Here is a 1,153,433-nt window from a genome sequence, read left to right on the forward strand (position 1 = left end):
CAAAGTAAATTTGTAAAGATTTCCATCAAAACCCTACAAGTAGTAAAACAATAGGACACTGAAATACTTGTAAAGAAATATTTTAAACATGCAAAAGAATTCAGAGAGAGATCTTTAAACCAAAATACCAAGTTCTGGTAGTGGGATCAAAGAGAACACCATGAGATGACAAAGAGTATGGCAGATAATAACAAAGAAAACAGAAGATGGGACTGAGATTCTGATCTAGTTTCCCATTCCACCCCTAACCCTAGATCTTAGCTAGGAAAAGATCATTCAACTCATGTTTGTATGGTTTGTTTATAAGTAACGTATTTAAGTTTATATGTTTAATTCAGTTGTTTTAAAAAATATAACCATGTACATTTATCTATACTACACATATTTCATTATTTTAAAATAATTGTATTTATTACAAGTCCCAAATTAAGAATACTGTGTTTATATCCAGAAGAACCCTTTCAGTCATCTGGCAATGGCAGTGGTGTCAGGCATCATCTCACTCCTTCACTAAATGTATCTGAATCCTTACCAAGACCTGGCAGGGAAAGAAGGTTCAGATCATGTCTGAAAGGGGACAGAAGCATGTACATCAATATAAGAAATTTATATTACATTTGATGGCATTATTCATCAAAACACATTAAATTCTTAAGGTTAATATATAAATACACTGACTTTATATATTACAAAATTTCTTTTTTCCCCAGATTAGTACATAAAGATAACAGATACATTTGAATTCAGTGCTTCTGTAATTGTCTATGTTCTTTGCCTGTATCTGTGGTCTGCATGAAAAATGAAAGCTCCTATAGAGTAAGGCTGATGAGAAATTATTTAAAATATTCAATACATCAGCAAGATGTACCATTCACTGTTTTATTTGGCAGTAACTGAAATACATCCATGTGAATTACAGTGTTTATTTTGGCTAAACAGTCAGTGCTATTTTTGTCTGCTACTGTAGTGTTTTACTTTTATACAATTAATGAGCGCAGTCCTTACTAACACATGGTACACCTAACACATGGTTTTCCTCAACTAAACAACCCAGTAACAATATAATCATTAAGAACAAACTAAAGATGTCCTTGTTTCCATTAACTGCAGATTATATAAATTCTTAAGTCTCACATAAAAGATATTTCTAAATCTGATTAATCCAAGCAAAAAACAAAAGCTTTGAATTCAGTCTAATTCTTATAATCACTTGAAATTTACATTCAAAACAATTCCCTAATACATGTTTACATTAAAATATAAGCAAATGAATTAAGAACATAATTTAAAATTTCTGATGTTGAAAGGACCCAGAACAGTACATTAAATGTTATTTTGGCATTTGTATTTTCTGAGCATAAAGAAATAATAAACTAAAGAAACCTTTTAAAATGAAAATAGTTACTCCTTAGGTGATTAAGTAGAAAATGTTACCTCTTAAGGCAAGAAAACATTTGTAAACAGTTTTTATAAAGTCAGTTATTTCAATAAATTAACAGAATCATAATAAATGGATGCAAATAAAACTATTTAAGAAAGAGAAGCAGAAAGTTCTTTGCAGCTGACTAAAACAGTATGGAAAACATGGCTTCTTTTTAAAAGATAATCCCATCTTGACACTTGATAAACATACAGTTAACATAAATAACTAGACTTTTAGTTGAACAAAGAATATAGGGAAACCAAAATAGAAAAGAAAAAAAAAAAGGAAGAAAGAAAGAAATATCAAGTATAAGTCACCTGAAAAATTATCTCCCCCCCCCCGAAAATAGAAGGACTGACTAACTCAAGGCCCTCTTAGAACTTACACAAGGAAGTGAATGGTAGGACTCAAGGTGCCAATGACATTTTTCTGACAGTACCACCATGAGTCAGTGTTAAACAGGGTTTCAACCCTAAAAAGCTCTAGTAATCATTTGTTATTTAACCCAATTTTAAGGCAAATGTAAATTGAGATGTATGTTTTAAGTATTATTCTGCTGTCAGAAATGTTCTTTTTAGGAAGGTATTTCCTTTAAAGGGGGCAGGTTTCTTCCCTTACAATAAAGAGGTTTTTCCTATGATTATTGCCCTGAAACTCTATTTCATTACTCTTATCCCTTTTATCAAAGGCTACAAACAAAGCATCTTGCTAAAGGAGTAGCTACTAAACTGACCAGAAACCAATCAAACCCAAGCACTGAGTTTGATGAACCAACCTCCAGAATATGGACATTTTTTTTTTTAAGTGAAATGTAAAAGGGAAAAATAATGTATTCTGGAAAGTCATTCCTCTTATCTGGTGACATAAAGTCCCCAGAGTTATCTTATGTAGTAGCAGCATCATTAAATAGTGCAATTCCTCAAAACTGATTTCAAATAATAGCTTTCTCAAATAAAAAAGTAATTAAGTTTCTAGCTTTATCTATAAACCACAGCTTACAACATTCATCCCCCACAAAGAGTAAATTAATGTAATCAGTAACTGTCTTGCCTACTTGGTGTGTGTGTATAACGCAAGGCCAGTGGTACCTCAACAACAAGCGAAAAATGTAAATGCTAAATCAAAAGTAAAAATTACATAATAGAATTTTTAGTTTTGATGCTTCTAATGATACTCCTTCATCAATAATAAGAATTATAGCCAATTGTTAAGAATTATGTAAGGAAAGTGAAGGAGCTATATACTCAAAATGTAGTAGAGGAATATTTCATATCAATTTAATGCTATAACCTCTACATTATGGAACACAGTACATGCAAACAGCATAAAAATTCTGAATTTCATATTTTGTAATTAATAGGATATAAATGTGGCACATACATACAGCAATTTAAACCTTAAAAGACTATGCACATACATCAATTTAAAACCTTAAAAGACTATGCTTTTTTTCCACATTTCATTTTCTACTTCATTAATCAGAAACTAGGCACTTTAATCTAAAATGTATTTTTTTAAAAAAATATATTTTAGATCCTTCAGGGTAAACAACTCCTAAAATGAATAAGGCTCACTTTAGGAGCAAAGTCAACAAATACAATCCACTGATATATTGAATCAGCCATTCCCAATAAGTGGTACATGATTTAGACATAAAATTAATGCAACTCTAAAACTATCTAATATACTCTAAAGAACCTTACTCATATGAACAATCCATTTGTTCATACAGTCATCATAAAGAACAGGAAATATACTTCCATACCATTAAAAATATTTTTGTTCTATATTCAAGGGAGAAAAAAAACCTTCTTTAAAACCTCACTAAGATTCAAATATGAATATTTTTAAAATGTGGACATAATATGACAAATTCCCAGTATAAGTACTCTTGGGAATAACTAAAAGCCAGTTTTGTAGAAGAAGAAAGGAAAATGATTTTACTGTATCAAGATTAATACCTTCAGATGCTGAGAGACAATCACAGGAAAACTTTTAATTGCCTGTCTTAGTTAATAATTGTTATCTTTTCAATCAATATTCTTTCAAGACACAGATGCTCTAGTCTATAAAAAGATAAAAGTTTTTTTGGTTTCTCTATTGGAACTTAGAGGACTAGTAGTAACTTATTTTGAAAAGTGCAGTAAATCTAATATAAAGTTGTAAATTGTAGACATCTCAGTGTCAATTCATTTAAATGCTTTATAATGATACTCAGCCATTATAATTTCTCTGATTCAATTACATAAACAAATGCAAACACAATAATGTAAGCAGTATATATTAAACACCATTAGTGCCTGAAGTTTATTACACAAGTAATAAGTAACTTTACAATTAAAAATATCTTTTCAGGCAAAGTTAAATATGTTGACACCAGTTGTAACATATTCTTGCATACATGGGTCATAAAGATCTTGGCTAAGTGTACATTTTCTAGGTGCAAAGCATAAAAACAGAGCTTTTGAGAATGATACTGGACATTTCAGACAGCTTCAAGAAGACAAATCAATTGACTCCCAAGTACTAGCTTCAATTCAAACAGTATTTCTGGAAACAACACAACTTTTCATGACTTAAATTATTACCTAAAGACTATAAAAACCTACTTTGGACACACTACACTGGGATTCAAAGACAGAATGTCTGTGTACATACAGTAGGGTCATCATTCTTTTCTAGATTTTTTTCTCCTCCCTGAGACCAAATGTACCAACTCTGTTGATCTTGTAATATATGGTACAAAATCAATAGTTACCTTAAACTATTTCATAGCATACTCAAATTGCATGGTTCTTACGGTACTTATTGTACTTTGGCTTCCAATAGCCCACTGGACATAACATGGCCATGACTACTTATACAACTACTCGTATGCATCAGTGCATCTGCTCCAACATAGGCTATTAAAAGTTCAGTGCGGCGAATGAGTAACTGCATGAGGTCTTCGGCCAAGGTCTCTATACTTGAATAGCGCACTTTCTCGAAGTCAAAAATGTCTTTGAGAAAGAAAAGAACTTGATTCTGGAAAATGAAGACAAAACAATTTGGCATGTATTAGAATAAAATTACATTAAATCTGAAGAGTAACTAATATTGTAATGAGCATTGAATCAGGAGTCAGAAGATCTGAGTTCCCAGACTACTTCTGTATCTTATTTGAAAAGAGACTTTGAGCAAGTGATTTAAACATTTTGGGGTATCATTTTCCTTTTCTGTAAAATAAAAGGTAACACCACCTGTCCTATTTGCAACTCAGAGCTGATGTGAAGGCCAAAAATTATAATCTATGAGAAATGCCTGTAGACTCTAAAGCACTGTATAAATATAAGAGACTTATTAGTCCTTCTTCAGTAACTGAAGTTTTCAATGTTACCTCTGTACACTGGTATTACTCTAAAACAAAAGAGTAAATTCTTCTCAATAATTGTAAGTCATAATTTTTAAACGTATACTTTTCTGTAAATAAAAAAACTTAGGACACATGAAAAAAATAATTTCAGGTCTCAAATCTTAAATCAGTAGATCTTGAAGGATATTTCATTTCAGTAAGTTAGCACTCACGTTGAAACTCATTTTAAGCAAGTGGTGTACTACCAAGTATTAAGTCTCAGGCTGTTATATCACAATGGGGGAAAAAAGTAATTGCAATGAGTAAAAAAAAAAACCCAGTTTCTGTCCATCAGAAATTAAATGCTAAGAAATATCTAATAAGGCACATTTCAGAGATTTAGTGCATTTATATCTGGAAGCAACCAACCTGTTAAGCCTTCTCATTTTATAGATGAAGAAAAGAAGGACCAAAGAATGATTTGCTCAAAGTCAGACTGCTCATTAATCACAGTCTCAATTCCCAGTCCAAACTTTTTCCACTGAAATACATAACTTCCATTTGGAAGGTATTTTGAATGACAGCAAATAAATATTTCCTAATTTATTTACATAAATTTTGCAGGAATAGCATATAAACATAATAATTTAATTTAAAAAAAAATGAAGGGTATAGTAAAACATCCAAACTTTCAAACATCCAAAACCTTCAAATTCATACTCAATTATGTTTACTTTTATCTGCTCCTTGAAATTCAGCCTAAACTCAAGACAACTAAATAGTGAGACTTTTCCTGACACTCTGCTAAGCATAAAATTCTGCAATGAATTGTAACTTGTTTTTTAGGTAAATTTACATTGCTGACACAGGGGTTCAACTTTAAATTCCCAGGTTATTTCTCACAACTTGGTATTTTATTATTCCTATTACCTTGAACCAGATTTATCTCTAAATTACCACATGTTAATAAAAGACAGACATTGTATGTTTTATAAATTTCAAAAGTGCCTAAGCGTGAAGAACAAACAGTCTAAGAAACAATTTGATTGCAACATGGCACCACCATGTAAGAACATGTATCCATTATAGAAGGAATCGATAAGGTGAATGGACTTGAGTCTATTCTAGAACAAAGCAGCAAATCTATGTAATACTTGTCCACTTTTTTTGCATTTAAATAATGAACTGATGTGGTTTTTATAACTTTACCTCTAAAAAACATTCTTCATAAAAACAAAAACAAGGCAGAATAAAATCACAAATACTTCTTGATTTAGAATACAAATAAATGATTCAATGACTGTATATACCTTAAAGAAGCAACATAAATCATAGAGAGAATTTCTAGGCCCCAGAAAGCCCCAAGCTAGGACAGGGCTGATGTGCTCACAAATGGCATAAAAATGGGCAAAAAATCCATCTGCGATCTGTTGGGAAGGAAAAGAGAATCAAGTTATTTTTAGCTTATTGTCATTTGTTTTCTCTAGCAGAGAAACTGAAATTGCTACCCATCATTTTGTCAGCTCTTTTTGAGGGCAGACCAAGAGTCAATAATGAGTCACCTATGAAGAAAGTTAATAAACTTACAAGTAACCTTTAGAATCACAGAAAGTTTTACATAGATTTCATATCCTAGTCAATAGTTTCAAATGTGCTGAGAAGCATTATTTCTTAAAAGGCATTTTTCACCTCAAAATTATTTCATAAAAAAAGCAATCACAGTGTTATAACCAAGCAATAGGAAGAATGCTATGGTGCTTTTTAGCTGTATGATTTTTAGGATTAAGACTTCCAAGGTTTCATCTCAAGGTTCTGCTCAATCACTTAACTGAATTAACTGAAAAAGACTAAAGTGATTTTTAAATGATTAAAGACAAAATTATTTTTACTAGAATTCTAACCTTTAAAGAACCAGCTATTATTTACACATTTAAATGTGTGATTTCCTCTTCTTGTAATATAGTACAATATACGGTTGTATTTTAGGAAACTAAGTTTATTAATAACTTTTGAATTTCCCTTGTTAAAATAATTTATCCTATGGGATCTGCCATCTAGCATTGACTGGTGATAATTATGCATTAAGATTCTGTTTCTTGGAGGAGTTTTTTTCTATTTTACAATCTCCAAGATAATCTTCTAAACCTTAATTTAAAAAACATTGCAGCAGCAGTTACCATTTAATGAGTACCCACTATATTCCTGACAATGTGCTAAGTTCTCCTTTTATTTAATAAAACATTCCTGCAAAAGTAGGTCATATTAATATCATTTATTATCAGAGGGTTAATAACCTGCTCTAAATCTCAAATAGCTAGTTAGTGAAGGCCAAAAAATTATCAGGGATGCACTGAGGTTATTTTAGTCTAAGATAAGTTCTGCATATGTTAAAATTCCAAATTCCATACAGACTCTAAATGTATTAATGAGTTCAGAGAAGTAAGAAACTAGCGTGGGCTGAAGTAGAAGAGACAAGCTTCACCAGTGACTAATTTGAGCTGAGTTCAATGGTGGGTAAGATTTATTTAGGTAGAGGGGATGGAGTTTGGCATTCCAGGCATGGGAAATAGCTCCCAAGAGGTGAGACATTTATGGTATATGTAGATACAGAAAGAAGCTCGAGGCAGAAGATTTATGCTAAGAAGTAGAAAATAAAGTTAGATATAATAAACATTGTCATTGTTATTATGACAACTACTAGTTATTAAGATCTTTTTTATGTTTGTTTTTAATTTGATATTTAATTAAAGCTTGATTTTTACATTATTGATATTATTTCATTTCATGAGTCAGCAGCCCTATGAAATAGGCATTAACTCCATTTTGCAATGCTCAGTAACTTGCCTACAACCATGCTAGTTAGTGTGAAATCAAACACAAGTCTACAAGTCTCCAAAGTCTGTTCCCTAACTCCTACACCAGTGGTTCTCAAACTCAGAGCACATAATATCATATAGGACTTCTGGAATCATTTTTAATAAGGACCTGGTGAGGATGTTAGGAGAACTGTGCTTTGAAACACTGTACTCGGCAATACTGTCTCAGAGTTATACAGCAGATTGAGAAATACGGATATAATAAAATAAGCAACAGGAAGTTACTACGGCACCTAGGTCCTTGGGCAAATAATAACTATAATATTAGCCAACACTTGCATAGCGTACCTTGCCAGGCACTGTTCTAAGTACTCATATTTATTAAATCATTTAATCCTCAAAGCATCTATGAAGTAGGTACTACTACTATCATCTTTTAACAAATGAAGAAACTGAGGCCTAGAGAGGTTAAGCAACTTGCCCAAAGTCACATGTCTAGTAAGTGGCAGAGAAGGGATTTTACACCAGGCAGTCTCACTCTAGAGTCTAGGCCTTTACCACTAGGAGTGATACAGTAACAGCAGTACGTCAGTGGGTGAGATGGGCTAGAAGTTGTGGAGCAAGGTGGCATGAATGAATTTTCAGTTTTTTTTTTTTTTGGTAGGGGCTCTGAACTAAATAAAGCAGCTATTATTTAATTACTATTAATTATTATTTAAATAATCAAATCATTATTTCTCAGTTGTATTCTGTGAAGTGGAATCTACTATATTAAACCAAGTTTAAAAATCTTAAGTGAATAATGAATCAATGAATGAGTGCGTAAGTGAATATATCTTACGTGAAAAACAAAAAACAGCTGTTTCCAATCCTAAAGTCTCTCCTACTTAGTGGAAATCCCATGCATGGCTTAATACTTGCTCTACTGTACAGTATCAAATGGTAAGGAAGAGGGAGAAGGTAATCAAAAAAGGAGGTCAACCCAAGACCAAAATAAATCACGCATCGAGCCTGGGACAGTCTTTCTTATCAGCTCCATCCCGACATGTGAAGTGACTAGAGGCTTCTTTGACAACATTCTCAAGTTACTTAATGATGCAGTCCAGGGCATAGTGCATTTTACCTTCATTTGTTGCCTTTTCTGTTTCAGCACTGACCAACAACTTGAAGCCACAGCCTAAATATGTGCAGAAGAGAAAACCAAAATTTAAACTTACAACTATATGAACTTTTCCATTTAGAAAAGAGTGATTTTTTTTGGAAATTTAGTTTATGGGACTAAAAACTTTAAGACATTAACTATTAATATGAACTAGCCCAGACTCCTATTGTTTTAAATATTAATGAAAAAGTGTTTGTTTTTTTTTTTGAAGTTAAATACAAAGCCACTGAAGAAAAAATTTGAACCCAGGTACCAAGGAGTTTGGTAATTATAATTCAAATCACAGAGTTCTTAAATTCTGTTCCTAAGGAAAAAAGTGAAAATATCTGTACATAGATGCACAGATACAAATAAATGTTTTATGTGCAACAATGAAAAAGTAATATTTTTTCTTCAAGAATAGTACTGCTGGAAATAGTTTTTAGGCAGAGCTAAACAGTTTTATTCAAATAGCACAACCATAACAACAGGAACAAAAAAGAAATCTGACCCTACTCTTGCATGATTGAACCTTGATCAAGGTTGTTTTGACAAATCAACTACAGAAAAGAAAAACACGTACCTTTTGTGATTAAAATATTCTTTAGTTAAAATTTTTTAAAAAGTGAATTTATCAGAAATGCTTTAAAATTCAATGGTGAGGGAGTTCCAAAATTATCATGCAATAACCAACTGGAACATTTTAAAAAGCAATTGTCAACAGAGATTTGGATAAGAAAAACAGAAGAAACTGAGAACTTCAAAATAAAGACTATAGTTTAAGTATGTTTTATTTTCTTCCATGCCTTTTTCTCCCATAATTTTAAATTATATTTGGAAACATGGATTTCTATTATTTTCTCCCTAAAAATATATATCCATTTTTTACTTTAACTGTTATATTTCAGTTCAGTTATTTAACCATTTTAGGTTACAATTTTTTGTTAGGCCTGAACTAATCTGATGTCTAAGTTTCTTTTGAAACTTGAAGAAATATTGAGTCATCCAGGTCAAGGCTGGGACTGGTGAAAGAGGAGAATTTCATCTGGAAGTGTTTACCATATACAGCCCCAGCATCAAAGGATGAGCTCAGCTACCACAACAGTCATTCTATAGGCAGACGTATATGTATATCTTATTAATCTTCCCAGTTCTGACCATTTTTATCAAATTTAAATGGTTGAGAAAGGTAAACTATCACTTACGGTTTCTTTGAAGGAGGAGTTTAGCCAGCGATTATTTACTACATTCTGTATGGATGTGGGTGGGTTTTCTAAATCTTCAAAGGAATCCATTAATATAAAATCCAGAACAACATCATAAAAATTTAGATTTTTTACCTGCATTATAAGGGTTAAAACAGGAATTATTATTGCATGGAACTGAAATAAAGTCTGAGCCAGGGCTTCATACTTTGTAACAGCAGGGTTTTTTGTTTTTGTTTTTGTTTTAGTTGAATTAGATTATATCACTGACAAAAAGAGAGGAGAGAGAAATATCAAAACAACTCACCACCAGAAACTACAATTCACATGGTACCTGCTCCCTTCTTAGATCCCATCAGGTAAAATTAATCTCCCCATCCTCTCTGCTCTAGGAGTCCTTTGTTCATGCTTGTATTATAGCATCCACAGTGCTCATTCTGCTTTGTTATTCAGTTATCCATGTATCTGCCTATCTTCCCCACTTCTTGTTCTTTCATTCATTCATGCATCTTGTGTTGTACTACATGCTTGTACCAGTTGCTCAGACTTCCACAATAGGCAAACTAGACACTTAAAGTATAGTGGGGAGACTTCCAGGAAGATGGTGGAGTGGGTGAGGTAGACCAGGCTTCTCCTCTGTGATTGAAGCTAGAGAGGGCCCAGAGGACACCTGGAACCATGGTTTTGGGTTGTGAGTGGCCGCAGTGGGACTCCTTGGTGCATGGTGGGGATGTGGACGGAGAGGCGGAGAGACTGCGTCTCAAGGGACGGGGTGAGTTTGTTTGGCCGGGACCGCCTCCCAGGGCCAGCAGTGGCAAGATGGCCACTGGGCAAGAAGTGACCAGCAGATCTCCAATCCTGTGCACCAAGCTTGAAAATTAACTGGGGAGACAATCCTCTACAATCATATACCAGGAGATCCTATGAGGGAACCTGGAAGGCAATGGATGAGTATTGACCACATTTACTTTCATCCCATGGAAGTCCAGGGGGTACATGTGCAAAAAGCAGGGATAGGAGCAGGCACCATACAGAAACACCAGGAGCCCCTCCCACATTCCAGAGGCTTGTGTGTGCATGGCAGGTAGGGAATGGAGTACACTTGAACTGGAGACTGCCATTGAGAAGACTCCCTGTTGGAATGTACAGGGCCCACACCGCATCCCCAGGGCAGGCAATACCCAGTGCGCATGGAGAACTGGTGCACTGATTGGATCACCACCCCAAAGGACCCCACCTAGCACACAGAAGAAGTTTGGGAAAGGCTGGCTTTAGAGGAAGAGGTGGCTCAAGAACACCACTTGCTAGCAGGACAGGGAAAGTACACTCCAGAATGCTGTAGCGCTGCAAAATTATATGTACATGCTAAAGTAATCCTGCATTTCCCAAAATAACCTTATCAAGATGAGCAAATGCCCTAAAGCCAACAGAAAATCATAAGGCACCTGAAGAATCTAGAAGACCTGGACAAACCAAACCAGCAAATTAAAAAGCCAGAAGAGTCACAAAATTTGGAGCAATTAATCAAAGAAGTACAAACAAATCTCCAAAACAACTTCAACAAGATGGCTAAATACATAAAGGACATAAAGAAGACCCCAGAAGAGCATAAAGAAAAATCTGAAAGAGTAAATAAAAAAACAGCAGACCTTATGGAAATAAAAAATACTGTTGACCAAATTAAAAATATTCTAAAGACACACAACAGCCAATTTGAAGAGGCAGAAGAAAGGATAAGTGAACTAGAGGACTGCAATTTAATGTGAACACAGAAAAGAACAAATGGTGAAAAAAATTGAAAAATTTGAAATGGATCTCAGAGAAATGATGGACAACATGAAGCATACAAAATATAAGAATCACTGGTGTCCCAGAAGGAGAAGAGTAAAGGGCTAGGAAGAGTGTTTCACGACATAGTTGGGGAAAACTTCCCAACCCTTCTAAATGACATAAATACGCAAATCAAAGATGCCCAATGAACTCCAACAGAATAAATCCAAATAAACCCACTCTGAAACACACTGATCAGATTATCAAATGCTGAAGAGGAGAAACTTCTGAAAGAAGCAAGAGAGAAGCAATTCACCACATAAAAGGCAAATAACATAAGACTAAGTACTGACTATGCAGCAGGCACCATGGAGGTGAGAAGGTAGTGGTACGACATATTTAAGATTCTGAAAGAAAAAGACTGCCAGTCAATAAATCTTCATCCAGCAAAGCTCTCCTTCAAAATTGAGGGAGAGTTAAAAATTTTCACAAATGAACAAATACTGAGAGAATTTGTTAAAAAGAGACCTGCCCTGCAAGAAATACTAAAGGGAGCTCAACCAGCTGAGAAAAAAGAAAGGAGAGAGAGGCCTGGAGAAGGGCAGAAATGAAGAGTATTCCTAAGGGTAACTTAAAGGGAAAAAGAGAGAAGGGTAAAATAGATCTGACAACTAAAAATCAAAGGATAAGATGGCTGGTTCAAGAAATCCTTTACAGTAATAACTTTGAATGTGAACGGATTAAACTCTCCAATTAAAAGGTATAGAATGGTGAAATGGATTAAAAAGTATGATCTGTCGATATGCTGTTTACAGGAGACACATCTTAGACCCTGCAATACAAAGAGACTGAAAGTGAAAGGATGGAAAGAAATATTGCACACAAGCTGCAACCAAAAGAAAGCAGGGGGAGCTATGCTAATATCAGATAAAATAGACTTTAAGAGAAAAGATGTCATAAGAGACAAAGAAGGAAACTACATATTAATAAAAGGGACAATTCATCAGGAAGAAATAACAATCATAAATGTTTATGTACCCATTCAAGGAGCTCCAAAGTACACAAGACAAACATTGGCTAAACTGAAGGAAGCAATAGATATTTCTACAATAATAGTGGGAGACACCACTCTCTTCCATAGATAGAGCAATTTAGACAAAGGACCAATAAGGAAATTGAGAACCTAAACAATCTGATAAATGAATTAGACTTAACAGACATATATAGATCATTACATCCCAAGGTACCAGGATATATATTATTCTCTAGTGCTCATGGAATGTTCTCCAGGATAGATCATATGCTGGGACACAAAACAAGTCTTAATAAATTTAAAAAGATTGAAATTATTCAAAGAATACTCTCTGACCACAATGGAATGCAACTAGAAATCAACAACCATCAAAGATTTAGAACATTCACAAATACCTGGAGGTTCAACAACACACTCCTAAACAACCAGTAGGTCAAAGCAGAAATTGCAAGAGAATTAGGTAAATATCTAGAGAGGAATAAAAACAAGAACACAACATATCAAAACCTATGGGATGCAGTGAAGTCAGTGCTGAGAGGGAAATTTATAGTTCTAAATGCATACATCAAAAAGCAAGAAAGAGTTAAACCAAAGACATAACTGAACAACTGAGGAGGCTAGAGAATGATCAGCAAACTAACCTAAAGCAAGTAGAAGAAAATAAATAGCAAAGATTAAAGCAGAAATAAATGAGTTGGAGGGAAAAAAAAAAAAGAAAAAAAAACAATAGAGAGAATAAATAAAACCAAAAGTTGGTTCTTTGAGAAGATTAACAAGATTGACAAACCCTTAGCCATACTGACAAGGTCAAAAAGAGAGGAGACCCAGATAAACAGAATCAGAAATGAGAGAGGGATAATTACTACAGAGCCTTAAGAAATAAAAAAAATCGTAAGAGGATACTATGAACAACTTGTATGCCAACAAACTAGGCAATATAGAGGAAATGGACAATTTCCTAGGAACACATGAACAACCTAGACTGACCCAATAAGAAACAGAAGACCTTAACAAATCAATCACAAGCAAAGAGAGCAAATTAGCCATCAAATTAGCCATCAAAAATCTTTTTACAAATAAAAGCCCAAGGCCAGATAGCTTCACAGGGGAATTTTACCAAACTTTCCAAAAAGAATTGACAAAAACAATCCTTGTCAAACTCTTCCAAAAAATTGAAGTAAAAGGAACACTACCTAACTCAATTTATGAAGCTATCACTCTAATACCAGAACCAAATAAAGAGACTACCCCACCTCGATGGTTGCTAACATGACCACAGATATAGGGGACTGGTGGTTTGATGGGTTGAGCCCTCTACCATAGGTTTTACCCTTGGGAAGATGGTTGCTGCAAAGGAGAGGCTAGGCCTCCCTATAATTGTGCCTAAGAGCCTCCTCCTGAATGCCTCTTTGTTGCTCAGATGTGGCCCTCTCTCTCTAGCTAAGCCAACTTGAAAGGTGAAATCACTGCCCTCCCTCCTACGTGGGATCAGACACCCAGGGGAGTGAATCTCCCTGGCAACGTGGAATATGACTCCCAGGGAGGAATGTAGACCTGGCATCGTGGGACAGAGAACATCTTCTTGACCAAAAGGGGGATGTGAAAGGAAATGAAATAAGCTTCAGTAGCAGAGAGATTCCAAAAGGAGCCGAGAGTTCACTCTGGTGGGCACTCTTACGCACACTTTAGACAACCCTTTTTAGGTTCTAAAGAATTGGGGTAGCTGGTAGTGGATACCTGAAACTATCAAACTACAACCCAGAACCCATGAATCTCGAAGACAGTTGTATAAAAATGTAGCTTATGAGGGGTGACAATGGGATTGGGAAAGCCATAAAGACCACACTCCACTTTGTCTAGTTTATGGATGGATGAGTAGAAAAATAGGGGAAGGAAACAAACAGACAAAGGTACCCAGTGTTCTTTTTTACTTCAATTGCTCTTTTTCACTTTAATTATTATTCTTGTTATTTTTGTGTGTGTGCTAATGAAGGTGTCAGGGATTGATTTAGGTGATGAATGTATAACTATGTAATGGTACTGTGAACAATCGAAAGTGCGATTTGTTTTGTATGACTGCGTGGTATGTGAATTATAGGTCAATCTCCCAAATGAATATAGATGCAAAAATTCTCAACAAAATATTTGCAATCAAATTCAAAGGCACATTAAAAGAATTAAACACCACGACTAAGGGGCTCATCTCTGCACGCAACGATGGTTCAACATAAGAAAATCAATCAATACATTACAACACGTTAACAAATCGAAAGGGAAAAATCAAATGATCATCTTGATAGACGCTGTAAAGGCATTTGACAAAATTCAGCATCCCTTTTTGATAAAAACACTTCAGAAGTAGGAACTGAAGGAACCTTTCTCAATGTGATAAAGGGCATATATGAAAAACCCACAGCCAGCATAGTACTCAACGGGGAGAGGCTGAAGGCCTTCCCCCTAAGATTGGGAACGAGACAAGGATGCCCACTGTCACCACTGTTATTCAACATTGTGCTAGAAGTTCTAGCCAAAGCAATCCAGCAAGAGAAAGAAATAAAAGTTATCCAAACTGGAAAGGAAGAAGTGAAACAGGGAGGGAGGGAGTGAGGTAGAAGGAAAAAACAGAAGGCTTTTAAAAAAGCAATTATTTTCATCTGTAGCCCCCATGTATAAAACTGTGGCTGTTATTGTTTTTGACTCTGCCAGAAGAAGGACACTGCCCCATTACCACACAACTGGTTTTACTGTCATTTGTCTAGGACAAGGAAATAGTGGCCTCAACTAACATAAACTTTATGAACAAATAACTAACTTAGGGGAATAAATATAAAAATTTTGAACTCACCCCTCTAGCAGCAAGTTCCATTTCAGTACTATCCCAGTGATCAGTTTGCTCTAAAAAGTAGATCATTTCATCAAAAACATCTTCAAACTTCTTTGGATTCTGTCAAAGAAAACACATTTTAATCATAACTCAATTTTATCAGAGGCTCAGGCTTACAAAGCAAATAAGTTACCCTTTAAGTAAGTTTTTTGGAAATTCTATTAGTAAACTGAATTAAACTATATTTTAAAAAATATGCCAAATTCCAAATAAATCCATTAACCTCTCCCCCATGAGGAGCATGACTCCCAGGGGAATGAATCTCCCTGGCATTGTGGGACATGACTCCCAGGAATGAGCCTGGCCCTGGATGCGAGGGATTGAAAATGCCTACTACACCAAAAGGGGAAAAAAAGAAAGATAATAAGCTGAGGCCACAGGGGCTAAGATCCCAAATAGACTCAAGAGGCTATCCTGGAGGTTTCTTTTATGCAAGCTCCAGCTAGACATCCCAAATGGCCGTAATATGCCATGCCCGTATCAAAAGTAGTCCCCAAATGTCTAGGTCCCTACCTGAGATTCTATAAAAGAGTTACTAAGTTTTCTCTCTCAGAAACTTAAATCCATCAGAGTGTTCCTATGTCAGACAAGTCCTAAAACCCAGAGGCAACAGCCTCTTTAAGAACAACAGTCAGATGCAGCCCCCTTCCCCATACTGTCGACATCCCCTTTCAATATGAACAAGTTAGGGTGCTCACTGCCTAGTTACCCCTGAAGGTGGAGAAAGAGATTGAGAGGAAGGGGTAGCAACAAACAAGATAAGATTTACCAAAGGTCGATGGATACTGAAACTTTATATACATATATAAATACATATATATATATTTATATATATATACATGCTGGGGTGCTGGAATAGCTGGAGAGGTAAATGACATGGTGGAACTGTAACCTATAACATCTTTTGAAATTTGCTCTATAGCTACTCATTGAATTGTGCTTTGAAAGTCTTCACCTTTCTGTATATAGCCTATATTTCATAATAAAGGAAAGAACTGAAACTGCGGAACTGTAACCGTTAACAATTTTCGAAATTACCTATATCATTGTTTATTGAGCTGTTCATTAAAAGTTGTGCCGGTTTGGATGTATTATGCCCCCCAAAACATCATTATCTTTCATGCAATCTTGTGGGGGCAGATGTATTGGTGTTGATTAGGTTGGAACTTTGTGATTGTTTCCATGGAGATGTGACTCATCCAACTGTGAATGATAACTTTGATTAGAGTGTGACCTCTTGATTGAATATTTCCATGGAGGTGTGGCTCCACCCATTCAGTGTGGATCGTTATTGGACCACTGGAGTACTTTAAAATGAGCCACACAGGCCCAGACTCTGCTGCAGCCTAGAAAGGAATGTCCTGGGGGAAAGCCATTTTGAAACCAGAACTCTCGAGCAGACACCAGCCATGTGCCTTCCCAGCTAACAGAGGTTTTCTGGACACCATTGGCCATCCTCCAGCAAAGGTACCCAATTGTTGATGCCTTACCTTGGACACTTTATAGCCTTAAGACTGTAACTGTGTAACCAAATAAACCCCCTTTATAAAAGCCAATCCATTTCTGGTATTTTGACAATGGCAGCATTAGCAAACCAGAACAAAAGTTAACACCTTTCTGTATGTATGTTGTATTTTACAATAATGAAAATGGCTGAAGATGTGGAACTGTGCCCATGATACTCTTTGAAATTTGCTAACTACTTCTTAAATCGTACTCTGAAAATTATCACTGTCATGTATATACGTTTAAGTTCACAATAAAAAAATGTGTTAAAAAAAGAAAACAAACCAAAAAAAAAGCAAAAAAACAAAACATGCCAAATTCATTTTGGTTACTATTTTGTTAAGCAAACATTTTACAGAAGCCATGACTAAGAATGTTAGTAAAATGTCATAAGCAAACTGCTTATTACTCAAATATATATGCCTATTTTGGTTGGTCCTTAAGAGGAAAATTTGATTACAGCAGATACTATGCAATGCATTTTTTGATTCAGTTCTGCTCCTGTTGGAGGAACTCTAGTTCATATCATCAGGTTTATCACCATGAGAAGGCTGAGAAAGCAGCATATGATTTATACTGGGAACTACAAATAGTTCTTCACATTACATTTATTTAGCTCTTCATTTTAAAAATATTTGCTTTCCCATTTATTATTTATAATCATTGTAATGACCCTCAGAGATAGGGTTACATAAATATAACTCTTTCTACAATATAATTGAGGGAATTGAAGTTCAAAGGGATTGAGTCTGAAAATCAGGTAGGCAAATGGCCCAAAGAAGTCCTGCTTGATTTTTTTTTTTCTCATTATTTAGATATATCTTGCATTAAGACAAGTCTTGAAGAGGTTTTGTCATTGCTTCTGCCTCATTCAGTCCCATGAAGATGAGTAAGAAGCAGCTCAAGTCCTATTTTCAGATTTCTGGGAAATTTGGGATCTATTTCCTGGAACCCTCTTACTGGAAATAATTTATGAAACAACTTGTTTCTGTATATGGACTTCATACATAGAAAATAACTCAACCCAAGTAGAAATCAATGTTCTTTGGTTTATTTAGTTTTTATCTGTGAACTTTTGCAACCACCTACAGAAATTTTTTCCTTTATCTTAATTTTTAATCTATTTTAATCTTCATTTTAACTTAAATAACACAGTAAAAAATCTGCCAACAAAACAAGTTTTTACCTTTCGTGCTCTCACAATTAAGGCTGATAAAATTTTCCGTCCACTCTCAGCAAGGAATATCCTGTTGGTTGTTTCTGAAAGAATTACCTGCAAAAATAACCAGTTCCAAACAAAGAAAAGAAGAGACCTATAATTCATTTAAATGGACATCAGTCTTTATAGCACATCTATAGCACATCTGAGCATAGATAACTCTAATAGAGTTCATGTATTATATGTGGTGCTATTTCAGCAGGCAGACCACATAGAAAATCCTAATTTATGAAAATAAAAAGAGGTCTTGAAACTTATAATCAAAAAACATTAAAGAGACAGATAAATCTGAAATAATTATGAACATATTAGAAAGTGTAAAAAAATTTTATATAGCCCCCAAACATAGGCAAACAAAGACATTTTGGTTGGTAAATGCTTATTTCCTATTGGAAAATTAAGGATTTTACAATTGATTCAAATGAAAAATAATCTGGAACACATACTCATTGATAGTAAGAAAAAGGTTTTTTTATTTTAATTAGCTATTTGTAAGCACTTATAGCACCAAAATGTTCTGTTTTGACTAAGAGTGGTGGACCAGGGAGCCATGGGAAAGCACAATGACAAATGAAGGGAAGTAGCAGGGAGGCAAAATAAACTTAGTGGACTTGATAATTGCCATCAGAAATAGGGATAATAAAAAGAAAGCTATTCTGTTTATATGCTGTACACTACAGATAGTGTGAGGGTGGGTATCAGTGGCTGGGTGAAGTCACTTAATGTTTAAAAAATATATACCTGAAAGGCCTGTCGAATACAGTGAAGTTTGGCAAGAAAATCACTGTCTCCTAAGCACTCCAACATTTCAGTTCTATGCAATAAACGGGAGAAAACTGTTAAGCTGTATTTAGGATGAAGCCCACTACAAATGTGGACTCAAGCAAAGTTAACCTTAGGTCCATAAAATAAAATACATGTCTTCTCAACACAGACTAAGTCAGAACATGTGAAAAAATTGTTTTGACTTAGACTTAAAAACATATTTCTTCCTATTATAAACATTTTTAATAAATATCACACAAACATAGCAACACCTTAATATTTTCATAAACATACACAAAACAGAAATGGTACCTAAGAACTCTTGAGTAAATTTTTCCTTCTTCAACTAAATGCATGGCTTCTTCATAAAAAGGACAGTGGCAAAGAGACTCTAGACTGTAGGTATGCCGTATTTCTCTGTGTTCTGCAAGCTAAGAAAACAGTGGGTTTCAATTCTTGATAAAAGAAGAAAAACTATAAAAGATAGAAAACAGAATTTTGCAAACATCAAAACATACTAAATTTATTTAAACCATAAAAATCATTCAGTACAACTTATAGCTAGTAAGAATTGAATTCATTTTATTTCAAAATTCAGTTATAAAAGAGTGTAACTTTAAAATAAGCTTAGTTCATTTTGAATCCAACTATTTAAATCCATAGGGTACACAGAAAATCACTGTCTTACAGCTTACCAACAAGAATAACTGAAAATGAAGCCTTAAAAAAAAGAGGATTTTATCATCCCAAGAACATTAACTCATGATGGCTAACGAAGCAAAACTTTCTACAAAGACAATGAAATAAGTTCAATTCTGTTATTCTAAGGAGCCTTTTCTTATATGTAGCTTTGATTAAACTTTGCATAACTGAAAAACAGCCATGCTTCTCTGGCTTGCATAACAAATCTACAAATAGAATTTCAGTTTTCTGACAGTTCATTAATAAACAAACAAAGAAACAAAAAACTGCAAATATAGTGTAGCCAACCAAGCAAAAAACCATTGGAGTTATTTTATTTTTCAGTACCAGGTGATATATTTAAATGGCACACTGTAGTTTTTTTTTTTAAATAATAGCTTTACTGAGATATAATTCACATACCATAAAAAGTGTACAATTCAGTGGTTTTCAGCATATTCAGAGTTGTGCAATCATCATCACTGTTTAATTTAATTCCAGAACATTTTCATCACAGCAAAAAGAAATCCCCTGCCCATCAGCAGTCACTACCCATTCCCCTTTCCCCTGGGAAACATGAATCTTCTTTCTGTCTCTATGGATTTTCCTATTCTAGAAATTTCAAATAAATGGAATTATACAATGCAGCCTTTCTTGTTTGGCTTCTATCACTTAGCATAATACTTTTGAGGTACATAGCATATATCAATACTTCATTCCTTTTTATGGACGCATTCCATTGTATGACTATATCACATTTTGTTTATCCACTCATCATCTGATGGACATTACAACCATTTCTTCTTTTTAGCTACTATGAATAATTCTGCTATTCTACATTTTAGCTATTATGAAAATTCTGCCATAAACATTTGCATACAGGCTTTTGTGTGGACATATGTTTTCAATTCTCTTGGGTATACATCTAGGAATAGAACTGCAGAGTTATAAGGTACATCTACATTTAGCTTTCTTTAGGCACAGCTGAATAGTTTTTCAAAGCAACTGCACCATTGTGCCTTCCCACCAACAATGAATGAGTTTCTGTTGCTCTACATCTTCACGAGCATTTGGTGTCATCTTTTGGATTTGAGCCATTCTAATAGGTGTGTAGTAGTATCTCATTGCTGTTTTAATTTGCAGTTCCCTAGTGACATCATTTCAAGCATCTCTTCATATGCTTATTTGCTACTTGTATATCTTCTTTGGTGAGGTATCTGCTCAAATCTTTTGCCCATTTTGCAACTGGGTTATTTGTTTTTTACTGTTGAGTTGTAAGAGTTCTTTATATATTCTGGACTCAAGTTCTTTATCAGATATAAGATTCAAAGATATCTTCTCCCATTTTGTTGTCTTTTCACTCTCATGTTGGCCTGCTTTGAAGAACAAAAACTTTTACTTCTCAAAAATCCAACTAATCTATTCATTCCTTTGTCACTTGTGCTTTTGGTATCAAACCTAAAAAACTATTGCCTAATCCAAGATCACAACAATTTACATTTTCTAAGAATTTATAGTTTTAACTCTTACATTTAGTTCTGGAACCCATTTTGAGTTAATTTTTGTATATGGTACGACATAGAGATTCAACTTTACTGCTTCGTATGTGGTTATCCAATTGTCTCAGCACCATTTGTTTTAAAAAAGACTATTATTTCCCTTACTAAACTATCTTAGTATCCTTGTCAAAATCAAATGACCATAAATATAAAGGGCTATTTATAGATTCTCAATTTGATTCCATTGATATGTATGTCTATCTTTACCCTTATGCCAGTACCATACTGTCTTCATTAATGTAACTTTTTACTAAGTTTTGGAAGAAGAAAGTGTGAGTTACTCAATTTGTTCTTTTTTCTTCCCAAGACTGTTTGCCTTTAATCTGGGGGGGGAAAAAAAGGCAGCTGGGATTTTGATAGGGATTGCTTTGAATCTACAGATTAACTTGGGGAGTATTTCCATCTCAACAATATTGAGTCCTCTGATCCATGAACATGGGATTATCCTTCCATTTATTTAGTATTCTATGATTTCTTTCAAGAGTGTCCTGTCATTTTCAGTGTATATGTCTTTCACTTCAAAAATTTATTTCTTTTTATTCTTTTTGATGTTATTGAGATGGAATTATTTTCTTTCATTATCAGACTCATTCATTGCTAGTGTACATAAATACAGTTGATTTTTGTATATTGTATCTTGTAATCTTGATGAATTTATTAGTTCTAACAGTTTTTTAACGGATTCCTTAGGATTTTTTAGTAATTTACAACATCATGCAAAATCATGTCATCGGCAAATAGGGAGAGTTTTACTTCTTCCTTTCTAATGTGGATACCTTTTATTTCTTTTTCTTGCCTATTCACCCTTACTGGAACCTAAAATACAATGTTAAATAGAAAGGGTCAGAGCAGACATCCTTGTCTGGTTCCTGATAATTAAGCACCATTAAGTATGATGTTAACTCTGGATTTTGCATAGATGCCTTTTATCAGGTTGAAGAATTTCCCAGCTCTTCCTACTTTGTTGAGTATTCTAATAAAAAAATGATGTTGTATTTTTCAAATACTTTTTCTGTGTCTAGTGAGATGATGTGGGTTTTGTTCATTAATAATGGTGTATTACATTGATTGATTTTCATATGTCAAACCATTCTACTTTCCCGTGATAACTTCCACTTGGTCATGGTGTATATTTCTTCTTTATATGCAGTTGAGTCTAGTTTGCTAAAATTTTATTGAAGATTTTTACATCTATGTTTACAAGGGATATTGGTCAATAGTTTCCTTTTCTTACAATAACTTCCTCTGGTTTTGTTATCAAGATAATACTGGGGTCATAGTATGAGTAGGAAGTGTTTCCTCCTCTTCAGAAGAGTTTGTGAAGGATGGGTATTAATTCTTTAAACACTTGGTAGACTTCGCTATGAAGCCATCTGGTCCAGGGTTTTCCTTTGTGAGAAGTAATTTGATTACTAATTCAATCTCTTTCATTGACTTATGTCTACTCAGATTTTCTATTTCTTCTTGAGTAAGTTTCAGCAGTTTACGTCTTTCTAGAAATTTGTCTACTTCCTTCAGTTTGTGTCTTTCTAGAAATTTGTCTACTGCATCTGGTTAACTAATTTGTTGGCATATAGCTGTTCACATATGTGCCAGTTTGAATATATTGTGTCCCCCAAATGCCATTATCTTTGATGTAATCTTGTGTGGGCAGACATTATCAGTGTTGATTAGATTGTAGTTCTTTGAGTGTTTCTGTGGAGATGCGCCCCACACAACTGTGGGTGATGACTCTAATTGGATAATTTCCATGGAGTGTTGGCCCGCCCATTGGGTGGGCCTTGATCAGTGGAGCCATATAAATGAGCTGACAGGCAGAGGGAACTCAGTGTAGCTCAGAGTGAACTTTTGAAGAGGAGCTACAGCCAAGAGGGACACTTTGAAGAACGCACAGGAGCTGAGAATAGCTGCAGACAGTTTGAAGACGGCCGTTGAAAGCAGACCTTTTGCTCCGGAGAAGCCAAGAGAGGAAAAATGCCCCAAGAGCAACTAAGAGTGACATTTTTGAGGAACTGCAGCCTAGAGAGGAACGTCCTGGGAGAAAGCCATTTTGAAACCAGAACTTGGAGCAGACACTGACCACGTGCCTTCCCAGCCAACAGAGGTTTTCCGGATGCCATCGGCCATCCTCCAGTGAAGGTACCCAATTGTTGATGCCTTACCTTGGACACTTTATGGCCTTAAGACTGTAACTGAATAACCAAATAAACCCCCTTTTATAAAAGCCAATCCATCTCTGGTGTTTTGCATTCCGGCAAAATTAGCAAACTAGAACAACATATTTCTGTATAATCCTTTTTACTTCTTTAGAGTTGGTAGTTATGGGATCTTTTTTATTCCGTATTTCAGTAAGGTGAATCGTCTCTCTTTTTATCTTGGTCGATTTACCAAAAGGTTTGCCAATTTTGCTCTTTTCAAAGAAGCAACTTTTGGTTTCAGTGATTTTCTCAATTTCATTTATTTATTTATTTATTTATTTATTTATTTATTTATTTCTGTTTGAATCTCCTTTCTGGTTGTTTTGCATTTAGTTTGCTCTTCTTTCTCTATTTTCTTAAAGTGGAAGGTGAGGTTGTTGATTTGAAATCTTTCCTTGTGTTTTAAATGTATGTGTTTATGACTACAAATCTCCAAGTGTTGGTTTACATAAGGTATGTTAAACTATGTTTCTGTTTTCATTTAACTCAAAATATTTTCTAATATCCCTAGTGATTTTTCCTTTGACCCACGGGTTATTTAGGAGTATGATGTTTAATTTCCACATACCTGTGAGTTTCCCAAATTTCCTTCTGTTGTGCATTTCTAATTCCATTCCATTTGTGGTCAGAGAATATATTGGAATGATTTCAATCCTTTTAAATTTATTGAGGCTTGTTTTATGGACTACTGTATGATCTATCTCGGAACTTGTTCCATTTGTATGTAAGAAGAATATGTATTCTGCTGTTGTTGGGCGGAGGATTCTATAGATGTATGCTAGGTCTAATTGCTACAGTGTTGTTCAAATCTCCTACTTCTTTACTGATATCCTGCCTAGATGTTCTGGTCATTATTGAAAGTCAAATACTGAAGTCTCCAACTAGTATTGTTGAATTTACTATTCTCCCTTCAATTCCCTCAGTTTTTGCTTCATGTATTTTTGAGCTCTGTATAAGGTGCATGCATGTTTATAATTGTTATTTCTTCTCAGTTTCACTGGTTTATCATTACAAAATTTCCTTCTTTGTCTATAGTAACAATTTTTGTCTTAAAAGATTATTTTGGGGGGTTCTAGGGAATATGGTAGATTAGGTAACTAAAGGACACACTCCTCCTACAAAAACAGTGGACAAGTAGAAATTGTCTGAATACAGTTCTGGGGCTCCAGAGACCAAGGGAGCAGTGTACAGCATCCAGGAAAGAGCAGGACAGGGAGACTGAGAAACTGCAGCAAAAATTATGAGTGAATAGCTTCCATGGCACTGACCAGTGTCCATCCCCCACCCACAAGGCTTGCCACTGAAACTGCACCAGAAGGAAAGGGGCATAAAGGTCTTCCTCCACAGGAATGGGGGCGGGGCACAGTTGAGTGCTGAATGCGGCTTCTGATCAGTGAGTTTGGACTGCTGGGGTCCCTGCACTCACTGTTTCAACACTGCCGGTAAAGGCTGAAAAAATAAAATCCCCCTTAGGACACCAGAGAAAGGTTTGTGGGTTCTGCTATACAGGCCAGAAAAGTTCACCTTCAGGGAGGCAAAATGAAGGAAAAGAAAAAAAAAAGGCTTTATGGCATCCTTCCTGACCCTCTCCCCTGTGTTCTCTTGAACTGGTCTGTGCCCCCTTTGTGGGTCTTGGCTGTGTGTTCATAAGTTAAACAAGGACAATTCTAAAGATCTAAAATAAGCTGAACCAAGTGTCAAAGAAGATCCTTCACACAAAGTCATCAACAATAAAACCCTTTGCAAGACAGAGAAACAGACCATCAGAGTAAGCACATAAGATAAACAGATGCCTAGACATCAGCAAAAAATTTAAAAGCCACACTAAGAAGCAGGAAAGTATAGCCCAGTCAAAGAATAAATTAAAAAGTCAGAGGAGACACAGAATTTGGAGCAACTAATCAAAGATGTTCAAACAAATCTCCTAAATCAATTAAAGGAGATAAAGGAAAATATGACTTAAGAGATAAAAGACAGTAAAAAGATAATGCGTGACCATAAAGAAAAAATTGAAAGCATACAAAGAAAAATAATAGAACTTATGGGAATAAAAGGCACAATAGATGAGATTAAAAATACACTAGAGGCATACAACAGCAGATTGGAACAAGGAGAAGAAAGGATCAGTGAAATGGAACACAGGACAGTTTTGAATCTCACAGACAGGACAGTTAAAATCTTACAGACAGAAGAACAGAGGGAAAAGAATGGAAAAAATTGAACAGGGTCTCAGGGAACCAAATGACAGCATGCAGCATAAAAACATACATGTCATGGGTGTCCCAGAAGAAGAGAAAGGGGCAGAAAGAATATCTGAGGAAATAACGGCTAACAATTTCCCAACTCTTATGAAAGACATGAATATACATATCAAAGAAGTGCAACATTCTCCAAACAAAATAAATCCTAATAGACCTACTCAAAGACACGTACTAATCAGAAGGTCAAATGTCGAAGATAAAGAGAGAATTCTGAAAGCAGCAGGAGAAAAGCAATTCATCACATACAAGGGACGTTCAATAAGACTAAGTACCAAAGACATGGAGGTGTGAAGGTGCTGGTATGATATTCTTAAAATACTGAGAAAGAGTTCTCTGTCTGGCAAAACTGTCCTTCAGAAATGAGGGAGAGTTTAAAATGTTCACTCATTGTGCTGGTTTGGATATATTATGTCCCTCAGAAAAGCCACGTTCTTTAATGCAATCTTGTGGGACCAGAGTTATTAGTCTTCTGATCAGGACAGGGCTTTTTGATTAGGTTGTTTTCACGGAGATGTGACTCACTCAACTGTGGGTGAAAGCCTCTGTTTAAATTATTTTTATGGAGGTGTGGCCCCTCCCATTCAAGGTGGATCTTAATTAGATCACTGGCTCAGGAAGAGAGACAGGAGCAGGAGCCAACAGAGATGCTTAGGGATGCCTGGAGATGAGGACAGAAGGAAGTTTGGAGATGCTAAGCTAAGAGATAAAGACCAGAGTTTGCCCCAGAGAAGCTAAGAGAGGACCCCAGATGCTTAGAGAGAAACGCTCTGGGAGAAAGAAGCAAGGATGCACAGGAGCTGAGAGAGAAGAACCCAGAGGCATTCTGGAGACTGTCATTTTGAAACACAACCTGGAAGCAAAGGATTAGCAGATGCCAGCCACTTGCCTTCCCAGCTGACAGAGGTGTTCCAGATGCCATTGGCCATTCTTCAGTGAAGATATCCTCTAATAAATGCCTTAGTATAGATACTTTTATGGCGTTAAAACTGTAAATTTATAACCAAATAAATTCCCTTTATAAAAGCCAATTCGTTTTTGATATTTTACATAACAGTAGCTCTAGCAAATCGGAACACATATATACAGAAACTGAGAGAATTTGTTAACAAGAGACCTTGTTAACAAGAAATACTAAAGAGAATTCTGCAAGCTGAAAGGAAATATAGGAGAGAGAGATGTGTGTGGAATAGAGAGTAGAAATGAAGAATATCAGAAAGGGTAAATAAAAGGGTAAAAGGAGAGACAAAAATAAGATATAACATATAAAAGCCAAAGAATAAAATGGTTGACGTTAAGTACTGCATCATTAAATAACAAGTAATAACACTGAATGTTAATGGATTAAACTCTCCAATTGAAAGACAGAGATTGGCAGAATGGATTTAAAAACGATTCATCTACATGCTGTCTACAAGAGACTCACCTTTGACCTAGGGGCAAATAGGTTGAAGATGAATGGCTAGAAAAAGATATTCCACGCAAAGAGTAACCAAAAAAAGAGCTGGGATAGCTATACTAATAGCAGACAAAAATAGACTTTAAATGTTAAATTGTTATAACAGACAAAGAAGGGCATTATATATTAATAAAAGGGGCAATCCACCAAGAAGAAATGACAATCATAAATATTTATGCACCTAACCAGGGAGCCCCAAAATATATGATGCAAACTCTGGCAAAACAGAAGTAAATAATAAACATCTCTACAACAGTAGTTGGAGACTTCAATACAACATTCTCATAATAGATAGAACAACTAAACAGAGGATCCATAAGGAAATGGGGAAACTGAATAATACAAAAAATGAACTAGATCTAACAGACATATACAGAAAATTGCACCCCAAAACAACAGGATATACATTCTTCTCAAGTGCTCATGGATCCTTCTCCAGCATAGACCACAGAGTTGGTCATAAAACAGGTCTTGATAAATTTAGAAAGATTGAAATTATACAAAGCACTTTCTCTGATCATAATGGAATGAAACTGGAAATCAATAACAGGCAGAGAACTGGAAAATTTAAAAATATATGGATTTTAAACAACATACTCAGACAATTAATGAGTTAAAGAAGTAACTGCAAGAGAAATCAGTAAATATCTCAAGATGAATGAAAAAAGAGAATACAACATATCAAAACTTACAGGCTGCAGTGAAGGCAGTGCTAAGAGGGAAATTTATAGTCCTAAACAACTGCATTAAAAGCTAAAAATTAAAATCTTAGACCTAATGGTACAGCTGGAGAAAGAAGAAAAAGAACAGCAAACTAATCCCAAAGCAAGCAGAAGGAAAGAAATAACCAAGATTAGAGTAGAAATAAATGAAATTGAGAATAGAAAAACAATAGAATCAACAAAACCAAAAGTTGGTTCTTTGGAGAAAAAAAAAATTTGACAAACTTTTAGCTAGACTGCCAAAGACCAAAAGAGAGGAGAAGAAAATAAATAAAATCAGAAAAGGGAGGTGTGGGGGACATTACCACTGACACTACAGAAATAAAAAAGATCATAAAAAGATATAATGGAGGAGGATCCAAGATGGTGGATTAGGAGAGATGGGGCAAATTCCTTTCCTGTGAGAAACACCAGATGAAAGACAGAAAGTGCTCCAGAATACCAGCTCCAGGGTTGGACCAGCTGGACAAGGTCTGCTATGTCCACAGTGACGGTGCACTTGTTGAAACTGAGAGTCGACAATCGGAAATGAGTGAGTGAGGCTGCTGAGGAAATGGCAGCCATGCTATGGTGGGGAGAAATGGGGGCCAGCATTTGGAGACGGATTCGTTTAAAAACCCCAAAAGCAGCTGCAGATCCAGCAGTGAGAGCTTGTGCAGTTGAGCACAGTGGGGAGTGCTTTCCAAGCACTCAATATCTGGTATGGATGATAGCCATTTGCATGCCCACAGTTAACTGTCCCAGAGCTGGGAAGGTGGAGGTCCGTGGAAGAGGGAAGTTACCATGTACAGCCAAATTTTCAGCGGGCTGGAAATGCCCCTGCACGATGCCAAGACCCAGAGCTACACTTGTGGATTCCGCTCGCCTGTGATGTCGCACAGTCTTCCCTCTGTGGAGGCCCACAGAGTGCACAGCTTGGTGGCGGGTCCTGCATGGAAAACCCTAGACCAATCCCAGGGACTTGTGGGCCTAAACCAGAGAGACTGTGGGGAGTCTGAGCCGAATGGTTGGACTCCTGCAACAGCTTTAAGTCTCCAGGAACAGCTGAAAGAGTTGAGTTTTAAAGCCACCTTCCCTCCCTAATTGCACAGGGCACAACCCCCACCCTCATTTCTGGCTGTACTAACTGCATATGGAAATTTGGTGCACTGATTGGATCCACATAAAATCCAACCCCTGCTCACTGCATAGATGAAGCTGGGGAGAACTGGCTTGAGGGTAATAGGTGGCTCGGGGGCGTGATCTGCTGGTAAGTTAGGGAAAGTGCACTCCACCAAGCTGTAGCTCTGACAAATTAGATAATTGTTCACATAAGCCTGCATATCCTAAAAGAAACCTATCAAGATAAGCTAATGCCAAGAAGCCAAAAACAACAGAAAATTTTACAGCATATGAAGAAACCAGAAGATATGGATAACCCAAACCCAAACACCCAAATCAAAAAATGAGAGGAGACACAGTACTTGGAGCAATTAATCAAAGAAGTAATCACAAACAACGAGATCATGGAACAGGATATACAGGATACAAAGAAGACCCTAAAAGAGCATAAAGAAGAATTTACAAGAATAAATACAAAAATAGATGACTTTATGGAAATAAAAGAAACTGTTGATGACACTAAAAAGATTCTGGATACACACAGTATTAGATTAGAGGAAGCTGAGGAAACAAAAAGTGAACTGGAAGAGTCCAGGCTGGAAAGTGAAAGCACAAAAGAAGAATGGAGAAAAAATTAAAAAAAATTCTAAGTGGATCTCAGGGATATGATGGACAACATGAAGCACACAAACATAAGAATTACTGGTGTTCCAGAAGGGGAAGACAAGAGTAAAGGTCTAAGAGAAGAATTCAAAGAAATTGTTGAGGAAAACTTCTCAGCCCTTCTAAATAACACAAATATGAAAATCATAGATGTCCAACAAACTCCTAACAGAACAAATCCAAATAAACCCACTCCAAGACATATTCTGATCAGATTGTCAAATGCTGAAGAGGAGCAACTTCTGAAAGCAGCAAGAGAGAAACAATTCATTACATACAAGGGAAACAACATAAGACCAAGTAGTGACTACCAAGCAGCCACCATGGAGGCAAGAAGGCAGTGGTATGACATAACTAAAATCCTGAAAGAGAAGAAATTGCCAACCCAGAATTCTTTATCCAGCAAAGCTCTCCTTCAAATTTGAGGGAGAGCTTAAATTTCTCACAGACAAACAAATGCTGAGAGAATATGGTAACAAGAGATCTGCCCTACTTGAGATACTAAAGGGAGCCCTACCGACAAAGAAAGGAGAGAGAGAGAGATGGAGAAAGGTTCAGTACTAAAAAAATTCACTATGGGTACAATAAAGGACATTAAGAGAGAGAGGGAAAAAATATATCTGACAAACATAAACCAAAGGATAGGATGGCTGATTCAAGAAATGCCTTCATGGTAATAATGTTGAATGTAAATGGATTAAACTTCCCAATTAAAAGATATAGATTGGCAGAATGGATCAAAAAATATGAACCATCAGTATGTCGCATACAGAAGACTCATCTTAGACACAGGGACACAAAGAAATTGAAAGTGAAAGGATGGAAAAAATATTTCATGCAACCTACAGCCAAAAGAAAGCAGAAGTGGCAATATTAATCTCAGATAAAATAGACTTTAAATGCAAGGATGTTATGAGAGACAAAGAAGGCCACTACATACTAATAAAAGGGACAATTCAACAAGAAGAAATAACAATAATAAATGTCTATGAACCCAATCAAGGTGCCCCAAAATACATGAGACAAACATTGGCAAAACTGAAGGAAGCAATAGATATTTCCACACTAATTGTGGGAGACTTCAGTACATCACTCTCTCCCATAGATAGATCAATGAGACAGAGGACCAAAAAGGAAATTAAAACATAAACAATCTGATAAATGAATTTGAATTAACAGACATATATAGAACATTACATCCCAAATCACCAGGATACACATTCTTCTCTAGTGCTCACGGAACTTTCTCCAGAACAGATCATATCCTGGGGCATAAAACAAGCCTCAATAAATTTAAAAAGATTGAAGTTATTCAAAGAACATTCTCTGACCACAATGGAATACAATTAGAAGTCAATAATCATCCGAGACTTAGAAAATTCACAAGTACTTGGTGGTTAAACAACACACTCCTAAACAATCAGTGGGCTAAAGAAGAAATAGCAAGAGAAATTGCCAAATATGTAGAGACGAATGAAAATGAGAACACAACATATCAAAACTTATGGGTTGCAGCAAAGGTGGTAATGAGGGGGAAATTTATAGCTCTGAATGCATACATTAAAAAGGAAGAAAGAGCTAAAACCAAAGAACTAATGGAACAACTGAGGAAGCTAGAAAATGAACAGCAGACTAATCCTAAACCAAGTAGAAGAAAAGAAATAACAAGGATTAAAGCAAAAACAAATGACACAGAGAACAAAAAAACAACAGAGAATAAATAAAACCACAAGTTGGTTCCTTGAGGAGATCAAGATTGACAAGCCCTTAGCGAGACTGACAAAATCAAAAAGAGAGAAGACCCAAATAAACAAAATAATAAATGAGTGAGGGGACATTACTGCAGATCCCGAAGAAATTTAAAAAAATTATAAGAGGATACGATGAACAACTGTAGAGGAAATGGACAATTTCCTGGAAACACATGAAAAACCTAGACTGACCAGAGAAGAAACAGAAGATCTAAACTAACCAACCACAAGCAAAGAGATCCAATCAGTCATCAAAAAACTTCCCACAAATAAATGCCAAGGGTCAGATGGCTTCACAGGGGAATTCTACCAAGCTTTCCAAAAAGAACTGACACCAATCTCACTTAAAATCTTTCAAAACATTGAAGAAAATGGAACACTACCTAACTCATTTTATGAAGCTATCATCACTCTAATACCAAAACCAGGTAAAGAAGCTACAAGAAAGGAAAACTACAGGTCAATCTCCCTAATGAATATACATGGAAAAATTCTCAAAAAAAATACTTGCAAATCAAATCCAAAGACACATTAAAAAATCATACAGCATGACTAAGTGGGGTTCATCCCAGCATGCAAGGATGGTTCAACATAAGAAAATCAATCAATATAATACATCACACTAGCAAATCAAAAGGGAAAAATCAAATGGTCATCTCAATAGATGCTGAAAAAGCATCCTACAAAATCCAGCATCCTTTTTTTATAAACACTTCAAAAGGTAGGAATTAAAGGAAACTTCCTCAAAATGATAAATGGCATATATGAAAAATCCACAGCCAGCATAGTAGTCAATGGCGAGAGACTGAAAGCCTTCCCTCTAAGATTAGGAATGAGACAAGGATGCCCACTGTCACCACTGCTATTCAACATTGTGCTAGAAGTGCTAGCCTGAGCAATATGGCAAGACAAATAAAAGGCATCCAAATTGGAAAGGAAGAAGTAAAACTATCATTATTTGCAGATGATATGCTCTTATATCTGGAAAACCCTGAAAAATCGACAACAGAGCTACTTGAGCTAACAAACAAATTTAGCAAAGTAGCGGGACACAAAATTAAATCACATAAGTCAGTAATGTTCCTATATACTAGAAAAGACCAAACTGAAGAGACACTCAAGGAAAAGATAACATTTTCAATAGCAACTAAAAAATCAAGTACCTAGGAATAAACTTAACCAAGGATATAAAAGACCTATATGTAGAAAACTACATAACTTCACAGAAAGATATAGAAGGGAACCTAAAAAGATGGAAAAATATTCCTTGTTCATAGATAGGAAGGCTAAATGTCATTAAGATGTCAATTCTACCCAAACTCATCTACAGATTCAATGCATTTCCTATCCAAATTCCAATAACCTACTTTGCAGACTTGGAAAACCTAGCTACCAAATTTATTTGGAAGGTGAAGATTCCTCGAATTGCTAAAAACATTCTAAAAATGAAAAACAAAGTGGGAGGACTTACACTCCCTGACTTTGAAGTTTCTTATAAAGCCACAGTAGCCAAAACAGCATGGTACTGGCACAAAGATAGACATATTGATCAATGGAATCAAATTGAGAATTCAGAGATATACCCCCAGATCTAGGTTGACTGATCTTTGATAAGGCCCCCGAAAACACTGAACTGGTACATAACAGTCTTTTCAACAAATGGGGCTGGGAGAGCTGGATATCCATATCCAAAAGAATAAAAGAGGACCCCTACCTCACACCCTACATAAAAAATTAACTCAAAATGGATTAAAGACCTCAATATAAGAGACAGTACGATAAGACTCCTAGAAGATAATGTAGGGAAACATCTTCAAGACTTTGTATTAGGAGGTCACTTCCTAGAGCTTACACCCAAAGCATAAGCAACAGAAGAAAAAACAGATAAATGGGAACTCCTCAAACTTAAAAGCTTCTGTACCTCAAAGGAATCTGTCAAAAAGGTGAAGAGGCAGCCAAGTCAATGGAAAAAACTTTTTGGAAACCATGTATCTGACAAAAGACTGATATCTTGCATATATAAAGAAATCCTACAACTCAACGACAATAGTACAGACAGCCCAATTATAAAATGGACAAAAGATATGAAAAGACAGTTCTCTGAAGGGGAAATACAAATGGCCAAAAACACATGAAAAAATGTTCAGCTTCACTAGATATTATGGAGATGCAAATTAAGACCACAATGAGATATCATCTCACACCAGTTAGATTGGCTGCCATTAAACAAACAGGAAACTACAAATGCTGGAGATGATGTGGAGAAATTGGAATGCTTTTTCATTGTTGGTGGGACTATATAATGGTACAGCCACTCTGGAAGACAGTCTGGCAGTTTCTTAGAAAACTAGATATAAAGTTACTCTTCAATCCAGCAATTGCACTTCTCAGTATATACCCAGAAGATCTGAAAACAGTGACACCAACAGATATCTGCACGCCAATGTTCATAGCTGTAATAGTCACAATTGCCAAGAGATGGAAACAACCGAAATGTTCTTCAACAGATGAGTGGATAGACAAAATGGGTATATACACATGATGGAATAGTACAAGGCAGTAAGAAGGAACGATGTCGTGAAACATATGACAATATGGATGAACCTTGAAGACAATGCTGAGCTACATAAACCAGGCACAAAAAGAGAAATCTTGTATGTTACCACTTATATGAACACTGTGAAAAATGTAAAATAAATGGTTTATATTGTAGAATGTAGGGGACCTAGCGATAGCAAATAGTGAAGGAGGAACAATAATCTAATAAGAACAGATACATTATGGAGGGTAAACTTAATGTTCTGGGAATGCTCAGGAATGACTATGGTTTCTTAATTTCTGGGTGGTATGGTAGGAATAAGTGCTCAGAAATGTAGTTGCTTTAGGTTATTTGTTTTTCTTATTCCTTTGTTGGCTTATAGTCTGTTTATTTTCTTGGGGTAGGGTAGGAATAGGTTGGAAGCAATGCAGTTATTTTAGGTTATTTGTTTTTTCTTATTCCTTTGTTTTGGTTTTGTTTGGCATGTTGGTATTTAAAAATTTTTTTAAATGTTTTGATAAACTTTAAAAAAACATTGTGAAAAAAAGTAAATGAACAATGGGGGGAAGTGGGGAATGGAATGTTTTGGATATTCTTTTTTACTGTAATTTTTATCTTATTTTTTGGAGTAATGAAAATGTTCAAAGATCGATTGTGGTGATCAATGCACAGCTACCAACAACCAACTGAACACCTTGAATGACTGTATGTTATGCAAATATATCTCAATAAAAATGCAATTAAAAAAAGAAGATATTATGAACATTTGTATGCCAACAAATTAGATAACTGAGATAAAACGGACAACTTCCTAAGAACACATGAACAACCTACACAGTCTATAGAAGAAATAGAACACCTACACAAGCCAGTGACAAGCAAAGAGATTGAATTAGTTAATAAAAACCTCCAAACAAAGAAAAGCCTAGGACTAGACAGCTTTACAGGTGAATTCTACTAATCATTCCAGGAAGAATTAATACCAATCCTGCTCAAACTCTTCCAAAACATGAAGAGGAGGGAACACTACTTAACTCATTTTATGAGACAACATCACCCTAATACCGAAGCCAGATAAAGATATTCCAAGAAATGAAAATTACAGACCAATCTCTCTAATGAAAATAGATGCAAAAATCCTCAAAAAAATACTTGCAAATCGAATCCAACAGCACACTGAAAGAATTATACACCATGATCAAGTTGGTTTCATTCCAGGTATGCAAGGGGGTTCAACACAAGAAAATCTGTCAATGTAACACACCACATTAACACATTGAAGGAGAAAACCACATGATCATCTCAATTGACAAAGAAAAGGCATTTGACAAAACTCAATGTCCTTTCTTGATAAAAACACTTCAAAATATAGGAATAGAAGAAAACTTTCTCAACATGATAAAGGGCACTTATGAAAAGCCCACAGCTAACACTGTACTCAATGGTGAAAGACTGAAAGCTTTCCCTCTAAAATCTGGCACAAGGCAAGGAAGCCCACTGTCAACATTGTTATTCAACATTGTGCGAGAAGCTCTTGTCAGAGCAATAAGGTAAGAAAAAGAAATAAAAGGCAACCAAATTGGAAAGGAAGTAGTAATACTTTTACCATTTGCAGATGACATAATCCTATATTTAGAAAGTCCCAAAAAATCTGCAACAAAGCTACTAGAGCTAATCGACAAGATCAGCAAAGTGACAGGATACAAGATCAAGAAACAAAAATCAATAGTGTTTCTATACACTAGTAATGAGCAATATGAGGAGGAAATCAAGAAAAAAATTCTATTTACAATAGCAACGAAAAGAATCAACTATCTAGGAATAAATTTAACCAAATCTGTAAATTACTGCACACAGTAAACTATAAAACACTGCTAAAAGAAATCAGGAGGACCTAAATAAAAGGAAGGATATTCCATGTTCATGGACTGGAAGACTAAATATTGTTAAGATGTCAATCAAAATTCCAACAGTCTACTTTACATAATTGGAAAAGCCAATTATCAAATTTATTTGGAAGGGTAAGGGGCCATGAATAGCCAAAAACATCTTAAAAAAGAACAACGAAGCTGGAGGACTCACACTTCCTGTTTTTAAAGCATATCACAAAACTACAGTGGTCAAAACAGCATGGGACTGGCATAGACATATCGATCAAGCTGAGAGTTCAGAACTAGACCCTCATATCCATGGTCAATTGAGTTTTGACAAGGCTGCCAAATCCATGCAACTAAGACAGAACAGTCTCTTCAACAAATGGTGTTGAGAGAACTAGATATCTATATGCAAAAGAATGAAAGTGGACCCCTATTCCACACCATATACAAAAATTAATTCAAAATAGATTAAAGACCTAAATATAAGACACAGGATCATAAAAATCCTAGAAGAAAGTGTAGGGAAGCATCTTCAAGATCTTATGGTAAATGTTGGCTTCTTAGACCTTACACTAAAGCACAAGTAACGAAAGACAAAATAGAAAAATGGGATACCCTCAAAATTAAAAACTTTTGTACTTCAAAGGCCCTTGTTGAGATGGTAAAAAAGGCAGCATACTCAATGGGAGGAAATATTTGGAAACAGATATCTGTTAAGGGTTTAATATCCAGAGTATATAAAGAAATCCTACAATTCAACAATAAAAAGACAAGCAACCCAATTAAAAAATGGACAGAAGATTTGAATAGACATTTTTCCAAAGCTAAAAAAACTCATGAGGATGAAAAGATGCTCAACATCACTAGCTATTAGAGAAATGCAAACCAAAACAACAAGATACCATCTCACATGTAGTAAAATGGTCACTATTGAAAAAAAACAGGCATTGGAGAGAATAGTGAGAAATAAGAACACTTACTCACAGCCTGTAGGATGTAGAATGGTGCAGCTGCTGTGGAAGACAGTTTTACAGTTCCTCAGGAAGCTAATTATAGAACAGCCATATTATCTAGCAACCCTGCCACTAACTAGGTAGCAGCATTATTCACAACTGACAAAAGATGGAAACAACCCAAGTGCCCATCAACTGATGAATGGATAAACAAAATGTGGTATGTACATACAATGGAATATTATTCAGCTGTAAGAAGTGAAGTATTGATGCATGCAACATGGATGAACCTAGAGGACATTATTCTGAGTGAAATAAGTTAGACACAAAAGGACAAATATTGTATGATGAGCAAACTCATGGAGTTAATATCTAGAATACAGGTTATCAGGAGATGGAATAAGGGCAGAGAATGGGGAACTGATGCTTAATTTGTGCAGAATTTTTAATAAGGTGGATTGTAAATGTTTTGAAATGGATAGAGGTGATAGTAACACATTATCATGAGTGTAATTAATAGCACTGAATTGTGGGTGTGACTGTGATTGAAAAGGGAAGTTTAGGGCCGTGTATGTCACTAGAATTAAAGTTAAAGGATGAAACATGGGACTGTATAACATAGTAAACCCTGTCGTGGACAAAGAATGTGGTTAATAGTACAAATATAAGAACATTCTTCCATGAACTAGAACAAATGTATGTCACTATTACAGGATCTTAATAATAGGGTGGTATATGGGGGAAAATACACCTAATGCAAACTACGGACTATAGTTAACATTAATATTTCAATATTCTCTCATGAACTGTAACAAAGGTACCACACCAAGACTAAGTGAGCATGAGGGAGGACATGAATTGTTTCAAGACAGCACTGAATCCACCAAGTAGACACCATGAGCAAAGCTCACCCACCTGAACTGAAAATATTTATGGACAAGAAGTTATCACTGTAATACATGGTGGCAGACATGTCCAAGGAATATTGCAGAGATTTGATCCCTTTATGAATCTAGTGATAGATGACTACATGCAGATGGAAACCTTGGGCCACAAAATGATGCTGGAATGGTGTTAATATGAGGTAATGGGGGTAATATGAAGAAATAGTATCATCATATTAGGAGCTTTGGGACTAGTATAAACAATGGCTGTGTACAGCAGAGAAATCAATTACTTCCACATTCCCCCTCTCCAAAGGTCTATTTTACTGTTTAAAAATCGGGTTGTGTACTTTCTTCATATTAAAATTTTTTGTTAAATAAACTTCTGTAAAATTTTTTAAAATACAAATAAATGGTGGAATTAAATCCAGGCATATTATTTCAGGGCTTATACTCTTAACCACCAGACTATACCCTCTCTATCAGTCTTATATGTAGATATAATATTGACAGGTATAAATATGTCTAGTAAACCAGCGTCGCAAAAAAGAAAGGTATCTGGAAATGGAAATATCTGACATTATATATTCTCTGCTTTAAGTAACATTTCTTCTCATATTTTAAGAAAAATATATTATGTAAAAGGCAAAATAACTTTTGAAGTTAAAAAATAAAAAAACTAACAGCTTAAAAAATAACTTAGGATGGAAATTCTTTGGGGAATAAATAGTTGCATAGTTTTGTACCACTGTTCAAAACAAATAAGCTCTATGCATATCTACTAATAAAAAAAAAATTTCTAAGAATGAAACCAGAGCTCCAATTAAACTCTCTACATAAAATAATTTATACTAATAAGAAGTGAACAAATCTAGCAATGACAAATTCTAGAGTTCAATTGTGACTTATTGGTCTACATTGCTTATTTGTTGGTTTGGCTGAAATGACCATTTAAATAAGCCTCGTAAAATAGGCCTGCAGTTGTAGAAATACAATCGACGATTTTATACTAGTTAACGTGATCATCAACCCTTTTAAAGAGACAATGGCAACTCAGAAACATTTATTTAAAATCATTAACCTTAAATTTTTTAAAGAAAAAGCAAATGACTAAAATGTTGGTTTAAATTCTCATTTCAGAATACATCTCATAGGAAGAATTTTTTTTGACAAAATTCCCAAAAACTTTTTAAAAGGTTTCTGAAAAAGATTAACATTGCCTAGAGCTAAAATGTTACTTGAGAAACAAAGGTCTGTAATACAGTTTAATGGAAACACTTATAGAAACGTATAATTTACCATGGAAAAAGAGTTAACTCTTCTTTGCTAGCTGAAAATTATAACGTTATTTCTAAATTATTCTTCCTAAAAGGGGCACATTTCAAAAACTCATTTAAAAAAATCATCTTAATATTTTCAAAATTAAAAGTAATAACACATTGGTTTACACCAAAGCATTATCTCACTTTACTAGTTATCTCCCAGATTTCTCAAGTATCATAAAATGACCATGGAAGAAATCAAACATATCAATAAGAGCAGCAGCAACAACAAAAACAGACAAAAGAGATTAAGTCCCAAAGATTAACCAGTGAAAAGCATGTTTGGGAGACGAAGATTTCAAACATCCTATGTTACTTCTCTTGCCCTCCATGAGGTACAAGAGGGACTGCGCCTTATCTTCCCTTTCATGCACTGACTTTGTTGAATGTGAAGTAATATTTTTAATATCTCTAATCCATTAGTCCAGACCAGACCCTCCGAACATCCACTAAAGAAATGTCTGAAGTTCCAAAAACTATTATAAATAGGGTCACGAAACAGGGTAAGTTCCATTTTAATAAGGAAAAATTTTTTTATCATGGTAACATACAGACAACATAACATTTTCCATTCAACTACTTTTAAGCATAAAATTCAGTGGCAGTAGTTACATTCACAATGTTGTATTCCCATCACCCCATCCATTACCAAACTTTCCATCACCCCAAACAGAAATTTCATACTCATTATGCGTTAACTCCCCATTTGCCTCTCCATGCCTGGTAGTCTGTAATCTACATTATTTCATATAAATGAAATTATAAAATATTTTTCCTTCTGTGCCTATCTTATTTCACTTAACATGATGCCTTTGAAATGCATCCATATTATGGCATGTATCAGAACTTCATTCCTTTCTATGGCTGAATAATATTATCTGGAGCATTTTTTACATGTTTATATTTTCCTTTCAAACAAGCCACCTAAATGGCAAGTGGGGCTTACAATTAAAGAAAGGAGGCTGTTATCCATCTGTGTCCCCTCTCTCAGTAACAGAAAATAAATTTAAAAAGGGAATAAACTCATAATAATTACTCTCCAAGAGACACTTCCTCTTGCTGGTACTCATACCCCATGCCACACTGAATCGGGCTAACCTGTGTAGCCAACAGAATACTGCAGAAAATATGGAGTATGATTTCTGAGGCTAGGTCCTAACAGTCATTGTTTCTGTCTTGCTCTCTCTTGGATCACTCCCTCTGAAGGAAGCCAGGTGCCATACTGTGAAGATACTAAAGTAGTCCTATGTAGAAGTCCACATGGTGAAAAACGTAGATCTCCTGACAATCAGCAGCACTAATTTGGCATTCATGTAAGTGAGCGAACTTGGAAACACATCCTCCAATCCCAATCAAGCCTTCAGATGACTGTAGCACCAAGCCAGCCTCTTGACTGCAACTTCACAAAAGACATCAAATTAGAACCATTCAGTGAAGCCACTCCCAGATATCTGATCTACAGAAATGATAAGATAATGTTTCTAGTTCTTTTAAGCCATTAGGTTTTGAGGTAATTTGTTACACAGCAATAGCTAACTAATACAATAGTGTAAAAAATACTAACAGCAGAACAAAGATGCTTAAATTTTGTTTAAAATTTGTTTAAAAATACTAACAGCAGAACAAAGATGCTTAAATTTTAAAAGATGGAAGTGTGGACAGATGACACAGATGAGGAAGCCATAGTCCAGAATAAACCCAGGAGGGGATATAGTTGAGGGGGAAACATTTGCTAAATAGAGCCTCATAGAGCAGCTGGTAGGTATGAGGACAGGATTGAAGAAAAGGAAATGAAAATAGGAAGTTAAATAAAAGTCTGTCTCTAGACTCTACATCCCATTCTACTCCATAGCACTTTTCCTCCATTCCTGAATAGGCAGCTTGGTAGAAAAACAAAATTTTAATCAGGGAACATTTCTTTTTAAAAACTGCTTTAACTGCCTGGGGAGAGTTTAAGTCTCCAGGATGGGAGAAGGGCCTCCCAGGGTAAGGCCTTCTTTTCGTATCCAAGTGTCCCCACCCCCACCACCCTGCATTGCCCCAAAGGGCTATTTCCAGACTACTCATCCCAAAGAAAAGAAAAGCCTGCCAGTCAACATACTTCAAAGAGGTAAAATGGAGCCCAGTTAGCCTTCCTATTCACCTATTCACGGGAGAGACATAGAAACACACTGTAAACCTAACAATGTAACTAAGAAATCAATCAAGTCACCTTTTAAGCTTTCAAATTTAAGAAAAAAACCATCAACACAGGAATGAAAGCCTAAGATAAACAAGCAAAACTGACCCCAGAGGAAATAAGATAATTCAAGAAACAGAAGAGATATAGCCCTCTCTTCTCAGATTATGATTATTCTAAATGTTTATCTTTGTCACTTTGTATATTATTCCTAGTATATTATTTTGGATTGCTACAACCAAGTGCTGTCAAATCAGAGAGCTGGATATAGCAAAAGCTTTCCCAGCTTCCATTTACAGGACGAGTACTAATTGTGAATTATATGAAATATGGTTTTCTCTTTAAAAAGAACTCTACAATTTATATATTAAACACATATGTACACACATTTCAGAATGATGATTTGAAGGAAAACTGAAACTACAGCTAAAAATTAACCTCTGTAATATTAGTTTCTACCTATTGAATGACCATATTTTTTAATTCAATTTTATTGAGATAATAGTCACATACCATACAATCATCTAAAATGTACAATCAGTTGTTCACAGTACCATCATATAATTGTGCATTCACAATCTATTTTTTGAACATTTTCCTTGTACCAGAAAAAGTGAAAATAAGAATAAAACAATAAAAGTAAAAAAGAACACTCAAATCATCCCCCCCACCTACCCTATTTTTCATTTGTTTTTTGTCCCCATTCTTCTACTCATCCATCCATACACTGGATAAAGGGAGTATGATCCACAAGGTTTTCACAATCACACTGTCACCCCTTATAAGCTACATTGCTATACAATCATCTTCAAGAGTTAAGGCTACTGGGTTGCAGTTTGATAGTTTCAGGTGTTTACTTCTAGCTATTCCAAGGCATTAAAACCTAAAAAGGTTATCTATATAGTGCATAAGAATGCCCACCAGAGTGACCTCTTGGCTCCATTTGGAATCTCTCAGCCACTGAAACTTTATTTTGTTTCATTTCGCATCCCCCTTTTGGTCAAGAAAATGTTCTCAATCCCACGATGTCGGGTCCAGATTCATCCCAGGCATCATATCCTGTGTTGCCAGGGAGATTTACATCCCTGAGTGTCAGATCCCACGTAAAGGGGAGGGCAGTGAGTTCACATGCTGAGCTAGTTTAGCTATAGAGAGAGGGGCCACATCTGAGCGACAAAGAGGTATTCAGGGGGAGACTCTTAGGCACAATTATAAGCAGGTTCAGCCTTTCCTTGCAGTAATGAGCTTCATAAGGGCAAGTCCTGTGATAGAGGGCTTGGCACATCAACCGCCAGTCCTCAATGTTTGTGAGAACATAAGCAACAATCCAGATGAGGAAGCCCAACACCTCTGCATTTTCCCCCAGCTTCTCAAGGGGGCCCTGCATATATATTTTTATTCTCTGTCCAAATTACTTTGGGATGTGTCTCTATTTCACACTCACCTATGCAAACCTACCAGGTCTCACTTCCTATTAAAAGTTCCATGTAATTATGGTATTTGAACAAACTGTATGAGTTAAATTGTGCAAGAAATACAGATCTTGCACCAACTAAACATCTTCCCTTAAATGACCATCTCTTTTAACAGATGGGAAAGTTAGGAGAATACAATGTGGCAGTATATTGACATTAAAAAGTCTTTTCAGACCTTGAAAGCATTATGCTAAGTGAAGGAAGCCAAACACAAAAGACCACATATTGTATGATTTCATTTATACGAAATGTCCAGAATAGGAAAATCCATGGAGACAGAAAGTAAATTAATGGTTGCCAAGGGCTGGGGGAGTGACTGCTAATGGATAGAGGGTTTCTTTCTGGGATGACGAAAATGTTTTAAAATTAGATAGTGGTGATGTTTGCACAAGACTGTGAATACAGAAAAACTTTAAAAGAGTTAATGTTATGGCATGTAACTTATAGCTCAATAAAGCTGCTATATATATATATATATATATATATTTTTTTTTTTTTTTTTAAGACTTTTCAGGGAGAAAAAAAAGTCTGTGGTTTCAAACCAATGTTTGGCAAAGCTAATATAGGAAAATTTTGTTAATCTCTTTTACAAATGACTGACCTAGCTTGCAGAAAAGCATATGCCAGAAATTGTCTTAATCTAAACAGGCAAGAAATCTTTCTGGTAATTCTGAATAAAGCTTTCAAGTGATCAAAAACTGTTAAACTTCCCAAAGAGTTCTGAGCTTATTTTCTTAATAACTTTCTTCATTAAAACAATTTTCTCTAATCTAAGTGCATGGCATATAGTAAATACAGTTAGAATTACTAACAAACATTTCTTATAACAGAAAATACTTTATATTGGAACATTCACATTCTAAGATAGCATACATTTATACCTTAGAATCATTTCCAGGATGTTTCTGGATGTACAGCCCTTATAGATACTCACATATTTTGTTTTCCATAATGATTATTTTTTTTAATTACCAAACCTTTCTAATTAAATTAAAAGTGAGTATAATGAACACTAGGCAAAGTATTTTTTAACATTGTTTATTAGAAAGAAATTTTACATATTTTTCCTCACGGGAAAAACGTAAAGCAAATATCAATTTCTTTTCTTATAAACCATCTTGACAGAGAGATAAACATGTCCATATCTAAAAAAGTAAAATGGAAGTGGAAATGGCTTCCCATAGAACAAATGAAATATTCCATTACAAACTTACAAGGGCAAAAATATAAACAATTCAGAAGATGATACTCTAAGTGATGGCTCAAATACACAGATATTGTAAAAAACCAGAGGATGTAAGGTTAAGGATCAGTACTGCTTTCAAAAAAGGTAAAATCAAAGCTTAGGATATAGAATATTAGAATACCTAAAGCTTTCCACACTACCAAATAAATTCACACATCAGTTATGGATACATACTATTTACATGAAAAAAAAATCAGCACCTAATATCCAAAATCTACCTAATATCCAAAATCTACCATTAATCTGCCATTAATATCCAAAATGCTACCATAAATATGAAAGCATTCTAAGATAAAATTGGCCATATGTGACTTTTAAAGCTACTTTAATTAGAAGAAAACTGTAAAAAGATGACCACTTGCAAATATCTTCTTTGGTACAAAGTTTAAATCTCAGTAGAAAACAAATTACCCATAAATTTATAATTCAGTGCTCACCACTGTTTATACATTAATGTATTTACATAGCTAGCCTTATGACTCTATAATTACACAATATGCCACATACGTTTTTCTTTTTTCTTTTTAAAAATTACAATTATATTTGATATAAAGCTTTATATCCTACTCTTTTCACTTAACCTATGTACTTTTCCCATCTCAGTAAAAATGACTAGAATCATGTTAACGCACTTATAATAATACAGGCATACCTTGGAGATCTTGCAGGTTCGGTTCCAGGCCACCACAATAAAGGGAATATTGCAAAAATGCAAGTCACAAATGTTTTGGTTTCCCAGTAAATATAAAAATTATGTTTACACTATACTGTAGTCTATTAGTGTACAATAGCATTATGTCTAAAAAAACAATGTACAAAATTTAATTAAAATGTGACACATAGACACAAAGTGAGCACATGCTACTGGAAAAATGGCACCAACAGACTTGCTAGTCACAGGGTTCCCACAAACCTTCAATTTGTATAAAATGCAATATCTGCGAAGTAAAGCTTAGCACAATAAAACAAGGTATGTTTGTATTAATTTGTTTATGTATCATAACTTGGCCTTAGTCTGTTTCCAGTTTTTCATGATTATTAAATCTCACAGTGAACAGTTTTATATGTAAATCTTTGTATCTGGTCACTTACTTAGAACAAAGATCTAGAAGGATAACTTCTGAGCTAAAAAGTCTGAACATTTTACATCTCTTGATATAAGCTGACAAATGGCTTTCCAAAAAGATACTAATTTATATGCCATAATGTAGGGAATATGAAAGTGCTCCTCCTGAAGAGAGTCTAAGCTCCCGGGGGCAGGAGCTATGTGATATACATCTTTGTATTCCTGGCGTCCATCCCATGGTACAGGCTAAATAAATGACTACTGAGCTGAACTGCAGCACAATGGTAAAACTAGACTCTCCAGCCAAAAAAGAAAATCCTCATTAAGAACATGCAAGTCCTACCTCTGCTGCTGAAGCAAAGGAATCAGTTGATGCGATGCTCAAGGTGTCTCGCAGGCCAATGTCATTCACATTTCCCTTCATGGTGATACCTGTATCTTTATCTCAAAAGTAAAAGGTGAAAAGTTCATAAACTGATAGTCCTTGTAACTGCCATATTTTACATTCTATTGATTTTTTTTTTTAACCTCAGTCTTTATTTAGACTACCGGGATCTAAAAGGAAAACAGCGCAAATTAATGGGATATAATCTGACAAAATTCTCAAAGTCTATTCATTATTTAACTGATTCTGAACACTGCCAAGCAGAAGAGAAAGTACTTTAAAGCAGACGTTCATTTGCAATTTAAAAAGGGATTAAAATGAATTTGGGATTCAAAAGGTTTTCAAATATATAATATTAATAGCTTAAATTGGTATATATAATAACCATTGGATTATCTATCATATCTGTTAAAATCAACATATACCAGAGCTAATTTGCAACAGAGCAATTTAGTTAGAAGTGACCTTACTCAAATTGGAAGAATTGGTTAGGTTCATTTAAATCAGCTGAATTACTAACATCAAATGTTGTTTGGCCAGTCACTTACGGCAATTTGATTGACAAAAACAATTCGAGAAGATACTTATGAATTCTTTAGGCTTTAAGACCTACTCTAAAAAACTGAAAGGACAAAAAAGATCAGATCTAAGTACCTGATGTTTAACTCTGCTTATTTAAGAGTCAAATAAAACTGACCCAGTGATTTTAAAGGGTTGCAAAAATTTAAATAAATTTGGAGACAGTTATCTGGCCACACCAACATAGGCTACCTATTAGCAATACTGAATGTGGGTGTGAATCTCTCCACATATTATTATAAGGAATCTAACTGTTAACATTAAAATTTCAAATAAATACTGTACTTATTTCCATATGGTATTACAATGTAGCAATAATTTGTGTACTTCAGAATTTAACACAAAAATGAAAAAAGCAAAGAACTAATAATATACACAGATTTTTCTTATTTTGATTCTCATATGCTAAAATTATCTGATACTTCACCTTCTTTAAAAAGAAAGCAGAAATCTTTTTGGGTTTTTTATTCATTTGAATTTTCATGACATCATTTTTCCCAAAATAAAGTTCATTACTTTAACCAGAAATCTTCAAGTTCTGTTTAAAATCCCCAAATACCAGAAAACACAGACATTTTGTGACTCTTTACAGGAAGTGCAAAGTTTTAAAAATCCAAACCATTAATTTAGTTAAACTCAAAATTTTGGCAACCAATTATATTACAAGCTCTAAGACAAGCAGCAGAGAATAGGCATAATTGATCCAAGTTTCATTCATTTTAAATATCAAAAATATTTACAATGTAGTATATTTTTTTCCTACTTTATTTTTGGTGAGAGCAGAGTTGACATTTTAACTATTTATCTTCCAAGTTTAAATCATAATTGTTTTCATTTGAAGTTTGCCTCAATCCTTTAAAAATACCCATTTTTCAACTTAAAATCCTTCTACTAATAAATGAGTACCAACATGGCAAAATCTGAGGTTAAATAATTTTATTTTCAAAATACATATTCTATAAGGAAAGAACTGAAACTATGGAACTGTAACCCATAACATTCTTTGAAATTACGTATATAACTACTTGTTAAATTGTACTTTGAAAGTTATCACCTTTCTGCATATATGTTATATTTTACAATAAGGAAATAACTGAAATTATGGAACTGTAACCCAAAACATTCTTTGAAATTTGCTAACTACTTGTTAAATCATACTTTGAAAGTTATCACTGTTATGTATATATGCTAAATTTCACAATTAAAAAAGTATAAAAAAAAGTTCTTTTAAAAATTTATATTTTTCCATTAAGTTCAAGAATAAAACCACATAACTGCTTTACTCTTCTAAATGAACAAAACTGGTATTTTCAGATGCTCAATTATTTGGAAAAATTCCAATAATTCTCTTTTCAGTGCATGTATGATTAAAAAAAATACACATGCACCTTGAGATATTATTTACAAAATTTAATTGGCATTTACAACCTTCAAAGCTTTATCATCATAATTATTTTCCATTCGCAGTATTAATTATGCAAAAAAGAAAACTACAATTTTCATTATACAAAAGTACTTTTAAGGAAGGATTAGATTTATAGTCAATTACGTTAAATCCTGGTTTCATATGTCTTTTGCTATGTTCAGAGTGGAATACAGACATTTATCTTATGTCACTTTACCTTTCAGACACTACCCATGAGCTGTTAAAAGTCTGTTTTACTTCAAACAATCAAGAGTAACCAGTCATTTTATATCATCCAAATCAGTTACCATGGTTGTACTTTATTAAAAAAAAGAAAAAAAAAAAAAACTAACAAAGAAAAACAGCTCAATTTTAAGGAAATGGACAGATTTACTCATTACATCCAACTCTGTAAACCATAGACCATACACTTTTATTTCAGTCATTGCTATGACTCCTGGAATGGCAGCTTAATAATTATGAACAGAAATAATACATCTGTTTTTCAGATAAGCCAATAAAAAGTATAAAGAAAGAATCCTGGGTAATATCCCAAACTAACTGCTTCTCTGCATCCAATTAAAATTGAAACTCTTTTATAAAAGTATCATAAACTCTTGATTGTGATATTGAAAGGAACAGCATGGAAAAAGCAAAAACCAAAGGCTCTATCTTAATCATAATTTTCAGATAATTTTTTAACAAAATTTTTGGAAGACAAAAACGCTGAAACCACAACGAGATATCATTACACACTTACCAGAACAGTAAGTATTGGAAAAATAGCAATTTCTTTGCAAGAATGTATAGCAATAGAAACTCACACACCACTGACAGAAAAGTAAATTAGTGGAACCATCCTGGCGAGTTTGCCGTTATCTACAAAAGTTCACGACTGAATTCTCCATGGCCTAGCAATTCTATCCTTGAGTATGCTGAACAGAAATGCATGCCTATATGCACAAGAATGTTCATAATGGCATTGTTTATAATAGCCCCAAATTGGAAAAAAAAACACTTGTCCATCTACCATTGAGTACAGAAACTGTGGTATAGTCACAAAATGAAAAACTATACTATACAAAGAAAAGGAATGGATTGCAGCTGCATGCAAGAACATGGATGAATCTCTCAATATGATGAGTGAAGAATTTTATGTACAATTTCATTCATATAAAATATAAGAAGTAGGCAAAACTAAACTATAGTGATCAGGGCTACATACTTAGGTGGTAAATTATAAAGAAAAGTCAGGAAATAAATAGCACGAGCATCACTACAGTGGTTGGTTTTGTACGTGATGTCAGAACTACTACTTGGTATATATACCAAGCGTATACCACTCACAATCTTTTTTCTCCTAGCTCATTAACCTTTTATTGTTATTTGATGACCAGTTTAGAATTTTAAGTGGGAATATTTTAGTGGGGATAATCAAATATTTACAGGAAGAAGACATGGAAACTGGGGAAGCTTGCTATTTAATTACGGCAATAAAGGTGTGATAAAATAAATTAAAATGAACATTTATTGGGCACTTACTATTTGCCAGATACCAAGTTACATGCTTTATATTTATGATCTGATTTAAATCTCACAATAATCCTCTGAAGTAGGCACTATTATTTCTCCCATTTTAAACATTAGGAAGCTAAGGCACAGAGGGGTTAAGTAACCACTTCCAACTCTCACAGTTAAGAAATGAGTGGCATGATTCAAATCTGGGTCATTCCACACCAGATTCCAGGCTATGAAACTATGGAGCTGTGGTATCCAATTAGCTACTAGCCACGTGTGTCTACTGAGCACATAAATGGAGCTCATCAGAATTGAGATGTTCTATAAATGTAAAATACACAACGGATTTCGAAGATGTAGTAACAAAAAAACTATATATTTCATAAATAACTTTGCATATAAATTACATGTTAAAATGATATTTTCAATATGCTGTGCTAAAGAAAGTATTATTAGAATTAATTTCACCTATTTCTTTTTACCTTTCTAATATGCCTATTAGAAAATTTAAAATTACATTTGTGGTTCACATTATATTTCTAGTGGACAGTGCTGCTGGAGCATTCCTTTTCCATATCTTATTCACAATCCAAAGAACTTACAAGAAGACTCAGATTCAACTCACATTTTTGAGTGATTACTATGTGTCCAGACATTCTAAATGCTTTCTTTCACAGATATTTTATTTCATTAACATATGTAATTGGTAGGGAGGAATAGCCTAGTGATGTACAACAAATATTTCATTGTAACTAGAACAAAACAAAAACAAAAACAAAACATTTTCTAACCAAAATCCTCAATGACTTTTCTGGTTTCCATAATCTCAGACCACATACCTATCCATTAATATTTTCCATTAGTTACCAAAAGAACTATCAGTTCCAACTGACGGTACATTCACTCTACTCCTACTTGTCATAGAGTAATGCCATGAGTGAAAGCTTGGGCTGTCGAGTCAGTCAGCTGGTATTTGGATCCCAGCTCAGCTACTTACTACTAGGCAAGTTCAGAATAAATTAGATTTCATAGTGTTGCTGTGAGGATGAAATAGGAGATTTGTAGAGACACAGTACTTGTAACATAGTGACTGCTAAATAATTTTTGCTGCTTTATTTTTATTGCTGTATACATTCTTTACTCAAGCCTTTGTTCTTCCTGCCTCCTCTCCAATCTATAACCCTATTTCCTTCTGCTCCCTTAATCCATGTTACTCAGGCAACCCATATTCTTTTTTTTTTTTTTTAATACTCAGCTCAAGTATTATCTACTGCAAGCATCCTCTCTGAAACTGGTTGTTTATATGTGAGGCAGTGTAGAGCAAAGCTGTTAAAACCGTGGGTTCTGGAGCCAGACAGCTTGTGTCCAAACCCTGACTTGGCAACATATAACCTGGGACAAGTTTCTTATCTTCTTGGTGCCTCAGTATTCTCATTTGTAAAATAGAATACAATCTACCTCATTGAGTTGTGTGAGCATTAAATGAGTTATATATGTAAAGTATGCATTCAATAAATGTTAGCTATTAACATTATTATTCAAAATATATTACCATTTAATAAACTATTTCTATTCTTATTTAACTATTGCCTGAATACATAACCTGCTTGCCCAGCTGGACTGAAGCAACTTGAGTGGGAGGAGCGCCTTTTTCCTTTTCCCTTCCCCTTTTCTTTCTTTCCCTCCTTTCCTCTCTTTCTTTTTCTCTCTCTTTCTTTTTCCTGATAGTCCCTATAGTTCTCATTAGAGCATCAAACACATTGTAAATACCTAAATATTTTTTCATATGAACTAAAAACAAAAAACAAACAAAAAAAAATAGTATTATAAACTGACCATCCCCAGATTTTAAATTTCTATTAAAAAAGCCTATTATGTATTTCCCTCTAGGTCATTTTGCCTGTAGTATCTCTTTAACACGTGTCAGAGCCCTGCAAAATTTCTTATGTTTCTAATACCCATCCCTTAAATTAATTAAACTTTTGATTCTCTCTTGTAAACCTGAAATACAAAGCTTAAGCTCCTTAGTGAGTCATCATTAACTTTACATATGCCTAAAAGAAAGCTTTCTACATGATTGAGTGATTAAAAACTGAGAAACAAGATGGCAGTTTAAGAGGTTCCAGGATGCCACATCTGAAGAGAATCTTTGAACTAGCAAAAACTGCCAGAACTATCTTCCTTGAAACTTTGGAAAACAGTTAAAAAGTTGCAGTAACTGGGTGAGTGCTAAATCAAGAAAATACAGCTTTTAAAAATGGTAGGGGAAGGTTGTAGCACTCTTGCTGGTCCCTATCCCAAACCCCCAGTCTCCTGGCACGGTGCAGTGTGGAGCCAGCTTGCGCTCCCAGGGTGGAGCCCTGGCCCTGTTCTGGAGGGAGAAGAGTAACCTCTATGGGCATACTGGAGTGCCAGCATGTCAGTGCCAATCTGTCTGGTGGCAGCCTTCAAGCCTGAACCAGGAAACATATCTTTGTCTCACCTTCCAGGAACTTGTCGTGCAGACAGAAGCAACTTGGAGACAACTAAAGCAGTGTAAGAAAAATTAAATAAAAGTGGACTAGGACAATGGATTACCTGCTTTAGGACATATAATAGAGAACCTGGGATAGGGAGAAAGTCTATTTCATAGGGAGTATAAGGGGCATTTGATTTCCTATAAATGGGGGAACTCCTGAGGCCACAAGCAAGCACAAGCCCAGGAAAAGATTTATGCTCAGAAATAACAGACAGGACCATACACTTCACTTTCACTTCAAAATGATCTTCTTGATAGGAGGACTAAACTCTGAAAGAGAGCACCAGCTAAAACAAAGCCAATTTGCAAAGACTGTGTAAAGTAATTTTACATTGATTTGTTTCTCTTTGATAGTTCACAGCACTCAAGGAGACCTCTTTCATATAACCAGCTTGATACAAACGTAAGGAACAGACAGCTCAAGGACTAAATCCCAGAGTTAACACTTTAAAAAGTACTAAAACATACACTGTGCAACAAAAGATTACAAGATAAAGAAATGAGAAGTGATGGCCCATGAAAAGGAACAAGATAAAACCAGAAATCATCAATTAAAAAGACCAGCCTTTGGACATAAAGACTTCAAAAACATGATCCTCAGTATGCAAAGGAGATAAAGGAGAAAACTAAAGGAAATCAGGAAAACAATGAATGAACAATATGAGAATCTCAATAAAGAGATAGAAATCTAAAAAAGAAACCAAACAGAAATACTGGCACCAAAGGCCACAATAACTAAAATGAAAAACTCTCTAGAGAGTTTCAACAGCAGAATGAAACCGATAGAACAAAGATAAAAAAGAAACCAAACAGAAATACTGGCACCAAAGACCACAATAACTAAAATGAAAAACTCTCTAGAGAGTTTCAACAGCAGAATGAAACTGATAGAACAAAGATTCAGTGAATTCAAAGATAAGAAAATTGAAATGATTCAGGCTGAGGAAAAAAAAAAAAAAAAGAAATAATGAAAAAAAGTGAACTGAGCCTAAGAGACATGTGGGATACCATAAAGTGTACTAATATACGCAGCATAGGAGGCCCAGAATTGAAGAATAAAGAATGGACAGAAGGAATATTTAAAGAAATAATGGCAGAAAACTTCCCCAATTTAACAAAAGACAAGAATATAGACATTTAAGAAGCTCAATGACCCCCAAACAGGATAAACTCAGAGAGAATCACACCCAGAGACATGGTAGTCAAACTTTTGAATGCCAATGACAAGGTTTTGAAAACTGCAAGAGAAAAGCAATGTGTTATGTACTAGAGAGTCCAAATAAGATTAAGTGCCAATCTCTCATCAGAAACCATGCAGGCAAGAAGGTAGTGGCTGTCAACCAAGAATTTTATATCTGGTTAGACTGTCTTTCAAAAATGAAGGGGAGATTAAAGCATTCCCAGATAAACAAAAGCTGAGGGAGTTCATCACCACTAGACCTACCCTACAACCAATGCTAAAAGAAGTTCTTCTGTCTGAAAGGAAAGAACACTAAACAGTGGATCAAAGAAGCTTAAAGAATTAGACTTCCAGTAAAGGTAACCATAAAGGTAACCATATGGATAATTATAAATGCCAGTACTATTGTATTTTTCAGTTTGAAACTCCACTTTTCACTTCTCACAGGCCTAAAATGCAAATGCATAAAAAGTAATTATAAATCTACAGATCTGGACATACAACTTATAAAGATATAATTTGTAACAAGCACAACAAAAAGGTAAGGGTAAAGAAAGGTACAGGAACAGTGTATGTGTAAGCTATTGAAGTTAAATTGGTATCAAATCAAACCTGTTTAGATTTAAGCTCCATGATAACAAAGAAAATATTGGAAAAACAAATACAGAAAGAAATAAGAAGGGACTCAATGGTACAACACAGAAAATCAAATAAATGTTAAAGAAGGCATTGACAGATGAATTGAGGATCAAAAAATGTATAAGACTTACAAAGACCAAACAGCAATGGTAGAAGAAAGAACTGAATTATCAGTAGTTACTTAAAATAAAAATGGATTAACATTCTGGTCAAAAGGCAGAAATTAGCAGAATGGATAAAAAAGCATAAACCTACTATTTGCTGTTTACAAGAGACTCATTTTAAATTCAAAGATACAACTAGGGTGAAAGTGAAGGGATGGAAAAAACATATATGATGGAAGTAGTAGCCAAAAGAGAGTGGATATAGCTATACTAATATCAGATAAAATAAATTTTAAGTCAAAAACTGTTACAAAGGACAAAGAAAGTCACTACATATTAAAAAGGGTTATATGTCAATTTAACAAGAAGTATAAGTACATATCTACATAACGGCACAGCCCCAAAATATATGAAATAAATATTAACAGTCTTGAAAGGAGAAACAGGCAGTTCTACATTAACATTAAAAGACTTCAATATACCACTTTCAAAAACGGATAGAACATCTAGGCAGAAGATCAACAAGGAAATACAAGACTTGAACAATACTCTAAACCAACTATACCTAACAGACATATACAGAACACTTCACCCAACAGCATGATAATACACATTCTTCTTGAGTGTCCTCTCCAGGACAGACCATGTATTAGGTCACAAAACAAGTCTTAATAAATTTTAAAAGACTGAAATCATACAGTGTATCTTCTCAGACCACAATGGAATGAAGCTGGAAATTAATAACAGAGGAGAACTGGAAAATTCACACATACATGGAAATTGAACAATACACTCTTAAACAACCAATGGGTCAAAGAGTAAATCACAGGGGAAATTAGGAAATATCTTCAGGTAAATGAAAAGAGAAACAGAACATACCAAAACTTAAGGGATGCAGCAAAGGCAGTGCTGAAAGGGAAATGTATAGTTCTAAACGCTTATATTACAAAGGAAGAAAAGAATCAGATAATTAACTTCACAAATGCAGGACTGAAAAAAAAAGAGCATACTAAACCCAAAGCAAGCAGAAGGAAGGAAATAAAGATTAGAGCAGATATAAATGATACAGAGAATTAAAAAAAAAAAAGGAGGGAATAAATGGAACCAAAAGTTGGTTTTTTGAAAAATCAATAAATTTGACAAACTTTTAGCTAGACTGACAAATTGCAACAGAAAGTGAAGGCACAGATAACTAAAATTAGAAATGAAAGATGGCCATTACTACTGAAACCACAGAAACAAAAAACATCATGAGAGGATACTATGAACAACTGTATGCTAATAAATTAGATAACCTAGATTAAATGGACAAATTCCTAGAAACACACAAGCTACCTACACTGACAAGAAGAAACAGAAGAACTCAACAAACCAATTACTAGTAAAGAGATTAAATCAGTAATTTAAAGCCTATCAAGAAAGAAAAGCCCAGAACCAGATGGCTCTACAAGGGACTTCTACAAAACTTTCCAAGAAGACTTATCTCCAATTCTGCTCAAACTCTTCCAAAAAAATAGAAGGGGATGGAACACTCCCTAATTCATTCTATGAGGCCAACATCACCCTCACACCAAAGCCAGATAAAGATAAAAACAAGAAAAGAAAACACAGGTCAATATCTCTTATGAATTTAGATGCAAAAGTCCTCAACAAAATACTAGCAAACCAAATCCAAGAGCACATCAGAAGAATTATACACCATGATCAAATGGGATATATCTCAGGTATGAAAGGGGGGTTCAGCACAAGAATATTAGTTAATGTAATGTACCACATTAACAGAATCAAGGGGAAAAAAAACATGATATTTCATTAATTAATGTAACATACCACATTAACAGAATCAAGGGAAAAAAACACAAGATCATTTCAACTGATCCAGAAAAAGCATTAGACAACATCCAGCGCCACTTCTTCATAAAAACACTTAGAACACTAAGAATAGAAGGAAACTTACTCAACACGATAAAGAGCATCTAAAAGCCCACAGTTAACATCCTACTTAATGGTAAAAGACTGAAAGCTTTCCCTCTAAGATCAGGTGCAAGACAAGGATGTCCACTGTTACCACTTTATCCAACATTGTACTGGTGGTTCTAGGCAGAGCAACTAGGCAAGAAAAAGAAACAAAAGACATACAAAATGGAAAGGAAGAAGTAAAACTTTCCCTATTTGCAGATGACACAATCCTATATGTAGAAAATTCCGAAAAATCCATAAAAAGCTACTAGAGCTAACAAATGAATTCAGCAAAGTGGCAGGGTACAAGATCAACACACAGAAATCAGTGGTGGTTCTATACATCAGTAATGAACATCTGAGGAGGAAATCAACAGCAACTAAAAGAATCAAATATTTAGGAATAAATTTTAAAAAGGATGAAAAGGTTGTGTACACAGAAAACTACAAACCATTGCTAAAAGAAAAATAAAAAGACCTTAATAAATGGAAGGACATACTATGTTCATAGATTGGAATACTAAATATTGCTAAGATGTCAACTCTACCCAAAGTGATTTACACATTCAATGTGATCCCAGTCAAAAATAATAGTCTTCTTTGCAGAAATAGAAAAGCTAATCATCAATTTATATGAAAAGGTAAAGGGCCCCATATAGCCAAAACCATGTTGAAAAAGAAGAATGAAGTTACAGGACTCATATTTTCTGATTTTAAAATTTATTACAAAGAATACAATAATCAAAACAGTAAGATAATGGCACAGGACAGATATCTAGAGCAAGGAATCCAAATCAGAGTTCAAAAATAAACCCTCACGTTTATGGCAAACTGATTTTACAATTGTGCCAATTCCACTCAGTGAAGAAAGAATAGCCTCTTCAACAAATGATGTTGGAAAAGCTGAATATCCATATGCAGAAAAATGAAAGTGGACTTACCTCAAACCATATACAAAAATTAACTCAAACTGGATCAAAGACTCATATATAAGGACCAAAGCTATAAAACTCCTAGAAGAAAACATAGGGAGGTATATAGGACCTTGTGTTAAGCAACTGCTTCTTAGACTTTATACCCAAAGCACAAGCAACAAAAGAAAAAATAATTAATGGGACTTCATCAAAATTAAAAACTTTTGTGCATTAAAGGACTTCATCATGAAAGTAAAAAGACAACCTACACAATGGGAGAAAACATTTGGAAACCAACTATCTGATAAGGGTTTAATACCCAGAGTATATATAAAGGAATCCTACAACTCAACAACAAAAAGACAAAGAAGCCAATAAAAAAATGGGCGAAAGACTTGAATAGAAGTTTCTCCATGAAAGATAAGTAAATGGTCAAAAAGCACAAGAAAAGATGCTCAACATCATTAACCACTTGGGAAATGCAAAACAAAACCACAATGAGATCAGACTGTATGTCCACTAAAATGGCCATTAATGAAAAATGGAAAATAACAAATGTTGGAGAGGATGTGGAGAAGTGGAAGCCCTTGTTCATTGTTAGTGGGAATGTAAAATGGTATAGCCTCTGTAGAAGACAGTTTGGCGATTTCTCAGAAAGTTAAGTATAAAATTATCAGATAACCTGGCAATTCCACTTCTAGATATATACCCAAAACAACTGAAAACAAGGACGCAAACAGATATTTGTAAACTGATGTCCACAGTGGCATTATTCACAAATGCCAAAAGATGGAAGCAACCCAAGTGTCCATCAACAAAAGAATGGATAAACAAAATGTGATTTAAACATACAATGAAATATCTATTCACTGTAAGAAGGAATGAAGTTCTGATATATGCAACAATATGGATGAACCCAGAAGACATCAAGTTGAATGAAATAAACCAAATACAAAAGGATAGATACTATACAATTCTACTAATATGAAAGAACTAGAATATGTAAATTCATAGACAGAAAATAGAGCACACGTTACCAGGAATGGGGGCATGGGAATAGGGAGGAATTAATTCACAATGGGACAGAGTTTCTGTTTGGGGTGATGAAAAATTTTGATATGGATGGTGGTGATCATAACACAACACTGTGAATGTGAGTAATCCCATTGAATTATGTATTTGAATATGGTTAAAGAGGGAAACTTCAGGTATAAGTTACTAGAACATAATTTTTTTTCTTTTTCAAAAACAATTTTATCAATTGTCTACCTGTTGAGAACCCAGCATTTAAGCATTGCTTTTTTTTAAATTCAATTTTATTGAGATTGTTCACATACCATACAATCCTCGAAAGTACATAATCAATTGCCCATGATACCATCATACAGTTGTGCATCCATTATTCCAGAAAAGAAATAAAAACAAAAAAGAATGCTCAAATCCTTCCATACCCCTAACCACCCTCCCTCCATTACTGACTCACAGTATATGAAAGAATGTTAAAATACTAGTAACTGTAGTACATAATTTGCAATGGGTATTTTCCCCTATATACCCCTCTATTATTAACTTCTAGTTATAATGTCATACATTTGTTCTAGTTCATGAAAAGAGATTTCTAATATTTGTACAGTTAATCATGGAAATTGTCTACCACAAGATTCACTGTTTTATACATTCCCATCTTTTAACCTCCAACTTTCCTTCTGGTGACATACATGACTCTAAGCGTCTTCTTTCCACCACATTCACACACCATTCAGCACTGTTACTTACTCTCACAATAACATGCTACCATCACCTCTGTCCATTTCCAAACACTTAAGTTCAACCTAGTTAAAGATTCTGTTCATAATAAGCAACTGCTCCCCATTCTTTAGCCTCGTTCTATATCCTGGTAACATATATTTCATATCTACAAGTTTACAAATTATAATTAGTTCATATCAATGAGACTATACAATATTTCTCATGTGTCTGACTTATTTTACTCAATATAGTGCCCTTAAGCTTTCTTCATCAACCAGTTTGTTTTTTTTTAAGATGGTTTAAGATGGTTTTGTTCACCCACCATGCATTCCATCCTAAGTAAACAACCAATGGTCCCCTGTATAATCACCACTATCTATATAAGGACATCTCTGTTTCTTCTACAAAGAAGGAGGAAGAGTCAAAGAAGGTAGAGAGACAAAAGAAAAAGAAAGGAAAAAAACTGACAACTAAAAAGCAACAAAAGGAAAGACAGAACTAAACTAAAGTACAATAAGAGTTAGACAACATCACCAATACCAAGATTCCCATACCTTTCCCTTAAATCCCCTCTTATAGGCATTTAGCTTTGGTATATTGCCTTTGTTACATTAAAGGAAGCATAATACAATGTTTCTGTTAACTACAGTCTCTAGTTTGCATTGATTGTATTTTCCCCCCAATACCTCCCTATTTTTAACACCTTGCAAGGTCAACATTCATTTGTTCTCCCTCATGAAAAAAACATATTTGTACATTTTATCACAATTGTTGAGCACTTTAGGTTTCATTGAGTTATACAGTCCCAGTCTTTATCCCTCCTCTTTCCTTCTGGTGTCCCACATGCTCCTAACCTTCCTCTTTCAACCATACTCACAGTCATACTCACAGTCATCTTTGCTCAATGTACTTACATTGTTGTGCTACCATCACCCAAAATTGTGTTCCAAACCTCTTACTCCTCTCTTTTCCTATCTGTCAGTAGTGTTCCCTTTAGTATTTCTTGTAGAGCAGGAATCTTCTTCACAAACTCTGTCATTGTCTGTTTGCCAGAGAATATTTTAAACTCTTCCTCATATTTGGAGGACAGTTTTGCTGGACATAGGATTCTTGGTTGGCAGTTTTTCTCCTTTGGTATCTTAAATATATCACCACTTCCGTCTTGCCTCCATGGTTTCTACTGAGAAATCTGCACATAGTCTTATCAAGCTTCCTTTGTATATGATGGATCGCTTTTCTCTTGCTGCTTTTAGAGTTCTCTATTGGTCTTTGGCATTTGATAATCTGATTATTAAGTGTCTTGGTGTAGATCTATTCATATTATTCTGTTTGAGGTACACTGTGCTTCTTGGATCTGTAATTTTATGTCTTTAATAAGAGATGGGAAATTTTCATTGATTATTTCCTTTATTATTGCTTCTGCCCCTTTTACCTTCTCTTCTCCTTCTGGGACAACCATGACACGTACATTCATGAACTTCATGTTGTCATTGAATTCCCTGAGATGTTGCTCATATTTTTCATTCTTTTTCCTATCTGTTCTTTTGTGTGTAGAATTTCAGGTATCTTTTTCTCCTGTTCCTGAGTGTTCTCTTCTGCCTCTTGAACTCTGCTGTTGTATGTCTCACTGTGGTTTTCATCTCTTGTGTTGTGCCTTTTATTTCCATAGATTCTGCTAGTAGTTTTTTCAAACTTTCCTTTTCTACCTGATGTTCACTCAGTGTTTTCTTTATATCCTTCATCTCTTTTGTCATATCTTTCCTGAACTCATTGATTTTGTTTTTTATTTGATTTAGCACATTTCTTTGAAAATCTTTAATGATTGTTTCATTAAAGTGAAACAATATCTCAACTGTATCTTAATTGAGGTATATGTTTGTTCCTTTGGGCCAAATCTTCATTTTTCCTAATGTAATTTGTAGGTTTCTGTTGCCTAGGCATCTGGTTTCCTTGGTTATCCCAATCAGATTTTCCCAGACCAGACTGGGTTCAGGTCTCAGAGTGGGGCTATATTCAGAGTCAAGTTTCCCTGAGTGTGTGTCTTAGAAGATTGACAGACTTTCCTGTGAGGCCTCTAGCAGCTGTGCTTTTCTTAACCTGCCGCAGGTAGCACCTGTCAGCCTGTCGTTCCTGACTGCTGTAAAGAGGTGCGGCCCCTTTAATTCTTAGCTTAGGCTGTTTCTGTTTTGACTGTTTTCCCCCAGGCCCTGGGGTCTGAGTTCTCAGGGAAGGGCAGGCCCTTGAGCAGGGCCCCACTTCCTTCCTCTTAGGGAAGATACACCCCCCCCTAGGGAGTTATACTCTGCATTTGAATTACTTCTTTGTCTCTCTGACTCTGTTAACTCCACCCCTGTCTGGGTCAGAGCCCTGTGAACTGAAAATGGCTAAGGCTCTCTACACTGAGCCACTCAGGTTGAGAGAGAGAAAAAGGGAAAGAAAGCTCTCTTTCAGAGCCAGTCCACCCCACCCCAGCCCCAGTTTCACCCATCAGTCAGATAGAGCACCTGGTCTTCTGGGCTCCCTTTCCCAGGACACAGATGTTTTCTGGCTCTCTAAAGTCAATCTCTAAAAGCCTCTGTATTTGTCCTTTATTTTTTTTTAATTAATTTTTTTCCCATCAGCCCCTACTCCTATCCACTGGGAGTGACCTCAGGGTACTTTGCGCTTGTTAGGGGTTTGTCTCTGTTTGAGGCTTGTATTCAGCAGTCCACATTTGTTAATTAAAACCCAAGTTGGACCTGGGCTGAGGTATATTCACTTGCTCCGAGAATGCGGCTTTCTCCCACAGTGAGGTCCTGCAGCTCAGCTTGCTGTGTGGGGAGGGGAGTTCTGGGACGGTTCCTCAGTTTTTACAGATTTTATGCTGTGATCTCAGCCAATACATCCAATCCAGGTTGGTGTACAATGTGTGGACAGCCACAGTTGTCTCCCAGCAGTTAGAACACAAATTTTTAAAGAACAACACAGGACTGTACAAATCAAACAGTGAACCTTAAAATAAACTATGGACTACATGATTAGTATAATGATAATAATATTGTTTCATCAATTGTAGCAAAGGCACACACTAATGCAAAGCGTTAATAATAAGGAAAACTAGTGTATGGGAAGGGTATATGGGAACTCTATTTTATGCATGACTTTTTTGTAATCATGTAACTTCTCTAATAAAAAAATAAGTAAAAAAAAAAATAGAATAAAATGAGAATTGAGCCATAAGATTACCACATGGGCTCTGGTAATCTTTTTTCTAATCTTTTAAATAAGGATGCATAAATCAAAAAAAAAAAATTTTTTTTAACTGTCTCAATCACCCAGAACTTTTAGTAAAACATTCATGTAGAGACATAAACTATATTCTTCTTTGGAACAACACTGAAACTACAATGTTTACTTTTAACTCAAGAATCACATATTTTAGGCCAAAAATCTGACTGGATTCTAGCCTACCTCCTTATTTCACAATCCTAAATCACATATTTTCTTAAGTTTTTTTCCAAAGCAGACGAGGGGGAGGGGGAGGGGAGGAGGAAGAGGAGGAGGAGGAGGAGGAGAAGTAGTAGCAGTAGTAGCAGTAGTGGAGGAAGAAAAAGAAGAAAGAAAGAAGACTAGAGGACTCTCGGCCCCGGAACTTGGCAATTCAGCCCTGTATCTATTTCCTTGGACCAATCCAAGTGGGTTTTCTGTATGTCTCACTTTTGCCATCCCTATTCACATTCTATTTTCTTTCACTTTGATGGCATCAGGTCTATTTTAATCTCAGGAGATTCTAGTGGAGATTCCAAAGATGCCAGTCTTCTTTTAAAATGCAGGCTGTCCACTGTGGATTCTGTCTATGTTTGAGGCTTGTATTCAGCAGCAAGAAGAGGAAACCTGCCAAATGTCTCAATGTCATCTGACTTCCATGTCAGCAGCTAATCTCCAGATGATTTTTGGCAGTTTAAATATGACTTGGAACCTTGTCCTTTTCATGGTTTTGTTAAAAATGGAGAAGCTCCTGCTACTGACAAGACAAGTTATTTTCTAAAGTCTGCTACAATCTGTTTAAAAAATCAAGACTCTAGAAAACTACTGCTACTCTTTGTGTCTTGTATGACTATCTGCCACTTCCATACAGTAGAATACCAAAATATGAAACAACATAATTTTGAAAAGTGAAAGAATTAAGAGAACGGAAATATGACATTTTCCCTCTATGTGTTTTAATATTGAAAAAAGTAACAATGAAATCCACTGAAACAAAAGAAAGGATAACTGATCTGTTCTTGATGAGTTATGAATAGTGAATTGATAATACATGTATCAAAACAGCCTGACATTATGACATGATCCCAAAGGAGACTTCCACAACAGTTGTCTATGGCCTTCCCTATTTATCAAAACTTGTTATATACCATTACTGGACAGTGTAACAACTGTGATTCCTAACTGGGAAATGCAGCTGCCAATGCAAAGCAAGCAACAGAAGGAAAGGAAAAGTGGCTGCTCACACATTCTACATGAGTAACAGCATTTTCTACCTTTTTGGGGGAGAAGAAAGAAATGTCTGGATATTACCCAAAGTGGAAGTTACTAAGGAGCCAGGTTAGGTCTACGGTTGTATAGACTTTACTAGAGCCACTAGGTATGGTTGGTCACTCTGTACGTTACACAAAGAACCCTGGCAAGGGGACAAGCAGGGCCAGAAATCCAGCACATATCCTGGGGCTGCATCTTTCTGGAGGAAGGTGAACCATCTTTATTTTATTCATTTATTTTTAAGCACAACATTGCCCTTTACAAGAGGCTACATTGGCCCAAAGGAGACTCCTTTTCTAAATCACACAAAGGCCCTGTATGGGCTAGTGAAATTCCTGGACTTTGAAATCCAAGCTGATAAATTATATCTTGAATATAAAAGAGACAAAGGCAAACAGCAGGAACTGCCCTTGTTTTGGGGACTCCAACAATTATCGTTATACTGCTTTCATCTCTGAATCTATTTTGACTTGTATATGTAACATCAGTCAGGCTTCATTTTGTGGTATTATTAAACACTTTGAAATTAATTAAGATTATGAGCCTCAATGCATGGGAGGAAATTACCAGGTCAAATTTCTCATTTGTTTTGCGGTCTGCTCTCTATATATTTAGAGGTCTGAGTATACAACTTAAGCCTGAAATTCATGTCATTCCCTAAAAATAAACCGTCTGGGAGTTTATCCTCCAACCACAATGATTCTGCAGGAAAGCAAGAGAACAAGACCTTAGAGCGTCAACTCCTGGCTGTTTGACATACGACTCAAGATATGGGCTGAGGTATTTCCTCTTGCTGCCAAGCTCATTCAGTATTTCTAAATGTTCTGTCTGGCTGCTTGCCAAATAATAAGAATAACGTCTTTCTAGTGGTCAGAGGTCCTGCTTTATAGCTTCTCCTATTCTCTACCAGAGAATTTGTACAGTCAGAACTAGGCTGGAAAATAGCTCTAATTTTCCCTTAAGGGACGTCTCACTGTGTTAATGAAATCCTATACATAGAGAGATGAAAGAAAGGTGGATAAAATATTTAAATTGTACCAGTCACCCTTCCAGAATCTCCTCCAAATGCATAAACCTGATTATAACATCATTCTCAGTGGCGCTCTCTCTTTTTTTTTTTCCCGATCAAAAGGAGTTTTATTGTCCAGCTGTGCACAGGTGGGCTGAAGCCTAAGAAAATGGCGACAGCCCCAAGTCAGTGGCTCTCTTTGCCATTTGCACGCATACACATTGGGTACCCAAGACATATCAAGTGACTAGCAGTTCCCTAAACAAGATCACTTTGCACCTTGCTCCATGTTGTTCCCTCTGTTTGGAAAGCCCTTTCCTCAACCATCTTCCGGATGGACCACCTTTCTTCAAGTGTCACTCCTGTGAAGTCTTCCTGAACCCCCCATGAATAATTATATATTTTTCTTTGGTGCTTCCACAGCACATTATAAATACATTATTATAGCACTCTCTTCACTGTGCTATATAATTTTTAATGCCTATCTCTAAAACTAGACTGCATTGCTTAGAAGCAGGGATGAAATCTTCATTCATGTCTCTTTAGTGTCTTATACCATGTTTCACATATTCTAGGAAGTCAACTGTTTCCTAAGTAAATAATCCAGACCTCAAAATTCTATGAATTTATTCTGTTCAAAAAATAGATTATGGAGAGGCCTAACTAAACACATATCTGAAATATGCAAAACAATTTGCTTTTAAGCTAGAAAAATTCCTGGCTTGTTTTTAAGAGCTAAATTTGTTCCTGCACATCAGTATAAAAGAATCTTAAATTCCTTTGCTTCAGCCAAAAACACATCATTTATCAAACTTACGGCTTCAGAGTTGTCTGCTAATACTGCTATTGCAAATACATACTACTGTTTACGGAAAATACAACCACACAAAACTATGACACTCAATTATTTTTAGATGAAAACTGATTAAAGTGTAGATTAATAAGCTTAAACTTCATTAATGTGAACCATATCAACTAAATAGCGTTCCCAGGAAACAGTAAGCAAGCTTCGTTTGTTGTTCATCAGGTTTATTTTTAAACTGCTATTAAATTTGGCAACTTGGTCCTGCCCAAATAGCTTAACCAAAGTGAATAAAGAATAATCTTATTTACTGAATGTATCATTGTTGAAATAAACTATCCAAGCATGTAATGACACATATCCTGCATGATATGATAATAATAGAAGCCTCCTGAAGTATAAGTCATTCTCTGGTATTAGGTTTTAATGCTGCATTTTACCAACCTCTCATTAGTTGTTGTGACCAACTAAAGTCAAATTTTTACAGTAATAATTCAGAGAAATATTTGTTTAATTTAAAAAATATAAATATATGCTTTTATTATGTAATAGGTATATGTATGAACTTATATATAGCAAATATACATATCATGCATCAAAATAATGACATTCATAAATCTACCATCCACATTCTGCCACTGTTTTTAAAAGTTTGCAAAGTTTACAAAGTTTACCAAGTTAATGTCATCATGCAGAAAAATAGTACTATACATATCTCTTACCTGATACTCATGCTGTTTGGGTCTCCAAATGAATTTCATAGATATTCACATATTTCAGCAGAAAACAGAAGCAGATGACCAAAGAATTAACCAATTAATCCCAAACCAGATCTGCTTACTTTCAAGTTCTTGTCTTAGGCTCTTAAACAGGCTGAGAACATTTCAGTTGTGGGGTATGAGAGAGGATGGAGTTGGGGAGAAGTTAAAATAAGGATCTTCTGTTTTGTAGAGGGGCTAAGGCTCTAAGCCTCAGGAATTGGCTCAGTATTGAGATATATACTAACCACTAATATTTTCTAATTGCTTCATAACAGTAAGTCTTAATTGCCTAATCGGACCACAAAAAAACCTGAAGACAGGGTCCTCAGCCCTTATTTCACCTGAATCTCATCACACATATGACATATAGTAAACAGTTAAGCAAATACTCAAAAATTGATTTCCAGTCTATATTTTATCTAGCAATCTTCATGAGTTTCTCTGTCATTAATGTTCCTTTTTCATACTGGGAGGCTATAGCAATACAGGCAATCTTTAATTCAATGTAAAAGGCCAGCTAACTTGTGGTACTCCTTTTATATGGCTCTCTTTGGAAATAAAAAGACTACAAGAATCTAACCAGAGCCATAAGATGGGGGGTGGGGGATGGGGTGGAGAACAAAACGTGTAAAGATTAGAAAGGAAGAAATAAAAATTAAAATGTTACCATTCACAGATACCATGTGATCTGGACAGAAATTCCAAAAAAAAACCTACAATAAATTATTCATAATAGCACTAATAAGAGTACAGAATGGATGACAATGATATTCAAATGCAAAAAATCAGTATTTTAGATACCAGCAACAAATAACTAGAAAATGTAAATTTTAAAATGACACCATGTAGAAAACTATAAGGGACCTAGGAAGAAAGATATATGAAAGCCTTTATGAAGAAAATCGTAAATCATTATGGAAGACATAAAAGAAGACCTAAATAAATGAAGAACCATACCATGTTCTTAGATGGAAAAATTAACATTATTAAGATGTAAATTCTCCCATAATCTGACCTATAAATGCAATGTAATAATGAAAATCCCAAGAGGGTTTTTCATGAAACTTGACAAACTGTCCCAAATTTCACATGGAATAGAAAAGGGATAAGAATAGCCAAAGGAATTGTGAATAGACTCACCCTGGCAGGTGTCAAGACTTATTATAAAGTTATATAAAGCTACAATAATTAAGACCCTCTTCACCACTGTGAACAGACAGACAAGAAGAACAAAATACAGGGCCCAGAAAAGAACACATATAAGGAAACTTGATATATGACAGAGGGGACATTTCACATAAGAATAAAATAATACATTATTCAACAAGCGGTGCTGAGGCACCTAGTTATACAAATGTTCACTCTCCTGGCAGATTAAAGGCCTAAATATGAAAAGCAAAACTTTAAAACTTTATGAAGAAAATACAGAAGAATTATCTTTATATCTGCTAAACAACATATAGAAAGTACAAATCATAAAGGAAAAAGACAGATAAATGTGGTAACATTAAAATTTAAAGTCTTGGTACAACCAGAAAGCCAGTAAACAAACTGGTATGCGAAGAAGGAACTCTCATACACTGGTGGTGGGAACTCAAATTGGTACAAATACTCTAAAGAGCCATTTGGCAATATCTACTAAAGCAAAAGACCAGCATATTGACAATTCATCAATTTCACTTCTATAGCACTGGTTGTCATTCTTGTGTGTCCATGACCTGAAGTAAGAAATGTAATTTGAAACCCAGTAGTCACATATACATAGATACATAAATGTAATATGAGTTTCATACAACTATATGTATGTGTGTAGTGTGTGTGTATATATATGTATATAAATACATACATATACGTGTATGTAACACCCTGATACATAAGTATGCTTTTTTAAATGCAGACTGCAACTTGCTAAACTGATTCCAACGGGCCATAACCACCAGTTCAAAAAACTGTCCTAGAGGAACACCTATACATGTGCACAAAGAAACACATGCAAGAATGCACACTGCAACAACTTTATATACGTATATACACGTAAATACTGGCTTGTGATACATTCAAAGATAACTATTACCTCTGGAAAAGGAGAGAAACAGAATCAGGAAAACGTGCACAGAGTACTTCAATTCTATCTAAAATAACACAGTTTTTTATTTTAAAAAATCTGAAGCATATATGGCAAAATGTTGGTATCTGACCAACTTTTAAAAATATTTTCCATACTTTTCTTTATCCTTGGGCTTTCGTTTGTAGAAAAGGAAAGAAACACAGGAACTTAAATAAAAACACTAAGAAATCACATATCTATAAAAGGTTGGGAAAGGGGGAAAGAGAGAGAAAGGAGGAAAAGAATCAAAGCACCAGTAGTTTTTGCAATTTTTATGTGGCAAAATAAACTTATTGGTAGCAGTAAGTACATTTAAGACTTAAATGTAAACAGACATCAGCCGTACATTACATTTTCTTCTTATAACCTTTAAAGATGTTAACTTTGGTTAAATTTCCATTTACTAAAAATAAAGCTCTATGTTTAATAATAAACTGAAATTATAACACTAATTTACTTAAACTTATTACAGAAAATCTTAACATCACCAATCTTATTCTATCTACCTACTTATCCACCTATCCATCCACTTATCTATCTGTCTATCATTCACACATTACTTGAAGAGCCCATTAACCTCTTAAACAGAAGTGTAAATGAGAATCCCTGCTGAACTACAACTGAGTCCCAACCCCAAAGTTTCAAAGTCAGTAGATCTGGAGCACACAGCCTGGGAATCCAAGTTGTTTAAAAGCTACAAAGGTGATTCAGATAAACATCTTGTCAGAACTACAGACCTACTGAATATTTATACTATACTCACGCACAGTAGCAGGCGCTGAAAAGAATACAAGAATTAAATATGCCTTCTGCCCACAAAGAGTCTAGAGTCAGGATTAAGAAAGAACTTCTATTCCATCTTCCAGCAAGAGGCTATGTTGGTTTAATACTTTAAGCTGCTCTCTTCACCTTTTCATTTGTTCCTTCCTACAGGAAGAGTACTTTAGCTAAATACTGAGACTGCTGAGAATCTGTGGTGGTGTACCCATTGTAAGCAGGACCTTTTGATAAGGCTACTTCAGTTAAGGTGTGACCCACCTCATTCAGAATGGGACTTAATCCTATTATTGGAGTCCTTTATAAGAGAATGAAATCAGGAATCAAAGAAAGTCAATATTCTTAGCTAAATCTAGAACATATCCTTTTGCAACCCCTTCAGATGACATTTTCTTTGCTAACAAAGAAAAAAAAGTAGATTTATAAAGATTATATTATATTTTTATGACTTTCCAAAATAAATGACTTGAAACACGGCTTAAATGCCTGTTTCAGTAAATACACATTTATAGTATTACTATAATATGAAAAAATAAAATTTATTCACAGAATAAAATGAATATTGTCTGGAGGATATGATTGAACAATATCATTATAAAGCAGTTATGAACATGTGACATTCATCTATATACCTGTAACAGCACAATTTTCAAATAATAGTAGAATAGGCCTCTTTAAACTGCTAGAATATAACTATAAAAATGAACAGATAAAGTGTTGACAGTGTGCCTATGTTAAATGGCATACAGGTGTTATCTCATATTTAATCCTCACAATTCTATGAAATCTATCCTAATATCTTCCCCCATCTTACAGATGAGGAATCTGAGTCTTAAAAAGGTCAAGACTTGCTTAAAGTCTCATAGCTAATAACAGTGGTAGAACCAAAACTTGAACTCATATTTGTTTGAAGCCAAAGTTCATGTTCTTAATCACTAAGCTATATTGTGTATAAATGAAACGATACTGGAACTATTTGGTTGAGCCTTCAAAAATTACAATAACAAAATTACAACTAATTGTAATTTAGCAATTTTCTATAAAACAGAAACTACAAATAAACCTAATACTTTTAGATGATGTTAGCTAGAAGAATTTGCACACTAATGGAAATTTACACTAACACGATTTCAAATCTCTGTCCATAACCTCCACGCTCTTTTCCACTCTGAGTTACAGTAGCAGGTGTACACAAAACCTACCAGAAAAACAGTGTTGACCTAAATTTAACTTCCAGTGCTATGAGCAGCATAGAATGGCATTTATGAGTCACAGGCATTTATGTGGACAAAATGTGCTGCCCTCTAGTGATTTCAACACCCCATATTTAACACTAAACCTTGTGTTAAGTGAATGAGGAGATTTGTTTTTCATTGTTAGAGAATTAATTCAAATCTACATTTCATTTGTTTATGACTACCCAACTCTTATTAATAAGATGAACAGAACAAATAACTTGTTCAAGCCAGAAGTAAACTTTCAGTGTGAAAGAGCTTAGAAATACACCCAATAATGATACACTAATTCAGAATGGTTAAGGAAATGCCAGCATAAAATATGACAAAAAACAAATTAGAGAATACAGAGTAGTTATATCTTATGCAGGGAATGTATTCTTTCAACTACAATTCATTATGTTGAGTGAAATAAGCCATGCACAAAAGGACAAATATTGTATGTTCTCACTTATATGAATAACTAGTATATGCAAGTTTAGGAAGAAAGAAGATTTCAGGGTACAAGGGGTAGGGTTGGGAGCAGGGAATGGAGAGCTAATGCTTAACAGGTACAGGGTTTTATGGGGTGATGGAGAAGTTTTGATAACAGAGGGTGGTGATGTTAGTGCAACATCGTGACTGTAATTAACATCACTGAATTATGTACTTGAAAGTAGTTAAAATGGGAAATGTCATACTGTATATACGTTACCACCATAAAATTTTTTTAAAAGCCAACATAATTCAACCGCTGCCTAATTCAAAGCTATTTTCCAATAGGAATAAACATACAGAGGAACTGAAGTATACATTACAACTGTTGGGCAGTATTTATTCTTTCAAGCATACTTTTATAGCACCGTCAATGACCATAGTGAAATCTGTTTTTAAGTATGTTTTCAAAAACAGAAGTATTGGAGCCATCATAAACATGGCGACGTAAACAACTACTGAAAACTCTCCTGAGATTCAATGAAAACAAAGAACAATTCTGAATTTTTGAAACCCTGGAGGAGGAGATAGACTGGAGAAAGACACTGCAAATGATGAACTGAAGAAAAAGAAGAAATATCAGGTAGGAATCTTCCCTCCCAGAGAAACTAGTCCTCTCCGACCCCCCTCACTCGGTCTCAGTGTAGGAAAGGTACAGAATCAGCAAATTGGACCCCTCCCACCATAGACAAAGACTATGAAATCTCTCACAGCAGTGAGACATACCCCCCCTGTTTGAAGACCTGGGGGACAGGGGAGGACATTTCAAGGCCCAGGTCAATGAGAGACAAAGAGACTGAGAAAATGTGGACAGACAATGTGTTTTCAGCACTGGGTCTGAAAGCCCTCTGCCACCCTGGAGGGAAGCAGCAGGTGGGGACCATTTCCTGGCCTTGGGGATGGCTTGAGTACTATGTCAGCCGAGGGAGTACTTTCCCCACATCGAGCCAAATTTTAGCTGGCAAAGTGAGGGCATAAGAATCCCACAGTTTCACTTGTGTAGATGCAGCCTGAGCTGAGAGGCATAGCAGCTTCCGAGGACAATTAAGTTACTGAACAGCACCATCTGCTGGACCATCCAGAAGGTGCAAGGGAATTGAAACACTTAAAAAGAAGCTTCAGACCCTTTCTTAGGACCACAGGAGCTTGTGTACACGCCCTGTATGGAAACCTGGCTGTTTTGGCTGAGAAATACGGAAGATCCAACTATTAAAGCAGGGCTCTAAAACAAACCTAGGTCTTGCTGGCCAGCAGAAAACACAGCACCACAGGAATCCAGCAGATTTGTATTACCACACACAGTGAACTTGCTGAGGTTCCCAGAGCCTACCTCCCATCCCTGTGATGGTCCATGGTGGGCACCTGATTTTGGGGGGAAGACTGGGGAGGGGGCAGAGCCAATCTGACAACTTGCCAGCAAGAGAAACAAAGAAAAGATAGAGTCAAAGACAACCAACAAGAAAACACAAGGCAAAAGAGAGAAAACAACCTTCAGAATAAACTAATCAAGAGAATCAGATGCCTTGACAGCAAAAAATCACAAGATACACCAGGAAACATGAAGGTATGGCCCAGTCAAAGGAACAAACAAATACCTCAACTGAGATAGAGTTGTTGAAACTAATTACAGATGTTCAAATAAATCTTCTAAATCAAATCAACAAGTTTAAAGAAAATCTGACAAAAGAGATGAAGGAAATAAAGAAGACACTGAATGACCTTAAGGAAGAATTCGGAAGCTTGAAAAAACTAATGGCAGGGCTTACAAGAATGAAAGGCACAATAAAAGAGATGAAAAACACAATGGAGACATACAACAGCAGACTTGAAGAGGCAGAAGAAAAAATTACTGAACTAGAGGACAGGATATCTGAAATCCTATATACAAAAGAACAGAGAGGGAAAAGAATGGGAAAACATAAGCAAAGTTTCAGGGAACTGAATGACAACATAAAGTGCATGAATATACATACATGTTATAGGTGTCTGTTCTAGTTTGCTAATGCTGCAGAATGCACAACACCAGAGATGGATTGGCTTTTATAAAAAGGGGGTTTATTTGGCTACACAGTTACAGGCTTAAGGCCATAAAGTGTCCAAGGTAACACATCAGTAATCGGGTACCTTCACTGGAGGATGGTCAATGGCGTCTGGAAAACCTCTGTTAGCTGGGAAGGCACGTGGCTGGCGTCTGCTCCAAAGTTCTGGTTTCAAAATGGCTTTCTCCCAGGACGTTCCTCTCTAGCAAGCTTGCTCCTCTTCAAAACATCACTCACAGCTGCACTGAGTTCCTTCACTTTGAGTCAGCTCATTTATATGGCTCCACTGATCAAGGCCAACCCTGAATGGGTGGGGCCATGCCTCCATTGGAATAGCTCATCAGAGTCATCACCCAGAGCTGGGTGGGGCACATTCCAAGCAAATCTAATCAGCACCAAAACGTCTGCCTCACAAGACTACATCAAAGATAATGGCGTCTGGGGGACACAATACATTCAAACCGGCACAGTGTCTCAGAAGGAGAAGAGAAGGGAAAAGAGACAGAAAGAATAATAGAATAAATAATCAATGAAAAATTCCCAACCCCTATGAAAGACATAAAATTACAGGTCCAAGAGGCATAGCATACCCCACACAGAATTGAAACAAATAGACCTACTCCAAGACGCTTACTGATCAGATTTTCAAATGTCAAAGACAAAGAAAGAATTCTGAAAGCAGCAAGAGAAAAGCAATCCGTTACATACAAGGGAAGCTCGATAAGATGAAGTGTAGATCTCTCGGTAGAAACCGTGAAGGTGAGAAGGTAGTGGTACAATATATTCAAGATGCAGAAAGGGAAAAACTGCCAACCAAGAATCCTACATCTGGCAAAACTGTCCTTCAAAAATGAGGGACAGTTTAAACTATTTACCGATAAACAGACACTGAGAGAGTTCATGAACAGGAGATCTCCTCTACAAGAAATACTAAAGGAAGTGCTACAGATATAAGAAAAGACAGGAGAGAGAGGTTCGGAGAAGAGTGTGGAAATGAAGATATTAGGAGATAGAAAGTGGATAGAGATCCGGCATTTGATGCTGAAGGAGTACAGAATGTTCAAGAAGATTGACTGTTGTGGCAGTTTGGATATATTATGCCCCCCCAAAAGCTGTGTTTTAATCCAGTTTTGTGGGACATTTGGATTAGGTTGTTTCCATGGAGACGGACTCACCTAACTGTAGTTGATATTTTTGATTATTTCCATGGAGATATGGCCCTGCCCACTCAGCATGGACTTGATCAGTTTACTGAAGTCCGTTAAAAGAGCAGCAGGCAGACTTTTGGAGAGACACTTGCTGATGATTTGAGATGCCTGGAGAAGTTTGAAGATGATAGCCCAGAGTTTGCTCCAGAGAAGCTAAGCGGACAAAATACACCAGAGCAGCTGAGATTTTGAAGAGATGTTTGGGAGCTGACAGAGATGCTCAGAGATACTTGGAATTGCGGACAGAAGGATATTTGGAGATGCCAAGCTAAGGATGCACGGCAGCTGAGAGAGGAGCTGAAACACAAGCTGGAACCAACAGACACCAGCCCATGTGTTCCCAGCTAACAGAGGTTTTCCGGACACCATTGGCCATTCTTCACTGAAGGTATCCTCTTGTTGATGTCTTAATTTGGACACTTTCATGGCTGCAGAACTGTAAATCTGTAACTTAATAAATCCCCTTTATAAAAGCCAATCCAGGTACTTCTGGGAAGACGCCGAAGGTGAGGTGGAACGGGCTTCTCCTTCATGAAAGTAACTAGAAAGGGGCTGGAGGACACGAGGGACCAGTTTCAGGGTGTGACTGGCCATAGAGGGTCCCCTACAGTACATGGAGAGGACACCAACAAAAACAGAAGAGAGATGACAGCTCGTAGAATGTGGTGAGTGTGTTCCCATTGGACCACCTCCCAGCCAGCAGCAACAAAACCAACACCAGCAAGGGAGTAAGGAGTGGCTCTCCACTTCCATGCACTACCTCGACAGTTTGCTGGGGGGTGAGCCTCCAAAGTAAGACAGTGGGGAGCTTCCATGAAGGAACCTGGCAGGCAGCAGTTGCTCTTCCCCTACGGAAGTCTGGGGGATGATACAACAGCAAGAAGCTGGGAAAGAAGAGGCACCATACCACAGATCAGGAACCCCACCCACACCACAGAGACGTGCAGGAACACGGCGGGCAGGGAGCAGGGAGGCAGGACCCACATTCCATCTGCCAGGTGCCGTTGATCAGACTCCCTGCCTACCTGCTAAGGGCCTGCATCACAGCCTCAGGACAGGCATTCCCCCACTGCACATGGAGAATGGGTGCACTGATTGGCTCCCCATCCAGTATGGACTCTGCCCACTGCACAGGAGAAGTTCAGAGAAGACATATTTGAGAGCGCCACCTGCTGGTAGAACTGGGAAAATGCATTCCAGCAAACAAACATATTTAAATGCTCAAATAATTCTGCACTTCTCAAAATAACCCTATCAAGACTAACAAATGCGCTGAAGTCAACAGAAAATTACAAAGCACTTAAAGGGCCTACAAGATATGGACAAACCAAACAACCAAATTAAAAAGCTGCAAGAGACAAAAAATTTGGAGGAATTAATTAAAGAAATACAAACAAATCTCCAAAACAACTTCAACAAGATGGCAAAAGACATAAAGGAAATCAAGAAGACTCTACAACAGCATAAGAAGAATTTGAAAGAGTAAATAAAAAAATAGCATACATAATGGAAATAAAAGACACTGTGGCTCAAATTAAAAATATATAGAGACACACAATAACAGATTTGAAGAGGCAAAGGAAGTGATAAGTGAACTTGAGGACAGAATAAATGTACATGAGCACAGAGACGAACAAATGGGAAAAAAAATCAAAAAACTTGAAATGGATCTCAGAGAAATGATGGACAACATGAAGTGAACAAATGTAAGAATCATTGGTGTCCCAGAAGGAGAAGAGAATGGTAAAGGGATAGGACGTGTTCCAAGACATAGTTCAGGAAGACTTCCTGAACCTTCTAAATGACGTAAATATGCAAATCATAGATGTCCAACAACCTCCCAAGAGAATAAATGCAAATAAACCTACTCCAAGACATACTGATTAGACTGTCAAATGCTAAAGAGGAGAAACTACTGAAAGCAGTTAGAGACAAGCAATTCACCACACACAAGGAAACAACATAAGACTGAGTACTGACTCATCAGCAGGCACAATGAAGGTGAGAAGGCAGGGGCATGGCTTATTTAAGATTCTGACAGAGAAAAACTGTTAGCCAAGCATTCTTTATCTAGCAAAGCTCCTTTTAAAATTGAGGGAGAGTTTAAAATTTTCACAAGCAAACACTAAGAGAATTTACTACCAAGAGACTTGCCCTGCAAGAAATACTAAAGGGAACTCTACCAGTTGAGAAAAAAAGAAAGGAGAAAGAGGTCTGGAGAAGAGCACAGAACTGAAGAGTTATTAGTAAGGCTAACTTAAAGGAAAAAAAAAAGAGAGGGGGGGAAAAATGCATCTAGCAATTAAAAACCAAAGGATAAGAAGGTTGGTTCAAGAACACTCTTCACAATAATAACTTTGAATGTGAATGGATTAAACTCTCTAATTAAAAGATAGAGACAGGGAGAATGGATTAAAAAATATGACCCATTGATATCTTGTTTAAAAGAGACACATCTTAACACCCTATGACATAAAGAGACTGAAACTGAAAGGATGAAAAAATAATATTCTACTCAAACTGCAATCAAAACAAAGTTGGGGTATCTATACCAATACAGGATAAAATAGACTTTAAATGAAAAGAAGTCATAAGACACAAAGAAAGATACTATACATTAATAAAAGGGATAATCCACCAAGAAGAAATAACAATTACTAATGTTTATGCACCCAATCAAGGAGCTCCAAAATACATGAGACAAACAATGGCTAAACTGAACAGAGGCAACAGACACATCTACAGTAATAGGAGACTTCAATAGACCACTTCATTATATAGGACACAACAACTAGACAGAGGACCAATAAGGAAACTGAGAATGCTATATAATTTAACTTGTATGGTCAGTTTATTCAAACACCATAATTATGTGGAAATTAGAGTAGGGAGTGAGAACTGGTTGGTTTGTACAGGTTAGTGTGAAACCCCAATACATGCCAAAGTAATATGGGCAGAGAATGAAAATGTATTTGCAAAGCCCCCTTGAGGGCCTGGGGAAAAAGGTAGAAATATTAAACTTCCCCACCTGGGGAACTATTGATATTCTCACAAGCATTGGGGACTACCAATTTAGAAGGTTGAGCCCTTGAAGTTGGGTCCTGTCCTTAAAAAACTTGTTACTGCAAAGGAGGACCTGGGCCTACTTATAATTGTGTTTAAGAGTCACCCCCAGAGAACTTTTGTTGCTCAAATGTGGCCTCTCTCTCTAAGCTAACTCTGCAAATAAACTCACTGCCCTCCCTGCTACATGAGACATGACTCTCAGGAGTGTAAACTTCACCGGCAATGTGGAACATGACACCCAGGGATGAACCTAGACCTCACATCAAGGAATTGAGAAAGCCTTCTTGACCAAAAGGGGAAGAAAAAGGAAATAAAATAAAGATTTAGTGGCTGACAGATTTCAAATGGAGTTGAGAGGACATTCTAGGGGTTCTCCTACTTCCCAAATATTAAAAGTCTTTCTATTTTAACTCCGTGGTTTAGGAGTGCATTAACTTAGTTCTGTAACAGCCAGGTTGCCAGAACTTCATTTGAAAAATAAACGTCCTTTAATGCTGTATTTTATTTTCTCAGCATCGGTTTTAATGCTGTATTTTATTTTCTCAGCATCAGCTCTAATATTTTTAATATGTGCTCTACTAAGTTAAGAGCAGGAGTAGCACCAGTTTTTGATCTTCTCAGTATCACATTTGATTTAATGACGACTTGGATGAAAATGCTACAGAATTAAAAAAATTTTATATTTAAAAACAAAACTAAAATAACACAATAATCACCACAAACATTTGCAGAAATTCCTATGCCAGTACACAATAGAAGAAATTGAAAATGAACAGCATTTCTGGATACCAGCTGAAGTAGCACCACCATGTGGCAACATACTAGACAGTTTATAATTCAACAGGCCATCAGCTTTGAAACACGCTTTTTTAAAAAAAATTGGGGGGATTTGCATTATCTACATTTTTTAGTATTAAGTATTATTTGTATTATTTCAAATCCACAAAAATTTACTTATTTAAAATTAGTTAACAGTAACCAGACCAGATTTTTAACAGCTATATATAAGCATAATTTAGGAACCATAAAATTTACCCATTTAAAGTGCACAATTCAGTGACTTTTAGTGAATTTATAATTGTGCAAGCATGACACTCCAATGTTAGAACCATAACATACGTTTTAAAAATCCATTTTGGGGAGAACCTAAGACGGCAGCTGGGAGAGACAGGACAAAAAAATACTTCCGTGAAAAATACTAGATAAAAGCCAGAAAATGACCCAGAACACCAGTTCCAGCGATGCATCAGCTGGACAAGGTCTGCTAAATCCACAGGGACCGTGCACATGGTGAAACTGGGAGTCTGCATTCTGAAATGAGTGAGTAAACCAGCTCAATGTCCAGAAGCCACGCTGTAGTGTGGGGAAACCATGGGTTGCCATTTTGAGGTGGACTAGTTCTTTTTTAAAAAATCCAAAAGCGATTACAGATATAGCACCGAGAACCGCACAGTGAAGCATGGCAGGAAAGGGCTGTGCGAACGCCTCAATAGCTGGTGTGGAAGACAGCCTTTCGTGCACCAGCTGCTAACTGTCTCAGAGCGAGGCAGGCAGAGGTGAGCCAAAAGGGGAAAATAACATGCCCCTTACAGCCATCTTCCTGGTGGGCTGGGAATGCTCCTGCCTGGCGCCGGAGCCACAGCCCCGAGCTGCACCAAAAAAGGCAGTGCGATGGGAAGTGTTTCCAGCAACACGCACATGCCACAATATCAGGCGTGGACAGTAGCCTTTCCCACACCCACATCTAATTGCCCCGGAGCTGGGAAGGCGGAGCTGTGCGAAAAGGGGGAAATTAACATGCCCCATATAGCCAACCTTATAGCAGGCTGGGAACACACCTATGTGACCCGACAGCCCAGAACTTCCCTTAAGGAATGGCGCGCACTGGAGATGTAGCACAACCTTCCCTCAGCAGAGGCCCTAGAAGGGCAAGGCTTGGAAGAGGGACTGACTTTGAAGAGGGACCCTCTTGCAAGTCCCAGGGACCATATGCCAATAGCAGGGACTTGTGGGTCAGTGGCAGAAACAATCTGTGGTGAGACTGAAATGAAGGTTCAGACTCTTGCAACAGCCTTTAATCTCCAGGAACACCTGGGAGGTTTGATTATTAAAGATGCCCTCCCTCCCTAACCACTCAGACACGCCCCACATTCAGGGCAGACAGCACCAACAACACACCCAAACTTGGTGCACCAGTTGGACCCCACAAGAATCAGAATCCCACACACCACAAAGACAAAGTTGGGGAGAACTGACTTGAGGGGAATCGGTGACTCACAGACGCCATTGGCTGGTTAGTTAAAGTGTACTCCACCAAACTGTATATCTGACAAATTAGAGATTAGGCTTTGAATAATCCTACATATCCTAAAAGAACCCTATCAAGTAAAGCAAGTGCCAAGAGGCCAAAAACAACAGAAAATTTTAAAGCATATGAAAAAACCAGACGATATGGATAACCCAAACCCAAACACCCAAATCAAAAGATCAGAGGAGACACAGTACTTGGAGCAATTAATCAAAGAACTAAAGACAAACAACAAGAGCATGGCACAGGACATAAAGGACATGAAGAAGACCCTAGAAGAGCATAGAGAAGAAACTGCAAGAGTAAATAAAAAAAATAGAAGATCTTATGGAAATAAAAGAAAATGTTGACTAAATAAAAAAGATTCTGGATACTCATAGCACAAGACTAGAGGAAGCTGAACAATGAATCAGTGACCTTGAGGGACGCAGAATGGAAAAAGAAAGAACAAAAGAAAAAATGAGGAAAAAAATCGAAAAAATCAAAATGGACCTCAGGGATATGATAGATAAAATAAAACTCCAAATTTAAGTCTCATTGGTGTCCCAGAAGGGGAAGAGAAGGGTAAAGGTCTAGAAAGAGTATTCAAAGAAATTGTTGGGGAAAATTTCCCAAACCTTCTACACAATATAAATACACAAAGCATAAATGCCCAGCGAACTCCAAATAGAATAAATCCAAATAAACCCACTCCAAGACATATTCTGATCAGACTCTCAAATACTGAAGAGAAGGAGCAAGTTCTGAAAGCAGCAAGAGAAAAGCAATTCACCACATACAAAGGAAACAACATAAGACTAAGTAGTGACTACTCAGCAGCCACCATGGAGGCGAGAAGGCAGTGGCATGATATATTTAAAATTCTGAGAGAGAAAAATTTCCAACCAAGAATACTTTATCCAGCAAAGCTCTCCTTCAAATTTGAGGGAGAGGTTAAATTTTTCACAGACAAACAAATGCTGAGAGATTTTGCTAATAAAAGACCTGCCCTGCTTCAAATACTAAAGGGAGCCCTACCAACAGAGAAACAAAGAAAGGAGAGAGAGATATAGAGAAAGGTTCAGTACTAAAGAGATTTAATATTGGTTTATTAAAGGACAATAAGAGAGAGAGGGAAAAAATATATCTGACAAACAAACCAAAGGACAGGATGGCTGATTCAAGAAATGCCTCCACAGTAATAACATTCAATGTAAATGGATTAAACTCCCCAATTAAAAGACACATATTGGCGGAATGAATCAAAAAGTATGAACCATCAATATGTTGCATACAAGAGACTCATCTTAGACACAGGGACACAAAGTGAAAGGATGGAAAAAAATATTTCATACAAGCTACAGCCAAAAGAAAGCAGGAGTAGCAATATTAATCTCAGATAAAATAGACTTTAAATGCAAGGATGTTATGAGAGACAAAGAAGGCCACTACATAGTAATAAAAGGGGCAATTCAACAAGAAGAAATAACAATAATAAATGTTTATGCAGCAATCATGGTGCCACAAAATACATGAGACAAACACTGGCAAAAATAAAGGAAGCAATGGATGTTTCCACAGTAATTGTGGGAGACTTCAACACATCACTCTCTCCTATAGATAGATCAACCAGACAGAAGACCAATAAGGAAATTGAAAACCTAAATAATCGGATAAATTAACTTGATTTAACAGACATATATAGAACATTATATCCCAAATCACCAGGATACACATTCTTCTCTAGTGCTCATGGAACTTTCTCCAGAATAGACCATATGCTGGGACATAAAACAAGCCTCAGTAAAGTTAAAAAAATTGAAATTATTCAAAGCACATTCTCTGACCACAATGGAATACAATTAGAAGTCAATAACCATCAGAGACTTAGAAAATTCACAAACACCTGGAGGCTAAACAACACACTCCTAAAATAAATGGTTTGTAATGTAGAATGTAGGGGAACTCGCAATAGACAACAATTGGTGAAGGGGGAACGTTAACCCAATAAGAACAGATAAGCTATCATGGATGAGTTTAATGTTCTGGGAATGCCCAAGAATGACTATGGTTTGTTAATTTCTGGTGGGTGTGGTGGGAACAAGTTCACAGAAATGTTTCTAAATTGGGTTATCTTCTTGGGGTAGAGTAGGAACATGTTGGACTCCTTTGTTATGGTTTGTTTGAAATTTTTTTTTATTGTATGTTTTTAAAATTTTTTTTTTGATATAGTTGATTTAAAAAAAAAGAGAGAGAGAATTAAAGAAAAAAAATGAAAAAAATATGCAGAGCCCCCTTGAAGAGCTGGTGGAGAATGCAAGGGTGTTGGGCTCCCCCACCTCGATGGTTGCCAATATGCTCACAGACATAGGGCACTGGTGGTTTGATGGGCTGAGTCCCTTACCAAAGGACTTGCCCTTGGGAAGACTGGTGCTGCAAAGGAGAGGCTAGGCCTCCCTACAATTGCGCCTAAGAGTCTCCTCGCGAATGCCTCTTTGTTGCTCAGATGTGGCCCTCTCTCTCTAGCTAAGCCAACTTGAAAGGTGAAATCACTGCCCTCTCCCCTACGTGGGATCTGACACCCAGGGGAGTGAATTCCCCTGGCAACGTGGAATATGACTCCCAGGGAGGAATCTAGACCTGGCATCCTGGGATGGAGAATATCTTCTTGACCAAAAGGGGGATGTGAAAGGAAATGAAATAAGTTTCAGTGGCAGAGAGATTCCAAAAGGAGCTGAGAGGTCACTCTGGTGGAGACTCTTACACACAATATAGACAACCCTTTTTAGGTTCTAATGAATTGGAATAGCTAGCAGTAAACATATGAAACTATCAAACTACAACCCAGAACCCATGAATCTTAAAGACAATTGTATAAAAATGTAGCTTATGAGGGGTGACAATGTGATTCGGAAAGCCATAAGGACCACACTTCCCTTTGTCTCATTTATGGATGGATGAATAGAAAAATGGGGCAAGAAAAAAAAAAGGAAAAAAAGGTACCCAGTGTTCTTTTTTACTTTAATTGTTCTTTTTCACTTTAATTTTTGTTCTTATTTTTGTGTGTGTGGTAATGAAAATGTCAAAAATTAATTTTGGTGATGAATGCACAACTATATAATGGTACTGTAAACAATTGAATGTACGCTTTGTTTTGTATGACTGCATGGTATGTGACAATATCTCAATAAATATGAATTAAAAAAATTGATTTTATTATGAGAGATTTCAAATGGAGTCGAGAGGTCACTCTAGAGGGCATTCTTATGCGCTATACAGATATCCCTTTTGAGGTTTTAGTGTACTGGAATAGAAAGAAGGAAATACCTGAAACTGTCGAACTGCAAATTAGTAGCTGTGATTCTTGAAGACGATTGTGCAAATATGTAGCTTACATGGTGAGACGGTGTGATTGTGAAAACCTTGTGGATTGCACTCCCTTTATCAGTATATGGATGGAGATGAGTAGAAAAATGAGGACAAAAACTAAATGAAAAACAGTAGGACTGGGGGGATGGAATGATTTGCTGTTCTTTTTTACTTTTACTTTTTATTCTTATCTTCATTCTTTTTGGAGTAAGGAAAATGTTCAAAAATTGATTGGGGTGATGAATGCACAACTACATGATGGTTCTGTGAACAGGTGATTGTACACCGTGAATGACTGCATGATATGTGAATACATCTGAATAAAACTGAATTTAAAAATCTATTTTATTAAATTCACCTATGTAAAGTAAATGATATAATTCACAAATTCTCACAAATGAAAAGTGCTTTTGGATGCTGCTATTCTTAAAAAAGAGAATAGGTATTTATTGTCAATAAACATCTTTCTATAAAAGAAGGATGCTAAGACTATTTTAAACATGCTAAAAGAATTGTGTGTTCTGAGTGGATTTAAACAGTTGCCTATAATCTTGTCCATAATGTTAATTTAGTAAACTACTCTCCTTAAGATAGTACAAATATAAAATTGAATCCTTGTTTAAATTCTGAATTCCAAATTAGTGAAATAAGATTTGCTGAGACTATACTATATCCAATAAAAACTGATACTGTGACTTCCAAAACAAAAGCAGTTTGCAAGCAAATGAAAACCAGTTATCAATACTTGATGCCAAATACTTACTTGCAAAAAAGCTCAGGATCAGCAATATTTCCAAAGAATGGGAACTGATAATAGGTGCTTCTTCAAAAATATTTTTACATTTCCTAATTTGCCAGTTAAGTAGACAAATACATATATAAATATATCGGCATAATAAAGTATCCCATGATCTCTATATGATAAAGATAAAAAATGTGAATTTATAGCTGAATGAACATGAAAGTGTCTTAATTCTTTGTAACTTAAGGAAAATTTCAAGTGTCACATCTCAGATCTCAGTGGCCCTGTCCACTGAACATTTTTTATTAATGGTTTAATAGAGTAGTGATGGCACTCTCACTAAACTGAAGAGTAATGCACAGTTGAGAAAGATAATTAATAAATTCAATGTCAAATCAAAATCTAAAACCATCTTGACAGTTCAGAACGATAACAACTATATGATGATTCTGTAAACCACTGATTGTACACTTTGGATGATCATCTGGTATGTGAATATATCTCAATAAAATTGCATTTAAAAAAAATGATGCTAGAGTGCTTGCTTCAGCAGCACATATACTAAAATGGGAAACATAAAGAGAAGATTAGCATGCCCCCTGCACAAGGATGGCATACAAATTTGTGAAGCATTCCATATTTTTTATTACAAAGCTACAGTGGTCAAAACAGCATGGTGCTGGCATAAGGACAGATATACTGACCAATGGAATTGAATTGAGTGTTCAGAAATAGACCCTCACATTTATGGACAATTGATCTTTGATAAGGCAGTGAAGCCAAAGCAAGTGGGACAGAGCAGCCTCTTCAATAAATGGGTGTTTGGAGAACTGGCTATCCATTTCCAAAGGAATGAAAGAGGATTCCTATCTCACACCTTATGCAAAAATTAACTCAAAATGGATCAAAGAACTAAACATTAGCTCTAAGACCATAAGACTCTTAGAAGAAAATGTAGGGCAATATCTTAAAGATCTTGTGATAGGAGGTAGTTCCCTAGACCTTTCACCTAAAGCGCAAGCAACCAAAGAAGAAATAGACAAATGGGATCTCCTCAAAATTAAACACTTATGTACATCAAAAGAATTTGTCAGAAGAGTAAAAAGGCAGCCTACAAAATGGGAGACAATATATGGAAACCACATATCAGATAAGGGTTTAATAACCCAAATATATAAAGGGATCCTACAACTCAACAACAGAAAGATAAAAAAAAAAACAATTAAAAATGGGCAAAAGACATGGACAGACACTTTTCTGAAGCAGAAATACAAATGGCTGAAACACATATGAAAAGATACTCAACTTCACTAGCTATTAAGGAAATGCAAATGAAAACCACCATGAGATTTCATCTTATACCTACCAGAATGGCCATTATCCAAATAACGGAAAATTACAAGTGCTGGAGAGGATGTGGAGAAACAGGCACACTTATTCACTATTGGTAGGAATGTAGATTGCTGCAGCCACTCTGGAATATGGTGTAGCAGTTCCTTGGGAAGCTAAGTATAGAATTGCCATATGACCCAGCTATTCCATTACTAGACATATACTCAGAGGAACTGGAAGTTAAGACATGAACAGACATTTGTAAACCAATGTTTATACTGGCATTATTCATGATTGCCAACAGATGGAAACAGCCCAAATGTCCATCAATGGAAGAGTGGATAAAGAAAATGTGGTGTACACATGATGGAATATTACGCAGATGTAAGACAGAAGAAAGTCACGGAACATACAATAACGTGGATGAACCTTGAGGACATTATGTTGAGTGAAGTTTCCCAGAAACAAAAGGACAAATACTATATGGTCTCACTAATATGAACTAACATTAATGAGCAAACTTCGAGAGTTAAAAGCTGAGGACACAGGTTATTCGGAGATAGAAAGAGAGTAGAGATCGGCCATTTTTGTTGCTGTAGGACTACAAAATGTTCAACAGGACTCACAGTATAGATCCAAAAATAGATACCATAATCCTGTGTGATGGTAGCACAATATTGTAAGCACACTGAACAAAGAGGTCTGCTAGTAAAGCTAAAAGAGGAGGGCTAGGGGCATGTATGACACCAGAGGTAAAGATAGACGATAAAGACTGGGACTGTATAACGTCGCGAAAAGAAGCGCGGTCAATGATCATGACTAAATGTACAAATGTAAAAATGTTTTTACATGTGGGAAAACAAACAAAAGTCAACCATGCAAATCCCTTGCATCCCTTGAAAAAGGGATGGTATTGGGGGAAAAATACAATTAAACCAAACTGGAGTCTACGGTCAACAGTAACACTGTAATATGCTTCCATTAAATGTAACAAAGGCAATACACCTAAGCTAACTGTGTATGAGAGGGGGATATAAGGTAGGGATATGGGATTCTTGGTAGTGGTGTAGTTGTCTGACTCTACTACTATATTGTATTGTGTGATATTTTATTTTTCTTTTTATTATCTTTTTTATTATTCTCAAAAAAAATTTTTTTCCGTAGTAATGAATATGCTCAAGTGCTGATTGTGGTGAAAATGCAACACTATACAGTGATACTGTGAACAACTGATTGTACACTGTGGATGGTATGTAAATATATCTCTATAAAATTGTAGGAAAATAAGTGCTGGAGAAAACATGGAGAGAGGGATGGACCTATTTAATGTTGGTGGGGAGGTAGAATGGTGTAGCCTATCTGGAGTACAGTGTGGTGGTTCCACAAGAAACTAAGTATGTGGGTGCCATAAGGTACTGCAACCTCATCACGGGGTATATACTTGGAAGATCTGAGAGCAGGAACATAAATGGATATTAGCATATTGGTGTTTATGGAGGCAATATTCATGATTTGCAATGGGTGGAGGTGGCCTAATGGTACATCGACTGATGAACAGAATGGTGAACTCTGGTGTATGCATACAATGGAATACTGAGCAACAAGGAGGAGTCACGCTGTGAGACATGCAACGAGGTGAATGGATCCTGTGGACAGCATTTTGAGTGAAGTATGCCAGAAACAAAAAGACAAACATTATAATGCCTCACCAATATGGACTAACTATAATGTGTAAACTCAGAATTCAATCTTAGAGCACAGCTTATCAGGGGAACGCTTATTGTAATGGTCCCTAGATTATAAGCTCTTATAGCAGTCATATCTATCCCTGAATTGTAATAGCTATCTCTAGATTCTGAGATGCTGATCCCTGTGTGTATAACCTGGTTGGTCTCTGGAACTTTGCTTATCTGTATGACACCTGAAACTCAGAGCTAGAGCTCAGCGATATGAATGTCAGTATTAGCGCATACAGCAACTCTTTAAAAAGCTGAAAAGGAATCCAAACTTCAATTAGAGATATGAATGAAGCATATCTGGTTAGAACTAAGGCAATTCAGGTAAAGGACGGTACTGACTGTGTTTTAAAAATTCAACTTCTTTGTGAGATCAAGGGAAGAGTTGTTTATTTGGTGCAGGATATGTATTTTCTCCAGCAGACTAAATAATTGGACTTGTACAGTCAGTTTATTCAAATACCATAATTACATATAATTTTGAATAGGAAGTGAGATCTTGTAGGTTTGTACAGGTTAGTGTGAAATAGAGATACATCCCAAAGTAATTTGGGCAGAGAATAAAAATATATATGCAGGGCCCCCCTGAGGAGCTGGGGAAAAATGTGGAAATATTGGACGTCCCACCTGGGTTATTACTGATATTTTCACAACATTGAGGACTGACAATTTGGTATGCTGAGCCTTCAATCTTCGGGCTTCCCTTATGAAGATCATTACTGCAAAGGAGAGGCTAAGCCACTTACAATCGTGCCTAAGAGTCTCCCCTAGAGTACCTCTTTGTTGCTCAGATGTGGCCCTCTCTCTCTAGCTAAGCCAACTCGGCAGGTGAATTCACTGCCCTCCCCCCTACATGGGACCTGACTCCCAGGGGTGTAAATCTCCCTGGCAACACAGGATATGACTCCCGGGGATGAGCCTGGACCCGGCATCATGGGATTGAGAAAATCTTCTTGACCAAAAGGCAGAAGCAAAATGAAACAAAATAAAGTTTCAGAGACAGAGATTTCAAATGGAGTCGAGAGGTCACTCCAGAGGGCATTCTTATGCACTATACAGATATCTCTTTTTAGTTTTCAGTGTATTGGAATAGCTTGAAGTAAATACCTGAAACTATCAAAGTGCAACCCAGTAGCCATGATTCTTGAAGACAATTGTACAACTATGTAGCTTACATGGGATGATGGTGTGAGTGTGAAAACCCTGTGGCTCACACTCCCTTTATTCAGTATATGGAGGGACAAGTAGAAAAATGGGGACAAAAACTAAATGAAAAATAGGGTGAGAGGGGAGGGATGATTTGGGTGTTCTTTTTTACTTTTATTTTTTATTCTTATTTTCATTCTTTCTGGTGTTAGGAAAATTTCAAAAATTGATTGGGGTGATGAATATATAACTACATGATGATACTGTGAACAACTGTTTTACTCTCTGAATGATTGTATGGTATGTGAATATATTTCAATTAAAAAAAATTTTAAAGAAAGTAAGTGAAGGGGGGAGGAAGGGTATGGGATGCTTTGAGTGTTCTCTTTTACTTTCATTTTTATTCTTATTTTCATTTTTATTTTCTGGAGTAATGAAAATATTCAAAAATTGATTGTGGTGTTGAATGCACAACCATATGATGAAACTGTGAACAATTTTGTACACTTTGGATGACTGTATGATATGTGACTATATTTCAATAAAATTATGTAAAAAAAAAAAAAAGAAAGAAAGAAAGAAAAAAGGAAAGAAAACAATAGAGAGAATCAACAAAACCAGAAGTTGGTTCTTTAGAAAAACACTAAACTCGATGCTCCCTTAGCTAGACTAACAAAAAAAAAAAAAAAAAAAAAAAAAAAAAAAAAAAAAGAGCAGATGCAAATAAATAAAATCAGAAATGGGAAAGGGACATAACTACTGACCCCACAGAAGTAAAGAGACAATGAAAGGATACTATGAGCAACTAGATAACTCAGACGAAATGGACAACTTCCTAGAAAAGCATGAATAATAAACATTGATTCGAGAAGAAATAGATGACCTCAACAAACCAATCACAAGCAAAGAGACTCAGTCATCAAAAAGCTGCCAAAAAAGAAAAGTCCAAGACCAGATGACTTCACATGTGAATTATACCAAGCATTCAAGAAAGAATTAGTATCAATCCTGCTAAAACTCTTTAAAAAATTGAAGAGGAGGAAAAGTTCCCTAACTCATTCTATGAAGCCAACATTAGCCTAATACCAAAGTCAGACACGAAACTACAAAAAAAGAAAATTATAGACCAATCTCTTTAATGAATATATAGACACAAAAATCCTCTACAAAATACTTGAAAATTGAATTCAGCAGCACATTAGAAGAATTATACACAGTGACCAAGTAGAATTTACTTCAGGTATGTAAGGCTGGTTCAACACAAGAAAATCAATTAATGTAATACACCACATCAATAAATCAAAACGGAAGAATCACATGATCATCTCAATTGATGCAGAAAAGGACTTCGACAAAATTCAACATCCTTTCTTGATGAAAACATCAAAAGGATAGGAATAGAAGGGACTTTTCTCAATATGATAAAGGCAATATATGAAAAACCCACAGCTAACATCATACTCAATGGGGCAAGACTGAAAGCTTTCCGTCTTAAGATCAGGAGCAAGACAGGGATGCCCACTGTCACCACTGTTATTCAACATTGTGCTGGAAGTTCTAGCTAGAGCAGTTAGCAAGAAAAAGAAATAAAAGGAATCCAAATTGGGGAGTAAGAAGTAAAACTTTCACCGTTTGCAGGTGACATAATCCTACATGTAGAAAATCCAGACAAGTCTATCGCAAAGCTACTAGAGCTAATAAATGAACACAGCAAAGTGGGAAGGTACAAAATCAACACACAAAAATCTGTAGTGCTCCTATACACTAGTAATGCGCAACAAGAGGAGGAAATTGAGAAAAAAATCCATTTACAATAGCAACCAAAAGAATCAAGTTTTTAGGAATAAACTTAACCAAAGCCACAAAAAAAAATTATATAGAAAACTACAAGAAACTGCTAAAAGAAATCAAACAGAACCTAAAAAAATGGAAGAACATAACTGTGTTCATGGATTGGAAGGCTAAATATAGTCAAGACATAAATTCTACCTAATCTGATTTATATATTCAATGTAATACCAGTTAAAGTTCCAACAATTTACTTTGTAGGATTAGAAAAAAACAATAACCAAATATTTGGAAGGTCAGGGTGCCCTGAATAGCCAAAAATATCTTGAGAAAGAGAAATGAGGTGGGAGGTCTCACACTACCTGACTTTCAACCATACTACAAAGCTACAGTGGTCAAAACAGCATGGTACTGGCATAAAGATAGATATACTGACCAATGGAAATAAATTGAGTGTTTAGAAATAGACCCTCTCATCCATGGACAACTGATCTTTGATAAGGCAGTCAAGCCAACCCAACTGGGACAGAGCAGCCTCTTAGATAAATAGTGCTTGGAGAAATGGATATCCATATCCAAAAGGAAGAGGACCACTATATCACAGCTTATATAAAAATTAAGACAAAATGGAACAAACACTTAAACATTCGAGCGAAACATAAAACTCTGAGAAGAAAATGTAGGGAAATATCTCAAAGATCTTGTGATAGGAGGTGCTAGCATGATATAAGATATGACACTGATGCAAAGGGTTAACAATAGAGTGGTATGGAAACACTATCCATTACGTATTAAAGACTATATTTAATAGGAATATCTTACCAACTCTACATTAATACTAGGGATGAATAATTAGCAGCTGATAAGAACTCTGGGATGTATTATGTTATTATAATTGTTTAAAGTTGAGAGTGATGATAATTGTACAACTAAGCAAAGATAATGTAAGAAGCTGATTGTTTATCTTGGAATAGAATATATATAACATGAAATTAGAAACCCACTACTTAATAAATCAAGCCCTTGACTTGAGGCTGGCTACTGTGAAATTTAGGGTTGTATATAGGAGGCTGAGCTCTCTAAGCCCAACTCAGCAAATAAATTCATTAACTTCCCCTTCCCCTCCCCGACAAGGGACATGATTCCCAAGGGAATGAATCTCCCTGGCAACATGGGACATGATTCCCAGGAATGATCCTGGCCCTGGCAGCGAAGGATTGAAAATGCATACTGGACCAAAAGGGGGGAAAAAGAAAGGTAACAAGCTGAGGTCAGAGTGGCTGAGAGATCCCAAATAGAGTCGAGAGACTATCCTGGAGGTTTCTCTTATGCAAGCTCCAGCTAGACCTCCCAAATGGCCACAGTATGCCATGCCTTACCAAAAGTAGTCCCCAAACATCTAGGTCCCTACCTCAGATTCCATAGAAGATTCACTCACTAGTTTTTCTCTTTCAGAAACTTAAATCCCCCAGAGTGTTCCTATACCAGACAAGTCCTAAAACCCAGAGGCAACAGCCTCTTTAAGATCAACAATCAGATGTGGCCCCCTTTCCCATACTGTTGACACCCCCTTTCAATATGAACAAGTTAGGATGCTGACTGCCTACACACCCCTGAAGATGGAGAAAGAGACTACATGAGAAGAAGCGGTAGCCACAAACAAAATAAGAGTTAACAAAGGTCTATGAATGCTTGATTTTTAATTACATATATATACTTTTGAATGCTGGGGTGTTGGAAGGGCTGGAAGGAGGTAAATGACATGAAGGAACTGTAGCCTATAGCTCCATAGCTGCTCGCTGAATTGTGCCTTGAAGGTCTTCACCTTTCTGTACATACTTTGTATTGCATAATAGGGAAGGGACTGAGACTGTGAAACTGTAACTCATAACAATTTTTGAGATTACCTATATAACTGCTTGTTGAGCTGTACATCAAGAGTTGACCTTTCTGCATGTATATTTTATAATAACTGAAGCAGTGGAACTGTGACCTAGACATTCTTTAAAATTTGTTCTCTATTTGTGAAATCGTACATTGAAAGTTATCACTGTTATGTACATATGCTAAAGTTCACAATAAAAAAAAAAAGGAAACCAACAATCCTCCTCACACTAAAAAGACAAATTATTTTTCACTAAAAAAAATATGTAATAAAATTTTGCCTAATTTCACTCTTTGGAGGCATTTACACAAGTCCAGGAAGTAATTTTAATTCCTTGCAAGACTTCACTTAAGAAGTCTTTTCAGGTTCTTTCCTCTTAAAAACAAGAAATAAATTGATGGTATATAATAAGCTACTTACAACAAAAGCTAACCTGCAATTAAATTGTTCCCCTTAAGTATAATTACTTAAAATATTTCAAATGCATGCCATGAGCTATGTCTCCATTTCTGAGGAGGTGTTTCCCCATGCCATTTTCATATTATCATAGATTATCTTCCTCTCTCAACATTTTAACTGGGATTCTTTTACTTAGAACATAGTGAAATTCATAGTGATGAATTTTAAAAACAACATGTCTTTGCCCTGAAAGGACATACCTTGATAACAGGCATGTCACAATCCTACCTACTATAAATACCTGAATTTACATCTTAAGAGTATTAATTTCACTTGAAAAAAATATAACTGTAAGAACAACAACAAAAAAAATACAAAACAGCAAAATATTAATTTTTTTCTCTTGGCTCTTTTCTAAAAAATATGTAACCTAGGAAGACAAAAGACACTTAAGCAAATGACTCTAAGAATAAAAAAGGAAGAAAATCACACATTTCAAATAAACATATTTCATAAAAACCATGTATTTCATAAAAACCACATAAAATATCCATCTTACCAGTATCATTAGCAAGAGAATTAGGATCAGATGCCCCAAGGGTGGCTTCAAATTCCTCTTGGAGACGATATGCTCTTTGCAGCAGAGCTTCAAGTTTATGGATAAATTCAGTACTAATAATATCCTGCAAGGAGAGAAAAAGTACACAAAGCAAATATTAGCTTCTAATGTTAAAGTTCTAAACATTTTTAAAAGCTCTAATCATTAGTAATCCACTACTTAATAAATCAAGCCCTCAACTTGAAACTCGCAATTGTGAAATTAAGGGTTTTAAATGGGAGGCTGAGCCCTTCTATAATTATGCCTAAGAGGCACCTTAAGGGAACCTCTTGTTCAGATATGGCCTTTCTCTCTCTAAGCACAACTCGACAAATAGCCTTCCTCCCCCACCCCAAAGAGGGACATGACTCCCAGGGGAATGAATCTTACTGGCGACTTGGGACATGACTCCCAGGAGTAAGCGTGGCCCTGGCAGTGAAGGACTGAAAATGCCTACTTGACCAAAAGGGGGAAAAAAGAAAGGTAACAAGCTGAAGTCACAGTGGTTGAGAGATCCCAAATAGAGTTGAGAGGCTATCCTGGAGGTTTCTCTTATGCAAGCTCCAGGTAAACCAAATGGCCACAGTATGCTATGCCCTTACCAAAAGTAGTTCCCAAACACCTAGGTCCCTACCTGAGATTCTATAAAGGATTCAAGCACTAAGTTTTATCTTTCAAAAAAAACACTGTTTTTTCTATTTTTAAATGAAAGGCAGGGAACATGAGAAATATAAAAACATAATGTTGGGTGGGGGAAAAGGGAATGTAATGAAGTCAGGAGGCCTGGGTTCTAGCTGTTTCTTTGGCAAAATCATCTCAGTACTCAGGGATTCAATTTCTTTATCAGCAAAATCAAGGAATTGGATTAGATGAGGGTTCTCAAAGTAAGGTTTCTGGACCAGCAGCATCAGTATCATCAGGGAATTTGTTAGAAATGCAGATTCTGAAGACCCTCCTGAAACCTACAGAATCAGAAACCCTAGGGATGGGAACCCTAAAATAGGCATAAACACTCAAGCTTCAGAAACACTGGCCAAGATAATCAATAAGAACCTTTCCAGCTCTAACACTGAATGATTTATAGTGAATAACATGGCATTTAACTAAACCCAAAGTACAGAACAGACTTTTAAAAGTAACTGAACAGAAAAACCCACAATAAGAAATATTCCACATAATCCCAAAGGGGATAAACAGTTCTATTACATGCCACAGAAAGAAAGCACACTGAATCAACATCTAAATATAGTTTGATTCTTCCACTATTATGAAGAGCACTCCCAAATAAATCCCCCTTACATCTACATTTTCTTCAGCAATGGCATCTCCTGCACCCATCTTAATAGAACTACAACTTGCTTCATCTTCAGCCTGTCTATTACGAAAAGTTAGAGCTTGTTCCCATCGACGCAGTGCTTCTTCAAACAACTCCATACCTAAAAATGAAGAAAAGAACATTCGTGAGTAAAACTAATACGAAAATAAAATTATGTGGAGTCTGAAATGTTTTCATACAGTATCACCAAGGGCACAGTCTCATTATGATTTTGACACTAGCAAATAATTTTATACTCACATCATTTCATAGTATAACATTAATTTCCCAATATATACTAGGCCTAAGGTTCCACTCAATCAAAAATCAGAGAGAAAATGACCAATATGTTTTCATTTTTTAAAACTATAATTCAAATGTATATGGTTTAAAATTTTTCTAGAACAATGTCATGAATTCATCAAAATCCAACAATGGCTAATTTTTTTTATATTCATTTCATTGAGATATATTCACATACCACACAGTCATACAAAACAAATCGTACATTCAGTTGTTCACAGTACCATTACATAGTTGTACTTTCATCACCAAAATCAATCCGACACCTTCATTACCACACACACAAAAATAACAATAATAATAAAGTGAAAAAGAGAAATTAAAGTAAAAAAGAACACTGGATGAACAATGGCTAATTTTTATAGTCATACAACTATCTTTCAAAATATCTCCCTAAATTAAAAAGAAAACTGATAGGTAAATAGAAGAACTAGTTCACAAAAAGCTATCAGGCTTATAACAGGTTCTCAAAAGGAGAGAGAATAAAGCTGACAGAAATGATATAGCATAGAAGTCTAAAATGAAGTCTTTTCCATCTTTTTTGCTCCTCTCCCTCTTCCCTCTCAAAAGGTGTCCTAATTTGCTGATTTGGATGGATAAATTGCTGGACCAGAGTTAAAAATCCACAAGACTATCATAAGTACCATAAAAGCTTACAGTCCAAGTAGGAATTCCATAACCCTAACAACAACAAGCTTTGCTGGAGAAATAGTTGAGTGTGTGTCTCTTTTTCCCAAAATAAAATAAAATAATTTAAAAAAGGCTCACCAAAATAATTATACACTTCAAACAAAACCAGAATATTTTAAAACTTTGATTTTTCTAGACACATAAAGGAAAAAGATCTTTAAAAGCATCGGGCAACTCTCTCTCTAGCTAAGCCAACTTGGCAGGTGAAATCACTGCCATTCCCTCTACGTAGGATCAGACACCCAGGGGAGTGAATCTTCCTGGCAACATGGAATATGACTCCTGGGGAGGAATGTAGACCCGGCATCGTGGGATGGAGAACTTCTACTTGACCAAAAGGGGGAAGTAAAAGGAAATAAAATAAGCTTCAGTGGCAGAGAGATTCCAAAAGGAGACTAGAGGTCACTCTTCTAGAGACTCACGCACAATATAGAATAGCTAGCAGTAAATACCTGAAACTATCAAACTACAACCCAGAACCCATGAATCTTGAAGACGATTGTATAAAAATGTAGCTTATGAGGGGTGACAATGTGATTGGGAAAGCCATAAGGACCACACTCCCCTTTGTCTAGTTTATGGATGGATGAGTAGAAAAATGGGGAAAGGAAAAAAACAAACAAAGGCACCCAGTGTTCTTTTTTACTTTAATTGCCTCTTTTCACTTTAATTATTATTCTTGTTATTTTTGTGTGTGTGGTAATGAAGGTGTCAGGGACTGATTTTGGGGATAAATGCACAACCATGTAATAGTACTGTGAACAATCGAATGCACAATTTGTTTTGTATGACTGCATGGTATGTGAATATATCTCAATAAAATGAATTTTAAAAATAAATAAATAAATAAATAAACAAAAATAAAAAAAATAAAAGCATTGGGCAAGTCATTCTCAGAATGTTTTTAAGATGTTGTAATTAAAGAATACGACTCCTTTAAAGTCATGGATATTTTCAATTATCTGGAGAGTCTACTCCCCTAAAAATGAAATGTTCTTTAAATGCCATTTAGGACTTTCCTCCTTGTTTAATTTTCTGTAGCAAAGAATGGCTGCTTAGATCTTCCTCCTCAAAATTTTATGCATTTAAAAGATAATTATATCCATGCTATAAAACAGTTGAACCTTGAAAACAGTATGCTAAGTGAAACAAGTGAGACACAGAAGAACAAAATATTATATGAATTCACTTATTTGAAATATCTAAAATAGGCAAATTCATAGAGACAGAAGGTAGGTTAGCAGTTCCTATGGGTAGGGGAGAGGGAGGAATGGGGAGTTATTATTTAACGGGTACAGAGTTTCTGTTTTGGGTGAAGAAAATGTATTTGGTAATAGATGGTGATGGCTGTAGCACATTACACATGTGACAAGTGCCACTGAATTGTACACATGAAAGTGGCTAAAATGGGAAATTTGTGTTGTATGTATGCTATCACAATGTTTAAAAAATGGATCAGATAAATGAATGAATGAATGAATGCAATGTGGTATCATCGAATGGATCCTGAAATAGAATAAAGACATTAGTGGAAAAACTAGTAAAACCCAAATAAAGTTTGGAGTTTACTTAATAGTAATGTACCAAAGTTGGTTTCTTAATTTTGACAAATGTACCACGGTAACGTCGGACGTTAACATTAGGGGAAACTGGGTGAGTGGTATACAGGAACTCTCTGAACTATCTTTACAACTTTTCTTTAAGTCTAATGTTATTCCCAAATAAAAAGCTTATTTTTAAAAGAGACAATTACAGAGGACTGACGGTTTGGTATGCCAAGTCCTCTATCCTGGGGCTTGCCCTTATGAAGCTCATTACTGCAAAGGAGAGACTAAACCTGCTTATAATTGTGCCTAACAATCTCCCCCTGAGTACCTCTTTATTGCTTAGATGTGGCCCTCTCTCTCTAGCTAGATCAGCTTGGCAGGTGAACTCGCTGCCCTCACCCCTATGTGAGACCTGACTCCCAGGGGTATGAATCTCCCTGGCAACGCAGGATATGACTCCCAGGGATGAATCTGGACCTGGCATCGTGGAATTGAGAACATCTTCTTGACCAAAAGGGTGATGCAAAATGAAACGAAATAAAGTTTCACTGGCTGAGAGATTTCAAATGGAGTCAAGAGGTCACTTTGGTGGACATTCTTACACACTATATAGATAACCATTCTTAGGTTTTAATGCACTGGAATAGCTGGAAGTAAATACCTGAAACTATCAAACTCCAACCCAGTAGCCTGGTACTCTTGAAGACGATAGTATAACAATGTAGCTTACAAGGGGTGACAGTGTGATTGTGAAAGCCTTGTGGATCACACTCCTTTTATCCAGCATATGGATGGATGAGTAGAAGGATGGGGACAAAACGTAAATGAAAAATAGGGTGGGATGGGGGGAATGATTTGGGAGTTCTTTTTTACTTTTATTTTTTATTCTTATTCTTTCTGGTGTAAGGAAAATGCTCAAAAATAGATTGTGGTGATGAATGCACAACCATATGAAGATACTGTGAACAGCTGATTGTACACCATGAATGATTGTATGGTATGTGAATATATCTCAATAAAACTGATTTTTTTTTTTTAAAGACAATTATACCATTACCTACCCTTCTTTCTTCAAGCTAAACAATTCATTCTAATTCCTTCACTCTTTTCTCATATCATCCCTCCTCTGCCATCTGATTATTTTGGCTCAATATACAGAAGAATTATCCAACAGAAGAGTTGTCCTGCAACAAAGGTTGCCTCCTCAGGAAGTATTATATCCCACTTCAGTACAGAACACAGCTCAGACTACTGCACCATCAGTCTTGTAATAGAATGCAAACACATGGCATCCATCTTTTAAAAAAACATTTAGGCCAATCTTGTAAAGGCAATGGAAACAATAGATGGGCTATTAAGACTACGTGATCCACATGGCCCCTACAACCCTAATTCTTTGGTTTTGAGACTCTGTACTTTCTCTAGCTTTACTCTATGTCTCTTAAATTCAAACTTCAAATATATTAACAGAAGAAGTAAGTAGGTTTACTAGACTAGTTAGAGTAATCAGAAGCACAAAGAGCCTAATTCTGGACCTCTGGAAAAGGTGGCAAAAAAAAACTACTCTTACTTCTTTCTCCATGGGCAAGAGTATCTACTGTGTTACTAATGGAGATGGTGGCCTTTAACTATTCTAGAGTGTGGGAATGCATCCAGATGCAAATGATCCTTATGCCAAGTCATCATCCCCTTTATTTCAAACTGTCTGGGGTCACAGTAAGGCATTTTTGATTTGTTTTAGTATACTTTTTCACCAAAAGGAATATAGACTGAAATAGATAGAGAAGAAAAGCGAAAAGCATTTGAATCTTCTGATTGAGCATTAAGTTCATCTGGTTCTTCTTCAGGGCTCCAGAGAGGCTCACTAGCCATGCCCATGTCAACCAAGAGGAATACTGAGATGTGAAACATAGAAGGCCTTCTTTCTATTTAAAATATTTCCTAGATATAGGAAGAATACAAATGACAGATAAAACAGATTGGGTAAGAGTCAACAGATTAGGTTAGAAGGGTGTAGTAGACTGAAGAACGGCCACCCAAAGATTTCAGGTCCTAATCCCTGGAACATGTAAATGTTACCGTACAAGGAAAAAGGATCTTTGCAGATGTAATTAAGTTAAGGATCTTGACCAGGGGAGATTATCTTGGATTATCCAGTAGGCCCTCAATCCAATCACAAGTGTCCTTATAAAAGAGAGACTGAGGGAGATTTGATACACACAGAGTAGGGGATGTGATCACAGATGCAGAGATTGGAGTGATGTGGCCACAAAGCCAAGGAATGCCGGTAGTCAGAGCTAGAAGAGGCAGGGAAGAGATTCTCCTCTAGAGCTTTGGAAGGAGTGTGGCCCTGTGAACACCCTGACTTTGGCCCAGTGAAACTGATGCCAGACTTCTGGCCTCCCAGAACTATGAGAGGAATAAATTCTGTTGTTTTAAGCCACCGTGGTAATTTGTTTACAGTAGCCTCAAGAAACTAATACAGTGGATTAAGTTAAGTAAACTGCATTTAACAGATATAAAAACATTTAAAAACTATACTTGCTTCCCTTTGAATAATTTATGTTTTAGTTTCAAATCAAATGTGAGCACAATATCTTAAAACTGTTATTTTATTCCTACCCATCAAGTATAAGTTCTCAGGAGTGGTCACAGGAATATTAACAAGTTTAATATCATCCTCATCAGCTTTGTCCCAGGAATTAGAGTTGCCGCAAACACAGCTATGACAAGAATTGACACTCTGGACCTAGAATTAAGACCAACAAAAAAAGGTACTTCAAAATCACTCTTGTGATAGTATTTTGTGATCCTTTATATTTACAAGTTATTTATAGAAATCCTATTCCTGTTAAAACCAGCTGTGTAATTTTCATCTGAAGAGATAATTCTGATTATGCTGAAACTTAGGAGTCATATCTAACTCTTCTGAGTCTCTATTTGCTCAAAAATATACAAGAACAATATTTTGAATATAAATCATTTCCATAAAAAATCAAGCAGCTACTTATATAGTTACTGTTTTATTAAGTACTTATAAATTTTGTCCACACCTATTTGATATATCTAGCTTATTTTCCTTTCAGAATTTTTTTATAACATTCTCTGCTAATTGAAGAGCCTCCTCTATCATCTTTCTACATGCCCTTTCCCTGCAAGAGCCACTGGGCCAATCACTTCAATCACTTCATTGCAGCTGACTCCCAAATCTCAAACTCCAGTTCTGTCCTCTTTTGAGAAATCTAGGCTCATATTTTCATCTGCCTATAAGGTGACTCCACTTGGCTCTCCACTGGTATCTCAAACTGACAAGATTAAAAAAAAAAAAAAAAAGTTCAGCCTCTTCCCACAATAAAAACTCTTCCTCCTCCCAACTTCCTTGCCCATAACTTCACAAACCAGAAGTCCTTTATTCCTTTTTTAGTTCTTTTCCCACACCTCTTGTATCCATCCAGTTACCAAGATTTGTGGAACCTGTCCTCTGCTTTCCACTCCTGTTGCCATGACCCTAATTTAGGCACTCATTATCTACTGCTTAAACCACTCCAGCAGATCCCCAGCTGAAAAAGTTTTTGATTGCCCTCATCCCCAGCCCACCTCACCATAGACTGATTTATCTTTCTAAAATACAACTCTGATCATGTTTCAACTCTGATCAAAAGCTTTCTTTTGAAAGCTCCTCATGATCTAGAATAAAGTTGAAAATCTTTAATTTGGCATTCATAGTCCTTTTGATGTATTTCTCCAATCTTTCATCTTCCTTCACTTCTTGATTCATCAAGTATGCTCCAGTGAAACCAAACTATTCACTGTATTCAGGGAATACAATACTTTCCAATCCCTAGGACATCATTTGTGCTCCTCCCTCCCAGGAATGCTTCCAAAATTGAAGTTAGGGTAATTGTTTATAAAATCAATGCAGAGAAAAAATTAATTAATTAATTACATAAAATAATCCAGGCAGAAGTCTGGGTTCACTGCCCTAGCAGAGAAGAGAATTGACTAGGTCAGCTGGTGCCAATACATATAGAGATTTTAAAGACTTGTTACTCACAGTATTATCATGAAACTCCCCTTCTCTTACATCCAAGTCAAGAAAAACAGCTTCCAGTAAAGAAAATTAAGAACACAGGCACTTCTCTGACACAGAGGAGGTCCAGATGACAAAATGGGCATATATCTCACCAGCCTGCTCAGTTTCACAGAGGAGCTGAAAGTCTGTGACCTACCAGAGAATAGGCTTCTAAATACATATTACATTTTTAGGCATTAAAAACTGGGGAAACTTTCAGGAAGATGGCCTCACTCCTCTTCCAAAAACAGCTAGTAAGCAATCAGAAACTCCAAAACAACTCTTCTGGGGCTTCAGAGACCAGAGGAGTTCTGTGCAGCATCCAGGGAAGAGGGAAAAGAAGAGACTGAGAAACTGCAGTGAAGAATTGTGAGTAATTTGCTCAGTAGTGGATCCTAGAACCCGAACCCATCCCCCACACTACAGGCAAGCACCTTTGGGTCAGTCCAGTCCCTGCCTGGAGGGTTGCTGAAGACTGGGAGGGTCAAGGAAGGTCTCCTTCCTACAAAGAAGAGGACACAGCCTAATACTAATCAAGCTACTGGATGGTGAATTTAGATCACTGGGTCCAGCTTCTTTAGCCCATCCCAGACCGTAGATGCCATGCCATGGTTTCAACATGCTCAGAAGCATACCAGGCAGGGGGCTAAAAATACCCTGCCTTCTTAGGCCTCCTGGGAATAGGTTGCTGAAGAGTGCCATCCTCCAGGAAGGCCAGGAAACTGCAGCCTTGGGGAGCTGAAAAAAAATGTTGTTTGAATTCTTTCTTGACCTTCTCCTCAGGGCTCCTGAGAACTAGTCTGCACTCCCTACCTGGGTTCCTGGCCCTTTTTGGCTGGGAAGTACTGACAAACCAAGTGTCAAAGAAGAGCCTTAACACAAACCCAATCAACAACAAAATTCTAGACAAGAGAAACCAACCTTCAGAATAATCTCATCAAGATAATCAGATACCCAGATATCAGCAAAAAATTACAAGCTATACTAAGAAGCAGGAAGATATGGCCCAGTCAAAGGAACAAATTAAAAAGTTGAAGGAGCAAGGTCTCAGGGAATTGAATGACAGCAAGAAGAGCACAAACATACACAACATGGGTGTCCCAGAAGGAGAAGAGAAGGGAAAAGGGGCAGAAAGGAGCAGAAAGAACATTTGAGGAAATAATGGCTGAAAACTTCCCACCTCTCATGAAACACGTAAAATAAATATCCAAAAAGCATAATGTACTCCAAACAGAATAAGTCCTAATAGACCTGCTCTGAAACACACACTAATTAGACTATCAACTGCTAAAGATAAGGAGAGAATTCTGAAGGCAGGAAGAGAAAAGTGATCCATGACATAAAAGGGGATGCTCAATAAGACTAAATGCCAATTTCTCATCAGAAACCATGAAGATAAGAAGGTAGTTGTATGATACATTTAAGATACTGAAAGAAAAAACTGCAAGCCAAGAAGAATTCTTTATCCAGCAAAACTGTCCTTCAAAAATGAGGGAGAGTTTAAAATATTCACAAATATATAGAAGCTGAAAGAATTTGTTAACAAGAGATCTGCCCTATAAGAAATACTAAAGGGAGTTCTGCAGGTGGAAAAGACAGGAGAGTGAGGCTTAGAGGAGGGTGTAGAAATGAAGATTACCAGTAGGACAACTAAAAGGGTAAAAAGAGAGACAAAAATGAGATAAGACATACAAAAACAAAAGTATAAAATTGTTGAAATAAATACTGCCTTAGAGTAGTAACACTGAATGTTAATGAATTAAACACTCTAATCAAAAGACATACACTGGCAGAATGGGTTAAAAAAATATGATCCATCTGTATTCTGCCTACAGGTGATTCATCTTAGACCCAAGGATACAAATAGGTTGAAAATGAAAGGCTGGAAAAAGATATTCTATACAAATAGTAACCAAAAAAAAAAACACCTGGGATGGTTATAATATTATCAGCCAAAAATAGATCTTAAATGCAAAACTGTTAAAAGGGACAAAGAGGGATATTATATGTTAATAAAAGGGGCCATCTACCAAGAAGAAATAACAATCATAAATATTTATGCCTCTAGCCAGGGTGCCCCAAAATACATGGGCAAACTCTGGCAAAAGAGAATAACAGACATCTCTACAATAAAAGTTGGAGACTTCAACATAACACTCTCATCAATAGATAAAACTTCTAGACAGAGATCAATAAGGAAACAGAGAACCTGAATAATATGAAAAATGAACTGGACCTAACAGACATATGCAGAATACTGCATCCCCAAACAGCAAGGTATACATTCTTCAAAAGTGCTCATGGATCATTTTCCAGAGACCACATGTTGGGGCACAAAACAAATCTCAATAAATTTAAAAAGACAGAAATTACACAAAACAACTTTCTCTGTTCATAATGGAATGAAGCTGGAAATCGATAACAGACAGAACTGGAAAACTGACAAATAAATGGAAGCTAAACAACACACTCTTAAACAACCAGTGGGTCAAAGAAGAAAGTATAAGAGAAATCATTAAGTATCTTAAGACAAATGAAAACAAGAACACAGCATATCAAAACTTATGGGATGCAGTGAAGGCAGAGCTGAGAGGGAAACTTACAGCCTTAAATGCTGATATTAAGAAGAAAGGGCTAAAATCAACGACCTGGTGGCACACCTGGAAGAACTAGAAAAAGCACAGCAAACTAATCCCACAGCAAGCAGAAGGAAAGAAAAGCAAAATTAGAGCAGAAATAAATGACACTGAGAACAATAAAAACAACAAAACTGACAAAACCAAAAGTTGGTTCTTTTGAGAAGATCAATAAAATTCACAAACCCTTAACTAGACTGACAAAGAAAAAAAGAGAAGACGCAAATAAAATCAGAAATGAAAGGGGGTCATTACTACCAATCCCACAGAAATAAAACTACCGTAAGAGGATATCATGAACAACTGTATGCCAACAAACTAGACAACTTAGATGAAATGGACAACTTACTAGAAACATACAAACAACCTACACTCACTCCAGAAGAAATAAAAGACCTCAACAAACCAATCACAAATAGAGATAGAAACAGTCATCAAGAACCTCCCAGCAAAGAAAAGCCCAGGACCAGATGGCTCCACAGGTGAGTTCTACCAATATGATTTCTTCTGGGCTGGGCTTCCAATCCTCCACCAGCAGTTCCAGTATCCCAAACACCTAGTCGTGCTTATCCTCTCAGCAAGGGGGTAGAAACTGGAAGGCAGTTTCTGGTCTATTTTCTAAGAAACTTCTGAATTCTATTATCTTTACAAACATAGATGAGAAAATAATTTTGTCAATATTTTTATTAATATTTTTATAAAATGAAAAGAAACTCCTAAAGTAACTTCCAATTAAGGAAGGTGGTTGTGACTGTGTGGTTTGTGGGTTTTTAGTTTTGCATTTTTTTTTGATTAGGGTTTTTTTGTTTGTTTTATTTTTTAAACCTTAAACTTCTTAAGCTGAAACATTCTCAGATATTTGGGAGGCAGGGGAAACATCCTCTTAAACTGGATCCTCATGCTTGCCTTCTGGGGAGGCAACCTGAGCAGGTGAATAATATGTCATTATGCATATGTTACATGCCGACTGCACCCACCTCTTCCCCTCTAACTTGGCCTCTTTGGTGGTTGTGCTTCTTTCCCTTTACTTTGCTACATTTCTATAGTTAAGTTGGTTTTACTTGAATGATTCATGTTTGGGGTCAGAGAACATGAAAAACACCCTTAAGACTTGTTTCAAACTAAAACTAAAAAAAATAAATAAACGAAGTGGCAGATGTTAAAAGAAAAAAAAAAAACTGGGGCAGTTACATATTCCAGTGAAATATAGAAGCAAGGTACAGATCAAAATATGGTGTTCTACAAACACTGTTGTAAAAAAGGGATATACATGATGGTATATACTCTCGGGTAGTACACATAAAGAAAGTGGCAATGGCATTTGTCTCCAAGGTGAACTGAGTGGATTAGGAACATGTTCTTCACTTCATCTTTTTTGTTTTTTGTATCTTCTGAATTTAGTAGCAAATGCATAGCTTACCTATTTTTAAATTAGTTTTTAAACCTATATTATATTTAAATGAATACTGACTTCATTTCTCACTGGTCAATCCATACTATATTAATGCCCCAAAGATGAAGAGGAGGAACCCTACCCTTGGCCTCAGGAAGGCAAACACTTTTACCTAAGCAGGCTCACTGAGTGATTTTTTGTGACCCAGCACAAAGTCAAGGTGAATCTTCCAGCCTTTTGTAGAACATCTAGTTTTGAAGCAATACTTTCATATCAAGACCATTCTCATAAGACACCATAGTTCTACATCATTTAGTTAAAGAAACCTGGAACAAAACTAGCTGATTATTTGGCAAACGAAGAATTTTACAACCAGATATTTTCTTAAGTTTCTTTTTATAGCATTTAAACCAATAGATAACAATAGCTATATAAACCAACTTATAAGGAAAAAATAGTATATTTTTTCTTTACTTACGGAGGCCAAACTCTGTGCAGAACCTGAATATTTACGGAAAATTCCTCCATTGGCATAGTTACAAAACTGAGCTCCTTTGTCTTTGGTGGAACTCAAAGACAATATCAAATTCTGTCTACTAATGGAACAACTTGAACCTGTAAACAAGCATACTAACATTAAAAGTGTCAATAGCTGCAATGCTAAATTTTATGTTACCTGATTATATTAAATGTGACCAAGTTTATATTATATTCACTCAGAAGCCTTCTTATTTTAAAGTACATGTCAAGGAATTGTATAAATTACTAAATATACACCATTAATAAAATCTACATCTCTGTATAGTGTGTAACACTGCTATGATCTGCTTCCGAAATGAAGAGTATAACATTCACGTAATTAATCAGGGCAATATTTGAATAATCTATCATGTAATCAGTATAAAAATATTGGCAACTATGAACATTCAAATTATAAATTTAACAAAATAAGTACTTTTCTGGATCACACCTAAGTCTATCTATATTGCATTATATTATATATGTTTTTTTAATATTTCTCTCTACCTTTCCCATCTACCATTCTCCTAGGGCAGGCACTGTGTGATTCAAATCCTGGCACTTACAAGTTATATGGCCTTGGGCAAGTCACTTAACTTTTCCATATCTCACCTTTCTTTATCTATAAATTTCTTTACCTATAAACATAGGAGTGCAGTCCTAGCTCATAGGATTGCTATAAAAGTTAAATAAAACACTGAATATACAGCACTTAGGCATTACATCTGACACCTAATAAAATCTCAGTGAGTGTCATTAATTGTTGTTGTAACATCCACTGTTCCAGGCAATGAAATAGTAATCCATTAAGTATTTGCTGAAATGAATCACAAAACATGTGATATACTAAATAAAAAACAAATAAATACAGCATGCTCAAGAAATTATTTTTATTGCCACAATTTGGAAACAAAATTTATAAATCCTTAACATGACAGCAGTTCTACTTTTAGAATTTTATATATTAAGGAAATAACCAGAAAAGCACATGAAAAGTTACATGCAAAGCAAGAAACACAAGCATCCTAAAGGGAACAATAGAAGACTGGTTAAATAAATTATGGTATATTTGTACAAATTTAATACTAGGTACATATTTAAAATGATAGCTAAAGACATATTTATTGAACAAAAGACATTCATATACACTGTTAAATATTTTAAAAGCAGGTTACAATACGCATCATTATAATTTTACCTGAAAAATAAAAATCACTTACTTGTACATAATATAAAATTTTATGTCTCAACAGGATACTTAAGTGCAAATATAAATGGATAAATTTATGCTAAAATATTATCATTAGTTAATCAGTAGTGGTAGAATTTCAAGTTACTTTAATTTTTTCTGTTTGCTTATTTGTATTTTCTAATCTTTCTAATATGTATTATTGTGTGTTAAATATTAAGAAGGAAATTTTGGAGACTAAAACACAGAAATCACAGCACTCTAATTATGATTTACAGATAAAATTTCCCTTCTAGACTTAATTCAGCTATTTGCACATACCTTTGTCTGATGCTGCTCTTTTAGTGTATTCAAGTATGAGGTGCTCTGGTTCCCATGGTAATATTTTCCCTTTTTTCTTTCCACGCCTTCTTTTAAAGTGATGGGCCAAAAAAATTACAGAGACAGCACTCACTGCAGTTACCACAAACAACTTTTTAACTCCTGGAGAAAATTTAATCTGGAAAAGATAGTTAGATTGAAAAAAAAAAAAAAACTCTTTTATTTGTTCACTTAAAATAAGGACGTGAGAACTAAGCTTATTCTTAAGCTAACCTATTTCTAAATACTACCAAGAGACTATAATTTCACTCTTCAATGTCAGCTAGCCCAATCTGATTTTTAACAATAAATTAAAATGTGACAATTTATATCTACTCCACTGTAGTTCTCAGTAAACAATATTACCCAAAATCAATGGAAGCACAAAACAATTCAATCCCATTAATATTTTCATGTAATTCGTGCAACTGAATCTTCAGATTGAATTATAGCAATATTTTTAATTACAGAAATGATTAAAGTAAACATTTAAATTGAACAAAATGTTTAAAACTATCTGGAGTTTTGGGCAAGCAAAAGTTTACTCAGCTTCTAAATACTAAGTAAGCCCTTTATTTCATGAATTATTCAACATTTACTCAGCACCTTACAACATACCAGGACTATGCTATGCTTTTAAAATCTTATTACAATTTTATCCAGCAAGCATATATCGAATGATGAGGAATCATTGGGAGTACAAGATGATACACAGATCCTGCTTCCCTCAAACAGTGTGCTAACTAGTTGAAAAGACAGATACATTGACAAATAATTATAGGATAGTGTGATAAATACAGTAACACAAGTATTTACTAAGTACCAACATCAGAGCAAGAGGTAATTAACTTTTTCTTGGAGGACAGACACTATTAATTGCCTAAATTGCAGAGGAACTCTAAAATAAAACTATAGGCTTGGGAGATGTTGAGGGCTGGAAAGAGTGTCATTTTCAATAACAACAACATAAAAAGCCAGACAAACAGCAGCTTCTCAACCTTTCTTGAACCCATCAGAATGCCACAGTCAGAGAGCAACCAACTGGCTCCAAAACTAAGGAGAAAGAGGCATTTGCAGGGAGAGATAAAACACAATCACTGGCTTATAAGTACAAAACACTTGGACAATGATAAGAGCTCAGCCAGCATGACTGACAAATTAGTGGAGACTGAGTGTGAGCTGGTGAGGATGGGTAAGCACCAGGAGCTGCAAATATAAGATAGTCCACACCTTCTCTCAGGTTTTATCTTCACGAATCCTACCAGGCAGGAATTCGCAAAAAAAACTGGGAGAGAGAGAGAACATTGCTGGTGTCCTAAGATGAACACAGGACCAACTCCCACGACTGCCTGAGAACATGACATGGTAAAGGTGCAACTGGGGCAAAGGTCCAGAACTTTTGGCTTTCAGCCATTACACTCCTTAAGGAGAGCCACCTCCTCAGCAGGCAGAGCGGGAGGCTTATATTGCTCAAGGGGGTACAAAATAAAAATCAGAAAACATATGGGCAACACCCTCAACTTTGCTGTGATAACATAAATCTATCTCAGCATCTGCTGAGGGTCAGACCCCAGGAGTACACATGTGATTCCAGTTCCATTCAAGAAGCTTGCTGTGAGCAGGCTATGAGAGAAATTCCGGAGAAATCCTACTACAACGAGAAACAGAATAACCATCTCTAAGGCTCGAGTGACCAAGACCAGCTTTGGGAAGGCATGATCTTGGAATTGAGTCCTGAAGGATGCTTTAACTGGCAGCAAAGGGGGTGAAGGAAGAGAAAAAAAGCCAGCATCACTATCGATAGCAAAGCCAGACAACATTCCTCATTGAAAAATGCAAAAATCCTCAACAAAATATTAGCAAATAGAATCCAACAATATATACAAAAAAATTATATATATGACCTGGGTGGGGAGTGTATCCTAGGAATGCAAATCTGGTTCAACATTGAAAAATAAACAAATTCTATTTACCACATGTAAGAAAGAGTTAAGTTTAGCTTTCACATAAAGTCAACATGGAATAGGGAAAATGGAGACTTGGCGGCAGAACTGGCTTAAACTGGCTCCATGGCAAAGGGAAGGAGAGAGCCCCCGACGTAAGCCCAGAGTTGGCGCTCCCAAAGGCGACTAGTGAGCTCTCTCAGATAGGCTGTACAATTTAAAATCTCAAAGGCAGGCTAGTGAGCCCTCTCGGATAGGCTGCACAATTTAAAATCGCAAAGTGGGGCTAGTTAGCTCTCTCAGATAGGCTGTACCCTCTGGAGTATCCAGCCAATGGAGAAACAGGGGAGGGACTTGCGTGTTAGATTTAAGATATAAATATTGCTATGTTCTTTTGTTCTGTGCGCCTGCCACGTTTCTTTGGTGGTGCGCCCACTCTTGCAAGATCATGAATAAATTCTTTTCTCCTCCACAATTAGGTGAGCGTTTTTAGGTACAGTGCTTGTTTCTAACATCACAATAACAGACTAAAGAAGAAAAACCATAATATCATCCCAATAGATATAAAAAGAGAACTTGAAAATATTCAAAATCCATTCATGATAAAAACTATCAACAATTAGGAACAGAAGGGGAATTTCTCATCCTGATAAAGGGCATTATTAAAAAAACTTAAATGTAATATACTTTATAGTGAAAGACTAAATGCTTTCCCCATAAGATCAGGAAAAATGCAAGGATGTCTTCTCACCAACATATACAAGAAGTAGCAGCCAGTGCATAAAAAGAAGAAATAAAAGGATTATATATTGGAAAGAAAAAAACAAAACAGTCTCTATTCGCAAATGACATGATTGTCTATGTAGAAATCCCAAGGAATCTACAAAAAAGTTCCTAGAACTTGTAGGTGTGTTTAGCAAGGTAACAGGATACAAGTTAGTATACAAAAACCAACTGTATTCCTATATGATAGCAAAGAAAATTAAGAATATGAAACTTATATAGTAGAACCAAGAAAAAGAAAAGAAATACCTAGAGATAAGTCTAACAAAATATGGCCTGGGATCTGCCTGCTAATAACTGCAAAACACTGATGAAAGAAACCCAAGAAGGTAAATGGATTGGAAGATTTCATTTCTCACCAATTAGATCTATAGAAACAACATAATCCTAACCAAAATCCCAGCAAAATTTTTGTAGAGGTTGAAAAGCTAATTTAAAGAAAATTTAAGGAAAGGCACAGCAGCCACAATAGCCAAAACAATTTTGAAAAAGAACAAAGGTGGAGAACTCACACTAGCCAATTTCAAGACTTAACTGTAAAGCTACAATAATCAAGTCAGCATGGTATTGGTAAAAAGAATAGATAAACAGATCAAGCAGCAGAACAGAGGACTCAGAAATAAACCTACATAAATATAGCCAAACTATTGCTGTCAAAGGTGCAAAAGCAAATTCAAGGGAGAAAGAACAGGTTTTTCTGTAAGTGGTGCTAGAACAAAATAAATGCAAAAAATATGGAAAAATTAATCTGGATACATACCTCATACCTTACAAAAAATTAACATCCAATATATTATTGTGTTAAATGTAAAACAAAACTATATAACTTGTAGAAGAAAACACAGGAGAAAATCTGCATGACTTTGGGTTTGGCAAAAAGTTTTGAACTACAACACAAAATCATAATCCGTAAAAGAAAAAACTGACAAATTAAACTTCTCTAAATTAAAAGAATGAGTCACAGAGTCAAAGAAAAAGTTGCAAATCATGTATATCATAAAGGACTTTATGCAGAATATACAAAGAAACCTCAAAACTCAAACACCAACAAAATGTTTAAAATGGGCAAAAGATCCGGATGCACTCTTCACCAAGGAAGATATATAGATGGCAAATAAGCAAATGAAAGATGCTCAATATCATTAGTTGTTGGGTAAATGCTAATACAGTGGTACCTTGGTACATGTCGTTAATTGGTTCTGGGAGGGGAGGAGTGATGAGTACCAAAAACAATGAGTACCAAACAAAATTTTCCCATAAGGAATAATGTAAATAAATTTAATGCATTCCCAGACCAAAGGCAATACACATTTTTAAGGTAATATGTAAAAAATACAGTTGCAGTTCAGGTGTTCTTTCTCTTTTCTGCCTATTTTGGACTAGCACCACAGACTCTGACACAGTCTTTGTCACCTTCACTAAAAACTTATCCAATGAGGACTGCTTCTGTTTTCTTTTCAGAATTCCTCAAAATGTGAAACTGTTTGGTCATTCAATATATTCACATTTCTGCTTGTCAGAGTTTTGTCTGGATGGTACTTCTTCACAAAGTTTCAAACTTCTGCCCATTTTGCACACATTTCCTTTATAAAGGAACTGAGGACATCATCCCTTATCTCCTCCTCACCTGAAGAAATCTCTTCAGCCACCTCTTGTTGCTGCTCCTTCTGCAGTTCCTGCAGAATGCTGCTTTGTTATTGCTTTAACTCCTTTCACAACATCAGCAATTTTTATCAATTCTTTATTCTTAATGATGGTAGAGACCATGTTCTAGGCATACCTATTCCCTAGCAAGATCAGTAATGCAAATACTGCTCTCATATTTGCCTATTATTTCTTTTTTCTGCTCAGTGGTGGTGCAAAGAAATTTTCTTTTCTGCTCAGCACTATCACTGCTCATTTTCTTGGGACCCATGATGAGTAAAAAAGGGCAAAAATACACAAAATGAACACAGAAGCTAAGATAAGACCACAAGGAGATGTGCACAGGGCAAAAACTACTGCATGACTAACGTGTGACCCTTTGTTTTGGCTGGAAAGGGTAGCAAATGACGAGGCAACTGACCCCAACAAGTTCTAGCTTGCGCATTGAGTACCAAACAAACGACAAGTACCGGGACAAAATTTTCACGTAAAAATGCATCAAGTACCAAATTTGACAAGTTTCAAAGCAGTCAAGTACTGAGGTACCACTGTAGAAACCACTTTTAAAAGATTATACTATATGACTCCATTTATAAGACATTCTGGAAAAGGCAAAACCAATGGACAAAAAACAGATCAATGATAGGCAGGGTTGGGAGATGAGGAACTGTCTAAAATACAGGGGCAAAGACTAAAAATAAGGGAGTAAAAGGACATCTCTGGGGTGATGAAACTGCTCTACTTGGTACCTCTGTGATGGATACATGACCCTGTGCATTTGTCAAAACCCACAGAACTGAAGGAAATTAGAGGAAGACAGTAGAGTATGAAGCTCCAGGATTAAGTCTCTATCAGAACAAATACTAAACAGGCAGGAACTGTCTGAAACAACTATTTCAAAACTGCAAATACAGTAGAACAATATACAGCATTGAGGGAAGAGTAGGAAGAAGAGGCTGGTAAATTATGGTAAAGAATTTTACCATAGATTTTACTATAAATTGCTCTCTCCATGCTCCAGTTACTGGCACCCATTCTCCACACTCAGAGCAGGCTTCTGTGGGCCCCAGGCCCTGGCTAGTTCCCTAGATCAGGGTGGCCATGGCCAATTGCTGATCATGGCTTTTGATAGTGAATTCAGACAGCTGAGGGCCCGATCTAAGGGCAGCCATTGTTCCAACCCTGTCCAGACACCTGCGGCTAAGACTAAGAGGCCAAAAACAACAGATAATAATAAAACACATAAAGAAACCAGAAGATATGGATAACCCAAATGCCCAAATTAAAAAACCAGAGGAGACACAGAACTTAGAGGAATAACTCAAAGAAGCACTCACAAACATCAATATCATGGCTCAGGACATAAAGAATATGAAGAAGATCCTAGAAGAGCATAAGGAAAAATTTGCAAGAGTAAATAAAAAAATTGCAGATCTTATGGAAATAAAACAATCTGTTGATCAAATTAAAAAGATTCCTGAAACACATAACACCAGAAGCAGAGAAACGAATTAGTGCACTCGAAGATAGTGTGATGGAAAGTGAAAGCACAAAAGAACGAATGGTGAAAAAATTAAAAAAATTTGAAATAGAGCTCAGGGACATGATGGACAACATGAAGCGCACAGACTGGGTGTTCCAGAAGGGGAAGAGAAGGGTAAAGGACGAGGAAGAGTATTCAAAGAAATTGTTGGGGAAAACTTCTCAACCCTGCTAAACCACATGAATATGCAAATCAAAGATGCCCAATGAATTCCAAATAGAATAAATCCAAATAAACCCACTCCAAGACAAATTCTGACCAGATTGTCCAAAGCTGAAGAGAAGAGGAATTTCTGAAAGCAGCAACAGAGAAGCGATTCACCACATACAAGGGAAACAACATAAGACTAAGTAGGGACTACTCAGTAGGCACCATGGAGGCAAGAAGGCAGTGGCACAACATATTTAAAATTCTGAAAGAGAAACATTGCTAGCCAAGACTACTTTATCCAGTAAAGCTCTGCTTCAAAATTGAGATAGAGCTTAAAATTTTCACAACAAACAAACACTGAGAGAATCTGCCAACAAGAGACTTGCCCTATAAGAAATACTAAAGACAGCTCTACTGGCTGAGAAAAAAAGGAGAGAGGTCTGGACAAAGTCACAGAACAAAGGAGTTTTAGTAAGAGTACCTTAAAGGAAATAAAGAGAGGAGAAAAAATACATCTGACAAATAAAAGCAGAAGGATAAGATGGCTGATTCAAGAACTGCCTTCACAATAATAACATTGTATGTATATGAATTAAACTCCCCAATTAAAAGACATAGATTGGCAAAATGGATTAAAAAATATGAAGCATCAGAGAAGGAGCAAGATGGTGGCATAGAGAGGTGTGGAATTTAGTTAGTCCCCGGGAGCAACTAATAAAACATTTAGGAACAACTAGCAAAAATCTGGAACAACTGCTGGGGGACAACCATGACTGTCCACACATGGTACACCAACCTGGATCGGGTGGAATGGCTGGGATCGCAGCAGGCTGAGCTGCAAGACCTCACTGTGGGAGAAGGCAGCATTCCCAGAGCAAGCAAATACAGCTCAGCCTAGCTCCATCTGGGGTTTGAACTAACAAATGTAGGCTGCTGAATACAACCTACAAACATAGACAAACCACTAACAAGCAGAAAAGTACCCTGATGTCGCAACCAGTGGAGAGGAAGTGCGGCTGACAGGAAAAAAAAAATTAATTTAAAAAAAGAAGGAAAAATACAGAGGCTTTTAAAGACGACTGACCTTAGAGAGCCAGAAAACACCTGTGCCCTGGGAAAGGGAGCACAGAAGACTTGGTGCTCTCTCTGACCAACAGGCAAAACTGGGGGGCCATGGACTGGCTCTGAAAGGGGGCTTTCTTTCCCTTTTTCTCTCTCTCAACCTGAGTGCTCAGTGGAGAGAGCCTCAGCCATTTTCAGTTTGCAGCACTCTGACCCAGACAGGGCTAGAGTTAACAGAGTCAAAGAGACAAATGAGTAATTCAAATGCAGAAGATAAACTCCCTAGGAGGAGTATTTTCCCTAAGAGGGAAAAACAAGAGAAGCGAAGCTGGAGGACTTACACTTCCTGACTTTGAAGCTTACTATAAAGTCACAGTAGTCAAAACAGCATGGTACTGGCACAAAGAGAGGCATATTGATCAATGGAATTGAGTTAAGAATTTGGAAATAGAACCACAGATCTGTGGTGGAGTGATTTTTGATAAGGCCCCCAAATCCACTGAACTGGGACAGAACAGTCTCTTCAACAAATGGGGCTGAGAGAACTCGAAATCCATATCCAAAAGAATGCAAGAGGACCCCTACCTCACACCCTATAAAAAAAATTAACTGAAAGTGGATCAAAGACCTCAATATAGAAGACAGTACCATAAAACTCCTAGAAGATAATGTAGGGAAACATCACCAAGACCTAGTATTAGCAGGTCACTTCTTAGACCTTACACCCAAAGCACAAGCAATGAAAGAAAAAAATACATGGTAACTCCTCAAACTGAAAAGCTTCTGTACCTCAAAGGAATTTGTCAAAAAGGTAAAAAGGCCTCCAACTCAATGGGAAAAACTATTTGGAAACCATGTACCTGATAAGAGACTATCTTGCATATATAAAGAAATCCTACAACTCAATGACAATAGTACGAACAGCCCAATTATAAAATGGGCAAAAGATATGAAAAGACATTTCTCTAAAGAAGAAATACAAATGGCTAAAAAAAAAACACGAAAACATGTTCATCTTCACTAGCTACTAGGGAGACGCAAATCAAGACCACAATGAGGTGTCATCACATACGAATAAGAATGGCTGCCATTAAACAAACAGAAAACTACAAATGCTGGAGAGGATGTAGAGAAATTGGGACTCTTATTCATTGCTGGTGGGACTGTATAATGGCATAGCCACTCTGCAGGACAGTTTGGTGGCTTCTCAGGAAACTAGATATCGAGTTACCCTATGATCCAGCAATCTTACTTCTCAGGGTATACCCAGAAATCTGAAAGCAGTGACATGAACAAATACTTGCATACTGACGTTCATAGCAGCATTGTTCACAATTGCCAAGAGATGGAAACAATCCAAAAGTCCTTCAATAGATAAGTGGATAAACAAAATGTGGTATATACAAACGATGGAATACTATGTGGCAGTAAGATGGAACGAGGTCGTGAAACATATGACAACATGGATGAACCCTGAAGACATAATGCTGAGTGAAGACAGACAGACACAAAAGTAGAGATATTATGTTACCACTAATGTGAACTCTATGAAAAATGTAAAATAAGTGTCTTATAATGTAGAATATAGGGGACCTAGAGATTGTCAGAACCTAGTGAAGGGGGAACAATAATCTAATATGTACAAATGTGACAGTGAGGATGACCTTAATGGCATGGGAATAGTCAGGAGTAACTATGGTTCACTAATGGGATTATAGGTATCAGTGACACACTGAATGTGAACATGTTCATAAATGGTTGTTTAAAGGCACGTAACCCATAGAGTAGCACCACAAACCTAAATAAGTGTTAGCATGATACACTTATAAGGTATGACACTGACGCAGAGGCTTAACAACAAAGTGGCATGAAAAAACTACCCACTATGTATTAAAGACTATATTTAATAGGAATATCCTACCAAGTCTACACTAATAATAGGAATGTATAATTAGCAGCTGATAAGATCTCTGGGATGTATTATGTTATGATAATTATTTAAAGCTAAGAGTGATGATGACTGTACAATTAAGTGAAGATAATGTAAGAAACTGACAGTTTATCTTGGGATAGACTATATATTAAATCAAGTTAGGAACCCAATACTTAATAAATCAAGCTCTTGACTTGAGACTTGCTCTTGTGAAATTTCTGGTTGTAAATAGGTGGCTGAGCCCTCCTTATAATTATGCTTCAGAGACGCCTCCAGGCAACCTCTTTATTGCTCAGATGTAGCCTTTCCCTCTCTAAGCCCAACTCAAGTTCATTAACCTCCCCTGCAAGAAGGGCAGGACTCTCACGGGAATGACTCTCCATGACGACATGCGACATGATTTCCAGTTATGATCTTGGCCCTGGCAGTGAGGGATTGAAAGTGTCTACTTGACCAAAAGGGGGAAAAAAGAAATCTTTTGAGGTCACAGTGGCTTAGAGATTCCAAATAGTGTCGAGAGACTATCCTGGAGGTTTCTCTTATGCAAGCTCCAGCTAGACATGCCCTTACCAAAAGTAGTCCCCAAATACCTAGGTCCCTACCTGATATTCTACAAAACATGCACTCACTAAGTTTTATCTCTCAGAAACTTAAATCCCACGAGAGTGTTCCTATACTAGACAAGTCCTAAAACCCAAAGGCAACAGCCTCTTTAAGATGAACTATCAGATGCACCTCCCTTCCCCATACTGTCGACACCGCCTTTTAATATGAACAAGTTAGGGTGCTCACTGCCTAGACACCCCTGAAGATGGAGAAAGAGTTTAAGTGAGAGGAGGGAGTAGCAAGAAACAAGGTAAAATTGAACAAAGGTCTATGAATACTCAAACTTTATATAATTATATATATAGATATTTGGATGCTGGGGTGTTGGGATGGCTGGAAGGAGATAAATGACATGGTAGAACAGTAGTCTATAGCATCCCTTGGGATTTGCTCTATAGCTGCTCATTGAATTGTGCTTTGAAGGTCTTCACCTTTCTGTACATAACTTGAATTGCATAATAAAGAAAGAATTGAAATTGTGCAACTGTAACCCAAAACAATTTTTGAAATTACCTATATGACTGCTTGTTGAGCTGCACACTGAGATGACACCTCTGTATGCATGTTATATTTTACATTAATGGAAATGGCTGAAGTTGTGGAACTGTGACCAATGACATTCTTTGAGATTTGCTCTCTAACTACTTGTGAAATCGTACTTTGAAAGTTATCACTGTTATGTATATATGTTAAAGTTCACAATAAAAAACATAGGAAAAAAACAGGATCATCAGACACTAGGTGCCTCTTTATGCATGCACTATGAAGCATAAAACATTGCCATTTGCCAAAAATGTTGATGTGAATGTAATCAGGTCTTTAGATCGTACTTCTTGTTCCTGGAACTACATGAGATAGAGGAACAAATTAAATAACAAGGCAAATCTAGGATGTGAGAAAATCGTACAATTCAACCGGCCAGGTCTATTAAAAAATTTAATTTCATGGAAAAAAAAATCTGAGGGAGTTCATCACCACTAAACCGGCTACAGGCAATGCTAAAGGGAGTTCTTCAGACTGAAAGAAAAGGACCCTTGACAGTGGTTCAAAGCAACATAAAGAAATAAGGATCTCCAGTAAAAGTAACCACTTGGGTATTATAAATGCCAGTATTACTGAAAAAAAAATTTTTTTTTTTGGTATGTAACTCCATGTCTTACTTCCTACAAGTGCTAAAGTGCAAATGCATAAAAAGTAATGATTAATCTATGCTTTGGGACATACAATGTACAAAGATAAAATTGGTAACAAGTACAAGAAAAAAAAAGGTAGGGAGACAGAGAAATAGAGAATTAGAGTATATATATGCTATTGAAATCAAATTAATATCAAACTAAATGTGACTGCTATATACTTAGGATGTTAAATTTTAACCCTGTTGTAACCACAAGGAAATAGATGAAAAATATATCCAGATAGAAATGAGAAGGCAACCAATATGGTACAATGCAAAAAAAAAAAAAAAATATATATATATATATATATACACACACATAAATAAAACTAGGCATTAATAGAGGAGCTGAGGGACAAAAAATTTATAAGACTTACAAAGGCTAAATAGCAAAATGGCAGAAGAAAGTCCTGCACTATCAGTAGTGACTTTACATGTAAATGGTTTAAACACTCCCCTCAAAACAAAAAGATTGGCATAATAGATACAAAAGCATGACCCAACTATATGCTGTCTGCAAGAGACTCACCTTAAAAGTCAAAGATACAAGTAGCATGGAAGTGAAGTGATTGGAAAAAATATATACCATGCAAGTAGTAACCAAAAGAGAACTGGGATAGTGATACTAATATCAGATAAAACATACTTGAAGTGAAAAACAGTTACAAGGGACAAAGACCATCATTACATACTGATAAAGGGGACAATTCAAAGAAAACATAATAATTATAAATATATATGCACCTAACAGCACAGGCTCAAAATATATGGAACAAATAATGACAGATATGATGGGAAAAATTAACAGTGTTAATAGCAGGAGATTTTAATACATCACTTTCAGCAATGGATAAAACATCTAGACAGAAGATTAATAAGGAAATACAAGACTTGAACAATACTCCAAACTTACCAGGCCTAACTGACATATGTAGAAGAGCTCAACCAACAAAAACAGAACACTCATGCTTCTCGGGTGCACACGGATCATTCACCGGGAAAGACCATATATTAGGTCACAAAACAAGTCTCAGTAAATTAAAAAAAAAATTGAAATCATACAATTTGCTCTTTGAAAAGATCAATAAAATCAACAAACCTTTAGCTAGACTGACAGAGGAAAAAATAGAGGGGATATAAATATAAAAATGAAAAGGGAGACATTACTACAACCCCATTGAAATAAAAAGGATTACAAAAAGATGTACTGAACAACTGTGTGCTAATAAATTATATAACCTAGACGAATTGGAAAAATTCCTAAAAATACACAAACTACCTACATTGACTCAAGAAGAAACATAAGATCTCAGCAAACCAATTACTAGTAAAGAGACTGAATCAGTAATCAAAAACCTCTGAACAAAGAGAAGCCCAGGATCAGAAGGCTTCAGAGTGGAATTCTACCAAACATTCCAAGAAGACTTGACTCCAATTCTGTGCAAACTCTTCCAAGACAAGAAGAGAAGGGAACACTCCCTAATTCATTCTATGACATCAACATCACCCTCAAACCAAAGAGAGATAAAGATATCACAGGAAAAGAAAACTACAGAACAATATCTCTTATGAATATAGATGCAAAAGCCCTTAATAAAATACTAGCGAACTGAATCCAACAGCATATTAAAAGAATTAAACACCTTGATCAAGTGGGATTTATCCCTGGTATGCAAAGTAGATTCAACATAAGAAAATCATTTAATATAATATATCACATTAGCAGGATGAAGGGAAAAAAACACATAATCAACTCAATTGCTGCAGAAAAGGCATTTAAGAAAATACAAGACACTTCTTAATAAAAACACTTAGAGCACTAGAAATAGAAGGAAACTTCCTCAACATGATAAAAGGTATATATGAAAAGCCCACAGCAAACATCCTACTTAATAGTAAAATACTGAAAGCCTTCCCTCTAACATCAGGAACAAGACAAAGATGCCCACTCTCACCAATGGTATGCAACGTTATACTAGAAGTTCTTGCCAGGCAATGAAGCAAGAAAAAGAAATAAAAGGCATCCAAATTGGAAAGGAAGAAGGAAAACTTGTTCTATTTACAGATGATATGACCCTACATAAAGAAAATCCTGAAAATCTACCACAGAGCTCACAGAACTAATAAATGAATTAAGTAAAAATGGCAGAGTACAAGATAAACATCCCCAAATCAGTAGAGTTTCTATACACAAGCAATGAACAATCAGAACAAGAAATCAAGGAAAACAACTCCAATCACAATAGCAACTAAAAGAATCAAAAATATAGGAATACATCTAACCAAGTATATAAAAGACTTGTATACAGAAAACTACAAAACATTGCTATAAGAAATCCAAAAAGACCTAAATAAATGGAAGGCTATCCTGTGTTCATGGATTGGAAGATTTAATATTAAGATATCAATACCACCTGTGCCAGTTTGAATGTATTACGTCCCCAAAAACGCCATTATCTTTGATGCAATCTTGCGTCGGCGGACATATTAGTGTTGATTAAATTGTAATTCTTTGAGTGTTTCCATGGAGATGCGACTCACCCAATTGTGGGTGATAACTCTGACTGGATGATTTCCATGGAGGTGTGGCCCTGCCCATTCAACGTGGGCCTTGATCAGTTTACTGGAGCACTATACAAGCTCAGACAGAAGGAGCAAGCTTGCTACAGACAAGAGGGAAACTTTGAAGAATGCACAGGAGCTGAGAGAGGAACTGCAGTTTACAGAGACATTTTGGAGATGGACTTTGAAAGCAGACTTTTGTTCCGAAGAAACTGAGAGAGGACAAATGCCCTAAAAGCAACTGAAAGTGACATTCTGGAGAGAAGCTGCAGCCTAGAGAGGAACTTCCTGGGAGAAAGCCATTTGAAACCAGAACTCTGGAGCAGTCGCCAGCCATGTGCCTTCCGAGCTAACAGAGGTTTTCCAGACACTATTGGCCATTCTCCATTGAAGGTACCCGATTGTTGATGACTTACCTTGGACACTTTAAGGCCTTAAGACTGTAACTGTGTAACCAAATAAAAACCCTTTATAAAGGACAATCCATTTCTGTTATTTTGCATCCCCACAGCATTAGCAAACCAGAACACCACCCAAAGCAATTTACAGATTCAATGCAATCCCCATCAAAATTCCAACAACCTTCTTTGCAGAAATGGAAAAGCCAATCATCAAATTCATATGGAAGGGTAAGGAGTCCCAAATAGCTGACGCCATCTTGAAAAAGAAGAATGAAATTAGAGGACCCATACTTCCCAATCTTACAACTTATTATAAAGCCACAGTATTAAAACAGCATGGTGAGAGGTCAAGATCCTATCCAACTTTAAAATCCTATGACTCGGGGCAAGACGGCGGCATAGAGAGGAGTGGAAGCTAAGTAGTCCCCCTGGAACAACTACAAAAAACCAGAAACAACTAGTAAATAATCCAGAATAACTGTGGGGGGACAAACGAGACCATCCACTCATCATACACCAACCTGAATTGGGAGGAATGCCCGAGAACACAGCATAAAATCTGTAAGTAAAACTTGCAAATCCAAGTCGCGAGATACCCCTCCCCCATAGCCCGAGCTGCAAAGCCTCATGGTGCCAGAGAGAAGCTCTCTCCCAGCAAGCGAATATAGCTCAGCTGAGCTCCAACTGGGGTTTTAAGTAGCGAGTGTGAACTGCTCACTACAGGTACACATCCCCAAAAAACAGACAGAGGCTTTGGGTGACGAATGACCTTGGAGAGCTGAAGGGTCACCTTGGACTGGGTCTGAAGGGGACTATCTGTTTCTTTTTCGGCTCAGTGGAGAAAGCCCCGGTCATTTTCAGTTTCCAGGGCTGTGACTCAGAGAAGGGTAGAGACAGCACAAGCAGAGAGAGAGACCACTGAAATGCTAATGACCTCCACCTGGGGGGTCTGTCTTCTCTAGGAGGAAAGGGGTGGGGCCCTTTCCATTCAGAACCAGACCCCAGAGCCTGGGGGAACATGGCCATACCTCCTCACACCAGTCAAGAATTATAGGCTAACAGACATCACCTGCTGGGCAGAAAAGCACAGCAAACTGAGGCATCACAGGGTGGAGCAATTTTCTAAGACACACCCTCAGGGAAACCAGATACTGAATATTTCTTCCCTCTGGGACCTGAGCCTGTTCTGGTCTGGGAAAACCTGATTTGGATAACCAAGGAAACCATGCCTAGACAACAGAAAATTACAACCTACACTAAGAAAAACAAAGTTATGGCCCAGTCAAAGGAACAAACATACACTTCAACTGAGATACAGGAATTTAAACAACTAATGCTAAATCAATTCAAAAAGTTTAGAGAAGATATTGCAAAAGAGATAGAGGCTGTAAAGGAAACACCGGGCATATATACGGCAGAAATCAAAAGTTCAACAAAACAGCTAGTAGAATCTATGGAAATGAAAGGCACAACACAAGAGATGAAAGACACAATGGAAACATACAACAGCAGATCTCAAGAGGCAGAAGAAAACACTCAGGAACTGGAGAACAAAACACCTGAAAGCCTACACACAAAGGAGCAGATGGAGAAAAGAATGAAAAAATATGAGCAACGTCTCTGGGAACTTAAGGATGAAACAAAGTACAATAATGTACGTATCATTGGTGTCCCAGAAGGAGAAGAGAAGGGAAAGGGGGCAGAAGCAATAATAGAGGAAATAATTAATGAAAATTTCCCATCTCTTATGAAAGACATAAAATTACAGATCCAAGAAGCACAGCATACTCCAAACAGAATAGATCTGAATAGGCCTATGCCAAGACACTTAATAATCAGATTATCAAACATCAAAGACAAAGAGAATCTTGAAAGCAGCAAGAGAAAAGCGATCCATTACATACAAAGGAAGCTTAATAAGACTATGTGCGGATCTCTCAGCAGAAACCATGGAAGCAAGAAGGAAGTGGTGTGATATATTTAAGATACTGAAAGAGAAAAACCGCCAACCAAGAATCCTATATCCAGCAAAGCTGTCCTTCAAATATGAGGGAGAGCTCAAAATATTTTCTGACAAACAGCCAATGAGAGACTTTGCGAACAAGACACCTGCCCTACAGGAAATACTAAAGGGAGCACTACAGGGTGATAGAAGACAGGAGTGCATGGTTTGGAACACAATTTTGGGAGATGATAGCACAACAATGTAAGTACACTGGACAAAGGTAACTATGAATACGGTTGAGAGAGGAAGGTGGGGAGCATGTGAGACACCACAAGAAAGGAGGAAAGATAAAGACTGGGACTGTGTAACTTGGTGAAATCTAGAGTATTCAACAATTGTGATAAAATGTACAAACATGTTCTTTTACGAGGGAGAACAAGCAAATGTCAACCTTGCAAGGTGTTAAAAATGGGAAGGCATTGGGGGAGGGATGCAATCAGCATAAACTAGAGACTGTAACTAATAGAATCATTGTATTATGCTTCCTTTAATGTAACAAAGGTGATATACCAAGGTAAATGCAGATAAGAGGGGGGGATAGGGGAGGCATGTTAGACACTTGACATTGGTGGTACTGTCTGATTCTTTATTCTACTTTGATTTAAGGTTATTTTTCCTTTTGCTGCTTCCTAGCTGTCATTTTTTTTCCTCTTTCTTTTGCCTCTCTACCTTCTTTGACTCTCCCTTCTGCCTTGTGGAAGAAATGTAGATGCCCTTATATAGATAGTGGTGAAGGTGGTGAACACATAAATGCATGACCATGCAGAGAACCATCAATTATTTACTTGGGATGGAATGTATGGTGAGTGAACAAAACCATATTTAAAAAAAAATGGGTTGATGACAAAACCTTGAGGGCAATATACTGAGTGAAATAAGCCAGACATATAAGGACAATTATTGCAGGGTCTCACCGACAGGAACTAATTATAATATGCAAACTCATAGACATGAAATATAAGGTACCAAGATATAGGACAAGGCTTAAGAATGGGGAGTGGTTGCTTATGTATGAGCAGAATGTTCAATTAGGATGAACTTAAATGTTTGGAAATGAAAAGGGGTGTTGGTAGCAAGATGTGAGAATAACTAACAGCGCCGAATGGTGTGTGAATGAGGTGGAAAGGGGAAGCTCAAGAGTCATATGTGTCACCAGAAGGAAAGCTGGAGGTCAAAAGATGGGAATGTATAAAACTGAATCCCATGGTGGGCAATGTCCATGATCAACTGTACAAACACTAGAAATCGCTTCCATGAACCAGAACAAATGTATGACAATACAATTAGAAGTTAATAATAGAGGGGCATATAGGGAAGAAATATATACCTATTGCAAACTATATACTACAGTTAGTAGTATTTCAATATTTTTTCATAGACAGTAACAAATGTACTAGACCAACACTATGAGTCAACAATCGAGGGGGGTTGGTTAGGGATAGGGGAGGATTAGAGTTTCCTTTCCTTTTTTTCTTTTTTCATCTTTCACTTTATTTCTTGTTTGGAGTAATGAAAAGTTTCTAAAAATTGAACAAAAATTAAGTGTGATGGATGCACAGCTGTATGAGGGTACCCAGGGGCAAGTGATTGTACACTTTGGATCTTTGGATAATTGTATGGCATCTGAACAATCTCAATAAAAATGAAAAAACAAAAAAAAACAAAAAAAAACAGCATGGTACTGGCACAAGGGCAGACAAATAGACCAAAGGAATAGAATTGAGAGTTCAGAAATCAGCTCTCCGATTTTTGACAAATGGGCAATGACCACTCAATTGGGAAGAACAGTCTCTTCAACAAATGGTGCTGGGAAAAGTGGATCTTCATTTGCAAAAAGGAGGAGGACCTCCTCCCTCTACCATATACAAAAATCAATAAAATGGATCAAACGCCTTAATACAAGAGCCAGAACAATCAAACTCCTAGTAGAAAACATAGGGAAGCATCTTCAGGATCTTGTGTTAGGCAATGGTTTCTTAGACTTTACACCCAAAGCACAAGCAACAAAAGGACCTCATCAAAATTAATTGATGCGACCTCATCAAAATTAAAAACTTATTCCTCAAAAGACTTTATCATGAAAGTAAAATCACAACCTACACAATGGGAGAAAATATTTGGAAACCACATATCCAATAAAGGATTAATACCCAGAATATATAAAGAAACCCCTCAAATTAAGAACAAAAAGACAAACAACCAAATTTAAAAATGGACAAAAGACATTTCTCCAAAGAAGATATACAAATGGCTAGAAAGCACATGAAAAGACACTCAACATCATTAGTCATCAGGGAAATGCAAACCAAAACCACAATGAGATACCATTTCACACCCATCAGAATAGCTACTATTAAAATAATGGAAAATAACAAGTGTTGGAGAGTATGTTGCTGGTGGCAATATAAAATGGTGCAGCTGCTGTGGAAGAGTTTGGAAGTTCCTCAGAGGGAATTATAGAACTACAAAATGACCTGGCAGTCCCACTACTATACCCAAAAGAAATGAAAGCAGGGACATCAATGTTCATAGCAGCATTATTCACAATTGGCAAAAGAAGGGAGCAACCCAAGTGACCATCAAACCATGAATGGATAAATAAAATGTGTTATATACATACAGTGAAATATCATTCAGCAGTAAAAGGGAATGAAGTCCTGACACATGTGACAACATGGATGAAGATACCATGAATGAAATAAGCCAGACACAGAAGGACAAATATTATATGATATCTCTGTTTTGAAACAATTAGAATAAGCAAACTCAGAGAGTCAGAATCTAGAATGTAAATTACCAGGGGATGGGGTGGGGATTGGGAACAGGAAATGAAGGCTTAAAATGTACAAGGTTTCTGTTTGGAGTGAAGGAAATGTTTTGGTAATGGATGACGGTGATGATAGCACAACAGAACTAAAAGATATACCTGAATGTGATTTAAAGGGGAAATGTTACATTGTATATATAGTAACAATAAAAATATTTTTTAAGAATCCATGGCACTCTAGTTAAAGCAATCTATCTAGAACAATCGTAGCTGATTAGATTTTGCTATATGTGATGAGCAGCAAGCCCTTTTCCCCACCTTTCAGGGTGAGTACTGGAGACGTAGTAGTGCAGAAAGGGAAAGTCCAATGACCTGATGAGGGATTTTAGGACTGTAACTGTCTATCAGGCAATGATATGGAAAGTACTTGACTTTCCTCTGGGGAAAAAATAAGTTACAAAATTAGAAGTGATCGGCAGGATTAATATTAGAGACTTTCAAGCCTTGGGTTGGGTTGGCTACATTACTTTTTTTTTTTTTTCCCTCTCCCTTTATTAGAGAGGTTATAGCTGGGTTAATGGCCTACTTTGAGATGACACGGATGTCAGGGTTTCTAATTAGAACTCCATTTCTTTGCCAAACTCTTATCATGCATAAATCCCAACCCTGTGTGCCAGTGTTACACAGGGAACTACAAAAAAAAAAAAAAAAAAAAAAAAAATCCATGAAACTACACTCCACAGTGAACCCTAAGTTAAACCATGGATTTTAATTAATAGAACAATTATAAAAATGTGGTATGATCAATTATAGCAAATGTTCCACACCAATACAAGGTGTTGGTGGTGGGGAGGTAATAAGGGAGTCTTGTAGTTTATGTTCTGTTAACCCACAACTTCTCTAATAAAGGGAGAGGAAAAAAAAAAAAAAGTAATGTAGCCAACCCAACCCAAGGCTTGAAAGTCTCTAATACTAATCCTGCCAATCACTTCTCATTTTGTAACTTATTTTTTCCTCAGAGGAAAGTCAAGTACTTTTCATATCATTGCCTGGTGCACTGGAAACAGACCATCTCAGAATCACAAAGCTCAGAGGGGCTTTTGAGATGATACAGTCCACTTCCTTACCGTCAGACAGAATGAAAACTAGACAAGTGTCCTATTCACTCAACATTAACTGGGCATCAACTTATGGGCCAGACACTAAGGACTGTTTAATGGTAGTCTTCTTCCTCATCTAATGTTCTCTGGAGACAAAGAATAGGCACATATAAGTCTCCTGCTCTAATAACTTTATTTCCCTTTACTCAGCATAAAATTCTTGCTGGAACTAAATTGATCTATCCCCCTAACATAGTACTTACTATACCTTTTTGGGGGGTATAGGGATAGGGTCTCTGTTCCCTGCTATTCTCTTAAGTTCAATAAGGATAGGGACTGTGTCTATATCTTTCTCACCACTTTATATCTTGACTTAAACATAGTTCATGCTTAATAAATATATGTTGAATAAATCTCTCTGATAACTAAAACATACCACATGCAAACTGTAAACTTGGGGAAAGATTCTTAATGCCTCTGAATTCCAGTTTTGTCATCAGTCCAAAGGGTATAATATATTCCTCATACGGTTGTTGTGAAAGAAGATTAACATATGTAAGGTAATGCCTGTCATATAGTAAGCATTCCAAAAAAAGTTATAATTATTTAACCTTCCCTTACAGATTTTAAACTTTTAAATAAACTTTTTTTTTAATTTTTGGAATAATTTTAGATTTACAGAAAATTTGCAATCAGTACCTGATTCTATTAACATGATACATAGGAATAAAACTTAAGAAAACCACAGAGGCAAGAGACTTAATTGAGTATTTTATTTATAGTATGTGCAGGGGATTGAGTCATGTCCCCCACAAAAGGTATACTCAGGTCCCAACCCTGTCCTGTGGGTTGAATCCATTCGTAAATAGGACCTCTGTGCCCAAACTGAATGAGGGTGGGACTTAACCCAATATGGCCGAAGTCCTTATAAGCAAAGGAAATTGGAAATGGGGAAAGAAAAGCCATGGGGAGTAGCCAGAAGCTGGAAATCAGTGAAACCTGGAAGAGAAAGGAGACAACGCCACCATGGGCATTGTCATGTGATGGAAAAGCCAAGGAATCACAAAGATTGCTGGCCAGCCAGAAGATACCAACCTGGGAAGAAACAAGCCTTTTAGCCTCTAAAAACCGTGAGCCTGTTGTTAAGCCAATCCATTGTACGGTATTTGTTTCAGTAGTATGGATTCATTATAAGGAGGAAAAATACTTGAAAATGTATTATTCCTTAAATAAATGATACAGGTAAATAACACAGAAGTAATATTTATCAGAATGCTCTCCAATCCTTACTGTGTACCGAGCACCGTGCTTTTCATTCCTTTCACAGATCACAAAAATTTAGCCTTAAAGAGGTTAACTTGCTCAAGGATCACACAATTCCACAGTGGTGAAGCAGGGATTTAAATACATTTCAAAAGACATGCTTAAATCCATATGTTATGCATCATCTGTTGAAAGTACTTCAGTCTCACTGAAGACATATTTCACTATGCCATTAATTATAACAGAACTGCATTCAACATGGATTAGTAATTTTGAGAAACTGGAGTAATAAAGAATCTCATACATGTCTTTTTTCATGAAAAATCAATGCAATTCTAAAGTTTCAGAAATGTCCAAACAAGAATTATGAGCTTTTCCTACATGGAAAAGCTATTTCTTTGTCCTTTCAAGCTATTCAAAATGTAGGCCCACTCCTTTAGTACAAAGTTCGGTGAAGTTTTTCCATAAAGGCCAGACAGTAAATATTTTCGGCTTTGTGAAACACATGGTCTCTTTTACACCTACTTAACTTGGTTGTTGTAGCACAAAAGCAGCTATAGATGGTACATTAACAAATGAGTGTGGCCATATTCCAACAAAACTTTATTAACAAAAAGATGTGGCATTCTCAATAGCAACTAAAAAAATCAAGTACCTGGGAATAAACCTAATCAAGGATGTAAAAGACCTCTACACAGAAAATTACATAACTTTACTAAAAGAAATAGAAGGGGACCTAAACAGATGGAAAAACATTCTGTGTTCACGGACAGAAGACTAAACACTGTTAAGATGTCAATCCTACCCAAACTATTATCTACAGATTCAATGCAATTCCAATCAAAATTCCAACAACCTGCTTTGTGGAATTGGAAAAGCTAGTTATCAAATTTATTTGGAAGGGAAAGATGCCTCAAATTACTAAAAACATTCTAAAAAAGAAAAACGAACTGGGAGGACTTTATCTTGGGATAGAATATATATTGAGTTGAGTTAGGAACCCACTACTTAATAAATCAAGCTCTTGACCTGAGACTTGCTCTTGTGAAATTTCTGGTGGTAAATAGGAGACTGAGCCCTCCTATAATTATGCCTAAGAGGCAGCTCCAGGCAACCTCTTTGTTGCTCAGATGTGGCCTTTCTCTCTCTAAGCCCAACTTGCACATTAATTAATTAATCTCCCTCCCACCCCTGCCCACGAGGGACATGACCCCCGGAGGAATGAATCTCCCTAGTGTTGTGGGACATGACTCCCAGGAATCAGCCTGAGCCTGGTAGTGAGGGACTGAAAATGCCTACTTGACCAAAAGGGTGGGGAGGGGTGGAGAAAGGTAACAAGCTGAGGTCACAGAGGAGAACAGATCCCACACAGAGTCAAGAGACTATCCTGGAGGTTTCTCTTATGCAAGCTCCAGCTAGACATCTCAATTGGCCACAGCACACCATGCCCTTACCAAAAGTAGTCCCCAAATACCTAGGTCCCTATCTGATAATTCTATAAAAGTGGCACTCACTAAGTTTTATCTCTCAGAAACTTAAATCCACCAGAGTGTTCCCATACCAGACAAGTCCTAAAACCCAGAGGCAATAGCCCCTTTAAGATCACCTATCAGATGTACCCCCCCTTCCCGATACTGTCGACACCCCCTTTTAATATGAACAAGTTAGGTTGCTCACTGCCTAGATACCCCTGAAGATGGAGAAAGAGATTAAATAAGAGGAAAGAGTACAACAAACAAGATTGAACAAAGATTTAAAGATGAATACTGAAATTTTATATAATTATATATATTTTTGGATGCTGGGGTGTTGGAATGGCTGGAGGGAGGTAAATGACATGGTAGAACTGTAGCCTATAGCATCCCTTGGGATTTGCCGTACAGCTGCTCACTGAATTGTGCCTTGAAGGTCTTCACCTTTCTGTATATACCTTGTATTGCATAATAAGGAAAGAACTGAAATTGTGGAACTGTTTAAATTTAACAATTTTTGAAATTACCTATATGACTGCTTGTTGAGCTGCACATCAAGATATGACACCTTCGATATGTATGTTATATTTTACAATAATGGAAATGGCTGAAATTGTGGAACTGTGACCCATGACATTCTTTGAGATTTGCTAACTACTTGTGAAATCGTACATTGAAAGTTATCACTGATATGTATAAATGTTAAAATTCACACACACACACACAAAAAGGAAAATAAAACAAAACAAAAAAAACAGGTGGCAGACTGGATTTGACCTGCAGGCTGCAGTTTGCTGACCCACTTAGTGCATTCCATGGCATGGAATGAGTCTGGGACATTAACTATCATGACTGAGAATAGAGGACATATCCTGATGCTTAGCTGCAATGTTATGTTATTTAACAAAATATTCCATGGAATGTGTTCTTTCTAGGATTGTAAAGCAGGTAGGTAGTATAATTGAGTAAGTATGGGCAAAGGACATGAAACAAATCCACAAAAGAAATATTAAACCGTAATAAAGTATTTTTCTTTAATAATAGTGATTTTGGGGCTATGAATAGGCACTGAAACAGGAATTATTGAATATTACTGGTAAGGGGCAATATAATCTATCTGGAAAGCAATCTAGTAATATGTTAAGAAAAAACTTTAAAATGTTTTTACTTAACACAAATGGCTACTAAACCTATGAAAAGATGCTCAACCTAACTCACAAAAAGAGAAATAAAAATTAAAACTATTCTGAAATACTATTCTCAGGTATCAAATTGGCAAAAATCCCATAAATTTGGAGTGAGAAATGATAATATACCTATGGAGGGTAATTTAGTAATACCTATCAAAATTAAAATGATTTACTCCTTGACCCAGAAATCCAAAGTCTAAAAATTTATCCTACCTGTATGAATTGAAGTATGTCAAACTTATTCACTACAGCACTGTTTGTAACAGCAAAAGATCAAAAATGAACCAAACATTCATATATAGAAACATTATGCAGTTACAAAATATTTCTCAGAAGATCTACATAGATCTACATATATTAATAATGGAATGATCTCCAGGATATATCTTAGAGTGAAAAAAGCAAGAACAGAGGTTGTATGCTACTTTCTATAAGAAAAGGGAGAAAATAAGAATATAACATTGTATATGCTGATATCTGAATAAAGAAATTCTGAAAGATATTCAAGTAATCCAAAGGTTAACAATGGGGGTAGACAGGGATTGGGATAGAGTAAAGTATCTCCATGTGTATATATACATACGCACATGTAGTGTGTATTATGATTTTTGAACAATGTAAATATGTTAGCTATTCACAACATAAATAATAAATAATATTACTTTAGGATTATTGTAAGGATTAAATGAATTTTTAAATGTACCTAATATAAGTGCCTAGCACAATGCCTTACACAAAGTAGGTAATGCTATATTCTATTACTGGTGTTTTAAAATGTCATTCAAACGGTATATGATAAAACTTGACTCAGTATTTTCATTGCTAGGAATATACCCTATTAAAAATCTAAAAATGGGGACAAAGGTTTATGCATAAATAGTGAACTGTGGAAACAACCCCAAAATACAACAATAAAAGAATATTGAATAAACTATGGTACATCTATATTGCTAAAGCCTTTTTAATGACATAGATAAGTACTCAAAATATACAACTTCGTAATCTCAATTTGTCGGGGGATAGCAAGGGTAGGGGGCAGAGAGATATTTGCAGAAATAAAAGACATAAAGAAAGTATAACAAATAAGTTTTTATGAGGGGATTATTGATTTTTATTTTCTCTTTAATTCTTTTCTGTATTTTCAAATTTTATTCAGTAAGTACGTAATCCTGAAAATGGAAAAGAAATAAAGAAAAAGAAAGAGAAAATGGGTTTCAGAATCAGAGAGGCACAAGTTTAAATCCCCTATTAGCTGTACAACTTTAAACAAGTTACCCAAGTTCTTGAAGCCTGCTAATCTGTAAGATGAAAATGGTATCAAATTCCAAGATTTCAAGATTTGTGAGGATTAGAGACATTTTATGTATATATATATAGTACTTCAACAGTGTCTTAAACATGGTGAATACTCAAGTTATTACTATTATTCTAACACATCTTATCTGTGCAATACCCATTCGCAGTTACTTAGAATTATATATTTCATCATCTAAGATACCATTAATTTTAAGATACAAGCAGGTTTTAGAAATGTTGAAATGTGAAAATGTTCATCCTGAATTTTATGAAATTCAGTATATATTTAGTGAACTTAAATGCTACTTTTCACTGGTATCCTCACTTACTACACTGGAGTGCAAATTGCATCAGAAGCAAATATTTAAAATAAAACGATTGCAACAGAGCAAACAGTTCTACTGGAATAACACAATTCACTGAAAAGAATTGTAATGGACTGCGTAAATGCACTTAAGATAGGGAAATTTTTTTGAAGTAACAAAATACCTTTTCAAGATATGAATATGATAACTAAAAAAAGAGAAAGGAAAACCAAGTAAGTTCATAACTACTTTAATAAACATTTGACTAAATCATATAAAAAACTAAATTGAACGATTGCAACAGAGCAAACAGTTCTACTGGAATAACACAATTCACTGAAAAGAATTGTAATGGACTGCGTAAATGCACTTAAGATAGGGAAATTTTTTTGAAGTAACAAAATACCTTTTCAAGATATGAATATGATAACTAAAAAAAGAGAAAGGAAAACCAAGTAAGTTCATAACTACTTTAATAAACATTTGACTAAATCATATAAAAAACTAAATTGAATTTAAATACTAAACACAAAACATGCTGTGTAGCATTTATACCTGAGCAATCAATTTATTCAAGTTTGTGGGGTTTTTTTGTTTGTTTGTTTTGTTTTTTACCTGGAAGAGAGAATAGTACCAAACTAGAGGAAGATCAAACACTCGTAGTGCTGCTGTCTTCAAGGAAAACTGTGATTCATTTACGGTGTCTTCTGACATGACTTCTCTTCTAATCTTCATTAAATGAAACACAGAAATATATCAGCCACAAAGATCTCTGGCTACCTTATCAAATAAGAAATACAAATTTGACACTTGAACTCGATCATCTATTTTTTCAATTAATTAGTCATGATATTACACTTACCTGAAGAGAAAGAATATTATTCTAAACCAAATTTATTTGAACTTAAGTTTTATTTAGTAATCACAAAAGTGCAAAAGAGAAAATGAGCTAGATTTAAACTCTGAGTCAAGGCAGGGCATTTTGCTTAGAACACTACAAGTTCTAGACTCCCTCTTTTCTGGTTAAAAAAGGTTACCACTTTTTAGGTAGTAGTTTAAACTCTACTTCTTCCTACTTATTTCCCTCATAAAAGAACAGGGGGAGAGGTCTGAATGGAATCTGAATGTAATCACAAACTCATGGGACTAAAAAGGAAACAGAGCTCACAGAACTTCAGCACTCAGGGGTTTGTCCTACTGTCCCATCTTAAAGCTCTTCAAAGAAACACCACAGCCACATACATGTGCCATGGTTACTTTTTTGTGTCAAAGTTGGCTTAGTATAACAACCATGTCCAGTTGTTTGGTCAAACATTAGCCTAAATGCTACTGTGAAGGTATTCTGTAGATGTGATTAGCACCCACAATCAGTTGACTTTAAGTAAAATACATTACCACATTATCCTCAATAATGTGGGTGGGCTTCATCAAATAAGTTGAAGACCTTTAAGAGCAAAAATCTGAGGTTTCCTTGGAGAAGAAATTCTGCCTCAAGACTACCACATCAATTCTTGTCTGAGTTTTTGGCCTGCTACCCTCCTCTACACATTTCAGACTCAAGACTGTAAAATCAACTCTAGCCTTAAGTTTCTGTCCTATACATTTCAGACTTACCAGTCTCCACAATCGTGTGAGCCAATTCCTTAAAATAAACCTTTTTACATATAGACACGCACATACATACATACAACATACGAATATTGGTTCTGTTTCTCCAGAGAATCCTGACAGATACACATGCTATATAATTTTGACATTGTTTTAATGCCTGCTAGCTCTATTGAAATTAAAGAGAGAAAAGTCAGATGTCTATGGAGAAGGCAGCTGATACTCAAAGAAAGACTCTTAAGGTAGTAGAAACATGATTGCCCAGGGTCTAGGTCTTCTTTGTAGAGCCAGAAACTCCATTTTATTAGTGTACCCACCCAGTTGGATACACACTAAACAAATTCACATAATATTGATGTATAAGTCAGTTTACAAATTTATGTACTTCTAGTAAGGAAATAAACCATTTAGTGACCAGAATACTTACATATGCTATCAAAGCACACCCTCCCTGAAATAAAAGTTTGTGGGAAACAGAATTAATGTCAAAAAGTTGCCTGGTGGGCATGAAAACAAAGGGTCCTAAAGAATATTTAATATTTCATCCAAGCCAAGAAAAAGCATGGGAACTATCTCTGGTGCACAACAGAGTAGGATTCTCTAACAGCCAGAATGCCTACCAAATTTAACATTACTTTTCCTTGGATAGTGCTATATAAACCATTACCAAATTCTTACACCTTGACTTCTTTTTTTCTAGACTCCACGTTTTTCAGACAAGTATCAAACCCACTGATTAGGTAGCAGTTTCTTTTATTGAAACATTCACCTTGATTATAAGCCTTGAATTATTCCTGAAGTCACATTCTTACAGTAATACTTTGTAGGGTGGGTTATTGCTATTGACCTTTATCTTACTCCTTTTATAAAGATTCTTATTAGTGACACTTTCAGTGTATAAACTTGATCCCCTGCACCTATGTTTTGAATACATCTCATATAATTAGTTCTAATTGCAACAAATTTATTCCAACCAGCAAATCATAAGACATATTATTGAGAAAGACAGAGAAAACAAAGAAACAGCTAAAGGAGTGAGTGGTGGTCCGATGGGGAGTGAGGCCAGGAGTGTCAAGGAGACTGGCAGAGAATGGCTGATTTTCATTGCAAGTCCTTCTGTACTATTTGATGTTTTATAACCACCTGCATGTATTATTTTTTAAAATGCTATACTAAAAAGAAAACAAAAGTATTTATTCTCCCCTACTCCACTCCCAAAATTTACAAAACTTTATTTTGAGAAACATTTTTACTAATTAAGTAGATTCTGGATCATTAAGCCATCTATGGTGCTGCACTAAAAAACAGATATGCTAAGACCAATTCACCTAATGTTCTCCATAATAGAGGATTCCAAATCTTTAAGCAGAAGGGAGAGAAAATACAGTAAAACACTTGAATTTGCAGCAGTGATTCTCTTAAAAGAACTATGAAAAATCTCTTTATTTTTGCATTACAAAACACCTCACCGAGGAAGTGATTCCAAACTTAGGAAAATATTAAGGTTTAATTACATAACTTTAAAAAGCTAGTCATTTTATATTAAACTTTTCCCCCTGAGGAATTCTTGACATTCTCTCAAGCATTAGGGATTCCCAATTTAATAAGTCAAGCCCTTATCTTGGGGCTTGCCCTTATGAAACTTATTCCTACAAAGGAGAAACTAAGCCTACTTATAATGATGCCCAAGAGTCACCCCCAGAGAACCTCTTCTGTTGCTCAGATGTGGCCTTTCTCTCCCAGTCAACTCTGCTAATAAACTCATTACCCTCCCTACTATGTGGAACATGACTCCCAGAGGTGTGTGTCTCCCTGGCAACACGGGACATGACTCCTAGAGATGATCCTGGCCCGGGCATCATGGGATTAAAAATACCTTCTTGTCCAAAAGGGGGTAAAGAAATGAAATAAAAAAGTTTCAATGGCTAAAAGATTTCAAATAGAGTCCAAAGGTCATTCTGGAGGTTATTCTTAGGCATTATACAGACATTCCTTTTTAGTTTCTAGTGTATTAGAATAGCTAGAAGGTAATTCCTGAATCTGCTGAACTGTAATCCAGTAGACTTGATTCTTAATGATGACTGTATAACCATATAGCTTTTATCCCAGGATAAAATGTGTGTGATTGTGAAAACCTTGTGACTGACACTCCCTTTATCCAGTGTATGGGCAGATGAGTAACAAATTAAAGACAAAAAATATATAAATAATGTGGGGTGGTGTAGCGGGTATGGGGAGGGTTTGGGTGTTGGTTTTTATTTCTACTTCTTTATTTTGGAGTAATGAAATTTTTCAACAATTGATTGTGGCAATGATACTATGAGCCATTGATTGAACACTTTGGATGGATTATATGGTGTGTGGATATAGCTCTATAAAACTGCATTTAAAACAGCTAGTCATTTCAGTTGCATAATAAGTATTCAAAATAAACATGAAAGCAATTTCATGATTATTTAAACTTGCAGAGGTGGTTTAAAATATCACCAATAATATTGTATTGTGTAATACCCCTCTCTTCTCTCCATTCCAATCACTGGACAATTAAAAATAATGTCATAAATAGAGTTTGCTTCCTAAGAATCCTAAAATTACACTCTACAGTTTTGATTTTATTATCCAAACAAGAAAATCTGAAATATCAAAAAAAAAAGTTGAATAAAAGCATAAATCTATACAACCAAATTCTGAAAAGATACTTAAATACAGCAAGAAGGCTAAATTGCAATAAAAATATAACAATAATAAAGGTCTGTTCAAGAACAAAATCTCTTGGTGTCCACCCCCGAGAAAAGAGATGAACAACTTGATTCACTGAAGGGACGTCACAATCCTTCCGATGCTAAATTATTATTTGAAAGTACCCTTAAAGGAAGATAATCCTCCACATCGAAAAACCACTCACTGCTCAAAATCACTCGCTTCCACACAGAAACTTGCAACACTCCAGCTGCCAACCTCCAGCAGGATCCCGCCCCCTCCCTCCGCTCACTACTCTACCTGCTTTCCTTTTCTTTACCAAGGCGACTAGAAAGGGAGTCCTTGCCCGCTGCACCTTTCCGACCTTCACTCCGGTTCGGAGCGGCAGAGACCCAGAGGCAAGTGACCCCACCCTGATTCAGCGCTCCCTCCGTCGTGGGGGACTTTCCACTAGCACCCGGAGTCCCAAGATCTAAAGCTGGCACTCCGGGCCCAAGCCCCGCCCAGTGGCCTCGCCCCCCTACACATTCCCCGACGCCGCGACCTCTCGCGTCTCCCACGGCCCGCTCCCTTCGCCTGGTACCTGGCACTGCAGTCTAGGTGCAGCCCGGTCAGCGCCTGCTTCCGTGCCGCAGCCCGGCGAAGAATAGCAAGCAGCCTGGCCGCGGAAGGCGGAGTCCTTCCGGGGTCAGGAGTGGGAAGATGGAGAGAAAGTGACCGGGGCCAGTTAGCCTTTTTGCGTGAGGGGCTACGTATGAAGCAGCTCCCGCCATTTTTGTTTAGGGTAGAGGCTCTTCTCCCGCCCCCTCCCTGACTGGATATATGTTAATCATAGATCAGAGGAGTAGGATCCTTTTACAAAGCTGTTAAGACATAGAAAGATAATGTCTCCCTTTGAGGGAATCTAGGACCATTCTGCCAAAGTGATGAAAACTATGGAGGCACACAGACATGCTCATACAGTCTTAAAAAATATATATTTGTAATACATAAATGTATATATGTATATACATATATTATATACTTTTATATATTTATTTACATATACATATATTATTAAAATGTACATTTATATATGTATACACGTATACATACATTATTAAAATGTACTTTAAAATATATGTATATACATATATATTGACATGTAATGTGATATATATGAATATACATATATTATCAAAATGTACCTTAATAATGTACAAAAAAATATATAAATATATAATTTCAGACCCCTGAAACCCATCCATTGATCCCAGAATAAGGATATCTACCATAGGCCCTCAACCTTCAAACAAATAAATAAGAAGCATTCCAACATGGTATTGATGATGCAGTTATTATTGATTTCATTTCCTCTTTAACTTTTCTCCAGGCTTTCCACTTAATTAGTCAATCAAAGAAGAGTGAATACAGCCAATTATGAGGGGTTAGGCAGGGTTCAAATTTCTCTGCGTTTCCATCAAATACACAGTAAACTAGTAGGGAGAGGGAAGGAAAGTAGGAAACAAAAACAAAAATAAAGAAACAAGATGCTGTTCTATCTGCAGTCCTGAGCCACAGCATTTCCTCAGAACTACAGATTTAAGAAGTCCAATTGCTGAGCATATTTGCACTGAAAAGTAAAAATACTTTTTAAAAGATAGTTAAAACATAAGAGCAAGTGTTACTATTCCTATCTAAGGAACAAGAATGAGCAATCCTTTCTGTTAGCTTTCAAAATTCCCAGTCAAATTCAAAACAGGGAAAATGACAATACCATTGTGAGACATTACTAGATGAATAATAAGAAAAATGCATAGACTGAGATCTTTGTGAAAATACATTTACTCCATTTACTTATAAAGTAAATGGAGTAAATGTAATTTTGTTTATTTCCCCAATCTCAAACATGCTGTCTCCTCCCTATTTCCCACAACTTCTAAACAATATTTGGCCTAATGGGAAGAGCAATAATAATGATGACCATCATTTACAGCAACTTTCCTAAGAGCATTATTTCATTTAATCCCACAATAAACTCCAATAAACTGATATTACACGAAAGTGTGAATTTTGCTCTTTAACAGGAGGATAAAATGTGGCACATTTCATTTATTTTTCTAAACCAAATGTGATTTGCTCCAAGATTCCCTTCTCCTAGGTTGACAGATTAATTTTAGTTGTTATTAGCCTAAATGTAGGCTGCTGTGCTGTTGGCTATAAGTAACAGAAAACTGAATAAATAGTGGCTTAATTCATAAGAACAGGGTATTCCACTGGATGCAGTAGGTGGAAATAAGTCTCATATTTGGACTTGATGTCTTCTGCCACCCTGGGCCAGGAAAAAGAAATTGGGCCTGTATTAACTCTAAAGATCTCTCTCTCCCCATGTAACCAGTGCCCACCAAATAAGGGGGTGGTGTTTTTGGAGCAACACCAGTTGTTCCTACTGTTCGAGGACTGCAGTATTTGCTATGGCCTCCATTAATGAGTTTTGGAGATCTTATATGCATACTATCAAAACAATATTGTGGAGTCAGACTGCCTGAGTGTGAATCCTTTCTCTGTTGTCTACTAAGTGCATGGTCCTGGACAAGGTAGTTAGCCTCCTTTTGCCTCAGTTTCCTCCACTGGGGTGTTATGAAGATAAATGTAATAATATTTGTAAAGCACTAAGATTGTTGTTTAAGCTTTTAATCTAAGTTACTTGAACTGTATTTAATATAATTGGTTTCCACTGTGTTCCTGTGTATTTTATTTTATGCACATAGAAACATTCTGTTTTGAGAAGGGGTTCATATGGCTTTACTGGACTGCTTAAGGAGTACATAGCACAAAAAAAAAGGTTAAGAACTTAGAACGATACTGGCACATATTTATTTCTAAGATAAATGAGATATTAAAAGGGACTTTTCCATGTTTTCTGGCTAAAGCTTCAGACCTGAGAAAAATAGATGCCATGAACCAATTTAAAAAGGGATGCTGACAAAGAAGTTACAATAGTCATTGCCCAGATATCTCTGAAGATTAGACAATGATCAAATGAGAAGGAGAAGTTGTAACTGAGAAGTTAGGATTTAACAAGTGATTGTGACTACTGACTCATTATATAGATATTTCTTTTTAGTTTCTAGTGTATTAGAATAGCCAGGAGAAAATACCTGAAATTGTTGAACTGTAATCCAGTAGCCTTGATCTTTGATAGTGATTGTATAAATATAGTTTTCATCTTGTGACTGTGTGATTGTAAAGTACTTGTGACTGGCACCACCTTTATCCAGTGTATGGTAGATAAGTAATAAAATAAAGACATTCACGAAAAAAAAAAAATAGATTGGGAATATGGGGAAAAATACCCCCACATAAACTATGGACAATAGTTAAGAGTACCACTTTAATAATCTTTCATCAATTGTAACAAATGTGACGACAGTTAAAAAAAATAGTAGAATTACAAAAAAAGTGCTATTTTCAAATGTAATGAATCTTCCCCACCAATGCAAGTGTTGGTGGTGGGGAAGTATATGGGAATCCTGTATTTTTTGCATGATTGTTCTGTAAACCCACAACTTCTCTAATAAAATTTTTTTTTATTAAACAAAAGGAGGAATGGTGAGTATATACTGGTAAATAAGTGGTTAAATCTAAATAAAAACTAAACAAACAAACAAACAAACAAGGGATGCTGGAAGAATGTGAAGCTCATTTAGAAATCCTCAATACTCCCCATGCAATGATAGGGCAGAAGTGGTCAAATAGAATTGGAGAATGAAGATGCTTTAAGAAACCGTTTTCTGGAGTGCTGTGCACTTTCCTTCCCCTCCCCCAGGCGGGTCAGAGAGTACTTATCCCACCTCAAACGAAGTGAAGGGTCTTTAAGAAATCAACTCAGACAGTTTGACCTCTGAGCTGTGGAGTTTATGTAGCCTGAAAATGTCTAAAGACAGTAAGACTGTATTAGTTAGGGTTCTGTAGGGAAACAGAACCAACAAGAGATATCTGTAAATAATATGAGATTTTATAAAGGTGTCTTACGCAACTGTGGGGAGGCATAAGTCCAAATCCTGTAGGGCAGACTGCGAGCTGGTATTCTGCTGAAGGTCTTTGAAGAATTCCCCAAGAGAGGCTGGCTGGCTGAAGTAGAAACAAAACCTCTCCCTTCTGTCTGCCGAACTATCACCTACCGCTTAAAAGCCTTCCATTGTTTAGATTAAAGGTCTCTCATTGTGGAATACACTCCCCTCAGCTGACTGCAGATATAATTAGCCACAGATGCAATTCACACACTGATGATTAAGTCCAGGAAATGTCCTCACAGCAACAGATAGGCCAGTCCTTGCTTGATTGGACAGCTGGGCACCATCACCTGGCCCAGATGACACAAAAACCTAACTATCACAAAGACTGTGCAGAAAGGCCTTTAATGGCCGAGCAGAGAAAGATAGCTGCGGCAGAAGCAGCCTCTACTTGCAGAGCTTTGCAAGAAAAGTTTTATTTTGGATCACATGAATGTCACAGAAGGTAGCCAGGCTTGAATTGTCTTAAAAGGTTTTCAAACCAGGGCTAAGTGGATAGTCTGAATGGTTAGCCACCGATTGCTTTCCTGGTGCCTGGAAATGAAACAGTAAAAAGTCCCCAGCAAGAGGGGCAGTCCTTGAGGAACACATAAAGCAGCCTCCAAGTAGAGAGCCAGTATTAAGAGTGGGCCACACCGCAAAAGGCACCAAAGTCAGATTTTAACCACGCTGGTTGGGTATATCTGATATTTTATTTAGGATATTTAGGATCACTGTTAACTTCATCAGAAACAATATGTGTGTTAGGTTCAGAGCCGTTCAAGAATCCACACAAACGCAGCGAGTCATGGTTTAAGTAGAGAATTTAAGGTTTATTAGAGGAAGAAAGCAGAAGAAAGCGGGTGGGAGCCATCAGAAAAGAAAGAAAGGAAAAAATGGCTCCAGCCCTCTTTCTGAGAGCAGCATTTTTTAAAGGAAAAACCCATGTGGGGAGGGAAGGGTGTTGGGGGAGAAGGGTGCCTGATGAGTGCATCCTGTGCCTCAATTGGGTGGGTATCTGTCAACTTCTAGGCTGATAGGTTGTTAGGATTCTAGCCCGTTATTCTTCTCAGAAAAGCAGCTACATTATCTATCTAGGGAGAGGAGGCCTTTTCAGTTGTTTGTCCTACAGAAATATCTGATCTTGCTTTTACCCGCCTTTTGGGGTTGGGGCACCACTGTGGCAGGGACAGCCTTAAGCAGCCTTCATTCTTTAGTTTAGGGGGTGCCTGTTTTCTGTGAGATAACCTACGGGGCCTCTGGGTTAGAAACTCCTTCTACGTGTTAGTTCCTTTCTTTCTGGGATCTAACAATGTGGCCAATGTATTTCATGAATTGTTGGTGGAATCAGCACTTATCAAGTGAAAATCTTGAGCCTTTCCAAAGAAGTTCAGCCCTCTGAGGGGTGAAAAACAATTCCATCAACTAAGTAAATGAACTCTTTTAGGTAATTCATATCTCTAATTACCTTTTCTATTGACTGCTAAAACCTGGCAGAGAGCCCAGAAATAATTCAGGCCTCCTTTCAAATCTACCCTATGACATAGGGCGTATCATGACATTGATCTTTGTTCTCATCACCCATAAGGTTTGACATGACTGCTTTACAAGTCAGAACTAAGATGACCAAGGCATCCAGACCTGAGAATGAGTATGTTTATATATGTTAACTTAGAACGTCTATTCAGAGTATAATGGTACACACTCATCCAAATATTGCAGATTCTGTTCCTCAAAATGTTAAGCATAAAGTTTCCACATAACCCAGCAATTCTACAACTAGAGTAGAATGAAATAGCCAAGAGAAATGAAAACATAAATCCACACAAAGACTTGTATACAACTGTGCATAGCAGCATTATTCCTAACAGCCGAAAAGTAGAGACAACCCAAATGTCCATCAACCAATGAGCGGATAAATAAAATATATATCCATACAATGAAATATTACTCTATCATAAAAAGGAATGAAATACTGATACATGCTACAACATGGATGAACCTTCAAAACATTATGCTAAGTGAAAGAAACCAGTCACATAAGACCACATATTATATGATTCTTTTTTTAGTTATTAAAAAATTTTTATTGTAGTAAAAGATATACAATATAATGTTTCCCATTTTATATTGTACAATTCTATTCACGTGAAATGTCCAGAATAGGAATGTCTGTAGACACAGAAAGTAGATTAGTATTTGCCTAGAACCAAGAGGATTGGGCATTTTTATGGCAGTGAAACTATTCTGTACGATTCAGTAATGGTGATGTACGACTTGGTGCATTTGTCAAAATCCGTAGAACTCTATATACAAAGAGAGACCCTTAATGTAAACTATGGATGTTAGTTAGTAATAATAGATCAATATTAATTCAACAATTGTAACAAATGTACCACACTAATGCAAGATGTTAATAATAGGGGAATATGGGAACTCTACTTTCTGTGACTTACGTGAACTCTACTTTCTATAAAATAAAACTGCTCTGTAAATAAAGTTTATTATTTTTAAAAATTATTATTGCTGTTTTTTCTATCAAGAATTGAAGCTTTAAAAGATTATGAAAATGGTAAAAGCTGGAGATTTGAGGTCAGAGAGTGATGGGGAGTGTGTGGTCTCACTGCACTGCGTCATCATCATGCTGCACTGCTCAGTTGAGAGGTATTTACATCAAAATGTAAAATAAATAGTAGATAACACCAAAGTTTTTCTAGTAAGAGCTTAGACAAATAAGTTTATTCTAAAGTTACTTTAACATACAGAACAATAAAATTAAACTACCTCAAAATAAGAGTTCATATTTTATGCATTTAGCCATCTTCCAATACATGCCATTTCTAAATTCAATAAAACAAAACAAGCTGCATCCCTAGTCTGTATGTTTAAATAAGGGAAATTTTGAAAAGTAGCAAGATAATTACTATCTCTCCAAGTTAGTAAATGTATCTTATGCTTATTTCATCTATTCACTTTCATTCATCTTTTTCAATGAGAGGTTTAAGGATTTGTTCATTTCCTACATTGTGCCATGTACTGGATTGAATATTGGAAATACTAGGATGTATAAGAAAAATCCCTGCCCACCGTTTGGTTCAGGAGATGAAGAAGTGAACAAAGCATTACAGTGTATAATCCCAATATAATAGCACTGGAGAATATGCTGTAGAATACAAGGGAATGCCCACACTGTTGGGGATGGTTGGAGAAGGCTTCCCCTAGGAGGTGACCCTTGAAAGATGAGTGGAGATCACTTTGAGGAGAAAAGGGAAAAGACAAAAATGTATCCCAGGTGTAAGGAAAGGCAGCACTAAGTAGCAGAGGCACAAAGTTTTGCCTTTCAGGAGAATGGAATGTAGATTAGAATAACTTGAGGACAGAGTGTTTGATTGGATATAGCAAAAGACAAGGTAGGAAAAGTAAGTTAGGGTTGAACTAATGCTGAGAGGGTCTTGGGTGAGGAAAGCAAGGGCCCTAGCGTACACAGTTTAAAGAGGTACACACTGTCAATCTCTGCAACTGCAGGATCCTTAACTTTGCACTCTAGGCACCTTGGTTTCCCCATCCTAGGCTCTTGGTCAGACAAAAGTTTCTTTAGGAGAAGGAAGAGATATTGAAGAGTAAACTGATTGGATTTGTGTTTTAGAAAGAATTGTATTTAGAAGTAAGAAATTGGACTAGAAGAGATGGTGACTGACTCAGAAAGTCACATTAGGCAACTAGAAAAATAATCCAAGTAAAAATGAAAAGATAAGTGTTGGCAAGAATGAAGAGAAATAGGAACCCTTATACATTGCTGGTGGCATGTAAAATAGTGCAGCCTCTGTGGAAATCAGTTTGGTGGTTCCTCAGAAAGTTGAAAATAAAATTACTATATGATTTAGCAACCCATTTCTTGGTATTTATGTAAAAGAACTGAAAGAAAGCAGGGACTCAAACAGATATTTGTACCCCAATATTTAAAGTGTCATTATTCTCAATAGCCAAAAGGTAGAAACAACCCAAGTGCCCATCAATAGATGAATGGATAAACAAAATATGGTGTATACACCCAATGGAATATTATTCAGCCATAAAAGAGAAATGAAGTTCTGATGCATGCTACAACATGGATGAACCTTGAAGACATCATGTTGATTGGAATAAGCCAGACACAAAAAGACAAATATTACATCATCTCTCACATGAAATACCTAGAAGAAGCAAACTTCATAGAGACAGATAGCAAATTATAGGTTACCAGGGGTAGAGTTGGAGGAGAGGGGTAGAAGAGAAAGTTATGGCTTTATAGGTACAGAGTTTCTGCTTGAGGTGATGAAAAAGTTGGGGTAATGGATACAGTGATGGTAGCACTATATTGTAAGCAGAATTAATAATACTGAGTCGTACACTTAAAATTGATTAAAATGGTAAATTTTAAGTTGTATATATGTTACTACAATAAAAAGTTTTTTTAAAAAAAATGAAGAAGATTTGTAGAGAGGAGCCTTCCTAGGTTCCATCCTTCATGTAGTCAATTGACAAGTCTACTGATTTTATCTCCTGAGTAGCTTGCATAGCCATCTCCACTTCCATTGCCATAGTTCAGGCTCTTACCTGGATTCTGCAATGTCTGCCTCTACTCTATCTGTGTCACTGCCATATAAGTAATCTAATTGTAAATCTCAGCATGTTGTTCCTTTTCACACTTCCTTTCTCATCATGTTCTTCATGTTTTCTCTAGAGAGTAAACTTTGCTTAGCCGACAACATCACTCATGATTTCACATCTCTGTCCAGTCTCTCCCTACCCCCTGCTCTCAGTCTCTACTGCGGCAAAACTGAACTCTTTTAGGTCACCAAAGGCCCCATATTCTCTCTTGCTGATGTGCCTTTGCCTATGTTGTTCCCTCTGCCTAAATTGTCCTTCTTCCTCTGGTCCATCAAAAATCTTCTTACACAGCCTTTAAACTAGTATTGGCTATCTATGATATTGGATCTGCCTGACCCTCCTTTTGCCCTTGGAAACTTCCCTTCCATCACATATCCATCACTGGAGCTGTTCTGATCTTCCATGACCCTGGCTGAATGCTCCTGGGCAGACATTTGACCCAGGTGGAGACAGTGAATCCGTTCCTTGGGGTTTTTTAAAACTATAGACCCTGATTTTAGAGAAAACTACAGACCCTGATTTTGGAGAAAACTACAGACCCTGATTTTGGAGAAAACTGTAGCATAGTGTCAAAGAAAAACTTGTACCCAACACTGTTAAACAGGCAAGGATGTCTTTATTCAAAGCTATATGCAATAGGAAATAGAGACCAGGAGACTACTCTGCGTGTGTGCGTGTGTGTGTGTGTGTGTGTGTGTGTGTGTGTGTGAGAGAGAGAGAGAGAGAGAGAGAGAGAGAGAGAGAGAGAGAGAGAGAGAGAGAGAGGGAGATGGAGAGGAAACTTACAATAGTGAAGAGAGAGAGAGCACATGAGGCGTAGGAGCTAATGGAAGAGTACTAGATGGGGAGGTCTAGCAACGGGGTGTGTTGATTGCATGGAGTTATCTCCTAAGTTTACCGTTGAGACAACGAGGAACCTGTTCTGTCTGGATTCTACAAGGGCCTGAATGAGGGAGGTCAGAGATCAAGAGTCAAGGAGAAGCCCAAGACTTAAGGAGAAGTTAAGGACATCTTGGTCGGTAACACAAAAGAAGGCGGATTTCTTAAACTTTTTTGTTTTCCAGGATTGCAGGAGTCAGATAAAATCCAACATTGTTAATGACAAATCCAAGAGGTGAAAGATGAAGAGATCATGAGAGAGTTCTAGTAATATTTGATTCTTTGTTTCTAGTGATCTTTCCTTGGTTTCCAAGAGCCAACTAACACTTTTTTTTTTTTTTTTTTTTTTTTTTTGGCCTAAGACAGAGCATCCCAGCTGGCATGTTCCAGCTGGTTGATGTGCTTCAAGTGGGTTACAGGTGTGTCAAGATAGTGATCCATGCTGAAAACCTCTGATTGCAAACATTCTTGTCTGTTGATGCCAGTGTATTATGATTTTCTGTCTGTACCATAATTTGAAAGAAGTTGTAGAAGCACTGGCCTAAACTAGAGCAGTGGTACTCAACCGGGGGTGATTTTGCATACCCCCACCCCCACCCCAGAAGTATTTGGCAATGTCTAGAGGCATTTTTGTTTGTCATGTGGGAGATGGGGTGAGGTGGGAGGCAGTGGAAGGGAGCTACTGGCCTCTAAGTGTGGAGGACAGGGATGTGGCTAAACATCCTATAGTGCACAGGAAAGCCCCCCATAACAAGGATTATCCAATCTAAAATGTCAATAGTGCCATTTTCTAGAAACCCTGAGTTAGAGTAACCCTAAACTTTACTCTAAGAGCTAACAGATGATAACTGAAACTCTTGGCAGAGGCCCCAAAAGTCAGGGACAAGTGTCCCCACACCCAAATCAAAGATAGTAGACCACCATGGGGGTGGTACTTCTCCATTATCTCAAGCAAAGTCCAAGAGGCTTCAAGAGGACCATTTGGAAATTATAGCACGTAAACCCTAGAATCTTAGAGAAACAATGCTGGTAACTGACACACATTTGAAAAGTCCGAAGTAAAGAGACCAAGGCTTCCTCCAAGCAGAAGATGTATACAGGGCTGATTAGGAATACCCCACACTTCTGAGCAGGATGCATGTGTCCTTGTTGTGGGCCAAATGAGAACTTCTTATAAGAGAACAGAGCTGGGTCATCTTGAGAAAGACTGTCCAGTTGGTTGAGAGGATGCCAACTGAGAGATGGTTCCCTGGAAACCATGGGGCTGAGGTGAATGTTTTAAGAGGGCAGCTAGAAGATACATTGCTAAGTCAAGGGAATGTAGGTAAAGTTTCCCCAGTGATGTACCTACAGGTACATCCCAGAAAGAAAGGGTCGTCTTCAGATCTTAGGTACAACGAGAGGGTGCCAACACCAGGTTAAGACTGTTCCAGTTCGGGAAGATCCTTTCTGTTCCTCACTCTCTTCCCTCTCCCCTTCTCCAAACCTGGAAGGACACAAAATGTAAGCTAGCCAACATAGGAGAGGTTGAACAAGGAGAACGACATGGCAGAGAATTTTTAAACTAGATGAGTCTGGGATTTTTGACATCACACTGGAAAGGATTTTTAATACCTGGTAGGAGAAGGGGGTGTGGGGGGTGGGGTGGGGGAGGACAAACAACCATTTGTTTATTCCTAGAAAATGACTGGATGACTTTTTAAAAAAATACTGTTTTATTGAGATATGTTCACATACCCTACAGTCGTCCACAGTGTACAATCAATTATTCACAGAACCATCATATAGTTATGCATTCATTACCAGAATCAATGTTTGAACATTTTCCTTACTCCAAAAAAAAAAAAAAAAGTAAAAAAAAAACCCACCTAAAACATTCCATCCTCCCCATTCCACCTTATTTTTAATTTAGTTTTTGTCCCCATTTTTCTACTTAATCTGCCCATATCCTGGATAAAGGGAGTGTGAGCCACACGGTTTTCACAATCACAGTCACACCATGTAAGCTACATAGTTATGCAATCGTCTTCAAGAATCAAGGCTACTGGATTGCAGTTCAACAGTTTCAGGTATTTATTTCCCTCTAGCTATTCCAATACACTAAAAACTTAAAAGGGATATCTAAGAATAAGATGCCTTCCAAAGTGACATCTCAACTCCATTTGAACTCTCTCAGTCACTGAAACTTTATTTTGTTTCATTTCACTTCCCCTTTTGGTCAAGAAGATTTTCTCAATCCCACAATGCCAGGCCCAGGCTCATCCCCAGGAGTCATGTCCCATGTTGCCAGGGAAATTTACACCCCTGGGAGTCATGTCCCATGTAGAGGGGAGGGCAGTGAGTTCACCTGCCACATAAGCTTAGAGAGGGAGAGAGGGCCACATCTGAGCAACAGAGAGGTGCTCTGGGGGAGACTCTTGGGCACAATTATAAGTAGGCTTAGCCTCTCCTTTGTGGTAACAAGCTTCCTAAGGACAAGCACCAAGATTGAGGGCTCATCCTACTAAACTGTTAGTCTGCAACGTTTGTGAGAATATCAGTAATAACCCAGATGGAGAAGTCCAACATTTCTGCATTTTTCCCCATTTCCTCAGGGGGGGCCCTGCAAATATATTTTTATTCTCTGCCCAAACTACTTTGGGATGTATCAGGACTTCATCCTAACCTGTACAAACCTAACAGATCTCACCTCCTATTCAAAGTTCTATGTAATTATGGTGTTTGAATAAATTGACCATACCAGTTAAATTATTTAGTGTACTGCAGAAAATATAGATCATGCACAAAATAAACCTCCTTTCCCTTGGTCTCAAACAGAAGGTGAAGTTTTAAAACAGTCAATACTATCCTTTACCCTTTGGCCTGATTTGCCTTCCTCCTAACCAGATCTGTGTCATTCATATCTCTACTTGAAGTCAGAACTGTTTTTCAGCTTTTTAAACAGTTGCTGTATGAGGTAATACTGACATTCATAGCTGCCAAGTTCTAGTTCCGAGATTCAGGTGTCACACAGATAACCAAAATTCCAGAGACCGATCAGATTATACACAAAGAGCTCAGCATGTCAGAATTTGGAGAGAACCATTACAACTCAGAAATAGATGTGACTGCTGTTAGAGCTTACAATCTAGGGAACAAAATCTCAGAGTTTACATATTATAGTTAGTCCATATTAATGAGGCATTATAATGTTTGAATTTTCATTTCTCGGGTACTTCACTCAAAATGCTGTCCTCAAGATCCATTCACCTAATTGCTTGTCTCACAGCTTCATTCCTTCTTGCAGCTGCTCAATATTCTATTGTATGCATACACCACAGTTTCACCATTCTCTTCCTCTGTCAATGTTCTCTTTGGCCACCCCCATCCATTGCAAATTGTGAATACTGCTGCAATAAACACCATTGTGCAACTGTCCATTCATGTCCCCACTCTCAGATCTTCCAAGTATATACCCCATAATGAGGTTGCAGAACCTTATGGCACCCACACACTTAACTTCTTGTGGAACCTCTACACTGTCCTCCAGATAGATTACACCATTCTACTTCCCCACCAACAGTAAATAGGTACATCCCTCTCTTCATGTTTTCTCCAGCATTTGTATCCCTGTTTATATTTTTCCCTGCAATTTTATAGAGACATATTCAAATACCATACAATCATCCACAGTGTATAATTAATTGTTCACAGTATCATCATATAGTTGTGCATTCATCACTACAATCAGCTCTTGAACATATTCATTGCTTCAAAAAATTTTTAAAGAATAATAAAAAAGATAAAACAATTAAAATACCATACAATACAATATAATAATAAGGTCAGACAACAACACCACTACCAAGAATCCCGTTCTCCACCCTTAAATCCCCCTCTTATAGACAGTAGCTTTGTTATATTGCCTTTGTTACATTTATTGGAAGCATATGACAATGTTACTGTTAACCACAGACTCTTATTTGATTTGATTGTATTTTTCCCCAATACCATCCATTTTTCAACACCTTGCAAGATTAACATTCATTTGTTCTCCCACATGTAACAACATTTTTATATTTGTACATTTAGTCACCATCATTGACCCCTCTAGGTTTCAGTCCCAGTTATACAGTCCCAGTCGATCATCTACCTTTCCTTCTGGTGTCATACATGGCCCTATCACTCCTCTTTCAGATTTACTCACAGACATCTTTGTTCAGTGTATTTATAATATTGTGCTACCATCACATGGTATTATGCTATCCATTTCTGGATCTATACAATCAGTCCTGTTGAATATTCTACACAATCTATACAATCAGTCCTGTTGAATATTCAAATGCCCAGTCTCTACCCACTTTCTATCTCCTGATAACCTGTGTTCTCAGGTTTTGACTCTGAAAGTTTGCTCATTAATGTTAGTTCATATTAGTGAGACCATACAGTATTTGTCCTTTTGTTTCTGGCTAACTTTGTTCATCATAACATCCTCAAGGTTCATCCACGTTATATGTTCCATGACTTTGTCTGTCTTACAGCTGCATAATATTTCATTGTGTTTATGTACCACAGTTTGTTTATCCACTGTTCTGTTGATGGACATTTGGGCTGTTTCCATCTCTTGGCAATTGTGAATAATGCCGCTATAAACATTGGTTTACGAATGTCTGTTAGTGTCAGCTTTCAGTTCCTCTGAGTATATACCAATAATTGGAATTGCTGGATCATACGGCAATTCTATACTTAACTTCCTGAGGAACTGCCACACTGCCTTCCAGAGTGGCTGCACCATTCTACATTCCCACCAACAGTGAAAAAGTGTGCCTTTTTCTCCACATCCTCTCTAGCACTTGCAATTTTCTGTTTTTTGGAAAATGGTCATTCTAGTAGGTGTGAGATGATATCTCATTGTGGTTTTGATTTATATTTCCTTAACAGCCAGTGAAGTTGAGCATCTTTTCATATATTTTTGAGCGATTTGTATTTTGTCTTCAAAAAAGTGTTTCCAAATATTGTTTCCCATTGTGTAGGCTGCCTTTTACTTAACTGACAAAGTCCCTTGATGTACAAGTGTTTAATTTTGAGGAGATCGCATTTATCTATTTCTTCATTCATTAATTGCATTTTGGGTGTAAGGTATAGGAAACCACCTCCTATCACAAGATCTTTAAGATATTTCCGTACATTTTCTTCTAAAAATCTTATGATCTTAGCAATAATGTTTAGATCTTTGATCCATTTTGAGTTAATTTTTGTATAAGGTATGAGTTAGGAGTCCTCTTTCATTCTTTTGGCTGTGAATTTCCAGTTCTCCAAACCCCATTTATTGAAGAGGCTGCTCTGTCCTGTTGCCTTGGCTTGACTGCCATATCAAAGATCAATTGTCCATAGATGACAGGGTCTATTTATGACCACTCAATTCAATTCCATTGGTTGGTATATCTATCTTTTTGCCAGTACTGTGCTGTTTTGACTGTTTTAGCTTTGTAGTATGCTTGAAAGCCAGGTAGTGTGAGACCTCTGACTTCATTCCTCTTTCACAAGATATTTTTGGCTATTCGGGGCACTCTTCCCTTCCAAATAAATTTGGTTACTGATTTTTCTATTTCTGCAAAGTAAGTTGTTGGGATTTTAATTGATATTGCATTGAATCTATAAATCAATTTAGGTAGAATTGACATCTTAACTATATTTACTCTTCCAATCCATGAACATGGTATGTTCTTTCATTTTTTTAGGTTCTATTTTATTTCTTTTAGCAGTTTCTTGTAGTTTTCTCTTTATAGGTCTTTTGTGGCCTTGGTTAAGTTTATTACTAAATATTTGATTCTTTGGGTTGCTATTGTAAATGGAATTTTTTCTTGATTTCCTCCTCCTGTTGCTCATTACTTATGTACTGTAACACTACTAATTTTTGCGTGTTGGTCTTTTAGCTTGCCACTTGGCTGTATTCATTGATTAGTGCCAGTAGCTTTGCTGTATATTTTTCTGAATTTTCTACATATAGGATCATGTCATCTGCAAACAGTGAAAATTTTACTTTTTCCTTTCCAATTTGGATGCCTTTTATTTCTTTTTCTTGCCTAATTGCTCTGGCTAGAACTTTCAGCACAATGTTGAATAACAATGGTGACTGGGCATCCTTGTCTTGTTCCTGATCTTAGAGGGAAAGCTTTCAGTCTTTCCCCATTGACTATAATGTTAGCTGTGGGATTTTCATATATTCCCTTTATCATATTAAGAAAGTTCCCTTCTAGTCCTATGATTTGAAGTGTTTTCATCAAGAAAGGATGCTGAATTTTGACAAATGCCTTTTCTGCATCAATCAAGATGATCATGTGGTTCTTCTGCTTTGATTTATTGATGTGGTATATTACATTAATTGGTTTTCTTGTGTTGAACCAGCTTGCATACCTGAAATAAATTCCACTTAGTCATGGTGTATAATTCTTTTAATGTGCTGCTGGATTCAATTTGCGAGTATTTTGTTGAGGATTTTTGCATATATATTAATTAAAGGGATTGGTCGATAATTTTTTTTGTAGTATCTTTATCTGACTTTGGTATTAGGGTGATGTTGGCTTCATAGAATGGGTTAGGTAGCTTTTGCTCCTCTTCAACTTTTTTGAAGAGTTTGAGCAGAATTCGTACAAATTCTTTCTTGAAATCTTGGCATAATTCACATGTGAAGCCAGCTGGTCCTGGGCTTTTCTTTTTTGGGAGCTTTTTGATGACTGACTCAATCTCTTTACTTGTGTTTGGTTTGTTGAAATTGTCTATTTCTTCTTAAATCAATGTTGGTTGTTCATGCTTTTCTAGGAAGATGTCCATTTCGTCTAAGATGTCTAGTTTATTCGAATATAGTTGCTGGTAGTATCCTCTCATTATCACCTTTATTTCTGTGGGGTCAGTAGATATATCCCCTTTCCCATTTCTGATTGTGCTTATTTGCCTCCGCTCTCTCTCTCCCTTTTTTTTTTTGTTAGCCTAAGGGTCCTTTGATTTTCCAAAAGAACCAATTTCAGGTTTTGTTGATTCTATCTACGGTTTCCTGTTATCAATTTCATTTGTTTCTGCTCTAATCTTTATTTCTTGTCTTCTGTTGACTTTCGGGTTCATTTCCTATTCTGGCTCTAGTTCCTCCAGGTGAAAAGTTAATTCCTCAATATTTTCTCTTTCTTCTCTTTTAATATAGGCATCTAGAGCAATAAATTTCACTCTCAGCATCATTTTTGCTGCACCCCATAAGTTCTGATATGTTGTATTTCCATTTTCATTTGCCTCTCAGCTGTTCCACCCATTCCACATTGGTATACAATGTATGCCCAGTCACAGAAGTCCCTGAAATGGCTGTTCCATACAGTTACTGGCTATTTACCAACTGCCCTAGAGGAGTAACTAAATTCCACACCTCACCCTCTGCCATCTTGCTCCACCTTCCTGGATGACTTTTTAATTACTTGAGAGTGACTAGAAAGGCTAATGACCTTGCCTAAGTTTTTTTTTTAATGCAATTTTATTGAGATATATTCACACACAATGCAATCATACAAAGTGTACAGTCAGTTCACAGCATCATCATATAGTTGTGCATTCATCATCACAATCAATCTTTGAACATTTTCATTACTCCAATAAATAAGAATAAAAATGAAAGTAAAAAAGATCGTGCAAAACATCCCATACCCCTCCCCAACCCCTATTGTTCATTTACTTTTTTAAATACAGTTTTATTGATATATATTCACACACCCTACAGTCATCCACAGTGTACAGTTATTCACAGCACCATCATATAGTTGTGTGTTCATCACCAGAATCAATTTTTGAACATTTTCCTTACTCCAAAAAAAATTAAAATAAAAGCAAAAAAGAATACCCAAAACTTTCCATCCCGTCAATCCCACCCTATTCTTCAACTAATTTTTGTCCCCATTTTTCCAGTCATCTGTCCAAACACTGGATAAAGGGAGTGTGAGCCGCAAGGTTTTCACAATCACACAGTCACGCTCTGCATGCTACATAGTTAAGCAATAGTTGTCTTCAAGAACCAAGGTCACTGGGTTGCAGTTCGACAGCTTCAAGTATTTCCCTCTAGCCATTCCAAATACGCTAAAAATTAAAGAGTTATCTATATAGCACATAAGAATACCCTCCAGAGTGTTCCTCTTGACTCCATTTGAAGTCTCTCAGCCACTGAAACTTTATTTTGTTTCATTTCTCTCCCCACTTTTGGTCCAAGAAGATTTTCTCAATCCCACAATGCTGAGTCCAAGGTCATCCCCAGGAGTCATTTCCCACATTGCCAGGGGAATTCACATCCTTGGGAGTCATGTCCCATGTAGGGGGAGGGCAGTGAGTTCACCTTCTGAGTGGGCTTAGAGAGGGGGCCACCTCTGAGAAACAAAGAGGCTGTCTGGGGGAGACTCTTATTGCCTAAGATTTTGACCTAGGGGTAGGGAGGGCTCCTCATAGATTATGAGCGGCAATGAGAAAGAATAAAATTGGTTTCTGCTTGCCCTCTACCAAATCCAGCTTTTTCACTGAATTGGGAACAATTGTTTGGTTGAGTTTCTGCCACTTATATACAAAAACATATTATAAAGCCTCAGTTTAAATCAGGGTTTCTCAAAATTTGACCTAATGACACTTAGGACCTTCTTTCTGTCACATCAACACAAAGAAATGTGACTAACTCCTTCCACCAGTCCCCCACCCCCACCCCAAGGGACATTGCCAAAATTTACCACAGTTGAGGACCAACAGATATTTGAGTCCTTGGATTCTGGGCTCTGGGAATATTGTGAACAAGAAAGATATAGTATGGCTCTTGTTGAGCTTATAGTTCTGGGAAGGAGACAGGCAAAAAATTAAGTATACAAAAAGTCTTAATATAATTAAAATGTGTATAAATTCTCTGAAGAAAACAAACAGGATGCTAAAATGGGAAATAATGGGGTGAAGAGTGTTACATTAAACTTGGAGTGGCTCTTTGAGGAGTTAGCCAAGTGAGTGAGGGATAGGGGTTGGAAGTATCTGATAAAAGTGTATCTAACTAGAGGGAATAGCATTTGAAAAACCTGTCTCAGGAACATGAACATCAAAATGTATGTTTTGTGCTTTGCTATATTTACTTGCCAGTACTCAGTTCAAACATAAGAACATTTGTTTTGATATAACCATTTAATTTTTCCTTCTTCTTGTCCTCCCTCTTTCTAGCCCTCCTTTTCTCAACTTTCCTTTCTTCCCTCCCTTCATTTCTTCTTTTTTTTTTTATCCCCTGAACAACTCCAAGATATACAATTCACATCATATTCTACATGAAAGGCAGCACCCCAGAATCAGTATGGGACTCAGCTAGGTATCTACTCTCCCTGGGAGAGGAGTTGATTGATTGATTTCCCCTTTCTTACAGCCCACCAAGAGATATTGTTTGAAGAGAAATAAAGGAGTAAGTATTCCACATTGAGGATAAAAGGATAGATGTAAACAGCCAAGGATGGGCAGAGAAGGTGAGGATCCATGGGAAGTTAAAAATGGGAGAGGTAGTGGATTGTTTCAGCATGAATCTGTTTCAAGATGACTGGACCTGCTGTTCCATGAGAGGCAGTTGTCTCCCAAAATCCAGGTACAAGCCACACCTCCCTTGAGCAGTCACATCATTTGCCTTCCCTGTGCTGAAAGAACCTGAGAAACACCCCCAGGACAGGTAAACCCAAAGAGGGTTTACCAGGCAGGTGGTAGGGATCTTTGGGTTGAACTTAATCTGCTAGAACACTGTAAGAACAGGGCATTCCTGATATATTTTCAGAGCAGGAATTTCTGGAGAAGTGTCTTTTGTCTATTTTTCTATTTGGTTATCTGTTTTTTCCTTACTGATTGTGGAAAGATAGAGAAGTTATATATGAGCTCTTTATCAGTTATATATATTTCAAGTATCTTTTATTTAGTGGCATGGTTTTCTTCTCTTAATGGTATCTTTTGATACAGATATGAGTTTCTGTAACTCATAATTTTGGGCAGCAAAATTATTTAATGATGGAAACATTGCCAAACTTTTTTTAAAATGCTTTTTCCATTGCAAAGTTTCCTTTCAAAAAATACTTACTTTCTAAAGTTTCAGGGGCTGAGAGATTTCAAATGAAGTCAAAAGGACATTCTGGATGTTATTCTTATGTGTTATATAGATATTCCTTTTTAGTTTTTAGTGTACTAGAATACCTAGAAGGAAATACCTGAAACTGTTGAACTGCAACCCAGTAGCCTTGATTCCTGAAGACTAGTATATAAGTATATGTTGTGACTGTGTGATTATGAAACCTTGTGGCTCATACTTTATCCAGTGTATGGACAGAGGAATAGAAAAATGGGGACAAAAAAGTAAATGAATTAATAGGGGGGGATAGGGTTGGATGGGTTGTTTTAGGTGTTTGTTCCCGGTTTGCTAAAGCTGCCATTATGCAAAATACCAGAAATGGATTGACTTTTATAAAAGGGATTTATTAGGTTACAAATAAGGTCATAAAAGTGTCCATACTAACATACAAACAAGAGGATACTGTCACTGAAGAAAGGCCAATGGCATCCAGAACACCTCTGTCAGCTGGGAAGTCATGTGGCTGATGTCTGCTTGTTCTTTGCTCTTGGGTTGCATTGTAAAATGACTTTCTCCAAAATGTCTCTGGGATTCTGTCTTTTTTAGCTTCTCTCAGCTCTCTGCTTGGTTCTCCTGGAGAATTTCTCTCTAAGCATCTGGGAATCCTCTCTTAGCTTCTCTGGGGCAAACTCTGGGCTTCATCTCTTAGCTTAGCATCTCCAAATGTCTCTTCATCTGCATCTCCAAGCGTCTGGGTCTATGTCATCTTTTAGCTTCTCCCAGGGGCAAACTCTGGATTACATATGTTAGCTTCTGGGTGGGTGGGTCACACCTCCATGGAGATGATTTAATCAAAGGTCTCTCTCACCCACAGTTGGGTGAGTCACATCTCCATGGAAACACTCAATAAAAAGTTTCTACCCAACAAAATTGGATTAAAATATCATGGCTCTTCTGGGGTCCATAACGGTTTCAAACTGGCACAGTGTTATTTTTTACTTTTACTTTTATTTTTATTTTTATTATTATTATTTTTTTCAGAGTAATGAAAATGTTCAAAAATTGTGGTAATGAATGCACAACTATATGATGATACTGTGAACAACTGATTGTACACATTGGATGATTACATGGTATATGACTATATCTCAATAAAATTGCATGAAAAGAAAAAAAATAGCTCAAAAATAGTTTTTCTTACCTTTAAAAACATCACTTTTTTTGAAGCCATAGGTTAAACATATGCATTTAAAAATTTTTGTTGGGTTGCATATGGCTGACAGCCACTTGTCATCACAAGAAAAATCAGCAAATTTAGAAAACTTGTTTTGCTAATAAACCTATAAAACTCTCCTTTAAGTCAAATAGCTCTTGAGTACTTTGTCACAAAACACCAGAGAAAAAATGATTTGCATATCTCTTTACAGAGGAGTACAAATATTTAAAACATTTACATGTTTGATTTTTTGAAATAAAATTAATCACACTGTTGACTTACGTATACTGCAATATTTGAAGTATGCTGAAAATGAAAGGAGGAGTGATAGTACCATGGGCAATCCTTCCAGTTGTGAAACTTTCATTCTTCCTAAAGGAACCCATTTGTAGCACAAATTGAGGCTTTGTTGTCAATCCCTATGCAGAATGCTGGCAAGGCTTAATCTCTTCCCTTTTACAATAAAAATAAATTTAAATTGAAGCTTCAATATTTTCTACCTAATTCTGATGGAGAATGAGGATCTTGAGCAACACTTGAGTTAATGCTCCCCATTTTGGAGTTCAAAAAGTTAAAATTAATCAGACAGATCGAAGCTGACATTGTTTAACAATAATTTTTACTAACTTAAGGGCTTTTAGTGTTCAGTATTCAAAAATCAATTGAATGAATTTTAACAGTTAAAAAATAAGAAGACAAGTCTCGTGATGCTCTAGGCATTAAGCAGATACTAGGGTTTCAATAAATGTTTGATCTTCTCGATTTTGGTTTAGGGGAAACTGGTAGGGATAAATTTCTTTGCAGAAGTTCAAAAGGGAAACACAGGTGCATTTAGAGAATCTAGATCCTAGGAAGTTGGGAGAAGAAAAAGGAGAGGAGGTAATACAGTGCTAAATTTAGATAAATCTAGTATTTCTTTATAAAAGTCGGAAACCTGAGGTCCTTCAGCGACCAGCCTTAATGCAGATTCTGCAGTGCATCCAGACAAGTTCTTAAAAAGGTTTTAGTGTGACTGTATAAGAGGGGGAGAAAACGGATAAAAAAAAAATGCCCAGAGCCTTCAACTGTTCTGCACTTGAAACTCTACCTATACATGTAACTGCCTCTGAATTCCGAGCTGCCAGGACTGATTTCGGTGTCGGTACCTGAGCCGAGCCTCCACGTACGCTACTCCGCCCTCAGGGCGGGCTCTCCGTGTGGCCACGCCCCTCCCCGCCCTCCCGCGACGCCTGAGACGCTTGTGGCGACCGCGGAAGCACCGGAAGGAGCCGCGGCCGCTGCGGGAAGGGGCGGGTTCGGGTGGAGGGGACCCCGCGGACACCGCTGCGGAGCCGCTTTCTGGTCGTCTGGGCGGGACGCCGCTCCTCTCTGAGGCCAGGGGAGGAAAAGAGGGGCTTGCAGAGGTGCGGCCTCAGCCTGGCGGGGCTGACGGGGAAGGCCGTGGCGGTGAGCTCGGCGCTGCTGGGAGGGGCGCGGGGCCGAAGGGCGTCTCGCTCGCCGCTGGGGGCCGGTCTCTTTCTTTTTTGCGCGCGCCGGGTTTGCGGCTGCAGCAGCGGTCTTTTTATCTTGGTCTGGGTGTGATGGTTGGCGCGCAGGCGGGACGGAGGCCTCGGCTCCCCGATGTCCTGTGTTGCTGGGATGAGCCGGGGTCGGCGGAGGACGCGAGTCGGATGTTGGTTTGGGGAAGGATTCCCAGGGGACCCCCCTCTGGGAAGCGAGAGGGGTGAGGCGAGTGCGGGAGAAGGGTTCCACTCCCTGCCTGGTCTCGTCGCCGCCCACCAGGGTCGCTAGCTCCTCTCGGTGGGCTCCGATTTTTGAGCTCGGCTCTTTGGTTCTGGTTTCACTTTGCGGCGCAGTTGGGTTCGCCGTCCCGGGGTGGTCCCAGAGGTCCCGCTGTTCATTGTCATGAACGGGAAAACCTAGGTGTCATCGTCCTTGGAAATTTTTTCTGACCAGTGTTTGATCCTGATTGTTTCAGAGGTTACCCCATCGTCTGACCATCCACACCTTTTGTTTGGGTCAAATTTCCATGGTGTGTGGTTTTCCAGACTTTTACTGTTAGATGTTTTCCAATTCCGAAACGCTGTTCATTTGAATATTTACAGCGTGCAAGCTGAGGTTTTGGACGAGGTTCTTTTAGGTTTCTTATACTCTACCTAACTGTTTTTGGGGTTTACATTCTCCTATTATCAGTGTTAGACCTGGTTGAGTCAGATGGTGAAATCCTGGCAGGAACACAGACTCTAAACTGAGGGTAAATTTTATCGCACGAGTTCTGAGAATTCTTGCTTGATAAATCTATGAATTTGTCTAATAAATTTATTTTTCCTTTAAGAAAATCTGTTTTGAAAAGTAGTGAGGCTGTCCTAGTTCCGTTTCTGTTTGAGACGAGCAATTGTATAATCTGGAAAGTTCTAAGTCAAGTTATAATAGGCTATTTGATTTGAATCTAATATAAATATTGTAAATAAGGGGATTAATACGTATTTTATTGAAAGACAGTGCTAATTTTAAGAAAAAGTAATAAAGATAATAGTTAAGCTATGTTGGGAGCTTTAGTTATTTCATTTACTTCGGCAGCATTGAAAATAAAAGGACAGTACAAAAAATACTACAAGAATAAGATATTTGACCTGCTATGTGTAAGAGGGATAGTCTATTTAAGATTGCTTCCTCTTCTTTTTGGTCTGATTAATGCCAACTTACACTTTTTTCTGTCCATTTTGAATTCTTTATAAATTATAAAGCAAATACAAGCAAATCCTTTTTATATAGCAGAATGGTTTAAGCATGTTCGATTGTACTAAACAGCTTTCAAATACCTGAAATTCAGTTGAGATAATTCTTATATGTGTATTGCTATTAGAATTTTCATCTACCTTTCACATATACAGTCTTATTTGATCTTCTTGCAAGTTCTCTCAGTTAAGTATGGTAAGAAGTAATGTCTTTCCCCATGACAGAAGCATTTTGCAATTGTATAAGGATCAGAATTTCCTTAAAGCCTAAAATCTTGTTGAAGCAGCCTTTGAAATAAAATGAGATTCAGATAGATGAAGATATTGGGGCACTGTGAGCTGTAACATATAAGAGACGCTTGGCTCCTGACAAGAAAATGAAATACATAAAATGGTGAAAGATTTTAGGTAAAAAAAAAATGTTAAATATAATCATTTAAAAAAAAATTAAAAGCTGTATTTCTTTAGTGTTTTAAAAATTTTTTTTAAAGTGTGTGAGATTTCAGAAGCATCTTGATAAGTAGGAATGCTCCAAAGAATCTGAAATGAGTACGCTTGATTTCTTTTAGCTCTCTATAAAGAGCAACATGAGTTATGTACAATATAGTATGTGTATTAATGAGAAAGAATATTTAAGAAACAACATGCGTATCAAAATAAGTGTTCTTTCTAAAAGTTACTTGGAGGGCTAAATAGGTCAGTATTTGTGAGTCCACCAGGACAAGACTGTTTGGGAAACAAAAGGAATGAAACATGGTTTCTGCTGCTGTTGAGGTGCTAAGTTGTGTAGTGTTTTACTGAACTACAGTAAGTGCTTTGTGAAGGTTATAAAATTTCTTAAGGAATTTAAGTGAGGAAGACGCTATTTGTGGTTGGGGTTTGGTGGAGATGGCATTTGAGAGTAGTGAGCTTTTGAAAGTTTTTCCACAGATGAATATTGTAGGACATTTTTTATTTTTTTATAATTCAATTTTATTGAGATATATTCACATACCATGCAGTCATACAAAGTGTACAATCAGTTCACAGTACCACCATATAGTTGTGTATCCATCACCAAAATTAATTTTTGAACATTTCATTATCACACACACAAAAGTAGTAAGAATAAAAATTAAAGTGAAAAAGAACAATTAAAGTAAAAAAGATCACCAGTTTTTTTTTTTTTTTTATTTTTATTTATTTATTTTTTTGCCCCTGTTTTTCTGCTCATCCATCCATACACTGGACAAAGGGGAGTGTGATCCACATGGCTTTCCCAATCACATTGTCACCCCTCATAAACTACATTTTTTTTTTAAATTTTATTTTGAAATAAATTCAAACTTACAGGAACAGTTGCAAAAACAGTACAAAACCCATACACAGAACTCCAGCATACCCTGACCCCCCTCCCCTGATACCCCGATCTACCAACTTTAACATCCTGTCATGCCATTTCTATCTTGCCCTCCCTACCTCCCTCCCTCCCTAGCTATCATCCATGATCTTTTGCTCTGTCTTCTGAATATATGAGAGCAAGCTGCACACATCCTTGAACAAACAATATAGTTCACTTATGAATTTCCCATGAACAAGAACATTCTTTTATGCAATCCTATTAAGCGCAGCTAAGAAGTTCAAGAAATTCAACATTGATTACAAAGCTTACATTCTGTATTTCCTTTTTTTTTTTTTTTTTTTTTTTCCCTCTTATGTCCCTACTGTGTCCCTTTGAGCCTCCTCTCCTCCATCCTCAGATCCCATCCAGGATCATCCTTGGCATTCAGTTGTCATTATCTATTTAGACTTTTTTTTTTTTTTTCCAATTGTGGAAACATATATATAGCCTAAATCTTCCCATTCCATCCCCTCCCTAACATTCCATTAGTGGGATTAATCACATTTAGAATGTTGCAATGCTGTCATCTTCCCACCATCCATTACTAGAAATTTCCTTTCACCCCAAACAGAAACCCTACACTCATTTCTTAACTCCACATTGCCCCTTCCCCCACTTCTTGTAACCCGTTCTCTACTTTTCATCTCTATGATCATATTCTCTGATACTTTCTTTGTGTTTACCGTGGGGCTTAAATTTAACATCTTAAGTCTATAACAATCTTGTTTTTCTTTGATACCAACTTAACTTCAATAGGACACACAAACTATGTTCCTTTACTCCTCCATTCCCCCACCTTTACTAGTACTTGTCAAAAATTACATGTTTTACATTGAGTCCAAAACCACTGATTTATCATTGCAGTTTATCTATTTTAGATCCTGTAGGAAGTAAATAGTGGAGTTACAAATCAAAAATACAGTAGTATTGGTCTTTATATTTACCATATGATCTTTACTGGAAATCTTTATTTCTTCATGTGGTTTCAGTTAATTGTTTAGTGTCCCTTCCTTTTAGCCTGCTCAACTCCCTTTAGCATTTCTTATAGGAGTGATCTACTGGTGATGAAGTCACTCAGCTTTTGATTATCCAGGAATGTTTTCATCTCCCCCTCATTTTTAACCTCCAGGTGTTTGTGAATTTTCTAAGTCTCTGGTGGTTATTGACTTGTATTTGTATTCCATTGTGGTCAGAGAATGTGCTTTGAATAAATTCAATGTTTTTAAATTTATTGAGGCTTGTTTTATGTCCCAGCATATAGTCTATTCTGGAGAAAGATCTGTGATCACTAGAGAAGAATGTGTATCCTCGTGATTTGGGATGTAATGTTCTGTATGTGTCTGTTAAATGTCTCTCTCTCTCTCTCTCTCTCCTTTCTTTGTTTCTCTGTTGGTAGGGCTCTCTTTAGTATCTGAAGTAGGGCAGGTCTTTTATTAGCAAAATCTCTCAGCATTTGTCTGTGAAAAATTTAAGCTCTCCCTCAAATTTGAAGGAGAGTTTTGCTGGATAAAGTATTCTTGGTTGGAAATTTTTCTCTCTGAGAATCTTAAATATGTCATGCCACTGCCTTCTCACTTCCATGGTGGCTGCTGAGTAGTCACTACTTAGTCTTATGTTGTTTCCTTTGTATGTGGTGAATTGCTTTTCTCTTGCTGCTTTCAGAGCTTGCTCCTTCTCTTCAGTATTTGACAGTCTGATCAGAATATGTCTTGGAGTGGGTTTATTTGGATTTATTCTATTTGGAGTTTGCTGGGCATTTATGCTTTGTGTATTTATATTGTGTAGAAGGTTTGGGACGTTTTCTCCAACAATTTCTTTGAATACTCTTTCTAGAACTTTACCCTTCTCTTCCCCTTCTGGGACACCAGTGAGTCTTAAATTTGGACGTTTTATTTTATCCATCATATCCTTGAGATCCATTTCGATTTTTTTGTTTTTTCCCCATTCTTTCTTTTGTTCTTTCATTTTCCATTCTGTGGTCCTCGAGGATGCTGAGTTGTTGTTCAGCTTCCTCTAGTCTTGTACTATGAGTATCCAAAATCTTTTTAATTTGGTCAACAGTTTCTTTTATTTCCATAAGATTGTCTGTTTTTTTTTTTATTTACTCTTGCAAGTTCTTCTTTATTCTCTTCTAGGGTCTTCTTCATGCCCTTTATATCCTGTGTCATGCTCTTCTTCATGTCCTTTATATCCTGTGCCATGCTCTCATTGTTTGTCTTTAGTTCTTTGATTAATTGTTCCAAGTACTGTGTCTCCTCTGATCTTTTGATTTGGGTTTTTGGGTTTGGGTTCTCCATATCGTGTGTTTTTTTCATACGCTTTAAAATTTTCTGTTGTTTTTGGGCTCTTGGGATTTGCTTTACTTGATAGGGTTCTTTCAGAATATGAAAAACACCAACCTCTGATTTTTCAGATCTACAACTTGGTGGTTTACACTTTCTCTAACTGACCAGCAGGTGGTGTCTGTGAGTCACCTGTTCTCCTCAGGTCAGTTCTCCCCAGCTTTGTCTTTGTGGTATGTGGGGGTCTGATTCTTGTGGGGTTCAGTTGGTGCACCAAGTTTGGGTGTGTTGTCGGTGCTTTCCGCCCTGAATGAGGGGCGTGTGTCTGAGTGGTTAGGGAGGCAGGGCAGCTTTAATAATCAAACTTCCCAGGTGTTCTGAGAGTTTAAGGCTGTTGCAAGAGTCTAAGCCTTCATTTCAGTCTTGCCGCAGATTGTCTCTGCTGCTGACCCACAAGTCCTTGGTGTTGGCGTAGGGTCCCTGGGATTTCTGAGAAGGTCCCCTTTCTCAGCCATGCTCTACCAGGACCTCTGCTGAGGGAAGGCCATGCCTCTTTCTTCTTTTGTAATGTATGCATTTAGAGTTCTAAATTTCTCCCTCAATACCACTTTGCCACATCCCATAAGTTTTGATATGTTGTATTCTTATTTTCATTCATCCTTAGATACTCAGCAATTTCTCTTGCAATTTCTTCTTTGATGTACTGATTGTTTAGAAGTATGTTGTTTAACCTGCAGATATTTATGAGTCTTCTAGATTGTTGATGGTTATTGACTTTTATTTGCATTCCATTGTGATTAGAGAATGTGCTTTGAATAATTTCAATCCTTTAAAATTTATTGAGTCTTCTTTTTTGCCTCAGCGTATTATCTATCCTGGAGAAAGTTCCATGAGTGCTAGAGAAGAATGTATATATAGTAATTTGTGATGTAATGCTCTTTGTATGTCTGTTAAGTCCAAATAGTTAATCACATTATCTAGGTTCTCTCTTTCCTTACTGGTCCTCTGTTTGGTTGATCTATCTGTTTGAGAGAGATGTATTGAAATCTCCCACAATTATTGTGGAAACAACTATTGCTTCCTTCAGTTTTGCCAATGTTTGTCACATGTACTTTGGAGTACCTTGATTGGGTGCATAAATATTTATGATTGTTATTTCTTTGTGAATTGTCCCTTTTATTAGTATATAGTGTCCTCCTTTGTGTCTTATGACTCCTTGCATTTAAAGTCTATTTTATCTGAGATTAGTATTGCTACCCCTGCTTTCTTTTGACTGTAACTGGCATGGGATTTTTTTTCCCCATCCTTTCACTTTCAGTTTCTTTGTGTTTCTGAGTCTAAGATGAGTCTTGTAAACAACATATTGATGGTTCATATTGTTTAATGCATTCTGCTAATCTGTATCTTTTAATTGGGACATTTAATCCATTCACATTCACTGTTATTACTGTGAAGGCGGTTCTTGAACCAGCCATCTTATCCTTTGGTTTTATTAGTCAGATGTATATTTTCCCCCTCTCTTATTTTAAGTTACCCTTACTAAAACTCTTCTTTTCTGTGCCCTTCTCTAGACCTCTCTCTCCTTTTGTTTTTTCTTGGCTGGTGAGCTCCCTTTAGTATTTCTTGTAGGGCAAGTCTCCTGTTAACAAATTCTCTCAGCATTTGTTTGTTGGTGAAAATTTTAAGCTCCCCCTCAGTTTTGAAGGAGAGCTTTGCTGGATAAAGAATTCTTGGCTGGCAACTTCTGTCTTTTAGAATTTTAAATATGTCATGCCACTGCCTTCTCGCCTCCATGGTGCCTGCTGAGTAGTCAGTACTTAGTCTTATGTTGTTTCCCTTGTATGTGGTTAATCGCTTCTCTCCTTCTGCTTTTGGAACTTTCTCCCTCACTTCAGCATTTGACAGTCTGATCATAATATGTATCAGACTGGATTTATTTAGATTTATTCTATTTGCAGTTTGTTGTGCAGTTTTGGTTTGCATATCTATGTCATTGAGAAGGTTTGGGAAGTTTCCCCAGCAATGTTTTCAAATACGCTTCCTAGCCCTTTCCTATTCCCCTTCTGGAACATCAGTGATTCTTATATATGTGCGCTTCGTGTTGTCCATCATTTCCCTGAAGTCCATGTCAAATTTTTCTATTTTTTTCACCATTCATTCTTTTTTGCTTTCATTTTCAGTCACACTGTCCTCATGTTCGCCAATTCATTCCTCCTCTTCAAATCTGGTGTTATGTTTCTGAAGTATCTTTCACAGTAGCTTTTTTTCCATAAGATGTGCTATTTTTTAATTTACTCTAGAAAATTCCTCTTTATGCTCTTCTGCGGACTTCTTCATTTCCTTTATATCTTGAGCCATGATACTGATGGTTGTGTTTATTTCTTTGATTAATTGCTCCACGTTCCATGTCTCCTTTGTCTTTTTAATTCAGATGTTTGAGTTATCCATGTTTTCTGGTTTCTTAATTTGCTGTAACATTTTCTGTTGTTTTTGTCCTCTTGGCATTTGCTTATCTTGATAGGGTTCTTTTAAGATATGCAGGCTTATTTGGACATTTATCTGTAGTTTGAGAGAGCTACAACTTGGTGGAGTGCATATTCCCTGACCTCCCAGCAGATGACACTCCCGAGCCACCTTTTACCCTCAAGCCAGTTCTGTGCAATTTCATGTGTGCATTCAATCGGGGACCAAACCATGTGGAGGTCCAATCAGTGCACCAATTTTCTGTGTGCTTTCGGGACTGCCAGCCCTGTGGGTGGGGGGGCGTGTTCTGTGCAGTTTGGTGAGGAATCCACTCCAGGACAGTGGCCCCGGCTAATCCCTGGGATGTGGATGGAGTACTCTGGGGCTGCAGAGCTGCATGTCTCATCTTCCAGGTCAAATGTTACACAGGCTCTCTCTGCATTCGCCCACGAGTTCCTCTGATTGGGGGAGTGCTCCTTGAACTTCCATGCAGCACTCTTGACTATAGGCTGTGCCCAGCGCATGCTTCCTAGGACTAAGTATGGATGCTGTTACAAGCCCGCTGAATCCTAAATTCCCTCAAGGAAGCTCTTGGCTGCGGGGCTGTGAAGGGTTGTCTCCCAGCAAGCTGCAAAGATGGCTGCGCGGGGCGTGGAAAGCTACCCCCTTCTGCGATCGTCTGCTCCAGTGGAAGTCACTGGCACAGGGCCTCTTTGCTGTGGGTCTGTGAAAGGTTATCCCCCATGCCAGGTACTGAGGATGGTGCCTGGGGCGTGGAAGGCTACTCCTCTCTGCATGGTCAGATGGCTCCAGCCACCGGTTCCCTGGTGGCATTCCAGGCCGAACACTTACCTGTCTTAAATCCAGCCTCTCGGTTTCTCCAGGTACACACTCACTGTGGGTGTAGAAGTTCCTCCCCAGCTGGTGGTACCCTGGAACTGCCCTTCTGGAGCACTTTTCTGTCCTTTATCTAGTGTTTTTCACGGAGGAGAATTTTGCTCTCTCGCCTAATCTGCCATCTTGGATTCACCCTCTTATTTTCTAATGTAAGCGATTTAGAGACATAAATTTCCCTCTCAGCATTGCTTTTGCTACATCCCATAAGTTTTCATCAGTTTATTTTCCTTTTCATTTGCCTCAAGATATTTCCTATTGTCTCTTGTGTTTTAGAATACATTGTTTAATTTCTACCTGTTTGTGAATTTTCCATTTCTACCTTTGTCATTGATTTCTAGCTTCATTCTGTTGTGGTCAGAGATGACACATCATATGGTTTCAAGCTTTTTAAATTTGTTGATACTTGTTTTGTGACCTAACATATGGCCTGTGCTAGAGAATGTTCCATGTGAATGTTTCTCCTCTTCAAATCTGGTGTTATGTTTATTCTGTTTTTGTGGGGTGAAGCGTTGCATACATGTCTGGTTTAGAGTATCATTCAAGCCTTCCGTTTCCTTATCAGTCATCTGACTAGATGTTCTATCCATTATTGAAATTTGTGTGCTAAAGTCTCCTACTATAAATGTAGAGCTGTTATTTTTTCCCTTCAAATCTTTTGTTATTTGTTTCATATATTTTGAGGTATTAGGCTCTGCTGTTAGGGGCATACATATTTATAATTGTTAAATCTTGTTGAATTGTCCCTGCTATCAATATATAATGACCTTCTTTGTCCCTTGTAACTGTTTTTCACTTAAAGTCTATTTTATCCAATACTGATATAGCCACCCCAGCTCTCTTTCAGTTACTAGTTGAATGGTATATATTTTTCCTTTCTTTCATTTTCAGCCTAACTGTATCTTTGACTTTAAGTTGAGTCACTTGTAGACATCATATAGTTGGTCATTCTTTTTTATCCATTCTGCTTTTTGCTGCTTTTTGATGGGAGAATTTAATCCATTTACATTTAAAGTCACTAATAATGTAGAAATTTCTTCTCCCATTTTGCTGTTTAGCCTTTGTAAGTCTTATCTCTTTTGTTCCTTAATTCTTCTATTGATGACTACTTTTATATATATTTAATTTTTTTTGTGTTGTACCATATCTAGTGCCTTCTCTTTTCTCTCTGGATGTATTTTTCATGTACTTCCTTTGTGGTTTCTCTGGGGTTAAAATTTAACATCCTAAATGTATAACAACAATATTTGGTTTGAAAACAACTGAACTTCAGTAGCATACACATATATTTTTCTTGACCTGTTCTGTCCCCCTTCTTTTTTGTTTGACCTTATTACCACTTATATCTTGGTGCATTCTGTATACCAAACCATAGATTTATCATTATTTTTTATGCAATCGCATATTAGCACTTGTAGGAAGAAGTGGAGTTACATACCAAAAAATACATTACAATAATACTGGCATTTATAATACCCAAATGGTTATCTTTACTAGAGGCCTTTATTTCTTTATGCTGCTTTGATCTACTGGCTAATATCCTTTTCTTTCAGTCTGAAGAATCCCCTATGGCATTGCTTTTAGCAGAGGTCTAGTGGTGAACTCCCTCATTGTTTATCTTCTGGGAATGTCTTAATTTCGTCCAGATTTTTGCAAGAAAGTCTCACTGGATATAAAATTCTTGATTGGCAGTTGTTTTCTTTCAGCACATTTAGTATTTCAGTCCACTATCGTCTTGCCTCCATGGTTTCTGATGAGAAATTGGCACTTAATCTTCTTGGGACTCCCTTGTACATAACATGTTGCTTTTCTCCTGCAGTTTTCAGAACTCTCTTCTTGTTCTTTGCATTCAATAGTGTGACCAGTGTATGACAGGGTGTCTTTTTCTTCATGTTTATCTTGTTTGATGTTCTCAGGGCTTCTTGGATGTGCATATTCATGTCTTACCCTAAGTTTGGGACATTCTGTGTCATTATTTCTTTGGATATTCCTTCTGCCCCTTTCTCTCTTTTCCTTCTTGCACTCTTATAATGCATATATTTGTGCACATGATGATGATCCATAGTTGTCTTAGGCTGTTTTCACTTTTTGTAATTTTTTTTTTCTCCTCAGACTGATTGATTTCAGTTATCTTGTCTTTGAGTTTACTGATTCTTTGTTTGCCAGCTGCAGTCTGCTGCTGAAACCCTCCTGGGAGTGTTTTAATTCAGTTATTGTGATCTTCGACTCCAGTAGTTTTGTTTGGTTTCTTTTTGAAATTTCTGTCTTTTCTAAGTTTCTCATATTGTTCATTCATTGTTTTCCTAATATTCTTTATTTCTTTCTCTATGTTTTCCTTCATCTCATTGAGCATTTGGAAGATCCTCTTTTAAAGAGGCTTTCTTCGGGATGTCTGTATTTCTAGTCTTTTTCCTTGGGTGTTTTCTGGATTTTTATCCTTTTCCTTCGCATGGAGCATCATTTCTTGTTTCTTTGTTTGTCTTGTACTCTTTTACTGTATACTGTACATTTTAATATTTTAAAATATTAACTCGGGTTTATTCTCTGAGAAGTCTGTTTCTTGATTTTGTAACCAGATAGTGATAAGACAGATTTTCTTGTGCTTCAGTCATCCTATCAGTAAAGCCTGCTCAAGGCTAATTCAGTGTGTAAGGCCCTCCCATATTTTCTGGGCCTGTGTCCTTTCCTGGGCTTGTGCTTGTTACTTGTTTTGGAGTTCCTCTGTTTATGGGAGTTTTGTTGTCCCCTTTGTTTCCTAAGAGACAGACCTCCCTTTCCTGGTTGTTTCACACTGGCAGGCCTTTGCCCCAAACTGTCCACCTCCAGTTTCTTACACTCCTTAGTTTCTTATCCTCCTTTCATTGTCTGAAGCTGTTTTTGCTTTGATGGCAAATTCTGGGAGGAAGGGCACACTGGAGAGGACTTTCCCAGCTGAAACAGGGCCAAGGTTCCACTAAAGGTGTGCAGACTGGCTCCAAAGTGCTCTGGGGAGGAGTCGGGAAGGGTGCCAAGAGCTTCTTCCGTGGCTCTCCAAAGCTGAGCTTTCTTGGCCTAACCACCAAATTCAGCCCTTCATCAAACTGTCCCCACAGCCCTGGCGAAGCTATGTCTTTAACTCTTCTCTGCTCTTACTGGATCAGGTTGAAACAATGGCTGCTGCTGTCTTTGTCCTGGTTGGTTGATACAAGGGCCACCTCAGAACTGGTACCCCAATGATCCTAAGTCAGTCAGTGATTGGCTGTGCTCACCTTTAGTCTTGGGGAAGAGGATTTTTATCTCTCTTCCTTTCACTAGGGAACTAGCCAGGAGCTAAACCCTAGGGCAATCTGCTGCGGGAGTGGGGGTGGGCACTAGTAGCTGCTGCGCAGAATAAGCAAGTTACTCTTCCTTACTGGGATTTATCAGCCTCTTCCTCCTGCTTTTCCTTGGATGCTGTACAGTGTTCTGGCCTCCAGAATTTCAAAATAGTTGTTTCTGACAGTTCCTGCCTGATAAATAGTTGTTTTGGTGGAAGGACTACATCTTGGGACTCCCTACCCTGCCATTTTCCCACTGTCAATGCATACAGATTTTTAAAAATATTTTAATTAAATTCAGTATTATTGAGATATATTCACATACCATACAGTCATCCATGGTGTACAGCTGTTCATAGTATCATCATATAGTTATGCATTCATCACCCCAGTCTATTTTTGAACATTTTCCTTGCACCAGAAAGAATAAGAATAAGAATAAAAAATAAAAGTAAAAAGGAACACCCAAGTCATACTCCCCACATTCCACCTGTTTTTCATTTAGGTTTTGTCCCTATTTTTCTACACATCCATTCATACACTCGGTAAAGGGAGTGCACGCCACAAGGTTTTCATAATCACACTGTCATCTGTTATAAGCTACATTTTTATACAATCATCTTCAAGAGTCAAGGCTGTTGGGTTGGAGTTTGATAGTTTCAGTAACTTCTAGCTATTCCAATACATTAAAACCTAAAAAGGGTTATCTATATAGTGCTTAAGAGTGTCCACCAGAATGACCTCTTGACTCCGTTTGAAATCTCTCAGCTAGTGAAACTTTATTTTGTTTCATTCGCATCCCCCTTTTGGTCAAGAAGATGTTCTCCATCCCATGATGCCAGGTCCAGATTCATCCCTGGGATTCATATCCTGCATTGCCAGGGAGATTTACACCCCTGGGGGTCAGGTCCCATGTAGCGGGGAGGGCAGTTAGTTCACCTGCTGAGTTGGCTTAGCTAGAGAGAGAGGGCCATGTCTGAGCAACAAAGAGGTACTCAGGGGGAGACTCTTAGGCACAGTTATAAGTAGGTTTAGTCTCTCCTTTGTAGTAACGAGCTTCATACAGGCAAGCCCCAAGATAGAGTGCTTGGCATACCAAACCGTCAGTCCTCAGTGTGAGGGCATCAGCAACAATCCAGGTGAGGAAGTCCAACACTTCTGCATTTTCCTCCGGCTTTTCAGGGGGACCTTGCATATTTATTTTTTATTCTCTGCCCAAATTACTTTGGGATGTATTGCTATTTCAGTGTATCCTATACAAAGCTACCATATCTGTTTTCCTATTCAAAGTTCCATGTAATTATGGTGTTTGAACAAACTGACTGTAGAGGTTATACTGCTTAGAAAATATAGATCCTGCAGCAAATAAACATCTCTTCCCTTGGTCTCACATGGAAGTTGAAGTTTTAAAACACAGTCAGTTTCAACCTTTGCCCTTTGACCGATTTGCCCTAGTCTTAACCAGATCTGCTTCATTCATATCTCTAATTGAAGTCAGAACTCTTTTTTTTGACAATTGCTGTATGCACTAATACTGATGTTCATATCTGCCAAGCTCTAGCTCTGAGTTTCGAGTGTTGCACAGATACCCCAACGTTCCAGAGACCGATCAGATTATACACAAAGGGATCAGCATCTCAGAGTTTGGAGACAGCCAATTATAATTCAGGAGTAGATTTGACTGCTGTAACAGCTTACAGTCTAGGGACTATTACAATAAGCATTCCCCTGATAGGCTATGCTCTAAGATTCAGTTCTGAGCTTACACATTATAGTTAGTCCATATTGGTGAGGCACTATAGTGTTTGCCTTTGTTTCTGGCTTACTTCACTCACAATGCTGTCTACAGGAACCATTCGTCTCGTGTGTCTTACAGCTTCTTTCCTTGTAGTTGCGCAGTATTCCATTGTATGCATACACCCCAGTTCAGCATTCTGTTCCTCAGTCAAATACATACAGATTTTTAATGTGGATCTATTGGAGGGGGTAAGAGAGTAAGGGCCAAGAGATTGAACCAAAAAGGCAAATGAGAGACAGATTGGAAAGATTGTCAAACCCTTCCCCAAACGTTAATGAGAAATACAAAATATTAAATTGATTTGAAATTTGATTTCATGGTCTGAACATCTGAGGCATGGTTTACTTAATAGTTTTTTCCACTTTTTATTTATTGTGAACCTTAACATACATACATAACAGTGATGAATTTCAAGGTATGATTTCACGAGTAACTGGAGAGAAAATCTCAAAGAATGTCATGGGTCACAGTTCCACAACTTCAGCCATTTCCATTATTGTAAAATATACATACAGAGAGGTGTCATCTCTTGATGTACAGCTCAACAAGCAGTCATGTAGGTAATTTCAAAAATTGTTATGGGTTGCAGTTCCACAAATTCACTTTTTTTCCTTTTTTTGCAATACAAGGTATATACAGAACGATGAAGACGTTCAAGGCACAGTTCACCTAGCAGCTGTACAGCAAATCCCAAGGGATGCTGTAGGGTACAGTTCTACCATGTCATTTACCTCTTTCCAGCCATTCCAACACTCCAGCATCCAAATATATATATATATAATTATATAAAGTTTGAATAGTCATAGACCTTTGTTCAAACTTATCTTTGTTGCTACTCCTTCTTCTCACTTTCTCTGTTTCTCCATCTTCGAGGGGTGTCTAGGCAGTGACCACCATAACTTGTTCATGTTAAAATGAAGTATCAGCAGTGTGGGGAATGGGGCCACACTGATAGTTGATCTTAAAAAGACTGTTGCCTTTGGGTTTTAGGACTTGTTTGATATAGGAACAGTCTGGTGGATTTAAGTTTCTGGAAGATAAAACTTAGTGAGTGCATCTTTTGTGGACTATCAGGTAGGGAGCTAGGTATTTGGGGACTACTTTAGGTAAGGGTATGGCATGCTGTGGCCAGTTGGGATGTCTAGCTGGAGCTTGCATAAGAGAAATCTCCAGGATAGCCTCTCAGCTCCATTTGGGATCTGTCACCCTGTGACCTCAGCTTGTTACCCCCTGCACCCCCACCCCCTGCTTTTGTCAAGTAGACATTTTCAATCCCTTGCTACTAGGTCCTGGCTCATTCCTGGGAGTCATGTCCCATGATGCCAGGGAGATTCATTCCCCTGGGAGTCATGTCCCTCCTGGGAGCGGGGGAGGAGTTTAATGAACTTATTTGCCAAGCTGGGCTTAGAGAAAGGCCACACCTGAGCAGCAAAGAGGTTGCCTGGAGGCGCCTCTTAAGCGTAATTATAGGAGGGGTCAGCATCCTATTTATGACCCTAAATTTCACAAGAGCAACTCTCAAGTGAAGGACTTGATTTATTAAGTAGTGTGTTCCTAATTTCACTTAATATATATTCTGTCCCAAGATAATGGTCAATTTCTTACATTATCTTCCCTTAGTTGTACAGTCATCATCACTCTAAACTTTAAACAATTAATATTACATAATACATCCCAGAGCTCTTATCGGCTGCTAATTATTCATCCCTAGTATTAGTGTCGAGTTGGTAAGATATTCTTATGAAATACAGTCATTAATATGTAATGTGTATTTTTTCCATACCACTCTGTTGTTAACCCTCTGCAGCAGTGTCATACCTTATAAGTATATCATGCTAACACTTATTTAGGTTGGTGGTGCTATTCTGTGGGTTACTTGCCTTTAGACAACCATTTACGAACATGTTCACCTTCAGTGCATCACTGATAATTTATAATCCCATTAACGAACCATAGTCACTCCTGACCATTCCCATACCATTAAGGTCACCCTCATTATCGCATCTGTACATATTAGATTATTGTTCCCCCTTCACTAGGTTCTGACTTTCTCTAGGTTCCCTATATTCTACATTTTAAGATAATTATTTTACATTTTTTACAGAATTCACAGTAGTAGTAACATACAATATCTCTCCTTTTATGTGTGACTTATTTCACTCAGCATTATGTCTTCAGGGTTCATCCATGTTGTCATATGTTTCATGCCTCGTTCCTTTTTACTGCCACATAGTATTCTAGTATGTGTATATAGCACATCGTGTTTATCCACTCATCTGTTGAGGGACATTTGGATTGTTTCCATCTCTTGGCAATTGTGAACAATTCTGCTGTGACCATCGGTGTGCAAATATCTGTTCATGACACTGCTTTCAGATCTTCTGGGTATATTCTGAAAATTGAAATTGCTGGTTCATAGGGTAACTCAATATCTAGTTTTCTGAGGAACCGCCAAACTGTCTTCTAAAGTGGCTGTACCATTATACAGTCCCACCAGCAATGAATAAAAGTTCCAATTTCTCCATATCTTCTCCAGTATTTGTAGTTTCCTGTTTATTTAATGGCAGCCATTCTAATTGGTGTGAGGTGATATCATTGTGGTCTTGATTTTCATCTCCTCAATAGCTAGTGAAGATAAACATTTTTTTTCATGTGTTTTTTAGTAATTTGTATTTCCTCTTCAGAGAAATGTCTATTCATATCTTTTGTCCATTTTATAATTGGGCTGTTTTTGTTAGTGTCATTGAGTTGTAGCATTTCTTTATATATGCAAGATATCAGTCTTTTATCAGATACATGGTTTCCAAATATTTTTCCCCATTGAGTTGGCTGCCTCTACCTTTTTGATAAATTCCTTTGAGGTACAGAAGGTTTTGATTTTGAGAAGTACCCATTTATCTATTTTTTTTTTTTTTCATTGATTGTGATTTGGGTGTAAGGTCTAAGAAGCGACCTCCTAATACTAGGTCTTGAAGATGTTTCCTTATATTATCTTCTAGGAGTTTTATGGTACTGTCTCTTATATGGAGGTCTTTGATCCACTTTGAGTTAATTTTTGTGTAGGGTGTGAGGTAGGGCTCCTCTTTCATTCTTTTGGATAAGGATATCCACTTTTTCCAGATGCATTTGTTGAAAAGACTGTTCTGTCTCATTTCAGTGGATTTGAGTGCCTTATAAAAAATTTAGTTGACCGTAGATCTGAGAGTCTATTTCCGAACTCTGAATTCGATTCCATTGATCAATATGTCTGTCTTTGTGCGAATACCATACTGTTTTGACTACTGTGGCTTTATAGTAAGCTTCAGAGTCAGGAAGTGTAAGTTTTCCCACTTTTTTTTTTTTTAATATTTTCAGCAATTTGAGGCATCTTTCACTTCCAAATAAATTTGATAACTAGCTTTTCCAATTCCTCAAAGTAGGTTGTTGGAATTTTGATTGGAATTCCATTCAATCTGTAGATCAGTTTGGGTAGGATTAACATCTCAATGATGTTTAGTGTTCCTGCCTGTGAACATGGAATATCTTTCCATCTCTTTAGGTTCTCTTCTATTTCTTTTAGTAACGATATGTACATTTCTGTGTAGAGGTGTTTTACATCCCTGGTTAAGTTTATTCCCAGGTACTTGATTTTTTTAGTTGCTATTGAGAATAGAAGCTTTTCCTTGAGTTACTCTTCAGTTAGGTCATATCTAGTATATAGGAACATTACTGACTTTTGTGCATTAATCTTGTATCCCACCACTTTGCTAAATTTGTTTGTTAGCTCAAGTAGCTCTATCTTCGATTTCTCACAATTTTCCAAATGTAAGATCATACCATCAGCAAATAATGACAGTTTTGCTTCCTTTCCAATTGGATGCTTTTTATTTTTGTCTTGACGATTGCTCTAGCTAGAACTTCTAGCACAGTGTTGAATAATAGTGGTGACAGCGGGCATCCTTGTCTTATTCCTGACCTTAGAGGTAAGGCTTTCAGTCTGTTGCCATTGAATACTATGCTGGCTGTGGGTTTTTCACATATTCCCTTTATCATACTGAGGAAGTTGCCTTCAGTTCCTACCTTTTGAAGTGTTTTTATGAAAAAAAGGATGCTGTGTTTTGCCGAATGCTTTTGCAGCATCTTTTGAGATAATCATATGATGTTTCCCTTTTGATTTGTTAATGTGTTGTATTACATTGATTGATTTTCTTATGTTGGATCACCCTTGCATTCCTGGGATGAACCCCACTTGGTCATGGTGTATGATTTTTGTAATGTGTCTTTCCATTCGATATGCAAGTATTTTATTTAGAGTTTTTGCATCTGTATTCAGTAGGAAAATTGGCCTGTAGTTTTCCTTTCTTGTAGTATTTTATCTGATTTTGGTATTAGAGTGATGTTGGCTTGATAAAATGAGTTAGGTTGTGTTCCAGTTTCTTCAGTTTTTTGAAAGAGTTTAAGTAGGATTGGTGTTAGTTGCTTTTGGAAAGATTGTTAGAATTCCCCTTTGAAGCCATCTGGCTGTGGACTTTTGTTTGTAGGAAGGTTTTTGATAAGTGATTCGATCTCTCTGCTTGTGACTGGTTTGTTGAGGTCTTCTATTCCTTCTCTGGTCAGTCTAGGTTGTTCATGTGTTTCCATGAAATTATCCATTTCCTCTAAATTATGTAGTTTCATGGCATACAGTTTTTAATGGTATCCTCTTACGATTTTTAAAAATTTCTTCAGGATCCACAGTAATAGCCTCTCATTTACTGTTTAGTTTGCTTGGGTCTTCTCTCTTTTTGATTTTGTCAGTCTAGCTAAGGGCTTGTCAATCTTGTTGATCTCCTCAAGGAACCAAGTTGTGGTTTTATTTATTCTCTGTTGTTTTTTTGTCTATATCATTTATTTTTGCTTTAATCTTGTTATTTCTTTTCTTCTGCTTGCTTTAGGATTAGTTTGCTGACCACTGTCTAGCTTCTTCAGTTGTTCCATTAGTTCGTTGATTTTAGCTGTTTCTTCCTCTCTGATTTATGCATTTAGAGCTATAAATTTCTCCCTCAGTACCACCTTCACCTCATCTCATAAGTTTTTGATATGTTGTGTTTTTGTTTTCATTCTTCTCGAGATATTCAACAATTTCTCTTGCAGTTTCTTCTTCGACCCAGTGATTGTTTAGATGTGTGTTGTTTAACCTCCAAATATTTGTGAATGTTCTGGGTCTTTGATGGTTGTTGACTTCTAGTTGTATTCCACTGTGATCAGAGAATGTGCTTTGAATAACTTCAATCTTTTAAAATTCATTGAGGTTTGTTTTATGCCCCAGCACATAATCTATACTGGAGAAATTTCCATGAACACTGGAGAAGAATGTATATCCTGGTGATTTGGGATGTAATGCTCTGTATATGTCTGTTAAATCTAATTCTTCTATCCCATTGTTAAGTTTCTCAGTTTCCTTATTGGTCCTCTTTCTGGTTAATCTATGTATAGGAGAGAGTGATGTATTGAAGTCTCCCACAGTTATTATGGAAACATCTATTGCTTCCTTCAGATTTGCTAGTGTTTGTCACATGTACTTTGGAGCACCTTGATTGGGTGCATAAACATTTATGATTGATATTTCTTCTCGGTGAATTGTCAGTTTTATTAGTATATAATGTCTTTTTTGGCTTTGTGACATTCTTGCATTTACTCTCTATTTTATCTGAAATTGCTATTCCTATCCCTGCTTTCTTTTGGCTGTAGCATGCATGGAATATTTTTTTCCATCCTTTCATTTTCAATTTCTTTGTGTCTCTGAGTGTAAGATGAATCTCTTGTAAGCAACATATTGATGGTTCATATTTTTTAATCCATTCTGCCAGTCTATGTCTTTTAATTGGGGAGTTTAGTCTGTCCACATTCCATGGTATTACTGTGAACGCAGTTCTTGAACAGCCATCCCATCCTTTGGTTTTTATTTGTCAGATGTATTTTTTCCCCTCTCTCTCTTTATTTCCTTTAAGGTACCCTTATCAGACTCTTCAGTTTTTTGCCCTTCTCCATGACTCTCTCCTTTCTTTTTTTTTCTCAGACAGTAGGGCTCCCTTTAGTATTTCTTGTAGTGCAGGTCTCTTGTTAACAAATTATCTCGGTATTTGTTTGTCACTGAAAATTTTAATACTGCGTCAATTTTGAAGGAATGCTTTGCTTGATAGAAAATTCTTGGCTGGCAATTTTTCTCTTTAGTATTTAAAATATATCATACAACTGCCTTCTCACCTCCATGTTGCCTCCTGAGTAGTCACTGCTTAGTCTTATATTTTTTCCTTTGTATGTGGTGAATTGCTTCTCTCTTGCTGGTTTCAGAACTTTCTTCTCTTCAGTATTTGACAATCTGATCAGAATATGTCTCGAAGTGCATTTATTTGGATTTATTCTGTTTGGAGTTTGTTGGGCAACTTTGATTTGTATATGAATGTCATTTAGCAGGGTTGGAAAGTTTTTCCCAACAGTTTCTTTGAATACTCTTCCTAGTCCTTTACCCTTCTCTACCCCTTCTGGAACACAATGATTCCTATATTCGTGCACTTCTTGTTGTCCATCACTTCCCTGAGATCTGTTTCAAATTTTTTTATTTTTTTCTTCATTTCTTTGTGCTTTTACTTTCCATCACACTGTCTTTGATTTTGTCAGTTCATTCCTTTACTTCTTCAAATCTGATATTATGTGTCTCAGGAATCTTTTTTAATTTGAGCAGTAGTATCTTTTATTTTCATAAGATGTGCTATTTTTAAATTTACCCTGGCAAATTCTTCTTTATGCTTTTCTAGCGTCTTCTTCATATCCTTTATATGCTGAGCTATGATATTGACGTTTGTGAGTACTTCTTTAATTACTCCAAGTTCTGTATCTCCTCTGGTTTTTTATTTTGGGCTTTTTGGATTATCCATATCTTCTGGTTTCTCCATATGTTTTATAATTTTCTGTTGTTTTTGGCCTCCTGGCATTGACTTATCTTGATAGGGCTCTTTTATGATATGCAGGCTTATTTGAACATTTACCTTTAGTTTGACAAAGCTACATCTTGGTGCCATGCACTTTCCATGCCCTACCAGCAGATGGTGCTCTGGAGCCACGTTTTACCCTCAAAGCAGTCCTCCCCATCTTTATCTATGCACTGAGTAGAGGTCAAACCATATTGAGGTCCAATCAGTGCACCAGTTTTCTGCATGCACTGGGGACTGTCAGCCATATGGGGGTGGTGGTGGCATGCTCTGTGCATTTTTGTACTGAGTCTGCTTCATGACACAGTGGTCCCAGCTGTTTTGGGGCTGTGAGTGAACTTACCTGGGGCTGCAGACCTGTGTGTCTCACCCTCCAGCTCAGATTTCCTACAGTCCCTCTTTGTTATGGGCCCATGAATCCCTTGGATTGGGGTAGGGCTCCTGACAATTCTGTGGGCACCTCTGCTTCTAGGCTGTGTACACCCGGGCTTCCATGGAAGAAATGTGGGCACCATCACAAGCCCACTGTATCCTGAATTTTCTCAAGGAAGCTCTCAGCTTCAGCGCTGTGAAGGGGTGTCTCCCAGCCTGCTGCAAAGATGGCTGCTCAGGGCATGGCAGCTACCCCCTTCTGCGATTATCTGCCTGCTCCAAAGGCTAGTCCCTGGCATGAGGGCTCTTGGCTGTGGGTCTATGCAGGGTTATCACCCATGCCAGGTACTGAGGAGGGTGCCCAGGGCGTGGAAGGGTACTGCTTACCATGCTTGACTGCAGCTCTGGCTGCCTGTTTTCTGGTGACTTTCTGGGCTGAACACTCATCCGTCTCTGAACACAACCTCTCAGTTTCTCCAAGTCACTGTGTGTGTGTAGAAGTCCCTGTCTAGCCGGTGCAACCCTGGAGCTGCTGTTTTGGAGCACTTTCTGTTCTTTATCTAGTGTTTTTCACGAAGGAGAATTTGCTTTGTCTCTCCTAATCCTCCATCTTGGTTATCCCTGGCTTACTTAATATTATGTAGTAATTAATACTTATAAAATCTTTTCTTTCACTTAACCCCCAAGTATATGTGTATATATGTATGCGCATGCACTTTGCATAGACTACCTGATTCAGTCCTTATGATAAACCCTGTAAGTTAGGTATTCCATTCTGCCGTTCCTTGTATCCTCATGTCTATTTGACTTCAAAGCCCTTGCTCTTATCCATGAGTTGTATTCATATATGTTCAAATCCTATTTCTGCCAATGCTAGCTATGAGAATTCAGTCAAGTTTGCCCCTCTTAATATTATATGCAAATGAAGATAACAATACCTACCTCAGGATTGTTGTAAGGATCGTATGAAATAATGTAGTTCTCAACCTTGGGTGATTTTGTTCCTCAGCCAACGTTTAACCTTGTCTAGAGAGATTGGTTGTCAAAACTTGGTGTGGTAGGAGTGTTGTGACCTCTCATGGGTAAAGCAGGGTTGCTGTTAAGTATACTGCAATGTACAGGACAGTCCCTCGCAATAAACAATTATGTGGCTCAAAGTGACAATAGCATCAAGGTTTAGAAATTGATATAAAATACATAGCATGACAATTGTGGTCTCATTTATATCATTAGTAGGGGCTGCTGTTAGTATGATAATGATATTTGAATATTCTTTCTTTTCAATTCCTATCCCAACCGAAGGTTTAATATTTTCAAAAAATGGATAAAAATTTAAAATTGAATAACTTGATTTTTTTCTTTTTCTCTTAATTATCGCTATAAAAAGTAAAATGGCTGGGATAGGGAAGAAGTAGAGAAAACACAGAGAAGCAAACTTATATTGGCTCATAGTTGTCAGTTCTGATAAAATGTTTATTGAGCATTGAAATTTCCAGCATTCAAATTAACCTTGTTTAGGAAACTCCCCCATGTATGTTTTAACATACCCTTTTGTAGGACAAACTTAAGTACTCTAATATCACTCTTTTAGGTTCCTTTTTAATATGTTAGCATTTTAAAAAAAGTTTTTTCAACTTTTTGGGTCACTTTTCCTATAGGTATTTCCTCATTTTGAAAGCCTTGGGAAACAGGAAAAAATTTATAGCAAAATGTCAGCTTTTCGAAGTCATTGTCCACATTTGGATTCAGTTGGGGAAATAACAAAAGAAGATTTAATGCAGAAATCTCAGGTAAGATATAGATTTTTTTACTTTCTTAACAGATCATATTAATTTTTGTCCTAAATATGCATTTTTAATAAATTGCTACATTACTCTTATATTAATGAATCCCAACTTTAAAAATATATGATATTAGTGAGTTGCATGTGCTGCATCATGTCATTATAATAATAATGTTAAGATGATTTCTTATCATAGGGTACTTGTCAAGATTGTAAAGTTAGAGGACCAAATCTTTGGGCATGTCTAGAGGTATGTATGGTTTTTTTCTCAAAAGTTTGCTAATATAAAAATTTAGATCTGAATAGTAATCAGAAAAAAATTTTGATGTGAAAATGAGTTTCATAGTGAACATATTCTAAAAGATCATATTGATAATCAAAATTAAACATCAGACTTTGGAATGGTTTCAGTTTAGCTTTTGCAAAGTTTTTGGTAAATCCCTCTGAGATGAGTCGTGCTTGCCTTTTATTAGACAAGACATAACTTTTAATTTTGAATTCTTGTTTTGTTTTTTTGTGTCTGATACCTTTGGGTTAAATTAACTGACTACAGAACATAAGTCATAGGAGCTTAATTTTAATGTTTATGCTATTATTATATATTTACATATATTTATGTCATAAAATACCTTATTCTTCTTTCTGTATTATTATAGAATAGATGTTCATACGTTGGCTGTGGTGAATCACAAGTAGATCACAGCACCATACATTCTCAGGTATGCATATAGAAATTTTTAATGTAATTCTTTTTTTAAAAGAGAGCCTGAGGGAAATACAAATAATTCAGGTTATTTTTCAAAATTTTTTGCTGCTTATGTAAGCTGAATTAAAGCTTAGCTTATACTCTGTGAAAGGTAGTGAAGGGAATTTCTAAGAAGAGAAATATTAGATTGAAGTTGTCATTAAGAAAGTACTGATTTAAGCTATATAGAAGTGATAGCTGAAATAGTAAGGTGTTATCCAGGGTAAAGTCAGATACTTGCTGTTTAGGTTTATGACAGGGCTTGACCAACTTAAGTCTTAGCTCAAAAAGCACCTTTTCGTGCAAGTCCCCTTTCTACTTCACCTTTGTTGTTAGACTGTTAAGTTTCTTGAGAATGGATTGTTTTTTTCACATTGATGTCTCTTCAGCATCCAGCTATTTTCAACCAGGGTTCCTCAAGGGAATTAATTAAAACTGAATACCACTAGGCTCTAAGGCATCATTGTATATAATCAATTAATTTTTCTTCAGCACATCCAGTGGTACTAGCTATGTACCATCCTTGGGAGAATTGAGAAAATAGTAACTCAAATCATTTTCTTTAGGGCTTAATTCTCTTACAGAATGCCAGCTGAGAAAGGCTGGACTTTTATCTATCCAAGATCATATATTCACTGTACTATTGCTTGAGTGGTTTTGTGTTTTGACTCATGTCATTTGTATTCTTTTTGCCATTCTGATTTCCTAGAATAGTTACTGTGTTAACGATTATTGTCTTGCATTAATCTTACTTGCTAAATACAAAGTAGAGACCCTTATACTCTTGTGTTTATCTTTGTATAATGAATAGTGGGAAAATGATAATAGAATATCTTTTAGAGTAGGCTTAGATTTTGTTACAATTCATTTACTTTAGGAATTTATCTAAATAATTATTTTTGTTGTGGTTGCTGTTTGTTAGCTCTTTTCTTTTGAGTATGTTGTTATTCATCAAAGGCCAGCAAAACTGACCTTTGCAGTTCTGTGATGTTTTGAAGCATTTTCCTAATATACCTAATTTTGTTTCCCCTTCTTTCTTCCTCCTGAAATTATACAGGAGACAAAGCATTATCTAACTGTGAATCTTACCACTCTTCGAGTATGGTGTTATGCTTGCAGCAAAGAAGTATTTTTGGATAGGAAATTAGGAACTCAGCCTTCATTGCCTCATGTAAGACAGCTCCACCATACACAAGAAAACAGTGTCCAGGTAATCTATAGCCATTTAATGATATATATCACATAATTAATTCCAGTAATAATTTCAGACATTGTCATATAATTGAAATTTAAAAAAAATCTTGCCTAACCTGTACATTCAAGATTTTCTGTAATATGGTTTTTTTCCTCGAAATACTCACACTGGCCTTTGTTCTTGTATAGAGTGATAGATTAGAGTGAGATTGAAGCCCACCTATTTGATGATGGAAAAGCACCCAATGAATTTTTTTTTTTTTTTTTTTTTTTTTTATTTTTTCCTATCATGAGGCTTTATTGCATTCATTGAATTCTGTGGTTTTTCAAATTTGATTAAAAGACAAAGATTTTTATGCATTTCCCATTGCATTTTCAGCAATACAGATTCTTGACTCTCCTGGGACACACAGCTTTTTTAGGTACAGATATTTAGTTTTAGCTATTTTCAGCATGTAACAATGTAAAAAACTTTGTACTAAACAACTATTCTTCAGAGGTGCAATGGAGAGATCTTTAAATGGAAAGAAAATAAGATTTGGAACAGCTTTGAAAAAGAACATTGACAAATAATTGGTTTGATAAAACCTAGGAACGATTAAAATCAAGCAATATAAGGGTCAGAGTCCCTAAAGTCACTTGTAGAATTCTGTGGTCTACGCACTTTTTCCACATCCACTGTAAACTCCTTCTGGGCAAGGATCATTCATCTGTGTATCAAGATTTATTTAAAAAAAAACAAAAACAAAAAACCTTGAAATTAGTTGCATACATTTTGTTATTAAGGACTACTGGGTATGTATTTTTTAACCAGTTTCAGATGTTTTAAGATTTTTTTTCAGAACAGACTTTGTCAAAGACCTACAATATTAACCATCTGTCCTGGATGATTCATATTCAGCTCTCTGAAAGCATGAGAATGGAAGGCATTTATTTAGGTCTTATCTGGCTCAATGACTTTATAATGTTAAGTGAAAATAATGCCACATACAGTTTATTCAAATGTCCTTCCCATTTCATAACCACCCTCCTAAGAAAAAAGTGGTGCTGAATATGAGTAAAGATCTGTTAAACTTTAAAAATCATTAAGTCATTAAATAATGAGTTGGGATATTTCTCTTAATTGTTTATTCTACTAAAGGAATGAACAGTGGCAGATGTGTTTTTGTTTTTGATGTTAGATTTTTGGAATAATTACAACTATGATTTGAGGAACTCACAATTTATAACTGTAGATTTGGCCACCTTCTTCATACCACCTCCTTGAACTCAACATTTAGAGGTAGATGGTATTTTCTTTGAGACTACAGAAACTTACCAACTTAAAGTACTTTTCAATTTCCACACATTTTTTTCATACTTTGGCTTGGGGCAGTAATAAATCATTCAGATTAAGCAGCCTCTTCTTGATGTGTATGAGTAATAAAAATGGCGGTGAAGATAGGTCTGTAATCAAGGAATCATTACATCATTGCCTCCTCATCTTAATTTGAAAACAAGACTGGCCATGGACAAGAGCAATTTGCCATCATATCATTAAAATGTTAACTGGCACGTTCCAACAGAGAACTATCCTAATTTCTATTTCACTAAAAGTTAACTGGTAGCACTGACTTGTTTGGAAAGGAGTATATATATGTTTATATATATTTACCTGTATTTGTGAAACTACTATTAACACTAGTGTATAATACACAAATAGGATATATAGAATACTTTCTCAACTTCTAAACTTTGAAACTGGTTGAAATTCACTGGGAGTCTGCCACCTGAAACCTTTTTACTACTTAATAGCAATTTTGAGTTAGGATCCTTGGAATGACCTTTTCTTTTATGCTGTTTCACTACTTGGTTATATTTTTATTATAAAAAGAAATTAGTCCAGTTCTTTGGTCTCTTTCTCCAGAGTTAAAATTTTAGTCCCTACTTTGTAAAATTTCTTATTACACTACTTAGTTTCACACAATGGACAAATACACAAAGTTTGATATAGCTAATATCTTTTACACATTTGATAAAAATAACTTGTCCTAATTATGAAAGAAAATGAATTTAACAGGCAATAAAATACTGATGACTGTGGACTGTGAAAGTAATAAGATAAATATATATTTGAACTTGTTTTTCATAGATGGTGACCTATTGGTACAAGGGCAAAACCTGCATTAGATGAGTGGCCATAAGCTTCTCCATAAGTTGGTGTCCAATAATAATGTTTTTTAAGTCCATTGGAGACTTCTGCAAGATAAACATGGTCATCTACCACAAACGGTTCCACATCTGTATTGTCTGGTTGTAGATGGCCCATTTGAATTAAGTCTGAATATGCCATACATGTAGCCTCATCAAATTTGTTTCCCCAAACGTAGATGTTAGTGAGTGTGGGATTTGTTTTCATTGATTGTGAAAGTGCAACAAGACCTTCTCCCTCTATGTTGTTGCTAACTACTGACAACACTTTAAGAGTCCTGTTATGTGAAGTAAGACTTTCACTGAGATAGCTTGCTCCTGCATTTTCTATTCTGTTAAAAGAAAGATCTATTATTTCCAGGGTAGTGTTGCTTTTCAGTACATCAGCCAAATACACCATTCCATCACGAGTTATTTTATTGCAGCTGACATCAAGGTAGCGTAGGCTAGTGTTCAGATACAGTGCATCACATAACTGTTTTATACCATAATTTTTTATATCATGCTTACACACATGTAGTTCCACAAGACAGTGGTTTTCTTTTAACATGTGGCCTATATGGACTGTGGACTCTTCCTGTTCGCCGTACAATATAGGACGGTTTAGATTTATTCCTCTAATTGCTTTGTTTTGAGTTAATACTGTAGCAAATGCTATCACGCTTTGCATTCCAAGATCACAGTCTCCCAGATCTAATTTCTCCAAGGATGAATTAACTTGTAGCATTGCAGCAAAAAACATTCCACCTTTATTTTCAATCTTGTTTCCAGTCATTCTTAGGTACTTCAGAGTTGTATTCTTATGTAGCACTTTAGCAATCAATTCTCCACCATCGGGCCCAATATCATTAAACATAAGGTTTAAATAAATGATATTAAGTTGTTTCTCAAGCAGTTTTGCAGCATAGTATGCACCTACATGACTGAGGAGATTATATCTAACATCCAAACCAATAATATATGGATTTTTCTTTAAAATTCTGGAAAGAGTCCAAAAATCTTCACCTGTTACTCTTTGTACTGGCATTAGGCGATTGTTACCAGCAATGTTTAATATGATTCCTTTCTCCAATCGTGCTCTTCGGCCGAGGCCAGGGTCGGAGTGGGGGTTGGAGTGGGGACCCGGGTGGGACCTGGGGCCGGGGAGGGATCCATTTCCTCCCGACAGTGCCACCTGTTCTTTTACCTTGCGGGCCGCGGCGGCGGCATTGCCATGGCGACCCCGCGCGCGTCCCGCACCCGGCCGCCGGCCCCAATGAATTTTAAAGCATTTATTAGAAACTGATTTGAATAATGTTCGTTTTTTCCTGGTAAATCTGATTCTGGAACAGGTGGTAGACCTGCTTTAATAGGGAGAGGCAGTTACTAATGTAATTCCCTTTTCCCTTCCTTTTTTCTCACTCTCTCTCTATCCCATTTGCATTGTGAACATTTTACTGATTTTTTGAGAACCAGATAGAATATAATTAAACTTGACATCTGTCTTTGGTTAAAGATTTTTCTCCTTTTGTATCAAGAGACTATTATAAAACAGGTAGGCTTGCAAAAATCACTTACTTTTCAATATTTCTTAGTCACATAAAAACAGGAAAAAAGAAATGAAGGCATTAGAATGGTTGGCTTCTAACTTATTCTGATCATCATTTGGTTTGTGTGGTTTGATTAACGAACTAGCCAGTTTTTTTTCCAATGTATTTTATAGAAATCACATTGTGTTTCTTTTATTTTTATATTTTTTTTTCACATTGCATTTCTATACATATGTTCCTTGATACCATCTCTGTTAGATTTTTCTGTTGTAGCATTGTGTCAATACTGAGGTAGACGTCTGTGATAATTTGCTTGCCTAACATTATATAATTTAGTGATTAGGTTTTAAGACAAGGTGTATTTGTTGCATTTTTAGTTTCATGGTTGAATAGCTCCTGTTCATAAATCACCATCATTACTGTTTCTCCACCGATAGTTGTTTGGCATTCAGAAATGTACTATAAGCCTATTTTGAAGTCTGCTAATGTGAAAATAATTTTCTTTAACTCATCTTACATTATTATAAAAAATGTGTTGTGCATCACTGACTAAAGAAAAGTAAGTTAAAACTCAGTTATCTATTACCATTCCTGCCAGAAGAAATCATGATTGCAAACTCTAATGAATGTTGAACTGGTAGAATAAGTATACTGATTTTTTCTGATGTCTTGCTAGTTCATTAATCAAACCATACAAGCCAAATGATGATCAGAATAAGTTAACACACATAAAAAGCATGAAATTAATCTCATGCAACTTCTTGATTTTCTCACTGTTGAAGAAATTGCTCGGAAGAAAAAAGTTATTTGTACAAATTTCTTCAGAGGTACAAAATTATTGACTTTTGAACCAGTTCATAACAGCATTGGATTATAAAAAGAGCGAAATATTGGAAACTATTCACATGTCACTAATAAAATATTTTTTAAATGGAAGGTTTTTTAAGGATTTTTTAAAAAACTTCTCTACTGCTTTGAACACTTTGTAAGAAGCATGTACCATCCTTATAAAAACAATTATTTTAAACAAAGCAGGGTTATAGGGCCTACTCAAATGTCCAGCATCTACAGATGCTACAAAAGTAAAGTAAATGTAGAAAGCGGATGGGTATAGTGCATATGTATGCACTTGTAGGGGTGGAATAAGGCTGTAATAAGTTGAAAAACCAAAGAATACATGTTAAATACATGCCACTATTCAGCTTCCTCCTCTAAGTGTTTGTTGCTAAATGAGATCAATGTACTTAGATCATCTGATACTGTAAAAGAACTTGGAAATTCTGATTTTTATTTGAGCTCTCACACTTTTTATAATTTTAGCTCAGATTTTTTTTTTTAAATAGTATGGTCTAGCATTTGGTGTTCCAACAGCCCACCAGTTGCAACCTCTGAATTAAGCCATTTCTGGGAAATTAATTTTGCAATATTATATTACCATTTAAAGTAAGTGAACTATCTAATGAATAAAAGGATGCTAATATGTTTATTTCAGTATGGTAACAAGTATCAGGAAAGAGTGTAGAAATTTACATACAAGTTTGTGTTTTATGTTGAAAAAACTTTTGCCTTTTTTTCCTGTAAGTAAAAATCTGAAAAGACATATGCACTTCGGTCTTTTTAGCTGCAGTGAGATCTCACTGAGTAGGTAGTTGAGTGTAAATTCTGAAAGTCAGTTATAAAATGTGGCTTTATTACTCAAGTACATGTGTTAAGAAAACTAGCATGACATGCTATTACCTAGTATAGATCCTTATTTTTTTGGAAGATAAAAGTAAATTTTACTGTAATTGCTTATTAGATGTAGCAATAAGTACTGCACATTCTTACTTAGGGTTCTACTAATAAAATGACATCTCTTCATTTTTTAGAGTTGTAGATGTTATAGGAGTTGAAATTATATTAGTGTTTTTTTTTTAACCTACGGTTGTGTTCAAGTGTGTTTTTTTTTAATAATCAAGGATTTTAAAATACCCAGTAATACAACGTTAAAAACTCCTCTGGTTGCTGTATTTGATGATCTGGATACAGAAGTGGAAGAAGAAGATGAACTTAAGGCAAGAGGTAAAATAATTCTGCTGTGTAACACTCCTCTTTTGTATGGCACTATTTATTTAGGAAGTTATAATGTGACATTTTCAAAATCTAGAGCTGAAAGGGGCTCTAGAGATGATAATTACAAAAAGGGTAATTCTGAAATTTGGTCTAGTAAAGTTGTATTTGCAAAATAAGCAACTGACGAATTTGGAGAGTGATTTTTGGTTTCTCTGTCATCAATTAAAGCTGAGATCCTAGTCATTCTTTTGCAGTTGAATCTTATGACTAATTTTTGCTTAGCTTGCCTTTTGACATCTGTTTGAACAGTGGTTCTCAAGCTGTTTTTCAGTTCTTACTTGTCAGTGTTGAGCAATGGTGAGGACATATTAGGGAATCTCCTAAGCAGAATTTCCGAGGGACAATATTCATTTGGAAAAGGAGCTAGGAAAATGAATCTGCCTTGTTCCACACCTTCCAACACCATGTTGAGAACCACTGCTTCAGAATTTTCCAAATTATTTTAGGCCCACAATTTCAGTTATGACATAATAATATGATAAAATAGCAGCTTACCTTTTATTTCTTTGTAATCCCTGCAAAACATCCCTTAAATATTCCAGGTTAGACAGTTTCTGGAAATGGCATTTGTATTTATGTATAAATAATTATTTGAAAATAAAGTAAAACTGATATAAATTCTTACGGTAGTAGAGATAATATATAAATACATTTATGTATTAGGGTGTTTTAGCCAACATCATGAAACAACTAGCATGATGTATTGAAAAGAGCATTAAACTGCAGTATGACTTCCTGTGTTTATTGCTAATCAACTGAGGCTTAGTTTCCTTGTTCATAAAGTGAAGAAGGTTATTCCTGGCCAACCTAATAGTGTTGTTTTGAGAATGAGTTGAGAGACTGAATGTGGAAGAGCTATGTTAATGTAAGATCAGAGTTTGAAACTGCAGTGATGATTTACCCTTTAGACATTTCAGTTAATTTTATCAAATACTTATCAACAGTTGTTAATTTGGACATGTTTTACAGAGGTCTAGAAGGTTAAATTTTCTTTGTGTTTTTGTTCTATATCCAAATGGAATTTATAATTTCATTTTTGAAATATCTGATGTTATTTCATCTTTCAATTTAGTAATGGAATGAGGTGAAAAGAATGAATTTGAATATGTGTTGAAGAGATAAAAGTTGTTCAGTGACTTCTGTAATGTATTAGTTTGAATCATATGAAATTGCTCTATTTGGAAAGTGAATAGCTGGCAGTTTCATGTGTTTTAACTTAATAAATAGTGCTTTCAGTGCAATAAATTGAAATGGGGAGGAAAAGGGTAAGTATGTTTCTTGTTTTTCAAAACATGAGTTTTTTGCATTGTCATTAAATTATTTCCTCCTAATAGTTAAACTTGGTTGTAATGAGAAGCATTAAGTCTCAGAATTAGTGTTCTTTAAAAATGTATTCTTAGTTAAATGACAAATTGGAAAGGCTGTACTTCCTCTGTAAATTTCAGAGATTGAATTAATTAATTCCTAAAGTTCTATAGTTAAAAAATTTGGTGATTCTGAGATTCAAAAAAGTCTGACCTCTTTCTGAGTTGACCAAGTTGTGCTACTTTGTATTTCTTTGTGGTCCTTAACATCATTTTAGACCCATAGTATGTACTCACTAAGCATACACAAAATTGAATCATTTTTGCATTTTGACTCTTTTGATTCTTTTTTTGGGGGGGGCTTCTTTTCTTAATAGGCCTTACAGGTTTGAAAAATATTGGAAATACTTGTTATATGAATGCAGCTTTGCAGGCGCTTTCTAACTGGTAAGTGGAGAAATAAATTTTACCATAGATTTGTACAGTTTAGTCACTGTGTAGAAGAGCCATGCTACTCTAATAAGCTTAAGAAAGGGGGGAAGGGGAATAAATAACACATATTAATAGGAAAATGGTTAACAATTCTGTTTATTTCCTCTACCCAGCAGGATCCCATAAATCCCTGTATACTTTTTCCCTCACCTCCCTGAACCCAATTTTTTTTTCACTTTCTGAAATGCCCCCATTTAGAATGTTGTGGATTAACTGAAAGTTTTATGTGAAAATATTCCTTGCAAAATGATTTCCCCTTTCTTCATCTTGACTAACTCCCGAGTTAAAATAGGCAAGTAAGTATCTGGGTTGGGACACAATCCTTTGTTGTTTCAGTGGCATCACTCTATCCATGCATGCGGTTTCCTAGGATTGCTTGTCCTGGCTTAGACTTTAGGTAATTGTATGTCTTTGAGCTAGTTACTTGTTTTTTATATCTAGAAAATGAGGAGCTTAAACTATTTAATTCCTCAAATCAGTTTTAGTTCAGAGATTCTCTGAAAATACTTTATAATATTCTTCATGTGTAAAGTTTTTAATAAAACATTTAGGTTTTTTTAATCATCAGCTTACATGATAGGCGCATTGAGTCTGGACTATGATTCAGAAAACATTGACTGTGGTATATTGCTTTCTACTGGATTGCCTTTTAGAATAGTGGTTGGCAACTAAACATGTATTTCCTGGTTGCTTTCCTGATTACCTTGGTTTAGGATATCCTTTCACCAATCAATCTTCTTCGTCAAAAATCTCATTTTTGTTTAGATATAACCTTCCATAAATGCTTTGTCATGTTCCATAACCTGTGAAATAGATAGAAACCAATATTTATTGAGAGATCAGAGAAGGCCTCTTCTTAGTAGTAACATTTAATTTAAAACTTAAAGAATGAGTATGAATTTAGTTTACTGAAAGGATGGTGAGAACATTCCAGGCAGAATGATCAAAATTGTGAAAACTTTAGGTGGGAAAGAGCATGACACTTTTGAGGAACCAGAAGAAAAACCTGTATGATAAAAGTATATGATGAATGTGGGGGAAAGTGGCATGACATATAGTCTGGGTGATTGATGTAAGCCACATTAAGGATTTAGGTCTCTATTCTCAGTATAATAAGAAACCTTTGAAGTGTTTTTACAATAGAAGTGAAATAATCCAAGCTACATTTTAAAAAGATCACTGTAGACTTTGTGTGGGCAGTATATTAGAAGGAGAAGGGATTGGAATTAAGAAGACCAGTTAGATGGATGTTGTAGTAATTTAGGTAAGAAGTGGTGGTGACTTGCACCAAATAAGGGGTAAAAAAGAGTGGATGAATTGGAAATACGTATTTTTAGGAGACTGACTGGTTGACAGAATATGGGTGTTAATGGATGAGAAAGGGAGAAGGAGGTATAAAGTTTAATAATAATATAAACATACTATGAAAGAACTCTGTAGGTCATTGACTTACACAGATGAGAAAACAGAAACAGGTTACCAGCCTATTAAGTATTAGAGCAAAATTTTGAATCCAAGATTTTATGTTTGTTTTTCCAGATCCTTTGTTCTTGACTACTAAATAGTACTGCTTCCACTAATTTATTTTGCAACTTCTTTGAATTCATTGGAAAAAAATGTGGATGATAAGGTTACATTTGAGATGGCTTAGTGGCTGTCCATCAAATGTGTTCACAGGATGGTAAATTTATTGAAGGCCAGGATTTGGTTCTTTGGCCAGTTAATTTCCTCTTACTGAATAGATCTACAATGGATAGCCAGTACTACTTACTGGTATATAGATGCATGGAGGAAGAGCAGGTTCACTTAAAAGTTAGGTTTTGAGCAAGTTAGGTTTTGAGATGCCATGACAGCTGTCAGTTTGGGCGCTTGATGTAAGTCTGGAGTTCGTATGAGATGTTTGCCTTTATATGAATGTTGCCATTAATGGCGTATACATGAACATTTAAGGTCACCTGGGGAAAATTTAAAGAGGAGAGTAAAAGTCATAGGAAATAGTGAGGAACCATGTTATTTAGAAGTCTGATAGGAGCAAAAAGAGCCAAAAGAGGGAAAAGAGTTGCCAAGGACGTAAGAAAGAAAAGTAGAAGAGTGAATTACAGTAGTCAAAAAAAGGGTTGTTCAAAACTGAGGGGGGTAGTCACCTCTGACAAATGCTACTGAGAGGAAACTGAAGGGTATTAATTGATTTTGGCAACCTAGAGGACTTTGGTGATAATCATGGGGACAAATCTGATTTGAATGTGTTGAGGAACAATAAGAAATCAAGGTGAAGCTGTAAAGGGAAGCAAAGAAATAATAGATACAGGTACAGGTAGATATGTGCTGTCAGTCAGTGTTAAGCTTTAATGAATCCACTCTTTTCTTTTTTTGAAAATTAGTCCACCTTTGACACAGTTTTTTCTTGATTGTGGAGGACTTGCTCGAACAGATAAGAAACCGGCCATTTGTAAAAGTTATCTCAAACTAATGACAGAGCTGTGGCATAAAAGCAGGTATGTACTTAATATATTTGTCTTCTTTATTATACTTTTAAATGAATAAATAGTAAATGATTTGGGTATATTTATAGTGCTAAAAAAGTAGAAGAGGAATAGATTTAAGGAGATCTGGATTCAGTCTTGGCATGTTACATTTGAAGCTGACCATTCAAATGAAGATGTCATAAAAGTTTAGAAGTATCTAGATATAATGTTAAAGTGTTGAAGCTGTTCAGGCTGCTGTGATACAAATTTTTAGAGTTTTAATGCAGAAGTAGGCATTCTCACAGCACTAAAATCAGGCCATAGATATCTAAACCATTTTCTGTTTTGCTATGTATGTTTATTTATTCTAAAGTATAACATTAGGAAAATACTTTGCAGTCTTCTACTAATTTTGTGTTAGAGCTGTTGAGGACATTGCTTTTTAGCATTATTCTTTTCAGTGGTTCATGAAAAAACTGCTAACTGCATCCCTAAAAAAATAATCACCAAAGCTAACTATCTTGATGTTTTTCAACTTCTGCATTGACAACTTCACTTTTAGGCTTATGAAACCTTAGTGATTTCTAATGTGAAAATTTCACTAGTTATTTAAGTTTTAATATACCTATACTCATTAAGTGCCTCGGAATTTCCTTTGAGATATTTGATTACTTAGTAAGGGTAAACATTTTTCTTTTTTTTTAATGATTCAGTTTTATTGAGATATATTCACATAGCATGCAGTCATACAAAGCGTACAGTTATTCACGTTACCACCATATAGTTGTGTGTCTATCACCAAAATTAATTTTTGTACATTTTCATTACCACACACACAAAAGTAGTAAGAATAAAAATTAAAGTGAAAAAGAACAAGTAAAGTAAAAAAGATCACTAGGTGCTTTTTTTTTTTCGCCCCCATTTTTCTAGACAGAGGGGAGTGTGAACCGCATGGCTATCCCAATCACATGGTGCCCCTCATAAACTACATTTTTATACAATCGTCTTCAAGATTCAGGGGTTCTGTGTTGTAGTTTGACAGTTTCAGGTATTTACTGCTAGCTATTCCAATTCATTAGAATCTAAAAAGGATTATCTATATTGTGCATAAGAGTGTCCACCAGAGTGAGCTTTCAGGTCCTTTTGGAATCTCTTAGCCACTGAAACTTATTTCCTTTTGCATTCCCCTTTTGGTCAAGAAGATGTTCTCCATCCCACGATGCCAGGTCCAAATTCCTCCCTGGGAGTCATATTACACGTTGCCAGGGGTATTTACACCCCTGGCTGTCAGATCCCACGTAAGGAGGAGGGCAGTGATTTATTTCATCTGCCAAATTGGCTTAGCTAGAGAGAGAGGGCCACATCTAAGTGACAAAGAGGCATTCAGGAGGAGATACTTAGGCACAATTATAAGCAGGCTTAGCCTCTCCTTTTCAGTAACAGTCTTGCCAAGGGCAAGTCCCGTGGTAGAGGACTCAGCCCATCAAACCACCAGTCCCCTATGTCTGTGAGCACATCAGCAACCATCAAGGTGGCGAAGCCCAGTACCCCTGCATTCTCCCCCAGCAGTGTTCACATTAGTGGTAGCATTTAATATTTCTCTTTTGGTGCCTGGCTTATTTCGCTCAGCATTATGTCTTCAAGGTTCATCCAAGTTGTCATATGTTTCACGACATCGTTCCTTCTTACTGCTGCATAGTATTCCATTGTGTGTATATGCCACATTTTATTTATTCACTCATCTGTTGAAGGACATTTGGGTTGTTTCCATCTCTTGGCAGTTGTGAATAATGCTGCTATGAACATTGGCGTGCAGATATCTGTTTGCGTCACTGCTTTCAGATCTTCCGGGTATATACCGAGAAGTGCAATTGCTGGATTGAAGGGTAACTTTATATCTAGTTTTCCAAGGAACTGCCAGAGTGACTTCCAGAGTGGCTGAACCATTATACAGTCCCACCAACAATGAATAAGAGTTCCAGTTTCTCCACATCCTCTCCAGCATTTGTAGTTTCCTGTTTGTTTAATGGCAGCCATTCTAATTGGTGTGAGATGGTATCTCATTGTAGTCTTAATTTGTATCTCTTTAATAGCTAGTGAAGCTGAAGGTATTTTCATGTGTTTCTTGGCCATTTGTATTTCCCCTTCAGAGAACTGTCCTTTCATATCTTTTGCCCATTTTGTAATTGGGCTGTCTGTACTATTGTCATTGAGTTGTAGGATTTCTTTATGTATGCAAGATATCAGTCTTCTGTCAGATACATGGTTTCCAAAATTTTTTTCCCATTCAGTTGGCTACCTCTTCACCTTTTTGACAGATTCCTTTGAGGTACAGAGACTTCTAAGCTTGAGGAGTTGCCATTTATCTGTTTTTTCCTTTGTTGCTTGTGCTTTGGGTGTAAGGTCTAGGAAGTGACCTCCTAATACAAGGTCTTGAAGATGTTTCCCTACATTATCTTCTAGGAGTTTTATGGTACTGTCTTCTATATTGAGGTCTTTGATCCACTTTGAGTTAATTTTTGTGTAGGGTGTGAGGTAGGGGTCCTCTTTCATTCTTTTGGATATGGATATCCAACTCTCCCAGCCCCATTTGTTAAAAAGACTGTTATGTCCCAGTTAAGTGGCTTTGGTGGCCTTATCAGAGATCAGTTGGCTGTAGATCTGGGGGTCTATCTCCAGATTCTCAATTTGATTCCATTGATCGATATATCTGTATTTGTGCCAGTACCATGCTGTTTTGACTACTGTGGCTTTATAGTAAGCTTCAGAGTCAGGGAGTGTAAGTCCTCCCAATTTGTTTTTCTTTTTTAGAGTGTTTTTAGCAATTCGAGGCATCTTCCTTTTCCAAATGAATTTGATAACTAGCTTTTCCAAGTTTGCAAAGTAGGTTGTTAGAATTTTGATTGGGATTGCATTGACTGTGTAGATTAGTTTGGGTAGAATTGACTTCTTAATGACATTTAGCCTTCCTATCCAGGAACATAGAATATTTTTTATCTTTTGAAGTCCCTTTCTATTTCTTTTAGTAGAGTTATGTAATTTTCTTTGTATGAGTCTTTTACATCTTTGGTTAAGTTTATTCCTAGGTACTTGATTTTTTTAGTTGCTATTGAAAATGATATCTTTTTCTGGAGTGTCTCTTCACTTCATTCATTTCTAGCTTATAGAAGCATCACTGACTTGTGTGCATTAATCTTGTATCCCGCTACTTTGCTAAATTTATTAGCACTAGTAGCTGTATTGTTGATTTCTCAGGGTTTTCCAGATATAAGATCATATCATCTGCAAATAATGACAGTTTTACTTCTTCCTTTCCAGTTTGAATGCCTTTTATTTCTCTGTCTTACCGGATTGCCCTGGCTAGCACTTCTAGCACAATGTTGAATAGCAGTGGTGACAGTGGGCATCCTTGTCTCGTTGCTGATCTTAGAGGAAAGGCTTAGAGTCTCTCACCATTGAGTACTATGCTGGCTGTGGGTTTTTCATATATGCTCTTTATCATATTGAGGAAGTTTCCTTCAATTCCTACCTTCTGAAGTGTTTTTATCGAAAAGTGATGTTGGATTTTGTCAAATGCTTCTTCAGCATCTATTGAGATGACCATTTGATTTTTCTGTTTTGATTTGTTAATGTGCTGTATTACACTGATTGATTTTCTTAGTTGAACCATCCTTGCATGCCTGGAATGAACCCCACTTGATCATGGTGTATGAGTTTTTTTAATGTGTCTTTGGATTCGATTTGCAGGTATTTTGTTGAGAATTCTTGCATTGATATTCATTAGGGAGATTGGCCTCTAGTTTTCCTTTTTTGTAGCATCTTTGCTTGGTTTTGGTATTAGACTGATGTTAGCTTCATAAAATATGTTAGGTAGTCTTCCATTTCCTTCAATGTTTTGAATGAGTTTAAATAAGATTGGTGTCAGTTCTTTTTGGAAAGTTTGGTAGAATTCCCTTGTGAAGCCATCTGGCTCTGGGCATTAATTTGTGGGAAGCTTTTTGATGACTGATTGGATCTCTTTATTTGTGATTGGTTGGTTGAGGTCTTCTGTTTCTTCTCTGGTCAGTCGAGGTTGTTCATATGTTTCCAGGAAATTGTCCATTTCCTCTACATTATCCAGTTTGTTGGCATACCGTTGTTCATAGTATCCTCTTATAATTTTTTTCAATTTCTTCGGGATCCGTAGTAATGTCACCTTTCTCATTCATTATTTTGTTTATATGGGTCTTCTCTCTTTTTGGTTTTGTCAGTCTAGCTAGGGGTTTGTCAATCTGGTTTATATTCTCAAAGAACCAACTCTTAGTGTTATTCTCTCTATTGTTTTTTTGTTCTCTATGTCATTTATTTCTGCTTTAATCCTTGTTATTTCTTTTCTTCTGCTTGATTTAGGGTTGGTTTGTTGTTCATTTTCTAGCTTCTTCAGTTGCTCCATTAGTTTTTTTTTTTTTTTTTTAGCTCTTTCTTCCTTTCTGATGTATGCATTTAGTGCTATAAACTTACCCCTCAGTACTGCTTTTGCTGCATCCCATAGGTATTGATATGTTGTGTTCTCATTTTCATTTGTTTCTATATATTTAGCAATTTCTCTTGCTATTTCTTCTTTAACCCACTGATTGTTTAGGAGCGTGTTGTTTAACCTTCAGGTATTTGTGAACTTTCTAAGTCTCTGATGCTTATTGACTTTTATTTGTATTCCATTGTGGTCAGAGAATGTGCTTTGAATAATTTCAATTTTTTAAAATTTTTTGAGGCTTGTTTTATGTCCCAGCATATGGTCTATTCTGGAGAAAGTTCCGTGAGGACTAGAGAAGAATGTGTATCCTGGTGATTTGGGATGTAGTGTTCGCTATATGTCTTGTTAAATCAAATTCATTTATCAGATTGTTTATGTTTTCATTCTCCTTATTGGTCTTCTGTCTGGTTGATCTATCTATAGGAGAGAATGATGTGTTGAAGTTTCCCATAATTATTGTGGAAAATATCAGTTGCTTCCTTTAGTTTTGCCAGTGTTTGTCTCATGTATTTTGTGGCACCATGATTGGGTGCGTAAACGTTTATGACTGTTATTTCTTCTTGTTGAATTGCCCCTTTTGTTAGTATGTAGTGATCTTCTTTGTCTCTCATAATATCCTTGCATTTAAAGTTTATTTTATCTGAGATTAATATTGCTACATCTGCTTTCTTTTGGCTGTAGCTTGCATGAAATATTTTCTCCCATCCTTTCACTTTCAATTTCTTTGTGTCCCTGTGTCTAAGATGAGTCTCTTGTATGCAGCATACTGATGGTTCATATTTTTTAATCCATTCTGCCAATCTACATCTTTTAATTGGGGAGTTTAATCCATTTACATTCAATGTTATTACTGTGAAGGCATTTCTTGAATCAGCCATCCTATCCTTTGGTTTATGTTTGTCAGATATATTTTTTCCCTCTCTCTGTTAATGTCCTTTAACATAACCATACTGAATCTCTTTAGTACTGAACCTTTCTCTGTATCTCTCTCTCCTTTCTTTGTTTCTCTGTCTGTAGGGCTCTCTTTAGTATCTGAAGTAGGTCAGGTCTTTTATTAGCAAAATTTCTCAGCATTGTTTGTCTGTGAAAAATTTAAGCTCTCCCTCAAATTTGAGGGAGCGCTCTGCTGGATAAAGAATTCTTGGTTGTCAATTTTTCTCTCTCAGAACTTTAAATATGTCATGCCTCCGTGGTGACCTCTGAGTAGTCACTACTTAGTCTTATGTTGTTTCCTTTGTATGTGGTGAATTGCTTTTCTCTTGCTGCTTTCAGAACTTGCTCCTTCTCTTCCGTATTTGACAGTGTGATCAGAATATATATTGGAGTGGGTTTATTTGGATTTATTCTATTTGGAGTTCGCTGGGCATTTATGATTTGTGTATTTATGTTGTGTAGAAGGTTGGAAGTTTTCCCTAACAATTTCTTTGAATGCTCTTATTCTAGGCCTTTACCCTTCTGGGACACCAGTGAGTGTTATATTTGGACGTTTTATTTTATCTATCATATCCCTGAGGTCCATTTTGATTTTTTGATTTTTTTCCGCATTCTTTCTTTTGTTCTTTCATTTTCAGTTTGTCATCCTCCAGGTCGCTGATTGATTTTTCAGCTTCCTCTAGTCTTATAGTATGAAAATCCAGCATCGTTTTAATTTAGTCAACAGTTTCTTTTATTTCCATAAGGTCTTCTCTTTTTATATTTACTCTTGCAGTTTCTTCTTTATGCTCTTCTAGGGTCTTCTTCATGTCCTTTATATCCTGTGTCATGCTCTCTTTGTTTGTCTTTAGTTCTTTGATTAATTGCTCCAAGTACTGCGTCTCCTCTGATCTTTTGATTTGGGTGTTTGGGTTTGGGTTATCCATATCGTCTGGTTTTTTCATATGCTTTAAAATTTTCTGTTGTTTTTGGCCTCTTGGCATTTGCTTAACTTGATAGCGTTCTTTTAGGATATGTAAGCTAATTCATAGACTAACGTCTAATGTGTCAGATCTACAGCTTGGTGGCGTACACTTTCTCTAACTAACTAGCAGGTGGCATCCGCAAGCCACCTATTCCCCTCCAGCCAGTTCTCCACAACTTTGTCTTTGTGGTGTGTGGGATTCTGATTCTTGTGGGAGTCCATTTGGTGCACCAATTTTGGGTGTGTTGTTGGTATTGTCCGCCCTGAATGTGGAGCATGTGTCTGAGTGGTTAGGGAGGGAGGGCGGCTTTAATAAATCAAACCTCCCAGATGTTCATGGAGATTTAAGGCTGTTGCAAGAGTCTAAACCTTCAGTTCAGTCTCACCACAGATTGTCTCTGCCGCAAGATTGACAGATTGTCCACAAGTCCTTGGTATTGGCGTATGGTCCCTGGGATTTCCGAGTGGGACCCTCTTCTGAGCCGTGCCCTCTTAAGGCTTCTGCTGAGGGAAGACTGTGCTACATCACAAGTGCACACCATCCCTCAAGGGAAGTTCTGGGCTGCTGGGCCATGTAGGGGTGTTCCCAGCCTTCTGAAAGGATAGCTGTATGGGGCGTGTTAATTTCCCTCTTTTTGCACAGCTCTGCCTTCCTAGCTCGGACACAATTAGCTGTGGGTGCGCAAAAGGCTATTGCCCACGCCCAGTATTGTGGTGTGTGTGCTTGATGCTGGAAACACTTCCCAACACACTAGGTTTCTTGGCCTGGCATTGGGCTGTGGCACCGGCACCGGGCAGGAGCGTTCCCAGCCCACCAGGAAGATTGCTGTAAGAGGCGTGGTTATTTTCTCCTTTTGGTTCATCTCTTCTTTCTCTCTTGGAGACAATTAGCAGTGGGCGCGCGAAAGGCTGTTGTCCACGCCAGATACTGAGGCGTACCCACAGCCCGTTCCTACCGCGCTTCACTGTGTGGTTCTGGCTGCCGTATCTGCAGCCACTTTTGAATTTTTTAAAAAGTAGTAGTCCGACTCCAAATGCCAACCCACGGTTTCCCCAAACCGCAGCATGGCTGCTGGATATTCAGCAGGCTTACTCACTTGTTTCAGAACACAGACTCCCAGTTTAACCAAGTGCACGGTCCCTGTGGATTTAGCAGACCTTGTCCACCTAGTGCATCGCTGGAACTGGTGTTCTTGGTCACTTTCTGGCTTTTATCTAGTATCTTTCACAGAGGTGTTTTTTTGCACTGTCTCTCCAAACCGCCATCTCCTGGAAGTTGTGAATGTATTTCTTGAGTTAAAAAATTGTTATTACTGTCTTTTCAGTATGCTGGTAAAAGAGAGTGAGTTCAATGAGTTCTTCTCTTGGGATGTGAAAGTAACATTAAAGAGCCAGAATACTCTGTATTTGTCTTTTCTCCCTTCTGGAGAAATTTCTCCCTGTTTTTTTCCCCTAGAAATACTTCTTGTATTAAAAAACAAAATTGTGCTGTTAACTCTTGCAGGGCAGCAAGCTATGTGAAAAACAGAAAACTTTTTTTTCAAATGAAGTGTTGATTAGAGAGAGTGCTTTTGACATAGTTCACTGGTTTGTCATCTGGATTAGTATATAGTACGCAACGGGCAAGGATATAATCCATGAACCAAGCTGCAAAGAGCTCAAGCTAAATAAGGTGGAATGATTCAGTGCTGCCAGAGGCCCTAGCTTACTTTCTGTGTAACTAGCACTTGTCCTTAACTGTTGTGTTTAAGCTTCTTTGCCCTGAAACTTGAAAGTTCATAGTTTTGAAAGTTTATCATACTATAAAAGTATCACAGAACAAAATTTTTTGTTATTTAAGTGTCTGAGTTTTTTATGTATTTGGTTTACTTCTTTTGATTTTGGTTTTAGGGGTATTTTATATCTGGTTTTAAAATTGTATTTATTAGATAGTATACTAAGGTACTTCTTAATTTTGCTGGCATAGGGATTTTATTTTAAAAAATGATAGATGTCTTCTTAAAAGTCATGCAGTGGTGTATGATCATTTAATTGGAGGAGGAGAGCAATAAAATATTGCTTATATGCATATTAACAATGAGATTGTCTGATGAACCTATGAAAAATAATACTGGACATGTCTGAATTATTTTTTGAAACTTAAGCCCTTTTCAATTTATTTAACATTCTGGGTAATTGGTTAATAATTTCTAAAAAACAATTTAAATTGCAAATATGTATTTCTTTAAAAATTGTTTTCTTCCTCAGGCCAGGATCTGTTGTGCCTACTAATTTGTTTCAAGGAATTAAAAGCGTAAATCCAACATTTCGGGGGTATTCCCAGCAGGTTAGTTTTATATTGCCTTTTATTCATAATTTTATTGATCTTTTATAAAGTTGGTAGAAAATGTTATACTGTTTTAAATTAGTCATTTGTATTTCTTCTTTCATAGTTTATTTTACTTGCCCATTTATCTTTTTGGGTCATCATTCTTCATGTCTTTATTTACCAAGAATAGTAATCCTTTATAATATTATTATATATTTTTTTACTTTCTCTTAATTAAAAAAATCTTTTTTAGAGATTTTAAATTTTGTATCTGGGCAAATATGTCCATTTTTCTTCTAGGGCTTTTAAAAGCTTAGAAAAGTTCCGCATCCAGAGATAAGATAAATTTTCACCTATATTCTGTATTTTAGGCCTTCAGTTTTTATAATGAATTTTTGATACATTTGATATATATTTTAGGATTGTAATACAGTATTATCTACATTTATTTTTTTAATAAATAGCTAATTAAAAATTAATTAAAACTGCTAATTAAAAATTCTCTTCCTACCTGATTTTTAAGATTTCTTTCTTTGCTAGTATTTATGCTTTATTAGTTTATAATAGGGTGTGTTTCTGGGTTTTCTAATCTAGTTTGTTGACCTTTGTTTTCCTGAATTAGTACCACTTAGTACCTTTATTGATTGTAGCTTTATATAATATCTTTTAATATTAAAACTTGGTCCTCACACTTTTGTTTTCTTTCTCAAACTATTCCCTGTTCTTTTTTTGGATGCAAATTCCTTGATCTCACCTCAAAGATTCTAATTTGGTAGGTTTGAGTTGGGACCCAGGAATTTGTATTTTTAATAAGCATTCCAGATGGATCAAGGATATTTCTTTGGAGGTACAGTGCAATATTGGATAAACCTTTAATTTAAGCCAAACTTATTAAGTATTTAAATTTAGAACATCTCTGAATTCATGAGGTAAATTCTTCCTTATCCCTTATTCTTCCAGTTTTCAAAAATGGCAGCCTTACTAATAGCTGACCTCCAGATAATCTTCAGTATATTAACATCTTTTGTTTTATTCGCATAACTTTCTAGTACTGAATGCATCCCACCGATGCCATCTACAAAATTGTATTTCCTCATTGTACTATTATGCATTTATAAATCAGTTGATAACCACATTTTGTATATTCCTAAAGTTTTTACATACACATAGTTTTAATGAAGTGGTACTGTCTATGTTACTGATATATTAGGATGCTCAAGAATTCCTTCGATGTTTAATGGATCTGCTTCATGAAGAACTGAAAGAGCAGGTTATGGAAGTAGAGGAAGATACTCAAACTGTAACGACTGAGGAGAGCATGGAAGAAGATAAGAGCCAATCAGATGTAGATTTTCAGTCCTGTGAATCTTGTGGCAGCAGTGATAAAGCAGAAAATGAAAATGGCTCTAGAGGCTTTTCTGAAGATAATAATGAAACAACCATGTTAATTCAGGATGATGAGAACAATTCAGAAATGTCAAAAGATTGGCAAAAAGAAAAGATGTGCAATAAGATTAATAAAGTAAATTCTGAAGGAGAAATAGATAAAAATAGAGACTGTGTGTCTGAAACAGTTGACTTGAACAACCAGGAAACTGTCAAAGTACAAATACATAGCAGAGCTTCAGGTGACAATTTAATAATTTGATCATGAAAATGATAGTGTTTTTTCATTTATAGACATATGGTTATAAGACGATATATTTTTATTTAAGACTAGTATTTCACTATTTTCTGATTTTTGGGGGAGGGCAAAATTAGCATTGGCATGTCACTAAAATGTTCAGAACACATTTCTAGTGTATTTACATGTCAAAATTCACAGTCTATAAGCTGTGTTTAAGCATAATAAAAATAATTAGTAGCTTTAGCTTATATTTTGTGCGGAGTAGATTACAATGTATAGTTCAAATGTAATAATTTGAAAATAATTTATAAGAATGTCTTAATGGTTGTAACTTGGAGGCTTTCTGGTTCATAAAGTTATATTTAGCAATATTGGCCTGTGAATGTGAAGTTAAAATCATAAAATTATAGAACCTGAAGATAAGGAATTTATGGGTCATTTAATTATATAAGAATTCATTCTTTTTAACTAAACATTTCACCTGAATTCCGTTATATACTGTTAAACATTAGTCTAGAAAATTGAGCTCTTCAGAATTTGCCATTTTATTTTAAAAAATTTTGTTTTGTAATCACATTCACTATTTGATTAAAAATGTTGTCAGTGTAGTCACATCAACAACTAAATATTTGGTATGTGTCTTGTTGTGTAGGAAACCAAAATGAACCTATTATGATACCTGTTATGACCAGTTACACCATAGTGCTAGTCAGTGTTCTTCATAAAAGAGCAGGTAGCTAAATGAAAGATAGTTGAACTAAAGTAAGAAACCCTTAAATTAACATTTATTGATATGTAGAAGAATTTTACTGTTTAAGGTAATAATAGAAAATTTAAATATTACAGAATATATCACTGATGTCCATTTGAATGACCTGTCTGCACCACAGACCCTTCCATCAAATGAAGGCATTAATCCACGTTTATCAGCAAGCCCTCCCAAATCAGGCAACTTATGGTCAGGATTTGCACCCACACACAAAAAAGGTAAAAATTTTAATTACTAGAGTTTAGTTACTAGAATTAGTACAGTTTAGTACTAGAGTTCCTTTGCTTTGGGTCTTAATTTAAAATGCTTTTTTGTGATATTTGAGAAGTTAAAATGTTAATTATGAAATATTTGATCCTTTAAAATTGACTTGATAGTACTTTTATAGAACCATCTGTGATTTAAAAAAATGTTTATATACAGGACTTTTTTTTTCTTTAATTTATGTTCAGTAGATTATTTGGTGTAGAGCTCTATGAGTATGAACACTTGTGTAGATACTTATTATCGCCACCCCAAAAAGGATACAGGGTATTCTAATACCCCAAGAAATTCTCTCATGGTGCTCCTTTGTAGTTGGACGCTGCCCCGTCTCTGTTGTGTTTTCAATGTGTTGTTTTGCCTGTTTCAGAATGTCATATAAATAGAATCATACAGTATGTAGTCTTTTGAAATTGGCTTCTTTCCCTTAGCCTCATGCATTTAAGATTCAGTCAGTATTGCATGCCTAAATAGTTTATTCCTTTTTATTGCTGAGTAATATTCTTTTATTGTATGGCTATACAGTTTATTTATCCATTCATACACTGAAGGACATTTGCATTGTTTCCAGTTTGGGTAATTATGAATAATGCTGCTATAAACATTCACATACATGTTTTTGTGTGAACCTTACCTGAGGTAAGGTTCCTGGGTAATATATTAGTTTTATGTTTAATATTTCACAAAAATGCCATACTTTTTTCAAAGTGGCTGTACCATTTTGCATTCCCACCAGCAGTGTATGAGAGTTCCAGTATTAGAAATGTAACACTGTAACACTCCTCGAAGAAGAGGTAGGAGAAAGTCTTGATTTTATGTCAGGCAAGTAGTTCTTAAGCATGACATCAAAAGCATGATCCGTAAAAGAAAAAACTTGATAAATTGGACTTCAAAATTAGCTTTTTCTTGGCAAAGGACACTTTTAGGAGAATGAAAAGATTTGTTAAGAGAATAAAAGGACTGGGAGAGGTTGGTGTTGCCATTGTCCCCAAGGCCACATTCCTGTTGGTGGCAGCCTGTGAGACCTGGCCCCCATTTGCATGCTCGCCCTCTTCACTGGCCCAGTCACTGCATGGGGAGGCTTCCCATGATGTAGCTACCATGGCTTGTGAAAATGAGAAAAGCTCCCAGACAGTGGTGCCTTCAGCAACAGCTGAGATGTGGCTCTGACTGGGAGCAGGAGCCTGTGCGCTACCGTGGGGAGGAAGCAGTGGAGGCAACCTCCTGCCTGGACCCTCACCAGCAGCTCTGCAGGTGTGATATGTGTCTGGCCCAGCACCCGTGGGGTGCTCCTTGGGCCCCTTCTTAAGCTGTTACTTTTGAGGGGTGGTTGTGACCTCACCAAAACGTGTTTTCCACATAAATCATTGTTTGTTATTCTTGCCACAACAGGGATGAACATGTTTGTTTATTCTTAATTTTCTCAAGCATTTACCTAGCATTTATCCAGTGAAACAACTTGGTAACTGTTTCAAGGAAGAAACCAACTGGTTTGGAAATCAGGGACTGAGCAGTTTATGGAAGCCGCGTTTGCAAGTCCCTGCTCAAATTTTTTTTTTTTTCATATTTATTGAGATATATTCACACACCATGCAGTCATACAAAACAAAGTGTACATTCAGTTGTTTACAGTACCATTATATAGTTGTGCATTCATCACCAAAATTAATTTTTGACATTTTCATTACCACACACACAAAAATAATAAGAATAAAAATTAAAGTGAAAAGAACAATTAAAGTAAAAAAGAACACTGGGTGTCTTTTTCTCCTTTTTTTTTTTCTCTTCCCCCATTTTTCTACTCATCCATCTGTAAATGAGACGAAGGGCAGTGGTCCATATGGCTTTCCCAATCACATTGTCACCCCTCATAAGCTACATTTTTATACAATCGTCTTCAAGGTTCATGGGTTCTGGGTTGTAGTTTGATAGTTTCAGGTATTTACTGCTAGCTATTCCAATTTGTTAGAACCTAAAAAGGGTTGTCTATGTTGTGCGTTAAGAGTGCCCACCAGAGTGACCTCTAGTCTCCTTTTGGAATCTCTCTGCCACTGGAGCTTATTTCATTTCCTTTCACATTCCCCTTTTGGTGAAGAAGATGTTCTCCATCCCACGATGCTGGGTCTAGATTCCTCCCTGGGAGTCATATTCCACGTTGCCAGGGGGATTCACTCCCCTGGGTGTCAGATCCCACGTATGGGTTAGGGCAGTGCTTTCACCTGCCAAGTTGGCTTACCTGCTCAAATGTTTTGAAGATTGTTTGCATGTTGTTGTAACTGTCAGTATGCCCAGAATCCTAGCAAAGGAACGTTATGGTCTAATGATGGAACTGAAGTTTTGAGCTTGAAGAACCTGTATTGTCAAACAGTATAGAAGAATTCATGATAGGAGAGAGAGTCAGCAAGAAAAGACTATAAAAGAAATGAAGGAATTCCAGAAATTGAGTTTGCCAGGTATGCCTTTGAGAACCTGGGGGTCCTGAAAAATTAGGGGTATTTCTTCAGAAAGATAATCTCAGGGTGCATTGTTTCTGTCTTATCAATTGATCAGTCCCTGCTGTAATCAAGATGACAAAGTGAGATGCTTCAGGGTTATGTCTCCACCTCAGAAGTTTTGAATAACCAGCAAGAATTAGCAAAAACATCTTTCTCAAAGCTCCAGAAAACAGTTAAAGGACTTCAGTAACAGGGTGAATGCCAGATCAAGAAAAAGGCTACTTAGAAGTGGTAGGATCTTTGGGCGCCCTGGGTGGTCCGTCCCCTACCCCTCACCAGCTCGTCTCAAAGCCAGCCCGCACTCGCAGTGCACAGATCCCTGTTCCTGGTTCTGAAGGGAGCAGAGTAATCTTCGGTACATACTGGGAGCACATACATCTGACCCAGTCTGGTGGTAGCTGTAGGGATTCACTGCCCCAGAACCTCTCCTGCATGTAGAAGGCAGTTCACAGAGCTGTAGGAAAGTAGTCAAGTCATGCTCCCTGGAATAGGAGATTGCTGGCTGTAGGGCATACAGTGCAGTGGCTGGTACTGTGAGGAAACTGTTTCCTAGGGAAGAGGGGACATTTGGAACCATGTATATGGGGGAATTCCTAGGGCCGCACACACATGCCCACAAGAAGAAGCATATGCAGAAAGGGTCAGGGAGGCCCACACACTTTGGCCTGGAGTTTTTTCGAAACTATGGATAAGCCCAAAGAGAGCACTAGCACAGGCCAATCGGCAAAAACTGGGAAAGGTGTTTTTTTTTTTTTTTTTTTTGCCTTTTGTTGTAATTGTTGTCATTAGGTCCTGGCATTCAAGGAAGGCTTTGTCGTAATAATAGCTGGATGCAATCTTAAGGAACAGACACCTCAGAGTCTGTTATCCAGGGATAACACATGAAAATATAAAAATGTCCAGGTTTCAGCAAAAAATTATGATGCATATGAAGAAGCAGGAGGTCCAGGCAAAGGAGAAGATTAAAGCACTAGAAACTGTCAATGAGAAGGAACAGACCCAGGACTTATCAGACAAAGACTTTCAAAATGTGATTCTCCGTATGCTCACAGAACTAAAGGAAAACAAGAACAGAGAGCTAAAGGAAATCAGGAAAAAATCATAGAGGAACACAGAGAATATTAACAGAGGGGTGGAAATTATGAAAAGGAACCAAACAAAACTGAAAACCACAGTAACAGAAATTTAAAAATTCCTTAGAGAGGGGTCCAACAGCAGATTGGAGCCAACAGAAGAAAAAATCAGAGATCTTGAAGGTAAGACCATTGAAATCATTAAGTCTGAGGAATAGAAGAGAGAATATTCAAAGAAATAATGACTGAAAAGTTCCCAAATTTAATGAAAGACTTGAATATGTACATTCAAGATGCTCAATGACAGGATAAACCCAAATAGACCCACTCTGTGGCATATTATTATCAAACTGTCAAATGCCAAAGATAAAGAGAAACTCTGAAAGCTGCAAGAAGCAACCTGTCACATATAGGGAGGCCTCAGTAAGATTTAGTACCAATTTCTCATCAGAAACCATGGAAGCAAGAAGGCAGTGAAATGACATATTTAAAGTGCTGAAGGCAGAAAATTGCCAACCAAGAATTCTATATATGGCAAAATTGTCTTTCAAAAATAAGGGAGACATTAAGACATTCCCAAATAAACAAAAGCTCAGGGAGTTCATCACCGCTAAACCAGCCCTACAAGAGATGCTGAAGAGAGTTCTGCAGTTTGAAAGGAAAGGACAATGAACAATAGATTGAAGCTGCATGAAGATAAAAAAGATTCTCTGGTGAGGGTGATGACATGGGTAAATATAAGTGCCATTATTGTATTTTTGGTTTATAATTCCACTTTTTACTTCTACAGGATTAAGAGGCAAATGTAAAAAATTATATGAAAAATCAGTGGTTTCAGACTCATACTGAATAAACATTTAATTTGTGACAAGAACTGCATAGAGGTGGGCAGATGGAGGGGTCTAGGAACATAATTTGTATATACTATTGAAGTTAAGTTGGTATAAAAGCAAATAAGATTGTTAAAGATATAAGATATTAAATTTAAGCCCCATGTTAACCACAAAGAAAATATCAGAGAATATGCAAGCTCATAGAGACAGAAATTAGAGGACAGGTTGCCAGAGGCAGGACTCGGGGAATAGGGAGCTAATGCCTAATGGATATATGGTTTCTGTTTGGGGAGATGGGAAAATTTGATTAAGGAAAGGTGAGAATACTGCAGTGTGAATGTGATTAATCCCATTGAATGGTATGCTTTGGAGTGGTTGAGATGAGAAAGTTTATGTTATATATATGGTCCCACAATTAAAGAAAGAACAACTAAAGAGAAATGAAAATTAAATGCAGTAGATGATTGTGGATGGGATCTAGCAGAGGGAGGAGAAAAAACTCAAAGGGATGTTATTGGGACATGAAAAAATTGGAATGTAGACTTTAAGCTTCAATGTTAAGTTTCTTGAACTTGATAACTGCACATAAGATGATTACATAAGTGAATACCCTTGTTCTTAGGAAGTGTGCATGACAGTATTAATTGTTCAGGGAGCATGATGTATACAACCTACACTCAAGTGTTCAGAAAGTGGATTAATAAGACAGAATGATATGGCAAATGTTGAAGTTGGTGTATCTTGGTATGTGGTGGGAGTTCTCTGTATGGGGTTTGTATTCTTTTTTGTAACTGTCCTTTAAATTTGAAAGTATTTCAAAATAAAAAAGATATCAATTGTCCCCCCCCCCCAAAAAAAAAAGACTTGGGGAAAATGTTTGCAAATCACATGTCTAACAAAGGACTTGTGTCCATAGTATGTAAAGAACTCTCAAAACTTCATGAACTCTGAAAACTTCATGGTAAAAATGAGCAAACATTTAAACAGAACCATGTAATTTTAAAGCTGTAGATGAGCTCAGAAACCATCTAGTGCCAAGAAAAAGTTTTCAAACTTGTTAAAGTCTCAGAATCCTTTCTTCAAATAAAGCCTTACTTGGAAGCAAAAACAAACAAACAAGTAAAAGGAGAAATACCCTGATTGATGTCAAGATGGGGAGACTGAAGCCCTCCTATTTCATCTTTACTTTTTCCCTACTTCCTAACCTCTTCCAGCCCTCTTCCCTTCCTTGACCTACAGAACATAAACAATCCAGTGATGAGGCCAACTCTTCATTTTACATATGGGTAAAGTGACCTGAATATTGTACTAATTCAGAAGTCTTTTCATTTTGTCATATGTACATATACATGCATCCTAACTCACATGTATACAACTTTGATGGCGGCCAGTGTTCATATATCCTTTTTTTAAAAAATGAGCCTAAGTTTTATCTGATTGGTTTTTCTGGTTTTTAAAAAGTAGTGATCTTGGAGAGGCGGGGCAAGATGGCAAACTGGTGAGCTGTATGTTTTAGTTACTCCTCCAATAAAGTAGGTAGAAAGCCGGGAACTGCGTGGACTGGACACCACAGAGCAATCTGACTTTGGGCATACTTCATACAACACTCATGAAAACGTGGAACTGCTGAGATCAGCGAAATCTGTAAGTTTTTGCGGCCAGGGGACCCGCGCCCCTCCCTGCCAGGCTCAGTCCCGGGGGAGGAGGGGCTGTCAGCTCCAGGAAGGAGAAGGGAGAACTGCAGTGGCTGCTCTTATCGGAAACTCATTCTACTGATACAGACTCCAACCATAGATAGACTGAGACCAGACACCAGAGAATCTGAGAGCAGCCAGCCCAGCAGAAAGGAGACAGGCATAGAAAAAAAACAACATGAAAAACTCCAAAATAAAAGCGGAGGATTTTTGGAGTTCTGGTGAACATAGAAAGGAGAAGGGCCCTGAGGCGCATATGCAAATCCCGAAGAAAAGCTCATCTCTCTGCCCTGTGGACCTTTCCTTAATGGCCCTGGTTGCTTTGTCTCTTAGCATTTCAATAACCCATTAGATCTCCGAGGAGGGCCCTTTTTTTTTTTTTTTTTTTTTTTTTTTTTAATCCTTTTTTCTTTTTCTAAAACAATTACTCTAAGAAGCCCAATACAGAAAGCTTCAAAGACTTACTATTTGGGCAGGTCAAGTCAAGAGCAGAACTAGGAGAGCTCTGAGACAAAACGCAATAATCCAGTGGCTGAGAAAATTCACTAAACACCACAACTTCCCAAGAAAAGGGGGGTGTCCGCCCACAGCCATCATCCTGGTGGACAGGAAACACTCCTGCCCATCGCCAGCCCCATAGCCCAGAACTGCCCCAGACAACCCAGTGTGACGGAAGTGCTTCAAATAACAGGCACACACCACAAAACTGGGTGTGGACATTAGCCTTCCCTGCAACCTCAGCTGATAGTCCCAGAGCTGGGAAGGTAGAGCAGTGTGAATTAACAAAGCCCCATTCAGCCATCATTTCAGCAGACTGGGAGCCTCCCTACACAGCCCACCAGCCCAGAACTGCCCTGGGGGGACGACACTCACCTGTGACATAGCACAGTCATCCCTCAACAGAGGACCCGGCGTGCACGGCCTGGAAGAGGGGCCCACTTGCAAGTCTCAGGAGCCATACGCCAATACCAAGGACTTGTGGGTCAGTGGCAGAGACAAACTGTGGCAGGACTGAACTGAAGGATTAGACTATTGCAGCAGCTTTGAAACTCTAGGATCACCAGGGAGATTAGAGCCACCCCCCCCTCCCTGACTGCCCAGAAACACGCCCCATATACAGGGCAGGCAACACCAACTACACACGCAAGCTTGGTACACCAATTGGACCCCACAAGACTCACTCCCCCACTCACCAAAAAGGCTAAGCAGGGGAGAACTGGCTTGTGGAGAACAGGTGGCTCGTGGACGCCACCTGCTGGTTAGTTAGAGAAAGTGTACTCCATGAAGCTGTAGATCTGATAAATTAGAGATAAGGACTTCAATTGGTCTACAAATCCTAAAAGAACCCTATCAAGTTCAGCAAATGCCACGAGGCCAAAAACAACAGAAAATTATAAAGCATATGAAAAAACCAGACGATATGGATAACCCAAGCCCAAGCACCCAAACCAAAAGACCAGAAGAGACACAGCACCTAGAGCAGCTACTCAAAGAACTAAAGATGAACAATGAGACCATAGTACGGGAGATAAAGGAAATCAAGAAGACCCTAGAAGAGCATAAAGAAGACATTGCAAGACTAAATAAAAAAATGGATGATCTTATGGAAATTAAAGAAACTGTTGACCAAATTAAAAAGATTCTGGACACTCATAGTACAAGACTAGAGGAAGTTGAACAACGAATCAGTGACCTCGAAGATGACAGAATGGATAATGAAAACATAAAGGAAATAATGGGGAAAAAAATTGAAAAAATCGAAATGTACCTCAGGGATATGATAGATAATATGAAACGTCCAAATATAAGACTCATTGGTGTCCCAGAAGGGGAAGAAAAGGGTAAAGGTCTAGGAAGAGTATTCAAAGAAATTGTTGGGGAAAACTTCCCAAATCTTCTAAACAACATAAATACACAAATCATAAATGCTCAGCGAACTCCAAATAGAATAAATCCAAATAAACCCACTCCGAGACATATACTGATCACACTATCAAACACAGAAGAGAAGGAGCAAGTTCTGAAAGCAGCAAGAGAAAAGCAATTCACCACATACAAAGGAAACAGCATAAGACTAAGTAGTGACTACTCAGCAGCCACCATGGAGGCAAGAAGGCAGTGGCACGATATATTTAAAATTCTGAGTGAGAGGAATTTCCAGCCAAGAATACTTTATCCAGCAAAGCTCTCCTTCAAATTTGAGGGAGAGCTTAAATTTTTCACAGACAAAGAAATGCTGAGAGAATTTGCTAACAAGAGACCTGCCCTACTGGAGATACTCAAGGGAGCCCTACAGACAGAGAAACAAAGAAAGGACAGAGAGACTTGGAGAAAGGTTCAGTACTAAAGAGATTCGGTATGGGTACAATAAAGGATATTAATAGACAGAGGGGAAAAATTATGACAAACATAAACCAAAGGATAAGATGGCTGATTCAAGAAATGCCTTCACGGTTATAACGTTGAATGTAAATGGATTAAACTCCCCAATTAAAAGATATAGATTCGCAGAATGGATCAAAAAAAATGAACCATCAATATGTTGCATACAAGAGACCCATCTTAGACACAGGGACACAAAGAAACTGAAAGTGAAAGGATGGAAAAAAATATTTCATGCAAGCTACAGCCAAAAGAAAGCAGGTGTAGCAATATTAATCTCAGATAAAATAGACTTCAAATGCAGGGATGTTTTGAGAGACAAAGAAGGCCACTACGTACTAATAAAAGGGGCAATTCAGCAAGAAGAAATAACAATCGTAAATGTCTATGCACCCAACCAAGGTGCCACAAAATACATGAGAGAAACACTGGCAAAACTAAAGGAAGCAATTGATGTTTCCACAATAATTGTGGGAGACTTCAACACATCACTCTCTCCTATAGATAGATCAACCAGACAGAAGACCAATAAGGAAATGGAAAACCTAAACAATCTGATAAATGAATTAGATTTAACAGACATATACAGGACATTACATCCCAAATCACCAGGATACACATACTTTTCTAGTGCTCATGGAACTTTCTCCAGAATAGATCATATGCTGGGACATAAAACAAGCCTCAATAAATTTAAAAAGATTGAAATTATTCAAAGCACATTCTCTGACCACAGTGGAATACAATTAGAAGTCAATAACCATCAGAGACTTAGAAAATTCACAAATACCTGGAGGTTAAACAACACACTCCTAAACAATCAGTGGGTTAAAGAAGAAATAGCAAGAGAAATTACTAAATATATAGAGACGAATGAAAATGAGAACACAACATACCAAAACCTATGGGATGCAGCAAAAGCAGTGCTAAGGGGGAAATTTATAGCACTAAACGCATATATTAAAAAGGAAGAAAGAGCCAAAATCAAAGAACTAATGGATCAACTGAAGAAGCTAGAAAATGAACAGCAAACCAATCCTAAACCAAGTAGAAGAAAAGAAATAACAAGGATTAAAGCAGAAATAAATGACATAGAGAACAAAAAAACAATAGGATAAATATCACCAAAAGTTGGTTCTTTGAGAAGATTAACAAGATTGACAAGCTCCTAGCTAGACTGACAAAATCAAAAAGAGAGAAGACCCATATAAACAAAATAATGAATGAAAAAGGTGACATAACTGCAGATCCTGAAGAAATTAAAAAAATTATAAGAGGATATTATGAACAACTGTATGGCAACAAACTGGATAATGTAGAGGAAATGGACAATTTCCTGGAAACATATGAACAACCTAGACTGACCAGAGAAGAAATAGAAGACCTCAACCAACCCATCACAAGCAAAGAGATCCAATCAGTCATCAAAAATCTTCCCACAAATAAATGCCCAGGGCCAGATGGCTTCACAGGGGAATTCTACCAAACTTTCCAGAAAGAACTGACACCAATCTTACTCAAACTCTTTCAAAACATTGAAGAAAATGGAACACTACCTAACTCATTTTATGAAGCTAACATCAATCTAATACCAAAACCAGGCAAAGATGTTACAAAAAAGGAAAACTACCAGCCAATCTCCCTAATGAATATAGATGCAAAAATCCTCAACAAAATACTTGCAAATCGAATCCAAAGACACATTAAAAAAATCATACACCATGACCAAGTGGGGTTTATTCCAGGCATGCAAGGATGGTTCAACATAAGAAAATCAATCAATGTATTACAACACATTAACAAGTCAAAAGGGAAAAATCAATTGATCATCTCAATAGATGCTGAAAAAGCATTTGACAAAATCCAACATCCGTTTTTGATAAAAACACTTCAAAAGGTAGGAATTGAGGGAAACTTCCTCAACATGATAAAGAGCATATATGAAAAACCCACAGCCAGCATAGTACTCAATGGTGAGAGACTGAAAGCCTTCCCTCTAAGATCAGGAACAAGACAAGGATGCCCGCTGTCACCACTGTTATTCAACATTGTGCTGGAAGTGCTAGCCAGGGCAGTCCGGCAAGACAAAGAAATAAAAGGCATCCAAATTGGAAAAGAAGTAAAACTGTCATTGTTTGCAGATGATATGATCTTATATCTAGAAAACCCTGAGAAATCGACGATACAGCTACTAGAGCTAATAAACAAATTTGGCAAAGTAGCGGGATACAAGGTTAATGCACATAAGTCAGTAATGTTTCTATATGCTAGAAATGAACAAACTGAAGAGACACTCAGGAAAAAGATACCATTTTCAATAGCAACTAAAAAATTCAAGTACCTAGGAATAAACTTAACCAAAGATGTAAAAGACCTATACAAAGAAAACTACATAACTCTACTAAAAGAAATAGAAGGGGACCTTAAAAGATGGAAAAATATTCCATGTTCATGGATAGGGAGACTAAATGTCATTAAGATGTCAGTTCTACCCAAACTCATCTACAGATTCAATGCAATCCCAATCAAAATTCCAACAACCTACTTTGCAGACTTGGAAAAGCTAGTTATTAAATTTATTTGGAAAGGGAGGATGCCTCGAATTGCTAAAGACACTCTAAAGAAGAAAAACGAAGTGGGAGGACTTACACTCCCTGACTTTGAAGCTTATTATAAAGCCACAGTTGCCAAAACAGCATGGTACTGGCACAAAGATAGACATATAGATCAATGGAATCGAATTGAGAATTCGGAGATAAACCCTCAGATCTATGGCCGACTGATCTTTGATAAGGCCCCCAAAGTCACTGAACTGAGTCATAATGGTCTTTTCAACAAATGGGGCTGGGAGAGTTGGATATCCATATCCAAAGAATGAAAGAGGACCCCTACCTCACCCCCTACACAAAAATTAACTCAAAATGGACCAAAGATCTCAATATAAAAGAAAGTACCATAAAACTCCTAGAAGATAATGTAGGAAAACATCTTCAAGACCTTGTATTAGGTGGCCACTTCCTAGACTTTACACCCAAAGCACAAGGAACAAAAGAGAAAATAGATAAATGGGAACTCCTCAAGCTTAGAAGTTTCTGCACCTCAAAGGAATTTCTCAAAAAGGTAAAGAGGTAGCCAACTCAATGGGAAAAAATTTTGGAAACCATGTATCTGACAAAAGACTGATATCTTGCATATATAAAGAAATCCTACAACTCAATGACAATAGTACAGTCGGCCCAATTATAAAATGGGCAAAAGATATGAAAAGACAGTTCTCTGAAGAGGAAATACAAATGGCCAAGAAACACATGAAAAAATGTTCAGCTTCACTAGCTATTAGAGAGATGCAAATTAAGACCACAATGAGATACCATCTAACACCGGTTAGAATGGCTGCCATTAAACAAACAGGAAACTACAAATGCTGGAGGGGATGTGGAGAAATTGGAACTCTTATTCATTGTTGGTGGGACTGTATAATGGTTCAGCCACTCTGAAAGTCAGTCTGGCAGTTCCTTAGAAAACTAGATATAGAGTTACCATTTGATCCAGCGATTGCACTTCTCGGTATATACCCGGAAGATCGGAAAGCAGTGACACGAACAGATATCTGCACGCCAATGTTCATAGCAGCATTATTCACAATTGCCAAAAGATGGAAACAACCCAAATGGCCTTCAACAGATGAGTGGATAAATAAAACATGGTATATACACACGATGGAATACTACGCAGCAGTAAGAAGGAATGATCTCGTGAAACATATGACAACATGGATGAACCTTGAAGACATAATGCTAAGCGAAATAAGCCAGGCACAAAAAGAGAAATATTATATCCTACCACTAATGTGAACTTTGAAAAATGTAAAACAAATGGCTTATAATGTAGAATGTAGGGGAACTAGCAATAGAGAGCAATTAAGGAAGGGGGAACAATAATCCAAGAAGAACAGATAAGCTATTTAACGTTCTGGGGATGCCCAGGAATGACTATGGTCTGTGAATTTCTGATGGATATAGTAGGAGCAAGTTCACAGAAATGTTGCTATATTAGGTAACTTTCTTGGGGTAAAGTAGGAACATGTTGGAAGTTAAGCAGTTATCTTAGGTTAGTTGTCTTTTTCTTACTCCCTTGTTATGGTCGCTTTGAAATGTTCTTTTATTGTATGTTTGTTTTCTTTTTAACATTTGTTTCATACAGTTGATTTAAAAAAGAAGGGAAAGTTAAAAAAAAAAAAAAGATGTAGTGCCCCCTTGGGGAGCCTGTGGAGAATGCAGGGGTATTCGCCTACCCCACCTCCATGGTTGCTAACATGACCACAGACATAGGGGACTGGTGGTTTGATGGGTTCGGCCCTCTACCACAGGTTTTACCATTGGGAGGACAGTTGCTGCAAGGGAGAGGCTAGGCCTCCCTATGGTTGTGCCTGAGAGCCTCCTCCCGGGTGCCTCTTTGTTGCTCAGATGTGGCCCTGTCTCTCTAGCTAGGCCAACTTGAAAGGTGGGATCACTGCCCTCCCCCCTACGTGGGATCAGACACCCAGGGGAGTGAATCTCCCTGGCAACGTGGAGTGTGACTCCCGGGGAGGAGAGTAGACCTGGCATCGTGGGACGGAGAACATCTTCTTGACCAGGGGGGGGGATGTGAAAGGTAATGGGGTGGGCTTCGATGGCGGAGAGAATCCAAGGGGAGCCGAGAGGTCACTCTGGTGGGCACTCTTACGCACACTTTAGACAACCCTTTTCAGGTTCTAAAGAATTGGGGTAGCTGGTGGTGGATACCTGAAACTATCAAACTACAACCCAGAACTCATGAATCTCGAAGACAGTTGTATAGAAATGTAGCTTATGAGGGGTGACAAGGGGATTGGGAAAACCATAAGGACCACACTCCACTTTGTCTAGTTTATGGATGGATGAGTAGAAAAATAGGGGAAGGAAACAAACAGACAAAGGTACCCAGTGTTCTTTTTTACTTCAATTGCTCTTTTTCACTCTAATTATTATTCTTGTTATTCTTGTGTGTGTGCTAATGAAGGTGTCAGGGATTGATTTGGGTGATGAATGTACAACTATGTAATGGTACTGTGAACAATCGAAAGTACGATTTGTTTTGTATGACTGCGTGGTATACGAATATATCTCAATAAAATGAAGATTTAAAAAAAAAAAAAAAAAAAGACATAATGCTGAGCAAAATAAGCCAGGCACAAAAAGAGAGATATTGTATGTTACCACTAATGTGAATTCTGTGAAAAATGTACAATGTTTTATACTGTAGAATGTAGGGGACCTAGAGATACCAATTAGTGGAGGGGGAATGATAATCTAATAAGAACAGATAAACTGTGGAGGGTAATCTCAATGTTATGGGAATGCTCAGGAATGATTATGGTTTGTAAACTTTCTTGGATATAGTAAGATCATGTTGGAAGCAATTGAGTTATTTTAGGTTTTTTTTTTTCTCTTATTCCTTTGTTTTCTTAGGGGTTGTTAATTTTCTTGGGGTATGGAAGGAACATGTTGGAAGCAATGTAGTTATTTTAGATTATTTGTTTTTCTTACGCCTCTGTTTGGACATGGTTTATTAATTTTCTTGGGGTATGGTAGGAACATATTGGAAGCAAAGTAGTTATTTTAGGTTATTTGTTTTCCTTAATCCATTGCTTTGTTTGAAATGTTGTGGGGTTTTTTTGGTTGTTGTTTGCCTGTTTGTTTTTAATTTTTTGATAAACAAAGTTAAAAAATTGAAAAAAAATCAGTAGAAAAATGGGAGTAAAAACTAAATGACAAATAGGGTGGGATGGGGGGATGGTTTGGGTATTCTCTTTTTCACTTTTATTTTTTATTCTTATTCTGATTCTTTCTGATGTAAGGAAAATGTTCAGAAATAGATTGTGGTGATGAACGCATAACTATATTATCATACTGTGAACAGTTGATTGTATACCATGGATGACTGTATGGTTTGTGAATATATTTCAATAAAACTGAATTAAAAAAAAAAAAAAAAGTAGTGATCTTGAATAATATTTCAAAAATTTCCTCTTGGCATAGTAATTTTACTGTTAAAAAAAATGTTGAAGGACAACATTGTTTTTTTTTTTTAATGTTTACTATACTTGTCTTTAAATCCTAGCTCAATCTGCATCATCTCCAAAGAAAAGAAAACAGCACAAGAAATACAGAAGTGTTATTTCAGACATATTTGATGGAACGATCATTAGTTCAGTGCAGTGTCTGACTTGTGACAGGGTGCGTATGAGGGAATTACAATAATGGAACATTTCTGTCCAATGTGCTTTATTAAAAACCTGGCAAAATGGAGTGAAAAGAAGTTTAGTTTAATAAGTTATAATTCCTTTTCTTTACTACTGATGATTATACATGTGTTTCTTGTGTTTATGTTGATATAAATTGGTTTTAGGAAAAGAACTTGTTTTTTGAAAGTAGTAGCAACATCCTTTTTGAAAGATGGGTCTTAACCCATCATTGGACAGGCCTGCAATAGTAGGAAAAATTAACTCAGTTGTTTATTTAGGTCACACATAAAGGTGAGAAGTTGCTCAGCAGCAAGAATTGTTAAGACATGCATATTCTCCCAAGGCTGATAAAATTAGTATGCTGGGAAATTATTGTTCACAGGCACAAGACTCTGAGTGTGTATCCTACTTTTGGTTACACTTCTGGCTTGTAAATATTTTCCCATTTAGGGCTGGGGCTTATATGATAACGGTAATGACAAGTTCATAGACACTGACAATGGCATAAATCAAAACCATCTTGAGGTTTTAATATCACCTCTAATTTATAATGTTAATATGCATATAGTGCGTATACCCTTTTTAGCTCTTTTCCTGTAAACCCCTGAAAGTTTCTTTGAGCTTTTCTTAAGAATAGTTTTACTTTAGTACAAATTAGTCACACAGCCATATTATCTAAATCCAGATGTTTGAAGACAGGCCTTTTGAAATTAAGTGATATATTGATATCTGTATATAAAATAGCATCTCTCTAAAACAACAAAACAAGACTGAGTTTTCAGTTATCCTGTTAGAATTTTAAGTCAAATCTAATGACTTTCAATAGGGTCATTTTAGTATAGGATATTTTGTTACCAAATGTTTAAATAGACTTGTCCAGAAATGTTTTCAGCTAATTACAGATTTGATGCTAGGTTCTCTCTCTCTCCACCCCCCTCCTCCTCCTTTTTAAAAACACCATGAAAGTCCCATTTCCAAAAGCAGATGAAGTAGTGCTAAAGAATTTGAACCTTGTGCACAGTGGCTGGATTTTGGGCACCTCTCTCTGCTGCAGTATCCTCAACTGTAATGAGGATGCTAGTAGCTACCTCATAGGGTTCATGTGAAGATTAAATAGTAGTGTATCAACCTTTAGAGCAGCACCTGGGACAGAGTGTGTATTGCTGTTAGTATTATGAAAGCAATATGATTTTTTTTTCATTTTTGTTTATATAACTTGCTTTGATCTTTGCAGTCTAAAGTCTATTCTTTTAAATATTTTTGCTGAATTATTTTCATTCCATTTTTGAAACACATAACAATTTTAGGTATCCGTAACTCTCGAGACCTTTCAAGATCTGTCCTTGCCAATTCCTGGCAAGGAAGATCTTGCTAAACTACATTCATCGAGTCATCCAACTTCTATAGTCAAAGCAGGATCATGTGGCGAAGCATATGCTCCACAAGGGTGGATAGCTTTTTTCATGGAATATGTGAAAAGGTATGTATTTTTTTCTTTGTGTTCATTGTTTGTTAAAACTGCTGTTTCTGCTCTACTGGCAGAACACTTCCTTTGTTTTCTATCAATGATATTTCAGGTTTGTTGTCTCATGTGTCCCTAGCTGGTTTTGGGGTCCAGTAGTAACCTTGCAAGATTGTCTTGCTGCCTTCTTCGCCAGAGATGAACTAAAAGGTAAGAAATAGGAAACAGTTCTCATCTATGGCTAGCTTGTTGTGGGTGAATCTAAAGTACTAGTGGGACTAAACAGAAAATATCTTCATAAAAGCTAAATTTTAAGGAAGCTTAAATTCGTAAGTACTTGATATAGTGGTGCAGTGCCAGTATCTACCATAGCACTATGAATATAAGTAAGTCATAAATCATGTAATTAAGGAATTTATACAAATTCCTATAATGCACAATGATATATGTGAAGTATATTAAAGTAGCTCTGGGGATTCAAAGAAGGGAAAGTTCAACACTTTTAATGGACTCATTTATATCTACATTAGATTAGTCTGCAAACCCCTCCATATCATTCAAGGTCCTTTGCTCTATTTGTGTGCCCAACATCTTACATAGAGCGTGGCATATGGCAGGTAGTCAGTAAATTTTGTTGAATCAATAAATTATTTGAGGTGGGCCTTGAAGACTGAGAGGTGTGGAGAGATGGGGGAAAGAATGGTTTAGGCAAGGTGAACATTGTAAAACTGTCTCAATGACAGACTGAAACATTTGAGCCTTGTTTTACTGCACTGAGGATAGCATATGGTAAACCCAAAGAATTTCAGGACTGAAAGAATATAATTTGCTTTTAATTTCAGAAGAATGACTAGGTCTGTTCTGTTTGCAGGTGACAATATGTACAGTTGTGAAAAATGCAAAAAGTAAGTGTCATCAACAATGCTTTTGATTACATGCTTTATATTTTAAATGATATTTTTCTTGGTTATTTGAACAGGCATATGGAGTTAGTTTTCCACTATAGTTTGGAAAAATATAGGCCAGAAAGCTTTCTCTTCATAAAAACAAAAAGATTAATTGTTTTGTAAAACAAAGTTGAGTTAAACTTTCAGAATTTTAATAGGTTCATCTAAGACATCGAAGCATATATTTTGAAGTGTGAAATAAGTGTGACTTCGCATAAAACATTTTCCAAATATTATGAAGGATGTACTAGTTTTTATGATATACATTTTCATTGTATAGGTTATGTTTTGTTGTCTTAAATAAGGCAATGATCATTTTAATGGGGTAGTGAAAGTGACTATATAAAGGGATATAGTTTCAAATCTGCCAAAGTTGAGAAAGGCTTTTTATCCCAACTTTGATGTTACCTGCCCTATGGTGTCCGACTAGAAAGACAAAGTCAGATTTTGATCTTTACTATCTACTATGAGCTTCCTTTTTCTATCTTGTGATCAATTCAGGTTGTTAAGGCTAATTTATTGATAAATCAGAAAAGAAAAGCGATTAGAGACCTTAAGGGGTAACTTTTTCTTTTTTGAGTTGCAGTTGTGCTTATTATTTAGATAGATGTTGTAATTTGTTAATATTTTTTAAATTGAGTTTTATTGAGATATATTTACATTATACAGTCATCATGGTATACAGTCAGCTGTTCACAGTACCATCATATAGTTGTGCATTCATCACCCCAGTCTATTTTTTTGAACATTTTCCTTATACCAGAAAAAAGTAAAAATAAGAATAAAAAATAAGAGTAAAAAAGAACACCCAAACCTACCCCGTCCCACCCTATTTTTCATTTAGTTTTTGTCCCCATTTTTCTACTCATCCATCCATACACTAGATAAAGGGAGTGTGATCCAGAAGGTTTTTACAATCACACTGTCAAGGGATAACTATTTTTGAGGTGGACTGAACTGGAAAAATTTCTCTGTGATTGAAAAATAATGGCCTGCTAATGATACCTGGAGCCTTCATAATAACATAAACTCCTGGATGTTGGCAGTGACCCTTGGGAAACATCGATCTGCAGCTCTTGGTCTTTATGAGAAAAAGAACTGGTATAATGTTTGACTGATAAAGATGAAAAGCAGCCTCGTACTTCCTAGAAAAAAATATGCCTCTATTGAGTATTCTTTGAATTAAAAAGTATTTATTACCAGTTTGTTCTTGAAGCCCTAGCTGGACAGCTGAAGAGGGGAGTTGTCCTGTGAGGGAGATTCCTTTGTTGAAAAAGCAAAGCCAATTATGAAGAATAAGTGAAGATGGAAAAGAAACTTGCATCTACCCCCCAAATCAAAAGTAGCAAGTTGTCAAGTATAAATTAATATTGATTATTAATAGTAACAATTCTCTAAGTTACTTGTTTTCACATTAAAGAATAAGGGTTTTTAATATATTAACTGAACTAACCTATTTTATACAATTGAGATTTTGCTTTACCCAGTTTTACGTGATACCTGGATGTTATAAAAGCTTAGCCAGGCTATAGACAGTAGCACATTTGTTAAAAAAAAATTAATTTGCATAAAAAAATTATACAGCTCCCTAAATTTTCATTATTTATCTTGGCTTAAATTATTTATTGCAATGAGAGATTCCAGTGTTGTGATTGTTAGGTATTTAGCATGTGTTTAAAAATGTATAACATATAATTGACTGATGAACTTTTCTAGTCCGAAGCCTTTGTCTCTGTGTTTTCTAAAAGATGTTCCTGTATATTTAAATATACTAAAGTTTTTGTAGATTAATGTGGGAAACGGATTTACTTAAATTGGTTTTCCATTTTTCCCTCCCTTAGGTTGAGGAATGGAGTAAAGTTCTGTAAAGTACAAAAGTTTCCTGAGGTATAGTCTTTATTATAACTCTATTTATGTTGTGGGAACACAAAGCATTAATGTAACACAATGTAGTAAACTCAAGCATGGTTGAAGAATGATGTAGTTCTAATGCCCAGTTAGTCTGTATTCCTTATTAGGGTTATCCATTTTAGGTTATCGTAATAGCAGGATAACCTTGACACTTAATTCAAAATGAATATTTAATTGACTCCTTTATCTAGCCTACAAAACTAAATGGAATTTTACCTTTATAATTTAATTTTGACTGAATATCCCAATTTCTTGTTTGCAGAATAAAAATCTTTTGAGGTGTTTACTAAGTTGCACTATTTGGAATGCTTTTGGCATTCATTTATAGCAACAAATTAGGGTTTGGTTTTTGTTCTCTTTTAGATTTTGTGCATCCACCTTAAAAGATTCAGACACGAACTGATGTTTTCCACCAAAATCAGTACCCATGTTTCATTTCCGCTAGAAGGCCTGGATCTTCAGCCGTTTCTTGCCAAGGATAGTCCCACTCAAATTGTGACCTATGATCTTCTGTCAGTCATTTGCCATCATGGAACTGCAAGTAGTAAGTATATGGGTTTGACATTAGTTCATAGTTTTTTTTTTAAAGTAAGATATTTGAATTGTTACTTTAAATAAGATCTGAATGACCAAAATAAAAGAATTAAAAATAGATTTTACTGCTGCTTATTAAAAACATGTCAGACAATTTTAGGAAATCTTTAAGATTTTACTATGAAGTTTGGAATACTGGAAATTATATATATATTTAACTGTATTTATCAAAAAATAAACAAAAAACATTTCAAACAAAACAAAGCAAAGGATTGAGAAAAACAACCTAAAATAACTACTTGGCTTACAATAAGTTCCTAACCATACCTACCAAGAAAATTAACAAACCATAATCAAACAAAGGCATAAAAAAACCAAATAACCTAAAATAACTACATTGCTGGAAATTATAATTTGTATGAAGTTAAATAATAAAGACTTTAGCACAATAATTTTCACATTGAGTTATTAAGACTACGTTTTCAGGTCTGAATTGCCGGCCGGTGGGCTCAAGGCCGCACCTCGGTCCCCATGGCACCTGCTTCCAGAGGCCTGTGGCTTGCGCTGGCTCACGATGGGGCTTCTCTCCACGAAGCTCTGGAGCCTCTTCTGTAATCAAAAACACAAAGTAATCATAGTGGGACTGGATAATGCAGGGAAAACTACCGTTCTTTATCAGTTTTTAATGAATGAAGTGGTTCAGACCTCTCCAACCATAGGAAGCAATGTTGAAGAAATGTTGAAGAAATTGTGAAGAACACTCATTTCCTGATGTGGGATATTGGTGGCCAGGAGTCCCTGCGATCCTCATGGAACACGTGTTACTCAAACATGAGTTCATCATTCTTGCTGTTGACAGTATGGACAGGGAGTGACTAGCTATTATAAAAGAATTATTATGTAGAATGCTGGCTCACAAGGATTTATGGAACGCTGCAGTCCTTGTCTTTGCAAGTAAACAGGATATGAAAGGCTGTATAATAGCAGCTGAGATCTCTAAATACCTCACCCTTAGCTCTATCAAGGACGACCACTGGCACATTCAGTCTTGCTGTACCCTGATGGGATAGGGGTTATGCCAAGTTCTTGAGTGGATGAGCTCCCGGATTGGCATGAGATAACTGTCCACTGAGGACAGACTGCTCTGTTTATTCTGTGTGCATGGACACTCTCCCTTGCACTTTTGGCTGCTGAGGCGGCAGCATCTTTAATTTATAACTGCACAAACCTCTGTGAGCGACACTTGATTCAAGTGCAACTGAAATGGAAACATTAAAGAATTTTTAACATTTTTTTAATGCACTACTCTTCAGTTGGATGAGCATAATGTATAACTTTACAGCAACAAATTCCTCTGACTGCTTATTCTAATTATTCAGAGATTGACTCTTGAGAAGTGTTTGTCATGTGTTCAGTGTTTTCTGAAGTATTGTCATGACCCTTTCATTTATTGATCCCAACCCCCATCCCTGATAAATTACTAATTTGATAGAGTCATAGTGGAAATCACCAGGTACTGCTTACAAATTTCTCTAGTTCTACACATTTGCTTCCTCCATAAACCACTTACCTGTTGGACAGAACTTGTAATGGGGGAGAAGCTACATGGAGGGTACACATGAGGAAGACTAAACATCATGAGAATTTGCCTTTAGAGGAGTAACTTCCCCCACAGTATTGCAAATAATGGTATAATTTTACATTGCTGTTCGCATGGAAATTAAGTAGATTATTTATTTATCTGAAAGAATGAAGGTCACTCTTCGGCCCGTGACTAGGGAGCAGAAAGTGCCCCTTTATTCATGTTTGGTCAGAAACTAATCCCAGCTTTGATGATGAATGATGCTGGATAAATACCATGTTAAGAATGTCACATTATTCAAGGCAAACAACTCTATGACATTACTAAAGCATACTAGCGCTAAAATGAAAACAATGCTTGGGATATTATTACTGCTGATTACAAACAACTTTATTATCAGCAGAAACTTCAAAAATCCATTTGCAAGAGGCATCATATCTGTAAATATTGTATTTTGGGCAAGAAATAAATCAGAAATATAAACAGTTTATTTTGTAAATGTTGAAAAATACCTGTGTCTGTAATAACTTTTCTGCCACCAGCAGTATATTTACTTAAAGTACCATGTGGCGTTCCTTAAATCTGTTTGAGGTTTTAGTGTAATAGGCTTGAAAAATTGCCATATTTATAGTTATGCTTCGTGTTGTAAAATCTTTTGCTGGATTAATTAAACTGCAGAGTTTAATTCTAGTTTTTATACTATTATTACTTCAAGATTCTAAGTTAATATACTAACAGCTTATAAATTGAAAAGTATTTAAAAAGAGGTAAAAGTCCTGATCAATCAAAAGTTTATCGAATAGCATTAAGCAGTTCTGTTCTGGTTTGCTAATATTGCCGCATTGCAAAATACCAGAAATGGATTGGCTTTTATAGAGGGGATTTATTTGGTTATAAATTACAGTCTGAAGGCCATGAAAATGTCCAAATTAAGATATCAACACGAGTATACCTTCACCAAAAGAAGGCCAATGGTGTCCAGAAAACCTCTGTTAGCTGAGAAAGCATGTGGCTGGCGTCTGCTGATCCTAGGTTGTGCTCCTGTGCATTCTTCAAAGTGTAGCTCTTTGGCATTCTGTTCTCTCTTAGTTTCTCCAGAGCAGACACTGGGCTAGCATCTCCAAAGTGTCAGTAAAAGTTTGCTTTCAGCGGCCGTCTCCAAAATGTCTCTCTCAACTGCCCTCCAAAATGTCACTCTCAGCTGCTCTGAGGTCCTTCTGTTTGTGAACTCTTTCATAGGACTCCAGTGTTTAAATTAACTTTCAGGGCAGGGCCCACATCTCCATGGAAGGAATTCAATCAAACATTTCACCCACAGTTGATTGAGTCACGTTTCTAGGGAAACAGTCAAAGGATTCCAACCCAATCAACACTAATACGTCTGCCCCCACAAGATTGCATCAAATAACATGGTGTTTTGGGGGACATAATACATCCAAACTGGCACAAGTTTCAAGACAGTTTTCTAATGAAGAAAAATCTAAACATTGCATACCTTAAATTAAGAGAGAAGGACAAGCATAGTAGTTTCAATCCTGCTTTTTTCAGATGTTTGAGTTTGTGATAATGAAAAGGTTAAAAGAGAATAATATTTCATTGTACAGTATTTTTTAATTTGGGTCAAAAATAAGATTCAGTGTTCATAAGAATATCTAAATACCAGTTCAGAGTTGTTGGATTTTAATATTTTAATTTGTATATTGATTTAAATTTTGCTTTGTTTTCAAGGATACTGATTTATCATGTTTAGTCTAATTTAATGTGGTAACATTTTTTGATTTCTGTTTAATGGTAGCACACCTGTGAACTGAAAAATGTCTAGAGTAAAGCTTTCTGGACTTTGGCAACTAATGGTTTGACTTGGTTTTTAAACCTTTTTCTTAGTGATGCAATATAGATAGAGAATAAGGTTTTTTTTTAAAAATGTAATTCATAATCAGTAACATGAGAGGAAAGCAGACATAAATCAGTATGTATGCCTTGTGGGGTGTGGGTGTGGGTGTGGGTGGGGTGGAGGGAAAGTTATGAAAACACTCTTTACCTAAAGCACATTTTCCCTGAAGTTCTATCTTGGTTATGTAGTTTAGCTGTCTGTATAAAGGGTAATTCTCTTAAGTCTTGTTTTGAAACAAAGCATATTCAGTACTTTTATATTCATTCTTACTATGAAATGATTATCTGCCTTCTTATATGTAGTATGATTGCCTGGCTCAGTTTTCCTCAATCAAATTATATGGTTATTTTTTATGTTACCACATCAGCATTATATTGAAAGTGTTTTTACTAGTCAGTTGTATTTTGTCAGACAACTACTATTGTAGACTCAGATTTGCTATTTGATTTTTAAGATACAATTTATTTTGTTTCCTAAATTCTTTTTTAAAAATGTTAGTTTTGCATTAGAAATGATTTATATTAACTCTGCGTTGAAGATGAAATTGGCATGCACCTAGATTTTGTGCCAAAATCTACGTTTGAACGTTGATTGACTGAACATTTTGTAAAACTTCTCCTAGAAAATTTATGTAAGATTTTTTGAAGTATTTGGTAAGTTCTCTTTAGATACCTTCTGTTATACTCATATGAAAGCTAGTTACCCTTTACTTCAAGCAAATGTGCTGACCAACACAGGTAGGTATCCAATACTGAAGTGCTGATTCTGACATTCATTGTAAACCAGTTATACAGTACTCTCAGATGAAAAAGGCAAACTGTAATTGATTATTGTCTTTACTCATATTTTGAGATAAATTCTCAATTTATACTATGCCTGTTCTTTGGAGGTCAGATGATTAGCTGATTTATTACTGATCATATAACTGGCATTTCACCCTCCCCTTCAGCCTTACACATTGCCTCCCAAGGTTTCTCATAAGCAACCTGCCATTTTACCCTCTGGAGATTATTCCACATTTTGTTTTTAGTTTGAGGATAAAGAAATTATATTTTAATGGAAATCTTTTCTTTACCCTGTAAGTTCAAATCTGGCATCTTTCCTAATTTTGAATATGTTATTTTCTTTATCTTTTAACCCCAGCACTCTAATTGATGCTCATTTGAGCACTCTCTTAGTAATTAACAGGCCCTTTTACAAGAGATATTCTTTGTATTTCAAATTGTGAATTATTAATCCCTTAAAGTCTGGAATATGAATATAAACATAATCTGTTAAAAAATTCAAGGTTATAATTTTTGCTTTTTTTTAAAAAAGGCTACATTTTCTGTCTACTTACTTTTCATTACTTGAGTGGTAGTGGTAGGGGAAAAAATATGGGCATAGTTCTTGCTTTATCTTAGGTGCTGTGCTAGACACTAGGGATACAAAAAAAGCAATTTGTCTTAATTCTTGTATACATTTAGTATTGCTGTAATAATTTATGATTTGTTTCCCTTTAATTCAGGTGGACACTATATAGCCTACTGCCGAAACCATTTTAATAACCTCTGGTATGAATTTGATGATCAAAGTGTCACTGAAGTTTCAGAATCTACTGTACAAAATGCAGAAGCTTATGTTCTTTTCTACAGGTAAAGAAGTGTATTTATCTCATGAATAGACTATTCTTACACTTATAAAAGAGCATCTCACTCTGGGGTGATTAGTGACTTGAGACTTTCAGAATGGATTGCAGAGTAAAATTTAGAAGTTGTTTTAGTTTCCTTTTATGATGTGAGTAAAGTAAAAAGTTTTATGCAGAATGACCCTTTCTTAAGAAAATGTTAAAGCAGTTTAGTTAAAGGGCAAGACAGTATATTTTGTTTGGGAAAGATTGGTTTTAATAATAAAAAAAAAGTCACTAGTTAAGTACCAGATTTCTCCTAAAATAGCTAATAAAGGAGGTGTTGCTATAACAGTATATCTTTTGATAGTTTTCAGTGTCTTATTAAAAAGTCCTAGCTACTGAAACAGGAAAACAGATGAACTATTTAGTTTGATCTTATTAACGAACATTTGAATGCCTACTGCATGTGTATGTGAATGTGTCTATGTGTGTATACATGATGTACTGATAGTTATGTGGAAATGAGTGGGTAAGATATAATATCACCACCTAGGGGTGTACAGTATAGTACAGTGGTGAGTGGATACAAAGTGTATTTTTTCTCAAGACCTATTGAGACCATAGTGCTAATGTGCATGCTAAGTCTAAGGAATAGGAAAAATTTATTAACTACTCTAAGTGGAGAAAAATGCATGTTGTATTTAATGAATCATTGTTCTTAATAGGAAGAGCAGTGAAGAGGCACAAAAAGAGAGGCGAAGGATATCAAATTTGTTGAACATAATGGAACCAAGCCTCCTTCAGTTTTATATTTCTCGACAGTGGCTAAATAAATTCAAGACCTTTGCTGAACCTGGCCCCATTTCAAATAATGACTTTCTCTGTATTCATGGAGGTAAGAAAGTCCGTAATGGAAAGTAGTGCTGGGGGTGTGCTAGTAAATAATTTGCACATTAGAAAAGAGCTAAGAATTTACCTCTTCTACTTATTTCCCATTTCCCTATTTACAGTTCAACTTAATGTGTTTAATTCCATATGGTTTCAGAAATTGGCTTTTCTTTCTAATTATAGATAATCTGTGTATTAGCCAGGGTTCTCTAGGGAAACAGAACCAACAGGAGATATCTGTACATATGAGATTTTATAAAAGTGTCTCACTCAACTGTGGGGATGTACTAGTCCAAATTCCCTAGGGCAGGCCATGGGCTGGCAACTCCAGTGAAGGTCTTTGACTCCCCAGGAAAGGCTGGCTGGCTGAAGAAGAAATCAAAGTTCTCTCTTCTCCTTTAGAAGTCTTGAACTGATCGGATTAAATCTAACTGATTGGATTCTCTCATTGTGAAGATACTCCCTTAGTTGATCATAGATGTAATCAGCCTCAAATGCAATCAAATGACTGATGATTTAATAAATCAGCCTTCTGGTTCATTAATCAGCCATGAAATGGCCTTGCAGTAACGGTTAGGCCAGTGCTTGCTTGACCAGATAGCTGGGCACCATCACCTTACCAAATTGATATATATGAACCTAACCATTACAATCTGTAATCTAATTTTTAAATATATATTTACAGAGTACCTGTTCCAAATCCTGAGGATACGGAGACACTATTTTTGTTTTCACTGCTCTAATTTCATAATAGAGAAAGATACTTAGCCAGTTATAATACAGTGAGCTCTTTTTACACACCATTTTTCTCAGCTGATGGGCATTCCTGTGCCAGTGATTTTTGGCTACCAGCTGTTCTGTGGTCCTTACCTTTTTTGTCTATATGAATAGCTAGTTCTCTTTCCTAAGTATGGAAATGTACTTGGAATTTAACAACAAAAGCCTCAAGTAACTATTTGCTAAATACAACTTTTAACTTTGTGATTGGCTATGTTATTGTTTATTCCTGTGGTAAGTAATGCCTTAATGTGAGACTTTAACTAACTTTCATGGTTGAAGACTTGATATTCTCATTAATAATTTTGGTTTGGAATCAGCAGGGATAGAAATATCCTTTACTGGATATAGAAACCTAAATCTTGACATTATTTCTTTATGTGGCTTTATTAGTTGGCTTTATTATTTTCTTATATTGCACTTTTGTAATTAAAATTTTATAATTTTTATTAGGTTTGCAACAGTTTCCAAAATGTGAAATCTAGCTAGTTTCAAAAACAATGATATTATTTACTACTTTTAAAAATTTTTGATATGATTAAAAAAAACAGTAAACATTTTGGTGTCAGTTGTCCTTGTATTAGGTAACCAAATAAACTTACTCTTACATCAAACTTTATCTTTGTATGTTGAAAACAAGGAATTAGAAAATGTCCTGTGATATGACCAATAAATAGGAGTAATATCCACCATTTAATTAACCTGTCCATTTTTCCAGTGGCACCATCATATCCTACTGCTTTTAAGATGTCTTTTTCTTGATTACATGCTCACCCTGTTACCGCAGTCCTTTAATGGTTTTCTGGAGCTCTGAGAAAGATACTTCTGCCAGTTCTTGCTGGTTGTTAAAAACTTATGTGGGGGATGGAGCCCTGAGCATCTTACTCCACCATCTTGATTGGAAGAGGACTCCAGCTGTTGACATAGGATATTCCTGTTCTGAATCCCCACAAAACTTATAATGCCATTTATCTATCTGTCTTTTATTATATGTCATTTCTTATTTAGGGCTTCATTTCTTCTGCTAGCTCATAAGCTCTGTGAAGGAAAGAACTGTTTTTTATTCATAATTTGATTTCCCCAGTACAAATTTAGATTATAAATTGAGGGTTAATAAAGATAAATATTTGAAGGTCTCGGTTAACTGAATTTTCCGTGTAACTGTTTAAAAAAATACGGTTATCTTTAGGAAACATAATCACCAAAGCTTATTTTTCATCCTGTTTTGTTGAGATGTTGAGAATAATGATTGAAAAATGGTAGTGATTAATGAGCTATCAAAAAATGAATTTAACCTTTGCAAGTTATATAAAGGAATTAAAGAATGATACAGACCTGTCTAAAACTTTTTTTAGGTATTCCTCCACGTAAAGCTAGTTATATCGAAGACCTGGTTTTGATGCTGCCTCAGAACATTTGGGATAATCTATATAGCAGGTTTGTTTTTTAAACCAGACAGTATAATATTTCATGCTGTGATGTGAAAGTCAGTGTGAAATTATTTACATGGGGATTATATATTATTATTATTTTTATGTTAATTATTTGATTTATTTAGTCTGCTCAATGGCCCACCTTATCCCACCACTCCCATGCTTGCTGGGGACAACTGAGGCACAATCAAGCATAACATTGAACTTTGCTGCTACTGGGATCCTTGGGTTCAACCTCACAACAAGCTTGCAAAAACTCCACACATATGTACAGTATATAAATAAAATCTAGCTAGGGTTGACATCTGATCCCACAATGCATCAGCTCCATGTACAGTATTTCACGTATTACCTAATAGACATAACAAGAAGATAATATTAACAGCAACCACACTCCTGGATCCCACAACCCCCTAAAAAATAAAACCACCACACATTGCATTAATACTCCAAACCCATTCCCATTTTGTTAAATATAGTGCAGGTTCACGTACTCTTAGAAGGAGGCAAATCTAGTTGTGCGGAGGATATTATTAAATACTTATTAAAGTATATTGTTAAAAAGAATTTTGCATTTCCTAACACTGAAAGTTTTACCTGTTTATACAATCCCAGGATTAAAGTTTCAAATTTTAGTATTTAAAAACATTTTGCATCATAATTTCCTCAATAATTGTGTTTTCCTTACTTGAATATTAAAAATAACTCATTCCATTAAATTTGACTTCAAATATGTGTATAACTAAGATATATATTTTTGCTAATTTTTGAAGGCAACTTGTTTTAGTTTGTTTCATTGTTACTGCTGAAGTATTTTATAGCAGAAATAACTATAAGGGAAATACAGATGCAGCAGGTTAAGCAATAAACCGATATAGTCACTGACCCTCAACAACCTACAGTCAAGACTTATATTGTTATTTGATTTTACATTAGTTTAAGTATGACTGAGAATTTTTTGATGGAGATTTACTTTTAGCTGGAGGTGTAGCTATCGACAGGAAGTTAGAAGCAGATTTCCTAGAGTGTCACTCATCTTCAAGATAATCATAATTTTAATTATTAAATTTTTCATGCTTTAGGTATGGAGGAGGACCAGCTGTCAATCATCTATACATTTGCCACACTTGCCAGATTGAGGTGGAAAAAATTGAAAAAAGAAGAAAATCTGAATTGGAAATGTTTATTCGGGTAAAAAAAAGTGCTGCTTTTCAAATTGTAAAACTGCTCTATGATAAAGATGAACTGATAATTAGCAGAACTGTATTATGTTAAAAATAAATGATTGGATGAAAGACTTGTAATAGATTTTAAGTGTTCTGAGTATATAACAATGAGACTTCAGGAAGTTTATTACAACTATAGTAAGTTAAGTTTTCCCTTTGTGTGTCTTTATCTTTAGGTATTAGCAGTAAATGGCTCTGGGAAGAGATCTCCTTATTTAAATGGTAGATTGTAGATTTCCTTAAGGTAGTGCTGTTTTAAAAGCATCTATCCACACTCTATATTTCCATTGTTTTGTGAAATGTAATATGGTTTTTACCTTTTGGGAGTTAGGGTTAGGGTTAGGGTCAGTTTCTATAGTGTCAGTATATTACGAAGAGTTTTTTGATTGCAGACAACAGAAAGTGTGGCCACAAAATCAACAGGAAGTGCTGATCCACCAAGTTTTACTAGTAGCAAGAAGTAAAGTGCTGCTCTCAGTAACATGGCTCCAACTGTTTACTTACGATCCCAGTTCTCAGGAGCGAATCTAAAGTTGTGGTCATCTGAGAGTCATCTTCATTGATGATCTTACTGAGACTGTAATGAGGTGGGATAATTTTTTAGAAGAAAAGTGGGATTCTTTTTTTAATAAAAGATGGGGAGAAGATACTGAACAGACCAAAATAGATGCTCAGGGCACTACTCTACCTTATGATTAACACTTACACATAGTTGGTTCTCTTCATAGTTTCAGTTTTTTTGTGCCCTTGCCTAAAATAAAGAAACTTTCACATATAAGGGAATACATTTTAGATACAGATATTTTTCAGTTGGACATCATTTTGTTTCTTAAATCCAAGGGAGCAAATTTTAGTTGGATATTAAAAATGGTTTGCTCCATGAAGGTGTAAACCAATGGTTAATGACTGTACCAGTTAGGATTTGGTCAAAAGAAGCTATTCTAAGTATTCTGAGTAGAATAGGATTAATGCTGGGAATGAGAGACTTAATGCAACCTCTGGAAAGACTCAGCAGTAAAGATGACGAAGACTGACTTTCAGGTATTAGGCTTCCATGCTGGAAGTGGGAGTAGGGACAGAAGCCTAGAGTGGGGTTTCAAAGCTCAGGCAAGGTGAAGAAGCTTCTGCATAGTGGTGCAGGACTGATCCATGGTGATGGAACCTTAGCAGGATGAGAAGGAGTACCCACGTTGGCTGCAGATTGTGAGGGGAGGGGCAGTGTATTTCACTGGTGGCAATGGGAGTGGTTCTATATGGGGAATTGATCAAAGAAGTAAATATATTAACAATAATGAAAGCCAAATTACTCATTTTCAGATAAGGGAGTTATAAATATGGAAAGGGAGAAAACAAAAATGAAACCTATGGTATTAGATTAGAGACTGTAGGTAGCTCTGTGAACATGATTTCAATATATACAGATACAGAAATGGAGATGTAAATATGTGTACACACACATATATAGAAACATGTGATATACACATATGTTCCGTAACTGTTCTCTGAAAGGGTCTCAGAGCATTGATAACTCCAGTAGGAATGAGCATACCTTGCTTGCAAATCTTGTCTTCTAAACATCTTTCTCCAATAAAGGAACCAGCCCTTCCTTGGAGAAATGGCTAGTTCCAAGACTAGGACAGGAAAATTACAAGATGAGCCTAGAACATCTTATTGTACCAGAAATTAAAGAAGTGCTTGAAAAATGATGGGGTCATGTCAGAAGTACACAGAAATCAGCTTGAAGGGGCTCAAATTGGCCAAATTTGGGACAAGTTGAGCTTTACAATAATGATAATAACATTACAACCCATTAAAATAAATGATGATGTGTCCATACTGATATAAATAAGTGAATAAATTGAAAGATTGGTGAGGAATGGGATATTTACTTAGTTTCAAATTACTTCCCACAATATACTTATTAATTACAAAAAGAAAAGGGTGACTTTCAGGGGAGAGAAGCCTGGCACCACCTCAATGAAATTATTAAAATGAGCATCATCAGTGGTGGGACAGATCAAAATCATGTGTCAGCGGATAGGATATAATGAAGAGCACAGCATCACTTCCTTATACCCAAAGATGTATAACCTGATTCTGAAATGAGGAAAGTCAGGTAAACCCAAAACAAGGTCCATTTTATAAAGCAACTGACCTGGAATCTTCAAAATTATAAAGATAATGAAAGTCAAGGAAAGACTGAGAAACTGTTCCAGATTAAAAGAAACTGAAGAGACATGAACGTTGCATTCAAGTGATTCTCTGATTAATTCCCGAAAACCTGATAAACTGCTGCTGCAGATCTCAGGACTCAGGTGGATTTATCCTCAGAAGTTACAAGATTCTGCTATTAAAGATGTTTGCTGTCTAAAGCACCAAATGAGGGATTCTTGGATGCTCCAATCCTACCCACACCTGCCAACAGAGAAAAAAGTAGTTTTTCTTTCTCTTGTGCCTTTCATATATTACATATATCTTTGTCAGTAACTAATCTTGAACACTGATGGCAAGAGATACTGGGAAATGTAGGTTTCTTCTCTTTGTAGAAGAGTGTAAGAATGAATGGATATGATATTCATAAACAGATAATCTAGTACAGTCTGCCCCTTTGTCATTCATCTATAGTCATACATCCAAACAACAGTAGCATGACTAGCATGATGCTTCTGCCTAACATGGTGCAACTATGTCATGCACAAATACATTTACCATTTCCCTAAACTAAGCAGACTGAAATAGACTGAGAGATTGATATAATGCCATCAGTCACTAGATTCATTTCTTAATAGTGGTCATCCATGTTTTTAGTTTAGTCAGTGCAGTCACAATTTTTCTTTGATAGCCTGTAATCTAATGAACAAACTACAAGGTTAACCACAAACAACATCTTATATGAAATAGTAGAGGAATGAAAGAAAGGAAAAAAAATAAATTAGTAATACTTATAAATAGGTACACAAGGCAAGGAAGAAAATTTGTTTAGCTTATATTGTTTCTGTACCTGATCACTACCTGTTTTGGTTTGTTAAAGCTGCTGAATGCAATATACCAGAAATGGGTAGGCTTTTACAATGGGGATCTATTAGCTTACAAATTTACAATTCTAAGGCCATGAAAATGTCCAACTTAAGGCATCAACAAGATGATACCTTCCCTGAAGAAAGGCTGCTGGCATTCAGGGTTCCTCTGTCAGATAACAAGGTGTGACAGTCATCTCCTGGTCCTTCACTCACAGGTTTTGTTGCTTTCATCTCATGGTTCAGTGGCTCTCAGCAACTTGGGAGGCTTTTTTTCTAAGCTTCTCTGGGTGTTCTCTTGTCCTTTTCTGCATTTTATTGTTTCATAAAGGACTCCAGTAAAGGATTAAGACCCACCTTGAATTGGGTGGGTCACATCTCAATTGAAACAATCTAATCAAAAAGTTCCATCCACAACAGGTCTGCACCCACAAGAATGGATTAAAAGAATAAGGCCTTTTTGGGGGGGTACATAACAGCTTCAAAGCAGCACACTACCCATTATTTGTTTTGTTTTCAGTCAGTGCCTTAGATGGTTGTGTTTGTGTTTACTTGAGAAAGTAACCCAGACCTTCATTCCTGAAAGGTCTGCACCCTTAGTTGTCTTGCCTGTTAAATTTCTGTAGTCAACTGTTTTCACTGGTTATGGTAGTATTAATGATGCCTATAATGATTTGACTGGTGGCCCCTCCAAAAGATACATACTTATGCCCTAACCACCCAGACCTGTGAACTTTATTTGGTAAAAGGGTCTTTGCAGGTTTAATTAAGTTAAGGGTCTAGAGATGTGATCACCCTAGATTATCTGGGTAGGTCTTAAGTCCAATGACGTATAAGACACACAGAGAAGAGACAATCAGAAGAGAAGACCATGTTAAAGACAGAGGCAGATTGAAGTGATACAGCTATAAAGAATGCCAACAACCATCAAAAGCTGGAAGAGGCAAGGAATGGAATCTCCTCTAGTCCCTCTGGAGGAAGCATGGCCCTGTTGATACATAGATTTAGACTTCTAGCCTCCAGAACTGTGAAAGAATATCTTTTTTTTCAGACACCAAGTTTCAGCAGCCATAGGAAACTATTATAGTATCCTAAAAAATTTCTTGGATTCCAGGCATAATCCTCCTTGTTATGTTTTCTAACTGGGATCAATCATTCCAGCCAATATGGTAACCTCTGTTATGGATTGAATTGTGTCCCCCAAAGAGGGATGTTCAGATCCTAGCCCCAGGTCTTGTTAATGTGATCCTATTTTTTTTTTATCATATTCTTTTACATATATATGTTACGTATAACATATATATGTAAAAGTGATAACTTTCCAACTGCAACTTAACAAGTAGAGAGCAAATTTTCAAAGAATATTATAGGTTACAATTCTCCAGTTGCAGTTATTTCCTTATTATAAAATATACCATATATGCAAAAAGGTAGTATCTTTCAAAGTATGATTTAACAAGTAAGATGTATAGGAAATTTCCAAAGTTATTATGAGTTACAGTACCACAGTTTCAGTTATTTCCTTATTGTGAAATCTAACATATATGCAAAAAGATAAATAACTTTCAAAGTACAATTTAACAAGTAGTTATATAGGAAATTTCCAAAAATGTTATGAGTTACAGTACCATAGTTTCAGTCATTTCCTTATTGTGAAATATAACATATATAGCTTTCAAATTACAATTTAATTTCAAAGGATGCTATGGGTTACAGTTCCACCATTTCAATTCTTTCCTTCTAACTATTCTAATACCCTAGCAACCAAGAAAAAGAAAATTATATAAAGAGTCAGTATTCATAATCCTTTGTTAAACTCCATCTTGTCTGTTGCTACCCCTTCCTCTAGTTTAATCACTTCCCCGATTTTCAGGGATGTCTAGGCAGTGACCACCCTAATTTGTTTATGTAGAAAAGGGATGTCAACATTATGGGAAAAGGGGACGCAACTGGTTGATGTTGTTGAAGAGGCTATTGCCTCTTGGTTTTGGGACTTAGCTGGCAAGGAGCTCTCTGAAGGATTTAAGTTTGGGAAAAATAAACTTACTGAGAGAAACTTTTATTGAATTTCAGACAGGGATCTGGATATTCTTTAAGGTTTTCAGGACTGCTATTGACTTGGACTTGTCATATTGTGGTCAATTGGCATTTCTAGGTGAACTTTGCGTAGAAGTAACCTCCAAGAAAGTCTCTTGACTCTATTTGAATTCTCTTAGCCACTACAACCTTCTTTTGTTGCCTTTCTTGTCCTCCTTTTAGTTACAATGGCATTCTCAATCCCTTGATTGACCCATGTCACCAGGCAGGCTTGTTCATCTTGGGGGTCCTGTCGCATGTCAGGGAGATGGTGATGAATTTATTTGCAGAGGTAGGCTTAGAGAGAGAAAGTCCACATTTGAAAAACAAAAGAGGTTCTTTGTAGGTGACTTCTAGGCATAATGATAGCTGATAGACTGATGTTAGCTTCATAAAATATGTTAGGTAGTCTTCCATTTCCTTCAATGTTTTGAATGAGTTTAAATAAGATTGGTGTCAGTTCTTTTTGGAAAGTTTGGTAGAATTCCCTTGTGAAGCCATCTGGCTCTGGGCATTTATTTGTGGGAAGCTTTTTGATGACTGATTGGATCTCTTTATTTGTGATTGGTTGGTTGAGGTCTTCTGTTTCTTCTCTGAATACTGAGAAGTGGAATTGCTGGATCATAGGATAATTCAATATCTAGTTTTCTGAGAAACCACCAAATTGTCTTCCAGAGTGGCTGTGCCATTATACAATCTCACCAGCAATTAATAAGCATTCCAATTTCTCCACAACTTCTGCAGCATTTATAGTTTCCTGTTTGTTTGATGGCGCCATTCTTACGGTGTGAGATGATATCTCATTGTGGTCTTGATTTATATCTCCCTAATAGCTAGTGAAGATGAACATTTTTTCATGTGTTTTTTAGCCATTTGTGTTTCCTCTTTGGAGAAATGTCTTTTCATATCTTTTTTCCCATTTTATAATTGGGCTGTTTGTACTATTGTCATTGAATGTAGGATTTCTTCATATATGCAAGATACCAGTCTCTTATCAGATACATGGTTTCCAAATATTTTTTCCCATTGAGTTGGCTGCCTCTTCACCTTTTTGACAAATTCTTTTGAAGTATGGAAGCTTTTGATTTTGAGGGATTCCCATTTATCTATTTTTTCTTTTGTTGCTTGTGCTTCGGTGTAAGATCTAAGAAGCTACTTCCTAATACTAGGTCTTGAAGTTGTTTCCCTACATTATCTTCTAGGAGTTTTATGGTACTGTCTCTTACATTGAGGACTTTGATCCACTTTGAGTAAATTTTTGTGTAGGGTGTGATGTAGGGCTCCTCTTTCATTGTTTTGTTTATGGCTATACAAGTCTTGCCCCATTTGTTGAAGAGACTTTTCTGTCCCACTTCAGTGGATTTGGGGGCCTTATCAAAAACCAGTCAACTGTATATCTGGGGGTCTATTTCCAAACTCCCAAGTTCGATTCCATTGATCAATATGCCTGTCTTTGTGCCAGTACCATGCTGTTTTGAACACTGTAGCTTTATAGTAAGCTTCAAAGTCTGGAAGTGTAAGTCCTCCCACTTCATTCTTTTCTTTTAGGATGTTTTTGGCAATTTGAGGCACCTTTCCCTTCCAAATAAATTTGAAAACTAGCTTTTCAAGTCTGCAAATAGGTTGTTAGAATTTTGATTAGAATTGCATTAAATCTGTAGATCCGTTTGGGTAGAACTGACATCTTAACGATGCTTAGCCTTCCTATCCATGAACATCGAGTATCTTTCTATCTATTTAGGTCTCTTTTTATTTCTTTTAGTAAAATAATTTTCTGTGTAGAGGTCTTTTATGTCCTTGGTTAAGTTTATTCCTAGGTACTTCATTTTTTTTTTTAGTTGCTACTGTGAATGGCATTTTTTTTGTTTTTTTTTGATTGCCTCTTAAGTTAGGTCATTACTTAGTGTATAGGAACATTACCAACTTACGTGCATTAATCTTATTTCCCACCACTCTGCTGAGTTTGTTTATTAACTCAGGTAGCTTTATGGTGTAATTCTCAGGATTTTTCTAATAAAAGATCATATCGTCTGCAAATAATGACAGTTTTACTTCTTTCCAATTTTGATAACTTTTATATCTTTGTCTTGGTGAATTGCTCTGGCTAGAACTTCTAGCGCAATGTTGAATAATAGAGGTGACTCACGGCAGGCATCCTTGTCTCATTCCCAATCTTAGGGGCTAGGCTTTCAGCCTCTCACCATTGAGTACTATGCTGGCTGTGGGTTTTTCATATATGCCCTTTATCATATTGAGGAAGGTTCCTTTAATTCCTACCTTTTGAAGTGTTTTTATTAAAAAGGGATGTTGGATTTTGTCGAACACTTTTTCAGCATCTATTGAGATGACCGTTTGATTTTCACTTTTGATTTGTTAATGTGTTGAATTACATTAATTGATTTTCTTATGTTGAACCACCCTTGCATGCCAGGAATGAATGTCATTTTGTCGTGGTGTATATTTCTTTTAATGTGTCTTTGGATTTGATTCGCAAGTATTTTGTTTAGCATCTTTGCATCTATATTCATTATGGAGATTGGCCTGTAGTTTTGTAGTGTCTTTATGTGGTTTTGGTATCAGAATGATGTTAGCTTCATAAAATGCGTTAGGTAGTTGTGCCTGTTTGGATGTATTATGTTCCACAAAATGCTATGTTCTTTAATGCAGTCTTGTGGGGGCAGATGTATTAGTGTTGACTAGGTTGGAATCTTTTGATTGAGTGTTCCATGAAGATGTGAGTCAATCAACTGTGGTTGGAACTTTCTGATGAAATTATTTCCTTGGAGATATGGATCCCACCCATTCAGTGTGGGTCTTGATCTAATCACTGTAGTCCTATAAAGAACTCACAATCAGAAGGAACTTAGAGCAGTTGAGAGAGACATTTTGGAGATGGCCGATGAAAGTAGACTTGCGGACACTTCGGAGATGCTACCCCAGAGTTTGCTCCAGAGAAGGTTAGAGATGACAAAATGCCCCAAAAGCAACATATTGAAGAATGCCCAGGAGCTGAGAGAGGAGCTGCAACACAACCTGGGATCAGCAGACACCAGTCATGTGCCTTCCCAGTTAACAGGTGTTCCAGATGACATCTGCCTTTCCTTGGTGAAGGTACACTTTTGTTGGTGCCTTAATTTGGATATTTCGTGGCCTTAAGACTGTAAATTTCTAACCAATTAAACCCCCTTTATAAATGCCAATCCATTTCTGGTGTTTTGCATAATGGCAGCATTAACAAACCAGAACAGTAGTGTTCTTTTTCTTCAATTTTTTGGAAGAATGAGCAGGAATGCTGTCAGTTTTTTTTGGGAAATGTGGTAAAATTCCCTTGTGAAACCATCTTGCCCTAGGTTTTATTTTAGTAGAATTTTGATGATTGATTGGATCTCTTAGCTTGTGATTTGTTTGTTGAGGTCTCCTATTGTTGGGTCAGCCAAAGTAGTTCATGATGCATTTTGTTGAATGCCTTTTCAGCATCTATTGAGATGATCATTTGATTTTTCCCCTTTGATTTGTTAATGTGTTGTTATTACAGTCATTGATTTTCTTATGTTGAACCATCCTTGCATGCCTGGAGTGAACCCCACTTGGTCATGGTGTATGATTTTTTTTATGTGTCTTTGGATTTGCTTTGCAAGTATTTTTCTGAGAATTTTTGCAGCTGTATTCATGATGAAGATTGGCCTGTAGTTTTCCTTTCTTACAGCATCTTTACCTGGTTTTGGTATTAGAGTGATGTTAGCTTCATAAAATGTGTTAGATAGTGTTCCGTTTTCTTTGATGTTTTGAAAGGGTTTAAGTAAGGTTGGTGTCAGTTCTTTTTGAAAGTTTGGTAGAATTTCCCTGTGAAGCCATCTGGCCCTGGGCATTTGCATCTTTTTGCTTGTGACAGGTTTTTTGAGGTCTTTTATTTTTCTCTGGTCATCCTAGGTTATTCATGTCTTTCCAGGAAATTGTCCATTTTCTCTACATATCTAGTTTGTTGGCGTACAGTTGCTCACAGTATCCTCTCTAATTTCTTTAATTTCTTCGGGATCTGCAGTAATGTCCCCTCTCTCATTTATTATTTTGCTTATTTGGTTCTTCACTCTTCTTGATTTTGTCAGCCTTGCTAGGCGCTTGTCAATCTTGTTGATGTTCTCAAAGAACCACTTTTGGTGTTGTTTATTCTCTCTATTGTTTTTTTATTCTCCATGTCATTAATTTCTGCTTTAAACCTCGTTATTTCTTTTCTTCTACTTGGCTTAGGATTAGTTTGCTCTTCATTTTGTAGCTTCATTCATCTCTAGATTTTTAGCGGTTTCTCTTGCTATTTCTTCTTTAACCCACTGCTTGTCCAGGAGTGTGTTGTTTAATCTCCAGATATTTGTGAATGTTCTAAACCTTTGATGGTTATTGACTTCTAATTGTATTCCATTGTGATCAGAGAATGTGCTTTGAATAATTTAAGGATTTTCATATTTATTGAGGCTTGTTTTATGGCCCAGCATATGATCTATTCTGGAGAAAATTTTGTGAGCACTAGAGAAGAATATGTATCCTGGTGATTTGGGAGGTAATGTTCTATATTTATTAAGTCAAATTCATTTATCACATTGTTTAGGTTTTTAGTTTCCTTATTGGTCCTCTGGCTGGTTGATCTATCTATAGGAAAGAGTGATGTATTGAAGTTTTCCACAATTATTGCGGAAACATCTGTTTCCTTCAGTTTTGCCAATGTTTGTCCCATGTACCTTGGTGCAACTTGATTGGGTGCATAGACAATTATGATTGTTATTTCTTCTTGTTGAATTATCCCTTTTATTAGTATATAGTGACCTTCTTTGTCTCTTTATTATTATATAGTGACCTTCTTTGTCTAAAGGAGGCTCTGCATATTTTTTTCATTGTTTTTATTTTAAATTAATTCTTTTTTTAAAAATTATATCAAAAATAAAAAAATTAAAAAAAAATGCAACTACATTTCAAAAAAAACATAACATAACAAAGAGTAAGAAAAAGACAACTAACCTAAAATAACTATTTTACTTACAACATGTTCCTACTCTACCCCAAGAAAATAACCTAATACAGCAACATTTCTGTGAACTTGTTCCTACCATACCCATCAGAAATTAATAAACCATAGTCATTTCTGGGCATTCCCAGAAAGTAACATTTACCCATGATAGTTTATCTGTTCTTATTGGGTTATCGTTTCCCTTTCATTAATTGCTCTCTATCGCTAGTTCCCCTACATTCTACATTGTAAACCATTTATTTTACATTTTTCATTGTTCACGTTAATGGTAGCATATAGTATTTCTCTTTTTGTGCCTGGCTTTTTTGGTTAACATTCTGTCATGAAGGTTCATCCATGTTGTCATATCTTTCACGACATCGTTCCTTCTTACTGCCGCATAGTATTCCATTGTGTGTATATACCACATTTTATTTATCCACTCATCTTTTGAAGGACATTTGGGTTGTTTCCATCTCTTGGCAATTCTGAATAGTGCTGCTGTGAACATTGGCATGCAGGTATCTGTTCGTGTCACTGCTTTCAGATCTTCCGGGCATATATCGAGAAGTGCAATCACTGAAATCGAAGAGTAACTCGATATCTAGTTTTCTGAGGAACTGCCAGAGTGACTTCCAGAGTGGCTGAACCATTATACAGTCCCACCAACAATGAATAAGAGTTCCAATTTCTCCACATCCCCTCCAGCATTTGTAGTTTCCTGTTTGTTTAATGGCAGCCATTCTAATTGGTGTGAAATGGTATCTCATTGTGGTCTTTAATTGCATCTCTCTAATAGCTAGTGAAGCTGAACATTTTTTGATGTGTTTTTTGGCCATTTGTATTTCCCCTTCAGAGAGCTGTTTTTCATATCTTTTGCCCATTTTGTAATGGGGCCGTCTGTACTATTGTCATTGAGTTGTAGGATTTCCTTATATATGCAAGATATCAGTCTTTTGTCAGATACATGGTTTCCAAAATTTTTTTCCCATTGAATTGGCTGCCTCTTCACCTTTTTGACAAATTCCTTTGAGGTACAGAAACTTCTAAGCTTGAGGAGTTCCTGTTTATCTATTTTTCTTTTGTTGCTTGTGCTTTGGGTGTAAGGTCTAGGAAGTGGCTGCTTAATACAAGGTCTTGAAGATGTTTTCCTACATTATCTTCTAGGAGTTTTATGGTACTGTCTTTTATATTGAGATACTTAATCCACTTTGAGTTAATTTTTGTGTAGGGTGTGAGGCAGGGGTCCTCTTTCATTCTTTTGGAGATGGATATCCAACTGTCCGAGATGGATATCCAACTCTCCCAGCCCCATTTGTTGAAAAGACTGTTACGTCCCAGTTCAGTGGCTTTGGTGGCCTTATCAAAGATCAGTCAGCCGTAGTTCTGGGGGTCTATCTCCGAATTCTCAGTTTGATTCTGTTGATCAATATGTCTGTTTTTGTGCCAGTACCATGCTGTTTTGACTACTGTGGCTTTATAATAAGCTTCAAAGTCAGGGAGTATATGTCCTCCCAATTCATTTTTCTTTTTTAAGAGTGTTTTTAGCAGTTCGAGGCGTCTTCCCTTTCCAAATAAATTTGATAACTAGCTTTTCCAAGTCTGCAAAGTAGGTTGTTGTAGTTTTGATTGGGATTGCATTGACTCTGTAGATGAGTTTGGGAAGAATTGACATCTTAAAGACATTTAGCCTTCCTATCCATGAACATGGAATATTTTTCCATCTTTTAAGGTCCCCTTCTGTTTCTTTTGGTAGAGTTACATAGTTTTCTTTGTATAGGTCTTTTACATCTTTGGTTAAGTTTATTCCTAGGTACTTGATTTTTTTAGTTGCTATTGAAAATGGTATCTTTTTCTTGAGTGTCTCTTCACTTCATTCATTTCTAGCGTATAGAAACATTACTGAGTTAAGTGGATTAATCTTGTCTCCCGCTACTTTGCTAAATTTGTTTATTAGCTCTAGTAGCTGTATTGTCGATTTCTCAGGGTTTTCCAGATATAAGATCATATCATCTGCAAATAATGACAGTTTTACTTCTTCCTTTTCAATTTGAATGCCTTTTATTTCTTTGTCTTGCCGGATTGCCTTGGCTAGCACTTCTGGCACAATGTTGAATAATAGTGGTGACAGCGGGCATCCTTGTCTCATTCCTGATGTTAGAGGGAAGGCTTTCAGTCTCTCCCCATTGAATCTCTGCTGGCTGTGGGTTTTTTATATATGCTCTTTATCATATTGAGGAAGTTTCCTTCAATGCCTACCTTTTGAAGTGTTTTTATGAAAAAGTGATGTTGGATTTTGTTGAACGCTTTTTCAGCATCTACTGAGATGATCATTTGATTTTTCTGTTTTGATTTGTTAATGTGCGGTAATACATTGATTGATTTTCTTATGTTAAACCATCCTTGCATACCTGAAATGAACCCCACTTGTTCATGGTGTACAATTTTTTTAATATGTCTTTGGATTCAATTTGCAAGTCCTTTGTTGAGAATTTTTGCATCTATATGCATTAGGGAGATTGGCCGGTAGTTTTCCTTTTTTGTAGCATCTTTGCCTGGTTTTGGTATTAGATTGATGTTAGCTTCATAAAATGAGTTAGGTAGTGTTCCATTTTCTTCAATGTTTTGAAAGAGTTTGAGTAAGATTGGTGTCAGTTCTTTCTGGAAAGTTTGGTAGAATTCCCCTGTGAAGCCATCTGGCCCTGGGCATTTATTTGTGGGAAGCTTTTTGATGACTGATTGGATCTCTTTGCTTGTGATTGGTTGTTGAGGTCTTCTATTTCTTCTCTGTTCTGTCTAGGTTGTTCATATGTTTCCAGGAAATTGTCCATTTCCTCTGCATTATCCAGTTTGTTGGCATACCTTTGTTCATAGTATCCTCTTACAATTTTTTTCAATTTCTTCAGGATCCACAGTAATGTCACCTTTCTCATTCATTATTTTGTTTATATGGGTCTTCTCTCTTTTGATTTTGTCAGTTTAGCTAGGGGCTTGTCAATCTTGTTGATCTCAAAGAACCAACTTTTGGTGTTGTTTATTCTCTATTGTTTTTTTTGTTCTCTATGTCATTTATTTCTGCTTTAATCCTTGTTATTTCTTTTCTTCTACTTAGTTTAGGATTGGGTTGCTGTTCATTTTCTAGCTTTTTCAGTTGCTCCATTAGTTCTTTGATTTCAGCTCTTTCTTCCTTTTTGATGTATGTGTTTAGTGCTATAAATTTCCCCCTTAGTACCGCTTTTGCTGCATCCTGTAGGTTTTGACATGTTGTGTTCTCATTTTCATTTGTCCCTATATATTTAGCAGTTTCTCTTGCAATTTCTTCTTTAACCCACTGTTTATTTAGGAGCATGTTATTTAACCTCCAGGTATTTGTGACTTTTTTGTCTCTGACAGTCGTTTACTTCTTATTGTATCCCATTGTGGTCAGAGAATGTGCTTCGAATAATTTCAATTTTTTAAAATTTATTGAGGCTTATTTTATGTCCAGCATATGATGTATTCTGTAGAAAGTTCCCGTGAACACTAGAGAAGAATGTGTATCCTGGTGATTTGGGATGTAATGTTCTATATATGTTTACTAAATCCAATTATTTTATCAGATTGTTTAGGTTTTCAGTTTCCTTATTGGTCGTTTGTCTGGTTGATCTATCTATAGGAGAGAGTTATGTGTTGAAGTCTCTCAATTATTGTGGAAACATCCATTGCTTCCTTTAGTTTTGCCAGTGTTTCTCTCATGTATTTTGTGGCACCATGATTGGTGCGTAAACATTTATGATTGTTTTTTCTTCTTGTTGAATTGCCCCTTTTGTTAGTATGTAGTGGCCTTCTTTGTCTTTCATTACATGTTTGCCTTTAAAGTCTATTTTATTTGAGATTAATATTGTTACTCCTGCTTTCTTTTGGCTGTAGCTTGCATGAAATATTTTCTCCCATCCTTTCACTTTCAATTTCTTTGTGTTCTGTGTCTAAGATGAGTCTCTTGTATGCAGCATATTGATATCTTATATTTTTTGATCCATTCTGCCAATCTGTATCTTTTAATTGGGGAGTTTAATCCATTTACATTCAACGTTATAACCGTGAAGGCATTTCTTGAATCAGCCACCCTATCCTTTGGTTTATCTTTGTCAGATATATTTTATCCCTCTCTCTTTTATTGTCCTTTAATGAACCAATATTGAATCTTTTTAGTACTGAACCTTTCTCCATATCTGTGTCTCCTTTCTTTGTTTCTTTGTCGTTAGGGCTTTCTTCAGTATCTGAAGTAGGGCAGGTCGTTTATTGGCAAAATCTCTCAGCATTTGTTTGTTTGTGAAGATTTTAATCTCTCCTTCAAGTTTGAAAAAGAGCTTTCCTGGATAAAGAATTCTTGGCTGGTCATTTTTCTCTATCAGTGTTTTAAATATGTTGTACAACTTCCTTCTCGCCTCCATGGTGGCTGCTGAGTAGTCACTGCTTAGTCATACGTTGTTTCCGTTGTGTGTGGTGAATCACTTCTCTGTTGCTGCTTTCAAAACTTGTTCCTGTTCAGCATTTGACAATGTGATCAGAATATGTCTCGGAGTGGGTTTTTTTGGATTTGTTCTGTTTGGAGTTCATTGGGCATCTATGATTTGCATATTTATGTCATTAAGAAGGTTTGGGAAGTTTTCCCCCAAATTGTCTTTGAATACTTTTCCTAGACCTTTACCCTTCTCTTTCACTTCTGGAACACCTATGATTCTTATATTTTTGTGCTTCATGTTGTCCATCATTTCCCTGAGATCCAGTTCAGAATTTTCCTTTTTTTTCTCCATTCATTCGTCTGTGCTTTCACTCTCCAAAACATTTCCGTCAATTTCGTTTATTCCTTCCTCTACTTCATCTAATCTGCTGCTGTGTGTTTCCAGAATCTTTAAATTTGATCAACAGTTTCTTTTATTTCCATAATCTTTTCTGTTTTTTTCTTTACTCTTGCAAATTCTTCCTTATGCTCTTCTAGCGTCTTCTTGATGTCCTTTATGTCTTGAGCCATGATACTGGTATTTGTGATTACTTCTTTGATTAATTGCTCCAAGGTCTGTATCTACTTTGTTTTTTTGATTTGGGCATTTTGGTTATCCATATCTTGTTTCTTCATTTGCTTTAAAATTTTCTGTTGTTTTTGTCCTCTTGGCATTTGCTTGTCTTGATAGGTTCTTTTAGGATATGCAGGCTTATTTAAATAATTATCTATAACTTGGCAGAGCTGCATCTTGGTGGAATGCATTTTCCCTGACGTACCAGCAGATAGCACTCCCAGGCTACCTGTTACCCTCAAGTCAGTTCTCTCCATCTTTGTATGTGCTGCATGTGGGGTTCTAAACCTTGTGGAGGTCCAATCAGTGCACCAATTTTCCATGTGCAGTTGGGACTGCCAGCCCTGACGGTGGTGGGCATGCCTTATATAGTTAGGTAGGGAATATGGCTTTAAGACCCAGTATTCCCAGCTGTTCCTGGGGCTGCAGCTGGAATACCCTGGGGTTGTAGTATGTTTCTGACTGTTCAGCTCAGATTCCTTACAGTCCCTCTCTGACATGGGCCCACAAGTCCCTGGGATTGGTGTAGGGCTCTTGGCACTTGTGTGTGTCATCCCACCTCTAGGCTGTGCTCTCTGCAGCCTTCCTCGGAGGAGGATTGTGCGCCATCTCAGGCAAGTGGAATCCCTACGGAAGCTCCTGGCTATGATGCTGTGAGGGGGTGTCTCCCAGCCTGCTGCAAAGATGGCTGTAGAGGGTGTGGAAACTACCCTCTTCTGTGGTCCTCTGCTTTCTGCTGTGGCCCATTCCTGTCTTGGGAGCCGTTAGCTGCTGGTGTGTGAAGGGCTACCTCCCATGCTAGATACTGTGCTCAACTGCAGTCCTTGCTGCCGGCTCCCCAGCCGCTTTCTGGATTTTTAAACTAACATGTCTTCAAACACTGTCTCTAGGTCCCACCGTGTTGTGGCTCAGCTGCTGTTTCTCCAGGAGCCTCAAACACTCACATGATTCCAAATGCAGTCTCTTGGGTTTTCCAAGTGCACAGTCACTGTGGATGTTGAAGACTTTGCCCATCCAGTGGAGCCCTGGAACTGCTATTCTGGAGCACTGTCTGTCTTTTATCTAGTGTTTTTCACATAAGAGAATTTTGCTGTCTCTCTCCTAATCTGCTACCTTGGATTCCCACCAATTAATTTTGATAAGACTTTGTACTTACCTATATTGTGATGGAAGTATGTATTTTTGCATTTGGAAAGAACATGTCTTTTGGGGGCCCATGGGGTGGAATGTGCCGGTTTGGATATATTATATCCCCCACAAAAGTCATGATCTTTTGTCCCAGTCTTTTTGGGTAGAACCTCTTTCAGGGTTGGTCTTGATTTGTACACTAGAATATTATAAGAGAGAAGTTAATAGCCAACACAGACCCAGATGCTTGCCAACACTTGTGGATACTTGGAGACATGGATAGAAGTGCATTTGGAGATGCTAAGCTAAGAGATGAAGCCCTGAGTTTGCCTAGAGAAGCTAAGAGAGGAGCCCCAGACACTTAGAGAGAAACGTCGTAGGAAAAAGAAGCAAAGACACAGAAGAGTCAAGAGAGAGGAGGTAAGTTAGACACCCAGAGATGTTTGGAGAAAGTCATGTTGAAACATAACCTGGGAGCAAAGGAACAGTAGACGCCAGTCACATACCTTCCCAGCTGACAGAGGTGTTCTGGATGCCATTGGCTGTTCTTCTGTGAAGGTATCCTCTTGCTGGTGCCTTAGTTTGAACACTTTTATGGCCTTAGAACTGTAAATTTGTAACCTAATAAATCTTCTTTATAAAAGCTAATCCATTTCTGGTATTTTGCGTAACCGCAGCTCTAGCAAACAGGAACAGATACTTTGACCATCTTTTCTGTTAGATATTTTTGTATTGACTTATAAGAATTCTTTATATAAACTGAATTTTAATCCTTAAAAAAAAATTAGCAAAACATTTAAATGGACAGTGCCCTTAAGAGATGTACAAATGACTTTAAGAAAACAAAAGGTGTTCAATATCAGTAGCCATTAAGGAAAAGCAAGTTAAAACCACAGCAAGATAACATTACACACCTCTTAGAGTAGTTAAAATTTCAAAAGATAACAATATCAAGTACTGATGAGGATTGGAGTAGCTGGAACTTTTCATATATTGGTGATGGGAATGCAAAGTGATACATGTGAAATGATAAACAGTTTCGTAATTTCTTTTAAGGTTAAACATATACTTACCATATAAAGCAGCAATCCTACTCCTAGTTATTTACTATATAGAAATGAAAATGTATGTTCACACAAAACCTGTACACAAATGTTTATAGCAACATTGTTCATAATAGCTAAAACTGCAACCAATTTAAATGTCCATCAACTGGAAAATGTATAAAGAAAATGTGTTTTATTCATACAATGTAATAATACTCAGCAGTAAAAAGAATTGGGCTACTTATACATGCCATCAGCATGGGTGAACCTCAAAAACATGATGAGTGAAAGAAGATATAAAAGACTACGTAATGTATGATTCCATTTATGAGAAATTTCTAGCATGGGTAAAACTATAAGGCAAAGTAGATCAGTTGTTATGCCTGGATCTGAGAGCAGACTGGCATAAGGGAACGTTCTGGAATGATAAAAGTGTTCTAATCTGGACTGTGATGATACACACTATGTACTAACAGTGGGTGAATTATACCTTCAAAAAGCAGTTTTTTTTTTTTTTAAATAGGAACCTATGCTTATTCTAAACACTAGGGTTTTTTTATGCTAATCCCTTTTTAAAATAAATCAAGTATGTTAATATAAAAAATAACACTGAAGTACAAGGATGTGTGCCCTTGGTTAACCAGAAAATAAGGTGATTTTCTACAAAATTGAAAGTGGATAGAAAATGACTGTACACAAGTTGCAAGAGTGAAAGTGGCAGTTATCAATGATGACTGTGACATTCCACCCTCTGCGTTGTACAAGGTAGGAAGCTTAAATTTGTCTGCCTGGATAGAGCATCACGTGTTGACACTTAGGTTAGTTAAAGAAGGCATTGTCTGAGATAGCTTGTGATACCTAGACATAATTGCAGTTTCCAAAATTATGCTTTAAAATAAGTAATTAATTCTCAGGAATATCCATAAGGATATTGTATTTTAACAAAATAAACAGAACTCAATAGATTGATTTAATGGCCAAATTCATAGTGCCAGAGAGCAAATTAGTGTGCTCAAAGATCCAGCAAGGAGTGGCTTTGAAAATGAAGCACAGAAGGAAAAACAGATGGAAAGCAGAAAGAAAAGGTTTTACATGTTGAATACATATAGAATCCAATGTTTGTCTAATAGTTCAGAAGAGGAAATAGAGGGAAGGAACTGCGTTAAGAGCCGCAATTAAGAGAAATTTCCCAAAACGAGAGAAAAACACGTCTCTAGTTTAATGGAGTGACTATGCTTAACTAAGTTTCAAAAGTCCCCACCTAGACACATCAGGAAGAAACTTCCTAATACAAAAGATAAAGAGAGCCCTAAAAATGTCCAAACCTTGTAATGCTGAGAATTTAATAGATGTTATAATGCAATATCTGGCAGAATCAGTCTGATCTTATATTTTAGAAACACATTTCCTAAATTCTCTAAGTTGTACCTCATAGACAGTCCTAACTTTCATTCCATGCCTTGAGACAAATATACCTTGATTTCTTTGTTAACCATCAGAGGCAGCCACGGTCCCAGAAAGATCCCATTCTCAAATAACTTACATTTAATAAATATATAGTATATTAGAAGGTGAAAAGTATTGTTGAAGAAGAAAATATTTAACGTGATAAGAGGAATTAGGAATACAGTGATGAGGAAATACGTTAAGTTGTAACTGTAAACAAGGTTGTCAAGACAGGCCTCATTGAGAAGCTGACATTTAAGCGAAGACTTATTAAGGAAGGGCAGTACTCAAAAAAGGGACAGCCAGTGTAAAAGCCTCGAGAGGCCAGAATGTATCTTGTTGGTTCTGGGAATAGCAAAGAGGTCACTGTGACCACACATGGATAAATCAGGAAGAAAGAATATGAAGTCAGAAAGATTAGCAGAGCCGCATGATGAAGAGCTTTCTGGGCTGTTATAAGGATCTTTGACTTTTACTCGAATGAGTTCAGTGTGAACAATTTCAGGGCTTTGATTAGAGGAGTGACATGATCCCACCTTGGTTGTCTTTGTTCACAGGGCATTTAGTTGTCCATTGTAAAATGTTTTTAGAAGTCTAACTGCCTTTCCTCAGTTCTACAAATTTGATAAATTACAAATACCCTTCATTTCCCCGAGGCTTTGTTGTTTGCACCTTGCTTTGTGTACCAGTTCTTCTATCAGTTGGGTTTCTTTAGTTGCAAGTAATAGATAGAAGCACTGGCTAATTTAACAAAAAAAAAATATTGAGAAGAAAAATTGAATAACCAGGTCTCAGGCAGTTCCACAACAAAGGTAGCCCTGGGTATCTAGCTAAAAGTAATGAACATGGGAATGACTCCATTCTAACCGTTAGGTCACTCCACTAACAATTTAAATTTCCAGTAAAATTTTACCTGGTTTTATTCAAATACAGTTCTTTAGTCTTTAGGGATGGAGGAGGCATTGCAAATCTTTAGTGAGTTTAATTTTGAGAGTTTATCCTGTACATATGTGTATATTACCCATGAAATGACATGTACAACATTATTTGTTGTAGTATTGTGTTTATAATAGCAAACCAATGGGGGACTGGTACATCTGTACTGTGGAATACTGTGCAGCCATAAAAACAAATAAGGAAACTGTTGTTTATTGACTGGTAAGGAAATATCTCCAGTATCCTAAATGAATATGAATAAGGTAAATGGAATGGATATGGTGTGTTTAAATAAAGCCTACACATTAGATTTGTTATAAATGTGTGGGGTATTTGTTGCTTTAAGGATTTTGCCTTGACTGTACTCACTTATCCCAACTTTTATGACCTTTTTGTGCATATTTGTTAAATTTTGAGACCTGTCCTAGAATTGTTTATAAGTAGGTGCCATGATATATCCTGGTACTAAGATAATTTACTTAGTTTAGCATCAATATACATATTGCTATTCTACTACATCCCATGCATATGAGGACTCGATCTTTTCAGATGATTAAGTAGAATGATATTGTTCTGCTACAAAATAAGCTCTAGATATCATATGACTGATTTTTTTCCCCTTATAGCTCAACAGAGTATTCCAGGAAGAGGACTCTCCAGCAACTTTTTATTGCATCAGTATGCAGTGGTTTCGAGAATGGGAAAGTTTTGTGAAGGGTAAAGATGGAGGTAAGTGGTTAACTGGAAAGTGAAATTCTTTGCAGATTTTAAAATTTATTTATCCCATAAATATTTATTGAATGAATATATGTGTTTGGGATTACATCAGTGACAAAAGAGAAGATCTTTGCTTCCTCACCCCCTTGCTGATAATATATTCTAGTTTCTATCCTGGTTGTCTTAAACCTTATAAAAAACTTCTTTTAGATTATAGCATATTCATAGCAGGAATAAAAGAACTCAACAAAATTAGTCTCTGATCTTATATTGAAAAGTTAAAAAAATAATTTTTATGGCAATATTTAATAATTTGAAAATGAAATGCTGTTGATATATGAAATTGTTTGCAATAGAGTATACATAGTTTGAACATTCTTTTTATTAAAAAAAAAGCAAACATTATACATGCAAAGGCAAAGGACCACAGAAATACTAAACAGTTAGCCTAACTTTCTGTGGAGGGATTACAGTATTCTTTTTTCCCTTGTGTCTTTTTTCTAGCTTTTGAAATGAACATTTATTGTGCCTTTGTACTCAAAGGAAAAACAAATTAAGTTTTTTAACCTTAAATTAAAAAAGAATATATTTTAACATTTCATTTTAAAATGCTTTTATTGTTTTTAAGTTTAGTAATGACTATTTGAAACAAATTAAGAATTGTGTAATTTCTTTTTAAATTAAAATGAATTGGTCTTGTGTAACATTAAAAGTTCAATTTAACCTATAACTCCCACATGAGTAGTTAAGAAATCATTTCTATTAGACTCTGGATGGTTGTGAGAGAGCTTCTCCCACTGTATTTCCTGGTTCTGTTTTTTTGTTGTTGTTGTTGTTTTTTTTTTTTCTTTTAAAGTAAACTTTTAATTTTAGGTTAGTTTTAAATTTACACAAAAATTGCAAAAGACAGTACAGAGAATTCCCATATATGCCAAATCCAATTTCTCCTATAATTAATATCTTGCATCAGTATAGTATGTTTGTTATAAATAATGAGCCAAGATTGATACATTAGTTTTAACTAAAACCCTTAGTTTATTTAGATTTCTTTTAGTTTTCACCTAATGTCCTTTTTCTAATCCATGATCGCATCCAGGATCCCACATTACATTTAATTGTCATGTCTCCTTAGGCTCATCTTGGCTCTGACAGTTTCTCAGATTTTCCTTATTTTTGATGGCCTTAACAGTTTTGAGGGGTACCTGTCAGGTGTTTTGTAGATTGCCCCTGAATTGGGATTTTTCTGACATTTTTCTTATTAGACAGGGATTTGGGGTTTGGGGGAGGAAAATGACAGCGGTAAAGCACCATTCCCATTGCATCGTATCAAGGGCACATGTTATCAACATGACCATGATGTTGACCTTGGTCCCCTGGCTACTTAGTGCTTGTCAGATTTCTCTACTGTGAAGTTACTTTTTTTTTTTTAATCGTATTTTTTTTTGTGGAATATAACATATATACATAGAATTGATAACTTTCCAAGTGCAATTTAACGAGTAGTTAGCAAATTTTAAAGAATGTTATGGGTTACAGTTCCACAATTTCAGTTATTTCCTTATTGTGAAATATAACATATATGCAAAAAGATAAATAACTTTCAGAGTACAATTTAACAAGTAGTTATATAGGAAATTTCCAAAAATGTTACGAGTTACGATACCATAGTTTCAATTATTTCCTTCTTGTGAAATATAACATATACACAAAAAGTGATAGCTTTCAAATTGCAGTTTAACAAGAAGCTATAGAACAGATTTCAAAGGATGCTATGTGTTAACAGTTCCACAATTTCAATTCTTTCCTTCTAGCTATTCTAATACCCTAGCAACTAAGAAAAAGAAAATCACATAGAGATTCAGTATTCATAACCTTTTGTTAAATTCCATCTTGTCTGTTGCTGCCCCTTCCTCTAGTTTAATCACTTCCCCGATCTTCAGGGATGTCTAGGCAGTAACCACCCTAACTAGTTCATGTTGAAAAGGGGTGTGGACTTTATGAGCCACGGGGACACATCTGGTTGATGTTCTTGAAGAGGCTGTTGCCTCTGGGTTTGGGGACTTAGCTGGCATAGGAATTCTGAAGGATTTATGTCTCTGAAGACTAAACTTACTGAGTGAAACTTTTGTAGAGTCTCAAATAGGAATCCAGGTGTTCGTTAAAGTTTTCAGGACTACTGATGACTTGGGCTTTTATCATATTGTGGTCATTTGGCATATGTAGGTGAAGCTTACATAGGAGACAGCCTCTTGACTATTTGAATTCTCTTAGCCACTGAAAACATATTTTGTAGCCTTTTTTCCCCCTTTTGGTCAAAAAGGCATTCTCAATCCCTCAATGCTACGGTCAGGCTCATTCCTGGAATTCATGTCCCATGTCACCAGGAAGACTTATTTATCTGGGGGTCCTGTCCCACGTTGGGGGGATGGTGATGGATTTATTTGCAGTTAGGCTTAGAAAGAGAAAGTCAACATTTGAGCAACAAAAGAGGTTCTCTGGAGGTGACTCCTAGGCAAATCTAGGTTGCCTTAGTCTCCCTTTACAACCATTAAGTTTCATCTGAGCAAGCCTCAAGATTGAGGTCTTGACTTACAAAGTAAGGGGTTCCTAAGCACACATAGCATATATTCCGGTTTGCTAATGCTGCCATTATGCGAAATACCAGAAATGGATTGGCTTTTATAAAGGGGGTTTATTTGGTTACAAATTTACAGTCTGAAGGCCATGAAAATGTCCAAATTAAGGGATCAACACAAGTATACTGTCACTGAAGGAAAGCCAGTGGCTTCTGGAAAACCTCTGTTAGCTGGGAAGGCACAGGGCTGGTATCTGCTGATCCTGGGTTGTGTTCCAGCTCCTCTCTCAGTTCCTGTGTGTTCTTCAAAATGTTGCTCTTGGGGCTTTTTGTCGTCTGTTAGATTCTCCAGAGCAAAGTGTCAGCAAAAGTCTGCTTTCAATGGCCATCTCCAAAATGTCTCTCTTGGCTGCAGCTGTCAGCTCTTTCTGTCTGTGTGCTTTTATAGGACTCCAGTGACTTAATTAAGACTCACACTGAATGGGCAGGGCCACACCTCCATGGCGATAAACTAATCAAAGGTATTACCCACAGTTGGGTGTGTCACATCTCCATGGAAACAACCTAATCCAAAGATTCCAACCTAAACATCATTAACATGTCTGCCCCCGCAAGATTTCATCAAAGAACATAGCATTTTGGGGGACATAATACATCCAAACTGGCACAGCATATATTTTATCCATGATGATCCATCTATGTCTCACATTATCATTATTTAGTTATACAGTTCTTATCACTCTTCATTTTAAACAATTCTCATGACCCAGAACATCTCATAGCTCTTGTCAGCCCTTAATTATTTGTCCCTAGTATTTGTGTGGTACTGCATGGTATTCCTGTTAGTTATGATCCCTAGTGTGCAATAGGTAGATTTTTCCCATATACCCTTTTGTTTTCAACTCTCTGAGCTAAAGTCATCCTTTTGAAGTATATCATTCAAGCACCTGCCTATATTTGCAATGCTGATCCACTTGTTTGTTGAAGGACGCTTGGATTGTTTCCATCTGTTGGCAGTTGTGAACAACGCTGCTGTGAACATCAGTGTACAAATGTCTGTTCATGTCACTGCTTTCAAATCTTCTGGATATATACTGAGAAGTGGAATTGCCAGATCATAGGGTAAATCAATATCTAGTTTTCTGAGAAACCTCTGGACTGTCTTCCAGAGTGGCTGTACCATTTACAATCCCACCAGCAGTGAATAAGAGTTCCAATTTCTCTACATCCTCTCCAGCATTTATTGTTTCCCATTTGTTTAATGGCAGCCATTCTTATTGGTATGAAATGATATCTCATTGTAGTTTTGATTTGCATTTCACTAATAGCTATTGAAGATGAACATTTTTTTTCCTGTGTTTTTTAGCCATTTATATTTCCTCTTCAGAAAAGTACTTTGTCATCTCTTTTTGTATGACATTGTATAATTGGGTTGTTTGAACTATTGTTGTTGAGTTATAAAATTTCTTTATATGTGCAGGATATTGGTCTCTTATAAGATATGTGGTTTCCAAATATGTCTGTCATTTAGTTGGCTGCCTCTTCACCATTTTAGTGGCGCTTGTCAGCCTGTAACTCCAGACTGGTATAAGGAGGTGTGGCCTGTGGCTCTTTTCCCCCAGGCTCTGGGATCTTGTTCTGAATGGAAGATGGGTAGTAGAGCTCAGCCCCACCTCTTTTCTCTTAGAGAAGATAGATGCCCTAGGGAGAGGTCATTAGCATTTCAATGATCTCTGCCTGTGCTATTTCCACCCTTGTCTGGGTCAGAGCACTGGGAACTGAAACTAGCTGAGGCTTTCTCCACTGAGCCAAAACAGGGACAGAAAGCCCCCTTCCTGGCCAGTCCGCGGCCACCCTCCAGCTCTCCAAGGTCAGTTATCACCAAAAACCTCTCTGTGCTTGTTGGGGATTTGTAGCTTATATCAAGCAGTCCACGTTTGTTAATTAAAACCCCAGTTGGAGTTCAGCTGAGCTGTATTCACTTTCTCTGAGAGAGCTGCTCTCTAGCATCTGGAGTCTTTTGCAGCTCGGGCCGTGTGGGGAGGGGGCTCCATGCTTGAATCCACAGTTTTTACTTACAGATTTTATACTGTGATCTCAGGCATTCTTCCCAATTCAGGTTGATGTATGATGAGTGGGTGGTCATGTTTGTTCCCCTCACAGTTATTCTGGATTATTTACTGGTTGTTCCTGGTTGTTTATTAGTTTCTCCAGGGGGACTAACTAGCTTCCACTCCTCTCAATGCAGCCATGCTCGAGCCTCTCTTCCAGCTTTTTAATTTGTTCGTTTGGCTTGTACATGTTTTCTAGGTTCTTCAAGTGCTTTATGATTTTCTGTTGGTTTGGGGGCATTTGTTTGTCTTGATAAGGTTATTTTTGGGAAATACTGGATTATCTGAAATTTATATATAATTTGGAAGAACTACAGCTTGCTGGAGTGCAGTTTCCCAATCCTATCAGCAGGTGGCTGTCTTGATCCACCTTTTATTCTCAAGCTGGTCTTCCCTGAACTTCTATTCAGTGGCAGAGTCCAAACCTTGTGTTGAACCAGTCAATGCACTAGTTCTCTGTGTGCACAGGGGATTGCCTTCCCTGTGTGTGCATTGTGGGCCCTGTTCAGTTTGGCAGGTTGTCCCCTCAAGACCACCCTCCAGATCAAATGTGTACTGTTCCCTGATTGCTGTGGGCCCATGGGCCTCTGGGGTGTATTAGAGGCTCATGATGCGTCCGTATGGTGCCCTGTCCTATCGCTGGTTCTTCCCACTGCATCGCTCCCACCCAGACTTCTGTGGGGGGCAGAGAAAATGCTGCCTCCTGGGTGCCATCACAGGAGCTCCCGGCTATATGAATGTGGTGGATCACCTCCCTAGCTAACTGCCAGTGTGGGTGGACTGGAGTGGAGATCCGCTGCTTACTACCTTGCTCAGCAGCTGTCTCGCTAGTGCTATGGTCCCAGCCCAGACAAACTCACTCCATCCCTTGAGGCGCTATTCTCTGTGTTTTGTCCACATCCCCTCCACGTACTGTAGGGTTCCCTCTATGCCCAGTTACATGGCAAAACTGCTGTCCTAAATAGGGTGGGACTGGGGTGATGATTTGGGTGTTCTTTTTTATTTTATTTTTTATTCTTCTTCTGATTCTTTCTGGTATATGGAAAATGTTCAAAAATAGATTGTGATGATGAATGCACAGCTATATGATGGTACTCTGAACAGTTGATTGTATACCATGGATGATTGTATGGAATGTGAATATATCTCACTAAAACTAAATATAAAAAAAAACCAAACCTGCTGTCCTGGACATCCTCTGTATGCTTTCTAGTTTCTTGGAGGAAAAGCCTGCCCCACCTCACCCAATCTGCCAGCCATCTGGAAGTCTCTCTGGTTCTGTTTTAGGGGAACTAAGACCCAGAAAGCAAATAGTTCAGGAGAAGACAGTTAAGAATTGATTATAGGGGACAGAAGAAGATGGAGGCATAGAGAGAAGTGGATGTTAGTTAGTCCCCCTGGAGCAACTCAGAAACAACCAGGAACAACTAGTAAATGATCTGGAATAACTGCTGGGGGACAACTGTGACTGTCACATCATGCACCCACCTGGATTGGGAGGAATGTCTGAGATTATAGCATAAAATTTGTGAGTAGAAACTGCAGACCCGAGCCAGGGGCCCCCTCCGACAACAACAGCCCGCACTGTAAAGCCTCGCTGTGACGGAGAGCATCACTCTCTGAACAAGTGAATATACCTCACTCGAACTCCAACTGGGGCTTTAATTGGCAAACATGCACTGCTCAGTGTAAGCTACAAATCCCCAACAAGCAGACAGAGGCTTTTAGTGACGACTAACCTTGAAGATCCAGGGGACTTCTCTGTCCCAGGAGGGGGAGCCCAAAGGACCGGGTGCTAACTCTGGCCGATGGGTGAAACTAGGGGCTGTTGACTGGCCCTGAAAGGGGACTTTCTGTCCCTTTTTCTCTCAACCTGAGCGGTTCAGTGAAGAAAGCCTTAGCCATTTTCAGTTCACAGTGCTCTGATCCAGACAAGGGTGGAGACAGCAGAGCTGGAGAGACAAAGAACTTACTTAAATGCAACAGAAAATTCCCTAGGGGGTGTATCTTCCCTAAGAGGAATGAGGTGGTACCCAGATCTATTACCTGCCTTCCATTCAGAACCAGACCCCAGAGCCTAGGGGAAAACAGCCAAAACAGAAACTAAGGGGGCCACACCTTACACCAGTCAGGAGCGACAGGCTGACAGTCACCACCTGCTGGCCAGGTTAGGAAAAGCAGAGTGGCTTGAGGCCTCACAAGGTGTGTCAATCTTCTAAGACACAAAATCGGGAAACCTGATACTATTTCCCTCTTCTGGGACCTTAGCCCATTCTGGTTTGGGAAAATTTGATTGGGGTAACCAAGGAAACCAAATGCCTAGACAACAGAAAACTACAACCTACTCTAAGAAAAATGAAATTATGGCCCAGTCAGAGGAACAAACTTACACTTCAACTGAGATACAGGAATGGAAACAACTAATGCTAAATCAATTCAAAAAGTTTAGGGAAGATACGGCAAAAAAAAAGGAGGCTATAAAAAAAACACCAGGCGTACATAAGGTAGAAATGGAAAGTTCGTAAAAACAACTGGTAGAATCTATGGAAATGAAAGGCACAACACAAGAGATGAAAGACACAATGGAGACATACAATAGCAGATCTCAAGAGGCAGAAGAAAACACTCAGGAACTTGAGAACAAGACACCTGAAATCCTACACACAAAAGAACAGATAGGGAAAAGAATGGAAAAATAGGAGCAGTGACTCAGGGAATTGAATGACAATGTGAAACACGTGATTGTGCATGTCATGGGTGTCCCAGAAGGAGAAGAGAAGGGGAAAGGGGCAGAAGCAATACTAGAGAAAATAATCAAAGAAGATTTCCCATCACTTACGAAAGACATAAAATTACAGATCCAAGAAGTGCAGTGTACCCCAAACAGAATAGATCTGAACAGGCCTACACCAAGACAGTTAATAATCAGATTATCAAATGTCAAAGACAAGGAGAGAATCCTGAAAGCAGCAATAGAAAAGCTATCCACAACATATAAAGGAAGCTTGATAAGACTATGTGCGCATTGCTTAGCAGAAATCATGGAGGCAAGAAGGAAGTGGTGTGATAATATATAAGATACTGAAAGAGAAAAACCGCCAACAAAGAATCCTGTATCCGGCAAAACTGTCCTTCAAATATGAGGGAGAGTTTAAAATATTCTTTGACCAACCGACAGTGACAGAGTTTGTGAACAAGATACCTGCACCACAGGAAATACTAAAGGGAGCAGTACAGACAAATAGGTAAAGACAGAAATGAGAGGTTTGGAACACAATTTTTGGATGATGGTAGCACAACCATGTAAGTACACTGAACAAAGATGACTGTGAGTGTGGTTGAAAGAGGAAGGTTAGGACCATGTGGGACACCAGAACAAAAGATGAAAGATAGACTGGGACTGTTTAACTCAGTGAAAACTAGAATGCTCAACAATTATGATAAAATGTGCAAACATGTTTTTTTCATGCGGGAGAACAAATGAATGTCAACCTTACAAGGTATTAAAAATAGGGAGATATTGGGGGAGAAATACAATCAAAGCAATCTAGAGACTGTAGTTAACAGAAAGATTTTATTATGCTTCCTTTAATGTAACAAAGGCAATATACCAAAGCTGAATGCATATAAGAGGGGGCCATAAGGGAAGGGTATGGGACTTTTGGCATTGGTGATGTTGTCTGACTCTTTATTCTACTTTAGTTTAATGCTGTCTTTTGTTTTGTTGCTTCCTAGCTATCATGTTTGTTTGTTTGTTTTCTCTTTTTACTTTTTCTTATGTCTCTCTGCCTTCTTTGTCTCTTCTTCCTGCTTTATGGAAGAAGTGGAGGTGTCCTTATATAGATAGTGATGATGGTGGTAAATAAATATGTGACTATACAGGGAATCATCGATTGTTTATTTAGAACAGAATGTTTGGTGTGTGAACAAAACTGTCTTAAAAAAATGGGTTGATTAAGAAACCTTGAGGGCACTACATTGAGTGAAATAAGTTAGACAGATGAGAAACATTGCAGGTTCTCACTGATATGAACTAATTATAATATGTAAACTCATAGACATGAATTATAAATTACCGGGATATACAATGAGGCTAAAGAATGGGGAGTGGTTGCGTATTATGAGCAGAATTTTCAACTAGGTTGAACTTAAATGTCTGGAAATGAACAGAGGTGATGGTAGCACACTGTGAGAATAACTAACATTGCTGAGTGGTGTGTGAATGAGGTGGAAAGGGGAAGCTGAGTCACATATGTCAACAGAAGGAAAATTGGAGGTTAAAAGATGGGAATGAATAAAACAGTGAACCTTGTGGTGGGCAATGTCCGTGATTAACTGTACAAATATTAGGAATCTCTTTCATGAACTAGAACAAATGTATGACACTATAACTAGAAGTTAATAATAGAGGGGCATATAGGGAAAAAATACACCTATTGCAAATTGCATACTACAGTTAGTATTTTAACGTTCGCTGATCAACAGTAACAAATGTGCTATAACAATAATATGAGTTACCAATGGAGGGGGTGGTTAGGGGTATGGGAGGATTTGAGTTTCCTTTTTTTGTCTTTATTTCTTTTCTGGAGTAATGAAAATATTCTAAAAGTTGAAAAAAACATTAATTGTGGTGATGGATGCATAGCTGTATGATGGTACCAGGAGCAATTGATTGTACACTTTGGATCTTTGTATAATTGTATGGTATGTGAACAATCTCAGTAAAAAAAAAAAAGAATTGATTATAATAATCTGGCTAAAACATAATGTGATTATATACTTACAGGAGCAGAATTATGCAATAATTGGTACATAATTATTTCAGGCACAGAATTATGTAATTCTTTGGTGCATTTCTTTGAAAATTATGCATTTTGATAATTTATTTTTTCTTTTGCCTTAGATCCTCCAGGTCCTATTGACAACACTAAAATTGCAGTCTCTAAATGTGGAAATGTGATGCTTAGGCAAGGTAAATTCATATTTTAAGTCTTTACTTGTTATTGATTTTTCACTGTTTCATCAGTAGCCATCTATGGGACTTTTTTACGCAGCTCACAAATGTAATTTATACACAAAGTAGTACAAATAATGGAAAGCAGCCAGTGTTTAATTTTTTCTCAGGAAAGGTTTTAAGGCTGTTGGTGAGAGCTAGGATAAATGATCTCTACCCTTTGAATACAGACTGTAAAGTTGCACCTGAATACAAAATGGAATGGTAGCCTGAAGATTCATGTTCCAAAAGTTCTAAATTATCCCAGAGGATTCATGGTGAGGTAGATTATGAAAGCTTTTGTCATTTTTTTGCCACTATTGTTCTTTAAGCAACATGAATTTAGGGTTGTAAATAATATTCTTTTTCTATATACCCTTAATTTTAGGAGCAGATTCTGGTCAAATTTCTGAAGAAACATGGAATTTTCTACAGTCCATATATGGTGGAGGGCCTGAAGTTATCCTGCGACCTCCAGTTGTTCATGTCGATCCTGACATACTACAGGCAGAAGAAAAGATTGAAGTAGAAACACGGTCTTTGTAATTTAGAGGATACAGAATGTCCTGATGAGAAATCATTTTCATTCCCCTTGACATATACACATGCACAGCATTCCTGAAAGCATGTTTATTTCCTTGATTCTTTATTCCCTCTTACTGGGCATTATGGAAGAATATTTTAAAATGCATAATATACTACAGGTTGGTATATTTAATACTAAGTAATTTACCATAAGATCTTTCATTGTAGTATTTTTGAAAGAGAAGGAACAATTGTGATAAGTTGGTTTGGTAATCAGTAGATTATCCTTGATCTGTGTACTACATGCAAAGCCATGGTATTCTTTGTAGTGTTGTAAATACTTTTGTGTTAAAAACTTTTTTGTTACCCTATACTGTAGGTCTGACCAGTCTTTTCAGTTCTCCGAAAACCTAGTTTAATTGTCTAGTTTTGACAAGGCTTCATATAATAAAGAGCCTATTTTAAATAGTAGTTAGAATTTTGTTAATTTCCTAAAGCTCAGGAAACATTAGGGTGTCACTTCTTTTGCACTGCAGCATATAAACTAGCATATTAAAATTTGCAAAATGTCTTTTCTGAATGTGTCAAGGATGTATTTAGTATGGGTGCAGTTTGTGTTAGTACATACCAGTAACTTATTGCCTCTAATACTGTAAGGTTAAGCTTCAATTCCTGTAATCTTGAATAGTACTCATTAGTATATATATATAAAAAAATAATCCCTTAGAGTTAGTTTTAGGTCACTTTTTATTTTGAGAGCATGAAGTGTGGAATGTCTCAGTGAGATTGTTAATAAAGCTGAAGGCACTTGCAAAAAGATTTTTTAATGAAATGCATAAAATCTTTTTGAATAGTACTGTATGTATCACATCTTTGCTTGATTATGCAATGTCAAAGGTTTTACTATATTCCAAGTATTAGAACATACTGGATTACTTGGGCAGTGTCAGTAGCATTCATGATGGCTTTGTTTTGATTTGGTGCAGCTGCCACCAGTGCTAATTATTCAAATTAGTTCAATAAAAATGATTTTAAAACTTATAACTTGATTGTTGAATTTATATGATAGTAAAAGTGAAGGGTGTAGGCGTCCATATCCCGAGTCCTGGCCTCTCGCCTCACTCCCCAGACAACATGAGCTTCACCACCCGCTCCACCACCTTCTCCACCAACTACCGATCCCTGGGCTCGGTCCAGTTGCCCAGCCACCGGGTCCGGCCGGCCAGCAGCGCGGCCAGCGTCTATGCGGGAGCCGGGGGCTCGGGCTCCCGGATCTCCGTGTCCCGCTCCTCCAGCTCCCGGGGCGGCTGGGGGTCCGGGGGCCTGGCCGGCGGGGTGGCCGGGGGTCTGGCGGGAATGGGGGGCATCCAGGGCGAGAAGGAGACCATGCAAGCCCTCAACGACCGCCTAGCCTCCTACCTGGACAGGGTGAGGAGCCTGGAGACTGAGAATCGGAGACTGGAGGGCAAAATTCGGGAACACCTGGAGAAGAAGGGACCCCAGGTCAGGGACTGGAGCCACTACTTCAAGATCATCGAGGAACTGAGGGCTCAGATCTTTGAGGTTTCTGTGGACAACGCCCGCATCGTTCTGCAGATTGACAATGCCCGGCTGGCTGCAGATGACTTCAGAGTCAAGTACGAGACGGAGCTGGCCATGCGCCAGTCTGTGGAGAGTGACATCCATGGGCTCCGCAAGGTCATTGATGACACCAACGTCACCCGGCTGCAGCTGGAGACGGAGATCGAGGCTCTCAAAGAGGAGCTGCTCTTCATGAAGAAGAACCATGAGGAGGAAGTAAAGGGCCTACAAGCGCAGATTGCCAGCTCTGGGCTGACCGTGGAGGTGGATGCCCCCAAGTCTCAGGACCTCAGCAAGATCATGGCAGACATCCGAGCCCAGTATGACGAGTTGGCTCAGAAGAACCGAGAGGAGCTGGACAAGTACTGGTCTCAGCAGATTGAAGAGAGCACCACAGTGGTCACCTCTCAGTCCGCTGAGATAGGAGCTGCTGAGATGACACTCACGGAGCTGAGACGTACTGTCCAGTCCTTGGAAATTGACCTGGACTCCATGAGGAATCTGAAAGCCAGCCTGGAGAACAGCCTGCGGGAGGTGGAAGCCCGCTATGCCCTGCAGATGGAGCAGCTCAACGGGGTCCTGCTGCACCTGGAATCGGAGCTGGCACAGACCCGGGCAGAGGGGCAGCGCCAGGCCCAGGAGTACGAGGCCCTGCTGAACATCAAGGTCAAGCTGGAGACTGAGATTGCCACCTATCGCCGCCTGCTAGAAGACGGAGAGGACTTCAGTCTCAGCGACGCCCTGGGCTGCAGCAACTCCATGCAAACCATCCACAAGACCACCACCCGCAGGATCGTGGACGGCAAAGTGGTATCTGAGACCAACGACACCCAAGTTCTGAGGCACTGAGGCAGCAGAAGCAGGGTGCCCTCTGGGGAACCGGTGACCAATAAAAACTTCTGCATCTTCAAAAAAAAAAAAAGTGAAGGGTGTAAAGTTTGTTAATATTAATGTCTTCCTGTTACTTCTGAATCAGTAGAATGCAAAATAAATCATTTAGTGCAGTATTTAACATCTTGATATTTAATGAGATAACCAGCCACTTAAGACCTATTTGAATTTTTAAGTAATGTTCCTTATTTTGTAAATTTTGAAATATATTTATATTAGAGAAGTTGTAGGTTTGCAAAAATATCATGCAGAAAATGCAGAATTCCTATATATCCCCCCATACACACCATTTTCCCTATTATTAACGTTTTGCATTAGTGTGGTACCTTTGTTACGTTTGACAAAACATTATTATTATAATTATACTATTAACTATAGTTTGTAGTTTCTATTAAGGTTCGCTATTTGTGTTGTATAGTCCTTTTTTTTTAAAGAAAATTTTATTCTAATAACATATATTCCTAAAATTTCCCTTTTTAACCACATTAAAATATATATTTTGGTAGTGTTAATTACATTCAAAATGTTGCACATCCATACCACCATCCATCACCAAAACTTTTCTATTACCCTTAACAGAATCTCTGGACCAATTAAGCATTAACTCCCCATGCTGTACCCAACCGCCTCCCCTGTCTCTGATAACCCAATTCTAGTTTCTAATTCCTTAAATTTGCTTATTCTAATTATTTCATCAGTGAGGTGATAAAATATTTCTTTTTGTGTATGAATTATTTCACTCAACATCTTCAAGGTTCATCCATGTTGTCACATATATCAGCTCTTAATTCCTTTTTACAACTGAATGATACTTCATTCTATGTCTGTGACACATTTTGTTTATTCATTCATAAATCTAAGGACACTTGGGTTATGTCCATCTTTTCACAGTTGTGAATACAGCTGCTATAAACATCAATGTGCATCTGTCTGTTGAAGTCCCTGCTTTCAACTCCTTTGAGTATATACCTAGAAGTGGGATTGCTGGTTGTTTTGGTTTGTTAACAGCTGCCAAAATGCAGTATATCAGAAATGGGTTGCTTTTACAGTGGGATTTTTATAAGCTTAGAAATTTACAGTTCCAAGGCTGTGAAAATGTCCAAATTAAGGCATTAGCAGGATGATACCTTCTCTGAAGAAAGGCTGCTGGCATCTGGGACACCTGTGTCACATGGGAAGGCACATGGCTGGCATCTGCTCGTCCTTCTCACCCAGATTTCGTTGCTTTCAGCTTCTGGCTTCAGTGGCTTCCTCTCTTAACTCCTCTGGGGGCTTTTTCTTTGTGAGCTTCTCCTAATTTCATCTCTCTTAAATATTTGACTCCAGTAAAAGGATTAGGACCCACCTTGAATGGGCTAAGTTACATCTCAGTTGAAATAACCTAACAAAAGGTCCCACCCACAATAAGTCTGCACCCACAGGAATGCATTAAAAGAACAGGGCCTTTTCTGGAGTACAATTACAGCTTCAAACCACCACACGAGGTCATATGGTAATTCTATACTTAACATTCTGAGGAACTGCTCTTTTCCACAGTGGCTGCATGTGCAGCATATTCCTTCTCACCAATAGTGAAGGAGTGTTCCTCTTTCTCCACATCCTCTACAATACTTGTTATTTTCCATTTAATAGTAGCCATTCTAGTGGGTATTAGATGATACCTCATTGTGGTTTTAATTTGCATTTCCCTGATGGCTAAGACGTTGTATCATCTTTTTATGTTTTTTGGCTATTTGTATATCTTCTTTGGAGAATTATCTATTCACGTCTTTTTTGCCCATTTTTAAAAATAGGTTGTCTTCTGTTGGGTTATGTGATTCCTTTATGTATTCTGAATATTAAACTCTTATTGGATATGTGATTTCCAATATTTTCTCCCATTCTGTAGGTTGTCTTTTTATTTTCATATTGAAGTCCTTTGATGCTCAAAAGTTTTTAATTTTGATGAGGTCCCATTTATCTATTTGTTTCTTTTGTTGCTTGTGCTTCGGGTGTAATGTCCAAGAAACCATTTCCTAACACAGGGTCCTGAAGATGCTTACCTATGTTTTCGTCTAGGAGTTTTATACTTCTGGTTCTTATATTTAGGTCTTTGAGTTGATTTAGGTCTTTTGAGTTGATTTTTGCATATGCTATGAGGGTAAGGGTCCACCTTCATTTTTTTTGCATATGGATATCCGGTTTTCCCAGCACAATTCATTCAAGAGACTATTCTTACCCAACTGAGTGAAGTTGCATCCTTGTTAAAAGTTGGCCATAAATGTGAGGGTTAATTTCTGAGTTCTTAGTTTGATTCCATTGGTCTTTGTGTCTGGCCTTATGCCACTACCACACTGATTTTATTACTGTAGTTTTGTAATAAATTTAAAATTGAGACTTGTGAGTCCTCCAGTTTGTTCTTCTTTTTCAAGATGCTTTTGGCTATTTGGGCCTCCTTACCCTTCTATATAAATTTTTTTTTTCTTTTTTTTTTTATCTTCATTTTATTGAAATATATTCACATATCTATATAAATTTGAGGATTGGCTTTTCCATTTCTGCAAAGAAGTGTGTTGGAATTTTACATTGAATTTAAATTGCTTTGGATAGAATTGACATCTTAACAATATCTAGTGTTGCAGTCTATGAACACAGAAATCCTTCCATTTATTTAGGTCGTCTTTGATTTCTGTTAACAATGTTTTGTAGTTTTCTGTGTATAAGTTCCATACATCCTTGGTTAAATTTATTTCTAGATATTTAATTTTCTTAGTTGCTATTGTAAATGGAATTTTTTTTCTTCATTACCTCTTCAGATTGTTCATTACTAGTATATAGGAACACTACTGATTTTTGTGTGTTGAACTTGTAACCCCCCACAAACACCCCCCATCCCCACCCCCTGCCATTTTGCTGATTGCACTTAACTAGCTCTAGGAGCTTTGCTGTGGATTTTTCAGGATTTTCTGTATATAGAATCATATCATCTGCCTAGTTGCTCTGGCAAGTACTTCCAGTACAATGTTGAGTAATAGTGGTGACAGTGGGCATCCTTTTCTTGTTCCTGACCTTAGAGGGAATGCTTTCAGTCTTTAACTATTCGGTATGATTACCTGTGTGTTTTTTATATATGCCCTTTATCATGCTGAGAAAGTTTCTACACTAGTTTTCTAAGTGTTCTTTTGAGCAGGGGTGCTAGATTTTGCGTAATGCCTTTTTTGGATCAGTTGAAATGATTATCTGTTTTTTTTCCCCCTTGATTCTGTTAATTTGGTGTACTACATTGATTTTCTTGAACCACCCTCTCATACTTGGCATAAATCCCATTTAATCATGGTATATAATTCTCTTGATGTGTTTTTGGATTTGGTTGAGGTATTTGGATTTGGTATTTTGTTGAGGATTTTTGCATCTATATTCATAAGAGATACTGGTCTGTAGTTTTCTTGTGGTATCTTTATCTGGCTTTGGTTTGAGGGTGATGTTGGCCTCATAGAATGAGTTAAAGAGTGTTGTCTCCTCTTCAACTTTTTGGGAGAGTTTGAGCAGCATATGTTTTGACTGTTCTTAGAAATATTTGCTAAAATTCCCCTGTGAAGCCATCTGTTCCTGGGCTTTTCTTTGTTGGGATCTTTTATTTTTTCTTCAGTCAGTATAGGTTGTGTGTTTCTAGGGTTTGTCCGTTTCATCTGGCTATATAATTTGTTAGCATACCATTGTTCGTAGTATCCTTCTGTAGTCCTTTTTTATTTCAATGGGGTTGGTAGTAATGTCCCCCTTATCATTTCTGATTTTAGTTATTTGCATATTTTATTTCCTTGTCAGTCTAGCTAAAGTTGTCAATTTTTTGATCTTTCTAAAGAACCAACTTTTGGTTTTGTTGATTCTATCATTTTTAAATTCTCTAAAATTTTTGTATTTCCTCCCTTCTGCTTGCTTTGCATTTAGTTTCCTCTTTTCTGCATCTTCCAGTTTTTAGGTTAGTTCTCTGATTTGAGAACTTCTTTTTTAAAGTAAGCATTTAGAACTATAAATTTCCCTCTTAGCACTGCCCTTGCTGCATCCCATAAATTTGGGTGTGTTCTGATTTCATTTTCATTCAACTCAAGATATTTTGTAATTTTCCTTACGATTTCTTCTTTCACCCATTGGTGGTTTTATAGTATGTTGTTTGATGTAAAAAGGAATGAAGTTCTTATCCATGTGACAGTATGGATGAACCTTGAGGACAATATGTTGTGTGAAATAAGCCAGATTAAAAAAAGAGCAAATATTGTATGATCTCACTGTTATGAACTGATTATAAGGAAGTTCATAGAGTTAGAATCTAGCATATAGGTTACCAGGTGATAGCTTGGAGCTGGATAGCTTAGGTTGTACAGAGTTCCTATTTAGGGTGATGTTAAAGGTTTGGAAATGGATGGTGGTGATGGTTGGACAATATTGTGAGTGTAATCAACAGCACTGAACTATATAGATGGATATGACTGAAAGAGGAAACTTGAGGATGTGTATATTACTAGAGTAAAAATTAAGACAAAATTTAGTGCTGTACAGCACAGTGAACCCTATTGCAGGTGATGGAGTATAGTTAGTACAAGTATAAGAATGCTCTTTCATGGATTATAACAAATGTATAATAAGGTGGTAATAATAGAGTGGTATATGGGGAAGAATACACCTAATGTAAATAATGGAGCACAGATAGAACTATTTTAATAATCTTTCATCAATTGTAACAAAGGTAACTACTGTTAAAAAAAATACAATTATACAAAAAGTTCTGTCATCAATAGTAACAAACATTCCACACCAATGCAAGGTGTTGGTTGTGGGATGGTGTATGGGTATCTTGTCTTTAATGCATGACTGTTACGTAAACTCACAGTTACTCTTAAAAAAAAAAAAAGTACAGGGTTTAATTTCCACATATTTGTGAGTTTTCCATTTCTCCATCTCTTACTGATTTCTAGCTTCATTCCGTTGTGGTCAGAGGAGATACATTGTATGATTTCATTTGAGATACATTGTATGATTTCAATATTTTTGACCTTATTGAAACGTTTGTGATCTCATATATGGTCTATCCTGGAAAATGATTTGTGTTCACAAGGGAATGATGTGTATTTTGCTGCTGTTGAAGTGTTCTATATATGGCTGATAGAGTTAGCTGGTTTAGAGTATTGTTCAGGTTTTCTATTTCCTTACTGATCTTTTGTTCAGATGTTCTATCCATTATTAAAAGTGGTATATTGAAATCTCCTACTATTAATGTAGAGCTCTCTTTTTCTCCCCTTCAAATCTGTCTGTATTTGCTTCATATATTTTGGGGCTCTGCTGTTAAGTGATATATATTTATACTTTTTATGTCTTCTTGTTGAATTGACCCTTTCATCAGTTCATAATGACCTTCTTTGTCCCTTATAACAGTTTTTTATTTAAAGTCCATTTTTGTGGTATTAGTATAGCTACCCCAGCTTTCTTTCAGTTATCACTGTTATGGTATATTTTTTTCTGGTCTTTTACTGTCAATCTACTTATGTCTCTGAATTTAAGGTGAGTCTCTTGTAAACAGCATATAGTTGGCTCATTTTAAAAAAATCTATTCTGCCAATCTCTGCCTTTTGATAGGAGAGTTTAATCCATTTACATTTAAAGTAACTTAGTAATTCTGTACTTTCTTTTGCCATTTTGCAAATGACCCTTAATTCTTTCATTAATGCATACTTTCTTGTTTATGTTTTTTTTTTGTACTGTACCATTTTGAGTCCTTTCTCATTACTTGCTGAATATATTTTTCATGTATTTTCTTTATGGTTATCATGGGATTAAAACTTATCCTAACTCTATGACAATCATACTTGATTTGATACCAATTTATCTCCAATAGCATACACATACACTGTTTCTCTACCTTTTTACCCCACCTGTTTACTTATTATAAATTATATCTTTGACATTGTCCTAAGTCATCAATCATTATTTTTATGCATTTGAATTTTAGCACCTGTATAAAGAAGTAGAATTATATAACAACAATAAAATGAAATAGTACTATCATTTTAAATTACTCATATGGTTACCTTTACTGGATGTCTTTGTTTCTTTATGCTACTTCTATCTACTGTTTCTCCCCTGTCAGTCTGAAGAACTCCCTTTGTTATTGCTTGTAGGGCAGTTCTAGTGGTAATGAACTCCTTCAGCCTTTGTTTATATGGGAATGTCTTAATCTCTCTCATTTTTGATAGAAAATCTCACCAGGTATAAAATTCTTGGTTGGTAATCTCTCTCATTTTTGATAGAAAATCTCACCAGGTATAAAATTCTTGGTTGGCAATTGTTTTCATTCAACACTTTTAATATTTTGTACCACAGCCTTTTCCTCCTGCTCTTCCCTGGATGCTGCACAATGTTTCACTAGACTCCAGTTTTATTGTAGCTGATACAGACAGTTCCTGTCAGTTCAATAGTTGCTTTGATGGAAGGACTGGTTACTGGAGTTTTCTACCCTTCCATCGTCCCTCAGTACTCTGCAACAGACTAAGTAATTTTCCTGTCTCTAGTCTTGTCCACTTCTAAAGTAGTCTTTAATCATCTTTCAAAATTACTATTCTGATCAAGTCATTCTCCTTTAAAATATTCTAATGGTTCTTTACCTTTTGGGATAATATTCACATTCCTAACATAGTAACTAGCTATAGATACATAGCAGGTGCATAATAGATATAACTGAATAATGAATAAAAGCCCTTCAGTCTTTGGCCTTGGCATACATATCTTGCCTTTCCTTCTGTCTCTCTCTCCTCTTTCTCTCATGCTTGCATGCCTCTGAACTGGACATACCAAATCTGTTACAGTTTCTCATTTGGGTATTAGTATTTCTAAGGGGTGTTTTGGAAATACCTGGGGCTATTTGGTTGCTGCAGTGATTGGGGCCTGCAAATGGCATTTAGCAGGTAGCAGGCCAACGATGCAAGGTATACAGCAATGTGCTTGACAGTCCTGCACAATGCACAGTGTACTGTACAATGTACTGTCCTGGTTGCTCCAACCATAACCTGGGGATTATTCTTACTATTTCTTTTTCCCGCACCCCCACATCAAATCAATCACCAATTCTGAGTCTGCCTCCGGATATATCCTTCCATTTTTCTTTTTTGCCACCATACTGGTCTCAGCTATTATCATCTTTCACTTTTTCCCTGCAATAGTTCCTTAACTGGTCTAAATATATTCATTTTTTGCTCTCATGTTCATTCTCTATTATGCAACTGAGAGAATCTTTTTTAAAATGTAAATCGGATCATATCATTGCCTATACTTAACACCTCTCAATAGGTTCCCTTTTTAGAGTAGGTTTTTAGTGTGAATTTCAAAATCCTTAACATGGCTTGAGGACTTGCTTATAGTTTCTCTTTGATATTCCCATCCTGTCATTCATACAGTTCCTTCAGCTGGGAATAGTCTTTTTTCCCTTTGCAAATCCATATTGTAATTCAAATGCCAACCCTTTATTAAGCCATTTAAAACACTCTGCTCCCACAATACCTTTCTTTTTATATATCTATAAGAAACTTCTGCATTTCAAACTTGGCAAGTTAGTTAACCTCTCTAAGGCCATTTTCTCATCAGAAAAATGTGATTTTTCTCTATCACAAAAATCACAAAAATAGTGTCACAGATTGTGTTCCCAGGAAGCAGACTTTTATATACATGATTATTGTGCAGGAGATTTATAAGGGTATGCTCCTGGGATCATCATCTGTGGGAGGGGGAGAAAGCGAAATTGGATAGAGGGAGAAGTCAAGCTGCCATGCAGTGTCAATGGAATGCCTTAGCTGATCTTACAGGATATTCCGGAGATGGGATTATCTATTAAAATTGTCTCCAAGTTGAAATGAGAGGGCTGGGCTTTTTTTTTTTTTTTTTTTTTTTTTTTTTTAATCCCTGCATTGATCAGTCATTGGATGTGACCTCCTTGAGGTGTGTGACATTGGGTAATGCCAGAAAGGGGCTAACAGCTGATGCTGCCTGTGATCCACTTGACAACTGAGGTATTAAGTCCTTCCTTCCTGAAGAGGTATCTGAGCAGTAGATCTCAGTGCCCACTACAAATAGAATTATAAGATGGTTGGAAGCCCAAAATAGGATAATGTACAAAAAGCAGATAGTATATTGCCTGGCACATAGCACTCAATGAAAGATCACTGTTATGGTTATTATACGCAGAAATTGGCTTTACAAGCATATACAGCAAGTTGGGGAAACCTTGTGTTTGTTTTTGTATCTCTAAGTCTCTGTATAGGGCCTGGCACCAAGTAGGTTCAATAAAGGCTTGTTGAAGAGTTAATCAATACAACAATGTATTTTTGTTTTGAAGATGTTACTTTGAGTTGAACTCTTAGCTAAAACAGATACAAAAAGCCATTTCAATTGTTTAATAACTTTTATTAATAACAAAAAAGACACTTATCCACTTGCCTGAAAAAAAATTCCAAGACATGAAAAGGAATGCAAAAGGCAATGAAGCAGTACTTGGCGTTGCAGAAGAGCTCTAGTTAAAGGCTTCTGCTGCTGGATTTGATATTTTTGGAACAATCTCCAAATTACAAACAGAGGTTTAGTTCAGCTTTTCCACAGCTCAGAAATGGTGAGGTTTTCTATGGTACTATCTATCCAAGGGAAGTGTTTACTTTCATCAGTGTGTGTTGGGCTTTATTTTCCTACATGCTCTATACAGTTGACTGATACATTTGATAGAGTATTTATTGGGTACTGCTTTGTGCCAGTTATGGTTTGAGCCCTGTAGATATAACAATGAGCAAAAGTGACGAAGTCCCAGTCTTTAAGGATCTTACATTCTTGGTGGTGAGGGGACTGACAAATAAATAAGGCCTGGAAGTGATAAGTGTTAGGAAGAAATAAAGCAGGATAAAAGGAGCAAGAGTGGTGGGGTAAGTGTGCTATTTTGGGCAGCCCTGTGATATGGACCTTTGGACCAGGGACCGAAATGTGCATCGAAGGAGTTAACAGATATCTAGGGGAAGTATTCCGGCCAGAGGGAACAGTAAGTGCATAGGCCTGAAGTGGACTGAGCTTGCGTGCTGTAGGAACACCTGGAAAGCCAGAAGCATGAGCAAGCGGCCCTGGGGCTGGAGCAGAGATAGGCAGGAGCGTATATAATATACACTCGGACATCTTTTCCTAGCCTGAGACCACACTGCTAAAAGGAGTCAGAGTTTACAAATACTCTGGAGAGGCCACAAAGCACAGGGTGAATCGGATTTTCCATAGTGGAGCTATGGGCACATCTTTCCTCCATGGGTAGGGCCCAACTAACCTATCATCGGGGATGGACTGGAGTCTGTCCTCAGAAGACCGACCTTCGCCCGGGGGCGAAGGCGGGCTGCAAGGGCTGGCATCCGCGGTCCCCGGCCCGCGGGCCCGGGCACTGCACCGGCCTAGGTTACCAGCAGGCGGTGTAGTGAGCGCGCCTGCAGCTACCGTCGCTCGCCCGTCCCAGCGAAGAGGAGAAAGGAGGGGACCGGAAGAAGCCGCTGGTGCTGCGGGAAGTAGCAGGAGCGGGAGGCGGGGACCCACCTGGAAGCGCCGCAGCGCTGCTGTCGAGCTTCCTGCGGCGACGGCCACCCTACCAAGTGCCGTGGCGGGGGCAGACATCGGCCACGGCGGCAGCGCCTCTTCGACTGGCCTGCAGTGCCCAACCCCGCGCGGAAGGTGAGCTGGCGCTCGGGGCACGTGGCGGGGGCCAAACGCGCGGAAGGAGGAAGGGAGGAGAAGGGGATCAGTTTTGGGACCCGATTTGGAGCTGAGTACACGGAGGGGGTGGGCTAAAGGCAGCGGCGGCGGCGATGGCGAAGCCCCCACGTGGGGCGGGGATGCGCGCGCACGTGTGCACGGGCGAAGGGGGGCGGGGAGGGCTCTTGGGAGGGTGACGGGCGCGCGCTCGTCTGTCCCGGCCCACGTGACGGGCACGCCGAGAATCTGTTTCCACGTGACAGGCCGGGGAGCAGGCTGAAACAGAGGATCCGTTTACTCGTTGGAGGGATTACGATTGTTTGCTGTGTTTCTTCTTGCTTGGGGGAATAGGATAAGAGGTATCCTATTAAGGATAAGACTTCTTGCTTTTTCTGTGTTCTACACTGTCTTCAGTCTGCTAATGAAGCACTTTTAAGTTCCAAAATACTGATTTTCTGAACCGCCATGTTGGCTTCAGAAGAAACTCGCGAGATGCTAGTGGGATTGTATCGCGAGGCCCCTCGACTCTCGCGGGACTTTGTTGGCAGAAGCAGTTGTCCTGGATGGCGGAGCTTTGGGTTCCCGGGGTCTGGGACCCGCAACTCTTTCTACAAGGCAAGTGGTTAGGGAAGGGCCGGCGGCGAGTGCCTCTTGCTACCGGTAGACGTGCTGTGTCAGCTTCCTCTAGTCTTTAAGGGAGTACAGTGACCCCATTGAGGCCACACGGTCTTTCTCCCTACCCCCCTGCGGGCGCTCCGCCACCTGCAGAAGCGTATGTCCCCTCAGCCTGGGTTCCTTCTCCCCTGTACAGTGATAGTTCCACCTCCGTCCCACACACTGCAAGTCCAGAATCCGGCTTGCGCCGACGTGACGATTCCACTGCGTACAATTTCTCTTGCTTTCAAATGTTTATGTCAGTTTTTTTCCCCATGTTGCCTTTTTCTGAAGTATTCCAGACCTGTTAACATTCTTTCGCGTGTTTCTGCTGCAGCACCTTTCTCCATGGGCCGTTCTAGAACGTCTAAAACAGAATGCTTTCCACCTCTTTTCTCTGAGCATCATTTACTTCCATTTATTTAGTCATTGAAACTTCCTCATCCCTGTAACTTACTGTATATTTACTACAACTTTTGACAGTGTTTGGAGGGATCCTTTATCTCTCTGACAATACCTGATGTCAGAATAATATCGTTCTTTTAATCTTTTTGTACGTGCCTGTTAACTCGTAGTTATCAATAGGGTTTTGATTACTACTGCTAATGAGATTGCCATCTTTGATGTTTAGTGGTGGCTATTTTAGGGTGCATATTTAATAATAACGGAATGTTTTAGCTCAAAATTTTACATAGAAACAAAATTACTTCTCTTCATAAACTTAGGTGTTGAATTCATTGTTTCCTTAAATGAGAATGATATTTAAATTTATTTCTCTCTTATTTTCCAATGTCTTATGAAAAATGAGTTTATATTATGCCTTTTTTCATCTTCTGGAGTACGGCTTGGATTTTATTTCGTATTGAGAGTGGGGAGTTAATTACAAAACTAAAGAGGTAATAGGTAATCCATACATAGTAAGTATTGCATACTTAGTTAAAAGGTTCATTTTTTTTGTTTCTATAGATTTTGTTCGTTGTATAGTCTTGTGAAAATATCTTGAGTGATAGCATTATTATTTTTGAGTGAGAGATGCCAGTAGCCTGTGTCTTGTAAGCCACTGTTACAGTACTAATAAATGCCTAAAAATAAAAGAACCAAGTGAAATTGCACAAATGGATATGACATTTTTAGACCACAACAAAATTTAAGTTAGTGCATGCTGGTAGCTTTGTACAAAAAGACTATGTAAAACTGTATAATTAAATAATTTTTATTACTAGAGTTTTATATTTTTATGGTATATATGTATTTTATGTATTTACCTTTGCATTTATGTATTACTTACATATTCTAAAATGTAACCTAAATATGTGTATCAGCATTTTCTAGAGCTTTTAAAGTTTATCAGCTCAATAAAAGTGATAATGGTTCTGACCACACAAATTAGTGAATTCAGCTGGAGACTGGTAGATGTATCAGTAGTTAATAAAGATAAACATACATACACTCAAAAGTTACTAAGCAGCTGTCATTTTGTGATTGTCATTTTTGTATTTTTTTTCCAAAACCTACCAGCAATATCACTTATCAGACCTGTTACATACAAAAAGTGTCTGCTCTTTATGGGTAAAAGTTTGTCTATTGTAATAGTGTAAGTAGGAATGTTAAGAAACAGAAGTCAGTGTTGAGAGGTGTGATGTGGGTAAGAGGAAAAGGGGATTTGGGGATGTGTGGGTTGATGTGGAAATGGGCTTGGAGAAGTTGCAGAGAAAAGAGAGGAATGTAAAAGATTTACAGAATGAAGCAAGAGCCATGGGACCAAAATAGGCTGGTTCATGATGGTGGGTAGGTTAAGTTGACCAGAATTTGGAATCAGTATTTGAGGCAGTTTTTTTTTTCTATTTAAATAATTGTTTTAGACAGTTCTACATTCCACCCCCAAAGTTGCTTGATATCACTAGTTATAAGAGTCAGCAACTTAAGTTGATAAATAATTGAAATTTGGTGACTTCTTTACTTAGGTAAAGCCCTTTCACTAAGTAACTTTTTAAAAAATTGTGGTAACATATATGACACAAAATTTCCCATTTTTAAGTGTTCTCTTCAGTGGTATTAATTACATTTTACAACGTTGTATTACCATCACCACCATCCAATACTAAAACTTTTTTATCATCTAAAACAGAAAATATGCTTATTTATTAAGCAGACACTCCCCATCCCCCATACCTTGCCACTCCCCTAACTGTAATTCACTTTCTATGAATTTTATTTATTCTATGTATGTAAGTGGAATCATAAAATATTTGTCTTTTTGTATCTGGCTTATTTCACTTAACTATTTCAGGGTTCATCCATGTATATGTGTCAGTACTTCATTTCTTTTTTTTTTTTCTTTTTTTTTTTTACAGCTGAATGGTATTCCATCGTATGTATATACTACATTTTGTTTTTCCATTCGTTTGTTGATGGACACTTGAATTGTTTCCACCTTTTGGCTGTTGTGAATAATGCTGCTATGAACATTGGTGTACAGATTTAAGTCTTTGTTTTCAGTTCTCTTGGGTATATACCTAAAAATGGAATTGCTGGGTCATATTTTATGTTTAACTTTTTGTTAAAAAAGTTTTTGTTGAATGCATTATTATTGTTTTAGAAGTAGGAAATGATGAAAATGATGAATGTGTTTGAAGGTCACACTTCTAAGATGGGCTTTGCAAAGGGATCTACAAAGTTTAGCTTGTTATTGGCCTTTAATAGTCCATGTGTGTATTTAATCCATTCAATAGTATGTGTTTCTTACTCTTAAAACTGGGTTTTATAGCTGGTTTTTGGGTAGCGGGTCTTGGGAATTATATGGACCCTTAAATTATTTGAGACATTTGGTAAAAAAAATAATACTGAAAAGTCCAAGGAAGAGGAGAAATGTATCTTATGTGATTTGTGCTTGCTTGAGGAAAACTTAAATAACCAAGAAATTTTATTTTCCTTTTTCTCAGTTATTACTGTCATAGACGTGACCTGTGTGAGAAAATCAACTTCAGCAATCAGAGGAAGTTAGTACCAGTGATAATACAATACTGGTTTGTCCTCAGTTGGACTTTTTCTAAAGGTCTGACAGTGCTAATTTCCATAGACTTATAACTTTATAGATTACACTGTGCAGTAGTTATGCTAAATATTAGTTACATCAGGAATATAAATTTTATTTTCCTTTTCTTCCATCAGTGTCTAAGAGTGATTGTAGTAAACTGCTTGACCAAAAGTATCAATGAAACAGATTTTCAGTTGAGAGAAATGTGTATGGTGCAGGTGCTTTAAAAAAAAACACAACTGTTTTATTTCATATGAAAATTCAGTTTGCAAATATCTATGAAGAATATTTGCGGGAATAAAGACTGATTTTTAAAGTAGTGTTTAGAGGTGGTATATACTGTAGTGCAGTTTGTCTAGTTAATACTGTAGTTAATAATTACTGTAGTTATACTTTATAAAATATTATGAACAAATATTTCCCTACTTCTTAAGTATTGATTTCTAAAACCATGGAAGTATGGACTTTGTTATTTTCTTTGAATTTGTCCTTACCTCTTTTTTTTTCTTTTTAGTCATTGTTTTTAATTTATGTATGTAATTTTTTTGTCTTGTCACAGGCAAATGAATTGAGTAGGCTTCCCTGAAGAGAATTCATTAGGGCCTTGTTTTACGTAATCAGTATGTTCCAAGACCCTTTCCATAAGTTGAAAATCATGCACCATAGCGAGCCCATTATTTAACAAGTATTTCTTATACAAAAATACCTATCACACATTTTATAAATGAATAAGGCAAATAAACACTCTAGTAAAAATAAGTAAACAAAATCATAGAAATAATTTTTAAAACTCTCAGTTCTCTTTCTCTGCCTTTGTGTTTTTTGATTGCTGTTTGTGTATACCTGAATTTGCATTTGTTGAATTGTGTAAAATGAGGTCCTACTGTATCACCTTGTGATTAATCAAACCATGCATTTACTGTTGTTGCTTTTTCTAATTCCAGTGTACTTATAAATTACAGTCAGTAATTCAGTTAACATTTACTGAGTGCTGGTGATGTCAACCATTTGAAACATAGCAGATCTTGGGACATAGAAAGGTCTCCGAGTCTTCAAAATAACTGTGACCAAGTACAATAAATTGATGACCTTTATTCAGAATCTACTGTTACTGAAGTGGGTAACTTCAAAATTTTCAGCCTCAACAGGGGGGTTATCTGCTTTTTTAGCTCACAGATTAGAATCAACAAAGTCCAGCTATTGGAGTTAGGTACAGACAGCTGAAGCATCACCTTATTTCAAAGAAAAAATAACTATTAAAAAGTACATTAACCACAGAAGAATAGTATTTTTAAGGCTGTTATATAGAGATAGTCCTATAATCCTTAACTTCTGAGGGAATTACAATATGGTAGTGCGGTATAGTAGTTGATCTGTCACAAAATGACCTTCATCATAAATGAAATTTTATCCTACATACTATGTTTAAGGAAGTAGGAAATCGGTGTCTTTGGAAAGGATTGGGTTATAAAAGTAAACATTTTCAAACATTTGTTAATGCAATATTTCAGTTTTCTGGAAAATTAAGAGGTCCTTATCTGATGATGCCAAATAAAAATGGTGCTATTGTTTTTAGAATTTCCTTTATTTTATTGCTTTTCTCTACCTATTTATTTTATTTCTCAAGGGATTACCTCCCAAACAAGGCTTTATTAAAATTTAATATGTGATATCATTAATAAAAAACCAATTGCCTAAAGACTGGCAAATTTGCTAATGAAGGTATTTTCAAAGCAGGTCATTAGAAACAGTAAATGATCAGCCCATATGATTCAGTTCTGTAGTCTTGAACCCTGATATTGAGTTTATTCTTAGCCTAAGTAAATGCCCTGAAATGAAAAATGTTTCATTTTGTAGTGGATTTTTTTGCTGCTTTGCTTGCTTTCTCAGTCTCTTTCAATTTGTTAATTTAAACCTTAGGCATTCTTCAGTGATGGAGTGATGGTAGGTAGTATTTGACTCAAGTAATTACAAAGTGTGTGTCTGTGTTTTTTTAATGATTTTAAAGGCTGTTTTGGGGATTGTGAATTTTGTGAATATAACCATTATTAGCATTTTGGTATATTTCTTCCACATTGTAAAAAATATATCTTTGATATACTTTGTAGATTAAACCATACATTTAATTTCATGCCTGCATTTTTACATAATGTTAGGTTACACTTTCCCCATTCTCGTAATGATTCTTCATAACCATCATTATAAATGGTTGTGTAATGTTCCATGTGGTAGATATATTATTCTTCTGTTCTAATTTTTTGCATATATAAATAACTGTGAAAGAACATATTTATCCATAAGATATTTTCTCTATATAGTATTATCTCCTTCTAGTATATTACTGGTAATGACTTCTAGGAACATTTTAGAAGCTCTTAAGACATATTGCCATGGTATTTTTCAAAAAGGATCAATTCATATTGCCCTTGGAGGGCTGTGGTTCTATACCTCATCAACCTTAACTATTATTTACAAAAATTATTGATTGAATAGGGTGTAAAATACTGTATCTTGATATTTCAGAGGTGAAACATTACTTTGTGCTTAATATATTTATTTCTCTTGTGAATTTTTAAAGATAAACAATTTAAAAATTAATATAATCTCTTGATCTTCTAATTTTGTTCTATTCCTGAGCTTGTGAAATTCCTCCTCCAGAAATGTAATAACACTTATAATAGTAATATTACTTTTTCTACTTCTGATCTTATAAAGTTCCCTTTCTCCTGAAACAATAAATAACAATACTGATTAAATACTGGATTTTTTTTGTTTGTTTATTTTTAGTTTTGCTGAGTTAGCTTTAAATAAATTTTTTTTTGCCATGGTTGACATTGGTGTGAAATGAGAATCTAAATTCCAAATCGATAGTTGTCTCAACTCTGTTTATTAAATAATCCTTTATTTTCCCAATGGTTTGTTATGCTTTGTTTTTTACATTTTAAGTGTTTATATTTTATATTGTTTATTTTTATTCCATACCCAAAAAATACTAGCACTGTTTTTTAGATGATTCTTATGGCATAGTTAATATCTTTTGCCCCAGATTGTGTTTCCTTTGTTTTTTTTTTTTTTTAATAATTCAATTTTATTGAGATGTATTCACACACCACAGAGTCACACAAAGCATACTATCACTTGTTCACAGTACCACCACATAGTTGTGTGTCCATCACTAAAATTAACTTTTGAACATTTTCATTACCACACACACAAAAGTAGTAAGAATAAAAATTAAAGTGAAAAAGAACAATTAAAGTAAAAAAGATCACTAGGTGCTTTTGTCTTTTTGTTTTTTTTTTTTTGCCCGTTTTTCTACTCATCCATCCATACACTGGACAAAGGGGAGTGTGAGCCACATGGCTTTCCCAATCACAGTGTTACCCCTCATAAGCTACATTTTTATACAATCTTCTTTAAGATTCAGGGGTTCTGGGTTGTAGTTTGATAATTTCAGGTATTTACTGCTAGCTATTCCAATTCATTAGAACCTAAAAAGGGTTATCTGTGTTATGCTTAAGAGTGCCCATCAGAGTGACCTCTCGGCTCCTTTTGGAATTTCTCTGCCACCGAAGGTTATTTCATTTCCTTTCACATTCCCCTTTTGGTCAAGAAGATTTTCTTCATCCCATGATGCCAGGTCCAGACTCCTCCCTGGGATCCTTTAATTTTTAAAAAAAGTAGTTTTACTGGGATAAAGTCACATACCATCCAAACCATCTAAAGTGTATAGTGTCTTCTAGTATATTCGTCAAGTTGTGCAACAGTCAATTCTAGAACATTTTCACCCAGAAAATTTTTAAGAGCACTTTGTAAATTGAGGATAATAAAGCTCATTCTTTGCAAAACATTGTTTTAGAATTCATTTTCTTGTCAGCCAAAATTTGAATTAGTTTTCCATATCCCAGATTTTAGTATAATTGAATGAAGCAGTTTATCCTTTCTTGAGCTGGGTCAAAATATGAAACTACTTAAGAGTACAATGCTAAAGTTAATAAAGAGAAAAATAACTTTGGTAGATAATTGTGGAATTGGAGAAATTCTCTAAGATTAACAATTTAGGATGTGTGCTTAAGGTATTTCCTTTTATAAACTGTAATGTACAACTTGACATCATATGCCTCTAATATATTGAATGAAAAATGCTAATTAGCATTTCTAGAGCTCAAGTTACAGGGTCACAATACCTTCTTCAAATATTAAGAATGGCACTATAGTGCATTTACGGAAAGTTAATAATGAATAATGCAAGAAATTGCGCATGAGCTTTAGTGAGGACATGCATACCAAGCAGAGCATTTTTAATGAAATTTATTTATGATGGTGTGGGTTTTTTCTTTATGAAATGATTACTCATGATCTTAAAATAATAGAAAAAGAGTTATTTGTACTTACTTGTATTTTTTAACTGATGGCTCTAATGCCATTATTTTATTAAATAATGACTAACATTTTCTGTTCATGGATGGTGTGATTACATTAATTCTAGGAAGAAAAGTTAGATTATGTGTGAGTGAAACCTTCATCTTTGAAGATACATGATGTGCTTGGGGATTACGTTAAGAGAACTGTAAATGAGGAACTTGATGTGATAAAATTTCCTTCTCTCTTGGGCTGGGATAAGATTTAAAGGGATTGGAATGTAATTTGTATCTTCTATTTCTGCCTGAATTCTGCTTCCCCATAACAGGTGGATTGATTTTAAGAAATGTCAGGAAATAGTTACTATTGTATTCTGGCACTGTTTACCCTCTTTCCTAGATATTTTATTTTATTTTATTTTTGGCTAGAAGTTCAAGGAAAATGAGTGTGCAAAATGTTCTTGTACACTTCCCGTTAGGAAGCAGATTTATGTGTGTGTGTCAGTTTTCCTGGCTGCTAAAACAAATACAGTACAATACTATACAATGAATTGTCTCATGGTTTTAGAGGCTAGAAGGCTTGCTTCCTCTGGATGGGTATCTTCTGGCTGGCTTTTCTATCACATTGGAGAGCACATGGCAGCAGTGTCTTCTCTCTCTTTCTGGTTGCTTGCCAGCTCCTGGCTGCTCCCCATAGCTTCTCTTTCTGTGGCCTTCTGTATAGCGCCTCTAGAAATAGAACTAAGAGCCGTTCTGATTCAGTTGGGTCACACCTTAACTGAAATAACCTCATCAAAAGGTCTTATTTATAATGGGTTCACAAAACAGGAATTGATAAAGATTAGAACATGTTTTTCTGGTGTTACATAACTCCAAGCCACCAAAGTTTATTTCATGAATAAAGTGAAATAATGCTTTCTGTTTGCTTGGCTGTATTATAGAGGAAGTTACCAAGATTACTTCTTCTGAAAAAGTGTGTATGTTTGTGAGATTTTTCTGCTAGCCCTTGAGAAAGCTTGTAATACCCCTCTTTATTAACTATACTCTACACCCCCAAACCTGTAATTCTTACTTGAACTGTTTTCCTGTAATGTTTATTTCCTCTTTGCTGTTTTTATTGTTAAATGTAAATATGGTTAAAGCATAATATACAGAAGTCTACAGCTCAGTGAATTTTCACAATGTGAACATACCTGTGTAACTAGTGGAATATTATAAAAACCAAAGAAGCTCCCTTGTGCCCTATTCTGGTCACTAAACTACTACTCCCATAGGGAAACTACTATTTTAATTTCTAGTGCCGTAGTTTAATTCTGTCTGTTTTTGAACCTAGAAACATACAGTATGTATTGCTTTGTGTCTGACTTTTTTGCTTAATCTTATGTTTGTGAGATTGAACCATGTTACTGCATCTTCATCCTGTTTTAATATGACTAACCAGAGAAATCCTAAACTCTATTTAATTTTTATTTGGAGATCTCAGCACTTTGACTTACAAATTTTTTCAGGGCATTCATGTTTTTCAAGAACTCCTAGGAAGGGGACATTAAAGAAGAACATTTTTTGCTTTCAGACTGTGTTGCAGACCCTCTTTGTGTTTTAAAGCTATTTGGGCAAATAGTATACTTTTTTATTTCTGTCATTGGTGGCCTACAGCAGTACTTACCCTTTTTTTCCCTGCTTAAAAAAAAGTGTTTTGAAAGTTTGGTACAGAATTCTTAACTAGAGAAGAATGGTTTTTTGGACTTTGATCTTATGACTTCACAATTTTGTTTTGATTCTTTGAATTCTTCAAGCAGTGATTCCCATTCTTGTTTTTGACACCCTGTGGCATCCTCAGTTATTTCAGATAATGTTGTCAACCGTCCTCCTCCCCAAAATGTCCCAATTTACTTTTTATAAAATGTAATTTTATTGTGATATATTTATACACCATACAGTCCATCCAAAGTATACCACCAGTGGCTCCCAGTATCATCACATAGTTGTGTAGTCATCACCACAATCAGTTTTAGAACATTTTCATTACTTCAGGAAAAAAATGTAATAATAGTAATATAAAAATATAAAAGAAAACCCAAAATATCCCAATTTACTTTTCTTTCTCTGGTAATTTTGTACATCCAGAGTGTACAATCGATTGTTCACCGTATCATCATATTTTCATTACTCCAAAAAAAAAATAAATAAATAAAAGTAAAAAAGAACATTCAAAACAACCCAACCCCCATTATTCATTTACTTTTTTGTCCTTATTTTTCTACTCATCTGTCCATACACTGGATAAAGGGAGTGTGAGCCACAGGTTTTTCTGCAATCACATGGTCACACCGTATATGCTATATAATTATACCCTCGTCTTCAAGAAACAAGGCTACTGGATTGCATTTCAACATTTTCAGGTATTTCCTTCTAGCTATTTTAATACACTAAAAACTAAAAAGGAATATTTATATAGTACGTGAGAATAATGTCCAGAATGACCTTGACTCCATTTGACATCTCTCAGCCACTGAAGATTTACTTTGTTTCATTTCTCTTCCCCCATTGGGTCAAGAAGGCCTTCTAAACCCCATGATGCCAGGTCCAGACTCATCCTGGGAAGTCATGTCCCACGTTGCCAGGGAGATTTACACCCCCTGGAGTCATATCCCATGTAGGGGGGAAGGCAGCAAGTCTACCTGCTAAGTTGGCTTAGGGAAGAGGCCACATCTAAGCCACAAAAGAGGTTCGCTGGGGGTGACTCTTAGGTACAGTTATAAGTAGGATTAGCCTCTCCTTGTGGTAACAGGCTTCATAAGGACAAGCCCCAAGATTGAGGGCTTGGCCTTCTAAATTGGTAGTCCCCAATGCTTGTGAGAATATCAGCAATTCCCCAGGTGGAGAAGTTTAATATTTCCACATTTCCCAGTCCCTCAAGGGGGCATTGCAAATACATTTTTATTCTCTGCCCACATTACTTTAGGATGTATCGGCTTCACATGAACATGTATGAGCCAATCAGATCTCACTCCTTATTCAAGGTTCCATGTAATTATGGTGTTTGAATAAACTGACTGTATAAGTTAAATTATATAGCGTGCTATAGAAAATAAAGATTTTCCACCAAATAAACATCTCTTTCTTTGGTCTCACACAGAAGTTGAAGTTTTAAAACAGTCACTATCATCTTCTACCCTTTAGTCAGATTTACCTTAGTCCTAACCAAGGCCATTTCGTTCTTATCTCTAATTGAAGTCTTATCTCTTTTTCAGCTTCTTTAACATTTGCTGTATGGTGTATCAGTTTACTTTTAAGCTATTTTACTTAAAATATTTATTTTATACTTATGAACAGTATTCAGATTTATAACATCAAATTATAGACTACTAAAAAATTGGGAATCAACTAAGAACCTTACTTAGTATCCCATTTCACGTTTTCTTCAAGTGTAAGTGTAGCTTTCTTATGAGGAATTATGAACTAGTTTTGGATAGTTTGAGTTTATAATTCTTAGGGCCAGAACACTATAAATAGCCTGGAGCTGTTGAAATTATTTTATTCAAGAAATTAAGGTGATCAGGTACCTACACTTCAGACTCTAGTTATTATCATTTATTTGCTGAACTTTTGTGGTAATTAAATGGTATGTGAAGTTTTGGCTTAATTTCTGAAAATGTTTTTTGTTTGGAGATTTTAGATATCTGACATTGGGGGAACATCATGCTGTAGGAGAACACCTTATGAAGAATGAAGGAGAGAATAATTGACTTCTGTTATGGTTATACAGTTACCTATAAATTTGAATAAATGCTATTTGTACTTGGTGAACTAGTCATTTTCTAGTTTGACCTAAGCTACATACATAGGCAGGTAATCTTCCAAACTTGAGCATGCTTCATAATCACTCAGCAAGTGTTACTTGGTTTCACTTTTTGTTTTGTTTTGTTTTAAGCAGATTGTTGGGCCCCACCACTACAGTTTCGGGTTTCGTAGGTTAGGGGACCACACTTTCAGAACTTGTACTAGGATATGATTAAGGTACAGCATTTAAAAAAAAAAAAAATAGAGCACACAGGTGATTTTGTTTTTAATTTAATATGTAATGGTTTCAGTTTATTATGCAGAACACTAGAAGATGGAATATTTTTAAAACATTCTATTTGATTTTTGGGGGAAATTTTTACACATTTTCTACTAGTTTATAAATTTATGAATGTATATTGTCTTTACAAAGTTAATGTGCTAACGCAACTAGATGTGTTGAAATTCTCTCAGCTTATTTGACTTAAGAGTTACATCTCCTTTTTTATTTTTTCAATTTTATTGAGATATATTCACATACCATACAGTCATCCAAAATGTACATCCAGTTCACAGTACCATCATATAGTTGTGCATTCATCACTCCAATCTATTTTTTGAACATTTTTCTTGTACCAGAAAAAGTGAAAATAAGAATAAAAAGTAAAGAAGAACAGCCAAATCGCACCCCGTCCTATTTTTCACTTAGTTTTTTGTCCCCATTTTTCTACTCATCCATCCATACACTGGATAAAGGAAGGGAGTGTGATGATCCATAGGCTTTCACAATCACACCGTCGGCTCTTGTAAGCTACGTTGCTATACAGCCATCTTCAAGAGTCAAGGCTACTGGGTTGCAGTTTGATAGTTTCAGGTATTTACTTCTAGCTATTCCAATGCATTAAAACCTAAAAAGGTTAATCTATATAGTGCATAACAGTGCCCACTAGAGTAACCTCTTGGCTCCACTTGGAAATCTCTCAGCCACTGAAACTTTATTTTGTTTCATTTTGCATTCCCCTTTTGGTCAAGAAGGTGTTCTCAATCCCACGATGTCGGGTCCAGATTCATCCCCAGGAGTCCTTTTCTGCATTCCTGGGGAGATTTACACCCCTGTGAGTCAGATTGCACATAGGGGGGGAGGGCAGTGAGTTCATCTGCTGAGCTGGCTTAGCTAGAGAGAGAGGGCCACATCTGCGCAACAAAGAGGTACTCAGGGAAATTCTTAGGCTCAATTATAAGCAACTTTAGCCTCTCCTTTGCAGTGATGAGCTTCATACGGGCAAGTCCTGTGATAGAGGGCTCAGCACATCAAACTGCTAGGCCTCAATGTGATTGTAATGTACGTCTTAGTTGAGAACCTTTAATCAGTACTCAAAATATGGTCCTAGGAATAGCAGCATAGCATCACTTGGGAACTTGTTAGAAATTTAAATTCTCTCAAACTCTGGGGGTATAACCCAGAAATACGTGTTTTAGACAGCCATCCCCAGGTGATTCTGAGGCTTGCCAAGGTTTGAGAACCACTGCTCTCCCTAGACCCTTGTATCTCAAAAGTGTGGTCCCTTGGCATCTCTCTGGGAGCTTGTTAGACATGCAAGTCGTAGGTATCGCTAGATCTACTGAATCACAGAATCTCATTTTAACTACTGTAGGTGTTGGGAATTGAATCATATTCTCTACAATAGGCATGTTGAAGTCCGAACTGCTGGTCCTGTGGGCATAAAGCCATTTGTAAATAGGACCTTTGACATTGTTATTAAAGTGTGTCAAAACTGAATGAGGATGGACTTTAATACAGTAAGGCTGAAGTCTTTAGAAGCGAAGGAAATTGCACACAGAAATACAGGACACAGGGAGCAGCCAGAAGCTGGAAGTCAATAGAAACAGAAGAGAAAGGAGAAGATGCTACCAGTGGATTGTCATGTGATGGACAAGCCAAGGATGAGGGATTACCAGAAGCCAGCTCCTGAAGGCCACAGTCTTCTGGGAGAAAGCATTTGCTTGCTAATGCCACGACTTCGGACTTCTTCTGGCCCCGAAACCATGAGCCAATAAATTCCTGGTGATTAAGACAACTCATTTAATGGTATTTGCTTTAGCAGGTTAAAACAGTAGATTCCCAAACAGTTCATATGTTTAAAACAGTAGATTCCCAAACAGTTCATATGCCTATTGAAGATTGAGAAGGACTCCTCTAGAAGGTTTTCTAAAAACTTTATTAAAGTTCTGAAAGTAACACTAAAAATCTGTTGAACATTTGTGGTAGGCTAGCCACATGCTGAATACTCTGTTCATTATCATTTATTCCTTAATGAGTTATTTTTCTCGTGCAAATGAGCAAATAGAAATACGGAGGTTAGGTAGTTGGCTCAGTGTCACACAGGTGCCGAATGCAGGAATTTGAGGTGCTGTCTATCATCGGGACCATTTATGTGTGTATATATCCTTGGTCTAGCACGACAGTATGGATTGTATTCTAATGAATGGTTTCTATCATATTTTATAGTGACATTTGAATTTTTTTCAGGTCTTACGCAAGGACTTTTTTTGCTAGAACATTGTTTTAGATATAAAAACAATAAGAACTGGAGGTAGCTGTGATTGAATGCTTGGTCATTAAAAACAAAATTCTTTAAATTTATTCATCTACATGTTATTCATCCAGACTTTGTTTCTATATGCATCTTGTTTTTGCATGTAATTTTACTGAGGCAGCTCTTACTGGTTAGTGCTTGTTCTAGTTTGCTAATGCTGCTGGAATGCAAAACACCAGAGATGGATTGGTTTTTATAAAGGGGGTTTATTTGGTTACACAGTTACAGTCTTAAGGCCGTAGAGTGTCCAAGGTAACACATCAGCAATTGGGTACCTTCACTAGAGGATGGCCAGTGGTGTCCGGAAAACCTCTGTTAGCTGGGAAGGCACATGGCTGGCGTCTGCTCCAAAGTTGTGGTTTCGAAATGGCTTTCTACCAGGATGTTCCTCTCTAGGCTGCAGTTCCTCAGAAATGTTACTCTTAGTTGCACTTGGGGTATTTGTCTTCTCTTGGCTTCTCTGGAGCAAGAGTCTGCTTCCAACGGCCATCTTCAAAATGTCTCTCATCTGCAGCTTCTGTGCTTTCTTCAAAGTGTTCCTCTTGGCTGTAGCTCCTCTTCGAAATGTCACTCTCAGCTGCACTGAGTTCCTTCTGTTTGTCAGCTCATTTATATGGCTCCGCTGATCAAGGCCCACCCTGAATGGGTGGGGCCGTGCCTCCATGGAAATTATCTCATCTGAGTTATCACCTACAGCTGGGTGGGGTGCATTTCCATGCAAACAACCTAATCAAAATGTTCCAACTTAATCCCCACTAATATGTCTGCCCCACAAGATTACATCAAAGAATATGGCTTTTTCTGGGAGACATAATGCATTCAGACCAGCACAGTGCTTCAGATAAAATTTTTCACAGTTGTATCATTTTTAAGTAGTGCAATTCAGTGACTTTTAGGAAATTTACAGTTATGCAACCATCACCACAATCCAAATTTAAGCCATTTCCACATCTCAGAAAGAGCCCTTTTGCCTGTTTTTAGTCATACTCCATTTCCACCCTCAGCCTGTTGTAGGATTTTATCAGTTGACATATTTAGAAGTTCTTTGGTATAGCACCATACTATAGTTTAGTAGTAAAAACTACCTATAACCCTAATCCATAAACCTTTTTTCAACTTTCTTTTAAGAAACTGAGAAAAAAAATTGCTTTTGTTATTTTAACCCTAAATTTCTGTCCATTCAGATCAGCTTACCTGATTGGTAGGATTTAAAGTGAAGTGAATAGTAGTACGTAGGGCTAGGAAAATTCTTCCATTCACTCGATTGGCCAGCTACTCCCAAGCATACAATTTAGTGTGAGTAATCACATTCACATGTTAGTCTACCCTCACCATTGTTTATTACCAAAACTTCCATCACCCCAAACAGAACCTACTCCCATGATGTATTAACTCCTTGCCCCCCCCAACCCCCTCCTGGTTACCTCTACTTTCTGTCTCTGCAATTTTCATTTTTTAGTTATTTCCTATAAATGGAATCGTACACTAACCTTTTGTGTTTGACATATTTCACTCAACATGTTTTCAGGGTCATCCATATAGTGGCATGTATCAGAACTGTAAAGCTCTTTCAGCACAAAAATATCTGAGGAATTTATTTAGCATAGTTTGATACAGTTCTTGGTTTTAATTAGCAGGCTAATTAAACAATGCACTAATAATAAAGATTTTCAGAGCTTTCGATAAACTCGTTTGTTTCCTGGCAGTTTAATCTGTTAAAAGTTGAAGAGAATAGCTCATGTGGAATTCATTGTGATCCACAAGGAAGAACAGTGAGGGACATAAGAAATTAATTATTGAACATCTGTTTTAGGCAGATGGACTCATTTTATAGTCACTTTTGTGGTGCAATTAAAAGAATCAGAGATCTTTTAAATCAGGTAGATTTGGGTTTAAATCCTACCTCTAGAACTTATGAACTCTGTAATTTTAAGCAAATAACTTATCTCTAATCCTTTGTTTTCCTTATTATATCTAGGTACAGTATTTTCTACTTACACGTACAATATATAATGTGGTCAGCATAAAATAGGGGCTCAATAAATGCTATTATTTTATAGGTGTGGAAAGGCTGTTCAGTAAAGTTTGTCACACAGCTAGCATTGGTAAGTACTGTTCTGACTCCAGTGCTTTCCTAATATACTCTGCCTCCCAGTTTGAAATGAAAACGGGGATCAAATGGTTTTGACCGTATCACTTCAGAGTTCATATTAGAAAGGAATTTTTAGGAAAGCAGGTTTCAGAAAGTTCAGAAAAATATTGGTAATGACCACAGGTATTTTAAATGATCAGTAATGATGGAAGGCTCTTAAAAATGAAAACCTGTTATTGAGGGAAGAAAAATGTATGAGATATGTAAAGAAATTATGTGACTTACACAGCAGTTATTGCTAATAATCTCAAAATTTAAAAGCAAGAACATAAAAAGGATACTACATATAACTAATAGTACATACTAATGGTTAATACACAAAGTTCATGTAGAGTAAGACTGTAGGGAAGTTAGAGCTCTGGATGAGTTGAGGTTTGCAAAAAATGTTTAAATACACAAACAGCTAGTTCACCAGAATTCAAAACAAGAGCCATAAGGTAGAAAGAGACGCATTGATTAGGGAGATGACACTTAACTAATGAGAACTACTTGATCCTGTTTTACTTCCTTCTGTATCAAGGAGAATGATTTTATTACTGGAAGGGAAGAGTTTTAAAAAACAAACGAACAACTGAAGCACCTGAAAAGGAAAGTTTATTCAATGATATGTTACATGATGAAAAGCATTTACCTTCATTAAGGAAATTTAGATCTCCAGTTCCAAGGAATCACTTAGAACAGTGAAGTGTGAATGTGACTGTTTTGATGTGTATTGCTTGCTTTGGAGTGTAAAGAAGTCTATTTATAATTTTTGCAATTTGAAAATAATGGGTAGTTCAAATCATAAATTAAAAAACTTGTCTTTAAGTTCAACATACACATTTTATTATTCTATTAATAAACCTAGAAAATTTAATATAGACGAAAAATATTTTCTCTGGTGGTGGGGCTTTGGTTAATATCCTGGTCATTCTAGTTGAACAGATTAAACTTCCCTTAAGACATCCTTCCAAGTAGAATAATAGAACCCGCTTTATAGGGTTGTCCTGGGTTTAACTGCTCTTGTCTCACGGGCTTTGTACTTGTTCTTTCTTTTTAGAGTACTCTTCTCAAATATTTGCAAGGCTTGCCTCCTTACTCCTCAGGTTCAGATATTATCTCTGGTGATATCCCTGAGGAGGAAGTTTCCAAGGGGCATCACTTCATGTGAATGATGCTCCTTGGACCCTCATTCTACCTAAAAATAGCACTTCCTTCCTTCACTTCCCTGGTTTATTTTTCTTTATCACAGTTATCACACCCGATGTTATTTGTCTCTTCTTATTAGAATATAAGATCCACGAAGGTTGGGATTTTAACGTTTTGTCCACTGCTTTAGTTCTCAGAACCTGGAATAATGCCTGGTTCATAGTAGATGCTCAGTGATTGTCAAATGAATGAGTTTGTACTGTAAAGTGCTTGGAACAATAATGTAGCAAAAGGAAAATGCTGTGTACTTAAAATTCTTTTAAATTTAATAAATTAAACTTGTAAATATAGTGAGTTACAAGTTCTTTTGAATATTCCAGTATTGCTTATTAACCAAACCAAATACTCTTAGGCCTTTAAACTAAGAATCAGGAGTGTAAGTCAGTTAATATTTTAAATTTGTAATCATAAATCTAAACTGTCAGATTCTATATTGTTAAAATTCTGTTGAACATTATATGAAACTTTAAGGAAAAATACATAGAACAGTTTTAAACTTAACACAGAAATATTAATATCATGGGCTTGATATACTTAATTTCAATATTTAATTCTAAATCATTTTGGAGATCAGAAAGACACTTATCTAATGAACAGTTTTGCTATTCAAGCAGTTGAGATTTCTGTGACATGGTTTATGGCCACAGTTCAGTTACCATTTCTTGTCAGGCTGTTTATCAGCCAGAGATTTAAGGCTGCACATTGGCTTTGGAAGCTGCCTTTGCCCAGGTGGCTTTTCTCATGGCACAGATGGACACAGTGATCCTTTTGCAAAATTGTCCCTTTGATAACAGTGGGACTCTCAGATGATGCCCTTTGGTTTCTACTGGATTCAAGTTTAAGGCCTTTCGCATCACCATTTGTTTGGAATTCAGGAATCCATTTTCTACCAATCTGGCCAATGCGACAGTTTTAGCTCATTTTAATGAGATGAAGGAACTGAGAGATATTGATAGCTTTTTGTTAGTCTTTGATGACTCAGAAGTGTGCCTAAAGACTAGAAACAGACATAAAGCCTTTATTTTTAAGAAAGAAAGTGGTCGGTTTGAAATCCTTTTCTTAGTTATAGCCTTGGAGGTGAGGTAGAGAAACGTAGGCTAGCTAAGTGGCATTTAAAACATTACATAAAAGGTTGTAAAGTAACCTCTTCTTAAATAATGTTATGAAGGGTTCCATGTCAGACTTTTAGAGAGGTATCTAAAAAGGCCCTATTTTTGCCCCTGTTCCTTTATAAAATATTTTTATTATTTCTTTGGGTAAATACACAGCCGTGCTTATAAGATTTCTGAACAGTACAGTTGGCATGGATAGATGACCAAAGCACCTCTCAAAGTTTTTCCTGTTCTACATATACACCCCAAAGAATTGAAAGCAGGATCTTGAACATATATTTGCACATTGATGTTCATAGCGGCATTATTCACAATGCCAAAAGATGGCTGCAACTTAAGTATCCATCAATCTGTGAATGGATAAACTAAATGTGGTATATACACCCAATGGAATATTATTCAGTCTTAAAAAGGAATGAAGTTCTGATACATGCTAGAACAGAGATGAAACTTGAAGACATCGTGTTGAGTGAAATTAGCCAGAAACGAAAGGGCAAGTATTGTATGAGCTCACTGATATGAAATAATTAGAATAAGCAATCTCATAGAGTCAGAAAACTAGAACATAGATTACCAGGGAATGGGGTGAGAGTAGGGAATAGGGAGTTAATGGTTAAAATGTACAGGGTTTCTATTTGGGATGATGGAAAAGTTTTGGTAATGGATATTGGTGATGGTAGCATAACATTGTGGTTGTAGTTAACAGCACTGAATTACATAGTTGAATGTGATTAAAAAGGAAATTTTAGGTTGTATATATATTAGAAGAAAAATTTTTAAAAATCCTTGGGACTGTATAACACAAACAGGGAAATGTAGGGTAAACCATAGGCTGTAGTTAATAGTACAGTTATAAAAATGTGCTTTTATCGCTTGTAACAACTATATTGTGCTAATGCAAGGTGTTAATAATAGGGTAGTATACGGCAACCCTGTATTTTATGCATGATTTTTCAGTATACCCACAATTTCTCTAGTTAAAAAAAAAAGAAAAACAAAAAAAGTTTTGCATGAAACGACAGGCAAAAAACTAGTGTGAGTTGCTTAAAAGTGTGGAATCGAGATTTTAAAAATTGTATAATCAGAATTCTGTTCAATTTTTTTTTTATTGATTGTATTTTTTTCCCTTGTACCTTCCAATTTGCAACACCTGGCAATGTTGGCCATTCATCTGTTCTCCCTCTTTTAAAAACATTCTTTTATTTGTACATTTAAACACCAACATTGACCACTCTATTTCACTAAGTTATGCAATCCCAGTCTTTATCTTGTCTTTCCTTCTGGTGTCATACATGCCCCTAGCCTTCCTCTTTCAACTGTACTCATACTCATCTTTGTTTAGAGTACTTACAATATTGTGCTACCATCACACAGTATCATGCTGTCCATTTCTGGATCTATACAATCAATCCTGTTTACACTTATGCACTTCTTCAGCATCAAATGCCCAATTTCTCACCTTGTTCTATCTCCTGATAACCTGTATTCTCAACTTTAACTCAGATTTCACTCATCAATGTCAGTTCTTGTTAGTGAGTCCATAGAGTACCTGTCCTTTTGTTTCTGGCTAATTTCAGTCAACATAATGTCTACTGTTCTACCATTTTGATTTTTGGAATTTGTAAGTCATATTTTATTATATTTTCCCTCTCTTTACTCTCGCTGATAGTTTTCATTTCTACTTTCACCTTGGAACCTCTTTTTCCTGTCTTTTCTTACCTGCTTGTAGTGCTCCCTTTACTGTTTCTTGTAGAGCAGGTCGTTTTTTTCACAAACTCTTTCAGTGTCTGTTTGTCTGAAAATATTTTAAACTTTCCCTCATTTTTGAAGGACAGTTTTGCCGGATGTAGAATTCTTGATTGTTGGGTTTTCTCTTTCAGTATCTTAAATATATCATGCCACTGCCTTCTTGCCTCCATGGTTTCTACTGAGAAATATGCACATAGTCTTATCAAGCTTCCTTTATATGTGATGGATTGCTTTTCTCTTGCTGCTTTCAGGATTCTCTCTTTGTCTTTGACATTTGATAATCTGATTATTAAGCATCTTGGAGTAAGTGTTTAGATCTATTCTGTTTGAAGTGGGCTGTGCTTCTTGGATCTGCAATTTTATATCCTTCATAAGAGATGGGAAATTTTCAGTGATTATTTCACCCATTATGTTTTTGCCTCCTTTCCCTTCTCTTCTCCTTCTGGAATACCCATGACACACATATTCATGTGCTTCATGTTGTCATTCAGTTCCTGACACCCTGCTCATATTTTTCCATTCTTTTCCCTATCTGTTCTTTTTTGTGTAGGATTTCAGATGTCCTGTCCTCTAGCTCCTGAATCCTTTCTTCTCCCTCTTCAAATCTGCTGTTGTATGTTTCCGTTGTGTTTTTTGTCTCTTCTGTTGTGCCTTTCATTCCCTTAAGTTCTGCCAATTGGTTTTTCAAACTTTCAAGTTCTTCCTTGTGTTTGCCCAGTGTCTTCTTTATGTCCTTCATCTCTTGCCATATCTTCCCTCACCTCATTGATTTAATTTTTGAATTGATTTAGCATATTTGTTTGAAGATCTTTAATTAGTTGTTTCAACTGCTGTATCTCATTTGAAGTGTAAGTTTCTTTGGGCCATATTTTCATTTTTTTCTAGTGTGAATCATAATTTTTTGTTGTCCAGGCATCTGGTTTCCTTGAATATCCCAATGAGATTTTCCCAGACTAGATGATCCCAGGTCTTAGAAAGAGGGTGTAATCAGTAGCAAGTTTCCATGAGGATCAGAATTCTGTTCAATTTTAAAGCAACTGTACTAAGAGAATAATATTGAACTATACCGTTCCTTCAAGGAGCCTGTATTCAAGTTGAGAATATAGTCACATCAAACTATACAGTTTAAATGATATGATAGGAAAATTAGACACTATGGGAGGAAAGGAGAGAACATTTAATTGTGGTGGATCATTAGGAAAGATTTTAGAAATCATGTGACATTTGGATTGAGCCTTCTGTCTCTATATTTGCTTATTCTAGATATTTCATATAAGTAGAATCATACACTATTTGTCCATGATTGTCTGGTTAATTTCACTTTGCATAACGTTTTCAAGGTTCATCTATGATGTAGCTTATGTCAAAACTTCATTCCTTTCTATGGTTGAATAGCATTCCATTATATGGATATACCACATTTTGTTTATCCATTCATCTGTTGATGGTTAATGGGTTTTATCTACTTTTAGCTATTGCAAATAGTGCTTCTGTTAACATTGGTATACATGTATCTGTTTGAGTTCCTTCCCTTCTTTCAATTCCTTGGGGTATAGACCTAAGAGTAGAATTGCTGGGTCATATGGTAATTCTGTTTAACCATTTGAGGAACTGCCAAATTGCTTTTCATAGCAGCTGCAACATTTTACATTCTCACCAATGATGTATGAGAGTTCCAGTTTTTCCGCATTGTTGCCAGCACTTGTGATTTCCCATTTTCTTTAATAATAACCATCCTAGCGGGTGTGAAATGGTATCTCATTTTGGTTTTGATTTGCACTTTCCTAGTGGCTAATGATTTTGAGTATCTTTTCATGTAATTTATTGGCCATTTGTATATCTTCTTTGAAGAAATGTCTGTTTAAGTCCTTTGGCCATTTTTTCATTGGGTTATCTTGTTGAGTTGTAGGAATTTATATTCTCAGTATTAAAATCTTATCAGATACATTATTTACAAATATTTTCTGCCATTCTGTAGGTTGTATTTTCAGTTTCTTGATAATCTCCTTTGATGCACAAAAGTTTCTAAATCCAATTTATTTTTTCTTTTGTTGCTCATGCTTTGAACATAAAGTCTAAGAATCCATTGCCTAATAACAAGGTCCTGAAGATATTTCTCTGTGTTTTCTTCTAAGAGTTTTATAGCTTCAGCTCTTAGGTTGTTAATTTATTTTGGTTAATTTTTGTATTTGATGTGAGGTAGGGGTCCACTTTCATTCTTTTGCAGTTGGATATCCGTTTTTCCCAGCACCATTTGTTGAAGAGACTATTTTTTCTACATCGAGTAGGCTTGGTACCTATGTAAAAAATCAGTTGGACAGAGATATGTGGCTTTATTTCTAAAATCTCAGTTCTGTTCCATTTGTTTACATGTGTATCCTTATGAAAGTATCACATTGTTTTGATTACTGCAGCTTTGTAGTAAGTTTTAAAATGAGGAAGTGTGAGTCTTCCAACTTTGTACTTCCTTTTCAAGATGGTTTTGGCTTTTCGAGGTCACTTTACATTCCATATGAATTTGATGATTGACTATTCCATTTTTGCCAAAAAAGCTGCTCGAGTTTTGACTGGGATTGCATTATTTTGGGTAGTGTTGGCATCTTAGTAATATTAAGTCTTCCAATTTATGAACATGGGATGTCTTCCATTTATTTCTGTCTTTAATTTCTCTAATTTCTTTCATTTCTGTGGTTTTCAGTGTACAAGTCCTTTACACTGGTTAAATTTACATCCTTGGTTAAATTTATTCCTTGGTATTTTATTTTCTTAGTTACTATTATAAATGGAATTGTTTCCTTGATTTCCTTTTCACATTGTTCATTGCTTTCATACAGAAACACAACCAATTTTTACATGTCTGGCTTGTATCCCTCCACTTCACTGAATTCGTTTATTAGCTCTAGTAGCCTTTCTGTGGATTCTTGGAGATTTTCTGTATATTAGATAATGTAATTGGCAAATAGAGACAACATTATGTCTTCCTTTTCAATTTATTTGCCTTTTATTTCTTTTTCTTGCCTAATACCTCTGTGTAGAACAGTACTATGTTGAGTAACAGTGCTAAAATAGGCATCCTTGTCTTGTTCCTGATACTAGGGGAGAAGCTTTCAGTCTTTCACCATTGAGTATGACATTAGCTATGGATTTTTCATACATACTCTTTATCATGTTGAGGACGTTCATTTGTTTTTGTAGTTTCTGGAGTGTTTTTAATCAAAAAAGAATGCTGAATTTTCTCAAATGGTTTTTCTGCATCAAGATGATCATGTTTTTGCATTGCCCCCCCCCCCCAATCTATTAATTTGGTACATTATTTTAGCTGGTTTTCTCTTGCATTTCTGAGATAAATGCCACTTGGTCCTGATGTTTAATTATTTTAATATGCTGTTGGATTTGGTTTGCAAATTTGGATTTGGATTATTTTGTTGAGGATTTTACAAATTTTTCTATAAGGGATATTGGCCTGTAATTTTCTTTTCTTATGATGTCTTTATCTGGCTTTGGTATTAGGGTAGATTATTATTGACACAATTTCTTTAATAGGTCTATGCCTTTATAGGTTATCTATTTTTCATGTATGAGTTTTGGTAGATTGTGTCTTTCAATGAATTGATCTTTTACATCTAAGCAATCAAATCTGTGGGCATAGAGTTGTTCATACTGTTCCTTTATTATGCTTTTGATGTGCATGAGATCAATAATGATGGCCCTTCTTTCATTTCTGATATTATTTTTTTTTTGACTTTTCATTTTGAAATACTTTTAAACTTGTAGGACAGTTGCAAAAATAATGCAAACCCCATACAGAGAATTCAACATATCTGTATCCCCCCAGATACCCAGATTCACCAATTTTAACCTTTTGCTACATTTGCCATGTCAATTCCTCTATCTGTCTGTCTACCTATTTCTTATAGTGGTTAATTTTGTCTCCTGTTTTTTTCTTGGTTATTCTACCTAGAGGTTCATCACTTTTATTGATCTTTTCAAAGAACCAGCTTTTTTTTTTTAAATTCATATTTATTGAGATATATTCACATACCATGCAGTCATACAAAACGAAGTGTACATTCAGTTGTTTACCAGTACCATTATATAGTTGTGCATTCATCACCAAAATTGATTTTTGAACATTTTCATTACCACACACACAAAACTAATAAGAATAAAAATTAAAGTGAAAAAGAACAATTAAAGTAAAAGAGAACACTGGGTGCCTTTTTTTTTGTCTTTCCCCCATTTTTCTACTCTTCCGTCCATAAACGAGACCAAGGGGAGTGTGGTCCATATGGGTTTCCCAATCACATTGTCACCCTTCATAAGCTACATTTTTATACAATCGTCTTCAAGATTCATGGGTTCTGGGTTGTAGTTTTGATAGTTTCAGGTATCTACTGCTAGCTATTGCAATTCATTAGAACCTAAAAAGGTTGACTATATTGTGCATAAGAGTGCCCACCAGAGTGACCTCTCAGCTCCTTTTGGAATCTGTCTGCCACTGAAGCTTATTTCATTTCCTTTCACATCCCCCTTTTGGTCAAGAAGATGTTCTCCATCCCATGATGCCAGGTCTACATTCGTCCCTGGGAGTCATATTCCACGTTGCCAGGGAGATTCACTCCCCTGGGTGTCTGATCCCATGTAGGGGGGAGGGCAGTGATTTCACCTTTCAAGTTGGCTTAGCTAGAGAGAGAGGGCCACATCTGAGCAACAAAGAGGCATTCGGGAGGAGACTCTTAGGCACAATTATAGGGAGGCCTAGCCTCTCCTTTGCAGCAATAGTCTTCCCAAGGGCAAGTCCTGTGGTAGAGGGCTCAGCCCATCAAACCACCAGTACCCTATGTCTGTGAGCACATCAGCAACCATTGAGGTGTGGAAGCCCAACACCCCTGCATTCTCCACCAGCTACTCAAGGGGGCTCTGCATATTTTTTTCATTTTTTTTTTAATCAACTCTTGTTTTTTAAATCAACAATATCAAAAAAAATTTTTTTTTAAATACAATAAAAAAAAACATTTCAAACAAACCATAACAAGCGAGTCCAACATGTTCCTACTCTACCCCAAGAAAATAACTTAATATAGCAACATTTCTGTGAACTTGAAGAACCAGCTTTTGGTTTTGTTTATGTTTTCTATTGATTTCCCATTTTCAATTTCATTGCTTTCTGCTCTAGTATTTACTGTTTTTCTTTTGGCTTACTTTGGATTTAATTTGTTCTTTTTTTTGTTTCCTAAAACGGAAGCTCAGATTATTGATTTTCCATCTTTCTTCTTCTGTAATATACACATTCAGTGCTATAAATTTCCCTGTAAGCAGTGATTTAGCTGCATCCCACAAACTTTATGTTGTATTTTCATTTTAATTTAGTTCAAAATGCTTTTTAATTTGCCTTGATATTTCTTTGATTTGTCTGTTATGTGTGTTGTTTAATCTCCAGATATTTTGGTTTTTTCCACCTATTGTTCTCTTAGTGATTCTACATTAACTCCTTTATGATCTGAGAGTATGGTTTTAAATTTGTTAAGGTGTGCTTTATAGCCTAGAATGTGGTCTGACTAGGTGAATATTCCAAGGGAGTTTGAGAAAAATGTGTATTCTGTTGTTGTTGGATGAAGTACTCTGTTTTTTTTTTTCTTCCTTAGGCTGTTCTAGTAAATACCGTGAAATATCATGACTTAAACAAAAGGAATTTATTACCTTACAATTTTGAGAAAAAAAAATGTCCCAATCAAGGCATCATTCAAGGCAATGCTTTCTTTCTTTTTTGATGTGTTCTTTCTGAAGACTGACTGCCAGTGATCCTTGGCTCCTCTATCACATGGCAAGGCACATGGTAGCCTCTGCTGGTTTTTCCCTTCTCTTCTGGGTTTTGTTGATTGCAGCTTCTTGCTTTCATGGTTTTTTCTTTCTTTCTGAACTTCATTTTCTTTATAAAGGACTCAGGTAATAGGGTTAGGACCCATCCTGAATGAAGTGAATCATGCCTTAATTGAAGTAAACCTCGTCAAAAAGTCTGACTTACAATGGATTAACTTTAAGAACATGTTTTCCTAGGGTGCCTACAGCTTCAAACCATCACAGTCCACCTTTTGGACCCCAGAAAGACATGTTCTTTCCACATATAAAATACATTCATTCTGTCACAACATCCCAAAAGCTTTAAGTCTTTTCAGTAACAATAGTAAGTACAAAGTCTCATCAGAATCTCTTATGGGTCTGGTCTGTCCTGGGGCACAAGTTTCCTGTCTGTGGACCTGTGAAACCTGTAGAACAAGTTATCTGCTTCTGATAATACAATGGAGGGACAGGCATAGGATAAACATTCCCAGTCCCATTGAGAGAAATTGGAATGAAAAGACGGTCATGTGTGCGAAACAATTCTGAAGCACAGCAGGGCATACTCCATTAGATTTCAAGATCTGAGGGTCATCTGTGGGTTGATGTTTTGTCCTCCCTGCCTGATGGAGTGGCAGCCCCAGCCTCACTCCTTCAAAGTGCTTGTGCAGTGGCCATGCTCTCCCTGAACACTGGGATGAAGGCTTTATTGGGGTGGCAGCCAGACTCTCCCAATCTTCAGGGTTCAGGCTCAACTCTCTTGGAACATCAAGGCGTCAATACACATCCTGGACAAAGGGATGGAAGCCCCACCCTCTCCAAGAGCTGGGCAGACTCACCTTTTCCACATGCTCTCTTGGCCTGAGAAGATGTCTTTGGTCCAGACCTCGGCTTTCATGGTCTTGCTCTTGAAGTGATTTTTCCTTTAATCTGTCCCTTTTCTGTCCTTTTTAGTCCAGGCTCGCAGCAGTTCCGTTCATACAAATCTCACACACACAAAAAAACTTGCCGGTTTTGCCTGTAGCACACAGGTCCAAACTATCAGACAAAAGAACTTTCCATAAATCCTTCCTGGATAACTGCATTTCCAACTCTGATTTCCATGGAAATTGCTGACTGATTTCATGTTCAGTTAAACCCTCACATGGAGTACTCTTCTCTGGGGACTCGCTTTCTGGAAGCTCAGAATTTTCCAACCATCAATTTATGGTTTCTTTTTGCCTAGGAGTTCGATTATCAGCTTATCCCTTTCCTCTTGCATTTTATTCTAAGTTTCAAGGAGAAACCAGGCTGTGCTTTTCACATTTAGCTTGGAAATCTCCTCAGCTAAATATCCAAGTTCATCATTCTCAAATTCTGCCTTATATCTGACATCAGAATACAATTTTGCCAAGTTCTCTGCCACTTGAAATCAACAAGGATCCAATTTCCAAAAACATATTCCTCATTTCCATTTAAGTCCTCATCAAAATTACCTTTAGCATCCATATTTCTACCAACAGTCTTTTCAAAGCAATCTAAGCCTTTTCTGCCCAGTACCTCACAATTTTTCCAGACCCTACCCATTACCGAATTCCAAAACTGTTTATATGTTTTTGGTATTTGCAATAGCAGCTCCCCACTTTCCTAGTACCAAAATCTGTTTTAGGTTTCCTGGGCTACTCCAGCAAATACAATGAAATGGGTTGGTTTAAACAATGAAGATTTATTAACTTATAGTTTTGAGGCCAAGAAAATGTCTTAATCAAGGCATCTTCCAGGCTATGCTTTCTTTCTAAAGACAGGTTGCCAGCAATCCTTGGCTTCTCTGCCACATGTTAGGTCTCTCTCTTTTCTTCCTGGTTTCATTGATTTCAGCTTCTTGCCTTCCTGGCTCTTTTTTTCCCCTCTGAATTTTATTTTCTTTATGAAGGACTCCAGTAATAGGATTAAGCCCCACCCTGAATGAGGTGAGTCATACCTTAACTGAAGTAGCCTCATCAAAAGGTCCTGCTTATAATGGGTTCACACCCAGAGGAATGTATTAACTTTAAGAACATGTTTTCTTGGGGGTGCATATAGCGTCAAACCATCATACTCTATAAATGTCAATTAGATCCCATTGATGGTGCTGTTCAACTCTATCCTTAACTGATTTTCTGCCTGCTGGATCTGTTAGTTATTGATAAGTAAAAGCTTCATCTATTTCTCCTGATGTATCTTGACTTTATTGGTAGGTGCATATGCCATGAAGATTGTTATGTCTCCTTGGAGAATTGATCCCTTTATCATTATGTAATGCCCCTCTTTATCCCTGTTCGCTTTCCTTGCTCTAAAGTCTCCTTTTGAACTTAGTATAACTACTCCAGGTTTCTTCTGATTGATGTTAGTATGGTTTATCTCTCTTTATCCCTTTACTTTTAATCTATCTGTGACTTTATATTTAAAGTGACTTTCTTGTAGACAACATGTAGTTAGGTCTTGTTTTTTAATCCACTCTGACAGTTCCTGCCCTTTAATTGGTGTATTTAAATGTTTACATTTAAAATGTTTTTGATATAGTTGGTTTGCAAGCTACCATATTTGTAACTATTTTCTGTTTATTTCTGTTGTTTTTCATTTCTTTTGTCCATTTTCTTTCCTCCCTTAGCTTATCAATTATAGCACTTTAAAAAACGTTTTTAGTGGTTTCCCTAGAATGTAAAACATACATTTATAACTAATCTTAAGTCCCTTGAACTTCATGGGTAATGCAGATTCCTCTGAGCATTCTAAATTCCTCTCATCTCTTGTAATATTGCTGTCATTCATTTTACTTATCCATAAACTATGGTCACCAGGTACATTGTTGCTATTATTGTTTTGAACAGACTCTTTATCTGTTAGATCAATTAAGACCAAGAAATAGAAAATACTGCATTTTACTCTCATTTTTCCTTCTCTAACTCTCTTCCTTTCTTTATGTAGATCCAAGTTTCCTATCTGTATAATTTTCCTTCTCTCTGAAGAACTTCTTTTAATATTTCTTACAAGCCAGATTTACTGCTTTGTAGGAAATGAAGACTTTGTCTTTATTTTTGAAGGATAATCTTGCTGGATACAAAATTCTAGGTGACTGGTTTTTTTCTTTTCAACACTTCAAATATTTCATTCCAGGCTCTTCTTGCATGTATGGTTACAGGAAAGTAGTCATTTGTGACTTTTATTCTTTTTCCTCTTTAAGTAAACTGTTTATTCTTCCTGGCTTCTTTCAAGATTTTCTCATTGTCTTTAAATTCTTGCAGTTTGAATATGACATGCTATTTGATTATTGATTATCCTACTTGGTATCTGTCATTAATTTTGGAAAATTCTCATTTTTACCTCACATGTTTCTTCTCTTCCTTTCTCTTTTTTTTTCCTCCTGGTATTCCCATTAAGTGTATTTTACACATTGGTAATTCCCACAGTTCTTGTGTGTTCTGTTCTGTCTTTGTCTTTTTTTCTGTTTGTATTTCAGTTTTGAAAGTTTCTAGTAACACATATTCAAGCTCACTAATTCTTTCCTTGACAGTGTCTAGTTTACTGATGAACTCATTGAAAGTATTCTTCATGTCTATTACAATGTTTTTGATTTCAGGCATTTCCTTTAGATTCTTTCTTAGAGATTCCTTCCCTCTGCTGGTTACATTACCCTTGTAATTTTTTGTTAGAAGTGGACAAGATACATTGGATAAAAGGAATGAGGTAAATAGGCCTTTAGTTTTATCTGGCTAGGAATTAGGCTGTATTTATTGTTTACTGTAGCTGTAGGTGTCAGATGCTAAAATTTCTTCTTGTGTTCTTGTTTTTGTCTCCCCTGTTGAGAATTGAAGGACATGGATATCCAGGGCAAATTATTCCAGGCAGATAGTACAGTAAATACGAAGTCTTAACAGTTTTCTATTGCTCTGTGCTTGTAAAAATGTTTTAATACGTTTTTGCAGTAGCATGTGTTATAAATACATGATATACTTAGGCCAGCTAAATAAAATTTTCCTAGGCAGAAGAATTTTGTTAAGATTTAATTATCTTCTATATGTATTTTACATATGTGTGTTTTTTGGATAATAGTTTCCACCTTTTCCCTGTAGAAAAGTTGTTATTTTTTTCCCTCATGATCTACGTTAAGAAAGGTTTTGTTTGCTAAACAAATTATGATAATAGTTCTGATTAGCTTTGAGACAACTAGTGTTAACATATATTATAACTTTCTAGTCAGAAGCCAAGAGAAGAGATATAGGTTGAACTAATGATTACAATTCAAATACATGATTTGCTATGGCAGTTATGGTATTCAGAATATTGGATGGTGTGGGAGGTCCTTTTCTAACACTCTAGGTTCTTAAAGGTGGTTGTGAATCCAGCTTGGAAGTACTATTCTAGAAGCTGCATCAGTGGATTAGTAAACTGATGAAAATTTTCTTTGCTCTTTGAGAGTATGACAGTAAAACTGCAAGAATTAGAGAAATTGCTGTATATTTAATAAGATTCAAGGTATCTACATTTTGGGAGTCTAACTTTGATAGTCTCAAAAGACACTTTTAGAAGGATTCTGTCCTATAAGAGATGAATGGTAAATTATCCTAATTCATTATGAATCCAACTCATGAATCTTCACCTTGATGTCTCCTTTTGATTATTTTGTTTGCTCTTAAGCTGTTTTGTAGTCCTAATTATTCTGGATTGTTGTATTGACCGAAAGTATTGAGAATTCCTCAGATGGAGCATGGCTTTTAGAAAGGGTTAAGTAATCCATTTATTACTTGCTGACTGGCAAAAAAACTGATGTTAAATAACACCCTTTAAATTAAAATCATTGAATAAAATTAAAGGAAATCTAACCTTCTCTCTATAATTAATTTTCAAATTCATAACCACCCTAAATGCAACATAGCAGAACTTGAATTTAAAAGGATTATAACTGTATGACTTGTTTTTAATATTGTAACATACGAATTTAATCATAAAATGATTTGTAAGCATTTTCAAATTCTATCAATGAAATCTATTACATAGAAGAAATAGAGTATTACATATATTTATGCAGCTATGAAAGATTTAGTGAGCACAGCAGCAAGTTCATAAAAGGAAAACATAATTTGTATAAAAATTGAAGAAAGAAGGATCTTTGCATCAGATATGTCACATAGGACTTACTGAATTATGAACACTTGAAGGTTGCCAATACCCATTAAAGATGAATTGTTGTGCAAGCTGAGAATATATCTTGATGATAAGTGCTGAGTACATAATAGATGCTCAGTGTGTCTTGAACTAAATCAACTTTGCCAGTCCAGGAATCATTTCCAAGCTTGTCTATTACAGTAATTAACCAAGCTAGTTTGGACCAAACTGTGATACATAGATGCTTTCTTATCTTGTTTCTTCTTCAAAGTTGATCAGTCATAAAAAGGAATTTTTGAAATTATGAAATTGAAAACTCCAGAGTGTTTTATCTGGCTTTAGGCAGACCTAAATCAAAATGTTTAAATGAAGTCTTTAGGGCTCAGTTTCTGTGCTGGTTTGGATGTATTCTGTCCCCCAAAACACCACTGTCTTTGATGCAGTCTTGTGTGGGCAGGAAACGTATTGGTGTTGATTGGGCTGGAGACTTTTGATTGGATGTTTCCATGGAGATGTGATCACTCAACTGTGGGCGAGATCTTTCATTGGATAATTTCCATGGAGCTGTGGCCCTGCCCATTCAGTGTGGGCCTTGATTAGTTTACCGGAGCTCTGTATAAGCTGAGACAGAAGGAGCGAGCTTGCTACAGCCAACAGAGACACTTTGAAGAATGCATAGGAGCTGAGAGAGGAACTGTAGTTTACAGAGACATTTTGGAGACGGCCTCTGAAAGCAGACTTTTGCTCTGGAGAAGCTAAGAGAGGACAAATGCCCCAAGAGCAACTGAGAGTGACCTTTTGGAGAGAAGCTGAAGCCTAGAGAGGAACGTCTTGGGAGAAAGCCAAGAAATCAGGAGCAGATGCCAGTCACTTGCCTTCCCAGCTAACAGAGGTTTTCCGGACACCATTGGCCATCCTCCAGTGAAGGTACCCAATTACTGATGTGTTACCTTGGACACTTTATGGCCTTAAGACTGTAACTGTGTAACCAAATAAACCCCCTTTTATAAAGGCCAATCCGTTTCTGTTGTTTTGCATTCCAGCAGCATTAGCAGACTAGAACAGCTTCTTTCTGTTGCCTGACCACTGAGAATTTCAGGCTTATTTTTTGCTTCCTGAGAGAGAGAGAGTAGATCTGGTTGTTTGCCTGTCTCAGTAGCCATATAACAAATCTCATGGAGGGACTGGATAGGCCCCACTTGCATCATATGCCAATTTTGTATTTGTGTATATACTTCTACAGGTTGGGTCAGCCATGCTTTAATCAGTGGAATGAGTTCTCTTTTGGAAGGAGGAGAATTCTGTTACCAGAAGAAGGGAAAAGGAATTGTGTGCTGGGCAGATAGAAATTCATTTACTGAGTATACTTCTCCAAATTAGTCACATGTTAGTTTTGCCTGTTCTCAAATTTTCTATAAAGGGAAACATACATTATGTACTTCTTTGTGTCTCTCTTCTTCCGCTAATGTTATATTTGTGAGCATGAAGTGATAGCCTGTTTGTTTTTATTGCTGTGTATTATTTCATTTGGCGAATAATCAATAAATTATATATCTGTACTTTGTTGATGGGCATTTGGAGGTAGTTACAGATAGTGCTGCTATGAACATTCTTGTACATATCTTTCAATGAACATATGTATGCTTTCTCTTAGGTATATACATAGGATTGAAATATTTGGGTCAGAGGATATGCACTTACTGAACTGTAGATATTGCCAAACAGTTTTCCAAAGTGGTTCTATGAATTTACACTCCTGCCAGTAGTATATGCGAGTTCAGTTACTCCACATCTTTGTTAATGCTTTGTTTTATATGTCCTTTCTTGATCTTTGTCATTCTGGTGAATGTAGTGATGTCACATGGTTTTGTTTTCCATTTCCTTGATGACTAATGAAGTAAAGTACTATTTCATATGTTTATTGGTTAATTGAATCTCTCTGTGTGTGGGTGTATGTGTGTAATATCTGGTTATCTTTGCCCATTTAAAAAAGTATTGTGTTGTCTACCTTTTTCTTATTTATTTATAGGGATTTTTAAATATATTTTGGATATGAGTCCTTTGTTGGATGGAAACAAGTACTGCAAACATGTTTTTCCATTTTGTGGGTTGCCTTTTCTTTTTCTTAGTATTATCTTCTTGCTGAACAAAAGTTCTAAATCGTAACAACTTTTTAAATAGTCCTTTTGTGAAGTGTTTAAGAAAATCTTTGCCTACTCCAAGTTCGTGAACAAGTTCTCCTGTTTTTTTCCTAAAAAGATTTTTTTTTAACACCCTTCCCATTTAGTTCCACAGTCTGAATTGATTTTTGTGTATAGTGTGAGATAGTGGTTGTTTTAGTTTCCTGGGCTGCTCAAGCAAATACCAGTGCAATGGTTCGCTTGAACAATGGGATTTTATTAACTTATAATTTTGAGGCTAAAAGAAAGTCCAAATCAAGGCATCATCAAGGTGATGGTGCTTTCTTCCGGAAGACAGAGGCATTCTTAGGCTGCCTGGGGTTCTCAGCTTGTCATATGGCAAGGCACATGGCAGTGTCTCCTGGTCTCTCCCTTCTCTTCAGTGTTCAATTTCTTGCCTTCTGTGACTTTCTCTCTCTGCCTAAATTTCATTCCACTTATAAAGTATTCCAGTAATAGGATTATTACTCATCCTGATTGAGATGGACCATACTTTTCTTAACTAAAATTACCATATCAGTAGGTCCTACTAACACTCACAGGAATGGATTAGACTTAATAGAAGAGGTACATACAGCTTTAAACCACTACAGTGGTCAAGACACATTTTACTTCAAATGGATATTCGGTTGATTTAGTTGACTATTGAAACCACCCCCTCCCCACCCACTGTGCTGTGTCTCATAAATCTGGTGACGTATTTGCTCACACTCGCTTTTGGTTAAAAAAAAAAGTTCTTTTTAAAAATTTAAAAATAATGTCTTGACTAAAACTCAAAGTAACAGTAATTATAGAAGAAAAAATTTTGATCTAAAGACTACTTGATCACATTATATCAGAACACGCTGTTTAATGTGCTTGCTTATCTTAAGTTTATCTGTCTTAGGAGACAAATGATGAGCACTTTCTCTATCTAGTTTTATGTATGCTACCTTGTGTTCAGACCCTACCCCTCTGCACATATAGATGGAAATTCTTTCCTTCTCTGTTATCAAACAGAGGGGAATGACTTTGCAGAAGAAACTTACTGAGTTCAGAAAATTATAAAGCTCTCTTGTTCTCTTTTAAATGATGTTATTTGTTAAACAGGAAAACACTAGAAAACAGTAATAGACTTGTCAAAATATCTTGTCTGCTTCAGTTAGCACTGGGGTGTTCTTACAGGTTACATATAAGTAGCATAAAGTTGTTAATTATATTCTTAAGCAAACCTGTATTTTAACTTGTGGAAGTTGGAGGAAGTCTTAACAAAAATCATCTATCATCTGTTTCTCAGACATACCCATTTTACTGTCTCCTGGAAGGAATTCTTCATTGAAAGTGTTTATATTACATAATGCAGAAAACCACAAAGTCTCATGGATTCAACTCTGGTTTAGGCAGTGAGACCTAAGTTCAAATTCAGTCTCTATTAGTTGTGCAACCATAGTCATTTCTTGAGTCTGTTGCTGTGCGTAGGAAATGAAGATGATGCCTAGCCTGTCTACTTTTGAGGTGACTGTAAAGATGTAATAAGAAAATTGTTTGTTATTATCAAGCATAGTATCAACAGAGTACTAAGGCCTGTGCTCTGCTATGAGCTGTGTAATATTGGGTAGAATAGTTAATATTTTTCTGAGCCTTAGTTTCTTCATAAAATGGGAGTAATAATAGTTCCTATCTCATAGGTTTGCAAGAGTTTTAAATGAGATAATTCATGAAAAATATATAGTGGTATTATAAACAGTCAATAAATGTTAGCAATTATTATATACATTTGTTAATTATATATTATGTACTAGGGATACTTTACATAAATTATTTCATTTAATTCTCTGGACAAATTCTACATTGTAGGAATGCTTCACTCCATTTTATAGATGAGGAATGTGCCCCAGAGTTTAATTGCTCAAGGTCCCATAGCTGATAAGTGGTTTAATTGAGACTGGAACCCAAAACCTTGTGGGTTTTTCATTAAACTAAGATGATTCTCAAATATATGCTCTAGGTGCCTCTGTAAGCAATAACCATATAGCAGATCACCTTTGACTCATATTTATAGAATATTTCAAAGACTGAATTTTGTGCATTTCCACCATTTTCAAATACCTTTTATTCCAATCTTCCTAGTTTCTTTAATTTGCTTAATAGGCCAGAACTTCTACTGCAGAAATAAACAGTCCTATTGATTTATAATTAAGAACAGTTAATGGTTTGTTTACAAACCACTAGATTCCTTGAGTCTGGCTGATTTAGCTAATAGAGAGTGACTTTAGAATTCACTTCTGGAAAGGGAAAAATACTCTGATTTTATTCTCTCTGTAAAGAGCTTATTTAAAGCTAAAGTGCAAAAACAGCAATGGCTTTATCATCAAGTAAACAAACCCAGAAATGAAAAGCTACTTTGCTTAAAATATTTCTGGGTGAATTTTCTCCTGCTAGTGAGTCTGGAGAAATAGAAATAGCTGTTATATTCAAAGGAAAGTTTGGGAACTATGCTCAAGTTTTTGGGTTTTTGTTGGTTTGTTTTTCTTCCAGTTTTAATCCATTTTTTGAACTTGGAAAAACATGGAGACCTTTAAAGTATTCTTAGTCAAAGTATTTCCTACATGACAGCCTTTCATATTTCATTCCATTGCTGTAAAATGAGTAGCATTCAAATGAAGTCTTTCATTTGGTGCTATATATTTATCTTAAAACCATTTTTAAAAGACAGTTGTCATGGAGAGTTTATGTTATTTGAGACCAAAAGATTTTCTACTAATAATTCATCTCTGAAGTTGATTTTGCAAGCCATTGGAAAATAAAATGATTTGTATCATATCTAAGATATGAATTTTCAACAACTTGGAATTTATCTTCCATGTGGAGTTAGACTTAGGTGTTTATGGAAGATAATTTGTTGTTTGTTTGTTGGGGCCATAATAATTACAATTTCCTGGATATTAATCCTTCTTTTATAGCTTCATTGTTTTTGTTGTAACTGAATGTAACCTGTACAGTTCTTTACATTGTATTTTTCTTTGACTAGACTTTTTTTCACATAGCATCAATTGAAAAAAAAAAAAAGTTAAATCATTGCTTTGTTAGTTACCTTTTTTCTTACTACTCCTTAAAATAAATGTTACTTAAATAAAATAAAAATTCATTTATTATTACCTAAAATTATCAGCACTAGAATGAATAGTAAACTTCAAGAAGTGTGGTATTAATGGAATCATCAGTTATAAAATCAACATATATAATTCTGAAATTTATAGCAAAAACTTGGGAAATAGCATCTAATGGTTAATGAGTATAGAATATAGAAAAATTAATAAACTCCATTTATCTTCTTGGATTCATTTGTTTTTATGCTTTTACTTTACCCAATAATCCTTTAATCTAGTAATATGCAATAGAATTATTGAATAACATTTAGAAGGGACAGCCTGATAATTCTTTATAATTTTAAACTTACTTTCATATATGATGTTAAAATATCAATATCATACCACTTCATTGGTTCCAAGTTGTTTTTAATTTTTAAAATTAAAAAAAGAATTTTGCAGACCATTACAATTTTCAGAAAACATTGAGGATCCATATGGGGTTGCCAAGTTGTAATTTTGTTTAAAAAATGAAATGAGAAAATGTACACAACCTACTTTCATAAAATAGGCACTTTTTAACAGCAGAAAAGAGGAGAAACATAAATTCAGAATAAAGGAATCCTTTAAATGGAGTAAATCTAGCTTTATGGAAAAGAAATGGTGTTCTCCTTATTTTGCTAATTTCACTCAAGACCAGTTTTTAGAATCCAGTGGTCTAGAAACAGTTTGATTCTTTGTTACTCTTCAAGGCTTTTTGTCCCATCTCTAATAGTTCTTTGTCAGTTTCTCATATTGTTTCTTCTTTTATATCCTTTTGCATGGACATTGGTTCTTTCTGAGTCAAGAACTTCTTCAGAGTAGAAAAGACTGATTCAGGGTCATCTAGATATACCGTTCTGAATAATGGCTATATCCATTCTGAATAATGGCTGAGATTTCCTGGATTCAGATCCCTGTTTTAATACCAATGAGCTCTGAGACCTTGGCTAACTTGCTCTACTTTTCTATTCACTAAAATAAAAGTACAAACAGAGAGTACCTCCTAAGGTGGTTGTACAGGGTTTTCACATTTTAAATGTTAGCTGATACAGGTCATTTATTCATCAAAGTTAGAGTGCTGAAAATATGCCGTGCCGTGTTTAGTGCTGGGGACATAATGGTTAACATGGTAGACCTGGTGGGTAGACCTGGTGTCTTCTGTCACAGAGCTTTTGGGGGAATGTCAGAAGAGTAGAGAAGTTGTTATGGTAATGTGATCCTGATGGGAGAACCACAAATGACAAGAGAGTATTTAAGAGAATTAACCTTATCCTTAATAAAACTGCCTGGAGAAAGTAATCTAGGTGTGGTTAAAGCACAGTCTTTAGAATCAGGATTTCAGTTTTAGGTATTTCATTACTAGCTCTCTGACCTTTCACAAGTTACTTAACTTTTCAGTGTGCCTCATCAGTAAGCTAGAGATTGCAATAATACCCGTGACGAGTATTAAATTAAATATGAAAGGTTTATGGATAGGATCTTTAAATATTAAGTGCTTAATGCATATTAGCAAACATCATAATATTATTCATAATCATAATGTATCAAATTGAGAAAAAGGTAGAATGGGATTTACTTAGGTGAATACGATGTGAAGGATGGGAAGGAAAGGATATTTGAGGCAGAAAACTTTCCTGGAATAAATCGGGGACAGTGAGACAGAGGCTAGAATATGGAAAATTTGGAGAACTGAAAGTAGTTTGTTTGAGATTGGAGGGAGGTAGCAGATAGGAAACTGAAGAGATTAAGGTAGGGTGAAAATATGGATTTTGTAGTAGAGAATCACCGAAGGGTTTAAGTAAGGGAATGCTGATGTGATTAGATAGGCAGATTGGCACTACAGTGTGGATAATGGATTGGATAGGGGCAAGATTGGATGTAGGAGACAGGATATGAAGTTGTACCAATCTAAACAAAAGTTGATGGTGGTCAGAGAAAAATGGAAATATATTTAGAAAGTAGAAATAAAAGAATATGATAAACTCTCACATTCTCAACAGTATACTCAAGATTGTATTTAAATCCAAATGCCCATTCCCCCAAGGAATAGGAGGAACCAGAGGAAAGCAACAGAAAAGGAAGATGACAAGAAGGGCATTGACACTCTGAGGAAGAATTTTTATGTCAGGAGAACCCACCTTTCAGAGAAAGCAAATTAAGTAACCTTCCTTTTTCTTGTGCTGTGATATCATTAAAGTACACATTATGTAACAGACTCCTCCCCACACCCCCTGCCATCTCCCCTCAAGAAAGAATATGATGAATGATTGTATATGTGTATTTGTTGATGAGGGAATGATTGGGTAACGGGAAAGGGGAATTGAACAGTTCATTCCTTAGGTTTTGGTTTAGACATTAGGGTATTTTGGAGTGTCATTCACTTAGGTATTTCTGAAGGAGGAATGTTTTGGCAATGGTAAATAATACTGCTCTGAACATTGGTGTGCAAAAGTCTGTTCACGTCCCTGCTTTCAGTTGTTTTGAGTATATGTATCATATGGCAGTTCTATACTTAGCTTCTTTAGAAACCACCAGTCTTCCACAGCTGCTGCAACATTCCACATCCCACCATCAGTAAATAAATGTTCCTGTTTCTCTGTAATCTTCTCCAACACTTGCAGTTTTCTGCTTTTTTTTTAGTAGTGACCATTCTAGTGGGTGTGAAATATCTCATGTTTTTAATTTGCATTTCCCTTTTAGCTAGTGATGTTGAATATTTTTTCATGTACTTTTTCACCGTTTGTATATCCTCCTTGGAAAAATGTCTGTTCATAATAGTCTTTTGCCCATTTTTAAATTGGGGTTTTTGTCTTTTTTTATCATTGAGTTATGAGATCTCTTTATTTGGTATATCCTGGATTTATTTATAAACCCTTATCATTTACATTTTCCAAATATTTTCCAAATATTGAGTAGGCTGCTTTTTCACCCTCTTGACAAACTCCTTTGAAACACAAAAGTATTCAGTTTTGAGGAGATCCCATTTATCTATTTTTTCTTTTGTTGCTTGTGCTTTGGGTGTAAAGTAAACTACCTCCTACCACAAAATCTTGCAGATGCTTCCCTACATTTTCTTCTAGTAGTTTTATGGTTCTGGCTTTTGTAATTAGGCCTTTGATCCATTTTTAGTTAGTTTTTAAATAAGGTGTACAATAGGAGTCCTCTTTCTTTCTTTTGGATATGGATATCCAGTTCTCCTGGCACCAGTCATTGAACATAGTGCTCTGTTCCAGTTGGGTGACCTTGGCAGCCCTGTCAAAAATCAGTTGACCGTAGATGTGAGGGTCTATTTCTGAACTTTCAGTTAGATTCCATTGGTCAGTATTTCTATCTTTGTGCCAAATCCATTCAGTTTTTATCATTGTAGCTTTGTAATATGCTTGGAAGTCAGGAAGTGAGTCCTTCAACTTCATTTTTCTTTTTCAAGAAAATGAAGGGCTGTTTGGGGCCCTTTACCCTTCCAAATAAATTTGGTAATTGGCTTTTCCAATTCTGCAAAGTAGGCTGTTGGAATTTTGATTGGGATTGCATTGAATCTGTAAATCAGTTTGGGTAGAGTTAACATCCTAACAATAGTCTTCCAACCCATAAACGTGAAATGCCCTTCTATTTATTAAAGTCTTTGATTTCTGTTAGTAGTGCTTTGTAATTTTTGGGATACAGGTCCTTTACATCCTTGGTTAAGTTTATCCTAGGTATTTGATTCTTTTAATTGCTATTATAAATGGAATTTTTTTTTCCTGGTTTCCTCCTTAGGTTGCTCCTTAGTAGTATGGAAACGCACTGGTTTTTGTGTGTTAATCTTGAATCCTTCCACTTTACCGAACTCATTTATTAGGTCTAGTAGCTTTGTATAGATTTTTCAGGATTTTCTAGGTATAAGGTCAGATCACCTGCAAATAGTGAAAGTTTTACTTCTCCTTTCCAATTTGGATGCCTTTTATTTCTTTTTCTTGCCTAATTACTCTAGCTAGAACTTGTAGTACAGTGTTGAATAGCAGTGGTAACAGTGGGCATTCTTGTCCTGTTCTCGATCTCAACTGGAAAGCTTTCAGTTTTTCACCATTGAGCATGATGTTAGCTGTGGGTTTTTCATATATGCCATTTATCACTTTGAGAAGCTGTCCTTCTATTCTTATCTTGTGAAGTATATTTATCAAGAAAGGATGCTGGATTTTTTCAAATGCCTTTTCTGTGCCAATTGAGATGATCACATGGTTTTTCTCCTTCAGTTTATTAATGTGATATATTACATTAATAGATTTTCTTGTGTTGACTCACCCTTGCATACCTGGGATAAGGCCAACTTGGTCATGGTGTATAATTCTTTTAATGTGATGTAGAATTCGCCTGTGACGCCATCTGGTCCTGGGCTTTTCTGTATTGGGAGGTTTTTGATCAGTGTTTCAATCTCTTGTGTTGGTTTGTTGTCATATCTTATTTTTGTCTTTTTTTACCCTTTTAGTTACCCTTACTGATAATCTTCATTAATACAGTCTCCTCCAAGGCCCCTCTTTCCTGTCCTTTCCTCCAGCCTGCAGGACTCCCTTTAGTATTTCTTATAGGGTAGGTCTCTAACTCTCTCAGCTTCTGCTTATCTGTGAATGTCTTAACCTCTCCCTCATTTTTGAAGGACATTTTTGCCAGATGGCAGTTTTTCTCTTTCAGAATGTCTTAACCTCTCCCTCATTTTTTTTTTTTTTAATCATCATTTTATTGAGATATATTCACATACCACGCAGTCATACAAAACAAATTGTACTTTCGATTGTTTACAGTACCATTACATAGTTGTACATTCATCACCTAAATCAATCCCTGACACCTTCATTAGCACACACACAAAAATAACAAGAATAATAATTAGAGTGAAAAAGAGCAATTGAAGTAAAAAAGAACACTAGGTACCTTTGTCTGTTTGTTTGCTTCCCCTACTTTTCTACACATCGATCCATAAACTAGACAAAGTGGAGTTTGGTCCTTATGGCATTCCCAATCCCACTGTCACCCCTCATAAGCTACATTTTTATACAACTGTCTTCGAGATTCATGGGTTCTGGGTTGTAGTTTAATAGTTTCAGGTATCCACCACCAGCTACCCCAATTCTTTAGAACCTAAAAAAGGTTGTCTAAAGTGTGCGTAAGAGTGCCCACCAGAGTGATCTCTCGGCTCGTTTTGGAATCTCTCTGCCACTGAAGCTTATTTCATTTCCTTTCACATCCCCCTTTTGGTCAAGAAGATGTTCTCCATCCCACGATGCCGGGTCTACATTCCTCCCCGTGAGTCATATTCCACGTTGCCAGGGAGATTCACTTCCCTGGGTGTCTGATCCCACGTAGGGGGGAGGGCAGTGATTTCACCTTTCAAGTTGGCTTAGCCAGAGAGAGAGGGCCATATCTGAGCAACAAAGAGGCATTCAGGAGGAGACTCTTAGGCACAAATACAGGGAGGCCTAGCCTCTCCTTTGCAGCAACCGTCTTCCCAAGGGTAAAACTTATGGTAGAGGGCTCAACCCATCAAACCACCAGTCCCCTATGTCTGTGGTCATGTTAGCAACCATGGAGGTGGGGTAGGCGAATACCCCTGCATTCTCCACAGGCTCCTCAAGGGGGCACTACATCGTTTTTTTTTTTGTTTTTTTTTTTTTTTTCCTTGTTTGTCTTTTTTCTTTTTTTTTTTTTTTTAACTTTCCCTTCTTTTTTCAAATCAACTGTATGAAAAAAAAAGTTAAAAAGAAAACAAACATACAATAAAAGAACATTTCAAAGAGACCATAGCAAGGGAGTAAGAAAAAGACAACTAACCTAAGATAACTGCTTAACTTCCAACATGTTCCTACTTTACCCCAAGAAAGTTACATACTATAGCAACATTTCAGTGAACTTGTTCCTACTACATCCATCAGAAATTAACAGACCATAGTCATTTCTGGGCATCCCCAGAACGTTAAATAGCTTATCTGTTCTTCTTGGATTATTGTTCCCCCTTCCTTAATTGCTCTCTACTGCTAGTTCCCCTACATTCTACATTATAAACCATTTGTTTTACATTTTTCAAAGTTCACATTAGTGGTAGCATATAATATTTCTCTTTTTGTGCCTGGCTTATTTCACTCAGCATTATGTCTTCAAGGTTCATCCATGTTGTCATATGTTTCACCAGATCGTTCCTTCTTACTGCCGCGTAGTATTCCATCGTGTGTATATACCACATTTTATTTATCCACTCATCTGTTGATGGACATTTGGGTTGTTTCCATCTCTTGGCAATTGTGAATAATGCTGCTATGAACGTTGGCGTGCAGATATCTGTTCGTGTCACTGCTTTCCGATCTTCCGGGTATATCCCGAGAAGTGCAATCGCTGGATCGAATGGTAGCTCTATCTCTAGTTTTCTAAGGAACTGCCAGACTGACTTCCAGAGTGGCTGAACCATTATACAGTCCCACCAACAATGAATAAGAGTTCCAATTTCTCCACATCCCCTCCAGCATTTGTAGTTTCCTGTTTGTTTAATGGCAGCCATTCTAACCGGTGTTAGATGGTATCTCATTGTGGTCTTAATTTGCATCTCTCTAATAGCTAGTGAAGCTGAACATTTTTTCATGTGTTTCTTGGCCATTTGTATTTCCTCTTCAGAGAACTGTCTTTTCATATCTTTTGCCCATTTTATAATTGGGCTGTCTGTACTATTGTCATTGAGTTGTAGGATTTCTTTGTATATGCAAGATATCAGTCTTTTGTCAGATACATGGTTTCCAAAAATTTTTTCCCATTGAGTTGGCTGCCTCTTTACCTTTTTGAGAAATTCCTTTGAGGTGCAGAAACTTCTAAGCTTGAGGAGTTCCCATTTATCTATTTTCTCTTTTGTTGCTTGTGCTTTGGGTGTAAAGTCTAGGAAGTGGCCTCCTAATACAAGGTCTTGAAGATGTTTTCCTACATTATCTTCTAGGAGTTTAATGGTACTTTCTTTTATATTGAGATCTTTGGTCCATTTTGAGTTAATTTTTGTGTAGGGGGTGAGGTAGGGGTCCTCTTTCATTCTTTTGGATATGGATATCCAACTCTCCCAGCCCCATTTGTTGAAAAGACCATTATGGCTCAGTTCGGTGACTTTGGGGGCCTTATCAAAGATCAGTCGGCCATAGATCTGAGGGTCTATCTCTGAATTCTCAATTCGATTCCATTGATCTATATGTCTATCTTTGTGCCAGTACCATGCTGTTTTGGCAACTGTGGCTTTATAATAAGCTTCAAAGTCAGGGAGTGTAAGTCCTCCCACTTCGTTTTTCTTTTTTAAAGTGTCTTTAGCAATTCGAGGCATCTTCCCTTTCCAAATAAATTTGATAACTAGCTTTTCCAAGTCTGCAAAGTAGGTTGTTGGAATTTTGATTGGGATTGCATTGAATCTGTAGATGAGTTTGGGTAGAATTGACATCTTAATGACATTTAGCCTTCCTATCCATGAACATGGAATATTTTTCCATCTTTTAAGGTCCCCTTCTATTTCTTTTAGTAGAGTTATGTAGTTTTCTTTGTATAGGTCTTTTACATCTTTGGTTAAGTTTATTCCTAGGTACTTGATTTTTTTAGTTGCTATTGAAAATGGTATCTTTTTCTTGAGTGTCTCTTCAGTTTGTTCATTTCTAGCATATAGAAACATTACTGACTTATGTGCATTAATCTTGTATCCCGCTACTTTGCTAAATTTGTTTATTAGCTCTAGTAGGTGTATCGTTGATTTCTCAGGGTTTTCTAGATATAAGATCATATCATCTGCAAACAATGACAGTTTTACTTCTTCTTTTCCAATTTGGATGCCTTTTATTTCTTTGTCTTGCCGGATTGCCCTGGCTAGCACTTCCAGCACAATGTTGAATAACAGTGGTGACAGCGGGCATCCTTGTCTTGTTCCTGATCTTAGAGGGAAGGCTTTCAGTCTCTCACCATTGAGTACTATGCTGGCTGTGGGTTTTTCATATATGCTCTTTATCATGTTGAGGAAGTTTCCTTCAATTCCTACCTTTTGAAGTGTTTTTATCAAAAAGGGATGTTGGATTTTGTCAAATGCTTTTTCAGCATCTATTGAGATGATCAATTGATTTTTCCCTTTCGAGTTTTTAATGTGTTGTAATACATTGATTGTTTTTCTGATGTTGAACCATCCTTGCATGCCTGGAATGAACCCCACTTGGTCATGGTGTATGATTTTTTTAATGTGTCTTTGGATTCGATTTGCAAGTATTTTGTTGAGGATTTTTGCATCTATATTCATTAGGGAGATTGGCCGGTAGTTTTCCTTTTTTGTAGCATCTTTGCCTGGTTTTGGTATTAGATTGATGTTAGCTTCATAAAATGAGTTAGGTAGTGTTCCATTTTTTTCAATGTTTTGAAAGAGTTTGAGTAAGATTGGTGTCAGTTCTTTCTGGAAAGTTTGGTAGAATTCCCCTGTGAAGCCATCTGGCCCTGGGCATTTATTTGTGGGAAGATTTTGATGACTGATTGGATCTCTTTGCTTGTGATGGGTTGGTTGAGGTCTTCTATTTCTTCTCTGGTCAGTCTAGGTTGTTCATATGTTTCCAGGAAATTGTCCATTTCTTCTACATTATCCAGTTTGTTGCCATACAGTTGTTCATAATATCCTCTTATAATTTTTTTAATTCTTCAGGATCTGCAGTTATGTCACCTTTTTCATTCATTATTTTGTTTATATGGGTCTTCTCTCTTTTTGATTTTGTCAGTCTAGCTAGGGGCTTGTCAATCTTGTTGATCTTCTCAAAGAACCAACTTTTGGTGATATTTATCCTTTCTATTGTTTTTTTGTTCTCTATGTCATTTATTTCTGCTTTAATCCTTGTTATTTCTTTTCTTCTACTTGGTTTAGGATTGGTTTGCTGTTCATTTTCTAGCTTCTTCAGTTGATCCATTAGTTCTTTGATTTTGGCTCTTTCTTCCTTTTTAATATATGCGTTTAGTGCTATAAATTTCCCCCTTAGCACTGCTTTTGCTGCATCCCATAGGTTTTGGTATGTTGTGTTCTCATTTTCATTCGTCTCTATATATTTAGCAATTTCTCTTGCTATTTCTTCTTTAACCCACTGATTGTTTAGGAGTGTGTTGTTTAACCTCCAGGTATTTGTGAATTTTCTAAGTCTCTGATGGTTATTGACTTCTAATTGTATTCCATTGTGGTCAGAGAATGTGCTTTGAATAATTTCAATCTTTTTAAATTTATTGAGGCTTGTTTTATGTCCCAGCATATGATCTATTCTGGAGAAAGTTCCGTGAGCACTAGAAAAGTATGTGTATCCTGGTGATTTGGGATGTAATGTCCTGTAGATGTCTGTTAAATCTAATTCATTTATCAGATTGTTTAGGTTTTCAATTTCCTTATTGGTCTTCTGTCTGGTTGATCTATCTATAGGAGAGAGTGATGTGTTGAAGTCTCCCACAATTATTGTGGAAACATCAATTGCTTCCTTTAGTTTTGCCAATGTTTCTCTCATGTATTTTGTGGCACCTTGATTGGGTGCATAGACATTTACGATTGTTATTTCTTCTTGCTGAATTGCCCCTTTTATTAGTATGTAGTGGCCTTCTTTGTCTCTCAAAACATCCCTGCATTTGAAGTCTATTTTATCTGAGATTAATATTGCTACACCTGCTTTCTTTTGGCTGTAGCTTGCATGAAATATTTTTTTCCATCCTTTCACTTTCAGTTTCTTTGTGTCCCTGTGTCTAAGATGAGTCTCTTGTATGCAACATATTGATGGTTCATTTTTTTTGATCCATTCTGCAAATCTATATCTTTTAATTGGGGAGTTTAATCCATTTACATTCAACGTTAAAACCGTGAAGGCATTTCTTGAATCGGCCATCTTATCCTTTGGATTATGTTTGCCATATTTTTCCCTCTCTCTATTAATATCCTTTATTGTACCCATACCGAATCTCTTTAGTACTGAACCTTTCTCCAAGTCTCTCTGTCCTGTCTTTGTTTCTCTGTCTGTAGGGCTCCCTTTAGTATCTCCAGTAGGGCAGGTCTCTTGTTAGCAAATTCTCTCAGCATTTCTTTGTCTGTGAAAAATTTAAGCTCTCCCTCAAATTTGAAGGAGAGCTTTGCTGGATAAAGTATTCTTGGCTGGAAATTCCTCTCACTCAGAATTTTAAATATATCGTGCCACTGCCTTCTCGCCTCCATGGTGGCTGCTGAGTAGTCACTACTTAGTCTTATGCTGTTTCCTTTGTATGTGGTGAATTGTTTTTCTCTTGCTGCTTTCAGAACTTGCTCCTTCTCTTCTATGTTTGACAGTGTGATCAGTATATGTCTCGGAGTGGGTTTTTTTGGATTTATTCTATTTGGAGTTCGCTGAGCATTTATGATTTGTGTATTTATGTTGTTTAGAAGATTTGGGAAGTTTTCCCCAACAATTTCTTTGAATACTCTTCCTAGACCTTTACCCTTTTCTTCCCCTTCTGGGACACCAATGAGTCTTATATTCGGACGTTTCATATTATCTATCATATCCCTGAGGTCCATTTCGAGTTTTTCAATTTTTTTCCCCATTCTTTCTTTTATGTTTTCATTTTCCATTCTGTCATCTTCCAGGTCACTGATTCGTTGTTCAACTTCCTCTAGTCTTGTACTATGAGTGTCCAGAATCTTTTTAATTTGGTCAACAGTTTCTTTAATTTCCATAAGATCATCCATTTTTTTATTTAGTCTTGCAATGTCTTCTTTATGCTCTTCTAGGGTCTTCTTGATTTCCTTCATATCCCGTACTAGGGTCTCATTGTTCATCTTTAGTTCTTTGAGTAGCTGCTCTAGGTGTGTCTCTTCTGGTCTTTTGATTTGGGTGCTTGGGCTTGGGTTATCCATATCGTCTGGTTTTTTCATATGCTTTATAATTTTCTGTTGTTTTTGGCCTCGTGGCATTTGCTGACCTTGATAGGGTTCTTTTAGGGTTTGTAGACCAGTTGAAGTCCTTATCTCTAATTTATCAGATCTACAGCTTCGTGGAGTACACTTTCTCTAACTAACCAGCAGGTGGCGTCCACGAGCCACCTGTTCTCCACAAGCCAGATCTCCCCTGCTTAGCCTTTTTGGTGAGTGGGGGAGTGAGTCTTGTGGGGCCCAATTGGTGTCCCAAGCTTGCGTGTGTAGTTGGTGTTGCCTGCCCTGTATGTGGGGCGTGTTTCTGGGCAGTCGGGGAGGGGGGGTGGCCCTAACAATCAAATCTCCCTGATGATCCTAGAGTTTTAAAGCTACTGCAATAGTCCAATCCTTCAGTTCAGTCCTGCCACAGTTTGTCTCTGCCACTGACCCACAAGTCCTTGGTATTGGCATATGGCTCCTGAGACTTGCAAGTGGGCCCCTCTTCCAGGCTGTGCACCCCGGGTCCTCTGTTGAGGGATGACTGTGCTATGTCGCAGGTGAGTGCCGTCCCCCCAGGGCAGTTCTGGGCTGCTGGGCTGTGTTGGGAGGCTCCCAGTCTGCTCAAATGATGGCTGAATGGGGCTCTGTTAATTCACACTGCTCCCCCTTCCCAGCTCTGGGACATTCAGCTGAGGTTGCAGGGAAGGCTAATGTCCACGCCCAGTTTTGTGGTGTGTGCCTGTTATTTGAAGCACTTCCGTCACACTGGGTTGTCTGGGGCAGCTCTGGGCTATGGGGCTGACGATGGGCAGGAGTGTTTCCTGTCCACCAGGATGGTGGCTGTGAGCAGACACCCCCCTTTTCTTGGGAAGTTGTGTTGTTTAGTGAATTTTCTCAGCCACTGGATTATTGCCTTTTGTCTCAGAGCTCTCTTAGTTCTGCTCTTGACTTGACGTGCCCAAATTTCAATTCTTTGAAGCTTTCTGTATTGAGCTTCTTAGAGTAATTGTTTTAGAAAAAGCAAAAAGGATTTAAAAAAAAAAAAAAAACGGCCCTCCTCAGAGATCTAATGGGTTATTGAAATGCTAATAGACAAAGCAACCAGGGCCATTAAGGAAAGGTGCCCAGGGCAGAGAGATCAGCCTTGCTTCGGGATTTGCATATGCGCCTCAAGGCCTGATCTCCGCCCTTCCCCTTTCTGTGTTCACCAGAACTCCAAAAATCCTCTGCTTTTATTTTGGAGTTTTTCGTGTTGTTTTTTTTCTATGCCTGTCTCCTCTCTGCTGGGCTGGCTGCTCTCAGAGTCTCTGGTGTCTGGCCTCAGTCTATCTATGGTTGGAGTTTGAATCAGTAGAATGAGTTTCCGGTAAGAGCAGCCACTGCAATTCTCCCTTCTCCTTCCTGGAGCTGACAGCCCCTCCTCCCCCGGGACTGAGCCTGGCAGGGAGGGGCGCGGGTCCCCTGGCCGCAAAAACTTACAGATTTCGCTGATCTCAGCAGTTCCACGTTTTCATGAGTGTTGTATGAAGTATGCCCAAAGACAGATTGCTCTGTGGTGTCCAGTCCACGCAGTTCCTGGCTTTTTACCTACTTTCCTGGAGGAGTAACTAAAACATACAGCTCACCAGTCTGCCATCTTGCCCCGCCCCTCTCTCCCTCATTTTTGAAGGACATTTTTGCCAGATGGCAGTTTTTCTCTTTCAGTATATTAAAAATATACCATTGCCTTCTCACCACCATGGTGAGAAATCGGCACTTAGTCTTACCGGAGATCCTTTGTATCTCTTTTCTCTTGCTGCTTTCTGAACTCTTTATCTTTGGCATTTGACATTCTGATTAGTATGTGTCTTGGAGTAGGTTTATTCAGATTTATTTGGTTTTGGTACATTGAGCTTCTTTGACCAGGATATCAATGCTTTTCATATGGGTTGGGAAGTTCTCAGCCATTATTTCTTCCTTTATTCCTTCTGCCCCTTTTCCCTTCTCTTCTCTTTCTGGAACACCCACGATGAATGTTTTTGCTCTTCTGTTGGCAATCAGTCTCCAGAAATCTTGTTCATTTTTTCCCATTCTTTTCTCTATTTTGTGTGTGTGAATTCAGGTGCTTTGTCTTCCAGCCCACTGATCCTTTCTTCTCCCTGTTCACATCTGCTGTTGTGTGCATCTACTGTATTTTTAATTTCATCTATTCTGCCTTTCATTCCCTTAAGATCTTTTATTTTTCTTTGCATGCTGTCAAATTCTTCTTTATACTCATCTAGTATCTTCTTAATATCCTTTATCTCTTTAGACATATCATTGAATTTGTTTAGGAGATTTGTTTGAACACCTTTGATTAGTTATTCCAGATTCTGTATCTCCTCTGACTTTTTGATTTGCTCCTTTGGGCCATATCTTCCTGTTTGTTAATATGTTTGACTTATTATATTTTGTTAATGTCTGAGCATTGGATTATCTTGGTGAACTTACTGCGAAGGTCAGATTCTCTCTTGTCAGAGCTTTTGTTGTTGAGTGGATTTTTGTTAATGCTTGGTTCATCATTATTACCCAGCCAGGGCTGTGCCAGGGACCCATGAAGGGGGTACACTCCAGCTCCACAGGACCCAAGGGAGAAAGTCAGGTAAAAATGCCTACAAGCCTTTAATTCTACACCCCAAGGGTGCACTTTCTAGGCCTGCCCAGAATATGGTCCTTTCACCCAGAAGCCTGTTAGGTGCCTTTCCTGAGATGTGCGTCCCTTACCTGCCAGCGGATGGTGGTCTTCAGCTACTTATTCCCCTCCGCCTGCAGAAGGCAGACTCTTACCTCCCTGTGGACCCCAGACAATGGCATAACAGCGCTGGACAGGACAAGTTGAAATCAGTGGTGTTCTCAGCAGTCCAAATTCACTGGCTAAAAGCTGGCACAGTGCTAGACCATGTCCCACCCTGTTCTTGGGAGAGTGGACTTCCACTGCCTTTTTAGTCTGGAGCTGCCCATCTGCCAGAGACTAAAAAAGCCCGGACAGTTTCTGTCCCAAGTGGGGGATGGATGCCAGGAGCTGAGGCTGAGTGAGGGTTACTCACATTTTGTTACTGCAGCTTCTCCACAGCTTCTCCATGTCTTCCTCCCACACTTTCCTAGGTGTTGTAGAACACTCCCCTTGATTCCGGAGCCCCGGATCCATTGTTGAAGATAGTTTCTCCCTGACCCCTGGTGGTTTTTCTGGGAGAGAAGAGTCCAGCCTCTCCCTAATTGGCTGTCTTGGATCCAGCTGCCCCTATCATTCTTCATTATATTTTCTTGTTTTGTTTTTGTAACACTTCTCATCTGACATAATTTATGTTTGATTTGTTTATACAAAATGTAAATTGTATGAAAACGGGAACTTTTGTTTGCCTAAAATAATGCCAGGCCTGCAGTTGGTCCCAATTAATGTTTGCTGAATGAGTGAAAACAAGTAACAATATTGGATCATGTCACTTTCCTGCTTAAAATTTTATTCTTCTATTCTCTTTGGTCACATTTATTATTGTACTCTTTTTCCCTTCCCATTTTCATCTTGAGTTCACAGTCACACAGCAGCCAAAATGTCTGTTTAAAATATGTAAGAGTATCTGTTTAAAATGTATATAAATTCTTCAGTAGAATAAAAATCCAAGCAAGATAACATTAAAAATAAATAAATTAAAAAAAATTTTTTGAAGTATGTATTAGTTTTTTAGCTTCTAAAACAACTACCATACAGTGGGTTGACTTAACAACAGGAATTGATTGACTCATGGTTTCAGAGGCTGAGAGGCTTTTTCCCTCCCTGAGTTGGTATCTTCTGTCTGTCAGGCAGTCTTTGGGGTTTCTTGGCTTTTCTCTCACATAGCAGTGAACATGGCAGCGTGTTCTCTTTTCTCTTCCAGGTTCCATTGGCTGACGGTGTCCTGTGGCTCCTTTCTCTGTGGTTTTCTCTAGGGCCTCCAGTAATAGGTTTAAGACCCATCCTGATTCAGTTGGGCCACACCTTAATTGAAGTAACCTCATTAAAAGATCCTGTTTTCAGTGGGCTCACACTCCCAGGAATAGATTAAGAACATGTTTTTCTGATGTTCATAATTGCAAGCCACCAAAAAATTCATAAAAAAATTTAAAAATATCAAATTCCTTCCACATCCCACAATCTGCATATTTTCGCATGTGTCTATTTTAGTGCTTATTTCGTGATGCTTTCCTGCTTGCCCACTGTTGTAGGCTTGTTGACCTTGTTCCACTTCTTCTTATATGCCAAGCCCTTTTCTGTTTCAGGACCTCCTCAAATAAAATTCCTCTTACCTCAAACTTTCTTTTACCTTTATCTTCCATATTCACTCTTAATTTCATTAAATCCTAATAATAATGTTTAATGAATGTTTTCTAGGGACCAGGGAAATGAAGAACAATAAGCCAGGTCCTGGATATAAAATGGTTTTGGTAAACAAAACAAAAGTAAATAGATGAGTATAATAGGCAGTAAATTTTCGCACTTTGCTTCCACGTGAGTCAGTTTAATGGGTGTGGGAAAACTTACTGTTAGGCAGTCAGCTTTTCCCTTGCTTTAAACTAGAGTAGCTCCACTTTCTTCTGTTTCTTTAAAATATAATTTGATTATGTTTTCTTGCCTTAACAAAACATTTTGAAAAATAACACATGGAGTATATTAAGTGGTATGATAAGAAGTATGCATAGGGATCCCTTGGAAACTCATAGCTTCTTGGAGGAGGTACGTATCTGATCTATGACTTGAAGGACAAAATAAATGTTAGCTGAGCAAATAAAGGAAGGTAAAGATGCTTGAAGGTAGAGGTAGTAGTTTTAATCCTTAACTACTCATCAGAGTCATCTTTGGAATTCTTAAAAAATACATACCACCATACTTTATATAATTTATTAAGCTGTGTAATTGATTTGTGCACTTCTCTGTATGTATGTTATTTTCAATAAAAATTTTTAAATAATAAAAATAAAATTTTTAAAATTAGAAAAATAAATTATGGCTAGACCTCTATACTTGGGTTTTTAATTGATTTGGAGTTCATTTTTGTATATGGTGTGAGGTGTAGGGGTCCAGCTTCATTCTTTCTTAAGTAGATATCCAGTTATCCTTGAATTGTATTGTTACTATTGTTGGAATCATCATTTCTTAAAATACCTATAGAATCTATAATGATATCATTCCTCTTTCATTCCTGATATTGGTAATGTGTATTCCTGATCAGTCTTGCTAGAGATTTATTAATTTTATTGATTTTTCTTAAAGAACCATCTTTTGTTTTATTGATTTTTCTCTATTGTTTTTCTATTTTATACTTTATTGATTTTTGCACTCTATTATTTCCTTTCTTTTTTTACTTTGGGTTTCGTTATCCTTCCTTCCTCTAGTTTTTTAGATAGAAGCAGACATTATTGATAGGAGGCCTTTCTTCTTCTCTGATACTGCCATAAATTTCCCTAAGAGTACTGCTTTTGCTGCGTCCTGTAGATTTTAATATGCTGTGTTTTTATTTTCATTTAGTTAAAATAATTTCTGATATCACTTGATTTCTTTGACTCATAGGTTATTTAGAAACATTTACTTCAAGATACTTGGGTATTTCTGAGATTTTTAAAAATTATTGATTTCTAACCTAAGTCCATAGTGGTCACAATTTATATGAATTGAATGCTTTAACTTTATTGATTGTTATTATTTCCAAGTAACTGTTTCCAAAACTAAACTGGTTTTAAGCTGTTAATTGAATCACTTAGATTTGAAGTAGTTAGATTAAAGTGATTATTGTTAAGGTTAGATTTAAATCCACCATCTTGTTTTGATTTTTTTATTTCTCCCATATGCTCTTTGGTACCTTTTCCCTCTTAATCTGTCGTCTTTTAGATTGAGTAATTTTATTTTATCTCCTTTGCTTATTAACTATAATTTTTTGTTTCATTTTTTTCTTTTTAATCATTGCTTTAGAATTTATAGCTTACATTGCACTGTACCTTGAAGTGCTGTTGTACCTCCTGAAATATAGTATAAGAATCTTACTACATTTTGCTTTCTTTATTGCTGATTTTAAGCAATTTGATTACTATCTGCTGTATAGTAGTTCTCTTCGTGTTTCTTTTGCTTGGTTTTATTGAGCCTCTTGGATCTGTGAGTTTATAATTTTCATTCAACTTGGAAAATTTGGGAACATTATTTCTTCAAAAAAAAAATTTTTTTTTTGCTTCTCCCGCAGTCTTTTGGGGACTCCATTACTTATATATGAGACTACTTCACGTTGTTCCACAGCTCATTTATGCTTATTTTTTTCAGTCTTGTTTCTCTCTGTGTTTTATTTCTGTGTCTTCAAGTTTATTGATGTTTTCTTTTGCTGTATCCAAGCTGCTGTTGTTACTCTAAACCAGCATTTTTTTTTTTTTTTTTTAATCTCAGGTATTGTACCTTTCATTGCTAGAAAGTCAGTTTGGGTTTTTTAAAAATGTCTCCCATGTCTCTCCTTAACATGCTCAATCTTCCCTTCTACCCTCTTGGGCATATGGACCACAGTTATCATTACTGATTTAATCCTCTTGTCTAGTAAATTCTTTCACTTACATCATGATACAAGTCTTTTTCTATTGCTTGGTTTTTCTTTTCAATATGAAGTGTATTTTCCTGCTTCTTTGCATTTCTGTTAATTTTTGATTAGATGCCTGGCATTGCCAGGTTTACCTTGTTTAGTGCTGAATGTTTTTGTATTCCTATGAATTTTCTTGAGCTTCATTCTGGGACACAACATAAGTTATTTGGAAACAGTTTTATCATTTGGAGGTTTGCTTTTAGTCTTTATTAGGTGGGACCAGTGCAGCTGTTAGACTAAAGCTCATCTTGCCCACCTACCAAGGCACTATCCTTCTGAGTACTCACTGTACTTGATGTTCTGTGAATTATGAGGTTTTCCACTTTGGTTGGTAGGAATACAAACTATTTATGACCCTGTGTGAACCACAGGCAGTGGTATGCTAGAGCTGACTCATGAGAGCTGATTATTAAAAACATCAAGTGTGTGAGCTGATTTAATTAATAGAATTAAATTATGTAAACTTATAACTAACTCAATTATGTTAAAAACAGGTAATAAATGCCCAAAATTAATCATTTCTTAGTTATTTTATTACATATTGCTATTTTTGGTACACTCATGGTTGTTTTCTGCGTCCATTTGGTAGAAATACTACATAAGGTGCTACATTATATCCCTCTCCAACTTCTCATTCTGTGATATCACATGGTAACTTGAAACTGGCCGTGGTGGACCCACAGCAATTGGTAACCACTGCAAACCAGGAACCATAACAGTCCCCCCATCACCACTGAGTTATAAATTTTCTAGCATACCCTTGACTGGGAGTATCTTTCCCTGCACTCATTTTGGATAGCTCTTTTCCAGCTTTTGGGTCATTTTCTAATGTGCATGCACTTATCAGTATTCAGTTCAAGTTTTGAGGGAGACCTCTGCAGATCATTGGAGATGTCTCTCTATACAGCTCTCTGCTCTCTGGTGCCATGCTTTGGGGACTCTAGCTGCTTTGGCCTTCGCAGACTACTTGCTTCATCTCTTTAATTTAGGGAGATTGCTGAGCTTTGCCTTGGATTGCCCTCCTTACTCTGTGGCCTGGAAATTCTTCAAGCAGTAACTTGGGGCATTTATAGGCTTTCTCTCATTTGTTTGTTCTCTTGCAGTAGTCACTATCCTATCTTGTCTGGTCTCCCATGTCTGAAAAAGTTTTCTTACATTTCACCCAGATTTTTAGTTATTTCAGGTGGGGGCATAAATCTCATCCCTGTTACTCTGTCTTGGCCAGAAGCAGATGTTCCTTGGAAGGATTTTAGGTGGGAGAGTGACATAGTCAAGTATGCATTTACATCACTCTGTAGACCATGCGCTTACAAGGGACAAGACAAAATAGAGGGACTAGTTAAGAGGTGGTTAGGTGAATTCAAATGAGAGATGGTGAAGGCCTAAGGTTGTTCATGGGTGGTGATAGTGGAGATGTGGGGAACAATTTGAAAAATATTTAGGAGGAAGAATCTTTTGGGAGGGTTTTTAAAAGCATGGGTCACGAACCATTTATATCGGAATCACTGGTAGTATTTGATAAAATGAGGATTCTGTGCTCCACCCCAAGTCTATTGAATCTGAATTTCTAAGGATGAGGTTTAGAAATTTGCTATTTAAACAAGTACTTGGGATAATGCTTATAAACACTAAAATTTCAGAAAGACTGATATAGAGCAGTTTTATTTCTAAAGTTTGATCCTCATCTTCAGGGAGCCAGTACTTTGGAATGACCTGAAGTGCTTAATTAAAAATGAAGGTTATGCATCTACTTCCAGGCCTGCTGAATCTGAATTTCCTGGAGGCGAGGGTGGGGGTAGGGGGAGATTTGAATCCAGGAATTTCTTAAATATATGGAAATTTGAGAACCAATAAGCTAGAATACTTTGCAGGTAGGATCTCTTCTGAACTTCCTGATACCCCTGAGAGATAAAAGGAAGGTATTACTGTATCTTCCATTTTACAGCTAAAGAAGATGAAGGTCAGATAGGCAGAGTGGCTTGGTCATGGTCAAACAATTAACTGTTATTTTTAACATTAGGGACGTTGCAGGTTTACAGAAAAATCATGCAGAAAATACAGAGTTCCTTTATATCCCCCCCCCCACACACAGTTTTCCCTAGTAACACTTTGTATTAGTGTGGTACCTTTGTTACAATTGATGAAAGAATATTATTATAATTGTACTGTAAACTATAGTCCACAGTTTATTTTAGTGCTTGTAAAGTCCTGTGGTTTTTTAAAAAATTGTGTTCTAGTAACATATATACAACCTAAAATTTCCCATTTAACCATATTCAAATACATAATTCAGTGGTGTTAATTGTATTCACAACATTGTGCTACCATCGCCTCCATCCATTACCAAAACTTTTCTATCACTCCAAATAGAAATTCTGAAAAATTAAACATTAACTCTGCATTTCCTATCCCACCCAGCCCATGGTAGCCTGTATTCTAGTTTCTGACTCTATATTTGCCCATTCTAATTATTTTATATCACTGATATTATATAGTATTTGTCCTTTTGGTTTATTTCACTCAACATTATGTCTTCAGAGTTCATCCATGTTGTTACATGCATCAGCATGTCCTTCCTTTTTATGGCTGAATAATATGTCATCTTATGTATGTACCACATTTTGTTTATCCATTCATCTGTTGATGGACACTTGGGTTGCTTCCATCTTTTGCCAGTTGTGAATAATGCCACTATGAATATCAATGTGCAAATACCTGTTTGAGTCCCTGTTTTCAGTTCTTTTGAGTATATACTAGAAGTCACATTGCCAGGTCATATGGTAATTCTGTATTTAACTTTCTGAATAACTGCCAAACTATTTTCCACAGCAGCTGCACTATTTTACATTCCCATTAACAATGAACTAGTGTTCCTATTTTTCCATATCTTCTCCAACACTTTTTTTGGTTTGTTTTTTTTTTAATGGTAGCCATCCTAGTGGGTATGAAGTGGTATCCTGTTGTGATTTTGATTTGCATTTCCCTAATAGCAAATGATGTTGAGCATCTTTTCATGTGCTTTTTTGGCCATTTGTATGTCTTTGGAGAAATGTCTATTCAAGTCATTTGGCCATTTTTAAATTGAGTTGTTTGACTTTGTTGTGGGATTTCTTTATATATTCTGGCTATTCAACCCCTGTCTGATATGTGCTTTCCAAATATTTGCTCCCATTCTCTAGGTTGTCCTTTTACTTTTATAATGAAGTCCTCTCATGCAAACAGTTAATGATTGATGGCTGGGAATCACAATTCCATCTCCTCTCACCAAATCTGATGTTCTTTCTACTAAACTTTTCTGCTGGCTATAAAAATAGGCTTATCTCTAAATTCTGTAGAAGGCATCCAAGACGCTGAATGTTTTGATTCAAACAATTTAGTGAGCCAGGTAAATGTTTGTTGGTCACACTTTATATCAAATAAAAATTTGGTTTACCTCTTCATAGCAAGTAACCATGATAAGCTTAATTGTTTAGGAAAAGTGTCTCTGTCTTTGATCATGTCTTAATGCTTTGTACAACTGACTTTGTCTGCCTGTGTTTCTCTTAAAATCATTTAAAGACATGGGTATAGTGAACGTATTTAATATTTTCCCTTATAACAACCAAAGAATGGGGCACCAGATATGAGTTTGTAATATAACCTTTTCTTTGGAATTTTTTCCAAGTTCTTATAAAACACCAAAGAATAATAATGGGTTATGAGTTAGATAGCATTTTGCTTAGACTTCACAGTTCTTTCACTTTTAATGCAAGTTGCATGGCTTATAACTTTGTTATATCACTAGACATGAGAACATTTCCTAGTAAGATGTTCTGTAGTCTTTTGAAGTGATTTTATGTGTGCTATGAATCTAAGATCCTGTAAACTGTTTAACACAGTAGTACCAGTGTTAATCCTGCAAATAGTAGCAAAAGTAATTCTTTTCAGTGAAGATTGGTTTTTGGATTGGATTTTGGAATACTTGAACAGTCAGTGAATTTTATTTGTACTTATAAACAAACAAAGCTCTGTAGCAAGGAATAAGTAGGAAGGCTATAGGAATAGGATTGAAATGTGTGTGGGTTTCTCCAGTTTTGCTTTTTTGTTTTTTGTTTTTTTTTAAGACAAAATAGCAGATTTCAAAAACTTCTGGAATCAAGCTCCTATAATGAAATATTTAAAATGAAAATATTATTGCAGCTTGTCATAACTGAAAGTAGTTTGATCCAGAAAGCATATAGCATTTGTTCAGAGTGCTTAAATTTGAAATGCATAGTGAATGAAATGAACATAATGTATGGACTACAGAGACTTGGCTAGTTTAACTTGCTTGCTTATTAGAGAAGTCATGGCAACCTTTAAATTTTTGAACACTTAGATCTCTGTTAATTTTTTTTTTATGGCATACTTAAGGTCTTTTTTAACATTTGAAAGCAAATATATAGGGAATTGTAGTGTTTGAGGATAGACATCAATGTTTTTAATCACTATCTACCTTATTGTTGATGAAACTTTTCAGTGAAAAGATCTGGCAGGTTGATGACACCAGTAACAATTTTATCCACAAAACGGATATAAGAGTATCTACTTTTTCCATGTAGATTTTTACTCTTTCTTTGTATTATGTAGGAATTTTGAATGGCACATTATGGTGCATCATTTTAGAATATTATTCATAGACTTCTTTCTTTAATGTATATGAATGGCACTCTTTTGTAGTTAATTTTTCCTAAGACTGGTTGAGTTGACCTAAAGTTTATATAATACTTTTGTCATCATGGTGAGCACATGGTGTGTTTCTCAGAGGTTATTCAACAACAATGTCCATGTTTTAAGAAGCTGACTTTTAAGGAATGTTTGCACGGCTACATCTATTTTTTTTTTTCTATTTACTTCCAGCATAACTTACAAATTATTCCTACAGAGGAATAGTCTAGCCAATACAAAAGATTTCTTTAAAAGACTTTGTTTTAAAATCATGTTTAAGGGAAAGTCATTATCTTTTTTATTGCATAAGCATGATAAGTATATTCCCTAAAATTTTTGTAAAACACACAAAAAAGTTCCTTTTCTATTAATGTTTGAGCAATAATGGACTTCTGGAAAATGAGGCATATCTATATCAGTAGTCAGAAAAGGAATCTAAGGAGGTTTCAAATTTGTAAGAATTTTAATTTAGAATTTAATTTTGAAAATTTATATGTAGGACTTTGAGAAGAATTTTAAGAGTGTTAGCAAATCATCTTAGTTTGTTGAAGATTCACATATTTTATAGCTAAATGTAAGGAATTATTTATGAAATTTATTAGCAAAAGGTGTGTGCTGTGTAAGTGTTTAGAAATATATCACTTTTATCCACAAAACTGCAAACAGTAACACATCCATAGTGACTATATTGTGGTTTCCCTTCACAGATATCAAGTTGTGCTAGTACAGCCAAATAAATAATTAATACCTGAAGGCTCAATGTAACATGGACATTTACAGTGATGACAGATAAATGCAGACGCTTGGGAATCAAATACTAGGCGAAACACTTGTAAAAAGGTAAGAAAAAAAATGTAATCTTAATTCAGGCCAAGTGGGCTTCAGTTTGTAGAAGTAATTTACTGGGGTTTCTTTTTCAGTATGTCAGCTTTTAAGAAACACATTTGCAGAATCCTATTTTAATATTGATAGAACTCAGCTCTAAGTAAGAGTTCTGCAAAAATATCAGTTGCAGGTATCCTTGCCTAGTAAATATCGTAATGGATGATGTACCTATAGTGAACTATTACCTAAATAGGGTAGTAAAATGACAGACTAGAACCTGTTAGAGAGCTAGAATGGGTGTTTCCATGTATGCTCAGTGACACATTTTAAGTTTTGGGTCTTCTGTTTGCCTCTATGATTGTCACTGCCACCATATGCTATAAAATGTCATGTTTTGTGATGTCTGTGAAAGGCTTTCAGAATTGGGAATTGTCAGTTGTAGTCTTTGTTAAAAGAAGAGTGAATTTCCAGTCAAGGATTATTTTTGTGGGGTCATGTTTTTACTTCACTCATGCATTCCCCCATCTTAACTTAGACCTAACATTTTTAATGTGGTATTAAATAGGTATGTTTAGACAATTTTCCTACCTTGTGCTCTTTCATGAATATTTAAGGCATTGGGGGAGGTTGTATCTATAGATATTAGATATTAGCCTTGCTCCCCTTTTAGCTAAGACAGTAACCTATTTTTTCTATCTAGTTTACAAAGTATGACCATTGCAGTCTTTACATGCTAATCCTTTACCAAAAATAGTGTCACTTTTAGAATATCTAGTTTTATGTTTATAATAAAGTGATAATTCTGTAGTAAACATCTTGCCAGTCTTTTTCCTTTTGTTCCTCCTTGTTTCCAGATGGGCACTCATTTAGCCAGACTATAAATTCTCTGACAAGCATATAATAAATTATTTAAAAATAAAGCTGTAAGTAACCAGACTAATCAAAGAATGGAATGTAATTAAGTTAATTAAAATTTCTGGTTCACTGGGTACTAATGCTTTATTGTTGTTTTTGTCCTTGTCGAAAATCTATATGCCAAAAATAACAGAAATTTCCTTTTTTATAATTGAGTATTGTAGCACTTTAATAAGCATCAAGGTTATCCTGTAACTATAGAAGACTTGACTGACTGTTCAGTAGGCATAACCTAAATGGTTTTTGTTATTCAGACCAGTTTTGCTTACTTTTCAGTCCAAAATTCTAGTGGGAAGGCCTTTAGAATAAGAGTAAGTGATTCCAGTAATTATGAGATTATGAGAAATCTTATCTAGGGCATCTTTTAGTCACCTTCTCAAAAAAAAAGAAATTATCTTAGAGCAGACTCTAAAAAAGAGCTGTGTCCCAATTAATGTTGAGTTGTTGTAAGGTATTGGAATATATATATATAGCCCTATTTATTTTTTATTTACTTATTTGTTTCTTTTTGTTCATTTATAAAAAACCTATTCCAGTTTCTTGGTGTATCTGAGTCTTATAGTTACCAAGAAGTACCAAAGATATCACTATGAACAGACATTCTGTTATCTGCTACTATTTCCTCTTATTTTAGAAGAGATGAATCTATTAGCATAAGTTAATTTTCTTCCATTCTTTTTTTATTATTATTATTTTATTTTAAAGAAAGGAATTTAGGAAGTTCTAGTATACTCCATGGCTGCAGCTGAGAGTCTGAAACCCTGATGCTTAAGCTCTATTCTAGATGATAGCTCCAACTCTTCAGGATATAAGGAAAAGAGATAATATTTCCACAATGATAGATCTTTGGTTGTACAGGTAAGTCATTCAGTTTTGCAAGTAGTGAAGACAATATAGCTTGATTTTTGGGGGAGGTGGGCAGGGTTCTTGTTATTGTTCTGTACTTCATCCTTTGCGTGGAAAATTGTGTGTAATCTGACTGTATGTTCATAGGAGTATGGAGCTATAGGAAGTGGTTAGGGGATGAAATATTTTCCCACTTATTCCCCAACAGGGAGATGAATGAAGTGGCTGAGTACATTGGAATCTCTAGGGCTTTATACCTAACTTTGATACCCTATGTATTTTTGACTCGAGGAGCATTATGCAATTCCTTGACTTCTGTTTCTCCCCATTTGTCTTTTTAAATGTGTATCCACACTGTTCTATCTGTCTGTCTATCTATCATCTATCGGTCATATGTCTCTCTCTCTCTCTCTTTAAAACACTTTAAATAAAACAGTACATACTACAGTTCCCAGACTTCAAAGAGGCAAATATTAAGAGCTTAAATTGAATTGCACGGATAGGTTCCCAGGGTTTCCTCTTCTACTTTTAATGTTATAGATATGGTGGTAATTGCACAGTTGAAATAATTTGTCTTAAAGGAATTGCACAGCAGCCATAGCCTGAACATTATAAAGTCTTTGGGGTGTCCCTCCCAAATAGTGGGAGATTATAAGTTTTGTGTTCTAGACAAATAGAAGAAGAATTGTGTTGGTACACTTTCCAGTTGCTCTTGTTCTTTCTTCCTTTTGCTTTGGTTTGTCCACATGAATACACAAATAGCTATTGTGACCAATTTCCTAAAAGTTGTTTACTTAATGAAACTAAATATTATGTATCAACTAGAAACTTTGCTGTTAGTAGAGAATTGCCAGCCCTGCAGTTCACAAAATAAACCATAGCACTTGGGTAATTACTGTAGGAATAAAAGATTATGGGTAGTGTCTTTGGAATATCTTTTTGAGATTTCTTTCTCTTAAGTAATGGTAGTGGCTAGATCAGTGCTTCATTTGGTGAGCCTTTTTTGTTTATTATTATTCCTTTCAGTTCTTATTGATGCAGTTATTTATATAAGATCATAGGAGCTGGAAATTTATGATGTGGCACATTGTAGATACTGTTTCAGAGTGTTTCAGAATACCTTCAGATTTGAGGTAAAAGTAGGTTCAAATTTGGGGGAGGAGAGTTGAACAGCAAATAAATGAGTGGTATATGTGGAATTGTAGATTGCATTTGGGGTTTACTTTGAATGGACAGGCTGAAATTTGGTTGACTTGGCCTTCTCCAATAGGACGGAAACTTACAGGAATGGGGAAGAGAGAAAGGGAATCTGTCCAACTCTGTGATCGATCACATTCTCTTCCTTCTGTAGTCTAGAAAGTGCCACCGTTCATTAGTTGGTGGGTAACACATAGAAACCTTCAGTCTAGTTACAAGGTTGGGTTTTACCTACTTGAATATGTTAGCTAATGGTTTCCCTTAATTCTAAAACGGGAGTGATTGAATTTCCAGTTGAAAATGGATGTTTGGGTGCTGGCTAAGGTTTCACCATGTGCCTCCTGTTTAGTTAACCAGTAGGGGTATTTTCTGAGATACATAGTTTATGAATGAGTTCATTTTGTATTCCCTTAGCAACTTAATATTTCGCAGGAATATAATTTTATGCTCCAAACCTCTTCACTGGATTTCTTCAGTAACTCTTGTGTTATGCAGCTAAAATGAGGAAAACACTAGTTTAATCTATAGTACTTTGCCAGACATGATGAAAGAAAGGTGAGATTTAGTTGAGATAATATGGACAATTTTAGTCCCTTTGTGATAATTAAATCTTGCACTCATTTTATCAGATAACTTTAAAAGTTACATACCTTTATTTTTGCCTATTCAAAAGAGAAAAGATATGAAGACGTTAGAATAGAAGAAAAAAATCTGAGGGGAGACTAAAAATTTTAACTCCAATTTTTGTCATTATACCAATTTTTTACTTAAATGTATATGATATGTCAGTTTCAGCTAAGAGATTTTTAGTCTTTTATTGGGTGCTTCCTTAGCCAGATGGATCATGGTTTTGTTTATAATTTTTTTTAATTATTGGAATCAAGTGAAAGACTAAAGTGTATAATAAGAATAGGTCTAATTTGGTTTGAAACTTGATAACTATTATTTTGTTAAAATATTGTCTGCAGTGCTCTAAGGTAGTGTTTCTCAAACTTTAATGTGCATATAAATCACTTGGGAATCTGGGTCAGTAGGTCTGGGGTAGGACCTGATAGTCTGCATTTCTAACAAGCTTCCAGGAGATGCCCAAGGTGCTGATTCTTAGGTCATGCTTTGAGTTGCTAGAGTTGCAGACACCAAAGGGTCCTAAAACAGGTTTCCTTTAAATAAAGCCCAATAGCACAGGACTTGAGAACGCTAAACTTTGGGCTTCATTGTAGTTATCAAATGGAATAAAATCATTTTTAGGGAGCAAAAGAAACAAAAAGAGGTTTAATCCCTCGTGTTAATTAGTGTTTTGATATTTAGTCAGTGGAATGGTAAAGAAATAAAATAGGCCTTCATTATAGCTGTTATATAGTAAGATATATACTTATATGTTCTTTTTATGTAGTTCTGGGTAATAGTGATAGGTTTATTTCATCCAAATTAGTGTCTCTCTAGGAAGTTAATACTGCAAAGCAGAAATTTTGCTTTCATTCATATTGGCATGGAAAGAAAAGGCCTAGTGATGCTTGTTATTGTAATCATTTAAAAAATTTATATTTCCTTAATTGGTATTACATTTTAAAAGTAAAGATTAGCAGATACTTTTTGTGTGTTTATAAAATTTTGCCAGTATTATTTTTGAATCATACATTTAAATTATGAATATAATTAAGGTGTTTAAAAATACTTGGATTTGATTTTGTAAATAGTTTATTTATAAAATAAACCTTTTGTTAGGTTTCTTTTGTATGTTTACATAGGTATTTAAAAATCAGTAATCTTCAAATTTGAGAGCTCCAGATATAGCTACATAAAACAAATAAATTGCTTTTACTCTTTTTCACTTTGATTTTTTGAAACATCATTTGAAGTTTAACTTAAGTTATTTGTAATTAAAAGTAGAAATTTGTTGGAGATTTAGGATTTATTACCTATGAATAAAAATGTATACACTGTTAATTGTTATGACAGGATTTTAGCAGAAAAGAATTATATGTCAGGTCCCTCTAATGAATACCTAAACAGCAAAAGTTTATTGTAAGAATTGTATTTCCAAGTTCTGATCATTGTCCCATACTTGTTCACTTGATTGCTATGGGATTCTCTAGAACAAATAGCAATATCTTAATTCCAGGGCTGGTTTTATTAGTCTTGAAAAGTTTTTTAAAAGTTCTTAATTAGTATGCCATATTCTGAAACAAATGTTTCAGCAAACTTAGCATAATTTTCAGGAGGCAGGAACAGGAAGCCAGTTTCTTTTAATGCTTCTTTTTCATATGCAGTAGCATGTTTCTGTGTCTTCTGTAGTTCTGCATAACCTTTCCACTCTTAGTTACTTTGGTTGAGATGAAGGACAGATTGTGTTTGATTTGATGGGGGAAGGAATAGAATAGCACTTGGAGGGTTACATCAGAGGTAGGCTGTGGGAAGGATGGCAAGAGAAAGGAGGAAATACTGTGAAACTTTGTACCACAGCCATTATTGGCTTGTCTTGCTAACTGTCCTGTACCCCTTTCAGAGTTAAGCAGGGAAGTGACAAAACGTCTTGTGAAAGCTAAACAGAAGAGGAGCTGAGGAATGGAAACTTGAAATGTTAAAAACTCCTTTATTTTGTTTGATGGGAATGACCTTTGGAAAATATCATTCAACTGCTCAGAGAGGGATTTATCCTGATAGATCAATTAGGTCACTTTTCAGTTTCCCTCCCTTTTCTTTCTTTGAAACACCAAGCCTCTATACCAGAAAACCTACTTATCCCTGAAACCACCCATTAAAATTATGCCATGTATCATATACGCAGGAGATAGAAGAAGGAAAGTTATATGTGTCCTCCTGATTTCTTAAATGTAAATCTTTGCTTCTGGGGCTCTTTCCCGTTTCCTTCTATCCTCTTTACAGTACTTCTTTCACTTGCTAATTAGTGGCTACCCTTTTAGAAACTAGGGAGGTGTGGCTTTGCTCTACTTTGTTCTTAGCCAGTACAAGCTAGGATTGTGATTTCTATCCATCTACTTAATTAAAAATAAATAAATAAATAAAAGTCTACTGTAACCAGAGTTTTTTTGGTTGTTACATGGATATGGTCGTCGAAAGATTTGACCTGAAATTCTTGTTGTAAGAGTTTATTAAAAAGCAGAGCCTGCCTTTCTGATTCCCAAGAATGTTTTGTGAGAATGAGAAATAATTGGAATAGTTTTTGTAAGATTGCTGCTATATAAATTCAAGATTATTATTTTGATAACCAAAATGAAATCCCATCTTTGAAATAGATTTTTTTTAGTGCCTATGTATCTGAGAGGCAGATGCACAGTAAGACAGAGTAAGAGGAACATATGTAAGTGTTAGCTATTATCAATATTGGAAATGTAATTATATCATGTAATTTATTAATATTTGGCTATACTTGGATTAAAAAATTATTAGGTTTGTACTTTTGTTTTAGGTATATTAACTATTACCTTTTTCTCATTATTTTGTTTACGTTTTTGAAGGTTTCCCAATGAGTGGATCATGATGACCGTATTGTAGGGACTTGCCATAGTATGGCTGCTTCCCGATCTACTCGTGTTACAAGATCAACAGTGGGGTTAAACGGCTTGGATGAATCTTTTTGTGGTAGAACTTTAAGGAATCGTAGCATTGCTCATCCTGAAGAAATCTCTTCTCATTCTCAAGTACGATCAAGATCACCAAAGAAGAGACCAGAGCCTGTGCAAATTCAGAAAGGAAATAGTAATGGAAGAACCACTGACTTAAAACAGCAAAGTACTCGAGAATCATGGGTAAGCCCTAGGAAAAGAGGACTTTCTTCTTCAGAAAAGGATAACATAGAAAGGCAGGCTATAGAAAATTGTGAGAGAAGGCAAACAGAACCTGTTTCACCAGTTTTAAAAAGAATTAAGCGTTGTCTAAGATCTGAAGCAACAAACAGTTCAGAAGAAGATTCACCTATAAAATTAGACAAGGAGTCAGTAGAACAGAGGAGCACAGTAGTGGACAATGATGCAGATTTTCAAGAGACGAAACGAGCTTGTCGATGTCTTATACTGGATGATGGTGAGAAAGGGGAAATTAAAAAGGTGAATGTCAGTGAGGAAGGGCCACTTAATTCTACAGTAGTTGAAGAAATCACAGGCTATTTGGCTGTCAGTGGTGTTGGTGACAGTGATTCAACTGTTATAAACTGTGATGACAGTCAGCCTGAAGGGAACACTAAACAAAATAGCACTGATTCCTATGTGTTGCAGGAAAAATCAGTAGCTGAAAATGGGGATTTGGATATCCAAACTTCAATGTTCCTTGATAGTAGGAAGGAAGACAGTTATATAGACCATAACGTGCCTTGCACAAATTCAGAAGTGCAGGTCAAATTGGAGGACCACAAAATAGTAACTGCTTGCCTGCCTGCGGAACATGTTAATCAGCTGACTCCTGAGCCAGCTACGGGGCCCTTTTCTGAAATTCAGTCATCTTTAAGGGATTCTGAGGAGGAAGTAGATGTGGTGGGAGATAGCAGTGCCTCAAAAGAACAGTGTAATGAAAACACCAATATCGTCCTGGACACAAATCTTGAAAGTATGCCAGTCTCTGGAGATCCAGAACCACCTTCTCTTCTAGACTGTGTTTCAGCTCAAATGATGTCTTTAACAGAACCTCAAGAACATCGTTATACCCTGAGAACTTCGCCACGAAGGGCGGCCCCTACCAGAGGTAGTCCCACTAAAAAGAGTTCTCCTTGCAGAGAAAATGGACAATATGAGGAGAATAATCTTAGTTCCAATGAAACGAATGCAACTGTTAGTGGTAATATAAGTGAGTCTCATACAAATCCAGATGAAATTTCTCAGAATGAAAAAGGGATATGTTCTGACTCTGAAAATTATGGAAGTGAAGGACTAAGTAAGCCACCCTCAGAGGCAAGACTCAATATTGGACATTTGCCATCTGCCAAAGAGAGTGCCAGTCAGCTCATTATAGAAGAGGAAGATGATGATCCTGATGTTTATTACTTTGAATCAGATCATGTGGCACTGAAACACAACAAAGAGTATGTGTAAATATGGTAACCATGAATTCTGCTTTGTTTATTATTCCCCAAGTTTTCAATATCTTTTCATAAATGTCTACTCATAGCATTTTTATTGAAGCTGAAATTAAGGCTTTAGCTGAAATTTTAGGTTGAACATAATGATTTTCTTAACTCTTAAAAAACTGAAAAAAAAGACTCTAAACTCAATTTTATTACTCTTTATAAAAATATAGTATTTCTAGTTCTGACATTTTACCTGTCTTAATTAGAAAAGACACGTGAAAATAAAATAGTGTTTATGTTTTTTAATACATTTTATAAAATTTGAGTCAATTTATAAAATGGAAACGTCTTTAGTTTTCACGGTACCCTTTGATTTGTAGTTTTAGTTTTATGAAGTGAAATGTCTGTGCCTTCCAGGTAGTGTAAAACAGTGAGAGCTTAGACATCATCCACTTATGGAAAAATCTGGCGTGCTAGAAACCTGCTTTTTATCTGAGTTACTTATATTTAATTTCCAATTAATTTTTTTAATATATAAAAAACATGCTTTATGCATTATCTTTGACTTTTGTGACTTTTACTCAAAGAAATAGATGTCACTGTTAACACTATGATAGTTGTATGTTTAATCAGCATATTAGCAACAGTCTGCTGTATAGCTTTCATAAAGCATTTGACACAACTTTTCCTGATGTTAAATGTAAAGGGAGACAGTATCTTAAAATAATACCAGTTCTTAACCTTTGCCATAAATTTGGGGACTTTAAATAAAGAATTCCGTGTCCATATTTTTCAAAATTTTGCTTAGATTTCCTTTAAAGTATTCTGGGCAGTAACACAAATGAATTGGAGCTATATCTAAGTAATCCAAAAAGGAACTCTAACAAATAGTGCTCATAATAAATATCATGATCAGCAGCAGTAAAAGATAGACTTATATAAATGATCATCCTTTTTCCTACACAACAGCCATTTGAATGAATAATATCACAATCAGATTATATAGACTGCCTAAAAATAATTGGATTTAAGGGTACAATGTATTGTGACAGTTGCCATATACTATGTGTTAGATCAGTATATCAAATCCTGCCTGTGGAGTATAATGTTCTTTTTGCCATTCATTATAGATCATATTTGTATATGGTAATAAGGTGGCCTTTTAGCATAGGACTCTGAAGTTTTTCTTATTTTTCTTGTTTTGAATAGTATTTCAATATTGGGTTTAATAGAGAGATCATTTTACCTGGGCATTTTGTAATGGACTTCTGTGAAAATGTTAGCACTTTCATGAATTTGAAATGGTTGAAGTCCAGTCTGAGATGAAAAACAAGTCATAAATGAACTTTATTTTCAGTTAGAAATAAGTTCAGTTCTAACCATTTGAATACTTAAAAGTAGACTCACAAAAGCAGAGCAAAACTTGGGAATGTTCCCAAAACTCAAGAAATGTGAATTTTTACAAAATGATATTCTGTTAGTTTTATTCTTGCTTTTTGTTGTTTCTTTGGCAAAGAAAATGCTCTGTAAAGGCTTGGCTGGTTATTTTTATTCACAGAAAATGTTATTCCAGTAAGTGATTGTAGTATTGCTGTTTTGTAAGAGCTCTCCTGATTTTGGTTCTCAAGGGTATTGTTCCCTTAAGACAGTTATCTAAAGATAGTGGCATAACATTTAAAGGGTAATCTTCTATATTCATAACCCTTTGAGGATGAGAGCAATATAGTTTCATGGGTTCCTTAGGATATACAGAATCTTTTGGAATTTGGGTGCTGTGTTAGGAAAGTATTCTCAAATTAATGCCACTTTGGACAAAAGATGTCACTCATTCTTACCTTTTTGCCTTTCTCCAAATCTTTTGAAGATAGCAGCCTCTGACACTTCACTTTTAACTTTTTTTTTCCTCTGAAAGGAAGCAGATTGGGAAAAGTGAGATGGAGAGGGAACATTTTTATTAGCCTCTTGTTTAGACATAGCTTAAGGAAATTTGGGAGAGGATATTTGATATGATATCATATGTAATCTCAGCAAAATCACTCTCTCCACCTCTCTCCCACCCCTGCTCCTATGTATTTTGGTCAGAATGGTTGGATATAACGAACCAGATTGGATTTAATGCTGGCTCTTTATCCAAGTTATCATTGTCAAGAATAGCGTCGTAATACTTGTCTAGTGCTTGCAAGGCTCAAGTAAATTTTTGGCAATTTGAAAATGTTAAAAGGCACTTGGGGTAGATGGATTATTTTCCTTCTATATACACACATGTACACATGTGCCACACCAAATATTTTTTCCTCTTTTTTATTCTCCCTCTGTTGGAAGTTATCCAGATAATTAATTGCCTTTTTTTAAGTACATTTTTGTTTTATTGAGATTGTTTACATTCCGTACAATTTTCCGAAGATCCAAAATGTACAATCAGTTGCCCATGGTACCTCATACAGCTGTGCATCCATCACCACAATTAATTTTTTTTCAATTTTTAGAACATTTTCATTACTCCAGAAAAGAAATAAAGAAGGAAAAAAAAAAAAAAAAAAAAAAAGGAAACTTAAATGCTCCCATACCCCAAACCACCCTCCCTCCAATACTGACTCATAGTATCGGTATAGTACATTTATTACTGTTGATGAAACAATGTTAAAATACTAGTGTATATAGTTTGCAATAGGTATACTTTTCTCCCTATATGCCCCTCTATTATTAACTTCTAGTTATAGTATTATACATTTGTTCTAGTTCATGAAAGAGATTTCTAATATTTGTACAGTTAATCACAGACATTGCCCATGGCAGGATTCACTGTTTTATACATTCCCATCTTTTAACCTCTAACTTTCCTTCTGGTGACATATGTGACTCTGAGCTTCCCCTTTCCACCACATTCACGCACCATTCAGCACTGTTAGTTATTCTCACAATGTGCTACCGTCATCTCTGTCCATTTCCGAACATTTAAGTTCAACCTAGTTGAACATTCTGCTCATAGTAAGCAACTGGTCCCCATTGTTTAGCCTCCTTCTATATCCTGGTAACTCATATTTCATGTCTTATGAGTTTACCTATTATAATTAGTTCATATCAGTGAGAACCATATAATGTTTGTCCTTATGTGTCTGATTTATTTCACTCCATATAGTGTCCTCAAGGTTTCTTCATCAATCCATTTTTTTTTAAGATGGTTTTGTTGAGACCCCATACATTCCATCCTAAGTAAACAATCGATAGTTCCTTGTATAGTCACATATTTATGTATTCACCACCCTCACCACTATCTATATAAGGACATCTCCATTTCTTCCACAGAGAAGGAAGAAGAGTCAAAGAAGGTAGAGAGACAAAAGAAAGAGAAAAACAAAACGAAGTATGACATCTAGGAAGCAACAGAAGGAAAGATAGCATTGAACTAATGTAGAATAAAGAGTCAGACAACATCACCAATGCCGAGAGTCCCATACCTCTCCCGTATGTCCCCCTCTTATGTGCATTTAGCTTTGGTATATTATCTTTGTTACATTAAAGGAAGCATAATACAATGTTTCTGTTAATTATAGTCTCTAGTTTGCATTGATTGTATTCTTCCCCCAATACCACCCTGTTTTTAATACCTTGCAAGGTTGACATTTATTTGTTCTCCCTCATGTAAAAACATGTTTGTATGTTTTATCACAATTGTTGAGCACTCTAGGTTTCACTGAGTTACACAGTCCCACATGCTCCTAACCTTCCTCTTTCAACCATACTCACAGTCATCTTTGTTCAGTATGCTTACATTGTTGAGCTACTATCACCCAAAATTGTGTTCCAAACTCTCACTTCTGTCTTTTCCTATCTGTCTGTAGTACCCCCTTTAGTATTTCCTGTAGCCGGGTGTCTTGTTCACAAACTCTGTCATTATGTGTTTCTCGGTTTAAAATATTTTTAAACTCTCCCTCATATTTGAAGGACAGTTTTGCTGGATATAGGATTCTTGGTTGACGGTTTTTCTCTTCCAGTATCTTAAATATATCACACCACTTCCTTCTTGCCTCCATGGTTTCTGCTTAGAAATCCACACATAGTCTTATCAAGCTTCCTTTGTATGTGATGGATTGCTCTTCTCTTGCTGCTTTCAGGATTCTCTCTTTGTCTTTGATGTTTGATAATGTGATTATTAAGTGTCTTGGCATAGGCCTATTGAGATCTATTTTGTTTGGGGTATGCTGTGCTTCTTGGATCTGTAATTTTATGTCTTTCATAAGAGATGGGGAATTTTCATTGATTATTGCTTCTGCCCCTTTTCCCTTCTTTCTTCTGGGACACCCATGACACATACATTCATGCATTTCATGTTGTCATTCATTTCCCTGAGACATTGCCCGTATTTTTCCATTCTTTCCCTATCTGTTCTTTTGTGTGCAGGATTTCAGGTGTCTTGTTCTCCAGTTCCTGAGTGTTTTCTTCTGCCTCTTGAGATCTGCTGCTGTATGTTTCCACTGTGTCTTTCATCTCTGTGTTGCGCCTTTCATTTCCATAGATTCTGCCAGTTGTTTTTCTGAACTTTCTGTTTCTACCTTATATTTGCCCAGTGTTTTCATTATATACTTCATCTCTTTTGTCATATCCTCCCTAAACTTTTGAATTGATTTAGCATTAGTTGTTTCAATTCCTGTATCTACAGTGTAAGTTTGTTCCTTTGACTGGGCCATAACTTCGTTTTTCTTAGAGTAGGTTGTAGTTTTCTGTTGCCTAGGCATCTGGTTTCCTTGGTTACCCGAATCACGTATTTCCAGACTAGAACAGGCTCAGATCTCAGAAGGGGGTAATATTCAGTATCAGGTTAACTGAGGATGTGTCTTAGAGGATTGACACACCTGGTGATGCCTCAAGTCACTGTGCTTTTCCCAACCTGCCCAGCAGATGGCACCTGTCAGTCTGTAGCTCCTGACTGGTGTAAGGAGGTGTGGCCCCCTTAGTCCTTAGTTTCTGTTTTGGCTGTTTTCCCCCAGGCTCTGGGGTGTAGTTTTGAATGTGAGGCCGGTAGTAGGGTTGGGCACCACTTCCTTCCTCTTAGGGAAGATACACCCCTAGGGAGTTTACATTTGCATTTAATAGGCGCTTTGTCTCTCTGACTCTGCTGCCTCCACCCATGTCTGGGTCAGAGCACTGCAAAATGAAAATGTCTGTGGCTTTCTCCAGTGAGCCACCCAGGTTGAGAGAGAGAAAAAGGGACAGAAAGCCCCCTTTCAGGGCCAGTCTACGTTCCCCCCTAGCTTCAGCCACTGGCCAGAGATAGCACCCAGTCCTCTGGGTTCCCCCTCCCAGCACAGAGAAGTCCACTGACATCTTTAAGGTCTGTCACTAAAAGCCTCTGTCTGCTTATTGCGGCTTTGTAGCTTGTATTGAGCAGTCCGTGTTTGTTAATCAAAACCCCAGTTGGAGCTGACTGAGGTATATTCGCTTGTTCCAAGAGTGCTTCTCTCTATCACAGCGAGGTTTTGCAGTTCAGGCTGCCATGGGGGAGGGGCTCTCAGTGCGAGTCCACAGTCTTAACAGATTTTATGCTGTGATCTCAGGCATTCCTCCCAATCCAGGTTGGTGTATGATGTGTGGACAGTCATGTTTGTTCCCCAGCAGTTATTCCAGATTATTTAGTAGTTGTTCCTGGTTTTTATTAGTTGTTCCAGGAGGACTGACTATCTTCCACTCCTCTCTAGGCTGCTACCTTCTTTCCTCTCCAATAACCCAATTAATTGCCTTTTGAAACTGGGGATTGGGTATTGCCCAGCCTGAACTTGAATATTTCCTCCAGAAGGAGATGGATATTTCCTGATATCTAGTTTAAAAAATAGGTTATTAAAAAAAAATACTGAGCAGGCACAGTTCTTTTTCCAGAGCCAGGAGGACACAATTATTCCTCATTCAACTTGAAACTTTCCTCTGAGTTAGCATTGGTTATTTAATCAGCAGCCATCTATCAGCATTCAGTTTATAGTTTATCCATCTTTTTGCAAGGATATCACATATAAGGTCATCTAATCACTTATAAATATTTGAAAAGGTTTTTCTGGGTAGAGTCCTAGCTTTATACCTGATTTAGGGTAAATTACAGGTTATAGTCCAGGGAAAAGAATTTGCAGATGTTCTGGGTACTTACCATTTTGCTTCTATAGATGCCATTTCCTTTCCCCAGCCCATAAGTCCACAGTGTGCTTTTATATATTTGTTTTTCCAAATGGAGAACCCCCAGTGTGAAGGGAACTACAGAGTGTACCTTTTTCTCTAGCAAGGTTCCAGCTGTGGATTATTTTGATAGAAATGCCTTCTCAGAGATTAGGGGAGTTGGGAGGAATGAACACAAATATACTTTACTTCAAAGTTCCCTGATATTCAAGAGTGATAGATTCTGTTAAAGTGGTAGATAATATCTGGTGACTCCCTTTTTGTCCTAAATGTCCTGATTGATTGAAATCATATAATAACTGTGAATTGCCCTTTTTGTTTGGGAATTGATATTTTTCTGTTTTATTTTGAATCAGAAGCACTGAAACTGATTTCTGAGTTGAAATTCTGGTTCTAGGAAGAGCAGGCATGGGAGATTTCAGATCCTGGGTATTATTAATATTCAGAGTTTTTTTTTCCTAAATAAAAAAATGATTATTGGATACAGCATTCAAATGAAAGTGTGGTTTGACTAGCCACCTCTGAATTCTCTCATTATGTAAGAATGTAATAAATTTATGTTTGAAGGGCCTTGGATAGCTTCGTTTAAGAATCTTTGGTATTAATTGTAGCCTTTCAAGAACAGATAGTGGGTAAAAAGTCAAATTTAGAGTTTCTAGATTCTTGAGATCTGCAACGAATAACTCACTGATATTAGATTGCTAATGTTGATTCAGTTTTTAAATTTATAATGAAAGATAGTTATTGCTCATCTGAGAGTATTGATCAGGCAGTTGTCTAGATGAAATTATTTTCAAGCCATATCGAAAAGTATTTACAAGAATTGTAGTTTTAAATTTGGTTCTCTGAAAATGTGATTGATACTAAATAACTACAATAGATCCTTCTCTTGCAACATGCTTATTTAATAGTTGCTGAATCATTTAATATCTCCATCAGTTTTGGAAGGTGCATAGAGAAAATCCTCATCAGTTCTTGTAGATTTCACTTCCTGAGAGTCTACTTTTACTGTTGTACAAAGTAATTTCTTGCAGGGGGCCAGAAAAATCCTAGGGCTAGACTTGAAGTTTTCTTAAAAGCACTTTAAGAGTCATTTTGTCCTGGATAAGATAATATTACATTTTATATTTATATAGTGCTTCATAATTTATGAAGCAATTTCATATGATTTCTCGTTTCTCATTTTCATAACTCAGAAGTAGGTTAGGATAGGTGACATTATACAATCTCCATTTCCAAACTCATAAGTAAGGTTTTTCAGTTATTTATTTAAAGTACCATGATGAATTACTGGTAGAGTTGGGATCAGAACTTCTGTCTTCTAATCTGGGGCACTTGATTACCTTATCCAGTGAGGACTTATTTCTTGTACTTTTGGGTTTTTAAATTGAGACATGGAGCAGACTCTTAATTACACAGTTCAAAAATTTTGTAGCCTGAGTTTAGACGCTGTAACATAGTCATGATTACCTGGTATTATCTGTCAGAGAACCAACATTGTAGGTAAGTAACCTGTTTCATGTATTAAATGAAATACTTTCATATTTATGTTTTAAAGAACATTTTGTGTGTCTGTGAAGAATAACTGCCACATAAAAGCTACAGAAATAAAAACTACAGCTATAACTTGACTTGAAATAGAGGATTTTGATAATTGGAAAAGAATACTCTCTCTTGGGATCTTAGAATGCAATTAGGTATAATAAAGTCAGAAAAACTAGGGAAAACTCATATTCAGTGTGCCTTCTGAACCCATTGGAGTTTGGAACCAACACATTGGAAAGGCTGTGTAATGGTAGCCAGATTGGCCCCAGTGATTTGACACAAAGTTAATGGGAAGAGAGGGGGTAACTAACTTAGGTATGAAATTTTTGGTTGTTTAGGTAGAATAGGCCATTGGCTAATCAAATCATTCAGTAAATTATTTTTTTCCTTTGAATACTGGCATCTTTTATTTCAACTAATGTAGATGATTCCTTAAAGTGATCCTTTGGTGTATATTTGTACCTAAGTATTATTTTACCTTTTTTACTTGATTTAGGATCATCTTTACTAATAGAGGTTATATAGTGATACTTTTCTGGCATTACAATGTAGGTCTGTTTTCTCCTATTTAAAGTGATTTTCGGTTACTCTACTTTCTATTTTCTTATAATGTGCCTTCCTAGGATTTTGGCTTCTTCTTTTCATTTTTGTTGGCTGTCATGTTCTTGTACTATTATTATTCCTTCCTTTATAAACCCAGCCTTCCCTTCAAATTGACTGCATTTTGTTCTCTTCGAACTTCAAAGCTTAACCAAGAATTATGTCTCATGATTCTCGAGTGATGCACTGAGGAGTTTATTTCTGAATGAGTGCGTAAGCATAAGGGCCTGGGACTTTTCTTTTGATTGTGTATTTTCTTGTTTGTTTGCTTCCTCATTTCAGGGCTATGTTTTACAAAGTTGACAGGTATCTAAATTCTTAATAGGTGAGTTATTTCTTTATAAATGATAATAGACACTCATTATCAGTAAAACCCATGTAAATACAACTGTTATTTATCTAGTATTCAAGGCTGGTTGAAGCTTTGCTGTTAGTCACAGGAATTTATTTCAATTTTTATAGTCAGTGCAAATATTTTTGCATATTAGTCAACAGAGTATGCTATATATGCCATTTTTGTGATGGTTTATGTCATCAGATACAAATGGGTAGCTCTGTCACACAACCTTTCTACTTCTAATTTGTTTTTTTGCTCTCACTCTTCGAGGGGGTCTATTTACCTCTATTTCTTTTATATTTTTGTTGAAAGCTGCCCTATTTCTCTCCTTGATCTCTGATTTTAGTATAGGGGAAATTTGAAGGTGGCTAGAGGAGACTGAGTAATTTGTTAAGGGTTCTTTCAGCAGACTTCTCTGTGATGTGCTGTGGCTTAATTTTCATTGTCTTATTTTTGATTGGATGATAGACTTTGTAAATACATTGTCTAGTGTCTGGATTTTGTTGTCTTTCCTTAAAAAGTGTTGCAATTTGTTCTGAGGCAATTAGTTTATTTGGAAATAAGCTTTATTCTCTTAGTGCTTGTGTGTTTAGCTTTGTTAGGGGGAGTCTAGAGTAGCCTGTGCTTTTGATCTAGTTTAGCTTTACTTCTAAAGCATGACATTTCTGGTGTCTCTGGTGAATGTTTAAAGAGGTCTACTTTGGCTAGTTGAAACCTGAATGATTCTTAACTGTAAGGACCTGGTTGTTGTTCTGAGTATAGCTCCTTGGTAGATGTTCTTTGCCTCGGTTCTGTGGAGTATCCACGTAATATATGTGCAATTTAGTATTCAGCCAAGTAATCAAGGTGACCTTGATGCAGATTTCCTGAGTTCTTTTTCTGTGTTGTTGCTTGGTTTTTTGTTTTTTTTTTTTTTTCTTTTTTGTGCTCTTTCTCATAGTTCCAGCTGCCTCACCTTCTCCAAACTCTGTTTTCTATCTTTGCTCAGCAAGATCCCTCCATGAGCCATAATACTAATAGAACTTCCATGGAGAAAGGCAGGGTTCTCATAGGACTTACGTCATTTGTCCTCTCTCACGGGTCACAGTCCTGTGCTACGTGTTGTTCAGTATCTGAAAAAAATTGTTTCTGAATTTTCTCAGCTTTTCTATTTGTTATGGCAGGAGGATCATTTTGGTGTCATGATTGGAAACAGAAGTCTTTGATTTCGTTTTTAGTATGCACTCGCTCCCAGTCTGCAGTTTGACCATTTGGAAAGTATTTTTTGTTGACACTCCTGTGGCAATGAGCTTAAAAATTGATTTAAGCAACCTTTTTATTTAAGGAACTGAAGTCAGAGAAATTGGACTAATAGGAATTTTAATTTATTTTCCCTGGTAATGTATTACTTGTATTATTTTAAGTTGGAGAACTTTGATTCAACCTTCCTTTTCCTTTTACAACTTTTTACTTGTGCTGCATTATCCTTCCCCTTAATTTTTTTATGTTTGCATCATACGTTAAAGGTTGCAAAAATATAAGAGCATACGATTTATTTTATTATGTTCAAATTTGTAGTTGGAGGGAAAGGGTCATGATGGTTTATTGGCAATGAGGGTAGGAGATGAGATCAAAAAAAGTATAGTCAAAACCTAGAGTGTCTTAAACATTTCATGTCATACATAGTGAGGTTTTTTGGTACCAGTCATAACTAGATAATATTTTGATTTTAAAATGCTGTTTATTTTAAATCTAGAATCTTAATATTTTCTTAATTTTATTTTTAAATTAGTTATAAAGGCAGAATGTTTGGACTAGATTTGAGGAGCACTCCAACCCTCTTCCATTACTAGTTTTAGGTAGCAGTCTGTTTTCTGTGGTTGCCAGTACCCTCATCTTTTAAAAACAAATTTGGCACTATTTAATTTCTGTAGTTCTAAGTGATGTAGTATATACATGATTTTGAATTCTGTTCTTTCACTGCCGTTGCCCTTACTTTTGGCACTGCTCAGGCTTTAGTTACTGCTTTTCTTCTTACTTTGCATGTTCACTCTGGGTGTTCTCACTGAATTGTGTGACTTAAATTACCATCTATATGCTGATGGATTTCCAAATTATCTCTCTAGCTCAGACTTTTCTTGAGCTTTAGACTATTTACTAGATGTCTCCATTTGGATGTCCCACAGTAAACTCAATGGAACATACCTAAAATAATTGCACTTACTGTTATTTCCTTCACATTCCATACCTGATATTCAACACTGTTTTTTTCCTTAATTTGATAGTGTGTTTCACTTGCCCAATCTAGAAGAATGTGAATAATTTTCAACTGCTTCCTCACTACACCCTTCTCCCCCACCACTCTTGTTGATTCACCTACATTTCTTTATTCTCACCACCACTTGTCTTTTCTTTAATCTAGTTCATTAGCATCTGTCTTCTGGGTTGCTAATGTACTACTTCCCCAATAGACTCCTAAACTGTAGCTGGAGTAAGTAAATGTCTTAAGATAAAATCTCTTTAAAATGAGCTACTGCATAATTTTTAAACATTTTCTATACTGTCTGCCTCTTACTCTGTATTCTACCCAGATAAAATCTTTAATCCCTTGATTATTATGTTTTTCATTCCATATCTTCTCAGGTACCTAATTCCCTGCTCTGGTCCATCCTTATACCCATTTCCCTTGTGTGCCTCTGTGTGCAATTAGACATCATATTCTCTGAGGAAATTTTTATCTTCCCAAGACTGAGTAGATGCTCCTTGTATGGAAATTGTAGTTGCCTGTAAATATATATAAGAGACCTCAAATTCTTTAGGGGGACTGTGTCATTCTAGTTGATTGATGTATTTTCAGAGCATACCATAGTGTCTAACATGTAGTAGATATTTAGTAACTTTTTAAATAAACAATTATTGGATTTTAAATTTTATATGAAACAATATTAAATATATCGCTATTAGGTATGGTATTGGGATATTTTCCTTTACAAGTTATTTAATCTTCTCCTGATTTTTTAAATAAAATGATTAATTTGTGATCAGATGCTTACTACCATTTATTTAAAGTGCTTTGTATGTGTCAGACTCTGTTCTGTGCACTTAATGTATTAATTAGCTCATTGATTTTTTAGAATAGCCCTGTGAGGTAGGTCCTGTTAATACATATACTTTATAGATCAGGAAACTGCTATAACTTGTGTTTTATTGATGAAAAAATTTTTGTATAATTGTCCATTTCCTTTCTAAAAAAACATTAACAAAACATGTTTTTTTTTTTTACAAATTCATTTTTTTAATGGAGAAAATTTAAGCCTAATCCTGTTTTTGAAAACATCAGAGAAAAATTTAGCTTGTTTTTCATAGTAGAAATTTTTTTCTATCATTAGTTTTGACTAATTTTATGAATATATATAGTTTTGACTAATATATTAGTTTTGACTAATTATATGAATATATATTATATGAATTATATGAATTATTATATGAATAAGCCATATAATAAGCCACATTATATGAATAAGCCACATAATAATAATAAGAGGTATGGGGTCTTATGTTCAGGGATGGGTTGTCCTGGTGGTTAAATCATGTTTTTACGTGGACATATAAAAAATGTAAGCTCAGTTGTTAATACCAGACCACAAAGAGAGTAAGTCATTGTATTATATCATAAATTTAAAAGTTTGGTATAAACAGAGTGTTTTATATGGTTTTAACTTTATTTTTAGAAACTAGAGTTTTTGCCAGTAAACGGTTTTAGATAGTTCACAGAGTAGTAAAAATTTGGTTGAAGTTGATTTTATTGAATCAAAGGACTTGAAAGAAAAATGTCCTTGCCTGGTAATGTGTGACTGTCCAATTAAAGATTTTCAGTAGACTCTAGAAGTCATTTTCCTCTGTATAATAAACTCATGATTTAACTAGGGGTAAATGCTAGAAGCAAAAATGAAAAGACATGCCCTCTGCCTTTTTGGAGTTATTGTGAAATGACAGCCCGTGGGATCTCTTTGTAGTTTAGCTATATTTGAGGTGTGTTGCCTATTAGAATATTAGTTTATAACTAGAAGTTAGTAGTTTCTCTTCATTACTTAAAATTTTTATCTATTTGCAACATCGTAATAGGAAGTGGATTTTCAGATGTTAAAGTGGATTGTTTCTTAGAATGGGTAATCTAAAACTGGAGTAGGGAAAATATGTGAATCTTTATCTGACTGGTGGTCAGAATTTTTTCTAGGAAGTGATTGTACAATTTTATAATATTGACTGTTACATTCAGTTTTCTGTTTTAAGAGGGAAAACATAAGAATTCTCGGTTCAAGAGAAAGCAGGCTTTAGGAACAAGTTGAAAGGGTCAGCTTTTAAGGTTAGTTACCACAAGAAAACTGGAGTCTTTTTTAAAAAAAGCTTTTTTTTGAAAGCTATAAAAAATGTGGATTAAAAAAGAAAATACTGACAGATGCTTTTAAAAATTCCCTGTGAAAGCCTTTGAAACATAACATAGAAGGGATTCAATTCCAGTAACTAACAAGGAACCTCTTTATTATTTAAACCAACAAGGAAATATACAAAGTTAAGGTATTCACTGCTTGTTTTATGTAGTAAGGTTTGTTAGTCACGACTCATTTTAGTAAGAGCTTGTTGGTTATAGGATCTGAAACTCCCTCTAAATATCACAAAATTTTAAAGCATTTATTTAAAATAAACAGTAGACAATCTTATGAATATCCAAGATCAGGTTATACATCTAGCCAGGTTTCATTAAATTGTAGTTCTTGTCACAAATTACGTATTTATACATTGAGTCTAAACCCATTGATTTGTCATTTCATTTTATGCACTTGCCTTTTAGCTCCTGTAGGGAGTAAAAAGTCAAGTTACAATTCAGAAATACAGTAGTACTGGTATTTATATTTACTGTCCTTATCTTTACTAGAGAGCTTTATTTCTTTGTGTGGTCTCAGGCAATTGGCCAGTGTCCTTTCCTTTCAACCTGCAGAACTCCCTTTAGCATTTCTTGTCTAGAGGTGATCAAGTCCCTCAGCTTTTGTTTATCTGGGAATGACTTAAATCCTGCCTCGTTTTTGAAAAACAGTTTTGCTGGATACAGAATTCTTGGTTGGAAATTTATTGCTTTCAAGACTTTAAATGTCTTCTCCCTGCCTTCTTGCCTTCATGGTTTCCACTCAAAAATCAGCGCTTAATCTTATTGAAGCTCCCTTTATTGTGACATATTGCTTCTCTTACAACTTGCAGAATTCTCTCTTTATCTTTGGCATTTGACAGTTTGATTATAATATGGCACAGTGTGGGTCTATTGGGGTTTATCCTGTTTGGAGTTTGTTGAGGATCTTGTATGCATATATTCATGTCTTTTGTTAAATTTGGTAAGTTTTCAGCTGTTATTTCTTTAAATATTCTTTCTTCCCCTTTCTTCTCTTTCTGGGACTCCCTCAGTGCACATATTGGTATACTTTTCGGTGTCCCTCAGGTTCCTCAGACTCTGTTTACTTCATTCTTCTCTCTGCTCCTCACACTGGATGATTTCAATTTTTTAAACTTCAAATTCACTGATTCTTTCTTCTGCCAATTCCAATCTGCTGTTGAAATCCTCTAGGGAATTTTATGTTTCTGTTATTGTGGACTTTACCTCTGGTTCCTTTTTGTAATTTCCATCTCACTGTTCATAGTCTCTTTATGTTCATCTGTCATTTTGCTTATTTCCTTTAGTTCTTTGTTCATGTTTTCATTTAGCTCTTTGAGCATAGTTAGGGTCATTTTTTTTTTAAAGTCTGTCTGGTATGTCCCAGGTCTGATCCTTCTCATTGATGGTTTCTAATACTTTAAACTTCTCCTTTTTCTGGGCTATCACTTCCTGATTTTTGTATGTTTTATAATCTTTTGTTGAAACCTGGACATTTTGCTGTAGTGTGCTATAGTGTGCCATAGTGTGTTATTGGTGGAATTTAGACTCTGAGTCATCAGTTCCTTAAGCTTGTATCCGGCTAGTGTTGTGCTAGAGCTTTTCTTAAATGCCAGGACCTTAAAAAAAGAAAAAAGAGAACACCTTTCCCAGTCTTGCAGATTGAGCTGTGTGAGTGCTCTCCTTTAAAGCTCATCCATACAGTGAATTTTGGGAATAGCTCCAGGCCAAATTGTAGGGACTCCCTGATCCTTTCTGCACGTGCCTTTTGTATTGGGCATGTGCCTGTGGCCCTAGGACTTTGACCATTTACGTGAATTACATGGATTTGAATGTTCCCGCTTTCCTAGAAAACAGGCTGCTCATGGTTGGGAACTGAACTTTATATCTTACAGCCAGCAGTTCCTTGCCCCAGGCAACACCATTTGTTTGTTTTCCCATAGGGTTTTTAGGAGAGCTTAGTGAGCTGCCTTCTCCATGCAGGGCAAATTCTGGAACAGCAAGTCCCTCAGGCTACCATCAGAGAGATTAGGCTAGACACACATGCTCCCAGTATATGTGCGAGGGTTACTCTGCTCCCTCCAGAACTGGGACCAGGGATCCATCCGTACTAGGAGCATGGGCCAGCACAGCCAGGGAGGGGCCAGTCAGGGTACCAAGAGAGCCTACTGCTTTTAAAAAGCCTTTTTCTTGATTTGGCACTCACCTTGTTACTGCAGTCCTTCAAATTGTTTTCTGGAGCTTTTAGAGAGATGTTTCTGCCAATTCTTGCTGGTTGTACAAAGCTTCTGTCAGAGAGTGGGACCCTGAGAAAAAAGTTCCCTTATTTTTACCTAATGTCTACCCCCCCCCTTTTTTTTTAAATTAGAGAAGTTGTGAGTGCACAAAACATTCATGAAAACGTGGATGAGGTAGTGTTTGTCAGGTTTCTCCACAGTAAGCTTACTCTTTATTGCCTTTTTCCATATTGTACTCTTTGGAAGGACGTCACTATTTGCAGCTCACACTTGAGTTCGGAGTTATACTCCCCTTTCTTGAGGGCAATTATCTATATAAATTATTTGGACTTCTGTCTGGGAGATTTGTCTCTTTCTGCTCATTTATTTATTCAGTCGTTTATTTTTGCCAGTTTGGACACATACATTTATTTTATACTTTGGGTTATATTTATTTTTTTGCTCAAATTGTTCCAGCTTTGGTCAATGGGACCTTTCTTTTGACTCTTGATTTTTTTCTTTTTTTTCCTTTCAGCATTTCCTTACTTTCTGATAATACACGATACTCCAGGCTCATATTTCTTGCTTCTAGAAGTCCTAGAGTCAGCCATCTCTGGTTGCCTTTATTAGAGGGTAGTATTAGAAACCACAAATTTGGGCGCTAAGTTTGCTAGTTGTTACTGGGATGTCATTGCTTTCTTTTAGAAGTTTAAACTCATAGAACAAGGAAATATATGTGTGTATAATAACCCATGTATAAAGACATATCTATAGATATTTTTATATGTAATGATTTTTATCTATGTTAATCTCAATATGAGTTCATACTGCTGACTGAAAGCTAATCTGTTACTACATGGATCATTCTATCCTCCTCCCTTTGCTTATCTGAGAATTCCCACAGTGACAAATCTGCATCTCAACATCCAGATTTATTTATGTAATTAATTGTTTAGTTCCAGTGTGTATATTTGTGTGTGTGTGTGTGTGTGTGTGTGTAGCAGTATCAGAATTGTTAACCTTTACCCCAGTGGGAAATAACTTTATCAACTAGAGGACAATGGTTATGTGCAGTTTCTTTTGTTTTACACACTCCATTCATTTCCACCATTACTTAGGTTAGCACCTTTTTCCACCATCGCTTTTGTGAGGTTGTTTCACACATTTATAAAACAGTCTTTTATCACAATTTGTTATCACTTCCTGGGATTCTTTGACCTCCTAAATGATTTTTTTTTAAAATTTATATATGCTAAGTTTCCTTCTTTGTGCTATACAGTTTTATGGGTTTTGACAAATGCATAATATCATATATTCCCCATTGTAATATCACAGAAGAGTTTCACTGCTCTAAAAAATCCCTTGTGCTTCAGCTCATCAATCCTCTCTCCTCTCTCCCAAGCTGCTGGGAACCACTGATCTTTTTATTGTCAGTACAGTTTTGCCTTTTTCAGAATGTCATAAGGTGGAATCATACAATATGTAGCATTTTTAGACTGAACAAATTTATTTTTAAAATGCTCTTTTCTTGTATCTTTAGAAACTTTGTCTAGGAATGACCTTGATGGTATCTAGCCCAAACATCTACCTAATGCAGCACCCCTCTAGAGCATCCTTTAATGGTGGTGTCTATTTGAATGTATCTAGTGCACTCCTTGTTTTTAAATGCAATTTTATTGTGATATACTCACACACCATATAATCCATCTCAAGTATACAGTCAGGAGCACACAGTATCATCATGTAGTTGTGCATTCATTGCCACAATTTTTGAGCATTTTCATTACTCCAAAATAAAGAAAAAATAAAAAATATTAAAAATTTAGAAAATTTTTAAAAAATTAAAAAGAATACCCAAACCATTTCATACTCCCTATCCCCCCTATTATATTGTCATTATTTTATTACTCATCTGCCCATATGGTTAAAGGGTAGCCCACTCCTTTTTGAACTAGCTCATACCATTATTCATTTTAATTTAACAGAATGTCTTTTCTTGTTATTGGGCCTCAGATACCTGCTGGAACGTCTAGTCAATGATGTGAGTTTGACTTTGGAACAACTTAGATTAAGCGTATTTCCTTTTCTCTATAGCAGGTTCTCATTATAAGATGAGCTTAATATCTTATAATTAATTAAGCTTAATTAAGATGGGCTTAATAGATTTTTTCCACCAATTAAATTCTTTGAACTTCTGCTTTTCAGAACCCTACCTGGTTAACAACTTGGATACATCTCAGAAGTTAAATACTGTATTTAAAATATAGTATTCAGTATATAAATTTATAAATTATCTGCCTAATTTTCTATGTGGTTTCCATTGCCAGTTTCATCTTTCAAGTTTCTCTTACAAATTGCTGCCCTAATATCCTTCGAAATGCAAATATTTGCTTCTGTCATCATTGTTCAAAACTTGTAGTTGCTTTCTAATTTATGAATACAGAATGTGCTTCAGAATAATCTTTGGAGTTTTTAAAAAATAGAGATGCTCAAGATCTACTTCCTGAGGGTTCTGGATGTTAAAAGTGATCTCTCCTTTTTGTCAAAGAGGAAACTGCGGGCTCAGTAAGATAACTGACTTGATCATTACCAAAGCTTATCAAAATGGGATGAGAACCTGTATCCTTTGGTACCATGAAGTCTACAGTTCTTGCTACTGGTCATTCAAATTCAAAGACTTCCATATTGTGGCCTTAGCTTGTCCTCATTTTGTATTCTTTCCATACTCTATTACTCACTATTCTCTCAACTTAAATCACACTGGAATGTTCCAAACTCTTTCTGCCTTTCTTGTTGAAATCCTACATCTTTTTCGGAATTCAACTTCTTCTATGAAGCATTGCTTGTATCTCCCAGGAATGGTCACTTTGTTGTTATCATGCTTGCACACATCATAGTCAAATTTTACATGTGTTTTTCTCTTAGAGTATATTAACCATTATAATACTGGAAAATTCTGAGACTTGACTAGGAATTTTTATGCTCTCTAGTTTTTCAGTATTTAAATAATTAAGTACAAATACACATATGCACACCCTTTTACCTAAATTGTAATGGTCTTGAGAATAGGACTGCATGTTTATTATACTTGATTCCTTCACGGTGGTTAATGTAGTGGTATGTATAATGAGCATGCTAATTTGAGTGGGTTCAAAAGTGTTTAGGTTCATACAAGTTCAGGCTAATGTTACATACTTTTTGAACAGCTACTTCATAATTTTTTTTTGCCTGTCATCCTATACTTGTCTACACCATCCTACACTTGTCTTCTTTTCTAGTTCATTGCCAGACTTTTTATTATGTGGTTCAATTCCATCCTGTTAATGTTAATCTAGTATTTTAATTTGCCTGTTACATTTCAGTCCTGATTTTTTTCACCTATAGTATTTGCTGTTTAATCTCAGCTTCATGTCATCCATGAATTTGATAAATATGCCTTTTATGTGTCCATTTAAGTCTTCAAAAAGGATTGGGGCTGTATGTACCTTTAACCACTGAAAAAGCTTCTAGCTACTTTACTATTCTCATTTTCTTCTGTGGTTTTGTTTGTTTTCATCTTTTTGGGAACCTTCTATAGATCTTATGTCTCTTGAACCTTATGATGCTATAAGACAGTATTAAAGAAGTTGAAAAATGGTTTTCCTCTCAAGGATCACAACATATAATAAATAAGATGTACATTTTAGAAACTAAAGGGGTAGGTGTACCTAAAATGTCCTGCCTGCAGGACATATGCTATTAATTGACCTAGTGAAAAGCCATTCCCTTCATAAACCTCTGTCATAATGTTCCTGGTAATTTCCTTCTGGAAGTACCTCTATGAGAGAAAGCTATGAATGCATCATTAGTATACAATGTGACATATGGGGAACTTATTCCTATGGTCTTTTAAAATTTCTTCTTCTCTGAGGGCAGTTATTTGGCATACTTCTGTGTAGGGGCAGAGTTAATAAATCTGGGCCTCGGATATGATTCTTTGTGAATAAAGTGACAATGCTGTATTTATGTATATAATAAAAACTGAATCTGTTTATTACTCAGGAGGAATGTATTGTAATGAGTGACAGAATGGAACAATCCTAGATAGTTAGAAGCTTAGAATTTTTTTTATTTTGAAATAAATTCAAACTTACAGGAACAGTTGCAAAAATAATACAAACCCCATACACAGAACTCCAGCATACCCTAACCCCCCTCCACCGATACCCCAATCTACCAACTTTAATATTTTTTCACTTAACCATTTCCTTCTTTCCCTCCCTGCCTCCCTCTGTCCCTAGCTATCATCCATCATCTGTTGCTCTGTCTTCTGAACATATGAGAGCAAGTTGCACACATCCTTGAACAAATAATATAATTCACATATACATTTTCTATGAACAAGAATATTCATTTATGTAATCACATTAAGTGTAGGTAAGAAGTTCAAGAAATTTAACATTGATATAAAGCTTACGTTCTATATTTCATTTTTTTTCCCTATGTCCCAATTGTGTCCTTTTGAGCCTTTTCTCCTCTTTTCTTAGATCTCATCCAGGATCATCTGTGGCATTTAATTGTCATTATCTATTTAGACTGACTTTTTTTTCAATTGTGGAAACATATCTACAGCATAAATCTTCCCATTCCATCCCCTCCGAAGCATTCCATTTAGTGGGATTAATCACATTCACAGTGTTGCAATGCCATCACCTTCCTGCCATCCATTACTAGAAATTTCCCTTCACCCCAAACAGGAACCCTACACTCATTTCTTATTAACTACCCATTGCCCCTTCCCCACTTCTCGTAACCCATACTCTACTTTTCATCTCTATGATCATATTCTCTGATACTTTCTTTGTGTTTACCATGGGGCTTAAATTTAACATCTTAAGTCTATAACAATCTTGTTTTCTTTGATACCAACTTAACTTCAATAGGACAAATAAATTATGTTCCTATACTCCTCCATTCCCCCACCTTTATGTAAGTCTGGTCAAAAATGACATAATTGACATTGAGTCCAAAACCACTGATTTATCATTACAGTTTATGTATTTTAGATCCTGTAGAAAGTAAATAGTGGAGTTACAAATCAAAATACAGTAGTATTGGTATTTATATTTACCATGTGGTCTTTACTGGAAATCTTTAATTCTTCATGCAGTTTTAGTCAATTGTTTAGTGTCCCTTCCTTTCAGCCTACACAGTTCCCTTTAGCATTTCTTATAGGACTGATCTACTGGTGATGAAGTCCCTTAGCTTTTTATTATCTGGGAATGTTTTCATCTCTTCCTCATTTTTAACTAAACTCCAGGTGTTTGTGAATTTTCTAAGTCTCTGATGGTGGTTGACTTCTATTTGTATTCCATTGTGGTCAGAGAATCTGCTTTGAATAATTTCAATTTTTTTTTAAATTTATTGAGGCTTGTTTTATGTCCCAGCCTGTGATCTATTCTGAAGAAAGTCCCGTGATCACTAGAGAAGAATGTGTATCCTGGTGATCTGGGATGTAATGTTCTATATATGTCTGTTAAATTTCTCTCTCTCTCTCTCTCTCTCTCTCTCTCTCTCTCCTTTCTTTGTTTCTCTGTCAGTAGGGCTCCTTTAGTATCTGAAGTAGGGCAGGTCTTTTATTAGCAAAATCTCTCAGCATTTGTTTGTGAAAAATTTAAGCTCTCCCTCAAATTTGAAGGAGAGCTTTGGAGTATTCTTGATTGGAAATTTCTCTTAGAATTTTAAACATGTCATGCCACTGCCTTCTCGCCCCCATGGTGGCCGCTGAGTAGTCGCATCTTAGTCTTATGTTGTTTCCTTTGTATGTGGTGAATTGCTTTTCTCTTGCTGCTTTCAGAACTTGCTCCTTCTCTTCAGTATTTGACAGTCTGGTCAGAATATGTTTTGGAGTGGGTTTATTTGGATTTATTCTATTTGGAGTTCGCTGGGCATTTATGCTTTGTGTATTTATATTGTGTAGAAGGTTTGGGAAGTTTTCCCCAACAATTTCTTTGAATATTCTTTCTAGACCTTTACCTTTCTCTTCCCCTTCTGGGACACCAATGAGTCTTGTATTTGGACGTTTTATTTTATCTATCATATCACTGAGATCCATTTCTATTTTTTTTATTTTTTTCCCCATTCTTTCTTTTGTTCTTTGATTTTCTGTTTTGTGGTTCTCAAGGTCACTGAGTCATTGTTCAGCTACTTCTAGTCTTGTGCTATGAGTATACAGAATCTTTTTAATTTGGCCAACAGTTTGTTTTATTTCCATAAGATCATCTATTTTTTTATTTACTCTTGGAATTTCTTCTTTATGCTCTTCTAGGGTCTTCTTCATGTCCTTTATATCCTGTGCCATGCTCTTGTTGTTTGTCTTTAGTTCTTTGATTAATTGCTCCAAGTACTGTGTCTCCTCTGATATTTTGATTTGGGTGCTTGGGTTTGGGTTATCCATACTGTCTGTTTTTTTCATATGCTTTAAAATTTTCTATTGTTTTGGGCTCTTGGCATTTGCTTCATTTGATAGTGTTCTTTTAGGATATGAAGGATTATTCAAACCCAAATCTCTGATTTGTCAAATCTCTGATTTGTACGCTTGGTGGCGTACACTTTCTCTAGCTAACCAGCAGATGGTGTCCGTGAGTCACCTATTCCCCTCAAGTCAGTTCTCCCCAACTTTGTCTTTGTGGTGTGTGGAGGTCTGGTTCTTGTGGGGTCCAGCTGGTGCACTTTGGGTGTGTTGTTGGTACTGTCCGCCCTGAATGTGGGACATGTGTCTGAGCGGTTAGGGAGGCAGGGCAGCTTTAATAATCAAACCTCCCAGGTGTTCCTGGAGATTTAAGGCTGTTGCAAAAGTCTAAACCTTCATTTCAGTCTTGCCGCAGATTGTCTCTGCCGGTGACCCACAAGTCCTTGGTATTGGTGTAGGTTCCCTGGGATTTCTGATTGGGTCCCTTTTCCCAGCTTTGCCCTTCCAGGGCCTCTGCTTGGGGGAAGGCTGTGCTACATCACAAGTGCGCGCCATCCCTCAAGGGAAGCCCTGGGCCTCTGGGCCATGCAGGAGTGTTCTCAGCCTGCTGTAAAGACGGCTGAATGGGGTGTGTTAACCTCCCCCTTTTTGCACAGCTCCGCCTTCCCAGTTCTGGGACAACCAGCTGTAGGCGCATGAAAGGCCACTGTCCATGCCCAATATTGTGGTGTGTGCGCGGTGTTGTGGGAAACACTAATCATCACACCTGGTCCCTTGGTGCAGCTCTGGTCTGTGGTTCTGGTGCCAGGCAGGAGCATTCCCAGCCCGCCGGGAAGATGGCTGCAAGGGGCGTGGTTTTTTTCCCCTTTTGTCTCACCTTTGCTGTCCTCGCTCCGAGACAATTAGCAGTGGGTCCACGAAAGGCTGTCTTCCATGCCAGATAATGAGACGTTCACACAGCCCATTCCCGCCGTGCTTCAGTGTGTGGTTCTCACTGCCGTATCTGCAGCTGCTTTTGGGTTTTTTTTTTTAAAAAGGAACTAGTCCGCCTCCAAACGCCAACCCACGGTTTCCCCACACCGCAGCGTGTCTGCCGGACATTCAGCAGGTTCTCTCACTCGTTTCAGAACTCAGTCTCCCGGTTTCACCAAATGCACGGTCCCTGTGGATTTAGCAGACCTTGTCCAGTGGGGCATCTCTGGAACTGGTGTTCTGGGTCACTCTCTGGCTTTTATCTAGTATTTTTCACAGAGGTGTTTTTTTACCCTGTCTCTCCTAGCTTCCATCTTAAGTTCTCCCAGAAGCTTAGAATTTTATAATTCTTTAAGGTTTCACTTAGAAAAAGACTTTTGCAGTCACTTATCTGGCAGTTCTCATTTTATGGCTAAAAAAGTGAGATCCAAGTTTTCATGACTTAAATAAATCCCATAGTTAGCTGCTGATAGAGCAGAGACTTGACCCAGGTCTCCTATGTGAATCTTAAATTAAGTTCTGAAAGATTAGAAGTGATCTCTTGGTAACAGTTTCTTCCTAGAAAATTTCCCTTTTAAAAACAAATTTTGCAATATCTCATACATGTAAGAGTATATAAACTATTTATGTACAGTTATTATGAAATTAAGTATCCTATAATTGTTTAACCACTTCCAGGTTAAGACATAAAATAATTGTAGTATTCCAGAAGTTCCCCATGAATTGTTTCTCAGTTACACCCGTTTCTTCTTCACAGAAGAAACCACAATTTACATTTTTCATAATCATTCTTTTCTATTTTAAAAAGTTTTATGACCTGTGTGTGTGTGTGTGTGTGTGTGTGTGTGTTGCTAAACCATGTTAACTTTTGTGTGTTTTTGAACCTTTTATAAATGGAACTATACTGCATGTACTCTCGTGATATATTATGTTTGTGATATTCATGTATTGATGTAAATAGATGTATTCTATCCATATTCATTGCTGTATAGTATTCTATTGTATGCCTGTACTACACTTTATCCATTCTTCTAGATGGACATTTGGGTTGTTTTTGGTTTTTGTTTATCATGAATAAGGCTGCTATGAATATATGGCTCCTACTGTGTACACTCAAGAGTTTCTTGAGGGTATATACCTAATCATACAATGGTATGTTTATGTCTTGAGGTATGTGCATCTTTAGCCCTACTAATTAATTCCAAACTCAGATATTCTAGTCTTCTGTGAGAGGGCAGTTTATTTCCTGTTCACTCTTGTTCCTAGGGTGTAGCCCTTGAGGATCCCAGCTAAAGTATGAGCTGGTTTCCCAGGTACCTCTACTCTTGGTAGACCCTAGACTTCCAACTTTTGAATTTTTACCATTTTAAACCGCAAGAAACACTGCTCAGCCTTTTGGTCTCTTCTTCTGGATCAGTATATTGTTTTAGGGCAAAAGTGTCCTCAAAACATGTATTTAACTTTTTGGCTTTCATCTTCTGGATCTTTGCCTGGTAGTACCTCATAATCTTGTTAGCTCTTTGATGCTTTTAACAATGTTTTAATATTTTATTCAGGTTTTCTTTTTCTTTTTCTTTTTTTTTTAATTGGTTGTTTTTACTGTAGGAGTTCTGAATTTAAATTTCCAGATGTGGAAATTTGTCCAAGTTTTTAGTTTTAATGTATATTTTTAAAATTTTATTGCAATTGTTCACAAACCTACAATCATCCAAGGATCCAAAGTGCACAATCAGTTGCCCATGGTACCATCATACAGCTGTGCATCCATCACCACAATTTTTTTTCAAATTTTAGAACATTTTCATTACTCCAGAATAGATATAAAGAGAAAAAAGAAAACTCAAATCCTCCCATACCACTAATCAACACCCCCTCCATTATTGACTCATAGTATTGGTATAGTACATTTGTTACTGTTGATGAAAGAATGTTAAAATACTACTAACTGTAGTACATAGTTTGCGATGGGTATATTTTTTCCCTATATACTCCTCTATTATTAAGTTCTAGTTATAGTGTCATACATTTGTTCTAGTTCATGAAAGAGATTTCTACTATTTGTACAGTTAATCATGGACATTGCCCACCAAAAGATTGACTGCTTTATGCATTCCCATATTTTAACTTCCAGCTTTCCTTCTGGTGACATATGTGGCTCTAAGCTTCCCCTTTCCACCACATTGACATACCATTCAGCACTGTTAGTTATTCTCACAGTAATGTGCTACTTCACCTCTGTCCATTTCCAAACACTTAAGTTCAACCTATTTAAACATTCTGCTCATAATAAGCAACCACTTCCCATTCTTTAGCCGCATTCTATATCCTGGTCTCTTATATTGCATGTCTATGAGTTTATGTATTATAATTAGTTCATGTCAGTGAGAACCATACAATATTTGTCCTTATGTGTCTGACTTATTTCACTCAATATGGTGCCCTCAAGGTTTCTTCATCAACCCATTTTTTTTTTTAAGATGGTTTTGTTCACACACCATACATTCCATACTAAGTAAACAATCAGTGGTTCCCTGTATAATCACGTATTTATGCATTCACCAACATCACCACTATCTACATAAGGACATCTCCATTTATTCCACAAAGAAGGAGGAAGAGTCAAAGAAGGTAGAGAGAAAAGAAAAAGAGAGAAAAGGAAAAAAAAAATGACAGCTAGGAAGCAATAAAAGGGAAGATAACATTAAACTAAAGTAGAATAAGAGTCAGACACCATCCCCAGTGCCAAGAGTCCCGTACTCCTCCCTTATGTCCCCCTTTTATAGGTATTTAGCTTTGGGATGCTGCCTTTGTTACGTTAAAGGAATCATAATACAATGTTTCTGTTAACTGTAGTTTCTACTTGGCATTGATTGTATTCTTCCCCTAATACCACCCTATTTTTAACACCTTGCAAGGTTGACATTCATTTGTTCTCTCTCATGTAAAAACATATTTGCACATTTTATCACAATTGTTAAGCATTCTAGGTTTCACTGAGTTATACTGTCCCAGTCTTTATCTTTCCTCTTTCCTTCTGCTGTCCCACATGCTCCTAACCTTTCTCTTTCAACCATACTTGCAGTCATCTTTGTTCAGTGTACTTACATTGTTGAGCTACCATCACCCAAAATTGTGTTCCAAGCTTCTCACTCCTGTTTTTTCCTTTTTGTCTGTAGTGCTCCCTTTAGTATTTCTTGTAGACCAGGTATCTTGTTCACAAACTCTGTCATTGTCTGTTTGTCAGAGAATATTTTAAATTCTCCCTCATATTTGAAGGACAGTTTTGCCGGATGTAGGATTCTTGGTTGGCAGGTTTTCTCTTTCAATATCTTAAATATATCAACACCACTTCCTTCTTGCCTCCATGGTTTCTACTGAGAAATCCGCATATAGTCTTATTAAGCTTCCTTTGTATGTTATGGATCGCTTTTCTCTTGCGGCTTTCAGGAGTCTCTCTTTGTCTTTGATGTTTGATAATCTGATTATTAAGTGTCTTGGCGTAGGTCTATTCAGATCTGTTTGGGGTACGCTGCACTTCTTGAATCTATAATTTTATGTCTTCATAAGATATGGGGAATTTTCATTGATTATTTCCTCCATTCTTGCTTCTACCCCTATTCCCTTCTCTTCTCCTTCTGGGACACCCATGACATGTACATTCATGCATTTCATGTTGTCATTCAGTTCCCTGAGACATTGCCCATACTTTTCCATTCTCTTCCCTATCTGTTCTTTTGTGTGTAGGATTTAAGGTGTCTTTTTCTCCAGTTCCTGAGTGTTTTCTTCTGCCTCTTGAAGTCTGCTGTTGTATATCTCCATTGTGTTTCTCATCTCTTGTGTTGTGCCTTTCATTTCCATAGATTCTGCTAGTAGTTTTACAGACTTTCATTTTCTACTGTGTGTTCACCCAGTGTTTTCTTTAGATCCTTCATCTCTTTTGCCATATCTTCCCTGAACTTGTTGATTTGGTTTTTTATTTGATTTAGCATATTTCTTTGAAAATCTTTGATTGTTTCATTAAAGTGAAAACAATATCTCAGCTGTATCTTAATTGAGGTGTAAGTTTGTTCCTTTGACTGGGCCATATCTTTGTTTTTCCTATTGTAATTTGTAGTTTTCTGTTGTGTAGGCATCTAGTTTCCTTGGTTACCCAAATCAGATTTTCCTGGACCAGAATGGGTTCAGATCTCAGAATGGAGTTATATTCAGGGTGTATCTTAGAAGAATGGCAGGCTTTCCTGTGAGACCTCTAGCAGCTGTGCTTTTCCTAACCTGCTCAGCAGACGGCACCTGTCAGCCTGTCGCTCCTGACTGGTGTAAGGAGGTGTGGCCCCTTTAGTTTCTGTTTGGCTGTTTTCCCCCTGGGGTCTGAGGTCTGAGTTCTGAAGTGAAGGCTGGCCCTAGAGCTGGGCCCCACCTCCTTCCTCTTAGGGAAGATACACCCCTAGGGAGTTATCTTCTGCATTTGAATTGGTGCTTTTGTTATCTCCACCTCTGTCTGGGTCAGAGCACTGCAAACTGAAAATGGTTGAGATGGTCTCCACTGAACCACTCAGGTTGAGAAAGAGAGAAAGGGAAAGAAGTCCCCTTTTCAGAGCCAGTTCACGGCCCTGCAGTTTCGCCCGCTGGTCAGATTGAGCCTCTGGTCTTTCTAGCTCTTTAAGATCAGTCATCTCTAAAAGCCTCCATCTGCTTGTTATGGGCTTTGTCTGTTTGTGGCTTGTATTCAGCAGTCCACATTTGTTAATTACAACCCCAGTTGGAGCTGAGCTGAGCTATATTCGCTGGCTCTGGTAATGCTGGTTTCTCCTACAGTGAGGGCTTGCAGCTCAGCCTGCTGTGGGAGGAGGGGACTCCTGGCATGTTTCCACAGTTTTTACTTACAGATTTTATGCGGCAGTCTTAGCCATTCCACCCAATCCAGGTTAGTGTACGATGTGTGGACAGTCACAGTTGTCCCCCAGCAGTTGTTCCAGATTATTTTCTAGTTGTTCCTGATTGTTTATTCATTGTTCCAGGGGACTAACTAAATTCCATTCCTCTCTAGGCTGCCATCTTGCTGCTCCCTAGTTTCAATATATTTTTTTAATGTTTATTTGATTCCTTTTCAAAGTTACATGTTCATAGTTTCTATTCCCTGTAGATATTTTCGAGCCCATCTTTTATCTTTTTATTCTTATTCTTGGTATATTGTGTCCTTGTGTGCTTGGTAACTTCTTTTTTTAAATGCAGTTTTCTTGAGATATTGTCATGCACCATACAATCCATCTGCAGTAGACAATCAGTGGCTCACAGTATCATCTCATAGTTGTCCTTTCATCACCATGAGCAATTTTAGAACATTTTCATTACTCCAGAAAATGAAATAAAAACAAAACAAAACAAAAATAAAACATCCCATACCCCTTATCCCCCCCATTCTTTTTTTTTTTAACCCATTTTATTCACATACCATACAGTCCATCCTAAGTGTCCAGTCAGTGACTTTTTTGGTATAATCATATAGTTATTAATTCGCCACCACTGTCAACATGAGAGTATTCTCATTTCTTCCCCCAAAAAATCCCCTACCCCTTAGATCCCCATATTATTGACATTTAGCTTTGATATAGTGCCTTTGTTACAATTAATGAAAAAATATTACAATGTTACTATTAACTATAGCCCTTAGTTTGCATTAATTGTATTTTTTCCCATATACCACTATATTATTATTAGCACCTTGTAATAGTGACATATGTTTGTTCTAGTTCATGTAAGAATTTCTTATATTTGTACAATTAATTACCATCATTGTCCAGTCTAGGTTTCACAAAGTTATATAGGCCCCAGTTTTTATCCTTTAGTTTTCCATCTGGTGACATTACATGAGCCTACCCTTCCTCTTTCAATCATACTCACACTCAGCTTTGTTAATCACACTTACAGTATTGTGCTATCCATTTCCAAACATTTACAATCAGCCTTACTAAACATGCTGTACTCCTTAAGCATTGATTGCCCAGTCTCTCCTGATAACCTGTGCTCTTGAATTTAACTCTCAGAGTTTGCTAATTATAGTTGGTTCATATTAATGAGAGCATACAACATTTGTTCTTTTGTTTCTGGCTTAATTTGCTCAATATAATGTCCTCAGGGTTCTTTCATGTTGTTGCATGCATCACAACTTCACCTCCTCCTACAGCTGCACAATATTCCATCGTATGTATATACCACAGTTCACCCTTCCACCCGTCAGTCGATGGACCCTTGGGCCATCTGCATCCTTTGGCATTCGGGCTTGGTAACTTTTTAATGTGAGCTTTACAAGTTATCTTTGAGGACTAGGATGAGTATGTTCCCTGGCCATGCGAAGTCCAGAAACATGAGCTCAAGCTTGTATAGTTCAATACCTGCTCTCAAAGCAAAAGCAACAGAGTTAGTGTGCTCAGTTTGCCTCTCCCAATTTATGCCTTCACTTAGATTTTGGCTGTTAAATAAAGCCTTAGTATTTCACTGGTTCTTCCACGCTTTAAAAACAAACAAGTACCTGGTTTTTTGTTTGCTTGTTTTTAATTCAGCATTTTTAGTTATTTTTTAATACATCGTTGATCTTGATAAGTGATAAGACTTTTATCAGAAGTTGAGGTATTATTTTCTATCTTAACATAAAATATCATGAAAGGCTCTGTATTTTCCTCTAATTACTTCTGGATTTCTGGATTTTCTTAGAAAGTTAGTGGGAGATCATTTGAGAATTATTGAATTTGCAGTTCCCATAGAATCTTTCAGTGGCTGGAGACTTCATGAAGGAAGAGAAACTATCATACATCTTCTATTTTGTGAAAAAGATAATTAGAAAAAAATTGTGTTCTGCTCACATAAAAATAATTTCTGTGAAATCATGTATATTTTGAACTTAGTATTTTGCAGAAAGTAGAAATACCAGTGTTCTAGTTTGCTAATGCTGCGGAATGCAAAACACCAGAGATGGATTGGCTTTTATAAAAAGGGGTTTATTTGGCTACACAGTTACAGTCTTAAGGCCATAAAGTGTCCAAGGTAACACATCAGTAATCGGGTACCTTCACTGAAGGATGGCCAGTGGCTTCCGGAAAACCTCTGTTAGCTAGGAAGGCACGTGGCTGACGTCTGCTCCAAAGTTCTGGTTTCAAAATGGCTTTCTCCCAGGACGTTCCTCTCTAGCAAGCTTGTTCCTCTTCAAAACGTCACTCACAGCTGCACTGAGTTCCTTCTCTTTGAGTCAGCTCATTTATATGGCTCCACTGATCAAGGCCCACCCTGAATGGGGGGGCCATGCCTCCATCGGAATATCCCATCAGAGTCCTCACCCACAGCTGGGTGGGGCACATTTCAAGCAAATCTAATCAGCACCAAAACGTCTGCCCCACAAGACTACATCAAAGAATATGGCTTTTTCTGGGGGACATAATACATTCAAACCGGCACAACCAGAGTAGATTGAAATGATGGAGTGGAGTAACTGAGGCTTCTCCCCACCCCCACCCCAGATCATTTTAAACTGGTGAATTGCTAGGAAGGCTAGAATTTGTTATTGTTTAAAATGTTCTGATGTTACTCAATCTACTTTACCTAGTTTTGTCCTCTTGAGAATAAAATCCAACATACTCCTTGTTCTTATTTCCCGTTTCTTTCTGCTTACCAGTGCATTCAAGTGTGCATGTTCACAAGTGCATATGCACACAAACGTATAAGTATCTGATTATAAATTTTTCTATGCTCTTTTTTCTTACAGTGTAGCTAGACTAATACTTTTATTCTTATGTCACCTTGCTTCCTCCAGCCGGTGTTCCTAGGGAATCTGGTTTCTTTTCCAGTAGTAAAGTATAATGACTAGCTTCTTCATTCTTCAGCATTTTACTTAGGAAAATTATAAAACTTAGAAAAATTAAAAGAATAATATGTGAGTGTCTCTCTGGGTTCACCTAAACTTATCAGTTAAAATTTTGTCACATTTGTTCTCTCCCTCACTTCTTTTCCCTTGCTCCCTTCCTCTCTTACTCCTCCCATTTAAAATACTTTTATTTTTGCTGAGCTATTTGAAAGTAAGTTATAGGCCTAATGGCTCATCACCCTTTTGTGTGATAAAAGCACAAAATGAAGAAACACCTCTCTGTCAAAATTGGTAAAAGACTGTACACAATTACTACTGATGTTCATACATACTTAAAGGAAAATCAAAGACTAGAAATTCCTAAACTCTTCAATTTCAGCAAAACATGCTACTTTCATTTTTTATATACTCACTGAACCACACAAAAGAGAATGATTTTAAAAATTTTGCATATTTTTGCATGGATGCAAGTACAAGGTACAGTTTGCCCACACGTACATGTAAATCTATCAAAATTACTTATCTATTTCTAAAAGCTGAATCATACGAAATGATAATTGCAAGTTTACCTGTGCCAAAGAATACTTAGTTTTACTTTTATTTCATGTCTTCAACATAAAATAAAGACAATTATTATATAATTATATTTACCTAAAATATAAATACCCTTAATGTCTGTATCTAAGTTGTTTTTTCACTACCTTTCAATATCCAAATCCTCTTGAATTCTTTATTAGCTTCTGTCAATATAAAAATACTTATTTGAAAGAGAATACAGACTAAAATCCTGATGTCTAAAAGAGAATCCCAAGGAATTAGCAAACTGGAAGTTAATCTCATTTGCCCAGTTTCTAGACAATAACCAAAAAAGGAGGAAGAGGAGGGGCAGAGGGAAAGGGAAGGAGAACGAGCAGGAGGAGGAAGAGATGGGGGAGGAGGAAAAAAAAAGAGAAAGAAAAAGGAAAGGAAGATTTTATTTTCAACTGAAAGAGAGTACTTGCCAAGGAACCAGGTTTTCATTTCTATTATAGAAACAACTCTTAAGATTTGTAATCTTAAAAATCTAATGAAATATTTTTAAAAATCCAGATTCGGGGACATCTCCAAAAAAAGTGGGCTGGACGCTTTACATAATCATTAAATTGTGTCATTAAAGACAAAAAAAAAAAAAAAGGAAAGCTATTCTAGACCAGGGATCTACAACTGATATAGAACAACTGTTTTTATAAATAAAGTTTAATTAAAATATAGCCATGCTCATTTGTTTACATATTGTCTATGACTGCTTTCTCACTAAAATGACAGAGTAAAGTAGTTGCAACAGAAAAGACACAACCCACACCACAAAGCCTAAAATATCTATTTCTTTAAGAAAAAGTTTGCCAAGTCCTGTTCAGGATTAAAGAATACTAAAAAGACATGGCAACCAAATGCAATACGTAATCTTGATTAGATCCCAGAGAAAATATAGCTATAAAGGAAAAATTTATATATGGATTGTGGATTAAATCATTTTATTATATCACAGTTAAATTGCTGGGGTGTGATAATGGTATTTAAGGTTATGTAGGAGAATGTCTTTATTTTAGGAGATATATACTGTCTTTTACCAATTTTGACAGAGAGGTGTTTCTTCATTTTGTGCTTTTATCACAATTTGGTCCTGGTTTGACCCACTTTAAACTTATGAAACAAGTGTATTTCCTTTTCTACATACCTGTTCATTAAATAAAGAGAGAAATAATATTCTCTTAGAGACTTTGTTTTCTTGTCTGATTACTCTTAGAGTCTTAAATGGTTACATTTCTTACATCTCAGCTCCACCGTAACTAGCTGGTATGATCTCAGCAAGGTACTTAATCTGTGCCTTGCTTTCCTTATATGTAAAATAACGATAGTGATACTACTTGTCTTTAAGCTTATTGTGAGGATAGAGTTATTACACGTAAGTACAAAAATATCCAACGTATAGTACACATTCAATAAATGTTAGAAGCTATTGTTATTTCTATTAATAATATAGTAGTTATAGACTTACCTGTCTCATCTGTTTGTTTCTCTCAAAGCAAAGCTGAATGCAGTGGCAGGTGTGATCTGATCAGCACAGGAGGAAGAATGGTTATTTCCTTTGTCCTAGTCGCCTGTTCTCCTCCCCTCCCCACATTAATTTGGACTAGAGTTGGAGTTCTTTTTTTTTTTTTTAATTCATTATGGAGAACAAACACAAACAAACATACACAAAAGTAGGCAGATTAGTGTAATGAACACACATATTTTCATCATCCAGCTCCAACAACATGGCCAGTCCTGATCTGTTCACACTCATCCATTTCCTTTTCTTCCTCTCTGGTGTAATTGTAGTGCTCCTATTATATTTAAGCTCTGTGCCTGATTTATCTTGATAATTATTGAAACTTTTATGATAGTGCCTTGTTCTCTTAGTAAATAATTTTTGAATTAATGAACAGATGAATCTTGCTTTGGGTTGTTGCCTGGATTAGCTTTTGTAGTTGGCTCTTGGCTGTGTGATGGGTGGATGGGTGGGGACTGTAAATAGATTTGTCTGTTTCGTATTGTTTTTTTTTAAGATGTCGTCCCTGTTTTTTGTGATTCATTTCTGCACAGGAATATATATGGAAATCTTACTGGAAAAATCTCTTGAATACTCTAGTATTTAATTCAAATGACCTGGGATAGAAGACTTGAATTCACTATTGTCTTAAAGACATTTCATTTATTCTAGTCCTTAAATCTTTACCAGAGTTTATCCTAGGCCTTTCAGTCTCATGAACATTTCATCTTGATATAAAAGAGAAGCAAAATAGGGACTAAGAGTTATACTTTCTTTGTCATCTCTGTTGGAAATTTTTTTAGCCAGACTTATCATGAAATAATTTAGACATAGTAAAATTGTTGTAATATATTGGCTGCAGAGAGGCCTTTCTTCTGTTAATTTATTCCAAACGTAATAAAAGGCAACCACCATTGAAATTGACTACACCATTTTTGCAAGCCTCAGCTTATTTTTTTGTAACTCTGTTCTTAACTGTGCCTTATTGTTACTGTGTGTACAGCGGTTTGCTGGGAGTTTAATACACTCACACTTGTTTTTCTATCAGTAATACCAGAAGCATACAGTCCCTGCTTAAAACAGGGTCAATCATATAGAAATAACATGACAACTCTTTGGTTATTCAGCTAGTGGGGTGGGAGTTCTGGAGTTGAAATAGGGCAGTTAAGAGTATTGTAGCAAGGATAGCTTCCAAAACTCAGCTCACTTCTGTTACCCTAAAATTGAGCTTGAGCGAGCCTGCCTAGTAGAAAGAGCCAGCAGAGGCAGAGTTTGTATATTCTGTATCTTCAAAGCCAAAGGACGCTTACTGAAAGTGAGTTTAGACTTAACCTCTAACCTATCCAGGAGCAACTTCTGTAGCTCCCACTCTGCAGTTTAGAATTCAAACTTTTAAATGAAATATCTCTAGCTTGAAAGGAGTTTTACCCTTCAGTGTTACCAGTGTTACCCTTATTATTAAACATCTCAAGGATTAGTTAACAAGGGACTTGAGAACAATAATAAGGTATGTGGTACACAAGGGGCTAAGAAAGCATTCTGACAGTACATTATGCTGCGGTTATGCAGTATAATTGCATTTCAATAGAAGTTTCATCTTTGAAATTGATGCTAGTTTGCTGACTTCTGTATTTAAAGGATTCATTATACTTTTTTATTGCACAGAGCATCTATCCATTTATTTGTTAATTAATTCAAAAGTATTTATTGCACATCTATGTGCTGGGAACTGCTATGCAATTGGATGAACAAGTGAACAAACAGGTGTATCTGCCATTGTGGAGCTTACAGTCTTATGGGAGTTAGAAGGAAATTTATTTGAAGCCACATGGAAAAATTGTTTCACTAATATTTTAAGGAGTTAACCACTTATTTTAAAGTGAACTCGGAGTGACTTTTCCTATATGTGTATTGATATATGTAATTCAGCATCTAATACCTGATTAGATATTAGAGAGGCAGCACAATATGGATAGATACCACTCCCCCCAAAACAAAGACTGGATTAGTATATATATAATATGTGTACCATAGTGAGGTTTCAGGATAATGACAAATAGTAGATTTGTGTGGGTAAAACTATATACTAGCTGTGCTCAATGGACCTGTGCAGGCAGGGAAGTAAAAAATACATCTTTAAGACCCTTCTTCTTTATAAATGCTTAACACCTAAGAGTTGAACATTTGTCTTTATCTTAAATGCTGAGGAAAAAAAATAACAGATTTGTTGAAGAAAAAGCAAACTTCCTTAACAATAGAGAATATAACAGAGCAAATGAGAAGCATGAGACCTGGGATCATGTCTGAATTATGTGACAGTGTCCTGTGACTGTGATTCTGGCAAGAAAATGTGCTTCAGATTCTTTATTCGGACAGAGGACCTGGATTTGGTGATCCCTCCTTGTGCTGAAATTTTGTGGTTTTAATTTTTGTTTTTAATTTAGCTATGTCTTCATGACTGGTTGTTGGAAAGTCAAGATGCTTTCTTATTATCTGTACTTGTTCAGGTTCAAGAAGTAGAAACTTAAGAAGGGAAAAGAAGGCTTTGCTTTCTCTAACTGACATTTTCTGACTAGATACTTCATAATTCAGGAAGACCTACCTCATTTATTCCCTGTAATATGTTTTACTAAACTCTTTCAGGTAACATTAAAAAGACTGTATGACTTAATAGTAGACTATGGCTTGAATTCAGTTTTTATATATTATTGTTACTAGAAAATTTTAGTGAGATATTTTTCTTTGTCTCTGTAGTTATCAGAGACTGTTACAGACGATTGCCGTACTCGAGGCTCAGCGTTCTCAAGCAGTTCAAGACCTTGAAAGTTTAGGCAGACACCAGAGAGAAGCACTAAAAAATCCCATTGGATTTGTGGAAAAACTTCAGAAGAAGGTATACATTGAGCATTTTTAAAGATTTATTAAGGTGTATTTGGTAATAGTCTTTGTTTCTTTTTCTTTTTTTATGGGCATATGCTTTTTAGAAAGTTTAATTTTTCCCCTTCTGTAATTAACCATAGAACTAAAGGCAGGCTACTACCCTCCATCCCCAACCCCACCAAACACAAGAAAATATACCCAAATGAAAAGAGTTAGGTACTTTTATTAGATATTTCTATAGGAATTTGATGTCCTATTTCCTAGCCATTTTTCTGATCTTTTACTGTTACCTTTACCATCTTAGGGTGTCTTTCTCTTCTACTTTCAGGACTTCAGGATTACTGAAACCTTAAAAGAAAAAATACTTTAGTGTTTATTAACTTCTTTTGTTTCTGGTTACTTTTACACATCGACATGTTGAGATAGAAAACAGTGGTGATAAAACCAGAAAAGCTCTGTTAAATGTCTTTAAGGTTATGAGGTTATGGTAGCCAAAATCCATGAGGAGGAAGTATAAATTCTACTTTAAAATGCCTTTTTTTTTTTTTTTTTAATGTAAAAAGCTTCATAATTTTGTTTTCCTTAAAACAGAAGTTTCGTGTTTGGTTAATCATTTAAAAGATACTCATTTTTAAAATAACTTTCTTGGTGTGTAAATCTGGAGATGATCCAGATGTGCATTGGTGTTATAGTAATCATCTTGAATTAGGGACCCACTAATTGCTCATTTGAGAGGCATAAAATTAATTAGCAGCATGTGAAAAGGTTAAGACTGAAAAACTATGAAAAGGAACCTTCTTCTTTGCCTTTTAAAAAAAACCTCTTGATATATTATGACAACTTTAGGTTCTTTAAGGTTACCTGTTTTCAGTGAGCTACAAAAATGGTCCACCAGGTGCTAAGGGGAGCAGCCCTGAGAACTTTATTTCATCTAGATGTATTAATTTATTATTTGGATTTTTCTAGCTGTATTATTTACTTGGCAAACCATGCTGTCAGAGAACGTCAAATATCATAAGAGATATAGAATCTATATATTGATTTGCTAAGACTTCTAAGGTTTATACTCTGCTAAAGTAGGTCCACTTAGATGTTGATTCTGCATTGCTGTTACTAACCAACTTGCTGGTGGCAAAAAGATATAGTACACATTACTTTTAATAGATTCCACTGATATAGGTGGTGTTAGAAAAGTAGATATTAATAAAAATTTGGTAGCAGTCTCATTTATATTCCTGGGCAGGCAAAAGATGCAATTAGGTGTATGTACTAGATTTGTATGCAGTTAATTGTTTTTGGTTTTCTGTTTCCAGGTTTAGTTTCTAAGCTTAGAACTGAATTTCTTTCGCGTTTATCTTAGAAACAAAGATATGATATTGACCATATAAAGAATGTTTTACAGAAATATTCCTAAGTATATTAAATCTAGATGCTTTAATAACCATGAAAGAAAGAGTTATTCCTTGAAAGGAGGTTTTTCTACTAAATTTCTTTAAAAATTCAATTCTTCCATTTTGCTCTGTTTGCTCATACATGCTTAATTAACCTGTTTTCTTTGGGTTTAACATAATATTAAGTTGTTGAGATGTGATATGTTTGTTTTAGTGGGCATCTAAAAACTCCCATAATAAAAGTTGTGGTAGATATGGGTATATAGAATGTGGGGAATGATTGTGACCTGTTAGTTTTGCATGACATTATCATCATTATTTTGAAAGACACCATCTTCTAATTTTGTGAAAGGTGACCCTGAGGCTAATATGTAATATGATGATGATATGATGATGATGATGAAGAAGAAGAAGCAGTAAAAATTGAAACTTCTGCATCACAGAAGAGAGGATTTTGATTGTCAGTTTCAGAATTAAATACCTGATTTTTTTTCTTTCAACTTTTTGTTATGAAAATTTTTAAACACATAGAAAAGCTGAAAGTGTATCCACAGGCTAGATCTTACAATTACCAGTTTACTATATTTGCTTTATCATGTATCTGTCAATCTTTCTATCCATCTGTCCTATCTTACTTTTTTTGATGCATTTCAAAGTTTCTGACATCAGATATAAAAGACTCTAAAACTTCAGCATTCATTTCATTAACTGAAGTTCTTTTTTAAACTTTGTTACTTTCTGTTTAAGGTGAAATTTACATAAAATGAAATTCACAAATCCTAACTGTTACCATTAGATGAGTTCTGACAAATGCATATACCTATGTAACCCAAATCCCTATCAAGATATAGATCATGATATGACCTGGTTTTACTAATTAGGATTAATGACTTCTCTAACTAGAATTGGTAAAATAACTTAAAGGTGTAGTTTTGGATCACAGAATCTCATAATTTTTTGTACAGATTGTGAAAATTGTTGTTATTTAATGAACAAGTCATGAGGATGGAGGTTTATTTAAAATGAATTTTGTGTGCTAAGTCTTATCTGTTACAATCAAACACATTTTATATGCTGATTTTAGATATACCACCTTTTTTTTGCCTTGGTCTTTATATTTATGTTTATATTTATATTTATGTTTATATAGTTCAGCTATAAGACCCTAAAAGTAGTGCTTATAATTTACCAAATTCATTCTTCCTTATCTTCTTTAGCATTTAAAGTTTAGGCTATATAACTTCACTTTATTGACTATTAGATTCAAACAGTGAATATAAATACCTAGTTGATGATTGTTAGAATTTGGATTATCATCTGAAAATTGGACTATGGTTGATTATTTCTTGAATTAAATTGAGACTGTCATTTTGATTTTTTTTTTTTTTTTTTTTTCCAGGCTGATATAGGGCTTCCATATCCACAGAGAGTTGTTCAGTTGCCTGAGATTGCATGGGACCAGTATACCAATAGCCTTGGGAACTTTGAAAGAGAATTTAAAAACCGCAAAAGACATACTAGGAGAGTTAAATTAGTTTTTGATAAAGGTAAGAAATTATATGATAAGAATTTTAAATAGAGAACTATCTGGCAGTGTCTTGCTTTAATAATTCTGTACATGGTCTTGTTTTTAGTAGGTTTACCTGCTAGACCAAAAAGTCCTTTAGATCCTAAGAAGGATGGAGAGTCCCTTTCATACTCCATGTTGCCTTTGAGTGATGGTCCAGAAGGCTCAAACAGTCGTCCTCAGGTAAACTGTATAAAGTGTTTGAGTAGAAAATTTTGAATTGTAGCTAAAACTTCTTAACATTTTGCTGGCTTATGTTCTTAATATTAAAGCAGTCTTTCATGGAAGGTAGTGGGAGTATGAACTTTGAAATTAAGAGAAACCCAGGTTGAAATTCCAACTGCACCACTTCCTAGGATGTAAAACTTGGACATCACTTAAGTTACTTAATGTCCTTAAGCCTCTTATATAAAATAGAGTTAATACTGCTTATGTTGTAGGGTTGTTGTGAGATTAAATGAGTTCTACATGTAATGTGCCTTTTGTAGTTTCTGACGCAGAATAGTTACTTTAACTATTCCATGTATAATGGAATGTAACCAAAATTTGAGTCCTGACCTTGAAATTGGTTAGATGAACCTCGATAGATATTTTACTTTTCCTTCCATTCTGAACTTACATTTCCTTTTCTTCAAAATGACGTTACTATTATCTATAACACAGGATTACTAGGAGTATAAAACCAAGTGAATTAAAGGAATGTAAAAGCATTTTGTAAACATAAAAAATTATGTATATATTAAAAAATAAATTTACTAAAATATTTTAAAAATAATTTAAAATGCCACAATTTGTGTTTTATTTGGCTATATCAAAGGGTAGTCTTTGTTATTTTCTCATTGACAAAAGCCCTATTTTATACGCAGATGATAAGAGGACGTCTGTGTGATGATACCAAACCTGAAACATTTAACCAGTTATGGACTGTAGAAGAACAGGTAATAGATGTTTCTAAATTTTGTAGGTTATAAAAAAAAAAGTAAACCATTAGTAATAGAACTGATATAATGAGTTAAGTGCATATTATATGTAATCTGTTTTAATCCCCTTCTTGAATTTAAAACACTTAGACTTATTTCTGCATACTTTTTCACTTACTTCAAGAATTTTGGATTTTGAGGCTACATGAACTGCTGTTGGAGATAGTTTTTAAAGACAGAACCTGGGTTTTGGGAGAGGGATAGAAAAAGATAGTGAAATGGATGGAATACAGTGGATATTTTTGTAATGCAGCTTTGGGAGAAAGAAACCTGAGGCAGTAAAGCTGAGCCTCAAAGTTCATTCTTGTTTTTGTTGTGGAGGGGGAGCTGACAGTGTCAGGTCAGAGTATTCAAAAGTAAACATTTTCTAGGAAGAAAAGATGGCTACTAGAAATCACTAAGAGGTGTAAAATACCAATTTATTTATTTATTTATTTATTGTTTTCTTGTGCTGTCTTTTTACTTAATAGAAAAGTTTGTAAGGTTTTTCATAGGTTTATTCCCTAATCTCATTTTCCCTATTAAATCTTAAGTTCCTAACTAAAAGTTTTCCTGCCATGAGAATTTCTAGTAAACTAACCCTCAAATTTGATTGGGGAAGTAGTAGTATACTTTGAAATGAAATGTAAATGTATTTATTTCAAAACTCAGTATTCTGAATTGGAAACCTACTTATTTTCTTAAATTTGGTTTTTGGGTTTGGCTTAGAAAAAGCTTGAACAGCTACTCCTGAAATACCCTCCTGAAGAAGTAGAATCTCGCCGCTGGCAGAAGATAGCAGATGAACTGGGCAATAGGACAGCAAAACAGGTAATTGAGGAGATAGCCCCAAACTGGCATGTTTTTGGCAGTTTTCTTGTAAAGAATATGGAGCTAATGTCAACAGATCTGCCACATCATTTTCAGTTACAGAGTGATGTATAGTATGTAGTTTTTTCTTATTGGCATTATATATTTTTGCATTGACTTCAGAGACAATTAGAATTTTGAGTTGCGTCATTACTAAATACTAAAAATGTAGTACGCTTTAATGTCTCTTGAATACTTAATAAGCATACCAATTATGTACTTTTTGGTTCATTTAAGTCTATGCTACTAGATTTGTAACATGCCTTAGTATTTCCTGGTTATTCTTCTAAAAATGTATCTAGCTATTTCCTTCTTTACATTCCTATCTATATTAATAGATGTATTTTTATGCTACAAGGATGAGTGTTCACAAATTGAGATCAAATTTAAATTTAGTGATTTTTTTTTTTGTCTAGATTTTAAAAGTATGTGTCTTTCTTGGCAATTTTAAGTTATTTCTAGATTTATGACAGATTTTAAATTGTTAGCATTCATTAGATACATACAGACATTTTTATTTTTAAAACGACTCCGTTCTTATATGTCATGTCATTATATTAAAAGGCTTGTCATGTTTCCTTAGGTGGCCAGCCGAGTGCAGAAGTATTTCATAAAGCTGACTAAAGCTGGCATTCCAGTCCCAGGCAGAACACCAAACTTATATATGTACTCCAAAAAGGTAAAAAGTAATAGATGAAGGTAAAGCTTAGATCTTGGATTAATCTCATCAAAGTCAGAATTGGTATGTGAAAATGTATAAATTTGTCAAAAAAGTATTCAGTTTTTTATTTGAAATTGTATTTGCTCCAAGCATTTCATTAAATTGGGCACAGATGTGTAGGATTCCATTTTTGGTACTCAGTGAAAGTCAGTGAGCTTTACTGATGATTGTTCATTATATTCTTAAGAGTATGTTAATTTATATGAATGAGTGCTATTTGAAAGGTTTTAGATTGAATGTATATAAGAAAGGGAAGTGTTAAACTTTTTAGGATGTTTGACTCTTCGATAAACACTTCCAGTTTCTTTTGTAGATGATACATAAATCCAAGAAAAGAAATGTTTCTTAAGATACTTTATTTAATCCTCACTGCAATTCTAGAAAATTAGGTAGTATTATCACCTTCACTTTACTGATAACAGTAATAATGGTTAGCTGATATTTCTACTGTTGATTGCTCTGTGCCAGGTACTGTTCTGTAACATCTTTATAGATGAGAAAACTGGGGTGTAAGGTATGTTAAGTAAATTGTCAGCTCTGCATCATATAATAGTCAGCTTTTTGCTCTAATAGCAAAAATTAAAGGCATATAATTGGCCTTCTTTCATTTCTTTTTAAGTCACCCTGGTTCTGCTGCCTACCACCACTGCTGCCATTCTTCACAAAAAGAGAAAAGCTAAGAGTATATATTAAGGCTGTTTACCTTACTGAAGCTGTTTTACATAACTTTACATTAAGAATTTGTCTCTATAGCTCCATGTTTACCACATTTTATTCTTTTTTCCAGACTTTGGAAGCTTGTTTTAATTTACCAATTGTTTTAAACTGTTTGTTTGTTTGTTCAAATACAGCATTACCTATCTTAGATATGTAGAATTCAGCCTGTAACTTTGGTGTCTTGAAACCTTGATAACCAGCTTTCAACTTAACTCTAATTGTCATGGATAATTTCTAAGCTAACTTTATAGGTGTGTTATGCACCTTACATTTTCACAGCTAAGAATGGAGTGATGATAACTAATGGAATGCTAGAGAAATCCAAATGTGTTCTATTTGTTGTGTGTACTTTAAGTTAGCAGACATTTGGCTATGAAAAGCTAGTGTAGTCCTAGAATGATCTTTTGCTGTGGTTAGTGTCTGAATTTCGGAATAGATGAAATGATTATTCTCTATGTAGCTGAAGTCATTGTAGCTATGCTTCTCACTGATCAAGAGAGACTGTCTGTGTAGTATTGAGAGTGGGCTTGGCACCACACAGACCTAGTTTGTAATCCTGGCTCTACTGCTGTCTAGCTGCAACACCTTGAACAAGAAACTTAACCTCCCTATGCCTCAGTTCCTTTATATTTAAGAGGGACATGATAATAACTACTTTACATGACTGTTGTGAGGATTACATGGCACTGGCATAGAATAAGCAATCAATTAATGTAAGATATTATTTTCAGACAGTTCACAGTATTGTGGAAATTTTATGCCTGTTGTAGATCACTTCATACTCCTTGATCTTCTATAAAAATGACCCTAAGAGAAGTTAATTCAGACAGCATTTGAATGCCAAGAGTAAGATAAATGCTGGGAATACAAATATGAGCAAGGTAATGAGCATATAGTCCAGTGCTACTCTTAGGCTATTCCCCTACATAATCTGTTTTTTTTGTTTGTTTGTTTTTAAGGCTAGTTGTGCTTTAAAAATGCAGAAAACATACTAAAAGCAAACACAGAAGAGTATGCTAAAGGATGGAAGCAAAATCCTTCCGATAGACTTGCTAGAAGATTCATATTTTTATGTTGTTTATTCTTTTAATGATTTTCCACTGTCCCATTTAAAAATTTGTTTTCTCACTTAGTCTTCAACAAGCAGACGACAGCATCCCCTTAATAAGCATCTCTTCAAACCTTCCACTTTCATGACATCCCATGAACCTCCAGTGTATATGGATGAAGATGATGACCGAACCTGTTTTCATAGCCACATGAATATGGCTGTCGAGGAGGCCTCAGTAAGTTATTTGGTTATTACACAGATCAGGGTACAGAATGAGAGCATCAGAATTTTCTAATTGTTCCTATTTTTTCAGAGAATACTGGTTTCTTCTCCTTTAACTAACAAGTCAGATTTATAGTTTTTTTTTAATCATGTGTTTAAAAATTTTTTTATAAAGAAATTTTCAAACATGCAAAAGTAGAGAGAATAGTATGATGAATCCTCATGCACCCATCATAGATCTTCAAGTTATCACCTTGTGGCAATCTTGTTTCATCTATACTGCCTTCCCACTCCAAGTATCCCTGCCCCCATTATTTCATTATTTTGGAGCATATCTCAGACATTTTATCATTTTGTCCTTAAATATTTCAGTATGTATCTCTAATAACCACAGTATCATCTTGTCAAAAAATGTAATTCTTTGTATGATCAAATGTTTGCATTTGGATCCAGATAAAGTCCTGACTCTGGGAATGCTGTTTAATACTGGGTTAATCATTGTTACTAGGCCTTTTAGTGGACAGAGCTGGGGAATATATTTTTGTTTAAAAGATATAACAAGTTCATGTTTTTGTTTCAAATTAAACTTAAGCACTATCAGGTTTTACTTAACCTTATTGTTCTTAAGTCTGTATTTCCTTTCCCTCATGCTGTAAATCCCAGTTCCTAAAGACATCAGCATAATACTTACATTGTCTTATATTGCTCTCAGTGGTCTCAGAATATAATAATATTAACAGTACCATCCACAATATGATTACTGAAAATAGATTTTTTTTTTTCAGTTCTGTTTTGCCTACGGATATTCCAACTACAGATATAAAGTCAAATTACACTTTCTTTTAAGTCCAGGTGGAATAATTGTTCTCTGTGTTGTTGTCACCAGTTTGATGTTAATTTAAATTAATCCATTTCATTTTATTTTCTATTCATTGGAAATTGTTTTTATCATTGTTAACACGTCTTTTTTTTTTTTTTTTTTTTAATTATTTTACTATTCCTGAACCCATTTCCGTAATACTTAACATGATTCTGATTCCTTTCTTAAAGGACATAAAGATTATCTTATATCTTTCTGAATGCTTTGCATATAAATAATAATTGATAAAGGAGATTTTAATGAAAAGTCAGCAAGTGAAAGTAAGCCCCCTTTTTTCTATTTCTTGATCAGTCATATTCAGATGATACACTTTAGTATCTGTTCTATTTTGCTATTGCTGCTGGAATGCAAAACACCAGAAATGGATTGGCTTTTATAAAAGGGGGTTTATTTGGTTACACAGTTACAGTCTTAAGACCTTAAAGTGTCCAAGGGTAACAATCAACAATCGGGTAACTTTGCTGGAGGATGGCCAATGGCGTCTGGAAAACCTCTGTTACTGGGAAGGCATGTGGCTGGCATCTGCTCCAGAGTTCTGGTTTCAAAATGACTCTGTCCCAGTACACTCCTCTCTAGGCTTCAGCTTCTCTCCAAAATGTCACTCTTAGTTGCTCTTGGGACATTTGTCCTCTCTTAGCCTCTCCAGAGCAAAAGTCTGCTTTCAAAGGCTCTCTCCAAAATGTTTCTGTAAGCTTTAGCTCCTCTCTCAGCTTACGTGCATTCTTCAAAGTGTCCCTCTTGGCTGTAGCAAGCTAGCTCCTTCTGTCTGAGCTTATAGTGCTCCAGTAAACTAATCAAGGCCCATCGGAATGGGTGGGGCCACACCTCCATGGAAATTATCCAAAGTTAATCACCCATCTAGTTGGTTGGGGCGCATTTCCATGGAAACAACCTAATCCAAACGTTCCAGCTTAATCCCCACTAATATGTCTGCCCCACAAGATTGCATCAAAGAATATGGGTTTTTATGGGGGACGTAATACATTCAAATTGGCACAGTATCAAACTATCATAATAAAATAACTGTGTTCTTTAAAAATTTTTTTCTTTTTAAAACTTGTCTTTTGAAAAATGGCTTAATATCTGCCATATCTTAAGATAAGGTGTTAATGAGATTTTGTATTTTGTGATTATTAAAATTATCCATTTGAGATATATTTCTTGAACACTTACTATGTATCAGGCTCTGCTGGGAGACAAAAAAATTTGTGAACAAAATCTGTATGATCTTTGTTCCCATGGATCTTAGTCTGTTGTGAGGAGTTAAACGTGTAATTACACAGATGAATTACAGATTTTAAAAGTGCTTCAAAGGAAAATATAGGTGCTCTGATATGATTTCAGAGGCACTTAATTTAGATTGGGAGTTAGGGGAAGACCTTTGAGGAGAAGTGACAGTCAACCTGGCCCTTGAAGGATGAATAAAAATCTTAGCCATGCTGCCCATATTTAATAGTATGCTTAGACTTGAAATGCAAATGAAAAATTCTCTGCATTTATTTCAAATATCTAACATGGGTACTAGAAGACAGACTTGAGGACGATTTTAGGAACTTTAGTGACAAAATTTGTTGCATTGCATATGAGAGGTAAAAATCAAGAATAACTCTTAGATTTCTACTTTGGGCTTCTGGGTGTATAGAGGGTTAATTAATTTCTATAAGCATCAGTTTCCTTGACATAAAATAAACATAGGGTAGCAGGAGGAATTGGAGGGGCAGGGGTTGACTGGTTGAGGATTAGGGATTGATGGAACATGGGGTCAGTGAATTGGAGATGCTTTTAGGCTCATTGTGGAAATTAATGCCATGGGATCCGGCATTAGATAGCAAAGGAAAGAAATGGATCTAGATGGCAGAGGGCTAATAGATTGGGAGAATAGGAAGCAAGGTAGTGATTAGAAATTTCAGCAAGATTTAGAAAAGCAGGTTTATTTGGAGTGAGAGCATGAGAGAAGTAGAAAGAAGATTGTAGGTCATATATCTAAATTTAATATATATCTAAATTTAGAGGTAAAACAAACACTTTCAGTTGAAGGCAAGGTCTTAAGGTATGGCCATTGGAGTGGGGGCCAAGAAGGAATGGAGACAAATGTTGTTTCAGCAGAATAGGTCTAAAAATGAAGGCATCTGTGAGGATGTTGAAGTTGAAGCTGTCCAGGATGATTAAGAATGTTCTCAGCAATTTTAGGTAGACTGATTTTTTATGTTAGAATTTTGATTATAAAGTTGCTAGTCAATTTGTTTAGGGAATGGGTGTTTTAAAATTTGGAATCATAAATGGGCTTTGTACCTTAAAAGTCAGTTTTTTAAAAGGCCACTTCAGCCTAATATGCTTGAATAGCTTTTACTGTTCATTTCTTTGACAATCTATTCTGAATAGTCATCTTTGCAACTCAGTTCATCACCTGAATAATACAAGAGGAGGCCATTATCATTGGGAATACAGAAGAGGAATTGGTTTCTTTCTTTTAAGAAGGTGACATGTTTACAGGAGGAAGTATAAAAATCTGTTAGATTGGAGAAGAGGGGCTTCCTGCAGATTAGGGAGAAGTAGAATTTAAAAAGTCTCTCAAATAGCTGTGACCCAGTAGGGATTAGGTTGGAACTGCGTTTGTATGTGACAGAGGCAGGAGTCATGCATATCCCCCTGACACCTGCATTATGAGTTAATCTACAATTTAGTATTACTATTGCATTAAAATATGAACTTTCTCCAGAAGTATTAGTCTTCAGCATTGCTAATAGCAGCGATTATTTTGAACCCTGAAAGGTGCGGTATCTTAAAAGTGAAAAATATCTTAATAGAAATATTTTCTGTATCAGTATTTTTAACATTTAGTTCATTTTAACTTTCAAACTAACGTTTTGGTTTTGTGTCTTGTTCTTTTCAATAGGATGAAGAAAGTATTCCTATTATGTATAGAAATTTACCTGAATATAAAGAACTATTACAGTTTAAAAAATTAAAGAAGCAGAAACTTCAGCAGATGCAAGCTGAAAGTGGCTTTGTGCAACATGTGGGCTTCAAGGTAAATTATATTTAATCTTACTATTTTTTAATTTTTGAAAGTATAATAGATATTTTAAGGTGGCTTCAGGAGCATTAAACTCCAAAACTTCCAAGCATACAGGTAAGATTTAGTTTATCTCTTGTCCTATTCATTCATACAAGGTAGTATGTTACAGTTCTGATGGCAAGAGGTTTATGATTCAGTGGAGAGAAGACAAATTTATATATAACTGTAAATTGAAGTAAAATTTGAAATGAGAAGTTTCTGCCTAGGTATTTCTCTTATTTTTGCTGCTGTTCATGAATCAGGAAAGGTTTTTTTTCCCTTTCAGATTCAGAGTTATCTCAGCTGCTTTTCAGGAGGCTAAGAGAAGTACATCCATTCACTCTGCAAAATTTTGAAATACCCATTATATTACAGGCACTTTGTGAAGTGCTGGGGACTCAGCAATAAACAAGATGAACAAAAAGTCCCTGCCCTTTTGCTGCTTTCATTCTCATGAGGAATTTAGATAAGCTAAACAAGTAAAATAATTGAGTATAGGCTACAGTTCCTGCTTGAGAGCAGTAAGAGATGAAGCTGTTAAGATGCCTTGGAAACTTTTCTAAGGAGTTTAAACTTAATCTGAAGAGTCTGGGGAACCATTGAAGGATTTTAAGCAGAGAATAACATGAAATTTACATTTCAGAAATATTATTCTGATTACTTAAACTGTTAGTGTTGACGTTTAGGGAAGGGAATGGGATTAAATTCTTTAGAACCACAATGTATTCATTTATGTTATCTGCATAATTTTTAAAAATTAAATGAAGCGGGGAAAGGATCATTCTGGCCTTATATAGAGAAAGTATTGAAGGAAGGCAGGACTGGCAGTATGGTGACTGGCTAGAGATTCTTTTGGTAATTTGGACAAAAGATGAGATGTCCTAAACATGAGTAGTGGCTGTGGATATAGTTAGACTGGTTTGAGAAAACTTTAGGCATTAAAGTTGACTTGGTGAGATTGGAGGAAGTAATAATGAGATCATGAGCTATAGATTTGATGATGGTGGTGGTGGTGGTGGTTTGTATAAAAATATTGATAGATGCTGTGACTGATAAACCGAAACTGAAAATAAAATTATTATACCTCTTGATTCTTTGAAACAGTCATTAATTAGATTTTCCCTCTTGAGCTTTCAATGTCTCAATCCATCAGAGATTTTCCTGACAACACTGGTCTTTCAAGATGAAACTTGCTGCACTTCTTCATAATTTTCCTGCAAGACCCAGCCATGGCTTGTTTATCAGTCTGTTAGCAACTCTAGTTGGCCTGATGGTCAAAGAAACTAGAAATGAGATTTGCTTTTATTTCCCAAACTGCACAAAACACAGAGGGCAGCCCCACCAAGAAAGAGTTGGTTCTGCCTTTTCTTCATGAAGGGTATTGGTTATTAGAAGCTTCAGGCTTTGGAGAGTGATTCAGTAAGATAAAAATTTCAGAGAGGATTTTGTGGTTGCCTGCATTTATGTTGGCCGTGAGGAACCTATTAAACAGTTCGATAACATTTGGGTAGTTTTTAACTGTGGTATTAAGGCAGTAGTTCTCAATCATAGTCACAGTCCATTGGTCTGAGGTACCTTTGAGGTACCTTTCAAGTAAATGGTTACTAATAATAAAATGCCCAGGTTTGCAGATGATTAAATTTTTTTTTAAATACTTTAAAACAGATTCAGAGTTATCCCTTATAATGTCACTCTTTCCCATCTGTTTGTCATTATACTTTCTTGAGTAAATGAACTTTGAGTTAGATGTTGTATCCAATTTACAGCCATTCTAGTCTTGTACCACTGTCCGGCATATGGTGGGTCAAGCTATGTGAGCATGATGTGTTTCTCAGAAAAGAAAAAGGTTGTGGAATATTATAGTTTAATACTTTCTCTCTCTGAATTGTTACAGTGTGATAACTGTGGCATAGAACCTATCCAGGGTGTTCGGTGGCACTGCCAGGATTGTCCTCCAGATATGTCTTTGGATTTCTGTGATTCTTGTTCAGACTGGTAAGGTTTTTCTTCATTAGAGGTCTTAGTTTTTCAAGTAAAGAGCTTTCAGCCATTAGTGAATTTGATTTCTGAAACTTCTTAGAAAATAACATTTCAAGGATATTAAACTTTGTGGTTCTAGGCAGTTAAATAATCTTTAATCATACTCATCTCAAGTAACTTTACATTTGAGATTTTGGTAGATTCATGATTTAAACAGGTAGAGCTTTGAGGAAGTTTTGTATTATGTAAACCAAAATGCTTCCAGGGCCATGTAACAGTGTGTTTGTTTTGTTTTGTTTTTGCAGCCTACATGAAACAGATATTCATAAGGAAGACCACCAATTAGAACCTATTTATAGGTCAGAGACATTCTTAGACAGAGACTACTGTGTGTCCCAGGGCACCAGTTATAATTACCTTGACCCAAACTACTTTCCAGCAAACAGATGACATGGAAGAGACCATCATTTACTAGTCCTCTTCAACACATAGCAATGGTATCATTGTTAATTATGTGCACAGTTTGGAAAGATTCTCTGCTTTCCCTGAAATGACACTCACAGCATGACAGCTTCCTGAGTGTTCTCGTCAAGTACAGCTCTGCACTGTTGTGGCTCTAGATCACTGTTCAGCGGCTGAACATTCCTGGTGAGCAAAGGGGTTTCCCTGGTGAATTTTTCATCACCACCTTAAAGCCTTTTTAGGTGGTAATCTTAAATGTGTGAGATGGAGCACACATCAAAGAGAGAGTAAATTCCAAAGGTTTCGGAGAACTCGGTCGTAAATATGATAACGAGAAGACAAAGTATTTATATAAAAACAGTTTAGTAGCTTTCAGTTTTGTTGTGAAAATAGTTTTCGGCACAGAAACTGACTTCTTTAGACAAAGTTTTAACCAATGATGGTGTTTGCTTCTAGTATATACACTCTATAAAAGAACTCACTGTCCCAGTGGTGGCCTTTGATGGCCTTTAGTAAATTGGAGCTGCTTAACCATATTGATGTCTAATTCCTTTTAACCACAATGAACTGTCCTTATTACCAACAGCGAAGCACTACAGGAGGCAACTGTGGCATTGCTTCCTTAACCAGCTCATGGTGTGTGAATGTTATAAAAGTGTCACTCAGATATATTTTTTAAATGTAATGTTATATAAGATGATCATGTGATGTGTACAAACTATGGTGAAAAGTGCCAGTGGTAGTAACTGTGTAAAGTCTCTAATTCACAACATTAATTCCTTTGAAATACACAGTCTTCTGCCTCTGTATTTGGAGTTGTCAGTGCAACTCATCAAAGAAAACTGCCTAATATAAAAATCATATATATGGTAATAATTTCCCTCTTTTGTAGTCTGCACAAGATCCATAAAAGATTGTATTTTTATTACTATTTAAACAAGTGATTAAATTTAGTCTGCACAGTGAGCAAGAGTTCACATGCATTCTTTTATACTGCTGGATTTTGTTCATCATTTAAAACATTTTGTATGTTTCTTCTTATCTGTGTATACGGTATGTTCTTGAATAATGTTCATTTGTCAGGAGAACTGTGAGAAATAAACTAAGTGGATGCTGTCTTTATATTATAGAATGTTTGTTGTGACTCCTTTTGGTTAGATTTTGGATTTTTTACCTATGTTAAAACCAGAAATTGGGTTTTCTTAGGGTTCGCTTCACACACATGTCCTTTATGCAGAGTAAGAAGTATACTTAATTATGAAAAAAAAGGATGAACTTGAGAAGCTCTGTAACAGGTGGTAATGTCTTCACTCAGGATCTTCTGAAACACGAAATTAAACTAGTTTATAAAAAAGAAACACATACCATGGTTAAAGAAAAAGGCAATTATTGATGTGCAGATATGAAAACTAAACTTAACTTGAAACATTTTACTCCAGTTCTTTTTGATGAAAATAAGTTCCCACATATTTAATTTAAATTTGTTTTAATTTTTGAAACTTTGAAAGTCACTGTTTACTGGAAATTGTTATGGACTGTAGGAAGAGACAATAAGTGTTCTAAGACTGATTAAGTATAATACATGACCAAGTTTTTAGAGTCTCTTTTTCCAGTTTTAAATCAAGGGAACATTAATGCTGAAATCATATGTTGAATTTTTTAATTGAGAAAAATAATGGAATTTTAAATATAGAAATAAGAGAATTTTTAAGTAATATATTGATTAAAGATCACTGGTGATTTGATACAAAACAGCATATCAGAAGAAAGGAAATGTACTTGGGCTTAACTTCTTACCCTGGAATTATTAGTAGGGAGAAGAGGGGCCTCATTTGCATTCTGGACATTTTAATATTAAATGCTCTGTGACTATGCCAGAAGATGTGCTTAAAACCTGTAATTAGGCAGGACAGTAGCACTTGATGGTAACTTCTGTACTTCTGTTTGCATAGAAGTAATGCTGATTAGTTTTGGAGAACCTTTCAGATCCATTAAAAAATCCCTTAAAGCGTGAAGTATGCTTTGGAAGAAGACTATGTGTGATGTAATTGTTATATAAACAGAATAGACAGAATATATGCACTTGAATCTGTTTTTCAGGGGCAAATATTTGAGAGTTTCGAGTGGCAATGAGGATTAGTTTCTGAGCAGGGATGTGTTTATTTTGCATATTTTATCTTCAAGCAAATAATCTTCATGGCTTTAAAAGGCCCTAAATGGTAGTGGTATTGGTTGTGGTTTTTTTAAATTTGGGCTCAGGAATGGGCAGGACTGTCATTTGCAAGCAGGCCTTCCATCTGCCTACAAAAAAGTATTGATTGTAAGAGACAACAGAGACCTGCTTGTTAAAGCACTGCTTATTAGGTGGTAATTAGTAAGTTAGATCTATTTCCTGAAATACTATGCTCAAGTTATTTTCTAGGAATTGAAGTTACCTTTTAATGACATCTAAAACCTCTGCTACAAGGTTTGTGCAAAGGAGGTTTCCTTTAGTGTGCGCACTAATAATAATAGCAAACACTGTTACAGTGCTTACTTACTGTGTGCCGAGGAAGCCTACAGTAACTAATTTCTCACAGCCCTATGAGACAGGTTCATTTATTGTCCTGTTTTCATTGGAGGAAATCTAGGCAGAGAGGTTAAATAGCGAAATAATTAATAGAGTTATTAAAGTGGTGGATTTTAACCTAGACTGATTGCTCCAGAATCAGTGTTAGCCTCTCTACCCTATTTTCCCAGCAAGAATATTCCCTTGGTATCAGAGCTGACTAAGGTGTTTAGGGGTGGGGGTGGGCAAGGGTTGCGTTTCATTCTTTTTCCTTGTGTAATCCCTAGAGCACAGATCTGAGCACATGTTCAGATTCGTAGTACAGAATAGAGATGCCTATTTGTGAAGGGATGAAAAGCACTGAAATGTTCTGCCATAGTGAATGAGAAAAAAACACACACAATATAATTTACATATTCTGATTTGACAGCAAACATGTGGTCATGAGGCTTCTGGCAAAGTTGGGACTAAGGCTTGTGTCTCCTGCCTCAGGTAGGATTTGTTTCCCTGCATGTTGGGTGCCTCTCACTTACCCTAATAGTGTGCCTTGTCCATTTTTCTTTCTTTTCCTCATCCCTCTTTTTTTTTACATTTGTTTTTCAGTTATAAATGTGTGGCATGCCATAAACTGTTTCTTACTGTGGATAACAGTTTGAAGGTCACTATTCTAGGCGCACTGGATGGAATTGGGAGTCTCTAGATTACCACAGTAGATTTTTGCACGAGGTTATTGAGGTATTGACCTTTTTAGACTGAAGTGTTTTTATTTCTTACCTCGATGAAAATGTGCTTTTGTTTACATGATCCCATAAAAAATATAACTAACTTTTTTTCACAGTTCATGTAGCTGATGAAATGCATTTTTGAGAGTTGTGTCATGTTTAGCTCCATGAGAACAGAAGACCATCCATGTCTGCTGTATCCCTGGGACCTGGCTCTTAGTAGATTCTCAATAAATATCTGTTGGTTGTATTTCCAATGTTTCGGTGAGTTTTTTATTCTAGGTTTATTTCCTCTAGGAAGTTAGGAGACACTGCCTATGCCTGAGTGTCTCTGGGAGTGGCCCTATGGGACCCATCGAGGGCTGTGTCAGGAGACCTCCTTTCCTAAGGCTGTCTGAGGACTGGAGAATAGACGTCTATCTTATCTGGAAGATGTGGTTCAGCCTTGCATGGCTGAGAAGGTTTTGGTCCCCTCTGAGACCCCATTTAGGCCATGAATCGTCTTTGCCATGTTTTTAGAGTGATGTAGTGGAAAGGGCACTGCTTTTAAATGTTAACAAAGAACCACCTTTCATTGAGCTCTAGGAGCTAATAAATGATTTACATGTATTATTAATTTGTTTAATACAACTCCTCTGCCATTTTAGATGGAATAATTAAAGAAATTAGATGGAAACAGTAAATTTGAGCAGAGGCCTGAGTGGAGTTAGGGAGTTAACGTTGTGGACATTCTGTAGGCAAAGGCATAAGGATAGCAACAGCAGAGGGTCCCGAGCCAGTGAAGAGCTTGACTTGTTCAGGGAACACTAAGAGGCCAGGACAGATGAGCCAGATGAGCAAGAGGAGAGTGGTCGTCGGTGGGGTCAGAGAGGGTACAGGGCAGATCAGGTAAGGCTTTGAATGTGGGGAATTGTAAAGGAGTTTGGATTGTGTACTGAGGTCTTCTACATGCATACAGTGTCTCTTGTGAGGCAAAACCCTCTTAGGTCTTTTTCTGTTTTAAAATCCGTCCTATGACTTTTAAGTTGTGATGTCATTTCAAGCTATTCAAATGAGTAACGTGTTGTAGCAGGTCTGTAGAAAACTTGATTCACAAGAGAGCTGACCACTATAACCATGAAAACCTTGCTGGGACTGTCTGCTGCCCTGCGTCTTGTTTCCATCACCCAAACTGTCAAAACCTGTGGTGGACCTGAGCTGTGCTCCCCAGTATGTGGCATGTGTTTGAAGAAGTTAATAAATCATCCCTACAAAGAATTACATTTTGTGGTTTTTGGCACAACTGATAATGATTTTCATCCTGTACCCTCTTTTTCTAATTTGCTATATATCCCTGTGCTCCCCTATAGAGAGTGTGATAACTTGAGTGTAACAAAGTATTTGACAACTGTATAAGTTGTAGAAACATGTTCTTTTTGTTAATAGAGGCATAATTATAACCAAAGAAATTTAATTTCTTCTTCAGTAAACACTAACATTTCTGTTTATGAGTGCTAGGGAAATAAAGAAATGTGAAAATTACCATGTATCATGAATACATTGAGAGCTTTCTCTGTAACAGCTTAAAACTCGTCTATCGCTAAAATTAAAACCATATGGACACATCATAAATCTCAACTATTACTGTGTTTGCTTCAAATTCTTTTTGGAATAAGGCTTCAAATGCTTTCCAGAGTGAAATGAGTTACAAATAAATAGAAAAAGAATTATCCTGTCTTCCGTTTATTTTATTTGTACACAGACATTTCAAGAAAAAAATAACTTTAAAAATACAATTCTGTCCCAGAAATGGTTCCTTATCTGCACAACCATTGAAGAAAAAAATCATGCAAACTGAAACTATGACTTTTTGTAGTGACTGAGTGGAAGATGCAGTTATTCTAGTAGAATAATATATATGCTCTGATTTGGCAACTGATAGCACAAAAGAAAACCTAGACTTCACTGGCTTGATGGAAGAAAACAGTTTTACATATGGGCATGATGAGTTTGCAGTAATTTGGAATGGGCTCATATGAAACAAATACAACATTGGAATCTGTTAAATACCACTTACGACATGCCCCTCCCACCTACATCAGTTTTGTTTTTACCGTATTTTTTTTTTTTTTTACTTTCTTGGCAATAATAATAAGTAAATAGATAATAATTTGAAGGTATAAGTAGAAATTTGTTCAATGAATGTAATCATGTCATGCTCTTAAATTATTTTTGGTCATTGGTATTAATTCATAATTGCCCAAATGCACCCTGTACATATGTAGACAACTAGGTTATACATTATTTATCCAGTTCTGTTAGTCATTTTGAGACTATTCCAAGTAGCCAATTTCCTAGAAGTGAATAGAGAAATGTTACTGATGACTAGACTGGGTGTTGCTGCTTTGCAAAAGCTATTCAATTTCACATCTTTTTGTTTGATGCATGTAAACAGTGTACTTGACATTGTCTAATGAATCTACCCTCTTTGGCGCCGAACCACTAGTGGATGAGAGTTGAGGAAACAGAGACAGCAACCCGAGGAATATGCTCAGGCCTGCCTTCCATGTTAGGGGCTTTTATCAGGGAACAGAATATAAACATTGGGAAAGGAAGGGAAAGGTAATGGGGATTTAGGGATGCTAATTCCCTCCTTGGTGAGAGTAAAACGAAATGATCAAACTCTCCAGCAAGTCTCGGGGACACAACTGACACAGACTGGCACTGCACTGCTGTTCACATGCTAACTGAGCTCTGAGATGCAAACTATATGGTAGAAAAGTGTACGTGCTGTGAATATAGACAACTTCTCAATTATGAAGAAAAGGTTTCACGATACCAATACGTCATGCATGATTTCCAGACATCTCTCAGACAAGTCAAGCTGGGAAGCAAACAGCAATGTCAGATTTTGGGGGGACACAAAAGGTTTAATTTGAAACACTGTTAAGGAATGAACCGTTACTATTTTCCTCTGTCTCCACTCTTAATGTACGTGCATTTGTGCCTTCACAAAATAGAGTCAATAGCTGTGCAGATGTGAAGAAAAACTTCCTCTGGTGTTCCCTCTGCATTTATCTATATTTAAAAGGGAAAAAAGGAGAGAAAGTTTAGTCTTAGGAAATATTTGTGAATGACATTTTTAATTTTTTAAAAATTGCTTATAATTTGCTCTGGGAATTTTTAAACAGAGGACCTCCCCCCAAAGTGAGTAATGGTTTTAAAATCTATGTGCCCTGTTTACGTAAAATATTGGTAGGAGTCATGGAAAGACTTCAGAAAACTTAAAGTGACACTTCTCAGTGTGGGTGGGGTTTTTGAGGTAGGGGTTGTATAGGGTTGGGGTTGGGATATGAGAGGAGGGGTGTAGAGAAGAAAACAAGCTTCTGAGACCTCAACTTAGAGGTATGCAAAAGGCAGAGTCTGCCTGGAAATTATGTTGATACACCAGCACTAGGAACCAACAGCAGAGATAAAGGAAGCTGATTTCCTGGGCATGGAGGCTCTCCCCCTTAACTCTCAAAATTTTGTAACACTGCACTGACTACTGAGATATGTTCCACCACACATGTGGCATCCATGGAAGATGGAGGCCTGGTGATCCACATAAGCTCATGGGAGGCAGGGAGCTTGCTAAAATATGCTTTCCAGGCCTCATCTTTAGAGGTTCTCATCTGATGAATCTGGGTTGGGCCTGGGAATCTGCATATTTAACAAATCCCCCCAGATGACTGTGATGGGGTCATCTTGGACCACACTTCAAGAAGCATTGGATTTTCCCCCCCAATTCTTGTCTACTTACCTGAATCTCCTTTGGGCAAACTAGTTTTAATTTTGCAACCCCTAGGGTCTTCAAGATTCCAGAGGTAGAATGTAATTCTCAGTAATAAAAGATTCTTACACATTCAAATGTCCCAGAAAATAGATGCAACAATGTTCATAGAAACATTATAATAGTACCAAACTGGAAAAATTCCAAATGATCGTCAGCAGTAGATGGATAAATAAGTTGTGACATAGTCACTATTAATAGTGTTTGTATAATAAATATGATAGTAATGAGATAGGAAAAAAAAAAAAAAAACGTCCACTACATTCATCAAGATAAACTGATCTCGCGAATAGTTGAGAAGAAGCAGGTCTCAAAAAAATATTCATGTGGTACGGATTCCATTTATATAAAGTTCAAAAACAAGCAAAGCGGAACTTTACTGGTTAGGTGGTTAGGAATCCATACATAAGTGCTAAAAATGACGTGGAGGAAGGAAGATGTGATGGGGAGAGACATGGGTGAGCTTCTGAAATTCTGTTTCTTTACCTGTGGTGTCTTTTTGGGTGTTCATTTTATAATTCTTAATATATAAAAAACAAAAAAAAATAAACAATATATAGTTTTACATGCTCCTGTATGTATGATATATCTCATAATAAGGAAAAAATTAAAACTCATAAATGTGTGTCATACTTCATAGGACAGTCAAATGGAGCAGCCTGCAAACTTGTTTCCCCAACTGGAAACTCCACATCTGGAAGGCAGAGACTTTGCCTTTGCTGTGTTTATGCCCCACCCCACCCCTCCACACACAGTACTTTGCCTATTGCTTTACTTCCTCCTCTTCCTTTCAACCAACAAACATTTCCTGGGTGTGAGTGGTGTATGTGTTGGAGATACTAAGTTGAACAAGGCTCAACAGCCCTGGTTGCAAGGAGCTTATAGACACAAACAGTTAATGGGAATTTCCACTGTTAAGAGGTAAACACAGGGTGCTGTGGATAAAGGGGCACCTTATGCAATCTTGGGAGGACAAGGACGTTTCCTGAGGAAATTCATCACCATCATCATTTACACTGATAAACATGACCAGTGATGTTCTAAGTGCTGTTTAAACAATCTGGTAATCCTAACAACGATCTCAGAAAACAAGTGTTGTTACCCCACTCCACAGATGAGAAAACTGAGGCTCTGAAACAAATTTCTCAAGGTCATATAGCTAGCTAAGTTAGGTGGTAGAGACCTGGGTTCAAACACAGTTCTTTAACTCCAAAGTCCTTGTACTTGTCAACTACATTATACTACTTCCACTATTTCAAAATAACTGGAAGGTCTAATTTGAAGGGAGAAGTGGCAAGGAATTAGTCTGGAATGGTAAGCAGAGGATGGACTAAAAGAGACTTGTGTATTTATCACATGAGAATATTGGGGTGCCCTATAAGGGTTTTTTAAGGAAAGGGTAGAAATAAATTGTAGGTATTTAGCAAATCTGATAAATAATTTAATTGAAAAGAATTGCAAAAAGGTGGAAGTGTAAGGCAAAGAGCACTGTATTAAGGAGTGATGATACTGTTCCCAATGAGCTTCAGGACTTGGACTAGTCACTCATTCCCTTTGGGCCTCAGTTTCCTCTTTTCTAATAAGAAGGGAATGAACTAGGACTTGGTAACCTCTAGGTTTGGTTTCAGTCCTGATGTTCTACGCTATTTCAAATCTAAGTTCACATTTTAGTGGGATGAGACTCCTTCCTATCAGCAGGGATCAGGATTGTTCAGTTTTGTTTGGTTTTGCCATTCAGGCTGGGCCTAGAGGAACAGATATATATTTGAAGATAATAAAGAAGAGGGAGGCCATTCCCTAAGGAGGGAACAGCACTTGCAAAGGCATCAAGACCCGAAAGCACCTAGGTTTTGCAGATAATGGTGGGTCGTTTGTTGAGGATAGAGAATTGCTGCTTGGGTTGGCAAAAGAAGGAAAGGAGGCTGCATTGTCTTCCAGATGAAGAAGATGGCAATAGTTGGGTTGAATCTATATGGGCCTGAGCCCTCTCCATATGCTCTGACTCCTTTTCTACACTCACCTCCTCTGGACTTTGTTGTTTAGGCAATGGGGAATCTTTGGAGGTTGCCAAGCAGATTAATAACATGATCATATGCATATAAACAGTATAGAAGATTCATTCATGGTTGTCTGCAGTGAAACCCTGGGAAGCACTAACATCTATGGACAGGTGAGGGAAGAAAAGCTGACTAAAGAGAATAAAAGAAGTGCAAGATTAGAGTCCTGAAATTCGGGACAGAAGAGAACTAGAAATGGCTTGGTCCATTGTCATCTATCCCAATTCAAGAAGGGCTGATTCTGGTTCTTGGGTGACTTTAAAGTGGGACTTTAGGGTGGAGATGGAAGTTGGACTAGTGGGCAGAGAAGTGAAAGAAAGACAGTGGGTTCGGACTGCTTATTCAAGAGGAAAGCCAGTTATGGTGGGGGTGGGCAGTTTAAGGCCAGAATGAAGGGGCGTCATTTATTTTAGCATGTATATAGATAGAGTGGAATATAGTGGTAAGTAGTATTCTCTGTTTCTAAAAAACTTCCTATGTATCTAGTTTTGACCCTTTTCCGCTTGCTCACAGCAACTTTATTGGTCTTTATTGCCTTTATTGGCTCTGCTGCCCAAGTCCTTTCCCACACCTCTGAGGCTAAACACGTGACCCAGGGGATGGCTGATGGGGCAGGTCCTTAAGAACATCTTGGATGGCAGGGGGTGGGCTGTTCGAAGTCAAGGTGAAGGGAGGATGGGCACTGAATCAGAGGAAAATCCTCCTCCTCTGAGTCAGGAGTAAAGGACACAGCAATACAGGGACTCAGGGGGGCTGAAGGGAGGAGCAGGAGACTGAGTTGCAATGGTCCAATTTTTCCTGTGAAGTAGGTCCTCTGCTGAAAGGGATGATCTTCAAAATCTTACAAGCTCCATATTTGTATGTCATGGTTCCAGATTTAAGGAAATCCAGCTGTGATAAGATGGCTGACAAGGTTTCTTGCCTCCCCAGGGAGGGAAGGGAAGAGAGGAACAGCTGTGGCAATAAAAGCTGTAGTGAGACAAAGTTAGAAACCAAAGAAGTGTTGAAATCTTCAGATGCAGAAGCGGTTTGTAAAAATGTAAGAGAATAATATGCACCATTAGGTTTTATAGTAAAAACTTAGATGAAATGGATAACTTTCTATGAAAATATAAACTACCAAAATCGAAGAAATTGAGCAGGTGCCTATTTGACCAAAAGGGGGAAAAGAAAGGTAACAAACTGAAGTCACAGTGGCTGAGAGATCCCAAATAGGGTTGAGAAGCTATCCTGGAGGTTTCTCTTAAGCAAGCTCCAGCTAGACATCCCAAATGGCCACAGTGTGCCATGCCCTTAACAAAAGTAGTTTCCAAATACCTAGGTCCTTACCAGAGAGTCTATAAAAGATGCACCCACTAAGTTTTAGCTTTCAGAAACTTAAATCCACCAGACTGTTCCTATGCCAGACAAGTCTGAAAACCCAGAGGCAATAGCCTCTTTAAGATCAACAATAAAAGACGCAGCCCCCTTCCCCATGATGTTGACACCCCCTTTAATATGAACATGTTGGGGTGCTCACTGCCTAGACACCCCTGAAGATGAAGAAAGAGATTAAGTGAGAGGAAGGGGTAGCAACAAACAAGACTTAACAAAGGTCTATGAATGCTGAAACTTTATATAATTATATATATACACACATATATACATACATATATATATATGATACTGAGGTGTTGTAATGGCTGGAAGGAGGTAAATGGTAAATGACATTGTGGAACTGTAGCCTATAGCATCCTTTGGATATTGCTCTATAGCTGCTTGTTGAATTATGCCTTGAAGGTCCACTTTTCTGTATACACCTTGTATTGCGTAATAGGGAAGGGACTGAGACTGTGGCACTGTAACCCATAACAATTTTTGAAATTACCTAATTGCTTGTTGAGCTGTACATCTAGAGTTGACACCTTTCAGTATGTTTTATTTTACAATAATGGAAATGGCTGAAGTTTTGGAAATGTGACCCATGATATCCTTTGAAATTTGCTTTCTAACAACCTGTGAAATTGTACTTTGAAAGTCATCACTGTTACATATATACGTTGAAGTTCACAATAAAAAGAAAAAAGAAATTGAGCAGGGCCGTTGCACCTTGTTCAACTTAGTATCCCCAACACATAATTCATCATTGGCACCCAGGAAATGTTTGTTGGTTGAAAGGAAGGGGAGGGAGAGGTAAAGCAGTAGGAAAGGTGCAGGGGTGGGGTGGGGTGGGGTGGGATGTGGAGAAGAAATAGACAACTTGAATAGACCAAGAGCAATTTAAGAAAATTAAAAAGCAGTTGAAGATCTAATCCCCAAAAGTGGCAGGCCCAGATAGATTTACAAGTAAGTTTTCCCAAACTTTCAAGAAACAATTCTCATCTTTTACAAAATGTCCCAGAATTCAGAAAAAGGTGGAAACCATCCAGTACTTCTTACAAGGAGAGCAAAACACTGATACCATAATTGAAAAGCAACACACAAAAAAGGAAAACTAGAGGCTCATCTTGCTTTTGAAAACATGCAAAATTCCTATAGAAAACACTGGCAAAAAGGCTGGAGCTGGCAAGCTGTGTTCAGACTGCACAGAGTGCTGAGTTGGTCTGTTAAACAGCTGGCTGTGGCAAGTGGTGGAAACAGCTGGAGAAGCACCATCTAGAGACCAACACTTCCTCTCTGCAGGGGGAGGCTATGTACTTTGTGCTCTGCTTCTTGACCTTGGGTATAAGCTTTGCTGCCTGGTAAAAAACAAGATGGACACATAGCTCAACTGCAGGACACCTAGTAAGTCTGCAGCTGTTGTGCCGTGTTCCAACCTCTATTTGGAGAACATCTGGTTGCTTTTATTCATGCCGGCCATTTCATGACCCCTAGAATGAGCCAGGGAGAATCAAGTCAGGCTGTAGGCTTGTTTCTGTGAAAGGGATTACCTTGCCTGCTCAGTTCACCTGGAGCAAGATCTCTCTTACTCCCTAGAGCTGGGATACCTCTGTGGAATGAATGACATCCTTGGAATCATGGACTGCTGAGGGAAGTTGGCTTGGCTTGGTGACCAGAGGCCCAGGCCTCCAGTTCCAAGGCAACAAAAATGCCAGAGGGGTCTCACTGGGCTATGGGAAAGCTTATTTCTCACCAGCCTTGTATATGTCCTGTTTGCCAACCCCATGGTCCCAGATCTCCCTTGGAGTGCAATGAATTAATCTTTATAATGTAACTCTAAATGCATATGCTGGGAGAGAAGCCTCCCTTTTCCCATGCAAACAGTCAATTATTTCATAAATCCTATTCATTCTTCCTCCAAAACACCTCTTTCACATTTACCCTTTACTCTCCATTTTCTCTGCTCCCATCTTATATCAGAGCCTTATTTTTTAAAACATCTTTATTGAGATATAATTCACATACCATGAAATTCACCCATTGAAAGTGCACAGATAAGGGGATTTTAGTATATTCACAGTTATGCCACCAACACCAAAATCTAAGTTTAGAGCATTTTCATCCTAAAAAGGAACACTGTACCCATTAGCAGTCACTCCCCATTCCCCCTGCCACCTGCCCTGGGCAACCGCTTTCTGCCTCCATAGAGTTCCTATTCTGGACATTTCCTATAAATGGAATCACAATATGTTAATCACAATAAATATGGTTTCTTTCCCTTAACATAATGTTTTCAAAGTTCACCTATGTTGCATGTATCAGCACTTCATTCTTTTTTATTGCTGCCTAATGCCTTATCTTTTAAATGAAGGTATAAGACATGCCTTGAGATGTCTGCCCACCTTACACTCCTTTTCAGGGTCACTGCCTTCTGGAATAGTCACCTGACCTTGCTTCCTTGATTACAGTGAGGCAGTGAATCTAGTTGAGCTTATTGATGGGCTGGTCCTAAAAGCTGTGTATCCTGACTCAAAAAATCTGAGCTAGCTCAATCCTCCCTTTCTCAAGAATTTGAATTAAGAGAAACAGAGGGGAGTTTTTGTGGGTGATGAGCATATTGAGCTGAACTGTCAAGCAGAGTCCAGGCTAACAACGCATTTTGAGGAAGAGAAACCCAGAAAAGGCAATTGAGGGGGGAAGAATAGAGCAGAAATGCAGAGGGAGGGAGCAAACTGACAGAGCCATGAAAATATCTGGAGTCTTTGAAGTCGCCTCCCTTTTCTCCTTTCCTGCGGCTGCTGAACTCTTCCTGGATTCCCATGTGGCTACTCTCTATCCTTTCAATAATCCTCTCTATTCAGCTGAACTAGTGAGGGCCCTGGCACCCTGGAACTCTGTCCTAGGTAGCTGCCCTGTCCTCAGCCGATCCCCCCTCATCCTGCCTGTCCCATGTAACTTCCCTGCAGAGGCCACCAGAAGTTTTATACAGGGGGAATGAAGCTGCCGCTTCACAGCATGCACCTTGTTTTTACTTAGAAGTAAATGTACTTGGGGTTTTCAGACAGAAATGATGAAAATTATTTCGAAGCACTGAAGTTCTCCAGGCCACCCTTGGAACCATCCCTGTCCATCTGATCTAAAGTCCGCAGTGGGCTTTTGCTTTAAGGGAGTGAACTGAACATGCAACTTTCTCTTCTCTCCTTCTTGTAGTATCCATTAAAAAAAGAAAAAGAAAAAGAAAAAAGGAAAGAGAACAAGAAGTTCATCAGTGAATGAAATTTCAAAAATATCTAGAAGACAGAAAGTGGATGAAAGTATGTTGAAGTATGTTGACAGATGAAACAGAAGAGAAGTTACAGCCCAGGATATTTGTAAGAAGGGCTGCAGTGAGATGAGTCACTTTCCCCAGGGGATTTTGGAAGGGGCTCTGGTCTTGAGGTCAAGAGGTTCAAAGGTGGGAGAGGGAAGAAAAGTGGAGGGTTAGTTGAACATCTGTATCTGGAACAAATGCATTCGTCAATGCTCCTTTTTTTCTTCCCCATCTGCAGATGCTCACAGCCCACATTTACGTCTAGTAAAAATCTGCAGGACTTTTTTCTAGAGGAATTTGATGAACTTCTTGGAGAGTGTAAGGACATTTAGGTTGAGTGCTAGTGCTGCAGAGTAGTCTCCATAGTATGGAATTTGGTTGCCCTCATCCCGTTTCTTCGCTGATTCCTGACTCCCCCCAACCCCTCTACCATTTGACAAACCCCACCCCTGTTCACAAAGCTCCTGGCAGTTTTCAATCTATGAAGACAACAGACCTGCATCGAAAAACGACTGGAAAATCACACCAGCTACTTACAACAATCAACCCAGTCCTTCATTCTTAAAATCTGAAATAGCACAAGAAATCCCCTATATATGAAAACAACTTGTAGAATGAAAAGGAGATTCCAAAATAAGCAAAACAAACTACTGACCTTGGAGGAAACAGAAATAATTCATGGTAATTCATGGGGCAGAAAGAATTATCTGCTGAAAGATGGTACTACATTCATTATCTTCAGAAAGATGATAATACATTCATTAGACAAAGATGTATTCTAAAAGAACAATGTGAAAAAATGTTTTGGAAATCAATATATGATTAACAAAGTGAAACATTCCATATAAGGATTCGAAGTTAAAATTGAAAAAATCTAAAAAGTTAAGCAAAGAGACAAATAAATGCAAATCTGAAAGAGAACATGAGGCATAAAAGGTCAACACAAGAGGCCCAATAGGAGTGATTGAGAGAAGAGAATATGAACAGAAGGAAATCACCTAGAAGTAAAAGAAGTTTTCCTAGAACTGAAAGGCCCATTGAGTACTAGGCATGAAGAATAAAAAAAAGTCCTATGATCAAAACACATCCCTGTGGAATTTTAGAATATTAACAATGAAAGGAAAGTCCCACAAGCTTCCAGAGAGAAAAAAAAATAAGCCTATGGCTTACAAGGGACTTTGATTTCTACCACTCTCCCTCTGGCATTTAGAATTGACCTGCCTTCTACTCCTTCAACATGCACTCTCCCTGCAATGCTTCCCTCCTGACCCCAGAGAGATGCTTGGATCCTTTCCTCACTTTACTGAGGTCTTTGATTAAATGTCAAATGCCCAGGAAGGCCTTTCCTGAGAACCCTACCATCCCATCAAATAGCAGCACTCCCCCTTCCTCCTTCATGGGCTCGATTTTTCACCAGCACTTATTACTATCTATCTAACTATTTTTATCTATCTATCTATCTATCTACCTACCTACCTACCTACCTACCTACCTATGATAGTTTGAAGATGTTATATACCCCAGAAAAGGCCAGTTCTCTTAATTCATTCCTGTGGGTACAGATCTATTGAGGGTGGAATATTATGGTTAGGTTATTTCAATTGAGATGTGACCCACTTGTGCCAGTTTGGATGTATTATGTCCTCCAAAACACCATGTTCTTTGAAGCAATCTTGCGGGGGAAGATGTATTAATGTAGATTAGGTTGGAACCTGTTGGTTCGGTGTTTCTGTGGAGATGTGACTCAATCAACTGTGGGCGAGACCTTTCATTGGATTATTTCTATGGAGGTGTTGTCCCACCCATTCAGGGTGGGTCTTTATTGGATCACTTGGAGTACTTTAAAAACAGCCACATAGGCCCAGATGCAGAGCAGCTTAGAGAGACATTTTAAAGATGGCCATTGAAAGCAGAATTATGCCAGCCCAGAGTTTGCTCCAGAGAAGCTAAGAGAGGACAAAATGCCCAAGAGCAACATTTTGGAGAATGCCATTTTGAAACACAACCTGGGAGCAAGTAGCCATATCCCTTCCCAGCTAACAGGTTTTCCAGATGCCAATAGCCTTTCTCCAGTGAAGGTACCCAACTGTTGATGACTTACCTTAGACACTTTATGGCCTTAAGACTGTAACTTTGTAACCAAATAAACCTCCTTTATAAAAGCCAATCCATTTCTGGTGTTTTGCAAAATGGCAGCATTAGCAAACTGGAACACCACCCCATTCAAGGTGGGTCTTGATCCTTTTACTGGAGTCTTTTATGAGAGGATAAAATACAGAACAAGCCAGAGAGCTCAGAGAAACGCACCAGAGAAGCTAAGAGAGGACCCAGAGAAGCTCGAAGAGGAGGCCGCTGGAACCAGAAGCTGAAAGCAATGAAACCCAAGAGAAAAGGACCAGCTGACATCACCATGTGCCTCCCCATGTGAGAGAAGGAGCCTGTAACTAGTCTTTAGAGAAGGTATCGTTCTGTTGATGCCTTACTTGGGACATTTTCATGGCCTTAGAACTGTAAATTTATAAGCTAATAAATCCCCATTGTAAAAGCCAACCCATTTCTGGTATAGTGCATTCTGGCAGCTTTAGCAAGCAGAAACACTATCATCTATCGATCTACTTACCTATCTCTCTCTATTAGTTATCTATCCTCATTTACTCCCCCACTGGGATGTAAGCTCCATGATGGAAGGACTTTCTATTATTCACTGCCATATCCCCAACACTCAGATAATATCTATCATGTGAGACACATTCAATAAATACTGCTTGAATGAATGAGAATCAGATGGGCTTGGACACCATCAATATTGGATATCCAGAAGGCAAAGGGACAATATCTTCAATGTTCTGACAGAAAATTATTTTCAATCTACAATTCCATACCCATTTCAGACATGCAAAAAAAAATGTATTTACTTGTGTATCCTTCCTAAGGAAATTATCTGAGGTTATCTACTTTAAAAAAAAAAAAAAAAAAAAAAAAAAAGGAGGTGAAAACTAGGAAAAAGGAAAACATGGGACCCAGGAAATGGTGGAATTAAATGAGTCTACAGAAAAGAAATTCCAAGATGACATCTCTGCAATAAGCCTTGAAAATAATCAGCTTGGTTTAGAAGAGGAAGTTGGAGGGCTCAAGAAAACATGTCCTCAAGATAAAGAACTAAATGATTCCATGCATGCCTAGAACAGCTAAGAGAAAATAGTGATGAGATGTTTCTTCTCTCAATAAGAAAAAACAAAAACATTCAGAAACTTTAGGAAAAACAAACAGAAAGACATGAATATGAAACAAGAAATGAAAATGTAGCAAGATTTTTAACAGGTGATGATAATTTGATCTTGATGCTGGGAACATTCTCTCCGCATACCTTCTCAGTGAGTATTATCTTATTGCTCCTCGCCTCTGCAATGAACAGGACCTATATAGTCATAATTATGTAAATGTTGCTTATTAACTTCAGCATTTAGCCTCAACCTCCATCTAACTCGACCCCTTCTTCAAACTATTATCCATACTATGACTAGAACAAACTTTGCAAACTGCAAAGGTGATCATGTCAAGCCCCTGCTTAAAATCCTTTACAGTCTTCATTGCTTTTAGGATAAATTGGACCTTAATATTGTCTACAAGACCCTGCATGGTTTACTATCTGCCTACCCCTCCAGTCTCACCTGGCAGCATTCGCCCCTCTTTAGCTCTCTTTATTTCCTAACACTCTCACGCCTCTTCTCATCATGGGGCCTTGCATACATGGTCCCTTTATCTTATCTTATCCGGTTAATCATTCCTCATCCTTAAGTTCTCAGCTTAAGGGGCAGCCCTCCCTGACACCCACAACCAGATCAGATGCCCATCTCTCGGTGACACGAACCGCTCCTCCAGGGCACTTGCCCCGTCGTAGGTTCCATCTGGATGCATGCGCTACTGTTTTTCCTCCTTACTGGACTGCAAGGACCATGAGGGCAGCAGAGTCCATGTCCCCTCGCTGTTTGATTTCTCAGCGCTTGGCACACTGGTACTCAGTAAATACGATTTTTTTTTTTAATGAATGGTGAACCCTTGGACCAAGCACAGACTAAATTGTGGTTGTAGAACAGAATATAAACATCATCAGCCTTGGCAGAGTAAAAGTAAAGAGACAGCTAACAAGGATGGGGGTGAAAGAGGGACAGGAAATGAAGAAACAGTCAGAGCTGCCAATAGCCTCACGCTTCATCGTGGTGAGTTGAGACAGTTTAGAGGTGATGGAATAAGATGGAGATCTAAAGCCTCAAATGGAACCAAGGAAAATAACGAAATAATTATCGAACCCTGGGTGGTGGGAGGAGAGGAAGGGGATGTTAACTCGGCTTACTTCTCCTCCCCACAGGTTTCCTCCTCTCAGCAGTGAGGGCCTGTGAATCCACAAACATTGGTTCATTATCTGTACTGTCTATGAGCAGGTCAGCGGGAGATACACCAGGTCAGTGGTCCCTGTCAGTGGTCCCCAAGAAGTTCCATAAGAACTTGGAGCACAAAGGCCGGTATCATCCTTCTGTGCATAACTTTAGATCCATCAATTCTTTGCCCTTGGCACAAGACCTCCCACAGTCCTGCCCAGATCTTCCCCGGAGAGAAAGCTAATTGGACTAGAGACTGATCCTCACCACAGGTCTACTTCATTTGAATGCAAGTTTTCTCATCATCATATCATTTCCTAATTGAGGGACACCTGTGGTGGGGACTTTCAGCCTCGATATACCCTGTGCTTCATATGGACAAATTCTAATATGTTCTAGGCCCTCTCTTGTCCTTGAAAGTGGTAGATGTTTTGCCGTGTTTTCATCTTCATATATCTGTTCTCCACAGTGTTTTGCTGAACTCTACTAGCTCCTCGCATTTATTTGACTTATATTGTGTTTCTAACTAGCCCTGATACATTTTCCCTCCTCCAATACAGTATTTTTCTCTGATCAATACTACCCAACACTTCCCAACCTTATGTATATGCTTTTCTAAATTTGTCTTCTTTCCAAAAGAAACCCATGTTTATACATAAAAAAATCTATACAAAGATTTTTTTTTTTTTTTTTTAATGAACACTGATACTGTCTTCTCTATTTTTTCTCCACTAGTTGTAGCTGATATCTTGGTGGTTCAACAGAACCTCAGTGTGGGACTCACATAATTTGGGTTGACCGTGATGCAGTATTTCTTTTGGACTCCAATGAGCACACATCTGTTCACTGCAAACACAGTTGAGTCTGCTGTCTTACCAGCCCCCTTTATCGTCACAGTGAACTAATGGCTCTTTCAGCACATTCAACTATTTGCAATTGGCTGTGATGTTCAATTTTTCACTGCAGCGCCAGATTTAACTCAGCATTCACTCAAGTGTCCATATACCCAGCTAGAAGGTAAGTTCTGTGAGGACAAGGTCATTGCTCAGCCTTGTATCCCCTGTGTCTTGCTTCAGGTCAGTGGGCAAAGAAAAAACAAAGAATAAAAGAAGAGAGCCTCCGTTTCCACATTCATTCTTCCATTTCCTCACAGAAATGATCTGTTGTGGGGCAGAACTGTGCCGCTGGAGGCTCATTTTCTAGTCCACAATCTGGGTTTTATGGGAGCCTAAGGAAGTCTCTTTTATAAAAACCAGGCAACTTGGTTTCAGAACAGAAGCCTAATGAGCACAAGCGCCTGAATGGTGATGCTTGTTATTTTCCGACGGTTAGAAGACTGCTAGCTTCTCAGTGGGATACTGTCCATCAGGCCAGAGCTGGTGCTTTGGGGAAAGCTGGGAGCCAGGCTGCAAGAGTGAGCCACACTCAGGGGCTTTAGCTGGACCATTTTTTGCTTCTATTTCCATCCAAATCCCCCCTCTATGTTTTGCTTTGTGGCTTAAATATGGAGATTTATTTATTTAATTACATAAAAGAAACCTTCTCCTTGGTGCCCAGCCAGTCACGTGCTGCGGTGTTTGCCTCTGTGGAGCCTGAGGATGTGAGGAGATTTAAAGCTAAAACCATATAATCAGCTTTCTAGATGGAAAAAGCAGCCTCTTACTTGGTTGAATGGGAAATCTCTGACGCTCTCTGGGATCCTCATTAGGCCCATGAAGCAAAATTTTGAGAAATTCTGGACACTTTTAGAAGCACCGAGGCAACTTTTTTCTTATAGAAGCAGTGTGTGTGTGTGTGTGTGTGTGTGTGTAGGGGGAAAGGCCAGGACTGGAATCCTAAGGGCCCAAAGAGAACTCAGCAGAATCAGATGGGACCAAAGCCTCTGTCTTGTCCCTAAATTTCTCCTTTTCTTCTCCGCAGGTTACCAAGATTCTTCCTGAATCCCAAAATGAATGCTCCATGCTCATCTAATTTGCATGAGGAAAATATTTTAAAAGAAAAATAAGCGGCTCTTATATTTTCATACACAACTGCACAGCTTGAAGGGAATAGAAAAGAACCAGCTTGCTAAGTACTTTCTAAGTACCAGGAACTATTCTAGGTACTTAAAATTATTAGCAAATTTAAGGCAGCTAACAAGGTGTAGAATTTAGTGTCCTTAGTGGACAGATAAGAATTCTGTGCAGTTAGCATATTGATTGTTTTGTGTGAATGAGACTTCCTCAGCAATTGTGCATACTTGAAAATATGTCTTCCAACTTAGGGTAAGTGTTCTCTCTATAATAAATGTTTCTATTATTCTACAGCAAATTTCTCTTTCCATTAATTGTCAAAAGAAAGTTTCATGGTGTCCTTTTCCCAAAAGACCTCCAATTCTGAATCACCCAAGTCAGAATTTATGGCGTTTTAATGCATTTAATTTAACTGAAAACTAGATAAGTAGATTTGCTTCTGACTTTAGTGTCTTACCCTTTTTGGTCTGAGACTCAATACACAATCCTGCAGTTAGTGATGTCCTGATCAGTATAGAAAAAAATTCTGTTGTAAAAAGCTACAAGCAAATGAAGAGGAAATATGATTAAATTTTCAAGTTTTCACTTTACCTCTCGAAGGAAAAGTAGAGCTGATAGTGATAATATTTCTGCCCAGCAGTCAGTACAACATATTGCTAAATTAGGAAACCAGTTACATCGCTTTGGGAATTGCCATTTTGTCTACTCTTTAGTTCCTTGAATTTCTAAACCATAAAACAGTTGGCTGGTTCAAACACTGCCCAGATTTAGTTGTGCATTTCCTGAATTTTACCACACTGTTCAAAATATTGCTTGAGTTTCATTTTTGTTCTTCATGTAGTTACACCAGGGGGTAAACCCAAGCAGTCACAGAGTGGTTTGGGATTATTGTCTGTGTGCCCTCTTCTTCCAGCTCTAATCTTGTCTTCTGTTGAAACAGATATAGCCTGGCACCCTAGGGCTCCCTTACTTCCAAAGGACAGCAGCAGGGGCTCAGCGAAGGCAGTGAACGTAACCTTAATTTGCAGTACCTGTGCACGGTCTGGAAAATCATTAGACTCATTTTTCAAAAGTTAGAAGCATGTAAAAGTCTGCTCATGGGGAGTCATCCATTACATAGATCCAGCCAGGCCACATATTTCTCCTAATTTCCAAGGCATGGAAAGGGGGACTCTTATCTACCTTTACTTCAGAGAGCTTTAAGGACAGGCTTTAGCAAAAAAGATAAGAATGAGTCTTAATGTGCACATTAATTGCTTCTCTATAAACAGGGCTCCCTCAAGTACATGCAGTTTGTCCACTTACAAGGCCAATGCGGACCATCTTTCCTTCATTTCTCCTTCCCCTCCCAATTCTGTCTGAAGGTTTAATTTGACTAACAGATCTTTTCAGACATGAAAAAAATCTGTCCCTTCTAAAAGTGACTTTCTAAAACACAGATGTGATCAGTCATTTCCCTGTTTGAAGTCACTCAGTGGTTCCCTCCACTGCTTGCAGAAAATGGTTTAAACTTCATAAAATAATATAAAACTGTGCTATTCTGTCTGGGAGCCACTAGCCACAGGTGGCTTCTGAACACTTGAAATGTGGCAATATAACTGGGGAGCTGAATTTTTAATACTAATTACTTATAATTAATTTAAATTTAACTGCTTTAAAATCGATATTTGATTCAGTTATTAGAAAATAAAAAATGTATACTTGGAATAACTTGGGTTTGCAAAATCTACCTTTTCAACAGCAAATTTTATGAAATCTAAATATACCTCAATTATTTCCAGAGAAGATTTAGTATCTGAATTGAGATATGTTCTAAGTACAGAATGCACACTGGATTTTGAAGACCTAGCTTGAAAAAAAATGTAAAACTATCTTGTCCATAATTTTTATATTGATTACTTGTTGAAATGATAATAGGATACATTAGATTAAATAAAATATATTGTTAAATCGATTTCACCTGTTTCTTTTCACTCTTTTCAAAATATGGCTATGTGCCAGTTTGAATGTATTGTGTCCCCCAAACTCCATTATCTTTGATGTAATCTTGTGTGGGCAGATGTTATCAGTGTTGATTAGACTGTAATTCTTTGAGTGTTTCTGTGGAGATGTGCCCCACCCAGCTGTGGGCGATGACTCTGATTGGATAATTTCCATGGAGGTGTAACCCCACCCATTCAGGGTGGGTCTGAATTAAATTACTGGAGCACTATATAAGATCAGCCAAGAAGGACACTGAAGAATGCCCAGAAGCTGAGAGAGGAACTGAAGTTTGATGACAGTCGTTGGAAGCAGACTCTTGCTCCGGAGAAGCTGAGAGAGGACAAATATCCCAAGTGCAACTAAGAGTGACATTTTTGAGGAACTGCAGCCTAGAGAGGAACGTCCTGGGAAAAAACCATTCTGAAACCAGAACTTTGGAGCAGACGCCAGCCACATGCCTTCCCAGCTAACAAAGGTTTTCTGGACACCATTGGCCATCCTCCAGTGAAGGTACCCAATTGCTGATGTGTTACCTTGGACACTTTATGGCCTTAAGACTGTAACTGTGTAACCAAATAAACCCCCTTTTATAAAGGCCAGTCCATCTCTGGTGTTTTGCATTCCAGCAGCATTAGCAACCTAGAACAGGCTACTAGATAGAAAAGTTTAAATTACAAAAGTGGTCCACATTATTTGTCTATCAGACAGTGCTGGTCTAGGGAATTTGTTGAATGAAGGAAGAATGACAGAATGAGTGAATGAATGAAAGAATGAGTTCAAGCCCCTTCACAGTCTCACCTAGACCTTGCTTTTCAGCCAAATCTGCACTGATTTAATTCCTCTCTTTGGTACTACATCTTATGCCAGCATTGCTGGGTTCTTTCATATATTGGTTCCTTTGTCCCCTCTCCAATGTCTGACATGAACTCCTACTCATCCTTCAGACCCAGCTCAACTATCTATTCCTCTCTGAAGTCTTTATCTTCAGACTCTCCCCAACTCCCTACCCCAAGATCTGTGCTCCCAAAGTACCGGGAACATCCAGTAAATCCTGCACTAATACACCCTGCAGTGGATGCAGGGTTTCATGCTCTTTCTGGATAGTGTCTTTTCCTTCTCTGAGTCCCAGTATGAAGCACCACGCCTCACACATTAAGATAGCCAATAAACATCTGTTGAATTTGTAAAGGACCTTATATGGAATAGCACAATCTCTGCTGATGGAATCCAGGAGAGTGGCCCCTGGAGTGGATCCCAGTGAAGGGGATTCCCTGAGATGGGTAAAGGCAAAACCCACACATGGTTAAATCAACCATAAAGGAAGAAAATGTGTACAGACGTGGAACAAATGTCTGGAGTTATCTTCGGCCTGCTGTTTTAGAAGAATACAGACATGCACATAGCGAGCACATGCATTTCAACAGCACCACAGGGGTGCAAAGCACACAGCCTGAATCAAAGGCCTATGTGCGAATCTAGAATCTAGTGAGGGTCTGACAATTAGGAAGGGGGTAGGTGGAGAGAAGACTATTTCAAGCAGAGTCATAAAGAGTGGGTTTCTTAAGTCTCTCAGAGACTGATGGAAGATTCTTGTCTCATTTGTCAAGTGAGAGCACAGAACTTTAGGGCTCCTCTAAGCCACTCTGTCTGTCATGCACCTTTCCTTTCACTGGAAGGGGCCAAACCCAGGTTGCTAGTGGCTGCTAGTGGCAGGTCGGGATTAAATCCAGTGAGGCTTCAGACTCAACCGAGAGGTGAACTCCCCCAGGTGGGGCATTGGTAAAAGAGGCCAAGCATCAAGGAACTGGGCATTTTACATTTCAAAGAATTCTTCTCAGGGTAACATGGAGATAAAAGGAAGTGGAAATGAGTGGGTTAAAAAAAAAAAAGGCCTCTGCTTAACAGTTTAGCAGCCTCTCCTACTAGAAAAAGAACTTTGTCAAGGATATTTGTTTACTGCAGAGTTGCTAGTAGTAGAGAACAACTACCAAACTAGAAACAACCTGCTTGAATAAGATCAAGAATAGCCATTTTATGGAATATTAGGTAACTGTTAAAAAGAACATATTATCACAATACACATTAACCTGGAGATATTTCAGAGAAATGTTTACATATGGTCCTATTTTCATGAAATCAAAACTCCCCATTGGGTGTGTGTTTATATAGCAGATAGATGACAGAGAAGGGGGCTGGTGTGGAGGGATGGAGGGGAAGAGGAAGGAGAGGGGAAGAGGAAGGAGAGGGGAAGGAGGAAGAAAGTAAAGGGAAGGAGGGAAGGGGAAAGATACACAATAAACTGTTAATATTGGTTATTTAGGGAAGTGGAGATGGAGGGAGGATTATTAATTGTTTCTTTATATATCTTTGCATTCTCTGCTTATTACAGTGAGTGTGTGTTCCTTTAGTGTATTAAAAAAAAATCCTTTGACAAATCTAATCTCAGCTACCAAGTGAACACTTGACAGTTTTAACACAGAACCACTGAGCCACCCGCTAATGTCCTCTCTTTAGTCCATCTGATCTTCAGAGACTTTCAAGAGAAACCTCCTTCCCCCCAGGCTTATCTTTGGAGGATTGGGATCTGGCAAACATCCCTTAATAAAGCTGGTCCCAACTTCCTACTAAAATACCCATGAAGGCCCAGAAAAAGAGAAATAGTCACCGGAATTCTGAAAATTTAGATCGTCACCTAATGTCAGTGGAATTGGATTCCCTTATCTGCTGCTGATTCAGAAAATGACCTGAAAACCAGGCATCTGTCCTTCTGTTAAGAGGCCATCAATTTCAGAGAAAAGAGTTATTCTGCTTACTCCCCACCAGTACCTCTTTTCTGATATCCAATTTAAGACTTTGATTCCTCAAAGAACAAGTGAGGAGGAGAGCTAATGGGGGATGGGTTTGGGGGCTGGCCCCTCCCACACTTGGATGCAGGACAGGTGAACAGGAAGAGCCCGGAGCAAGTGCACTGTGGGGTGGTTGTGATCCCTGCTCACCAAGCTTCAGTCCATAATTCCACATGAGGTGTAGCCTCTAAGACTCTGGGGACTGGATGTGGAGCTGTGGGTTCCAGTCTGCCTCCCAGCAGGAGATCTGAATGTGAAGTGCCACACTCACTTTGTGTGAAAGTGAGATTAATGATAATCAGCACATCCTGTTTGTTGACAGCAACAAATCTGTAGAATTCCTCTCCACCACCAACTCTCAATTGGAGGAAATGGAAAATTGTAGCTTCTGTAGATGGCTGCAAGAATATCCTATCCCATATACTCTTTTGAATGCAATCCTGCCCCTTTCCCACCAACAGGTGGAATCTAATCCTTCTCCCCTTGAATCTGGCCTAGCCTAAGTGACTTGCTTGTAACCATAGCAGAGGGAGGCTGCATGACTTCCTAGGCCATATCAGAAGAAGCCTTGCAGCTTCACCTTGAGCACTTAGAACATTCACTAACTAGAAGCTCTCACTTGGGAATCACCTTTGGAACCAAGAAGCCATTCTGTGAGAAGGGCTAGCCATTCTAGAGAGGCCACCTGTGGGTGCTTTGGTTAACAGTTCCAGCCAAGCCCATCCCAGGTGCCAGACATGTGAATGAAGAACCATCTATTTTTTTTTTTACTTCATCAAAAAATTAAAAAAAAAAAACCACAAAAAAAACAACACAATTCAAACAAAACAAAATAAAGGATTAAGAAAAACAAATAACCTAAAATAACTACATTGCTTCCAACATGTTCCTACCACATCCAAGAAAGTGTACAAACCATAATCATTCCTGAGCATTCCCATAACATTGAGATTACCCTCAATAGCTTATCTGTTCTTATTAGTTATCATTCCCCCTTCACTAGTTGTTGTCTATCTCTATGTCCCCTACATTCTAAAATATAAAATATTTATTTTACATTTTTCACAGAATTCACATTCATGGTAACATAAAATTTCTCTCTTTTTGTGTCTGGCTTATTTCACTCAGCATTATGTCTTCAAGAGAACCATCTTTTAAATGGAAACACCAGCCCCAGCTGTTGGAGTCTCCAGCTGTTTGAGTTGTCTAGTCATTCGAGCCATCCCAGCTGAAGCCCCAAACATCAGAGACTGGGAAAGAGTCATACCCACTGGGCTTTTTCCTCATGCACAGAATCCATGACTATCAGATAGTGGTTGTTTATGTCAATAAGTTTTGGGGTGGTTTGTTATACAGTAATAGGAAACCAGAACAAAATTAAACTTAAACAAATATAACTTAGAAAAGGGCACATTATCCTGATGACTCAAAAGGAGATAAAGTTTCTGAAAATTATATAATCCATGAACTGGAAAAATTTCTAATCAACTTCTTTGAACACAAAACAGATATTTATCAAGCACCTTCCTTGTGTCAGGCATTGTGCTAAATGCCTGTGACAAAGCTGTGAACAAGTCTAACATAACTCTTGCCATCAGAGAATTTACTTTCTACTGGAAGACATGGAAAAATAAAGAAGTAATTATAACAAAGCATGATAAACACAAAGAGGAAGAACACAGTGGAGGAATAATTAATGTATATTTTTTTGTCATTTTAAACAGTATATAAGAAGGCATGTCTGCTATGAAACAAGGGCAGAAAGTCATGAAATAAGAACAGGCTGAGACTAAAAAGCCAACAGCATGAGATGAAAAGAAACAAAAAAATGCAAATGCAAATTAAATTCAAGGTTGGTGGCTAGAGAGTAGGAATAATGTGAAAAACTTAATAATGAGAAAGAAAAAGTTGGGAATTTTCCTAGAATGTAGGTGACAAAGAAATGAATATAATGGAGTAGGCTATAGATATAGAACTCCAATACAGAAGTCACTTGCCACGTGTGGCTATTGAGCATTTGAAATGTGGTTAATGTGAATTGAGATACACACTGGATTTCAAAGACTTAATAAAATTAGCCTCACTTGTTTCTTTTTATTTTTTAAATGTGGATACTAGAAAATTTAAAACTACTTATATAGCTCTCATTATATTGCTATTGGACATCACTGGTATATAAGGCAGAGAAAGGAGATCCAAGAATTATACATTCCTGAGGAAGAACAAGGAACATAAGCTATAATTGAAGCATTATTACAGAAAACTTTCTTGAGTCAAAAAAAAAAAAATATGCCAGCAAAAATCAGTGAAAACAGACCCACATCTGGACACAATTTTTGAATTGCATAGAAATTTTTTTTCAAATATCTTTAAGGATGCCAGTTGAAAGATGGTTACTTCCAAATTTGTCTCTGCCTTTTTCTCTCTAACATTAAATATTTGAAAGCAATGAAGCAATGTTTACTGACTTTTTCCCCTGACTTTTAACAGAAAAATATTATGACCTAAATTTTATATCCAGCAAAACTGTCATTTATGTGTCAAGCCACCATAATGACATTTTCAGATGTGTACCCTGCTTGGAAAACATCAGTTTAAGAATTACTTTAGCTAACTGAGAGAAGAATTAAAATTGAGAATTCAAATACAGAGAATTCAAGGTATAAGTGCAATTTTGGATCTTCCTTGACTTCTGTTAGGCCCCAAACTTAGGAATCCAGTTGATTGAGTTAATCAAGAGGATTGTGCAGGCCACGTGGTGGATTTGGTGCCTTTGGCTTCCACTCCTTTCAGGATTGTAGCAGAAACTGCATTTCTCATTCTTTATCCTTCAGTTTAAAGGGAGTGTCCTGCCAGGCTGGATAACTACCCCAAACAATAATATATAGTGTTACATTTTGGGACTTACTAAAAAAGTCTAAACTATTTAAGTAGTTGGGACACTGCAGCCGAAGAACTGCTGAGCAGAAAGCTTATTTTCTCCTCCACGAAAGCAGAACTGTCAAGGAACTTGATGTTCTGCACCTGTAAAACTCATATTGAATGAGTCACTGGCATTTTTACTTTTTTAATTGACTGAGTTATAACCCAGAGATAGGTCTTGTCAGTTATTAGACCCTCTTCATTCATAGCTTGGTGTGTTTCTGGGTTAACTGTACCATGACCAAAATTATGTAAAAAAATGAACAGGAAAAAAAAAAAAAAAAAAAAAAAACTAATGAAAGAAAATATATCAAGTTCATTTGTTACTATCTTTGGGTGGGAGAATTCTAGATAACTTTGTGTTCATCTTTACACTCTTACATTTTCTGGCGGTTTTTTGTTGTTGTTGTTCTTTAACATGTAATTGTTACTTTGATACTTAGAAAAAAAGAGGATTTAAATATCAAATTATACAATTTTGTATATGCCACCTGAGATAGGTATTATTGTTTTGTTTTGTTTTGTTTTTTCCCAGTTCACAAAAGTCCTCTTTTCTGGGAATTCCTTGCCCCCCACCCAATTCACAGGGAAGAGTCCCATGTTTATATCAGTCAAGTCTTAATTCAACCACCACCTCTTCAGAGAGATTTTCCAGACACCCACTTAAAATACCTACCCCCCAAAACTTACTCTGTTTTATTTAATTCACAGAGCACATCCTATTAGCAATCATTTTATCTTCTTATCTACTGGTTTTCTCTTTTCAGTAGGAAAGTTTGTCTGTTTACTGCCATGTCCCCAGCATCTAGAATTGTGTATGACACCTAGTAAGCACTCCATAAAATATTCACAGAACAAATCAAAAACCTGCTGTGACCCCACTTGTCTGAATAGCTTCCAGGACCAGGCAGACAAAGATAGGCCAGTCAGAAAAATATCAGGAATTTTAAAATGGGATTCAGAGACTGTTACTGTAATATGTGAATGTGGAAGCTGTGGGCTGGCCATATTCTGGCTTGTGGGTCAAAGAAAGAGAGAAAAACTTGACCAGAGAGAGAAGAAGGGCAGGTATGTGTGGGAAGCAGAGGGGGGCACTGGGGAGCTGGCAGGCACCCAGTCCCACAGCCTCGCTGGGACTGACTGTGCCTTGGGTCCCTTAGCTTATAATGCAGCTCCATTTTTCAGATTAGGCCAGCAGGAGTTTGTGTCTGTTACCTAAAACCAAGGAGTCCTAATTAATATGCCTATGGTTACACTCTTGTCAAAAAATTCACAGCAAAAAGATTTAGAAAGAATACAGCAGAATGCTTGTCTCTGAGTGGTGGAACTGCCTCATCTTCTATATTTTCTAAAATAAGTGTGTTACATTTATAATGAAAAAAATTATTTCTTCCTGAGAAGCAGAGTGACAGACCTAGAGGGTTCCAGGAGATTATGTCTGCCCCATTCACTTCATTTTAGGGAAGAAGAACTGAAAGTTTAAGAGGTAAAGTGACTCACCCAAGTTCACAAAGCTCATTCACATCACTGTGGTGGGATTTTCTGTCTCCCAGGCCAGTATTTTCTCTAGCAGGGAGTCTTTGGCCAGTAATTGTGCTTTTCACCCCCAAAGGCTACATGTCAATTATTTATTCAATAATAAATTCTCTCAGGGTGAAAAAAAAGCTTCCTTTTGTGGGTGTGGCTCTCTGTACTGCTGCATCAAAGTTTCGGAGGCAGTCTCCAGTCTCAGCAGGGAAAGAACACGCCATGATTGATTAATGGTGTCTGCCAGGAGGGCTGGGAGAATGGAGACACATTCTGTTCTAATTCTTTCTCAGGTGCACAGCAAAGCTGGTTTTATGAGATGGGGCAACTAGAAAGTCAGGGGATACATTTGTATCACATATACTTCTACCCCTTGTTTTACATTATAAGAAGTTTTAATTTTATTGTACAATGATGGCATGTAAGGTCATAAAAGATTAAGGCTGTATAAATTCTGCATGGCTTTCTTATTACCTTCTGTTTGAAATTTTACTGCACTCCCTTGGGTTAGATGGGGCCAAAAGGTCTGACTGTCATTAGGCTGGGGTGACAGCTGACGGACTCAACACTGCTGGGCAGCCCTGTGGTCAGATGCAAACACTTGAGCAGGGTGGTCTATTTCTGGGTTGTACTGCTTGGACAGTAGATATGGCTCTAAATCCTAAGCAAATTTTACCAAGCGGCTGACGTGTCTTGCATTTTGAAGTACATTCACCATCCCCACCCTGGGTTTAAGAAAACTCCTAAATGACCCAGAGTCCACCTGGACTATGAGGGAGCACTGCTTTGGGCTCAGAAAACCAGAGACAGGGAGGAAGTGCTAACAATCTAAAGAGTATCGCAGGACCAAGACACAAACTGTTACTTAGAAACCAGTGGAGATTCAGCTGATGTAAGAGGACCGGGCAAAGTCCAGGAGGAATACAATCCCAATCCCTGTCTCCTTCCCTTCCTTCTCTGCTTGTCTCCCTGGTAGCCGCAGCTGCTGGCAAACCCCACAGGGTGCTTGCAAACAATTCTCACTTTCTTGGGCTGTGCACACAGCTGTCTCAAATACATCTTTGATCCTTCTTTCTGGTTTTTCCAATGTCCTCACAGCAGCTGCGTGGGCAGAAGCCCCTTTCCCCAAAAGCCCTCTGCAAGGGGAGCCCTGAGGGCTGGAGCCCATGCTGCTCTGCAGTCAGGGCTGGAGCAGTTTTAAACCTTTGGGAAGTGGATTGTAAGTGTTACCTCACCACAACCCCAGCTGCCAGCCAAAGGGGGCAGGAAAATTCCTTTCCCACTGACAGTTATTTCTAAAGAGGATTCCAGAAATCTGTTTTATCTGAGAACTCTGTTAGCCCTGTATCCATGTGCCACTCATTTATGAATTCGTAGGATTTAGGTTGGAATAATACAATAGAAAGATAAAAGGAATTTTCTGACCCTGAAAGTGTTTAAGCTCTGAATTATTAGGGAGTTTTCTACCTTGACAAATTTTCAAAGTGGAAGAAACTCCCTTCTATCTGGAAATCACTGGTGTATCTAATCTCAAAAAAAAAACTTTTGCAATCCTAAATTCTTAAGACTCTGCTCTACATAATACACATTTATTTTGTTTGTTTTTACAGATCTAAGTCTTTATGTGGTACTAGAGGCTACACAAAGCCCAGCAAATAGGTTTCATCTTGCATATTGAGCCCTATTGATTGGTAGTAGCTGCCTGGAGTTCTTTGTTACAAACTTTCTGAGGTCACATCTGGGAACTGTAGGAAAGTGTTCTGGGATTGATTAGCGGGTGTGGAAGTTGGTGATGACGGCTCTCATGCCATGTATTTGACATCTCTGAAGTGAATCAAGGGGTGCTTTTTGAGCTTCTTACAATTCTGGAAAATGGACCACTAGCAGGTTTAGAAGATAATTTAGTATCAATTGTTTTCCCTACGAATTGGCAATATAGCTGCTTTAGCAACAAGTTTGTTATTTACTTGTCCATGTCTCCTATTAACTTCCTGTAAAGAGTGAGAGGTAGATCCCCCCTCTCCCTACTCCAGTTTGGATCCTTGGGACCTTGGGATTACATTTCTGGATTCCTGTCCCAGCCTTCCAGTGGTCCCCTGACTGTACCTTCTTGCAATCCATTCTCCACAAGGCTAACCAAGAGATCTTTCTAAATGGAAACCCTGATCATGTCTGTTTTCTTCAGTAGCTTCTGTCAACCATAGGATAGTTATTGGCTCCCACATAAGGTTCATCTTTTCTCTCCATCTCCTTCTCTCATCCCTTTTTTTCCTTAGAACTTTATGTCACAGCCAAGCTGGGTTACTTGCTTCCTGACCTTTCACTTGGGGCTCCTGTAGTCTGGAGTACCCCACTCCTCAAGGAACCCTCTCCCACCTCAGAGACTCAGCTTAGTCCTCCTCCGGCAACCTTCTTGAATAAGAACTGCATCTCATTATCTGTATGCATACCACGGCAATGCCTGGCCATAGGAAATGCTTAACATATGCTTATTAAATGAGTAATGAATGCCTGGGGATTGGACAGTTTGCCCAAATTTAAGAAATTAATGGTGATGCAGGATGGATTGTAGCTCAAGATCACTAAGCTGACACTACCCTCTTCCCCACAGTATCCTCATTGCTCCATCTAATTACCTGTTCTCCTGGCCCCATATGCCATGCCTCCTTCCTTAGTAACATCGGTTATTGCAGGAAATTGTGGCAAAGAAGCCAAGTGCCAACTATGAACTACGTAAAAATCTAGAAACTCAAAGTCATCGAGTTTTAGATCCAGAAGGTACCTCTTGAATCCTCCTGTTCACCAGGGGTCTAGAAGTCATACAGAAAGTGGACCTATGTCTCATCTTTGACTCTCTCCCTCTCTCAGAAAATGGATTTGTTTTCAGCAGGTATAACAGTATCTGTTAGGGGTTGAATTGGGTCCTCCAAAAAGACCTAATTCCCAGTCCTGTGAATACGATATTATTTGGAAATAGGATTTTGAAGATGATGTTAGTTAAGATGAGGCCAAACTGGATTAGGATGGGCCTGACTTCAATATGACTGATGTCCTTATAAGCAGGGGAGACTCAGACACAGACAAACAAGGGAGAACATCATGTGACAACTGAAGCAGAGATCGAAGCTCAAGGATCATTGGCAAACCAGAAGCTAGGAAGAAGCCAGGAAGGATTCTTTCCTACAGATTTTGGACTTCTAGCCTCCAGAACTGTGAGACAAAATATTTCTGTTGTTTTAAGCCATCCAGTCTGTGGTAGTTTGTTATAGAAGCCCTAGGAAATGCAGATAGAATCTGAAAATTACAGGACCAACTTCTGATGGTCCATATGGTGACAGATATTTAATTCTGAGTTAAAGAGAATAGAGTATGGAATCCATATTATGACTCAAATTCTGCAGTCCCATGTAGCTCTAATTTCCAGATCCCTTAACCCAAAATTTCCCAGATTTTTCTCTTTTTTGGGGGGAAAAAATGGGTAACCGGCTCATTTTAGAGGAGAGAAAGTAAAATGAATTACCTTATGTAGCTGTGTTTTCGTCTCGTAGTAGGCGATCACAGGGATGGATGCTCGGTAGTAGGTTTCAAGGCGTTTGGCGATGGTCTTGGTATTGTCCTCCATGCGCGGGCTGCTGTGGCTCCTTTGGAGAAGGCGGTTGGTCATGGTGTCTGCCGAGCAGTCCATGCAGATCACCAAGTGTGGGTCTCCAATCTAAGGGGGTGGGGGTGGAGCAAAACACCTCGGTCAGAAATTCCACTCTGCTGATGCTCTATAAAGGCCTAGGGCCCTTGTTTCTTTCCTTCCTTGGCCTTTCAGTTCTTCTCAAGGCAGGGATTACATCGTGGCAGGGTTGGGTGTGGACTTCTTGGTTCCTCATTTCAAGGTCAGTGCCTTTTGTACATGCTGCCTTAGAGCTGTCCCATGCCCCTGGCCGTTAGTTCTCCTCATCTAATACAGAGCTTAGGCAGTATGCTCCCCAGGGTAGTGAGAATCTGCCATTCACATTAAGGGGTATGTGTGTGTGTGTGTGTGTGTGTGTGTGTGTGGTGTCCTCCTCTGGGAAGTCTTCCCTGACCCACTGAGGCAGAGCTAATCATTTCCTCCTTGGACCACCATTATATCTTATATCAGCCACCAGTTCTATATTATTAATGTGTCAGTATCATGTGGAGGTGAGTAGAAACATGACTGAGCACACAACTCAGGCAGCTTAGGTTGTCTCCAAGATTCTCTTCTTCAATTCCTTGCCTTCTTGGACTCAAAAGCTATTCCGCCATTGGGAGTCCATTCCTCTACCCCACTGATGCTGAGCTGACCTGTGCCTGCTTTGACCAACAGAATATAGAGGAAATGATGCTGCACGCTTTTAGAGGCTAGGACATAAGATATCTTGCATTTTCTACCCCAGTTTCTTGGGAAATTTGGTCTGGGGGAAGTCAGCTTCCATTTAAGATGTCCAGCTACCCTGAGACTGCCAAGCCACAAGGAAGCCTGTGCCGGTTTGGATGTATTATGGCCCCCAAAATGTCATTATCTTTGATGCAGCCTTGTGGAGGCAGATGTATTAGTGTTGATTAGATTGGAATTCTTTGATTGAGTGTTTCCATGAAGATGTGACTCAATCAACTGTGAGTAAAACATTTGATTGGATAATTTCCATGGAGGTGTTACCCCACCCACTCAGGGTGGGTGTTAATTGGATCACTGGAGTCATGTAAAGAAGTTCACAGACAGAAGGACCTCAGAGCAACTGAGAGTGACATTTTGGAAGAGTTGCAGCTAAGAGGGGACAAAATGCCCAAGAGCAACATTTGGAGAATGCCGTTTTGAAATGCAACCTGGGAGCAAGCAGATGCCACCCATGTGCCTTCCAAGCTAACACAGGTTTTCTGGATGCCACTGGCCTTTCTCCAGTGAAGGTGCCTGTTGATGATGCCTTACCTTGGACACTTCATGGCCTTCAGACTGTAACTTTGTAACCAAATAAACCCCCTTTATAAAAGCCAATCCATTTCTGGTATTTTGCATAACAGCAGCACTAGCAAACTGGAACAAAACCTAAGGTGGCCATATGGAAAGACTGTGTGGAGAGAGATGCCCAACCATCCCCAGCTGTTTCAGACATGCCAGCCCAGTTTCCAGACATGCATACCCAGCCTTAGTCTTATTGACTGCAACTGCATCAGGGACCCCAAGTGAATACCAGCCAGTCATGAGACAAATATATTGTTGTTTTAAGCTACCTGACTTCACCTTTAACTGTGTCACTTGATTTCTCTGCACCCCAGTTTCTCACTTGTACAGAGAGGATGATCAAAGAATTGCTACAAGGATTAAATAAAATTAAATAAGGTAATGTAAGTGTGGTGCTTGGTACATAGCAAACACTTGTTATGTAATAGCTGTTGTGCTTATTTCCTCTATTAAGCTATGATCTCTTTGTGTACAGGGGTTATGGGTCCTCAGCTCCTGGTCCCAAGTCTTGCATACACTAGGTGCTTAAACAATGTTTTAATGAATGAATGATAGTGATATGATCTGTGCCATAACTCTCCCCATCCTTCCGTTCTTCCATCCTTCCCTTTATTCTTTTGCCCCTGGTATCTTGGGGAGATACCAATTTCGCCTCCACTGCCAAAACCAACCCAGCCCTGTAATGTTCAGGCTGTGAATAAACGAAGGCTTGCCAACCCACGGTGGGAAGTGCCTGGGATTGGGACAAAAACAAAGTCGGGGGTGGAGGAAGGAAGGCTTTTTATGCAACACACAGAAACCTGAGGAGCTAGTAAGTACTGATCCAACATTTTTCTGTCCCCTTTAAGAAATGTACTTTAAGGATCAGAATGGAAAAATTCTCCAGGACATAGAAGAGTGAAATAAACCTCTGAAATATGTCACACACTGTTCTGCTTGTATTAACTGGAAGGAAAAAAAGGACTTGAGCAGCAAGAAAGGCTTGACGGAGTTTAGGAGAAAATGACCCATATTCACCAGCAGAGGGCGAGCTTGGGAGGCGGTTTATAATTCAATTACAGAACTGTGCTCCCTCCCTGGAGCAGGTTCTGGTTAGAGCAGCTTGAGAAGGCAGGAGATTTTTTCCAATTGTGGGGTCCTTATCAGGCCACTCTTAGAGACAGGAAACATAATTCAGGGACTCTTTCAGGTATAAACATAGATACTGTGCGTCTGAACAGGAGCTGGCAGTGAATGACTCTCTGGACCAAAATAAGTGCAGAGAAGTAGCTTTGTCAACCACCTTGATTCTCAAAGTGTGGTCCGTGCACCGGCAGCATTGGCATCACTTGGGAGCTCGTGGGAAATGCAGAGTCTCACCCCTAACCCCAGATTTACTGAATCAGAATCTGCATCGGTAATTCCAGCAGGTGGAGGGGGACGGGAAGTTCTCCCTGCTCTCCTCTGACCCCTACCTCAGTTGTCTTCTGATTAAGTCAGGACATTGATTAGGCCATGTTTACCGGAAGACAGGGTCCTGCGATCCTGGAACTCTCTTTTGTTAAGAATAACAGTAGTCTTATTCTCTCTTGTGCCTTGGTTTCCTCATTTTAGAAAGAGGATAATAATAGTATCTACTTCATAGGATATTCATGAGGATTAAATGAACTAATACATGTAAAGTGCCTGGGAGATTTCAAGCACTACATAAATGTGGGCTCTTACTATTTAATGTGGGTCTTGCAATGGACTCATCCTTTTGAACTGTAAAATCCTCTGTTGGTCAGATTTGGGTTTGGAGAGTCAGAGGCTCCACCCAGGCTTTTAGCCAAAGTCACTTGCTCCAGCGTATTTACCAGCGCCTTCCTGCATGGATGGGGTTAAATGGTGTGTGTGTGTGTGTGTGTGTGTGTGTGTGTGTGTGTCTATGTGTGTGTGTGTTAAGGATGCCTGTCTAACAACAAAGCAGAACACCTGTTTCCCACCCCTGCAGTATATCTGTTTGGGGAGCCTCACTGGAGGAGGGGCTTTTGGGTGACTGCAGCATTCCTGAACACTCAACCAAAGATAATACCACCCCATGACCACCACAGCTTCTGCCCCCGCCTGCCAGAGGTTCTGAAAGAAACCAGAAGTCAGAGGAAGAGAGTGGGAAAATCCCAAGTGGAAAATCCCAAGGTGGTCCTCAAAGCTTCCCACCATTCCAAACAGAACAGACCAACTGGAAATTCCCCGGCCAGGCTGTTAATCTTTTTTTGGTTAATCTTTTTTGGTTAAAAGCTCATTTCTGAATATTGAAACACATTTTTAAAAAGAACCACTGATTCTGTAGAAGAAAAGTGTTACAAAATTGTTAAGAGTAGTCATGCAGAGGGACAGTCACATATCTGGGAAAATTATATGCCTGTTCTGGCTAAGGGCAGACTTTCAGCTAAGAGTCTGCTGGGAGGGAACAGCCAAGAGCAAATCCATGCATTGTACTTCTGCTAATATGTGTTCAGTTTGGCTGTTGTTGAGTAAAACATCTGGGTTAATAAGGGAAAGTATTTCAGTTTTACACTAGGGAGCCAGGCTAAGCACACATCCCTCCATGAGATAATAATAGCATCCACATAATCTATAAAACAGGGATAATAATACCCACTGAGTAGGATTGTGAAGATTAATACAATGACATATATAAAGCTTCTACTTCAGTTTCTTAAGCAGTAAGTGCTCAAAAAAGAACAGCTATGATTATATGGCTTTTAACTATATAAAAATGGGGATAACAAAGTCTGGAAGAACAAACATCAACATGTTAATAGGTGTAATCTCTGGGTGGCTGGTTATTCCTTATTTTAAATTTTCTGTATTGTCTCGTGTCTATAAATTTTTTATTTTTACAATCAGGAACAATTTCAAAAAATTTCAAACTTGTGAAAATATGGTAACAATTTATTGAGCACCATAATGAGGTTTATAGATGTGTAAGGCACTTCTCGAGAATTACCTTTAGTCTTCCCAACTGGCATTGAGGTAAGTATTTTTATTCTATCTTTGGTAGAAGAGGAAATTCAGATACGCAAAGTTAAATGACTTGCTGTTCCAGTTTGCTAATGCTGCCGGAATGCAAAATACCAGAAATGGATTGGCTTTTATAAAGGGGGTTTATTTGGTTACAAATTTATAGTCTTAAGGCCATGAAAATATCCCAATTAAGGTATCAACATGAGTATATCTTCAGCAAAGGAAGGTCAATGGTGTCCAGAAAACCTCTGTTAGCTGGGAAGGCATGTGGCTGGTGTCTGCTGATTTCGGGTTGTGTTCCAGCGTCTCTCTCAGCTCCTGTGCTTTCTTCAAAATGTTGCTCTTGGGACGTTTTGTCCTTTCTTAATTTCTCTGGAAGTGTCAACAAAAGTCTGCTTTCAGCAGCCCCCTCCAAAATGTCTCTTGGAGCTGCTCTGAGGTCCTTCTGTTTGTGAACTCTTTTATAGAACCCCAGTGATTCAATCAAGACTCACACTGAATGGGCGGGGCCCACATCTCCATGGAAATAATCCAATCAAATGGGTCACTCACAGTTGATTGAGTCACATTTCCATGGAAACACTTAGTCAAAGGATTCCAACCTAATCAACACTAATAAGTCTGTCCCCACAAGATTGTATTAAAGAACATGGCATTCTGGTGGACATAATACATTCAAACCAGCATACTTGCCTACCAGCCAGTCTATTAAAGCCAAAAGTTATTATAATCAGGGGTCCTCAGCTGGGGTGGTGGATGGGGATGGTGATCAGAAACCCCAGCTGTTCCCTCATATTCCTTCTACCTCCTCGTTCTCTCTTTCCCTCTTTCTCTCTCTCTGTTTCTCTCTTTCAAACACACACACACACACACACACACACACACACACACACACACACACACACACACTGCTGTTAACCTGTCAACCTTCCCTTCCCCAATTTACCATGCTGGATAAAAAACTTACTGAATACTGAAGACAGAGTACATAAATTCAATGGGAAAAAAGCTAGCCTTGATAACAGAAGATAGAAAGTAATAGAAAAACCAAACATAGACTAAGCTGTGGACAATAGCTTGCAGTTGACCTTTAGCCATGCCATATACAGTAGTCAAGCAAATCATCAAAGGACCTTGTGTCCCAGAGAACTCAGCTATAGGTACACAAAAGAGTCAGCCTAACTTACTGAACTGGGTTTTTTAGGCAACAGATGGTCCCATGCCTTAGGCACATCAATCTGTGTGTCACAGAAAGGCTGATGAGATTTCTGTAGGCTGGTTAAAACCATTCCCAGGCCCGGATGGTCTTCAAACATAGATGCAGGCTTGATGGATGCAGAGTAAGCACTCACCATGCTGTCAACCAGGCTGATTACTCTGAGTCTCTGGGGGAAAATCAGATATTTCTATTTGTCTTTGCCAAATTTCAAATTAATTTCTTGCCCATAATTTGGAGGGGCTGTACAAATGATGGGATCTCTGCAGGGCATAACTGAGTCAATAGCAGCTCATTCTGTTTGTAGCACTGTTGTTGTTCTGGTCAGGTTTAAAGCAGGTGCTCATTCTGGAGGTTTTGGATGTATTCTCTTGCACACCTGCCTAACTGATATCAGAATTTCTAAACTCACTGTACCCAGGGACACATCAGTGTTATTTACTGTTTGTCTCTGCAAGCTTTGCCTGGCAGTATGTAAAAAAAAGGTCTTTGTCGATACGTGAAGATTTCACTTGAGGGTCAAGGGATGCTGGTTCAGTAATGATATAGGGCACTTGATTGTTTTTTTTTTAATATCATCATGAATTTTAGTAATAGTTGAAACTGTCTAGTCACCATTTTTTTGGTTCTTTGTTGCTCCTTTATCTGGTTAAGCTGCTTCTCTGCCACATTTCAAAACCTGTCTGAATGGAATCCACACTGGGGGAGGAAACGTTGCTTTATTTTAGGGAAGATTATATCAATGATTTGAATTCATTCTTACCCAAAGGCCAGAAGACAGACCAATTGGCCATGTAAAGCCCTTACTGCACCCTGCTTGGGTTATGAGTAAAGGAGGAAGGAATGATGAAGCAGGGAATTTAGATGTTTGTATGAAGCTTGATGATTAAATAATGATTAAAAAGTGATTTAAAATGAATGATCCTAAACTAAATAATATTTTAGAGTGTTTTTTAGCTTAGGAAACTCATTTATGTATGTCATTTGATGCTCACAAAACCCTCTAAAAAGGATCTGATAGGTATATTATCCCTATTTTACAGAGGAGGCAAATGAGGTTGAGTGACTTGCCCAAGGTCACACTAATATGTGGCAGAGGTGAAAATCTGGGTTTTCTGATTCCAAATCCCATGATCGGGGCCATACCACTGATGTGCTTTAACGATGTTACCCTGGGAGCCTCTATCTGGGTCCTGATAGTGCTGTCAGTGTTCAAAACAGTTTAGTGTTCGGGGATTTGCCTTCAGACCCAGTTTTGAAAGTCCCGAAGGAGAAAAAGAATTATAATTTTTGTTGTAGTTTGTATCCATTATTTGACAAAAAGAAGACATCTTATTTACTACATTTGCATCTAAGTGATCTTTGACCATTTGGGGGCTATGAAAGAATATACTACTACCTCTGAGGGCAACTAAACAAAGAAAAAAGGGGTGGGGGGGATTTTAGAAACATTTGTCCCAGCACTTCCAAGCAAGTGGATGACCTATTTTTTTAAAATTTATTTATCAAAAACTTAAAAAAAAATTTCCAAAACAAAACAAGACAAAGGAATAAAAAAGAACAAATAACCTAAAATACCTACACTGATTCCAACATGTTCCTACCATACCCAAGAAAATTTATAAACCATAATCATTCCTGAGCATTCCCATAACATTACGATTACCCTGAATAGCCTGTCTGTTCTTACTAGATTATCATCTCCGCTTCACTAGTTGCTGTCTATCTCTAGGTCTCCTACATTCTACAATATAAAATGTCTATTTTAAATTTTTCACTGAGTTCACATTAGTGGTAACATACAATGTCTCTTTTTGTGTCTGGCTTATTTCACTCAGCATTATGTCTTCAAGGTTCATCCATGTTGTCATATGTTTCACAACCTCATTCCTTTTTACTGCTGCATAGTATTCCATCGTGTTTATACACCATATTTTGTTTATCCACTCATCGGTTGAAGGACTTTTGGATTGTTTCCATCTCTTGGCAATTGTAAATAATGCTGCTATGAACATTGGTGTGCAAATATCTGTTCGTGTCACTGTTCTCAGATCTTCTGGGTATATACCGAGAAGTGAAATTGCTGGATCGAAGGGTAACTCTATATATCTAGTTTTCTAAGGAACCACCAGACTGTCTTCCAGAGTGGCTGTACCATTATACAGCTCCACCAGCAGTGAATTAGAGTTCCAATTTTTCCACATCATTTCCAGCATTTGTAGTTTCCTGTTTGTTTAATGGCAGCTATTCTAATTGGTGTGAGATGATAACTCATTGTGGTCTTCATTTGCATCTCCCTAGTAGCTAGTGAAGATGAACATTTTTTTTCATGTGTTTCTTAGCCATTTGTATTTCCTCTTCAGAGAAATGTCTTTCCACATCTTTTGCCCATTTTATAATTGGGTTGTTTCTACTATTGTCGTTGAGGGATTTCTTTATATATGCAAGATATCAGTCTTTTATCAGACACATGGCTTCCAAATAGTTTTTTCCATTGAGTTGGCTGCCCCTTCACCTTTTTGACAAATTCCTTTGAGGTACAGAAACTTCTAAACTTGAGGAGTTCCTGTTTATCTGTTTTTTCTTTCATTGCTTTTGCTTTGGGTATAAGGCAGAAGTGACCTTCCTACTACAAGATCTTGAAGATGTTTCCCTACATTATCTTCTAGGAGTTTTATGGTACTGTCTCCTATATTGAGGTCTTTGATCCACTTTGAGTTAACTTTTGTGTAGGGTGTGAGGTAGGGGTCCTCTTTCATTCTTTTGGATATGGATATCCAGCTCTCTCAGCCCCATTTGAAGAGACTGTTATGTCCCAGTTCATTGGGTTTGGGGCCTTGTCAAAGATCAGTCAACCATAGATCTGGGGGTCTATTTTCGAATTCTCAATTCAATTCCAGTCAGGGAGTGTAAGTCAGTCAGGGATATAAGTCCTTCTGCTTCATTTTTCTATTTTAGAATTTTTTAGCAATTTGAGGCAACTTTCCCTTCCAAATAAATTTGATTGCTAGCTTTTCCAAGTCTGCAAAGTAGGTTGTTGGAATTTTGATTGGGATTGCATTGAATCTGTAGATTAGTTTGGGTAGAATTGACATCTTAATGACATTTAGTCTTCCTATCCATGAACACGGAATATTTTTCCATCTGTGTAGGTCCCCTTCTATTTCTTTTAGTAAAGTTCTATAGTTTTCTATGTACAGGTCTTTTACATCCTTGGTTAAGTATGATTTTTTTAGGTGCTATTGAGAATGGAATCCTTTTCTTAAGTGTTTCTTCAGTTAGGTCATTTCTGGTGTACAGGAACATTACTGACTTATGTGCATTAATCTTGTATCCCGCTACTTTGCTAAATTTGTTTATTAGCTCAAGTAACTGTGTCATCGATTTCTCAGGGTTTTCCAAATATAAGATCATATCATCTGCAAATAATGACTGTTTTGACTTCTTCCTTTCCAATTTGGATGCCTTTTATTTGTCTTGCCAGATTGCCCTGGCTAGCACTTCCAGCACAATGTTGAATAACAGTGGGGACAGTGGGCATCCTTGTCTCATTCCTGATCTTAGAGGGAAGGCTTTCAGTCTCCCGCCATTGAGTACTATGCTGGCTGTGGGTTTTTCATATATGCCCTTTATCATATTGAGGAAGTTTCCTTCAATTCCTACCTTTTGAAGTGTTTTTATCAAAAAAGGATGCTGTACTTTGTCAAATGCTTTTTCAGGATCTATTGATATGATCACTTAATGTTTCCCTTTTGATTTCTTAATGTGTTGTATTACACTGATTGATTTTCTTATGTTGAACCATCCTTGCATGCCTGGAATGAACCCCATTTGGTCATGGTGTATTTTTTTTTTAATGTGTCTTTGGATTCAATTTGCAAGTATTTTGTTGAGAATTTTTGCATCTATATTCATGAGAGAGATTGGCCTGTAGTTTACCTTTTCTGTAGCATCTTTGCCTGGTTTTGGTATTAGAGTGATGTTAGCTTCATAAAATGAGTTAGGTAGTGTTCCATTTTATTCACATTTTTTTTTTGCAAAAGTTTAAGTAATATTGGTGTCAGTTCTTTTTGGAAAATTTGGTAGAATTCCCCTGTGAAACCATCTGGCCCTGGGCTTTTATTAATGGGAAGCTTCTCAATCACTGATTGGATCTCTTGCTTGTGATTGGTTTGTTGAACTCCTCTGTTTCTTCTCTCATCAGTCTAGGTTGTTCATGTGTTTCCTGAAAATTGTCTGTTTTCTCTAAATTATCTAGTTTTTAGTGTACAGTTGTTCTTGGTATCCTCTTACATTTTTTTAAATTTTGTCACGATCTGCAGTAATGTCCCCTCTCTCATTTATTATTTTGTTTATTTGGATCTTCTCTCATTTTGATTGTGTCAGTCTAGTTAAGGGCTTATCAGTCTTGTTGATCTTTTCAAAGAATCAACTTTTGGTTTTATTTATTTTCTCTTTTTTTTTGTTCTCTATAGCATTTATTTCTGCTTTAATCCTTATTTCTTTTCTTCTACTTGGTTTAGGATTAGTTTTGCTGTTCATTTTCTAGCTTCTTCAGTTGTTCCATTAGTTCTTTGATTTTAGATCTTTCTTCCTCTTTAATGTATGCATTTAGAGCTATAAATTCCCCCCTCAGTACTGCCTTCACTGTGTCCCGTAAGTTTTGATATGTTGTGCTCTTGTTTCCATTTGTCTCTAGATATTTAGCAATTTCTCTTGAAATTTCTTCTTTAACCCACTGATTGTTTAGGAATGTATTGTGTAACTTCCAGATGTTTGTGAATGTTTTAGATTTTTGATGATTATTGACTTCTAGTTGTATTCCATTGTGATCAGAGAATGTGCTTTGAATAATTTCAATCTTTCAAAATTTATTGAGGCTTGTTTTATGCCCCAGTATATGACCTGTCCTGGAGAAAGTTCCATGAGCACTAGAGAAGAATGTGTATCCTGGTGATTCAGGATATAATGGTCTATATATGTCTGTTAAGTCAAATTCATTTATTATATTGTTCAGGTTTTCAATTTCCTTATTGGTCCTCTGTCTGGTTGATCTATCTATGGGAGAGAGTGATGTATTGAAGTCTCCCACAATTATTGTGGAAACATCTATTGCTTCCTTCAGTTTTGCCAATGTTTGTCTCATGTACTTCGGGGCACCATGATTGGGTGCATTAGACATTTATGATTGTTATTTCTTCTTGTTGAATTGTCCCTTTTATTAGTATATTGTGTTTTTCTTTGTCTCTATGACATCCTTGCATTTCAAGTCTATTTTATCAGAGCTTAATATTGCTACCCCTGCTTTCTTTTGTCTGTAGCTTGCATGGAATATTTTTTCTATCCTTTCGGTTTCAATTTCTTTGTGTCTCTGGGTCTAAGATGAGTGTCTTGTAAGCAACATATTGATGGTTCATATTTTTAAATCCATTCTGCCAATCTATATCTTTTAATTGGGGAGTTTAATCCATTCACATTCAATGTTATTACTGTGGAAGCAGTTCTTGAATCAGCCATTGTATCCTTTGGTTTTTATTTGTCAGACATATTTTTTCCTCTCTCTATTTCCTTTAATGTACCCTTACTAAAACTCTTTAGTTCTGTGCCCTTTTCCAGACCATTCTCTCCTTTTTTTTTCTCAGCCAGTAGGGCTCTCTTTAGTACTTCATGTCGGGCAGGTCTCTTGTTAGCAAATTCTCTCAACATTTGTTTGTGAAAATTTTAAGCTCTCCCTCAAATGTGAAGGAGAGCTTTGCTGGATAAAGAATTCTTGGTTGGCAATTTTTCTCCTTCAGAATTTTACATACGTCATACCACTGCCTTCTTGCCTCCATGGTGACTGTTGAGTGGTCACTACTTAGTTTTATGTTGTTTCCCTTGTATGTGGTGCATCACTTCTCTCTTGCTGCTTTCAGAACTCTCTCCTTCTCTTCAGCATTTGAAATCTGATCAGAATATGTCTTGGAGTGGGTTTATTTGGATTTATTCTATTTGGAGTTCATTGGACATCTATGATTTGCATATTTATTTCATTTAGAAGGGTTGGGAAGTTTTCCCCAACATCTTTGAATACTCTTCCTAGTCCTTTAACCTTGTCTTCCCCTTCTGAAACACCAGTGATAACTTACATTTGTGTGCTTCATGTTGTCCATCGTTTCCCTGAGAGCCATTTCAAATTTTTCAATTTTTTTCACCATTCATTCTTTTGCGCTTTCACTTTCTGACACATTATCTTTGAGTTTGCTCATTCTTTCCTCTATTTCTTCAAATCTGATGCTATGGGACTCAAGAATCTTTTTAATTTGATCAACAGATTCTTTTATTTCCATAAGATCCACTGTTTTTTTTTTAATTACTGTTGCAAATTCTTCTTTATGCTCTTCTAGCATCTTCTTGATGTCCTTTATATTCTGAGCCATGATATTGGTGTTTGTGATTACTTCTTGATTAACTGCTTCAAGTTCTTTAATTTGGGCATTTGGATTATCCATATCTTCTGGCTTCTTCATATGCTTTACAATTTTCTGTTGTTTTTGGTTTCTTCGCATTTGCTTATCTTGATAGGGTTATTTTAGGATATGCAGACTTATTTAAACAATTATCTATAATTTGACAGAGCTACTACTTGGTGGAGTGCACTTTCCCTGACCTACCAGCAGATGGCATTCCCAAGCCACCTCTTACACTCAAGCCAGTTTTTCCCAACTTTGTCTGTACAGCAAGTGGGGGTCCAAAGCATGAGGAAGTCCAATCAGTGCACCAATTTTCCATGTGCAGTTGGCACCACCAGCCCTGAGGGTTGGGAGCATGCCCGATGCAGTCTGGCAGGGAAAGACGGATCTAAGACCCAGTACTCCCAGCCATTCTCGGGGCTGTGGTTGGAATACCCTGGCGCTGCAGATTGTGTCTAACCCTTCAGCTCAAATTCCCCACAGTCCCTGTCTTCCATGGGCCCACAAGTCCCTGGGATTGGTGTAGGGCTCCTGGCACTTCCACGCAGCACCCCTGCCTCTAGGCTGTGCACACTGCAGGCTTCCATGGAGGAGGAGTGTGCACCGTCACAAGCCAGCTGAATCCTGATTCCCCTAAGGAAGCTCTGGGCAACAGCATTGCAAAGGGGTGTTTCCCAGCCTGTTGCAAAGATGGCTGCACGGGGCATGGAAACTACCCACTTCCATGATCATCTGCCTGCTGCAGTGGCCCGTACCTGACTTGAGGGCTCTTAGCTGTGGGTGTACAAAGGGCTATCACCCATGGCAGGTGCTGAGGCGGGTGCCCAGGGCATTGAAGGCACTCCCCACCACGCTATTCTGTAGGTCCTACTGCTGGCTCCCTGGGTCGGACACCAACCCACCTCCAAACACAGTCTCACAATTACTCCCCACTGCATTTCCCTGGCAGCTCTCCGGACAGATCACTCACATGACTCTGAACACAGTCCCTCGGTTTCTCCAAGTACACACTCACTATGGATGCAGAAGTCCCTGCCCAGTTGATGCAACCCTGGAGATGCTGTTCTGGAGCACTTTCTGTCCTTCATCTAGTGTTTTTCACAGAGGAGAATTTTGCTCTGTCTCTTAATCCGCCATATTTGATCCCTCCTCATGCATGAACTTTTAAGACTCGGTTACTCTACAAAGACTTAGTGAGCACGTGGAAGTTTTCTACATTTACTTGAAAAGCCTGTCACTTCATTTGCAAATCACTCCTGGCCTCCTTCTCCCAGGAACTCCCAGGGCTCTTCTTACCTTAAGTTCATAGGCAAAGGAAGTGTGAAATCACCAGGTAGGTTGCTGTGGTCCTGAAGCCTGAAGCTCGTTGACCGTGCAGCATGCTCTTAGAGCACATCTCCTGATGCATTGTAATGGTGTGTTTACACAACTGCCAGTCCCCAATAGACAGGGAGCTCCCTGACCTGCAACCTAGCATAAGCCCCGACTCTGAGGTGGTGTAGGGAAAATTCCACTGTTCTCAATTACTCAGAGTGTGTCCCAGGTTCCTTATTCACTGCTTGGACACTGGCTGGAAGATTGGAATAAAACATTCTGCCAATTCCATTTTGCAAAAAAAGTAGTTGATTTATATTGAGTTTGTAGCTTTGCAGCTTCTGAGTGGTGTGTTTCTGGTCAGCTCTGGAGAAGGGACAAAGGGGAACCGCCCTGAACTTGTTACAGCCACAAGACTCCACTACACACGTCCACTTGTCTATGCCCTTCCCCAGCCCCTATGGATGGATGGTCCAGAGCAGAGCTGCAAAGGCCCAGGGCAAGCCAGGGTGGGGCCAGGTCTTGCCCTTGCCATCTAGGCTGCTTTGCCCAAACATGGCCAGGGAATTTTTTCTTTGACTGTGGTTGCAAGAAGGGGAAGGTGAAGAATTGTATTCTTCAAATATTTGGATATCATCGAGGGAAGTGAAATAAAACAGCGATTCTGAAGGAGGTACAACTAAACCCCAGGAGACATATAAGTACATTTTACATTTTCAATGTTGCAACACTGGATATAGATGGAGATGGGTCCCCAAAGTCTTAGCCCTACCAGCAGTTGGATAGGGACAGAAAGAGCATGGCTTATGGAGCCAGACAGACTTGGGCACAAGTCCTACCTTTTTCACTTAAGAGCCGTGTGACTTTGGGCTAGTCATTTAACCTCAGTGGGCTTAATTCACCTCCTTTAATATGAGGAAATTATCTCTCCTATCTGTCTCAAAGGGCATTTGAAAAAAAAATCAAATGATATAATGATACAAAGGTGTTTTGCAAACTAGTCTAAAGATATCTATATAAATATTAATTCTTCTGTGTTTTGGAGTCTTTGTTTAACCAATGGGGACAATTGTACCCCTCTTTCTTGGACTTCATGAAATTAGAGGTAATATATGTAAAGGGTGTAGCACTGGAACTGGCCTGGAGAAGGTTTGATAAATGGCAGCCACGATGGTTCTGACTCCCTGTTGCTCCCCTGTGAGTGGTCCTCAGTCATCTACGAACCTCTTCACAGGCCAGGGAGGTTAGCGTGATGCGGATCTGTTGATTCTGTCTGTCCAGCATCCATTTTCCTGTTGTCTTGTAAAGGTGCCCTTGTGGTTTTTCCTTTGGGTAATTTCCCTTCCCTCTCTCAGTCTGGGTCCAGGTGTGGTGCCCATTCACCCTCCTCTATTCCCATCCCTGACCTGGCCCCCAGGCTGGACCCGTCATCATATTCCATCCCATTTTTGCCTTTGCCACGGTGACTAGTTTAGTGACGGGCCTGTACCTAACTCAACACAATGAAACACAACCTTGGGTCTTTTGCTGGACGCATTGCAAAAAAGAAACACTCTTTTTGGTAAGGCCACTTAGATGGTAGAGCTGGGACAGGAAGAAATTGAGGAACACATTTTAACACAAAGGAAAGAAAATCCAAGAGATGGAGAGTCAGATGATTGATGAACATAATTGAACACCTGGATCCAGCCAAGTCTGAACTACCCTGGACTTTTCAGTTACTTGAGTCAATAAATGCCATATCTGCCCCCCGCCAACCCCGCAACCCTCCCCCCACGCCACTTTTTTTGTGCCAGTTTGAGTTTCTACCATTTGTAGCTGATAGGTTTGATTTATATAATTTGGAAATAATTAATGAAATTGGGAATGAGTTAGACTTTGAATGTATACCCCAAACTCAATGATGTCCCCTATTTTGCTTCTGGGACAATCCCCATAAAAGCAGCTTACCCGGCGTCTGAACTCTTCCCCTTGTTTCACTTCCCGAGGGTAGCCGTCAATCAGGAAGCCCTTGGTGTGGCCAAGGCTGGCCACCATGGCCTCCTTCAGGAGCTCCAGAACGATGGCCTGCAGCACAGGAAAAGGGGTCAGCACCTGAGCCTTCCACCTGACTCACCACAGGTCTCCTGTAATCAACCCATTGAGGGAAAAGATTCGGATAATATTAGTAGCAGACTGCAACATACTGTATCTCATCAGTTCTAAGTCTTTTTCCGCCCCCCTCACATTTTAATGTCTATTTATTTGGTAAGTATCCTACAATCAGTGCTGGGTCATAGTTTGATTGTTAGTGTGGTTTTTTTTTTTTTTTTTTTGATTGGCATATGCTTACTGGTTAGAGTTCACTGGGCATCTTACAATAGATGTCATCTTAGATTGGATGAAATACGGTAGCCATATTCCATATAGTAGCTCTCCATGACTTAAGTATAATGGCAGCTTAAAACTAGACAAAACAGGATATAAAATGCATTTCTCTGTTAATTTTTGTCTGTAAATATTTTATAAAATTGACATGCACTGCCTTGAGAAGACTTTCAGTAGATGTGATGTCACATTAGCTTCTAGCAACACTGCTTTCTCTGTTAAAAATTTTGGTTTAACAAAGGTATGGAAAATGAAGGAGGAGAGATAACAGACACTTGGGAATGGGGGCAAGAAAAATGTAATCAGCTGCCAAAATGGGTGGGTTTCCACTGTTCTCTGGCTTTCGGCAGGGGCTCAGGGAATGTGGCCATCACAAGGTGGTATGGCCTAGGTATACATAGGAAGACAGACAATAGGTAAACACATAATGTACAATGAAGGGTCAGCTAGAGAGAACTGCTACACACAAAATTAAAGCAGGGCAAAGAGAAGCAGAGTGCTGGAGGTGCTATTTTAGATAGGTTGTCAGGGAGGGCCTCCTCGATAAATTGTGACATGTAAGCAGAGATCTGAATGAAGTAAAGGAGCAAACTGTCTGAAGGAAAAGCACTCAGGCTGAGGAAATTACACGTGCAAAGGCCTCGAGGCAGGAACAGCCCAGCCTCAATGAGGAGGCCAGTGGCTAGGGAGAGTGAGCAGGTAAAAGTGGTGGAAATAAAGTTGGAAAGGTGGCAGGAGGCAGAGCACGTGGGGCCTTGTGGCCACAGGAAGATCCGGATTTCATTCTCAGTGTGGTGGGGAGCCATGGGAAGCTTCTGGGCAAGGGAAGAACACAATTAGGTAGACATTTTAAATGAATCACTCTGGCTGTAATGAGAAGGGTGGACCATATGGGGGAAGGAGTGGGAGCAGTGAGAAAAACTAAGAGGCAATTGCAATGGATATTTTTCTTTCACAAGGACCATTCTGGTCTCTGGATGGGGAATAGATTGCAGTTAGTTAGGGAGGCAGCAGGAAGCTCCATTAGATATTAGGGACTGTATTGTACAAGCCCTTATTACAGAGCCTCACATGGGATTGAGTATGGCAGGGATGTGATGAACATATTTTGATACTGATGACATCCAGCTTCTCAGAGAAGGATGGTGGTTTGAAACTGTATGTACCCCAGAAAAACATGTTTTTTAAAATTAATCCATTCCTGTGGGTGTGGACCCATTGTAAGTAGGATATTTTGATGAAGCTACTTCAGTTAAAGTGTGACCCACCTCATTCAGGATGAGTCTTAATTCTTCTACTGGAGTCCTCTATAAGTGGGATAAAGAGAGAGAGAGAGAGAGAGAGAGAGAGAGAGAGAGAGAGAGAGAGAGAGAGAGAGAGAGAGAGAGAATGCCATGGAAGAAGCTGAGAACAATGAAACCTGGAAGAGAAGGAAGAGGCCAGCAGACACTGCCATACGTCTTGCCATGTGCAGAGGAGCCAAGGATTGCTGGCAGCCAGTCTTTGGGAAGAAAGCATCATGTTGATGATGACTTGAATTGGACATTTTTCTCAGCTTCAGAACTGTAAGCTAATAAATTCCCATTGTTTAAAGCCAACCCATTTCATGGCAGCTGCTTTCAGCAGCCTAGGAAACTGAAAGACCTACTCAAGAAAGATACCAAGTTTCAAGATGATACTATCATACCTCCCAGAACTAGATCAAAATGTTGCTATTTTCTATTTCCCAGAAGTTTCTAATACTAGGCTCTGCTGCACCATGCTCATCTTGGCTTTGAAGATTTTAACTCAAAAGTGGAGACCAGTTTTGGGGAAAATTGTGAAGTAGGACATTTTGTCTTTGATGCTCCAGTCCTTCCTTACTGGAACCTTCCCCAACTTCTTCCCATGTCCAGGTTGCAGAGCCCTTCTTGTTGTCCCCTCCCTCCTGCGTTCTCTCAAGGTAATCTGGAATTGTCCCAGTATTGTTCAAAATTAAAATGAAGAATTTAGTGTCTTGTTAAAGGGCATTAAGTTATCAGAGAGTATTTATAAGAAGTTGGGATTGGGGGAGGAGCTGAAATCCTTCCTGCTGTGGCAAAGACTGTTAATTGTCCTCTGTTATTTAGTTTCCCCTTCTCCGGCAATAGAGCTCCCGACCACACTCCAACTTTAGCAGAGCAAGTGGCTACTCAGAGACTTTATTTCCCTCCCTCCCCTGCAGTTAGATGTGGCCAGGTGATTAATTTCCTGCCAATGGAATGCAAGCAAAATGATATGTACAATTTTCTGGGTCACTTCATTAAAGAGAAATTGTGTGATGCCCATTCCCTCTTTTTTTCCTCCTTCCCTGGGGCTGGAACGGAAGTGTGGTGGTCAGTCAGCTGTGACCATTTGGTGAGGATTAACCCAAGGGGCTGGCAGAACAACAGGACAGAAGAAACCTGGGCCTGGGGGTCTTTCTAGGGCAGAGGGATGGTCTGTTCTGAACCTCCTGCCTGCCCCTGGATTATTACATAGGAGTGGAATAAAATAATATCTGTTTGGGCTACTGTCCCTTTGGGTTTCTTTGTTCCAGCAGCTTAGACAAAAGACAACACTACAAAATACCTTCATCAGGAAAGGCAGCTGTGTAGGGCAGGCTGTTCTGCTTACCGTGGGCACCAGCTCCCCACGTTCCATGATGTCTCTGATCAATTTGCTTCTTTCAGATTCTGATGACAGCTCCTTACGCAGCAGCTCACCCATCGAGAGATGTGTAAATCTGTATTTTTCCACCAGCTTTTCACACTGTGTGCCTTTGCCAGAGCCAGGGCCACCTTGAAAAGAAATCATGTTGTCAGTCATGCCTCATTTTTCATTGCAGTTACCATGGTGAGCAAGCCTCATTGCTTCGTTTACCAAGTATGTATTGAGCACACACTGTATACTGAGAACTGTGCTTGGAGCTATGGAGATAATGCAGAATAAGGTACAGTCCTTGTCCTCAAAGAGCTTAAATGTCTTTGGGGTGGGGTGGGAGGTGGGGAGGCGGCACAGACAGACAACAGGCAGTTACTATATTGTGGTGCTGTGGGGACGACTACAGGCTGCTCCAGAAGCCCAGAGAGGCACACAACTCTGTTTTGGTAGAGATGCATGTCAGAGAAGTTTCCTGGGGAACTGAATCCACTCAGGTGAGAAGCACTGACCACAGAGGGCCTGATACATAATGTTCAACAAATGCTAGTGGTAACTTTTCAAAACAAACTGGTTTCATTCTGAAACAATCACAAACTTACAGAAGAGTTGTTAAATACAGTACAAAGAACTTTCTGACACATTTGAGAATAAATTCCCAAGCTTGTGCCTCATTAGTCCAGAACACCTCAGTATAATTTCCTACAAACAAGGAAACAAGGACATTCTCCTATATAACCATAACCTCAGACCCTGCTCAAATTTCAGTGGAATTTTCCTAATTGTCCCAATAATGTCCTTTGAAGCTAAGGAATCAGGTGCGGAATCATCTGTTGCCTTTAGTTGTCATGTCCTTCTGGTCTCCTTGAGTATGGAACAGTTCCTCATTGTTTCCTTGAACCCTATTGAACATCCTACATCAGATACTTTGGAGACTGTTTCTTGCCTTTTTTTTTTTTTCCTGTTCTTTCCTAGCTATTATTATTAATTCTGAGCATCTGCCATATTCCTTTGAAACATTACATCTTTCACTCTTTTTCTCTTGCTCCCCATCTGAGTTCAACTGGTTGCTAAGTACCATGGATTTTATATCTGAAAATAATAGGTATCCTTTGCTAAGTGCTTACTGTGCCAGCCACTGTTTTAAACATCTCATGCGTGTAAATTCAAAATAATCTTATGAGGCAGGCTCACGTTTTATAGATGGGAAAGCTGAGCCACAGAGAAGTTAACTCAACTGCCTTAGGCTGTGTAGCTAGTGCTCCCCCTTCTGTGAAGTCTTCTCAGCTCCCTCTGTCAGGAAGTAAGACACTCTCCCTCTGCTCTGCATGGCACTTTGGTCCACTCTGTCTTACACCTGATCTCCATGTCCCTCACTAGATGCTCTGCTGGACTCTCTCTGTGTGCCACAGCACCTCAGCCAGTGCTTGCTTGCTGAATCAATGTTTTCCTGTTAAAAGGGAATATTTAACATTAAAATACACACACGACTGAGATTTTAGTAGAGTAGTCAGGACTTAGTGTTTATTCTGCAATTTTCCTAGTTTGCCTCTTTTCATATTCGAATGTCTTTCTTGGGAGAAATGGCAACTTCCCTCCTGAGCGACAAAATTAGGTAAAACCAGCCTGTCTTTCTTTCTCTTTTCTCTCTTTCTTTCCCTCTCTTTCCTTATCTTCCTTTCTTTCTCTTTCTCCCCCCCCTCCTTTTTTTCTCTTTCTTTCAAATCAAATTGTGAGATATATCATACATACAAAAGAGAGCACAAAACATATAGGAATAGTTTAAAGACTAAAACAGCAAACCCTTTATACCTCTCACCCAGCTTATAAAAACATAACACTGCCGGCTCCATATATGTCTTCAGTCCTTTCCTTTGTAGCACCCCTCTTCCATCCCCTAGGAAGAAACCACTATCCTAAATTTAGGGATAATTATGACTTTGCTTTCCTTTATAATTTTATCATTTACCTATGTAGCTCTAGACAGTATATTGTTTAGTTCTGCTGCTTCTGAACTTTTTATGTAATAGAATAGATCACGTGTAGTTTCCTTTGACTTATATTCACATAATTGCATTTTTGTTATTCATCATGTGGATTTTTATAGTGAAACTCCTGTTTCTTCACGGTTCTTGTTATTTAGTATTCCATTGTATGAATGCAGCATGGTTTATTTGTCCATTCTTTGATAACAAACATTTGGTTGTTTCAGTGTTTTGTTCTCACAAATATGTGCTCTGGACATTTCTGTATGTGTTCCTGGTGTCCATGTGCTGGAGTTTATTTAGGGCATATTCCTAAGAATAGAATTGCCTGGGAATTATTTAATTACAGACTTTTCTGGAAAAGAAAAATCCTCCAAAAAGCAAAGTCACTTTTCCCACATATCTGAAAATTCCTGAGGATTTTCCTCAGAACTAGCCATCAAGAGAAGCCTCCATTACAAGAACACATTTCCTGGAAAAAGAAACTTCAAAAATTCTAAAAGTGAATTTTCCAGCAGTAATCATGAAAGATTATCATGAAAGATAATAATGAGAGGTTGATAAATTGGACTTCATAAAAATTAACAACTTCTGCTTATCAAAAGACATTGTTAAGAAAATAAAAAGGGAGCAAATATTCACAATAGATAAATACAACAGAGTATTAGTATCCAGACATAAAGAACTTCTACAAATCAATAATGAAAAGATAATCAACCATATTTTAAAAGTAGGCAAAGACTTGAACAGACACTTCACAAAAGATATATGAATGGCCAATATGCATATTAAATGGTGCTCAACATTATAAATTATCAGGGAAATACAAATTAAAACCATGATGAGATCCTATTACATATTTACCAGAATAGTTAAAATAAAAAAAACAAAACAAAAAACACCAAGTGATGGCAAGGATGCAGAATAACTAGAACTGTCATCCATGGTGGTTGGAAGGGTATAGCCACTTTGGAAAGTTGGAAGTTTTTAACAAAGTTATCCATACACCTACCTTATAACCAAAAAAGACTTTTACAAAAATTTTCAGAGGAGCTTTATTCATAATAGCCCCTAACTGGAAACAACTCAAATATTCATCAACAGGAGAATGTGTAAAACAAACTGTGGTGTATCTATTCAAGGCAATACTACAGAGCAATAGAAGGGAATGAGCTATTAATACGCACACTATCAGGACTAAATCTCAAAACCATTATGACAAGTAAAAGAAGTCAGCATACATATTGTATAACTGTATTTATATGACATTCAAGAAAAGGCAAAGCTTTCCTACAGTGACAGTCATCAGAGCTACGGTTGCCTTTGGTGGAGGCAGTGGGGATACTGACTCGAAGGGGATGCAAGGGAACTTTCTGGCAGGTTGGAAATATTCTATATCTTGATTTGAGTGTTGGTTACATGTGAGTATGCATTTTGTCAAAGCTCACTGAACTCTACACTTAAGATCTCTGTATTTTACCATTTATAAAATAGATACCTCAATTTAAAAACAGACTATGCCAAGCTAGCTTTACTTTGGCATCACAATTCACGTAATTGAATAGAAGGGCCTCTCAGCCTCCTTTCATTGGCAGAAAATCCAGGAAAGGTCCATGTTTTCTATCTTCTGTTCCTCTGTACAGCTGCTCTGAGCCAAATGGGGACGGTTCAGACCCCTCACATTATTGTCCTGGATAGGCCAGATGTAATAGGAAACAGCAACTACAGAGGCTCACAAAAATAATGCAGACCACTTAGAAGGAGCAGCCAATTGCCAGCTAATGCTGCGTTAGCTCCAAGCACTATTGCTATGTCTGAGGATATAATAGAAATGGAGAGTGTGGGAACAAGAGAAGGCCACTCAGGGAAAGAAGTGCTTCCAGGTAAATGACTAAGCAGAGCAAGCTGCTGAGCTCCTATAGAGGCCATGAGGGCTTATGTGGTCAGATTTACCTGGAAATTCTGTTCCTGGGATGGGTGGAAGCCTGTCATGTGGAAAAGATATTTTCAGACTTGCCTTACCAGGCAAAAATGCTGTGTTCCAATTATTTTCTTCCTTCAACATTCTACTAATGTGACGATTACAGTTTTTGGTCCTCTAAGATTATATTTAATAAATCTTGACACAAAAGCAATTAAAAAGCTTCAGTTCAAATTAAAAACAGCTGTGTGCTGAACTGCAACCAGTGCCTCAGTTAGGAACCTTTTGCGGGAGCAACAGCTGAAAATTCTTAGCATTCTTTAGCCAAACAGTGCAGGCAACTTGGAATTTTAAGTAATCTACACAATGGCTTGATTCTTTCCTTGGCTCTGAACTTGAAACCAAAGTGATTTTATCACTGCAGTGAAAGCACAAAAACTGTTGGCGGGAATATGAATTTTTATATACTGTCGACTTAACTTAGGACTAAAATAAAAAACAAAAGGGCCTTGATATCCCTCTAGGAATAATTTATTCCTTAGAAAAAAGCCTTTTGAGGAATCACATATCAGAACAAGTGGGCTGTGTTCTCAGGTGACAAGATGATGGGTTGAGGATGAGGAGCTGTCACATTTACTGTCATCTCGTGGAGTTTTGGTCTATCATCACTCAAAGCTTAAAGCTCTGAACAAACAAACCTATATACAACACAATGTGGCATGATTCTCAAAAAGAGTCTAGAATATGACATTTCACTTTGAACGGGTCTGTCAACACTTAAAAAAAGAAAGAAAGAAAGAAAGAAAGAAAGAAAGAAAGAAAGAAAGAAAGGTCTTTATTTTCAACTACAAAGGAAATTTAAAAAATTTTCCATGTAGGGCCAAAGGTGCTATATTGCAAAAAGTGCAAACACTGTGAACTCTCACTTCACAGCTCAGTACACCATCTCCCCCTGGAGTCCCCGACAACGCCAGCAGGAAAGAACAGATATGAGACTGCAAGAAAACTGCAAGCCCAGGGAGCCTAAATCTGTATCCTCACTTGGGCATTCTCTTTGGTACCTGGGGTTCTTTGAGGTAGAACTGAAACAACCTGCATCACCTCAGCATGTCCATCCAGGTCACCTTTTCCAGTTTGCTTTCCATTCACTAGAGCAACCCTCTCTCAGGAGACAGCTCTTGGATTCATTAGCTGTGCTCTTCAAGAGAAGACCTGCTTCCAAAGCAATTGTTGCAGGAAGCCCTCAGGAAAAAAAGAGAATGAAACGGCAAAACTGGTTTGCTGCAGCACCTTCTGGGCTCAGAAAGTCCAAAAGAATAAAATGTCAGGTAGATAATTAGCCAAATCCCAAATACGAACCATTGCATGCACTTAAGCTTCTATTACATTTTTATGTTAAAGTGTTTTAAATAATAAGCACAGAGTAGGTTATAATGTCCTTGGCTGACATTTTATTTTGTTTTGTTAACTGCAGATGCAACCTGGAATTAAGTTCCATTCATTTGACAATCATCTGTTAGGCAGCTAGTACCAATCCAACACTGTGCTCACCACTGGGAATAAAAAGACTCAGAGGCTTGGTCTTTTCTATCAAAGAAGTCACAGTGTGATGGAGAGGATGGATAAGTAAATCCACCAGCACCATGACAGCAAGCTGGGTGGGGCCTGTCTACACCACTGCAGGAGCACGGAGAGGGGCTCCTCCCCCAGGTAGGGGGAGGATAATTAACAAGAACATAATTACCGTTGCCAGCACAGGGGAAATGTGGAAAAAGAAGAGCATATGCTGAGTTGGGTACCTTCAGTAACGTGCATGAGATGGATTTTCACAAAATGGCAGGTAGGGGAGGAGCATGAAGTATTGGGAAAGGCACAGACAGTTGGACTGGCAGTAAAATCTGGCTCTGCTAATCATGTGGCCATGGAAAAGTCATTTAATTTCTCTGACTCTTGGTTTCCTCATCTGTAAAATGGGGAGAAACAATAACCAGCTTTCTGTATCTTTCCGTCTTTGACTCTCCTTTCTCTTCAGCTCCCATTTCCAACTGGTTGCCAAGTTCTACTGAGTCTACATTTCAAGAGTCTCTTAAATCCGTCCCCGTGTTTCAATTCTCATAGAATATTTCTCATAGAAAATTGTACCATCTCTCTGCCCAAAATTTGTTGCTTGATGCGTATAATGAGGTGGGTTATTCAGCTCTCTAGCTCTTCCTGAGTTCCATCTGCACAGTGTCATCTAGCACATCGAAGTTTGAACTGCACACAGTCCAAAGTCAACAAGTTTGGGGTCTAGCTATCATTTTGAGATTTCCAGACCACTTGTAGGTAATTGGACATATATCAGTGTGTTTATGTGTGTATGTGAGTGTGTGTGTGTGTGTGTGTGTGTGTGTGTGTGCTTGTTTGGGTATCACAATATACATATGGGTAGTTGACTTAGAAAACTTATCCAGTATTTTCTCTAAGGCAAAGCAGCATAGAGGACAGCATTCTCTGGGGTTCCAATTGCCATCAGCAGAAGATTTCAGGGCCTTAATTCCCATTCCATCCCAGTCTCTGAATTTTTTAAAACTTCTCAGCACCAATGACCTTCATCACCCACCGAATGTTAACTCTTGATCTGAGTGAACCTCAGAGTTCATTACTTGGTATTAACTTTCCACACCAATTACATCTTCCTGTGCCTTTCACTTCTCCCTGGACCTCACTTCTCAACTTTCCCTATGCCCTCAGCACGACCTCATCCAGTTGGTCCATTTCCTTTGGGCTTCACTCACCTCCGTAGCCAACCTAGACACCAGGCCCTTCCTAGTTATGGTGACTCCTTTGCCCACCCCCACTCCCTGTCAACTCCTGGATTCGATTTTGCCTGCCATGACAACCAACAGCTCAACTCCACCATTTGCTTTTTTTTTTTTTTTTTAACATCTATTCTAAGTTGCTAAAATTCCTTGAGAAAGTCAGAAAACCAAGCCAGTTGGATCATGTTCTATAATTTCATAAGAGCTTTTAATGTTTCTTGGCAAACATGATCCTCTTTAGCTCTCCTACTGAATTTCCATATATGGATTCTGATATTTTCCCATTGATCTTAACAGACATTTTTAATTCTCCTGCTCACTAAGAATATGAGGATCACCTTTCCTCAACATTCTCTAAACATTTGTGTCTTCATTCTTTGTCCTCTCTCCCCTCTTTCTCCTCTTTTAGAGACTTTATACAATTTACTCACCCTGAGACTAGCATCTCTACCTTGGATCTCATATCACCTTTGCATTTTCCTTCATAGCACTTTCACGGTACATAATAACTATATATATATATTTAAATTGTTCACTTGAAGTGTATAGTCCCTGTTAGATTCTATGGTTCCTGGGGGCAGGAACTGGGTCTGCTTTGCTCACTATGGTGCCCAAATAAGTGCCTGAAACATAGTAGACATAATATAGTAGTGGACAAAAGAATAATTGAATGATGATTGCATCCCCTCCTCCTGCATGCTCCAAGAACTTGATCATCTCTTTTTTGTACATATTAAATTTATTCATATCAGCTGGCACCTTCCCTTCTGTATAGTAACATGCTCAGGTATCCTCAACCCAAATGAAAATATTTCCACAAACATCTGCATCTTCTAGTTATTGTTATATTCTCTCCCTTTTTTCAGTTGCCTAAAACTGCCTGTATCCATTTCCTCCTCATTTATTGACTCCCTTTTACTGCCATCGCTCTCAGAAATTGATCTTTTTAAGGTTCAACAATGGTTGCATAATTGTCATGCTGTTCAATAGACTTCTTCTAGTCTTTGGTATCACAGGTTTTTTACTAGCATTTAACATTATTGACAAACATCTTCTTGAAACTCTCACCTTCCCTGGTTTCCAGGATACACAGTTCATCTGCTCTCCTTTCCTTGACCAGGCTGGCACTCACTGAGAGCAGAAACTGCTGTATTTACTCTAATATTCCCCACAGAATCTTGCACAGTGTCACAGACAATTGTTAAATAGAGCCAATGCCTAAGAGCCTGTGGCCCTACCAAAAAGACAACTCTATTCCCTTGCACATAAAAGGAACACAGGGTCAAAGGACTCAGGTCTAGGTTCACATCACAAATCTCTCTCTATCTGTCTAGATGGCTTTGATCAAGTCACTTAGCTCTCTGAGCTTCAATTACAAAACGGTGATTATAAAAACACTTATTGATTGTGGGAACTAACGGAGGTAATACATGTAAATTGTCTGGAATAGTACCTGGCACAGTGAAATGCTCAATACATGTCACAATTATTACCTATTAAATGGGGCAGCTGATTTTGGTGATCTTTAAAGCCCTAACATTCCACGATTTTACAAAGATTAAACCCAGCATTTTTATTTCTTTTCTTTTTTTCCAGCATTTTTACATGATGCTACTATTTTAATGTCCTTTAAAGACAGATAGTCTTCAAGTTACTACTTGTGAGGATATAAAATGTTGCTTTTGCAAATCAAACTAACCTCTTTTTAGATAATCTTTAGATTTGTTTAAAAATTGATTCATTTCTTGACTCTTGAAATATTTCTTTCTCTCTAAATGAAAAGGGGTCTCAAGGTGGGGTCCAGGTTTTTGTGACTAAGTGATTCCATTCGGAGGAAAGCTATTATGTCACCTGATCACGAACTGTGTCCTAGGAATGTGCCTCTACCAATTTGGGCCCGTGAGTCCCTTAAACATTCTACATCTGGGGAGAGCCGCAGCACTGCGCTGAAGTTCAGCAGGCTGTTATTGGGAACTGGTTCTCCCTGACTGGAAATATTAGAAAAAATAGATCTTTCTCCTTAAAGACAACATCTCCATTAGTTCTGAGCAGCACAGCTACTTCAGGTTATTTGGGGACTCTGTTGAAATATGCCAGTGATACGGCAAGCTGACTATTATATGGAAGAACTTAACATGGAAGTGGGAACCCCTTGATAGCACAGACTGTCTTATCTATCAGTGCCTGATATACAGTAGGCCCTTGTTTTATTTTCCCAGCTGCTAAAACAAATACAATGGATTGGCTTAAACAATGAGACTTTATTGGCTTGGTTTGGAGGCTAGGAGATGTCTAAGGTTGAGGAGTCAGCAAGGCAGTGCTTTCCCCCCAAAGACAATGGTGTTCTGGGGCTGGCTGCTGGTGATCCTTGCTCTTTGGCTTTTCCGTCACATGGCAATGCACATGCAGAGCCTTCTGTCTTTTCCTGGTTCTGTTGATTCCAGTTTCTGGCTGCTCTCTGTGGCTACTCTTTCTGTGTTCAATTTCCTTTGCTTATAAGAACTTTAGCCATATCAGATTAAGGCGTATCCTCATTTAGTTTGAGCATACCTTAACTAATAACATCTTCAAGGGTCCTATTTACAAATGGGTCCACACCCATAGGATGAAGGATTGGGACCTGAACATGCCTTTTGTGGGGGGTGTGATTCAATCCCCAATGTGCTCAATAAATGTTAGATCAATGAATGAACGGTGAACTATCTGGGAGCTTCAGGGAGGTATCGCTGTACATGGAATTGGGAGTTAAGAGACCTTGCTTCTAGACCCATCCCTGCTTTGAACCAGAGTGATCTCTGGGGAGTCACTTTGCCCTCCTGGATGCTAGTTTCCTTGTCAGGAAAATGAAGAGACTGGATTAAATCAGTGGTTTCCTGTGTTAAGTTGTATTACTTTTCCTAAGTATTCCAGCCTCCCTTTCATAGTGCTGCTCCCTCAGAAGTGTTATTCATCCCCACACTTTTGAATGTAAGATTTCCCATGTGACTTGCTTTGGCCAATGGAATATAGGCAGAGGTAGATGTATAACACTTTTAGGCAGAGATTTTTACATCCAGTACATGGTGTGCCATGTCTCTTTTCCCTTTGCCATGAGACTGGTAATGTTTCAGATATTAGGGGCTCCATCAGCATGTTTACCAGAGTGAAGACTCTTGATGAGCATGTATTAGTCCAGAAAATTAAAAACAAAAATAAAAAGGAAGTAAAAACAACTTTGTTGTTCTACACCACAGAGATTTTTCTGTTGTTACAGCAGTGTAACATGGCTTCTCCTGACTGATACTCTTCCAAACTCCCCTGTACATCAGAATCATCTGGTAATATAGAATTTTAGAAAATTTTTCAATCAGCAGATCTCTGGTCCTTTAGGCATGAGGCCTTGGAATTTATAATTTTAGAAAGTTCTCCAGGGAAAGTGTGCAGATATCCTGCAATTTACTTGGAACTGTGTTAAACAACAACAAAACAAAACAAAACAAACAAACAAACAAAAAAAGATGCATTGATGGATGGATAGATGGACAGATATGTGATAAAAAAAGTATAATAAAATGTTAAGGTAGGATCTAGGTGGCAGGTACATGTATTAGTTTCCTAGGGCTGCCATAACAAAGTGCCACAACCAGGTGGCTTAAAACCATGGAAATTTATTCTCCCATAGTTCTGGAGGTTCAAGGGGAAGAAGCCTTCCTTGTCTCTTCCTAGCTTCTGAGGTGGCCGACACTCCTTGGTCTTCCATGGCTTGTAGTTGTGTAACTCCAGTCTCCGCCTCTGTCTTCACACGGACTTCTCCACTTTCTGTGTCTTCTCTTCTTACAAGGGCATCAGTCTAATGTTATTAAAAGTCCATCCTACTCAAGCATAATCTCATTTTAGCTTAACTAATTACATCTGCAATGGCCCTATTAACAAATAAATTCTCATTCTGAGGTACTAAGGGTTAGACATCAGTATCTCTTTTTTTTGGTGAGTTTTTTAAATGCAATTTTATTGAGATATACTCACACACCATATACTCCATCCAAATTATATAATCAATGGCACACAATATCATCATATAGTTGTGCATTCATTGCCACAGTTTTCAAGCATTTTCATTACTCCAAAATAAAGAAAAAAATAACAAAAATATTAAAAAATTAAAAAATAAAAAAGGAAATAAAAAAGATCACCCAGACCATAAGAGTAACCTCCAGAATGAACTCTCAACACTAACTGAAGTCTCTTAACCACTGAACCTTTATCCTGTTTCATTTTGTTTCCTTGGTCAAGAAGGCATTGCCAATCCTATGATGCCAGATCCAGGCTCATCCTCAGGAGTCATGTCCCAGATTGCCAGGGAGATTTACACCCCTGGGAGATATGACCCACATAAGGGGAAGGGTAGTGAGTTTATCTGCAGAATTGGGTGAGAGAAAGAGGCCATGTCTGAGCAATAAAAGAGGTTCTCTGGGGGTGATTCTTAGGCATAATTATAAGTAGGCTTAGCTTCTCCTTTGCAAGAATAAGTTTCATAAGGGCAAATCCCAGGATTGAGGGCTAGACTTATTAAACTGGGATTCCCTAATGCTTGCAGGAATATCAGGAATTCCCCAGGTAAAGAAGTTTACTATTTCCGCATTTTCCCCCAGTCCCTCAAGGGGACTTTGCAAATGTTTTTTATTTTCTGCCCAAAGTACTCCGGGGTGCATCAGGGTATCACACTAACCTATATGGAATAACAAGATCTCATTCCCCATTCCAGGTTCCGTGCAACCATACTGTTTAAATAAACTGACCACACGGGTTATATTAGAAAGCATGCTACAGAGAATAAAATTTTGTACCAAATAATCATCTCTTAAATAACAGTCAAAACTCAGGAATAGAGAAGACTGCCGTAAGAACTTACAATCAACAAACCTTGTTGAACACTCTGCACTCCTGCATCATTGACTGCCCATTCTATCCCATGGGACCTATGCTCTAGAATTCAATTCTCAGCATTTGCTCATTATAGTGAGTTTATATTAGTGAGACCTTATAATATTTGTCCTTTCATTTCTGGATTATTTCACTCAACATAATATCTTCAAGCTTCATTTGCCTAGTTGCATGCCTCATGACTTCATTGCTTCTTGCAGCTGTTCAGTATTCTGTTGTATGTATATACTGCATTTTGCCCTTCGGTTCACCCATTGATGTACCCTTAGGTCACCTCCATTCATTGCAAATTGTGAATACCGCTGCCATAAGCACCAGTGTGTAAATGTCTATTCATGTCCTTGCTTTCAGTTCTTCCAAGCAAACATATCGTTTTTGGAGATACAATTCATACAACCCATAATAGCGTATAAGTGTTCACTGTAAAATTCTTTCAATTTGCTGTATGTTTGAAAATTTTTCATAATAAAAAAGATGATATTTAAGAAAATTCCCCTAACGACTCTGATGATTAGCCTCATTTGAAAAATTCTACACTAGATAATCTAAGGATGTCATACTCTTGTGAACTTCCCAGTGGTCACTGCAGGGAGTCTTTGTAGATCTTTCTTTTAACATTTACAATGTAATATAACTAATGGTTCTATCATGAATAAATATTAGTTATGGTGGTTAATAAAAATCCTCATTGCCCTTTCAAAAGCAGGGCCATCCTCTCTCTTGCAGATGAGGGGAACTTTTTGTTTTCTCGCTATCAAGCAGCAGAGAATAGGAGAACTGTTCCCCATTTTGCACCAATGGAGTGGGGTTCAGAGATCAAGCATGTTTGAGAAGTTATTGCAGACTGTGCAGATAAAGGTGTAAGATTCGCAGGCTTCTGGCTTGATATTTTATCTAATAAATATCTGTCCTATGTGTTTTATTTGTAATCACTCATTTAGTCTTTACAGCCACTATGTGACATAGGTGCTATTTTTAACCCTATTTTACAGATATAAAAACTGTGCCCAAGGGACACTGTGCCCTGGTAACCACTAAGTTCTATTGTCTTTCATATATAAGGCCATTCTGGTTCTTCTTGCTGGACACTAGAGAGACTCCTGTTCAGAAAATCATCTCACAGTGTTCAGTCAGTTGGAGTGGTTACCAAGAGCTGGGTTTTCATCATGTCCCCATAGCATTGCCAGACAAAATATTCTCTTAAATATTACATGGGGCATACTTTAACTGAAAAACAACTCGCTGTTTATCTACAATTCAAATATAACTAGGCATCCTGTATTTGTATTTGTTAAATCTGGCAGCCCTACCACTTATTAGCTGGAAAACTTTGGGGACGTTATTTCATCTCTCTTGTTCTGACAACTCTAACAGCTATGATTCTGCTAGTTATTCAGCCAAAACCCACCAGAGCCACAGGGAGACATATGAAACATCTCATTAAGACAAAACCCTGAAACTGGATTCCCTGACTCTAGCTCTTAAGTGGACAGAGACAAAGAAGGTTCAGGTCTCACATGAGAGGAGAGGGCAAGCACCTTGGCAGTGGTTTTTAAACATTTCTGCTCCATGATGTTGGGTGAACTGCTACAGTCCACATTATCCCCCACCCTAAGCACATCTCCAAATCAGGGACAAGATTTCCAAACTGCTCAAGAGAAAATACCACAAAAAAACCCTGTCATTTGTTTCTTTACTCAGACGGTTCCAGAGCCTGCTCCAGCCCCAGCTCATTATGTATTTATTTTTTCAAACTTACAGACTGGAGTTGTGCAAAAGTTGCTTCAGTCAGGTTGTGTATTTGAGTCTCTGAATTCTTGTAATTTATTGTTCTACAGTGCTCTGCCACTTGAAAATTCTTCTTAAACACATCAAGCCAGGTTTTGACTATTTTGTAGCCCACACCACATTGGGATCTTAAGTGTGTATTAAATGAGTCAAATAAGCAATTTAAACCTTAATCTTTCCTTTCTATTTTTTCCTTCTTTTAAAGAAAAGATTTTTTTCCACTGTGAAAGAAATATGTGCTCCATATTGAAGATTTAAATTATCCAGAAAAGTAAAAAAAAAAGGAGAAAATCTCCCATAGATCCACTCCCCAAATCTAACTGCTCCAAACACGTTATGTTTTATTTCTTTGCATCACTGTTTCTGCATGTGGTTTTCTAGTTTTGTTTTCATTGGGAATCGGTCTGCTCTGATATTTCACCTCTTGGACTTCAGTATTCTCATCTGAAAATAAGCTTGTTGGGCAAGATAAATTCCAAGGTCTGTCCCAGTGCTACCATTCTGTGATTGTCTTTGTCAGAGACCTTGAAGAATATGTGTGCGTGCATTCTATTTACGTACAGTAAAAGGAAATATGAGGCTATGTAACAGAGGTAGGGATATTTGTGGTAGTTGTTAGTTGGATTACATCTGGAGTATTGTGTTCAATTCTGGGCCACACCATGGAACCTGGAAGTCTTATACACCCTGATGGGAATATAAAATTGGTTAAACCTTTCTGAAGGGCATTTTTACAAAGTAAGTTCAAGTCTTAAAAGTTTTCATGTCTATGAATTTATCCTAAAGGGGAAAATCATTATTTTAGTTACACAGACATTCATCATAGCATTTGTATTGAAAGCAAAATATTGGAGAAAAAATAATGCATGGCAATAAGAATAACTGAGCAAATTGTAATACAGCAATACAAGGGAATATTACACAGTCATTAAAATATTGTATTGAAAGAAGACAGGTTTGAAAGAATATAACTGTATGGTTCCATTTATATAAACTTTTAAAATGTCTGTGGTACTCTTTCAGGGGACAAGGATTAGAAGGGACCACAAGGGAGACTTCTGCAGTGCTTGTCATATTCAATTTCTTGATCTGGGTGTTGGTAAGATGGGTGTGTCCACTTAGTGAACATCCATTAAGCGGAACACTTATGATTTGAGCACTTTTCTGTTTTCCTGTTTTTGTTCCACTACAAAAACACCTTTAACAATGACATAGTATATTCATGTTTACTATCTTAAAAGGTACCTATGAAATTTTGATGAGTATAACAGTAGGTTTTAAAATCTCATGATCTCATTCTGATGAAAAATGTTTATTTTAACAAATGCAAAGGAAAACAACTAAGAATACACACCAAAATCTTAATAGTACTTATCCCAGGGCACTGGGATTTTAGGTGATTTTTGTTGTTGCTGTTGATACATGTTTTCTAGAATGAAGATGTATTATTTTTGTAAAAAAAAAAAAAAAAGATCCTTAAAAATTATTCTGACCACTCCATTTTAGGAAAGATTTTGGCTACATGTGTTCACAAACACAAGGGAACGGAAAATGACAAAACTGGAATTTATTCATTCTTTCCATAAATATGGAGAACCCATACCCACAGCTCCCACTAGGCACTGTGTTTAAGTACTGGGGACACAGATATGAAAAGACTGCGCCCTGCTCTCAAGAGCTTACAACCTACTGGGTAAAATAACAGAATAAGCTGGATGTTTCTAATCTGATGAAGACACAACTCATATGAAAGCTATATATGTCTTCAAATATTTGAATGGCAACTATGGTGAAGAGAAAACTGACTTGTTTTACATTGTTGCGCAACTAGACTAAATAGAGGAAGATTTGGCTGAGCTGATTTTTGACCCAATTTTAGGAAGACCTTTTGAAAGACAATAGCTGTCTAACAGAGAAATAGACCCTCTCATCTGCTTGGGAGAACAAGCAGATTCAGCCAATGCCTTCTACTAAGGCCCAAGGCTAGAAGAGTCCTGCTGAGTTCATGGGTACCACACTGGGGTGCGAGAGAGAAGAGGTGGGGACGATGGGGCTTTAGAAGGTAGCCTAAGAGGGGCTATTGTGAGGGTCCGGGAGAAGCCCATCAGTAGCAGGACTGCAGCCTCTGCCCACTTGCTAAGCGGCTGTCCTGGCTTTGAGAGCAGACTTTAAACTTCTAGGAGGCCTAAGCTCAATTCTGCTGCTGCTGTGGGCAATGAAGCAACCAATTTCCAGAGGAGCATCTTTCTTCTATCCATTTTGTAAGATCCCTTCTACCAGGGAAGATTAAAAAGCAAATCTTTTTTTTTTTTTTTTTTTAATTTTTAAGGTTAAACTCACTGTCTCTGCTGCTAGAAGGAGGCAGCATTAGGCTTTGCGGCAGAAATACAGTATCTATTCTCTCTAAGTAATTAAACATGGTGACTTTTAGGTGGACACATGGCTACCTGGAATAAAGACAACATTTACCAGCTTCCCCTGCAAGCAGAAATATCCCTTTGGGATATATGCAGAAGTGGTAAATACAACTTCCAGGACATGTCCTTAAAGGAAAGAGGTAGGCTCTTCTCCCCATTTCTTCTTATCTGTTTAGTGGACTTAGGCATAAGACTGTAGATCCAGCAGTCATCTTGGGATATGCAGTGACCTTAGGGAAGTTACACAGAAGAGCAACAAAATATCAGGAACCTAAGTCTCTGAGACCATAGCATGTCCTATCAGTTCTATGACTGTCTATGAATTTTACGTGGATGACTCTGTCAGTGATGCTAAAGATCCATTTCCTTGTTGGGGTGTTAAGCTATTCTGACTTCTCTCCACGTTCTTTGCTTCTCTGGCCAGAGAAGAGTCAGTATTATGGGCACAATCCCTCACTATGTTTTACATCTTTCAGCTTCTTTCCTCTTTGGAGAGGACTTGAAAACAAGGACTGTAACCATTTATTTTTGTTTGACTCAATCTACTTCATAAGCAAGACCAGAGGGTAAAAATGAGGTGTATATCAGAAAATCTGAGGGTAGTATTTCCCTCTTGGTGCCCCCTCACTGTCCTGTTTACCACCCTTGGTCAATATCACTGACATTACATCACACTTCTGCATCCAGGCCTTCCATGAGCTGGCCCATCTCCTTGTTCCTGGGCCATGAGGGGCATATTCCTACCGTTGTGATTTGATTCTTCTTGGAATCACTCCCTCTTCAGCCTTCTCTTAAATTTAGGGGATCCTAGCCATTCATTCTCTGAGGCTCCTCTAGGGTCTCAGCTTCTCCTGGAAGAGGCTCCTGCCCATTCAGCCACTGTGTTTTCTCTGTGCCTCTCATCCCTGGTAACACTCACTACATGATGCTCCTTTGTTAGTTAATCCGACACTGTTCCATATTGGTTCTAAAGTTTTCATCAGCATGAGTTCTTGCTTCGTCAAATAGATTATAAGCTCCTTGAGGGGTGGGAACATTAATTTTTTTTTTTTTACATTCTCCACAGTACTTACTGCAGCATTGAATGCCTAATTCAGCTGTTGCTTGCTCTCCTTTCCTTAATGACACTTTACCATCAACTCCAATCCACATTCCCTTCTTTGAAGGATGTAAAACTTGGAATCAGTACTACCAACTCAATGGCCTCCTATCTATTTGTATAGCTATTTGCTTTTTGGCCTCTATGCTAGCATCACAGTAGTGGCCTGGAATTGAATTCTGTACAGAAGCCACGTGCTGCCCTACTCAGCAAGGCTTGCCAAAAACCATGTTTTCTTTCCTCTTCTCCTCCTCTTCTTCCTCCTCATTCTCTTCCTACTCCTTTCTTCTTCTTCTCCTTCTCCTTCTTCTTCTTTTCTTTTCTTTTTTTTTTTTTTCACATGTGTATGTGAGAAGGGGCCAGGAAGACTTTATGAAGACTTCATATTGGTCTTTCTGGACCCATCAGGAGGAAGAGCCTCTTGGTAATAGCTGGTTCCTAGAAATGCCAAGCCCTATAGTTCCACCTCAAATCTCTGCTTTTATCATTATGACCCTGAGATAGTTATTAGTGGAAGGCAGATGAATATATTTATACGACAACTGAGCTTGGAGAATTTGGGGACAGAAACTTTATCTAAGCACTTATCTTCCATTCCATTCCATTCCATTCCATTCCATTCCATTCCATTCCATTCTATTCCTTCACTCAAAAGACATCTACTAAATGCCTATCATCAAATGCCTACTGGGTGCTGCAGAAACAAAAATTTTTTATAAAAGGAAAAAAGTCATGGTCTCTTAGGAGATTTAAGAAAAACTTCCCTTCATAATGCCCATCAAGGCTGTCAAGCTTGGCCAGATTTTTCACTGCTTAACAATCTCTTCCTTTCTCAAAAACAGATGTTGGAATGAGGGACACTCCCAGGCCTTGTCTCAAAAGCTCCACCCAGACCAAGCTGAGGACTTCCAAGAAAAACAAAAAAATGCGTTCTGCATGCTGCTCTGTCCACAGCAGCTTTCCAGGCATTTACCACAGAAGTTAGTCCAAGAAGGGAAATATGCCACTGGGTTAAATAGGTTTGTTCCACTTTAACTGAGGTCACTGGGCTGGTGCTGATGGGTGGGTGTGTGGCACTGACATGGTGATCCAATTCCTAGTAGAAGGCATTCCTCGTGTATTACAGAGCCATGAGGAAGATCATCAGGGGCAGTGCCAACTCCTGAAGTCACCCCAGGGCCCCTGCATGCTGCAGGTGATAAAATGAAGTTCCCTGATTTGTCTGTGGCTACTAGGTTAGCACAGAAACAGCCTCACAAATCAGTACTCTGCTGGTTGAAGGGGTAGATCAGTCAAGGTGGTGTGTGTGTGTGTGTTTGTGGGTGCGAAATGTTTGCAAAGGAGGCACTTAAGTTCCAGAAAACCATTTTATTCAAGGTTGCATTGATCTTGGACTCTGAAGTTAGAGATCACACTTAATGTGCAACTGGTGCAGAATAATTTTTGTCTCTGTTTAGGGCTCACTCAAAGGCTTAGTTATTCCTGCCAGTTTCACTGCTACCACAGTTTTTGTTTTTACTCCAGGCACATTGTAAACTCTGTGAGGCCTGGAATATGTCACAAGCTTTGCACCCCTCTTACCCCTGTCTCCCCACACACACATATGAAGAATGATGCTAAGTTAGGCAAACAGGAGTTTCTCATTAGTTATTTACTAACTGACTGAAAGAGCGTACTCAATAACCAGTAGATAGACTAAGCTGATGTCCCAAATCTCATGGTAGCTAAAAAATACAAGGTGCATCTATTTGGAAACCAAATAAAATTTTCTATGATGTAAGTCCCCTCATTCCATTTTGCATCTTTTTTTGGGACTTATGTGATCTCTAAGGGAATTTTATCATCATCCTACTGCAGTATCACCAAACAGGTCAGAATAGTTGGTCTGTATTTCCAAATCAGTTTACACGTTTCACATGTAACGTGTACACTGTAGTATGTGAGGGAAAGAAAGGATGACTCTATGTTTTGATCTGAACAAGTGGAAGGATGGAGTTGCTATTAACAAAAATGGGAAGACTGTGGGGAGAGTGTGTTTAGGTGGGTGTGTGGGAAAAGGTCAGGAGTTCAGTTACAGACAAGTTAAATTTGAGATGTCAATTATGGATCAAGTGGAGATGTTGAGTAAGCAGTTGGATATAGGCATTTAGAATTCAGGATAGAGTTCTGGGCTGGAGAAATACATTTGGGAATTATCATTGTACAGATGGTGCTTAAAACCTTCAGACTGCATGCAGTCACTGAAGGAATACATATGTAGAAGAGAAGAGGACTTTTGGGGCACTCCAATGTTAAGAGGTTGGGGAGATGAAGAGAAATCAGCAAAGCAAATGGAGAAAGAACTGTTAGAGTGGTAGGAGAAAAACCAGGAAAGTGTGATGTACTGCTGGTCAAATGAAGAAAGGAGGAGGCAGAGATTAAATCTGTCAGATAATGTTTACATGTAGTATCAGTTTGTGATGGTTTGAAGGTATTGTGTCCCCTAAAACGCTATTATCTTTGATGCAGTCTTGTGTGGGCAGGAAACGTATTGGTATTGATTGGGTTGGAGACTTTTGATTGGATGTTTCTGTGGAGACATGATCACTCAACTGTGGGTGAGATCTTTCATTGGATAATTTTCATGGAGGTGTGGACCTGCCCATTCAGCATGGGCCTTGATTAGTTACTGTAGCACTATATAAGCTCAAGACGGAAGGGGTGAGTTTGCTACAGCCAAGAGGGACACTTTGAAGAACGCGCAGGAGCTGAGAGAGGAGCTGCAGATGAGAGTCAGTTTGAAGACGGCTGTTGAAAGCAGACTCTTGCTCCAGAGAAGCTAAGAGAGGACAAACACCCCAAGTGGAATTGAGAGTGACATTTTGAAGAGGAGCTGTGGCCTAGAGAGAAATGTTCTGGGAGAAAGTCATTTTGAAACCAGAACTCTGGAGCAGACACCAGCCATGTGCAGTCCCAGCTAACAGAGGTTTTCCAGACACCATTGGCCATCCTCCAGTGAAGCTACCCATTGTTGATGCGTTATCTTGGACACTTTATGGCCCTAAGACTGTAACTTTGTAACCAAATAACCCCCCTTTATAAAAGCCAATCCATTTCTGGTGTTTTGCAAAAGGGCAGTATTAGCAAACCGGAACAAGTTCCTACAGAAGACAGATAATACCCTCAAAATACAGAAAATTCTAGGCGGGCTTACTTATAAAGAGACTAATTACAAAAGTGTTGGTGGGCTTGGAAGGAGGGAAATCATGAGAGGTAGTGCAGTATTAAAGGCAGGGAGAAGTTACTGCTCAGTAGCCTTGAGAGGGCAATGACCTTTGGTTGGATCTTGTAGGGTGGAAACTTGGAGAATAAGTATTCCAATTTCAGCTTCCTCCCTGCCTTAGATTCCTTGTTGAGGCTCTCTGTTGGCAGGCTCCAGTCATTAAACAATAGCCTTTGGCTTGGCAATGACTGATTGAAATCAGTGAGGTGTTTCCCTCAAAAAATTATTTTCTACATCATTAGATCACTCCCGTGAGAACTAAGGTATACGCAGACAAATATGAGAAAAATATCAACTGGGTCATAGGAACATAGTCATATTAAAGTAGAATAGCTGCACTCTGTTTGAAGAGAAAAGAATATTTCATTGCCTTGACCATCTGTGCTGGTTTGAATGTATTATGTCCCCCAGAAAAAGCCATATTCTTTGATGCAATCTTGTGGGGCAGAGAGACTAGTGGGGATTAAGTTGGAATGTTTGAATTAGGTTGTTTGCATGGAGATGCGCCCCACCCAACTGTAGATGATAACTGATGGGATATATCCATGGAGGCGTGGCCCCACCCATTCGGGGTGGGCCTTGACCAGTGGAGCCATATAAATGAGCTGGCTCAAGGAGAGAAAACTCAGTGCAGCTGTGAGTGACGTTTTGAAGAGGAGCAAGCTTGCTAGAGAGGAACATCCTGGGAGAAAGCCATTTTGATACCAGAACTTTGGAGCAGACACCAGCCACATGCCTTCCCAGCTAACAGAGGTTTTCCGGACGCCATTTGCCATCCTCCAATGAAGGTACCTGATTACTGGTGTGTTACCTTGGACACTTTATGGCCTTAAGACTGTAACTGTATAGCCAAATAAAACCCCTTTTTATAAAAGCCTATCCATCTCTGGTGTTTTGCATTCTGCAGCATTAGCAAACTAGAACACCATCCGATGTTTGGTTGACATATATTTCATCTGAAATATGTTTCATAAAAAGACTCCGGAACTCTTAGTTTAGAGGAGCTTGGAGCAAAATGGAAGAGTAAATGCTTTGTAGATGTTACATTTTGGAGGGCTAAGACAATCACTTTCCCCTTAATTACTAGCTTGTTACTCTGCTCCTTTCTTCAAGGCAAAAATGGTTTTCCACAGTAAACTTTCTGTTATATAAACAATTGCAGGAATGTGTCAATGAGAGGAAATGGCATCATATGGGCAGGTTTAAACCCAAGACCTAACAGACACATTCTCACTTCAACTTGACCCTGTCACAGCCAACCACAGCTGCTCAAGGTGAAACACCACTTAACAGGTCTATTCTTTAGAGACTGTTTAATTTTAACAAAGAATACTGAGGAAACAGAAACAGGAACTCACCTACCCTCTTAACCTCTGTTATGGCTTCCTCATATTATAGGTGTCCTTTCCTCATTCCAATTCACTTCTTTTTTTTTCTTTTTACCTTTTTTTTTTAAAATTATATTTAGTTTTATTGAAATACATTCACACACCATACAATCATCCACGGTATACAATCAACTGTCCACAGTATGATAACATAGTTATGTGTTCATCACCACAATCTATCTCTGAACATTTTTCTTACATCAGAAAGAACCAGAACAAGAATAAAAAATAAAAGTGAAAAAAGAACACCCAAATCATCCCCCCATCCCACCCCATTTGTCCTTCAGTTTTTATCCCCATTTTTCTACTCATCCATACACTAGATAAAGGGGGTGTGATCCACAAGGTCTTCACAATCACACTGTCACCACTTGTAATCTACATTATTATATAATTGTCTTCAGGAGTCCAGACTACTGGGTTGGAGTTTGGTAGTTTCAGATATTTACTTCTAGCTACTATAATGCATTAAAACCTAAGAGGTGTTATCTATATAGTGCATAAGAGTGTCCACCAGAGTGACCTCTCGACTCCATTTGCAATCTCTCAGCCACTGAAAACTATTTCGTCTCATTTTGCATCCCCCTTTTGGTCAAGAAGATACTCTCAGTCCCACGATGCCAGGTCCATATTCATCCCCGGGAGTCATATTCTGCATTGCCAGGGAGATTTACACCCCTGGGAGTCGGGTCCCACGTAGGGGGTAGGGCAGCGAGTTCACCTGTTGAGGTGGCTCAGTTAGAGAGAGAGAGGGCCACATCTGAGCAACAAACAGGTACTCAGGGGGAGGCTCTTAGGCACAATTATATGCAAGTTTAGCCTTTCCTTTGCAGTAATGAGCTTCATAAGGGCATGTCCCATGATTGAGGGCTCAGCACATCAAACCGCCAGTCCCAATGTTTGTGACAACATCAACACCAGTCCGGATGAGGAAGTCCAACACTCCTGCACCTTCCCCCAGATCCTCGGGGCTGGGGAGGGGGAGGCTGTAAATATATTTTTTATTATCTGCCCCAATTACTCTGGGATGTGTCACTATTTCACTCCAGCCTATACTAACCTACCATATCTCACTTCCTATTCAAAGTTTCATACAACTGTGGTGTTTGAACCAACCGACTGTAGATCTGTACCATTTAGAAAATTTAGATCCTGTACCAAATAGATATCTCTTCCCTTGGTCTCATATGGAAGTTGAAGTTTCAAAACACAGTCAGTTTCAACCTTTACCTTTTGGCCTGGCTTGCCCTGATCTTAACCAGACCTGTTTCATACATATCACTAATTGAAGTCTGGGCTCTTTTTCAGCTTTTTTTTTTTTTTTTTAACAGTGGCTGTATGCACTAATACAATCATATCTGCTGAGCTCTAGTTCTGAGTTTCAGGTGTCTCTGAGATATGCATTGTTCCAGAGACCAATCAGGTTATACACTAAGAGATCAGCATCTCAAAGTTTAGAGATAGGCATTACAATTCAGGGATAGAATTAACTGCTGTAAGAGCTTACAATCTAGGGACTATTACAATAATTGTGTCCACATTAGGCTATGTTCTAAGATTCATTTCTGAGTTTACACATTGTAGTTAGTCCATATTGGTGAGGCATTAAAGTGTTTGCCTTTATTTCTGGTGTACTTCACTCAAATACTGTGTACATGATCCATTCACCTCGTTGTGTGTCTCACAGCTTCACTCCTTGTAGTTGCTCAATGTTCCACTGTATGTGTACACCACAGAACACCATTCCATTCTTCAGTCAATGTACCCTTAGGTCATCACCCTTTGCAAATCATGATTACTGCCTCCATGAACACCAGTTTGCAAATGTCCATTCATGTCTCTGCTCTCAGATCTTCAAATGACATACCCTATAATGAGGTTGCAGGACCTTTTGGTCCCCACATAATTAACTTTTTGTGGAACAACCACACTGACCTTCAGAAAGGCTACACCGTTCTACCTGCTCATCAACAGTAGATAGGTACATCCCTCTCATCATGTTTTCTCCAACACTTTTACTCCTATATATATATTTTCCTACAATATAGAATTATATTCACATACCATACATTTATCCTCGGTGTACAATCAGCTGTTCATGGTATCATCATAAAGTTGTACATTTATCACCACAATCAGCATTTGAACATACAGATTACTACAAGAAAATTTTTTTTTTAGCAATAAGAAAAAAAATGATAAAAAGAAAAATAACATCATACAATACAATAGTAAGGACAGCAAATAACACCACTACCAAGAATCCCATATTCCTCCCCTATATCCCCCTCTCATATACATTTAGCATTGGCATATTGCCTTTGTTACATTTAATGGAGGTATATTACAATGTTACTGTTGACCATAGATTCCAGTTTGCTTTGATTATGTTTTTTCCTGAATACCATCCCTTTTTCAACTCTCTACATGGTTGACATTCATTTGCTTTCCCACTTGCAAAAACATTGTTATATTTGTATATTTAGTAACAGTCATTGGCCACTCCAGTTTTTGCCAAATTATACAGTCCCAGTCTTTATCATCTATCTTTACCTCTGGTGTCATCGCACCTCTTTCAGCTTCCAATTCACTTCTGATTCCATCCTTGCCCCTTTTTTCTCAGAATCCTCTCCGTCTTATTGATCTCCCCCATCACTCAGCATATAACAGTTTATATAGCATATAACATTTACTAAGAGCACTGTAACATGTTAACTCATTTCATCCTCACACCAATCCTATGATCTAGGCAATATTATTATTTCCACATTACAGGTGAAGCAACTGAAGAACCACACGTATAAGGACATGTGGAATTGTCCATTAAACAAGAGGTTAGAGAGACCTGGTACCTGAAATAGAAGTTTGGACTGTGGATACAGATATGAGCTTCACCGGGATATCAATGGTAGGTGAAGCCATGTGTGTTTGGAGAATCTGGTGAGCTTAGGTGGAGTGAGGCCAGAAGAAAGAAGAGAAATGGAGTTTTACAATCACCCATGCTGAAAACAGTGGAGAAAAAAGGAATATCAAGAGCAAATAGTGTTATACAAGGCAAGGAAAGAGAGTTTTAAACTAGGAAATATTTTTTAAAAAATGCCCTAAAGAAATGGTGCCTAAGAGTCTCCCCCTGAGTACCTCTTTGTTGCTCAGATGTGGCCCTCTCTCTCTCTCCAACTGAGCCATCTCGACAGGTGAACTCGCTGCCCTCCCCCCTACGTGGGACCCGACTCCCAGGGGTGTAAATCTCCCTGGCAATGCAGAATATGACTCCCGGGGATGAATGTGGACCTGGCATCGTGGGACTGAGAGTATCTTCTTGACCAAAAGGGGGATGCAAAATGAGACGAAATAGTTTCAGTGGCTGAGAGATTTCAAATGGCGTCGAGAGGTCACTCTGGTGGCCATTCTTATGCACTATATAGATAACACCTCTTAGGCTTTAATGTACTGGGAATAGCTAGAAGTAAATACCTGAAACTACCAAACTCCAACCCAGCAGTCTGGACTCCTGAAGACAATTATATAATAATGTAGATTACAAGGGGTGACAGTGTGATTGTGAAGACCTCGTGGATCACACCCCCTTTATCTAGTGTATGGATAAGTAGAAAAATGGGGATAAAAACTAAAGGACAAATGGGGTGGGATGGGGGGATGATTTGGGTGTTTTTTTTTCACTTTTATTTTTTATTCTTGTTCTGGTTCTTTCTTTTTTTTTTTTTTTTTTTTATCATCATTTTATTGAGATATATTCACATACCACGCAGTCATACAAAACAAATTGTACTTTCGATTGTTTACAGTACCATTACATAGTTGTACATTCATCACCTAAATCAATCCCTGACACCTTCATTAGCACACACACAAAAATAACAAGAATAATAATTAGAGTGAAAAAGAGCAATTGAAGTAAAAAAGAACACTAGGTACCTTTGTCTGTTTGTTTGCTTCCCCTACTTTTCTACACATCCATCCATAAACTAGACAAAGTGGAGTTTGGTCCTTATGGCATTCCCAATCCCACTGTCACCCCTCATAAGCTACATTTTTATACAACTGTCTTCGAGATTCATGGGTTCTGGGTTGTAGTTTAATAGTTTCAGGTATCCACCACCAGCTACCCCAATTCTTTAGAACCTAAAAAAGGTTGTCTAAAGTGTGCGTAAGAGTGCCCACCAGAGTGATCTCTCGGCTCGTTTTGGAATCTCTCTGCCACTGAAGCTTATTTCATTTCCTTTCACATCCCCCTTTTGGTCAAGAAGATGTTCTCCATCCCACGATGCCGGGTCTACATTCCTCCCCGGGAGTCATATTTCTGGTTCTTTCTGATGTAAGGAAAATGTTCAGAGATAGACTGTGGTGATGAATGCACAACTATGTTATCATACTGTGGACAGTGGATTGTATATCATGGATGATTGTATGGTGTGTGAATATATTTCAATAAAACTGAATTTAATAAAAAAAAATGCCCTACAGAGATTTAAAAAAAAAAGTATAATAAAAAATTTCTTTTGGGTTTGGCAACCAAAGAACCATTGGTGACCTTGGTAAGAGCAGTTTCAGTGGAATAGAAAGGGGTAAAGCCAGTGGGTTAAGGGGTGATTGGGAGGTTAGGAAATGAGAATGTGTTACAGGCTGCACTTTCCAGAAACTTGACTCAAAGAAAGACAAGACAGTATCTAAAGAGAAGGCAAGGTCAAGGGCAGAATAGTTTTAAAATATGAGCATCAAGTACGTTTGCATGAAGAGAGAAGCAGTACAGATGTTAGTTAAGAACACTCACTGTTTGAGTTCAAATCCCAGCACCGTTGCATACTGGCTGCGACCTTGGGCAATGTCCTTACACCTGTGGTTTCTCAGTTGATCTCAATCACTTTAAAACTGAACTTTTCATCTCTCCCTTGAAATCCATTTCTTCTCCATGTTCCTTATCTCCTTGAACAGAACTACCATCCACCTTGTTGTCTAAACCAGCCATTTCTGAGTCATGCTGAATTCCTCTCATCTACCTGTACACACAATGGATATTTAGGTCCTTGGATTCCACCTCCTAAAAATCTCTTGGATCTGTTTCATCTTCTCCACCTCAACTGCTCCTGCCTCAGTTTGGTGCCTGCTCATTCCTCACCTGAACGGCCATCCTGATGACCTCCTGACGGGCTTCCCTGCTGCAGCATGGGCTCCCTCTCCCTGCTGCCAGAGTGCTCATTCTGAAATATGAATCTGATGGCATGTTACGGACTAATAGCTTCGATATCTCCTCATTGCTACTGGATGAAGTTCATGTTTCTTAGCTTGGCTTCTGCAGCCTTTTATGATGTTTTCGTTTCCTTGGCTGCTCAAGCAAATGCCGTGAATAGGTTGGCTTAAACAAGGGAAATTTATTAGCTTACAGCTTTGAGGATAAAAGAAAGTTCTAATCAAGGTGATGCTTTCTCCCCGAAGACTGTGGCATTCTGTGGCTGGCTGTTGGCAATCCTTGGCTCCACTCTCACACGGCAAGGCACGTGGCAGCATCTCTTGGTCTCTCCCTTCTCTTCTGGATTCCATCAATGTCCAGCTCCTTGCTTCCTGTGGCATTCTCTCTCTGTCTGAATTTCATTCTGCTTATAAAGGACTTCAGTAATAGGATTAAGACCCATCCTGATTGAGGCAGGACACACCTTAACTGAAGTAACCTTATCAAAAAGTCCTACTTACAATGGGTTTATACCTATAGGAATGATTAAACTTAAGAATATGTTTTTCTGGGGTACATACAGTTTCAAACCACCACACCAGATCTGGGTTTTCCCCCTGTATCCAGCTCTGCTTCTCTCCAATCCCCAGCCCCCTAACCTCTGAGGATCTCTCTTGCACACACCATTCCTACCCCTTGCTGTGGCCCCACCCCAACTTTCTTCACACCCAACACTTGAACACTTCCTTTTCTTCTTCAGGACTCAGCTCTGTCTTCCCCTCTCAACTCATGCCCCCATCCTCCATCTTTTTCTCCATCTCCTATGCCTCTGCCATTGCATGGACCAAGCTGTGCTCTCTGTTTGCTCCCTCCTTACAACATGAGCTCCTGGTGATTAAGGAGCCTTGTCTTTCATCTTTGTACACCTAGACCTATCATTTTCCTGATACAGTGGAAACAATAAGTATCTGTCAGATGAATTAATGCAATTCATCCAAAGGAATAGGTACAAATGGAAGAATTTAATATAACAGCAAGAGAGTATATTTCTTAACAGGGAAGTTTAAGCAGCCCCTTTGAAGTCTATATACCCCCTGGCCTACTCTTGTTTTTATTCCACCTCCATACTAATTAATACAGTGTTTAGGATCAGTATGTAGTTGAGGTGCTCCATCCAACCCATCAAGAATCACAGGAGTGACCAGTTCCCTCAGACTCACCCAGTATCACGTTCTCAATCACTTGCTCATTGCTGCTCTTGACCCTCCAAAATAATTTTTGTAATCCTCACACAAAAAAGGTACTCATGCTATGTCTTCTCAGTAAAAGATGAAGTATATATTCTGAAAGCAATATACTTTGGGGATATAGTAATGGTTCAGGATACTTTCATGGCTTCAATTGTTTCCTGTTTTGAAGTTAAAATGGAATTTCACATATATGGGAGAAGCATGGCTCTTAAAAACTTTAGCACTCAGAGGTCTGTTTCATTCTTATTCATTTGATGTCTTATTATTTTGTCTTTATTTTCAGACAATAGCTGAATATATACAGGAACAAAATGAAGTAGAAAACTGAGATGCTTATTCAAATAATTATGGCAAGCTCTTCTCTCACTCACAATATTCCTCTGCCATCTACTTCCCCAACCTCACCTACATTTTGGCCTCATTACTTACACATCTACAGATGCTTTTAGAACATGGGCTTTGAAGTCTGAGACACTTGGATCTGAGTCCCAACTCTGTTATTAACCATGTAGCATTAAGAAAGTTACTTAACATCTCTGAGCCTCAATTTCTTTATATGTAAAATAGGGAAGAATATGAGTATTCACAGCTGGTGTGAGGATTAAATGGGATAATATATTTAGACACCACAGTATCGGGAATATTGTAAGCAACCAGTATACGTTAGTTTTAATATTGTTCTTAGGTAATTGAAATAAATATTTTTGGGGTAGGAATGGGGACTTTGCCTTGTCTAATTATCTTCAAGCTTCGTTTCCTTGGGGTTATGTCTCTGTGGTACATGTTTCAATTAGAAGTTATCAATGCATCATCTCATGGGCTTCTCAAATTTGGGGTGTCCAGGGAACAGGTATTATTTTGCCATTTTAAAACAGAAGCAGATTTGGCTTATTCCTTATCTTCAGTCTTGACGTCTTGGATGCTCTGGCCGGCATCCTCCCGTTTCTCTTCTCTGTTGCATGTGCGAATTGCCAATCCTTGACATTCTTTACCTCCCTGGTGGCCTTTCTTGCTCTCTCTGTAGCTCTTGGACTCTGTTTTTGGACATGCCTAAATCATTTTCCTGAGCAAATGCTCTTATAATTGGAAAAGTAATGGATTTGGGAAAAAGAGAACTGGATTCTTCTCTTAGCTTGAACTTTGCTTCTTATTTTCTTTGTGTCATTAAGCAAGATGTTTTGCCTCACTGAACTTCTGTCTCATCATATGGAAAATGAGAATAACAATGCTACAAACCTTGAAGCAAAGTTGAACATGCTCAGTAAGTTAGAAATGTGTTATGTTGCATTAGCAAAAATGAATTGGTTAGTAAATGCTACAGGCTAGTCCACTGCATCCACAATGGACTGCTCCTGCCATCTTGTAATGATGCAACACCTTGATGTTTAATCAAACCTTCCCAGCCCTTTTCATCTGGGGTAGGAACAGTTGGGCAGATCATATGCCTCTCTCGCTTACTGTATCCATCTTTTTAAAAAAAAAAAAAAAAAAAAAAGAGAAAGCAAGCAGAAACTCAGAGAGGCTATGGTTTTGCCCAAGGGCACACAGAGCTTGAATACAAACTCAAGTTTTTTGTGTGTTCTCTCCTCTCCATTGCTGGGTCCTGCTAGGGTCTGTAGCATCTGCCAATGTTTACTGTTCATTCTCAGTGAGTCTCAGAACAAGTAAGCAAACAAGGATTTCAGTGAGTCAGGCCCGGAAATGTAGCCTTGACTCAATTGCTAATCAATCAGCAGACAACATTTGCCATGTCCTTGAATACACTCAGCCATTAGTGGACAGACTGAGCACTTAAAACGTCACTAGATGACTCAGGTGGCGAGTTAATGGTGCTTCCAAAGCAATTTCACCTTACGGGTAGGGAGACAATGAGTGTGGGGTCTCCATTTCACAAGTAAAATTAATTCTCTCCTGTTCTTTTATTTTTAGCGGTAATTTGCCCTTTTGAATGACCCTTAATTAACTTAGCAACATTTCTTTTTTTGAGGAAATAATTTGAAAACCATGATGACAACAACAACAACAAACTTCTGTCATGCTCTGCAGTGTTCCGTGGACTGCTCTATGCCTTTTTGAGTCTCACAATTCTTTGAGCATAGTAAGCCCTTGAAAACAGTATATTAATTTGATTTGGTTAAATTTAGAAAATGTTGCATTCTAGTTCAATATTACTTAGAGACTTTTTGCAATGAAGCAGTTTACATAATTAAGCAGGGCACACAATGCCCTCATTTCTCCAAATTAGGAAGACAGCTCATCAGTTTGGAGATGGATTTTTGGCTCTCTTGGAAAGCAGACCTATGTCTTTCTTCCTTTACTCTCCTATCCTGAATGGCCTGGCCTTTGAAAATACAGAGTCGGACCTGGGAGAGTGCCCGAGTGGCCTTAGTATCTGCATCAATCTGGGGAGAGAAAGGGCTGTGGCCACTGTGTGTTAGAGCACTTAAAACTTCACGAGATGACTCATTTGGTAAGTTAATGGTGCTTCCAAAGCAATTTCCACTAATGGATAGGGAGACAATGAGTGTGAAGTCTCCATTCACCTAACCCAGTAAAATGTGTGTGGAGCAAGAATGAGGTTTCCCAGTTAGGACAGGCCACAAGACTTGGGAGGCAGATGGAAATTTATCTCAGTAACGTGAAACCAGCCGAGCTCATGAGCTACCTCTTTTCAGTTCAGAGTGGAAACTCAATCAATCTAGACTAGTCTGAGTTTTCTTAGTGCAATTCAGTGATGGCCCAGCTCAAAATCCAGCCTCCATGTCAGGGTTCTTCTCCCCATGGAGGGTTCTCCTCACCCTTCCTCCCATCCTGATTCTAACTGGTTCTGTTGATGCCTGAGGTGTACCCCCTCCAGTCCCCATCCAGCCCTGCTTTGGGACCTCCTGCTCGTTTGTCTGATGCATTCCTCTTTGCCATCTTTTGGCAAGCAGACAGGCTTTTCTTTCAGGCATCCTTTGCACATGCAGAACTGTTCCAGGCCTGCAGGAGCCCTGGGAAACATGGGCATTCAGCCATGTGCCCCTTTCTTTCTGAATCCTTTCTCAGTTCTGTGGGGTAATTTGCTTTTGAAAGAACAAGTGAACACGAGGCCCACAGGACTCAAGATCCTCCAAATCCTGATCTAGGGGTTCTCTCTATTCCATAAACCTGCTCAATGCATCCCTCACCTCCCAATGAACCCTGGCACAGTTGTTCTCAAAGTGTGGTTGACAGACCCTGGGAGTCCACTATTTTTGTTATAACACCAAGAGGTTATTTGTTTTTCACTGTGTTGACATTTATATCATGGTAAGAAGCGACTCCATTGTGGTGATCAATGCACAACTATGAACAACTGATTGTACACTTTGAAGGACTGTATGTTATGTGAATATATCGCAATAAAATTGCATTAAAAAAAAAAAGCAACTGCAGATGCAAATCAAGGCAGTGGCATCAGACTACTGGTCATTGTGTTCTTTACCAACAAGTACTTAAAGCCAAAAACAAATGAACAAACAAACAAACAAAAGTGTCAACGTCACTTAAGAATGCCTTCAATGAAGCAGGAAGAAAATATAAGTTTTATTAAATTTTGACCCTTTAGTATATGCCGTTTTAATATTTTGTATGACAAAGTGGGAAGTCTGCATAAGACACTTCAGCATCGCAAGGTATAATAGTTGTCTCAAGGCATAGCACCATGTAATTGTTTGAGTTGGAGAACTAATTGTTTTAATTAAACACCATTTTTACTTGAAAGACTAACAGACAAATTATGGTTTTCCAGACAAAAGTATCTGGCACACATTTTCTTGAAAACAAAGTGAGCCTAACACTTCAAGGAGAGTAACTGGCAGCATGTGTTGCCAATGATAAAATTCGCGCTTTCAAACCCTGGACCCACTTCTTATTAGCAAGTTATTTAACTCTCTAAAGTCTTTTCCTGTAATGTCTTTCATGATTTCATTGGGTGAAATCAAGAATCAAATAAGATAATATATAAAGCACTTTACACAGTGCGTAGTGTGTGTCCAGTGTGCAATAAAGTTGGTTTCCATTATAGCTACATCAATTTAAAACAATCAGATTTGGTTTTCATTTTTAATTTACCCAAATATGTGAGCTGATTCCATCAAAAATGTTCAACCTGAGCCCTAGGTAGATACTCCCTAAAATTAAATTAATTCATTATTCTTTAATAATAAGGCAATAATGAAATGTCAACAGGGCTATAAGAAAATAATGATGAGCAGTGAAATAATGAGTTTCAAGCAAAAATTCTCATTTCTCCAGCTGTCCTCATGGACATAAATAAGACAAGTTGTGCCATGCACAGAATAGCACAAAATATTGTCACAGTGCCTCCCAAAGCTTACTGTTTAAAAGGAGTTTATGATAGCACAGATGTGAAAGTACACAAGGCCATCTGTGCCCCTGACACTCTGAAAGCTGTGGCCACTGAGTGATATCTAGATCACTAAGCCGCTAGCATCAGACCTCATCTGTAAAGTCAGACACATTTTCTAAATTGAAGCACTTTTACCAAGGGTTTGGATATGAATTGAGAATTCAGGTTAAGTAACATTTTGGGCATACGCAGGGAATGAAAAACGGAGAAGGGAAAAAGAAGCCAAAATAAATTGAGTTAATAGCAGGATAATGATCAAGAGATTAAAAAAAAACAAAAGAAAAGAAGAAAAGAGGGAAAGAAATGTAGGCAGTAAAGGTTGTGAAAAACTGTAGGAGGCTGTTAGTGAGACATAATGAAGTGCTTTAAAGGATAATTTTATGTTTTCCAAATAATCTTCCATTTTCAGCAGTGATTGAGCCTCAGTTTTATACATCAGCACAGGTTCTTATATCTTGTGTGTGAATAGCCAAAGCCTATAGAAGCTTTTTCAATGGTTTTGATCACTTCCTACCCTGTGAGGTCCCTTATCTGTCCTTTGGAAAGTATTTCCCTATAAACAGCTATTGAGCTGCTTTTTAACAAACACGATCTTCAAAGGGACAACCAGGTTCACTTTTGCCCCTTTCTTTTTGGTTCAGATGGTACACTTACCTTGAAAATTTTGTCCACTCAGATGGAGGTCCGTACTTACCTCCCAACCCCCACTCAAAACCATCACCTTGAAAATGAGCAAGAAACAATACCAGCTTAAAGAAAAAGAGTTGCTTTTGCTTGTTCTCACCGAGAGGGTAGCAGTTGCATAGAGAAGGGAGCTTCTGATTAGGCTCCTAATTAACCTGAAGACTCTGGTGAGAAATAGCCACAGCAGAAACAACCTGCCTGCAGGTTCCAGTCCAGGAATTCCAATTGCTAGTTCAGTTGCTATGGAAACTGACCACACTGCTTCCTAAAGATTTAATTATTCCAACAAATATTTGTTTTTTAAGGCATTATAGGGTACCCAAATGGGCGATGCAGACACAAGGGGTGGAGGAGTACAGACGAGGAGGGCTAGTGATTAGTGAGGACCTCACAGGGAGCGAGAATTCAAACCGGATCTTGGGGACAGGATTAGATAGGGGAGAAGACATTTTCAAATGAAAGGACGGGCAAAGTGAGCCATGTTCAAAAGATGCAAGTGTGATTGGAGCCGAAGGCTCACCTGGGGGTACAGCAGGAAATGGGAAGGACAGATGGTACCAGACAGGAGAGTGCTCTGAAGGCTAGTCTGAGGAATTTGGACCTTTTTGTGGGTGAGAGGGAACCACTGGACACTTTGAAACAGAGGAACAATGCATTAGGAATGTTAACTTTACTTTTATGACTAACAGTGAGGTTGTCGACTTATCCTCTGGCTAATATAGCTACACTGTGGCTCTGGTAGTTGCTAAGACAATAATTTGAAAACTGGAAAATTCAGCTGTATTTTCATATAGAAAAAATCACACTTGATTCACTGAAGTCAACTGACTCCTGTTTATTTAAAACCTGTCAAAGCAGCTATGATGTGCCTATGACATCTCAAGTATTTTTACAAGCTTCAAATTAACCTGTAATAATGCAGTCCCAATTACCATTCTGCCATCTGTCAAGGAAGTATTTAGGACTAAGGTCTTCATTTTCAAGCAGAGTCCAATGAATATTCTAGAAGAAGAGCCATTTATTTTCCTGTATCATAGTGACTTTGTACCCTTTATGCCCAAACAGTAAGCTGAAAATTTTCCCCCCAGAGTAGTGACTGATCAATAAGCTGAACTATAGGACAGGTCAGTTGGAAATAAGGAAAACCTTTTGCCCACAGCAACAGTTCTCAGGGCATGGTCAACAGACCCTCAGAGCTCTGGAGCTTTGTCCGAGGCCAAGGCTTTCTACACATTCTATTCGACCCCCTGAAGGTCAGAGGACTTAATAACATGTGAACTGAGCTGGTCTCAGTCATTAGTTACGCCTGGACAGATAGAAGCAGCATTTGAAAACACATTTCAAAATTCAACTGTGAGTGGTAAACAATGGATAAATTAGAGATAATATTACTCCTAGGGATGTAGAAACAACTCAAAATATGCTGTACTATTTTTATGAACTTTTTTGGCCATGTTACTGAAAACACAGACTTCCATGTGACAATAAAGACTCCTATTTTGAATTGCTAGACAAGTTCAAAAGGTCACTGCTTTTTCTAATATGGCCCTTAAAATAAAAGCTGGACAAAAAGTATAATTCATTGAGTAAAGTCTGGAGGCCAAGAAAATGGATTATAATGTATTTTATTACTGCGTAGCTAAACTAAGGTGTTTGGCATTCCTTACGGCACTACTTTTTCTATGCTGAAAAAAATCCAAGGCAAAAGCAATGTAAAACTGTTTAAATGAAAGCTACAATCTAGAAGCCCAGAGAATGTTAAACTGACAAAAAACAGATACAGCTTCAGAAGAGGGTGATAAGTGAATTGTCTTTTCCCTCCCAAGTTGTTATTATTAGCAATTGCATTTGGAAATTTTAAGGCTGTTACTCACCAATCATGAAAATAATTTTATACTTCTTCAAGTCTTCCATGAAACCTTTAAGATAAGAATAATTTAAGTTACTGTCAAGAAATACTGTATTGAAACCCTGGTTTTACTCATGTAAAAACCCAGATCTTGTAGTTTTATCTTTCAAGAATTTTGAAGTTGGGTAAATGTGTTAATAGAACATAATTAATAAGTACTGATGACCATTTTAGCCTTATTCCCATCCTCAGGTAAACAATTTTAGGTGGTAAAATGGAAAAGTCATTAAGTAATATGAATCTCAAAGTAAGAAAGCTAATTTTAAAAATTATTTTTAAATATTCTGAAGTATTTCAGCTGGTGTTATTGCACATTTTTAAACATTTGCTAATCTTCCTTTTAATAAAGAGGTGTCAAAACACAAGTAGAGAGTCTGAAAGATTATTTTTTAAAATAGTTTCTGTTTACAGCAAATGATGCTATTTTCCATGGAAGATAATGCTATAAAATTTCCTTTTAAAATAAATGAATTTAAGTGAAAACAGTGAGTCAATTTAAAGAAAAATATTAAATAAATAGTATATAGTATGGAGACAAAGCAAAAATGAAGGAGGTGAGCTTACACTGAATTTTGGGAGCCAAGCTTTAAGGCAAAGAAATGATTCATCTTAGGAATTTTAGACAAAGTGCAAAAGCTTCTGGAGTCTGTGGAGCCCTAAAGGACTTAAAATTATCATGTGGAGTGATGGGAAGCCCTGGTGGGTGGGTAGATGAGTGTTAGATTTCCGGTCCTGTTGCCAACTGGCTTGACCGAGATGAATGACTTCCTCTCCTTGAACTTCACTTTTTCCATCTGTAAAATGAAGGGGTTGGACCCAGTGATTGCTAGTGTCTGTTTTGGTTCAAATACTTACAACTCTGTGGTGTTGGTAAATGAATGGGCCATGTGAGGGAATGGCCCTCTTTGTTTCTTGGCTAAAATTATGATGCTATTATTGCTGTATGTCTTAGATATCTTCCTAAAGTAAACCATCATTCTGTGAGCCCCTGGGGTGGGCATAAAGGTCATCAATCTGAACTGGGAACTGCTCTATGAGCTCGGGATCTCTGGACTTGGAAAATGCCAACAGTTGTTGCTTGAGTGTGGAAGGAGGGGATCCTCAAACTGAAAAAAAGTTAGAGTGAGGACCCCAAGGACAGGAGAAACAGCAGTCTACATGAGGCTAGAGAAGGGCAGAGACAAGCAATCACTCTGCATTAAGGCTGAAGGGCTTTGTTTGTAATGACTGGACTTCATATGTATTCAAGAGTTGAACCAGCTACAAGAACAGGAGAATTAATGTGCTGTCTACTCAAGTCAAGCTGCTGCCCTGGGGGCAGAGTTTTTGGGGGTGAAGAGTATAGTTATGGGTTAATTCAGGATGCTGCGAACCAGAGTTGGAATCTGTGGGAACCACATAGGGAAGCGATTCTCCATCCTAGAGCGCCATCCTGAGCAAACAAGGATGGTGAGAACCTTAAGAAGCAGGCCCTTGTAGGATCGATTCTGTCCTCAGGCTGGCTAACTTCTGAGTAGCTTAGAGCAGTACCCACAGAGGGTAGGGCAGGCTGTCTGCACACAAACCAGAACTATGATGGCTTCTAGAAAGATTTCTTTGATATGCCCAAAGACCAGGCAATGATTCTAAATGAGGCATGGAGTGCTGCGGACTGTGGCCTTGGGAGTTAGCATTCAAAATGAAGTTTTTAAAGCACCAGGCTGGCCAAACAAAACACATCTGAGGCTGGATTCTTCCTTCAGCTGAACAGAAGTGAGTGCCAATAGAGTAATTGAAGATACTTTTGAATGATGTATCATCCTTGTTAGCCTCTGTGCAAAAGGGGATACTTTGCCAACGGCAACACTCATTGAATAGACAAAAATATACATGCATGAAATTTTAAAACAAAGACTCTAGAGTTCAAAGGTACTTGGTGTTTTTTGAGGCAGCCTTATGCCCCTGGGGTGTGCCTGCCTGATGCTGGGCTGCTGAGGTTCTTTGAGCACCACCCTGTGCAGGGAGATCCCAGAAGGGAGGGCAGGATGGGATGGAGTGGGCACCTGACTCCCTAGTCTAGCTGATCTCTGGGCTTTTTCCAGTGCTGAGGAGTGGTTGCCTGTCTAGACAATGATGTGATTTTGCCCTTCCTATGCATAGGTGTGAGTTGTCTAAAATGAAGAGTGTGTGTGTTGGGGCAGGGATTACTTGGATGAGGTAGGGAAGGTGTTTATTTACCATCATGGTGATAAATTGCAATTTTTAACAAAAATGAACTAATTGAACTGTGACTTACACTTCATATTTTATACAGAAGGTAACTGCTTTTGAAAGCTAGATCATTATTCTGGAAGACATAAAATTTATATACACAATGGTATATTTTTGCAGGAATCTATTAGGAGAGTGAAACACTCTGAAAGAGAGAGAGAGAGGAAGAGAGAGAGAGAGAGAGAACACACATATGAATGGGGCATGAAGTGGAAGGAGAGAGAAGAAAAAGTGCTGGTTGCTGAGGACAGAGCCAAGTTTTGAGTTTTGTCTCCGGAACCTTTTGGTTTTCAAATGGAATGATGTATTTCTTTGCTCTTTTTAATCAAACAGATGCCCTATTTTCTTTAAAGAATAGCCCATTATTGTTAGAAAAATCCTGTTTTCTGGAGGTTTCTGTTAAAGTCCAATACATTGCTCCTCCTGACATGAGGGACCCCATGGTGTTCTCATGTTCCTCAGCCTATGATTTTATCTTTATGAGGATGATCAATTTTTAATCTTCTTGCAATTTAGGAAAGTAGCTGTGGTTATTATAATTTTTTGATATGACTATATCCTATTCCAGTTTTAAAAATAGTTATTTTTAAAATAAATGATGCTACATTCATACAGCATAGTCTTTATAAATTAAGTTTTTAATGACATGGGAACAAGCTTATATTATGAAATGTTCAAAAAAACTTGGAGATACTATTTGTACATTATATATATGCTTACCTGTGTAGGAATAGATACAGAGACAACACACCGGAATGAAATATACCAGAATGTTAGCCATGATTATTTATAGGTCATAAAGTTATAGACAGCTTTTATTTTCTACTTTTTACATTTCCCTTAATTTTTTTTTCCATAATGAATATGTTATCTTTTACAAACAGGAAAAAAGAAACTCATACCATCAGCCATTCTTTATACAGATGGGACTAAGTTGATTATTTGTACTTGGCTACCTGACAGCTATGTTATGGCTCACGTGTGTGTGACCTTCCCCATGAATCATCATGATATAATTGTTGACTGATTTCCACATATTGCTATTGCCATTATCATCAAATGGTACTTTATCTATCACCACATGCTCATAGATCAGTGCAGGATTAGAGCCGGGATTATTTAAAAAGCCAAATCACTTACTTGTATGTGCTCACAGTCAATACTATAAGCATATCTCCACGGACCATGTAATAACATTGATTACTGAGTGGAAATGTTAGATGGTACTTTTATCTATGACAATCATGAATGTTAGCTTTTGGACAGTCCAAAATTCACATAATTTTATCCATTTTCTGTTACATGTATAGCTAATTATGATTAGATTTTGTTCTAGAGTTTTGTAAGACTTAATATGACATACATTTCAAAGCAGTATAATCCTGGTATTTTTTAGGTTGTGTTCCAATGGTACACTGCTTCTACAGCTACTTTGCAGGAAAAAGAGTTCTGTATACCAATAAATCTGAAGAATGTTGAGTTAAGTTTAAACAGCTCCTTTTACTGTAGCATTTCCTGGAGACTCGCTATGCTATTATTTATGTGAATTTTCCAAAGGGGATAAAAGGTTAGGCCTTTCCCAAACATATTTGACCAGAACACCCCTTTTCATTGATCCTCTGGGGAATAATGTTCTATGGGCACACTAAAGGAGTACATCTCTTAGTAATGCATCCATCCCACTGGTGCTTTATATGGACTGAGAGGTGAGAGATCCAGAGTTCTCATTTTAATCATACTCCCTGGCTAAGGGGAAAGTACATACTGTTGGTATTTTATGATCTCTTAGTTGACATTTAGTAAGAAAGACATGCTCAAAGTTACCAAAATGACAATTTTGGTCTGAATGGGTAAAGGGAACTCACCTCCCATGGTGTCCTCTCCGGATACATTTAACTGGTCATCACCCTGGTTTTTGAAAAAGGTCACAATGTTAGATGATAATAATACTAACAAGTATTGTGCTAAACTCTTTGCCAACATTAATGTATTTAACCTTCCAAATGGCTCTATGGGGGAGGCATTCTTATATCCACATTTTCAGATAAAGAAGCTGAGAATTAGAGAAGCTGTCCGAGGTCACAGAGAAGTGAGGGACGAAGCCTGAATTTAGACCCAGGCCATTTACTCCACAGTCTATGCTTTCCTTAACCATTTCAGTATCTTGCCTCATTTTCTTGGTACATAACTTATCTGTGGACAGAAAAGCTGTCTTCCAAAAGACAAAACCCTTTGGTACCTGAAGCTCGCAAACAGCTGTAGTCACAGCTGTTTTACTAATAATGCCAAAATTTAAAACTGGGGCTGGCAAACTCTTTCTGTAAAGGGCCAGAGGGTAAATATTTTCAGCTTTGTGTCCCACATGATCTCTGTTGCAACTACTTAACTCTGCCATGAGTAGTGCAAAGGCAGCCACAGACACTATGCAAATGACTGGAGTGGCTGTGTTCCAGTAAAATCCTATAGTCAACAACAGACAGTCCCAAAGTCTGCCTGCTGGCCGTGGTTTGCCAATCCTTGAACTAAAGCATGAAGTAAGGAAAGTTGGGAGTGATCAGCTTTGATTGATGCTTGCCTTTAAAATTTTTCACTTTATTTTTGATAGGTAATATAGGTAAATAGTAAAAAAAAAAAAAAAAAAGCCAAAAAAACCACACACCCTACAATTTATAAACAAAGGCATTTTGTGAGAATTCTCATTCCTACTTATGTCTCCATTCATCCTGTGTCCCCACCCCCTCACTCTCTATTGGTAACCACTGAGAGAAGTTTTTCATGTATTCTTTCATATACATGCAAAAACTACTTGCAAATATCCATGGATACACCTGAATAAAATATGTATTCTTATTACCTCAATTTTTTTTACACAGAAAGTAGCATACATATACATACATATGTGTTTATAGTTTATAATATACACCCTATTCTTTAATATCTTCTTACTTTTTCACTTATCAATATATCCTGAAGAGCTTTCCATATTAGTATAGAATGCTCTTAGCTGTATACTATTTTATTGTGTGGATGATGCCATGGTTTTTTGTTTGTTTATTTGTTTAACTAGATTTGTTTTAAATTACGGACCATTGAATTGTGTTTGGCTATTTAAAAAAAATGGTCAATGAATAAATTTGTATAAATATCATTTTATACATGTATAAGTATAGTTGTAGGATAAAGTCCCAGAGGTGGAACTGTGGGGTCAAAGAGTAAATGTTTTTATAATTTTGATAGATTTGGTACAGGGATGGCCTCTGGCTCATGTTTTATGGAGCCTCTTGCCTTTAATTCACTTTGATGCAGGGTCAGTTATATGAAGTTCCTTATTTGCATTAATGCTCCCTTGAAGTGAATGGCCGAGAAAGCACTTTGAAGACAGAACCTTGCCATCCTTTCTAGAACATACACCTTCAGGGCAAATTTACCGCTAGTTTTCATAGATTTGCCTGTTTGTCCAGAGTTATTCCAGGTGAGAGAAGAGTTTTTTAATGGGGTGGTCATTCAGAGGATACATTTCTATTAGTTAACTCCTTTCCATGAATAGGCAAAACATCAGTTATTTCTCAGTCAGCCTCCTGCCTGCTTCCTTTGTTAAAATCACTGCCATTTCAGAGAAGGGAGTACAGGGACTATCTAATCCAACCTTGTCCTCCATTTCACAGATGAGGAAAGCGAGACTGAGAGTTCATGCAAGGGGCCCATGTTCACATCTTCATGTCCTTAATGAGGTCAGTGTTGGGCAAGAACCATGTCTCTCACCATGCTGGCCAGTCCCGTCCCTCACCTGGCTGGTGTGCCCGTCCCCCGGCTGCTGCTAAGGGCTCACAGAAGTCTAGCTCCCGCCTCAAGCTGAGGCCAACTTTGTGGTGCAAGTTGTGTCCCAGAGCTCCCTGTGGAATCATACTGAACCCAGAACCTAGCTGAGATCACATCCTTGCTTAGCCCTGAAACCTACCCTATCCTGCTTCTCTTTCTCATGAGAACATTCCCTCAAAACAGCACTTGTACGAGAATCCCCATCTCAGGATCTGTTTCTAGCGAAGCTGACCTAAGATAGGAACCTATTTGAAGCAATTAATGTTTGCCCAAGATGCAGCTATGTAGCAATGGGTTCAGCAGTGTTTGCTGAAACATGACTGTTTAATTAGAATCTGTTTATTGTTTGTCAAACAGCTATTGAATATATCCAGGTAATTTCAAAAGGGAACCACTGAGTTTTCTCCTTCAGTTTTTCATATATTTGTTGGATTATCAGACTTAGACCCTCCTTCAAGATTAAACTGTATCAGATCTTTCTTGCATGTGGCTATCATGTTTTGGGAGTTTGACCCATGGTTATTCTGAATTCATAAAACAGCATGTAAAAGGGCCTATCTGACCTCTAAATTTTGGCATTTTGAGTCTGACCTGTTTTTGTCCACAGCTTTATTCACCATCCTCTATTCTGTTTGCCAAAATGTCTTGAATGAGCCCTAGCTTTATTTTCATCAGTGCATTGATGGCAAACAGTGTCTGGACATACACGTAGCCCTCATGAGCTCTCAGCTAGGAATCTGGTGCTGGCATTCACCGACATGAAAGCCCAGGTAATGGGATGCTTGAATGGAGGGTGTTATTTTCCAGTGACATGCAATAAACCTCATGGTTCCAATGCAAGTCTTTTGTAAGTAAAATTAATCTGGCATCTTAAACACACATACACACAAACAATATGTAGGAGCGAGTGGCAACGCTTCTGGTTTTGGTGAAAAAGATGCTAACAGCCCTGGGAGGCATTAAACATTCCCTCTTTTCTTTTCAACTACTAGGTGTGTTCTGTATTTTTATCCAAAAGTGAAAGGTGTTAATTTCAGAATGCCAATTAGATAAGCAGCAAAAGAAGCAGAACTTTCACAGAGCAGAAGTATTTGTTTTACAAGTCCAACAATCTGTTTTTTCCTTTAATGGATCATGTTTTTGGTATTGTATCTAAAACTCACCACTAAACCTAAGTTACTATAGACTTTTTCAGGAAACATCTGAGAAGTTGTTTATGCCCAGTTGCATTGCAGCATCCTTTTCAGGGAGACACAACTTGGGAAAAGCAACCCATTCACCAAAGAAACCACTCTGTGGGCGACAGCCTTTCTCTGTGCGGCCACATCATTCAGTCTGCCCTTTGTCGTCTGTAAGTCTGAATTATGGAGTTAGGCTTTGTGGACACAATGACATATAGGTGACTTTGCACAATATGAAGCTAAGTTTTGGGGGACATGAAGTGGGATACTAAATCTACAGAACTGACAGATGGTATAAATACAGGCACAGATTTCATGTAAATGCCATTTATGACTCACAAGCATGGAGTTAAGACAGGATCTGCAATGAGGCAATTAACATTGGTGAAGGTGGAAAAAGCTGTGGGAAAAGCACTAACACAACAACAAAGTCAAGTTGCTGCATAGCTCCAATGTTATATGCGGGAAAATAGGTCAATAATTGATGGGGAGAAATCTGGAATCCTATTGCAGGGATGCATTAGGAACCTCAAGGTAGGATTAGTAAACTGCAACTTTGGATCACAGATTCGTTTTGAGTTCTCTACCTCAGTCTTTAGTCAACCCAGAGCCATAGGGAGAGCAGGAGAAACCCATATTCAACTTTATTTCCCAGCATAGATATGTAGGCAAGAAACTGCTTTTGCAAGGTGGATTCTGATATTATCATTTGTAGGAAGAGGAGCTAATTGTTGTGAATATGTGTTTTCCTTTATGACCAGAGTATCTATCATTGCTAGCTTAAGATATGGGTGTCCTGTAACTCCCAGTTCTTTAAATTATTGAATTTTAGGCAGAGGGAAACAAAAATAGAACAATTTAGCATCATAGATGGGTTTACAAATCATAAGGAATTATGTTCTTCAACTCGCTTTGATTCCATGTGGCATTATGGCAAGCAGATCACATCATAAGAAGCTGACATTAAAAATGCTTTACAGCTCTGAAAGCCTTTTCACAGACATGATCTCATTTGATCCTCACTGCAACCCAGGGGATGAGGAACAGCATAACTGGGGTTCTGAAATGACACTGGATGGGAATGTGGATAGCTTCCAGTGCTACCAATAGGTGGCACTGAGGACTGAAGTCTCTTCTGATACTAACCCTTGCTTCCTCAACAGTTTCATCTTACTGTTAACAGGTGGGGACTATGTATTTAGACAGTTCTACTGCTCCTCCTTAATTAGACATTTTTGGTTTTTAAAAGTCCTTTTAGGGGTCACAAAATTAAACCTCTCCTTGGTAGGAGAAAGAGTAGTAGGTCATTTTTGGGGTTTCTTCTTACTTCGGAGTAACTTGGCTATATGAATCAGGGTGTGTTTTGTGGTATAAAAATATGTATAGCTTCAGATGGGATTATGGGAAAGAGGTTTTATTTGATGTTTTAGTTTCCTTGGCCAATCAAGCAAATACCATGCAATGGGTTGGCTTAAACAATGGGAATTTATTGGCTCATGGTTTTGAGGCTAGGAAAAAGTCCTAATCAAGGTGTCATCAAGGTGACACTTTCTTCGCAAAGACTGGCATTCTGTGGCTAGCTGCCAGTGATCCTTGAACCTGGGCTCCTCTGGCACATGGCAATGCACATGGCGGCCTCTCCTAGCCTTTCCCTTCTCTTCCAGGTTCTGTTGACTCTCAGCTTCTTGCTTTCTTGGTTTTCTCCCTCTGTCTGAATTTCATTCTGCTTATAAAGGACTTCAGTAACAGAATTAAGAGCCACCCTGATTGAGGTGGGCCACATCTTAATTGAAGTAACCTCATAAAAAAGTTGTACTTACAATGGGTTCACATTCACAGGAATGGATTAAGTTCAAGAACATATTTTTCCGGGGTACATGGCTCCAAGCCATCATACTCGATAACAAGATATTATAGCTAAGATTATTTTCTTGCTCTAAAATTTGCAAACAAATGCTGTGATAAAAAGGCTTTTTTTCCCCCTCTGACACTGAAGCACAGATGCCAAGTTCAAAATCCAAAATAATGGACTTCAAAGAGACTTTCTTGTTTCTGAGACAATGTGATAAGCAGTCTTTTTAAATTCTTTCTTACTTCAACTAAAACTAAGCAGATAACCCAAATTCTGAAAGAATCATGAATCATGCATATTATGATTTTCCTAGGTTTTTATTAAAATTGGTCTAACGACTCCATCTCTAGAGTCATCAAAAACTAATGGTAAGGCAGTGGGGATGGTAGTGGAGCACAGAAATGTTCTGCAGTTCTTGTAAGATTCTTGGAAGGAGAATCTTAGCAGGAAATGATGATGATGATGATGATGATGATAATGATAGAACAAACAAAAAGATACCAGCCACTTCCCCATCTTGTCACTTGAGAATGAACTTTTCGGATTCTTTCTCTATGGCTATTAAAAACAGCCACAGCAAAACACCTCACACGTAATTTTAAAATTGATTACCAGAGAGGAGATATCAACTGTTATTTATATAGTATTTAGAGTTTTTTCAATGGGTTTTATCTGATCTTCAGAAAAACACTAGGAGGTAGGAAAGTTTTATATTTCTCATTTTTCAGATGAGGATACTCAGGATCCGAGAGCTTATGTGACTTGTGCCGGGTGCCCCAGCTAGTCAGGCTTCCTCATTCCAAGCCCGTGTTCTGCCTTCTACTGCTGCACGGGATGGAGTGTGATATGTGTCTCTGTACAGAAGCGCAGAAGAACAGAATGTAGTGAGGAGGGCGTCCTTACAAATGCTCACGGCTTTACGTGTGTAAAGATGAAGATAGATTCATTTGCTAAAAGTGGAACTGAAGCTGCCTTGCACTTATCACATGCCTTGAAAGTGAAATTCTCAAGTTTCACTGGTAAATTGGAAATGAAATTTGGAACTTCCTGAGATCTTCAGAATGAATACTGGAAAATACAAACATTACTTACTACATTTTATCAGGTGGAAGAAGGGAGACTGGTCCTTAAGAAATGTTTGGAGTGTTTACAGTTCTTTACTAAAGCATGTTTTCATTTAAAGTAATGGGCAATTTGAAAAAAGCAATGTATGGGAAGTGGTATGTAATTTAGTTACACCCAAGAATTTATTCTGCAACAAGTCCCATTTCTCTTTCACTGAAGTATACACAATTAGAGGTCTTGCTCTGGAAGTCCTTGTATAATTGAATAAACAAGGATGAAAAAAATAGAGGGGATGGTAGGCTAAACTTTTTCCAGCTTATTAAATTGCAGGTTTCCTACATGAACTGCTTTAAGCAGTAGTTTTCAGATCTAGTTCTCTAGGAAGAATGCTATTTTTCTTCTTTTATGAATAACTGAAATGTTGGTGTCTCTAATAGGAAATTTTAAAGAAAAAAGCTTTTCCCACTGTTTTCTTATAAGTTCCTATTTTCACCAACCAAAAAAAAAAAAAAAAAAAAAAAAATGTTTTCAACTCAACTCACTTCTAAAAGACCTAAGTAAGAAATGCTTTGATTTTGTCTTCATATGCCAAATGCAATTTGGTAAGAATTGTTAAGAAAGACCTTCTTGGGCCAGTGGTTTAAAGGAAGGGGCAAATTCCCTTTCTGATTTCTTCTCATTTAAGCTAATGTTGGCCACAAAGTCAAGTCTGAATAAAGTCTTATAAAGGTAAGTTATTTGGTCTTTACATCCTTGTTTTCTGATTTCTTGTAAAACACAGATAAAATGATAAAGCTTAGCTTCAATACTGGAAATTACGGAGCATATTGGCCTGTCTTTACTATGCTTGTTTGTTGCTATGAAGGTATAGGCTCTATATGAAATACTCAGCAAAACGGAAACTCAGGTTAATTATTAGGGTGAAACACACTATATGTGTGTTCCTGTGTTTTTCAGGGAGAAGAACATGGTCCAGAGAAGTCATCCTTTGTCCCCAAAGGATGACTATATTTGGGAAGTGGTATGTAATTTAGTTACACCCAAGAATCTTTAAAAATATAGTAAGATTGGGGGATGGCAGGTCTGGCTCAGGTGAGCAAGTGGAGGGCTCAAGGGACTCAACAGAGCCTTCTCAATTCCCCTTCCTTCCAGGTTCTTGTGCTCTTTACAGGTGTATCCTAATACTTCCCCTAGTCTGCAGTGCTTCTTGTTTATTATTATCATGGATACAAGTAATGCCTTCCATGGATATGCTCTAGCTCTGATCTCACGCCTACTTCTCCCATTTTATTTATTTATTTATTTTGACTTGAAAGTCTGGGTTCAATTCCTGGGGGGACAAGATGGATAGGCTGATGGGGTGTGGAACGGGATTAGTTAGCGGCTGTGGGCATAGAGGAAAGAGGAGCCACAGATGACATCCAGGTTGGGGTTGGGAATCAAAGAGGCAGGTGTAAAGAACTGTTCTTCCAAAAGAGTTGGGACTGGAAACAATCTCTAGACCCGAGCTGCTGGGGCTTTAATTAGAGTCTACAAGCCTGAGGAAGGGATCAAGAGGAGTTTGGAGAGACTGCTGAATTGTTGCTATTTAGAGCTGCTATCTTCAACTCATACAAAATTCATGCCTTTTTTTCTGCCCAAGCTAGTTCGTATAAGCTCTACACCAGACAATGAATTTTTTAATTTTCCCAGAATTTGACCTTTCTACCTCCTTCCTCTATAAGACTTCTCCAGTCATTGCTCCATCACTGAACTCCCATTGGACTTGGAGTTTGTGTCATTCATTTGGCTCAGAGTCAAATGTGTGAGTGGTAATAACAGCAACAGGGGCATGTACTATATTTTGAGTACTTGCTATGTGCCAGGCATAGCGCTGAGTACTCTACATGGATCATCTCATTTAATCTTTTTTTTTTTTTTAGTCTAACTTGCTATGTGTTGGATTCACATTCCCAGTAACTTCCTTGAAGATAGGGCTTCCTCTTATCTTTTTATGCCCCTAATGACTAACACAGAAATGTGCTAAGTAAACATCTGTAGATTGTGAAAATATTAAGAAAACAATTGTTTTCAAAATACTATAAGAATAGTTATTTAGAAGATACCCATGAGTGTCTTCAGAAGGAAGAAGGCAGAAATAATATAAGGAAGAAAGGGCTAAATGTCTAGTATCCATAGCTGTCCAACCCTGAAAGGGTTGATTTGGAAAGTAAAGCTTCTTAGCAGTAAAAGTGTTCAAGCAGAGGTAGAATAACTACCTGCCAGTGAAGAGATTCTTAGATCTTTTAGAGTTTAGAATAGATTCCCTCTAACGAAGCTTCCAATGTTAAGATTTCACTGTTCATTCAACAATTCAACAAATATTTATTGAACTCTGTGGTAGACAAAATAATGCCCCTTCCCCCAAATATATCCATGTCTGAATTCCCAGAACTTTGTATCTATGACTAACTGAAGGATCTTGAGAAGAAATAATTATTCTGGATTATCTGGATGGATGCCTCATGACCCTTGTGATTACAAAGGGAAAGAGGGAGGCAGAAGAGTCCATGTCAGAGAAAGAAATGTAACAACACAAGCAGAGGTTTAAGTGATACAATCGCTGATAGGGGCTACAAGCCAAGGGATGTGGCCAGTCTCTAGAAGCTGAAAGCGGAAAAGAAGCAGATTCTCCCCTACAGCCTCCAGAAGGAATGCAGTCCTGCTGGCACCTTGATTTTAGCCCAGTGAAATACATTTTGGACTTCAGACATTCAGAATGGTAGGATAATAAAGTTGTGTTATTTTTACCCACAACTTTTGTGTTAATTTGTTATAGCAGCAAAAGGAAACTAATACAAGCTCCTATTGTAGGCTAGAATCTGTTCCAAGTTTTGGGGATATAACAATCAACAGATAGTTGTGACTCACTGAGTATATTAGATAAATATATATTAGTGTGTGCTAAAAAATCAAAGGTTTGTAAATGATTTTTATCCATGGAAGCTTTTATTCAAACAAAATCCCATACAAAAGACTAACCTCTAAAACAGACAAGAATCAATCTACTATTGGTGAAGGTGGAAGAGAGGTTCCAGAGGTCGGCCAATGCCACCCCTCTGTCTTCCTCCCTAACCTCCTCTGGCAGACATACTTAGATGCCTACTCAACACTTTTCCTCCATCCTTTTTTCTTGTAGGCAGAGTACACATCCCTCTTTGCGTGCTAAAAGTGCCAAATATTTGCTTTTCCATCCTCCATAGCAGCATGGACATGGACTTGTAACCAAATATAAGTCAAGAGGATGTGAGGAACCAAGTTTGGGGGGCTTCAGAAGAAGGATTTCCTGCCTACTAAAAAGAGACACATGGGGAAAATCAGCATCACTTTCTCATTCTATTTTTGCATATGGTGGTGTGAGGGTGTGATGGCTGGACCCACTGCCACCGCCTTGCATCCGTGGAAGGAGGTATTGCCCACACACTGAGGATGGCAGATGGAAAAGATGCAAACAATCTGAGCCTTTTGTGACCTTATGGAGCTGCTGAACCAACCCTGGAGATATCTACCTCTGTACTTATCAAAAATGGCAAAATCCTTTCTTTAATTATGGGTGAATTACAGTATAGGTTTACAGAATTTCATTGTTGCCTAAAGGTACTTACTATTAATCTAATAAATGACTTATTAAGGGTTAAGAATATGTGGAATCCAGAAGCTAAAAATCAATGTGTTCTTTTTAGAGCTTTTGGAGGACTCCAAATCAGTATTCTCCTAAGAATCTGGCTACTGTATAAGGCTGGTCGATATTCAGTGTTCCTATAAAGTGTGTGCATGTGCTGAAAACTGGCAGTCTTCCAATTTTCGGGAAGGAGGCCTTGTTCTCAGTGCTGAATCAGTAGTGCCTTGAGTTGCTCTTGGCTTTTCAATTGTTGCTATTCTTGCTTTCTAATTATAAATTATGATTTCTTTATCCTCAGTATTAACAATTTAATTTGTTGTGGGTTGTCTAGCTAATGCTACTCTGCCTGGTGATGGTTCTTTGCATTGCAAGTTCTACGGTTCATAGATGAACCATCCATACTGCTCCTGTTACATAGGCTACGTCTCTAACCACTCCCTATGTGTTGCTGTAACAAAGATCAGTGCAGTTGCAGAGTGATTTCTGGGTGGGTGGGGGAGGAGGGAACAGGTGAGATAAATGGGCCCTGGATACAATAAAAAAGCATTTCAGTGCATTCTAAACCCTGAACTAAAGTTTATATAATCTAATAATATTGACTATAATAACAGTAACAACACTTATTGGCCAGTATCTCATTTAATTTGCTCACCACAGCAGCCTACAAAAGAGGGAGTTATCATCCCCACTTCATGGATTTGAAGCTGTCAATAGTTATGGAAAGTGCCTGTGTCATAGAGCTAGGATTCAAACTCAGGTTTGTCTGATTCTAAAACCTGGGCATTAACTTGTAAAAATATATTTTTCTAAATATGCCATTAAAATAAGAAAATTCAAAATCATGAAGACAAATTACAGGGGGCTGTGTTGTGTTTGTGTCTATAAGGTATTTTTCCTGCAAAACTGTACTGGAGTTACCACATATAGATGAAGCTGTCAAATAGTTATTTTATCCTGAAAATATTTTTTACCTTCGCATTATATTGACCCTACAAAGACACCTACACAGAATTCCCATTTGCCTTAAATGTATGCAGTAGGTGGTCAAGGGTTGCTGGCAAAGGGAACTATTATTTATTGAGCTCCTGCCAGGCACGTTAACAGATGCTTTCACAGATGACTCATGATTCTCATACTAATATCAGGAGGTATGTATTATTATCCTCAATTGTATAATTGAGAAAACTAAGGCTCTGAATATTTTATTTATAATTTTACCTTCCTTAATGTGTGGGACATATTAGAGTTTAAAAAATAGTTTTGAGGTTTGTCCTTTTCTGCACCATCATATCAAATAGCCTGCGGTAGATTAATGGTAAAGTGGCCTCTAATTTTCACCATTCTCTGTCTTCATGCCCCTTGCAAGGTGACCTTGCAGTTCCTCTCACTGAGAGGTGGAGTCTTTCTCCCACCCTTGAAACTGTGCCAGTCTTTGTGACTTGCTTTGGCCAACAGAATGAGGGCAAGGTGATGCATGTTCCGAGGCTCTGCTTTAAGAACCTGCTGCTTTCACCTCCTCCCTTGGCTCCTACCACTGCCATGAGGACAAGCTTGGGCTAGCTTGCCTGAGGGTGGGAGTCCATGTGGAGCAGAGTTCGAGTTATCCCAGCCAAGACCAGCCCAGCCCAGCCAGTCCCTGGCAAACCCAGCAGCTGACTGTGAACGCAGGAGTAAGCCCCACTGAGATCAACCTAGCCTCTCAGATGAGTGGAACTGCTCAGCCAACCCCAGACTCGTAAATAATAATAAATGGATGTGGCTTTAAGCTACTAAGTTCTAGGCAATTGCACAATAAGAGTTAACTGATACCTAGCACTTCTTATTTTGAAACAATATTTGAAAATCCTTTAGCCCAAGGACTTTTGTCCTTTCTATTTTGGCTCTCTGCTATGATTTTCCCAAGATGATGCAGAAGACATCTAACTGGGTTGGTTTCCAGAGTCATCTAGCTGCATGCCTCCTGGAAAATACGTGTGCTTGGAAGCCAGTCTTTATATCTCCTCTTTGTTTTAAAATCTCAGTATAGAGCTCCACAAGAGGTAAAAGAGAAATATTTTACTGTCTTTTAAAAAGCCTTTGACAAAGAGCATTTAGGGAATATTATAAAGGAATAACGACTTCACATTGGAAAGGCACACATTCAACCCACTACCAAAAACAAAACAAAACAAAACAAAAAAACAGATGCAGGAGCCAAGGAAACCAACCGGCTCTTTTCCTACTTCTAAAAATCCCTCATAAATAATGTCGCACGGAAAAAGAAATTCCAAAAGCAGAAATAAAAGAGGCTCATGTGAGGTGAGCTAACCCCTAAAAGCTGGGACATCCCAAGCAGATGGCTGAACCCCCGCAGCTGAGAGAATGCAGCCCTTTCCTCACGGCTGGAAGCTGGCAGTGACCTGCTTTTTTTTTTATTTTATTTTTTTTAATTTTTTTAATTAAATTCAGTTTTATTGAAATACATTCACACACCATACAATCATCCATGGTATACAATCCACTGTCCACAGTATGATAACATAGTTATGCGTTCATCACCACAATCTATCTCTGAACATTTTCCTTACATCAGAAAGAACCAGAACAAGAATAAACAATAAAAGTGAAAAAAGAACCCCCAAATCATCCCGCCATCCCACCCCATTTGTCCTTTAGTTTTTATCCCCATTTTTTTACTCATCCATACACTAGATAAAGGGGGTGTGATCCACAAGGTCTTCACAATCACACTGAGTGACCTGCTTTTGAGGCACCATTGCCAAGTACAGCTCTGCATTTGTACCCTGTGCAGATGTTCATGGCCAAGGGCTGAGCAGGGACTGAAACTGTGTGTGTGCTGCACTCAGCAACCTGTGTGTCCCCACAGATGTGTCTGCCTAGAGCGGCGTCTTTTTCTAATTTGCACAAAGGCAGCATATGGGCTAGCAGTGGCCTGCCTTGAGGTGAAGTTTTATCAATTTTTCCTCATTAAATATTCAGAATAGGAAAATAAAGATATAAACCCCCAAAAAGCAAATGATAATTTTACAGCTTTTACAAATGCCACTTCCGTGTATCAGTTGGATCTGCAACCCTTGCCCTCCCAACCTTCCCCTCACCCAAAGCTACTCTAAATAAGCATGTGCTCTACTTATAAGCTGAAGGCTTACTGTACCGTGATGGCCTTGGGCCAGTCCTTTGGCCCCTCCTTGACCCACTGCCAGCACCTCACGCCCTCCTCTGTAAGCATCCTGGAGTGTCCACTGTTGCTTGCTTGACTCCTTCACTGATTCCTACTTACAAGATGACACTGTTGAGAGGATCACGTAAAATATGAAGAGAAAGGGCATGATACAAATGTAGGGAATGCTTTCTGCTTAGAAAACTGTTCTGCCTGGGGAGAGGCATAGAACTGGTCTTAGAAGCATGTTGTGCGCTCAGAGCGGTGTCCTTCCCCTGAAGGACAAAGACATGGAAGATTAAAAGGCAAAGAGAATGTTCTAAGGCTGGCATCAATCCTTTTCGTCAATGCCTCTCTGTGTGTTTTCTGCATATGTGCTAAAGTTACAGAATTAAAAGTCCCAAAGGGAAGTAAATATGTAGGAGATTATGCTGTGGATTTGACATTTTAGTGTTTATTTCAGAAAATACCAAAATCCAATATGGAATTATGATAAGTGAACTAGGTGGTCTATGAAATAATTATTTTATGCTGAGAACAATTTTTACCTTTGAACATTAGCTTCACAAAAGCTCATTGATGAATCATCCTCCTCGGGCCTCCAATGTGTTTTCCCTGCTCTTATTCTACTCATTCCTAAGCAGGCCCTGCACATCCAGAGGTCGATAGGGTGGAAAGAGGGATTCTTACTGCCATGCTCCGTAGACACCAAAGGAGGAGCCAGGAACCTCTATTTTGCAAGGAAGGAAGCTGAGGTTCAGGGAGGGGACGTCACTTTGCTGACTTTGTGTGTGAGAGAGCCAACTTCTGAACTTAGGGGACTGGACTCCAGAGAGTCACTGCACTTTTCCCTATCCATGAATGTATAAATGAGGAAAAACAGTATTGTTTTCTATGCAGGAGTATGTTAGCACATATTCAGGGAGAATTACTATTTGTATATGTCCACATCTAAGTTACTCTGGTGCCCTAGAAGCCACTGTCTTTTCTGTAAATTTTAGTGTCTTATGTTTGTGTGGTGTTTTACATAGTGGGGAATATTTTCATTTCTACTTTCTGCCATGCAGTATGGTGTACTGGAAAAAGTACTGGGCTCCTGAAAACCTGGGTTTGAGTCCAAACCCTGCTGTGTACTCTCAGTAAAGTCAGGGAAGCTGCCTGAGTCACATTCATTGGACGTTGAGCGTCCACTCTGTCCGGCACCATGCCCAGGCTGGGCATTCAGTGGCAGGCAGACATGGTTCCTCTGCTGGGGAGACTGACATTACTTAATCATCTAAGTGAATGTAACGTTAATGTTGATGGACATAAAGTACAGGGTTCTAGGAAAATAAGAATGGGAGCTCTGATCTGGATGGAGTTGGGGGACTGGGTTAAGATTTGAAGGATGAGTGGGCTCCAAGTTGGCAAAGTAGGGAAAGAAAGGGGAGGCAAATAGAGAAAGATAGGAGTGTCCCAGGAGTGTCCCAGGAGGAGCACTCAGCTGATGCAAAGGCCTTGAAGAAGGAGGATATGGCCATACTTGAGAGAAGCTGCAGGAAGGCTATGCAGCTGGGGCTCCAAGCCTGGGGGCTGGTGTGTTTTGAGGTAACATATCAAACCCTGTGGGATGGAGTAAGGGGCTCGGGCCTTATCCCAGGAGCAATGGGAAGAAAGGCACTGGAGGGTTTTAAGGTGGGAAGTGAGATGATCAGTTCTGTATTTTTATAAAGCCCACTCTAGATTCTGTGTGGAGTGTGAATTGGAGGTTTCCTTCTGTCTAATGCCCACCCCAGAGGGTAGTTGCTGAAAGGAGATGAGATGATTGAAAGCATTTTGCAAACAGTACATAGCTGTATAAATGTAAGGTGTTATTTTATTATATTCTTTGTTTCTTAGTATGCCGAGTCAAGGATTATTAGTCACAGCTTCAGAAAACTCTTGTCTCTTGTTTAACTATAAAATAAGTTTGGGGTCAATGTGGATTTAAACTGCATTCACTATTCCAGCCTGCTCTTCCGAGGCAGACTTCACAACACCATGTTAAACAAAAATAGTTCCAAGCAGCCTTCTACGGAGCTGGACTGAGCAAATGTTACTGCAGGGCACTCTGAGGTGAAATCTGGATCCATGTGTTCCTAGACAGGAATGAAAACAAGCCTGGCACTCTGCCTGGCTTGGAAGGGGCAAATAGGATTTGTCGGTTAAAATGCCAAGCAAAGAAATGCAGTCTTAGGAAACACTTGGGGAAAAATAACTCACCATATGTATTACCTTTTTTTTTTTGAAGAATGTTAAGCTCAAGAGCAACTACAGTACATTTGTTTCTTTGTATTTTTTTCTTTTTACTTAATTGAGCAGTTGCCATAGCAACTCAAGAACAGACTACTCATTTGCTTTCAATAAATTGCAGATACACATTTTTCATCTACTGAAGTTGCAGTGAGCCTTTTAAAAAAAGTAATCTTGAACTGTTGCCCTTTTTCTCCTGGCCCTAGATCAGCATTCTCATGCCACAGAACCCTGAAGTGGCAGCACTTCACTTTTGTGAATGAGAAAAATGTATCTTGGGGAGATAGTTTTTGAAAATATCATCAGGATTCAGAACTGTTAGCCAGTTGACAACATTCAAATAACAGTGTGCAGAGCAGGAGAGCAGACATAGCGAGGAGCAGAGAAGAAAACGGCTTCCTTCCAGGAGCACACCACAAAATTAGTACCCTGCTGCCTGGCAAAGAATTCCCAGAGTCAGTCCTACAATTAGATGAAAGAGCCTACAGGATCCGTCTCTCTTGTCCTCCTAAATCTCTTTCTCCTCTCATCGTTTCCTCTGTTTCTGCCTGGCCCAAACCCCCACCATCTCTTCTTGCTTGTGTTACTAAAATACCTGCCCAACTGGCTCCGCTGCAATCAGTCTGCCCACTTTATTTCATTCCCTACATGGTGACATTATATACCTAGAATGTAGATCCAATTGCATCTCCCTACTCAAAGGCTGCCAGGGACTCTCCATCCCTGGAGTGCACAAAGCCCTTCCAACCTGGGACAGCCCACCACCCAGGTTCATCCATGTCCTTGTCTGCTCCCACACTCCCTCCTGGCTGTCCCTCTATGTGTGTCATCTGCAACTTCTATACTCAGTTTCTTACCCTTAACTAGGATGACCTATCTAGCTACCTAACCAACTCCTTTTTTGAAAAGACGCATTTTAAGATTTAACTCCATGGTCCTTCTATTGGAATTTACCTTCCCCTCTAAGGTGTTCACAGAGCCTGATGTATCATATTTTGCCCTGTGTTAGAGTTAGTTGTGTGTCTTATTCATCTTTTCATCTCCCACAGTGCCCTGTACAGAAAAGGCAAGTAATTGTATCACTCCTCAATATCTCACAGCACTTCTGTACTTTCTCAACACAGTGGACACCTTTCGGACTATCTGCCCAGCACCAATCCTGCCCCTAAAACGTGACTCTAGCCAGAGGAGACTGGATCAGGAGTGTACCTGAACCAAGCTTGGACAATTAGTATCCTTCCCTTGGAACTTAGAATAGAACTGAGAGAGATTGGTTTCTCTGCTGGCTGGACTAGCTGGTTGCACTTTTACAACCATGCAAATGTGAGTAGCAGAAGAAACAGGTCTACAAAGAGAAAAATGAAGTAATACATAGAGGCAACAGATACAATGGAGAGAAATTCTTGGTGATATTTCAGCCTTTAGCTCTACAATTTTCCTAAGGCACAGGTGCATTCCTCCTTGGACTTACGAGAAGTCCCTAAAGCTTTATGAGAAGTTTACGTTTTTGCCGAAGCTATCTTGAAATAGAGTTTTGTAGCTTGCAACCAAAAGAATCTTAACTAAGGTCTCCCTTTCAATCTTCTCCTATCACTTATTTGAAATACTTCATTAATGTGCATCCAAATAATCCAGCTTTATGATGATTCTTTTAGGATTGGGATTCTTTGCACTCCATAAAAAAAAAATCTGATATAAAACTGTAAGCAATGAAGTAGGGGTATAATTAAACTACTTAAGAGAATAAATTTTAAGGTAAACTTAAGCATTGCAGAGGTTCTAGTTTATACAGAATGGATACACATTGTTTTTCTCCACTAAAGCAGGGTTCAAGTTGTCATAATAATTATCTTATTAGTCTTCCTCAAAAATATTTTCCATAAACCTGGTTTTATTATTTCAAAGCACAGAGAATAATGCCACTGTCTTTATTGAACATGGTCGTAAATTGATACTAACCAAACCTATAAAATGCCCAAATCATTTTGTTGTTCTCTACTTTTATGCAGCTATTCAAAATGATGATAAAAGAAGCATATTTATTAATACTGAAAGAGATTCACAATATCTTATTATATGAACAAACAGGTAACAAAATAGTAAGTATATTCTGAACCCATTTTTATTACAATTGTGTGTGTATATGTATGTACCCCAAATTATGTATACGTATATACAAAAATTTATAATAGAAAATTAAAGATAACATGTTAAATAGCTTAAACTTGGGTACCTGGTTATAGATGCTTTTCCTTTGAAATATCTATATTTTACAATTTCTATAAAATAAATTGCTCAAGTAAAAAAACACAATTAAACAGAAAATTCAGAAGTCACAAATAACTCATCCATCCATCCATCCATCCATCCATCCAGTTATTCAACAAATATTTGTTAAATACCTACAATGTGCCAGGCCCAGTTAACCTAGATTAAGGAAGTGGAAGTTTCTCAGCTGATCTTCTCGTATGAGAGCTGTTATGCTCAAGTTTATGATGTGGATGATAGGCCATCTGCCCACTTGTCTACCTTGGAAAGACAGGAAATATTCTAAGAAAGCAGAAAGAATTCTAAGGACTACTGATTGTCCTCTTACAAGGAAAACTCTCCATTCTTCAAATAATGTCCCTAGGATATTTTGATTGCCCTTCCAAATCATTTTTTTAACCAATTGCATTGGTTGGCATTCTCAGGATTTGCAAATTAGCTTCCAAAAAAAAACAGGGGAGAGTATGTCTCTTCCATTTTTACTGGGACCAAAATATGTGAGCAAACAATTGAATGTTCTAATCTTAATCTGAGTTCGATAACTAATCTTTGCTTAAAGGAGGAAGGAGTGGGTTTATATATAAATATCCTTTCTTCCATTGTCTTGCTTTGTATATTTCGTGTGACATTCACTATTGTTTTAAATGCACTTCATTTGATTTCTCTTTTGCAATGAAGCCAACAATGACATAATCTGTAATCTACATCTTTCTTTATTTTGTACCTATGGTGACCCATTCAGTAAGGCCTGAATTACTTTATCAGCATCTACTGGACTCAGTCTCTGTATTTGAAAATGTTCTTTACTACTGTCTGATGCCTCCTTTATTAATGAAACCTGTATTCCTGGGCAAGTTTGAGAACTGTCACATGTCTAAGATATTACATATACCCCTGAGCCTGAATGTGATCTCTCTGCTCACTGTAAAACCATAAGAAACCGTAAGATCTAAAGCCTTCACAGGTTTCACTACATGCCAATGTTTCCCCCTTGGTACTTGCATAATACCAGATAAAATATTGTAAGTTCCATTTCTTTAAAATATGATGAAATATATTTTAATGATTCAGAAGTCACTGAGATCTAAGCAACTATTTCCTAGTTCAAGAAACTCAAGAAAAAATTAAATAGTATCTCTTCTTCCCAGTCCCTTCCCCGACTCTTACATTAGTAATGGTGATAATGATAGTCAGCATTTATGATTTATGGGGTGCCTGCTACATGCCACATGCTGTGCTGGCTGCTGGGGATATACAGGTGAGCAGGACAATGCACAGTAAGTATTGGTTAAATCAGTGGTTCTCAGAGGGTGGTCCTTGGACGAGCAGCATCAGCATCACCTGGGAACATTTCAGAAATGCAAATTCTCAGGCCTTACCTCAGACCTACTGAATGAGAAACATTTTAGGGGCAAGGCCCAGCACACTGTTTTAGTCAGCCCTCCAGATGATTCTGTGGCTTCTGAAAGTTTAAGAACCACTGGGTTAAATGAATGACTGAAGACAGATTTGGTTTCTGCCTTTGTGGCTCTTCCAGTCTACTGGGGGGATCAGGGGATACAGAGAAGTAAAGAGGTAAATATAACCTCCAAAAATTGCCATGATAGAGGAAGAATAGGATGCTCGGAGAACATTTACAGGCTGGAGAGGCAAGCAGGGCCTAACAAACTGTGAATGAATAATCCATAGAAGGAGTTTGAAGTCAATCTGGAGGGCAGAGAGAAGCCATCGAAGGGCTTTTAAGGAGACTGATAAAATTAGATTTATGTTTTAATAAGATTACTGGAACTATTTGGAGAAAGAGAATGGGATGGAAGTGGAAGACAAAGAGGGAGGCCTGAGCCAACCAGAAGCCTGTTCCCTACGCACAAGACCGGAGGTCACTTGTCTGGAAAAGAAGGACCTGCAGCAAAATGTCTACATTCTGGCATTGGGGATTTGTAGGGAAATGACCAGTCCCTGCCTATGGTAGGCTTAGTAATGTCACATGAGAATGTCCATGTAATAATCTCCAGATGCTTACGTGGCAAAAGGAACTTTGCAGGGGTGATTAAGTTAAGGTTTTTGAAATAAGAAGATTATCTCAGATTATCTGGGTAGGTCCAAGTAATTGCAAGGGTCATTATAAGAAGGAGGCAAAAGGGTTGGGTCAGAGCCTACAAGAGATGTGACACAAGAAGCAGAGGTCAGAGAGCGGGAAAGAGGAAATTGAAGATGCTACTCTGCTGGCCTTGAAGACGGAGGAAGTGGCCGTGAGCCTCTAGAAACTGGAAAAGGCAAGGAAATGAATTCTCCCCTAAAGCCTCCAGAAAGAACACAGCTCTGCTGACACCTTGATTTTAGAACTTCTGACCTCTACATAACTCTAAGATGATAAACTTGAGTCGCTTTAAGCCACTAAAATTTCGGTAATTTGTTACAGAAGCAATAGGGAATGAATACATTGCCCAAGCACTCTGCAGTAAAACCTGTTAGTGCCGTTTTGTGGGGAAAATAAAACCAGAAACAATCTACCACAGGGCTCAATTAGTAGTAGTCTTATCTTTACAGTTCCCTAAAAACTATTAAATTTCTCACTTACTATTGAGGAACTGCTTGCTGTTTTAGGGGCTTCCCCTGGTAGTATTTTCCCCAACAACACTGCCTGCTACTGCAGGCAAAGGCTGAACTGAATAACTGTATGGAAATTGCAAAATCCCAGGCAGATTAGTTACACTTACTCTGATTGAGGATCACGTTCATCAATGAGCACGTTTTCTTCACATTTAAACTAATTTGAAAAGATCATATTTTCTTACATTTTGGAAGCCCACTGCTTCTGGTGCTTTTGATCTGCTCTTGTATTTTTGTACATTTGATCCCTCTCAGTCATTAGAACTCTTAGGACAGTGGCAACAGGTTACACTCCAGCTGCACATCAGAATCACCTGGGAAGCTTTTAAAACACAGTTTTGCCCAAGCTTCACTCCCACATCATTTAACTAGAATATCTGAGGCTGGGGCTGGGATATGGGAAGTTTCACCAAATTGCCAGGTTATTCTAATGTGCAACTGGGGTGCCAGCTACTGAGTTTCATGCATTGGTTTTGAAGTCAGAGGGAATTAAGGTTAAGTCCTGCATCTGCGACATACTAGATGTTTTACCTTGGCCAGGTTTTTCACACTGAGTCTCAGTTTCCTCATCTATGAAATGGGCTGTGCATGGACAAAGCATGTGAAAGCACTTGGCTTAATGACTGACATGTACTGAGTGCTCAGCAAGAGTGAGCTGGTCAACACAGTAGGGGAGAAAAATAACCTCCTAAGGACAGGAAAAGGAAGGCAACATGATTAACCAGCTTGCTCAAGATCATTGTCCAGAGGGAAGATGAGACTTGAGATCTTAGTTCTTAGTAAACACCATAGCCTACAAATTAAACTCCACAAAAAAAAAAAAAAAAAAAAGCTTGAGAGATGATTCCATTTGAATAATAACCTAGACTCACTCAAGCAAATGTGTAAGATTAATGTCATCCTGTTATTACTCGTGTGAGAGATGGAATCAGTTAAAACTTTCCACATTGAAGAGCTGCAGAGAGAAGTGTTACCTATTTAAACTGACTCTACCTGATAATGATAATTTTGTGATAAATATTAATTTCCTGTTTGGGCAAATACGTGAAGTCTCTTTGGAAAACATAAAGTCAATAAGGTAGCTATGGTCTGGTCAACAGAATTGAAATATATGTTATTTGAATATAATTATGGCCAGAGTAAACAAAAGTTGATAAAATAAAAATGATTAAAACCTCTAGAAATAAAGCTAGCTAGATACGCGATTGAAAAGTAATTATGTCCTATTTTCTGGTGTATGTTCATTACAAAAAAAATAAAAACAGAATGTGTGAGCTCCTATGATGGATGGAGTAATATTTCCAAGAAGGAGGTGCAATTGGGGGTGGGATTTGAGGGGAAGAAAATGGGTCAACACTACCTCCCCTAACCAGGAGAATGAGAATATTCTAGAACAAAAAGGAGGTTGATATTTTGATATTTATGAATGGAAGAGACTGGATCCCACTCTCATGCCCAACACCTCTAGGAACTGTCAAGACCTCTGGTGAGTTTAGCAGGTAGATAACTGGGGTTTCAACTATCTCTGTGGTCTAGCTGGTCAGAGTAGCAGATGCTATGAGCAGAGCTGCCCACCTTTGAGGGGTCTGCATAGGCTTGAACAACATCTCATGTTGGCCATAAAGAACTGAAGACCAGAAGGCTCTTCCTCAAACTTTTTGGACCAGGTAAGTTTCTCTAGGCTCTAGTAAGACCCCGGAGGACAAGAAGGGGGAGAGGGTTGGCATCCCATATAATGACTGAGAATGAAAACTTCCATTATCTAGGAGGATAGGGGCTTTAAAACCAAAGTGATTTGGACAAATACAGAAATGTTACATGGAGGACATCTACAGTCTTTATGTAATTATTATGCCATTGTTGCTAAAGATGCTTCTAATTAAGAGTTGATACATATATTCCAAATATAGTGTAACTGCTGGACGAGACAGAGTTGCATAAATCAAATTACATTCGGTACATAATTATTATATTTAAATATTTAAAGGATCAATTTAGTGAGCGCAATTTGGAAAACTATAATAAAGATGCACAAACTCATTGAGAGACTGGCCTCGATTTATTTGTGAGGAAGCTGATGTTCAGAGGTCTGAGATGATTTCCTGACTTTCCATTCACCGCAGCAGAGATTTAGAAGAGGAAGAGATTTAGCAGAGGCAAAGGCCAGCTCATCTCCACTTTCTGCCTTGCTGTTTATTCTAGAGAAACTCAGATGCAGCTGAATAACGAGACAGTACCAGGAACAAGAAGACTGCACCAAATTTACAAAATTAAAAATTGGAAGCAATCTAAGTGTCCATCATTAGAACAACGGATAACTAAACTGTGTTATAGTTATATATTGGAATACTGTATGGCACTAAGAATGAATGAAGCAATTGCATTATTCAACATAGATTTAACAAAACAAGCAAATTGAAGAATATGTATAATATGGGGCCATTTATTAGGTGTTGAAAACATTTAAAAAAATCCTTGTATTGTTTAGGAATACATTATTTACTAAACATTCAATAATTATTTATTGAATTCCTACCATGTGTCAGACAGTGTTCTAAGTACAGGTGATGTAGCAGTGAGCAAAGCAAAGTACCTGCTTTCCTGGAGCTTACATTTCTAGCAACACACCTCTATGTGTAGTAGAAATATAAAGTCAGACATGGAAGAAGAAACACTGAATTCTGAACAGTGGACTCTTCCGGGGAGGGCCAGAGGAATGTGATCAGAGAGGGGGTACAAAGAGGACTTCAGCTTTTTGTAATGTTTTATTTCTTAAGCTGGGTTGTGGGTAAATGGTGGTTGTTATATCATTGTCTACATCTTTAAGTCTATCTGAAATATTTTATTAAAAAATTCGGTTTACTTTTGTTTCCTAGTTTTGCTTCCACACATTTCTTTTGTTCTATAAAATCATGTTTTCTGTTGGAAGTAAAGTAGTTATCTTAGGTTAGTTGTCTTTTTCTTACTCCCTTGTTATGGTCTCTTTGAAATGTTCTTTTATTGTATGTTTTTTTTTAATTTTTTTAATTTTTCATACAGCTGATTTAGGAAAAAAAAAGTTAAAAAAAAAAAAACAAAACAAGGAAAAAAATATGCAGAGCCCCCTTGAGGACCTGGTGGAGAATGCAGGGGTATTGGCCTGCCCTACCTCAATGGTTGTTAACATGCCCACAGACATAGGGGATTGGTGGTTTGATGAGCCCTCTACCACGGAATTTGCCCTTGGGAAGACTGTTGCTGCAAAGGAGAGGCTAGGCCTCCCTATAATTGTGCCTAAGAGCCTCCTCCCGAATGTTGCTCAGGTGTGGCCCTCCCTCTCTAGCTAAACCAACTTGAAAGGTGAAATCACTGCCCTCCCCGCTACGGGGGATCAGACACCCAAGGGAGTGATCTCCCTGGCAATGTGGAATATGACTCCCGGGGAGGAATGTAGACCTGGCATCGTGGGATGGAGAACATCTTCTTGACCAAAAAGGGGATGTGAAAGGAAATGAAATAAGCTTCAGTGGCAGAGAGATTCCAAAAGGAGCTGAGAGGTCACTCTGGTGGGCACTCTTATGCACAATATAGACAACCCTTTTTAGGTTCTAATGAACTGGGGTAGCTGGTAGTGGATACCTGAAACTATCAAACTACAACCCAGAACCCATGAATCTTGAAGACAATTGCATAAAAATGTGGCTTATGAGGGGGGACAGTGGGATTGGGGGGGCCATAGGGATCACACTCCCGTTTGTCTAGTTTGTGGATGGATGAGTGGAAAGGTGGGGGAAGGAAACAAACAAACAAACAGACAGACAAGGGTGCCCAGTGTTCTTTTTTACTTTAGTTGCTCCTTTTCGCTTTAATTATTATTCTGGTTATTTTTGTGTGTGTGGTAATGAGGGTGTCGGGGATTGATTTTGGTAATGAATGTACAACTACATAATGGTGCTGTGAACAATCAAATGTACAATTTGTTTTGTATGACTGCATGGTATGTGAATATATCTCAATAAAATGAATAATTAAAAAAAAAATCATGTTTTCCTCCACAGATAATAGGGAGGTCAAATGAAACCTAAGAAGATTAATGAAGATGTTCTGGGAACTAGTTGTAAGTATTTAAGAAAGCCTTTGCATTTGGAAACTATAAGAACTCTGGGATATTTTGAATAATACTCTGTTTTTCTAGAGAAAGGAAGAAGGACATGGAAGCACTAGCACAATGCTGGGCCCAAAGAAGCTCAGTAACTATATGCTGAATGAAGACTGAATGTGGAGCTGACCAGTTTCCAAGGAAAATTTTGTGAGAGATTCTGCTGTGAGTCATTTAATTCAGCCTGGCCACACAGGCTGGCATTTTGGAGGACTAGCTTGTTGATGAATGGACTGCAGATATTTAGCATTTAATGTACATGCTGCATCCTGAGTCACGGGGCACTAAATTGGACCCAGTTAGACAGCTCTTATTTCAAGCAATTTACATGAACACCTTTATTTAAAAATCTTCCTTTTTTAGAATCCTTTTGCCTCATCAATAATCCTTGCTTATTACTGAAGTAACTCTCATTAGAAAGAAGTGGAAATATTGAAATTCTACAATTCATGCACTTTAGCACAATAATCATAGTATTAGGAAACTCTCCTATGGTAATAATCAGAGATTTGGGCAAAGTTTATGTTCAAAGAAGTGCCAAGGCAGCATTATTTATAACGGTGAAAAATTGAAAGGAAAAATAAGTGCCTTGCAATAGGGGAATCATGAAAATAAATAAAATGTTCCTATAGAATGATATTTTATACTTCTATTAAAACCTATTTACAAAAAGTATTCAACATGGGAAATTACTTCTATTTTAATGAAAAATTTGATTATAACTATTAAATATCTATCATATATGTATATATATATCTCCATATCTATCTATCTATCTATCTATCTATCTATCTATCTATCTATCTATCTATCTGTTATTTATCTATCTAATCTATCAAGGAAATACTCCAAAAAATTAAGCTTTCAGTGGAGTGTTTATATTTCCTTTTTATTTTCTTCTTTATATTTTTGTGAATTATTCATTTCAAAAGCATGTAGTTATGCTTTCCTAAATAAGAAAAAAGTTATTAAATTTAAAAAATCAGAAGGAAGTTGAAGCATATTATGCATCAAAAGAGAAGCAATCACAGACTTGACATTTCTTATAATCTCAGACATCTGTTTACAAGGCTGGCTCATTTTATAAGCCTGTAAAGAGATTAACTCCTGTCACTGCAAATACTGGGATAAAACACAAGCTAGATTTGGTTTTGGAGGGTGATTGCCAGGTGTGATTATTACAGATTCTGGGGCAGCAGCATGGCTTATTGCAAAGTGCTAAACTTGGTGTGAAGACATTATTAGTTGTGTGACCTTGGGGACAATGACACTTTCCTTCTAGGCTTGGGTGAGGAAGGATCCAGATCATGGGAGCTCTTGGGACAGGACTGGTACTTAATAAAAGCTATTGACTGAATTTTTCTCAAGGTTAACAATCTATAGTAAGAAGCTGGAAGTGTTGGATTGTGTTCTCTGCTGGATTGTGTTCCCAGTCAACATTAATTAAAAAGCAAGGTGGCCTTAAAAGGACCTTTGTTGCATCTACTATTTAGAACCAAGTGTTTTCTTCATGAGTCATCAAGCTTTTAAATTAAAGACAAGAGAGCACACAAAAAGCCCCATACCTTCTACCACACGGCAGCCTCAAAAGTTGTTCCCATCTGTGGCTCTCTGGGCCTGTTCCCACTCCTGCCCGGTGGGCAGCTCTAGCAGAACCATCCAAAAGGTAAACAGGCTCAGATTGTCTTTGATTCTTCCTCACCCACTGTCTTCCTTTGGATCCTGGAGCTGAATGTGATTCCCTGGTTTTCCAAAGCCCTCTGCCCCACCTAGGGCTATGCTGAAGTAGAACCCTATTGTAGGGGTTAAAAGATAGTCTCAGTGATGCCAGACTGCTTGGTTTTAATCACTGACATGTTATCTAACCTCTCTGGGCCTCAGCAATACATCTGTAAAATGGGAATAATAAAACCTCATAAGGTTGTAGAGAGGTTACATGCATGTAAAGTTAATGAAACATTGCCTGGAACATAGTAAACACAGGAAAATTTTTAGCTATAATTATTATTGCTATCCGTTTAGGTTCCTGCCCTATAATTCCTCACAAATGTAGTCCTAGAAAGAAATCTCATGAGTAAGGAAGCCATTAATGTGGAGAGTAAGAGCACAGGATTCGCCTTAGAGTTGAATTGTGTCTCAGCTCTACACTTCACCAGCTGTGTAACTTGGGACAAGTGCTTGATATCTCTGAGCCTCATCTGAAAATTGAAGCTAGGATTAAGAGTGAATAGCACTGAGCACTGTGTCTGACTCAGAGTAGGTTCTTAATAATTTTAGCTATTATTTTTCTCAGTGTATTATTATAGATCTCACTTAATCCTCACCCCCTGACACCATTTTGCAAGTGATGAAACTTTGCAATACAGAAGCTCAAGGCCACACAACTAGTAATTGGCAAAATCAGAACTCAAATCCAGGCAGTCTGATTCCCCAACTCATGCTCTTTACATTGAATACCCTTGTATAGTACCACCTCTGGTTAGTGATAGGGAATTCATTCATATTGTAGGGTTAATTTGCAGTATGGCAATTTAATCTGTTTCTACCCCTCTACAACCTAATGGGAGTGGCTTTTTAAAGAAAATTCCCATGATTTCTTTGTATTTCATGATACAATTCCTTTTATTGTTCTACACTTAAAGCTGAAAAGGATTGTACAATTAACAATGTTTTAAGATGATGGAAATTTTATTCTGTTGCAGTTACATTTGGTTAAATAATACCAGTTAATGAATGAAAAACTGAGTCCTTTTAATGACACAGCTATCAACCCCCTTCAAATTCCCTAGTGGTGGGATTTCAGGTAACGAGGCAGGCTAGTGGGGAGATATTTAGGTATTTCTGGGATAATGATGGTGCAGTTGATGGTTCTCTTTTTCTTGGACTCCACCACCCTTCCATATATACCCCTTGGCCCTTTCTTAAACAAGTAGACTTAGAGATGGGAAAGGATCTCAGAGGCATATAATTTTCCCACCCAGTACAGAAATCACTATATTTTTTGTTTTGGACACCCTTGAGGAATACCTACTTAGAATTTGAATATTTTCAATGAGGTATTCAACTGTACAACACTAATCAGAATACCTCTTCGTACATCGATCCATCTCTTTTAAATTTCCTTCTCTCTTCTAGAGTAATAGAGAAGTCTAACTCCCTTTTCTGATATGATATAGTCCTTTATTCACTAAACAATCAATTACTGAGCATCTTTTATGGATCAGATGGCATGCATGGTATTGGGAACAGGGCCATGAACAAGATTACATAGTTCACCTGTCATAGTTGACCTGGAGTCAACAGAAGAGCAAGAGCCTGGCCAGTCTTCATGGCCCCAGTGGAATTATCTTATCCATTTAGACATTACTGGATCCTTTAACCACTTGCAGGATGCAGTTCTTGGAGCCATCGACATCTTAGCTACCCTTCTTTGAAAACATGTCCTTATTCATCATTCCAGGTGTGTAGGTTTTCTTTCCTCATTCTCTGTTTACAGTTTACAGAATATCAGATTTCTTCCTCCTACTTTCCATTGAGTTTCTTTTTCATTCTGATTACTGAACAAACATTTCTGAATTGCGTTCCTACAATCTGTCAGGCATCAAGCAAGGAATTGTGGAATTAAAGTGAAAGTAGATATTGTCCCTAGGTATAATCTAATGGGGGAGAAAGACATGTATATAATGACTATAATTCATGTGATAAGTGCTATAATAGAAATAGGAACACGTGCTGGTAAAAATAAGTTAAATCTGCCAAAAGCTTTCAGGAAGGCATAAGTCTCCTAAATAAAATTCTTTATTTTTGCTACTTTATTATTTTGGTATTCTTTGTTCTGTTATTTAATTTATTTCTAAGGGGTCTCTTCATGATTCTGAACAGTAAGGCTGTTCTTCATTCAAAAGAGAAATGGCAAGTATACTCCTGTTAAGACTTTACATTTATAAACTATGTGTATTGAGCTTTGCAGTTTACTGAATGCCTTGATAGGAATCAGCTAATTCATCTCCACATTGTTCTCTTCATTTTATAGATTTGGAAACTGAGGCTAAGAGAAGCAAGTGGATTTGCCAATAGCACAAGGCCATTAAGTGGCAGAACCAGAACTCAACCCATCCTGGTCTTTACTTGCCCCAGCCACAACCGCCATCCCTAATAAAAACAAGGATCCAACAGGAAAGTTAAAATAAGGATATATGGTGTGACCCGAAACCTCACAGAAGAAGAAAGATAATCTCATCAGTAGATGGACAGTGGTGACTCCACTTCTTGGCAACCGACTCCAAGGTGCAAAGGGCAACCTTGTCACATCCCTCTCCTACCATTCACATTTAAGTTTGTATAAGCCTGTGTTTGCTTTTAGATTGGGGTTTCAGGTTTTTGCCTCTCCCTACCTGTTATTTCTGTAGATACATAATGATCTCAAAAGGTTATCTGGTTTGGTTTCTCATTAACAACCGTTTCCTGTCTTCTAAGCCTCCAAGACACATCAGATGATGGGTCATTCATGATTCCTATCTCCTTTTCTTTATTAGGCAGTGTTACTATCGTGATGTCCCAGATATTTTCATCTTGCCTTCAAAATGATATGGCATTCAAGGTTATTCCTGTTAATAAGAAGTCACAGAAGCCCATGAAATTAATTATAAAACCTGTCTGAAGAAAATAGGAGAAAAGCAAAGAGCCTCTACTGGTCAGCCTTTATATATTTTTACCCCTGGAGAACACCCTATAGCTCTGAAATAAAGAATTCTATCAGTTCTCACTTCCTTCTGCAAAGACTTCTACAACCTTCTGATGGGGCATGACAGAGGTGCATAGTGATGAGGCATTTACTTTTATGTCTTCTGAATGTGAAAAGACATTGAACTTGGCTCAGACTTGGCAACCTAAGTGATCTAATGTTGCTGTTTAATATTTAATATGTACTACAAAAGTATGAAGGATATCCCTGACTTTGCAGCCAAGAATGATGAAAACATATCCTTATTAATTTATGAGGGTTAAAAATGGTACTTGTCTTTCTTCTTACAAAATCAATTAACTACAATTCTCCTGGTCAATGGAAATAGCCAGGAAGGGCTGGCTGCCTGAAGCTGTAGCAGATATTTTTGTTTTAGTATTTGGAGAAAGCCAGGCTTATGTCTTTCTTCAATGTCCCTGCCCTCATCCTTTCAATAGGCCACCAATGGCTTTCTCTACCTAGTACAAGTGCAGAGCTAAGAGGCAAATCTGGTTATTCCTGCTTCCTGGCTTCAGTTGGTCCTGTAGGACTTGCAGCAAAAATCTGACTAACCTGTTAGAACAACACTCATTGAGTGAGCTACAATTTACTAAGTCCCCAAATTATGATCAACATTGTGCTATTGCAATGTATTGCCTTGGGAATTGCACCATTTAAAATCAGCTCTGTAAGTACAACCTAATATGTATTTTGGCCAAATGTAATACTTCTTGATTTAGAAGCTGAATATCTCTATGGAAATTCAGTTTGAAGGCACATGCACACGTACACACACAACACAGTAAACACTGTTATCTGTTCAGGTTTGGGAATGTGGCATTATGTTTTTATTCAGTTAGTCTATTTCAATCCCTACAGTGTCTCTGTCACTGTATAGTGGACACAAAAGAAGTACATAATAGAATCCTCTCCCCTCCAGAAAGAAAAAAAAGGAGAGAAAACATTTACTGGGTGTTCTACTTTGCTATGCACATTTACACAGATTATCTCTTTTAACTCAAATAGCCTGCAAATAATTATGCCCATTTTTACAGATAAAGAAACTCAGGCTTGAAGAGACTAAGTAGTAATTTGCAACCTGTATACATGGCACTGAATATCTGGCTCCAAAGTTCATGCTCTTTCTCATAATGGATGCATGTAGGAGACCATCACAGAGTAATACGAGTCAGTATATAATGAAGTACACAATTAAATATAATCAAATATTAAGACTTAAAGTATAAAACTCAAGTGCTTTAGGTGTTCAGTGGAGCAGGCAAGAAATTAATGTTTCATTACTAGAAAAGATTTCAAAGAAGCAGCAGCAGAATTTAAAACAATCCTGGCAGGATTGTTAGGATGAAATATTCTTTTTAATAAAGGGCTAGCACACATTTGTGACATAGAGTTATATTTTTAAAGAAGTCAAATACACTTCTATCTTCTGGCCATTATCCCTAAGTGCTCTCTGTCCACTTCTCTCCCTGTTCTGCTTAGAATCCTCAGTCCACTATCCCTTACACTTTACTAACACTCTGCTGTCTTTTTGTAGTAGATGCTTGGCAAAACTCAGTCACTGAGTGAACCAAACTATCAACCTTCTCTGTGTCCCATGGAAAGTTACACAACACTCTATCTTTAGCTCTTAGAAAAGTTTCTGGCTCCAAGAAGGCACTGGATAAATACTGGCTAAGAGTATGAAAAAAATTAAAAGGATTGATTGGTCAAAATAAATTTCCACTCACTAATTTCACATGGGCTCTCTGCTCAGCAATCCTACCGTGCTTCCTTAGTTTATTGTCTGCTGGATTCCACAACAATTCAATCCTCCACTCTCTTCAAACTCCAGACTCTGAACAGACGGCTTTGCTTCTGGAAGCCATTTGACAGGAACACATCAACTACCCACCACAACACACAAATCCACGCTGCTGCCCTATCCTTGATCCTTCTGTTGTGTGTCACTCCACCTGTGCTTTAGAGAAGCACCTGTGCTTTACAGAAGCTGTCTTCTCTCTTGTATATTCTCCTTTTCCCTAACAAGTGGATCCTCTCTATAAGTTTTTAAACATGCTTAACTGTCTTCCATTAAAAGCAAGCAAGCAAGCAAAACAAACAGGAAAATCTCTCCCAGTAGCTCTTGCTCCATAATTCTATATACAATGTGATTTTCCAGTCCCCTTCTTTCTTGTCCTCCCAGCAATATTTGATAATATCTCCTTGAAATACTGTCTTCTTTGGGTTTTTAGGATATCACTTTTTGCTGATTTTCTTCCTCTCTCTAAGCCTCTACCTACATCTTTTTTTTTTTTTTTTTTTTAATACAGCCTCATCTTCCTCTACCCAGCCTTCAAATTTTCTCCAGGCTCAGCCCTTGACCCTCTTCTCAATTCTGTTCTCTGTCTTAGTATCTCATCCACACTTAAAGCCTCAAATCCTGTCTATATGCAGATGGCTTACAAATCTGTATCTTCAGCTCAGATCTTTCCTCTGAGCACCAGACCTGGATATTTAATTACTCACTTGAATTCTCTACTTGAATGTGTTAAGGCTCTTTGAACTCAGCGTGTCTAAAATTACACATGTGCTCTTTCCTTACAGAATGGTCTTTTCCTAGTGTTCTTTCACCGTAAATGCCACTGCCATCCACCCAGCTGTACAAGATAAAAATGCAGGAGTTGTCTTCAACACCTCACTCCCCCTCGGCTCCCATATCCATTCCAACATGAAGTCCTATTGATTTAACTCAAAATATCTCTCAAATCTATCCCTTTCTCCCCGTCTCCTCTGGCATTCCAGTGCAAGGTACCTCCCACTGGTCTCCCCAGATCCATTCTTGCCTTCCTCCAATGTGTTCTCCACATCACAGCCAGAGCAATCTGCTTTCAAACACAAGTATGATTATGAATTATGTCAACACCCCCCACCCCTCAACACATTGAAAAAAATCTTCAAGATGATTGTATAACAATGTAGCTGACAATGGGCGACAGTGTGATTGTGAAAACCCTGTGGATCGCACTCCCTTTATCCAGTGTATGGATGGATGAGTAGAAAAATGGGGACAAAACCTAAGTGAAAAATAGGGTGGGATGGGGGGATGATCTGGCTGTTGTTTTTTTTTTTAATTTAATTTTATTTTTTTATTCTGATTCTGATTCTTTCTGGTATAAGGAAAATGTTCAAAAATAGATGGGGGTGATGAATGCACTAAGATGGTACTGTGAACAGTTGATTGCACACCATGGATGATTATATGGTATGTGAATATTTCTCAATGAAACTGAATTAAAAAAAAAATCTTCAAGGCTTCCCACTGCTCTTAGGATAAAGTCAAAACACCACACCTGCTCTACAAAGCCCCCATCCCACATCACTTTCCCCCTTACTCAGCATTCCAGCTATATTGGCCTATGCTCAGATACCAGTGTCTTCCTACTTATATATGCTAATTTACTCTGACTGAATATCCCCTGCCCCCCAACCTTTTCCAATTTTTCAGTTTCTCACACACACTGGTTACCACTTACTCATTTTTCAGATCTCAACTCAAGCTTCTCTTGTCTAGAAAAGCTTCTCCTTACCTCCCTGATACCAAATCTGCACATGGTAACCGTGTACCTCTTCTTTCAAGCACTTAACACTGTTTCAATTTTATATTTATTTACATGATTATTTTATTATTTTCTGTTTCTACTGTAAGCTCCATGATGGCAGGACTGAGTCTTCTTTTGCTTATGAATGCACTCCTAGCACCTCAAATAATAGTCTGACACATAAGATATTCTCAGTTGAGTGAACAAGCAAATTAATAACTTGAAGGCATGGGTATGGATGAAACAGTTGTGTAGTGAGAAAGGAGGTCCTAGGATGGAACTTGGAGAATACAATATTTTAAGGGGTAGGCAGAGGAAGAAAAACCACGTTGGGAGGAGGGGAAAAAGAAATGACCATAGATGTGGCATTAGACAAGGGAGCTAAGAGTTTTGAGAAAGTAGAAGTGGTCATCAGTGTCCTGGGCCCCAGTCATGGTAAGAACTATCAAATGTCCCCCTGACTTGGCAGTAATGAGATCACTTTTAAAGGTCTTTTAGGAGAATGGGTAGGCAGAAACTGTATTATAGGGCAGAACTGGAGGTGGAGACACAGAGGCAGGGGAGCTGAGTTCTCTTTCATCAAGTTTGGTGCAGAAGACAAGCGGGGAAGAAAGACAACATCCCATTTGGCCCTTCTGTGACACTTTCCATGTTGGCCATCCCTTCTTTCTTCAAAGTGTGGGTGGGGGGTGGTAGGTAAAGCACTCCAGCGATAAGAGCCTTGAGAAAGATAAAGCATGACCAATTAATGAAGCAAGGTATTGGGGGAGAACAGGGCACAGGGGATCAAGAACTTGGGTGGAAGTTGAGCCTGAAGACAGTCCACCTGCTTCCCCTACTGCAGCTGGCTGAGTGGACGCAGGTACAGATAAGCTCAGGGTGCAGTGGAGGGAAATCATGTGAACTAGGTCTGTGCCAGGAAACTGTTGCCAGAGAGACACCTAAGGCAGAAATCAATGATGGTAATTTAAGTGCAGATTTCAAAAACTAAAATCAACAAAATGTCATAAACTTCTACTTTCATTATCAGTACAAAGCAAGAGGAAATGATTGAGATGATGTAAGTGTGCACTCTGCTTTCTAAACTGATACTGGAAACACGTATTGTCACCTGGCAGATATGTCCAGCATTTGGGTATGGTTTTCATGAAGTACAAGGTCCTCGTTTTTATTTTCCAGAAGAAGTAAGTCCATAGGAGAAGAGATATTCTGTGTCCCTGTTCTCCAATGAATCCCCAGGGCCCAGAACAGTGCCTAACCAACCACAGGTGCTCGGTCTACATTTGGTAAATGAATGAATGAAGGATGGTTTCTTTAGGAATAACTACTACCTGTTCCCAACCCAAACCCATTCATCATTTTCTAGCATGACCTCCATTGGACAGGACCTTTGACTTCTGCACTCACCATTTACCCCAGCACCAGCGCAGAGCCTGACACATAGTTAATATTCAATACACACTCATAGGATGAAAGCCTGTGCCCCAAGCTTCTGAGTTGAGAGCACTGCTAGCTTGGCCTATCATCTTTGGCCTATCATATTTAGCCTTATGGGGAAAAGTCACTACTTTTATCAATGGGCAATTGCTTGTTCTCCTGGATTAGCTGAAGCTGCAGAAGTGTGGCTTCAGGTTTTGAGAACACAAGCTGTAGTTTTCTGTGTTGAGCAAACGTTCATAGTGAGTGAGAAAGTATACAGGGGAACAGCAGGCATTCTCCACGGTGTGGCCTTTGTCAACCTGGTGCCATTTTCAGATTCAGCATGTGGGCTCAGCAGCTCCAAACACTGCTCAGACAATTGGCATTCTCTTAGCTGAGGAAGTGGTGGCCTCTGTCAGCTACAGATTGGCACTGATTCCTAAAAAGCTCAGTCTAAGTAAGGTTTGGCAGAAGGAAGGGAGGGTTCTCACATTTAAGGAGCATTTGTTTTGTATGAGGTACCTTACTCTCCCTACCTCTTTTAGTTATCACAGCAATACTTTTAAGTAAAGTCATCATAATAGTTTTCTAGAAGAGGAAATAGGTTAAGCAAGTTATCAAAAAAACTACACAGTGAGTAGAATTACAATTAATTTGATTGGCTTTTTAAAAAACAAATATTAACTGAATACATGCCATGTGCCAGGCTGCATGGCAGACACTGAGGATATACAGAGCAGAGCACAGTCCTGCAATGCAAGAGTGTATTACAATACAGGGTCTCACGGGCCCCCTGAGATGGGGATGTAACATGTAATGAAGGAAAGGCTTCCTTGAGGAGAAGCTTGGTCCTGATGAGTAGGGATTATCCAGGACAGGGGTGATGGGGGTAGGGAAAGCCTCTATTTAGAAAAGGTATTATACAATGCACAACCTATTTGGCAGAGTTGCATATGGCTCAGTGTGACTGGAGTACACAGAGTGTTTTGTTGGTTTGTAAGGAATGAGTTTGGAGAGGGATGTGGGGGTCAGATTCTAATTTGATGTTCCCATGTATTATGCTGAGAGCTTCTAACTTAATTCTGAAATCCATGAGGTATCATAGAAGGGTTTTAAGCAGAAAACACTATGATTAGATTTGCTTTTCAGGAAGATCATTTTATCGGTTAAAGAGATTGGGACAGGGAGACTGGTTAGGAAGCTGTCTCAGTGGTCCCAGGGAGGAAGGCTGAGGGTGTGAACCAAGGCAGGAGCAGGGGAACTGGAGAGGGTAGAATCGGTACATGCACACTGGAACTGACCTGCTTCTTGATCAAACTGATGGAAGGAGGGAGAGAAAGGAAGGAGGCTAGAAGACAACCTTGTTCCTGGCTTGGGCAGCTGGGCGGATGGTGGTATCATTCACAGAAATAGGGAAAACAGAAGGAGAACAGATTTTGTTGGGGAAGATGGTGAGATTGGTATTGAATGTGCTGAGTTTGAGATGCACATGGGAACTCCAACTAGTGCAATTTAGTAGACAGACATATGGGACTAAAGTTCACCGGGGAGGTCCAAGTAAAGCTTAAATCACGGCTGTGACTGAGCTTCTCAGAGGAGAATGTGTGTGCTGACGAAAGAAAGGGTCACAGCTAGGATCCTGGTGAGCACTCACATTTAAATAATAGACCAGTGGAGAGAGGTTCAGCAAAGAAACTAAGAGTGAGTAACTGGAAACGTAGGGAAAGCATCAGGAAAGAGTGAACACATGGAAGCAGGTGCTGCAGCATGTGGTTAAGAGCAGACGTTTGTGGCCTAGGCTAGCTCAGTGCTCACTAAATCAGTCTCTCTTCCTAGGTGCAGAAGTAAGCTCCATTTTCCAGCCTCGTTGCATCTCAGTAGAGCCGCATAACGAGGGTTGCCAATATTCTGAATGTGAGAGTAAGTGATGTGCAGTTAAGAGAAGATGCATCTGTTTCATGCTCTTTTCCTTCCCATTCCATGATCTGCTTGAAGGTCATATATAAAAGGTCCTCTGGAAGGAAAGCGCTTGAGATTTCGAGTCTGTTATGGCAGCACAGCTTAGCCCATCTTTCCTCATCCTGGCTCTGAAGTCAGACTGCTGCATTTGAATCCTGGCATTCCCTCTGGCCAGCTCTGTGACCTTGAATAAGCTGTTTAATTTCTCTAAAATTAAAATGGGGATAACTATAATTTCTATCCCATATGGTTGTCTGAGGATAAAAATGATGTAACAAATGTGAAGCGCTTAGAACAACATAAAATACTTAAAAAATTTTAGAAGCCAATGGAAGGGAGAATGTCAAGAATGAGGAAATGGTATACAGCAGGGGTCAATAAGACTGTGGGCCAAATCCACCCAGCTGCCTATTTTTGTATGCCTGCCAGCTAAGAATGGGTTTTACATTTTTAAATGGTTGAAAAAAAAAATCACGAGACAATTGCATGAAATTCAAATTTTTGTATTCATGAATAAAGTTTTACTAGAGCACAGGCGAGCTCATTTGTTTACATATTGCTCATGGTTTTTGTGTTATAAGGACCGAGTTGAGTAGTTGCACCAGAGACCATGTGGCCTACAAAGTCTAAAATATTTATTACCTAGCCCTTTGCAGAAAAAGTTTGCTGACCCTTGTTTACAGTGTCAAACACAGCCAAAAAAAAAAAGACAAGAACTAAAGTGTTCAATGGAATTGGCAATGGATTATCCACCAGTGTGAACTTGATAACGTTTGTTTGTTTGTTTGGAGTGTAAAAATAGAAACTGGACTTTGGTGCCAAGCAAGTCAAAGTTGGTCCCTGATTCTACTACTTCCAAGCTCTGTGGACTATGGACTTGGGAAGTCATTTAACTTCTATGAGCTTCAATTTCCTCAGCTGTAAATTGGGAATAAACAGAGCTACCTTCTTGAGTTATTATAAGGATTAATGATAATTTATGTAAATATAAAACACGTGTCTGGCTTATAGTAGGTGCTCAAGAGAAGGAAGCCATTGCATCATTTAACCTGCTGTCACTAAAACTGTCTACTCACTTTTAAAAAAACCCTTATTTTTCATTATTTTTGTTGTGTGGTTTTTTGAGTCTATTCACTTTTAAGATTTAACTTTTTTGGCTTCCATGTTTTACACTATACGTCAAGTCTTTCCTCAAATCTCACCTTCTTAATGAGGCCTTTCTTGACCATCTTATTTAATACTACAACTTATCCTCCTCCCCAGCATTCCTAACTCCATTAACTTTCTCTACTTTTTCTTTTTTTCTAGTAGAACTTTTCATACATTGTAGAGAATTTACTCATTTATTACACTTACTGTTTACTATCCATCTTCCCCGTGAGAATGTAAGCTTTTTGAGGGCAGGAACCCTTGTCTCTTTTATACAATTATATATTCCAAGTGCTGAAATAGTACCTGACACACATTAGGTGTTCTATTAACATTTGTTGGGTGACTAAAAAGAGAATAGGTGAGGATTTTTTTTTTTTTTTTTTTTTTTTTTTTTTCAATCTTGCTCAGGACTGGATTTACTCCTTCAATAGGGGGACTCATTTTTCTCAATTCTGTAAAATTCTCAAACATTATCTGTTAGAATACAGCCTCTGCTTCATTCCCTCCATTCTGGAACTCCTTTTACAATATGTTGGCCCAATCATTCTGTCTTCAGTGTCTCCTAAGTTCTCTCTCATGTTTGATATTTATTTAGTTCTCTGTTTTATTCTAAGGCAATTTCCTCAGCTTTATCACTAAGTCTTTTTCTGACTATACCTAGTCTACCTGTTAATTGAATTTTCATTTCAATGACAGTATTTTTTGTGTCTAGAATTTCTATTTCTTCCCATTTCATTTCTACCTCTTTCATTTCCATTCTTTCCTGTACTTTGTCTCATGGTTTCTAATCTTCCCTTATCTCTTTGAATATTTAAAATATATCTTTGAATATTTAAAATATTCCTATTCTAAAGTCTCTTTCAGATTTTTCTGTTATCTCTAGTTCCTGAGGCAGGAAGTCTCCCATTAGTTGAATCAACTGGCTTTCTTATTATGGTTCACTTCTTTGTGTAGTCTGCAATATTGGATTTTAAGCTCAACTTCAATAGTGGTTGGTTGGCATTTTCCTCTGCTGGGCCCTTAAGAGTTAGCAACTGAAAAGTGCCAAAATTGTATCACTGGATTACCTGTTTTTGGAGACTGGGATGGAAGGCAATATACTGTGGCAATAGAAATGTGCTCTAAGTTCATGCCCACAATGCCACTACTTCTGTAATCTTGGGCAAATCACTCTTTGAATCTTAATTTTGTTGTCTGTAAAGTGGAGATAATAATTCTTACTTCCTAGGATATTGTGAAGAATTAATGCAATAAACAAAGGAACTTAGACCAATATTTACCATGTATTGTTTAATAATTGATAGAAATTATTATAAATACATGGTAGCTATTATACCACTTGTCCATTGCCTTTTCCTTGCTTTGAGATATGAAGGAATCAACTTCATGCTCAAGAAAATAGCTTCTGAATACGTCCAATCTTTACATGTGGACACTGGTCAGACCTATTTGCTTTATTTGTGACATTTATTAGTTGAAGATGGACAAAAAAATACAAAAGAACATGTTCACTTGGCTTTCAGCCATTGCCAAGGAGCACTGATGAGAGGTGGAGAGACATTTCAGATATTATCCCTTTTTAAAAATAAAGCCTAATTAGAGTCTTGGATCATTTGCCAACTATTTTGGATCATTAAAAAATATAGCAGTAGGGAGTGTTCTTCTGCTGAAAGGAAAATGACCCAGATACATTTTATTATTCAAAGAGAAAATATTTTTAACTTCTTGGCTATGGTTTCCTTGGTCATCAGTCCTTTACAAAGGTTAGAAATAGAAAAGCAGAGCATTGAACCTGTAGCTGATGTTCAGTAAATACTGTTGGTTTATTAGCAGGAAAAGATAGAGATCCAGGCAAATTCTTGCACAAGGGAACTTGGTGTCTATATCATGTGTCTTTCAACCACAAATCTTTCCTTGATTAACTGCTATTTTGGATTTGTGGATAAGGGAGGCTAAAGAGCCAAGGTTAGTGAATGAAAGCTGGCTACTATAATTTGTCATTGAATATGTTATGCAACCTGTAAAAATTTCATAAAGTGAAGATATAGCATTCTAATTTCATAAAAACATTTAAAGACTCAAATTTAAAACATTTAACAAAGAAATATTTTCAGGCTTTAATTACCTGATCTTCATAATCAGATCCTGTATCAATGATTTCTCCAGTGTCCAACATCATGGAAGGATCAAGGTCACTTGACCCTAAGATTAGGAAAGAAAACATTAGCTGGTAGAGGCTGTCTATCTATAGTTCTAAAGCAAACAATCTCCCACAGGATTTCCATGTTATCTTTACGGTTATATTAAATTCACAAACATTTCCAATTCTTTCCATCTGCCAGGCACTGTGCTTGGGATGGAGGGAGGAAATTCAAAGATGCTCTGGACATTGGTTCTGCCCTTAAGAAGAAGACCATCTTGTGGGGAAGAATTCATTTGTCAACAGCTACGTTCAGAACCCAAAAAGAAAGTGCTATTAATTTTGACACGTAGTGGAATGGTGGTGGAATTGGGATTCTCCACAGAGGAACTAATCTCTGAACCTGAACTTTGAGGGTGAATAAGAGTTGGCCAGGAGGAGAAGAGGTTTTGGGGTATGGAATAGTAACTGAGGTTGTAGGAACACTAAGAGCAGAGCACAGGTCGTAGAACACTAAAAGAAGATCAAGGGGTTTGTAACACAAGTAGCGATGAGTTTGCTCATCCCATGGAAACCTGAGAAGTTTCTCCTTAAGCCTTTGGGTTAACTTAGTCCCTGAAAGTGAGAAAAATCAGGTTAACCTAATGTATTAACAGATTTTTCCCTGGAGGCTACAGTTACATTAAATCACTTACCCATTAATCCTTAAGGCTCAAACTTAAGCCTTAATGGGGCTCCTGAAGCACAATTGATTCAGTGTCCTAATTTAATGACTCTGTCTTGCTGGGATATGTGTGTGTGTGTGTGTGTGTGTGTGTGTGTGTGTGTGTGTGTGTGTGTATCATCTTAGTAGCCTGAAAGACAAAATTTAGTGCTTCCCCATAAAATACTATGTACCTTGTGAAGAAACAAACCACCCCATGTTTCATTGTAAACTTGGCCTTGCCAAATAATTCTTAGTCAGAATATACAATGAACAATGTTTAATGAAGATGAATTTTTTTAAAGTCAAACATCTCACATATTTCTCATATATGGCCTTTTCCAGAGATACTGCTTTCTTACTTTCTCCCCAAAAGTGAATCAAAGTCTATGCTCACATAGTCTTTTCTTTTATCCTATCCCTGCTGTTTACTAAATTGACTAAGTACTAAGCCCATTACCAGATTAAGTATTAAGCAATAACACCATTGTTCATTGTGTTTGTACCTTTAGAAAAATTTTAAAGGGTGATAAATTTTTTTCAAAGTGGAGATACTGGACCCATCAAACCATTTTTGAAAAGTAAACAATCTAGAGTTGCCATGTATGGTTGCATAGGTTGAGTACAGCACAACTCTAGGTGATGCCAGTCACATCATCAGAGTCACCCTTGTAATTCCATTGTTAATAAGGTAGTTGCTAGAATGGAGGTGGGATGACTATGTACCATGCCATTACCAGAGTGAGAGTGGAGGAGTGATATGGGAGACTTTAATTTTTATATATGTTTTTTTTTTAAAGCAGTGGGATTATATATTTATCTATCTTTCTATCTTTTGGTAGTAATGTATAGTGTTCCAAGATTATACACATTTTAGAACGAGCATATCATAGAATCACACCCCCACCCCATTTTAGAAAAGAGGAAAATGAGATGCAGAGAAGTTAAATAATTTGGCCAAGGTCATGCCGAAAGTGAGTGAGATCAAAGACACAACCCATGGCTTTCATTTCTCTTTCTAACATACACCACCGATTCCAAATTCTAAGAAGCAGCAACCCAAATGACTGCATAAATATTGTCTTTCACCACAGTACTTTACAGGAGAGAACCTGGAGGAGTGCACCATCTCTTCTACATTCTGAAAAAATTAGGAAGAGTGCAAGGTTGATAAGAGGCAGGTTCTTAGTGCCTGCGGAAGTGGAAGAATCGGCATTGGAATCAGTCTCACTCTAGCAAGTGATAATGCTCCTCTCTAAGGGACTGCTATTGACAGCATCATGAAGAGGTGATGCCAATTTTATTTAGCTTTCATTACTTCCAAAATATGGATATTTCCTACCCACAACTAGTGGAAGTGAAGAGAGGTAGTTGGAGTCAAATGATGCCTTCACCTCAGCTCTATTTGGAGCGGTTCATGTAGAGTGAACAGCATGATATGAACACGAAGGCTTACTAAATGTATATTTTAGTTCCAGTGTCTCACTTTTTCTATTTAATTAGAAACTGTACTTTCAGTTATTTTTAAAAACTGTCTGTGAAGGACTCTTAAACAACCTGGTTAACAGCTATTACACAATAATATTTGAAAGCAGAGCAAGATTATTAGAAATCTATCTTCAGCAATGGTAGAATGAAAAGATCTTGGTCAAAAAATTAAAAACCAGTGCATATAAGGAAAAGAGACTGGCTTTCTTAATAAAATGCTTTGAACAGAAATTTTATTGTATCATTAAGGGGTGGAATTTCTTGACACGGTTGCTCTTGGCAACAGTATTAATATATCATAGGAGGCAATAGGCAAAGAGTATCATTATCAGCTCAGATAATGATTGAATAGCTTTCATTTTCTTTCAGCATTGGTGGCTTGGTTTGTTGAAAATGGGACCTTAAACTATAGCCCAAGGTTTGAAATACAAAATAAGGAGGTAAACATAGACATATGTACACATATTTGCCTTCTTTTGTTGGACAATTTAATGTATAAAACAACTGTTAATAATCTTGTTACTCAAAAAGGACACTGAAATTAGGACACTATATTTTTAAAAAGTAATAGTATGGCTTTCACTTTTCCCCCATTATGAATTTCTGAATTTCTTTTCAGATTTAAAAATATCCTTTCTATAGGTCATGGAGAAAGGTATGAGCTGAGATATACAACCCCACAGAGCATAATCAATGTCACTAGTTTTAGATGTAGAATGGTCTTTAGAAATATTATTTTCAGACTATCTCCTTAGATTTAACTGGGGAAATGATACAAATTGGCTTTAGAGGTACAAAAGGCTCACCTATTGTTTTCTGGGACAGTATTACAGACTTTTTCTCCTACCGCTGGATCTTCAATCTGATTTTAGGAAGGTCCTCTTCTCACTTGCAGTACCAAATAAAGAGACACTCTTGCAATGCAAGCTTCTTCGGCAGTGAAGGGCCTCTACGTATAAATAAAACTCCTGTAACTCTTTATCTGCCCCTCTCAAAAAAAACTCTCTCCCTTGTCCTGTCTCTTCTAATAAACTGTAAGCTACTTGAGGGTATGTTTGTATTTCATGTCTAAATCTGAGAACAAAACATATAAATTGTATGCATTTAGTAACTATATGCTGAATGAGTCTAAAAGAGTGAAAGGACATTTGTATTGTACCTTTGAAGGTCTTGACCTCTTTCATTAACCATCAAACATTAAATATTTCCTAAGTGCCAGACCTGCATCAGGCTCTGAGAATCCAGCCCTAATTCTAACGGGGGAGGAAAATGTTATTAACACTTTACATCAGAATTCCTTTGAGGAAGAGGACTGTATTTGTTTGGAAAACTCTCCTGGAAGTACTTGGGACTAGAAGGTGAACTTCTTGAGGGATCTTCTCACTGCTCTGGGTGAGAAGTGGAAAGGGGATTTTCCGGTTACTCCAGGACAGAGGTCGGGGAATGGAGGAAGAAAGAGAGGGAGAATGGAGTAGATACAGATCTAGGAAAATGGGGGGATGTTATGTTGGTAATACCTGGTCTCTCCCTATGACCCATCAAATCCTCAGCCAAGATACTAACTTAAGTATAGTCTTTCCAATGGGCCAGCCACATGCTTTGTGTGCATAACCACTTACTTTTCACAGCAATCCTCCGAGGTAGGTGCTACTATTATCCTCTTTTTACAGTTGAGGAAACAGAGGCCTGGAAAGACTGAGTGATGTGGCCAGATAGTTCTGCTAGAAGTATTAATGGAGACCTCCATAGAGGAGGAGGCATTGCAGATGGAGCTTGAAGGATGCAGATGTGGAGGGGAAAGGTATGCTATGAGTGATGGCATGGGAAGTCTGCTCTGCAACAGAATAAAATTTAGAGTGGCTGTGAGTCAGTGTGCTCAGATGAGTAAACCAGCTGGGAGATAAAGGCCTCCTATGGGTTATATGCTATGTAGAAGCTAGGGAAACAGGGAAATAGTGGTTAAAACAAACACACGCACAACCCTACAACTCCCCCACCCCCAATACTCTCTGTCCTCATAAAATCTTTAATAAGGGAACTAGATAGATTTTTAACAATTGTATATCCAATTATACAATCACAATTGTGATAAATACCCTGAAGGAGAAGTACAGAGCACTGTGCAAGGGTGTAATGGGTGGTGGGCCTAATCTAGTCTGAGAAATCCTCCTTGAGGAAATCACATTTAAATTGAGACACAAAGTGGGATCGATCTGTCTTGATGAAGGGTGGGGCTAGGAGTTGGGAGAGGGGAAGGATGCAAATAGGGGCAGGTATTCCAAGCAATGGGAAGAGCAGCTGCAAATGGCCAGAGGCAGGATTTGGTAACTGAGGCATTCAAGGAACTCACTGGGGCTGGTGTGGATGAGGGGAGGACGGTGGGAGGTGATGCTGTGGCAGTAAGAGGACCATTGCAGGAAAGCTAAGGATTTGGAGCCCTCTGTTTTGCTAAGACATTGTTGCCCAGCCTGCTAGAAAGTCATTGAAAGGTTTTGGCAGAGAGTCAGGATGATGAGAGCTGTATTCTAGGAGGATCCCTATGGCAGCCACAGAGTTCACGACAGACGGGAGAGACAAGGATGAGGTAAAAGGGTCCTGTAATAACTCAAGCAAGAAATGGCAAAGCCTTCGACGAGTACAATGGGGATAGAGAAGGAGATTCCCAAGAATCTGCCAGAGATTCCCAAGGCAGCTCTGAAGAATCTCGTGTGGGGTGTGAGGGCAAGAACATTTTTTCCATGGCTCTCTGGAGAAAGGTTAGGGCGAGAACAATAGAATTGAAAATCATTCACATGGAGGTGATATGAGAATGGTGGGGGCAGCTGAGATTCTGCACAGAGAGAAAGTTCAAAGAGAAATTAATGCTTAAATTGTACAGAGTTTCTATTTGGGGTGATGGAAAAGTTTTGGTAATGGATGGTGGTGGTGGCACAACATTGTGAACATATTTAACAGCACTGAATTATATATTTAAATGTGGCTGAAAGGGGAGATTTCAGGTTGTCTATAAGTTACAAGAATAAAAATTAAAAAAAAATCACAGGACTGTGCAACCAAAACAGGGAACCCAAATGTAAACCATGTACTACAGTTAACAGTACAATTATAATAATATTCTTTCATCATTTGTAACAAATGGGCCACATTAAGGGAAGGTGTTAGTAATGGGGGGAGCATGTGGGAACTTTGTATTTTCTGCATGATTTTTCTGTAACCCTACAGCTTCTATAATATATTTTTAAAAAGTAGAAAAAGAAAACAAATGAAGAGTGGAAGGATGGAATTTGGGGCTGACAATTCAGCACAGAGCCACAGATATAACTTGTTTAACTGAGTGAGTCACCAACATTTACAAGCAGGAGATTTCACCTACAAATGCAGGTTTCTCTTTTCTATTGTAAGAGAGGAAAACCCAGCAACACCTGTCCCATTCCTTAATGGCAACCACAGCTGGAGTTGTGTAGTGGCTGCCTCCTGCAGGGGAGGCATTATTTTTTTCCAGTTTACCACAATTCTTCCCCATCACATTTTAATCATCAGGGGCTGTTATAGACAGAACAGGTTTATTTTAAAGCTGGAGCAGAACCCAGCTTTTAGGGAGCTCGGGAGTGGAAGGGAGCTACCGGAAGTTGAGGTAGTAAGTACAGACTCTTCTGTTCATAAGGTTGGGGGTGTAGAGAGGAAAGAATGGCCCCTGGAAACCACTGCTCTGGGCTAGGCACTATGGATACCTCCAAAGGTGAGGATGCAGCACCTGGCCTCAGGCAGAACCTAGAGCAGCTCCACTACTGCAGGAGGAGGCTACCTTGGAGAACTGCCACAGGAAAGGCACAGAGGAAGTGAGGAGGAGTTCTGAAGATGAGCAGCTTAATAGCCCCTCCACTCCACACCAACAGAAAGCTGAGGACATCCAGCAGTTACATATTTGTTGCTAAAGGGTTATTTTTAAAGCATGTTCTAAATAAAATATGAATTTAAAAAGCCCAGGAGTCACAGCATTTTTCAGAGCAGCAGTAGTCTTTTTTAAGATCTTCATATTTCTCAGTATTCCAATTTTCCCTGCGATAGGCTAAGTTTTTGTAAATATCACTGCAGAATTTGGCAGGTAAGTTTCCATCAGTTCCGGAAAAACTGACACCTTGCATTGCTTTTCACCTTCTCTTTCTTTGAAGTCACTCTCAGGTGGCTTTAAACAGCAGTTGATATTTTTAAGAGTTTAACCTGTTTCTTTACAGCCCAGAGCTTCTGGTCTTTCCCCCATTGAGGCTAGAATTCGGGAGAAAGGTCAGGATTGAGATGAAGGTTTGAGAGTCAGCCACACAGAATTGAGAGTTGAAACTATGAGGGACTGGAGAGAGTAAAGACAGAGTGAAATGAGGGTCAAGGACAGAATCGTGAGCACTGTCTTAGGGGATATGATTATGATGACAACTGTTCAACATCTAACTTCTAGTTGAGTGTGGTCAGGAAACTAAGGGGGAGAACCACAACAGGAAAGCGGCTATTGGATTGAAGCGGAGGTTTTTTCTAGGCAACACAAGAGAGAAGTATATGAATTAGAGAGTCCTGGAGGAATTGCAACTTAAAATTATTGCATAAATTATGGACTAAATTGGCTTCTTTTTTTTCCTGTTATGGTAATTCAGGTCCTCTGTTATGTTGTGACTACCTGCTAATTTTACACACACGAGGACAGGAAGAAAAGCAGTAACTCTGGGCAGATGTGTAGCCCTCTTTTTTCCCTCCCTTATTTTTGTTCTCTCCTGTTAGGTCAGAAGCCAGAGGTCCTGAGGGTGCCCCCGTCTGTCCTCATCGAGGCAGCTCTGCACAGCCTGGGGGCCCATGCCACTCTGCTGAACCCTCGCCCACCCTTGCTGCTGCCTAATGGCAGGACCTGTGGTTACCACCCTGTGAGGAATGCAATTAGGGGGCATCCTGGAATAGCCCTTGTTTTCTGCTTTACTTTGTACTTCTGTGTTTAAACCAGGAAGTATCAAAAGACCAAACTTAATGAGATCAAATAGCCAATATCCTAGAAATGCTAAGGGAGATTTAAATAAGCAAAGCCTTTAGATAATGAGGCTCCAAGGAGAGTGTAGCCCTTAAAGTTTATGGCAGTTTGTTCATTTTAACCATTTATACAAAACCCTAAACATTTGACAGGTGATCATGCTGTACTGTTGCCCAAGGAACACGCTGACTTACCTGCTTCAGCCTCTTTGTTCGGAAACAACTTGTTGTCAACTGCCACGCTGATGTCATAGAACACCTCATCCTCATCTCGGTCTGCATCAAACTGGGGGAAATCAGAAGGACAGACAAGTTTGGAACATAGGAATATATAAATTAATTCTCTCTAAAATATAATAAGCATGCATCACACAACCGTATATCTAATGAAGCAGGGCCACGAGAATTAAAGCATTTGAGTTTTTAAGTGGGCATTTAGAGGTTTTGAAAGCCCAGACTCATATTAGGGAGAGAAAGCTATTGGGGAGTAAATTTACAGTCACTTTGGTTAGGAAAAATATGTAACATTTTCTAAAGTTATAAAGAAAGCCTTGGAAAAATGATAACCGAAATTTACCTTATGGCTTTCTAGCTCTTAGTATTTATAATTAAAGAGAAAACAAAACAAAACCATGAAATTATATAAACAACAGGAAATTTCTAATTTCTTGGTGAAAAAAGAAAGAAGAAATAGCTCCCAAACCAAACAATCTTCAGGTACTAGAGATGTGTACAAACATCCATTGTACCTAATTTATACATTTAAATATTTATTTTACCATTCTCTAAAATTCACAAAATTAAAAAAATATAAACAGCTTGTGGTATACATTTATGAATCTTCTCTTTTCCAAGCAGTTCAGTGGTTTGTTTAATCTATTTGTATGGTTTTAAAAATAGCTTTACTGAGTTTTAATCAATATGCAATAAACTGCATATGTTTAAAGTGTACAATTTGATAATTTTTTTTCTTCCCTCTCTTCCTACTTTATTTTGTTAAATTCAGATGTCTCTTAGGGATTTTTTTTTTAACTAGAGAAAAATCATGAATAAAATACAGAGTTTCCATATACCACCCTACTATTAATACCTTGCATTAGTGTGGTACATTTGTTGCAATTAATGAAATAAATTTTTATAATTGTACTATTAATTATAGTCCATGGTTTACTTTGGGGCTAACTGTTCATGTTATACAGTCCTATGGATTTTTAAAAAATTTTTGTTCTAGTAACAGATACACCACCTAAAATCCCCCCTTTTAGCCACATTTCAAATATATAATTCAGTACTGTTAATTATGTTTACAATGTTGTGCTACCATCACCACTATCCATTACCGAAACTTTTCCATCACCCCAAACAGAAACTCTGTACAATTTAAGCATTAACTCCCCATTCCCTACCCCCACCCTGGCCCCTGGTAATCTATATTCTAATTTTTTATTTTATGACTTTGTTTATTCTGGTATTTCATATCAACGAGATCCTATAATATTTGTCCCTTTGTGTCTGACTTATTTCACTGAATATGATGTCTTCAAGGTTCATCCATGTTGTCACATGTATCAGAACTTCATTCCTGTTACTGCTAAGTAATATTCCATTGTATATATACACCACGTCTTAATTACCTATTCCTTGGTTAATGGACACTTGGGTTGTATTCATCTTTTGGCAATTGTGAATGATGCCACTATGAGCATTGGTGTGCAATATTTGAGTCTCTGTTTTCAGTTCTTTGGGGTATGTCAGGTCATATGGTAGTTCTATGCTTAGCTTTCTGAGGAACTGTCAAACTGTCTTCCACAGCAACTGTACCATTTTATATTCCCACCAACAATGAATGAGTGTGCCTATTTCTCTGCATCCTCTCCAACACTTATTTTTCTGATTTTTAATAGCAGTCTTTCTAATGAGTGTGAAATGTTGTCTTATTGTGCTTTTGATTTGCATTTGCCAAAAGGCTATTGATGAACATCTTTTCATGTGCTTTTTGGCCATTTTATACCTTCTTTGGAGAGATGTCTATTCAAGTCTTTTGCCCATTTTGTAATTTTTTTTTGTTTGCTTTTTTGTGTGTGTCTTTTTTGTTGCCATGTTGTAGGAATTCTTCATATATTCTGAATATTAAACCCTTATCAAATAAATGGTTTCCAAATATTTACTCACATTATGTAGGTTATTGTTTTACTTTCATGATGAAGTCCCTTGAGGCACAACAATTTTGAATTTTGATGAAGTCCCATTTATCTAATTTTTCTTTTGTTGCTTGTGCTTTGGGCGTAAAGTCTAAGAAACCATTGCCTAACACAAGGCCCTGAAGATGCTTCCTTATGTTTTCTTCTAGTTTTATAGTTTGGCTCTTATACATAGGTCTTTGATCCATTTTGAGTTGACTTATGTACACAGTGTGAGGTAGAGGTAAACTTTCATTCTTTCGCAAATGGAGATTTGGTTTCCCAGTACCATTTGTTGAAGAATTGAAGAGACTATTCTTTCCCAATTGAGTGGACCTGACAACCTTTGTCAAAAATCAGTTGGCCATAGATGTGAGGATTTATTTCTGAACTCTCAATTCTATTCTATTGGTCTGTATGTCTGTCCTTGTGCCAGTACCATATAGTTTTCATTACTGTAGCTTTGTAATAAGTTTAAAATTGGGACTTGTTCTTTGTTTTCAAGACGGTTTTGGCTGTTTGAGGCCCCTTACCCTTCCATATAAATTTGATGATTGGCTTTTCCATTTCTGTAAAGAAGGCTGTTGAAATTTTGACTGGGATTGTGCAGAATCTGTAAAGTGCTTTGGGTAGAATTGACATCTTAACAATATTTAATCTTCCAATCCATGAACATGGAATGTTCTCCCATTCACTTGGCTGCCTCTTTACCTTTTTGAAAAATTCCTTTGAGATACAGAAGCTTTTAATTTTGAGGAGTTCCCATTTATCTATTTTTTTTCTTTCGTTGCTTGTGCTTTGGTTGTAAGGTCTAAGATGTGACCTCCTAATACTAGGTCTTGAAGATGCTTCCCAGTTATCTTCTATGAGCTTTATGGTACTGTCTCTTATATTGAGGTCTTTGATTCACTTTGAGTTAATTTTTGTATAGGATGTGAGGTAGGGGTCCTCTTTCATTCTTTTGGATATGGATATCCAGTTGTCCCAGCCCCATTTGTTGAAGAGACTGTTCTGTCCCAGTTCAGTGGATTTGGGGGCCTTATCAAAAAGCAATTGACCTTAGATCTGGAGGTCTGTTTCTGTATTCTGAATTTGATTCTGTTGATCAATATGTCTATCTTTGTGCCAGTACCATGCTGTTTTGACTACAGTGGCTTTATAGTAAGCTTCAAAGTCAGGAAGTATAAGTCCTCCCACTTCATTTTTCTTTTTTTAGAATGTTTTTAGCAATTTGAGGCATCTTTCCCCTCCAAATAAATTTGATAGCTAGCTTTTCCAAGTCTGAAAAGTAGGTTGTCAGAATTTTGATTGGAATTGCATTGAACCTGTAGATCAATTTGGGTAGGATCAGCAACTTAATGACATTTAGCCTTCCTATCCATGAACATGGAATATCTTTACATCTCTTTAGGTCTCTCTTTATTTCTTTTAGTATAGTTATGTAATTTTCTGTGTAGAGGTCTTTTACATCCTTGGCTAAGTTTATTCCTAGGTACTTGATTTTTTTAGTTGCTACTGAGAATGGAATATTTCTCTTGAGTGTCTCTTCAGTTAGATCATTTCTACTGTATAGGAACATTACTGACTTATGTGCATTAATCTTGTATCTACTTTGCTGAATTTTGTTCATTAGCTCAAGTAGCTTTGTTGTAGATTTTTCAGGGTTTTTCAAATATAAGATCATATCATCTGCAAATAATGACAGTTTTGCTTCTTCCTTTCCAATTTGGATGCCATTTATTTCTTTGTCTTGCCAAATTGCTCTGGCTAGAACTTCTAGCACAGTGTTGAACAACAATGGCGACAGTGGGCATCCTTTTCTCATTCCTGATCATAGAGGGAAGGCTTTCAGTCTCTCACCATTGAGTACTATGCTAGCTGTGGGTTTTTCATATATGCCCTTTATCATACTGAGGAAGTTTCCTTCAATTCCTACTTTTTGAAGTGTTTTTACCAGAAAAGGATGCTGAATTTTGTCAAATGCTTTTTCAGCATCTATTGAGATGATCATTTGGTTTTTCCCTTTTAATTGTTTAATGTGTTGTATTACATTGATTGATTTTCTAATGTTGAACCACCCTTGCATGCCTGGAATGAACCCCACTTAATTATGGTATATGATTTTTTTTAAATGTGTCTTTGGATTCGATTTGCAAGTATTTTGTTGAGAATTTTTACAGCTATATTCATGAGGGAGATTGTCCTGTAGTTTTCCTTTCTTGTAGCATCTTTATCTGGTTTTGAAATTAGAGTGATGTTGGTGTTAAAAAATGAGTTAGGTAGTGTGACTGGGGCTGCGGGTGGAGTACCCTGGGGCTGCAGAGCTGTGTCGCTCACCTTCCAGTTCATATGACCCATAGTCCCTCTCTGCCGTATATGCCCATGAGTCTCTGAGATTGTGGGAGGGCTCCTGGCACTTCCGTGTGGCACCCCTGACTCTAGGCTGTGAACATCATGGGCATCCATGGAGGAAGAGTGGACACTATCACAAGCCTACTGAATCCCGAATTCCTTCAAGGAAGCTCTTGACTGTGGGGCTGTGAAGGGTTGTCTCCCAGCCAGTTGCAAAGATGGTTGCATGGGGCATGGAAAGCTACCTCCTTCTGCAATCATCTGCCTTCTCCAACGGTCCCTGGCATGGGGCCTCTTGACGCAGATCTGTGAAGGGTTATCACCCACACCAGGTACTGAGGAGGGTGCCCAGGGCATGGAAAGCTACTCCCCTCTGCATCATCAGCTGGTTCCAGCTACCCGTTCCCTGGCGGAATTTCCAGCTGAACATTCACCTGTCTTCTATGCAGCCTCTCGGTTTCTCCAAGCACACACTCACTATGGGTGTAGAAGTCCCTGCCCAGCTGGTGGACCCCTGCAACTGCTGTTTTGGGGGCACTTTCTGTCCTTTATCTAGTGTTTTTCATGGAGGAGAATTTTGCTCTGTCTCTCTTAATCCATCGTCTTGGATCCCTCCCTGGTTCTCTTTTAGTAAACTGTTTGGCATTCCTTGGGATTCTTGAATGTGTATATTCATGTCTTTTGTTAAATTTGGAAAGTTTTCTGCCATTATTTCTTTGGCTATCCATTCTGCCCCCTTCTATCTTTCTTCTCCTTCTGAGAGTCCATAATGCATATATTGGTACACTTGATAGTGTCCCACAGGTCTCTTAGGCTCTGTTTGCGTCTTTTATTCTTTTTTGTTTTGTTTCTGCTCCTCAGCCTGACTCATTTCAATTGTCTTGTCTTTGAGTTTAATGATTATTTCTTCTGCCAGCTCCAATTCTGCTGCTGAAACCCTTTAGGGAATTTTTCATTTCAATTATTATGAACTTCAACTCCAGTATTTCTGTTTGGTTCCTTTTTATAATTTCTATCTCTTTATTGTTTTCTGGAATTCTGAGAAAGATGGCTCTGAATGTTTTTGCTAGTTATTCAAAGATTCTGTGGGGAAATGGCACCCTGGAGTGTCTTACACTGCCATCACAGTCAACTCTCCCAATTTGATAAGTTTTAAAATATGTATACATTCATGGAATCATCACCAAAATGAAAATAGTAAACATATACATCATCTATAAAAGTTTCCTCATGCCCCTTTGTAATCACTTCCTTCTGCTCCTCCCCACAGATAACCACTGATCCGCTTTTATAACTATGGATTAGTTTCCATTTTCTAGAATTTTATATACATGGAATCATAGAGTATGCAATTTTTTTTTGTCTGGATATTTCCATTCAGCACAATTATTTTGATTTTTATCCATGTTGTTGTGGTACTTTTTATTGCCGAATAGTATTTCATTCTATGGATATTCTGTTAATTCTATCCTGGATAATTTTCATCTCAGACATTGTAATTTTAATCTCTGGAAGTTTGAATTGAATCTATGTTTTATATCTTTCATATTTCTATTTAAGTTTTTGAAATCTGGAATACAGTTATAATAACTGTTTTGATGTCCTTCTCTGCTTATTCTAACAACTATGTCAGTTCTGAGTCAGTTTTGATTGCTTTCCCTCCTTGTTCTGGGGCCTATTTTCCTGCTTGTTTGCATGCCTAGTCATTTTTCATTGGATTCCAGGCATTGTCAATTTCACCTTTTTTATTACTGTACTGGATATTTTTTATAGCCATAAAAATTTCTTGAGCTTTCTTCTGGCATGAAGGTTAGTTACTTAAAAACAGTTTGATCCTTTTGCTATTCTGGAGCAGACCACTTTTTAGTTTAGGGCTTATTATTCCCCATTACAGAGACAAGACTTTTCCAAGTGCTCTATCCAGTGTCTTGTAGGTTAAGAGGTTTTCTAGTCTAGCTGGTGGAAATTGGCACTATTCCTAGCCTGGTGTGACCACCAGGTACTATTCCCTTTAATTTTTGTGTGGTTCTCATGTTCATGCACTGATTCTTACTCTGCTGATTACTGTATAGAGGCCCTGTGTATATCTCTGGAGTTATCTCTGTGCATCTCCCTCCTCTCTGATACTCTGTTCTGTGAACTCTAGCCACCTGGGGATCTTGGGATCTTGGACACTCAGCTCCATTTCCGTGACTCAGGAGTCAGTCCACCATGCTCTGCTGGGTTTCTCCTTGCACAGCAGCCTGGAAACTCTCCAGGCAGTAAACTAGGACAATTGTTGAGCTTATCGTATTTGTTTGCCATATCTCTGGGACCACTCTGTTCCCTGATTCCAGCATCTTGAAAATTTTCTTAAGTTTTTTTTTTCTGTTTTTGTTTTCTTTAATTGTTGCATGTGGGGAAAAATTTAGTTCTGTTATTCCATCTTCGCTGTGAGCGGAAGTCTCACCCCTTTGGTTTTTAATCTTCTCAATTATTATGATCTTGAGGATATTTAAGAAGATTTAAATGACTTATTCCTTTTATTATCCTACTGAAATGCTTCACTAATTTTAGTGAAGGCAGTTTGGGAAACCTAAATTAGGATGTTATTTCCTAACCTCCCCTTTAAAGACACTTAACATCTGTAGAGTGTTTCAAAGTGCTTTCACTATGTTATGTCACATCAGCCCCATGGGGAATGTGAGGCAGATAGTCATATCTATTTTACAGGTAAGGAATACTTGCTCAGAGATATTATGACTTTCTCAAACCACAGAGCTAATAAGCTGAAGTGCAAGGACTTGAACTTAGGTTGTCTGACACTTTGCATCCTACCAGGCTGCACATGATTATTAAAGTAAGAGAAATACAGCCCTTCTATCAGTGTTAATACAGTCCCTTTTTTCTCAAAGAAACAGGAGAAGCAGGTGGTGGTTAGGGCAGACACAAGGTGACCACAAAGGTACAATTAGTGCTGACTTAATGCACTGCTTGCTGTAGCTGGTTCTATTTCTTTCAAAATATCTGCCAGCTATCATCAGTAAAGGGGTAAAATCTACCAAGAGGGGTTTGTTTTAATTTTTTTCTTGGTCTTTTAAGGGATGCGTGACAGCATTGTAATTTTACAAATAAAAGGGCATAGCCTTATATCTTAGCCTGAATTCCCTAGGAAAAAGAGCAAAACTTATAGGTTAACACTTTATTTGGGGTGGTGGGCAACTGCAGGGCAGTAAGTATGAGGGAAAAAGAAAAGTGAGGCAAGGAAGGAGGGAAAGCAAATGGATGGTGGTACATTACTGCACTGGGCCCAGCTTCACCAGAAATCATACCTGGTACATCTCAGTCTCCAGAAAGGCCAAATGGAAACACTACATCTCAGAACAGTCTTTCAGGGGCAGGAAGGGAGAAGAACTTATCGGCTGGCTCCCTTCAGTCTCCCGTGTTTCTTTGGTCCCTTTTCCTTAAGAGATGTTAAGTCCACCCACACTTCTTGGTTCTGTTGCCCAGTCCCTCTGGGCAGCTATTGGGAAGCTGGATCCCATGCCTTATGGTGCTGCATATTATCTGAATCTGGAAGTGCTGAGAGGAGCCAGAGCCTCTGTAGGCCTGGGCAGGTGGGTCCTGGGTGCTGGCTCTGCAGGGACACCTATCATGGTGGGCATGATAGAGGCTGCGATGGAGCCCAGCCCTCAAGACTGAAGAAGCCAGCTGGGGTTGTCAGCAGCATTGGAGATCCGGGGTCAGGCAGGGCAGTGGTGGCCAGACCTCTCCACTAAACCAGGAACTGAGGCCTGGGGGTGCATATGGGGTCAAGCGATTCTGGGAAGGTCTATAAACTGGGCTCAGACAGTTTGAAACTCAGAGTTTGATTTGAATTTCTGCTCCCCCATCTAGCAGCTGTCTGGCTTTGAGAAACTTCTATCCTCCTTGCTCTCACCATCTATAAAAAGGAGGTAGCACTCCCCTTAAAGGATTGCTGTGAGGACTAAAGAGATGGTATATTTAACACACCAGAACAGAACCTGGTATAAATTGTAGCCCTTCTTTTTCTTCTTTACTGGAGTCCCTATGGCTGAAGGAATATGTCCTATAGAACTTTTATTGCTTCTGTACTTTATACACACCACACACCACACACCTTTTTTTTTTAACTTGAGGGTGTGGAGACAGGAATACAAGACACTCTGCGACTTTCTAGGAGATTATATATCCTCCAACTGATTTGAACAAAGGTATTTTTAGTTCCAGCACAAATTAAAGTACATGATTGTCCAATCTAAAAGACAGAGGGTAAAATGCCATTCATCAAATCATTTAACAAATATTTATTGAGTATCTACTGTGTGCTAGGTAGATTCTTCAACTGATCAAGTAAGCTTTTGAAGAGATGACCATGGAGCCGTGAGAAAGGAGGACAACATCCACATAGACAACTCAATCCTGGGATTATGCAGATGTTGTTGAAGTCAATTTACTCTTACATCAGGACCACAGAATTTAACCCAGACTTCCTCATTTTCTGCAACGGCTTTAGAGACTAGCATGGGACACTTCATTCTTTTAGCAAATAACATGCCATGGTGCTCTGGAGAGCATTCTGATCGAGTACTATCAGAACAATTGCCAATTAGATGACAAGATTTAAAAAAAAAAATCAGTGTTGTAGAGGTTGTGTGCATGGTGAGGGGAGAAATGGCTTTATATCATAAAAAATTCTACTTACTATTTGTTTCTGCACAAGCCATAAACATCAGAGGTTCTCAACTAGGGATGATTTCCTCCTCCAGGGGACATTTGGCAATGTTAGAATTTATTTTTCGTTGTCATAACAGTTGAGAGGAGGGGAAACTACTGGCCAGGGATGCTGTTAAATAGCACAGGACAGCACCCCTGACAACAAAGAATTATCTGGGCTAAAGTATTAGGAGTATCAAAGTTGAGAAACCCTGATATTTGCATTCTTGGATTTTGGGTCTCTAAATAGTATTTTGTAACTCCGTTAGCAATATATTTTTTTTTAAGGAAAAAATTTTGAGCTGTAAGGACCTGGGCTGTTAACTTCAAAATGCAAGGGACAGCAGAAGTAATCATGCTGATCAGTAAATAGCAATGAGGGGTCCTAGGAATAAACATTTATTTACAATTCATGGATCAGAAAAAGCTTCAGGGAAGAGGTGTAATTGTGTGGCACTAATCCAGACAATGTCTGAGGTTGCTCCCAGCTCTGAAATTCTGTGATTAGATGGACACTTTATCTTTAGGTGACTGCTTTTTTAAAGTCTGGCAATATTATGAAAACTCTTTCATTATTCTGAAGGAAAGAACTCACAGAGGACATGGTCTACATAATCTGTTTCATGTCATGTAATGTAAGAGGGCTAGGAGGTTCAGTTGGAAGTATCAAAATGAATTGCTTACCAAATTCCCTAGTTCACTCACAACACATGTTTTAATTTGAATAACAAATGTTGTAACAGCTTTCCAAAGCATACAAAGTATATCTAGATTAGGAAAGGAAATTATAGTACAGGGAGTAGAATTTTGCACCATCTGAAGAGAAAACCACAGTGATGGTATGCATTTTTAATGGAAGAAATGAGGTTTTGTTTTTGTTTTCTTTTGGCTCTGATTTTCAGCTGCAACAGGGGAAAAGATATGAAAATCTTTTCCATAGAGACAGGGATTTCCGCATTCTAACTTTTGCTAGCTAGGAATGTTAGGTCTATAAGATATTCTAAATAGACCAGAAAGGGAGGAACTAGTTCAACATCTATTCCAGATTCTACCTTTCATTAAATATAGGTCTCCCATTTTTTTTTTCTTCTGTATCAGCTGAGGAAGAAATAAATTGGCTCTGCTATTGGTATTGTTTCAGTTTTATATATCCCATTAGTACCATTTTCTGCTTCATTTTATAAACTTATACTTTTTGTTTTGTTAGAGAAGTTATATGTTTACAGAACAATCATGCATAAAATATGGGATTCCCATACATTACCCTATTATTAACATCTTGCTCTGGAGTAGTACATTTGTTACAGTTGATGAAAACACATTTGCTAAAATTGATGAAAGCAAATTTTTATAATTGTACTGTTAACTATAGTGCACACTTTAGCTTAGGGTTTACTGTTAGTGTTGTGCAGCTGCATGAATTTTTAAAAAAAATTTTTACTCTAGTAACATATATATATGACCTAAAGTTTACCCTCTTAATCATATTCAAATTATATTCAGTGCTGTTAATTACTTTACAACGTTGTGCTACCATCACCACTATCCATTAACAAAATTTTTCCAGCATCCCAAATAGAAACTCTACACATTTAAAGTCTTAATTCCCAATTCCCTACCTCCATCCTGGTCCCTGGTAACCTATATTCTAGATTCTGACTTTATGAGTTTGCTTTTCCTAATTCTTTCATATCAGTGAGATCACACAATATTGTCCTTTTGTGTCTGGCTTATTTCACTCAACATGATGTCTTCAAGATTCCTCCATTTTGTCACATATGTGAGAAATTCATTCCTCTTTTATAGCTGAATAATATTCTATTATGTATATATACTACATTTTGCTTATTCATTCCTTGGTTGACGGACACTTTGGTTGCTTCAATGTTTCAGCAGTTGTGAATAATGCCACTATGAAGATGAGTGTGAAAATATCTGTTTGAGTCCCTCTTTTCAATTCTTTTTGGTGTATATGCCTAAAAGTCGGATTGCCCGATCTTATGGTAATTCTATACTTAGCTTTCTGAGGAACTGCCAAACTGTCTTCCACAGCAGCTGCACCATTTTACATTTCCACCAGCAATGAATGAGTGTTCCTATTTCTCCACATCCTCTCCAACACTTCAATTTTTCTGTTTTTAAACAGTAACTATTCTAGTCGGTGAAATGGTTTCTCATTGTGGTTCTCATTCACATTTCCCTAATGGCTAATAATGTTGAACATCTTTTCATGTGCTTTCTGGCTATTTGTATATCTCGTTTGAAGAAATGTCTATTCCAGTCTTTTGCTCAGTTTTAAATTGGATTGTTTGTCTTGTTGTTGAGTTGTAGGACTTCATTATATATTCTGGATATTAAACCCTTATCACATATGTGGTTTCCAAACACTTTCTCTCACGGTGTACACTGTCATTTTACTTTCACGATGAAGTCTTTGATACGCAAAAGTTTTAAATTTTCATGGGGCCCATTATCTATTTTTTTCTTTTCTTGCTCATGCTTTGGGTGTCAAGTCTAAGAGACCATTCCTAACACAAAGTCCTGAAAATGCTTCTCTGTGTTCTACTGGGAGTTTTATAGTTATACTTCTTATGTTTTGGTCTTTGATCCATTTTGAGTTGATTTTTGTATATGATATGAGGTATACATATATGGTGGTCCACCTAGTTTTTTTGCAAATGGAGATTTAGTTTTCCCAGTACCATTTATTGAAGAGAATATTCTTTCCCAATTGAGTTGCCTGTGCCCACTTGCCAAAAATCAGTTGGATGTAAAAGTGAGGACTGATTTCTGAGCTCTCCAATTCTATTCCATTGGTCTACATAGCTGTCCTTGTGCTAGTAACATGCTGTTTTGATTACTGTGGCTTAGTAATAAGTTTCAAGATTGGAAAGTGTGAGTCCTCCAAGTTCACTCTTCTTTTTTAAGATGGCTTTGGACATTTGGAGCCCCTAAGCCTCCCATATAAATTTGGTGATTGGCTTTTCCATTTCTGTAAAGAAGGCTGTTAGAATTGTAATTGGGATTACATTGAATCTGTCAATGCCACTGAAAGTTCTTTCCATTGTACCACACTGCTCCATGATTGCCTAAATCTGTAAATCTCTTTGGGTAGAATTGTCATCTTAACAATATTTAGTTTTCCATTCCATGAACACAGAACGTATGAACATTTATTTAGTTCTTTAAAAAAATTTTTAGCAATGTTTTGTAGTTTTCCATATATAGGTCCTTTACATCCTTGTTTAGATTTATTCCTAGGTATGATTCTTTTACTTGCTATTGTAAATGGAATTTTGTTCTTGATTTCTTCTTTTGATTGTTCATTACTAATGTATAGAAATACTATGATTTTTGGCTGTTGATCTTATATCCCACACTTTGTTGAATTCATTTATTAGCTTTAGGAGTTTTGTTGTGGATTTTTCAGTATTTTCTGTATATAGGATCATGTCATCTGCAAATAGGGAAAGTTTTAATTCTTCCTTTGCTTGCTTTTTATTTCTTTTTCTTGCCTAATTGCTTTGGCTAGAACTTCCAGTACAATGTTGAATAACAGTATTGACAGTGGGCATTCTTGTCTTGTTTCTGATCTTAGACAGAATATTTTCAGTCTTTCACCATTAAGTATGATGTTATCTGTGGGTTTTCATCTATGCTTTTCATCATGTTGAGTAAGTTTCCTTCTATTCCTAATTTTCTAAGTATTTTTATCAAGAAGGGTGCTGGACACTGTCAAACACCTTTTATGTGTCAATTGAGATGATCATGTGGTTTTTCCCTTCATTCTTTTAATATGATATATTACATTATTTGATTTTCTTATGTGGAACCACCTTTGTATACCTTGACTACAGTTATTTTAATGTGCTGTTGGATTTGGTTAGCTAGTATTTTGTTGAGGATTTTTGCATCTATATTCATAAAAGGTGCTGGTTTGTAATTTTCTTTTCTTGTGGTATCTTTCTCTGGCTTTGGTATGAGGGTGATGTTGGCCTAATTAATGAATTAAGGAGTGTTCCCACATCTTCAGTGTTTTGGAAGAGTTTGTGCAGGACTGGTGTTAATTCTTCTTGGAATGTTGGGTAAAATTCCCTGTGAAGCCACCTGGTCCTGGGGTTTTCTTTGTTGGGAGGTTTTGATTACCGTTTCAATCTCTTTACTAGTTATTGGTTTGTTGAGATCTATTTCTTTTGAGTTTATGTAGGTCATCTGTATGTTTCTAGGAATTTATCTATTTCATGTAGGTTATCTAATTTTTTGGTGTACAGTTGCTCCTTATAGTTTTTTTTTTTTTTTATTTCATTGGGGTCTGTAGTAATGGCCCCCTTTTTTTCTGATTTTAGTCATTTGTGTCAGAGGACTCTTTTTTCTCCTTCATCAGTTTAGCTAAGGGTTTGTAAATTTTATTGATCTTTTCAAAGAACTAACCTTGGTGTTGTTGATTCTTGCTATAGTTTTTTATTCTCTATTTCATTTATCTCCATTCTAATCTTTGCTATTTCCTTCCTTATGTTCACTTTGTGTTTAATTTGCTCTTCTTTTACTAATTTTTCCAGTTTGGAGCTGGTATCTGGTTTGAAATTTTTCTTCTTTTTTAATGTAAGCATTTAAAGGATAAATTTCCCTTTCAGCAACTGTCTTTGCTGTAAGTTTTGGTATATTGTATTTTCATTTCAATTTGCCTCAATATATTTCCTAATTTCTCTTGTGATTTCCTGTTTAACCCATTTGTTGTTTAAGAGTACACTGTTCAATTTCCACATATTGGTGAATTTTCTATTTCTCCCTCTGTTACTGATTTCTAGCTTCATTCCATTGTGGTCAGAGAAGATCCCTTGTATGATTTTAATATTTAAGACTTGTTCTATGATGTAAGATATGATCTATCCTAGAAATGATCCATGTGCATCCAAGAATAATATGTATTCTGTTTTTGTTAGGTGAAGTGTTCTATCTATGTCTGTTAGGTCTAGTTGGCTTAGTAAATCATTCGATTCTTGTATTTCCTTATTGACCTTCTGTCTTGATATCCTAAATTCTAGTTTATTTAAAGCTGCCATTATGCAAAATACCAGAAATGGATTGGCTTTTATAAAGGGGATTTATTATGTCATAAATTTACAGTTCTAAGGTCATAAAAGTGTCCAAGCTAAGGCATCAACAAGAGGATACCTTCGCTGAAGAATGGCTGATGTCACCTGGAACACCTCTGTCAGCTGGGAAGGCACATGGCTGACATCTGTTTGTCCTTTGCAGCCAGATTGAGTTTCAAAATGGCTTTCTCAAAAATATCTCTGGGCTTTTGTCTTAGCTCCTCACTCTCAGCTCCTGTGTGTCCTTGCTTCTTTCTCCCAAGGTGTTTCTCTCTAAGCATCTGGGAGTCCTCTCTTAGTTTCTCTGGGACAAACTCTGGGCTTCATCTCCTAGCTTAAAATCTCCAAATGTCCTTCTGTCTGCAACTGCAAGCATCTTTCAGTGTCAGCAAGCATCTGGGTCTGTGTCAGCTCTTAGCTTCTCTCTTAAATACTCCAGTGAACTAATCAAGAACCACCCTGAATGGGCGGGGCCACACCTCCATGGAAATAATCAAATCAAAAGTATCATCTACAGTTGGGTGAGTCATATTTCCATGGAAACACTCAATTAAAAGGTTCCACCCAACAAGACTGGGTGAAAAGATCACGACTTTTGTGGGGGACATAATATATCCAAACTGACACACTATTTATTATTGAAAGTAGTGTATAAAGTCTCCTACTATCAATGTGGAACCATCAATTTATCCCTTCAAATCTGTATTTGCTTCATGTATTTTGGGACTCTGCTGTTGGTTGTATCTATTTTTATAATTGTTATATCTTCTTTTTGAATTAACCCCAATATCAGTATATTATGGTCCTCTTGTTTCTTGCAACTGTTTATGACTTCAAGTCTATTTTATCTTATATTAATATACCTCTCCAGCCCTCTTTGATTACTTCTGTCATGGTATATTTTTTTCTATCATTACACTTTCAACCTACTTGTGCCTTTGAATTTAAGGTGCATCACTTGTACACAGTATGTAATTGGGTTACACATTTTTATCCATTCTGCCAATCTCTGCCTTTTGACTGGAGAGTTTCATCCATTTACATTTAAAGTCACTACTGATAATGCAGGGCTTCTGCCATTTTGGTATTAAACCTTTGTCAGTTTTACACCTCCTTTTTTGTCCCCCAATTCTTCCATTAATGCCGAATTTCATATTTATCTTTTTTTTTTTTTTTTTTTTGCATTATACCATATTGAGTGCCTTTTCATGTCTATCTGGATATGTTTTTCATATATTTCCTTGTGGTTACCCTAGAGTTAAAATTTAACATCCTAAACATATAACAATCATATTTAATTTGATACTGACTTGACTTCAACAGCATATACATACACTGTCCCCATATCCTCTGTTGCCTGATCTTTTTTTGTGTTTGTTACCAATTACATCTTGTGCTGGTTTGAATCTATTATGTCCCCCACAAAAGCCATGTTCTTTTAATGCAGTCTTGCTGCAGACTTATTGTGTCTTTTGATTAGGTTTTTTTCATGGAGATGTGACCCACCCAACTGTGGGTGAGACCTTTGATTAGATTATTTCCATGGAGATGTGGGTCCACCCATTCAAGTTGGGTCTTGATTAGTGTACTGGAGTCCTTAAGAGAGCTCACAGCTGACACAGACCCAGACGCTTGGAGACGCAAGCAGAAAGATGTTTGGAGATCCTAAGCTAAGAGATGAAGCCCAGAGTTTGCCCCAGAGAAGCTAAGAGAGGACCCCCAGATGCTTAGAGAGAAATGCCCTGGGAGAAAGAAGCAAGGGTGCAGAGCTGAGAAAGAGAAGGGAAGAAAGACAGAAGCTCAGAGACATTTTGGAGAAAGCCATTTTGAAACACAACCTGGGAGCAAAGGACCAGCAGACACCAGCCTCCTGCCTTCCCAGCTGATAGAGATGGTCTGACGCTATTGGCTTTTCTTCAGTGAAGGTATCCTCTTGTTGATGCCCTCGTTTGACACTTTTATGGCCTTAGAACTTTAAACTTGTAACGAATTGAATCCCCTTTATAAAAGCCAATCCATTTCTAGCACTTTGCATAACAGCAGCTTTAGCAAACCAGAACACTTCTTTTTACAATTATATATCTCAAACCATAGCTTTATCATTACTTTTTATACATTTGTATTTTAGCACTTGTACAAAAGAAGAATTGGAGCTACATACCAAAAAATATGATATAATAGTAATGGCATTTATATTTATCCAAATGGTTACCTTTACTGGAAGTCTTTATTTATTTATGCTGTTTTGAACAACATCTAGTGTCCTTCCCCTTCAGTCTGAAGCATTGCTTATAGGGCAAGTTTAGTGGTGATGAACCCCTCAGCTTTAGTGTATCTGGGAATGTCTTAATCTCTCCCTCATTTTTGAAAGAAATTCACACCAGATATAAAATTCTTGGTTGGCAATTGCCTTCTTTCAGCACTTTAAGTATTTCAACCCATTCTCTTCTTGCCTCCATGGTTTCTGATGAGAAATTAGCAATTTAATTGAGACTCCCTTGTATACAACACATTGCTTTTCTCTTGCAGCTTTGAGAACTCTCTCCTTGTCCTTTGCATTTGATTATGTGATCAGTGTGTGATGGGGCATATTTTTCTTCAAGTTTATCCTGTTTGGTGTTTTCTGGGCTTCCTGTATGTGCATATTCATGTTTTTTTGCAATGTTTGGGAAGTTTGCTGTCATTATTTCTTTGTACATTCCCCTCACTGTTTCTTTCTTATCCTTCTGGAGATCTTTGTTGGTGTTTTCTTCACAGTAATTACCTTTTTTTTCCCAACAAAACTTGGAAGTTGCACTAAATTATTAATAATTGAAAAACTTGTGGTGACTGGAGTGAAATTTGTAGTTATCAGCAGGGGAGTAATGAACATTGCTATTGCTCCACAGGATGCCATGTTTCCAAAACTTCATAATTAATCACAAAATTTGAAAGAAAGCACCTAGGTGGATTTGGTGGGGTGGGGACAATACTCTGTCTGAGAAAGCTGAATTAATTAGTGAATTTGATGAGCAGAATTCCTGTGGTATGGCCCTACTTGAACTGAGTTGTGTAGAACATACTATTTCTCAACAGAATGAAATAAGAGCAAAACGTGGTAGAAGACAGATCTAAAAACAGACATAATTGGTATGTATAGTGATGATTACAAACTACTTGGAAGCTACTGATATCTGACTAAAAGAATTATTTTCTCAGCCTTCTGCACAGAATCTTTATTTCACTGGATATTCAGATTATAGACAGCATCTGGAAAATTTTGTTGGGGAAAAAGTCAAAACAACAAAGAGATTTCAGAGAAAATAGTTGCAATATTAGTGAAGTCCTTTAAAAAAATTTCTTCCTCAACTTGAAGCCTTAACAATGGAATAACAACTTTCACTTATGCTGTGATAGAAATGTAGCCAAGAAGGCTAAATGAAGATAATTTTGATTACTCTTACCACACTAGCCCAGAGAACTTTTCTTCAGAATCTTCATCAGCACCCAACAACAAAAGGGCTCTAAATAAGGCACCAGGAAACTACCATTTACTGAGAACCTACTCTGTGCCACGCACTGCGTTAGATGTTTCTTTATACACCTTTGTCATTTAATCCCTACAGCACTTGTATAAAGGGGGATTATTATGCCCATTTTGAAGATTCAAAAACTGAGTTTCAGAGAGATTAAATAACTTGTATGAGGTCATGTAAGTGGCAGAGCCAGGTTTGAATCCTCATCTATTTACATCAAACTATGAGCTGCAACACCTGACATATGCTGTCAGGATCAGCTTTCAGCTCTGTCAGGGCAGCCTTAGAGCCTAGCTGGGCTCTTGTGGAACAAAGCAGGGCTTTCGGAAACACTCTCAGGGTGGAATCCTCAAGATTCCTCTGAAGCCAAACCAGGTCCAGATGCAATATACTCAAATATTCTTTATCTCATCTCCCCTTTTGGGGCTGTAATAGGTGATTTTATTTCTCTGCATGGTGTGTGCACCCCACCAGGTGGCTGTGGTTGTGGGCAGAACCTCCCCCCTGCCAGTGGGCCAGGAGTGCCGAAGGAGCAGGCACAGCAAAGGCGACTGCAAGAGGCAGAAGACTTCCCAACTCCTGACAGAGCTCTCTGTGGGGGTCCTTAGCTTAACAACATCAATTTTCACAGGGATACTGGCTACTGGTCAGCAATCTTCTTTGTTTACTGTTGATTATAGTTGCACCCTCCAAGGCAACCATCTAAAACCTCACTCTGCAAACAACCGTTTTAGTTTATTGAGAGGATTGAGGTCATCCAGTATGGTTTCCATTTTCTCCCCTCAGCACCACTCAGTTCCTCTCAGTAAACAAAGAAAGAGTAGGTCTGGCCTCCTTCCAAGAGCTCCTCTGAGGTGGGAGAATCGATTTCTACTATGAGTCCATCTCTGGTCTGCCACCTCTGTAGAAGCTGCTTCTGCCCCAGGGCTTCACCCACCAGCTCCTACAGGCAGGAGGCCCAGCTCAATTGCTTCTGGCCATCTCCCTGCTAGGGGTTCAGCTCTCCCTGGTCCTTTTGATTGCAGGAGTCTTTGAGAGATCCTTGCTCTGGTTGTCTCATTAGGGGATGGTGGATCCAAAGCCAGACCATCCTCAATAAGAATGGGGAGGCCAGGACCTAGGCTATACAGGAGGTTGCTGATAAAAAAGAAGGGCCAAAGTAAAGAATCTACATAGGTGGTAGGACTCGGGGACTGAAACCATTCTTGAGCTAAAGGATGGGTGGCTGCAGTAGCTTATTATTTAAACTTTTCAAGCTCAGGTGCAGCCCTAGAGAATGAACATCCTTAGTCTGACCAACATTCATGTCATGAGCAGTTATATTTTACTCACTAATCTGCAGGCACTATGATAGAACACTTTAAAAATCCTGTTGTCACAGAAAACATATAAATGGTACCCATGTTCTAACAGAGACAGCTGGAATAAATCCCTATTTACTATTCACCAAAATGATTTAAGATTTTATCAAGATGACACTGATTAAATGATGCATTGTTTCTCATCCAAAAGTTAACTAAGATATAGATAAATGCACAGCAAATTGGTTATAATGGATTTTGTCAAATAAATAAAATTTTAGAATATATCTTCAGAACAATATAGATTCCAATATCCTATACCTCCTGCATGACTCACTTCAATTTAATAAATATTTATTAAGCACCCACTTTGTGCCAGGTATTGTACTGGATGCTGAAGATATAAGGAAGGAAGGTTAAGTAATGTTAACTTTTCTGTAATTACAAAGGCACTGAAGAAGCCTAAACTACCTTGAAAAGACTTGATAAAGAAAGCATTAAAAGGAGAACACAGAAAAAAGGTAAGAAAAGATATTTCATTGTGGAAAAGAATCACACTGTGCATTTTCTATTTTTTCTCGATGGCACCTAATAGGGATGTAAGCCTAACAATTCGACAACAAATACTCATCAAATTGAATTAACCAGAAAATTCAATTAATTAAAACACCCTTTTCCCTTCTTTTATCTTCTTCCTCTCTCCTTTCAGCATCCCAGCAATTTGAGGCTTTGCAAAGCTACAAGGTTGTGAGATAAAGATTTAAACTTCTGTGAAGAAGGCTTCCAAATTAAAGAAACTATTAGAGTCTCAGAAGTCAGATTCCAGCCTTGGGTGACATTTGGCACCTTTTCTAATTATGGGCTCCGTTTCTCTTCAGTGCTCAAGAATCTCCCAGCTGTAGAGCCCTAAGTGCTACCCTGCAAGCCTGAAAAAATCACTATTGTGCCTAACTCCAGAGGTGCCACTAGGGGCTAATTTAGGCCTGGAAGATCAGGCTCAGTCTGTTTTCTTTCCTTTTTTCCTTCTCTTTCCTTATTATTATTTTTTCTTAGTTGAGATGCTTCATCCTTTTATCTAAAAAAATTTTCTCTTTTTTCTAAAAAAATTTGGTCAGTGCATAATTATGTGGAATAGTCAATGGAGATCAGTAGAATAAAAGAGTTCAGCTTAGAAAATGAAATCCTAAGGGGAAGGAATCCTACAACATGAACACTGGGCATTACAATGAATCACATCACTAATGAAGCATAAAAAGGGTTTGGATTTTAAATCAGGTTCCTTTTTAGTTAATATAAATATCCAATTTTACAACCACTGAAAGATATTGTGTTTCTCTTTACTTTCTGTAAGACAGCATTTAATATTTATGAAAACGTATTTTATCAGAATAACATTGATTCTGGATAGTGAAACGGTTGTAGAAGAATGGCCCTAATGTTTCCCCCCATTGGAGAAGCGGACACAGAGTTGTGATTTTGGGAAAGTTACTTTTATAATTCAGAGCCAAAGATGGCAACATCCCTATCTAGAGTTTAAAGTCTAGGTGGAGAGACTGATCAGTAAATCCTCAATTATTGTTCAGTATGGGAGATGCTGTGATGGGGTTGCGCATGGGGTGCCATGGGTGTCAGGGACTGGGTGCCAGTTGAACAGTGTTGGCTTTGGGGGATGGTCAGAGATTTCCTGGGGAGGCTGATATTATGAACCAAGTTCTGAAAGACAAGTGAGATTAAGCAAAATGAAGAAAAGAAAGGAAGAGTCTTTCAGCTAGAGGAAAAGGCAGTGAGAAGGCATGAAATGTGTGAAAGGGATAATTTCCTTGAAGAAAATGAGGGTGCCTTCTGCCATGAGAACTTGGGATGCACCTTCTGAGAAGGGATGGGACAATGCAACTTCTTGCTATCTGGGGTTATCTGAAGGTTTTCTTGGGGTTTTTAGGTCTGGTAGTTGACTACTGTCTACTAGGGATCCTTGGGCATGGGCTTGCTGTGAGTGTGTGCTGTGTGCATACATAGGAATGCAACAGGTGAGCTCATGTGTGTAATAGTAATTATTTATTGAGCACCTACTATATGCTAGGTGTGCTGGTTTGAATGTATTATGTCCCCCAGGAAAAGCCATATTCTTTGATTCAATCTTGTGGGGCAGACATTTTAGTGCTGATTAGACTGTAATACTTTGAGGGTTTCCATGGAAATGCACTCCACCCAACTGTGGGTGATGACTCTGATTGGATAATTTCCATGGAGCTGTTGCCCCACCCATTCAGGATGGGTCTAAATTAAATCACTGGAGCCATATAAATGAGCTGACAAACAGAAGGAACTCAGTGCAGCTGAGAGTGACATTTTGAAGAGATGCTACCAGCCAAGAAGGACACTTTGAAGAAAGCACAGGCGCTGCAGATGAGAGACAGTTTGAAGACGGCCGTTGAAAGTAGACTCTTGCTCCAGAGAAGCTAAGAGAGGACAAATACCCCAAGAGCAACTAACAGTGACATTTTTGAGGAACTGCAACCTAGAGAGGAATGTCTTGGGAGAAAGCTATTTTGAAACCAGAACTTTGGAGCAGACGCCAGCCACATGCCTTCCCAGCTAACAGAGGTTTTCCGGACACCATTGGCCATCCCTCCAGTGAAGGTATCTGATTGCTGATGTGTTACCTTGGACACTTTATGGCCTTAAGACTGTAACTGTGTAATCAAATAAACCCCCTTTTTAAAAAGCCAGTGCATCTCTGGTGCTCTGCATTCTGGCAGCATTAGCAAACTAGAACATTAGGCAATACACAGGATACTTGACAAACATCTCGATTAAACCTGAGGACAACCCCAAGGTCTCAGTCTCCTGAAGAAGTAGTTTACTCAGAGAAGTAAATCCTTACTTACAGTCATAGAACTAGTGAGGAACAGCGCTTGGTTAAGAACTCAGATCTGTCTTACTACAATGCTTCGTTCTGAAGAATGAAGCTATGTTAGCTCTGGGAAGAATAAATTCTTGGTTCTCAGTTATTCCACATTCATTTCTTTTTCCTCCCTATCCTTAGCTTTAAGGTCATTTCCACATTCAGAGCCATTTAAAAAGCCATCCTCATTTTTTCCTTTACTCAGTAATTCCAGGCTAGTACTTAGTAATAATGTTGTCTATACCAGCTTCCCACAAAACCAAACTGTTCTTTGTTTCAGAGTAATTAACTTATTAGCAAGACGGCAATGACAGGCTTAATGGTAAAAAGAAATTACAGAATGGAAACTTGGAAGATTGTGTAACATCTTAATAGCCATTGGGCCCTTTGATAATTGAGGAATTTTGTCCCAAGTTTTAGGAAAAGTGTAACTAAAGCAAGAGGAAAAAGAAAATTAAGAGAAATCATATCTGTAATAATGGTATTATATTTAGGTCTAAGGACAGGGGTTAGGAAATTAATGTGCAAGTGGAAAAATTCATTATAGGGTTTTTTGTATACATTTCTGATTCCAAGGTTTCACATGGATTTATCAGGCTCTACTATAAGGATGGTTACTCTTCTTATCCCTCTGCTAAACTGGTTAGATCTTTGACAAGAATTGAAATATACAAAAAGTGAGATTATTTGCCACCCATAACTAATACCAGCATTTTATTTGTTGAATTCAACTGAAGTGAATATGATAGAAAAATAATTCTATTTCCTCTTTCTTGTTGGCTACATATCACTAAACCAAATACGCCCTCAGTTAAATCAGATTCACGTGTACTCCTGTGTTGATTCTGTTCGGGAAGCACGGTATTGACAGATCCATCAAGCAGAGGTTGAGATGGGTGGGTAGAGGGGAAGACAAGGAGTGAGGCAGGGGATACAGATGCAGATTATGCTTCCATTTCACCCCATGAAACTAGCCCCACATTCTCCATCACTTTTGTTGTTTAATTATTCCAAAGCCCTTTTCTTTTTAGATATGCTTGAGACTCTAAAAGAAATCCTTCCTAGCCTCTCAGAAGAAATTAGCAATGAGAGATTCTGTTCCTTGTAGGCATGACTTCACTCAAAGGCAAAGGGAGCACAGCATCTGAAGAGCATCTCAGCTTCCATGCTGCCTCCAGCCAAGTCGTCTCATCTTAATATTTTTCCCTCTGCAAACACGGGTATAGTCAATACCTTCCTAAAGGGGACTGGAGTTGATAAGCTTAGCTAAGTTACAAAAGAGTGCATAGTATTTGCAAACTAAGAGTCTCTTCCAAACTTTTTATAGACAACATTCCACTTGGGACACACAAAGGATGTCAATAAAGACTGAAGTCAACCAGAGCCTCAAGGTGAAAAGCTGAGCATGAGAAAAACAAAATTAATGCCAGTTTCAAATGCAGACTTCGGGCTTTCTAGAATGAGACAGCCTTGATCACACAAAAACAAAGGCAATACAACAGATTTTTCAAAATGACAAAGTGACTTTATAGGGCATCTAGAAAATTCATCACATTTTGCAGGACCCCTTTTCTTCCAAACAAAGCTCTACCTTTACCCTAAAAGAAAAAAAAAAAAGAAACATCTGCCACTTCCCCCAGCAGTGTAGGGCTCAGCACCTGCTTGGAACTCCCCCAGAATGTCCCTGGTCTTCTTTTCTCCTTCCTTCAACTGCAGTCCTTCATTACAGGGACAGTTGACCATCTCCGGGTATTCTTAGGTCCTGTGTCTCTTAAAAACTATGTGAGTCACAATCAGCTTCTCTATCCCAATTGAATCTGCAAGCTCATTGGAAGGTTTTAATAGTTGGTTTTCATTTACTCAATAAATATTTGAGTACCTAACATTTCCTGTGGGTAGTATGCAAAGGTGTTTTATTCTTGGATCATATAAAATATTAAAGAAGATTGTATTTTCCCCTCTTATGAATGTCTATATCCAAGTATGGACTTCCATTAAAGGTGAGTGACACAGTACTCAGTCATTAAAACACTTACTGCTTATACATCAATGTTCATGGCAGCATTATCAGCAACAGACAAAATGTGGAAACAATCCACGTGTCCATTGACAGATGGATGGATTAAAAAAATGTGATAGATAAGTACACTGGAATATTATTCAACCATAAACAGGAATGAAATTCTGACACACGCTACAACATGGATAAGCCTTGGCAGCATTATAAGTGAAAGAAGCCAGATACAAAAGGACAAAAATTGTTAAGATTCCACTTACATTAAATATCTAGAGTATGCAAATCCATAGAGACATAAAATAGATTACAGGTTACCGGGGCCAGGGAAGCTGGGGGGCAGGGCCTGGGAATAAGGAAGTATTGCTTAATGGGTACAGAGTTTCTGTTTGGGGTATTGAAAAAGTTTTGGTAATAGCTGGTGGTGACGGTCACACGACATTCTGAATGTAATTAATACCACTAAGTTGTATACCTGAAAGTGGTTAAAATGGGAAATTCTATGTTGTATATATGTTTCTACAATAAAAAAAATTATTGAACACTTCCTATGTATCATACCCTTAAAGAGCTCACATTCTGGTGTGGGTGACAGCCACTTAAACCCTAACATTAATAACATTAATACAAATAAGGGCTGCCACAGAGCTAAATAGAAAGGTAAAGTGGAACAAAAGAAAGGAAAGAAGGTTTAATTGGTCAGAGAGGGAATGGGGATTAGGAAGGATATGTGGGGCCTATGGGAGTAAGGATTAAAGACAGTGTCATAGGCGAGGTATTTGAGCTCAAAATATTCAGGGCCCATAAAGATCCTTGTCTGGGTTTGGCTGCCCCACTGGATCTCATAGAGATACTGTTTCCATATCTGAGAACAGTTTACAAATCAGAAAGCACACAGCCAGAACTGTACCATTTTAATGGGTTGAGAGAATCAGTTCCTTAATAAGATCTACAATAATGCTTTGTTTTGCTCTCGTCACATGTAACACCGAGGGGAGTGATGGGGTGCAGAGTGAGACTTGAGCTAGATCCCCTAGGTTCAAATCCCAGGGCTACTATTACTAGTCGTGTGATGATGGAGGAGTTACTGAATGTCTAAAAATCTCTATCATCTACAAAAAGGCCATAACAATTGGCCTTATGGGGCTGTGGACTGCTGAAAGGGTCAAGTAAGAGACTCCATTATCAGTATTGATCTTGGCACATAGTAATATCTCCAAAATTGTTACCTATTACTATATTGAGTAGCAAATGCTAGTCTATGTCGAATCATATTTTTGAGGTATTTAAAATGGGATAATGCCTCTTAAGCCCAAAATGATTTACATCTCTTCCTGACAATTTTTTAAGGTCTCATCATTGCTTCTGTTTTTTTTTTTTTTAATTCCTCTGGTTTACATTTATTTTATAAATATCATTATAGCAATTATGAAAGAAATAAATGCCACAATAGAGACAAATGACCGCAATCTGCACCTCACTGCTTTCAGCTTTCAAACCAAGCACAGTCACTAAAACAGAGGAGGCGTTCTGCGAGTGCATAAATGAATAAATGAAAGATTATTATTTCAAGGGCTCTGCCTCACAAAGAAGTAGAAGGATTACAAAGATTGTGCCCTACGAACTAGGCCAATTCTGTTTCCCCCGAAAGCTGGTAATAACTATAGCATCATAAAATGCTTCCTTGAATTCTAAAATATTTAAAAGGAAACCCCACCATTATTTCCTGGTTGGAAGGAGAAAATGAGAGAGAGCGGGCAAAGTGATGCATGTGGAATGAGAAGCTACAGCACTGGTTTTAATACTAGATCAGCAGGGCAGGTTTCCACGTTGCATTAAAAAAAAAAGTTTTTCCTTTGACCACTAAAAGGCTATTTCCTGTTGGCATAAAATCATGACCTACTTAGCTGTCTTGTTTGGAGAGTCAGAACCATTATCGTGAACGTGCAGATTCAGATTCTGCACTTGCCCAGTCACAATTAAAAAAAATAATAAATAAACAATACAGCTGGGGGAGCTGAATATAATACCCTGAGCACATACTGATGAGAAATCAATACAAGTTCTATCCTTTTAAAATTCAGACACATAATTTTTAAAGATTGGTAAGTAGACAGATACTTCTCTCACTTTAAGACAATGTTCGTATTCATTTAAAATGTGTTATTTTAATTTTTCCTTTAATACATCAAGCTAATTACAGAGGCTTGGGTTTAAACTTTGTCCCTTAACTCATGTAGGGCACAAAGCAAACCAGTAATTACCCTGAAGGAGAGCTAAGCAACTCATTAGAAAGGCCCCAGAGCTTTTTTTCACATTCAATTCGTGAGATTTTGAGTTTGGAAAATGGTGTCTTGGAGGGATGCTGAAAAATTAAGAACCACTTTAATCTTCTGCCTTCCAATAATACTTATGGCCTATTTTTAACTACAGCCAGACCTAAACATAAACATCCAATTTAGAAAGCATAATTATATAGGTACACAGTCAATGGTTAATCTATAATAAAGCAGAACAAAACGACTGGCAATGTTCTGGATGTTTCAACCACTCTGAATGATCTAAAAATTCCAGAATTTCTAATTTTTATTCAAGGACAATCTTGGAGTCTACAAACCTCTCTTTGTAGGAACAGGGAGATGCAGCTGTTAATTTCATTTTACAAAAGGAAAACAAAGCTATTCTCTGAAGCTAGAAATGAATAAGGATCAATGGTTTCTAACATTTGTTTTACCCCATTTCACCTTCCTCATTTCTGAGCATGTGATATAATAGAAAGGTTAAGAACATGGGCTCTGTTATCACCCAGCTATGTGGCTGGATATCATATCCACCTCGATATCTACAGGTATAAAACTGGGATAATTACAATTCTACCTGACATAAATAATCCATGAAGAGGGTCTAGCACATGCAAATATTTTGTAGAGTCTAGTTATTATCATCTATTTCTTATTATCTAGTTCTTCAGGGTCTTTTTTAATGATAGCACCTCTCCATGTGTTCATTTACCCAATAGTGCTTAATTGAGCACCTGCTATGGGCAGGCACTGTGCAACAACAGCAACCTGAGGACTTCCGTGAGTGAAGAAGTTACTGTGAGAGACAAATATACATATGGGGTTGGTGCTGCCAGGCCCCAGATGTTGCAAATGTTGGCTCTAACAGTTCATCCCTGCATACTTCTCCAGAGGATTAGTCTTGGCTGCTGGGTGTCACGTGGGAGCAGCCTCCACCCCCCTGGGGCCACCTCTGTGCAATTCACTCCAGAGCTACTTGGGGGAGCAGACTGAGGCTAGATGTCTCCTGAAAACATTTATTTGAGCCTGGTTTCTTCCTCTCCCTGTCCTGTTTCCCTCCCTCAGTGACAGGTTTCTTTTGCGAGCACCCACTGCCAGATGCTCTGATGATAGGAAAGCCAAGACAAAGCATACCCATGTGCTATTTTAATAAAAAGGGTGATAAAAACCAACTTTCAAACAAATACATAAACAACGGCTAACTAAATGTTTCTTTAAAATACAAACATAAAGATAATTTATTGTTCTCCTAAAGTGATTGAACACAAGACTTCAACATATACTTATTAAGGTTTCTCTGCCTTTACTTACGATTTAGTTTCTTTAGAACTTCACCTTTGAACCTAAGAAATCGTGGACTTATAATGGATGTAAATTAAATAGAACAAAAAAATCTCATTTGAGAACTTTAAAAAAAATCTTTTGGGGGGTTTGTTTTTGTTTCCTATTTTTATTTCCTAAATAAGACTTTCTTCTTCTATTCTGGGTGGATTGATGACTGTTGATCATCTCTCTGTGTTTATTTCCATTGATTTTTCCTTTTTTCCCTTTACAAATGGTTTGGGTTTGCCCTTCTGTGTTGGGGTGTGTTGTTAGCCTGGATAAACTCTGAGCTGAAACAGGTTTCCCTATTTCCACATAAGTGTTCAGGGTAACAGTCTTTACCAGTTAACCATTTACTGATATTGAGTAATGAGGCTATACAAGATACAAAAGTCTGGCAAAATGTAATTTTCATATAATGAAACATGTGCCCTGGTCAAAACTTGCAAATCTTTTTTTATAAACTATGGCAAATAATACAATTATAAATAATTATAGATGAATGTGTGGTATAAGACATTTCACTTGATTAGAGATCGTGCTACATCAAAGTAGCTTCTTTATGAATCTGAGCACATCTGATTTTAATTGGTATGATAGACACAAACATAATGAACTACTTAATACTCTGAAAATGTTTTATCAAACAGCTAGTTATCCTTCTTAGCTGGTGATCCATCACCAAATCACAGAGCCACAGGGTTACAGTGGACCTTGAGTGTCCGGCTGAGGCCTTCTTCTTGCTCCTGAATTCAGACAGACCCATACTTGAAGTCTACCTGCCATAAAATTATTCTCTATTTTAAAAGAATTTTAGAGAAACTGTGGTGTTAAAATAATAGACATATTTGAAATTATTTTAATTCCCAAATTTCCACAAATTCCCTACTAATCACACTATTAATTTCTAAAAAGGCTAAAATTTTATTTGTGTCCTCTATAGTCCACTTTTTCACAGACTTCTTCCTCCTTTTCCCTATGTCCGCCACTCACTTTTCTATACTTTACTTACACACTTCAGCATATCTGCTGTGCAGGCAACTTCACATTTTCTTTCCTAGCATGTGATTCAAGAATTTTCAAACATCTTTTCCACATGCCTTAAAACCAAATGTTACTATTCCCTTCCCATCTCCACCATTTTCTTCACTTAGGCAGATGTGGTCTTGGCTTTCACCATTAGTGTGTCAGGTCAAAGTGATTCACAATTTCCCTCTAGAAACACCAGAAAATTATCCTTCAGGTTTCCAACTTATATATAAGCAATTTGGGCTTCAGTTTAGTCAAAAGAGTCAGTCACTATAATCAATACTCTACAGATCCTTAAATATGCTATTTGATTATTGCTAAGCCTTCTGTTTTCCAGACAGAATAGTTCTCGTTCCATAAGCTAACTCCTCTTTGATTAAGTCCTTCAGATCCTCTCTTCTACTTTTCTCCACATTCTCTGATATTCTGAATTTGCTTAACTAATTTGTGGTCTGTGACTCAGCCTGTCCACTTAAACAGCAAGCATTCCAGTTTCCCCACCAAAAGGCTTACCACTCTACATTCTCCTTTTGGCCAAATGAAAGTTCAAGGATGTAATCAATTTTTTTTAATAGATTTCATCCTTCCCACACTTTGTTTTCAGTAGTGCGTAATAGTTCTCTTAAATGTCAGACTTTATGTAGCTGACAAGATTTTAAAAGTATTTCTCCCACATTTCACTCTAAATTATCATAGTTTCCCAATCATGAGGAATGCTTAATATGAAAAAAGGGTAAGATCCAGAATATTTTATGTAGATTTGGGGTTGCTCTAAGATGTTAAAAGATTTCCCAGCAAAGACTCTACTTGAATGTTGAGAAAAGCTTACAGACAGAGAGTGATGGGGTGTGGGTAATGATAAATTCAGAATAGAATACACGTATTAAGTTGCTCCCCAAATGCAGCATTTAACACTGAACACATACAGGGCACAGAGATGTCATGACTGCTGTTTCACTTTTTCCTTCCCTGTTAATCTATCAACTCCACTTGTATCATAAAATACATATGTGACTATGGAGATGAGTGAAGTAGGCCTGAATAAACAATCAATGCCAAACACTCACAGTATTCTATTTGCAGGGTTATAGAAGGAAAAAAATGTCACGGATTGGAATGAGGGATTCAGACCTTTGGTCTATTAAAGCCCCATTTATACATGTGCATATCAATGGAACTTTAAAACAATGTGATCATAATGTACCATTATGTCTTAACAGATCAAGAAACTAAATTAATGATTGTTCTTACTTAAAATGTCAGGATAATAGGAAAATAAGTAGCTGTTAAATTGATATTAACAAAAGTATCCAGGTGGTGATTTTAGCAGCCAGTTTCAACCCAGAATAACTGGTTTATCTTGCCTTAAGTAAACCTTTAATAATGGAAAATCCAACATTAGGCAAAAGATAAATGAGGGGATCATTACTTGCTTTTCAAATGACTCACTTATAGTTGTTCCCTAAAAGATATTTACAAGTGTTATTAGTCAGATACCAAGTCCTGTTAATTCTCAGCAGAACATAAGTAACTTTGAAAAAAATGCAGAAGTTTTATTCTGGCTTCATTCTGTGAATAAGCTGATGCGTGATTTGAAATGAGTCTGGCTAAGTTACTTCATGTCTACAAATGGAGACATTCTAGATCCAGTCAGTGGCTTTCAACTTGGAACTCTCCCTGGGGTTTAGGGAAGTAGTGACCAACATTCATAAGTTGCTTTTCTAGGTTTTTTTTTTTTTAATTTCAGAATGCCTAGTGGAAATTGTACTTTGATCCACAAAAATGCTTTCAAATCCAATTAAAACCTCGAGTTTCTTTGCTTGGCCTTGTCAACTTAGTAAAGCAACAGTCTATAAATATATAAAGTCAGTGCATGCTGATCAAAGGCTCTGATTGGCTGTAATTTATTCTAGACGCGTCCTATGACAATTAGGATAAAATCACTTTCAAAATTTCTTGGAGGTGAAAATTTTGTGAATCCTTAAGTTTTTTCCATCTTTAATATTCTGAAGTCCTTCCTTTCCATCCCTCTGCCATTGTCCAAGCTGAAGTCATTCTCACCTCCTAGCTGGAATATTGCAATAACCTCTTCATTTCTCCCCAATCCCTGGTCTGGTCTCCCCATTACGGCATCCCTTATGCCACCACCAGGTTGATCTTTCCTACATCTTGCTCAAAAACTTGCAGGGACTTCTTTTTCCTAGGAGATAAAGTTGACTCCCACCAGGGTCTCCCTACACTGCCCTTTCATACTTATTTCCTCCTTTTCCCAACATAAATTTTATGCTGCAGCCAATGTAGTTTAGTACTCATCTCGCAGTCACATTTGATCCTCTGCTTCCGTGTGCTTCAATGTTACCTCCACTGGAAAGATCTCCACATGCCTCTCTGCTTAATCTCATTCTTTTCAAAGCTCAATTTATATCCCCCTCCTCCATAAAACCCAGCCCACATCATCTTCTCTCCAAAGTCCCAAGACAGTTCCAGTCTTTCTTACTTAGTAGATGAAATATGCTGCCTTACAATACTGTCATCCTGAATAAACCATAGACTCCTTGAAGGAATGAACAGTCTTACAAATCCCTGTATTTCCAAGAGCCTACAATAATGTACTGTGCTTACTAAGGGCACAAAGATAATCAATATTGTTTGATCTATAAATATCAATTTACACGTATTGCCAGTAACACGAACTCTTACATGAAGCAAGGTTATGACAATTCCAAGTCTTTCTTTTGTGGAGACATGGAAGGTTCCCTGCCTTGATAGGTTATACAGCGGGACCACTTCCCAAGCTCTGGAAGCCTGAAGGCGGGCACCAGGCTGGGAAAAGGCCAAAGCATTGCATGCCTGAAGGCAGGCAGCAATTTAGATATGGGCTCCTTGCTGGGCTCCTTCCTTGCTCCTGTCTCCTGCTCCTGCTGTTTCCCATCTAGCCCCAAAGAAATTGTCCCTTAAGATCAAAGACATGCAATCACACCTTATGGCTTTAGAAAAAATGTATCCTCGCTGAAATACCTGAAAACAGTCACGTAGGAAACTACCTTGTATGCTATAAAAACCTGTAGAAATGAGTAAAATAAAACTTTCTTTTGCAGGAACACAGGGATGGGGTCGGCTCCCTTCTTTCACATTCTTTTGTTTAAAAACAAAGTAATACATCCACAGCATTGAAAAAAAAAAAAAAGGAATACACTATGAAAGGTTTAATGAAAAATAGCAGTCTACTGTCTTGCAGGCCAATAAAATTTTATTTTAGCTGTCTCTTTGGGAAGTTATTGCTATTATAAATAATACTCTCTAACTGCTATTTCTTGATTTCTCACTTTTAGGATTTCTCTCTTATACCACTTCCCATTGCCCCATTATTCTGATCTCCTAGTAATATAATATCAATATTTTCCACTAAATAATTGACTCTCTTTCACAGCATCCTGTTCCTGTTCTGTGGTGGCACTATTTTCTCATTTTTTTCTGAAGATACAGCTACAGTGTTTAAATGTTTTCTCTCATTTCCTGCGTATCTCTGTTTCTTCCAGGTTCATTATTTTTGGTCATTTATACTGTGCCCTCTTTCATGCATGAACCTTTCCTCAAAAGTCTTTTTGGTTGACCAGGCATATTTATGAGTGAGGCCATTTTGCAGAGGGACCCCACGCCCACTCCCAATGTCAGAATGTACTTCACTGGCCCATGGGTTTCTGCAGAGAGGTCAATTCTGATCTCTGGTTAGGGGAGAAGGTCTTGGCTGCTGGTGCTGTGCATGGAGCAGGGGAGATGCTGTGCTCTGGCGCTCTCATGGGCAGGATCTCAATCCCACTTTCAGCCTGTAGGTCACCCCTGACTGCTGTACTGGGTGTTTCTGCATCTTGAGTTTTTCCTGGTTAATTTCTCCAAGAAGAGCCCTCAAAATTTGTTTAGAGGGAGAGGCATGTGAGAGTGTTCTATACACAGTATCAGCGGGGAGGGGCCAAGTCTTCTACCTACTGATTTTAAGCAAACTTCTCTGTTCAGTGCTGAGCCTCGTCTCTATGTTCCACCGTATCTGGGGCATCCAAATCCCAACCCTCTTGAAAGTTTTGCTTCTCTTCTTATTCATAACCTCTGTTCTAGTTTACTAATGCTGCTGGAATGCAAAACACCAGCAATGGATTGGCTTTTATAAAGGGGATTGATTTGGTTACACAGTTACAGTCTTAAGACCATAAAGTATCCAAGGTAATGCATCAACAATCGGGTACCTTCACTGGAGGATGGCCAATGGCGTCTGGAAAACCTCTGTTAGCTGGGAAGGCATGTAGCTCCATCTGCTCCAGAGCTCTGGTTTCAAAATGGCTTTCTTCCAGGACGTTCCTCTCTAGGCTGCAGTTCCTCAAAAATGTCACTCTCAGTTGCTCTTAGGGTGATTGTCCTCTCTTAGCTTCTCCAGAGCAAGAGTCTGCTTTCAACAGCCGTCTTCAAACTGACTCTCATCTGCAGCTACTCTCTCAGCTTCTGTGCATTCTTCAAAGTGTCCCTCTTGGCTGCAGCAAGCTCGCTCCTTTTGTCTGAGTTTATATAGTGCTCCAGTAAACTAATTAAGGCCCATACTGAATGGGTGGGGCCACACCTCCATGGAAATTATCCAATGAAAGATCTCACCCACAGCTGAGTGATCACATCTGCACAGAAACATCCAGTCAAAGTTCTCCAGCCCAACCAACACCAATACGTTTCCTGCCCACACAAGACTGCATCAAAGATAATGGCGTTTTGGAGGACATAATACATTCAAACTGGCAAAACCTCCTTTTTACATGTTGTAAGCTGTGACTTCCTCTTCCCTATTAAACCAGTCACTCATATTCCACCTGCCTTCTGTCTTTCAAAAATTTACTGGCACCTCTTCTTCAAAGATGGCCTCTCCCGTTATTGTTGTTCTTGTTCTTTACACAATTTTATATCCTTTTACCATGATGTTAGCATGCTTTCAGGAGGGAGAGGAAATAGATGTGAGTTAACAAGTCTTTCTTAATCAGACCCAAATCTTTACTTAATATTAAAACTGGAAATAAAATAGAAATCAGTTTCCACTCAGCTATTTAAAAGGATTAAATATAGTAACAGTAATGTCTGACTTCTGATTAAAAATATTACTTGTAAGTAGATCTTAAATTTTATGCTTTCATCTTATGTGTACCTATCTACCTACTATCTATCTTCTGTCTGTCTATCTTGTTTACCTGAGGATTTAAAATGGAATATATAATAAATAGTTATATATTTCTGAAACAAATTTAATCTCATTTGTAAATAATATAATTAACAGCAGAAATTGAAGAACAACAAATACTTAGGGGAGTTTCATTGTAATAGGAATTGACTTTGGTATTATAGCGTACAGTACAGTACTAGGAATATAAAGAAGATATTCACCAAATATATGTTGAGTAACAGATTGATATTAAGTGGGTGGGATTCTCAGGACAGGGTAGTTTTTCTCACATATCAGTAACATTTCGGATATTCTGTCTTCATAAAGTTAAATGGATACTTTACAATGTGTTTCTGTTTGTCTCTTTCCCCTACCCTGACCCCCATAAATGAATATTTGTACCAAATTTTACCCAGTTAGGCATTAAATTCCCTCAGTGTATTAAAAAGTCCATAGAACTATTTGTTTTCTCTTCTGAATTATGTGAAGTTAAATAGGTCACTGAGGGATCCTGGGTTCTTTTTAACTCATTGCCTTTTACAAGAATATGAAGTGCTGTTTTTGCATGAATGTTTGCTAAGGCAGGCATGTAAAATTGTGGTAGTCATTATGGCTTCCTTAATATTTTCTTTCCATTAACTCTCTAACCCTCTAGTAAAACTACTGTTTGGTTTCATATTTACATTCTACATAAGTACTTGGCAAAGTACTGTCTTTGCCAAGCTACAGTTATTTTTTAAAATCATATTTGCCAATATTCCAAAAAGACAAAAATAGAGGTCTTTCTAAAACTGTAAATATTTCTGCCTTTATGACCCATTTCAAATGTGTTCACATAGATCTTTGCATATTTTTACATATCATCAATGTCTAAATACATTTTGTGTACTTTCCTACTATCACACATGGATCAGGCCCTGTTAAGTGCTCTGCATTTATTGTCTCATTTGGTCCACCAACCTACTATGAAGTAGGTACTATTTTCTCCCCATTTTATCAGGAAACTGAAGAATGCAGAGTTGAAGAGTTTAACATTACTGTTTTACATCAAGAAAGGGGCTGAGCTGGGATTTACATTCAGGCAAGTCACTTCCACTATACGATACTGCCTTTCACTCTACCAACTGCCAAATAATCCATAGTCCTGCTATTCACTGATTTGTTAACAATAACAAATATTATTGTTGGTAGTAATGTTATCATGACAAAATCCTAAAAGTTATTGCTGCATAAAAAGAGCATGCTCACTTTGATAGGTTCTGTTCGTACTTCGAATTGGCTTCTATAATGATTGTTGCACATTGGGTTATTTCTAGTCTGCCTTATGAGTCATGCAGACTTGTACAGAAAAGTACATTTGTTTTCTTCCTTTCTCTTTTCTTATCCTTCCCCTTTCCTCCTGTTGTTTTCTCTTCCTTTTTTTTGGTTCCCATTGTTTCAGTGGCATGTTTTAGATAGGGTTGTCTAGAGAAGAACAACAACAAGGATATTTGTGTGTGTATAAATATTAAGAGATTTATTATAGGAATTGGTTCATGTCACCATGGGTACTGGCAAGTACGGATTCCAAAGGGCAGGCTACAAGTTGGAAACTCCAAAGAAGATGATGTTCAATTCCCCAGGAGAAGCTGGCTGAAGTAGACAGAGAAATTCTTCTTTCTGACTGCTGAAACCCTCAGTTCTCTCTTTAAGGCCTCCAAATGATTGGATAAGAGACTCCTGTGATTGCTGAAGGCCATCTCCTTTGTTAATTACAGCCGTAGAGATAATCAACTAACGATTTAAATCCACCTATGAATTACCCTCAGTAACAATCAGGCCAGCACTGCCTTGACCAAACAACTGGACACAATAACCTAGCCAAGTTGACACGTGAAATTAGCCATCACAGGCAGCGTGGTGTGGTAGAAAGAGCAAGGGTAAACCAAGATATTTGAGTCTCTCTGACTCACGTGATTTATTTAACTTCTCTGGGTCTCAGTTTCCTCATTTTAAAAACAGGGTTAGTCAATGGGATTGGGAAAGCCATAAGTACCACACTCCCCTTTGTCTAGTTTATGGATGGATGAGTAGAAAAATAGAGGAAGGAAACAAACAAACAAAGGCACCCAGTGTTCTTTTTTACTTTAATTGCTCTTTTTCACTTTAATTATTATTCTTGTTATTTTTGTGTGTGTGCTAATGAAGGTGTCAGGGAATGTACAACTATGTAATGGTACTGTGAACAATCGAATGTACGATTTGTTTTGTATGACTGCGTGGTATGTGAATATATCTCAATAAAATGAAGATTTAAAATAAAAAAAAAACAAAACAAAAAAAACAAAAAAACAGGGTCAGTAATATTCACCTGCAGTATTTTAGTAATGATGTGAAATAGTATGTGCAGTGGCTATTAACAAGGTTTTCTATAATTATCATCATCACCATCATTAAGTAGTCCTGGAAATATCCCTGCATGTAAAGGCTATGCTCATTTTGAAAGATATTGTTTTACTTTCAACTATCTTCCATGATGATAGTATAAAATTTATGTTGTTGCCTACAATATATAGCTATACTCTGTAACTTGGTCAAAGTAGTGCTTCATTATTTCTGATAATTTAAATAGGTGTGAAGTGGCACTGCACAGTTGTTTTGATTAATTAATATTTCCTTGATTACCAGCCAAGTGTGAACATTTTTTTTGTAAATGGTGTCTGTTCATGTCCATCTGTCTAATGAGGAACTGTTAGTGAACTTATAACTTTCTTCAGATGCGAAGATAGCTATCAAATTCAAGTTGCCCATTATATCTGTATAACATAAATATGTTATATATATATACACAACATATTTTTATTTTTTAATAATAAAATTCATCTACTTGTTACTATTTCTTCTATTGGTCAAATAGTAAAAGGAAATACCTTTCCCTTCAGAACTGGAGTAATTATATCACTGCACTTTCTTCAAATAAAACTCACAGATTTAATTGTTTCCTCCAAGTATGAGTTAAACTAATTTTAATCCATTTCAGCAGCTATTTATTCCCTACAGCATTATCACCATATAGAAATACTTGATTTATTTTTCATTTTACAGTAATTTCATTAAGTTCTTTACATTTTGATATTTTGTTTGGAATTGCATTAACTGTGAGACTTCTTAAACAGCAAGGCATATGTTGGAATTTATTCAAATCTTCTTACATTTCTCCCATTAAAGTTTGGCAATTTTATTTGTTCAGCACTAGAGAACACATGGTAGCTTAAGTAGACAATATTCATTATTTTCATTGATACAGTAAAAGAGATCTCTTGTTTCTTCATTATTTTTAATTTTATAACCAGTCACTTTACTTGATTTTCTAAATCATCTCAAACAGCTTTCAATTTGTTACCCTAGATTTTCTATCTGTAAATTGTTTGTAAATGGTAGTCTTTTTCTCTCTTTATTTCCCAACTGACTCTCCATTTTTAAAGGACATTCCAAAGTGACAAGAATCTTTAATAATATAGGAAATATGAGTACAATTAAAGTATACCCTTGCTTTGTTTGGAAATGTCTGTAGTATGTCTTTGTTAAAGATAATGGCTCATAAATTTAAGTACATCTTGGTACAAAATACTTTATGATTAAATTTTTACTTTAAGAATATTCAGAGAAATATACAGTTTTATCAAATGTCTTTTTGAGCAATCTATTCATATGTCCATTATTTTTTCTGATCATTTTGTTGACATTTATCATATTCATGCGTTTGCATTTTTGGATAAGCTTTATTTAGTTATGCCAAATGAACTGGTGAACACATTCATTTATTCCCTTTTCATTTCTCTTATTTAGCATATTTTACATATAGGCTCATATATGGGTCATTCAAGCAGTTTAACAATAAACTTGGATTGAATAATAAATCTGTTTGGAGCCTAAAAAGATTTAGGCTCAGGTAAGCCTAAACAAATATAGGCTCAGGTTAGCCCTAAGATCCCTCAATGTTTTTCTAAAATTTTCTCTGGTTATTGCTCTGTTCAAATTATGTTTTGTGTGCTAATTTTGCTACTATGGCTATCATGGATGACATTGGTCTCTGCCATCAAACTTCTGTAAGCTCATGGCCAAGTCATTCCTATTTTTGGGCCTCAGATTCCTCAGCCGTTAACCAAGGGTGTGGACAAGATGGTTTCTAAGGTATCTTCCAGCCCAAATCCTAAAATGGTGTGATTTTCTTAATAATAATAATACCTCTTCAAGTAGCATCGAAATAGAAGTAAAATATGAAAAATTTGTTTTACCTTCAGGAGTGATAGCAATATTGAAATCCAATAGGCACTACCACAATTTGCTCCCAAGTTCAACACTTTGAAGATATCTTTAAACACAGATACAAGAACTATTAAAAGATTAAGAAATGGGTCTTATGAGAAAATATAAAAAGAATTAAGTTCACCTAGTTTATAGGGAAAAAGATAGAATGGCCTTAATATCATCTTTATACAAAAATGGAATCCTTAATGGAAGAAATGTCTGAGAACTTGGTTTGCAAGAGCTCATGGAGGAACTTCTGGGTGAAAACTGCTGCCCAAGCTACCCAGGCAGTACGGCAATCACCTCCAACCTGTCCAGCATCTCCCTGTTCTGGGGTGGGGGTTCCGTGTGGTGGTGGTGGGGTCTCATGAGCAAAATCCCCAAAATTGAATAACTGGTTTAAGTATTTTTTTCTGTTAGTCTGTTACTTGGCTTATTGAAAAGCTGTTTAGTTCCCACATCAAAATGGAATTTATTTAGGTTAACATGATGTTAGTTGCTTTTGGATAAAATAGGGAATTTTTAGAGTTTTGCTGAATATGTATACAAGGGAATGCTAGTTGGTAATAAAAGGAGAATATTGGTAATGATAAGATAGAGCTACCTGGCAACCAGAAGTATTGTTCATAATTCCTTAAGCTCTGAATCCTCAAGCAAACCTCTTTGAAGACAAGGAAACCATGCTGTTGAGGATTTACCAACACGTATTTTGTAACTGCCTGTTTGCCTACCTGTCTTGCCCTCTCATATGTGATGTCTTTGAAAGCAGGCCCATGGTTTGTTCTTCTTTGTATCTTCTGGTGCTGAGCACAGTGTCTTGTACATAGTCAGCCTGCATTGAATATTTGTTAAAGGCATAAATGGATGATTGGAATCTGGGCTAACCTGAATCTCTTACTTATGAAAGAGAGAATGTCTTTATTAATTTTCCAAGAGGCCCTGAACCTTAAAGCATTAAATTGAAAAGCAGAGTTGGGATTTTAAAACTCACCCTTCCCAAGTCTCCTCCTCCTCCTAAACTCTAGGCTTAATAAATTTGTTTCTTGACCACGCTACCCTCTTTCACCTCCATGCCCCCTCCTGGGTCCTCTTCTTCATCCAGCCATTCCCTATTTTTTCTTCCTTACACAGCTCAGGGCCACCCCATCCTGGAGACTTTCCCCGACCTTCTTGACTGTCCCATCTTTACATCATAGCTCTAACCTATAGCCCAGAGTACTCGATACTGATGAGTTGCGTGTCTGTCCCTCCATGAGTCTGTGTTTTCCTTAAGGGCAGGGACTGTGTCTCAACCATGTTTGTGTTCCCAGTGCTTAGCACAATGTTTAGTACAGAAAAGGTGTTCAATAAATGCTTGTTGATTAAATGAGTAAACATGCTCATAATTTTCCACCGGTGCTTAACATTATGCCTTACATGTAGTAAGTTCTCAATAAATGTTTGAGGAACTGAATGACCATCTCCAGATAAAGTAATGTGGGAGGTAGAGCGCAAGTAGTTAGAAATGCAGGCTCCAGAGTCAGTCACCAGGTTCTAGGCCTGGCTCTACTGCCTTCTAGTTGACCTCACTCAGTTACGTACCCTCTCTAAGCCTCTGTTTCCCAGAGATAATGATAGCACCAACCACATGGGGATTTTGTGAGGATTGGCTGCAAAGTGCTTAGCAAAATATCTCATGGTTGGCAAGTGCTTGAAAAATATAAGCTATTATTATTGTGAAGTGAAGGACTGAGAGTTCTAGGCTTGGGTTTTACACTTTCTTTTTGACCGTAGTGCTGAGGTGATGGTGCACTCAGCAGTTCTTTCTGCCATCCCAGCCTGGCTGGGGAGGATGCCAAACAGAAGCTGTGCTCTTGCAACCATCACATTTCAGCTGGTGTATGCAGTGCATGCCTTCTTAACAATTTCAAACACTCCTTACTCTGTTGGCTCAAAGGAAACCTTCAGGAAGCTGTCATTAATAATTATTAGTTCCTTGGAACCCTGCAAGCTGTTACATGCTACAAAAACAGTTATAAAATCAAGTTTTACCACAAGGAATATTCAAATATGTTTTAGATTCCATCAGCCTTCAAAGTCTGAGTGAAATGTGTACTTTAAGCAGCAACCCAGATCAGTTATTTATGTTTTTCAAATTCATGTCTTATACATCTGAGAAATGCCCATGCAATAGAAGCAAGGGAGAACAAATAGCATTAACACAGTCTACTCTCTCTCATTTCTGAACCCTCCACTTATTTTGTTTTCAGAGTCAACCTGGACACCGTGCCTATGTTTAACAGATAACCTCTGCTTTAAAAAAAGCTCAACTATCCTAGTTATGGAGTTAAGAAAGTCATAAATCATGACACAGACGTCTCCTTCACTGTCAAATTTACTGCATTTGCATGGTCTTCTACTGCCACCATGAAGCTTACATGGATCATTATAAACAACGAGCTCTAAATGTAACTTAATCCACGGCCCTTTGAGTCCGTGAGGAGTACGAGTCTGTGAGAATCTCTGATGCTAATCTGTAGGGCTCCTAAATCCAAAGGAAGAATAATTCTGCTGTCAGCAGAGGAAGGAAGCAAGAAACGCAAAGCCTCCCACTTTCTGAGTTCTGTGATAATGATGATGATTAATGTGCTTTACAAACCACAGTGGACAAATCTCCAGAGGGGGTGCTGAAAATGCCAGCTGCATCCATCGCAGGGGTCACTTATCTGTGGGGGAGAAGGCCATTGGAAGCATTCTGCCAGGGCTCTCCCAGAGCGAGGGCTCTCCACCACACACAGCTCCTTCCAATTTAACCCCTGGTCCTTATGGAATAAGAGTGTGTGATTTAACAGGGAAGAGGAAATCACAACTTAAAATGTTTTTACAAACATATTCATCACCTCACACTATTTTGCCCTGTCCTGCCCTGTTCTCTCTCTCCTCTTTCTGGGATTCCAATCATGCATATGTTAGACCATTTGATATTGTCCCACAGGTCTTGAATGCTAAGTTCTGTGTGTTTTTTCTCTTTCTTTTCCCATCATTTTTTCTTTTTGTGTTTCAGTTTAGGTAATTTCTGGTGAAATCAAGTTCTCTGATTCTTTCCTTGGCTGTGTTGAGTCCACTGATAGCCTATTAAAGACAATCTTTATCTCGAGCTGTGCTTTTCATTTCTAGCACTCCTATTTGATTCATGTACTTTCCGTCGCTGCTGAAATTAATATTTGATCTTGCATGTTGTTCATCCTTTCCATTAGTGCCTTCAAAAGGTTAATTATAGTTGTTTTAAATTCCTTGTCAGATGGTTCAAACATCTATGTCACATCTGGTTCTGCTGATTACTTTGTCTCTTGGCAGTATGTTTTTTTCCTTGCTTTTTTGTACGCCTTGTGATTCTTGTTGAGAGCCAGATTTCTTGTGCAGGATAGCATGAGGTAAATCATTTTTACACTTGGGGAAATGGGCATGCCTTTCCTCTTGCTCAGCCTTTAGTGTGGGATTTGAGTCCATTTAGTCAGGAGTTAAGCTGGATTTGAGGTTTGCTGCTACCATGGTTACCCTCAGTACACCACAAGCTTCAAATTCTTTTAAGTACATTTTTGTTTGGGGTATGGGGTAATCTGCCAGAGGGTTTTCTCAATAGCTGCTCCACCCTGAGCTTCAGGTTTTTCCCTTGTGCTACACCTCAGTGAAGGTCTGTTTCCGTACTCTTGCAACTCTCCTACCAGGCTCCCACTGCTACTTGGTGCTTCCGTCCTGGTGCTGGTGCTGGTGGAGGGTGTGTTCCCTGTTGTTCTGGTTAAGTCTCAGTCTTAGGAAGGCAACGCTTCCCTGGGTGCCAGGGTTCTGGCCTTCATACTCCTGCCGACACAGCTGTTGTTCTGGGCCCAGCACGTATTCCTCCCCTCTCCTGCAGGAGTAGAAGTTTCTTCTGTTTCTTACTCCCAGCTTCAATGAATTTTCACAAATGCCCTAAGGAGGCAGTGTGCCTTTCCCCACAAATTAAACCCTTTGTTCTGTAGGTTAGATGGAGGAGAAGGGTCCAGAAAGGATTTCAATCTCCTTCCTTGGTAGCTGCTGTTTCCCTCCTCCATGCCTGTACCACAAAGGACACTTTCCCAGGACTCTCATCAATCTTTTATGTCCCTGTGTCTAAGATGAGTCTCTTGTATGCAACATATTGATGGTTCATTTTTTTTTGATCCATTCTGCAAATCTATATCTTTTAATTGGGGACTTTAATCCATTTACATTCAACGTTATAACCGTGAAGGCATTTCTTGAATCAGCCATGTTATCCTTTGGTTTATGTTTGTCATATTTTTCCCCTCTGTCTATTAATATCCTTTATTGTACCCATACCGAATCTCTTTAGTACTGAACCTTTCTCCAAGTCTCTCTGTCCTGTCTTTGTTTCTCTGTCTGCAGGGCTCCCTTTAGTATCTCCAGTAGGGCAGGTCTCTTGTTAGCAAATTCTCTCAGCATTTGTTTGTCTGTGAAAAATTTAAGCTCTCCCTCAAATTTGAAGGAGAGCTTTGCTGGATAAAGTATTCTTGGCTGGAAATTTTTCTCACTCAGAATTTTAAATATATCGTGCCACTGCCTTCTCGCCTCCATGGTGGCTGCTGAGTAGTCACTACTTAGTCTTATGCTGTTTCCTTTGTATGTGGTGAATTGCTTTTCTCTTACTGCTTTCAGAACTTGCTCCTTCTCTTCTGTGTTTGACAGTGTGATCAGAATATGTCTCGGAGTGGGTTTATTTGGATTTATTCTATTTGGAGTTCGCTGAGCATTTATGATTTGTGTATTTATGTTGTTTAGAAGATTTGGGAAGTTTTCCCCAACAATTTCTTTGAATACTCTTCCTAGACCTTTACCCTTTTCTTCCCCTTCTGGAACACCAATGAGTCTTATATTCGGACGTTTCATATTATCTATCATATCCCTGAGGTCCGTTTCGATTTTTTCAATTTTTTTCCCCATTCTTTCTTTTATGCTTTCATTTTCCATTCTGTCATCTTCCAGGTCACTGATTCATTGTTCAACTTCCTCTAGTCTTGTACTATGAGTGTCCAGAATCTTTTTAATTTGGTCAACAGTTTCTTTAATTTCCATAAGATCATCTATTTTTTTATTTAGTCTTGCAATGTCTTCTTTATGCTCTTCTAGGGTCTTCTTGATATCCTTCGTATTCTGTACTATGGTCTCATTGTTCATCTTTAGTTCTTTGAGTAGCTGCTCTAGGTGCTGTGTCTCTTCTGGTCTTTTGATTTGGGTGCTTGGGCTTGGGTTATCCATATCGTTTGGTTTTTTCATATGCTTTATAATTTTCTGTTGCTTTTGGCCTCTTGGCATTTGCTGAACTTGATAGGGTTCTTTTAGGATTTGTAGACCTATTGAAGTCCTTATCTCTAATTTATCAGATCTACAGCTTCGTGGAGTACACTTTCTCTAACTAACCAGCAGGTGGCGTCCACGAGCCACCTGTTCTCCACAAGCCAGTTCTCCCCTGCTTTGCCTTTTTGGTGAGTGGGGGAGTGAGTCTTGTGGGGTCCAATTGGTGTACCAAGCTTGCGTGTGTAGTTGGTGTTGCCCGCCCTGTATATGGGGCGTGTTTCTGGGCAGTCAGGGAGGGGGGGTGGCTCTAACAATCAAATCTCCCTGGTGATCCTGGAGTTTTAAAGCTGCTGCAATAGTCTAATCCTTCAGTTCAGTCCTGCCACAGTTTGTCTCTGCCACTGACCCACAAGTCCTTGCTATTGGCGTATGGCTCCTGAGACTTGCAAGTGGGTCCCTCTTCCAGGGCGTGCACCCCCGGTCCTCTGTTGAGGGATGACTGTGCTATGTCACAGGTGAGTGCCGTCCCCCCAGGGCAGTTCTGGGCTGCTGGGCTGTGTAGGGAGGCTCCCAGTCTGCTCAAATGATGGCTGAATGGGGCTTTGTTAATTCACACTGCTCCACCTTCCCAACTCTGGGACAATCAGCTGAGGTTGCAGGGAAGGCTAATGTCCACGCCCAGTTTTGTGGAGTGTGCCTGTTATTTGAAGCACTTCCGTCACACTGGGTTGTCTGGGGCAGCTCTGGGCTATGGGGCTGGTGATGGGCAGGAGTGTTTCCTGTCCACCAGGATGATGGCTGTGAGCGGACACCCCCCTTTTCTTGGGAAGTTGTGGTGTTTAGTGAAATTTCTCAGCCACTGGATTATTGCCTTTTGTCTCAGAGCTCTCTTAGTTCTGCTCTTGTCTTGACCTGCCCAAATTGCAAGTCTTTGAAGCTTTCTGTATTGGGCTTCTTAGAGTAATTGTTTTAGAAAAAGAAAAAAGGATTAAAAAAAAAAAAGGACCTCCTCACAGATCTAATGGGTTATTGAAATGCTAAGAGACAAAGCAATTAGGGCCATTAAGGAAAGGTCCACAGGGCAGAGAGATCAGCTTTTCTTCGGGATTTGCATATGAGCCTGAGGGCCTGAGCTCTGCCTTTCCCCTTTCTATGTTCACCAGAACTCCCAAAATCCTCCGCTTTTATTTTGGAGTTTTTCCTGCTGTTTTTTTTTTTCTATGTCTGTCTCCTCTCTGCTGGGCTGGCTGCTCTCAGATTCTCTGGTGTCTGGTCTCAGTCTATCTATGGTTGGAGTTTGGATCAGTAGAATGAGTTTCTGATAAGGGCTGCCACTGCAGTTCTCCCTTCTCCTTCCCGGAGCTGACAGCCCCTCCTCCCGCGGGACTGAGCCTGGCAGGGAGGGGCGCGGGTCCCCTGGCTGCAAAAACTTACAGATTTCGCTGATCTCAGCTGTTTGATGTGTTCATGAGTGTTGTATGAAGTATGCCCAAAGTCAGATTGCTCTGTGGTGTCCAGTCCACGCAGTTCCTGGCTTTCTACCTACTTTCCTGGAGGAGTAACTAAAACATACAGCTCACCAGTCCGCCATCTTGCCCCGCCTCTCATCAATCTTTTTTGGGAGCACCTGGCGGGGTCTGTAAAGAAAAGTCTACAAGAGAGTGCCAACACCGCTGCATGTACCCCACCCCCAGAGGGGGTCTTCACACTCTCTTACCAGCCTGTGCTTGGTTTCTACCAATGTATTAACTATTCTAAGTGAATTCTTCTTACCAGTATACGGTTGCATCTGCCCCAGGTAAGCAAGTGCTTGCACCCTGCCTTTCCCTGAAGATGACTGCCTTTCCTTAGATTTCTGGCTCATTGGTTTCCCAGGAACCTCAGTTCTTTGATGGGTTCAAGGAAGGTCATGAATTCGTAGTATGTCTGCTCTTTTGTTGTTGTTGTTTTTAGGGTAGGAGCGATGTTCTTCCCAGATCTCCACATTGTGAACAGTTTCCCAATTCTCCTTTAACACATAGTTCAAAACATCTTTCCTTAAAGAATCCTTCCCAGACCATAATCCCCAATGACCCATTTATTTAATCAGTTGATATTACATTATTTGTATTTTTACCTTATTTCATATTTCATATGGCATATTTTTCCCTATGCATTCATTTCATTATATAAGTATGAATCAACTCCTACTATGTGCCAAGAATTAGAGATACAAAGAAAAAGATACAGCTTCAGCCTCCAAAAAGCTCAAGGTCTAGTAAAAGAGACATATGTAAAGAAACACTCAGAATGGTTGCCACTGGACAGGAGATGGGATTAGACAGGGTCGTACAAAGGGCTTCAAATGTACTGGTTATGTTTTATTTCTTAGACTGAGAGGAGAATATATAGATGCTTGATTTATTATTATTATTATTATTATGTATACTGTGCAGGTGAATTATATTTGTATTTACAATGTATTTCACAACTCAAAATTTTAAGCAATACTGTAAGTGGTTACACAGAGATCACCAAAATGCCCATATCAGAAAAATTAAAGAGGAAAAAATTCAAATGTTATTCAAATGGGTACTCAAGGTTTGGGATACAATTTCAGCAATAGTATCTTTATCAGTTTCCTAGGGCAGCTATAACAAATTACCACAAACCAGATGGTTTACAAAAATAGATGTTTACTCTCTCACAGTTCTGGAGGGCAGAAGTCCGAAATCAAGGTGTCAGAGTCACACTCCATCCAGAGGCTCTAGGGTAGATTCCATTCCTTGCCTCTTCCAGCTTCTGTTGACTTCAGGAGTTCCTTGCCTTGTGGCTGCATAACTCCAATCTCTGCCTCCATCTTTATATGGCTTTCTCTTCCATGTGTCCATGTCTTCTCTTCTGTCTCTTAAAAGGACACCTGTCATTGGATTTAGGACTTGACCGGGTAATCCAGGTTGATCTCAAGATCCTTAAATTATATCTGCAAAGGCATTTTTTCCCCAAATAAAGTCACACTCACAGGTTGTTGGGACATGGACATATCTTTTTGGGAGGCCACCATTCAACCTACTACAGTTCACCCTCTAGCTCCCAAACTTTCACATCCATTCCACATGCAAAATACATTCACCCCATCCCAACATTCCCAAAAGTTTGTACCCATTTCAGCACCAACTCTAAATCCAAAATCTTATCTAAATATCATCAGCTTAAGAAGTCCCAAATCCCATCATCTAAATCATCTAAGTGAGGTAATGGATGAGAGTCTGGGTATAATCCATTATGGGGCAAAATCTCTCTCCATCTACGAACTTCTAAAATAGAAAACAAATCATCTGCTTCTAAAATACAGTAGTGGGACAGGCAAAGTTAGATATCCCCATCCCAAAAAGAGAAATTGGATGGAGTAAAGGGGTGGCTGGTCCCAGGCAAGTCTGAAATCCAGCAGGGTCAATTCCATTAGATTTCAAGGCCTGATAATCCTCTGTGGCTTAATGTTCTGCTTTCTGGGCTTGCAGAGGCTTCTCCTACAGCAGCACCTGCAGCAGCTCTGCCCTCAGAGTCACTCTTCCTTTTTCTTGAAGGGTAGCGCATGTTTGAAGTAAAAGTGGCTCTATCAGTTCACTTCTTGTCTGAAGAACTTTGGAAGTCCAACAGCCTCCTCTCATTTCATCCTGTCTCAGTCCCTTTCAGGCCAAGATGGCTGTGTTTCTACTGAAACAACATGCTCAAACACCTTGTGGGGGAGGGAGCCACAGCACTGGACAAGAGGCTCCTCCACAGATTCTTCACGATAACCCCATGTCTATTCCTGGCTTCTGCCAAGATGGTTGATGGGAACCATGAGTTATATGCTTAATCTCTTCAGCAAAAGGTTGTCCACCCCTACATCTTTGGCCTTTTCTCCAGAGCATGCTCTCCCAACAGTGAATTTCCTAATTTTAACATTCTTTGCAATCTGGATAGGCCAAGAACCCCACAAATCATCAAATGCTGGTTCCTTTTTGCTTTTTACTTCTGCAATTTTTCTCTTCCCTCTCACATTTTACTATCTGCAGCAAGGAGAAACCATCCTGCACCTTCAACGCTTTCACTGAAAATCTCCTCAGATAAATATTCACATTCATAGTTTACAAGTTCTATTTTACAGACAGCTGTAGAAGACAATTCAGCCAAGTTTTCTACCACTAAATAACAAGGATCACCTTTCCTTCCAAAAGCATGCTCCTCTTTTCCTTCTGAGACCTTACTGAAAGCACATTTAATGTTCATATTTCCAATATTTTGTTCATGACAACATTTGTATTCTCTAAGATGATAGAAGCTTTCTCTATTGTGATTCTCACTTTCTTCTGAGCTCTCATCAGGCTCACCTTTAGTGTCCATACATCTAACAGTCTCTTCAAGGCAATCTAGGGTTTTTCTATTAATGCCTCAAAATTCTTCCAGCTTCTACCCATTACCCAATTCCAAAGTTGCTTCCATATTTTAGGTATTTGTTACAACAGCACCCCTCCCTTGGCACCAAAATTTGTCTTGGGAAGGGTTCTACCAGAGAAACAGAACTAGTAGAACTGGAAGGAGTTGGATTAGATAGATAGATAGATAGATAGATAGATAGATAGACATACAGACAGATAGATTGCAGTTGTGAAGATTGGGTAGGAAAGTCCAAACTTGTAGGACCGGCCAGCAGGTGGAAACTGTCAGGCAGGAGCTGACACTGTAGTCCATCAGCAGATTTTCTTTGTTTCTCAGGGAAACCTCAGTTTTACTTGTAAAGCCTTTAAACTTATTGGGTGAAGCAACACAGATTGTTGAGGATAAATTCCTTAAAGTCAACTGATTTTAAACACGAACCACATCTATAAAATATCTTCACAGCAACACCTAGATTAGTGTTTGATTGAATAACTGGGTACTGTAGCCTAGCAAAATTGATATGCAAAACTAACCATCACAGCATCTTAAATGGATTTTTAAAGTGCTATGTCTCAAAGAGCTTACAGGGAAGTGAAGGTGATGCGTTCTAGAAAACTGATATAGAGAACTTAACGAGAGGTTTTAATTATGTCACGTGCATTGATGTTAAAGATGCTTACAAATGATTTGAATAAAATTGTTCCATAATTTTAGAAAGAACACTCATGATAAAATAACATGATAAGTGCTATCACGGAGGTATTTACAAGTTGCTATAGGAACACAAAGGAGGAAGGTTTCATAAAGGTTGACATTGAGTTAATTCTTAAAGAATGAGTCAGAATACTTCAAGGGAAAAGGCTACATACAAAAGTAACATCTTCCACAAAAGCGCAGAGGTCTAAAGCTGTATTACTCACTTAGAGAACCACTAGTATTTAATTATATTCAGAAGGAAACATGGTAGAGTAGCCCTACATGTCATGCTAAGGAATCCTCACTTTATTCAATAGGTAATAGGGAAGCATTGAAGGACTTTCAAGGAGTTGAGCAACATGATTATATATATATATGTCCCATGAGGCAGGTGGATATTGGCAAGAGGGGATGGGGCTTGAAAAAAGAAAGAAGTGAGTTATTGTGGATAATGAAAGAAAGAAGTGATGAGAGCCTAAATGAAAGCTGTGGCAGCAGGAATAAAGAAGAGGGGCCAACCTGAGGATTTATCTAGAAGTTGGGATGATGAGGACTTGGTCATTGATTGGCTATGGAGGTAAGTGAGAAAGGGAGTATAAGGACCGAGGTTTTTGACATGGGCTCCTGTGGAGATGGTGTTGACATTTATTATGATAAAGAATGTGGGGGAAGGATCAGGTTTGGGAAAGGGCAGAAATTGTAAATTTAGTCTGACATCCAAGTAGAGAGTAATCCCCTTTCAAGGAGTCTGATATATGGGTTTGGAGCTCCCACATACTATGAAGAAAAGAGAGAAGGGTCAAGAAAAAAGTGAAGTTTTTGCTTTTTAGTTTGTTTTTGCATTAACTGTTGACTTGGTAGGCTCCTTTTCCCTAATCACTGATAAGTCTGCACCATCAGTGCCTGCTTAAAACAGAAACTACTTGCTTTCCCTCTTGATTTGCTCTAAGATTGGGTATGAGGAAAGAAGGATGGAGCCTGAACCATGTGGCTGTAGACTTTAAACAAAATTATTGTCTTGTTCCCTAATTACTGCTCAGTGCCTGGAGTCTCAAGTGACCATAAATCAGTGGTGCCCTCTGAGTTTCATGCCCTGTCAGGAGTCTGAGGTTGTAGTGAATGTGTTAAATGCTGCAGCATGAATTTACTGTTGTTTTTCTGCATAAGGTACTGTTAAAATTTTAAAAATTAATCATTAGCTATTACACAATCTCTAATAACTAAAACACACAGCTCTTGATAATTTACAATACATGTGCACCTACATTCTCTTACTTTAGCATCACAGTAACCTAGAGAAATAGGTGTTAAGGTGACTTATCCATTTCCACAGATGAGAAAAGAGAGATTCAGCAGAAGTTATTAGGTCACACAAGTAGCAAGTGGCGGGGCTGAGAGTCAATTCCAGGCATCCAAATTCCAAATCATGCTTCTTCCCTACATCACACTATCTCCCATATGGAAACAACACTTTGGATCTGTTTGATTATTGCAGCCTCTCTGAATAGCTGCATTCTATTATATGGGTTAGTGCAGCATTAAGATAAAATCCAATTACCCAGGTCTACAGATCACCTCCTGCACAGTACCCCCAGACATGAATCTAGGCAGCAGCCTTGCAGAACAGTGGAACCCAGTCCATCAAAATTTTTGTCACCTACGGAGATTGTAAAAAAACAACAACAAAAAAACAAAACAAAACTCTTCCCACATTTAACAAAGCCAAAGGAAAATGTAGATGGGCACGGAGCATCAACCCTGTAGGAAAGTTTAGCTCTAAAACTGTTAGTTCTCATTTCCACTTTTCACTTGCTCTGGTGCTATTTCTTTTGGGCCAGGGATGCACTCACGGCAGACACCACTATGTGAACCAAATACTCTATCTCATACAGCTCAAATGGCTCACCCTCCTCAGCACAGCATTTGGGTGGGCCACTCATCAAACTTGGCATGGCAGATAAAATATTTTTGCATCCTGCTTGCTTCAATGATATGACCAACCTCCTCTGCAGCACCATGAGCACAAGGTTTTGACCTAGCTTGAATCGCAAGTTGCCCACTCTTGAGTTGCATGATCTTGGCTAAGTTCATTCACATCTCTCTAGCCTCAGTTTCCTCATCTATAAAATGAGACTAATAATTCCTTATAGTACAGCATTGCTGATAGGACTAAATGAGATAATAAATATGAATCACTTAACTCACTACCTGCTATATGCTGATTAAATGGTGACCTTGTCATTGATGTTACATAAAGCCTAAGTCAAAAGAAAGAGTTTAAGAATGTACTTACCAATATAATTAAATTTAAGGAATCACATACACTTAGTGAGCATTAAAATAATGCATTAATAGCTTTTTCAATGATGACCTTTAGATCTACCTATAATATATTTTCTTCTTAAAACAAACCTGTACTTAAAATAGTTGGAAGGAATACTTCTAACCTGACCCTTTGGCATCTTTCTCTAGGTTCTTAGAAAAGCATTAACTCAACTGGCATAAAAGAATTGAACTGAAATGTAACAGAGCACTTTAACCCAAAGAGAAATTCTTATTTGGGAGGATTTCATGTTAACTACTTAGAGAATTATTTGATCACTTTACCATCAAAGGAGATAAAGAGAAAGAATAAAAGCAAGTCCGAAGGCATTCTGCTTGGCTAAGAAAACAGAACTGGGAACTGTTCAAGAACAATCTCCTAGCAGCTTTTCTGGAGTGGTTTTGGGTTCTAAAAGATATTTGCATATCCATTTTGAATTATTATCACATGGTACTGAGTATGGTATGTACACAAGAGACTACAACTAAAGTTGCTATTTTGGCACATGCTTTAGTAAAGAAACTGAGATATCAGTCTAACTTCAGGTAAGTGTTTACAGATTGAGCTAGAATTCATTAGCTGAAAGATGCCCATGTTCTAAACGGAGATCTCAGAACAATACATTTATCCAATATATGTATCTTATGGGTTAAAAGACATACATATATTTTTCTTTAGAAATTTATTTAGAATAATAGTAATTTTAAATAGACTTTTCTGATATACTGAATACAGCATAATACTTAAGATTTAGACTTTACTTTCAAAAGAGAATATACTCAGTTCAGCAAAAGCATTTAAAATTTACAATGAAATTTTGAATAATAGATCTGGCAATTGAATGACTGTCAATGCTGCCCATTCACATTTTAATTCACTTATTCACTCATTAACTCAACAAATATTACTGAATCACATGTGCCAAGTTCTACATTATGTGTTGGGATCATAATGATGAATAAGACAGATTCTTTCTTCTCAGGGAATTTACAATTATAGTGTCAGGAAGACAAGTTCTCCATTGAACAAAGGTTTACACTAAGTGGCATCTAAGACTTGTTTCACCTTTGTTGCCTCAACTACAAAATATTTTTTAAATGATGTTTCCAATGCTGGCAAAGGTGCAGGGAGGTGGGAACTCTTTCTACATAGCTAGTGGGAGTATGCACTGTTATAAACTTTCTGGAAAGTAGTTTCACAATATGTATCAAGAGACTAAAAAAGAATCAGAAGTTTCACTTCTTGGAAACCATGCTGAAAAAATAATTTAAAATGTGGACAAGGATATAAACACAGATGTTCATCACATCTTTATTACAGTAAAAACTTGGAAACATGAGAATCAAAGAATAAAAGAATGGTTAAGTGAATTAGGTCCCACCAGGGAATACAAGGCACTCATGAGAATAGTGTGTGTGGCATTTTTAATTGGTAAATGTTCATGCTCAAATTCTAAGAACAAAAAATTGGACACAATCAGTATACATAATACTTACATGTATGCTTGTACACATACTATATTTATTTATATTTTATTTAGAAAGAAGAACATCAAAATGTTTGGAAACTGTGGCTATATGTTCTTTATCTAGTGGCATTCAGATAGCAAGATTTATGAAGTTCTATTTCTGTAATGGTGAAGCTAAGCCTACTTATAATTGTGCCTAAGAGTCATTCCCAGAGAACATCTTTTGTTGCTTAGATGTGGCCTCTCTCTCTAAGTCAAACTCTGTAAATAAACTCACTAGCCTCCTCCCTACGTGGGACATGACCCCCAGGGATGTAAGTCTCTGTGACAACATAGGACACGACTCCCAGGGATAAGCCTGGCCCTGCCTTCGTGGGCTCGACAATGCCTTCTTGACCAAAAGGGGGAAGAGAAATGAAACAAAATAAAATTTCAGTGGCTGAGAGATTTCAAAGGGAATCAAGAGGTCATTCTTGAAATCCAGACGTACCAGTCTCTCCAAGAAGATAAACCAGTTTCATTTCTCTACCCCGTAATGTCGACACCCCTTTTCAGCACAAAGATGTTAGAATGGTCCTTGCCCAGATATCCCTGAAGATTGAGAGAATGATCAAATGAGAGGGAGGAATTTACCTAAGAAGTTAGGATTTAACAAATGATTATGACTACAACTCATTCATTACACAGATACTTCTTTTTAGTGTCTAGCGTATTAGGATAGCCAGAAGGAAATACCTGAAATTGTTGAATTGTAGTCCAGTAGCCTTGATCTTTGATAATGATTGTATAAGTATATAGCTTTCATCTTGTGTCCATGTGATTGTAAAAACCTTGTGACTGACACCCCCTTTATCCAGTGTATGGGTAGATTTGCAATAATATAAAGATATGCATGAAAAAAATAATAATAGGTTGGGAATATGGGGAAAAATACCCCTATGTAAACTGTGGACAGTAGTTAATAGTGCTTTAGTAATGGTTCATCAATTGTAACAAATGTAACTACTGTTAAAAATACAATAGAATTACAAATATTCTATCATCAATTGTAATAAATTTTCCTTACCAGTGCAAGTGTTGGTGGTGGGGAGGTGCATAGGAATCCTATATTTTATGCATGATTGTTCTGTAAACCCACAACTTTACTAATACAATTTTTTTAAATTAAAAAACAAAACAAAAGATTTATGAAGTTCTTTTTACCTAGCGTTACTTTTTGTATGAGTAAATTTGAGCCTAAATGTGATTTGGTAGATAATTTTTCTTGATCTAAGAGAGAACAAGGTTCAGAAACTCATTCTGAAGCATTGGCATTTTGATATTAGTAAGTTAAATATGTTAGGAATGACTAAGAGTCATACTTCCAATTTAGGACATGAAATGCAGATATTTAACGGCAAAGCATAGTTTTGCTAAGGATGGCTTTTTTTTTAATTCCCCAGAGAGCTGAAATTTAATAATAATTTTTTTTTCACAAAAACAGTGGGAGTGGCATGTGGGAAGCCTTTGAATGTCTAAATTTTGGTGTTTAAGTGCTCATAAAAGAAATATTATTATGATTGGACTAAGTCCCTGCATTTTCACAACCATTCCTGTGAAAAAGAAAATGACAAACAGTTCTCACTGGGTTGCAAAATTTTTGTTCTTAGCATTTTGTAAAGCGCTTTTCTAAAATCCACAGTAAAATTTCATAGGAGATGTATTTTTTTTTTTTTTAAATCTAGAGACAGGATTCAGGGCCAGGTGTCAGTGACCAAAAAAATGTATGAAGAGGGAGGGTTATTATTTGAAGTGATTTACCAAAGATTGGCACCTGATGACAGTGCATGCTGCATTAGTAAGGACTGGGAATAAGAAAGATAAACAAAGTGGGAAGCAGGTTAGGGAAATCCAAAAATTCAGATGAGCCCACACCTTTGTGGAGGAGTTGGGTCTTCCCTCTGGTTATTTCTGATGGGGTCAAGCAGACTGGTTAGGAATAACCACATCACGCAGCAAGTCTATTACTTTGATTCCTCTTCCTTCTCCCACGATGGATCTTTCCCAGAAGCATGTCTAAGTTTCCTAGGGAGTGCCACCAACTGCATGACTTAAGACAACAGAAATGTATCCTCTCACAGTTCTAAAACTGGAGGCTAAAAATCCAAAATCAAGCTGTTGGCAGGATGATGCTCCCTCTAGTTCTTTGGGAAGAATCTTTTCCATGTCTCTCTCCTGACTTCTGGTGGCCCTACAGGTCCCTTGGCTTGTGACAGTATAACTGGTCTCTGCCTCAGTCTTCACATGGCTGTCTTCTTTCTTGTTTGTCTCTGTGTCCAAATTTCCCTGTTCTTATAAGGACGCCAGTCGTATTGGGTTAGGGGCACCCTAATCCAGTTTGGCCCCATGTGAGATTGAATCATGTCCCCACAAAGACGTGTTCAAGTCCTAAACCCCAGACCTGTGGGTGTGGACTCATTTGTAAATAGGATCTTTGAAGATCCTATTTAGATGAGGCCAAATTTAAACAGGGTGGGCCTTAATCCTATATGACTTGAGTCCTTATAAGCAGAGGAAATTGGACACAGACGTAGCAGCCAGAGGAGGAGACACAAAGAGAGAGAGAGATTGCCATGTGACGGAGGCCGGAGAGCCACTGCCAGAACACTACAGACTCCGGAGAAGGCATGACCTGCCAACAGCTTGACCTTGGATTTCTAGCCTCCAATCTGTGAGTCAATAAATTCCCATTGTTCAAGTCAGCCAGTCTGTGGTATTTGTCATAGTGGCCCTGCCAAACTAAGATAGGCCTCATCTTCAATAACACCTTCAAAGACCCTCATTTCAAACAAGGTCACATTCATGCACCAGGGGTTAGAACTTGAAAATATATTTTAGGAGAAACAATCCAACCCATAAGAGGGCTAATAAGTATCTGAACTTAATAACTGAAAATTTAGTCTCTTTCCCTCCACTATTCTGTCATTTGTACAATAAAAATGGAAGAATGAAATCTGCCAAACACTTATTAAGTGAGGCTCCGTACATAAGTTATTTTCTCAATCCTCCTAACAACTATGGGAATTTGGAGTTATTACTTCCATTTTACTGAGAAGAACTGACCCCAATGGAAGATAAATTTCCACTGTCGGGTGGGTGGTAAGTGACAGAGCTGCAACCTGAACACAGGACCACCTGCCTCCAAAGCCCATATTTAAATTAAAACATCACTTTAAGGCCCAAGTCAATACCTGAGCCCATTGAGACTTAAATAAGCTACCTCTTTAGTAAGTTGACATGTATAACTTGATGGACCAATGTTCTCTATTCACCTATATACCTCTCATCTTTTTACTGAATTACATGCCCCAGTCATAGGAGTTCACAATCTTGACTGGAAGTATTCTAATTCACACACATCCATAGTGCACATGTATAGTAAAAGGATAGGAAAGAGAGAATGATTTATGGAATTAATCTTTACCATCTTTGAATATTCTTAATTTTTGTTTATCTAGTTTATTTCATAATGAAGTCAGCTTTTTGCTCCCATTTGCACCACTTTGCCTCTGAAAATTTAATTATATCCTGAAAGGACACTGTATGCTGTTTTATCTTATGTTCACTTAGGCTCACTTTGATAAATGTATCTGTTTTTATCTGCACGTATAACCCAAATGTCAAATGTATATTGGCTTAGATGGGAAAAATAGTTTAAAAAGCTGGAAAAAGAGAATTCTATTATGTTGAAGTCCTTAAATAATATGTTAGGTGTTCTTTTATCAGTGTTTCACTTACAGGAGAATATAGGTAATTTCTATGTACTTTGAGATAACTGCAAATTCAAATTCACTAGGACATACATCAGAAAAGATTGTTTTCAAAATAAACTGGGGTGTATAAACATACAATTGAATATATGTATATATAGTGAACCAGATTGGGGGACCCCAGCCAGGGAACTTACTAGCAGGCCTAAAAGTGCTTGTTGCTTTTGCCACGTCCTTTGAAACAGCACCTCCAGGTTTATAAATTTTCTTTCCATTTGGAGATCTGTAGGCTTCAGGGAAAACTGTAAGGTTGTGTCCCTGCCCACTCTGGACAGACTAGATGGCCAGCTCCCAGAAAAAAGCTATGGAACTTAGAAATATGTTCGTGAAGGCGCTAAATGTTGCCGAGAAGGGGTCCTGATCATGTGAGAACCATAGTTAGGAATAAAGCACATTACCATGAATCAGAGCTGAAATGGAATTCTGACTGCAAAAGAGAAGCCACTTAACTCTCTGAAGACATGAGAATGGAAAGAGAGTGTGGCTATTTATAGTCTTCCCATACCCACATCCTCTTTGGTTCAGCAAGGGATAGAGTCAGCAGGTAATGAAATGTGACATCCAACCACACATAGACGATCAAAATGAAAAAAAAAAAAAAAAAAGGAAAAAAGCCAAACTACTAAAGGAAGACTTCAGAAAGGAGTTGTAGAAAAAGTATGGCACTTATGGCTAATTCAGGATAATAATGGACAGCCAGACTAATCCCAGGAGTAACTGAATGGTTAAGGAGGCACTGGGCTGTTTTTAAGCAATGCCTGGCTGGGAGAAAAGGCCTTGGAACCCTTGTTCCAGGCTGGCCTGGGCGAGACTGAAGTGTAGCCTCTCTGTCCTTGAGCAGGTCAGGTAAATCTTCCTTCCTTTCATGCTCTGTGGCTTTCCACAGAGGTGACACTAAATGGGCAGAATAAAGAGGAGGAATACCATTATCTCTAACTCATTCCTTTGTCCCCTCTGACAACCTTTGTCCATCTTTGAAGTTTCTAAACCCCCTTCATTAAAATATAGTTTAACAATAATTTAACTTCTCTCAGTCTGTTTATAATTTCTTCTGCTTTGTGTGAAAAATTACTTTGAGAGAGCTGTGAGGCATTGAGGCTGCCTGTGAGTTTGTGAGAGAGAGAATGTGGGAGATGATCTGTTAGAAGCTGGAAGGAAGAATTTGCTTCTTTTCAGCTTTGAGAGTTGGGGCATAATCACTTTTCAGTGACTTATGGAAAAAAGCCTCAGGCAGCCGAGCTCACTGATGGAATTCTCCACAGGGCTGGAGGTGAAGTGTGAACACAAAAGCTGTGGACCCATTGGCTGGGACAGGCGTGAGCACGTGAGAACCAGCAGGGTGGGACCAGAGCCACAAAGACAAAGACAGCATCCTCCTGGCCTCTAGACTCAGACCCACAGCGGGCAGCTTCTGTCACCTCAGCCTCAGGCTGCAAGGGCAGAATACATTCTGCTGAGAAAGTTTCTTCCAACAGCACTGAATGCTGTTTTGGGAAGAAAAGCAATATGGAAAACTATATGGCTCTTTCAAAACAGATACAGTTGCTGTATCACAGAAATAGTAAGTGCCATATTGGAACTGGCAGTTACTATCAGCTTGAAAGTGTATTTTGGGGATGGGCATGGCTGTACTTCAAACCCCAACACTTGCCTATGTTCCTTTAATCATCTATGATGAATTTGTCATTTATGTGTTTGTCGAAATGTTTACTACCTTTTAAAGGTAATGATTATCTCTGAATTAAAATATGGCTTTCTTGTGAATATAAATACTTCTAATATTATGGGCTTTTTTTTTTTTTAATAAATTCAAAGTTATAGGAACAGTTGCAAAAACCATACTAACCCCATACACAGAATTCCATCATACCCTGACCCCCCTCCCCCGATAGCTCAATCCACCAACTTTAACATGATGTCACATTGCTATTTCTTTCCCTCCCCCCCTCCCTATCTATCATCCATCATCTATTGCTCTGTCTTCTGAACATATGAGAGCTAGCTGCACGCATCCTTGAACATACACTATAACTCACGTGTACACTTCCCATGAACAAGAACATTCTTTTATGCAATCCCATTAAGCGCAGCTAAGAAGTACAAGAGATTCAACAATGATACAAAGCTTACATTCTATATTTCCTTTACCTTATGTCTCAACTGTGTCCCTTTGAGCCACCTGTCCTCTATTCTCCAGTCCCATCCCAGTTCATCCTTGGCATTCAATCGTCATCTATTTAGACTGTTTTTTTTTTTTCAGTTGTGGAAACATATATACAGCCTAAATCTTCCCATTCCACCCCCTCCATAGCATTCCATTAGTGGGATTAATCATATTTAGAATGTTGTAATGCTCTTTCCCACCATCCATTACTAGAAATTTCCCTTCACCTCAAATAGCAACTGTACACTCATTTCTTAACTCCCCATTGCCCCTTCCCCCATTTCTCTTAACCCAAACTCTACATTTCATCTCTATGGTTATATTCTCTGATAATTTCTTTGTGTTTGCTGTGGGGGTTAAAATTAACCTCTTAAATACATAACAATCTTGTTTTTCTTTGATACCACCTTCACTTCAATAGGACACATAAACTATGTTCCTATACTCCTCCATTCCCCCACCTTTATATAGTTGTCTAAAATTACATATTTTACATTGAGTTCAAAACCACTGATTTGTCATTAGAGTTTGTGTAATTTATATTATATAGGAAATAAATAGTGGAGTTACAGTTCAAAAATTATTGACTTCTATTTGTATTCCGTTGTGGTTGGAGAATGTGCTTTGAGTATATTCAATTTTTTTTTTTTTTTTAATTTCTTGAGGCTTGTTTTATGTCCCAGCTTATGGTCCCTTCTGGAGAAAGATCTGTGATCACTAGAGAAAAATGAGTGTCCTGGTGCTTTGGGATGTAAGGTACTATATATGTCTGTTAAAATTCTCTATATCTCTTTCTCCTTTCTTTGTTTCTCTGTTGGTAGGGCTCCCTTTAGAATCTGAAGTAGGGCAGGTCTTTTATTGGCAAAGTCTCTCAGCATTTGTTTGTCTGTGAAAAATTTAAGCTCTCCCTCGAATTTGAAGGAGAGTTTTGCTGGATAAAGTATTCTTGGTTGGAAATTTTTCTCTCTCAGAATTTTAAATATGCCATGTCACTGCCTTCTTGCCTCCATGGTGGCCGCTGAGTAGTCACAACTTAGTTTTATGTTGTTTCCTTTGTATGTGGTGAATTGTTTTTCTCTTGCTGCTTTCAGAACTTGCTCCTTCTCTTCAGTATTTGAGAATCTGATCAGAACATGTCTCGGAGTGGGTTTATTTGGATTTATTCTATTTGGAGTTCGCTGGGCATTTATGCTTTGTGTATTTATATTGTGTAGAAGGTTGGGGAAGTTTTCCCCAACAATTTCTTTGAATACTCTTTGTGGACCTTTACCCTTCTCTTCCCCTTCTGGGACACCATTGAGTCTTAAATTTGGATGTTTTATTTTATCTATCGTATCCCTGAGATCCATTTCGATTTTTTCAATTTTTTTCTCCATTCTTTCTTTTGTTCTTTCATTTTCTGTTCTGTGGATTTCTAGGACACTGAGATGTTGTTCAGCTTCCTCTAGTCTTGTATTGTGAATATCCAGAGTCTTTTTAATTTGGCTAACAGTTTCTTTTATTTCCATAAGATCTTCTATTTTTTTATTTACTCTTGTAATATCTTCTTTATGCTCTTCTAGGGTCTTCTTTATGTCACTTATATCCTGGGCCATGGTCTTCTTGATGTCCTTCAAATCCTTTGCCATGTTTTTGTTCCTTGATTGTAGTTCTTTGATTAATTGTGTGAGGTACTTTGTCTCTTCTGATAACTTGATTTGTGTGTTTAGAGTTGGATTCTCCATATCGTCTGGTTTTGTCATATGCATTGAGATTTTCTGTTGTTTTTGGCCTCTTGGCATTTGCTCTGCTAGACAGGGTTCTTTCAAGTTGTAAAAGAAAAAAACTATCTAATTTTTCAGAAACACAGTTTGGTGGCATACACTTTCTCTAACTAACCAGCAGATGGTGTCTGTGAGTCACCTATTCCTCTCAAGTCAGTTCTCTACCTTGTCCCCGTGGTGTGTGGGGAAATGATTCTTGTGGGGTCCAGCTGGAGAACTCAGCCTGGGTGTGTTGCTGGTGCTGTCCGCCCTGAATGCGGGGCGCGTGTACGGGTGGCCAGGGAGGAAGGACAGCCTCAATATTCAAATCCCCCAGGTTCCCGGAGATTCAAGGCCGCCACAAGAGGCCAAGCTTTCATTTCATTTCAGCCCCAGACCCTCTCTCTCTCGCTGTCCCACAAACCACCGGACTTGGCATAGTGTCCCTGGGTTCTCCGAGTGGGTCCCCCCTCCCAGCCGTGATCCTCCAGGAGTTCAGCCGAGGGAATGACATGCTACATCACCAGTGTGCGCCGTCCCTCAAGGGAAGCCCCGGGCCACCAGGCCGTGCCAGAGCACTTTCAGCCTGATGCAAAGATGGCCGAACAGGGTGTCGCAACACCCCCTCCTCACACAGTTCCTCCTTCCCAGCTCCGGGACAACTGGCGGGGCTCTGGGCTGTGGGTACGGCCCCTGGCAGGAGTTTATCCAGCCCTCCAGGAAGCCAGCTGCTAGCCGCGGGGTTTCTTTCTGCTTCCAGCTCTCCCCTCTGTTCCCCCAGCCCCAAGGGTATCTGCAGCAGGCTATCTTCCAGGCCAGACACCAAGAGGCTGGACCAGCCCCCTCTTGCTGTGTTTTACTGCATAGTTCTCACAATCGCAGCTGCAGCCGCTCCTGGGTTTCCACCCCCCCACTTTTTTTTTTAAAAGAGCCCGTCGGTCTCCAAATGCCAAACCCTGGCTTCCCCAGATCGCCGCGCAGCTGCGGGTCTTCCAGCCAGCTTACTCACTCGTTTCAGAATGCAGACTCCCGGTTTCACCAAGTATACAGCCCCTGGGAACTAGCAGACCTCGTCCAGCTGGCACATTGCTGTAACAGGTATTCTGGGTCACTCTCTGGTCCTTATCTAGTGTTTTTCACAGAGGTGTTCCTTTGCCCTGTCTCATCTAGCCACTATCTTAGTTTCTCCCTGGGCTCTTATAAAGAATTTGTGTTTACAATTTTCATATACTGCACGATTATACAAAAAAGCAATGCTGTCTATTTTTCTTCAAATATACAAATGGAAGAGGCCAAAATTAATATAACTCACATGTTTAATTGATACAGGCGGTACAAAGGTTAATATATTTGATAAAGAATAAGATGACAACAGAGAACCACATTAACTTGAATAATTTGGAAAGCCTGTGACATTACAATGAGATGTGATAAGGTTTGATATATATCATTTATTTGAAGAAGAAAATCAAGGAAAATTAAGTAGCATCTTTTCATAGACAAAAGAATTTGCTAATACAACACTTCTATTAAAAATTTAGATTATTCTCTATAATTTAAAAATAGATCTTGTTAAAATGTATACTCTGTGGAATAAAACTAAGATTGTATAGAGGAGAGGGAACAGGCTTTGGAGGCTTTGGAATTAGATAGATCTTGGTCTGAAGCCTAATTTATCACCTACTGTCTGATTTTAGAAAGGTTATTTACCTCTCTGACTCTCAGCTTTCTTGTCCATTAAACGGATAACAACCCTCCCGCCCCCCACCGAATAAAGGTTTGAATAAGGATAAGTACCTTTCAATGAACCAAACATTTGGTAGACCTGGTAAGAGTCAGAAATAGTACGGGACTGATTAGGGAGTGATGTTTATATAACAACCCTTGGTTGTTAAATGGAGCTGGATGTCAAAATTAAGACTACATATATATTATATTAATGTTCGGAGATGCATCTATAAATACTGAAGTATTATCACATGCTTCAATCAGAAGGAAACAAATCCCCTACAATACAACTCACAAGTTCTCTTGAGTATAATTAATTTTGAATCCAAAGACAAACAGAAAGTAACTGCAGAGTCTCAGCATTTCTGAAGTGTGATGATACTACTTATGCTCAGCCATTAACATTTAGTAGTGATGGATGAAGGCTAATATTCATCAGTTGTCCTTAGTAAAGATATAAAAAAACACAGAGTAAAGCCTCTGTTTAGAATATATATATATGTATGCTAATTGTAAATCACTGAGTGATTTACTAGCATTTTAGCCCATTGACAATCCTTTGTCATTATTACTTGACCTTATTGAAGAGTTAAGAGAGACTATAAACTGAAAATTGTTCACAAGTTAAAATCACACATTCTTTCCTGATAATTTAATTCTAAGACATGTGGTTCATGTTCACACATTAATTCAAAGCAGAGGGTAAAAAATAGAGTAGCTGAGTACAGATAGCTTGATAGCACACTCTGTACTCACAGTGAAAATGAAACTTTGCACCATTATTCCTAAACTACAGGTAGAATAGTGTGGTAGAAAGAGCATGGGCTTTGCAGCTAGGCAGACATGGGAATGAATTCTAGCTCTGCTGCTCATTTCTTATATGAATTAATTTCTCTAAATTTAATAGTCTTATCCACATTGCAGTTAAAGGTTGTTATACAAATGAGATAATACTGACAACCAAAACAAAAATAGCAATAGCACCTACCAATCATTGAGGGTTTATAATGTGCTATGCATTGTACCAAGTGCTTTATGTATATTAACTCGTTTAATCTGTATAGAAGTTCTGTGGGGAACTGTTAGTCCAGTTCATAGAAGAGTATATTGAGGCTTAAACAGATTAAGTAGGATCTGAACCTGTATGACTCCAAAACGTGGTTATTCTGTCTCCTTCATAATGTATATAAAGGATCTAGTACCTGTACATAAAGTCTCTGACACCCTTCATAAATAGTAGCTAGTATTATTATTTCCAACCAAATGTATTATATGGTTTTTGAAAAAAATTCAAAGTATAGAAGTAATATTTATGTGGAATGTTTGGAAATAAAAGATAACTACAAAAATATTGTTCAAAATTTGGGCAGATTTCTTATATTATCACCACGGAGAGATAACCAGAGATAATATTTTGGTTTATTTGCTTCCAAATCTTAAAAATATATACATAATTTTATAAAAGAATTTTTAATTTCACACATTTCCCCAACATATTAAAAGACTTTGAAAATACAATTCTTAATGTCCATAAACATTTTATTGTTTGAGTGTGTCATGATATATTTAATAAGAGTCCTGTTGTTGGACTTTAACCTCCAAATTTTTTTCCTCTATTAATTTATTCATTCATTCAGTCAACAAATATTTATTGAATAGCTATCATGTGTCATGCACTATTCTGGGTACTGGGATATAGCAATTAGTAAAACAGACTGAAAAAAAAAAAATCCCAGCCTTTGTGGAGTTTATAATCTAATGGGGAGAGGTAGACAATGAATAAAATAAATTATACTGTATACTAGAAGGTAAGCATAGTGGAGAAAAATAAAGCAGGTAAGGGGGGATAAGGAAGCTCGTGTCGCAATTTTGAATATTTGAATTTGGAGCAAGGAAGATCTCAATGAGAAGGCAACATCTGACTGAACAAAGACTTGAAGGAGGTAAGAAGCAAGCAATGTGAGTATGAGGGTACAGAACAGCGAGAGCAAAAGCCCTCAGGCAGAAATGTGCCTGGGCCATTCTGAGAACTGTAGGGAGGACCGTAAATGAAATGGAATAAAGGGGGAAGGAGTAGGCCATGAGGTCAGAGAGGTAACAGGACACACTTCACACGGAGGGCTTTGTGGGCCATGGTAAAGACTTCGGTTTGTGCACTGCATGAGATGGGACACCACTGAAGGGTTTGAGCAGGGCAGTGACATAACGTGATTAAGTTTTATAAATGTTCCCTTGGACTACCATGGTGATGAGACTGCAGGGGGGCAAGACTGGAAGCAGGGAGACCAGTTAGGAGGCCACTGCAGTAATCCAAAGGAGAGGTGCTTGTGGCTTGGACTAGAGTGGTAGCAGTGGAGGTAGTGGGAAGGGGTTGGATTCTGGATATATTTTGAAGGAGTAGCCAAGAGGACTTGCTAACAGATTGGATGTGGCATGTGAGACTAGAGAGAAGTCAAGTCAAAGAGTACAAAATTTTTGGTTCGAGCCACTATGGGAAGGCTAGAGGTGCCCTCAACTGAAACGGAGAATACTGAGGGAGCAGGTTGTGTGGGGCAGGGGTGGGGAGGGATCAGGGAGCCGAGGGCAGTTTGTACATGTTAAGCTTGGGATGGCAGAAGACATCTATGTGGATATGACAAGTGGGCAGTTGGATATAGCAGTTCAGAGTTCAAGGAAGAAGTCTAGCTTGGAGATATAAATTTGGGAGTCAGTAGTCTGTAGAGAATTTATACACACAGGGCTGGATGAGCTCACCAAGGAAGTAAATATATCTTTGATGAATATTCTTACTCATAAATATTTGTTTCATGACAGATTTCTAGGAGTGAAATTATTAGGTCAAAGATCATGCACATCGCTAAGTCTCTTGATACGTATTATCAAATTGCTTTCCAGAGTTTGGCAAAATTTATATTTTCAGCCCAAACTGAACATTATACTTTAAACAATCTCATTTTATTTGACACACATAATAATGGTTGATTTGACTTTTCTGATGATTAGTGAAGCAAAGTTTTTATAATGTGTTTGTTGATCATTTTTCTTTCTTCTGTGCATTGGCTATTTACATCCTGCTTAGAGCAGTTTTCTGTTGAGGGTGCTTTTTAAAAAAGTATTTGTAATTTGAATATTTTATAACTTTATTGTTTGTAAACTTTTGTTTTTAGTTATTGGATAAGGAATTACAGGCTGTGGAGAATGATTAGATTGATGCCGTCATGGTCTTTTTGGTGAGTCGTGAGTTGTGACATTTCAGATCATTTTATATAGTTGGGTGGATAATGGCAGTTTTAAGTATAAACTACAATTGGGAAAATATGTATAATACAATACAGCCCATTTCTTAAACCATATAATAGAAAGAAAAATTAAGAGACTGCAAAAGAAATTTCTAAAAAATTAAAGCATTGTGCTCAATGTGCTCATTGGAGTGAAATTATCTGAAAACTAGAAATATTGTTAATAGTGCTAGAGGATATATAGTAAACATCTATAGTAAACTATCTCTTACTACAATCATGCATGACAGTAAAGAAAATAATAACAGCAAACACTGCATAGTACTAACTGTGTGCCAGACAGTGTTCTAGGCACTTTACATGCATTGCCTCATTCCTCTCACAACTCTGGGAGGTAGGTGTCACTAATAAACCCCATAGAACAGAGGAGGAAACTGAGATACAGAAAGGTTAACTAACCTGTCCCAGATGCCACAGCAGAGCCCAGATTTGAACACATACAGTCTGGGCCAACAGCCCAAACTTTTTATGGATTGTTTTATGCATATTATTTTATTTAATCTTGATAGTAACCTTAATAGGTAGATTTATCTCTTCATAGATAAATACAGGACTTACCCAGATCCTATAAATGTAAATGATAGATGCTGGATTTGAACCCAGGTGCTCTGAGTCCAAAGCTGATGCTCCTCCTGCTAATGTCACTCTGACTCACAGGAAATACTTAAAAAGCCAAAACGTGTGGTACAGATGTCAGTAGTAAAGGAAGTCAGAGACAAAGGAGATTGATAGAAGTTGGAACAGTCATGGAAAATAGGTGAATAATGAGGGACAAGAAAGGATCTGAGAGGTACAATGGAAGAGGAAGTTCAGGTTAACTGCAATGTTATACATTGTAGAGACCAGGCTAGAAGAGAATATTAGTACTGGCTTGTGCACATGTTTTGGTCTTTCTTATTTTTCTAGCAGTTTCCTTCTTCTGTATTTTCCTTTGACATATGTTAATTATGTGGCCCCCTGCCTTTTTCCCTATAAGTGAGTTTCCATCAAACTTTAGCTTCTGAAAGAAGGGAGATTATTTGTTTTTGTTCATTTTTGATCCTTAGCCTATAAAAACTTAATAAATGTTGAATTTAGTTGAATTACTGGTTTTGATCTACTGTATACTTTCAGATAAGGCTGTTTAGGTTAGCAGGTTGAGAGTCAGTCTCTGCCTCTCAAGTATTATGTTCTCGTATCAGCATTTAAGAAAGCCACAGGCTCTCCCTCCTTAAAACAGTACAATACAAAGCACAAACAAACCAACACACAAACTAAGAACTCTTTTCTTAACTATTTCCCCCATAAATACTGCCATGTTTTCCTTCTTTCCATCTCAGTCAAACTTCTGGAAAGAGTTTTCTACACCTGCCCACCCAGTGCCATTTTCTCACCTCCTACTTATTCCTCTGCCTACTCCAATCTGGTTTCTGTGTCTGTCAATCTGCCAAACAAGCAATGGATGATAAAATTCATGAACTCACTTTAATTGTTAAAATCAATGAGCGTTTTCCAGTCCTGGACTTGCCTAACTTTTCAGAGAAGCAGTTTGGGCTAGTTGACTCCTCTCTCCTTGGAGTACTCACAGTTTAGCTTCTGTGACAGTCTATTTTCCTGGTTTTCTCCCACATCTTTGGCCACTTCTAACAGCCTTCAGGTGCTGCCTACACTCCAGACTCTTTACTTGCTCTCTAGGCAATTTTATTCAATCACCATCTATTCACCAAAGACAATAAATATTGAATTAATGTAGGGAGAGAGTACCTAGAACCTCCTATGGTCGGGTCCTAAGAAAACCCATTTCTCACTCCTTGTGCGGAATGCTCCTTTTGATCATTCATCTTGAATGATGCAAAAAAGAATGATGCTTGAATTTATTCTTGCATTTCTTTCAAAATCTTGCAAAACTCTCCACTTAGTCCCGTTTTCAATCAGTCCCTGAGCCTCAGCTAAACCATCACCCATTTCTTGGTCTGTTGTTTCAGTTTCTAGCTCTGACAAAGTTGTTTAGCTTTGGACAACTTTTTCTTAACACTAATTCCTGGTAGATATCATGGAGAGGAAATAAACACTGCCATTGCTTTGATAGTTATTTGAAATACCATGACACCAAATAAATAATGTGAAGAAAAGCTAGTAAATTTTGGGGAGAGAAGTTTTACAAGGAGCCTAAGTAAGCTTAGTATAAACTTTTCCCTTATGGAAAATATGTCATTGGTTTCCTGTAGATATCACATTGCTGTGTTTTATTTGAACTGAATTTCCTTTCTCATCTATTTGAACTTGCTGAGTTATGGTCATTTTTGGTCTTTAAGTATATGTAGTTTTAAAAATATTTTAAAATCATTTTTTCAGATTACCAACAAAATACATGTTATAGAAGAAAAAGGTGTAGAAGGATAAGAAAGAAAGTAAAAATCATTCTTAATTCCACCTCCCAGACATAACCAAACACATATAGATTTCCCATAGTTACATGATAATTATGCAAAAAACCCTTAATAGGTTTGAGACAAAAAGAAATAGTTAAAAAAAAAAATCGGTAGCACAAATTAACTGAATCTTAGGGGGCGCTCTGATTTTATATATTTTCTTTCTTTTTCCTTTTTTTTTTTTTTTTGGTAGTTCAGCTTTTTTCCTCATTAAAAGCACTGGTTTTAAGTTAAATCAATCATTAGAAATGAATTGAGTTTGTGAAATAAATTTCTTCCCTTTCTCTCTTTCTCTCTCTCCCTCTTTTTAAAAAGGGGATAGGAAATACACTACTGAGCTGGCAAATCATATTATTGTGGGTAAAATTAAAATAGTGTCTGAGGTAAGGAAAAAATAATTCTCTGAAGCATGACTCATTTTAAAATTGAAAGAACCAAGGATAAAAGGAATTCAAGACCTGAGAATCCTTTTTAAATAATTAAGGCAAATATACTTGTTCACAATAGGAGAGCTCAGCCCTCTACTTTTCTCTAACTTTTTCATGTTTTAACAGCTTCGTCTCCAGGATCAGGCAGTAAACTCTGAGATCAGTGTTATGACTTCGGTCCTTTCTGGATCTCCACAGTGATTTGCACAGTGCTCAGCAGATGGTCAATAAATAAGAGCTTTTCGACTTCTCAAGACATGTGGATCACAATGAGCAATAATTTCATTTGTATCCTCTCTAAGTGCCTTCCGTAAGATTCTCACATGAGTTCTAATTTGAGCTTCTTTTCAATTCTGTGATTGAGTTGGGGAGAGGGTTAATAAATTACCCAAATGATCTTGCAAACATGCTCATGATATAATATTAAGTTAAAAAATTTAAAAGCAGGATACGATAGGATTTTGACTACATATTGTCAAGATATCCTAGAAAAACACTGCATGGAAAAGACCCAAAATGTTACCAGTGGTTATTTCTGGGTTGCAGAACAATGGATGATTTTTACTTTCACCTGATTCACTTCTGCATTCCTCAGCACCAGCACCTACGCCTGCAAAAGCACAAGCACACACACACACACACACACACACACACACACACACAGCACTTCCGTAAACAGTACTTGTTTTAAAAAGCAACTCTAAAATTTTTACATAAAAAGAATGAAAAACAGAATGTAAACAGAGTCCATTTCTTCTCTTGATAGAAACTTGAAAGCTGCTCAACCTTCAGGCAGCTCCCGCTTGCCAATGTTGAGAAGTAAAATGATAGAAAAGAACACGGCATGCATCTGCCAAGACAGATTTGTGGTTGACATTTCTTCTGAAAAATGTCTCCATTAAAATAAGTAGTTGTTGATGTTGTCTCCTGATTTAGTCATTTTGAAAAGTAATAAGAAGCTTTCAGAGCTGGATTTGAATGATGTGTGCTTGAACAAATGTGTGAAATAGGCAGCCCAGTCAAGGATTCTCAGTGCTTACTGAGATCTGGCTCAGAGAGGGAGACAAAGAAAAATCAGTGAAGAGAGTGAAGGCAAAATTGGAAGAAGGAAAAAGAGAGAGAAATCAACACTGGGAGACCATAAAATAGCTTCTGAAGAGCTTTTATCGCTGGTGACAGGTTTGGCAATGCTTCTTTCAGACTGTTCAGCTGCATTCAGTTCTCTTAGTTCATTGTGTCATAGGAACTGCAGCAGCCACCTTCCTGAGACTTAAAAAATTCCACTGGAATATAAGAATATCTCTCATCAAAAATCCAATTTAATAAAAGAACCCAAATGGGAAAGTACACAGCACATGCGGTTGCTATAGCATTAATAATACTGCTGGCCAGTATGGGGGGGCAACATCATCAAAATAATAACAGCCTGTATCTGGTTAGTTCTTTCTCTGTGCTGGGTGCTGTGCTGAATGCTTTAATACTACCTTTCCTCACTCAATCTTCACAACCTACCTAGGAGGTAGGTATCAAGAGATTCTGTCTTCAGATCACAGAACTGAGGCCCCGAGAGTCTCAGAAACTTGTGCAAGGTGAATGACCTAGAACCATGATTTGATGACTTCTGACCTCTGAGTTTTTAATCATCAGCTCCATTTTTCTCCTTTGATGGATGGTGCTGCTTTCATTTGTCTGGCCATGTTAATTTTTTCTAGATTTTCTTCTTTGTGTCTTCAAATCCAGGATGTGAGTAGGGTAACTGGTTTAAATCCATGTTTCATGTAGCAAATATTTATTGAGCATCAACTGTGTGCCAGGCAGTGAGTGGTTAAGAGCTTGAGACAGTGGTAAAGAAATCAGTAAAAATACTTACCCTTATGGAGCTTATTTTCTAGTGGTATTGCACAGTCTGTGTTGTTTCTGAAATCTGTATTATTTGAAGAGTTCTAATTGACCTTATGGGGGTGTGAAACCAAAAAATAAAAATTCGATGTGCAATTCAAGACTTAAAGTTTTGAACCGAGATGCCTAAGACTTAACAAGAAAACCAAGCATGTTCGCTGCAATGTAAATACTAGAAATCTTCAACGGTGTTACCTAGGACCAACTGCAGAGAAAATTTAAAAAGAGGTTTTCCAGCTGAAGGGTCTTTTCTTTTTTGGCTTTGTTTTTGCTCTCTCTTCCCCCATATGTGTTATTTGCACATATATATTTAATGAGGGTCATCATACACATATATATTTAATGAGGGTCCTCATACAATTGACAACCCATTAATAAGTTCCATTCATTTAGTAAATATATATTGAAGACCAACCCAAGGATTCCAAGTCAACTGTTAAAAATAACAGGAGTCAAAATAGGGTGCTATGGGAGCTCATAGGTGAAGCTTCTGTCCCCAGTAGGGTGGCTTTCCAGAGGAAGCCGTCTCCAGTATTATGGCATAGCTGAGTCAAAGTAGAGTGGTAGGGGTCATCAGGGCAGCAGGCAGAGGGCAGGGCTCAGGCAACAGCCCTTAGTTGAAGTGAAAGCGGTGCATGAGCATTTACAAATAACAGAAGATAATTTGAAATAACTGAAGTTTCCTATGTTTCTTCTCTTCTCTTACAATTTTATACTGGAGCTGTGATTTCACAGCATACAGAGTAGTACATTACCATGATGGATTGTCTACTTATGCATTTTTAGGAAATTAATTAATTGATGTTGATATCAAATATCAAATCGAATTGATCAAATAGGCAATAAGAAGTAAGCTGCACTCCTCCAACACTGCTAATAGGGCCAGGAAAATTTCACCTGAGGGCTTTACAAGACCTTCAGAGACAGCCAGAGGTTAGTTTGAAATTACTGCTATATTGATCATTCAGTTGTAAGGGATCGTATCATTGTTTTGGACTTCTGCCAGAATTAATTTGTCATGAACATATGAACTTGGTAGAAAAATTAAAAATAAACATTATCAAGTGATGGTAATAGCTATATTCATATTCTAAGCAGAAGTTTCAAAATAGAGGAAAAACCATATCTCAAAATGCCCAACAATCTCAATATTTTCAGATTAAAATTTCAGGTAAGAAACAAGATTGTTTATTTCAAAAATCCAGTTTCTCTTTTTCTTTCTTGTACCTGAATTTGACAGCAATTGTGGAAATTGTTTGAAGCAACACTCTGTGGTATTTTCTGAGAAATCTCTCACGGTTGCTGACACCTTCAAATAACCTGTGAATTGGCAATGGTTAGAGGCCAGACCACAGGAGCAAAGCATGAATTTTCGAAAACCCGAGTTTAAAACGTTACTGAGAAGCAACTTATCCAATCCAAATGAATGAAACCTAAAAATGTTTTTGTTCACACTCAACTTATTAGACCAAATTCATTCAGTCCAACTCACTAATTAATATATTCATGAATTCAACAAACACTTTCAAGCACTCACTATGCACCTGGCACTGTGCTGTCTGCACAGCCCTTCCTAAGTAGATTACTGAGGAGACTAGCTTAAGTCATGCTACAATTTTATGCACATTCAGGCATCTTTTCCATAGACATCCTTACAAATTCATGATTGTTTGTTACTTCTTAGGGGACCCCCGAATGCCCCAAATTGAAGTCTTCATTAATATTTGAATACTCTATATTAGCTGGAAATCTCAAAACAATCACCTAAAAAGAAACTGATGAAAATGAATATATTCTTAAGGTTATTTTGCACAATGCACAAATTTCTTAAGGTGGGGATTGGGGGTGGGGATGTTCAGTAAGGAATTAGAATGGTGAAGATGAAATTTTTATTGTTTCTCCACTCCTTCCCAGGCTATTCACCCCTTGATTCAATTATGTGTTTTTTATCTACCTAGTCCTATTTCCAACCCCAAATTCAGCAATGTAGAGTAATCTCAAGTGCCTGGTTAATTTTTTGAATGCACAAAGTCACTTCCATAGATTGTCTCTGAGTGTTCTGAATTCTTTCTGTCCCATGAGAGTTACCATGGAGAATGCAGATGTGATTTACTCCATCTTGTAACTCTTTGTACATTCTCCTATCATAATAGTGATCAAACGCATGAGGTCACTTGTTTATCTCCTCCCTTCCCCCTCTCCACATGGGCTCCTCCTGGGCAGGGGCATGTCTGCCTATCTGTCTATGTCCCACCTGGAAGATCAAGGTGAACTAGGAGAGGTATCACCTTTGAGGTGTGCCTGGGTAAGGGTCTTCCAGGAGCTGACTGGGTGAGAAGCAAAATGATAGACAAGGGGAGTCAGTTGTATCAAAGAAGGCAACAACATGTGCTGGGTCTGAAAGGCGAAGCAGGAACCAGGGCAGAACTGGAGAATAGAGTAATGTCAGATCGAGCAACCCCGAGTGGGTGAGAGTCAGACTTTGCAGTTTAGGATTTATCTAAGAAAGGACAGTAAGTGCCTGTCATCTGGAATGAGATTACCTAGGTAAAAACACCTAGCACATATAAGCCACTGAACAATTTTAATACCCACCTTACAGGGGTAAGTGATTAAATGGTAAAAATTTGTAAAGCAGTTGGCACATAATTTGATATAGCATGTTTGTTCTTCTCTACTTCTCCTAGAATTAAATATCTTATTTTTTAATAATAATTATGTGTCATTGTTCAGTTAGCAGCATCTTGCAGTTCACATTAAAAAGTAACTTTTTGGCATTATCCATGATGTCTTTTCTGACTGCTTCAGGAGTTAACTCTATTTGGACACAACTGTGGTTCAATTCCTTGTTATTAACTGAGTGGACCTTATGAGTCAGAACCTGTTTCAAATATCAGCTCCTATATCTACGGGTTCTGTGATTTATGGCATGTCCCTGAACTTCTCTAAGCCTATTTCCTCCATCAATCTTAAACAACTGTTGTGAGAATTAGATACAAGTACCAGGTAAAAAGAAGCCTGGCATATTAAAGGCACTTAGTAAAAAGTAACTATTTTTATTATTAAGCGCAGACACTTTCTATTTTACTATTTTTGCTAGAATTATTCACAAATGTATTTTACCATACTTTCTTAAACAGAGAAAACTGAGAAAAAATGTTTTTACTTTGTGGTGACTGTGGTGGGTTTGGCTCATTTACATCTCTTCCAGTTCCTTTTTCCTTTGCCTTCCACTACATGAGAGGCCAGGAAGCTAAATACTACATTTCCCAGATTCCCTTAAAGGCTTTTGCTTTCCTGATGAAGCACATTAGATGAGTCTTCCCAGCCCTTTGCCCTAATCCTTTTGTTCTGTCTGGAATATGGATTTGATGACTAGAGCAGCAGCAGCCATTTTGCTACCACGAGGAAACACATTAAAGATGGTAGAACAGAAAGGTAGAGGTGCCTGGGTCCTTGATGACACCATTAAGTCATTATACCTACCCTGGATCATCCATCTCTGCATTTCTTTTTTTTACACAAGTCAAATAAATCCCTGTTTGTTTCAGTAGCAGTTATTTAGTTATCCTGTTACTAGCAGCTAAACAAATTTATAAGAGATATAAACCTTTTCTTTTGGGTGATAACTAATCACTGTGCAGTGTTATAATGGAATTATGAACTCAGATTGAGAAGATGTGTGTCAGTGTCTGCCATCTTAGTTCAGGGTAACATCAAATCCCTTCCAGATGCTTCTTCCATTCACTCTGTTTTATACACTGTTACAAGCTTACTATTCTTTACACTGTCACTTCCTTGCTCAGTAACTTTAAAGCTTGTCCCTGCTCACAGTAAAACCTCCTTAGTCTAGCAGTTTAGTACCTTCCTCAGTTTGATCACAGCACACCTGTCCCACCTTATTTCTAATTCTCACTACTCCCTATTATACACCCTGTTCTAGTTTGCTAATGCTGCAGAATGCAAAACACCAGAGATGGATAGGCTTTTATAAAACAGGGGTTTATTTTGCTACACAGTTACAGTCTTAAGGCCACAAAACGTCCAAGGTAACACCTCAACAATCGGGTACCTTCACCGGAAGACGGCCAATGGCGTCCGGAAAACTTCTGCTAGCTAGGAAGGCAGCTGGCATCTGCTCCAAAGCTCCGGCCTCAAAACGGCTTTCTCCCAGGACGTTCCTCTCTAGCAAGCTTGCTCCTCTTCAAAACATCACTCCCAGCTGCACTCCATTTCCTCTCTTTGAATCAGCTCATTTATATAGCTCTACTGATCAAGACCCACCCCGAATGGGCGGGGCCACGCCTCCATGAGAACATCTCATCAGAATCATTACCCACAGCTGGGTGGGGCACATTCCAAGCAAATCTAACCAGCACGGAACCTCTGCCCCACAAAACTACAAAGAAAATGGCATTTGGGGGACACAATACATTCAAACTGGCACACACCCCATGTCCAAATAAGTGACTTCTTGTTCTCCATAAAAGCCCTGTACTTTTTCTGCCTTCCTTGTGTCTTTTTATGTGTTGCACATTTTGGAATGCCCTTTCTTTCCATTTCTGAATTGTACACTCCATGAAGGCGGGATCTGTCTCCAAATCATCTTTTTATCCCTCTAGTGCCTAATGTGGTACTTCATATATGGGAAAGTGTTCTTGGTTGCCATGAAACAGTATTATGCCAATAGATACTTGTCAAGTGAAAGAAGGATCACTGTTGTCTGATGCAAAGGGTATATTTATACCCAAGCCCTTGATAAAATGGTTTGAGTGGATGACTATAAAGGGACTATCTTAATGAGGAAGATGAACCATAGGTAGCAGCCTATTGACTCCAATAGGTAAGGACAGGTTTCTGCCTGCAGCACAAAGGAAGTCATAGTTTTACATTTCAAATGTAGAACTGAGCCAGGTGAGGAGATAATGGGTGAGTAAAGACAAACAAAAGTGTAAGGCCTTAGAACTGGTCATTGTGATAGAACCTCCTTGCTTGTACTGTGTGCTCAGATTAGCTGATTTTATGAATTTTCTTATGTTACATCTTTTCCTTAGCAAAATTACCTTCTTTAAACCTCTCAATGTAACATGCCAATAGAATTAATTTTCTTTCTTATTCTTTTCTGAAAAACAGAAACGAAGTGATTATAACTGCATAGAGGTGCTTATCAAATAATAGAAATCTGGGGAATGCATGAAGGGCTTTCTCTTCAAGATCTGGAGCACATAAGCATCTGATTTTAATTAAGGGACAACACGATGACCCCAAGTGTGGCCTCTGGAGTCAGTGACCTCGGTCTGGTGTGAGACTCCACTGCTTTTGTGGTATCCAGGGCAAGCTACACCTTCGTGTGCTTCTGTTTTATCATTTGCACACTGGAGATACTAATTGTGCTCACCTCATGGAAACATGACGAGAATTAACGAACTACCACATGTGAAGCATTTCGAATAGTACAAAGTACTTAACAGGCAACAGAAAATGTTACTGTTTTTTAAGGCAACATCTATTCATACTTGTTTCTTGTGTTTCCTAACCTGACAAGCGTTAATTGCCTGTCTTCTTTTTTGATCACTTAATTTAGCTACTTTGCCTTCTCTCCTTAAAGATATTGACCAATTCCAATTAGTTTGGCCTTAAACATGAAAAAATTTAGTCCAAGAACTTTGCCAAAAATGTCATTTTCCTAATCATGTTCCCAATAAGTCTCAGTATAACATTTTTATGTAGATTAAGACCTAAATCTGGAAGTCTGGAAAGTTTGTTGACACTACAGTGTCAAAATTACTGCTCAGATCAGTTTCTCTCTGAGAATCAACCAGCTGTAACACACACATGCACATGCACACACACGCACACTTTTTCCCTGTCAAGCTGTTACTATGACATAACATTCAGCTACCACCTATTTACTAATCTGTTTTACTTAAAAAAAATACAAATAAAGACAAGCTGTTGTGAAAACCAACTCATAGAAATCATAGAAATACCACAGGACTCAACTGAAGTATTCTTAGATAGACATGTCAGTAACAGTTCTTCAAACTGGAATTCTCTGAATGTTTATCTTCCAAAGTGTTCACTTGAATATTATCTTTTCTTTGTTCAAATCATTGTTCCATGGTTATGTAAGGGTCCTATTTTATACTTCAGACAATTAAAAAATTGTTTGTGGGACCCTTGGGCATATTTTTTCTGTTTCATGGATGTCTGTGATAAAAACAAATCAACAGAAAAAATATTTTGCATCCTTTTAGGGAAGGAAGCTTGTTCACTCTTTAAGTTCCTCATCTTACTATAATCACCTGCATGAAACATCACAGTGACAATGTTGAATTTGTTGGTGCCAGAGCACTTATCATCAGGTTCTGACAATAGGATTGTCATATAATGGGCATGAATTTCCAACTTTGAAAGGAGATGTGTTTGCTGAGTCATTTGGGTTTGCTGTCTGCCTACAAAGTGTGAACAAGACTGATACTGAGCAAGCCTTGGGTATGGGAAAGTTGTGAGTCAAGGCATTTGCTTGCTGCAGAGACAGAATGCCAGAATTAACTATAAATACAGCACCCATTTGTTCTCCTGTTGTTCTGATGCTGTTTAATAACCAGCATAATCTGCCCCCAGGACTGCTGAGGCTGCTTTGTTATATGTGGGTTGCCCCTTTGTGAGCATATGGTTTCATCTTTCATTGCTTTTCCTTTCCTTCCTCTACAAAAGATCAGAGAGTGAAACTGGTATTATGATATTTTAATTTTTAGAGCTCACAATAATGAGAGTTTATGAAAATATTCTGGATAACTGAAAAATAATTCAGAGGGCCACCTATCCAGGTACACATAAACAATATCAACACCCAAGAATATCTCCATAGCCTTTCCTATTTATTAATCATTTTTCTGTCTTAGTTACTAAATCCACGAAATAGGAAACTTGTGGGGGCCTTTGGTTATACAATAATGGATGTTTTAACAAGATATAATAATTGTTGGTTCTTAAAGGAAATACAGTTTTATGTTACATATTACAAATTCACCAACTTCTTAATTATCTGCAGGCAGTAACAGCATTTTCCTCTTGATAATTTTAGGAGAATGGGTGTTTGGGGGTCAAACTGCCATTGCATATTTTCTTTTCTCTCATATTTTTATTGCTGAATCTGCTGAGGGTTTACACTGTTTAGATTTATTTTCTCTCTAAGTTTTTCTTTCATTTCCACAACACTGTGCAGAGATGCTGTTGGGGATGGTGAGAATTACCTGATAGCTGTGTGTTGGGTGTTTAGAGATAAGCAAACTTGTATCTTAAATGTTAATGTTGAAACTTGAAGTTAATTAACAAGTAATTATTCAGCAATTCTGTGTGAATTAACTTCCATTACTCCTGTTTGTATTTCCTTTGGGTAGGAGTGTCTGGTGAGATGGGAACTACATAGCTTCAGTGATAAATTTGAAATATATAATGGGGGGCGGACTCTCAAATTTGAAGGAAGCGATACAGGGAAAATTAGGCAAATGCAGTGCAAATTGGGATTACCTGATCTCAGGGATAATGTCTGATGAATCAACAATAGTGTGGTTTTGACAAGGATGAGTTCTCTATGGCAGTGGTTTCCCAGTGCTAGTTCCCTAAACGGATGCCGGTTTGTGAGAAGTGTTGCCTAATTCACAGTCAAATGGGGAAAAAAATAGGAAAATGTTTGGAGTTTTTCTTAAAACCAAACAGATTTGTTCAGAGAATTTATTTGAAAATTATGTCATTCCTACTTTTGTGTGTTTAAAAAGGCCATTTCAAATGGCGGCAGTGGTAGATGGTTTTGTTTTTTTTTTTTTTTTTTTTTTTTTTTCCTCTAATGCTCTTATTTGGTTAAAAAAAAAAAAAAGCCAGCTTCATTTTAGCCCCATTTTCAGTTTTGTTTTTACATTTTACTCATCTGGTAAATACTGAAATCAGGAATACTGGTCAGTGTGGCCTTGCTACTCACCAAGGTGGTTTATATTGGTCCTTGGCCCACTTGCCTAGGAAAATTGGTGTCAGTGAACAAGAAATAACCCTGATTTATCATTTTTCAGTCTCTGCTCCCCCTGTCTGGGGAAATCCAGTTGGTAAACCTGGATGTCAGTGAGTGTGCTGCTTCATACAGCCTATGACTACAGCTCCCTTCTCATTTTAAGTTATGCTTCTCTTGCTTCCTCCTACAAAAAGTCCAGAGGAAAAATTACCATTTCCTTATGTCACAATCTAAAACTAAATTAGATCCTTAATGATTATCACCCATATAAAGTGATGCTTATTCAATATCCCTGAATGTTTTTCCACTGAATGGAATATTCAATGACAACCATGAATACATTTTGAAAGATGATTACATAAATACTCATCTCACCCTATTATGTTTCAAACATTTTACAAGACCCTTTTCTTAAAAAATAAACATAACTGCATATTTTTAAAAAAAGCTCATCAAATTTACAAAGACTTGACCGATCTTAACAATGCTATTTCTTTTAAAAAGGGTTCCAACTTGGTGAGGATGATTTAAAAGACAGACTTTAGATTTTTTTTTTTTTAAAAAAAAGCTTTTAAAATAAAAGGAAATTCTTCACTAAACAGACTTCTATTGAGACTTTTAAAAAAATCTATGAAAGGGAAATTATTGCTCAAGAATTATACAGTTTCATCCAGTCCAAGTGTTCCAAAATGTCATGAGACACAGACAGTAACACTAAATAACTAGCTTTCTTAGTCCTGGTAAAACCCAAACAAGCATCAAAGAAAAACTTCAGTCAAATTTTGAGAACTCACAGCATGCTAAACTTTAATTAGGAGCATAAAGCCCAAAAAGACATGATGAGTAATTACATGGTAGTTTAAATTACTAAGTTAAAAAACATAAAAACTTGCCTGAGAAGATTCTATGATAAAGTCTCTAATATACTAGCTTTGTGAGTTCATATTATTATTGTTTTTTTTACTTTTTATTTTGAAACAATTTCAAGTCTACAGGACAGATGCAAAAATACAAAACCCACACCCTTCACCCATATACCCATATCCACCAACATTTAACCTTTTGCCACATTTGCTGTATTTTTCTTTTTTTCTTCTCTTCCTCCCTCCCTCCCTTTCTTCCTTTCTCTATCTAATCCATCTATCCATCTATTTATCTATTTTATAAATATTTGAGAATAGGTTGTATATGTCATGCTCCTTAAACACTTAATACTGTCATGTACTCTCCTAAGAACAAGGATATTCACTTATGTAACAACCTTAAGTAAAGTTATGAGGTTCAAGATACTAAACATTGATATAAAGCTTATAGTCCACACTCCACTTTTTTTCATTTGTCCCAATGATATCTTTTTGGACCTTTTCTCCTCTATTATTAGATCCAGTCCAGGATCACTTTAGTGTTTGTCTTTTTTTCAATTGTGCAAACATATATTCAGCATAGACTTTTACATCTCAACCACTGCCAAGCATACCGTTAAGTGGGATTGATCACATTTGCAATGTTGCTCAACCCTCATCACCATCCATTACCAGAATTTTCCCATCATCCAAAATAGAAACTCGATAAGCATTATGCATTAACTCTCCATTCCCCTACCCCACCCCCGCCCCTGGTAACCGTTACTCTATGTCCTCTGTGAATTTATTTCATGTAAGTGAAATCATACAATATCTGTCCCTTTGTATGTGACTTATTTCACTCTACATGATGTCCTTAAGGTTCATTCATGTAATAGTATGTATCAGAACTTTGTTCAATTTTAAGGCCAAATAAAATTCCAAAGTATGTCATATTATTTTAATTCATACCTGCACACATGGCTGTATATAAACAAGATAATAAAAGACTCAAAATGAATGTAGGGGTCCATGTGACATATTACCTAGGCAATAACCTATTTTTCTTAGTTTTTTTAATTAGGTTTTTCTCTTCAGTCACACTGGGTTTTCTCTTTAGTCATACCTGCCAACACAGTCAATGATAAAGTGAAGAAAAAAAAATAATGGATCATTTCTGTTACAATTCAACTATGTTATTCAGACACAGGCATTACATAGCTTGATTACATGGACAACATAGAAGTTATAACAGTGAAACTGTTTTGTAACTGATTAGCAGACATTTTTAAAGACAAAAGATGAATTTGGTATGAGGTTTTCAAATCTAAATTCTTCATATTGGATTTCTTCAATCACCTATCTAAGGGGAAAAAAGGCAACAAATTTTCCTCAGAGAGCACAGAATTGTAATTATAGGTTCCAAAAGATGAGCATTAGAGGAGGAAAGAGAGGAAGAAATACAAAAATAATAAAATAATATCAGTCACTTAAGTTGCCCTTTCTATGTTCCAGGCACTGTTCTAAGCACCTCACATACATTTAACCCTCACAACCACTAGGAAGTAGGAGTGATGATTATACCCATTTTACAGGTATGGCATCCGAGTCACAGTCGCCTGCACGAAGCCACACAGCTCACAGGTGGTGCAGCTGGAATAGGAACTGGGCAATGTGGCCGTGCGACGCAGCTTAGACACAGCCTCTGCATGGGCATCATCTACCACGTAACACGCATGCTCCCATTTCACCGGCTCAACAACATTATGAGGCAGGGAACATCATCTATTTACAGATGAGGAGACCCTGGCTTAGAGATTATACCTTGTGGGGCATCATGAAGTTTTAAATGGCGGTGGAGCTGAGATTACAATCGAGATATTTCAGATTCCAACACTCCAGGGAAGAGGAGCAATGAGTGAAGTTTCTCAGTGGGACTGAGGAGGGTCATGGTCTCTGTGTTCTTTAAAGACCTAGCACAAAGATAAATGATTAATCCTGCCCTGGAAGTGGGTCTGTTCTATCACTGCCAGGAGCTCCAGCGCCAACATAGAGGACAAGATATGTGAGGCCACCTTGGGCATTCTCCTTTGCAACATTCATCACACTTTGTAACTCATTGTTGAATACCGCTTTCCCCATGAATATAAATTCTGTTCATTTATTGAGAACTTACTAGGTACTGAGCAGGTACTGTTCTAGGTGTTTGAAACATATAGTGAATAAATGAAGATTTTTTTTCTCTTGGTTTATTTAGCTTTGCACATCTAGCATCTAGCAAAATATCTGGAACCCATTGGTTCTCAACAAATATTGGCATCTATTGATTCTCAAAAAATATTGAATGAATAAATGAATGAATCAGGAGGGGGCAGTTAGAAGCAAAAGAAAAAAAACATGGAAAAAAGGAAATATTTGTGTGTGAACTATTAACACCCAGATTTTTATTAAAATCCTAATATGTTTGTGCCTAACAAGGACAACCATTTTTATTATTTAATTCATCTTTAGAACCAGAAGTACTACCAAAAATATTTTTATTCCAAGAGTGAACCTTGATCCAGATTCCAAAACAGACCATGTGTTTCAGGATGCAATACTTGCTCCTTTGTTGGACTATTTTTTTTCAAATTGTATTTATTAGCACTCAGCCTGTGTTTGTGTTCATCATTTTCCAAAAGGTGACTTCCTAAGGCAAGTCTTCTCCCAATTAGAGGCCTTCATCTTAAAGCTCATTTGGTTTTAGCAGTGAGTGGGGTTGCAGACTGCCATCCACGTTGTTATTGACTCCCTCAATTAGAGGCAATGGCATTTCCCCTCCATGCAAAATATTAGTAAATTAACAGTCTCCACTCTGCATTCATTTGGGAAATCTGCTCTGTTTGTGATGACGAATGTGACAAGCAGGGAGTAATTACAGAGACACTCTGGTAATACCTTTAAGTCTTGCAAATATCAATTAAATCCCTGGCTCTGCAGCTTGCAGTTGGGGTTTGGTCTGTAGGGTGAATTTATTGCTTTTTTCGGGATACAATGCAAAAGTCAGCATTCATGATTTACAAGAAAAACAAATAACAAATCCAACAAAAAAACAGCCACCCTGATTTTCCTGAGTCTTTTCTATTATTCAATGTCTGTTTTATACCAAGAAATGAACTCTGGCATGGTGACCAATCTTCAGATCAGATTTACAACTCTCTGACATGACAACTTTGACTCAAAGAGCAAAGTATAATAAATATTTCCTTATAGTGCTAAAAAGACTGCAAAGAGATTATTATTCAAGTGTCATGGCTGTCTCTTTCAGATTTAAGGGCATCTTAGCATAATGAAGAGATTTTTGACTCAGAAATTGTTGGGCCAGAGGAACTCTATGGGCTTTAGCTGATTTACCTAAAACTCTATGAAAGGCATTTTATGTACATTTTATTGGGATGGGCATGTACCCTTTCATTAGATTCTTACCGGGGCTTGTGGCCCCTCCAGACAAGACTCCCTGGTCCAGTGGAAAGGGTCCAAGGGTCGAGAGCAGGGTTCTGCCAAGATCTGCCACCAACCAGCTATCATGCACCCGACCTTGTCTTAGTGTCCTCTTTTGGAAAAATGCTTTCTCCAGATGGCCTATGGTCCTCTGTGTCTCCTTTATGTTTTAATGCTTGGATCTCCCATGTTTGGGGGATCAAAAATGTAGTTGAATCTTCACATCTAACTTGTTTCTAATAATTGTATTACCTTATGATCCAGCCATATCCATGTCCTTTTTTGAAATTTTGAATATCATCAACCACAAAACAAACAATTGAACATTTATGAAACATTAATATTTGCATTGTATCAAATGGAACAGAATAATTAAGTCCTTCTATTTTGAAACACTTTCAGTTCCTTATGACAAATCAAACCCTTAGGCAACTTTTTCATGCAGTGAGAATATCATTTCTTTGTGTGGTACATGATGATAAACAAAACCTAACTTACAATTGAAGTCCAATATAATCCATATCAACTATGTGTTTATAAGCCTATCACTTTAAACAGGTTTCCAAAGATAGATAGAAGAGTTGGGAAATTGGGCAAGTATTGCTTAAAATTATCCAAATAATTATTTCAAAATATTTTTTTTGGGTGGGGTGGGGGTATGAAAAGCTAGCCAACGGCAAAATTTATCATATTTCTCACAATTGATTCAACCAAAAATAAAGTGTCTTTATCATTATGGCTCAATAAAGGCAAATCAAGGCCAAAACGATCAATTTTTTCATTGGCTGTGTACACAAAAAAAGTCAGTTTTTTTTTTTAAATGATAAAGAAGGTTTCTAAATGAGAACACTGGTTAAATAGAAACCTGAAATATCATTCTTCTTTAGACATATAAAAGTGTAACTTACTGTCATGATGAGCCCTTTTTCTTGGAAGTATTTAACCAACGGAGCAGCATTCTGCTTGAAGTTCATAAGTCTTCTTTGGGTAGCTTTCAGATTGTCGTCAGGCCGCCCCTGCTGCTCTGCACGCTTCTGTAATCTTTCTTTGAGCCTCTGATTGGCACAAGCCAGGAATACCACCAAGTCGGGAGTACAGATCTGTGAAGAGCATCCAACAATTAGACAGGCATTCAGCATACCAACCAAGCGTGGGCAGCAGCATGCACCTCTTTTGGTTCTGCTGAGGCTGTCTTATGTTTGGCCCTCTATGTTTCTGCAAACATTGCGAGGGCTGCTGCTCTCCACCAGGCCAGGAGGGACCATTCCTTTTATAGTTCATGCAAATGGCATACTTCAACCTGCATGGCTGTATGCAGCAGCCCTATATATTACAGGAAAACACTCTTTGTGCTCAAAAAGTTTCCAGGTTGAGTTAAGAACAGTATGGGCCAAACTTTGCCAAAAGTATATGTGATGCAATTTTAGAGGAGAAATGACTATTGAACCACAGATGTTCTCTATAGTAAAAAAGTACACTGCTATTATTTATATTTGCTACTGTTTTTAAAGTATCTACTGTATTTCAGTCTCAATGCTAAGTTCTTTCCATATACTATTGCTAAACTTTACAACAATTTGCAAGGTAAATAATACTATGTCCATTTTATAGATGAGCAAACTAAGGTTCTAAGAAATTAAGTACTTGTCTGAGGTCACATGGGGTTAGTAAGATATAGGGTTAATATTTGAAACCAAAGTTGTCTGGTCTAAGGTCATAACTTCCACTGTCCTTAAACACCAAATGGCCCAAAGGCCTTCATGAATCTCTGAAAACACCCAAGAATGACAGGAAAAGAACTTGTGAAACAAATCTCTTTTAACTTAACTAAACTAGAACTAATATTGCATTTAAAACGTAACATGACCACATGAAGTAAATGAAGTTGAGCACTGAAGACAGGACTAAGCAAAAAGTTTGGTTTGGAATAATGGTCTCCGTAAGTTTTTACTGCATCCTCCCATTAGCAAATTTTTTAAAGCATACACCCAAATATATATATATATGCTTATTAATTTATAAATAATATATATTTGCTATACTGACATATGATGCCCATTGTAAAATACACACAAAAATAAAATTTAAAAAGGTTGATGTGATTGAATCATGTCTCCCACAAAAGGCATGTTCAAATCCTGGTCCTGTGGATGTGAACTCATTTGTGAATAGGACCTCTGAAGATGTTATTGGTTAAGGTGTGCCCAAAGTAAAGGAGGGTGAGCTTTAATCCAATATGGCTGAAGTGCTTATAAGCAAGTGTAATTGGACACAGAAAAAAAAAAAAAAAAGCCACAGAAGAAGCTGGAAGTAAGAGAACCCAGAGGAGAAAGGAGACGACATCTCCACGTGCATTGCTATGTGATGGGAAAGATGTGATAGAAAAGCCAAGGACAGAAGAGAAAAAAAAAAAAGCCATGTGACAGCAGCCCTGGCTGCTGGCCCCAGAAAGCCAGAGTCTTTGGGGAAAAAGCATCACCTTGCTGATGCCTTAGTTTTGGACTTCTCCTAGCCTCAAAACCATGAGTCAATAAATTCCCATTGTTTGAGCCAATCCATTGTATGGTATTTGTTTTAGCAGCCAGGAAACTAAGACAATGTGATACAACAATCATAATTCAAACATTTTCTTCCACATCACAGTGGACTGTTTTATGTACCCTACAGACCACTGGTTAGAAAATGGGCTTTTAGAGGCTGGGAAACCTGGATTCTAGTTTTTACCCCAGGATGTATCAGCTGAGTAATGGGCATTTGTCTTAACCTTGCTAAACCCCAGTGTCCTCAAGAGCTAATGGAGATAAAGAACCCACCTCTGTGCGTTATTATGAAGATTAAATAAGATAATACACATAAAATACACAGAACAGATGAGATCCATGGTAAACATGCAATAAATTTTAGCCATGTTATTATCTCTTGGTTTTCATGATACTGCGTGGTCTTGATTCTCCTCTAACTTTCTGTGGATTTTTTTTGATGTTGTTGTTTATTTGTGTTTGTCTGTTTATTTTTGTTGTTATTGTTTTTGTAGTTTCCTTCATTCAACCTTTTTCCTCCTTAAACCCTGAAGATCTGGATCATCTTTTTTCCCCTCTCCAGGCTCTCATTCTCTTTAAACATCCTTCCACTGTCATGGTGCAACCACTACCCTTTGCTGATGGACTCCAAATGTATGTATTCAGCACTGACTTTTCAATAGCACCTCAGTCCTACATTTTCAAATGCCCATATAACAGATCCACCTGTAAGTCTTAATGATACCTGTGACTCATAGGGTCTAAATCAATCTTAGCACCTTTCTAACTAAATAAAATTCCCATCTTTTAAAAATTTATTTATTTATTTTATTTTTATGGCAGCAACACTATTTTCCTAAAACTCTCAGCTAGAAGCCTTTGTATCATTGCTGACCCTTCCTTACCAAAACTTTAACCAGCTAAACTATCCTCATTGCCTATGGGTTTTGCCTTTAAAGAACATCCAGACTCCCCTCCCTGCCCCATTTCCACTGTCACTGTGTGAGCACAGGCACACACGAGGAGCAGCGATTAAAAGCATGAATTTTAGAATCAGACTGTTCTTAGTTTGAATCTAGAATCTACCATCAGATTTGTCTTTGGCCAAATTGTTCAACCTCTCCGGCCTCATCTGAAAAATAGGGAGAAAGAATCCATCTCAGTGGTTTAGTATTTTCCAATTTTTTTAAAACTTGTAAATCATTTCTGATAATCCTTAAAAAACTTAAAAGTCACTTTGTAATTTTTGTATGGTTGTAGGACAAAGAGAATATCTGAGGAGAAAACAATTATTTTACCAAATATTATATTCTAAAATTCATATTTAATATAATCTTTGGTAATATTTAGTTTTGCCCAATATAATAAATGACACACTTTTAAAATTTACTTTAAATAAATTATATAAAGAAAAGGATGATTTTTGACAAATAAATTAAAATGACATTATGTTGTGCTTGGTTTGGTGATAATGTATATTTAAATGTAGGGAAAAACCTGAACTACCAGTTCAGTCTTGAATGCAGACAAAAACTTTGCATTTTGAGATTCTTGCATTTTGCACTTAAACAATTAAATGATTTACTCTAATAATTTGTGCTTTGTTTCAGATTGCAATGTGCTTCGATCTACGTAACACAATGAGGTCACGGATAGCCTTATATAGGTAGGTGATCATCACCATATTTTGTCTTTTACTATTGGATTTTGAAATACTAGAGAAGGTTTGATATTTATATAAGATTTTTGAACAAGGAATGCAACTTGAAATCTGATGAAGAATCACCTTGATGTGAATTTGCAAAGTTATTTAATTTTATAATTTGATTAATTTGCTGTATTTCCTTGGTATATACTAAATGACATATGCCTGGTAATTAAAAAAAAGGAAAATGTAGAGAAACTGAAACCAGCCTGGCAGGTAACGATAACCAGCCAACTACTCAACAGAGTGACCTCAGCACAAGCTGCGTGCATCCAACTCTTGCTAACCTGTTGTGCCAGTTTGTATATATTATGTCCCCCAGAAAAAGCCATGTTCTTTATTAATCTTTTTGATTAGGCTGTGACCTGTTGATGGGATTGTTTCCATGGAGGTGTGGGCCCATCCATTCAGTTTGGGTCTTGATTTAATTACTGGAGCCCTATAAAAGCTCAGAAACAGAAAGACTTCAGAGGAGCTACAGCTTAGAGAAGCATTTTGGAGACGGCCCTTGAAAGCAGACTTTTGCTGATGCTTTGGAGATACTAGCCCAGAGTTTGTTCTGAGAAGCTAAACCTAGAGACATTTTGAAGAATGCCATTTTGAAACACAACCTGGGAGTAAGCAGATGCCAGCCACGTACCTTCCCAGCTAACACAGGTTTTCCGGACACCACTGGCCATCCTTCAGTGAAGAATGGCAGCATTAGCAAACTGGAACACCCCTGTTACACCCACTCAATGTGGCCTCACATTCACCAACTGTGCTCTGTTTTAAAGGGGAAAATATTTAAATTGTTTATTTATTTATTTATTTATTTGAAAATAAAGTAGAAGCAGACACCATTTAGTATCAAAAGATTTTGTGAAGCCCCCAGAAAGGTTTCAGGAAATCCACTTCTGAAATGTTGAGAAAAATCATTAAACAAATGGCAGTCAGAAGACCCCTGGCACATTTTCTCTGATCCCATGTTATCAAAAAATATTTGCTGATGGAATGAATGAGTGACTCAGTAAATAAGTGAGAAATAAAAACTGAGGTATCACTTTTGTCTACATGGCAGTCAACTTCCCAACTGCTAATATTGTTTTTCTCATTGAGTCAACTACATCAATTTTTTTCCCTGTCATTATATACACAAGTCATTCTTAGTCTATCCATTTTCTTTAAGCCCCTTACCTGAATGATTTTTCAGTTACAAAGAACCAGTGACTAATTTTATATAAGCAAAGATGTATTCAGTGTGTCAGACTGTAAAATGAGCTCATTTGAATACTTCTGTTCTTAAATTTATTACTTTTGACTGCCTTATTCTTTATGAAGATGTGTTAGAAGACATAGACAACATAATTCAGATAAGCTGCACTGTCAGAAATGATGAAGCAAAATACCAACAACAAAAAAAGAGATCACAGTTGAATCAAAAACAGGAATCACAAAAACTAAGAGACGGAAAAAACTTGGAGGTTATCTAACCCAAATTAATGCCAAACCTGTAATCATCTCCACAATCTCCCTGAGAAATAGTTTTTAAACTTGAGCATTTAAACTTGACTGTTCTGCTTGAATATTTCTTTTAGTGGGTACTTTGTACTTACAAGGCAGCCCCTTTCATTACTGATGATTCTATTAAGTGGGAAGTTCTTTCTAATAATGGGCTAAATTTTTCTTCCTTATATGCCTACAGAGAAAATGTAAAATAAATTATTTCTATCACCTGTTAAACATTTACTGAATATATATCATTGTCTTAGAAGATATACTAGAAGGAAAAAAGGATAGATAACTGAACTTCATTATCATTTAACACAGAGATAATTTCTGGGCAGAGCTTTCAACAAACTATAGGGCTTGGGGGCAAAAACTGGAGTAGGGACCCACAGAGAGGAGAAACTCTACAAATCACCACCTCTGACCCCACCCAAGGTATTTATTGGAGCTCTAAAATGCTCTACTATAGAAATATTTTTGAACCAGCCCTCACAGGACTAAATCTGATTTAGAAACATCTCAAATCCTCATTACAGTACGATGATTGAATGTGTTTCACAGATGAAGAGACATGACTGAATAGTGAATTAGTGAGCTAAAAGATGGGTCAGAAGAAAATATCCAGAATAAAATGGGAAGAGAAACAAGGTAGGAAAAGTACAGAAATGAGCAAAAGAGACATATAAGTCATGGATAGAATGTTCCAGAAGGAGAACAGAGACAATGAAGAAGAAATAATATTTGAAAATATAATAGCTAAGAATTTTACTAACTGACAAAAAGCATCAAGTCCTAGATTAAAGAGGCAATATAAAAGCCAAGAAGAAAACTCAGAAAACAGAAAGCTCAGACCAAAGCACACAGTAAAACTGATGAAAACCTAGACAGACAAAAATCTTTACAGCAGCCAGAAAAGAAAGAAATGACAGACTACCTTCAAAGGAGCGGCAGTAAGACTGATAGCTGAATTTTCAGCAGAAACAATGAAAGCCAGAAAACAAAGAAATGATGTCTTTAAAGGGCTGATATAAAATAACTGCCAACCTAGATTTCTACATCTAGCAAAACTATCTTTCAAATGATAAGACTAAATACAGACATTTTTCAAACAAACAAAACCAAAGAATTTGTCATTAGAAATTTCTACAATAATGGAAATATTAAAGGGATTTCTTTAGGCTATAGAAAGATGATCCAGGATAGAAAGTTGGAAGAGAGTAATGAATGAAGAACAATAGAAATGGTAAATGTGTGTCTAAACGTAAAAAATACTGACCACACAAAGAAATATTAATGATATTTTGTGGTATTTAAAAATAGATACAGCACGTAAGTCAGGAGGCAGGTAACACACTTCTAAGCTCTTTGCATTTTTTCAGGAAGTGATAAAGGCACCAATTTATATGAGAGATTAGTAAGTTAAGTAAGTTATGCATGTCATAATATCTAGACAAGGAGTTGGCAGACTTTTCCCTAATGCAAGCCATATGGTATTGTAGCCATAGACAATATGTAAAGTAATGGACTAGGCTGTATTCCAATAACACTTATTTACAAAGACAGGCAGCTAGCAGTACTTGACTTATGGGCCATAGTTTGCTGACCCATGCTTTAGAATAACTACTAAAAAGTTGTAAAAGAAATAATACCAACAATTTAACAGAAGAAAAAAATTGAATAATTATCTTAATTCAAAAAAAAAGCAAGAAAGAGGAAAAGAGAAAAACACAATAGGTGGAAAAAATAAAAAGTAAATAGCAAAATAATATATTTAAATCCAAATATATAAGTAATTGCATTAAATTTGATCAGAATAAATACTTCAATTAAAAAACATACACTGGATCAAGATGGAGGAACGAGTCACTCGAGAGCCTTTTCCACCACAGAAGTTTTAACTAACAAACATGAGCTGGCAGAACCATCTTTCTCAGAGCTCCAGAAAAAAAGTTAAAGGTTGCAGTAACAGGGCAAGCACCAGATTAAGAAAAAGGCAACTTGAAAATGGTAGGATACACCTAGGAATAAGCTTAACCAAAGGTGTAAAAGACCTGTACAAAGAAAACTACATAACTGTAATAAAAAAAATAGAAAGGGACCTTAAAAAATGGAAAAATATTCCATGTTCATGGATGGGAAGGCTAAATGTCATAAAGATGTCAATTCTACCCAAACTCATCTACAGATTCAATGCAATCCCTATGAAAATTCCAACAACCTACTTTGCAGACTTAGAAAAGTTAGTTATCAAATTTATGTGGGAAGGGAAGATGCCTCTATTGCTAAAAGCACTCTAAAAGAGAAAAAGAAAGCGGGAGACTTATACTCCCTGATTTTGAAGCTTATTATAAAGCCAAAGTAGTCAAAACAGCATGGTACTGGCATAAAGATAGACCTACTGAACAAGGAATTGAATTGAGAATTCGTAGATAGACCCCCAGATCTATGGTTGACTAATCTTTGATAAGGCCCCCAAAGTCACTGAACTGAGTCGTAATGGTCTTTTCAACAAATGGGGCTGGGAGAGTTGGATATCCATATCCAAAAGAAAGAAAGAGGACCCCTACCTCACCCCCTACACAAAAATTAACTCAAAATGGATTAAAGACCTCAACATAAAAGACTGTACCATAAAACTCCTAGAAGATAATGTAGGGAAGCATCTTCAAGACTTGGTATTAGGCGGTCACTTCTCAGACCTTACACCCAAAGCACAAGCAACAAAAGATAAAATAGATAAATGGAACTCCACAAATTTAGAAGTTTCTGTACCTCAAAGGAATTTGTCATGAGGTGAAGAGGCAGCCAACAAAATGGGAAAAAAGTTTTGGAAACCATGTATCTGATAAAAGACTGATACCTTGCACATATAAATAAATCCTACAACTCAATGATAGTAGTACAGACAGCCTGATTATAAGATGGGCAAAGGACATGAAGAGACAGTTCTCTGAAGAGGAAATACAAATGGCAAAAAAACACATGAAAAAATGTTCAGCTATTAGAGAGATGCAAATTAAGACCACAATGAGATACTATCTCACATCAATTAGAATGGCTGCCATTAAAAAAACAGGTAACTACAAATGCTGGAGAGGATCTGGAGAAATTGGAACTCTTATTCATTGTTGTTCAGCCACTCTGGAAGACAGTCTGGCAGTTCCTTGGAAAAATAGATATGGAGTTACCCTTCGATCCAGCAATCGCGCTTCTCGGTATATACCTGGAAAATCTGAAAGCAGTGACACAAACAGACATCTGCATGCCAATGTTCATAGCAGCAATATTCACAACCCAAATGTCCTTCAACAGATGAGTGGATAAACAAAATGTGGTATATACATATGATGGAACATTACGTGGCAGTAAGAAGGAATGATGTTGTGAAACGTGACAACATGGATGAACCTTGAAGACATAATGCTGAGTAAAATAAGCCAGGCACAAAAAGAGAAATATTATAGGCTATCACTAATGTGAACATTGAAAAATGTAAAATAAATGGTTTATAATGTAGAATGTAGGAGACCTAGTGACAGACGGCAATTAGTGAAGGAGGAAGATAATCTAATAAGAACAGATAAGTTATCTCGGGTAAATTTAATGTTCTGGGAATGTCCAGAACGTTGGTTTGTTAATTTCTGGTGGGTATGGTAGGAACAAGTTCACAGAAATGTTGTTATCTTAGGTTATCTGTCTTTCTCGTCCCTTTGCTGGGTTATAATTGGTATATTTTCTTGGGGTAGAATAGGAACATGTTGGAAGTAATGTAGTTATTTTAGGTTAGGTGTCTTTTTCTTATTGCCTTGTTTTGGTTCGTGGTCTTCTTACAGTTGTACCTAAGAGTCTCCCCCTGAATGCCTCTTTGTTGCTCAGATGTGGCCCTCTCTCTCTAGCTAAGCCAATTTAGCAGGTGAAATCACTGCCCTCCCCCCCACCACACATGGGATCTGACACCCAGGGGTGTAAATTTCCCTGGCAATGTGGAATATGACTCCCAGGGAGTTATCTAGGCCCGGCATCATGGGATGGAGAACATCTTCTTGATCAAAAGGGGGATGTAAAATGAAATGAAATAAAGTTTCTGTGGCTGAGAGATTCCAAAAGGAGCCGAGAGGTCATTCTGGTGGGCACTCTTACACACAATATAGATAACCTTTTTAGGTTTTAATGAATTGGAATAGCTAGTAGTAAATACCTGAAACTGTCAAATTACAACCCAGTAGCCTTGAATCTTGAAGATGATTGTATAACAATGGAGCTTACAAGGGGTGACAATGTGATTGTTAAAGCCATTTGGATCACACTCCCCTTTGTCCAGTGTATGGATGAATGAGTAGAAAAATGGGGGCAAAAAAAAAAAAAAAAAAAACCCTAAAGGAAAAATAGGGTGGGGAGGGACACAATTTGGGTGTTCTGTTTTTACTCTTAACTTTTTATTCTTAATTTCACTTTTTTCTGGTACAAGGAAAATGTTGAAAAAAAATAGATTGGGGTGATGAATGAATCACTATATGATGGCAATGTGATCAATGGATTATATACTTTGAATGATTGTATGGTATATGAATAAATCTTAATTAAAAAAAAGGTAGGATAACCTAGATGAAATGGAAAAATTCTTAGAAAACACACAAACTACCTACATTGACCCAAGAAGAAATAGAAGATTTCAACACAACAATTACTAGTAAATAGATTGAATCAGTACTCAAAAGAGAAAAGCTCAGGACCAGATGGCTTCACAGGGGAATTCTTCCAAACATTCCAAGAAGACTTAACTCCAATCCTGCTCAAACTCTTCCAAAAAGTTGAAGAGGAGGGAACACTATCTAATTCATTCTGTGAGGCCAACATCACTTTCATTCCAAAAACCAGATAAAGATATTGCAAGAAAAGAAAATCACAGAATAATATCTCTTATGAATATAGATATAAAAATCCTCAGCAAAGCATAATCAAACCAAATCCAATAGCATATTAAAAGAATTATACACCATGATCAAGTGGAATTTATTCCTGATATGCAATGTTGTTCAACATAAGGAAAACAATTAATGTAATAAACAGTATTAACAGAAGGAAAAAAAAACTACACACGATCATCAAAATTGATGCAGAAAAGGCTTTTGACAAAATCCAACATCCCTTCTTGATAAAAACACTTAGAACACCAAAAATAGAATAAAACTTCCTCAGCATGATAAAGGGCATATATGAAAAGCCCGCAGCTATCATCCTACATAATGGTGAAAGACTGAAAGCTTTGCCTCTAAGATCAGGAAAAAGACAAGGATGCCCAATGCGACCACTGTTACTCAACATTGTACAGGAAGTTCATGCCAAGGCAATTAAACAAGAAAAAGAAATAAAAGGCATCCAAACTGGAAAGGAAGTTTGATCCCACATAAGGAAAATCCTGAAAATCTACAACAGAGTTCCTAGAGCTAGTAAACAATTTCAGAGAAGTGGAGGGTATAAGATCAGCACCCCCAAATCAGTAGCATTTCTATACACAAGCAATGAATAATTGAAGAAGAAATCAAGAAAAGAATTCCATTCACAATAGCAACTAAAAGAATCACATATCTAGGAATAAATCTAACCAAGGATGTAAAGAACTTGTACACAGAAAACTACAAAACATTGCTAAAAGAAATCATAGAAGACCTAAATAAATGGAAAGACATTGCATTTTCATGGACTGGAAAACTAAATATCATTAAGATGTCAATCCTACCCAAAGCAACTCATAGATTCAAAATTCCAACAATCTTTGCAGAAATGGAAAAGCCAATCATCAAATTTATATGGAAGGGTAAGGGCCCAAAATAGCTAAAGCCATCTTGAAAAAGAAGAATGAAGTTGGAGGACTCACAGTTCCCAATCTTAAAATGTATTACAAAGCAATAGTAATCAAACCAACCTGGTATTGGCACAGAATACAATTGGAGAGCTCAGAAATCAGTCCTCACTTTTACAGCCAACTGATTTTTGACAAAGGGAGAAAAGGCCACTCATTTGGGAAAGAGTAGAGTATCCTCTTTTTTAATAAATGGTGCTGGGAAAACTGGATCTCCACTTGCAAAAACAAACAAACAAGCAAACAAAAAAAGAGGACCTTTACCTCATACCTTACACAAAAATTAATGCAAAATTTATCAAAGACCTAAATGTAAGAGTCAGAACTATCAAACTCCTAGGGGAGACCATAGGGAAGGATCTTCAGGACCTTGTGTTAGGCAATGATTTCTTAGACATTACACTCAAAGCACAAGTGACACCAAGAGCAAAAATAGAAAGTAGGATCTCATGAAAATTAAAAACTTTTGTGCATCAAAGGACTTTATCATGAAAGTAAAATGACAACCTATGCAATGGGAGAAAATATTTAGAAACCATATATCCAATAAAGGTTTAATATCCAGAATATATAAAGAAATCCTTCAACTTAACAACAAAAAGACATGCAACCCAATTTAAAAATGGGCAAAAGACTTGAACAGACATCTCTCCAAAGAAGATATACAATGGCCAAAAAGCACATGAAAAGATGCTCAAAATCATTAGCCATCAGGGAAATGCAAATCAAAACCACAATGATGTACCATTTCACACCAATTAGAATGGCTGCTATCAAAAAATCAGAAAATGAAAAATGTTGGCGAAGATGTAGAAAGGTAGTGTTCCGGATTGTTAATGCTGCCATTTTGCAAAATACCAGAAATGGATTGGCTTTTATAAAGTGAGTTTATTTGGTTACAAAGTTACAGTCTTAAGGCCATAAAGTGTCCAAGGTAAGGCATCAACAATAGGGTGCCTTCACTGGAGAAAGGCCATTGGCATTTGGAAAACCTCTGTTACCTGAGAAAGCACTTGGCTGGCATTTGCTTATCCCAGACTGTGTTCCAGCTTCTCTCTCAGCTCCTGTGCATTCTTCAAAATGTTGCTCTTGGGGCATTTTGTCCTCTCCTAGCTTCTCTGGAGCAAAAGTCTGCTTTCAACAGCTGTCTTCAAACTGTCTCCCATAGCTGCAGCTCTGAGTTCTTTCTGTTTGTCAGCTATTTTATATGGCTCCAGTGATTTCAGACATACCCTGAATGGGTGGGGTAATACCTCCATGGAAATTATCCAATCAAAAGTCTTGCCCACAGTTGATTGAGTCACATCTCTATGGAAATACTCAATAAATAGATTCCAACCTAAGCAACACTAATACATCTGCCCCTACAAGGTTGCATTAAAGAACATGGCTTTTTCTGGGGGACATAATATATCCAAACTGGCACAGGTAGGAACACTCATTCATTGCTGGTGGCAATGTAAAATGGTGCAGCTGCTCTGGAAGAAAGTTTGGAGTTTCCTCAGAAAGTTAAGTATAAAACTACCATTTGACCTGGTAATGCCATTACTAGGTATATACACAAAAGAATTGAAAACAGGAACTCAAACAGACATTTGCACACCAATGTTCATAGCAGCATTAGTCACAATTGCCAAAAGATGGAAGCAACCCACATGTCCATCAACCGATGATTGGATTAACAAAAGGTGGTATATATGTACAATGGAATATTATTCAGCCATAAAAAGGAATGAACTCCTGATACTTGCGACAAAGTGGATGAACCTTGAAGACATCATGTTGAATGAAATAAGCCAGTACTAAAGGACAAATATTGTATGATATCACTGATTTGCAAATTAGAATAAGCAAAGTCATAGAGTCAGAATCTAAAATATACAAAATTAGAATAAGCAAAGTCGTAGAGTCAGAATCTAAAATATAGTTTACCATGGGATGGGTGGGGATAGGGAATGGGAAGTTAAGGCTTAAAATGTACAGGATTCCTATTTGGAATGATGGAAATGGTTAGTGGTGATGGAAATGGATGGTGGTGATGGTAGCATAACATTGTGATTGTAATTAACAGCACTGAAATATATATCTATATGCGATTAAAAGAGGAAATGTTAGATTGTATATAAGTTAACAGAATAAAAATTAAAAAAAAAAAAACCCATGGCAGTACACTACACAACCCAAGTTAAACCATCAACTGTAGTTAATAGTACAATTATAAAAATGTGCTATTATCAATTGAAACAAACATTCCACACCAATACACGGTGTTAGTAATAGGCTGATATAAGGAAGCCCTCTATTTTATGCATGTTTGTCCTGTAAGCCTACAACTTCTCCAATTAAGAAAAAGAAAAGTAAAAAAAAAAAAAAAAAAGGTGCCCTGACAAGCCCTTTCCCCTCATAGCCTTGGTGCAGAGCCAGCTCAGCTACCAGTGTGGGTTCCTGATCCAGATTCCAAAGGTAGCAGTAGCCCTCCTGTACACACTGGGAGCATACATGTTTGTGTCAGACTGTCTAGTGGTAGCTGGAAGGACTGAATCAGTACACTCATTGCAGGCTCACCATCCCAGAACTTGACCCACATGTAGACGGCACTCACAGTGCTCTCGTACAGTACATGGTAAGAAAACAGTCAAATTGTAACTGCCAGGGGCAAAGGTTCGCTGTCTGTGGGACATGCAGTGCAGTGCCCGGGACCATGAGGAAATGATTTTTTAGGGAAAAGGGGATTCAAATCTGTGTAAATAGAGGAAATCCTTGGGTTATGTATGCATGCCCTGGACAAGACACATGTGCAGAAAAGACTTGGGCTATTCTCTAAACTTATTGTAAGGACAGCTAATATAGGAAGGAGTGCACTTGCTCAGCCCTAAAAAGGTAGGAACTCTGATACATACTACTACAGGGTTTCATCTTAAAGACATCATGTTGAGTAACATAAATCAGATACAAAGGGATAGATATTGTACGACTTCACTTTATGAATTTATATATTTTGCTAATTTCAAATGAGACAGAAAGTAGAGTACATGTTAACAGGATAGAGGAGGAGGGAGAATGGGGGTTAATGCATATTAAATGAGGGGTTTCTGTTTGGGGTAATGGGAAATTCTGATAACAGATGCTGGTGAGGATAGAGCAATGTTGTGGGTGTTATTAATGCCATTGAATTGAATACTTGAGTGTGGCTGAGATGGGAAATTTCATGTATATATTTTTCTGCAATTAAAAAATAGAGTTTGAAGAGACAATAACAACCAAAGGCAAAACAGGGTCATGGACTGGAGCTAATAATGGAGATTATGTCCCAAATGACATTTATGGAGATATATGAAAAAAACTTTATATGTTGTAAGCTTTATATCAGTGTTAAATTTCTTGAACTTGATAACTGTACTTAAGGTGGTTACATAAGTGGATATCCTTCTTCTTAAGATGTACATGGAAGTATTAAATGTTCAAGAAGACTGAGGTATAAATCCTATTCTCACAGGTTTAGAAAATAAATAGAAAGATGGATAGGTAGATAGAATGATACAGCAAATGTAGCAAAACATTAACGGTTGGTGGTTGTGGGTGTCTGGGTGGGGAATGTTGTATATTGGAGTTCTCTGCATGGCGTTTCTATTTGGGTTTTGCAACTGTCCTGTAAGTTTGTAATTATTTCAAAATAATATGTTAAAATAATAGAATGGATAAAAAACAAAACCCAACTATTTTCTAGTTCCAAGAGATTGTCTTAAATTGGGTTCTCCTTGAAAGCAAAACCTGCAGGTAGTTTATTTGGGAATGAATCCAGGAAGTAGGAATGAATGACCAAGGAGAGTGAAAAATGGAGGATGCAAAAGCCAATGCGTAGGTGCAGTATCTGCTTAGTCACTGAGGCTATGTGAGGATACTTTACCCATTGGATCCTGTCCCTTTTGGTTAAGAGTTGCACAAAGCCAGATGCAGCAGCAGTGGCCAGAGTAAAAGTTGAGCTGAGATGGAGGAAAAGAAGTGGAGATAGAGGCACATTTATATATGAGTACAGAAAGGTTGAAAGTAAAAGAATGGGGAAAAATGCTGCAAAAGCATTAACCAACTGAAAGCTGATAAAGCAATGCAAATATTAGACAAAAATAGACTTTAGGGCAAGAAGCATTACTAGAGGTAAAGCGTTCCATTTCACTGTGGTAAAAGGTTTAATTATCCAGGGTATTATAACAGTTAATCTGTGTGACCAAATAATATAGGCTCAAATTATACAAAACAAACCTCAGACAGAACTAAAAGGAGAAAGACAAAAATCCACAACCATAATGGGAGATTTTAATATACCTTTCTGAATAAATTATAGAATGAGTAGTAACAAGATCAGTAAGGATATAGAAGATTTAAACACAACAAACTGATTTATGTTTATATCATTGCACGCAAGTTAAATATAAAGTCTTTTAAAGCACACAGAATATTTATAAACGTTGACCATATTCTGAGCTTAAGGATATCTCAACAAATTAAAAATGATTGAAATCATACAGAGGATTGTCAGTGAATATAATGGAAATAAACTCTGCATAAATAATTTAAGAATAACTAGAAAATCCCCATGTTTGGAAATTAAGCAATACAATTCAATAAAATGCATGGGTCAAAAAGCAAATCACAATAGAAATGAAAATATTTTTAAGTGAATGATAATAAAAGTATGACATTCCAAAACTGGTGTGATGTAGCTAAACCCATAGTTACAAGAACATTTATTGCCTTAAATGCATATATTAGGGACAGAAAAGAGGTAGATTGAAATCAGTGACTAAGTATTCATCTCAAAATGGTAGAAAAAGAAAAAAAATTACATGTAAAGAAAGCAGAAGGAAAAAATAAAGATAAGAGCAGAAATTTTTTAAATGTAAAATTAACATACTATATCTAAGGTTTGGTTTTTATGAAAAGAGTAACAAAATTGACAATCCCTGGTGATACTAATCAAGGAATAAGAGAAAAGGCACAAATAACAAATATTGAGAATAAAAACATATGCATCCTAAAGATCCTAAAGAGATTAAGATAATAAAAGAGGATATGAAGAACAACTTAATGAAAATTATTTGGAGAATTTATTTGAAATGGACAGATTTCTTGCAAGCACAATTCCTCCAAGCCAACTAAAGAATAAACAGAAATATAGAATATTCCTATTGCTCTGAAGGGCATTAAATCTATAATTCAAAGCTCTCTCACACAAAAAGCCTCCAGACCTAGAAGGCTTCACAAGTGAAGTGTTAACCAATCTAACAGAAACCTTCCCATAAAATATAGAGGGAGAAATTCTCAATTCATCTTATGAGGCCAGCATAATCTAGAAACTAAAGTTTGACAAAGACATTAGGAGAAAGAAAAATTATAGGTTAATCCTACCCCAAACACAGATGCAAAAATTCTAAGTAAAACAAATGAATCCATCATTATACATCATGACCAATTTGAGTTCCATGAATGCAAAATTGGTTTACCTTTCAAAAATCAATCACTATAGTTTACCAAACCAACAGCATAAATCATAAAAATCATATAATCATCTTGATAAATGCAAAAAAATTACTTGGTAAAATTTAACATTAATTCATGATAAAGACTCTCAACAAACTAGGAATTGAAAAGCACTTCCTTAATCTGATGAAGAATAAATACACAAAATTTATAGTAAACATCATACTTAGTTGGAAATGTTCAAACAATTTCCCCCTGAGATAAGGAATGAAACAAAGATGCCCATCACTTCTACTTGATATTATAATGGAGATCTTAGACAGTACAATAAGATATGAAAAAGAAGTAAAACATGAAAAAAATAAGGATTGGAAAGAAAGAAATAACAATTGCTATTATTTGCAGACATTATGATTGCTTATGTAGAAAATCCAAAAGAATTCACATATTATTAGAATAAATATGCACACTTAGCATGATCTTTGTATACAAAAACAATATAAAAAAATCAAATATATTTCTACATATTAGCAACAAACAATTAGAAAATGAAATTAAAACACTAAATTAATAATCAAAATCATTTGATTATTTAGGGATAGGTCTAATGAAGAATGGTACAAATACCACACATATCTTTGTAGAAATTAAAGATTTAAATAGAGTGAGGCATATGCCAGATTCATGAAGGGAACATATCAAACAGATGCTGTTCTAGTTTGCGAATGCCGCCGGAATGCAAAACATCAGAGATGAATTGGCTTTTATAAAAGGGGGTTTATCTGGTTACACAGTTACAGTCTTAAGGCCATAAAGTGTCCATCAACAAATGGTACCTTCACTGGAGAAAGGCCATTGGCATCTGGAAGACCTCTGTTAGCTGGTAAGGCATGTGGCTGGCGTCTGCTTGCTCCTAGGTTGCATTTCAAAATGGCGTTGTCCAAAATGTCTGCATCAGCCTCCAACAGCCGTCTTCAAAATGTCTGTTTCAGCTCCAGCTACCTATGAGCTCCTTTTGTCTGAGCTTATATAGTGCTCCAGTAAACTAAACAAGGCCCATGCTGAGTGGGTGGGGCCACACCTCCATGGAAATTATCCATCAGAGTTATCACCTACAGTTGGGTGGGTCACATCTCCATGGACACTGAACTAATAGGTTCCAACCCAATCCACACTAATACTTCTGTCCTCACAAGAATGCATTAAAGAAATGTCTTTTTCTGGGGGACATAAATACACAAACCAGCACTGATGTCAACACTTTCCTAGTTGATCTATATGTTCAACTGTAATCTCTAAATTCTGGCAGATGTTTTCTTTCTGTTTTGGTGTGGAAATTGAGAAATTGACTCTGAAATTTATTTAGAAATACAGAGGAATAAAAATAACCAAGGCAATCTTCATGTCAATCTTGAAGAAAAGAATAAAGTGATACTTATTGTCAGAGAGTGCGATTCATTATAAATCTACAGTAATTAAGACAATGTGGTATTAGTGTAAGGAAGAGCAGTGGACCCTTAGAACAGGAGAAAGAACCCAGAAACAGACCCATGTGTATATGGGCATTTGACTTCTGACCAAGGTGGTTCCCCATTGCAGTAGAGAAAGGATAGTCTTTTCAATACATGGTGCTAGGTCAGCTATATAACCATATGGAAAAAATATCTCTTGACTCCTTAAATTATATGATACACAAAAATTCATTACAGATGAATTTTCAGACTTAAATGTAAAAGGTAAAATGACAAAGCTTCTAGAATCTAACATGGGAGAAAATAACTTCTATATCTTAAGTAAGCAAGGATATCTTAAGCAGGTCCTAAAAATCCCTAGCCTTAAAAGTTTGATATACTTGAAAATTTTACAATTAAAAAAAAAACTGTATTTATTAGAAGACACTACTATTGAATGAAGATTCCAGCTACAAAGTGAGAGGATATGTTTGCAACACACATAACTGATAAAAGGGTTTGTTTCAAAATATAAAAAGAGATAGTAAGAATCAATAAGAAAAAGAGAAAATCCAATTAAAAGATGGGCAAAAGACTTGAACAGATATTTTTAAAAAAGAGTCTACGCAAATGGCTAACAAATTGAAAAGATTCTAACATTATTAATAATGCAGGGAATGCAAACTGAAACTACACCATCACCAGTTTGCATTCTTAAAATTAAAAAGATCAACAATACTAAATGTTGATAAGGATATACAGCAAGGGAAGCAAGTTTGTGATGTCATTGAATAGTACACTCGGAATCTGTGTTTAGACACAAGGACTAACAATGAGCAAAAAAAAGTCCTGGTCCTTGTCCTGATGGAATCTACAGCCAATTGAAGGAGACAAACTTTAATGAAAGACTTTCACAAATAAATGTCATACTGTAACTGTGATAAGGGTCTCAAGGGAGAAGTGGAATACTTGGTACAATGAGAACATTTAAAAGGGAGAGCCAATCTTACCAGGGAGGTAATGGAAAGTCCTATGAGAAACTGACAGTTGAACTGAGATCTGAAAGTTGAGGAAGAATTAACTAGGAAACAAACGGGAAGGAAGAGTGACCTTTCCAAGAGAACAAATACATAGAGAAGGGTAGGCACATGGGCCGAAGAGGAATATTTCCATATTTTGCTTGAAATATATAGCTCACAAGATGAGAATCTTTTAGACATCATCTTTCCAGAGAAGAGACCATCTAAGCAGCAGGTGATTTTATTTTCCCAAGATAGTGGAAGTAATTAATGTCTTCCTGGGGGATTTCTGCAAGTTAAGGTTGAAGTTTTCAGGTTAAAGATTCTAGACTCTACAGCAGATTAACTTGGTTCCTGGCAAACATGAAGTTCCACCATCTGTTTTCTTCGTCTGTCTTCTTTTCCTAGTTAATATGCCTGGGTTTTGCAATCACATGGCTGGGTTACCAGCTCTATGAGCTGACCTATTAAGTTCCCTAGGTTTATAAAAAATGACAAAAAGCAGGAGAATACTGATCTCTTGAGAAACTAAGTTCATGGCTCCTTTCCCATTCTTCTTCATCCTGCTCTCTTCACTTCTTATTTCCAAGACACTGGAGAAGTAATATCCATCTTTCTTTCTCTCTGCTGCTCATCTCTGTTATTAACTTGCTTGATTCTATGCACCTAGTGAGATCTTCTGGACTTAGTTCTCAGAAGGTCTGTGTCAGGTGGCAATAAACATTGGCACATAGTTCCTGACTTGGGGATCATGTTGGAAGGATTGGTATACTGAGGATAGGATTTGTTTTTTTTTTTTCCAAATATCCTTTTAATTCCTCATGTTTCTAATAATTCAATTCTAGGTAGTAAGTCCTGAGAGTAGAAAGAATAAGAGGACATTTCCCCTGACCATAGGGAGCTCATAGTTTAGCAGTTGTGATGAAGGGATATTTATGATACAATATGATAAGCACAATGATTTAAAATAATATGGAGTAAAAAGGAGGGCCACTTCTATATGGCAATTCTTAAAATACATGAAGTCAGTTAAAATATTTTCCCTAAATCTATTTTACTGCAGGATAAATACCATCTTCCTTCCCATTATTGTTACACATTATTGTAACTACATGAATAAACTGAAAAAGACTCTTTGTAGCCATGTTACTGAAAGGGTAGCCCTTGCGCTAGTGTAAATTCAGGAGCCTCATTCCATCCCACCGAATCAGAAACTCTGGAGCTAGCACCGAGGAAGCTATGCTTTAATGAGCTCTTCAGGTGATTTTTTTGGGCATTACAATTTGAGACCTTCTGCTTTATATGTAAGAAATCATCTGTATAGAAATGAGCTGCCCAAACAGGATCCCAATGAAGCTGTAGGATAGGATCTTTAAAAGTAAAATAATAACAACAATAAAAATTTAAAGTGAATCAATATGATTAAGTTAAAAATGAAGGAAACTTTTTTTCACTTAAGAAGAGAACTAGTACATAGAAACTATTTTCACACTTGGGCATTTCTTGTTTAAAAGCTGCATTATATCCATTTCCATGACCCTGTGGTGATCTCTTAAAGTCCAAAATGCATATTGTTCTTACCACTTTAGTAAAGTAGTTAAGTAATTATCTAAGTTTCTCTATCCCTTTCACAATTTGCTACAAGCCAAATCAATCATATCTGATGAACTGAGTATATCGTTAATGGTTTCAAAAAGATACCACTAAACTTAGTTTAAGAAAAGTACAATTCTGTGGTTTGGTTTTTATGGTGCAAATATTCATTTACCTCACTCAATAGAGGTACCTCATGGGAAGTACGTAAAAGCTGCCAAGATGTAAGTGTTTAATGAAGAGTAAAACATTATATTTTATTTAACGTGTACCAGGTTGACAATGAGGAAAATGAATGTGATACAATTCTATTTTTACCCAAGATATCTTTTTGCCATGGCTAATTTGATTATTTGGGTATTTATTTCATTCATTTATTTGTTTACTCATCTAATACCTATTAAACTCCCAGTATGAACCAGAAGCTGAAGTTCTGAGAAGGTGAACTGATACTACTTGGCCTGGCATTGTATTTCATGCAAAGAAAATGGGGTTTTTCTTTGTAAACATGGGAGCGAGATGTTCCATTTTGTGCTTTACAATGACAGCCTTTGGGGGTACAGGGGGCAGATTGTGAAACCAAGGACAGGAAAAACTGGTTTGTGGAGATATCCTCTATTATATAGCCTTTACTTCTGAGTGTGTTTAACAAGGGTTATATAACCTGACCCTTGTCCTTTAGATGAGCTTTAATACACCAGAACAGAGGTCATCTCCCTTGGAACCAAGATCATGAGGCCAGGGAGACATCAGATGCAGATCAAATGTGAGAGGTTGTTCAATAAGACCAGGCCTAAAATCCACTCTACTATGTATGGACAGCTCTATAATTAACCAGTTGGACTATGTCAGGTAAAACCTTCCCACTCGGTCTCCATCTTTCACCTCCCATTCCCATAAAATCTCAGATTTGAAAAGACAGATTTGAGCCTGGCCTCCTGTCTCCATGATAGTCGATCTTGCATTAAAGCTCTTTCTTTTCTCAAAATCCTGATGTCACAGCATGGCCTCTGTGCACATCGGGCAGTGAGCCCTTGCTCAGTAACAACTGGACAGGGAGAGCCTGGAGGCAAGAAGAGCATCCAGAAGAGCTAGTGAGACTGAATGGTCTACAATGATGTGTCCCTTAAGGATAGAGGTCAAATAAAATATAATGTAAAACATGATCTTTATACCCCAAATTGTCTTATAGATGTGCCTGATTTTAATGATTTAGGAAATGGGGATAACTATTAGTACTAGCGTTAGGTAAATACCACTGAACTAAAACAAAAGGACTTTTTGAATTTGGAGTAGAAAAAGGAATGAAGGCAAATGACTAGAGTCCAAAATTGTATCAGCTGTTTCTATGCCTGGGAGATGAGCAATGCCTGACTGGTTCATAGTGGCTAGTTTACACTCATTACCAGTGCACGGGATGCATATTGATTAGACTATAGAAAACAGTATTTATTAGGAATTGGTCAGAAGATTCGATGATGATGTTGGGTGATGTTGCCAGATCCAGCCAAAAGAATCACTGCAGGAACAGATGCTAAAGAAGTAGAAATCCTCAAAATATTGCTAATGTTCACCTTTTGGCCAACTTCTAAACAGCCCTCTCTATACCTTGTCTCCTTACAAACATTTAACATTTAAACCCATGATACTGACAACAGGAATAATTATCCATGACATCCTGTCATTGGTATATGGACACACACCTGACTTATATTGTTGACTATGTTCAAAAATTTGTGGAAGCAAAGAAGATTGAGAAAGATCCTTGAAGTTCCTGTGACCCAAAGCTCTATTTGATCTGCTGCATATTAATTCATTTTCAAAAGATTATTGGAGCTAAATACAAAATATATTTTTAGTTCATCGTATAATAAAAACTACATTCATTTTAAGAAACAAGAACAGTACAGTTTCTCCCTGACCTATCTATTTTAGACAGCTGGCTTTTATGTTTTGAAAAATATTGGATCTATACAAAGGAAATGTTAGAAAAGGAGATAAGAAATTATGAAAGTTAGAGGCACATTTTCAAATCTTTCAAAAGGATTTCTTAGAGGAAATGAAATTCAAGAGTTTACTAGATGCAAATTGGCCAGGGAAAGATTGGTCAGGGAAGGATTGTGGGGAAGACAGTGAAGTAGGAAAACCTTGGAATATGCTTCTCAACCAAAACATCTGTTGAACTGGCAGGAACTATCTGAATCAACCATGTTGAAACTCCAGAGTCTAGGAGAACACTGTGCAGCAGCCATGGAGGAATGGAAGGAAGGGTCTGGTAATTTGGAGTTTCATTTTCCCTGCAGTGCCTACCATCCTCCTTTCCCTAGCCTGGTGGCCAGTGGCAGTGGGGACTGCTTGCTGGTACCAGGCTGGGACATAAAGAAGTAATCCTCCAAACTCCAGGAAAGAGTGCTCTGATCCCAGATCTCTACCTTTGATCAGGTACTTCAGATCACTAGGAGCTGGCTCTGGGGGTGGCTAAGGTTCCAACTTCTCTGGGGGAAAGGCAGCACAGGAACCTTAAAAATAGTAATCTTCCTCAAAACTATGGAAAACCGTTAAAGGGCTGCATTAACCGGGTGTTCCGGTTTGCTAATGCTGCCGAAATGCAAAACAGCAGAAATGGATTGGCTTTTATAAAAGGGGGTTTATTTGGTTACAAAGTTACAGTCTTAAGGCCATAAAGTGTCCAAGGTAACGCATCGACAATCAGGTACCTTCACCAGAGGATGGCCAATGGCGTCCAGAAAACCTCTGTTAGCTGGGAAGGCACGTGGCTGGCATCTGCTTGCTCCCAGGTTGTGTTTCAAAATGATGTTCTCCAAAATGTCTGCATCAGCTTCCAACGGCTGTCTTCAAAATGTCTGTCTCAGCTACAGCTAGCTGTAATCTCTTTCTGTCTGAGCTTATATAAGGCTCCAGTAAACCAGACAAGGCCCACGCCAAATGGGCATGGCCACACCTTCATGGAAATACTGAACCAATAGGTTCCAACTTGATCCACACTAATATGTCTGCCCCCAAAAGACTGCATTAAAGAATATGGCTTTTTCTGGGGGACATAATACATATAAACCAGCACACCTGAATTAAGGAAAACACAACTTCAAAGGCCATAGAAGAAGCTCCTAGTGCCCTTGCTGTTCCCTCCTTCACCCTCTCCAAAACACAGAATGGAGCCAGCTTGCACTCCCACTGTGGGTCCCTGGCCCTGTTTCAGAGGGAGAAGAGTGGCCTTTGTGTGCACACTGAGGTGCATGTATGTCAGTGCCAATCTACTAGGTGCAAGTCTGAGAGACTGAGTCAGGGAACTAGTTTCAGGATCACCCTCTCAGAATTTCTCCTGAAAGCAGAGAAGCCACTTGCAGACAGCTAGGACAGTGTGAGGAACAATTAAGTTGAAACGGCCTGAGACAAAGGACTATTATTCCAAAGGGAGTAGAGGGGGCATTAACTCAAACTCTTATGGACTGTAAACAGGGAATTCCTGGGTCCTCCATCTAGCACAGGCCCAGGAGAAGAAGCTACGCAGCTCCTTCTCCATCAAGGCTGAGATAAGACAGTGATCCTGCATTTCCCATTTGCCTCTGGCTGATCTGCTTGATAGGAGCGCTAAGCTCTAAAGGAGACCATTAGCCAAAGCAGAGCCAATTTGCAAACAGAGTGAAAAGGTGCCTTTTGAGCTGGTTTTGTTTTCATTACCTACTGGCATTCAAGAAAATCTCTGTCATAACACTAACTGGATACAAGCTAAAAAGACAGCTCAGGGACTAAATCCCTGAGATAATAATTTAAAATATTAAAATGTACAGTATGCAACAGAATATTAAAAGACAAAGAAAGAAAGAGGAAATGATGACCCATCCAAAGGAACAAGATGAAAATCTGGAATCCATCAATGAAGACTAGACTTTGGATTTAACAGACAGACTTTAAAATAATGATACTCAATATGCTCAAGGAGATACAGGAAAACACAGAGAGCAACCTTAAATGTAAATGGATTAAAATCCCTAGTCAAAAGGCAATGATTGGAAGAATGGAATAGAAAGCATGGCCCAACTATATGATGTTTCCAAGAGACTTACCTTCAAAGACATAAGCAGGTTGAATGTGAAAGGATAGAAGAAAATATGCCATGCAAGTAGTAACTGAAAGAGAGCCAGAGTACTATACTAAAAACAAATAAAATAGACTTTAAGTCAAAAACTGTCACAAGGGACAAAGAGGGTCACTATATACTGATAAAGGGGTCAATTTAACAAGAAGATATTAGAATTATAAATACATATATGCACCTAACAGCAGAACCCCAAAACACATGTAGCAAATAGTAACAGATTTGAAGAGAGAAATAGACAGTTCTACATTAATAGTAGATTTCAATACACAACTTTCAATAATGAATAGAAAACCTAGACAGAAGCTCAATAAGGAGATAAAAGACTTGAATGATATTCTAAACCAGCTAGACCTAACAGACATACATAGAACATCACTCCCAACAGCATCAGAATACACATTCTTCTCTAATGAACATGGATCATTCTCCAGGACAGACCACATGTTAGGTCACAAAACAAGTCTCAATAAATAAAAAAATATTGAAATCATATAATGCATATTCTCTGAACACAGTAGAATGAAGCTAGAAATCAATAACAGATAGAGAACTGGAAAATTACAAATATGTGGAAGGTAAAACAATGTATATTAAATTACCTATGGGGAAAAGAATAAATCACAAGAGAAATTAGGAAATATCTTGAGGTGAATGAAAATGAATACACAAAATACCAAAACTTATGATATGTAGCAAGGGCAGTGCTGAGAGGGCACTTACTAAAAAATAAAGACCTCAAATCAGAAACCTTACCTAAATACTGGAGGATCTAGAAAAAAGAAGAACAAATTAAACCCAAAGCAAGGAGAAGGAAATAAAGAAGATTAGAGAGGAGATAAATGAGACAGAGAATGAAAAAAATAGAGAATAAAAAAAATCAAAAGTTTGTTCATTGAAAAGATCAATCAAATCAACAAACCTTTAGCTAGACTGATGAAAAATGAGAGGACACAAGTAACTAAACTCACAAATGAAAAGGGGCACATTGCTGCTGATGCCAGAGAAATAAAAAGGACTATTAGAGGATACTATGAACAACTGTATGCCAAGAAACTGGACAACCTAGATGAAACAGAAAAATTCCTAGAAATATACAAACTACCTACCCTGACTCAAAAAGACATGGCAGAAGTCAACAAACCAATAACTCATAAAGAGATTGAATCACTTATCAAAAATATCACAAGGAAAAAGCCCAGGACCAGATGGTTTCACAGGGGAATTTTACCAAACATCTATCCTGCTCAAAATCTTCCAAAACATTTGTTCTAGTTTGCTAATGCTGGAGAATGCAAAACACCAGAGATGGATAGGCTTTTATAAAATGGGGGTTTATTTCACTACACAGTTACAGTCTTAAGGCCACAAAGCGTCCAAGGTAACACCTCAGCAATCGGGTACCTTCACCCGAGGATGGCCAATGGCGTCCGGAAAACCTCTGCTAGCTAGGAAGGCAGCTGGCATCTGCTCCAAAGCTCCGGCCTCAAAACGGCTTTCTCCCAGGACGTTCCTCTCTAGCAAGCTTGCTCCTCTTCAAAACATCACTCCCAGCTGCACTCTCTTTTCCTCTCTTTGAGTCAGCTCATTTATATGGCTCCACTGATCAAGGCCCACCCTGAATGGGCAGGGCCACGCCTCCATGGGAACATCTCATCAGAATCATCTCCCACAGCTGGGTGGGGCACACTCCAAGCAAATCCAACCAACACCAAAACGTCTGTCCCACAAGACCACAAAGATAATGGCATTTGGGGGACACAATACACTCAAACCGGCACAACATTGAAGAGGAGGGAACACTTCCTAATTCATTCTATGAGTCCAACATCACCCTCTTACCAAAGCCAGATAAAGATACTACAAGAAAAGAAAACTACAGACGAATATCCCTTATGAATATAATGCAAAAATCCTCACTCAGATACTAGCAAATTGAATCCAACAGTATGTCAAAAGAATTATACATCATGATCAAGTAGGATTCATCCCAGGTATGCAAGGATGAAGCAACATAAGAAAATGAATAATTTTAATTGTTTTAGTTTCCTTTAGCTGTTCCAGCAAATACCATTCAATGGGCTTGCTTAAACAATGGGAGTTTATTAGCTCTCAGTTTTGAGGCCAATAGAAATCCAAATTAAGTTGTTATCAAGGAGATGCTTTCTTTCTGAAGACTGGCATTATGGGGTTGGCTGCTGGCAATCTTTGGTCTTTGTCTCCTCTGTCTCATGGCAATGCACATGGTGGCCTCTCCTGGCCTCTCTATTCTCTTCTGGGTTCTGCTGAATTTCAGCCTCTTGCTTCCCGTGGGTTTCTCTCTCTCTTTTTGTCTGAATTTCATTCCACTTATAAAGGACTCCAGTAATAGGATTAAAGCCCATCCTGAATGAGGTGGGCCACAGCTTAACTGAAGTAACCTCATCAAAAAGGTCCTACTTACAATGGGTTCACACTCACAGGAATGGATTAAGTTTAAGAACATGTTTTTCTGGGGTACATACAGTTCCAAACCACCTCAGTAATTCACTGTATTAACAGAACAAGGAAAAATCTACACCATCTCCCTAATTGATGCAGAAAAGGCTTTTGACAAAATCCAGTATGCTTTCTTGATAAAAACACTTAGAAAACTATGAATAGAAGGAAACTGCCCCAACATGAAAAAGAGTGTACTGGTTTGGATATATTATGTCCCCCAGAAAAGCCATATTCTTTAATTCAATCTTGTGGGGGCAGACTGATTAGTCTGTTGATTAGGGTGGAACCTCTGATTGAATTATTTTCATGGTGTTGTGGCCCCACCCATTCAGTGTGAGTCTTGATTAATTCACTGGAGTATTTAAGAGAGAAACTAAGAGCTGACACAGACCCAGATGCTGGCTGACACTTAGAGATGCTTCGAGATTAAGACAGAAGGATGTTTGGAGATGTTAAGCTAAAAAATGAAGCTCAGATTTTGCCCCTGAGAAGCTAAGAGAGGACTTCCAGATGCTTAGAAATGTCCCGGGAGAAAGATGCAAGGACGCACAGGACCTGAGAGAGCAGAACCAAGACAGACACCCAGAGACATTTTGGAGAAAGCCATTTTGAAACACAACCCAGGAGCAAAAGACCAGCAGATGCCAGCCACATGGCTGCCCAGCTGACAGAGGTGTTCCGGACATCATCAGCAGTTCTTCAGTGAAGGTATTCTCTTGTTGATACCTTTGTTTGGACATTTTTCTGGCCTCAGAACTGTAAATTTGTAACCTAATAAACCCCCTTTATAAAAGCCAATCCATTTCAGGTATTTTGCAGCATTAGCAAACTGGAACAAAGAGCATCTATGAAAAACCCAGTTAACCTCATATTCAAAGGTGAAAGACAGACAACTTTCTCTCTAAGATCAGGAACAAGACAAGAATGCCCCCTGTCTTTACTGTTATTCAACAATAGAAGTTCTAGCTAAAGCAAACGGACAAGAGAAAGAAATAAAAGGCATCCAAATTGGTAAAGAAGAAGTAAAATTTTCCCTATTTACATTTGACATGATTCTATATAAGAAAATCCTGAAAAATCCACAACAAAGCTATTAGAACTAATAAATGAATTCAGCAAAATGGCAGGGCACAAGATCAACACTCAAAAATACATAGCATTTTATATACTAGTTATGGTTTGCTAAAGCTGCCTAAATGCAAAATAACAGAAATGGATTGGCTTTTACAATGGGGGTCTATTAGTTCACAAATTTACAGCTCTAAGGCCATGAAAATGTCCCAATTAAGGCATCAGTAGGATGATACTGTCTCTGAAGAAAGGTTGATGGCATCTGGGGTTCCTCTGTCATATGGGAAGGCACATGGTCAGAGTCTGCTGGGCCTCTCCCTGGTTTAGCTTCTGGTTTCTGTTGCTTTCTCCAAAATGTTTCTGGGCTTCTGTCTTAGTTCGTCTCTCTCAGTTTCTATGCATTCTTGCTTGCTTCTCCCATGGCATTTCTCTCTAAGCATCTGAGAGTCCTCTCTTAGCTTCTCTGGGGCAAACTCTGGATTTCATCTCTTAGCTTCTCTTCTGGTTCTGGTTTCAACAGCTGTCTCCAAAATGTTTCTGGGTGTTTTCTCTCTAAGTACCTATGAGCTATCTTCAAAATGTCTCTGCCTTTTATCGTCTCATAGAGGATGCCAGTAAATGAATTAAGGCCTCCCTTAAATGGGCATGGGTCACATCTTTATGGAAATAATTTAATCAAAATTTCCTCCCACAATAGGTCTGCTCCCACAAGACTGGATTAAAAGAACATGGCTTTCCTGGGGTACATAATAGATTCAAACCAGCACACTAGTACTAAACAATCTGAAGAAGAAATCAAGAAAAAAATTCATTTACAATAACTATTAAAAGAATGAAATATCTAGGAAAAAGTCTCATCGAGGATGTAAAGGACATGCCTGCAGAAAACTGCAGGACATTGCTAAAAGAAATCAAAGAAGTCCTAAGTGAATGGGAATACATTCCATGTTCATGGATTGAAAGACTAAATATTATTAAGATGTCAATTCTACCCAAAGTGATTTACAGATTCAATGCAATCCCAATCAAAATTACTGCAACTTTCTTTGCAGAAATGGGAAAGCCAATCATCAAATTTATATGGATGATAAGGGGCCCCAAATAGCTAAAGCCATCTTGAAAAAGAAGAACAAAGTTGGAGGACTCACACTATTACAAAGCTATAGAAATCAAAACAGCATGGTACTGGCACAAGGACAGATATATACACCAAATGAATTGAATTAAGGGTTCAGAAATCAACCCTCACATTTATGGCCAACTGATTTTTGACAAGAGTGCCATGTCTACTCAATGAGGAAAGAATAATCTCTTCAACAAATGGTGCTGGGAGAACTGGATGTCCATGTGCAAAAGAATGAAGGTGGACTCCTAGCTCACATCATGTACAAAAATCAACTCGAAATGGATCAAAGACCTAAATATAAGAACCAGAACTATAAAAATCCTAGAAGAAAATGTAACGAAACATCTTCAGGACCTTGGGTTATGCAATACTTTCTTAGACTTTACACCCAAGCAGAAGCAACAAAGAAAAACGTAGACAAATGGGACCTCATCAAAACTAAAAATTTTTGCACATCAAAGGACTTTACCATGAAAGTAAAAAAACAACCTACTCAATGGGAGAACATATTTGGAATCCATGTGACTGTGTCTGATAAGGGCATAACTGTTAGAATATATACAAAAATCCTACAACTCAACAACAAAAAGACAAACAACCCAATTTAAGAATGGCAAAAGACTTGAGTAGATGTTTCTCCAAAGAAGATATACAAATGGCCAGAAAGCAATGAAAAGATGCTCAACATCATTAGCTATTAGGGAAATGCAAATCAAAACCACAATAAGATACCATTTCAAACTAAAATGACTGCTATTGAAAAAAAAAAAAAAAACAGAAAATTCCAAGTTTTGGAGACAATGTGGAGAAATAGCTGGTGGCAATGTAAAATGGTACAGTTGCTGCAGGAGACAGTTCCTCAGAAAGCTAAGTACAGGTATGGAATTATGAGAGACTCGGTGTTCCAGTTTGCTAATGCTGCCATTATGTAAAATACCAGGCATGGATTGACTTTTATAAAGGGGATTTATTAGGTTACAGATTTACAGTTCTAAGGCCATAAAAGTGTCCAAACTAAGGCATCAACAAGAGGATACCTTCACTGAAGGAAGGACAATGGCATCCGAAACACCTCTTCCAGCTGGGAAGGCATGTAGCTGGTGTCTGCTGGTCCTTTGCTCCCAGATTGAGTTTCAAAATGGCTTTCTCCAAAATGTCTCTGGGCTTCTGTCCTAGCTCCTCTCTCTCGGCTCCTGTGCGTCCTTGCTTCTTTCTCCCAGGGTGTTTCTCTCTAAGTGTCTAGGGGTCCTCTTGTAGCTTTTCTGGGGCAAACTCTAGACTTCATCTCTTGGTTTAGTGTCCCCAAACATCCTTCTGTCTGCATCTCCAGTGTCCCCAAGAATCTGTGTCGGCTCTTGAGCTCTCTTAAGTACTTCACTGAACCAGTCAAGACTCACCCTGAATGGGCAGGTCCACACCTCCAGGGAAACAATTTAATCAAAGTTCCCACCCACAAGTGTGTGAGTCGCATCTCCATGGAAAAACTCAATCAAAAGGTTCCACCCAACAAGATTGGATTAAAAGATCATGGCTCATTCCCACTGGTGTAAATCTCCCTGGCAACGCAGGATATGACTCCTGGGAATGAATCTGGACCTGGACTTGTGGGATTGAGAACATCTTCTTGACCAAAAAGGGGAAGCGAAATGAAACAAAATAAAGTTTCACTGGCTGAGATATTTCAAATGAAGTTGAGAGGGCACTCTGATGGACATTCTTATGTAGTAAATAGATAACCATTTTTAGGTTTTAATGTATCGGAATAGCTAGAAGTAAATACCTGAAACTATCAAAACCCAACCCAGTAGCCTTGACTCTTAAAGATGATTGTATAACAGTGTAGCTTATAAGGGGTGACAGTGTGGTTGTGAAAACCTTGTGGACCCCACTCCCTTTATCCAGTGTATGGATGGATGAGAAGAAAAATGGGGACAAAAACTAAATGAAAAACAGGTTGGGATGGGGGGGATGATTTGGATGTTCTTTTTTACCTTTATTTTTTATTCTTATTTTTATTCTTTCTGGTGTAAGGAAAATGTTCAAAAATAGATTGGAGTGATGAATACACAATTATATGATGGTACTATGAATAGTTGACTGTACACCATAAATGATTATATGGTATGTGAATATATCTCAATAAAACTGAATTTAATTATTTTAAAAAAAATCATGGCTTTTCTGAGTTCCATAACAGTGTCAAACCAGCACACCTGGAAATCCTGCTACTAGGTGTAGACCAAAAAAAAAAAAAAAAATGAAAGCGGGGACTCAAACAGATATTTGCCCATTGATGTTCATAGTAGCATTATTCACAATTGTCATAAAATGGAAACAACTCAAGTGTCCCTCATCCAATAAATGGATAAGCAAAATGTGGTATATACATATAATAAAAAATGATTCAGCTGTAAAAAAGGAATGAAGGACTAATACATGCGACAACATAGATGAACCCTGAAGACATTATGCTGAGTGATGTAAATGAAATACAAAAGAACAAGTATTGTATGATCTCACGAAATAATTAGAATAAGCAAACCCATAGAGTTAAAATCTAGAATATAGGTTACTAGGGAATAGGTTGGGAGTAGTGAATGAGGAGTTAATACTTAAATTCTACAGTTTCTATTTGGGTTGATTTTATAGTTTTGGTAATGAATGGTGGTAATGGTAGCACAAAATCGTGAGAGTAATTAATAGCACTGAATTATATATTTGGATGTGGTTAAAGGGGGAATTCTAGGTTTATATATGTTATTAGAATAAAAAATTAAAAAAAAATAGGTCTGTTCAATGCAAACAGTGAACTCTATTTGAAATGATGGCCCACAGCTAATGGTACAGTTATAAAAAAATGTATCACACTAATGCAAGATGTTAATGATAAGGTGGCATATGAGAACTCTGTACTTTAGGCATGATTTTTCTGTAAACCTACAGATTTTCTAAGAAAAATAAATAAAATTTTTTAAAAGTATATTGAATGCTAAGTGATATTGTGGTTATACAAAATAGATGAGAAATTATGTGATAGCTCCTTTAATACTCCATTCACAGACTTACAGAATGGGAACTAAGCTGAAAATTCACCATAAAATGCCATTATTAATGGTTTCCATTTGAAGTTTAGATGGGAAGTATTTATTTTTATTTTGGTATCACTCCAAAGAAAAACTGGTATCTTTGTAAGTATGTTATCTTGATTTGTGTGGCAGAAAAAAGCTAACACTTCAAAAGCAGACGAATGCCTAATGCAGTTCTGTTTCACACTTATCCACATTTATTGCTTGGCACTCAAACACAAAGACTCTTCAAGGAAATTCAGAAAGCACTATTAAGTTATTCATGGCTGCTGGAGGAGTGATGGTATCTCACTCTAATCATTAGATATTACTGTATCTTTCTGGTTAACTTATTTCATAATAACTCCTCTCATTCATGTTGATAATGAAGAAAAATACTTTAAACTCATATCCTGGGATAATATTTGAGGAATTAAGTGAAGCCCAATCAAATCCCAGCCAGAGTGAGAAAACACCTCTTTAGAATACCTAGTTCTCAAGATTTCTTTGCACATTTTAAGATGAGAACAATTATGGAAAATTCATTCATTCATTCATTCACTCATTCAATCCATAACCATTTATTGACTGTGTAATATGTGCCTACAACTGATTAACCTAGGTTACTATTCTTTTATTCATTTCTTTTTCTTTTAAAAATGGTCTAAAGGATAAGGTTTCAGAATACTTGGAAATGCATTTCTAGGTGCTTATTTCAGTTTAACATTATTCAGCCATCTATTATACTAGATGAAAGAGATACAAAATGGGCAAGACATAATCCCCACCCTCAAGGATCTCCTAATCCAATGTGAAAGTGAACACATAAAATGTTATCTCAATACAGTGCATTGATTGCAAAATGGCAGCTAACATAGGGTGGAATAGAGGCAAAGAAAAGGGCCTGGAATTCTGGAACCTTGTGGCCCATTGCAAATACCACAGAACCATATGGGATATCTTACTTCCCAGCAACTTTCCATTGCTCTGCTTTTCCTATGGAAACTGTATAGGGAAAGGAAGGAAAAAGGACTTACATCTAAGCCATGTCCTTGTAGGCAAAAACGGGTCTATGAGGAAACCTTGTTGATACAATCGAATAATTCTTTTATCACTCACTCACTCATTCATTACTCAATGAAATTTTATTAAGTACAATCAAGCAATATTTTTTGTGTTAAGGATACCACATAATCTGGCACCTAGTTCTAGATTGCTCTTATATGATATAGAATGTGATAGATTCAAGTTTCATTTTAGAAGCTAATGATCTGGTAAATGACGTCACGTTCAGAACAGCAAGATAAGCTGAGAGATTCCCCAATGCAGTGACCAGGAGAATGTATGAAATCAGGACTCTTTCATACAATCACAAATAGTCTCTACTCAACAATGCCCCCAATCCCACCCTATGCTTTAAATACAATCCCACCTCCAGGAGGATCTTTTCTTAAAGATCTAATAAATGACCTGGTAGATTCAGGGTTCTAGAATCTGGGATGGGAATTCAAATTGTTATACTCTCCAGACCATACACCATCACTATGGCCCCATCCAGGAGGGTTTATATCTGGGATGGACAGAGAATCATTGTTAATGGTTACAGTACTCTAGATACAGCTTCAGAATCCTTCTCAACACAGCAGTCCAGAGAGCCATTCTCATCTGAATGTGGTACACAAGATAAAATTATATTATCATCCCACTTTATACATGTAAGTGAGATAGTTCCATAAGCCAAACATGAAAGTTAGTTTGTCTCATTATTCTGTAATCATAAGTAACACGCACACACATACATACACACAAATGGTGAAGACACTTTTCTATACTCAAGTAACTGGATTTTCAATGCTAAGCAGTGGTGTACAGAAGAGGCATTTTTATTAAAACCAAAAAAATTTATTTCCCAAAATCATTGATGTCCATTTTTAATATTGTACTCAGCATTTTCAACAGGCTAATCTTCAACTTGTTTTTTCCACTAATAAAAGAACAATTTCCCAAGGCTCTATTATAAAAGTGGATCTTTTCAAATTGTGTCATTTAGTTGAACCCAGACTTTGAGTGTCTCCTGTCTGTGGCTGCCTTCACCCTGGCCTTTCTGCTCTAACAAGGAGCCAGAGCACTGAAGTATAATCACCCTAACAGGATATTTTTAGATTATTAATTTAGTGCTTTATTGTTTCCTTATTTTTGAAAATGTATGAGTGATTTGGGCAGAAGCAAGATTGAGTGGAAACCCTATCCAAATATTTCTCCTCTTCCTTCCCCTCCTCTCCTCTCCCTCTGTTTCTTTTTATAAATATACATTAGTTTCATCACATAGAAAAAAACTATATTTATTTTTAAGGCAAGAACAGTGCAGCTTCTCCTTTACCTACCTGGTGGTGTTTAGATAACTGGTATTTAGGCGTTGAGACATAATCTCTTCCATTCAAATGAAATGTTAGAAAAGTAGGTTAGAAATTATTAAATCTAGAGGCACATTTTCAAATCTTTTAAAAGAATTTCTTGAAGGAAATGTGTGTGTGTGCTTCCATATTTTTCTACCTATCTATATAGATACATATGTATGTATATATGTATATACACATAAATACACACACATTTTCTAAAGGATAATAATTATTAGAATATTTGGTAGTTCAAGTAAAACAACCTAGGGTAAATTTTCAAAAGATTTAGTATTAAGTCTTCTTAGAAAGTAAGGAATCAAGGAGATGGAAAGGCCTACTGGAGATTTTAAACTATTACCCATCCTATTTATTTGCTTCTTCACTCATTTATTCAATCATTCTTTCAGTAAATATTGAGTGTTTAATGTGCCCACTAGAGATTTTAAACTATTATCCATTCTATTTACTTGCTCACTCACTCATTTATCCAATCATTCATTCAGGAAATATTGAGTGTTTAATGTGTGCAAAAAAATAAAGTGAAAGTATTCCTAAAATTTTCCAAGGAAGAAGTCAATGAATGACTCTAATCATTTGTTCTAATGTTTATCAATTAGTACTTTTAAGGAGATTTTCCTCATATGCAATTCAAAATTATTTTCCTGAATAAAAATACATTTACTCAGCAGAGAAGAACTGAACAATACACTATACAACTCTTGTATCTGCTTGGAAAACAGTTATGAAGAGATGCCGATGAAGAAACAACAATAATAACAGAACTTAAACAACTGAACATGATTTCTACTTCAAAATAGGTCCTTTGGGAAATTAAATATTAGTTTTAATGATGCTGTCCACAGTATTGGAACTACCTTTTTTATTATTAGAGAAGCTGTGGGTTTACACAACAATCTTGCATAAAACAGAGTTTCCATATATTACCCTATTATTAACAACTTGCTTTAGTATGGTACATTTGTTACAATTGATAAAAGAACATTTTTATAATTGTATTACAGTCTGTGGTTTACATTAGTTCGCTGTTTGTGCTGAACAGTCCTATGATTTTTACAAATGTTTAATCTAATAACATATATACAACCTAAAATTTCCCCTTTTAACCGCATTCAAATATACAATTCAGTGCTGTTAATTACATTCACAATGTTGTGCTGCCATAACCACCATCCATTACCCAAACTTTTCCATCAACCCAAATAGAAAGACTACAATTTAAACATTAACCCCTCCTTCCCTACCTCCTGGAAGTTTGCCTTTTGAGTCAAATTCCAGAGAAGTTCTATTGAGTGGTAAATCCCAGTCCTCTGAGACTAGATCTGATCTTTTGTTGCTCAGGGAGACAATATAGTTGGATGGAGAGAACACTGAAAACGGCTCAGGAGTTCGTGTTGCTTATTCCAGCTCTGACATTAGATTTGTGAATTCCCAATCACTTAACCTCCCTGGGTTTCTTCAATTTTCTCAACTACAAAATGAGTTTGGTGGCTACCAATTTTTTTTAATTCAAGAACACTTTTTAAGGATTTTTAAAAATCCTAAGAATATCCATATGATAAAAGCTGTACTTTTGGCATCAGTTAATTGAGAAAATGCTTATGTTTGCCTAACTTTGTAGCCTCTGCAATGACTCAGCAATCCCAGAAGCAGGGACCACAGGATAGGAGATAAAGGAAGAAATAGCCTTAAAAAATTGTTACTGAGTTATTGTTCTATGAATCTATGCACTCATGAAGGGCATTATTTAAAGCATGCATGGGAAGATTTTCTTTAGGCCATGATTCAGGAAAAGAGAGAAAGAGAGAGGAGAGAGCGCGCAAGCAAGCCGAGGGCTATATACGGATTAAATGCAATAATCAAGGGCTACTTCCTACTTTAGAAAATTAGCTACCATCCACTTTTCTGAAGCAAACATAACCATCCTACCCACTATTCCATCCACACGTTTAGACAGGTAGCAATGATGTAATCAAACAATGTTATTAAAAAATAAAGATGCTATTCTTCTAAGTCAATATTTTAATAAAGAATCATCATGGGAAATTAAGTTAAACAAGCCAGAGGTGGCTCACTCTATGGTTTTAAAATACATAGAAATTTGCTGCTAATAAATAGAAATATAATTTATGTTTGTATATTGACCTTGGATTCTATGACCTTGCTAAATTTAATTAATAGTTTTAATAGTTGTTTAATAGGTTCCAAAAAATTTTCTTTGTAAACAATCATATGAGCCACAAGTACAGACAATTTTACTTTTTACTTTCTCGTATTTATATCTTTTCTTTTTCTTGCCTTAGTACACTGCTTAGAACTTTCAGGACAATGTTGAATAGGAATGATAAAGTCTACATCTTTGCAGTTCTCAGCCGTAAGAGGAAAGCATTCAGTATTCCACAGTTAAGCAAGATGTTAGTTGTACGATTTTTATAGATGCCCCTTGTCAGATTGAAGGAATTCCTTTCTATTAACAACTTCTGAGTTACTTCATGAACTGATACTAAAGGTTGCCAAATGCTTTTTCTGTTCTCTTAGTCAAAGAGCCAACTCTGTAACACTCCAAGCTTTTAAAATATATTAAGGCTTGTGTTATGGCCTAGTATATGACTTATCTTCGTTTATGTACTATATGCACTTGAAAAAAAGGTGTATTGTGCAATTGTTGGATATGGTGTTTTAAATATGTCTGTTGTTCATCAGGTCTTCTATGTCCTTACTGACATTTTGTCTGATTATTATATCAACCACTGAGAAAGGAGTGCTAAAATTTCCAACTACACATGTGGATTTGTCTATTTCTCTCTTTAAATCTGTCCAATTTTGATTCATGTATTTTGAAACTTTATTATTAGGTTTATTACTAATATACATATTAGTAACTTTATGTCTTTCTGACGAATTGATTCATCATTATGAAATGTTCCTCTTTACCTGTGGTAATATTCTTTGTCTTGAAGTCTACTTTATCTAATAATAATAAAGTCACTCCAGCTTTCTTATGTTTAGTGTTTGCAAGGTTCATCTTTTTCTGTCATTTTACTTTCAACCTATCTGTCATTACTTTCAAAAAGCATCTCTTGTAATATCCAGTCACTTTTTAAAAAAATATCCAGTCACTTCCTTTAACTGGAGTGTTTGGTTTACTTACATTTAATTTATTTATATGGCTGGATTTAGAGCCTTAATTTTGCTGTTTGGTTTGTTTAGCTCATTTGATTTTATCCTTTGGGTCTTCATTTCTTATCTTCCTTTCAGGTTAATTAGACTTCTTTAGATTTCTATTTTTAATTTATCTATTTTCAGCTCTACCCTTTGAACTGTATTCTTTGTTGTAACTCTGAAGATTATGCATACATCTTTAACTTCTCATAGTTTATTTAGAGGTAATATATCACTTCACATAAAACGTAAGAAACTTGCAATCGCATAGATCCATTTACCATTCCCATCCTTTACACTGCAGCTGTAATGTGTACCATATTTATATGTTACAAACTCCACAATATAATTTTACATTTATTTGCTTTAAACAATTATATGTCCTTTAAATAAATTAAGAGGAAAAAAGATAATCTTTTACATTTACCCACATAGTTGCCATTTTTGGTGCTCTTTATTCCTTCTTGAAGATATGACTTTCCATTTGGTATTTGTGCTGGTTTGAAACTGTTATGCACCTCAGGAAAGACTATGGTCTTTTAATCCACTCTTGTGGGTGCAGACTTATTGTGGGTGGGACCTTTTGATTAGATTGTTTCCCTGGAGATGTGGCCCCGCCCATTCAAGGTGGGTCTTAATTAGTTTACTGGCATCCTCTATGAGATGATAAAAGGCAGAGACATTTTGAAGAGAGCTCAGAGATACTTAGAGAGAAAACATCCAGAAACATTCTGGAAATAGTCATTGAAACCAGAGCTGACACAGACCCAGCGGTTTGGAGACACGAAGAGATGAAGCCCAGAGTTTGCCCCAGAGGAGCTAAGTGAAAACCCACAGATGCTTAGGGAGAAAGCCACTGGAATCAGAAGTTGAAAGCAATGCATCCTGGGAGCAAAGGACCAGCAGACGCCAGCCACATGCCTTCCCAGTTGACAGAGGTGTTCCATACGCCATCGACCTTTTCCTCAGAGGTCTCTAGCTTTTGATGCCTTAATTTGGACATTTTCATGGCCTTAAAACTGTAAGTTTGTGAACTAACAAACCCCCATTGTAAAAGCCAATCTGTTTCTCACATTTTGCATTTCAGCAGCTTTAGCAAACCAGAACAGCATTATTTCCCTTCAGTCTGAATAACTTTTCTTTAGCATTACTTCTTGTTCAGGTCTGCTGTCAGCAAATTCTTTTAGTTTTCTTTTATCTGAAAATTTCTGTACTCACCCTCCAGTTTCTGTCTGAATTTGGTAAATCTCTGGTGCTTTCAGTAGTTAGCTACTTAAAAACATATTTTGTCCAGAGCTTATAATTGCTATCCTCAGTAGGGTAGGTCTTATAGGCTACTTTACTGCTACTGGAAGTGGAATTTCAGAACATCAAATGTGTAGAAAGAACACTTGAGTACCTCTCTAAATACTTCTGTTTAGGAGCTGTTTGATTTGGAGTAAATCTGTGTCTTAACTTTGCAACCCCAAAATCATGGATAATAATACCTACCTTGAAGGGATGTTTGAAGATTTCATGAGATACAAAATTACTTTGTAAACTGCAAGAAGTCTATGAATAATAAAAACGAAGCATGTTCTTTTCTACTCAGATAATGAAAATGCCATTAGAATCTTTCTGTAAAGTTAGGAGTCCTTTTGTAGTATAAACAATTAACCTGTTTATTCATTTTAGAAATTAAAAAACTCCCATACTATTATCGCATGACATGGGGCATGCTCATGCACATATTCACTCTACATAGGCTGTAGTATGTCTAAAGTCAGTGAGGCTAAATTAGTAGGATCTGAGAATAGTATCTTCTACTTCCATAATATATAATGGCCAATTTAATTTTAATTTGTAATTTTCATAATTACTTAGGACGGTCCAATTATAGCTGTATCTGCATTTTCTCAAGGAACTGGCCTCTTCTATTAAAGACATTAGGCCTTGAAATTAAGAAAACACAGTAATTTATGCCAGAGTGAATCACTGTGCAGAAAATATAAAATGTTAACAATGGGAAATCCTTCTGCCACCCTTGCTTATCAAGCATTCTGGGGGAAATGAAACCAATGTATGCTGGCATAAAAGAATGAAGAAATTGTTATTGAAATTACTAAATGCAGTACTTTGTAGCTATGTGAGAAAGGCAAAATGTTTATGCAAGAGCCTCTGCCCTTAACGAATTTGTGATTGCCCCTTTGCCCCTTCAGCCACTCTCCACCATTCTCCATTCAACTTTGTGTCTTGGTTGACTGAAGCTTCTGGAATGTATCAACGGGCTTGCTTGCCCTCTACTTTTTAGTGGGTTTGGCCAATAGTAAGCAACAATAGGAAATCAAAGGAAGGAAGGAGAGGAAAGTCTAGATAATTAGCCCCTTGGATCCCATCCTGTGGGGTCATCTTGAGCTGAATACCCCTCTCTACCAAAGGTCAAAGCTCCTGTATGGAAGCCCTCTTCATACATCTCATTCTCTTCTTGAACCTGTAGGTCTAGGGATGGTAACACATCCTACTTTTACCAGCCCTGGGTATTGAACAATCTTGTTTTGGTTTCCTCATATCTTACATACACCTTTTAAATATTTCCTTTATTAAATACTCTTCTGTTTAGCCTGTTTGAATGTGCCATCTCTTTCTTGCTGGACCTCACTGATAGTAATCTGATGAATTAATAATTAACAACCTAAGATACTATGATACTATATGATAAGAGCCATATAAATGTCACAGACAGTAATATAATTTGCTAGACTAGCTCAGGGTGGAGAGAAACCTTCAAGGCTTGGGGTCCTAAGGGATAGTGCCCAAGAGAAGGTGAAACCTGTCAAGAAGAAAAACAGACAAAAAAAAAAAAAAGACTGTTAAGGACAGACATATAGCGAGTGGTCAAAGACAAAGTTGTTCCAGGTATGGTGGTAAGAAAAGCCAAGTCCAGCTCAGTTCAGATTGCATGGGGCAGCAATTCCACTGAGACACATGCACATTATAACATTTATACTGGAAACACACATTATGTGAAATTTCTTCCATGCTAAGGAATTTCTCTTCTACTCAAAAAAAGGAAATATGAACACTAGTAAAGCTGACATTGTTGGGATAACTGTGGGTGTGCTCTAATTTCAGTATTTCAGTATTACTAACAACTTGCTACACAATATGGCAATATACTATGGCTGAGAACTTTTGCAGTGTCTGTTAAATACTAAATTAAAGTTTGCACCTAAATGTGCTTAAGAATCTGCTTTGTTAACTAGTTAATGTGTAGATTCTCAGGTTCCACCCACCAGATATTCTAATTCAGTAATACTGTAAAGAGTCCTGCAAATCTGTATTTTTTGACAAGACATACCTGATTCTGATACAAACATATCGGGAGAGACATGGTTATGGACAATAACGTTCACTGAAGCCTTCAACCAGAAATGTGAATTAATGACAGAAAGATTAACCTGGCCACAGGGCACAAGATAGAATGGATGAGGAATGAAAAAGGGCAGGGGATGTAGATAAGAGAAGATTCAAAGAGTGCAAATAGACAGGAGTGGGTATCTGGTATGAAAAGGGGTAGCAAGAAGTAAGAGAAGGGATGAGACATGAACAAAGTGAAGAAGAATGGGTAGGTATTTACTGAATGACACAGTGGGGTGATTTAAAATCCATGTCCACAAATTTTTTGACATTACTTTAAAAAAAAAAAAAAAGGATTCTAATTCCCCTCCTTATGAATATGGACCAGCCTTAGCAACTTGCCTCTAACAAACAGAAAGAGGTGGAGGTGAGTCTGTGTGACTTCTGAAACCAAGTTAGAAAAGGTGATGGGGTGATAGGGCTTCCCTCTGGCTCTCTTGGATTATGTGCATTTGGAGGCCTGAGTTGCCATAATATCCAACTATTCTATAACCTCCTTGTGGTGCAATGACATAGCAATAAGAAGTGATGTCTGAGGAGCCACAGGTGTTCCAGGCTCCAGCTCTTTGAATCTTCCCAAACCAAACATCAGCCATGTGAATACAGAAGCCTTCAAGATGACCCTAGCCCCAACCACTATTTAAGTTCAGCTTCCCAAGAGACCTTGAACCACCCAGCTGAGCTAGTCTCAATTTCCCGAAACAATGAGAGGTGATAAAAAATTATTATTGGTTTAAGCCACTAAGTTTTGAGGTGATCTGTTACGCAGCAATAGTAACTGACATATATGGCAAAGTCAAAGACAACTCTGATTTTATCTATATATGAAGTTGGGAAATTGACTTTCACTTTACATAGGACAATTATTAAAAAAACCTCACCAGCCTTGTAACTTTAATGATCTTTTGCAATATCACAGCACACTGTGATAAAAATAAATTAATAATCATCTTGCCCCAATATAATTTCAATTTCAAAACCTAATTACTAAATCATTATAAGAAAGATTCTGAGGCATTAGTTCCAGGGAAAACATCAGCACTTTCTTAAATATTTTTCATGAAAGTGTTAATGCTTAGAAAAAAATTTGCTTTATTAAAATTAAATCACTCCCCCTTAGGAGCAAATCAAATTAGTCCCCCTTAGGAACAGCAAATCAAATTATGAGTCTGTCAAATCAATTCACCATGCAAGTAGGATGACAGCCCTCTGAGGATTGATTTTCTTTTATCTCCAAGCTTTGTTTTTACTATATTTACCCAGCCAAGAATTTTTCATATATTCAGTCTCACTCACTCAACCTCAGAACTTAACTCTATTTTTAGATTCTTTTCAAATAGCAAAACTGAGGTTAAAATACAGGCCCTAGGGAAAAAAATCACAGTTAGCAAAAGAAAAAAAAAAAAATCAACAGCTCTATATACCTGCTCCAGCTGTCCCACTCTCTTTTATCCCACAATTCATGATGGATGGAGTTCACAAAGGTTATATGGTTGTATGTGCTCAGGGGTCACACCCTAAGCACAATTCCTAGAGCCTTTTCTCCTCACTCAAGAAGCCTGAAGGAATGCAGTTGAGCAGGAGTGACATTATTGTAAGGATAATCTTGGATCCATTAATTTATTTAAAAGAAATAATCTCCAACCACTGGTGAAAGCTAGGGTGTTTTTGCTGGGCTTTGTTGCCCCATTCATATTCTCTTCCCCACCCGAGGCTAATCCAAACAAACGACAATCCAAGTCAAAATGCTTAGTGCCTCTCATCACTAAGCATCAGTACAGTACACCTCAAAACTGAGTAATACACCTCATAAGACAGAAATACCACGGTGGAGAACTGAAGCTTTAAAAATGAGAGCTTGAATTTATGTTAGGAAGTCACTACTTCAGTTATGTCCCCAAATGATCTCTAAGTGATTACGTATTAGACATTATTTAAGCCCCTAGCCCAGGATTCCCAAAGTAGGGTTATGCAACCCAGGAAAATTCTGGCTGAAGATGATGAACTGGGGTTCCAGGAAGAAATAATAGAACTTCTATTTAAATCTGTTGTGTTTTTTTAATTTAACAAGAGAAATTAAACTAAAAAATACTTAATATATATACTAGTCAAGTACCTCTGTAGTGTCTATATTTCTTTCTGAAGTCTTTTATATGGCAAAGCAGCAATTAAAATCAATTATTGCTATAAAGTTAGTTTAGTTTTGAATCAAATCTTTGAACCTCATCTCATAAAGTGTTAAATCAAGTTTCTCTAAAATAGAGCTGCATTTTAAATCACAATGTGCTTAAAATATGCTAGAGAATAAAAAAGGTTTTTGTACTAAAATAAAATATAAATTGTTAAAAATAATCATTATTTCACCTTCATCTCACTCTTAGCATTTCTTTGTGTGTATGTGTATTATAATTTACATTATAATATATTGTAATGGTTCATGCTCAAATAATTTTTACTAATGATAACATGGTCAAAAAAGTATAGAAGAGAACCAAAATGTATTAAGTGAAAAAAGCAAAAGGATGGGAGAAAAAAATCTTTATACATATTTTTCCTTGTATAAAATATCTCTGAAAGGATTAATAGAAAATGGTAATATCGTTTGCCTTCAGAACTGGGACAGAAACTGGGAGAGATTAGGAAAGAGAGTTTCCACTGTCTGTCATTTTAGATTTATACAATTAGGTAAAGACATTCTCTATTCAAAATTAAAGTTTAAAAATTTAAAAACAGTGAGTCCACACACTAAACATTGTCTATATCTCTTTTATACATTGTATTTTCTTCATGAGAGCACATGAATTCATTTGGCTTTGTGTTTCCAGCACTAAATACAATAGCCTGGAACATGGTGGTAGCTCAATAAATATCTGTTGTTAAATGAAATTTCTTTAATTTAAATATTTCTTCATCAGCTATCTTTTGTGGCAAACAGCAATTAAAATCAATTATCACTATAAAGTTAGGTTAGTTTTGAATCAAATCTTTGAACTCTATCTCATAAAGTGTTACACCAAGTCATAATGTCATAAAAAGCTCTCATCTGAAGGCAATTTCATCTCCTGAGATAGCTGTCTTTTCATAATCTGGAGTGTTTAGAATTTACCAGTTGTTCTCTTCTCCCCCATTCACTTTATCTCCCTGCTAGAATTAAATAATATCTTTAATTTGGAATTAAAACTATCCAATTTACTTTATTTGCATCCTCCGTACTCCTTGTTCCATCCCCAAATCTTTTCTTTGTCTGTTTCATTTAGTATTAGTAGATTTTAGGTTGCAAAAGTAATATTGCAACAATTATAGCTAGAGAATATTCTGAAATATTAATCTGTATCTTTAAAAAAATAGGTGGTAGTTAAGAATGCAGGCTCAGAACCTACCTGGGTTCAAATCGCACCTCTATCTGTTGCTAGCTGTAATTTTGATTTACCCAATCTCTTCTTAGAATTAGCCTCCATTTCCTCATATGTAAAATGGGATAATGGTTTTATTTACAGTATAGGACTGTTTTGAAGAATAACATTTATAATGCACTCAGAACAGTGTCTGGCACATAGCAAATTCTCAATATATGGTCACTATTATTATTACAACTATCATTAATTTATTATTTCTCCCTTCCTTTCCCCTGCGTTTAATCATGCAAATAGCTAACCCCGCACTTCATGGCCTCAGAGAAGATGTGGGTGGCAGGCAGAAAGCAGAGGTTTCTGCCCTTCAGTGGGCTGAGTGTTTACGAGAACCTAGACTGACTCACTGCCGGGAACAGCCTCTGGGAGAGGAGCCGACCACACTGTCATCTCCTGTGAGGGCATAGGCTGTACTGGAAAGAAGTAAACAGAATCCTAACAGAGGGAGTAACCTCTTCCACAGAGTTTGCTGCCTAGCAGCAGCAGAAATGATATGAGGGGGAACGGTGAGCGGACTCGGACCTCAGCTTTGCCAACTGAAGGCCGTAGCTGAAACACGGGGAGGACAAGCCATGCTGTGGGACATGAACTCGGATGCCTTATAAGGACCAGGCTGGTGACCACAGGAGTGATGCCGGCTTGGGGCAGGGGAGGGATGACAGTTAACTGGAGAGCTTCTGTCCTAACGACAGCAGCTACTACTTAGATGTAAGAACTCAGACTCAGAACCTCCAGATTTTCAAGAAAAGCCAGACGTCTGCTTTTTAACTTGAAATCTCCCAATTTTAGAACTTGGTTTACATTTTTAAAAAATTGTCTGCAGCCCACATTTAGCCTAAGGGCTGCCAGTCTGTTACCATAAGGATAACAAAAAAGCTAATGGTCTAGAATATGTGGCCCCTCCAGGACTGGAATCCTAGCTCTAAACCTTGCTGCTGGTTTTAGGCAAGTTACTTAACTTTTCTGAGCCTCAATTACTTCAGCTGGAAAGTGGAATAACAACGGCTAATATTAGGGAGTAAAGCATAACATGATAAAAATCAATTTGAGCTATGTATATTCAAATATGAATACCATTCTAGAAACAATATTTTTTGCACAAAAATAGAATCAAAATTATAGGGATAGTGGAAAAATTAGGTCAGTTTAATACCAGTTGGTATCTATAAGTACAATTGAAATGAAAGTCTGGATCTTTGCCACATTTGGATCACAAAAATATAAAATATATTTTTGTATACACTTGGAAGAAAACCAACCAGCATTATTACCAAGAAAATTCCATAGTCCTCCAAAAAGGTAGTCAGGGATGCCAAACCTCTCCCCAAATTAATATCACATGGAAGTGGATGTACAAGCCTAATTTGGACAGGGAAGTTGGCAGCACTGCCAGGACCGTCCCCTGAGAGGGAGATAGCAGGAGACAAATTAGGTGGAATCAATTAGAAATATATATACCCTCTAATATAGAAAACCCATTTCCAGGAATATTCCTGAAAGAACTCTTCCACATACGTAAAGGGAGATGTGGACAAGGATGTTTGTTACAGTATTGTTGGTAACGGCAAAAATTTGCAAGTAACCTGAATATCCACTAGTAAAATTACGATATATTTATAAAATACTATGTAATAGTTATAATAATAAGCTAGGCCAATATGCATCAGCACAGATTGAGTTCCATGGTGGAAATCAGTTTGGTGGTTTCTTCAGAAAGTGAAATTATCATATGATTTAACAATCCCACTTCTTGGGATATACGTGAAAGAACTGAAAGGAGAGAATCAGATATTTGTACACCAAGTTCATAACAGCATCATTCACAATAGCCAACAGGTGGAAGCAACCCAAGTGTCCATCAACAGATTAATGAATGAACAAAATGAGGTATATACATACAATGGAATATTATTCAGGCATAAAAAGAATGACGTTCTGATACATGTTACTACACGGATAAACCTTGAAGACATCATGTTGAATGAAATAAGACAGAAAAAAGACAAATATTGTCTGATCTCACATATATGAAATACATAAAATAAGTAAAGTCATAGAGATGGAAGCAGATTACAGGTTACCAGGAGTCAGGAGATAAGGGGAATGGGGACTTATTGCTTAATGGGTGCAGAGTTTCTGTGGTGAAAAAGTTTGGGTAAAGATACTGGTGATGGTAGCACAATATTGTGAATGTAATTGCTATCACTGAATTGTACACCTGAAAGTGGTTAAAATGGGAAATTCTGAGCTATATATATGTTACTACACATACACAAAAAAAGAAAAAACAAAACAAAAACCCCGAAAGCACAGTGAAAAGTTATAGAATGATATAGGTAGTATGATTAGTATGATACCATTCAAGCAAAAAAAAATAATAATTTTCATAGAATATCACATAAAAAATATAAAAAAAGCTCCCTGAAGAATAGCAGTGGTTATTACTCAGGCATTGGAAAGGGATTTGGATAGGTGTATGACCTACGGGGACTTTTGCTTTATCTGCAATGCTGTAATTTTTAAGGGAGAACATATCTGTGGTTAGATTATTTCCATATTTTTTTATAAGAAGATACAGCAATTCTAATGAAAGACTGAATTGAACAGGCACTAATTAGCACTGTGTTAGTTCAGAGGAAGAAGCAATTTATTCAGACCTGAGATACTCTGCAAAGGTCTAATGGGTTGGATGGCACATGATCTGAATCTGGAAGCTTGATAAAGGTTTTCATGGATGGAGAAAGTGGGAAAGGACAATCTATAGTGAGGAAACTGCAGAAGCAGGTCACTGTGAGAAATAGGAAGTAGTCCAGTATATAGGATGTGTCTGTAGAGAGGTAAAATTGGAAAATTAGCTGGTCCAGATAGTTGAATACATTAGTGTCAAGTTTTCTTATAGATTTGGTGTAGGTTTTCCTCCTCTGTTTCCAATAATAGCACAGAAGTTATTTTTATTGGTTTCAGCTCCGTTGTTGGTTTGGTTATAAACCCTCATGACAGAAATCTAGTTTTTCTCTCCACTCCCAATCCATGGAATAGGAAATTCTGCAACCTTTAGGTTTAGGTTTTCATTGTGGAATCTCAGACATCTAGTGAAATCTGGGCTATGTAGCAACTTTGGTTTGATGGTCGGGTAGGGGGTGGAGAGAGCTTGGATTCCCACTCTTGCCTATCTTGAATCCTTTCCTCTCACTAATCTCATCTCTTTTCAACAATGAGGCCAAATGATAACTTAGAAGGGAAACTACATTCTAATGGAGAAGGTAGCTAGAGAAGAAATGGCTAGAAAGAGCCAGAATGTCCATAGTTGTTGACTGCTCCTTGCTGGTTTTAGCAACATATTACAAGAAATAGAGGAACCCAAGAAAGAATTAACTGGTTTGCAAGCAAACTATATACTACAGAAAAGAAAATACACTGTAATTTATGACCTCACAAAGTTGAAAAAGCCAACAGCTTCTATACCTCCAAACAGCAAGAGACAAGATTGTTAATGCTTAAAGCCTTCTTCAAAGGCTTCTCATAAACTTCTCCCTTTTTCTCCCAACCCAAAAAGAAGGGACCCAGCCCTGAGGTGAAACCCAGACTAAGGATGTTGCCTTCCTACCCAGGCCTGTTGTTTTAGGTGTTCTCAGCGTCACTGCCATAAAAATGAGAAAACTAAGAGATAAATCAGGCTTGATAACTACATCCTGAAAAGAACCTTGGTTGCAATTACAGGCAGGTGGAACTGACTGGAAGCAAAAAGAGCAGACGCCTTCCAAGTTGTTGAGGAAATGGTTTTGCCAAAGTAACCATAAGCTTAGCTGTCAAACGCTTGTGATTTTTCCAACTTAATACGGCGCCCAAGAAGGATATACTCTCCAACATATCACTTCAGTGTGGCCATACAGTATAATGGACAAGAAAAAAGTTCTCAGAGGGCCAGAAGCCTCAGAAGAGAATAGACCGAGTTACTCCAAGATAGCAGAACCAGGAGTTTCCAAACAAACCAACCAAGGAAACCACTCCATTGCCAGGTCAGGGAACTTTTGAAATCCCTGCCAAACAGGAATTGTTATTTGCTATGGCTCAGTGGCTACTGTATATTCCCAAATTCCTCTTTTCTGAGCAGAAGCTTTTGTTTCGCTTATTCTGGTCTTGCTTCTCTGCAGTTTATTGATGGCAGGGAAAGCACATAACTTGACTTTTCATTTATACATAGTTGAGTATGAAGAACCAAATCCAGAACTAATAGTAAGGATGTGCATTAGTTAGAGGTTCTCAAGTTTTGAACTAGATAATGAGACTCTGGGTTGTTTGCTTGGGGAATGAGTGAGTACATTCTAGGTATGGGAAGAAGGGAGCATGCAGATACTTGGATGGCCAGGGTGGCAAATTTGACAGGGTGGCAAGTTAGTTCTCCCATCCTTCCATAGTAATAGAATTGTAGCCAGGCACTGGCTGCCCAGCTGGACTAGATATCACAGCCTTCCTTGAGATTAGAACATGAGCAAGTTCTCAAAGATGCTATGTGAGCAAAAGTGATGTACGGCACTTTCAGATCTGAGACTTCAGACCCTAATGGTCTCTTCTTGCCTGCCAGCTGGGACTCAGATGTGATGGCAACTCTGCTGCAACTATACAGATGCAGTGTCCTTGGAGATGGCAAAAAACAACGGAAGAAACCATGGTCCCTAAATGGCCTCAAGGAGAAAAGCTGCCCAGCCTATCTGGACTGTTCACATTGGGGCAATTCCCTAAGGAAAAAATATACTTCTTTGTCCTTTAAGCCTCTTAAGTGTTAGGTCCTTTTCTTACAATGGTCTTAGCATCACTAGTATGTAAGCTGATGTCAGCAATCCACACCTCCTTACACCCTGGACCTGTGAGTATGTTCTTAAAGTGACCAGAAAAGTCACGGGATTTGCCTGAGTTACTATCCAGAAGAGAAGGAAGAGAGTCAACATAGCATGTTTGAAAGGCCATATAGAGAAAGAATCAAGTTACTTGAGTTGCTTGTATCCACCAGGTGCAGCTCATCAAATAAGTGGGTGGCAATGCCTGCCTACCTGGCTATCATGCTTCCATCCACAGCCAAGAGTAACATGGAACTGCCACAGCAACCACTTTCAACAGCAATATCAGGTGGCAGCAAAAGCAACAAATTGATCAGATTTTCCCAGTTGATCTCTCTTCAATGCATTTAGAACCACCCCTTAAATCGAGTAAACACCAGAGGTTATGGACTTACCATGGGAAGGGGAACTCTGAGGACCGGAGAGAGACATTCCAGAACAACAGGTGTTCCAAACAGTTAATGTAAATAAAGATGCTTTATGAAGCTATCTTCCAACCCTAAAGTGCCTAACTTCAGGCTTCTTTTGTATGAGACATAAATTCACATCTTACTTGGCCTAATCCTATCTGATACAATATCTATAATATGTTAAAATCTCCTTCAAATAAATAAGAAAAAGATCAACAAAAAATAGAAAAAGTCTATAGAGAAAGATAAGTCTGTAGAAAGGAAAGCAGGCAATTCATAAAAGAAAAAAATACAAAGGGTCAATAAACATATGAAAATATACTAAACCTAGGTGATAATCCAAGAAATGTACATTTAAAAAGTGAAGCAGCATTTTCTACTTAGGTTGGCAAAAACCTTAAATATGAATTATATCTGGTTGTAAAGGATCTGGAGAAAAAGATACTTTTGTTCAACACTGATAGGAGTATAACTTAGAAAAGGCTTTTGGAGGGCAGTTTGTAAATAGCTATAAAAATTCAAAATGCATTTGCATATAAGCATGTGTGTGTGCATGTGTGTGTATGTGTGTAATATATAGAAAAACGTTTGGAAGAATATATAACAAATATATATATTGGGTGAAGTTTTACATCCCTGGACAGTACTGATAAAGGCTTGTTTTTAGAAATTAAAGATGAAACACAATCTTAGGAGAAGTATTTTGAAATAGGGTAAAGAGAGATTTGCATTTTTAATAAAAAATAATGAATTCTATTGTTAGTTTCTATCTTTTCTTTTTGGCAGAGACTGTCTTCAAATTTTAAACATTTGTGCCAAGGAAATGACCTCTGCCAACCCATGCTGGTGTACTTGGTAATGTTTTCAGACCAGCATTCATCAAAAATAGTAACTCTTCCAAGAAATCTTTTTTTTTTTTTAATTTCAAAGTATTAAGTGAAAAGTAGGTCACTTAAAATATAAAGAGACAGTCTTACTTGGTCCTCAAAAGACAGAGCCTGGGCAACATCTCTTGGAAAGCCATCAATAACAATGCCCTCTTCATCAGGTATTTGCATCAATTTCTGTTTTATCTCTGTAATTGTGGTTTCCTTTTACAGAGAGAAAAGATAAAAAAAACAAAACAAAACAGTTAAGCCTGGTTCATTCACAACTGAAATACAAATCTTTGCAGAATAGAAGCAAATTATACAACAGTACCTGTGGGGCCAATTCTCCGGTTGTAATTATTTTGGCAATGAGACTCCATTTCCTGTTGCTGCTGGTGTTGTGGATCTTCTTTCTTAATAATTCTCCCACCGAAATATACTGGAATCCATAACGTTCTGCAATCTTCAAACTCTGAGTACCCTTTCCACTTCCTGGACCTCCTAATATTCAAAACAGGCAAAATTGTGACCTTCTGATACATTAAGAAACTTCCTTCTATAGAACTACTCCCTTCATCTTGATTTCCAGCTACCAGTACCAGGGCCGGTAACTTCCATTCCACTGCTACCTCTGAAGGCTGAACGAGCGTGGACTCAGCCACAGACAGGGTAAGACTGTCTTAACCAACTCTGTTAGATCAAAGAGACATTTTCCCCTCTACCTGTTTTAGTAAATATTTTTTTTTTAATTTTGATCAATACAATTTAAAGAAACCTTTACTATTTTTCTATGTAAAGTCTAATATCCTCTCTAATCAAAGAAAAATCTATGGGATACAAAAGAAAATGACCGAAATAACAAGAAGGTGGTGTTCCATGCTAACAACGAGTTAACAAAAGAATCATTTTTAATCCAAACACACACCAACATAGACATATTTCATTCTCTTTTCAGCTCTGCTTGTGCATGTCTTTGCCTTATCTCCTTCAAATTCAGAAGAAAGTTTATATGATGAACATTCAGAGTAAATGGAATAGGTCCTTAAAGTAGAACAATTTCATAGAACTCACAGTAATTTTGACTTTTTGATTCATTTGTATGAAATAATCAACATTTTGCAACTTAACTCATTACTAGTAATTGCCGTTTATTTTTTAAAAATATAAATAATAAAATAATAATAAAATATTAATACCTATGACTCAGATTTAATTTCCAAATCATGTTAGATTAATTTCTAGTTAAATTTATATTTGTAAACAACCTAGAGTAATTGAAATTCAGTCAGAATAAATTTCACAATAAAGCAAATAGTATTCAGCCAGGTCTAGTTAGGTGTTGGCAATTAATGAAATGAAATATTTTAAAGTACTTAAACATAAATTATGGAATGTAGGTTTTAAAAAGTCAGGGTCTAATAATTAATACCCTGTTTTGGTAATATTCATTGACATATAACTATAATACATTAAGCAATATTGAAAATAAAAATTCAATAGAAAAAATAAGTTGATGTTCTCACTACTAATTGAATATATCAACTTTCTTTTGTGTTGAAGTAATTTTGTATATAATTATTTAGCAAATATTTTCTCTTCTTGTTGCAAATATAAGTCAAAAAGAAAGAAAGGTTATTGCTCAGATAGTAACCAAAGTTCTTCGCCTGCCTCTCCTCCTCCTTTTTATTCCTCCTTCTCCTCCTCGTGAAAGAGTTCTGAGTGAATAGACTTGGTTAACTAGGGTTTATTTCCTCCTTAAGAATCTTAATGTGGAGTATTAAAATATCAACAGATACAATGAGAACCATTCTTTACCCCCATTCCCAAATAACATACTCAACAGTATCTAGCTTTCACCTCTTCATTACTTTATTAAATTTAAGATAGAAATTTGTTTACATTTTTGATCATTCTTTTTCTATGAGATTCTATATCTTATCCTATTAGACTTAACATTATGAGCTACCTACACTAGCTTAAATTCTTTTCTTTGCAAACCAAAGTAAGTTTTGGTTCTAAATATTTGCTTTTGGCCTATAAATATATGGATGAATTATGGGTTTAGCATGAGGAAAAAAATTATGTGACTGACTCCTATCAATAAATTCAGATTGATTACATTCCTGAAGAATTGAAATTATCTTTCAGAAACTACATTTCCAAACTTGATCTCAGTAACCATCAAACTCAGGGATTATAAATTCCACCAAATTAAAAAAAGGTCAAACACAGTGAAAAAGTTATGGCACCTTTAAGGAAAATTGTAATTTGTGTCAACTAAGGGAGACAACACCCAACAACAACAACAGAAACATATCATTAGTACAATTTTCAGAGAATAGCATTAATTTATTGGAAGAGCTTGGTTACTGAAGCTTCCTAATAAATTAATTTTGCTTTCTTCTCTCTGAAGCCAGAGTAGGCTTAATTTTGTTTTATTTATTTATCTCTAATACTTATGAACATTAGGCTCCATCTAAGTCTTAGATTCTATGATTACATTAACACAAGAGAGACTCATATCTATGCCCAGAAGGCCAGCTTTTAAAAAACTGCTATAGTGCCAGAAGGGAATATTTGTTTATTTAGAAGTACCATGTGAGTTAAAAATACCCGTGAAATGGGGAAGAGTTGAACATTTAGAATTTCTCCGAAGATTTTTATTTATTGAACTATTTTAATCATTTTCACATAAAATGCACTGCACTTTTTTTCTCAGGAACAATTTAATATTGCACCATTTTCATGGACCATCAAGCTTTCATTTGTTCATCAGTCTAATAATCACTGATAGTTTACTCACAGCAACAAAAACCAAAATTGAATGCATGTGCTCTGTCTACATATAAATTATAAAATGGTGAAATAATTTACAATTATACTAACCTGTCCTTCTATTTTGTAATAGAGGAATTCTTTGTCTTATAGATGAGGCTACCAAAGTTTTAAATATGAAAAATAATTCCATTGTCAAAAGCAAAGATACGTGGCCTAATAGTGGCTACCATAAGCCATAAGAATATTCTGATTTTTAGAAACCTTATTTCTATACTCTCTTCCTACAATATTGTTTTTAACAATTCAGAACTAAATATATTTGCAGTTTCATATTTCATCACACTTTGAAATGTCACCCCTCCTAGTCTAGTGAATCTAAATTCTTATGATAGCTTGGTGCATTCATGTGCATGCTTGGTGTCTAGTTGCCATCATCATTGTGCCCTCGGGAGCAGAATTGCTCTGCATGGGGGATATATACATTTTGCCCTCTGTGAACAGTTACTACCTAGAACAGTTCTGAACATTTTGCACCAGACTTTTGCTTTTGGTCACCTCTGTGAAAGCTGAGTCAGACTGGACAGTGGCACAGTGTCTACATATTTGCATTTTCACAGGTCTCTTCATGACTTTCATAGCTTTTGAGAAAGTTAGAATGTACAGGAGTGGTCAAAAATGCATTTTACAAAAATACTTAAAACATTTCAATATCTTCCTTATGAAATGGCATAGGACTGGTATTTTCACATTCAATGTAAGATTCAGAGTAGCAATTTTTGAAATTATTATCATAATTATTTTGATTACTACTCAGATATTATGTGCTGTGTAAAACACTATTCTATTTGCTTATCTAATAACATTGAAACTTAGATTTTATTATATGCCAGTTTGCCATAAAGAAGATTAATTTATATGAGTCTTTACCTATACATTATTATATATTTTTTCCTCTAAAGTCAATTGTGAATAACAATTCAATTTGTTGAGTTAAAGGAAAAAAAACACATCATGTCTAGGAAACTACTAATGGACTCAGTTATCTATGTTAAAGATTAAGTAAATAAAACCACAAGCCAGTAAATCTTGAGGAGAGTTCTTACTTTCAATTCATTAGAGATAATTTCTGTGACATTGTAACAGCACAGAAATATAAAAATGCAACAGGTGTTAGATTATTTAATTAACTTCTGTTTTATTGAAAATTGTGCTAAAAATATTTTCGTCCACTGTCTCTTGAGCTTTCATTTCTATTGCTTATCATTATTCAACTAAATATTTGCAAGTAAGATATATAATTAATGTAATTTTTTGAAATGTAAATATATAAACAAAGTTAGCAATTGTATGAAAATTTGTTCTCTGTCCTCATACCTATGACAAGAATGATTTTTGGTCGAGGTCTAGTAGGATCGAAAACCTCATATTCCTCAATTAACTCTGCAGTTTCAGAGAGATCTGTATCACTTTCTATGGAGAATTGATGGATTGGAGGGAGCCGATCATACCGCCGATACGGAAAGTTCAAATTTTCAGGCATCACTGCAAAAGAGTAAGATAACTTTGAAACGGGAAAAAAAAAAAAAGCATAATAAAACATCTCTTACACCTAACAAATTCATAGAAGAAATTTAAAAACTAAATAAGTTTGATAGTTTCCACTGGAAGAAAACTCTGTAGCGGTCAGCAAACTTTTTCTTAAAGGTACAATGAATAGATATTTTAGGCTTTGTTGCAGCTGCTCAACTTGGCCATGGTAGCATGAAAGTAGTCACAGACAATATACAAATAAGATGAGTATGCCTGTGTTCCAATAACACTTTATTTTAAAACAGGCAATGGGTCACACTTGGCCTATGGGCCATAGTTTGCTGACTCCTGCACTTGAGTAACATTCTCAGTTACTGCCTGGACTTGCTTGGACAGGTTGTTTACACCCTGGTCTCTGCCAATGGTGCTCCTTGGACTTGTGCAGTGCACAACTTTCACAACATACATAGCTGCAACTGAAGCCAATGCTTATGCATCATGTATTTCATTCACTCAACAAATACAGATGTATACTCACTATCAGATCCCAGTGAAAAAATGTACAAAAAACTAGAATACTCTTACAAGCTAGGTAGAAGAGTAGCAAAGAATTTCAACATTTGGAATATCTTTCCATATCATTTAATTTTACTTTCCTAATGTTCATTATCTTTAACCTCCTTGACTTCAAAATATAAATATGAATATTTAAGTTTATATTTTATCCACATTTATTGCCAGATGTGTTAGTGTGTTAAGGGTGATTTGATGGAAGAATGAGATGTAGTTCTTTCCTCTGAGAGCTTACAACATGGAGCTTACATGCTTGTATCTGACAGCTGCATGCATACCAGGCATGACTCTATATTTCTAACTGCAAAAATAGATACCTCTCATGGTAAACACCAAAGAAGTTCAATGAATGGGTAGATCCCTTTGGGTTGAGTAGTAGGAAAGGACTTGCAGAAGAGGCAGTATCTGAACTTTGAAAGACAAATACAGGTGATGAAATATGAAAACATATCCCAATTGGTGGAAACAACACAAAATCTGTCCGAAGTACAAATGATATGTTTAAAAGAACCAGAGGACAGCGTTGACAATCCCAAATCAAGCAACCGGTCTAAACCAGTTGTGGAGTATGTGGTTCTTGGCTCCCTCCTCCCTATCCCTGGAAGCACAGAGAAACCCTACTGCCCAAAAGGCACCAGCCCAAGGGAGACAGGAGGCCACCTGGTCTAAAGGGTTTGACTGAGGGGCTACGGGATCTTAGATTGGCATAATGCTGGCATCTCCTCCCCTGGGTGTTGAACAACTGGGACTTCCCATTCTCTCTTGGTACAAGAAATGAGGTCATTGACTACTGACCCACTGGCCTCACTTCAGCTCCATGAAAGGACTGGTGTAGTGTATAGATGACAGTGGATATTCTTCAGAAAATGCTGGGAAGAGCAACTTCAGGAAAGGCACTGATAACTGCATCCTGTTTTGCCTCGAAATTTAATCACTCCACTCAACTCAAGGCAAACTCTAGGTATTTTCCTTGATTATCTTCTCCTCTCACCCTTCACATCTGTCCCTATAGACTCTATCTCCAAAATATATCCCAAATGCCCATGCTTTTCTCCATTTTTACTACCACAACTCTTCCCAAGACACCATCACCTTTTACCTGAACACTGTAATAGACCCTTTACTGGTCTGCCTGCTTCCACACTTGACCTACAACACATTGCTGAAATGCTCTTACCCTGAGGGTCCCATGGCTAGCCACTTCTCATCATTCACACCTCTGCTTAAATGTACCACCTAAAAGAGGACTTCCCTGACTTTCTAATCTAGTGTATCCCCTAATTAATCTCAAGGACTTAACTCTAATGCTCTGCACAGCACTTACCACTTCCCATCTGATAGTTTTTTTCATTCATTCACTCATTGTCCATTCATTTATTATGTCTTCTACCATTAGAATATAAGCTCCATGCGAGCAGAGGCTTTACCTAGCCACAGGATCTAGAACTGATCTTGATGCACGGTCAGTGTTCAATAAGTATTTGTTGAATTAATAATGATAAGAACAACTTTGCTAAAATAGATGGTTCCCCACAGAGAAGAGCCAGAAGATAAATGGGTAGGTAGAGTGTGGCCACAATATGGAGAGCCTTGAATGCCAGGGTAGGGGGTTTAGCTTTTATGTGGTGGAAAGTCACAGGAGGATTTTTTGGGTAGAGAAAGGGATATGATGAACTATATATTTTAAGAAAATTAATACAATGACAGAATGAATTTAACAGAGAGAGACTGGAAACAGAAAAAGTAGCTGGAGGCTGCTAAAATAATCCACAGGTGAGAAACGGAGGGCTAAGGTTACAGTGGTGGTAAGCAAAATGGAAATGAATGGTTGGATGCGAAAGATATGGTATGAGTTGGGTTATGAGACTTGAAGGGAGGAGAAAATTAAAAACAATTTCCAGGTTTCAAGTCTAAAAGAATAAGGGATACATTGTATTTAATACAATATCTCTCTGTCCTCTCTTTTCTGCTCCAGAAATAATGGGGTTCTCTCATTCCTGACATGATGGCCTCAGGAATTCTGTTTCCTGTTCCCTGGAATAGTCTCAATTTCCTCCATCCTTCTCTGGATAAAACCTACTCAGCTTTCTGTTTTCAGAAATCCTCCCATTAACATGGTTAGTTCCATTAATACACGTTTCCTATAGCACCCATTGTGCTTATAATTTTATATTTAATATCTGACTTCACTGATGGACTGTAAACTCCATGAGGGTAGGTTCCACACATGTCTGTTCCTTATGATGGTTGCATCCTCAGTTCTAAAAGAGTGTCTGGCATATAATAGTATTCAATAAATGGTTGTTTAATTGCCTGACTCACTTATTGACTGACTTCATGGAAATAGGGAAAGTAGAAGAGAGTGCTGGTTTTGAAGCAAATAGAATATGTTTGGTTTTGGACATGTCGAGTATAAGATGACAATGAGACATTTAAGAGGAGAAGCTCTATGGACATTCAGAACTATTGAACTAGAACTCTTATTCAGAGGTAATTATCTGTTCAAACTGTATGTGTATGGCAGAAAAAAAATGGATACTCATCTCACACTTATAGTAAAATACTTCAAAGATGTCAGCCAGTAATTTAGCCTTGCCTTTATCATATTTTTACTTAAGAGAGTAATTTGTCTAGTCTAGATGAGGAAAATATTTTATTTCATAGAATAACTTGTCATGGTAATCATGTATTAGCATAGCTATGTCAATATTTTGGCAAAAAATTGCACAAACCACTCTATCTCTAGAAATAATGACAATACTTTAAAGTTAGCAATTTTGTTGAATTCAATTACCTACTCCACAAATTAAGCTAAAACCTATAAAGCACAAGCATGTGAAGAATTTCAAAAAATAATTTTTTTCAGGACAAATCCATTTATAAGCCATTTTCTATCTTTCAGCATTTGTTTTAGGTATAAGACCGTGTGATACAACATTCAACATGGCAAGGTTCTATTTGATGTTTAATTGAAAGCTCTCTGAGTAGAAACTTTAGTAAAGTATTAATAGGTATGGAGACCCTAAAATTAGCAAGCAATTTTAATTCTAATAAAAATTAAACCTATATTTTTACATTCTTATTTTTAGATTATCCTGCTAGACCAGGAATTCTAAGCTGGTCATCTGTGGGTCCAATATGGTCCATAGTTGTGTTTTGCCTGGCTTGGCATTTTTCAAAAATTTCTACTTGGCTGCCTTTAGACAATGAATGTGCTGTCTAGTTCTGCTCTCTGATTTGACCACAGTCCCCACCATTCTCTATTACACTTGGCCTGTCTGGCTTCTACTATAATCATGCCAAGTAACAGTATAAAATAGAAGCATCAAGTTTCTGTTTTGTTGCTGAACAGTCACTCTGATAACCAGTCTGAGAGCAGCTTTTCAACTAATTAAATGTCATAAACTCTTATGCTTAATTTCAATAATGTAAAAGTATCTTAAAGGGTATGGGACTTTTGGCATTGGCGATGTTGTCTGACTCTTTTATTGTACTTCAATTTAATTCTATCTTTCCTTTTGTTGCTTTTTAGCTGTCATTTTTTCTTTCTTTTTCTTTTTCTTTTGTCTCTTTACCTTCTTTGACTCTTCCTCCTTCTTTGTGGAAGAAATGGAGACATCCTTATATAGATAGTGGTGATGGTGGTGAATGCATAAATACGTGATTATACACGGAACCATCAATTGTTTACTTAGGACGGAATGTATGGTGTGTGAACAAAACTATCTTAAAAAAAAAAAAAGACAACGTGTTGATGAAGAAACCTTGAGGGCACTATATTGAGTGAAATAAGTCAGACACAAAAGGACAAATATTGTATGGTCTCACTGATATGAACTAATTATAATATGTAAACTCATAGACATGAAATATAGGGTACCAGGATATAGAATGAAGCTAAAGAATGGGGAATGGTTGCTTATTATTAGCAGAATGTTTAACCAAGTTGAACTTAAGTGTTTGGAAATGGACAGAGGTGACAGTAGCACGTTATTATGAGAATAACTAACAGTGCTGAATGGTGTGTGAATGTGGTGGGAAGGGGAAGCTCAGAGTCACATATATCACCAGAAGGAAAGTTGGAGTGTATAAAAATATGGGAATGTATAAAACAGTGAATCTTGTGATGGACAATGTCCATGATTAACTGTGCAAATATCAGAAATCTCTTCCATGAACTAGAACAAATGTATGACACTATAGCTAGAAGTTAATAATAGAGGGGTATATGGGGAAAAATATACCTATTGCAAATTATGTACTACAGTTAGTCGTATTTTAACATTCTTTCATATTAGTAACAAATGTATATACCAATACTTTGAGTCAATATGGAGGGAGGTCATTAGGAGTATGGGAGGATTTGAGTGTTCTTTTTTGTTTTTATTTCTTTTCTGGAGTAATGAGAATGTTTTAAAAATTAAAAAAAAATTAATTGTGCTGATGGATGCACAGCTGTGTGATGGTACTATGGGCAACTGTTCACTTTGGATGATTGTATGGTATGTGAACAATCTCAATAAAATTGAATTTAAAAATATCTTAGAATAAATACAGTACTACCTGAGGTTTGTTAGTGCTTTATGGTTTAAAAAGCAGCTCCCCATATTTATTTCACTTGATCTAAGAAGGCATGTATGTAATACTGAGCCAGATTCTAACAGTGTGACACTCTGGGAAATAAGTTAGCCATTTTGGGAAGGTGTATGAATTCTTCAAGCCCACCAGAGTATCACTTTGTTCACCAAAGCAGTAATTTACTAAGTGTCATGCTGCAGTGATTCTCTGGTGACTTGAAAGAGTACCTACAACCCACAAAGATGCCGGATTTTAGCCCCAAACTCTAAGTCTGGTCACTCGCTGCTCTGTTTACTCTGGGCTTTTCCCAATGAACCAGAAAGCTCACTGATTTCCAGAAACTGAGAATTTCAACTTGGGACTCTGTTCTGATATCAACCCGAAACTGGGTCTATTAGTGGACTATGTGGGCACAGCAAAAATCTCTTTAGCAGTGGAATGGTTCTCAGGGACGAATCAAAACATTTGCTACAAATTCAATTTAGTAAGCATCTGAGGACATGACCTTAACTTTACAACTTACCACAGAAAGTATGACTTGGCTTATCCCATGCCAAGTGAATTTCACCATCTATCTAAGTAGGATGAATTGGAGTGAGAGACCCTGGACAGTAATGAGGACTTATATTTTCTAATTATTCTACTGTAGTGTTGGTCTGTTATAACATTTGAAAGTTTCTAGAATAGGTTGTAAATACCAATTTCTGATATTTGGGATGCCTCTCAGCAGCATTTGGGAATTTGGTGGAGAGTCACATCATCTTCCAGCAAAACACTGGAGTGCCAAAACCCAAATCACCTAGTATTCACTCCTGCATGGACAGGGAAGGACTATTCTCTTTGAAGATGTTTCTAGGGCAACAATTTTCTGCTTTCCCTCTTCTGCTTGCATTTCTTAATACACACCTATTTTTTCCCACACTGCATTCAAATCAAATCTAAGTGGGTCATGACTAAATAAGATAAAACTTAAACTAAGATTCGTTCCCTCATATTTATTGCAAGTAGAATTGTCTCCACTTCAAATTCTGTCAGTATTGCAGAAACTTTTTGTGATACAATTTTTGAGAATGATTGAAAATTTCATAATATAATGATCTTGGCAATTACGAAAGAATTAACTAAGTAACTCCTGGTTGGATTTGATTCCATTTTGCACATATTTGTACTTAGTGGCTCATATTGAACCACTAATATTGATAAGCACATATTTCAGAAAGAGATCAGAAAACCACAAATCTCCTCCAGTGATGGCCAGTTCTCAGTTACAAACTACCCCTAAAAGTTAAACAAGTTCATGTCTTCCAGTTTTTCGTTAGCACCTAAATGCCCAATCTAACATATTGCATTTAGTAGCCACTTAATAAATGTTGCTGAATTAACTAGTATAAACGTTATATGCATTTACACAGATGCATTAATATGAACTCTGAATTTGGAAATATACTAATAATCCAAATCTCTTTCCAACTAAAGGAAAATTTTGTATCATTAAATAATAACTACCAGTTTTAAGTATCTTCTACTCATTTATTTGGCAAGGTCTTATTTGCAATTTTAAGAAAAATTCATTGTTTGCTAATGCAATTCATTTGCAAAATAAAGTCAGTAATACAATTTCATTCAGTCTTTGGTGAATTGTGGGTCAATGGTATGTAATTTTGTTTGTCTTACTGTGGAGGTTATTAGAATCAACCTCAAAAAAGAGATGAATCAGACTCTGGGGCTATATAATCATCTAGGTATTTGGAAACCCAATAAATTAAATCCCTGCATATAGTCTGCATGGTATGTTTTAAAGAGAAATTATATAAACATAAAACTGTCTGTTATTCTACATATACATTACCATTTCTTAGAAAGGATCTCCGTGACTGTCCTCCATTGAGCGGGGGTAAGTTCTTCTTTTCCTGGCTAACAAATGTATCCCATTTTACCTTGTCACAGCCGCCCAGTTCCTTTACTTTCTGTAAACAACTTTCCAAGTACTCCACTGGGTCTTCAGGCTTAGAACACATCAGTCCATTCAAAAGGCTCTGAAATACAACAATGAAATATGTCCAAGTAAAATAAGTTTTTAAGCCACCTTTGTTAAAATAGTGTTATGTTCCATCTTCACATTCTGGGTTGTTTTGGTTCCTTTCATGTGTCTTTTAATAAAACAATCAGAGTTCAAATTATGATCTAAGATAACATCTCAAATTCTTGATCAATCAATTTTCAGCTCAGATTTCTCAGTCTTTAACCAATTCAGACAATCATATAGTTATAAATGGAAGACCCCATCAAAGATAAAGTTCATCATGTGAAAATGCCCTTAATCATTATTTATTTCACAAATACTCATCCTTAAAGTCTCCAAGCCTCAGTTTCTTCATCTATAAAATGGGGATAATATTATCTACCTCAAAGGGCTTCTTGAGAATTAAAGAAGTTAGTGTCTGTACAGTGCCTATAACAATACCTGGCACATAGAAGTACCAAATAAATGCTGTCGGTGGTTACAGTTATTATTACTACTATCATTATTATTATTATTATCACCAGGAAGTCTCCTCTGAACCCTCAGGTTGGCCTGCGGACCCTCTCTTCTGTGTTCCCATGGCACCCAGGATAAACTATCACATTTATCATTTATACTGAAATCATCTGCTTACGTGTCAGTCTCCTCTCTGGAACTATAATTCTTCAACAGCACAGAGAGGCTCTTATTTATCTTGCAATCCCCCGCACCTGACACTTTCCCTGTCACATGGTAAGTGCATATTGAACTGTTTTCTGATTTGGAAAAAAAAAAATCACTCAAAATAAGAAGTCTGAGACTCAAAAAAATTGCTATTTGAAACGTACTAAGTCACTCTGATATCCATTGAGATTACAGAAAGAAAAAAGAAAAGCATCATCTTGCTATTCCTTTTTCTGTTCCTAGTATTCATCACATCACATGTACTGGTTTCTAAAAATGACACCAGTTTGGAAACATTGACTCTTGGAAACTGGACTGATGTACAAGGTATTTCCCTTTAGTGTATTTCATGGAAAAAGTATGGGATTATAATCACCAATATATATTATTAGCCCACAAAACACACCTTTTCCTAAATATGGTATTCTATTTTCAAATTTTTCTTGAGCAATTGGACCAGACATGGTAGGCAATTCTTAATAGATGCATTTGTTTTTGGAAATCCTAAATAGTGTGGGATAGAGTGCTCAATTCAGTCACAGCTGATCAATTGTGGAGGGGATAGGAAAAACTAACCTGAACATTGGCATTCAGTTTGTGTGTCAAATCTGTGCTATATACACACACACCTTACAGTTTCAATCCTGACATTCCTCTCTACTGATATAGCTAATATTAAGTCAGAGCTTACTCTGTGTTTTTATATGCGCCATTTTATCTAATCCACTCTCAGCCATATATAGAATTATTATCTCCATTTTATAGATATGGAAATCATGGCTCAGAGTTGTTAGGGATTTGCTCAAGATTACTCAGCTAAAAAGTGGTAGGTCCAGGGTTCCAACTCAGATGGTTCTGATTCCAAAACCCATATATTCCTCTCTTTACATCTTCTCAGAATATGATATAGGATAAAAGAAAACACCAGATTTTTGTGCCCCATAATAACCCACCTATAATATAAATCACTCAAGAACCAAGATCAGGCATTTTACATCTTTTTACCCTTACTATTGTCTAAAACAGATGAACATACTCAATGAAGATTTTTTTTAACTGGAAAATACATATTTCCAGCCTCTCTAAACAAAACTGTTTCCCTAAAGGGCATTGATTCTTAACAGGGGGAATAAATTCCACTCCTTCATGAATAATTTAAAGATTTTCTTCTAGCAGTCAGCCACTATCAAAGATTGAAGATAACCAACAGGCATTACTACTGCACTCATTTTCTTTGAGTTAACCCTTTGAGGCCTTGAAAAATCTGACTTTCCACAGTATTCAAATTAATTGGCAAATCTCTGCCATAAGGTACAGTAGCACAAGATCAACATTATACAGCATAAGATAGCTATAATTAAGAACTCCCCACAAAATCAGGGTAAAGTTTTTTGTTAAACATTTAATCTAAAAACAGAAACACATTTCAAACTTGAACCTACTGGAGATATCTCATTTAGCCTATGTTTTGTCTCAAATCAGGAAGGAATCTGAAAAAGTCAGTTAGATATATCTAGTTGCTTGACAATATATAAATTTAATAATCAGCCACTTGGTCTATAATGTTGTCTAATATCCACAGCTGAGGGGTCAATATTTTGGGTTTGATAGTTATCTGATTGTTAAACTTTCTATACTAAGAATATTGTGGGTTTGAGGGAGAAAATTGACTTTGGAAACCTAAAGCATTTGGTTTTATGGTTTACATCCATTGCATGGAGAGCTGCCAGGTTTTGCTTCCCTCTTGTGCTGTGCACAGCAGAGATCCATCTTTCTGGAAGGATGGAGCCTTCAGAAGTCACCAGCAGTCTCCTTCTAGCTTCCCATTATTCAGGATTGCTCTAAGTACATTGTGTTACTGCATTTCATGTACCTAAGTTTGCTTCCTTTTCTGGGTGTGTACTATTTTAAAACACCTCATTCATATGCAGAAAAGCAGAAAAACAGAACAAAAATGCTTGCTATCACTTATTTGCATACACAGAATATATTTTCATGAACGAACTATCAAACATTCTCTGTGGTTACCTTCCACCAGGGAGGAAAAACAGTACCTACATTTATGAAGAAAAAAGATGTACTATTTAGCAGCACTGTGCAATCAGGTGATTCTCCTGCAAATGTTTCTAATTATTCTTTTAGAAGTGTAGGAAAGAAATTGATCTCAGTAGTAATGTTTGTGACAAAAACCTTCAGCTCATCTCCATTTTTACTTCATGAATTTTTTTTTTTTTAAAGAAAGAGCAACTCTTAAGAATTCTGCCCAATCTCAAGATTTGTCCTTAGACATCAATACTGATTCTTTTCATATAGGAGTAAAATACTTGCTAGATTTGGGCTTCACATACCAGTCGTGAGCTCAGTGGGTAGTTTACTTGGAAATTGTCTTCAGATGAACCTGAAAGGGTGACTTACAGAGGTAAGAGAATGAAGGGCTTCAATTATAGTAGCCCATTTTAAAGATAGTTTGGGAAAATTATTTTCTCAAGTGGTGTTTTAAATTCCTTTTTACTACGACCCCCACACCCACAAACAGGAAAAAGAATAACCCATGGCCATTAGTTTCATATATCAGTCAATCATCCTTCAGAAATATGGGGCCAGGTTTGCAGTGAATGGATTTTCCCTATGAAGTTTGGCTCCCTCCTTTTCTTTTCTTTTTTCTTCTTTCTTTATTTTTTTAACCTAAGCAAAAGCACATAGGATTCTGGGATGTTTTTAAATTCAAACATGTAGAGAAAAAAAGGCAGCAAAACGACCCCCTAATGGAGAGTGTGGCTTAGAACTAACCAAGGTTCCCTTAGCAAGCCTCGTTTAACATTCTCAGTGTCCCCCCATCTCTGGGACTCCTATGCCGGCGGTGCTGTGAAGACAGAGCAACAGGAGTCATGCCTTATCTCTAGGTGGGCTGGAGAGGGTAGGCAAAAGCTGGGGCCAGGGAGGCAAGGAGGGAGAACAGTCCCTTCCAAGCCGACAGGAAAACGTGCTCAGGAATTCATTCACTGAAAGTGCAAAGCAGCGCTGGGTGCTTGTCACTAGGGAGGTAGCGCTGCACTTGATGGGTTGGGATTTGTTTTTGCATCTCCATCCTCCTTCTCCCAACTATCCCCGGGGAACGCTGCTCTGGTCCACACCTCCCCTTCGCCGCGGGGGTCCTGAGCCTCGGCGCGAGGAGGGACCCCGGCTCTCGACCCCTGGGTTTTGCGTCCTTTCTCGCTGGTGGGTGCCAACTGACCCACCTTGCCTGTGTCTCGTCTCCAGAGACCGCGGCCGGGCCGCTGCTTGCAGCCCATCATGTACGCCCTCAACCGAGGGGTTCAGGTCGCTGGGTGAAGTCTCCTTCCAAAACCCAGCTAGAAGAATGAAACTTGATCTGCGGGATGCGGGCTTCTGAGCCCAGCTACCGGACAAGGACCCAGCAACAGAAAAACGGCCACCTCTGAGCTAGCGAGCTAGGGAGCGTCTATGCCCCGCGTGGAGAAAGTGGGACGGGGCTCGGCTTGCTCACCCCGGACCCTGGAGATGCCTTCCCTCGACCCTCCAACCCTGTCTCTCCCTTAGCCCCGTACCTCGAAAAGCTGAGGGATTTCCCTCCGGGCCAAATACTCCTTGGCGTCGTTGGTATTCATGGCTGTGCCGCGCGTGCCTTGAGGCAAAGGTGGGGGAAGGTCCGGGGTTGCGGGACCTAGGCTGGGGCTGGCGTGCGCAGAGTACAGGTTGCAGCTCTCACTCTCGTGCGCAAACACTCACACGCTCAGTCCTCTCCGCCGTGGCCAGGGCCCGCTTCGCCTGTGGTTTCCGCGCTCCCGCTGCCCCCCCGTCGGTGCAGGTCCGGGGGTCCGAGCTGGTGTCTCGGAACAGCGGCGCCACTGCTTCGCGGGCTCCCAGGCAGCTCGGCCGCCAGGGGAGGGGCGGAGGGAAAGAAGGGAGGATAGCGCGGCCGACAGGAGCAGCAGTTCACCCGCGTCTCCCGCTCAGGCCGGCGTGCTCGGCGCCTCCCGGTGCCGGGTCTGCGGCGGCGACCAGTCACGCTCTGCTGGCGGGCGCGGGGTGCGGGGGTGGGAACGGGAGCGCGCGGGGGGCTCACAGTCACACCCATCCGTGCCGCACCGCCGCCGGAGCGCGGCGCCTCCCTGGACGCGGTCCCGGGGACGCAGCGACCTGGGCCAGGTGACCAAGGGAACAGGGTCAGGGTCTCTGGGAACCTGCGACCCTTTCGCTTCTCCGGACTTGTGAACCTACTCCCCCACCCCCACCCCCCGCCCGTTACCCCGGCGTCCCCAAGGAGCTTCTAGGAAGAAACGTAACAGGCACAGACTTCATTTATTCCCAAGGTTAAGGATCCTTTTATGATAGTGAGCTGGGGGTAGGAAGAAAATGGGATTCGTGATGTGGAATCCATTCCCTCCAAGTTAATTTCTAGATCTTGGTTATCTCTATCCTTCAGGAAAGTTTTGCAAGTTGGTTTCGATTTTTTTTTTCCCCGTTACAAACACTTGCAGATTTCAGTATAAGGCCTTAGAGTGAGCCTGGAATCTACATTAACTGAAGGATTAGTAAGTGGTCAACTAGTTCATTATCTCCCCAGAGAGGAATGGGAAATGTGAAAGAGAGAAGTAGATGGTGATGGATGTCTGGAGAGGTCTTAAATTGGATCCTTGCTTAGTAGGTAGAGTGGCATCCTTAATTGGATCTGAGGAATGTGCTGTCCAGTGGACCGGGGCTGTGGGAGCATCCAAGGTAAGTTTGAGCAGATTCCCTAAGGCAGCTTTAATTGAGCTCTTTCCTGTTACAGACCATGGTCATGGGATACCCACCTCATCCTAGCTCCCAAGATGACTGACTTCTCATTAAGATGTCCTTTCATTGTCTGAGAGATGGTCCATACTACCCTGAAAATGTGGTCTCTGTGTTTAAGGCTTGAATCTGGGGGAGGGTGCATATTGGGGAACGAATCATGTGCTCCACAAAAGACATGTTCAAGTGTTCATCTATATTCCTGTGGGTGTTCCTGTGGGCTGTAAACAGTATCTTTGAATAATGTTAAGGTTAGTCAGGGTGTGAACTCATTTGTGAATAGGATTTTCAAAGATCCTATTTAAGTGTGGACAACTGAATCAGTGGGTCTTAATCCCTGTGACTGGAGTCCTTACAAGAGAAAATTCAGATGCAGTCCGTCAGTAGAAGCCGAAGTCAGAGGAAGTAGAAGCCAGATGTCAGAAGAAGCCAGAGAGAATTGAGAAGTCTGGTGACAGAGGTGTGCCATCACTGAATGCTCCCGGACCTGGAGGAAATCATGACCTTTCTGATATCTTGATTTTGGACTTCTAGCCCCAAAACCATGAGCCGATAAGCTCTTGTTTAGGCCACACCATTGTGTGGTATTTGTCAGAGCAGATCTGGAAAACTAAGACTGTGTGAGGGAAAAGGAGGGGCTGAAAGACACTGGCATCTGAGGTCTGTCCAGAGGGAGAAGCCACACTGCAACTGCTTCACAATGTCCATGTCAAGTTCATTTTTGCAGAACTTTTCTTGGTTCTATTTCTTGTCAGGTAACAACACTATTCAAGCCTTGATTGTAGTGTTGGCTTTATTTTACCCAAGAGAGGAGACTCAAGAATTAATTAGTAAAGTAACTGAAGTTTTCTGAACACGTGTGAAACCATGTGTCATACGGTAGCCTTAAATGAGGCAGGAATTTCAATTCCTGGAAATTGGTTTCTGCCCTCAGAATATGCCATGTCACTTATAGACGCAGCATCGGACATTTCTTTACCTTACTGAAGAGCAGGCTATGGCAGTAGTGAAAACACTGCCTTTCCCTACAGCAACAATGCTTGAAAAGAGCCAGGGTCCACGGCATGAAGGCTTGCCTTGTGAGCAGGCAGAGCTGAGGTGAGTCACCCAGGACTGAAGAGGTCACTTTCTGCAGAACTTTTCAAGGTTATCCTTAATGGCCAAGAATCTAGCAGGATGCAGCTCATATCTCCCCCTTTCTGATGGCAGTCTTTGAATGGATACATGATTCTAAGTATACTTTTGAGTAGCCAGACAAGTGATAGGCAAGTTCCTTTATAAAGAAATTGAACAAAGAAAGACTCCACTGTACTAAGAATTCTAGAGAGCCTGAGATGTGTAGTAAATGACAATATGGCAAGTTTTCAGCTAGTCTTATGCACTCACATTCAGTGTTCCAGAATGGGGAAAGATGTGTGAAAGAGGCAAGATGTTCATAATTATTTTTGCAAAAGGAGTTGTGGACTTGCAGGGAAGGGCTATATGAGGCAAGTATAATGCTTAAAAGCCAGGCTGATGGATTGGAAGAAAGGAAAGAGAAAGGACAAGGCACACCAAATATATCCTTACCATGGGAAAGCTGGTTTGCCAATTTCCTGTGATGAAATTTTTATGGATATTTCAGTTTCTAAGAGTACATAAAGGACTCACAGCCTTTTGCCCTTTGTTTACTCAGGGATGCATTCCTGTGGGCTCTAACAAGTCAAAGTGATTTCTACATGCTTGTGTCTCCAGATAGAATCTCTTCTGCTCTCACTTTGAGAGTGTGCTTGGTCATAAGACATGGTAACAAACAAGACAGACCTCATCCTGGACGAAAAGAAACTTACATTCCGCTAGAGAGTGGGTGTTAAGAAGGGCAGATGGACAATAAACAAATAAAAATGCATAATCAACATTAGATAGGGACAGAGGGCAGATAAACAATTAAAAAACACCAAAAACAAACAAACAAAAACCACAAACCCATAAGCAAAAACATATCAGAAAGTGATAAGTGTGATGATGAAAATCAAATAGTTGATTTGAAGCAAGAGGGGAAAGAGTCTAGATCTTCTTCCTGGGAGTGGCAGAGGAAGTGGGAATGGGGATAACCACTGGAATGATGATTGGGACTTTCCAGAGAGCCAGACATCCTGGAGGAGGAAGCTCATGATGGGAATGTTTCCCTGGGTCATCCCTAGAGGTGGCTCGGTGCTGACACAGAGTCTACATCTCAGCAAAGGACCAAACCCACTTTGTCCCTGTTACTCAAGTGTCCACAAGCAGGGACCATTTGCTCCATCCATGCAGAAAAGGCTCAAGGGACTCTACATCCAGGGTGGTGTTCCCCAGACTGCACAGAGATGGCCGGAGCCCAGGCTGACACCCTCACCCATCCTAATAGATACTTATGCCATCCATAATTTAACTGGGACTAGTTTAATTATAAAAAATTTTAGCAATAAAAGACAAAACATTTTTCATGTTACACTTTCATGTCCCAAGAAGGGAGCCTAAAGGGATCAGCTATAGACAGTGGTCTGGTTGATAGTAATGACAAGATGTCAAGTTTAACCATAATCCAAAGTAAAAATTAATTGAGTGTTGGTTATGAGTCAGATGTTATGCTAAGCACTTTACATAAAGTAAATTACATATTTATACATATGTTATCTTATTTAATTCTTTAATCAGTCCCAGGAGATACACATTATTCTCATTATATAGATGAAATACCTGAGAGTCAGAGAGCCTAATTTCAAGGCTCTGCTTATAGTAAGTGTCTCTGGCACTGCAAAACTGTGCCATTTAATCACTATGCAGAATCATCCTCTAGAACATCATCATCACAATGCCTTACATTTGTCTAGTGCTCTCAAGTTTACAAAGTCTTGCATTTTTTTTTTAACCTTTCAGTATTTTCTACAAATCTTTCCAACCTTCTTTCCCTCCTTTATTCAGTCCTTCCTTCCTTTCTTTTTTTCAGCAGATGCTATTTTTTATTTGGGGGTGAAACTGTTATTTGAAACACAGCAACAATAAAAAAAAAAAAAACAAACTTGTAGCAACAAGTTTATCCTGATGAATTTTTCAATTGTTCAAGATCCTTTTCCTGTTTAAAAAATTCTTGGCTCAGAGATTGAACAGTTAATACAGCATTCTTATTTATTGAATTTTTTGAGTGCTGAATTTCTCTCATTTGATACCCAAAAAGCATATAACCCTTCTCATTATTCAGTTTCCCTCTCGACAACATACTAAACTATTTGCATATGCTGGGGCCAATTGTAAATATTTTGCTTACTCAGAAAAATAACAATTATGTAAGACTTTGCATGTTTGTTTATATAGTCCTGATAAATATGCCCTTTGTTTGCATGTATTCTTTTTAGAAGGCCCTTCTGAGGTTTTTCCTTTTTTGTAAATATGACATGCACACACTGGCCTGTGATATCCGGGGTGAACTCAGGCTGATATAATGGTGTTCAGTACAATTCTTTAGCCAAATCTCAACTTCTCAATACTTTGTTTCCTTACCGCACACTGGCTCCATGGCTCAGTCAGACACTTGGATTCCGGACCTCGAATATCACTAGGAATTCTTGGGATAGAGGTAAGAGATTGAAAACTCTTTGATAACATCTGAAAGAATTAGGAAAAATTTCAGTCTAGATAATTTATATACAAAGAATAGCTAAGAATTGGAAAAACCTATATATCTATCTAGCATTTATATCATTATCTATCCAATCAATAACTAATGCATTAATTTATCAAACATTAATGAAATAACTTTTTCTGTTTCATGCCTCAAGTTTGGAGCTGGAAATACAAGGAACAAGACCCAGGGGGTCACTCTTCAGCAGGGAGAGATGGTCCTGGAAAATTAAGTACAGATAAATGTTATAATACATTTCAATAATATGTAGAAGTAGATATGTGGAGGAAGGTTGTTATGGCAGGGCACAAAGTACAGGACTCATATAAACATGTATATGGTATAAAAACACTTAGAAGTTTTTAAAATAGAGATTTTTTTTCCAAAAATTTTCACCACCCTCAAAAAACAATTTGTCTTCTAGCTATCTTCCCTTCTAGCTCCATCCCTACGCCTACCAGATACCTAGCTTTTCCTAAACATCATAATAACTGTAGTTACACACATTTTCATGCTCTACATAGCCAACTATTTAAAAGAATTTGTAATAGTTCACTGAGAAGCTTTGATGTAAACAACTTAACCGTTTCTTCTATGGCTAGACATTTTGGTTGCTTCTCCTGTTATGCTGCTATAAATAACTCTGGGATAAAAATTCTGTGCATATACTTTTCAAAATTGTTTTATTCCTTAGAATAAATCTATAAAAGTGGGACACTGAATAAAATGGAAGATGTATTTTATGGTTCTTGATTCATCTGCCAAATTTGCAGAAGGGTCGAATCCATTTAGAGTGTCATAGCAATGTTTGAATGGACAAGAAGTCCAGTTTTACTACACCCTCAATAATAAGATATTACACCTTTTATTCTTAATTTTATCTTGATAGAAAAAATTACCAATGAAAGAATTCCATGATGACTTAATTCTCATCTACCTTGCTAAGTTTTACCTTCTGTCATTTCCTTTCTAACTTGGGTAATTTTGTTCATCATTCCTTTTTTCTCTGTTTTTTTACCTTTTTGCTTATCTCCCATAATAATATTTTTGTTTGTGACTCTATTAGAATATTTGCCATATTATGCCTTATAAACTAGTTATTTGAAAAACTGTCTTTGTCCTTAACTAGGCTACAACCAACTTTTGGAAGGGATTCATCTTTGTATTTACCAAAGTGCTCAGCAAAGAGCCTTATACATTGAGTACACGAGGTACTTTGTCACACTATCTCATTTAATTCTCACAAAATAACTTGAAGTAAGTTTTATTTCCCACTTCTGGTTAAGAAGAAGGTGAAACCGAATCTCAGATCACGAAAGTAAAAAGTGACTAAACCATATACACGCAAATCAATTCCAGATGGATTTCAGATCTAAATCTGAATGGCAACCCAATAAAGCTTTTAAGAAGAAAACATAGAAAAACATATTTGTGACCTTGGAATAGGCAAAGATTTCTTAAACAGGGCATGAAATGCATTAATTAGAGAAGAAATAATAGACTGTATTAAAAGTAAGAACTTCTTTTTCCTTAAAGGACACCATTAAGCAAATATTAAAGCTCTCTATAGAGTGGGAGAAGATATTTTCAATGCATATATCCAATAAAGAGCACGGACACATAAAGAACTCTTACAAATGAGTAAAAGGAAAGGCAATCCAATAGAAAAACAGGAAAAAGACTTAAACAGATATTCCACAAGAGTATATCCAAATGGCCAATAAATATGTGAAAAGGCAAGCTTCATTAGTCATCAGAAAAATGCAAATTAAAACCACAGTATGTTTCTACTGTACATCCATCAGAGTGGTTAAATTGAAAGAAAGACATTAAATGCCAAAAGTTGGAGAGGCAGTGGAGCAATCAGAACTCACATACACTGCTGGAGAATGTTAACTTGTATAACCACTTTGGTAAACTGTTTGGAAATGACTGTTAAAGCTGAACATACACATACGTGTATTTACCAGAAGAGATGTACCCCAAACTGCAAACTACTTAAGTGTTCTTCAATGTAGAATACATAAATAAATTGTGTTATATGCACAAAATGAAATACTATAAGCAGTGAGAATCAAGATTCTACAACTACGTGTAACTATATGAATGAGTGTCACAAATAAAATCTTGAGTAAGCACCAGACACAAAAGATACATGTCATTTGATTATGTGTATATAAAGTATAAAAGCAGGAAAAATTAATATGTGCTGTTAGAAGTCAGGACAGTGGTTACCTTAGGGTAGTGAAGTGATTGAGAGGGAGCATGAGGAAAGTTTTGGTGCTACTCATGCTCTGTTCCTTCATCTAGGTAGGTTGCAAGGGTAGTTCATTTCGTGAAAACTCATTCAGCTGTACAAATAAGATCTGTACCTTATGGATGGTATACTTCAATAAAGAATTCTACATTAAAACATAAAAGATAGTGAAGCATGGGATTCAAACCTTTAAATTTCATGCCCTCCTAAATGCCCCAGGCTATTTTGTCGTTAAATAAGCAGATCTCAAACTGGACCTACAATTCCATGGCCCTTTGTACCTTTATCATTGAACTCACATAAAGTTGCTGCTATAAACACCATATAATTTGTAGGTAATGATTTGTTTATAGCTCAGTCTCCTTCAGTGGTTCTGAGCTCCTCACAGGCAGGGGTCATGTCTTAGAAATTTTTGTATCCACAGTGTTTTGGACAATGCCTGGGCCAAATAGGCACACATGAATGCAGGAATGAAATGTCTATGTCTGTGTCTGTAGAATGCTTAGCACTTAGCCAAGGAAATTTAGAAAGGTACCCTGGCAGGAAAAGTAAATTTTCTGATATTTCTAAAAACAAATACATGGAAACCTTTTTAAAATTACACCATGATGACCTGAAAAAGTTAATGCCATTTATAGGGGTTCCTGATGTACCATCTAGCAGTAACTTTAGGTGCTGAGAAAATCTAGCTCAAGCGATGTCTTTGTAATGTTTAGAAATACAATGGTTTAAAGGTAGATGATTAGCTTACAAAAATCACAATGAAATAATGCTTTATGAGAATTTCTTTAGTTCAACAAATATTTCTTGAGTACTTATGATGTGCCAGGATTGTTGGCACTGCTGTGCTGACAGACACACAAATGAATAAAACATACTCATAGAGTGTCTATCTAGGGGAAGGAGGCAGTAAACAATAGATATCATAAAGGGGTATATTATATGGTTTTAAGAAGGTGATAAATGCTAAGGGGAAAAAAATGTAGAGTAGAGTAAGGGGAACCAGAGGGCTGGTTACAATTTTAAATAGGGTGCCAAGGGAAGGCCTCATTGAGAAGGTGACATTCCAGCAAATATCTGAGGAGGCAAGCGAATTAGTCCTGCCAATATCTGACATCAGCCAATTCAAATGTCTTAAAGTAGGAGGATGCCTGGCATGTTCTGGAACAGCAGTTAGGTGGGTGTAATTGGAGCAGGGTGAGGGAGCAGCACTGGAGCAGGCAGAGGAGCATGAGGCCAAATCACGTAGGACCTTGTAGACCACTGGAAGTTCTTGCACTTTTATTTTGAATGAAATGGGAAATTAGGGAAGGGTTTAGAGCCAAGACTAACATAATCAGACTTACATTTTTAAAAGGATCATCTGTCTGCTGGCTTAGGAATAAGTAGGATAGCAAAGTTATGACCAGGGAGAACAGTTGGGAGGCTATTGTGATTCAGGGGAGAAATGACAAAGGCTTGGACCAGACTGTTGGCAGAGGTGATAAGTAGTTAGAGTCTAAATATATTTTGGAGATAAAATTTCTTGACAGATTGGACATGGTGTATGAAAGAAATAGAAAAGTCAAGGATGACTTTATGGTTTTAGGTGAAAGGATAGCATGCAGACTATTAACTAATTGGCTTCAAGCAGCTGATATTAACTCGTAAAAGTTGATATCTAGGAAGGAATCTTGTGCAACTCAGAGGAGCAACAAGGACACCTCGCTCTGAAGAGGGCCTAGCACTGTAGGTGCTCCCTTCTGCTTACTGATCCCATTTTTCTGGTTTCATCCTCAACCCGTGGCTTAGCAGGGCTCAGCTCCAAAGTTCACGTACAAGAAAGGAATTTCCACTTGTTTCAAGATATGCTTGAAACAATGTTTTGGAATTTCAGTGTCCATCTGCAAAAATCTTTCTACCTACCAATGGGAACCTAACTTGACTAAGATAAATATAAATAAGGAAACAACTTGAGCTCCAAGGAGCCTCTAAATTTCAAAACTGTAGGTAAAATATACACAGAAGCATTTTCAATTTGATTTAAATAAGTATTCTGCTATGCCTGGAAGTGAAAGCTTTTTTGAGTCATATAAGCCTGAAAGAAAAACAACACATGAGATCAATTTATTTTTTATTCTCTTAATCTTTTTTCAAGATGAAAATCAATTCATTTTTCAAAATTTGTTCTTACAGAATACAAATAATACATCTGAGTTTTTATCATTTTTTTTATCATTATTGACAAATAGCAATTCTGTGAGCCTAAAGGCCTAAAATTTCTAAATCACATGTGTCAGAACCAGTAGGCCCTTCAAAGTGTTTACATTGCTATTTTTGTCACTTTACTGTATGTCTCATGAATAATCTATTAGCAATACATACATTCATCAGCCTAGGATGAGTGAAATATAATCTTTCCATCCAAGGAATAAAATGTGTTGTTTCTCAGTAGTCACAAGGCATTCGAGTTGGTGTGCCAGACATTTTTAAAACTTCTCAGAATTTTCCATGGGCTACTGTTTTTATCGATTCCATTTAGCCATGCTTCCTCTATTAATTGTTCTCTTGCAATAAAATTATTAACATTTACCCTCGTTTTCCTAACTAGATGAAATGATAAAACTAAAGATCTACTGGAGACATATGAGCAGTGATTAATTTAAAGTACTCATTCCCAAATAGATCAACATTTTAGATTAGGCAAAGGAAAATTAATACTATAGCATTTCTCCAATCATGCTACACTCTTGTGCAAAAATTTTCATGGCTTTTGTGGTCTGGATGCCCAATATGGTATCCACTAGCTGCATGTGGCTATCTAAATTTAAATACATTAAAATTAAATAAAATTTAAACTTCTGTTTCTCAGCTGCTGTAGCTCTATTTCAAGTGCTCGATAGCCACAGGTGGCTAGTGGCTGCAGTGCTAGTGCAGATTTGGAACATTTTTATTATCAAAAAGTTCTTTTGGAGTGTGCTGGTCTGGATAATAAATTGCAAATTTCTTAGCATAGAGTTCTAGGCACTTGGTAATTTCATTCCTCTTTACCTTACTAGGTATTTTCACTATACCACTCATGTAACCATGCATATTCAACCTTTTCAAGCTATCGCCTCCCTAAACACATTCTGCGCTCTTTTGTTTCTGAACCTTTACTTAATTGATTCCCTCAGTTTAAAATTAGTTTCCTGTATTCCACGTATTGAAGTATTCCCATGCTTCAAAGTCCCATATAAATGAAACCTTTAATAAAAGGCACCTTTATTCAACCCTAATGGATTTAAATAATTTCTTCCTTTGCCCTCTTTAAAATGTTATTTGAACCTCTATCTTGCCTTGTAGGTTATTACTGTACATTTGTTTCTATCATCTGATCCAGCCCCCAAATGTAAACATCTTCATGAGTGATGTGTCATCACAGTGTCATATGCATAATATGCTCATCACAGTGTCATATGCATAATAAATACTTTAAAATAATGATTTGTGTAATTTATAACCAATTTAAATATTACTTCTCTTTCAAGCACTTGCAGCCCCATTGCTTGATGTGCTTTAAAATTGTAAATTGGTTTGTTCCATTATTTTTAGGATTATAATTTGCAAACCCCTTTAACAGTGACAAATCTTGGGGGTTGGAGGGGAGACTAAGTGCTTCAAGTTATAGACCCAAGTCTCTCTTTTCATTAATGTAACTTGGTGCTTGAATATTTGAATTACCTTCACTATTACCACTATTATCTCTTGTGCCTATAGCTAAAAACAGGATGCAATTTAAATCAATCAAACAAATAGAGTGTCTACTAATTCCTGGTAATTGGTGCTAGGTGACAGGTGGCTTCCCATCCAGCTGTCTCTGGTCCCTAGTTTTGCAGAACCACGATCATCAGGACAAAAAGGGGTGGCTATGACCTTGTTCATGCAGTTCAAGGAAGCTATTGTCCATTGCTGCACTTCTACTATTTAAAACAAAACAGAATTTCTAATCAGTTAATCTCATTTCAAATTTCAAGCTCCAAATGGATTCCCAGAGGTTATCACTCCTCTCATCTCCAGAAATTGTAGCACAACACCATGCCATATACCTTTTAAGGAAAGTTCTAATTATGTTCCTCTTGTCTTCCACAAAATTCCTATTTGTAATTTTCAGAAATTGGCAGGTGTTCTTTGTGAAGATTATTTTATGCTAATAAAATGTTGGAAGTCCCAATGTTGGAACTAACATATGAAAGGAAGAGGGGAAGTTTTTGTATTTTTCTATTATGCTGAGTTCCTACTTTCAGGTGTTTTCTAACACTGCACTGTAATTTATATATTTAGGCTTGACAGCTGCCATCCAATAAGAGTAGAGAAAGTATTAGTATGCTCACCCTAAATTCAAGGCATTCGTTAAATTCTCTTTCAGTTTATTATAAACACCTTTTCACTCATCTGCTTTGTGGCTACACCAGTCACCTCTCAGCAAGTGAATTCTACACCTTTGTGTCCCCAGCAGTGTTCTCACTCCAGTGTCCCAGGTTGCAGGGAGACCAGGCAGTTAATGCAAAATGGGTGTAGGCTTTCTGTTGGGAAAGATGGAAAAGTTTTAGAAATGGAAATTGATGAGAGTACCAGCACATAGTGAATGTGTTCAATCCCACTTAATGGTATGTTTGGGAATGGTTGAGATGGGAGCATTTGTGTTGTATATATGCTCCCACAATTTAAAAAAGAGAGAGAAAAAAAGAAAAAAGAAAGAGGAACTAAAGAGACAATGACAAAGGCAATACATGATCCTGGATGGGATCTAACGAGGGAGTTGAGAAGTCTCAGAAGGACATTATTGAAAAAATGTATATAGACTATAAGCTTTGTATATAGACTATAAGCTTTGTATCAATGTTAAATTTCTTGAACCTGATAACTGCACTTAAGGTGGGTGCATAAGTGAATATCCCTGCTCTTAGGAAATGTACATGACAGTATTAAGGGTTCAATGAGCATGATTTATACAACTGACACCCAAGTGTTCAGAATATGGACTGATAGATAACCAGACAGATACACAGGTAGATGGATAGGTAAATAGATGGACTGATAGAATGTTGGATAGATAGAATGATAATTCCTATTTGTAATTTAATTTGGCACAAATTACAAATGTGGCAAAATGTTAAAGTTGGTGGCTCTGGACATCTGGGGGGATAGAGGTATGTTGGAATTCTCTGTATGGGATTTGTATTATTTTTGTAATCATCCTTCAAGTTTGAACCTATTTTAAAACAAAAAGTCAAAATAAAAAAGTCCGTCTTATACTGAGCACCTACTATTTGTCAGGTACTGTACTGGTATTTAATAAACATAATTTTATTTAATCCTCAAAAATGTTTCAATTATTGAAGAAAGAAAATATTTCATTGGTAATCTCATTTGTTTCCTATGCCATTAGGCCATTCAACCAATAAAATTTTGTATCTTCATAAATAAGAAATATTTCTCATAGTATCAATTTGGTACCCATTTTTGTAAAGTTTACTTTCAAGGACTTTGAGGATGCATAATGAATTAAATTTGTCATCACCAAAGTAACCTCACTTCCTGTGTTTGTGCAAATATTGGCAAAGTTAATAGATCTCTATCAAAAGCCTAGGCTTTCTGATGAGTAAATATGATTTGACAGTGACCTGGTGCCATTTTTGTGGCAGTCATCAACAATCAGGCAGGACCTGAGGTACTGGGGCCAAACCCATGGACAGCCTGTACAGTTTTGTATGTCCACCAGTGCTGCCAGTTGTACCTTCTTTTGCAGCAATGGCTGGCATCTCTACTTTCCCATTAAAAATGAATAAGCACAAATGTTTCCAATGTCCTTTGTGAGCAGCTCTATCTTATTGGTCCTGATTCACAGATACGCTTTCTCACTCCTTGCAATGAAGCAAATGAATGCTTTCTGTTTGTCTTCTTATATTGTTTCTGCTTAGGATGATGGTTGGAATTTTAATATACTGTTGATTTGGCACCATCATAAATTCTAATCCAAAATTTTGGTCATTTCATCAGTCTCTGTTAGCTAAAGATGCAGGCTGAATATCATGAATTACTCCCTCTTTTCTTATTTTCTTTTTTCTTTTCTTTTTTTTCTTTTTTGTTTGAGACTGCCACAGACTTAACAGCCTTGATGAGTTCTTTGCTTTCTAAGTTCCTTAGAATTTTTTTCTCTCCATTAATGGTAAAAGATTTGTATTGAATATACCTGTTCTATATTTCCCATACTTTCTAAGATTTAATATACTGTTTTTCTTATTCACCTGATTATTCATTAAACCAGAATTTTGAAATATTTATTCTACATCGAAGACCTACATTATCCAACTGACCCATGGACAACAGTTAGCCAATGGCCACTGATCACTGCTGAACTTCTATGAGGCATTTTATTCTGAAATACTTGATCTGTGAGTGTGAGGAGCCTGGTGGTATAATTGTATAAACCTGTTCTCTGTTTCAACTAGACCTTATCCAGCACTCGCATCTTCAACTTCGTCTCAGCCTTATGGTGCAGTTCCCAGCACAGTTCCTCCTTGGAGGAGACATGTTAACAAGTTAGATCTACTGAATGGATACAACTCTTGCCGATTGGTGTTCATCCTTCTTCTTTAGTGGCACTTACTACTTTCTCACTAGTGGTTCTGAGAACAGACTCAGAATCATATTGCTTCATTTTAAGATCTGCTACATCATCTAACTGCGGTATTTTGAATAAATTAATGTCTGTGCTTCAGGTTTCTCAACTGTATAATGAGGATAATACCTCATGACATCATTGTGGTTAAGGGAATTAATACAAGAAAAAGCACTTAGAATAGAGCCTGGTGCATAGCAAATGTTCAATAAATAGTTTCCATAATAATTTTTGTTGTTTTTACTGTTTTATGTACCTTTTTACCTCTTTTATCAGACATGAGTAATTCACTTATGATTCATCCTAGTATATCACCCAGCATATTATTTAATGCCTCGCACATAGAAGATACTCAGTAAGTGCTTCATTAATTCAGTAAATACATGTGTAACATTTGCAATTTATCAGGCATTCTGGGAACTAGAAATTTAATACCAAACGAGGTCTAAAAAGTTCCTGCCCTCATGCGGCTTACTCTCTACCAGTAAAGACACCAGTTAAAGATGTCATAATAAAAAATTATGATGAGTTTTATGATGGAAGAAGAACTAGAATGTCTGGTAAGAATTTATTGGATGACTCATTTGAACTAAGAGCACTTCTTTCTTCACCGCCTCTGACTGCCCGTGACTGAAAGATTGAATGTGAGCACAGGGCAAAAGGAATCTCTCTCCCCTGTGGTGTCCTCCTCAATGAAAACAGAATTCAATCTTCCAATTATGTAACCTCTCAACTATTACAGAACCACATGGCAACATTGAAAGCATCCTAAGGAGAATGGGAAATCAGTTCTACACATGACTATGGACCACAAACAGAAAAGACTCCTTTGATGTCTTCATTGAAATAGGCAGGCTAGGGCCTTAAATTATTCTGGAACTAATAAGTTCACAGCTGACTTATAATCATTTCCCTTCATGTGATTTGAACTGTGAGTCATCTGTTCCACTGAAATTGTGGACACATTGGTGTATTTTTAACTTACAATGAGCCACTGTTTTAGAATAAAACAGAAAGAGATGCAATATGCAATTGTCTGGGGGAAAATGGTGCAGAAGGCCGATCTATGTCTTGAATCTCCCAGGAAGTGATGACGGGCCCCAGGGCTGAGGCTCTCAGCCCACATTCCCTAGGGGGTCCCTTGCCAATCCAGGGGTAGAAAAAACTCAATTTCCCGGTGTGAATCATTCCTCTGGGCTCCTGCAGCCCTCGGTTTTTGTGTCTGCCTCTCTTCTGGACCCTGTCTTGTTCACCTTTGTAGCCCTGAAACCAAGCACTAGTGCCTTCATCATAGTAGAATCTGTATTTATTTGTTGAAACCCATCCACCCACTGACTTATTCATTTATTGATTTATTTAACAGATATTTGTTAAGCATCTATTATGTGCAAAAGCCTGTGCTAGACATTGAGAATGCAAACAGAGAACAGAGACACAGTCTCTGCCCTCACAGGCTTAATTAATGTGTAAATTTGAGTGTTGGGGTTGGAGACTGAGAGCAAAAAGAGGTCACCTTTTTGGGGAGAGTAGAGTGGTTTTAGAGATTATCTCCTCTTCTTTTGTCTTCCTGAGGGTGAGAGAAGGGAAGTGTTCAACCCATTCTTTTCCTTCAAGCTGGGAGAAGAGAACCCAAGAGATTCTCTCATAACGTTTGTAGGGAAGCTAGAAGAAGGACATACTGACATCTCAAAACCTGGTGGATGTCTGCTGAGCCACAGCTTGCTGACCTGTCCTGGGGCTATTGGAGTGAGGAAAAGAGCACTGGGGAGGCCCCATGTGACTGTAGAAGGCTGCGTGGCCTGGGAGCAGGAACCTACCAATTCCTTATACCCAAGAGATATGGAAGATAGGTCCCCCCTCTACCACAGAGCACTCATGCGATAGGGGGCCACAGACTTGTTGGGGACTGCTGCAGCATGAGGCAAAGAGGCACTCACATAAAAGGCATGTAGCATAATGCTAGCCAGGAGCCAGCCAACTGAGCAGGCCCAGTCTCAGAAGGAACCACCAGTGCCCAAGGAGAGTTTTCGGGATCCCAGTATTTCCTCAGTGGGGTCCCATAGGTCCCTCACTTAGCCCAGGCTGAGATGATAGATAGGAAGCCCAATTAGTGGTGTTAACAACAGAAATGGAACAACTCTATCACCACCAGGGTGGGAGTTTTCATAAAAGAGAACAGTGGTATATCCAACAAAATGGAATTGATGAACTAGCCCCAGCAGCCAGGGAAGGAAACACCTTTAGTCCCTCTCCTTTGCCTGAGATGAAGCTGAGTTATTTGGGGAAGGATTGGCTTCAGATCAAGCCAATAGGGACAAGATCATGAATTGTTCTAGCAGCTCTAGGTCAAGCAGCAGATAAACAAGGGATATTACCAAGGACAACAGAGGAAGGCAGAGGACCTGGTGCCTGACCTGGTGCCTGGGGGCTTCAACTCTTCCCTGTTACCTCCCTACCTAGGATACAACCCTACCCTCACACACCTGAGAAGCAGAGGAAGGTTGCCTGGGGGACTATCTATATTTATCCAAGAGAGACAGAATACTACTCAAAGGGGAAATTTAAATGATTGTGTCAGACTAAGCCTTAAAACATATTGTACTAAATGTTATTTTGTTCCCATCTACCAGTAGACGAGGGGCTCAGGGGGAAATCTAGAATAGTTGTCAACAAAATAAAGAATTTACACTTTGTATACCTGAGTTTTCAAGCCTGAAATGCTGACCCCCTATACACTATTACTGAGTAAACAAATAATCAGATTACAGAAAGTCTGAAAAATTAGATTCTCTGTTAAAAAGTAATACAAGTGCTTGCTTCGGCGGCACATATACTAAAATTGGAATGATACAGACAAGATTAGCATGGCCCCTGTGCAAGGATGACATGCAAATTCGTGAAGCGTTCCATATTTTTAACTATCATGGGTAAATTTAACATTCTGGGAATGCCCAGGAATGACTATGGTTTGTTAATTTCTGGTGGGTATGGTAGGAACAAGTTCGCAGAAATGTTACTGTATTAGGTTACTTTCTTAGGGTAGAGTAGGAACATGTTGGAAGTAAAGTAGTCATTTTAGGTTAGTCTTTTTTTCTTATTCCTTTGTTTTGGTTTGTTTGAAATGTTTTTTATTGTATGTTTTTTTTTCAATTTTTTTTTTATATAGTTAATTTAAAAAAACCAAAACAATGAAAAAAATATGCAGAGTCCCCTCTGAGGAGCTGGAGGAGAATGCAGGGGTGTTGGGCTTCCCCACTTCTATGGTTGCTGATGTGCTCGCGGACATAGGCGACTGGTGGTTTGGTGGGCTGAGACCTCTGCCATGGCACTTGCCCTTGGGAAGACTGTTACTGCAAAGCAGAGGCTAGGCCTGCTTATAATTGTGCCTGAGTGTCTCCTCTTGAATGCCTCTCTGTTGCTTAGATCTGGCGCTCTCCCTCTCTCTAGCTAAGCCAACTTAGTAGGTGAAATCACTGTCCTCCTCCCTACGTGGGATCTGATACCCAGGGGTGTAAATCTCCCTGGCAACGTGGAATATGACTCCCAGGGAGGAATCTAGACCCAGCATTGTGAGATGGAGAACATCTTCTTGATCAAAAGGGATATGTGAAATGAAATAAGTTTCAGTGGCTGGGAGATTCCAAAAGGAGCCGAGAGGTCACTCTGGTGGGCGCTCTTATGCACAATATAGATAACCTTTTTTATGTTCTAATGAATTGGAATAGCTAGCGGTAAATACCTGAAACTATCAAACTGCAACCCAGAACCCTTGAATCTTGAAGACTATTGTACAATAATGTAGCTTCTGAGGGGTGACAATGTGATTGGGAAAGCCATGTGGATCACACCCCCATTTGTCCAGTGTATGGATAGATGAGTAGAAAAATGGGGACAAAAAAAAAATGGTCCCCAGTGTTCTTTTTTACTTTAATTGTTCTTTTTCACTTCACTTTTTATTCTTATTACTGTTTTACATGTGGTAATGAAAATGTTCAAAAATTAATCTTGATGATGAATGCACAACTATATAGTGGACTGTGAACAATTGATTGTATGCTTTGTATGACTGCATGGTATGTGAATATATCTCAATAAAATTGAATTTATAAAAAGATGTAATATATTGTAGAAGTAATGTAATGCAGAAGACCATATATAACTTAATTGATACTGATATGAAATAGAGCAGCTTTATTTTCCCAACTCTGCTACTTATTAGGTGTGTGACCTTGGACACGTTGCTTCATCTCTGTACCTCAATTTCTTCATCTTACAAAAGATAAATTAATAGCATCTATCTTAGTTTTCTAGTCTGCTATGACAAATACCACCCAACAGGAACTTACTGGATTGCACTTTCAGAGGCTAGAAGTCCAAAAAGTGTTGTCAAAGAAATGCCTTTCCCCCAAACTCTGTAATGTTCTGGCACTGGCTTGCCGTAATCCTTGGGGGTCCTTGGTTTGCCTCCAGTCACAGGTGATCTCTCATTTAGTTTGTCTGTTCTTCTTGTTTCTTCTGACTTCCAGCTTCTGGCTCCTCCTTGTGGCCTTCCTTGACTCCTGGCTTCTGATTACTTCTCTTTCTAAGGCCACCAGGGACATGGATTAAGACCCATCCTAATCAGTCGGGCCACATCTTAACTAAAAATAATACCTTCAGAAGGTCTATTTAGATATGAGTTCACACCCACAAGATAGTCGATTAAGAATATGCCTTTAGCCAGGGTACACAATTTAATCTACCACCACTACCCTGTAGGATTATTATGAGGCTTAGAAATAATGCATGTAAAGTTCAAGTACAATTCCTAGCACACACAAAAATGCTAAACATGGCAATTACCATTAGTATGATTACTATATACTGTGTCCTCCCTTTTCTATTACAAGGAAGTCAGAATCACTGACCCCTTGCCTGCCATTTGGTTTGGATGAATAAGTCCTAATAGATCTCTTAGCCACAGCTAATTCTCCTGCTCTGTAGTGTTGACATCCTAGGCTTACCAAAAAACCATACTGGGGATTAAATTCTTTTTGATGTTGACATTTCTTTGCAGAGCATTTTAAGTTAAAACATACCTTCTCAGTGAATCATAGGAAAAAAAACGAGAGTGAAATGTGAAAGTTACCTTTAGAAATCAATGAAATTCTTCAGACTTGTTTTTATAAAAGAAAATGTTGTAGTGTCTTTATTATCTGTGATAGCTTTAAGAAATGGTGGTGTTAGGAAAACAAACAAAAGCTTTGCAAAAGAAAATGAAAACTTTAGGGGGAAATATTTTCTCAGTTTGCAATGACAAATCTTTTGAAAAATTAATTAGTTCTTACTTGTTTCAATCCATATTTGCTGAGGGACTGCCTCAGCATGATTAACATGCTGTTAGTAGCTCTGGGTCATAAAAACAAAAGTAATTATTAACCTTGGCTCCAAGGTATTTTCTGGGTAGACAGTTGTACATTCCTGAGACTATTTGAGAGAATGCCGAAAATTGAATTACAGCCACAGACTGCTGTTATTAACCAGACAACACAAAGTAAATACTGTGAGTCTTTGGGATATCATACAATCGCTGGGCTTCTCTTACCTAAAATGGAAATAAATAGTTAAGAAATTTTCATTGTATGCTCAAAGGTAGCTAATTAGGGTATTTCTGGCCCCAATTTCTCCTTTATGAACCAGTAGGAATCATGTTGTCCTGGAACATCAAAAAATTAAATGGATTTCCCTTTAAAGAGCTACAATAGTCACCTGTCTCGATGGAAAAATTATGGAAGAAAATCTGGACTATTCATTCATAAAAATAATTAGAGGCAGCAAGAAAGTATTCCTAATATAGCATCATTTACTACTTTGATAAATATATGAACAGCAAAAGGTACTGAGATTTTTCTGTCTTCTATCATTTATTTTTCTTATTTATTGATAGCACTTCTCCTTACCAAAAAGATGTGTCCTAACACATATAAAAACAATTAAATGGAAACGTCTCTCAGACTTCCCATTTAAGACAACATAAATATGCAAATATAACTACAACTATTGAGATAAAACCAGAAAAGTTGTGATTCATCCAGCTAGTTCCTACATCTAGATATCTGTAATAGTTTTAATTGAATATCTTTGTTTTTTTACTGAATTCCTTAGATCTTATCTCAACGACTAACCATGTATACTCACAATTTCAATATTGCCTCAATGATTCTGCTGTCTGTGAATCTGATTCCCCTCTACTTCTTTTTTTAGCATATTACAATTACAACAGTCATACTCCTGGATGTTATGACAGCTGCAAATTAAAATATTCAGAGTCAGTCCCTCATCCCCATGCTTGTATGAGCATTAAATACCTCCTGCTTATAGGCTCTGTCTCATCTTGTTTCTGTGCAATACTTGGGATGAAGGATTTCAGGAATCCTTAAATACAGATGGAAAAAACTCAAATGGAGTCCAGAATTAGTTGCCTGGGTACCTAGGGCCCAGGGTCCTGTCCCTTCCTCCATTATGATCTGCATGCAGCCACCTACATGTCCAGAAAAGACGTTAATTCCCCAAATCACTGTTAATAACCAAATCTCATGAGACCTTGTTGTAATCAAATCTAGCCAGATCCTGTTGTAGCCAAATCTCATGAGACTCACCTGAAACTCCATTGTCACAGACCTTTATAACCACTACACCCCGCTCAGTACTCCTCTCTTTCTGTCTGCACAGAACACTGACTTCACTTTCCCAGCCTGCTGCTGGGTAGAATTGTCTCTTGTTTTGTAAGCTCCTAATGAAACTCAGGTAACTCCATTCTAGGTGTTTTCTTCAGTCTTGGGCTAATCTGGGTTAGAACATTTGGCGAGCCAGCCAGGAGGCCAAGAAACCACTAACTGTAATGGGCATGAGTCCTGGGAAAGGAGACTCCCTAGTGAGAATCCTGGGATGCCTGAAACATCCATGTGGGGAGGGATGGCTGCCCTCATGGATGAGTGGGGGCCACCAATGGAGTATGGCATTGCCCAGAACTCCCTAGCTGGATTGTTGATTCTCCTGCATCAGGCTACAAGACAGTTAGGATTTCATAAGAAAAGGAAGAGCTGTCAGACTGCTGCAGCTGTTACATGGCCTCTATTAGGAGCTGAGCCTTCAGCCACAGAGGAGACTCTAACAGTCAAAGATGAGGTTCACCACCTAGAAGAGGAATTTAAGTTAGAAAGAGATCTAAGGATCGCCCAAGCAGATTTGAAGGATGCATTAAATGAGAGGCTGTGCTGCACAGATATAAGTTTAGAGACATTAGCAAGATAGTATGCTAGACTGAGAGGGCAGAAGCTGCCCAAAGAGCAAGTTAGGAGTATCATGACTTCACTGATTTTTCTTCAGATGAAGATCAACTCCCATCTAACTGGGAACCTGAAATTGAGGAAAATAAGCATGTTGATCATCTGGTCCAACAAAAAGATCAAAATGGAGCAAATACAACACCAAGATCCCAGGCAGAGGGGATGGCACTGCAGCTGCTGCTGCCCCAGCAGAACCTTCTCATCAAAAGGTGGTGGTTACAATGCAGAATTATATTGCCACTGAGTTACAGGAAATTGGGAAACAATGCACACAAAAACCTAAAGAAATTTTACCAAGTTGGCTACTGCACCTGTGGGACACTGATGTGGAGGGAATACTGCTTTCAGGCATAAGAAAGCAAATTGGCCTCTATTACCATTCACTCTTCCCTCTGCCAATGTATATATTCCTTAGTCACCCAACTTGAGTCCAGCTCATTATTAAATTGACTAGTGACTCAGTGCAAAGAAATTTGGCCCAATGTGGGGGACATGCCCCAGGTCACCACCCATTGGAGCACACTTGATGAATTACAAGATATACCAAAGGGGCTAGGAATGAAACATGCAGTTTATGCTGCTGACTTTGTAGGACCAGATAATGAAACTTTCACCACTGGCATAAAAAACACAATTTTACATAGTGCCCCGAATTGATGGTATGGGACACTGGTGCCCATTCCTAGCACATTGATGGGGCAACCCATCTCCAGGTCTGCCCAAGTAGTAGCAGATCTAGGAGAATCTGGACACCTAAGGTGAAAGGAGCTGGAATCATGGCTACAGATCATGCCCCAAGGTGTGTCACACAAGCAGATGTGGGCTAACCTAATAGCTGCTAGGACTAAAATTGAAGATATTGATAGCCAAACCCTGTGCTAATAAGTTATGGAGTAAGTTACCAAAAAAGCAGAGATTCACCAAATTTAGAACCAGATCACCAGAGGGAGAAACAAACTCTGGTTAAAGAACTCAGCCCTTACAGTATAAAGAGCCTTCCACTCCCTCTGCCAAGGAGGCATAGCAAGCCCCTTTTCCCCTCACACAGAGGACAGGTCAAGATCCCCAAATAAGGGCTATATTTGGGGACACTGAGGATCAGAAGCCACATACTGAATTAACTACTTTTTGGTTCCCTGCCAATGAACATATAGTTTTGGCACTGGTGAATACTAGAGTGGAATGCTTGCTAATATATGGAAAATGGATTAAAGCAACACAACAACAATTCTTAGCTGGCAAAAGTCAGAATATCACTGTGCAAACTACTATAGGTGAATTCTGTCTCTGGTGCCACAGGTAGTCAAAGTTGTCCAAAGAAGACATGCTAAGTGGTCAATGGTAAAGGTACCCTCCCCCCAGAAGCATGGTGGCAGTGCATCAATATATGTTACCAGGGGGGCCATCAAAAAATCACTGCCAACATTAAGGAATTGGAAAGACCGAGCAATATAATCCCCACTCACAGTCCATTTAATAGCCCAGTCTGGCCAGTGAAAAAGCCCGATGGTGCCTGGCAGATGACTATTGATTATAGAGAACTTAACAAAGTAACTCTCTCTTTGTTTGCAGCTGTACCAAACATGCATATTTTCTTGCGGGACATAAGGGTTCAATAGGACCAGTTTCTTTTTTTTTTTTTTTTTTAATTTTATTTTGAAATAAATTCAAACTTACAGGAACAGTTGCAAAAACCATACTAACCCCATACACAGAACTCCAGCATACCCCGGCCCCCCTCCCCTGATACCCCGATCCACCAACTTTAACATCCTGTCACACCACCATTTCTTTCTTGCCCTCCCTCCCTCCTTCCCTATCTATCATCCATCATCTATTGCTCTGTCTTCTGAAAATAGGAGAGCTAGCTGCACACATCCTTGAACAAGCACTATAATTCACATATACACTTCCCATGAACAAGAACATTCTTTTATGCAATCCCATTAAGCGCAGTTAAGAAGTTCAAGAAATTCAACCTTGATACAAAACTTACATTCTATATTTCCTTTTTTTTCCCTTATGTCCCAACTGTGTCCCTTTGAGCCTCCTCTCCTCCATCCTCAGATCCCATCCAGGATCATCCTTGGCATTTAATTGTCATTATCTATTTAGACTGTCTTTTTTTTTTTTTTTGTCTATTGTGGAAACATATATACAGCCTAAATCTTCCCATTCCACATCTTCCCTAGCATTCCATTAGTGGGATTAATCACATTTAGAATGTTGCAATGCCATCACCTTCCCACCATCCATTACTAGAAATTTCCCTGTACCCCAAACAGAAACCCTACACTCATTTCTTAACTCCCCATTTCCCCTTCCCCCACTTCTCATAACCCATACTCTACTTTTCACCTCTAGGGTCATTTTCTCTGATACTTTCTTTGTGTTTACCATGGGGCTTAAATTTAACATCTTAAATCTATAACAATCTTGTTTTTCTTTGATACCAACTTAACTTCAATAGGACTCATAAAATATGTTCCTATACTCCTCCATTCCCCCATCTTTATGTAGTTCTTGTCAAAATTACATATTTTACATTGAGTCCAAAACCACTGATTTATCATTACAGTTTCTGTATTTTAGATCCTGTAGGAAGTAAATAGGGGAGTTACAAATCAAAAATACAGTAGTATTGGTATTTATATTTACCATGTGACCTTTACTGGAAATCTTTATTTCTTCATGTGGTTTCAGTGAATTGTTAAGTGTCCCTTCCTTTCAGCCTGCACAATTCCCTTTAGCATTTCTTATAGGACTGATCTACTGGTGATGAAGTCCCTCAGCTTTTGATTATCTGGGAATGTTTTCATCTCCCCCTCATTTTTAACTGCCAGGTGTTTGTGAATTTTCTAAGTCTCTGATGGTTATTGACTTCTATTTGTATTCCATTGTAGTCAGAGAATGTGCTTTGAATAAATTCAATTTTTTTTAAATTTATTGAGGCTTGTTTTATGTCCCAGCATATGGTCTATTCTGGAGAAAGATCCATGATCACTAGAGAAGAATGTGTGCCCTGGTGATTTTGGATGTAATGTTCTATATATGTCTGTTAAATTTCTCTATCTCTCTCTCTATTCTTTGTTTCTCTGTAGGTAGGGCTCCCCTTAGTATCTGAAGTAGGGCGGGTCTTTTATTAGCAAAATCTCTCAGCATTTGTTTGTCTGTGAAAAATATAAGCTCTCCCTGAAATTTGAAGGAGAGTTTTGCTAGATAAAGTATTCTTGGTTGGAAATTTTTTTCTCTCAGTATTTTAAATATGTCATGCCACTGCCTTCTCGCCTCCATGATGGCCACTGAGTTCACTACTTAGTCTTATGTTGTTTCCTTTGTATCTGGTGAATTGCTTTTCTCTTACTGCTTTCAGAACTTGCTCCTTCTCTTCAGTATTTGACAGTCTGATCAGAATATGTCTTGGAGTGGGTTTATTTGGATTGATTGTATTTGGAGTTCACTGGGCATTTATGCTTTGTGTATTTATATTGTGTATAAGGTTTGGGAAGTTTTCCCCAACAATTTCTTTGAGTACTCTTTCTAGACCTTTACCCTTCTCTTCCCCTTCTGGGACACCAATGAGTCTTAAATTTGGACATTTTATTTTATCTATCATATCCCTGAGATCTGTTTCTATTTTTTTTATTTTTTTTCCCCATTCTTTCTCTTGTTCTTTCATTTTCTGTTCCGTGGTCCTCAAGGACACTGAGTCATTGTTCAGCTTCCTCTAGTCTTGTACTATGAGTATCCAGAATCTTTTTAATTTGGTCAACAGTTTCTTTTATTTCCATAGGATCATCTATTTTTTTATTTATTCTTGCAAGTTCTTCTTTATGCTCTTCTAGGGTCTTCTTCATGTTCTTTATATCCTGTGCCATGATCTCTGTTCTAGTTTGCTAAGGCTGCTGTAATGCAAAACACCAGGAATGGATTGGCTTTTATAAAAGAGGATTCATTTCATTACATGGTCTCAAGGCCATAAAGTGTCCAAATCGGGTACCTTCACTGGAGGATGACCACTGGTGTCCAGAAAACCTCTGTTAGCTGCACATGGCTGGTGTCTGCTCCAAAGTTCTGGTTTCAAAATGGCTTTCTCCCAGGATGTTCCTCTCTAAGCTTCAGTTCCTCAAAAATGTCACTCTTAAGTGGACTTGGGGTATTTGTCCTCTCTTAGCTTCTCTGGAGCAAGAGTCTGCTTTCAATGGCCATCTTCAAACTGTCTCTCATCTGTGGATCCTGTGCTTTCTTCAAAGTGTCCCTCTTGGCTGTAGCTCCTCTTCAAAATGTCACTCACAGTTGCACTGAGTTCCCTCTGCCCATCAGCTCATTTATATGGCTCCAGCGACTCAACTTAGACTCACCCTGAATGGGCAGAGCAACACCTCCATGGAAGTTATCCAATCAGAGTCATCACCCACAGCTGGGTGGGGCACAGCTCCACAGAAACATTCAAAGAATTATAATCTAATCAACACTGCTAACGTCTGCCCACACAAAATTACTTCAAAGATAATGGCATTTGGGGGACATAATACATTCAAACTGGCACACTCTCATTGTTTGTCTTTAGTTCTTTGATTAATTGCTCCAAGTACTGTGTCTCCTCTGATCTTTTGATTTGGGTGTTGGGTTTGGGTTCTCCATATCGTCTGGTTTATCATATGCTTTAAAATTTTCTGTTGTTTTTGGCCTCTTGGCATTTGCTTTACTTGATAGGGTTCTTTCAGAATATGAAAAACACCAATCTCTAATTTGTCAGATCTACAGCTTGGTGGCATACACTTTCTCTAACTAACCAGCAGATGGTATCCATGAGTCACCTATTCCCCTCAAGTCAGTTCTCCCCAACTTTGTCTTTGTAGTGTGTGGGGGTCTGATTCTTGTGGGGTTCAATTGGTGCACCAAGTTTGGGTGTGTTGTTGGTGCTGTCCACCCTGAATGAGGGGCATGTATCTAAGTAGTTAGGGAGGCAGGGCAGCTTTAATAATCAAACTTCCCAGGTATTCCCAGAGATTTAAGGCTGTTGCAAGAGTCTAAGCCTTCATTTCAGTCTTGCCACAGATTGTCTCTGCTGCTGACCCACAAGTCCTTGGTATTGGTGTAGGGTCCCTGGGATTTCCGAGCGGGTCCCCCTTCCCAGCCATGCTCTTCCAGGACCTCTGCTGAGGGAAGGCCGTGCCACTTCACAAGTGCACACTGGCCCTCCAGGGAAGCCCTGGGCCGCTGGGCTGTGCAGGGGGCGTTCCCAGCCTGCTGTAAAGATGACTGAATGGGGCATGTTAATTTACCCCTTTTTGCACAGCTCCGCCTCCCCACCTCTGGGACAATTAGCTGTGGGTGCACTATAGGCCACTGTCCATGGCCGATATTGTAGCATGTATGCAGTGCTCCAGGAAATACTCCCTGTCACACTGGGACCCTTGGCGTGGCTCTGGGCTGTGGCTCCAGCCCCGGACAGGAGTGTACCTAGCCTGTCAGGAAGATGGCTGCAAGGGGCATGGTTTCTTTCTCCTTTTGGCTCCCCTCTACCCTCCTGGCTCTGAGACAATTAGCAGCAGGTGTGGGAAGGGCTATCTTCCACATCAGATATTGAGGTGTTGGCACAGCCCATTCCTGCTGCGCTTCACTGTGCAGTTCTTGCCACCGTATCTGCAGCCATTCCTGGGTTTTCTTTTTTTTTTTTTAAAGATCTAGTCTGTCTCCAATCACCAACCCACAGTTTCCCCATACCACAGCATGGCCGTTGGACTTTCAGCCGGCTCACTCACTCATTTCAGAATGCAGACTCCCAGTTTCACCAAACGCATGGTCCCTGTGGATTTAGCAGACCTTGCCTGGATGGTGCATCACTGGAACTGGTATTCTGGGCCACTTTCTGGCTTTTATCTAGAATTTTCCATGGAGGTGTTTTTCTGCCCTGTCTCACCTAGTCACCATCTTAGGTTCTCCGGACCAGTTTCATTTTGTATGAGATCTTGCTAATGCCTTTTTTAGTACTTCTTTAGATCCCTCCAGCCATCATTTGCCTTCACATGGGGGGTGGGGGGACAACAGTGGACATTTGCTGTGCTACCACAAGAGTATCTTCATGGTCCTACTATTTGCCATGGTTTGGTAGCTCAAGATTTTAAAATGTGGAAACCTCCAACAGAGGTCTCTGTTTTTCATCATATTGATGATGTTACATTGGCAAGTAACTCTCTTGCAGAATTGAAAACTGCTGCTAAGACTATCCCCTTTGCTGTTGTTGACAGTGCAAAATTACCACACTCCACATACTCCTAAACAGCTCATGTCTTTCCTTGGTTTGTTGGGTTATTGGAGACCATTTATGCCCCATTTAGTGCAGATCCTAAAACCTTTGTATGTCCTAGTTAGGAAAGGAAAACCATGGGAATGGGAAGTTCCACAGTGGGCTGCTTTTGAAAAAACTAAACAGGCTAACACAATGGCTCAAGCTATATGGGGGGTGGACTCAGATGTGCCTTGCAAATTAGATATGTGGCAGTATACCGAAGTCTGCCTGGTATACTGCTGTTCAGCACCATGGGCAGCCTGCCACCACAGCAATAGCTGTGCAAACTAGTATGGACACTATATGGTGGGAAACTGCATGTAAGCAACCAATGGGTTGAATTCAGGGCTATATGGATGGTCATTGTTCATGAACCAGGAGATGCACTATATGTACTGACAATTGAGCAGTGTACCAGAGCTTAACAGTGGCCACATGGAAGCAAGAGCAATGGACCATTGTTGGCTGCCCCCTATGGGGGAAAGCAAAATGGGGAGACATCTCAGCTGCCTTTCGCTAGTGCAAAGTAACTGTGTTTCATATTTCTGCCCATAACCTGGCAATATCAAAGCAGATGGTTTAACAAAATTTCATAGCCTGGAGCCAACATCACACAAGACTGCTTAATGGCTACATAGGGAAACAGGATGCTGAGGATACCAGACTCTGTGGAGTCAGTGCAGCAATTCCAGTTGACCATCACAAAGCAACAGCTGAAAGATGTGGATGCCTGCCCCTCCTGCTCACTGTGATGACCAAGAATGCTTCCTTGGCAACTTAGTCTCATCAGTTGCAAGCAGATCCCAGCCACCAGATGGCAAGTAGACTACATTGGGCCCCTTCCCTTATCTGAGGGGACAATATATGCCTTAACAGTCTAGACACAGCTCCTGGGCTGTTTCATGCCTTCCAGTAGGAAAAGCTAACCAGAGGGTTACAATGCATAGCCTAGAGAAATTAAGTGCTTTCTTTGGGGTCCCCATACATGTAGACAGTGATAGAGGGACTGCCTTTGCCAGACAATTAACCCAAGCCTGGGCTACTGAACATGACATCTTATGGACATTTCATTTGCCATAGATCCCCACAGCAGTGAGTTTAATTGAAAGAATGAATGGGCTTTTGAAAGAGCAGCTAAAAGATGACAAACAATCCCTGCAGCTGTGGGCCCATCAGTTATATCCAGCCCTCACCAGCCTCAGTGCATGACCTTGAGCACCCACTTCCACTGCCATTGAGTTGGTGACACCGGAACCCATGCAAGTGCTGCAAATTCAGGTAAAGGGACTGGCGACATTGCAACCACAATGAGTTAATGAAAATAATTTGCTCTTGCCTGTGGCAAAAGGATTAGAAATTGGGGAAAATAAAGTCAATTATCTGTGGTCCAGGCTAATGCAGCCACACTGGTTGGGAATCCTAAGCCCATGGGGTATTGGGGTCACTTAAGATTTAAGCATGAAACCACAGTTTATATACAAAATGTCCAAAGTTGTATGTAAAACCAACCTGGGACCACCCCCCATACCTCAAAGTACTGTACATATGGCTTTGTGGACACTTTTTTTTTTTTGCCTAAGCTAACCATATATTTAACTTCAGATCTAAAACACCCTCATAGCACCCCTTCCCCAGGAAGTCTTCTGTCTACTAATGGACACTTAGCTTGTATATTGTTAGATCAGCAGGAATTACCCATTATTGTTCCCCAAAACATCTTTCTTTTCACTTGGAGTGTAACCCCTGTGAATTGGACTGTGTTGAAAACCCTACTGGTCTGGCAGAATTCAATGCATCAGAAAATAAGACTGAAAATCACAGATTTTATCAATTGTCAGCAGCATCACTTTGTGGGGTTGATATATCTGTGTGTGTGGATTCCTAATGTTCTGTTGCTCTTATCCTGCAATGCCTGTCCTAAGATCAATGTAGTCTGCTGTGTGGGGGTGGATTGTGGGGACCCAGGGCCTGGGGCCCCACCTCCTCCTCCACCTGCATGACCAGGAAAGACATTAACTCCCCAAATCACTGTTACTAACTAAATCTTGCAAGACCTTGTTGCAATCAAATCTAGTGAGATACAGTTGTAGCCAAATCTTGTGAGACCCTGTTGAAACTCCATTGTCATAAACCTTTATAAGGCCCCCGCTTGTCACTCTTCTCTCTCTCTTTGCATGGAATGCTGACTTCATTCTCCCAACCCTATGCTGGGAAGAATCATCTCCTGTTTCGTAAGTCCCTAACTAAATTCATGGGCAACTCTGTGCCAGGCGTGTTGTTTGGTCTTGATGCTAATCTGGGTTGGAACAGTTGTTGATTCATATTAATGATAATTAATTGAACATAAGTCTAAAATTATAATTAGAACTAGCAATGAACTCAGAGCAGCAGAATAATGCATTCTTCTTTTCCTCTTACCTCATTAGCTACTCCTCAGTTACTTTTGATGAAATTTTGATGAGATTTGTGATCTCATGTAGGCTCATGGCTTTATATGCCATCTATGCACTTAGTCTTCCCAAATTTATATTCCCAGCCTGGACATTTACCCAAACTATAGAAACTCATATCAAAATATCTACTTGATAATTCCACTCTAATGTCTAATTGGCACTTCAAATTTAATATTCTGCAACCAAAAGGAAGGATCATTTCTCCTTCCCCCCATCCTCCTGCAGTCTTCTTTACCTCTACCTATTAGAAAGTAAGCCCCTTAGTCTCTACCTTACTAGAAAGTAAGTTCCATTAATGCAGGCTTTTTTCTTCTTTTGCATTCTCAGTGCCCTGTGCACAGTAAGTACTCAATAAATATTTGTGAAATGAATAATTGTTAATGGCCACTTAGTCCTTTGAGTTGCTGAGGCAGAAGCCTGGAGTCATACTTAAATCTTCTCTTTCTTTCACAGCCCCCTCTCGCCAACATCCTATTGGATGTACCTTCAAAATAAATTCAGAATGCAGTCACTTCTCAACTACCCTGGTCCAAGTACCATCATCTCTCACCTGTATTACTACAATGGCCTCCTAATTGGACTCCTTGGTTCCATTCCTTGTCCCCACCTCTATTTTCAACTCAGCCACCAGAGCAATCCTGTAAAACTTAAATCCAATCATGTTATTCTCTGCTCAAAACCCTCCAGTAGTTTCCTAACTCACTCAGAGAAAAAGCCAAAAGTTTACATTGGCTGAAAAGACCCTACATAATCTGCCTTTACTCGATCTCTCTCTCTCTCTCTTTCTCGTTCTCTCTCAACACAAAGGTACTTACATAAAAGGCATAACTGCCCTCCCCCACCTCCACTCCCTTCATTCTTTGACCTTTTAATCCCATCTCTACTCTTCTCATCCTCCTCTGCCTTGCAAATTCTGTCTCTTTGAGATTCCCAGCTCCTCCCAGATATGCTCTTTATCAGGGCCTTTGTCTTGCTGTTTCTTTTGTCTGGAAAGTTTCTTCCTCAAATATCCATATGGTTTGTTCCTTCACCTCTTTCATGTTTTTGCTCAAATGTCTTCTTCTTAGTGATACCTTCCCTGATGATTCATTTAAAATAGTAACCTGTCCACCCTCTGCCACTTTCTTCATGCCCTAGAATTTCCTCTTTCTCTCCTCTCTTAATTTTTTTTAATATACTTAACTTATCACCATCTAGCAAATTATACAGATTTCCAGCATATTTTTATATTTTCTATCTGATAGTGTTCTCCCAATTAGAAAGCAAGTTCCATGAATAACACAGGTTTTGTTGCTGAACTCCTGGAGCCCCATCTACAGTAAGCACTAAATAAGTATTTGTGAAATCAATATTAGTCAATTAATTAGTCAACTAATTAATTAATTAATTAATTAGTCAACTAATCAATATTAGTGAATTATTTGTAAAACTAATAATTAGCTTTAAATGTATTAATTAGTTGAATGCTCACAATAATCTGATAAGGCTGCTCCTATCATTTTATAGATAAGGAAAATCAAGCACAACATGAATAAGTATCTTGTCCAAGGTCACACAGATAAGATACAGTTGGAGATGTTTCCTATCCAGACATTCTAGCTCCGGAGTCTGAGCTCTTAACCACAGCACTATATTGGTTTTCAGAAAACTCTGCCTCAAAGTTGGATAACTTGAAATAACCAGGTATTTTTAAAATGACTTGACTTTGTCCTTTTTCTTTCCAGTTTGTTAAATTAGAAGGTCTCAGTCTCCCTAAACCTTGGACTCATTTACAACTCCAAGTCATAAGTGGGCCAAGTGAAGAGTGACTGTTCCCCTCTAGTTAGTATATAAAATTGGGATTTAAGGTTTTGTCTTTTAGCATAGGAACCAAAATGTTCATGGTCTATTTGGAATAACAAGGACTAGAACAGACTACTCAGATCAATGGACAAAGACTTGTGTTTATCAGAACTTGAATTCTCCTTCAGTTTGGGAAATATCATCGTGGTAGGCCTGATGGAAACAAAACTGGATTCGGTTGGGTTTGGGTGGCAACTCTGAAATTTGCAAACATCATGACTCTGGGGAAAAAAGACTTGGACTCTTCATCTGCAAAATGGGGCTCATTACACACACCTTGTCTACAAGATTTCTGTACAGTGTGATGCAAATGTGTTATTATCAATAGAGAATACATGTATCAAGTTGTATCCCCAACTTCTGAAAAGATGAGAAATGGAATAGAAATAGACACAAAGTTTTTGTTGTACTCTCCTTGCCAAGGAATATTTTCTTTATCTTAATATTTATTTCACTTCTTTGATTATTAGTATTGTATCTAAAAGGTTGGAACCTCTAACCTCCTTGACTGGAAAGGTATTTTAAAAGGTAGATTATACATCTTTAAAAAAATTAATGAATTTGATTTAATTTGATAGGACTAATTCCTGGAAATTATTTAATTGAAATCTTGACTAAAATGACTGACAAGTTATTTCTTTAATTACAAAACCTGGCTGGATTTCTTGCTTCCCATAGACAACACAACAGATCAAATTACCTTTAAACTAATAATACTCTTTGCAGTTTGATATAGAAATTTCTTTAGGATGGATTTTTTTCCTCCACATTTTGCCCCTAACTCAATGCTTTCTGATATAATTAATGACATATTTTGTTTCATTGTTTCATTTGGAGAAATGTTTTCAGGATTTCTACCATTTAAAAAAAATAGTATTTGAGCATTTAACATTAAAAATATATGTTGTATTTATTCTTCACTTAAGATATTTTAGGACTCAATAGGAAAAAACAAAAATATTTCTAACCCTAATATCTTATTTTCTCACCACATTCTTTTATCCTTTTTCTCCTGCCCTTTGCCTCCTTGCCCCACCTCCCCTTCAGCTCTGTAGCATTAGATTGCATTGTGTATTTTGAGACCATTTTGCTATAACACCTCCAAATCTTCAGTAAAATTATTGTTTTGGATTATTTTTCATGGAAACTATTGATAGGGTATAACTTTGTGCTGAAGTGCAGGCACCTAAATGGAGACATAGAAGGCTCTGTATTCACAAAAACCCTGAAATTAGGACATTAAGCCATGTTTCAATAAATCTCCAAAGGACAGAGAAGACTTCAACTGATATTGGACTACAAAACTACTACCCTAATCTTCAAAGATCAGTAAGAATATCCATCTAAGGGATGACTAGAATGGTATCTCCTTTCTACTGGAGACACCACCACCCTTTTTTGAAATCCAAAGAGAGAACTGTTGTCCTAGACAGTGGTTCCCCACCCTATCAGACCTGTACATACTCTAACTTGTGTATACACTTCCCAAATATAAAAATAATTCCCTACGTATAACATAAAGCAGAAATAAAGGGAAAGCATTTTATAATAAAATCACATGCGTTTTAATATGCAAAAACTATTGATAAAACTACTCTAGAATAATGATTTGTCAGATGTTTTCCAACGTGTAAAATCATCATGATCATAATGACTTCTGTCTAACTTTACTTAGGTCTAACTTTATGCTATGACTTACACAGTAAAATTCAAACCCTTATGCATAACATAAAAGATCCTATCGGACATTATCCTTGACAGTTCTCCAGCTTATCTCTCTCCCTTCCATTCCATGCTTCATTCTGTAATATCATACTGCTTGGATTAAACACCTGCAGGCCACACTCCCTTAGTCCTCAACTTTATACACACACTGCTGTTTCATGGCTTGCTGTTTTGCTCCTGTGTCTGGCATTTGGGGATCATTCATCCAAGATTCAGCTCATGGATTTGCATTTTATCCTCCCAGACGCCCTCCAAGAATTTCCTAGACTGATCTCTCATAATGCCTGTGAAAACCCAGGATACCAAATTTTATTGAAATTATTTCTTTACCGCTGTCTCCTCCACTAAGCTGCAGACCTCTCCAGCATAAAGGATACCTCATTTCATTGTAAGTCTTCAGTGCTTTGCCAAGAGTGAATGGAATTTAATGACTTAGTCAAGAATAGAAAAGATATTGATAGTGCTTTTTCTTTTGTCCTCCTCCCTATGACTCAGTTCACTTCCAGGCCACCCCCCTAGCCACTGTTTCTTAGTTTTCCAGTAGGATGCTACAGCTATGATGCCTTGAGCAAGATATTGGGACCTCTTTTTATTTAATTTCTCTTTATAATGTGAACATAATGTATTTGTTGCTTGTAACCAATGTGGAATAGAGACTAGCTAGCCAAAATTTTATTCTGAAAAACTTACAAGAACTAGATTAAAGCAATACACTCATATTAGGGAACTTATTTTTTTTTAATTGAGAGAAAAATCACTTTTTAATTTTTGGATGAAAAGAGGCAGTATATATTGATGGTTATGAGGGCAGATTCTACAATCTGACTGCTTGGATTTTAATCCTGACTTTGCCCTCTCCAAGACATTACTTAAGCTCTTTGACAAGTTGCTTAAACTCTCAATTCCTTAATTTCCCCATATGAACAGTGGGGATAAAATTAGTACTACCTTCTAGAATTGTGAAAATTTAGAGAGTGACTTGGAGCTCAATAAATGTTAACTGCTATTTTTATTTCAAAATGGTTTCAATGAGGCCATTGGACATTTCAACACAGAAACAAAGTGCATTTGCAGAACTTCTACAATGACTCAAACTTTTTTTTCCCTTAATTTAAGCTATTTTAAAAATATGCATAAAATAATAGAATTTTTCTTTCCAAATTGAGGAGTTCTACAAATAAAAGCTCTAGCAGGAGAGGAGGAGGAGAGCCAAGACGGTAAGGATACTCACCCTGGGAAGAACAGTGACCACTAAACCCCGGTGGGAGGGACAATTTTGCACACCTGCTATGAGGATTTAATGGGAAATGTCACCACTGAATGAGATCATGACTTTTCCCCCAACCTGTACTATTCTACAAGCAAAGAAAAGGGCAAATTCAACTGGCACATGCACTGAGTGCTCACTAACATCTATTGGCTTCTGGAACTTCTGTTCAACTGATCTTAGGATCTTGTTCTTTGTCATTATTTGAAATCTCTTCTGGAATCTCTTCCTCCCCTCTCATCTTTTCCAATTTCATGCACATGAAGAGACTTATATTGTTGAAATATATAAAATTGTGTTTTCTGCTGAAAGATCAAAGTCTTTTGGCTTAGCCAAGTAGGTACATGGGTGCTCAATAAATGTTTGTTAAGTAGAAAGTGAACAAATAAAACAATATAGGAAGAAGATGGCAGCACAGAGGGGATTGGTAGCTGGTTTGTCCCCCTGGAACAACTAATAAACAACCGGGAACAACTAGTAAATAATCTGGAATAACTGCGGGGGGACAAACGTGACTGTTCACTCATCATACACCAACCTGAATTGGGAGAAATGCCCACAATCACAGCATAAAATCTGTAAGTAAAAACTGCAGATTCAAGCTGGAAGCCCCCTCCCTCCACTGCCAGAGCTGCAAAGCTTTGCGGTGATAGAGAGCAGCACTCTCTCAGAAAACAAACATAGCTCAGCTGAGCTCCAACTGGGGTTTTAATTAACAAACGTGGTCTGCTCAATACAAGCTATGAATCCCCAAGAAGCAGACAGAGGCTTTTGGTGATGACTGACCTTGGAGAGCCAGAGGGTGGCCACAGACTGGCCCTGAAGGGGGCTTTCTGTCCCCTTTTCGGCTCAGTGGAGAAAGCCTCAACCATTTTCAGTTCCCAGAACTCTGACCCAGACAAGGGTGGAGATAGGACAGGCAGAGAGACTATTCAAATGTAAATGAACTCTACCTAGGGGAATCTCTCCCTAAGAGGAAGAAGGCGGTGCCAAGCTCTACCACCTGCCTTCCATTCAGAACCAGACCCCAGAGCCTGGGGGAAAACAGCTGTGGGCCACACCTCCTTACACTAATCTGGAGCTACAGGCTGACAGGTGCCACCTGCTGGACAGAAAAGCACAGTGACTTGAGGCCTCACAGCATGTACCAATCTTCTAAGACACTCTCAGTGAAACCAGATACTATTCCCTCCTTCCAAGACCTGAACCCATTTTGGTCTGGGAAAACCTGATTGAGGTAACCAAAGAAGCCAGATGCCTAGACAACAGAAAACTACAATGTACACTAAGAATAATGAAGTTTCAAAGGAACAAACTTACACTTCAACTGAGATACAGGAATTTAAACAACTAATACTAAATTAATTCAAAAAGTTTAGGGAAGATATGGCAAAAGAGATGAAGCATATAATGACAACACTGGGCATACATAAGGTAGAAATCAAAAGTTCAAAAAAACAACTGGCAGAATCTATGGAAATGAAAGACACAACACAAGAGATGAAAGACACAATGGAAACACACAACAGCAGATCTCAAGAGGCAGAAGAAAACACTCAGGAACTGGAGAACAAGGCACCTGGAAGCCTACAAATGAAAGAACAGATAGAGAAAATAATGGAAAAATATGAGCAACATCTCCAGGAACTTAAGGACAAAATGATATGCAGGAATGTACATGTCATTGGTGTCCCAGAAGGAGAAGAGAAGGGAAAAGGGGCAGAAGCAATAATAGAGGAAATAATCAATGAAAATTTCCCATCTCTTATGAAAGACATAAAATTACAGATCCAAGAAATGCAGCATAGTCCAAACAGAAGAGATCTGAATAGGCCTACGCCAAGACACTTAATCAGATTATCAAATGTCAAAGACAAAAAGAGAATCCTGAAAGCAGCAAGAGAAAAGCAATCCATCACATACAAAAGAAGCTTGATAAGACTATATGTGGATTTCTCAATAGAAACCACGGAGGCAAGAAGGAAGTGGGGTGATATGTTTAAGATACTGAAAGAGAAAAACCATCAACCAAGAATCCTATATCCAGCAAAACTGTCCTTCAAATACAAGGGAGAGCTTAAAATATTCTCTGACAAACAGACCATGACAGTTTGTGAACAAGATACCTGCTCTACAGGAAACACTAAAGGAAGCAGTGCAGACAGAAAGGAAAAGAAAGGAGTGAGAGGTTTGGAAAACAATTTGGGAGATAGCACAGCAATGTAAATACACTGAACAAAGATGACTGTATGGTTGAAAGAGGAAGGTTAGGGCCATGTGGGACACCAGAACAAAAGATGAAAGACAAAGACTGGAAATGTATAACTCAGTGAAACCTAGGGTGCTCAATGATTGTAATAAAGGGTACAAATATGTTTTTACATGAGGTAGAACAAATGAATGTCAACATTGCAAGGTGTTAAAAATAGAATGGGATTGGGGGGAAAATACAATCAATGCAAACTAGAGACTATAATTAACAGAAACATTGTATTATGCTTCCTTTAATATAAAAAAGGCAATGTACCAAAGCTAAATGCAAATGGGGGTGGGGAGACATAGGGGAAGGGTATGGGACTCCTGGCATTGGTGATGTTGTCTGACTCTTTATTCTACTTTAGTTTAATGCTATCTTTCCTGCTGTTGCTTTCTAGCTGTCATGTTTGTTTTTTTCGCTTGCTCTTTCTTTTTTCTTTTTCTTTTGTCCTTCTACCTTCTTTGACTCTTTCTCCTTCTTTGTCAAAGAAATGGAGATGTCCTTATATAGATAGGGTGATGGTGCTGAATACATAAATATGTGACTATACAGGGGACCAATGATTGTTTACTTAGGACAGAATGTATGGTGTGTGAAGAAAACCATCTTAAAAAAAATAGGTTGATGAAAAGCTTGAGGGCACTATATTGAGTGAAATAAGACAGACACATAAGGACAAATATTGCAGGGTCTCACTGATATGAACCAATAATAATATGTAAACTCATAGAAAAGATGGGAATGTATAAAACAGTGAACCTTGTGGTGGACAATGGCCGTGATTAACTGTACGAATATTAGAAATCTCTCATGAACTAGAACAAATGTATGACACTATAACTAGAAGTTATTAATAGAGGGACATATAGGAAAAAATATATACCTATTGTAAACTATATATTATAGTTAATAGTATTTTAACATTCTTTCATCAACAGTAACGAATGTACTATACCAAAACTATGAATCAATAATGGAGAGGGCGTGGTTTGGGGTATGGGAGGATTGGAGTTTCCTCTTTTTGTCTTTATTTCTTTTCTGGAGCAAACAAAGTGTTCTAAAAATTGAAGAAAATTAGTTGTGGTGATCGATGCACAGCTGTATGATGGTACCATGGGCAATTGATTGTACACTTTGGATCTTTGGATAATTGTATGGTATGTGAACAAACTCAATAAAAAATACTATATTAAAAAAACAATGCAGGCCTTAGGAATTTAAAACTTTCAAAGATAAAGTCAAAAGGAAAATTCTACTTTTTAATCCTCTATGTCAAACCTATATCCTATTGCCTGGGAGTAACTACTTTTAATAGTGTCTTATTTTTCATTTTAGACTCTCTCTCTCCCTCTCTCTCTCTCTCTCTCTCTTTCTCTCTTTCTCTCTTTCTCTCTCTCTCCCTCTGCATATATCTTTACTTTATGTAAATAAAATGAAATTTCTATTTGTCTCTTTGTTACCATATCATACAAAAATATCTGAATAAGATTCCCTCGCGTTTGAGAGGAATTAGTTTAAGATGGTTTGACTTAAACTACAGACTACATGACATACATGAAATTCAATTTGGAGAACCTGTAGATTGCTCCAAAAAAGTAGGCAGTTATTCTCCCAAGCAACTGACACTGAAATACAAGAGGCATGTGTGCCTGTGTGCCTATGGGAAAAAAGTGCCAAGCAGATTAAAAGATCAAGGACAGAGAAACCAAACTGGGATTTTCAATATGAATTCCAGGTGGAAATTTATAGGACTAGGCACTCCAAATTGCCAATGTTGATTTCTAATGAAGCTGTTTCTCATGTGAGAGTCTTTTGCAGTACCCTTTAGGATGAGTAACAACAGGGATTTATTTATTTAATATTGGTTTATGAATCTCTCAAGTTACACTGGGCAGATTCACTAATCATCCATAAATCCTTTCCTTCTCCACACATGATATTTTGCAGTATGCAAAGCGAATATATATTGGGCATCTACCAGAACCATATTAAATGATAGGGTTACAAAAATAAACAAAATTTGGTCTTTGACCTCACAGATTTCAAGACAAATTAAGAAAAAGAGTTAACTAATGGTCTAGGGGATACATCGTGTTTAACTCACTTTGAGCCTGAAGCTCTTAAGAACATAAAAAGGGAATCCCTAGATATTAGTGATAAATAGTTTGAATGGTTCCTTATTCAGAAATATTCATTCATTCATGCACTCAAGGAATATTTATTTACTGTATATATTTGGTTGGTAGGGGCTTGTAGGTTATTGTAAGGATGCTGACTTTTACTCTGGGTGAGAGAGAAGTCACTGGAGTTTTTTGAGTAGAGAAGCAACATGATCTGGCTTACATTTTAATAGTTTTATTCTTTCTAATGAAGAAAATAGAGTCTAGAGAGCAAGAACAGAGAGGCCAGTTTGGATTATTGCAATAATCTAGAGAGAGAGATGATGGTGATGGTGGCTTGGATTGTGGTGGTGATGATAGAGGGATGAAAAGCAGTTGGATTCAGGATATATTCTGAAGACTTATTTGATGAAGGATTAGATGTTCGGTGTTGTTGATCAAGAGTTGGCCATAACAAGGGTTAGGGTTTAGATGAACATGTATGCTGTATGCTGGCATGTAATGAAGTGAGCAAAGATATAAGAGAATTGAGTATAATGATTGAACATGGAAATTAAGCTGGATAAAAAGGGATGTGAGTATCTGAGGTAAGGGAAGATGAAAAGGTAGTAGATTCAATGGATTGTTGGTTTTGATATGACCAGAGATAGTTGGAACCACCTTATAAGTATGTAAGCTGGAAAATTTGAAGTGGTGATGGGAAGTTGGATGCTTAAAATGTAGACTGTAGAGGAGTTATAATTTTTGGTAATAGCAAGATCTAAGACTTCCATATGAATGAGTGGCTAAGTCAGGTGAAGGGCAAGATCATGGGGGAGAGGAGGTAATGGAACTTAGAGGCTAGAGAATTAGTAGGAACATGTACCTGGATATTGAAATCACTAATAATTAAGACAGCAATAGTGTCAAAGAGAGTGACAATGACCCAGGAACTAAATCTGGTGGATGACTGTAACAAGAAGAGATAGTAGGTAGTACAGTCAGATTATATGAGATTCAAAGTCAGACAGTTTTAGGTAGGAGGGAGAGAATTATCTGGAGGTGAAGGAAAGGAAGATGCCTATCTCACATCCTATTTTACTGTTAGGTCCAATTTTTCTAGGAATCTGGAAGAAAAATAGTCACCACCTGAGAGGGTAGATCCAGGTTTCCCATAAAGTTAGAATGTGAAACGTTGAGAGAAGAGGTTGGGAAAATAAGAGAGTTTGTTGACAATAGACCTCAAGTTCCAGAGTGCATGAGGCCACCTCCTACCTTCTGCCACGGGCAACCAGAGGCTGGGGGCATGGTGGTCTTCTTCCCACAGCCCTCTCAGCAGGAAAAACTTTCCAGGCTTTAGTAAATCATGAATCTGTTTTTGGCAGAATATATATTTTTGATTTTTTTAATCAGATAAGTTGTAGGTTTACAGAAAAAATCATGCAGAAAATACAGTTTCCATATACCACCCCCACACCTCGTTCTAGTTTGCTAAAGCTGCCATAATGCAATATACCAGAAATGAATCAGCTTTTATAAAGATTTATTAGGTTACAAATTTTCAGTTCTAAGGCATAAAAGTGTCCAAACTAAGGCATCAACAAGAGGACACCTTCACCAAAGGAAGGCAATGGCATCTGGAACACCTCTGTCAGGTGAGAAGGCACTTGGCCAGCATCTGCTGGTCCTTTGCTCCTGGGTTGCATTTCAAAGTGGCTTTCTCCAAAATGTCTCTGTGCTTCTGTCTCTCTTAGCTTCTCTCAGCTCTCGGTTCTCCTGGGATGTTTCTCTCTAAGCATCTGGGAGTCCTCTCTTAGCTTCTCCAGGGCAAACGCTGAGCTTCATTTCTTAGCTAGCATCTCCGAATGTCCTGTCTGCATCTCCCAGTGTCTCCAAGTGTCTGGGTCTGTGTTGGCTCTTAGCTTCTCCTAGGGGAAAACTCTGGATTACATCTTAGCTTCTTTCCAAAATGTCTCTCTCAGTTTCTCTGAGTTCCTTATTTCTGTGAACTCTCTTAAAGGACTCCAGTGATCTAATTAAGACTCACCCAGAATGGGCAGGGTCACATATCCATGGAAGTAATTTAATCAGAGGTCTCACACACAGTTGGGTGAGTCACCTGTCCATGGAAATACTCAAAAGTTTCCACCAACAAGACTGGATTAAAAGATTGCAGATCTTCCAGGGTTCATAACAGTTTCAAACCAGCACAACCCCATTATTACATCTTGCATTAGTGGGTACATTTGTTATACTTGATGAAAGAATATGTTTTACAATAGGGTTCACTGCTTGTGTTATACAGTCCTATTTAAAAAAAAATTTTATTCTAGTAACATAAACACAACCTAAAATTTCCCCTTTGAACCACATTCAAATACGTAATTCACTGCTATTAATTACATTCACAATGTTGTGCTACCATCACCAGCATCAATTGCCAAAATATTTTGGATTTTCTGAAGTGGAAATGCTTTTTGCATTTTAAGGTTAGTACACATTAGCTACTCTTTAAAGTGTAGGGAGGACCTAGAAGTAGAACTAATGCACATACCCATGAGAGGTTTTTCTGTAATGGTCACCTGAAGGGACTCATCAGAAAAAAGAGAAGGGAGCCATTTGGATTGATGATGGCTCCCTAGGGCCAGGACTATTGCACAAAACATGGGGAACAGAGACTTCTGGAGCCCCTCAGTAAGTGTCCTGTTTGCTAAGAGAATTAACAGTAAGATAGAAGAGACTTGAAGTTCCTGGGACATTTTGTGGAGCAACACTGATGGAGTCCACAATTATGCTGTGGAGAAGTTCAGAGCCAAAGACTGTGTTCATTACCTGGTTTTATAATGTTCACCTACTATACCTCTGCTGTGTAATGTGGGTGCCTAAGAAAACAGGGTTGCATGCATCTTAAATTGATCAAATCCAACAGTTTGGCACTACTTCTCATTTTTTTTCTTAAGCATTCTGTAACATTAATTCAGAGCAGTAAATTGTGTTAGATTTTCTTTATAAAGCTATTTTTTCTTTTGTATTAGACTAAATCATCACCGTACATCATTCTTATCTCTTGGCTGGAATAATGTAATGGATTTTTAAAAGCGCTTTCTTCCCTGATGTGGCATTTAGGAGTCAAAATTGATCTTTTGTCCAGGTAATTTCAAAAGCACTTTATTAACTCGTTTCTGGAAGTTTCCATTTTTAAATCCTTAGAATAGAAAACAACTAATATTTGATATACTTAAACTGTACAGATTATATTTGACAACATTTTATACCCATAGTTAGAAGAGCAGTTATGAAAACTAAGTATCACTTAAATACAATGAAACATAAAATTTACTTTTCTCACTTAAATACAATGAAACATAAAATTTACTTTTCTCATCCATAACCTTATATATAATCCTTGTGGCACTGTTACATACTGCTTAGGTACAATTTTATGTTTAATTTTTTCAGTATTTTCTGTAGAATGCAGTGATTATTCAAGGATTCAGATAGTTATTAGGCTTGTATGTATGGTAGGTACAAATTTCATAGTCACAACCTCATGTATGAGAAAGATAGCAATTCACTTTATTTTCCTATAAATAAATTTAATTTCTACTTCCAGCTCCTTTTCCATTTGATGCCTGAAAGTTATATCTTATTACATAAGGAAGTTCAGAAAAATCCAGAAATTTCTTCAGTCATTTCAGGTCTAAACATAGGGCAGTTCAGAGTGTTTTCTTCATCTGATCTCCCCAGGATGGCATCTCTTTTGAGGTGGGAGGAGTACAAATGCTGGAGGGGTCATATACAGCATTATGGCATTGGGTGAGTAGAGAACTCTGCTATGGAGTTTTCTGAAGTGGCTGGAAATTACTCATGCTAATATTTACCAGGTCTGCCTCTGGTTTCCTGCTTTCACACTCCACCATGATTTTGTGGATGTGATCTTTTTAAAGAACTACCAGACCGTTTGGACCTCTGGTTGCTTCCTTTGTATATTTTCTTCTCTGAGGTAAGAGAGAAAGTTTGGCTGTGGACCTTCACCTTTCTGGGGCTGTGCACAATTCAGAACTGTCACTGGACTTCTCTGTCCCACTGCCTTTACCCACTGTGATCTAAGGCACATCTTTGGAATCATCTGTGGAATTGCCTTACTTCCAAAGCTCCAGATGGTAAACAGGCACAATCCCCACCATGTAACTCCCCCACAATTTATATAATGGGCCTGCCATCCACCACCCTTCCTGAGGATCAGCTCTTGGAGAAGGCAAGGAAAAGGCCTCTCAGAAGGACCTTCCAGTGTTGAAGCTCTCTCCTTACCTTACTGAAGCTTTTCTACCCAGAGGATGACAAGTGGCTGTTACTCTGCCTCTTTTTTAAAAATATATTTGTTATTTATTTTATTTATTTTTATTTTTTTTATTAGTGAAGTGGTGGGTTTACAGAACAATCATGAATAAAATACAGGATTCCCATACACCACCCCACCACCAACACCTTGCACTGGTGTGGAATATTTGTTACAATTGATGATAGCACATATTAAACATTGTACAATTAATTAGGGTCCATGGTTTAACTTAGGGTTCTTTGGGTACTGTAGTTCTATGGATTTTTTAAAAATTTTTTATTATGTTACCATATATAAAATCTAACATTTCTCGTTTTAATTGTATTCAAATATCTATTTCAGTGCTGTTAATTGCATTCACAATGTTGTACTACCATAACCAACATCCATTACCTAAATATTTCAGTCATTCTGAATAAGAATCCTGTATATTTTAAGCCTTAATTTCCCATTTGCTAACCCCTCAGTGTCCCCTAGTAAATTTTATTCAAGATTCTCACTCTATGAGTTTTCTTATTCTAATTGTTTCTAATCAATGAGTTCATACAATATTTGTCCTTTTTGTCTAGTTTATTTCATTCAACATGATGTCTTCCAGGTTCATCCATTTTGTTATCTCATGTATCAGGACTTTATTCCTTTTAACAGCTGAATCATATTCCATTATACACATATACCACATTTTGTTTATCCAATCTTCAGCTGATGGACACTTGGGTTGCTTTCATCTTTTGGCAATTGTGCCTAATGCTGCTATGAACATTTTTGTGCAGATAACTGTTTGAGTCCCTGCTTTCAATTCTTTTGGGACTATACCTAGTAGTGGGATTGCTGGGTGATATGTAGTTCTATACATAGCTTTCAGAGGAAACACCAAACTGTCTTCCACAGTGGTTGCACAATTTTACATTATCATAAGCAATGAATGAATGTTCCTATTTTTCTGCACATTCTCCACCACTTGCTATTTTATGATTTTTTAATACAGTCATTTTGATTGGTATGAAATGGTATCTCATTGTGGTTTTGATTTGCATTTCCCTGATGGCCAATGATTTTGAGCATCTTTTCATCTGCTTTCTGGGCATTTGTATATCTTCTTTAGAGAGATGTCTATTCAAGTCTTTTGCCCATTTTTTAATTGGGTTGTTTGTTTTTTTGTCATTAAGTTGAAGGATTCCTTTATATAGTCTTCTGACTATTAAAAATTTATTGGATATGTGGTTTCCAAACATTTTCTCCCATTGCGTAGGTTGTCATTTTGCTTTCATGATAAAGACCCTTGAGATGCAAAAGTTTTAAATTTTAATGAGGTCCCATTTATCTATTTTTTCTATTGTTGCTTGTGTTTTGGGTATAAAGTCTAATAAACTATTGCCTAAGAAGGTCTTGAAGATGCTTCCCTATGTTTTCTTCTAGGAGTTTAACATTTCTGGTTCTTATATTAGGTTCTTTGATCCATTTTTAGTTGATTCTCATGTATGGGCTAAGGTAGGGGTCATCCTTCTCTTTTTTTGCGAATGGAGATCCAATTTTCCCAGAAACACTCATTCTTGATTGAGTGGTCTTTGCCACCTTGTCAAGAATCAGTTGGCCATAAATGTAAGGGTTGAGTTCTGAGTAACTAAAATAATCAAATATCTAGGAATAAATCTGAGGTCTGAATTCAATTCCATTGGTCTATATTTCTGTTCTTGTGCCAGTACCATGCTGGTTTGATTACTGTGGCTTTGTAATAAGTTTTAAAATCAGGAAGTGGTAGTCATCCAACTTCAATTCTTCCTTTTCAAAATGGCTTTAGCTATTTGAGGCCAGTTACCCTTCCATATAAATATGACGATTGCCTTTGCATTTCTCCAGAGAAGGATGTTGGTATTTTGATTGGAATTGCATTGAATCTATAAATTGCACTGAGTTATACTGACATCTTAACAATATTTACTTTTCCAATCTGTGAATGTGGAACATCCTTCTATTTATTTAGGGTCTTCTTTGATTTCTTTTAGCAACGTTTTTTTAGTGTTCTTCATAAGTCTTTTACAACCTTGATTAGATTTATTCCTAGATATTTGATTCTTTTAGTTGCTATTGTGAATTGAATTCTTGTCTTGATTTCTTCTTCCAATTGTTCATTGCCTGTGAATAGAAACGCTTCTGATTTTTGGGTGTTGAGCATGTACCCTGCCACTTTGCTGAATTCATTTATTAGCCCTTGAAATGTTGTTACGGATTTTTCAGGATTTTCAATAGATAGGATCATATCATCTGCAAACAGGGAAAGTTTTACTTCTTCCTTTCCAATATGGATACATTTTATTTCTTTTTCTTGCTTAATTGCTCAATCAAAAACTTTCAGTAAAATGTTGAATAACAAAGGTGACAATGGGCATGCTTGCCTTGATTCTGATCTTAGAGGGAATGCTTTCAGTCTTTCACCATTAGGTAGGATGTTAGCTGTGGGCTTTTCATATATGACCTTTATTATGTTGAGGACATTTCCTTCTATTCCTAGTGTTCAAAGCATTTTTATCATGAAGACGTGCCGGATTTTGTCAAATGCCTTTTCTACGGCAATTGAGATGATCATGTGTGTTTTTTTCCTTCATTCTGTTAATATGGTGTATTACATTTATTGATTTTCTTATGTTGAACCACTCTTGTATTCCTTGGATAAATTCCACTTGATCATGGTGTGTAATTTTTATATTATGCTTTTGATTCTGTTTGTTGGTATTTTATTGAAGATTTTTACATCTATATTCATAAGAGATATTGGTCTGTAGTTTTCTTTTCTTGTGGTATCTTTATCTGGCTTTGGAATGAGAGTGATATTGGCCTTGTAGAATGAATTAGGGAGTCTTCCCTCCTATTCAATTTTTTGAAAGAGTCTGAGCAGAAATGAAATTAAGTCTTCTTGGAATGATTTGTAGAATTCCCCTGTGAAGCCTTCTGGTTCTGGACTTTTCTTTGTTGGGAGGGTTTTGATTACTGATTCAATCTCTTTACTAGTAATTAGTTTGTTGAGGTCTCCTATTTCTTTTCAAGTCAATGTATGTAGTTTGTGTGTTTCTAAGAATTTGTTCACTTTCATCTAGGTTATCCAATTTTTTTGGAGTACAGTTATTCATAGTATCTTCTTATAGTTCTTTATTTTAAATTTTTATTGAGATTGTTCACATACCATACAATTATCCAAAGATCCAAAGTGTATAATCAATTGCCCCCAGGTACCCTCATACAGCTGTGCATCCGCCACCACAGTTAATTTTTGTTCAATTTTTAGAAAATTTCATTACTCCAGACAAGAAATAAAGCAAAAGATGAAAAAAGAAAGAAAAGGAAACTCAAATTCTCACATATCCCTAACCAACCCCCCTCAATTGTTGACTCATGGTGTTGGTATAGTACATTTGTTACTGTTTATGAAAGAACATTGAAATACTACTAACTGTATTATATAGTTTGCAATAGATATATATATTTTTTCCCTATATGCCCCTCTATTTTTAACTTCTAGTTGTAGTGTCACACATTTGTTCTTGTTCATGGAAGAGATTGCTAATATTTGTACAGTTAATCATGGACATTGCCCACCATAGGATTCAGTTTTATACATTCCCATCTTTTGACCTCCAACTTTCCTTCTGGTGATATATATGACTCTGAGCTTCCCCTTTCCACCGCATTCACACACTATTCAGCACTGTTAGTTATTCTCACATGTTGCTACTGATACCTCTGTTCATTTCCAAACATTTAAGTTCATCCTAGTTGAACATTCTGCACATACTAAGCAACCACTGTCCATTCGTTAGCCTCGTCCTATATCCTGGTACCTTATATTTCATGTCTATGAGTTTACATATTATAATTAGTTCCTATCAGTGAGAACCTACAATATTTGTCCTTATCTGTCTGGCTTATTTCACTCAGTATATTGCCCTTGAGGTTTCGTCATCAACCCATTTTTTTTTTTAAGATAGTTTTGTTCACATGCCATACATTCCATTCTAAGTAAACAATTGATGGTTCCCTGTATAATCACATATTTATGTGTTCACCACACCTACATTTCTTCCACAAAGCAGGAGGAAGAGTCAAAGAAGGCAGAGAGACAAAAGAAAAAGAAAAAAGAAAGGAAAAACAAAACAAAACAAAACAAAACATAACAGCTAGGAAGCAGCAAAAGGAAAGATAACTTTAAATCAAAGTAGAATAAAGAGTCAGACAATGCCATCAATGTCAAATGTCTCACACCCCTCCCCTATCCCTCCTCTTATTTGCATTTACCTTGGTATATTGCCTTTGTTACATTAAAGGGAGCATAATACAATGATTCTGTTTATTATAGTCTCCAGTTTACATTGATTGCATCCCTCCCCCAATGCCTCCCCATTTTTAACACCTTGCAAGTTTGACATTTGCTTGTTCTCCCTCATGAAAGAACATATTTGTACATTTTATCAGAATTGTTGAACACTCTAGATTTCACCAAGTTACACAGTCTTTATCTTTCCTCCTTTCTTCTGGTGTCTAATGCTCCCAAACTTCTTCTCTCAACTGTATTCATAGTTATCTTTGTTCAGTGTACTTACATTGCTGTGCTACCATCTCCCAAAATTGTGTTCCAAACCTCTCATTCCTGTCTTCTCCTATCACTCTTTAGTGCTCCCTTTAGTATTTCCTGTAGGCTGGGTGTCTTGTTCACAAAGTCTCTCATTGTCTGTTTATCAGAAAATATTTTGAGCTCTCCCTCATATTTGAAGGACAGCTTTGCTGGATATAGGATTCTTGGTTGGTGGTTTTTCTCTTTCAGTGTCTTAAATATATCACACCACTTCCTTCTTGCCTCCATGTTCTGCTGAGAGATCTGCACATAGTCTTATTAAGCTTCCTTTCAATGTAATGGATTGCTCTTCTCTTGCTGCTTTCAGGATTCTCTCTTTGTCTTTGACATTTGATAATCTGATTATTAAGTGTCTTGGCATAGGCCTATTCAGATCTATTCTGTTTGGAGTACACTGCACTTCTTGGATCCATAATTTTATGTCTTTCATAAGAGATGGGAAATTTTCATTGATTATTTCCTCTATTATTGCTTCTGCCCTTTTACCTTCTCTTCTCCTTCTGGGATACCAATGATATGTACATTCTTGTACTTCATTTTGTCCTTAAGTTCCTGGAGATGTTGCTCATATTTTTTCATTCTTTTCTCTATATGCTCCTTTGCGTGTAGGCTTTCAGGTGTTTGTTCTCCAGTTCATTAGTGTTTTCTTCTGCCTCTTGCGATCTGCTGTTGTATGTTTCCATTGTTTCTTACATCTCTTGTGTTGTGCCTTTCATTTCCATAGATTCTGCTAGTTGTTTTTTTGAACTTTCGATTTCTGCCTTATGTATGCCCACTGTTTTCTTTATAGCCTTTATCTCTTTTGCCATATCTTCTCTAAACTTTTTGAATTGATTTAGCTTTAGTTGTTTAAATTCGTGTATCTCAGTTGAAGTGTAAGTTTGTTCTTTTGACTGGGCCATAACTTCATTTTTCTTAGTGTAGGTTGTAGTTTTCTGTTGTCTAGGCATCTGACCTCTTATACCACCCCAATCAGTTTTGCCCAGATGAGAAAAGGCTCAGGTCACAGAATGAGGAAATATTCAGTATCCAGTTTCCCTGATGGTTTTTCTTAGAGGGTTGACACACCCTGTGCTTTTCTGCCTGGCAGGTGCACCTGTCAGCCTGCCACTGGTTGGTGTAAGGGGGTGTGGCCTGTGGCTCTCCTCCCCCAGGCTTTGGGGTCTGGTTCCAGTAAGGCAGGCTGTAGAGCTTGGCCCCTCCCTTTCCTCTTGGGAAGCTATTCCCCCTCCAGAGAGGGCATCTGAATATCAATAAGTTCTTTGTTTCTCTGACTCTGCTGGTCAAATTGCTGTGATTTAAAAATGGTTGAAGCTTTCTTTACTGCAAAGCACTGAGGGCTGAAAATGGCTGAGGCTTTCTCCACAGAGACAGAAAGGGACAGAAAGCTCTCAGATTCACCTGTTGGCCAGAGATAGCACCTAATCCTCTGTGTTCCCTATCCTGAGACAGATATGTCCCCTGACTCTCCCCAGGTCAGTTGTCACCAAAAGCCTCTGTCTGCTTGTTGGGGATTTGCTGTCTGTATTGAGCAGTTAACATTAAAACCCCAGTTGGAGCTGGGCTGAGGTACACTAGTTTGTTTGGAGAGTGCTGCTGTCTAGCACCATGAGGCTTCCATGAGGGAGGGGCTCTCTGCTCTCAGCGTGGATCCACAATTTTTACTTACAGATTTTATGCTGCGATCTCGGGCATTCCTCCCAATTCAGGTTGGTGAATGATGAGTGGACAGTCACGTTTGTCTCCCCACAGTTATTCCAGGTTATTTACTAGTTTTTTGTCATTTATGAATTGTTTCAGGGGGGACTAACAGTCTTCCACTCCTCTCTATGCCACCATCTTAGCTGCTCCCTCCTTATAGTTCTTTTTATTTCCTCAGAGTCAGTAGTGCTGTCTCTGCTTTTATTTCTGATTTTAGTTATTTGTATCCTCTCTCCTTTTTTCTTTGTCAATCTAGAATAACATCTGTTGATTTCATTGATCTTTTCAAAGAATCAACATTTGATTTTGTTGATTCTGTTGATTTTTTGTTTTCTATTTCATTTATGTCTGCTATAATCATTATTATTTCCTTCCTTCTGCTCACTTTGAGTTTAGTTGGCTCTTCTTTTTCTAGTTCTTACAATTTTGAGGTTAGGTATCTAATTTGAAGTCTTTCTTCTTGTAATGTAAGCATTTAGAGCTATAAATTTCCCTCTGAGTACTGTCTTCACTGCATCCCATTAAGTTTGGTGTGCTGTATTTTCACTTTCATTTGCCTCAAGATATTTCTTAATTTTGCTTCTGATTTCCTCTTTATCGCATTTAATGTCTAAAAATATGTTGTTAAATTTCCACTTATTTTTGAATTTTCCATTTCTCCCTCTGTTATTGATTTCTAGCTTCAATCCATTGTGGTCCAAGACTATGCATTGTATAATTTCAATATTTGTTTAATTTATTGAGACTTGTTTTGTGACCCAACATATTGTCTGTCCTGAAGAATGATTCATGTGTACTTGAGAAGAATGTATATTCAGTTTTTGTTAGGTGAAGTGTTTGATATATGTCTGTTAGTCTGGTTGGTTTAGTGTATCATTCAAGTCTTGTACTTTCTTATTGATCTTCTCACTAGATTTCTTATCCAATATTGAGAGTGGTGTATCGAAGTCTCTTACTATTAATGTAGAACCATGAGTTTCTCCCTTCAAATCTGTCAGTATTTTCTTCATATATTTTTGGGCTCTGCTATTAGGGGCATATATATTTATCATTGTTACATCTTCCTGTTGAATTGTTCCCTTTATCAGTATATAATGACCATATTTGTCCCTTGTAACTGTTTTTGTCTCAAAGTCTATTTTATCTGATATTGATGTAGTCACCCCAGCTCTCTTTTGGTTACTACTTGAATGGTAAGGAACGAACTTTCACTCTCAACCTACTTGTTGCTTTTTTTAAAATCCATTTTGCCTATGTCTGTTTTTTGACTGAAGAGCTTAATCCATTTACTTTTAAAGCCACTACCGATAATACCATAGTTTCTTCTGCCATTTTGTCATTTAACCTTTGTGAGTCTTATATACCTTTTTTGTCCCTCACTTTCGTTAATGCTTAATTTTATATTTCTTTTTTTGGGTTGTGCATATTGAGTGCATTCTCATTTCTATCTGGATATATTTTCCATCTATTTTCTTTGTGATTACCATGGAGTTAAACTTTAACATTCTAAATGTGGTGTGATGCCAACTTTTCAGTTGCATGCACATATACTTTTCCCATAACCCTCTGTACCCTCACCACTTTTTTGTACTTATTACCACTTATATCTTTGTACATTGTGTGCCCCAAAACATAGATTTATCATTACTTTTTATGCATTTGCATTTTGGTACCTCTAGGAAGTAGGAAGTGGAGTTACATATCAAACAATACAATACAATGATATTGGCTTTTATAATAACATAGATAGTTACCTTTACTGTAGATCTTTATTTCTTAATGCTGCTTTGACACTGTCTAATGTACTTTCCTTACAGTCTGAAGAACTCTCTTTGGCATTTCTTACAGGGCAGGTCTAGTGGCAATGAACTCCCTCAGCTTTTGTTTATCTGAGTATGTCTTAATCTCACCCTCACTGTTGAAAAACAGTCTCACTACGTATAAACTTCTTGGCTGGCAATACACAACATGTTGCTTTTTTCTTGTAGCTTTCTGAGCTCTCTCCTTATCTTTGGCATCTGATAATGTGATCAATATAGGATGGGGTCTATTTTTCTTCTTGTTTATTCTGTTTGGTGTTTTCTGGGCCTCTTGGATATGCATATTTATGTCTTTTGCTAAGTTTTGGAAATTCTCGGTCATTATTTCTTTGACATTTCCCTCTGCCTTTTTCTCTCTTCTCCTTCTAGGTCTCCCAAAAGGTGTATATTGGTTTGTTGATGGTGTCCCTTGAATATCTTAGGCCATTTTTGCTTTTAATATTTCTTTTTATTTTCTGTTCCACAGCCTGACTCATATCAAGTGTCTTGTCTTTGAGTTCACTGATTCTTTCTTCTGCCAGCTACAATCTGCTCTAGAAACTCTCCTGAACATTTTTATTTTTAGTTATTGTGGCCTTCAATTCCAGTAGCTCTGTTTGGTTCCTTTTAAAATTTCTGTCTCTTTACTAAGACTCTTGTATTGCTCATTCATTGTTTTTCTAATATCCTTTAGTTCTTTCTCTGTATTTTCCTCATCTCTATGAACATTTTTAAGTTCATTTTTAAAGAAAGGCTTTATTTGGTAAGTCCACATTCTCAACTTCTTTGTTGATGTTTTCTGTATTTTTATCTGCTTCCTTTGGATAGGTCATAATTTCTTTTTTCTTTATTTGTCTTGTACTCTTCTTGTACACTGTGTGTTTTAATATTTTAAAATGTTAACTGTGGGATTTATTCCCTGATATGTCTGTTTCTTGGTTTTGTAACCAGATGGTGATATGACAGAGATTTTCTTGGGCCTCAGCCCTTCTCTCAGGAAGTTCTGCCTGAGGCAATTGCAGTAAGCAGGGTTTCCCCTGTCTTTCTGGGTCTCTGTCTTGTCCTGGGATTTTGCTTGTTAGTTGTTTTGGATTTCCCCTGTTTACAGGAGTTAGGTTGTCTCCTTTGTTTCCCTGGAGACAGACCTCCTCTCCAGGGTGTTTGAAGCTAGTGGTCCTTTGTCCCAGATGGTCTGCCTCTATTGTTTACTGCACTCATTTTGTTGTCTCAAGTTGCTTTTGCCTGGAGTGCAAATTCTGGGAGGAGGGCACAATGGAGAGGACTTTCCCAAGTCAGACTTTGCTAGCCAAAACAGGGCCAAGGACTTACATAGGGGGTGCAGATTGGCTCCAAAGTGCCCTAATGAGGGGGGTCAGGAAATGCACTAAGAAAGCTTCTCTGACTGCTCCCCAAAACTGAGCTTTCCTGGCCTGCCCATCAAATGCACCCTTTCTGCTAACTGTCCCCAACAGCCCTGAGGAAGTCCAGTGTCTTCAAGTCTCCACCATCCCCTCACCTTCTGGGGTAGGTTGAAACAATGGCTGCCCTTAGAGCCAGGCCCCTAGTGATCCAAACCCACTAATCAAAAGCCATGATCAGTGATCAGTTGTGCCTATTCCTATCCTTGGGGAAGAGGATTTTTATGTTTGTTTCTGTTACCAGCAGCTCTCCAGGGGCTGGACTCCATGGCAGCCATAAAAATGGGAGGATCAGTGCCAGTAGCTGTTGCACAGAAAGAGTAATGTGCTGTTCTTTACCATAATTTATCAGTATCTTCCTCCCACTCTTTCTTGGATGCTGTACAGTGCTCTTAAGACCTCTGGAGTTTCAAAATAGTTGTTTCAGACAGTTACTTCCTGTTTAATAGTTGTTTTGGTGGAAGGACTGAGTCCTGGGGCTCCCTACTCTTCCATCTTCCCATAATCCTCTTATTTTGGCTCTTTTTAAAATCTATTTTTTTAATGAAATAAATCTTATGCCTCAATTGTTCTTGGACTCAGCTTTTTAAAACTCAAAACCCTACTAGTTTCAAGAGACTAGTTTGGAATTCAAAAGCTGATTGTTGACCACTTCCTTTTACATCCCTGGTACTCCTGGAGGCAGTGAATGCCTTTGATCCAGGAGGGGGAGCTGCTTTTATGAGGAAGTATGGGGAGATGGGCTCATTTAATCTTTTTAAATGCCCTATGAGTTAGGAGCTAATATTAATCTTCATTATGCAAGTGGAGAAACTGGGGTTAAATAGGTTAAAACAAATTACTAGTTTCTCTGTACTTAGATATACTGCTATAGCTCTACCACATAGTTACACAATTATTTATTTAAATGTATGCTCCCTGGCTCCTTTATTGCCAAATGAGCACCTTGCAACTAAGAATTGTGATATTCAGCACTTATCTTTGGTCTTCACTGTGATGCCTGGCATATAGTAGTTACTGAGAAAGTACTTTCTCTTGCTTGAGTTGTATCTTCATTAAAGTGTCCAAACTCAGTTTAAGATAACTGTCTCTAATTATGTCTTTAAGACAATTTTCTTTTAATCCTTAAACATGGATTAAAATTGTCTCATTAGCTTCTTTCTTTGAAATAAATAATCATAAATCCCCTTTTGAAAAGGGATGGAGAAAACTAGGGAGAGCCACATGGAGACATTAAAATTTGTTTTACTTATTTGAAAAATCAGCTTTCATCTCAGATGGTAAAATTTGAAAATTGAAAAAAGTATTCATATTCACTTTGTGGTACTGACACAACAGAAAGGTACAAAAATGCATTTTATTTTGATTGAGTTTCTTCTTAGATGTCTATACCTAATGATGTCCTTAATAACTAAATTTTTGTTTTGGTTTGGCTTTTTGAAACAATAAGGCTACAGCTATAGAAATTTTCTGAGTTAATAGTTGTACATATCTTTCACTGATGGGTACTGCTCTATTCAAAACAATCTATTTCTTATTGGCAGAAAAGCTGTCACTTTTTAAACATTAGGCTCATTCATCAGAACTGACACATCAAATAAAGAATTCTAGGAAAGATCTAGTTTCTGGAAAAATTTATTTTATTTTTGCCAGAATACACCACTACAGAGAGAAATGTCTGGAAACATGAATTGTAATGCAATTATTTTTATTTTACTCTGTCCATGGGTAGAAATATTAAAAATATTGTGCTGGTTTGAATGTATTATGCCCCCCAGGAAAAGCCATATTCTTTGATGCAATCTTGTGGGGCAGACATTTTAGTGCTGATTAGATTGGAATTATTTGAGTGTTTCCATGGAGATGTGTCCCACCCAAGTGGAGGTGATAACTCTGATGAGATATTTCCATGGAGGCATGGCCCCACCCATTCAGGGTGGGCCTTGATCAGTGGAGCCATATAAATAAGCTGACAAACAGAAGGAACTCAGTGCAGCTGAGAGTGGCACTTTGAAGAGGAGCTACAGCCAAGAGGGACATTTTGAAGAAAGCACAGGAGCTGCAGATGAGAGATATTTTGAAGATGACCGTTGGAACCAGACTCTCGTTCCAAAGAAGCTGAGAGAGGACAAATACCCCAAGTGCAACTAAGAGTGACATTTTTGAGGAACTGCAGCCTAGAGAGGAACATCCTGGGAGAAAGCCATTTTGAAACCAGAACTTTGGAGCAGACACCAGCCACGTGCCTTCCCAGCTAACAGAGGTTTTCTGGACACCGCTGGCCATCCTCTAGTGAAGGTTCTCCATTGCTGATGTGTTACTTTGGACACTTTATTGCCTGAAGACTGTAAGTGTGTAACCAAATAAACCCGCTTTATAAAAGCCAATCCATCTCTAGTGTTTTGCATTCTGGCAGCATTAGCAAACTAGAACAAATATCAATTTGAATTTTCCAAGAATATTGAAAGAAATGTTTTATTAATTAAGTGAAATTCAGGAAAGGCAGTGAAACTAAATTTTGCCATACAGTTAAAGATAGACTATCCAAATAGTTTTTGCCCTCATGGATCTGTAATGTGGTGTTCTGATAAGGCAAGCAGAGAACAAGCTAGAGAATTTGGCTTGAAGTATGAAATGGAGCTAATAATGGGTGAGATAAAGGAAATATTAATAAATGACATTAATTGAGCACTGATTATGTATCAGACGTGGGGCTAATCTAAGTAAGGACTTTTTCATGTATAGGTATGCATTAACTTATTTAAGCCCACAACAATTCTAGGAAGTAGGCATTATTATTATTCCCATTTTATATATGAGAAAATTAAAGCTTAGGGGGTTAAATTACTTGCCCAAGGAGACACAGCTAGTAATGTTGGTGAAACTCAAAACAAGCAGTCCTGACTCCAGAGGCTGCACATTTAACAACTATGTCATTGCAGATGGGAGAGACTTAAAGGTGGGCATTAACCTCCATAAATAGTGAGTCGTGGTGATTATATATAAGGTTGTGAGGTTAAACTTTAAAAATCAGCAAATAGGAAGTTAAAAAAATATTTCCAGTCAAGACTACTTATTGGTGTGGGGTCCTTGGAAGGGGCCCCCTATTTTACACATGGTTCTTAGACAATAAGAAAAACAAATAGGAGGATTAAGAAGTACATATAGAATAATATAATTTTAAATGATGACTGAGGAGGTCTAACTGACAAAACCATTGCGAAGATACGGTCTTTACAATATTCTTAAAAATTTGCAAGGTGGGTAGTTAAAAAACTCCTTAAAAGAGGCTAAACCTGCTTATAATTGTGCCTAAGAGTCTCCCCCTGAGTGCCTCTTTATTGTTCAGATGTGGCCCTCTCTCTCTCTAAGCCATCTTGGCAGGTGAAATCAGTGCCCTCCCCACTACGTGGGACCTGACTCCCACGGGTGTAAATCTCCCTGGCAACACAGGATATGGCTCCCGGGGATGAATCTGGACCCAGCATTGTGGGATTGAGAACATCTTCTTGACCAAAAGGGGGATGCGAGATGGAACAAAATAAAGCTTCAGTGGCTGAGAGATTTCAAATGGAGTTGAGAGATCACTCTGGTGGACATTCTTACGCACTATATAGATAACACTTTTTTTTAGGTTTTAATGTGTTGGAATAGCTATAAATAAATACCTTAAACTACCAAACTCCAGCCCAGTAGCCTTGACTCTTGAAGACGATTGTATAACAATGTAGATTACAAGGGGTGACAGTGTGCTTGTGAAAACTTTGCGGATCGCACTCCTTTTATCCAGTGTATGAATGGATGAGTGGAAAAATGGGAACAAAAACTAAATGAATAATAGGGTGCGATGAGGGGAATGATTTGGGTGTAAGTTTTTTATTTTTATTTTTTATTCTTATTCTGATTCTTTCCAGTATAAGGAAAATGTTCAAAAATAGATTGGGGTGATGAATGCACAACCATATGATGGTACCGTGAACAGTTGACTGTACACCATGGGTGACTGACTGTATGGTATGTGAATATACCTCAATAAAACTGAATAAAAAAAACTCCTTAACAATTATGGTCATGAATTTATTTCTGATGTCTAACCTAAATCTATCAAACTGAAATTAAACCCTAATTTCTTTAAGCAGAAAGGCTGAACATTTGTTCATCCGTATATAGTCAATAAACTAGACAAAATGTTGCATATGGCTCTGCAGGGGAATGGTGACATCTGGGTAAATTCAGGTCATTACTGGGAGGAATTTTTAAACTGGTGAAAAATTTTATGAGTCTCAAGAACTTCCTCAGTTGTTGAAGAATCTGTCAAGTGTTGACATATGGCCAACACTAAAGGCGTAGGTAATGATTTGCACTTATGGATTATCCATGCCCTTTTATCCTTCTCATTCTCCCTTTGGCTGACTGCCCATATAAATGCTCTGTTTATTTCTCAATTAAAATCTATCCATCTTGCTATTTGTTAGAAGATGTGAATAAGCTATATTTGTTAGGGGTAAGAACAACACAGTCAAAAATAAAGTTATATGCTATACATAGGCTTTTCTTTTTAAAAAGTCCACTTTTTTTACCTTGCTAATGATTGACTCATTCTGTTTTCTTTGACATACTATGTCACTTTGCTGTAGATGAGTTCACTGAATTTGGCCCTTGCAATTGCCTTTTCTTGTTTAACAACAATGTGGTCTGCACTTTTCATTGATGTGTTTCATATTTCTTAATATAAATTTTTTTCTAGGTTCTTTTCCCCAATTAGTGTTTAAATTTTCTTTGAAAATTTCTTTGAAATCTCACTTATCTATTACTTACTGAACATTTATAAGCAACTTTTAGTATCATATTAGGTCATGGGAATATACAAAGATGAATAAGGCATGATCTTGGTCTCAAGGAGTTCAATTTTTCCATCATGACAGAAAGGCTACCATAGAAATATATGTAGGTTGTTATGGGAGCAAAAGAGAGGGGCAACACTTCTGGGAGAGGTAAGGTCAAATGAGTTACAACAACAATATCTGAGATTTGTTTATTGAGCTCTTACTTTGTGCCTGGACCTGTGTTCAAGAGTTTTCCATATGTTATCTTTACAGACATAGACAAATATTATTTATTTCACTGTAACAAGAATATCTGAACTCCAAATCTTCCAATTTTGATGACATTCTCATTGACACTTTTATTTGTAGTATTTCTTCTTTGCAATTTAGCTGATCTAAATCTCTGTTGCAAATGGCACTTCTCACTACACCATCATCATTATAAGTCAGTTCTACATTATGGAATATTTTTTGTTCAGCAAAATGACTTGATTCTCATTAAAGGACATCACACTCAAAGTGTTTCAGATATATAAGTGTACCAGGAAGCTAGAAAATGAAACAGAAAAACAAATAAAAGAGGATCACAAATAAAACTAATAGCATGTTATGTATTTAGTGATTGTTTTAATAGCATGGCATTTACTAATAGACTCAGTTTTTCTTTCTTTCAGTTTTCTTAGAGATGTTAATCCTTAACTGTGAAAATCACTGGTACATATTTATTATAGAGATTACCCTCCCACCCCCCATAGTTTGAAAAATTATTAACCCTCTGGAAATTATAGAAGTTTCTAATTCTGAGAAATTTGGAATCCTTAATTTTCTTTAAAGCCATCTCATTTTTATTTGGATGTCTCATTATTAGACAGTTTGTGCATCAATTCTGGTTTACTGACCATTTGGATTTCCTTGGGTACACACAGTTTATAGCCTTTACCCAATTTTCTTGTCATCTTTTCCTCATTGCTTCATAAGGGCTCTTAATATATTATGGATATTAGTTCTTAGTTGAACATATTGCAATTATTTTTCCTAGTCTGTCATTTATTTACAGTGTTTTTGTCTGCACAGATGTTCCTTTTCAATTTGGTCAAGTCTGTCAATTTTTTCTTACACCTTCAGAGTTTTATGCTGCATGTAGAAAAGTTTCCCCTATCTTGTTTACTTTTTGTATAGTCATTAGTTCTGGTTCCTGAATTGTTCTTATCCTTCTGCAACCCACTGCCTCACCAGCTGCCCAGCCTTTCAATGCCCTGTGCAGCTCTCCATTCCCAAGATAGAGCTTGGCCCTGCAGAGTCCCAGGGTTGGCCTGGACCTGGGAGCTGCTGGGTGCCCTACAATGGCCTTAAGTTCTTCTCCAGTTCTGCTGCCACCCCGGGGGCTGAAGCCTGGATGACATCCTGGATGCCATGTAGGTCCCACTGGGTCCTCAGGAGGGCATCACCCAGTGTGAAGAAGCCATCACATGTGTGCTGCACTTGGGAACAGACAGCAGTGGTCTTGAGCTCCAGGCCGATTTCAAGCACTAGCTTCCGCAGCTGCTTCTGCGTCCCATGTATGCATTGAATCTCTAAGAGGAATTCCAGAGGTGCAAAGTGGAGGCATCTAATACAAGTTACCAGCATTGGGAACTTGTTCATGGGCTGGACCAAGCTTCTCACAGCCATCTCATAAGCCTCCTGGGTCCTCAGGTCGAGGTTGGAGTACACTGTTTGGAAGGGCAGCAGGGGTCTCTTGTTCCCTCAGTGTCCACAGTGGCCGATACAAGATCCAGCACACAGAAACATATCTGTATGCTATGGAAGGAATGGGTGGGTTGATGTCTGGTTTCAGGTTCTGAAAAGAAGATCTATGGAATCTGCCTCAGGGTGATGGAGCCTGTGGGAGCCCTGTGGGCACTCCTCTTTGCTCTTCTAGCACCCCTTAGGTCCCACTTCCATCACCAGAGCCTTCTGATGGGAACCCTGGATCACAGACAGGATCCGGTCCAGCTTCTCCCTAGTCATATTGTCTGGAAAAACCAAGGGATTGTCACCACACAGTTGCCTGCTGACTTGCCCCGTTCTTGGAACCTAGAAGGGGTGATGGAGCACACTCTGGTCCCAGGGTTCACATTGTAGGGGGTTGAAAGTCCTCTGAGAACCATATGTTGTTTTCTCTGCCCACTGCCCATCCTTACAGAAGTCATCTGTGGCTTTGCCCGGGAGGCCATGTACTGTGTAATCCAAGGGGACGGTTGGCCAGGGTGGGCACACTGGTGGCGGTGAGTGTCAACTCCTTCTTCTCATTGCCTTCCACAGGGCCCAGAAGGAAGCAAACACACTGTTCAGCGGTAGGAGACTTAGCAGCGTTGAGACCCTTCAAAAGCTGCATCTCCATGGAGTTCCGCAGGTGCTTCCATTTTAGACCCAGGGGCGTGTGGACTGCAAAGAGTCCATGCAGGCACACCAGTTCTGCAGCCGGCAGCAGGTAACATTAGACAGCTGGGCTCCTTAATTTTTAATACCTAGTGATACCTATTTCACTTATGAAATTTCTTTGAGAAAAGTTCTTTTTGTGATACGCTTTGTGTTGATTTCCAAATTTGTCTTATTCTTTGTTCCTTCACTTGTGTTCCTTATTTTTAATCTGATAAAAGTAGAATTTTAACTGGAAAAGAAACTGGATCTTATTTCCCTCAAGGTAAACATTAAGTGCATTTCACAAACTCTTTTTTATAGATTAGCTACCAAAGGTAGTATATTTAATAGTTTTGTACTGAAAGCTCGTATAAGGAGGCTATTTAACCATTATTTTATTTATTAATATTTTATTTATTAACTTAAGTATTTTGTTGGATTGCAGTATTTGAGAGAGAGAAAAAAATGCCTGCTATTAGAATGGATTTTGCTAATACTCTAAATCAAGAGAGTTAGCAGATCATTTCCAGTGCTGAGCAACTGCTGCTACCAGAGAGAAAAGGAAGGAGGATTGTCAGTTTTTCCTTTTAAAAACACTAAAAAATGTTCATTTTCTCTGATAATAAAAGTGATACAAGCTCTTTGTGGAAACTAAGAAAATTTTATTTCTTATATCTGCCTCGCAAATCCCATTTATCCTTTAGATCTAAGTTGAAGTACCTCAGGAAAGGTTTCCCTGACTGGGTTAGTACACCTGTAACTTCTCCTTTATTGAACAATATAATTAATTATTAATTTACACGATTATCTGTTTAATATCTGTGTCCTCTACTGTGTGTAAATTCCACAACGGCAAGGATTGTGTCTGTCTTATCCTTCACTGTTGTAAGCTCCCAGCACATTCTCTAGGTGCTTAATGAATAACTGTTGAGGGAATGAATGGAAAACAAAAATAGAATGACCATAATCTCAACACCCAGGAATGAAAACTGATAACATTTTGATAAGCTTCTTTCTTTTTTTTTTTCTATTTTTAAACTTGGTTGAGAGATTGCTTCATATAAAACTTTCTACACTGTAGAAATGTTATATAGTTACGTAGTTATGTAGTTTTCATTAAATATTATATAGTTTTTCTTTTAACAATTATTTACTTTTATTTAAAAAGAAATATACATCCATGATAAAAGAAAAAGTTCAAACACTACTAAAGAGTGGAGAGTAAAAGTCCCCTGAAACCCCAATCTTCATTCTTAAATCTCTGGGGTTAACCACTGTTAATAGTTTAAGTACCTCTGTTTGTTTCCTCCTACTGCTGTAACAAATTATCACAAATTTAGTGGCTTAAAATAAATCAAATTTATTATTTTACATTTCTGGAGGTCAACCCAAAATGGGTTGGTAGAGCTGAGTTCCTTTTGGAGGCTCTAGGGAATAATCTGTTTCCTTGCCTCTTCTGGTTCACATTTCTTTGCCGGAAGCCCCGTTTCACAATTGCTTCACTCTGACGTTTGTTTCTATTGTCACATCTCCTTCTCTGGCTCTGACTCCGCTACCTCCCTCTTCTGATAACCACTGGGTCCACCTGGATAATCCAGGATAATTTCCTCATTTTAAGATCCTTAATTTAATCACATCTGCAGATTCATAGGTTCCGGGGATTAGGACATGGACACCTTTGGAGGGCCCATTATTCTGCCTACCACAGTATCCCTCCAGCAATTTTCTGTAAAACACAACATGCTCTTCCCTCCCCTCCCTACCCCTCCCATATCCTCCTTAGAGAAGCTGTTCAAGATGCCCCATACTTTTTAAAATATGATAGATTTAAAATATCTACTAAATGTCCTTGGGATTTTGGAGAATCTCACAAGATGTGTAATGAATAAAATCAATGTACAATTGAATAAAAATCAATTGCATAAAATCAATTGCACTTGTCAGAACATCTCAGCTCATAGAAAGCTAAATTCTTTATCAATTAGTTTTGCAATAGAACTAGTGGCATTTTGATTGATAAAGGACTACATTACTACTAGAGATAGCAAGTTTTATATCACTAAAGCATTTGACATGACTTTCTGTCCAGGTCATTATGGCATTTTAATGAGAGTACAGGATTTCCAAAAAACAGACTTTGAAGGGCAGTTGCTCTACTCTTGCATTGAAGCAATGTTATTATGAGTTAGTTCTGAAGCTAAGGAGAAGGTCATGAGATGGAAATGGATGATAGCAGAATAACAATCTATTGTTAAATGGCTCAATTGAGAAGGAGGAAAGAAAGACTTTGAGGCCAGATAGAAACAGAACCTAAGGCTGTCCAACATCAAAGTGAATACTAGGAAATGATGCAAGTATACTGGAAAGAAAGCTCTTTTGCTTTATTTTAATTAGTTTTCTTTCAATTTGTATTTTTATTATATATCTAATTTTCTTTTATTTAATTTCATCTTCCTCAAAGAAACATTTTGACTGTTAGATATGAATTTCTTGCTTCAAATACTTGTGGTGCTAATTGTTGTACCAAACAGGCTTGCCTGTAGCAATTAAACTGTTTAGGATAAAGCACATTGTAAGATCTCTCTCAAGGGCCATGTTTTGACCCTGATTAAATTTATCTTTTTAACTCTTTATATTTTATATCAAAATTATTTAGTAGTCACAAAAATATTTATAATAAGGTCTACACATGTTTCTCTTCCAAATTGCTTTTAGTGAATATTTAAACCAAATTTCACTTGTATATGAATCCTAAACTGGATCCTCCTCCTGAGGTCTCTATATTTAAAAAATGGCACTACCATGCATTCAGTTGTACAGATAGCCAAAGGTTCATCCTTGAAATCATCAACTCTCCTACTTCCTAATATAATCCATCATGTTCGGTTGATTATAATTTTTAAATTCCTTTTGGCTCTCTCCACTTCTCATCTTCACTCTTGCCACTCCGGTCCACTCTACCATTATCTCTTGCCTGGACTGTAGTAATGGTCTCCTAAATGCTCCACCTACAGCCATTCTCCTCATTGGAGTCAGCCTGATCTTTATCATTCTGAGACTTTCCATTAGTATTAGGGTGAAGGTAAAATTTAACCTGACCTGCAAGGCTCTTACAGGGAGGTGGCATCTGCTTAGCAAAACAGATTCATTTTACACCATTCTCCTTTTTGTTCTCTGAACTGTAAACACAATGTCATTCTAAACGTTCCTCTAATAAGCCATGCCCTTTCAGCCTCAAGGTCTATACAAGGGTTATTTCCTCTGCCTTAAGAGTTCTTCTCTCCCCTTCCTCTTTGGTTCATTAACTCATTAATTTCAGCTCAATCCATTTCTTCAGGGAAACATACTCTGGTTTCCTCTATGGTTGATTCCCCACAGGATCTCCTGTTAGACTTTCATATTTTCTTAAATGATTTTGTTATTGATGTTTTTCTCCCCTAGACTGTAAGCTCCATGAAGGCAGGGACTTTCTTAGTTTTTGTTCTCCCCTGAATTGCCTATGCCTAGCACTATGCCCAGTACATAGTTGGTGCTTAATAAGAATCTGTTGAGTGAAGAAATAACAAAGTTGTGTTTTTGGTGGAGAAGGGTGGAGAGAGAAAAAAAGGAGGAAAGAGAATATGGGTATCAAGAGAAATTAAAGCATATTTAAAATTAAATAAAAATGAAATTACAACATGTTAAAGTTTGTGGAACACAGTGAAAACAGGGCTTAGAGGGAAATTTATAGCAATAAACGCATATATTAGAAAAGAAAGAGCTAAAATAATTTAAGCTTCCACCACAGGACATGAGAGAAAGAAGAGCAAGCAGAAGAAGAGAAAAGGAAAAAGTAGGGCAGAAATCAATGAAATTGAAAACAGGAAAACAATGCAGAAAACAAATGAAATCAAAAGGTGGTTCTTTGAAAAGATAAATAAAATTGATAAAAATCTAGGCAGCTACTCAAGAAAAAAAAGAAAGAGGACACAAATTACCAATATCAGAAATGAAAGAGAGGTCATCATTACTGAGCTCATGGACATTAAAAGAATAAAAAGGAATATATGAACAACTTTCTGCCCACAAATTTGATAACTTAAATGAGACGGACCAATTCCTTGAAAGATGCAAACTACCTGTAAAGTAAAATAAAATATTCCTCTATGTTGGGCATTGCCAGGAGAGACCCTTTTCTGAGACAGGATTTTCCAAAAGACAAAAACAATTTACCTGCAGGGACATTCTAAGAAAATGGAACAATGGAATGCACTATATAGAATTGCAGATATGCAACACATGGTGATAAATCAATCCAGGAGAGAGAGCTTATCAGAATAGACATAACATATTAAACAATGTAAATCTACACTCTACTTTGTAAGGACTCCTTTCCCATGTAAAATGGAAACTTAACACTTAGCCAATCAGAAATAGATACCTTAAGAAGGGGCTTTTCACTGCAAACAGCCCAAATATGGCAATGCTGCTTAGATATCCAATCAGAATATTTCCTAGTTTGCTTCCATATGTGCCATATATAAACTTCCACTTTCCACACCCTTGGTGGAGCTCCTTACCACTTTCAGTTTCTGTTGGCCAAATTGGAATCATTATGGCCCAAATAAACTCTAACAAAATTTTAAAAATGCCTCAGTTTACCTTTACATACAAAAACTCACACAGAGAGAAATAGATAATCTGAATAAGCCTTTATCTACTGAAGAAATCGAATCAACAAGTAATAAACCCCCAAAAAGAAAGCACTAGGCCCACATAGTTCCACAAACATTTGAGGAAGAAATGGTAACAATTTTCTGTGATCTCTTCCAGAAATAGAAGCAGAAAGAACACTTCCTAACTCATTGTTGAGTTCAGTACCCCACTACTAATGCCAAAACCAGATGAAGACATTATAAGAAAGGAAAACTAGAGGCAATATATAGATGCAAAAAATCCTCAACAAAATATAGATGCAAAAAATCCCCAATAAAATACCAGAAAATTGAATCCAACAATGTATAAAAAGAATTATGCTTATGACCAAGTGGGATTTTTTCTAGGTATGCAAGGCTGGTTCAACACTCAAAAATAAATTAATGTAATTTATCACATCAGCAGTCTAAAGAAGAAAAATCACATGAGCATATCAATAGATGCAGAAAAATAATTTCACAAAATCTAACACCCATCTGTGATAAAAACTCTGAGCAAACTAGGAAAAGAGGGGTAACTTCCTCAACTTGATAAAGAACATCTATAAAAAACATACAGCTAACATCATACTTAATGATAAGAAAAACTATACTTCCTCCCTAACATTAAGAACAGGGCAAGGATGTCCCCTCCCACATTTCTTATTCAACGTTGTGCCAGTTTGGATGTGTTATGTCCCCACAAATGCCATTATATTTGATGTAATCTTGTGTGGGCAGACCTATCAGTGTTAATCAGATTGTAATTCTTTGAGTGTTTCCATGGAGATGCGCCCTGCCCAACTGTGGGTGATGACTCTGATTGGATAATTTCCATGGGGGTGTTGGGCCACCCATTCAGGGTGGGTCTGAATAAAATTTCTGGAGCACTATATAAGATCGGACAGAAGGAGCAAGTTGCTACAGCCAAGAGGGACACTTTGAAGAAAGCACAGTTGCTGCAGATGAGAGACTGTTTGAAGATGGCCATTGAAAGCAGACTCTCGCTCTGGAGAAGCTAAGAGAGAACAAATACCCCAAGTGCAACTAAGAGTGACATTTTTGAGAAACTGCAGCCTAGAGAGGAACATCCTGGGAGAAAGCCATTTCGAAACCAGAACTTTGGAGCAGACACCAGCTATGTGCCTTCCTAGCTAACAGGACACCATTGGCCATCCTCCAGTGAAGATACCCGATTATTGATGTATTACCTTGGACACTTTATGGCCTTAAGACTGTAACTGTGTAACCAAATAAACCCCCTTTATAAAAGCCAATCCATTTCTGGTGTTTTTCATTCCAGCAGCATTAGCAAATTAGAACAAATGTCATATTGGAAGTCCCAGCTAGTGCAATTAGACAAGAAAAGGAAATAAAAGGCAAACAAATAGGGAAGGAAGAAATAAAACTGTTTTTGTTAACAGATGATATGATTGTCTATGTAGAAAATCCCAAAGTATTGACCAAAAAAAAAAAAAAGAAAAAAAAAATCCCTCCTGGAACTAATAAGTGATTATAGCAAGATCATCACGGGATACAAATTTAAGATACAAAAGTCAATGGGAATTTCAAATTGAAAAAAAAAATACCATTTACAAGAACAGCAAAAAATGAAATACTTAGGCAAATATGTACAGGATCTATATGCAGAAAACTTATAAAATTCTGATGAAAAAACATATGGAAAGAGAACAGTAAGAGGCATGGGTAAAAATAAACATTGAATCAACACTAGAGTCAATAGTCAGTCTCAGTTACTCTTTGGGAGAACTACAATAAAATAGCATGAATAGGCTTAATGTAGTGACTTACTGTGAGGGTCAGTAATAAAAATTTTATTAGAAAAGCCATGGATTTGATTGTGCCTGCACTTGTGTGTGTGCATGTGTAAATTTTGATCAATCAAATGCCTGTTTTCTCTTTTAGTGCTAAGTCAAGTCATTTATTCACTTAATGAAAAACTGAATTCTAGTCTAGACATCTAGTCTAGACATCTATATCATTTCTATACAATTGTTGTGACAAATTACAACAAATTTACTGATTTAAAACAACACAAATTTATTATCTTACAATTCTGGAGGTCAGAAGCCTAAAATGGATCAGAAAGGTTGTATTTTGTTTGGAGGCTGTAGGGGAGAATCCATTTACTGGATTTTCCAACTTCTAAGAACTGTATGAATTCTTTGGCTAGTGGCCCTAGTGGCCCCACATGGTTCTGACTGACCTTTGCTTCTCTTGTAACATCTTCTTTCCCTTTTCTTCCTTTGTCATATCACGTATTCTGTTCCTCCTGCCTCTCTCTTTTAAGGACTGTTGTGATTACATTGGGTCCACCCAGATAATCTAAAATACTTTCCCCATCTCAAGATCCTTAACTTTATCACACCTGCAAAGTCCCTTTTACCATGTAAGGTAACATGTTCAGAGGTTCTGGGGTTCAGGATGTGGGCATCTTTGGGGCACCATTATTCAGCTTATCACAAAATTCAAGTAGCATTTTTTTCTTATTATTGTGCTGGAAAATTACTAGGTGAAATCATCAAAGACTTTGTGAACAAAAAAAGTGCAATGAAAGGGTTAGTTCTAATGGCCAAATATTAAAATCTATTAAAAGCAACAAAAAATAACATAACATGGTGTTGGCCTCAAAATCGACATGCATTTTAATAGAAGAGAACAGAAAGCTCAGAAATACTGGTATTTCTTATAAGAATTAAATAAAGGAGTTGTCATGGTACAATGGGAAAGGTAAGGATTATGTAGGAAATTATTCTGGGATAACTGAACACCAATTTTGATAAAACTAGTGGTAGATAATTAAAGTAATGGGTCCCACAGAATTGCGTCTCACTGAATCCACTCTGTCTCTGGGTTTGGACATACCATTAAGTTTTGGGAGGGTTTATTATGTAGCAATAGATACCTGACATAACATTTTATTGCATATACAAAAATATATTGCAGATATGAAAAGTTAAACATAAAATTAAAAGAAAATAAAAATAGTCAAAAACAGAATTAAATTTCAGAAATGGGCTTGTTTGCACAGCTGGTTCTTTCCTGTCATTCAAGTCTCAGCTCAAATGTTACCTCTACAGAGAGGTTTTCCCTGATCACCCAACTGATGTAGTGTCTCCTTCTATTACTTTACCCTGTTTGTATTACTATATGAATTTATTGGATTTGTTGTTTTTTTCTTTTTTCTTTTTAACTTATTGTCTGCTTTCCTGTACTAGAATGTAGGGTTCATGAGAGCAAGAACCCTCTAAATGTTTCTTACTGCAGTTTACTCTTATAGGGCCTGGTACCTCATAAGCACTCAATAAGTATTTTGTAAATTAATGAATTAAAAAAGGACATTCTGGAAGTGTTTTAACTTTCTAGGTTTCACAAATGGAAAGCCTGAAGTTTGGTTACCTAACATTAATCATCTCACAAAATACAGTAACAAAAAATCAAATAAAATGGAAAGAGAGACAAGAGAATGGGAAAAGCAATAGCATAATATATGGCAAGGGTTAATGCCATTTCTTTATATAGATACCACTCAAATTCATATGTAAAACATAAAGATATGAACAGAAAATTTACATGATACAGACATACAGATAGTTTATAAACACAAGGAAAGACATCAGATCTTGATAGTAACCAAAAACTAGAAATACAACAACCTTGAGGTAACATTTTATGCCAAGGAATTTAGAGGGGGAAAAATGGTAATTCGGTGGTAGGTTGTACATTCTGATGACACTGTAAGTTTGAATACTTTGGAAGGCAACATTGTTGATAGCCATTAAAAATTTTGTATTTCTTGACCCAAGATTCCTATTCCAGGAAAACTATCCATAGAAATGAAAAAAGCCAAATGCATAAAGATACACTTTACAATCTTATATTAACAGTAAAACCTGGAAAACTTGAAAACTTCACATTGTTCAACAGAAGGACAATTATTTTGGTTGAGCCTCAGTGATGGATGGAATTTCATATTACCATTAAATGATACAATTACAAGAATTATGGAGCAGAATGGAAAAATGTTTATGTCCTAGATGAAAAGAATTTAAAATTGAATGCATAAAACGAAGAGAATGGAACGTATAATGCCAGGTATTTTATACACATTATATTATTAAATCCTCAGATTATCTCTTTGAGACAAATTTTAGCTCGTAGTTACAGAAGAAACTAAGAAACAGGAATGTAACTGTTTTCCATGTTTATCATTTTAATAAGTGACAGAATCCAACCCGTTAGTTGCAGTACCTACTCCTCTTTCCTTGTGAAATCTATCTAGTTAACCATATTTTTGTTAAAAACACTTGTACTTCCCATCACACCATGCTTCACATATTCAAATTGGCAGCATTCTGCAAAAAGAGAAATCGCTTCTTCAAGTTTTTGGGATCACAGATTTTTCTTCCCTAACCATTCAAAAACTCCTTAAACGTCACGAAAACTGAAAATGCAGTTAAAGATAGCTGATTCATTTCTTCCACCTGTCTTGCCCCAGCTACAAGAAAAGGAAAGTGCTGCCAACTCGCTGACTTCGGCAGCCCGGGAGACGGGTGGGTCACAAGGAGGTGGGGCTGGCGTCGCAAAAAAAAAAAAAGGCCGCAGCGCTGCTTTACGGCATTGGCTCCACCCCTGTAGGTGCGGGAAGTCTGAAGCCGGCTAATATGGCTGCCACCTACTTCCTTCGCCGGGTTGCGGCTTCCTTGGCAGGGTTGCTGCTGTTGTCTTTCGGCGGCTTGGTCGCTAGTCAGATCGAGGTAGGAGTCAGGCTCCTGTGAGCAGCAGGGCTCTGAGAGGACGGCTGTATTGTATCTTTGAGCGGCCCCGCAGATGTCAGATCTAGAGCAGCTGAGGGAAGCCTCTGAGCCAGGCTGGGCTGTGGGGAGGGTGTCACTGGTGACTTTCATAGGACAGTGTGGATCGGTTTCAGCCGTTTGAAACGACGAATTAAAAATATAAACAAATTCCAGGGAGAGAGTCGAGGGCCTGATCTTCTGCTCCAATGTGTGTGTAGTTCCTAGGAGGTGAAAAATGGCTGTGGGGCGGGTGAAATGTCAGCCCAAGAGCGCTGCACTTACTTTCCTACTTCTGAACAGCACCGCTCCTCTTTGATAGCAGTCAGATGAAGTACTGCGTTTTATCGTCTTTCCTTCCCACCATCCGCCACTCCAATCCCACGCACCCCTCACCCCACCCCCCTTTTTAAAGTGGTCACAGGAAGTTCTGGTCCGTTATGAAGATTTGATTATCCCCATGTGCTCTGATGATTTCTCAGTCCATTTTTACCATTAGATCTCTAGCATCAGTTCCAGGTCTGCATATCCAGCTGGCTAAGGAGTAGGAATGGTCAGCAGACATTTGAAAATCCGTGTCCAAAGTTTTATCTAATGTCTATTAAGCGCCCTTTTCTCCTGCATTTCCTAACCCAGTAATATTGCTTTTAAGCCAAAAACCTGAGAGTTTTAATACTCTTCTCTTTACCTCCCCATTCTAACAATCACTGAATTCTATGTCTGAACTCATAAGGTTGCTTTCACCTTTCCAATTCCACTGGCTTAATTCAGGTCCTGATCGTTTCTTCCAGACTCCTTCAATTTGATGCTAGATTGATCGTCACGAAATGTAAACCTAACCACCGTATATTTCTAATTGAATTCTTTCAATGTTTCTCCTTTGTGTAAGAATGAAGCTTAAACATAATGATTCGGTCCTTGTTTTCCATGTTGGAGCCCCACCTCAGCACCTTGAGCTTAGACCAGTGGACTACAACTTTTTGAATACACACCCCGTCAGTTAAAAAAAAGATATTGAGCATGTACACTCTGTGTGTTATGAATGACTTAGCTTATATATTTAATATAAAGCATATTTTTTGATAAATAAATATGAATAGAAGTTCTATTTTCCTTGTTCATCCTAGAATATCTTGCCTACTTCCTTTTGGATACCATTTTTTTAGTTACACTGTTGCTGTGCTTTTCACATTACTGAGTTTTATACTTCCAGTTTCCTTGGATCATTTACTAAAGTGCAGTAAAAGCATAACCTCTGTAGAACCTTTCCCTGTCCCCACTTTTGCCTTACTTTTGTATATTGTACACTTACCTAGTATTATACATACACCTGTATGCTTTGTAGTTTCTATTATTCCATCTTTTACTTAGGTCTTTTACTTAACTCCCTAACCTGTCTACTGAATTCATTCTTTCTTCCAATCTTTTCTCCAAGCTGCAGCCAGAGTAAACTTTTCAAAATGCAAATCTGATCATGTCACCCACATTCATCTTAATGTTACTCTTAGGGTAAAGAACAAAATCTTCATCATGACTGACAAAGGCCCTGCATACTTTGGCTCCTATGTACAACTCCAGTTCTCTCTCTCTCTTTCAAATTTGTAGTTATGCTAATCTTCTTTCAGTTTCTCAAAATGTTTAAGCCCCTTCCTGCTTTGAGGGGCCATGTTTCCTCTCTCTGGAATTGTCTTCCCTCCTCTCTTCATCTTTTGGATCTTAATCCAAATTGTCAATTTCTTTAGGGAAACCTTCCCTGAGCTCCTCAGATCAGATCAAGTTCCCCTATTATACCCTTTCATTATCTGTGTAGTTTTCTTTATAGAATTTATAGTTTGCCATTATCTACTTAACCAGTGTTTGTCCAACTGAAGGCAAGTACTATGGCTATTTTGGTCCATCATGTTCTGAGCACTTGGGGTAGTGACTGACCCATGACATGTAATGAATACGATGAATGAGTGAATGTTACATTGTAGTGTAATATGTTTGCATGCCTATCTTTATTGAACTGTGGGATTCTTGAGGGAAAGCAGCTGCTTTTTAGGGATTTTTGTATAACTTTACTTAACCTGGTACCTGGCACATAATAGGTTCTCCATTAATACATGTAAAATGAATGAGTAGCTTTGCAGTGACTATGTTGTCTAAACAGTCACACAAGATTATATCTTAGTGATACAAGAATTTTGGAACTGTAAGGCACACTGCAGATTATTTGAGTCAATTCTTATTTTCTATATGAGGAAAGTCAAGTTGAAAGAGCTAAATGACTTATCCCAATCTTATAGCCAACTGGGGGATAGGACCTGGGCTAAAACCTGGGTCTTTGAATTCCTAAACCAATGCTGTATCCACAATAGCATCTTTTTCCTTGGCACCTAGGCCGCTTATGCACACATTTTAGTGGAATTTTAAAATTTTATTCTCTCTGAAATTTTCTTAGCCAAATGTTATTCTAGCTAACATTTGTTATGCAGTTATTATATTTCAGTCATTATTTCTACGTTCTGTGAGTTTGGTCATATTATTTCCTTTTTATAGAAGGGGAATGGAGATGGAAACTTAAGCACCCTTGCTAAGTTGAGATAGCTAGTAAGTAATAGAGCTCAGATTCACACCCAGGAAGTCTTGACTATTCTAGTAATTAATACTATTTGGGAGCAGATCTGTGGTCAGCATGGTTTATATCCACTATTATTTTAATATATCATTAAAATGTTCATTAGGTATTAGGATGGCATTGGATGCTAAGGTTTTTAATGTCTCATGATGGCAAATATAATTCAAGATTACTTGAACAAATTAGTGAAATGGTACATGGTAGTATGTTAGAGGATGTGCTCAATCAAAATAATTGAAAGCACCCAGCTCACGGCAGGAATGAATGTTGAATGAAATCTCAATAGAAAGGGTATTCATTTTTATGTGTAAAATCAAGGCATGAAATAAATCATTCACAATTTGAAGACTGACTGGAAAATTAGAAGCATATGTGGAAGACCTGACTGTTTGAAATAAAATCTTTAAAAACGAACGCCTATCCCTGTATTCCTCCAACAAAAATAAAACTCAGCAATCTTTGTGAATTTTTTAGCACATATGTCTCATCCTTAATCTTTGTGAATTTTTTAGCACATATGTCTCATCCTTAATGTTTAATATTGTGACCACATTAAAGAGTGAGTTAGAATAATTGCAGAGATTTTAGAGATATTTAAAGGATAAAAAACATTATCTGTAAGAAGTTAAGGAGAGGAGTGATTTTTTTTTTTTTTTTTTTTTTTTTTTTTTTTTTGGTTAAGGAAGTAGAGAGACTTCCTTCTGACAACAAAAAAACTTATAGGAATAAAAACTATAGGGTATTACTTAAAGTGAAATATTAATCTTTGAGAAATTCTTGGCATAAAACATTTTTATCTTGCAATCTCATTATGGAGAGTGATATCTTTAATAGAGGGATTATCAAAGTACAACCTAAAAGGAGCTTTTGAAATTTAAAACTTTATGATACAACCTTTATGTGATAGTATCTTCTGATGTTACTCTGAACCCCTCATCCATGTGGTTTCAGTTTTCTAGGACAGACTCATGCTTTTTCCACTCCCAGTAAGCACATTTGGGCCATGTATACATTCATTCAAAAAATAATCAAAACCTACCATGTGCCAAGTTTACTTGGGGAAAATCAGTGAGTGAAACAGATAAAAGCCCCTGTTCTTCTGGAACTTACATCCTGTTGGAAAAAGACAAGCAATAATGCACATAATAAATAAGTTAACGATATGTAATATAAGAAGATGATGTACACAATGGAAAAAATAAATCATGGTAAGGAAAATGTTGGGGTGAGGTTGCATTTTAAATAATGGCCTTGTTAAATATGTTGAACAAACAAATCCTGTGTTCTCTATTGAGCAAACTTTCTACTTTCTTAATAGTGCTCAGGGTATGGAAAATATTAAGAAAGGAATTATGTAATACAGTTCTTATTTGTATAATGCATAATAATTTTCCAGGCAGAAGCTGTTACACACATCTTTATAGGAAACTAAGTCCTGTTAAGTATCGTGTTCTAGATTACTCTGTTTAATCAGTGTCTAAGCCAGGACTGAAACCCAAATCTCCAGATTCCCAGGTCAGGGCCTCTTCCTGTGTGTATCTTAAATTATTACCTCTTTTTGATATTTTGCTTTGTTCTTCATAAGGCCAAATTTTGGGATCTCTATAAGCTTTTTTTTTTTTTTTAAACATTTTATTTTGGAATAAATTCAAAGTTATAGGAACAGTTGCAAAAACCATACAAACCCCATACACAGAACTCCAGCATTCTCTGACCCCCCCCGATACCCCCTGATCCACAAACTTTAACATGTTGTCCCACTATTTCTTTCCTCCCTCCCTCCCTCCCTCCCTATCTATCATCCATCATCTATTGCTCTGTCTTCTGAACATATGAGAGCTAGCTGCACACCTCCTTGAACAAACACTATAATTCTCATATACATTTCCCATGAACAAGAACATTCTTTTATGCAATCCCATTAAGCGCAGCTAAGAAGTACAAGAGATTCAATAATGATACAAAGCTTACATTCTATATTTCCTTTTCCTTATGTCTCAACTATGTCCCTTTGAGCATCCTGTTCTCCATCGTCCGATCCTATCCAGGGTCATCCTTGGCATTCAATTGTTGTCTATTTAGACTGTTTTTTTTTTTTTTCTCAACTGTGGAAACATATATACAGCCTAAATCTTCCCATTCCACCCCCTCCCTAGCATTCCATTAGTGGGATTAATCACATTTAGAATGTTGTAATGCTATCACCTTCCCACCCTCCATTGCTAGAAATTTCCCTTCACCTCAAACAGCAACCTTACACTCATTTCTTAACTCCCCATTGCCCCTTCCTCCATTTCTCTTTGATACCAGCTTAACTTCTATAGGACACATAGGCTATGTTCCTATACCCCTTCATTCCCCCACCTTTATATAGTTCTTGTCAAAAATTACATATTTTACGTTGAGTTCAAAACCACTGATTTGTCCTTAGAGTTTGTGTATTTTATATCATGTAGGAAGTAAATACTGGAGTTACAATTCAAAAAATTATTGACTTCTATTTGTATTCCATTGTGGTTGGAGTATGTGCTTTGAATATATTTAATTTTCTTTTTTCTTCTTAAATTTATTGAGGCTTGTTTTATGTCCCAGTCTATGGTCCCTTCTGGAGAAAGATCCGTGATCCGTAGAGAAAAATGAGTGTCCTGGTGATTTGAGATGTAAGGTTCTATATATGTCTGTTAAAATTCTCTATATCTCTTTCTACTTTCTTTGTTTCTCTGTCGGTAGGGCTCTCTTTAATATCTGGAGTAGGGCAGGTCTTTTATTGGCAAACTCTCTCAGCATTTGTTTGTCTGTGAAAAATTTAAGCTCTCCCTCAAATTTGAAGGAGAGTTTTGCTGGATAAAGTATTCTTGGTTGGAAATTTTCCTCTCTCAGAATTTTAAATATGTCATGCCACTGCCTTCTCACCTCCATGGTGGCCGCTGAGTAGTCATTACTTAGTCTTATGTTGTCTCCTTTGTATGTGGTGAATTGCTTTTCTCTTGCTGCTTTCAGAACTTGCTCCTTCTCTTCAGTATTTGAGAGTCTGATCAGAACATGTCTCGGAGTGGGTTTATTTGGATTTATTCTATTTGGAGTTTGCTGGGCATTTGTGCTTTGTGTATTTACATTGTGTAGAAGGTTGGGGAAGTTTTCTCCAACAATTTCTTTGAATACTCTTTCTAGACTTTTACCCTTCTCTTCCCCTTCTGGGACACCAATGAATCTTAAGTTTCGATGTTTTATTTTATCTATCGCATCCCTGAGATCCATTTTGATTTTTTTGATTTTTTTTTCCTCCATTCTTTCTTTTGTTTTTTCATTTTCTGTTCTGTGGACTTCTAGGACTTTGAGTCTTTGTTCAGCTTCCTCTAATCTTGTATTGTGAATATCCAGAATCTTTTTATTTGGCCAACAGTTTCTTTTATTTCCATAAGGTCTTCTATTTTTTTATTTACTCTTGCAATGTCTTCTTTATGCTCTTCTTGGGTCTTCTTTATGTCACTTATATCCTGGGCCATGGTCTTCTTGATGTCCTTTAAATCCTTTGCCATGTTTTTGTTCCTCGATTGTAGTTCTTTGATTAATTGAGCCAAGAACTGTGTGTCTTCTGGTATTTTGATATGGGTGTTTGGACTTGGGTTCTCCATATCATCTGGTTTATCACATGCATTGAGATTTTCTGTTGTTTTTGGCCTCTTGGCATTTGCTTTGCTTGTTAGGATTCTTTTGAGTTGTTAAAAAAAAAATGCCAATCTAATTTTTCAGAAACACAGGTTGGTGGCGTACACTTTTTCTAGCTAACCAGCAGGTGGCGTCTGTGAGTCACCTATACCCCTCAAGTCAGCTCTCCCCAACCTTGTCCCCACGGTGTGTGGGGAAATGATTCTTGTGGGGTTCAGTTGGTGAACTCAGTTTGGGTGTGTTGCTAGAGCCGTCCGCCCTGAATGTGGGGCTTGTGTCCGGGTGGCCAGGGAGGCAGGGCAGTTTTAATATTCAATCCCCCCAGGTGTTCCTGGAGATTCAAGGCTGTCACAAGAGTCTAAGCCTTCATTTCGGATCCATCCCAGACCCTCTCTCTCGCTGACCCACAAACCACTGGACTTGGTGCAGCGTCCCTGGGTTTTCCGAGCGGGCCCACTTTCTCAGCTGTGATCTTCCAGGACCTCTGCTGAGGGAGGGCTGTGCTACGTCACAACTGTGTGCCGTCCCTTAAGGGAAGCCCCGGGCCGCCCTGCCATGCTGGGGCGCTCTCAGCCCGATGCAAAAATGGTTGAACGGGGTGTCTCCACAATCCCCTCTCCTTGTGCAGTTCCTCCTTCCCAGCTCTGGGACAACTGGCGGGGCTCTGGGCTGTGGGCACGGCTCCGGGCGGGAGTTTATCCAGCCCTCCGGGGATTCAGCCACAAGCCGCGGGGCTTCTCCCTCCCTCCGGCTCTCCCCTGCACTCCCCGGTCCTGAGGGTGTCTGCCGCAAGCTGTCCTCCACGGCCAACACCGAGAGGCTGGCTCAGCTCGCTCCTGTCGTGTTTTGCTGTGCGGTTTCCACCATCGGCAGCTGCGGCCGCTCCTGGGTTTTTCCCTGTTTTTTTTTCAAAGAACCAGTTTCTCTCCAGCAGCCAACTCCCAGCTTCCCCACACCGCGGCATGGCTACGGGTCTTCCAGCTGGCTTACTCACTCGTTTCCGAATGCAGACTCCTGGTTACACCAAGTATACGGCCCCTGTGGTGCTAGGAGGCCTCATCCAACTGGTGCATCGCTGAAACTGGTACTCTGGGTCTCCATCTGTTTTTTTCCTAGTATTTTTCACGGAGATTTTTTTTGTCCTGTCTCACCTAGCCGCCATCTTAGGTTCTTCCTCTATAAGCTTTTGTAATGACAAATTATTATTATTACAACTGTAAAAATTTTGTAAATCTTAACTGTCCTTTATTGGTCTTTATTCTGGGAAATTATTACTGTTTCTTCTAATCTTTTTTATTATTTCACTGTTAGGATCAAGCAGAACAATTCTTTAGAAGTGGCCATACAAACAATTGGGCTGTTTTGGTAAGTATATTCTATAAAGGTATACTTTGCTTTTCATCTTAGATATCTGTCTGAGAAATTTGATGTAATTCAAATTTTTGAAAATAAGATTTTATTTTCTTATATTTTATCACAGAAATTCTTTATTTTGATGTTGGCAATTTATTTTAAATTGACAGCATGAACTAATAATATTCTTTGCCCTCAATGTATTTGTCACATGGTTATTTGTAAAGAAGTATAAGAACAAATTAGGAAGCATTTTGTAAAATATAGAATCCTTTTATTTTAATGTTGGAAACTAGTAATTATACTTCTTATGTATAATGTTAGTTTGTAGATATCTCTACTTAGGCTGTTTTAGTTTTTCTTTAATTGTTTACAAAAATAATAAATGATCCTTATAGAAAATTCAAATTATGCACAAGGGTTTAAAAGAAGGCAGGGTTAATTTTATGTAAATTTTACCTCTATTAAAACAAAGAAGTAGAAGCCAGAAAAATGTCATTAAATCCCACATCCCAGAGTCAACATTTTGGTGAGCATTCTTCTACCCCTCTCTCTCTTCATATATAAATGTAAGGATATATAGATAAATGATTTCATATAAGTGGGGTCATATGAAATCTGCTATTTTGCAACCCCTTCGCAGTATATATTTTCTCTTTTTTTTCCTCTTGTGGATCTTTCCCTACCAATATATTTGGAGATATACAGTCTTTTCCAAAGTCTCTGTTGTTTTCTCTTTTACAAATGCACCATAACTCCTGGTTTATGGGCATTTAGGTTTAACATTTTTCATGTTTTAAAACAAGGCTGTGCTGATCATCCTTGTATACATATCTTTGAGAACTTGACTGATTTTTTCTTTAGGATAATTCGTAAGCATAAGAGTGTCAAGTTATAAACCATAATTGCTTTCCAGAAAACCAGTATCTCTTTTTCTAAACCTAAGTTAGCTGTTTGTACTATATTTTATTAATTTTTATCTTTTTTAAATTGCTGGGCAACAAATTATTTTGTTTTAATTTATATTGATTTGATTATTAGAGAGGTTTGCTTATTGGCCCATGTTTTTCTTCTGCCCTTTTTTTTTTTGAGTGTGAGTTACCATCTTTACTTTATCTGGATTCATAAATTCATGTTTTTAAATTCCCCACATTAGAATAAATGTAATAAGTTTTGTTTTCCCTATGCTTGGAAAATATTTGAATAATAGTTTCATTACTTTATTTTCATTTAATGACATTTACGTGATTAGAAGAGACAATAAGATTAACTTAATGAAAAAATGTATGAAAGGGTTAACCGGAAGAAAGAAGGAGGAAATAAGGAGTAGGGTCAAAGAAGCAATAAAGAAAGCTGATTTTTGTGCAAAAGAAAGGGGAACAGAGAATGTACAGCATCTTAAAGCTGGTAACTCATGTTGGAAAAGGAGGAAAACTGGGAACATGAATTGTAAGAATATAGTGGGAATATAAAGGAGATAGTGGAGAAATTCACCGAAAAGTGCAGAACAAGGATATATAAGGCTGTAATTACTTAACTAAGCTAAAAGTGGATTGTCTAAATGTTTGATGTTTTGTAAGTTTATTGAGAGTAGTTTATTAAATACATGTAATTATCTGCAAGTTACTGGAGGTAAATAGTGATTGTAGGTGCTACACATATTTGTATTAAATATAACTGAATTGTGATTAACTGGAACAATATAACATGGATTCTTGACTTATTTTCTTGTTCTCCAAGAGAGAGCACCTATATACCACCCTTCACAAGGGGTTTTATGAGGGAATTGAACAAAAGCTGCTCTAGATGAGGAGATGGGTTTTCAATGACTACTCAAAAGTGGAGAAAACTATCAGGAACCAGGCCATGATTCACCAATTGGAGAGAATAAACTTTCTGTTCGGGGAACTGAGGGCTCTTTCATGACTGGTCTCTCTTTGGGGAATTCTTAGAAGAGGGAATAATTGCCTACGCACACACTACCAATTCCCAAATTAGGGCTTATGTTTTAGAATTAAGAGCCTATTAGCTTATACCACATGCACATTAAAGCTTTTCTTATTTTGGTAAACCTCTAACCAAGCCCCTCTCCAATCTCGGTAACCTGGGCCCTTGATGAGAAATAGGAGTGGAAGATGAGTTATTTTTGAATGTTTCACAACTACTGCCATTTTCATATTTTGCAATATTTTACACATTAACTTAGAATTAGTATACTGAAACTTTAATAAATTGTATTATCTTAAGTGGAAAATTATGAAATTTGGTCAGGACCAAATTGAAAGCACTAAAAATACATTTTTTTCAATATTATATACTTCATGTTGAAAAAAAAAATCTAGATTTCCACTTCCCCCATTTTAATTAATTTTTTGTCTTGACTAGATAGTTAGAAGTAGTGAAAGGCCCCTTTTGCCACAAGAGGGAGATAGAAGGAAAGTTGCATTCCATTTTAATCTCAGGATCTGCTTTTACAAAAACATTTTTGCCTCTGTTTAATAAAAATGTTATAATCTTTACTCCTCATTAAAAAGAAAAAAGTACAGTTAGAAAAGGTGTAAATGGAAAAGGTAAAGCTCTCTTCTTTGACCTGCGTTTTTATTCTCTAGTGGTAATCAATGTTAACAGTTTCTTGTGTATCCTTTCAGAAATTTCCTATGCAAATATCCACATTTATTTTGATTTCTTCCCCTTTTTAAAAGACTAACAGATCATAGTATGTGTTCTTTTACAACTTGCTTTCTTATTTTTTGGTATGTCATTCTGTGTATGTGTCATCATTTATGTTAACTTGGTATTTGCTGGTCCCTTCTCTTTTCCCACCTTAATTTCCTGTCTGGTAAATTGCTGGTGAAAATGAGGGCAGTTTCTTACATTTATAATTATTAGACACTGTATAAGGTGTGTACGATAGAGTGCACCAAAAATACTGGGTTTTATAATGACTAATTCACATATAAATTGCTTTATACTATTTCTACTTCAAGTTAGGAAGCCTGTAGAGTCTTTGCTATGGATGGGTATTGATTTTGTTTCCAGCTTTTTGTTTTTGCCAAAATGGATAATGTTATGGTAAAAATCCTTGTATACATACTTTTTGCAAACTTACATGAGCTAAATCAAATAATAGATATATTTTCAAATTTAATGTGTATTGCAAATTGTACTTCTAAAAGGTTTATATTAGCTTACAGTTCCCTCAATAATATATGAATACTCATTTCCCCATACCCTTTCCAATACTGTGCATTCTCAGACTTTTTGATTCCTTTCAATCTAATTTTATGACTGAAGTTGAGCATCTTTAAGAGTTTTATTGTTCGTTTTTTTAAATTTTAATTTTTATTGACATTGTTCACATACCATTATCCAAAGAGACAAAGTGTATAATCAGTTGCCCCTGGTACCCTCATACAGCTGTGCATCAATCACCACAATTAATTTTTGTTCAATTTTTAGAAACTTTTCATTACTCCAGCAAGAAATAAAGACAAAGAAGTGGGAAAAAAAAAAAAAAAGAAGAGGAAACTCAAATCCTTCCATATCCCTGACCACATCCCTTCCATTGTTGACTTGTAGTATTGGTATAGTACATTTGTTACTGTTTATGAAAGAATGTTGAAATACTACTAACTAGTATATAGTTTGCAATAGGTATATATTTTTTATCTATATGTCCCTCTATTATTAACTTATAGTTGTATTGTCATACATTTGTTCTGGTTCATGGAAGAGATTTCTAATATTTCTACCGCTAATCACAGACATTGCCCACCACAGGATTCAGTTTTATGTATTCCCATCTTTTGACCTCCAACTTTCCTTCTGGTGACATGTATGACTCTGAGCTTCCCCTTTCCCCCTCATTCACACACCATTCAGCACTGTTAGTTATTCTCACAATGTGCTACCGTCCCCTCTGTTCATTTCCAAACGTTTAAGATCATCGTAGTTGAACATTCTGCTCATACTAAGCAACCACTCCCCATTCTTTAGCCTCGTTCTTTATCTTAGTAACTTATATTTCATGTCTGTGAGTTTACATATTATAATTAGTGATTATCAGTGAGACCCTGCAATATTTGTCCTTATGTGTCTGGCTTATTTCACTCAGTATATTGCCCTCAAGGTTTCATCATCAACCCATTTTTTTTTTTCTTTTAAGAAGGTTTTGTTCACATGCCATATATTCCATCCTAAGTAAACAATTGATGGTTCCCTGTATAGTCATATATTTATGTGTTCACCGCATCTACATTTCTTCCACAAAGCAGGAGGAAGAGTCAAAGAAGGTAGAGGGGCAAAAGAAAAAGAAAAAAGAAAGGAAAAACAAAACAAAACAAAACAGCTAGGAAGCAGCAAAAGGAAAGATAATCTTAAATCAAAGTAGAATAAAGAGTCAGACAACACCACCAATGTCAAATGTCTCACACCCTTCCCCTATCCCCCCTCTTATTTGCATTTACTGTGGTATATTGCCTTTGTTACATTAAAGGGAGCATAATACAATGATTCTGTTAATTATAGAATCCAGTTTACATTGATTGCATCCCTCCCCCAATGCCTCCCCATTTTTAACACCTTGCAAGGTTGACATTCGCTTGTTCTCCCTCGTGAAAGAACATATTTGTGCATTTTATCACAATTGTTGAACACGCTAGATTTCACCGAGTTACACAGTCCCAGTCGTTATCTTTCCTCCTTTCTTCTGGTGTCCCACATGCTCCCAGCCTTCCTCTCTCAACCATACTCATAGTTATCTTTGTTCAGTGTACTTACATTGCTGTGCTACTATCTCCCAAAATTGTGTTCCAAACCTCTCACTCCTGCCTTCTGCTATCACTCTGTAGTGCTCCCTTTAGTATTTCCTGTAGGGCGGGTGTCTTGTTCACAAAGTCTCTCGTTGTCTGTTTGTCGGAAAATATTTTGAGCTCTCCCTCATATTTGAAGGACAGTTTTGCTGGATATAGGATTCTTGGTTGGCGGTTTTTCTCTTTCAGTATCTTAAATATATCACACCACTTCCTTCTTGCCTCCATGGTTTCTGCTGAGAGATCTGCACATAGTCTTATTAAGCTTCCTTTGTATGTGATGGATTGCTTTTCTCTTGCTGCTTTCAGGATTCTCTGTTTGTCTTTGACATTTGATAATCTGATTATTAGGTGTCTTGGCATAGGCCTATTCAGATCTATTCTGTTTGGAGTACACTGCTCTTCTTGGATCCATAATTTTATGTCTTTCATAAGAGATGGGAAATTTTCATTGATTATTTCCTCTGTTATTGCTTCTGCTCCTTTTTCCTTCTCTTCTTCTGGGACACCAATGATACGTACATTCTTGTATTTCGTTTTGTCCTTAAGTTCCTGGAGATGTTGCTCATATTTTTCCATTCTTTTCTCCATCTGCTCCTTTGCATGTAGGCTTTCAGGTGTTTTGTTGTCCAGTTCCTGAGTGTTTTCTTCTGCCTCTTGAGATCTGCTGTTGTATGTTTCCATTGTGTCTCTCGTCTCTTGTGTTGTGCCTTTCATTTCCATAAAGTCTGCCAGTTGTGTTTTTGAACTTTTAATTTCTGCCTTATGTATGCCCACTGTTTAATTTATAGCCTTTATCTCTTTTGCCATATCTTCTCTAAATTTTTTGAATTGATTTAGCATTAGTTATTTGAATTCCTGTATCTTAGCTGAAGTGTAAGTTTGTTCCTTTGACTGGGCTATAACTTTGTTTTTCTTAGTGTAGGTTGTAGTTTTCTGTTGTCTAGGCATCTGACCTCCTAGGCTACCCCAATCAGGTTTTCCCCGATGAGAACAAGCTCAGGTCACAGAAGGAGGAAATATTCAGTATCCGGTTTCCCTGATGGTGTGTCTTAGAGGATTGACACATCCTGTGCTTTTCTGCCCAGCAGGTGGTGCCTGTCAGCCTGTAACGGGCTGGTGTAAGGGGGTGTGGCCCGTGGCTCTCCTCCCCCAGGCTCTGGGGGCTGGTTCTGAATGTAAGGCAGGTAGTAGAGCTGGGCCCCTTCTCTTTCCTCTTGGGAAGTTATGCCCCCTAGAGAGAGGTCATTTGCATATAAATAGATTCTTTGTTTCTCTTACTCTGCTATCTCCCCCCTTATCTGGTTCAGAGTGCTGACATTTTAAAATGGCTGAGGCTTTCTCTATTGCAAACACTGCGAGCTGAAAATGGCTGAGGCTTTCTCCACTGAGCTGCCCAGGTTGACAGAGAGAGAAAGGGACAGAAAGCCCGCAGATTCACCCATTGGCCAGAGATAGCACTCAATCCTCTGGGCTCCCCATCCTGAGATAGATATGTCCCCTGACTCTCCCAAGGTCAGTCGTCACCAAAAGCCTCTGTGTGCTTGTTGGGGATTCGCTGTCTGTGTTGAGCAGTTAACATTAAGACCCCAGTTGGAGCTGGGATGAGAGAGTGCTGCTCTCTAGCATCGTGAGGCTTCCGTGAGGGAGGGGCTCTCAGCTCTTGGTGTGGGTGCGCAGTTTTTACTTACAGATTCTATGTTGCAATCTCGGGCATTCCTCGCAGTTCAGGTTGGTGTATGATGAGTGGACAGTCATGTTTGTGTCCCCTCAGTTATTCCAGGATATTTACTAATTTTTCTGTGATTTGTGAATTGTTCCGGGGGGGGTAACTGCCTTCCACTCCTCTCTGTGCTGCCATCTTAGCTCTTCCCCTATTGTTCATTTTTAATACTTTTAAAAATGAAGTGCTTGTTCTTATCCTTTGTCCATTTTTCAAAATTGAGTTGTTCATTTTTTCCTTATTGAGTCATAATTAAGAAAATTAGCCTTTGTAATATTATTTTGAGTTTTTAATTTGTTGGGATTTTATGGTATTTTTGATTTTTGGGGTTTTAATATTTTCATGTAATCAAAATTTCAGTCTTCCTTATTGGCTTCCAGGTTGAGAGTTCAGGTTTAAGGAAAAAAAAATCACATGGTTCCTCTTTGTTTGACAGAGGCAAGAGCATTTATGCCATTCTCGAAATTGTTATTATACCTACTATCAGTACAGGTATGTGGTAGGAGGTAGGAAGGTGCTTGGTGGATATACTACCAATCCTCATCTCTATTTATTTTCCTTAGAATGGGTCCCCAAGAAGGCTAACTTTTGAAACATCATGTTAAATGTTCTTAGCACCTTTTATAACATTTTTAGGAGTCAGAGTTTTTTTAGTGTAAAAGTTGGTTGAATTTTTTCTAGTTTTCTGTTCGGTTCAACAGTTTCTCTATAATAACAGTTTTTATTTTGTATGTCATGTTTTAGTCTGTGTCCTACATTTCTTACTAAAATTAGGAAGCAATTAAGAGTGAAAGGAATATTATATAACCCAGGGTAGCTAATTTTCTTTTCTATTCTGTGAAGTGATTATGGGCATTATCTTTTATTCTAAAGAACTTAAATCTTTTAGAAATGGGAACATTATCGAATAATAGAAATTGAGAGTAACCAAATTGGTTCCAAATTTGATTAAATTACCCAAAGTTTTGTTTTCTCTTAAGCTTAATGACCATTATTTAATACCAAGTTATAAAGGGTTTCTCTCTTTAGAGGTTGATTCAATTGACAGTTTTTGAAGTTCTTAGTTTTTCTGAGTGCGAATTATGTTATACTCTTTTTTTAGGCACCTCAGTATCCTATTATTATAGTAGTATCCTAATATTATAATAATCACCATTATTAAAGAAATAATTCTGTAAGTCCATGCCTTATTTAGATTCACATCAATCATATATTTTTATACTTTAGGTCTGCACATCCCGATTCTGGTTTAATTATCGACATGTTGCAAATACACTTTCTGTTTACAGAAGTGTCAAGAGGCTTGGTATTCCTGACAGGTAAGTAACTTTATTAAATCTTACGTCTGAACCTCAGTGAAAATCATCCTTAGATGATTTATTTGCTTTATATGTATTGTATATTTGTGTTGATTTGGGGAAAAAAGATAAACCTATAGCAGAAAAGACATAGCTAAAAATCATGGCATAAAACCAGTCCAGTGACAGTGGTGCAGCTGTCATTGCTGAACACTAGACTCAGCCACTACATGGCTGCTACTGTTCTCTGTAGAAACATGGAAAAATGTTGCTGCTACTGTCTGCTGCCAAAATACAACCTTTGCTGTCTTGGCTATTATCTTAATTCAGAGCTCTTGGTGAGAATAGCATATTGGCAGAGCCTAGGTCAAGCACCCATATCCATCCTCAGGGGCAGATGGGAGAATGAGTATATAGCATTATTAGCTTCTGTTTAGGAAGGTGGGCTCTGCTTTCTATGAAGACTCATAAATTGGGAAATTTCCTTCAGAGAGGGAGTTCCGATATTAGGCAGCACCCCCATACTTCCATGCCCAGATACACATCCTCTACATTTGATTTTTCAATTATGATAGCTTTGTTTTTGTCTGCTTTCAAGGCAGTTATAGCAATAGACTGCAGTCAATTTAGGTTTGATTTATTTAGTCCCATATTCCTCTCTACTGTGAGGTAGTGTAGGAAAAGCTTTGAGGTCAGACAGATTTGAGTTCATAATCTGACTTGAGTGGTGGTTTTGGTTAAGTCACCTAACCACAGTAAGCCTGTTTCTTCATGTTACATGGTGATAATAGTATCTTCTTTGCAGGATTCAAACAAATAATTATGAATAAAGTCTGCAGGAACAGAAAGGAAGCAGTGAATGATTCAGGAAACAAAGTTATATTACATTCTATATAAATAGATAATTTTAGCCTGAGACGTTGACAAAGCTATAAATGAATTCCATATTTCATCTGGAAAATTAAGACAACCAGATGATACCATTTAAAAATACATTAAATGAAATCTGAGAGGATGATTTGTTATATCAGGTATACAGGTATAATTCTTGTAATTAGCCAATTATTATAATTTGTCAGTTGGGTTCTCAAATAGAACTATGTAGTTAGTCCCCTGACTTTGGGTTTTTAACTGCTGTTAAAACTGCTATTAAACTCTTCTAGGGAATCACTATGCATGGTTTGGCAATAGTTTTCACTTTGGTATAGGAATCTTTGTTCTTTGAGTCTTTAGGATACATTTAAAGTAAGATTTGGAGGGACTTTTTTAGAAATAGAATATAGCAATAGGATGTATTTTGTATATTGTTTAGTAACTTTGTCTCTAGGTTTCTGAATAATGTTCTTTAAAAGCTTATTTCTTTTTCAAATGATTACTTGTCTACATCTCTGTTTATGAAGTCTTTATTGGGTAGTGACTTAGACATTTAAACAGTTTGTGATTTAAACAATTTATTAAACAAATAGAAATCAATTAAAAAGATTTTCTTTGGCTTTTAGCCTGTTTTGGCAAATAGTCCTTTTTTTGATGATTGTACCATTTTACTCCTACCTGGAATTGAGTATAAAAATACAATTATAGGTAAACTTTTAGTCAGAAAGTAATAAATTATTATTAAACAAAAAGTTTGAAACTTTTAAATCATTTTCAGTTTTAAAGCTTGAGTTTCAAAGTATAGGTTGAATTTATTTTATACATTATAAAACCTTTTCAAGTTAAAACAATATAATCATAGCTCCTGTCATAATGTGAGAAATGTATCCTGAGAGAAATGATTGGTCACAGAATTTAATAAAAATTATGACTAAAGTTCTGTTTTTGTTTGTTTAAAGGAGCATTTTACCTTTGTCATGAAATGCAGAGTATTTCCGTTTAGTTTTCCCATATGTTTTAATAAGAAATTAGTTCATGTCACAAATTATTCACTACAATATGTAACACAGGTGATTGCCTTTATTTGGATTGTCTTTATTTGGAAGTTCACACCAATTCCATAGGTCCCATTTAAAATGCACATTTTAAATATGTTTTGTTTAATAATAATTTATTACTTTCTGACTAAAAATAGTTATATCACTATTCTTGCTCTCATTTCTCTCGTAGCCATACTGAGCTATTCTCTCTGCCTGCCATATTTTCTTTACTTTACCTTAATTCACTGCTACCCAAACTTGTCTGTGATTCTACATTATTTAAGGTACATGTTAAAAATACAAATTTCCGGGCTCCACCTCTGGAGATTCTAACACATTAAATCTGAAGTTAGGCCAAGACATATGTGGTTATTGTGTACGACCGAGTTTTGAAAGCACAGCTCTCACTTTACCTGACCTTCCAAATTCTCTTTACTCAAAATACTCCTTCAAAAAATCATTTCCTGACTTTCGTATTTGTTCTCATAGCATTCTGTGTATACTTTAATTATAACTATTGTACATCTATAGATGTATGTCTCCCTCACTAAAATTTAAACTTCTTTAAGGTAACAGGTATTGTGTTTTATTTCACTTTGTACCTCCAGCATGTAGTACAGTGCCTGGCACATAGTAGGTGCTTAGCAGGTGTTGTTAGATAATAAATACAAGTGGAAACATTTTATCAGTTGCTCAATCCAAGTGATCAGAAGTGGTACTTTAAAAACATTTCTAACCCCTAAGTTGTGTTAGTCTATTTTTAGCAAAATTAATCTGATATTAAAGAGATTTTAATCAATAAGTTGCCAGAATTTTATAATATTTCAAAATATTGACTCAGGGGAAAGGGATTTTATGTTTCTGGGGAGAGGTGAAAAGACATGCTCATCAGACCCTCAGGAACACTCTCCAGTTTTCTGATTATTATTCTTGTATCTCAGTTCCATGGAGGAGATGCTCTTTTACCACTGTTTCTGTAACCTTACCCATGCCTTGGGGATTTTGGTATTTGCCTGGTTTTAGCTTCTGGAATATTTGACTACTTTTAGGTAATTTTCCACCTTTAAATAATTATATTGAACTAAATTCCTCTTTAGCTACTACCAATATTTGACCTAAAATTAATCTTGAAGAGTTTCTTAAATACCACATAGAGTATAGTATTGTCTTTCATTAAGATCTATCACAACTAGTTTTCCCTTCAGTGCCAGAACACATTACCCTTTTTCTTTGGTAAGCATTCGGTAAAGTGGTTTACTTATGATTAGGGGCCATGTTATATGAAGAAAAAACACATCTTTAAGATTAGAATTGTGATGCTCATGCTGTGAGAAGCACATGTGAATTGAGACTGACAGAGGGAATGCAGATTCACACCTCTCACCTCATATATACCCTCCTTTTTTTTTTTTTTTTTTTCTGGTTGAGCTCATAGACTTAAGTAATGGAGTTAAATGTGTATATAATTTTTCTTAAAATATGATTTAGCTCTCCTACAAGTTGGGTGGATTTGAGTTTTTGTAATGATCCCTGTTTGATGAACCATCTATTTCTATAGGTAAATCCAACAGCTTTCTGAGTTCACCTAGCACTGTTTTTTCCTTACTCCATATTTCTGTCATTGATGTGAAATGAATATTCCTAACTTAAACGTTTTATTTGTTACTTTTCCTTATTCAGAAACTTCTAGTGTATGCAGAATAAATCCAAATCTCTTCTCCTGGTACTCAACACTTTTTGCAATTTGGTTCCAAGTCTGACATTCTGATCATTTCATTTCAATCCCTATCCTCCAGCCAAATTCCTTTTTGTTAGTCACTGTATTGGCCTTTGTACCTTGCCTGACACTGGTTCTTCCAGCTACAGTTCCTTCCTTCCCTCCTTTGCAGGTTTCCTATGTCCAAAGTCAATCCATGCTTTCCCTAACGTTTTCCTGATCCTCCTTGCATAAATAGCATTTAATTTATTCTTCCTGTAGACCTTTCTTATATGTAATGATCTTAATTCTTGAAGGCTGGGTCTGATACTATGTTTGTATATCTCACAGTATTTTTTTTTTGCTATATTGTGCAGAGTCGAATGAATGAGTGAATAATTTGCCAAAGATCTGTAGCCAAGTGGACCTTACTGGACTAGCCAGAAAGGAAATATTTAGGTATTCTGTTATTTATATTCTCTTTTAATCTTGTTTCTCAAACCCCACTGAGTTAAAAGTGCTCTATGGTTGATTTTATAAACTCTTCCCTAACTCCTGCTTTAGGGATCCATGGGTGGGGTAATCTCACCAAAGCATTTCAGATTGATTTATTTCTTTCAGTTAGAAGTCCATATCAGTATTGCTTGAGATAAGTCAACTTCATTCTTTGTTATTTCCTACCTTTTTACCATTTAAATTCCCTCAGGATGCACTTTGTCTTCTTTATCCCTTGTCCTTTTTAACTTTTCTCAAGTAATGAATTTTAGAATTAAAAGTGGGAGCTATTGGACAGTTATGTAAATTTTGATAATTTTTTTCTAAATTAAAAAAGAAAAACTCACTATTTGTTTTTGTTGTTTTTAAATCGCTTTGGTAATATAACTTTTGATTATTGCTCTTTATGCTGCTGTTGATTAGGCCTTGTACATGAGAGGGCACATCTAAAGTGGAGCATTAATAAGATACTTCAGCAACCTTCTTGTATAATTCCACATTAAAATAATATGGAGAAGGACATTGCCATTATGGTCATTTAATAATGTTTGTGGCTCTCTCTCCAAAAAGGTCAGCCAAAATGTACCCCTATTTCTGATTCTCTCCCTCATCCTTACCTGGAATACATTCTCTGTTTACCAAAATTCTGATGTAATGTTAGGGATTTTATAATGAATTATTTCATTTATTCCTTGAGCCTTTTATAAGATATTGTTTGTCCCATTCTACATATTAAAAATATAACCAGGATGGTTAAAAAACTAGCTTAAGGTCATAAAGCTATTAAATGATAGAACCAGAATTTGTATTCAGGTCTTCTGACTTTATGGCTTGAGCCTTTCTATTATATCTCAGTTATCTCCTCCCTCCCAAATTACAACAGTTAAATTTATTTAACATTACAATTAGAGAATTCTTTTTAATATATATTGTTTCATTTTATTCTTGTAACAATCCCATAGAGATTGATATAATTACGCAAACAGGTCATGTAAATATCTTATTAAATTCTAAAATGTATATTTACAAATTGAATGTATGTGGAAGTAGTTAATATTAGTTAAATAAATATAAGAAATGCCTCTTTGATTTTCCCTAAATTTTCTTATTCTTTACATTATTAATATTGCCTGTTTTTGTTGTTTCATGTGTACTTCATGCTGTTTATTCCCTGCCTCTAGTCTCTTTTCCCCTCCATTTTGTCCTACCCACAGCTGTTAGAATTATTTTTCTCAGTCACTGCTTTCATCTTTCCACTGCTACGATTAAGATCCTTCATTGACTCTCTGTTGCCTCTCTAACAGATCTAAAATTTTCAACCAGCCTTAGTCTTTACTGACTGCTTTGCTATTTCAATTGACTATGTTCATTTGTTGTCACATCTACTACATTATCTAGTCACTCCTATTCTATTTTTGATCATGTATCTCACCTAGAACACTTAGAATGCCCTCTGTATTCTCCTTGCCTACCTATATATTTCTTTCCTACTGGGAGGCCACTGATTCATTTTCTTTTTCAGCCATAACAATTAAGTTTATAGAATTTTATAAGTAATTAAAACATATGTAGCTGTGAATTTTTATTCTATTTTTATTGTATGAATTTGCTTCCTATTTTTATGAATGAAAGAGTTGGAACTGGATTAAATGTGCTTTGTAAAAATTTACAGTATACTATCATAGTTATTATCAGGATAATTTTAACTTATGCCTTTGCATGTTCTTGCTCTATTCCCCTGTCCCTTACCAACAGTTTTTTCTCATTTATTCCTTAAAAATATAAATAATAGAGTTTGAATATGGATACATGGATTCTGAACAATCTGTCATTTTATTTTCACACTGGCAGCTGGTTTGTCTGCCATTCCACATGATGTTTTTTGTAGAGAAGTGTAAAATATACTGAATAGGGAAGTGTTTAGAATAGTTAGGAAGTTGAAAGGTGCCCTAGGGAGAGAGATAGTACAAAGGTAAAAGGAACATTTTGGCAACTACCATCATGCTTTTGTGTTTAGATGATAAATAGAAACACTTTGCAAGATTAATGATACTGTGAGGGTGTTTTATGGAGCAGACGGGAAATTTCTTTCTTGATTACATATAGATATGAAGGTTTTGGGAATGATAAAAATGAGAGAGATACCTTTCCCTTCACCAACACAGCACTGTCTTCTTTACTGTTACTATCTTCATATCTGGTAACCTGATTCCCTTGACTTGGTTATTCTTTAGAATCATCTTGGCTCTTGGCTCTTCTTGGGTCTTGTTCTTCGAAGTTAACTTTAGAATGAGCTTGTCAAGGTTCTTCAAAAAACCCTGTTGGGATTTTGATTTGCATTGCAGTGAATTTATAGATTGATTTAAATCACCTTCCTTATGGTATGAAACATTTGAATTTATCAACAAGTTATATCTCCATTTAATTGTCTTCTTTAACTGCTTTTGATTACATTTTATAATTTAAAATTTTTATTTGTAAACATGTTTTACTTTCCTAGGCTGCTCAAACAAATACCAAGAAATGAGTCAGGTTAAACAATGGGAATTTTTTGCTTACGGTTTTGAGGCAAAAACAATGTCCAAATCAAGGTGTCATCAAGGCAATGCTTACTTCCTGAAGACTAATTCTGGGGATGGGTGCTGGTGATCCTTGGCTCCTCTGTCACATGACAAGGCACATGGCAATGCCTCCTGGTCTTTCCCTTGTCTTTGGGGTTTTGTCAGTGTCCAGACTTTTGCTTCCTGTTGCCTTTGCTCTATCTATCTGAATTTTACTCTGCTTATAAAGGACTTGAATAATAGGATTAAGACCCATCCTGATCAAAGTGGGCCACTCTTTCGTAACTGAAGTAACCTCATCAAATGGCCCTACTTACAATGGGGTCACACCCAAAGAAATGGATTAAATTCAAGAACATGTTTTTCTTGGGGTACATACAAATTCAAACCACCACATCTCTGGCAGAAATTTTTTACTTACATTATTTTGTTGATATTGTAAATGATATCCTTTTAAAAATACATTTTCTAACTCCTATTGCTGTGTATGTATTTTATTTTTGTATATTGTCCTACCAACTTACTGAACTCTTATTAATTCTAATAATTTGACTCTTGCCTTTTTTTGATCTGCAAACCATGATAGTTTTCTTCCTTTCCAGTCTTTGTACCTTTTAAACATTTTTTTTAAAATCTTCAGAAACCTTTCATATTGGATATTTGGTGATAAAAATTGCCTTTTAAAGGCCTCAGAATTAATAGTTCAGAGAAATCCTTCATATTACAGATGATAAAAACATGTCCCTGAGAGATAAAGTGATGTTTAATATCAACAGTTAGGTAGTGGCAGACCTATTACTAGAATCCTGCTAGAGGGATTATATCATACTGTGTTGTCCAATTCATCAGATAAATAAATGAAATAAAAAAGAAAAAGGAATCATAAAGAAATTATTTAAAAATAAAGATAAATTGTTGATTGGCCTTGTGAAGTTGGTGTTTGCATGATTACTTAACATACTTTATTTACTATTGTAAAGTATAACCTATTAATCTTACAAAAATTATAATAGCCTATCATCAGAGCTTTTCCTGTAATAATCTTTCTCTGAAGCTGTCCATTTGTTTAAATTTGAGGATAACTCAGCAAATTATCTTTATTTTCACTTTGATACCTCTAGTAGAATGAACCTTTTGCTTTTTGCATCTTGTATTTATGCCAGAGTGTATAATAACTTGGTTTCCTAAGTATTTGTAATAGGATAAGAGCTTTGTTTAAAATCAGTCATAAACCTCAGATGTTTCTAAGGATTGTGTAATGTTAGGAAACCACAAATTGGATGGGAGGCTGTTGTATAGTGTTTAAGAGTACAGGCTTTAGAGTCAGACTGCTTAATTTAAATTCTGGTTCTGTTGAGTTAGGCCAGGCCATGAAGTCTGGGCAAGAATGATGACTTTATTAAATTGTTTGCACTTCAAATTACTACCAAACCAACAAAGAAACAATGCAAAAGATATTTGATGTAAGGATATGAGTGAATGGCCATAATTTCTCACTGTTGTGATCCTTAAGTTTGACAGTTGGCACAGCTTTCAGAAAGTGAGAAACTAGCCAGGTCAGAGGAATCCAGAGCAGTCAGTAGTGGAAGGGCCAAGTTGACACTCATAGTTCTACGGACTATCGTATAAGACAGTTCTTCGCTGTGCTGGAGATTCATACTTACTTATTCTGTTTCTTACTGCATCATTATACTTTCAGTAAGCTAAGAAATGGCCTGCAAAACTATTAGTTTTTCAACCTTGGAACTTATTTAGTGTCTCAGCCTTGGCACTCTTACCTCTAAGGTGGGGAATCAGTACTTCCTTGGTATGGATATTATTGGTTGGCTGCCCCAACAGTAATTCCTGCTCCCTTCTCTCTTGCTTCATTTCACATTTTTTCAAATCAGCCTTTGTTTTCTTACTCCTTTGATTGCATTGGCCTCACATCAACTGACTTGGTATTAATTTAATGATATTAAAAACTAGTTTTCTTATTACTGTGAGAGCCTTGTCGTAAGAAAGGTCATAGAAAGGTAGTGGTTTGTAAATTGAACTATTTTCGGTCATGGGTTGTTTGTATACAGAATAGAAGGGGATGATAAACCTATTAATAGGGAAAAGAGAAAGAAGTAGATGTTTTCAGAATAGCTGAAACACTGGCAAAACACTGTAATTGGATTCTATAAATTTTTATTTGTTGAAATAGCCAAGAATACTTTTTTAGTTCTAGTCTCTAGAAGACATTATTTTTGAATTCCCTTAAAATTGTGTGCCATTCTAATGCTCATCCTCCTTACTTGAACTAGCTTTAGTGATTCCTTGCAGTTAAAAGAGCTTAACTAGAATAAACATTAAGATGTGGGCAAAGGGTTAACAAAGTCCTTTTCTTCTGCATAAGAATTTGACCCTAAATCTGATAGAGATGGGCAACATTCCTTATGGTAAAAATTTCCCCTTATTGATTAGACAACTACAACTGGACTGGGATAAATAAATCATAAATACCTGAGGAGAAAGCCCTATCTTTGGACTTCCCTAGTGTGGCGACTCTTGTAACTGGCTTGTTCCTTTTGGGGGACCCTGAAAAGTCTATGGAGTTGTTGCATATGAGATCTACTCTAGTGGGGCATGCAGCTTCTATGCCAAAGTGAATATTCTGCTTGCCTGATGTAAGTCTCATTCCTTCATACCTGAGTTGTAACCTGAAGGACCAAAGAGAATAGATCCTAACAGTTGTGTGAATTGCTGTATAGATTGTTGCAAGGATACTCCTGTGGAAGAGGGATGCCTAGGATGGTCTGCATTCTTTTTCTATTGCTGCTATAAAAAATTACCACAAAGTTAGTGGCTTAAAACATCACATATTTATTATCTTATAGTGTCTGGGGTCAGAAGTACAAAATGGGTTGAGAAGGCTGTGTTCCTTCTAGAGGCTCTAGGAGAGAATTTGTTTCTTTGCCTTTTCCAGCTTCTATAGGTCACCTGCATTCCTTTGCTTGTGGCCCCTTCCTCCATCTTCAGACCTCTCTCTGATCTTTCTTCTGTCATCACATCAACTTCTCTGAATCTGACCCTTTTGCATCCTTCCTATATTGACCCTTGTGATTATATTGGGCCCACCTAAATAATCCAGGATAATGTCCCCATCTCAAGATCTTTAACTTAATCATATCGACTTTACCATGAAATGTAACATATTCAAAGGTTCTGGGGATTAGAACATGGATATTTTGGGGAGTGGGCATTATGCAGCCTACCATACTGCCTTACCAGCATAGTTTCCTGTTCTGTATCCTTCTAACTGAATTTTATGCCAAGTGTATTTAGTAATAGTCTTGTGAGTCTGAATGTTTACAGGTCCTTTCAGGAAGACCCCTTGTGGTTGTGGCAGTAGTTGGAATACTTGAAAAGTAAGGAATCATGGAACCCAAGAGAGGAGTCTTGAAAAGGGAATAGCCAACAGTGTCAAATGTAGAAATATCCTGTAAGAGATGCACTCAGTTCTTTTTGAATTAGGTGAGAAAAAGTATGATTACACTGGTTTGAAGAGTTATTGGGAAGCAAAGATCACCCCCTGGAGGATGTTAAAGAGAAAGGGAGATAGACTGAGGGGACTGAGAATTAAGATAGGTTTTTGATTATGAGACAAAACAGATTTATAGATTGTGGAAATCTGTCAAAAGAGAGGAAAAGTAAAAAACTGGAAAGAGGGAATAAAATTTGGGGGTTCTTAAGTATCTGCTTTGGCTCTTCTATTTAGGCTACTATTTCTGAACTAAGGTAAAAATTAATGGGGACCTGATGCACTTGAGCAACCTGATGTACTTGAGGTCATGTGACTTAGGATAGGTACTAAGTTGGTCTGAGAAATAGAAAGGAAGAAAGGCAGCTGGTGTGTGTGTGTATGTGTACACATGTAGACATTTACACACACACACACATACACATGGTTTATATACTAATTTAATTTGCTGCTTCTCTTTCTTCCTTCCTCCATTCTTCCTTTCATCTCTCCTTCCCTCTTTCCTTCCCTTCTCGATCTGAAAACATTGAGAGTCTTTGCTGTTTAGAATACATTTGCCAATTTGTATAATTTCAACTGAATTTGTAATAAAGGAAAGAGAAAAAGGTAGGGGACTACACCATAGCCCTCAAAAAAAAAAAAAAAAAGACTTAAGTGCTTGGATGGTGGCAATGGGAGAATAAGCCAGACTCAGCTTGACACTTCACCAGAAAAAGTGGTGATGATAAGAAGAATTTCTAGGAAATTACTAAGGACTTTTAATGGAGAGTTGATGCAAACTGTTTTAATTTTCTGTCATGATATATTTAACTCAGTGATGTTAAAAGGGTAAGTGAGAGAACTTCTGGGAAGATGGTGGAATAGGATAGGCAGAGCTAAATTCTCCACCATGGAGTAACTAGAGAAAAGGCAGAAAATGACCAGGTCAGCGGTTCCAGGGTACAAGTGATTGGAGAGGGACTTCTGTATTATATAGAAAGGATCTAGATGAAAAAGTAGATAAAATATGACTGAGAGGACATGGTGAGTTTATTCAATTGTGCCTTCACCTGGGGTCAGTTGCTACATGCAGCTGTGGGAGGAGTTGTGCACTCCTGCACTCCCACCTCCATAGCCAGCTGGGGAGTCATCTCTCAGTCCTCAGCTGGGAGCTCCACATGGGAACCTGGAAACTAGCAGACTTGTTTTATCTATACACAGAGACCTTGCAGTGGTGCCCAGGGCCTATCCCCCAACCCTGGGGCAGGCTGCTGTGGGTGCCTGGTTTTCAGGAAGAATGGGGGTCCCCCCCTTGAGGGGAGATGGGACTCAAAGCAGAGCTGATCTGACAATTGGCTGGCAAGAGAGGCATTCTGGGTGCCAGTGCCCATATCCTTTCTCCAGGTTGGCCTGGGGTGCTCTCAGCATTCACAGGCAGAGAGGCAGGGACAAAGGAGAGATCCGCACTGCAGCCCCAGAAGCTCCTTCCCCACTGCAGAGGCCTGTGGGTACATACTGGCCTAGATCTAGCTAGCTGATGAAAAGCAGGGTATCCCCAGCTGGCCGCAGATTGGGGAAGGAGAGTCTTTCAGTCCTACAGCCTGAGGTTAGTCCACTTGGGAGACTGGAAATCACCAGACCTATCATACCCACAAGTGGATTCTCCGCCGAGGTGCACAGTACCCATCCCCCACCCCTGGGACTGGTGGCTTTCAGCACACACAGAGACCTGCTGCACTGACTGAACTTTCACCCACTCTGGACCCTTCCCAGTGAGCTGCTGCAGATGGGGAGAGGCAGGCTTGAGGGGAAGAGGTGGCCCGACGGCACCATCTGCTGGGAACACAGATGAAGTGCACTCTGGCAAACTACTTTTCATATATGTTGAACACGTATTTCCAAATAGACTTGTATTTCCCACAGGAGGCCCCAGTCTTGGTCTGGCTGGGAATTACTGATAAACCAAGTGCCAAAGGAGACCTTCAGTGCAACCCCAAGCAACTATAAAATCCTAGGCAAATGAGGGAAATCAACTTGCAAAATAACCTTATCAAGATACTCAAATACCGAGAAACCAACAGAAAATCACAAAGCACATGAAGATGCAAGAAGATATGGACAAGCCAAATGAGCAAATTAAAAAGCTGGAGGAGACACAGAATATGGAACAATTAATCAAAGAGGTACAAACAAATCTCCTAAATAATTTCAGTGGGTTGTCTTAAAGACATAAAGGGAATCAAGAAGGCACTAGAAGAGTATAAAGAACAATTTGAAAGAATAAATAGAAGAATAGCAGACCTTATGGAAATGAAAGATAATGAAGATCAAATTAAAAATATACTAGAGACACACAACAGCAGATTTGAAGAGGCAGAAGAAAGAATAAGCGAACCAGAAGATGGCAGCTGAATTCGTACATACAAAAGAACAAATGGTGAAAAAAATAGGAAAATTTGAACTGGATCTCAGGGAAATGATGGACAACATGAATCATGCAAATATAAGGATCATTGGTGTCCCAGAAGGGAAAGAGAAGAGTAAAAGGCTAGGAAAATTATTTGAGGAGATAATTTGGTAAAACTTTCCAACCCTTATGAAAGGCATAAATATGCAAATCAAAGAAGCTCAATGAGCTCCAAATAAAATAAATCCAAATACATGCACTCCAAGACACATACTAATCAGACTGTCAAATGCCCAAGAGAAGGAAAGAGTTCTGAAAGCAGCAAGAGAAAAGAGACTCAACACGTACACCGAAGCTACATAAGACTAAGTACTGACTACTCATTGGGCACCATGGAGGCAGGAAGGCAGTGGTATGACATATTTAAGATTCTGAAAGAGAAAAATTGCCAGCCAAGAATTCTTTATGCTGCAAAGGTGTCCTTCAAAAGAGAGAGAGAGTTTAAAATTTTCACAAACAAACAAATGCTGAGAAAATGTGTTAACAGGAGACCTGCCCTGCAAGAGATACTAAAGGGAGTTCTGACAGCTGAAAAAAAAAAAAAAAAAAAAAAAAAAAGACAGGAGGGGGGGGTATGGAGGAGGGCACAGAATTGAAGAGTTTTAGTAAGGGTTTCTTAAAGGATAAAAAACAGAGGTAAAAATAGATCTGACAAATAAAAACCAAAGGATAAGATAGTTGAATCAAGAACTCTCCCATTAAAAGATACAGATTGGCAGAATATATTAAACAATATGGTCTATCTATAGACTGTTGACAAGAGACTCATCTTAGACCCAAGGATACCAATAAATTGAAAGTGAAATGATGCAAATAGATATTGTAACCAAAATAAAAAGCAGGGGTAGCTATACTAATATCAGACAGAATAGAGTTTAAATGCAAAGATGTCATAAGAGACAAGGAAGGACACTATATATTAATAAAAAGGACAATTCACCAAGAAAAATTAACAATCATAAATGTTTACGCACCTAATCAAGGAGCTCCAAAGTACATGAGGCAGACATTGGCAGAACTGAATGGTGCAATAGATATGTCTACAATAATAGTGGGAGACTTCAATACAGCACTCTTTTCTATAGATTGAACAAGCAGAGACAGGTTCAATAAGGAAATAGAGAACCTAAAGAATGTGATAAATGAATTAGACCTAACAGACGTATATAGAGCACTGCATCCCCAAACACCAGGATATGCATTCTTCTCACATGCCTGTGGAACGTTCTCCAGGATAGATCATATGCTGGGGCATGAAACAAGTCTGAATATATTTAAAAATATTGAAATTATTCAAAGCACTTCTCTTATAATGGAATGAAGCTGGAAATCAGTAACCACCAAAGAACCAAAAGTTTCACAAATACATGGAAGTTAAACAACACACTCTTAAACAATCAGTGGGTTAAAGAAGAAATTGCATGAGAAACCAGTAAATATCTGGAGATGAATGAAAACAAGAATACAACATATCAGAACCTATGGGATGCAGCATAGGCAATGCTGAGAGGGAAATGTATAGGTCTAAATGCCTACATTAAAAAGAAAGAAAGCACTAAAACCGAAGACCTAATGAACAAATGAAGAAGCTAGAGAAAGAACAGTAAACTAACCCTAAAGCAAGTAGAAGAAAAGAAATAACAAAGATTAAAGCAGAAATAAATGGAGAATAAAAGAACAAAAACAATAATCAATAAAACCAAAAGTTGGTTTTTTGACAATATTAACAAGATTGACAAACCCCTAGCTAGACTGACAAAGTAAAAAAAAGAGACGATACAAGTAAACAAAATCAGAAATGAGAGGGGGGTGATTACCATGGACCCTGAAGACATAAAAAAAGTCATAAGATGATAGTATGAACAACTGTTTGCCAACAAACCAGACAACTTAGGTGAAATGGACAATACCCTAGAAACACATGAACAGCTTATAATGACTAGAGAAGAAATAGAAGACCTCAACAAACCAATCACAAGTAAACAGATTGAATCAGTCATCAAAAATCTTCCTATAAAGAAAAGTCCAGGGCCAGATTGCTTCACAGGGGAATTTTACTAAACATTCTAAAAAGAATTAACACTATTCCTGCTCAAACTTTTCCAAAAAACGGAAGAAAAAGAAACATTGCCTAACCCATTCTATGATGCTAACATCACTCTAATACCCAAACCTGATAAAGATACTACAAGAAAAACTACAGACCAATCTCCCTAATGAATATAGATGCAAAAATTCTCAATGAAATACTTGCCAATAGAATCCAACAGCACATTAAAAGAATTGTACACCATGACCAGTCAAGTGGGTTTATTCCAGGCATGTAAGGGTGGGTCAACACAAGAAAATCAATTAATGTAATATAACACATTAACAAATTAAATGGGAAAAATCACATGATCATCTCAATTGATGCTGAAAAAGCATTTGACAAAATCTGGCACCGTATTGAGGAAGTTTCCTTCAATACGATAAACTTCCTCAATACGATAAAGGGCATATATGAAAAAACCCACAGCCAGCATTGTACTTTATGGTGAGAGACTGAAAGTCTGCCCCCTAAGATTGGGAATGAGACAAGGATGCCCACTGTTACCACTGTTATTCAACATTGGGCTAGAAGTTCTAGCTAGAGCAATTAAGAAAGAAAAGGAAATCAAAGGCATCCAAATCAGAAAGGAAGAAGTAAACCTTTCATTATTTTCAGATAACAGGATCCTATATTTGGAAAATCCTGAGAAATCTATGACAAAGCTAGTTGAGCTAATAAACAAATTCAACAAAGTGGTGGGATACAAGATTAACATGCAGAAATCAGCAGTGTTTCTATACACTAGTAATGACCTAACTGAGGAGGCAATTAAGAAAAAAATTCTATTCATAATAGCAACTAAAAGACTCAAGTATCTAGGAATAAACTTAACCAAAAATATAAAAGATATTTACACTGAAAACTACAAAACATTGCTAAAAGAAATCAAAGAAGACCTAAATAGGTGGAAAGACATTCTGTACTCATGAATAGGAAGGCTAAATGTTGTCAAGATGTCAATTCTACCCAAATTGATCTACATATTCAACACAATACCAATCAAAATTCCAACAACCTACTTTGCAGACTTGGAAAAGTTAATTATCAAATTTATTTGGAAGGGAAGAGGGTTTTGAATAGCCAAAAACATCCTAAAAAAGAAGAATGAAATGGGAGGACTTACATTTCCTGAAGTTAAAGCTTATTATAAAGCCACAGTGGTCAAAACAGCATGGTATTGGCACAAAGATAGACATATTGACCAATGGAAGTTGAATTGAGAGTCCACAAATAGACCCTCAGATTTATGGTCAATTGATTTTTGACAAGGCCCCCAAATCCACTGAACTGGGATAGAATAGTCTCTTTAATAAATGGGGCTGGGAGAACTGGATATCCATATCCAAAGCAATGAAAGAAGACCCTTACCTCATACCCTATACAAAAATTAACTTAAAATGGATCAAAGACCTAAATATAAGAGCTAATACCATAAAACTCCTAGAAGAAAATATAGGGAAACATCTTCAAGACCTAGTGATAGGTGATACTGTCTTAGATCTTACACCGAAAGCACAAGCAATGAAAGAAAAAAAACCCAGATAAATGGAAACTCCTCAAGATTGAATACTTCTGTGCTTCAAAGTACTTTGTTTGAAAGGTGAAGAGGCAGTCAACTCAATGGGACAAAATATTTGGAAACCATGTATCTGGTAAGAGACTGATATCCAGCATCTATAAATCCTAATTTCTTTAGGAAATACAAATGGCTGAAGAACACATGAAAAAATGTTCGTCTTCACTAGCTATTCGGGAAATAAATGCAAGTCGAAGTCAATGAGAGAGAATATTTGGAAAACATATATCTGATAAGAGTTTGATATCCAGTATGCATAAAGAAATCCTACAATTCAACAACAAAAGCATCAACAGCCCAATTATAAAATCGGCAAAAGATATGAAAAGACATTTTCCCAAAGAGGAAATACAAATGGCTAAAAAGCACATGAAAAGATTGAAATCTTCATTAGTTGTTAGGGAAATGCAAATCAAAACCACAGTGAAATATCATCTCACATCTATAAGAATGGCCACCATAAAACATACAGGAAACTGGAAATGTTGAAGAGGATGTGGAGAAATTTGAAAACTTACTCACTGCTGGTGGGAATGTAAAATGGTACAGCCACTGTGGGAGGCAGTTTGGTGGTTCCTCAGAAAACTAAATATCGAGTTGTCCTATGACCCAGCAGTTCTGATTTTTGGTATATACCCAGAAGATCAGAAAGCAGTGACAGGAATAGATATTTGCACAGCGCTATACATAGCAGCATTATTCACAGTTGCCAAAAGACGAAAACAATCCAAGTGTCCATCAACAGATGAGTAGGTAAACAAAATGTCATATGTATGTACAATGGAATATAATGCAGCAGTAAGAAGGAATGAAGTCCTGAAGCAAATGACAACATGGATGAACCTTGAACACATAATGCTGAGTGAAATAAGCTAGATACAAAAGGATAGGTACTGTATGGTTTCACTAACATGAACCACCGAGAAAAGATAAACTCAGAGTCTTAAAATGTAGAATATAGGGGACCTAGAGATAGAAGCTAGAGAAGGGGCAGCAGTTACCTAATACGTATGGAATTGTTAATGAGGTTGAGCTAAAATGTTTGGGAATAGATAGAGGTGATGGTAGCTCATTCTTGGGATTATAAGAAAATAGTAAGGTATTGGTAGGTGAATTTGGTTGAAAGTGGTTGTTTAAAGTCATGTATGTAAATAAGTTCTTGCATGAACCACTACAAATGCCAAAAAAAAATAATAGAGGGGTATATGGGAAGCACATAGCTTTTGCAAACTAGGAATTATAGGTAACAGTAATATTTTAATATTCTTTCATCAACAGTAACAAATGTTCTATACCAATACTATGGGTTAACAAGAGCCAAGGGAGGGGGAGGGGATAAGGGATAGGGGATGATTTGGTTTTTATTATTTTATTCTTATTTCTGTTCTGGAATAATGAAAATGTTCTAAAATCAATCATTGGGATGTATGTACAAGTATTTGATGATACTGTAAGCCAGCTATTGTATACTTTGGATGGTTTGTGGTGTGTGACTATACCTCAATAAAATGGGGGAAATAAAGGATAAGGGAATTTAACATTTGTGAAGATAATTTCACTTGTTTGGAGAAAAGATATTTCGCAGTTTCATATTAATGGTTCCCAGGAATTTCACCTGAACGTGAGTGGGAGGTTACTCAATTCAGTAAAAGATACCCTGATAGTAAGTCCTTACATCCATCCATTAAACATATTAAAAATGGCCGTCTCCAAAGCTTCAAATCATGAAATTCATATTTGTTATTTTAGAAAATAAAATCCATATTGATCAGAACTAATTCACCCAAAATGTCAATTTCTCCCACTTGTTCGGACTGCTAAGGAAATGAGGCAAACAACAATCAAGTAAGGTCTATTAGGGAGCTGGTTCTACAAACATGTTCTAGGGTTCTAGGGCAAATAATATCCAACCTAATTTCCTGCACTTCATCTAATTCTATTTTGTTATGCTTAGTAAAAATAGCTATTTAAATGTTAACTTTGATATACTGATAAAAAGGTTATGTTTAGTAGATTGTACTTACTAAAGAAAGTATTTTAGTTGTTGACTTTTGAAAAAAAAAAATGGAAATCAGAACACCTTGTTTCAATTTCCTTTGCTGCTCAAGCAAATACCATGAATAGGAATGATTTAAAAGTGGGAATGTAATGGTTCATGGTTTTGAGGTTAGGAAAAAATCCAAGTCAGGACAGCATCCAGTCGATGCTTACTTCCAGGGCTGTCTGCTGGTGATCCTTAGTCCTTGGCTTCTCTGTCACATAACAGTGCACATGGTGGCCCTCTCCTGGCCTCTCCTGGCTGCCTCTTCCAGGTTCCATTGAATTTCAGCTTCTTGCTTCTTATGGCTTTCTCTCTCTTTCTGAATTTCATTCTCTTATAAAGGACCTAAGTAATAGGAATAAGATCCATCCTGATTGAGGTGGGCCACACCTTGACTAAAGTAACCTCATGGAAAATTTCCTACTTGCAATAGGTTTGCACTCACAGGAATGGACTAAGTTTAAGAACATGTTTTTCTTGAAGGTGAAAACAGACTTAAAATCTTTAGTTCTAATATTAAATGATTTGCTTATTTAAAATTAAAAAAATTGTAATTAAGTTTGAAGCATATAGTTCATTGAACCATGAAAATAGAAGCATTAAGGTGAGGTTCTTTTGAAGAAAAGTGATGTCCTACAGTATTTGTAAATACAGGTGTAGAAATTATTAAAGGTTTTCTTTTGGCTTACTAGTTGGGGGTGGGGTGAAAAGCAGTATATTTCCTTTGTGCCACAGAAGGCAGTAGTGGATGGAAAGTGGAAAGTGTGTGGACTAAGAAATCAAATCTCAACTCTTCTGTTTACCAGCCATGCAACTTTGGGCAGGTGATCTGACCTCTCTGAATTTCCTGATCTTTAGAATGGAGATAATAATAGTCTTCACAAGATTGTTGCAATTAAATGAGAATTAAGTATCTGAAAGGACCTTTTGCTGGTTTGGATGTATTATGTCCCCCAAAATGACATGTTCTTTGATGCAGTCTTATGGGGGCAGACATACTGGTGTTGATTAGGTTGGAATCCTTTGAGTGTTTCCATGAAGATGGGACTCAGTCAACTGTGGGGAAGACCTTTGATTGGATAATTTCCATGGAGGTATTACCCCACCCATTCAGGGTGGGTCTTAATTGAATCACTGGAGTCCTGTAAAAAAAGTTCATAGACGGAAGGAGCTGCAGCAGCCAAGAGAGACATTCTGGAGACGGCCACTGAAAGCAGACTTTTGCTGACACTTTGCTCTGGAGAAGCTAAGAGAGTACAAAACTCCTCAAGAGCAACATTTTGAAGATCATACAGGAGCTGAGAGAGAAGCTGGAACACAACCTCCTGGGATCAGCAGATGCCTGCCACATGCCTTCCCAGCTAACAGAGATTTTCCAGACGCCACTGCCTTTCCTTCAGTGAAGGTATACTTGTATTGATGCCTTAATTTGGACATTTTCATGACCTTCAGACTGTAAATTTGTAACCAAAAAAACTCCCTTTATAAAAGCTAATCCGTTTCTGGTATTTTGCATAATGGCAACATTAGCAAACAGGAACAGACCCAACCTGGTGCCTGTGATGCCATAAACAAAACACATTTGTCTCCACTATGCCATACTACATCCCATTACATCTAGCTTATTGTGGCTAAATGTTGAATAGTAATCACCACTCCTTTGTTAGAACTGGAAGAAATTTTAAAAGTTAGTTACCCAGAATTCTATTGTCTCTTTTATTTTTAACTTGCTTGTCTAAAATTCTACATTCAGAGATTTTTTTGGAAGTTCTACCATAGTGTAGTTATTCTGAATTTAAACCAGTTTTCTCTTTTATTTTCTGGAAATGAAGTACAATGATTAATTCTGCAATGTTATCTTGTTTGCATTTTCCATAATGTCTAATCTCATTTTTCCATAACCTTATTGAAATGTGGAATCCAAATGTGTTAATTTAGATAAAATTTTATGGTAAGCAATTGGACAATTTAGTGTCATGGAATAGTTAAAGCAAATTCCTGCCAATGAACACTGTTATATTATTAAAAAAATATATATTATTGAATTATATTTTGAAATTTATTATTATTGTCTAGTTAATTACTCTGATATTTTTTGTGTGATGGTTCTCTTTTTATATTTTTCCCTTTAATTTTTATTCTAGTTGACTTTTTTCTTTTTTTATTAAGATTTATTCATATATCATACAATCATCCATTGATCACATTGCCATCATACAGTTGTTCATTCATCACCCTGATCTATTTTTTTTTAACATTTTCCTTGTACCAGAAAAAAGTGAAAGTAAGAATAAAAAGTTAAGAGTAAAAACAGAACATCCAAATTGTCCCCCCCGACCTATTTTTCCTTTAGTTTTTTTTTTTTTGCCCCGATTTTTCTACTCATCCATCCATACATTGGATAAAGGGGAGTGTGATCCACATGGCTTTAACAATCACATTGTCAACCCTTGTAAGTCCATTGTTATACAATTGTCTTCAAGATTCAAGGCTACTGGGTTGGAGTTTGATAGGTTCAGTTATTTACTACTAGCTATTCCAATTCATTAAAACCTAAAAAAGAGTTATCTATATTGTGCATAAGAGTGCCACCAGAGTGACCTCTCAGCTCCTTTTGTAGTCTCTCAGCCACTGAAACTTTATTTCATTTCATTTCACATCCCTCTTTTGGTCATGAACGTGTTCTCCATCCCACGATGCCGGGTCTAGATTCCTCCCCAGGAGTCATATTCCACGTTGCTAGGGAGATTTACTCTCCTGGGTGTCAGATCTCACGTAGGGGGGAGGGCAGTGATTTCACCTCCAAGTTGGCTTAGCTAGAGAGAGAGGGCCACATCTGAGCAACGAAGAGGTACAATTATAAGCAGGCCTAGCCTCTCCTTTGCAGCAACAGGCTTCTCAAGGGCAAGTCTCGTGATAAAGGATTCGGACATTAAACTGCCAGTCCTCAATGTTTGTGAGCACATCAGCAATGATCCAAGTAGGGAAGCCCAACACCTCTGCATTTTCCCCCAACTCCTAAGGGGGGCTCTGCATATTTTTTTCATCATTTTAAAAAAATTAACTATTAACTATATCAAAAAATTTAAAAAAAATGCAATAAAACCAAACATTTCAAACAAACCAAAACAAGGGTATAAGAAAAAGACACCTAACCTAAAGTAACTACATTACTTCCAACATGTTCCTGTTCTATCCCAGGAAAATGTACATACTATAACCCAGCAAAGGAATAAGAAAGACAGATAACCTAAGATAACAGCATTTCTGTGAACTTGTTCCTACCATAGCCATCAGAAATTAACAAACCATAGTCATTCCTGGGCATTCCCAGAACGTTAAATTTACCCATGATAACTTATCTGTTCTTATTAGGACAGATAAATTATTAGAACAGATAAGTTCTAATTATCTGTTATCTGTCTAATTATTATCTGCCTAATTACTATCTATCACTAGGTCTCCTACATTCTACATTATAAACCATTTATTTTACATTTTTCAATGTTCACATTAGGGGTAGCATATAATAGTTTTCTTTTGTGCCTGGCTTATTTCACTCAGCTTTATGTCTTCAAGGTTCATACATGTCATATATTTCATGACATTGTTTCTTCTTACTGCTGCGTAGTATTCATCATGTGTGTGTATACCACATTTTATTTATCCACTCATCTGTTGAAGGACATTTGGGTCGTTTCCACCTCTTGGCAACTGTGAATATTGCTGCTATGAACATTGGTGTGCAGATGTCTGTTCGTGTCACTGCTTTCAGATCTTCTGAGTATGTACTGAGAAGTGCGATTGCTGGATCGAAGGGTAACTCTATATCTGATTTTCTAAGGAACTGCCAGACTGTCTTCCAGAGTCGCTGAACCATTATACAGTTCCACCAACAATGAATAAGAGTTCCAATTTCTCCAGGTCCTCTCCAGCATTTGTAGTTACCTGTTTGTTTAATGGCAGCTATTCTAATTGGTGTGAGATGATATCTCATTGTGGTCTTAATTTGCATCTCTGTAACATCAGTCTAATACCAAAACCAGGTAAAGATGCTACAAGAAAGGAAAACTACAGGCCACTCACCCTAATGAATATAGATGCAGAAATTCTCAACAAAATACTTGCAAATCGAATCCAAAGACACATTTAAAAAATCATATGCTGTGACCAAGTGGGGTTCATTCCAGGCATGCAAGGATGGTTCAACATAAGAAAATCAATGTATTGTAACACATTAACAAATCAAAAGAGAAAAATCAAATGATCATCTCAATAGATGCTGAAAAAGCATTTGACAAAATCCAACATCCCTTCTTGATAAAAACACTTCAAAAGGTAGGAATTGAAGGAAACTTCCTCAATATGATAAAGAGTACATATGAAAAACCCACAGCAAGCATAGTACTCAATGGCAGAAGACTGAAAGCCTTCCCTCTAAGATCAGGAATGAGACAAGGATGCCTGCTCTCACACTGTTATTCAGCATTGTGCTGGAAGTGCTAGCCAGGGCAATCATCAAGAGAAAGAAATAAAAGGCATCCAAATTGTAAAGGAAGAAGCAAAACTGTCATCATTTGCAGATGGTATGATCTTATGTTTGGAAAACCCTGAGAAATCAATGAAACAGCTACTAGAGCTAATAAACAAATTTAGCAAAGTAGCAGGATGCAAGATTGATTCACATAAGTCAGTAATGTTTCTGTATACTAGAAATGACTGAAGTGAAGAGACATTCGAGAAAAATATACCATTTTCAATAGGAATTAAAAAAATCAAGTACCCAGGAATAAACTTAACCAATGTTTGGTAGAATTCCTCTGTGAAGCCATCTGGCCCTGGGCATTTTTTGGTGGGAAGCTTTTTGATGACTCATTGGATCTCTTTGCTTGTGATTGGTTTGTTGTGGTCTTCCATTTCTTCTCTGGTCAGTCTAGGTTGTTCATATGTTTCCAGGAAATTGTCCATTTCCTCTACATTATCTGGTTGGTTGGCATACAGATGTTCATAGCATCCTCTTATAATTTTTAAAATTTCTTTGGGATCCACAGTAATGTTTCCTATCTCATTCATTATTTTGTTTATTTGGGTCTTCTCTCTTTTTGATTTTATCAGTCTAGTTAGGGGCTTGTCAGTCTTGTTGAACTTCTCAAAGAACCAACTTTAATGTTATTTATTCTCTATTGTTTTTTCTCTATGTCACTTATTTCTGCTTTAATCCTTGTTATTTCTTTTCTTCTACTTGGTTTAGGATTAGTTTGCTGTTCATTTTCTAGCTTCTTCTGTTGATCCATTAGTTCTTTGATTTTAGCTCGGTCTTCCTTTTAAATGTATGCATTTAGTGCTATAAATTTCCCCCTCAGTTGCTTCATCCCATAGATTTTGATATGTTGTGTTCTTGTTTTCATTCGTCTCTATATATTTAGCAATTTCTCTTGCTATTTCTTCTTTAACCCACTGATTGTTTAGGAGTGTGTTGTTTAACCTCCAGGTATTTGTGAATTTTCTAAGTCTGTGATGGTTATTGACTTCTAATTGTATTCCATTGCGATCAGAGAATGTGCTTTGAATAATTGCAATTTTTAAAAAATTTTTGAGGCTTGTTTTATGGCCCAGCATATGATCTATTCTGGAGAAAGTTCCATGAGCACTAGAGAAGAATGTGTATCCTGGTGATTTGGGATTTAATGTTCTATATATGTCTTAATTCAAATTCATTTATCCTGATTGTTTAGGTTTTCAGTTTCCTTATTGGTCTTCTGTCTGGTTGATCTATCTATAGGAGAGACTGATGGATTGAAGTCTCCCACAATTATTCTGGAAACATCAATTGCTTCCTTTAGTTTTGCCAATGTTTGTCTCGTGTATTTTGGGGCACCAAGACTGGGTGCCTAAACATTTATGATTGTTATTTCTTCTTGTTGAATTGCCCGTTTTATTAGTATCTAGTGGTCTTCTTTATCTCTCATAACATCCTTGCTTTTAAAGTCTATTTTATCTGAGATTAATGTTGCTACTCCTGCTTTCTTTTGGCTGTAGCTTGCATGAAATATTTTTTTTCCATCCTTTCACTTTCAATTTCTTTGTGTCCCTGTGTCTGAGGTGAGTGTCTTGTATGCAACATACTGGTGGTTCATATTTTTTGACCCATTCTGCCAATCTATATCTGTTAATTGGGAAGTTTAATCCATTTACATTCATTATTACTGTGAAGGCATTTCTTGAGTCAGCCATCCTATCCTTTGGTTTATGTTTGTAAGATATATTTTTTCCCTCTCTCTTAATGTCCTTTAACGTACCCATACTGAATCTCTTTAGTAGTGAGCCTTTCTCCATATCTCTCTCTCCTTTCTTTATTTCTCTGTTAGTAGGGCTCTCGTTAGTGTCTCAGGTAGGGCGGGTCTCTTATTAGCAAATTCTCTCAGCATTTGTTTGTGAAAAATTTAATCCTCAAATTTGAAGGAGAGCTTTGCTGGATAAAGAATTCTTGGTTGACAATTTTTCTCTTTCAGAATTTTAGATATGTCATGCCACTACCTGCTCGCCTCCATGGTGGCTCCTGAATAGTCTCTACTTAGTCTTATGCTGTTTCCTTTGCAGGTGGTGAATTGCTTTTCTCTTGCTGCTTTTAGAACTTGCTCCTTCTCTTCAGTATTTGATAATCTGATCAGAATATGTCTTGGAGTCGGTTTATTTGGATTTATTCTGTTTGGTGTTCACTGGGCATTTATGATTTGTGTATTTATGTTGTTTAGGAGTTTGGGGAAGTTTTCCTTAACAATTTCTTTGAATACTCTTCCTAGACCTTTACTCTTCTCTTCCCCTTCTGGAACACCAATGACTCTTATATTTGGGCATTTTATATTGTCCATGATATCCCTGAGGTCCATTTCGATTTTTTCAAATTTTTTCCCATTCTTTCTTTTGTTCTTTCACTTTCCATTGTGTCCTCTTTGAACTCACTGAGTTGCTGTTCAGCTTCCTGTAATCTAGTACTGTGAGTATCCAGAATCTTTTTAATTTGGTGAACAGTTTCTTTTATTTCCATAACATTGTCTGTTTTTTTATTTACTCTTGAAATTTCTTCTTTATGTTCTTCTAGTGTCTTCTTCATGTCCTTTATATCCTGTGCCATGCTCTTGTTGTTTGTCTTTAATTCACTGATTAATTGCTCCATGTATTGTGTCTCCTCTGCTCTTTTGATTTGAGTGTTTGGGTTTGGGTTATCCATATCGTCTGGTTTCTTCATATGCTTTAAAATTTTCTGTTGTTTTTGGCCTCTTGGCATTTCCTTAACTTGATAGGGTTCTTTTAGGATATGTAGCCTTATTAGAACAATTATCTCTAATTTGTCAGATCTACGGCTTTTTGGGGTATGCTTTGTCTAACTAACCAGCAGGTGGTGTCCGGAAGCCACCTATTCTCCTCAAGCCAGTTCTCCCCAACTTTGTCTTTGTGGTGAGTGGGGGTCTGAATCTTGTGGGGGTCCAATTGGTGCACCAAATTTTCATGTGTGGTTGGTGCTGCGCACCCTAAATGTAGGGGGTGTATCTGAGCAGTTAGGAAGGGAGGGTGGCTTTAATAATCAAATCTCCCAGATGTTCCTGGAGATTTAAAGCTGTTGCAGGAGTCTAAACCTTCAGTTCAGACTCGCCGCAGTTTGTCTGTACCGCTGACCTACAAGTCCTTGGTATTGGTCTGTGGTCCCTGGGGCTTTCCATTGAGTCCCTCTTCCAAGCCATGCTGTCCTGGGGGCTCTGCTGAGGGAAGACTGTGCTACATAACAAGTGGGCCCAGGCTCTCAAGGGAAGTTCTGGGCCACGAGGCCTTGTTGGGGCATTCCCAGCCCACTGAAAGGATGGCTGTCTGGGGCATGTTAATTTCCCCTTTTTTGCACAACTCCGCCTTCCTACTTCTGGGACAATTAACTGCGGGTGTGTGAAAGGCTATCATCCATGCTAGCTATTGGGATGTGTGTGTGTGTTGCTGGACACACTTCCTGCCATGCTGGGTTGTGCAGCACAGCTCTGGGCTGCGGTGCCGGGTGCTGGGTAAAAGCATTCCCAGCCCACCGGGAAGATGGCTGTATGGGGTGTGGTTATTTTCCTCTTTTTCACTGACTTCCATCTTCCTAGCTCTGAGACTGTTAGCTGTGGGTGTGCGAGAGGCTATTGTCCACGTCAGGTATTGGGACGTGTGTGTGTGTTGCTGGACATACTTCCTGCCATGCTTGGTTGTGTGGCTCAGCTCTGGGCTGTGGTGCTGGGCACTGGGCAGGAGCTTTCCAAGCCTGCCGAGAAAATGGCTGTATGGGGCATGGTTATTTTCCCCTTTTTTGCTGACCTCCGCCTTCCTGTCTCTGAGACACTTAGCTGTGGGTGTGCGAGAAGCTATCATCACACCAGATATTGAGGCGTGCCCACGGGTTGTGGGGAAGCAGCTCCTGCCATGCTTCACTGTGTGGCTCTTGCTGCCGGCTCCGCAGCTGCTTTTGGGTTTTTAAAACTAGTCCAACTCCAAACACCAACCCCCTCTTTCCCCAGACCATGGTGTAGCCGCCGCTTCTCCAGCAGGTTCAGTAACTCCCTTCAGAACGCAGATAGCTGGTGCCTCCCTGGAACTGGTGCTCTGGATCACTTTCTGTCTTTTATCTAGTATTTTTCATGAAGACTTTTTTTGCTCTGTCTCTCCTAATCCTCCATCTTCCGGAACCCTATTCTAGTTGACTTTTATGCTCAAATTGAAGAACAGAATCAGTGGCAAAGTACTTTTCACTACCAGTGTTGTGTGTCTATGTTTTATCCTTTGCCAAATAGATTTAAAGATAATAATGAGTGATACCTCAAAAGAAGCAGAACCATCCAAGTACTTTTCATTAAAAGAATATCTTAGTTATCTTGCTTAATGCCTAGAGAAAATTATAAGATCCTTCTGATTTTCTTGCCATTTGAGAATAGAGATGTACTAGAGAAAGCATTACTAATGGTGTTGGCATTTATTTTTCAGGCAAAATGTGTAATTTGGGATTTGTGGTCAAGTGCTAGGAAATTGCTTGCAGCCTTCTAAAGAGGTAATATAGTGACGATTGAAATCTTCTATTGGTGATAAGCAAGATTCTAAAATACTTTTCATAAAAGTAGTTGAGTCAGGGAGACTGACTAAATCTGTATATATTATTACTGGAAATTGAGCAAAAGTAAAATTTCTGTTAAACATGAGAATATGTGAAAGATTGTTATGTATTGGTTTCCATTATAATGATATATATGTTATGTCAAGTTTTTAAAAAGATTTATTATGTGTGTTGGCAAAATAGTTTACACGAGATCAACGACTTTCATGATTGCAACATTGCTAGTTTGACTATTTGTGTGAGTCATCTAAAATGCTCAAGAAATATAGTAACTTGTAATTTTGCTAATGTCACAGATTGAATTTAAGCCTTAAGCTGGTGTGTTTGAGTAAATCAGTAAAAAATTATTTAGCAGGCAGTAGAGCAGTAGAAAACAGGAGAAAGGAGATTTGTCTACACAGTAGTGATTTTAGCTCTGAAAGGAAAGGGAAAGAATATGGTGGAGCCTCTCTTCTTTCTTCCTTTCCTCCATTAAGAAAGAGTGGTTAACACTGGAGGAGAATTTGGAGGTAGAGGTGAAATAAGAAAGGCTTGGAGCATAGGGTATTGTGGTGCAGCTGACTGAAAGTGAAAATGACAGGCTTGATTGCTAAAAAGACTTCCTGAGATAGGGGCCAGCCACAGGATGTAACCCCAATACTTTTCTGTAAAAGAGTTAGGGGCTTTGGGGAGTTGAATGGAGACTGTCTAGGGCCTTAACCTCTGCATCTCCTTGAAATTCTGTTTTCTTATTTTTGCATTCAAGGGAACACTTAAATTTTTCGTTATTCTTCACTGCATTTAAAGAAGAAGTTATATGTTGTAGTGCTGTTCTTCAATTTGAGAGTTTGTTAAGGCCTCTGGATGGCTCTATTTAGAACTTCAAGAGTCTTATTTTGTTTCAGTTATGGGCCATAAATATTGAACAAAAGCAATGAATTCATAGATTTAATTTAATCACAAGTCAGTTAAGTTATTAATACAATGCAAAACACATTATTATATCCTTTCAAATGCCAGTTCACATAGTTTCAGGGTAATGAACAGTTGTTAAAAGCTAAAATTCATGTCAAACAAATCTAGATTTGAATTCAAACTCTTCTAGTAACTAGCTATGTGACCTGAAGCACATCTGTGCTTGTTTCATCACCTGTAAAATTATGAATGATAATAATACATATCTTATAGAAATAATGTGTGAGATAATGTTTGAAATGTGCTTATTGGTATATTACTTAAGACATACTAAGTGCTCAATGAATGTTAGCTAGTATTTTATTATACAAAATCACATATGACTTTAAGTACATGGGCCTAAAGCTAACTCTACCCTTACGTAATTTGGTAGTATGATAACATGTCTACTACTCATGACTCTTTCTGTCCTGGTAGTGCAGTTTTTTTGAGTTTTTATTTCTAACAATGTAAGTACAAAATTATCTGGCATCCTATAGTTTAGTAATGCCAGTTGTTTGGCATTTGGCAAATAGAAAGTAATCCAGAAAATCTTGATGACTCAGCCTCTGTGAGTAGCAGATTTGTTATGATTAGTTTCTTAGTGCATTGAAGAGAGTTATTAACTTGGAGATTCCTCAAGATATTGAAGAGGATAAGGAAGAAAACACTAAACATTAATTAGCCTGGCATAAAGCTACTGATTACATAACAAAATTTGTTGAATTTGTGTGGTCCAACAGTCATTACATTGTTGCAAAAGCAATAATGTGCAGAATATCCTGAATAATTTATGTCAGAAAAAACAACAACAACAACAAAAAAGTAACACCTATGAGGCAGAAAGGAGAGATTTAAGAGAGCATCAAAAATCCCTGTGGCCCTTATATCTCTTGCTGCTTTAATTTCAGCTGCTGTCTTGTCCGGCGCCCTCTCGCTCGGTCCCACACGCCCTGTCCCCGGCCGGCGAGGAGAACAGAGGGAAAGAGGGAGAGACACAGACAAACCAACACTTGAGGCACACAGCGGTAGTAAATGCAAGCCTTTTACTGGAGCCAGGAAGAAAACTTTCTCTGTTACATATTCCACGCGAGGCCTTACACCCCGTGGGAGAACAACCTCTATGCGGCCGTCAGGCACGGCTCCCTGTGGGCTGTCTCCCCGAGGCTAGCGCGGGCACTTTCTTATATACGATAGTTACAACCAATGTGCAGGCACTACGTAAGCGTGTACAATAGGCTAGCAGGCAACCGCCGCCCTAAGCGTCATATGCGGAAACGGGATGCAGGCGCCATCTTGGCTCACTCGATGGGCGGGGGTAACTCGAGAGCAGGTCTCGGCGTGTCCAACAGGCCCTAACTCTAGAGCAGGTCGCGGCCTGTCCACTAGGCCCCAACCCGGGAAGCGGCTCTCCACATCTCCCCCTTTTTTATATATTTCACCCAGTGTCTCCATTGATGAGTGTACTCCCGTGGGCTTGAGTGACCCACTACATGTTTTGGTGCTTTGGGGAGTCTGGACTAGGCCCCTGCCATTTCACGGCAGAACCTCTGGCACCGACCAGAATGCTTACCTCATATAGAGACCGGAGAGCCCGTGAGCTGGAAACGACGTGACTCTCCCTACCGGACTTTGCCTTGTAACTGGGTAGTGATAGTTGGGACAGGAGAGTGGCATCCAGCGTCAAAGGCGTCACTAGGCGTCTCTGTGCAATGGCCAGAGCCCCGTGCGGCCGTCACCAGGCTCCCGCCTACGAGACTCGCCTGAGACAAAATTTGAGACTGCTGGAACTATCAGCTAAATCCGGGATATGGCCATGGACTCTGCCGCGAACCCTGCCCCAGAGTGCCCCACCCCGAAGGGGATCGATCAGTCGAGAGCCTGCTGTTCAATATGAGGGAGGAGTAAAGGGAATCAACGATAGTTCAGCGAGTCGGGGGCTCAGCAGTGACAAGGCGTCTTGTCGATTGTCGATGGCTTAGCTGCTGCGGGCTAGGTGAAGGAGTCACAGGCAGAGGGAGGTTCAAAGTCCAACAGTTCAGAGAAGCTGGAGCGCGGCGTCGGTGCGATGCTTTTGCGACCGAGAAAAGCCTCGTGGCCGTCGAGCCGACCGATGGCGACGGGGTCGCGGAGGATTGGCTGGTCCTCCGGAGCAGTGGTCATCAGAGGTGGCGAGTTGCTGGTAAAAGATAGCACCGGTCTGCTTCCTCACAAGTTGGACGATTCTGCGAATGATGCATGGTCCTAAAGCAAGAGCTAGAATAATTATTATTAGGGGGCCAAGAAAGGGAAGGATATATGGGAGGATGGGAGTGAAGAAACTGGACCAATAACTGGCAGCCTCACGATCTCTTTTACGTTTTTCCAGTCCTTCCCGGACCTTCTTTAGACTGTTCTCTGCAAGACCTGTGGTATTGGCATACACACAACACTCTTCCCCTAGGGCGGCACAGAGGCCTCCCTCTTTGAGGAGCAGAAGATCGAGGCCTCGGCGGTTTTGGAGCACCACCTCAGAGAGGGAATTGACAGAATTTTTAAGATGGGAAATAGCGTCTTGTAGGTGACGGATGTCTTCGTCGACAGCAGCCCGGAGTTGAGTTAGGGCGAGACTGTGACTGGCTAATGCAGCAATCCCGGTACCAGCGCCTGCAAGACCTAGGAGGGTGGCAACCGTGAGGGCGGTGATGGGTTCTCGCTTTTGCAGCTTGGCAGGAACTGCAGTTGTTTCCAGGCGGAGGAAGAAGTCTTCCTCACTATGGTATAAGACCCTAGGGATAAGGACAATCAGGAGGCAAGTTTCATTATATTCATTGATGACAGTCGTGCTGAGACAGGGGGGTAAGTCCTGTAGAGGAGCAGAGCCATTGGGAGGAGTTGTGGGGAATAAGAAACTTGGCAGAGCTACTGGGAGACGAATAGCTGGCACAGGCTGTGAGATTGGGAGAGTTACTTGAACGAGGGCGGATGCACTTTCCTGTATAGGAGACTGAATGGAAAGTTAGGGGGACAGTAGAGGTATTCCAATTGCACTCCGAGGGGTTGTCTCCTGCACTTTCTGAAAAGGAGAAGTTGGAGGCGATGGGCTCATACAGTGAGGAAGTGGTGGAGAGGCAGAGCCAACAGGAGGAAGTAAAATTGGGGTAGGAGACATTTAGTGAGGTGAAGGCTGCCTGGATAAGGCTGAGGAGGGGAGAGGAGTAATGAGAGGGGGGCAGAGAAGGTTTGGGTGGTGGTTTTGGCGTCGCGTTGTTCGCAGCTGAGGTGCGGCTGGTTGGAGCTGCAGCTGAGGTGCGGGTGGTTGGCTGTGAATCTCGGTTAATGACCTTATTGGGACCAATGGCAGAGGGGTTTTTTAGTACAGCCTCCTTTTTTACAAGAATAAGGGAACCTGGGTCGACTCCTTTCCAATAAATCCTAAAGCCCCAGGTTCGACCGAGTAACCAGGAGGGATCATTAGGAAGTTGCACACTGAGATTTAAATGTGAGCAGGTACCTGTAGGTGCAATGTGGTGATGGCCTCCATAGATACCCCAGGTAATGGGTTCTTCAGGTGGTTTGCAGTTCAAGGGGGCCCATTTTAGAGTTAGGTAATGATCAGTGACGGAAGGCTTCCAATGAGTGGATAATGTTTCACATCCCCAGTATGCACAGTAATATTGGTTGGGAGAATTACAGTAAGATCTTCCAGAGTGTGAGGATGGGCACATGTAATATTGGGCTTGATTCCAACCAGTGGGGCGTACGGAAGGAGTGGGAAACAGATCAGTTGCGTTGACAAGAAAGGAAGGTCGTCCTGCCGTAACTTGGGTTTGTACAACTGTGGAATCCTCCCACCGCGCCAAGGTCCATTTCCAAGGTTGGTGGGGATTAGGATCAAAGATAGCGATACTTGGCTCACTAAGCATACTTTGCAGGAGAAAATGTAAGGTGGCAACTTTAAATGGCAGTAGGTACAACAAGGCCATACTAGAGGCTATAGGTTCTTCCCTGTTAAGGGAGACAAGCTAGCCAAGTGAAAAGCCCTACAATGCTCAAATATGTTATAGCAAGCAGGGATCTTTCTAACAGATTCCAATCTTTTGGGGCAACTGTTGCTAATCCGGCTGCAAACAGCGAAGCCAGAAGACCAATTAAGAAAAGCCAAAAGTAATTTAAGTGGTACTCCATACGATTAGTGATAGAATAAACCTGTAAGCAGGACTGCTTTCCACTTCCGGTTGTGTGCGGACTGGATGTCTCCGGATGGGTTATAGCACGAGTTATTGATGCGCTGGAAGAGAAAAGAAAAACATTTTTCTCAGGGAGAGACTTCTACCCTGGAAAGGTTATTATTAAGGGGAGCTTAATTTTGGATACTTGTGAAATTACAAGATGGCTAGCGTAAAATCTGGGGCATGGCTAAGGCCTTTAATTATAGCTTAAAACCTAAGTAATGGTGGAGCAACACAGGGTTGTTTTCAAACAGAAAGCTCACCATGTGCTTTATATCAAAATCATATTTGAACCAGAGCCCTGATTCGAATTGTTATGTTTCCTAAAGATTTTAAATGCTTCTAAATCAAATTAATATTATTTCAGAGCAAATTTTTCCTTTTCCACCTTATAGAGTTTCTTTTAATCCACAATCTTAAATTTTTATGCCGCTGCAAAATAAAATTACCAGCAAACAAAGATCTGTAAATTAAAAGAGTTCACCATTTTAGTACAGAGTGCATGCAGCTATATGATAAGATTCCTTTAAACTCTAAAGACAATCCATCAGGGAAAAACTTTCCAGTGCATGTTATGGAAATGATTTGCACTGTGATAGTAAAATGAGGTTTTTGTTTTGTTTTATGTTATGTTTTAAAGACAATTCTAAATCATCTCTCTGGAAAGCAAGACCTCAAACTCTTTATCAGGACATTTCCTTCTCTTATGCAAATAGACAGTCCGAAGGCAGTGAGTTATCTCAATCGATTGTTTACAGTCAGCCACAGACTGATTTCCCTGCTCCACTCCCTCCCCCCTTCTCACCACCGCACCCGACTAGTCTTACATGGAGTCAAAAGTATGAGCAGACAAATACTGTTTTATTTACTAGTATAGGAAATTTTCTTAATAGTACAATTCAACAGCAAACTGAAAGACGTGGCTCCTTTGTCCAGATCAAATTTTTGTTTATATAATTTATATACTCAGCACCTCTTCTATATGGTTGTCATCATGAACTATGTTTCCCTGAGAATAAAATTATGTAGTCTTTCCTCAAAGCAGTACTATAACATGAATGTATTCATTTCAGTCAACAGCATTGAAATGCCTACTGTAAGAAAGGAGAGTTTCTCAAGTAACACATGGAACACAATTTTAAGAATGTGGCCGCCCTTAGCAGTGTGTTCTCAATGTCAAGGAAACATTGCCCAGGTGGGAGCTCCCATCTGCATCCAGTCCACCCTTTTTCGCCGGCTCTCTCTTCCTCTAAGTGCCTGGACCGCTGCACACACTCTCGCCTCCCGGGTGGCTCGCGGCCAACCCCCAGTTCAAGGATCGCGCGAACGGTCTCCCATATAGGGACTAAAGGTGGATTCAGACAAACGTTAGTCCGACGCGCCCAATCTATATCGTGACCAAACTTCAGCCAAGAAGGCAGACCGAGGCTGCCGGAGGAGGGAAACCAGGGGGCAAAAATTTCAACATCATTAAGAAACTTCTGTAGGGAGCTTTTCCTAACTGAAATACCCCTCTGCTTCAGGAGGGCTTTTAAAGGAGCTAACAAGGGTAAACTTTCAGACTGCCCCATGCTTGCAGTCGGCACTGTACTTTTAGCTAACAAAGATAAACTTTCAGACTGCCCCATGCTTGCAGTCGGCACTGTACTTTCAACCACTCGGAGAGCTCTTCCGAGTCCCCGGGACCGCCTGAGAATCCACGGGCCCTGACTCTCACGTAAAAGGAGCACTCACCTTCTCGCGCTGGCCGGGCGCAGGAAGTCCGCTGTCCACCACCAGCTCAGCTGGTCAGAGCTTGGTCGAGTATTCGATGCCCCGTACGGGCCACCACTTGTCCGGCGCCCTCTCGCTCGGTCCCACACGCCCTGTCCCCGGCCGGCGAGGAGAACAGAGGGAAAGAGGGAGAGACACAGACAAACCAACACTTGAGGCACACAGCGGTAGTAAATGCAAGCCTTTTACTGGAGCCAGGAAGAAAACTTTCTCTGTTACATATTCCACGCGAGGCCTTACATCCCGTGGGAGAACAACCTCTATGCGGCCGTCAGGCACGGCTCCCTGTGGGCTGTCTCCCCGAGGCTAGCGCGGGCACTTTCTTATATACGATAGTTACAACCAATGTGCAGGCACTACGTAAGCGTGTACAATAGGCTAGCAGGCAACCGCCGCCCTAAGCGTCATATGCGGAAACGGGATGCAGGCGCCATCTTGGCTCACTCGATGGGCGGGGGGTAACTCGAGAGCAGGTCTCGGCGTGTCCAACAGGCCCTAACTCTAGAGCAGGTCGCGGCCTGTCCACTAGGCCCCAACCCGGGAAGCGGCTCTCCACACTGTCTAGATTGGGATGGCAATATTATTGAAGCTAAGCCTGGGGTTCCTAACTCTGCTAGTGAAAGATGCTCCAAAGTAGTAGTATCTGATCAGTAGCATAGCTCCAGGATGTACAGCAATTTTAAGTGAACAGTTTAAAAAATTTGACCAGTACAGTGATTTATTTAAATTTCATTCAGTGAAAACATTTCATTAAGGTAATAACAGTTTATTTTAAATGGAAAGTTAAACTTTTGAAGTGTCATACTCTAATAGTCCAGGACTGTGAAGAATTATTCAACTATTGAAAATGTATTTTTTTTTGTCTTTGGATACTGGTTATTTATTAGGCTAAGGAAGAATTCCAGGGAGGCAGATAAAAAATTGCCTAGGAGCTCAATACAGAGCTTACCTGTTCCTGCAGTGTTTGACAAATATAGTAATGGGAAAGTATTTATTTTAGGTCATTAAAAACTTTTTTGAGAATTGTTTACAGAACAATCATGCATAAAACACAGGATTCCCATACATTACCCCATCACCAACACTTGTATTAGTGTAGAAAATTTGTTACAGTTGATAACTTTTTTTTTAATTCTGCAATTTTTTAACAGTAGTTACATTTGTTACAATTGATGAAATATTATTAAGGTAGTACTATAACTATTGTCCATAGTTTATGTAGGGGTATTTTTTTCACCATATTACTGACCTATAATTATTATTATTTTTTTTCATGATGTCTTTGTTTCATTACTTGTTCCAACACAACTTTAAAAGGGCTTGTGTTGACACAGCCCTAAGACCAAAGAACACGCAGACGCAGCATAAAACATGGGTCTATTAGGACTTATAAATAGGCAAGGGACCCGGTAGCAGCCGTTTAAGGAAAATGGAATTAGCACTGATGACCTTCAACTTCTGTCCCAGTCACATAGGCTGCTATGTGCTGTGGGGTCTTATTCCCCATTAGGGAGGGGGAGCCCAGGCCTTGGGCCCCCACAATTCACCCCCATGCAGCAGACTACATTGACCATAGAACAGACATTGCATCCATATTCCACAACAGTATAAGAGACAACAGAACGTTAGGAGTCACTCACAGATAACCCTACAAAGAGATGTTGCCATAGCCAAGAAAGGGAATTAAACAAGGGGTCTACTAATAGTTGATCAATATTATGTATGTGCTCTTGCAGATGATTTTCTAATCTGTGTGATTTCTTCATTTAGCATGGATATAGCTACTTTGAAATCAGTAAGTGCTTGGGCAGTGTGATTGGCTCAAGCTGCCACATGTTTTTCAGTAACTATTGCTGCTCCACCTTGCGCAAGAATGGTTAAAGGATAATACCACCAGGGAGTGCGTTTTATTCTATATCTAGCTTTAATCATTTCCCAATTACTAGGAGTATGGGGTAAAGGGTCATATAAGGTAGTGAAGATATCAGGCTGTCCCCACATAAAACATACTTTCCAGTTATGGGGTAAATAGGGCCAACCATGTTGCCCCCAGGTCCTTAGCCATTCTTTAGGGGAAGGATATGCCCTATGGTTGGAGATATTTTGCCAGTGGAAAAGACTATTGTTTTGTAGTTTAACAGTAAAATTGCACAATTCGGGGGTAGTCACCCCACATCATGAATTCCATCAAGTTGTACCATACAGACAGGGGCAACATGGTCTACTGTTACAGTTTCCTCCGTCAGCCACCCTAAACCATCATATACAGAATACCCCCATACAGGTCAGGAATTGTTCACCTATTCTAAAAGGGAGGAGATGTAAGCCCCAGTCTCATAGGATGGTAGTTGGATGTCATTCTTAAATGAGAAGATTTTTTCCCCAGATTTTCCAGTGTGCTGAATTCTGCCGGGCCAATAGGGTATTCCACACAGTCCAATTAGCAGGGGTCACAGTCCAAGGAAGGCAGGTAGCACCCAAAGATGGCAAGTCCGTGAAAACCCAGCATTGGGTTTGATTGTGGTCATGAGTTACTGCTGAAGCCTACTGTAGAAAGGTGTTTGCTAGGGCACTATGGGTGAAAAAAAAGACGTTTATGGGGGAAAATAAGGGATAATTCCTGATGTTGTACTATACATGCTAGAGTTCCATTGGTTGATAACAAGTTACCAGACAGAAGAACATCATGAGGAGGTTTTAAATACCAGATAGTCTTTCCCTGAAAATCTTGAGAGTTCTTTACAGTTACATCAATTGTTAATTTGGGCATAAGAAGGGTCCACGTGGTCATGCATAAGGTTCCCATGGGAGTAGGAGGCCCTGGATTGGTGATAAAGATTTTAACAGGCTTTTTCTGTATAAACTGAGGTCTTATTACAATATTTTGGGTAACTCCTATTACTCAGGGATCTAGGATTCCTAACCAATGCAGCCGCATAGGTGAGCACCAAGGCCAGTTGACCTCGTTTTCCCTGTTTTGTATTGTCTAAGGCACAGGCAACAACAAATTATCATTATTCCCCCTTTTAGACTGTAAAGCCGCTGGCCCTTTAATTTGTATTCTTAGTGCCTGCATTGGTCCTGCTGTTAACATTTCAATAGGAGCTGGGGCTGCAGCTCAGGTGTGGAATTCAGTGGGTTAGGGCCTCTTAAGGCTTTTTAGTCCATTGTTATAGAGATTTCTTACCATCTTTCAGCTGTTCCTTTAAGAGGCCTTTCATTCTTTCTATAAGGCCTGCACCTGTGGGCTTATTAGGTGGATGGAAAGTTCACATTACTTCATAATCCATAGCCCATGCTTGGTTCATTTGTCCAGTGAAAGTGGTCCCCCAATCACTGAATAATTGTGTAGGTACACCATATAGAGCACTCACCAAACAGCGGATGGTGGCATGCTAGTTTGCCTTCACCACTAGGAAAGCTAGCAGAAGTCCTGTAGCCTTGTCCACAGCAGTAAAAGCATACCTCACCCCCTCTGAGAGTGGAAGGGGATTGATATAGTTCACTTGTCACTGATCATCAGGATTTGTGACTGGCCGATGTATCCCATCTGGTGTGGTAGTCTACGTGGTTGATGCAGGGAGCAAAAAGGGCATTCTCTAGTGATGTCCACTAGCTTCTGGAGCATGATTGGCAGCTGGAACTGCTTGGCCAGATGCCACAGGGTTTGAGATCATAGTGTCCACTTTTCTGATGTAGCCATTCTGTCACTTCCCTGGTTTCAGTTGTGCTACTCTGAACCACTGTGTGAGTGCATCTGCAGCACATTCCCGGGTAATGTGTTGGGAGTGTGGGCAGGAACATGATAGTTATCTTCTATCATTGGCATATGTCCCAGATGTCTTTCCATAGTTCTTGTCCTCAGAAGGGGCGACCTAAGACTGTCCATTGTTCCCACTTCCAGGTTGCCATCCAGGTCATAAGGCCTTTGTAAACATCTCAACTGTCAGTACAGACAGCATGTCTCTTGGTTCATGCAGTATTACCATCCACACTGCTCTTAACTAAGCCTATTGACTGCTTTGCATAGTGCCAGTTTCCTACCATATAGTGTCAGTACTGTGTATACTGGTGCTAGCAGATCCGTCAGTATACCAAGCAGAGTTGGGAATGGTATCATTTCAGGTGCAGTGACTTTTGCTGTTGACTCTTCTCTATAGGACATTGGTCCGAGAAGTTCATGCATTTCTGCACTCAGAGGGCTAGTATTGGAAATGCTGCACTGTAGCAGGTAGCTTTCCATTTGGTCAGTTTGCTTAGTTGAGCACTGCCAGAGTGTGGCTTAGAAGCTGTGTTGGTTATCCAGCCCTGAATCGAGATGTCCATTTTCAATGTGACTGGGTGTCTTTTTGTCGGTCCATCCACTTGCAATAAGGCATTATATGCAGCACCCAATTGCTTTTCCGGGGGGCTGTATCTCAGTTATGCCCTTTTCCATGATTGTGAACAAAAGTCAAGGAGCATTCATTTAGACCACACCCAAAGCCAGTATCAGTGCTGGCTACCTGTAATTCACAGACCCCACCCAAAGCCAGTATCAGTGCTGGCTACATCTAATTCACAGGACAGGTCTGGATCTATGCCCACCAATGCTTCTGCCTGTGCTATTGCCCTTTTTTGCCTTTTCAAAAACAGCCTGTTGAGAAGTGTCCAATTCCCAGGGATGGCCTTTTCTAATCAAAACATACAAAGGTTTTAACATTTGGGCCAAGTGAGGAACAAAAGGTCTCCAATACCCCAACAACCCCAAGAATGCCTTTAGTTGTTTTGGTGTTTGTGGCGCGGGTTAACATTGCATGTACATAGCCTTGACGAAGCACAGTAAAAGTCTATTGTTGGCTTCCCCAAGAGAAGGTGAATGCAGGCTGGCTTGATTTTTCTAGGGAGATAATAAAGAAAGTATGAGCAAGAGCGAATACAAAATGATAGTGACGCAATTGGGTACTAATTTCTTGTAATAAACCAGTGATTTTTGGGACTGCAGCATACAATGGTGGTGTTACCTTGTTTAACTCCTGATAATCTACTGTCATGTGCCACATTCCATGAGGCTTTCATGCTGGCCATAGAGGATTATTGAAAGGGCTATGGGTTGGTATTATTATCCCCACCTGCTCCCACTCTTTGTTAGTAGCTGAGATTTCTTGGTGCCCTCCCGGAAGTTCATATTGTTTTGTAGTCATGACCCTCTGAGGCAGAGTTATGTTTACAGGGGACCATTTTGTCTGCCCCTTTAAGACTGCTTTGATCACTCTACACTGGAGGCAGAATTCCCGTATAGTGGTTTGCAGTATGGCATTCTATAGATTAATTCCTAAAATGTATTCTGATATAGGGGAAATACATACTGTATACACTTGGGGTGGGAAGGGGCAATCTCCCAATTTGTAAAGAGCCTGTGCTACTTTGCCTGGATCATAGCCATCTATAGCCAGTTCTGGCCCATGGAATTGGACTACATTCCCATAGATTATGGTATATTTGGCTCCTGTATCTCCTAGTGCTAACACTTGCTGCCGGTTAGTAGGGGACCAGTAAATGGTTAATTCTACATGTAGCCTCCGATCCCAGGGGTCTCCAGCTATTGTTCACACCTGGGGATCTTGACCCTCCCTCCCTACAGAAGAGGAAAAAGGGCTTGCTATGCCTCTTCTGGGGGAAGCAGAGGCCTCTTGGGCTCAAGCTCTGGTGGTTTCTATTCTGATCTCCTTTCTCCTTTGGAGGCTTGGGAGTTCACTTTAGTAAATCTTGGTCCTTAGGCAGTTTGCTCAATAGTTTTACCAGGACTGCATTAGGTTGCCTAGCTACAGCTTCTGTCTTTGTGCCTGCAGCCATAAGATCCGCACACGTCTGCTTGAGGGATACACAATTAGGGCTGCCTTTTCCCCTGGAGCCTTTCCCATTGCCCTTACTCCTGCCCCCTTTTTCTGCAGCCTCTCCAGCTCCTCAAGGTTGGCTGGAGCCTGAGCAGCAATGGAAATGGACTTTCCTACTAGCAGACTTGGGATAGACATGAGAGGCCATAGTAATGGTTAGGGGCAGTATGCAATACCATGTCTTTCATTCTTGTGGTAAAAGCTTCAGTATCAGTCCGTACAAAAGCCACAGCATAAATGGCATGTTTCATTCCCAGCCCCCTTGAAATGTCTTGTAGCTCCACCATATTTTGCCAGTGGGGGATATTGTACAGCATATCCCCTTCGTTGGGTCATGCAGCCTTACACCCATCAATCAGCCATACCAGTAAGGAGGCGGTTTTCACATTAGCTGAGGTAGCATACAAGCATTGTTGTAGCAGAGGGTGGGTTGTAATAGATGCCAGTCTACTCATCTCCACTCCAGAAAGCACTACCCCCTCTGCTCTGGTGTCCCATAACCTCAGAAGTGCATTGGGAAAGACTCTCTATTCAGGAGGCTGGAATTGCTGAACTCCAGGGGTTGATCTTATCTTGCCTTCCATTTCTGTGTATTATGGGGTAACATCTGTTGGGTCTCTTCATCCTCCTCTACCCCGCATTCTTCTTCCCCTTCCTCTTCTGAGGAGGAATCTATGGGGCCCACTCTTTGTAGTCCCATCTTGGAGCTAAAAAAACCTCTGAACTCAAGCCCGAGGCAACTTATGGCCTTTGATTTGGGCATATCTATGTGCCAGAGTGTCTGATTGTCCACTCAGAGCAGGCGATCAATCAGTGTCCTTCCTTTCTGCCTGGGCAAGACATATATCTCTTTCAAGTTTTACTTTCTCCTCTAAATAGCATGCAGTAGCTTTCGCTGCTTGTTCTGCCATGGTAACCATCCACAAGTCTCCTAGCAGGGGCCATGCTATGGCTGCTGCCATTTGGTGGTCTCTTTTCTTCTTACTCAAATTTCTTTGTCCTAGTATCTGTTGCAAAACAGTTAGCAACCCTGCTGGAGTTTTCAGGGCATCTGCATAATCATGTGGTGGGCCTCATTTGTCCAGGAGGGCAGCATCCCCTCCCCACATTGACAATACAGACCAATTTGGGATTTTCCCTATGGATTCTGCCTTCCCAGAACTCAAGCCCACTATGGCCAGCAGCTCTTTGGTTTCCTGGCTGGCTTGCCAATTGTTCTAACCCAGCTCTTGGAGGGCTTGGGTAGACCCAGCACTAAGACCAAAGAACATGCCTGGCACAGAGTGGGACATGGGTTTATTAGGACTTAGGAACAGGAGAGGGTTCCCAGTGGTGGCCATCTGAGGAAAATGGAATTAGCACTCCTCAAGGGTGGGGGTACAAAGGGACAGCTTATAAGGGTTAGGACAGAGACCTTGCATAGGGTATGAAAACAGAATTTTAGCAGGGTCTTGTGATACAGGGTTCTAGAGATTTGTTATCAACAGTGATCAGGGAGGGGAATTTTGATGCTTTGTTTACAATACCATCTGTACATGCTTTCTTCCCCGAGGAGAGCTGATGATCTTCAACTTCTTTCCCGATCACACAGGCTACTATGTGCTGTGGGGCCTTATTCCCCATTAGGGAGCAGGAGCCCAGGCTGTGGTTCCCCATATTAGTCATCTACCCATACACTGGATAAAGGGAGTATCTGTCACAAAGTTTTCACAATCACATGGTAACACAACAAAAGCTATACAGTTATACGGTCATTATCAAAGATCAAGTCTATTGGATTACGCTTCAGCAATTTCAGGTATTTTCTTCTGGCTATTCCAATACTCTAGAAACTAGAAAGAAACATCTGTATCATTTGCTAAATGCTACTTTCTCTGTTAAAACTCCCTCTCATTTGATCTCTCTCTCAATCTTCAGGTATACTTGAGCAATAACCATTTTAGCTTCTTCATGCTGGAAAGGGGTGTCAACCTTATGGATTAGAGGAATGAACTTGGTTGATGTTCTTGGAGAGTCTGGTACCTCTGGGTTTCATGGCTTATCTGGCAAAGGAACCATCTGGAGGCCTTACGTTTCTGAAAAAAAATAATTAAAACATTTATAGAGTCTTAGATAGAGCCCAAGGTATTCTTTAGGGATTTCAGGAATACTGTTGGTTTGGGCTTGGCATGCTGTGGCAATTTGCAATATCTGGCTGAAGCTTGCATAAGAGTAACCTCCAGAATGACGTCTCAACTATTTGAAATCCCTTAGCCAGTGAAACCTTATTTTGTTTCATTTCTTTTCCTCTTTTTGGTCAAGAAGGCATTGTCAGTCCCATGGTGTCAGGTCCAGCCTCATCCCTGGGAGTCATGTGTCATGTTGCCAGGGAGACCTATACCCCTGGGAGTCATGTCCCATGTAGGGGGGAGGGTAGTGAGTTTATTTGTAGAGTTGGCTTAGAGAGGGATGCCACATCTGAGAAACAAAAGAGGTTCTCTTGGGGTGACTCTTAGGCATAATTATAAGTAGGCTTAGCTTCACCATTGCAGAAATAAGTTTCACGAGGGCAAGCCTCAAGATTGAGGGCTTGCCTATTTCAATGTGGAGTTCCTAATGCCCGAGATAGTATCAGGAACTCCTCAGGTGGGGAAGTTTAATAGTTCCACGTTTTCCCCTAGTCTCTCAAGGCAACTCTGCAAATATTTCTTTTCTGGCTAAAATACTCTAGAATGTATCAGGGTATTACATTAGCCTGTACAGAATAACAAGATCTCATTCCCTATTCTAGGTTCCAAGTAATTAGGTTGTTTAAATAAACTGACCAGACAGGTTAAATTTGTGTGCTACAGAAAATTTAAAATTTTGGACAAAATAAACATGTCTTCCTTTGGTTTCACACCAAAGTTGAAGTTTTAAGATAAAGACAATATCCTTTACTCTGCATTCTGCTTTATCTTAGTCCTAACCAGATCCTCTTCATTCGTATTTCTGATTGAAGTCTGATCCCATGTTCAGCTTCTTTTACAGTTGCTGTATGGAGTAATGCTGACTTTCAGAGCAACAGAATTCTAGCTCTGAGTCCCAGGTGTTGCAGATATTTTAGGCCATTTTTTTCTACATGTTTCTCAAATTGGGTTTCTTGCTGTCTGTCTTAGTTTGCCATGCCACTATACAAATACCACACAATAGATTGACTTGAAATTGAGAATTTATTGTTCTAAGTTTTAGAGCTAGAGGGCTTGCTTCCTCTAGGAGTCGTTAGCATTCAATCCTTGGGGTTCCTTGGCTTTATTTCTGTTTCCTGTCACATGGTGATGTCCTCTCCTTTTCTCCTGGGCTCCCACTGACATTCTGTGTCTGGCTCTTCCCCATGGCTTTCTCTGTGTCTGAACTTCTTCTGTTTATACAGTAATCCAGATTAAGGCCCAACCTTATCCAGTTGGACCATACCTTAAATAAAATAGCATCTTCAAGAGATCCTATTTATGAGTTCACATCCATAGGAATGTGGATTAAGATTAAGAACAATCTCAATTGGGGTACATAATTTCATTTCCCATACCTTTTTTGAGAAGTTGCACATTTTCATTTTCATATTGATGATAATCTTTAAAAAATCTACATAATCATTAGATACAAAGCATGGTAAGGAAAGAAAATATTAGTAGTTTTGTTTATGTTTGCTTTTAATCTATAAAAAGAAGGAAGTTATCCTTCACTTTTTAATGTCTATATTCAAAGTAGTAAATAAGTAAAAACATGTAACAAAAATAAACAGAATATTGGATGTTTCTTCACATTTCTTTTTTTTTTTTTCACTTTTAGGACTACATGATTTAAAATATGTGGAAACCATCTATGTAAATAACCACTGTATAACTAACTTGCTAAATTATTTCAGTGCTCACTTTTTCTTTCTGTTTTGTATGGAGAGAAGGCCATATTACCATATGCTTTGTAGTGTGATGGAGGTTTTGTTGGCATTTGAATAGAATAAAGTATGGGAGTTGAGTTATCACACATGGTAGTATAGGCTTGCCAAACTCTGAGAGTATCATTGGTACCAATTAGATATATTTTATGGATTTTTGTCTTGATATAAAGCAACTTGCTGTCATTATTTATAGGAATATAGTAGTATGTCTTCAATGTAGGTTTTTTTTTTTTGGTCTTGATTTGAGCAGTGATTGATTTGATACCTTGCTTCAGAAGATTTTAATAACTGCTATGATGCTTACCTGATATTCAGATGAAAAAGACAAAGAGTCAACAAGTGAGGTCTCCTTAAAACTGGTATTCAATGTGTATTTATTGGCAAAGTCTTAGTTAAATATTAGATCTGATTATTCTGTACTAGTAAACAAAGCCTGGACATGAATAGCATTTTATGCAACATACTTTGTGAGGAGACATTTTTAATCATCGAATTATATTGTAGAGTGGATGTCAAGATGTTAAACAAAAAATTGTGTGAAGTCAGTCCTGAGGCTATTTCTTTTTTCTTTTAAAATAGCAGCATTTAGTTTTTAAACAACATCATAATAAAAGTGGAATTAATATACTTAGAATATTATGAACTTGGTAGTTTTATTAGAATTTAACTTATGATTTTGCTTTTTTTAGTTTTAAAAGAACAGTAAGTTTAAGGAGTTGTCTTAGTTTTCTGGTTGCTAAGACAAATATACAATGAATTGGCTTAACAACAGGAATATTGTTGGCTCATGGTTTGATAGGGTAGTAGGCTTGCTTCCTCCTAGGGTTGATATCTTGTGGGTGGCCTGTGGTCTTTGGGGTTCCTTGGCTTTTCTGTCACACATGGCAGTATCCTTTCCTTTTTCTTCTGGGTTCTGTTGACTTCCAGCCTCTTGCTTCCTATTTTCCACATGGCTTTTTGTTCCTAAAGACTCTAGTAATAAGATTACTTGGGATTAAGCCCCAATCTCGTTCAGTTGAGCCACAGTGAAAAGAGGTCTTCAAAAGGTCCTATTTAAAATCCGTTTACAGAAATGGATTAAGAACCTGTTACCTTCTGTGGTCCATATTTCGTCTACCAATGGAGTTTGTGTATATTTAAGTACCACTATACAAATAATTTAAGGTAATACTTGGGCCAAGTGAGAATTTTTTTTTCCCTTTAGAAAAGAGTTCTGAACATTTCTTAAGTTTCAGAAATAGCAAATTAGAATATATGGTTGGAATTCTAAACCTTTGAAATGTAGTCTGTTTCCTGATTTCTTTCTCTTTTATCCATATTATTGCAAATGTTATAATTTTTTGATATGCTGATTATATTAACTGAGGGTTATTGTAATTATACTGAAGGTCAAAAATATCTGTAGGAAAAATGTTGATTAAAATATATGATTTTAAGCTGAACTTACTACTTTATGATGCAATATTATATAGATATTGAATAATCATCAAGTTTCATAGAGTGACGTTAATCTTAAACAAAGGAATACTCTTACTTCTATATTGACATTTGGAGTCAGTTTAATCTTATTTGTAGCCTGTAACTAAACAGGAAATAATTGATAATAACAATATAAATTAATCATCTCTTTAAGTATTAAGGAGAAAAGATATATTTTCCATTTTAAGAGGAATAACTTTTACCATTCGGTGATTATGAGTCAGTAACAGCTGAAGATATGATCTTTGAATGTGGCAGGGTTGGAACCCTTTCAAAATAAAAATCTAGCCAAGTTTCAAGAAAAATCATAATGTTTCAGTTTTGAACTTTAATGTATTTGGAACATATGCAGGAGAACATTTTCTTCTTGCTGTCTCCTGCCAAACTAAATATGTATGCCACATTAATTTTTCCCTTAGGTTTGGGAAACTCAAGTATATGGTAGAATAACAAATCACTTGATTCATGTTTGCCAGTTTTATTGGTAGGATCAAGTTGAGAATTACGTAAGAGAGATTTGTAATTTTTTTTCAAAGAAAATATATGCAAAAATGAAAATATGACCACCTCCTAGATGTCAGGCACTGTTACTGAATCTGGAGGATACAGTGCTGAACAAGAGAGATAAAGCTTTTACCCTCAGAGAACTTATAATGGGGGTGGTGGTGATGGGATGGGGGTGGTGATTGGGATTTCAGATTCATAAGTTCAGATTCATAAGTTCAGATTCTAAGTGTTCTGTAGAAAATAAAATAGGGTAATGAGATACAAGAACTGAGTTTGGAAGGATATAAAGATCTTGTAGGAGAGAAGTCTGAATCTAGTCAGTAGGAACCACAAATATAAAGACCTGACATGGGAAAAGCTTGTCACATCCCTGGAACAGACAGAAAACCAGTGTGGAAGGAGCATAGTGAATGTGGTTGGGCAGGGCTGAAGTTGGAGAGGTAGACTGAGGATTAACTGGGCCTTTTTTAGACCATTGTAAGGAGTTTCGATTTTATTCTAATTATAAAGGGGAATCCTTGGAGGGTTTTAAGTGGCGATGTTTAATGATTTGACTTAAATTAAGACAGATCATTCTGTTGGCTATAAGAATGAACAGTAAGGAGGCAAGAGTGGAAGCAGGGAGCCGGGTGGGAAACTATTCCAGCATCTAGTCAAGAGTAATGGTGATAGGTATTAGGGAGATGGAGTTGGAGCTAATGATTGAATCGGAGATGTGTTTTGCTGGTATACAGATTGTATTTGTTGATCGACTACATGTTTTTCTATTTAAGTATTTGGAATTCTGAAAGTTCAATTCTTTGGAACATCATAGTTTACTGTGGTGTTTTGGTTTGCTAAAACTGCTGGAATTCAATATACCAGAAATAGGTTGACTTTTACAATAGGGATTTATTAGCTTACAATTTACAGTTCTTAGGCCATGAAAATGTCCAACTCAAGACATCAACAGGAAGCTACCTGGACTCTGAAGATATGTTGCTGGCATCCAGGACACCTGTCTTACACGGGGCGGCACATGGCCAGTGTCTGCTGGTCTGTTGCTCCTGGGTTTCACTGCTTTCAGCTTGAGGTTGCAGTGTCTTCCTCTCTGAGATTCTGTGGGTCCTCTCTTAGTTTCTCTGGGGCTTTCCTCTATGATCTTCTCTTATTTTCATCTCTCAGCTTCTGTATGTGTTTTATCCTCTCATAAAGGACTCTGGCAGGAGGATAAAGGGATAAAAACTCACCTTGAATGAGACAGGTCACATCTCAGTCAAAATAACCTAATCAAAAGCTCCCACCCAGAATAGGTCTAAACCCACAGGAATGGATTAAAAGAACATTGCTTTTTCTGGGGTACGTAACAGCTTCAAACCGCCACACATTGATTCTGCAAGAATATCAAATATTACTAAAATTCTTTAAAATGTTTAGGGAAGATAGTGTGGCTCTTTTAGCTTGCTTCCCTTTGCTGTACACCATAAAGTATCCTCTGTTGGGAAAAAATTTTATTTGGTAACTTCAAGTTCTGAGGATAAGTTCATGCCAGATTGTTCTAATTTCTCTAAAACTTATGCTAAATAAAGATATGAAAAAATGGTTTTAAAGTCCCTTAAATATGTACTCTAATTTTTTAGAGTTGTGAAGTTATTTTTAATGAAGATGAACATAATTGCAATGTGATATAATTTGTATTTAAAAGTTTTTTTGGTTTTATTTAAATAGTATATTAACTGAATTTTTTTTTCTGTTTTGCTAGTCACATTGTTCTAATGCTTGCAGATGATATGGCATGCAATGCTAGAAATCCCAAACCAGCTACAGTGTTTAGTCACAAGAATATGGAACTAAATGTATATGGAGATGATGTGGAAGTGGATTATAGAAGCTATGAGGTAAATTGTTTAATTTAGCTACATTTTTGAAATGTAGTTTCTGTTACTGTTAAGCTCTAAGTAGTGGTAGAATAAAATTGTCTTACTCTTTTTCTTTAAACTCTGTACATAATTGTTACTGCCTAAGGCCTTGATATAATTCTTTCCCTGGAGTTCATATTAAGGAAATTGAGTAGACCTGTTAAAACATGAGCATTTCCATATATGTTTCTATTTTAGTTTGCTAAAGCTGCTGGAATGCAATATATCAGAAATGGATTGGATTTTTCAGTGGTGTTCCGGTTTGGTAATGCTGCCGTTATGCAAAATACCAGAAATGGATTGGCTTTTATAAAGGGGGTTTATTAGGTTACAGTTCTAAGGCCATGAAAGTATCCAAATTAGAGCATCAATAAGAAGATACTTTCACCAAAGAATGGTCAGTGGTGTCCAGAAAACCTCTGTTAGCTGCGAAGGCATGTGGCTGGCGTCTGCTCTGGAGTTCTGGTTTCAAAAAATGGCTTTCTCTAAAATGTCCCTGGGCTTGTTGATCTTAGCTTCTCTGGAGCAAACTCTGGGTAGCATCTGCAAAGCGTCAGCGAAAGTCTGGGCCTGTGGTGGCTCTTTTTGAAGGACTCCAGTAAACTAATCAAGACCTACCCTGAATGGGTGAGGTCAAATCTCCATGGAAACATCAAAGCAAGAGGTCGTACCCTAATCAAAAAGATTACTAAATCTGCCCCCACAAGATTACATTAAAAAATATGGCTTTTTCTGTGGGACATAATGTATACAAACCAGCACAAATAGGAATTTATTAGCTTACAAATTTACAGTTCTAAGGTCATGAAAATGTCCCAATTAAGGCATCAGCAGGATGATACCTTCTCTGAAGATAGGCTGCTGTCCACAGTATCTAAGATAGAAAAACTTTATATTGGTTTGTATGTTAGCATTTACTTTAGTGAGGTTTTATATATCATCTTTCTTTTATAGTAAATGAGTTGCTTGTTTTTCATATCTGACCTACAATTTCAAGTTTAGTATTTTTAGTAAATATATTAATTATGGAAAAATTAGAAAATGACTAACAACATATTCACACATATTTCCACTACTTAGAGATAACCACTTTTAATGTGCATCCAGTGTTTTAATGCATACATGATTAAAAATAAAAATGTAAAAATTTTAAAAAGGCCATATAATGTATTTTCTGCTTTTGAAACTTTGTTTTAAATTTAATAGTAGATTGTATGTTTAAAATTTGAAGTCTTTCTCCATGACATCTTCCTAGATAATGCTCTTCCTCTTTTACCAAATCTTCCAAAAGTAAGGCACAATTTCCTCTGTGTTCCCAGACCTCTTTGGAAGCACTTTTAAAAGTATATATCTGTCCCCTCCCAGACTGTTAGCTCCTTGAGGACATGGCCTGGATCTTGTTTTTCTTATACCTAGCAAGCACTTATAGCCCATAGTTGGCACTCAAAAATGTTTATTCAATGATTAAATGTGTATATATGGTTGAATTTTTACATATTTTATTCATTCATCACAAAATGTAGACCAAAAATTTCCCTTCCTCATCTGCTAACAAAAAATCCTACTGAAACACTTAAAATTTTGCTGTCTTCTAAGAAAAATGTGTACAGTATATATATATAAGCAGTGTGTGTGTGTGTGTGTGTGTGTGTGTGTGTGTGTGTGTGTGTATAAACATTTTACTCATCCGTGATCTGGGGAAAAGTCTAACAAGAAAGCTCAATAGATTTGATACTTTTAAATTTAAATCTGCATAATATATGACTTGTCTGTTCAGTTTAAGTGAGCTTTTTCTCTCCATGATTTTAAAAACACAGTGGTACTTTGGTACTCTTTGTTAATTGGTTCCAGGAAGCACAATTAGTACCAAAAATGATGAGTACCAAACAAATTTTTCCCATAAGGGATAATGTAAGTACATTTAATGCGTTCCCAGCCAAAGACAATTCATATTTTTAAGGCAATATGTAAAAAGATATGGTTGTATATCATTACTTTACATGAGAAGTAAACCTAAAAATTAATCAATATTTAGCTTAAATAAAATAAAAACCTCACTTTACCTGTACTGAGAGGAGTCCATGGCTTTAATGGGGTGGCTTTAGTGGGAGGAGAGTGATGAGGAGGAGAGGTTACATGGAGTGTTGCTTGGAAGGAGAGTCCCCCTCCAGTAGAGCATTGGACACTTGCACTTCAGGTGTTCTTTCTCTTTTCTGCCTTTTCTCAAACTTGCACCACAGACTCTGATACTCTTTGTCACTTTCACTAAAAACTTATCCAGTGAGGACTGCTTCTGTCTTCTTTTCAGAATTCCTTGAAAATGTGAAATTGTTTGGTCATTCAATAAATTCACATTTCTGTTTGTCAGAGCTCTGTCTGGATGGTACTTCTCCACAAAGTTTTGAACTTTTGCCATTTTACACACATTTCTTTTATCAAGGAACTGGGGATATCCTCCTTTATCTCCTCCTCACCTGAAGAAACCTCTTCAGCCACCTCTTGTTGCTGCTCCTTGTAGTTCCTGCAGCTCCTCAGTGCAGAGCTCTTCATGATGTTCCTCCACTAACTCCTCAACATCAGCAGTATCGACCTCCAGACCCATGGATTGGCCCAAAGATACAATATCCTGCACAACTGTACTCTCTGTACCTGCAGGCTTTCTGTTAGCACTCACTGTCTCGCTGTTCCTCATGACCTGTCTCATGACACTATGGATGCTGGTCCTCTTTTTAAAATAATCAAACTAGCTGTGGCTGGCCTTAAAAACTTCAGCACTCTCATCACTCAGTCCTGGTTTATTTTTCAAAAGATAGGCATGCAACACTTTCACTTTTTCACTTATGGCTTCCAATATACTGTCACCTGCTAACTTCTTGTTTACCCAAATTAATAACAGCTTTTCAACTTCCTTGAGTGTTTAGGAATGCTGCTTTGTTATTGCTTTGACTCCTTTCTCAACATAACCTTTTTTGTTGCTTCTTTATTCTTAAAGATGGTGGAGATCATTGTTCTAGGCATAACATTTTCCCTAGCAAGATCAGTAATGCAAATACTCCTCTCATATTTGCCTGTTATTTCTTTTTTTTTGCTCAATGGTGGTGTGAAGTAATTTTCTTTTCTGCTCAGTGCTATCACTGCTCATTTTCTTAGACCCATGATGAGAAAAAAAAGCACAAAAATACACAAAATTACCACAGAAGCTAAGATAAGACTGTGCACAGGGAAAGAGCTACTGTGTGACTAACAAGTGACCCTTTGTTTTGGCTGGAAAGGGTAGTGAGTCACTAGGCAACCGACACCGACAAGTTCTAGCTTGTGCATTGAGTACCAAACAAATGACAAGTACCAAGACAAAATTTTCACTTCACAATGCATTGAGTACCAAATTTGATGAGTTTCAAAGCAGTCAAGTACCAAGGTATCAGTGTACCTTCACAGAATTCCAGAGATCTAGAAATTCCAGGTTGGGAAATCTGGTTTAACATTTTTTACGTGTTAGAGATACCTCTACTGAAATTGAAGGAACAAAATGCACTAAAAAATCAAAGATACCTCTGGTGTGATATTGTCCTGTATGGCTGTTCTCTGGAAGAGTAGTTGTTTATCGATCCACACCCCCCCCCCACCTTCTCTCCCACCTAAATTCATGCCACCATGTGGTGAAGATTCAGTGGACATGGGCATAAGCACCCTGAAGCCCCAGAGCTATTTTTTCAGTTTTGAACTGAAGGCTAACAAAAATTATTGCTTTAAGATAGATAATGCTGAAAATAAGCACCAGTTATCTTTAAGAAGAGTAAGTTTAGGGACGATACAAAGGATGAACTGCACAATGATGAAGCAGAGGCAATGAATTATGAAGACAGCTCAACCTTGAAACTTTGATGTCCGTACAGCCAGTGGTTTCCCTTGGAGGCTTTGAAATAATGCCACCTGTGGTCTTACAGTTGAAGTGTGGCTTGTAGCCTATGCATATTTGTGGACAGCACTTAGTAGCTGGGGAGGAACATGCAGAGTCAGATGAATGGGAGAAGGATGTGAAATTCTTTAAGTGTATCTGGAAAGCAATCTGACCCTGTAAGGGATAGCAAGGTTCTACAGAAAAAAGTAACATTTGCTGCCAATGAAGATGAAGATCATGATGATGATGATGTTGGTGATAATGATGATGATGAAGGTGATGAGGAAACTGAAGTAAAATCTCCATGACGAACACTGTATGAGATGCTCCAGCCAAAAATGCACAGAAATCAAACCAGAATGGAAAATTCTCAAAACCATCAACACCAAGTTCTCAAGGTCAAGAATCCTTCAAAAACAGAAAAAAAAAAAAAAAAAAAAAAATCCTGAAACACCAAAAGAACCTCGTTCTGTAGATATTAAAGCAAAAATGGAAGCAAGTATTAAAAAAAAGGTGGTTCTTTCCCGATGTGGAAGCCAAATTCATCCAATTATGTGAAGAATGGCTTCTGGATGACCTACCAGGAGGCCATTCAAGATATATATATTTTTTAAATTAAATTCAGTTTTATTGAAATATATTCACATACCATACAGACATCCATGGTGTATAGTCAGCTGTTCACAGTACCATCATATATTTGTGCATTCATCACCACAGTCTGTTTCTGAACATTTTCCTTACATAAATCAGAATCAGAATAAAAAATAAAAGTAAAAAAGAACACCCAAATCATCCCCCCATCCCACCCTATTTTTCATTTAGTTTTTGTCCCCATTTTTCTACTCATCTGTCCATACACTAGATAAAGGAATTGTGATCCACAAAGTTTTCACGATCACACTGTCACCCCTTGTAATCTACATTGTTGTACAGTCATCTACAGGAGTTCCAGACTACTGGATTGGAGTTTGATAGTTTCAGGTATTTACTTCTAGCTATTCCAATACATTTAAACCTAAGAGGTATTATCTATATAGTGCATAAGAATGTCCATCAGAGTTATCTCTCGACTCCATTTGAAATCTCTCAGCCACTGAAACTTTACTTCATTTCATTTTGCATCCCCCTTTTGGTCAAGAAGATAGTCTCAATCCCACGATGCCGGGTCCAGATTCATCCTCAGGAGTCATGTACTGTGTTGCCAGGGAGATTTATACCTCTGGGAGTCAGGTCCCACGTAGTGGGGAGGGCAGCGAGTTCACCTGCCAAGGTGGCTCAGTTAGAGAGAGGGCCACATCTGAGCAACAAAGAGGTACTCAGGGGGAGACTCTTAGGCACAATTATAGGCAAGTTTAACCTCTCCTTTCCAGTAACGAGCTTCATAAGGGCAAGTCCCATGGTAGAGGGCTTGGCACATCAAACCACCAGTTCCAGTGTTTGTGACAACATCAACATCAGTCCAGGTGAGGAAGTCCAACACTTCCACACTTTCCCCCAGCTCCTCAGGGGGGCCCTATAAATATATTCCTATTCTCTGCCCAAATTGCTTTGGGATGTGTCACTATTTCACTCTAACCTATACTAACTTACCATATCTCACTTCCTATTCAAAGTTCCATGTAATTGTGGTGTTTGAAGAAACCGACTGTAGAGTTATCCTGTTTAGAACATATAGATCCTGCACCAAATAGACATCTCTTCCCTTGGTCTTACATGGAAGTTATTGATGATCTTTTGAAGTGGAGGGAGTCTCTTTAAGAAAACAGTTTAAAGTTCGTTAAAGTTTTTTGTGTTGTTTGATTTCTGTAACAGTTGATGTCTGGCTGTCCTTTTTATGATGTAGATTGAGAACTTCCTTATGATGTCTGATAAATATCCAGGTTTCTTTGCCAAAGATGTGTTGTCCAACCAATTCAATTTGAATTTCAATTAAGTAAGGAATTTTGCATGGGAAATATTTATACTAGAAATATTGTTTATCTGAAATTCAGATTTGATTAGTGTTCTGTATTTTAAATGGAAACTCTGGGGAAAAAAAAAGAATGTGGTATCCAAAATGCCTATTTAGTTTTTAAAGATGCATCTCTACCATTTGCTTGGTTTTAAGTATGTATGGAAGTTATGATAGAACATAGCTGTAAAGGTGGCCAGACAAATGGAAATGATGGGGCAACAAAATTATATACATGTGAAATAAATGCTATATTTTAATTTAAAACATTAAAGATATGTAATTTAGGGTAATAGGAATAATTTGAGTTTTTGCACAGATTAACTGCAATAGTTAAAATGTAGCTGAATTTATCTACATATTTCTATATTTTTTATCTCCCCGAAGAATTGCCTCTGCAGACTGATTAATAATTTTTAAGTTTTGGGGTAGTTTTAAACACAATACTATGCATAGTATTTAAAGTTTTAAATTCAGAATTAACTTATTTTTTTATTTGTTGGTTTTATAGTATATATATATTTATGGCAGCAAAGTAAGAGTTATATATGTTAATGAATATGTTTTAATTGAGTTACACTTCTCTTTGTATTTTGCTTTCAGTTTATGCTGGGTGACTTATAAAGAGGATAGAATGTTTTTGGAAGTATAAGTAATTTCTCAGGTTTCTCCATTTTTTCTTATTTTCAGGTAACTGTGGAGAATTTTTTAAGAGTATTAACTGGGAGAATCCCACCTAGTACTCCTAGGTCAAAACGTCTTCTTTCTGATGATAGAAGCAATATTCTTATTTATATGACAGGTAATTTAAGAACTTAGAGATTTTATCATACACTATAATGAACTTCTTTTCAAAAAGAAATCCACATGGAAAGAAATTTAAACAACGTAAATGATTTTTTGTTCAAGTTGTCATGCAGTTCTTTTTTCCCATGGTATATAGCAACTTGAAATTGCTATCTAAAAAGAATATAGCATTTGTTCTGGTCTTTATTTTCTTTTCTCAATTCGTTTTACTATTACCCTGGTAAAGTTCATCATCTTTTACTTAGTTTCCTACTATAATGTCCCTCCTCCTTTCAGTTTTAATCATTCTACTGAAGTGACTAATAGAAATTGCAGATCTGTCCCTTTTCTCCTTAAAACTTTATAATGTTTTCCATTGATTGAGTTTGAAATGTTAGTGTGCATAAGGACTACCTGGAGTGCAGATACTTAGGCCTTGTTCTAAAATTCAGACTCAGTTTTGGTTCAGGGTGGGGCTCGGGAAACTGTATTGTAAATGTACTCCCAGATAAGAGGTAAAGTAATCTTTTGAGTATATTTTGAGGTCCATTGGAGATAAAGTCCTTCTTAATATAACTTTTCAGTCTTAGTTCTTATACTTCTAATTTTCTTGCTAGCACTTGACTATTACTGGGCTCCAAACATTTGTGTAAAGCTGTTGTCTTTGCTTATGATATTTTCTCACTCACCTTGCTGCCTTATTATTCCTTATCTATTTTAGTTTCAGCTCAGGTGTCACTTCCTTCAATGACATATTTTCTAGGTCTAGGGTAACCTGTGTCCTCAATTACCTGGGGCAGCCTCAGTTTTTATCTGTTGTCCCAATGTAATTATTATAGCTTCTCCTTTCTCCCTCAGTAGAGTCCTGGTATGAAAACTACATTTTATTATTGCCCTGCATAAGACCTCTCATATTTTCTTGGCTCTCCTGGTCTCCATCACAGCATTTAATTATTACTTTCCTGTTTGGATATCTATTACCTTCACTAGAATTTGAACTCTTAAGATATCATTGATATGGCTTTTTCAACTTTTCATCACTAGTACCTATTTTATAGTAGTATTCAGAAAATAGGAATTTTATCAGAAGATGTTCATTAATTTTTGAAAGGGCATTCCATTCAACTGTATGGCCCAAAAGCCTAAAACATTTATTATCTGGCCTTTTACAAGTTTGCTGACATGAGAGAATGTGATTTGAGAGAATAAGAGGGCTATTATAATGAAATGATAATAGCTAGGATTTATTATCAGGCAATATTTTAAATGCATTACATATATTAGCTACTTTAATCCTCACAGCAACCTGATGATTTAGATGGGGTTTTGCACTGCACACACAGGTGTCTGGCCTGGCTAAGTGGGTGAGTGGGAACTGAAATCTAGTATGTGCTTACACTTCCTAAGCTGTGTGCCTTGGCACAGGGTTGTATTTAATGAGAGGGAGGAATACTTTTCTTTCCCTTACAAATGCGTAGCCACTAACCATTTGTGAGGTCACAGGCCCTCACATATCTAGAGGGTTTTCTACTTTGATGTCCAGAGGAAGGTGCCTTTTAACAATTATCTAAAAGGACTTGTATAGGCAGGCTACTGATGGTCTTGCTGATACATTTCTCATTGCACAGCTAAGGAAACTGAAGCATAGAAAGATGAAATTATTTGCTTAAAATAACACAGTTAAGTGGCAAAGCTTGCATTTTTGAATCTAGACAGAATGACTCTATTATGCACACTAAGTTCACCAGAATCTTCTGGTGAACTTTTATGGGATAGTGGTTAATGGTAGTGGAAACATCAATCTTTAGGTGAGAGCTGTACTTCCCTGTAGTAGTAACATTCTAAGTATACATTATTGATTGTACTAGCACATCATGGGACTAGCTAGTGTCTTCAATTCCTTTCTCACCAAAAATATTTGCCTTGTGTGTTGAGGAATTTTTATCTATGAAAACTCATTTCTGATATAATAATGGAGCCAGCAGAAAAGTATATAATGTATGTACTAGTTTCTACAAAGTCTATCATTATTCTCTTTTTAGTTGACATAGTTGAAAATTAAATTCATTTGTTTTCACAGTACTTATTTTAGAGTATAAATTTAAAAATGATATTAAAATATTGCAATGATTATAGTAAATGCCTATGTTAGGTTGTATATATTTTGCATATTAAAAAATGTATGTATTTGATCTTTTTGACTCTTCCTATAAGGACATGGTGGAAATGGTTTCTTGAAATTTCAAGATTCTGAAGAAATTACCAACATAGAACTTGCAGATGCTTTTGAACAAATGTGGCAGAAAAGACGGTATTTAGCAAATGACTTCTTTTCATAAAATAAATTAGTATGTGATTTTTTCCATGGTTATTAGATTTGTGGTTCTTATTTTATAAGATTTCAACTTATTATAATCATTCCTTCTATCCTTTTAAATTTATCTTCATTAATTCCACAGAATGGAATTATTTTTCAAAGAAACATTCAGGGTTATTACAGAATATGATATGAAAAAAATCTTTTAAGGTCACATCTCTTGTTATTTAGCATCCTTTTCAGAGGAAATAACAGGGACTATGTTGAGCTTGGCAACTGTTTTTTTACTGGCAGAGTGCCAGGCACATTGTAGGCTCTCAATAAACAATTGTAACAGCACTTCCAGTTTAGTGATAGGCTTATGCGACTATCACCCAGTTAAATTTTTAAGCTCTTTGAGCATGGTTTGTTTTTAGTGCAGTTTTTTTTTTTTCCGAACCTGGTTCAGTTTCTAGGACAGTGTAGGTACCAAATAAGTGTTTGTTTGGATTCTGAATCATGTAGACTAGACAAGGGAGGAGGAAAGAGTTGGGCAGCTACTTTGTGACACAAAAACTACTCCATGTTGATAAAGTTTCCCTGGATAAGATTATACCTTTAACTTTTCCACCAAATTGTTATTGGAAATTCTACTGAAAAGTTTCCAGATTTTAGCTAATGAAATTACTAAGATATGACTGATACATCTTATGTTCTGGAAGTAGTATATAAATATTAGTCAGTGTATGAGTAACAGCGTTATTTACATCAAGGATATTATCACTTTTCTTTCAGCTACAATGAGCTACTGTTTATTATTGATACATGTCAAGGAGCATCCATGTATGAACGATTTTATTCTCCTAACATAATGGCTCTAGCTAGTAGCCAAGTGGGAGAAGATTCACTCTCGGTAGGTACATTTTCCCATTTGTAAACATCATTGTAATGAATGGAATGTGTAACTATTTCTGAAATCACTTATATGCCCTATGAATGTATCTGTTATTTCTTATTCTTAAACTTTTTAATACCTTAAAAGGAAATGTTGATTATGTTTCAAACATTTTGTCATAATGATGCTATTGGATATACTACCCACCCACCCCCTTTTTTTTGTTTTTCATAGCATCAACCTGATCCTGCAATTGGAGTCCATCTTATGGATAGATACACATTTTATGTCTTGAAATTTTTGGAAGAAATTAATCCAGCTAGCCAAACTAGTATGAATGACCTTGTAAGTATTTGCCTGATTTAATTATAGCATATAGGTATGCTAATCTTAATGTGATGAATGAATTCTATTATTTCTTCTATGCCTAGGGTACTATTTTGTATGTTGAATGATGGCCTTTTAAAATGTTTTGAGAGGCGGGGCAAGATGGCAGACTGGTGAGCTGTATGTTTTAGTTACTCCTCCAGGAAAGTAGGTAGAAAGCCAGGAACTGCGTGGACTGGACACCACAGAGCAATCTGCGTTTGGGCATACTTCATACAACACTCATGAAAACGTGGAACTGCTGAGATCAGCAAAATCTGTAAGTTTTTGCGGCCAGGGGACCCGCGCCCCTCCCTGCCAGGCTCAGTCCCGGGGGAGGAGGGGCTGTCAGCTCCGGGAAGGAGAAGGGAGAACTGCAGTGGCAGCCCTTATCAGAAACTCACTCTACTGATTCAAACTCCAACCACAGATAGACTGAGACCAGACACCAGAGAATGTAAGAGCAGCCATCCCAGCAGAGAGGAGACAGGCATAGAAAAAAAACAACACGAAAAACTCCAAAATAAAAGCGGAGGATTTTTGGAGTTCTGGTGAACATAGAAAGGGGAAGGGCCCGGAGGCGCATATGCAAATCCCGAAGAAAAGCTGATCTCTCTGCCCTGTGGACCTTTCCTTAATGGCCCTGGTTGCTTTGTCTCTTAGCATTTCAATAACCCATTAGATCTCTGAGGAGGGCCCTTTTTTTTTTTTTTTTTTTTTTTTAATCCTTTTTTCTTTTTCTAAAACAATTACTCTAAGAAGCCCAATACAGAAAGCTTCAAAGACTTGCTATTTGGGCAGGTCAAGTCAAGAGCAGAACTAGGAGAGCTCTGAGACAAAACGCAATAATCCAGTGGCTGAGAAAATTCACTAAACACCACAACTTCGCAAGAAAAGGGGGGTGTCCGCTCACAGCCATCATCCTGGTGGACAGGAAACACTCCTGCCCATCGCCAGTCCCATAGCCCAGAAATGCCCCAGACAACCCAGTGTGACGGAAGCGCTTCAAATAACAGACACACACCACAAAACTGGGTGTGGACATTAGCCTTCCCTGCAACCTCAGCTGATTGTCCCAGAGTTGGGAAGGTAGAACAGTGTGAATTAACAAAGCCCCATTCAGCCATCATTTCAGCAGACTGGGAGCCTCCCTACACAGCCCAGCAGCCCAGAACTGCCCTGGGGGGATGGCACTCACCTGTGACATAGCACAGTCATCCCTCAACAGAGGACCCGGGGTGCACGGCCTGGAAGAGGGGCCCACTTGCAAGTCTCAGGAGCCATACGCCAATACCAAGGACTTGTGGGTCAGTGGCTGAGACAAACTGTGGCAGGACTGAACTGAAGGATTAGACTATTGCAGCAGCTTTAAAACTCTAGGATCACCAGGGAGATTTGATTGTTAGAGCCACCCCCCCCCTCCCTGACTGCCCAGAAACACGCCCCATATACAGGGCAGGCAACACCAACTACACACGCAAGCTTGGTACACCAATTGGACTCCACAAGACTCACTCCCCCACTCACCAAAAAGGCTAAGCAGGGGAGAACTGGCTTGTGGAGAACAGGTGGCTCGTGGACGCCACCTGCTGGTTAGTTAGAGAAAGTGTACTCCACGAAGCTGTAGATCTGATAAATTAGAGATAAGGACTTCAATTGGTCTACAAACCCTAAAAGAACCCTATCAAGTTCAGCAAATGCCACGAGGCCAAAAACAACAGAAAATTATAAAGCATATGAAAAAACCAGACGATATGGATAACCCAAGCCCAAGCACCCAAATCAAAAGACCAGAAGAGACACAGCACCTAGAGCAGCTACTCAAAGAACTAAAGATGAACAATGAGACCATAGTACGGGATATGAAGGAAATCAAGAAGACCCTAGAAGAGCATAAAGAAGACATTGCAAGACTAAATAAAAAAATGGATGATCTTATGGAAATTAAAGAAACTGTTGACCAAATTAAAAAGATTCTGGACACTCATAGTACAAGACTAGAGGAAGTTGAACAACGAATCAGTGACCTGGAAGATGACAGAATGGAAAATGAAAGCATAAAAGAAAGAATGGGGAAAAAATTGAAAAAATCGAAATGGACCTCAGGGATATGATAGATAATATGAAACGTCCAAATATAAGACTCATTGGTGTCCCAGAAGGGGAAGAAAAGGGTAAAGGTCTAGGAAGAGTATTCAAAGAAATTGTTGGGGAAAACTTCCCAAATCTTCTAAACAACATAAATACACAAATCATAAATGCTCAGCGAACTCCAAATAGAATAAATCCAAATAAACCCACTCCGAGACATATACTGATCACACTATCAAACACAGAAGAGAAGGAGCAAGTTCTGAAAGCAGCAAGAGAAATGCAATTCACCACATACAAAGGAAACAGCATAAGACTAAGTAGTGACTACTCAGCAGCCACCATGGAGGCAAGAAGGCAGTGGCACGATATATTTAAAATTCTGAGTGAGAAAAATTTCCAGCCAAGAATACTTTATCCAGCAAAGCTCTCCTTCAAATTTGAGGGAGAGCTTAAATTTTTCACAGACAAAGAAATGCTGAGAGAATTTGCTAACAAGAGACCTGCCCTACTGGAGATACTCAAGGGAGCCCTACAGACAGAGAAACAAAGAAAGGACAGAGAGACTTGGAGAAAGGTTCAGTACTAAAGAGATACGGTATGGGTACAATAAAGGATATTAATGGACAGAGGGGAAAAATATGACAAACATAAACCAAACGATAAGATGGCTGATTCAAGAAATGCCTTCACGGTTATAACGTTGAATGTAAATGGATTAAACTCCCCAATTAAAAGATATAGATTCGCAGAATGGATCAAAAAAAATGAACCATCAATATGTTGCATACAAGAGACTCATCTTAGACACGGGACACAAAGAAACTGAAAGTGAAAGGATGGAAAAAAATATTTCATGCAAGCTACAGCCAAAAGAAAGCAGGTGTAGCAATATTAATCTCAGATAAAATAGACTTCAAATGCAGGGATGTTTTGAGAGACAAAGAAGGCCACTACGTACTAATAAAAGGGGCAATTCAGCAAGAAGAAATAACAATCGTAAATGTCTATGCACCCAATCAAGGTGCCACAAAATACATGAGAGAAACACTGGCAAAACTAAAGGAAGCAATTGATGTTTCCACAATAATTGTGGGAGACTTCAACACATCACTCTCTCCTATAGATAGATCAACCAGACAGAAGACCAATAAGGAAATTGAAAACCTAAACAATCTGATATATGAATTAGATTTAACAGACATATACAGGACATTACATCCCAAATCACCAGGATACACATACTTTTCTAGTGCTCATGGAACTTTCTCCAGAATAGATCATATGCTGGGACATAAAACAAGCCTCAATAAATTTAAAAAGATTGAAATTATTCAAAGCACATTCTCCGACCACAATGGAATAAAATTAGAAGTCAATAACCATCAGAGACTTAGAAAATTCACAAATACCTGGAGGTTAAACAACACACTCCTAAACAATCAGTGGGTTAAAGAAGAAATAGCAAGAGAAATTGCTAAATATATAGAGACGAATGAAAATGAGAACACAACATACCAAAACCTATGGGATGCAGCAAAAGCAGTGCTAAGGGGGAAATTTATAGCACTAAACGCATATATTAAAAAGGAAGAAAGAGCTAAAATCAAAGAACTAATGGATCAACTGAAGAAGCTAGAAAATGAACAGCAAACCAATCCTAAACCAAGTACAAGAAAAGAAATAACAAGGATTAAAGCAGAAATAAATGACATAGAGAACAAAAAAACAATAGAGAGGATAAATATCACCAAAAGTTGGTTCTTTGAGAAGATCAACAAGATTGACAAGCCCCTAGCTAGACTGACAAAATCAAAAAGAGAGAAGACCCATATAAACAAAATAATGAATGAAAAAGGTGACATAACTGCAGATCCTGAAGAAATTAAAACAATTGTAAGAGGATACTATGAACAACTGTATGCCAACAAAGTGGATAATGTAGAGGAAATGGACAATTTCCTGGAAACATATGAACAACCTAGACTGACCAGAGAAGAAATAGAAGACCTCAACCAACCCATCACAAGCAAAGAGATCCAATCAGTCATCAAAAATCTTCCCACAAATAAATGCCCAGGGCCAGATGGCTTCACAGGGGAATTCTACCAAACTTTCCAGAAAGAACTGACACCAATCTTACTCAAACTCTTTCAAAACATTGAAGAAAATGGAACACTACCTAACTCATTCTATGAAGCTAACATCAATCTAATACCAAAACCAGGCAAAGATGCTACAAAAAAGGAAAACTACTGGCCAATCTCCCTAATGAATATAGATGCAAAAATCCTCAACAAAATACTTGCAAATCGAATCCAAAGACACATTAAAAAAATCATACACCATGACCAAGTGGGGTTTATTCCAGGCATGCAAGGATGGTTCAACATAAGAAAATCAATCAATGTATTATAACACATTAACAAGTCAAAAGGGAAAAATCAATTGATCATTTCAATAGATGCTGAAAAAGCATTTGACAAAATCCAACATCCCTTTTTGATAAAAACACTTCAAAAGGTAGGAATTGAAGGAAACTTCCTCAACATGATAAAGAGCATATATGAAAAACCCACAGCCAGCATAGTACTCAATGGAGAGAGACTGAAAGCCTTCCCTCTAAGATCAGGAACAAGACAAGGATGCCCACTATCACCACTGTTATTCAACATTGTGCTGGAAGTGCTAGCCAGGGCAACCCGGCAAGACAAAGAAATAAAAGGCATCCAAATTGGAAAAGAAGAAGTAAAACTGTCATTGTTTGCAGATGATATGATCTTATATCTAGAAAACCCTGAGAAATCGACGATACAGCTACTAGAGCTAATAAACAAATTTAGCAAAGTAGCGGGATACAAGGTTAATGCACATAAGTGAGTAATGTTCCTATATGCTAGAAATGAACAAACTGAAGAGACACTCAAGAAAAAGATACCATTTTCAATAGCAACTAAAAAAATCAAGTACCTAGGAATAAACTTAACCAAAGATGTAAAAGACCTATACAAAGAAAACTACATAACTCTACTAAAAGAAGTAGAAGGGGACCTTAAAAGATGGAAAAATATTCCATGTTCATGGATAGGAAGACTAAATGTCATTAAGATGTCAATTCTACCCAAACTCATCTACAGATTCAATGCAATCCCAATCAAAATTCCAACAACCTACTTTGCAGACTTGGAAAAGCTAGTTATCAAATTTATTTGGAAAGGGAAGATGCCTCGAATTGCTAAAGACACTCTAAAAAAGAAAAACGAAGTGGGAGGACTTACACTCCCTGACTTTGAAGCTTATTATAAAGCCACAGTTGCCAAAACAGCATGGTACTGGCACAAAGATAGACATATAGATCAATGGAATCGAATTGAGAATTCGGAGATAGACCCTCAGATCTATGGCCGACTGATCTTTGATAAGGCCCCCAAAGTCACTGAACTGAGTCATAATGGTCTTTTCAACAAATGGGGCTGGGAGAGTTGGATATCCATATCCAAAAGAATGAAAGAGGACCCCTACCTCACCCTCTACACAAAAATTAACTCAAAATGGACCAAAGATCTCAATTTAAAAGAAAGTACCATAAAACTCCTAGAAGATAATGTAGGAAAACATCTTCAAGACCTTGTATTAGGCGGCCACTTCCTAGACTTTACACCCAAAGCACAAGCAACAAAAGAGAAAATAGATAAATGGGAACTCCTCAAGCTTAGAAGTTTCTGCACCACAAAGGAATTTCTCAAAAAGGTAAAGAGGCAGCCAACTCAATGGGAAAAAATTTTTGGAAACCATGTATCTGACAAAAGACTGATATCTTGCATATATAAAGAAATCCTACAACTCAATGACAGTAGTACAGTCGGCCCAATTATAAAATGGGCAAAAGATATGAAAAGACAGTTCTCTGAAGAGGAAATACAAATGGCCAAGAAGCACATGAAAAAATGTTCAGCTTCACTAGCTGTTAGAGAGATGCAAATTAAGACTACAATGAGATACCATCTAACACCGGTTAGAATGGCTGCCATTAAACAAACAGGAAACTACAAATGCTGGAGGGGATGTGGAGAAATCGGAACTCTTATTCACTATTGGTGGGACTGTATAATGGTTCAGCCACTCTGGAAGTCAGTCTGGCAGCTCCTTAGAAAACTAGATATAGAGTTACCATTCGACCCAGCGATTGCACTTCTCGGTATATACCCGGAAGATCGGAAAGCAGTGACACGAACAGATATCTGCACGCCAATGTTCATAGCAGCATTATTCACAATTGCCAAGAGATGGAAACAACCCAAATGTCCTTCAACAGATGAGTGGATAAATAAAATGTGGTATATACACACGATGGAATACTACGCGGCAGTAAGAAGGAACGATCTCGTGAAACATATGACAACATGGATGAACCTTGAAGACATAATGCTGAGTGAAATAAGCCAGGCACAAAAAGAGAAATATTATATGCTACCACTAATGTGAACTTTGAAAAATATAAAACAAATGGCTTATAATGTAGAATGTAGGGGAACTAGCAATAGAGAGCAATTAAGGATGGGGGAACAATAATCCAAGAAGAATAGATAAGCTATTTAATGTTCTGGGGATGCCCAGGAATGACTATGGTCTGTTAATTTCTGATGGTTATAGTAGGAGCAAGTTCACAGAAATGTTGCTATATTAGGTAACTTTCTTGGGGTAAAGTAGGAACATGTTGGAAGTTAAGCAGTTATCTTAGGTTAGTTGTCTTTTTCTTACTCCCTTGTTATGGTCTCTTTAAAATGTTCTTTTATTGTATGTTTGTTTCCTTTTTAACTTTTTTTTCATACAGTTGATTTAAAAAAGAAGGGAAAGTTAAAAAAAAAAAAAAAAAACAAGGAAAAAAAAAAAGATGCAGTGCCCCCTTGAGGAGCCTGTGGAGAATGCATGGGTATTCGCCTACCCCACCTCCATGGTTGCTAACATGACCACAGACATAGGGGACTGGTGGTTTGATGGGTTGAGCCCTCTACCACAGGTTTTACCCTTGGGAAGACGGTTGCTGCAAAGGAGAGGCTAGGCCTCCCTATGGTTGTGCCTAAGAGCCTCCTCCCGAATGCCTCTTTGTTGCTCAGATGTGGCCCTGTCTCTCTAGCTAAGCCAACTTGAAAGGTGAAATCACTGCCCTCCCCCCTACGTGGGATCAGACACCCAGGGGAGTGAATCTCCTTGGCAACGTGGAATACGACTCCTGGGGAGGAATGTAGACCTGGCATCGTGGGACGGAGAACATCTTCTTGACCAAAAGGGGGATGTGAAAGGAAATGAAATAAGCTTCAGTGGCAGAGAGAATCCAAAAGGAGCCAAGAGGTCACTCTGGTGGGCACTCTTACGCACACTTTAGACAACCCTTTTTAGGTTCTAAAGAATTGGGTAGCTGGTGGTGGATACCTGAAACTATCAAACTACAACCCAGAACCCATGAATCTCGAAGACAGTTGTATAAAAATGTAGCTTATGAGGGGTGACAAGGGGATTGGGAAAGCCATAAGGACCACACTCCACTTTGTCTAGTTTAGGGATGGATGAGTAGAAAAATAGGGGAAGGAAACAAACAGACAAAGGTACCCAGTGTTCTTTTTTACTTCAATTGCTCTTTTTCACTCTAATTATTATTCTTATTATTCTTGTGTGTGTGCTAATGAAGGTGTCAGGGATTGATTTGGGTGATGAATGTACAACTATGTAATGGTACTGTGAACAATCGAAAGTACGATTTGTTTTGTATGACTGCGTGGTATGTGAATATATCTCAATAAAATGAAGATTAAAAAAAAAAATGTTTTGAATCTACCTTAGAGCGGTATCTTTCTCTTTACTACAAGAGGCCTAAAGCTTTAGCCCAATTGCTATTCCTTGAGGTACTTCCTGTCTTCATTCATTTATTCATACTCTTTTCCTATCAGAAGCACACTTTTTTTAGATTTATTTATTGAAATTCTTCCTATTCTTCAGGGCTCAAATTAGATCATACCTCCTTCAGGAAGTCATCCCTCAATCTTCTCTGTTGAAATTTATCTTTACCTTTTCTGAGATCCCATTGAACTTTATTTCTCTTTTATAACATTTATACAATCTCTTTTTTATTGAATTAACTTACTGCAGATGCCTATTGTGTCAGTTTCTCCACTAAAACAAATGCCATACAACGGGTTGGCTTAACAACAAGAGCTTCTTGGCTCATGGTTTCAGAGTCTAGAAGGCTTGCTTCCTCCCAGGGTCCATATCTTCTGGCTGGCTGGCAGTCTTTGGGGTTCCTTGGATTTTTTCTCACATAGTAACGCACATGGTTCCTTCTCTTATTGGTTCTGTTGACTTCCAGCTTTTGGCTGCTTCCAGTGGTTTTCTTTCTTTACATGCCCAATTTCCTTTGCTCATGAGGATTTTAGCCTTATTGGCTTGTTCAGTTTGGGCACACCTTAACTAACAACATCTTCAAGGAAGGTCCTATATACAAATGGGTTCATATCCATGGGACCAGGGATTGGGACTTGAACATACCTTTTGTGGGGGGCATGATTCAGTCCCCAACAAATCTTTTGTGCTTAAGAGGAATCTCCTGAAGGAGAGGGAGCTTATGTTATTTTTGTGTGCCTTACAGCTTCTGGTATGGTATTGACTTTACTTGTTGAATTTCAAAATTTTTTCCTGAATTTCTATGCTGGTTGTATCTTTTCAGTTAGATCTACTTTCAAGTTTCTATTGAAACAACCTATTCTAGACTGGGTAATTATTGTACAACAGTGTTTTCCCATCTTTTTTTCCATTTAACATTTCTTGAATGTTTGCTAAGTACCAAGCACTGAGTGTGCTATAGGGAAAGAAACAGACACTGGCTCTGCCTTAGTGGCATTTTGGAATGAAGGGAAGGCAGAACTGGCAGGATTCTGGACTCCCAGCATTCAGCCAAGCAGCTCTGTATTTATCTATCTTGTTATATAAAAATCTTTTGGTAAGTTTTCATTTATTAAGAGAGTTCTGCAAAATTCTGAAACCACTGCAATAGGCTATCAAATTTGATAGAATAGAACCACTTACTAATTACATTTTGAAGGGAATATATATATATATTTAACATCCATGAATCCAGATGAATGTTTTCCAATTGTATTTTACAGTACTTATGCTAGTATTGCTGGATTAAACCTCCAAAGCAATGAAACGTTTTATTTTTTTAAAACAAACACCACTTCCCCCCATAACCTCTAATCTGTTTTCTCTCTCTGTAAATTTGCTATTTCTAGTCATCTCTTATTAGGGATATCATATGATATTTGTCCTTATGGGTCTTGCTTATTTCACTGAGACAAATATTTTCAGGGTTCTTCCAGCAGAATATATTTTGATGCTTATTAAATCTTAATGTGACTTTGATTATTAAAACAAAACTTTTTAGCTATTTAGCTATAAGAAAATTATAGTCACCTATATTCCAGTTACTTTAATTTTAACATTCATTCCCATTTTTGAATTATATGTACCCACACTTTATAAATGTCTAATTGATTTTTGAAGAAAAAAACACTTTTTCCATTGAAATTATATAGGACTGAAGAAACTAATTTTTTTTTTATTGCTTGCAACTACTGTTTAGTTTTAGTAAACATTCCATAGTAACATCTTATCTTGCTCCTCTCACCTCCAGTTTTTTAATTTAATGGTGATTGTTCTAATCTTATTCAGTAAGAATGATCCATTTCCTTGTAGTTTTCTAGTTCATTTGTTTGGCACATTTCTAGATCAATTTTGTAATAATACCTGTTTTCTATGGTAAAATTTGTTGAGTATGAGTTATATACAGACTACTATATTAGGTGCTTCAGGAGCAGCAGACCTGGTGCTTAGCCATTTAAAATTTATTGTGTCATTGGTGACAGTTGAAAAACACTCATTTATAAAGCATCACCTCTTATATGAAGTCTCTAGACCCTTCAGGTAATGTTTTTTTTTTTTCCGCTGTGACATAAAAATTTTGCTGTGCTTCTGTAATACTTTAGCATTGTGCTGAAATTGTTTATATTTCTGACTTCCCTTCTATGCTTTGAACTTCTTAAATAAGAGGCACAAGGACCATTCTTTATGCATGTAATTATCCATAGAACTTAATTGTAGTACCTGGTATTATTGTAGCTGCTCAGTGAATATTTATTAAATGAATGAAAGGACATTATAATAATGTACATGTATATGGTTCCTTTAAATACATTGGGTTTCAGGAGTAAAAGTTTTCTTGAAAGAGGTTGGTTTTCAGGTTTGAAGGAAGAGAAGGATAGCATACTCTAGGAAAATGGAATAACTGTAAGGCACAGAAGCTGAAATAATAAATAATCCTTGTATTTGATATTGAATACTTAGCCTGGTTAGAGTGTGGAGACTCTAAAAGTGAAGGGAATTACTGAAAATTAAACTGAGTAATGTGAGACCTATGAGTCATAATGAATTAAGTTGCTAAAAAATCTGAAACTTTCTTAAACTGAGTAATAAAAATTGCAGACCAACTTGATGCTATTAAATACTTATTTAATACACACTTGGATTGATTGATTGATTTAAATAAGTACCTTGAAGGCACTTATTTAAATTCTAAGTAGTATATGGCTATAACAGAATATTAGTTTTCTTATGCAGGCATGTTTTTGCTGAGTGTCATATGCTTCATTTGGCAGGTGGTGAACTTTTAGAACTTATGTCAGAGCCATTCTTGGTATTTCATTTAATTTTGGCTTTTTAGGATGCTCTATCTATAGAATACAGGAAAACAAAATACACAACCTAGTTTATACTGTGGAATCACTCTTTAACCTCTTTTGTTTAACATATGATAGAAGAAAATTGAACTCATGGACTAAATTTTTGTTAAGAGATTTTGGTTTGAATTTCTGGAACCATAGCTAAATCAGTTCAGTAAAAATTTCAATTAGAATTTATTATATGTATATAGACTTTATTCTAAAATAAAATAAAAGGAACTGGAAGGATTTCATCTAGAGATAAGAATTCAACAAATGTTTACATAGCCACCATGTAATTCTTAACCTTTCTAAGTTTTCAGAGGCTTCAGAATGAGTTTACACTTGTGAAAGTGTTATGTGATGCATGGCAAAAAGCCTAAGAGTAAATGTTCTTAAAGTAACATGGGGCCCAAAGAATTAGAAACTTTATGATTGTAACCATGACAGGACATGGGAGACAGGTAGCAAGGAAAGTTGGGGAATCTGCTTTTATGGGTATGTTTAATGCTCTATTTGGCACATATCAATCTATCAGAGATAGTATAGGTCTCTAGAAATTGATAGCCCTGATTTTAGTCTCTAACTCGTCTAATCTGCCTTGCAAATTATTATTATAAATTGTTGCAAAGAACAGTTACTCCCTCCCCCCAAATTTTATTATGAAAAATTTCAAATAAATAGCATAATTGAAAGAATTTTTTGATGGATCCCCATATATCTACCACCTAGATTCAACCATTTCATTGTTACTAGTAAAACCCAGTTTTGGTCTTGTTTCTGTGGAACTCAATATTGTCTTCTCATTATCTGTTGAATAAAACGTAGCTTCCTCAGCCTCTCATTCAGAGTCTTTTATGATAAGGCCCTGCCTTATCTTTGGCTGTTATTGTCAGGTATTGTTTTATGAGTTTAAGAATATGGCCATAACCTAATAAAGTCCACGAAACTGCTCATACAGGAATGCTGGGAGAGGGCTTCACCTATTTGGGATTTCAATCTTAATCTCTATTTACTTTATCTTTTACTTTGTTTCCTCAACCTTCCACCTACTTTGTCCTTCTTATTTGGCATTTTACTTTCTTGAGCTTCCCCTGTTTTTTCCTTTTTTGCTTCTTAATCTGTTCTATTCTCTTCTTTATGTTTCCTTATATTGCTTTTCTGAACAGGGAAGGCAAGGATTTGGGGTTAGCTAGATCTTCCACTTGCTATCAGTGTATTGTTAGGCAAATTACTTAATCTCTTTGAACTTTAATTTGAAGTGGAGGTAATAATTTTTATATACCTCAGAATTAGTGGTAGGCTTAATTGAGGATATTTATAAACTGCTTAGTAAATTGCTTAATACACCATATTTCATAAATTTTAATTCCTTTACCCTTCCCTCTCGGTCATGTTGGTAGTTACCTATGCAGATAATCTTGTCTCCACATGTGGGCAGGTGCTGTGGGCCCTGCCCTTGCTAGCATGTCTGTAATTGTTTCCCTTCATGTATCTTGTGCTCAGCCAAACTAGATTGTTTGTTGTACACTTTACACATCTCTGTAGCTGCTCCTTTATTATGAATGGTCTCATTTCCCATCTGTAAATCCTTTTCCTTCAGAAATTAGCTTAAATACTACTTCTTCTTTTTTCCCTTCCTTCAACTATAAAAAGTTTATCCTTTTCTGAAGTGGAACCTGTCATCTTTTTTCTACCTTGTTATGTTTATTCTCCTTTAACTAGACTGAAAGCTTTGAGGACTGGATCATATTTTATCTGTCTTCGTATCCTCTTTGGAAGAAAATAGCCTGACCTCTATGTAATAGAAACTTTTTATGCATCACTGAGTGAATATGTGTCTGTTCTTGGTAATTCATTCATGTAGAGTATCAGGAATAAGATTAACAAAAATTATCTTGAGATCTGTGTAGCTGTAAAATCGTGATTTGCAGGTATTGTTTGGAGCACTGGTGTGCCTGTGGGGTTTATTTGATTTATAAAACTGTTGACATAGGTCCATAGCAGGAGAGCAAGTAGAGGTTGTGCTTCAACTTCTGGCAATCCAGAACTCCTCTCTTTTCATTGTTTTTACATATTGGGATATTATGTATTATTTTATTTGAATGAAAAGTTCAAGTGATGGGCCATGATTACAAAATGTTTGGAAACCACTCTGGTAGAGCACTCCACTGAAAATAAATATAGATGCAGAAAAAAGCAATTCTCTTGTCATGGGATTGAGGTGAGTTCACGGTGGATTAAACGATTCAAGATATTTTGTAGCAATATGATTCAGGAAAGTGGATGTTTTTGCCCTCTGTGCCCAACTTTCCTTTTATCACTGTTTTGGTGTCTAGATAGCTTTCTTAGGTGGTCAAGCATCACAATAATAATGAAACTTTAATCTTTGGAACAAGCAGCTTCTTTAGGTTGGGAGAGTTTTAAACAACACTAAAGTCTATTATGTTGTTTCATTGGGTTTAACAAAAATTTTACATGTATTCACTAATTTTTATTTATTTTTTCAGTTTCAGGTATGTCCCAAAAGTCTGTGTGTGTCTACTCCTGGACATCGCACTGATCTTTTTCGGAGGGATCCTAAAAATGTCCTGATAACAGATTTCTTTGGAAGTGTACGGAAAGTGGAAATTACAACAGAGACTGTTAGTTTGCAATCAGGTTCAGGAATTGAAAACAGGTATTCATCTTCAGTTATTATTTGAATAAAATATTCTGGTCTCACAAATCTTAAATTTTGATATACCATAATATTAAGAGATAAAAGTTGGTATTCATAAATAAAATTACTCATTTCTACTCAAGCTTTACTTTATGTAGGCCCTGTCTTCTGCTTACATATTTCTACTCAATCTTCACTTTATATAGGCCCTACCTACTATGCTTTCAGATTTATGGGCAAAAATGACAAATATCAGTGGGAAGCTAAGTGCATAATTCGGATTATATTGAAGCTCCCAAATATAATGCTTGTAGTAGTGTGATTTGGGACTTGCCAAAAAGGCCTAAAACTTTCCCTATAACTGGTTATCTCAGAGCTATATTTTTCTATCATTGGAGGTGTATGCAATCATTCAGAAGACCTTCATGAAAGTGCAGGTACATGAACATTTCAGTCCATTGGTACTCTCTTATGTATGCATGTGCTGTCACTGATTACAGTAAAAGGTATTAAGTAATGGGACATTGAATAGGAATGTTGCCAGCTGGGCATTTAGGGTATAGTAAGGGCTCTGGGAATCTGGCAGATGCATGGCAGATAAACTTAAGAAGAGAAAGTGAATTCCAAAAGAATGTAGGGACCAAATACCAAATACAGACTTCTTTAGGTTGGGAGAATTTTAAACAACACTGAAGTCTATTGTGTTGATTCAAACTATAACACAGTCTTCCCATGTTTAGAATTTTTACAGGCTTCAGCAATTAGATTTGTTCTCTGACAACCACATATTTTGGTTCCTAGAGTCTGGGTGGTTTGTGAGCCTGCTTCAGTTATATTTCCAGCTTTTCCCTATTGCTGCATTGTATTAATCTGAAACAACCTATTTGCGACTATTGTAAATATGGACTTTCCCTCCTTCAACAGGTGCCACTGTTTAGCATTTCTTTTGGAACTCATTCAGTGGGGAAAGGAATGAGAGAAGTGTAGGACAGTACTTCCCTTTTAGAGAAGAGATTGCGTGTGAGTGAGCAGTGAATTTGTGTATACTTGCGCACGTGAATTCATGTGGGTTTGTGTGAGAGAGAGGGAGATGGAGAGAAATTGGTTGAGTTTTGGGAATGTGAATTTCGGAAATATTTATAATGTTCTGTTTTTTCCTCTCTAAATATTTTTAAAGACAAAATAACTTTAATAGGATTAGTTTCTCCGTTAGTAACCGCTTTCTTTACATCTGTAGACAATTTATGTTGCTAGCAGTTTAATTTCAAACTTTGTTATTTGTGATTGTCTAATGCCATCTACTGGAAACTCTTACTCCAGGAAAGTTTTCTGGATTGCCAAATGGCAACATATAAATTATTTACAATTTTGGATATTTTCAAGATTTGTATTGCGTCCATGAATATTGCAGGAATAAATTTTTAAAAATAGCATAAAATACTCTTATTAAGGTTTTTTTTTTAATTCATTTTATTGAGATATATTCACATACCACGCAGTCATAGAAAACAAATCGTACATTTGATTGTTCACAGTACCATTACATAGTTGTACATTCATTACCAAAATCAATCCCTGACGCCCTCATTACCACACACACAAAAATAACCAGAATAATAATTAAAGTGAAAAAGAGCAACTAAAGTAAAAAAGAACACTGGGCGTCCTTGTCTGTCTGTTTGTTTGTTTGTTTCCTTCCCCCACCTTTCCACTCATCCATCCACAAACTAGACAAACGGGAGTGTGATCCCTGTGGCCCCCCCAATCCCACTGTCCTCCCTCATAAGCCACATTTTTATACAATTGTCTTCAAGTTTCATGGTTTCTGGGTTGTAGCTTGACAGTTTCAGGTATCCACCACCAGCTACCCCAATTCATTAGAACCCAAAAAGGGTTGTCTATATTGTCCATAAGAGTGCCCAACAGAGTGACCCCCCGGCTCCTTTTGGAATCTCTCTGCCACTGAAGCTTATTTCATTTCCTTTCACATCCCCCTTTTGGTCAAGAAGATGTTCTCCATCCCAGGAATGGAGAGGAATGCCAGGTCTGCATTCCTCCCTGGGAGTCATATTCCACGTTGCCAGGGAGATTCACTCCCCTGGGTGTCTGATCCCACGTAGTGGGGAGGGCAGTGATTTCACCTTTCAAGTTGGGTTAGCTAGAGAGAGGGCCACATCTGAGCAACAAAGAGGCATTCGGGAGGAGGCTCTTAGGCACAATTATAGGGAGGCCTAGCCTCTCCTGTGCAGCAACAGTCTTCCCAAGGGCAAATTCTGTGGTAGGGGGCTCAATCCATCAAACCACCAGTCCCCTATTGTCCGGCGCTTCTCCGCCCCGCCTCGAGTCCTCGGTCGGCCGGCGATGGGGACCAGAGAGATAAGGGGAGAGAGGGTGCGGACAACGCCTTACCCGGAGCACTTGTGATCACTCAGGACTCGCGGTGGTAAAGCAGATAAACTTTTAATGGGACTAGGCAATCATCATCTTTACAGGTTCCACCCGGGGCGAGACACCTCGGGGGAGAACAACCTCGATGCGGCCGTCAGGTACGGCTCCTTGTGGGCTGTCTCCCCGAGCTTTGCCCGGGAACTTTCTTATAAACCTTGCGTGTATCCAATGGGCTAACGCCACGCATACAAGCATGATTGGTGAATACAGCGGGTGGTTACATACATCAGAAGCCGGAAGCAGGATGTGGGCGCCATCTTGGCACCACTCGATGGGCGGGGGGAACTCAAGGGCAGGCTGCAGCTTGTCTACTAGGCCAAATCCGGAAGGTGGCTGCTCACATCTCCCCCTTTTTTGTTTTTTATGCCCCAGTGTCTCCAGTGATGAATGTGCTCCCGTGGACCAAGATGGCCCACAACGTATTTTTTGGTGCTTTGGGGAGTCTGGACTAGGTCCCGGCCATACCAAGGTGGGACCTCTGGCACCGACCAGAATGCTCACTTCATATAGAGACCGGAGAACCCGTGAGCCGGAAACCACGTGGCCCTCCTTGCAGTACTCAGTCTCGCAACTGGGGGACAGGAGGATTAGGAGAAGGTAGCCAGTGCCGAGGGCGTCACTAGGAGCCTCTGTGCAAACGCCAAGGGTCCCGTCTGGCCACAACTAGGACTCTGCGTAAGAGGTCCACCTGAGACAAAAATTAGGGCCACTGGTACCGAATGTTTATATACGAGATTTTTTCATATACTTAGCTGCGAACCTTACCCCCGAATGCCCAGCTTCGAGTGGTTGGGATGGGTGCTGGGCAGAGGGACTATAGTTATCAGGAGGGTTACAGGCAGAGGACATGGCCATCATGGCGGTAACACGTAATTGCTGTTGTCTTTGAAACAAACGCTCCAGCAAACTCTTAACAATGATCAAACCTACTAATAACCCCACAGCAAGAAGAACCCAGTTGGTCAGATTAGGCCAAGAGAACCAGGAGGGAAAAAAGGTCAATATTCCTGGCCCTCTTCCCGGTCTGCTGGGGAGTGGTCGACACCGTCGACATCATTTGACCGCTCATCACGCGAGTTGAGGACTGGATCCAACAGGTCACGTTGGGGGTTTAACGACCCGTCAGGCTGCAGTTCTTTGGTGTTCTCAGGCGACTGCACGGTTCTCACCAATCTCTCCGGTACCCACACTGGTTGGCGTCCTGGTTCCTGGGGAAAGACACAAACAGAGCCTCTGGCCCAGCTGAGCACTGGGTCAGGACCTTTCCATTGCCCCGACAGAACATCCCTCCAACGGACCAGGCCTCTATGCGGAGGACCTGGGGTGGTATGTTGTCATGGTTGATGCGTTTTCATTTAAATAATTGTATGTAAATAGGGCGGCAGACAATTGGGCCCTGGGGGACAGACCATGACCTATTCCCTCCTTTTGCTTTTGCAATAGTTCTTTAATGGTCCTATGCGCTCTCTCGATGACACCCTGCCCCTGAGGGTTGTATGGGATGCCGTGTTTTAGGTTAACTTCCATAACATCACAAAACTTTTGAAAAGCTTTGCTAACGTAAGCCGGGCCGTTGTCTGTCTTAAAGCAAATTTTGAGGCATCCTCAGGGTGAAGTGGGATAGAAAAGAAGCAATCTCTAATGTCTATGACAACAACAGGCCACCGCTCCGGCAGAGTTGAGAGAAGGGGCAACCCCATCTGGACAGGTCCTAGAGGCTCCATGCAACTATTTATGGCCCTCAAATCATGTAAAAGCCTCCACGCACCTGATTTCTTTTTGATGACGAAGATAGGGGTGTTCCAGGGTGACGTGGAAGGGACGATGTGCCCCCTCTCCAACTGATCTGACACCAAAGCATGCAATGCTGAAAGTTTTTCCTGAGGTAAGGGCCACTGAGGTACCCAGACTGGAGCCTTAACTTTCCATGTTAACTTTATAGGTGTAGGCGGGTATGCACCCTCAGTGGCCCCTAGGAAAAACCCAGGCCTTGTCTACCGGGGTTAGAGTCAGCCTGAATGGGCTTCACGCGCCCTTGCAAGGAGGCTCCCAGCCCCCTGCCCGGGACATATCCCATTCTATTCAGCAACTGTTTAGAAGTTGGAGAGTAACCAGTGGTTAAAGTCACGTCCATTTGAGCTAGAATATCTCTTCCCCATAACGAAACAGGCAGGGCCAGCACATAAGGCTGAAAACTGCCTTGATGCCCTTCCTCATCCTCCCAATGGAGAGTAATGGCGCTCACCATGGGCGCTGAGATTTGGCCGATCCCTCTGATGGTGTCTTCCGCTTGGTTCGTTGGCCAAGCGGGGGGCCAATCTTGCTGTCTTATAATCGACCTATCGGCTCCAGTATCTAACAGACCTAGGAAGGCTCGGCCTTGTACTTTAAGAGTCAGCATGGGTCGAGACTCTAGGGACATCTGAAGACCCTCAAAAACTTCTCCGGAGGACCCAAATCTTTTATTCCCCCTCTGTCCTGGCTTGCTTGGAAAGACTGAATGCAGGCTGGGCAAGAGCAGAAGCTGTGCCAACCTATCGCCCTCTGCAATGACCAGAGTGCCCTGCAGAGACTGCACCATAACCTGGACATTACCCGTGAAATCTGAGTCTACAACACCTGGCACAATTGTTAATCCTCTTAACGCTATGGATGCTCTCCCTAATATAAGCCCCACGGTTCCTACTGGAAGGGGCCCCCTGAAAGAGGTCCCCACCAATTGGACTCCCATAGCTGGGGTTAGCACGAGCCCGGAGGTGGCACGGAGGTCCAATCCTGCTGATCCGGGAGATGCGCGGGTCTGGATGGGGGCCGCATCGTCCGTTGGTGTGTTTGGGGGCCCACCGCAAGGGTGGACCCCCCCTGCCCGTTTTTTGAATCTTGCTCAGGACGACCAGAAAGGCGTACTCCTTGCGCATTGAAGACTGACTTACAGTCCTCGGTGCGGTGAGGCCCCTTGTGGCAGCGGCCACACAGCCTAGTGACTGCACGTGGCCCGCGGAGGTGCTGAACGGCAGGCGGTTGATCTTTATTGGGGCAGTCTCTCTTAAAATGCCCAGACTGGCCACAGCCATAGCATCTTTTTGGCTTTACCTCTAAAGCTCTGGGGTCCTTTGTGTTTACTTGTAAGGAGCTGGCTAACATAGCAGCCAGCCCCGCATTAGTTAACGGGCTGCCAGCGTCCCTGCAAAGCCGAACCCACTCTGTCAAGCTCTTTCCCTTATTCTGTGCCAGGATAACCTTGCACTCCTTATTGCATTGCTCAAAAATCATCTGCTTAACCACAGTTTCTGCAACCATTGGATCTGAGAAAATCCTCTCAGCCGCAGTCTGCATTTTCGCTACAAAATCTACAAAAGGTTCTGTGGGACCCTGGTGTATGCCGCTAAGCGAAGCCTGCGCCTCTCCTTCCCCTGTCAATTTTTTCCAAGCCCCTATGAAACAGCGAAAAATTTGGGCATAAACCTCCTGGGGGTATCCTGTCTGATTCTGGGCGTGAGCACCTTTCCCTAAAAGCATATCCGCATTCCACCCGCCGTGCCTTGCCACAGCGTTTCTTGCGGCTTGTTCCTCAGCTAACTCCTCAAACCACGCCTTCCAATCGATAAACCTGCCAGGAGGCAAGCAAGAGCGAGCCAGCTGAAGGATATCTGCAGGTGTATGATTTAGGGCGGAGAGGTTTTCAACCATATTCAGGGTGTAAGGGGCGTTAGGGCCGTACTGATGGACGGCTTGCCTCAGCTCCTTCAAGAGCTTGTAATCATAGGGTTCATGATTACGAGCTTGCTGATTGATAATGACTGGGAACATCTCGGAGGCTGGTTCGGGTTCATTGAGCAGCGGTCGGTAGCCGCCAAGAACGCCAAAAGGTCTGAATGTGGTAAAAGGGCTCCACCTCCAAAAATGCCTCCTATTGGGTGAAGGGTGCGGAGGGTCCGCGTAGTCGGGTGGGGATTCTGGGCATTGCGCGGGAAGGTTAGGGTATGTACTCGGCATGTCCGCCAGAGGGAGCCCTCTATAAGGGCCCTTTACGGAACCGCTGAAACCATCCACCGGATGCAGGTGCATCCTCTGAGGCGCAGCAGCCGTTGCTGGTGGGGCGGAGGGCCGCGTGGGTGAGACAGGAGGCCCCTCTAGGTCAATCAGCGGAGGCGCTTCCGGCCCTTCATCTGCCTCACTTTCAGATTCTGAGTCAGAATTATCAGAACTAGCACTCGACTCCGGCGGCTTGCCCTTATGGGAGCCCTCCGCAGATGAAACAGACTGAGCCTCTTGGAGTGCATGTCGCGCCTGCAACAAGGCGGTAGGCGTAGTTAGGCCTGTGGCTGATTCTAACTCAAGTACTGCACGAACAGTCTCCCATATAAGGACTAGAATCGGGTCCAAACAGACACCCGTTTGGCGCGCTCGGTCTATATCACGACCAAGTTTCATCCAAGAGGGCAGATTAAGGCTGCCAGAACAAGGAAACCAGGGGGCAAAAGTGGCCACATCATCAAAAAATCGCTGGAGAGAGCTTCTCTTAACTGAGATACCCCACTGTTTCAAAAGGGTCTTTAAGGGGGTTAGTAGGGGTGAACTCCCGGACTGCCCCATGCTTGCAGCCGGCACTGTCTTGTAATCACTCGGAGAGCTCTTCCGAGTCCCCGGGGCTACCTGAACGCCCACGGGCCCTAGTCCTCGTATGGAAAGGGGGTGCTTACCTTCTCGCGGTGATCAGTCGCGGAGGTCAAACCACGGATCCCGGGAGCACGTCTCCGTCGGGGCGAGGGGAACGCAAATGAGGTTGCGGGTTCGAAGTGCCCCGTACGGGCCACCACTTGTCCGGCGCTTCTCCGCCCCGCCTCGAGTCCTCGGTCGGCCGGCGATGGGGACCAGAGAGATAAGGGGAGAGAGGGTGCGGACAACGCCTTACCCGGAGCACTTGTGATCACTCAGGACTCGCGGTGGTAAAGCAGATAAACTTTTAATGGGACTAGGCAATCATCATCTTTACAGGTTCCACCCGGGGCGAGACACCTCGGGGGAGAACAACCTCGATGCGGCCGTCAGGTACGGCTCCTTGTGGGCTGTCTCCCCGAGCTTTGCCCGGGAACTTTCTTATAAACCTTGCGTGTATCCAATGGGCTAACGCCACGCATACAAGCATGATTGGTGAATACAGCGGGTGGTTACATACATCAGAAGCCGGAAGCAGGATGTGGGCGCCATCTTGGCACCACTCGATGGGCGGGGGGAACTCAAGGGCAGGCTGCAGCTTGTCTACTAGGCCAAATCCGGAAGGTGGCTGCTCACACCCTATGTCTGTGGTCATGTTAGCAACCATCGAGGTAGGGCAGGCCAATACCCCTGCATTCTCCACCAGCTCCTCAAGAGGGCTCTGCATGTTTTTTTCCTTGTTTTTTTTTAAACTTCTTTTTTTCCTAAATCAACTGTATGAAAAATTAAAAAAATTAAAAAAAAATTAAAAAAAAACACAATAAAAGAACATTTCAAAGAGACCATAACAAGGGAGTAAGAAAAAGACAACTAACCTAAGATAACTACTTTACTTCCAACGTGTTCTTACTCTACCCCAAGAAAGTAACCTAATATAGCAGCATTTCTGTGAACTTGGTCCTACTATACCCATCAGAAGTTAACAGACCATAGTCATTCCTGGGCATTCCCAGAACATTAAATTTACCCATGATAGCTTATCTGTTCTTCTTGGATTATTGTTCCCCCTTCCTTAATTGCTCTCTATCGCTAGTTCTCCTACATTCTACATTATAAACCATTTGTTTTACATTTTTCAAAGTTCACATTAGTGGTAGCATATAATATTTCTCTTTTTGTGCCTGGCTTATTTTGCTCAGCATTATGTCTTCAAGGTTCATCCATGTTGTCATATGTTTCACAAGATCGTTCCTTCTTACTGCCATGTAGTATTCCATCGTGTGTATATACCACATTTTATTTATCCACTCATCTGTTGAAGGACATTTGGGTTGTTTCCATCTCTTGGCAATTGTGAATAATGCTGCTATGAACATTGGCGTGCAGATATCTGTTCGTGTCACTGCTCTCTGATCTTCTGGGTATATACCGAGAAGTGCAATCGCTGGATTGAAGGGTATCTCTATATCTAGTGTTCTAAGGAGCTGCCAGACTGACTTCCAGAGTGGCTGAACCATTATACAGTCCCACCAACAATGAATAAGAGTTCCAATTTCTCCACATCCCCTCCAGCATTTGTAGTTTCCTGTTTGTTTAATGGCAGCCATTCTAACCGGTGTTAGATGGTATCTCATTGTGGTCTTAATTTGCATCCCTCTAATAGCTAGTGAAGCTGAACATTTTTTTCATGTGTTTCTTGGCCATTTGTATTTCCTCTTCAGAGAACTGTCTTTTCATATCTTTTGCCCATTTTATAATTGGCCTGTCTGTACTATTGTCATTGAGTTGTAGGATTTCTTTATATATGCAAGATATCAGTCTTTTGTCAGATACATGGTTTCCAAAAATTTTTTCCCATTGAGTTGGCTGCCACTTTACCTTTTTGACAAATTCCTTTGAGGTACAGAAACTTCTAAGCTTGAGGAGTTCCCATTTATCTATTTTCTCTTTTGTTGCTTGGGCTTTGGGTGTAAAGTCTAGGAAGTGGCCGCCTAATACAAGGTCTTGAAGATGTTTTCCTACATTATCTTCTAGGAGTTTTATGGTGCTTTCTTTTTTATTTAGATCTTTGGTCCATTTTGAGTTAATTTTTGTGTAGGGTGTGAGGTAGGGGTTGTCTTTCATTCTTTTGGATATGGATATCCAACTCTCCCAGCCCCATTTGTTGAAAAGACCTTTATGACTCAGTTCAGTGACTTTGGGGGCCTTATCAAAGATCAGTCGGCCATAGATCTGGGGGTCTATCTCCGAATTCTCAATTTGGTTCCACTGATCTATATGTCTATCTTTGTGCCAGTACCATGCTGTTTTGACAACTGTGGCTTTATAATAAGCTTCAAAGTCAGGGAGTGTAAGTCCTCCCACTTCGTTTTTCTTTTTTAGAGTGTCTTTAGCAATTTGAGGCATCTTCCCTTTCCAAGTAAATTTGATAACTAGCTTTTCCAAGTCTGCAAAGTAAGTTGTTGGAATTTTGATTGGGATTGCATTGAATCTGTAGATGAGTTTGGGTAGAATTGACATCTTAATGACATTTAGCCTTCCTATCCATGAACATGGAATATTTTTCCATCTTTTAAGGTCCCCTTCTATTTCTTTTAATAGAGTTATGTAGTTTTCTTTGTATAGATCTTTTACATCTTTGGTTAAGTTTATTCCTAGGTACTTGATTTTTTTAGTTGCTATTGAAAACGGTATCTTTTTCTTGAGTGTCTCTTCAATTTGTTCATTTCTAGCATATAGAAACATTACTGACTTATGTGCATTAATCTTGTATCCCGCTACTTTGCTAAATTTGTTTATTAGCTCTAGTAGCTGTATCGTCGATTTCTCGGGGTTTTCCAGATATAAGATCATATCATCTGCAAACAATGACAGTTTTACTTCTTCCTTTCAGTTTGAATGTCTTTTATTTCTTTGTCTTGTCGGATTGCGCTGGCTAGCACTTCTAGCACAATGTTGAATAACAGTGGTGACAGCGGGCATCCTTGTCTTGTTCCTGATCTTAGAGGGAAGGCTTTCAGTCTCTCACCATTGAGTACTATGCTGGCTGTGGGTTTTTAATATATGCCCTTTATCATGTTGAGGAAGTTTCCTTCAATTCCTACCTTTTGAAGTGTTTTTATCAAAAACAGATGTTGGATTTTGTCGAATGCTTTTTCAGCATCTATTGAGATGATCATTTGATTTTTCCCTTTTGATTTGTTTATATGTTGTAATACATTGATTGATTTTCTTATGTTGAACCATCCTTGCATGCCTGGAATGAACCCCACTTGGTCATGGTGTATGATTTTTTTAAGGTGTCTTTGGATTCGATTTGCAAGTATTTTGTTGAGGATTTTTGCATCTATATTCATTAGGGAGATAGGCCTGTAGTTTTCCTTTTTTGTAGCATCTTTGCCTGGTTTTGGTATTAGATTGATGTTAGCTTCATAAAATGAGTTAGGTAGTGTTACATTTTCTTCAATGTTTTGAAAGAGTTTAAGTTAAGAGTGGTGTCAATTCTTTTTGGAAAGTTTTGTAGAATTCCCCTGTGAAGCCATCTGGTGCTGGGCGTTTATTTGTGGGAAGCTTTTTGATGACTGATTGGGTCTCTTTGATTGTGATTGGTTGGTTGAGGTCTTCTGTTTCTTCTCTGGTCAGTCTAGGTTGTTCATATGTTTCCAGGAAATTTTCCATTTCCTCTACATTATCCAGTTTGTTGCCATACAGTTGTTCATAGTACCCTCTTATAATTTTTTTAATTTCCTCAGGATCTGCAGTAATGTCACCTTTCTCATTCATTATTTTGTTTATATGGGTCTTCTCTCTTTTTGATTTTGTCAGTCTAGCTAGGGGCTTGTCAGTCTTGTTGATCTTCTCAAAGAACCAACTTTTGGTGTTATTTATCCTCTCTATTTTTTTTTTTTGTTCTCTGTGTCATTTATTTCGGCTTTAATCCTTGTTATTTCTTTTCTTCTACATGGTTTAGGATTGGTTTGCTGTTCATTTTCTAGCTTTTTCAGTTGATCCATTAGTTCTTTGATTTTGGCTCTTTCTTCCTTTTTAATGTACGTGTTTAGTGCTATAAATTTCCCCCTCAGTACCGCTTTTGCTGCATCCCATAGGTTTTGGTATGTTGTGTTCTCATTTTCATTCGTCTCTATGTATTTAGCAATTTCTCTTGCTATTTCTTCTTTAACCCACTGATTGTTTAGGAGTGTGTTGTTTAACCTCCAGGTATTTGTGAATTTTCTAAGTCTCTTAGGGTTATTGACTTCTAATTGTATTCCATTGTGGTCAGAGAATGTGCTTTGAATAATTTCAGTCTTTTTACATTTATTGAGGCTTGTTTTATGGCCCAACTTATGATCTATTCTGGAGAAAGTCCTGTGAGCACTAGAGAAGTATGTGTATCCTGGTGATTTGGGATGTAATGTTCTATATATGTCTGTTAAATCCAATTCATTTATCAGATTGTTTAGGTTTTCCATTTCCTTATTGGTCTTCTGTCTGGTTGATCTATCTATAGGAGAGAGTGATGTGTTGAAGTCTCCCAGAATTATTGTGGAAACATCAATCGCTTCCTTTAGTTTTGCCAGTATTTCTCTCATGTATTTTGTGGCACCTTGATTGAGTGCATAAACATTTATGATTGTTATTTCTTCTTGTTGAATTGCCCCTTTTATTAGTATGTAGTGACCTTCTTTGTCTCTCAAAACATCCCTGCATTTAAAGTCTATTTTATGTGAGATTAGTATTGCTACACCTGCTTTCTTTTGGCTGTAGCTTGCATGAAATATTTTTTTCCATCCTTTCACTTTTAATTTCTTTGTGTCCCTGTGTCTAAGATGAGTCTCTTGTATGCAGCATATTGATGGTTCATTTTTTTTTTTGATCCATTCTGCAAATCTATACCTTTTATTTGGTGAGTTTAATCCATTTACATTCAGCGTTATAACTGTGAAGGCATTTCTTGAATCAGCCATCTTATCCTTTGGTTTATGTTTGTCGTATATATTTTTCTGTCTCTCTATTAATATCCTTTAATGTACCCATGCCGAATCTCTTTAGTACTGAACTTTTCTCCATGTCTTTCTCTCCCTTCTTTGTTTCTCTGTCTGTAGGGCTTCCTTTAGTATCTCCAGTAGGGCAGGCCTCTTGTTAGCAAATTCTCTCAGCATTTGTTTGTCTGTGAAAAATTTAAGCTCTCCCTCAAATTTGAAGGAGAGCTTTGCTGGATAAAGTATTCTTGGTTGGAAATTTTTCTCACTCAGAATTTTAAATATGTCATGCCACTGCCTTCTTGCCTCCATGGTGGCTGCTGAGTAGTCACTACTTAGTCTTATGCTGTTTCCTTTGTATGTGGTGAATTGCTTTTCTGTTGCTGCTTTCAGAACTTGCTCCTTCTCTTCAGTATTTGACAGTGTGATCAGAATGTTTCTCGGAGTGGGTTTATTTGGATTTATTTTATTTGGAGTTTGCTGGGCATTTTTGATTTGTGTATTTATGGTGTTTAGAAGATTTGGGAAGTTTTCCCCAACAATTTCTTTGAATACTCTTCCTAGGCCTTTACCCTTTTCTTCCCCTTCTGGAACACCAATGAGTCTTATATTTGGATGTTTTATATTATCTATCATATCCCTGAGGTCCATTTTGATTTTTTCATTTTTTTTCCCCATTCTTTCTTTTGTGCTTTCATTTTCTGTTGTGTCATCTTCCAGGTCACTGATTCGTTGTTCAACTTCCTCTAGTCTTGTACTATGAGTATCCAGAATCTTTTTAATTTGGTCAACAGTTTCTTTAATTTCCATAAGATCATCTATTTTTTTATTTAGTCTTGCAATGTCTTCTTTATGCTCTTCTAGGGTCTTCTTGATGTCCTTTATATCCTGTTCCATGCTCTTCTTGATGTCCTTTATATCCCGTGCTATGGTCTCATCATTCATCTTTAGTTCTTTAATTAGTTGCTCTAAGTACTGTATTTCTTCTGATCTTTTGATTTGGGTGCTTGGGCTTGGGTTATCCATATCGTCTGGTTTTTTCATGTGCTTTAAAATTTTCTGTTGTTTTTGGCCTCTTGGCATTTGCTTAACTTGGTAGGGTTCTTTTAGGATTTGTAGACCAATTGAAATCCTTTTCTCTAATTTGTCAGGTCTACAGCTTCGTGGAGTACACTGTCTGTGACTAACCAGCAGGTGGTGTCCGTGAGCCACCTGTTCCCCTCTAGCCAGTTTTCCCCCGCTTTGCCTCTGTGGTGAGTGGGGGAGTAAGTCTTGTGGGGTCCAGTTGGTGTACCAAGCTTGGGTGTGTAGTTGGTGTTGCCTGCCCTGTATAAGGGGCATGTGTCTGGGTGGTCAGGGAGGGGGGTGGCTCTAACAACCAAATCTCCCTGGTGTTGCTGGGGTTTTAAAGCTGCTGCAATAGTCTAATCCTTCAGTTCAGTCCTGCCACAGTTTGTCTCTGCCACTGACCCACAAGTCCTTGGTATTGGCTTGTGGCCCCTGAGACTTGTGAGTGGGTCCCTCTTCCAGGCCTTGTACCCACTGGTCCTCTGTTGAGGGATAACTGTGCGATGTCACAGGTAAGTGCTGTCCCCTCAGGGTGGTTCTGGGCTGCTGGTCTGTGTAGGGAGGCTCCCAGTCTGCTGAAATGATGTCTGAATGGGGCTTGTTAATTCCCACTGCTCCACCTTCCCAAGTCTGGGACAACCAGCTGAGGTTGCAGAGAAGGCTAATGTCCATGCCCAATTTTGTGGTGTATGCGTGTTATTGTAAGCACTTCCGTCACATTCGGTTGTCTGGGGCAGCTCTGGGCTATGGGGCCGGTGACAGGCAGGAGTGTTTCCTGTCCACCAGGATGATGGCTGTGAGAGGACGCCCCCCTTTTCTTGGGAAGTTGTGGTGTTAAGTGAATTTTCTCAGCCACTGGATTATTGCCTGTTGTCTCAGAGCTCTCAGTTCTGCTCTTGTCTTGACCTGCCCAAATTGCAAGTCTTTGAGGCTTTCTGTATTGGGCCTCTTAGAGTAATTGTTTTAGAAAAGGAAAAAAAAGGAAAGAAAAAAAAAAATAAAAGGGCCCTCAGTGCAGATCTAATGCATTATTGAAATGCTAAGAGACAAAGCAATAAGGGCTATTAAGGAAAGATCCAGGGGGCAGAGAGATCAGTTTTTCTTTGGGTTTTGCAAATGAGCCTGTTCACCAGAACAGAACTCCTGTTCATCAGAACTCCAAAAAGCATCTGCTTTTATTTTTGAGTTTGCCTTGCTGTTTTTTTGCTATGCCTGTCTCCTCTCTGCTGGCTTCTCTCAGATTCTCTGGTGTCTGGTCTCAGTCTAACTATGGTTGGAGTTTGGATCAGTAGAATGAGTTTCCGATAAGAGCTGCCACTGCAGTTCTCCCTTCTCCTTCCTGGAGCTGACAGCCCCTCCTCCCACGGGACTGAGCCTGGCAGGGAGGGGCGCGGGTCCCCTGGCCGCAAAAACTTACGTATTTCGCTGATCTCAGCAGTTCCACGTTTTCATGAGTGTTGTATGAAGTATGCCGAAAGTTAGATTGCTCTGTGGTGTCCAGTCCACGCAGTTCCTGGCTTTCTACCTACTTCCCTGGAGGAGTAACTAAAACATACACCTCACCAATCCACCATCTTGCCCCGCCTCCTCTACATTAGATTTTAAGTTGCCCAAAGGCAAACAGCTTCCTCATTAAGGTTTTATGTTACTATTATTAGTAGTAGTATTAATTATTTACTATTCCAGAAAGTTGAAGCCTTGGATTTCTTTCCCTAATTCTCTATAGATGCTGACTTTAAAAATAATTTCTTAAGACAGCAGATGAGCTCCTGTAACACTGTGGCTTTTATTTCTTCTTTAAATAGCAGCTTTCCAATTATTTTTGTAAAATGGCTAAATTATACCTTAATACTTAACATTTAAAATTGAAATTTAGGTTTACTATATGCCTTTTACCAAGTTCATTTTACAATTTCACTTGAACTGAAGTCTCTAAAAGATTCACCTTTTTTTCCCACCAGTTTTTTTTAATTAGAGAAGTTGTAGGTTTACAGAAAAATCATGCATAAGATACAGAGTTCCCATATACTACCCTGTTATTTAATACCTTGCATTGATGTGGTACATTTGTTTCTATTGATGAAAGATCATCTTTATAATTGTACTATTAATTATAGTCCATTGTTTATATTACTGTTGGTGTTGTACAGTGTTATGGTTTTTGTTTTTTTAAACTTCTATTGTAGTAACATATACAACCTAGAATTTCTTCTTTTAACCATATTCAAATATATAATTCAGTGCTGTTAATTATGTTCACAATGTTGTGCTACCGTCACCATCGTCCATTACAGAACTTTCCCATCAACTCATATAGAAACTCTACATTTTAAGCCTTAACTCCTCATACCCAAACCTCAGCCTGGCCCCTATTTAGCTATATTTTAGTTTCTGACTCTCTGAATTTGCTTATTCTAATTATTTCACATCAGGGTTCACATCTTCTTAACCATTTGAACATTGCTTTAATTTCCTTTATAGACAAGGACCATCTTCATACTTCGTTGTACCTATATTCTTTTCTCTCTACTCAACACACTATTAAGATGTAATAATTGTACAATAAAAATTATTTCAGTGGCATTCTACTAAATTTTGTTTTGTTATATAAGAATGGAATTTTAACTCAAATAGTATCTGTGTTTTTAGTTTAAAAGCAAAAATTTTTGGTGCTGAAGAGTATCTTAATTTATCTTTAATTGGGGAGAAAATTATTTTAAGCTCCAAAGATTGCAGGCACTGTTGCATTAGAGCTCCCTCTAGTGTTTATAAGTAAATTTTATTAAGGATGTTGGTATATACCAGATGGTTTCATAATTATTGGCATACTTTTATTTGATTAATTTATAAAGAATTAAATTCCCACCCAACATACTCTAGGAACTTTTACATGGATGCTAGAAATATTATCTCATTGTGTATAGATGATATTTTTATGCAAACATGATTGGCAATCAGAAGTATATTTAGAGAAAATATATTCATGAGAGATCCAGATATCAGAAGATATCTATTTTGTTAAAGGAATTATGTATATGTATATGTTTATGTATTCTTTCAAATCCTAGGTTAAAAGTAATCAATAGAGTGTTATTAAAATTGGCAGTTGTAGTTTTAAAGTATATTCTATGTATACTAGGGAAACAATTCAGTTTTATCAGTTTAGATTTTCCAAAGTTCATGTCTTGTGTTTTAGAGTACACTAGACTAAAATCAGATATACTGGAAAACTTTAGTATTAAAATGGGCTGGGGCAGCTGTATGAAATAGTTGTTTTTGTATGTTTTCTGAAACTTAGATATTAGGTAGGATACAGTCATATAATTAGTAAAAGCACTTTTGACATGTCTTACTAACTGTCTTCTTTATTTATTTGTAAGAGCAGATCAGGTTCTATAAAAATCAGTTTTAGTTAGGTTTCTCCAGGGAAACAACTGACAGCCAGTTACAAGAATGGCTTGTTATTTGGGATGGGCAAGTCCACGTTCTCTAAGGCAGGTGGCAAGCTGGGAATTCTGATGAAGGTTTTCAATCAGTTTCCCAGGAGAAGCTGGCTGGCTGAAGTAGAAATGGAAATTCTTCCTTCTGACTGCTGAGCTCATCAGTTCTCCCTTTAAGACCTTCAGCTGATTGGATGAGACTCTTTAGTTGATTTACATGTAATCGGTCATAGATGCAATCAATTTAAGATAATTTAAATCCATAAAATATCCTTACAGTAACAGTCAGGCCAGTGCTTTCATGACCAAACAACCTCACACCAGTTGTAGGTGATTATTGATAAAGCTGCTATAAACCTTTACATACAGATTTTTGTGTGAGTATAAGCATAAATTTTCACTTGAGTAAATACCTAGGAGTGGCATTACTGGATCATGTGCTAAGTGCATGTTTAACTTTATCAGAAACTTCCAAACTATTTTTCAAGGTGACTTATCAGTTTGCATTCCCATTAGCAATGTAAGAAAGTTTTAAGTTGTTCCATATCCTTGACAAAACTTGGTATTGTCTTTTTAATTTTAGCCATTCTAGTAGGTGTGTAGTAATATTTCATCGTGGTGAAAAAGGATGTTGAATATGGTTTCACGTGCTTATTGGTTATTCATACATTTGTTCATGAAGTGTCTATTCAAGTCTTTTGCTTATTCTTAAAAAATTGAGTTATCTTCTGTTTGAATTGTTAGAGTTCTTCACATATTCTGGATACAAGCTCTTTGTTAGAATATGTATTGAAAATATTTTTTTCCAAATCTGTGGCTTGCTTTTCAGTGTTTTAATGGTATCTTTTGAAAAATAGAGGCTTAATTTTGATGAAACCCATTTATAAGTTTTTCATTTATAGTTAGTGCTCTTTGTGCAAGGAAGCTTTCCTAACCCAAGGACATAAACATTTTCTTCTATATATTTTATAGTTTTAGTTTTTAAGTTTAAGTCTGTGATCCATTTTTTATACTTTTTGTTTGGAAATTCTTTCAAACTTACAGGACAGTTACAAAAGTAATACAAACTCCAATGTATCCCTACCACTGCAGATACCCAGATCCACCAATTTTAATCCATTTTTTGAACCCTTGAGTATAGGTAATATACATCATGCTTCTTGAGTACTTAATACTGCCATGTTCATTTTCTAAGAACAAAGATATTCAATTATGTTACCAACTGAAGTGCAATTACCAAGTTCAAGAAATTTAACATCAATGTAAAGCTTATAGTCTATATGCCATTTTTTTTCGTATGTTCCACTAAGGTCCCTTTGAGCCTTTTCTGCTTTGGTAGATTCCATCCAAGATCATGTATTGCATTTAATTGTCGTTCTTGCTTTAATCACTCTTTTTTTTTTTTCTTCAATTGTGGGCACATGTACAACATAGACTTTCCCATCTCAACTACTCCCAAACATACCATTCAGTAGAATTAATCACATGCTCAGTATTGAGGTACCCTCACCACCTTCCATTACTAATACTTTTCCATCTTTCTAAACAGAGACTCTACACCCATTATGCGTTAACTCCCTATTCCCCCTGACCCCCATCCCTGGCAACAAATACTACTCTAATTTCTTTCCCTATGAGTTTACATACTCTCTGATATTTTCTTTGTAGGTATCACAGGGCTTAAATTTAACATCCCAAATCTATAACAAACTTGTTTGCTTTGATACCAGCTGAACTTCAATAGTATATGCTATGTTCCTATACTCCTCTGTCCAAATTATGTTTATATGCTATGAGTCCAAAACCACTGATTTGTCATTACTAATCATTGATTTAGATCTTGTAGGAAGTAAAAAGTAGAGTTACAAACCAAAATACAATAGCACTGCACTTATATTTACCCATGTTGTTACCTTCATTAGAAATCTTTATTTCTTATGTGGCTGTGTTCTATTGTCTATTGTGTTTTCCTTGTAGGGCTAGGATGACAAACTCCCTAAGCTTTTGCTTACCTGGGAATGTCTTAATGTCTCCCTCATTTTTTTTTTTTTAATTCAGTTTTATTGAGATATATTCACATACCATACAGTCATCCACACTGTACAATCAGTTGTTCACTGTACCATTGTATAGTAGTACATTAATCACCACAATTAATTTTTGAACATTTTCATTACTCCAAAAGAATAAAAATAAAAGTAAAAAAGAACACCCCAAATATCCCATCCCCCCCATTTCCCCTATTATTAATTTAATTGTTGTCCCCATTTTTCTACTCATCTGCTCATACACTGGATAAAGGGAGCATGAGCCACAGGGTTCTCACAATCACACAGTCACCTCTTGTAAGCTACATTACTATACAGTCGTCTTCAAGAGTCAGGGCTACAGGGTTGCAGTTCAACAATGTCAGGTATTTCCTTCTGGCTATTCCAATACACTAAAAAACTAAAAGGGGAAATCTGTATAATGCATAAAAGTAACCTCCAGAATGTTCTCCTGACTCCATTTGAAATCTCTCAGCCACTGAAACTCTTTTTTGTTTCATTTCTCTTCTCCCTTTTAGTCAGGAAGGCATTCTCAAACTATGATGCCAGGTCCAGGCTCATCCCCCATAAGTTAAGTCTTCCGTTGACAGGGAGATTTACACCCCTGGAAGTCATGTCCTATGTGGGTGGGAGGGCAGTGAATTTACCTGAATGAAGAGTTGCCTTAAAGAGAGAGGCCACATCTGAGCAACAAAACAGGTTCTATGGGGGTGACTGTTAGGCACAATTATAAGTAGGCTTAGCCCCTCCTTTGCAGTAACAAGCTTCATAAGGGCAAGCCCTAAGATTGAGGGCTCAGCCTTCTAAATTGGTAGTCCCCAATGCTTGTGAGAATATCATTAATTCCCCAGGTGGGGAAGTTTAATATTTCCAGATCTTTCCCCAGTCCCTCAAGGGAGCTTTGCAAATACATTTTTACTCTCTGCCCAAATTACTTTGGGATGTGTTGGGGCTTCGTACTAACTTGTACAAACCAACAAGACCTTGCTTCCTATTCAAAGTTCCTTGAAGTTATGGTGTTTGAATAAACTGACCAAACAAGCTAAATTATATAGTGTGCTACAGAAAATATAGATTTTGCACCAAATAAACATCTCATCCTTTGCTCTTGCACTGAAGTTGAAGTTTTAAAACACAGTCAGTATGTTCTTCACCTTGTAGTATGATTTGCCTTAGTCCTAACCAGGTCAGCTTCATATATATCTTTAATTGAAGTCTGAACTCTTTTTCAGTTTTTTTAACAGTTGCTGTGTGGGGTAATACTGACATTCATAGCTGTTGACCTGTAGCTCTGAGTCTCAGGTTTCATACAGCTACACAAGGTTGCAGTGACTGACCAACCAGGTTATATACAAAGAGCTCCACATCTCAGAATTTAGAGATAACCATTACAATTTAGGAATAGATGTGACTGCTGTAAGAGCTTACAATCTAGGGACTTTTATTAAGCCTTCAGCTGATAACCTATGTTTTAAGATTTATTTCTCAGAGTTTGCACATTATAGTTAGTCTGTATTAGTGAGGCATTATAATATTTGTCTTTTATGGTGCATTTTACTCACAATGCTGTCCTCAAGGTCCATTCAACTAGTTGCATGCCTCACAACTTCATTCCTTCTTGCAGCCATTCAGTATTCTATTGCATGCATACACCACAGTTCACCATTCTTTTCATCAGTCAGTATACTCTTAGGCCACCTCCATCCATTGAAAATCATGAATACTGCTGCCATAAACACGAGTGTGCAAATGCCCATTCTTATGCCTGCTCTCAGTTTTTCCAAGTATATACCCAGTAATGGGGTTGCAGGACCTTATGGCCTTATACCTAGCTTCCTGTGGAACCACCACATTGCCCTCCAGATGGGCTGCACCATTCTACTTCCGCACTGAGAGTGAATAGGTACACCCCTCTCTCCACATTTTCTCCAGCACTTGTATGCCTCTGTTTATTTTTTCCCCTGCAATTTTATTGAGATACATTCACATACCATGCAGTCATCCACAGTGTACAATCAGTTGTTCACAGTATCATAATATAGTTGTACATTTATCACCACAATCAGCACTTGAACATACTCATTACTTCAAAAAAAATTTTTAAAGAATAATAAAAATATTAAATGTCATACAATACAATACAATTTAATAATAAGGTCAGACAACAATACCACTACCAAGAATCCCCAAACCCTCCCTTATATCCCCCTCTCATAGACATTTAGCTTTGGTATATTGCCTTTGTTACATTTAATGGGAGCATATTACAGTGTTAACTGTTAACCATAGACTCCAGTTTGATTTGATTATATTTTTCCCCAATACCATCCCTTTTTCAACACCTTGCAAGGTTGACATTCATTTGTTCTCCCTCATGTAACATTTTTATATTTGTACATTTAGTCACCATCATTGACCACTTTAGTTTCACTAAGTTACACAGTCCCAGTCTTTATCATCTGTCTTTCCTTCTGGTGCCATACTTGCCCCTAGCACTCCTCTTTCAGCTTTACTCATAGCCACCTTTGCTCAGTATACTTACAATGTTGTGCTACTATCACACAGTATTATGCTCTCCATTTCTGGATCTATACAGTCAATCCTGTTGTACATTCTATATACTCCTTCAGCATCAAATGCCTGATCTCTACCCTCTTTCTATCTCCTGATAACCTGTTTTCTCAGCTTTAACTCTCAAAGTTTGCTCATTGATGTTAGTTCATATTAGTGAGACCATACAGTATTTGTCTTTTTTTCTGGCTAATTTTGCTCAGCATAACATCTTCAAGGTTCATCCGTGTTGTTACATGCTGTGTGACTATTCTGTCTTACAGCTGTGAAATATTCCATTGTTACATAAAGTTCTTATTGAATAATTTCAAAATAATGAGTTGTACATTTCACAGGCAGCTTTTTTTTTTGTTAAGCAGTTTATTGCATGACCTACAATTAACAGAAACATCTGTTGAGTTAGTTTATGACCTAAAAAATTCAGTGTATGTAAATAATACAGCAGAAAATGGTACTATAACCCTCTGCAAACATAAAACCTCCCTAAATATAAATTAGTAAATATCATGCTTACCATGGTAGTAGTTTCCAACTAGTGTATATTAATATTTGACAATCTATCAAAACAAAATTAATTGTAATTTAAACACTAGACATATAGAAACTGAAAATTTTAAGTGGTGTAAAAATCTAAAATGAGATCAAAGGTTGCAGATTAGGAGACAGAGCAAAATTGTCCTCCGTGAAAAACACTAGATAAAAGACAGAAAGTGCTCCAGAATAGCAGTTACAGGGCTCCACTGGATGGCCAAGGTCTTCAACATCCACAGTGACTGTGTGCTTGGAGAAACGGAGAGACTGCATTCTGAATTGTCTGAGTGTTTGAGGCTGCTGGAGAAATGACAGCCATGCTGCACCATGGTGGGGAGAAACCTAGGAACAGCATTTGGACGTGGGTTATTTAAAAACTCGGAAAGTGGCTGCGGAGCTGGCAGCAAGAGCTGCAGTTGAGTGCAGTGGGGAGTGCCTTCCACGCCCCAGGCACCCACCTCAGTATTTGGCGTGGGTGATAGCCCTTCACACACCCACAGCTAACAGCCCCTGAGCCAGGAATGGGCCGCTGCACAGGTGGAGTACCGCAGAAGTGGGTAGTTTCCATGCTGGTACAGCCATCTTTTCAGTGGGCTGGGAGATGCCCCTTAGCAGTGCTGTGCTCAAGAGCTTCCCTTAGGGATTCCGCTCACCTGTGACGGCTCACAATCCTCCTCTGTGGAAGCCCGTGGAGTGCACAGCCTAGAGGCAGGGGTCCTGCACCAATCCCAGGGACTTGTGGGCCCATGGCAGAGAGACACTGTAGAGAATCTCTGAGCCTGAAGGGTTAGACACATGCTACAGTCCCAGGGTATTCCAGCCACAGGCCTGGGAACAGCTGGGAGTACTGGTTCTTAAAGCTATCTTCCCTGCCTTACTGCATGGAGCACACCCCCACCCCCAGGGATGGCAGTCCCAACTGCACATGGAAAATTGGTGCACTGATTGGACCTCCACAAGGTTTGCACTCCCACTCACTGCATAGACAAAGTTGGGGAGAACTGGCTTAAGGGTAAGAGGTGGCTCAGGAGCACCATCTGCTGGTGGTAGGTCATGGAATGTGCACTCCACCAAACTGTGTCTCTGTCAAATTATAGATAATTGTTCAGATAAGTTTGCATACCCTAAAAGAACCCTATCAAGATGAGCAAATGCCAAAAGGCCAGAAACAACAGAAAATTTTAAAGCATATGAAGAAACTGGAAGATATCAGTAACTAAAAACCCCAAATCAAAAAACCAGAGGAGACACAGAACTTGGAGCAATTAATCAAAGAAGTAGTCACAAACACCAATATCAGGGCTCAGGCTATAAAGGACATCAAGAAGACCCTAGAAGAGCATAAAGAAGAATTTGCAAGGGTAATAAAAAAATAGAGGGCCTAATGGAAATAAAATAAACTTTGATCAAATTTAAAAGACTCTGGAAACACATAGCAGCAGATTAGATAAAGTCAAAGAATGAGTAAATGAACTTGAAGAAAATATTTTGGGGAGTGAAAGCACAAAAGCACGCATGGTGAAAAAAATCGAAAAATTTGAAATGGATCTCAGATATGAGGGACAAAACGAAGCGCACAAATGTAAGAATCATTGGTGCTGCAGAAGGGGAAGAGAAGGGTAAAGGTCTAGGAAGAGTATTCAAAGACATTGTTGGGGAAAACTTCCCAACCCTTCTAAATGACATCAATATGCAAATCATAGATGCCCAATGATCTCCAAACAGAATAAATCCAAATAAACCCACTCCGAGACATATTCTGATCATATTGTCAAATGCTGAAGAGAAGGAGCAAGCTCTGAAAGCAGCAAAAGAGAAGCAATTCACCACATACAAGAGAAACAACATATGACTAGGCAGTGACTATGCAGCAGCCATCATGGAGGTGAGAAGGCAGTGGTATGACATATTTAAAATTCTGAAAGAGAAAAATTGCCAACCAAGAATTCTTTATCCAGAAAAACTGTCCTTCAAATTTGAGGGAGAGCTTAAAATCTTCACAGACAAACAAATGCTGAGAGAATTTGCTAACAAGAGACCTGCCCTACAAGAAATACTAAAGGGAGCCCTACTGGGAGAGAAAAAAAGAAAGGAGAGAGAGGTCTTGAGAAGGGCTCAGAACTGAAGAGTTTTAATAAGGGTATGTTAAAGGAAATAAAGAGAGAGAAGGAAAAATATATCTGACAAATAAAAACCAAAGGATGTGATGGCTGATTCAAGAACTGCCTTCACAGTAATAATATTGAATGTGAATGGATTAAACTCCGCAATTAACAGATATAGACTGGCAGGAAAGATTAAAAAATATGAACCATCAATATGTTGCTTACAAGAGACTCATTTTAGACCCAGAGACACAAAGAAATTGAAAGTGAAAGGATGGAGAAGAATAGTCCATGCAGGCTACAGCCAAAAGAAAGCAGGAGTAGCAATATTAATCTCAGATAAAACAGACTTTAAATGCAAGGATGTCCTAAGAGATAAAGAAGGTCACTATATACTAATAAAAGGGACAATTCAGCAAGAAGTAATAACAATCATAAATGTCTATGCACCCAATCAGGGTGCACCAAAGTACATGAGATAAACATTGGCAACACTGAAGGAAGAAATAGATATTTCCACAATAATTGTGGGAGACTTCAATACATCACTCCTATAGATAGATCAGTCAGACAGAGGACCAATAGGAAATTGAAAACCTAAACAATGTGATAAATGAATTTGACTTAACAGACGTATATAGAGTATTACATCCCAAATCACCAGGATACACATTCTTCTCTAGTGCTCACAGAATTTTCTCAGAATAGATCATATGCTGGGACATAAAACAAGCCTCAATAGATTTAAAAAGATTGAAATTATTCAAAACACATTCTCTGATCACAATGGAATACGATTAGAAGTCAATACCATCAAAGATTTAGAACGCTCACAAATATCTGGAGGTTAAACAACACACTCCTAAACAATCAGTGAGTTAAAGAAGAAATAGCAAGGGAAATTGCTAAATATATGGAGACAAATGAAAACAAGAGCACAACATATCAAAACTTACGGGATGCAGCGAACGCGATATTGAGGGGGAAATTTATAGCTCTAAATGCATACATTAAAAAGGAAGAAAGAGCTAAAATCAAAGAACAAATGGATCAACTAAAGAAGCTAGAAAATGAACAGCAAACTAATCCTAAAGCAAGTAGAAGAAAAGAAATAGCAACAATTAAAGCAGAAATAAATGACATAGAGAACAAACAAACAAACAAAAACAATAGAGAGAATAAATAAAACCAAAAATTGGTTCTTTGAGAAGATCAACAAGATTAGCAAGCCCCTAGCTAGACTGACAAAATCAAAAAGAGGGAAGTCCCAAAGAAACAAAATAATAAATGAGAAAGGTGACCTTACTGTGGATCCTGAAGAAATTTAAAAAAATTGTAGGAGGATACTATGAACAATTGTATGCCAACAAACTAGATAATGTAGAGGAAATGGACTATTTCTTGGTAACACATGAACAACCTAGACTGCCCAGAGAAGAAATAGAAGACCTCAACAAGCCAGTCACAAGCAAAGAGATCCAATCAGTCATCAAAAAGCTTCCCACAAATAAATGCCCAGGGCCAGATGGCTTCACAGGGGAATTCTGCCAAACTTTCCAAAAAGAACTGACACCAATGTTACTTAAACTCTTTAAAAAAATTGAAGAAAATGGAACACTACCTTACTCATTTTATGAAGCTAATATTCACTCTAATACCACAACCAGGTAAAGATGCTACAAGAAAGGAATGCTCAGGTCCATCTCCCTCATGAATATAGACACAAAAATTCTCAGCAAAATACTTGCAAATTGAATCCAAAGACACATTAAAAACAATTGTACACCATGACCAATTAGGGTTTATTCCAGGCATGCAAGGATGGTTCCACATAAGAGAATCAAACAATGTAATACAACGCATTAACAAATCAAAAGGGAAAAGTCAAATGATCATCTCAATAGATGCTGAAAAAGCATTCAACAAAATCCAATATCCTTTTTTGATAAAAACACTTCAAAAGGTAGGAATTGAAGGAGACTTCCTCAAAATGATAAAGGGCATATATTAAAAACCCACAGCCAGCATAGTACTCAATGGTGAGAGATTGAAGGCCTTCCCTCTAAGATCAGGAATGAGACAAGGATGCCCGCTGTCACCACTGTTATTCATTCTAGCACATTCACTTCTAGCACATTGTGCTACAAGTGCTAGCCAGAACAATCCGGCAAGACAAAGAAATTAAAGGCATCCAAATTGGAAAGGGAGAAGTAAAACCATCACTGTTTGCAGATGATATGTAAAACCATGAGAAATCGACGACACAGCTACTTGAGGTAATAAGGAAATTTAGCAGAGTAGCGGGATACAAGATTAATGCACGTAAGTCAGTAATAAACTTTACCAAGGATGTAAAAGACCTATACATAGAAAACTACATAACTTTACTAAAAGAAATAGAAGGAGACCATAAAGATGGAAAAATATTCTGTGTTCATGGATAGGAAGGGTAAATGTCGTTAAGATGTCAATTCCGCCTAAACTCATCTACAGATTCAATGCAATTCCAATAAAAATTCCAACAACCTACCTTGCAGACTTGGAAAAGCTAGTTATTAAATTTATTTGGAAGGGAAAGATGCCTCAAATTGCTGAAAACATATTACATATTAAAAAAGAAAACAAAGCAAGGGGACTTACACTTCCTGACTTTGAAGCTTTTTATAAAGCCACAGAAGTCAAAACATCATGGTACTTAATTACATGGAACTTTGAATAGGAAGTGAGACCTGGTAGGTTTGTACAGGTTAGTGTGAAATAGTGACACATCCCAAAGTAATTTGGGCAGAGAATAAACATATATATGCAGGGCGCCCCCCTGAGGAGCTGGGGTGGGGGATGTGGAAGTGTTGGACCTCCTCACCTAGATTGTTGCTGATGTTCTCACAAACATTGAGGACTGGCAGTTTGATATACTGAGCCCTCTATCTTGGGGCTTGCCCTTATGGAGCTCATTATTGCAAAGGAGAGGCTAAACCTGCTTAAAGTTGTGCCTGAGAGTCTCCCCCTGAGTACTTCTTTGTTGCTCAGATGTGGCCCTCTCTCTCCGGCTAACCCAACTCAGCAGGTGAACTCACTGCCCTCCCCCCTATGTGGGACCTGACTCCCAGGAGTGTAAATCTCCCTGTCAACGCAGGATATGACTCCCGGGGGTGAATCTGGATCTGGCATCGTGGGATTGAGAACATCTTGACCAAAAAGGGGATGCAAACTGAAACAAAATAAAGTTTCACTGGCTGAGAGATTCCAAATGGAGTGAAGAGGTCACTTGGGTGGGCACTCTTACATACTATATAGATAACCTTTTCTGGATTTAATGTACTGGAATAGCTAGAAGTAAATACCTGAAACTATCAAGCTGCAACCCCGTTGCCTTGACTCTTGAAGTATCAAGACAAGGGGATTGTTAATCTTGTTGATCTTCTCAAAGAACCAATTTTTGGTTTTATTTATTCTCTGTATTTTTTTTTTTTGTTACATTGAAGTAACAATGTATCTTACAAGGGGTGACAGTGTGAGTGTGAAAGTGTTGTGGATCATACTCCCTTTATCTTATATATGGATGAATGAGTAGAAAAATGGGGAAAAAAACTATATTAAAAATACGGTGGGGGGATGATTTGGGTGTTCTTTTCTACTTTTATTTTTTATTCTTATTTTTACTTTTTCTGGTATAAGGGAAATGTTCAAAAAATAGATTGGGGTGATGAATGCATAACTATATGATGGTACTGTGAACAGTTGATTGTACAACATGGATGCTTGTTGATATCCTGGGATATGGTAGGAATATATCTCAATAAAACTGAACTTAAAAAAAACAGCATGGTACTGGCACAAAGTGGACATATTGATAAATGGAATCAAATTGAGAATTTGGAGATAGGCCCCCAGATCTACAGTCGACTCATCTTTGATAAGGCCCCCAAAACCACTGAATTGGGAATAGCGGTCTTGTCAGTGGGGTGGGGAAAACTGGATATCCATATCCAAAAGAATGAAAGAGGACTCTTAACCTCATACCCTACACAAAAATTAACTCAAAGTGGATTAAAGACCTCAATATGAGACATTACCATAAAACTCCGAAAAGATAAAGTAGGGAATCATCTTCAAGACCTTGTATTAGGAGGTTGCTTCTTAGACCTTACACCAAAAGCAGAAACAAAAGAAAAAAGAGATAAATGGGAGCTCCTCAAAATTAAAAGTTTCTGTACCTCAAAGGAATTTGTCAAAAAAGTGAAGAGGCAGCCAACTCAATGGTAAAAAATATTTGGAAACCGTTTGTATTAGTTAGCAATGTCTAGAGAAACGGAATCAACAAGAGATATCTATAAATATAAGATTTATAAGTGTCTCATGCAACTGTGGATATGCACCAGTCCAAATTCCATAGGGCAGGCAGAAGACTGGCACCTCCAATGAAGATGTTCAATGAACTCCTCAGGCAACAAACTGGCAACTCCGATGAATGTGTTCAATGAACTCCTCAGGCAATGAACTGGCAACTTCAATGCACTAACTCCTCAGGAAATGCTTTGCTGGTCAGCCGAAGAAGTGTAGGTCCTCCATCTGTCTTGCTTAAAAGTCTTCAACTGATTGGATTAAATCCAGCTGATTGCATTCTCTCATTGTGGAAGACACACCCTTCATTGATGTAATCAGGCACAGCTGCAGCCAACTGACTGATGATTTAATAAAACAGCCTTCTGGTTTATTAAGCAGCCACAAATGTCCTTGCAGTAGCAGTTATGCCAGATCTTGCTTGACCAGACCCTTGGGTACTATCACCTGGCCAAGTTTACACATGAACCTAACCATCACACCATGTATCTGACAAAAGACTGATATCTTGCATATATAAAGAAATCCTACAACTCAATGAGAATAGTACAAACAGCCCTATTATAAAATGGGCAAAAGATATGATCTGACATTTCTCTGAAGAGGAAATATAAATGGCAAAAAAACACATGAAAGAATGTTCATCTTCACTAGCTATTAGGGAGATGCAAATTAAGACCACAATGAGATATCATCTCACACCAGTAAGAATGGCTGCCATTAAACAAACAGAAAACTACAAATGCTGGAGAGGATCTGAAGAAATTGGAACTCTTATTCATTGTTGGTGGGACTGTATAATGGTACAGCCACTCTGGAAGACAGTCTGGCAGTTCCTTAGAAAATGGGGTATCGAGTCACCCTTTGATCCAGCAATTTCAGTTCTTGGTATATACCTGGAAGATCTGAAAGCAGTGTTATGAACAGATATTTGCACACTGATGTTCATAGCAGCATTATTCACAGTTGCCACAAGATGGAAACAATCCAAAGGTTCTTCAACAGATGAGTGGATAAACAAAATATGGTATAATCACACGATGGAATACTACATGGCAGTAAGAAGGAATGAGATTGTGAAATATATGACCACATGGATGAACCTTGAAGGCACAATGCTGAGTGAAATAAGCCAAACACAAAAAGAGAGATATTGTATGTTACAACTAATGTGAACTCTGTGAATAAAAGTAAAATAAATGTTTTATGTTGTAGAATGTCAGAGACCTAGCGATAGACAGCAAATAGTGAAGGGGGAATGATAATCTAATAAGAACAGATAAGTTATGGAAGGTAATCTTTTTTTTTTTTATTAAATTCAGTTTTATTGAAATACATTCACACACCATACAATCATCCATGGTATACAATCCACTGTCCACAGTATGATAACATAGTTATGCGTTCATCACCACAATCTGTCTCTGAACATTTTCCTTACATCAGAAAGAACCAGAGCAAGAATAAAAAATAAAAGTGAAAAAAGAACACCCAAGTCATCCCCCCCCATCCCACCCCATTTGTCCTTTAGTTTTTATCCCCATTTTTCTACTCATCCATACACTAGATAAAGGGGGTGTGATCCACAAGGTCTTCACAATCACACTGTCACCCCTTATAATCTACATTATTATATAATTGTCTTCAGGAGTCCAGACTGCTGGGTTGGAGTTTGGTAGTTTCAGGTATTTACTTCTAGCTATTCCAATACATTAAAACCTAAGAGGTGTTATCTATATAATGCATAAGAATGTCCACCAGAGTGACCTCTCGACTCCATTTGAAATCTCTCAGCCACTGAAACCATTTTGTCTCATTTTGCATCCCTCTTTTGGTCAAGAAGATACTCTCAGTCCCACGATGCCAGGTCCACATTCATCCCCGGGAGTCATATTCTGCATTGCTAGGGAGATTTGCAACCCTGGGAGTCGGGTCCCACGTAGGGGGGAGGGCAGCAAGTTCACCTGTCGAGATGGCTCAGTTAGCAAGAGAGAGGGCCACATCTGAGCAACATAGAGGTACTCAGGGGGAGACTCTTAGGCACAATTATATGCAAGTTTAGCCTCTCCTTTGCAGTAACGAGCTTCCTGAGGGCAAGTCCCATGATCGAGGGCTCAGCACATCAAACCGCCAGTCCCAATGTTTGTGACAACATCAACACCAGTCCAGGTGAGGATGTCCAACACATCCGCACCTTTCCTCAGATCCTCGGGGCTGGGGAGGGGGAGGCTGTAAATATATTTTTTATTATCTGCCCAAATTATTCTGGGATGTGTTACTATTTCATTCCAGCCTATACTAACCTACCATATCTCACTTCCTATTCAAAGTTCCATGCAATTGTGGTGTTTGAACAAATCGACTGTAGAGTTGTACCGTTTAGAAAATTTAGATCCTGTACCAAATAGATACCTCTTCCCTTGGTCTCTTATGGAAGTTGAAGTTTTAAAACACAGTCAGTTTCAACCTTTACCCTTTGGCCTGGCTTGCCCTGGTCTTAACCAGACCTGCTTATGGAAAGTAATCTTAATGTTATAGGAATGCTCAGGAACGACTGTGGTTTGCTAATTTTTGGGCAGTATAGTAGGAACATGTTGGAAGCAACGTAGCTATTTTAGGTTGTTTGTTTTTCTTATTCCTTTGTTCGGTTATGGTTTTTTAATTTTCCTGGGGTATGGTAGGAATATGTTGGAAGCAATGTAGTTATTTTAGGTTATTTGTTTTTCTTGTTCCTTTGTTTTGGTTTTGTTTGAAATGTTGTTTTTTTATTGTTTGTTTTTTAATTTTTTGATAAAGTTAAAAAAAAAAAAAGAAGGATATTGAGGCAGCAGCTTCTTCACCTCTCTTATTCTTCACAGAATTGAAGAGAGCCAGGGCCTTTCTCTGATTTAGGTTTTGGCTTAAGAGAATATTGTGGCTGGTTTGATCTTCTGTCCAAACCATTAAAAGTTTCCCCATATTAAAAATAAATAAATAAATAATAAAATGATATAGTATTATTTATATAATCATTAGGAGTTAATCCTTTAGAATGTTTAGAGAATAAAGCTCTGAATTATATTGAAAAGGTTTATTTTAACTCTTCGATTTTAAGTACTAGTGATTGTTTTGTTCTACTTATTAATTCTAATATCATTGCCCCACTCCACTAAATTGTCTTAATATTCTAAATGAGTTAAGAAATTGACTTAATGTCTATTATTTGATGTTATAGAGAACATTACAGCATAGTAATCAAAACAAGGTTATGGGAATCAGTCAGCTCCTCAGTTCAGATCCTCTGTCATTAACTAGCTGTGTACCCTTGGGCAAACTACTTGACCTCTTTGATTCTCAGTTTACTTATCCAGAAAATGGGAATAATATCTATACCTCCTAAATTTTATTTTCTTTATAAAGCACTTAGTCCTGTGCCTCAGACTTAGTAAAGTGCTCAGTTATTGTTCACATTATTGAGAGACCCTATTACATGCACTTATAAAAATTAAATATTGCTAGAGTTCTATTTGTACTAAATATTTAGGCATTTGTTAAAATTATTTATTCTAATTTTATTCAAAGAAAATACTTATTTCATATCTGGGGATTTCTCATTTGTAGAAGTAATATAAAGAACTGAGAAATTGTGTTTTACCAGAAGATGGCAGTAGTATTGTATATTTGTACATATTGAACAATCTAATTTTTTTAAATGCTGGACATTGAACTAGGTTGTACTTTCAAATAATCATGATACTTGTTTTTTCAGATAGCTGAAAGGAGAAAGAGACTTTTGATATTGAATTGCCAGTTTAAAAAAGGCTGGTAAATGTTTCTTTTTATATGCAAGTTATTTTGCTGTAAGAAACCTAATAATATGGGTATTTTGCTATAAAATAGGTGAATCTGCAGGATCCTTCTGAAGTACCAGTCTTCTGGCATATTTTTAGACACTAGTTTGCATGTTATTGACTTCTTGACCAAGAAATTAGAGATGTGTATGTGAGGACTATTTATCGTTAATTAATAATGAAGATAAGGCCATCTTTGTAACTTATTGGGAAAAACTAGATTCAATTCTTAAAAGATGGCCTTATATGAAACACTTTTAGGATTGTAGCTGTTAGGTAAAACAAGGGACAGAAGACATTGATACAAATTATATAAATCTGTAATCCCATTTCAGAAATTGCCAGTTTTGTAGAAATCATGTTATAAGCATTGTTACTTGGCTTTTGAGTATTCTCTAGTTGAAGTATTGCTATATCGCCCTGCTATTGCTAAAAGGAATCTTTGAGATATCCTGGTATAGTAGAAAAGCATGGAAGTGAATGCACTTGGATTCACAGTTTGGCTTAGTTACTTGCTTTGTGTCTTTAGGCACATTATTTAATGTCTCTGAGACAAATATTTTATCTGTAAAATTGTAATATTCTCTCTACCTTCAGTGTTGTTGTCACAATTGTGTTAATGTATATAAATTGAGCATACTTTGCCAGTGTCTTTTAACGGAGTGCTATCTAAAGTTCATCAGTTATACTGATGTCTTTCCTCCAATGCAGCAGATACAATGGGAGTATTACTGTCTTTATTTGGTGTACTAAAGTTCTATTACTATAGCTTGGCTTGCATTTTTATTAGCCATGTCACATTCAGCTCATTTGGACAGGAATTATCCTTCCTGTATCTAACTGTGTAGTTTATTTTTAAAAACTATTTTAGGTTCTATACTTATTTCTTCAAGTTTTTATTTATTAATGATAATCTTAAAAGTATTGGTTCATTATTGTAGCCTATCAGTCTTTTAAAACGTTCATTCTGACATCATAATATTAGTTTTCAACTATCTATAGGTTTTATTGTGGAGGAGAAAAATTAACCTGGTAAGGGACAGGGCCTTGAGGTCTTTGTTAAGAGGTAACCTTCATGGTTCATACCAATTTTGGGGCACAGCTATAACATTTATTAGAAAAGTATGATTTTTTCTCAGTGCTTGTAGATAATATGAAATTTCATGACAAATTATTTTAGTGAAACAAATCTGTACCTAAAAACTCAGAGTAGTCATTCATGAGTTTTCATTACATTGATATAGTAAATATTGTTTAAAGTATGTTTTCCTCTTAATCTAATAGATAAATTCCCACAATGTGATAGGTAATTAAAAATGCTTGTTCATAGGCTTTTATAGATTATAGATAAAAATTCTTAAAAATAGTTGAGAACATGAGAATTTCACCACAGAATTTTAATATATCTAAAACAGTGAAATTGATGTTCTTGAATTGTAAAGTATAATATCTGAAATTAAGAAGTCAGTGGCTGATTTAGCAGCTTGGATACTACAGAAGATACAGCTAATGAACTTTAAAGTAGGGTGATAGAAAATATCCAAACTGAAGCACTGAAAGAATGGAAAAAACAAAATAGAACAGAGAATAATAGACATGTGGGACTCAGTTAAATGGTATAATGTGTAATTAGCATACAAAAGTAGAGAATAGATTGCAAATAGTGCAGAGGCAATGTTTAAATAGATAATGGGCAGAAGTTTTCCAAAACTAGTGAAACACATCAAACCACAGATTCAGTTAGCTCTGCTAACCCCAAGCAGGAGGAATACAAACAAAACTATACCTTTGCACATCATACTTAAAATGCTCAAAAATCAAAGACAAGGAGAAAAATCTTAAAAACCACCAGAGAAGAAAAGGCATTATTTTTAATACTGGCATATACAGTGGAAGCCATAAAACTATAGAATGACATGTTTAAAATGTTGAAAGGAAGAAAACTACCAACCTATAGTTCTATACAGTGTAAAAATACCCTTCAACAATTAAGGGGAAATAAAAATGTTTTCAGACAATCAAAACAGAAAATTTGTTGCCAGTGAACTTGAATTGAAATAGAAACTAAGTGGAGTTCTTCAGCCATAAATAAATACAGAAATTCTGGAAGGAATGAAAAGCACCTGAATAGGTAAATATATCAGTTAAGGTAAATGAATATTGATGGAACAAAATATAAATAAAAAGCAATTTCTTTTTCAATTTAAAATATTTGTGGAATTAAATATGACAGTAATGTAAAAGGCAAGGGGGATAAATGGAATTAAAGTGTTCTAAAGTTCTACTACTATTGGAGAAATGGTAAGAGTGACCAGTTTTATTAGACTAATAAGTCAGAGTTAGGTGTTATAATGTGTGGGCTAGCCACTAAAATAATGGTAAAAGCATGTGTAGCTGTTATCTGAACAGAGAAAAAAAAAGATTAATATTTGATTTATTGAAAAGAGAAAAGGAAAGAAAAAGAATCATAAAATAGATGGGTCAAATAGTAAATAGATAGTAATTATAAACTCAGTTATACTGGTTATTACATTAAATATAAGTTTACCAAATACTCTATTTGAAAGAAAAAGGTGATCAGACTAAATTAAAAACAAAATCCCAAAGTATTTTGTTTTATAAGACATCTTCAGTTTGAAGACACAGGAAAAGTAAAAAAAAAAATGGAGAATGATATATTATGTGCATAAACAGAAAAGGCTGATGTAGTGATACTAATATTAGACAAAGCAAATGGTAAAGCAGGAATCATTATTAGAGATAAAGAGGCATACTTCATAATGACAAAGGGATCAGTTCACCTGGAAGATATCATAATTCTGCATTTGTATATACCAAATAATATTGTTCCAAAATATGTAAAGCAAAAATTGAGAGAACTACAGCGATAAGTGGACAAATCTGTAATCATAGTGCCACAATTATAATGCTAAACTCAAGCATATATCTCTCAATAATTAATAGAAAAAGCAGTGACACAACTAAGCAAACAAAAATGGTAAAGAAAATTGGAAACTACAGAGTTAACAAACTCTGTACCCAGTTACAATAGAATTCTTATATTTTCCATGTACACGTGGAACCTTTACCAGAATTCACCATCTGCTGGTCTATAAAACAAGTTCCTATTAATTTTGAAAGATTGAAATCATTCAGAGAATATTTTCTGATGAAAGTAGAATTAAGCTAGAAATGAATAACGGAGAAATAGTTGGAAAATCACAATTGACTGAAAATTAAACAGTGTTCTTTAAATAAGCTATGTGAATCAAGAAAAAATTGTAATGGAAATTAGAAAATATTTTGGCTTGAGTAGGGCATATCAAAACTTATGAAATATGGCAAAATCAGTACTTTGAGGGAAGTTTATATATGTCAGTGTGTTCATTAGAAAGAAACGCTGAAAATCAGTTATTTAAGGTCAAGAAGTTAGAAAAAGAATAGCAAATCAAACCCAAAGATAGAAGAAACTAATGAAGAGTAGAAGTCATTGTAATAGAAAGTAAATGTACAGGAGGGAAAGTAATAGCCAAATGCTCGTTGTTTGTAAAGATTAATAAATTTGATAAACCACTTGCAAGCCTGATCTAGAATAAAGGGGAGAAAACACATATTACTAATAATAGAATGAAAAGGAGGACATTACAGATTGTACAGACATTAAGAAGATGGGTTTATTATGGCAAAAAGTTAAGCCAATAAATTGGCAGTATGGATGAAATGAACAAATTCTTTGAAAAATACAATTTACCTAAGCAATCAGAAGAAGAAATAAAAATCTGGATAGTCTGTTGTCTTTGAAAAGATTGAATCTGCTTATTTAAAACCTATGTACGTACTGCACCACAGGCCTAGTTGTCTTCACTGGTGAATTCTTCCAAACATTTAAGGAAGAAAGAATACCAGTCTTGCACAAACTCTTTAAGACTTTAGCAAAAGAGGGACACTTTCAAACTCTTTTTGAAACAAAATATTTGCAAATATTTTCTATATAACTATATATAAAAAGAGTAACACACCATGTTTGAATGTGTTTTATACCTGGAATGCAAAAGAGAATCAATCAATATAATTCCCCAAGATAACAGATAAAAATGTGAAAAGAATCACAGGATCATTTCATAGATGGATTTAAAAAACTCAATGCAAATTAGGAATACAAAACAACTTCCTTTCTCTGACTAAATATATCTCAAAAAACCAACAGCAGACACATACTTAATGATATAATAGTGAAAGCTTCTCTCTTGAAATTGGGGACAAAATAAGGATACTGCTAATCACTAATTTTATTCAATATTTTATTGGAGGTCATAGCTAGTAGAGCAAGACAAGCAAAAGAAATGAAATATTAAGGACTGGAGAGGAAGAAATAAAGGGCATTAATTTGCAGGTGATATGAATATGTATGTAGAAAGCCCAAGATAATTTATAAATATATTAAAATTAAAAAGTAAAGTTGGCAAGGTTGCTGGATAAAAGGTCAATGTAAAAAAGAAATGCGTTTCTATATACTCTCAAACAACAATTTAAAATTGAAATTTAAGAAACTGCTATATACTATTAAAAATAGCATCAATCAATCAGATGCCTAGGGCTAAGTCTAATGAAAGGTCGGCAGTGCCTCTATACAGAAAGCTACAAAACGTTGCTAAGAGAATTCAAAGACCTAAGTAAATTATGAATATGCCAAATTGATCCACAGATTCCTCAGATTGATCTATAGATTCACTGCAATTCTAATCAGAATCTCAGTACATTGTTGTGTGTATGTATGTGTTCCAGTTTGCTAATGATGCTGTTTTCCAAAACACCAGAAATGGATTGGCTTTTATAAAGGAGGTTTGTTTGGTTACACAGTTACAATCTTAAAGCCATAAAGTGTCCTGGGTAAGACATCAACAATTGGGTACCTTCACTGGAGAAAGGCTATTGGCATCCAGAAAACCTCTGTTAGCTGGGAAGGCACGTGGTTGCATTTCAAAATGGTGTTCTCCAAAATGCCAGTGTCAGCTTCCAACGCCTGTCTTCAAAATGTGTCTCTCAGCTGTAGCTAGCTCCAAAATATCACTCTTAGTTGCTCTGTGTCTGGGCCTGTATGGTGCTTTTTATATATGACTTCAGTGATTTAATAAAGAACCCACCCTGAATGGGTAGGGTAACACCTCCACGGAAATTATCCAATTAAATGTCTCGCCCAGTTGGTTGAGTCACATCTCCATGGAAACACTCAATCAAAGATTCCAACCTAATCAGCACTAATACATCTGCCCCCACAAAATTGCATCAAAGATAATGGCATTTTAGGGGACATAAAACATCCAAACTGGTACAGTATTATAAATTGAGAAGGTGATTTTAAAATTTATGTGGAAATTTAAATGGCCAAAAGAGTCAAGGCAATCTTGTCAATGAATGACAAAGCTGGAAGACATGCACTGCAAGAGAGCAAGATCTATTATTAATCTTTAGTAATTGTAGTAACCTACAGAGTGGGAGACATTATTTGTAATGCATATCGTATCTAGGATATGAGAAAAACTTCTGTAAATCAATGAGAAAGGTAGACATCTTTTTGAGAAAATGTATAAAATTTAGAGAGGTTCTTTACAAAAGAGAATATCAACATGATGAATAAAGATATGAAAAGATGTGCAACTTCATTAGTCATCAGGGAAATGCAAATTAAAATCACATACCACCCAACGCTCAACACAATAACCAAAATGCAAAAGCACCAAATACCAAGAATTGATAAGCAAGTGGATGCTCATATACTTAAAAATTTTTTTAATTTTGAAGTAATTTCAAACTTAGAGGATGGTTGTAAAAATAATATAAAATTCATGCAGAGAACTCCAACATACCCCTCACCCAGATAACCATATCCACCAACTTTTATTTTTTGTCACATATATTGTCCTCCTTGAAAACTTAATACTTCCATGTACATTTCTTAAGAACAAAGATAGTCACTTATGTACCCACCTTAAGTACCATTATCAAGTTCAAGACATTTAAAATTGATACAAAGCTTACAGTCTGTATTCTAATATTTTCATATGTCTCAGTAATGTCCTTTTGGGCCTTTTCTCCTCCATTATTAGAGCCAGTCCAGGATTATGTATTTCCTTTAATTGTCATTTTCTCTTTAGTTGCTCTTTTTTTTTTTATAATTGTGGAAACCTATATGCAACATAAACTTTTCCATCTCAACCACTCCCAAGCATACCCATCAGTGGTATTAATCACATTCACAATGTTGCACTACCCTTACCACCATCTATTGTCAGAACTTTCCCAGCACCTCAAACATATATATGTTATACCGATTATGCATTAATTTCCCATTCCTCCTTCTCCCCTGCCCTGGTAAACTGTACTCTATTTTCTGTCTCTGTGAATTTGCATATTATAACTATTTCTTATAAGTGGAATCACACAATATCTGTCCCTTTGAGTCTGATTTTACTTAATATGTCTTTACAGTTTATTCATGTAGTAGTATGTATCAGAGCTTCATTACTTTTTATGGCTGAGCCGTATTCCATTGTATGTATATGCTGCATTTTGGTTATCCATTCATCTGCTGATGAACATGTGGGTTGTTTCCACCTTTTGGCTATTGTGAGTAATTCTGCTATGACATTGGTGTACTAATATTGAAGTACAAATTAAAAAAAAATTGGAGAGTTCTATGAGCCACTACTATGCACAGGACAAGATCTAGAATGGCAAACTTGTGACAAGTGTCCTGGTTGAAGCCCTCCACGCTGCCACCAGGACAGACAGGCATAGACATACATGCACCGTAGTGTGTGTACAAAGGTCATTTTGCTCCCTCCAGAAGCAAATCCAGGGACCCATACTGCGAGCCTGGGCCTGTTTGTGCCAAGCCGGTGTAGGGATGGGGGAGGGGCCAGCAAGCGTGCCAAGAGATCCTACCATTTTAAGTTCCTTTTTTCTTGATTTGGTGCTTGCCCTGTTACTATTGTTTTCTGGAGTCCAAAATCCTTCCTAGCAACCTTCTGTTTTTGTTTCATTGATTGGAGCTGTGTCATATGTGTGTACCTAAGCCAACCCTTGTCAACAGAGAATGAAATTGCTTTGTTTGATTCATCTATCCACCAGGGGTGGGGGAGAGAGTACCTCTTCCCTGTGCAAATTACTGTCCCATTAGATATTTGAATCAAATTGGGATTTTATTACCAGTTAAGATGTGGGCATTGGTTGTTGGTTAGACAAACACCAGTGTCTGTTACACAGTGCTTTTCTGATTTACCTAGAAATCTTTTATGAGATAATTCATCAACATCTTTACTAAAATGAAAACACATTACACCTACAGCTTTTTAGTGATATTGCAGCCTCTCCTAAATGGGATGGCATTAGTGTGGCTTATTCCTACTTTTTGTAAATTAATGTTGATTTTGTGGTTATTATTCTACATTTATTTAAACTATCTATTTAATAATGCCATTCAAAAACCTGGAATGGAAATTTGTTGAACTTATCCATATTTAGTTACTGTTGTCTATCTTTTCCCCGTTTTTAATATTATGGAAAATGTTTGTCTTCCAGCCTCTGGTTCCTCTCTAGTTCCCATAGTTTCTTAAGCATACCAACAATGATTCCTCAGTTACATTTGGAAACTCTTATGGTGTTTTGGAGTAATTTTTCTAGAGCTCTTATCTTTCAGTTTGATTCAACAAGCATTTATTGAATTCTAAATATGAAAGACCTTGAAAACCACATAAGAGGAACAGAGTGAAATCTAGTCTTCTACCATTATGGAGCTAATAATAGGGATTTTAACAGTACAAAGAACAATGAGGTTGTTTTTAACTGTCACTTTATTAGAGAAGCCTTATCTGACCACCCGTCTAAAAGAAGAAAAAAGAAATTGAGAGTAGTTATTTTTAGTGCTCTAATTTCTTAAAAATATTAAGGGAAAGTTAGTTTCTGTGTAATAATTTTGTGGAGATTGAGGGCAGAGGATGCTATTTTATGTTGAGTAAATACTACAGGTGATAGTAATGGCCAGGCTCTCCTTGTTCCTGCCTAGCCCCATTCTTGTTGGGAACCACTGGCTTTCAGAGTTGAGAAGGGGATGAGTTTTGATTAGGCTACTTGACAGAAATGGCACATATTTGGAATGATTGTTAAGAGGAATGGGAGAAGAAGCTTACTCGAGACAAAAAGATTGTGAGGAGTGCTAAGAATCCTTAGATGAAATCAGAAAACATAAATTGTAGAATGATCAATTATCTTTCTAGCATGCTTTTGGCTAACCAGGTGCAGAAGTTAAAAAGGCTTATATTATTCTAGCATTCTGTGGAAGGAGGATAGGAGAGAAAGTCCGTATGTACAAAAGCATGTTTTTTCCCTAACACATTTATTAAGATGTTATACTCAGTTCATAAAATGCACCCTTTTACAGTGAACAATACAGGTTTTTTAGTATATTGACAGAGTTATATAACCATCATCACTATATAATTTTAGAATATTTTCTTCACCCCAGAAGGAAATCCCACTTTCATCTGGTACCACTAATGTACTTTCTGTCTCTATGGATTTGCATATTGAACATTTTGTTTAAATGGAGTCAGACACTATTTGGCCTTTTGTGACTGACTTCTGTTGTTTAGCATAATGTTTTCAAGATTCATCCTTGTTGAATCATGTATCAGTACTTCATTTCTTTTTATGACTGCATACTGTTCCATTGTATGGATATACCTTTTTGTTTATGCATTCATCAGCTGATGGACATTTAAAATGTTTTCACTTTTTGGCTATTATGAATGAATCCTTCTGCTATGAACATTAATGTATGAGATTCTGTATGGATATTTGTTTTCATTTATCTTGAGTATATGCCTAATAGTGAAATTACTGAATCTTGTGGTAAATCTGTGTTTAACATTTATTAACCCATTTAATCCTCAAAACAACTGTGGGAGTGTATAGTCATTTTTATGTACTACTACAGGTGCAGAGAGGTTATGTAACTTGTCAAAGGTCATACAACTAATAAGCAGAGGTGCTGGCTGTCTGATTCTAGACCCACACTCTTAACCAGTACTGATTTCTGCCCTTCCAGGATTTTTTCATAGAACTTAATAAGCTGATTGGCAAATTCATGAGGACTAATAAAGAAGCAAGTATAGCCAAGTCCATTTAGATGAATAAGGAGTGTAGAGGGAGAGGGGAATTTGCTGTAACTGATACCAAGACGTTATATTTTAAAGCTGAGTGATTAAAATAATGTAATATTGGTGTAGATGAGGTAAACTAATAAATCAATGCAACAGAATAGAAATCTCAAAAAGAGACCCATGTATAAAGGTATATGATAGATATGGTTTTATAAAAACTTAAAGGAAAAAATAAAATTAGTTTTCCTCTTCACACTGTATATAAAAATAAGTTCCAAATGGATTAAAGATTTAAATATAAAAAACAAAATTTCAAAATATATTGGAGACTATCTTTCTGACTTTGGAGTTGGGAAAGATGTCATGCTACTGAAAGCACAACTGATAAAAGAAAAAATTGATATAATTTGGTTCAACAAAATTAAAATCTTACGTATAGCAAAAAAAAGTAAAGTTAAAAGACAAGAGAAAGTCTGGCTGAAATTATTTGCAATATTTACTTCAAAAGCATTTGTGTCCAGATTGTATAAGTAAATTCTCACACTGATTAGAAAGAGAGGAAAAGAGAGAGAGAGGGAAATGGGGGACGGAGGGGGAAGGGAGAGAGAAACACATTAGAAAAATTAGCAAAGGAAATATAGTTCAGAAGAAGGAAAGACTCATGTCCAAAGATTATTTAAGGATGTTTTACAAAGGGAAATGGAAATTGAAGCAATGAGATACTGTTTCTTGCAGATTATTTGGTGGTGGAGATGGAGGAAAATGAGAGCTTACACATTTTTGGCAGCAGTGTAAATCAATAGAACCCCTTTGGATAGCAATTTGGTCATTTCTAGTAGAATTTAAAATGTGTATAAGTTAGGATGCCACAGTAAATAGTCTAGAACAGGGGGTGACAGACCTTTCTGTCAAGGGCCAAATTGTAAATATTTTCAGCTTTGCAGGTCACAGATACTCAACTCTGCTGCATAGTGTAAAAGCAGATGTAGACAATATGTAAACAATTGAATGTGACTGTCTTCCAATAAAACCTTATTTATGGACACTGTTGAATTTCATATGATTTTCTCATGTCATGAAACATTCTTTTTTTGATTTTTTTTCAACCATTTAAAAGTATAGAAATCATTCTTGCACACAGGCGGTAAAAAAACAGGAGAATGCCAGAGTTAGCCTGCAGACTGTAACTTGCCAACCCCTGATCTAGAAAATCTCTGGCACATGTATACAGAAGTTGCCTGGAAAGATATTTGTTACCACATTGTTTGTAATAATAAAATATTGGCAAAAATATCCCTCAATATGGGAATGTGTAAATAAAATGGAGCATTTTCCTATGATATAGCTATCAAAAATAATGAATTAGATTGATAACCACATCAACATGCTTGGGTTTCAGAAACATAGTATCAAATGAAAAAGATGAATGGCAGAATGATACAGAGAGTATAATTTATGAATGAAACCATTTGTGAATATTCTATGTATTTTTCACATATACTTAGACATGTATGTAAAAGCAAACTAAAATGACTACAACAGTATCTGTAAAACTCCTGATAATTTTTATTAAAGTGCCCAGTACAAGGTAAATCCTCAATAATAGTAACAATTTTTCTTCTCCCCCCTCCCCCCCATTATATTAGAATTACTTTTGAAGCCACAGTTACAGTTCATTATGTGTACAGGTTAGCTCAATTATGCAAGCTTTTGTAATGCCTGCCTACAACTTCTTCCAGACAAGATGTTACTGCTCAAGTCCCTCAAATGAGTACTAGAGCTTGGTTTTCTGGGATTTTATTATATCAGATTTCCTGAGTTACCTGGGAGGTATTTTTTTAATATACTACATGTACATTTTATACTACATTGATACTGAAAGTAAATTAGATGAAGGTAAGTTAGTGTAACCTTCATTCTCTTGAGAGTTAACTTTCTATTCTCTACCTTACATTACATCTCTTTCCCTTGGCTAATCATCTTTTTGTGCTTCTTTAAAGTAGGTTGAAACCAAGGCTATGTTTTCACATATTCTTTCACAAGTTTTTAGTTTGATAATTAGAAGAATGGTGATGCTGGGAGTTTGGGAGGCTGGTCTCATTTCAAGGAAGATTATTCATTATATTGTTGTGTCATTGTTGTATAACCTGTCTTCACAAAATAATCTACAGTGACTCTTGGAACATTTCTGAAATTGTAACAGCATTTTGTGTTTGTCTCTACTGACCAATAAACTTGAGGGTGTTTTTTTTCTCTCTCTGTCTTTAGATGTTTTTAAACTTTCAGGAATGTCACGGGCCACAGGTTTGTCAGTTATAAATTGAAGAATCTGTGTTGTCAGTTAAGTGACTGAAAGTTCTTTAAAATGCAGTATTTGAGTAGAAATTTTCATCCTTTTTTTCCAACAGGATTACAATAAGAAATTAATTTAGTTTCTCTTTGTACCAGTTTCCTAGAAGTGTCATAACAAATTACCACAAACTGGATGGTTTAAACACTACAGATATTTATTGTTTTACAGTTTTGGAGGCCAGAAGTCTAAAATCAAGGTGTTAAAAGGGTTGGTTTCTTCGAGGTACTGAGGGAGAATCCATTCCCATGCCTCTCTCCTAGCTTCCAGTGGCTGCCGGCAATGCTTGGCATTCCCTGACTTACAGCTACACAACTCCAATCTCTGCTTCCATCTTCACACGGCCATTCTTTCTCTGTTTCTGTGTGTCTCAGACATCCCTCTGCCTTTGTCTTTTTTTTTTTTTTTATCATCATTTTATTGAGATATATTCACATACCACGCAGTCATACAAAACAAATTGTACTTTCGATTGTTTACAGTACCATTACATAGTTGTACATTCATCACCTAAATCAATCCCTGACACCTTCATTAGCACACACACAAAAATAACAAGAATAATAATTAGAGTGAAAAAGAGCAATTGAAGTAAAAAAGAACACTGGGTACCTTTGTCTGTTTGTTTCCTTCCCCTACTTTTCTACACATCCATCCATAAACTAGACAAAGTGGAGTTTGGTCCTTATGGCTTTCCCAATCCCATTGTCACCCCTCATAAGCTACATTTTTATACAACTGTCTTCGAGATTCATGGGTTCTGGGTTGTAGTTTGATAGTTTCAGGTATCCACCACCAGCTACCCCAATTCTTTAGAACCTAAAAAGGGTTGTCTAAAGTGTGCGTAAGAGTGCCCACCAGAGTGATCTCTCGGCTCGTTTTGGAATCTCTCTGCCACTGAAGCTTATTTCATTTCCTTTCACATCCCCCTTTTGGTCAAGAAGATGTTCTCCGTCCCACGATGCCGGGTCTACATTCCTCCCCAGGAGTCATATTCCACGTTGCCAGGGAGATTCACTCCCCTGGGTGTCTGATCCCACGTAGGGGGGAGGGCAGTGATTTCACCTTTCAAGTTGGCTTAGCCAGAGAGAGAGGGCCACATCTGAGCAACAAAGAGGCATTCAGGAGGAGACTCTTAGGCACAAATATAGGGAGGCCTAGCCTCTCCTTTGCAGCAACCGTCTTCCCAAGGGTAAAACTTATGGTAGAGGGCTCAACCCATCAAACCACCAGTCCCCTATGTCTGTGGTCATGTTAGCAAACATGGAGGTGGGGTAGGCGAATACCCCTGCATTCTCCACAGGCTCCACAAGGGGGCACTACAACTTTTTTTTTTTTTCTTGTTTTTCTTTTTCTTTTTTTTTTTTTTAACTTTCCCTTCTGTTTTAAATCAACTGTATGAAAAAAAAAGTTAAAAAGAAAACAAACATACAATAAAAGACCATTTCAAAGAGACCATAACAAGGGTGTAAGAAAAAGACAACTAACCTAAGATAACTGCTTAACTTCCAACATGTTCCTACTTTACCCCAAGAAAGTTACATAATATAGCAACTTTTCTGTGAACTTGTTCCTACTATATCCATCAGAAATTAACAGACCATAGTCATTTCTGGGCATCCCCAGAACATTAAATAGCTTATCTGTTCTTCTTGGATTATTGTTCCCCCTTCCTTAATTGCTCTCTACTGCTAGTTCCCCTACATTCTACATTATAAACCATTTGTTTTACATTTTTCAAAGTTCACATTAGTGGTAGCATATAATATTTCTCTTTTTGTGCCTGGCTTATTTCGCTCAGCATTATGTCTTCAAGGTTCATCCATGTTGTCATATGTTTCACCAGGTCGTTCCTTCTTACTGCCGCGTAGTATTCCATCGTGTGTATATACCACATTTTATTTATCCATTCATCTGTTGAAGGACATTTGGGTTGTTTCCATCTCTTGGCAATCGTGAATAATGCTGCTATGAACATTGGCGTGCAGATATCTGTTCGTGTCACTGCTTTCCGATCTTCCGGGTATATACTGAGAAGTGCAATCGCTGGATCGAATGGTAGCTCTATATCTAGTTTTCTAAGGAACTGCCAGACTGACTTCCAGAGTGGCTGAACCATTATACAGTCCCACCAACAATGAATAAGAGTTCCAATTTCTCCACATCCTCTCCAGCATTTGTAGTTTCCTGTTTGTTTAATGGCAGCCATTCTAATCGGTGTTAGATGGTATCTCATTGTGGTCTTAATTTGCATCTCTCTAATAGCTAGTGAAGCTGAACATTTTTTCATGTGTTTCTTGGCCATTTGTATTTCCTCTTCAGAGAACTGTCTTTTCATATCTTTTGCCCATTTTATAATTGGGCTGTCTGTACTATTGTCATTGAGTTGTAGGATTTCTTTGTATATGCAAGATACCAGTCTTTTGTCAGATACATGGTTTCCAAAAATTTTTTCCCATTGAGTTGACTGCCTCTTTACCTTTTTGAGAAATTCCTTTGAGGTGCAGAAACTTCTAAGCTTGAGGAGTTCCCATTTATCTATTTTTTCTTTTCTTGCTTGTGCTTTGGGTGTAAAGTCTAGGAAGTGGCCGCCTAATACAAGGTCTTGAAGATGTTTTCCTACATTATCTTCTAGGAGTTTTATGGTACTTTCTTTTATATTGAGATCTTTGGTCCATTTTGAGTTAATTTTTGTGTAGGGGGTGAGGTAGGGGTCCTCTTTCATTCTTTTGGATATGGATATCCAACTCTCCCAGCCCCATTTGTTGAAAAGACCGTTATGGCTCAGTTCAGTGACTTTGGGGGCCTTATCAAAGATCAGTCGGCCATAGATCTGAGGGTCTATCTCTGAATTCTCAGTTCGATTCCATTGATCTATATGTCTATCTTTGTGCCAGTACCATGCTGTTTTGGCAACTGTGGCTTTATAATAAGCTTCAAAGTCAGGGAGTATAAGTCCTCCCACTTCGTTTTTCTTTTTTAGAGTGTCTTTAGCAATTCGAGGCATCTTCCCTTTCCAAGTAAATTTGATAACTAGCTTTTCCAAGTCTGCAAAGTAGGTTGTTGGAATTTTGATTGGGATTGCATTGAATCTGTAGATGAGTTTGGGTAGAATTGACATCTTAATGACATTTAGTCTTCCTATCCATGAACATGGAATATTTTTCCATCTTTTAAGGTCCCCTTCTATTTCTTTTAGTAGAGTTATGTAGTTTTCTTTGTATAGGTCTTTTACATCTTTGGTTAAGTTTATTCCTAGGTACTTGATTTTCTTAGTTGCTATTGAAAATGGTATCTTTTTCTTGAGTGTCTCTTCAGTTTGTTCATTTCTAGCATATAGAAACATTACTGACTTATGTGCATTAATCTTGTATCCCGCTACTTTGCTAAATTTGTTTATTAGCTCTAGTAGGTGTATCGTTGATTTATCAGGGTTTTCTAGGTATAAGATCATATCATCTGCAAACAATGACAGTTTTACTTCTTCTTTTCCAATTTGGATGCCTTTTATTTCTTTGTCTTGCCGGGTTGCCCTGGCTAGCACTTCCAGCACAATGTTGAATAACAGTGGTGACAGCGGGCATCCTTGTCTTGTTCCTGATCTTAGAGGGAAGGCTTTCAGTCTCTCACTATTGAGTACTATGCTGGCTGTGGGTTTTTCATATATGCTCTTTATCATGTTGAGGAAGTTTCCTTCAATTCCTACCTTTTGAAGTGTTTTTATCAAAAAGGGATGTTGGATTTTGTCAAATGCTTTTTCAGCATCTATTGAGATGATCAATTGATTTTTCCCTTTCGAGTTTTTAATGTGTTGTAATACATTGATTGTTTTTCTTATGTTGAACCATCCTTGCATGCCTGGAATGAACCCCACTTGGTCATGGTGTATGATTTTTTTAATGTGTCTTTGGATTCGATTTGCAAGTATTTTGTTGAGAATTTTTGCATCTATATTCATTAGGGAGATTGGCCGGTAGTTTTCCTTTTTTTGTAGCATCTTTGCCTGGTTTTGGTATTAGATTGATGTTAGCTTCATAAAATGAGTTTGGTAGTGTTCCATTTTTTTCAATGTTTTGAAAGAGTTTGAGTAAGATTGGTGTCAGTTCTTTCTGGAAAGTTTGGTAGAATTCCCCTGTGAAGCCATCTGGCCCTGGGCATTTATTTGTGGGAAGATTTTTGATGACTGATTGGATCTCTTTGCTTGTGATGGGTTGTTTGAGGTCTTCTATTTCTTCTCTGGTCAGTCTCGGTTGTTCATATGTTTCCAGGAAATTGTCCATTTCTTCTACATTATCCAGTTTGTTGGCATACAGTTGTTCATAATATCCTCTTATAATTTTTTTAATTTCTTCAGGATCTGCAGTTATGTCACCTTTTTCATTCATTATTTTGTTTATATGGGTCTTCTCTCTTTTTGATTTTGTCAGTCTAGCTAGGGGCTTGTCAATCTTGTTGATCTTCTCAAAGAACCAACTTTTGGTGATATTTATCCTCTCTATTGTTTTTTTGTTCTCTATGTCATTTAATTCTGCTTTAATCCTTGTTATTTCTTTTCTTCTACTTGGTTTAGGACTGGTTTGCTGCTCATTTTCTAGCTTCTTGAGTTGATCCATTAGTTCTTTGATTTTGGCTCTTTCTTCCTTTTTAATATATGCATTTAGTGCTATAAATTTCCCCCTTAGCACTGCTTTTGCTGCATCCCATAGGTTTTGGTATGTTGTGTTCTCATTTTCATTCGTCTCTATATATTTAGCAATTTCTCTTGCTATTTCTTCTTTAACCCACTGATTGTTTAGGAGTGTGTTGTTTAACCTCCAGGTATTTGTGAATTTTCTAAGTCTCTGATGGTTATTGACTTCTAATTGTATTCCATTGTGGTCAGAGAATGTGCTTTGAATAATTTCAATCTTTTTAAATTTATTGAGGCTTGTTTTATGTCCCAACATATGATCTATTCTGGAGAAAGTTCCATGAGCACTAGAAAAGTATGTGTATCATGGTGATTTGGGATGTAATGTCCTGTATATGTCTGTTAAATCTAATTCATTTATCAGATCGTTTAGGTTTTCAATTTCCTTATTGGTCTTCTGTCTGGTTGATCTATCTATAGGAGAGAGTGATGTGTTGAAGTCTCCCACAATTATTGTGGAAACATCAATTGCTTCCTTTAGTTTTGCCAGTGTTTCTCTCATGTATTTTGTGGCAGCTTGATTGGGTGCATAGACATTTACGATTGTTATTTCTTCTTGCTGAATTGCCCCTTTTATTAGTATATAGTGGCCTTCTTTGTCTCTCAAAACATCCCTGCATTTGAAGTCTATTTTATCTGAGATTAATATTGCTGCACCTGCTTTCTTTTGGCTGTAGCTTGCATGAAATATTTTTTTCCATCCTTTCACTTTCAGTTTCTTTGTGTCCCTGTGTCTAAGATGAGTCTCTTGTATGCAACATATTGATGGTTCATTTTTTTTGATCCATTCTGCGAATCTATATCTTTTAATTGGGGAGTTTAATCCATTTACATTCAACGTTAAAACCGTGAAGGCATTTCTTGAATTGGCCATCTTATCCTTTGATTTATGTTTGCCATATTTTTCCCTCTCTCTATTAATATCGTTTATTGTACCCATACCGAATCTCTTTAGTACTGAACCTTTCTCCAAGTCTCTCTGTCCTGTCTTTGTTTCTCTGTCTGTAGGGCTCCCTTTAGTATCTCCAGTAGGGCAGGTCTCTTGTTAGCAAATTCTCTTAGCATTTGTTTGTCTGTGAAAAATTTAAGCTCTCCCTCAAATTTGAAGGAGAGCTTTGCTGGATAAAGTATTCTTGGCTGGAAATTTTTCTCACTCAGAGTTTTAAATATATCGTGCCACTGCCTTCTCGCCTCCATGGTGGCTGCTGAGTAGTCACTACTTAGTCTTATGCTGTTTCCTTTGTATGTGGTGAGTTGCTTTTCTCTTGCTGCTTTCAGAACTTGCTCCTTCTCTTCTGTGTTTGACAGTGTGATCAGTATATGTCTCGGAGTGGGTTTATTTGGATTTATTCTATTTGGAGTTTGCTGAGCATTTATGATTTGTGTATTTATGTTGTTTTGAAGATTTGGGAAGTTTTCCCCAACGATTTCTTTGAATACTCTTCCTAGACCTTTACCCTTTTCTTCCCCTTCTGGGACACCAATGAGTCTTATATTTCGACGTTTCATATTATCTATCACATCCCTGAGGTCCATTTCGATTTTTTCAATTTTTTTCCCCATTCTTTCTTTTATGCTTTCATTTTCCATTCTGTCATCTTCCAGGTCACTGATTCGTTGTTCAACTTCCTCTAGTCTTGTACTATGAGTGTCCAGAATCTTTTTAATTTGGTCAACAGTTTCTTTAATTTCCATAAGATCATCCATTTTTTTATTTAGTCTTGCAATGTCTTCTTTATGCTCTTCTAGGGTCTTCTTGATTTCCTTCATATCCCGTACTATGGTCTCATTGTTCATCTTTAGTTCTTTGAGTAGCTGCTCTAGGTGCTGTGTCTCTTCTGGTCTTTTGATTTGGGTGCTTGGGCTTGGGTTATCCATATCGTCTGGTTTTTTCATATGCTTTATAATTTTCTGTTGTTTTTGGCCTCGTGGCATTTGCTGAACTTGATAGGGTTCTTTTAGGGTTTGTAGACCTATTGAAGTCCTTATCTCTAATTTATCAGATCTACAGCTTCGTGGAGTACACTTTCTCTAACTAACCAGCAGGTGGCGTCCACGAGCCACCTGTTCTCCACAAGCCAGTTCTCCCCTGCTTAGCCTTTTTGGTGAGTGGGGGAGTGAGTCTTATGGGGCCGAATTGGTGTACCAAGCTTGCGTGTGTAGTTGGTGTTGCCTGCCCTGTATGTGGGGCGTGTTTCTGGGCAGTCGGGGAGGGGGGGTGGCCCTAAAAATCAAATCTCCCTGATGATCCTAGAGTTTTAAAGCTGCTGCAATAGTCTAATCCTTCAGTTCAGTCCTGCCACAGTTTGTCTCAGCCACTGACCCACAAGTCTTTGGTATTGGCGTATGGCTCCTGAGACTTGCAAGTGGGCCCCTCTTCCAGGCCGTGCACCCCGGGTCCTCTGTTGAGGGATGACTGTGCTATGTCACAGGTGAGTGCCGTCCCCCCAGGGCAGTTCTGGGCTGCTGGGCTGTGTAGGGAGGCTCCCAGTCTGCTGAAATGATGGCTGAATGGGGCTTTGTTAATTCACACTGCTCCACCTTCCCAGCTCTGGGACAATCAGCTGAGGTTGCAGGGAAGGCTAATGTCCACGCCCAGTTTTGTGGTGTGTGCCTGTTATTTGAAGCACTTCCGTCACACTGGGTTGTCTGGGGCAGCTCTGGGCTATGGGGCTGGCGATGGGCAGGAGTGTTTCCTGTCCACCAGGATGGTGGCTGTGAGCGGACACCCCCCTTTTCTTGGGAAGTTGTGGTGTTTAGTGAATTTTCTCAGCCACTGGATTATTGCCTTTTGTCTCAGAGCTCTCTTAGTTCTGCTCTTGAGTTGAGGTGCCCAAATTGCAATTCTTTGAAGCTTTCTGTATTGGGCTTCTTATAGTAATTGTTTTAGAAACAGAAAAAAGGATTAAAAAAAAAAAAAAAAAAAGGGCCCTCCTCAGAGATCTAATGGGTTATTGAAATGCTAATAGACAAAGCAACCAGGGCCATTAAGGAAAGGTCCACAGGGCAGAGAGATCAGCTTTTCTTCGGGATTTGCATATGCGCCTCAAGGCCTGAGCTCCGCCCTTCCCCTTTCTGTGTTCACCAGAACTCCAAAAATCCTCTGCTTTTATTTTGGAGTTTTTCGTGTTATTTTTTTTTTTTCTATGCCTGTCTCCTCTCTGCTGGGCTGGCAGCTCTCAGATTCTCTGGTGTCTGGTCTCAGTCTATCTATGGTTGGAATTTGGATCAGTAGAATGAGTTTCCGAGAAGGGCTACCACTGCAGTTCTCCCTTCTCCTTCCCGGAGCTGGCAGCCCCTCCTCCCAGGGGACTGAGCTTGGCAGGGAGGGGCGCGGGTCCCCTGGCCGCAAAAACTTACAGATTTCGCTGATCTCAGCAGTTCGACATTTTCATGAGTGTTGTATGAAGTATGCCCAAAGACAGATTGCTCTGTGGTGTCCAGTCCACGCAGTTCCTGGCTTTTTACCTACTTTCCTGGAGGAGTAACTAAAAGTTACAGCTCACCAGTCTGCCATCTTGCCTTTGTCTTTTATATGGAGTTAGGGCCCACCCTAAGTGGAAGATGATTTCGTTTCAAGATCCTTAATTTAATTACATCTGCAAAGACCCTTATTTGCAGTAAGGTAACATCTACAGGTTCTCAGGCTTAGGACTTGGACCTATCTTTTGGGAGGCCGCAATTTAACCCACTCATTCTGTTATACTTTTAGTTTCAAGTAGTTCTTTTGAGCTATCATCTTCAAAACGTTACACTAACTGTTTGGCTAGCTTCCTGTCTTTGATATTCTTCCTGTCTTCATTATCTTTTTTAATGATTTTTGATTACCAGAGATGAGCTGTCTTGAATTATTTATAGATCTTCTCAATTATTAGTTTGTCTGTGACATAGCACAGTGTCTCTGCTTTTCTCTTCATTTAGTTGGGTATATTTTCAATATTTGGAAAGATCCTTTGGCCTTCTGCCCACAATAAGCTATGTCATTTTATACATAATAATCTGATCTCAATATGGCATTGTAGAATAAAACCTTTACCTCTTTCTGAATCAGAAATAACCTTATGTGTGGGCAGAGTAAGTAATTTTATAGTCTTGTTTTAGGAGTGCTTGGATAGCACAGAGGAGAAAGGTTTTTGAGGACATTGGGCATCTATAAAAGAGAAAAAGGACACAAAAGAGACTGGGAAGTATCAAGATGAACTTCACAGGCTTCCTAATTTTGTCAGTAGTATTTTATTTATTTATGCAGAGAATTTAGACAATCTTTTAATTGAGTTTTAATTTGAAACAGTAGTATCACTGTATTAGACCCAAAATCCCTTCATAGAGTAATTAAATTCCATTTATTATTGTATTCTACAAAAGCACAGTTAAAAATAGTAAATAAAAATAAGGAATACACAATGTTTTCTACATAGATATTACTTCCTTATGAAATTATTAAAATAGATCTCTTAGTGGATGCTTGGAAAGAAATAATGGAAGGGTCCCTGAAAGGACTCAAAAATTTAAAAGAATTCTAGAGGAACTAACTTAGTTCTGAATCCTTCGTCTGGCACTAGATGAATGACCTGAGCAAGTTATTTAACATTGCTGAACCCATTTCTTCATCTATAAAATGGGGATTAACTGGTAATAACTACTGCAGAGTTATTTTATCCCCAGTTAGGTGGCAGATAAAATAGATTATTATATGCAAAATAATTTAATCTATGCCTGGCACATAGTTAGCACCATCTAAGTATTGGCTATTGTTATTATTATTATTATACCTGTAAAATGCTTATAGTGACTAGCAATTGATGTTAGCTATTAGCCTCTCCTCAGTTATTAAGGCAGGACTGCAAGCAGCATTCAGGAAAACTGTGGTCCCTCCAGTAGGTACAAGGATAGGAATTCTATGAGTTGAGGAAAAAAAAAAAACAACAAAACAAAACAAAAAACTTGAATGGCTTTAAAAAAAAGAATTTTACCATTTTGCTAGAGAAAATTCCAGGTTTTAGGAATGGCAGTCACATGTAAAATCAAATTAAAATTTGTAGTTTCTCTGTCTCCTAGTTATACCATAGGCATGGCGTATGGTGGATCAGAGCATTGGCTACTGGGGATTTGAGTGACCCTTGGTGGAAATCTTGGGAAGGAACTAATTTTGGGAAAATGGAAGATTCCTTACAGGGAGGGAGTGGTTCTTGGGAATGTTGGTAAAGGGAAGGGAGGAAGCAGCTGACGATAAAGGCTCTCTGGAAACAAGATAGTATAAAAAAAGACAAATTCTGCTCCCCATCCCCCAATCCCCCGTCCCCCTCCAAAAATATACCATTTTTAAAGAAACTCATTGTCACAACAGAAGAGGGTGCTCTTGGACTGGGAAACCTAATAAGCTAACTCCCCACCCCTCCCACCAAGATAACTTGCTATTGCTGATTCTGAAAAACCCAACACAAATAATCATCAAAAGAAAAGAAGACAGTATCTATACAAAGTTAGTATATGAAGAAAACAGAACATGTAAATCGACCTCATCAGATTAAACACACATGCAAAAAATAAAAGGAAAAATTAAAAGAAATGAAACAAATAAAGAAAGCCACAAAACGGAGGAAAATTGAAATATAACACTTGAACATGAATAACCTATATTAAAAAAGCACTTGCATTATGAAAGGGCATCATGAATCAGACATTCAAAAACTCACAATTGAAATGTACAACAGGAAGATGTGTGAAACATGAACTGACTGAATTCTGGAAAGAAAGTGATGAAAAAAGAAAAAAATCATCTCAGAAATGTAAACCAAATTATAAGGTATCCAAAGGAAAATAGACAATACCAAAAGTTCAGCAAGAGACACTGATAGAGACGACAAAGATATTTAGTTCTAGATCCTGAAATCTAGAAAAATAAACAGAAATAAAGTTTAAAATGATAATTTAAAAAAACTTCTGTAAAATTAAAAATCTGAATTTCCATGTTGAGAGAACTCCTGTATACTGGGAATAATTTAGAGCAATAAACTCTTAAATATATATCCTTGCTTTAGGGGAAAAAAAAAATCTTCTGCCATCTGAGACAAAAATTAAAAATAGTTTAAAAATTTAAAATAAATTTAAAATAATTTTAAGGGAAAGAAAATCAGCTTAGTATCATACTTAATAACATATAAAACAAGACAACAGTAGACAAACATTATCAAATCCAAAATGAATAATCATTTTATTTTAATTGACTATAAAACATTGACTAAATTAAAAACTCGTAAGTCCATAGTGATACCCAAGATTGCTTGTGAATTTTACTGTCAGCGACTTTTTAACAATGTTCTGCAGTTATTAAGAAAAATTTCAAACATATTCTTGGTTGATACATGCTGAAGTATTTAGATGTGAACTGTCATAATATGTGCAACTTAATTTCAAATGGTTCAGCAAAAAATAAAATAAAAAAAAAATAGAAACATTTGAAATTTTTCATAAGAACTACTAAGCATGTAAAAAAAAGTAACCCAAAACAAATAGCTAGATTTCCAATATTATTGTATACTAAAAGAAATAACTTTTATCTTGACTGTGAGGCATTTTAAAAGTAAATTATATTCCATCTTACACATGGTTACTTTAGATTTTTGGAATAACCAATGAAGAGGGACTTTTCATATTTCTATATACTCTTAGAATTACCATTAATTATCTAATCTTCATTCATATTTTCAACAGATATTTGTTGAAACTGGTGGTTACTAACAAGAATCAACACAGCATACCAAACTATATTAATACTCATATTCTTCACCGCCACACACATATACAGAAGAAAGAAATAAACAAAAATATGTCGGTTTCACTTACTGTCCTTTATAAGGAAGGAAAAATTATCAATTTTTAAAGATTTGGCCTTTGAATACATGTCTTTTTAATATTCTGTGTGATGAAATGGGAAGCATTCTTAAAGCACTTCTGCATACAAAGTATAATAGTCTAAAGAAACGCATGTGTGCAAATGTTTGAGTTGTGAGCTGAATTAGTTATCTTTTTCATGTAATACAATTCATACTTCAAAAGATGAAGTGACAGGAAAACTAAGCTTATTAGACTGAGATATTTGGCAGACGTTTTCTTGAAAATGAACCAGTTACCTCAAGAAAAATAACTGACAGTATCTGTTGCCAATAATAAAATTTGGACTATGAGGCAAAAATTAAAATTTTGGAAAAATTGTATCCACCCTGTCAGCACTGAAGCTTCCCAATACCTGAAGACTTCTAATGAGACCAGTGGTTATATTGAAAAATCTAATTTTGCATTATTATATGATGACATTTTCAGTATTTGAAAGGTCTGCATAATTCAGTGAACTAATATTTTCCAAATGACCAATGTATGATGTTGTTACAACTGCATACATGGATTGAAGATCCATTTACAGTGCAAGAAAGAACAAAGGATTTTAATGTAACAGAAAAGTTTATTAATATGGTTTCTGATTCTGCCTGGTAACCAGTGCTTAAGAAATTAAAACAATAAAACTGTTAAAAATATTCCCAATATTCCCAATTATTTGAAAAGATTTCAAATAATTGGGAATATTTTCCAACTACATATCTGTGTAAGGCCAGGTTTTTTTCATATGCTTCTGTCAAAGCAACATACCACAATAGATTGAATGCAGAAGCAGACATAAGAGTCCAGCTGTCTTCTAATAGGCCAGACATTGAAGAGATTTAAAAAAAATATAAAACAATGTCATTATTTGCACCAATTAAAAAAATATATTTATTTTCCATTAAAATTCATGTTAAGACATAATGGGTTTTTATTTTTAAGTGAATTAATAAATATTAAAATTTTTTTCAGTTTTACATTTTAATATGTTAAATTTTAAGAGATATAATATACACAAACTAAAGGTTTGGAGACCCTCAATAATTCTGAAGACTGTAAAGTATTCTAAGACCAGAAAGAGGACCACTGGGCTGGAGTCTTTCTCACCGGTGGTTCAGTAAGACAATTAAGCTATGTTGCCCCAAGATATCCATTATATATTATGAATTAATTTTGCTTCTATGCATCTAGAATGGTGTTAGTTATGTACCATCCTTGAGAGAATTAAGAAAATAGTCTTTCAAATAAGTTTCTGTGTTCTGTAATTCGGATAAGGAACTCGGATTTAAAAAGTATCTTTATGTTTCTTGTAGTACCTTTCATATAGTTTCCAGTTATTTAAAATTTCAAAAAGGTTTGGTAACAAGAAAATAAACTTCCAGTTTCTTATTGTAGTGGACTAGGTTATTCAACCAATCTTACTGAAAATAAAAATGTTGGATAAAATATAAAAGATATCTTCTTTTTAAAGCATCTAAAGCTGACAAGACAGAAGAAATTAGCTGACCAAAATTAGAAGGAAAAATGAATCCAGAGAGAAGTCATGTTTGCTCTGAGGCAATCCAGGAAAATTTGAACTTAATGTAAAATAAGAAAAAACACTCAACTTCTTATTATGGAAAGTTTCAAACATACACAGAAAAAAAGTAGAGAATTATGTAAGTAAGCCCCTGGTGCCTGTCATCACCCAACGTCAACATTTTCAACATTTTGCCAACTATGTTTCACTTATCCCCCCCCCAATTTTAAAATTATTTTAAAGCAAATCCCAAATATCATATCATTTTACCTGTCAGTACTTCAGTATGAATTTCTAAAAGATTTTTTTTAACATAAAACAACATCATCACATCTAGCAAAATTAGCAGTGATGCCTTACTATCATCTGTTACTACTCCATATTAAAATTCCCTATGATTTTTAAAAATTGCCATCTTAAAGTTTGTTTATTTGAACCAAGATCCAAACAAAGTTCACCCATGACATTTGGTTAAAATGCCTTTTAATTCTGTTTTAGTCTGTAGCAGTTCCTTTTTTCTTTCTTTTTCTCATGCTTTTTATTCGTTGACATTTGTCCTGTAGAGAATTTTGAATTTAGTTGATTGTCTCTTCATGGTATCTGGTATTTCCTGTTAAATGACAGGTAGATCTAAGGCTTCCGTAAATTAAGATATCATTGTTTTGGAAATAATAATTCATAGAATTTGCTATAAACTTAACTTTTGATGTCTAGGGGTTGAGAGGGATAAAAATCACGGCTTAAATTCCAACTGTAGATTCTTCCCCACAATAAACTGGGACCCTAAAGTTCTGTACCTTTGGTATGAACATGAACTGGAAGTAGTCCAGTCCCAATGAGTTAAAACCTGGTATCATTTGCTCTGTTCGTTAATGTATCAAAGCACCTGGATGTGGCACATGGTAGATGTTTAAAAAATGTTGTGTAAATGGATGAATAATAAAAATTAACTTACCTAAACTGATTCACCAAGCCTCTCCTGAATTCCTCACCCACAGAAGCCATGGAAGATAATAAATGATAATGTTGCTTTAAGACACTCCTAAGTTTTGGAGTAACTTGTTATGCAGCCATAGTAACCCTCCATGGTGAGTGTGAGAATGGGCAGCATCTATGAGCTAGTAACTGTGAGGCTCTGGATTCTAGGCCCTCATCCCTAATCTCAGTAAAGTTATTTGTTTTTTTATGTTCTTACTCCCGAGTTCCTAACTAGTGATTCACTCAAAATCCCCAGTAATCTTAATGGCAAATTCAGTTGGATTCTCAACCTTTTACTTTATCTTTGTTGTTCCAAAAATCCTCCTTAGTGACTCCACTTCTGGTAAACTTGTATTTGTGAGAAAGAGGGAAGTTGATGGAATTTGGTGAATAATTTAACTGTCAAGGAATATTATAGATTTCATTTATTTTCAAGTTTCTGATTTAGCTCAAGGAAGAAAGTAAGTCTTTGAGTTGAAAGACACAAAGTAGCAACAGTTACAAGAATTGAATAAGATAACCTATATTGAAGTGAGTGGGTGATCCCAGATTTGAAGTACATGTCTAGATTATGTACCCTCCTTTTCCAATTCTGTCATTTTTGGTTTGGTAGACATTGCAACTCCATTTGTTTGAAGCTATGAAACCTGGAATTCCCTATCGTGTTGGCGTGGCCTACTTGGTGTACTTCATATACATCAAATTTAGACAACTTTAAAAAAAAAGTGTCTACTAGATGCTAGCAATGTTCTAGGGACTGAAATGCAAAGACAAATAAAATATACAGTTTCAAATCTCAGGAATCACTCAACTTAGTGGACAACTTAAAAAGCTTTGGGATCCCACTTGGCAGTATTAGTGGAAATACCTTGTAATGAGGTCTTTATTGTAATGAATTAATTTCTCTACTCCTGCTCATACCTAGTGATAAAATCTTTTGCATTCCTCTCCCCTGCCCTGAAAAAAAAATGCTTATACTTTGAGGAACACCCAGTAGTTACTGAGATTTCAACGTGAATATGAGCAAGTCTATGAATAAGTAGAAGTGGATTAATGCATTACAAAAAGACCTCAATATAAAGTAGATGCTTAATAAATGGTACCTCTATAAATGGTAACTTTTGTCATATTATTATTGTTATAACTGTTTACATGGACAGAGGTTTGATAGGGTTGGGGAGGAGAATGTGTCCTTTCTGGCCTAGTTTCTCAATTGTTATATGAGGTTTGGCATTTTTATATTTCTTAAAACTTGAAGCTTTTGATACTTAGTAAATATAAATAAGAAGATAAATGTGGAAAAACACCTAGAAATAAACACTTAGAAACACAGAAACACTTGTATTTTATAAGCACTTTTATATATAATTCAAGACAATGATCTGAAGTTATTCTTACTTAAAGAATTAAAAATTATGAATAAATGCATATGATTCCTAAAAGGATCACTGTCTATCTGTTACCTGTTGGTCCCAATATTTATGCTCTTGGTGAACTTTTCATGTACTTGGTAGGTGTTACTTTGTTAACTGGCCAAGTGGCAACAAAAGGCCCAGCTAAAACCTTGATGAAATGTGTCTATGTGTTTTGCTTTTTTTTAATTAACAGCTTTATTAAGATATAATTCACATACCGTACAATTCACTCATTTTAGTAGTACAGTTCAATGGTTTTTATTATGTTCACTGAGTTGTGCAACCATCACTTTAGTGAATTTTAGTATATTGTGATCACCTCAAAAAGAAACCTTACACCCCTTAGCCATCACACCCTAATTCACCTCAGCTCCCCTACCCCCGACCCCAACCCTAGGCCGCCATTAAGCAACGTACATTCTGTCTCTACAGATTTGCTTGTTCTGGGCATTTCATATAGTGGAATAATATACTATGTTGCCTTTTGTAACTGTCTTCTTTTCACTTGCATGGAAAAAATGTACCATGCAAGTACATCCATGTTGTAGCAGTGCATTATCACTTCATTTCTTTTTATTGCCAAATAATATTACATTATATGTATATACCACATTTTATTTATCCATTCATTAGTTAATGGGTATTTGAATTGTTTCTACCTTTAGTCTATTATGAATAACACTGCTATGAACATTTGTAGAATGGAATTGCAGGGTCTATGTTTAACATTTGATGAATTGACAGACTGTTTTCCAAAGCAGCTGTACCATTTTACATTCCTATCAGAAGTGTGTGAGGATTCCAGTGTCTCCACATCCTTTCCAATTCTTGTCTTTTTTTTAAATTATTATTGTTATTATTATCATTATTATTATAGCCATTTAGTGGATGTGAAAGCAGTAGCTCATTATGGTTTTGATTTGCATTTCCTTCGTGACTAATAATATTGAGCATCTTTTCATGTGCTTATTAACCGTTTGTATATCTTTAGAGAAATATCTATTCAGATCCTTTGCTCATTTTTTAATTGGGTTATTTGTCTTTTTATTGTTAAATTAGAATGGTTCTTTATATATTCTAGATACAAGTCCCTTATCAGGTATGTGATTTGGGTTGTTTTTTCACTTTTTTGATAGTCTTCTTTGAAGCAAAGTTTTAAATTTTTTGAAGTCCAATTTATTTTTCTTTTGTGCTTATGTGTTTTTTATGTATAAAAAATGTAGATAGACTTTTGAAATTTTTATTGTAAAATGTTTTAAAACATATTACTTTGAGGGACTTCCAGGGAAGATGGCAGAGTAGGAAGTTCCAGAACTCAGTCCTACTACCAAAACAACTATTAATCAGGCAGAAACAGTCTGAAACAACTATTTTGAAACTCCAGAAGCCAGAAGAATACTGTACAGCATCCAGGGGATAGTGGAAGGAAGAAGCAGATAAATAAGGTTAAAGAACTATAAATTGTTCTCTCCCTGTAGTGGGTACTGGCAAGCAACCTCCACTCTCATGGCCGGATGCCACCGAATCTAGTCCCTGGCTACCTGCTGGTGACAGAAAAGGACTTAAAAAATCCTCTTTCCCCAGAACAGAGGTGGCCATGGCTGATCACTATCACCAGGGCTTTTCATTAGCAAATTCTGATTGCTGATTCCCTGCTCTGAGGGCAGCTATTCTTACAACCCACCACAGACAAAGGCAGCAGCAGCCATTGTTTCAGCCCTCCAGGGACAGGGCGGAGGCTATGGAGATTTAAACATGCAGTGCTACCTCTGGGCTACAGGAGACCATTAGCTTAAGGGCTGCATTTGTTGGGCAGGCCAGGAAAGCTCGACTTTGGGGAGTCATCAGAGAAGATTTTGGAGCCCTTCCTGATCCCCTCTCCAGGGTATTTTGGAGCCAGTCAGTGCTCCCTTTGTTGGTCTCTGGCCCTGTGTTTGCTGGGAAAAACTTACTTGGGAAAGTACTCTCTGGGGTGGCCCTCCTCCCAGAATTTGCCCTCCAGAGAAAAGCAGCATGAGACAACAAAAGGAGTATAGAAAACTATCCATGCAAACAGTTTGGGACAAAGGGCTGCTGTCTTCAAACACCTGGGAGATGGGGTCTGTCTCCTGGGAAATAGAGGGGACAACAAACTCCTGTTAATAGTGGAACTCCAAAACAACTAATAAGCAAAAGCCCAGGACAAGACAGGTTCAGAAAGACAGGGAAAACCCTGCACACTGCATTCACGTTGAGCAGACCTTCCTGATAGGAGGGCCAAAACTCAAGAAAATCTCTGATTATCATCAGCTGGTTACAAAAACCAAGAAACAGACATCTCAGGAGTAAATCCCACAGTTAACATTTTAAAATATTAAAAACTACAGTATGCAACAAGAGTACAAGACAAGCAGGAAATGATGGCCCATCCAAAGGAAGAGAATAAAAATACAGAAGACACCAATGAAAAAGATGAAAATGTGGACACACTGAACAAAGCCTTTAAAAAATGATTTAAAAATGCTGAAGGAAATGAAGGAAAGTACAGTGAAGGAACTAAAGGATATCAGAATATAGTAAGATCATGTTGGAAGCAATAGAGTTATTTTAGGTTTTTTTTTTCTCTTATTCCTTTGTTTTCTTAGGGGTTGTTAATTTTCTTGGGGTATGGTAGGAACATGTTGGAAGCAATGTAGTTATTTTAGATTATTTGTTTTTCTTACTCCTCTGTTTGGACATGGTTTATTAATTTTCTTGGGGTATGTAGGAACATATTGGAAGCAAAGTAGTTATTTTAGGTTATTTGTTTTCCTTAATCCATTGCTTTGTTTGAAATGTTGTGGGGTTCTTTTGGTTGTTGTTTGCCTGTTTGTTTTTAATTTTTTGATAAACAAAGTTAAAAAATTGAAAAAAAAATCAGTAGAAAAATGGGAGTAAAAACTAAATGACAAATAGGGTGGGATGGGGGGATGGTTTGGGTATTCTCTTTTCACTTTTATTTTTTATTCTTATTCTGATTCTTTCTGATGTAAGGAAAATGTTCAGAAATAGATTGTGGTGATGAACGCATAACTATATGATCATACTGTGAACAGTTGATTGTATACCATGGATGACTATATGGTTTGTGAATATATTTCAGTAAAACTGAATTAAAAAAAAAAAAAATAAAGGATATCAGAAAACAATGAATGAACATATGAGAGCCTAAGTTAAAGAGAGAGAAATTTTAAAAAGGAACAAAACAGAACTATTGGGGTTGAAGACCACAAATAACTGAAATGAAAAATGCCCATGGGGGTTTCAGGAGCAGATGGGAGCTGGCAGAAGAAACAATCAATGAACTTGAAGACAAGACACTTGAAATGAGTCAGGCTGAGGAGCAGGAAAAAAAAGAAAAGAAAAGAAACATTAAAAGCAAAACTAGCCTAAGACAGCCATGGGGCACAATGAAGCCCATCATATACACAAGAGTCCCAGAAGGAGAAGAAAGACAGAAAGGGGCAGAAGGAATAGTCAAAAAATAGAGAACTTCCCAAACTAAGCAGAAGGTGTGAATATGCACATCCTAGAAACTCAGAGAATACCAAACAGAAAAATACGAAGAAAAATATACTGCATCATTTATGGATTACACCGTCAAATACCAAGGACAAGGAGAGAGTTCTGAATGGTGCAAAAGAAAAACGGTGTGTTACATACAAGGAAGTCCCAATTAGATTGAGTGCTGATTTCTCATCAGAAACCATGGAGGCAAGAAGGCAATGGGTTGAAATACTTAAAGTGCAGAAGGAAAACAACTGCCAGCCAAGAATTTTATATCTGGTGACTTTCAAAAATGAAGGTGAGATTCAGTCTTTCTTAGATAAACAAAAAGATGAGGGGGTTCATCACCACTAGACTTGCCTGCAAGCAATGCTAAAGGGAGTTCTTCAGACTGAAAGGAAAGGACTCAAGAATGATTCAAAGCAGCATAAAGAAATAAAGACCTGTGGTAAAGGTAACCATTTGGGTAATTTTAAATGCCGGTATTATTGTATTATGTTGTTTGATATGTAACTTTTCTTTCTACAGATGCTAAAATACAAATGTATAAAAAGTAATAAAAAATATATGTTTTTGGATATAATGTACAAACATATAAGTGGTAACAAGTACAAAAAATGGGGCACAGAAAAGTAGAGGAAAAGTATATGTACATGCTATTGAAGTTAAGTTGGCATCATGCCAAACATGATTGTTATATATTTAGGACGTCAAATTTTAACCCCATGGTAACCACAAGGAAAAGAGATGAAAAATATATTCAGATTTAGAAATGAGAAGGCATTCAATACGGTACAACACAAAAAAGCATATATGTATATATAGGCTTTAACTGAAGTGAGGGACAAGAAGGTATAAGACTTACAAAGGCTAGATAGTGCAATTGTAGAAGAAAGTCCTGTATTATCAGTAGTGACTTTAAATGTAGGTGTTTTTGACTCTCCTGTCAAAAGGCAGAGATTGGCAGAATGGTTTAAAAAGCATGACCCAATTATATGGTGTCTGTAAGAGGCTCACCCTAAAGTCAAAGATACAAGTAGGTTGAGGGTAGAAGGATGGGAAAAAATGTACCATGCAAGTAGTAACCAAAAGAGAGCTGGGGTACCTATACTAATATAGGATAAAATAGACTTTAAGTAAAAAAAGGTTACGAGGGCAAAGATGGTCATTATATACTGACGAAGGGGACAATTCAACAGGAAGATGTAACAATTATAAATATATATGAACCTAATAGCAGAGCCCCAAAATATATGAAGCAAATATTGACAGATTTGAAAGGAGAAAGTAATGGTTTACATTAATACTAGGAGACTTTAACACACCACTCTCAATAATGGATAGAACATCTAGTCAGAAGACCAATAAGGAAGTATGGGACTTGAATGGTACACTAAACCAACTAGCATAACTAAACCTAACAGACATATATTTAACACTTCACCCAACAAAAACAGAATACACATTCTTCTTGAGTGCACATGGATCATTCTCCAGGATAGATCATATGTTGAGACTCAATAAATTAAAAAAATACTGAAATCATACAATGTATATTGTCTGACCACAGTGGAATGAAGCTAGAAAACAATAACAGAGGGAGGAATGGAAAATTCACTAATATGTGGAAATTTAACAACATACAAAAACTTATAGGATGCAGCAAAGGCAGTGCTGAGAGGGAAATTTACAGCTTTAAATGCTTACATTAAAAAAGAAGAAAGACTTCCAATCAGAGACTTAACATCAAAACTGTAAGAATCATAGAAAGAAGAGGAAAGTAAACTCAAAGCAAGCAGAAGGAAGGAAATAACAAAAAGTAAAGCACAGATAAATGAAATAGAAAACAACAGAACAGTGGAAAGAGTCAACAAATCCAAAAGTTGGTTCTTTGAAAAGATTAATAAAATTGACAAACCTTTGGCTAGATTGACAAAAAGGATGGGGGTGGGTGTGAGATACAAATAAGAAAAATCAGAAATAAAAATGGGGATATTATTAATGACCCCACTGAAATAAAAAAGACTAGAAGAGGATACTATGAACAACTGTATTCCAATAAATTAGATAAGCTAGATGAAATGGACAAAATTTTCACACACAAAATACCTACATTGGCTCAAGAAGAAATAGAAGTTCTTAACAACCCAATTACTTGTTAAGAGATTGAATCAGTTATAGAAAACCTCCCAAGAAAGAAAAGTCCAGGACCAGACTGCTTCACAGGGGAATTCTACCAAACATTCCAATAAGACTTAACTCCAATTCTGCTCAGACTCTTTGAAAAAATTGAGGAGGATGAAACATTCCCTAACTCATTCTGCGAGGCCACCATCACCCTCATACTAAAGCTGGATAAAGATACCGCAAGAAAAGAAAACTACAGACCAATATCTCTTATGAATATAGATACAAAAAATACTCAACAAAACACTAGCAATCTGAATCCAACAGCATATTAAAAGGATTATACACCTTGACCAAGTGGGATCTATCCCTGGTATGTAAGGTTGTTTAAACATAAGAAAATCAGTAAGTGTAATATACAACATTAACGGAATGAAGGATAAAAACCACCTAATCATCTCAATTGATGCAGAAATGGCACTTGACACAATACAACACACTTTCTTTATAAAAACATTTAGAACACTTCCTTAACGTAATAAAGGGCATATATGAAAAGCCCACTGCTAACCTACTTAATGGTGAAAGCTTTCTGTCTGAGATCAGGAACAAGACAAGGATGTCCACTGTCTCCACTGTTATTCAATATTGTACTGGAAGTTCTTACCAGAGCAAATAGGCAAGAAAAAGAAATAAAAGGCATCCAAGTTGGAAAGGAAGAAGTAAAACTTTCCCTGTTTGCAGATGATATGATCCTATCTACAGAAAATCCTGAAAAATCCACATCAAAGCTCCTAGAGCTAATAACAGAATTCAGCAAAATGGCGGGGTACAGAATCAAGAGTATTTCTATACACAGCAATGAACAATCAGAAAAAGAAAGCAAGAAAAAAAGAATTTTGCCTTAGAGAACCAAATGTCGAGGAATGAATCTAACCAAGGATCTGTAGGAGTTGTATGCAGAAAACTACAAAACATTGCTAGGAAGAAATCAAAGAAGACCTAAATAAAAGGAAGGATATTCGTGTTCATGCATTGGAAGATGAAATATCGTTAAGCTGTCAATACTACCTAAAGCAATTTATTGATTCAATGGAATCCCAATCAAAATTTCAACAACCTTCTTTGCAGAAATGGAAAAGACAGTCATCAGATTTATATGGAGGACCCTGAATAGCTAAAGCTATCTTGAATAAGAAGAATGAAATTGGAGGACTCATACCTCCCAATCTTAAAAGTTATTACAAAGCAGTAGAAATCAAACTAGCATGTTACTGGCTCAAGACAGACATATGGACCACTGGAATAGAATTGAGAGCTCAGAAATCAGTCTTTACATTTATAACTAACTAATTCTTGGCAGGGTGGCAAAGACCAGTGAACTGGGGAAGAATAGCTTCTTCAACAAATGGTACTGGGAAAACTGGATCTCCGTTTGTTAAAAAAAAAAAAAAAAAGAAAAGAAAAAGAAAAAGGAAGATCCCTACCTCACACAATATACGAAAAATCAACTCAAAATGTATCAAAGAATATAAAATGCTGGAGCTATCAAACTCGTAGACAAAAACATAGGGAAGTATCTTCAGAACCTGTGTTAGGAAATTGTTGCTTAGACTTTGCATCGAAAGCACAAGCACCAAAGACAAAATAGGTAAATAGGACCTTGTCATCATTAAAAACTTTTGTTCCTGAAAGGACTTTATCTTAAAAGTAAAACAACAACATATGCAATGGAAGAAAATATTTGCAAACCACATATCTGATAAAAGTTGAATATCCAGAATATATAAACAAATCCTTCAACTCAGCAATAAACACACACACACCCCAATTTAAAAAATAGGCAAAAGACTTGAATGGACATCTCTCCAAAGAAGATATACCAATAACCAGAAAGCACACAAAAAGATGCTCAACATCATTTTCCATGAGGGAAATGCAAACCACAAGAAATATCATTTCACACCTATTATAATGGCTGCAATTAAAAAAAATGGAAAAGTTTTGGAGAGTTACAGAGAAATAGGCACACATTCATTGCTGATGGCAATGTAAAGTGCAGCTGCTGTGGAAGACAGTTTGATAGAAAGTTTTGATAGAAAGCTAAGTATAAAACTAACATATGACCTGGCAACCCCACTACTAGGTATATACACAAAAGATTTGAAAGCAGGGACTTGAGCAGATATTTGCACACTGATGTTCCTAGTAGCATCATTCACAATTACTAAAAGATGCAAGCAGCAACCCAAGTGCCCATCATCCAATGAATGGAAAAACAAAATGCAATATATACATACAATGAAATATTATTCAGCTATAAACGGGAATGAAATTCTGATACATCTAACACAGGTGAACCTGGAAGACACTATGTTGAGTGAAATTAACCAGACACAAAAGTACAAGTGGTGGAGAACCTAAGATGGTGGCTAGGTGAGACAGGGCAAAAAAACACCTCCGTGAAAAATATTAGGTAAAAACCAGAAAGTGACCCAGAATACCGGTATCAGCGATGCGCCAACTGGACGAGGTCTGTTAGTACCACAGGGGCCGTATACTTGGTGAAACCGGGAGTCTGCATTCTGAAACGAGTGAGTAAGCTGGCTGGAAGACCCGCAGCCACGCTGTGGTGTGGGGAAGCCAGGGGTTGGCGTTTGAAGACCGACTAGTTCTTTTTAAAAAAAAAAAAAGGGAAAAACCCAGGAACGGCTGCAGTTGTGACAGTGGGAACCATGCAGTAAAACACAGCACGAGAGGGCTGAGCCGGCCTCTCAGTGTCTGGCCTGGAGGATAGGCCACTGCAGATACCCTCAGGGCCAGGGGAGCAGAGGGGAGAGCTGGAAGCAGAAAGAAACCCTGCAGCTTGCAGCTGGCTCCCTGGAGGGGTGGATAAACTCCTGTCTGGGGCCGTGCCCACAGCCCAGAGCCCTGCCAGTTGTCCCAGAGCTGGGAAGGAGGAACTGTGCAAGGAGAGGGGGGGCTGAGATGCCCCGTTCGGCCATCTTTGCATCAGGCTGGGAGCGCCCCTGCACGGCCCAGTGGCCCGGGGCTTCCCTTGAGGGACGGCACACACTGGTGACTCAGCACAGCATTACCTCAGCAGAGGTCCTGGAAGATCACAGCTGAGAAAGGGGGCCCGCTCAGAAAACCCAGGGACGCTACACCAAGTCCAGTGGTTTGTGGGTCAGCGAGAGAGAGGGTCTGGGGCTGAACTGAAATGAAGGCTTAGACTCTTGCGGCGGCCTTGAATCTCCTGGAACCTGGGGGGTTTGAATATTAAAGCTGCCCTTCCTCTCTGGCCACCCAGACACACACCCCACATTCAGGGCGGTCGGCTCCAGCAACACACCCAAACTGAGTTCACCAATTGAACCCCACAAGAATCATTTCCCCACACACCGCGGGGACAAGGTGGAGAACTGACTTGAGGGGTTCTGAATGAATATGAATATGATTAAAAGGGGAAATGTTAAATTGTATATATGGTAACAGAATAAAATTCTTTAAAAAAATCCATGGAAATATACCACACAGACAGGTAACAAGGAATTTTATTAATAGTGCAATTATAAATATTTTCTATCATCAATTGTAACAAATATTCCTCACCAGTTCAGGGTGTTGGTGGTGGGGTGGGTGTCCTGTATGGGTGTCCTGTATTTTATGCATGATTGCTCTGTAAATCCACAACTCCTCTAATTAGAAAGAGAGAGGGAGAGGGAGAGAGAGAGGGAGAGGGAGAGGGAGAGAGAGAGAGAGAGAGAGAGAGAGAGAGAGAATGAATACAGGTAAAAAAATACAAACCATGAAATGCCATTCTTTCACCTAACCTACTGGCAAGGATTAAAATTTTAATATTCAATGTTGGTGAGGATATGGGGAAACCAGATGTTACCAAACATTGTTGGAGGCATGTGAATTGGTGGAAACTTTTGTTGGGAAATTTGGCACCACTTTTTAAAATTTAAAGGGCACTCTGCAATTTCACCTGTGGGAATTTATCCTACTTGTACAGGGATATTTGTTACGTGTTGTTTGTAATTGTGAAAACTGGGAAGAACCCAAATGTCCATTCACAGGGGATTTATTTAATAGATTATGGAACATCTTTATATGTTGCTGGCAAAAAGAAACAATGTAGAGATTTGAGACAGTTTTTTTCATCCTTAGTGAAAGACAGTCTTCAAAGTTTCTAAAAAAAAGTTATTTTTATGCTAATTCTGCAAGGTATAGACAAACTTTTAACTAGATCAAATATTCTTTAACCTCCTCAGTCCTATCCAAAATTTGTGTTTATTTTTGTTTCTGTCCTTTTTTGGGGATATATTCCAGAGTTCTTATCAGCTACTTTAACTTCAACCCAAGAGATTTAGGCCAATCTTCTATGTTTAACCTATTTTTCAAGATAACTCAGACTCTAGGTTTTTTTTTTTATTTTAATTTTTAAGTTGATATTAATTCACAGAAAAAAGGAAAAGGAATTTTAGATATGTTTAGGTCTTCCCGTCTTAAAATCTGTTGTTCATTTGCTATTTCTAACAGCAATTCATCAAATTCTCTTCATTTGGGAATATTTTATTTTTTATTAATCTGCATTTTCCTATTTTATACTGTATTAGGTATGTATTATGTCAACTCTCAATTACATTGTAAATATAGATACTAAAGAAAATATTGTCAGTATAAAATAACTTCTCAGAACATTGCCATTGTCTTCATTTTATTTATTCATGTATTTGTACATTTATCCAACCAATGTTTGTGTTTATTACATGCTAAACATTGTATATTAAAAGAAGATGAAGATGTATTGTCTTCCAGATGATAAAGGGATATAAACAAATTATTATATTTGAAAAAAGAGTAAAGAAAAGTTTTGGTAGATCCAAACAGAAGAAATAGCACAGGCAATGTCAGAGAGTCATGGATGAGCAGGGCCCATAGTGGGGTGGAGACAGTAGTTGTATATGGCTAGAACAAAGTCACATAGAGAAAAGGCTGGCAGAGACAAGGCTTACACATGATTGAAGCCATATTTTGAAAATCTTTAAATGCCATGCTAAGAAGCACTGGCCACCCCCGTGAAGATGGTGAATTTCTTAAACATTTTTAAGTGAAGACATTTTTAAGTGAAAAAAATGAAAGACACTATCTGAGAATATTAGCTCATGTTATCTAATCTTATTATGTATTAATTATATGCAATCTGAATACTTTTATAGTCATGTCATTTAAAAAATTTCTCAGGTGGATTTTCAAAGATTATTGATAAATACTGATTATTTTAAAAACACATTAATATATTTTATATATTTAATATATACACTTTACATTTGGAGTATTTGAAAATTGTATTTACCTTAGCTTCATGTTTTTTAATTCCCTTTTCCAGTTATAAGGAAGACCACATGGATGAAGAACTAACGGAGCCTCTGAAATACGCTGAACAACTTCCTGTAGCTCAGATAATACACCAGGTTTGCTTACACATTTTATTCTTTTGAAAAAAAACCAAGATTTTTAATCTCGAAAAAGTAATTGCTTTTTTTAGTTTTTCAGAATTAATGTGCTGTAGCTGAAGGCATTCAGGGCCGTCTATCCCTATTTAGACTACACCTATTACAGCTGGAAGTCTCATTCAAAGCACAATATTAAAAGGCTACTTGCTGTGTACTACTGAAATTCTTACTTGGTATAAAGTACAGGGTAAATCAGAATTATCTTTTGTGCATTACTTAACTACAAACTTAATTTCAGAAAACTTTCATTTTGAGTCTTGTTAGTGACGAGGAAAAAGAGCTGAAAAAATATCATTTGCTGTAATTTTGAGTAGCTGAAAAGAGAAAACAATCTTGCCCTACTTCCTCCACTCACCCCATTATCAACCCCTGTAAAGTATAATTCTAAATGTCATGTGGTTAGTTTTTCCATTTCCAATTATAGTGACTCTATCATCCCTTCTACCTAACTGTAATCTCAAAGAAGACAGTGTTACGAGCATTTAGGCTTAGATTTTGTACTTTCATTTTGACAGCATATAATCTCTGCCCTGCTGGGCCAGAATCTAATAAATTTTAAGTGGTTTGTTGACTAGAGTTACAGCTTTTAGACCTAATAGATTTTTCAGAACCTTACAGATTATAGTGAATTTTAAGAGCCCTTAAATTTCAGAATGTTATAGTATTTTTATGAATGTGTTAAATATTGTTGTGAGTCTTTCCATGTAACTTTGTCTATCAGAATAATTTTTATTTAGCTATTAAGGGTTGATTAGAAGTACCAGTTTGAGGTTTTAAAGGAAATAGGCTTTTACTTTTAAAATGTTGGCTATACAGACATTAAAATTTAATATTAAAATTCTGTGAGAAATTACAAAAATGGTGAGAACTTTGCCCCTTTGGGAAACTCATCTGTGCTTGGTAATCTGGTCATCTGGTCCTGTTTATATGTCAGGAATTCCCTAGTGTTGTCAGGCTTAAATGACCTAACAGCCTGCAAATGTCACATTTAAAATTCTATCTTCATGCCTGACTCTCAGCATAAATGAATTAAACAGCAGAGCAGGCAGCAAGTCAATATGTTCTTAACAGTAAGAGTGAGCAATGAAACAGTTTGTGGTTTGTTCAGAATAGGTAAATAGAATCTGCCCAGAACAGTTCACCTAGAATAAAATCTGAAACTGGAAACAGAATTAACCTTTAAGATGGTTGACCAGATGAAATGTCAGCAATATTTTTATAGCATGAATGAACCAATAAACTACTTCATTTATGTAGCAGCCGTGTTTTTGCTATTATACACTGAGTGAATCCAAAGATGAAAATTTTTGACCCTGGTGAAAATTTTAGATTGTGATTTTTTTTTTTAGTTTAAGATAATGTATTAATTTTAACATTGAATTATGTTATAATTAAAATCCTTTGGTACCTGATTTTTACAAAATTTTGATCATTAAGAAATTTGCATGGTAGAGATTTATTTATTTTATTTTTATTTTTGCTGAATTTTTATTGAATAAAATTAACTCTGTTCTTAATTGTTCTCAATTAAGGGGTAGTCAGGAAAGGTCATTGTTAATACCAGGCTCTTAATCTATTCCTTTTATTATTTCCCTTTACTGACAATCCTGCTCCTTTGGAACTGTTACCATTGGTCTATCCAAATGGTCTTTAAGAAACATACATGTCACCAGAAGTTCATTTATAAGTGGATTGTTTGGAAGCAGTTTTTCCTGTAAAAGAATAATGATTCATCTGATATAATTAGATTTAGCCAGTTCCACAAAAGCTTTTTAATGCATAGCGTATTTAAATTATAATATTATTATAGTATATAATAACCACTACTTATAATTATTTTTATGGAAAATGTACCTCCCTTCTAATTTTGCATTGTGCTATCATTACTATCTTGAAGTACGTTTTTTCATTTACATGTCTTGTATTTGATTATCTTTCTGGGCATTCCTGATTTCTTGATATTCTCTTTGGCATCTTTCCTTGTTCCATGTATGCATTTATCTGACTGGTTGGATATGTATTTTTAATTGTACCTTGAGAGCCAGGAACATCTCTCTCTCTGTCTCTCTTTTCCCTACTACCCAGGCATCAGAAGACAGGGACTTTCACTAGTATACCACAGTTTAGATGTAGGAGAGATGGAGGCTTTGAGCGAAGGAGTGGGGACAGGGGCTGTAATATGAGGAGCGCAGCTTGAGGAATCGAAAACAGAGGAATGAGTCTTGGTCATTTGAGTAATACATTTCTTGTTTATGTTACTCAAACTACTTTTTAAAATCAGGAACTAGGCAAGATTCCAAGTGTTGCCGTTTTGTTCTCCCAAATTATTTATCATTTTCCTAAGGGTCTTAGTAAATATGATTGCACATCTAAAAAACCCAAGATATTCAAGTTATAAAGAATATAATTAATAAGAGAATCTGATAAGATAGCCAGATTTCAGAATAAATAAAGAAAATTGTTAGCTTCTCTATATTTGCAGTGACACACAGATACAGCATGGGAAAACTTTTCTTTCCAATGAACAATGAAAAGAACTCTAAAGTCCTTGGAATTAAATTTAGCAAGTAAGCCATAGGACCTATATAATAAAAGCCATGGAAACATACCATATTTCAGAAACAGAAAGGCATACCAAATACTTGGTTAGGAAAACTTAGTATCATAAAAGTATAGGTGCTTCTACGTTAGCAATTCTAATTAGGATGGGAAGAGTTGTTTTGTTTTGTTTTGTTTTAATGTTAGGGAATAAAACCCACATAATTCATGTGGAAGAATAAATATTCAAGAACAAGCAAAGAAAATATGCAAAGGAAAGGAGTCATTTGTCTTATTAGATATCAGAACATAGCCTACAGCTACAATAATCAGATAAATATGGCATGGACAAAGGAATAGACCAATGGAACAATGAAGAGAAGGCTTTCAAACTTTATTATAATTCACATTAAGAAATATATTTTACATAAATAATGACCTTGTGTGTGTGTGTGTGTGTATATGTGTATAACTGTAAAAAACTGAAATAAGAGTTTCATGAAATATTTATCCTTTTTACATGTAATGCATTCTGATATTTTTTTCCTAGTCTATTATATATTTTTTAGAATGCTGATTAAAACTTACTAAACTGATCTCATAAGTGTGCCAGTTTGGATATATTATATCCCCCAGAGAAAGCCATGTTCTTTAATGCAATCTTATGGGGAACGATGTATTTAGTCTTGATTAAGTTGGAACCTTTGGATTGGGTTGTTTTCATGGAGATGTGACCCACCCATCTGTAGGTGATAACTCTGACTGAATTATTTCCATGGAGGTGTGGCCCCGCCCATTCAATGTGGGTCTTGATTTAATCACTGGAGTTCTGTAAAAGAGCTCACAAACAGAAGGACCTCAGAACAGCTGAGAGAGACATTTTGGAGATGGCTGCTGAAAGCAGACTTTTGCTGACACTTTGGAGATGCCAGCCCAGAGTTTGCTCCAGAGAAGCTAAGAGAGGACAAAACACCCCAAGAGTAACATTTTGAAGAACACACAGGAGCTGAGCGAGGAGCCAGAACACAACACAGGATCAGCAGATGCCAGCCAGGTGCCTTCCTGACTAACAGATTTTCCAGATGCCATTGGCCTTCCTTTGGTGAAGGTATACTCATGTTGATGCCTTAATTTGGACATTTTCGTGGCCTTCAGGCTATAACCAAATAAACCCCCTTTATAAAAGCCAATCCATTTCTGATATTTTGCATAATAGCAGCATTAGCAAACTGGAACAACAAGGAACAAATGAGTCTTGATCTGTGGTTTGAAAGACACTGGAATAGACAATCCAGAAAAAGATTTCACTATATCTAATAACTTAATATATGAAAAAGATAGTTCATTTCTTTTGGAAATAGAGTGATTTGTTTAATAAATAGCATTGGCACAAAGGCTATCCATCTGAAAGAAAATAAAGTTAGGCCTCTATTTCATGCCATATACCAAAAAAAATTTGTATAGATTAAAATCAAAGTGTAAGACAATAAATAAATAAAAATCTTAGAAGAAAATTTAGACAACTACATGTATAATCTTGAAGTAAGGAAGAACTTCTTAATGAGCAAAGAAACCTAGAAGATAGGTTCAGCTCCATAAAAATTGAAAGTTTTATATGATAAACTATACCATAAAAAATGTTGAAAGACAAATATTAGCTGAAATTCAAATACATTCACAAAGAAAACAGCAGTAAATTAAATAATGCATAGATGTCTTAGAGATTTACAAAAGAAAAACAAACAACCCCACAGATAAAAAAATAAAGGATATGAATAGCAGTTTTATAAAAAAAAGCCAAATCTGTGTAGCCAATGAATGAAGAAAGAAGCTCAAACTCAGTAAGGAAGTGCACATTACAAAGTCAATGACATTATTTTTTACCCATCAAACTGGCAACAATTAAAATCACATTTTGGAAATCAGTTTGGCAGTTCCTCAGAAAAGTAAACCTAGAATTACCATATGACTCAGCAATTTCACTCTTAAGTTTATACCCAAGATAAAACATGTCCACACAAAATCCTGTACACAAAATGTTTATGGCAGTGTTATTTATAATGGCCAAAAAGTGGAAATATTTCAAATGTCCATCAACTGTTGAATGGATAAATGTGATATATCCATCCAGTGGAATATAATTTGGCAATAAAAATAGTGATACATGCTACAACGTGGATGAACCTTTAAGACATTGTGCTAAATGAAAGAAGACAGTCATAAAAGGCCACATATTGTATTATTCCATCTATATGAAATTTCCAGAACAGGCAAATCTATAGAAACAGAAGTAGATTGGTTGCCTAGAGCTGGGTTGAGGTGGAGGGATGGGGACTGACTGCTAATAGGTATCAGTTTTTTTGGGGGGAGAGGGGGGAGTGAAAAAATGTTCTAAACTTAGATAGTGGTGGTGGTTGCATAACTCTGTGAATACACTAAAAGCCACTGAAGTATACACTTAAAAGGGTTGAATTTTGTAGTATGTGAATTAGATCTCAATAAAGATGTTGAAAATTTTAAATCACCTATTTCGGGCAGAGATGCTGGGACAAAGGCACATATGCACACTGTTGATAGACATGATTCTTACCTTTTCAGAAGGCCAACTTGCAGTGTTCCTTCACACTTAATACTTATGCCATTCAACTCAATGTTTTCACTTATGAGAATCTAGCCCAAACTACTAATATATAAATAAAAGTATTAATAAATAAGAATCTTGGTATAGTGATATTTAAAGTAGCATTACTTGTAGCCACAAAAAACTGGAAACAATATGAATATCCCTCAGCATATTTGATATAGCACATATAATTTTCAGAAGCCATGTTTTAGTGAAGCAAATGTTTTCTTTATTTTCGTATAACTGGATTTATTTTCTTATCAACTAACCCTCTTTCTTCTCCTCCTGTTTTTGCCTAAAGGCAGAAAACTTAATCTAGTCATTTTTAGATAAAGTCACTCACACCCAGGATGTTTTTCTTTCTTGTACTTCTTCCCAGGATGACAGAATCACAGCTCAGGGGATAGGGGGTAATTGACATGGCTTCATGTTCTGAGAGATTCAGGGTGTTCCTCCACTTAGGTGTTACATTGTATGATCTTAGATTACCAACTATCCCTGCTATTATCCACTGAGGTGGCTGGTATGCACAGCACACCTTTTAATAGTTAACGTGTCATCTATGCACACTTGCTTGCATGTTACCAGAATGACTAGCAAAGGTTAGAGGAAGAGAACAGCGATTATGAAAGACTGCTCTTCATTTCCTCTCGTTCCTTCTTTATCTCCACCCCTCTCTTTTGTCTTTTGACCTCACTTTTTTCCTTCTTCCTCCACCTTTATTTCCTTCCTCTGTTCCATTCCTGTCAGCCAAAGTGATATGAATCCTTTCCAAAAGTTGGTGAATTTTATTAGGGAAATTAAAAAGAGTGTCTGACACATAGAAGACATTGGATAAGGGTGGCAACCATTGGTTTTTGAACTTAGGTGTCTTTGACATAGAATGAGAAGCAAAAAGAGTCACAGAGTTTGTTGACAAACCAGTTTATGATACTCAGTCAACAATTATTGTTGAGAAGGAATGCAAATTATAGGATGCATTATATTAACATTTTGGGAAATCTAGTGGTTCTACAGCAAAAAAAAGGGGGGGAATCATGGGGAAGAATAAATTGCGATTATTTATGCAAGGGGCACTACTATATATGAAATAGTAACTTAATTATAAAAATGAAACAACTGTTTTAAATTAAGTATAAATGTGTAGGGAGTGTGGGAGGAGGAGAGTTGAAGGGGGATGGGGAGATTGATGGTGTCAAAAAACAAAATTCTCCTCATGTACAGAATATCAATGAATAATGTCTAGGATTAAAATAAAAGTATTGGCAGTATATGCATGTTATCTAGAAATATTGGCGGTATATACCATAGGAAACAGATAAAATAATTGAAGATGATTGCCTCAATAGAAGGAGAATTGGGGATGATGTGGTAAGGGGACAGCTATGAAATTGATGTTGCCTAGCTTCTAAAACAGTTTTAAGGAAAATGAAGAGCAATAAAGTCAATGAAGCCAAAAGTTGATAAATCTTTAGCTAGACTAACCGGAAAAAAAAGACAGAAGACATAAATTACCAAAATCAAGAATGAAAGAGGGGGCACCATGACTACCCCTTCAGAAATTAAGAGGATTTTTAGAGAATGTTATGACCTTTATGCCAAAAATTTAGACACCTTGGATGAAATGGAAAAATTCCTAGAATGATATAAATATTGATTGAATTATGTACCCCAGAAAAAACAGTGTACTTAATCCTAATTTGCATTCCTGTGGGTCTGAACCCATTGTAAATAGGACATTTTGAAGATGCTATTTTTGGTTAAATGTTACCCAACTGAATGAGGGTAGCCTTAATCTGGTTTACTGGAGTCCTTCGTAAACTGAAGAAATTCAGACATTGTCAGAGAAAACCATGAGGAGGAGCTGGAAGCAGGAAGTCACTGGGAGCCTAGAAGAGAAAGGAGAGGACAGCACCATGTAACATAAGGAAGGATTCAAGCCAAGGAATCCCAAGGCTAGCAGCAGGCTAGCAATGGAATGCTTCAGTATTCAGGAAGAAAGTAAGCCTTGTTGATATGTAGAGTTTTTTCCTTCTCCTAGCCTCAAAACCATGAACCAATAAATTCCTATTGTTTAAGCCAACCCTGTCATAGCAGCACTGGCAAAGTAAGATAATACCAACACTCATTCAAAAAGAAGTAGCGATTCAAGGAAAGCTCTGTCATAATACTGTATGCCTGAGGAGCAAATGCTGCAGAGTCTTCCAGCTACAACATATTAAAATATCAAAATGTCCAGGTTTCAACAAAAGGTCACCAACCATTACAAAGAAATAGGAAGTGATGGCCCAAGCAAAGGAGAAGATTAAAGAATTAGAAACCATTCATAAGGACGACCAGACCTGGGACATACCAGACAAAGACTTTTAAAAAAAAACAGCCCTAAATATCCCTAAAGGAAAATGTGGACAAAGAACTAAAGGAAATTTGAAAAACGATAGTCGAACACAAAGAGAAAATTGAAAGAAAGATGAGAATTAGGAAAAGGAACCAAGCAGAGCTGAAGACCATAGTAACAGAAATTAAAAATTATCTAGAAGCATTCAACAGCAGAGTGGAGCTGGTAGAAGAAAGAATCAGAGAACCTGAATTGATAAGACAATTGAAGTCATTCAGTTTGAGACATAGAAAGAAGAAAGAATGAAAAAAAGTGAACAGAGCTAGAGGACCCTGTGGGAAAATATCAAACATACTAATATAGGCATTATGGTAGTCCCAGAAGGAAAAGAAAGAGAGAAAGGGTCAGAGAGAATATGCAAAGAAATAATGACTGAAAACTTCCCAAATTTGACAAAAGACATGGATATACACATCCAAGGTACTCAACAAACTCCAAACAGGATAAATCCAAATAGACCCACACCATAGCATATTATAATCAAACTATTAAATACCAAAGATAAAGAGAGAATTCTGAAAGCTACAAAAGAGAAGCAATGTGTCACATACAAGGAAGCCTCAATAAGATATAACTACTTATTTCTCATCAGAAACCATGACGGTAAGAAGGCAGTAGGGAGACATTGAAAGTGCTGAAAGCAAAAAATTGCCAACTAAGAATTCTATATCCAGCAAGATTATCTTTCAAAAATGAGAGAGAAATTCAGACATTCCCAGATAAACAAAAGCTGAGGGAGTTTGTCATCACTAAACCAACTCTACCAGAGATGCTAAAGAGAGTTCTGTAGCTTGAAAGGAAAGGACAATAGACAATAGATCAAAGCTGTATGAAGAAAAAAGATCTCTAGTGAGGGTAACAACATGAGTAAATAAAAATGCCAGTAGTATTGTATTTTTGGTTTGTAACTCCACTTTTTACTTCCTACAGGATCTAAAAGACAGTGCATAAAATATAAGGATAAATCAGTGGATTTGGGCTCATATAAATATGTAATTTGTGACAAGAATTACACAAGAGTGGGTAGACAGAGGGTTATAAGCATATAGTTTGTGTATAGTATTGTGGTTTATATCAAAGCAATTGTTATAGATTAAAGATATTTGATTTAAGCCTCATGATAACTACAAAGAAAATATTGGAGAATATATAAAATCATAGGAATAGAAATTAGAGTACAGGTTTAAGGCTTTCAACTGATTGAATGAAGAAACTTCAGATTACTGAAGGCAGACTTTTTTGTTGATTGTACGTATAATCAGCCACAGATACGATCAACTACTAGTAATTTAAATCCAGGAAATACCTTCATGGCAGCAGTCAAGCTAGCACTTGTTTGACCAGTCAGTTGGGCAGCATAACCTAGCCAAGTTGACACCATCACAGCAGTCTAGCTCAAGAGCTTATGCTCTTACCCACTAGACTACATTATGCTAGGAAATCATCAGGGCCATGGTGTGATGGTTAGGTTCATGTGTCAGCTTGACCAGGTGACCCAGCTGTCTGGTCAAGCAAACACTGGCCTAACAATTGCTGTGAGGACGTTTGAGGCTGGTTAATAAACCAACAGGCTGGTTTATTAAATCATCAGTCAATTGACTGCAGCTGTGACTGATGACTCACCAACGGGTGTGCCTTCCACAATGAGAGAATGCAATTGGCTGGATTAAATCCAATTAATCAGTTGATGATTTAAAAGCAAGACAGATAGAGGACCTTCACTTCTTCTTCGGCTGTCCAGTGAAGCATTTCCTGAGGAGTTCATTGAAGTTGCTGGTTCGTTTCCCGAGGAGTTCATCGAACACGTTCTTTGAAGATCCCAGTTCATTTCCTGAGGAGTTCGTCGAAGTTGCCGGTTCATTTCCTGAGGAGTTCATCGGACATCTTCCTTGGAGTTGACAGTTTGTTGACAGCTCTGCAGAATTTGGACTCGTGCATACCCACAGTTGCGTGAGTCACTTTTACAATTTGATAATCAGAGACACCTCTCATTGATTCTGTTTCCCTAGAGTACCCTAACTAATACAACTTGGTACCAGGAGTGGTTCTTGAGAAACAGAATTTTAAAATGGGCTTTTACAATTTGTTTTCTACTCTCATTAGATTCAAAGGCTTAGAGAGATTGGAATGTTAGAGTGGATTTATCATGGAAGACCTGCTCACACAGCCCTGGAATGTCCAGAGGACACACCTTTTACCAGGACTGTAAGGAATAAATTTGTGAAACTAGCTCCATCATCCCTGAAGAGCTCTGGAGTCGCCCTTCTCTGTAGGTCAGATATTACTGTAGGAACTGCTGTCACTGAGCTGGAATCCTTAAACACAATGGGGATAATCAGGTCCTGAGTCGGTAGAAGCCAATTGGCTGCAGTTAATCGCCACAGACAAGGTAGGCATGGCTACCATAATGGAAAACAGGCTCAAAGCAGCAATCAAAATAATATGACTCGCAGAGACTCGTGGCGTTGGCTAGTGGATCATGGAGTACCAAGTAGTAAAATAGATGGGCAATCGACTAAATTCTTGTTTGAACTATATAGGCAGACGAATTCTAGGTCATGTGAACAAAAGTCTCCATTGGATTACAAAAACAGAGAGTCACGGCCCCTTAATCAATTCCCAGACTTGAGACAGTTTACAGTTCCAGAGCCCCTTGAATGAAGGGAAGGCCAGGTACCCTTGGGGAAGGACCCTGTTACACTGCCAAAAATTTATATTGTTAATCTTCCTCCCAGCCTTCCCCAGGGGGACCTACAGCCTTTTACCAGGGTGACTGTGCATTGCGGAAAAGGAAATGATCAGATATTTCGTGGATTATTAGACACTGGTTCAGAAGTGACATTAATTCCCGGAGACCCAAAATGTCACTCTGGTCCACCAGTCAGAGTTGGGGCTTATGGAGGTCAAGTGATTGATGGAGTTTTAGCTCAGGTCCATCTCACAGTGGGTCCAGTGGGTCCCCGGACCCATTCTGTGGTTATTTCCCCAGTGCCAGAATGCATAATTGGAATAGACATACTCAGCAACTGGCAGAATCCTCACATTGGTTCCCTGACTCCTGGAGTGAGGGCTATTGTGGTGGGAAAGGCCAAGTAGAAGCCACTAGAACTGCCCCTGCCTAGCAAAATAGTGAATCAGAAGCAATACCGGATTCCTGGAGGGATTGCAGAGATTAATGCCACTCTTAAGGACTTGAAGGATGCAGGGGTGGTGATTCCCACCATATCCCCATTCAACTCTCCTATTTGGCCTGTGCAGAAAACAGATGGGTCTTGGAAGATGACTGTGGATTATCGTAAGCTTAACCAGGTGGTGACTCCAATTGCAGCTGCTGTTCCAGATGTGGTATCATTGCTTGAGCAAATCAACACATCCCCTGGTACCTGGTATGCAGCTATTGACCTGGCAAATGCTTTTTTCTCAATTGCTGTCAGTAGGGACCACCAGAAACAGTTTGCATTCAGCTGGCAAGGCCAGCAGTTTGCATTCACTGTGCTATTTCAGGGTTATATCAACTCTCCAGCCCTATGTCATAATCTTGTCTGCAGGGATCTTGATCGTTTCTCCCTCCCACAAGACATCACACTGGTTCATTATATTGATGATATCATGTTGATTGGACCTAGTGAGCAAGAAGTAGCAACTACTCTAGGTTTGTTGGTAAGGTATTTGCATGTCAGAGGATGGGAGATAAATCCAACAAAAATACAGGGGCCTTCCCCCTCAGTAAAATTTCTAGGTGTCCAGTGGTGTGGGGCCTGTTGAGATATTCCTTCTAAGATGAAGGATAAGCTGTTGCATCTGGCCCCTCCTACAACCAAAAAAGAGGCACAACGCTTAGTTGGCCTCTTTGGGTTTTGGAGACAACATATTCCTCATTTAGGTGTGCTACTCCGGCCCATTTACCGAGTGACTAGAAAAGCTTCTAGTTTTGATTGGGGACTGGAACAAGATGAGGCTCTGTGACAGGTCCAGGCTGCTGTGCAAGCTGCTCTGCCGCTTGGACCATATGATCCAGCTGACCCAATGGTGCTGGAAGTGTCAGTGGCAAATAGCGATGCTGTTTGGAGCCTTTGGCAGGCTCCTATAGGAGAATCACAATGCAGGCTCTTAGGATTTTGGAGTAAAGCTATACCATCCTCTGCAGATAACTACTCGCCATTTGAGAAACAGCTGTTGGCCTGCTACTGGGCCTTAGTAGAGACAGAGTGCTTAACCATGGGCCACCAAGTTACCATGAGACCTGAATTACCTATCATGAGCTGGGTGTTGTCTGACCCACCAAGCCATAAAGTTGGGCGTGCACAGCAGCACTCCGTGATAAAATGGAAATGGTATATACGAGATAGAGCTCAAGCAGGTCCTGAAGGTACAAGTAAGTTACATGAGGAAGTGGCCCAAATGCCCATGGCCCCCACTCCTTCCACCTTACCTTCTCTTTCCCACCCCATAGCTATGGCATCTTGGGAAGTTCCTTACAGTCAGTTGACTGAGGAAGAGAAGACTCAGGCCTGGTTTACAGATGGTTCTGCACGATATGCAGGCACCACCCGAAAGCGGACAGCTGCAGCACTGGAGCCCCTTTTTGGGATGTCCCTGAAGGACAGTGGTGAGGGGAAATCCTCCCAGTGGGCAGAACTTCAAGCAGTGCACCTGGTTGTTCACTTTGCTTGGAAGGAGAACTGGCCAGAGGTGTGTCTGTATACTGATTCCTGGGCTGTTGCTAATGGTTTGGCTGGATGGTCAGGGACTTGGAAGGGACATGATTGGAAGATTGGTGACAAAGAAGTCTGGGGAAGGGGTATGTGGATAGACCTTTCTGAGTGGGCAAACAACATGAAGATATTTGTGTCCCATGTGAATGCTCACCAGAGGGTGACTTCAGCAGAAGAAGGTTTTAATAACCAAGTGGATAAAATGACCCGTTTGGTGGATACCAATCAGCCTCTTTCCCCAGCAACTCCTGTCATTGCCCAATGGGCTCATGAACAAAGTGGTCATGGTGGTAGGGATGGAGGTTAGGCTTGGGCTCAGCAACATGGACTTCCACTCACCAAGGCTGACCTGGCCACAGCCACTGCTGAGTGTCCAATCTGTCAGCAGCAGAGACCCACACTCAGTCCCCGATATGGCACCATTCCTCGGGGTGATCAGCCTGCTACCTGGTGGCAGGTTGATTACATTGGACCACTTCCATCATGGAAGGGGCAGCAATTTGTTCTTACTGGAATAGACACATACTCCGGATATGGGTTTGCCTTCCCTGCATGACATGCTTCTGCCAAAACTACGATCCGTGGACTTATGGAATGCTTTATCCACCGTCGTGGTATTCCACACAGCATTGCTTCGGACCAAGGAACCCACTTCACAGCAAATGAAGTCAGGGAATGGGCACATGCTCATGGAATTCTGTGGTCTTACCATGTTCCCTTTCATCCAGAGGCAGCTGGGTTGATAGAATGGTGGAACGGCCTGTTGAAGAGTCAATTACGGCACCAACTAGGTGGCAATACCTTGCAGGGTTGGGGCAGTGTTCTCTAGGAGGCTGTGTATGCTCTGAATCAGCATCCACTCTATGGTGCTGTTTCTCCCATACCCAGGATTCATGGGTCCAGGAATCAAGAGGTGGAAACAGGAGTGGCACCACTCACCATCACTCCTAGTGATCCACTAGGGAAATTTTTGCTTCCTGTCCCTTCAAGCTTAAGCTCTGCTGGTCTACAGGTCTTGGTTCCAAAAGGAGGAGTGCTTCCACCAGGAAACACAACAATAATCCCATTGAACTGGAAGTTAAGACTGCCACCTGGCCACTTTGGGCTTCTTATGCCTCTGAATCAACAGGCAAGGAAGGGGATTACTGTACTGGCTGGGGTGATTGATCCTGACTATCAAGGGGAAATAGCACTGCAGCTACACAGTGGAAGTAAAGAAGAGTTTTCCTGGAATACAGGAGATCCCCTGGGGCGTCTCTTAGTACTACCATGTCCTGTGATTAAAGTCAATGGAAAACTGCAACAACCCAATCCAGGCAGGACTACAAATGGCCAAGAAACTTCAGGAATGAAGGTTTGGGTCACCCCACCAGGCAAAGAACCACAGCCAGCTGAAGTGCTTGCTAAGGGTAAAGTGAACATGGAATGGGTAGTGGAAGAAGGTCTTGGTAAGTATGAACTACGGCCACGTGACCAGTTACAGAAACGAGGACTATGATGGCATGAATATTTCCTCCTTGCTTTGTTATGATTATGTTTGTATTTGTCTGTAAAGCAAATATCTTTGCTTTCTTCTCTGTCTTATCCCCTTATCATATGGCATAAGTTGTACTGTTCATTTTGCTGTATTTAAGCAAAAGGAAATCAATTTTAAGAGCTAATGTCACTCAAGGACTTGCACCCTATTTTGGAGAGATTTAGTGCATTTCTAGTTGCACGCTGCAAAGCGAAGTATTGTTAGGCAAAATATATGTCTGTTACTGTTATCTACTTAGAGATAAAGTATGGTTTTAGGTGATGTGTATAACTGCCAATTTGACAAGGGGTGGACTGTGATGGTTAGGTTCATGTGTCAACTTGGCCAGGTGAGAGTACCCAGCTGTCTGGTCAAACAAGCACTGGCCTAACAATTGCTGTGAGGATGTTTGTGGCTGGTTAATAAACCAACAGGCTGGTTTATTAAATCATCAGTCAATTGGCTGCAGCTGTGACTGATGACTCACAGAAGGGCGTGTCTTCCGCATTGAGAAAATGCAGTTGGCTGGATTTGATCCAGTTAATCAGTTGAAGACTTTTAAGTGAGATAGATAGAGGACCTTCTTTTTCTTCGGCTGACTGGCGAAGCATTTCCTAAGGATTTCGTTGAAGTTACCAGTTCATTTCCCGAGGAGTTCTTCGAACATGTTCTCAAAGATCCCAGTTCATTTCCTAAGGAGTTCATTGAAGTTGCCGGTTCATTTTCTGAGGAGTTCATCAGACATCTTCATTGGAATTGACAGTTTGCTGACTGCCCTACAGAATTTGGACTCGTGCATACCCACAGTTGCGTGAATCACTTTTATAAATCTTATATTCATAGATACCTCTCATTGATTCTGTTTCCCTAGAAACCCTAACTAATACACTACTTCAGCCTGTTCCTTTATTAAACAAGCAGATACTTGTATTATGTAAACATCTTGTAAACACCTTTTGGTAGATGCTTTCCTGGGAGTTAAGATGTGTTTGAGATTCAATTCTGAGACTTAATGTAATGGATCAATTTTATGTTCATTAATTCAAGATTCTCCACTAACTTAAAGGCTCTGTGTAAACAAAGGCACAAATTCATATATGCTTTAGAATACTTCAACTTACACAAATGTTAAATATTAAGGAATATTTTGCCTTGATGAAGATATGATCTCTATTTCAATTACAAGACATCTAATTCTGTAATATTTTTGGTAAGATTGATAGATTGCAAGGTCTCTATTTTAATGCTTCTCTGCACACTGTACATGATGGTGATACAGTATAACCTTAGTATTCTCTTTTATTCAGACAAACTGCACAAAAGATTGCTATAGAGTTATGTATACATTAAAGATTCAGTTTGCTGGAGAGAAGTACAGGCGTATTATTGCCAGGTTCAGCCTTAAAACATAGATGATTATCTTCAAAGTGTTGTTTCATCTATTCTTTGTTATTCCTTTTTTAGTCCGAGAGATAATTTTTCCAGTGTAACTAGTTCATAGTATTCTCGTGTGTCCATTGTCTCTCACTGGGGGCCCTCTTGGCATTTGGGTGGGAGAATTCTTCCTGTGTGCAGGGTTTGTCTGTGTATTACAGGTTGTTTGGCATCCCTACCCCTCCAGGCACTGATTGCCAGTAGCACTCCTCAGTTGTGGTATCAAAAATGCCCTCACCATTTCTGAATGTTCTCTGCAGAGCAGCACCACTGCAGGTGATTATTTTTAGTGCCTGTCCATAAAAACTTTTATTGTATAGCCCAATTTCTTAATCATATAATTGTGATATTTTAAAATATCTATAATTGAGAATCACTTCTCACTGTTCTGAATTCTGAGATGTTTGTTGTCTGGAACTCTGCAATCCTATCTCGTGTCATTATGATATGTATTAGGGGTAATTTTTCAGTTCTTTTATTACTCTCTCTGATTACTCTCCTTCATCTTTTTCTACTAGCATTCCTAAAGGTTTACTGAAATGTCTATCAGTTAGAAAATCTATGATACATTCTTTTTGAAAATGTACCTGTTGAATTCTCAATATCTGGAAACTCATCAAAAGGGTGCTGAATCCATATCACTCTCCCTGCCTAGGGACTAGCTTAGATTGCTTTAAAATCTTATAAAGCTTTCCCTAACCACAGCAATTTTTAAATTGAAGTCTAGTGAAAATAACGTTCTGTTCATTTATTTTCATTCAAATTATAAGGCAAGTAATAAAAATGTAACTACTTGAAGGTCATGAACTATTCTTTTAATATCAACTGGGATATGTTTTTAAATTAATCTAAATTAACCTCAGCTTTCATTTATGACTTACGGTAGTCACCTCCAAAAATGTCACCTCTCAAGGAATAAGTGAAATAATAGAGCTGTTTGAAAATAGTAACCAAGATTTCAACAGTGGTGGTATTTCATCAACTTTGTGTGAGTTTGAAAATTTTTTGGCTCATCTATCAGTTTATTCTCATAGTTTCTGATATGTTAAATTTCTGTATTAGAAATGCAAAATGTCAGCCTCACTAGTCATTAAATTTTTCAAAATAAAAACAAATAGATTCGCATTTTCACTGAATTTTAAAATATTTTTAAAATGAGAATATTTTGTGTTGGTGAGGAGGCAATGCAATGGGCCTGCTCACAAATTGTTGATGAGATATAAGTTAGTGCAAACTTTTTGAAAAGTAATTTGCAAACACATGTGTATTTGTAAAGAATAAAAGTAATTTCACTTCTAGAATTTTATTCAGAAGAAGGAATTAGAACAGAAAGATTTATGTTTAAAAGTGTTCTTATGTTCATTACAGCATTTCTTAGGAAGCAGCATGATATGATAGAATGGCATCACAGGATATTTAATGAATGAGCTGGATTTGAATTTAAGTTTCACTATTTAATAACTGTCTGATATTGGACAAGTCTCTTTATCTTTCTCTTGCAAACCATACATTAGAACTGTGGTGGTGATGATGATGATGATGATGATGATCACAGCAACATGATAACAATAGTGAGGACAGTGATAACTTTATCTGCATTAAGTGCTGCTGAATTAACCTAGTTGAGTCCCATTCTAATTTCCCATAGCAGATGTTCCAAATGTTTGCCACAATCTTCATGCCTCTATCTCACCTTTATCCCCTTTCATTCTCAGTTTATTTTCTTAAGTTTATGACTTAGCCTCCTACTTTTGGAGAAAATTGAAGTCATTAGGCAAAAACTCCTTCAGCATACCTTCCCTATACTTTAATACTTATTTATGTATTCATGAGTCTTGATCTTTTGTATCCATCTTAGAGGAAGAAGTGTGTGAATTGTATCAAGGGTAACCTTGCTTATTCTATCAGTGACCTTGCTCCATCAGTTATGCGTTTCTTTCTTGTCTTTATGGTCTCTCCATTGTTGACTTAGATGTCCTTAGTCCTTAAAAAAAAAGTCTCCTTCATTCCTGCTTTCCCTTCAGCTTCATTCATTCTCCTTCACTACCCAGCAACACCCACTCTATCATTGATGTTCTAAAAATAAATTTGCTCTGCTCATTTGACAGATTGAATTATGTGCCTCAGAAAAACATGTTCTTAATCCATTCCTGTGGGTGTGAATCCACTGTAAATAGGACCTTTTGAGATGCTATTATTAGTTAGGGTGTGGTCAACTGAATCAGGGTGAATCCTAATCCTATTACTGGAGGTCTTATAGAGCGTACTCAGAGAGAAAGTCATGGGAAGAAACCAGAAGTCAAAAGAGCTAAAGGAGAAAGGAGAAGACATTGCCATGTGGAGCCAGCTCCAGAACACCACAGCCTTTGGGGAGAAAGATGGCTTTGCTGATGCCTCAATTTTGAACTTCTTCTGCCCTCAAAACCATGAGCCAGTAAATTCCTGTTGTTAAGCCAACCCATTTTGTGGTATTTGTGATTGCAACTGGGAAAATTAAGTTCATTTCTTCATTCTCATTTATTCCTCAACCTATTGTATCCTAGCTTCTATCCCAGATACTGCTCTTGTAACTATTCTCCCAAAGTTCACTAAAATTTCCTAATTTTAGATATCATCTTAATTCTCAACTTCTTTATGATATTTGGCACTGTTGTTCAATCTCTGAAACCTTTTTTCTTGACTCTTGACTCATCACTGTATACTAATTTTTCCTCTAAACTCTCTGATCACTTCTTTTGAAATCTTTTACTGATTTCTAACTGGGTCTATCTGTAGGATTCAGTCTATTTTCTATTCCTACTGCACATGCATTCCCTGCTGTATAATTTATCCTACTGGTTTTCAAATATCACTTACATGCCAGTGACCCTCAAATATCCTGACCTCCTTCTTCAGTTGCAGAACAGAATTTATCTGTCTGTAAGACAGCTCCACCTGATTGTCTCACAAGTATCTCCAACATGTTATCTAAAACAATCTACCTATTTCCTAAATGGTTCTTCTATTGTGTTTTATATCTTAATTAATGCCACTATATCCTCAATCATGCAGGTTCAGAAACTTGGACTTTCTTTGATATTTCTTTCTCTCTCTCTCTGTCTCTCATACACATACACAATATTAATATAGAAATGATTTTTAACTCTATCACTCAAATTCATCTACTTCTTTCCATTTTTGTCACATAGCTGCAACCAGGTGCAATACACCATATTTCGGAGTTTAATTATAATTGTTGTCATCATAAAATTATTAGTATCCTTGAAGAAGGCATTATCATTCCCATTTTATGTATGAATATATTGAGATTCAGAGTGGTTTAAATAACTTGCCTAAGGTTTTCCAGCTCATAAGTGGCAAAGCCAGAACTTGAATCTAGGTCTTTTTAACTCCAAACCCATGCTTTTAACAACTATGCTGTACTTCCTCCTTATGAACATTTTCAAAGTTCTTACAAAGGAACTTTGTCCCCAGAAAATTTGATAAATGAGGTTTTAATAGGTGTAAGGAAAGTTTTGATTAATTTTGGAGGAACTAAATATCAACAAATTTTAGTTCAATATTCTTTGGCAATTGAATATTCATTTATTTAGGAACTGGCCTGAAGAGATTCCCTCTAGAATTATTTTCCTCACTTCCTTTTCCATCCCCAAATGCCTTTGGCTCCCCATTTCACAGCAGGATGAATGACTGATTCAGGCAGTTGACTTTTCTAATGGTAATACTGAGATTTAGTAAGCTATTGAGGCTCCAAGAGGATGGCTGTAGCCTTTGCTGTAGATGTAGACAAGCTAACTAAGTTTCTGTAGGGATACAGTGGTATTTGCCCATGATAGGAGCTGACATTCAGTCCTTCACTAGAAAACATGTTGTAAATGTAAGTAGGTGAAGTTGAAGTAATATTGGTGATATTACATTTGCACTACCCCAGTCTGCAAATTGATTGGGTATATTGGATGATTTAAGAACAGTGAGTGTTTAAGACAAGGCAGAGATCCTAATGGCGGTACAAAAGATGATAGAGGAATGTGCTAAAGGTTAGCCTTGCTTATTTAAAAATGTACCTGTAAGTGTCTCCACTTGAACAAAGAGAAGTTGATTCTTTGTGGTCAGCCATTCTAAGAATCCATATACAGTTCAATAGCTCTGCAACCTTACAAATTTAATAGGCGTTTGTGAAATATCCTGATAATATAACCACCATTTACAATTTGATTTCCAAGAACATTGTTTCTGACGTCATAAAACTGATGATTAAAAGAATGTTTGGAATATAACTCATTTACTGGTTGAAGATTACTTGTACTAATTCTTTACCTGTTCCCTGTCACTCTTGGCAGCCTAATGACCAAAGTGGTAAGGAAAATGAATGTCAAAGAGCTTTGATAGTCACTCACTTTATGAGTGGACCTTGAATACTTCAGAATTAGCTACACACAACTAAAACAATCAGTAATTAAAAGCAACTAGGCAAATACACATTTTTGTCACAAGTCAAAGTAATTTAGTTTATCACATTTAGAAAGCAAACATCCCTAATGAATGTTAGACATTTGGCCCTTTGTATTATTTTGAATATTAAGATATTCAAAATATCTTGATTGCAATTAACTTTACTCCCTTTGTATTAAAGTTTCATTATCTTAGTTATTAAGACAAAACACTTTCAGAAAGGTTTTTTGATGAATAGAGAATATATTTAAAAATTTTTCTTTAAAATATTTTTTGTAAATAATGACTTGTTAAAATATGTTTTATGAAGGATTTTCATTTTGTTAAAGAGATACCATGATAGAATCATAATAGCAGTTCAAAATTGAGTTTTGATCCTTTAAAGTGTGTTATGATTTTGTAAGTGTGTCAAGTATAAAGAATGTTTTCACTTTCTATACTGTCATACCAAAATGTATCACATAACTTTTGATATATTCTTAGATTTTATGATTGTATTTGTCTTAAGAGTGAAGTGAAAACTGTAATTTTAGGGGAATAAATGTGCTTTGGTGGAGAATTGCTGTATTTTGAACAAATGTTGACTTCCTGGGGGTGGGGGTAAGATAAGCACTACTGAAAGTAGGGAGATGGTCCCACTGGGAGCTGCTCCTTGGCTACTTCCCTAGATGTGCAAGGAAGAAAAACGTACATTGTACATTATATGCTGGAAAAAATAGAGCCAGATATTCTTGCCCAATGCAACCTGTGCTTTTCATAGGAGGTTTTAATTTACAGTTCAATAAGGTATGTTGACGTCTTAGCAAAAACAAAAAAGTGGTGAGTGGATACATTATTGTTTTTATCAGTTGACTGCCATTGGTATATGCCCATCTTAATAAACTTTTCATCAGTCAAACCTAGAGATTCATGAAAAGCAGTACTAGAAATTCCACTGAAAATTTAGCCCAAGGGGATCTCTTCTCTCTAATTGTTTGGATATAGACAAATTAAAATACGATTTCCTTCCAACAATTTCCTTCCACTTCATATTATATACTTGGCAGAAATTAGATTTTGACTTCCAACAGATAGTAACAGTGTAACTAGGAGTTATTTAATCTGTCATCTAAATTGACCTGAAATCACCTTAATGTGCTTCCTGTTAAGAGTTGAGGTTATTCACTTTAAAACTGATACATGCATGTCAGAAGAGTCATATTTTATATTAAAGAATCAATATCTTTAGTTATAGATTTTTAACGTTCTGGATTAACTTTCATTTCATTGTACCAATCACATTTGGGTGGTAATTAGCGCATTATTATTATTTCAACTATGTCTGTTTATAATTTCTTGTATCTATTAGACAAGTAAAGATTCTTTCAAATATTACTTATTTTACTTTGATCTACATTTGGATGTATTTATCAGTGTCTGTTATAGATTGGCTTGTGTCCCCCAAAAAGATATGTTCAAGTCCTAAGCCCCAGTCCTGTGAATATGACCACACTTGGAAATAGGGTCTTTGAACATGTGATTAATTATGATGAGCCAAACTGGATTGGGTGGGCCCTAATCCAATATTACTGGTATCCTTATAAGAAAAGGGAAATTTGACAACACACATGGACACGAAGTCCATGTGACAACGAAGGCAAAGATTGAAGAGCTGCAGCTGCAAGCCAAGGAACACCAAGGATTACCAGGAAACCAATAGAATCTAGGAAGAGGCAACGAAGGATCCTTTCCTAGAGCCTTCAGAGAGAGTATGGCATTGCTGACACCTTGCTTTCAGACTTCTAGCCTTCAGAACTGTGAGACAAAAAAATAGCCCAGGAAACCATATAGTGCCTAATCAAAGTAGCTAACTGTTCGATTTCGTTTGTATCTGTTTTATTTACCAATTCTATCTCCAAGATTATTAATACCTTTGGAAACAGAATATATCCATGTTACCTCATTTTGATTAACCAAGGAGTTTCCAGTTTAAAATGTGCCAATAGACATCTTAATCTTTGGAATAATTAGACTTACTCAGTTTTAGGGTGTTATTACATCTGTAATATTGCTAGAGAGAGAGAGAATAGTTATAAATGGATATGTGAGGCACTAATTAAAATTTTTTTCTTCTTTTAAAGAGCTGTCTACTCTAAGTAGAACTATTAAAGTTTATGATAGAGTAATTTAAGCAATATTTCAATAATTAATCTTCAGAGTTTTCAGACTTCTTGTTTTACTTTTTTCTTCATACATCTTAGCTGGCTGTTGCTGCCAAAAATAAAATAAAATAGTAATTTTAATAGCTTATAAACATTAGACTGCTATCTTTAACTATTATAGAAGGAGAACAGGGCTATTTCAGAGCATTGTCATTGATTAAACCATGTTAAGTGCCTTTATTCATAGGAAAGATCATTGCAAGTATAGAAAAAATAATGGTTTTTGTTGTGCAAATATGTTAAACATTTTCATAATGACTACCACGATTAAAAGTGACTACTTTTGTAAAGAATACTTTCGCCAAAGTTCAGATAATTTATTTTGACAGAATTTAGTTTGTGATTTTTTTTTTTAGGTATGAGCAAATGATGTTCAAAAAATTAATTTCACTGAAATTGACTTATTTCTCCCAAGAATGGCTTCAATTAAGCACGTAGGGTGGCTTACTGATTTGTTCTTCCAGCAAATAGACTGCATCTCAAAAGAGAAGATGCCAGTCCTCAGACTTTAATGCTTGAAAGCATTGTGTTCGCTCCCTTGGGAGAACCACATTAAAGGAATTACATAAATTCTTTCCAAAATCAAGGAGTTGGATTTTAACTTTTGCTTAAACAGAAAGTAAAAAAAGCCCATGTAGTAACTTACATTTTTCCCTTAACTATTTACCCATTTAAAAATAATTGTATAACTGGGAACTAGCATTATTCATTATCAGTGTGTTGGTGGTTTTTGTTTTATTTTTGTTGTTTTTTTTTTTAGAGCATAAAATGTAATTTACATGAACTTTTTGGATTTTCAGCTAGAGTAAGTTGTGCTAATTAATTAGTTGACATTTTTCATATGTGAAAAAATTTTCCTAATGGTTTGAAATCATGAAAAAAATCTGAGGATATACTGATTCCTCACTGTTTTCATGGACTCATATTATCTCAAGGTTAGAAGATCCTCCAGACTTTTAATCCATCCAATCCATGCATCTCTTAGATGGCATGCCACCAAAAGGTTGTCTAAGTATAGATTGAGACAACTGTAAATGAGAGAATTGTCCTCTCATACTCCTCAAAGTAACCCTTTCTTTCTTCGGACCTGTTTTTTTTTCCCCTCCCTCCCCCCATATTCAGAAGAATATATTTAGGAGAATAAAATTGGAGCAGAGAATGAGTTAAAATAAAGGAGCAACAAGAGTCACTTAGCTACTCACTGCCTAATTATTGGGAAGAGGGAATATGTCAGCATTTACACCCTCCTCTATATCCATTGAGTTTGGCAGGAAATTGTGTTGACTGCTAATGATCAGAATCAAATGGAAAATAATGTTCTTCTGCACATTTCTTTGGGATTTATCCATTTTCTCTAACATCTCCTTGCTATGCAAAAGGAATATTGTAAACTTCATAAAGATAATAGCCAGAATCCCGTCTATCAAAGGGCTTTTACAGAGAAATTTTCCTTCTGCTTATAATTATTTTTGTGTTTTATCAGTTGATTGTTGGTCTCTCCCACTACACTGTAAACTCCAAGGATCATGTCTTTCTTTGCTTACCCTTGTATCCCAGTGCCTAATGTAATCCTGGTACATGGTAGGCATTTAGTTAATATTTATTGAATGAATGAATCATTGATCTATGCTGACACTGTATGTACATGTAGAAATTCATTTAACGAGTAAAACTAGGTGGTATACATAAATAATTGGATTTTTTTGAAGTATGCAATATTTCATTCTGTTTCTGTAAGAGATACAAATTCCAGGCAAACAAGCTAATATCCAGAAATCTGTACATAAAAAAACACAATTTCTTGTATATGTTGCATTTCTACTATGCAATTTAAATTCCTATTCATTCTTAAAACTGCGGGATTTACATTTGCTTAACCCTGAGTTTCCCATAGTGTGTTCTCTGAAATGCTGGTTCTGCTGGATATTACTATGTATTGGGTAAAAATAAAAAAGAATTTCATAGTAAAATAAGTTTGTGAACACTTTGTTAACATTATTACATATTTCTTTACTGTAGGATTTGAGAACGTCTTTACTAAACTGACGGATATTATGAAATTATCAGATATTTAAGATGCCACTTAATCCTCTTTTGAGGAATGCATAATTATTTCTTTTTTCAGTATAAACATTATTAAAATACTAACTAAAAGATAAAGAAAATCACTAGAAAATTCCCCAGAGCAAGGGTGGACAAACCATGGCCTACAAGTCAAATCAAGTCTGCCACACCTGTTTTCTAAGTAAAGTTTTATTGGGACACAGCCAAGCCCATTCATTTACATACATTTATGGTTAATTTTACGCTACAAGACAGAGTTGAGGAGGCAGAGTTGAGTAATTGTGTTAGAGATGTGTGGCTAACAGAACTAAAATATTTACTTTCTGACCCTTTGCAGAAAATGTTTGTTGACTCCTACTGTAAAACCTTGACATATTTTCTTTGTCAGTATTATCAATATTTATGAAAATGCCTAATTTATAAAAATATTACATATACCTTAACTTTTATTTCAAGAAGTACAGATTTGTACCTTTTCTGTAAAATGTGAGAATGATCCTTTTCATGACCTATAAATATAAAGCAGCCTATGTTAACGTATGTTACTACTTTGGCAAGAGAAAAATAAACCACATTTACAAGCCACTTTTAAACCTTAGTGGCTTGTGCATAGTAGGCCCTCAGGGAATATTTAATATTGATGAAAAATCTAGAAAATACAAGACAAAGGATACAGTATGTTTTAGTTTGCCATGCTGCTATCACAAATAACATACAATGGGTTGGCTTAAACAATGGGAATTAATTGACTTGTGGTTTTGAGGGTACAGAACGTCCAAAATCAAGATATCAGCAAGGTTTGCTTTCTCCCTCAAATCTACAGCCTTTTGTACTGGTTTCTAGCAATCCTTCAGGTTCCTTCACTTCCCCATCACATGACTATATCCTCTCCTCTTCTAGGTTCCCACTGGCTTCCAACTTCTTGCTTTTTCCTGTGGCTTTCTCTTTATAAAACTTCCAATAATCTAGATTAAGTCCCACTCTGTTTGCCACTCCTTAACTAAAAATAACATCTTGTAAAGGTCCTATTTATGTGATGTTCCTATTTGCTATAGCTGCTGTTTTGAAAAATACCAGAAATGGATTGGCTTTTATAAAGGGAGTTTATTTGGTTACAAAATTACAGTCTTATGGCCATGCAAATGTCCAAACAAAGGCATGAACAGTAGGGTACCTTCACAGAAGAATGGCGAATGGTGTCCAGAAAACTTCTATTAGCTGGGAAGGTACATGGCTGGCATCTGCTTGCTCCCAGGTTACATTTCAAAATGGCATTCTCCAAAATATCAGCATCAGCTTTCAATGGCCATCTTCAAAATGTGTCTATCAGCTGCAGCAAGTGTCAGGGGTCCACAACTCCAGGCATCTCTGAGCTAAGCCAGTTAGCATCTGGGTCTGTGCCAGCATTTTTAAAGGACTCCAGTGATTTAATTAAGACCCACGCTGAATGGGCAGGGCCACACCTCCATAGAAATGATCTAATCAAAGGTATTACCCACGGTTGGGTGGGTCACTTCTCCATGGAAACAGCCTAATCCAAAGAGTCCAACCTAATCAACACTAATATGACTGCCTCCACAAGATTGCGTCAAAGAACATGGTGTTTGGGGGGACATAATACATCCAAACTGGCACACATGAGTTCTCACCCATGGGAATACTGACTAAGATTAAGAACATGTCAAAACTGGGATGTGTAATTCAACCTACTACACAGTATACCTACCTTTAAAATAAAATTTCTGAATTTTGAAAGCATCTGTCAACCTACTAGGAAAATGTTTTGCTTACTTTTCTCACATATAGACATTAGATTTTTACATGTTTAAAGATGCTGAAAATCATGAGACAGTATCTTTATATCTGTTAATATTCACTTAAATATCCTTTGTCACCTGAAAATAAATGCTTTAAAGGATTTAAGGATAACCTCTTCCCCCCTGCCCCCCAACCCAGAAGTAAATTCTGGTAGTTTTTAAGGTAACCATTTATCTGTAAAATATAAATTAGAGCTTGTATATGTGGGAGTATTTCTTGATTTGAATTAAATCAAAATTGCATATTGTGACAAAGACCTCTCCATCCTATGTAGTTGTGCCAGTGTAAAATGGAGATGGAACCAATTACATGTGCCTTCACATAAACTCTATATACTACTTGACTGTGAATAGCCAGGAGAGCAGCACACCATTAGGACAGTCAGCACCTCCGAACATGAGGCCTCATAACCCCTTAACCCTTTCCCTGGTTGATATACCAAACCTTCCTTTCCCATTACCATTTCAAGTTCCACTCCCAAAATTATAACACCAAACTTTATCCAATATATGCGCTATAGTTTACTGGTCTTACCTATAATATCTTACATCTGTGGGGTTAATGGAGTTGCCAGGCAGAAGAGAACTCTGTACACTTTCCCACAGAGGAATTCTGCAGTTTGTGGTTAAGAGCTCAGATTTTGAAATCCAACTAAACCATGTTTCAAACATAGCAAAATCACTTATTAAAGCTCCTAGTGTGTGAATATCAGTTTAGTCATTCAGTTTTCTCGTATTTAAAATAAGGTAATAAATAATAATGTCATGCTACTGTTGTAAGGATTAAATTAGATAATGTATATGAAGTCTTACTAGAGATTAGAGATTTCGGTCAGCATTCCATAAAATGATAATCATGACTGTGGGTACTAGTAGTTTTTATAACAATTATTAATTTTTCTAATCTGTAAATATGTGTAATGCTTTTATCTACCTCAAAGGCAATGTGTTAGCATATTGAAAATCCTTAGAATAATGCATGGCATATGATAAACAAAAGTGTTCAGGCATTATTAATGACAGAAGCAGTTAAGAGAGTCTGTATGACTCTCTTGGGATCTTTTCGGGACATTCTGATCAGTATGGATCCCTTTTGTTTTAGACCTGGATTGCAAATTTCTTTCCTCTTTGTAGACTGAGTCTCTCCTTCTTTCACATCCATCAGGGACTTGAAACTTTTCTGTAAAATATAAAATATAAAGATTTGTGTGTCTTTTTTACTACTTGGTATGAAATTGGATAAGGTGGTAGTTTGAATCTTTCAGGCATAAATTGTCAAATTTACTGCATAAAGTTGTTTTTATTTCCTGTTATTCTTTTACTGTCTGTATTATCTGCAGTGATATCTCCTCTTTCATTCTTCTTGTCTCCTTTTCTCTTAATCAGTTTTGCTAGAAGTTTATCAATTTTATTGAGTTTATAAAGAAGTAGTTTTTAGTTACTGGTTTTTTCTCTTACTTTTTCTCTTTTATGGATTTCATTATCTTTTGATTTTCTTCCTTCTGCTTACTTTGGGTTTCAGTTGCTCTTCTTTTCCTAGATTCTTCAGGTAGAATCTTGGATCATTGATTTTTTTTTTATGCAATTGTATTGAGATATATGCACATAGCATAAAATCATCCAAAATGTACAATCAGTTGTCCACAGTATCATCATATAGTTCTGCATTCATCACCACAATCAATTTTTTGAACATTTTCATTACTCCAAAAAATAAGAATAAAAATAAAAGTAAAAAAGGACACCCAAAACATCTCATACCCTCCCCAACTATTCATTTACTTTTTGTCCCCCTTTGTTCTACTCATCTGTCCATACAGCAGATAAAGGCAGTATAGGCTACAAGGTTTTCACAATCACACAGTCACACCGTATAAGCTATATAGTTAAATGATCGTCTTCAAGAATCTAGGATATTGGACTGCAGTTCAACAGTTTCAGGTATTTCCTTCTAGCTATTCTATACACCAAAAACTAAAAAGGGATATCTATATAATGCATAAGAATAACTTCCAGAATGACCTCTGGACTCCATTTGAAATCTCTCAGCCACTGAAACTTTTTTTTTTTTTAATTTCATTTTGCTTCCCCTTTTGGTCAAGAAGTCTTTCTCAATCCCATGATACCAGGTCCAGGCTCATCCCTGGGAGTCATGTCCCATGTTGCCAGGGAAATTTACACCCCTGGGAGTCATGTCCCATGTAGAGGGAGAAGGCAGTGAGTTTAACTACAGTGTTAGCTTGGAGAGAGGCCACATCTGAGCAATGAAAGCTGTTCTCTGGGGGTGACTCTCAGGCACAATTACAAGTAGGCTTAGCCTCTCCTTTGCAGTAACAAGCTTCATAAAGGCAAGCCCCAAGATAGAGGGCTCGGCCTTCTAATTGGGTAGCCCCCAGTGCTTGTGAAAATATCATTAATTCCCCAGGTGGGAAAGTTTAATATTTCCATATTTTCCCCCAGACCCTCAAGGAGGCTTTGCAAGTACATTTTTATTCTCTTCCAGAATTATTCTGGAGTATATTGGGGCTCCACACTAACCTGCACAAACCAACCAGACCTTACTCCCCAGTCAACACTCCATGTAATTATGTTGTTTGAATAAACTGACCATACAAGTCAAATTATATAATGTGTTACACAAAATACAGGTTTTGCACCTAATAAACATCTCTTCTTTTGGTCCCACACAGAAGCTGAAGCTTCAGAAACACCATCAATATCATCCTTTACCCTTCAGTCTGACTTATCTTAGTCCTAACCAAGTCCGTTTCATTTATGTCTCTAGTTGAAGTCTGATCTCTTTTTTCAGACTCTTCAGCATTTGCCGTGTGGGGTAATGTTGAAATTCATAGCTGCCAGACTCTGGCTCTGAGTCTCAGGCATCACACAGATACCCAAATTTCCAGGGATTGTCGAGGTTATACACAAAGAGCTCAGCATCTGAGAGTTTAGAAATAACCGTTACAACTCAGGAATAGATGTGACTTCTGTAAGAGCTTACGATCTAGGAACCTTTACAATAAACCTTCCCCTGATAACCTATGCTCTCAGACTCAATTCTCAGAGTTTGCACATTATATTTAGTCCATATTAGTGAGGCATTATAATATTTTATTTTCATTTCTGTTTTTTTTCACTCAACATACTGTCCTCAATGTCTATTCACCTCACAACTTCACTCCTTCTTGTAGCAGCTCAGTATTCCATTCTATGTATTCACTACAGTTCTCCATTCCATTCATCAGTACATGTACCTTAGGCCACTTCCATCCTTTGCGAATCATGAATACTGCCACCATAAACCCCACTGTGCAAATGTCCATTTGTGTCCCTCTTTTTAGTTCTTCCAACTATAGACCCAATAACAGGGTTGCAGGACTGTATGGCAACCCCATGCTTAGCTTCCTGTGGAGCCACCACACTGCCCTCCAGATGGGCTGCACCATTCTACTTCCCCACCAATGGTGATTAGGTATATCCCTTTTTCCACTTTTTCTCCAGCACTTCTATCCCTCTTTATTTTTTATATGGTTTTATTCATGCACCATACATTCCATCCTAAGTAAGCGAACAATTGTTACCTGTATAATTGCATAGTTATGCATTCACCACCAATATCTATGTAAGGACATTTCCATTTCTTCCACAAAGAAAGAGGAAGAGGCAAAAAAAGTAAAAAGAAAAAACAGAAAAAAAGTGACACCTAAAAAACAACAAAAGAAGAATAAAATTAAAATAAAATAAATAAAAAAGTCAGGCAACTTCACCAACACTAAGAATCCCATACACCTCTTTATATCCCCTTCTTACAGATATTTAGCTTTGGTATATTGCCTTTGTTACAATTAGTGGAAATGTATTACAATGTTCTTGTTAACTATAAACTCTAGTTTGCATTAATTATATATTTTTCTCCATTTTTAACACCTTGCAAGGTTGACATTCATTTGTTCTCCCTCGTGTGAAAACATATTTGTACATTTGATCATAATCATTGACCACTCTAGGTTTCACTAGGTTATAGAATCCCAGTCTTTATCTTCTTTCTTTCTGGTGTCCTACATGACCCTAACTTTCCCCTTCTCCCTCATTTTTGAAGGACAGTTTTGCCAAATATAGAATTCTTAGTTGACAGTTTTTCTCTTTCAGTATCTTAAATATATCATACCATTGCCTTCTTGCCTCCATGGTTTCTACTGAGAACTCTGCACATAGTCATACTGAGCTTCCTTTGTATGTTATGGATAGCTTTTTTCTTGCTGCTTTCAGAATCCTCTCAATCTTTGACATTTGATAGTCTGACCATTAAGTGTCTTGGAGTTGATCTACTTGGATCTGTTCTGTTTGTGGTACACTGTGCTTCTTGAATCTGTAATTTTATGTCTTTCGTAAGAGATGGGAAATTTTCAATGAGTATTTCTTCCATTATTCTTTCTGCCCCTTTTCCCTTCTCTTCTCCTTCTGGGACACCCATGACATGTATATTTGTGTACTTCATGTTGTTATTCAGTTCCCTGAGACTTGCTCATATTTTTCCATTCTTTTCCCTTTCTGTTCTTTTTGTGTAGGATTTCAGATGCCTTGTCCTCTAGTTCGTGAATCCTTTCTTCTGCTTCTTCAAATCTGCTGTAGTATGTCTCCCTTGTGTTTTTTATCTCTTCTATTGTGTGCTTCATTCTCGTAAGTTCTGCCAATTGTTTATTTGAACTTTCAAGTTCTTCCTTATGTTTGCCCAATGTCTTCTTTATATCCTTCAGCTCTTTTGCCATATCTTCCCTCAACTTGTTGGTTTGATTTTTGAATTGGTTTATGAGATTTGTTTTTTTAATAATTAGTTGTTTCAATTCTTGTATCTCAGTTGAAGTGCCAGTTTGTTCCTTTGACTGGGCCATATGTTCATTTTTCCTAGTGTGATTTTTAATTTTTGTTGTCTAGGCATCTGGTTTCCTTGATTACACCAATCAGATTTTCCCAGACCAGAGGGGCCCAGGTTGCACGAAGAAGTTGTATTCAGTATCAGGCTTCCCCGATGCTGAGACCCGGCAGATTGTCAGACTTTCCTGTGAGGCCTGTAGACTCTGTGCTTTTCCTATCCTGCCCAGCATGTAGTGCTTGTCAGCCTTGCGGCTTCCCACCAGTGTAAAGAGGTGTGGTGTATTTAATTCTCAGTGGGCCTTGTCCTGGCCAGGGACCGAGGGTGTCAGAAACCAAGCTTAGGCTGTTTTGTTTTGTTTTGTTTTGTTTTCCCTAGGCCCTGGGGTCTGAGTTCTCTGAGGCAGGGCTCCCACTTGAGCTGGGCCCTGCCCCCCCCCTTTTATTAGGGAAGATAAGCCCTTTAGGGAGCTGTCTCCTACACCTGAGTTTTTCCTTTTACTTTCTGACAGCAATCTCAGCTGTTCCACCCATTGCAGACTAGTGTATGATGTTTGTCCAGTCACAGATATCCCCCAACAGTTGTTCCAGACTATTTACTAGTTGTTCCTGGTTATATGCTTGTTTTTCCAGAGGACTAACTAATTTCCACACCTCCCTATGCCGCCATCTTGTCCTGCCTCCCCAATCATTGATTTTTTAACTCTTTTCTTTTCCAGTACAAGCATTTAAGGCTATACATATCTTGTGATGCATTGTTTTATTTTCTTGCCATACATTTTGAAATGTTGTATTTTCATTTTCATTCAATTCAAAATATTTTGTAATTTGCCTTGTAATTTCTTGTTTGCCCTGTAGGTTATTTGGGAATGTATTGCTTAATTTCCAAGTATTTGACGGATTTTCCAGGTTTTTTTTCTGTTACTGCTTTCTAGTTTAATTCCAGTGATTTCAGGTTTTTTTTTTTTTTTTTTTTTTTTTTTTTTTTTTTTTTTTTTAAATTTATTGAGACTTGTGTTATAAGGCAGAATTTGGCCTATTTTGGTGAATTCTACATGTGCAGTTGTAACGAATTTGTATTCTGTTGTTGGGTGGAGTAAAAAATGTCAATTATGTCAAGTTGGTTGTTAATGTTCAAGTAGTCTGTGTACTTACTAATTTTTGTTTACCTGTTCTGTCAATTCTGAGAATGTGTTCAAATCTGCAATTCCAGTTTTTCCTTTCAGTTCCATTGGTATTTAACATTTTTGATTTGTATTTGGACACCTTTTTTATCATTTTCAAGAGGAAAATAATATATAATCAAGACAAATTGATTACCCTAGTATATTCAAAGATTATGAGACCTTGATGTTGTTCAGAAATTGATAAGATATCACAAAGAGATCAAAATGTGGTGGAATCACCCTTAAAAAATTAACTATAGTTTGAGATATAAGCCAAGTATTATTGGTACCCCAAAAAGAAAAAAATCATTCTAACTGGGGTATGATGACAGACTTCATCAGGGAGGTGATATTTGAGCTGAGTCACATGGGATAAATAGGCAGGGAAGAGCAGAAAAAATTATACTGGAATATTTCATTCTATTTACTTCTATTTTTTTGAAACATAAATTTATTATTCCACCCAAGGGGCAGGTATCAGATATAGTGAATAACTTCATTTACTGTTAATTTTTTTGTTTATTCATCCAAGTTTGGAAGTTTTGTTTGTGAATTAGTTTACTATTGCTAGCGTAACAGATTACCACAAACTTAACAACTTAAAACAACATCTGTTTATTTCACATTTTCCCGAGTCAGGAGTTCTGGCACAGCTTACCGGGGTCTTCTGTTCAGGGTCTCACAAAGCTTTAATCAGGGTATCAGCCAGGGATGTAATCTCATCTGGGCCTTGGGATCCTCTTTAAAGTTTACTGGTTGTTGGCAGAATTCAGTTCCTTGTAGTTGTAGGACTGAGGCGCTCAGTTCTTGGAGGCTGCCTGCCCGTTCTCTGTCACATTCCCCTCCCTAACATGAAAATTTGATTCCTCCAGTGTGGAGTGAGTTGCTGTGTGGTACATGATGGGACACAGGCTCAGGCACAACAGAAACTCACAGCAAATGACCACTTTGTTACTGACACAGAACAAAGGTTCCAAAAGAGCAAAGGAAGAGATTCCATGGTGATTGGTCTCCCTGGGAGGCCAACTGCTCAGGTCAGCGTCAGTGGATGGCAGCTCAGCATATCTTGCTTTGTGTTGGAGGTTTGAAACAAATCTGTGCTGCCTCAGGGCAGGATGTTTATATACTCCAGGGGGAGATGAACCTGCCACTGAACAAAAAGCATGCTTTAAGCAACCTTTATGCAGAGTTCCTGCTCTGATAAGCAGCTGGAACTGCTTGTTCCCAGATATAAGGTAGGGTTAGACCATTCCTTTAGACCTAACATCTCCCCAGGGCTGTGGAATGGAAACATATTGAAACATCTGCATAAAATAGAAAAGAGGGTGGGTAGGTGAGGGCTAGGAGATGGCTGCTAGGTGTGGCCCTGACTTTCCCAGCATCCAATTCAAAAGGATGGTGTGTCTGCTGCTTCTAATCTCTCTGACTTCTCCTGTCTCTGATATCTAAGACCCTCTTTCAAAGGGATCATCTGATTTGATCAGGCCCACCAAGGTAATCAACCTTTTAATTAACTGGAAGTCAGCTCTTTAGGAACATTAATTGGATCTGCAGAATCTCTTCACCTTCACTTTATAATGTAACCTAATCACAGGAGTGATATCCCATCATATTAACAGCTCCTGTCCACACTCAAGAGGAAGGTATCTTAGTTTTCTAGGACTGCCATAGCCAAGTATGATAAACTGAGCGGCTTAAAACAACAGAAATTTATTACCTCCAGTTCTGAAATCTGGAAGTCTAAAATCAAGGTATTGTCAGAGTCATGCTTCCTCTTAAACCTGTAGGATACAATCTGTTCCACATCTCTCTCCTGACTTCTGGAAATCATGGCTTCTGTACCTCAGTCATCACATGGCATTTTTCCCTCTGTCAAACTGTGTCCGAATTTCCTCTTCTTATAAGGACACCAGTTATATTGAATTGATACATGTGGATTAATAGTATGATCTCATTTTTACTTGCCAAATTCCATCTGAAACAACCCCATTTCCAAATAAGATCATATTCTGAGCTACCAGGGATTATGAAGGACTTCAACATATCTTTTTGGGAAACAATTCAATTCATAACAGAAAAGATTATACAGGGTGTACATACCAGGGAAAGGGAATCTTGGCAACTATCTTAAAATTTTGCTTGTTTGATTTATACTGTTAATATAATTTGGAGAGTAGAAATTATATTTAACATAAAGGATGTAGATAGACTGGAAATATTAATAATCTACCACTGATTAAATAGTTGAAAATGAGCAACTATTTTCAAAAGTAATTATAAAATTATAACTGTTTCCTTAGTAGATATATTTTGCTGTAATGTTTTCTTTCTTTAAATATCCTTTAGCTGAAATATTATATTATGCTCATTATGTTTTAAGAAAAGAATCTCCTTGAAACCTTGGACTTCCTAAAAAACCTATACAATTTTGAAAATCCTTAGCTTCTTTTTACTTAATTTTAATACTTAGATCTCTGTGCTGCTATGTTGATGTTGTATAGTAATGTTCTCGTAGCAACATGGGGGGGGAGACCGAATACTGTTCACAATTGGAAGTGCAGTGTTGCTTAGCTACCTATCTTTTTAATTTGAAGTATTAGGCATTTCCATAATAGGTAGCCCTTAAGCTTTTAAGTGTTTGCTCATGACACATTGTAGTGTTTTATGTGTGCTTTTCACCTTTTGATTATGGCTGTTATTGTGAAAGTTAAAAAAGAGAGGGAGGGAGGGAGGGGGGAAGAGAGAGAGAGAGAGGAGTGTATTTAATAGCAGTTGGTAGAATATCTTAACATAAAATGTCATTTTAAAAAAGTTCAGAGATGGCCACAAATTAACTTTCAAGATATACAGAAACATGAACTTACCTCAAACGCACTACAAAATGCAATAATTACAACAAAAATTGTCATTTGCTTGTAAGTAAAATCATTGTAGAGTATCTAAAATGTTTCTTCTAGTTGTTTTAAAAATAGTAATACTATTATACAGCAGCAATACATACTGAAAAAGCACTTTATTATGTTGCTGTCATGCTATTCATGTTTCATGTTACTTTTTCGTTAAGTAGGATATCAGATACTAAACAGGATCATTGCAGTGCATCTCCTAATTTGGAAACCGGGAATATAAGAAAATTTTTCTAGGTGGAGTTTTTAAGTTTTCCCTGCATATACACTTCTTCTCCCCAATTATTAAAGAAATACATGCTCCTTGTAGAAAACATGTTGTCAAAAGTAGAGGAGATTTAAAACCAACCATAATCCTACTTCCCCTAGAGAAACACTATTAAAACTTTAGTATATTTCCCTCCTTTGAATATTGTTGTAGAAATCAAGATCATGTTTCTTATTCAACTAACTTCTTGCTTTTATTTCTTTATTATTAAGTTATAAGTATCTTTCCAAAACATTAAAATTGTTTGAAAAGATTTTTAAATGTGTATTTTCCTATTTTAACCACTTTGAAGGGTATGATTCAGTAGAATTAATTACATTTACAATATTGTGCTATCATCGCTACCATCCATTACCAAAATTTATCACCCAAACAGAAACTCTGTACCTGTTAAGCAATAACTCCCCATTCTTGCCACATCTACCCTGCCCCCAGCCATTGATAACCTATAATCTACTTTCTGTCTATATGAAAGCATGTATTTGTGTAAGTGAACCATATGACATTGTCCATTGTCCTTGAGTATCTGGCTTATTTCACTCCCAATGATGTCTTTAAATTCATCCATGTTGTGGCCTGGATCAGAACTTCATGCCTTTTTATGGCTGAGTAATATTCATGTATATACACACACCACATTTTGTTTTTCTAGCATCTGATGATGGATGCATGGGTGTTTTCCACCTTCTGGCTATTGTAAAGATACCTGTTCGAGTCCCTGTTTTCAGTTCTTTTAGGTATATACCTAAGAGTAGAATTGCCGGGTTATATGATAATTCTATGTTTAATTTTTCAGAGGAACTGCCAAATTGTTTTCCAGAGGAGCTGCATCATTTTACATTCCCACCAACCGATCTACAAAGGTTCCTATTTTTCTGCATCTTCTCCAACACTTATTTTCCGTTTTTAAAAATAATAGCCATACTAGTGGATATGAAGTGGTATCTCATTGTGGTATTGATTTGCATTTACCTGATGACCAATGAAGTTAAGCATCTTTTTATGTGCTCATTTGCCATTTGTTTATATTCTTTGAAGCAATATCTATTTAAATCCTTTACCTATTTTTAATTGAGTTGTCTTTTTGTTGTTGAGTTGCAGCAGTCTTCATGTATTCTAGATGTTAAACCTGTATCAGATATATAATTTGCAGCTATTTTCTCCCATTCTTTAGGTTGTTTTTACTTTTTTAATAATGTTCTTTGATTCACAACAGTTTTTAATTTTTATGTAGTCCCATTTACTATTTTTTCTTTTGTTGCTCATGCTTTTGGTGTCATATATAAGAAATCATTGCCATATCCAAGGTCATGAAGGTTTTCCCTTGTTTTTCCTAAGAGTTGTATGATTTTAGCACTTATGTTTAGGTCCTTAATCCATTTTGAGTTAATTCTTGTACGTGGTATGGGGTAGGGGTCTAACTTCATTCTTTTGTATGTGAATATTCAGTTTTCCCAGCACCATTTGTTGAAGAGACTGTTCTTTTCCCATTTAATGTGCTTGGCACCCTTGTCAAAAATCAGTTGGCCATAGTTATGCGGGTTCATCTCTGGACACTCAATTCCCCATTCCTTTGATCTATTTAGCTATTTTTATGCCAATACCACTCTATTTTAATTACTGTACTGGACTGTACTGAGTATTGAAATCAAGAAATATGAGACCTCCAACTCTGTTGTTTTTCAAGATTGATTTGGCCATTAAGGGCCCCTTGGAATTCAAAAAAGGCTGCTGGAATTTTGGTAGGGATTGTGTTGAATCTGTAGGTTGCTTTGGGTAGTATTAACATCTTAACAATGTTAAGTCTCCTAATCCATAAAACATAAATGCTTTGCCATTATTTGGGTCTACTTTAATTTCTTTCAGCAGTGTTTTATAGCTTTTAGTGTACAAGTCCTGCACCTCCTTGATTAAATTTATTCCTAGGTATTTTATTCTTTTGGAACTATTATGAATGGAATTGTTTTGTTTTGTTTTGTTTTTTTAATTTCCATTTCATAATATTCTTTGCTGGTGTATAGAAACAACTGATTTTTGTGTGTTAACCTTGTAGCCTAACACTTAGCTGAATTTGTTTATTAGCTCTACTAGTTTTCTTGTGACTGGTCAGGAATTTTCTACATAAAGGATCATCTCATCTTGAACAGAGATAGTTTTACTTCTTACTTTCCAATTTGGATGCCTTTTATGTCTTTGTATTGCCTAATTGCTCTGGCTAGAACTTCCAGTACAATATCAGATAGTAGTGTTGAAAGTTGCATCCTTGTCTTGTTCCCAATCTTAGTGGGGAGGCTTTTGGTCTTTTGCTGTTAAGTATGATGTTATCTATGGGTTTTTCATAATGTCCTTTATCATGTTGAAGAAGTTCCTTTCTATTCCTATTTTTCATAGTGTTTTTATCATGAAAGAGTATTGGATTTTGTCAAATGCCTTTTCTGTGTCAGTTGAAATGATCATGTGTTTTTTCTCCTTCATTCTATTAATGTGGTGTGTCACAATGATTGCTTTTCCTATGATGAACCACCCTTGCATTTCTGGGATAAATGAAAATATTTTTGAGGACTAATTATGTGGATATACAATATTCTCCACAGAAGAAAAATCTTTGTGCAAAACCTTGTAAGCTTTTCTGAGCATTCTTTGATATAGATCCTAGGAATATAATAAATGAATAAATGAATGACAAGGTATGAGCATTCTAAGACTACTGAACATGTTAACAAACTGCTTTCCCCCAAATTTGACTATCTTTATTAACATTTACTAGTTTGATTTTTAAAAGAGAAAAAAATGGATAATATCTTACTTTTAAATTGGCTTTTATGAGTTTTAATCTTTTTTTTTTTTTTCCTATTTTTACACTTAATTCTAAACTGTATGAAATATACTTTGGTTTATAGTGTTATGTCAGGAACAAATTTTTTTTTTTAATGCTAATCCATTGTTCTAGCAGCAGTAATAATAATGTTCCCTTGACCTCTGATTTGTGATGGCTCTTTTATTGTCCACTGAATTCTTGATTCTGGGCCGATTGCCTATTGTCTATTCTGTTTTATTGATCTCCCTAGTCTTGCAACAGAAGTGTATTATTTTGTAGTTTTATCATATCCATTTTGCTATTCTTGATGGTTTACCTCTCTGTGTGGAGTAAGGTAGTTTGCTTACCCTACACTTTGTGCTATGGGTATTCCTGGTTTTTTTTTTATTATTATTATTTTTTATTGCTATTGTAAATGAAATTTTTTTTTCTATTCTATTTTCTGACTTGTTTTACTGGCATATTGTAAGGGTATTGATTTTTAATGTTTATCTCAAATATGATCTCTTTACTAGCAACAATTTTCAGTTGATTTTCTTGTGGTTGTAGTATCTAACCATAATGTTTGCAAATAATGAAAATTTTACTCCTCCTTTCTAGGAGTTATGTCTGGATTAGCCAAAAATTCCAAAGTAAAGTTAACTAATAATGTTAATAGATGATATTTTTTGTAACAAATAAGTTAATAACAGGGTTAGAGAAAAATTATGTCAGCTTTCTATTAAAACTAAACTCATAGTTGAAACAAATCACCTTTAATTATTGATGGTTAGATTAACTGCTTTGCAAATTTACCATGCATAAGGTGCATAGGGATCCTAGGTCATAATCATCTCTCTATCATGGGTCAACATCTGGTTAACACTAATTGTGAATTCAAAGGGAATGGTACCTAATTTCAGCTCTAGACTGCAGGCGGGAGGAGGAAGGCTAGGGGGAAGCGAGGTGAATTAGTCTATTTTTCCCCACTTCACTTTCTTGAGAGCAGTTCCTGGTATGGTGGCAGGTGGGGTCAATCTCTTTCCAGGAAGATTATAAGGGAGAGTTGGAGATGAACAGCACTGTAACTCCCTTAAAGTAAAGGGAGGGATGGAATATTCATGAGCTCTACCTCTGTAAGACAGTGTGAGATATTTTCACTGGAAGGCTACAGCAGAACCCAGAGGTGAATACTATGCAAGTGAGACAGGTGATTATGGAATTTCTTACTTTGTGGACTTATGGAGGGTGAGAGAGGATTATCTTGACAGACCTCCCCTACCCCAGCAAAGTTCATGTGTATTGGTAGACAACAGGATGATTAGATACCCTCTACCCATTCTTATTTATACCATTGTTGCAGAAACCTGAAGCTACAAATATGTAAATGGAAACTCTTTCTGTGTACTTAGGATGATGAAAGATCAGGGTTTCCCCATCATATTGTCAATTCAATAGGTAAATTCCTTTAGCTTTTGCTGCATAACAAACCACTCCAAAACTTAGTGTGTTAAAACTACTGTTTCTTTAGATCATAATTTTGGATTTGTCGATTTAGTCTGGGCTTAGCTGGCCAGTTCTTCTGCTTCAGGTGGACTCCTACGTAAGTTGGAGATCAACTCTGAGTGGGTTAGGTTGTTCTGTTTCTGAGGGTTGGCTGGTTCTTGGTTAGGGCACTAAAGCCCTTTTCTACATTGTGTCTCTTATTCCAGAAGAATAGCCTAGACTTTTTCTCATAGGGTAGCAGAAGCCCAAGAAACCACAGAAGCAAGCAGTGCCTCTTGAGGCTAAGCTAGGAACTCTGGGAACTGGGATATTATTACTTATGTTGTATTCAGCTAGTCAAAAGATGTCATGAGGCCAGGTAATTCAAAGGATGTAATCCAAGACTCTATCTTTTGATGAGAGCTGCTACAAAGCCACATTACAAAGGTATGAACACAAGAAAGGATAGAGAATTGGGACCATTTTTAAATATATTTTTTTATTATAGAAACTATAGGTTTACCGAAAAATCATGCAGAAAATACAGTTCCTTTATTGCTCCTCATCCCCCGCTCACACACAGTTTGCCTGTTATTAACACTTTCTCTGTTATTATGTTAGTGTGGTAACTCTGAAAATAATTGGTAAAAGAGTATTATTATAATTCTACTACTAACTGTAGTCCATAGTTTACATTAGGGTTCACTGCCTGTGTAGTACAGTCCTATGGTACTTTAAAAAAATTTTTATTCTAGCAACACATATACAGTCTGTAATTTTCATGTATCAGAATTTCATTCCTTTTTATGGCTGAATAATGTTCCATTGCATGGATATTCCACATTTAGTTTATCCATTCATCTGTTGATTGACACTTGGTTGCTTCCATCTTTGAGGAAATTATGAATAACGTCACATGAGCATCAGTGTGCAAATATATATTTGATTCCTTGCTTTCAGTTCTTTGGGGTGTATGTCTAGAAGTGAGATTGCAGGGTATCATGGTAATTCTATACTTAACTTTCTGAGGAACTGTCAAAATTTAAAGTGCTGGACCATTTTACATACCCACCAACAATGAACAAGTGTTCCTAGTTCTCTACATCCTCTCCAACACTTACTTGCCATTTTAAGAAAAATTTATTTTGGTAACATATATACAACCTAAAATTTCTTCCTTTTAACCACATGCACATTTATAACTGTGGTGTTAATCACATTTACAATGTTGTGTACCATCACCATCATCCATTACCACAAGTTTTCCAACAGAAAGTCTATAACAATTAAATTTTATCTTCCTATTTCCTAGTCCTCTCCAGTCCCTGGTAGTCTGTATTCTAGTTTCTGACTATGAATTTGCCCATCCTAATTATTTCATATCGGTTAGATCATACAATATTTACCCTTTTGTACTTGGCTTATTTTACTCAGCATGATGTTTTCAAGGTTCTATTTTGTCTCATGTATCAGAACCTCATGTCTTTTCATGGCTGCATAATATTCTGTTGTAAGTTTACACAACATCTTGCTTGTCCATTCACCTGTTGATGGACTTTGGCAATTGTGAATGATGCCATTATGAACATCAGTGTGCAGATACCAGTTCTTCTAAGTATATTGCCTGGTCATGTGTCATTCTATATTTAACTTTCAGAGAAACTGCCAAACTGTTTTCCACAGCAGCTGCACGATTTTACCTTCCCCAAAATGACTGAGTGTTCCTGTTTCTCCATATACTCTCCGAAACTTGTTGGTTTTTTTGATTTTTTAGTAGGAGCCATTCTAGGGGTGTGAAATGGTATCTCATTTTGGTTTTGATTTGCATTTCCCTAATGGCTAATGATGGTGAGCATCTTTTCATGTGATTTTTGGCCATTTGTGTATCTTCTTTGGAGAAATACCTGTTCAAGTCTTTTGCCCTTTTTTAAATTGGATTGTTTGTTGTTCAGTTGAAGGATTTCTTTATATATTCCATAGATGACATGATGCTATATATAGAAAATCCTGAAAAATCCACAACAAAGCTCCTAGAGCTAATAAATGAATTCAGCAAAGTGACTGATTTGGGTAACAGAGCAACAATGGTGTTGTTATGATCAGTAGTGTTTCTGTACATCAGCAATGAACAGTTGAAAGAAGAAATCAAGAAAAAAAATCCATTTACAATAGCAACTAAAATATCAAATACCTGGGAATAAATCTAACCAGGAATGGAAAGGGCTTGTACATAGAAAACATTGCTAAAAGAAATCAAAGAAGACCTAAATAAATGGAAGGACATTGTACATTCATGTATTGGAAGACTAAGTATGCGTAAAATGTCAATTCTACTCAAAGTGATTCACAGATTCAATGCAGTTGCAATCAAAATTCCAATAGCCTTCTATGCCAAAATGGAAAAGCCAATCATCAAATTTATATGGAGGGTAAGGGGCCCCAAGTAGCTAAAACCATCTTGAAAAAGAATAACAAAGTTGGAGGACTCACACTTCCCAATCTTAAAACTTATTACAAAGCCACAGTAGTCACAACAGCATGGTACTGGCACAAGGCCAGACACAGAGACCAATGGAATCAAATTTGATAGCTCAGAAATCAACCCTCACATTTATGGCCAACTGATTTTAGACAAGGGGGCAAAGACCACTCAATTGGGAAAGAACAGTCTCTTCCACAAATGGTGCTCGGAAAACTGGATCTCCATTTGCAAAAGAATCAAGGTAGAACTCTATCTCATACCGTATACAAAAATAAACTCCAAATGTATCAAAGACCTAAGTATAAGAGCCAGAACTATGAAACTCCTAGTAGAAAACATAGGGAAGCATCTTCAGGACCTCACTTTAGGCAATGTTTTCTTAGTCTTTACACCCAAAATATGAGCAATGAAAATAAAACAACAGGCTACACAATGACACAATGTGAGAAAACATTTGGAAACCACATATCCATAAGGTTTTAATATCCAGAATATATAAAGAAATCCTTCAGATCAGCAACAGAAAGACAAACCAAATTAAAAATGGGAAAAAAACCTGAATAGACATTTCTCCAAAGAAGTTATGCAAATGGATAAAAAGCATATGAAAAGATGCTCAACATCATTAGCCATTAGGGAAATGCAAATCAAAACACCCCCTGGAATGGGTCCTATTTAAAAAGGCAGAAAACCACAAGTGTTGGAGAGGATGTGGAGAAATGGGAATTCATTAATTGCTAGTGCAAATGTAAACTGGTGCTGCCACTGTGGAAGACTGTTTTGATAGTTTCTCAGAATGTTTAGTATCTCACCATATGACCTGATAATCCCACTTCTAGGTATATACCCAAAATAATTGAAAACAGGGACTCAAACAGATATTTGCACACTGATGTTCATAGTGGCATTATTCACAATTGCCAAAAGATGGATGCAACCCAAGTTTCCATTAACCGATGAATGGATATAATAATGTGGTGTATGCACACAGTGGAATATTATTGAGCCATTAAAAGGAATGTAGTTCTGATACATACAACAACATGGATGAACATTGAAGATGTTATGTTACGTAAAATAAGGCAGACACAATAGGACAAGTGTTGCAGGATATCACTGATATGAAATAATTAGAATAAGCAAACTCTGAGAGTCAGAATCTAGAATATAGGTTAGCAGAGGGTGGGAGAGTAGTAGCAAATAGGAAATTAAGGCTTAAAATGTTCAGAGTTTCTAATGGGATGATGGAAAAGTTTTGATAATGGATGGTGGTTGTTCTCATTTGCTAATGCTGTCAGGATGCAAAACACCAAAAATGGATCGTCTTTTATAAAGAGGATTTATTTGGTTACAAAGTTACAGTCTTAAGGCCATAAAGTGTCCAAGGTAATGCATTAACAATCAGGTACCTTCACTGGAGGATGGCGGATGGCATCTGGAAAACCTCTGTTAGCTGAAAGGCACGTGGCTGGCATCTGCTCCAAGTTCTGGTTTCTAAATGGCTTTCTCCCAGGATGTTCCTCTCTAGGCCACAGCTCCTCTTCAAAATGTCACCCTCAGTTGCTCTTGGGGCATTTGTCCTCTCTTAGCTTCTCTGGAGCAAAAGTCTGCTTTCAAAGGCCATCTCCACAATGTCTCTGTAAACTGCAGTTCCTCTCTCAGTTCCAGTGTATTCTTCAAAGTGTCCCTCTTGGCTGTAGCTCCTCTTCAAAATGTCACTCACAGCTGCACTGAGTTCATTCTGTCTGCCAGCTCATTTATATGGCTCCACTGATCAAGGCCCACCCTGAATGGGTGGGGCCATGCCTCCATGGAAATATCTCATCAGAATTATCACCTACAGTTAGGTGGGGCACATTTCCATGCGAACAATGTAATCCAAACATTCCAACTTAATCCCCACTAATATGTCTGCCCCACAAGATTGCATCAAAGAATATTTGAATTTGGTTAATGAACAAATTTTAGGTTGTATACATAGTAGAATAAAAATTAAAAAAATAAAATCCATGGAACTGCAAAACACAGTGAACCCTAATTTAAACCATGTACTACAATATTTAATAGTAAAGTTATAAAAACATGTTTTCACCAGTTGTAACAAATGTTCCACACTAGTACAAGGTGTTAATAATAGGGTGGCATTTTACCATGCATAGGAGGGCTTAGACATTAGGAATTTATTAGCTTACAGTTTTGAGGCTCAGAAGAATGTCCAAATCAAAACATCATCAAGGCTATGCTTTCTTTCCGGCAATCCTTGGTTCTTCTGCCACCTGGCAAGGCACATGGTCGTGTCTGCTGGTCTCTCCCTTATTTTCCAGGTTTTGTTGCTTTCAGCTTGTTGCTTCTGTGGCTTTCTCTCTTTCTATATTCATTCTGTGTATAAAGGACTCCAGTAAAAGGATTAAGACCCATCCTAAATGAGGTGGATCACACCTTAACTGAAATAGCCTCATCAAAAGATCCTACTTACAATGAGTCCACACCCACAGGAATGGATTAAATTTAAGAACAAGTTTTTCTGGGGTGCATACAGCTTCAAACCACCACAATGGTGTATAAAAATCTTATATTAAAATACAGGATACATGATTGTTCTATAACCCATAACTTCTCTAATTACAAAAAAAAAAAAAAAGATCATGGTTAGAAACCTGCAATTTCAGAGCCATAATGTAGCTGCTAAAATGACAACTAAGGGATGAAAAGACTGGTCTACCTTACCCTGCTGAGCAATGAAAAGTGAAACGCTTGACTGGGTGTTATAAGGTGGGGAATGGAGAAGATGACTGAAATAGATTAGACTGACTTCTCAGATGAGCAATAAAGATAATTCTCTTAGTAAATAGAAGTAACAGTAGAAGGAATTACAGATCAATTACTCTGAGAATTCAAAGAAGAAATCTCTTAAGATTTGGCATTTGAACATGACCAAAGGCACTGTTCCCCAAACAAGTATTTGTTGAATATCTAAATGAATGGAATTTACTGAGTGAGTACCTCCTGTGTGCCAGGCACTGTTCCAGGTAGGTGCTTCATTAACAATGAACAAGGTAGATAAGACAGCCCGTTTGGAGCTGTAGCCTAACAGGGGACAGATAAAACAGATAAGCTACTGAATAACTTTCATGGTAAGAAAGACTATTAGGAACTCAAATTAGATGAGGAAAGATGGTTGGTTATGGTGGTCAAAGGAAGGCCCCTTTGAAGAAATAAAATATAAACAAAATGTAAATTAAAACTGATCTTTGTAAGATCTTTGTAAGAAGACATTTACCATGTTTGAAATCTTTACCATTGTTGCTATCCTAATATTCAGTTTGGCTAAATTACACACACACACTCCAAACACAATCAGTGTAATTTCTATATTTCATCAGTATTTACTTTATTCCTTGTTGAATTACTTACTGTTGTTAAATTTAACATTTCTTTCTTCTTTTGCAGAAACCAAAGCTGAAAGATTGGCATCCTCCTGGAGGGTTTATACTGGGATTGTGGGCGCTCATTATCATGGTTTTCTTTAAAACTTATGGAATCAAGCATATGAAGTTCATTTTCTAGACACGATAATTTATGAAGAAGGCTGCACAGCAGACTGCCAACTTGGATAAAAATTTGTATTATTATGTGTTTTTTTCCTATACATTGCTTTTGTGTGAATTGCCAAAGAGTATAAGGAAACTATACATTTGGGTGGACTATATTGATTTTTTTAACTTAAAGAAAAATAATTATCATGGCACTAAATATATTACACTTTTTCATTTTCTGTGTTATGACAAAAATGGGATAAAGAGGTCAGAAAAACCTGTCTGATTCTTTTTGAAAGTAATAATTTTCCCTCATCCCTTTTTCATTTGGAAAAGAAAAATGTGAAGACATTAAATTCTTGCTAGCAGAGGTAGCTTCTATTAATATTTTCATGAATTTCCTCCCAATGTTTATCTGTGCATGTATTTTTTTCTTTTTCCAAAATAGAGACCATTAAAATATACCATTTTGTAAACTCTTTTTATTTTACAGTGTGTTAGCCTTTTCCCTCTCCTTCATATTCTTTGAGAACATGTTATAGAGAGCTGCATAGAAATTTATTTAATACTGTTCTGCTGTTGGACCACTTGTTCCAGATTTTCCTTTGATTCATTCTTTAATGTGACAATATGTTACTGACAGCCACTTGTAGAATTGTCAGCTGTAATAATAAGCAAGTATGAGAAACTGGTCTCTAATCTATGGTACTGACAGTTTGTCGGACCTTTTTTGTTGTCAGTTTATCTGGAAAATTTAAGACATTTTGGAACTTGACATACTGACTGCTCAACAGAAACAAACCCCACTTTTTTCCCCACTTCTGAGCGTGACCCTTGAGAATTTTTCACCTACTCTTTAGTTTCTGTCTTGAAAGAGTTAGCCAAAAGCATTTTATTTTATTCTATTTAAGTTAGATTGGCTGGATTGACACATTGTGTAAGAACAATTTTATAACATGGATGACCTGTTTGAGAAATTTTTATTTATGGCCCTTCTTTCATATCTGACTGATGAGTCATGTAAGGCAGTGAGTCACATAAGGCAGTAAGTCACATAAGGCAGTAGGACCCCTTTCTGGTCTTTGACAATACAAAAGCTCATATCCCCATCACTGATTTATTTTTTTAGCCCACCACACATCTTTGGATCTTTCTCATAATTGGAAATAGTATTGAGATTGTGCTTTGTGATCAACCTCAAATATTTCTCTTTCTTTCAAAATTTTGCGTATGAGAGGGGGAAAAAAAACTTGAATGTTCATCTCAGGGGTGCCTTTATATGTTTCACCTGTTTTATCCAAAAACTTGCATGTTAATCTTGAGCATTGCAAAGGTCTGTTCTATAATTGTAGTAACACTGAAAAGACATCTCTTCCTCCACAATAAAACCTCCTAAAATTAATATTCCTTAGGATTTGTTTCCCTTTAGCACTTAAAATATTAGCCTTTTGTTACATACAAAAAGGTCATACTTTCCCAGGCAGAGGATTAACTGTTATCCCCTAGGTTAGAACAATTAATATTGAAGCTTTTGCCAGCTCTGGTTCTTCATTTAATTGATATTTTTGTTGGTGTGCTATGTAAGTGAAGAAGTAAAATTTTTATCTAATTATATGGAGAAGGATCCCTTTGTACATAGAAAAAGGGGGGCGGGCAGACTTAAGTTTGCTAAGAGACAAAAAGGTTGAATGTGAATGTGAAGGTTATGAACACTATGATAGGAAGGAGCTACTTAGGATGGTAAAGGAAGTATGATTGTTCTTGAGCCAAAATGATTTGGTTTGAATATAATGAAACATATCCTGATTGTAAAGACTGTTGGAAAGTAAAAAGATTGGTCTTCAGAGGTTGTAAAAGGTGCCCTTCTTAGTTAAAACCAAACTGGGAAAAGTAATACGGGATGTACTAGACAGGATTAATTTTGCTCAGACAGAGTTTAAAAGGGCAGTTATTTCTCTCTGTTCCATTTACTGAATTTTCAGAATATAGTTAAAGCATAAAGATTAAAATATGTTAAATGCTTAGCCTGTGACCATAATTGTTTTACATAAAGTATATTCTGCTTTCAGTAATAAGAGATCCTCTGCATGTGCTAAGTGGTATTTTTAAGAAATATTGTAAGTGCAATTAAATGGTCTAGACTTTAAATGATAGCATAAAAGCACATCCTTAAACGTATTCTGCTTGAGACACAAAGAGCTGAACAACTGAAAGGTGTTTTCTTTTTGCATTTTCACAGTGTTGTTGACAGATGAGATAATGTTATGACTAACCACTTTGGAAATTGTAAATATATGGTGGTATTATTGTTTTTATTTCTGCTTAGGAAGATATCAAGGGGGAAGTTAATAGTGACAATGTCCCTCTTTCTCTTGCACTTATTTACCTTTCTTAGCTACTCTATGTGATTCTTATTCTCTTTGGAATTCTTTTCTCCTCCCTCACTGTGTCTTTCAGAGAGAAAAGGAATATAGATAAATGGATCCCAACAGACATGTCCTGACATTTGGGGAGGGGCAGGGTATAATGATGCCATCCTGCAAAGGCAGCCTGCCTATGAAAAAAAAACAAAATGATGTGGATATTAATATTATAGAAGACAGACATTTGCAGTTGATGAAAGGGAAATGTAGTTTGGATGCAAAGCTGATTAAATTGGATTAAAAATTAGAATGAAATTTAAAAAATAATGCATGCATTTATGGTTTCTATTTTTATATATCCTCAGCTAGTTGAAAATGATGATTCCCACAAGAAGCATAACTCAGCTTGTTTCTGCTTACTGAATATTTTCTACTATGGTATATGTTGATAACATTTCTTCCATTATGTACGTGGTATAGCAGAGTTACAGTTACTGTGGGAATCATAATTTGAAATTTTGACTTGTGTGTTTCTAGACTCTTTGCAACAAATATTGCATTAACATAGAACTTTTTACAGTTGATTATACCTAAATTAAGCCCATCTGTAAAAGGTACTGTTTAACTTTTGAAAGAAATATTTTATAAAGATACCACAAGATATGACTATGAGATAATGGGATCAGTATCCATTTTTTGCTTTATGGAATCAGCCTCATTACTTCGTTGTCACATCTCATACCTGAGGGCATTTACCACAAAGAAAGTGTTCTCCAATATTATGCTGTTCTGTTGCTGTCTATCTTACATGTGCCTGTCTGAAAACATAAAACTATAAATCTAAAATATTTCTTAACTGTCTGCTGTTTAAGTATGAAATCCTTTCAGTTCAATTCATGGGCAATTCACCTTGGTGGGAACCAGTCTTTTTTTTTGTTTTGTTTTGTTTTAGTGCAAAAAATTTATTTTGGAAATATGCTATGAAATATTTGGTTGAATTTAACTGTTTAATTTAAAGATCTCTTTAGTAATGGGATGAATATAGATGAAGGTGTAGCCAAGAAACTGGTGATTAAAAATTCATTTACTCCAAACATGGCAAGGTGGTCACTGTCATTCTTTTTCAGCTGGGTGCTTGCAGCCTCAGAGACTTTAGAGGACTTCAAGATTTGCCCAAGGTATACCTAGTCATATTCTGCCAGGTGGGAGTCACCCTTTAAACATTAGCCTTGGTACTTCTAGACTATCCTGTTCCCTTCCATTTAGAGCAGACATTTTTGGTAACAGTTTCGTTTCACATTCTTTTAAAACTGTCCAACAATTTCAACTCACAGACTCTTCTCTCTCTCCCAGGATTTTTCCTATTTTAGGTAGATTGAGGCTTTTCTCAGTCTCCTTTTAGCCTTAGGTTTCTAGCATCTTCTCTCTCCATGACCCACCACTTTGTAGGGCACACACCTTTAGCGTTATTTAACTGATAATCTATCTAACCCCAGATCATTTGGATAATAATCTAGTGTGAATTTCTCCATTATTACTCCAACACAGCAGATGCTGAATTTCCAGGAGAAAAAACTTCTCTCTGCAACCCGTATTAGTCAGAACTTTTTATAGTTACAAATAATAGAAACCCAACTACAACAAGTTTAGGCCAAGATGGGAATTTGGGGGAGGGATATTAGGATATCTCATATTTTCTTCAAGGTGGGGGTTCTGATTGGAGCCTCACCAGGGACTAGAATGTCACCTGGATTCCCTCTGCTTTTTCCTTGATCCTTCCTGCAAACTGGCTTTTCAACATGGCTGGTAACTCCAGAATTTCATATCCCTGCTTCTTCCATCAGAAAGAGGAAAATTACTCTCTTCTTCTAATTCCAGTTCTAAAAGTCCTGTGGATTAACCTACTAGCATTAGGGGTTCACCTGGCCAGAGGGTCATGGTCATGTAAAGCACATACAGGATCCCTGGTTGCATACTTCTGTATAGGACTCATCACAGAAAACAGAGCGATCATGCTAACTTGCTATTCAGCATGTGACCTCTGGAGCAGCAGCATTGCCCTGGTGCTAGAAATGCAGAATGTCAGGCCAACTTCTGACCTACTAAATCAGAATCTGTGTTTTCACGAGATTGCCAGGTAATTCATATGCACATGAAAGTAGGAGACATCTTCCTGGACTAAACAGCTCAATGTTATCTCCTAAAAAGGGATTATAAAATAAGATTACAAACACTCACTTGTAAAACAAATACTCATGGATAGTATATTTTATGGGATGATTGACTGTAGTATTAGCTACTCCTATTCAGACCTTTAAGCCTTAGCCACTCCCATTCTCATTTTTTTTTTCAGTCTGGTTTTTTAAAAATGTAGTTAATGCTTAAAACCAGGCACCTAATTAGCATTTACTGTGTGTAGTTTCTGTAAAACCTTTGCTGCTGCTCTTATCAAAAGGTGCAGTATAAACTACCCCCCCACCCCCACTTTGAATATGGTCTGGCCTTAGTGACTTAATTTTAATAACTAGAATGTGGCAGAATAAACTGCATGACTTCTGAGGCTAGGTCATAAAAGGTGATACAGTGAGTCAGGCTAGAATAGAGCACTCTGAGCAGGCCAAGGGCGTTGGTCAGTTCAGATGGAGAGTCAGCATCAAGCCATAGACAGCCAGATGGAGAGCAAAAAGGAGAGACTGAGTGAAAGAAAACCCAGACCCTATCAGAACCAGCTGACAGGCAGATAAACAGGCAGAGGGAGAAAAGAGGGGCTGGGTGGAAGGAAAACCCCTAATTCTTAGAATCGAATGAGATAGCCAGATGGAGAAAAAGGAGGGATTGAGCCAGGGTGGGGGGAAAATGGGAATTTCTACCCCAACCCTGTCCTAAAGCATAGCAACAGGCTAACATATAAACCTGGACATAGCTCAACCAGGTGCGGCCCCTCTCTTGGGGCCCGCCCGTGCTGACCTCTCAAGTGTTTATTCCTTCTTACCAACCTTTGCTATTTCCCCCGTGTGTGCCTGCTTTTTCAAATAAACTTAACTGCTTGCTACTATTCCTCTTGTCCCTGAATTCTTTCTTGAGACAAGAAAAATGAGCCTATACCAGAGCTCACCTTGGGTGCCAACCAGGCTCCGGCAACAACAGCATCCATCTGGCTCACTATTTGAGGACATTTGTCTTGGAACTTAGCCTCCATGCTCTGAGGAAGCCCAAACCACATGGAGAAGCCATGTATAAGTGTTTTGGCCAACAGATCCAGCTGAAGTCCCAGCCAATAGCCAGCATGAGCTTCCAGAGATATGAATGAGAGAAACTTCAGGTGTTTTCTGACTGCACTCACATGAGAGAACCCAAGTGAGAACTACATAGTTGTCCCCTAGGCCTTGAGAGAGAGTAATTAGAAAAATTTATTTTACCCTGCTAAATTTAGGGTGGTTTGTTGCACAGCAATCATTACTGCAACATGTGTTACCCACTCTAGTAGGTACTATGAGGGATACAAAGACATATGATTTGTTTTTGAAGAGTTATAAATGTATTATAGAAAGAATGCACATGAAAAGATGAAAAACTGCATAGCAGAAAATGTCAAGTGCCATTTAAAAGCTCTAAAATAGGGGTTTTAAAGAGAAACTTGCATTTTTATTGCAATATAAATATGTTATTAATACTTTATTTACTGTCAGCTGAAGTGGCAGAGAAGACTTTGAGGATGAAGTGAAACTTGAATGAGTCAGGATTTAAAGGCAACGAGATTAGATTTCTCTATACTTTGCCTCTCCATTTCCCAACATTGCTTTTCCAAAATTGTAACTGTTCGCTAATCCTCCCATTCTACCAACACAGTCCTTTTCTGTTATCAGAAGGTTGACTTGTAATTTGGGAATTAAATTGGGGAAGAGTAAACAGCAACCTTCTTCTCTACCTCCTATAAATGTATCTATATTTTCACATTCCAACCCTTACCTCTCCCCCACTTTGGTCTTAGAGATGGAGGTAGATATCCATATAATTGCAGTTATTGATTCCATCCCTTCTGGGATCTTGCTTGTCAATGCCTCCCATCTCTTCCTTCAGTCTTCCTTTTCATGAAAGTGTTTTCCCTTGCATTTTATAAAATGTTCAAGTTTTTCTCATCTTAAAAACCCCTCTCAAAATCCTATGTCCCTTTCTAAATGCTATATAGATGTCTTCTCTACTTCATATCATAGCCTACTATTTAGAACTAGTGGTTGTTTTCACTGACTTGGCTTCCCCTTTTGAATCTGGCTTCTGCTCCCATCACTTCCCTGAAACTATTCCCTTAACTAATATCAATAATTTTGTAATAGCCAAATCTGATGGAAACTTTTCCGCTGGTATCTTTCCAATCTCTCATTAATAAGTAACAATTGTTGATTACTCCCACTTTTAGAAACTTCCTCTTCTACTGTCCTGATACTACTCTTTTCCCAGTTTTTTTCAAGTGCTACTACTTTTTTGCAGCCATGCCAGATATTCTGGAGAGCTCTGTCCTCAAACTACTCTAACTCTACACTATCCCTGGATATTTTCATCCCCCTTCTGTGGTTTCCACTAGCACCTGTACATCATTGGTAGCCAAATCTCTGTATACAGATATCTCTCCTCAGTTCCAGAAGCATCCTTTCTACTTGAGAGTTAAGGAATCTTAAACTCAACATACCTCAAACTGAACCTACCATCTTTTCCCTTGCTATCCAGGTTGTCTTCTCTATTCTCTTCTTATTATTTTAATTCCAATTTTGTTTATTTTATGTTCCAAATTTTCTCTTCACAGTACATGTATCCCATGTAAATGCTCCTAACAAGTAACCTTTAGAGAAGTTCAGTTGTAAAAAATAAGATACCCTGTGAATGTCAGCCTCTTTTCTCAACCACCCCGGTGCTAGCTCATAGGCCCGTGACACAAATGGTTATGGTGGAAGGGCTGGAGACCATGGATGGGCTCAACTTGGAGTTCCCCTTACCAAAACTGGCCTAGGTAACACAAATGCTGAGTGCCTAATCTGCTAACAGCAGAGACTTTCCTTGAGCCTCTATTCCCCAGGGAAATCAGCCAGCTAACTGGTGGTAGGTTGATTATACTGGACCTCCTTCATCATAGGAGGGGGCAGAAATTCATCCTCACTGGAATAGACACATAATCTAGATATGAATTTGCATTTCCTGCTCTTAAAGTTTCTGTGCCTACCACTATCTGTGGACTCACAGATTGTCTTATTCACCACTGTGACATTCTGCACAGCATTGCCTCTGAACAAGAAACTCATTTCACAGCAAAGGAAGTGCAGCAATGACTATATACCCATGGAATTAACCGGTCTTACCACATACCCTGTGTCCCAGTGGTAGGTGACTTAATTGAAAGGTGGAATGGTTTACTGAAGACTCCCATAGCACTATTTGGGAGACAACACTGAAAGAATGGGGTTCTATTTTACAGGATGCAGTATAGGCTTTGAATTAGAGCCTAGTGCATGGTGCTATGTCCCCTTAGCCAGAATGCATAGGAACAAAAGGGTGGAAATGAGAATGACTCCTATCACTGTTACATGTAAGAATCCATTCAGAGAATATTTGTTTTTTGTCTTGGCAACTTTGAGTTCTGCTAGTTTGGTCTCCTGTCCCACTCACCATACACACAAAGGAGGAATGCTTTCATCAGGGAACACACAGTGGTTCCAATGAATTTGAAGATACAATTGACACCTGGACGTTTTGGACTCCTTATGTCACTGAGCCAACAGGCCAAAGATGAGTTACCCTACTGTCTATAGTGATTGATCCCAGTTACCAAAGGGAAATTGATTTGTTGCCACATATTGAGGGCAAGGAGGATTATGTGTGGAATCCAGGGATCCTCTGGGGTGGCCCTTAGTAGTTCTATGACTAGTGGTTAGTGGAAAACTACAACAACCAAAAGAGGCTGGACAATTGAGGATGCAGACCCTTCTGAACGAAGGTTTGAATCACTCCACTAGGTAAAGAAATGACCAGCTAAGGTTCTGGCTGAGGGCAATAGAAATGTGGAATTGGTAAAGGAAGAAAGAAGTATACGTAGCAACTATGATGTCATGACCAACTACAGAAATGAGGACCATAGTAGCTTTGCATAGCTTCTCTTTGCTTGTTATATATATACGTGTGTGTGTGTGTGTGTGTGTATACAAGCTGTTTTCTTTTCACTCTCATTTCCTATTTTTAGTCTTTAGGTAACAAAATGATCAGTGAGAATTTGAGGAATAATTTCTATAGTAGGCAATAGGTACAGTGACTGTTGGGACTGGGCATCTTCTGATTTTGGTGAAGAGTGAGAATTACTTCGCTTGTTATTTGGAAATATAGTTGTTTCATTATTGTACAGAAGCTCAAATATGTGTGGAAGGGTGAATAGGGAAGCCAAGTAGCCAAAGGCATTCTAGTTTGCCAGGGCTGCTGTGACAAATATCACAAACTGGTTGGCTGAAATCAGTTGGTTTATACTTCTGTGTCCAACTTCCTTTGCTTATAAGGACTTGAGCAATATTGGATTAAGGCCCACTCTCCTTCAGTTTCACTTTAATAACATCTTCAAAGATCCTATTTACAAAGGGGTTTACATCCACGCCCTCACTCAACTAATAACATATTCAAAGATCCTGTTACAAATGGGTTCATAGCCACTGGACCAGGGTTAGGACTTGAACATGTCTTTTGTGGGGGGCATGATTCAATTCCCAACAGGGCTGTAGTGTTCCAGTTATCAATTCATTGTCTCTCATCTTGAAATCCACTTAATTGTTCTGTGTTATTGGAGCTGAACCCTTTAAGAATTTCAAGGTGTTCAGTGTTAAGTTTTGTCAATAGAGAATGTTGGAGGAAGAAGCTTCTCTTCCTAATGTCTGCTCCAGGCAACCTCCCTCCAGGGGCTTTTGCAGTGGAGTGCAGATGGTGGGCACGTCCCTGTGAGCTCCTTTCCCCAGTGCATTCCCTCAGACAGCCTCGTCCAGGAGGGCTGCTTGCAAGGCACCTCTTCCTGGACAACTTTCCCCACATCCATTCAGATGGCTTTTTGGTGGGTTCCAAGGTGACTTCCTCCCTAAGGACAGCTCCCCCTAGCATTCCAGGGTATGGCTTTCTACACGTCCCACTGAGAGGCCACCCCAGTGAACTTCTGTGCCATCCGGTGGGCCACATTTCTCCCTGTCCCAAAATGTCTGGATGTCAGTCCTGAGACGGGGTGGCCTCCCCTTGGGTTATTATATCTCAGTCTTACAGGTGGTGGCTTCTCCTTATATCTTCCCTTCTTCTATTCTTTAGTTTTCTTTATCTCTCCCTGGGGTATCCCCTCTTACTCCATTTCCTTATCGAAATTACTATCTGATTTCTGTCTCCTGGTTGGACTTTGACTGATACACCTCCTCACAAAAACCAGACATCATTAAATGGTGAGATTCTTGGCCCCTGTCATTTAAATTGTTCAGATTTGCCTATAGGTTAATGGAAATGTCTTCTTCCCCCCAGACAGATGGGCAAAGTGTTCAAGCCCATTCTCACCACCTTTCCCTATTCTGAAGGCTTTCCCGGGAGACTTAAACTGAGGGTTAAAAGATGAAAGGGGACCACATACTAACACAGCTCTGGAGCTGGCCCAGGCCAGTCACAAGACCTAGCAGATAGGTGGAAGCCATTCTGCAGCAGTCCACTGACATGTTTTAAAAATGCTGGATTCTTTGGGCTCTAGGCAGCTTCTCCTCGCTCCTTTTAATGCAAACAAGAGAATAGGAAGATTCAAGCAACAGGATGATTCTCCTGTAACCCTTCCAAGGATAGAGATTTTTCAAACTAGGGAAAAAAAAAAAAAACATGATAGAGGCAGACTGTTGTAGGAACGATGCTAGTTTGGTTAGCTATGAAAATGTTTACAGATTAAGAAGGCCAAATGGTATCATGGTTAAGAGCTTGGGCTTTGCATCTGTGTTTCTTGTCAGCCATGATAAATGTGCACCATAAAAGAAACATAATAATTAAAATTAAAAATAAGTAAATACATTTGTAAGCCAATAAAGTCAAAGGTGGAGAAGAAACATTGAGCCTGAAATAAGAGAAACCAAATAAAAAAAATTAAAATATGTTAAACAGGTTAAAAAATAAAATCAGAAGCTTAATCAGAAGGGACAAATAAAAGACTTAAAAACTTAGATGGTCAAATCAGAAGCTTAGACTTCCAAGGATATGGTTGTGAATAAAGTTAAAGTAGAAAAAGGAAACAAAAGTTTTTAAAAGTGAAAACAACAGAGGTAAAAATTAAATGGAAGATAAAAGAGCAAGCCAAGAAGCTGAAATAATTTATTTTAAAGGGAGATAAAAATAACCTAAAACTAGTCAAAGGAATATAGCATTCTCTAAGTGCTAAATATCTAGAGAACAAAACAAACTAAAAATAAGTGTAGAAGACAAGAGATGAATAATTTAAAACATGAGAAGAGTAAACATTTTTTAAAAGCAAATTACCTGCTCTTTCAGAGACATTTCAATGTTTTTGTTCTTGCTAGTCTCCAGATAGCAACCACAAATCCCAGTAGATCGTCTCTGTATCTTTGACTCCCAAGGTCTGAGGTTCTCTGCAAAGTGACCCTCAGGGTTCCTTTAGGCCGAAACAAAGGTAGCAAGCAGCTCAGCATACTTAGCCTCTTGTATTTTCTCCAAAGGCTCCAGGACCGCATGTTTGTGTGGCTTTTAATTAAATGCCCTTGAGTAGTTGGGCATGGAAACAGGCTGGAAAGATACATGTCCTGGCTTGGCCAGCTCTGGAGCCTTGGCTCCAGGAGCAATCCTGCTATCCAGCAGATAGTAATCATTTGAAAAGCATGTTTCTTGACTATATAGTTCTCGGTGCTGAGGTTATCATGGACTCTTCCTCTTCCTTTTACATCACTGGCTGCAGCTCAATCATATTGTTTTATAATATATCTGGCTTTAGGAGACAGATCAGTGGTTTTCAAACTTTTTGGCTACCACCCACAGTGAGAAATACATGTATGTATCTATATGACAGAAAAAGTTTTACAAATTAGTACCCTCTCTAATGTCATGTGCACTGTTATTTTCTTTTCTTTTGTATTTTGTATTATAGCATCATCTCATATAGAAGCTTAAAACAATGATCTTCAAAAATCTTTTTCTTCCACCCACAGAAATACATTTTGCATTGTGATCCAGAGCACATATATATGTATGCATGTATATAATTTTACAAAACATTACTCTTTCTTCGTATAATGCACCCATTAAGTTTATTTTCTATTTTAATTCTGTTTTTATGATTTTGATCACAGCACACAATTTATTTTAGAACTCATTAATTGATCATGAACCATGGCTTGAAAATCAATGGACTAGAGTTTATTTGTTTTCCTTAAAATCTTCTGCTGCCTTCATTGGGATGGTGTAGGAATGCTTCTTAATAATCCATTTATGGCTTTCCAGCAATATCTGGCTATATTCACATCTCTAAACTTCCTTCTAAGCAGACTCAAATGAGGGCATAGAGAACCACAGCCAAGGAAAGTGCCCAGCAGGTACTTTGTAAATTTTTGTACTGAAAATTCACTTTACTGCTCCCTGTTGCTGATCTGATGTATATATTGTGTCCTTATTCTTCTGACATTTGTTAAATATGTGAAAGATACATCCCATGTTTCTAAGGTCCTTAACACTAGAGAGCTGGGACACTGATGAACAGAACTCTTACAGCTGGGGGCATCCAGGAGTTTCTAGACAGTGTTGTTGAACTGAAAGTCTCAGTTGGACTCAGATGTTTTGAGTGTGACAGAAAAGCCAAACACATATGATTAAATAAAAAAAATGGAATTTATTCACATAATTGAATGTCTAGGAGAAATTTATCTTCAGGATTAGCTTGATCCAGAACCCAATGAGAGTCTAAGATCCATTTCTCAGCTCTGCTTCCCTGGAGATAGCTTTATCCTGAAGGTGGCTCCCCTTGTGTTGGCAAAAATGGCTGCAGCATTTCCAAACCCTAAAGGACCATGAGCTGTGGGGAAGAGTATGTATCTTTTCATAGGTTTGTGTTTCCATTCTTGAAATAATTATCACGTCTAGGGAGACATGATATGCCCATAGGTTTAAGCCAAACAGAACCCACCCCTGTAGCTGTGTGTAGGGCCAACCTCCCCTCTCCAAACCAGGTGGTTACGAGTGGAAGGATGGTTTTCCCAAAGAAAATATGGGGAAATGTGACCTGGCAGGTGGGAATTGGAAGCTGGGCTGCCAACAATGGGCATTTACTCCACTAAGCCTCCAAGGCAGTGTGGAGGGATAGAAAAGGCTATGGAGGCAGAGCCTTGTTGACAGGTGGATACACAGGGAAGAGAGTGACATTATAGGTGGAGGAGCAGCATGAGCAAGGCTTGGAGTCACCTTCAGTTACTTGGTATAGCTGGAGCTTAAGGACACATCCCAGGAGCAGCAAGAGTAAGACTAGTATACACAAGGCAGTCCTGGAGCCCTTGAATTCCAGGCTAGAGAATGAGGAAGATGGAACAGAAAGTCAGAATTCAGAGAAAGATTTTGAGCAAAGATTTGTACTTTATGAGACCAATTTTGCATTATTGGTACAGTGAATTGGAAAAAGGTAATTCTGGAAGGCCACAGTAGTCCAGGTAAGAGTTGAATGTGTGCTGAACAAGGAGGTAGCAGTGAATGTAAGAGAGGTGAGGAATTGATTCAAAAGCTCTGTGCTCCTTGATCTCACAATGCCATGAAACTTTAGATTCTGTTGACTTATGCAAAGGAGGGAGAGATCCTTTAATATTTAATTGGATTCAAACAAAGATTAAATAATTCCTGAAAGCATTTCTTTTCAGAAGGGAAGAAATCACCTGTTGGAGAAAAAAATAAAACCATTGGTTATTAACTCATTACAAAAGTATTTCCCATTAATTGGTTAAATTACTTTGCAAAAGATGAGCTAAAGTAAAGACACTTCTAACTCACTAGACTAGCTGTAGAGGCCTTTCTGGGACCCTCTAGTCAAATTCCTCTTCTTCCCATCCTAGAGACCCTTCTTGTATCAGCAATACGTATGTGCATCTTTATCACCCACTAGACTGTAAAATGGAGGACCAAAACCTCTTCATGTGGCAGGAAAACATTTCTTTTCTTTTTCTCTACCTCCCTTTCCCAAGCACCTCTACTTGGATCTAAGTATTGTGATAGGTTCTGAAGATAAGGGATGAATCCCAGTTAGACCTGATCTCAAGCAGTCTCCAGTCTAGTGTGGGAAGGGAGCCATTTAAAAATTACTGGAATGTACATATACTCAGAGTGCAATGGGAGGAGCAGTCAGCTGTACATGGCAGGAACAAGAAAGGCTTCATCAGAGGCGGCACTTAGTATCAAGCCTTAAAAGAGAAACAGCCAAAGAAGGTGGTAGGAGAAGGGAAGGGTATTGAGTGGGAAGCACTTATCTGATTGGTGGATGTTCTAACACAGGGACAGTCATAGCAATTTTTTGGCTTCATGGATGTCTACAGAAATATGTAGCCACTTCTTTTAAAGCACTTTGAAAGCACTTCTCCAGTTCTCTGGATCCAGGCAATTGGCTCTGCATCTGCCATGCTGGAACTGAGCCAGCTGATGAAAATCAATACACCATTTTATGGTTTACACGAATATTTCATGTATTCTTATTTAATTCTTACTACAAATAGAGAGGATAGGAAGAACCCTCATTTACAGAAAATAGAGGCTTAGCAGAGTGGTTGAGAGGCACACAGCTAGGAAGGAAGTAGAGGATGGGCTTGTAAGATGTACTGGTTTACAGGGCTTGTGCTCCACTTGGCTTTCAGTGACTGTCCTTTTGGTGTCGAATCAGATCAGAGAACTGAGGCTCCCTTTTCTGCCCTCAGCTATGTCATGTCCTCATTTTACGAGCCAGAATCAGCCCATCAGTTCTGACGGCTGCTTGATGTCAAAAACCTATTACAGATAGATGGAATATCTAACTGTGCACGCACACACACATGCACGCAAATAAACTTGACAAGAATAATGGCTAATCTATCATGAAAGAAGTCTGGTATTAAGGATGCAGGTTTATTATTAATAAAATAATTCAAACGAGTCTTTTCTCTACATTAGAGTCACTTACATTTACATTGAGAACAAGTAGTCTTGTGAAAATTGAAACATTGATACTTAGTCATTTTGATGTCTTTCTTTAAAAAAATTCTTAGCATAAGAAAAAGCTTTTAACAGTCCTAGAGCTCCATAATACACTGCTTTATTCATATGACTTCCATGCTTAATGAACTTTAGTAATGCATAGCTAACAATACCAAGTCTACCCCCTTCATCTCAACACTCAAGGCCTTCAATAATTTTAACAAAATGTATGTCTGTAGTTTTATTTCTAGGCTCTCTTCTCCACACCTTGTAGTTCTCTGCTGCTTTGTCTATGCTCACTTCTCTCTACTTAGCTAAACCATGCTTATCCTTGAAGTTCAGCTTTGGTCTCACCTCCTAGTGAAAACTATTGCTATTGTCTATACTGTCTGAACTTGCTGTTTTGCTATTGTCAATGCTTAAAATGCTTGGCAGGAATCCAAAGACTCCTTCTGAGGACTGGTGCCCCAATTTGGCAAATCATGAGGGCAAGAGTCTTCTTGCCAAGGAACTGTCTATGGCTTTCTCCCACCTCATGACTGAGTTTGGCTGGCTTTGCCTTCCCTTCTACACCTCATGTTTCACACAGTAGGGGGAGCTGCAGTCTCAGGAGGGCTTAGCTGGATGGACCCCTTTCATAACTATCAAACCCAGACCTTGTTACTACCACAAGAAAGGACAAGAACTGATAGTGAAAGACAACACAACAACCCCTCCAACCACTTGTCTCATTCTATTCCTGGTTTAAAATACCAGGCAAGATGCTCATATCTCTCTTGAAATCCATGGGAGGGAGGGAAGAGACATGTGAGTCCAAGAAGTGGAAAGATATGGTGGCAACACAAGGGAAAGAGGAAACTGAAATCCAGAGTAGAACACTGCAAAGAAGGGCCACACACTAAATGAACCAAGAGCCATAAAAACAGGGCTTTGATAATTCTAGGTTTGAAGCAAGGGCTTATAGAGGTAATGCAGCAGTCACCACATACCAATGTGGTTTTCTTTTTAGGTTCGTGACAGGCCAAAGGGATGATATAAACAGAGAATATTTGTATTTCTGCAAAGTGTTTGGTAAAGGCTTCCACTGCATACTTATAAAAAAGTGGTGAAATATGCACTGGATGAAAGTAAGAGATACTGGTGGACCAGTCATATCCAAATTAGCAGCTTTCTACCAACCTAGAAGGAAGCCTCTATTGGAATACCATCTCCTGAACAATATGCTTATCAACTTTACACTTGGCACAAATGATAAGGGATTAGATATGTGAGAGATGACAGAATTAGAGTTATTTTGACAGGCTGAAACCAGTAAGATTAAATTTAACATAGATAAATGTTTAAGTTCTTTGTTTAGATTGTTTTTGTTTTTTGATTTTTTTTTTCCTCTTTAGGTTAACATGGTTTGGCATATAAGAATATGGGAAAATACTATCAGGACTTGTAGGTAAGCTTATGACAACTTGCTCATTTTAAAATCCATTTAAAATATTTTTAATATGACATATGTAGTTACTTTATTTTCTGTATCTGATAATTCAAATATCTAAAGTTTTGTTTCTAACTCCTGTTGAATCTTTCTCTTAGGCTTATTTCTTTGACTGTTTGGTGATTTTATATAGATTATATAGGTACAGGCCTAATAAGGAGTCTGTAAAGGAATGTTGCTGCCAAAAAGTCATGACCAGAAATACAGGTTCAGGCCAAAGAACATGCTCTGAATTGTCATATGTTTTATGTTATGTTAGATTAAATGATAGAGTAGATCAGCTGAGAAGAAACATAGCAAACTGAAGAATGAATCTGAAGTAAGTATCCAGAATGTGGCACAGAGAAACATGAAAGAATGATTAAGAGATATTGAGGAGAAAATGAGAACTAATATGTATCTATTCTGAGTAAAAAAGGGGGAAAATGGAATGTAGGAGAGGCAATATTTGAGGAGATAATGTCTAACAATTTTCCAGAATTGATAAAAACACAAGTCTATAGATTTAAGAAGTATTCTGTACATCAAGCAAAATAAATACAGAAAATCCATATCTAGACATATTGTGGTGAAACATCAAAACTCCAAGATAAAGATAAGCTCTTATAAGCATCCAAAGAATGTAACAAGGAATAATAAAGTCAATGATGGCAGATTTCTCAACAGCAACATTTCAAGAGATAGTAGACCAATATATTTAAAGAGAAGAGAGAAAGTTACCAACTTAGAATAGTGAATCCAGAAAAACAAAGATTAATAAAGAGATTTTCAGATGTACAAATCTGAGATCATTAACCCACAAATTAATCTTCATCATAGGAACTTCTGAAGGATTTCCTTTGCAATAAAATGAGACAAATCCAGAAAAAAATCTGAGACCAAAAATGGGATGAAAGGCAAACAAATAAATAAGCAAGTATAAACTCAAATCAACATGTATAAAATAATAAACATAATTTTAAATGCATGGCATTGGATTGAGAGCTAAAGGGATTGCAAGTCCTTGATTATTCTGGCAGTGAAAGCAATTTACAGGTATTGATTTATTATAGAATTTCTTAAGTTGTTAAGTATATATGATGAATTTAATTTCAAGAATCACAACTAGTAGTATAGAAGTAAAGTATGTAACTGCAAAATGAATAGAAAGATAAAAATAAGATAATAGTCAAGATACAAACTCAATCAGAAGAAAAGGAAATAGAGGAGAGATAAGCTTAGAAATAGAACACTTCATGGAAGTTGCAAAGTAAGATAGTAGTAATAAGTCAAGCTATATCACTCATTTAAAAAGTTGGAAATGAATGCAACTCTCCAATAAAAGAGAAGTGATTAGATTCATTAAAGGAAAATATCTTGCAATTTATAAGAAATATCTAAGATAAAAGGAAATAAAAGATTAAAAGTAAATGAATGTAAAAAAGACATTCCAACAAAATATTAGTCAAAAGAACACTGAGGAGGATTGTGGGAAGAAGGTGGAGCAGGAAACTCCAAGAATCAGTCCCCTTACCAAAACAACTATTGAACTGGCAGGAAGTGACTGAGTCAACTATTTTGTAACTCCATGGTCTGGTGGTACTCTGCAGCATCCAGTGAGGAGCAGGAGGGCAAGGCCGGTAAATTATGAAAAATACCATTCCTGGCACTCAAGAAAGTCTCTGTCACATCACTAACCAGATACAGACTTAAGGAACAGACAGCTCAGGGACTAAATCCCAGAGGTAATACTTTAAAATATTAAATGCACAGACTGAAACAAAAAATTACAAGACCAACAAAAAAAAAAACAGAAATGATGGTCCATCCAAAGGAACAAGATAAAATTCCAGAATATGTAAATGAAGAGGACCAGACTTTGGACTTGCCTGACAGAAACTTAAAAAAAAAGATCATCTATATGCTCAAGGAGATAAAGGAAAACATGGAGAAAGAACTAAAGGATATGAGGAAAAAATGAATCAACAATATGGGAATCTCTTTGAGATTCTCAATAGAAGCCAAACAGAAATACTGGACTTGAAGAACAAAGTAACTGAAATGAAAAATTCACTAGAATATTTCAAGGGACAATTGTAAGTGGCCGAAGAAAGAATCAATGATCTTGAAGACAAAACAATTTAAATGATTCAGGCTGAGGAGCAGAAAGAAAAAAAAGAATAAAAAAAGCAAACAAAGCCTAATATACCAGTGAGACACCATCAAACATATCAATATATGCATATGGGAATACCAAAGGGAGAAGAAAAAGAAAAGGAGGCAGAAGGAATATTAAAAAAAAAATAATAATGGCAGGAAACTTCCCAAACTAAATGAAAGGCATGAATATGCACATTCATTCAAGAGTCTCAACAAACCACATATGGTAAATTCAAAGAGAACCATTCTCAGGTACATAAAAATCAAACTGTTCAATGTCAAGGACAAGGAGAGAGTTCTGAAAGCTGCAAAAGAAAAGCAACTAGTTATATACAAAGACATTCCAATAAGTTTAATTGCCAGTTTCTCATCAGAAACCATGGAGGCAAGAAGTCAGTGGTATGAATTAAAGTGCTGACACCAAAAGTTTTGATATCTGGTCAAACTTTCTTTCAAAAAGAGGGAGCAATCAAGACAGTCTCAGATAAAAGAAGCTGAAGGAAATCATTACCATTATATCTGCCCTACCAGCAATGCTAAAGGGAGTTCTTCAGACTGAAAGAAAGGATATTAGATAATGGATCAATGTGATGTAAAGAGATAAAGACCACAAAAGGTAACCAAGTGGGAATTATAAATGCCAGAGTAATGCATTGTACTTTTTGTTATGTAACTCCACTTCTTACTTCTTACAAGTGATAAATGCAAAAGCATAAAAATCAATGATAAATCTCTGGTTTTGGAAATACAATATACAAAGATATAATTTGTAACAACTACCAAAAAAGAGGGGGATAGAGGAGCATAAGAATGGTGTATGTGTATATTATAAAAAATAAGTTGGTATAAAATTAAATATGATTGCCATAGTATAGTATGCTAAATTTTAACCCCATGGAAAACACAAAGAAAATACACAAAAAATGCATTCAGAAAGAAATGTAGATAAATATGAAAGAATAATTATTATTTTAAACAATAATAATAGGTTTTGTGGGGTTTATAATAAATAGAGAAATATAGTATATGATAATAACACAAAAGAGTGGTAGAGGGGTTAATGAAGTTAAACTCTTTAATATTTTTACATTGTTTTGGAAGTGAAAATGTACAGATCAGAGATAGACTTCAAAAAAATCAATGATAATTACTGTAACTTAGAATAACTACTAAAAGAATAATAAAAGAGAGTATGACTAAAAATCTTGTGGAAAAAAATAAAAATAATAAAAAATTTACTCAAGTGATGTCATCAAAATGCTAACATAAGACATCCCTTGAAAAAGCCACCACAGAGATTTAGTGAATAAAAGGACAACCTCCACTTGCTTGGAACTCTGGAGGACAGTAGAGATTGGAGAAAGATACCGCAAATCCTGCATTAAAGAAACAGGAAAATAGGTAGGAGAATTCCATCCCTATCAGTCCCCATTACCATCCTCCCCACTTGGTCCTGCCAGCTTGGGAGTCACACAGAGGCAGCACAGCCCAGCTCCTTCCAATTACAGACTTAGATGGTGGACTCACAGCAGCAAGTTAGAGCTTCACACATATCCAGGCACAGGAACCTAACTCTGCAGAGTCCCAGGGTGGAACACAAGTTGCTACAGAGGGCTGCAGAAAAAAGGGACCTCTAGAGGTGGGGAGGAGACAGACTGTGATAGAAAGACTAATAAAAACTGTCATGCCCTCACTCAAGCCAGTTTTAGTCAGCTGGACACCTAAAGGCAAAATAGACTTTTCTGAAGTGACCCACCTTTCTGGATTGACCCCATCTGGATCCCCAAGGTAGGATACACTAAAAGGTAAGAAACCAGAGACAGAAAAGCCTCACAGAAAAACTAATAATTAAAAAAAAAAATCTAAAAAAGCAGACTAAATGGAACTGCTGCAAGATACGATGGGTCTCAGAATAGAAAAGTGTAAGTAAAAGTGGGCACTGAGTGAGGGAGAGAATTTAAACAAATCATAGGAGCTGGGGGAAAAGTCTGTACAGAAACAAATAGAACAAATAAAAAGTATCAGAGAAGAAAGAGAGGAAAGGAAGCTTTCTTCTGGAGGTGAAACATTTGCATAAAAAATGAAATCTTAAAAATTGCGCTGCATATCCAGGGCAAGAATCAGATGAATAAGAGCTGAGACAATCTGAACAGTTAGACATGGGATATTCTAAAAGTTTAGAATAAGTTGGACCAAGCATCAAAGAAGAGCCTTAACACAAAGCCAATCAACAATAAGACCCTAGGTGAGAGGGAGAAACAGACCCTCAGAGTTAACTAATCAAAACAATAAGATGCCTAGGCATCAGCAAAAAAATAAAAATAAAAGCCATATTAAGAAACAGGAAGATATGGCTCAGCCTAGGGAACAGACTGAAACTTCAGATGAGACTCAGAAGTTAGAACAACTAATCAAAGATGTTCAAACAAATCTCCATCAATTCAAGGAGACTTGGAATAGTGCAAAAAAAGGAAGATTCAGAGAATATATATGCTATTGAAGCTAAGTTATCTTTTCAAATTAGTAGGCTATAGATGTAGGTTGTGCAACATAAACCTCAGGGTAACAACAAAGAAAGTATTTTTAGAATATACAGAAACAGATATGAGAAAGGGATCCATCAGATGCATTATAAAAGATCAACTATACAGAAAAGGAGGTTGCAATAAAAGAAAAGAGACAAAAAAAGAGATGTGCAATATAAAAACCAAAGGACAAAATGGCTGAAGTAAGTAGTGTATTTACAGTAATAACACTGAATGTTAATGGATGAAACTCCCCAATCAAAAGACACAGATTGGCAGAATGGATAAAAAAGCATGATCCAACTATAAGTTGTTTACAAGAGACTCATCTTAGACCTGAAGACTTAAACAGGTTGAAAGTAAAAAGTTGAAAAAAGATATTCCATGCAAATAGAAACCAAAAAGAGCTGAAGAATCTATATTAATATTGGACAGAATAGACTTTAAATGGAAAACTGTTAAAAGAGATAAAGAAGGACACCATATATTAATAAAAGGGGCAATCTACCAAGAAGAAATAACAATCATAAATAGTTATGCACCTAATTATGGTACCCCAAAATAAGCAAACAAATTAAAAAAAAAAGACTGACAAACCTGAAGGGAGAAAAAGACATCTCTACAATAATAGTTGGGGACTTTGATACACCACTTTGATCAATAGAACACCTAGACAGAGGATCAATAGGAAACAGAGAACTTGAATAATATGCTAAATGAACTAGACCTAACAGACGTACATAGAACATTGCAGCCCAAAACAGCAGGACATACTTTCTCCTCAAGTGCTCATGGATCATTCTCCAGAGGAGACCACATGTTGGGTCACAAAACAAGTTTAAAAAGACTAACATTAAACAAAGCACTTTCTCTGACCATAATGGAATGAAGCTGGAAATCAATAACAGGCAGAGAACTGGAAAATTCACAAATATACGGAAGTTAATACTCTCTTAAACAATCAGAGGGTCAGAGAAGAAATTGCAAGAGCAATCCGTAAATATCTCAAGACTAACGAAAATGAGAAAACAACACATCGAAACCTGTGGGATGCAGTGAATGCAGGGCTGAGCAGGAACTTTATAGCCCCAAACACCTACATTAAAAAAGAACAAAGAGCTAAAATCCAAGACCTAACTGCACACCTAGAGGAACTATAAAAAGAACAACAAACTAATCCCAAGGCAAAAAAGAAGGAAAGAAATAACAAAGATCAGAACATAAATAAATGAAATTGAGAATTTTAAAAACAATAGAATTTAAAAATACCAAAAGATGGTTCTTTGAGAAGATCAATAAATTGACAAACCCTTAGCTAGACTAACAAAGAAAAAAAGAGGAAGATGCAAATAAATAAATTCAGAAATGAGGAGGAAGTCATTGCTACTGACCCCACAGAAATAAAAAGGGTCATAAGAGGATACTATGAACAAGTATATGCCAACAAATTCAACAAGTTAGATGAAATGGACAAATTCCATGAAACACACAAAGAAAACTACACTGACTATAAAGAAATAGAAGACATAAACAGATCCATTATAAGTAAAGAGATTGAATCAGTCATCAAAAACCTCCGAGCAAAACGGTGTGGATAACCCTTTTTAGGTTTTGGTGAGTTGGAGTAGCTAGAAGTAAATACCTGAAAGTATCAAACTGCAACCCAGTGGCCTTGACTCTTGAGGATGACTGTATAGCAATGTAGCTTGCAAGGGGTGATGATGTGGTTGTGGAGGCCTTGTGGATCACACTCCCTTTGTCTGGTGTGTGGATGAATGAGTGGAAAAATGGGGACAAAAGACTGGATGAAGAATAGGGTGGGGGAGGCTGATTTGGTTGTTCTTTTTTACTTTTGTTTTTTTGTTCTTATTTTTACTTTTTCTTTTACAAGGAAGGTGTTCAGGAAATGGATTGGGGTGATAAATGCACAACTATGTGGTGGTGCTGTGGGCAGCTGATTGTGCACTTTGGATGACTGTATGATGTGTGAATATATATCAATAAAATTGAATTAAGGGAGAACCTAAGATGGCGGCTAGGTGAGACAGGGCAAAAAAACACCTCCGTGAAAAATACTAGATAAAAGCCAGAAAGTGACCCAGAACACCAGTTCCAGCGATGCACCAGCCAGACAAGGTCTACTAAATCCACAGGGACCGTGCATTTGGTGAAACCAGGAGTTGGCATTCTGAAACGAGTGAGTAAGCTGGCTGAAAGTCTGGCGGCCATGCTGTGGTGTGGGGAAACCATGGGTTGGTGTTTGGAGATGGACTAGTTCTTTTAAAAAAAAAAGAAAAAAAAAACCCGGGAGCGGCTACAGATACGGCAGTGAGAACTGCACAGGGAAGCACGGCAGGAGCGGGCTGTAGCCAACACCTCGGTGTCTGGCATGGAGGATAGCCCTCCCCACACCCACTGCTGATTGTCTCGGGGCCAGGGGGACAAAGGGGAGCCAAAAGGAGAAAGAAACAGTGCCCCTTGCAGCCATCTCCCTGGCGGGCTGGAGACACTCCTGCCCAGGGACAGACCCATAGCCCAGAGCTGCGCCAAGAGTGTTTCCCACAGCATCGTGCACACGCCACAATATCGGCCGTGGACAGTGGCCTTTAGTGCACCCACAGCTAATTGACCCGGAGCTGGGAAGATGGAGCTGTGCAGAAAGGGGGAAATTAACATGCCCCACTCAACCATCTTCAAAGCAGGCTGGAACGCCCCAGAGGCCTAGGGCTTCCCTGGAGGTCGGTGTGCACTTGTGACGTGGCACAGCCTTCCCTCAGCAGCGGTCCTGGAAGAGCACAGCTGGGAAGGGGGACCCACTCGGAAATCCCAGGGACCCTATGCCAATACCAAGGACTTGTGGGTCAGCGGCAGAGACAATCTGTGGCAAGACAGAAATGAAGCCTTAGGTTCTTGCAACAGCCTTAAATCTCTGGGAACACCTGGGAGGTTTGATTATTAAAGCTGCCCTTCCTCCCTAACCGCCCAGACACACACCCCACATTCAGGGCGGACAGCACCAACAACACACCCAAACTTAGTGCATCAATTGAACCCCACAAGAATCAGATCCCCACACACCACAAAGACAAAGTTGGGGAGAACTGACTTGAGGGGAATAGGTGACTTGCAGACACCATCTGCTGGCTAGTGAGAGAAAGTATATGCCACCAAGCTGTAAATCTGACAAATTAGAGATCGGTATTTTTTATATCCAGAAAGAACCCTATCAAATAAAGCAAATCAAGAGGCCAAAAACAACAGAAAATCTTAAAGCATATGATAAAACCAGAAGATACCAAACCCAAATACCCAAATCAAAAGATCAGAAGAGACTCAGTACTTGGTGCAATTAATCAAAGACCTAAAATCAAATGAGAGCATGGCACAGGACATAAAGGACATGAAGAAGAGCATGGCACAGGATATAAAGGACATAAAGAAGACCCTAGAAGAGCATAAAGAAGAAACTGCAAGAAGAAATAAAAAAAATAGAAGATCTTACGGAAATAAAAGAAACTGTTGGCGAAATTAAAAAGACTCTGGATACTCATAATACAAGAATAGAGGAAGTTGAACAACAATTCAGTGTCCTTGATGACCACAGAATGGAAAATGAAAGAACAAAAGAAAGAATGGGGAAAAAAATCAAAAAAATTGAAATGGATCTCAGGGATACGATAGATAAAATAAAACGTCCAAATTTAAGACTCATTGGTGTCCGAGAAGGGGAAGAGAAGGGTAAAGGTCTAGAAAGAGTATTCAAAGAAATTGTTGGGGAAAACTTCCCAAACCTTCTACACAATATAAATACACAAAGCATAAATGCCCAGTGAACTCCAAATAGAATAAATCCAAATAAACCCACTCCAAGACATATTCTGATCAGACTCTCAAATACTGAAGAGAAGGAGCAAGTTCTGAAAGCAGCAAGAGAAAAGCAATTCACCATATACAAAGGAAACAACATAAGACTAAGTAGTGACTACTCAGCGGCCACCATGGGGGCGAGAAGGCAGTGGCATGATGTATTTAAAATTCTGAGAGAGAAAAATTTCCAACCAAGAATACTTTATCCAGCAAAACTCTCCTTCAAATTTGAGGGAGAGCTTAAATTTTTCACAGACAAACAAATGCTGAGAGATTTTGCTAATAAAAGACCTGCTCTACTTCAGATACTAAAGGGAGCCCTACTGACAGAGAAAAAAGAAAGGAGAGAGAGATACAGAAAAATTTAACAGACATATATAGAACATTACATCCCAAATCACCAGGACACACATTCTTCTCTAGTGATCATGGATCTTTCTCCAGAATAGACCATATGCTGGGACATAAAACAATCCTCAATAAATTAAAAAAAAAAAAATTGAATATACTCAAAGCACATTCTCTGACCACAATGAAATACAAGTAGAAGTCAATAATTTTTGATTTGTAACTCCACTATTTACTTCCTACAGGATATAAAATACATAAACTGTAATGACAAATCAGTGGTTTTGGACTCAGTGTAAAATGTGTAATTTTTGACAAGAACTACATAAAGGTGGGGGAATGGAGAGGTATAAGAACATAGTTTACATGTCCTATTGAAGTTAAGTTGGTATCAAAGAAAAACAAGATTGTTATAGATTTAAGATGTTAAATTTAAACCCCATGGTAAACACGAAGAAATTATCAGAGAATATGACCATAGAGAAGAAAAGTAGAGTATGGGTTTTGAGAAGTGGGGTAAGGGACAATGGGGAGTTAAGAAATGAGTGTAGGGTTGCTGTTTGGGGTGAAGGGAAATTTCTAGTAATGGATGGTGGGAAGGTGGTAGCATTACAACATTCTAAATGTGATCAATCCCACTAATGGAATGCTAGGGAGGGGTTGGCATGGGAAGGTTTAGGCTGTATATATGTTTCCACAATTGAAAAAAAAAAAAAGAAAAAGACAGTCTAAATAGGCAATGACAATTAAATGCCAAGGATGATCCTGGATGGGATCTGAGGATGGAGAGAGGAGGCTCAAAGGGACACAGTTGGGACATAAGAAAAAAATAAAAAAGGAAATATAGAATGTAAGCTTTGTATCAATGTTGAATTTCTTGAACTTCTTAGCTGCACTTAATGGGATTGCATAAAAGAATGTTCTGGCTCATGGGAATTGTATATGTGAATTATATTGTTTGTTCAAGGATGTGTGCAGCTTGCTCTCATATGTTCAGAACACAGAGCAACAGATGATGGATGATAGGGAGGGAAAGAAAGAAATGGTGGTGTGACAGGATGTTAAAGTTGGTGGATCAGGGTATCGGAGGAGCGGGGTCGGGGTATGATGGAGTTCTGTGTATGGGTTTTGTACTGTTTTTGCAACTGTTCCTATAAGTTTGAATTTATTTCAAAATAAATTTTTTAAAAAATTTTAAAAAAATTTTGAATTAAAAAAAAAAACCTCCCAGCAAAGAAAAGCCCGATTCACAAGTGAATGCTACCAATCATTACAAGAAGAATTAATATCATTCCTCCTCAAACTCTTCCAAAAAATTGAAGAGGAAAGAACACTACCTAACTCATTCTATGAAGCCAAGATCACCCTAATATCAAAGCCAGATAAAGACACTACAAGAAAAGAAAATTACAGACCAATTTCTCTAATGAATATAGGTGCAAAAATTCCACCCCCCACCACCCACTCCACTCAAATACCTGCAAATTGAATGCAACAGCACATTAAAGGAATCATACACCATGATCTAGTGGGTTTTATCCCAGGTATGCTGCATGGGTGACTTGGAGTTCAACCCAAGAAAATCAATTAATGTATATACCACATTTAACACATCGAAGGGGAAAAACCACACAGTCCTCTTGTTTGACACAGAAAAGGCATTTGACAAAATCCAGCATCCTTTCCTGATAAAAACACTTAGAAAGATAGGAATAGAAGGAAACATCCTCAACACGATAAAGGTTATATGTGAAAAATCCACAGCTAACATCATACTCAGTGGTGAAAGACTGGAAGCTTTCCCTCTAAGATGTAGAACAAGATAAGGATGCCCACTGACACCACCATTATTCAACATTGTGCTAGAATTTCTAGCTAGAGGAGTTAGGCAAGAAAAAGAAATAAAAGGCATCCAAATTGAAAAGGAAGAAGTAAAACTCACTATTTGCAGATAACATGATCCTATATATAGAAAGTCCCAAAAAATCCACAATAAAGCTCATTAAGCTAATAAATGAGTTCAACAGAATGGCAGGATGCAAGATCAGCATGCAAAATCAGTAGTGTTTTTACTAGTAATGCACAATCTGCAGAGGAAATCAAGGGAAAAAAATCCATTTACAATAGCAACTAAAAGAATCAAATATCTAGGAAAAAATTTAACCAAGGATGTAATGGACTGGTACACAGAAAACTACAAAGTATTGCTAAAATAAATCAAAGAAGACCTAAATAAATGAACAAATATTCTGTGTCCATGGACTGGAAGACTAAATATCATTAAGATGTCAATTCTACCCAAATTGATTCATAGCTTCAACGCAATCCCCATCAAAATTCCAACAGCCTACTTTGCAGAAATGGAAAAGTCAGTTATCAAGTTTATTTGGAAGAGTATGGGGTCCCGAATAGTCAAAAACATCTTGAAAAGAGCAAAGTTGGAGGACTCACACTTCCTGAATTTAAAGCATATTACAAAGCTACAGCATGGTACTGGCATAAAGATAGATATATTGGCCAATAGAATTGAATTGAGAGTTCACAAACAGACCCTCACATCTATGGCCAATTGATATTTGACAAGACTGCTGATTCCCCTCAACTGGGACAGATAGTCTCTTCAACAAATGGTGCTGGGAGAACTGGATATCATTGTGCAAAAGAAGGAAAGAGGACTGCTATCTCATGCTTTACACAAAAATTAACTCAAAATGGATCAAAAACCTATATATAAGAACCAGAACCATAAAACCCCTGGGAGAAAATGTGAGGAAGCAACTTCTAGATCTTGTGATAGGCAATGGTTTCTTAGACTGTACACCCAAAGTACAAGCAGTGAAAGGAAAAAATAAATGGATCCATCTCAGAATTAAAAACTTTTGTGCTTCAAAGGACTTTGTCAAGCAAATGAAAAGGCAATCTACTCAATGGGAGAAAATATTTGGAAACCATATATCTGATAAGGTTTAATATCTAGAATATATAAAGAAATCCTACAACTCAACAATAAAAAGACAATCTAATTTTAAAACGGACAAAAGACTTGAATAAAGATTTTTCCAAAGAGGAACACAAATGGCTAAAAAGCACATAAGATGCTCAAAATCACTAGCTATTAGGGAAATGCAAATCAAAACCACAATGAGATATCATTTCACATCTACTACAATGGACTCTATTTAAAAACTAACAGTGTTGGAGAGAATGTAGAGAAATAGGAACTCATTCACTGCTGGTGGGAATTTAAAATGGCTCAGTGCTGTGGAAGACAGCGTGGTGGTTTCTCAGGAAACTAAGTATAGAATTGCCATATGATCCAGCAATCCCGTTACTAAGAACTGAAAGCAGGGACTTGAACAGACATTTGCATGCTGATTTTCATAGCAGCATTTTTCAAATTTCCCAAAGATGGAAGCAACCCAAGCGTCCATGAACTGATGAATGGGAAAACAAAACATTGTATATACATATGACAAAATATTATTCAGTTGTAAGAAAGAATGAAGTCCTGAAGCATGTGACATCATGGATGAACCTTGAGGATATTATGTTGAATGAAATAAGCCAGACACAAGAGTACAAATAGTGTATGATCTCACTGATATGAACTAATTATAAAAAGCAAACTTATAGAGTTAGAATCTATAATATAGGTTACCAGGGTATAGAACTGGGGTTGAGAATGGAGAGCTGATGCTTAATTTGTGCAGAATTTCTATCTAGGTTGATTGGAAATGTTTAGAAATGGATAGTGGTGATGGTAGCACATTACTTTTGACTGAATTATGTTTGTTAATGTGGTTGAAAGGGGAAGTTTTGGTTCATGTTTGTTACTAGAAGGAAAGTTAGAAGATAAAACATGGGCCGGTACAACACAGTTAACCCTATAATGGATGATGAACTGTGGTTAATAGAATAAGCATAAGAATATTCTTTCATAAATTATGACAAATGTACAATACTATTACAAGGTGTTAATAACTGGGTGATATATGGGAAAAATGCACCTAATGTAAACTATGGACTATAGTTAACAGTAATATTTTGATATTCTTTCATCAGTTGTAACAAAGATACCATGCTAAAGCAAAGTATACATTTTTAGAATAAAACTAGGAAAGAAAAACACTTAATGATCAGAAATAGGAGAGGATTTTTGAAGATATAAGAAGCTCTAATCTTTTAAGAAATTATTTAAAAGTTGACTACATTAAAATCAGAAGCTTCTGTTCACTAGCAGGAACAAGAGAGAAAAACAAGTCACAAATTGGAAGAAGACGTATAACCACCACCAAAAAATCATCTAAAATATATCAGAAGTCCTTAAGTGAAAAAAAGAAAAGTAACCCCATAGAAAAGTGGGAAATGACACAAATAGTCATTTTGTAGCTAAAATACACTAAAGGGAAATAAACATAGGAAAAAGTGCTTAACCTCATAATTAATGAGGCAAATACAAGTTAAGACCATAATGAGATACAATTTACGTCTACCAGATTGGCAAAAATTTAGAGTCTGAAAATATGAAGTGTTAGCAAGGACATGGATAACTATTTCTAAGGTATAAAGTGTCCAACTAATATGGTGAACAATTTGGCAATATTGTGGACATATGAACAAGTTTAACTCTATAGTCCAGAAATTTTATTCCCAGGTATATAATCTAGAAAATTCTTGCAAATATATACTAGAAGTACTTACCAAGAATGTTCATAAAATCATTGTACATATTCTCAACAAACAGAAAACTAACCAAACACTCACTAAGAGGAGAATGAATAAAAATAAATTATGGTACACACAATGGCGTTATACAACAGTGAAAAGCAACTCGAGTTACATGCAAAGCAAAGGGATAATCTTGGAAGAAATCAAGCTGCAAAGGATCATAAACAGTGTTATAACATTTTGCAATGTTCACAAGTATTCAAAACTAAACAATATTTTATTTATAAATATATCTGATTGTAAAAAAACTATTTAAGAAGCAAGGGAATGGTGAACAGAAAATCCCAGAGAGTAGATACTGAGGGACAAAGAAGGAAAGATGGAGAAGCTTAAAGTAACTTCAAGGGTTGTGATAATGTTCTAATTCTTACATTTGCTTCATAATTTGCATATTTGCCCATACTATTTGGTATGTTACATGATGAATATTCTAATAGAAATTACATTACCCATAGGAGTAAATTTGTGCAGGCAGTACATGGTGATTGAGGACAGACTCCAGAGACAGACCCTCTGACTTCTAACCTGTCTTTCCCTTACTAGCTGTATGACTTTGGTTAAGTTACTGAAGTGCCCTGAGCCTCAGTTTTTGCGTCTGTAAAAGGGGAGCCATAAAATGACCTCACTTTTAGTGCTATTGTGAGGCTTAAATACATTTATGTACGTAAAGGCCTTAGAAGAGTGCCTGGTGCAAGACGAGCCTGTATATGCTTTTACCTTCATCAACTGAGGGGCCAGTTACACAACCTCTCTTAGTTTGTTTATTTGCAAAATCAGTTAAGATTAGCATGGAGTAATATATGTACATATGTAAAGCCAATGACACTGTGCAAAGCACCCAGGAGGTAGTCAGTAAATGAAATATAATTGTTTTGATTTAATCTGCTGGATTTCTTATATTTAGTTTGGAACTTGAAGAACTAGTCACATAGTTAAGAACTAAAGATACTAACCTTTGAGATGCTTCATCCAGTGAACAAAGACTTTAAGATAAATAGTTAGATATGGCATATACCCTGTTGGGATTCTGTTTAAAATGGGATTACAAATGTCTTTCTTAATATTTGATAAGATAACATTTTATGATTATAACAAAAATTTTGAAAATGTGGAATAATCTATACTCCTATCCATTGACACATAGCCACTCTTAGTTTAAGGTAGTGTCTTCTAGTCCTTATCCTGTGCTTGAAAAATATGAAATGAAGTATGTGGAAGAGTAGGCAATGATAAAAGGGAAATCCAGAATGTCCACATGTTCAGTAAGGTAACAATTAGGGACCCTGTGAAGGGACCCATTAGCAGCCGACTCACCTTTATTGACTTAATGCTGGAGAAAACTGGATACCAGGACTTCTAGGTGGTGAGTTGAGATTCTGGAATGCTCTGCCTGAGGACACCTTTTCCCCTTACATTCTGATAGAGATGAAAATATTTTGGATCTGCTTCATGGAAACATAAGGTCATTTTTTGTTTATTTGTTTTTTTAAAGATAAATGTATCCTTAATTTTTATAGAATCTTAGTAACCGTAAGTGGATTCCCACAAACTTTAGGAAGCTGTTGAGTTTAAGGCGGAATATAACTCATTTCATTCTTGACTCCTTTTTTCAGTTCTGCCACAGAAGTCAGAGCCAAAGCTGCCTTTCCACCTTTCTGCAAATGATATATAGCATTTATCAATATTAAATTTAATTTGTGCTAAGTGTGCCTTGCTAACAGCAAGAACTCAAAGCTTGCTGAACTTTACTTGCCTGTGTGCTCAGTACATCTAGTATTAGCAAACAATGAATTCAGCAACGTTATCCCACCCCAATCCCAGTCAGCTTTGTTGATGAAAGATGTAAGTTTAACAATGGACCCTATAATTCTTTCCTTGGTTCTCCACCTTATAATTTAACTATTTCATCACCTATTCTGCCCCCTGTACTTGTTAAATGGAAGAATATATTTATATAAAATTACTTATTGAAAGTATTGATTTTACAACAGACATTTATTGAGTGCCTATTGTATGCAAGGCACTGTACTAGGCACAGGGCTACCAAGACAAAGGAGAAACAGTCCCTGCCTTCAAGGAGCTTACAATCTAATTAGTCTAATAGGACATATACATAAAAAGACAAAGGACAATCCTAGGTAGCATAAAATATTAGGGCACTAAGTAGAAACAAACAGGACTTTAGCCTTGTTTTTTTTTTTTTTTTTTTTGCATTTCTATGGTGGCTCAATACCCTGAGTAGGTGGAGGTGGGTGAACTAGAATAGCTCATTTTTAAGCCTTAGGTCTCTCCCCTTTTCCCATTGCAGAGTATCTTCTGGCATGTGCTAGAACCTAGGTAAATGATTTACTCTTTCCCCACCAAGGCCTTAGTATTAAAATTCTCTTTTAGGTGGCCTTCTGACAGCGTGATCCACTGCCCCAGTTTGTCCAGGTTATAGCATCAGAAAATCCCACATCGTAGAAATCACTCCCACCGCAACTCCCCATGCCAGGGAACACCGGGTAGTACTTCTGAAGTCCCTTGTCCAGATGTACTCCTCCCACCTACCATGGTCATTGCTTAGGCAGTACCTACTCCAAATCTGTTTCCCAGATAGTTCTCTAGTATAAAATCCTACAGGGAAGACCTGAACAGTCCCAAAAGTCTGGGGATTTAAGAGCACACTGTAGACAAAAGAAGAAAATCAGGAGAGGATGATGGCAAAGAGACGAAATGAGGTTCATGTGAGAAGCAGTGAAGTAAAGAAATGAATGGGTATCATGTATGTAGGAGTTTTAACATCATCACTTAACACTACAGAGAAAAAAGAATAGGAACATAGATCATTCTCCCAGAGCAGGTCTATTTAACCATTTGAATCAATACCCCAGTGTAATCCAGGGTATATAGATGAAAGAATGTCACTACTACACAAGGGCAAATATTTGGGCAGGTATTAAATATTTACATATAAGTTTTATTAGCACTGTCTTAATTGTAAAAGGGTTTCAACTTCTTTCCACTTTTACCCAGCATTCACTTAGCTTGTAAGCCAATAATTTTAATTTTTGAGGGGAGTTTTTAATCTTGAAATGAGGTGTTAATTCAAATAGATCAGTAATAGAAAGACTTCATAAAATAATCTGCCTTGAGAGGGGTCGTTTGGAATGTGATACACAAATCTGGTTGTAACCTAAGAATCCCAAGAGACAATACACATTTCTCCTTTAGGCATAGTGATTTGTGGTTTGCTTTCATTTATTTTTTTGAAGAAAAGGTCTGACTCTGAAATCTTAGGACCTTGAAATTTCCGGAATTGCTCAGTTTTATGTCAAGCCCTTAGGAGTACATACCAGGGTTAGTGAAGCACAGGGACTTAGCTGCCAAACACCCATTAACCATAATGGAAATCATACAGCTAGGTCCCCACACAGAACCCTGGATATTTACCTCTTAATGTTCTTTTAATGTACGTTTTCTTGGGTGAATATTTACTGTGGAATATTAAATGTGAGATTCCCCTTTTTATGGGCCATTTGAAGTGATTGATTTTGTTTGCGAATTCCTGTATCTTTGCTCATAATGGCTATCTGTTGTAATGATCTCTGCCAAATGTTCTTGCATTGAAATAACAGAAGCCATGGATCGGCCAGCTGTGGCATTGTATTACAGTGGTCTTAAAAGCTGGGAAGAGGCTGATGGCACAGTTGCAGAGAGAAGAAAAGGTATGTAACATAACGAGTATGACTTAAGCTTCGGACACAATTGGATATTGAAATCACTGAGGTCTGTAAACATGGTTCTATAGTTACCTTTTGTATTGAAGATTATGTTTAATGGTATTGAGTGCTGTTGAGACTGACAGTCATGAATTGAAAGTGGCATGACAAGAATTCAATTACCCACAGCTAGGTCCCTCAGAACAATCTATCAGAATTCTAGGCATTTTTTAAAATGTTGTAAGAAAAACACTGCCCAGTTATAATTTCTTATGCTTATTTACACTGTATATATATACATATATATGTATATATATATATATATTAACTATATACTTACTTAACTATGTAGATTTAAAACATTCCCCAGTGAAGCTCGCAATTTCAGAATTTGATTGCTTTTTAATCTTTTGAGTGTTTGAGAGCGAAAATTTATTAAAAAGATGGAGCTATCATGATGGTCTTCTTTTTTTTAAAAATATAAAACCTAAAGATACACAGACATTTGAGATATTACTAGATTAGGTAATATCTTTGATGTCTCAATTATATCTTTCCAAATTTTCATAAATGTAGATACTTATTTAAGGAGACACTTATATGTGAACAACATAATCTCTTCAGGTGATGGTAAAGTTGATTTCTAAGTGAATTGGATAAAATTCATACACTTTTTCTTAAGTTCATAAAGCATTGTTTGTTCAGAGTCCATGCTGCAGAAGAAATTATGTTGGAATAAAATGACCCTACAACCCCACTTCAAGGTATACCCCCCAAAATTTAAAGCAGAGACTTGACCAGATATTTGCACACTGTCCATAGCAGCATTATTCACAATTACCAAGAGATGGAAGCAACCCAAGTATCCATCTATCGATGAATGGATAAACAAAATGGCTATATACATACAGTGGAGTATTATTCAGCTGTGGAAAAGAATGAAGTCCTGATACATGCAACAACATGGATGCATCTTGAGGACAATATGTTGAGTAAAATAAGCCAAATACAAAAGGACAAGTATTGTATGAGCTCACTGATATCAAATAATTAGAACAAGCAAATTCACTAAGTCAGAAACTAGAATATAGGTTAGCAGAGGCTGGGGTGGGTGTAAAGAAGTGGGGGTTAATGCTCAAATTGTACAGAATTTCTATTTGAGGTGATGGAAGAGTTTGGGTAATGGATGATGGTGATAATAGCGCAACATTGTGAATATATTTAACAATGTTGAATTACATAGTTGAATGGGGCTAAAAGGGGAAATCATAGGTTGTACATAATGTTACTAGAATATAAAACAAATATCTAAGACTGTACAACACAGTGAACCCTAATGTAAACAATAGACTATAGTTAATAGTACAATTATAATAATATTCTTCCATCAATTGTAATAAATATTCCATACTAATGCAAGCTGTTAATAATGGGGGGTGGGTATACGGGAACTCTGTATTTTCTGCATGATTTTTCTGTAAACCTAGAACTTCTCTAATTAAAAAAAAGTATAACAAAGTAATTATGAGGAAATTTAAAGATCACATTCCACTGTGTTTTAGACAGACATTTAAATGTTACTGGCTTTTAATAGCTTAAGCCACATAATAATAATATCAACTTTGTTTTGCTATGTAAATATCTGTACTGTGTTTGCATCTCAATAACAGTAATCCATATAATTAATAGTACTTTTTTTCCTGCAGTTAGTCCAAGGGAATGGAATCATATTACTAATTAAGGAAAGGGGAAAGAAGTGGTAATGTGAGAAATCTTTTTTAATCACAGGCTAGGTCATGTTCTATAAAACAATGTCAGTTTCATACATAAAATTTGCTGGTGCCTCCAAATTTGGCATTAGAGATACTAATGCCTCCTAAGCCATGTGTAAAGAAAACACTGGCATATTTTTTAAAAGACTATTTTTGAACAATATTACTTGTATAAGTGAAAATCTTTAATACTAATTGATCTTGGCTCTGAATAAAATAAGGCCTTCAAACTCTTCCAGATCAGGGAATGATGGTGAATAAAAATCTATGAAGATTTGCAGTGAGGGAGTCTGAACAGTTCATTGGATAAGTGAGTACTATGATATGGAACCTCCTTGAATTCTCTTCTCCTTACAGAAGGACATGTCCTTGCCCTTATAGACAGGAATACCATGGAAGTGTCTTTTTTTGGGGGGGGGGCAGACAGGGGTGCAAGAAGCACCAGAGAAGCATGGGTAGAATTTAGCCAATGGGCCGGGAAGGAAGTATGTTTCTAACCACAAGAGGGAAGACAGTCAGTAGGGGAATAGGAATATAAAAGGCCACAAAGAATAACAGCCTGCTAATATTGGAGCCTAGCATTCCAAGTGTAAAGTTCTCAAATGGGTCAATGAAAGGCTCATAGAATTTTAGATTTGGAGTAGAATTTAAGAGTTTGTTAGAATCTTTTTTTTTTAAATACACAGTTTTTTGTTTTAAATGTTGTCATTTTGGAGCATTTCTGCACATTGGAAAATACCAGAGCTATTCTTGCTACGAAAGAGCAATTCCTGAAGCCCAGGTATTCAAAAAATGCAACAAACATTTCCAAGCCAAATACCAACTGCATGCTAACGATGAGCACTGTGATCACAATAACTCACCAACCCAATTCTAGGCCTTTCTCAGCTATCATTTGGATCAAAAAGTTAGAAAGGATAAATTACCACATAATCTATAAAAATACTGGCCTAGAGTGCACTAAAAAACTCTCAATAAATAAATATTGGACATTTGTTTTATGCAAGTCAGTGGAGATGTGCTCTTCAGAAATTATGTCCATACTTTCAGGCTGCTTTTTACAAATCACACATACAGAGTCCAACAGATGACAATGGTTATAGATCAGGTTAGAGGATACAACTTGATTATAAAAATGTCTTTTGATGTGGTATTTCTATAACGGAATGCAACTAATATGGTTGAGTTGCTCATGTTTTGGTTTTGAAGGCAATACTTAAAGAAATCCAAAATGTTTTTAGCCATGGCAGCATCATTAAAATGAGTGTTCAGCTCTAAGGTAACCCCTCTGAAAGGGACGACACTCATTAGAACATACTAGTTCTGGAAATTTTTCTTAAATACCAACTGCACTGCTTTGTAGTCATGCCTGGTGGGCATCTGTCCATGGTACTTCTTGAGGAGTGATGCTGTTTCCTGCTACAAGTTTTGTTCCCCTTTCCTATCTGGTGGCTCAGGAAGTTCAGTGCAGTGGTGTCTGATGCACTGGGACTTAGGACTTCGGTCTGGCATGTTCATTCCTCAAAACACTGGTTTATTCTCAGGATGATTTACAGTAAGTGATTCTGGTTTCCAGTCTGGTTGAAAAAAGTGAATATTGAATGTCCGCGCCCAGTTCTTAAAGACTCGTTTCTCTGTGATAAAGCGGTGATGACTACCTTTCCGTCCTCGCTCGTGTGAGAGGTACATTGTACATTCATCAGGCCCAAAAGGTTCATAATAGTGATAAGGTACTGAAGGGTGATTGGGATCCCTACAGGAAGAAAAGGAGATAGCTGATTAAAGCAAGAAAAAAAAAAGATGTTAAATAAGCACAAATCGTATTTTCTAATTAAATGATTTCAGGAAATAGCTTTTCTAATATTTAAAAAATAAGCAAGTGTTCTAGTTTGCTAATGCAGCTAAAATGCAAAACACCAGAGATGGATTGGCTTTTATAAAGGTGGTTCATTTGGTTACACAGAGTCTTAAGGCCATAAAGTGTCCAAGGTAACACATCAGCAATCCGGTACCTTCACTGGAAGATGGCCAATGGCGTTAGCTGGGAAGGCATGTGGCTGGCGTCTGCTCCAAGTTCTGGTTTCAAAAAGGCTTTCTCACAGGATGTTCCTCTCTAGGCTTCAGCTCCTCAAAAATGTTCACTCTTAGTTGCTCTTGGGGCGTTTGTCCTCTCTTAGCTTCTCCAGAGCAAAAGTCTGCTTTCAACAGCTGTCTTCAAACTTTCTCTCATCTGCAGCTCCTGTGCTTTCTTCAAAGCGTCCCTCTTGGTAGCTCCTCTTCAAAATGTCACCCTCAGCTGCACTGAGTTCCTACTGTTTTCCAGTTCATTTATATGGCTCCAGTGATTTAATTTAGACCCACCCTGATCGGGTGGGATAACACCTCCATGGAAATTATCCAATTAGAGTCATCACCACAGTTGGGTGGAGCTCATTTCCATGCAAACAACCTAATCCAAACGTTCCAACTTAATCCCCACTAATATGTCTGCCCCACAAGATTGCATCAAAGAATGTGGCTTTTTCTGGGAGACATAATACATTCAAACCGGCACAGCAAGTGAAGAGGTTTTGGGGTTATTAAATAAGTACAGTAACCATAAATATCAAACAAAGAGATTAAAAGTGAGCATTCAGGCTTCCCAGGTTTTGAAACTACATATCACTAAGACTCAACTATAGCTCTTGTTTCTACTCTTGACCACAGTCCTTTTATTTATCAGAAGCAGCTTCAGAATTATTTGTAAAATATGAAACAGATCTTCCTCTTCCCTGCTGCCCTCCCACAACCCCAAACCCTCAGAGGCTCCCTGCTATTCTAAGAGCTTGGTCTCCAGGGTGTTGCACGATTGACACCTCTGTCTTCTAACCCCAGCCTTGTGCACTGCATGCTTGTCACACTGGCCTTTCTGGTCCTCAGCTCTGCCACGTTCATTCCTACCTTGGGAACTTTGCACTTGAGGACAGTCACCTGCCTAGAAAACTCTCCCCCCATGACATCCTCCTCATGGCTTCCTCCTTTTCACAATTTGGGGATCCACTCAAATGTCACCTCCTCAGGTAGGACCTACCTGATGCCTACTCCTTTCTCTCCAGTTTACTCTTACGTTCTTTATGGCATCAATCACTCTCTGAAATTGCTATTGTTGTTTACCTGTTTGTTGTTCATAAAGGGGGGATTTTGTTTTATTCCTACACTAGTGTTCAATACATAATTTTTGGATTGCTGGTGTTGAGAGAAACTTATATGGAGTTAGCAGCTTAATAGCAACCCTCTAAAAACAACTTCTCCTCTAAGTATGAAAAATTGATGATCCTACTTTGATCCTATGGAAGGAAAAAGAAGACAACAAGCAGGATGCCACCACCTTTCTCTTGTTGCTCTAGATAGATTATGTACTAGTCTCAAAATCTAGGGTCTCTAAATGCAGAAATTCTAAACCCTCACTTCCTACTGTGGAGCCTGGCAGTTCCAACATTGTTCTGCCTCTATATCCATCTCATCCTCAAACTTCTTCAAGGTGGTGTGTGGGGGTGGGGTGGGGGGCTTTGTTACTAAAAGATTTAACCCCAAAGAACCCTGGTTTCAGAGACTGGTCTCCATTCTAGGCTGGTCCACTCACCTCTCCTGTCTTTGAAGTCTAAATGATAAGATTGCTCAAAACTTTCCACTAGTCAAAGCTTCCTGCCTTGAGCTATATTCACCAACCAACCTTTTCACAGTGACTGAGAAGAAAAATGGCCCAGGCAGGCCAGCTTCCTGTTAACCACCCTTTAGCACCCGAATGACTGGGAGCTTCTCCCTCTGGTCACTTGGTCTCTACTCTAAGTACAGTAACTTGGTTTCCCAAGGATGCTCCTTCTGTTAGACAACTATTTGTTTTCTTCAGAGGAGATCAATATACAAATGGCTTCTGGAGAAGCAACTTTACTGGGGGCAGGGATCGAAGTGTTTTATCACGAGGAATGTCAAGTTTGTGGCTCTGACAACAATAAATCTTTGAGCTGTCTCTCCTTTGAGGTTAAAGTTCTTCCAGGAAGAGAGATTTATTTTTGTCATACATCATTTAAATATTCCTCATCCTGGCTTGGATGCTGTGTTGAATTAACACGCCTGTCTCAGAAGTATCTCTATTTTCTTTAGCAAAACAATGGTTCATGCCCTGTTCTATTTATTATAGATTTCACTTATTGACTTATACTAGGAATTGAAATACCCTTACATTTTCAATAGAAGGAGTTTTCATACTGAAAATGCATACTAGAGAAAAGTCTACCATTGTATTAAAAAATCTGACCATTATGAAGAAAAAAAAAATGAACAAAAAGGAATAAAAACTTGTGAAACAAACCTCTCCAGATTCATAGGGCATAATTTTGGGAACCATGCCGAAATTCATGCTGCCATGGTAAATTCAGAGTTAAGCTTTTATTCCATCATGAACAAGGTTTTAAATCTGATTCATCTAAGTGTTGGACACATTATTGGCATCAGTCTGACTAGAGAAACAATTAGGTTTCTAAAAATATCAAGAGATTGATTTGGCACCTAGGAACAGGGAGTAATGGGAAATGGGGCTGAAGGATGCTATAGGATAATTTCCTTATTCAGGAAGATCATCTCTCTGAATGAAAACTTATCTGGCTCCATATTGTTCTCCTAAGGGAAGAGTTCAGTTTACATATTTTGTTATTACGATTTCAGAGGCATCAAAATAAGTCACTCAAATAAACGGAGGTTGTTTCCACACTTTAAAAATCTGTCCAACCAACAGAAAAGTATTTTGAGGTACTGGGAAAGAAGAATGTGGGACCTGCAGGAACAGCTGTCCCTGTCTGTGATCCTGCCACCAGCTGTAATCTACCATTCATTTAGAAAGTTCTTCCTAGCTTAGGATCATAATTCCTGAGTACTTTTCTCAAACCTGAACTTCTAAGGCTGCCATACCTTTTCCTTCTTCCATCTGACCCCAAGGAAAATGACAATAGACTTCAGCAGAATTTCTACTAGGAGGTGTTGGTAAAAGGAGAGATTCTGGTACCCCAGTTCCTGTCTGGGACCAGGTGAAGCTGAGCAAGTGGAGAAGTGGGGGCAGAGGGTGGAAGGTGGGTAGGGAGGGGTGACAGTCACAGAGCCTGTTCCCCAAGTGTCAGCAGCCTGCCATCAGCCTACAACCCAGGGCAGAAACAAATCCTACAGAATGATGTGAAGAAGAATTTTTTTCTTTTTCAGAGGAAGCATGTGGGGAGATTGAAAGAGCCAACATTTGAGCACAGGGAGTTTTTTTTTCAAAAAATACCATTGCCTGAGGCCCACCCTTATAGATTCCTGTTTAATTGATTTGAAGAGGGATGCAGACATGGATATTTTTTAAAGTACCTTAGGTATGGGCATCAAAATAAATAATAGCAGTATTATAAAATTAAATATCTCCGAGTCCATGCTGATTTCAATGAATAACTGAATGTTTTAGTTTCCTTGGCTGCTCAAGCAAATGCAATGAAATGGGTCATGTTAAACAATGGGAATTTATTTGCTCATGGTTTGAGGCTGGGAAAAAGTCCAAGTCAATGTGTCATCAAGGTGATGCTTTCTTCCTGAAGGCTGTGGTATTCTGGGGTTGGCTGCTGTGATTCTTGGTCCTTAGCTTATCACATGGCGAGGCACGTGGTGGTGTCTCCTGGGCTCTCCCTTCTTTTCCTGGTTCTGTTGATGTTGAGTTTGTTGCTTCCTATGGCTTTCTCTCTATCTCTCTCTGAATTTCATTCCACTTCAAAAGGATTCCAGTAGTAAGATTAAAACCCATCCTGATTGGACTAGGCCACATCTTAACTGAAGTAACCTCATTGGAAGATCCTACTTACAATGGATTCACACCCACAGGACTAGATTAGATTTAAGAACATGATTTTATGGAGTACATACAGCTTCAAATCACTACACTCCACCCTCTGGACCTCCAAAAGATATGTTCTTTCTACAAGCAAAATACATTCATTCCATCACAACATCCCAACAGCCTTAAGTAATTTCAGAAACAATACTAAGTACAAAGTCTCATCAGAAATTGATTATGGATGTGATCTGTCCTGGGGAACAATTTCCTTCTGTCTGTGAACAAGTAAAACCTAGAGAACAATATACAATGGAGGGAAAGGCATAGGGAGAAACTAAGGAAACAGGGGCCATGAGTCCCAAACAATTCTGTAACCCAGCAGGGCAGACACCATCTATGGAATGATGTTTTGTCCTCTGGACATGATGGAGTGGCAGCCCCACCCTTCCAAGTCTTGTGCAGTGGCCATGCTCTCCCTGAACACTGGGATGATAGCTCCAAGCTCTCTAAGCATTATGATGGAGGCCAAGGTCTCCTCGAACCCTAGGGCACATGCTTCACCCAATCTGAGCACTGGGGTGGCAGCACTTTTTCTGAACATTGGGGTGGGAGGCCCACCCCCTCAAGCACTGGGGCAGACTTGCCCTTTCCACACACATGGGTGGGCCCACTCTCTTGGCCTGAGGCGATATCTTCAGTCCAGACCTTGGCTTCCAATGTTCTGCCCTTGAAGTCATTCTTCCTTCAGTTTGTCCCTTCTCTGTCCTGCTTTGTCTGGGATAGCAGTGGTTCTGTTCATACAAATTATGCAAAAAACTTACCAGCTTTTCATATAGTTCACAGGGGTTCATACCATCTGACAGTATGACTTTCCACAGATCCTTCCTGGATAACTGCAGCTCTGCTCCTGACTTGTATTGAAATTACCGACTGGTTCCATGTTCAGTAAAACCTACATATAAAGCACTATTCTCTGGGGTCTCACTTTCTGGAAACTCAGAATTTTCCAAACCATCAAACTTTGGTTTCTTTGTACCCAGGAGTTCAATTCTCAGCTTATCCCTTATCCTCTTGCATTTTATTACAAGCTGCAAGGAGAAACCAGGCTGTACTTTCCACATTTAGCTTAGAAATCTCCTCAGCTAAATATCCAAGTTCATCACTTTCAAGTTCTCCCTCCTATCTGACATTGGAATTCAATTTCACCAAGTTCTCTGCCACTTTAAAACAAGGATAGTCTTTCTTCCAGTTTCTAATAACACATTCATCATTTTCTTCTAAGTCCTCATTGGAAGTACCTTTAGGGTCTACATTTCTACCAACAGTCCCTTCAAAGCAATCTAGGCCTTTTCTATAAAGCACCTCACAATTCTTTCAGCCTCTACCCATTACCCAGTTCCAAAGCTGTTTCCACATTTTTGGTATTTGCAATAGCAGCAACCCCACTACCAGTACCAAAATCTGTATTAGTCAGGATTATATTACTGATAGGATATATATATAGGTATATATATATAGCTTGATAGTATATAGAAAATACAAATATTATGAGATTTTTTTATAGGAATAGGCTCACACCAATGTGGGGATGGGCAAGTTCAAATTCCATAGGGCAGGCCAGAAGCTGGGAACTCCAATAAAAGTTTCCATTGAATTCCCCAGGAGAAGCTGGCCAGCTGAAGTAGGGATGAAAATTCTCCCCTCAGACTGCTGAAATCATCAGTTCTCCTTTTAAGGCCTTCAACTGATTGGATGAGGCTTCTCTCATCGCTGAAGGCAATATCCTCAGTTGATTGTAAATGTAATCAGCACAGATGCAATCAACTTACTGAGGATTTAAGACCATGAGATGTCCTCACAGTAACAATCAGGCCAGTGCCTGCTTAACCAAACAACTGGGCACCATCACCTGGCCAAGTTGATACATGAACTTAACCATCACACTGCATAAGGAAATAAATTGGGAGAAGGGATATCATTTTCCTACACAAGAATTCCAATTAATAGATCTTGAAAGAATGAGAGAAAGAGAAAAGTCATGATTAGAATAACACATTAATAATAATTGCAGGTAAGATCCACAGATGAAGACATTAGTGGGGAAAAAGATGAGGAGAAACAGGTTATTTGCATAGTCTTAAATTAACTCTCCCAAGATATTTATTAATGACAAAGGGAAAAAGTAATGACTTCACAATGGGGGAAACTCAGCTGATATCATCTTAACCAAGTGATTAAGGTTAACATTGTTAGTAAGAAGACATGATGACATCATGTGCCCCCTAATAAGAGGTGCTAAGAAGGGCTTACAGCTCTGTGGGGTTCTTCTCAGTAATGCATAACCTCAATCTACTCACGAAAAAACTTCAGAAAAACCCAAAGAGAGGGACATTCCTACACAATTATTAACCAGCACTCTTCAAAAATGTTAAGATCAGGAAAGACAAGGAAAGAGAGAGGAACTGTCATGATTGGAGGAGACTAAAGAGGCATAAGTAAATGCCCAGGGATCCTGGATTGTGTCCTAGAGCAGGTAAACTACATTAGTGGAGAGACTAGTAAAAACCTGAATAAAGTCTGTAGTTTAGTTAAGAGTTTTGTACCAACGTTAATTTCCCAGTGTTAATATTTATACCACAGTTATGCAAATCTTAGCATCAGGGGAAGATGAATGAAGGATTTATGGGAACTCGTTGTACTGTTTTTGCAACTTTTCTGTAAGCCTAAAACTACTTCAAAACAAAAGTTTATATGTATACTTTAAAGATCCTTAAGAGTTTCTAAAATATAGCTAGTTTTGAACCACTGATTTAGTAGATATTGGCTAAACCTGGGTTTTTAACTTAGGTTACCTCCTTTTTACCTCCATCAGCCTTCCAAGGTAAGGATCACTGCTTCCATTTGATAGGTGGGGAAACCAAGCCTCCAGGTGGCATCCAGGTAGAAAGCCCCGTGCCTGACTTTAAGCAGCTACACCTTGCTCACATGCCATCCAAGCTGCTGGACTGGACCCTTTCAGCCCTGATGCAGTGCTAGGAACTCTCTATATAGAACACCCTTATAAGATAGATTATATTATAACCCCTATTTTACGGATGAGAAAACTCATGCATGGAGAAATTGAGGAAGTTTCAGAATGAGATTTTAGACCAAGGCCTTTGGACTCTAGAGTCCCATATTTTAAAAGTGAGCTCTGTATCTTGGAAAAACTCCTGTCCTGCCAAGTGGGGATTTCTGTAGTAATGGTACCCCAGGTTCCAATGTTGTCCTGCTGCATTCTCCTGAGCACCTTGCTCTGAGGTGCCCCATGCATGGCGTGGGTTCTGGGCAGCTGGTCAGGGTGATAAGCAGAGGCATCATGCTCATATCTAATTCTGCCCACTTAAATTCATGGCAGCAGGGTTTGTAATGTTTCCTTATGAATCTTCTAAACTAAGGAGTACAATTGGAAAGAAACCTTATAACGTTAACAAGCAATGAAAGATAGTACAGGTTGACCCTGCTTGTTGGCTTTGGGACTGGATTATCTCTACAGCTGCCAATGTCCCAAGGAAGGGACAGTGCCTTTGCCTCTTCCTAGAGCTCTCAGACATTCTTTTGAAACCTACCTTTATTCTTTGCATGGCACCTGGCATATAGAAGGTACTCAGGAAATGCCTGAGGAGTAGAGTTCAATTAATAGTTTTCCAACCTATTGTTCTAGAAATTGGTGTGTATCAGGACCTTTGGAGACACCATGTGATATTCAGAAGAAAATTGTCCTACAATGGCCCCTCCTGGATATCTGGCCCAGGTCTCTGAGACTTACTGAGCAACCCTTACTTTGCTGCCTTGATTTCTGCTCGTGGAGCCTCTTGAAAACTGCTGCATGACTTGGAAGTCTGTGTAATAACAGTTGTGTGTCCAGAGCACACAGAGAACCAAGAGCCTGCAGCTGCCCACCTTCATGGGACAAAGAGCTAAAGTGGATCACCTGAGGACCCCCAACCCCCACAACTCAGGCCACCTCAGGTGGTGTCCTAATGTCTCAGAACCGATCAGTGGTTCTCATGGGCAATAAAACCACCCAAAAGTAACTGGTAAGAGTTGGCCAAATTATGTTGGAAGAAACAACAAGCATTGAGGAAGAAATGCAACAAAATATTTTAAGTCTACTTCACAAAATGTAAACCATACAGGTAGCATTATCATTTCATACCTGTTCTCTGTAAGCGTCTGATCCTATGAAGTAGATTGTCGCCAAGTAGGAACTTTCCCTGTTATGCTGGCAGCTTTATTAATATTCTCTTGCTAATAATTCTAGTAGGATCAACTCTTTGATAGTCACAATACCTTTGAGATGTCCTTCACATTATGGATGAGATATTAATTTAGTTCCATGACAGTGATCACTCTGAGTCATTACTCCACTAATTAATACTCGAGAAATGATGGGTAACAGAGAGTTGTAAACTTGGCAATGTGCTAAGTATGACTGGAAATAAGATTATTAGGTAGATTTTAAATGCTTGGCCCAATTATTCTAGCAAATAATTTACAATGGAAAATGAGATAAAAAATACTCAACATAACTTAGTTTGGAAAGCAATGGTAACAGATCTTTTCACTAAAATTAATAGTCCATCTAAAGAGAATGGATTTGGTTTCCTGTATGGAATGATTTAAGGGTCTTCTGTCCACAGGATAATATATTTTGAAGCTATCTCTGGTGAGGCATGGCATTAATTTTCTCCAGCTTTCTGAACACTAATGAGGCCTGGAGTTTGGCTGATGCTTGAGCCCCCCTTTTTGGGCCCAACCCTGGCCCTGGCTGAGAATGACGTAAGGGTCCTCCTGCCGGGTGGCCACTATTGAATTCAGGGTCCCCTCAAAATCTGAATTTGGCCTTTTTAAATTATACCATTCACCTGGCACTTTTGATCTCAAGATAAATTGGAAATCAATCTTGTGAAACACTCCCAAGGGGAGAAAAGTTTTATATATTTATATATAAACATATTCATTGAGCCAATATATACTGAATACATACCATGTGCCAATACATACCATACCATGTGCCAGACATGAGGACAAGTGCTAAAGAGACAAATGTGGATTGAGACATGGTTTTTCCTCTTAAGGAGCCTACATGCAAATGAAGGAGCTTGACAAATCCATCAGTGAGATGGGCAGGAGTAGAGAAGCACAGGGCCTAGTGGGGACACAGATGGGGTCTGACTCCAACAGGATGGATGGCCAGGAAAGTTTCAATAAGGAACACCTGCTTCACCTAAAACAGTGGAGTGAGGGGTTAAAAGATTTGGCTCTTGAGCCCTAGAGACCTGGATTCAAATCTTTGCCCTGGCAATTATCTACTATATGCCCTTGGCAAGCTGTCTCCTATCTTTAAGCTTCAGAATTAAAATGGTGATCATACCAGTGTTTGACTCATGGAATTATTATAAAGATTCAAAGAACTATTGCATGCATTCGTGCTTCACACAAGGTCAGCATGTGATGTATACACACAAAAAATTAGCCATTAATAGCATTATTGAAGAACCAGAAGTAATCAGCCAGATTAAGAACGCAAGAGATGGGCATTTCAAGTTGAGGGCATAGGGCAGGTGACTGCAGGGTGATTTCTTTTACAAGTTTTTCAGTGTTGCTAAAATAAATCTGTATAAGTAGAGAAGATGAGACTAAAGTGGCATGCATTAGTCATATCCTGAAGGACTTGTGTACTAAGTTAGGGAGCGTGTATGCTGTTCTAAAAACTTTGGGGAGTCACTGAGGGATTTTAAGTGATAGGGTCAGATTTGTGGTTTTATCTTGCTTCATGGGGGTGTTTGGAGAGGAAAGAGAGTTGCAGAGAGCAGATAGGGAATTATCACTGAACCATATTAAAGAGCAAAATGTTGCATTCTGGTTGAAGGCCTTTTAGTTAGTATTAGATTTTGCCAAATCTTGAATAAGATAGGTCTCTCCTCTGTCATAAGGGCCAATTATACATACATTGCTTCCATTTGGGTTTTAAATACAAATGCAGGGATATAGTTCTTCCTATAGAACCCAACACTTAATACTTTCAGGGGCTACTACAAGTTTTCCAGCTGCTGAATGACCCCTGGGAGTAACTCAGGCTCTTTGGGTGGAATGAAGCCAGACTTCCAAGAGAACTGGATAGATAACAACAGCATCAGGCTGAGAGGGTGTCTTACCCACACTATCTCAGAAATCAAACACTCATGAATTCCTTACGTATTTGCTCCCCCAAGATATAATTTAGTTCCTTATTCCCTCCCTTGTCCAGTCCCCTTCTTTATGCCATGCATATGGCAGCTGACACTTTGTTTGGGTCCCTGCAGGAGTAAGTTCAATGCTTTGTCTCTCTATGCTTCTGTTTCCCTGGCAATGAAAAAGTGATAATTAAATTCTCCTGAAAAAAAAGTGTGTGAGAGTTTGATTTATATTTGAAAGGAGTGTGATTAGATCTTAGGCCAGAGGTTGTCCAAGTTCTGATTTGCTATGAGATACTTTATTGAAAAAAAGACATATACAAAAGCCCATATGTAAAACAGATGGAGGTGAGTCTGCTCTTGATGAAGTGGGCTTGCAGAGCTCAATATTCTGTTGTGTTGGCTCCTTGACCCAACTCCATTACAGTTGATAGGGTCTGAGACCCTCTCAGAGTAAAGTTTGAAAGTCAGAGAGGACTGCTTCAACAGAGCTCAGTGAGTCAGAAGCTACTGACAGGTAGAGAGTGAATAATCTCTCTTACCAGGCACTTTGTGTAACCTTCAGTACCTCATAACTGAACTGCTTTCAAGTGAGACTCAGATGACTGAAGGCAGAGATCCTGAATCATTCATCTTTGATTACCTCCTAGGGCCCAACATGAGTTAGTTCAATGAATGAAAATCTCTGTGATTAATTTAGTAAATGACTTCTTTTGAGGTTATTAATTGTGACTTAAGGTCTGAAACAGCTAGTTTGCCAAAAATGAATGATTGGCTCCTTTTTATTTGCTGAATCTGGCTCCATGTGGTTAGCTATTTATTACAGTGAGAGTCTGAGCACTTTAAGGAAGTAATGGGTAAACTGTGAGCAGCCACACTGGGTGACACAGGAACTGGAAGCCATGTGAGGCCAATTCTCAAGAATTGTGGGAAGAAAAGTGGGATCCAGTTCACACAGAAGGCCGTACCTCCCACCCCCTTCCCAGCAACCAGGCCCTCCTCACCAACTGAGCATCATTAACTGATGTTATCTAGGCATTTCCTTAAAAAGTGCTAGTGGCTATCCACACTTACAGATTAGTGAGTTCCTTCATCTGGTAACTTACTGTGTGTTTAACATACACCAGAACTCTACCAAGCATTTCTCATCTATGACTTCATGGAAGCATCACATAAACTCTGGTGGTACATATTGTCATCATCATCATCATTTTGCAGATGTAGAAGCGAAGGCTTCCCTCACATGGAGTCATTAAGTAACTTGCCCAAGGTCACTAAGACTTGGTGAGGTAAAATAGCTTCCTCAAGGTCACACAGCTTCTGAAAGGCAGAAATGGCTATTTTGACTCATATACAATGCTCTTTTTACTATAGGACTAAGGAGGGAGTGGAGGACAGGGCCCTTCTTTCACTTGATATTTACAGAGCAGCTGCTACATGCCAGAACAGTAAATATATACTTTCCTATGTGCTAGAGCTTCAAAAGGGAGCAAAATATACCAAATATCTGCTCTCAGGTAGTTTACATTCTGGGGGCACTCAACCAGCTCAAGCTCTGCCATCCCAAAAAACTTCCATTGCCAATTTTGGCCCTGGTGATATTTTACTTCCTTCAGCCATAGAGCTTTAATCTGTGCACCACACAGATTTGCCCCCTATTTATTCTTTGCCTCATGGATTCAGCTTCTTTCAAAATAAAGACACAAGGGAGATGGTCAGACCAGTAGTGAGGCTGACAAGTTCATATTTCAGTCTCTTTTGTAAAAGTCATTTGACTCTTGGATGAGGATTGCAAAATGCTGCCTTCTTTTACATTCACAGGGTAAAAGGCTTTGCAGTGTTCATTATATTTTGCTATGGGCAAGGCTTATAAGCTTCTAGGAGACAAGAGCTTGTCCTATTCTTTGAATCCCCCATAATGCTTGGCATCCTTCAGGGCAACTCCCAAATGCCAATGTGGTAGATTGAGTTACGTATCCCAGAAAAAAACATGTTCTTAATCTTAATTTGCATTCCTATGGGTGCTGGACCCATTGCAAATAAGACTTCTTGAAGATACTATTTTTAGTTTAGGTGTGGCCAACTGAATGATGGCAGGTCTTATTCCAGATTACTGGAGGTTTTATAAAGGGGATCGGGAAGTCACAGAAGCCAGAAAAGAGAAGACATCGCCATGTGATGGGAGGCAGATATACAAGCAAGAAACCCCAATGATTATCAGCAGCCAGCACTAGAATGTAGTCTTCAGGGAGAAAGCAAGCCTTGCTGCTATCTTGATTTGGGACTTCTTCTAGCCTCAAAACCATTAGCCAATAAATTCTCTTTGTTTAAGTCAACCCATTGTGTAGTATTTGTGACAGGAGCTTGGAAAAACTAAGACAACTGGGAACAATGGTGACAGTCTTTCTTGAGCATGAGCTATATGCCGGACATTCGATCTGTGATGGTTAGGCTCATGTGTCAACTTGGTCCAGTTGTCTGGTCAAGCAAGCATTGGCCTAACTGTCACTGTGAGGACATTTTGTGGACTTAAATCATCAGTAAGTTGATTGTATCTATGACTAATTACATCTACAATCTACTGAGAAGATTGCCTTTAGCAATGAGAGACATTTCATTCATCACTTGAAGGCTTTAAAAGGAGAAGTGATAACTTCAGCAGTCAGAAGAAAGAATTTTCATCTCTACTTCAGTCAGCCAACTTCTCGTGGGGAATTCATTGAAAACCTTCATCAGGGTTCCCAGCTTGCAGCCTGCCCTATGGAATTTGGACTTGTGCATCTCCACAGTCAGCATTAGACAATTTTATAAAATCTCATAATATTTACAGACATCTCTCGTCAGTTCTGTTTCCCTGGAGAAACTTGACTAATACAGTGTCAAACACTCTATATCCATTATCTCATTTCATTCCCACCATGACCTGCTTGTTCTTATTGTTTTCTTATCTCCATTTTACAGAGGAATGAACCAATACTCAAGGTCACCCAGTTGGGAACTGGCAGAGCTACATTGCAATCCTACCCTCTGTCGGCCCCCAAACCCAGGCTCTTAATCACCCTGCTAAGTGCCTGGTGGGTGGTTCAGCAAATGTGCTGGGAAAGAAGATTAAAAGAAACTGAGAATCAGTCCATGCTGCTCTCAGTCTATCCCTTCTTACCCTTCCCTAAACAGGCATGGTGACTGAGAGCAGGATTCTCTCTTCAGGACTAACCTTCTCCACCAGTTGACACCCAGCATACTTTTCCACTTTCCCTGGCAGAACCAAGGGGGTAGGTATCCTTTTGAAGAGTTCTTGCTGAAGACATCTTGTGAGATGCGCTAGTAATTCTTTGGGATAGTAGCTGAGGAACAGAAACCCAGAGCCGGTGGCAACATATGGTCCATCGACATAATCTTGATCTTCTTGTTATCATCCCTCTGTAAATTGTTTCCATCTCCTGTACATGAAGTCTAATGAACTAACTCTGAGTAAGAGAAATGACAAGTTAACTTGCCTTTCACTTGTTTTCCATAAAAAAATGGAATAGTTTCTTGAACACTCTAAGTCATTAACATTTCAATTTATTCATGCTTCTTCTCTCTGGCATCCTAATGGCAATATTACAAAATTATACCTGCCATATAACCATCAACTTTGACGGCTCTTTGTGTGCCTGTTAACAAAGGCTATTCCCTCTGCCTTTGTTAGCCCATTGGTTTGAGAAGGCAGTTTGCTTTTTCACACCATCTTACCTACTTTTGGCACCTGGGATGTTAAACGGAAACGAGGGTGATGATGAGGACCTGGGTGAGAATTTAAGCTAACTCTTATCTCAGGCTTGCCATGTGCCAGATGCTGCTCCATGCATTCACATGTATTTGCTTATTTAATCCTCCCGCAATCCTATGCGGCACATTTGTTTGTATAAACGAGGCAACCCAGACACAGAGAGATGAGGGAACTGGTCAGGATCATGTGGTTACTAAGCAGTTGGGCCAGGCTCTGAACCTGTGCAGTGTAGCTCAAGTGCACACCCTACATGGCTACATCCGGTCACCACTGGGGATGGGTGAGTCTGGGCAGATGCCAAGGCCTGCTCGTCAACACCTGTCTTGCTCCTTTGTGGCCCTGACTCCTTTATAGGAGCTCATTTGCTGCTGTGTTGGGTCCTTTGGTCAAAAAGGTGAGAGAAAAATAGAATGTAATAGCATGATTATGATTTAGCACTCTTTCTCACCCTTGCTTCAAACCTCCCAATTGTAGCTTTTGCCTCAAAAGCCCAATGGCCTTAGAGAAGTTGCTAGGTTTAAAAGATACAAAGCAAGCACATAAATTTTAATGAGTAAGCTTAAAATGCACTCCCCCCCCCATCTCATGTTTATCATTGAAAGATCAGGATTGAGGCCACAAGCAGGCTACCAGGCATTCCTGAAAACTGGGCATTTATTGGCATCACCACTTTAAATTATGGGTGAGTTTTCAGGCAGATTTCCAAAAATCGGGCCCTGAGTGTTTCTCAGTACCAATATTTGTTGGTACACATGGAAATCTGTCTGGGCACATGCTATATGGTAACTTAAAGTAGCAACAGAGATGCCTGCACGTTCTCTTTAAAGTTATGCATCAAAATAATTATCACTGTGTTCCTGGCCTTAGAAGCACAAACCAGAGGCAACTCATATGGCAAGCAAAAAGGGGCTCAGAGAAACATTTTAATACCAGAAAACAGGCCTCACTGTCAAAGGAATTGCCCTCTTTAATTCACAAAAAATTACTACATTCCTTTCAAATGAGAATGAAACTAATATTTCTTGATGCTTGTTCATCATTAATATTATGCCAATTATTGCATTCCTTTTGACTGATAAATATTCAGAAGATAAATGAAGCCCACAAGATGGATTAATTCTCCAGCAGTACAAATAAAAACTTTCAATATTTTATATCATATAATTAAATGTTGTTTGTTGTTGCTAGAACCAGAACCTGGGACATGTTAATTAATTGCTTCAAGAAGACAGTTAGACAGGGTTTGTGGCTGATATTTGGAACTGGATATTTATGAACCCTGCACAATACTGTGGATGAATTATACTTGCAGAATAAAGCCTACCTGCAGAAGTCTGGGGGCACCATGCCATAAACATTGATCCTGTCACAGAGCTCCAGCGCAATCGTCATCGTGAACCAGCCAGTGCTGAGCCAAGTGTTGGAGATCTTCCTGGAAGAAACAATAATTAAGCCTGCAGGCTGGCAAAGTAGTCATCTCAGGTGCCAATATGATCTTAGATCCACTTTGGAACAAAGTTGACTATAAATACATGCACACACACACACACACACACACATATATATACATGCACACTCAATCTAGTAAATATCTGAAACTTTACTAAATAGGAATCTTTTACCAATACCACCAATTTGCATGGTACAGTGATGATACCTGCTGTTAATGCTCCACCATGGTTTGATTTGTGGCATTAAATGATGATCAAAAGACTTCTATATCATCAAAGAAGATGATCAGTGTTTCCATGTTTAAGTGCATGTTACCACATTCAGTTTTTTATGATGATGCTGTGTGTTCTGGTTTGCTAATTCTGTTGTTATGCAAATACCAGAAATGGATTGGCTTTTGTAAAGGGGATGTATTAGGTTACAAATAAGGCCATAAAAGTGTCCAAACTAAGGCATCAACAAGAGAATAACTACACTGAAGGAAGGCCAGTGTTATCTGGAACCCCTCTGTCAGCTGGGAAGGCATGTGGCTGGCGTCTGCTGGTCCTTTGCTCCCAGGTTGCATTTCAAAATGGCTTTCTCCAAAATGCCTCTGGGCTTCTGTCTCTCTTAGCATCTCTCAGCTCTCTGCTTGGTTCTCTTGGGGTGTTTCTCTCTAAGCACCTGGGAATCCTCTCTTAGCTTCTCCACGGCAAGCTGTGGGCTTCATCTCTTAGCTTAGCATCTCCAAATGTCCTTTTGTTGCATCTCCCAGCATCTTCAAGCATCTGGGTGCGTGTCGGCTCTTAGCTTCTCCCAGGGGCAAACTCTGGATTGTGTATCTTAGCTTCTCTCCAAAATGTCTCACTTAGCTTCTCTGAGATCCTTCTCTCCATGAGCTCTCTTAAAAGACTCCAGCAATCTAACTAAGAACCACTTGGAATGGGCAGGGTCACACCTCCATGGAAATGATCTAATCAAAAGGTCTCACCTACAGTTGGGTGGGTCACATTTCCATGGAAACATTCAATCAACAGGTTCTGACCTAATCAAAAGACTAATAAGCTGGCCCCCATGAGACTGCATTAAAGAACTTGGCATTTGTGGGGGACATAATAGATTCAAACCAGCACACTGCATAAGTGATAACTCTTTATTAACCAGAATACCTGAAAAACTAGAAATACTCCTTCTTCCCCAAGCAGGCTAAATAATGAAGAGCTTATTAAATATGAATAAACATGTAAGTGTGTATCTCTGTCTATATCAATCAGTCAATCAATCAATATACTTCTCTCTATCTATCATATGGTATCAGCTTGCCTTTGATTAGACTAATTAATACCCACATTTGGATTGTATGGTTTCCTTAGAAGGAGTACATTCATTTGTGAAAGGGCTAATGACCAGAAGAAAGGGTCATAGGAATGTTCATGTTTAAACTGAGCATTTGCTTTATTTTACCTTAGAACATTCAGGGCCCTTTGAAGATTTTTATTAGAAGACCAGGTATTACCAAAACTTTAAAGAATGAATACATGTGTTCTGACATTAATTTATTTGCCCACTCAAACACTATATAGCACTCTGACCACACGCCAAGCCTAAAGATAATTCTGGAGACAAAACATCAAGGTTTAATTTGACTCTGAGAATGGCCCCATTGGTCTACCATGCTATGTGGCTGTGGATATTAATTGCAGTTCTTCAGGGGTTGCTGCTTTTACTTTTCTCCAGTGCTTATGGCATGCCTCATTAGCCAGTTTCAAACACCTTATCCCCAAGGTCAGACTGTCTGACTTTGCCTGGCCATAGCACCATATGTGAGATGAATAACAGAATAACAGAGTGGCAGAAAAGCTTTTCTACTTGCAGCATGTAGCACCCCTACCTGAGAAGAAGGAAGGTTTTGGGTTAACTAGTTTGCATTGTTTTCATGTCACATACGGACCAAGATAAAAAGTGTTCATTTTAAGAAGTCCCTAGTCTTGTCAAATACCTGACAGGCAGAGATGATTTAGTCATTCCTAAGTTCATGGTTTCAACTTTATAGTTCTTAATCCCTTTGCTCATTTCCTCCCATTCCATTGCATTCTGATCTAGCAATATCCCAGGAAGTACATTTAAAAGCTTCTAAAGATTGGACCAACATGGGCTCAAATCTCACCTGTTTCGATCACTAACCAGCTGGATGACTTCAGGCAGGATATTGCTGATTCTGAGCCTTGATTTCCTATCTATAAAGCAGGCATGAGAATTTCCATTTCACTGGGCTATTTTAAGGACTAAATGAAAGAACAGCCATGAAAAGCATCTAGCCTGGTGTGTTGATACATTGAGGTCCCTTCTTCCTCTTTTGGTTGCTAGGTTGGAGCAAACAATAATCTAGCCATTCCTTCCAAGGCTTTTTAGCACCCATGAAGAAACTGATATAGTTCCAACACTCTGCTACAGGAGTCTTGTGTAGGAGCCACAATTAATAGTCAGGTAGTAATTACAAAGTTCAGGAGCCTCCAACCTTGTTAATAGGTGTTAACAAATGCCCTTCTTACTCACCAGTGTTACATATTCATAAGACCTTTAGAACTGGAGGAGCTGAGGATGGAGCAGAGCCAACAGAATGGGGCGAAGTGATGGGGGGAAGTGCCTTCCCTTATATAAGAGTCTGTCTTCACCTATGTGGCTGTGATGATGCATTTATTCTAGACTTAAACTGGGTGAATGAATAACTAAGAGGATGTGGAGTCCTGGACGAGAAGGATGGCTCATTTATATCCCTAAGACACAGATCTGGGAATCAAGCCTACAACCTTATGCTTTTAGAGCAGTTGGAAATGCAAAAGGGGCTATACTTAGGGCCAGGAAATCCCTAATAATTTCAGCTTCGTTGTGTGATGCGGCAGAAATCACTAGTCACAGCCTGAGATACAGGAGGATGTGGTTCTACAGAAAAAGGTTTCATGGGTAGAAATGGGGAGAATAAAAATGGGGAGAATATAAAGCAGAAGATGAAAGAAACTAAAGTGACGAATTCTTCAAAGTGCCACTTAAAATTCCTGAGACTTCCTAAATAATAGCCTTTTGGGATCACATATTATAGGAGTGCAACTGCTTTGTGCTGTCTTTCTAAAAAGATTTCCAGTCTTTTTCCAACAAAGGAATGTCTACTGTTTTTACACTTAATCAGCTGTAATGAAAGAATATGAAGAGCTGTCATGTGCTTATTAGGGAAAATTATCAGATATTCTTTTATATGATGAAGTAACACACTGAGCTGATAATTCTATAATGCACACTAAATTACAATTAAAGGCCTTTCTGCTCTACTAGAATCTCATTTATAATCTCTATGGAAATATTCTCCTGCAGTTATTTCATTTATGCTTCCTTTATCTAATTACTCTAATATTGGTTCTGAATCATATTTTCCTAATGTACCCTTATTCAATTATAAAGTTATTTTCAAGTACAGTTACTTTCTAATATCAAAGAATACTACTTGGCCATCTATGTCATTTGTCATGCTTCTTAATTGCAGATAGTTCCTGAGCCATTTTCTTCTCTAGTTTTAAGTAGGATGAAACTTCTATAAATTAAAATCTTTGGAATTATCCTATTTCTTATCATTGTTAACTTGAAATGAATGCCTTGATCATGAGAGTTGCAAAATTTGGTATTCTACACTTTGTGTATCTACAATACATGCTACTGTTTTGCTGGGTTTCAAGAAAAGCATACATAGAGGAACCCTGAATGTTTTGTATTTTAACTTACAGAAATAATTTTATTCTCAAGGACTGTTTTTTACTTGGTTTTCCTAGCTCAGAATGGGCTTCAGGTTAAGACTATTGAGACAAAAGAATTTTGAGTCAATATTAGATTCTTTAAACCAGCTTCCTAAAGATGAGAGGCCCAAAACCAAAGTTTCTAGAGGTGACAATGTACTCTGGCACCCCACAAATCCATAACTGTGACCTTCCTTAGTAGGTACAGTGAGGATGCCCGGAAGACAGCTGTTTATAGAAAGAGAGGCCTAAGAGTCAATCCACAGGGACTTGGCTCTCTTCTCACCAGTCAGGATCATGGGGAGATGACCTGGTGAACAAACACGTTTTTATTATTTGGAATTTAGTAAGTGAGATATGCCTCGATGTAGGATTGTTTCCTAAAAATCTAAGCAATCAGAGGGCAGAATGGCTTAGTCTCCATCTTATCAGTTTAAAATAATCCCTTAAGAAGATTCAGGAGCAATCGTTATCCTAAATGGCTAACACTACAGCAATGTTCCAGGAATACTTAATTTAGCAAATAGTCATTGCAATGGTTAATTTCATGTGTCAGGTTATGGTATCCAGTTGTTTAGTCAAGCATTGGTCTTCTTGTTAATATGAGGATATTTGGAGGTGGGATTTGCATATGCAGTCAGTTGAATGTCTCTATGATTGACAAAAGAGATTGCCTTCAGCAATGTGGGGAGATGCCTCATCCAATCAGTTGAAGCACTTAAAAGCCCAAACTGAGGATTTCAGAGGAGTGTCAGCCCCTACAGTTATGCGAGCCAATTTCATATAAATATATGTCTGTATATATATGTGTGTGTGTGTATATATATATATACACACACACACATATATATATATCTCCTGTCGGTTCTGTTTCTCTGGAGAACCCTGACTAATAACTCAAAAGAGAGCCTTGTATTCTATTGAAGAGAGTGTTTCTACTTATTTTGAATTTCTCAACCAGTAAAAAATCAAACTGTAAATATAACTCCCCTCTCTCTTCATTCCTCGTAAAATGCTTTCTTCTTTAAATAGTTTCTTTAAATGAGTGACAGAATCTTTTATTTGTGGTTTTTAAAGGGCAGTAAGTGACTGGATTTTGTAGCAGCCTGTGAGAATGACCAGAGCCCCCTACCTGATCTCCTGGCAGGGGGTAACCAGGCATCTGTGGGCCTCAGGGAAGGAGGCCACAGCAGGCCGCAGCCCGCACTCTCCACTCTCTGCCAGACTAGACGTCCACTTCTGCCCAGACCAGTATTCAAATGGTCACAAGATTTCTAGGATTTAAAAGAAAAGCTCCATACAAAGAATTTGGGGATGCTGGACTTTTGTCTTTAAAGCACTCTTCTCTAATAATGAGCGATCCTGGCCAAACAATGGGTTCAGCACTTGATATTCTTCATTTCATTTATCGTATTTGTTTGGTTTTAGGATAAGCAATCGATTCAATTTTTTATAAGCAGGGAGGTAAATTACATCATTAAATGTACATTATTTATAAAAGTACATGTTTTAGAATTCAAGGTCATTTAATCATTAGGTCAAGTCTATGAGGTAGTCCCTATCCCCTTCTCACTTGAGTCTCTGCAAGATTAGATAACTTGTCCTTGGCCACACAACTAGAGAGTGATAGAGCCAACATTCCACCCAAAGCTCTGCATGAGGATAACACTGCACAGACCCCCTCCATACCTAGCGGTTTTTATATCCCATAGATTAGGCCGGCTCATGGCCCTCATCTCTGCCTCTCACAGGCCACTTCCCTCCAGCCTGCCTGACTGCTGTCTTAGAGGACTTTCCTCAACGCACTGGCTGTTGACTTGCATCAGTGGGAGGGGACGGTGCTCTCTCTCCCTCCCAGGACCTCCCTCACCTGCTTACATATTTCTTAGCTTAAATATACCTTTTCAAGAAAGCCTCATCTTCATCCCCTAGAGCAGTGCTTTTCAAAATATTTCAACCTAGAAGAAGATATTTTACATCATGATTGAGTAGATATATGTACATTTTATATGTACATTTATCTTTAGCTTTTCATTTTATTTTATTTTTTAAAATAATTTTTTAAATAATTAAAAAAAATCATTTAGTGGTTTTTAATATCCTCACAGGATTTTGCAGCCATCATGATCACTGAATTCCAGAGCATTTTCATCACTCCCCAAAGAAAATAAGCATATGTATATTCATATGTATAAAATTGATATAAAGGTTTCATGAAACAATACTTTACTTCATGGGATGCAAGTTGTTACTGTCTATTCCATTCCGTTCTTTTCATTACATTAAAAAGTGCCTCATAGTGACTCACTACATTATTTCGTGTCCCGTCATGGAGTTGTAATCAGTTTGGAAAGCACTACCCTAGACCACGTCAGGTCTCCCTGCTGTGTGTCAAGGCACCATTTTCTTCCCTCACGTGCCCACCACTCCTTGAATGCCTTTCTGTCCTGTACGACTTTATATCCTGTGAGGACAGGGTCTAGCGCTACGTTGTTTTTTGACTTCCTTGTGTCAGTAGTGGGTACTCAATAAATATTTGTTGCCTAAATAAACGTTTGCTTTTGAAAGGGAAAAATAAACCCACACACAGAGGTAAAGAACACAAGTTAAATGAAATGCAGTAAAGGTCTTATCCTGCACTTATTAAGGTGGAGGCCAGCAGCTGTGTAGCCTCTTCCTCCAAAACAGGGATTTGGGCCTGAATTATCCATATAATTGCCTCAGTGCTTCATTTCGCTTTGCCTCGTATTCAGTTTCAGCAGTCCAGTCATCAGAAGGACACTACAGGGGAGTTCAACCAGCGGCACGAGCTTACATCAAAACCCTAAGCAGAAGCTTTGCTGTCGGTGAAGCAGCCAGCCACGAAATTTTCTCAGCCCGCACCCGCACCCCGGTACCTGTCTTTGCCCGTCTCCCGTTTGAAGAGCTCATCGAACTGCAGCATCTTGTGGCGCGTGATCATGAAGGCCTTCAGGCGCGGCAGCACCTGGCTCAGGAGCTGCAGGTTGTTGTAGACCTGGCCCTTGCCATCGCGCCGCATATAGCTGCTGGGGCCCCAGAAGATGAACACGGTGCCCTGGCTCACGTTGAGCAGGTCATGGCGGTTGCGGAGGATCCTCTGGATGCTGGAATGCGCGATGACCCTTAGGCTGGTGCGATTGCCCACGTCGTGTCCATAGCCCCGCGTGGGGGCGTCATTCATGCGGATGACACACTCTGTCTGGTCAATCTGGGTCCCTTGCCGGCTGCGCAGCAGATGCCCCGAGCTCGTCACCAGGGCGCAGTCCTTGCAGTGCATTTTCAGGGGCTGGAAGGCAGTGGGGAGAAGGACACTGTCAGCAGCAAGGGGTTTAACCTGGCAGCAGCAAGCTACCTTCGCGCCTCGGAAGAAAGATGCCCAGCTCCCCTGTCCCTCCTCACCCCAAGAGTATAACCCTTTTGCTATCACTTCATCAGCCCTTACATTCTTTTCCAAGTTGGTGGGAAGGAGATTTGCACAAGAGAAAAAGGGAGAAAGCACTGACCTGCCAAACAGTGGGCTAGGGACTTTACTGATATTATATAATCAAACTGTCACATCAACTCAGTAAGGTTGCCATTGTCATCATTTTATAGATAAGGTTACTCAGATTAGATTTACCCAAGGATGTATAACTAAAAAGCAATTAAGTTACTCACTAGTTACTAGTTATTTTCAACCTTAGATTCTTCTGAATCCATAGTTCCCTCATAAGTTAAAGAAAAGACATACTGCAAATTGCTGTGACATAGCTCAGATGCTCTTAATGCACCTTGTTGAGAGTTAAGCATTTATTAATATTCTTGAAGGCTGTATAAATATGCTGAACTTACGTTAGCATCATCAAAGAATCACACGGGAAATAACATGCAAAGTGTAACCTCTTGAATGCCGTAATTTTGAAACGATCATTAGGATTATTTCCCCTATTTTAAGAGGATAGAGGGAGAAACTGGGTTGGTCCATCTTTATGAATGTACAGAAAGGCTCAAGCTCAGAGCCACAGACCTTATTTGGGGAGTCCATCCCCCACCTGCAGTGAGCATATGTCTTGAGGAAGACCTGGCCACGTAGTGCCCTCCAGGGACAATTCCAGTGGGAATGCTCATTTCAACACCCTGCACACCAATCATTTGCTTTCTGAGCACCTAAGCGCGAGCGAATTGAACATTCCTCTGTTCGTGTTTAATGAGAAATATCTCTTAGTTGCTGTTTGAAGATAATGTAATTAAGGCCTGAGGCCAAGGCCAGCAAGCGTGCAAGGAAACCACAATCAAGAGTCTTGTGAGGGAATGTTGCACTGTTAGATTTTCCCCTTCTTCTGCCCTTCTACACTGTTAACTTTGAGCTGGATAAGCTGGCTCCCTGCGCAATCTCAGGAAATCAGACCCAGTTTAGTACTTTATATATTTAGCCTTGTGTTTACTCTGGGCATTTCTTGAGCCATCTCTCTGTTTTCAGGACCAGAAGGAAAGCACTCTGAGGGCAGCCGTCTTATATCACTGTGTAGTGACAAAGAGCACCGGCTCTGGGAACTGACAGGGTGGTTCCTGCCTTGTCTCTGTCACTTGTTAGCTAGGTGACTGTGGAAAGTCACTAACCTTAACAGTGTTCTCAACTCTGTTCTCAGTGTTCTCAACTCTAAACTGAGGATAATACCTCTCTCTACCTTGGTAGAATGAAAAAACAAAGACACTCACAGTATTGACTTGAACCATTTGAAACTGCCCATATTTGACCATCTGATCTCCAAAAATAGCAATTGCAGGTGGTTGAGCCTAATACTTATCATAGGACCTGGCACAAAGTGACCATTAGATAAGATATAGCTGCTATTATAATGATCATTCAGCATGGAGTTTGTTGTAGGTACTCGGTAAAACAGTACTCATCACATTGGGTTTGTAACTGACACATGTGTTTGTGAAATGGCGCTTCTCCCATTGCAGATTCTCATCAATCAACACTCAATTCCTCTTAGGTGATAGACACTGTGCTAGGCCATAAGAATGCAAACGTGGAGACCACAGAAGCCCTCGGAGACCTTACACTCTAGTGAGAGACAGCAGGAGTATGATATAAAGAAGGATAGAATATGAGGAGAGGGGCTGGCAGAGCACATCTAGACTGGGGCACAAAGGAAAGAGCTGTCCGGTAATATTTATTGCGTGATCATCATGTGCCAGATACTGTTCTGAGTTCTTTATTTAATTGCATAAATTCTTCAAATAATCTTATGAGGTACATCCTATTATTATCCTCCTCATTTTACAAATGACAATACCAAAGTATAGAGAAGTGAAGCAAATTGCTAAAGATTGTATAGTTTGAAAGTGGCCAAGCTGGGATTTGAACACGGTCAGTCTGACTGCAAAGCCCATGAGATTAACCATTATGCCATCACAGTGTAGTAGAATAAATGCCATGGATGGATCCTTTACACATTGCCTATCTTCTTTCCTCCCTCCCAGAAACCCAGTGATGCTGTTTCTTAGGCAGCAGTATTGTTAGAGCTCTTAGGGCACTGGGATGGATGAATGCAGTAAGGGTGACCAGGGTCTTCTATCCAATACCTCCATTCCCCAGAGGTCATTCACAGTAGAACCATCCAACTACTGCCTTAAGTCCATGATGGTGAAATATGGTAAAGACTAAACCTTCCTTTTGAGGAATGGTCTTTTCCTAGATTCCTAGAAAGTGTCCCTTGCACCCTTCAGGAAACTGCTGGAGCTTGGAGTGATGACCCCTCTGAATCTTCTGGGTGAACTGCTGGGGAATGAGGGGCAATTTCAGTGGCCAAAGGATGGTGGGAAAACTAAAATTTCCTTTTCCTTATTTTACCTGTACATCCTGTACATAAATGATGAGGAGGGAAAGTTCAACAAACACTTATCAGCAGACATAGATTCCTTATTATGTGCCAGGCACTGAACTTGGTGTTGCAGAAAAATAAGATTCTTTCCTTTTTCTCAAGGAGTGCACAGTCCGGGGCAAGGGTACCTGCCAGGCAGAAAATTGCAGGAACATACACTAAGTGCTAAAATACACTTAAGCACAAGATGCCATGGGATCAAAGATGAGGAGGCATTTGAGCCTGGCTGGAAGAGTTGAGAGGTGGGAGGACAACCAGGAAAGGATTGTGCAGCAAATACTAGATGAGACCATTTTAAAAAGCAGAGAGTAGTTAACTGTGTCACAAGCCTTGAAAACACAAGTAAAACAAGGCTTGAGAAGTGTTCTTTGGATTGGTGACCTCAACCAAGAGTGTCTCCTATGCGCACAGGTGACAGAAGTCTGATTGTGGTGGGGAGCAAGGAAGTAGAGGTCAAAGTCTGGCTGGAAAGAGCTGATGGCAGAACAGGGCAGAGCCATTGGACTGACTGACACTTAGGGCAATCAATGAACCCGGTTTATCTGAGGCTGTCTTGGTTTTAGCACTGAATGTTCCGTGCCCTGGGAAACCTTTCAGTTTTGGGAAAACTGGGATGGTTGCTCACTTTACTGCTGCTCAAGAAACCCACTTAAAGAAAAAAAAACAAAAACAAAAGTACAAGGCTGAGAAAGATCATCTGCAAATAGCATGTTATTCAGTGATGATTAGGGTCAGGAGACCCATGATCTAAAACTGACTTTTTCACAAATAAGGTATTTAACTTTTTCACCCATTAAAAAAAAGGTTGACTGGAAGGAGATCAACTAGATACTTGTGGCCAAATGACATTCATTCATTCATTCATTCATTCAATAGACATTTACTAAGCACTTAATACACCCCTGAGTTACGGTGTTAACTCAGTACATTTACTTATTAATGTCACTTTGTAAGAGTTTATGCCATTGGTACCTAAGGCTTTTTCTCATCAGCTTCACTTACAACTGACATCCTGAATTTTACCATTTGATTTATAACTTTCAAGATATTGTGCTTATTACTACTCACAGAAAAATTTTGAAGTAAGGTCCCAGTAGCATCTTTCCCCTATAATTAGTCATTCTGCCAGTGATTTTCACAGCAAGAGGCTGGTTGACAGTTGAACCAACCATCTCCTGAAGGAGATTCCAAGGACCTATTTCCTTTGCCCACAGGAGGCCAACTGAAGAAGACCCTTTCCAGAGAAAGCCAAGGTTCTGACCAGGCCACAAGGAACTTCTGTGATGACTAGACACCAACAAAACACCCCTGAATCCAGAGAGTCCCAGAAGGCTCTCCTGCAGGATTCCTGCCATCTGACTTAGCTCTGAAGCATTGAGAACCTTGAGCACCAAAAGCCATTCTTGGAGTTGTGCAGATTCACCAAACAATGCAAAAAAGATCAAAGTCTGAATTGTGCCTAAAGTGCCTTTTGGTAAGTGGTGCCAATGAAATGACAATAGCTGTTCTAAATTCAATGTTACACTTCCAGCAGCTGAGCAAAAGCATGTACCAAAGTCTGAATCACTTCCAAAGAAGGAGGAAATTAAGTCTGTTTTCTACATGCAAAGGAATTATTGATGTCTTGGGAGGCAGAATGACTAAAAATTATACAATCTGTGTGACCCTAATTCTCAGAACGTTTTACAACACTCTGAGAGAGCCATGTTTCTCCACTTCTCAGTCCCACTATAATCTTAATGATATGGGTGGAAATATCATTATTATTCATTATAATTTAAGACTCCTGATGCAGCGTTTACATGTACTTCTCTGAAGCACTCATATGCTGGGCTGATGAATCACTAAGTGGACCACAGGAAAGTGAACTTGTGACTCTGCCAGTCTGCCTGGGAGATGAAATACCACTGAGGACACTGGAAGGGAGGTGGCTCCCAGGAATCAACCTCCCTGCTTCTTTGGTACAGTTTCCTTGAAGCCCCATTTGGTAAGGCGTTCCATCCATTGGTAGGAAACATGGACACTCCTATTAAGTCACTCCAGTCTTAGAAATCTCCATCCTGAAACATATCAAACCCTTATTAACACTGGATGAATGGGTGGATGGGTAAATGAAGAAATGAATGCCAGCCTCCTGCTTTCTTGGTCCTCTTAGAAAACCTACCTTCAGAGACATAAAAAGTAGATTTAATGTAGTGTCCTTACCAAGAACTTGCCTATAAACTCCAGGCCTTCGTACTGATGCTGTGGACAGAAGAAGGGGGAGTAGGCTGTCTGCAGAGAAGGAAGCTGTGGTCATTTGCCTTACAGCAGCCTCCAGGCCTGGGGAGCCTTAATGGCCAGAGCCCAGGGCACTGCTTGGAATTAATGGCTGGCTGGGAAAATGGCCCAGGACACAGTAAGGGCCATTAAGCCCAGCTAGTTATTAATCCCTAGTAAGAGCTTGATGCCAAGGTCATTAGAGCTGTTGTGAGGTGAAAAATGCCCAGGAAAATCTACAGTGCACAGAGGAGTTACCCACTCTCCAGGCAGCTGATGCTCAGAGCTGCAGTCTGCCCCATGAAGCTGCCGTACAGGTGCCCATGGGAGACAGGCAGGCTGGTGCCTGAGGGGGAGGTAAGCACGCATACCAGACTTGACATTTCTTTTCTTTTCTTTTTATTGTGGTAAAGATACATAATATAAACATTTCCATTTTAACGATTTTTAAGTGTGCAATTCACTTGCATTCATTTACAGTGTTATGCCACGGTCACCACCATCCATCACCAAAACTTTTCTACCACCCCAAATAGAAAACTCTATATCCATTAAACCACAACTCCCTTCCTCCTACCTCCCAGCCCCTGGGAACCTCTAATTTACTTTCTGTCTCTATAAATTTCCTTACTCTAGGTATTCCATGTAAGTGGAATCATACAACATTTGTCTCTTCTGTTTGGCTTACTTCATGAGTGAACATGCTCTCTTTAAGATTTGTAACAGGTATTGGAACTTTGCCATTTCGTTTTTGGTGTCACTTTTGCTCTGATAATTTGTAAGAATTTGTCACCATCCCTACCACCTAGGACAGTGTCTGCCATTTAGTGGGGGCTTATGAGTATTTTAGAATGAGTCAACAAGTTTGCCCTTCTATCCTGTGTGCTCCACCCCCAAAACAAAAACAAAAACAAAATTAGGGAAGAGGAGAGGAAGCATGGCAATGTTCATCACAATTTGCTCCATAGTAGTGATTCCTGTTTCGGGAACTGTGCTCAGGGAATCAGGTCTTATTTCTGTCATGGCCCAAAGAGCAAGGGCAGAGGAGGATGCCTCCTGAGCCTTTCTTTAGAGAACAGAGCAGGCCAAGTCAAATTAAACTTGACACCTAAAGCACTCAGTGATGTCCTTGCAAACATTTGCAGCACGGCAATATCAGGCTTCACTTTTTAAAATTCTGATTTATTTGGCAGAGGAGAAGGTACCTCAGAGCATAATGTCCATTAGCTCAATAATGAGACCAGTCTTGCTTTGGGAGCTGCCTGTTGGTCTGGAGCAAACATAAGATATATTAAATAGCTGCAGGTGTTTCTAGAATTGCTGCACTTTCCAGTTTGATGTTTTCCTGTAATTACTGGGCTTTTATTAGCTGTCAATCTCAGTTCAGTCTGACACTAGGTTTAAACCACTCTGATTATTTAATGTGATTCACCAGAAAAATGTTCCTCTTCCAGGCTGCAACTTTCTTATTTAAAGACAAGTCCACCCACCAGCCTTCAGTACCAAGAAGTCCTCCTCTCTCTACCCACTGCTGCATTGTATGATTTCAGTCTATTGGCTGGCTAGGGTTGAAAGAGCTCCATGATCAGGAGGCAGTACTGAGCAGGGTTTAAAATATGGCCTTTGGAATCACCTGACTTTGAATCTGTTTCTCCCACTCCTTAGGTGGATAATTTTGGGCAAGTGGCTGTGCCTTTCTAAGCTCCAGTTTCCTCATCTGTAATATGGGTACAGTAAAGCCAATAACAAAGGAAAGGTTTGCCATCCCAATGAATGGTGCACTTTACACCAATTTGCTCAAGCTTAAAGAATCAAGGACCATCTTTGATAGCTCTCTTTTCTACCCACTACAATCCATCTAATCCTGTTGGAAATTTTCCTTCCACGTGCATCCCAAATCCTACCACTTCTCACCGTCCCTGCTGCCACCACCTTTATCTAAGCCACCATCATCTCTTAACTCCTGCAGCACACTCTTAACTGTCCTTTACTTTCCTATATTCCTGTCCCCAGGAAGCTCCTGGAGTGACCTTTATTATGTAAATAAGATCATGTCACCTACCTGCTTAAAACCTCTAAGGGCTTCTTACTGCTCTGAGAATTAAAACAAACAAACTGTAAATCAAATGTTAACCTCATCTTCAAGATCTACAGTTCAAATCCTTGTCTATCATCTTAAACAGCACTCTCCATTGATCATACCGCCATTTCTCCATCACTTGGTCACACCAAGTTCATTCTTGTCTAATGTGCTTTGTGTTAGCTAGTCCCCCCACCCAAACCACTCTTCCCCTGGTCTTTGATGGTGACTCCTCACAGTCTTCAGGTGTTAGCTCAAATCACCTGCCCAGGAAGACTTCCTTGCCCACTCAGTATAAACCAGCCCTCTTTCCCATCTTCTGTCACACTTGCCCATTATCTAAGCTGATTTTTTTTAAACACACATCTCACTACTTGAAATTATTGGGCTTGTATGTTTACATGTTTATTGTCTTTCCTTTTTACTACACTGTAAGGAGAGACTTGGTCTTATTCATACTGTAGATCAGCACCTAGGAGAGTGTCTAGTATGTGGAAGGTGTTCAACAAATTGTTTTCAATTAACGATTGAATGATAGGCATGTAAATGACTTACCACAGTGCCTGGCACATAAAAAGCATTAAATAAATGTGTTTATTGCATTTAAGTATCACTTTTCCGCCAGGAACCAGTCCCTCATATTTTTCTGCCTGGATAGCTAGGTCGTCTTTTCTAAAGCACAGTATTCAGAAACTCATGCATATGTTATAACTACTCTCGGCACTAGATGACCTTCAGGAAAAGTTGAGGAAATCCCATGGTGCCATTAGATTTTTTAAATTGCATTCTATTTTTAAAATTTATCTTTTAACAGCTTTATTGTGATATAATTTACATACCATAAAATTTACTCATTTTTCCTTAACATAATAAGAAGCATATATGCAAAAAACCACTGCAAACAGCATACTTGATGGTGAAAGACTGAAAGCTTTCCTTCTAAGATCAGGAACAAGACAAGGATGCCCACTGTCATTACTGTTATTCAATATTGTATTGGAAGTTTTAGCTAGAGCAATGGCAAGAAAAAGAAATAAAAGGCATCCAAATTGGAAAGGAAGTAGTAAAGCTTTCACTGTTTGCAGATGACATGATCCTATAGAAAGATCCTGAAAAATCTGTAACAAAGCTAGTAGAACTAGTAAGTGAAGTCATCAAAGTGGTAGGATACAAGGTCAACACCCAAAAATCAGTAATGTTTCCACTTACTAGTAAGGAACAATCTGAAAAGGAAATCAAGAAAAAAATTTTCATTTACAATAGCAACCAAAAGAATCACATATCTAGAATTAAATCTAACCAATGACTTAAAAGACTTATATGTGGAAAACTACAAAACAATGCTAAAAGAAATCAAAGAAGACCTAAACAAATGAACAGATATTTTGTGTTCATATATTAGAAGACTAAATATTGTTAAGATATCAATTTTACTGAAAGCATTTTAGATTCAACAGAATCCCATCAAAATTCCAACAACCTTCTTTGCAGAAATGGAAAAGCCAATTATTATACAGAAGGGTAAGGGGCCCTTAATAGCCAAAAACATCTTGAAAAAGAGGAATGAAATTGGAGGACTCATACTTACTGATTTTAAAACTTACTACAAAGCCACAGTAATCAAAACAGCATGGTACTGGCATAAGGATAGATATACAGACCAATGGAATCAACTTGAGAGTTCAGAAATAAACCCTTATATCTGTGGCCAATTGATTTTTGACAAGGCTGCCAAGTCCACTCAATTGGGAAAGAATAATCCCTTCAACAAATGGTGCTGGGAAACCTAGATATCCATATGCAAAAGAATGAAGGTTGATTCCTACCTCACAGCATATACAAAAATTAACTCAAAATGGATCAAAGACCTAAACATAAGATCCAGAACTATAAAACTCCTGGATGAAAGCCTAAGGAACCATCTTCAGGATCTCCTGTTGGGCAATGGTTTCTTATACTATGCACCCAAAGCACAAGCAACCAAAGAAAAAAACAGATAAATGGTATCAAATGGTATCACATGACAATTAAAAACTTCTGTGCATCAAAGGACTTCATTGTTAAAGTAAACAGACGACCTACAAAATGGAAGAAAATATTTGAGAACCACTTATCTGGTAAAGGTTTAATATCCAGAATCTATAAAGAAATCCTATAACTCAACAACAAAAAGACAAACAACTCAGTTAAAAAAATGTGCAAAAAGTTAAATAGATATACAATGGCTAAAAAACACATGAAAAGATGCTTAACATCATTAGCCATTAGGGAGATGCAAATGAAAACCACAACAAGATACCATTTCTCATCTACTAGACAGGCAACTATTTAAAAAAAGAAAGTTACAAGTGTTGGGGAGGATGTGGAGAAATAGGAACACTTCTTCCTTTTTCGATGGGAATGTAAAATGGTGCAACTGCTGTGTAAAACAGTTTGGTGGTTCCTCAGAAAGTTAAGTATAGAATTACCATGTGACCCAGCAATCCTACTTCTTAAGTATACACCAAAAATAATTGAAAGCAGGGACTGAAACAGATATTTGCACACTGGCATTATTCACAATTGCTGAAAGATGGAAGCAACCCAAGTGTCCATCAACTGATGAATGGATAAATGAAATGTGGTATTTACCCACAATGGAATATTATTCAGTTGTGTAAAGGATGCAATGACATGGATGAACCTTGAAGACATCATGTGGAGTGAAATGAGTCTGACACAAAAGGACAAATATTGTATATTTCACTGATATGAAGTAATTAGAATCATAGTCATAAGCTAGAATATAGATTACCAAGGGCCAGGATAGGGATAGGGAATGGGGAGTTAATGCTTAACTGGTACAGAATTTCTGTTTGGCATGGTGGAGAAGTTTTATTATGGATGGTCAGATGGTAGCACAACACAAAACTGTGAATGTAATTAACATCACTGAATCATGTATTTGAATGTGCTTAAAAGGGAAAATTTTAGGTTGTGTGTATGTTACTAGAATAAAAATGAAAAAAAATTCCCACAAAACCCCACAAACTGTACTCAAGTTGTACCTCAACTGCACAACACAAAAGTGAACCCTAATGTAAATTGTGAACTATAGTTAATAGTACAATTATAATAATATTCTTTCAGTCTTAACAAAGTTACCACACTAATGCCAAGTATTAATAATAGGGAATCTGTGTGTGTGTGTGTGTGTGTGTGTGTGTGTGTGTGTATAGGGGTGGTAGTATGGGAGCTCTGTATTTTCTGCATGATTTTTCTGTAAATCTACAACTTCCCTAGTAAAAAAATATTATGGTTAAAAATTCAGTACTTCATTCCTTTTTATTGCTGAATAATACTCAATTGTTTGTATATACGACATTTGTTTAGCTGTTCATCAGTTGATGGGCATTTGAGTATTTGAGTTGTTTCCACTTTTTGGTTATTATGAATAATGCTGTTACGAACGTTTGGGTAAATTTTTTTTGTGTGTGGATATATGTCTTAATTTCTCTTAGATGGATAGCTAGGAGTGGAATTGCTGGGTCATATGACAACTTTATTTTTAACATTTTGAGAAATTCCCAAATTTCTTTCCAAAATATGTATACCATTTTACATTCCCACCCACAATGTATTATGGTTCCAATTTCTCTACTTCCTCATCAGCACTTGGTGTTGTCTGTCTTTTGGATTATAGCCATTCTAGTGTGTGAGAGGATGTACAAGTAACTTGTACTTTTGACTTGCACATTCCTAATAAGTAATGATATTATCTTTTCAAGGCTTATTTATGCCATTTGTTTTGGGTTTCTAATTCCATAAATTGTGCCCCACTTTCCACCCTAAACAAGTGCCACTGAGGGTAGGTGATTTTATTTAACTCCGTGTCAATGTTCTGCCAACTTCCTCAGGAGTCTTGTGTGTGTGGGACCCATTGGTTAGAGGACACTGGATGGTCCGCATGTCCAGAGAGCCGAGAGAATGAGAGAGGGCCCATTTAATCAGTACACTTATGTCTAGGGGATAAATCCAAAATGGAAATAGGTGAATGGTGGCTGGGAAATATTTTTATATTCAAAGCAGGCTTTGCAGACTGTGCTGGTTTGAATATGTTATGTCCCCCAAAATGCCATTATCTTTGATGTAATCTTGTGTGGGCAGACATATCAGTGTTGATTAGATTGTAATTCTTTGAGTATTTCTGTGGAGATGAGACCCACCCAACTGTGGGTGATGACTCTGACTGGGTAATTTCCATGGAGGTGTGGCCCCGCCCATTCAGCATGGGTCTTGATGAGTCTACTGGAGCACTATATAAGCTCAGACAGAAGGAGTGAACTTGCTACAGCCAAGAAGGACACTTTGAAGAATTCAAAGAAGCTGAGAGAGTAGCTGCAGATGAGACACAGTTTGAAGATGGCTGTTGAAAGCAGACTCTTGCTCTGGAGGAGCTAAGAGAGGACAAACACCCCAAGAGCAACTAAGAGTAACATTTTTGAGGTACTGCAGCCTAGAGAGGAATGTCTAGTAAAAAGCCATTTTGAAGCAGAAGTTGGAACAGACACCAGCCACGTGCCTTCCCAGCTAACAGAGGTTTTCCGGACACCATTGACCATCCTCCAGAGAAGGTACCTGATTGTTGATGTGTTACCTTGGACACTTTATGGCCTTAAGACTGTAACTGTGTAACCAAATAAACCCCCCTTATAAAAGCCAATCCATTTCTGGTGTTTTGCATTCTGGCAGCATTAGCAGACTAGAACACAGACTAACATTGGAAAATTCACTTCCCCTTAATCATATTACATTGAAATGAGTTTCACAGAGCAGTATCTCTGGCAGAAATCTGAGGCTTTACTAATCTAGGTCAGCAATTCTCACACTGTGGTTCTGAGACCAGGAGCAACAACAAAGCTCAGGAACTTGTTAGAAAAGCAAATTTGTGAGCCCCATCCAAGATCTACAGAATCAGAAACTCTGGCACAGGGCCCAGGAATCTGAGTTTCAGTAAGCTCTACAGGGGATTCTGATGCTCAAGTTTGAGAACATCTGGGCTTAGGTATTCCACTGATTTTACAGACAAAGAAGCTGAAATTCAGGAGGTTATGTGATTTGCTCAAGGTGAAAGAGCTAAAAGCAGCATCTGGACTGAACCCCAGGTCTCCTTACTCTTAAAATTCTAAGAAAATCTGCCTATGTCCATAGACTTCTCAAAGTCACCAGGGATCACTGAAAAGGAATCATGGATTAACATCACTCTTAAGATGGAGCCTAAAACTGGAAGTGGTTTGTGGAGACAGGTGAACAAGGGATATCCCTTCCCTCGTTTGACAAGCTGCCTTCTAGCTGGGCTTCCTGCCTCTGCACCACCAGCCCGGTTATCTGGAATAAGTAACTGGGAATATCTGCCACTGAGAATGTCTACAGAGTGTCTAAATCCCCTATTACTGGGTGTGATAGATTATGTACCCCCTCAAAAGACATATTCTTAATCTTAATCTGCATTCCTTTGGGGGTGAATTTATTTGTAAATGGGACCTTCTGAAGATGTTATTTTTAGTTAAGTGTGGCCCAAGTGAATTACGGTGGCCCTTAAACTGGTATTACTGGAGTCCTTTATAAGCAGAAGAAATTCAGACACAGTGAGTCAGAGGTTGCTGCAAGGAGAAGCCAGAAGTCAGAAGAAACTGGAAGAGTAGACACAAGGAGAGATGGCCATGTGAAGTGGAGGCAGAGATGCAAGCCAAGGAACCCCCCAAGGATTGCTGCAAGCCAGCAATTAGAATTCTATAGGCTCTGAGAGAAAGCATGGTCTTGCTGACTGTGCCAGTTTGAATGTATTATGTCCCCCAAAATGCCATTATCTTTGATGCAATCTTGTGGGGGCAGACGTATCAGTGTTGATTAGATGGTAATTCTTTGAGTGTTTCCATGGAGGTGTGGCCTCGCCCATTCAGTTTGGGCCTTGATTAGTTCACTGGAGCCCTGTAAAAGCTCAGACAGAAGGAGTGAGCTTGCTACAGCCAAGAGGAACACAGGAGCTGAGAGAGGAGCTCCTGAAAGAGGAGACATTTTGGAGATGGCCTTTGAAAGCAGTGGTTTGCTCCTGAGAAGCTAAGAGAGGACTAACGCCCCAAGAGCAACTAAGAGTGACATTCTGAAGAGGAGCTGCGGCCTAGAGAGGAACGTCCAGGGAGAAAGCCATTTTGAAACGAGAACTCTGGAGCAGATGCCAGCCACGTGCCTTCCCAGCTAACAAAGGTTTTCCGGACACCATTGGCCATCCTCCAGTGAAGGTACTTGATTGCTGATGTGTTACCTTGGACACTTTATGGGCTTAAGACTGTAACTGTGTGACCAAATAAACCCTCTTTTATAAAAGCCAATACATTTCTGGTGTTTTGTGAAAAGGCAGCATTAGCAAACTGGAACACTAAGGCCTTGATTTTGGACATCCAGCCTCTAAAACGATGAGATGATAAATGCCTATTGTTTATGCCAAAATTTGTATGATATTGTCATAGCAGCCTGGCAAACTAAACATAGGGAAACACTGAATGTCTCTGTGCATGGCTGTGGGCTACTCTTGCTTCGGAAGTTTGGCCACTGGGGCTTCCCTCTGGCCGGCACCACCCCTCCCACGTCAGGATCTTCCTGCCACTGGCAAGGTCTCCACCCTCTACCTGTTATCCTCCCACCAGCGCCCCCACCTACCAATGGTCCTTCCTGAGTTGCAGCTTTTGCCCTTATAGGTCTTTCTCTCACAGATGCCAGAGTGACGTTTTAAAGCATAAATCATGCCACTCCCCTACCTCGCTTGAAAAGTAAAATACAGACTCTTTACCTGGTCAGCCTCTTGCCTGCCTCACTGCCCTCACCTCTCTTCACTCTCCCCTTCACCCCTATGCTCCAGCCCATTTGATCTCCTTTCTGCTCCCGGGAGACAGCAGGCATTCCTTCTCTCACCTCTGGCATTTGCTTCCCCAGCTCTTCCCATGCTTGTCCCTTCTCACCTTTCAGTCCTCAGCTTAAAGCCACCTCCCCCAGGAGGCCCTCCCTGACTGCCCCGACTGGATGGGGTCTGGCCCACTTATTCTATAACAAATATTAACCCAAATAACTTTGACTAAATGGTCAACTAATGTGCCAGACACTGTTTTAAGCACAATAGATAGATTATCTCACTCAATCCTGAATACAGTCCTCTCCGAGAGGCAGGTTCTACCATTGTCCCAATTTTATTGGATGAGGAGGTTGATGGCAATTCATCACTCATCATGACCCTGTACATTTCCTTCACGGCACTTACCACAGTCTCTAATGGTTTAAAATGTGTATTTCTTTATAGTCTGTCCCTCACTACTAAAATGTGAGTGTCGTGAGGGCAGGGATCCTGCCTGATACATGGTATAGGACAGGTGCTCAAGAAATAAAGAAACTCCTTAATAAAGGGCTGCCTTACTTTCTCAGCAAGCAGTCGATGACTCCCCTCCGTCCAAAAGGGGAGGGGACGAGGTGTGTGACACAAGCAGGACTCAACCCATCTCTTCTCCGGAATTCCAGCACACTGGTTGGTGTTATGCCCTGGCTCATCTCTCAACCTTCTAAGTAACTCCCTGATGTGACTTCCGTCAAAGGTCACTCAGGATGCACTTAGTTCCTCTAGGAGAGATTGGAGATAAAGCTCCCCTTGCGTTTATCAAAACAAACAAAAAACTGCATTTTCATTAGCATAAGGTGGTATTTATTACTAAACCACAAGCTTGATCCCACAAAACTGGCTTCCTTGGCCTCTGCTGTAGTTGAAAGGGCCAGAAGATAAATACAGGATAGCCCAAGTCTGGGAACATAACTACGACTTGATAGTCAAAGACAAGTGCATTATGAGGACTTGGAGCTCTACCTCATAGCTGGATTAAATGCGGGAAAAAGCTAAGGTTTCAGTTGATCAAATGAGAAAAAATCAACTGAACAATAAATTTAGCACGTTAAAGTAGAAAGAGCAGTGGCTTTGGCATCAGACTTAGGTTCCAATCAGTTTGTCATTATTGGTATGTACTCACCTATTCTCAGCCCCAGTTTGCGCCTCTGTCAAATGGCCATGGTAGACTCTCAGTAAAGAGGAACTATTAATATTATTATGGATTAATTATTAGAGACTCTCCTGAATGACCAGCTGCACCCTCTCCCCTCATATCTAGTCACTCACTAACTGGGCTGACTCAACCTCCTCTATCTCGGTGGAATTGGTCGTTTCTATCCACATGCGTAATGCTTCCTCCACCCTGTCCCTTGTTCAATCCACTACCATCTTTGCCAGATCACTGCCATGCCCCACAGCTAGTTCTCCTGAATCTCTTCAGTCAATTCACCACACCTTCTAATAGGCACATCTAATTATGACCTGCTCCCCTCCTGTTGCTTTGAAGATGTGGTCCTTCCCGTGGCTTACTGGTCTTGCTATCTCATCAAGCTCCTCTGTATCCCCCACCCCTCATGGCTATCTACATTCCAGTCACACTGACCTTGTATGATTTTGTAGCTTTCTCCTAGCTGCAAGTGGCACCACTCAGCAGGCACTACCTTAGGGCCTTTGTACGTACTTTCTCCTGAACCACAGCTTCCTCAATTATAAACCAGAACACTAATCCCTACCTTGCAGATTTATTTCCAAGCTTAAGTGAAGTAATAATTTTAAAAGTTTCTATTCCCTGTCTCCTTTTCCTATCTATTTTTTTTTTTAAACTCCTCTCTCATTCAAAGCATCACGACCTTCAGGAAACCATCCATAAACTCCAAGACTAGCTCAGCATCCTGTTTGTCTCTTTATAATTCCCATCACATCTGTAACCACTGATTCAGTGTCTCTCTCTTCCCCACAAAATAACAAGTTCTTAAGAACTGGATTCATGTCTGTGGGGTTTAGGTCACCACAGTATTCGCAGAACCTAATACATGGTAGTTGCTCACTAAATATTTGCTATGCAAATAAATAAATTAGTTAATTCAGGTGAGGGGATCCTTCCAGAGCCATAGCCTCTCCCAGGCTTAATGTTTTTGGTTTCCATTTTCACTTGTTATTCCTGATTATAGACTAAGAGACAAATCCTTCTAAGCTAGAATATTTAATTTGGGGCAAATACTCATTTTCTCATAGAAGACTGAGTGGCACAAATTAAACCAATTGCACCGTAACCTGAATTTTTATTCACTTTATTATCTAATCATAAGAGGTTTCCAAAATGAGTCGTTATTTGATGTTCTGGACACTGAGTACCGCCAGGTAGCAAATAACCAGATTGTGTCAGTGTTGACACTGGTTCTTAAGCTGATGGTTTGTTTATTGAACTGCCTACTTTAGAGGCTCTGAAAGTGAAACAATGGTCATGAGCAGCTTGGATAACAATTCAGCACCCCATCTGGAAACAAATGAGTAAACAGAATCGTAATTTTTCACTTTGCCAAGCTCAGTGAATACCATCTTCATGAGCTACCAGCAAAGCAGCCATTGGTTAAATAAATAAAACATGAGGCTAGGAACAGGGTTATTGATGCAGGCACAGCCTACACATTTGCTGACCACTGATGGACATTAGCTGTGGCGTTCACACTGGGGGAGTACTTTGCCACCTGCTCTAATCTTGCTAAACATGATGCATCCTCTGGGCCACAGAATGGCTTACTCTATATTAGTGAAAAATCAACTTTGCTCAACATATAGTTATTAAGCACCTACTGTTTGTATAATGGAAGTTCTTGGGCAGGCTGCCCAGCACACAGCTGCTTCCTCTCCTCTACCAGTATCCAGATCTGGAGAGGCACTATAAAATACAAGGAAGCAGATTCTTGCCAAAAAGTGACAGTGATGCATCTCAGTTCCTTCAAGAATCTTGGGTGCAAATGAAGGCAGAAAAGATTAATAGCATAAGAAAGTTGCAGGGTTTAAAAAGTTCTTTTTTAGGGAGGGGAAATATTTTTTTAAAGAAACAGGGAGAATTTTTACCCCATCTTCTCCTTTTCTTGGTACTCCTCTGTTGGCTTCATACATTTATTTTAGATCTTTCTTTGGTACACACTCAAATATCTCAGTAGATCTTTAACTCCTGGTAGCCTTTCAAGAGCCTCACTCTTGGCTTTAGCCATCAATTTTAGGAGGCGTGTCCCATATTCTAGCTCCTCCTCTATCCTAACCTGGGTGCCAATTCCCTGGGATCCTTTGGATTATTTCTTTGGGGGGGGAGAATAACCAGAAAACCAGGTCCCATAAATGCCAAAATATCAATAATCATGGCTACCATTTTTTACAGAGACAATTTTTTATGTTGTTATTGTCTTAGTTAATCCTCAAAGTAAACCTGCAATGTACTTATTATTATCTTGGTTTGCATTTAAGGAAACAGAGGTTCAGAGATTAAATTGCTCAAGGTCATAGACTATTTAAGGCACAGTCAGTGTTGGTGAATAGGTCAACGACACTCCCAAGCTAGTGCTTGCTCTTTCCACCACAAGAGGCCAAACAGAGATGAGTGAAAGGTTTGGAAAGAAAAGAAGATTGAGGTGTCATAAAAGAAGAATAAAAAGAAAAGCTACTTAGGAGAAGGACTAATAGATGAGAAAAATGCCAGGATAAATTAAAAGGCATTAAGAAACAAAGAAATGAGAGGCACTGAGAAGAGAAAGTAACTGTAAAAATTCTGAGGGGCCAGAAAGGTTAAAGAGGAGACTCAGAACAGCCTAGAATTCTGGAGGCATTCAGTGCAGGAACAAACATTTCTATGCCACTCAAAAACCGAAGGTATAGAACACACTGCATTATAATAAGTGACATGCATAATGGTGATTATAAGTCATCAAGGACAGCTTAAATTAAGTTAAGCTCTGTTCGCTTAGGTAGGAGAGTATAAAATCAATTTGGAACCTTCAAAAATAATTTAGATAAATAAGATTTGGTGCTAAAAGGGATTGTGCTTATGTTATTTTAAGCCTTGCTTGTAAAACTCATTCTTTCAGCCATACTTCAAAATGAGGTGCTAGACTACTTTGAAAAGTTATTGCTTAAGGGTAAATAAGCTTTGCTTTCCTCGCTCAGGTGTCAAAATGTTGTCAAACTGTCTACCGAAACGGATGCTTCCTCCATAGTGCAGAATCATATGAAAGAAGTGGCTGATGTTAGTTAGAATAGTCATTGGATAGAAGTGGCTGTCAGCCAGAGACTATATTGCTAGCCTCCATGACTCTAAGGGGCGCCATGGGCCTCCCAATGGAATGCAAGCAGGAGTCAGTGAGAGTTAAGAAATAGGTGCATTCTCCAACTTTTCCGCCTCTGAGGCCTTGATATACAGGAGCACAGTGAACTTGGAAGCTATGTGTTGAAGTTGGCAGAGCCACAGAATGGAAGGAGACCAAGTCCCTGAATCATTGGTTGAATGAGAGCTATTAGGAACTCCCACTTCTTAGACTGTTAGCAAGAAGAAACTGGTCATTTCTGAGCCATTTATACATTTTTTGGATCTCTCTGTGACAGCAGTCAGTGTAACTGTAATTATTGTATCAGACAGCCAGGACACCTTTTCTTTTTTCTGCTTACCGGGCTAAGTGGTCAGAGTACAGGAACTATGTTTTCTTTCTAAAGTACAGTTTTGATCATGTCACTCCAACTCACGGATTTTCAGTAACTCCCTATTGCCTACATTTCTTAAAGTGACCTTCCTGTCTCATCTTTCACTGATCCATTTCAATAACCCTAAACTCCCCCAAACTGGACCACTACTCAATTATCTAAATGTGCCCCACCCTTGCCTTTACCCACAGAGCAGCCTCTATCTGGAAATGTACTCTCACCTCCCTGGTCTCCAGTCACTGAAAACCTATGCATCATTCAAGGTCCTATGTAAAGGCCACTTGCTCAATAAAGTCATCCTCAATTCCAATTGCTTGGGTCCAGATCCCATCACCTACCAGCCATTGACCTAGGGAAAATTTCTTAATTTCTTTGTGCCTTAGTTTCTTCATCTATGAAATAAGGGTAATAATAGAACATACCTCACAATGCTCTGAGGATTAAATGGGTTAATTCTCAGGAGAGCTCCAGCCTGCTCCTATGCCAGTAGCATAAGCCAGTTTATACCTCAGTTATTTCTTCACCACTTTTGACCTCCTTGGGAGACAGAGTAGCATTTTATCTTTGTGCCTCAAACTGTCCCTAAAAGTGGCTCAAATGTAGAAAGATGCCCATCTTTGTTGGCTAGGAATGAACATATTAATTCCTAAAACTGCATGGGTTGGGTTTCATTCCTTCATTCATACTTCGCCCAGGGGACTATGATGTTTTCTCCCAGCTTGAATTCTAATCAGAGGCTTGCCTTTTCAAATGTACTGGCATTTTGAAGGAGCTCTGAGCACTTTTCCTACTTCTGATGAAATTGCCCACCCTTGATAATGGGAAACTTTTTCACCAAGAAGTTTTGTTTAGGCTTCTTTTTTGCTTTTTTGCTTTCTCCTTCCCTCTCCTATTCTTAAACTTTTTTTTTTTTTATTTGGAAATGCTTTCAAACTTACAGGACAGTTGCAAAAATAATACAAACTCCATACAGAGAATTTCAACATATTCTGCCACCCTAGTACCCAGATCCACTAACTTCTAACATATTGCCACATTTGCCACTATCCTATCTAACTATCCATCTATCCATCCAACCAACCAACCATCCATCCATCAATCACCTGTCTACCTACCTACCTATTTATCTATTTTCTAAACATTTGAGAGTAGATTGTATACTCCAAGCATACTCCTTGAACACCTAATACTTTCATGTACATTTCCTAAGAACAAGGATATTCACTTATGTATCTGGTTCAAGAAATTTAACATTGACATAAAGCTTAAATTCTATATTCCACTTTTTTCACAATGCACTTTTGGATCTTTTTTTCTTTCATTATTAGATCCAGTCTAGGATCATGTATTGCATTTAATTGTCATTGTCTCTTTAGTAGCTCTCTCTCTCTTTTTTTTAATCGTGGGAACATAAACATATACAACATAAATGTTCCCATCTCAACACCCCCAAGCATACAATTCAGTGAGATTAATCACATTCATAATGTTGTGCCACCCACATCACCACCCATTTCCAGAACTTTCCCATTATTTGGCTTTTACAGCACAAGACTGAGTGAGTCACTCTGGTCAGGCTGAGCAGAGGTGGTGGACCAATTTCTTCTTTTGTACTTATTGCTGGAAATGCCTGAGATTTCAGTGATGCTCAGGGTTTGTCTGGAGATGCCATGGAGGGGTTAAATAATTTGAGACTGGAAGGACTAAATATCCTTCAGAGCTGACAGCGTGCGGGAGGCCAGGAGGCACAGACAGGGGTCACTGGAGGGCGGCATTGTTAAATACAGAATCTTGACAGAGCGTATTCCCCACTGATCTGGCCGGCTCATATTCTGTTACACTCAGGGCTGAAGTGATGTTTGCTTCAAAAATAAGACTTACTTCGGAGGGCTACTAGGACTGTAAATCAGTCTTCAGTTACACACAGGAGGACATGTCTCTAGAACATTATTTGTGCTTAAAAATATTAAAGCAGTGAAACTCTCCCACTCTTTAAATGCTATTGGTATTAAATTATCCCACTTTCTAATAGACGTTCCCCCTTGGGTGGCACATTGAATTTTTACCCTCAGTATATCTGAAGCTGAGCTCATCTTCAATCTCCCCAAACTTGCCCCTTTTCCTCCCATAATGTGAAGCTCCTACCCTTATCCAAGCCAGAAACCTGAGAGTCACATCTATCCCCTCACGTTCCTTCTCCACCTCAGCCAAGCAATCGAGATGTCCAGTTATCTAACTCATCCTCGAGTTCTCTCAATTCTTTTCCATCTTTGCCATTCCCATTGTAAACTCCTCAGTTCAGTTCTCCACCATCTCTCACCTGGGTTACTGCAGCTCTGTATTATTTCTGTTGTTGATTTGCCAGAGATCCTCACTAGTTACAAACCCCTTGGGCATGTTGTCTTATCCATGGAGCTAAGCCCAGTCTCTGACACATAGTAGATCTCAATAAATCATCACCCATCTTGAACCTGTACTTCCAGACATCAAGGAAGCCAAGGGAAAGTCAAAGTGAACCCTTACCCCCTGCACCTAAGTCTAGGCACTCAGAGGTTGGGTCCAAGCATAAAGGAAACTCAGCACCTTCAGTCCACTTTCAGTATAAAAACAACATTTATTTTTGTTGTAAGTGATTAGAAGGCAGTGAATATATTTTTTGGAATTAATTACATTATAGAATCTTGTAAGGACCCACAAACACTGGGCAATGGGAGCTGGCACCCTGCTGCTCTCCTCTACATCATCAACACATCACTTTCTGGCTGTGGAGTGGAGGTGAAGGAACTCTTCTGTCAGCACTGGCCCCTCCAAACTCCCTGCAACACTGAGGAGACACACAGGGGCAAAGGGTTCTGGGGCAGCTGATGATCCAAACCATTGTCTCCACTGCCTGGGACCTTTGCTTGCCTTGCTCTTGATTAGTTTAAGGGCAGTCATGTCATTTAGGGGTGGGGGCCAGAATCCAACAGTGTATTCTAAAACATGACACTTCTACCTGACATGTTCCCATTCATTCATTTAGGAAATATTTCTCAGTAGGCTACTATGCTGTATGCACCCCTGTTAGGATACCTAATTGGGAGAGTCAGACTGTAAATCAATAAATAAGTAACATATGTAAGAGTGGCTGAAACCTGCTCACTCTTTGTGCCTGGGTCAGGGCAAAGCTTCCTCCCAGGCCTGCCCAGGGAGGAGTTCCCACAGGTGCCATCAGCAAGGCCATCTCTGCTGATTTTGGAGAGCCCAGTGCATGATGCTGCTACTTGGTGCATGAAGCCAGGACTGTATTTCCACTGTCTTTGAGAATCACTAAGGTAAACCCCCTGAACATCTCCAGCAAGGCAGTGCCAAGGACGGAATGCTGTCTCTGAGATGAATCATTCCCAGCTCCACGCAGTCAGGCTGCCAAGATGCATGCAGGTGTGGTTTAACAAAGCAATTTTAAATGCAATAGGCCATGCTGTGTGCTTGTATGGAGACAGCAGGATTGGAGAGATGGAGGAGGGAATCATCACGGGAGGAGCTGAGGCTGATCCAAAGTGCTCGTGGGATCTGGGGAGGAGGTTTCCGTCTCCTGGCTAATGGGCCTGGGGTTTCTCCTTAATCAAATCTCTCTGGGCTCTTTTGCCCATTAAAGGGCAGCAAACAGGCCAACAGTGGCCTGACCTTTAAAATAAACCACAGACAGACCACGGAAAAAAAGCAGTCCTAGAGGTGAAGTAACTTTAACTTGTCCAAGTCACATAACTAGTCATTGCCAAAGCCAGGACCAGAATTTGACTTAAAACTTCCAGCCCAGTTCCCTTCCCATTTTTCTGTGTTGCCTCTGAATAGAAAGACTTGGGGGAATAATGCTGTTTCCTGAAGTCAGTTTTGAACAAGTCCCAGCCTCCCTAGAGACATGAGCTATGTGACAGATAGACTGAGCAAACCTGCCTATATCTTTTCTCCTGCCAATCTCCACATGTTTGCCACCCACTGAGGGTGGTTAGCCTCTGACCCAAATGCCCATAGCAGGCAGAGGCTCTGCAGTCAGAAAGGGCTGGGGTGGGGAGGGGCTCGGGCCATCTTGACACTATGGAGAAAATGTGAACTAGTTGACCTAGGTCCTCCCTTCAGCCCCTTCCTCCACTGTCCTCTTCCTTGCACCACCCTCCTACTCCTCCCTCCACCACCTAATCTTCATGCTGGTGCTGCCTGCCTCCCAGTCACCAAGGATCTCACTGTGGCTACAAGCAGCACCTCATGTTCTAGACCATTCTTAACCAAACTTCCAACTGGCATTGACCTACCCCATAACCCGTTTTATCAAAACAATTCCAGGTACCCAGAGAGAGCTGATGCTTACAAAATAAATTGTATCCAGATAATCTCAGAGAAAATATTTCCATTTTACTAGGAACTTTCAATTCCTTAAGTCAAAGGAGTGCCTGTGGTGGAGTACTTAGCACGCTTGGGTGGAGCAAGGGGTGGGGTGGGGGGTGAGAGACTTCAGAATTGACTGGATTTTCTCAGAACTTCTCAAATTATCCCAGGTTGGCAGATGCTTACTCTGCTTATGCCTAGGACAAACAGAGCCCACAGAGGGAGAGCTGGTGATGAGCAGTAGGATTCAGAAGAAGTTAGAAGGTTCAGAGGGCTTTGGAGATGATTTGCCTGGTGTTGGGGTCAAATAGAAGGGTGGGTCATGGCAGCTGGAGCCGGGAGATAGGAAGCTTCTTGGAAATCCCTGAACTTGGCAGCTGGGGATGCTGGTGCTCTGTGAACTGTCATCATCACCAAACAGAGCATGTTTGGAGAATGCTAAACAGCCACCTGCATAGTGCCTCCTCCTGTCTGCAGGGGCTGTTGAGTTCTTAGACAACAACCATATCCTAGTCTGGCCTCTACAGACGGGCCCATTGCCACTTTTTTCTTTTGGAGATTCGCGGAGTGTTTTTGGCCTTCAAATATCAAAGTCTTTTCTGAAATTCCCAGAATCAGCCTCAGCTCTTGAGATCTTCATTGGACTTTCAGATCACAGTTCTAGCCAGAGGCAAGACGCTCTCCCAATCTGCCTGGAGGCAGCTGCCATCTAAGGCCCTGAGGCTGGGTGAGGCTTCTCAGCTTGTCCCTGGGAGGACTCTCCTTCCTGACCTCAACCTTCCATGCGTCTTGCAGTGTTCTGTACCAGGAGTGTGGCTCTGTCTGGGGAGCATCAACAGTCATCAATTAATCCATTCATTCAACAAATATTTCTTGAGTGTCTGCAGTTGCCAGGGACCAAGTTAGATACTGGGAATACAATGGAGAGTGAAATAGTCACAGTTTCTGCCTTCACGGAACATACAGTTAAGTGTGGGAGGGGGAACAGATATGACTCAAATAATTGCAGAAATATATAATTATAAACTGTGATAAATGCTATAAAAGAAAAGCACAAGGTATGAAGAGAGTATTTGCTGGGGGAGCTGATTCAGGCTGGTGATGGGGTGTTGGAAGAAAGATGTGGTCCTTTCTTTTGAGAAGTTCCCAACCTTCCAAGCCCACAAGAACCAAGCAGCCCTTCCCTCCATGCCTGGGGCTGGGTTGCAGCTTTTTACCTGGGCTATCTCAGAACTGTCATCCCTGATGGTGACCCCTTCATCCATGTGGGCTCTATTTAGCCAGCCTCGGCACAGGACATCTGCCTGTGGCATCCCAGTCACTTCCCCCAATTGGCCCCTGTGCTGGTTTGGATGTATTATGTCCCCCAAAATGCCGTTATGTTTGAAGCAGTCTTGTGTGGGCAGGAAATCTATTGGTGTTGATTGGGTTGGAGACCTTTTGATTGGATGTTTCCATGGAGATGTGATCACGCAACTGTGGGTGAGCTCTTTCATTGGATAATTTCCATGGAGGTGTGGCCCCACCCATTCAGCATGGGCCTTAATTAGTTTACTGGAACACTATATAAGCTCAGACAGAAAAAGCAAGCTTGTTATAGCCAAGAGGGACACTCTGAAGAACACACAGGAGCTGAGAGAGAAGCTGCAGCTTACAGAGACATTTTGGAGATGGCCATTGAAAGCAGAATTTTGCTCCAGAGAAACTAAGAGAGGACAAATGCCCCAAGAGCAACTAAGAGTGACATTTTGAAGAGGAGCTGTGGCCTAGAGAGGAACGTTCTGGGAGAAAGCCATTTTGGAACTCAACCTGGGAGCAAGCAGACGCCAGCCACATGCCTTCCCAGCTAACGGAGGTTTTCTGGACTCCATTGGCCATCCTCCAGTGAAGGTACCTGATAGTGGATGCATTATCTTGGACAGTTTATGGTCTTACAACTGTAACTGTGGAATCAAATAAACCCCCTTTATAAAAGCCAATCCATTTCTGGTGTTTTGCATCCTGGCAGCATTCGAAAACTAGAACAGCCCCTTTTAAAAGCCATTCTGTCTGCTTTGTAGCTTATGTGTTTCTAGTAGGCATTACAATGGCCCAATTCTGACAGCCCCGTGATCAATCTCTCGCTTCTCTGCCTGAGCTATGTAAACACAGTATAATAAACTGTAGCAGATACAGAAAGAAAAATGCCAACTCTAAATTCTAACTCTGAAGTCTCCTGCCTCCTTTCTTACCGTGATTTCTGAGACTGCCCCAGATTTCAGGCATGCCTTTATGAAGTTTCCTGCTAGACCTCTGTCATCCCACAATGCAGAACGGCTCTGGATTCTATTACTTGATGCTGCTATGTCAGCACAAACCTCTGGTTACTTTTCAAGACTCTCAGTGGGAGCCTGAGCTGGAACGGCTTAAATGGCATTTGTCGGTGCAGGCTCTGCCTGAGTCTGGGGGCCCTGAAACTGAGTTGTGGGGGAGTGCCACAGATTTAACTCCAAGACAGCAGACCGTGCTTACTGTCACCTCGGGCAGAGCTGCACCTAGTAATGAAAAGGGCTTTCAGTTAGTTACCCAGAAAAATAAGTTGCAGTTATATGAAGGAAGAGCCCTTGATTTGCCCAGAAATATTAATCCAAAACGAGCACAGATGTTAGAGAAAGAAAAACAGAGGGTTCTGAGATCACAGCTCTCCTAATAGTGCAAATCAAAAGGGGCATCCCAATTTCAGGTGTGAGAGCAAGATTGGGAATGAAACTTGGCTATTCAAAAGAACTAAGGTTCTGCATGTTTATTTTCCCTAATATATTTAACTGGGTGTAAATTTTGAAGTGAAAACATAAAACAAGCCCAATTTTCATGACTCTGCTTTCCCGGTCCACAGGGTGACCAGGTTGAGGATAAGAGACAGAAGTTTCTTACTTTGAGTTTCATGTAAACCAATTAGCAAATCATGATTCTAGCTAGGTTGTTTAAAAGCTCTGGGTCTGACAAGTGCATCTATTTTTTGGCTTCAAGCATGCAATTAAGGAACACAGTCTAATACTGTTGCAACCAAATACTGTATTACACTGGCTTCCTCACCTTGCATATTTTAGGGGTACAAACTTCTTACGAGAAATCAAAACCTTTCACAAAATACTTTCTTGGGTGTGAAAAAAAAAAAAAAAAATCCAGCCCAAGCAGGTATCAAACCAAGAGGGCAACAACCTATCTTTACAAATCTCTCAAAAGCTCAGTTTTCCTAGGAAAGATGTAGTTATATTAGGAAGCAAGGCTTTTCTGCTTCAGTGAGATGTTTGCAACCACTTTAATTCTCTGTTTTTTTAATGGAATTTATGGTAAGTGAAGGCTTTCATTAGAGTAATTAAAATACCACTCCCCTCAGAAGAGAGAAATGAGGCACGCTGGGCTCCTAGAAACTGGCCGCGACCCAAGTAGCACTTACCTAGATGTGCATTTTGTTGGCTGTGATAAAAAAAAAAAGACAAACAGGGGCATAGTGCAGCCTGCTGAATGGCAGACGGTGTCTGTGTATGAAAGGATTTCTGTTCTTATTAGGAGGTCTGATTACACGGTTCTCAAATTTCCCCTTAAGCCTCCTGAGATGAGTGTAAGGTGCAACCTTGTAAATTGTCAGCTCATATAAGGCTAAGATTTAGAGAGTGGTTTCCACTGTGCAGCCTACAAAATGTGTCCCATGAGGAAGATTAGTATCAATCACAGGCTTATTGGAGAGGGAGATGGGATCCAATGATAACCTGGCACTATCAACTAGAGTAATGGTTTAAGAAGAAAAAGCAATCAGAGAGGAGAAAGGAATATCCACAAAGAAAGACAGAGGTAGAAAATCAGAGTGCAGTGTATCATATTGATGAACAGGAGCTGTTATCCAGGACAAAGGCTCATGTGAACAATGCAGGTTTTCAAGGAATGGTTATTGCCCATTGCTTATCTTAAAGAGAATGCGACAAGATGTACGTATCTCATCAAACAGCCTGACTCTAGGGACCATGGCATCAAAATGTAATGAAGTCATTACCACTCAGGAGCCTTACCTGTACTACTTGAGAATCATTTGCTAATTTCAGAAGTTTCTGAAAGAGGAGCTGGCACTGTAGTTTCACAGACAACTTCATCTTGCAAAAGATAAGAGCAACAAACCCCAGCACCAATTTGGTTTATTTGATTCTGGTAGACTTATTCAAGTCGTAATTCCCTAGGACCTGAGTTGACAGCAGTTGGATAGAGAAAAGGAGCCTGGTGTGATTATTTTTCTTAAAAGAATGATTTGAAGTTTTGCATGTCCTCAAATTTTTTGACATTCTTCCCACAAAGAGGTAGAGTCTAATTCCCCTTGTCCTAAATAGGGACTGACCTTAGTACCATACTTCTGATGAATAGAAAGCAGTGACTTCTGAGCCTAGATTAGAAATGCTGATACAGCTTCTGTCTCATTCTCTGTCTTGGGACACTTGACCAGGAGATCCAGTGGCCATGCTGTGAGGAAGCCCAGGGTAATGCAGAGAGGCCATTTGTAGGTGTCCCAGCCAACAGCTCCTGCTGAGATTCCAGTCAACAGCCAGCCCCAGCCTCCAGAGATGTGAGTGAAGGAGGCTCCAATAATTCTAGCCACAGACACTATCTGACCACAATCACATGAGAGACCTCGAGTGAGAACCATCTAGTGAGAACCATCCTGGAGCTAGTAACCCACAGGATGCTGAGACATAATAATAATAAATGCTTCTTGTGGTTTAATGCCAAATTTGGGGTGGTTTGCTACATAGCAAAAGAAAACAGATACATTAAGAAGGAGACATGGCATAAAAAATATTTCCCCCCAAATTACAGGACTGTAATGAGAAAGGCTTCAGACATATCCAAGGTGGATTTTTGGTTTGGTTTTTAGCAAAACGAACTAACCTCCTAAACACTGCAATTGCAATTGGGCAAGAACTTTCAGGAACTTCTGCTATTTGTATCATTGTGAACAAAAGACTCAGACATGACTCTTCCATAAAGCTAGGCCAATTATAAATTCCATGCAGAAGTTCTTCCAGGCCAACCATTAGCATTAACATGAAGTGGAAACTTCAAATGGTGTTCCAGATAGTTTGGGAAACTTTTTGCTTGAATTGCTTACATGAATTACTTTCAGTTCTCTACTACCTTTTGGCTCTGAAGATGTAAACTCCCACAGTGAGAACTCATGGGAATTTAAGTATCTTGTACCACAAATATGAGGAGGACAGTAGCAAAAATAAACCTGACTGGGCTGTTCCTTTCTGACTGATAGGCTTTCTCCTGCCCAGACTTCAGGTCTGAGCTACAAGCCACACTTCTGTGGTGACGAGAGAGCACACCGCCCCTACTGCTTTTCTTAGCTGCAAGAGAAGAAAGCCTCCTTCTCCTTTCACAGCCCCTATCTAGAGAAAGAACATATTTTCACACGTTTCATGCCACCGAGCTGTGGGAAGTACTGAAAACTTCTTCCTGTAATAAATTTCATTTGGGAAGACTAGGTGTCTTTTCCTCCTGCCCTGTCATCTAGAAGATGTCATTTCTATATACAATGGAACAGTTTAAGGAGACATGGCATTTTTACCCTCCCAGAAGCTCAGGAGAATTGATGTGGTTTCACTGCTTTCTCGTGCCTTTGAAGAAAAAATCTGTCCAGTTTGCAGAGCTGGGAGGCTGGGTCGAGGCCGCCCAGCTCCTTTTTCAATCTCCTTCTCTGTCTCTCTTGTGAGATGTCATGTTCGTCTGTTATGTGATTTCCTTGCTTTCCTGTTGGGCAGGGTGGACTACTGCAGCCTCTTGCTTCTGGCAGTTCAGTGAGAAAGAAGACAGCAGAGCATAAAAATGGCTATAACGATAACAGCAACCTTATCGAATGCTCACCAAGTCCCATTTGCTGGGCTAAGCACCTGACAGGCCTTATCTGGCTTTTTAATCCTCAAAACTTGTGGCAGTTGCTTTTTTCCTTTCCAGTTTACAGATCAGAAAACTGAGCCTTTTAAATTGGTTAGCATTACTTTCCCAAGGACACTCAGCTACTGGCAGATGAAAGATTTAAATTGAGGGCCCGGCTCCCAAAGGACAAAGAGTGTGGCACATATTTCGGATGCTTGGGAGAGTCCCAGGTGATGCACCTCCTACTAGCTGTGTGACCTTGCACAAATGTCTTTTCCTCTCTGAGCCTTAGTCTTCTCATCTGCAAAATGCATACAGTAACAGTTCTCTAGAAACCTACCACTTGGGGTTGTGAGGAACATGTGCATTTGTACTTGGCGGTGAAGAGTGCTCATTAGGTGGCTGTTTTTGTTAGCATTCTTAACTGGAGTAGGTTTAAGATTAATCTATAAAGTGAGAAGATCCAGAAATCAGAATAGGGAAAACCCTGATGCAAGAAAACGGAAGTTTTGCAGGGGTGATTCTCTCAGGAACCCTCCTTCCTCTCTTATTTCTTGATTCCTTGCACCCCTGACAGAATCTTGTTAGACTTACCTGTAGTTACATAAAGGAAGAAAACATGCAATTCTGAATTAAACATAAACTCCTCATAAAGTGATGGGGGATCACTCATGAGGCGCTGCATGGATTTCACTTGGGAGGGGTCACTGAGGTTAAGGATAGAAAAGGGCTCAGAGAGAATCTGAAGCAAGTCTTTGGCTTTACAGATAAAGAAACTGAGGCAGTGTCTAGCTAAGCCCTTGCCTATAGATGGAGACTCAGAAATTCTCATTCCATGTCCAGCCCTCTTTTTGCTGTACCATATTACTTCTCTGTAGACATAGCTTTGCAATATGGCTTCCATATTTTGAAGAAACCTTATTTACTTTATGTAATAAATCCTTATCCCACACTCATCTCTTTTGTTATTATTGAGATTTACAAAATCGTACATAGGAACTTTCAATGATATACAATAATCCATCACTTTTCTTCCTACTAAGGATATAAATCAGGGAATGCAACATTTCAAAATCAAGAGCCTTCCCATAAAGACACACACACACATACATATGCAACAAACCCGAAGACCTGAATTTTAGCTTCCCTTGAAAACTCAGAGGATCTGGATCACTTGGGAACAGGTATGTTCCCCTCCTCCTTTCACACTCACCCAGACCAGCCTCACACATTTATTGCTCCTTCCTGGCTCCTGGTGACATTTGTTTTTGCAGCTCCTAAAATTGTACAAATCAGATGGCTACTGTGGTGGTTTGAAGCTGTATGTACCCAAGAAAAGATCATATTCTTAAAACTAATCCATTTCTGTGGGTGTGGACCCATTGTAATTAGGATATTGTGGTGAGTAGGTGCTTAATTTAAGTTGAGATGTGACTCACCTCGTTCAGGGTTGGTCTTAATCCTTTTACTGGAGTCCTTTGTATGAGAATAAAATACAGAGAGAAGATACAGTAAAATCCCTAGGGAAGCTGAGAGACAAAAGACACAGAAGCTCCCAAAGAAACCACAGAACAGAAGCAGAGAGGAAGCCACTGAAGCCAGAAGCTGGGAGCAATGAAACCCAGGAAAAAGGAAGACACCAGCTGACGTCTCCATGTGCCTGGCCATGTGACAGAGGAGCTGAGTATCACCAGTAGCTGGTCTCTGGGGAGAAAGCATCACCTCTTGTGGATGCCTTGATTTGGACATTTCCATGGTCTCAGAACTGTAAGTGTGTAAGTTAATAAATCCCCATTGTAAAAGCCAACCCATTTCTGGTATAATGCATTTTGTCAGCTTTAGCAAACTAAAACAGCTACCAAACCTCTTCTTCAGTGAAAAGAGTAAGACTCAGATGCCATTTTAATATCTTGTGGAAACATTCCCTTTTCTACTTCATTGACATTCTGATGTTGAAGGAAACAGACATTGACATTATATACAGCTCTCACTACAAATGCCTCCTGGTGTTTACTGCTCAGGAGGGAGAGAGTGAAGAGGGGCTGGGAGGTAGTGCATTTTCACTCTCTTCTTTCCTTTTCCTAGTTAGAGCCTATTTAATACACAGTTTATACTGAGTTTGTTCCGTTCATGCTCACCAACTCTGAAACATTACAAGAAGGCCTAGTCTCATTTTTTTTTGAGTGATTGCATCCAGACTTGTAGAACATAATGTACCATTCACGTCATTGTTAATTCTCCTTCCTTTTCAATTGGTTCGCGTCACTCAGAAACAAGAGGTCTTAATAGTGAGGGTTACCAGATTGTTAACAAAACAATTATGAGTATATTACTTTCACCAAATTAAAAAGGAAACATTTAAGAAGTTGAAGATCCTAATTTCAGTGCAATAACACCCCCCCACCCCCTGCGTTTTTGGGAGGCAGAACAGTTTAAAGGCCTGAGAATCATGTTATTTTCTCTAATATAATCAAACAATTTGGAAAAGAAGAAGATATGATTTAAAAGAGCGTATACCCCAGCAGGTGTTTTGAGTGGAAAGACTGCCATATGAAGAGGCCAAAGGCAGTATTCTATGCCAATATGAAAGCAGTTGGGGCTGAGGCCTGGGTCCAAGTCTCACTAGCTGCGAGTGACCTCTGTCAAATCACTTACCTTATTTGGACTCTTTTTGGGGAAAAATGAACAAACAAACAAACAAACAAAAAAACAAAAAACCATCTGGATATATACTTTACCACAGAGGCCTTTCCTCTGCCAAAGCCACTGAGAAATGACCAAAAGTCTTTGTTCCTCCTGGCAAGGAGGGGGAAATTGAACCTTGCTCGAGCAGTAGCTATGCCTTTTGGGGATGTTGGGGCCAAAGTACTGACTCTGAGAAGACAGCCACAAGCTTACCAGCTCCTCCATGAACTGGACCCAGAGGCTGTTCAGCCCACTTCTTGCCGTTTTTCACCTGGTATTCTAAGGTGCAACCATCTGCTTGTTTGGCTCTGTCTTGCCTCTGGGGCTTTGCATATGTTTTCTCTCCCTCGCCTGAGTTCTATCAACCTGGTTCACTCCAGCTTGTCCTTGAGGTCTTCTGTCATTTCCTCAGGAAGGACTTTGCTAAACCTCCCTATGATTGAAGTAAGTGCCTGTGTTCGTTTCTTAGATGCTGAAAGCAGATACCATGAAATAAGTTGGCTTAACAATGGGAATTTACTAGCTTACAGTTTGGAGGCTGAGAAAAATGTCCAAATCAAGGCATCATCAAGGTGATGCTTTCTTCTGGAAGCCTGGCTGCTGGAGATCCTTGACTTTTCTGCCACATGGCAGGGCACATGGCAGCATTTTCTGGTCTCTCCCTTCTCTTCTGGGTTTCATTGTTTTCAGCTTCTTGCTTCCATGGCTTTTTCTCTCTCTGTATTCACTCTGATTATAAAGGGCTCCAGTAAGAGGATAAAGACTCATCTTGAATGAAGTGGGTCACACCTTAACTGAAGTAGTCTCCTCAAAAGCTCCTATTTACAATGGACCCACACTGTCAGGAATGCATTAAATTTAAGAAAACACCTTTTTGGGGTACATACAGCTTCAAACCACCACAGTGCCCCTCCTCTGTACTCCCAAAGCACACAAGCTTCATTGTTCACAGAGTATCATTTTTGCCTGCTTGATGGTCTGTTTTTCATACTAGACTGTGCACACCTTGAGGGTGGGCTCAAGCACCTAACACTGTGTCTAGCATTAGTAAGTGTTCAACAAAATATTTGTTGCATGAACAAGAGAATAAAGCATATGTATATGCATGAGCAAACTGGTAACTACTAAACTACTGACTGAGGAAATATGATTCAGTGAAAAAAGTATCTGGCCTTGGAGAGCTGGAGTCTAGACCTAGCTTTGCCATTAATAAGTAGCCACATGACATTAGGGAGGTCACTCAAGTTTCTAAATCTTAGTTTCCTAAACTGTAAAATATAGATTTAAGTAACCTAACTCCGTCCACTTCACAAATTGTCAGGAACGAATGTGATAATATTTGCACAGAGGCTTTCAAAAGTTAAATGTGGCCATGTTTCTCAGAAAATTTGATTCTTGGTTATTTTCTGGTGGCTCATGCCCTGTCCTGGAAAATTTCTTTGCATAATGATCCATCAGGTCTCAGGGTGCAACAAAGAAGGTCAGTGGGTTTGGGGTACAGATTGCATGAAGAAGTGTGCATATAAATCTGAATCTGTGTCCCTGCTTTCTCTGTCATCCATTTGGCCCAGCCACTAGAGCCCTATTAACCTGGCACATGCTGAGTTTTAGAAGCTGCCACTCAAATTAGTCAAGAACACGTTCCATTTTACATCTTTTGAGAGGGCAGTAGTTTATGTCACAAAATTCATTGCTTGGATCATTCCACACCATATTTTTGGGGAAAAAATCTTCCTACCCACATTCTTTATTTATAACTTTCAGAAAAGCTACACTAAATCTGTCACTGCCTCCTGCTAATTGCTTATAAATCTTCCATGTGTGAAGTTCCACATGCCTATCCAGAGGCAAAAAGTTGAAGGGCCCCACATATTCAAAGGATCTGATGGGGAATCCTGTCATTTGGTGGATGGAATGGTAGTAGATGTGGAAGTAAGTGATGCATAATGGATCATGGGATTTAAAATCCAACCTCCATCTGAGCTGCTTGACAAGGTTAGGGGATAATGTGGCTGCAGCCATATCAATTATGAAATAGAAAATGCTCTCCCCTCCTCTTCCATCTCAGAAGGTGGTAATCATTTTATGCTGGGTCCCCTGTAAGAGTCACAGATTCTTGCTTTTATTGACCAGCCTGTGATCTAAGTGAATGAAGGGGATAGGAAAACACAGTCCCAAGGATTACTGGCAATGATCCTTTACTTATGACTTTATCCACAATTTGGCTTGACAATTGATGGGAGATGAAGTGTGATCAATTTCAGCCAACTGTACATTGTTTCCCATTGACTGACCTGCCAAATCATTGATTGAATAATTAGTTAAAGTTCAGTCTGAGTAGACATTTTGCACAATTCTCATCAAGACAAGTTCTAATGGCATCCCAGAAAGGCCAGCCTTCTGCCAGGAGCTGGGACATTAATTGTGTATCCTTTCATTTAAAGTGGTAAGCCACCTTGTCAATGTAAATAAATGTCATAGTCCCTAAGGGATGAATGGCAGTTGGGAGAGGGGCTGTAAGGCAGCCACACTCAAAGTAATACAATGCAGCACTAGGATTTAGGGATGGCTTCTTCTTACAGAAGAAGGAGGTGTATCTACATGCAATATAACCCCAGGAGAAACTGAGAGCCACAAAGTGCCTCTGGATTAAAAGAGGATGCTTCTCAGTGACCAATTAAGACAAAGAGCTGCAGGTTGGTTAGAAAGCTCCTACTAAAGGTGATGGTATGAAAAACAAACAACAAACAAAACCAAAAAACACCTAGTCTTGTGCTTGCCAAGCAGGAACTGCTCAGAAAGTATTAGCTCCTTTCTTCCTTGGCAATTCTAAAGTCATGGAAGGGAGTTAATGCCTTTTAATATTACCCATTGTCCAGGTGGCATTAGTATGAAATTATACACAGAATTACAGGGAGACAAGGATCCCAGCTTGGGGTTCTCAAGGTTCAAGATCTTATGAGCACTCCATCAAGAGTACATAAGAACGGGTTGACCAGAAGGCTAGCTGTAGTTGTCCACAGTCCAACTATAAAGTGGTAGGGTTTCCTTTGCCTTATATTATACTGTGTGTACAATGCTCCTTAGCCTGGGATGCCCTCACATTACCAGTCTGGGAAACTGGAAACTGTTCAAGGCGTAATCCCTAAGAGATTTTAAGAGCTTTTGCTTCGTGATACTGCTGTTGGTTTTCTTGTCTATCTCTGCTACTCAACTGTGAAGTTCTTGGGGACAGGAGCTGTTTCTTTCTTCAGTTCTATATCTCTTTCCACTGTATTCCTTTCTCTATCCCCTTCTATGGTATCCTCTCTTTTATTATCAAAATCTCTTGATAAATGTTTATGAATGAATCAATGAATTTTAAGATCTTTTAGGAAACTCCTTTTTAAATCACCCACAATCTTTGGTAACTTCAATAAAAAGCATGTAGGCCAGTTTATTACAAACTGCCCTTCCCCTGCTCACAAGGGCCACAGGCTCCTCCACTAACAGGAGGCCCATTCAATCCAATTAGGACCTTCCCTTCTAGCCTTTCTGTTAGCTCACAAGGGGTTCCCTAAAAGAGAAGACCTAACAAGGCTTTCACCCAGAGATTTGAATTATTTTCTCATATCTCATACCCCTTCCTCTACTAGAAATAGACCTCATCCCTCTCCTCCACTCTCAGGTTGGCTGAGGCCCAAGAGCTGCTTCGTATTCATACTTTTCCTTTCTCATTTCCAGAGCAAGCACTGGCCTGGAGTTCCTGTAGATCCATACCCATCTTGGCAACTTGCTGCTGGGGTTTTGCAAATTTTCCTTTTCTATGAACTTGGTCATTAACCAACAAAAGTTGCCCCTGGCTGCAAATGGATGGTCTAAGTTTATCTAGGACTCAAAAAGCTCCTAGACATTACTTCTGCAGAGAATGTACCTTTCTTTCCTTTCTCCAAGATTTATACTTTTTCACTGCCCAGTGATGCAACTGTCTCCAATCAAATTTTGAAAAGCTTCTGGTCACTTGGATCAGTGCAATGAGGTAGTTAAATTCCCTTAGGCAAGTCATTTAGCCTTTTTTATGCCTCTGTTTTCTCATCTGTAAACAGGAAATAAAATACCACCTCCTTCAAACAGTTATTGTAAGAATTAATTGTGACACCATATGTAGAGCACTTAGAACAATGTCATACATAATAAGCAGCACTTACATACTCAGTTCATATCAGTTATCACTACATTACAAAATGAAAACATTACATACAAAATAATTATATTGTATTATATACCACATACATAAAGATAAAATTATCATATACCAAATAAAGTAAAATATTACTATATAACAAATAAAAGTAAAATGTGTTCAGACAGTCAAAGACACAACTATGCAAACTCCAAATGGGAGATGGCTCTCAAGGACAGTTATTCCCAAACCACATCGTGCATTATAATCACTTGTGGTATTTGTGAAAAGGAAAAAACAAATATCTCCAGAGGAGATCTTTAATGGCTTCTCTGCCCTGATAGCAAATGAGCACTCTATTACTTCAGGGTTAACATTTTGCTGCCTCCACAATCATGCTTTGAGTCCCTAGTCTTCATGTCAGTTCAATTGTGGGGGTGACTTGTACAGACCAGACAGACCAAAGCACAGAAAACACAAATGCTTGTGTGTCTTTTAATTCTGTTTCGGAAGTCAATGCTTCCCATGGTTAAGACGCTCATTAGCTCCAATCATTGTCCTACTCAGTCACCTCACAAGTTACTGTTCTGGCTCTAGCAGACCTTGAAAAAGGCTGAAGTTTATTCCCTGGAAGGAGTCACCTACCTGCCAGAAAGGGCTGGGATATTCTTACCCTGATTTTCAGAGGCTGACAACAGAGGCTGCCTCAGACTTCAAGGAAAATGATCAAAGGCTCTAAATCTGCATCAAAATATAAGGGGGTGAAGAAACTTCTGCCTCTTGAGGGACTCCAACAACTGAATGACATGTAGGTTTCTTTGGGAAGATAACTGGATCAACTTTCTTTTCAAACATCCTTTTCAGAAAAACTGGTAAACTGAATCAATTTGTCCTTAAGCTGCAGTTGCTTTTAGAAATACTCTAAGAATTTCTATTTCCAAGCTAATTAGAGGCCCACCTTGAGCATCTTTAAGGAGAGCAGTGGCCAGGGATTCAGTGCAGAATGCCTAGGTTCAGATACAGTTTGCTGCTCCACGGCCTCCGGGCTTCCTGGGGTAGAGACCCAGGGTCACACATTTCCATGAAGGCTGATGTCTCAGGCTGGGAGAAACTTCTACAGGGATGGGTGGAAACATTTCCCATAGCAGAATCGCCAAGGCCCACTTCTTGAAGGTGTCAGCTCCAATGGTTTGCATCTGTATTTGGCAAGGTTGTCATTTTACATCATTAACCATCTGTCCAATCACTGAAGAAATATTTATTGGGCACCTATTGTGCACTAGACCCCGTGCTATGGTATAAAAGACAAACGCAATGAAGCCCGATGTCTATAGTGCTGTCACTTCATGGATGGTCACTGCCCCAGGACTCGGCTGTCTCAGAGCAAACCTTTGAATGCTCTCAATGGGGTTATTGCCACCAGGCTGACAACCCCTTCAATTCAATTCTTCTAGTTCCCATCTAGAAATTAGAAAGAACAGCAAATGGGAAGGGATCAAGGTCACTCTGTTGAAAAAAAAAGTCTTTTAGTATTTTCTACAAAAGAGGAAATTGGCAATTTGTCCTAAGAAAATATTCTCTAAGGACTAGTAAGAAACTTGAAGACACTTCAATTTTCACAGTGACAGAATTACGATTTCTTCAGGGGGAAAAAAGATCATCTATAACAAGGTAGGAGGTGAGACAAAAAGTGAGAAGAGAAATACAGCCCCAGAGGGAAATAAATCCAGGCAGGCAGATCAGCTTCCTGTCACATGGGGAAGGACAGGAAGATGGTATTTTCCACACTGCATAACAGTTAATGTTGCTCATGTAACTCAACTGAAAAATTTGCATTTCACCCTCCTTTATTTTCCCTTTGGACCCAATTCCTTTATCTCCTTGATCTCCCCAGCACTAAAGTCTTTCCATTCCCTCAGACTACTTAGAGGTAGCATTTGACCCTCTTCCTAGTGTCCCATGTACAATTCCCAGAAAATATGAATTGTACAATTCCCATACCTATGATCTGAAATTCTCTCTCCCTTCTCCTTTTGCCTAATTAAAACTCTCATTCCCATGAATCAATGTCTACTCCCAACTAGACTCCTACTGGGCTCCGCTGCTACTTTCAGCTAAGTCCAAAGAGGGAAACACAAGTTTGAATAAATTCCCATTTGATATTGGGCTCTTCCAGAAGAAGTTACAAAGGAGATATTTTGGGGTCTATTCTAGCACCCTAAAATCATTCCAGGCAAGGTACTTAGCATTTGTTAGTTTTAAGTGCTGATTTGTGTTGATGTTGCTGGGGAAGGACTGCTTTTATGCCTGCTTGTACGACAGTTTCAAGTTATGGAAGAATTGCTCAAATAGTGGGCAATAGTCCAAATAGAATCCCTGACTGGCTGCAGAAAACAGCAAAATTTAGTTTCATAAATGCCTTTATCTTATTTTAGATTGGTGCCAAGGTCACAAAGCAATGCCTCCATGCAGCTTAGATTCTGGTACCAAGAGCCAGGCTAAAGACACCTCCTCACGGTGATAAAACTGTAGGTTAGGATTGCATTTATTATGATAGCAGCTTTTACCTTACCTTATCATGTGCCTGCTATCTGCTAGGCACCGTACCATGTGTATATATAGTCTCTTAATATTTTCAGTTTTTATGAGGTAGGTAGTGTATTATTCCATTTTACAGGTAAAGAAACTGAGACCTTGAGAAGTTAAGTCACTTGCCCAAAGTCAATGCTTGTAATTGACATGTCTTTCTGACTCCAAAGTCATTATGTTATCTTTCCTAATTCTTCCCACTGGATTGCCCAATCACATGGAAACACTAAGCTTGAATTGTACTTGATGAAACCTCTTGTGTATGAGTTTCAATTGGTAAAGTTATGAAATGCTGAGGGTCCCAGGGCCTTTGAGCCATGGGCTGGGCATTAAGCCAATCTTCTTTCCAGGTGCTGACAGACACTCAGTCTATAAAAATTAAACCTTCTCAACAAAGTAGTCCTACTTTAAAATTATAGTATCCCTTTGTATTTCCACAGGATTAAACATACACAATAATGAAAAGGAAAGAAAGAAGTGTCTAAAGAAAATGTCTATTCTAGACATTCATCACTACATTCAGCTGAGTGTGACTCTTCAGTACCCTCAGGCAGCTTTGGGGCCCAAAGTTTTATTTTTGTTTATTTTTCTTGTATATATACATACACACATATACACACACAAATATAAACACACACATATATATATGGGTATATGTATGTGTGTGTGTGTGTGTGTATATATATATATATATATATATATATAAAATTTCCCATTTTAACCATTTCGGAGTTTACACTACAGTGGTATTAATTATATTCACAATGTTGTGCCCCCATCACCACTATCAATTACCAAGACCTTTTCATGACTTCACACAGATGGAGTCAAAAGTTTTAACCTCAAAATTTTGCAAAAAAAGAGAACAAGAGACAAATCCATCTGGTTTAAACAAAGATTACAAATTAAAAGTAAATTTTCCTGTCTTTATATGGCTTTACATCTGCTTCCTGGCATTAAACCACCTGGAACTTTCAATTAACCGAACTATTTTCCTATATTCAAATATTCAGAAAAGCACAGAGAGGTGAGGAATGGGGAATGAAGAATATTTTCCAGGTGTTTTTTTTTTAACCACTTCCTGGATATGAATGGGGGGAGCCTAACACATTTATTCTAATCACTAAACTTCTTCACCTACAGTAGAATATAAGTCCCATGAGGGTAAGGACTTGGACTGTTTTGCTGTTGGCTCTATCCCCAAGACTTCATCCCCTAGGAGAGTTCTAAATACAAGTAGATGCATGGTAACCACTTACTGAATGAATGAATGAATACATGAGTGGATTGCACTGAAGAGATGCTGTGACATATAATTCTAAGGCATGCATTAACTTTAGCCACTCTTATGCTCTACTCATTGGTTTTCTATGGTGGGAGAAAGTTTTCAGATAACCCAGAGTTCATCAGAAAATGGAATTAGCCAGGTAAGTTGTGGTGAAGTGATTATAGTAATGGCCCCACTCTTTCCCCACATCTCTTTATCTGCACTCTTTTGTAGCATCCTCCACACTGACTCTGGGCTTGACCAGTTGACTTGTTTTGGTCAATGGGACAAGAAAATGTAATACAAGTAGATACTTGAAAAGCACTTGTACATTGGGGCTTGCCCACTTGCTGCTCTTCGAACTCTGCCACCTTGTGAACAAGCCTGGACTAGCCAGCTGGATGATGAGATTTGAGGCTCAGTCACTCTATCATTCAACCAACAGCCAGCCAACCACTAGACATATGACTGAGGCAACCTGGGATCAACCAGCCCCCAGTGACTAACCAACTGACCACAGATGCATGAGCTAGACCAACTGAGATTAGACAAGACCATCCCAGTCCATAAAAAACACTTGTTAGAATTATAAGCTAAATAAATGGATGTTGGTATATCCACTAATTTTGGGGGTGACTTGTTTGGCAGCAATAGATAACTGATAAATGTTTCCTAAACTTTTCTGATCATAAAAACCACCTGGAGTTCTGGTTAAAAGCTACACGTTCCTGGACCCTGCCTGTTGTGGACTGAATCATGTCCCCCACAAAGACATGATCAAGTCCTAACATCAGGTCCCATGGATGTAAACCCATTTGTAAATAGATTTTGAAGATGTTATTAAAGTGAGGCCAAAATGAATCAGGGTGGGCCTTAACCCAATATGACTGGAGTCCTTATAAGCAGAGGAAATTTGGAGACAACATAGGAGACAGACTGGAGAGAGGTGGTTATGTGACAGGTAGAGATTGAGTTATGGATAGCCAGTCAGTCACCTCCAGAAGGCTACAGACTTCAGAGAAAACATGGCCCTGCCAGCACCTTGATTTGGATTTCTAGCCTCCAAAACTGTGAAATAATAAATTTCTGCTGTGTAAGCCAGTCTGTGGTGTTTGTTATAGCAGCCACGGCAAACTAAGACACCACCCCAGAGTTGCAGGTCATCACCACCAGGATAGGAACAAGTTTAAATTGGACCATTCATCTCCAAAACTGTTTTAGTGTATAATTCAAAAGAACATACTTAGAATACTAGATCATAATTAAAGTAAGTGTCTTGCCTCTTTATGAACCAGGGCAATATCTGGAAAAGCTACAAGACATTGGCTACAAATGAAGGATTAAGTTCATTATCTAAATCCCTCATTTAATTATAGAGAAGGGCCAGGTTTCAGATAAAACATACTAAAAGTGAAATCCCATACTGTCCTAGAGTCTGAAGTTGACAAAGCTTCTGTCTTCCATTTGTTTAGGCATGCAGGGGAAAGACTACACTGAATCTGACAGGTAGTTCTAACCTTTTTATTTTTCTAAAAAATTGGTGCAAGAATAAATTGAGTCACCCTGTCTGAGAAGAGCCAGCTGTGCGAGCTTACTTCTTTTATAGTCACTAGATCTAAGTAATAGTGAAAACATGTTGCATGGAAATGATTCTAAAGTAATTTCCATTCCAGGTATGAAAACACTGCTTCCCTTCTATAAGAGGCTGGCTGTTATTTGCGCAAGATAGAATGTTCAAATAGTATCATCAAGTAGGTAATTCACGTGGCAGAAACTATTCCATATTCTGTGGAGTATAATTACAAAAGAGAATTTCATCTCCCTGCATTTCACACATATTAGTCACAGAACTTTTAATGCCTCTGGATTTTTGCTGGATTACTCAATGATGACTCAGTTTTTGTAAAAGTTTCTAGAGAATTTTAAAACTTAAAAAAATTTGGTAATGATAATGAGAAAAAAAACCCAATATGTACGTGGCATGTAAAGGAAACTAGGTTTTCTCTTCTGCTCAGCATAGAACATAATTCATCTCTTCATCATAGCATTATAGATTGTCAGTGATCTGGAATAAGAATGCATATTTTTCAAATACGTAATGTAACTGTATCAACATTTTCTTCTTTAAAATGTCATTTACAGAGTGTTTCTATATTAAATACAACCCCAAATTGTCCTAATTGTTAGTTTCAAAGGTAATCTGCATTATAGATCTTTCATTTTGTTTCTTTAGTACAATGGGAAAAAAAAAACACTGGATCTTGACATGTCCCACTACATGCCCTTTATTCAATAGGGGGAAATACAGATCTGTCCTAGGTCCTATTTAAGAGGGATTAACTAATAAGTTTCAAAAAAGCTGCAATCCTTATTGCAGCATCTTCTAGAACATAGCTTTGCTATGCTGGAAACCTTCTACAGAGGGGTTTCAGGTTGTTTTGGAAACAAGGCCAGCCTAGTCTGGCCAGGCTCCATGTTTCACAAAACACTCTCAACCTTGTTAAGTTTCTCTATAGCATTACTCATCAAGTGTCCTAGGCAAGTATTCTTCTCATCTTTCTTGGAACTAGAATTTATTGCCTCTATAAAACACTGCAAAACCAAGCACACATGTCCTACATGTGAAAACTAAACCTCTGGTTAGTTTTACTCCTGAGTTTCTACTCACTTGCAGGGTTATTTTTATTTCAAAGTCATCTATTGTGAAACAAGGAAAAAAAAAAAAAAAGGATTTGTTTGTAATCAGCATTTCATGGGATCTCACCTCTTTTCCCACAGTGATTTACCCAGCACACTCAACCTGTGAGTGTGACAGGCGATCAACCACCTATTCTTCTCCAGGGACTCATGTGACATTCCTGAAACTGACTCTTCTGGGAACTCTTCTTGTTAAAACACAACACATCCTGGTACAAGTCCTGGAAGATTACTCTCATGTATTAAAGTGCCATTTCCCGCCTTGTCATCTCTAATGATCTCACCTGCTCAGAAGTCGTAATGTGACTTCTACCTCACGCCTTTGCAGGTCCTTTTCTCACTTGGAATTCTAAGGAGACACCAATACTAAAATAAGGGAAGAGACAAAATTTTTTTACTGTCCGTATTTTCCAAAGCAACTTACTGACACTGCCATTGCCATTCTAACCATGCGTGCTAAAGGAAGCCAATTGTAAACTTTCAGCCTCCTGGTCTCAATTCTGCAATGATGCACTTTTCATGAGGATCCCTAACATTCAAAATGCATGTACATGCCCCCAATTCTTGCTTTCCTCCCATTTAACCTGCATATTATTGTATCTGTGGGCAGGTTAAGATTTCAACCACATAAAATTCAACAGAAGTTGAAATTTTTCATGTTCACACTCTGTGCTAGTATTAGATTAGATTGTGTTTTCTTTTTCAACTTTTTATTTTGAAATAATTTGAAACTTATAAGCAGTTGCAAAAATAATACAAAAGCTCCAACATACTCCCCACCCAGATACCCAGATCCATCAGCTTTTAACAGTTTGCTACATTTGCCTTTCTTTCTTTCTCTCTTCCTTCCTTCTTCCCTCCCTTCCCCCTCTCTTTCTTTCTCCTTCATCTGTCAATCTATCATCTATCTATCATCTATCATCATCTGTTTTCTAAACATATGTACATGTGTACATCATACCTCTTGAACACTTACATTTCCATGAATATTTCCTCAGAACAAGGATATTCACTTATGTTACCAGCTTAAGTACAGTTATCAAGTTCAAGAAGTTTAACATTGATATAAAGCTTACAGTCTATTTTCCAATTTTCATATGTCCCCATAATGTCCTTTTGGGCATTTTCTCTTCCATTATAAGCTCTAGTCCAGTATCATGTATTGCATATAATTGTCCTTGTCTCTTCAGTCTGTATCTCCTTTGTTTTAAATTGTGGAAACATAAATACAACACAGAAATTCCATCACAGTCCCTCCCAGGCATACAGTTCCATGGGATTAATCACATTCACAAGGTTGTGGTGCCCTCACCACCATCCATTACCAGAACTTCTCCAATATCCCAAACAGAAACACTGCAGTCATTATTAGATTGTGAGTGTTTCTGATGCCAAGGACCTCATCTTGTTCATATTTGCTGCATGAAATCTATGTTCATTTTCTGGTGCAGAGTGGGCAGTTAATATACTTCTGTTATGAGTTGGAGAGATGTTATTACTGCCTTCCATGGGCTCAGAGTCCATATGCCCCAATACAAAGGAATCCCCATAAACTTAGGAGAGGGAGCTGGTATGGGGAGTATAAACTAGCCTGGCTCAGAGTTACAATACAGAAGTTCAAGACCTAGTTGTTCCACAATTTAGCTGTACAACTTAGGTCAAGTCCTTATCTACTCCAACTTTCAGCCTCTTTGCAGTAAAGTGGGGGATAATCATACCTGTCACATTTATAATGAAGCCATGTTTGTGAAAGCTCTTTTTAAATAATAAAGGGGCCCATAACACTGAAACATGATTGAGCCACATTTACTAAGAGCAGAGCTTTCAAAGACAGCGGCGGTCTCAGCAAATGCAGTTATGGTCTAGCAGTCTCTCTTTTCCATTTATTCATTCATTTAACAAAGATTCATTCAGCTCTTCCTGGTGTCTGTGCTAGTTGCTGAGAATGAAATGGTAAATCAAGAGCCATGATGCCTTCCCAAATAGAGCTGACATTCTCATGGATGATACAGCATAAATTTAATAAACACACAAATGTCAAATAGCAACTGTGGTAAGTACTTACATACAGAAATTTAACACTAGGAGAGAGATAGAAAAAAAAAGCAGGGAGAATAAGGGGGAACAGAAGGGAATTTAAAAACTATTATTGGCTCATCAATAACACTGTTGACTACAGTAAGTTTGAGGTGCGGTCTATGAATCTGCTTTTTCCTCACTCTGTCCCAGTTTCCCTCTGGCTCTCAATTCCATGCTGAATGTGATTCCTAATATCTAAAGAAATTAAGTTGTACATAACATGGACCTAAATGCAAGTCTAATAATCTGGTCGTCAGCCTAAGACAGCGATCTATACCAATGCTGATGATCTACAAGAATTTTGGTGGAAAATTCGGGCCACGTGTAATTTTCTCTCTAAGGCTGTCTTTAGAACCAACTCCAGTCTTGAGATGTCCTGGGAGTTTGGGGGTTCAAGTTGGGGTAGACAGAAAATGAGTCTCCTTAGGGCTCTAGTTTGAGCACAAGCCCACCTTCTTATGTTGGCCACGTCTACCTTTCTAATCATCTTCTCCAGAGTCTGGGCCAAAAGGCTAGCAAAAAATAAAAGCAGGACTTTGACTGCCTTTGACTGGTTATTGACCTGTGAGTGTGTTTTCTCTTGACCTGCAGGAAATGACTACTGTGGTCTGGAGCAGTATGGGGATGTTCCTGAATCCCCTCGCATTGGTCGCACATCAGAGAATTTCAGTGTCCCTCACTGTCTATAATTTAATACACAAGTTACTCAAAATGGAAGATCTAAGTATACTCTATGGTTTTTAATATGTCGTATTCTTTTTTCTTTCTCATTAAAATGAGCCTGAAGATGTTCAGCTCATTCAACAGGAGGACTCAATACAAATAGCTCCTGAAAAACTTCAGGAAATTGGATATCTGCCCCAGGTCCTGGTGATTCTGAGTTTAGTTGTGACTGTTTTAGCCACAGAAAAATTTTCACCTTTATGAGTAAAACAAAGTCATTTTGGAAAGAGAGCCAGTGGCCAAATTAATTCTTTTATAAGGGCTGTCCAATTTGATTAAGTTGTTGTACCACATTTTAAAGCTCATTAACAGGAGCTATCAAGCCATTTTGTAAGTGATTTTTACTAACGTCTTTACATTTACTGTCCTGGAGGGGTTTCAGTGTCAATCAAAGTAGATGACAATGTTAAATCACTGGATTCATAACATAATTCAGCAGTGGGTGAATTCAGCTGTCTCTGAAATATGACCTTGCAAAAGTGGCTGACTGATTTGCCTATTGCCTTCTCTGATAAGAAAAATATATTTGTAATGATATGCAGTTGTGTGTATTTCACAGTGTAGGTTATTTTATAACCAGTTTGTTTAATAATAAAGAAATTCCCTCCAATGTTAAGTGAACCGGGGAGGGGTGATCCCTTGAAAATAGGCCCTTGTTCTCTCTTTCTCAATTTCATCCAACGCTTCCTCAAATAGATTCTAAGTCAGGAGGCTCCAGAGGAGAAAAATTCACAATTGAAAACAGAAGGAACGTTCTAGTTTGCTAATGCTGCTGGAATGCAAAACACCAGAGATGGACTGGCTTTTATAAAGTGGGTTTATTTGGTTACACAGTTACAGTCTTCAGGCCATAAAGTGTTCAATTGGGTACCTTCACTGGAGGATGGCCAATGGTGTCTGGAAAACCTCTGTTAGCTGTGAAGGCATGTGGCTGGCATCTGCTCCAAAGTACTGGTTTCAAAATGGTTTTCTCCCAGGATGTTCCTCTCTAGGCTGCAGTTCCTCAAAAATGTCACTATTAGTTGCACTTGGGGTATGTGTCCTCTCTTAGCTTCTTCGGGGCAAGAGTCTGCTTTCAACGGCCGTCTTCAAACTGTCTCTCACCTGCAGTTCCTGTGCTTTCTTCAAAGTGTCCCTCTTGGCTGTAGCTCCTCTTCAAAACACCACTCATAGCTGCACTGAGTTCCCTCTGCCTGTCAGCTCATTTATATGGCTCCACTGATCAACTTAGACCCACCCAGAATGGGCAGAGCAACACCTCCATGGAAATTATCCAATCAGAGTCATCACCCACAGCTGGGTGGGGCGCATTCCAAAGAAACACTCAAACAATTACAATCTAATCAACACTGATAACGTCTGCCCACACAAGATTACATCAAAGATAATGGCATTTGGGGGACACAATATATTCAAACAGGCACAAGGAATATGCCTTTACTGGGAGAGTTTAATGAAAGAAGGCAGAGACAGTTGGATAAATCTGCACAAAGGAGGCATACATTGAGCATTTTCCACAGCTGAAAGCTAAACATAACACAGGAAAGAATAAGCTGCTTAGATACAAGGAGTAGAGACTTGACAGAGCAAAGTTTTCCAAATTTCTCCAATGAAAACAATTTCCTTACACAGGAATCTTAGAGATTTGTCAAATAAGTAGTCACAGTCATTATTGCTAGTAATAGAAAAGTATAAATAGGAATTAAGCCCCCATATGACCAGAGAAGAGTACAGCAATATTCCATATATCTCACAAAATTTATTAGCGAAAGCTGCATTGAAACATAACATTGAGACCTAAGAGAGATTGTACTGTTTAACGGATATTAAGAATGCTCAAAAAGTGTAGGTTAATAAAGTGTTCATTAATTTAATAAACATTGATTGAACTCTCTATTTTTCAAATTTTGCACTGGAGGGTGGGATGACAAAGAAAGATTACAACACAGTCCATGCCTTTGGGGCTCATGAAGTAGCTGTGCTGACAGAACCATGAAGATGTAATTACATTGCAGTGCAGTGATAGAATGCTGCAAATGCACAGAGGAAGGAGCAAGGTACCATAGGGATTTTACAGAAAGCATCAGGGTAGGGGTGCTATTTGAAGTGTTTCTTTAAGTGTGAGTAGGAAATCCCCAGGGAGAGAGAAGGGTGCAGAGCACACAGAAAACATTTTGGGGAATTATGAAAGCTTGTGGTATCCAAGTTCTAAGAGAGTGGATGGTAAGGAGGGAGAAGAATCTAGAAAGGCATGGTGATTGTCATGCTAAGGAATGGGATCTTGACCCTATAGATAAGAGGTAGCAAACTCCAAGGTTGCTCAGAGGCTAGTGGGAACAAGGATCCCAGTGGTAACTGGAGACGCCATGTCTCCCCAAAAGGCATTCAAATTCTAATGTAAGGCACACAGCTAGGCAAACCCACAGGAATCGTTTGGTGACCCCAGCAAACAAGGGAGAATGAGTGAGAATCTTTATTTTATTATTTTATTTAAAGAAGTAGGGCCAGAATTGAACTTCAAAATGGTAATATTGATATTGGCTGCAGGGGAGAGAAAGGATGAAAGAGAGGAAAGATTTGGAGTGAGGAACGACCCTTAGAAGGCTCTTTGATAATCTAGGAAAAAGATAATGAGGAACCTACATCAACATGGTATCAGCCGGGATGAAGAAGTGATGGCTGGTGGAGATATTAAAAGGGAGAGTTGAAAGACATAGAATCATTCATTCACTCAATTCATTCAAGAAATATTTTTTTCAATGCCAGGCACAAGGGATACAGTTCCAAGCTGGGAAGACCTGGTTCCTGTACCACCAGCTTATGACCATCTGGATGTGGGAAACAAGGGAGGTAATGGTGTAGATGATTTCTGGGACTTTCTTTTGAGAAATTGACCCCTATAGGTTATGAAAATTGCTGATTTCCTCCTCATTGGTGGAACCACTGATGAAAAATGTTATTAATGAACAATGTAAAATATTAACTTATTTTTCTGCTAACAGAGAAATTTCCTCCATATGTTTATTCTTGTTAGAAAACCAAAATTAAGTTCACAAAATGTTAATTTGGGCTGAAAATTCAGAAATAGGTGCATGTGGGGGAGGGGAGAGAGCTGTGGGTTGGGAGGATTTCAGATAATGAGTTGGGTTTTGAACATGTAAATTTAAGATGCTTGTAAAGCATCCAGGTGAAAATGTCCAGTAGACAGCTAGAGCCATGGGCTGGGAGCTCATGAGACAGAGCTGGAATACAGAAACAGTTTGAAGACTCACTGTCCAACAAAGAGAGTAGAACTAGCAGAGAAGAAGGGTGAGGTAGGAAAACCCAGGAGGTAAAATAAAGTAGGAAGGGAAGGATGGTTTATGGAAATGGAAGGATAAGCTGTCAGGGGAATTCAGGACTAAATGGTTATAACAAGTTGTTGATTTTCAGATAATGCTCAGTGGGTGTGTGGTTACATAATAGTATGCCTTTGCTTTCAAATCTAGTATGTGTTCATTTGTACATGATGAGAGATAGTGGTGCTGAGCTGTAAAATTCATCCCTTAATTCGGCCTCAGACTTTGTTTTCTCTAGAATAACCTTGTATTTACTTTCTTCAAGACAACATGTTTGCTACAGAATAAAGTTCCTTCAGGATTTTGTTTAGCAAATTGGTGGATCCATGGGGGTGCTGTTTATCATCTATGTGCCCCTCCAGATCCACTCTCTCCTCCCTGTCAGGCTACCCCAGGAGGGGGACCTTTATGGATGGATCAATGGGCACTATCACCCTTGGGCTTTCAATTGGCCTTGACAAAAGGACGCACTGGCAGGAGCTAGAAGAGTGAGAGGGCAGTGTGGTTGGGATTTTTCCTTCCCCCCCAATTCCCTTCTTCCCTTCCACCCTAGGTTGACTGCATCCCTCTTTGGAAAATCACAGTTCCTTTCTGGAAGCCCTCTCTATACCATTATCCTCTCTGGATTCTTGTAACTCTCCCATTCCTTGCCCTTTCAGGCCTAGAAATGGTAACGGCTCCCTGACATTTACAACCCCTAAGATACTGCACTTTCCATTGGCTGTTTTCCCAACACTCTGCCACAAACTTTATAGTTCCAGAGGGCTCATTAATAGTCCCCTTAATAAACTCTTAAATTATCCAATTCAATTGTACCATCTGTTTGCCACCAATAAGAGGCCAGTTCATAACACAATTTGTCAACCAACACTGAGCCAGAAATCCATTTTCCATTGGCTCCTAGCACTAAATGGGATGTGTATTTGAGAAGATAAGGTAGGAGAAGGAGCAGGCATGGATCTGGGGAAGCCATAGGTGCCTTCTTTTAGAGTCTGGATGTTGCCCAGAGACCTTGGAGCCAATGACTAGCGATTCTTCCTCTGAGGCGTTTCTACACAACCATTTAAAACTGAACAGCAGAAGCAGCAGAAGGCTGAGGAGGTGCACATTTCACCTTGACAGATCTGACAGACTGGGGGACGAAAGCTCATGTATCTGGATATTCAGGTAATTGCTGTTTGGATTCATGCTCAGAACCATAAATTCTGTGGTGGGAAAGTTCTATAAATCAGGTTGCCATTTAATAAGCAATGTCTGCAGCTGCAAGGAAGATATTCTGGTACTAGTTTTGGCCTCTGAACAAAGAAACTAAGGTGGCAGGATAAAGAGTCCTCAAAATCATAAAAGAATACCTTTTTGGTGGAGGGTGGAGAATAGGGTGGAAACACCCAGTATGTATACGAAAGTCAAATGAAGCCATACTCCTTTACCTGGAAACCACCCTAACACAGATGAAGAATGGTAGAATCAAAACACAAAATCAATTTTTAATAAACTTCAGGAAAGATTCTAACATATTTTTAAGATTTTCTTAAAAAAAAAGTGATTGAGCTCTTCAGGGAAGAGGTGAAGAGAAACTGAGGAAAGGTCTTGAGATCTCAGTGGTAGAAGCCTGGCATTTTCATTTCTACCTGAAAATGAGAGGCATACCTGGAGAGACAGAAGCTGTACCTTTGCTAGCAAAGGTGTACAAAAATAGAAGGTACTTTTCCACCATGATAGGACCATGGTGGGTTCAATGAAAAAGAGGAACCAAGGCCAGATGAAGATACACACAGAAAACACAACATATTTGTAGAAGCTGAGAACCTTTGCATTGTGAAACTATGTTAGACATTAGTGCTAACCTGTCTTCTCCTCAAGAAACTTTTATAAATACCTGGTCTAGGAAAATGAAAATCATTCAATAATACATTATAAAAAAGCTCTCACCTCATCTGTACAAAATAATCTAAAACAAAAAAGGAGCAAAATTTATTAACAAAGAATATCCTTCTGTAAAATATTATCAAGGAACAGATGATATTTGTGAAGAAATATTTTGCTGTAAATTTGGAGGAGAGGAAAAAAACAAAATGAAGCAATAACCTCCATATAGGAAGATAGCAGGAATGGAAGAATTCAGGGAAAATATGGTAAGATTGCAAGGGAGAAGGTAAGATATGAGCTGGCAGAACTTAGGAAAAGTGTACAAGAAAAAATATAACCAATTACATAAATGAAAACACAATCTGAATGAGCACAAAAGTGAATAACACTAAGGAAAACACAAAAGATTCATAGAGGATAAGAGTGAGAAAGTTAATATGATGAAGTAGAAATAATGTCAGATCCAGAATGACCAATGAGACATATGCCAGTAAATTTACTGGGCTTCAAAGATAATGAAAGAAACCTATCGACAGACAGGTGAAAAGATCAAGTTCCTTTTATAAGGGACAAATTCAAGCTAGCCTCATTTTTTTTTTTTTATCTTCATTTTATTGAGATATATTCACATACCACGCAGTCATACAAAACAAATCGTACTTTCGATTGTTTACAGTACCATTACATAGTGGTACATTCATCACCCAAATCAATCCCTGACACCTTCATTAGCACACACACAAAAATAACAAGAATAATAATTAGAGTGAAAAAGAGCAATTGAAGTAAAAAAGAACACTGGGTACCTTTGTCTGTTTGTTTCCTTCCCCTATTTTTCTACTCATCCATCCATAAACTAGACAAAGTGGAGTGTGGTCCTTATGGCTTTCCCAATCCCATTGTCACCCCTCATAAGCTACATTTTTATACAACTGTCTTCGAGATTCATGGGTTCTGGGTTGTAGTTTGATAGTTTCAGGTATCCACCACCAGCTACCCCAATTCTTTAGAACCTAAAAAGGGTTGTCTAAAGTGTGCGTAAGAGTGCCCACCAGAGTGACCTCTCGGCTCCTTTTGGAATCTCTCTGCCACTGAAGCTTATTTCATTTCCTTTCACATCCCCCTTTTGGTCAAGAAGATGTTCTCCGTCCCACAATGCCAGGTCTACATTCCTCCCCGGGAGTCATATTCCACGTTGCCAGGGAGATTCACTCCCCTGGGTGTCGGATCCCACGTAGTAGCCTCATATTTTATACAGCAATACCAAATACCAGATATACCTACAAAATTCTCAAGGAAAGAAACGTTGAACCAAGAATTGTTTATCCATGCAAACTTTTCTTTAAGTATAAAGGCTACAAATAAACAGCTTTAGAGAAGCAAAATCTAGTGAATATGATTTATGTATTTCTGGCAAATAAGAGAGATCAATATTCAGGCAATTAAGAAGTTTGAGAAAAGGAGTCAGAAGAAACTGAGTATATTTAACAAAACCACTAAATCTGGAAGAAATGTGGGTTAGAGTGTCAGATAAAGTACAACTGAAAAATTGGGAGAGGAAGAGGGAAAGAAATTGGAAGGAAGAGTAAATGTGCTTATGGTTTCATCTACAAGACCTGGAAGTCAGAATTTAACAAATCAAATAATAAAACACAAACACATTTAACTATACCAGGGTAAAAACCAAGAAAGATCATATTGACAAAAATCAGGTGCTGGAGAAAGAGAGGAGAGGAGAGAAGGGGAGGGAATATACTAGCTGTGTCATTGTTCAGTTACAACTAATAATAATAGCCAATCATTAAATAGCAAACTAAGAGTAATTTATAATTATAAAGAGAACAGGACAAAACACAATCCTTCCAATAAGAGCAAAAGGACCTCATACAGAAAACAAAGTAAAGTCATTGTTCACCATGGAGTGAACAACTTAATTAAAAAAAAAAAAAACACATTAGTAAGAACATGTAGCATAAGATGACAGAACTAATACAAAATATATGACATATTAATAAATGTAATGGGACCAAAATTACCTATGGAAAGAAAAATAACTTCAGATGGGCTATTTAGTATATGAAACACATCAAAAATAAATGATTCAGAAAAGTAAAAAAAAAAAAAAAAAAAATCAAAGCATGGAGACAGAAGAATATGCAAATAAAAAGAAAGCAGGAGTCAGGATCATAATAGATGTTAATAGCAGACCATAGCAACCTAACATTTACATAGCACTTATTATACACCAGGCATTATTTTAAGTACTTTGTCCATATTCATTTAAATAATCCTTCTAATAAACTCACAAGATAACTTAATTACTATCAGTGTGCCCATTTTATAGATGAAGAAACTGGGGTACAAAGATGTTAAGTGATTGGCCCAAGATTACATATCTGGTAAGTGACAAAGTGAGGATTTAAATATACCTAATCCAAAATTTGTGATCTTAATGACTGTAGTTCCTATCTATCCAGGCAAAAAAAAACATTACATGAGAAAAAGAATGTAAAAGGATACAATTCACAATGAAGAATATAACAGCTATGACTTTATATGCACCAAAAAAGTATCAAATTGACAGAGTAAAACCTACAAAGGAAATTTACAAGGAAAAATAAGCAGAGAATCTATAGTAGTAAGAGGCATTAATTTTTTAAGAGCTTTATTGAGATATAACTCACATACCATACATTTCACCCATTTAAAGTGCACAACCCAATGGCTTTTAGTATAGTCACAGAATTGTGCATCTATCACCACAATTAATTTTAGAATACTTTCTTTACTCCAAAAGAAGTTCCACATCCTTAGCCATCATCCTTCAATCCCCCTATGCTCCCTCTTCAGCCCTAAGCAACCACTAATCTACTTTCTGTAGGTATAGATGTGTCTATTTGGGATATTTTATAGAAGTGGAATCATACAATGTGTGCTCCTTGTGACAGGCTCCTTTTGTGTAGCATAATGCTTCATGGTTTGTCCATGTTGTAGCACATATCAATATTTCATTTTTGTTTATTGCCTAATAATATACCACATTGATCAGTTGATGGTCACTTGGGTTGTTTCCACTTTTTGGCTATCATGTATAATGCCCCCATAAATATCTGTGTGTAAGCATTTGCTTGGGTATATGTATAGAGAGAATTGCTGAATCATATGGTAACTCTATGTTTAATCATTTGATCATTTGAGGAACTTTCAGACTGTTTCCCAAAGCGGCTGACCATTTTACATTCCCACTGGCAATGAATGAAGTTCTCTACATCTTTACTACCACTTCTTATTATCTGTCTTTTAATTACAGCCATCCTAGTGGGAGTGAAGTGGTATCTTAATGAGGTCTGGATTTGTATTTTCCTGATGGGTAATGAAGTTTAGCATCTTTTGATGTGCTAATTGGCCATTTGTATATTTTCTTTGGTGAAATGTCCATTTATATCTTTTCCCTATTTTTTAACACAATTTTATTGTGATATATTCACATACCATAAAATCATACAAAGTGTACAATATTTGCTCACAGTATGCTCATATAGTTGTGCATTCATAATCACAATCAATTTTTGAACATTTTCATTAATCCAAAAAAAAAAGAATAAAAATAAAAGTAAAAAAGAACAGCCAAAACATCCTGTGCCGGTTTGAGTGTATTGTGTCCCCCAAATGCCATTATCTTTGTGGTCTTGTGTGGGGCAGGCGTTTTGGTGATGGTAGGATTTGCTCGGAATGTGCCCCACCCAGCTGTGGGAGATAATTCTGATGAGATGTTCCCATGGAGGCATGGCCCCGCCCATTCGGGGTGGGCCTTTATCGGTGGAGCTATATAAATGAGCTGACTCGGGGGAGGAAAGAGAGTGCAGCTGGGAGTGATGTTTTGAAGAGAAGCAAGCTTGCTGGAGAGGAACGTCCTGGGAGAAAGCCGTTTTGAGGCCGGAGCTTTGGAGCAGACGCCAGCTGCTTTCCTAGCTAACAGAGGTTTTCCGGACACCACTGGCGGTCCTCCGGTGAAGGTACCTGATTGCTGAGGTGTTACCTTGGATGCTTTGTGGCCTTAAGACTGTAACTGTGTAGTGAAATATACCCCCGTTTTATAAAAGCCTGTCCATCTCTGGTGTTTTGCATTCTGCAGCATTAGCAAACTAGAACACATCCCATACCCCCTCACACCCCCCTAGTATTCATTTAATTTTTGTCCCCATTTTTCTACTCATCTGTCCACATCATACACTGGATAAAGGGAATGTGAGCCACAAGGTTTTCACAATCACACGTTCACACCATATCAGCTACATAGTTATAAACTTGTCTTCAAGAATCAAGGATACTGGTTGCAGTTCAACAGTTTCAGGTATTTCCTTCTAGCTATTCTAATACACTAAAAACTAAAAAGGGATATCTGTAAATGCATAAGAATGACCTCTCAACTCCATTTGAAATCTCTCAGCCACTGAAACTTTATTTTGTTTCATTTGTCTTCCTCCTTTTGGTCAAGAAGTCTTTCTCACCACGATGCCGAGTTCAGGCTCATCTCTGGGAGTCATGTCCCATGTTGCTATGGAGATTTACACTCCTAGGAGTCATCATGTCCCACGTAGTGGGGAGGATTTGTCCATTTTTTAAATGGACTATTTTATTTGTCTTTTTGTTGTTGAGTTGCAATATTGCCTCATATATCCTGGATATAAGTCCCATATCAGAAATATAATTTGCAGAAAAAATCTCCCAATCTGCAAGTTATCTTTTTACTTTCTTGATGGTGTCCTTTGAAGCACAAAAGATTTTAATTCTGATGATTTCTAGTTTATTTTTTCTTTTATTGTTTGTGGTTTTGGTGTCATATCTAAATATAGACTACCTATTCCAAAGTCATGAAAATTCACCCCTATGTTATCTTGTAAGAATTTTATAGTTTTGGTTTGCTTCTTTCAGGTCTTGAGGACTCATATGAGAAAAAAAAATTAGACAAGGTATAGAAGTACTAAATAACATAATTAATATGTAGCCTGATTGATAAATGTCACAAGGTGTGCCTAAGAAATGAAAAATATACCTCCTTTTCATGTAACATTCACAAAAATTAACCATATACTAGGCCTCAAAGAAAACCTCTGATTTCAAAAAGTAGAAACAGTATGGCCACCATCTCAGATTACAATAAATAAAATGAGAAATGAATACAAATTGAGAAAGACATAACCACTTATAAATTTAAAATTTCTCTCTTACATAACTCCTAAGCCAAGAAGGAAACATATATTGAATGGTCTGAATATCTAGGAAATAATGGTGGCCAAAATACCACATATCGAAATTCTATTGCATACTACTAAAGCAGTCCTATAAGAAAATTCACAGATTTAACTATTTAGATCAGTAATAAAAAATGAATGAAAATAAATAGATTAAATATCTGTTTCAAGAAGTTAGAAGAGGAACAAAAAAGCCCCAAAAATAGAAAAGGAAGAAATTTATATAAAATAAGAAATAAAAGAACCAGCACCTTTGTACTCTGAGTGTAGGACAGACAAGCAACATGGGTATCACCTGATGCACATTACAAATACAGAATCTTAGACCCCATCTCAGTCCTACTGAATCAGAATCTGCATTTTAACAAGATTCCTAGGTGATTTGTATGGAGATCAGAGTTTGAGAAGCACTGACTTAGAAACCAGAAAAACCAGATAAATTAATAAAGAAAGCCCAATGTTGATTCTTAAAAAAAAAAAATAATCTGCTGGCTTACCTAATAGAGGGGACAAAAGAGGAGAACATACAAATTCACAACTAGAAAATAAGAGGGGAAAACTATAGAAATGGAGGAAATTAAAGAATCACAAGAGCCTGCTTTGTTTATTTTGATACACATACGCAAAGCCCCGATAAAATGGACAATTTTCTAGGAAAATATAATTTACCAGATGTGACCGAGAAGATTCAGAAAACCTAAATAATCAACCTCCTTAGACAAAATATGAAAAGCTGTTAAAGAGCTATCTCCCCTTCAACAATGAAAAAAAAATAATCCTAAGAATTCACAGGAGCATTCTATCAAATCTTTAGAAAGTAGATTTTCCACTGTAATTTTAACACTTTCAGGGCCCGAAGTAGGAAAATCTCAAAATTCTTTTTATGAAATCAGCATACCAAACCTCAAAAAAGAGTGAACCCAAGAGAAAACTATAGACATATCTCTCTTCTGAATCATGATGCAAAAATATTAAATAAAATATTAAAAATATTTTAAAAAATAATTTTTAAAACCTTTTCATAATCCAATATACACTCACAGACAAAACTGTATTAAATGTAAATGTAAAGCTCTATGAATAAAGCACATGCCTATGTAAATACCACCCAGGCCAAGAATTCAAACTTCTGTGGCACTCCAGAAGCCCCCCGGGTAATTGCCCTGCCAACTCTCTCCCTTCTTTTTCTTTATACTTTTATCACATACATATGTATCCCTAAGCACTATATTTCTGTTTGCCCATTTTTAACTATATAAATACATACATACATACATACACACACACACACACATATACATATATATATATTTATATATATATATGTTGTCGGGCAGTATTTGTGTCTAGCTTTGTTTTCAGTGGAGGTGGGGAGACTCAAAGTTATGTTTGGGAGACATATCCATCTTGGTGCATAAGGTTGCATTCTGTTTAATCTCATTCATGTATAACATTTCTTGTAAGAAACAATCCCAATTTATCAATTTCTCTATTTATGAATGTGTGGATTGTTTTTGAATATTATAAATACTACTGTTCTAAAAATTCTTGTCTTGTAGAATTATAAATATCATTATGACCAAATGGAATTTATTCCAGGAATGCAAATATGGGCCAATATTAGGAAATATGTGAACATGATTTATAATTTTAATAGGTCAAAGGAGAAAAATAGTATGATTATTTCCATAGACTAAAAAAAAAAAAAATCTGATGCAATCCAAAACTGTTTTGATAAATAGTAAAAGAGTAGTCAATGCATAGTTGCTTAACATGGAATAATATATCTATCTCTGCCCCAAAGCCAACTTCATTGTTAATGAAAAAACACTAGAAGAATTTCCCACAAGAAAAGGATGCCAACTGCTAACATTATTATTTAACAGTGTATTAGAGTTACAACCTCACAAAATTCAGATAAGAAAAAAAAAGAGATAAAAATAATTGGAAAGGAGAAGGAATATAAGGTTTTATATTTGAAAACCTATACAAGCAATAAAGGAATACATTAATGTATCAGGTTATAAAACTACTATACAGAAATCAATAACCTTCATATAAGACCCTGTTTACAACAGCAATAGCAATAATAAAATGCCTATGAATAAAGTCACAAAAAATTTGCAAACTTAAATTAGGAAAAATAAAGAATCACTAAAACACTTTTGAAGTGCACAACAGTAGAATTCAACAAATGAAAAGACATACTACATTGTTTGATATGAAGATTCAACATCATGAAGCTATCACTCTTTCCTAATTTATAATTTTAATTCAATTCTAGTAAAAACACCAACATGGTTTTTCCTGTAACCAGATAAGCTGATTCTTAATTTCATAAACTAGAATATCCAAGAAAACAGATAAGAAGGGAAGACTACCCTTATCAGAATTTAAATATTCGATAATTAAAATGGTGTGTATTTCTGGAACACAATGAGGCAATAAACCTGTCCAATCAAAATGTAAAGCTTAGAAATGATCTAAATACAAATGGGATTTTAGTACGTAATGAAGGTTAGTATCTTAAATCAATGGGGAAAAATGATCATGGTTATATTTAATATATTAGGTTAAGACAAAAGAAAAAATTAAGAGTTTCAGATATCAATATCAAAATGAAATCATAAAAACACTAGAGGTAAAAATGAAAGGATTCTTTTGTAACTTTGGAATGAGGAAGACTTTTCAAATGTAACACAAAAATCCAGACGCCCATAAAATCCATTAAAGAAAAATTTGAAAAATTCTACCATATACAAAGAAAAACCTATCTGCAACTCCCTTCAAAAAAATCGGCATATCCAAAAAGTGTTTTACCAACTGAAGAAAACATTTGTTCAGACAAATGACTAATATCTCTGATATAGAATGAACTCCTATGAGTCAATAAAGACTAACAACACAATGGAAAATGGGGCAAAGGAGATTAACAGTATCAGACATCTCTTAAACTTATAAAAAGATGCTCACTCTCATATTGAGAAATAAAAAATAAAACCACACTGAATTATTATTCTTAGTTATCAGAGTGGCAAAATAAATCCCAAAGGATGATAAGATACTCTGAGTGAGAATATGGATAAATAGGCCATCTCAGTTATTGATGACAGGAGTGTAAAATGGGACAATCCATATGGAGGGCAGCTGACACTATGAAGATGACAGATGTATCTACCTATAGACCCAGCCACTCTACCTCAAGGAATTCATTCTACTGATATCCATTTAGATATGAAAAATTACATATGTTAGGCAGGTTCATAAGAACAAAGAATTGGAAACAACCCAAAATTTGATTAATAAGGAATTGATTAAATGAACTATGGTGTATATATATATGGCATATACATTTTTAAAAAAGAATGAAGATCTTTATGTATAGATACAAAAAGCTTTGCAAGATATATTATAAAGCATGCATTATTTGTATAAAAATGGAAAGGAAAATGATGTATACTTATATTGACTTCTATATGCATAAAATATTTCTTGAAGAATCAATACAGACACTCATTACAGTTATAAACTTTTTTTTAATAAGAAATTTTATTTTGAGATAAATTCAAACTTACAGGAACAGTTGCAAAAACAGTACAAACCCCATACATAGAACCCCAGCATACCCCGACCCCCCTCCCCTGATACCCTGATCCACCACCTTTAACATCCTGTCACACCATTTCTTTCTTTCTTTCCCTCCCTCCCTCCCTCCCTCTCTCTTTCCGTATCATCCATCATCTATTGCTCTGTCTTCTGAACATACGAGAGCAAGCTGCACACATCCTTGAAAAAACAATATAATTCACATATACATTTCCCATGAACAAGAACATTCTTTCATGCAATCCCATTAAACACAGCTAAGAAGTTGAGGAAATTCAACATTGATACAAAGCTTACATTCTATATTTCCTTTTTTTTTTTTTTCCTTACGTCCCAACTGTGTCCCTTTGAGCCTCCTCTCCTCCATCCTCAGATCCCATCCAGGATCATCCTTAGCATTTAATTGTCATCTATTTAGACTTCTTTTTTTTTCAATTGTGGAAACATATATACAGCCTAAATCTTCCCATTCCACCCCCTCCCTAGCATTCCATTAGTGGGATTAATCACATTTAGAATGTTGCAATGCTATCACCTTCCCACCATCACTTTCTAGAAGTTTCCCTTCACCCCAAACAGAAACCCTACACTCATTTCTTAACTCCCTATTGCCCCTTCCCCCACTTTTCAGAACCCCTACTCTACTTATCATCTCTATGGTCATATTCTCTGATACTTTCTTTGTATCAGAGAATATTTTACCATGGGGATTAAATTTAACATCTTAAATCTATAACAATCTTGTTTTTCTTTGATACCAACTTAACTTCAATATGACACATAAACTATGTTCCTATACTCCCTCATTCCCCCACTTTTATGTAGTTCTTGTCAAAAATTACATATTTTACATTGAGTCCAAAACCACTGATTTATCATTACAGTTTATGTATTTTAGATCCTGTAGGAAGTAAATAGTGGAGTTACAAATTAAAAATACAGTAGTATTGGTATTTATATTTAACATGTGATCTTTAGTGGTACCCTTTATTTCTTCATGTAGTTTCAGTCAATTGTTCAGTGTTCCTTCCTTTCAGCCTGCTCAACTCCCTTTAGTATTTCTTATAGGACTGATCTACTGGTGGTGAAGTCCCTCAGCTTTTTTCTCTGTCAGTAGGGCTCCCTTTACTCCCTTTAGTATCTGACGTAGGGCAGGACTTTTATTAGCAAAATCTCTCAGCATTTGTCTGTGAAAAATTTAAGCTCTCCCTCGAATTTGAAGGAGAGTTTTGCTGGATAAAGTATTCTTGGTTGGAAATTTTTCTCTCTCAGAGTTTTAAATATGTTATGCTACTGCCTCTTGCTTCCATGGTGGCCGCTGAGTAGTCACTACTTAGTCTTATGTTGTTTCCTTTGTATGTGGTGAATTGCTTTTCTCTTGCTGTTTTCAGAACTTGCTCCTTCTCTTCAGTATTTGACAGTCTGATCAGAATATGTCTCGGAGTGGGTTTATTTGGATTTATTCTATTTGGAGTTTGCTGGGCATTTATGCTTTGTGTATTTATATTGTGTAGAAGGTTTGGGAAGTTTTCCCCAACAATTTCTTTGAATACTCTTTGTAGACCTTACCCTTCTCTTCCCCTTCTGGGACACCAATGAGTCTTAAATTTGGATGTTTTATTTTATCTATCATATCCCTGAGTTCCATTTCGATTTTTTCAATTTTTTTCCCCATTCTTTCTTTTGTTCTTCCATGTTCTGTTCTGTGGTCCTCGAGGAGGCTGAGTTGTTGTTCAACTTCCTCTAATCTTGTATTATGAGTATCCAGAGTCTTTTTAATATGGCCAACAGTTTCTTTTCTTTCCATAAGATCTTCTATTTTTTTATCTACTCTTGCAATTTCTTCTTTATGCTCTTCTAGGGTCTTCTTTATGTCCTTTATATCCTGTGCCATGCTCTTGTTGCCTGTCTATAATTCTTTGATTAGTTGTGCCAAGTACTGTTGTCTTCTGATCTTTTGATTTGAGTGTTTTGGTTTGGGTTCTCCATATCATCTGGTTTTATCATATGCTTTAAGATTTTCTGTTGTTTTTGGCCTCTTGGCATTTGCTTTACTTGATCCCTAATTTGACAGAACTGCAGCTTGGTGGTGTACATTTTAACTAACCAGCAGATGGCGTCCATGAGTCACCTGTTCCCCTCAAGTCAGTTCTCTCCCACTTTGTCTTTGTGGTGTGTGGGGGTCTGATTCTTGTGGGGTCCAATTGGTGCACCAAGTTTGGGTGTGTTGCTGGTGCTGTCCACCCTGAATGTGGGACATGTGCCTGGCTGGTTAGGGGGGCAGGACAGCTTTAATAATCAGACCTCCCAGGTGTTCCCGGAGATTTAAGGCTGTTGCAGGCACCTAAGCCTTCCACCGATTGTCTCTGCTGGTGACCCACAAGTCCTTGGTATTCGCGTAGGGTCCCTGGGATTTCCGAGCAGTTCCCCCTTCCCAGCTGTGCTCTTCCAGGACCTCTGCTGAGGGAGGGCCACACCACATCACTTGTGTGTGCCGGCCCACCAGGGAAGCCCTGGGTCGCTGGGCTGTGCAGGGGCGCTCCAGCCCGCTTCAAAGATGGTTGAATGAGATGCATTAACTTCCCTCTTTTCGCATAGCTCTGCCCTCCCAGCTTCGGGACAATCAGCCGTGGGTGTATTAAAGGCCACTGTCCATGGCCGATATTGTGGCTTATGTGTAGTGCTGTGGGAAAGATTCCCCGTCACACTGGGTTTCTTGGCGCGGCTCTGGGCTGTGGGTCTGGCCCTGGGCAGGAACATCCCCCAACCGCTGGGGAGATGGCTGCAAGGAATGCGTTTTTTTTTTTCTCCTTTTGGCTCCCCTCTGCTCCTCTGGTCTCAAGACAATCAGCAGCGGGTGTGGGAAGGGGTATCCTCCACGCCAGACACCGAGGCGTTAGCCCAGCCCGCTCCTGCCGTGCTTCACTGCGCGGCTCTCCTTGTCGTATCTGCAGCCACTCCTGGGCATTTTTTTTAAAAGAACTAGTCTGTCTCCAAATGCCAGCCCACCATTTCCCCACACTGCAGCGCAGCCGCGGGATTTTCAGCCGATTCACTCACTCATTTCAGAATGCAGGCTCCTGGTTTCACCAAATGCACATTCCCTGTGCATTTAGCAGACCTTGTCCAGCTGGTGCACTGCTGGAATGGTGTTCTGGGTCACTTTCTGGTTTTTATCTAGTATTTTTCACAGAGATGTTTTTTTGCCCTGTCTCACCTAGACGCCATCTTAGGTTCTCTGCCAGTTGTAAACTTTTAACATGCTGAGAAGGATGGATACAGATGGATAGAGGCCTGAAGTGGGAAGATTTTTCTTGTTTAATGTTTTATACTTTCTGATGTTTGAAAAAATACTTATATATTAGTTATTCAAAACATTAATTTAAAAAATGGGGGGCAGAAATTGAATTAGTCCCAGTAACAGAGAATTAGGTAATTTAGACCAACCAACCCTCCCATCAAGGACAATTAGAAAACCTGTGAAATTTTTTTAAAGTCTGTGGAAGTCACTGGAGAGCTAACCAAATAGTGAAACAATATCAAGCTAGGATTCAGAGATCAAAAGCCCTAAAAATGGAACCTGGGGTTTACGATTCCTTTTCTCAGGTGGCCTTTGCCAATTTTGGAGTGGCAGCTGAGAGGCTAAAATCACTTTCAACAATATCTAGGAAAAATGCACGATAGAAATGGCCCCCAGAGACCTCAGATATTTGAATTTTTAGACAAAGAATTTAAATAATTGCACTTTGTGAATGAAAAAAAAAAGATTGAGAATTTTGGTATGGAACTAGAAACAAAAATAAAGAATCACATGGAAATTATAGAGCTACAAAGCTACAATAGCCAAAATTGGTATTTATCAACAGATTAGACAGGTAGAATAGACAATTAGTAAATTGCAAGATAAGTCAAAAGAAAATATCCAGAGTGAAGCAGAAAGAGAGAAGGGATGGAAAATACAGAGGTAAGAATAAGAGCTATAGCAGCTACACTGAGAAGGTTAACATATATATAATAGGAGTACCAGAAGAAAAGGAAAGAGAGAATGGGGGAAGAAGCCATATTTGAAGACATAATAACATAATTTTCTCAAAATGAAGAAAAATATCAAACCTCTCTCCCTTCTTTTTTTAGGACATTAAAAGTCCTAAAAACTTGAAACAGAATTTAATAATAAAGCCACACCCACATCTAGGAACACTGTGGTTAAATATTATGATAAAAATATTATGGTTAAAAATAACTAAACAGAATATGGAGAAAAATGACAGATTTTCTTCAAAGGAGCCAAAATTAAACTGACAGGTGACTTCTCAAATGAGAAACAGACCAAAGAATTAAATCTTTAAAGTGCTAAAAGAAAAAGTCTGTCAAACTAAAATTCTACACCCAGCAAAAGTTTACTTTAAAAATGAAAGTTTCTCTCTAATTTGTTACTGGAGAGCAACACTAAAAATACAAAGGGATTTTTCAGGCATAAGGAAATGATTCCAGACGGAAGGTTGGAAAAACAAAAACAAAGAAGAGCAATAAAAAGGTAACTGGCTATTTTAGTTTCCTGGACAGCTCAAGCAAATACCATGAAATGGGTCTTGTTAAACAATGGAAATTTATTTTTTCATGGTTTGAGACTGGGGGAAAAGTCCAAATCAAGGCACCATCAAGGCAATGCTGATCCCCCAAACCTGCGGCATTTTGGGACTAGCTGCCAGCCACCCTTGGTCCTTAGTTAGTCACATTGCAAGGCACAAGGCAGTCTCCCGGTCTCTCCCTCCTCTTCTGGGTTCCACTGAATTTCAGCTTTTGGCTTCCTCTCTCTCATGTCTGAATTTCTTTCCATTTATAACGGACTTCAGAAATAGGATTACGACCCATCCCCAATGGGCTGAGCCACATTTTAACTGGATTAACCCCATCAAAGGGTCCAACTCACAATGTTTCACACCTGCAGGAATGGATTAAAGAACATGTTTTTTCTGGGGGTACATATAACCTCAACCACCACACTGGGTATTGATGTTGACCATTTAAGATAATAACAATCATGTTTTGTATGCTCTAAAATATGTATAGTTTTAATATATATGACAAAAATGACATAATTTTGGAGTGGAGAAAGTGTTAAAATATTCTAAGACCTTAAAATGTCCAGAAAGAGCTTAAAGTAGCAATTGATACTAGACTTTGATAAGTCAAAGAATACAAGTTTTAATCTCTCATATGGTGGTTCTAAAAGTGTGCCCTGACCAGCTTCATCAGTTTCACCTGAGAACTTGAAATTCTCCAGCTCTCTGCAAGACATACGGATAAGCTATAGGGCCCTGAAATTTGTATTTTAACAAGCATTCTAGGAGGCTCTAATGCACATTACAGATAGAGAATCACTGTTTTAGGATAACCACTAAAAGAATGAAAAAGTATACCATTTCCAAATTAATAGAGGGACTCAATTGAAAAATGAAAACAATGCAACCTAGGTATCAGGAAATAGAAAGAGGGTAGATTGGGTAATTGATGCTTAAGGAGTACAGAATAGTTAATAAGGATGATTGTAAAGGTTCAGAAATGCATAGCACAATACCATGTGATGGTAATTACACAATATGGTAAGTGTAATTAACAAAGCTGAGTGTGAGTAGGGCTGAAAGAGGAAGATTAGGGCCATGTATGTCACCAGAAGGAAAGCTAGAGGATAAAAGCCAGAGGATAAAAGTAGCAAATCCTAGAGTGGACGATGATGGTGGTTAATTGTACAAATATAAGAAAGTTTTTACATGAACTAAAGCAAATGTATGTTACTACTACGAGGTGTTAAAAATGGGTGGTATATGGAAAAATACAACTAATGCAAACTGAGGTCTATAGTTAACAGTAACATTGTAATATTCTTTCATTAATTGTAACAAAGGCACTATACCAAAGCTAAATGTCAATAACAGGAGGATATAAGGGATGGGTATGGGATTCTTATTTTCAGGAAGAAATGGGAATGTTCTCGTATTGTTGTGGTGGTGAATGCGTAACTATGTGATTATACCAGGAGCCAGTGGTTGTACACTTAGAATAGAGTGTATTGTTTATGCTTAAAAAAAAAGAAAAAGAAAAGAGGAGGAATGAAACAAATGTGAAAAAAAGGAACAAAAACAATGCAACTAATCCAAAAGTTGGTAAAAAAAAAAAAAAAAAAGAAAAAGAAAAAGAAAAAAGAAAGAAAGAAAAAGAAAAAAGAAAAAAGAAAAATGAACACAGAATTGGAAAGGACAAATGGAAAGCATTTAATACGAGCAGAGATTTAAGTCCAAAGACATCAGTAAATGTAAATGCAAATGCACTAGACCCTTCAAGTAAAAGGCGACATGACACATTAGATTAAAAACACATAATCCATAACACTCCTAGAAGACAATGTAGGGAAACATCTTCAAGACCTAGTATTAGGAGGTAGCTTCTTAGACCTTACACCCAAAGCACAAGCAACAAAAGAAAAAATAGATAAATGGTAACTCCTCAAACTTAAAAGCTTCTGTACCTCAAAGGAATTTGTCAAAAAGGTGAAAAGGCAGCCAACTCAATGTAAAAAGTATTTGGAAACCAAGTATCTGACAAAAGACGGATATCTTGCACACATAAAGAAATCCTACAACTCAATGACAATAGTACAAACAGCCAATTATTAAATGGGCAAAAGATATGAAAAGACAGTTCTCTGAAGAGGAAATAAAAATGGCCAAAAAATACATGAAAAAATGTTCATCTTCACTAGCTATTAGGGAGATGCAAATTAAGACCACAGCGAGATACCATCTCACACCAATTAGAATGGCTGCCATTAAACAAACAGGAAGCTACAAATGCTGGAGAGGATGTGGAGAAATTGGAACGCTTAATCAGTGCTGGTGGGACAGTATAATGGTACAACCACTCTGGAAGACTATCTGGTGGTTCCGTAGAAAACTAGATATTGAGTTACCCTTCGATCCAGCAATTTCACTTCTTGGTATATACCTGAAAGATCTAAAAGCAGTGACATGAACAGATATTTGCACACATATGTTCATAGCAACATTATTCACAATTGCCAAAAGATGGAAACAATCCAAATGTCCTTCAACAGATGAGTGGATAAACAAAATGTGGTATAAACACACGATGGAATACTACGCGGCAGTAAGAAGGAACGAGGCTGTGAAACATATGACACCATGGATGAAACTTGAAGACATAATGCTGAGTGAAATAAACCAGGCACAAAAAGAGAGATATTGTATGTTACCACTAATGTGAACTCTGTGAAGAATGTAAAATAAATATTTTTTTATTGTAGATTGTAGGGGACCTAGAGATAGGCAGCAACTAGTGAAGGAGGAACGATGATCTAATAACAAATAAGTTTGGAGGGTAATCTTAATGTTATGGGAATGCTCAGGAATGACTATGTTTTGTTAATTTTGGGGGGTATGGTAGGAACATGTTGAAAGCAATGTAGTTATTTTAGGTTATTTGTTTCTCTTATGCCTTTGTTTTGGTTTTGTTTGAAATGTTTTTTAATGTTTGTTTTTTAATTTTTTGATAAATAAAGTTTAAAAAACCACATAATCCAACTATAGGCTGGAGACATATCTAAAATATATACTTACAGAAATTTAAAAAATCAAATAATGGGAAAAATGTATTATGTAAGCAATCACTAAAACAAATCTGGTGTTGGTTTACTAATATAAAACAAAGTAGACATTTAGGCAAAACTTATTACTAGATGATAGAGGATCAATCTACCAGGATGATACAATTCTAAATTTGCTTGTACCAAATAAAATGCTATAAAATATAAAGTACAAAATTGGCACAACTACTAGAAGAAATAGATTAAACCACAATCATAGTAAAAGACTTTAATACTGCTGTGTTGGTAACAGATAGAAAAATCAGATAAAAAATCAGTGAGAATATATGATTTGAATAAATGATAAGGTAACTGGACTTGACAATTATGAAACAGAACAATTGTAGTACATGTATTCTACACAAGAATATACAAGTATTTACAAAACTCTACCATATGCTGGGTCATGAACAATGAAAGTTGTAGAGAGTGTATTTCTTTAACCATAAAGAAATCAAGCTAGAGGCCAGTAAAAAAAGAAAAAAAATCATTAGAAAATATTATATGCTTGAAAATTAAGAAATGCTATTCTAAGTAACCCATGGATAAAAGTAGAAATCAAGTTTGGAAATCAGAAAATATTTTAAACTAAGTGAAAATAAAAATATAACTTGTGGGGGGTGCGGCTAAATTCATGCTTTAAGGGAAATTTATGGCCTTAAATTGCCAATTTTAATGTTAGAAGTAAAGCAGATTAAACCCAGAGAAAATAAAAGGTAGGAAATAATAAAGAACAGAAATTAATGAAATGGTAAACAAATATACACCAGAGAGGATCAAACAGTTGGTTCTCAGAAGCTGATAAATCCTGAAAAGAGTCATCAAGGAAAAAACAGAGTTATGCCACAAATTTATCCATATAAGAAATAGAAAGAGGGTATCACTACAGATTCTATAAATGATTAAAAGAAATTAGAATATGTTACAAACTACTTATGGAGGGATTCCTAGAAAAACACAACTTGCCAATATGACACAAAAAGAAATAGAAAATCTGAGTCTCCTTAAAACCCTCCAATGAGGAAATGCCAGGCCTAGATGGTTTCTCTGGTGAGTTCTACCAAATATTTAAGGAAGAAATTATGCAAACCTTTGCAGAGAATAGAAAAAGAGGATTAATTCCCAAATCACTTTATGAGACAAGCATCACTCGTGATCATGGTTGCAAAAATCCTAAATAAATTATTAGCAAACAATTTAGCAACAGACACACACACACACACACACACACACACACACACACACACACAGTCAAATGGGGTTTATTTCAGGAATACAGGGTTTGTTTAACATTGAAGAGATTAATTAATGTAATTTACCTTATTAGCAGTATAAAAGAGAAAAATCATATGATCATTTCAAAAAATGCAGAAAAATCATTTCATAAAATTCGATATTCATCCATGTCAAAATGTTTAGCAAATTAGGTATGCAAACTTCCTTCACCTGATAAATTCTATCTTCAAAGCAAAATGAAACAATAAATTTCAACAAATCTCATACTTAATAACGACCTGCTGACACCTTTCTCTTTGAAATTGAGAATGAGACAAGAACGTCTTCTATAACCACTTCAATCAACACAGTCCTGCAGGGCTTAATCAGAGCAGCAAATAAAAAATAAAAAATAAAAAGTAGACATTTCAGAAAGAAACAAAATTTTCATTATTTACAGATGAAGTGATTGTTTACATAGGAAATCCAAAAGAATTTAGAGGCAAATTATTAAAATGAAAATGAACAAACTCCAGCTACATGCAACAGATGATTCTCAAAGTATTGAGTGAAAGTCACACTCAAATGAGTATTTACTGTATCATTATTCAATTTATAGAAAGCTCAAGAAACTAACAGAATTAAACTGTATAATTTAGTGACACACACATAGGTGATTACATCATGAAAAAAAGCAAGGCAATGATTATCATGAAAGTCAGAAAAGTTGCCTTTGAGGGTGCACTTCCGGGTCCATGGGAGGAAAAATAGTGTGGCATGAAGTTAGAGAGGCAAGCAGGGATGGACTCATCAGAGCCCTGTAGGCTATGTTAAGAATTTTGGGTTTTACCCCAAAGCTAAAGGATTCATTGACCCTTTTGAGCCAGAAAATACTGTTGACTGGTATTTTAAAAACCACCTTTTATTTTGAAATACTTCAGATTTACAGGACAGTTACAAAATACAAAATCCATATAAAGAACTCCATCACACCCTTATCTGCCAGATACTCAGACTTGCCAATTTTAACATTTCGCCACATTGCCATATCATTCTCTGTCTCCATCTATCAATCCACCTACCAATCTAGTCACTGTCTATCTATCAAGCAATCCATTTCCTAAAAACTTGAGTATAGGTTGTATCTATCATGTCCCGAACACAAAACACTGCCATAAACTCTTCTTGAGAACAAAGATATTCACTTATGTAGCCACCTTGAGTACAGTTATTAAGTTCAAGAAGTTTAATATTGGTATAAAGCTTACCATGTATATTCCAATTTTTTCTTATGTCCCAATAAAGTCTTTTTAGCCTTTTCTCCTCCCTTATTAGATCCCATCCAGGATCACATATTGTATGTCGTTATCATTGTCACTTTAGTTGCTCTCCTATTATTATTTTTTTTATTGTGGGAACATATATACAACATAAACTTTCCCATCTCTAACCACTCCCAAGCATACAATTCCAGTGAGATAAGTTACATTCACAAGGCCCTCACCACCCATCATTACCAAAACTTTCCCATCTCCCCAAACAGAAACCCTATTCCCATTATGCATTAACTCTCCATTACCTTACCCCCATCCAAACCAGGGCAACCTGTACTCTATTTCTGTCTCTATGAGCTTGCATGTTCTCCAATATTGTCTGTGGAGTTACCATGGGGCTTAAATTCAACATCATAAATCTACCACAATCTTGTTTGCTTTATACCAATTTACTTCAGCAGTATACATAAGCTATAGTTCCTATACTCCTCTATACCCCCATCTTTATGTAGTTTGTGCCATAAATTACATGTTTATACATTATGAATCCCAAGGTACTGATTTACCATTACATTTTGTGCATTTGCATTTTAGATTCTGTAGGAAGGAAATAGTGGAGTTACAAACCAAAAATACAATATTACTGGTATTTATATTTACTGATGTCATTATCCTTACCAGAGAGCTATATTTCTTCATGTGGTTTCAATCTATTGTCTATTCTCCTTTCCTCTCAAGAAATCTCTTTGGCATCCCTTATACATTCAGTCTAGTCATTATGAACTCTCTCATCTTTTGATTATCTGGGAATGGCTTAATCTCTCTCTCATTCTTGAAAAATGTTTTTGCCAGATGTAGAATTCTTGACTGGCGATTTTTTGCTTTCAATACTTTCAATATATCATCCCACTGCTTTCTTACCTCCATGTTTTCTAATGAGAAATCAACATGTAGTCTTATTGAGGCCCCCTTGAATGTAACACATTGCTTCTCTCTTGGAGCTTTAGAATTCTCTCCTTATCTTGGGCATTCAACAGTTTGATTATAATTCACTGCAGTGTGAATTTATTTGGGTTTGCCTGTTTGGGGTTTGTTAAGCATCTTGGATGTGTATATTCCTGTCTTTTGTTAAATTTTGGAAGTTTTCAGCCATGATTTCTTTGAATATTCTCTTGGCCCCTTTCTCTCTTTTCCTTTTGAGATGCCTACAATGCATATACTGGCATGCTTGATGCTGTCCTACAGTTTCCTCAGGCTCTGTTCACTTTTCTTTATTCTTTCTTTTTTCTGCTCCTCAGATTGGATGATTTCAATCATCTTATATTCAAGTTCACTGACTCTTCTGCCACCTCCAATCTTTTTATGAAACCCTACAGTTTAACTTCTGTGGTCTTCAGCTCTGTTTGACCCTTTTCATAATTTCCAATTCTCTATTGATATCCCCTTTGTGTTCATATATTGTTTTCTAATTGCCTTTAGTTCTTTGTCCATGTTTTCTTTCAGCTCTTTGAACATAGTAAGGACCATTTTTAAAATATTTGTTGGTATATTACAGGTCTGATCCTCCTCTTGGTGGTTTCTAATGATTTTATCTGTTTTGCTTGGGCCATCACTTCCTGTTTCATTGTATGTTTTATAATCTTTTGTTGAAACCTGGATATTTTGGTGATTTTACATGTTATGATTGGAATTCAGACACTAAAGTGTCTATTCCTATAGATTGTACCCAGTTGGTATTATGGCAGAGCTCTCCTTGAATGTGGGAGCTAACAAAAATTAAAAAGGGAAAAAAGAAAACACCTTGCCCAGTCTTTGCAGATTCAATGTGTGCAAGTTGTGTCCTTCAGAACTTACCCATGCAATGAGTTTAGAGAACAGCTCAAGGCCAAGATGTAGTGGCCTCTCTGATCCTTTCTGTGACTGTGTCTTGTCTTGGGCAAGTGCATGTGGCCTAGGAATTCCCCAGTTTACAAATGTTGCCTCATCCCTAGGAAATGGTTTCCTCTTAGTCCTGGGCACTACACTGTTTATCCTACAGCCAACAATCCTGTGATGGTTAGGTTCCTGTGTCAACTTGGCCAGGTGATGGTGACCAGATGTCTGGCCAAGCAAGCACTGGTCTGTTACTGCAAGGACATTTGTGGCTGGTTAATAAACCAGAAGGCTGCTTTATTAAATCATCAGTCAATTGACTGCATCTGTGAATGATTACATCAAAGAAGGGTGTGTCTTCTGCAATGAGAGAATTCAATCAGCTGGATTTTATCCAATCATTTGGAGGCTTTTAAGGGAGAAGAAGGAGAACCTTCACTTCTTCTTCAGCTAGCCAGTGTCTCCTGGGGGAGTTCATCAAACACCTTCATTGAAGTTGCCAGTTTGCTGCCTGCCCTATGGAATTTGGACCTGTGCATCCTGCCTTATGGAATTTTGACTCATGCATCTCCCAGTTGTGTGAGACACTTTTATAAAACCTTATATTTACAGATATCTCCTGTTGCTTCTGTTTCCCTAGAGAACCCTAACTAATACAGCTTGGTTCTGGGAGTGGTTCTTGAGAAACAGTACCTTAAAATGGGCTTTTACAATTGGTTTTCTATTCTGATTAAATTCAAAGGCACTAATGACTCCATTTCCAATAATCAAGATGGCACTGACAGCCCATGGCATGAGCTGGCAATGGAGATATGCAAAACATCACCATTTGATTCTCCTAATCATACTCTTGTATGAGGCAAGGCTATGAGTGACAGTGTTTTTAATACCTTAATAGAGTTTTGTGGAGTTAAGAGGTATAATGATGTCAGCTGGTAATTCTTAGATATGCTGGATAAAGTTATAAGAGAAAGGGATGAGCTGAAGGCTTCAAATTTGAAACTTACATGTCATATAACAGATGTTAAGGTTTCTATGTGTGCCCTGAAAGAAAACCTTATTTCCTGTGGCTGCAGACTTGAGATTTCTGGAAACCAGACCCAGAGTTTCATTGTGTGAGTAGCAGATTTACAATGTAAACTAAAATCTCAACCTCACAGGGTGTCTGCCATTAAAGTAAAGGCATTGATTGGAAAAGAATGGGATCCTGAAACTTGGGATGGGGACATATGGATTGATAATGGCAGTGAGGACATTGGATCCCTGGATTCTGCTGAGTCTTTGCTAGATATACCAGTAATAGTCTTCCCTGAGGAAACAGCCCCATCTCCCCCTGCCCTGCCACCTCTGGTCTGCCCTCCTTTGAGGAAACAGCTTCCCCACCTCCAGTCTACCCTGAGGAGCCTACCATCCAACCTCCACCTAAAGAGATTAACCCTTCAGTGCCTCCTAAACCTGTAATCACCTCCCCTGAGGAAGCAGCCCTCACTCCTCTGTCTGGAGAGATTAATCCTGTTTCACCAGATGAAACTGCAATGGAATGTACTGAGGTAATTTGCCCAAAGGATGCTTCTAATTCATTTCATGACCCACCCCCACCATGTCTTTTCTTCAAGGTCTATAACTAGACTAAAGTCCCAACAGGCCCCAAAGGTGAGGTGCAAAGTGTGACAGGAGGAAGTATGCTATACTCCAAAAGAACTGCATGAGTTTTCCAATTTATATAGACTAAAATCAGGGAACTATGTGTGGGAATGGATATTAAGGGTGTGGATAATGGTGGAAGGAATATAAAGTTGGATCAGGCTGAATCTATTGATATGAGCCCACTAAGCAGAGATTCTGCATTCAGTGTTGTAGTTTGAGGGGTTAGAAAGGATGTTAACAGTTTGTTTGGGTGGATGGCTGAAACAAGGATCAAAAGGTGGCTGACAGTACCTGAGGTCAAAGTGCCTGAACTGTCCTGGTATAATGTAGAGGAGGGAATTTAAAGGCTTAAAGAGATTGGAATGTTACAGTGGATTTATCATGGAAGACCTGCTCTCACACCCCAGCAATGTCCAGAGGACACAACTTTTATGAGGAGTGTGAGGAATAAATTTGTGAGACTAACTCTGTCATCCTTGAAGAGCTGTGTAGTTGCCCTTCTCTATGGGAACTGCTGTCACTGAGCTGAAATCCTTAAACACTATGGGGATAATCAGATCCTGAGTTGGCAGAAGCCACATGGCAGCAGTTAATCGCCAAAGACAAGGTGGGCATGGCTACCATAATGGACAGCAGGCTCAAAGCAGCAGTCAAAACAATCTGACTCACAGAGACTTATGGCATTGGCTAGTAGATCATGGAGTACCTAGAAGTAGAAGTAAAATAGATGGGCAGTCTACTAAGTTCTTCTTTGATCTGTATAAGCAGAAGAATTCTAGCTCATGTGAACAAAAACAGAGTCATGGTCCCTTTATCACTTCCCACATTTGAGACAGTTTACAGATCCAGAGCCCCTTGAATGAAGGGAAGGCAAGGTACCCTTGGGGAAGGACCCTGTTACACTGCCAAAAATTTATACTGTTTGTCTTCCTCCCAGACTGCCCCAAGGGGACCTATGGCCTTTTACCAGGGTAACTGTGCATTGGGAAAACATCACTCTAGTCCACCAGAGTAGGGGCTTATGGAGGTCAGGTGATTGATGGAGTTTTAGCTCAGGTCCATCTCACAGTGGGTCCAGTGGGTCATTGGACCCATTTTGTGTTATTTTCCCAGTTTCAGAATGCATAATTGGAATAGACATACTCAGCAACTGGCAGAATCCCCACATTGATTCCCTGACTTGCGTAGTGAGGGCTATTATGGTAGGAAAGGCCAAGTGGAAGCTACTGGAACTGCCCCTTGCCCAGCAAAATAGTAAACCAGAAGCAATACTGGATTCCTGGAGGGACTTCAGAGATTAATGCCACTCTTAATGCCTTGAAGGATGCAGGGGTGGTGATTCCCACCACATCCACATTCAACTCTCATATTTGGCCTGTGCAGAAAACAGATGGGTCTTGGAGGATGACAGTGGATTATCATAAGCTTAACCAGGTGGTGACTCCAACTGCAGCTGCTGTTCCAGATGTGGTATCATTGCTTGAGCAAATGAACACATCCCCTGGTATGCAGCTCTTAAGCTGGCAAATGCTTTTTTTCTCAATAGCTGTTAGTAAGGACCACCAGAAACAGTTTGCATTCAGCTGGCAAGGCCAGCAGTATTTCTTCTTTGTGCTACCTCAGGGGTATATCAACTCTCCAGCCCTATGTCATAACATGGTCCACAGGGACCGTATCGTTTCTCCCTCCCACAAGACAGCGCACTGGTCCATTATATTGATGATATGTTGGATTGGACCTAGTGGTCAAGAAGTAGCAACTACTCTAGATTTATTGGTAAGGCATCTCCATGTCACAGGATGGGAGACAAATCCAACAAAAATACAGAGGACTGCTACATCAGTAAAATTTCTAGGTGTCCAGTGGTGTGGGCGTATTGCGATATCCCTTCTAAGGTGAAGGTTAAGCTGTTGCATCTGGCCTCTCCAATGACCAAAAAAGAGGCACAATGCCTAGTTGGTCTCTTTGGATTTTGGAGACAATCTATTCCTCATTTGGGTGTGCTACTCCAGCCCATTTACCAAGTGACCAGAAAAGCTTTTAGTTTTGAGTAGGAAACGGAACAAGATAAGGCTCTGCAACAGGTCCAGGCTGCTGTGCAAGCTGCTCTGCCACTTGGACTATATGATCCAGCTGATCTAATGGTGCTGGAAGCATTAATGGCAAATAGAGATGCTGTTTGGAGATTCTGGCAGGCTCCTATAGGAGAATCACAATGTAGGTCCTTAGGATTTTGGAGTAAAGCCTTACCATCCTCTGTAGATAACTACTCTCCTTTTGAGATACAGCTTTTGGCCTCCTATTGGGCCTTAGTAGAGACAGAACGCTTAACCATGGGCCACCAAGTTACCATGAGACCTGAGTTATCTATCATGAGCTGGGTATTGTCTGGCCCACCAAGCCATAAAGTTGGGCATGCACTCCATCATAAAATGGAAATGGTATATACGAGATAGAGCTCCAGTGGGTCCTGAAGGCACAAGTAACTTACATCAGGAAATGGCCCAAATGCCCATGGCCCCACTCCTGCTACGTTACCTTCTCTTTCCCAGCCCACAGCTATGGCATCTTGGTGAGTTCTTCACAATCAATTGACTGAGGAAGAGAAAACTTGGGCCTGGTTTATAGATGGTTCTGCACTGTATGCAGGTACCATCTGAAACAGGACAGCTGCAGCACTGCAGCCCCTTTCTGGGATGTCTCTGAAGGACAGTGGTGAGGGGAAATCCTCCCAGAGAACTTTGAGCAGTGCACCTGGTTGTTCATTTTTCTTGGAAGGAGAACTGGTCAGAAGGGCATTTGTATACTGATTCATGGGATGTTGCCAATGGTTTGGCTGGATGGTCTAGGACTTGGAAGGAACATGATTGGAAAATTGGTGACAAAGAAGTCTGGGGAAGAGGTATGTGGATAGACCTTTCTGAGTGGGCAAAAAACATGAAGATACTTGTGTTGCATGTGAATGCTCATCAGAGGGTGGCTTCAGCAGAGGAAGATTTTAATAATCATGTAGATAAGATGACCTGTTCAGTGGATACCAATCAGCCTCTTTCCCTAGCCACTACTGTCATTGCCCAATAGGCTCATGAAGAAAGTGGTCATGGTGGTAGGGATGGAGGTTATGCGTGGGCTCAGCATCATGGACTTCCACTCACAAAGGCTGACCTGGCCACAGCCACTGCTGAGTGTCCAATCTGCCAACAGCAGAGACTCACACTCAGTCCCCAATATGGCATCACTACTTATGGTGATCAGCTTGCTACCTAGTGGCAGGTTGATTACATTGGACCACTACCATCATGGAAGGGGCAGTGATTTTTTTCTAACTGGAATAGACACATACTCTGTATATGGGTTTGCCTTCCCTGCATGCAATGCTTCTGCCAAAATTACCATTGTGGACTTATGGAATGCCTTATCCACTGTCATGGTATTCCACACAGCATTGCCACTGGTCAAGAAACCCACTTCACAGCAAATGAAGTGAGGGAATGGGCACATGCTCATGGAATTCTCCGGTCTTACAATGTTCCCCATCATCCAGAGGCAGCTGAGTTGATAGAACTTTGGAATGGCCTTTTAAAGACTTAATTACAGTGCCAACACCTTGCAGAGATGGGCCAGTGTTCTTCAGGAGGCTGTGTATGCTTTGAATCAGTGTCCACTCTATGGTGCTGTTTCTCACATAGCCAGGATTCATGGGTCCAGGAATCAAGGGGGTGGAAACAGGAATGGCACCACTATCACTCCTGGTGGTCCAGTAGGAAAATTTTTGCTTCCTATCCCTGCAACCTTAAGCTCTGCTGGTCTACAAGTCTTAGTTCCAAAAGGAGGAGTGCTCCCTCCAGGAAACAAAACAATAATTCCATTGAACTGGAAGTTAAGACTGCCACCTGGCCACTTTGGGCTTCTCATGCCTCTGAATCAACAGGCAAGGAAGAGGATTACCCTACTGTCTGAAGTCACTGATCCTGAATATCAAGGGGAAATAGGACTGCAACTACACAATGGAGGTAAAGAAGAGTCTTCCTGGAATACAGGAGATCCCCTAGGGTGTATCCTAGTACTTCCATGCCCTGTGATTAAAGTCAATGGAAAACTGCAACAACGCAATGCAGGCAGGACTACCAATGGCCAAGAAACTTCAGGAATGAAGGTTTGGGTCAACCACCTGGCAAAGAACCATGGCCAGCTGAAGTACTTGCTGAGGGTAAAGAGAATGTGGAATGGGTAGTGGAAGAAGGTAATGATAAATATGAACTATCACATGACCAGTTACTGAAATGAGGACTATGATGGCATGAATATTTCCCCCTTGTTTTGCTATGAGTATGTTTGTATTTGTCCATAAAGCAAATATCCTTGTTTTCTTCTCTATCTTATCCCCTTATCATATGACATAACTTCTATTGTTCATTTCTTTGTATTCAAGTTATAAGATATCAAGTTTAAGAGTGAATGTTACCCAAGGACTTGAACCCTATTCTGGAGAGATTTAGTGCATTTCCAGTTGTACACAGGACAGCTGAGTATTGTTAGGTCAAATATATGCCTATTATAGTGTTCTATTTAGAGATTAAGTATGGTTTAAGGTGATGTGTATAGCTGCCAAGTTGACAAGGGGTGCACTGTGATGGTTAGGTTTATGTGTCAACTTGGCCAGGTGATGGTGCCCATATGTCTGTTCAAGCAAGCACTGGCCTGACTGTTACTGCAAGGACATTTGTGGCTGGTTAATAAACCAGAAGGCTGCTTTATTAAATCATCAGTCAATTGACTGCATCTGACTGATTACATCAATGAAGGGCATGTCTTCTGCAATCAGAGAATTCAATCAGCTGGATTTTATCCAATTAGTTGAAGAGTTTTAAGGGAGAAGGCAGAGAACCTTCACTTCTTCTGCAGCTAGCCAGTGTCTCCTGGGGAGCTCATCAAACACCTTCACTGGAATTGCCAGTTCATTGCCTGCCCTATGGAATTTGGACTCATGCATCCTGCCCTATAGAATTCGGACTCATGGATCACCACAATTGTGTGAGACACTTCTATAAAATCTTATATTTGCAGATATCTCCTGTTGGTTCTGTTTCACTAGAGAACCCTAACTAATACAAATTCCTTGCCCCAGGCCACCACAACTTGACTGCTCTCCCATAGCATTCTGTGGGAGATATCTCTGAATTGCCTTCTACACAATAGACATACATGCTCCTAGTACATGTACAAGGGTTACTCTGCTCCGTCTAGAAACTGGGGCCAGGGATCTTCACTGGTAGCATGCCCAACCAGGCCACCAGAAAATCTTTACTTGCCTTTTTCTTGATTTGGTGCTCACCCTTTTACTGCAACCCTTTAAATATTTTCTGGAGCTTTAAGAAAGATATTTCTGCCTGTTCTTGCAGATTTTTCCAAACTTCTGTGGGGGGACAGAGCCCTGAAGCTCCTCACTCCACCAGATTTGGTATTTTTCAAGAAGACAGGCCTGAAAAATTGTGGATTGTGGAGGGACAGAACTAGAAGCTGGAAAACCAGTTAGGAGGCTACTTCAATAGTTCTGATGAGTGATGTTGGTGGCTTGTATTGTGGGTTGCAAAAGCTTTCTCTTATTGCTATTACAAATTACCTTAAACATGGTGGCTTAAAAATACAGTTATCTTACAGCTTGTAGGTTAGAAGCCCAACACAGTTCTCACTGGGCTAAAATCAAGGTGTCAGCAGGTCAGCATTCCTTCCTGGAGGCTCTATGAGAAGCCTTTTCCTTGCCCTCTCCAGCTATGTGCCTGTGCTCATGGCCTCCTTCCTCCATCTGCAAACCCAGCAGTGCTGTGTCTCTCTCACCATCCTTCCCCCCACCCTTCTGTAACCACCTCTACATTTAACTCTGACTTCAGCCGGGAAAGGTTCTCCACTGGTAAGGACTCATGTGGTTAGGTTGGGCTCAGATGTATAATCGAGGATAATTTCCCCATCTCAAGGTCCTTAACCTTAACCACATTTATAAAATTCCTTTTCCTATGTGAGGTAAAATATCACAGGTTTCTGGGATTGAGGTGTGGACATCTTTGGGCCCTTTATCCTGCTTACCCCAGAAGTAGAGGTGGAAATGGAGAGAAAAGGAAATACCCAAAACATCCACCTGCCTTTGAGAAGCCGTCTGGACAACTCTGATAGCCTCTACTTACTTGCTGAATTAGACCCCAGCCCCACTACCTTTGTATATGATGAACACCTAAACCAGGCTTGTGATTTGGACATGATATTCTTCAACTGAAGCCTGTCTTGAATTGGTTCCCTAGTCCCTACCTTTCCTAGTCCCTTGACTGAGAGCTCCTTAGGTCAAAAAATTCACATCAACTCAGTCTTTGGTTATGTACAACACCATGGTGATTTTGTAGACAGAACTGTATCTGCTCTTATAGCAACGGTGCAAATGCCCAGCAGTCTGGTTGCCCAGAGAACTCACTGTTTGATCTGAGCCTATTATCAATAAAGGATAGGATGGTCATATTAAATTTTATTTTATTTTTCTAGCTGGAAAAAAAATGCATGGTCACTTGAGCCTTTAGTCATGTTCTTTTATGTGATAAGTAATTAGTGAAGTTCTAGCTAAAGGACAATATTGCTCTACTATCATAGTCTCACTTTAGACTAGCTCCCTTTTTTTCTATTCTCACCAGATCTTCCACAAATGTCCCCCAAAATCATATGCACAGCTTTTACACAGGGTGGAAGAGATGTATTTCAAAAACTATGCTTTGAGAAGCCAATCCCATCTACGTAACAGTATGAAGTCTAACATAAACAACTATATAAAAAAAAAGTCAATGTTCAATTACTCCCTTCAAAGCCCTTAGTAAACAGTAAGGAATTATAAATCTCCCTTAACTTTTAGAGCCAATAGAATACACTGGGTGGAAAAGAGCAGCCATATTCTGTTTCTTTCAGACTATGAAAAAAGAAACTGATTAAAATGCAAGATGAATATGTAGTATTTTTATTTAAAAGATCTAAATTAACACCATTTCTTTGCTATATCTTTTGTTACATTTTCCTTAAAATAAATGAGATGGTATGTGTATGTGTGTGATGTAAGAGAAAAAGAGAGAAATTGAGAGACTCCACAGTGCTTTGTCTTTAGATATTAAATTCAATACCATACAGTTCCCTATGCCTTTAGTTCCTTTAGTTGCTAATAAAGATAAAAATACTTCATAAATTTGCTTTGAATTTTCCAGACCTGCACTTTAGGATCTGAGTCATGTAAACAGGTCTTTGTTAAAATTAAAGCAGGTGACACTGTCACATACAGTGATTGAGTTTTGGATCTATAATTACAACTCCTTCAAGTCCTCTTGACTTTCCACTGTATGTCTCTCAACTTTCCGTAAGCTGCTTGATATTTGATCTGAGATCACCCAGGCTACCCTTCCAAGTCTATTCTTCTCACCGTGTCTTTAAATTCCTTGCGGCAGTGATGTGACTAGCAATGAACACTGTTCTCTTAGACGTAACAAGCAAGTAGCTCTGAATTTTTTATCATGTTTTCTTCAACCTTCTTCCACACTTTCTCTCTTAGTTATTCCATCTGTCTCTCAGGCTATGTATATTTACAGTTGTTTCAGCATCTTTGTCACAGATCAACAAACCATGATTATTTTTCAACTCAGCTGTTTATCTGACTAAATGATGGTTCCATATTTGTTTCATTTTGGACATTTAATACTCATTGGTTGCTTTACAGTAATCAATTCATTCATATATTCAATGAAAATTTTATTTAGCACCTATTGTGAGCCAGCCTTTGTTCTAGGTGCATAAGATTCAATGGCTGGCACAAAGAAACTCTATTCCTACATTCACGGAAGATACAGTCTGGTGGGGGAGAACATTCGTGTAATGACTGTGCAAAAAATTGTAAAACTACAACTACGAGAAGTACCCTAGAAGGGCAAGTTGTTATGAGAATGTATAACTGAGGCATTCAAGGAAGACGTGAAGAATTGACTTGATAGACAAGCATCAACTAAGGAAAGAGATGGGATAGGTGTGATCCAGGCAGTAGAAACAGTATATGCAAATATTCTCTGGTGGCAAGAAGCATGGGATGTTTGAGAAATTGAAGTAAATCCACTGTGACTGGTGCACAGGGAGCAAAGAGAATGGGGGTGGCAGATGATGCTGGAGAAGCTGACAAGAAGCCCACAGAGGACCTTATAGTCCTCTTAAGGGCTTGTTCTCACTCCAAGACTAAGGGGAACCACAGAAGGGCTGTATCCAAGGACGGGTGATATCATCCAATTTTCATGTCCTTCCATCTGTTGCTCTGTCTTTATTTACAGCCCAAGGACGTGCATGTCTTGAATAACAATTCTGAATAGGATACCTTACAAAACTTCCATAACATCAGGTCTTTTGGATTTGCAGTAGAGAGCTTCTTGATTGGATTCATAGTCTAGTCCCTCCAAAAGTGCTCTGTGAGCAATGCCTTGACACATATTTGGGTGGCTGCTGTTGGCCACACCCATATAATATATCATTAAGATAGGAGTATTGTTAGCCCTTTTCCCCACCCTTTTTGTGCAAATTAGAGAGGGTCTTGAGTGTTAGGGAGCCAGGCCTCAGAAACGATGCACAGCACAGAAGGTTCCTATACTCATTTTCTGATCAGGTGCCTTCTTTTCTTATCAATCCCCAAAGAAGAGATTGCTTTTGATGTAACATCTCTTGTGATCTCACGGAAGAAAGCTTTTGAAGGTGATTGAATATTCCCTGAGAGCCTACTTTGGGCAAGGCCCTGGGCTGTGTGCCCTGGGAGAAGAGGAGGTAGTAGTTGCTCATGAGAAGATTAAAACTTAATAAGGAATGTGGGACATAAGCAAGTGACTAAGAATGTAACAATCCATAGGGCTATCTGAGTAATGTGACAAGCAGCCAGCTCTGAAGAGCAGCTGGACCTCAAAAAGCTCAACAGAAACGAGAGTCTCAAGTGCCAAGAGGCTGGTACTCAATGTCTGCAAGAAATTTGCAATTAAGTCTTCCTCTGCCCCTATTCCTGCCCATTTTGTACCTCAAAATATACTGACCACATTTGGACAAGCCCTAGCTTGCCTCTCATTTCTCTAAGCATCTGCCCATTTCTAAGCAAACTAGGCCACAATTCCTTATGTTCTATTGTGCCCATAGGCCAGAACAGAAGGCACAGATCAGCCAGCCAAAAGCAAGGCATAATTTCAGAAGAATTAAAGAATTAAATGTGAAAAGCAAGCTACAAAAATAAGAGAGAAAAAGACAGATACAATTATCTTACTATATTAGCTTAAAAATGCAAAATATCCAATTTTATTTATAAGACATCAAAAAGAATAAATATATTCAGGATCCAAGTTTCCTATATTAACTGAATATGGATCTTTCCACATATCCTTTCAAACCTACAGAGATCAACAAGGAGAGGAAATAAAACTACCGTAATTCCTATCTACAGCATAACTAAGAGACAGAGAATGCTACAAATCTCAATTTACACAGAGGTAGGGAAATAAAATCTAAAACCTGCAGAGCCAGCATTACATGCCTTGTGGAGCTGAGAGTCAGGTGGAAAATGCGTGGAAAAGTGGAAAAGGCAGTGGGGACCTGGCAGTGGCAGGGACCAGATAAAATTATTTCTAGGAAGAAAGTGTGAAACTCTGAGAGGCTAAATGCTGAGAAAATCTATGAGTTGGTGGATCAGATCACTGTTACTGGGGATACAAAAGGAAGGGGCTTGAAAGTGCCAGGTCCAGAGACAGACGGGTCCTACTTTGGGAGATGCAGGGCCTTGGAAGATGAAAGCACCCTTGGAGCTTAGCTACTGAAGCAAAAGAAGGAAGCAGGTCTTGGAAATTAGGGGTCCATCAGCAAAAAAAAGAAGGTAAACCCCTTGCCCCCTCCACACCACACACGAAAAGAAAAGGTTCCATCTGTTTTAAAGAAAGTACATGTCACTGTATCAATAGAAGACAGTGCTCTTGAACTAGTAAACCAAGTGAGCCTCCCCCAAACCTTGCCCCTGCCTACACAGAATTACCTGTTGTTGCTGGTCCAGGAAACTACAAGACATATCTAAATTAAAATAGCAGAAAACATCCACGTAGAGTCATGATAAGACTGGAAAATAAGAAGCAAAATAAATGACTGGTGAAAATCCCACTCCCCACCTCAAAAAAACTTACAAAGCACAAGAAAACTGTAACACAACCCCTAAAACTGAATTAGATACCCATGAAAACATCACTTACAGATATTTAAAAACACCTCTAATAGAAATTCAAAAGCAGGAACAGAAACGGACACATACAAAAAAGATGATATGAAACAACAGCTTAATAACAGGGGGGAAAATGCATTACTAGGCACCTTGGCCAAGTGATCCTATTTAGCATCAATGATAATGGAGCACACAGACATTATGTTCCTCCTGATGTGATGTAATAGGAAGGACACAATGTCACCTATGTAGTATTCTTTTCAAAAATGTTTAACCTGAATCTAATCATGAAGAAACAATCAGACAAACCCTGAATAAAGAGACATTCTTAAAGACAATTGGCCTGGATTCCTCAAAAATGTCAATGACATGGGGATTAAAAGGGGTATTCTTCTAAATTAAAGATGACTAAAGGAATAATATAAACAAATGCAATGCCTGATCCTTTGTTGGATGCTGAATTGGAAGAGAAATCATCTATAAATAATATTTTTTAAACAAATGGGAAAATTTGAATATGGCCTGCACATTAAGATAATATTATGGTATCAATGTTAAATTTCTTGGGTTGCAGTATTTTATTGTGGTTATGTAGGAGAATGTCCTTTTTCTTAGGAGAAACAGGCTGGCTGACGTGTTTAGGGATGAACTATCATGTTGAGCACTTACTTTCAAATGGGTCAACAAAATCTGTACATGTGGATGGATGATGGATGGATGGATGGTTAGGTGGGTGGGTGGGTGGATGGATGGATAGAGTTAGAAATAAACCAAATGTGGCCAAATATTAATATTAAGGAATATAAGTAAAAGTAAAAAGTGTTCAGTGACAATACTTTCAATTTTTCTGTAGGTATGAAATCTTTCAAAATCACAAGTTGGGGAAAAATAAAATAAACTTTAAAAAATAAGCACAGAAATAAAATTCACTGAAATACACCAATCAACAAAGGTTATTTGCAGATAGTTTTAAGGAGTCTGTGGCCCCCCAGATACCTCAGAAAACTTTCCCATCCTATGTTTAAAAAGTTTACTTAAATAATCTCTCTCTCTCTCTCTCTCTCTCTCTCTCTCTCTCTCTCTTCCCTAATCTGTGTTTGCGATTGAATGAGACTTTGGTTATTGTATAAAACTGTCATTATGTTCAGAACCTGGGAGTAGCTGGGACTTATACTGCCAGGTGGTAGAAATTCAGTTGGCCTTTAGTAGAAGATGTTGTCAGTAGGTTCTGGAAAGAGGGTAAAGGGATAAAAGATACTCCGTTTATATCGGAGTGGTAGACAATATCACATAATGAGTCAAAACATGAACAAAGCTAACCGTGGATTTGGACTGAGACAGAGAAGAAAAGAAAGCTTTTGCTTCATACGGAAGGGGATGTGCTGGGAGAAGAGAGAGGAGTGGAAATGGTTATTTAGCTTTCTGTAGTACAGCAAAGTCGTTTCGCCCCATGAACTCTAGAATAGGTTTCCTGGATCTGAATCTCAGTTCTGTCTCCTACTGCCTCTGTGTCTTTGAAAAAATGGGAGTAACAATAATACCCTTATTGGGTTGTTGCAAGAAATAAATCTGTGAAGTATTTTGAACAGTTCCTGCAGCAAGGCATAATACACGTTAGCTATGTTTTTTCCCTGGGTCTTAGGCACAGGTTGGTTACATGGCTTTCTCCCATTTGGTCTCAAACAGCTGTAGAGGCACTGGCAGTGAGTCTTAATAGTTTAACCCTGAAATTTTAGAATCGTCATCCCAAGTGTTTTGAGGTACGGGGGAAGAATTCTGTTAACAGTAGGAACATGGATAATTTTTATGTTGTCCTTTGTAGTTATGTTATTTTCCAAATTTTCTACACTAAGGCAGTATTAATTTGATAATCAAAAAAGAAAAAAAAGAAAAGAAGCAGGAAATAACTAACCATGCTCCTTTTCTCATCTTCCCACTGAAAAATGAAGGTAGTGGAGTTAGTGGTGGAGAGGAAGGATTATTCTTTTTGTTTTAAACAATAAGAACATTAACCAAGAGCAGAAGTTCTCAGAAGCCCCCACAGCATCTGTCCTTGCATTGTCCTGCCCAGATAGACAAATGACACTGCAGCTGGTTGTTCTGTAAGTCAGGGGAGGTGTAGTGGAAAACCAGCTAAAAAACAGCTAAAAAATACAATAAAAAATAAAATAAATAAGTAAAAAGACTCAGAGTGAATTCAATGAATTATTCTGATGAAAATATACAAGCTTAAGCAGGAAAACAAAAGCAGATCAACAACTTTGGATGTTTGTTTAATGTAGATTTATGGACTTCATTATGAAAAAACATTGATTAACAATAGCTTACTTACAAACAAAACCTGATTTGTACTACAAGATGAAAATAAAAGTGGTAAACACTTGAGCAGTCATTTCATAGTCCCAGGTTTCAGGATTCTAGCTCCCTTAGTTCTTCATTCTTAATTTAGTCCATTTAAAAAGGACACACTGAATAGGGAGTTGAGTAGAAAAATGTTATTGAAAATATAAATACAGATAACACCTGACCCAATAACTACCACACTGATTTCTGAATTTATCTGTATTTCTATGTTCCTGGTTGACACATATGATGATGTCCACAGAGTCTTAGAGTAGGAAGGGACCTTAAAATACATCCAATGCAGCTTTATATGCAAAGAGTTTTTACAATAAGCAACATAATTGACCGGGAATAAGGCTCTTGGATGAGTCCCCCAAATCTGCCTGTGTTACCCTGATCATACAAAACCTGTAATAAAGTTAGTTACCACTTAGCAACATTTGTGTGCTAGAAGTGTGATGGATTCCTTCCTTCCTTCCTTCCTTCCTTCCTTCCTCCCTTCCTCCCTTCCTTCCTTCCCTTTCTTTTTTAGTCTGATTGAAACATAGCACCTGTCTTTTATTTTCTCCTGTATGCCACTCACCATAGTTTGTAATACCATCTTACTAATGTGCTCATCTGTGCACTGTACGTGACTCCCTACTGGACAGTAAGTTCCTTGAGGGCAAAATCATGATTATTTTGCTCAGCCCTCTATCCCCAATTTCTTGTACAGGGCTCAGAACTCTGTACGTTCATTCTGCTAAATGAATTAAGACAGCTTTTGATACTTAGCATTCTTCTTATTTTAAGGAGAATACCTATTTTCCTATTTAAGCAGACTAAAGGTCAATAATTTACCTAAGCTGGTAAAAAAGAGCTTGATTCAGATTCAGTTCCATTTGACCAGAAGCTATAAATGTTCTATCAAGCTTCCTGGACACCCAATTAATTTGAAAGAAGCTTATTCATTAAAAAATTAAACATAATAGCATGAATTGCATTCAATTCCTGTCATGCCCCCAAAAGCTAATTAAGTGTGAGAGGCCCTAGAATCTGAATTTTAATTTTCTATGAGATGGTACTAGTGCCTCCTCAGGGCCTTTATGCTTCCATGATGTTCTGCAGTTACATATTTCAATGTTTACAAACATTCACCATCCTTAGCCACCTCTATGACTGCTTTTGACCCCAATCAAAAATTTATAACATAGTTTTAACCAATGGTGTGCAGTAGACAGTCTGTACTGGCTCGCAGAACCAATTGTTAAACTTCCAGAAATTTTGTGAGCTAGATGTTATTCACAGTCATTATTGAAAATTAAATCTACAATTAAATAAAGTATATTAAAAACAAAGTAAATTTCAATGGAGAAAGGATAGCCTTTTCAAAAAAAAAAAAAAAAATGGTGCTGGGACAATTGAATATCCACAGGCAAAAAAATGGACCTTGACCTAAAATCTCATACCATATACAAAATTAATTCAATGGATCATTGATTTACATGCAAAACACAAAACTGCACAACTTTTAGAAGGGAACATAGAAGAAAACTTTTGGATTTGGGGCTAGGTGAAGAGTTTCTAGACATGACACCAAAATCATGATCCAAAAAGAAAAAAGTAATAAATTAGACTTCATCAAAATTTAAAACTTTTTTGGCTACAGAAGACTCCATTATGAGGGCAAAAAGGCAAACTACTGACTGGGAAAAAATTCTTACAAAGCACATATCCAACAAAGGTCTTATATCCAGAATACCTAAAGAACTCTCAAAACTCAACAGTAAAGAAACAAGCTATCTGATTAGAAAATAGACCAATGACATGAAGAGACATTTCACCAAAAAGGAGATATGGATGATGAGTAAGCATATAAAAAAATGCTTGACATCATTAGCCATTAGGGAAAGGCAAATGAAAACCACAATAAGATATCAGCATAGAACTATTAGAGCAATTAAAATGCATAATAGTGACAATACCAAATGCTGGCAAGGATGCAGAGAAACTGGGTATATTAGTCAGGGTTCTCTAGGGAGAGTGAACTGCCAGGAGATATCTTAAATATCATGAGATTTTTATAAAAATGTCTCACACAACTGTGGGGATGCACAAATCCAAATTCTGTTGAGCAGGCTGCAAGCTGGAAAGCATGATGAAGGTTTTTGATGGATACCCCAAGTAGAAATGGAAATTCTCTATTCTGACTGCTGAAATCATCACTTCTCCTTTTGAAGCCTTCAACTGACTGGATGAGACATCGCTCATTGTTGAAGGCAATCTCTTCAGTTGATTGTAGAGGTAATCAGCCACAGATGCAATCAACTTACTCATGATTTAAGTCCATGAAATGTCCTCACAGTAACAATAAGGCCAGCGCATGCTTGACCAAACAACTGACACCATCATCTGGCCACGATGACACTTGAACCTGAACATCACACTGGGTCTCTCATATGCTGACAAAGATGCAAAGAGATGAGGTTTCTCATACATGCTGGTGGGGAAGTAAAATGTTACAGTCACACTGGAACTTGTCTGGAAATTTCTTATGAACCTAACGTGTACTTACCATATGACCCAGCAATTGTACTTTTGGGCATTTATTCCAGAGAAATGGAAATTATGTTCACACAGAAACCCATACATGTATGTTTATAGTAGCTCTATTCATAATAGGCAAAAATTGGATGCAACCTAAATGGTTTAACTCTGGGACATTCATTGTCTTAGTTTGCTAGAGCTGCTCTGACAAACACCACAAAATGGGTTGGCTTAAATAAGAACAATTTATTGTCTAATGGTTTTGAAGGAAGTTCCTTTGTGGTGATGGATTAGTTCTGTATCCTGACTGTGGTGGTGGTTACACAGGATAATATTACATAAAACTACCCATACACCCACACAAACAAACACACACACACACACGTGCATGTAAAAAATGACAATAATTGACTGTGTAGTCTAGTAGTATCCATTAGTGTCAATTTCTTGGTTTTGGTAGTGTACTACAATTATATAAGAATATCAGTATTAGAGGAAGCTGGGTAAAGGGTATGTAGTATTCTATGTACTATTTTTATGGTTACTCGTGTGCCTATAATTGTTTCAAAATAAAATGTAAGAAACCAAAAACAAAGGAAACAAATACTCAAAACTCATTGCTTTCTAATTGTTTTACTACATTTTGCAATTAACTATGCCATGAGATTATTTACGTTATCTGTCTGGAGAAAATATTTAAGGTAAGCTACTGCACACCTTTTCCCAAGTCTGCATCCAGTAATATCACATTCGTAGCTAGATATCAACTATATGGGAATATTTACATCACAGAAATAAGCAAACACTACAAATCAGGACTTGGTTTATTGTATGGTTAAGAAGGTAATGGAGAAAATGTTAATATTTCAGATTAAACTTAAAGGTGTGTCATGTCTGTAGCAGGTACATTGTGTCTAGCATAAAGCATTATGAAAATAGTCTTCCAGTATTTGCAAAATATTATACAATTCAGCAAAGAAGTCACTCATGTTATTGAGGAAGGAAGTTACAACATAGGTCTTAGATGTTTCACTTTTGTCTTATTCATTAAGGTAACCAAAAATATCAACCAACATTCATGATTGAACTATATTCATCAATTGCAACCTGGCTACAGATAAAAGAGTTTGGCAAAAATCCGTGAAATCATTCTGTAAGAAACAATTGGCATAGAATTTACAGCAAAGAGTATTGCATATTTCATTATTATTTGTAAATTGTATGCTGCAATCCTTTATAGCAGTAAAATTTTTAAACTTAAACACGGGTATATGCACAATTTCTAAGGGTGACAGTTTTTAAACATTTACCAGCACAACATTGATTTAAACCCAGTCTTTCCTTCTTTTCTTTACTTCAGTGGAGACAAATTAAGCTTCCTCTTTGAACTCGTGGTATAGGTTAATTATGTTGCAGGAGGCTTTTAGCTTTTGCAGATGCTGTCATTCAGGGAGACTGATGTGACCCAGGGAATGTTTGGATTTGTGTATTGTTTATTACAACTGTAAACCCTGTTGACTTTACAGGAAAAATTTTCTCATTTCCCTTATGAAGGGCTAGGTCAGTTTTCCTTTTAGTTTAGACACTAAGTTTACATATTTCATAATGGTTTTCCTTTTCTTTGTTTTTTTGTTTTTGTTTTTGTTTTTGTTTTGTTTTTTGTTTTTTTTGGCTTTAACCAAACCAGAAAGCAAGATTTCTTTATAGCAGATGGTTTATGATATTGGTCACATTTGGTCTTTACCTACTAAATGTTTTATATTCACAATCTCTTTGAGGTGGCCTTTGCACCGGTCGACAGCTAAACTTACCAACTGATTTACTGTGTGGCTCCTGAATGGTTACAGATTTTCAGGCTCTGTGTCTCCATTCATTCTGGAAGGACTTGCACCCCCATTGCTAAGTGCCCAGCACCTATGCCCTGCCTTTGAAGTTCAGTACAGCTGCCTCCTTCCTTGTCTTTCCTCCTCTCATTCATTCAATTTAAAAAATCTGGACATTTCTCTGAATTCCCCCAGACTGTAACCAAATCTCTCCTTTGACATCATTCTTATTTCTCCCTTATTCACTGTTTGTGGCTTTCATCATGTTACTGTTATCTCCTTGAGAGCAGAGCTCTTTCCTAATTTATCTCTAAATTCCACCATGTGACTAGTTTAATGCCTGCACATAGTGACAACTTAAAATATTATATATATATATATATATATATATATATATATATATATATAAAATACAAGTACATATAATATACATACATGGTATGTATAATTATCATTACTGGTACTATCATTAACATCACATTACTATTCTGGATACCAGAGTCAGGTTTTAGTGAGTGTGCCTAAGAACTCTTTAGTGCAGTATGGTGTAGGAGCATTGCCCTGTGGGAGAGGAGTAAGTAGATCCAAGTTCTCATCTCAGTTCTGTCCACTGAGCATGACCTTGGGCTAGTCAACCTCTCTGGGCTTCAGTTCCCTCATTTGTAAAATGCATGTGAACGTAGGGGAGAAGACAGCCTTTTGCAGCTCTAAAGTTCTGTAATTCCACAATGCTGGGTAAAAAGTTCCCATGGGCTCCTAGTGCCAGGCAGAGCTCCAGGCAGAGCTTTGCCTTCCCCAACTCCCTCCTTTTAAACCCACAGACTCTCTTCCAGCAATGGGCTAAGTACCCTTTGACAAGTCTGTCTCAGCAATATGTTAGTGGGTGCAAAAATATCTGGTCATTTCATTTCAGTGACTGTAGGGGTTGGAAGATTACTGCTTTTTTTAGTCTGTGACCATGGTGTGCTGGTTTGGATCTATTATGTACCCTAGAAAGACATGTTCTTTGAATCCAGTCTTGTGGGGGCAGATCTATTGTGAGTGGGACATTTTGACTAGGTTGTTTCCATGGAGATGTGACCCTGCCCATTCAAGGTGGGTCTTAGTTTCCTTGCTGGAGTCTTTTATGAGAGGATAAAAGGCAGAGATGCTTAGACAGAAATGCCCTTGGAGAAACAAGCAGAGAAGCTGAGACAGAAGCTCAGAGCCATTCTGGAGAAAGCCACAGAAACAGGAGCTAAACTTGGGAGAGGACCAGCAGACTCCAGCCATGTGCCTTCCCATGTGACAGAGGAACCCCAGATGCCACTGGCCTTTCTTCAGAGAAGGTATCCTCCTGTTGATGCCTTAATTGGGACATTTTCATGGCCTTAGAACTATAAATTTGTGAACTAATAAACCCCCATTGTAAAAGCCAATCCATTTCTGTGTATATTGCATTTTGGCAGCTTTAGCAAACCAAAACACATGGTGAATATTTGGAAGTTGCAGAGGAAAAATAAATCAATGCCAATGAGCTCCAGAGGTGATGAGTCTAATGGTGTTTCTCCTGGCAAGTCACTGTGGGAGGGAATGCTCCAATTCATCCCCCTGCAGACCCTGAGTGACCCAGGACTGCTGACCTCAATTCCAGAGGCAGGAAACAGACACCCAGAATAAGAGGGTGGCACAGCTAGAAAGGCCTTTCTCTAGCCAAACATTTGATTTTACACTTGAGGAAACTGGAGGGCAGAGAGGCCAAAGGACTCCTCCAACCAAGGTCATAGAGTTAGTTAGCACAAGACTTAAAAACCCTACCTTTCCTGGACTCCTGGCTTATAGATTCTGCTCTTTATACCAGCCCCACCATGGACCAGCATCACTGTCAGAAAGAAGCATCTCTGATAGTAGAAGTCAGGCATGCACAGACAATGTTCAGAATGGCTTTTTTTTCCTTCCCAATTCTCAAATACAGTCTGATAGATAAAGACTATTGGAGAGAGTTGAAGTTGGTCTTTGAAGAAAAAATTCCAATCCTTAACTCCCATAAGAATAGCAAATCATTTTTTTTTTTTTGTTTGTTTTTTAATGTATATTCTGTCCCTGCTGGATATGATTATTCTGGAGCAATAAGCAACTAGTAATGCAGAGTCCCTTTTCCTTCTTTTTATGGCTTAACACAGACCCAGCAACACAACTCAGAGCATGGGTTACAAGAAACAGCGCTATGCTTCCTTTAATGAACCTGCCCCGACTCAGATGTCAGCTACTGTACTCTGAGCTACTAGAGGAGAGTAGCCTCAGGATCGAGCTTTCCAGGTCCTGGCACTTGGAAGACATTCAAAATGTTGGTGGGATGAGTCCAGAAAGTGTCATGCTAGTGAATATTCAGTAGAATATGAAACGGCTCCACAGTAGTTATCCTTCAAGAAATGAGGGTAAGTTTGATAATGAGCGATCCAGGAAGGAAATTTGAGGTTCTTGAGATATTTTGAAGGAAGGAAATTAGGGAAATACTTGATCATATTCACTATGGTGAGAGTATTTATGTAGAAGGAAAGAAGATCAAGTGAGAAGTATATTCTTATTTATATTCTTATTCTTATTTCAACAGTATAACATTATATTTTATTTCAATAGATCCCCCTCCACCCCCACCCCTTAACTCCTTAAGGAAATGATGTGCAGGAGGATTTCGAGTTTTTAACACTGAAATATGGTGCCATGTTGGAATTCTAAGCTCTTAAGACTTGGTATGGGAATTAGTGCTCTCACTGAAAGGTATGTTTTCATTGGAGGGACACAGAGTTGTCAGAAGACCCACGGTGCAGCCCTGAGATGAGAAAACAGTGAGCTGGCTGCTAAGGTCAGATGAACTTAAGGGAGTTAGAAATTGGTCTGTGACAGACAATTGTTAAATACCACTTCAGGTCCTCTCCTTGGTCACATACTTGCCAACCTCCCTTGCCTTAAGTTGGGACCACATGGCTGAGCTCTGGTCAATGAAGTGTGGGGAGGCTTGTCCAAACCTGGCCATAAAGACATGTGGTGAAACCTGTAGCTCTTTCTTTCCTTGACACAGCAACCCTGCAGGCTAGAAAATGGAAGAGGGCCATTTGACTCATTTTGAACTTTGAGTGATGAGAAATGAACCCTTAGCATATTAAACAGTTGACATTTTGGAGTTTATTTGTTAGTGAAGCATAGCTTACCGTCTCCTGACTTTTATTCTTATCTATCAATCCCACATCATCTGAGGATGACAAGGGGCAGGAATGTTGGGTGAGAGACTTCTGCAGGATTATATATTTTGCATTTGTCTGGAGATCCTCTTCTGCTATCATGTTTAGAAACAAGAATGTGTTGGCACAGGATGGAGGGACTTGAGGGGAACTTGTACACATGCCCAAATTTTCTCCTCTGTTTTAATATTTTGCCAAGGTACTAGTTTCCCCCAATTGTTTTTATTTCTCTTTTAACATTTACTAGATAAAATCCTTAAAAGATAAATTTTTAAGGTGAGTTAAATATTTCTGATGTTTTTAAACTATAAACTTTCAGTACTTTTATAACATTCTAATCATCATTATCTTATTTAAATCTGAACAAATTCATTACTTCAAGTTTATTTATTTAGTTTAGAGTGCTTAATGTCTGCTGATTTCCTGCAATATTCATACACACATATTTAGTAGGACATTTAAAAATAGCTATACAATATAGGTTTTAGGCCAGCATTCTTTTTATTGTCATCAGTCCAAGTATATAAAATATATTCATCCTAAAATTCAGCTAATGTCTAATGAAAAAATAAAGAAATTCTGAACATGACTGCATTTTTGTTCTCAAACTTAATCTGTTGCTAATAAATAAATTATTGTTATGAATATAAATTGTTGCTCATACAGATTAGAACCATGGATGACTATGAGTAAATAAAAATACGTCTGAATTTGAATAAGTATGTTTCATTAGCCTAGTATTTCACAAGAGGAAACTAGACTCAGCTAATATTTTCACATACTAAACTTATAATTCATATCCAACTAAATTAACTTTATGATATGGCAGGATACCCATCCACCCATTCAGAGATAGGTACACCCATTTGAAATACTTGTTACATGTACAAAAAATATGTGTGTATGTTTATCCTTATACACACTTAGTGCATCATTAAATTTAGACACAAAAGCACAAGTACAAAATGATTAAATTCTTAGAGAAGACCTTTAAAATACTAAAAATAAACAACAGTAACTTCAACTTTTTATCACCTACAAACCACTCTGGACCACTATTGTGAAAAAGCTCACAAGGCAATTTGGGTTGGAGGCATTTTTCTTCTTTGACTCTTCCAGTACAGCTTTGTATTAGCATGTTCAACAAAGCAAGTTAACACTTCAACTCGATTACTTGGAACCATTCTTGGCTTGCATTCATTCTAGTTGGAAGTAATTACTTGCTGCTAATGCAAAGAACTAAAAACAGCCTTAAATTCCATTGAGTTATTATGTAGATTGGGAATCAGACCTCCTCAATTCTTCTCTTAAACTTCACCTTAACTCTCTTCTTTACCTGTTTCATCAAATTCAAAAGCCAATCTGGTGTTTCAGAGTGAAAACTTCTCACATAAAATAGGATATTGGTCTTGGGCCTGGTGGAGGAAATGGGTGAGTTGCCCTGGGAATGAGGTTGGGAATGAATAATAATAGTAGTGAGTACAGGAGGTGAAGTATATACTTTCAGTATCTAATATACATCAGAATTGGGGACTGTAGCTTTTATTGTCTTTTTTCATGATGTTGCACTGAAAAATACAAGCTTTATTTAAGCAATCAAAGTAGCAACTCTAACATTTAGCCACAGTCACTCCATAATTTCATTGTTTTCTCTGAATCTAGACAGAAACTCTGAATATTAACTCATATAAATCCAAATCAATCATTTCTGTACACTAAGAATTCATCTTTGTATTAATAGTATTTACGGTAAAATGGAGCAGGGTTTTTCTTTGCCTCATTCCTGGAATCAATAAAAAACAACAGTAAAAGGCTATTTTTTTTTTTTTTTCTGTGAATACCCAAATGACTTCACAACCATTATTTCACTCAGAGGAAAAATTATTCTTCTATCACAGTGAGAGGGAGAGAAAGCATGGCTTCTATTAAGACTAATGGAAGTTGGGATGCAAAGTTCAGTTGTCAGGAAGTTATTTGCCATAGGCCTGGAGAACTGGAGGGAAATTTACTAATTAGTTCCTCCTAAACCAAGGACCTTGTTTTATTCTCTGTCCTTCATGAGACAGCAAAGCACAGGATCATATATATTCCTGAAAAGGGTAAATTAAATATCTTCCATAAATTAAAAAGATGGCAAATATAATATAAGCTTTAAATATATGGGGTTTGTGCTCACTATTTTTCCACAACATAGAAAATTAAAGTCTACAAAATGTAGAAAATATCACACTTGAAAAATAAGGGATACAGAGTAATGATTTATTACGTTGGTTCACTCTGGGAGAGCAGGTGCCGGGCACATTTTCGCTATTTTCCATTCTCTAAAATTATGCTGCTGGTTTAATCAAAACACTGTTTTGACACAGCCTTTTTAATCTTCCTTTTTTCTCTCACAAATATCACCTCAGGCGTCACAAATCCACTTTATTGGAAACCATAATCTTATACTTAAAGAATGACTTAGCCTTAACCCTGGGTCCTCGGGACACCTTTTATCAAGTTTGGATGGATCCTAGAATCTTAGAATGTCAGAGTAAGATGGGACTTGGGTCAGCATGAGGGGGTTTACAGAGGAGGAAGCAAAATCCCTTTTGACCAGCCCCTCCCCATGTCCCACCCACCACAAAGCCATTTTACTCAGGGCCCCGCAGCCCCCACCCCCACCAGGCAGCAATTGTACCTTCTCTGTTCAGCTTCCAAGCTTCCAAGCCTCTGACGTTTTGAAAGATGGCCAGACCTTTTGTTTAAGTTGGTTTTACTCAACTTGCTAAGCTTCAAATGTAAGGAAAATACAATTTTTCCTCAGGTGAATTCTGAGGAGAAAAAGCTGTAACTACAAATCCAGAACAAATGCTGGGGAAGAAAAGGTGGTGGCGGGAAGCAGAGAGCAGTTTCTGAGGAAGAGCAATGTCGTTAGGCTGCAGGCTAAAACCACAAACTCTTTATCTCATGTTACCCTCAAAGCCTGCCGCTTAATCAAGGAAGCTGCTTTACAGAGAAAGTGCTAGCTTATTTTAACAAATGAATTCTTCCGAAAGAATCATTCCTCAAATTGTACTTCATTCATTCACACACTTACCAACAAATATATATCGAATACCAACTATATACCAGGCTCTGTTCAAGGCACTGGGGAAACCACAACAAACAGAACAGTCAAAAATCCCAAACCTCAGGTGACTTACACTCTGGAGGGTACAGAGGAGGCACAGAATAAATAATGAGGATAAGAAAGGGGGAAAGGATGGGGGCAGTCTAATTTATCCTCGGTATCCTAATACCTTTCTATAGTCATTCCCCTTGGGCCTGTGATTAAACTAACATCCTTTACTAAATAAAACTTCATTTTTCATGCCCTGTTACAATGACTATTATTAATTCTTAGCTCCAGATTATCTTGACCTATCAACTACTAGCTGTGGAACTGCCCTATAACTGATACAATAGCCATCTATTTTTCTCTTTTTTAAAAAATGACAGCAATTCCAAAGTAATTGTAGTCAGTGTTCTCAGTCAGAACCAGGACAGGTTTAATGCATGACTTCTGGCACTGAGCATCTAGGTTGCCCTCCCGTGTCCCTACCAGCATGAAAACTACTGCCTTGGGCAGCCTTAGGGGAAGAGAGGAAAGACCAGACACATAGTTTTCCTTCTTTTGATCTGCCTGACACTCAGGCCCTTTAAGCCCATGACCACTAAATAAATTACCTGCTGGGCACCCACAACTTTCTTGCACCCTACATGTGCAAACCCACATCCTACTTTTGTTAAAGAGCTTAATATTTAGGTATAGTTGTACTCCAAAGAAATCCCATACCACTTCAAATATGTCTTAACCAAATCTTGCTTACTAACATGCTTTTGAGTAGTCTCCCTGAATTAGATGTAATGTCTTGTCACAACACTGAATAAAAAGCACAAATTATATATTGAGATGCCAGGGGAAAAAGACATTACAGTTAACCTCTCACATAAATGAGATACCCTTCTCCCCAAACTGTTTTAAAGGAGTATTGTGTTGGGGAAACCTAGGCTACCTTTGGAAATGCTTCAGAATCACATGCTGTGTAGCGGAAGTCAGCGCAGCTTTGTCTTGCATGGAAGGCTGTTTAGGAGAAGGTATTTTCTCATCAGGGACCCTTGTAACTCCATCAAAAGTGAGGCTTCAGTACAATGCCTTGACACTTTAATTTTCAATTTTCCTCTTTTCTATGCTTATTTTTCACATGATTCAGAGCAGAGAGCTCAGTATCTGTAGCCAAAGAATCTGGGTTCTTTGCAGTTGGTCTATGATCAGCCAATCAACCTTCAGTCAAAAACGGGTTAACAGTTCACGTTGCTTTGGTTCTATGATGGCAGTTTAGCCTAATGTTTATGACTTGGACTCTGGAGATAAACTATCCAAATTTGAATCCCACCTTTTCCACTTAATTGCCTTAAAAATTGGGCAAGTTGTTACCTCATTTTCTTCGTCTATAAGAGGGGAATAACAGTACCTATCTCAGACTGTTGTGAGAAGCAAAGCAACCAATGCCTCTAATATGCTTAAAACATTGCTGGGCAGATAAACATCTCAACAAATTTTATCTGTGGTCTGAAAAAGGAAGTAGAGGTTGTAGTGAAAAATAGCTGGAGTTGGTTAGTCAAGCTCTCTGTGAGTGACAATTCTCACTCTTTCTGTTATTATCAATTTAGGGAGAAATAAAGAAGTTGTTGTTAAAGGAATTTATGATGGCTTAAATTAGAAGAATGAACCTTTTTAGAAGAGCAACTTCAGATTGCTGCATTTCTGTGCCAAATCCAGTGTAAATGGGATGTTATGGATTTCAACTAGAGTTCTGTCTAGACCTGTGGTTGGAGAGGGCTGCCCCAGATGTTTGTGGAGGTAGGGGGCATGAGGAGGAGACTTTTGTCAAACACATCAGCTCATACTCCCAAAGGCTCCACGGCAGACCTCAACCAATTTCAGAGCTTGTTTGAAAGTTTAGGTTGCTCTAAGAGAAGACCAATTAAGAATTAGAGCTGGAAGGGATCTCAGACATTAAGTCCAGAGTCCTCCAAGATTCAGAAGATGTCCTGCTATGCTGAGGGCTGCAGGAGGGCAGGGCCATGTCTGTTCTGTGCCATGCTGTGCACTCTGGGTCTAGCCGAGTGCCTGGCACACACAGGGCTTAATAAATACACCCAATGGCTGACTGAATGAATGCACAAATGCACAAATATGCTTTCCCCCAGACACTCTCAAACACTGATATCAGGGGTAAAAACTGCACCAATTACTTTGGAGGGTAATCTAATGGGTGCAGTATATCTACCACAAGTGAACTTCTAAACCCTAAAGGAGCATTAAACCTTCATATCGTAGACACAAGAGAATGAATGGTAAAAGAAAAAAAGGAATGCTGATTTATTAATATACTTTTTTTTTTTTTTTAATTTAAGAAATATCACTGGCTAAATTAGCCAGCTCTGAAATCCAAATTATGGGGCAAAAGAGAAAGACAAATTTTGGGCATCCTTCTACCTCAGACATATGAGGAAGGGAAAAAATGGAAGCAGGTGTGAGAAAACAAGCAAAAAATCAATCTTATTATAAGTAAAGCATCAGTACAGAAGAATATGTAAATTCTTTCTCCGGAATCTTGGTATCTGGTTTCCCCTACTTCCGTCTCACTTCAGCAGATACAGCCATCCTTTCACCTAGGAAAGCCCACTCAACTCTTCATTCACATAACCAGTGTTCTTCAGAATTGACTCCCAGGGAAACCGGCCTCATCTTAAACCTCCCACTCAGAGGCAAGTGCAGGCATTTCTTGGGGCTGCCGTAACAAAGTACCACAATCCGGGTGGCTAAGAACAAGAGACATTTATTCCCTCATAGTTCTAGAAGACAGAAGGCCAAAATCAAGGTGTCCACAGGGCCCTGCTCCACCTGAAGTGTCTAAGGGAGTATCCTTCTTTGGCTTTTCCAGCTTCTGGTAGCTTCAGGTGTTCCTTGGCTTGTAGCTGCATCCCTCATACCTCTGCCTCCATCTTCACATGGCTTTCTTCTCCTCTCTCTGTTCATGTCTTCTCCTCTTCTGTTTCTTAAAAGGACACTTGTCCTTGGATTTCGGGTCCATACAAGTAATCCAAGATGATCTCATCTCAAGATGCTTAATTACACTGAAAAGACTCTATTTCCAAGTAAGGTTGCATCACAGTTTCCAGGGGGTAGGAAGTGGATCTTTCTTTGTGGGGGCCAACATTCAACCTATTACAGCAAGTGAGAACAGCAACCAGTTTTATTAATTCAATGTGTGGGTCTCAAGCAGAACTCTGCATCACCTCACACAACAATAGTTATGACAGTGCCTATTATGTTGACAAAAATATAAACTGCTCAGAATGGGAAAGTGAGTCATATAAGGATAAATCCAGACCCACTATGGAAAGAGCTGCCTATTAGCTTTCCTCAACATGGCCTGCATGTTCAGTGCAAACAGCTCAGCACAATACAAGCTGTTTAAGGAAACACAAAGGTAGTATTTAAGACACCTGCATAAATAAGAAGTTATGAACTGTCTGACCCATAACCCAAGGTCATGAAGTTGTCAATCCTGACATCTGGTCACACAGCCACATCTTCTATATCTTATTTCCAACTGCTACTTAACTAGAACTGCGCATAGCAGTGACAATTTTTATTTAATACCCACCATTAAAATGATAATTTTGTGAAGTTCCAAACAGAAGTTTTCAGTCAAACTACACATGCCTGACTAAGCCACAGTGATCCAATGAAATCAACTATGAATGCCAATCTTACTTTTGTGTTTGGGTTTTATTTTCATTAGGAACCCAAAAAACAGGTGACTGAAGGGTTGGGAGACGGCTCTACCGCTTCTAAACAAGTTTGGCACGGATGAGAAAGGTGTTTGCAGCCTTCTGCTGTGGTGCAGATGTTACTTATCATCATTGCCATTACCTATGAGATGCGGTAGTTAGAAGAGAGGCAGTGTGGGGTGGAGCAGAGCTCATTCAGCTGGGGCAAAAGGTCAGATTTTAGCCCCCAGTTTACCACCCACTAAGTGACCTGGGGAAACTCACTTCACTTCTCGGGCTCTCAAGTTTCGTCATCCCGAGGGAACCAAATTGTATCATTTCTAAGGTCTCTCTCAGATAAGACATGCTTTTAATAGACTGTCATAAAAATGCACACGTTTACACATGCATTGTGTGCTCATATGTATGCACGTGTGCCTGTATTTGTGTGGGCTCGTGTGTGTCTAGGGGCTTGTGTGGGTTGTGTGTACACATTTGTGTGCATATGGGTGCATGCTTTTTGGGGATTATGTGTGTGTGTGGATTCATATATGTGTGTGTGCATGTGTAGATCAGCTAATAATTATTAATTATTTGATACATACCAGGCACTATACTAGTGCTCCATTATGTCAGTTTTACTTTTCAGGCACATGTGCACTATGAGTTTCAGTTAATATGAAGCCCTCAGGGCCAATAATGATAACAACACTTAAACAATTAGCATTTATTGAGCACTCATTTCATGTCAGGTATTATACTAATGTGTCTGACCCCATTTCCCAAACTCAGTAAGTTAATCTCTCTAACATCTGGGCACCACAGCCACATCTGCAACTTGTCTCCAATTGCTACTTAAACTAGAGTTGTGCCAAGTATGATAATTTTTATTTAATATGCATAATTAAAATGCTAATTTTGTGAGGCTCCAAATAAATGTTTTCAGCGAAACTACACATGCATAACTAAAACACAAAAACCCAGCGAAGCCAGATGTAGGTGCCAGTCTTACGTTTTCTGAGTTTTATGTATATTTGCTCATTTAATCATCACAATTACCCTAATGAGAAAAGTGCTATGATTATCCCCATTTTCCAGAGGAGGAAAGGGAGGCCTGGAGAGGTTAAGTAACTTTTCCAGAGTCACTCAGCTAGTAAGTGGTAGAGTCATGGCTCAAACCTGGGTAGTTTTACACTCACTAGAATCTAAGTTTGATGAAGCTAGAAACCAGGTCTGTCTTGTTTGCTTCTGTATCTCCAGTGCCTACCACACAACAGATGATGAGCAAATATGTGTGGAATAAATGAAGGCCTAATTCAAATCCCTCAATCTTAACCCTCCCAGTAATCTAGTACTTTGTTACAAGGGAGACACCCCTAGCAAGGTAGGTAGACTGGCACAGTTCCTTATCTCTCTACTCCTGGAAAACCAACTTAAACCAACCCCATGCTTTGTTGATCATGGGCTCCCCCTCCTTCCATAGGAAGGCTGCCAGGGTCATAGGATAACTGTCTCAGGGATGCTGGGGTAGATAAATCTGTTTCACAGGGACTCTATTCTGGAAATGGCATTCCCATTGACAGTGGGCCTTGATTTTGCTTTGGAAAACTTTGTTGGCTGATCAGCTGTGTGAGTTACCATCTCTTATAGCAACTATGATTAATTTTTACTGTGACTCTGCCTTTTGACCAAAAATAATACTGTTGTGCTTTCCCAGCACTAGAACCTGCTCTTTCTTAATGCATTTTCTAGCCCTAAACAGAAGAGAAATGGGAAGGGTAATGGTGTGACTGTCCCAAAAGCACTCAACCTGCTAATGCTAATACTGAACAGAGCAATCCATCCCATTAGAGTTGACAGTGTCCCTAAGACAAAACAGATGCTGCTGGTGAAGCCACAGCACACATAGTACAGCCACCTCGGGAACTCTGGGGTACAAAGGGAGCCTCCTGGAGGAAAGGTTTGCTGCAAATTAAAAACATTTAGCTCTGAGGAATCCAGGAGGGTTTATTGTTCAGTAAATATTTCATTGAGAACATTAGCTGTGGAATTTGGATGCTTAAGTAATTCAGATAATTAAATGCAAACACTTAAAAATTAATAATGTTTGAAATGTTAAGCATAATTAAGCAGGTGATATATCAGTAAGGAAAGGGGTACACTCATCCTGAATATCTGCTAACCATTTTCAGGGCCACGTCATGGTAGAAATGGCCTGCAATGATTCCTAGTTCTTCCAGGGAGTTAGCTGTTCACTCCAACTTGGCAAAAAGCATTATCAGCAGATGTCTTCTGGTAGAAGCTATTATGTTGCAGATATCTTTACAAAATGAACTTCACAGAACATTTATTGGTGTGCATGTATGGGGGAATGAGGTGGGTTCTGTACACGTATTGCTAGACACCACACTTCCAGTCAGAAGGAGCTAGAAATGAAACAAAAATGAATCCATATTTGTTAGAGAATTTTATAATGGAAATAAGCTCTCTGGAGTGTTGATCCATTTATTCATTTTTCCAGCTCTTGCTCTCATCTTCAATCATTTCCCTTTTCCTCCTCAATTGCTCTATCTCTTCCATCTGAAAATAATACGCTCAAGTGTTCTTTGTTGTACCAAGAGAATTCTCTCAACATTTCTCCCAATAAAAGCAGCCCTCTTTTCTCCTTTCTTTCCTTATCAAGCTTCTTGCAAGAGTGGACATGCTCCCCCCACCTCAATCTTTGCAGCATCTTTTCCCTCGTGTGGCTCTGCCCCCATCATATCACATTGCTCTTACCAGAGTTACCAATGCCATCCTACTCATCTCTTTGGACCGCTTTGCAACATCTCATACTCACTACTCTTGTCTTCTGAAAGTCTTTCCTCCTTCAGTTTTAGCCCTAACATTTTCACTTGATGCTCCTTCTACCTCTCTGCTGACCACTTCTTAGTTCCTGGCCTGTCCTTAAATGTGTTTTCTTCTAAATTCTCGTCTTTCCTATACAAGGGTCTGCAAACTAAAATCCAACAAAGAAAAGTCAGGAAACATAAACGTGTCAAATGAGTGGGAGATGGGGAGGCTATAAGTAATAGGGAGTGGTGGAGCCTGTGGCAAAAAGGTTTTGAATACGCTAGTCCCAAAGGCATTCAGATGGGAATACAGTCAGTTCTGACCTCTTTTGGGGCCTTATTGAGAGCATAAATATAATCCGTCAGGTAGGTCAGGAGGAAAAAAGCTTATTTCTGTTAAGTGAATTATTTCCTCTGGTAATTTTAGGGTAGACATCAGTATCAGGGATAGATTCACATTGGTTTTTCTTGCCATCTTAATGTTTGATGCTGTCAAATAACAGCAGCTGAGCAAAAGTGCGCTAGCCGGCTGAACATATCCGTTTCTCATTCCTCTTCTAAGTTTGCATATGTTGTGTCCTTGGAAGTGCCTGTGGGTGTTTCTCCCAATCAGTGCATTTTGCTCTTTTCTCTACAACTCAGCAGTCTCATCCCTTCCTTACATCCCCTTCCATCAAGCTAATACCATTTCATCATTTTCTTTTCTTTTCTTTAAAAAGTAACTCTATATTTAAAAGTTTGTCATTATTTATCAGGAATTTAATATATCTTTTTGACTGTGCTATTATTTTGTTAGGATTATTTTTATTTTTGTTAATGTTCTGGTTACAAACTTATGGGATTTGAGTGGTTGCTGCATCCCTATTTTCCTCATAAATCCTGTTACTTTTAGTGTCTGATTTTGCAAAACCTAGGAGGTCTTTCAGAAAAGCCTATATAGTCAATCACCAAAACCAACCAAACAAAAAGAAATGAAAAGCAAAAATCAGAAACCACCTGTTCTGCACCGTCTCCCTGAGGGATCTTATCTTTCTTTTTGGTTTCTATTATCCCTGCTATGTTGCTGACCTCCAGACTATTATATGCTGCTGACCTCCAGTCTCTTATATTCTCTAGCCCAGACCACTCTCTTGAGAAGTGGATGATATTCAATTATGTACAAATCATCTCAACGTGGTACCTCCAAGCAATGTATCCAAAATGAGTCTCTTATATTTCTTCTTTGACCCCACTGTCTCACACATGCACACCCGGAGTCAATTCTGAGGCAGTCTTCTCTCACCTTCCATGTTCTGTGGGTCACAAGGTCCCATCAACTGTCTCTGAAACAGCCTTTGCATGCCACCCATCCTCAACTAATTCTGCTGCCACTGCCCTCTTTGAGTCCTCATCTTTGCCTGAATCAATCCACCAATCTTTAACTGGTTCTTTGACCATTATCTCTTTCCTCCAGTGATCCTGAGCACTGGAGTTTTGACAGACTGAGGGATACACGGTAAGGGCAAATGATGAGAGATGAAATAATGCTGTTTTTAGCCTTTGATTTTGGTCAGAATCAGTCTTAGCTTTTCAGGGACCCCACTGAGGAGGAGGAGTTGTGAAGATAACTGTTATTTGTAAGATATATCAGGAAGAAAAAAATGTCAGACCATCCTGAGCATCATCTAAATTCCTTCCATCTGATGGTTGTGAATAGAGAACGAGGCTGATTTTCTGAGCATCTGGCACATAGAAAGTGCTGGGTAGTGTTTGTTGAAGAAGGGATGAACCACGTTATGTGGGTGCCTTAGGAACCTGAGAAGAGCCCCTACTAATTTCACCCCCACCCTTCTAATTTTGGATTCTGTCTTAAAATCCGTTCATCAAGGGGAAGCTATTGGGCATTTTGCCAGAAGATGTTTATTCAACTTTCTGGGAGAATAAACACTAGATTGAATTTGGAGGAATTCTTGCTTCTGGGAGGAACCAAAGAACTGAAAATGGAGTATCGTGATGGTCTTATAAACAAGAAGGGAGTCTTTCTTATCTAGTCTTTTGCATTTTCTTCTAGCCATAGCTTCTACCCCAAGGAAACTCTCTGGATCTGAATGTGTCTAAGAGTTAGTTTATTAGGTTTAACTAATAAGCTAGAAATTATTTGTCTACTCATATGAATTTTAAGTCTCACTTTAAATGGTCAAATTTCTCCACATCAGTATCATTTGGTAACTTCCAATTACCTAACTGGTTATGAATAGGCTCCTCACCCAGGCATTTAAGGCTTTTCATGCTAGGCCCTACCAACCCATCCACCTTCAGCATTATTTCATCTCTCATCATTTGCCCTTACCGTGTATCCCTCAGTCTGTCAAAACTCCAGTGCTCAGGATCACTGGAGGAAAGAGATAATGGTCAAAGAACCAGTTAAAGATTGGTGGATTGATTCAGGCAAAGATGAGGACTCAAAGAGGGCAGTGGCAGCAGGATTAGTTGAGGATGGGTGGCATGCAAAGGCTGTTTCAGAGACAGTTGATGGGACCTTGTGACCCACAGAACATGGAAGGTGAGAGAAGACTGCCTCAGAATTGACTCTGGGTGTGCATGTGTGAGACAGTGGGGTCAAAGAAGAAATATAAGAGACTCATTTTGGATACATTGCTTGGAGGTACCACGTTGAGATGATTTGTACATAATTGAAGCCCATCTGCTTCCTGAACACCTTATTTATGGCCTTCTCCTTTCTTTGGCTTGGCTTTTCCCCTCTATGTGGAATATCTTCAACTCGGGCTTCTCCTGTCATCTTTTTAGGCCCAAATTAATTATTTCCTCCTTCCTGATCCCCCCTTTCCTTTAAAGCTAGATATGAGGCCTCTTTCTTCTAAATCCCCAATTACATAGGAATATAGGTAATAATTATATTAATAAGGTTAACTACAAGGACCCTTTGCATCATTTCAGATTTCAGTTCTTTGTTTTCTTGATTTATTATCTATGTTGATTCCTTGACACTGACCATGATGTTTATTCAATGATACATCTCAAGAGACAGCCAAATGGCACCTCTGAGTCTTGGATATGGTTCCCTGACTCTTTGTCAGTCCCTCCTCTGTAGACCCATTAAATGCTATAAAATCATTAAATGCTCGGGTTTTTTAGGGCTCCATCCTGAATTCTTCTCATTTTACGTGTTCCTCACGTTATCCATTTCCATGTTATTAAATTATGTGTGCATGCCAACAACTCCCAATTGTGTATCTTCAGTTTAAATTTTTTATTTAAACTTCAAACCTGTATGGTTAAGAGCCAAATCAGATATCTAAAACTTAGAATGTACAACTGAATTCTTAAACTTCCCAAAATCTTCTAGGAAGGAGGGCAGGATAAAGGATGAATCATAAGAAGGAGGAAAATACTCCTAATAAAACAGGAAAAGACTTTTCCAATGATCCTAATTGCAAACTCCTAAAAGGGCCTTAGAACCATGCAGTCCATGCCCTCACATTTGTAGGGGAAAACTCACATCTTCTTGTACAGCATCCAACATTCTTTCTACCACATCACCACATAACCTTTGAAATGGACCTTAGAAAAATCTTTGGTATTTAAGAGTCATTATCTGAAGTTCAACAATTAATGCAATTTCAAAGAGAAATGAACCTAAAACTGAAAATTAATCTCTCAGATTCACTCCATTTGGGCAACATCATGAATACTATTTAATTATCTTTTAAAGGTATTCTGTAAACTAAGAGCTGAACCTACAAAGGGAACTACCCCAGAGAAATGATTCCTTTCCCTCAGCCTCCGTTGCATATGTGCATAATGTCTCAAAGAAAGAAAGTCTTTCAGTGAACCTGTCCATAAACTTTCCTGCAAGGGGAAAGGATCATTCACAAGAAGAAACAGCCTGCCATTTTTGGTGTGTGCCTTCTCCTTACTATATTTTAAGAGTAAGAACAAACAAATAAACTTCAAGTTTGGTTCTTACTTCAAGTTGAAGATAGATTTGTTACTTCAAATTGAAGACAATGAATCAGACATTTGATTTAAAAAGCTGTGCACTAAAAAAACATGGTGATAGATTGGGACATTATTTATAGTACATATGCCAAAGACATAATATATTAATTACATAATGAGCTTGAAATCAATGTAAAAATACTAAGATCCCTGGAAAATAGTCAAAGAAAATTTGCAAAAGGAAATACGAGTAAACAAATATGCACAACCTGTGTATATATATATAAAGCGTGTGCATATATATGTATAAAGTATACATATAAGATTATATTTAATGTAAAAATCGATATTTTTAAATAGGAATTGGCTCACAGGACTGTGGGGATGGGTAAGTCCAAATTCCATAGGGCAGGCTGTAAGCTGGGAACTCCAGTGAAGGTTTCCAATGAATTCCCCAGGAAAAGCTGGCTGGCTGATGGTAATTCTCCCTTCTGACTGCTGAAATCATCACTCTTCTTTTCAAGGCCTTCAAATGATTGGATGAGAGGTCTCTCATGTTGAAAGCAATCTCCTCACTTGATTGTTAGCAGTAACCGACCAGAGATGTAATTGACTTACTGATGATTTAAGTCCATGAAATGTCCTCAAAGTAACAATCAGGACAGTGCTTGCTTGACCAAACAACTGGACACCATCACCTGGCCAAGTTGACATATGAACTTAACCATCACGTGGAGGTAACTTTATTACCTGTTGTTTTAACAAACTTCTTTTGAAATTTTAAGATTGTCTTTATTGCTGTAGAAGACAACTTTTCTGCTACTTGAGAAGAAAGCACAGAGTTTTTGGGAGTCACACCAATTCCTGGTTCTTTCCCTTTCTAACCAATGATCTGAGTTTTGGCTTTGCTTGGTAAGACATTGGTATGATACCCCAAAGTTATTGTTAAGTATACCCATGATGTTGTGAAAGGGTCTGACACAGAATCTATGCTTACTAAATGTAACCTCATGGGAATAGGACCTTATTTAGTTCACCATTGTATTTCCCAGGGCTAGAAAGTGTTTGGGCTTTGCAGACACTTAATAAATATGTGTTGGATTAAACTGAATCAAAATGATTTGAATTACCATCTTGCTATAGGTCTTTTATACAAATCCCAAATGTTTTGCTATAAATGCTAGGGCCAAAGGTCTTTAGCTTTTGTGTTAGCTTCATAATTCAAATGTCTGACATTTCCCTTTACAATAAAAAAAAGAATTAAAGAATTTAAATCACAACAACCAACTAATACAACTCCAATTTCAGTCCTGAATTGGCAACATTACTTCTCGTTATTTGGCACTTTACAGCAGAATCAATTTGCCAACCCACACCTTTACATATACCTATTTATTCAATTCAACAAGAGTACGCTCTGCCACACTCACTGAATATTGCCACTAGTGATGATTTGTGCCTAAATAATAACTCCTGAATAGAGCTCACTGTTTTATAGGTCTTTGGTGGGATTTTTAAAAAATGAATTCTGCACAAGGGATGACATTAAAATGGAAAAACCCAATAATCTTATTTTTTTTCCCTACCAGGACATTGTGTTAGTTTCCTTTTATTAATCTAAGCAATAAAATCACTTTGACGCACTATTTATTATTTATTTCCCACATATATCCAAAACAGGATTTAGAATAGTTCATTTTAACATGTTCTTAGTGCTTCACAATTTGGTTCTCCAGAAAGAGCTGTGAAATTGAATTTATACAGCTAGCTCAGGCTAACATATTATAGAAGCAATTCCTCCTGTGACAAATAAATAAAAGTGTTTATTACATGCCCATATATGTATCATGCAAAAGTAATTTCTATTGTCAGTAATTAAGCAAAGTAAAATTTGACTTATGAAACAACCAACAGTAGAATGAAATGAAAGTAATTATAGTCTAATCTGTGAATACTGTATATAGCTTTTAAATGTTACCTACAGATTCCTATCATAATTGATTAGCACAAAATTTCAGAATCATAACTGAAGACCCCTTAGAGGCTTTCTAGAGGGGGCTGTCTTTCTTTCTTTTTTTTGTTCTTTCCAGGATTGCTTCAGAAGATCTGACTAGCAAAGGCTTCCCATTTAGCCTGTTAATAATTACGAAAATAGTCACAGTATTCCCTGGGCTTTCACCACTTCTCACATCATCAGGTTTTAGCATGCAGGCCTCAGTCTCAACCCAATTACCTGTATATGAAGCAGGAACTTTGCAGCTGTCACAAAACACCTATACCATTTTAGAAAGGCATTGCTATCAATAACCAAAAATGGGGATTTTATCGCAGACAATATGTGAAATTGCACCTCACTGACAAAACCATTGCAGAACCCAGGTGATAATATTATTATAGTAATTACCATATGTCTTACATCAAATGCAACTCCAGTTTTATTATCATTCACGTTTTCTAGAAGGAGATAGGAGGGAGCTGTCACAGATAGATGGATAGCTTGTCCTCTATTCAACTGCCAGCTCCCCTCCGAAACACAGGCTTTCTATTCTACTAAAGGAAATACAATTATAACTCCATTTGCAATTGAGAACAAGAGAAGCCCTAGGTTAATTACAGGTAAGGTTCTGTTTACATTCCCTGGGGCTAGACACAGCCAGATTCCATTTCTGAGGTGGAAAAAACTGTCAGAGTTTGAACTAAATCCACATTATTTTTTATTCCACTCTTGATATTCTGTGTGGCCAAAGGGAGCCTGTCATTCATACATCTTTCAAACCTAACCTCAGAAACCTCCATTTTCCAGAGTCTGAATATAGTTAAAGTAAGTACAGAACCCAAATCCCAAACAAAAGACAAAGGTGGAGATTTGAGGCTATCCATGTGAAAATTGGGAAACGACAGGATGGCATTGTTTATTAGTGTTCTATAATCAACCCATTAAAAATGTAAATGAAGGAATAGTAACAGGAGAGAGTTCTGAATGCAAATAAACTAAGAGGACTACTTATTGACAAGAAAATGTGTTTTTAAAATATGATTTTCCTCATGTGTAAGGCTTCCTGCCTTCTTCCTTTTGGGCTTTCCAGGGCATCATTTTGGCTGAAGAAAGGATGGACAGGACATAGTAACTTCAGCTTATGTCAAGGATATCTCTGGGCTCCTGGAAGATGTTTCTCCTTTGGATTTGGCTTTCCAAAAATATGGACACAGCAAGTCTTATGCCATTTATGTTCCTGCCAAGGTACTCTCAGACTGTTTAGCTGTCCAGTTCCAATTTGAATCTGCATATTCTAGATGTTGAAACCAGCCTCTTCTCAGTCATTCTGCATCACATCTCCTTATTTCATTTTTCCATAGTAGTTACTAATATCTGGAGTATCTTTTTAAACTAGCTGTTTGTTTGTTTGTTTTGGCTTCACTCTCTTCCTCTTACCCCCACCACATGCACACAAGAATTTAGCTTCCTGTGAAAGCAGTGGTCCTTCCTGGAGAACATTGCTAGACACATAACAGGCACTGGGTAAATATGTTAAATGAAAGACTAAATGGCTATAATGATTTCAGAAGATTGAATATATTGGCTCTGGTGGTAGCCATTGCTGGAGTGCCATCTATACATAGATGATCTGGATAGGGACAATATTTCCTTTATATTTAGAAATATTTCCTTTCTAAAATTTCTCTAGAAGCAAAATTTTAAGATTCCATTGAAGAAATGAAATGGAAGACAATTCCAGTTTTATGGCCCTAGATTCTCCTGAAGATGAAACAAATTACCATGCAGAGCAATTTCCAGAGAAAGATGAGGAACAATTCGTAATCTCCTTTTACTGAAATCGGGAGAAGAAAGAGGTGGGAACTGGAAACATTACCAACCAGAAACAGAAAATAAAGTCATATTATCTCTCTAGTGAGAAGGGTGGGCATGCCACCCTCCGCAAAGAATATCTCCTGCAGAAGGATTTCCCCACCACTTCTGAACTAAAGACATAAATGTTTTTCTTCTTGTGGCTATGCTGATTTTTTTTTTTTTTTTTAAAGCCTAGTTTGTTAGTCAAGAGACATGAGAAAAGTCCGTAAGTGGAAGCAGAAGAGATGACCCTGGCACTAGCTTTGAAGCTGAGCTGAAAGGTTTTTCCTGAGTTCGGGTTTCTAACTGTATGAGAGATGAATGAGTATCCCATTACCTTCAACTCCGTAGTGGATTTCATGGTAGTACTACTTTCAGTCTTGGTGAGATACTCAACTCCTTTTAGAAGCTCAGCTCTATTCAACAAGCATCTCATTTGTGTTCACTGAGGTTCCCCTCCAGTTTCCATCAGCAGTTTTATCCATGTTTCTACCCAATTTCCTAAAACCCTACCCCACATATTCTCAGCAGATGAGAAAATCAAGGTCATGTAAATTCCCTGACCTCTCCACTTCCTATGACCGTCTCCACTTCCCCACACAGGCTAACTTCCTTCCTTCTAGTCTGACAGAAAGAGGTGTTCTCCCCCACCAAGGCTAATTCTTCCCACTGCCCACCTTCTCGTGCCCTCTTCCTGAACCTTGCTTTAACAATGATCCCCTTCTGTCACCTCCCCTTCTAGCAACTCTTCATGACCAAAAATATCACGACTCTTGTATCATTTAAGGAAAACTCATTCCTTGATTCCGTCTTTCCCTCTTGCTATCACCAATAAGTGAATATTTTATCTCTATTTCCTCATTCCTAACTTACTTAGTGACTTACCGAAATCCAACTTCTGTTCCACCTACATTAAGGTCAACAATCACTTCCTAACTCCTAAATCCTAAATGAACTCTTTCAAGGCCTCATTTCACTTTTCCTTTGTGCTTGTCTCTTCATTTTCAATCTCAGCACCTCTGAAGTCACTCTCTTCTGGATCTCTGATTACCTCTCTGACCTTAGTTTCCACTTTCACTGACTCTTCTTCTGCATGTCCCTTAAATATTGCTTTTTCCTAGGTCCTGTCCAGAGTTTTGTTTACCTTCTATGGATGATCAAGTGATTCTACCTATTTCAGTAGCTCCAATTACCATGTGGAAGACATTTTCTGGACCGTGTGGCTTTACAAAAACCAGAAATGGGTATGATACCTTCCTAGCCACAGTGTCACATTGGACCAACAAATAGGAAACTGAACCATCATCTACCTCCAAAGGTCTACTGCATGTAAACTGTTTAAAATCTTACACAATTTTATAAAAATAGTAACTGATATTATTATTAAGTACATGCAGCTAAATCTCTAAGAGGGCAGATGCTACTAAAAAGACAAGAGAAAAAAGAAGTTTCAATAATTTCAATATGTATATCAAGTTTAGATATATATGTGCTTAGAGGTGAAATTTTGATAAGTAGAAGTATAGTGTGTTAATTCTCTGTTGCTCTATAGCAATATTACCACAAACTTAGCAGCTTAGAACAACACAGATTTATCATCTCAAAGTGTCTGTGGGCCAGGGTTCTGGGCATGACTTAGCTGGGTCTTCTGTTGAGGGTCTTACAAGGTGTTCTAGTTTGCTAATGCTGCCAGAATACAAAACACCAGAGATGGATTGGCTTTTATAAAAGGGGTTTATTTGGTTACACAGTTAGAGTCTTAAGGCCATAAAGTGTCCAAGGTAACACATCAGCAATTGGGTACCTTCACTGGAGGATGGCCAATGGTGTCCAGAAAACCTCTGTTAGCTGGGAAGGCATATGGCTGGCGTCTGCTCCAAAGTTCGGGTTTCAAAATGACTTTCCCTAGGACATTCCTCTCTAGGCTGCAGTTCCTCAAAACTGTCACTCTTAGTTGCACTTGGGATATTTGTCCTCTCTCAGCTACTCTGGAGCAAGAGTCTGCTTTCAATGGCCGTTTTCAAAATGTCTCTCATCTGCAGCTCCTGTGTTTTCTTCAAAGTGTCCCTCTTGGCTGTAGCTCCTCTTCAAAAGTTCACTCACAGCTGCACTGAGTTCCCTCTGTCCGTCAGCTCATTTACATGGCTCCAGCGACTCAACTTAGACCCACCCCAAATGGGCGGAGCAACACCTCCATGGAAATTATCCAGTCAGAGTCATCACCCACAGCTGGGTGGGGCACATCTCCAAAGAAACACTCAAAGAATTACAATCTAATCAACACTAATAAAGTCTGCCCACACAAGATTACATCAAAGATAATGGTGTTTGGGGGACATAATATATTCAAACTGGCACACAGGACCACAATCAAGGTACTGACAGGAGCTGTGGTCTCACCTGAGACTCAACTGGGGAAGGATCTGTGTCTAAGCTCAGTCAGGCTATTGGCAGAATTTAGTTCCTTGCAGTTGTAAGACAGAGGGCTTAAGTTTCCTGCTGGCTCTTGACAGATACCACTCTTAGCTCCTAGAAGCTGCCAGCAGTTCCTTGCTCTGTTGGGTGCCCCCAACAAGGCTGCCTGCTTCCCCAAAGTCATCAAGGGTGAGAGAGGCTCTAGCAAGACAGGCATTACATCCTGATGTCATTCTGTCATGTACATGTAATTATGAACATCCCATCACCTTTCCAGTTGTATTGGTCAGAAGCCAGTTACAGGTGCTGCCCACACTCAAAAGGAGGGGATCACACAAGGAGCCAGGGTTCATGGAGACAGCCCTAGAGTCTGTTTGCTGAAACCAATATATATTCTTTCCTTTAGATAGAGGTTTAGCAAGTATCTTAATTTTTGACTGAACTCAAATTGTCTTTCCTACAGTTCATTAACAAACACTTAAAGGTTGACGAGTAGCTGGCAATGATGCTCATTAATGGGTCTGTTTTAAAAAGAATCCATTCCCTAACTTAGAAGCTTGGATTTTCATGTTTTAGATTTCTTTCAATGTACCCACAAAAGTGGTAGAGGACTGCAATAAAGTGGAAGAGCAAAATCTATAGATTTACCATTCATTTCTGCATTCTTCTCCCAAAGAGCCTGTTAGAGCTTTCCCTTCTGGAAATTCTACTCACTGGGATAGAAGCACTAGTGACCAGTGTATTTATTTGCTTATTTAACAAACACTTAGAGAGTGATTACTATATACAAGACACTGTTTTACGTGATTTACACATATAAACTAGCCTCAATAAGAAAAAAAAACGTTAGGTACTGTTGTACTGTTGCTGTCTTTATTGTAAAAGATGGTAAAGTTCAGAAGTATTGACACATTAAGCAACTTGCCTAAAGCCACAGAGCCAGCAGAAAGCAAGCTCAGTATTAAAGCAAAGCATTCTGCCTCTGGTCTATGTTATGCTTCTCTCTATACTCACACTATCCAATAGCAATACAATGCAAGGCATGAATGCAAGCCACAACTATAATTTCAAATTATCTAGTAGCTACCTGAAAAAATTTAAAAGAACCAGGTAAAACTAATTTTAATAGCATTTTATTTAACCCAAAGTATCCAAAATATTATTAAATCAACACGTAATCAATATAAGAAATTATTAATAAGATATTTTGCAATTTTCTCATACTGTCTTCCAAATGGGTATGTATTTTCCAGTTACAGCATGCTTCAATTTGGACCAGTGTACTTCAAGTGTTAAAAGCCATGTATAGCTAGTGTCTACTATATTGGACAGCACAGCTCTGTACAATGCTTCTCTACTATATGATGATAGCAGTAGGAAAGCCCCCAGTGCAGTTTATTTTTAACATCTGGTTGGGTGTGTGTGCGTGTGTGTGCGTGTGTGTGCTTGATTTGTTTATCCAACCTGAAACTTGAAAGCTTAAGAACCAAACAAATTTGATGATATAGACTATTGCTTTATTCCATCAGATTGTAACTCCCTGAAGTCCAGGCTTCTTCATCACTGTATTCTCCATGCCAAGAACAATGTCCACAATAGAGCAAGCACTTAAAAAGTATTTTTTTGGAAGGAAGAAAGAAAGCCTGAAGGAAGCTGGACTTTTTAATGTTTTAAGACATTAACTGCATGTATTGATTACTTAATACATTAGGATGGTGTGGTGGTTTGAAGCTGTATGAACCCCAGAAAAACATGTTCTTAAATTTAATCATTTCTGTGGGTGTGAACCCACTGTAAGTAGGACCTTTTGATGGGCTACTTCAGTTAAGGTGTGGCTCAGCCAAATCAGGATGGGTCTTAATACTATTATTGGAGTCTTTTATAAGCAGAATGAAATTCAGACATGCGGGATACTGATTACGTGCTTCAACTTGGCGGGCCTGGGCCAGGGGACCGGATCCGCCCCTGGGGAGGGTGGTGGGCACGGGCGGTAGCGCCCTCCACAGCCCCCCGGGCCTGAGAAAGTGGAGCCGGATGCAGGCCCCATTTCCTCACCCAAAATACAACCGTTAAAGGAAGCTTGCCGGAGAAAACCGCCCCCCCCCCTTATCTTGCACCACACTCCCCGTTGCCTTGAGCAACTCCCGCCACCGCCAGTGCGCAAGCACAGTTGCCAAAGCAACTCCCGCCCGCTGCGAACAGCTTCCGCGTTCTCTCAGAACCAATCGTAGCCTTTATCCCTTCAGCATTGCCATATAAGGACTCCACACCCCTACACCGACTCCGCCCTCTATGCCAGCCTATATAACTTGTGCTCACCCCTGAATAAACGCTCTCTTGGTTTTACCCTCCTGAAAAAAGCGTCCCGCCTGTTTCCTCTCGCCGCCCTCCACACCTTGCACGCCACCGCCGGGGACCTGGCCAAGTCCCCCGCCTCGCCTTCGCCTCCGGGAAAGAGCCCCCGCCGCCGGTACCCTCCGAGCAGGACCGAGAGCTGAGGGTTCAGCAACCGGCCGCCCCCCGACGCAGTAGACGCGACCGCACAGACAGAGAGATAAAACCACAGGAAGCAAGAGGCTGGACATTGACCCAGAAGAGAAGGGAGAGACCAGCAGAAGCCACCATGTGCTTTGCCATGTGACAGAAGAGCCAAGGACAGTCGGCCGCAAGCCCCAGAATGCCACACTCTTCAGGGAGAAAGTATCACCTTGATGATGCCTTGATTTGGATTTTCTTTTAACCTCAAAACCGTAAGCTAATAAATTCCCATTGTGTTAAGCCAACTCATTTCATGGCATTTACTTGAGCACCTTGGAAACTAAAACAGATGGTGAGATTGGATTTGTTCAATTTAATTCACCTAATGTCACCTTGTGCTAGAGATCCTGATAGGCACCAAGCCCTGGGATATACAGATCTCAGTGCACAGATCCTATCCACAAGGTGCACACAAGGAAGACAGAAGCTTTAACAGTACAGTGTAGCTATGGACTAACAAATAGAACCCAAACAGCCCTGGGAGTGATTAAGGGACTCCAGGGGTAGGGGTTGGGGGGGATGGCAAGAGGATCCACACATCCTGAGGTGCCAAGATAACAAATGCTGAGTCCAGGAAAGAGTAGATGGTGGGGATCAAATCATGTACCCCACAAAAGACATGTTCAAGTCTTAACCCACATTCCTTTGGGTGTGGACTCAGTCATGAATAGGACTGTTCTAGTTTGCTAATGCTGCCATTAGGCAAAATACCAGAAAAGGATTGGCTTTTATAAAGGGGTTGATTTGGTTACAAATTTACAGTCTGAAACCCATAAAAATGTCCAAATTAAGGCATCAACACAAGTATACCTTCATCAAAGGAAGGCCAATGGCATCTGGAAAACCTCTGTTAGCTGGGAAGGCATGTGGCGGGCATCTGCTGATCCCAGGTTGTGTTCCACTCCTCTCAGCTCCTGTGCTTTCTTCAAAATTTTGCTCTTGGGGTGTTTTGTCCTCTCTTAGCTTCTCTGGAGCAAACACTAGGCTAGCATCTCCAAAGTGTGAGCAAAATTCTCCTTTCAGTGGTCATCTCCAAAATGTCTCTCAGCAGCCCTGAGGTTCTTTTGTTTGTAAACTTTTTTATAGGACTCCAGTGATGAAATCAAGACCCACTCTGAATGGGCAGGGTCCGTATCTACATGGAAATAATCCAATCAAATGGTTCATGCATAGTTGATTGAGTCACATCTCCATGGAAACACTCAATCAAAGGATTCCAAACCAGTCAACACTAATACATCTGCCCCCACAAGACTGCATCAAAGAACACAGCGTTTGGGGGACATAATACATCCAAACCAGCACAAGCACCTTTAAACATGCTACTATTAGTTAAGGTGTGGCCAAACTGAGTGAGGGTGGGTCTTAATCTAATATAGCTGAGGTCTTTATAAGCACAGGAAATTGGATACAGAAATAGAAGCTGGAAGTCAGCTGAAACCAGAGGGGAAGACACAAGGATAAGGAGATAGCCATGTGATGGAGGATTACCAGAACACTACAGACTCTGCAAGAAAGCAAACTTTGCCAATAACTTCATGTTGGACTTCTAGTCTCCAAAACCATGAGACAATAGATTCCTGTTGTTTAAACCAACCAATTTATGGTATTTTTCATAGCAGCCCTGGCAAAATAAGACAATAGACACAGACATCTGCAAAACAAGGCACCTTTCTCACTTGTAGCTATCCCAATTATGTATCTGACTCTTATAAGTGGGAGTATACTTACTCATGTAATTTGGATAAAATGCCCATGGCAACTACAAGCAAAACCATCAATATTTCAAAAAAACTCTAAAACTTATGCAAGGTAATGGAACCAACGTGCCACATTTGTTTCCATAAAATGTGAAAAAACACCCCTATTGAAGTACAATATATTAAGGACTTGATATGACACAGTTAATATGGCACAAATTATCATAAGCATTTCGGTTCACTGAAAGACACACTTTCAAAGGCATAATTTTGGTACAGCACACTATAACAAATATAGGCTATAATACATCATATCATGCTAAAAATCAATGAAGGATGAAAATACAAGTGCAGTATTCAAAACAATTCAGATTAGGGTAAAGCTGTTAAGCTTTATATTTTATTCCCTGGTCTTAGTATGGAAAAGAGAGAGAAACAACAGATCTGTTGTAAAATGTGAAACTCCATTTCTCTCTGGTTGATACTGGAAATTTCACAAAATAAATTGTTGAATAAAAGCAAAGTAATATAAGGTCTATCTGAGGGCTCCCTCCCAACTTGGTACAACCTGATTGTCCCCATCAAACTTCATTTTCTTCCAGTAAATCACACATTGAAAAGATCACACTTTCCACTCTGACCCCAAAATTAGGCCCTATAACATATGGTTAATCTTCTGGAAAGCAGTATTAATACTGGCATGCATGCACAATTACACCAGGATCACAAATAAATGAGTTTAACAGATTCACAAACAACCTTTATGGGTAAGCTCATCAATCAAATTTAAATGCTTGAATAAAGCAATAATGCCACTTATTAGACAACCCCTAAAGGGAATGGATACATTTTATTGTTGCCAAGAGTAACAAAATGCAATGGAGACCATTAGGATCCCTTAAGTAAGAGAAAAAAGAAAAGACCTCATGTCCCATTAAAACAAAAGGAAAAAAATCACAAGGAAACTTGGAGGATAATTAAAATTATAAGTCTACTAAAACACACAAATTAAATGAGCTAGTATCGTCTGTCACTCTGCCAAGCTATTTATCCCAACCCCTCCCCAAGCTACTTTTTCTTAACATTTATCTCTTCTTTTTCTCAAGATATCACAATTGAGCCTTTGCTAAAACCTTGTCCTTTTTCCAATATAGGAAAAAAAAAAATCATACTTCACTTTCAATCTCTCCTGTTAACCAGACTTTTGAAGATCATAGCTACTTATTTTTCCCTTCTGCTTACCACTTCACTAGCCTCCAAGAAAGCATTATTATAATGGTGATAAAATAGAAATGGTATAAATGACCAAAAGTAACAGATAAATGATGGTACATTCCTCAAGTGTACTTGATATATTTATTACAATATTTTACTAGAAATTTGAATAACAAGGGAAAATAGAAGCAATATAATGTTAAAAAGACAAAAGCCAGATACAAAATTATGCAGTTTTTTGAAGGTGTTAAAATATACACATAATTTTAAAACTTCTGTAAGCACATCTTAAGAAATCAAAAGGCAAATGAAAAACGGAAAATATTTGCAATACATGACACATATGAAGTAACATGAAGTGATTGTTTATAATACAAAAGAAATGCTTACACTGTAATTTTAAACAAAGTCTCAATATGAAAATAGGCAGTTCACAAAAGAAATAAAAAAGGTCAATAAATATCACTCTTCAGGAAAAACATCACTCTTCAGGAAAAACAACGAATAAAAATGACCTGTCATTTTTACCCAACAAATGGAGTACATATTTCATATTTGCCTAACAAATTGGCGAGATATTAATAATATTGATAAAGGAATTGGGAATCTACCTTTCTTATACATAGTTTGTAAGAGCATAAATTCTCACAACCTTTGTTTTGGCAGTCCTGAAATAGATATCAAGATTGACCCAGCAATTCCTCTTCTAGAAATTTATCTCAGGAAGACATTAGGTTAAGGACAAGAATACAGGGACAAGGAGCTTCTCTGAAGCATTATTTCAAAGAATAAATCCTAAAACAACCTACATACTCATAAATAAGGGACTAACTGCATAAATTCAAGAACATGCATCCATCCAAAGAAAGTCCCTGCAACCATTAAAATAAATATCCATCTATATTTTCTGATATGGAAAGCTCTCCATGAAATTCAGTTGAATAAAAAAAGCAAGAAGCAGATAGAGGATGTAGAGAATGATCCTTTATAAATATAGGGATAACTGCATGTGTAGATGACTGGATAGTCATTGAAATATTAGCAATCATTGCCTCTGGGTAATGGGACACTCTTTTCCTATGCTGTTTGAATTTTATAAAAAGGCATGCTATTTTTCAAAATAATAAACTATTTTTAGAGCGGTTTTAAGTTTACAGAAAAATTGCACAGCGTGTGTAAAATTCCTATATACTGCCCCCACCCCCTGCCTATACACACAGAGTCTGTTCTATTATTAATATCTTGCATTAGTATGGTACATTTGTTAGATTTGACAAACTAATATTGATAGCTTATAATTAACTAAAGTCTATTGTTTACATTAGGGTTTACTCTTCGTGTTGCACAGTTCTATGGGCTTTGACAAATGCATATTATCATGTAACTACCATTATGGTACCATACAGAATTGTTTCATTGCCCTTTAGAAAAATATGTCTATGCAAAGATAAAAGTAATTAGCACTTGAGAGTGGGAGAGATGATTTTTCTTCTCTAGAAATTTCTACACTTTCAGTTTTCTACCATTACCTTGCTTTACTTTTATAAAAAGAAAAAAATATATAACAACAATAAAAAAGAGCCATCAAATTTGCAGTGCCTTCTTCCTCTGATCCTATATGACAGATTCATTTGCTAGATTTTTCCACAAATGTGTCAGCTGGAATGGGAAGCATGGAATATCCATGTTCTGCTAACAAGGCCAGGTTTTAGAACCAGTTAGCCCATAACATCTGTGAATGGTACCCGACAGAGCTGCAGGGGAGTTGAAAGTCCTGGTTTCGGTGTTTCTGGTTTATGGGTTAAAAATGTGTCAATCTAAGTCCCAGCCATCTCTTCAAGAGAGTTCTGTTTTCTTTCTAATATTGTCTCTCTAAAGTTGACAAAAGCAAAACAAGCAGAATTTTTGAAATTGCAATTTGTATCCCTCACAAGCTAAAGGAATGGAAAAAATGTTTATATTAATGGAATTCCTGAAAAAAATAGAATCTAGGACTTTATTTATATATTTGTTTAAGAAAACATAATTAATGATGAAATGTATTATATGCAGGATACACATACCTCTTTATTGCTTCTCTTCTTTGGGTATCAAATATTTGGCTTAGGTTGACAGTACCTAATATGGAGGTATTAAAATTACCAAATGCATTTCCATGAGAGGCTCTGTCACTGAAATTTTAAAGCAAAGGGAGACAGCTCTTATTCTGGGTAAAATTGAGTACAATATTGACTGAAGGCATAAAATGGACTCTGCCCTACAGTGTTCACATGAGTTACTCTGATGGAACAGATAAATATGCTTTTGTTTTTAAATTGGCAAATTCAAAGAGATTCCAGGAATCTTCAAGAAAACCATGCCAGCCAGTATTACTTACTCTTTACAATTTTGAAAAATGTGAAAAAAAAATTTAATTCTGCTCATGGTTCTGTACTGGTCAGGGATATTTGGACCCAAAAGGTCACACATATATTAACCCTTCAAAGTCTCATGGAACCTCTTGGCTTCCTTAGCTGAATTTTCCCTTGTTCTGAAATCCTGGGTATTTAACTTTACAGAACTGCAGAATGCAGTTGTCCACCAGAAGTTATGTACAGAAAACTTAGTATGTATGTGAAAGTACGTGATGAAGCTAAAGAAACAAGTTTGGACTAGTCCATTAGTAAAACTAATAATGGAGAGAAAAGAAGGCACACAAAATTTCCAGTTATAAACATTTTAGGGAAAAGACAGTGTCTTAAATACTTTGGTATCCTCCACAAAGTTCAGTAAACTGGTTGAAATAAAACAGGATCTCAAATGGTACATGTGGATACACCCAACCACTCAACAAATGCGTGTCTGCCCATTACATATAGGTAGTAATGGTTGGGATAAAAGATGTATGAGATACCCCTGCCCTCAACAGACTTGATTTGAGTGAGCTTTCCCATATAGAAACATTGGCTCTAGATGCTTAAGTAGGGGAGTATCCCTTCAATTTGCTGCATTTAGCATCTCACGGTTGGAATTGGAATGGAAGGGCTAAGTGGCGCAAGAAAGCAATGCCATTGAACAGACCCCATTTTGTGGACTTTGAAAAATAGAAATAATACTTCTTTTACCTGGGGGAAAAAAGCCTTTAATTGAAAGCACACACACACACATTAAGACAACCCAGCAGAAATCAATCTCTCCTGGCTTTGGTATGAAAGCAGGGCTGATTTCCCCACCCAGCTCCAATGCTCATTTTAGTATCATCATGCTGTGTTTCTTTGACCATGTTTTCTATAGGACTTTTATTTGATGTATTTGCAAAAGTCCAGGCATGCAGCATGCAGCATCTTTTCATTGGAATTGCACATTAATTTTTAAAGTGCTGAGGTTGATAGTGTAGTTTCTATGAAAATCTGCATGGTTTTTACTAGATATGATGCAGGGTGGTCATATCTTGGGATCATGCTTTTCCAAATACCCTTAATTGTGTCAGTTGTTCTGCAGGGCTAGTGATGGCACTGGATGATCTTTTAAAATCATCACTAGTTGGCAGACAAATAACTTCCATGTGATCTGTTCTTAACCCTTGCTATGGCTGCAAGTCACTAACCTCTAACCCTCACCTTGTACTTCTTTGTCTTCTTCTTGTTATGTAATATTGTTAATTACCAGTGGTAACATCTTGCAGAGTTACAGTACAATATCACAACCAGCGTACTGACATCAAAACAGTAAAGATGCACAAAATTTAATCACCACAAGGATTCCTCATGTTGTCTGTTTTGGTTCCAAAATTTTCTCCTAGAAAATTTTTTCCTGGAAGTTTTGTAACTGTACATTTCATACTTAAGTCCATGATCCACTTGGAGTTAATTTTTGTATAAAGTGCAGGTTTTATGTTAGGTAGGGCTGCTTTGTTTGTTTGGTTTTGCCTATTGATGTCCAATTGATTCTAGCACCATTTGCTGAAAAGTCTTTCCTTCCTCCATTGAATTGCTTTTGCATCTTTGTCAAAAATCAGTTGGTCATTTTCATATAGGTTTATTTCTGGGTTCTGTACTCTATTTCATTGATCTACATGTCTGTCCCTTTGCCAATACTATATTGTCTTTATTACTGTAGCTATATAGTAGGCTTTCATATCAGATAGAGTGATTCTTTTGCTCTATTCTTTTTCAAGATTGTTTTCACTATCCCAGGGCATGTACTTCTCAATATAAATTTTAGAATAAGCTTATTCATTTCTACAAAAAACCCTTGGGGGTTTTGATAGGAAGTGCATTAAAACTATAGAGAGATTGACACCTTCACAATGTTGAGTCTTCCAATTCACGAACACAGTGTCTCTCCTTTAATTTAGGTCTTCTTTGATTTCTTTCATCAATATTTTGTAGTTTTCAGCATGCTGATTCTGTACATGTCTTGTTATGCTTATTTCTAAGTATTTCATTTCCTTTGGAGTAAATGGTTTTGTGTTTTAAATTTCAGTTTTCACAAGTACATTGTTAGTATATAGAAATGTGATCGATTTTTTTGCATTGATTTTGTATCCTCTGACCTTGCTGAACTCACTTATTAGTTCTTTTTATAGATTCCTTTTGGCTTTCCTATTTAGACATCATGTCATCTGCAAATAGAGTTTTATTTCTTCCTTTCCAATTTGTATGCCTGGAAATTCCAGTACGATGCTGAATAAGAGAGGTAAGAGGGAACATTCTTGCCTTGTTCCAAATGTTAGAGGGAGAGCATTCAGCTTTGCACTGTTGAGTATGATGCTGGCTGTAGGCTATGTTTTGTTTTGTTTTTGCTGATATTCTTTATTAAGTTCCCTTTATTCATAGTTTGTTGAGAGTTTTTGTAATGAATGGGTGTTGGATTTTGTCAAATGCTTACTTGCATCAATTAATATGATCATATGTTTTTTTTTCTTAGCCTGTTGATATGCTGGAATACATTGATTTTCAAATGGTGAATTAGCCTGGCACACCTGGAATATATCTCACTTGGTCATGGTTTATAATTCTTTTTATATATTGTTGGATAAAATTTGCTAATATTTTGTTGAGGATATTTACATCTAAGTTCATAAAAGATATTGGTCTAGAGTTTTCTTTTTTTGTACTATCTGGTTTTGATATCAGGGTAACACTTATCTCATAAAATGATTTTGGAAGAGTTCCCTCTTCTTCTATTTTTATGGAAGAAATAGTATAAAATTGGTGTTAATTCTTCTTCAAATGTTCCATAGAATTCTCCAGTGAAACCATCTGGGCCTAGAGATTTCTTTTCTGGGAGCTTCTAAAATACAAATTCAATTTTACTAACGGTTGTCAGACTAGTCATGTTGTCTATTTCATCTTGGTTGAAGTTTGGTAGTTTGTGATTTTCAAGAAATTGGACCATTTCTTCTAAGCTGTCAAATTGATGAGTATAAAATTGTTCATAGTGTTTGTTGTTATCCTTTTAATGGCTGCAGACATTGTAGTGATATCCTGTTTTATTCCTGATATTGGTGATTTGTATCATCTCTCTTTTTATCTTTGTCAGTCTTGCTAGAAGTTTATCAATTTTATTGATATTTTTGAAGAACCAGCTTTTTGTTTCATTGATTTTCTCTGCTGTGTTCTTGTTCTCAGTTTCTCACTGTTCTCTTTATACTGATGCTCAAGTCCCCAAGATGGGAAAAGAAGAGACCCTTTATGCTCTTATTTACTTTTCAGATTCTTGGTGTCATCCTCCAACTTTTCTCCGCCCCTCCTGTGTCAGAGGAATGCTCTTTCTTCCTCCTTTCCACCCCCTTCCCACTTTTGTTTCCATTTCTTTCTGCTCTGAGATCATGCCATATTCAGTAACTGCTTTCTCTTTTGTCCTCAACCTTCTCTTTAGCCTACAAATTTGCTGCTGATTCCATTCCACTTTTAAAAAGTCCCTCAGGGATAACTCCTACTAAACTATTTCTTTATTCCCTTTACCACTCAACTTCTCAAGCAGATAATCTAAAATCTCTGAATTTTACTTCCCATTCATTCCTCCTACTCCATATTCTCATGACTTTACCCTAATCAAGGCTCAGTTTGCTTCTGAGTCTGCTCCTCAGTGTCTACTTCTCCTGACACTATGCTACTGCCTACTAAATGATGGTTCCTACTACTCCAATCAAACATTGACCCACTCTACCCTTCTACCTTATATCTTCTGCTTCCTTGTGGCTCTTGCTTACTGCCTGTTACCTGTGTGTCTTTGGGTTTGGCATCACTCTATTTCTGCACTCATATTCTTCAAGAGAACATCTGATTGGTTGGATGGTCACTCTCCAGTACAAATTGCCTGATTGGTCACATCCCTTTTCTAAGATTAGCCCAAAGGATGAAGTAAATTATTCAGTAATACACGTTACATCTGAACTGGCAAGTTTTCTTTCTTTCTTTCTTCTTCTTCTTTTTTTTTATAAAGCCTAATATTATAATATTAGCACTTTTAGATTTAAATTTTTTCACAGCCTTTATGGCACATGAGCCAGCAATTTACCAACAATTATCAGTCATATGGCTGTTTTCCTTTAAGATGTCAAATTAAATTTGAGATTGATTCATTGAAATTCACTGAATTTAGAGCAGCCTGGATTTTTAAATTTCTAAGTTTTGTTATTTCTCAGTAGAAGGCAAGATATAAAAATTCACGAGCACCTCAAAAGGTCAGAAATGTAGAGCAGACTAGAGAAGCTATTCTAAGATACTTGACTCTGCTTTCCTGGATATGATATGCATATGCTTTCCTTTTCCTTTTTCCCTAATTTACACATGAAACATAGCCATCACCAGGAAGATGAATACAGCGTGTCAAAACATGATACAGGACATTATTTCTCACTGCCTTATTTTTCCACAAATATTTCCATCTCCAGGCTTCAGCATAGCTTTCCACCTTATTTAACACCATATTTATGGTGTTTTCTCTGATTTTATTAGCAGTCCCTTGTAAAAGTGGCTATGGTTCTTTTCTATTATTTCTTGTACAATGCTTAAAATTTCATTCAATAACACTACAGTTCTCATTCTCTCTTTAGCTTCAACTCCCTAATTACAAAGTTATTTTAAGATAAAGTTATTCTAAGTTTGCCACGATTATAATGAAGAAAGGTAAGAAGTGGTTTTTTTTGTTGTGTTTGTTTGTTTGTTTAAGTAAGAGAGCTCTGGGCTCATCTCTGGGAATTTAGCTAATTCAGCTCCCATTTTTTGAGCGTTTATATTGTTACAATGAATAGTACAGGTCTAATACTGAGGACTTTACAGACTTGTAGATGAGTTAGTTGGGCATAAGTTTCATTTATTTATGCCCAAGGTAAACACTGGTAAATTTCCTCTAGGTGATGGATGAGAGGCACGTTATCCTTCTGCTGAAGGATAGAGGGTGGTTGTAGTAGTTGGAAGCTGTTAGGTACCCTAGAAAAGGCCATATTCTTTCAATTCTTGTGAGTACAGACCTACTGTGGGTAGGACCATTTCATTTCAGGTTGTTTCACTTAGGTTGTGAGCCATCTAATTCAAGGTAGGTCTTAATCCTTTACTGGAGTCCTTTATGAGAGGATAAAAGGCAAAGACATTTATAGAGAGCTGAGAGAAAAAAAATACCCAGGAGATGTTAAGAGAGGACACACAGATATCAGAGAGAAGGCCACTTGAATCAGAAGCTGAAAGCAATGAAACCCAGGAGTGGAGGATCAGCAGACACCAGCCACATGCCTTGCTATCTAACAGAGGAACCTGAAAATGAAGGACCAGCAGACACCAGCCATGTGACTTGCTAGCTGACAGAGGAAACCTGGATGCCAGCACCTTTCTTCAGAGAAGGTATCTTCTTGTTGATGCCTTAATTTGGACATTTTCACAGCCTTAGAATTGTAACTTGTAACCTAATAAATCCCCATTGTTAAAAGACAACCCATTTCTGGTATATTGCATTTCAGCAGATTTAGCAAACTGAAACAGTGACAGAGAAAACTTTTTGGAGGAGAAAATGCCTGAGCCATACATTAAAGAATGAACAGAAATTCATTAAGGGAAGAAGGTAGAGAGTTGCTGGGGGGAAGGCAATCCAGGAGTGGGAATACATTTTATGAACAATGACAAAGGGAGTCCCTGGTGAGCATGGAAAACTACAAGCTATTTAATACCACTCAAGAAAAGCATGTCTGGCTGGGAGCAGAGGAGCCAAGGGGCAAGCAGGGCAAATTGTGAGGAGTGGCCAACCAATGCTCATCTTCAGGGTAATGGGAAAGCCCTGAAGCAGCTCAGTTGGGAAAGCTGTGGTCATATTTATTCTTCGGAAAGATCACTCAGACAGCTTCATGGAAGAAGAATTTGAAGGGATAAAACCAGAAAAAGGGAAACTAGTTTGAAAAATTCTGCACTCAGTTACTGAAGTGAAAAATAATGAAGGCCTGAGAATCAAGGCATTGATAAGAAGAGCAAAGAGGTGCTTACTTGAGGAAATTAAAAGATAGGACTTTAATGCTCTTTCACAATACCTTAAGGGCACTTCGGTCAACCTAACCTAAGAATACAAAGAAATGGGGAAGAGAACAGGAAATGGGCAGAATAGAATCCTCATGTTTCTCCTGTATCATGGCCATTTCAATGAATTTCATTTTAAAGCTGTGTGTGCATGTGTGTGTGTGTGTGAGAGAGAGAGAGAGAGAGAGAGAAATGGACACAGTCCATTTAACAGTGTTTTGTGTGGATGCCCACACAAGGAAAAGTATTCACTAGTTACCCAAAGTACCAAAATTTGGCAAACACTAAAGCTGTGAGAAAGATAAGAAGAGTCTGTGGCTCATCTTGCGGCCTCATTCTTCTGGCTTTCCTCTCCAAGACTGATGCTGTGGGGAAAAGGACCCACATGTTCAAACATTTATTGAGTTCTCTTTGTTTCCTCATTCTCTATCTATAGTAGAAGCTGGAAAGTATTTTACCAGCTTGACTCTCATCTACAACTCTGTTTTCTAGAAAGAAGATAATTTCTATCCAACTGATTAACTTCATTTTAAAAAATAATTTTTATAAGTTATCTACAGAATAGATTATCTATTTAAAAACTTGTAAACTGAAAAATTTTAATTAATTATAACTGGAATATTGTGGGTGTGTCTGTGTAGGTTGAGTGTTTAGCTTTTCACAAAAAATTGAATCATGTTGTTCATATTTCTTAGTGATCCTAGATCAATAATATTTCATGAACAAATACAGGCTATTTTGACCCTTGTGTCAATATTTAGCCTTTTTTTTCCTAGATTGATTTTAGCAATGTTTCATGTCTTAAAAAGTCAGTTTTTCTCTAACAAAAATTTTGGTTGCTGCTTTTTTACTTCTGTTATCTTTATTTTGTGTTGATTATTTATGCCAGTAACTCGCTATGAATAGAATTTACAAAAGACCTCTGCCTTTTTATTTATATGCAAAAAACAACAGTAAAACAGATGTGTGAGATCTTGGCTCCAGGCAGGGACAAACAGTAAAGTTGGTTTAATTAAAGGGGGGGGTGGGATATTAGAGTCTTACCCACCTGGATTTCCACTCACCCCAAAGGAGTTCTTGAAGAGACCTCATAGTTAATGAAGGAGGAATTAATTTTGGAAAGGTACAGCAAATCTGCTTAGAATTTGTTTTTTAGTATTTTTTTGTTTGCTCTTTATTATTATCATTGTACTTTAATATCTATACTTCATATTTAGTGGCATTTAATACTGATCTCAACAAAGAGAAATTATGCTAACATTATTTTTGTTTAACCAAACATTAGGGAAAGCTCACTGGACCATGAAGCCATAACCAAGGTAACATCAAGGTCTATCCTAATTGCAAGAAAAATACCTTAAAAGAAAAGAAAAACCAGAAGATACTGGTTTGGTAAACATAATCCTGTTTTTTAAAAGCCTATTTTCACTGGATTTTAGCATTAAAAGAGGTATATGGAACAGTGTATTCAAGTCTTGTGGTTTCCCCTGAGTATTGAAAATTGCTTCAAAGTCCCATACTTTAATAATTCATTCATTTTCCAATGGATATCAAAAATCTTGATGTTTTAAGAAACTTTACTTTTTTCTATTCAATGAAAAACACAATGAAAACTAAGATAACAATGGAAAGAGGAAAATTTCTTGATCATGAACTTTTTCATTCCAGTCCCTAACTCCAATGCATGGCAATCGAATAGGGCATAAAGAGTGTGCTTTTTAAAAGGGAACTAAATAGAAAACAAGAAGACAGAGACTCTCTCTGTTTTTAAGAGGCTGAGCGAGGGATGGGTTGTTGAGACAATGTGAAGCGGCTGCGAGAGGCTGTGGGAGTCTGGCTTAGTCACAGCCTTCCATGCACTAACTATCCCAGCCTCCCGCCTGCAAACTCTCTGTGTCTCAGAGATGTTTACTTAGAAACACAGGTACAGAAATATTTTTCAGTCAAAATTTGGATTCCCTTCTTGGCTCAAACATAAAAAATACTTTTCTCCCAAAAACTGTTAATGCAGTGAATCAGTGTGTGTGGGGGGGGTTGTTTTGTTCTTTGTTGTTGTTTGTTTTTGTTTTTTAATGCAGAAGGCTAGATCAATCTTACCTTGATTTTAGTAGAAAAGAAGTTTTCTCTTTGCCTACCAAATTCTTAAATATGCAAAATGATTATCTTTACCACTAAGGAAGCCTTCCTGATAAACATGTTAAAATCTTCACAAAGATCTATTCCAGTCTCAAGTCTTCCTTGAGTGAGTATATGTGCTAACTTCTCTATCATTTTCTAAGGGTAAGTACAGTTCTTTAATTAAAGAAGAATGTAGTTCAATAGACTGCACTCTCTCTGTGCACGTGGAATCCTAGAACTAAACGAGTTAGCTTGATTAAAACTTGTTTTTTTTTTCATCTAGAATTCCAGTGGATGCTGAATCTGAATTATGCTATGTTGGGGGGGGACTTAAACATTTATTTAAATATACCATTTACCCAGTGCCTAATCAGAGAACAGAATTAAAGAATCAGAGGGATTTTGAAAGGCATATAAATCACTGCTATCTGCATCTTTATCTATATCAACATCTATAACTTTATAGATAGATGCCAATATTGATAATATGCAGTCAGCTAAGGGTTATTAATAAATACTTCTTTGGAATTCATATTGATAACATTGTAGAGTAAAGGTATTATTAGGATCATATGATCCTATGTATTTTAAATTTTAAAGTTAATATTGAAGTTTTCTTTATAAGTGCTTCACTAGATATCAATCTTGTTACTTAGAACTAAGATTTCCAAATTTCTAAGTTTTAGATACAGGGAAAAACAAAACGTCTTATGTACATCTGAATTAAAATGTTTGGTTAACTTCTTTAGGCAATCAATTTAGACTGCTGAAATGCTTTTCCCCTGAAATTACTTTATTTATTTAGCTTTATTTTCTTCAAAGATTAAAAAAAATTACACATCTTTAACCACTGCAATTGTGACACTGCATATCACCACCCGCATGTTCTAATTCCATGATTGCATATATTTACACAAATTATATAATAAGATGCAATTACAATAATTACAGAGGAATAGGCAACAATTGAAAAAGATTACAAATTCCCACTAAAACAACACTAAATGATATGAAAATCACTAGGCAAACCAGTAAAAGAAAAAAAAAACAGTTTTAAGATGAATCCAACTAAAGCATAATGCACTGGGAAATTTGAGGCTTACAGTTTAAAGGTAAAGTTCTTTTTCTTTTAAATTTGTTTCTGAGTCTTGAAATATGAATATTTAACATCTTGGCTTCCCCAAACACATTATAACTAGAAAGCCTTTTTCGGTGGTGATTTCTTATTGTTACTTGAAAGAAAAGAGGAAGAAAAATTACTAAAGTAAGAAAGCACAAACATATTGCAGACAATTCTATAGAATTTTAATTAGTAAAGAGCAAGTCCTGCTATGACTTTCTTGCTATTTTTTTGTATAAGCTGTCTCCAAGTGTACATCTCATTTTCGAGGATTTACGGTCTGAGAATATTGTTTGTCCAATTCATTTCCTTCTTTCAAGAGAACATTCATCAGACAAATTATGAAACTGACAAATTTTAGCACTCTATAAATTTTCCTACATTGTATTTTATTTTCATTCTGATTTCTCTCTTTGCTCTTGTATTTTACACAAATATCCTAAATTAAAAAATTGGGAAGTTTGCGTCTGTTTTCTTATTGAAAGTTTTTACCAGATCTAATGGCATGCCTTGCCAGCCTATGACAGTGAAAAATTAACATTCTGACCCTCTGGGATTTTTCACAAAGAAGCTTAAATTTATCCTTTGATGTAGTTTATTCATAATTTCCCTATATTCTAGGCACTGTACTGAGTTCTTTGTTCACATTATGTTTTATGTAATACTTCCTAACAACCCAAAGAGATGATTTTTAAAATACCAGCAGAATCCCCATTTTAAAGATGAGAAAACTGAGGGTTGGGGAGCTTAAGTACAGAGACAGGAGTCAGAGAGAGGAAGTAGTTGAGCCAAGATTTAAATTCTGGCCTATCTTAAGCATTTTATAAACATTTACTGACTAACAGCACTGCACTGGATACGAGATTGCGAGGATGCAAAGATGAATCTGACATGGCCTCTGCCCTTCAGGCACTTAATGCCTTAGAGGTTAGAGTGACCCAATATGGAATGCAAAGTGCTGAGCCAGAGGCTTGCAGAGTTTTTACTATAGAATGGGTTTCTTAAGTCACTATTAGATGCTGCAAGTATTTTACTGCATAATAGCGTGGCTTTAATAAACACTGGGTAGTTATTATTTAACGTAGGAATAAACAGATTCTTTAAGAATGAAACAAAAACATAATTTCAGAAAATAAAATTTCAGTTACTTACATCATCAAAGAATCACAGAAGTATAAATGCATTGAATCACTGGCCAAATGATTATTGGAAAGATCGATTTATTCACCCCTTCAACAAATGATCATTAAGTACTTAATCTGGGCCAAGTACTGCACCAGGCTTTGAGGATACAATGATGAACAAGGAGGACACAAACTCTGCTGTTGGGGAGCTTACAAGCATTCAAGACAACCCAACATAGTGTGCTAAGTGCAGTAGGAACGGAAGGGAAGTTTGCTACAGAGGCACACAGGAGCAGCTCTAACCCAGATTTCCAGGGGGAAGTGAGGTCTAAACTGAGTTTGTGAAGTGGCTGAGCAAAGAGAAGGAGTAAGATCCCAGGGGTCCAGAGGCAATCTGTTGTGTAAAATCCTTGAGAGGAAAGAGAGCATGGCAAGAATAAGAACCTGAAAGAATTTGGTCTGCTCAGAGCCTTAGGTGGGAGAGGGAAAATGGTAAATTTTATCACCAGAAAAGAAATCTATTGGATTAAAATAGGGTTTTAGGTTAATTGTGCATATGGGAAATGAACCCTTCCAGAAGTTCATGGGTGATCTTACATGTTGGAAATATCTCATGTGTTACTCTGATAGACATATAATGCACAAAGTTAATGTTTTTAGAGGTCACGGTTAATGAAATGATGAAACAAGGACAAACTACAAAGGAGAGGATCAGGAAGATCCTATAGATCCTATATTCAAGATATAGCTGGGATTCAACAACTGGAGCAGAGGCAGAGGCCAAGTTCAAGCATCAGTCCCAATTAAGGAACCTCTCTCCTCAAGCTTTATAAATAGGAGCAAAACCTTGTGTCAATAAAGCACAGAGTAACCAGGGACAGGGTAGCATGGGGTGGACACTTGGGGGAGCAGGAAGATTTGAGGTCAGGACAAAAAGTGAGATTGTGAAGGCAAGGACTTGGGTGATAATTAAAGGGCCTGGGGATGTAAGAAATTGTAGAAAAGGGCTTTCTTTCACTAATGAGTTGCATCCAGTAAAAATAAACCCAATGTCTGTCCTACTTGCTACCATCACTCCAGAGAAAGGACCCTTGTCTTGGGTTTGGTGGCTTTTATGAGTTGGCTTGGACTATTAGCAAATGTGATAGCTTGCTGCCTCAGTTGCTCTTTCTGACCCTTGCTGCCACCAAAGAGGTTTGGGAATTGTCAGAGATAATAGGAATGGGGTGTTCAACGGTGGCTAAAGTAGTAAGCAGAGGCAAGTTCATAGTAGAATCCTATAATTTATATTAAGTATTTTATCCTAAGAACAATAGAAACTTAGTGAATGATTTTAAGCAGAAAAATGACATGATTGGAGTTGAGTTTTAGAAAGTTCCCTCTAGTGGTAATGAATTAAAAGGGCAAAAGAGATAATTCCTAAATAGTAGGAAGAGCAGTTTGAAGAATGTTGCAAAACCCAAGTGGAGGAATGATGGTGGCTTCCTCTAGACTGGTAGTGTGGGGATGCAGAGAGTGGGTAGATTCAGGAGACATTTAGCAGGTGTTTGATTGGAAGGGTATGGCATGGAGGAGGGTGATACTTAGATATATTCTTTTTGAAAATGATTTAACAGTGGTTAACAGAACATAGAAAACACTACTTATGAGAGCCAATTTTAGGGGGTGGGAAAAAGCTGAGACAAGTTTCATTTTGAACAAGGGTACCTGTGGGACATTCCAGGGGATGTGTCTAGTAAGTAGTTGTTTATGCAGATATGCAGCTCAGGAGAGAGATCTGGGGTGGAGATAAAAACAGCCATCTGCCATTAATCATGCATACTTCTGAGCAAAAAGAGACAAGATGAATTTCCGAACACACACAACTTTCTATTTAAGAGAACTTTCTATTTATATTCCAACTTATCAATCAGAAGCATCTTCACAAAGTTCTTGTCATGCCTGTATGCAACAATCAAAAAATTATGGGAGAAGTATTATATCTAATAATGGTATTCCTCTAAAATTTAACGCTTTGGGAGGCATTAATTCTCTTTTCCCATCTTGTACAGACTTTCAAGAATAATTTTCTGATCAGGAAGTTCAAAAGTTCAAATATTATTTTAACTGCCTTTCTCAATACAAATTCATACTTCCACCTTCTGCAACAGTCATAAAAGAAGACACCGTCACCCTCTTTCCCCCATGGAGGAAATGATTCCTGAGAAGTGTTGCCAACAAAAACCAGTGTGAGAAACCTTAATGAGATTCACTTTATTCTAGAAGCTCTTGGAAAGCCCACTTTGTTTAGGGGGCATGTCACTTTTCTTGTCATGTTCTCTATCTCAAAAGGGCTTTTAACTCAGCTCTATTACTGCCCAGTAGAAAGGAATTTTGGCAGGCATTTTTTTTTTTTTTACATTAGCTCAGAATTTTTGTCACTAGGTAATAGCTTAAATATCATTTGCCACTGCTCAGTTAAGAAAAAGAGAAAGGAAGGGCTCATTATGGCTTTTCCTTCTTCAAAATGATGAATACATTTAAGACAAGCATTTGCTTCCTTTCCAGCAGTTAGGTCATGCTGACTTTCTGCATGCTCATGAGTAAGGTTGTTCAGAAGGAGCACTACAGAAGGCAACTTTGTCAATCCTAACAACAGCTAAAAATCAGTCTGCTCTAAGAAAAGATTGCAACAAATGTAAGAGATGAATGTATCATTACCTCCCCCGAAACTCTTCCTGTGTATGTCAAACAACCCTAAGCGTACCCTAGCTTATTTATAGTGACATTTTGTGGACCTTTGCTAATACATACAAGGATCCTAATTTGCAAATGGCTGACTTAGTTTAAGAAATTATTCTATGAAAATACATTTTCAATAGAAAATAGAAATTTGTCTTTATAAGTGGAGCAACTTTTTTTCCACTATCAAAGCACAGAATTTTTAATTTTTCACGTAACTCCCCACTCCCCAAGCACAGTTTGAGGAATACTGCTCTAACTTAACAATTACATTCCTTACCAACTGTCTTTGTTCGCTAAGACTGCCATATAAAGTACCACCAAGTGTGTGGCTTAAAAAGGCAGAAATTTATTGTCTCAGAGTTCTGGGGGCTGGAAGTCTGCAGTCAAGGTATCTGCAGGGTCACACTTCCTTCAAAGTCCAGAGGGAACAATCTGTTCCCTGCCTCTTCCAGCTTCTGGTGATTTGCCAGCAATTAATGGCGCTCTCTCCTTGGTCTCCATCTGTGTCCAAATTGCCTCTTCTTATAAGGACACCAAGTCATATAGGACGAGGGCCAACCCTAATCCAGTTTGACCTCACCTTAACATCTTCAAAGACCCTATTTCCAAATAGGACCACATTCCTGGGACCATGGGTGAGGAACTGAACATATCTTTTGGGGGAACACAATTCAATCTGTAGCATCAACTTGTGATGAGAAAGAGGGAGGGTGGTTTTTGATTTGGACCTAAGCACATAGTAGAGAAATAAATTCTGTTCCTCTCCTCCAATTGCTCTACCCCCTTATGCCATCTAGTTCTATGCAGATCTGGTCAGGTGGATGTCAGAGCAGCCCGACCAAAGTGGCAGTGATGGCCACAACCATTGTTAACCCATCAGGAGGAAGAATTGCTGGACAGTTCAGCCCCAAGACAAGAAGAATGAAATGGCTAAGCTGGGATGGCTATATTCTTTCCATGCCCGGGAAACATCTCCTAACTCCAATTCCTATAAATGATTATCCCTCCATGACATTTCTGGGGAAATCTTTTACTCCCACATTAGAGGTAATCTAGATTTGCTGCCTATCTCTACAGAAAGCTCTTTTCTTTTCATTTTTTGTTCTTTCCACTTTTAACAAAGTATAACTTGGACCCAGAGGGGTGCACAAATAATAAGTGTAAAGCTCAACAGATTTTCACCCATGTAGACAGCATGCAGATCTAGAAATAGAACATTATTAGCATCCAGAAGCCCGTCCCCACTTTCTCCCCCTTCCATTCACAGACCCCCACAAGGATAGATACTAACCTGCCTTCTTATAACACAGATTCATTTTGCCTATTTTTGGACTTTCTATACATGGAATCACACTTTGTATGTTTTGTGAATGGCTCTTTTCACTTGGTAATAGCTTTCTGAGATTCATCCATATTGTGTGCTTTTATAGCTCATTCATTCTTGCTGCCACATGGTATTCCACTTTGAACACACCAGAACAGATAAAGGATTATCTGTTCAATTACTAATGTGCTTTTGGGAATATTCTGAAAGGTATTGCTATGAACATTATGGTACATGTCTTTTAATGACTGTTCGAATGCCTATCATAACACCAGTAACTGAATTTGAGTCCTTTCCCTCTCTTCTTCCCATCATCTGAATCTCTAACATGACCTACCCTTTGTAAAAGACCAGATCTCTCACTGACCTTAACAATATGTGTAGTAGATTTTTTAACCATTTTGCATCTATTGATCCTTCTTACTGGAAAATCACCCCCTGCCTATTTACAATCCATGTATGGGGGGGGGGGCACACCCAGAACAGGTGGAAAGAATGTGGTCTGGGAGGAAGCCGATTAGAGCTTGTCTTTTTTTCTTTTTTTTTCATAATCGCAATTATGAGGGAACCTAATAGTCTGAATGTATCATTTTCTAGCAGTTTTCCAGAGTAGGAGAGATAATACCCTCTGACCCTGAGAGAAACCATGCAAAAGAATTCAGGGGAGAAGTGAGGCCATGGAATATTTCTGGGGCATTCTGTTTTCTCAGTTTTCTGTACAATTGTGCTTCCAAAAAAAAAAAAAAAAAAAAAAAAATTGCATATCACATTTGCAATTAAAAGTAGGCTGTTCTATTTTAAATGATCACCTCATAAACACACCCAAGAGAAATTAAAAATCAACTATATAATATGGTGAAAAATTAAAATTCACGCTGATAAAGACCTCTAGAAACTTCCAAAAAGAATGAATAAGATTTTATTTGCTACAGTAGTCAAAAGAGTCAGGAAAATATTAAACAGTTTGGAAGACAAATGCAGTGGTCTTTTTCTGCAAATGGTAAATCTCCCCATAGCCAGCACAAAACATTTCTCATTCAGTAAGTCTTATGTTCCCAAAGTGCTCTGTTCTCTTGTTTCTTGTTATTTCTCAGCAGTTTCTGAATATACTATATAATTTATCCTCATGTCTCCCAGATACGGTTTTTGATGACTTGTAATAAAAGTGCTAAAATGATACTACAGTAGACTATAAGAAATATTTCACCACAGCCCAGCCTGAATTCTTCCACATAATGGCCTAGGTTTTAACACATATTCACAATGTAGCACACCGTTCTGATAAAGCAGGTACACCCTGCCCTGGGTTGGAGAAGACCTCAAGTGCTGCCCTCTGGTGGCAGCTGATGAGAAAGGGCATGAACATGTTGTGGCACACATAAATTTACTGATTATTTTCATCAGAGAAGATGCTGGAATTAATGTTCCACAGAAAGTTATTGCAACTAATCTATTTCCTCAACCTCCACATTCTAAAGCAAAACATTTTATCATTCAAGACTACAGAGGAACATTATACAATATTTATTTATGTGAAAATTACCATCTAATGAGGCTAATAATGTGCTGACTATAAACATCACGTTATTTGCAAAACACTGATATTGTGAGCAATTATTAATCCAGAGTCTGTTCACAATTCATTATCTGAAGTAATTATATATTCAGATAATTGTCAACAAAACAGTATTCTTAAAATAAGGAAAATATTCATTAGCAGTAAATGTATCTAAATGTGTTTTTTTTAATCAGTAAGGAAATGAGGATCATATATTTAAGAAAAATTGTTCCTACTTTCACAATGTAAAAATGAAAGATTTGAAAGGATAATTATTTTTATCAGTTTGTTCACTTTTGAAATTAGACTAGCCACTTTCTTTTCTTGCTTTCATTTTATTCAGTGTTAGCATGTTCAACTGCTTTCACCATGTATCAGAGAATTTATTAAAATCCTAGACAGAAACACATAGTTAGCCATGCCTTTTGGCAGGTTTAATAAACATTTTTCTTTGCAAAAGTGTATTCTAATTCAGGGCTAACACCAAATGTTTCCTTAAGATGTGAATATTCCTGGTATATTGTGACCTACACAAACTTTAATAATTGTGGTTAGGAATGTAAGTTGCTGGGCATTACTGATGATTATGGTGGAAACCCCAAGTTGCTGGGCATTACTGATGATTATGGTGGAAACCCCAAACCCTACTCATGGTACTTTTGCATCTCAAACAAATTTCAATTCTTACCCATTCCAACCCACCACCTGCAAGGTACTTGGCAACATTTTCAAGAGCTTGGCTTAACTGTTGGAACATTCCCACCCTCACTCATGAAGCCAAGGGCTGAGAGATGACATGGTGAAAGATAAAGGTCTTTTTTTTTGCTTAAGAACGGTCTCAACCACTGAGAGACAAAAGACAATGGGGTACTGAAAAGATCTGCAGGGAAGGCCCATTGGGCACAGTTAGGTACAAAATTCCTCCCTGCCTCCTGTGTACTCCAAACTCCCATGTCACCTGGCATCATTCTCCATGCTTGACTTTTTATTATAGCTCCCCATGTGAAACTCCTCAGGATCGTGAACACTTTGGCCTCAGCGGTGGTGGGCAGGTGGGAGGTGGTGACTCCCTACCCTGAGAGGTCTGTTGGGGTCAACAGAAGGTCAGTTACCATGAGACTTCATTCATGCAGCTCCAAAATCAATTCAAAGCACAAAAGATTTATGATGATTCCTTTTCAGCTTCGAAGAAAGTTAAAGAGGGAAATTTGGGGCATTTGACAGATAATTAGGAAGGCAAATGGTACAAAAAAGAATTATGGCATTGTCTTGAGCCTATTTAAAAGGCAAAAGAACTATCTAACAGCCTACCACCCATGACTGATTTGAAAATGTTTACATTTTCATTCCATGGCCACATTTCATGTTTAAAGAAAGCCTGAGTCCACCTAGCATCTTCTATTAATGGTTAATATTTGCTGAATTCATCCCATGTGTGGATTACTAGACTAAAAGGTGTAACATCTATTCTCTCATTAAATATTCCCAATAATCCAATGAGAGAGATTCTACTACTGCTCACATTTATTAATTGAGGGAACTGAGGCTCAAATTAATTAAGTGAACTTGCCCAAAACTACAAAAAAGAGAATCGCAGATCTAGGATTTAAATCCAGGTCTCTGTCTCCAAAGAACACACTTAAGCATTATATTATAATTTTCCTCTTCAGCTCGCTATGCTTCCTTTAACTTACCTCTTCTCATTTTTTATACTACTTCTCTGTCTCAAAATGCCATTACCTGCTTTCATCTTTTTCTATATGAAGGATGGAATTCAAGTTCCTTCCTTCCTCCCACTCTCTTTCCCTTATGAATACATTTTTACTAATCATTTACTGTCTGCCCAGCTATCTCTTGGTGGTGGGTTTACAAATCTCACACAGTCTTGAGGGCAGGATCTGCATCTTCTTCACTGTGACCCTTAAGCCTGCCTGTGGTTGTAAATTAAAGAGTAATACACAAGTGACATTTAGAACTAAATCCTGCTCTCCAGGACCCCCAAGACTTAAGGCTGCAGCAATGAATCTGGACTTTCTAACAGATGATACTTGATGGTGACAACAAGTTATAGAGGGCAACAGATACATGTTGATTCATTTTGGGGAGCTGCCTATAAAGCAGTTAGAGGCACTCACAACTCAGTTTCAGATTTAATTTTTCATTTTTGCAGAACTGGATAGACAGAGGTGCAAAAACTTAAAAAGAGAGAGTCTGATTATATTGTTGGGTTTTTGAGGGTACCATATGTATTATATGCTGTATCCTTTGTGTGTTTCTTAAAAAACTCCACATATAGGAAAGTTGGGTTTTTTTCTTCTTCTTCTTCTCTAGATTTCCTGTATCTCAGCTGGAAGTGGCCTGCCTAATTTTAAAAATAAGAAGATGTGTGGTATTGTTTAAGGGTTTGCTGTTTTCCCACCTCAGACATGCAATGTTTTATTTAGGGATGAAATTAATTTGGGTGGAATATTTAAAATAACTTCAAATGTTTCTAGAATTGAAGGGAAAGTTTTAGACACTGCATTTCCTCAATTCATAAACATAAAAACCATTCATAAAGTTTAGTAAAAGAAACCACATTTAGCTTCACTATTTACAAGTAACAGTAAATGTCTTCCAGTGTGAAGAGAAAATCACCGTGACTAAAAAGAAACAAGTCTTAAACATAGTTTCTCTCTATTTAAGATCTATCTTAAGGTTTTGCTACTTATTACAAAATCCGATCTTTTGAAACACCAGCAACAAACAAAGAAGCCCTAAATAATAACAGCAGCAATTAAAAAGGTATACTCTTTTTCTCTTTCCATAGTAACACTCTCATGGGAGTATTTTATTCAATACTGTCATGGAGCAGTTGTGAAATCAAGCTTCCTGCATGTGTGAGCTTTGAGAGACCTGAGACATTTTACAACCTCTTAACTACTCACTCAGTAGCACACAAAACAGACCTATTCTAAGTCTACATAATGCGACGAATTCTCAGCTACACAGGCAACTGATAATCATTGTTCATGCTGCTCTTAGGCACATAAGAACATATGATACCTGATATGACTAAATTGATAGACATGTAGTTCCATGGAATAGAACTGAGAGCCCAGAAATAAACCCTTATATTTATGATCAATTTATTTTGACTAGGGTGCCAAGACAATTCAATGGGGAAAGAATAGTCTTTTTAATAAATGGTGCTAGGGCAACTGATATCCACATGCAAAAGAATAAAGTTGGACCTCTCCCTTAGACTATCTGCAAAATTAATTCAAATCGGATCAAGGACCTAATGTAAGAGCTAAAACTATAAAACTCCTAGAGAAAAACATAGGAATAAGTCTTTGTGACCTTGTATAAGGCAATGGTTGTTCTTTTTTTCCTGATATAATACCAAAAACATAAGCAACAAAGAAAAAACAATAGATAAATTGTAATCATCAAAACTTAAAAACTGTGTGCATCAAAAGGCACCATCAAGCAAGTGAAAAAATCCACAGAATGGGAGAAAATATTTGCAAATCATATATCCTGTAAAGGACTTGATCCAGAATATATAAAAAACACTAATAAGCGAACAATAAAAAGACAAATCACCCAATTTTAAAATGGGCAAAGAATCTGAACAGACATTTCTACAAAGAAGATACATGAATTGCCAATAAGCACATGAAAAAAATGCTTAACATCTTTATTCATAGGGGAAATGTAAATCAAAACCACAATAAGATATCACTTCACACCTACTAGCCTGGCTAAAATAAAACAGACAGATAATGACAAGTGTTGGCAAGGATGTGAAGAAATCAGAACCTCATACATTGCTAGAGGGATTATAAAATGGTCAGTTGCTTTGGAATAAGTCTTGCAGTTTTCAAAAGGTTAATCCTAGAGTTGCCATATGATCCAGCAATTCTTCTCTTAGGTATATACCCAAGATAGATGAAAACGTGTTGGCACAAAAACTTGTACTTTAATGTTTATAACAGCATTTTTATAATAGTCAAAAAGTAGAAACTACCCAAACATAAATTGACTGATGAATGGTTAAGAAAAATGTGATATATTCATACAAGGGGATATTACTCAGCAATAAAAAGGAATGAAGTACTGATATATGCTACAACACAGAGAAAGTCTGAAGAATTATGCTAAGTGAAGGAAGTGTGAAATAGCACATGCTTCCAATTATATGAAGTTGTCCAGAATAGGTAATCCACAGAGACAGAGTAGATTAGTTGTTACTAGGGGCTGAGATGAGGGAATGAGAAGTGAATGCTAATGGTTATGGGGTTTCTTCTTGGGGTAATGAAAATGTTCTAAAATCAGATAGTGCCGATAATTGTACAACTCTTGTGATTGTACTAAAAACTGTTGAATTGTATACTTTATTAGGGTGAACTTTTTGTTTTGTGAATTATATATTACTAACTCAGATTAAGAAACATTTATTGAACATTTGATTTATTGTCTGCTCTTTCTCAACATATTGGAAGCTCCATGCCATCAAGTTCTACAGTATCCCCCAATACACCCGGCGGAGTGTTTAGAAACAAACATTTTGTCACCCAAGAATTTTTCAACAGCCAAATTGAAAGCATCTGAGAATGCCTGCTGAGCAAAGAATCAGAAAATTGCCCACCTATCTATTCCTTTTGAAAAAGTGATTTAGATGTGTATTTCAGTTGAATAAGAGGTGAAGAAAAATTAACACAATAAGAAGAAAGTCAGGACAAAAATGACAGTGGACTCCTCCATCTATTTTGGATCAAAAATTGGAAATCCAATTATGGGTTACATTTTCTTTTGGGTTCTTTGGTTTGAAGGTAAAGCTGGCCTCAGAGTTCTTCAGTTGTTCTACTTGAGATTTATATTCCATTCACAGTACCAGGTCATTTTTTTTTTTTTTCTCTCTTTCTATGATTTAGATGAAATCTCTTGGCATGTTTGATGACCTCTTAAATCATTTACCATACTGTTTTATTCCAGCACTTGCTAATAATGGCTAATTTTAAAAGTATGCTTGGGACACCATGCTAAAAGAATTACTAAACAAAAACGTTTTTACTTTCCACAATAGTAATCTACATAATGGACTGTTTTATTGTTAAAAATATGACTGATGGGGGCCCTGCCCCATTCAAAGATGTTGGAATAAGATGCCTCAGTATCCCATCCCCCCACAGGAGCTTTGAACAACCAGCAGAATTGGCAGAAACATCTTTCTCAAAGCAGCAACAAATCAAGAAAAAGGCTTCTTAAAAGTGGTAAGATCTCCTGGCAGCCTGGCTGGCCCCTTCCCCATAGCTCAGCAGTCGAGTGGAGCTGACACCCACTTCCAGTGCAGAGCCCTGGTCCAGGTTCTGGAGGGAGCAGAATAACTCTTATGCACAAACTGGGAGCATGCATGTCGGCCCAATCTGTCAGATGGTGGCCTGAGGGATTTTCTGTCCCAGAACTTGAGTATAGAAGGCAGCTCATGGAATGCTCTTACAGAACACTCTGGGAGGACAGTTAAGTCATACTGCCTGGTTGTAGGACACACAGTGCAGTGCCGGGACCATGAGGAGACTACTTCCTAAGGAAGTGGGCACATTCATATGCATGTAAATGGAGGAATTCCTAGGGCTACCACGCACAAGCCCAAGACAAGACACACATGTAGAAAGGATCAGGAAGGCCCATATACTTTGGCCTGGAGCTATTCTCTAAACTAATTGTATGGATAAACCCTGAAAGACAGTGTTTGCACAGGTCAATCTACAAAGACTTCTTCTTGATAACTTATTCTTATTCTTATTCTTATTCTTATTCTTATTCTTATTCTTATTCTTATTCTTATTCTTATTCTTATTCTGTTAGCTCCACATATTCAAGGAAAGCTATGTCTTAACACTAGCTGGATACAAGCTTAAGGAACAGATACCTCAGAGTCCAAATTCCAGCAATAACACATGAAAATATAAAAATTTCTAGTTTTCAACAAAAGGTCACAAAACATGCAAAGATTAAAGCATTAGAAACCATCCACCAGGAGGATTGCATCTGGGACATACCAGACAAAGACTTTTAAAACATTGTCCTAAATATGCTCAAAGAGCTAAAGGTAAACATGGGCAGAGAAATAAGGGAAATCAGAAACATGATAGTTAAACACAAAAAGAATATATAGAGAGAGGAAATTATGAAAAGGGAGCAAACAGAACTGAGCACAATAGCAAGAGAAATTAAGAATTCCTTAGAGGGTTCAACAGCAGATTGGAGCTTGGAAGCAAAAAGAATCAGTAAACCTGAAGATAAGAAAATTGAAAACACTTATTCTGAGAAGCATAATGAAGAAAGAATGAACAAAAGTTACCAGAGCCTGAGGAACCTGTGGGACATCATCAAGCATACCAATATACACATTTTGGGAAACTCCAAAGGAGAAGAAAGAGAGAAAGGGGCAGAGGGAATAGTTAAAGAAATAATGGCTGAAAGCTTCCCAAATTTAATGAAAGACATGAGTATATACATTCATGATGCTCAATGCACTCCAAACAAGGT

At 37.7% G+C, this 1,153,433-nt stretch overlaps 9 protein-coding genes, 2 non-coding genes and 2 pseudogenes across 30 annotated transcripts in view; 8 read left to right on the forward strand and 5 right to left on the reverse strand.

Annotated features, from left to right (window-relative positions):
- Positions 1 to 865: 865 nt before the first annotated feature.
- On the reverse strand, positions 866 to 135,454 carry MIGA1 (mitoguardin 1). 6 transcript variants are annotated; one of them, XM_037826870.1, is made up of 17 exons: positions 135,369 to 135,454; positions 131,093 to 131,206; positions 105,240 to 105,417; positions 103,689 to 103,825; positions 97,732 to 97,858; positions 92,554 to 92,690; positions 91,216 to 91,339; positions 45,370 to 45,470; positions 44,613 to 44,621; positions 19,406 to 19,524; positions 19,070 to 19,142; positions 18,296 to 18,382; positions 15,565 to 15,663; positions 9,917 to 10,051; positions 8,694 to 8,747; positions 6,065 to 6,181; positions 866 to 4,447 (listed from the first exon to the last, which is right to left on the reverse strand). In XM_037826870.1, exons 2-17 carry the CDS (start codon positions 131,189 to 131,191, stop codon positions 4,229 to 4,231), a joined length of 1,815 nt encoding a protein of 604 aa, XP_037682798.1. In that variant the 5' UTR covers positions 131,192 to 131,206; positions 135,369 to 135,454; the 3' UTR covers positions 866 to 4,228. The 6 variants fall into 6 exon arrangements, with proteins under 6 accessions (XP_037682798.1, XP_037682799.1, XP_037682795.1 ...); XM_037826871.1 differs by lacking the exon at positions 135,369 to 135,454 and adding an exon at positions 135,086 to 135,268; XM_037826867.1 differs by lacking the exon at positions 135,369 to 135,454 and having other exon boundaries at positions 45,370 to 45,464; positions 131,093 to 131,225.
- On the forward strand, positions 82,908 to 83,014 carry LOC119528244. Its single transcript, XR_005215565.1, has one exon. It is a non-coding gene; the product is annotated as a U6 spliceosomal RNA (small nuclear RNA).
- A 21,477-nt stretch (positions 135,455 to 156,931) lies between the features above and the next one.
- Positions 156,932 to 263,677, forward strand: USP33 (ubiquitin specific peptidase 33). 5 transcript variants are annotated; one of them, XR_005215334.1, is made up of 25 exons: positions 156,932 to 157,045; positions 179,475 to 179,606; positions 179,796 to 179,849; positions 180,256 to 180,318; positions 181,402 to 181,554; positions 187,216 to 187,318; positions 189,051 to 189,120; positions 191,547 to 191,660; positions 200,288 to 200,366; positions 201,559 to 201,976; positions 202,822 to 202,962; positions 217,624 to 217,739; positions 219,055 to 219,227; positions 219,325 to 219,419; positions 220,081 to 220,114; positions 221,998 to 222,043; positions 222,431 to 222,611; positions 227,585 to 227,711; positions 228,412 to 228,581; positions 230,707 to 230,788; positions 231,867 to 231,975; positions 252,342 to 252,444; positions 262,022 to 262,090; positions 262,303 to 262,394; positions 262,500 to 262,640. XR_005215334.1 is itself a non-coding variant. In XM_037826872.1 (24 exons), the coding sequence occupies exons 2-24, from the start codon at positions 179,526 to 179,528 to the stop codon at positions 262,655 to 262,657; spliced, it is 2,739 nt and encodes a 912-aa protein (XP_037682800.1). In that variant the 5' UTR covers positions 156,932 to 157,045; positions 179,475 to 179,525; the 3' UTR covers positions 262,658 to 263,677. The 5 variants fall into 5 exon arrangements, 4 of the variants coding, with proteins under 4 accessions (XP_037682800.1, XP_037682802.1, XP_037682801.1 ...); XM_037826872.1 differs by lacking the exon at positions 262,303 to 262,394 and having other exon boundaries at positions 262,500 to 263,677; XM_037826874.1 differs by lacking the exon at positions 262,303 to 262,394 and having other exon boundaries at positions 219,349 to 219,419; positions 262,500 to 263,677.
- Positions 183,626 to 185,865, reverse strand: LOC119528166 (leucine-rich repeat-containing protein 34-like). The gene is made up of 2 exons (XM_037828835.1): positions 185,844 to 185,865; positions 183,626 to 185,009 (listed from the first exon to the last, which is right to left on the reverse strand). The coding sequence occupies exons 1-2, from the start codon at positions 185,863 to 185,865 to the stop codon at positions 183,664 to 183,666; spliced, it is 1,368 nt and encodes a 455-aa protein (XP_037684763.1). The 3' UTR covers positions 183,626 to 183,663.
- Positions 222,670 to 225,117, forward strand: LOC119527146 (annotated as a pseudogene).
- A 52-nt stretch (positions 263,678 to 263,729) lies between the features above and the next one.
- LOC119527145 (keratin, type I cytoskeletal 18) lies at positions 263,730 to 265,141 on the forward strand. The gene has a single exon (XM_037826876.1). The coding sequence runs from the start codon at positions 263,771 to 263,773 to the stop codon at positions 265,064 to 265,066; it is 1,296 nt and encodes a 431-aa protein (XP_037682804.1). The 5' UTR covers positions 263,730 to 263,770; the 3' UTR covers positions 265,067 to 265,141.
- Positions 265,142 to 274,644: 9,503 nt separating this feature from the next.
- ZZZ3 (zinc finger ZZ-type containing 3) lies at positions 274,645 to 393,202 on the forward strand. Of its 5 annotated transcripts, none has more exons than XM_037826877.1 (13): positions 334,609 to 334,741; positions 336,347 to 336,499; positions 341,164 to 342,719; positions 378,070 to 378,208; positions 380,986 to 381,133; positions 381,221 to 381,336; positions 382,020 to 382,091; positions 382,842 to 382,943; positions 383,566 to 383,661; positions 385,554 to 385,706; positions 389,470 to 389,604; positions 391,526 to 391,626; positions 391,917 to 393,202. In XM_037826877.1, exons 3-13 carry the CDS (start codon positions 341,215 to 341,217, stop codon positions 392,059 to 392,061), a joined length of 2,712 nt encoding a protein of 903 aa, XP_037682805.1. In that variant the 5' UTR covers positions 334,609 to 334,741; positions 336,347 to 336,499; positions 341,164 to 341,214; the 3' UTR covers positions 392,062 to 393,202. The 5 variants fall into 5 exon arrangements, with proteins under 5 accessions (XP_037682808.1, XP_037682809.1, XP_037682805.1 ...); XM_037826879.1 differs by having other exon boundaries at positions 381,224 to 381,336; XM_037826880.1 differs by lacking the exons at positions 336,347 to 336,499; positions 341,164 to 342,719 and adding an exon at positions 274,645 to 274,822.
- A 3,847-nt stretch (positions 393,203 to 397,049) lies between these two features.
- On the reverse strand, positions 397,050 to 678,879 carry AK5 (adenylate kinase 5). Of its 3 annotated transcripts, none has more exons than XM_037826883.1 (14): positions 678,429 to 678,879; positions 674,023 to 674,209; positions 666,867 to 666,962; positions 663,046 to 663,215; positions 662,823 to 662,936; positions 612,142 to 612,333; positions 529,194 to 529,284; positions 521,783 to 521,859; positions 482,643 to 482,685; positions 478,493 to 478,537; positions 443,496 to 443,659; positions 440,445 to 440,561; positions 425,070 to 425,261; positions 397,050 to 398,400 (listed from the first exon to the last, which is right to left on the reverse strand). In XM_037826883.1, exons 1-14 carry the CDS (start codon positions 678,486 to 678,488, stop codon positions 398,332 to 398,334), a joined length of 1,617 nt encoding a protein of 538 aa, XP_037682811.1. In that variant the 5' UTR covers positions 678,489 to 678,879; the 3' UTR covers positions 397,050 to 398,331. The 3 variants fall into 3 exon arrangements, with proteins under 3 accessions (XP_037682811.1, XP_037682810.1, XP_037682812.1); XM_037826882.1 differs by having other exon boundaries at positions 666,867 to 667,034; XM_037826884.1 differs by lacking the exon at positions 678,429 to 678,879 and having other exon boundaries at positions 666,867 to 667,034; positions 674,111 to 674,206.
- Positions 678,880 to 695,005: 16,126 nt separating this feature from the next.
- LOC119528426 lies at positions 695,006 to 695,112 on the forward strand. The gene has a single exon (XR_005215724.1). It is a non-coding gene; the product is annotated as a U6 spliceosomal RNA (small nuclear RNA).
- A 42,401-nt stretch (positions 695,113 to 737,513) lies between these two features.
- LOC119518801 (mitochondrial mRNA pseudouridine synthase Trub2-like) lies at positions 737,514 to 738,558 on the reverse strand. Its single transcript, XM_037816185.1, has 4 exons — positions 738,537 to 738,558; positions 738,323 to 738,433; positions 738,119 to 738,190; positions 737,514 to 737,887 (listed from the first exon to the last, which is right to left on the reverse strand). Exons 1-4 carry the CDS (start codon positions 738,556 to 738,558, stop codon positions 737,514 to 737,516), a joined length of 579 nt encoding a protein of 192 aa, XP_037672113.1.
- Positions 738,559 to 747,921: 9,363 nt separating this feature from the next.
- PIGK (phosphatidylinositol glycan anchor biosynthesis class K) lies at positions 747,922 to 954,342 on the forward strand. The gene is made up of 11 exons (XM_037826885.1): positions 747,922 to 748,029; positions 755,666 to 755,719; positions 763,469 to 763,560; positions 811,434 to 811,569; positions 818,136 to 818,247; positions 820,446 to 820,542; positions 821,323 to 821,440; positions 821,657 to 821,767; positions 835,161 to 835,330; positions 905,378 to 905,462; positions 950,689 to 954,342. The coding sequence occupies exons 1-11, from the start codon at positions 747,937 to 747,939 to the stop codon at positions 950,803 to 950,805; spliced, it is 1,185 nt and encodes a 394-aa protein (XP_037682813.1). The 5' UTR covers positions 747,922 to 747,936; the 3' UTR covers positions 950,806 to 954,342.
- On the forward strand, positions 815,237 to 816,175 carry LOC119528167 (annotated as a pseudogene).
- An 8,684-nt stretch (positions 954,343 to 963,026) lies between the features above and the next one.
- Positions 963,027 to 1,153,433, reverse strand: part of ST6GALNAC5 (ST6 N-acetylgalactosaminide alpha-2,6-sialyltransferase 5) — a 212,906-nt gene continuing 22,499 nt past the window's right edge. Inside the window, exons 3-7 of one of the 5 annotated variants that reach the window (XM_037826887.1) lie at positions 1,009,838 to 1,010,247; positions 1,003,049 to 1,003,156; positions 987,557 to 987,651; positions 981,740 to 981,841; positions 963,027 to 964,044 (exon numbers count right to left, since the gene is read on the reverse strand). In XM_037826887.1, coding sequence (XP_037682815.1) covers positions 981,750 to 981,841; positions 987,557 to 987,651; positions 1,003,049 to 1,003,156; positions 1,009,838 to 1,010,247 — 705 coding nt within the window. In that variant the 3' untranslated portion in view covers positions 963,027 to 964,044; positions 981,740 to 981,749. Of the gene's footprint in view, positions 964,045 to 981,739; positions 981,871 to 985,104; positions 987,652 to 1,003,048; positions 1,003,157 to 1,008,840; positions 1,008,899 to 1,009,837; positions 1,010,248 to 1,153,433 lie in introns of those variants that run through there. The other 4 variants (XM_037826888.1, XM_037826890.1, XM_037826886.1 and 1 more) reach the window with 4 other exon arrangements.

This window comes from Choloepus didactylus, chromosome 2, assembly GCF_015220235.1.
Source record: "Choloepus didactylus isolate mChoDid1 chromosome 2, mChoDid1.pri, whole genome shotgun sequence".
In the NCBI taxonomy this organism is placed as follows: domain Eukaryota; kingdom Metazoa; phylum Chordata; class Mammalia; order Pilosa; family Megalonychidae; genus Choloepus; species Choloepus didactylus.

Coding starts and splice junctions, on each gene's coding strand:
- MIGA1 (XM_037826866.1), bottom strand. CDS start 131,212: ATGAAGATTAGAAGAGAAGTCATGTCAGAAGACACCGTAAATGAATCA. Junction 97,859..103,688: donor CTGCACAGAGTTTGGCCTCC/GTAAGTAAAGAA, acceptor TCTTAATTCTAG/GTCCAGAGTGTCAATTCTTG. Junction 92,691..97,731: donor TGAGAACTTATACTTGATGG/GTAGGAATAAAA, acceptor CTTCATTTTTAG/GTATGGAGTTGTTTGAAGAA.
- USP33 (XM_037826872.1), top strand. CDS start 179,526: ATGTCAGCTTTTCGAAGTCATTGTCCACATTTGGATTCAGTTGGGGAA. Junction 187,319..189,050: donor AGATGAACTTAAGGCAAGAG/GTAAAATAATTC, acceptor TTTTCTTAATAG/GCCTTACAGGTTTGAAAAAT. Junction 191,661..200,287: donor GAGCTGTGGCATAAAAGCAG/GTATGTACTTAA, acceptor TTTCTTCCTCAG/GCCAGGATCTGTTGTGCCTA.
- LOC119528166 (XM_037828835.1), bottom strand. CDS start 185,865: ATGATTTCTTCTGGCAGGAATG. Junction 185,010..185,843: donor GATTTCTTCTGGCAGGAATG/GTAATAGATAAC, acceptor TATTCAAATCAG/TTTCTAATAAATGCTTTAAA.
- LOC119527145 (XM_037826876.1), top strand. CDS start 263,771: ATGAGCTTCACCACCCGCTCCACCACCTTCTCCACCAACTACCGATCC.
- ZZZ3 (XM_037826877.1), top strand. CDS start 341,215: ATGGCTGCTTCCCGATCTACTCGTGTTACAAGATCAACAGTGGGGTTA. Junction 381,337..382,019: donor GCTCAAACAGTCGTCCTCAG/GTAAACTGTATA, acceptor TTTTATACGCAG/ATGATAAGAGGACGTCTGTG. Junction 385,707..389,469: donor TGGCTGTCGAGGAGGCCTCA/GTAAGTTATTTG, acceptor TCTTTTCAATAG/GATGAAGAAAGTATTCCTAT.
- AK5 (XM_037826882.1), bottom strand. CDS start 678,488: ATGAATACCAACGACGCCAAGGAGTATTTGGCCCGGAGGGAAATCCCT. Junction 521,860..529,193: donor GAACAAAGAGGCTGAAGCAG/GTAAGTCAGCGT, acceptor TCCTAATCTTAG/GGTCAAGTGACCTTGATCCT. Junction 440,562..443,495: donor GTGGGGAGCTGGTGCCCACG/GTAAGCAGAACA, acceptor CCTGTGCTGCAG/GCCATCGTTCTGGAGCTCCT.
- LOC119518801 (XM_037816185.1), bottom strand. CDS start 738,558: ATGGAGATGCAGCTTTTGAAGG. Junction 738,434..738,536: donor GGAGATGCAGCTTTTGAAGG/GTCTCAACGCTG, acceptor CACCGCCACCAG/TGTGCCCACCCTGGCCAACC. Junction 737,888..738,118: donor CCATCAGAAGGCTCTGGTGA/TGGAAGTGGGAC, acceptor CCTTCCAAACAG/TGTACTCCAACCTCGACCTG.
- PIGK (XM_037826885.1), top strand. CDS start 747,937: ATGGCTGCCACCTACTTCCTTCGCCGGGTTGCGGCTTCCTTGGCAGGG. Junction 821,768..835,160: donor AAACTAGTATGAATGACCTT/GTAAGTATTTGC, acceptor TTATTTTTTCAG/TTTCAGGTATGTCCCAAAAG. Junction 835,331..905,377: donor GGTTCAGGAATTGAAAACAG/GTATTCATCTTC, acceptor TCCCTTTTCCAG/TTATAAGGAAGACCACATGG.